At 47.4% G+C, this 1092556-nt stretch overlaps 1 protein-coding gene and 1 long non-coding RNA gene across 24 annotated transcripts; one reads left to right on the forward strand and one right to left on the reverse strand.

Annotated features, from left to right (window-relative positions):
- The first annotated feature begins 1689 nt into the window (after positions 1 to 1689).
- LOC138842422 (uncharacterized) lies at positions 1690 to 571285 on the forward strand. Of its 23 annotated transcripts, none has more exons than XR_011376933.1 (15): positions 1690 to 1863; positions 5327 to 5473; positions 15474 to 15614; positions 45146 to 45265; positions 48461 to 48597; positions 55292 to 55432; positions 58896 to 59032; positions 65727 to 65867; positions 69331 to 69467; positions 436561 to 436701; positions 440147 to 440292; positions 483906 to 483971; positions 495297 to 495389; positions 503651 to 503781; positions 571025 to 571285. It is a non-coding gene; the product is annotated as an uncharacterized lncRNA (long non-coding RNA). The 23 variants fall into 23 exon arrangements; XR_011376942.1 differs by having other exon boundaries at positions 440147 to 440283; XR_011376935.1 differs by lacking the exon at positions 495297 to 495389 and having other exon boundaries at positions 503651 to 503827.
- A 472418-nt stretch (positions 571286 to 1043703) lies between these two features.
- On the reverse strand, positions 1043704 to 1077827 carry SHCBP1 (SHC binding and spindle associated 1). The gene is made up of 12 exons (XM_030833073.2): positions 1077595 to 1077827; positions 1077304 to 1077419; positions 1075686 to 1075894; positions 1071048 to 1071140; positions 1067220 to 1067453; positions 1066960 to 1067128; positions 1066497 to 1066617; positions 1061680 to 1061811; positions 1060886 to 1061004; positions 1046837 to 1046923; positions 1046328 to 1046469; positions 1043704 to 1044768 (listed from the first exon to the last, which is right to left on the reverse strand). Exons 1-12 carry the CDS (start codon positions 1077656 to 1077658, stop codon positions 1044443 to 1044445), a joined length of 1812 nt encoding a protein of 603 aa, XP_030688933.2. The 5' UTR covers positions 1077659 to 1077827; the 3' UTR covers positions 1043704 to 1044442.
- Between the last annotated feature and the right edge of the window lie 14729 nt (positions 1077828 to 1092556).

Here is a 1092556-nt window from a genome sequence, read left to right on the forward strand (position 1 = left end):
TGAAACAGGGAGTGTGATATTTCCAAGTTTGTTCTTCTTTCTTAAGATCGTATTGACTATTCAGGTACTTTTCTGTTTCCTTACACATATCAGAATACTTTGGTCTAGTTCTCATAAAATTCCATTGGTATTTTGATAAGAATGGCATCATATCTCTAGATTGCTCTGGGGTGTGGAATCATTTTAACAATATGAATTCTTCCAATCCATGAACACATTATATCTGTCCATTTGTCTGTGTCGTCTCCAGTTTCCTTCATCAGTGTCTTCCAGTTTTCTGAGTACAGGTCTTTTACCTCCTGGGTTAGATGTGTTCCTAGGTATTTCATTTTTGTTAATACCATTGTCAATGGGTTTGTTTTCTTAATTTCTCATTCTGAAAGTTTGTTGCCAGTGGATAGAGATGCAACTGATTTCTATAGGTTAATTTTGTATCCTGCAACTTACCTGAATTTTCCAATGAATTCTATTTGTTTTGGGGGGGTCATCCTAAGGATTTTCTAAATAAAACATCATGTCAAAACTTCCCCAGTGGTCCAGAGGTTAATACTCCGCACTCCCAGTACAGGGGGCTTGGGTTCGATCCCTGGTCAGAGAACTAGATCCCACATGCATGCCACAACTAAGAGTTCGCATGCCACAACAAAGGTACCTGCCTGCCGCAAATAAGGAGCTCACCTGCCACAACTAAGACCCAGCAAAACCACAATAAATAAATGAATAAATAAATAAATGAAACATAAAACATCATCTCATCTACAAACAGTGACAGTTTTAGATTTTCCTCTGCCATTGGATTCCTTTTATTTCTTTTTCTCATGTAATTATATGTCTAGGACTTCCTAGACCATGCTGAATGAAAGTGGTGAGAGTGATCGGGGTTAGAGTTAGGTTTAAGCAGAATCCGCCCTCTTCCCCTTCCTCCCTCCCCATCACTCTGAGGCCTCCAGGAAGGACAGGACTAGTCCTGGGTCACACATGACTCAGGGAGTTGAACTGGACCACTGTTTCTCTGCCCCCCTGTCCTGGGCATAGTTTTGTATACTATCTCTGTACCTTCTTTGACCAGGTGTCTATTTAGAGCTTTCCCTATTTTTAATGGGGTTGTGTTGTAGTTCTTTGTATATTTTGAGACAAATTCTTTATTAGATATGTTTGCAGTTTTTTTCCCCCAGTGTGTGTTGTCTTTCGATTTTCTGAATGAGGTTTATCACACAGTAGAAACCTTTAATTTTATAAAGTCCACAGAATCTCTTGTTTTTCTTTCTGGACTCCTTTTTTGTGTTGTGTGTTAAAACCACAAAGCTTGTGATGGCCATGACCAAGCCCAAGCTCATATCAATTTTCTTTTATGTTTTCTCCTATGATTTTGAATAGTTTTGCATTTCAAACTTGTCTCTGAATCATTTTGAGTGAATTTGGTGTAAGTTGTAAAGCTCGTGTCTACATTCATTTTATTCCATCTGGTTTCCAATTCATTGTTCCCTAACTACTTTGGAGAAGCTATGGGATATTGTCTTCATTTGTTTGATTTCCACTATTTAATGGGTTCAGCAGTTCTGCCAGCAGGGTCTGTCTCCAGTGACGCGTGAGGGAGGGGCGGCCTGCAGTTCCCGCACCGACCACAGGGTGGCGCTGATCCCGCCTCTGTGACCCACAGCGCATGCGCGTTCCCCGCGGCCCCCGCTCTGAGCGCAGCTGAGGGGAGTTGTGTCTCCTCAGGCACCGCCGGGTTGTGGCTGCTGACGGGCGCTCGGTCTCCTCAAGGACTCGCTGTGGTTTTGGCTTCAGGACAACGTGGGGCTGCGTCCACGCTGGCAGGAGCTGGGTTTGCTGAGGACGCAGGCGACGCCGGAGGAACAGGTGAGGAGACAGTGAGGAACAGTGGGGAGAAGCTTCCTGGGGGCGACTGACGGCTGCGGGGGTCCGTCTTCATGCGACCCAGGAAGGCCTTGGTGTGCAAAGCTGGATGTTTGGTCAGGCTGGTGTTCGGTGGAGCCGCGTGGGTTATGGGGTGTGCAGTCTTCCCCGCGCCGTTTACCGTGGGGCTGCCCTTCCACTTGGTGTGTCCTTGGCCCCCTTGTCGTAACTTAATGCCCCCCCCCCCCACCGTGCAGGATGTGTTCTGGGCTCTCCCTCCCGTCGCTCTGGTCTGTGCGCCTGTTTTGAGCCAGTTCCGCACTGTTTTGGGGACTGTAGCTTCGGGATGAAGCGTGAAGTCAGGGAGGGAGATGCCTGCGGCCCGTTCTCCTTTCTCAGGGTCGTCTTGGCTCTTCGGGGTCCTTTGTGGCTCCACACACATCTTAGGAGAATTTGCTCCATTTCTGTGAAAAACACCATTGGAATTTCAGGACGGCCTGCCTTCCCTGTGTGCACCGCTTTGGGTAGAATGGACATTTTAGCAACAGTACTTCTTGCATTCCGTGAGCACGGGGAGTCTTTCCACCGACTTGTGTCTTCTTCAATGTCTTCATGAGTGTCTTAAAGTTTTCAGGTCTTTCACATCCTCGGTTAAATTTATTCCTTGGTATTTTGTTCTTTTTGATGCGGTTGTAAATAGGGTTTTTTTTCTCTTTCTGATGGTTCATTATTAGTGTTTAGAGATGCAGTTGAGTTGTGTGTACTGATTTTGCGTCTTTACTGAATTCATTTATTATTTCTAACAGGTTTTTTTGGTGGAATGGTGTGGAAAATTGAACTTCCAAAATCCCACTGTTTCGACCACATCCAGGTCATCCACAACAGGGAAGAAAGGGAAGTCCTTTATATTGGGAAGTCCTAGGACCCTTCCGGGGCTCCCCACCTGCTCACCCTTGGTCGGTGTCCTCAGTCCATCTGTGCAGACAGGTGAGGATCCCCTCCAGAGGCTCCCAAACGCTTCACCCCTACATCCTCCCTGGGGTCGGCCCGTGTCCTGTCGGGATGTTCCACCCTCAGGAAGCCCCCAAGTACATGGCAAGGGCAGGCATCAGGCCTGCTGCGTGCACTACTGTGCGTCCTGCTGTATACACGGGCATGACACTGCCCAGGGTGCAGGAAAGGCAGCCTTACCTCGGGACGTGGGGAGAGGGGTTGCCCACAGGGTGGACGTCAGCTCTCGTCTCATCATGAAAAGGCAGCTGGGTTCTCGCTCCTTGGACCCTTTCTCACCCGGTCAGATCATGACCCGGCATTGTTCCCACCCCTGTTGTCCCTCCATTGGCCTCGCTCTTGTGAGCAGAGCAGGACAGTGTGGTCTGTGGTTACAGGCTGAGACACACAGACACTGGCTGACTTGCATGCACCCACCGGACCCCACGGAAGGGGCACTGCACCAGGGCCTGTGTGGTGTGGGTTCTTCTGCCCACAGAGAGGCCGGGCCTCTGTCCTGGCTCCAGAGGTCACCTTGAGTCTGACCGGAGTGTCCGTGCTCCTACAATGTTGTGTTAATTTCTACTGTGCAGCAAAGTGATTCATATATACAAACATACATATATACATATTTTTCATATTCTTTTCCATTATGGTTAATTACAGGGTATTGAGTACAGTTCCCTGTGCTGTACAGTAAGACCTTGTTTATCCATCCTATATATAATAATTTGCATCTACTAATCCCAGACTCCCAATCCATCCCTCTCCCCTGTCTTCCCCTTGACAACCACAAGCCTGTTTTCTATATTTGTGAGTGTGTTTTTGTTCTGTAGATAGGTTCATTTGTGTCTCATATTATAATCCACATATAAGTGATATCACATGGTATGTGTTGTTCTCTGTCTGACTTACTAAACTTTGTATGATAATCTCTAGGTCCATCCATGTAGCCGCAGATGGCATTATTTCATTCTGTTTTATGGCTGAGTAATATTCCACTGTATATATGTACCACATCTTCTATATCCACTCATCTGTTGAGGGACATTCAGGTTGCTTCCGTGTCTTGGCTATTGTGAAGAGTGCTGCTGTGAATGCTGGGGTGCACGTACCTTTTCGAATTATAGTTTTGTCTGGATGTGTGCCCAGGAGTGAGATTGCTGGTTCATATGGTAATTCTATTTTTAGTTTTTGAGGAACCTCCATACTGTTTTCCATAGCGGCTGCATCAATTTACATTCCCACCAGTAGTGTAGGAGGGTTCCCTTTTCTCCACACCCCTTCCAGCATTTATTTCTAGACATTTTAATGATGGCCATTCTGACCACTACGGGGTGATAACTCACTGTAGTTTTGATTTGCATTCTCTCATAATTAGCGATGTGGAGCATCTTTTCACGTGCCTCTTGGCCATCTGTATGTCCTTGGAGAAATGTCTATTTAGACCTTCTAAAATTCTGCCTATTTTTTGATTTTTTTTTCTCTTTTGAGTTGTATGAGCTGTTTGTATATTTTAGAATTAAGCCCTTGTTGATCACGTCATTTGCATGTATTTTCTCCCAAAGAATGAGCACAGGTTCCGGAACAAATGGATACCCACATGCAGAAGAGTAAAGTTGGACCCTTACCTCCCCCCACCTCATATACAAAATCAACCGAAGGCCTAGATGCAAAATGGACCAAAGGCCTAGATGCAAGAACCAAAATTAGGAAACTCCTAGAAGAAAACATGAGAGTAAATCTTCATGACCTTGGATTTGGTCATGATTTCTTAGATCTACCAAAAGCACAAGCAACAAAAGACAAAACAGATGAATTGGACTTCCTCAAGATGAAAAACAGTTGTGTATAAAAGGAGCAAGGAATAAGATAATCCACCATCCAAAATGGCCCAAGATGTTTGCAAACCATGTATCTGATAAAGGACTGTAACCCAGCAGCCAAGCCCCCGGTGGTGCAGTGGAGTGTCTGTGCGGCCCCTCCCGTCCTCGGTGATCAGGGGGTTTCAGGCCCCACAGCACCCGAGGGGTGGACACGGGTCATCCTCAGCACCCTCAGGGAGTGAGTGCTGGATGGTTTTGAGCCCAGATGCACTCCCATTACTGCCCTCAAAGGCTGAAGGCTTCAGCATGCCTCCAGAAGGACACAGAGTATTTGCAAGTCTTTGAGAACCAAGAGAACAGTCTTCACTTTTCTGAAAGGGCATCTTATTATTTCACAGCATGACCATTTTCAATCTGGCTCTTGGGGGTGCCCTCCCACCTCCCTGATTCCTCTGAGAGTGGCCATGGGGGGTTGGCTGTCCCCAGTCCCCACACCAGGTGACAAGGCCAGTGGGGCCAGACCCTGGTGGTCCTTAGCTTCGCTGGAGACTAACCCAGACTCTCAGCCTGCGACTGAACGTGGACGCCCCTGCTTCTCCCTGTCACCGATTCTCATCTCCTCCTCTGTCTGTCTTTCTCTTGCTTTTCAGTCTCAGGTTTACCTGACGGCCACCACTCACAGCTCCCGAAGAGCCCAGAGATTTCTCCTGGAAGGAAAGGTTCTGGAAAATCAGAGGGATAAATAAAGGATGCGGCTGATTCCCGCCTTTGTGCTGATGCCCAAGAGGGTGAGGAGAGTGAGTGTTTTCTCATTAGAATTTTAAATCCTCCAAGTAATAGATCATTGGGGGGGGGCATCCAGTGTTCTCCTGCTCGTTCTAAGAATGTCATTCCTAGATTTTAATGTGGTAAATAATTTATATTATAAAAATGCAGAGGGGGCGATATCCATTCAAAAATGTTAGAGGTAACTCCAAGGGATTTACAACGAACAAGGACACAGAACCCTGTGTCCAGACACTGGCTGTGAGGCTCCTACCCTGAGCCGCAGTCCCCTGGAAGGTGGAGTGGCCATGACTCTCCTCCCGCAGGTGAGCCTACACAGGCACATCCCACGTGGAACCACTGTATCGCAGAATCTTAGAGTGGCCGATGGCAGGCAGCTGGCTAGAGATGCGGACAAGAGAAAACCGCCCAGCAGCCTGGGACAACCCTGGGGTGAGGCCTTAGGAAGGGCCAGTGTCAGAGCCTCAGAGATAACTTGAAGAGAGTTCAGGCTGTTAAGGACATCGTCAGAGATGCACTTAGGGACATATTCAGGACCTTACTTAGGACAGGATCAGGGCATTATTTAGTGACAGCTTAGACTATAAGGGCGTAAGTTAGGGACAGTGCCAGTGCTTCACTTAGAGATAACGTGAGAGCCTTAGTTAGACACAGTTCAGGCTGTTACTTAGGGAGAACTTCAGGGCCTTAGAAACAGCATTATGGCCATTATTAGAACCAGTGTCAGGGCGTTAGTTAGGGCCCAAACTAGGGTGTTAGTTAGGGAGTCAGGTCATTAGTTACAGACAGTGTTAGGGTTTTAGGTAGGGACAGCGGCAAGTCCTTAGTTAAGAAGAGTGTCGGGGCCTCACTTAGAGGCAGCGTCAGGATGTTAGTTAGGGAGAGTCAGGACATTAGAATTTCAGATTCTGAGGTAGAGACAGCCTCAGGGCCTCACCTAGGGACAGCGTCAGGGCTTACTATGGGACAGTTTCAGGACCTTGATAAGACATGGGTCATGATATTAGCTCAGGATAATGTCAGGACATTAGATATTGATGGCAGCAGGGCCTTATTTAGACACAGAGTCAGGGCCTGCGTTAGGATCAGCATCTGGACCTCTGTTAGGTACCGTGTCGGGGCCTGAGTTAGGAATAGTGTTAGGGCTTTAGTGAGGGACAGTTCTGGGCCAGATTTAGGACGAGCATCTAGGCCTCAATTAGGGACAGTGTTATGGCCTTGGGCCTAAATTCAATGTCTGTGTTAGACAGATGAAGGGCTTCAGTTAGCATAAGAGGCAAGACATTTGCTGGGGCTAGTTTTAGGCTAAAGTTTATGGATCGTGTCAGGAAATGACCTAGGGATAGTGTCAGAACCTTAGTCACTGACAGTATCAGGGTCTTATTTAGAACCACTATCATGGCTGCCAGTAGGGACAGCTCCAGTGCCTGACTTAGGGAGAGCCACAGGGCCTGATTTAGGCCTAGCGTCAGGCCCTTAGCTGGGGACACTGTCAGGGCATGATGTAGGAGGTGCATCAGGGCCTTTGTTGGGTCTGCAATAGAGTCTTAGTTAACGACATGATCAGGGTCTGAGGTAGTCACAGCTTCAAGGCCTCAGGTAGGCACAGCTTCAGGGCCTGAGTTAGGTACAGCCTCAGTCCTTCACTTAGGGACAGAGACAGGGCTTTCTTAGGGAGAGTGTCAGGCCCTTGGTTAGAAATGGGTCAGGATATTGGCTCAGGATATTTTTCGGATTTTGGTTATGGCCGGCAGCAGGGCCTATATTAGGGACATATTCCAGGCCTTAGAGACAGTGTAAGGGCCCGAGTTAGGACTAGTCTGGGCCTTAGTTAAGGAGAGCATTAGGGCTTCTGTGAGGACAAGAGGCAGGAAATTAGCTCGGGACACAGTCAGCTTCCAGGTCAGGGATAGGGTCAGGAAATGAGCTAGGGATAGCGTGAAGACCTTAGTGATTGAGAGCATCAGTGCCTTTGTAAGGACCAGTGTCAGGGCCTTAATCAGGACCAGTGTCAGGGCTTGATGTAGGGATAACGTCAGAGCCTAACTAAGGTACGGCAACAGGGCCTAAGTGAGGCCTATCTTTAGGGCCTGAGTGAGGGACGGTGTCAGGGCGTAACGTAGGAGTAGTATAACGTCCTCTGTAGGATCAGCATTAGGGTCTTAGTAAAAGACATTTTTAGGGCCTCTGTTAGGGACATTCTCAGGGCCTCCCTTCGGGACAGCGTCAGGGCTTACTTTGGGACAGTTTTAGGATCTTGGTAAAACATGGGTCAGGATTTTAGGAGGAGCGTCAGAGCCTTCGTTAAGTACAGTGTCAGGGCCTGAGTTAGGTGTTGTGTCAGTGCCTGAGTTAGAACGAGCCTCCACGCCTCTGTTAGAGAGAGGTTCATAGCCTCGGGACTAATTTCAGTGCCTTAGTTTGGGACAGCATCTGGGATTTAGTTAGCGCAAGAGGCTCGACATTAGTGAAAGGCAAGTTTAGGTTAAGGTCTAGGGATAGTGTCAGGACATGACCTAGGATTAGTGCCAAGACTTCAGTTACTTAGTGCATCAGGGTCTAATTTAGGACCATTGTCAGGCCTTCAGGTAGGGAGAGCGTCAGAGCCGGACTTGGGAAGGGTGACAGGGCTTGAGTGAGGCTTAGGGTCAGGGCCTTAGCTAGGTACAGTATCAGGGCATGACTTAGGAGCAGCATAAGGGCCTAGGTAGGATCGGCCTCAGGTGCTTTGCTAAAGCCATTATCAGGACCTCTGTTAGGGACAGCCTCAGGGTCTCTCTTAAGGACAGCATCAGGCTTATTTAGGGACAGTTTGAGGTCCTTGTTAAGAGATGGGTCATGAAATGAGCTCAGGATAGTGTCAGGACATTAGATATTGACGGCAGCAGGACCTTAGTTAGAGACAGTGTCAGGGCCTGCATTAGGACTAGTATCTGGGCCTTTGTTAGGTACCGTGTCAGGGCCTGAGTTAGGAATAGTGTTAGGGTTTTATTGAGTGTCCGTTCTGGGCCCGATTTAGGACAAGCATCTAGGCCTTAGTGACAGTGTCACGGCATTGGGCCTATATTCAGGGTCTGTGTTAGGCACAGAGTAAGGGCTTCAATTAGCATAAGAGGCAGGACATTTGCTAGGGCTAGGTTTAGGGTAAAGTTCATGGATCGTGTCAGGAAATGACCTAGGGATAGTGTCTAGACCTTAGTCACTGAGTTTATCAGGACCCTATTTAGAACCAGTGTCATTGATGCAGGCAGGGACAGCGTCACTGCTTGACTTAGGGAAAGCAACGGGGATTTCTTAGGGAGAGTGTCAGGACCTTGTTTAGAAATGGGTCAGGATATTAGCTCAGGATTGTGTCGTATTTTAGTTATTGCCGGTAACAGGACCTGTATTAGTGAAGATTCCGGGCCTTAGTTAGCGACAGTGTCAGGACCTTAGTTAGGACTAGTCTGGGTCTTAATTAGGGAGAGCATTAGGTCATCAGTGAGGATAAGAGGCAGGAAATTAGCTCGGGACAGAGTCAGTTTCCAGGCCAGGGGTAGTGTCAGGAAATGAGCTAGGGATAGCGTGAAGTCGTTAGTTTATTGAGAGCATCAGGGTCCTAGTTAGGACCAGTGTCAGGGCTTTAATCAGGACCAGTGTCAGGCCGTGATGTAGGGACAACGTCAGAGCCTAACTGAAGTACAGCAACAGGGCCTATGTGAAGCCTATCTTTAGGGCCTGAGTCAGGGACAGTGTCAGGGCATGACTTAGGAGCAGCATAAGGGCCTCTGTAGGAGCAGCATTAGGGTCTTTGTTAAAAACACGCTCAGGGCCTCTTTTAGGGACAGTGTAAGGGCTTCCTTTGGGACAGTTTCAGGACCTTAGTAAGACATGGGTGAGGATATTAGCTCAGGATAGTGTCAGGACTTTAGTTATTGATGGCAGCAGGGCCTTCGTTAGACACAGTGTCAGGGCCTGATTTAGGATTAGCATCAGAGCCTTTTGTTAGGTACAGTGTCAGGGAATGAGTTAGGAGTAGTCTCAGGGCTTTGCTTAGGGAGAGTGTCAGGGTCTGAGTTAGGTGTAGTGTCAGCGCCTTATTTAGACTAGAGACTCCAGGACCCTCCCTGATTTCCAAAGGGCAGATTCGAACAGTTGCTAATCAGGGAAGGGAGGGGATGCAGAGAAAAGTGAGGAAGCGTCAAGAAACAATAGTGCTGCCTTGGGGCTGGATCCTGATTTTGCCTCAAGGGATACAGGTAAGCGTATCTTTGGGCTCTTTAGCAAGCTAAAACCCCCACAAAATAGAAGATTTTAGTCTTCTTTATTTCAGAGAAGCTCGTCAATAGACCATCTGAGGCCAGATTAAAGGGAGTTAAGTCCCTGTACACACACTAAACCTTAGGAGGAGCTGCATCCTTAAACCATTGGTGTAAAACTCCTCACCAGATCCTCCTGCATTGGGACTCACGGTTTTTGAGGGCACGAGTTTTCTGTGTCCCCCTTTGGCTGCCAAAGCAGTAAAGCTATTCTTTTCTACTTCCTCCAAACCACTCTCTCTCAGATTCGATTTGGCACTGGTGCACAGTGGTCGAGTTTTCGACATCAAATTTAGTACCCAATGTGGGGCTGACTTGGGGTTGGCCCCTGTGGGTTCCCTGACTCAATTGGGTACTGAGATTTTCTCCACGCCAGCCTCTTTCGAGAGAGTGTAGGGTTGGAGAATTCCTTTAGAGGGCAGACCACCTGGGACCCTTGCCTGGGAAGGCTGTGCCCCAGTCATCCCAGTAGTTAGAACTCTGGGGCAGGAATAGATGGTGGAAGAGGGAACACCCTACCAGCTGCCGAGGCCATCTTTGCCTTGAGGACGTTCCTCTCTTCCTCCTGCCTGGGCTGCCCCGAATGTCTTACTCCAAGGGATTATTTTGGGGAACCAGAAAAATAGCATTTGGGAGGTTGCAGCACCTCAGCCAGTGTGTGGTAACTCCCCTGGCATGCAGTCTGAGGTCCTTTTAACCCTGTACATTTGGGGTAACCTTGGTTCCCATTTGGGTGACTTTTCATTCCAGGAAATCTCATTTGGAAGGTGCACCACTTGGACAGAGGTCACAGGCTAAGTTGAGAGTTGGAAGATGATTTGAGTCTTGTGCTGTTTGGTTTTTGGTTTCTGTTTGGTTTCTGGTTCCTTTGGTTTGAGGCTTCCGTTGGTGTTTAGGATTTTGTTTTGTTTTTAGTCCGTGTGTGAGTGTTCTATGGTTCAAGCATAAGAAGTGCTTCTTCTTCAGTTCCATGTGATAGCCAATGGGCAAAATCCTGGCAGACTGGTCAACCTATAGTTGTAAACCTAAGACTAAGAAAAGAATGCAATTCTATTGTAATTTTGTCTGGCCAATGTATGGATACATTCTTGAAAAATGAGGAATGGTGGTCTTTGAGTGGGAGCCTAAATGACTATACCATCCTTCAGCTAGAGTTATTTTGTCACAGGAAGAGAAAGACAAAAGGAGTTCCATATGTTCAAGCATTTATTAAGCTACATAATAAAGAAAGTGAGCAGCTAGGTAACAGCCTGATGGTACAAAGAGAAAAGAAAGTCACTTTGTAGTAGAGCTGGTTGTGTCTGAATGCAGAAAAAAATAAGGGGCAACATAAGATGGATACAGAAGGTAATTTGTGAAAAGGGAACACTGAGGAAAGAGTTGTGCATGACCAGGATTTTCTAAGATGGATTTTGTTGGAAGTGGGTTAGGGCAAGCCTGGATTTGGATTCTCCCTCCAAAGTGTCCTTGGAATGCTGCTTTTGATTGTGAACAGCTTGTGAGTTCCTTTGCCTGTCTGTGATCTGTATTTTTGTTTGAAATCTCTTTACTTTGGTTCAGTGAATAAGTGTTGTTTGGCCAAGTCTAACAGTACTTTTGATCTCCAGCTAACTTTGAGCTGCTTTCGAAGGTCCTTGAGCCATCTCAGAGAGAAATGTTTGATTAGTATGTTAAATTACATGGAATTCCTAAAAAGCTAGTATGTCCTGGTAAAATTTTATCGGTCATAATTCTAGTTATTTTTAAATGTTGTATGTAACAGCATTAATGGTTTCTTTTGTCATTTACATTGTGGTCAAATGTTTAACCATGACCTTTTAAGTCTTTATGTGATTTATAGATAGTTACTGTTGTGCTCTAACACTTTGCAAAAGTGCTCCATCTTCAAGAAGATCTATGTGAAGGACCTTTTGGCAAGCACAGGTCTCTGATAAATTTCATATCATAATGCCAAACTGGGTAAGAAATGAAAAATCTTAATGGAGAATCGTATGGCTTCATAAAAAGTTAACAGAAGGATTGGTTATTGAGTGAACTGGTGAATATGGTTATAATGTTTTTGGGTTTTTTTGTTACTGGCTTTGATCTGTGTTTTCCAGACACAGGGAAGTCCTTCCCCTCAAGCTACTTAGGACTTGGAGCAATTGGATAAATGACACCTCTGTATGGAAGTGTGTATTTATGAAAGTTACTGTGTTGGCTTCATTTTGCCCTGATATTTAAGAGGAAAGGAAAATTACCTAGTGAATTTATGAGAATGTAACTACTCCTGATGTATCACTGTTTGCTTTAGGTCTACTGCTAGAAGCACATGTGCAATGCTTGTGTGACAATTGGGTATGAATAATAAAATGTATGACCTATATAAAGCGTTTTCTCATTAACATTCCTCTGAGCATGTTCACGATACCTGATCAGTATTCCCCCAATGTGGATTAACTAGGCAAATATAAAGGAGGCCTATCACTGAGGGACATGATCTACACCTGGGCCAAACAGCTGACTCATTCTGGCACTGAGGGATTGACATTTTGATCATCAGTGCTTTCTATTGAAAGACTTGTAATCAAAAGGGAAAAAAACTCTTCACATATTGAGGTGTGAGGAAGTCACTCTGGCTTATACATGGTTTAACTTAAATTTTACTGACCAAATTGGCCTGTTTTGTGGTCTTTTGGATACGAATTGTACATCTGCTTTGGCATTGAGGAGGGGAATGCATTTTACTGTCAAAAAGGAGTAACTGTGGTTCAGACATACAAGATAAACCTAAGTGTCCACTGTAGATGTGATTTAGATGCATTCATGTATTTTTTGTTTTCTTTTTTCTTTTTTTTCCTAAATCTTTATTGGAGTATAATTGCTTTACAGTGGTGTGTTAGTTTCTGCTTTATAACAAAGTGAATCAGTTATACATATACATATGTTCCCATATCTCTTCCCTCTTCTGTCTCCCTCCCTCCCACCCTCCCTATCCCACCCCTCTATGTGGTCACAAAGCACTGAGCTGATCTCCTTGTGTATATCTTTTTGAATTCGTGGTTTTGTTTCCTTCAGAAAGATACCCCCAAGTGTAATTCCTGCATCATATGGTAGTTCTATTTTTAATTTTTTGAGGAACCTCTGTACTGCTTTCCATAGTGGCTGCACCAATGAACATTCCCAAGAGAATGCGTGAGGGTTCTCCTCATCCTCGCCAAGCCTTGTTATTTGTTGTCTTTTGGACGAAAGCCAAGTTTTTAGGTGTGAGGTGATAATCTCATTGTTCTTTTGATGTGCATTTCCCTGATGATAAGTGATATTGGTCATAGTTTCATATGTCTCTCGGCCATCTGTACGTACTCTTTGGAAAAATGTTCGGTCCCAAGTTTTAATTGGGTTTTTGGTTTTTGGAGGTTCAGTTGTGTGAGTTCTTCATCTATTTTGGATATGAACCCCTTTTCAGACAGATTGTTTGCAACTATTTTCTCACATTCGGTAGGCTGCCTCTTCATTTGTGGATGGTTTCCTTTGACATTGAAAAACCTTTAAAGTTAGATGGAGTCCCATTGGTTTATTCTGCTTTTGTTCCTCTTGCTTCGGGAGACAGATCCAGAAAATATTGCTAAGATGGATGTCAAAGACCAGACTGCTTATGTTTTCTTCGAGGAGCTTTATGGCTTCAGGTTTTACATTGAAGTATTTGATTCATTTTGAGGTTGCTTGTGTAGGTGGTATAAGAAAGGATTCCAGTTTGATTCTTGTGCATGTAGTTGTCCAGTTTCCCCACCACCGTTCATTGAAGAGGCTATCTTTTCCCCATTGTATAGTCTCACCTCCGTTGTCATAGATGAATTGACCATATATGCCTATGTTTATTTTGGGGCTCTCAGTTCTGTTCCTTGGATGTTTATTTTGGGGCTCTCAGTTCTGTTCCATGGATCTATGTGTATTTCTTTTGTTCCTATACCATACTGTCTTGATTATTCTAGATATGTAGTATAGTTTGAAACAGGGAGTGTGATATGTCCAAGTTTGTGCTTCTTTCTTAAGATCGTATTGACTATTCAGGTTCTTTTCTGTTTCCTTACACATATTATAATTCTTTGTTCTAGTTTTCATAAAATTCCATTGGTATTTTGATAAGAATGGCATCAAATCTCTAGATTGCTCTGGGGTGTGGAATCATTTTAACAATATGAATTCTTCCAATCCATGAACACATTATATCTGTCCATTTGTCTGTGTCGTCTCCAGTTTCTTTCATCAGTGTCTTCCAGTTTTCTGAGTACAGGTCTTTTACCTCCTGGGTTAGATGTGTTCCTAGGTATTTCATTTTTGTTAATACCATTGTCAATGGGTTTGTTTTCTTAATTTCTCATTCTGAAAGTTTGTTGCCAGTGGATAGAGATGCAACTGATTTCTATAGGTGAATTTTGTGTCCTGCAACTTAACTGAATTCTCCAATGAATTCTATTTGTTTTTGGGGGCCATCTTAAGGATTTTCTAAATAAAACATCATGTCGGAACTTCCCCAGTGGTCCAGTGGTTAAGGGTCCCCGCTCCCAATGCAGGGGGCCTGGGTTCGATCTCTGGTCAGGGAACTAGATCCCACATGCATGCCACAACTAAGAGTTCGCATGCCACAACTAAGGAGCCTGCCTGCCGCAATTAAGGAGCTCACCTGCCACAACTAAGACCCAGCGCAACCAGAATAAATAAATGAATAAATAAATAAATAAATGAAATATAAAACATCATCTCATCTACAAACAGTGACAGTTTTACTTTTTCCTCTGCCATTGGATTCCTTTTATTTCTTTTTCTCATGTGATTACTATGTCTAGGACTTCCTAGACCATGTTGAATGAAAGTGGTGAGAGTGGTCGGGGTTAGAGTTAGGTTTAAGCAGAATCCGCCCTCTTCCCCTTCCTCCCTCCCCATCACTCTGAGGCCTCCAGGAAGGACAGGACTAGTCCTGGGTCACACATGACTCAGGGAGTTGAACTGGACCACTGTTTCTCTGTTCCCCTGTCCTGGGCATAGTTTTGTATACTATCTCTGTACCTTCTTTGACCAGGTGTCTATTTAGAGCTTTCCCTATTTTTAATGGGGTTGTGTTGTAGTTCTTTGTATATTTTGAGACAAATTCTTTATTAGATATGTTTGCAGTTTTTTTCCCCCAGTGTGTGTTGTCTTTCGATTTTCTGAATGAGGTTTATCACACAGTAGAAACCTTTAATTTTATAAAGTCCACAGAAGCCCTTGTTTTTCTTTCTGGACTGTTTTTTTGTGTTGTGCGTTAAAACCACAAATCTTGTGATGGGCATGACCAAGCCCAAGCTCATATCAATTTTCTTTTATGTTTTCTCCTATAATTTTGAATAGGTTTGCATTTCAAACTTATCTGATTCATTTTGAGTGAATTTGGTGTAAGTTGTAAAGCTTGTGTCTACATTCATTTTATTCCATCTGGTTTCCAATTCATTGTTCATTAACTACTTTAGAGAAGCTATGGGATATTGTCTTCATTTGTTTGAATTTCCACCATTTAATGGGTTCAGCAGTTCTGCCAGCAGGGTCTCTGTCTCCAGTGACCCGTGAGGGAGGGGCGGCCTGCACTTTCCGCACCGACCACAGGGTGGCGCTGATCCCGCCTCTCTGACCCACAGCGCATGCGCGTTCCCCGCGGACTCCGCTCTGAGCGCAGCTGAGGGGGGTTGTGTCTCCTCAGGCACCGCCGGGTTGTGGCTGCTGACGGGCGCTCGGTCTCCTCAAGGACTCGCTGTGGTTTTGGCTTCAGGACAACGTGGGGCTGCGTCCACGCTGGCGGGAGCTGGGTTTGCTGAGGACGCAGGCGACGCCGGAGGAACAGGTGAGGAGACAGTGAGGAACAGTGGGGAGAAGCTTCCTGGCGGCGACTGACGGTTGCGGGGGTCCGTCTTCATGCGACCCAGGAAGGCCTTGGTGTGCAAAGCTGGGTGTTTGGTCAGGCTGGTGTGCGGTGGAGCCGCGTGGGTTATGGGGTGTGCAGTCTTCCCTGCGCCGTTTACCGTGGGGCTGCCCTTCCGCTTGGTGTGTCCTTGGCCCCCTTGTCGTAACTTAATGCCCCCCCCCCCCCACCGTGCAGGATGTGTTCTGGGCTCTCCGTTCCGTCGCTCTGGTCTGTGCACCTGTTTTGAGCCAGTTCCGCACTGTTTTGGGGACTGTAGCTTCGGGATGAAGTGTGAAGTCAGGGAGGGAGATGCCTGCGGCCCGTTCTCCTTTCTCAGGGTCGCCTTGGCTCTTCGGGGTCCTTTGTGGCTCCACACACATCTTAGGAGGATTTGCTCCATTTCTGTGAAAAACACCATTGGAATTTCAGGACGGCCTGCCTTCCCTGTGTGCACCGCTTTGGGTAGAATGGACATTTTAGCATCAGTACTTCTTGCATTCCATGAGCACGGGGAGTCTTTCCACCGACTTGTGTCTTCTTCAATGTCTTCATGAGTGTCTTAAAGTTTTCAGGTCGTTCACATCCTCGGTTAAATTTATTCCTTGGTATTTTGTTCTTTTTGATGCGGTTGTAAATAGGGTTTTTTTTCTCTTTCTGATGGTTCATTATTAGTGTTTAGAGATGCAGTTGAGTTGTGTGTACTGATTTTGCGTCTTTACTGAATTCATTTATTATTTCTAACAGGTTTTTTTGGTGGAATGGTGTGGAAAATTGAACTTCCAAAATCCCACTGTTTCGACCACATCCAGGTCATCCACAACAGGGAAGAAAGGGAAGTCCTTTATATTGGGAAGTCCTAATAATTCTTTCCACAGTGCCTCTAAACGACATGTGGACTTGGGGTGGACTGGATCTGGGTAAGGCTTGGCCTCTGTATGGAAGTTTGATGTTTCCTCTGCCTTTCTGGAATGGTTTTGACATGGTGTTTTGAAAAGTACTTGACTTTCCATTATTTTCAAATGTACAGACAGCTTTACATACAGAAAAGCAAGTCTTGTATCTTGATTAAATATATTCCTAAATATTAATGTTGACATTATTTAAAATGGAGTTGTTTTCGTAAGTTCTTTTTTAGATTGTTTATTGCTAGTATATATGTATAAGATAGATTTTTGTGAATTGATTTTTTTTCTATAACTTTGCTGAATTACTGATTAGTCAAATAATTTTTGTTGTTATAGGAAGTTTTATATTTAAGATGGTGTGATCTGTATTCTGTGAATAGACACAGTTTTAATTTTTCCATTCACATATGGATGCCTTTGGTTTCTTTCCTCAAAACTCTGGGTAGAACTTCCAGTACACTATTATCAGCGGTAGAGGCCAGCTTCCTGGCCTTGTTCCTGATTTCAGGAGTGAATCTTTCAGTTTTTAACATTGAGCATGGTGTTTGCTGTGGCTTTGTATACTACTCTTTTTCATATTGAACAAACTTCCTTTTATTCCTACTTTCTTGAGTGCTTGTTATGAAATAGCACTGGATTTTGATTATAGCTTTTCCTGCAGTAATTGATAGGATCATGTGCTTTGACTTCACTTCTTTATAGTTCTTCAGTACATTGCTTAGGTTTAATATGTTGAACAACCTGATTTCCAGTGTAGAGATACTTGCTTATGGCATCATCCATTTAATGTTCTGTTGGCTCCATGTTCTTCTAATTTTGTGGAGGATTCTTGCGTTCATATTTCTAAGGTATACTGGTGTACTTTTCTTTCTCATGATGTATTTGTGTGACTTGATTAGATGTGGCTTGGTGTTGGTGCTTTGAAGGGTCAGCATTAGGGCTGGGACTGGGTTATGGTTGCCCTAAGTGACCCTGACGTTGCAGCCCAGGCCGCCCGCCTCTGACCACCGCGTCCCCTCGCCAGCTCCAGCCCGGCCCTCTAGAGACTCTCCCCGTCCTTGGAGGGCAGGGCTGACCGCCCCTCAGCCTCCCTCCCCCCTCTGCCCGTCTGTCCGTCCTCCCTGATTCAGGACACCCCGTCCTCCATGAGGCTCCTGGATTCCTGCCTGGGGGACCCACACACCCCCACGAGCTGTGTCGACCACGAGGATTGTCACCTCAAGAGGCCCCGGAAGACGGACTCCCCGGGACCTCAGTATGGGACTTTGTGTGCAGATGGGCCACCACAGAGCTGCCCGGGGTGAGCTGAGGTCACTGGCCAGTGTGCGGGCGTCCTCATGGGGGGCATTTGCACCCAGACACACGGGAGAGAAGGCGATGTCATGGCAGAGACGGAGACGGGGCTGGGAGTGGCCTGGGACTGACTGACCCCAGAAGCCGTGGAGGAGTGGGCCCCCAGCACCTTGACCTTGGGCTCCAGGCCTGAGAGGAAGCATCCCCTGTCCCAACCCCACCCCCAATCTGGTGTTCTGTGCCGGGGCCACAGGAATCCCACACCCGGCCTGCGGGGCGTGGCGCTGTGCTTGCTGACACCCAGGACCGTCACTGGCCTCCCCCCCTCTGGGCATGACCCCCTCTCCTTCTCGGTGAGAGACCCAGGGCCCAGGACCCCCGTCCCACACTTCCCCATCACAGCAACCTCCCCCACTCCCCCAGCCACCCCTGGGGCATCTCAGGCCCCAGAAAGGAGCCGCAGCAGCGTGGTGACTTGGCGAGTGGTCACAGGCCACCGCACCCACCCCGAGACCTGAGTGTGGCCATCTGAGGAGGGACCCACAAGCCCCCCGACCCAGGCGCCCCGTTTCACAGGGCAGGTCCTCTTGCCGAGTCTCTGGAGGGGAGTGTCGAGCAGGGGTGACTGAGGTCTGTGAACATGTGGGCCAGAGAGGTCCTCCCCAGGAGCCCAGGCACAGTGAGCCCGGGGTGTGTGCATCCCTCCCCTCCTGTACCCCACGGAGTGAGGATAAAGCCCCAGTGACCCCCAAGAAGAGACAAGACACCCAGAGGACTAGACCATCCACAGACCGGGGACTGAGTGTCCAACTCATTTCCCTGGAGAGAACAGTGTGTTCACCGGGACTGCAGCCAGGCCCATGTGCCCACAGACACCCAGCTTTAGTGAACCAGCCACACAGCAAACCCCCTTCCAGGGTCCCCTGTGTTACTAGACGCAGCCTTCAGGGCAGGGGGCCGGCCCAAGCGAGGGTGCACGTGCTCCAGCGCCGGACACGCACAGCCCATCCCCCTGCCCATCTCCCGGCCCCCTCCTGCACCCTGTGACCTCAACCCCTCAGGAACCCTCCTCTCCAGGCTCCGAGCACCTGCATTTCCCACCTCCGCCCCATCACTCTCCACTTCAGTGTGCCTGTTTCCCCGCCAGGTGAAGTGGACGGCAAACGTCCCACACTGGTGTTTTCAGCAGCGGAGACGGGGTTTCCTTTTTCTTGCCAGCTGGGGTCTGGCCGGACATCAGGGTCTGGCCCTGTAGGAAGCAGCCCTGATCCCGCCCTGAGTATAACAGCTTCAGGGAATTCTGGGAGCAAGAAAAAAGAAGGCGCGGAGGGGGTCCCCTACCCTGCAGTTGGGGTCAGAAGTCGGTGGGGAGGATCTTGGGGCCCTGGAATCTGAAGGGCCCCCCCTACCAGGGGAGGGTTAGGAGACCCTGGGTGGCAGTTAAGCTGAGTCCAAGGCCCTCCTGCGTAAGAGGCTTCCTAGCCCCGGGGATCCTGAAGAGGCCGGCTTCCTCCTCCCCTCCACCTGCAGGCCTGGTCCCTGCTCTTGAGAGATTCTCTAGGGTGGGGTCCTGGTGCTGGAGGTGCCCCGATGCTGTGGCCTCCTGAGTCTCCAGTGAGGATAATGGGAGTGGGGGAAGACCTGTTCACAGAAAGGGAACTTCTGCCGGAACAGAGCCTGGGTCTGCTGCCCCCGACCCCAGGTGCACTGGGGCAGGAATGTGAGAGCTAGAATTTGGCTAGAATGCAACTGTGAGACCCTGAGGGGTGAGGATTGGCTGACCTGGGCAGCCTGACCCTGCCGGCCAGCCCTCCCCAGGTGTGCCTGCGTTGAGGTCAATATAAACACCGCTCCAGGCAGCAAGAGCCCCTGCAGCTGGGCCTGACGCCATATTCTCTGCCCCGTCAGCAGTCTCGGAGCTGGGCTGCTGGGAGGGAGTGAGGGGCCACGGCTCTGTTGGTGGCCCAGTGTGAGTGGGGCTCTGCTGGACTTTCTGCAGGAGTTGCCGGGCTGCCACCTCCTAAAGGAGAGGATGTGTCACCCATACCTTCTGCTGGAATTTCTCCCCGGGCAGAGGTGAGGAAGGAAAAACCCAGTGGGGGCCGGGACAGGAGGGGTACCTCAGGCAGGGAAATGGAAAGCTTCCAGAAGAGCGCCCGGGGCCAGGACCATCCTGGCTGGCCTGCAGGCACCAACTCGGCCTGCGTGCTGTGGCTGGTGTGACTCCAAGCCCTTTCCTCTAGGCTTTCAAGTCCTTGCACACATTCAGGTGATTTGCCTGGGAAGGGTGGGAACAGTTCAGCAGCAGCTGGCCTGGGGCTCAGCTCACGTTTACTCACAGACGCCTTGGCACCGTCCCCCAGCCTTGCAATGAGGACACTTCTTGCGGGGGAGCTGCTGGCTGCACGGGAGACGATTCCCCACCTCTGACCAACTTCAGAATTGTTTACCACTGGAGCAAGTGCCCTGATAGGGTTTTCATCTGTATAACTAGTGGGTTCTTGATTAGCAACGTGAAGGGTGACATCAGAAGTCATGAATCAGGATGGAAATACTTATCCCCAACAGGTACAGGCGTAAAAACCAGGGGAGGTTGTGTGCAGCCGGCACCCTTAGGGATGGGCTTCTGACTGACCCCTCAACATTCTGGTGTCCAGCCACTGTTTTAGTATTTCTGAGGCCCAATGCTGACCCTAAGGGTTCTGTAACCCAGCCTCTGTGGGCCTTTAATGAGGCCTGCACTCCAGGATCCTACAGAGCAGGGTCTGTGTGACCATTCTGTGGCTTCTGTAACAAATGACCACAAGCTGGGTGGTTCAAAACAACAGGAATTCATCCTCTCCCAGTCCTGGAGACCAGACATCTGAGATCAAGGTGTTGCAGGACAGAAGTCTCTCCAAAGGCTCCAGGATAGGGTTCTTCCTGCCTTTTCCAGCTTTTGGGGGCTCCAGGCATTCCCAGGCTTGCAGCTGCATCCCTCCCGTCTCTGCCTCTGTCTTCACGTGGCTTCTCCTCTGTGTCTCTCCTCTTTTGTCTCTCATAAGGACTTTCTCAATTGGATTGAGGGCCACTCTAACACAAGATGACCTCACTTCGAGATCCTTAACTACATATAGAAAGACCCTTTTCCCAGATATGGTCCTGTTCACGTGTTCGGGGGGGGGGCACATCTTTCGGGGCCAGCATTCAACCCATTGCCTGTGTATAAAATAACCCTCATTTTTGGAGATTGCCAAGGTCCTGTATAGACTGGCACAGACAGCAGCCATGTGGGTGGGGTCTGGGCAGAGTGAGGACCCTGGAATCACCTGGAAAGGATGAAGTCCTGGCTGCATTAGGTGAGCTCTTCTACCACGGGGCACGTGGAAACAGCCACTCCACTCTGTCCGTGGAAAGGGACCCAGTGCCGAGTCCAGAATTGGTTATATTGGAAAGCAGGCTCTCCTGGACTTCATCATCAATAGCATCATGTAACCAATAACTACGGGCTTGGAATCGGTTTCTGGCATGTGATGACAGCACTGTCTCTTTAGGCTCATCCAGCCTAGAATAGGAATGTTTGAAGAAGAAGAGTTTGGGAGATTGTGAAGCTTGGTTGTCAAGGAAACTGAGAAGGTTTGTCAAGGAAACTTCTCCCTTAAACTGAAGGCAGGGCTGGGAGAGCTGAACTCCAGGGATCTTTTAAAGGGGCTTCTCTGAAGCACCATCACCTGAGAGGTGGTCTCAGCATGAGCTGGGATTTGAGAAAAGTGTGATGAGATGAAGCCTGACTTTCTGTGACAGCTGGAGAGGGGTTTGTAAAGCACCTTGGGTTTTAAGGTAAAGTTTGTTGCTGGAACAAAGTGTCTCCCAAAACTGGGCTGGAGCTCAAGATGTGTCTGTCCCCTTCTTGTGAGAGTCAGTCCAGGGCAGGTGAGTGTCAGGTCCCAAGCTCTGGCCCCCTTGTTTCTCCTCCCTGCTTCCAGGTGAGGTCTCCAACCAGCAGGGTGCAGTGAACAGCTGGGCTTCATGCCCTCTGTTGTAGGATGCAGGCTGGCCAAGGCCCTCACCAACTTCACCTGTTTCCCTTGGTAACAGGAGAGAGTACGCCCCAGCTGGAAGGGGTGGGAAGGCTGGGAGGTGCAGGGTAGCTGTGAACAGGAAAAAGGGAAATGGGTTCTTATGGCCAGCTGCGCAGCCCTGTTGTGACGGTCACCTGGACGGTAGCACACAGACATTGGGTCCTGTGAAGCTTCAGTGCTTTGTGGTTCTGGAAATCCTGTAGGAGACGGTCCACAGCAGGTGAAGCTAATGCTCTCAGTGGAGCTGGTGAAGCCAAAGATCTGCAGTTCAGACTGAAGGTGCCGATGTACATACAGGACAAAACCATCTCGTGTGATTGGACTTCAGGCACGTTTAACATGAATGCAGCCATGTTAATGCCTAGCATCTTCTATCTTGTGCCTCCCCTCAGGGACCCCCTCCTCAGTTCCTGGGGTTCCTGTAACCCACGTACAGGGGGATGGAGAGTGGGCTCTGTCCAGTCTGAGCTCTGAGTTAACCCTGCGTGTGAGTCTGCTCAGGACCGCCATAACAAATAGCACAGATAGGGCAGCTTGGGTAACAGACCTATCTCCCAGTCCTGGATGCTGTCGAAGATCAAGGTGTGTGCACGCTGGCTTCTCCTGAGGCCTCTCTCCTTGGTGCTTAGACAGCCATCTTCTCCCCAGGTCCTCACCTGGTCTCCCCCTGTGCCTATCTGTGTCCTAATCTCTTCTTGTAGGACATCAATACTATTGGATTAGGATCCACCCTGGTGACCTCATTTTTACCTTGATCACCTCTTTAAAAATCCCATCTCCAAATACAGCCACATCCTGGGGTCCTGGGGGTTAGGGATTCAGCATGTGAATTTGGAGGGACGTGACGGAGCCTATACCATCCTGCTTAGGAACTAACATGTGCCTCGGTCCTTCCTTCCCTCCAGTCACATGAGGCGATGTAATGGCTGAAGGAGAGGCCACTCGTGCAGAGTTTGTGTCCCAGCTGGGGAGCCCTTCTCTGCTCTCTCTGATCAGGCCATGGTAGTGCCTGCCCTGTCCTGAGATGAGCAGTTCTGGGGTTTCCTGCCGTGTCTCCCGGCCTGCTGAGGTGCTCATTGTCAGGGAACTCAGGAGCCAGCAGCCTAGTGGGGATGCTGGGGACTCTCAGGGCCTTGGCAGATGTCTCTCCCGGCAGATACCCTAGCGAAAGTGGGGAAACATTTGGGGGATTACAGGCGGGGGAGAGTCAGTCTCGTTTATGCTTCAGAAACACCAGGTTGGGGTGGGATGTGAGACGCACTGTGCGGGCAGGGAGCTTTGTCAGGCCTGATGGAGGAACCAGGCACAAGTTCGGGCTTGGGCCAGGGTTGTGGGCGTAGAGGGGAATTAGTGTGGGAACTAGCCACAGACTGTTGTCGAAATCTCGGCTTCCCCGTGCACCGAGGCCAGACAGAAATACGGAGACAGGAATTTTGGAGGAAGAGAGCGATGGCTTTATTTTTCTGCCAGGCAGAAGGGAAGACACAGCTGGCTAGCGCCACAAGAACTGGGCACCCCACGCTCCTTGAGAATCAGGGAAAATTTTATGCGTGGGGCTCTCGCAGTCCGGGGTATAGGGTGAGTATAAAAGTAGTGAATGTCTTGCATTCTTCCTTTCCTTTGCATTATTTCAAAACAGTCATAGCTGGCATCAGGCCGCGTGGTAATTGGGGTCCAGCAGTCTGGTAATTGCATACGTTTGCCTCTGGTTTATCGGCGGTGACCTCGTTTCTGAAATGCAAAAGCTATAGGGGGTGATTTGTTATGAGGGGCGTATAGAATGTAAGTGCTGGACATAATAAGGTTAGGGAGTGAGAGGCAGGGGATGTAACTCACAGAGTCAGGGGTGATGGGTGCCGAATGTAAATTACATAGTGTCAGGGAGTGAGGTTAGCTTTGTAAAGTACAAATGTAGTTATTACAGATTAGTGACAAAGTATAACAAGGAGTGATGAACTCTTTCAGGCCAGGTTATGTTTCTTCTCTAGCCTGTTTGCAGTTCCCTTTGTTTTCCTTGTTCTCAGGGGAAGGAAAACTTCATTTCTACTTTTGCTGCAGCAAGACTGGAGGAGCAGATGACACCCACTGGGGAGGGTGGGAGCCTGGGAGGCCCCAGTGTTACCGAACAAAACTTGGGTCCCCTTGCCCGAGTGCAGTAAAGCCAATCTACTGACACCGGGTGTGGTGAAGGAAAGTGCAGCTTTAGTTGTAAAAGTGCCAATACAAGGAGGCCAGGTGGCTTGTGCTCTAAAACCCCAAGCTCCCTGAAGGATTTCAGTAAAGCAATATTAAAGGCCAGGTGAAGGAGGGGCGTCGCAGGGTATGTGATCAGCTGGTGCACAATTCTCTGGTTGATGGTGAGGTAACAGGCGGTTAACATTATAAATTCTTAGGCGCTAGAAGTTCCGGGGCTACATGTTCATGATCATCAAGTAGTTAAGTTCTTCCACTTGGTGGTGGTTTTAGCATCTGTAAAACAACTCAGGAAGCGTGTATCAGATACTGTTATCCAGGTACTTCAGAGAGGAGCTACAGCAGAGCATGTGGGGGAGGGACCTGTCCTGGGAAGGCCCAATAGGGTCCTGCTTGGTTACACCCGGTGCCTGGGCTCGGCAACCTGGGGAGGTGGGGCTGCTCCTGGGTGTGGGGAGCTGTGGGCCCAGTCCTCTGAGGGGCCTGTTAGCCCCCAAGGTGAGATGGGGGTGCAGTGGCTGGACAGAGACGTCTGGCCTGGGAGAGGGGTCCAGGCTGGAAATGTCACGGGAATCATCACAGGGAGGGAGAGGAAAGGCCAATGGGGGCAGGTAGGTCACAGCGGACTATGTGCAGGTGACTGCGGTCCTGGTGGAAGCAACTCAGAGCCACAAAGGAGTGGCCGTCAGGGGCTCAGTTCCATTCTCCTGTTCCTTTGTAAAACTGCTGTGTAAGAGTTTGAGACACCGCCAGGAGATGTCAGGGCCCAGTGCTGCCATGGCTTCATCAAAGGGCCCAGGCGGAAGAGAACCACTGCAGGTCCCTCCCATGTCCGCACTGGGAATGAGCCCCATCGGGGCTCCTGGGCTCACAGACTTGAGGGAACCTCTGTCCTCAGGACCGGTCTTCCTCCCTCCTCTCACCTGCTGGTCAGAGGCCCAGGAACCCCCAACCTGGCTCCACACCCAGGGCCTGGATTCTGGGACAGCTTAGGGGTAAGCAAGACCCTCACGCTCCTTTATCTGCCTGGGGGTGAGAATGTCTTAAACGCTGCAATTGACTGATTATGGAGGGCTGAGTGTTTCCAGCAGGTATGGGTGGAAAGATGGGGCGTGAACTTCCTGTGCCTGCAGGGTCTTCCCAGCGTGAAGATCTCTGTGTTTCCCCCGGCCAGTCAGCATCCTCCCAGGAAGCCCAGATCCAGTATTACGAGGGCAAAGGCTCTCCCCTTGCTTATCTGTAACTTCCCACTCCCACAGCAAGGCTGTGGCTGGCTCCCTGGCTCCCACCATCTGCCATTTATCTGTGCATTGCTCCTTTCCAGGATACATGTGCAGAGGTTTCAGAATTGTTAGCTACTACACCCTGGAAAGAACTTCATAGAATAAAGCCCACTGTTTATATACGGTCCATTTTGCCTTTAGTCTACAGATTCCATTCATTTCCAAAGGTGACTTAAGTCAGCACCTTTTATCCCATCCCCTACAGTGAGTTGCTTCCATATATTTCTAATACAGTTAGATTCTGTGACATTATGTATTCCATCCTGCAACATTCCTACATCCTAAATAACTAAATTTGAATAGATTATGATTGGCCCCTTGGGCTACGCACATCTGTGGGCTTAGACAAATGCATAGTGACAGGTATCCACCCTAGAGTATCACGTGGACTACTTCAGACACCCCACCCCATGATCTGCTTATCGTCTACGTAGCTTTGCCTTTCCCGGAATGTCATCAATGGGGTCATACTGTGTGCAGCCTCCGCAGACTGAAGTCTTTCACTTAGCAGTATATACTGAAGATTTATCAATGTCTTTCCATAGGTTGGTTGTGCATTCTTTTCTGCTGAGTAGTATTCCACTGCACGTGTATGGGAGGAAAAACAATTTTCCCTCTACTTTTCTAGGTTCTTGGTTGAGGCCCCCCCCGCCCCTGTAATAAAAGACAGAGTACCAGGAGAAAAGCCGAAGTTTAATAACATGTATACCTTCTGAATACAGGGGGGATACCACGGAAAACTGAGTCACGCCCTGAAATGACCAAAACTATCCCCTTAAATACTGTCTTCAGCTAAAAACAGAAGAAAGATGCTGGGGAAGGGGGAAAGGCCAGTTATGGCAGGTTATCATGCAAAGCACAGTAAACAAGGGTATGACTGTTTGCACATTTAAGTCAGGACTTCCCCATTGAAAAGAGTTACCTAATATTTAATTATCCTTCTATTTTGGGTGCAAAGAGGGACATACCCTTATAAATGGAGATTTCTCTGTTGTAAATGTCCTTCATAAAACGGCAATCTCAGTTTTCTAAGATTTTTAAAAAAATTTATTATATTTGGCTGCATTGGGTCTCCATTGCCACGTGCAGGCTTTTCTCTGGTTGTGGCGAGCAGGGGCTACTCTTCATTGCGGTGTACGGACTTCTCATTGTGGTGGCTTTTCTTGTCACGGAGCACAGGCTCTAGGCGTGTGGGCTTCAGTAGTTGTGGCACACAGGCTCAGTAGTTGTGGCTCGCGGGCTCTTGAGCGCAGGCTCAGTAGTTGTGGCTCACAGGCTTAGTTGATCTGCGGCATGTGGGATCTTCCCGGACCAGGGCTCGAACCTGTGTCCCCTGAATCGGCAGGTGGACTCTTAACCACTTAGCCATCAGGGAAGCCCTTTTTTTTAAAGCAGACCAATAATCCTCATGCCAGAGAGACATAGTTTGGGGTGGCATATTTTACTCGCGTTGACATGGATGTACCCCAATTTGCTTATGCATTCATCTTTTGAAGGATATCCTGATTTCTTCAAGTTTTTAGCCATTATGGAAGTGCTGCTCTTCATAATTGCATCCTTCTTTGCATTTGGACGTAGATTTTCAAAGCAGTTGCCTAAATACTGGAAGTGTGATTGTTGGATCCCAACATGAGACTTGTTTAGCTTTGGAAAAAACTGCCAAATTGTCTTACAAAGTGGCTGCACATGCATCCCCCCAGGTATGAGGGAGAGTTCCTTTTGTTCCTCACCCTCTAGCAATTGGTATTGTCATATTTTTGGAGCTTAGCAGTCCTAATAGGTGTGCTGTGATAGCTCATGATTTTAATTTGTAATTCCCTAATGGTATATGATGTTGAGCTTGTTTCTTTTTTTTTTTTCTTGCGGTGTGTGGTCCTCTCACTGTTGTGGCATCTCCCGTTGCAGAACACAGGCTCTGGACACGCAGGCTCAGCGGCCATGGCTCACGGAACCAGCTGCTCCGTGGCACGTGGAATCTTCCCGGACCAGGGCAAGAACCCGTGCCCCCCGCATCGGCAGGTGGACTCTCAACCACTGCGCCACCAGAGAAGCCCTTGAGCTTGTTTCTGTATGACTTTTACTATCTGTATATCTTTTTTGGCGGAATGTCTGTTCAGATCATGCTGTTCATGTTCATGGTGAGAGAAGCCCTGTCTCCTCAGGACCTGCTGGGGCTTTGGCTTCTGGAACATGTGGGGCTGAGTCCATGCTGATGGCCGGGCTTCGGAACAAGCCGGGGTCGGATCCACACTAACAGAAGCCGGGTCTCCTCAGGACCCGCTGGGCCTTCAGCTTTGGGACACTGTGGGGTCCAGTTCATGCTGACAGGAGCCTGGTCTCCTCAGGACCTGCTGGGAGGTGATGCTGCTGAGGGAGAAGGTGAGGAAAAGTGGGCAGAAGGTTCCTGTGCGTGGCTGACCACTGAGGGTGTCTGTCTTCAGAGGACCCAGGAGAGGAAGGGCTTGATGTGGAAAACTGGGTTTTTGGCCCCTTTTGTGTGTGGTGTAGACAGAGTGCAGTGTTGTTCTTTGGCGTGTGGCGTCTGGTTTTCCCAGCACCATTTATTGAGGGGACTGTCCTTTCCCTGGTGTATGTTCTTGGCTCCTTTCTTGTGAATTAACTGACCCATACCTGTAGGTTGATTCCTGGGTTCTCTGCTCTGTTCCTCTGGTCTGTGTGCCTGTTTTTGTGCCCATTCCACACTTTTTGGGGACTGTAGCTTCGTAATGTAGTGTGAAATCAGGGAGGGAGACACCTCCAGCCCGTTCTCCTTCCTCAAGGTCGTTTTGGCTCTTCTGGGTCCTTTGTGGTTCCACACACAACTTAAGATTATTTGTTCTGTTTCTATGGAAAATGTCATTGGACTTTTGGTAAGGATTGCATTGAATGCGTACATTAATTTGGCTAGACTGCATATTTGTTTTAAATTAAACAAAAATTTGGGTCACACCATGTAGCATGCAGGGTGCGTGATCTTAGTTCCCCAACCCGGGATCGAACCCGCGCCCCCTGCAGTGGGAGCACAGAGTCCCAACCCATGGACAGCCAGGGAATTCCCACCATAGAATGCATATTTTCACAGTATTCTTTTTTTTTTTTTTTTTTTGCGGTATGCGGGACTCTCATCGTTGTGGCCTCTCCGGTTGCGGAGCACAGGCTCCGGAAGCGCAGGCTCAGTGGCCATGGCTCACAGGCCCAGCCACTCCGCGGCATGTGGGATCCTCCCAGACCGGGGCATGAACCCGTGTCCCCTGCATCGGCAGGCGGACTCTCAACCACTGCGCCACCAGGGAAGCCCTTGTTTTGTTTTGGTTTTTTGCGGTATGCGGGCCTCTCACTGTTGTGGCCTCTGCCGTTGCAGAGCGCAGGCTCAGCGGCCAAGGCTCACGGACCCAGCTGCCCCACGGCATGTGGGTTCTTCCTGGACCGGGGCACGAACCCACGTCCCCTGCATCGGCAGGCAGACTCTCAACCACTGCGCCACCAGGGAAGCCCCTCCATTTATTTTCGTCTGTTCAGTGTCCTCTATCAGTGTCTCCCAGTTTTCAGTGTGCCGGTCCTTCATGTCCTTGGTTAAATTTACTCCTAGCTATCTTTTTGGATGCAACTGTAAGTGGGATTTTTTTAAAATTCTTTTTCTGATGGTTCATTATCAGTGTATAGAATCACAAATGATTTTTGTGCATTGATTTTTCTCTTTTTTTTTTTTTTTTTGTATCCTTCAGCCTTACTGAATTCATTTTTTAGTTGTAACAGTTTTTTGGTGGTTGAATGTGGAGAACTAGAATTCAGAAATCCCACTGTTTCATCTACATCCAGGTCATCCACAGCACCCAAGACATAGTGGCTCCGAATATAATCTTCCCATGGTGCCTCTTGTAGTATGTGGACTCCTACAAGGGTGATTAGCCTCCCCACTGTGGGTGAACTGGATCTGGGTAGGGCTTGGCCTCTATAACAGAGTTTGATGTCTGTATTTCTGGCATGGTATGACGTGGTTGTTTTGATAAGTACTTTATTTTCTAGTAAATTTCAAGTGTATAAAAGACTTTAAATAGCAGTATAAAGTTTTCCATCTTCACAAAATACTCCAGTTTGTTTTACCCTGTGAGAGTGGGAGGGCCACTCTCCCAGGGAACCAGCACATAACCCCAAAGTGAGGAATAATTAAGGTTTCCACATTATAATCCTATCCACGGACCCGCTTCAACTTTCACCAGCTGCCCCAGCTTTGTGGAAATGTATTTTTCTATTCGAATCCAGTTTTCTCTTCTTGGAACCATCACTAGGGCTTTTCCTCACTTTAAAAACCTTGCTGGATTGAAAGTGTACAAGATGAGCATGATCTGGGTGGTTTTTCTGTATGGCTTCTTTCACTTAGGATGTTTTCACTGTTTATCCGCATTGTAACATTGATCATTATTTCATTCATTTTTCCATTGTGATTAAAAACACATAACATTTGCCATTTAAACCATTTTTTAAAAGCTTTTTTAAAAAATTATTTTCTATTCTTTGGCTGTGTCGGGTCTTTGCTGCTGCACGCAGGCTTTCTCTAGTTGCGGCCAGCGGGGGCTACTCTTCATTGCCGTGTGCAGGCTCCTCATTGCGGTGGCTTCTCTCATTACGGAGCACGGGCTCTAGGCGCACGGGTTTCAGTAGTTGTGGCACGAGGGCTCAATAGCTGTGGCTCACGAGCTTAGTTGCTCTGCGGCATGCAGGATCTTCCAGGACCAGCGCTTGAACCCGTGTGTCCTGCAATTGGCAGGCGGATTCTTAACCACTGTGCCACGAGGAAAGCCCCATTTAAACCATTTGTAAGTATATAGTTCTATGGCCTTAAGTACATTCACATTGTTGTAAAAATATCCTCACCATCCATCTCCAGAACTTTATTTTCCCCATGTGAAACTGTAGCCATTAAACACTAACTCACCTCAACCCCTGGCAACCTTATTCTACTTTGTCTTTGGATTTGACTTATCTGGATACCTCATACTAGTGGATTCATAGAACGTTTGTCCTTTTTGTGTCTGGCTGGTTTCACTTAGCATAATGACTTCAAGGTTCATCCACATTGTAGCATGTGTGAGAATTACCTTAGTTTTAAAGGTTGAATCATATTCCATTGCGTATATACTACACTGTACTTATCCATTCATCTGTTGAAGGATGTGTTGTGTTGCTTCCACCTTTTGGCTATTGTGAATAATGTTGCTATGAATATGGGGTACAGATATCTGTTCCAGTCCTTGCTTTCTAATATTCTGGGTGTACACCCTGGAGTGGAATCAAGCAATCATACATTTTCCATGTTTTTGAGGAGCCACCATACAGTTTTCCACAGCAGCTGTATAATTTTACTTTATTCCTTTATATGACAGAATAATGCAGCTTATGGATCTACCTTATTTTGCTTATCCGTTTACCTGCTGATGGACATTTATATCTTTCCTACCCTAGACTATTGTGAACAGTGCTGCTGTGAATAACTGGTGTACAAGTTTTTGTTTGAATGCCTGTTTTCCATTTTTTTGGTATATATCTAGGAGTGGAGTTGTTGAACCACATGGTAATTATATTTTATATTTTTGAGTAAATGCTAAAGGTTTGTACACATAGACTGCACCATTGTACATCTCCATAAGTAACTTTTAAGGGTTCCAATTCCTCTGCATTGTTGCCAACGTTTGTTATTTTTATTTACATATTTTAAAATTTATTTAAAATTTTATTTTTATTCTAGTGTGTGTGAAGGGGCATCACACTGTGGCCTTAATTTGCATTTTCATCATGACTCCTGACATTTGACATCCTTTCATGTCCTTGTTGACCATTTGTATGTCTTGCCTGGAGAGCAGTCTATGCAAGTTATTTGTCTGTTTCAAAAATTGTATTGTTTGTCTTTTTGTTGATGAGTTGGAAAAGTCCTGGGTACATTCTAGGTAAAGAGTCTTATGAGATATATAATGTGCCAATATTGTCTTCCATTCTGTGGGCTGTCTTTTTACTTTCTGGATAGCCTCTTTTGATGCACAAAGGTTTGTAATTTTGAGGAAATCCAATTTATCTATTTTTTTCTTTCATTTCTTATGCTTTACTGTCAAATCTAAGAAACCATTGCTAAATTCATGGTTGGGAAGATTTAATTCCTCGGTTTATTTGAGAGTTCATTCAGTCATCCCTCGGCGCCCACTAGGCCAGGTTTTAGGCCTGGGGCTGAGTCAGTGTGAGGGTTCAGCTGTCACGGTTTAGGGTTATGGGTCATCGTTGGAGAGTCATGGTAGAGGGTTGTGTTTAAAGGGTCAGGGATTAGAGTTTAGGGGTCAGTGGTGAGGGTCTAGGGGTCTGTGGCTAGGGTTGTTAGGGGGTTACGGTTAGAGGTTAGGGTTCTTAGGGTAAAGGTTAGAGTTAGGTTTAAGCACAATTGGCCCTCATTGTCCTCCCCCCTCCTTCTCTGTGAAGCCTCCAGAATGGGTAGGACTTCCCCAGGGTCAAACAGGAGTCAGGGAGCTGAGGTCAATAACTGTTTTTCTGGCCTCCCTTCCCCCAGTCCTGGGCTCTGAGAGAAGAATGAACTGTCTGTTCTTGTCTAGGACTGTTTCTTATCCACCTCAACCTCTGTCAAGCATTGGGGAGGGTGTCAGAAGTCATGCATGGTTTCCTTCTGCTCTCCTACCTGGGAAGGGTGATGCTGGCCCTACTCTGCCTGGGCAGCCCCAGGTTCCAGCACAGCCCAGACAGGAGGGCACTCAGTGGACATGTGTGGATTTATACAGGACTGGGTGCAGTGACCTGCCAGCCCCCAGATGCTGCCTTCTTGAGGGCTGCTGGGGCCCTCCTGGCACTGGAGGCATCCTTTGTCCCATCTGAGTGGGCATGAATAGATGATCAAGTCTCAGGCAGGACATCCCTCGACCTCTGACTATCCAGGCAGGCATCTGTGGTCTTCTAGCTCAGTCCAGCCTGGGCATTGTCATGCCCTCATGTACAGCTATGGAGCTGACCATGATGCTGGGCAATTCAAGAGCTATCTGGGCAGTGTAGACATTCCTTTGAGAAGTTTCAACCACCAACATGCATGTGGCTGAGAAAAAGGCCTCCCGCTCACGGCCTCATAGGCTGCCAAGCGAGGGAGTAATCCTCTAGACATTGGAGTGTGGCCCTGATGCAACACCCATGCAGCAGACCATGGCCCTGCAATCCTCTGTTCTTTCAGTCGTTAGAAACTTTTGACATGCATATTCATTAAGAATCAAAGATATGGGAGCAACTGGACCTCCCAGTGTGAGGTTTACACTGCCACTGCCATTGTCTTGGAGAGCCATATGCATCCATGTGGCCTCTGGAAAGCCTGCCAATTATGGGTTCCATGGCATGGAATAATTCTCGAGCCTCCCGTTACTTCATTGCTCAAGTGTCCTTACCACCTTAGCATTTGGTTTCTTCCTCTTAGTAAAGGAGAAAGAAGAAACTGGAAAAGGAGCAGTATTGTTTTTCAGGGATGGGCAATTAATATGGCCAGGGAGATGGCATAACTCAGGGCTCCCACCTCTCAGGGGCAGGAATGAGGTCTGTGTGTCTTCTCAGGACACATGGGCTGTTCTGGGCCAGCCTCTGAAATGTGAGGACCTGATGCCCAAGGAAAGAGACTTGAGTTTACCACCACCAATGATCCTGACTTTTCAGCAAGTGAAAGAACTTTTTGCAGTCTTGGGAGGGACAGTAAGAGCACTGGATGAGTCGCTGCAGCCCCTGACCCTAAGTGAACCCCTTTCCTCCTTTTGTGTCAGATTCTGTGCTGTGCAGTGAGCTGTCATTGACATAGAATCTGTTGCTTTCTCCCAGCCAGCATCTGTTCTCAGGCCCAAGTGCCTCAGTTTTCCTTTGGGAATTACATGTCACCTGCTTCCAGTCCAAACAGTTGCAGAAGGATGACCCCATATTCCACCCAGCTCGAAGATGGGTTTACAACCCACATCTAGCCAGTCCCATTTTCCATCTTCTGGTGATCGGTCAAGGATGAGAGTGCAACCCAAGCCAGATCAAAGGCATTTAAAACCATGACTTTCTTGGAATCCAAGAAAAGGAGAAACTCTTTGTCGGAAAATGGATGGTGAGTGGTTGTCAGCCTAGAACTGCTGTTGGTCCAAGTGCAGTGAGAGAGCCTGTGCCTATGAATGGGCTCCCCCAAAGGCACTGAGCGGGACAAAGGTTTGGAGAGAAGCAAGGTCACACTGAGACAGTGTGAGCCCCTGGACCTGCCAGGTCCAAACCCATTCTTCAACTTGCCACTTGTAAATATTAACGTATTTCTACCCTTACAATAAATACTAATTTATTTTATTTCCGTAAGTGTGTCCAGTCACTGGGAAAAGAAAAAGTCCTGGTTGATACATCTGAGTCAATAATCCCTGACCCTTCCTCAGGTGTCCTCACTGGGTAGGCGTGGCTGGGGTAGGTGAAAACACTGGGTGGGGTCATAAACTAGGGGAGCTGGCAAACAGCTCTGTCTTTCCTCAGTGGTTAATTGGCCTTTTTGTGTTTTCCTTCATTTAGGGTCCATTTTGGTAATGTGTTTTTACAAAGAAATCCCCCTTTTCCTCTAGATTTCCAGTTTGTTACAGTAGGTCTCTCTTATTTTGACGTTTAATTGTTCCTGTCTAATTTTCTACAGAATCATGACAAATAATGAACAATATACTGATACTTTACTATTAACTGAAGTCTCTATTCACGTTCCCTTTGTTATACCTTTCCTTGTTCCAGGGTCTCAGAGGACATGGGGTCATCATGTCTGTTTAGTCTCTTCTGGGCTCTGACAGTTGCTCAGATTCTCCTTGTTTCCATGACCTTGACAGTGTGGAGGAGGGCTGCTCAGGTATTGTATAGACTGCCGGGCGCTGGGATTTCCTTGGTGGTTTTGTCGTGGTTAGACTTGGCTTTGCAAAAGCAGACCACAGATGTGAAGTGCTTCCTCTTCACTATATATCAAGAGGGCAGGCTCTTAAGGGAACTTCTCCCTTATATTCTTAATTTTGGTCACCTAGCTGAGGTAATGTTTGTCACGTTTTCCCACAGTGAGGTTAATTTTTTCCCATGTCCATCCTGTGTGTCTTATGTAGGAGGCAGTCATAATGCAGAAGCCACACTTGAGGAGAGGGGTTAGCTTCACATCCTTGATGGACAGCTGACTTGCTATATACATTGTTTAGAAGCTTTCTGCATAGGAGATTTCTATTTAACACCATTCATCAAAAACTATGTAATTTATTTATACCAGTTTGGACACGTGAATAATTATTGTAAACTTTTGGTTATAATCCAGCACTACATTATTAGACTGCTTAATTCATTGTTGCTTTGGCTGTTGAGAGCTTCTTCCATTTGCTCTTGTTTTCATTTTACATATTTTTTCTTTTGTGGGTTTAAAAAATTTTTGGTACTTCTTTCTGATATTTTAAGATTATCCTGCTTCATATATTTACTGTCTCAGTCCTACCATCAGCCCTTTCTTCAAAGAGTCCTAGTTCCTTTTATTAGAGAATGGTATTAAAAACTTACATGTGGGAGCTAAATATGCTCAGCTGACAGTACATAGAAATATATGCATGTATCCCAACCTATGCATATACACATAATTACAAAGATTTCCCTGTGGAACTATGTGTAGGCTAAAGATAGTTTATATGATATCTCCAAGTGGATCTGTTATGACATGGATATTGTAACCTTCTCCCTTCGTTTGACTGTAACATCCAACTCCAGTGGTAAGAAACCTGGCTTCCACCATTTGTCATTTATTAAATTCAGTGCTTGTTCCATTTCATGACTGATATAGTAGTTTCAGTACTGTTAGCTGCTACCCCTCATGGGAAAGAACATAGAGTCCACTGTGTACGTATGGCACATTTTGTCTTTGGCCTAAGATTCTGTACATTTCCAAAGTTAACTTAGGTCAGCCCATTTGTCCCACTACCAACTGTGAGTTTTTTCATACATTTCTGAATCAGTTAGATTCTTTGTTACATTCTGTATCCCAGTTTTTGACACTCCCATATCCTAAGTAGTTAAGTTTGAATAGATTGTAAATTACTTGTTGGGTTGTAAAAATCTGTGGGTATAGCCAAATGCAGTGACAGGTATTCACCACTGAAGTATCATATGGACTATTTTCAAGCACATATTCTGTAAACTGTTTACCATGTCAGTTTTGCCTTTTCTAGAATGTCATATAAATGAGGTCATACACTGTGTAGCACTTCAGACTGGATTCTTTCACTTAGCAATGTAAGTGTTAGATGCATGTATTATTTTTTTTGGGGGGGGGCACGGGTTGATGATCCATTCCTTTATATCTCTGAATACTATTGCACTGCATGTATATGAGAGGAAAAATAATTTTCCCTCTACACTTCTATGTTCTTTATTGAGATCCCCCTTGTAATGAAAAAGAGACGAACTGGAGAAAACAATCAGAAGTTTAATATATACCATGCATACCTCCTGTATACTTGGAAGATACCCAGGAAAACTGAGTCACTCCCTGAAATGGCCCAAGCCGTTACCTTAGACACTTCTGCTGAGAACAAAAAAAAAGATGTCAGGGAATGGAGGCAGCCATTTAAGGGATGTTATTAGGCAAAGCCCAGTAAACAAGGGTAAGGTTGTTACACAGATTTACATCCAGGCCTATTTCATTGACAAGCTTTTTTTTAAAAAAAAAAACATTTATTTATTTGGCTGCACCGTGTCTTAGTTGCGGCCTGTGGAATCTTCAGTTGCGGCATGCGGGCTCTTAATTGCAGCATGCGGGATCTAGTTCCCTGACCAGGGATTGAACCCTGGTCCCCTGCATTGGGAACATGGGGTGTTAACCACTGGACCAGCAGGGAGGTCCCAACAAGCTTTCCTTGATATTTAGTCATCATTCAATTCCTGGTCCAGAGAGGGACATATCCTTACAAATGGAGATATCCTTAATAAATGTAAATTTACCTCCTAAAAGGGCATTTTCTACTTGGTTTTGAAAGATTCTCCTGGGTCTGCTGTTTCTTAAATTAATCAGTCCAAAATAATCCTTTTGTCAGATGGGCATATTTTGGGGTGGTGTATTCTGCTCCCCTTGACATGTATGTGCCCTAATTTGCTTATGAATTCATCTACAGAAGGACATCCTGATATCTTTAAGTTTTTAACAATTATGAATAGAGCTGCTGTGCATTACTTGATGCTAGTTTTGGTTTGAATACAGTTTTTCAAAGCCGTTGTCTAAATACAAGAGGTACACTTCTTGGATCCTAAGGTGAGACTTTTGATTTGGAAAAATCTGCCAAACTGTCTTTCAAAGTTGGTTGTACATGCATTCCACCAGCATCTTGAGTTTATTCTTGTATGCTTATTTACTGCCTGTTTATCTTCTTGGGCCAGGTGTGTGTTTCAATCTTTACCAGTTTTTAATGGCGTTGTTGGCATAATTTGAGTACAAATCCTTTATCAGATATGTGTTTTGGAAATAGTTTCTTGCAGTTTGTGGTTTGTCTTCTGGTTTTCTGAATAAGGTCACCAGACCCAAAGTCATGTAGATTATCTTTTTTTTTCCCTAGGATTTTTATAGTTTGGTAATTTAAATTTGGCTACGGGCATTTTGAGTGAATTTTGGTTTAAGTTGTAAAGTTTGTGTCTACATTCATTTCATTACATATGGTTTGTAATTAATTGCTCCTTAACCATCTTTTGAGAAGATACAATGAGATACTTGGCTCCATTTCAGTTTGGATTTCCAAACTTAGTATATATAGCAGAACTGCCTCCCAGATGAGGCCTCTGGGTTTGTGAGTGCGGCACTCCCGGCACTTTTCTCACATCCCACAGGGGGCGTCGAACCCACCTGTGTGACCCTGGGGGCACAGGTGCACCCTGCCCACAGACTTTGCTCTGTGACAAGCAGACAGGAGCTTTGTCTCCTGTCAGGGCCTAGGTTTCCGGACCATGAGGCATTGTCCACACTGACAGGAGCTGGGTTTTCTCAGGAACCACTGGTAAGGAGACTCCACAAGAGGAAAAAATGAGCAAGTGTGGAGAATCTTCCTGTGCAGCTGACTGCTGGCTGGGTGGGGTGCATCTTCAGGGGACTCAGGAGAGAAAGGTTTTAATGTGGAATACTGTGCACTTTTAGTTAGTTTTATGTGCAGTGTAGATGGTGACCAGTGTCGTTCTTTGGAGACTGGTGTCTACTTTTCCTGGCACTGTCTGTTGATTGCTTTAGGTAGAATAAACTTTTTTTTTTTACATCTTTTTTGGAGTATAATTGCTTTACAATGGTGTTTTAGATTCTGCTTTATAACAAGGTGAATCAGTTATACATATGTTCCCATATCTCTTCCCTCTTGCGTCTCCCTCCCTCCCACCCTCCCTATCCCACCCCTCTAGGTGGTCACAAAGCACCGAGCTGATCTCCCTGTGCTATGCGGCTGCTTCCCACTAGCTATCTATTTTATGCTTGGTAGTGTATATATGTCCATGCCACTCTCTCACTTTGTCACAGCTAACCCTTCCCCCTCCCCATATCCTCAAGTCCATTCTCTAGTAGGTCTATTTCTTTATTCCTGTCTTACCCCTAGGTTCTTCATGATATTTTTTTTTCTTAAGTTCCATATATATGTGTCAGCATACGGTATTTGTCTTTCTCCTTCTGACTTACTTCCCTCTGTATGACAGACTCTAGGTCCATCCACCTCATTACAAATCGCTCAGTTTCATTTCTTTTTATGGCTGAGTAATTTTCCACTGTATATATGTGCCACATCTTTTTTATCCATACATCTGATGATGGACACTTAGGTTGTTTCCATCTCCTGGCTATTGTAAATAGAGCTGCAATGAGCATTTTGGTACATGACTCTTTTTGAATTATGGTTTTCTCAGGGTATATGCCCAGTAGTGGGATTGCTGGGTCATATGGTAGTTCTATTTGTAGTTTTTTAAGGAACCTTCATACTGTTCTCCATAGTGGCTGTACCAATTCACATTCCCACCGGCAGTGCAAGAGTGTTCCCTTTTCTCCACACCCTCTCCAGCATTTATTGTTTCTAGATTTTTTGGTGAGGGCCATTCTGACTGGTATGAGATGGTACCTCATTGTAGTTTTGATTTGCATGTCTCTAATGATTAATGACGTTGTGCATTCTTTCATGTGTTTGTTGGCAGTCTGTATATCTTCTTTGGAGTAATGTCTATTTAGGTCTTCTGCCCAATTTTGGATTGGGTTGTTTGTTTTTTTTTGTTATTGAGCTGCATGAGCTGCTGGTAAATTTTGGAGATGAATCCTTTGTCAGTTGCTTCATTTGCAAATATTTTCTCCCATTCTGAGGGTTGTCTTTTGGTCTTGTTTATGGTTTTCTTTGCTGTGCAAAAGCTTTGCAGTTTCATTAGGTCCCATTTGTTTATTTTTGTTTTTATTTCCATTTCTCTAGGAGGTGGGTCAAAAAGGATCTTGCTGTGATTTATGTCATAGAGTGTTCTGCCTATGTTTTCCTCTAAGAGTTTGATAGTTTCTGGCCTTACATTTAGGTTTTTCATCCATTTTGAGCTTATTTTTGCATATGGTGATAGGGAGTGATGTTATCTCATACTTTTATATGTACCTGTCCAGTTTTCCTAGCACCACTTATTGAAGAGGCTGTCCTTTCTCCACAGTACATTCCTGCCTCCTTTATCAAAGATAAGGTGACCATATGTGCGTGGGTTTATCTCTGGGCTTTCTATCCTGTTCCATTGATCTATCTTTCTGTTTTTGTGCCAGTACCATACTGTCTTGATTACTGTAGCTTTGTAGTATAGTCTGAAGTCAGGTAGCCTGATTCCTCCAGCTCCATTTTTCGTTCTCAAGATTGCTTTGGCTATTCGGGGTCTTTTGTGTTTCCATACAAATTGTGAATTTTTTTGTTCTAGTTCTGTGAAAAATGCCAGTGGTTGTTTGATAGGGATTGCATTGAATCTGTAGATTGCTTTGGGTAGTAGAGTCATTTTCACAATGTTGATTCTTCCAATCCAGGAACATGGTATATCTCTCCATCTCTTTGTATCATCTTTAATTTCTTTCATCAGTGTCTTATAATTTTCTGCATACAGATCTTTTGTCTCCTTAGGTAGGTTTATTCCTAGATATTTTATTCTCTTTGTTGCAATGGTAAATGGGAGTGTTTTCTTGATTTTACTTTCAGATGTTTTCATCATTAGTGTGTAGGAATGCCAGAGACTTCTGTGAATTAATTTTGTATCCTGCTGCTTTACCAAATTCATTGATTAGCTCTAGTGGTTTTCTGGTAGCATCTTTAGGATTCTCTATGTATAGTGTCATGTCATTTGCAAACAGTGACAGCTTTACTTCTTTTCCGATTTGGATTCCTTTTATTTATTTTTCTTCTCTGATTGCTGTGGCTAAAACTTCCAGAACTATGTTGAGTAAGAGTGGTGAGAGTGGGCAACCTTGTCTTTTTCCTGATCTTAGTGGAAGTGCTTTCAGTTTTTCACCATTGAGGAAGACGTTGGCTGTGGGTTTCTCATATATGGCCTTTATTATGTTGAGGAAAGTTCCCTCTATGCCTACTTTCTGGAGGGTTTTAATCATAAATGGGTGTTGAATTTTGTCAAAAGCTTTCTCTGCATCTATTGAGATGACCATATGGTTTTTCTCCTTCAATTTGTTAATATGGTGTATCACATTGATTGATTTGCGTATATTGAAGAATCCTTGCATTCCTGGAATAAACCCCACTTGATCATGGTGTAGGATCCTTTTAATGTGCTGTTGGATTCTGTTTGCTAGTATTTTGTTGAAGATTTTTACATCTATGTTCATCAGTGATATTGGCCTGTAGTTTTCTTTCTTTGTGACATCCTTGTCTGGTTTTGGTATCAGGGTTATGGTGGCCTCGTAGAATGAGTTTGGGAGTGTTCCTCCCTCTGCTATATTTTGGAAGAGTTTGAGAAGGATAGGTGTTAGCTCTTTTCTAAATGTTTGATAATATTTGCCTGTGAAGCCATCTGGTCCCTGGCTTTTGTTTGTTAGAAGATTTTAAATCACAGTTTCACTTTCAGTGCTTGTGATTGGTCTGTTCGTATTTTCTATTTCTTCCTGATTCAGTCTTGGCAGGTTGTGCATTTCTAAGAATTTGTCTGTTTCTTCCAGGTTGTCCATTTTATTGGCATAGAGTTGCTTGTAGTAATCTCTCATGATCTTTTGTATTTCTGCAGTGTCAGTTGTTACTTCTCCTTTTTCATTTCTAATTCTATTGATTTGAGTCTTCTCCCTCATTTTCTTGATGAGTCTGGCTAATGGTTTATCAATTTTGTTTATCTTCTCAAAGAACCAGCTTTTAGTTTTATTGATCTTTGCTATCGTTTCCTTCATTTCTTTTTCGTTTATTTCTGATCTGATCTTTATGATTTCTTTCCTTCTGCTAACTTTGGGGTTATTTTTTGTTCTTCTTTCTCTAATTGCTTTAGGTGCAAGGTTAGGTTGTTTATTCGAGATGTTTCCTGTTTCTTAAGGTAGGATTGTATTGCTATAAACTTCCCTCTTAGAACTGCTTTTGCTGCATCCCATAGATTTTGGGTCATCGTGTCACCACTGTCATTTGTTTCTAGGTATTTTTTGATTTCCTCTTTGATTTCTTCAGTGATCACTTCGTTATTAAGTAGTGTATTGTTTAGCCTCCATGTGTTTGTATTTTTTTGCAGATCTTTTCCTGTAACTGATATCTAGTCTCATAGCGTTGTGGTCAGAAAAGATACTTGATACAATTTCAATTTTCTTAAATTTACCGAGGCTTGATTTGTGACCCAAGATATGATCTATCCTGGAGAATGTTCCATGAGCACTTGAGAAAAATCTGTATTCTGTTGTTTTAGGATGGAATGTCCTATAAATATCAGTTAAGTCCATCTTGTTTAATGTATCATTTAAAGCTTGTGTTTCCTTATTTATTTTCATTTTGGATGATCTGTTCATTGGTGAAAGTGGGGTGTTAAAGTCCCCTACTATGAATGTGTTACTGTCAATTTCCCCTTTTATGGCTGTTAGTATTTGCCTTATGTATTGAGGTGCTCCTATGTTGGGTGCATAAATATTTACAATTGTTATATCTTCTTCTTGGATCGATCCCTTGATCATTATGTAGTGTCCTTCTTTGTCTCTTGTACTAGTCTTTATTTTAAAGTCTATTTTGTCTGATATGAGAATTGCTACTCCAGCTTTCTTTTGGTTTCCATTTGCATGGAATATCTTTTTCTATCCCCTCACTTTCTGTCTCTATGTGTCTCTAGGTCTGAAGTGGGTGTCTTGTAGACAACATATATATGGGTCTTGTTTTTGTATCCATTCAGCCAGTCTGTGGCTTTTGGTGGGAGCATTTAATCCATTTACATTTAAGGTAATTATCGAGATGTATGTTCCTATTCCCATTTTCTTAATTGTTTTGGGTTTGTTACTATAGGTCTTTTCCTTCTCTTGTGTTTCAGGCCTAGAGAGGATCCTTTAGCATATGCTGTAAAGCTGGTTTGGTGGTGCTGAACTCTCTCAGCTTTTGCTTGTCTGTAAAGGTTTTAACTTCTCCATCAAATCTGAATGAGATCCTTGCTGGGTAGAGTAATCTTGGTTGTAGGTTTTTCTCCTTCAACACTTTCAATATGTCCTGCCAGTCCCTTCTGGCTTGCAGAGTTTCTGCTGAAAGATCACCTGGTAACCTTATGGCGATTCCCTTGTGTGTTATTTGTTGTTTTTCCCTTGCTGCTTTTAATATGCTTTCTTTGTATTTAATTTTTGACAGTTTGATTAATATGTGCCTTGGCGTGTTTCTCCTTGGATTTATCCTGTATGGGACTCTCTGTGCTTCCTGGACTTGATTAACTATTTCCTTTCCCATATTAGGGAAGTTTTCAACTATAATCTCTTCAAATATTTTCTCAGTCCCTTTCTTTTTTCTCTTCTTCTTCTGGAACCCCTATAATTCAAATGTTGGTGCGTTTAATGTTGTCCCAGAGGTCTCTGAGACTGTCCTCAGTTCTTTTCATTCTTTTTTTCTTTATTCTGCTCTGCAGTAGTTATTTCCACTATTTTATCTTCCAGGTCACTTATCCGTTCTTCTGCCTCAGTTATTCTGCTACTGATCCCATCTAGAGTATTTTTAATTTCATTTATTGTGTTGTTCATCATAGCTTGTTTCCTCTTTAGTTCTTCTAGGTCCTTGTTAAGTGTTTCTTGCATTTTCTCTATTCTGTTTCCAAGATTTTGGATCATCTTTACTATCATTATTCTGAATTCTTTTTCAGGTAGACTGCCTATTTCCTCTTCATTTGTTAGGTCTGGTGGGTTTTTATCTTGCTCCTTCATCTGCTGTGTGTTTTTCTGTCTTCTCATTTTGCTTATCTTACTGTGTTTGGGGTCTCCATTTTGCAGCCTGCAGGTTCGTAGTTCCCATTGTTTTTGGTGTCTGTCCCCAGTGGCTAAAGTTGGTTCAGTGGGTTGTGTAGGCTTCCTGGTGGAGGGGACTAGTGCCTGTGTTGTGGTGGATGAGGCTGGATCTTGTCTTTCTGGTGGGCAGGTCCACGTCTGGTGGCGTGTTTTGGAGTGTCTGTGGACTTACTATGATTTTAGGCAGCCTCTCTGCTAATGGGCGGGGTTGTGTTCCTGTCTTGCAAGTTGTTTAGCACAGGGTGTCCAGCACTGTAGCTTGCTGGTCGTTGAGTGAAGCTGGGTGTTGGTGTTGAGATGGAGGTCTCTGGGAGATTTTCGCTGTTTGATATTACATGGAGCTGGGAGGTCTCTTGTGGACCAGTGTCCTGAAGTTGGCTCTCTCACCTCAGAGGCACAGCACTGACTCCTGCTACAGCACCAAGAGCCTTTCATCCACACGGCTCAGAATAAAAGGGAGAAAATGTGGAAAGAAAGAAAGAAAGAAAGAGGACAATAGAAAATAAATTAAGGTAAAATAAAATAAAGTTATTAAAATAAAAAATAATTATTAAGAAAAAATTTTTGAGAAAGTAGAAAAAACAAACAAACAAAAAGGACAGATAGAACCCTGGGACAAATGGTGAAAGCAAAGCTATACAGACAAAATCTCACACAGAAGCATACACATACACACAAAAAGAGGAAAAGGGGAAAAAATCATAAATCTTGCTCTCAAAGTCCACCTCCTCAATTTGGGATGATTCGTTGTCTATTCAGGTATTTCACAGATGCAGGGTACATCAAGTTGATCGTGGAGCTTTAATCCGCTGCTTCTGAGGCTGCTGGGAGAGATCTCCCTTTCTCTTTTGTTCGCACAGCTCCCGGGGCTCTGCTTTGGATTTGGCCTGCCTGTGCATGTAGGTCGTCGGAGGGCGTCTGTTCTTCGCTCACGACGGGGTTAAAGGAGCCACTGATTGGGGGGCTAGGTTCACTCAGGCCGTTGGGGAGAGAGGGGCATGGAGTGCGGGGCGGGCCTGCGGCTACAGAGGCTGCCATGACGCTGCACCAGCCTGAGGAGCGCCGTGCGTTCTCCCGGGGAAGTTGTCCCTGGATCCCAGGACCCTGGCAGTGGCGGGCTGCACAGGCTCCCCGGAAGGGGGGTGTGGATAGTGACCTGTGCTCGCACACAAGCTTCTTGGTGGTGGCAGCAGCAGCCTTAGCGTCTCATGCCCGTCTCTGGGGTCCACGCTCTTAGCCGTGGCTCGCACCCGCCTCTGGAGCTCCTTTAAGCAGCGCTCTGAATCCCCTCTCCTCGCGCACCAGGAAACAAAGAGCGAAGAAAACGTCTCTTGCCTCTTCGGCAGGTCCAGAGTTTCCCCCGGACTCCTGAGTAGCCGTGGTGCACTAGTCCTCTGCAGGCTGTGTTCATGCTGCCAACCCCAGTCCTCGCCCTGCGCTCCGATCGAAGCCCGAGCCTCTGCTCCGAGCCCCGCCCGCCCAGGCCGGGGAGCAGACAAGCCTATCGGGTGGTGAGTGCCGGTCGGCACCGATCCTCTGTGTGGGAATCTCTCTGCTTTGCCTTCCGCACCCCTGTGGCTGCACTCTCCTCCGCAGCCCTGAAGCTTTCCCCCTCTGCCACCCACAGTCTCCACCCGCGAAGGGGCTTCCTAATGTGTGGAAACCTTTCCTCCTTCACAGCTCCCTCCTACTGGTGCAGGGCCCGTCCCTATTCTTTTGTCTCTGTTTATTTATTTATTTTTGTCTTACCCAGGTACGTGGGGAGTTTCTTGCCTTTTGGGAGGTCTGAGGTCTTCTGTCAGCGTTCAGTAGGTGTTCTGTATCAGTTGTTCCACGTGTAGATGTATTTCTGGTGTATCTGTGGGGAGGAAGGTGATCTCTGTGTCTTCCTTTTCCACCATCTTCCCCCATCCCAAACATTTTAATAATAGTAATTTTTTCTGATGCATGAGCATGGAGTATTGCTTTCTATTGTGTCTTCAGTTTCTTTATCAATGCTTTATAGTTTTCTGAGTATAGGTCTTTCATGTCCTTGGTTAAATTTATTGCTAAATAGTTCGTTCTTTTCGATGAAATTGTAAATGGGATTGTTTTCTTAATTTTTCTTGCTGGTGGTTCATTATTAGTGTATAGAAACAAAACTGATTTGTGTATACTGATCCATATTTTGCAACTTTACTGAATTTATTTTTTAGCATATTTTTTGAAGTAATGTGAAAAATTGCAATACTAAAATCTCACAGTTTCTACTGCACCCCAGGTAATCCACAGGACCCAAGAGATGGTAGCTACTAATATACTCTTCCCACGGTGCCTCTTCATACCATGCGGACTCCAACAAGGGAAATAAGTATCACAACTTTGGTTGAACGTGGTCTGGGTAAGTCTTAGCCTCTATAACAAAATTTGATGTCCGTCTTATCTGATTTTCTGGCATGGTACTGACATGGTTGTCTAGAAAAGTAATTTACTTTCCAGTAATTTAAAATGTACCGAAAAGTTGCAATAATGGCAAAAAGTACTCACGTTTGCCACTTCACACAAAATGCACAGTGTATTTTGCCCAAGGAACCAGCACATAACCCCTAAATGAAGAAATCCTGATGTCCACATTATAATTTAATACTCAGCCCCACTTCAACTTTCACCTACTCTCCCAACTGTATGAAAATGTCTTTATCCATCCTGATCCAGTTTTCTTTTTCTGGAACCATTACTGAGTTTCTCCCTCCTTTGGACAACCTTGATGGATTTGAAGCAGACAAGATGAGTATGGGATCTAGGTGGCCTTTTCTGTATGACTTTTTTCACTAAGAATTTTTTTTTTTTTTTTTTTTTTTGGTACACGGGCCTCTCACTGTTGTGGCCTCTCCTGTTGTGGAGCCCAGGCAGCTCCGGACGCGCAGGCTCAGCGGCCATGGCTCACAGGCCCAGCCGCTCCGCGGCATGTGGGATCTTCCCGGACCGGGGCACGAACCCGTGTCCCCTGCATCGGCAGGCGGACTCTCAACCACTGCGCCACCAGGGAAGCCCAAGAATGTTTTTAATGTTCATTTTTGTAACAAATATCAGCACTGCACTTTTTTTCATTGTCATTAAAAATACAAAACACAACTTTAGCATTTAATTCACTTTATGTATACAGTTTTGTGGTATTAACTACCTTCATGTAGTTGCACAAACAAGTTAACTAACATGTGTACCCCCTGTGTGCATGGCAGATACCCAGGAAATTGAGTAACACCCTGAAACGGCCCAAGACATCACCTTAAATACCGTCTTCATTTAAAAGGCAAAAAAAGGAAGGCTATAGTTGTTTGTCTACATTCATTTGATTGTATATGGTTTCCAATTGATGTTGTATAACTAGTTGTGGAGAAGTCATGGGATAGGTGGCTTCATTTCAGTTTGAATTTCCAAATTTAGTAGATTCTGCCGGCTTGATACAAGGTTTACAAACTTCATATTGGGTCAGGACATCCCATGGTGTAACTCGTATTCATGGTTTGTTCAACAATTAAAGTTCTCTGTGATACGAGTTCATCCCAGAGTAATCCAGGTTAGTTTCTGTTATACATTTGTCCCAGGATGAAAGGACAAGAGAAATAAGACCTAATTTATAAAAGTGCTTTCAAACCAATTGATATTAAAGTGTAGTTGACCTACAATGTTGTGTTAATTTCTACTGTACAGCAAAGTGATTCATATATACAAACATACATATATACATATTTTTCATATTCCTTTCCATTATGGTTAATTACAGGGTATTGAATACAGTTCCCTGTGTTGTGCAGGAAGACCTTGTCTATCCATTCAATATATAATAATTTGCATCTACTAATCCCAAACTCCCAATCCATCCCTCTCTGCTGTCTTCACCTTGACAACCACAAGCCTGTTTTCTATATTTGTGAGTGTGTTTTTGTTCTGTAGATAGGTTCATTTGTGTCTCATTTTATAATCCACATATAAGTGATATCACATGGTATGTGTTGTTCTCTGTCTGACTTACTAAACTTTGTATGATAATCTCTAGGTCCATCCATGTAGCCGCAGATGGCATTATTTCATTCTGTTTTATGGCTGAGTAATATTCCACTGTATATATGTACCACATCTTCTATATCCACTCATCTGTTGAGGGACATTCAAGTTGCTTCCGTGTCTTGGCTATTGTGAAGAGTGCTGCTGTGAATGCTGGGGTGCACGTACCTTTTCGAATTATAGTTTTGTCTGGATGTGTGCCCAGGAGTGAGATTGCTGGTTCATATGGTAATTCTATTTTTAGTTTTTGAGGAACCTCCATACTGTTTTCCATAGCGGCTGCATCAATTTACATTCCCACCAGTAGTGTAGGAGGGTTCCCTTTTCTCCACACCCCTTCCAGCATTTATTTCTAGACATTTTAATGATGGCCATTCTGACCACTACGGGGTGATAACTCACTGCAGTTTTGATTTGCATTCTCTCATAATTAGCGATGTGGAGCATCTTTTCACGTGCCTCTTGGCCATCTGTATGTCCTTGGAGAAATGTCTATTTAGACCTTCTAAAATTCTGCCTATTTTTTGATTTTTTTTCTCTTTTAAGTTGTATGAGCTGTTTGTATACTTTAGAATTAAGCCCTTGTTGGTCACGTCATTTGCAGGTATTTTCTCCCAAACAGGGAGCACAGGTTCTGGAACAACTGGATACCCACATGCAGAAGAGTAAAGTTGGACCCTTACCTCCCCCCACCTCATATACAAAATCAACCGAAGGCCTAGATGCAAAATGGACCAAAGGCCTAGATGCAAGAACCAAAATTAGGAAACTCCTAGAAGAAAACATGAGAGTAAATCTTCATGACCTTGGATTTGGTCATGATTTCTTAGATCTACCAAAAGCACAAGCAACAAAAGACAAAACAGATGAATTGGACTTCCTCAAGATGAAAAACAGTTGTGTATAAAAGGAGCAAGGAATAAGATAATCCACCATCCAAAATGGCCCAAGATGTTTGCAAACCATGTATCTGATAAAGGACTGTAGCCCAGCAGCCAAGCCCCCGGTGGTGCAGTGGAGTGTCTGTGCGGCCCCTCCCGTCCTCGGTGATCAGGGGGTTTCAGGCCCCACAGCACCCGAGGGGTGGACACGGGTCATCCTCAGCACCCTCAGGGAGTGAGTGCTGGATGGTTTTGAGCCCAGATGCACTCCCATTACTGCCCTCAAAGGCTGAAGGCTTCAGCATGCCTCCAGAAGGACACAGAGTATTTGCAAGTCTTTGAGAACCAAGAGAACAGTCTTCACTTTTCTGAAAGGGCATCTTATTATTTCACAGCATGACCATTTTCAATCTGGCTCTCGGGGGTGCCCTCCCACCTCCCTGATTCCTCTGAGAGTGGCCATGGGGGGTTGGCTGTCCCCAGTCCCCACACCAGGTGACAAGGCCAGTGGGGCCAGACCCTGGTGGTCCTTAGCTTCGCTGGAGACTAACCCAGACTCTCAGCCTGCGACTGAACGTGGACGCGCCTGCTTCTCCCCGTCACCAATTCTCATCTCCTCCTCTGTCTGTCTTTCTCTTGCTTTTCAGTCTCAGATTTACCTGACGGCCACCACTCACAGCTCCCGAAGAGCCCAGAGATTTCTCCTGGAAGGAAAGGTTCTGGAAAATCAGAGGGATAAATAAAGGATACGTCTGATTCCCGCCTTGTGCTGACGCCCAAGAGGGTGAGGAGAGCATTAGAATTTTAAATCCTCCAAGTAATAGATCATTGGGGGAGGGGGCATCCAGCGTTCTCCTGCTCGTTCTAAGAATGTCATTCCTGGATTTTAATGTGGTAAATGATTTATATTATAAATATGCAGAGGGGGCGATATCCATTCAAAAATGTTAGAGGTAACTCCGAGGGATTTACAACGAACAAGGACACAGAACCCTGTGTCCAGACACTGGCTGTGAGGCTCCTACCCTGAGCCGCAGTCCCCTGGAAGGTGGAGCGGCCATGACTCTCCTCCCGCAGGTGAGCCTACACAGGCACATCCCACGTGGGACCACTGTATCGCAGAATCTTAGAGTGGCCGATGGCAGGCAGCTGGCTAGAGATGCGGACAAGAGAAAACCGCCCAGCAGCCTGGGACAACCCTGGGGTGAGGCCTTAAGAAGGGCCAGTGTCAGAGCCTCAGAGATAACTTGAAGAGAGTTCAGGCTGTTAAGGACATCGTCAGAGATGCACTTAGGGACATATTGAGGACCTCACTTAGGGACAGGATCAGGGCATTATTTAGTGACAGCTTCGACTATAAGGGCCTAAGTTAGGGACAGTGCCAGTGCTTCACTTAGAGATAACGTGAGAGCCTTAGTTAGACACAGTTGAGGCTGTTACTCAGGGATATCTTCAGGGCCTTAGAACCAGCATTATGGCCATAATTAGAACCAGTGTCAGGGCGTTAGTTAGGGCCCAAACTAGGGTGTTAGTTAGGGAGTCAGGTCATTAGTTACAGACAGCATCAGGGTTTTAGGTAGGGACAGCGGCAAGTCCTTAGTTAAGAAGAGTGTCGGGGCCTCACTTAGGAGCAGCGTCAGGATGTTAGTTAGGGAGAGTCAGGACATTAGAATTTCAGATTCTGAGGTAGAGACAGCCTCAGGGCCTTAGTTAGGGACAGCGTCAGAGACTTACCTAGGGACATATTCAGGGCCTTAGTTATGGACAGGATCAGGGCATTATTGAGAGATACATGAGGCTATTAGGGACAGCATCAGTGTGTTAGGGAAAGAGTCGGCTGTTATTATAGACAGTGACAGTGCCTCAGGTAGAGACATCATCACAGCCTTAGTTAGGAAGAGGGTCAGGGCCTTGGTGAGGGACAGGGTCAGGCCAACAGTGAGGGACATCTAAGTCTATTAGGGACATCGTCGGGGCCTTAGATAGGGTCAGCATCAGGGCCGTAGTTAGGACCAGTGTTAGGGCATTATCTAGGGACAAAATTAGGATGTTAGTTAAGGAAAAAGTCAGGACATTAGTTACAGACAGTGTCAGCTTCTCAGGTAGAGACTTCAGGGTCTAAGTGAGAGTATCAGCATCTCAGGTAGGAGCTGCATCAGGCCATTACTTACAGACAGTGTCAAGGCCTTAATTAGAGAGAGTGTCAGGGCCTCAGAGAAAAACATGGGGGGCTTAGTGAGAGATACTTCAGGCTGTTCGTTAGGGACATCATCAGGGCGTTAGTTATGGATAGGGTCAGGGTATTAGTGAAAGACAGCTCAGGCCATTAGGCACCCCGTCAGGGCCTTGGGTAGGGGCAGCGTCAGGGAGTAGTTGGGGAAAGAGTGAGGCCGTTAGGTAAAGACCGACTCAGGGCCTTAGTTAGGACTAGAATCTGGGCCTCAGTTAGGTACTGTGTCAGGGCCTGAGTTAGGAGAGGTGTTAGGGCTTTAGCGAGGGACAGTTCTGGGCCAGATTTAGAAAGAGCGTCTAGGCCTCAGTTAGGGACAGTGTCACGGCCTTGGGACTAAATTCAGGGCCTGAGTTAGGCACAGCATAAGGGCTTCCGTTAGCATAAGAGGCAGGACCTTTGCAAGGGCCAGGCTTAGGGTGAAGTCCAGGGATCGTGTCAGGAAATGACCTAGGGGTAGTGTCAAGGCCTTAGTCCCTGAGAGTATCTGGGCCTTAATTAGAACCGGTGTCAGGGCTTCAGGTAGGGACAGCGTCAGAGCCTGACTTAGGGAGAGCCACAGGGCCTGAGTGAGGCCTAGCGTCAGGCCCTTAGCTGGGGACACTGTCAGGGCATGATGTAGGAGGTGCATCAGGGCCTTTGTTGGGTCAGCAACAGGGTCTTAGTTAAAGGCATGATCAGGGCCTGAGGTAGTCACAGCGTCAAGACCTCAGGTAGGCATAGCTTCAGGGCCTGAGTTAGGCACAGCCTCAGACCTTCACTTAGGGACAGAGACAGGGCTTTCTTAGGGGCAGCGTCAGGCCCTTGGTTAGAAATGTGTCAGGATGTTAGCTCAGGATAGTGTCTGGATTTTAGTTATTGCCGGCAGCAGGGCCTATATTAGGGACAGATTCCGGGCCTTAGTTAGAGACAGTGTGAGGGCCTGAGTTAGGACTAGTCTGGGCCTTAGTTAGGGAGAGCATTAGGGTTTCTGTGAGGATAAGAGGCAGGAAATTACCTCTGGACACAGTCAGTTTCCAGGACAGGGATACTGTCAGGAAATGAGCTAGGGATGGAGTGAAGACCTTAGTTATTGAGAGCGTCCGGGCCTTAGTTAGGACCAGTGTCAGGGCCTTAATCAGGACGAGTGTCAGGGCTTGAGGTAGGGCCAGCGTCAGAGCCTAACTAAGGTACGGCAACAGGGCCTAAGTGAGGCCTATCTTTAGGGCCTGAGTGAGGGACAGTGTCAGGGCGTGACTTAGGAGTAGTATAAGGGCCTCTGTAGGATCAGCATTAGGGTCTTCGTTAAAGATATTCTCAGGGCCTCTGATAGGGAGAGCCTCAGGGCTTCACTTAGGGACAGCGTCAGGGCTTACTTTGGGACAGTTTCAGGACCTTGGTAAGACATGGGTCAGGATATTAGCTCAGGATAATGTCAGGACTTTAGATATTGACGGCGGCAGGGCCTTAGTTAGACACAGTGTCAGGGCCTGCATTAGGACTAGCATCTGGGCCTCTGTTAGGTACCGTGTCAGGGCCTGAGTTAGGAGAGGTGTCAGGGCTTTAGCGAGGGACAGTTCTGGGCCAGATTTAGAAAGAGCGTCTAGGCCTCAGTTAGGGACAGTGTCACGGCCTTGGGACTAAATTCAGGGCCTGAGTTAGGCACAGCATAAGGGCTTCCGTTAGCATAAGAGGCAGGACCTTTGCAAGGGCCAGGCTTAGGGTGAAGTCCAGGGATCGTGTCAGGAAATGACCTAGGGGTAGTGTCAAGGCCTTAGTCCCTGAGAGTATCTGGGCCTTAATTAGAACCGGTGTCAGGGCTTCAGGTAGGGACAGCGTCAGAGCCTGACTTAGGGAGAGCCACAGGGCCTGAGTGAGGCCTAGCGTCAGGCCCTTAGCTGGGGACACTGTCAGGGCATGATGTAGGAGGTGCATCAGGGCCTTTGTTGGGTCAGCAACAGGGTCTTAGTTAAAGGCATGATCAGGGCCTGAGGTAGTCACAGCGTCAAGACCTCAGGTAGGCATAGCTTCAGGGCCTGAGTTAGGCACAGCCTCAGACCTTCACTTAGGAACAGAGACAGGGCTTTCTCAGGGACAGCGTCAGGACCTTGGTTAGAAATGTGTCAGATTCTTAACTCAGAATAGTGTCCGGATTTTAGTTATTGCCGGCAGCAGGTCCTATATTAGGGATAGATTCCGGGCCTTAGTTAGAAGCAGTGTGGGGCCTGAGTTAGGACTAATCTGGGCTTTAGTTAGGGAGAGCATTAGGGCTTCTGTGAGGATAAGAGGCAGGAAATTAGCTCACGACAGAGTCACCTTCCAGGCCAGGGACAGTGTCAGGAAATGAGCTAGGGATAGCGTGAAGACCTTAGTGATCGAGAGCAACAGGGCCTTAGTTAGGACCAGTGTCAGGGGCTTAATCCGGACCAGTGTCAGGGCTTGATGTAGGGTCAGCGTCAGAGCCTAAGTAAGGTATGGCAACAGGGCCTAAGTGAGGCCTATCTTTAGGGCCTGAGTGAGGGACAGTGTCAGGGCGTGACGTAGGAGTAGTATAAGGGCCTCTGTAAGATCAGCCTTAGGGTCTTCATAAAAGACATTCTCTGGGCCTCTGTTAGGGACAGCCTCAGGGCCTGTCTTAGGGACAGCATCAGGGCTTACTTTGGGACAGTTTCAGGACCTTGGTAAGACATGGGTCAGGATATTAGCTCAGGATAATGTCAGGACTTTAGATATTGATGGCCGCAGGGTCTTAGAGACAGTGTCAGGGCCTGACTTAGGATGAGCATCAGAGCCTTTGTTAGGTACAGTGTCGTCTTTTGGACGATAGCCGAAGTTTTAGGTGTGAGGTGATAATCTCATTGTTCTTTTGATGTGCGTTTCCCTGATGATAAGTGATATTGGTCATCTTTTCGCATGTCTCTTGGCCATCTGTACGTACTCTTTGGAAAAATGTTCGGTCCCATGGTTTAATTGGGTTTTTGGGTTCTGGAGGTTCAGTTGTGTGAGTTCTTAGTCTATTTTCGATATGAACCCCTTTTCAGACATATTGTTTGCAACTATTTTCTCACGTTCGGTAGGCTGCCTCTTCATTTTGTGGATGGTTTCCTTTGCCATTGAAAAGCTTTAAAGTTGGATGGAGTCCCATTGGTTTATTCTGCTTTTGTTCCTCTTGTTGAGGAGACAGATCCAGAAAATATTGCTAAGACGGATGTCAAAGAGCAGACTGCTTATGTTTTCTTCGAGGAGCTTTATGGCTTCAGGTCTTACATTGAAGTATTTGATTCATTTTGAGGTTGCTTGTGTAGGTGGCATAAGAAAGGATTCCAGTTTGATTCTTGTGCATGCAGTTGTCCAGTTTTCCCACCACCATTCTTTGAAGAGGATGTCTTTTCCCCATTGTATAGTCTCACCTCCTTTGTCTTAGATGAATTGACCATAAATGCCTATGTTTATTTTGGGGCTCTCAGTTCTGTTCCGTGGATCTATGTGTATTTCTTTTGTTCCTGTACCATACTGTCTTGATTACTCTACATATGTCGTCTAGTTTGAAACAGGGAGTGTGATATGTCCAAGTTTGTTCTTCTTTCTTAAGATCGTATTGACTATTCAGGTTCTTTTCTGTTTCCTTACACATATCAGAATTCTTTGTTCTAGTTCTCATACAATTCCATTGGTATTTTGATAAGAATGGCATGAAATCTCTAGATTGCTCTGGGGTGTGGAATCATTTTAACAATATGAATTCTTCCAATCCATGAACACATTATATCTGTCCATTTGTCTGTGTCGTCTCCAGTTTCTTTCATCAGTGTCTTCCAGTTTTCTGAGTACAGGTCTTTTACCTCCTGGGTTAGATGTATTCCTAGGTATTTCATTTTTGTTAATACCATTGTCAATGGGTTTGTTTTCTTAATTTCTCATTCTGAAAGTCTGTTGCCAGTGGATAGAGATGCAACTGATTTCTATAGGTTAATTTTGTATCCTGCAACTTACCTGAATTTTCCAATGAATTCTATTTGTTTTGGGGGGTCATCTGAAGGATTTTCTAAATAAAACATCATGTCGGGACTTCCCCAGTGGTCCAGCGGTTAATACTCCGTGCTCCCAATGGAGGGGGCCTGGGTTCGATCCCTGGTCAGGGAACTAGATCCCACATGCATGCCACAACTAAGAGTTCGCATGCCACAACTAAGGAGGCTGCCTGCCGCAACTAAGGAGCTCACCTGCCACAACTGAGACCCAGCGCAACCAGAATAAATAAATGAATGAATAAATAAATGAAATTTAAAGCATCATCTCATCTACAAACAGTGACAGTTTTACTTTTTCCTCTGCCATTGGATTCCTTTTATTTCTTTTTCTCATGTAATTATATGTCTAGGACTTCCTAGACCATGCTGAATGAAAGTGGTGAGAGTGGTCGGGGTTAGAGTTAGGTTTAAGCAGAATCCGCCCTCTTCCCCTTCCTCCCTCCCCATCACTCTGAGGCCTCCAGGAAGGACAGGACTAGTCCTGGGTCACACAGGACTCAGGGAGTTGAACTGTACCACTGTTTCTCTGTTCCCCTGTCCTGGGCATAGTTTTGTATACTATCTCTGTACCTTCTTTGACCAGGTGTCTATTTAGAGCTTTCCCTATTTTTAATGGGGTTGTGTTGTAGTTCTTTGTATATTTTGAGACAAATTCTTTATTAGATATGTTTGCAGTTTTTTTCCCCCAGTGTGTGTTGTCTTTCGATTTTCTGAATGAGGTTTTTCACACAGTAGAAACCTTTAATTTTATAAAGTCCACAGAATCCCTTGTTTTTCTTTCTGGACTCCTTTTTTGTGTTGTGTGTTAAAACCACAAAGCTTGTGATGGCCATGACCAAGCCCAAGCTCATATCAATTTTCTTTTATGTTTTCTCCTATAATTTTGAATAGTTTTGCATTTCAAACTTGTCTCTGAATCATTTTGAGTGAATTTGGTGTAAGTTGTAAAGCTTGTGTCTACATTCATTTTATTGCATATGGTTTCCAATTCATTGTTCCCTAACTACTTTGGAGAAGCTATGGGATATTGTCTTCATTTGTTTGATTTCCACCATTTAATGGGTTCAGCAGTTCTGCCAGCAGGGTCTCTGTCTCCAGTGACCCGTGAGGGAGGGCGGCCTGCACTTCCCGCACCGACCACAGGGTGGCGCTGATCCCGCCTCTGTGACCCACAGCGCATGCGCGTTCCTCGCGGACCCCCGCTCTGAGCGCAGCTGAGGGGAGTTGTGTCTCCTCAGGCACCGCCGGGTTGTGGCTGCTGACGGGCGCTCGGTCTCCTCAAGGACTCGCTGTGGTTTCGGCTTCAGGACAACGTGGGGCTGCGTCCACGCTGGCGGGAGCTGGGTTTCTTGAGGACGCAGGCGACGCTGGAGGAACAGGTGAGGAGACAGTGAGGAACAGTGGGGAGAAGCTTCCTGGGGGCGACTGACGGCTGCGGGGGTCCGTCTTCATGCGACCCAGGAAGGCCTTGGTGTGCAAAGCTGGGTTTTTGGTCAGGCTGGTGTGCGGTGGAGCCGCGTGGGTTATGGGGTGTGCAGTCTTCCCCGCGCCGTTTACCGTGGGGCTGCCCTTCCGCTTGGTGTGTCCTTGGCCCCCTTGTCGTAACTTAATGCCCCCCCCCCCCCCACCGTGCAGGATGTGTTCTGCGCTCTCCGTCCCGTCGCTCTGGTCTGTGCGCCTGTTTTGAGCCAGTTCCGCACTGTTTTGGGGACTGTAGCTTCGGGACGAAGTGTGAAGTCAGGGAGGGAGATGCCTGCGGCCCGTTCTCCTTTCTCAGGGTCGTCTTGGCTCTTCGGGGTCCTTTGTGGCTCCACACACATCTTAGGAGGATTTGCTCCATTTCTGTGAAAAACACCATTGGAATTTCAGGACGGCCTGCCTTCCCTGTGTGCACCGCTTTGGGTAGAATGGACATTTTAGCAACAGTACTTCTTGCATTCCATGAGCACGGGGAGTTTTTCCACCGACTTGTGTCTTCTTCAATGTCTTCATGAGTGTCTTAAAGTTTTCAGGTCTTTCACATCCTCGGTTAAATTTATTCCTTGGTATTTTGTTCTTTTTGATGCGGTTGTAAATAGGGTTCTTTTCTCTTTCTGATGGTTCATTATTAGTGTTTAGAAATGCCGTTGAGCTGTGTGTACTGATTTTGTGTCTTTACTGAATTCATTTATTATTTCTAACAGTTTTTTTTGGTGGAATGATGTGGGAAATTGAACTTCCAAAATCCCGCTGTTTCGACCACATCCAAGTCATCCACAACAGGGAGGAAAGGGAAGTCCTTTATATTGGGAAGTCCTAGGACCCTTGCGGGGCTCCCCAGCTGCTCACCCTTGGTCGGTGTCCTCAGTCCACCTGTGCAGACAGGTGAGGATCCCCTCCAGAGGCTCCCAAACGCTTCACCCCTACATCCTCCCCGGGGTCGGCCCGTGTCCTGTCGGGATGTTCCACCCTCAGGAAGCCCCCAAGTGCATGGCAAGGGCAGGCATCAGGCCTGCTGCGTGTGCTGCTGTGCGTCCTGCTGTATACACGGGCATGACACTGCCCAGGGTACAGGAAAGGCAGCCTTACCTCGGAACGTGGGGAGAGGGGCTGCCCACGGGTTGGACGTCAGCTCTCGGCTCACCAGGCAAGGGCAGCCGGGTTCTCGCTCCTTGGACCCTTTCTCACCCGGTCAGACCATGACCCGGCTTTGTTCCCACCCCTGTTGTCCCTCCATTGGCCTCGCTCTTGTGAGCAGAGCAGGACAGTGTGGTCTGTGGTTACAGGCTGAGACACACAGACACTGGCTGACCTGCGTGCACCCACCTGACCCCACGGAACGGGCACTGCACCAGGGCCTGTGCGGTGTGGGTTTGCCTGCCCACAGAGAGGCCGGGCCTCTGTCCTGGCTCCAGAGGTCACCTTGAGTCTGACCGGAGTGTCCGTGCTCCTACAATGTTGTGTTAATTTCTACTGTGCAGCAAAGTGATTCATATATACAAACATACATATATACATATTTTTCATATTCGTTTCCATTATGGTTAATTACAGGGTATTGAGTACAGTTCCCTGTGCTGTACAGTAAGACCTTGTTTATCCATCCTATATATAATAATTTGCATCTACTAATCCCAGACTCCCAATCCATCCCTCTCCCCTGTCTTCCCCTTGACAACCACAAGCCTGTTTTCTATATTTGTGAGTGTGTTTTTGTTCTGTAGATAGGTTCATTTGTGTCTCATTTTATAATCCACATATAAGTGATATCACATGGTATGTGTTGTTCTCTGTCTGACTTACTAAACTTTGTATGATAATCTCTAGGTCCATCCATGTAGCCGCAGATGGCATTATTTCATTCTGTTTTATGGCTGAGTAATATTCCACTGTATATATGTACCACATCTTCTATATCCACTCATCTGTTGAGGGACATTCAGGTTACTTCCGTGTCTTGGCTATTGTGAAGAGTGCTGCTGTGAATGCTGGGGTGCACGTACCTTTTCGAATTATAGTTTTGTCTGGATGTGTGCCCAGGAGTGAGATTGCTGGTTCATATGGTAATTCTATTTTTAGTTTTTGAGGAACCTCCATACTGTTTTCCATAGCGGCTGCATCAATTTACATTCCCACCAGTAGTGTAGGAGGGTTCCCTTTTCTCCACACCCCTTCCAGCATTTATTTCTAGACATTTTAATGATGGCCATTCTGACCACTACGGGGTGATAACTCACTGTAGTTTTGATTTGCATTCTCTCATAATTAGCGATGTGGAGCATCTTTTCACGTGCCTCTTGACCATCTGTATGTCCTTGGAGAAATGTCTATTTAGACCTTCTAAAATTCTGCCTATTTTTTGATTTTTTTTCTCTTTTGAGTTGTATGAGCTGTTTGTATACTTTAGAATTAAGCCCTTGTTGGTCACGTCATTTGCAGGTATTTTCTCCCAAACAGGGAGCACAGGTTCTGGAACAACTGGATACCCACATGCAGAAGAGTAAAGTTGGACCCTTACCTCCCCCCACCTCATATACAAAATCAACCGAAGGCCTAGATGCAAAATGGACCAAAGGCCTAGATGCAAGAACCAAAATTAGGAAACTCCTAGAAGAAAACATGAGAGTAAATCTTCATGACCTTGGATTTGGTCATGATTTCTTAGATCTACCAAAAGCACAAGCAACAAAAGACAAAACAGATGAATTGGACTTCCTCAAGATGAAAAACAGTTGTGTATAAAAGGAGCAAGGAATAAGATAATCCACCATCCAAAATGGCCCAAGATGTTTGCAAACCATGTATCTGATAAAGGACTGTAGCCCAGCAGCCAAGCCCCCGGTGGTGCAGTGGAGTGTCTGTGCGGCCCCTCCCGTCCTCGGTGATCAGGGGGTTTCAGGCCCCACAGCACCCGAGGGGTGGACACGGGTCATCCTCAGCACCCTCAGGGAGTGAGTGCTGGATGGTTTTGAGCCCAGATGCACTCCCATTACTGCCCTCAAAGGCTGAAGGCTTCAGCATGCCTCCAGAAGGACACAGAGTATTTGCAAGTCTTTGAGAACCAAGAGAACAGTCTTCACTTTTCTGAAAGGGCATCTTATTATTTCACAGCATGACCATTTTCAATCTGGCTCTCGGGGGTGCCCTCCCACCTCCCTGATTCCTCTGAGAGTGGCCATGGGGGGTTGGCTGTCCCCAGTCCCCACACCAGGTGACAAGGCCAGTGGGGCCAGACCCTGGTGGTCCTTAGCTTCGCTGGAGACTAACCCAGACTCTCAGCCTGCGACTGAACGTGGACGCGCCTGCTTCTCCCCGTCACCAATTCTCATCTCCTCCTCTGTCTGTCTTTCTCTTGCTTTTCAGTCTCAGATTTACCTGACGGCCACCACTCACAGCTCCCGAAGAGCCCAGAGATTTCTCCTGGAAGGAAAGGTTCTGGAAAATCAGAGGGATAAATAAAGGATACGTCTGATTCCCGCCTTGTGCTGACGCCCAAGAGGGTGAGGAGAGCATTAGAATTTTAAATCCTCCAAGTAATAGATCATTGGGGGGGGGGGCATCCAGCGTTCTCCTGCTCGTTCTAAGAATGTCATTCCTGGATTTTAATGTGGTAAATGATTTATATTATAAATATGCAGAGGGGGCGATATCCATTCAAAAATGTTAGAGGTAACTCCGAGGGATTTACAACGAACAAGGACACAGAACCCTGTGTCCAGACACTGGCTGTGAGGCTCCTACCCTGAGCCGCAGTCCCCTGGAAGGTGGAGCGGCCATGACTCTCCTCCCGCAGGTGAGCCTACACAGGCACATCCCACGTGGGACCACTGTATCGCAGAATCTTAGAGTGGCCGATGGCAGGCAGCTGGCTAGAGATGCGGACAAGAGAAAACCGCCCAGCAGCCTGGGACAACCCTGGGGTGAGGCCTTAAGAAGGGCCAGTGTCAGAGCCTCAGAGATAACTTGAAGAGAGTTCAGGCTGTTAAGGACATCGTCAGAGATGCACTTAGGGACATATTGAGGACCTCACTTAGGGACAGGATCAGGGCATTATTTAGTGACAGCTTCGACTATAAGGGCCTAAGTTAGGGACAGTGCCAGTGCTTCACTTAGAGATAACGTGAGAGCCTTAGTTAGACACAGTTGAGGCTGTTACTCAGGGATATCTTCAGGGCCTTAGAACCAGCATTATGGCCATAATTAGAACCAGTGTCAGGGCGTTAGTTAGGGCCCAAACTAGGGTGTTAGTTAGGGAGTCAGGTCATTAGTTACAGACAGCATCAGGGTTTTAGGTAGGGACAGCGGCAAGTCCTTAGTTAAGAAGAGTGTCGGGGCCTCACTTAGGAGCAGCGTCAGGATGTTAGTTAGGGAGAGTCAGGACATTAGAATTTCAGATTCTGAGGTAGAGACAGCCTCAGGGCCTTAGTTAGGGACAGCGTCAGAGACTTACCTAGGGACATATTCAGGGCCTTAGTTATGGACAGGATCAGGGCATTATTGAGAGATACATGAGGCTATTAGGGACAGCATCAGTGTGTTAGGGAAAGAGTCGGCTGTTATTATAGACAGTGACAGTGCCTCAGGTAGAGACATCATCACAGCCTTAGTTAGGAAGAGGGTCAGGGCCTTGGTGAGGGACAGGGTCAGGCCAACAGTGAGGGACATCTAAGTCTATTAGGGACATCGTCGGGGCCTTAGATAGGGTCAGCATCAGGGCCGTAGTTAGGACCAGTGTTAGGGCATTATCTAGGGACAAAATTAGGATGTTAGTTAAGGAAAAAGTCAGGACATTAGTTACAGACAGTGTCAGCTTCTCAGGTAGAGACTTCAGGGTCTAAGTGAGAGTATCAGCATCTCAGGTAGGAGCTGCATCAGGCCATTACTTACAGACAGTGTCAAGGCCTTAATTAGAGAGAGTGTCAGGGCCTCAGAGAAAAACATGGGGGGCTTAGTGAGAGATACTTCAGGCTGTTCGTTAGGGACATCATCAGGGCGTTAGTTATGGATAGGGTCAGGGTATTAGTGAAAGACAGCTCAGGCCATTAGGCACCCCGTCAGGGCCTTGGGTAGGGGCAGCGTCAGGGAGTAGTTGGGGAAAGAGTGAGGCCGTTAGGTAAAGACCGACTCAGGGCCTTAGTTAGGACTAGAATCTGGGCCTCAGTTAGGTACTGTGTCAGGGCCTGAGTTAGGAGAGGTGTTAGGGCTTTAGCGAGGGACAGTTCTGGGCCAGATTTAGAAAGAGCGTCTAGGCCTCAGTTAGGGACAGTGTCACGGCCTTGGGACTAAATTCAGGGCCTGAGTTAGGCACAGCATAAGGGCTTCCGTTAGCATAAGAGGCAGGACCTTTGCAAGGGCCAGGCTTAGGGTGAAGTCCAGGGATCGTGTCAGGAAATGACCTAGGGGTAGTGTCAAGGCCTTAGTCCCTGAGAGTATCTGGGCCTTAATTAGAACCGGTGTCAGGGCTTCAGGTAGGGACAGCGTCAGAGCCTGACTTAGGGAGAGCCACAGGGCCTGAGTGAGGCCTAGCGTCAGGCCCTTAGCTGGGGACACTGTCAGGGCATGATGTAGGAGGTGCATCAGGGCCTTTGTTGGGTCAGCAACAGGGTCTTAGTTAAAGGCATGATCAGGGCCTGAGGTAGTCACAGCGTCAAGACCTCAGGTAGGCATAGCTTCAGGGCCTGAGTTAGGCACAGCCTCAGACCTTCACTTAGGGACAGAGACAGGGCTTTCTTAGGGGCAGCGTCAGGCCCTTGGTTAGAAATGTGTCAGGATGTTAGCTCAGGATAGTGTCTGGATTTTAGTTATTGCCGGCAGCAGGGCCTATATTAGGGACAGATTCCGGGCCTTAGTTAGAGACAGTGTGAGGGCCTGAGTTAGGACTAGTCTGGGCCTTAGTTAGGGAGAGCATTAGGGTTTCTGTGAGGATAAGAGGCAGGAAATTACCTCTGGACACAGTCAGTTTCCAGGACAGGGATACTGTCAGGAAATGAGCTAGGGATGGAGTGAAGACCTTAGTTATTGAGAGCGTCCGGGCCTTAGTTAGGACCAGTGTCAGGGCCTTAATCAGGACGAGTGTCAGGGCTTGAGGTAGGGCCAGCGTCAGAGCCTAACTAAGGTACGGCAACAGGGCCTAAGTGAGGCCTATCTTTAGGGCCTGAGTGAGGGACAGTGTCAGGGCGTGACTTAGGAGTAGTATAAGGGCCTCTGTAGGATCAGCATTAGGGTCTTCGTTAAAGATATTCTCAGGGCCTCTGATAGGGAGAGCCTCAGGGCTTCACTTAGGGACAGCGTCAGGGCTTACTTTGGGACAGTTTCAGGACCTTGGTAAGACATGGGTCAGGATATTAGCTCAGGATAATGTCAGGACTTTAGATATTGACGGCGGCAGGGCCTTAGTTAGACACAGTGTCAGGGCCTGCATTAGGACTAGCATCTGGGCCTCTGTTAGGTACCGTGTCAGGGCCTGAGTTAGGAGAGGTGTCAGGGCTTTAGCGAGGGACAGTTCTGGGCCAGATTTAGAAAGAGCGTCTAGGCCTCAGTTAGGGACAGTGTCACGGCCTTGGGACTAAATTCAGGGCCTGAGTTAGGCACAGCATAAGGGCTTCCGTTAGCATAAGAGGCAGGACCTTTGCAAGGGCCAGGCTTAGGGTGAAGTCCAGGGATCGTGTCAGGAAATGACCTAGGGGTAGTGTCAAGGCCTTAGTCCCTGAGAGTATCTGGGCCTTAATTAGAACCGGTGTCAGGGCTTCAGGTAGGGACAGCGTCAGAGCCTGACTTAGGGAGAGCCACAGGGCCTGAGTGAGGCCTAGCGTCAGGCCCTTAGCTGGGGACACTGTCAGGGCATGATGTAGGAGGTGCATCAGGGCCTTTGTTGGGTCAGCAACAGGGTCTTAGTTAAAGGCATGATCAGGGCCTGAGGTAGTCACAGCGTCAAGACCTCAGGTAGGCATAGCTTCAGGGCCTGAGTTAGGCACAGCCTCAGACCTTCACTTAGGAACAGAGACAGGGCTTTCTCAGGGACAGCGTCAGGACCTTGGTTAGAAATGTGTCAGATTCTTAACTCAGAATAGTGTCCGGATTTTAGTTATTGCCGGCAGCAGGTCCTATATTAGGGATAGATTCCGGGCCTTAGTTAGAAGCAGTGTGGGGCCTGAGTTAGGACTAATCTGGGCTTTAGTTAGGGAGAGCATTAGGGCTTCTGTGAGGATAAGAGGCAGGAAATTAGCTCACGACAGAGTCACCTTCCAGGCCAGGGACAGTGTCAGGAAATGAGCTAGGGATAGCGTGAAGACCTTAGTGATCGAGAGCAACAGGGCCTTAGTTAGGACCAGTGTCAGGGGCTTAATCCGGACCAGTGTCAGGGCTTGATGTAGGGTCAGCGTCAGAGCCTAAGTAAGGTATGGCAACAGGGCCTAAGTGAGGCCTATCTTTAGGGCCTGAGTGAGGGACAGTGTCAGGGCGTGACGTAGGAGTAGTATAAGGGCCTCTGTAAGATCAGCCTTAGGGTCTTCATAAAAGACATTCTCTGGGCCTCTGTTAGGGACAGCCTCAGGGCCTGTCTTAGGGACAGCATCAGGGCTTACTTTGGGACAGTTTCAGGACCTTGGTAAGACATGGGTCAGGATATTAGCTCAGGATAATGTCAGGACTTTAGATATTGATGGCCGCAGGGTCTTAGAGACAGTGTCAGGGCCTGACTTAGGATGAGCATCAGAGCCTTTGTTAGGTACAGTGTCGTCTTTTGGACGATAGCCGAAGTTTTAGGTGTGAGGTGATAATCTCATTGTTCTTTTGATGTGCGTTTCCCTGATGATAAGTGATATTGGTCATCTTTTCGCATGTCTCTTGGCCATCTGTACGTACTCTTTGGAAAAATGTTCGGTCCCATGGTTTAATTGGGTTTTTGGGTTCTGGAGGTTCAGTTGTGTGAGTTCTTAGTCTATTTTCGATATGAACCCCTTTTCAGACATATTGTTTGCAACTATTTTCTCACGTTCGGTAGGCTGCCTCTTCATTTTGTGGATGGTTTCCTTTGCCATTGAAAAGCTTTAAAGTTGGATGGAGTCCCATTGGTTTATTCTGCTTTTGTTCCTCTTGTTGAGGAGACAGATCCAGAAAATATTGCTAAGACGGATGTCAAAGAGCAGACTGCTTATGTTTTCTTCGAGGAGCTTTATGGCTTCAGGTCTTACATTGAAGTATTTGATTCATTTTGAGGTTGCTTGTGTAGGTGGCATAAGAAAGGATTCCAGTTTGATTCTTGTGCATGCAGTTGTCCAGTTTTCCCACCACCATTCTTTGAAGAGGATGTCTTTTCCCCATTGTATAGTCTCACCTCCTTTGTCTTAGATGAATTGACCATAAATGCCTATGTTTATTTTGGGGCTCTCAGTTCTGTTCCGTGGATCTATGTGTATTTCTTTTGTTCCTGTACCATACTGTCTTGATTACTCTACATATGTCGTCTAGTTTGAAACAGGGAGTGTGATATGTCCAAGTTTGTTCTTCTTTCTTAAGATCGTATTGACTATTCAGGTTCTTTTCTGTTTCCTTACACATATCAGAATTCTTTGTTCTAGTTCTCATACAATTCCATTGGTATTTTGATAAGAATGGCATGAAATCTCTAGATTGCTCTGGGGTGTGGAATCATTTTAACAATATGAATTCTTCCAATCCATGAACACATTATATCTGTCCATTTGTCTGTGTCGTCTCCAGTTTCTTTCATCAGTGTCTTCCAGTTTTCTGAGTACAGGTCTTTTACCTCCTGGGTTAGATGTATTCCTAGGTATTTCATTTTTGTTAATACCATTGTCAATGGGTTTGTTTTCTTAATTTCTCATTCTGAAAGTCTGTTGCCAGTGGATAGAGATGCAACTGATTTCTATAGGTTAATTTTGTATCCTGCAACTTACCTGAATTTTCCAATGAATTCTATTTGTTTTGGGGGGTCATCTGAAGGATTTTCTAAATAAAACATCATGTCGGGACTTCCCCAGTGGTCCAGCGGTTAATACTCCGTGCTCCCAATGGAGGGGGCCTGGGTTCGATCCCTGGTCAGGGAACTAGATCCCACATGCATGCCACAACTAAGAGTTCGCATGCCACAACTAAGGAGGCTGCCTGCCGCAACTAAGGAGCTCACCTGCCACAACTGAGACCCAGCGCAACCAGAATAAATAAATGAATGAATAAATAAATGAAATTTAAAGCATCATCTCATCTACAAACAGTGACAGTTTTACTTTTTCCTCTGCCATTGGATTCCTTTTATTTCTTTTTCTCATGTAATTATATGTCTAGGACTTCCTAGACCATGCTGAATGAAAGTGGTGAGAGTGGTCGGGGTTAGAGTTAGGTTTAAGCAGAATCCGCCCTCTTCCCCTTCCTCCCTCCCCATCACTCTGAGGCCTCCAGGAAGGACAGGACTAGTCCTGGGTCACACAGGACTCAGGGAGTTGAACTGTACCACTGTTTCTCTGTTCCCCTGTCCTGGGCATAGTTTTGTATACTATCTCTGTACCTTCTTTGACCAGGTGTCTATTTAGAGCTTTCCCTATTTTTAATGGGGTTGTGTTGTAGTTCTTTGTATATTTTGAGACAAATTCTTTATTAGATATGTTTGCAGTTTTTTTCCCCCAGTGTGTGTTGTCTTTCGATTTTCTGAATGAGGTTTTTCACACAGTAGAAACCTTTAATTTTATAAAGTCCACAGAATCCCTTGTTTTTCTTTCTGGACTCCTTTTTTGTGTTGTGTGTTAAAACCACAAAGCTTGTGATGGCCATGACCAAGCCCAAGCTCATATCAATTTTCTTTTATGTTTTCTCCTATAATTTTGAATAGTTTTGCATTTCAAACTTGTCTCTGAATCATTTTGAGTGAATTTGGTGTAAGTTGTAAAGCTTGTGTCTACATTCATTTTATTGCATATGGTTTCCAATTCATTGTTCCCTAACTACTTTGGAGAAGCTATGGGATATTGTCTTCATTTGTTTGATTTCCACCATTTAATGGGTTCAGCAGTTCTGCCAGCAGGGTCTCTGTCTCCAGTGACCCGTGAGGGAGGGCGGCCTGCACTTCCCGCACCGACCACAGGGTGGCGCTGATCCCGCCTCTGTGACCCACAGCGCATGCGCGTTCCTCGCGGACCCCCGCTCTGAGCGCAGCTGAGGGGAGTTGTGTCTCCTCAGGCACCGCCGGGTTGTGGCTGCTGACGGGCGCTCGGTCTCCTCAAGGACTCGCTGTGGTTTCGGCTTCAGGACAACGTGGGGCTGCGTCCACGCTGGCGGGAGCTGGGTTTCTTGAGGACGCAGGCGACGCTGGAGGAACAGGTGAGGAGACAGTGAGGAACAGTGGGGAGAAGCTTCCTGGGGGCGACTGACGGCTGCGGGGGTCCGTCTTCATGCGACCCAGGAAGGCCTTGGTGTGCAAAGCTGGGTTTTTGGTCAGGCTGGTGTGCGGTGGAGCCGCGTGGGTTATGGGGTGTGCAGTCTTCCCCGCGCCGTTTACCGTGGGGCTGCCCTTCCGCTTGGTGTGTCCTTGGCCCCCTTGTCGTAACTTAATGCCCCCCCCCCCCCCACCGTGCAGGATGTGTTCTGCGCTCTCCGTCCCGTCGCTCTGGTCTGTGCGCCTGTTTTGAGCCAGTTCCGCACTGTTTTGGGGACTGTAGCTTCGGGACGAAGTGTGAAGTCAGGGAGGGAGATGCCTGCGGCCCGTTCTCCTTTCTCAGGGTCGTCTTGGCTCTTCGGGGTCCTTTGTGGCTCCACACACATCTTAGGAGGATTTGCTCCATTTCTGTGAAAAACACCATTGGAATTTCAGGACGGCCTGCCTTCCCTGTGTGCACCGCTTTGGGTAGAATGGACATTTTAGCAACAGTACTTCTTGCATTCCATGAGCACGGGGAGTTTTTCCACCGACTTGTGTCTTCTTCAATGTCTTCATGAGTGTCTTAAAGTTTTCAGGTCTTTCACATCCTCGGTTAAATTTATTCCTTGGTATTTTGTTCTTTTTGATGCGGTTGTAAATAGGGTTCTTTTCTCTTTCTGATGGTTCATTATTAGTGTTTAGAAATGCCGTTGAGCTGTGTGTACTGATTTTGTGTCTTTACTGAATTCATTTATTATTTCTAACAGTTTTTTTTGGTGGAATGATGTGGGAAATTGAACTTCCAAAATCCCGCTGTTTCGACCACATCCAAGTCATCCACAACAGGGAGGAAAGGGAAGTCCTTTATATTGGGAAGTCCTAGGACCCTTGCGGGGCTCCCCAGCTGCTCACCCTTGGTCGGTGTCCTCAGTCCACCTGTGCAGACAGGTGAGGATCCCCTCCAGAGGCTCCCAAACGCTTCACCCCTACATCCTCCCCGGGGTCGGCCCGTGTCCTGTCGGGATGTTCCACCCTCAGGAAGCCCCCAAGTGCATGGCAAGGGCAGGCATCAGGCCTGCTGCGTGTGCTGCTGTGCGTCCTGCTGTATACACGGGCATGACACTGCCCAGGGTACAGGAAAGGCAGCCTTACCTCGGAACGTGGGGAGAGGGGCTGCCCACGGGTTGGACGTCAGCTCTCGGCTCACCAGGCAAGGGCAGCCGGGTTCTCGCTCCTTGGACCCTTTCTCACCCGGTCAGACCATGACCCGGCTTTGTTCCCACCCCTGTTGTCCCTCCATTGGCCTCGCTCTTGTGAGCAGAGCAGGACAGTGTGGTCTGTGGTTACAGGCTGAGACACACAGACACTGGCTGACCTGCGTGCACCCACCTGACCCCACGGAACGGGCACTGCACCAGGGCCTGTGCGGTGTGGGTTTGCCTGCCCACAGAGAGGCCGGGCCTCTGTCCTGGCTCCAGAGGTCACCTTGAGTCTGACCGGAGTGTCCGTGCTCCTACAATGTTGTGTTAATTTCTACTGTGCAGCAAAGTGATTCATATATACAAACATACATATATACATATTTTTCATATTCGTTTCCATTATGGTTAATTACAGGGTATTGAGTACAGTTCCCTGTGCTGTACAGTAAGACCTTGTTTATCCATCCTATATATAATAATTTGCATCTACTAATCCCAGACTCCCAATCCATCCCTCTCCCCTGTCTTCCCCTTGACAACCACAAGCCTGTTTTCTATATTTGTGAGTGTGTTTTTGTTCTGTAGATAGGTTCATTTGTGTCTCATTTTATAATCCACATATAAGTGATATCACATGGTATGTGTTGTTCTCTGTCTGACTTACTAAACTTTGTATGATAATCTCTAGGTCCATCCATGTAGCCGCAGATGGCATTATTTCATTCTGTTTTATGGCTGAGTAATATTCCACTGTATATATGTACCACATCTTCTATATCCACTCATCTGTTGAGGGACATTCAGGTTACTTCCGTGTCTTGGCTATTGTGAAGAGTGCTGCTGTGAATGCTGGGGTGCACGTACCTTTTCGAATTATAGTTTTGTCTGGATGTGTGCCCAGGAGTGAGATTGCTGGTTCATATGGTAATTCTATTTTTAGTTTTTGAGGAACCTCCATACTGTTTTCCATAGCGGCTGCATCAATTTACATTCCCACCAGTAGTGTAGGAGGGTTCCCTTTTCTCCACACCCCTTCCAGCATTTATTTCTAGACATTTTAATGATGGCCATTCTGACCACTACGGGGTGATAACTCACTGTAGTTTTGATTTGCATTCTCTCATAATTAGCGATGTGGAGCATCTTTTCACGTGCCTCTTGACCATCTGTATGTCCTTGGAGAAATGTCTATTTAGACCTTCTAAAATTCTGCCTATTTTTTGATTTTTTTTCTCTTTTGAGTTGTATGAGCTGTTTGTATACTTTAGAATTAAGCCCTTGTTGGTCACGTCATTTGCAGGTATTTTCTCCCAAACAGGGAGCACAGGTTCTGGAACAACTGGATACCCACATGCAGAAGAGTAAAGTTGGACCCTTACCTCCCCCCACCTCATATACAAAATCAACCGAAGGCCTAGATGCAAAATGGACCAAAGGCCTAGATGCAAGAACCAAAATTAGGAAACTCCTAGAAGAAAACATGAGAGTAAATCTTCATGACCTTGGATTTGGTCATGATTTCTTAGATCTACCAAAAGCACAAGCAACAAAAGACAAAACAGATGAATTGGACTTCCTCAAGATGAAAAACAGTTGTGTATAAAAGGAGCAAGGAATAAGATAATCCACCATCCAAAATGGCCCAAGATGTTTGCAAACCATGTATCTGATAAAGGACTGTAGCCCAGCAGCCAAGCCCCTGGTGGTGCAGTGGAGTGTCTGTGCGGCCCCTCCCGTCCTCGGTGATCAGGGGGTTTCAGGCCCCACAGCACCCGAGGGGTGGACACGGGTCATCCTCAGCACCCTCAGGGAGTGAGTGCTGGATGGTTTTGAGCCCAGATGCACTCCCATTACTGCCCTCAAAGGCTGAAGGCTTCAGCATGCCTCCAGAAGGACACAGAGTATTTGCAAGTCTTTGAGAACCAAGAGAACAGTCTTCACTTTTCTGAAAGGGCATCTTATTATTTCACAGCATGACCATTTTCAATCTGGCTCTCGGGGGTGCCCTCCCACCTCCCTGATTCCTCTGAGAGTGGCCATGGGGGGTTGGCTGTCCCCAGTCCCCACACCAGGTGACAAGGCCAGTGGGGCCAGACCCTGGTGGTCCTTAGCTTCGCTGGAGACTAACCCAGACTCTCAGCCTGCGACTGAACGTGGACGCGCCTGCTTCTCCCCGTCACCAATTCTCATCTCCTCCTCTGTCTGTCTTTCTCTTGCTTTTCAGTCTCAGATTTACCTGACGGCCACCACTCACAGCTCCCGAAGAGCCCAGAGATTTCTCCTGGAAGGAAAGGTTCTGGAAAATCAGAGGGATAAATAAAGGATACGTCTGATTCCCGCCTTGTGCTGACGCCCAAGAGGGTGAGGAGAGCATTAGAATTTTAAATCCTCCAAGTAATAGATCATTGGGGGGGGGGGGCATCCAGCGTTCTCCTGCTCGTTCTAAGAATGTCATTCCTGGATTTTAATGTGGTAAATGATTTATATTATAAATATGCAGAGGGGGCGATATCCATTCAAAAATGTTAGAGGTAACTCCGAGGGATTTACAACGAACAAGGACACAGAACCCTGTGTCCAGACACTGGCTGTGAGGCTCCTACCCTGAGCCGCAGTCCCCTGGAAGGTGGAGCGGCCATGACTCTCCTCCCGCAGGTGAGCCTACACAGGCACATCCCACGTGGGACCACTGTATCGCAGAATCTTAGAGTGGCCGATGGCAGGCAGCTGGCTAGAGATGCGGACAAGAGAAAACCGCCCAGCAGCCTGGGACAACCCTGGGGTGAGGCCTTAAGAAGGGCCAGTGTCAGAGCCTCAGAGATAACTTGAAGAGAGTTCAGGCTGTTAAGGACATCGTCAGAGATGCACTTAGGGACATATTGAGGACCTCACTTAGGGACAGGATCAGGGCATTATTTAGTGACAGCTTCGACTATAAGGGCCTAAGTTAGGGACAGTGCCAGTGCTTCACTTAGAGATAACGTGAGAGCCTTAGTTAGACACAGTTGAGGCTGTTACTCAGGGATATCTTCAGGGCCTTAGAACCAGCATTATGGCCATAATTAGAACCAGTGTCAGGGCGTTAGTTAGGGCCCAAACTAGGGTGTTAGTTAGGGAGTCAGGTCATTAGTTACAGACAGCATCAGGGTTTTAGGTAGGGACAGCGGCAAGTCCTTAGTTAAGAAGAGTGTCGGGGCCTCACTTAGGAGCAGCGTCAGGATGTTAGTTAGGGAGAGTCAGGACATTAGAATTTCAGATTCTGAGGTAGAGACAGCCTCAGGGCCTTAGTTAGGGACAGCGTCAGAGACTTACCTAGGGACATATTCAGGGCCTTAGTTATGGACAGGATCAGGGCATTATTGAGAGATACATGAGGCTATTAGGGACAGCATCAGTGTGTTAGGGAAAGAGTCGGCTGTTATTATAGACAGTGACAGTGCCTCAGGTAGAGACATCATCACAGCCTTAGTTAGGAAGAGGGTCAGGGCCTTGGTGAGGGACAGGGTCAGGCCAACAGTGAGGGACATCTAAGTCTATTAGGGACATCGTCGGGGCCTTAGATAGGGTCAGCATCAGGGCCGTAGTTAGGACCAGTGTTAGGGCATTATCTAGGGACAAAATTAGGATGTTAGTTAAGGAAAAAGTCAGGACATTAGTTACAGACAGTGTCAGCTTCTCAGGTAGAGACTTCAGGGTCTAAGTGAGAGTATCAGCATCTCAGGTAGGAGCTGCATCAGGCCATTACTTACAGACAGTGTCAAGGCCTTAATTAGAGAGAGTGTCAGGGCCTCAGAGAAAAACATGGGGGGCTTAGTGAGAGATACTTCAGGCTGTTCGTTAGGGACATCATCAGGGCGTTAGTTATGGATAGGGTCAGGGTATTAGTGAAAGACAGCTCAGGCCATTAGGCACCCCGTCAGGGCCTTGGGTAGGGGCAGCGTCAGGGAGTAGTTGGGGAAAGAGTGAGGCCGTTAGGTAAAGACCGACTCAGGGCCTTAGTTAGAGACAGTGTCAGGTTCTTTGTTAGGGACACTGTCATGGCCTCAGTTAAAGATAACTTGAGGGTCTTAGTTCGAGATAGCGTCAGGGCCTTAGTTATGGACATCTTTAGGGCCTCAGTTAGAGGTAATTTGAAGGCCTTAGTAAGAGACATGTTGGGTCATTAGGAACATCGTCTGGACCTTCGTGCCATCTTCAGTACATCATTTATGGGCCGCATCAGGGCATTAATGAGGGACAGCTCAAGTTATTAGGGACTGTGTCAGGGTCTTAGTTAGGGAATGTTTCAGGACCTTTGTTAGGGAAAGAGTGAGGCCAGTAGTTAAAGAGAGACTCAGGGCCTTAGTCAGAGACAGCCTCAGTCCTTAGTTAGGGAGAGTGTCAGGGCCTCAGTTAAAGATAAGTTGAGGGCCTTTGTTAAGGACAGCCTCCAGGCCTCAGTTAGAGACAGGCTCACGGGCTCGGGACTAAATTCAGGGTCTTAGTTAGGGACAGCATCAGGGATTTAGTTAGCATAAGAGACTCGACATTAGCTAAAGACAAGGTTAGGTTAAGGTCTAGGAATAGCGTCAGGAAATGACGTAGGGATAGTGTCAAAACCATAGCTACTTAGAGCATCAGTGCCTAATTTAGAACCAGTGTCAGGGCTTCAGGTAGGGACAGCGTCAGAGCCTGACTTAGGGAGAGAGCGACAGGGACTGAGTGAGACGTAGAGTCAGTGCCTTAGCTGGGGACAGTGTCAGGGCATGACTTAGGAGCAGCATAAGGGCCTTGGTAGGAACAGCCTAAGGGGTTTGTTAAAGACATTCTCAGGGCCTCTGTGAGAGACAGCCTCACAGCCTCACGTAGGGACAGCGTCAAGGCTTACTTTGGGACAGTTTCAGGACCTTAATAAAACATGGGCCAGGATATAATAAGCTCAGGATACTGTCAGGACTTTAATATTGATGGCAGCAGGGCCTTAGTTAGGGACAGTGTCAAGGCCTTAGATAGGACTGCCATCTGGGTCTCTGTTAGGTACCGTGTCAGGGCCTGTGTTAGCAGAGTGTTAGGGCCATAGTTACGGACAGTATCAGGGCCGGATTTAGGATGAGCATCTAGGCCTTAGTTAGGGACAGTGTCACGGCCTTGGGACTAAATTCACGGCCTGAGGTATTCACAGCATCAGGGCTTCAGTTAGCGTAAGAGGCAGAAGAGTTGCTAGGGACAGGCTTAGGGTAAAGTTTAGGGATCGTGTCAGGAAATGACCTTGGGATACTGTCAAAACCTTAGTCACTGAGAGTATCAGGGCTTTAATTAGAACCAGTGTCAGGGCTTCAGGTAAGGAGAGCGTGAGAGCCTGACTTACAGCCACAGGGACTGAATGAGGCCTAGCGTCACACCCTTAGCTGGGGACACTGTCAGGGCACGATGTAGGAGCTGCGTCAGGGCCTTTGTTGGGTCAGCAACAGGGTCTTAGTTAAAGACATGATCACTGCCTGAGATGGTCACAGCTTCAAGGCCTGAGTTAGGGATAGCTTCAGGGCCTGAGTTAGGGATAGCTTCAGGGCCTAAGTTAGGCACAGCCTCAGTCCTTCTCTTAGGGACAGAGACAGGGCTTTCTTAGGGATAGTGACAGGACCTTGGTTAGAAATGGGTCCGATTCTGAACTCAGGATAGTGTCCGAATTTTAGTTATTGCCGGCAGCAGGACGTATATTAGGGACAGTTTCCGGGCCATAGTTAGAAACAGTGGCAGGGTCCTAGTTAGGACAAGTCTGGGCCCTAGTTACGGAGAACATTAGGGCTGCTGTGAGGATAAGAGGCAGGAAATAAGCTCGGGAGAGAGTCAGGTTCCAGGCCAGGGATAGTGTCAGGAAATGAGCTAGGGATAGCGTGAAGACTTTAGTTGTTGAGAGCATCAGGGCCTTAGTTAGGACCAGTGTCAGGGCCTTAATCAGGACCAGTGTCAGGGCTTGATGTAGGGATAGCATAAGAGCCTAACTAAGGTATGGCAACAGGGCCTAAGTGAGGCCTATCTGTAGGGCCTGAGTGAGGGGCAGTGTCAGGGCGTGACTTAGGAGTAGTATAATGGCCTCTGTAGTACCAGCATTAGGGTCTTCATTAAAAACTTCTCAGGGCCTCTGATAGGTACAGCCTCAGGGCCTCACTTAGGGACAGCGTCAGGGCTACTTTAGAACAATTTCAAGACCTTGGTAAGACATGGTTCAGGATATTAGCTCGGGATAATGTCAGGACTTTAGACATTCATGGCAGCAGGGCCTTAGTCACAGACAGTGTCAGAGCCTGCGTTAGGACTAGCATCTGGGCCTCTGTTAGGTACCGTATCAGGACCTGAGTTAGGAATAGTGTTAGGGCTTTAGTGAGGGACAGTTCTGGACCGCATTTAGGAAGAGCATCTAGGACTCAGTTAGCGACAGTTCCACGGCCTTGGGACAAAATTCAGGGCCTGAGTTAGGCACATCATAACGGCATCAGTTAGCATAAGACGAAAGAATGTTGCCCTAACTGCTGGGCTCCCCAACATTTCCTGATGTCTGCCGAATGGTGCGATGACACCCCTGCCAGGTTCCCATCCCCATGGGGATGTGGGCCTTCTGCTCTGAGGTCTCAACGGCTGGCTTGCTCACACTTTCATGGTGTGGGGCCCTCTGGTGTGATTTCACTCCTGCCTGGATCCCATAGCCTCGGTGCTCCGGGCCGCCTGCTGGAGGTTCCAACTGCTGGATTCCTCACTTCTTTATTCCGTGGGCCCTCTGTTTTTAGGCTCCACCTGCCTGCCTCACTCCCAGCCCCTTGGTGATGTGGGTCCTCTGGTTTGAGGCCACATGTGCTGGGTTCCTCATCTTTCGATGATGTGGATGTGGCCCCATTGGTACAAGTACACCACTGCCAGGTTCCCATTCCCATGGGGATGTGGGCCTTCTGCTCTGAGGTCCAAACTTGTGGATTCCTCACAGTTTCATTGTGTGGGGCCCTCTGGTTTGAGTCCACTGCGGCCTGGATCCCATAGCTTCGGTGCTCCGGGCCGCCTGCTGTGGGATTCCAACTGCTGGATTCCTCACCTTTTTTATTCCATGGGCCCTCTGTTTTGAGGCTTCTCCTGCCTACCTCGCTCCCAGCCCCTTGGTGATGTCGGTCCTCTGGTTTGAGCCACATGTGCTGAGTTGCTCACCTTTAGATAATGTGGATGTGGTCACACTGGTGTCAGGACACTGCTGCCTGGTTCGCATCCCCATGGTGCTGTGCGCCCTCCGGTGAGCGTCTGATCCTGCCTGGGTTCCTCGCTGTTCTGTGAGGTGGGCCCTCTGCTGTGAGGTCACTCCTACAAGGCTGGCACTCGTCGCCTTGGTGACGTGGGCCCTCTGGTCGCAGCGGGAGCCTGCTGGGAGCCTCCTTCCCTCTGTGAGAGGGCCCTTCTGACGTCAGGCCCTAACTGCTGGGCTCCCCCACATTTCCTGATGTGCGCCCAGTGGTTCGAGGACACCCCTGCCAGGTTCCCATCCCCATGGGGATCTGGGCCGTCTGCTCTGAGGTCCCAACGGCTGGCTTGTTCACACTTTCATGGTGTGGGGCCCTCTGATGTGAGTTCACTGTGGCCTGGATCCCATAGCCTCGGTGCTCCGGGCCGCCTGCTGTGGGGCTCCAACTACTGGATTCCTCAGTTTTTTATTCCATGGGGCCTCGGTTCTGAGGCTCCTCCTGCCTGCCTCAGTCCCAGTCCCTTTGTGGTGTGGGTCTTCTGGTTTGAGGACACATGTGCTGGGTTCCTCAACTTTCGATGATGTGGTTGTAGCCTCACTGGTGTGAGGACACTCCTGCCAGGTTCCCATCCCCATGGGGATGTGGGCCTTCTGCACTGAGGTCTCAACGGCTGGCTTGCTCACACTTTCATGGTGTGGGACCCTCTGGTGTGAGTTCACTCCTGCCTTGATCCCATAGTCTCGGTGCTCCGGGCCGCCTGCTGGAGGTTACAACTGCTGGATTCCTCACCTTTTTATTCCGTGGGCCCTCTGTTGTTAGGCTTCACCTGCCTGCCTCACTCCAGCGCCTTGGTGATGTGGGTCCTCTGGATTGTGGCCACATGTTCTAGGTTCCTCATCTTTCGATGATGTGTATGTGGCCCCATTGGTGTGAGGAAACTCCTGCCTCGGTGATGAGGGCCCTCTGGTGTCAGGCCCTAAGTGCTGGGCTCCCCCAACGTTTCCTGATGTGCGCCCAGTTGTTCGAGGACACCCCTGCCAGGTTCCCATCCCCATGGGGATGTGGGTCTTCTGCTCTGAGGTCACAACGGCTGGCTTGCTCACAGTTCCATGGTGTGGGCCCTCTTGTGTGAGTTCACTCCGGCATTGATCCCATAGCCTCGTGGCCCTGGGCCGCCCGTTGGGAGGGCCCGGCTCCTGGATTCCTCACATTTTTTACTCTGTGGGCCCTCTGTTGTGAGGCTACTCCTGCCTGCCTCAGTCCCAGCCCGTCGGTGATGTGGGTTCTCTGGTTTGAGGCCACGTGTGCTGGGTGCCTCACCTTTCGATGATGTGGCCCCACTGGTGTGAGGACACTCCTGCCTGGTCCCCATCCCCTTCCTGATGTGGGCCCTCTGGTGAGAGTCTGATCCTGGCTGGGTTCCTCAGACTTCTGTGAGGTGGGCCCTCTGATGTGAGGTCACTCCTGCCTGGCTCGCACACGTCGCCTTGGCGACGTGGGCCCTCGGGTGGCAGCTGGAGCCCGCCGGGCGCCTCCTCCCCTGGTTGATGAGGTCCCTATGGCGTAAGACCCTAACTGCTGGGCTCCCCCCGTTTTCTGATGTGCAGCCAGTGATGCCAGGACACTCCTGCCAGGTTCCCATCTTGCTGGCGATGTGGGCCTTCTGCTCTGAGGTCCCAACGGTTGGGTTGCTCACAGTTCCATGGTGTGGGCTCTCTGATGTAAGTTCACTCCGACCAGGATCCCATGGCCTCTGTGTTCCTGGCAGCCTGATGGGAGGTTCCAACTGCTGGATTCCACACCTTTTTTATTCTATGGGCCCTCTGTGGTGAGGCTACTCCTGCCTGCCTCACTCCCAGCCCCTTGGTGATGTGGGTCCTCTGGGTTGAGGCCACATGTGCTGGGTTTCTTCCATTTCGATGATGTGGCCCAACTAGTGTGAGGACACGCCTGCCAGGTTCCCATCCCCTTGGTGATGTGGGCCCTCTAGTGCGAGTCTGATCCTGGCTGGGTCCCTCACCCTTCTGTAAGTTGGGCCCTCTGCTGGGAGGTCATTCCTGCCTGCTTGGCACACGTCACCTTGGCGACGTGGGCCATCTGTTGGCAGTTGGAGCCTGCTGGGAGCCTCTTACCCTCGGAGATGAGGGCCCACTGTCGTCAAGTCCTAACTGATGGGTCCCCACAGTTTCTGATGTGCGCCCAGTGGTGCGAGGAAACTCCTGCCAGCTTCTCATCCCCTTGGGGACGTGGGCCTTCTGCTCTGAGGTCCCGAGGTCTGGGTTGCTCAGTTCCATGATGTGGGCCCTCTGGTGTGAGTTCACTGCGGCCTGAATGCCGTAGCCTCGGCGCTCTGGGCCACCTGCTGGGAGGTGCCAACTGCTAGATTCCTCCCCTTTTTTATTGTGTGTGCCCTGAGTTGTGAGTTTTCTCCAGCATGCCTCACTCAGAGCCCCTTGGTGATGTGGGTCCTCAGGCTTGAGTCCCCATGTGCTGGGTTCCTTACCTTTCGATGATGTGGCCCCACTGGTGTGAGGACACTCCTATCTGGTTCCCATCCCCTTGTTGACGTGGGCACTCTGGTGAGAGTCTGACCGTGGCTGGAATCCTCACCCTTTTGTGAGGTGGGCCCTCTGCTGTGAGGTCACTCCTGCCTGGCTGGCACGCTTCGCCTTGGCGACGTGGGACCTCTGGTGGCAGTTGGAGCCTGCTGGGGGCCTCCTCCCCTCAGTGATGAGGGCCCTCTCGCGTCAGGCCCTAACTGCTGGTCTCTCCACATTTCTTGAATGTGCCCCAGTGGTTCGAGGACAGTCCTGCCAGGTTCCCGTTCCCATGGTGATGTGAGCCGTCTGGTCTGGGGTCCCAACGGCTGAGTTACTCACAGTTTCATGATGTGGACCCTCTGGTGTGAGTTCGCTCCCGTCTGTATCCCATAGACTCGGTTCCCTGGGCCGCCTGCTAGGAGGTTCGATCTGCTGGATTCCTCACCTTTTTAAATCTGTGGTCCCTCTGTTGTGAGTCTACTCCTGCCTGCCACACTCCCAGCCCCTTGGTGATGCGGGTCCTCTGGTTTGACGCCACGTGTGCTGGGTTCCTCACCTTTCGATGATGTGGCCCCACTGGTGTGAGTACACTCCTGCCTGGTTCCCATACCCTTGTTGATGTGGGTCCTCTGGTGAGAACGTAATCCTGGCTGGGTTCCTTAACCTTCTGCGTGGTTGGCCCTGTGCTGTGAGGTCACTCCTGCCTGGCTGGCACACTTCGTCTTGGCGACGAGGGCCCTCTGGTGACAGTGAGGGCCTGCTGGGCGCCTCCTCCCCTGGGTGATGCGGGCCCTCTGGCGTCATGCCCTAACTGCTGTCCTCCCCACATTTTCTGTTGTGTGCCTAGTGGTGCGAGGACACTCCTGCCAGGTTCCCATCCCCATTGGGATGTGGGCCTTCGGCTCTGACGTCCCATCTGCTGGGTTGCTCAGAGTTTCACGATGTGGGCCCTCTGGTGTGAGTTCATTCCGGCCTGGACCCCATAGCCTCCGGGCTCTGGGCCGCGTGCTGGGAGGTGCCAACTGATGGATTCCTCAACTGTTTTATTCTGTGGGCCCTCTGTTGTGAGGCTCCTCCTGCCTTCCTCACTCCAAGCCCCTTCGTGATGTGGGTTCTCTGATTAGAGTCCACGTTACTGGGTTTCGCATCTTTCGTTGATGTGGCCACACTGGTGTGAGGACACTCCTGCCGGGTTCCCATCCCCTTGGTGATGAGGGCCCTCTGGCGAGAGTCTTATCCTGGCTGGGTTCCTCACCCCTCTGTGAGGTAGGCCCTCTTCTGTGAGGTCACTCCTGCCTGGCTGGAACACGTCCCCTTGGCGACGTGGGCCCTCTGTTGGCAGTTGGAGCCTGCTGGGTGCCTCCTCCCCTCGGTGATGAGGGGCCTCTTGCTTCAGGACCTAACTGCTGTGCTCCCCACGTTTTCTGATGTGCGCCCAGTGGTGCGAGTACACTCCTGCCAGGTTTCCGTACCCATGGGGACGTGGGCCTTCTGCTCTGAGGTCTGAGCTGCAGGGTTGCTCACAGTTTCATGATGTGAGCTCTCTTGTGTGAGTTCACTCCGGCCTGGGCCCAATAGCCTCGGTGCTCTGGGTCACTTGCTGGGAGCTTCCAACTGCTGGATTCCTCACCTTACTTATTCTGTGGGCCCTCTCTTGTGAGGCTACTCCTGGCTGCTTCACTGCCAGCCCCATCGTGATTTGGGTCCTCAGGTTTGTCGCCACATGTGCTGGGTTCCTCACCTTTCGATGATGTGGCCCCACTGGTGTGAGGACACTCCTGTCTGGTTCCATCCCCTTGTTGACGTGGGCCCTCTGGTGAGAGTCTGATCCTGTCTGGGTTCCTCATCCTTCTGTGACGTGGGCCCTCTGCTGTGAGGTCACTCCTGCTAGGCACATGTCGCCTTTGCGACGTGAGTCCTCTGGTGTCAGTTGGAGCCTGCTGGGAGCCTCGTCCCCTCGATGATGAGGACCCATCTGGCGTCAGGCCCTAAGTGCTGGGCTCCTCACGTTTTCTGATGCACGCCCAGTGGTGCGAGGACACTTCTGCTCGGTTCCCATCCCCGTGGGGATGTGGGCCTTCTGCTCTGAGGTCCCAACGTCTGGGTTGCTTACAGTTTCATGATGTGGGCCCTCTGGTGTGAGTTCACTCTGGCCTGGATCCCATAGCCTCAGTACTCTGGGCTGCCTGCTTGGAAGTTCCAACTGCTGGATTCGTCACCTTTTTTTTTTTCTGTGGTCCCTCTCTTGTGAGGTTCCTCCTTCCTGCCTCAGTCTCAGCCACTTGGTGATGTGGGTCCTCTGGTTTGAGGCCACATGTGCTGGGTTCCTCACCTTACGCTGGTGTGGCCCCAGTGGAGTGAGTACACTCCTGCCTGGTTCCGAACCTCGTGGTAATGTGGGCCCTCTGGTGAGAGTCTGATCCTGGTTGGGTTCCTCACCCTTCTGTGAGGTGGGCCCTCTTCTGTGAGGTCCCTCCTGCCTAGCTGGCACACGTCTCCTTGGCGAAGTGGGCCCGCTCCTGGCATTTGGTGCCTGCTGGGACCTCCTCCCCTTGGTGATTAGCGCCCTCTGGCGGCAGGCAATAATTTCTGGGCTCCCCACATTATCGGATGTGCGCCCAGTGGTGCGAGGACACTCCTGCCATGTTCCGATCCCCATGGGGATGTGGGCCTTCTGCTCTGAGGTCCCTTGTGCTGGGTTGCTCACAGTTTCATGATGTGGGCCCTCTGTTGTGAGTTCACTCCAGCCTGCATCCCATATCCTCGGTGCTCTGGGCGGCCTGCTGGGAGTTTCCAACTGCTGGATTCCTCACCATTTTTATTGTATGGGCCCTCTGTTTTGAGGCTACTCTTGCCTGTCTCACTCCCAGCCGCTTGGTGATGTGGTTCCTCTGGTTTGAGTCCACATGTGCTGGTGATGTGGTTCCTCTGGTTTGAGTCCACATGTGCTAGTTTCCTCACCTTGAGATGGTGTGGCCCCACTGGTGTGAAGAAACTCCTGCCTGGTTCCCGTCCCCTTGGTGTTTTGGGCCCTCTGGTGAGAGTCTGTGGCTGGATGGGTTCCTCACCCTTCTGTGAGGTGGGCCCTCTGATGTGAGGTCACTCCTGCCTGGCTCGCGTACATCGCCTGAGCGACGTGGGTCCTCTGGTGGCAGTTGGAGTCGGCTGGTAGCCTTCTCCCAGCGGTGATGAGGGCCCTCTGGCGTCAGGCCCTAAATTCTGGGCTCCCCACATTATCTGATTTGCGCCAAGTGGAGAGAGGACACTCCTGCCAGGTTCCCATCCCTTTGGGGCTGTGGGCCTTATGCTCTGAGGTTCCAACGGCTGGGTTGCTCACAGTTCCATGATGTGGGCCCTCTGGTGTGAGTTCACTCAGGCCTGGATCCCATAGCCTCCGTGCTGTGTGTCGCCTGCATCGGGGTTCCAACTGATGGATTCCTCACATTTTTTATTCTATGGGCCCTCTGTTGTGATGCTACTTCTGCCTGCATCACTCCCATCCCCTTGGTGATGTGGGCCCTCTGGTGAGAGTCTGACCGTGGCTGGGATCCTCACCCTTCTGTGAGGTGGGCCCTCTTCTGTGACGTCACTCCTGCCTAGCTGGCACACGTCTCCTTGGCGACGTGGGCCCTCTGGGGGCAGTTGGAGCCTGCTGGGCGCCTCCTACCCTGGGTGATGAGGGCCCTCTGGAGTCAGGCCCTAACTGCTGGGTTACCCAATTTTCTGATGGGCACCCAGTGTTGCGAGGATACTCCTGCCAGGGTCCCACCCCCATTGGGATGTGGGTGTTCTGCTGTGAGGTCCCAACGGCTAGGTTGCTCACAGTTTCATGATGTGAGCCCACTGGTGTGAGTTCACTCCGGCCTGGATCCCATAGCCTTGCTGCTCTGGGCCATGTGCTGGGAGGTTCCAACTGCTTGATTCCTTATCTTTTTTATTCTATGGGCCTCTCTTGTGAGGAAACTCCTGACTGCCTCACTCTCAGCCACTTGGTGATGTGGGTTCTCTGGTTTGAGGCCACATGTGCTGGGTTCCTCACCTTACGCTGGTGTGGCCCCACTGGAGTGAGGACACTCCTGCCTGGTTCCGAACCTCGTGGTAATGGGGGCCCTCTGGTGAGAGTCTGATCCTGGCTGGGTTCCTCACCCTTCTGTGAGGTGGGCCCTCTTCTGTGACGTCACTCCTGCCTAGCGGGCACACATCTCCTTGGCGACGTGGGCCCTCTCGTGGCAGTTGGTGCCTGCTGGGAGCCTCCTCCCCTTGGTGATTAGTGCCCTCTGGCATCAGGCAATAATTTCTGAGCTCCCCACACTTTCTGATATGCGCCCAGTGGTGTGGGGACACTCCTCCCTGGTTCCGATCCCCATGGGGATGTGGGCCTTCTGCTCTGAGGTCCCATGTGCTGGGTTGCTCACAGTTTCATGATGTGGGCCCTCTGGTGTGAGTTCATTCCGGCCTGCATCCCATAGCCTCTGTGCTCTGGGCCGCCTGCTGGGAGTTTCCAACTGCTGGATTCCTCACCATTTTATTGTGTGGGCCCTCTGTTGTGAGGCTAATCCTGACTGCCTCACTCCCAGCCCCTTGTTGGTGTGGTCCTCTGGTTTGAGGCCACATGTGCTGGGTTCCTCACCTTTCGATGATGTGCCCCGCTGGTGTGAGGCCACACCTATCTGGTTCCCATCCCCTTGGTGAGGTGGGCCCTCTGTTGAGAGTCTGATCCTTGCTGGGTTCCTCACCCTTCTGTGAGGTGAGCCCTGTGATTTGAGGTCACTCCTGCCGAGTGGCTCATGTCGCCTTGGCGACATGGGCCCTCTGGGGTCAGTTGGAGCCTGCTGGGAGCCTCCTCCCCTCGGTGATGAGGGCCCTGTGTCGTCAAGCCCTAACTGCTGGGCTCCCCACATTTTCGGATGTGCGCCCAGTGGTTCGAGGACACTCCTGGCAGGTTCCCATCCCCAAGGGGATGTGGGCCTTCTGCTCTGAGATCCCAGTTGTTGCGTAGCTCACAGTTTCATGAAATGAAACCTGTGGTGTGACATCACTCAGACCAGGATCCCATAGATTTGGTGCTGTGGGCCACATGCTGGGAGATTCCAAATGCTGGAGTCCTCACCTTTTTTATTCTATGGGCCCTCTGTGGTGAGGCTACTCCTGCCTGCCTCACTCCCAGCCCCTTGGTGATGTGGGTCCTCTGGTTTGAGGCCATATGTGCTGGGTTCCTCACCTTTCGACGATGTGGCCCCGCTGGTTTGAGAACACTCCTGCCTGCTTCCCATCCCCTTGGTAATGTGGGCCTTTTCGGTGAGCGTCTGATCCTGCCTGGGTGTCTCAACGTTCTGTGAGGTGGGCCCTCGGCTGTGAGGTCACTCCTGCCTGGCTGGCACTCGTTGCCTTGGCGACGTGGGCCCTCTGGTCACAGTTGGAGCCTGCTGGGAGCCTCCTCCCCTGGGTGATCAGGGCCCTCTGGCGTCAGGCCCTAAGTCCTGGGCTCCCCATATTTTCTGCTGTGCGCCCAGTGGTGCGAGGACACTCCTGCCAGGTTCCCATCCTCATGGGGATGTGGGCCTTCTGCTCTGAGGTCCCAAGGGCTGGCTTGCTCACAGTTCTATGGTGTGGGCCCTCTTGTGTGAGTTCACTCCGGCATTGATCCCATAGTCTCGTGGCCCTGGGCCGCCCGTTGAGAGGGCCCGGCTCCTGGATTCCTCACATTTTTTACTCTGTGGGCCCTCTGTTGTGAGGCGACTCCTGCCTGCCTCAGTCCCAGCCCGTTGGTGATGTGGGTTCTCTGGTTTGAGGCCACGTGTGCTGGGTGCCTCACCTTTCGATGATGTGGCCCCACTGGTGTGAGGACACTCCTGCCTGGTCCCCATCCCCTTCGTCATGTGGGCCCTCTGGTGAGAGTCTGATCCTGGCTGGGTTCCTCAGACTTCTGTGAGGTGGGCCCTCTGATGTGAGGTCACTCCTGCCTGGCTCGCACACGTCGCCTTGGCGACGTGGGCCCTCGGGTGGCAGCTGGATCCCGCCGGGCAACTCCTCCCCTGGTTGATGAGGTCCCTATGGCGTAAGACCCTAACTGCTGGGCTCCCCCCATTTTCTGATGTGCAGCCAGTGATGCCAGGACACTCCTGCCAGGTTCCCATCCTGCTGGGGATGTGGGCCTTCTGCTCTGAGGTCCCAACGGCTAGGTTGCTCACAGTTCCATGGTGTGGGCTCTCTGATGTAAGTTCACTCCGACCAGGATCCCATGGCCTCTGTGTTCCTGGCCGCCTGATGGGAGGTTCCAACTGCTGGATTCCTCACCTTTTTTATTCTATGGGCCCTCTGTGGTGAGGCTACTCCTGCCTGCCTCACTCCCAGCCCCTTGGTGATGTGGGTCCTCTGGGTTGAGGCCACATGTGCTGGGTTTCTTCCATTTCGATGATGTGGCCCAACTAGTGTGAGGACACGCCTGCCAGGTTCCCATCCCCTTGGTCATGTGGGCCCTCTGTTGAGAGTCTGATCCTGGCTGGGTCCCTCACCCTTTTGTAAGTTGGGCCCTCTGCTGGGAGGTCATTCCTGCCTGCTTGGCACACGTCACCTTGGCGACGTGGGACCTCTGATGGCAGTTGGAACCTGCTGGGGGCCTCCTCCCCTCGGTGATGAGGGCCCTCTCGCGTCAGGCCCTAACTGCTGGTCTCTCCACATTTCTTGAATGTGCCCCAGTGGTTCGAGGACAGTCCTGCCAGGTTCCCATTCCCATGGGGATGTGGGCCGTCTGGTTTGAGGTCCCAACGGCTGAGTTACTCACAGTTTCATGATGTGGGCATTCTGGTGTGAGTTTACTCCGGTCTGGATCCCATAGACTCGGTTCCCTGGGCCGCCTGCTAGGAGGTTCGATCTGCTGGTTTCCTCACCTTTTTAAATCTGTGTTCCCTCTGCTGTGAGTCTAGTCTTGCCTGCCACACTCCCAGCCCCTCGGTGATGTGGGTCCTCTGGTTTGAGGCCATATGTGCTGGGTTCCTCACCTTTCGACGATGTGGCCCCGCTGGTTTGAGAACACTCCTGCCTGCTTCCCATCCCCTTGGTAATGTGGGCCTTTTCGGTGAGCGTCTGATCCTGCCTGGGTCCCTCAACGTTCTGTGAGGTGGGCCCTCTGCTGTGAGGTCACTCCTGCCGGGCTGGCACTCGTCACCTTGGCGACGTGGGCCCTCTGGTCGCAGCGGGAGCCTGCTGGGAGGCTCCTCCCCTGGGTGATCAGGGCCCTCTGGCGTCAGGCCCTAAGTCCTGGGGTCCCCATATTTTCTGCTGTGCACCCAGTGGTGCGAGGACACTCCTGCCAGGTTCCCATCCTCATGGGGATGTGGGCCTTCTGCTCTGAGGTCCCAAGGGCTGGCTTGCTCACAGTTGCATGGTGTGGGCCCTCTTGTGTGAGTTCACTCCGGCATTGATCCCATAGCCTCGTGGCCCTGGGCTGCCTGTTGGGAGGGCCCGGCTCCTGGATTCCTCACATTTTTTACTCTGTGGGCCCTCTGTTGTGAGGCTACTCCTGCCTGCCTGAGTCCCAGCCCGTTGGTGATGTGGGTTCTCTGGTTTGAGGCCACGTGTGCTGGGTGCCTCACCTTTCGATTATGTGGCCACAGTGGTGTGAGGCCACTGCTGCCGGTTTTCCATCCCCTTGGTGATGTGGGCCCTCTGGTGAGAGTCTGATCCTGTCTGGGTTCCTCATCCTTCTGGGACGTGGGCCCTCTGCTGTGAGGTCACTCCTGCTAGGCACATGTCGCCTTTGCGACGTGAGTCCTCTGGTGTCAGTTGGAGCCTGCTGGGAGCCTCCTCCCCTCGGTGATGAGAGCCCTGTGTCATCAGGCCCTAACTGCTGAGCTCCCCACGTTTTCCGATGTGCACCCAGTGGTTCCAGGACACTCCTGGCAGGTTCCCATCCCCAAGGGGACGTGGGCCTTCTGCTCTGAGGTCCCAGTTGCTGTGGGACCCACTTCATGAAGTGGAACCGGTGGTGTTGCATCACTCAGACCAGGATCCCATAGATTTGGTGCTGTGGGCCACAGGCTGGGAGATTCCAAATGCTGGAGTCCTCACCTTTTTTATTCTATGGGCCCTCTGTGGTGAGGCTACTCCTGCCTGCCTCACTCCCAGCCTCTTGGTGATGTGGGTCCTCTGGTTTGAGGCCACATGTGCTGGGTTCCTCACCTTTCGATGATGTGGCCCCGCTGGTGTGAGGCCACTCCTATCTGGTTCCCATCCCCTTGGTGAGGTGGGCCCTCTGTTGAGAGTCTGATCCTTGTTGGGTTCCTCACCCTTCTGTGAGGTGAGCCCTGTGCTTTGAGGTCACTCCTGCCGAGTGGCTCATGTCGCCTTGGCGACATGGGCCCTCTGGGGTCAGTTGGAGCCTGCTGGGAGCCTCCTCCCCTCGGTGATGAGGGCCCTGTGTCGTCAGGCCCTAACTGCTGGGCTCCCCACATTTTCGGATGTGCGCCCAGTGGTTCGAGGACACTCCTGGCAGGTTCCCATCCCCAAGGGGATGTGGGCCTTCCGCTCTGAGATCCCAGTTGTTGCGTAGCTCACAGTTTCATGAAATGAAACCTGTGGTGTGACATCACTCAGACCAGGATCCCATAGATTTGGTGCTGTGGGCCACATGCTGGGAGATTCCAAATGCTGGAGTCCTCACCTTTTTTATTCTATGGGCCCTCTGTGGTGAGGCTACTCCTGCCTGCCTCACTCCCAGCCCCTTGGTGATGTGGGTCCTCTGGTTTGAGGCCATATGTGCTGTGTTCCTCACCTTTCGATGATGTGGCCCCGCTGGTTTGAGAACACTCCTGCCTTCTTCCAATCCGCTGGGTAATGTGGGCCTTTCGGTGAGCGTCTGATCCTGCCTGGGTCCCTCAGCGTTCTGTGAGGTGGGCCCTCGGCTGTGAGGTCACTCCTGCCTGGCTGGCACTCGTTGCCTTGGTGACGTTGGCCCTCTGGTCGCCGTTGGAGCCTGCTGGGAGCCTCCTCCCCTGGGTGATCAGGGCCCTGTGGCGTCAGGCCCTATGTCCTGGGCTCCCCATATTTTCTGCTGTGCGCCCAGTGGTGCAAGGACACTCCTGCCAGGTTCCCATCCTCATGGAGATGTGGGCCTTCTGCTCTGAGGTCCCAACGTCTGGGTTGGTCACAGTTCCATGGTGTGGGCCCTCTTGTGTGAGTTCACTCCGGCACTGATCCCATAGCCTCGTGGCCCTGGGCCGCCTGTTGGGAGGGTCCAGCTCCTGGATTCCTCACATTTTTTTTATTCTGTGGGCCCTCTGTTGTGAGGCTACTCTTGCCTGCCTCAGTCTCAGCCCGTCGGTGATGTGGGTTCTCTGGTTTGAGGCCACGTGTGCTGGGTGCCTCACCCTTCGATGATGTGGCCACACTGGTGTGAAGACACTCCTGCCTGGTTCCCATCCCCTTCGTGATGTGGGCCCTCTGGTGAGAGTTTGATCCTGGCTGGGTTCCTCAGACTTCTGTGAGGTGGGCCCTCTGATGTGAGGTCACTCCTGCCTGGCTCGCACACATCGCCTTGGCGACGTGGGCCCTCGGGTGGCAGCTGGAGCCCGCCGGGCACCTCCTCCCCTGGTTGATGAGGTCCCTACGGCGTAAGACCCTAACTGCTGGGCTCCCCCCGTTTTCTGATGTGCAGCCAGTGATGCCAGGACACTCCTGCCAGGTTCCCATCCTGCTGGGGATGTGGGCCTTCTGCTCTGAGGTCCCAACGGCTAGGTTGCTCACAATTACATGGTGTGGGCTCTCTGATGTAAGTTCACTCCGACCAGGATCCCATGGCCTCTGTGTTCCTGGCCGCCTGATGGGAGGTTCCAACTGCTGGATTCCTCACCTTTTTTATTCTATGGGCCCTCTGTGGTGAGGCTACTCCTGCCTGCCTCACTCCCAGCCCCTTGGTGATGTGGGTCCTCTGGGTTGAGGCCACATGTGCTGGGTTTCTTCCATTTCGATGATGTGGCCCAACTAGTGTGAGGACACGCCTGCCAGGTTCCCATCCCCTTGGTTATGTGGGCCCTCTGTTGAGAGTCTGATCCTGGCTGGGTCCCTCACCCTTCTGTAAGTTGGGCCCTCTGCTGGGAGGTCATTCCTGCCTGCTTGGCACACGTCACCTTGGCGACGTGGGCCATCTGTTGGCAGTTGGAGCCTGCTGGGAGCCTCTTACCCTCGGAGATGAGGGCCCTCTACCGTCAGGTCCTAACTGATGGGTCCCCACAGTTACTGATGTGCGCCCAGTGGTGCGAGGAAACTCCTGCTAGCTTCCAATCCCCTTGGGGACGTGGGCCTTCTTCTCTGAGGTCCCGAGGTCTGGGTTGCTCAGTTCCATGATGTGGGCCCTCTGGTGTGAGTTCACTGCGGCCTGAATGCCGTAGCCTCGGCGTTCTGGGCCACCTGCTGGGAGGTGCCAACTGCTAGATTCCTCCCCTTTTTTATTGTGTGCGCCCTGAGTTGTGAGCTTTCTCCAGCATGCCTCACTCAGAGCGCCTTGGTGATGTGGGTCCTCAGGTTTGAGTCCCCATGTGCTGGGTTCCTCACCTTTCGATAGTGTGGCCCCACTGATGTGAGGACACTCCCGTCTGATTCCCATCCCCTTGGTGATGTGGGCCCTCTGGTGGGAGTCTGATCCTGGCTGGGTTCCTCAGCCTTTTGTGAGGTGGGCCCTCTGCTCTGAGGTCACTCCTGCCTGGCTGGCTCGCTTCGCCTTGGCGACGTGGGACCTCTGATGGCAGTTGGAACCTGCTGGGGGCCTCCTCCCCTCGGTGATGAGGGCCCTCTCGCGTCAGGCCCTAACTGCTGGTCTCTCCACATTTCTTGAATGTGCCCCAGTGGTTCGAGGACAGTCCTGCCAGGTTCCCATTCCCATGGGGATGTGGGCCGTCTGGTTTGAGGTCCCAACGGCTGAGTTACTCACAGTTTCATGATGTGGGCATTCTGGTGTGAGTTTACTCCGGTCTGGATCCCATAGACTCGGTTCCCTGGGCCGCCTGCTAGGAGGTTCGATCTGCTGGTTTCCTCACCTTTTTAAATCTGTGTTCCCTCTGCTGTGAGTCTAGTCTTGCCTGCCACACTCCCAGCCCCTCGGTGATGTGGGTCCTCTGGTTTGAGGCCATATGTGCTGGGTTCCTCACCTTTCGACGATGTGGCCCCGCTGGTTTGAGAACACTCCTGCCTGCTTCCCATCCCCTTGGTAATGTGGGCCTTTTCGGTGAGCGTCTGATCCTGCCTGGGTCCCTCAACGTTCTGTGAGGTGGGCCCTCTGCTGTGAGGTCACTCCTGCCGGGCTGGCACTCGTCACCTTGGCGACGTGGGCCCTCTGGTCGCAGCGGGAGCCTGCTGGGAGCCTCCTCCCCTGGGTGATCAGGGCCCTCTAGCGTCAGGCCCTAAGTCCTGGGGTCCCCATATTTTGTGCTGTGCGCCCAGTGGTGCGAGGACACTCCTGCCAGGTTCCCATCCTCATGGGGATGTGGGCCTTCTGCTCTGAGGTCCCAAGGGCTGGCTTGCTCACAGTTGCATGGTGTGGGCCCTCTTGTGTGAGTTCACTCCGGCATTGATCCCATAGCCTCGTGGCCCTGGGCCGCCCGTTGGGAGGGCCCAGCTCCTGGATTCCTCACATTTTTTACTCTGTGGGCCCTCTGTTGTGAGGCTACTCCTGCCTGCCTCAGTCCCAGCCCGTTGGTGATGTGGGTTCTCTGGTTTGAGGCCACGTGTGCTGGGTGCCTCACCTTTCGATGATGTGGCCCCACTGGTGTGAGGACACTCCTGCCTGGTCCCCATCCCCTTCGTGATGTGGGCCCTCTGGTGAGAGTCTGATCCTGGCTGGGTTCCTCAGACTTCTGTGAGGTGGGCCCTCTGATGTGAGGTCACTCCTGCCTGGCTCGCACACGTCGCCTTGGCGACGTGGGCCCTCGGGTGGCAGCTGGAGCCCGCCGGGCACCTCCTCCCCTGGTTGATGAGGTCCCTATGGCGTAAGACCCTAACTGCTGGGCTCCCCCCGTTTTCTGATGTGCAGCCAGTGATGCCAGGACACTCCTGCCAGGTTCCCATCCTGCTGGGGATGTGGGCCTTCTGCTCTGAGGTCCCAACGGCTAGGTTGCTCACAGTTCCATGGTGTGGGCTCTCTGATGTAAGTTCACTCCGACCAGGATACCATGGCCTCTGTGTTCCTGGCCGCCTGATGGGAGGTTCCAACTGCTGGATTCTTCACCTTTTTATTCTATGGGCCCTCTGTGGTGAGGCTACTCCTGCCTGCCTCACTCCCAGCCCCTTGGTGATGTGGGTCCTCTGGGTTGAGGCCACATGTGCTGGGTTTCTTCCATTTCGATGATGTGGCCCAACTAGTGTGAGGACACGCCTGCCAGGTTCCCATCCCCTTGGTGATGTGGGCCCTCTGGTGGGAGTCTGATCCTGGCTGGGTTCCTCACCCTTTTGTGAGGTGGGCCCTCTGCTGTGAGGTCACTCCTGCCTGGCTGGCACGCTTCGCCTTGGCGACGTGGGACCTCTGATGGCAGTTGGAGCCTGCTGGGGGCCTCCTCCCCTCGGTGATGAGGGCCCTCTCGCGTCAGGCCCTAACTGCTGGTCTCTCCACATTTCTTGAATGTGCCCCAGTGGTTCGAGGACAGTCCTGCCAGGTTCCCATTCCCATGGGGATGTGGGCCGTCTGGTTTGAGGTCCCAACGGCTGAGTTACTCACAGTTTCATGATGTGGGCATTCTGGTGTGAGTTTACTCCGGTCTGGATCCCATAGACTCGGTTCCCTGGGCCGCCTGCTAGGAGGTTCGATCTGCTGGTTTCCTCACATTTTTAAATCTGTGTTCCCTCTGCTGTGAGTCTAGTCTTGCCTGCCACACTCCCAGCCCCTCGGTGATGTGGGTCCTCTGGTTTGAGGCCATATGTGCTGGGTTCCTCACCTTTCGACGATGTGGCCCCGCTGGTTTGAGAACACTCCTGCCTGCTTCCCATCCCCTTGGTAATGTGGGCCTTTTCGGTGAGCGTCTGATCCTGCCTGGGTCCCTCAACGTTCTGTGAGGTGGGCCCTCTGCTGTGAGGTCACCCCTGCCGGGCTGGCACTCGTCACCTTGGCGACGTGGGCCCTCTGGTCGCAGCGGGAGCCTGCTGGGAGCCTCCTCCCCTGGGTGATCAGGGCCCTCTGGCGTCAGGCCCTAAGTCCTGGGGTCCCCATATTTTCTGCTGTGGGCCCAGTGGTGCGAGGACACTCCTGCCAGGTTCCCATCCTCATGGGGATGTGGGCCTTCTGCTCTGAGGTCCCAAGGGCTGGCTTGCTCACAGTTCCATGGTGTGGGCCCTCTTGTGTGAGTTCACTCCGGCATTGATCCCATAGCCTCGTGGCCCTGGGCTGCCTGTTGGGAGGGCCCGGCTCCTGGATTCCTCACATTTTTTACTCTGTGGGCCCTCTGTTGTGAGGCTACTCCTGCCTGCCTCAGTCCCAGCCCGTTGGTGATGTGGGTTCTCTGGTTTGAGGCCACGTGTGCTGGGTGCCTCACCTTTCGATTATGTGGCCACAGTGGTGTGAGGCCACTGCTGCCGGTTTTCCATCCCCTTGGTGATGTGGGCCCTCTGGTGAGAGTCTGATCCTGTCTGGGTTCCTCATCCTTCTGGGACGTGGGCCCTCTGCTGTGAGGTCACTCCTGCTAGGCACATGTACCCTTGGCGACATGAGTCCTCTGGTGTCAGTTGGAGCCTGCTGGGAGCCTCCTCCCCTCGGTGATGAGAGCCCTGTGTCATCAGGCCCTAACTGCTGGGCTCCCCACGTTTTCCGATGTGCACCCAGTGGTTCCAGGACACTCCTGGCAGGTTCCCATCCCCAAGGGGACGTGGGCCTTCTGCTCTGAGGTCCCAGTTGCTGTGGGACCCACTTCATGAAGTGGAACCGGTGGTGTTGCATCACTCAGACCAGGATCCCATAGATTTGGTGCTGTGGGCCACAGGCTGGGAGATTCCAAATGCTGGAGTCCTCACCTTTTTTATTCTATGGGCCCTCTGTGGTGAGGCTACTCCTGCCTGCCTCACTCCCAGCCTCTTGGTGATGTGGGTCCTCTGGTTTGAGGCCACATGTGCTGGGTTCCTCACCTTTCGATGATGTGGCCCCGCTGGTTTGAGAACACTCCTGCCTTCTTCCAATCCGCTGGGTAATGTGGGCCTTTCGGTGAGCGTCTGATCCTGCCTGGGTCCCTCAACGTTCTGTGAGGTGGGCCCTCGGCTGTGAGGTCACTCCTGCCTGGCTGGCACTCGTTGCCTTGGTGACGTTGGCCCTCTGGTCGCCGTTGGAGCCTGCTGGGAGCCTCCTCCCCTGGGTGATCAGGGCCCTCTGGCATCAGGCCCTATGTCCTGGGCTCCCCATATTTTCTGCTGTGCGCCCAGTGGTGCAAGGACACTCCTGCCAGGTTCCCATCCTCATGGAGATGTGGGCCTTCTGCTCTGAGGTCCCAACGTCTGGGTTGGTCACAGTTCCATGGTGTGGGCCCTCTTGGGTGAGTTCACTCCGGCACTGATTCCATAGCCTCGTGGCCCTGGGCCGCCTGTTGGGAGGGTCCAGCTCCTGGATTCCTCACATTTTTTTTATTCTGTGGGCCCTCTGTTGTGAGGCTACTCTTGCCTGCCTCAGTCTCAGCCCGTCGGTGATGTGGGTTCTCTGGTTTGAGGCCACGTGTGCTGGGTGCCTCACCCTTCGATGATGTGGCCACACTGGTGTGAAGACACTCCTGCCTGGTTCCCATCCCCTTCGTGATGTGGGCCCTCTGGTGAGAGTCTGATCCTGGCTGGGTTCCTCAGACTTCTGTGAGGTGGGCCCTCTGATGTGAGGTCACTCCTGCCTGGCTCGCACACATCGCCTTGGCGACGTGGGCCCTCGGGTGGCAGTTGGAGCCTGCTGGGCGCCTCCTCCCCTGGTTGATGAGGTCCCTATGGCTTAAGATCCTAACTGCTGGGCTCCCCACGTTTTCTGATGTGCAGCCAGTGATGCCAGGACACTCCTGCCAGGTTCCCGTCCTGCTGGGGATGTGGGCCATCTGCTCTGAGGTCCCAATGGCTGGGTTGCTCACACTTCCATGGTGTGGGCTCTCTGACGTAAGTAAGTTCACTCCTACCAGGATCCCATGGCCTCTGTGTTCCTGGCCGCCTGACGGGAGGTTCCAACTGCTGGATTCCTCACCTTTTTTATTCTATGGGCCCTCTGTGGTGAGGCTACTCCTGCCTGCCTCACTCCCATCCCCTTGGTGATGCGGGTTCTCTGGATTGAGGCCACATGTGCTGGGTTTCTTAGATTTCGATGATGTGGCCCAACTAGTGTGCGGTCACGCCTGCCAGGTTCCCATCCCCTTTGTCTTGTGGGCCCTCTGGTGAGAGTCTGATCCTGGCTGGGTCCCTCACCCTTTTGTAAGTTGGGCCGTCTGCTGGGAGGTCATTCCCGCCTGCTTGGCACACTTCACCTTGGCGACGTGGGCCATCTGTTGGCAGTTGGAGCCTGCTAGGAGCCTCTTACCCTCGGAGATGAGGGCCCTCTGTCGTCAGGTCCTAACTGATGGGCTCCCCTCATTTTCTTGTGTGCGCCCAGTTTTGCGAGGAAACTCCTACCAGCTTCCCATCCCCTTGGGGATGTGGGCCTTCTGCTCTGAGTTCCCAAAGGCTGGGTTGCTCAGCTCCATGATGTGGGCCCTCTGGTGTGAGTTCACTGCGGCCTGAATCCCGTAGCCTCGGTGCTCTGGACCACCTGCTGGGAGGTGCCAACTGCTAGATTCCTCACCTTTTTTATTCTGTGGGCCCTGAGTTTTGAGACTTCTCCAGCCAGCATGCCTCACTCAGAGCCCATTGGTGATGTGGGTCTTCAGGTTTGAGTCTACATGTGCTGGGTTCCTCACCTTTCGATGGTGTGGCCCCACTGGTGTGAGGACACTCCCCTCTGGTTCCCATCCCCTTGGTGATGTGGTACCTGTGGTGGGAGTCTGATCCTGGCTGGGTTCCTCACCCTTTTGTGAGGTGGGCCCTCTGCTGTGAGGTCACTCCTGCCTGGCTGGCACGCTTCGCCTTGGCGACGTGGGACCTCTGGTGGCAGTTGGAGCCTGCTGGGGGCCTCCTCCCCTCAGTGATGAGGGCCCTCTCGCGTCAGGCGAGAGGACTGCTGGTCTCTCCACATTTCCTGAATGTTCCCCCAGTGGTTCGAGGACAGTCCTGCCAGGTTCCCGTTCCCATGGTGATGTGGGCCGTCTGGTCTGAGGTCCCAACGGCTGAGTTACTCACAGTTTCATGATGTGGACCCTCTGGTGTGAGTTCGCTCCGGTCTGTATCCCATAGACTCGGTTCCCTGGGCCGCCTGCTAGGAGGTTCGATCTGCTGGATTCCTCACCTTTTTAAATCTGTGGTCCCTCTGTTGTGAGTCTACTCCTGCCTGCCACACTCCCAGCCCCTTGGTGATGCGGGTCCTCTGGTTTGACGCCACGTGTGCTGGGTTCCTCACCTTTCGATGATGTGGCCCCACTGGTGTGAGTACACTCCTGCCTGGTTCCCATACCCTTGTTGATGTGGGTCCTCTGGTGAGAACGTAATCCTGGCTGGGTTCCTTAACCTTCTGCGTGGTTGGCCCTGTGCTGTGAGGTCACTCCTGCCTGGCTGGCACACTTCGTCTTGGCGACGAGGGCCCTCTGGTGACAGTGAGGGCCTGCTGGGCGCCTCCTCCCCTGGGTGATGCGGGCCCTCTGGCGTCATGCCCTAACTGCTGTCCTCCCCACATTTTCTGTTGTGTGCCTAGTGGTGCGAGGACACTCCTGCCAGGTTCCCATCCCCATTGGGATGTGGGCCTTCGGCTCTGACGTCCCATCTGCTGGGTTGCTCAGAGTTTCACGATGTGGGCTCTCTGGTGTGAGTTCATTCCGGCCTGGACCCCATAGCCTCCGTGCTCTGGGCCGCGTGCTGGGAGGTGCCAACTGATGGATTCCTCAACTGTTTTATTCTGTGGGCCCTCTGTTGTGAGGCTCCTCCTGCCTTCCTCACTCCAAGCCCCTTCGTGATGTGGGTTCTCTGATTAGAGTCCACGTTACTGGGTTTCGCATCTTTCGTTGATGTGGCCACACTGGTGTGAGGACACTCCTGCCGGGTTCCCATCCCCTTGGTGATGAGGGCCCTCTGGCGAGAGTCTTATCCTGGCTGGGTTCCTCACCCCTCTGTGAGGTAGGCCCTCTTCTGTGAGGTCACTCCTGCCTGGCTGGAACACGTCCCCTTGGCGACGTGGGCCCTCTGTTGGCAGTTGGAGCCTGCTGGGTGCCTCCTCCCCTCGGTGATGAGGGGCCTCTTGCTTCAGGACCTAACTGCTGTGCTCCCCACGTTTTCTGATGTGCGCCCAGTGGTGCGAGTACACTCCTGCCAGGTTTCCGTACCCATGGGGACGTGGGCCTTCTGCTCTGAGGTCTGAGCTGCTGGGTTGCTCACAGTTTCATGATGTGAGCTCTCTTGTGTGAGTTCACTCCGGCCTGGGCCCAATAGCCTCGGTGCTCTGGGTCACTTGCTGGGAGCTTCCAACTGCTGGATTCCTCACCTTACTTATTCTGTGGGCCCTCTCTTGTGAGGCTACTCCTGGCTGCTTCACTGCCAGCCCCATCGTGATTTGGGTCCTCAGGTTTGTCGCCACATGTGCTGGGTTCCTCACCTTTCGATGATGTGGCCCCACTGGTGTGAGGACACTCCTGTCTGGTTCCCATCCCCTTGTTGACGTGGGCACTCTGGTGAGAGTCTGACCGTGGCTGGAATCCTCACCCTTTTGTGAGGTGGGCCCTCTTCTGTGAGGTCACTCCTGCCTAGCTGGCACACGTCTCCTTGGCGACGTGGGCCCTCTGGTGGCAGTTGGATCCTGCTTGGCGCCTCCTCCCCTGGGTGATGAGGGCCTTCTGTCGTCAGGCCCTAACTGCTGGGTTCCCCAAGTTTTCTGATGGGCACCCAGTGTTGCGAGGATACTCCTGCCAGGGTCTCACCCCCATTGGGATGTGGGTCTTCTGCTCTGAGGTCCCAACGGCTGGGTTGATCACAGTTTCATGATGTGAGCCCACTGGTTTGAGTTCACTCTGGCCGGGATCCCATAGTCTTGCTGCTCTGTGCCATGTGCTGGGAGGTTCCAACTGCTGGATTCCTTATCTTTTTTATTCTATGGGCCTCTCTTGTGAGGTTCCTCCTGCCTGCCTCAGTCTCAGCCACTTGGTGATGTGGGTCCTCTGGTTTGAGGCCACATGTGCTGGGTTCCTCACCTTACGCTGGTGTGGCCCCAGTGGAGTGAGTACACTCCTACCTGGTTCCGAACCTCGTGGTAATGTGGGCCCTCTGGTGAGAGTCTGATCCTGGTTGGGTTCCTCACCCTTCTGTGAGGTGAGCCCTGTGCTTTGAGGTCACTCCTGCCGAGTGGCTCATGTCGCCTTGGCGACATGGGCCCTCTGGGGTCAGTTGGAGCCTGCTGGGAGCCTCCTCCCCTCGGTGATGAGGGCCCTGTGTCGTCAGGCCCTAACTGCTGGGCTCCCCACATTTTCGGATGTGCGCCCAGTGGTTCGAGGACACTCCTGGCAGGTTCCCATCCCCAAGGGGATGTGGGCCTTCTGCTCTGAGATCCCAGTTGTTGCGTAGCTCACAGTTTCATGAAATGAAACCTGTGGTGTGACATCACTCAGACCAGGATCCCATAGATTTGGTGCTGTGGGCCACATGCTGGGAGATTCCAAATCCTGGAGTCCTCACCTTTTTTATTCTATGGGCCCTCTGGTGTGAGGCTACTCCTGCGTGCCTCACTCCCAGCCCCTTGGTGATGTGGGTCCTCTGGTTTGAGGCCATATGTGCTGGGTTCCTCACCTTTCGACGATGTGGCCCCGCTGGTTTGAGAACACTCCTGCCTGCTTCCCATCCCCTTGGTAATGTAGGCCTTTTCGGTGAGCGTCTGATCCTGCCTGGGTGTCTCAACGTTCTGTGAGGTGGGCCCTCTGCTGTGAGGTCACTCCTGCCTGGCTGGCACTCGTTGCCTTGGCGACGTGGGCCCACGGGTGGCAGTTGGAGCGCGCCGGGCACCTCCTCCCCTGGTTGATGAGGTCCCTACGGCGTAAGACCCTAACTGCTGGGCTCCCCCCTTTTTCTGATGTGCAGCCAGTGATGCCAGGACACTCCTGCCAGGTTCCCATCCTGCTGGGGATGTGGGCCTTCTGCTCTGAGGTCCCAACGGCTAGGTTGCTCACAGTTCCATGGTGTGGGCTCTCTGATGTAAGTTCACTCCGACCAGGATACCATGGTCTCTGTGTTCCTGGCCGCCTGATGGGAGGTTCCAACTGCTGGATTCTTCACCTTTTTATTCTATGGGCCCTCTGTGGTGAGGCTACTCCTGCCTGCCTCACTCCCAGCCCCTTGGTGATGTGGGTCCTCTGGGTTGAGGCCATATGTGCTGGGTTCCTCACCTTTCGACGATGTGGCCCCGCTGGTTTGAGAACACTCCTGCCTGCTTCCCATCCCCTTGGTAATGTGGGCCTTTTCGGTGAGCGTCTGATCCTGCCTGGGTGTCTCAACGTTCTGTGAGGTGGGCCCTCTGCTGTGAGGTCACTCCTGCCTGGCTGGCACTCGTTGCCTTGGCGACGTGGGCCCTCTGGTCACAGTTGGAGCCTCCTGGGAGCCTCCTCCCCTGGGTGATCAGGGCCCTCTGGCGTCAGGCCCTAAGTCCTGGGCTCCCCATATTTTCTGCTGTGCGCCCAGTGGTGCGAGGACACTCCTGCCATGTTCCGATCCCCATGGGGATGTGGGCCTTCTTCTCAGAGGTCCCTTGTGCTGGGTTGCTCACAGTTGCATGGTGTGGGCCCTCTGTTATGAGTTCACTCCAGCCTGCATCCCATATCCTCGGTGCTCTGGGCCGCCTGCTGGGAGTTTCCAACTGCTGGATTCCTCACCATTTTTATTGTATGGGCCCTCTGTTTTGAGGCTACTCTTGCCTGTCTCACTCCCAGCCGCTTGGTGATGTGGTTCCTCTGGTTTGAGTCCACATGTCCTGGTGATGTGGTTCTTCTGGTTTGAGTCCACATGTGCTAGTTTCCTCACCTTGAGATGGTGTGGCCCCACTGGTGTGAAGAAACTCCTGCCTGGTTCCCGTCCCCTTGGTGTTTTGGGCCCTCTGGTGAGAGTCTGTGGCTGGATGGGTTCCTCACCCTTCTGTGAGGTGGGCCCTCTGATGTGAGGTCACTCCTGCCTGGCTCGCGTACATCGCCTGAGCGACGTGGGCCCTCTGGTGGCAGTTGGAGTCGGCTGGTAGCCTTCTCCCAGCGGTGATGAGGGCCCTCTGGCGTCAGGCCCTAAATTCTGGGCTCCCCACATTATCTGATTTGCGCCAAGTGGAGAGAGGACACTCCTGCCAGGTTCCCATCCCTTTGGGGCTGTGGGCCTTATGCTCTGAGGTTCCAACGGCTGGGTTGCTCACAGTTCCATGATGTGGGCCCTCTGGTGTGAGTTCACTCAGGCCTGGATCCCATAGCCTCCGTGCTGTGTGTCGCCTGCATCGGGGTTCCAACTGATGGATTCCTCACATTTTTTATTCTATGGGCCCTCTGTTGTGATGCTACTTCTGCCTGCATCACTCCCATCCCCTTGGTGATGTGGGTCCTCTGGTGAGAGTCTGACCGTGGCTGGGATCCTCACCCTTCTGTGAGGTGGGCCCTCTTCTGTGACGTCACTCCTGCCTAGCTGGCACACGTCTCCTTGGCGACGTGGGCCCTCTGGGGGCAGTTGGAGCCTGCTGGGCGCCTCCTACCCTGGGTGATGAGGGCCCTCTGGAGTCAGGCCCTAACTGCTGGGTTACCCAATTTTCTGATGGGCACCCAGTGTTGTGAGGATACTCCTGCCAGGGTCCCACCCCCATTGGGATGTGGGTGTTCTGCTCTGAGGTCCCAACGGCTAGGTTGCTCACAGTTTCATGATGTGAGCCCACTGGTGTGAGTTCACTCCGGCCTGGATCCCATAGCCTTGCTGCTCTGGGCCATGTGCTGGGAGGTTCCAACTGCTTGATTCCTTATCTTTTTTATTCTATGGGCCTCTCTTGTGAGGAAACTCCTGACTGCCTCACTCTCAGCCACTTGGTGATGTGGGTTCTCTGGTTTGAGGCCACATGTGCAGGGTTCCTCACCTTACGCTGGTGTGGCCCCACTGGAGTGAGGACACTCCTGCCTGGTTCCGAACCTCGTGGTAATGGGGGCCCTCTGGTGAGAGTCTGATCCTGGCTGGGTTCCTCAGACTTTTGTGAGGTGGGCCCTCTGATGGGAGGTCACTCCTGCCTGGCTCGCACACGTTGCCTTGGCGACGTGGGCCCTCGGGTGGCAGCTGGAGCCCGCCGGGCACCTCCTCCCCTGGTTGATGAGGTCCCTACGGCGTAAGACCCTAACTGCTGGGCTCCCCCCATTTTCTGATGTGCAGCCAGTGATGCCAGGACACTCCTGCCAGGTTCCCATCCTGCTGGGGATGTGGGCCTTCTGCTCTGAGGTCCCAACGGCTAGGTTGCTCACAGTTCCATGGTGTGGGCTCTCTGATGTAAGTTCACTCCGACAAGGATACCATGGCCTCTGTGTTCCTGGCCGCCTGATGGGAGGTTCCAACTGCTGGATTCTTCACCTTTTTATTCTATGGGCCCTCTGTGGTGAGGCTACTCCTGCCTGCCTCACTCCCAGCCCCTTGGTGATGTGGGTCCTCTGGGTTGAGGCCATATGTGCTGGGTTCCTCACCTTTCGACGATGTGGCCCCGCTGGTTTGAGAACACTCCTGCCTGCTTCCCATCCCCTTGGTAATGTGGGCCTTTTCGGTGAGCGTCTGATCCTGCCTGGGTGTCTCAACGTTCTGTGAGGTTGGCCCTCTGCTGTGAGGTCACTCCTGCCTGGCTGGCACTCGTTGCCTTGGCGACGTGGGCCCTCTGGTCACAGTTGGAGCCTGCTGGGAGCCTCCTCCCCTGGGTGATCAGGGCCCTCTGGCGTCAGGCCCTAAGTCCTGGGCTCCTCATATTTTCTGCTGTGCGCCCAGTGGTGCGAGGACACTCCTGCCAGGTTCCCATCCTCATGGGGATGTGGGCCTTCTGCTCTGAGGTCCCAAAGGCTGGCTTGCTCACAGTTCCATGGTGTGGGCCCTCTTGTGTGAGTTCACTCCGGCATTGATCCCATAGCCTCGTGGCCCTGGGCCGCCCGTTGGGAGGGCCCGGCTCCTGGATTCCTCACATTTTTTACTCTGTGGGCCCTAAGTTGTGAGGCTACTCCTGCCTGCCTCAGTCCCAGCCCGTTGGTGATGTGGGTTCTCTGGTTTGAGGCCACGTGTGCTGGGTGCCTCACCTTTCGATGATGTGGCCCCACTGGTGTGAGGACACTCCTGCCTGGTCCCCATCCCCTTCGTGATGTGGGCCCTCTGGTGAGAGTTTGATCCTGGCTGGGTTCCTCAGACTTCTGTGAGGTGGGCCCTCTGATGGGAGGTCACTCCTGCCTGGCTCGCACACGTCGCCTTGGCGACGTGGGCCCTCGGGTGGCAGCTGGAGCCTGCCGGGCACCTCCTCCCCTGGTTGATGAGGTCCCTACGGCGTAAGACCCTAACTGCTGGGCTCCCCCCGTTTTCTGATGTGCAGCCAGTGATGCCAGGACACTCCTGCCAGGTTCCCATCCTGCTGGGGATGTGGGCCTTCTGCTCTGAGGTCCCAACGGCTAGGTTGCTCACAGTTCCATGGTGTGGGCTCTCTGATGTAAGTTCACTCCGACCAGGATACCATGGCCTCTGTGTTCCTGGCCGCCTGATGGGAGGTTCCCACTGCTGGATTCCTCACCTTTTTTATTCTATGGGCCCTCTGTGGTGAGGCTACTCCTGCCTGCCTCACTCCCAGCCCCTTGGTGATGTGGGTCCTCTGGGTTGAGGCCACATGGGCTGGGTTTCTTCCGTTTCGATGATGTGGCCCAACTAGTGTGAGGACACGCCTGCCAGGTTCCCATCCCCTTGGTGATGTGGGCCCTCTGGTGGGAGTCTGATCCTGGCTGGGTTCCTCACCCTTTTGTGAGGTGGGCCCTCTGCTGTGTGAGGTCACTCCTGCCTGGCTGGCACGCTTCGCCTTGGCGACGTGGGACCTCTGATGGCAGTTGGAACCTGCTGGGGGCCTCCTCCCCTCGGTGATGAGGGCCCTCTCGCGTCAGGCCCTAACTGCTGGTCTCTCCACATTTCTTGAATGTGCCCCAGTGGTTCGAGGACAGTCCTGCCAGGTTTCCATTCCCATGGGGATGTGGGCCGTCTGGTTTGAGGTCCCAACGGCTGAGTTACTCACAGTTTCATGATGTGGGCATTCTGGTGTGAGTTTACTCCGGTCTGGATCCCATAGACTCGGTTCCCTGGGCTGCCTGCTAGGAGGTTCGATCTGCTGGTTTCCTCACCTTTTTAAATCTGTGTTCCCTCTGCTGTGAGTCTAGTCTTGCCTGCCACACTCCCAGCCCCTCGGTGATGTGGGTCCTCTGGTTTGAGGCCATATGTGCTGGGTTCCTCACCTTTCGACGATGTGGCCCCGCTGGTTTGAGAACACTCCTGCCTGCTTCCCATCCCCTTGGTAATGTGGGCCTTTTCGGTGAGCGTCTGATCCTGCCTGGGTCCCTCAACGTTCTGTGAGGTGGGCCCTCTGCTGTGAGGTCACTCCTGCCGGGCTGGCACTCGTCACCTTGGCGACGTGGGCCCTCTGGTCGCAGCGGGAGCCTGCTGGGAGCCTCCTCCCCTGGGTGATCAGGTCCCTCTGGCGTCAGGCCCTAAGTCCTGGGGTCCCCATATTTTCTGCTGTGCACCCAGTGGTGCGAGGACACTCCTGCCAGGTTCCCATCCTCATGGAGATGTGGGCCTTCTGCTCTGAGGTCCCAAGGGCTGGCTTGCTCACAGTTGCATGGTGTGGGCCCTCTTGTGTGAGTTCACTCCGGCATTGATCCCATAGCCTCGTGGCCCTGGGCTGCCTGTTGGGAGGGCCCGGCTCCTGGATTCCTCACATTTTTTACTCTGTGGGCCCTCTGTTGTGAGGCTACTCCTGCCTGCCTCAGTCGCAGCCCGTTGGTGATGTGGGTTCTCTGGTTTGAGGCCACGTGTGCTGGGTGCCTCACCTTTCGATTATGTGGCCACAGTGGTGTGAGGCCACTGCTGCCGGTTTTCCATCCCCTTGGTGATGTGGGCCCTCTGGTGAGAGTCTGATCCTGTCTGGGTTCCTCATCCTTCTGGGACGTGGGCCCTCTGCTGTGAGGTCACTCCTGCTAGGCACATGTCGCCTTTGCGACGTGAGTCCTCTGGTGTCAGTTGGAGCCTGCTGGGAGCCTCCTCCCCTCGGTGATGAGAGCCCTGTGTCATCAGGCCCTAACTGCTGGGCTCCCCACGTTTTCCGATGTGCACCCAGTGGTTCCAGGACACTCCTGGCAGGTTCCCATCCCCAAGGGGACGTGGGCCTTCTGCTCTGAGGTCCCAGTTGCTGTGGGACCCACTTCATGAAGTGGAACCGGTGGTGTTGCATCACTCAGACCAGGATCCCATAGATTTGGTGCTGTGGGCCACAGGCTGGGAGATTCCAAATGCTGGAGTCCTCACCTTTTTTATTCTATGGGCCCTCTGTGGTGAGGCTACTCCTGCCTGCCTCACTCCCAGCCCCTTGGTGATGTGGGTCCTCTGGTTTGAGGCCATATGTGCTGTGTTCCTCACCTTTCGATGATGTGGCCCCGCTGGTTTGAGAACACTCCTGCCTTCTTCCAATCCGCTGGGTAATGTGGGCCTTTCGGTGAGCGTCTGATCCTGCCTGGGTCCCTCAATGTTCTGTGAGGTGGGCCCTCGGCTGTGAGGTCACTCCTGCCTGGCTGGCACTCGTTGCCTTGGTGACGTTGGCCCTCTGGTCGCCGTTGGAGCCTGCTGGGAGCCTCCTCCCCTGGGTGATCAGGGCCCTCTGGCGTCAGGCCCTATGTCCTGGGCTCCCCATATTTTCTGCTGTGCGCCCAGTGGTGCAAGGACACTCCTGCCAGGTTCCCATCCTCATGGAGATGTGGGCCTTCTGCTCTGAGGTCCCAGCGTCTGGGTTGGTCACAGTTCCATGGTGTGGGCCCTCTTGGGTGAGTTCACTCCGGCACTGATCCCATAGCCTCGTGGCCCTGGGCCGCCTGTTGGGAGGGTCCAGCTCCTGGATTCCTCACATTTCTTTTATTCTGTGGGCCCTCTGTTGTGAGGCTACTCTTGCCTGCCTCAGTCTCAGCCCGTCGGTGATGTGGGTTCTCTGGTTTGAGGCCACGTGTGCTGGGTGCCTCACCCTTCGATGATGTGGCCACACTGGTGTGAAGACACTCCTGCCTGGTTCCCATCCCCTTCGTGATGTGGGCCCTCTGGTGAGAGTCTGATCCTGGCTGGGTTCCTCAGACTTCTGTGAGGTGGGCCCTCTGATGTGAGGTCACTCCTGCCTGGCTCGCACACATCGCCTTGGCGACGTGGGCCCTCGGGTGGCAGTTGGAGCCTGCTGGGCGCCTCCTCCCCTGGTTGATGAGGTCCCTATGGCTTAAGATCCTAACTGCTGGGCTCCCCACGTTTTCTGATGTGCAGCCAGTGATGCCAGGGCACTCCTGCCAGGTTCCCGTCCTGCTGGGGATGTGGGCCATCTGCTCTGAGGTCCCAATGGCTGGGTTGCTCACAGTTCCATGGTGTGGGCTCTCTGACGTAAGTAAGTTCACTCCTACCAGGATCCCATGGCCTCTGTGTTCCTGGCCGCCTGACGGGAGGTTCCAACTGCTGGATTCCTCACCTTTTTTATTCTATGGGCCCTCTGTGGTGAGGCTACTCCTGCCTGCCTCACTCCGAGCCCCTTGGTGATGCGGGTCCTCTGGATTGAGGCCACATGTGCTGGGTTTCTTAGATTTCGATGATGTGGCCCAACTAGTGTGCGGTCACGCCTGCCAGGTTCCCATCCCCTTTGTCTTGTGGGCCCTCTGGTGAGAGTCTGATCCTGGCTGGGTCCCTCACCCTTCTGTAAGTTGGGCCGTCTGCTGGGAGGTCATTCCCGCCTGCTTGGCACACTTCACCTTGGCGACGTGGGCCATCTGTTGGCAGTTGGAGCCTGCTAGGAGCCTCTTACCCTCGGAGATGAGGGCCCTCTGTCGTCAGGTCCTAACTGATGGGCTCCCCTCATTTTCTTGTGTGCGCCCAGTTTTGCGAGGAAACTCCTACCAGCTTCCCATCCCCTTGGGGATGTGGGCCTTCTGCTCTGAGTTCCCAAAGGCTGGGTTGCTCAGCTCCATGATGTGGGCCCTCTGGTGTGAGTTCACTGCGGCCTGAATCCCGTAGCCTCGGTGCTCTGGACCACCTGCTGGGAGGTGCCAACTGCTAGATTCCTCACCTTTTTTATTCTGTGGGCCCTGAGTTTTGAGACTTCTCCAGCCAGCATGCCTCACTCAGAGCCCATTGGTGATGTCGGTCCTCAGGTTTGAGTCTACATGTGCTGGGTTCCTCACCTTTCGATGGTGTGGCCCCACTGGTGTGAGGACACTCCCCTCTGGTTCCCATCCCCTTGGTGATGTGGTACCTGTGGTGGGAGTCTGATCCTGGCTGGGTTCCTCACCCTTTTGTGAGGTGGGCCCTCTGCTGTGAGGTCACTCCTGCCTGGCTGGCACGCTTCGCCTTGGCGACGTGGGACCTCTGGTGGCAGTTGGAGCCTGCTGGGGGCCTCCTCCCCTCAGTGATGAGGGCCCTCTCGCGTCAGGCGAGAGGACTGCTGGTCTCTCCACATTTCCTGAATGTTCCCCCAGTGGTTCGAGGACAGTCCTGCCAGGTTCCCGTTCCCATGGTGATGTGGGCCGTCTGGTCTGAGGTCCCAACGGCTGAGTTACTCACAGTTTCATGATGTGGACCCTCTGGTGTGAGTTCGCTCCGGTCTGTATCCCATAGACTCGGTTCCCTGGGCCGCCTGCTAGGAGGTTCGATCTGCGGATTCCTCACCTTTTTAAATCTGTGGTCCCTCTGTTGTGAGTCTACTCCTGCCTGCCACACTCCCAGCCCCTTGGTGATGCGGGTCCTCTGGTTTGACGCCAGTGTGCTGGGTTCCTCACCTTTCGATGATGTGGCCCCACTGGTGTGAGTACACTCCTGCCTGGTTCCCATACCCTTGTTGATGTGGGTCCTCTGGTGAGAACGTAATCCTGGCTGGGTTCCTTAACCTTCTGCGTGGTTGGCCCTGTGCTGTGAGGTCACTCCTGCCTGGCTGGCACACTTCGTCTTGGCGACGAGGGCCCTCTGGTGACAGTGAGGGCCTGCTGGGCGCCTCCTCCCCTGGGTGATGCGGGCCCTCTGGCGTCATGCCCTAACTGCTGTCCTCCCCACATTTTCTGTTGTGTGCCTAGTGGTGCGAGGACACTCCTGCCAGGTTCCCATCCCCATTGGGATGTGGGCCTTCGGCTCTGACGTCCCATCTGCTGGGTTGCTCAGAGTTTCACGATGTGGGCCCTCTGGTGTGAGTTCATTCCGGCCTGGACCCCATAGCCTCCGTGCTCTGGGCCGCGTGCTGGGAGGTGCCAACTGATGGATTCCTCAACTGTTTTATTCTGTGGGCCCTCTGTTGTGAGGCTCCTCCTGCCTTCCTCACTCCAAGCCCCTTCGTGATGTGGGTTCTCTGATTAGAGTCCACGTTACTGGGTTTCGCATCTTTCGTTGATGTGGCCACACTGGTGTGAGGACACTCCTACCGGGTTCCCATCCCCTTGGTGATGAGGGCCCTCTGGCGAGAGTCTTATCCTGGCTGGGTTCCTCACCCCTCTGTGAGGTAGGCCCTCTTCTGTGAGGTCACTCCTGCCTGGCTGGAACACGTCCCCTTGGCGACGTGGGCCCTCTGTTGGCAGTTGGAGCCTGCTGGGTGCCTCCTCCCCTCGGTGATGAGGGGCCTCTTGCTTCAGGACCTAACTGCTGTGCTCCCCACGTTTTCTGATGTGCGCCCAGTGGTGCGAGTACACTCCTGCCAGGTTTCCGTACCCATGGGGACGTGGGCCTTCTGCTCTGAGGTCTGAGCTGCTGGGTTGCTCACAGTTTCATGATGTGAGCTCTCTTGTGTGAGTTCACTCCGGCCTGGTCCCAACAGCCTCGGTGCTCTGGGTCACTTGCTGGGAGCTTCCAACTGCTGGATTCCTCACCTTACTTATTCTGTGGGCCCTCTCTTGTGAGGCTACTCCTGGCTGCTTCACTGCCAGCCCCATCGTGATTTGGGTCCTCAGGTTTGTCGCCACATGTGCTGGGTTCCTCACCTTTCGATGATGTGGCCCCACTGGTGTGAGGACACTCCTGTCTGGTTCCCATCCCCTTGTTGACGTGGGCACTCTGGTGAGAGTCTGACCGTGGCTGGAATCCTCACCCTTTTGTGAGGTGGGCCCTCTTCTGTGAGGTCACTCCTGCCTAGCTGGCACACGTCTCCTTGGCGACTTGGGCCCTCTGGTGGCAGTTGGATCCTGCTTGGCGCCTCCTCCCCTGGGTGATGAGGGCCTTCTGTCGTCAGGCCCTAACTGCTGGGTTCCCCAAGTTTTCTGATGGGCACCCAGTGTTGCGAGGATACTCCTGCCAGGGTCTCACCCCCATTGGGATGTGGGTCTTCTGCTCTGAGGTCCCAACGGCTGGGTTGATCACAGTTTCATGATGTGAGCCCACTGGTTTGAGTTCACTCTGGCCGGGATCCCATAGTCTTGCTGCTCTGTGCCATGTGCTGGGAGGTTCCAACTGCTGGATTCCTTATCTTTTCTATTCTATGGGCCTCTCTTGTGAGGTTCCTCCTGCCTGCCTCAGTCTCAGCCACTTGGTGATGTGGGTCCTCTGGTTTGAGGCCACATGTGCTGGGTTCCTCACCTTACGCTGGTGTGGCCCCAGTGGAGTGAGTACACTCCTGCCTGGTTCCGAACCTCGTGGTAATGTGGGCCCTCTGGTGAGAGTCTGATCCTGGTTGGGTTCCTCACCCTTCTGTGAGGTGGGCCCTCTTCTGTGAGGTCCCTCCTGCCTAGCTGGCGCACGTCTCCTTGGCGAAGTGGGCCCGCTCCTGGCATTTGGTGCCTGCTGGGACCTCCTCCCCTTGGTGATTAGCGCCCTCTGGCGGCAGGCAATAATTTCTGGGCTCCGCACATTATTGGATGTGCGCCCAGTGGTGCGAGGACACTCCTGCCATGTTCCGATCCCCATGGGGATGTGGGCCTTCTGCTCTGAGGTCCCTTGTGCTGGGTTGCTCACAGTTTCATGATGTGGGCCCTCTGTTGTGAGTTCACTCCGGCCTGCATCCCATATCCTCGGTGCTCTGGGCCGCCTGCTGGGAGTTTCCAACTGCTGGATTCCTCACCATTTTTATTGTATGGGCCCTCTGTTTTGAGGCTACTCTTGCCTGCCTCACTCCCAGCCGCTTGGTGATGTGGTTCCTCTGGTTTGAGTCCACATGTGCTAGTTTCCTCACCTTGAGATGGTGTGGCCCCACTGGTGTGAAGAAACTTCTGCCTGGTTCCCGTCCCCTTGGTGTTTTGGGCCCTCTGGTGAGAGTCTGTGGCTGGATGGGTTCCTCACCCTTCTGTGAGGTGGGCCCTCTGATGTGAGGTCACTCCTGCCTGGCTCGCGTACATCGCCTGAGCGACATGGGCCCTCTGGTGGCAGTTGGAGTCGGCTGGTAGCCTTCTCCCAGCGGTGATGAGGGCCCTCTGGCGTCAGGCCCTAAATTCTGGGCTCCCCACATTATCTGATTTGCGCCAAGTGGAGAGAGGACACTCCTGCCAGGTTCCCATCCCTTTGGGGCTGTGGGCCTTATGCTCTGAGGTTCCAACGGCTGGGTTGCTCACAGTTCCATGATGTGGGCCCTCTGGTGTGAGTTCACTCAGGCCTGGATCCCATAGCCTCCGTGCTCTGTGTCGCCTGCATCGGGGTTCCAACTGATGGATTCCTCACATTTTTTATTCTATGGGCCCTCTGTTGTGATGCTACTTCTGCCTGCATCACTCCCATCCCCTTGGTGATGTGGGCCCTCTGGTGAGAGTCTGACCGTGGCTGGGATCCTCACCCTTCTGTGAGGTGGGCCCTCTTCTGTGACGTCACTCCTGCCTAGCTGGCACACGTCTCCTTGGCGACGTGGGCCCTCTGGGGGCAGTTGGAGCCTGCTGGGCGCCTCCTACCCTGGGTGATGAGGGCCCTCTGGAGTCAGGCCCTAATTGCTGGGTTACCCAATTTTCTGATGGGCACCCAGTGTTGCGAGGATACTCCTGCCAGGGTCTCACCCCCATTGGGATGTGGGTGTTCTGCTCTGAGGTCCCAACGGCTAGGTTGCTCACAGTTTCATGATGTGAGCCCACTGGTGTGAGTTCACTCCGGCCTGGATCCCATAGCCTTGCTGCTCTGGGCCATGTGCTGGGAGGTTCCAACTGCTTGATTCCTTATCTTTTTTATTCTATGGGCCTCTCTTGTGAGGAAACTCCTGACTGCCTCACTCTCAGCCACTTGGTGATGTGGGTTCTCTGGTTTGAGGCCACATGTGCTGGGTTCCTCACCTTACGCTGGTGTGGCCCCACTGGAGTGAGGACACTCCTGCCTGGTTCCGAACCTCGTGGTAATGGGGGCCCTCTGGTGAGAGTCTGATCCTGGCTGGGTTCCTCACCCTTCTGTGAGGTGGGCCCTCTTCTGTGACGTCACTCCTGCCTAGCGGGCACACATCTCCTTGGCGACGTGGGCCCTCTCGTGGCAGTTGGTGGCTGCTGGGAGCCTCCTCCCCTTGGTGATTAGTGCCCTCTGGCATCAGGCAATAATTTCTGAGCTCCCCACACTTTCTGATGTGCGCCCAGTGGTGTGGGGACACTCCTCCCTGGTTCCGATCCCCATGGGGATGTGGGCCTTCTGCTCTGAGGTGCCATGTGCTGGGTTGCTCACAGTTTCATGATGTGGGCCCTCTGGTGTGAGTTCATTCCGGCCTGCATCCCATAGCCTCTGTGCTCTGGGCCGCCTGCTGGGAGTTTCCAACTGCTGGATTCCTCACCATTTTATTGTGTGGGCCTTCTGTTGTGAGGCTACTACTGACTGCCTCACTCCCAGCCCCTTGGTGGTGTGGTCCTCTGGTTTGAGGCCACATGTGCTGGGTTCCTCACCTTTCGATGATGTGGCCCCGCTGGTGTGAGGCCACTCCTATCTGGTGCCCATCCCCTTGGTGAGGTGGGCCCTCTGTTGAGAGTCTGATCCTTGCTGGGTTCCTCACCCTTCTGTGAGGTGAGCCCTGTGCTTTGAGGTCACTCCTGCCGAGTGGCTCATGTCGCCTTGGCGACATGGGCCCTCTGGGGTCAGTTGGAGCCTGCTGGGAGCCTCCTCCCCTCGGTGATGAGGGCCCTGTGTCGTCAGGCCCTAACTGCTGGGCTCCCCACATTTTCGGATGTGCGCCCAGTGGTTCGAGGACACTCCTGGCAGGTTCCCATCCCCAAGGGGATGTGGGCCTTCCGCTCTGAGATCCCAGTTGTTGCGTAGCTCACAGTTTCATGAAATGAAACCTGTGGTGTGACATCACTCAGACCAGGATCCCATAGATTTGGTGCTGTGGGCCACATGCTGGGAGATTCCAAATGCTGGAGTCCTCACCTTTTTTATTCTATGGGCCCTCTGTGGTGAGGCTACTCCTGCCTGCCTCACTCCCAGCCCCTTGGTGATGTGGGTCCTCTGGTTTGAGGCCATATGTGCTGTGTTCCTCACCTTTCGATGATGTGGCCCCGCTGGTTTGAGAACACTCCTGCCTTCTTCCAATCCGCTGGGTAATGTGGGCCTTTCGGTGAGCGTCTGATCCTGCCTGGGTCCCTCAACGTTCTGTGAGGTGGGCCCTCGGCTGTGAGGTCACTCCTGCCTGGCTGGCACTCGTTGCCTTGGTGACGTTGGCCCTCTGGTCGCCGTTGGAGCCTGCTGGGAGCCTCCTCCCCTGGGTGATCAGGGCCCTCTGGCGTCAGGCCCTAAGTCCTGTGGTCCCCATATTTTCTGCTGTGCGCCCAGTGGTGCAAGGACACTCCTGCCAGGTTCCCATCCTCATGGAGATGTGGCCCTTCTGCTCTGAGGTCCCAACGTCTGGGTTGGTCACAGTTCCATGGTGTGGGCCCTCTTGTGTGAGTTCACTCTGGCACTGATCCCATAGCCTCGTGGCCCTGGGCTGCCTGTTGGGAGGGCCCGGCTCCTGGATTCCTCACATTTTTTACTCTGTGGGCCCTCTGTTGTGAGGCTACTCCTGCCTGCCTCAGTCCCAGCCCGTTGGTGATGTGGGTTCTCTGGTTTGAGGCCACGTGTGCTGGGTGCCTCACCTTTCGATTATGTGGCCACAGTGGTGTGAGGCCACTGCTGCCGGTTTTCCATCCCCTTGGTGATGTGGGCCCTCTGGTGAGAGTCTGATCCTGTCTGGGTTCCTCATCCTTCTGGGACGTGGGCCCTCTGCTGTGAGGTCACTCCTGCTAGGCACATGTCGCCTTTGCGACGTGAGTCCTCTGGTGTCAGTTGGAGCCTGCTGGGAGCCTCCTCCCCTCGGTGATGAGAGCCCTGTGTCATCAGGCCCTAACTGCTGGGCTCCCCACGTTTTCCGATGTGCACCCAGTGGTTCCAGGACACTCCTGGCAGGTTCCCATCCCCAAGGGGACGTGGGCCTTCTGCTCTGAGGTCCCAGTTGCTGTGGGACCCACTTCATGAAGTGGAACCGGTGGTGTTGCATCACTCAGACCAGGATCCCATAGATTTGGTGCTGTGGGCCACAGGCTGGGAGATTCCAAATGCTGGAGTCCTCACATTTTTTACTCTGTGGGCCCTCTGTTGTGAGGCGACTCCTGCCTGCCTCAGTCCCAGCCCGTTGGTGATGTGGGTTCTCTGGTTTGAGGCCACGTGTGCTGGGTGCCTCACCTTTCGATGATGTGGCCCCACTGGTGTGAGGACACTCCTGCCTGGTCCCCATCCCCTTCGTGATGTGGGCCCTCTGGTGAGAGTCTGATCCTGGCTGGGTTCCTCAGACTTCTGTGAGGTGGGCCCTCTGATGTGAGGTCACTCCTGCCTGGCTCGCACACGTCGCCTTGGCGACGTGGGCCCTCGGGTGGCAGCTGGAGCCCGCCGGGCACCTCCTCCCCTGGTTGATGAGGTCCCTACGGCGTAAGACCCTAACTGCTGGGCTCCCCCCGTTTTCTGATGTGCAGCCAGTGATGCCAGGACACTCCTGCCAGGTTCCCATCCTGCTGGGTATGTGGGCCTTCTGCTCTGAGGTCCCAACGGCTAGGTTGCTCACAGTTCCATGGTGTGGGCTCTCTGATGTAAGTTCACTCCGACCAGGATACCATGGCCTCTGTGTTCCTGGCCGCCTGACGGGAGGTTCCAACTGCTGGATTCTTCACCTTTTTATTCTATGGGCCCTCTGTGGTGAGGCTACTCCTGCCTGCCTCACTCCCAGCCCCTTGGTGATGTGGGTCCTCTGGGTTGAGGCCACATGTGCTGGGTTTCTTCCATTTCGATGATGTGGCCCAACTAGTGTGAGGACACGCCTGCCAGGTTCCCATCCCCTTGGTGATGTGGGCCCTCTGGTGGGAGTCTGATCCTGGCTGGGTTCCTCACCCTTTTGTGAGGTGGGCCCTCTGCTGTGAGGTCACTCCTGCCTGGCTGGCACGCTTCGCCTTGGCGACGTGGGACCTCTGATGGCAGTTGGAGCCTGCTGGGGGCCTCCTCCCCTCGGTGATGAGGGCCCTCTCGCGTCAGGCCCTAACTGCTGGTCTCTCCACATTTCTTGAATGTGCCCCAGTGGTTCGAGGACAGTCCTGCCAGGTTCCCATTCCCATGGGGATGTGGGCCGTCTGGTTTGAGGTCCCAACGGCTGAGTTACTCACAGTTTCATGATGTGGGCATTCTGGTGTGAGTTTACTCCGGTCTGGATCCCATAGACTCGGTTCCCTGGGCCGCCTGCTAGGAGGTTCGATCTGCTGGTTTCCTCACCTTTTTAAATCTGTGTTCCCTCTGCTGTGAGTCTAGTCTTGCCTGCCACACTCCCAGCCCCTCGGTGATGTGGGTCCTCTGGTTTGAGGCCATATGTGCTGTGTTCCTCACCTTTCGATGATGTGGCCCCGCTGGTTTGAGAACACTCCTGCCTTCTTCCAATCCGCTGGGTAATGTGGGCCTTTCGGTGAGCGTCTGATCCTGCCTGGGTCCCTCAACGTTCTGTGAGGTGGGCCCTCGGCTGTGAGGTCACTCCTGCCTGGCTGGCACTCGTTGCCTTGGTGACGTTGGCCCTCTGGTCGCCGTTGGAGCCTGCTGGGAGCCTCCTCCCCTGGGTGATCAGGGCCCTCTGGCGTCAGGCCCTATGTCCTGGGCTCCCCATATTTTCTGCTGTGCGCCCAGTGGTGCAAGGACACTCCTGCCAGGTTCCCATCCTCATGGAGATGTGGGCCTTCTGCTCTGAGGTCCCAACGTCTGGGTTGGTCACAGTTCCATGGTGTGGGCCCTCTTGGGTGAGTTCACTCCGGCACTGATCCCATAGCCTCGTGGCCCTGGGCCGCCTGTTGGGAGGGTCCAGCTCCTGGATTCCTCACATTTTTTTTATCCTGTGGGCCCTCTGTTGTGAGGCTACTCTTGCCTGCCTCAGTCTCAGCCCGTCGGTGATGTGGGTTCTCTGGTTTGAGGCCACGTGTGCTGGGTGCCTCACCCTTCGATGATGTGGCCACACTGGTGTGAAGACACTCCTGCCTGGTTCCCATCCCCTTCGTGATGTGGGCCCTCTGGTGAGAGTCTGATCCTGGCTGGGTTCCTCAGACTTCTGTGAGGTGGGCCCTCTGATGTGAGGTCACTCCTGCCTGGCTTGCACACATCGCCTTGGCGACGTGGGCCCTCGGGTGGCAGTTGGAGCCTGCTGGGCGCCTCCTACCCTGGTTGATGAGGTCCCTATGGCTTAAGATCCTAACTACTGGGCTCCCCACGTTTTCTGATGTGCAGCCAGTGATGCCAGGACACTCCTGCCAGGTTCCCGTCCTGCTGGGGATGTGGGCCATCTGCTCTGAGGTCCCAATGGCTGGGTTGCTCACAGTTCCATGGTGTGGGCTCTCTGACGTAAGTAAGTTCACTCCTACCAGGATCCCATGGCCTCTGTGTTCCTGGCCGCCTGACGGGAGGTTCCAACTGCTGGATTCCTCACCTTTTTTATTCTATGGGCCCTCTGTGGTGAGGCTACTCCTGCCTGCCTCACTCCCAGCCCCTTGGTGATGCGGGTCCTCTGGATTGAGGCCACATGTGCTGGGTTTCTTAGATTTCGATGATGTGGCCCAACTAGTGTGCGGTCATGCCTGCCAGGTTCCCATCCCCTTTGTCTTGTGGGCCCTCTGGTGAGAGTCTGATCCTGGCTGGGTCCCTCACCCTTCTGTAAGTTGGGCCGTCTGCTGCGAGGTCATTCCCGCCTGCCTGGCACACTTCACCTTGGCGACGTGGGCCATCTGTTGGCAGTTGGAGCCTGCTAGGAGCCTCTTACCCTCGGAGATGAGGGCCCTCTGTCGTCAGGTCCTAACTGATGGGCTCCCCTCATTTTCTTGTGTGCGCCCAGTTTTGCGAGGAAACTCCTACCAGCTTCCCATCCCCTTGGGGATGTGGGCCTTCTGCTCTGAGTTCCCAAAGGCTGGGTTGCTCAGCTCCATGATGTGGGCCCTCTGGTGTGAGTTCACTGCGGCCTGAATCCCGTAGCCTCGGTGCTCTGGACCACCTGCTGGGAGGTGCCAACTGCTAGATTCCTCACCTTTTTTATTCTGTGGGCCCTGAGCTTTGAGACTTCTCCAGCCAGCATGCCTCACTCAGAGCCCATTGGTGATGTGGGTCCTCAGGTTTGAGTCTACATGTGCTGGGTTCCTCACCTTTCGATGGTGTGGCCCCACTGGTGTGAGGACACTCCCCTCTGGTTCCCATCCCCTTGGTGATGTGGTACCTGTGGTGGGAGTCTGATCCTGGCTGGGTTCCTCACCCTTTTGTGAGGTGGGCCCTCTGCTGTGAGGTCACTCCTGCCTGGCTGGCACGCTTCGCCTTGGCGACGTGGGACCTCTGGTGGCAGTTGGAGCCTGCTGGGGGCCTCCTCCCCTCAGTGATGAGGGCCCTCTCGCGTCAGGCCCTAACTGCTGGTCTCTCCACATTTCCTGAATGTTCCCCCAGTGGTTCGAGGACAGTCCTGCCAGGTTCCCGTTCCCATGGTGATGTGGGTCGTCTGGTCTGAGGTCCCAACGGCTGAGTTACTCACAGTTTCATGATGTGGACCCTCTGGTGTGAGTTCGCTCCGGTCTGTATCCCATAGACTCGGTTCCCTGGGCCGCCTGCTAGGAGGTTCGATCTGCTGGATTCCTCACCTTTTTAAATCTGTGGTCCCTCTGTTGTGAGTCTACTCCTGCCTGCCACACTCCCAGCCCCTTGGTGATGCGGGTCCTCTGGTTTGACGCCACGTGTGCTGGGTTCCTCACCTTTCGATGATGTGGCCCCACTGGTGTGAGTACACTCCTGCCTGGTTCCCATACCCTTGTTGATGTGGGTCCTCTGGTGAGAACGTAATCCTGGCTGGGTTCCTTAACCTTCTGCGTGGTTGGCCCTGTGCTGTGAGGTCACTCCTGCCTGGCTGGCACACTTCGTCTTGGCGACGAGGGCCCTCTGGTGACAGTGAGGGCCTGCTGGGCGCCTCCTCCCCTGGGTGATGCGGACCCTCTGGCGTCATGCCCTAACTGCTGTCCTCCCCACATTTTCTGTTGTGTGCGTAGTGGTGCGAGGACACTCCTGCCAGGTTCCCATCCCCATTGGGATGTGGGCCTTCGGCTCTGACGTCCCATCTGCTGGGTTGCTCAGAGTTTCACGATGTGGGGCCCTCTGGTGTGAGTTCATTCCGGCCTGGACCCCATAGCCTCCGTGCTCTGGGCCGCGTGCTGGGAGGTGCCAACTGATGGATTCCTCAACTTTTTTATTCTGTGGGCCCTCTGTTGTGAGGCTCCTCCTGCCTTCCTCACTCCAAGCCCCTTCGTGATGTGGGTTCTCTGATTAGAGTCCACGTTACTGGGTTTCGCATCTTTCGTTGATGTGGCCACACTGGTGTGAGGACACTCCTGCCGGGTTCCCATCCCCTTGGTGATGAGGGCCCTCTGGCGAGAGTCTTATCCTGGCTGGGTTCCTCACCCCTCTGTGAGGTAGGCCCTCTTCTGTGAGGTCACTCCTGCCTGGCTGGAACACGTCCCCTTGGCGACGTGGGCCCTCTGTTGGCAGTTGGAGCCTGCTGGGTGCCTCCTCCCCTCGGTGATGAGGGGCCTCTTGCTTCAGGACCTAACTGCTGTGCTCCCCACGTTTTCTGATGTGCGCCCAGTGGTGCGAGTACACTCCTGCCAGGTTTCCGTACCCATGGGGACGTGGGCCTTCTGCTCTGAGGTCTGAGCTGCTGGGTTACTCACAGTTTCATGATGTGAGCTCTCTTGTGTGAGTTCACTCCGGCCTGGGCCCAACAGCCTCGGTGCTCTGGGTCACTTGCTGGGAGCTTCCAACTGCTGGATTCCTCACCTTACTTATTCTGTGGGCCCTCTCTTGTGAGGCTACTCCTGGCTGCTTCACTGCCAGCCCCATCGTGATTTGGGTCCTCAGGTTTGTCGCCACATGTGCTGGGTTCCTCACCTTTCGATGATGTGGCCCCACTGGTGTGAGGACACTCCTGTCTGGTTCCCATCCCCTTGTTGACGTGGGCACTCTGGTGAGAGTCTGACCGTGGCTGGAATCCTCACCCTTTTGTGAGGTGGGCCCTCTTCTGTGAGGTCACTCCTGCCTAGCTGGCACACGTCTCCTTGGCGACGTGGGCCCTCTGGTGGCAGTTGGATCCTGCTTGGCGCCTCCTCCCCTGGGTGATGAGGGCCTTCTGTCGTCAGGCCCTAACTGCTGGGTTCCCCAAGTTTTCTGATGGGCACCCAGTGTTGCGAGGATACTCCTGCCAGTGTCTCACCCCCATTGGGATGTGGGTCTTCTGCTCTGACGTCCCAACGGCTGGGTTGATCACAGTTTCATGATGTGAGCCCACTGGTTTGAGTTCACTCTGGCCGGGATCCCATAGTCTTGCTGCTCTGTGCCATGTGCTGGGAGGTTCCAACTGCTGGATTCCTTATCTTTTATATTCTATGGGCCTCTCTTGTGAGGTTCCTCCTGCCTGTCTAAGTCTCAGCCACTTGGTGATGTGGGTCCTCTGGTTTGAGGCCACATGTGCTGGGTTCCTCACCTTACGCTGGTGTGGCCCCAGTGGAGTGAGTACACTCCTACCTGGTTCCGAACCTCGTGGTAATGTGGGCCCTCTGGTGAGAGTCTGATCCTGGTTGGGTTCCTCACCCTTCTGTGAGGTGGGCCCTCTTCTGTGAGGTCCCTCCTGCCTAGCTGGCACACGTCTCCTTGGCGAAGTGGGCCCGCTCCTGGCATTTGGTGCCTGCTGGGACCTCCTCCCCTTGGTGATTAGCGCCCTCTGGCGGCAGGCAATAATTTCTGGGCTCCCCACATTATCGGATGTGCGCCCAGTGGTGCGAGGACACTCCTGCCATGTTCCGATCCCCATGGGGATGTGGGCCTTCTGCTCTGAGGTCCCTTGTGCTGGGTTGCTCACAGTTTCATGATGTGGGCCCTCTGTTGTGAGTTCACTCCGGCCTGCATCCCATATCCTCGGTGCTCTGGGCGGCCTGCTGGGAGTTTCCAACTGCTGGATTCCTCACCATTTTTATTGTATGGGCCCTCTGTTTTGAGGCTACTCTTGCCTGCCTCACTCCCAGCCGCTTGGTGATGTGGTTCCTCTGGTTTGAGTCCACATGTGCTGGTGATGTGGTTCCTCTGGTTTGAGTCCACATGTGCTAGTTTCCTCACCTTGAGATGGTGTGGCCCCACTGGTGTGAAGAAACTCCTGCCTGGTTCCCGTCCCCTTGGTGTTTTGGGCCCTCTGGTGAGAGTCTGTGGCTGGATGGGTTCCTCACCCTTCTGTGAGGTGGGCCCTCTGATGTGAGGTCACTCCTGCCTGGCTCGCGTACATCGCCTGAGCGACGTGGGCCCTCTGGTGGCAGTTGGAGTCGGCTGGTAGCCTTCTCCCAGCGGTGATGAGGGCCCTCTGGCGTCAGGCCCTAAATTCTGGGCTCCCCACATTATCTGATTTGCGCCAAGTGGAGAGAGGACACTCCTGCCAGGTTCCCATCCCTTTGGGGCTGTGGGCCTTATGCTCTGAGGTTCCAACGGCTGGGTTGCTCACAGTTCCATGATGTGGGCCCTCTGGTGTGAGTTCACTCAGGCCTGGATCCCATAGCCTCCGTGCTCTGTGTCGCCTGCATCGGGGTTCCAACTGATGGATTCCTCACATTTTTTATTCTATGGGCCCTCTGTTGTGATGCTACTTCTGCCTGCATCACTCCCATCCCCTTGGTGATGTGGGCCCTCTGGTGAGAGTCTGACCGTGGCTGGGATCCTCACCCTTCTGTGAGGTGGGCCCTCTTCTGTGACGTCACTCCTGCCTAGCTGGCACACGTCTCCTTGGCGACGTGGGCCCTCTGGGGGCAGTTGGAGCCTGCTGGGCGACTCCTACCCTGGGTGATGAGGGCCCTCTGGAGTCAGGCCCTAACTGCTGGGTTACCCAATTTTCTGATGGGCACCCAGTGTTGCGAGGATACTCCTGCCAGGGTCCCACCCCCATTGGGATGTGGGTGTTCTGCTCTGAGGTCCCAACGGCTAGGTTGCTCACAGTTTCATGATGTGAGCCCACTGGTGTGAGTTCACTCCGGCCTGGATCCCATAGCCTTGCTGCTCTGGGCCATGTGCTGGGAGGTTCCAACTGCTTGATTCCTTATCTTTTTTATTCTATGGGCCTCTCTTGTGAGGAAACTCCTGACTGCCTCACTCTCAGCCACTTGGTGATGTGGGTTCTCTGGTTTGAGGCCACATGTGCTGGGTTCCTCACCTTACGCTGGTGTGGCCCCACTGGAGTGAGGACACTCCTGCCTGGTTCCGAACCTCGTGGTAATGGGGGCCCTCTGGTGAGAGTCTGATCCTGGCTGGGTTCCTCACCCTTCTGTGAGGTGGGCCCTCTTCTGTGACGTCACTCCTGCCTAGCTGGCACACATCTCCTTGGCGACGTGGGCCCTCTCGTGGCAGTTGGTGCCTGCTGGGAGCCTCCTCCCCTTGGTGATTAGTGCCCTCTGGCATCAGGCAATAATTTCTGAGCTCCCCACACTTTCTGATGTGCGCCCAGTGGTGTGGGGACACTCCTCCCTGGTTCCGATCCCCATGGGGATGTGGGCCTTCTGCTCTGAGGTCCCATGTGCTGGGTTGCTCACAGTTTCATGATGTGGGCCCTCTGGTGTGAGTTCATTCCGGCCTGCATCCCATAGCCTCTGTGCTCTGGGCCGCCTGCTGGGAGTTTCCAACTGCTGGATTCCTCACCATTTTATTGTGTGGGCCCTCTGTTGTGAGGCTACTCCTGAGTGCCTCACTCCTAGCCCCTTGGTGGTGTGGTCCTCTGGTTTGAGGCCACATGTGCTGGGTTCCTCACCTTTCGATGATGTGGCCCCGCTGGTGTGAGGCCACTCCTATCTGGTTCCCATCCCCTTGGTGAGGTGGGCCCTCTGTTGAGAGTCTGATCCTTGCTGGGTTCCTCACCCTTCTGTGAGGTGAGCCCTGTGCTTTGAGGTCACTCCTGCCGAGTGGCTCATGTCGCCTTGGCGACATGGGCCCTCTGGGGTCAGTTGGAGCCTGCTGGGAGCCTCCTCCCCTCGGTGATGAGGGCCCTGTGTCGTCAGGCCCTAACTGCTGGGCTCCCCACATTTTTGGATGTGCGCCCACTGGTTCGAGGACACTCCTGGCAGGTTCCCATCCCCAAGGGGATGTGGGCCTTCCGCTCTGAGATCCCAGTTGTTGCGTAGCTCACAGTTTCATGAAATGAAACCTGTGGTGTGACATCACTCAGACCAGGATCCCATAGATTTGGTGCTGTGGGCCACATGCTGGGAGATTCCAAATGCTGGAGTCCTCACCTTTTTTATTCTATGGGCCCTCTGGTGTGAGGCTGCTCCTGCGTGCCTCACTCCCAGCCCCTTGGTGATGTGGGTCCTCTGGTTTGAGGCCATATGTGCTGGGTTCCTCACCTTTCGACGATGTGGCCCCGCTGGTTTGAGAACACTCCTGCCTGCTTCCCATCCCCTTGGTAATGTGGGCCTTTTCGGTGAGCGTCTGATCCTGCCTGGGTGTCTCAACGTTCTGTGAGGTGGGCCCTCGGCTGTGAGGTCACTCCTGCCTGGCTAGCACTCGTTGCCTTGGCGACGTGGGCCCTCGGGTGGCAGCTGGAGACCGCCGGGCACCTCCTCCCCTGGTTGATGAGGTCCCTACGGCGTAAGACCCTAACTGCTGGGCTCCCCCCTTTTTCTGATGTGCAGCCAGTGATGCCAGGACACTCCTGCCAGGTTCCCATCCTCATGGGGATGTGGGCCTTCTGCTCTGAGGTCCCAAGGGCTGGCTTGCTCACAGTTGCATGGTGTGGGCCCTCTTGTGTGAGTTCACTCCGGCATTGATCCCATAGCCTCGTGGCCCTGGGCCGCCCGTTGGGAGGGCCCGGCTCCTGGATTCCTCACATTTTTTACTCTGTGGGCCCTCTGTTGTGAGGCTACTCCTGCCTGCCTCAGTCCCAGCCCGTTGGTGATGTGGGTTCTCTGGTTTGAGGCCACGTGTGCTGGGTGCCTCACCTTTCGATGATGTGGCCCCACTGGTGTGAGGACACTCCTGCCTGGTCCCCATCCCCTTCGTGATGTGGGCCCTCTGGTGAGAGTCTGATCCTGGCTGGGTTCCTCAGACTTCTGTGAGGTGGGCCCTCTGATGTGAGGTCACTCCTGCCTGGCTCGCACACGTCGCCTTGACGACGTCGGCCCTCGGGTGGCAGCTGGAGCCCGCCGGACACCTCCTCCCCTGGTTGATGAGGTCCCTACGGCGTAAGACCCTAACTGCTGGGCTCCCCCCGTTTTCTGATGTGCAGCCAGTGATGCCAGGACACTCCTGCCAGGTTCCCATCCTGCTGGGGATGTGGGCCTTCTGCTCTGAGGTCCCAACGGCTAGGTTGCTCACAGTTCCATGGTGTGGGCTCTCTGATGTAAGTTCACTCCGACCAGGATCCCATGGCCTCTGTGTTCCTGGCCGCCTGATGGGAGGTTCCAACTGCTGGATTCTTCACCTTTTTATTCTATGGGCCCTCTGTGGTGAGGCTACTCCTGCCTGCCTCACTCCCAGCCCCTTGGTGATGTGGGTCCTCTGGGTTGAGGCCACATGTGCTGGGTTTCTTCCATTTCGATGATGTGGCCCAACTAGTGTGAGGACACGCCTGCCAGGTTCCCATCCCCTTGGTGATGTGGGCCCTCTGGTGGGAGTCTGATCCTGGCTGGGTTCCTCACCCTTTTGTGAGGTGGGCCCTCTGCTGTGAGGTCACTCCTGCCTGGCTGGCACGCTTCGCCTTGGCGACATGGGACCTCTGATGGCAGTTGGAGCCTGCTGGGGGCCTCCTCCCCTCGGTGATGAGGGCCCTCTCGCGTCAGGCCCTAACTGCTGGTCTCTCCACATTTCTTGAATGTGCCCCCAGTGGTTCGAGGACAGTCCTGCCAGGTTCCCGTTCCCATGGTGATGTGGGCCGTCTGGTCTGAGGTCCCAACGGCTGAGTTACTCACAGTTTCATGATGTGGACCCTCTGGTGTGAGTTCGCTCCGGTCTGTATCCCATAGACTCGGTTCCCTGGGCCGCCTGCTAGGAGGTTCGATCTGCTGGATTCCTCACCTTTTTAAATCTGTGGTCCCTCTGTTGTGAGTCTACTCCTGCCTGCCACACTCCCAGCCCCTTGGTGATGCGGGTCCTCTGGTTTGACGCCAGTGTGCTGGGTTCCTCACCTTTCGATGATGTGGCCCCACTGGTGTGAGTACACTCCTGCCTGGTTCCCATACCCTTGTTGATGTGGGTCCTCTGGTGAGAACGTAATCCTGGCTGGGTTCCTTAACCTTCTGCGTGGTTGGCCCTGTGCTGTGAGGTCACTCCTGCCTGGCTGGCACACTTCGTCTTGGCGACGAGGGCCCTCTGGTGACAGTGAGGGCCTGCTGGGCGCCTCCTCCCCTGGGTGATGCGGGCCCTCTGGCGTCATGCCCTAACTGCTGTCCTCCCCACATTTTCTGTTGTGTGCCTAGTGGTGCGAGGACACTCCTGCCAGGTTCCCATCCCCATTGGGATGTGGGCCTTCGGCTCTGACGTCCCATCTGCTGGGTTGCTCAGAGTTTCACGATGTGGGCCCTCTGGTGTGAGTTCATTCCGGCCTGGACCCCATAGCCTCCGTGCTCTGGGCCACGTGCTGGGAGGTGCCAACTGATGGATTCCTCAACTTTTTTATTCTGTGGGCCCTCTGTTGTGAGGCTCCTCCTGCCTTCCTCACTCCAAGCCCCTTCGTGATGTGGGTTCTCTGATTAGAGTCCACGTTACTGGGTTTCGCATCTTTCGTTGATGTGGCCACACTGGTGTGAGGACACTCCTGCCGGGTTCCCATCCCCTTGGTGATGAGGGCCCTCTGGCGAGAGTCTTATCCTGGCTGGGTTCCTCACCCCTCTGTGAGGTAGGCCCTCTTCTGTGAGGTCACTCCTGCTAGGCACATGTCGCCTTTCTGACGTGAGTCCTCTGGTGTCAGTTGGAGCCTGCTGGGAGCCTCGTCCCCTCGATGATGAGGACCCATCTGGCGTCAGGCCCTAAGTGCTGGGCTCCTCACGTTTTCTGATGCACGCCCAGTGGTGCGAGGACACTTCTGCTCGGTTCCCATCCCCGTGGGAATGTGGGCCTTCTGCTCTGAGGTCCCAACGTCTGGGTTGCTTACAGTTTCATGATGTGGGCCCTCTGGTGTGAGTTCACTCTGGCCTGGATCCCATAGCCTCGGTACTCTGGGCTGCCTGCTTGGAAGTTCCAACTGCTGGATTCGTCACCTTTTTTTTCCCTGTGGTCCCTCTCTTGTGAGGTTACTCCTGCGTGCCACACTCCCAGCCCCTTGGTGATGTGGGCCCTCTGGTTTGTGGCAAGATGTGCTGGGTTCCTCACCTTTCGATGATGTGGCCCCACTGGTGTGAGGACACTCCTGTCTGGTTCCCATCCCCTTGTTGACGTGGGCACTCTGGTGAGAGTCTGACCGTGGCTGGAATCCTCACCCTTTTGTGAGGTGGGCCCTCTTCTGTGAGGTCACTCCTGCCTAGCTGGCACACGTCTCCTTGGCGACGTGGGCCCTCTGGTGGCAGTTGGATCCTGCTTGGCGCCTCCTCCCCTGGGTGATGAGGGCCTTCTGTCGTCAGGCCCTAACTGCTGGGTTCCCCAAGTTTTCTGATGGGCACCCAGTGTTGCGAGGATACTCCTGCCAGGGTCTCACCCCCATTGGGATGTGGGTCTTCTGCTCTGAGGTCCCAACGGCTGGGTTGATCACAGTTTCATGATGTGAGCCCACTGGTGTGAGTTCACTCCGGCCTGGATCCCATAGCCTTGCTGCTCTGGGCCATGTGCTGGGAGGTTCCAACTGCTTGATTCCTTATCTTTTTTATTCTATGGGCCTCTCTTGTGAGGAAACTCCTGACTGCCTCAGTCTCAGCCACTTGGTGATGTGGGTTCTCTGGTTTGAGGCCACATGTGCTGGGTTCCTCACCTTACGCTGGTGTGGCCCCACTGGAGTGAGGACACTCCTGCCTGGTTCCGAACCTCGTGGTAATGGGGGCCCTCTGGTGAGAGTCTGATCCTGGCTGGGTTCCTCACCCTTCTGTGAGGTGGGCCCTCTTCTGTGACGTCACTCCTGTCTAGCTGGCACACATCTCCTTGGCGACGTGGGCCCTCTCGTGGCAGTTGGTGCCTGCTGGGAGCCTCCTCCCCTTGGTGATTAGTGCCCTCTGGCATCAGGCAATAATTTCTGAGCTCCCCACACTTTCTGATGTGCGCCCAGTGGTGTGGGGACACTCCTCCCTGGTTCCGATCCCCATGGGGATGTGGGCCTTCTGCTCTGAGGTGCCATGTGCTGGGTTGCTCAAAGTTTCATGATGTGGGCCCTCTGGTGTGAGTTCATTCCGGCCTGCATCCCATAGCCTCTGTGCTCTGGGCCGCCTGCTGGGAGTTTCCAACTGCTGGATTCCTCACCATTTTATTGTGTGGGCCCTCTGTTGTGAGGCTACTCCTGACTGCCTCACTCCCAGCCCCTTGGTGGTGTGGTCCTCTGGTTTGAGGCCACATGTGCTGGGTTCCTCACCTTTCGATGATGTGGCCCCGCTGGTGTGAGGCCACTCCTATCTGGTTCCCATCCCCTTGGTGAGGTGGGCCCTCTGTTGAGAGTCTGATCCTTGCTGGGTTCCTCACCCTTCTGTGAGGTGAGCCCTGTGCTTTGAGGTCACTCCTGCCGAGTGGCTCATGTCGCCTTGGCGACATGGGCCCTCTGGGGTCAGTTGGAGCCTGCTGGGAGCCTCCTCCCCTCGGTGATGAGGGCCCTGTGTCGTCAGGCCCTAACTGCTGGGCTCCCCACATTTTCGGATGTGCGCCCAGTGGTTCGAGGACACTCCTGGCAGGTTCCCATCCCCAAGGGGATGTGGGCCTTCTGCTCTGAGGTCCCAGTTGCTGTGGGACCCACTTCATGAAGTGGAACCGGTGGTGTTGCATCACTCAGACCAGGATCCCATAGATTTGGTGCTGTGGGCCACAGGCTGGGAGATTCCAAATGCTGGAGTCCTCACCTTTTTTATTCTATGGGCCCTCTGTGGTGAGGCTACTCCTGCCTGCCTCACTCCCAGCCCCTTGGTGATGTGGGTCCTCTGGTTTGAGGCCATATGTGCTGTGTTCCTCACCTTTCGATGATGTGGCCCCGCTGGTTTGAGAACACTACTGCCTTCTTCCAATCCGCTGGGTAATGTGGGCCTTTCGGTGAGCGCCTGATCCTGCCTGGGTCCCTCAACGTTCTGTGAGGTGGGCCCTCGGCTGTGAGGTCACTCCTGCCTGGCTGGCACTCGTTGCCTTGGTGACGTTGGCCCTCTGGTCGCTGTTGGAGCCTGCTGGGAGCCTCCTCCCCTGGGTGATCAGGGCCCTCTGGCGTCAGGCCCTATGTCCTGGGCTCCCCATATTTTCTGCTGTGCGCCCAGTGGTGCGAGGACACTCCTGCCAGGTTCCCATCCTCATGGAGATGTGGGCCTTCTGCTCTGAGGTCCCAACGTCTGGGTTGGTCACAGTTGCATGGTGTGGGCCCTCTTGTGTGAGTTCACTCCGGCACTGATCCCATAGCCTCGTGGCCCTGGGCCGCCCGTTGGGAGGGCCCGGCTCCTGTATTCCTCACATTTTTTACTCTGTGGGCCCTCTGTTGTGAGGCTACTCCTGCCTGCCTCAGTCCCAGCCCGTTGGTGATGTGGGTTCTCTGGTTTGAGGCCACGTGTGCTGGGTGCCTCACCTTTCGATGATGTGGCCCCACTGGTGTGAGGACACTCCTGCCTGGTCCCCATCCCCTTCGTGATGTGGGCCCTCTGGTGAGAGTCTGATCCTGGCTGGGTTCCTCAGACTTCTGTGAGGTGGGCCCTCTGATGTGAGGTCACTCCTGCCTGGCTCGCACACGTCGCCTTGGCGACGTGGGCCCTCGGGTGGCAGCTGGAGCCCGCCGGGCACCTCCTCCCCTGGTTGATGAGGTCCCTACGGCGTAAGACCCTAACTGCTGGGCTCCCCCCGTTTTTTGATGTGCAGCCAGTGATGCCAGGACACTCCTGCCAGGTTCCCATCCTGCTGGGCATGTGGGCCTTCTGCTCTGTGGTCCCAACGGCTAGGTTGCTCACAGTTCCATGGTGTGGGCTCTCTGACGTAAGTTCACTCCGACCAGGATACCATGGCCTCTGTGTTCCTGGCCGCCTGATGAGAGGTTCCAACTGCTGGATTCCTCACCCTTTTTATTCTATGGGCCCTCTGTGGTGAGGCTACTCCTGCCTGCCTCACTCCCAGCCCCTTGGTGATGTGGGTCCTCTGGGTTGAGGCCACATGTGCTGGGTTTCTTCCATTTCGATGATGTGGCCCAACTAGTGTGAGGACACGCCTGCCAGGTTCCCATCCCCTTGGTGATGTGGGCCCTCTGGTGGGAGTCTGATCCTGGCTGGGTTCCTCACCCTTTTGTGAGGTGGGCCCTCTGCTGTGAGGTCACTCCTGCCTGGCTGGCACGCTTCGCCTTGGCGACGTGGGACCTCTGATGGCAGTTGGAACCTGCTGGGGGCCTCCTCCCCTCGGTGATGAGGGCCCTCTCGCGTCAGGCCCTAACTGCTGGTCTCTCAACATTTCTTGAATGTGCCCCAGTGGTTCGAGGACAGTCCTGCCAGGTTCCCATTCCCATGGGGATGTGGGCCGTCTGGTTTGAGGTCCCAACGGCTGAGTTACTCACAGTTTCATGATGTGGGCATTCTGGTGTGAGTTTACTCCGGTCTGGATCCCATAGACTCGTTTCCCTGGGCCGCCTGCTAGGAGGTTCGATCTGCTGGTTTCCTCACCTTTTTAAATCTGTGTTCCCTCTGCTGTGAGTCTAGTCTTGCCTGCCACACTCCCAGCCCCTCGGTGATGTGGGTCCTCTGGTTTGAGGCCATATGTGCTGGGTTCCTCACCTTTCGACGATGTGGCCCCGCTGGTTTGAGAACACTCCTGCCTGCTTCCCATCCCCTTGGTAATGTGGGCCTTTTCGGTGTGCGTCTGATCCTGCCTGGGTCCCTCAACGTTCTGTGAGGTGGGCCCTCTGCTGTGAGGTCACTCCTGCCGGGCTGGCACTCGTCACCTTGGCGACGTGGGCCCTCTGGTCGCAGCGGGTTCCTGCTGGGAGCCCCCTCCCCTGGGTGATCAGGGCCCTCTGGCGTCAGACCCTAAGTCCTGGGGTCCCCATATTTTCTGCTGTGCACCCAGTGGTGCGAGGACACTCCTGCCAGGTTCCCATCCTCATGGGGATGTGGGCCTTCTGCTCTGAGGTCCCAACGGCTGGCTTGCTCACAGTTGCATGGTGTGGGCCCTCTTGTGTGAGTTCACTCCGGCATTGATCCCATAGCCTCGTGGCCCTGGGCTGCCCGTTGGGAGGGCCCGGCTCCTGGATTCCTCACATTTTTTACTCTGTGGGTCCTCTGTTGTGAGGCTACTCCTGCCTGCCTCAGTCCCAGCCCGTTGGTGATGTGGGTTCTCTGGTTTGAGGCCACGTGTGCTGGGTGCCTCACCTTTCGATTATGTGGCCACAGTGGTGTGAGGCCACTGCTGCCGGTTTTCCATCCCCTTGGTGATGTGGGCCCTCTGGTGAGAGTCTGATCCTGTCTGGGTTCCTCATCCTTCTGGGACGTGGGCCCTCTGCTGTGAGGTCACTCCTGCTAGGCACATGTCGCCTTTGCGACGTGAGTCCTCTGGTGTCAGTTGGAGCCTGCTGGGAGCCTCCTCCCCTCGGTGATGAGAGCCCTGTGTCATCAGGCCCTAACTGCTGGGCTCCCCACGTTTTCCGATGTGCACCCAGTGGTTCCAGGACACTCCTGGCAGGTTCCCATCCCCAAGGGGACGTGGACCTTCTGCTCTGAGGTCCCAGTTGCTGTGGGACCCACTTCATGAAGTGGAACCGGTGGTGTTGCATCACTCAGACCAGGATCCCATAGATTTGGTGCTGTGGGCCACAGGCTGGGAGATTCCAAATGCTGGAGTCCTCACCTTTTTTATTCTATGGGCCCTCTGTGGTGAGGCTACTCCTGCCTGCCTCACTCCCAGCCCCTTGGTGATGTGGGTCCTCTGGTTTGAGGCCATATGTGCTGTGTTCCTCACCTTTCGATGATGTGGCCCCGCTGGTTTGAGAACACTCCTGCCTTCTTCCAATCCGCTGGGTAATGTGGGCCTTTCGGTGAGCGTCTGATCCTGCCTGGGTCCCTCAACGTTCTGTGAGGTGGGCCCTCGGCTGTGAGGTCACTCCTGCCTGGCTGGCACTCGTTGCCTTGGTGACGTTGGCCCTCTGGTCGCCGTTGGAGCCTGCTGGGAGCCTCCTCCCCTGGGTGATCAGGGCCCTCTGGCGTCAGGCCCTATGTCCTGGGCTCCCCATATTTTCTGCTGTGCGCCCAGTGGTGCAAGGACACTCCTGCCAGGTTCCCATCCTCATGGAGATGTGGGCCTTCTGCTCTGAGGTCCCAACGTCTGGGTTGGTCACAGTTCCATGGTGTGGGCCCTCTTGGGTGAGTTCACTCCGGCACTGATCCCATAGCCTCGTGGCCCTGGGCCGCCTGTTGGGAGGGTCCAGCTCCTGGATTCCTCACATTTTTTTTATCCTGTGGGCCCTCTGTTGTGAGGCTACTCTTGCCTGCCTCAGTCTCAGCCCGTCGGTGATGTGGGTTCTCTGGTTTGAGGCCACGTGTGCTGGGTGCCTCACCCTTCGATGATGTGGCCACACTGGTGTGAAGACACTCCTGCCTGGTTCCCATCCCCTTCGTGATGTGGGCCCTCTGGTGAGAGTCTGATCCTGGCTGGGTTCCTCAGACTTCTGTGAGGTGGGCCCTCTGATGTGAGGTCACTCCTGCCTGGCTCGCACACATCGCCTTGGCGACGTGGGCCCTCGGGTGGCAGTTGGAGCCTGCTGGGCGCCTCCTACCCTGGTTGATGAGGTCCCTATGGCTTAAGATCCTAACTACTGGGCTCCCCACGTTTTCTGATGTGCAGCCAGTGATGCCAGGACACTCCTGCCAGGTTCCCGTCCTGCTGGGGATGTGGGCCATCTGCTCTGAGGTCCCAATGGCTGGGTTGCTCACAGTTCCATGGTGTGGGCTCTCTGACGTAAGTAAGTTCACTCCTACCAGGATCCCATGGCCTCTGTGTTCCTGGCCGCCTGACGGGAGGTTCCAACTGCTGGATTCCTCACCTTTTTTATTCTATGGGCCCTCTGTGGTGAGGCTACTCCTGCCTGCCTCACTCCCAGCCCCTTGGTGATGCGGGTCCTCTGGATTGAGGCCACATGTGCTGGGTTTCTTAGATTTCGATGATGTGGCCCAACTAGTGTGCGGTCACGCCTGCCAGGTTCCCATCCCCTTTGTCTTGTGGGCCCTCTGGTGAGAGTCTGATCCTGGCTGGGTCCCTCACCCTTCTGTAAGTTGGGCCGTCTGCTGGGAGGTCATTCCCGCCTGCTTGGCACACTTCACCTTGGCGACGTGGGCCATCTGTTGGCAGTTGGAGCCTGCTAGGAGCCTCTTACCCTCGGAGATGAGGGCCCTCTGTCGTCAGGTCCTAACTGATGGGCTCCCCTCATTTTCTTGTGTGCGCCCAGTTTTGCGAGGAAACTCCTACCAGCTTCCCATCCCCTTGGGGATGTGGGCCTTCTGCTCTGAGTTCCCAAAGGCTGGGTTGCTCAGCTCCATGATGTGGGCCCTCTGGTGTGAGTTCACTGCGGCCTGAATCCCGTAGCCTCGGTGCTCTGGACCACCTGCTGGGAGGTGCCAACTGCTAGATTCCTCACCTTTTTTATTCTGTGGGCCCTGAGTTTTGAGACTTCTCCAGCCAGCATGCCTCACTCAGAGCCCATTGGTGATGTGGGTCCTCAGGTTTGAGTCTACATGTGCTGGGTTCCTCACCTTTCGATGGTGTGGCCCCACTGGTGTGAGGACACTCCCCTCTGGTTCCCATCCCCTTGGTGATGTGGTACCTGTGGTGGGAGTCTGATCCTGGCTGGGTTCCTCACCCTTTTGTGAGGTGGGCCCTCTGCTGTGAGGTCACTCCTGCCTGGCTGGCACGCTTCGCCTTGGCGACGTGGGACCTCTGGTGGCAGTTGGAGCCTGCTGGGGGCCTCCTCCCCTCAGTGATGAGGGCCCTCTCGCGTCAGGCCCTAACTGCTGGTCTCTCCACATTTCCTGAATGTTCCCCCAGTGGTTCGAGGACAGTCCTGCCAGGTTCCCGTTCCCATGGTGATGTGGGCCGTCTGGTCTGAGGTCCCAACGGCTGAGTTACTCACAGTTTCATGATGTGGACCCTCTGGTGTGAGTTCGCTCCGGTCTGTATCCCATAGACTCGGTTCCCTGGGCCGCCTGCTAGGAGGTTCGATCTGCTGGATTCCTCACCTTTTTAAATCTGTGGTCCCTCTGTTGTGAGTCTACTCCTGCCTGCCACACTCCCAGCCCCTTGGTGATGCGGGTCCTCTGGTTTGACGCCAGTGTGCTGGGTTCCTCACCTTTCGATGATGTGGCCCCACTGGTGTGAGTACACTCCTGCCTGGTTCCCATACCCTTGTTGATGTGGGTCCTCTGGTGAGAACGTAATCCTGGCTGGGTTCCTTAACCTTCTGCGTGGTTGGCCCTGTGCTGTGAGGTCACTCCTGCCTGGCTGGCACACTTCGTCTTGGCGACGAGGGCCCTCTGGTGACAGTGAGGGCCTGCTGGGCGCCTCCTCCCCTGGGTGATGCGGGCCCTCTGGCGTCATGCCCTAACTGCTGTCCTCCCCACATTTTCTGTTGTGTGCCTAGTGGTGCGAGGACACTCCTGCCAGGTTCCCATCCTCATGGGGATGTGGGCCTTCTGCTCTGAGGTCCCAAGGGCTGGCTTGCTCACAGTTGCATGGTGTGGGCCCTCTTGTGTGAGTTCACTCCGGCATTGATCCCATAGCCTCGTGGCCCTGGGCCGCCCGTTGGGAGGGCCCAGCTCCTGGATTCCTCACATTTTTTACTCTGTGGGCCCTCTGTTGTGAGGCTACTCCTGCCTGCCTCAGTCCCAGCCCGTTGATGATGTGGGTTCTCTGGTTTGAGGCCACGTGTGCTGGGTGCCTCACCTTTCGATGATGTGGCCCCACTGGTGTGAGGACACTCCTGCCTGGTCCCCATCCCCTTCGTGATGTGGGCCCTCTGGTGAGAGTCTGATCCTGGCTGGGTTCCTCAGACTTCTGTGAGGTGGGCCCTCTGATGTGAGGTCACTCCTGCCTGGCTCGCACACGTCGCCTTGGCGACGTGGGCCCTCGGGTGGCAGCTGGAGCCCGCCGGGCACCTCCTCCCCTGGTTGATGAGGTCCCTACGGCGTAAGACCCTAACTGCTGGGCTCCCCCCGTTTTTTGATGTGCAGCCAGTGATGCCAGGACATTCCTGCCAGGTTCCCATCCTGCTGGGCATGTGGGCCTTCTGCTCTGTGGTCCCAACGGCTAGGTTGCTCACAGTTCCATGGTGTGGGCTCTCTGACGTAAGTTCACTCCGACCAGGATACCATGGCCTCTGTGTTCCTGGCCGCCTGATGAGAGGTTCCAACTGCTGGATTCCTCACCTTTTTTATTCTATGGGCCCTCTGTGGTGAGGCTACTCCTGCCTGCCTCACTCCCAGCCCCTTGGTGATGTGGGTCCTCTGGGTTGAGGCCACATGTGCTGGGTTTCTTCCATTTCGATGATGTGGCCCAACTAGTGTGAGGACACGCCTGCCAGGTTCCCATCCCCTTGGTGATGTGGGCCCTCTGGTGGGAGTCTGATCCTGGCTGGGTTCCTCACCCTTTTGTGAGGTGGGCCCTCTGCTGTGAGGTCACTCCTGCCTGGCTGGCACGCTTCGCCTTGGCGACGTGGGACCTCTGATGGCAGTTGGAACCTGCTGGGGGCCTCCTCCCCTCGGTGATGAGGGCCCTCTCGCGTCAGGCCCTAACTGCTGGTCTCTCCACATTTCTTGAATGTGCCCCAGTGGTTCGAGGACAGTCCTGCCAGGTTCCCATTCCCATGGGGATGTGGGCCGTCTGGTTTGAGGTCCCAACGGCTGAGTTACTCTCAGTTTCATGATGTGGGCATTCTGGTGTGAGTTTACTCCGGTCTGGATCCCATAGACTCGGTTCCCTGGGCCGCCTGCTAGGAGGTTCGATCTGCTGGTTTCCTCACCTTTTTAAATCTGTGTTCCCTCTGCTGTGAGTCTAGTCTTGCCTGCCACACTCCCAGCCCCTCGGTGATGTGGGTCCTCTGGTTTGAGGCCATATGTGCTGGGTTCCTCACCTTTCGACGATGTGGCCCCGCTGGTTTGAGAACACTCCTGCCTGCTTCCCATCCCCTTGGTAATGTGGGCCTTTTCGGTGTGCGTCTGATCCTGCCTGGGTCCCTCAACGTTCTGTGAGGTGGGCCCTCTGCTGTGAGGTCACTCCTGCCGGGCTGGCACTCGTCACCTTGGCGACGTGGGCCCTCTGGTCGCAGCGGGTTCCTGCTGGGAGCCTCCTCCCCTGGGTGATCAGGGCCCTCTGGCGTCAGGCCCTAAGTCCTGGGGTCCCCATATTTTCTGCTGTGCACCCAGTGGTGCGAGGACACTCCTGCCAGGTTCCCATCCTCATGGGGATGTGGGCCTTCTGCTCTGAGGTCTCAAGGGCTGGCTTGCTCACAGTTGCATGGTGTGGGCCCTCTTGTGTGAGTTCACTCCGGCATTGATCCCATAGCCTCGTGGCCCTGGGCTGCCCGTTGGGAGGGCCCGGCTCCTGGATTCCTCACATTTTTTACTCTGTGGGCCCTCTGTTGTGAGGCTACTCCTGCCTGCCTCAGTCCCAGCCCGTTGGTGATGTGGGTTCTCTGGTTTGAGGCCACGTGTGCTGGGTGCCTCACCTTTCGATTATGTGGCCACAGTGGTGTGAGGCCACTGCTGCCGGTTTTCCATCCCCTTGGTGATGTGGGCCCTCTGGTGAGAGTCTGATCCTGTCTGGGTTCCTCATCCTTCTGGGACGTGGGCCCTCTGCTGTGAGGTCACTCCTGCTAGGCACATGTCGCCTTTGCGACGTGAGTCCTCTGGTGTCAGTTGGAGCCTGCTGGGAGCCTCCTCCCCTCGGTGATGAGAGCCCTGTGTCATCAGGCCCTAACTGCTGGGCTCCCCACGTTTTCCGATGTGCACCCAGTGGTTCCAGGACACTCCTGGCAGGTTCCCATCCCCAAGGGGACGTGGGCCTTCTGCTCTGAGGTCCCAGTTGCTGTGGGACCCACTTCATGAAGTGGAACCGGTGGTGTTGCATCACTCAGACCAGGATCCCATAGATTTGGTGCTGTGGGCCACAGGCTGGGAGATTCCAAATGCTGGAGTCCTCACCTTTTTTATTCTATGGGCCCTCTGTGGTGAGGCTACTCCTGCCTGCCTCACTCCCAGCCCCTTGGTGATGTGGGTCCTCTGGTTTGAGGCCATATGTGCTGTGTTCCTCACCTTTCGATGATGTGGCCCCGCTGGTTTGAGAACACTCCTGCCTTCTTCCAATCCGCTGGGTAATGTGGGCCTTTCGGTGAGCGTCTGATCCTGCCTGGGTCCCTCAACGTTCTGTGAGGTGGGCCCTCGGCTGTGAGGTCACTCCTGCCTGGCTGGCACTCGTTGCCTTGGTGACGTTGGCCCTCTGGTCGCCGTTGGAGCCTGCTGGGAGCCTCCTCCCCTGGGTGATCAGGTCCCTCTGGCGTCAGGCCCTATGTCCTGGGCTCCCCATATTTTCTGCTGTGCGCCCAGTGGTGCAAGGACACTCCTGCCAGGTTCCCATCCTCATGGAGATGTGGGCCTTCTGCTCTGAGGTCCCAACGTCTGGGTTGGTCACAGTTCCATGGTGTGGGCCCTCTTGGGTGAGTTCACTCCGGCACTGATCCCATAGCCTCGTGGCCCTGGGCCGCCTGTTGGGAGGGTCCAGCTCCTGGATTCCTCACATTTTTTTTATCCTGTGGGCCCTCTGTTGTGAGGCTACTCTTGCCTGCCTCAGTCTCAGCCCGTCGGTGATGTGGGTTCTCTGGTTTGAGGCCACGTGTGCTGGGTGCCTCACCCTTCGATGATGTGGCCACACTGGTGTGAAGACACTCCTGCCTGGTTCCCATCCCCTTCGTGATGTGGGCCCTCTGGTGAGAGTCTGATCCTGGCTGGGTTCCTCAGACTTCTGTGAGGTGGGCCCTCTGATGTGAGGTCACTCCTGCCTGGCTCGCACACATCGCCTTGGCGACGTGGGCCCTCGGGTGGCAGTTGGAGCCTGCTGGGCGCCTCCTACCCTGGTTGATGAGGTCCCTATGGCTTAAGATCCTAACTACTGGGCTCCCCACGTTTTCTGATGTGCAGCCAGTGATGCCAGGACACTCCTGCCAGGTTCCCGTCCTGCTGGGGATGTGGGCCATCTGCTCTGAGGTCCCAATGGCTGGGTTGCTCACAGTTCCATGGTGTGGGCTCTCTGACGTAAGTAAGTTCACTCCTACCAGGATCCCATGGCCTCTGTGTTCCTGGCCGCCTGACGGGAGGTTCCAACTGCTGGATTCCTCACCTTTTTTATTCTATGGGCCCTCTGTGGTGAGGCTACTCCTGCCTGCCTCACTCCCAGCCCCTTGGTGATGCGGGTCCTCTGGATTGAGGCCACATGTGCTGGGTTTCTTAGATTTCGATGATGTGGCCCAACTAGTGTGCGGTCATGCCTGCCAGGTTCCCATCCCCTTTGTCTTGTGGGCCCTCTGGTGAGAGTCTGATCCTGGCTGGGTCCCTCACCCTTCTGTAAGTTGGGCCGTCTGCTGGGAGGTCATTCCCGCCTGCTTGGCACACTTCACCTTGGCGACGTGGGCCATCTGTTGGCAGTTGGAGCCTGCTAGGAGCCTCTTACCCTCGGAGATGAGGGCCCTCTGTCGTCAGGTCCTAACTGATGGGCTCCCCTCATTTTCTTGTGTGCGCCCAGTTTTGCGAGGAAACTCCTACCAGCTTCCCATCCCCTTGGGGATGTGGGCCTTCTGCTCTGAGTTCCCAAAGGCTGGGTTGCTCAGCTCCATGATGTGGGCCCTCTGGTGTGAGTTCACTGCGGCCTGAATCCCGTAGCCTCGGTGCTCTGGACCACCTGCTGGGAGGTGCCAACTGCTAGATTCCTCACCTTTTTTATTCTGTGGGCCCTGAGTTTTGAGACTTCTCCAGCCAGCATGCCTCACTCAGAGCCCATTGGTGATGTGGGTCCTCAGGTTTGAGTCTACATGTGCTGGGTTCCTCACCTTTCGATGGTGTGGCCCCACTGGTGTGAGGACACTCTCCTCTGGTTCCCATCCCCTTGGTGATGTGGTACCTGTGGTGGGAGTCTGATCCTGGCTGGGTTCCTCACCCTTTTGTGAGGTGGGCCCTCTGCTGTGAGGTCACTCCTGCCTGGCTGGCACGCTTCGCCTTGGCGACGTGGGACCTCTGGTGGCAGTTGGAGCCTGCTGGGGGCCTCCTCCCCTCAGTGATGAGGGCCCTCTCGCGTCAGGCCCTAACTGCTGGTCTCTCCACATTTCCTGAATGTTCCCCCAGTGGTTCGAGGACAGTCCTGCCAGGTTCCCGTTCCCATGGTGATGTGGGCCGTCTGGTCTGAGGTCCCAACGGCTGAGTTACTCACAGTTTCATGATGTGGACCCTCTGGTGTGAGTTCGCTCCGGTCTGTATCCCATAGACTCGGTTCCCTGGGCCGCCTGCTAGGAGGTTCGATCTGCTGGATTCCTCACCTTTTTAAATCTGTGGTCCCTCTGTTGTGAGTCTACTCCTGCCTGCCACACTCCCAGCCCCTTGGTGATGCGGGTCCTCTGGTTTGACGCCAGTGTGCTGGGTTTCTCACCTTTCGATGATGTGGCCCCACTGGTGTGAGTACACTCCTGCCTGGTTCCCATACCCTTGTTGATGTGGGTCCTCTGGTGAGAACGTAATCCTGGCTGGGTTCCTTAACCTTCTGCGTGGTTGGCCCTGTGCTGTGAGGTCACTCCTGCCTGGCTGGCACACTTCGTCTTGGCGACGAGGGCCCTCTGGTGACAGTGAGGGCCTGCTGGGCGCCTCCTCCCCCGGGTGATGCGGGCCCTCTGGCGTCATGCCCTAACTGCTGTCCTCCCCACATTTTCTGTTGTGTGCCTAGTGGTGCGAGGACACTCCTGCCAGGTTCCCATCCCCATTGGGATGTGGGCCTTCGGCTCTGACGTCCCATCTGCTGGGTTGCTCAGAGTTTCACGATGTGGGCCCTCTGGTGTGAGTTCATTCCGGCCTGGACCCCATAGCCTCCGTGCTCTGGGCCGCGTGCTGGGAGGTGCCAACTGATGGATTCCTCAACTTTTTTATTCTGTGGGCCCTCTGTTGTGAGGCTCCTCCTGCCTTCCTCACTCCAAGCCCCTTCGTGATGTGGGTTCTCTGATTAGAGTCCACGTTACTGGGTTTCGCATCTTTCGTTGATGTGGCCACACTGGTGTGAGGACACTCCTGCCGGGTTCCCATCCCCTTGGTGATGAGGGCCCTCTGGCGAGAGTCTTATCCTGGCTGGGTTCCTCACCCCTCTGTGAGGTAGGCCCTCTTCTGTGAGGTCACTCCTGCTAGGCACATGTCGCCTTTGCGACGTGAGTCCTCTGGTGTCAGTTGGAGCCTGCTGGGAGCCTCGTCCCCTCGATGATGAGGACCCATCTGGCGTCAGGCCCTAAGTGCTGGGCTCCTCACGTTTTCTGATGCACGCCCAGTGGTGCGAGGACACTTCTGCTCGGTTCCCATCCCCGTGGGGATGTGGGCCTTCTGCTCTGAGGTCCCAACGTCTGGGTTGCTTACAGTTTCATGATGTGGGCCCTCTGGTGTGAGTTCACTCTGGCCTGGATCCCATAGCCTCGGTACTCTGGGCTGCCTGCTTGGAAGTTCCAACTGCTGGATTCGTCACCTTTTTTTTTCCTGTGGTCCCTCTCTTGTGAGGTTACTCCTGCGTGCCACACTCCCAGCCCCTTGGTGATGTGGGCCCTCTGGTTTGTGGCAAGATGTGCTGGGTTCCTCACCTTTCGATGATGTGGCCCCACTGGTGTGAGGACACTCCTGTCTGGTTCCCATCCCCTTGTTGACGTGGGCACTCTGGTGAGAGTCTGACCGTGGCTGGAATCCTCACCCTTTTGTGAGGTGGGCCCTCTTCTGTGAGGTCACTCCTGCCTAGCTGGCACACGTCTCCTTGGCGACGTGGGCCCTCTGGTGGCAGTTGGATCCTGCTTGGCGCCTCCTCCCCTGGGTGATGAGGGCCTTCTGTCGTCAGGCCCTAACTGCTGGGTTCCCCAAGTTTTCTGATGGGCACCCAGTGTTGCGAGGTTACTCCTGCCAGGGTCTCACCCCCATTGGGATGTGGGTCTTCTGCTCTGAGGTCCCAACGGCTGGGTTGATCACAGTTTCATGATGTGAGCCCACTGGTTTGAGTTCACTCTGGCCGGGATCCCATAGTCTTGCTGCTCTGTGCCATGTGCTGGGAGGTTCCAACTGCTGGATTCCTTATCTTTTATATTCTATGGGCCTCTCTTGTGAGGTTCCTCCTGCCTGCCTCAGTCTCAGCCACTTGGTGATGTGGGTCCTCTGGTTTGAGGCCACATGTGCTGGGTTCCTCACCTTACGCTGGTGTGGCCCCAGTGGAGTGAGTACACTCCTGCCTGGTTCCGAACCTCGTGGTAATGTGGGCCCTCTGGTGAGAGTCTGATCCTGGTTGGGTTCCTCACCCTTCTGTGAGGTGGGCCCTCTTCTGTGAGGTCCCTCCTGCCTAGCTGGCACACGTCTCCTTGGCGAAGTGGGCCCGCTCCTGGCATTTGGTGCCTGCTGGGACCTCCTCCCCTTGGTGATTAGCGCCCTCTGGCGGCAGGCAATAATTTCTGGGCTCCCCACATTATCGGATGTGCGCCCAGTGGTGCGAGGACACTCCTGCCATGTTCCGATCCCCATGGGGATGTGGGCCTTCTGCTCTGAGGTCCCTTGTGCTGGGTTGCTCACAGTTTCATGATGTGGGCCCTCTGTTGTGAGTTCACTCCGGCCTGCATCCCATATCCTCGGTGCTCTGGACCGCCTGCTGGGAGTTTCCAACTGCTGGATTCCTCACCATTTTTATTGTATGGGCCCTCTGTTTTGAGGCTACTCTTGCCTGCCTCACTCCCAGCCGCTTGGTGATGTGGTTCCTCTGGTTTGAGTCCACATGTGCTAGTTTCCTCACCTTGAGATGGTGTGGCCCCACTGGTGTGAAGAAACTCCTGCCTGGTTCCCGTCCCCTTGGTGTTTTGGGCCCTCTGGTGAGAGTCTGTGGCTGGATGGGTTCCTCACCCTTCTGTGAGGTGGGCCCTCTGATGTGAGGTCACTCCTGCCTGGCTCGCGTACATCGCCTGAGCGACGTGGGCCCTCTGGTGGCAGTTGGAGTCGGCTGGTAGCCTTCTCCCAGCGGTGATGAGGGCCCTCTGGCGTCAGGCCCTAAATTCTGGGCTCCCCACATTATCTGATTTGCGCCAAGTGGAGAGAGGACACTCCTGCCAGGTTCCCATCCCTTTGGGGCTGTGGGCCTTATGCTCTGAGGTTCCAACGGCTGGGTTGCTCACAGTTCCATGATGTGGGCCCTCTGGTGTGAGTTCACTCAGGCCTGGATCCCATAGCCTCCGTGCTGTGTGTCGCCTGCATCGGGGTTCCAACTGATGGATTCCTCACATTTTTTATTCTATGGGCCCTCTGTTGTGATGCTACTTCTGCCTGCATCACTCCCATCCCCTTGGTGATGTGGGCCCTCTGGTGAGAGTCTGACCGTGGCTGGGATCCTCACCCTTCTGTGAGGTGGGCCCTCTTCTGTGACGTCACTCCTGCCTAGCTGGCACACGTCTCCTTGGCGACGTGGGCCCTCTGGGGGCAGTTGGAGCCTGCTGGGCGCCTCCTACCCTGGGTGATGAGGGCCCTCTGGAGTCAGGCCCTAACTGCTGGGTTACCCAATTTTCTGATGGGCACCCAGTGTTGCGAGGATACTCCTGCCAGGGTCCCACCCCCTTTGGGATGTGGGTGTTCTGCTCTGAGGTCCCAACGGCTAGGTTGCTCACAGTTTCATGATGTGAGCCCACTGGTGTGAGTTCACTCCGGCCTGGATCCCATAGCCTTGCTGCTCTGGGCCATGTGCTGGGAGGTTCCAACTGCTTGATTCCTTATCTTTTTTATTCTATGGGCCTCTCTTGTGAGGAAACTCCTGACTGCCTCACTCTCAGCCACTTGGTGATGTGGGTTCTCTGGTTTGAGGCCACATGTGCTGGGTTCCTCACCTTACGCTGGTGTGGCCCCACTGGAGTGAGGACACTCCTGCCTGGTTCCGAACCTCGTGGTAATGGGGGCCCTCTGGTGAGAGTCTGATCCTGGCTGGGTTCCTCACCCTTCTGTGAGGTGGGCCCTCTTCTGTGACGTCACTCCTGTCTAGCTGGCACACATCTCCTTGGCGACGTGGGCCCTCTCGTGGCAGTTGGTGCCTGCTGGGAGCCTCCTCCCCTTGGTGATTAGTGCCCTCTGGCATCAGGCAATAATTTCTGAGCTCCCCACACTTTCTGATGTGCACCCAGTGGTGTGGGGACACTCCTCCCTGGTTCCGATCCCCATGGGGATGTGGGCCTTCTGCTCTGAGGTGCCATGTGCTGGGTTGCTCACAGTTTCATGATGTAGGCCCTCTGGTGTGAGTTCATTCTGGCCTGCATCCCATAGCCTCTGTGCTCTGGGCCGCCTGCTGGGAGTTTCCAACTGCTGGATTCCTCACCATTTTATTGTGTGGGCCCTCTGTTGTGAGGCTACTCCTGACTGCCTCACTCCCAGCCCCTTGGTGGTGTGGTCCTATGGTTTGAGGCCACATGTGCTGGGTTCCTCACCTTTCGATGATGTGGCCCCGCTGGTGTGAGGCCACTCCTATCTGGTTCCCATCCCCTTGGTGAGGTGGGCCCTCTGTTGAGAGTCTGATCCTTGCTGGGTTCCTCACCCTTCTGTGAGGTGAGCCCTGTGCTTTGAGGTCACTCCTGCCGAGTGGCTCATGTCGCCTTGGCGACATGGGCCCTCTGGGGTCAGTTGGAGCCTGCTGGGAGCCTCCTCCCCTCGGTGATGAGGGCCCTGTGTCGTCAGGCCCTAACTGCTGGGCTCCCCACATTTTCGGATGTGCGCCCAGTGGTTCGAGGACACTCCTGGCAGGTTCCCATCCCCAAGGGGATGTGGGCCTTCTGCTCTGAGATCCCAGTTGTTGCGTAGCTCACAGTTTCATGAAATGAAACCTGTGGTGTGACATCACTCAGACCAGGATCCCATAGATTTGGTGCTGTGGGCCACATGCTGGGAGATTCCAAATGCTGGAGTCCTCACCTTTTTTATTCTATGGGCCCTCTGGTGTGAGGCTACTCCTGCGTGCCTCACTCCCAGCCCCTTGGTGATGTGGGTCCTCTGGTTTGAGGCCATATGTGCTGGGTTCCTCACCTTTCGACGATGTGGCCCCGCTGGTTTGAGAACACTCCTGCCTGCTTCCCATCCCCTTGGTAATGTGGGCCTTTTCGGTGAGCGTCTGATCCTGCCTGGGTGTCTCAACGTTCTGTGAGGTGGGCCCTCGGCTGTGAGGTCACTCCTGCCTGGCTGGCACTCGTTGCCTTGGCGACGTGGGCCCTCTGGTCACAGTTGGAGCCTGCTGGGAGCCTCCTCCCCTGGGTGATCAGGGCCCTCTGGCGTCAGGCCCTAAGTCCTGGGCTCCCCATATTTTCTGCTGTGCGCCCAGTGGTGCGAGGACACTCCTGCCAGGTTCCCATCCTCATGGGGATGTGGGCCTTCTGCTCTGAGGTCCCAAGGGCTGGCTTGCTCACAGTTGCATGGTGTGGGCCCTCTTGTGTGAGTTCACTCCGGCATTCATCCCATAGCCTTGTGGCCCTGGGCCGCCCGTCGGGAGGGCCCGGCTCCTGGATTCCTCACATTTTTTACTCTGTGGGCCCTCTGTTGTGAGGCTACTCCTGCCTGCCTCAGTCCCAGCCCGTTGGTGATGTGGGTTCTCTGGTTTGAGGCCACGTGTGCTGGGTGCCTCACCTTTCGATGATGTGGCCCCACTGGTGTGAGGACACTCCTGCCTGGTCCCCATCCCCTTCGTGATGTGGGCCCTCTGGTGAGAGTCTGATCCTGGCTGGGTTCCTCAGACTTCTGTGAGGTGGGCCCTCTGATGTGAGGTCACTCCTGCCTGGCTCGCACACGTCGCCTTGGCGACGTGGGCCCTCGGGTGGCAGCTGGAGCCCGCCGGGCACCTCCTCCCCTGGTTGATGAGGTCCCTACGGCGTAAGACCCTAACTGCTGGGCTCCCCCCGTTTTCTGATGTGCAGCCAGTGATGCCAGGACACTCCTGCCAGGTTCCCATCCTGCTGGGGATGTGGGCCTTCTGCTCTGAGGTCCCAACGGCTAGGTTGCTCACAGTTCCATGGTGTGGGCTCTCTGACGTAAGTTCACTCCGACCAGGATACCATGGCCTCTGTGTTCCTGGCCGCCTGATGAGAGGTTCCAACTGCTGGATTCCTCACTTTTTTTATTCTATGGGCCCTCTGTGGTGAGGCTACTCCTGCCTGCCTCACTCCCAGCCCCTTGGTGATGTGGGTCCTCTGGGTTGAGGCCACATGTGCTGGGTTTCTTCCATTTCGATGATGTGGCCCAACTAGTGTGAGGACACGCCTGCCAGGTTCCCATCCCCTTGGTGATGTGGGCCCTCTGGTGGGAGTCTGATCCTGGCTGGGTTCCTCACCCTTTTGTGAGGTGGGCCCTCTGCTGTGAGGTCACTCCTGCCTGGCTGGCACGCTTCGCCTTGGCGACGTGGGATCTCTGATGGCAGTTGGAGCCTGTTGGGGGCCTCCTCCCCTCGGTGATGAGGGCCCTCTCGCGTCAGGCCCTAACTGCTGGTCTCTCCACATTTCTTGAATGTGCCCCAGTGGTTCGAGGACAGTCCTGCCAGGTTCCCATTCCCATGGGGATGTGGGCCGTCTGGTTTGAGGTCCCAACGGCTGAGTTACTCACAGTTTCATGATGTGGGCATTCTGGTGTGAGTTTACTCCGGTCTGGATCCCATAGACTCGGTTCCCTGGGCCGCCTGCTAGGAGGTTCGATCTGCTGGTTTCCTCACCTTTTTAAATCTGTGTTCCCTCTGCTGTGAGTCTAGTCTTGCCTGCCACACTCCCAGCCCCTCGGTGATGTGGGTCCTCTGGTTTGAGGCCATATGTGCTGGGTTCCTCACCTTTCGACGATGTGGCCCCGCTGGTTTGAGAACACTCCTGCCTGCTTCCCATCCCCTTGGTAATGTGGGCCTTTTCGGTGTGCGTCTGATCCTGCCTGGGTCCCTCAACGTTCTGTGAGGTGGGCCCTCTGCTGTGAGGTCACTCCTGCCGGGCTGGCACTCGTCACCTTGGCGACGTGGGCCCTCTGGTCGCAGCGGGAGCCTGCTGGGAGCCTCCTCCCCTGGGTGATCAGGGCCCTCTGGCGTCAGGCCCTAAGTCCTGGGGTCCCCATATTTTCTGCTGTGCACCCAGTGGTGCGAGGACACTCCTGCCAGGTTCCCATCCTCATGGGGATGTGGGCCTTCTGCTCTGAGGTCCCAACGGCTGGCTTGCTCACAGTTGCATGGTGTGGGCCCTCTTGTGTGAGTTCACTCCGGCATTGATCCCATAGCCTCGTGGCCCTGGGCTGCCTGTTGGGAGGGCCCGGCTCCTGGATTCCTCACATTTTTTACTCTGTGGGCCCTCTGTTGTGAGGCTACTCCTGCCTGCCTCAGTCCCAGCCCGTTGGTGATGTGGGTTCTCTGGTTTGAGGCCACGTGTGCTGGGTGCCTCACCTTTCGATTATGTGGCCACAGTGGTGTGAGGCCACTGCTGCCGGTTTTCCATCCCCTTGGTGATGTGGGCCCTCTGGTGAGAGTCTGATCCTGTCTGGGTTCCTCATCCTTCTGGGACGTGGGCCCTCTGCTGTGAGGTCACTCCTGCTAGGCACATGTCGCCTTTGCGACGTGAGTCCTCTGGTGTCAGTTGGAGCCTGCTGGGAGCCTCCTCCCCTCGGTGATGAGAGCCCTGTGTCATCAGGCCCTAACTGCTGGGCTCCCCACGTTTTCCGATGTGCACCCAGTGGTTCCAGGACACTCCTGGCAGGTTCCCATCCCCAAGGGGACGTGGGCCTTCTGCTCTGAGGTCCCAGTTGCTGTGGGACCCACTTCATGAAGTGGAACTGGTGGTGTTGCATCACTCAGACCAGGATCCCTTAGATTTGGTGCTGTGGGCCACAGGCTGGGAGATTCCAAATGCTGGAGTCCTCACCTTTTTTATTCTATGGGCCCTCTGTGGTGAGGCTACTCCTGCCTGCCTCACTCCCAGCCCCTTGGTGATGTGGGTCCTCTGGTTTGAGGCCATATGTGCTGTGTTCCTCACCTTTCGATGATGTGGCCCCGCTGGTTTGAGAACATTCCTGCCTTCTTCCAATCCGCTGGGTAATGTGGGCCTTTCGGTGAGCGTCTGATCCTGCCTGGGTCCCTCAACGTTCTGTGAGGTGGGCCCTCGGCTGTGAGGTCACTCCTGCCTGGCTGGCACTCGTTGCCTTGGTGACGTTGGCCCTCTGGTCGCCGTTGGAGCCTGCTGGGAGCCTCCTCCCCTGGGTGATCAGGGCCCTCTGGCGTCAGGCCCTATGTCCTGGGCTCCCCATATTTTCTGCTGTGCGCCCAGTGGTGCGAGGACACTCCTGCCAGGTTCCCATCCTCATGGGGATGTGGGCCTTCTGCTCTGAGGTCCCAACGTCTGGGTTGGTCACAGTTCCATGGTGTGGGCCCTCTTGGGTGAGTTCACTCCGGCACTGATCCCATAGCCTCGTGGCCCTGGGCCGCCTGTTGGGAGGGTCCAGCTCCTGGATTCCTCACATTTTTTTTATTCTGTGGGCCCTCTGTTGTGAGGCTACACTTGCCTGCCTCAGTCTCAGCCCGTCGGTGATGTGGGTTCTCTGGTTTGAGGCCACGTGTGCTGGGTGCCTCACCCTTCGATGATGTGGGCCCTCTGGTGAGAGTCTGATCCTGGCTGGGTTCCTCAGACTTCTGTGAGGTGGGCCCTCTGATGTGAGGTCACTCCTGCCTGGCTCGCACACATCGCCTTGGCGACGTGGGCCCTCGGTTGGCAGTTGGAGCCTGCTGGGCGCCTCCTCCCCTGGTTGATGAGGTCCCTATGGCTTAAGATCCTAACTGCTGGGCTCCCCACGTTTTCTGATGTGCAGCCAGTGATGCCAGGACACTCCTGCCAGGTTCCCGTCCTGCTGGGGATGTGGGCCATCTGCTCTGAGGTCCCAATGGCTGGGTTGCTCACAGTTCCATGGTGTGGGCTCTCTGACGTAAGTAAGTTCACTCCTACCAGGATCCCATGGCCTCTGTGTTCCTGGCCGCCTGACGGGAGGTTCCAACTGCTGGATTCCTCACCTTTTTTATTCTATGGGCCCTCTGTGGTGAGGCTACTCCTGCCTGCCTCACTCCCAGCCCCTTGGTGATGTGGGTCCTCTGGATTGAGGCCACATGTGCTGGGTTTCTTAGATTTCGATGATGTGGCCCAACTAGTGTGCGGTCACGCCTGCCAGGTTCCCATCCCCTTTGTCTTGTGGGCCCTCTGGTGAGAGTCTGATCCTGGCTGGGTCCCTCACCCTTCTGTAAGTTGGGCCGTCTGCTGGGAGGTCATTCCCGCCTGCTTGGCACACTTCACCTTGGCGACGTGGGCCATCTGTTGGCAGTTGGAGCCTGCTAGGAGCCTCTTACCCTCGGAGATGAGGGCCCTCTGTCGTCAGGTCCTAACTGATGGACTACCCACATTTTCTTGTGTGCGCCCAGTTTTGCGAGGAAACTCCTACCAGCTTCCCATCCCCTTGGGGATGTGGGCCTTCTGCTCTGAGTTCCCAAAGGCTGGGTTGCTCAGCTCCATGATGTGGGCCCTCTGGTGTGAGTTCACTGCGGCCTGAATCCCGTAGCCTCGGTGCTCTGGACCACCTGCTGGGAGGTGCCAACTGCTAGATTCCTCACCTTTTTTATTCTGTGGGCCCTGAGTTTTGAGACTTCTCCAGCCAGCATGCCTCACTCAGAGCCCATTGGTGATGTGGGTCTTCAGGTTTGAGTCTACATGTGCTGGGTTCCTCACCTTTCGATGGTGTGGCCCCACTGGTGTGAGGACACTCCCCTCTGGTTCCCATCCCCTTGGTGATGTGGTACCTGTGGTGGGAGTCTGATCCTGGCTGGGTTCCTCACCCTTTTGTGAGGTGGGCCCTCTGCTGTGAGGTCACTCCTGCCTGGCTGGCACGCTTCGCCTTGGCGACGTGGGACCTCTGGTGGCAGTTGGAGCCTGCTGGGGGCCTCCTCCCCTCAGTGATGAGGGCCCTCTCGCGTCAGGCGAGAGGACTGCTGGTCTCTCCACATTTCCTGAATGTTCCCCCAGTGGTTCGAGGACAGTCCTGCCAGGTTCCCGTTCCCATGGTGATGTGGGCCGTCTGGTCTGAGGTCCCAACGGCTGAGTTACTCACAGTTTCATGATGTGGACCCTCTGGTGTGAGTTCGCTCCGGTCTGTATCCCATAGACTCGGTTCCCTGGGCCGCCTGCTAGGAGGTTCGATCTGCTGGATTCCTCACCTTTTTAAATCTGTGGTCCCTCTGTTGTGAGTCTACTCCTGCCTGCCACACTCCCAGCCCCTTGGTGATGCGGGTCCTCTGGTTTGACGCCAGTGTGCTGGGTTTCTCACCTTTCGATGATGTGGCCCCACTGGTGTGAGTACACTCCTGCCTGGTTCCCATACCCTTGTTGATGTGGGTCCTCTGGTGAGAACGTAATCCTGGCTGGGTTCCTTAACCTTCTGCGTGGTTGGCCCTGTGCTGTGAGGTCACTCCTGCCTGGCTGGCACACTTCGTCTTGGCGACGAGGGCCCTCTGGTGACAGTGAGGGCCTGCTGGGCGCCTCCTCCCCTGGGTGATGCGGGCCCTCTGGCGTCATGCCCTAACTGCTGTCCTCCCCACATTTTCTGTTGTGTGCCTAGTGGTGCGAGGACGCTCCTGCCAGGTTCCCATCCCCATTGGGATGTGGGCCTTCGGCTCTGATGTCCCATCTGCTGGGTTGCTCAGAGTTTCACGATGTGGGGCCCTCTGGTGTGAGTTCACTCAGGCCTGGATCCCATAGCCTCCGTGCTCTGTGTCGCCTGCATCGGGGTTCCAACTGATGGATTCCTCACATTTTTTATTCTATGGGCCCTCTGTTGTGATGCTACTTCTGCCTGCATCACTCCCATCCCCTTGGTGATGTGGGCCCTCTGGTGAGAGTCTGACCGTGGCTGGGATCCTCACCCTTCTGTGAGGTGGGCCCTCTTCTGTGACGTCACTCCTGCCTAGCTGGCACACGTCTCCTTGGCGACGTGGGCCCTCTGGGGGCAGTTGGAGCCTGCTGGGCGCCTCCTACCCTGGGTGATGAGGGCCCTCTGGAGTCAGGCCCTAACTGCTGGGTTACCCAATTTTCTGATGGGCACCCAGTGTTGCGAGGATACTCCTGCCAGGGTCCCACCCCCTTTGGGATGTGGGTGTTCTGCTCTGAGGTCCCAACGGCTAGGTTGCTCACAGTTTCATGATGTGAGCCCACTGGTGTGAGTTCACTCCGGCCTGGATCCCATAGCCTTGCTGCTCTGGGCCATGTGCTGGGAGGTTCCAACTGCTTGATTCCTTATCTTTTTTATTCTATGGGCCTCTCTTGTGAGGAAACTCCTGACTGCCTCACTCTCAGCCACTTGGTGATGTGGGTTCTCTGGTTTGAGGCCACATGTGCTGGGTTCCTCACCTTACGCTGGTGTGGCCCCACTGGAGTGAGGACACTCCTGCCTGGTTCCGAACCTCGTGGTAATGGGGGCCCTCTGGTGAGAGTCTGATCCTGGCTGGGTTCCTCACCCTTCTGTGAGGTGGGCCCTCTTCTGTGACGTCACTCCTGTCTAGCTGGCACACATCTCCTTGGCGACGTGCGCCCTCTCGTGGCAGTTGGTGCCTGCTGGGAGCCTCCTCCCCTTGGTGATTAGTGCCCTCTGGCATCAGGCAATAATTTCTGAGCTCCCCACACTTTCTGATGTGCGCCCAGTGGTGTGGGGACACTCCTCCCTGGTTCCGATCCCCATGGGGATGTGGGCCTTCTGCTCTGAGGTGCCATGTGCTGGGTTGCTCACAGTTTCATGATGTGGGCCCTCTGGTGTGAGTTCATTCCGGCCTGCATCCCATAGCCTCTGTGCTCTGGGCCGCCTGCTGGGAGTTTCCAACTGCTGGATTCCTCACCATTTTATTGTGTGGGCCCTCTGTTGTGAGGCTACTCCTGACTGCCTCACTCCCAGCCCCTTGGTGGTGTGGTCCTCTGGTTTGAGGCCACATGTGCTGGGTTCCTCACCTTTCGATGATGTGGCCCCGCTGGTGTGAGGCCACTCCTATCTGGTGCCCATCCCCTTGGTGAGGTGGGCCCTCTGTTGAGAGTCTGATCCTTGCTGGGTTCCTCACCCTTCTGTGAGGTGAGCCCTGTGCTTTGAGGTCACTCCTGCCGAGTGGCTCATGTCGCCTTGGCGACATGGGCCCTCTGGGGTCAGTTGGAGCCTGCTGGGAGCCTCCTCCCCTCGGTGATGAGGGCCCTGTGTCGTCAGGCCCTAACTGCTGGGCTCCCCACATTTTCGGATGTGCGCCCAGTGGTTCGAGGACACTCCTGGCAGGTTCCCATCCCCAAGGGGATGTGGGCCTTCTGCTCTGAGATCCCAGTTGTTGCGTAGCTCACAGTTTCATGAAATGAAACCTGTGGTGTGACATCACTCAGACCAGGATCCCATAGATTTGGTGCTGTGGGCCACATGCTGGGAGATTCCAAATGCTGGAGTCCTCACCTTTTTTATTCTATGGGCCCTCTGGTGTGAGGCTGCTCCTGCGTGCCTCACTCCCAGCCCCTTGGTGATGTGGGTCCTCTGGTTTGAGGCCACGCGTGCTGGGTGCCTCACCTTTCGATGATGTGGCCCCACTGGTGTGAGGACACTCCTGCCTGGTCCCCATCCCCTTCGTGATGTGGGCCCTCTGGTGAGAGTCTGATCCTGGCTGGGTTCCTCAGACTTCTGTGAGGTGGGCCCTCGGCTGTGAGGTCACTCCTGCCTGGCTCGCACACGTCGCCTTGGCGACGTGGGCCCTCGGGTGGCAGCTGGAGCCCGCCGGGCACCTCCTCCCCTGGTTGATGAGGTCCCTACGGCGTAAGACCCTAACTGCTGGGCTCCCCCCTTTTTCTGATGTGCAGCCAGTGATGCCAGGACACTCCTGCCAGGTTCCCATCCTGCTGGGGATGTGGGCCTTCTGCTCTGAGGTCCCAACGGCTAGGTTGCTCACAGTTCCATGGTGTGGGCTCTCTGATGTAAGTTCACTCCGACCAGGATACCATGGCCTCTGTGTTCCTGGCCGCCTGATGGGAGGTTCCAACTGCTGGATTCTTCACCTTTTTATTCTATGGGCCCGCTGTGGTGAGGCTACTCCTGCCTGCCTCACTCCCAGCCCCTTGGTGATGTGGGTCCTCTGGGTTGAGGCCATATGTGCTGGGTTCCTCACCTTTCGACGATGTGGCCCCGCTGGTTTGAGAACACTCCTGCCTGCTTTCCATCCCCTTGGTAATGTGGGCCTTTTCGGTGAGCGTCTGATCCTGCCTGGGTGTCTCAACGTTCTGTGAGGTGGGCCCTCGGCTGTGAGGTCACTCCTGCCTGGCTGGCACTCGTTGCCTTGGCGACGTGGGCCCTCTGGTCACAGTTGGAGCCTGCTGGGAGCCTCCTCCCCTGGGTGATCAGGGCCCTCTGGCGTCAGGCCCTAAGTCCTGGGCTCCCCATATTTTCTGCTGTGCGCCCAGTGGTGCGAGGACACTCCTGCCAGGTTCCCATCCTCATGGGGATGTGGGCCTTCTGCTCTGAGGTCCCAAGGGCTGGCTTGCTCACAGTTTTATGGTGTGGGCCCTCTTGTGTGAGTTCACTCCGGCATTCATCCCATAGCCTTGTGGCCCTGGGCCGCCCGTTGGGAGGGCCCGGCTCCTGGATTCCTCACATTTTTTACTCTGTGGGCCCTCTGTTGTGAGGCTACTCCTGCCTGCCTCAGTCCCAGCCCGTTGGTGATGTGGGTTCTCTGGTTTGAGGCCACGTGTGCTGGGTGCCTCACCTTTCGATGATGTGGCCCCACTGGTGTGAGGACACTCCTGCCTGGTCCCCATCCCCTTCGTGATGTGGGCCCTCTGGTGAGAGTCTGATCCTGGCTGGGTTCCTCAGACTTCTGTGAGGTGGGCCCTCTGATGTGAGGTCACTCCTGCCTGGCTCGCACATGTCGCCTTGGCGACGTGGGCCCTCGGGTGGCAGCTGGAGCCCGCCGGGCACCTCCTCCCCTGGTTGATGAGGTCCCTACGGCATAAGACCCTAACTGCTGGGCTCCCCCCGTTTTCTGATGTGCAGCCAGTGATGCCAGGACACTCCTGCCAGGTTCCCATCCTGCTGGGGATGTGGGCCTTCTGCTCTGAGGTCCCAACGTCTGGGTTGGTCACAGTTCCATGGTGTGGGCCCTCTTGGGTGAGTTCACTCCGGCACTGATCCCATAGCCTCGTGGCCCTGGGCCGCCTGTTGGGAGGGTCCAGCTCCTGGATTCCTCACATTTTTTTTTATTCTGTGGGCCCTCTGTTGTGAGGCTACTCTTGCCTGCCTCAGTCTCAGCCCGTCGGTGATGTGGGTTCTCTGGTTTGAGGCCACGTGTGCTGGGTGCCTCATCCTTCGATGATGTGGCCACACTGGTGTGAAGACACTCCTGCCTGGTTTCCCATCCTCTTCGTGATGTGGGCCCTCTGGTGAGAGTCTGATCGATGATGTGGCCCAACTAGTGTGCGGTCACGCCTGCCAGGTTCCCATCCCCTTTGTCTTGTGGGCCCTCTGGTGAGAGTCTGATCCTGGCTGGGTTCCTCACCCTTCTGTAAGTTGGGCCGTCTGCTGGGAGGTCATTCCCGCCTGCTTGGCACACTCCACCTTGGCGACGTGGGCCATCTGTTGGCAGTTGGAGCCTGCTAGGAGCCTCTTACCCTCGGAGATGAGGGCCCTCTGTCGTCAGGTCCTAACTGATGGGCTCCCCACATTTTCTTGTGTGCGCCCAGTTTTGCGAGGAAACTCCTACCAGCTTCCCATCCCCTTGGGGATGTGGGCCTTCTGCTCTGAGTTCCCAAAGGCTGGGTTGCTCAGCTCCATGATGTGGGCCCTCTGGTGTGAGTTCACTGCGGCCTGAATCCCGTAGCCTCGGTGCTCTGGACCACCTGCTGGGAGGTGCCAACTGCTAGATTCCTCACCTTTTTTATTCTGTGGGCCCTGAGTTTTGAGACTTCTCCAGCCAGCATGCCTCACTCAGAGCCCATTGGTGATGTGGGTCTTCAGGTTTGAGTCTACATGTGCTGGGTTCCTCACCTTTCGATGGTGTGGCCCCACTGGTGTGAGGACACTCCCCTCTGGTTCCCATCCCCTTGGTGATGTGGTACCTGTGGTGGGAGTCTGATCCTGGCTGGGTTCCTCACCCTTTTGTGAGGTGGGCCCTCTGCTGTGAGGTCACTCCTGCCTGGCTGGCACGCTTCGCCTTGGCGACGTGGGACCTCTGGTGGCAGTTGGAGCCTGCTGGGGGCCTCCTCCCCTCAGTGATGAGGGCCCTCTCGCGTCAGGCGAGAGGACTGCTGGTCTCTCCACATTTCCTGAATGTTCCCCCAGTGGTTCGAGGACAGTCCTGCCAGGTTCCCGTTCCCATGGTGATGTGGGCCGTCTGGTCTGAGGTCCCAACGGCTGAGTTACTCACAGTTTCATGATGTGGACCCTCTGGTGTGAGTTCGCTCCGGTCTGTATCCCATAGACTCGGTTCCCTGGGCCGCCTGCTAGGAGGTTCGATCTGCTGGATTCCTCACCTTTTTAAATCTGTGGTCCCTCTGTTGTGAGTCTACTCCTGCCTGTCACACTCCCAGCCCCTTGGTGATGCGGGTCCTCTGGTTTGACGCCACGTGTGCTGGGTTCCTCACCTTTCGATGATGTGGCCCCACTGGTGTGAGTACACTCCTGCCTGGTTCCCATACCCTTGTTGATGTGGGTCCTCTGGTGAGAACGTAATCCTGGCTGGGTTCCTTAACCTTCTGCGTGGTTGGCCCTGTGCTGTGAGGTCACTCCTGCCTGGCTGGCACACTTCGTCTTGGCGACGAGGGCCCTCTGGTGACAGTGAGGGCCTGCTGGGCGCCTCCTCCCCTGGGTGATGCGGGCCCTCTGGCGTCATGCCCTAACTGCTGTCCTCCCCACATTTTCTGTTGTGTGCCTAGTGGTGCGAGGACACTCCTGCCAGGTTCCCATCCCCATTGGGATGTGGGCCTTCGGCTCTGACGTCCCATCTGCTGGGTTGCTCAGAGTTTCACGATGTGGGCTCTCTGGTGTGAGTTCATTCCGGCCTGGACCCCATAGCCTCCGTGCTCTGGGCCGCGTGCTGGGAGGTGCCAACTGATGGATTCCTCAACTGTTTTATTCTGTGGGCCCTCTGTTGTGAGGCTCCTCCTGCCTTCCTCACTCCAAGCCCCTTCGTGATGTGGGTTCTCTGATTAGAGTCCACGTTACTGGGTTTCGCATCTTTCGTTGATGTGGCCACACTGGTGTGAGGACACTCCTGCCGGGTTCCCATCCCCTTGGTGATGAGGGCCCTCTGGCGAGAGTCTTATCCTGGCTGGGTTCCTCACCCCTCTGTGAGGTAGGCCCTCTTCTGTGAGGTCACTCCTGCCTGGCTGGAACACGTCCCCTTGGCGACGTGGGCCCTCTGTTGGCAGTTGGAGCCTGCTGGGTGCCTCCTCCCCTCGGTGATGAGGGGCCTCTTGCTTCAGGACCTAACTGCTGTGCTCCCCACGTTTTCTGATGTGCGCCCAGTGGTGCGAGTACACTCCTGCCAGGTTTCCGTACCCATGGGGACGTGGGCCTTCTGCTCTGAGGTCTGAGCTGCTGGGTTACTCACAGTTTCATGATGTGAGCTCTCTTGTGTGAGTTCACTCCGGCCTGGGCCCAACAGCCTCGGTGCTCTGGGTCACTTGCTGGGAGCTTCCAACTGCTGGATTCCTCACCTTACTTATTCTGTGGGCCCTCTCTTGTGAGGCTACTCCTGGCTGCTTCACTGCCAGCCCCATCGTGATTTGGGTCCTCAGGTTTGTCGCCACATGTGCTGGGTTCCTCACCTTTCGATGATGTGGCCCCACTGGTGTGAGGACACTCCTGTCTGGTTCCCATCCCCTTGTTGACGTGGGCACTCTGGTGAGAGTCTGACCGTGGCTGGAATCCTCACCCTTTTGTGAGGTGGGCCCTCTTCTGTGAGGTCACTCCTGCCTAGCTGGCACACGTCTCCTTGACGACGTGGGCCCTCTGGTGGCAGTTGGATCCTGCTTGGCGCCTCCTCCCCTGGGTGATGAGGGCCTTCTGTCGTCAGGCCCTAACTGCTGGGTTCCCCCAGTTTTCTGATGGGCACCCAGTGTTGCGAGGATACTTCTGCCAGTGTCTCACCCCCATTGGGATGTGGGTCTTCTGCTCTGACGTCCCAACGGCTGGGTTGATCACAGTTTCATGATGTGAGCCCACTGGTTTGAGTTCACTCTGGCCGGGATCCCATAGTCTTGCTGCTCTGTGCCATGTGCTGGGAGGTTCCAACTGCTGGATTCCTTATCTTTTATATTCTATGGGCCTCTCTTGTGAGGTTCCTCCTGCCTGTGTAAGTCTCAGCCACTTGGTGATGTGGGTCCTCTTATTTGAGGCCACATGTGCTGGGTTCCTCACCTTACGCTGGTGTGGCCCCAGTGGAGTGAGTACACTCCTACCTGGTTCCGAACCTCGTGGTAATGTGGGCCCTCTGGTGAGAGTCTGATCCTGGTTGGGTTCCTCACCCTTCTGTGAGGTGGGCCCTCTTCTGTGAGGTCCCTCCTGCCTAGCTGGCACACGTCTCCTTGGCGAAGTGGGCCCGCTCCTGGCATTTGGTGCCTGCTGGGACCTCCTCCCCTTGGTGATTAGCGCCCTCTGGCGGCAGGCAATAATTTCTGGGCTCCCCACATTATCGGATGTGCGCCCAGTGGTGCGAGGACACTCCTGCCATGTTCCGATCCCCATGGGGATGTGGGCCTTCTGCTCTGAGGTCCCTTGTGCTGGGTTGCTCACAGTTTCATGATGTGGGCCCTCTGTTGTGAGTTCACTCCGGCCTGCATCCCATATCCTCGGTGCTCTGGGCGGCCTGCTGGGAGTTTCCAACTGCTGGATTCCTCACCATTTTTATTGTATGGGCCCTCTGTTTTGAGGCTACTCTTGCCTGCCTCACTCCCAGCCGCTTGGTGATGTGGTTCCTCTGGTTTGAGTCCACATGTGCTGGTGATGTGGTTCCTCTGGTTTGAGTCCACATGTGCTAGTTTCCTCACCTTGAGATGGTGTGGCCCCACTGGTGTGAAGAAACTCCTGCCTGGTTCCCGTCCCCTTGGTGTTTAGGGCCCTCTGGTGAGAGTCTGTGGCTGGATGGGTTCCTCACCCTTCTGTGAGGTGGGCCCTCTGATGTGAGGTCACTCCTGCCTGGCTCGCGTACATCGCCTGAGCGACGTGGGCCCTCTGGTGGCAGTTGGAGTCGGCTGGTAGCCTTCTCCCAGCGGTGATGAGGGCCCTCTGGCGTCAGGCCCTAAATTCTGGGCTCCCCACATTATCTGATTTGCGCCAAGTGGAGAGAGGACACTCCTGCCAGGTTCCCATCCCTTTGGGACTGTGGGCCTTATGCTCTGAGGTTCCAACGGCTGGGTTGCTCACAGTTCCATGATGTGGGCCCTCTGGTGTGAGTTCACTCAGGCCTGGATCCCATAGCCTCCGTGCTCTGTGTCGCCTGCATCGGGGTTCCAACTGATGGATTCCTCACATTTTTTATTCTATGGGCCCTCTGTTGTGATGCTACTTCTGCCTGCATCACTCCCATCCCCTTGGTGATGTGGGCCCTCTGGTGAGAGTCTGATCCTGGCTGGGTTCCTCACCCTTCTGTGAGGTGGGCCCTCTTCTGTGACGTCACTCCTGCCTAGCTGGCACACATCTCCTTGGCGACGTGGGCCCTCTCGTGGCAGTTGGTGCCTGCTGGGAGCCTCCTCCCCTTGGTGATTAGTGCCCTCTGGCATCAGGCAATAATTTCTGAGCTCCCCACACTTTCTGATGTGCGCCCAGTGGTGTGGGGACACTCCTCCCTGGTTCCGATCCCCATGGGGATGTGGGCCTTCTGCTCTGAGGTCCCATGTGCTGGGTTGCTCACAGTTTCATGATGTGGGCCCTCTGGTGTGAGTTCATTCCGGCCTGCATCCCATAGCCTCTGTGCTCTGGGCCGCCTGCTGGGAGTTTCCAACTGCTGGATTCCTCACCATTTTATTGTGTGGGCCCTCTGTTGTGAGGCTACTCCTGACTGCCTCACTCCCAGCCCCTTGGTGGTGTGGTCCTCTGGTTTGAGGCCACATGTGCTGGGTTCCTCACCTTTCGATGATGTGGCCCCGCTGGTGTGAGGCCACTCCTATCTGGTGCCCATCCCCTTGGTGAGGTGGGCCCTCTGTTGAGAGTCTGATCCTTGCTGGGTTCCTCACCCTTCTGTGAGGTGAGCCCTGTGCTTTGAGGTCACTCCTGCCGAGTGGCTCATGTCGCCTTGGCGACATGGGCCCTCTGGGGTCAGTTGGAGCCTGCTGGGAGCCTCCTCCCCTCGGTGATGAGGGCCCTGTGTCGTCAGGCCCTAACTGCTGGGCTCCCCACATTTTCGGATGTGCGCCCAGTGGTTCGAGGACACTCCTGGCAGGTTCCCATCCCCAAGGGGATGTGGGCCTTCTGCTCTGAGATCCCAGTTGTTGCGTAGCTCACAGTTTCATGAAATGAAACCTGTGGTGTGACATCACTCAGACCAGGATCCCATAGATTTGGTGCTGTGGGCCACATGCTGGGAGATTCCAAATGCTGAAGTCCTCACCTTTTTTATTCTATGGGCCCTCTGGTGTGAGGCTGCTCCTGCGTGCCTCACTCCCAGCCCCTTGGTGATGTGGGTCCTCTGGTTTGAGGCCACGTGTGCTGGGTGCCTCACCTTTCGATGATGTGGCCCCACTGGTGTGAGGACACTCCTGCCTGGTCCCCATCCCCTTCGTGATGTGGGCCCTCTGGTGAGAGTCTGATCCTGGCTGGGTTCCTCAGACTTCTGTGAGGTGGGCCCTCTGATGTGAGGTCACTCCTGCCTGGCTCGCACACGTCGCCTTGGCGACGTGGGCCCTCGGGTGGCAGCTGGAGCCCGCCGGGCACCTCCTCCCCTGGTTGATGAGGTCCCTACGGCGTAAGACCCTAACTGCTGGGCTCCCCCCTTTTTCTGATGTGCAGCCAGTGATGCCAGGACACTCCTGCCAGGTTCCCATCCTGCTGGGGATGTGGGCCTTCTGCTCTGAGGTCCCAACGGCTAGGTTGCTCACAGTTCCATGGTGTGGGCTCTCTGATGTAAGTTCACTCCGACCAGGATACCATGGCCTCTGTGTTCCTGGCCGCCTGATGGGAGGTTCCAACTGCTGGATTCTTCACCTTTTTATTCTATGGGCCCGCTGTGGTGAGGCTACTCCTGCCTGCCTCACTCCCAGCCCCTTGGTGATATGGGTCCTCTGGGTTGAGGCCATATGTGCTGGGTTCCTCACCTTTCGACGATGTGGCCCCGCTGGTTTCAGAACACTCCTGCCTGCTTTCCATCCCCTTGGTAATGTGGGCCTTTTCGGTGAGCGTCTGATCCTGCCTGGGTGTCTCAACGTTCTGTGAGGTGGGCCCTCGGCTGTGAGGTCACTCCTGCCTGGCTGGCACTCGTCACCTTGGCGACGTGGGCCCTCTGGTCACAGTTGGAGCCTGCTGGGAGCCTCCTCCCCTGGGTGATCAGGGCCCTCTGGCGTCAGGCCCTAAGTCCTGGGCTCCCCATATTTTCTGCTGTGCGCCCAGTGGTGCGAGGACACTCCTGCCAGGTTCCCATCCTCATGGGGATGTGGGCCTTCTGCTCTGAGGTCCCAAGGGCTGGCTTGCTCACAGTTTTATGGTGTGGGCCCTCTTGTGTGAGTTCACTCCGGCATTGATCCCATAGCCTCGTGGCCCTGGGCCGCCCGTTGGGAGGGCCCAGCTCCTGGATTCCTCACATTTTTTACTCTGTGGGCCCTCTGTTGTGAGGCTACTCCTGCCTGCCTCAGTCCCAGCCCGTTGGTGATGTGGGTTCTCTGGTTTGAGGCCACGTGTGCTGGGTGCCTCACCTTTCGATGATGTGGCCCCACTGGTGTGAGGACACTCCTGCCTGGTCCCCATCCCCTTCGTGATGTGGGCCCTCTGGTGAGAGTCTGATCCTGGCTGGGTTCCTCAGACTTCTGTGAGGTGGGCCCTCTGATGTGAGGTCACTCCTGCCTGGCTCGCACACGTCGCCTTGGCGACGTGGGCCCTCGGGTGGCAGCTGGAGCCCGCCGGGCACCTCCTCCCCTGGTTGATGAGGTCCCTACGGCATAAGACCCTAACTGCTGGGCTCCCCCCGTTTTCTGATGTGCAGCCAGTGATGCCAGGACACTCCTGCCAGGTTCCCATCCTGCTGGGGATGTGGGCCTTCTGCTCTGAGGTCCCAACGTCTGGGTTGGTCACAGTTCCATGGTGTGGGCCCTCTTGGGTGAGTTCACTCCGGCACTGATCCCATAGCCTCGTGGCCCTGGGCCGCCTGTTGGGAGGGTCCAGCTCCTGGATTCCTCACATTTTTTTTATTCTGTGGGCCCTCTGTTGTGAGGCTACTCTTGCCTGCCTCAGTCTCAGCCCGTCGGTGATGTGGGTTCTCTGGTTTGAGGCCACGTGTGCTGGGTGCCTCATCCTTCGATGATGTGGCCACACTGGTGTGAAGACACTCCTGCCTGGTTTCCCATCCTCTTCGTGATGTGGGCCCTCTGGTGAGAGTCTGATCGATGATGTGGCCCAACTAGTGTGCGGTCACGCCTGCCAGGTTCCCATCCCCTTTGTCTTGTGGGCCCTCTGGTGAGAGTCTGATCCTGGCTGGGTTCCTCACCCTTCTGTAAGTTGGGCCGTCTGCTGGGAGGTCATTCCCGCCTGCTTGGCACACTCCACCTTGGCGACGTGGGCCATCTGTTGGCAGTTGGAGCCTGCTAGGAGCCTCTTACCCTCGGAGATGAGGGCCCTCTGTCGTCAGGTCCTAACTGATGGGCTCCCCACATTTTCTTGTGTGCGCCCAGTTTTGCGAGGAAACTCCTACCAGCTTCCCATCCCCTTGGGGATGTGGGCCTTCTGCTCTGAGTTTCCAAAGGCTGGGTTGCTCAGCTCCATGATGTGGGCCCTCTGGTGTGAGTTCACTGCGGCCTGAATCCCGTAGCCTCGGTGCTCTGGACCACCTGCTGGGAGGTGCCAACTGCTAGATTCCTCCCCTTTTTTATTCTGTGGGCCCTGAGTTTTGAGACTTCTCCAGCCAGCATGCCTCACTCAGAGCCCATTGGTGATGTGGGTCTTCAGGTTTGAGTCTACATGTGCTGGGTTCCTCACCTTTCGATGGTGTGGCCCCACTGGTGTGAGGACACTCCCCTCTGGTTCCCATCCCCTTGGTGATGTGGTACCTGTGGTGGGAGTCTGATCCTGGCTGGGTTCCTCACCCTTTTGTGAGGTGGGCCCTCTGCTGTGAGGTCACTCCTGCCTGGCTGGCACGCTTCGCCTTGGCGACGTGGGACCTCTGGTGGCAGTTGGAGCCTGCTGGGGGCCTCCTCCCCTCAGTGATGAGGGCCCTCTCGCGTCAGGCGAGAGGACTGCTGGTCTCTCCACATTTCCTGAATGTTCCCCCAGTGGTTCGAGGACAGTCCTGCCAGGTTCCCGTTCCCATGGTGATGTGGGCCGTCTGGTCTGAGGTCCCAACGGCTGAGTTACTCACAGTTTCATGATGTGGACCCTCTGGTGCGAGTTTGCTCCGGTCTGTATCCCATAGACTCGGTTCCCTGGGCCGCCTGCTAGGAGGTTCGATCTGCTGGATTCCTCACCTTTTTAAATCTGTGGTCCCTCTGTTGTGAGTCTACTCCTGCCTGCCACACTCCCAGCCCCTTGGTGATGCGGGTCCTCTGGTTTGACGCCACGTGTGCTGGGTTCCTCACCTTTCGATGATGTGGCCCCACTGGTGTGAGTACACTCCTGCCTGGTTCCCATACCCTTGTTGATGTGGGTCCTCTGGTGAGAACGTAATCCTGGCTGGGTTCCTTAACCTTCTGCGTGGTTGGCCCTGTGCTGTGAGGTCACTCCTGCCTGGCTGGCACACTTCGTCTTGGCGACGAGGGCCCTCTGGTGACAGTGAGGGCCTGCTGGGCACCTCCTCCCCTGGGTGATGCGGGCCCTCTGGCGTCATGCCCTAACTGCTGTCCTCCCCACATTTTCTGTTGTGTGCCTAGTGGTGCGAGGACACTCCTGCCAGGTTCCCATCCCCATTGGGATGTGGGCCTTCGGCTCTGACGTCCCATCTGCTGGGTTGCTCAGAGTTTCACGATGTGGGGCCCTCTGGTGTGAGTTCATTCCGGCCTGGACCCCATAGCCTCCATGCTCTGGGCCGCGTGCTGGGAGGTGCCAACTGATGGATTCCTCAACTTTTTTATTCTGTGGGCCCTCTGTTGTGAGGCTCCTCCTGCCTTCCTCACTCCAAGCCCCTTCGTGATGTGGGTTCTCTGATTAGAGTCCACGTTACTGGGTTTCGCATCTTTCGTTGATGTGGCCACACTGGTGTGAGGACACTCCTGCCGGGTTCCCATCCCCTTGGTGATGAGGGCCCTCTGGCGAGAGTCTTATCCTGGCTGGGTTCCTCACCCCTCTGTGAGGTAGGCCCTCTTCTGTGAGGTCACTCCTGCCTGGCTGGAACACGTCCCCTTGGCGACGTGGGCCCTCTGTTGGCAGTTGGAGCCTGCTGGGTGCCTCCTCCCCTCGGTGATGAGGGGCCTCTTGCTTCAGGACCTAACTGCTGTGCTCCCCACGTTTTCTGATGTGCGCCCAGTGGTGCGAGTACACTCCTGCCAGGTTTCCGTACCCATGGGGACGTGGGCCTTCTGCTCTGAGGTCTGAGCTGCTGGGTTGCTCACAGTTTCATGATGTGAGCTCTCTTGTGTGAGTTCACTCCGGCCTGGGCCCAATAGCCTCGGTGCTCTGGGTCACTTGCTGGGAGCTTCCAACTGCTGGATTCCTCACCTTACTTATTCTGTGGGCCCTCTCTTGTGAGGCTACTCCTGGCTGCTTCACTGCCAGCCCCATCGTGATTTGGGTCCTCAGGTTTGTCGCCACATGTGCTGGGTTCCTCACCTTTCGATGATGTGGCCCCACTGGTGTGAGGACACTCCTGTCTGGTTCCCATCCCCTTGTTGATGTGGGCACTCTGGTGAGAGTCTGACCGTGGCTGGAATCCTCACCCTTTTGTGAGGTGGGCCCTCTTCTGTGAGGTCACTCCTGCCTAGCTGGCACACGTCTCCTTGGCGACGTGGGCCCTCTGGTGGCAGTTGGATCCTGCTTGGCGCCTCCTCCCCTGGGTGATGAGGGCCTTCTGTCGTCAGGCCCTAACTGCTGGGTTCCCCCAGTTTTCTGATGGGCACCCAGTGTTGCGAGGATACTCCTGCCAGGGTCTCACCCCCATTGGGATGTGGGTCTTCTGCTCTGAGGTCCCAACGGCTGGGTTGATCACAGTTTCATGATGTGAGCCCACTGGTTTGAGTTCACTCTGGCCGGGATCCCATAGTCTTGCTGCTCTGTGCCATGTGCTGGGAGGTTCCAACTGCTGGATTCCTTATCTTTTATATTCTATGGGCCTCTCTTGTGAGGTTCCTCCTGCCTGCCTCAGTCTCAGCCACTTGGTGATGTGGGTCCTCTGGTTTGAGGCCACATGTGCTGGGTTCCTCACCTTACGCTGGTGTGGCCCCAGTGGAGTGAGTACACTCCTGCCTGGTTCCGAACCTCGTGGTAATGTGGGCCCTCTGGTGAGAGTCTGATCCTGGTTGGGTTCCTCACCCTTCTGTGAGGTGGGCCCTCTTCTGTGAGGTCCCTCCTGCCTAGCTGGCACACGTCTCCTTGGCGAAGTGGGCCCGCTCCTGGCATTTGGTGCCTGCTGGGACCTCCTCCCCTTGGTGATTAGCGCCCTCTGGCGGCAGGCAATAATTTCTGGGCTCCCCACATTATCGGATGTGCGCCCAGTGGTGCGAGGACACTCCTGCCATGTTCCGATCCCCATGGGGATGTGGGCCTTCTGCTCTGAGGTCCCTTGTGCTGGGTTGCTCACAGTTTCATGATGTGGGCCCTCTGTTGTGAGTTCACTCCGGCCTGCATCCCATATCCTCGGTGCTCTGGGCGGCCTGCTGGGAGTTTCCAACTGCTGGATTCCTCACCATTTTTATTGTATGGGCCCTCTGTTTTGAGGCTACTCTTGCCTGCCTCACTCCCAGCCGCTTGGTGATGTGGTTCCTCTGGTTTGAGTCCACATGTGCTGGTGATGTGGTTCCTCTGGTTTGAGTCCACATGTGCTAGTTTCCTCACCTTGAGATGGTGTGGCCCCACTGGTGTGAAGAAACTCCTGCCTGGTTCCCGTCCCCTTGGTGTTTTGGGCCCTCTGGTGAGAGTCTGTGGCTGGATGGGTTCCTCACCCTTCTGTGAGGTGGGCCCTCTGATGTGAGGTCACTCCTGCCTGGCTCGCGTACATCGCCTGAGCGACGTGGGCCCTCTGGTGGCAGTTGGAGTCGGCTGGTAGCCTTCTCCCAGCGGTGATGAGGGCCCTCTGGCGTCAGGCCCTAAATTCTGGGCTCCCCACATTATCTGATTTGCGCCAAGTGGAGAGAGGACACTCCTGCCAGGTTCCCATCCCTTTGGGGCTGTGGGCCTTATGCTCTGAGGTTCCAACGGCTGGGTTGCTCACAGTTCCATGATGTGGGCCCTCTGGTGTGAGTTCACTCAGGCCTGGATCCCATAGCCTCCGTGCTCTGTGTCGCCTGCATCGGGGTTCCAACTGATGGATTCCTCACATTTTTTATTCTATGGGCCCTCTGTTGTGATGCTACTTCTGCCTGCATCACTCCCATCCCCTTGGTGATGTGGGCCCTCTGGTGAGAGTCTGACCGTGGCTGGGATCCTCACCCTTCTGTGAGGTGGGCCCTCTTCTGTGACGTCACTCCTGCCTAGCTGGCACACGTCTCCTTGGCGACGTGGGCCCTCTGGGGGCAGTTGGAGCCTGCTGGGCGCCTCCTACCCTGGGTGATGAGGGCCCTCTGGAGTCAGGCCCTAACTGCTGGGTTACCCAATTTTCTGATGGGCACCCAGTGTTGCGAGGATACTCCTGCCAGGGTCCCACCCCCATTGGGATGTGGGTGTTCTGCTCTGAGGTCCCAACGGCTAGGTTGCTCACAGTTTCATGATGTGAGCCCACTGGTGTGAGTTCACTCCGGCCTGGATCCCATAGCCTTGCTGCTCTGGGCCATGTGCTGGGAGGTTCCAACTGCTTGATTCCTTATCTTTTTTATTCTATGGGCCTCTCTTGTGAGGAAACTCCTGACTGCCTCACTCTCAGCCACTTGGTGATGTGGGTTCTCTGGTTTGAGGCCACATGTGCTGGGTTCCTCACCTTACGCTGGTGTGGCCCCACTGGAGTGAGGACACTCCTGCCTGGTTCCGAACCTCGTGGTAATGGGGGCCCTCTGGTGAGAGTCTGATCCTGGCTGGGTTCCTCACCCTTCTGTGAGGTGGGCCCTCTTCTGTGACGTCACTCCTGCCTAGCGGGCACACATCTCCTTGGCGACGTGGGCCCTCTCGTGGCAGTTGGTGCCTGCTGGGAGCCTCCTCCCCTTGGTGATTAGTGCCCTCTGGCATCAGGCAATAATTTCTGAGCTCCCCACACTTTCTGATGTGCGCCCAGTGGTGTGGGGACACTCCTCCCTGGTTCCGATCCCCATGGGGATGTGGGCCTTCTGCTCTGAGGTGCCATGTGCTGGGTTGCTCACAGTTTCATGATGTGGGCCCTCTGGTGTGAGTTCATTCCGGCCTGCATCCCATAGCCTCTGTGCTCTGGGCCGCCTGCTGGGAGTTTCCAACTGCTGGATTCCTCACCATTTTATTGTGTGGGCCCTCTGTTGTGAGGCTACTCCTGACTGCCTCACTCCCAGCCCCTTGGTGGTGTGGTCCTCTGGTTTGAGGCCACATGTGCTGGGTTCCTCACCTTTCGATGATGTGGCCCCGCTGGTGTGAGGCCACTCCTATCTGGTGCCCATCCCCTTGGTGAGGTGGGCCCTCTGTTGAGAGTCTGATCCTTGCTGGGTTCCTCACCCTTCTGTGAGGTGAGCCCTGTGCTTTGAGGTCACTCCTGCCGAGTGGCTCATGTCGCCTTGGCGACATGGGCCCTCTGGGGTCAGTTGGAGCCTGCTGGGAGCCTCCTCCCCTCGGTGATGAGGGCCCTGTGTCGTCAGGCCCTAACTGCTGGGCTCCCCACATTTTCGGATGTGCGCCCAGTTGTTCGAGGACACTCCTGGCAGGTTCGCATCCCCAAGGGGATGTGGGCCTTCTGCTCTGAGATCCCAGTTGTTGCGTAGCTCACAGTTTCATGAAATGAAACCTGTGGTGTGACATCACTCAGACCAGGATCCCATAGATTTGGTGCTGTGGGCCACATGCTGGGAGATTCCAAATGCTGGAGTCCTCACCTTTTTTATTCTATGGGCCCTCTGGTGTGAGGCTGCTCCTGCGTGCCTCACTCCCAGCCCCTTGGTGATGTGGGTCCTCTGGTTTGAGGCCATATGTGCTGGGTTCCTCACCTTTCGACGATGTGGCCCCGCTGGTTTGAGAACACTCCTGCCTGCTTCCCATCCCCTTGGTAATGTGGGCATTTTCGGTGAGCGTCTGATCCTGCCTGGGTGTCTCAACGTTCTGTGAGGTGGGCCCTCTGATGTGAGGTCACTCCTGCCTGGCTGGCACTCGTTGCCTTGGCGACGTGGGCCCTCGGGTGGCAGCTGGAGCCCTCCGGGCACCTCCTCCCCTGGTTGATGAGGTCCCTACGGCGTAAGACCCTAACTGCTGGGCTCCCCCCTTTTTCTGATGTGCAGCCAGTGATGCCAGGACACTCCTGCCAGGTTCCCATCCTGCTGGGGATGTGGGCCTTCTGCTCTGAGGTCCCAACGGCTAGGTTGCTCACAGTTCCATGGTGTGGGCTCTCTGATGTAAGTTCACTCCGACCAGGATACTATGGCCTCTGTGTTCCTGGCCGCCTGATGGGAGGTTCCAACTGCTGGATTCTTCACCTTTTTATTCTATAGGCCCTCTGTTGTGAGGCTACTCCTGCCTACCTCACTCCCAGCCCCTTGGTGATGTGGGTCCTCTGGGTTGAGGCCATATGTGCTGGGTTCCTCACCTTTCGACGATGTGGCCCCGCTGGTTTGAGAACACTCCTGCCTGCTTCCCATCCCCTTGGTAATGTGGGCCTTTTCGGTGAGCGTCTGATCCTGCCTGGGTGTCTCAACGTTCTGTGAGGTGGGCCCTCGGCTGTGAGGTCACTCCTGCCTTGCTGGCACTCGTTGCCTTGGCGACTTGGGCCCTCGGGTGGCAGCTGGAGCCCGCCGGGCACCTCCTCCCCTGGTTGATGAGGTCCCTACGGCGTAAGACCCTAACTGCTGGGCTCCCCCCTTTTTCTGATGTGCAGCCAGTGATGCCAGGACACTCCTGCCGGGTTCCCATCCTGCTGGGGATGTGGGCCTTCTGCTCTGAGGTCCCAACGGCTAGGTTGCTCACAGTTCCATGGTGTGGGCTCTCTGATGTAAGTTCACTCCGACCAGGATACCATGGCCTCTGTGTTCCTGGCCGCCTGATGGGAGGTTCCAACTGCTGGATTCTTCACCTTTTTATTCTATGGGCCCTCTGTGGTGAGGCTACTCCTGCCTGCCTCACTCCCAGCCCCTTGGTGATGTGGGTCCTCTGGGTTGAGGCCATATGTGCTGGGTTCCTCACCTTTCGACGATGTGGCCCCGCTGGTTTGAGAACACTCCTGCCTGCTTTCCATCCCCTTGGTAATGTGGGCCTTATCGGTGAGCGTCTGATCCTGCCTGGGTGTCTCAACGTTCTGTGAGGTGGGCCCTCTGCTGTGAGGTCACTCCTGCCTGGCTGGCACTCGTTGCCTTGGTGACGTTGGCCCTCTGGTCGCCGTTGGAACCTGCCGGGAGCCTCCTCCCCTGGGTGATCAGGGCCCTCTGGCGTCAGGCCCTATGTCCTGGGCTCCCCATATTTTCTGCTGTGCGCGCAGTGGTGCAAGGACACTCCTGCCAGGTTCCCATCCTCATGGAGATGTGGGCCTTCTGCTCTGAGGTCCCAACGTCTGGGTTGGTCACAGTTCCATGGTGTGGGCCCTCTTGTGTGAGTTCACTCCGGCACTGATCCCATAGCCTCGTGGCCCTGGGCCGCCTGTTGGGAGGGTCCAGCTCCTGGATTCCTCACATTTTTTTTATCCTGTGGGCCCTCTGTTGTGAGGCTACTCTTGCCTGCCTCAGTCTCAGTTCGTCGGTGATGTGGGTTCTCTGGTTTGAGGCCACGTGTGCTGGGTGCCTCACCCTTCGATGATGTGGCCACACTGGTGTGAAGACACTCCTGCCTGGTTCCCATCCCCTTCGTGATGTGGGCCCTCTGGTGAGAGTCTGATCCTGGCTGGGTTCCTCAGACTTCTGTGAGGTGGGCCCTCTGATGTGAGGTCACTCCTGCCTGGCTCGCACACATCGCCTTGGCGACGTGGGCCCTCGGGTGGCAGTTGGAGCCTGCTGGGCGCCTCCTCCCGTGGTTGATGAGGTCCCTATGGCTTAAGATCCTAACTGCTGGGCTCCCCACGTTTTCTGATGTGCAGCCAGTGATGCCAGGACACTCCTGCCAGGTTCCCGTCCTGCTGGGGATGTGGGCCATCTGCTCTGAGGTCCCAATGGCTGGGTTGCTCACAGTTCCATGGTGTGGGCTCTCTGACGTAAGTAAGTTCACTCCTACCAGGATCCCATGGCCTCTGTGTTCCTGGCCGCCTGACGGGAGGTTCCAACTGCTGGATTCCTCACCTTTTTTATTCTATGGGCCCTCTGTGGTGAGGCTACTCCTGCCTGCCTCACTCCCAGCCCCTTGGTGATGTGGGTCCTCTGGATTGAGGCCACATGTGCTGGGTTTCTTAGATTTCGATGATGTGGCCCAACTAGTGTGCGGTCACGCCTGCCAGGTTCCCATCCCCTTTGTCTTGTGGGCCCTCTGGTGAGAGTCTGATCCTGGCTGGGTCCCTCACCCTTCTGTAAGTTGGGCCGTCTGCTGGGAGGTCATTCCCGCCTGCTTGGCACACTTCACCTTGGCGACGTGGGCCATCTGTTGGCAGTTGGAGCCTGCTAGGAGCCTCTTACCCTCGGAGATGAGGGCCCTCTGTCGTCAGGTCCTAACTGATGGGCTCCCCAATTTTCTTGTGTGCGCCCAGTTTTGCGAGGAAACTCCTACCAGCTTCCCATCCCCTTGGGGATGTGGGCCTTCTGCTCTGAGTTCCCAAAGGCTGGGTTGCTCAGCTCCATGATGTGGGCCCTCTGGTGTGAGTTCACTGCAGCCTGAATCCCGTAGCCTCGGTGCTCTGGACCACCTGCTGGGAGGTGCCAACTGCTAGATTCCTCACCTTTTTTATTCTGTGGGCCCTGAGTTTTGAGACTTCTCCAGCCAGCATGCCTCACTCAGAGCCCATTGGTGATGTGGGTCCTCAGGTTTGAGTCTACATGTGCTGGGTTCCTCACCTTTCGATGGTGTGGCCCCACTGGTGTGAGGACACTCCCCTCTGGTTCCCATCCCCTTGGTGATGTGGTACCTGTGGTGGGAGTCTGATCCTGGCTGGGTTCCTCACCCTTTTGTGAGGTGGGCCCTCTGCTGTGAGGTCACTCCTGCCTGGCTGGCACGCTTCGCCTTGGCGACGTGGGACCTCTGGTGGCAGTTGGAGCCTGCTGGGAGCCTCCTCCCCTCAGTGATGAGGGCCCCTTTGCGTCAGGCCCTAACTGCTGGTCTCTCCACATTTCCTGAATGTTCCCCCAGTGGTTCGAGGACAGTCCTGCCAGGTTCCCGTTCCCATGGTGATGTGGGCCGTCTGGTCTGAGGTCCCAACGGCTGAGTTACTCACAGTTTCATGATGTGGACCCTCTGGTGTGAGTTCGCTCCGGTCTGTATCCCATAGACTCGGTTCCCTGGGCCGCCTGCTAGGAGGTTCGATCTGCTGGATTCCTCACCTTTTTAAATCTGTGGTCCCTCTGTTGTGAGTCTACTCCTGCCTGCCACACTCCCAGCCCCTTGGTGATGCGGGTCCTCTGGTTTGACGCCACGTGTGCTGGGTTCCTCACCTTTCGATGATGTGGCCCCGCTGGTGTGAGTACACTCCTGCCTGGTTCCCATACCCTTGTTGATGTGGGTCCTCTGGTGAGAACGTAATCCTGGCTGGGTTCCTTAACCTTCTGCGTGGTTGGCCCTGTGCTGTGAGGTCACTCCTGCCTGGCTGGCACACTTCGTCTTGGCGACGAGGGCCCTCTGGTGACAGTGAGGGCCTGCTGGGCGCCTCCTCCCCTGGGTGATGCGGGCCCTCTGGCATCATGCCCTAACTGCTGTCCTCCCCACATTTTCTGTTGTGTGCCTAGTGGTGCGAGGACACTCCTGCCAGGTTCCCATCCCCATTGGGATGTGGGCCTTCGGCTCTGACGTCCCATCTGCTGGGTTGCTCAGAGTTTCACGATGTGGGCTCTCTGGTGTGAGTTCATTCCGGCCTGGACCCCATAGCCTCCGTGCTCTGGGCCGCGTGCTGGGAGGTGCCAACTGATGGATTCCTCAACTTTTTTATTCTGTGGGCCCTCTGTTGTGAGGCTCCTCCTGCCTTCCTCACTCCAAGCCCCTTCGTGATGTGGGTTCTCTGATTAGAGTCCACGTTACTGGGTTTCGCATCTTTCGTTGATGTGGCCACACTGGTGTGAGGACACTCCTGCCGGGTTCCCATCCCCTTGGTGATGAGGGCCCTCTGGCGAGAGTCTTATCCTGGCTGGGTTCCTCACCCCTCTGTGAGGTAGGCCCTCTTCTGTGAGGTCACTCCTGCCTGGCTGGAACACGTCCCCTTGGCGACGTGGGCCCTCTGTTGGCAGTTGGAGCCTGCTGGGTGCCTCCTCCCCTCGGTGATGAGGGGCCTCTTGCTTCGGGACCTAACTGCTGTGCTCCCCACGTTTTCTGATGTGCGCCCAGTGGTGCGAGTACACTCCTGCCAGGTTTCCGTACCCATGGGGACGTGGGCCTTCTGCTCTGAGGTCTGAGCTGCTGGGTTACTCACAGTTTCATGATGTGAGCTCTCTTGTGTGAGTTCACTCCGGCCTGGGCCCAACAGCCTCGGTGCTCTGGGTCACTTGCTGGGAGCTTCCAACTGCTGGATTCCTCACCTTACTTATTCTGTGGGCCCTCTCTTGTGAGGCTACTCCTGGCTGCTTCACTGCCAGCCCCATCGTGATTTGGGTCCTCAGGTTTGTCGCCACATGTGCTGGGTTCCTCACCTTTCGATGATGTGGCCCCACTGGTGTGAGGACACTCCTGTCTGGTTCCCATCCCCTTGTTGACGTGGGCACTCTGGTGAGAGTCTGACCGTGGCTGGAATCCTCACCCTTTTGTGAGGTGGGCCCTCTTCTGTGAGGTCACTCCTGCCTAGCTGGCACACGTCTCCTTGGCGACGTGGGCCCTCTGGTGGCAGTTGGATCCTGCTTGGCGCCTCCTCCCCTGGGTGATGAGGGCCTTCTGTCGTCAGGCCCTAACTGCTGGGTTCCCCCAGTTTTCTGATGGGCACCCAGTGTTGCGAGGATACTTCTGCCAGTGTCTCACCCCCATTGGGATGTGGGTCTTCTGCTCTGAGGTCCCAACGGCTGGGTTGATCACAGTTTCATGATGTGAGCCCACTGGTGTGAGTTCACTCCGGCCTGGATCCCATAGCCTTGCTGCTCTGGGCCATGTGCTGGGAGGTTCCAACTGCTTGATTCCTTATCTTTTTTATTCTATGGGCCTCTCTTGTGAGGAAACTCCTGACTGCCTCACTCTCAGCCACTTGGTGATGTGGGTTCTCTGGTTTGAGGCCACATGTGCTGGGTTCCTCACCTTACGCTGGTGTGGCCCCACTGGAGTGAGGACACTCCTGCCTGGTTCCGAACCTCGTGGTAATGGGGGCCCTCTGGTGAGAGTCTGATCCTGGCTGGGTTCCTCACCCTTCTGTGAGGTGGGCCCTCTTCTGTGACGTCACTCCTGCCTAGCGGGCACACATCTCCTTGGCGACGTGGGCCCTCTCGTGGCAGTTGGTGCCTGCTGGGAGCCTCCTCCCCTTGGTGATTAGTGCCCTCTGGCATCAGGCAATAATTTCTGAGCTCCCCACACTTTCTGATGTGCGCCCAGTGGTGTGGGGACACTCCTCCCTGGTTCCGATCCCCATGGGGATGTGGGCCTTCTGCTCTGAGGTGCCATGTGCTGGGTTGCTCACAGTTTCATGATGTGGGCCCTCTGGTGTGAGTTCATTCCGGCCTGCATCCCATAGCCTCTGTGCTCTGGGCCGCCTGCTGGGAGTTTCCAACTGCTGGATTCCTCACCATTTTATTGTGTGGGCCCTCTGTTGTGAGGCTACTCCTGACTGCCTCACTCCCAGCCCCTTGGTGGTGTGGTCCTATGGTTTGAGGCCACATGTGCTGGGTTCCTCACCTTTCGATGATGTGGCCCCGCTGGTGTGAGGCCACTCCTATCTGGTGCCCATCCCCTTGGTGAGGTGGGCCCTCTGTTGAGAGTCTGATCCTTGCTGGGTTCCTCACCCTTCTGTGAGGTGAGCCCTGTGCTTTGAGGTCACTCCTGCCGAGTGGCTCATGTCGCCTTGGCGACATGGGCCCTCTGGGGTCAGTTGGAGCCTGCTGGGAGCCTCCTCCCCTCGGTGATGAGGGCCCTGTGTCGTCAGGCCCTAACTGCTGGGCTCCCCACATTTTCGGATGTGCGCCCAGTGGTTCGAGGACACTCCTGGCAGGTTCCCATCCCCAAGGGGATGTGGGCCTTCTGCTCTGAGATCCCAGTTGTTGCGTAGCTCACAGTTTCATGAAATGAAACCTGTGGTGTGACATCACTCAGACCAGGATCCCATAGATTTGGTGCTGTGGGCCACATGCTGGGAGATTCCAAATGCTGGAGTCCTCACCTTTTTTATTCTATGGGCCCTCTGGTGTGAGGCTGCTCCTGCGTGCCTCACTCCCAGCCCCTTGGTGATGTGGGTCCTCTGGTTTGAGGCCATATGTGCTGGGTTCCTCACCTTTCGACGATGTGGCCCCGCTGGTTTGAGAACACTCCTGCCTGCTTCCCATCCCCTTGGTAATGTGGGCCTTTTCGGTGAGCGTCTGATCCTGCCTGGGTGTCTCAACGTTCTGTGAGGTGGGCCCTCGGCTGTGAGGTCACTCCTGCCTGGCTGGCACTCGTTGCCTTGGCGACGTGGGCCCTCTGGTCACAGTTGGAGCCTGCTGGGAGCCTCCTCCCCTGGGTGATCAGGGCCCTCTGGCGTCAGGCCCTAAGTCCTGGGCTCCCCATATTTTCTGCTGTGCGCCCAGTGGTGCGAGGACACTCCTGCCAGGTTCCCATCCTCATGGGGATGTGGGCCTTCTGCTCTGAGGTCCCAAGGGCTGGCTTGCTCACAGTTGCATGGTGTGGGCCCTCTTGTGTGAGTTCACTCCGGCATTGATCCCATAGCCTCGTGGCCCTGGGCCGCCCGTTGGGAGGGCCCAGCTCCTGGATTCCTCACATTTTTTACTCTGTGGGCCCTCTGTTGTGAGGCTACTCCTGCCTGCCTCAGTCCCAGCCCGTTGGTGATGTGGGTTCTCTGGTTTGAGGCCACGTGTGCTGGGTGCCTCACCTTTCGATGATGTGGCCCCACTGGTGTGAGGACACTCCTGCCTGGTCCCCATCCCCTTCGTGATGTGGGCCCTCTGGTGAGAGTCTGATCCTGGCTGGGTTCCTCAGACTTCTGTGAGGTGGGCCCTCTGATGTGAGGTCACTCCTGCCTGGCTCGCACACGTCGCCTTGGCGACGTGGGCCCTCGGGTGGCAGCTGGAGCCCGCCGGGCACCTCCTCCCCTGGTTGATGAGGTCCCTACGGCATAAGACCCTAACTGCTGGGCTCCCCCCGTTTTCTGATGTGCAGCCAGTGATGCCAGGACACTCCTGCCAGGTTCCCATCCTGCTGGGGATGTTGGCCTTCTGCTCTGAGGTCCCAACGGCTAGGTTGCTCACAGTTCCATGGTGTGGGCTCTCTGACGTAAGTTCACTCCGACCAGGATACCATGGCCTCTGTGTTCCTGGCCGCCTGATGGGAGGTTCCAACTGCTGGATTCCTCACCTTTTTTATTCTATGGGCCCTCTGTGGTGAGGCTACTCCTGCCTGCCTCACTCCCAGCCCCTTGGTGATGTGGGTCCTCTGGGTTGAGGCCACATGTGCTGGGTTTCTTCCATTTCGATGATGTGGCCCAACTAGTGTGAGGACACGCCTGTCAGGTTCCCATCCCCTTGGTGATGTGGGCCCTCTGGTGGGAGTCTGATCCTGGCTGGGTTCCTCAGCCTTTTGTGAGGTGGGCCCTCTGCTGTGAGGTCACTCCTGCCTGGCTGGCACGCTTCGCCTTGGCGACGTGGGACCTCTGATGGCAGTTGGAACCTGCTGGGGGCCTCCTCCCCTCGGTGATGAGGGCCCTCTCGCGTCAGGCCCTAACTGCTGGTCTCTCCACATTTCTTGAATGTGCCCCAGTGGTTCGAGGACAGTCCTGCCAGGTTCCCATTCCCATGGGGATGTGGGCCATCTGGTTTGAGGTCCCAACGGCTGAGTTACTCACAGTTTCATGATGTGGGCATTCTGGTGTGAGTTTACTCCGGTCTGGATCCCATAGACTCGGTTCCCTGGGCCGCCTGCTAGGAGGTTCGATCTGCTGGTTTCCTCACCTTTTTAAATCTGTGTTCCCTCTGCTGTGAGTCTAGTCTTGCCTGCCACACTCCCAGCCCCTCGGTGATGTGGGTCCTCTGGTTTGAGGCCATATGTGCTGGGTTCCTCACCTTTCGACGATGTGGCCCCGCTGGTTTGAGAACACTCCTGCCTGCTTCCCATCCCCTTGGTAATGTGGGCCTTTTCGGTGAGCGTCTGATCCTGCCTGGGTCCCTCAACGTTCTGTGAGGTGGGCCCTCTGCTGTGAGGTCACTCCTGCCTGGCTGGCACTCGTTGCCTTGGTGACGTTGGCCCTCTGGTCGCCGTTGGAACCTGCTGGGAGCCTCCTCCCCTGGGTGATCAGGGCCCTCTGGCGTCAGGCCCTATGTCCTGGGCTCCCCATATTTTCTGCTGTGCGCGCAGTGGTGCAAGGACACTCGTGCCAGGTTCCCATCCTCATGGAGATGTGGGCCTTCTGCTCTGAGGTCCCAACGTCTGGGTTGGTCACAGTTCCATGGTGTGGGCGCTCTTGTGTGAGTTCACTCCGGCACTGATCCCATAGCCTCGTGGCCCTGGGCCGCCTGTTGGGAGGGTCCAGCTCCTGGATTCCTCACATTTTTTTTATCCTGTGGGCCCTCTGTTGTGAGGCTACTCTTGCCTGCCTCAGTCTCAGCTCGTCGGTGATGTGGGTTCTCTGGTTTGAGGCCACGTGTGCTGGGTGCCTCACCCTTCGATGATGTGGCCACACTGGTGTGAAGACACTCCTGCCTGGTTCCCATCCCCTTCGTGATGTGGGCCCTCTGGTGAGAGTCTGATCCTGGCTGGGTTCCTCAGACTTCTGTGAGGTGGGCCCTCTGATGTGAGGTCACTCCTGCCTGGCTCGCACACATCGCCTTGGCGACGTGGGCCCTCGGGTGGCAGTTGGAGCCTGCTGGGCGCCTCCTCCCCTGGTTGATGAGGTCCCTATGGCTTAAGATCCTAACTGCTGGGCTCCCCACGTTTTCTGATGTGCAGCCAGTGATGCCAGGACACTCCTGCCAGGTTCCCGTCCTGCTGGGGATGTGGGCCATCTGCTCTGAGGTCCCAATGGCTGGGTTGCTCACAGTTCCATGGTGTGGGCTCTCTGACGTAAGTAAGTTCACTCCTACCAGGATCCCATGGCCTCTGTGTTCCTGGCCGCCTGACGGGAGGTTCCAACTGCTGGATTCCTCACCTTTTTTATTCTATGGGCCCTCTGTGGTGAGGCTACTCCTGCCTGCCTCACTCCCAGCCCCTTGGTGATGTGGGTCCTCTGGATTGAGGCCACATGTGCTGGGTTTCTTAGATTTCGATGATGTGGCCCAACTAGTGTGCGGTCACGCCTGCCAGGTTCCCATCCCCTTTGTCTTGTGGGCCCTCTGGTGAGAGTCTGATCCTGGCTGGGTCCCTCACCCTTCTGTAAGTTGGGCCGTCTGCTGGGAGGTCATTCCCGCCTGCTTGGCACACTTCACCTTGGCGCCGTGGGCCATCTGTTGGCAGTTGGAGCCTGCTAGGAGCCTCTTACCCTCAGAGATGAGGGCCCTCTGTCGTCAGGTCCTAACTGATGGGCTCCCCACATTTTCTTGTGTGCGCCCAGTTTTGCGAGGAAACTCCTACCAGCTTCCCATCCCCTTGGGGATGTGGGCCTTCTGCTCTGAGTTCCCAAAGGCTGGGTTGCTCAGCTCCATGATGTGGGCCCTCTGGTGTGAGTTCACTGCGGCCTGAATCCCGTAGCCTCGGTGCTCTGGACCACCTGCTGGGAGGTGCCAACTGCTAGATTCCTCACCTTTTTTATTCTGTGGGCCCTGAGTTTTGAGACTTCTCCAGCCAGCATGCCTCACTCAGAGCCCATTGGTGATGTGGGTCCTCAGGTTTGAGTCTACATGTGCTGGGTTCCTCACCTTTCGATGGTGTGGCCCCACTGGTGTGAGGACACTCCCCTCTGGTTCCCATCCCCTTGGTGATGTGGTACCTGTGGTGGGAGTCTGATCCTGGCTGGGTTCCTCACCCTTTTGTGAGATGGGCCCTCTGCTGTGAGGTCACTCCTGCCTGGCTGGCACGCTTCGCCTTGGCGACGTGGGACCTCTGGTGGCAGTTGGAGCCTGCTGGGAGCCTCCTCCCCTCAGTGATGAGGGCCCTCTCGCGTCAGGCCCTAACTGCTGGTCTCTCCACATTTCCTGAATGTTCCCCCAGTGGTTCGAGGACAGTCCTGCCAGGTTCCCGTTCCCATGGTGATGTGGGCCGTCTGGTCTGAGGTCCCAACGGCTGAGTTACTCACAGTTTCATGATGTGGACCCTCTGGTGTGAGTTCGCTCCGGTCTGTATCCCATAGACTCGGTTCCCTGGGCCGCCTGCTAGGAGGTTCGATCTGCTGGATTCCTCACCTTTTTAAATCTGTGGTCCCTCTGTTGTGAGTCTACTCCTGCCTGCCACACTCCCAGCCCCTTGGTGATGCGGGTCCTCTGGTTTGACGCCACGTGTGCTGGGTTCCTCACCTTTCGATGATGTGGCCCCACTGGTGTGAGTACACTCCTGCCTGGTTCCCATACCCTTGTTGATGTGGGTCCTCTGGTGAGAACCTAATCCTGGCTGGGTTCCTTAACCTTCTGCGTGGTTGGCCCTGTGCTGTGAGGTCACTCCTGCCTGGCTGGCACACTTCGTCTTGGCGACGAGGGCCCTCTGGTGACAGTGAGGGCCTGCTGGGCGCCTCCTCCCCTGGGTGATGCGGGCCCTCTGGCGTCATGCCCTAACTGCTGTCCTCCCCACATTTTCTGTTGTGTGCCTAGTGGTGCGAGGACACTCCTGCCAGGTTCCCATCCCCATTGGGATGTGGGCCTTCGGCTCTGACGTCCCATCTGCTGGGTTGCTCAGAGTTTCACGATGTGGGGCCCTCTGGTGTGAGTTCATTCCGGCCTGGACCCCATAGCCTCCGTGCTCTGGGCCGCGTGCTGGGAGGTGCCAACTGATGGATTCCTCAACTTTTTTATTCTGTGGGCCCTCTGTTGTGAGGCTCCTCCTGCCTTCCTCACTCCAAGCCCCTTCGTGATGTGGGTTCTCTGATTAGAGTCCACGTTACTGGGTTTCGCATCTTTCGTTGATGTGGCCACACTGGTGTGAGGACACTCCTGCCGGGTTCCCATCCCCTTGGTGATGAGGGCCCTCTGGCGGGAGTCTTATCCTGGCTGGGTTCCTCACCCCTCTGTGAGGTAGGCCCTCTTCTGTGAGGTCACTCCTGCCTGGCTGGAACACGTCCCCTTGGCGACGTGGGCCCTCTGTTGGCAGTTGGAGCCTGCTGGGTGCCTCCTCCCCTCGGTGATGAGGGGCCTCTTGCTTCAGGACCTAACTGCTGTGCTCCCCACGTTTTCTGATGTGCGCCCAGTGGTGCGAGTACACTCCTGCCAGGTTTCCGTACCCATGGGGACGTGGGCCTTCTGCTCTGAGGTCTGAGCTGCTGGGTTGCTCACAGTTTCATGATGTGAGCTCTCTTGTGTGAGTTCATTCCGGCCTGGGCCCAATAGCCTCGGTGCTCTGGGTCACTTGCTGGAAGCTTCCAACTGCTGGATTACTCACCTTACTTATTCTGTGGGCCCTCTCTTGTGAGGCTACTCCTGGCTGCTTCACTGCCAGCCCCATCGTGATTTGGGTCCTAAGGTTTGTCGCCACATGTGCTGGGTTCCTCACCTTTCGATGATGTGGCCCCACTGGTGTGAGGACACTCCTGTCTGGTTCCCATCCCCTTGTTGACGTGGGCACTCTGGTGAGAGTCTGACCGTGGCTGGAATCCTCACCCTTTTGTGAGGTGGGCCCTCTTCTGTGAGGTCACTCCTGCCTAGCTGGCACACGTCTCCTTGGCGACGTGGGCCCTCTGGTGGCAGTTGGATCCTGCTTGGCGCCTCCTCCCCTGGGTGATGAGGGCCTTCTGTCGTCAGGCCCTAACTGCTGGGTTCCCCCAGTTTTCTGATGGGCACCCAGTGTTGCGAGGATACTCCTGCCAGGGTCTCACCCCCATTGGGATGTGGGTCTTCTGCTCTGAGGTCCCAACGGCTGGGTTGATCACAGTTTCATGATGTGAGCCCACTGGTTTGAGTTCACTCTGGCCGGGATCCCATAGTCTTGCTGCTCTGTGCCATGTGCTGGGAGGTTCCAACTGCTGGATTCCTTATCTTTTATATTCTATGGGCCTCTCTTGTGAGGTTCCTCCTGCCTGCCTCAGTCTCAGCCACTTGGTGATGTGGGTCCTCTGGTTTGAGGCCACATGTGCTGGGTTCCTCACCTTACGCTGGTGTGGCCCCAGTGGAGTGAGTACACTCCTGCCTGGTTCCGAACCTCGTGGTAATGTGGGCCCTCTGGTGAGAGTCTGATCCTGGTTGGGTTCCTCACCCTTCTGTGAGGTGGGCCCTCTTCTGTGAGGTCCCTCCTGCCTAGCTGGCACACGTCTCCTTGGCGAAGTGGGCCCGCTCCTGGCATTTGGTGCCTGCTGGGACCTCCTCCCCTTGGTGATTAGCGCCCTCTGGCGGCAGGCAATAATTTCTGGGCTCCCCACATTATCGGATGTGCGCCCAGTGGTGCGAGGACACTCCTGCCATGTTCCGATCCCCATGGGGATGTGGGCCTTCTGCTCTGAGGTCCCTTGTGCTGGGTTGCTCACAGTTTCATGATGTGGGCCCTCTGTTGTGAGTTCACTCCGGCCTGCATCCCATATCCTCGGTGCTCTGGGCGGCCTGCTGGGAGTTTCCAACTGCTGGATTCCTCACCATTTTTATTGTATGGGCCCTCTGTTTTGAGGCTACTCTTGCCTGCCTCACTCCCAGCCGCTTGGTGATGTGGTTCCTCTGGTTTGAGTCCACATGTGCTGGTGATGTGGTTCCTCTGGTTTGAGTCCACATGTGCTAGTTTCCTCACCTTGAGATGGTGTGGCCCCACTGGTGTGAAGAAACTCCTGCCTGGTTCCCGTCCCCTTGGTGTTTTGGGCCCTCTGGTGAGAGTCTGTGGCTGGATGGGTTCCTCACCCTTCTGTGAGGTGGGCCCTCTGATGTGAGGTCACTCCTGCCTGGCTCGCGTACATCGCCTGAGCGACGTGGGCCCTCTGGTGGCAGTTGGAGTCGGCTGGTAGCCTTCTCCCAGCGGTGATGAGGGCCCTCTGGCGTCAGGCCCTAAATTCTGGGCTCCCCACATTATCTGATTTGCGCCAAGTGGAGAGAGGACACTCCTGCCAGGTTCCCATCCCTTTGGGGCTGTGGGCCTTATGCTCTGAGGTTCCAACGGCTGGGTTGCTCACAGTTCCATGATGTGGGCCCTCTGGTGTGAGTTCACTCAGGCCTGGATCCCATAGCCTCCGTGCTCTGTGTCGCCTGCATCGGGGTTCCAACTGATGGATTCCTCACATTTTTTATTCTATGGGCCCTCTGTTGTGATGCTACTTCTGCCTGCATCACTCCCATCCCCTTGGTGATGTGGGCCCTCTGGTGAGAGTCTGACCGTGGCTGGGATCCTCACCCTTCTGTGAGGTGGGCCCTCTTCTGTGACGTCACTCCTGCCTAGCTGGCACACGTCTCCTTGGCGACGTGGGCCCTCTGGGGGCAGTTGGAGCCTGCTGGGCGCCTCCTACCCTGGGTGATGAGGGCCCTCTGGAGTCAGGCCCTAACTGCTGGGTTACCCAATTTTCTGATGGGCACCCAGTGTTGCGAGGATACTCCTGCCAGGGTCCCACCCCCATTGGGATGTGGGTGTTCTGCTCTGAGGTCCCAACGGCTAGGTTGCTCACAGTTTCATGATGTGAGCCCACTGGTGTGAGTTCACTCCGGCCGGGATCCCATAGCCTTGCTGCTCTGGGCCATGTGCTGGGAGGTTCCAACTGCTGGATTCCTTATCTTTTTTATTCTATGGGCCTCTCTTGTGAGGAAACTCCTGACTGCCTCACTCTCAGCCACTTGGTGATGTGGGTTCTCTGGTTTGAGGCCACATGTGCTGGGTTCCTCACCTTACGCTGGTGTGGCCCCACTGGAGTGAGGACACTCCTGCCTGGTTCCGAACCTCGTGGTAATGGGGGCCCTCTGGTGAGAGTCTGATCCTGGCTGGGTTCCTCACCCTTCTGTGAGGTGGGCCCTCTTCTGTGACGTCACTCCTGCCTAGCTGGCACACATCTCCTTGGCGACGTGGGCCCGCTCGTGGCAGTTGGTGCCTGCTGGGAGCCTCCTCCCCTTGGTGATTAGTGCCCTCTGGCATCAGGCAATAATTTCTGAGCTCCCCACACTTTCTGATGTGCCCCCAGTGGTGTGGGGACACTCCTGCCATGTTCCGATCCCCATGGGGATGTGGGCCTTCTGCTCTGAGGTCCCTTGTGCTGGGTTGCTCACAGTTTCATGATGTGGGCCCTCTGTTGTGAGTTCACTCCGGCCTGCATCCCATATCCTCGGTGCTCTGGGCGGCCTGCTGGGAGTTTCCAACTGCTGGATTCCTCACCATTTTTATTGTATGGGCCCTCTGTTTTGAGGCTACTCTTGCCTGCCTCACTCCCAGCCGCTTGGTGATGTGGTTCCTCTGGTTTGAGTCCACATGTGCTGGTGATGTGGTTCCTCTGGTTTGAGTCCACATGTGCTAGTTTCCTCACCTTGAGATGGTGTGGCCCCACTGGTGTGAAGAAACTCCTGCCTGGTTCCCGTCCCCTTGGTGTTTTGGGCCCTCTGGTGAGAGTCTGTGGCTGGATGGGTTCCTCACCCTTCTGTGAGGTGGGCCCTCTGATGTGAGGTCACTCCTGCCTGGCTCGCGTACATCGCCTGAGCGACGTGGGCCCTCTGGTGGCAGTTGGAGTCGGCTGGTAGCCTTCTCCCAGCGGTGATGAGGGCCCTCTGGCGTCAGGCCCTAAATTCTGGGCTCCCCACATTATCTGATTTGCGCCAAGTGGAGAGAGGACACTCCTGCCAGGTTCCCATCCCTTTGGGGCTGTGGGCCTTATGCTCTGAGGTTCCAACGGCTGGGTTGCTCACAGTTCCATGATGTGGGCCCTCTGGTGTGAGTTCACTCAGGCCTGGATCCCATAGCCTCCGTGCTCTGTGTCGCCTGCATCGGGGTTCCAACTGATGGATTCCTCACATTTTTTATTCTATGGGCCCTCTGTTGTGATGCTACTTCTGCCTGCATCACTCCCATCCCCTTGGTGATGTGGGCCCTCTGGTGAGAGTCTGACCGTGGCTGGGATCCTCACCCTTCTGTGAGGTGGGCCCTCTTCTGTGAGGTCCCTCCTGCCTAGCTGGCACACGTCTCCTTGGCGAAGTGGGCCCGCTCCTGGCATTTGGTGCCTGCTGGGACCTCCTCCCCTTGGTGATTAGCGCCCTCTGGCGGAAGGCAATAATTTCTGGGCTCCCCACATTATCGGATGTGCGCCCAGTGGTGCGAGGACACTCCTGCCATGTTCCGATCCCCATGGGGATGTGGGCCTTCTGCTCTGAGGTCCCTTGTGCTGGGTTGCTCACAGTTTCATGATGTGGGCCCTCTGTTGTGAGTTCACTCCGGCCTGCATCCCATATCCTCGGTGCTCTGGGCGGCCTGCTGGGAGTTTCCAACTGCTGGATTCCTCACCATTTTTATTGTATGGGCCCTCTGTTTTGAGGCTACTCTTGCCTGCCTCACTCCCAGCCGCTTGGTGATGTGGTTCCTCTGGTTTGAGTCCACATGTGCTGGTGATGTGGTTCCTCTGGTTTGAGTCCACATGTGCTAGTTTCCTCACCTTGAGATGGTGTGGCCCCACTGGTGTGAAGAAACTCCTGCCTGGTTCCCGTCCCCTTGGTGTTTTGGGCCCTCTGGTGAGAGTCTGTGGCTGGATGGGTTCCTCACCCTTCTGTGAGGTGGGCCCTCTGATGTGAGGTCACTCCTGCCTGGCTCGCGTACATCGCCTGAGCGACGTGGGCCCTCTGGTGGCAGTTGGAGTCGGCTGGTAGCCTTCTCCCAGCGGTGATGAGGGCCCTCTGGCGTCAGGCCCTAAATTCTGGGCTCCCCACATTATCTGATTTGCGCCAAGTGGAGAGAGGACACTCCTGCCAGGTTCCCATCCCTTTGGGGCTGTGGGCCTTATGCTCTGAGGTTCCAACGGCTGGGTTGCTCACAGTTCCATGATGTGGGCCCTCTGGTGTGAGTTCACTCAGGCCTGGATCCCATAGCCTCCGTGCTCTGTGTCGCCTGCATCGGGGTTCCAACTGATGGATTCCTCACATTTTTTATTCTATGGGCCCTCTGTTGTGATGCTACTTCTGCCTGCATCACTCCCATCCCCTTGGTGATGTGGGCCCTCTGGTGAGAGTCTGACCGTGGCTGGGATCCTCACCCTTCTGTGAGGTGGGCCCTCTTCTGTGACGTCACTCCTGCCTAGCTGGCACACGTCTCCTTGGCGACGTGGGCCCTCTGGGGGCAGTTGGAGCCTGCTGGGCACCTCCTACCCTGGGTGATGAGGGCCCTCTGGAGTCAGGCCCTAACTGCTGGGTTACCCAATTTTCTGATGGGCACCCAGTGTTGCGAGGATACTCCTGCCAGGGTCCCACCCCCATTGGGATGTGGGTGTTCTGCTCTGAGGTCCCAACGGCTAGGTTGCTCACAGTTTCATGATGTGAGCCCACTGGTGTGAGTTCACTCCGGCCTGGATCCCATAGCCTTGCTGCTCTGGGCCCTGTGCTGGGAGGTTCCAACTGCTTGATTCCTTATCTTTTTTATTCTATGGGCCTCTCTTGTGAGGAAACTCCTGACTGCCTCACTCTCAGCCACTTGGTGATGTGGGTTCTCTGGTTTGAGGCCACATGTGCTGGGTTCCTCACCTTACGCTGGTGTGGCCCCACTGGAGTGAGGACACTCCTGCCTGGTTCCGAACCTCGTGGTAATGGGGGCCCTCTGGTGAGAGTCTGATCCTGGCTGGGTTCCTCACCCTTCTGTGAGGTGGGCCCTCTTCTGTGACGTCACTCCTGCCTAGCTGGCACACATCTCCTTGGCGACGTGGGCCCTCTCGTGGCAGTTGGTGCCTGCTGGGAGCCTCCTCCCCTTGGTGATTAGTGCCCTCTGGCATCAGGCAATAATTTCTGAGCTCCCCACACTTTCTGATGTGCGCCCAGTGGTGTGGGGACACTCCTCCCTGGTTCCGATCCCCATGGGGATGTGGGCCTTCTGCTCTGAGGTCCCATGTGCTGGGTTGCTCACAGTTTCATGATGTGGGCCCTCTGGTGTGAGTTCATTCTGGCCTGCATCCCATAGCCTCTGTGCTCTGGGCCGCCTGCTGGGAGTTTCCAACTGCTGGATTCCTCACCATTTTATTGTGTGGGCCCTCTGTTGTGAGGCTACTCCTGACTGCCTCACTCCCAGCCCCTTGGTGGTGTGGTCCTCTGGTTTGAGGCCACATGTGCTGGGTTCCTCACCTTTCGATGATGTGGCCCCGCTGGTGTGAGGCCACTCCTATCTGGTGCCCATCCCCTTGGTGAGGTGGGCCCTCTGTTGAGAGTCTGATCCTTGCTGGGTTCCTCACCCTTCTGTGAGGTGAGCCCTGTGCTTTGAGGTCACTCCTGCCGAGTGGCTCATGTCGCCTTGGCGACATGGGCCCTCTGGGGTCAGTTGGAGCCTGCTGGGAGCCTCCTCCCCTCGGTGATGAGGGCCCTGTGTCGTCAGGCCCTAACTGCTGGGCTCCCCACATTTTCGGATGTGCGCCCAGTGGTTCGAGGACACTCCTGGCAGGTTCCCATCCCCAAGGGGATGTGGGCCTTCTGCTCTGAGATCCCAGTTGTTGCGTAGCTCACAGTTTCATGAAATGAAACCTGTGGTGTGACATCACTCAGACCAGGATCCCATAGATTTGGTGCTGTGGGCCACATGCTGGGAGATTCCAAATGCTGGAGTCCTCACCTTTTTTATTCTATGGGCCCTCTGGTGTGAGGCTGCTCCTGCGTGCCTCACTCCCAGCCCCTTGGTGATGTGGGTCCTCTGGTTTGAGGCCATATGTGCTGGGTTCCTCACCTTTCGACGATGTGGCCCCGCTGGTTTGAGAACACTCCTGCCTGCTTCCCATCCCCTTGGTAATGTGGGCCTTTTCGGTGAGCGTCTGATCCTGCCTGGGTGTCTCAACGTTCTGTGAGGTGGGCCCTCGGCTGTGAGGTCACTCCTGCCTGGCTGGCACTCGTTGCCTTGGCGACGTGGGCCCTCGGGTGGCAGCTGGAGCCCGCCGGGCACCTCCTCCCCTGGTTGATGAGGTCCCTACGGCGTAAGACCCTAACTGCTGGGCTCCCCCCTTTTTCTGATGTGCAGCCAGTGATGCCAGGACACTCCTGCCAGGTTCCCATCCTCATGGGGATGTGGGCCTTCTGCTCTGAGGTCCCAAGGGCTGGCTTGCTCACAGTTGCATGGTGTGGGCCCTCTTGTGTGAGTTCACTCCGGCATTGATCCCATAGCCTTGTGGCCCTGGGCCGCCCGTTGGGAGGGCCCGGCTCCTGGATTCCTCACATTTTTTACTCTGTGGGCCCTCTGTTGTGAGGCTACTCCTGCCTGCCTCAGTCCCAGCCCGTTGGTGATGTGGGTTCTCTGGTTTGAGGCCACGTGTGCTGGGTGCCTCACCTTTCGATGATGTGGCCCCACTGGTGTGAGGACACTCCTGCCTGGTCCCCATCCCCTTCGTGATGTGGGCCCTCTGGTGAGAGTCTGATCCTGGCTGGGTTCCTCAGACTTCTGTGAGGTGGGCCCTCTGATGTGAGGTCACTCCTGCCTGGCTCGCACACGTCGCCTTGGCGACGTGGGCCCTCGGGTGGCAGCTGGAGCCCGCCGGGCACCTCCTCCCCTGGTTGATGAGGTCCCTATGGCGTAAGACCCTAACTGCTGGGCTCCCTCCGTTTTCTGATGTGCAGCCAGTGATGCCAGGACACTCCTGCCAGGTTCCCATCCTGCTGGGGATGTGGGCCTTCTGCTCTGAGCTCCCAACGGCTAGGTTGCTCACAGTTCCATGGTGTGGGCTCTCTGACGTAAGTTCACTCCGACCAGGATACCATGGCCTCTGTGTTCCTGGCCGCCTGATGAGAGGTTCCAACTGCTGGATTCCTCACCTTTTTTATTCTATGGGCCCTCTGTGGTGAGGCTACTCCTGCCTGCCTCACTCCCAGCCCCTTGGTGATGTGGGTCCTCTGGGTTGAGGCCACATGTGCTGGGTTTCTTCCATTTCGATGATGTGGCCCAACTAGTGTGAGGACACGCCTGCCAGGTTCCCATCCCCTTGTTGATGTGGGCCCTCTGGTGGGAGTCTGATCCTGGCTGGGTTCCTCACCCTTTTGTGAGGTGGGCCCTCTGCTGTGAGGTCACTCCTGCCTGGCTGGCACGCTTCGCCTTGGCGACGTGGGACCTCTGATGTCAGTTGGAACCTGCTGGGGGCCTCCTCCCCTCGGTGATGAGGGCCCTCTCGCGTCAGGCCCTAACTGCTGGTCTCTCCACATTTCTTGAATGTGCCCCAGTGGTTCGAGGACAGTCCTGCCAGGTTCCCATTCCCATGTGGATGTGGGCCGTCTGGTTTGAGGTCCCAACGGCTGAGTTACTCACAGTTTCATGATGTGGGCATTCTGGTGTGAGTTTACTCCGGTCTGGATCCCATAGACTCGGTTCCCTGGGCCGCCTGCTAGGAGGTTCGATCTGCTGGTTTCCTCACCTTTTTAAATCTGTGTTCCCTCTGCTGTGAGTCTAGTCTTGCCTGCCACACTCCCAACCCCTCGGTGATGTGGGTCCTCTGGTTTGAGGCCATATGTGCTGGGTTCCTCACCTTTCGACGATGTGGCCCCGCTGGTTTGAGAACACTCCTGCCTGCTTCCCATCCCCTTGGTAATGTGGGCCTTTTCGGTGTGCGTCTGATTCTGCCTGGGTCCCTCAACGTTCTGTGAGGTGGGCCCTCTGCTGTGAGGTCACTCCTGCCGGGCGGGCACTCGTCACCTTGGCGACGTGGGCCCTCTGGTCGCAGCGGGAGCCTGCTGGGAGCCTCCTCCCCTGGGTGATCAGGGCCCTCTGGCGTCAGGCCCTAAGTCCTGGGCTCCCCATATTTTCTGCTGTGCGCCCAGTGGTGCGAGGACACTCCTGCCAGGTTCCCATCCTCATGGGGATGTGGGCCTTCTGCTCTGAGGTCCCAAGGGCTGGCTTGCTCACAGTTGCATGGTGTGGGCCCTCTTGTGTGAGTTCACTCCGGCATTGATCCCATAGCCTCGTGGCCCTGGGCTGCCTGTTGGGAGGGCCCGGCTCCTGGATTCCTCACATTTTTTACTCTGTGGGCCCTCTGTTGTGAGGCTACTCCTGCCTGCCTCAGTCCCAGCCCGTTGGTGATGTGGGTTCTCTGGTTTGAGGCCACGTGTGCTGGGTGCCTCACCTTTCGATTATGTGGCCACAGTGGTGTGAGGCCACTGCTGCCGGTTTTCCATCCCCTTGGTGATGTGGGCCCTCTGGTGAGAGTCTGATCCTGTCTGGGTTCCTCATCCTTCTGGGACGTGGGCCCTCTGCTGTGAGGTCACTCCTGCTAGGCACATGTCGCCTTTGTGACGTGAGTCCTCTGGTGTCAGTTGGAGCCTGCTGGGAGCCTCCTCCCCTCGGTGATGAGAGCCCTGTGTCATCAGGCCCTAACTGCTGGGCTCCCCACGTTTTCCGATGTGCACCCAGTGGTTCCAGGACACTCCTGGCAGGTTCCCATCCCCAAGGGGACGTGGGCCTTCTGCTCTGAGGTCCCAGTTGCTGTGGGACCCACTTCATGAAGTGGAACTGGTGGTGTTGCATCACTCAGACCAGGATCCCATAGATTTGGTGCTGTGGGCCACAGGCTGGGAGATTCCAAATGCTGGAGTCCTCACCTTTTTTATTCTATGGGCCCTCTGTGGTGAGGCTACTCCTGCCTGCCTCACTCCCAGCCCCTTGGTGATGTGGGTCCTCTGGTTTGAGGCCATATGTGCTGTGTTCCTCACCTTTCGATGATGTGGCCCCGCTGGTTTGAGAACACTCCTGCCTTCTTCCAATCCGCTGGGTAATGTGGGCCTTTCGGTGAGCGTCTGATCCTGCCTGGGTCCCTCAACGTTCTGTGAGGTGGGCCCTCGGCTGTGAGGTCACTCCTGCCTGGCTGGCACTCGTTGCCTTGGTGACGTTGGCCCTCTGGTCGCCGTTGGAGCCTGCTGGGAGCCTCCTCCCCTGGGTGATCAGGGCCCTCTGGCGTCAGGCCCTATGTCCTGGGCTCCCCATATTTTCTGCTGTGCGCCCAGTGGTGCAAGGACACTCCTGCCAGGTTCCCATCCTCATGGAGATGTGGGCCTTCTGCTCTGAGGTCCCAACGTCTGGGTTGGTCACAGTTCCATGGTGTGGGCCCTCTTGGGTGAGTTCACTCCGGCACTGATCCCATAGCCTCGTGGCCCTGGGCCGCCTGTTGGGAGGGTCCAGCTCCTGGATTCCTCACATTTTTTTTATTCTGTGGGCCCTCTGTTGTGAGGCTACTCTTGCCTGCCTCAGTCTCAGCCCGTCGGTGATGTGGGTTCTCTGGTTTGAGGCCACGTGTGCTGGGTGCCTCACCCTTCGATGATGTGGCCACACTGGTGTGAAGACACTCCTGCCTGGTTTCCCATCCTCTTCGTGATGTGGGCCCTCTGGTGAGAGTCTGATCGATGATGTGGCCCAACTAGTGTGCGGTCACGCCTGCCAGGTTCCCATCCCCTTTGTCTTGTGGGCCCTCTGGTGAGAGTCTGATCCTGGCTGGGTCCCTCACCCTTCTTTAAGTTGGGCCGTCTGCTGGGAGGTCATTCCCGCCTGCTTGGCACACTTCACCTTGGCGACGTGGGCCATCTGTTGGCAGTTGGAGCCTGCTAGGAGCCTCTTACCCTCGGAGATGAGGGCCCTCTGTCGTCAGGTCCTAACTGATGGGCTCCCCACATTTTCTTGTGTGCGCCCAGTTTTGCGAGGAAACTCCTACCAGCTTCCCATCCCCTTGGGGATGTGGGCCTTCTGCTCTGAGTTCCCAAAGGCTGGGTTGCTCAGCTCCATGATGTGGGCCCTCTGGTGTGAGTTCACTGCAGCCTGAATCCCGTAGCCTCGATGCTCTGGACCACCTGCTGGGAGGTGCCAACTGCTAGATTCCTCACCTTTTTTATTCTGTGGGCCCTGAGTTTTGAGACTTCTCCAGCCAGCATGCCTCACTCAGAGCCCATTGGTGATGTGGGTCTTCAGGTTTGAGTCTACATGTGCTGGGTTCCTCACCTTTCGATGGTGTGGCCCCACTGGTGTGAGGACACTCCCCTCTGGTTCCCATCCCCTTGGTGATGTGGTACCTGTGGTGAGAGTCTGACCGTGGCTGGAATCCTCACCCTTTTGTGAGGTGGGCCCTCTTCTGTGAGGTCACTCCTGCCTAGCTGGCACACGTCTCCTTGGCGACGTGGGCCCTCTGGTGGCAGTTGGATCCTGCTTGGCGCCTCCTCCCCTAGGTGATGAGGGCCTTCTGTCGTCAGGCCCTAACTGCTGGGTTCCCCCAGTTTTCTGATGGGCACCCAGTGTTGCGAGGATACTTCTGCCAGTGTCTCACCCCCATTGGGATGTGCGTCTTCTGCTCTGAGGTCCCAACGGCTGGGTTGATCACAGTTTCATGATGTGAGCCCACTGGTTTGAGTTCACTCTGGCCGGGATCCCATAGTCTTGCTGCTCTGTGCCATGTGCTGGGAGGTTCCAACTGCTGGATTCCTTATCTTTTTTATTCTATGGGCCTCTCTTGTGAGGTTCCTCCTGCCTGCCTCAGTCTCAGCCACTTGGTGATGTGGGTCCTCTGGTTTGAGGCCACATGTGCTGGGTTCCTCACCTTACGCTGGTGTGGCCCCAGTGGAGTGAGTACACTCCTACCTGGTTCCGAACCTCGTGTTAATGTGGGCCCTCTGGTGAGAGTCTGATCCTGGTTGGGTTCCTCACCCTTCTGTGAGGTGGGCCCTCTTCTGTGAGGTCCCTCCTGCCTAGCTGGCACACGTCTCCTTGGCGAAGTGGGCCCGCTCCTGGCATTTGGTGCCTGCTGGGACCTCCTCCTCTTGGTGATTAGCGCCCTCTGGCGGCAGGCAATAATTTCTGGGCTCCCCACATTATCGAATGTGCGCCCAGTGGTGCGAGGACACTCCTGCCATGTTCCGATCCCCATGGGGATGTGGGCCTTCTGCTCTGAGGTCCCTTGTGCTGGGTTGCTCACAGTTTCATGATGTGGGCCCTCTGTTGTGAGTTCACTCCGGCCTGCATCCCATATCCTCGGTGCTCTGGGCCGCCTGCTGGGAGTTTCCAACTGCTGGATTCCTCACCATTTTTATTGTATGGGCCCTCTGTTTTGAGGCTACTCTTGCCTGCCTCACTCCCAGCCGCTTGGTGATGTGGTTCCTCTGGTTTGAGTCCACATGTGCTAGTTTCCTCACCTTGAGATGGTGTGGCCCCACTGGTGTGAAGAAACTCCTGCCTGGTTCCCGTCCCCTTGGTGTTTTGGGCCCTCTGGTGAGAGTCTGTGGCTGGATGGGTTCCTCACCCTTCTGTGAGGTGGGCCCTCTGATGTGAGGTCACTCCTGCCTGGCTCGCGTACATCGCCTGAGCGACGTGGGCCCTCTGGTTTCAGTTGGAGTCGGCTGGTAGCCTTCTCCCAGCGGTGATGAGGGCCCTCTGGCGTCAGGCCCTAAATTCTGGGCTCCCCACATTATCTGATTTGCGCCAAGTGGAGAGAGGACACTCCTGCCAGGTTCCCATCCCTTTGGGGCTGTGGGCCTTATGCTCTGAGGTTCCAACGGCTGGGTTGCTCACAGTTCCATGATGTGGGCCCTCTGGTGTGAGTTCACTCAGGCCTGGATCCCATAGCCTCCGTGCTCTGTGTCGCCTGCATCGGGGTTCCAACTGATGGATTCCTCACATTTTTTATTCTATGGGCCCTCTGTTGTGATGCTACTTCTGCCTGCATCACTCCCATCCCCTTGGTGATGTGGGCCCTCTGGTGAGAGTCTGACCGTGGCTGGGATCCTCACCCTTCTGTGAGGTGGGCCCTCTTCTGTGACGTCACTCCTGCCTAGCTGGCACACGTCTCCTTGGCGACGTGGGCCCTCTGGGGGCAGTTGGAGCCTGCTGGGCGCCTCCTACCCTGGGTGATGAGGGCCCTCTGGAGTCAGGCCCTAACTGCTGGGTTACCCAATTTTCTGATGGGTACCCAGTGTTGCGAGGATACTCCTGCCAGGGTCCCACCCCCATTGGGATGTGGGCCTTCTGCTCTGAGCTCCCAACGGCTAGGTTGCTCACAGTTCCATGGTGTGGGCTCTCTGACGTAAGTTCACTCCGACCAGGATACCATGGCCTCTGTGTTCCTGGCCGCCTGATGAGAGGTTCCAACTGCTGGATTCCTCACCTTTTTTATTCTATGGGCCCTCTGTGGTGAGGCTACTCCTGCCTGCCTCACTCCCAGCCCCTTGGTGATGTGGGTCCTCTGGTTTGAGGCCACATGTGCTGGGTTTCTTCCATTTCGATGATGTGGCCCAACTAGTGTGAGGACACGCCTGCCAGGTTCCCATCCCCTTGGTGATGTGGGCCCTCTGGTGGGAGTCTGATCCTGGCTGGGTTCCTCACCCTTTTGTGAGGTGGGCCCTCTGCTGTGAGGTCACTCCTGCCTGGCTGGCACGCTTCGCCTTGGCGACGTGGGACCTCTGATGGCAGTTGGAACCTGCTGGGGGCCTCCTCCCCTCGGTGATGAGGGCCCTCTCGCGTCAGGCCCTAACTGCTGGTCTCTCCACATTTCTTGAATGTGCCCCAGTGGTTCGAGGACAGTCCTGCCAGGTTCCCATTCCCATGGGGATGTGGGCCGTCTGGTTTGAGGTCCCAACGGCTGAGTTACTCACAGTTTCATGATGTGGGCATTCTGGTGTGAGTTTACTCCGGTCTGGATCCCATAGACTCGGTTCCCTGGGCCGCCTGCTAGGAGGTTCGATCTGCTGGTTTCCTCACCTTTTTAAATCTGTGTTCCCTCTGCTGTGAGTCTAGTCTTGCCTGCCACACTCCCAGCCCCTCGGTGATGTGGGTCCTCTGGTTTGAGGCCATATGTGCTGGGTTCCTCACCTTTCGACGATGTGGCCCCGCTGGTTTGAGAACACTCCTGCCTGCTTCCCATCCCCTTGGTAATGTGGGCCTTTTCGGTGTGCGTCTGATCCTGCCTGGGTCCCTCAACGTTCTCTGAGGTGGGCCCTCTGCTGTGAGGTCACTCCTGCCGGGCTGGCACTCGTCACCTTGGCGACGTGGGCCCTCTGGTCGCAGCGGGAGCCTGCTGGGAGCCTCCTCCCCTGGGTGATCAGGGCCCTCTGGCGTCAGGCCCTAAGTCCTGGGGTCCCCATATTTTCTACTGTGCACCCAGTGGTGCGAGGACACTCCTGCCAGGTTCCCATCCTCATGGGGATGTGGGCCTTCTGCTCTGAGGTCCCAAGGGCTGGCTTGCTCACAGTTGCATGGTGTGGGCCCTCTTGTGTGAGTTCACTCCGGCATTGATCCCATAGCCTCGTGGCCCTGGGCTGCCTGTTGGGAGGGCCCGGCTCCTGGATTCCTCACATTTTTTACTCTGTGGGCCCTCTGTTGTGAGGCTACTCCTGCCTGCCTCAGTCCCAGCCCGTTGGTGATGTGGGTTCTCTGGTTTGAGGCCACGTGTGCTGGGTGCCTCACCTTTCGATTATGTGGCCACAGTGGTGTGAGGCAACTGCTGCCGGTTTTCCATCCCCTTGGTGATGTGGGCCCTCTGGTGAGAGTCTGATCCTGTCTGGGTTCCTCATCCTTCTGGGACGTGGGCCCTCTGCTGTGAGGTCACTCCTGCTAGGCACATGTCGCCTTTGCGACGTGAGTCCTCTGGTGTCAGTTGGAGCCTGCTGGGAGCCTCCTCCCCTCGGTGATGAGGGCCCTGTGTCGTCAGGCCCTAACTGCTGGGCTCCCCACATTTTCGGATGTGCGTCCAGTGGTTCGAGGACACTCCTGGCAGGTTCCCATCCCCAAGGGGATGTGGGCCTTCTGCTCTGAGATCCCAGTTGTTGCGTAGCTCACAGTTTCATGAAATGAAACCTGTGGTGTGACATCACTCAGACCAGGATCCCATAGATTTGGTGCTGTGGGCCACATGCTGGGAGATTCCAAATGCTGGAGTCCTCACCTTTTTTATTCTATGGGCCCTCTGGTGTGAGGCTGCTCCTGCGTGCCTCACTCCCAGCCCCTTGGTGATGTGGGTCCTCTGGTTTGAGGCCATATGTGCTGGGTTCCTCACCTTTCGACGATGTGGCCCCGCTGGTTTGAGAACACTCCTGCCTGCTTCCCATCCCCTTGGTAATGTGGGCCTTTTCGGTGAGCGTCTGATCCTGCCTGGGTGTCTCAACGTTCTGTGAGGTGGGCCCTCGGCTGTGAGGTCACTCCTGCCTGGCTCGCACACGTTGCCTTGGCGACGTGGGCCCTCGGGTGGCAGCTGGAACCCGCCGGGCACCTCCTCCCCTGGTTGATGAGGTCCCTATGGCGTAAGACCCTAACTGCTGGGCTCGCCCCTTTTTCTGATGTGCAGCCAGTGATGCCAGGACACTCCTGCCAGGTTCCCATCCTCATGGGGATGTGGGCCTTCTGCTCTGAGGTCCCAAGGGCTGGCTTGCTCACAGTTGCATGGTGTGGGCCCTCTTGTGTGAGTTCACTCCGGCATTGATCCCATAGCCTTGTGGCCCTGGGCCGCCCGTTGGGAGGGCCCGGCTCCTGGATTCCTCACATTTTTTACTCTGTGGGCCCTCTGTTGTGAGGCTACTCCTGCCTGCCTCAGTCCCAGCCCGTTGGTGATGTGGGTTCTCTGGTTTGAGGCCACGTGAGCTGGGTGCCTCACCTTTCGATGATGTGGCCCCACTGGTGTGAGGACACTCCTGCCTGGTCCCCATCCCCTTCGTGATGTGGGCCCTCTGGTGAGAGTCTGATCCTGGCTGGGTTCCTCAGACTTCTGTGAGGTGGGCCCTCTGATGTGAGGTCACTCCTGCCTGGCTCGCACACGTCGCCTTGGCGACGTGGGCCCTCGGGTGGCAGCTGGAGCCCGCCGGGCACCTCCTCCCCTGGTTGATGAGGTCCCTATGGCGTAAGACCCTAACTGCTGGGCTCCCCCCGTTTTCTGATGTGCAGCCAGTGATGCCAGGACACTCCTGCCAGGTTCCCATCCTGCTGGGGATGTGGGCCTTCTGCTCTGAGCTCCCAACGGCTAGGTTGCTCACAGTTCCATGGTGTGGGCTCTCTGACGTAAGTTCACTCCGACCAGGATACCATGGCCTCTGTGTTCCTGGCCGCCTGATGAGAGGTTCCAACTGCTGGATTCCTCACCTTTTTTATTCTATGGGCCCTCTGTGGTGAGGCTACTCCTGCCTGCCTCACTCCCAGCCCCTTGGTGATGTGGGTCCTCTGGGTTGAGGCCACATGTGCTGGGTTTCTTCCATTTCGATGATGTGGCCCAACTAGTGTGAGGACACGCCTGCCAGGTTCCCATCCCCTTGGTGATGTGGGCCCTCTGGTGGGAGTCTGATCCTGGCTGGGTTCCTCACCCTTTTGTGAGGTGGGCCCTCTGCTGTGAGGTCACTCCTGCCTGGCTGGCACGCTTCGCCTTGGCGACGTGGGACCTCTGATGGCAGTTGGAACCTGCTGGGGGCCTCCTCCCCTCGGTGATGAGGGCCCTCTCGCGTCAGGCCCTAAATGCTGGTCTCTCCACATTTCTTGAATGTGCCCCAGTGGTTCGAGGACAGTCCTGCCAGGTTCCCATTCCCATGGGGATGTGGGCCGTCTGGTTTGAGGTCCCAACGGCTGAGTTACTCACAGTTTCATGATGTGGGCATTCTGGTGTGAGTTTACTCCGGTCTGGATCCCATAGACTCGGTTCCCTGGGCCGCCTGCTAGGAGGTTCGATCTGCTGGTTTCCTCACCTTTTTAAATCTGTGTTCCCTCTGCTGTGAGTCTAGTCTTGCCTGCCACACTCCCAGCCCCTCGGTGATGTGGGTCCTCTGGTTTGAGGGCATATGTGCTGGGTTCCTCACCTTTCGACGATGTGGCCCCGCTGGTTTGAGAACACTCCTGCCTGCTTCCCATCCCCTTGGTAATGTGGGCCTTTTCGGTGTGCGTCTGATCCTGCCTGGGTCCCTCAACGTTCTGTGAGGTGGGCCCTCTGCTGTGAGGTCACTCCTGCCTGGCTGGCACTCGTTGCCTTGGTGACGTTGGCCCTCTGGTCGCCGTTGGAGCCTGCTGGGAGCCTCCTCCCCTGGGTGATCAGGGCCCTCTGGCGTCAGGCCCTATGTCCTGGGCTCCCCATATTTTCTGCTGTGCGCCCAGTGGTGCAAGGACACTCCTGCCAGGTTCCCATCCTCATGGAGATGTGGGCCTTCTGCTCTGAGGTCCCAACGTCTGGGTTGGTCACAGTTCCATGGTGTGGGCCCTCTTGGGTGAGTTCACTCCGGCACTGATCCCATAGCCTCATGGCCCTGGGCCGCCTGTTGGGAGGGTCCAGCTCCTGGATTCCTCACATTTTTTTTATTCTGTGGGCCCTCTGTTGTGAGGCTACTCTTGCCTGCCTCAGTCTCAGCCCGTCGGTGATGTGGGTTCTCTGGTTTGAGGCCACGTGTGCTGGGTGCCTCACCCTTCGATGATGTGGCCACACTGGTGTGAAGACACTCCTGCCTGGTTTCCCATCCTCTTCGTGATGTGGGCCCTCTGGTGAGAGTCTGATCGATGATGTGGCCCAACTAGTGTGCGGTCACGCCTGCCAGGTTCCCATCCCCTTTGTCTTGTGGGCCCTCTGGTGAGAGTCTGATCCTGGCTGGGTCCCTCACCCTTCTTTAAGTTGGGCCGTCTGCTGGGAGGTCATTCCCGCCTGCTTGGCACACTTCACCTTGGCGACGTGGGCCATCTGTTGGCAGTTGGAGCCTGCTAGGAGCCTCTTACCCTCGGAGATGAGGGCCCTCTGTCGTCAGGTCCTAACTGATGGGCTCCCCACATTTTCTTGTGTGCGCCCAGTTTTGCGAGGAAACTCCTACCAGCTTCCCATCCCCTTGGGGATGTGGGCCTTCTGCTCTGAGTTCCCAAAGGCTGGGTTGCTCAGCTCCATGATGTGGGCCCTCTGGTGTGAGTTCACTGCAGCCTGAATCCCGTAGCCTCGGTGCTCTGGACCACCTGCTGGGAGGTGCCAACTGCTAGATTCCTCACCTTTTTTATTCTGTGGGCCCTGAGTTTTGAGACTTCTCCAGCCAGCATGCCTCACTCAGAGCCCATTGGTGATGTGGGTCTTCAGGTTTGAGTCTACATGTGCTGGGTTCCTCACCTTTCGATGGTGTGGCCCCACTGGTGTGAGGACACTCCCCTCTGGTTCCCATCCCCTTGGTGATGTGGTACCTGTGGTGGGAGTCTGATCCTGGCTGGGTTCCTCACCCTTTTGTGAGATGGGCCCTCTGCTGTGAGGTCACTCCTGCCTGGCTGGCACGCTTCGCCTTGGCGACGTGGGACCTCTGGTGGCAGTTGGAGCCTGCTGGGGGCCTCCTCCCCTCAGTGATGAGGGCCCTCTCGCGTCAGGCCCTAACTGCTGGTCTCTCCACATTTCCTGAATGTTCCCCCAGTGGTTCGAGGACAGTCCTGCCAGGTTCCCGTTCCCATGGTGATGTGGGCCGTCTGGTCTGAGGTCCCAACGGCTGAGTTACTCACAGTTTCATGATGTGGACCCTCTGGTGTGAGTTCGCTCCGGTCTGTATCCCATAGACTCGGTTCCCTGGGCCGCCTGCTAGGAGGTTCGATCTGCTGGATTCCTCACCTTTTTAAATCTGTGGTCCCTCTGTTGTGAGTCTACTCCTGCCTGCCACACTCCCAGCCCCTTGGTGATGCGGGTCCTCTGGTTTGACGCCACGTGTGCTGGGTTCCTCACCTTTCGATGATGTGGCCCCACTGGTGTGAGTACACTCCTGCCTGGTTCCCATACCCTTGTTGATGTGGGTCCTCTGGTGAGAACGTAATCCTGGCTGGGTTCCTTAACCTTCTGCGTGGTTGGCCCTGTGCTGTGAGGTCACTCCTGCCTGGCTGGCACACTTCGTCTTGGCGACGAGGGCCCTCTGGTGACAGTGAGGGCCTGCTGGGCACCTCCTTCCCTGGGTGATGCGGGCCCTCTGGCGTCATGCCCTAACTGCTGTCCTCCCCACATTTTCTGTTGTGTGCCTAGTGGTGCGAGGACACTCCTGCCAGGTTCCCATCCCCATTGGGATGTGGGCCTTCGGCTCTGACGTCCCATCTGCTGGGTTGCTCAGAGTTTCACGATGTGGGCCCTCTGGTGTGAGTTCATTCCGGCCTGGACCCCATAGCCTCCGTGCTCTGGGCCGCGTGCTGGGAGGTGCCAACTGATGGATTCCTCAACTTTTTTATTCTGTGGGCCCTCTGTTGTGAGGCTCCTCCTGCCTTCCTCACTCCAAGCCCCTTCGTGATGTAGGTTCTCTGATTAGAGTCCACGTTACTGGGTTTCGCATGTTTCGTTGATGTGGCCACACTGGTGTGAGGACACTCCTGCCGGGTTCCCATCCCCTTGGTGATGAGGGCCCTCTGGCGAGAGTCTTATCCTGGCTGGGTTCCTCACCCCTCTGTGAGGTAGGCCCTCTTCTGTGAGGTCACTGCTGCCTGGCTGGAACACGTCCCCTTGGCGACGTGGGCCCTCTGTTGGCAGTTGGAGCCTGCTGGGTGCCTCCTCCCCTCGGTGATGAGGGGCCTCTTGCTTCAGGACCTAACTGCTGTGCTCCCCACGTTTTCTGATGTGCGCCCAGTGGTGCGAGTACACTCCTGCCAGGTTTCCGTACCCATGGGGACGTGGGCCTTCTGCTCTGAGGTCTGAGCTGCTGGGTTGCTCACAGTTTCATGATGTGAGCTCTCTTGTGTGAGTTCACTCCGGCCTGGGCCCAATAGCCTCGGTGCTCTGGGTCACTTGCTGGAAGCTTCCAACTGCTGGATTCCTCACCTTACTTATTCTGTGGGCCCTCTCTTGTGAGGCTACTCCTGGCTGCTTCACTGCCAGCCCCATCGTGATTTGGGTCCTCAGGTTTGTCGCCACATGTGCTGGGTTCCTCACCTTTCGATGATGTGGCCCCACTGGTGTGAGGACACTACTGTCTGGTTCCCATCCCCTTGTTGACGTGGGCACTCTGGTGAGAGTCTGACCGTGGCTGGAATCCTCACCCTTTTGTGAGGTGGGCCCTCTTCTGTGAGGTCACTCCTGCCTAGCTGGCACACGTCTCCTTGGCGACGTGGGCCCTCTGGTGGCAGTTGGATCCTGCTTGGCGCCTCCTCCCCTAGGTGATGAGGGCCTTCTGTCGTCAGGCCCTAACTGCTGGGTTCCCCCAGTTTTCTGATGGGCACCCAGTGTTGCGAGGTTACTTCTGCCAGTGTCTCACCCCCATTGGGATGTGGGTCTTCTGCTCTGAGGTCCCAACGGCTGGGTTGATCACAGTTTCATGATGTGAGCCCACTGGTTTGAGTTCACTCTGGCCGGGATCCCATAGTCTTGCTGCTCTGTGCCATGTGCTGGGAGGTTCCAACTGCTGGATTCCTTATCTTTTTTATTCTATGGGCCTCTCTTGTGAGGTTCCTCCTGCCTGCCTCAGTCTCAGCCACTTGGTGATGTGGGTCCTCTGGTTTGAGGCCACATGTGCTGGGTTCCTCACCTTACGCTGGTGTGGCCCCAGTGGAGTGAGTACACTCCTACCTGGTTCCGAACCTCGTGGTAATGTGGGCCCTCTGGTGAGAGTCTGATCCTGGTTGGGTTCCTCACCCTTCTGTGAGGTGGGCCCTCTTCTGTGAGGTCCCTCCTGCCTAGCTGGCACACGTCTCCTTGGCAAAGTGGGCCCGCTCCTGGCATTTGGTGCCTACTGGGACCTCCTCCCCTTGGTGATTTGCGCCCTCTGGCGGCAGGCAATAATTTCTGGGCTCCCCACATTATCGGATGTGCGCCCAGTGGTGCGAGGACACTCCTGCCATGTTCCGATCCCCATGGGGATGTGGGCCTTCTGCTCTGAGGTCCCTTGTGCTGGGTTGCTCACAGTTTCATGATGTGGGCCCTCTGTTGTGAGTTCACTCCGGCCTGCATCCCATATCCTCGGTGCTCTGGGCCGCCTGCTGGGAGTTTCCAACTGCTGGATTCCTCACCATTTTTATTGTATGGGCCCTCTGTTTTGAGGCTACTCTTGCCTGCCTCACTCCCAGCCGCTTGGTGATGTGGTTCCTCTGGTTTGAGTCCACATGTGCTGGTGATGTGGTTCCTCTGGTTTGAGTCCACATGTGCTAGTTTCCTCACCTTGAGATGGTGTGGCCCCACTGGTGTGAAGAAACTCCTGCCTGGTTCCCGTCCCCTTGGTGTTTTGGGCCCTCTGGTGAGAGTCTGTGGCTGGATGGGTTCCTCACCCTTCTGTGAGGTGGGCCCTCTGATGTGAGGTCACTCCTGCCTGGCTCGCGTATATCGCCTGAGCGACGTGGGCCCTCTGGTGGCAGTTGGAGTCGGCTGGTAGCCTTCTCCCAGCGGTGATGAGGGCCCTCTGGCGTCAGGCCCTAAATTCTGGGCTCCCCACATTATCTGATTTGCGCCAAGTGGAGAGAAGACACTCCTGCCAGGTTCCCATCCCTTTGGGGCTGTGGGCCTTATGCTCTGAGGTTCCAACGGCTGGGTTGCTCACAGTTCCATGATGTGGGCCCTCTGGTGTGAGTTCACTCAGGCCTGGATCCCATAGCCTCCGTGCTCTGTGTCGCCTGCATCGGGGTTCCAACTGATGGATTCCTCACATTTTTTATTCTATGGGCCCTCTGTTGTGATGCTACTTCTGCCTGCATCACTCCCATCCCCTTGGTGATGTGGGCCCTCTGGTGAGAGTCTGACCGTGGCTGGGATCCTCACCCTTCTGTGAGGTGGGCCCTCTTCTGTGACGTCACTCCTGCCTAGCTGGCACACGTCTCCTTGGCGACGTGGGCCCTCTGGGGGCATTTGGTGCCTGCTGGGCGCCTCCTACCCTGGGTGATGAGGACCCTCTGGAGTCAGGCCCTAACTGCTGGGTTACCCAATTTTCTGATGGGCACCCAGTGTTGCGAGGATACTCCTGCCAGGGTCCCACCCCCATTGGGATGTGGGTGTTCTGCTCTGAGGTCCCAACGGCTAGGTTGCTCACAGTTTCATGATGTGAGCCCACTGGTGTGAGTTCACTCCGGCCTGGATCCCATAGCCTTGCTGCTCTGGGCCATGTGCTGGGAGGTTCCAACTGCTTGATTCCTTATCTTTTTTATTCTATGGGCCTCTCTTGTGAGGAAACTCCTGACTGCCTCACTCTCAGCCACTTGGTGATGTGGGTTCTCTGGTTTGAGGCCACATGTGCTGGGTTCCTCACCTTACGCTGGTGTGGCCCCACTGGAGTGAGGACACTCCTGCCTGGTTCCGAACCTCGTGGTAATGGGGGCCCTCTGGTGAGAGTCTGATCCTGGCTGGGTTCCTCACCCTTCTGTGAGGTGGGCCCTCTTCTGTGACGTCACTCCTGCCTAGCTGGCACACATCTCCTTGGCGACGTGGGCCCTCTCGTGGCAGTTGGTGCCTGCTGGGAGCCTCCTCCCCTTGGTGATTAGTGCCCTCTGGCATCAGGCAATAATTTCTGAGCTCCCCACACTTTCTGATGTGCGCCCAGTGGTGTGGGGACACTCCTCCCTGGTTCCGATCCCCATGGGGATGTGGGCCTTCTGCTCTGAGGTCCCATGTGCTGGGTTGCTCACAGTTTCATGATGTGGGCCCTCTGGTGTGAGTTCATTCCGGCCTGCATCCCATAGCCTCTGTGCTCTGGGCCGCCTGCTGGGAGTTTCCAACTGCTGGATTCCTCACCATTTTATTGTGTGGGCCCTCTGTTGTGAGGCTACTCCTGACTGCCTCACTCCCAGCCCCTTGGTGGTGTGGTCCTCTGGTTTGAGGCCACATGTGCTGGGTTCCTCACCTTTCGATGATGTGGCCCCGCTGGTGTGAGGCCACTCCTATCTGGTTCCCATCCCCTTGGTGAGGTGGGCCCTCTGTTGAGAGTCTGATCCTTGCTGGGTTCCTCACCCTTCTGTGAGGTGAGCCCTGTGCTTTGAGGTCACTCCTGCCGAGTGGCTCATGTCGCCTTGGCGACATGGGCCCTCTGGGGTCAGTTGGAGCCTGCCGGGAGCCTCCTCCCCTCGGTGATGAGGGCCCTGTGTCGTCAGGCCCTAACTGCTGGGCTCCCCACATTTTCGGATGTGCGTCCAGTGGTTCGAGGACACTCCTGGCAGGTTCCCATCCCCAAGGGGATGTGGGCCTTCTGCTCTGAGGTCCCAAGGGCTGGCTTGCTCACAGTTGCATGGTGTGGGCCCTCTTGTGTGAGTTCACTCCGGCATTGATCCCATAGCCTTGTGGCCCTGGGCCGCCCGTTGGGAGGGCCCGGCTCCTGGATTCCTCACATTTTTTACTCTGTGGGCCCTCTGTTGTGAGGCTACTCCTGCCTGCCTCAGTCCCAGCCCGTTGGTGATGTGGGTTCTCTGGTTTGAGGCCACGTGTGCTGGGTGCCTCACCTTTCGATGATGTTTCCCCACTGGTGTGAGGACACTCCTGCCTGGTCCCCATCCCCTTCGTGATGTGGGCCCTCTGGTGAGAGTCTGATCCTGGCTGGGTTCCTCAGACTTCTGTGAGGTGGGCCCTCTGATGTGAGGTCACTCCTGCCTGGCTCGCACACGTCGCCTTGGCGACGTGGGCCCTCGGGTGGCAGCTGGAGCCCGCCGGGCACCTCCTCCCCTGGTTGATGAGGTCCCTATGGCGTAAGACCCTAACTGCTGGGCTCCCTCCGTTTTCTGATGTGCAGCCAGTGATGCCAGGACACTCCTGCCAGGTTCCCATCCTGCTGGGGATGTGGGCCTTCTGCTCTGAGGTCCCAACGGCTAGGTTGCTCACAGTTCCATGGTGTGGGCTCTCTGACGTAAGTTCACTCCGACCAGGATACCATGGCCTCTGTGTTCCTGGCCGCCTGATGAGAGGTTCCAACTGCTGGATTCCTCACCTTTTTTATTCTATGGGCCCTCTGTGGTGAGGCTACTCCTGCCTGCCTCACTCCCAGCCCCTTGGTGATGTGGGTCCTCTGGGTTGAGGCCACATGTGCTGGGTTTCTTCCATTTCGATGATGTGGCCCAACTAGTGTGAGGACACGCCTGCCAGGTTCCCATCCCCTTGGTGATGTGGGCCCTCTGGTGGGAGTCTGATCCTGGCTGGGTTCCTCAGCCTTTTGTGAGGTGGGCCCTCTGCTGTGAGGTCACTCCTGCCTGGCTGGCACGCTTCGCCTTGGCGACGTGGGACCTCTGATGGCAGTTGGAACCTGCTGGGGGCCTCCTCCCCTCGGTGATGAGGGCCCTCTCGCGTCAGGCCCTAACTGCTGGTCTCTCCACATTTCTTGAATGTGCCCCAGTGGTTCGAGGACAGTCCTGCCAGGTTCCCATTCCCATGGGGATGTGGGCCGTCTGGTTTGAGGTCCCAACGGCTGAGTTACTCACAGTTTCATGATGTGGGCATTCTGGTGTGAGTTTACTCCGGTCTGGATCCCATAGACTCGGTTCCCTGGGCCGCCTGCTAGGAGGTTCGATCTGCTGGTTTCCTCACCTTTTTAAATCTGTGTTCCCTCTGCTGTGAGTCTAGTCTTGCCTGCCACACTCCCAGCCCCTCGGTGATGTGGGTCCTCTGGTTTGAGGCCATATGTGCTGGGTTCCTCACCTTTCGACGATGTGGCCCCGCTGGTTTGAGAACACTCCTGCCTGCTTCCCATCCCCTTGGTAATGTGGGCCTTTTCGGTGTGCGTCTGATCCTGCCTGGGTCCCTCAACGTTCTGTGAGGTGGGCCCTCTGCTGTGAGGTCACTCCTGCCGGGCTGGCACTCGTCACCTTGGCGACGTGGGCCCTCTGGTCGCAGCGGGAGCCTGCTGGGAGCCTCCTCCCCTGGGTGATCAGGGCCCTCTGGCGTCAGGCCCTAAGTCCTGGGCTCCCCATATTTTCTGCTGTGCGCCCAGTGGTGCGAGGACACTCCTGCCAGGTTCCCATCCTCATGGGGATGTGGGCCTTCTGCTCTGAGGTTCCAAGGGCTGGCTTGCTCACAGTTGCATGGTGTGGGCCCTCTTGTGTGAGTTCACTCCGGCATTGATCCCATAGCCTCGTGGCCCTGGGCTGCCTGTTGGGAGGGCCCGGCTCCTGGATTCCTCACATTTTTTACTCTGTGGGCCCTCTGTTGTGAGGCTACTCCTGACTGCCTCAGTCCCAGCCCGTTGGTGATGTGGGTTCTCTGGTTTGAGGCCACGTGTGCTGGGTGCCTCACCTTTCGATTATGTGGCCACAGTGGTGTGAGGCCACTGCTGCCGGTTTTCCATCCCCTTGGTGATGTGGGCCCTCTGGTGAGAGTCTGATCCTGTCTGGGTTCCTCATCCTTCTGGGACGTGGGCCCTCTGCTGTGAGGTCACTCCTGCTAGGCACATGTCACCTTTGCGACGTGAGTCCTCTGGTGTCAGTTGGAGCCTGCTGGGAGCCTCCTCCCCTCGGTGATGAGAGCCCTGTGTCATCAGGTCCTAACTGCTGGGCTCCCCACGTTTTCCGATGTGCAGCCAGTGATGCCAGGACACTCCTGGCAGGTTCCCATCCCCAAGGGGACGTGGGCCTTCTGCTCTGAGGTCCCAGTTGCTGTGGGACCCACTTCATGAAGTGGAACTGGTGGTGTTGCATCACTCAGACCAGGATCCCATAGATTTGGTGCTGTAGGCCACAGGCTGGGAGATTCCAAATGCTGGAGTCCTCACCTTTTTTATTCTATGGGCCCTCTGTGGTGAGGCTACTCCTGCCTGCCTCACTCCCAGCCCCTTGGTGATGTGGGTCCTCTGGTTTGAGGCCATATGTGCTGTGTTCCTCACCTTTCGATGATGTGGCCCCGCTGGTTTGAGAACACTCCTGCCTTCTTCCAATCCGCTGGGTAATGTGGGCCTTTCGGTGAGCGTCTGATCCTGCCTGGGTCCCTCAACGTTCTGTGAGGTGGGCCCTCGGCTGTGAGGTCACTCCTGCCTGGCTGGCACTCGTTGCCTTTGTGACGTTGGCCCTCTGGTCGCCGTTGGAGCCTGCTGGGCGCTTCCTCCCCTGGGTGATCAGGGCCCTCTGGCGTCAGGCCCTATGTCCTGGGCTCCCCATATTTTCTGCTGTGCGCCCAGTGGTGCAAGGACACTCCTGCCAGGTTCCCATCCTCATGGAGATGTGGGCCTTCTGCTCTGAGGTCCCAACATCTGGGTTGGTCACAGTTCCATGGTGTGGGCCCTCTTGTGTGAGTTCACTCCGGCACTGATCCCATAGCCTCGTGGCCCTGGGCCGCCTGTTGGGAGGGTCCAGCTCCTGGATTCCTCACATTTTTTTTATTCTGTGGGCCCTCTGTTGTGAGGCTACTCTTGCCTGCCTCAGTCTCAGCCCGTCGGTGATGTGGGTTCTCTGGTTTGAGGCCACGTGTGCTGGGTGCCTCACCCTTCGATGATGTGGCCACACTGGTGTGAAGACACTCCTGCCTGGTTTCCCATCCTCTTCGTGATGTGGGCCCTCTGGTGAGAGTCTGATCGATGATGTGGCCCAACTAGTGTGCGGTCACGCCTGCCAGGTTCCCATCCCCTTTGTCTTGTGGGCCCTCTGGTGAGAGTCTGATCCTGGCTGGGTTCCTCACCCTTCTGTAAGTTGGGCCGTCTGCTGGGAGGTCATTCCCGCCTGCTTGGCACACTTCACCTTGGCGACGTGGGCCATCTGTTGGCAGTTGGAGCCTGCTAGGGGCCTCTTACCCTCGGAGATGAGGGCCCTCTGTCGTCAGGTCCTAACTGATGGGCTCCCCACATTTTCTTGTGTGCGCCCAGTTTTGCGAGGAAACTCCTACCAGCTTCCCATCCCCTTGGGGATGTGGGCCTTCTGCTCTGAGTTCCCAAAGACTGGGTTGCTCAGCTCCATGATGTGGGCCCTCTGGTGTGAGTTCACTGCGGCCTGAATCCCGTAGCCTCGGTGCTCTGGACCACCTGCTGGGAGGTGCCAACTGCTAGATTCCTCACCTTTTTTATTCTGTGGGCCCTGAGTTTTGAGACTTCTCCAGCCAGCATGCCTCACTCAGAGCCCATTGGTGATGTGGGTCTTCAGGTTTGAGTCTACATGTGCTGGGTTCCTCACCTTTCGATGGTGTGGCCCCACTGGTGTGAGGACACTCCCCTCTGGTTCCCATCCCCTTGGTGATGTGGTACCTGTGGTGGGAGTCTGATCCTGGCTGGGTTCCTCACCCTTTTGTGAGGTGGGCCCTCTGCTGTGAGGTCACTCCTGCCTGGCTGGCACGCTTCGCCTTGGCGACGTGGGACCTCTGGTGGCAGTTGGAGCCTGCTGGGGGCCTCCTCCCCTCAGTGATGAGGGCCCTCTCGCGTCAGGCCCTAACTGCTGGTCTCTCCACATTTCCTGAATGTTCCCCCAGTGGTTCGAGGACAGTCCTGCCAGGTTCCCGTTCCCATGGTGATGTGGGCCGTCTGGTCTGAGGTCCCAACGGCTGAGTTACTCACAGTTTCATGATGTGGACCCTCTGGTGTGAGTTCGCTCCGGTCTGTATCCCATAGACTCGTTTCCCTGGGCCGCCTGCTAGGAGGTTCGATCTGCTGGATTCCTCACCTTTTTAAATCTGTGGTCCCTCTGTTGTGAGTCTACTCCTGCCTGCCACACTCCCAGCCCCTTGGTGATGCGGGTCCTCTGGTTTGACGCCACGTGTGCTGGGTTCCTCACCTTTCGATGATGTGGCCCCACTGGTGTGAGTACACTCCTGCCTGGTTCCCATACCCTTGTTGATGTGGGTCCTCTGGTGAGAACGTAATCCTGGCTGGGTTCCTTAACCTTCTGCGTGGTTGGCCCTGTGCTGTGAGGTCACTCCTGCCTGGCTGGCACACTTCGTCTTGGCGACGAGGGCCCTCTGGTGACAGTGAGGGCCTGCTGGGCACCTCCTCCCCTGGGTGATGCGGGCCCTCTGGCGTCATGCCCTAACTGCTGTCCTCCCCACATTTTCTGTTGTGTGCCTAGTGGTGCGAGGACACTCCTGCCAGGTTCCCATCCCCATTGGGATGTGGGCCTTCGGCTCTGACGTCCCATCTGCTGGGTTGCTCAGAGTTTCACGATGTCGGGCCCTCTGGTGTGAGTTCATTCCGGCCTGGACCCCATAGCCTCCGTGCTCTGGGCCGCGTGCTGGGAGGTACCAACTGATGGATTCCTCAACTTTTTTATTCTGTGGGCCCTCTGTTGTGAGGCTCCTCCTGCCTTCCTCACTCCAAGCCCCTTCGTGATGTAGGTTCTCTGATTAGAGTCCACGTTACTGGGTTTCGCATCTTTCGTTGATGTGGCCACACTGGTGTGAGGACACTCCTGCCGGGTTCCCATCCCCTTGGTGATGAGGGCCCTCTGGCGGGAGTCTTATCCTGGCTGGGTTCCTCACCCCTCTGTGAGGTAGGCCCTCTTCTGTGAGGTCACTCCTGCCTGGCTGGAACACGTCCCCTTGGCGACGTGGGCCCTCTGTTGGCAGTTGGAGCCTGCTGGGTGCCTCCTCCCCTCGGTGATGAGGGGCCTCTTGCTTCAGGACCTAACTGCTGTGCTCCCCACGTTTTCTGATGTGCGCCCAGTGGTGCGAGTACACTCCTGCCAGGTTTCCGTACCCATGGGGACGTGGGCCTTCTGCTCTGAGGTCTGAGCTGCTGGGTTGCTCACAGTTTCATGATGTGAGCTCTCTTGTGTGAGTTCACTCCGGCCTGGGCCCAATAGCCTCGGTGCTCTGGGTCACTTGCTGGAAGCTTCCAACTGCTGGATTCCTCACCTTACTTATTCTGTGGGCCCTCTCTTGTGAGGCTACTCCTGGCTGCTTCACTGCCAGCCCCATCGTGATTTGGGTCCTCAGGTTTGTCGCCACATGTGCTGGGTTCCTCACCTTTCGATGATGTGGCCCCACTGGTGTGAGGACACTCCTGTCTGGTTCCCATCCCCTTGTTGACGTGGGCACTCTGGTGAGAGTCTGACCGTGGCTGGAATCCTCACCCTTTTGTGAGGTGGGCCCTCTTCTGTGAGGTCACTCCTGCCTAGCTGGCACACGTCTCCTTGGCGACGTGGGCCCTCTGGTGGCAGTTGGATCCTGCTTGGCGCCTCCTCCCCTGGGTGATGAGGGCCTTCTGTCATCAGGCCCTAACTGCTGGGTTCCCCAAGTTTTCTGATGGGCACCCAGTGTTGCGAGGATACTCCTGCCAGGGTCTCACCTCCATTGGGATGTGGGTCTTCTGCTCTGAGGTCCCAACGGCTGGGTTGATCACAGTTTCATGATGTGAGCCCACTGGTTTGAGTTCACTCTGGCCGGGATCCCATAGTCTTGCTGCTCTGTGCCATGTGCTGGGAGGTTCCAACTGCTGGATTCCTTATCTTTTTTATTCTATGGGCCTCTCTTGTGAGGTTCCTCCTGCCTGCCTCAGTCTCAGCCACTTGGTGATGTGGGTCCTCTGGTTTGAGGCCACATGTGCTGGGTTCCTCACCTTACGCTGGTGTGGCCCCAGTGGAGTGAGTACACTCCTACCTGGTTCCGAACCTCGTGGTAATGTGGGCCCTCTGGTGAGAGTCTGATCCTGGTTGGGTTCCTCACCCTTCTGTGAGGTGGGCCCTCTTCTGTGAGGTCCCTCCTGCCTAGCTGGCACACGTCTCCTTGGCGACGTGGGCCCTCTGGTGGCAGTTGGATCCTGCTGGGAGCCTCCTCCCCTGGGTGATCAGGGCCCTCTGGCGTCAGGCCCTATGTCCTGGGCTCCCCATATTTTCTGCTGTGCGCCCAGTGGTGCAAGGACACTCCTGCCAGGTTCCCATCCTCATGGAGATGTGGGCCTTCTGCTCTGAGGTCCCAACGTCTGGGTTGGTCACAGTTGCATGGTGTGGGCCCTCTTGTGTGAGTTCACTCCGGCACTGATCCCATAGCCTCGTGGCCCTGGGCCGCCTGTTGGGAGGGTCCAGCTCCTGGATTCCTCACATTTTTTTTATCCTGTGGGCCCTCTGTTGTGAGGCTACTCTTGCCTGCCTCAGTCTCAGCCCGTCGGTGATGTGGGTTCTCTGGTTTGAGGCCACGTGTGCTGGGTGCCTCACCCTTCGATGATGTGGCCACACTGGTGTGAAGACACTCCTGCCTGGTTCCCATCCCCTTCGTGATGTGGGCCCTCTGGTGAGAGTCTGATCCTGGCTGGGTTCCTCAGACTTCTGTGAGGTGGGCCCTCTGATGTGAGGTCACTCCTGCCTGGCTCGCACACATCGCCTTGGCGACGTGGGCCCTCGGGTGGCAGTTGGAGCCTGCTGGGCGCCTCCTCCCCTGGTTGATGAGGTCCCTATGGCTTAAGATCCTAACTGCTGGGCTCCCCACGTTTTCTGATGTGCAGCCAGTGATGCCAGGACACTCCTGACAGGTTCCCGTCCTGCTGGGGATGTGGGCCATCTGCTCTGAGGTCCCAATGGCTGGGTTGCTCACAGTTCCATGGTGTGGGCTCTCTGATGTAAGTAAGTTCACTCCTACCAGGATCCCATGGCCTCTGTGTTCCTGGCCGCCTGACGGGAGGTTCCAACTGCTGGATTCCTCACCTTTTTTATTCTATGGGCCCTCTGTGGTGAGGCTACTCCTGCCTGCCTCACTCCCAGCCCCTTGGTGATGTGGGTCCTCTGGATTGAGGCCACATGTGCTGGGTTTCTTAGATTTCGATGATGTGGCCCAACTAGTGTGCGGTCACGCCTGCCAGGTTCCCATCCCCTTTGTCTTGTGGGCCCTCTGGTGAGAGTCTGATCCTGGCTGGGTCCCTCACCCTTCTGTAAGTTGGGCCGTCTGCTGGGAGGTCATTCCCGCCTGCTTGGCACACTTCACCTTGGCGCCGTGGGCCATCTGTTGGCAGTTGGAGCCTGCTAGGAGCCTCTTACCCTCGGAGATGAGGGCCCTCTGTCGTCAGGTCCTAACTGATGGGCTCCCCACATTTTCTTGTGTGCGCCCAGTTTTGCGAGGAAACTCCTACCAGCTTCCCATCCCCTTGGGGATGTGGGCCTTCTGCTCTGAGTTCCCAAAGGCTGGGTTGCTCAGCTCCATGATGTGGGCCCTCTGGTGTGAGTTCACTGCGGCCTGAATCCCGTAGCCTCGGTGCTCTGGACCACCTGCTGGGAGGTGCCAACTGCTAGATTCCTCACCTTTTTTATTCTGTGGGCCCTGAGTTTTGAGACTTCTCCAGCCAGCATGCCTCACTCAGAGCCCATTGGTGATGTGGGTCCTCAGGTTTGAGTCTACATGTGCTGGGTTCCTCACCTTTCGATGGTGTGGCCCCACTGGTGTGAGGACACTCCCCTCTGGTTCCCATCCCCTTGGTGATGTGGTACCTGTGGTGGGAGTCTGATCCTGGCTGGGTTCCTCACCCTTTTGTGAGGTGGGCCCTCTGCTGTGAGGTCACTCCTGCCTGGCTGGCACGCTTCGCCTTGGCGACGTGGGACCTCTGGTGGCAGTTGGAGCCTGCTGGGGGCCTCCTCCCCTCAGTGATGAGGGCCCTCTCGCGTCAGGCCCTAACTGCTGGTCTCTCCACATTTCCTGAATGTTCCCCCAGTGGTTCGAGGACAGTCCTGCCAGGTTCCCGTTCCCATGGTGATGTGGGCCGTCTGGTCTGAGGTCCCAACGGCTGAGTTACTCACAGTTTCATGATGTGGACCCTCTGGTGTGAGTTTGCTCCGGTCTGTATCCCATAGACTCGGTTCCCTGGGCCGCCTGCTAGGAGGTTCGATCTGCTGGATTCCTCACCTTTTTAAATCTGTGGTCCCTCTGTTGTGAGTCTACTCCTGCCTGCCACACTCCCAGCCCCTTGGTGATGCGGGTCCTCTGGTTTGACGCCACGTGTGCTGGGTTCCTCACCTTTCGATGATGTGGCCCCACTGGTGTGAGTACACTCCTGCCTGGTTCCCATACCCTTGTTGATGTGGGTCCTCTGGTGAGAACGTAATCCTGGCTGGGTTCCTTAACCTTCTGCGTGGTTGGCCCTGTGCTGTGAGGTCACTCCTGCCTGGCTGGCACACTTCGTCTTGGCGACGAGGGCCCTCTGGTGACAGTGAGGGCCTGCTGGGCGCCTCCTCCCCTGGGTGATGCGGGCCCTCTGGCGTCATGCCCTAACTGCTGTCCTCCCCACATTTTCTGTTGTGTGCCTAGTGGTGCGAGGACACTCCTGCCAGGTTCCCATCCCCATTGGGATGTGGGCCTTCGGCTCTGACGTCCCATCTGCTGGGTTGCTCAGAGTTTCACGATGTGGGCTCTCTGGTGTGAGTTCATTCCGGCCTGGACCCCATAGCCTCCGTGCTCTGGGCCGCGTGCTGGGAGGTGCCAACTGATGGATTCCTCAACTTTTTTATTCTGTGGGCCCTCTGTTGTGAGGCTCCTCCTGCCTTCCTCACTCCAAGCCCCTTCGTGATGTGGGTTCTCTGATTAGAGTCCACGTTACTGGGTTTCGCATCTTTCGTTGATGTGGCCACACTGGTGTGAGGACACTCCTGCCGGGTTCCCATCCCCTTGGTGATGAGGGCCCTCTGGCGAGAGTCTTATCCTGGCTGGGTTCCTCACCCCTCTGTGAGGTAGGCCCTCTTCTGTGAGGTCACTCCTGCCTGGCTGGAACACGTCCCCTTGGCGACGTGGGCCCTCTGTTGGCAGTTGGAGCCTGCTGGGTGCCTCCTCCCCTCGGTGATGAGGGGCCTCTTGCTTCAGGACCTAACTGCTGTGCTCCCCACGTTTTCTGATGTGTGCCCAGTGGTGCGAGTACACTCCTGCCAGGTTTCCGTACCCATGGGGACGTGGGCCTTCTGCTCTGAGGTCTGAGCTGCTGGGTTGCTCACAGTTTCATGATGTGAGCTCTCTTGTGTGAGTTCACTCCGGCCTGGGCCCAATAGCCTCGGTGCTCTGGGTCACTTGCTGGGAGCTTCCAACTGCTGGATTCCTCACCTTACTTATTCTATGGGCCCTCTCTTGTGAGGCTACTCCTGGCTGCTTCACTGCCAGCCCCATCGTGATTTGGGTCCTCAGGTTTGTCGCCACATGTGCTGGGTTCCTCACCTTTCGATGATGTGGCCCCACTGGTGTGAGGACACTCCTGTCTGGTTCCCATCCCCTTGTTGACGTGGGCACTCTGGTGAGAGTCTGACCGTGGCTGGAATCCTCACCCTTTTGTGAGGTGGGCCCTCTTCTGTGAGGTCACTCCTGCCTAGCTGGCACACGTCTCCTTGGCGACGTGGGCCCTCTGGTGGCAGTTGGATCCTGCTTGGCGCCTCCTCCCCTGGGTGATGAGGGCCTTCTGTCATCAGGCCCTAACTGCTGGGTTCCCCAAGTTTTCTGATGGGCACCCAGTGTTGCGAGGATACTCCTGCCAGGGTCTCACCTCCATTGGGATGTGGGTCTTCTGCTCTGAGGTCCCAACGGCTGGGTTGATCACAGTTTCATGATGTGAGCCCACTGGTTTGAGTTCACTCTGGCCGGGATCCCATAGTCTTGCTGCTCTGTGCCATGTGCTGGGAGGTTCCAACTGCTGGATTCCTTATCTTTTTTATTCTATGGGCCTCTCTTGTGAGGTTCCTCCTGCCTGCCTCAGTCTCAGCCACTTGGTGATGTGGGTCCTCTGGTTTGAGGCCACATGTGCTGGGTTCCTCACCTTACGCTGGCGTGGCCCCAGTGGAGTGAGTACACTCCTACCTGGTTCCGAACCTCGTGGTAATGTGGGCCCTCTGGTGAGAGTCTGATCCTGGTTGGGTTCCTCACCCTTCTGTGAGGTGGGCCCTCTTCTGTGAGGTCCCTCCTGCCTAGCTGGCACACGTCTCCTTGGCGACGTGGGCCCTCTGGTGGCAGTTGGATCCTGCTGGGAGCCTCCTCCCCTGGGTGATCAGGGCCCTCTGGCGTCAGGCCCTATGTCCTGGGCTCCCCATATTTTCTGCTGTGCGCCCAGTGGTGCAAGGACACTCCTGCCAGGTTCCCATCCTCATGGAGATGTGGGCCTTCTGCTCTGAGGTCCCAACGTCTGGGTTGGTCACAGTTGCATGGTGTGGGCCCTCTTGTGTGAGTTCACTCCGGCACTGATCCCATAGCCTCGTGGCCCTGGGCCGCCTGTTGGGAGGGTCCAGCTCCTGGATTCCTCACATTTTTTTTATCCTGTGGGCCCTCTGTTGTGAGGCTACTCTTGCCTGCCTCAGTCTCAGCCCGTCGGTGATGTGGGTTCTCTGGTTTGAGGCCACGTGTGCTGGGTGCCTCACCCTTCGATGATGTGGCCACACTGGTGTGAAGACACTCCTGCCTGGTTCCCATCCCCTTCGTGATGTGGGCCCTCTGGTGAGAGTCTGATCCTGGCTGGGTTCCTCAGACTTCTGTGAGGTGGGCCCTCTGATGTGAGGTCACTCCTGCCTGGCTCGCACACATCGCCTTGGCGACGTGGGCCCTCGGGTGGCAGTTGGAGCCTGCTGGGCGCCTCCTCCCCTGGTTGATGAGGTCCCTATGGCTTAAGATCCTAACTGCTGGGCTCCCCACGTTTTCTGATGTGCAGCCAGTGATGCCAGGACACTCCTGACAGGTTCCCGTCCTGCTGGGGATGTGGGCCATCTGCTCTGAGGTCCCAATGGCTGGGTTGCTCACAGTTCCATGGTGTGGGCTCTCTGATGTAAGTAAGTTCACTCCTACCAGGATCCCATGGCCTCTGTGTTCCTGGCCGCCTGACGGGAGGTTCCAACTGCTGGATTCCTCACCTTTTTTATTCTGTGGGCCCTCTGTGGTGAGGCTACTCCTGCCTGCCTCACTCCCAGCCCCTTGGTGATGTGGGTCCTCTGGATTGAGGCCACATGTGCTGGGTTTCTTAGATTTCGATGATGTGGCCCAACTAGTGTGCGGTCACGCCTGCCAGGTTCCCATCCCCTTTGTCTTGTGGGCCCTCTGGTGAGAGTCTGATCCTGGCTGGGTCCCTCACCCTTCTGTAAGTTGGGCCGTCTGCTGGGAGGTCATTCCCGCCTGCTTGGCACACTTCACCTTGGCGCCGTGGGCCATCTGTTGGCAGTTGGAGCCTGCTAGGAGCCTCTTACCCTCGGAGATGAGGGCCCTCTGTCGTCAGGTCCTAACTGATGGGCTCCCCACATTTTCTTGTGTGCGCCCAGTTTTGCGAGGAAACTCCTACCAGCTTCCCATCCCCTTGGGGATGTGGGCCTTCTGCTCTGAGTTCCCAAAGGCTGGGTTGCTCAGCTCCATGATGTGGGCCCTCTGGTGTGAGTTCACTGCGGCCTGAATCCCGTAGCCTCGGTGCTCTGGACCACCTGCTGGGAGGTGCCAACTGCTAGATTCCTCACCTTTTTTATTCTGTGGGCCCTGAGTTTTGAGACTTCTCCAGCCAGCATGCCTCACTCAGAGCCCATTGGTGATGTGGGTCCTCAGGTTTGAGTCTACATGTGCTGGGTTCCTCACCTTTCGATGGTGTGGCCCCACTGGTGTGAGGACACTCCCCTCTGGTTCCCATCCCCTTGGTGATGTGGTACCTGTGGTGGGAGTCTGATCCTGGCTGGGTTCCTCACCCTTTTGTGAGGTGGGCCCTCTGCTGTGAGGTCACTCCTGCCTGGCTGGCACGCTTCGCCTTGGCGACGTGGGACCTCTGGTGGCAGTTGGAGCCTGCTGGGAGCCTCCTCCCCTCAGTGATGAGGGCCCTCTCGCGTCAGGCCCTAACTGCTGGTCTCTCCACATTTCCTGAATGTTCCCCCAGTGGTTCGAGGACAGTCCTGCCAGGTTCCCGTTCCCATGGTGATGTGGGCCGTCTGGTCTGAGGTCCCAACGGCTGAGTTACTCACAGTTTCATGATGTGGACCCTCTGGTGTGAGTTTGCTCCGGTCTGTATCCCATAGACTCGGTTCCCTGGGCCGCCTGCTAGGAGGTTCGATCTGCTGGATTCCTCACCTTTTTAAATCTGTGGTCCCTCTGTTGTGAGTCTACTCCTGCCTGCCACACTCCCAGCCCCTTGGTGATGCGGGTCCTCTGGTTTGACGCCACGTGTGCTGGGTTCCTCACCTTTCGATGATGTGGCCCCACTGGTGTGAGTACACTCCTGCCTGGTTCCCATACCCTTGTTGATGTGGGTCCTCTGGTGAGAACGTAATCCTGGCTGGGTTCCTTAACCTTCTGCGTGGTTGGCCCTGTGCTGTGAGGTCACTCCTGCCTGGCTGGCACACTTCGTCTTGGCGACGAGGGCCCTCTGGTGACAGTGAGGGCCTGCTGGGCGCCTCCTCCCCTGGGTGATGCGGGCCCTCTGGCGTCATGCCCTAACTGCTGTCCTCCCCACATTTTCTGTTGTGTGCCTAGTGGTGCGAGGACACTCCTGCCAGGTTCCCATCCCCATTGGGATGTGGGCCTTCGGCTCTGACGTCCCATCTGCTGGGTTGCTCAGAGTTTCACGATGTGGGCTCTCTGGTGTGAGTTCATTCCGGCCTGGACCCCATAGCCTCCGTGCTCTGGGCCGCGTGCTGGGAGGTGCCAACTGATGGATTCCTCAACTTTTTTATTCTGTGGGCCCTCTGTTGTGAGGCTCCTCCTGCCTTCCTCACTCCAAGCCCCTTCGTGATGTGGGTTCTCTGATTAGAGTCCACGTTACTGGGTTTCGCATCTTTCGTTGATGTGGCCACACTGGTGTGAGGACACTCCTGCCGGGTTCCCATCCCCTTGGTGATGAGGGCCCTCTGGCGAGAGTCTTATCCTGGCTGGGTTCCTCACCCCTCTGTGAGGTAGGCCCTCTTCTGTGAGGTCACTCCTGCCTGGCTGGAACACGTCCCCTTGGCGACGTGGGCCCTCTGTTGGCAGTTGGAGCCTGCTGGGTGCCTCCTCCCCTCGGTGATGAGGGGCCTCTTGCTTCAGGACCTAACTGCTGTGCTCCCCACGTTTTCTGATGTGTTCCCAGTGGTGCGAGTACACTCCTGCCAGGTTTCCGTACCCATGGGGACGTGGGCCTTCTGCTCTGAGGTCTGAGCTGCTGGGTTGCTCACAGTTTCATGATGTGAGCTCTCTTGTGTGAGTTCACTCCGGCCTGGGCCCAATAGCCTCGGTGCTCTGGGTCACTTGCTGGGAGCTTCCAACTGCTGGATTCCTCACCTTACTTATTCTATGGGCCCTCTCTTGTGAGGCTACTCCTGGCTGCTTCACTGCCAGCCCCATCGTGATTTGGGTCCTCAGGTTTGTCGCCACATGTGCTGGGTTCCTCACCTTTCGATGATGTGGCCCCACTGGTGTGAGGACACTCCTGTCTGGTTCCCATCCCCTTGTTGACGTGGGCACTCTGGTGAGAGTCTGATCCTGTCTGGGTTCCTCATCCTTCTGTGACGTGGGCCCTCTGCTGTGAGGTCACTCCTGCCTAGCTGGCACACGTCTCCTTGGCGACGTGGGCCCTCTGGTGGCAGTTGGATCCTGCTTGGCGCCTCCTCCCCTGGGTGATGAGGGCCTTCTGTCGTCAGGCCCTAACTGCTGGGTTCCCCAAGTTTTCTGATGGGCACCCAGTGTTGCGAGGATACTCCTGCCAGGGTCTCACCCCCATTGGGATGTGGGTCTTCTGCTCTGAGGTCCCAACGGCTGGGTTGATCACAGTTTCATGATGTGAGCCCACTGGTTTGAGTTCACTCTGGCCGGGATCCCATAGTCTTGCTGCTCTGTGCCATGTGCTGGGAGGTTCCAACTGCTGGATGCCTTATCTTTTATATTCTATGGGCCTCTCTTGTGAGGTTCCTCCTGCCTGCCTCAGTCTCAGCCACTTGGTGATGTGGGTCCTCTGGTTTGAGGCCACATGTGCTGGGTTCCTCACCTTACGCTGGTGTGGCCCCAGTGGAGTGAGTACACTCCTGCCTGGTTCCGAACCTCGTGGTAATGTGGGCCCTCTGGTGAGAGTCTGATCCTGGTTGGGTTCCTCACCCTTCTGTGAGGTGGGCCCTCGTCTGTGAGGTCCCTCCTGCCTAGCTGGCACACGTCTGCTTGGCGAAGTGGGCCCGCTCCTGGCATTTGGTGCCTGCTGGGACCTCCTCCCCTTGGTGATTAGCGCCCTCTGGCGGCAGGCAATAATTTCTGGGCTCCCCACATTATCGAATGTGCGCCCAGTGGTGCGAGGACACTCCTGCCATGTTCCGATCCCCATGGGGATGTGGGCCTTCTGCTCTGAGGTCCCTTGTGCTGGGTTGCTCACAGTTTCATGATGTGGGCCCTCTGTTGTGAGTTCACTCCGGCCTGCATCCCATATCCTCGGTGCTCTGGGCCGCCTGCTGGGAGTTTCCAACTGCTGGATTCCTCACCATTTTTATTGTATGGGCCCTCTGTTTTGAGGCTACTCTTGCCTGCCTCACTCCCAGCCGCTTGGTGATGTGGTTCCTCTGGTTTGAGTCCACATGTGCTAGTTTCCTCACCTTGAGATGGTGTGGCCCCACTGGTGTGAAGAAACTCCTGCCTGGTTCCCGTCCCCTTGGTGTTTTGGGCCCTCTGGTGAGAGTCTGTGGCTGGATGGGTTCCTCACCCTTCTGTGAGGTGGGCCCTCTGATGTGAGGTCACTCCTGCCTGGCTCGCGTACATCGCCTGAGCGACGTGGGCCCTCTGGTGGCAGTTGGAGTCGGCTGGTAGCCTTCTCCCAGCGGTGATGAGGGCCCTCTGGCGTCAGGCCCTAAATTCTGGGCTCCCCACATTATCTGATTTGCGCCAAGTGGAGAGAGGACACTCCTGCCAGGTTCCCATCCCTTTGGGGCTGTGGGCCTTATGCTCTGAGGTTCCAACGGCTGGGTTGCTCACAGTTCCATGATGTGGGCCCTCTGGTGTGAGTTCACTCAGGCCTGGATCCCATAGCCTCCGTGCTCTGTGTCGCCTGCATCGGGGTTCCAACTGATGGATTCCTCACATTTTTTATTCTATGGGCCCTCTGTTGTGATGCTACTTCTGCCTGCATCACTCCCATCCCCTTGGTGATGTGGGCCCTCTGGTGAGAGTCTGACCGTGGCTGGGATCCTCACCCTTCTGTGAGGTGGGCCCTCTTCTGTGACGTCACTCCTGCCTAGCTGGCACACGTCTCCTTGGCGACGTGGGCCCTCTGGGGGCAGTTGGAGCCTGCTGGGCGCCTCCTACCCTGGGTGATGAGGGCCCTCTGGAGTCAGGCCCTAACTGCTGGTTTACCCAATTTTCTGATGGGCACCCAGTGTTGCGAGGATACTCCTGCCAGGGTCCCACCCCCATTGGGATGTGGGTGTTCTGCTCTGAGGTCCCAACGGCTAGGTTGCTCACAGTTTCATGATGTGAGCCCACTGGTGTGAGTTCACTCCGGCCTGGATCCCATAGCCTTGCTGCTCTGGGCCCTGTGCTGGGAGGTTCCAACTGCTTGATTCCTTATCTTTTTTATTCTATGGGCCTCTCTTGTGAGGAAACTCCTGACTGCCTCACTCTCAGCCACTTGGTGATGTGGGTTCTCTGGTTTGAGGCCACATGTGCTGGGTTCCTCACCTTACGCTGGTGTGGCCCCACTGGAGTGAGGACACTCCTGCCTGGTTCCGAACCTCGTGGTAATGGGGGCCCTCTGGTGAGAGTCTGATCCTGGCTGGGTTCCTCACCCTTCTGTGAGGTGGGCCCTCTTCTGTGACGTCACTCCTGCCTAGCTGGCACACATCTCCTTGGCGACGTGGGCCCTCTCGTGGCAGTTGGTGCCTGCTGGGAGCCTCCTCCCCTTGGTGATTAGTGCCCTCTGGCATCAGGCAATAATTTCTGAGCTCCCCACACTTTCTGATGTGCGCCCAGTGGTGTGGGGACACTCCTCCCTGGTTCCGATCCCCATGGGGATGTGGGCCTTCTGCTCTGAGGTCCCATGTGCTGGGTTGCTCACAGTTTCATGATGTGGGCCCTCTGGTGTGAGTTCATTCCGGCCTGCATCCCATAGCCTCTGTGCTCTGGGCCGCCTGCTGGGAGTTTCCAACTGCTGGATTCCTCACCATTTTATTGTGTGGGCCCTCTGTTGTGAGGCTACTCCTGACTGCCTCACTCCCAGCCCCTTGGTGGTGTGGTCCTCTGGTTTGAGGCCACATGTGCTGGGTTCCTCACCTTTCGATGATGTGGCCCCGCTGGTGTGAGGCCACTCCTATCTGGTGCCCATCCCCTTGGTGAGGTGGGCCCTCTGTTGAGAGTCTGATCCTTGCTGGGTTCCTCACCCTTCTGTGAGGTGAGCCCTGTGCTTTGAGGTCACTCCTGCCGAGTGGCTCATGTCGCCTTGGCGACATGGGCCCTCTGGGGTCAGTTGGAGCCTGCTGGGAGCCTCCTCCCCTCGGTGATGAGGGCCCTGTGTCGTCAGGCCCTAACTGCTGGGCTCCCCACATTTTCGGATGTGCGCCCAGTGGTTCGAGGACACTCCTGGCAGGTTCCCATCCCCAAGGGGATGTGGGCCTTCTGCTCTGAGATCCCAGTTGTTGCGTAGCTCACAGTTTCATGAAATGAAACCTGTGGTGTGACATCACTCAGACCAGGATCCCATAGATTTGGTGCTGTGGGCCACATGCTGGGAGATTCCAAATGCTGGAGTCCTCACCTTTTTTATTCTATGGGCCCTCTGGTGTGAGGCTGCTCCTGCGTGCCTCACTCCCAGCCCCTTGGTGATGTGGGTCCTCTGGTTTGAGGCCATATGTGCTGGGTTCCTCACCTTTCGACGATGTGGCCCCGCTGGTTTGAGAACACTCCTGCCTGCTTCCCATCCCCTTGGTAATGTGGGCCTTTTCGGTGAGCGTCTGATCCTGCCTGGGTGTCTCAACGTTCTGTGAGGTGGGCCCTCGGCTGTGAGGTCACTCCTGCCTGGCTGGCACTCGTTGCCTTGGCGACGTGGGCCCTCGGGTGGCAGCTGGAGCCCGCCGGGCACCTCCTCCCCTGGTTGATGAGGTCCCTACGGCGTAAGACCCTAACTGCTGGGCTCCCCCCTTTTTCTGATGTGCAGCCAGTGATGCCAGGACACTCCTGCCAGGTTCCCATCCTCATGGGGATGTGGGCCTTCTGCTCTGAGGTCCCAAGGGCTGGCTTGCTCACAGTTGCATGGTGTGGGCCCTCTTGTGTGAGTTCACTCCGGCATTGATCCCATAGCCTTGTGGCCCTGGGCCGCCCGTTGGGAGGGCCCGGCTCCTGGATTCCTCACATTTTTTACTCTGTGGGCCCTCTGTTGTGAGGCTACTCCTGCCTGCCTCAGTCCCAGCCCGTTGGTGATGTGGGTTCTCTGGTTTGAGGCCACGTGTGCTGGGTGCCTCACCTTTCGATGATGTGGCCCCACTGGTGTGAGGACACTCCTGCCTGGTCCCCATCCCCTTCGTGATGTGGGCCCTCTGGTGAGAGTCTGATCCTGGCTGGGTTCCTCAGACTTCTGTGAGGTGGGCCCTCTGATGTGAGGTCACTCCTGCCTGGCTCGCACACTTCGCCTTGGCGACGTGGGCCCTCGGGTGGCAGCTGGAGCCCGCCGGGCACCTCCTCCCCTGGTTGATGAGGTCCCTATGGCGTAAGACCCTAACTGCTGGGCTCCCTCCGTTTTCTGATGTGCAGCCAGTGATGCCAGGACACTCCTGCCAGGTTCCCATCCTGCTGGGGATGTGGGCCTTCTGCTCTGAGCTCCCAACGGCTAGGTTGCTCACAGTTCCATGGTGTGGGCTCTCTGACGTAAGTTCACTCCGACCAGGATACCATGGCCTCTGTGTTCCTGGCCGCCTGATGAGAGGTTCCAACTGCTGGATTCCTCACCTTTTTTATTCTATGGGCCCTCTGTGGTGAGGCTACTCCTGCCTGCCTCACTCCCAGCCCCTTGGTGATGTGGGTCCTCTGGGTTGAGGCCACATGTGCTGGGTTTCTTCCATTTCGATGATGTGGCCCAACTAGTGTGAGGACACGCCTGCCAGGTTCCCATCCCCTTGTTGATGTGGGCCCTCTGGTGGGAGTCTGATCCTGGCTGGGTTCCTCACCCTTTTGTGAGGTGGGCCCTCTGCTGTGAGGTCACTCCTGCCTGGCTGGCACGCTTCGCCTTGGCGACGTGGGACCTCTGATGTCAGTTGGAACCTGCTGGGGGCCTCCTCCCCTCGGTGATGAGGGCCCTCTCGCGTCAGGCCCTAACTGCTGGTCTCTCCACATTTCTTGAATGTGCCCCAGTGGTTCGAGGACAGTCCTGCCAGGTTCCCATTCCCATGTGGATGTGGGCCGTCTGGTTTGAGGTCCCAACGGCTGAGTTACTCACAGTTTCATGATGTGGGCATTCTGGTGTGAGTTTACTCCGGTCTGGATCCCATAGACTCGGTTCCCTGGGCCGCCTGCTAGGAGGTTCGATCTGCTGGTTTCCTCACCTTTTTAAATCTGTGTTCCCTCTGCTGTGAGTCTAGTCTTGCCTGCCACACTCCCAACCCCTCGGTGATGTGGGTCCTCTGGTTTGAGGCCATATGTGCTGGGTTCCTCACCTTTCGACGATGTGGCCCCGCTGGTTTGAGAACACTCCTGCCTGCTTCCCATCCCCTTGGTAATGTGGGCCTTTTCGGTGTGCGTCTGATTCTGCCTGGGTCCCTCAACGTTCTGTGAGGTGGGCCCTCTGCTGTGAGGTCACTCCTGCCGGGCGGGCACTCGTCACCTTGGCGACGTGGGCCCTCTGGTCGCAGCGGGAGCCTGCTGGGAGCCTCCTCCCCTGGGTGATCAGGGCCCTCTGGCGTCAGGCCCTAAGTCCTGGGCTCCCCATATTTTCTGCTGTGCGCCCAGTGGTGCGAGGACACTCCTGCCAGGTTCCCATCCTCATGGGGATGTGGGCCTTCTGCTCTGAGGTCCCAAGGGCTGGCTTGCTCACAGTTGCATGGTGTGGGCCCTCTTGTGTGAGTTCACTCCGGCATTGATCCCATAGCCTCGTGGCCCTGGGCTGCCTGTTGGGAGGGCCCGGCTCCTGGATTCCTCACATTTTTTACTCTGTGGGCCCTCTGTTGTGAGGCTACTCCTGCCTGCCTCAGTCCCAGCCCGTTGGTGATGTGGGTTCTCTGGTTTGAGGCCACGTGTGCTGGGTGCCTCACCTTTCGATTATGTGGCCACAGTGGTGTGAGGCCACTGCTGCCGGTTTTCCATCCCCTTGGTGATGTGGGCCCTCTGGTGAGAGTCTGATCCTGTCTGGGTTCCTCATCCTTCTGGGACGTGGGCCCTCTGCTGTGAGGTCACTCCTGCTAGGCACATGTCGCCTTTGCGACGTGAGTCCTCTGGTGTCAGTTGGAGCCTGCTGGGAGCCTCCTCCCCTCGGTGATGAGAGCCCTGTGTCATCAGGCCCTAACTGCTGGGCTCCCCACGTTTTCCGATGTGCACCCAGTGGTTCCAGGACACTCCTGGCAGGTTCCCATCCCCAAGGGGACGTGGGCCTTCTGCTCTGAGGTCCCAGTTGCTGTGGGACCCACTTCATGAAGTGGAACTGGTGGTGTTGCATCACTCAGACCAGGATCCCATAGATTTGGTGCTGTGGGCCACAGGCTGGGAGATTCCAAATGCTGGAGTCCTCACCTTTTTTATTCTATGGGCCCTCTGTGGTGACGCTACTCCTGCCTGCCTCACTCCCAGCCCCTTGGTGATGTGGGTCCTCTGGTTTGAGGCCATATGTGCTGTGTTCCTCACCTTTCGATGATGTGGCCCCGCTGGTTTGAGAACACTCCTGCCTTCTTCCAATCCGCTGGGTAATGTGGGCCTTTCGGTGAGCGTCTGATCCTGCCTGGGTCCCTCAACGTTCTGTGAGGTGGGCCCTCGGCTGTGAGGTCACTCCTGCCTGGCTGGCACTCGTTGCCTTGGTGACGTTGGCCCTCTGGTCGCCGTTGGAGCCTGCTGGGAGCCTCCTCCCCTGGGTGATCAGGGCCCTCTGGCGTCAGGCCCTATGTCCTGGGCTCCCCATATTTTCTGCTGTGCGCCCAGTGGTGCAAGGACACTCCTGCCAGGTTCCCATCCTCATGGAGATGTGGGCCTTCTGCTCTGAGGTCCCAACGTCTGGGTTGGTCACAGTTCCATGGTGTGGGCCCTCTTGGGTGAGTTCACTCCGGCACTGATCCCATAGCCTCGTGGCCCTGGGCCGCCTGTTGGGAGGGTCCAGCTCCTGGATTCCTCACATTTTTTTTATTCTGTGGGCCCTCTGTTGTGAGGCTACTCTTGCCTGCCTCAGTCTCAGCCCGTCGGTGATGTGGGTTCTCTGGTTTGAGGCCACGTGTGCTGGGTGCCTCACCCTTCGATGATGTGGCCACACTGGTGTGAAGACACTCCTGCCTGGTTTCCCATCCTCTTCGTGATGTGGGCCCTCTGGTGAGAGTCTGATCGATGATGTGGCCCAACGAGTGTGCGGTCACGCCTGCCAGGTTCCCATCCCCTTTGTCTTGTGGGCCCTCTGGTGAGAGTCTGATCCTGGCTGGGTCCCTCACCCTTCTTTAAGTTGGGCCGTCTGCTGGGAGGTCATTCCCGCCTGCTTGGCACACTTCACCTTGGCGACGTGGGCCATCTGTTGGCAGTTGGAGCCTGCTAGGAGCCTCTTACCCTCGGAGATGAGGGCCCTCTGTCGTCAGGTCCTAACTGATGGGCTCCCCACATTTTCTTGTGTGCGCCCAGTTTTGCGAGGAAACTCCTACCAGCTTCCCATCCCCTTGGGGATGTGGGCCTTCTGCTCTGAGTTCCCAAAGGCTGGGTTGCTCAGCTCCATGATGTGGGCCCTCTGGTGTGAGTTCACTGCAGTCTGAATCCCGTAGCCTCGGTGCTCTGGACCACCTGCTGGGAGGTGCCAACTGCTAGATTCCTCACCTTTTTTATTCTGTGGGCCCTGAGTTTTGAGACTTCTCCAGCCAGCATGCCTCACTCAGAGCCCATTGGTGATGTGGGTCTTCAGGTTTGAGTCTACATGTGCTGGGTTCCTCACCTTTCGATGGTGTGGCCCCACTGGTGTGAGGACACTCCCCTCTGGTTCCCATCCCCTTGGTGATGTGGTACCTGTGGTGAGAGTCTGACCGTGGCTGGAATCCTCACCCTTTTGTGAGGTGGGCCCTCTTCTGTGAGGTCACTCCTGCCTAGCTGGCACACGTCTCCTTGGCGACGTGGGCCCTCTGGTGGCAGTTGGATCCTGCTTGGCGCCTCCTCCCCTAGGTGATGAGGGCCTTCTGTCGTCAGGCCCTAACTGCTGGGTTCCCCCAGTTTTCTGATGGGCACCCAGTGTTGCGAGGATACTTCTGCCAGTGTCTCACCCCCATTGGGATGTGCGTCTTCTGCTCTGAGGTCCCAACGGCTGGGTTGATCACAGTTTCATGATGTGAGCCCACTGGTTTGAGTTCACTCTGGCCGGGATCCCATAGTCTTGCTGCTCTGTGCCATGTGCTGGGAGGTTCCAACTGCTGGATTCCTTATCTTTTTTATTCTATGGGCCTCTCTTGTGAGGTTCCTCCTGCCTGCCTCAGTCTCAGCCACTTGGTGATGTGGGTCCTCTGGTTTGAGGCCACATGTGCTGGGTTCCTCACCTTACGCTGGTGTGGCCCCAGTGGAGTGAGTACACTCCTACCTGGTTCCGAACCTCGTGTTAATGTGGGCCCTCTGGTGAGAGTCTGATCCTGGTTGGGTTCCTCACCCTTCTGTGAGGTGGGCCCTCTTCTGTGAGGTCCCTCCTGCCTAGCTGGCACACGTCTCCTTGGCGAAGTGGGCCCGCTCCTGGCATTTGGTGCCTGCTGGGACCTCCTCCCCTTGGTGATTAGCGCCCTCTGGCGGCAGGCAATAATTTCTGGGCTCCCCACATTATCGGATGTGCGCCCAGTGGTGCGAGGACACTCCTGCCATGTTCCGATCCCCATGGGGATGTGGGCCTTCTGCTCTGAGGTCCCTTGTGCTGGGTTGCTCACAGTTTCATGATGTGGGCCCTCTGTTGTGAGTTCACTCCGGCCTGCATCCCATATCCTCGGTGCTCTGGGCGGCCTGCTGGGAGTTTCCAACTGCTGGATTCCTCACCATTTTTATTGTATGGGCCCTCTGTTTTGAGGCTACTCTTGCCTGCCTCACTCCCAGCCGCTTGGTGATGTGGTTCCTCTGGTTTGAGTCCACATGTGCTGGTGATGTGGTTCCTCTGGTTTGAGTCCACATGTGCTAGTTTCCTCACCTTGAGATGGTGTGGCCCCACTGGTGTGAAGAAACTCCTGCCTGGTTCCCGTCCCCTTGGTGTTTTGGGCCCTCTGGTGAGAGTCTGTGGCTGGATGGGTTCCTCACCCTTCTGTGAGGTGGGCCCTCTGATGTGAGGTCACTCCTGCCTGGCTCGCGTACATCGCCTGAGCGACGTGGGCCCTCTGGTGGCAGTTGGAGTCGGCTGGTAGCCTTCTCCCAGCGGTGATGAGGGCCCTCTGGCGTCAGGCCCTAAATTCTGGGCTCCCCACATTATCTGATTTGCGCCAAGTGGAGAGAGGACACTCCTGCCAGGTTCCCATCCCTTTGGGGCTGTGGGCCTTATGCTCTGAGGTTCCAACGGCTGGGTTGCTCACAGTTCCATGATGTGGGCCCTCTGGTGTGAGTTCACTCAGGCCTGGATCCCATAGCCTCCGTGCTCTGTGTCGCCTGCATCGGGGTTCCAACTGATGGATTCCTCACATTTTTTATTCTATGGGCCCTCTGTTGTGATGCTACTTCTGCCTGCATCACTCCCATCCCCTTGGTGATGTGGGCCCTCTGGTGAGAGTCTGACCGTGGCTGGGATCCTCACCCTTCTGTGAGGTGGGCCCTCTTCTGTGACGTCACTCCTGCCTAGCTGGCACACGTCTCCTTGGCGACGTGGGCCCTCTGGGGGCAGTTGGAGCCTGCTGGGCGCCTCCTACCCTGGGTGATGAGGGCCCTCTGGAGTCAGGCCCTAACTGCTGGGTTACCCAATTTTCTGATGGGTACCCAGTGTTGCGAGGATACTCCTGCCAGGGTCCCACCCCCATTGGGATGTGGGCCTTCTGCTCTGAGCTCCCAACGGCTAGGTTGCTCACAGTTCCATGGTGTGGGCTCTCTGACGTAAGTTCACTCCGACCAGGATACCATGGCCTCTGTGTTCCTGGCCGCCTGATGAGAGGTTCCAACTGCTGGATTCCTCACCTTTTTTATTCTATGGGCCCTCTGTGGTGAGGCTACTCCTGCCTGCCTCACTCCCAGCCCCTTGGTGATGTGGGTCCTCTGGTTTGAGGCCACATGTGCTGGGTTTCTTCCATTTCGATGATGTGGCCCAACTAGTGTGAGGACACGCCTGCCAGGTTCCCATCCCCTTGGTGATGTGGGCCCTCTGGTGGGAGTCTGATCCTGGCTGGGTTCCTCACCCTTTTGTGAGGTGGGCCCTCTGCTGTGAGGTCACTCCTGCCTGGCTGGCACGCTTCGCCTTGGCGACGTGGGACCTCTGATGGCAGTTGGAACCTGCTGGGGGCCTCCTCCCCTCGGTGATGAGGGCCCTCTCGCGTCAGGCCCTAACTGCTGGTCTCTCCACATTTCTTGAATGTGCCCCAGTGGTTCGAGGACAGTCCTGCCAGGTTCCCATTCCCATGGGGATGTGGGCCGTCTGGTTTGAGGTCCCAACGGCTGAGTTACTCACAGTTTCATGATGTGGGCATTCTGGTGTGAGTTTACTCCGGTCTGGATCCCATAGACTCGGTTCCCTGGGCCGCCTGCTAGGAGGTTCGATCTGCTGGTTTCCTCACCTTTTTAAATCTGTGTTCCCTCTGCTGTGAGTCTAGTCTTGCCTGCCACACTCCCAGCCCCTCGGTGATGTGGGTCCTCTGGTTTGAGGCCATATGTGCTGGGTTCCTCACCTTTCGACGATGTGGCCCCGCTGGTTTGAGAACACTCCTGCCTGCTTCCCATCCCCTTGGTAATGTGGGCCTTTTCGGTGTGCGTCTGATCCTGCCTGGGTCCCTCAACGTTCTCTGAGGTGGGCCCTCTGCTGTGAGGTCACTCCTGCCGGGCTGGCACTCGTCACCTTGGCGACGTGGGCCCTCTGGTCGCAGCGGGAGCCTGCTGGGAGCCTCCTCCCCTGGGTGATCAGGGCCCTCTGGCGTCAGGCCCTAAGTCCTGGGGTCCCCATATTTTCTACTGTGCACCCAGTGGTGCGAGGACACTCCTGCCAGGTTCCCATCCTCATGGGGATGTGGGCCTTCTGCTCTGAGGTCCCAAGGGCTGGCTTGCTCACAGTTGCATGGTGTGGGCCCTCTTGTGTGAGTTCACTCCGGCATTGATCCCATAGCCTCGTGGCCCTGGGCTGCCTGTTGGGAGGGCCCGGCTCCTGGATTCCTCACATTTTTTACTCTGTGGGCCCTCTGTTGTGAGGCTACTCCTGCCTGCCTCAGTCCCAGCCCGTTGGTGATGTGGGTTCTCTGGTTTGAGGCCACGTGTGCTGGGTGCCTCACCTTTCGATTATGTGGCCACAGTGGTGTGAGGCAACTGCTGCCGGTTTTCCATCCCCTTGGTGATGTGGGCCCTCTGGTGAGAGTCTGATCCTGTCTGGGTTCCTCATCCTTCTGGGACGTGGGCCCTCTGCTGTGAGGTCACTCCTGCTAGGCACATGTCGCCTTTGCGACGTGAGTCCTCTGGTGTCAGTTGGAGCCTGCTGGGAGCCTCCTCCCCTCGGTGATGAGGGCCCTGTGTCGTCAGGCCCTAACTGCTGGGCTCCCCACATTTTCGGATGTGCGTCCAGTGGTTCGAGGACACTCCTGGCAGGTTCCCATCCCCAAGGGGATGTGGGCCTTCTGCTCTGAGATCCCAGTTGTTGCGTAGCTCACAGTTTCATGAAATGAAACCTGTGGTGTGACATCACTCAGACCAGGATCCCATAGATTTGGTGCTGTGGGCCACATGCTGGGAGATTCCAAATGCTGGAGTCCTCACCTTTTTTATTCTATGGGCCCTCTGGTGTGAGGCTGCTCCTGCGTGCCTCACTCCCAGCCCCTTGGTGATGTGGGTCCTCTGGTTTGAGGCCATATGTGCTGGGTTCCTCACCTTTCGACGATGTGGCCCCGCTGGTTTGAGAACACTCCTGCCTGCTTCCCATCCCCTTGGTAATGTGGGCCTTTTCGGTGAGCGTCTGATCCTGCCTGGGTGTCTCAACGTTCTGTGAGGTGGGCCCTCGGCTGTGAGGTCACTCCTGCCTGGCTCGCACACGTTGCCTTGGCGACGTGGGCCCTCGGGTGGCAGCTGGAACCCGCCGGGCACCTCCTCCCCTGGTTGATGAGGTCCCTATGGCGTAAGACCCTAACTGCTGGGCTCGCCCCTTTTTCTGATGTGCAGCCAGTGATGCCAGGACACTCCTGCCAGGTTCCCATCCTCATGGGGATGTGGGCCTTCTGCTCTGAGGTCCCAAGGGCTGGCTTGCTCACAGTTGCATGGTGTGGGCCCTCTTGTGTGAGTTCACTCCGGCATTGATCCCATAGCCTTGTGGCCCTGGGCCGCCCGTTGGGAGGGCCCGGCTCCTGGATTCCTCACATTTTTTACTCTGTGGGCCCTCTGTTGTGAGGCTACTCCTGCCTGCCTCAGTCCCAGCCCGTTGGTGATGTGGGTTCTCTGGTTTGAGGCCACGTGAGCTGGGTGCCTCACCTTTCGATGATGTGGCCCCACTGGTGTGAGGACACTCCTGCCTGGTCCCCATCCCCTTCGTGATGTGGGCCCTCTGGTGAGAGTCTGATCCTGGCTGGGTTCCTCAGACTTCTGTGAGGTGGGCCCTCTGATGTGAGGTCACTCCTGCCTGGCTCGCACACGTCGCCTTGGCGACGTGGGCCCTCGGGTGGCAGCTGGAGCCCGCCGGGCACCTCCTCCCCTGGTTGATGAGGTCCCTATGGCGTAAGACCCTAACTGCTGGGCTCCCCCCGTTTTCTGATGTGCAGCCAGTGATGCCAGGACACTCCTGCCAGGTTCCCATCCTGCTGGGGATGTGGGCCTTCTGCTCTGAGCTCCCAACGGCTAGGTTGCTCACAGTTCCATGGTGTGGGCTCTCTGACGTAAGTTCACTCCGACCAGGATACCATGGCCTCTGTGTTCCTGGCCGCCTGATGAGAGGTTCCAACTGCTGGATTCCTCACCTTTTTTATTCTATGGGCCCTCTGTGGTGAGGCTACTCCTGCCTGCCTCACTCCCAGCCCCTTGGTGATGTGGGTCCTCTGGGTTGAGGCCACATGTGCTGGGTTTCTTCCATTTCGATGATGTGGCCCAACTAGTGTGAGGACACGCCTGCCAGGTTCCCATCCCCTTGGTGATGTGGGCCCTCTGGTGGGAGTCTGATCCTGGCTGGGTTCCTCACCCTTTTGTGAGGTGGGCCCTCTGCTGTGAGGTCACTCCTGCCTGGCTGGCACGCTTCGCCTTGGCGACGTGGGACCTCTGATGGCAGTTGGAACCTGCTGGGGGCCTCCTCCCCTCGGTGATGAGGGCCCTCTCGCGTCAGGCCCTAAATGCTGGTCTCTCCACATTTCTTGAATGTGCCCCAGTGGTTCGAGGACAGTCCTGCCAGGTTCCCATTCCCATGGGGATGTGGGCCGTCTGGTTTGAGGTCCCAACGGCTGAGTTACTCACAGTTTCATGATGTGGGCATTCTGGTGTGAGTTTACTCCGGTCTGGATCCCATAGACTCGGTTCCCTGGGCCGCCTGCTAGGAGGTTCGATCTGCTGGTTTCCTCACCTTTTTAAATCTGTGTTCCCTCTGCTGTGAGTCTAGTCTTGCCTGCCACACTCCCAGCCCCTCGGTGATGTGGGTCCTCTGGTTTGAGGGCATATGTGCTGGGTTCCTCACCTTTCGACGATGTGGCCCCGCTGGTTTGAGAACACTCCTGCCTGCTTCCCATCCCCTTGGTAATGTGGGCCTTTTCGGTGTGCGTCTGATCCTGCCTGGGTCCCTCAACGTTCTGTGAGGTGGGCCCTCTGCTGTGAGGTCACTCCTGCCTGGCTGGCACTCGTTGCCTTGGTGACGTTGGCCCTCTGGTCGCCGTTGGAGCCTGCTGGGAGCCTCCTCCCCTGGGTGATCAGGGCCCTCTGGCGTCAGGCCCTATGTCCTGGGCTCCCCATATTTTCTGCTGTGCGCCCAGTGGTGCAAGGACACTCCTGCCAGGTTCCCATCCTCATGGAGATGTGGGCCTTCTGCTCTGAGGTCCCAACGTCTGGGTTGGTCACAGTTCCATGGTGTGGGCCCTCTTGGGTGAGTTCACTCCGGCACTGATCCCATAGCCTCGTGGCCCTGGGCCGCCTGTTGGGAGGGTCCAGCTCCTGGATTCCTCACATTTTTTTTATTCTGTGGGCCCTCTGTTGTGAGGCTACTCTTGCCTGCCTCAGTCTCAGCCCGTCGGTGATGTGGGTTCTCTGGTTTGAGGCCACGTGTGCTGGGTGCCTCACCCTTCGATGATGTGGCCACACTGGTGTGAAGACACTCCTGCCTGGTTTCCCATCCTCTTCGTGATGTGGGCCCTCTGGTGAGAGTCTGATCGATGATGTGGCCCAACTAGTGTGCGGTCACGCCTGCCAGGTTCCCATCCCCTTTGTCTTGTGGGCCCTCTGGTGAGAGTCTGATCCTGGCTGGGTCCCTCACCCTTCTTTAAGTTGGGCCGTCTGCTGGGAGGTCATTCCCGCCTGCTTGGCACACTTCACCTTGGCGACGTGGGCCATCTGTTGGCAGTTGGAGCCTGCTAGGAGCCTCTTACCCTCGGAGATGAGGGCCCTCTGTCGTCAGGTCCTAACTGATGGGCTCCCCACATTTTCTTGTGTGCGCCCAGTTTTGCGAGGAAACTCCTACCAGCTTCCCATCCCCTTGGGGATGTGGGCCTTCTGCTCTGAGTTCCCAAAGGCTGGGTTGCTCAGCTCCATGATGTGGGCCCTCTGGTGTGAGTTCACTGCAGCCTGAATCCCGTAGCCTCGGTGCTCTGGACCACCTGCTGGGAGGTGCCAACTGCTAGATTCCTCACCTTTTTTATTCTGTGGGCCCTGAGTTTTGAGACTTCTCCAGCCAGCATGCCTCACTCAGAGCCCATTGGTGATATGGGTCTTCAGGTTTGAGTCTACATGTGCTGGGTTCCTCACCTTTCGATGGTGTGGCCCCACTGGTGTGAGGACACTCCCCTCTGGTTCCCATCCCCTTGGTGATGTGGTACCTGTGGTGGGAGTCTGATCCTGGCTGGGTTCCTCACCCTTTTGTGAGATGGGCCCTCTGCTGTGAGGTCACTCCTGCCTGGCTGGCACGCTTCGCCTTGGCGACGTGGGACCTCTGGTGGCAGTTGGAGCCTGCTGGGGGCCTCCTCCCCTCAGTGATGAGGGCCCTCTCGCGTCAGGCCCTAACTGCTGGTCTCTCCACATTTCCTGAATGTTCCCCCAGTGGTTCGAGGACAGTCCTGCCAGGTTCCCGTTCCCATGGTGATGTGGGCCGTCTGGTCTGAGGTCCCAACGGCTGAGTTACTCACAGTTTCATGATGTGGACCCTCTGGTGTGAGTTCGCTCCGGTCTGTATCCCATAGACTCGGTTCCCTGGGCCGCCTGCTAGGAGGTTCGATCTGCTGGATTCCTCACCTTTTTAAATCTGTGGTCCCTCTGTTGTGAGTCTACTCCTGCCTGCCACACTCCCAGCCCCTTGGTGATGCGGGTCCTCTGGTTTGACGCCACGTGTGCTGGGTTCCTCACCTTTCGATGATGTGGCCCCACTGGTGTGAGTACACTCCTGCCTGGTTCCCATACCCTTGTTGATGTGGGTCCTCTGGTGAGAACGTAATCCTGGCTGGGTTCCTTAACCTTCTGCGTGGTTGGCCCTGTGCTGTGAGGTCACTCCTGCCTGGCTGGCACACTTCGTCTTGGCGACGAGGGCCCTCTGGTGACAGTGAGGGCCTGCTGGGCACCTCCTCCCCTGGGTGATGCGGGCCCTCTGGCGTCATGCCCTAACTGCTGTCCTCCCCACATTTTCTGTTGTGTGCCTAGTGGTGCGAGGACACTCCTGCCAGGTTCCCATCCCCATTGGGATGTGGGCCTTCGGCTCTGACGTCCCATCTGCTGGGTTGCTCAGAGTTTCACGATGTGGGCCCTCTGGTGTGAGTTCATTCCGGCCTGGACCCCATAGCCTCCGTGCTCTGGGCCGCGTGCTGGGAGGTGCCAACTGATGGATTCCTCAACTTTTTTATTCTGTGGGCCCTCTGTTGTGAGGCTCCTCCTGCCTTCCTCACTCCAAGCCCCTTCGTGATGTAGGTTCTCTGATTAGAGTCCACGTTACTGGGTTTCGCATGTTTCGTTGATGTGGCCACACTGGTGTGAGGACACTCCTGCCGGGTTCCCATCCCCTTGGTGATGAGGGCCCTCTGGCGAGAGTCTTATCCTGGCTGGGTTCCTCACCCCTCTGTGAGGTAGGCCCTCTTCTGTGAGGTCACTCCTGCCTGGCTGGAACACGTCCCCTTGGCGACGTGGGCCCTCTGTTGGCAGTTGGAGCCTGCTGGGTGCCTCCTCCCCTCGGTGATGAGGGGCCTCTTGCTTCAGGACCTAACTGCTGTGCTCCCCACGTTTTCTGATGTGCGCCCAGTGGTGCGAGTACACTCCTGCCAGGTTTCCGTACCCATGGGGACGTGGGCCTTCTGCTCTGAGGTCTGAGCTGCTGGGTTGCTCACAGTTTCATGATGTGAGCTCTCTTGTGTGAGTTCACTCCGGCCTGGGCCCAATAGCCTCGGTGCTCTGGGTCACTTGCTGGAAGCTTCCAACTGCTGGATTCCTCACCTTACTTATTCTGTGGGCCCTCTCTTGTGAGGCTACTCCTGGCTGCTTCACTGCCAGCCCCATCGTGATTTGGGTCCTCAGGTTTGTCGCCACATGTGCTGGGTTCCTCACCTTTCGATGATGTGGCCCCACTGGTGTGAGGACACTACTGTCTGGTTCCCATCCCCTTGTTGACGTGGGCACTCTGGTGAGAGTCTGACCGTGGCTGGAATCCTCACCCTTTTGTGAGGTGGGCCCTCTTCTGTGAGGTCACTCCTGCCTAGCTGGCACACGTCTCCTTGGCGACGTGGGCCCTCTGGTGGCAGTTGGATCCTGCTTGGCGCCTCCTCCCCTAGGTGATGAGGGCCTTCTGTCGTCAGGCCCTAACTGCTGGGTTCCCCCAGTTTTCTGATGGGCACCCAGTGTTGCGAGGTTACTTCTGCCAGTGTCTCACCCCCATTGGGATGTGGGTCTTCTGCTCTGAGGTCCCAACGGCTGGGTTGATCACAGTTTCATGATGTGAGCCCACTGGTTTGAGTTCACTCTGGCCGGGATCCCATAGTCTTGCTGCTCTGTGCCATGTGCTGGGAGGTTCCAACTGCTGGATTCCTTATCTTTTTTATTCTATGGGCCTCTCTTGTGAGGTTCCTCCTGCCTGCCTCAGTCTCAGCCACTTGGTGATGTGGGTCCTCTGGTTTGAGGCCACATGTGCTGGGTTCCTCACCTTACGCTGGTGTGGCCCCAGTGGAGTGAGTACACTCCTACCTGGTTCCGAACCTCGTGGTAATGTGGGCCCTCTGGTGAGAGTCTGATCCTGGTTGGGTTCCTCACCCTTCTGTGAGGTGGGCCCTCTTCTGTGAGGTCCCTCCTGCCTAGCTGGCACACGTCTCCTTGGCAAAGTGGGCCCGCTCCTGGCATTTGGTGCCTACTGGGACCTCCTCCCCTTGGTGATTAGCGCCCTCTGGCGGCAGGCAATAATTTCTGGGCTCCCCACATTATCGGATGTGCGCCCAGTGGTGCGAGGACACTCCTGCCATGTTCCGATCCCCATGGGGATGTGGGCCTTCTGCTCTGAGGTCCCTTGTGCTGGGTTGCTCACAGTTTCATGATGTGGGCCCTCTGTTGTGAGTTCACTCCGGCCTGCATCCCATATCCTCGGTGCTCTGGGCGGCCTGCTGGGAGTTTCCAACTGCTGGATTCCTCACCATTTTTATTGTATGGGCCCTCTGTTTTGAGGCTACTCTTGCCTGCCTCACTCCCAGCCGCTTGGTGATGTGGTTCCTCTGGTTTGAGTCCACATGTGCTGGTGATGTGGTTCCTCTGGTTTGAGTCCACATGTGCTAGTTTCCTCACCTTGAGATGGTGTGGCCCCACTGGTGTGAAGAAACTCCTGCCTGGTTCCCGTCCCCTTGGTGTTTTGGGCCCTCTGGTGAGAGTCTGTGGCTGGATGGGTTCCTCACCCTTCTGTGAGGTGGGCCCTCTGATGTGAGGTCACTCCTGCCTGGCTCGCGTATATCGCCTGAGCGACGTGGGCCCTCTGGTGGCAGTTGGAGTCGGCTGGTAGCCTTCTCCCAGCGGTGATGAGGGCCCTCTGGCGTCAGGCCCTAAATTCTGGGCTCCCCACATTATCTGATTTGCGCCAAGTGGAGAGAGGACACTCCTGCCAGGTTCCCATCCCTTTGGGGCTGTGGGCCTTATGCTCTGAGGTTCCAACGGCTGGGTTGCTCACAGTTCCATGATGTGGGCCCTCTGGTGTGAGTTCACTCAGGCCTGGATCCCATAGCCTCCGTGCTCTGTGTCGCCTGCATCGGGGTTCCAACTGATGGATTCCTCACATTTTTTATTCTATGGGCCCTCTGTTGTGATGCTACTTCTGCCTGCATCACTCCCATCCCCTTGGTGATGTGGGCCCTCTGGTGAGAGTCTGACCGTGGCTGGGATCCTCACCCTTCTGTGAGGTGGGCCCTCTTCTGTGACGTCACTCCTGCCTAGCTGGCACACGTCTCCTTGGCGACGTGGGCCCTCTGGGGGCAGTTGGAGCCTGCTGGGCGCCTCCTACCCTGGGTGATGAGGACCCTCTGGAGTCAGGCCCTAACTGCTGGGTTACCCAATTTTCTGATGGGCACCCAGTGTTGCGAGGATACTCCTGCCAGGGTCCCACCCCCATTGGGATGTGGGTGTTCTGCTCTGAGGTCCCAACGGCTAGGTTGCTCACAGTTTCATGATGTGAGCCCACTGGTGTGAGTTCACTCCGGCCTGGATCCCATAGCCTTGCTGCTCTGGGCCATGTGCTGGGAGGTTCCAACTGCTTGATTCCTTATCTTTTTTATTCTATGGGCCTCTCTTGTGAGGAAACTCCTGACTGCCTCACTCTCAGCCACTTGGTGATGTGGGTTCTCTGGTTTGAGGCCACATGTGCTGGGTTCCTCACCTTACGCTGGTGTGGCCCCACTGGAGTGAGGACACTCCTGCCTGGTTCCGAACCTCGTGGTAATGGGGGCCCTCTGGTGAGAGTCTGATCCTGGCTGGGTTCCTCACCCTTCTGTGAGGTGGGCCCTCTTCTGTGACGTCACTCCTGCCTAGCTGGCACACATCTCCTTGGCGACGTGGGCCCTCTCGTGGCAGTTGGTGCCTGCTGGGAGCCTCCTCCCCTTGGTGATTAGTGCCCTCTGGCATCAGGCAATAATTTCTGAGCTCCCCACACTTTCTGATGTGCGCCCAGTGGTGTGGGGACACTCCTCCCTGGTTCCGATCCCCATGGGGATGTGGGCCTTCTGCTCTGAGGTCCCATGTGCTGGGTTGCTCACAGTTTCATGATGTGGGCCCTCTGGTGTGAGTTCATTCCGGCCTGCATCCCATAGCCTCTGTGCTCTGGGCCGCCTGCTGGGAGTTTCCAACTGCTGGATTCCTCACCATTTTATTGTGTGGGCCCTCTGTTGTGAGGCTACTCCTGACTGCCTCACTCCCAGCCCCTTGGTGGTGTGGTCCTCTGGTTTGAGGCCACATGTGCTGGGTTCCTCACCTTTCGATGATGTGGCCCCGCTGGTGTGAGGCCACTCCTATCTGGTTCCCATCCCCTTGGTGAGGTGGGCCCTCTGTTGAGAGTCTGATCCTTGCTGGGTTCCTCACCCTTCTGTGAGGTGAGCCCTGTGCTTTGAGGTCACTCCTGCCGAGTGGCTCATGTCGCCTTGGCGACATGGGCCCTCTGGGGTCAGTTGGAGCCTGCCGGGAGCCTCCTCCCCTCGGTGATGAGGGCCCTGTGTCGTCAGGCCCTAACTGCTGGGCTCCCCACATTTTCGGATGTGCGTCCAGTGGTTCGAGGACACTCCTGGCAGGTTCCCATCCCCAAGGGGATGTGGGCCTTCTGCTCTGAGGTCCCAAGGGCTGGCTTGCTCACAGTTGCATGGTGTGGGCCCTCTTGTGTGAGTTCACTCCGGCATTGATCCCATAGCCTTGTGGCCCTGGGCCGCCCGTTGGGAGGGCCCGGCTCCTGGATTCCTCACATTTTTTACTCTGTGGGCCCTCTGTTGTGAGGCTACTCCTGCCTGCCTCAGTCCCAGCCCGTTGGTGATGTGGGTTCTCTGGTTTGAGGCCACGTGTGCTGGGTGCCTCACCTTTCGATGATGTTTCCCCACTGGTGTGAGGACACTCCTGCCTGGTCCCCATCCCCTTCGTGATGTGGGCCCTCTGGTGAGAGTCTGATCCTGGCTGGGTTCCTCAGACTTCTGTGAGGTGGGCCCTCTGATGTGAGGTCACTCCTGCCTGGCTCGCACACGTCGCCTTGGCGACGTGGGCCCTCGGGTGGCAGCTGGAGCCCGCCGGGCACCTCCTCCCCTGGTTGATGAGGTCCCTATGGCGTAAGACCCTAACTGCTGGGCTCCCTCCGTTTTCTGATGTGCAGCCAGTGATGCCAGGACACTCCTGCCAGGTTCCCATCCTGCTGGGGATGTGGGCCTTCTGCTCTGAGGTCCCAACGGCTAGGTTGCTCACAGTTCCATGGTGTGGGCTCTCTGACGTAAGTTCACTCCGACCAGGATACCATGGCCTCTGTGTTCCTGGCCGCCTGATGAGAGGTTCCAACTGCTGGATTCCTCACCTTTTTTATTCTATGGGCCCTCTGTGGTGAGGCTACTCCTGCCTGCCTCACTCCCAGCCCCTTGGTGATGTGGGTCCTCTGGGTTGAGGCCACATGTGCTGGGTTTCTTCCATTTCGATGATGTGGCCCAACTAGTGTGAGGACACGCCTGCCAGGTTCCCATCCCCTTGGTGATGTGGGCCCTCTGGTGGGAGTCTGATCCTGGCTGGGTTCCTCAGCCTTTTGTGAGGTGGGCCCTCTGCTGTGAGGTCACTCCTGCCTGGCTGGCACGCTTCGCCTTGGCGACGTGGGACCTCTGATGGCAGTTGGAACCTGCTGGGGGCCTCCTCCCCTCGGTGATGAGGGCCCTCTCGCGTCAGGCCCTAACTGCTGGTCTCTCCACATTTCTTGAATGTGCCCCAGTGGTTCGAGGACAGTCCTGCCAGGTTCCCATTCCCATGGGGATGTGGGCCGTCTGGTTTGAGGTCCCAACGGCTGAGTTACTCACAGTTTCATGATGTGGGCATTCTGGTGTGAGTTTACTCCGGTCTGGATCCCATAGACTCGGTTCCCTGGGCCGCCTGCTAGGAGGTTCGATCTGCTGGTTTCCTCACCTTTTTAAATCTGTGTTCCCTCTGCTGTGAGTCTAGTCTTGCCTGCCACACTCCCAGCCCCTCGGTGATGTGGGTCCTCTGGTTTGAGGCCATATGTGCTGGGTTCCTCACCTTTCGACGATGTGGCCCCGCTGGTTTGAGAACACTCCTGCCTGCTTCCCATCCCCTTGGTAATGTGGGCCTTTTCGGTGTGCGTCTGATCCTGCCTGGGTCCCTCAACGTTCTCTGAGGTGGGCCCTCTGCTGTGAGGTCACTCCTGCCGGGCTGGCACTCGTCACCTTGGCGACGTGGGCCCTCTGGTCGCAGCGGGAGCCTGCTGGGAGCCTCCTCCCCTGGGTGATCAGGGCCCTCTGGCGTCAGGCCCTAAGTCCTGGGCTCCCCATATTTTCTGCTGTGCGCCCAGTGGTGCGAGGACACTCCTGCCAGGTTCCCATCCTCATGGGGATGTGGGCCTTCTGCTCTGAGGTCCCAAGGGCTGGCTTGCTCACAGTTGCATGGTGTGGGCCCTCTTGTGTGAGTTCACTCCGGCATTGATCCCATAGCCTCGTGGCCCTGGGCTGCCTGTTGGGAGGGCCCGGCTCCTGGATTCCTCACATTTTTTACTCTGTGGGCCCTCTGTTGTGAGGCTACTCCTGCCTGCCTCAGTCCCAGTCCGTTGGTGATGTGGGTTCTCTGGTTTGAGGCCACGTGTGCTGGGTGCCTCACCTTTCGATTATGTGGCCACAGTGGTGTGAGGCCACTGCTGCCGGTTTTCCATCCCCTTGGTGATGTGGGCCCTCTGGTGAGAGTCTGATCCTGTCTGGGTTCCTCATCCTTCTGGGACGTGGGCCCTCTGCTGTGAGGTCACTCCTGCTAGGCACATGTCGCCTTTGCGACGTGAGTCCTCTGGTGTCAGTTGGAGCCTGCTGGGAGCCTCCTCCCCTCGGTGATGAGAGTCCTGTGTCATCAGGCCCTAACTGCTGGGCTCCCCACGTTTTCCGATGTGCACCCAGTGGTTCCAGGACACTCCTGGCAGGTTCCCATCCCCAAGGGGACGTGGGCCTTCTGCTCTGAGGTCCCAGTTGCTGTGGGACCCACTTCATGAAGTGGAACTGGTGGTGTTGCATCACTCAGACCAGGGTCCCATAGATTTGGTGCTGTGGGCCACATGCTGGGAGATTCCAAATGCTGGAGTCCTCACCTTTTTTATTCTATGGGCCCTCTGTGGTGAGGCTACTCCTGCCTGCCTCACTCCCAGCCCCTTGGTGATGTGGGTCCTCTGGTTTGAGGCCATATGTGCTGTGTTCCTCACCTTTCGATGATGTGGCCCCGCTGGTTTGAGAACACTCCTGCCTTCTTCCAATCCGCTGGGTAATGTGGGCCTTTCGGTGAGCGTCTGATCCTGCCTGGGTCCCTCAACGTTCTGTGAGGTGGGCCCTCGGCTGTGAGGTCACTCCTGCCTGGCTGGCACTCGTTGCCTTGGTGACGTTGGCCCTCTGGTCGCCGTTGGAGCCTGCTGGGAGCCTCCTCCCCTGGGTGATCAGGGCCCTCTGGCGTCAGGCCCTATGTCCTGGGCTCCCCATATTTTCTGCTGTGCGCCCAGTGGTGCAAGGACACTCCTGCCAGGTTCCCATCCTCATGGAGATGTGGGCCTTCTGCTCTGAGGTCCCAACGTCTGGGTTGGTCACAGTTCCATGGTGTGGGCCCTCTTGGGTGAGTTCACTCCGGCACTGATCCCATAGCCTCGTGGCCCTGGGCCGCCTGTTGGGAGGGTCCAGCTCCTGGATTCCTCACATTTTTTTTATTCTGTGGGCCCTCTGTTGTGAGGCTACTCTTGCCTGCCTCAGTCTCAGCCCGTCGGTGATGTGGGTTCTCTGGTTTGAGGCCACGTGTGCTGGGTGCCTCACCCTTCGATGATGTGGCCACACTGGTGTGAAGACACTCCTGCCTGGTTTCCCATCCTCTTCGTGATGTGGGCCCTCTGGTGAGAGTCTGATCGATGATGTGGCCCAACGAGTGTGCGGTCACGCCTGCCAGGTTCCCATCCCCTTTGTCTTGTGGGCCCTCTGGTGAGAGTCTGATCCTGGCTGGGTCCCTCACCCTTCTTTAAGTTGGGCCGTCTGCTGGGAGGTCATTCCCGCCTGCTTGGCACACTTCACCTTGGCGACGTGGGCCATCTGTTGGCAGTTGGAGCCTGCTAGGAGCCTCTTACCCTCGGAGATGAGGGCCCTCTGTCGTCAGGTCCTAACTGATGGGCTCCCCACATTTTCTTGTGTGCGCCCAGTTTTGCGAGGAAACTCCTACCAGCTTCCCATCCCCTTGGGGATGTGGGCCTTCTGCTCTGAGTTCCCAAAGGCTGGGTTGCTCAGCTCCATGATGTGGGCCCTCTGGTGTGAGTTCACTGCAGCCTGAATCCCGTAGCCTCGGTGCTCTGGACTACCTGCTGGGAGGTGCCAACTGCTAGATTCCTCACCTTTTTTATTCTGTGGGCCCTGAGTTTTGAGACTTCTCCAGCCAGCATGCCTCACTCAGAGCCCATTGGTGATGTGGGTCTTCAGGTTTGAGTCTACATGTGCTGGGTTCCTCACCTTTCGATGGTGTGGCCCCACTGGTGTGAGGACACTCCCCTCTGGTTCCCATCCCCTTGGTGATGTGGTACCTGTGGTGGGAGTCTGATCCTGGCTGGGTTCCTCACCCTTTTGTGAGGTGGGCCCTCTGCTGTGAGGTCACTCCTGCCTGGCTGGCACGCTTCGCCTTGGCGACGTGGGACCTCTGGTGGCAGTTGGAGCCTGCTGGGGGCCTCCTCCCCTCAGTGATGAGGGCCCTCTCGCGTCAGGCCCTAACTGCTGGTCTCTCCACATTTCCTGAATGTTCCCCCAGTGGTTCGAGGACAGTCCTGCCAGGTTCCCGTTCCCATGGTGATGTGGGCCGTCTGGTCTGAGGTCCCAACGGCTGAGTTACTCACAGTTTCATGATGTGGACCCTCTGGTGTGAGTTCGCTCTGGTCTGTATCCCATAGACTCGGTTCCCTGGGCCGCCTGCTAGGAGGTTCGATCTGCTGGATTCCTCACCTTTTTAAATCTGTGGTCCCTCTGTTGTGAGTCTACTCCTGCCTGCCACACTCCCAGCCCCTTGGTGATGCGGGTCCTCTGGTTTGACGCCACGTGTGCTGGGTTCCTCACCTTTCGATGATGTGGCCCCACTGGTGTGAGTACACTCCTGCCTGGTTCCCATACCCTTGTTGATGTGGGTCCTCTGGTGAGAACGTAATCCTGGCTGGGTTCCTTAACCTTCTGCGTGGTTGGCCCTGTGCTGTGAGGTCACTCCTGCCTGGCTGGCACACTTCGTCTTGGCGACGAGGGCCCTCTGGTGACAGTGAGGGCCTGCTGGGCGCCTCCTCCCCTGGGTGATGCGGGCCCTCTGGCGTCATGCCCTAACTGCTGTCATCCCCACATTTTCTGTTGTGTGCCTAGTGGTGCGAGGACACTCCTGCCAGGTTCCCATCCCCATTGGGATGTGGGCCTTCGGCTCTGACGTCCCATCTGCTGGGTTGCTCAGAGTTTCACGATGTGGGGCCCTCTGGTGTGAGTTCATTCTGGCCTGGACCCCATAGCCTCCGTGCTCTGGGCCGCGTGCTGGGAGGTGCCAACTGATGGATTCCTCAACTTTTTTATTCTGTGGGCCCTCTGTTGTGAGGCTCCTCCTGCCTTCCTCACTCCAAGCCCCTTCGTGATGTAGGTTCTCTGATTAGAGTCCATGTTACTGGGTTTCGCATCTTTCGTTGATGTGGCCACACTGGTGTGAGGACACTCCTGCCGGGTTCCCATCCCCTTGGTGATGAGGGCCCTCTGGCGAGAGTCTTATCCTGGCTGGGTTCCTCACCCCTCTGTGAGGTAGGCCCTCTTCTGTGAGGTCACTCCTGCCTGGCTGGAACACGTCCCCTTGGCGACGTGGGCCCTCTGTTGGCAGTTGGAGCCTGCTGGGTGCCTCCTCCCCTCGGTGATGAGGGGCCTCTTGCTTCAGGACCTAACTGCTGTGCTCCCCACGTTTTCTGATGTGCGCCCAGTGGTGCGAGTACACTCCTGCCAGGTTTCCGTACCCATGGGGACGTGGGCCTTCTGCTCTGAGGTCTGAGCTGCTGGGTTGCTCACAGTTTCATGATGTGAGCTCTCTTGTGTGAGTTCACTCCGGCCTGGGCCCAATAGCCTCGGTGCTCTGGGTCACTTGCTGGAAGCTTCCAACTGCTGGATTCCTCACCTTACTTATTCTGTGGGCCCTCTCTTGTGAGGCTACTCCTGGCTGCTTCACTGCCAGCCCCATCGTGATTTGGGTCCTCAGGTTTGTCGCCACATGTGCTGGGTTCCTCACCTTTCGATGATGTGGCCCCACTGGTGTGAGGACACTCCTGTCTGGTTCCCATCCCCTTGTTGACGTGGGCACTCTGGTGAGAGTCTGACCGTGGCTGGAATCCTCACCCTTTTGTGAGGTGGGCCCTCTTCTGTGAGGTCACTCCTGCCTAGCTGGCACACGTCTCCTTGGCGACGTGGGCCCTCTGGTGGCAGTTGGATCCTGCTTGGCGCCTCCTCCCCTAGGTGATGAGGGCCTTCTGTCGTCAGGCCCTAACTGCTGGGTTCCCCCAGTTTTCTGATGGGCACCCAGTGTTGCGAGGATACTTCTGCCAGTGTCTCACCCCCATTGGGATGTGGGTCTTCTGCTCTGAGGTCCCAACGGCTGGGTTGATCACAGTTTCATGATGTGAGCCCACTGGTTTGAGTTCACTCTGGCCGGGATCCCATAGTCTTGCTGCTCTGTGCCATGTGCTGGGAGGTTCCAACTGCTGGATTCCTTATCTTTTTTATTCTATGGGCCTCTCTTGTGAGGTTCCTCCTGCCTGCCTCAGTCTCAGCCACTTGGTGATGTGGGTCCTCTGGTTTGAGGCCACATGTGCTGGGTTCCTCACCTTACGCTGGTGTGGCCCCAGTGGAGTGAGTACACTCCTGCCTGGTTCCGAACCTCGTGGTAATGTGGGCCCTCTGGTGAGAGTCTGATCCTGGTTGGGTTCCTCACCCTTCTGTGAGGTGGGCCCTCTTCTGTGAGGTCCCTCCTGCCTAGCTGGCACACGTCTCCTTGGCGAAGTGGGCCCGCTCCTGGCATTTGGTGCCTGCTGGGACCTCCTCCCCTTGGTGATTAGCGCCCTCTGGCGGCAGGCAATAATTTCTGGGCTCCCCACATTATCGGATGTGCGCCCAGTGGTGCGAGGACACTCCTGCCATGTTCCGATCCCCATGGGGATGTGGGCCTTCTGCTCTGAGGTCCCTTGTGCTGGGTTGCTCACAGTTTCATGATGTGGGCCCTCTGTTGTGAGTTCACTCCGGCCTGCATCCCATATCCTCGGTGCTCTGGGCAGCCTGCTGGGAGTTTCCAACTGCTGGATTCCTCACCATTTTTATTGTATGGGCCCTCTGTTTTGAGGCTACTCTTGCCTGCCTCACTCCCAGCCGCTTGGTGATGTGGTTCCTCTGGTTTGAGTCCACATGTGCTGGTGATGTGGTTCCTCTGGTTTGAGTCCACATGTGCTAGTTTCCTCACCTTGAGATGGTGTGGCCCCACTGGTGTGAAGAAACTCCTGCCTGGTTCCCATCCCCTTGGTGTTTTGGGCCCTCTGGTGAGAGTCTGTGGCTGGATGGGTTCCTCACCCTTCTGTGAGGTGGGCCCTCTGATGTGAGGTCACTCCTGCCTGGCTCGCGTACATCGCCTGAGCGACGTGGGCCCTCTGGTGGCAGTTGGAGTCGGCTGGTAGCCTTCTCCCAGCGGTGATGAGGGCCCTCTGGCGTCAGGCCCTAAATTCTGGGCTCCCCACATTATCTGATTTGCGCCAAGTGGAGAGAGGACACTCCTGCCAGGTTCCCATCCCTTTGGGGCTGTGGGCCTTATGCTCTGAGGTTCCAACGGCTGGGTTGCTCACAGTTCCATGATGTGGGCCCTCTGGTGTGAGTTCACTCAGGCCTGGATCCCATAGCCTCCGTGCTGTGTGTCGCCTGCATCGGGGTTCCAACTGATGGATTCCTCACATTTTTTATTCTATGGGCCCTCTGTTGTGATGCTACTTCTGCCTGCATCACTCCCATCCCCTTGGTGATGTGGGCCCTCTGGTGAGAGTCTGACCGTGGCTGGGATCCTCACCCTTCTGTGAGGTGGGCCCTCTTCTGTGACGTCACTCCTGCCTAGCTGGCACACGTCTCCTTGGCGACATGGGCCCTCTGGGGGCAGTTGGAGCCTGCTGGGCGCCTCCTACCCTGGGTGATGAGGGCCCTCTGGAGTCAGGCCCTAACTGCTGGGTTACCCAATTTTCTGATGGGCACCCAGTGTTGCGAGGATACTCCTGCCAGGGTCCCACCCCCATTGGGATGTGGGTGTTCTGCTCTGAGGTCCCAACGGCTAGGTTGCTCACAGTTTCATGATGTGAGCCCACTGGTGTGAGTTCACTCCGGCCTGGATCCCATAGCCTTGCTGCTCTGGGCCATGTGCTGGGAGGTTCCAACTGCTTGATTCCTTATCTTTTTTATTCTATGGGCCTCTCTTGTGAGGAAACTCCTGACTGCCTCACTCTCAGCCACTTGGTGATGTGGGTCCTCTGGTTTGAGGCCACATGTGCTGGGTTCCTCACCTTACGCTGGTGTGGCCCCACTGGAGTGAGGACACTCCTGCCTGGTACCGAACCTCGTGGTAATGGGGGCCCTCTGGTGAGAGTCTGATCCTGGCTGGGTTCCTCACCCTTCTGTGAGGTGGGCCCTCTTCTGTGACGTCACTCCTGTCTAGCTGGCACACATCTCCTTGGCGACGTGGGCCCTCTCGTGGCAGTTGGTGCCTGCTGGGAGCCTCCTCCCCTTGGTGATTAGTGCCCTCTGGCATCAGGCAATAATTTCTGAGCTCCCCACACTTTCTGATGTGCGCCCAGTGGTGTGGGGACACTCCTCCCTGGTTCCGATCCCCATGGGGATGTGGGCCTTCTGCTCTGAGGTGCCATGTGCTGGGTTGCTCACAGTTTCATGATGTGGGCCCTCTGGTGTGAGTTCATTCCGGCCTGCATCCCATAGCCTCTGTGCTCTGGGCCGCCTGCTGGGAGTTTCCAACTGCTGGATTCCTCACCATTTTATTGTGTGGGCCCTCTGTTGTGAGGCTACTCCTGACTGCCTCACTCCCAGCCCCTTGGTGGTGTGGTCCTCTGGTTTGAGGCCACATGTGCTGGGTTCCTCACCTTTCGATGATGTGGCCCCGCTGGTGTGAGGCCACTCCTATCTGGTTCCCATCCCCTTGGTGAGGTGGGCCCTCTGTTGAGAGTCTGATCCTTGCTGGGTTCCTCACCCTTCTGTGAGGTGAGCCCTGTGCTTTGAGGTCACTCCTGCCGAGTGGCTCATGTCGCCTTGGCGACATGGGCCCTCTGGGGTCAGTTGGAGCCTGCTGGGAGCCTCCTCCCCTCGGTGATGAGGGCCCTGTGTCGTCAGGCCCTAACTGCTGGGCTCCCCACATTTTCGGATGTGCGCCCAGTGGTTCGAGGACACTCCTGGCAGGTTCCCATCCCCAAGGGGATGTGGGCCTTCTGCTCTGAGATCCCAGTTGTTGCGTAGCTCACAGTTTCATGAAATGAAACCTGTGGTGTGACATCACTCAGACCAGGATCCCATAGATTTGGTGCTGTGGGCCACATGCTGGGAGATTCCAAATGCTGGAGTCCTCACCTTTTTTATTCTATGGGCCCTCTGGTGTGAGGCTGCTCCTGCGTGCCTCACTCCCAGCCCCTTGGTGATGTGGGTCCTCTGGTTTGAGGCCATATGTGCTGGGTTCCTCACCTTTCGACGATGTGGCCCCGCTGGTTTGAGAACACTCCTGCCTGCTTCCCATCCCCTTGGTAATGTGGGCCTTTTCGGTGAGCGTCTGATCCTGCCTGGGTGTCTCAACGTTCTGTGAGGTGGGCCCTCGGCTGTGAGGTCACTCCTGCCTGGCTGGCACTCGTTGCCTTGGCGACGTGGGCCCTCGGGTGGCAGCTGGAGCCCGCCGGGCACCTCCTCCCCTGGTTGATGAGGTCCCTACGGCGTAAGACCCTAACTGCTGGGCTCCCCCCTTTTTCTGATGTGCAGCCAGTGATGCCAGGACACTCCTGCCAGGTTCCCATCCTCATGGGGATGTGGGCCTTCTGCTCTGAGGTCCCAAGGGCTGGCTTGCTCACAGTTGCATGGTGTGGGCCCTCTTGTGTGAGTTCACTCCGGCAATGATCCCATAGCCTTGTGGCCCTGGGCCGCCCGTTGGGAGGGCCCGGCTCCTGGATTCCTCACATTTTTTACTCTGTGGGCCCTCTGTTGTGAGGCTACTCCTGCCTGCCTCAGTCCCAGCCCGTTGGTGATGTGGGTTCTCTGGTTTGAGGCCACGTGTGCTGGGTGCCTCACCTTTCGATGATGTGGCCCCACTGGTGTGAGGACACTCCTGCCTGGCCCCCATCCCCTTCGTGATGTGGGCCCTCTGGTGAGAGTCTGATCCTGGCTGGGTTCCTCAGACTTCTGTGAGGTGGGCCCTCTGATGTGAGGTCACTCCTGCCTGGCTCGCACACGTCGCCTTGGCGACGTGGGCCCTCGGGTGGCAGCTGGAGCCCGCCGGGCACCTCCTCCCCTGGTTGATGAGGTCCCTACGGCGTAAGACCCTAACTGCTGGGCTCCCCCCTTTTTCTGATGTGCAGCCAGTGATGCCAGGACACTCCTGCCAGGTTCCCATCCTGCTGGGGATGTGGGCCTTCTGCTCTGAGGTCCCAACGGCTAGGTTGCTCACAGTTCCATGGTGTGGGCTCTCTGACGTAAGTTCACTCCGACCAGGATACCATGGCCTCTGTGTTCCTGGCCACCTGATGAGAGGTTCCAATTGCTGGATTCCTCACCTTTTTTGTTCTATGGGCCCTCTGTGGTGAGGCTACTCCTGCCTGCCTCACTCCCAGCCCCTTGGTGATGTGGGTCCTCTGGGTTGAGGCCACATGTGCTGGGTTTCTTCCATTTCGATGATGTGGCCCAACTAGTGTGAGGACACGCCTGCCAGGTTCTCATCCCCTTGGTGATGTGGGCCCTCTGGTGGGAGTCTGATCCTGGCTGGGTTCCTCAGCCTTTTGTGTGGTGGGCCCTCTGCTGTGAGGTCACTCCTGCCTGGCTGGCACGCTTCGCCTTGGCGACGTGGGACCTCTGATGACAGTTGGAACCTGCTGGGGGCCTCCTCCCCTCGGTGATGAGGGCCCTCTCGCGTCAGGCCCTAACTGCTGGTCTCTCCACATTTCTTGAATGTGCCCCAGTGGTTCGAGGACAGTCCTGCCAGGTTCCCATTCCCATGGGGATGTGGGCCGTCTGGTTTGAGGTCCCAACGGCTGAGTTACTCACAGTTTCATGATGTGGGCATTCTGGTGTGAGTTTACTCCGGTCTGGATCCCATAGACTCGGTTCCCTGGGCCGCCTGCTAGGAGGTTCGATCTGCTGGTTTCCTCACCTTTTTAAATCTGTGTTCCCTCTGCTGTGAGTCTAGTCTTGCCTGCCACACTCCCAGCCCCTCGGTGATGTGGGTCCTCTGGTTTGAGGCCATATGTGCTGGGTTCCTCACCTTTCGACGATGTGGCCCCGCTGGTTTGAGAACACTCCTGCCTGCTTCCCATCCCCTTGGTAATGTGGGCCTTTTCGGTGTGCGTCTGATCCTGCCTGGGTCCCTCAACGTTCTGTGAGGTGGGCCCTCGGCTGTGAGGTCACTCCTGCCGGGCTGGCACTCGTTGCCTTGGCGACGTGGGCCCTCTGGTCACAGTTGGAGCCTGCTGGGAGCCTCCTCCCCTGGGTGATCAGGGCCCTCTGGCGTCAGGCCCTAAGTCCTGGGCTCCCCATATTTTCTGCTGTGCGCCCAGTGGTGCGAGGACACTCCTGCCAGGTTCCCATCCTCATAGGGATGTGGGCCTTCTGCTCTGAGGTCCCAAGGGCTGGCTTGCTCACAGTTGCATGGTGTGGGCCCTCTTGTGTGAGTTTACTCCGGCATTGATCCCATAGCCTCGTGGCCCTGGGCTGCCTGTTGGGAGGGCCCGGCTCCTGGATTCCTCACATTTTTTACTCTGTGGGCCCTCTGTTGTGAGGCTACTCCTGACTGCCTCAGTCCCAGCCCGTTGGTGATGTGGGTTCTCTGGTTTGAGGCCACGTGTGCTGGGTGCCTCACCTTTCGATTATGTGGCCACAGTGGTGTGAGGCCACTGCTGCCGGTTTTCCATCCCCTTGGTGATGTGGGCCCTCTGGTGAGAGTCTGATCCTGTCTGGGTTCCTCATCCTTCTGGGACGTGGGCCCTCTGCTGTGAGGTCACTCCTGCTAGGCACATGTCACCTTTGCGACGTGAGTCCTCTGGTGTCAGTTGGAGCCTGCTGGGAGCCTCCTCCCCTCGGTGATGAGAGCCCTGTGTCATCAGGTCCTAACTGCTGGGCTCCCCACGTTTTCCGATGTGCAGCCAGTGATGCCAGGACACTCCTGGCAGGTTCCCATCCCCAAGGGGACGTGGGCCTTCTGCTCTGAGGTCCCAGTTGCTGTGGGACCCACTTCATGAAGTGGAACTGGTGGTGTTGCATCACTCAGACCAGGATCCCATAGATTTGGTGCTGTAGGCCACAGGCTGGGAGATTCCAAATGCTGGAGTCCTCACCTTTTTTATTCTATGGGCCCTCTGTGGTGAGGCTACTCCTGCCTGCCTCACTCCCAGCCCCTTGGTGATGTGGGTCCTCTGGTTTGAGGCCATATGTGCTGTGTTCCTCACCTTTCGATGATGTGGCCCCGCTGGTTTGAGAACACTCCTGCCTTCTTCCAATCCGCTGGGTAATGTGGGCCTTTCGGTGAGCGTCTGATCCTGCCTGGGTCCCTCAACGTTCTGTGAGGTGGGCCCTCGGCTGTGAGGTCACTCCTGCCTGGCTGGCACTCGTTGCCTTTGTGACGTTGGCCCTCTGGTCGCCGTTGGAGCCTGCTGGGAGCCTCCTCCCCTGGGTGATCAGGGCCCTCTGGCGTCAGGCCCTATGTCCTGGGCTCCCCATATTTTCTGCTGTGCGCCCAGTGGTGCAAGGACACTCCTGCCAGGTTCCCATCCTCATGGAGATGTGGGCCTTCTGCTCTGAGGTCCCAACATCTGGGTTGGTCACAGTTCCATGGTGTGGGCCCTCTTGTGTGAGTTCACTCCGGCACTGATCCCATAGCCTCGTGGCCCTGGGCCGCCTGTTGGGAGGGTCCAGCTCCTGGATTCCTCACATTTTTTTTATTCTGTGGGCCCTCTGTTGTGAGGCTACTCTTGCCTGCCTCAGTCTCAGCCCGTCGGTGATGTGGGTTCTCTGGTTTGAGGCCACGTGTGCTGGGTGCCTCACCCTTCGATGATGTGGCCACACTGGTGTGAAGACACTCCTGCCTGGTTTCCCATCCTCTTCGTGATGTGGGCCCTCTGGTGAGAGTCTGATCGATGATGTGGCCCAACTAGTGTGCGGTCACGCCTGCCAGGTTCCCATCCCCTTTGTCTTGTGGGCCCTCTGGTGAGAGTCTGATCCTGGCTGGGTTCCTCACCCTTCTGTAAGTTGGGCCGTCTGCTGGGAGGTCATTCCCGCCTGCTTGGCACACTTCACCTTGGCGACGTGGGCCATCTGTTGGCAGTTGGAGCCTGCTAGGGGCCTCTTACCCTCGGAGATGAGGGCCCTCTGTCGTCAGGTCCTAACTGATGGGCTCCCCACATTTTCTTGTGTGCGCCCAGTTTTGCGAGGAAACTCCTACCAGCTTCCCATCCCCTTGGGGATGTGGGCCTTCTGCTCTGAGTTCCCAAAGACTGGGTTGCTCAGCTCCATGATGTGGGCCCTCTGGTGTGAGTTCACTGCGGCCTGAATCCCGTAGCCTCGGTGCTCTGGACCACCTGCTGGGAGGTGCCAACTGCTAGATTCCTCACCTTTTTTATTCTGTGGGCCCTGAGTTTTGAGACTTCTCCAGCCAGCATGCCTCACTCAGAGCCCATTGGTGATGTGGGTCCTCAGGTTTGAGTCTACATGTGCTGGGTTCCTCACCTTTCGATGGTGTGGCCCCACTGGTGTGAGGACACTCCCCTCTGGTTCCCATCCCCTTGGTGATGTGGTACCTGTGGTGGGAGTCTGATCCTGGCTGGGTTCCTCACCCTTTTGTGAGGTGGGCCCTCTGCTGTGAGGTCACTCCTGCCTGGCTGGCACGCTTCGCCTTGGCGACGTGGGACCTCTGGTGGCAGTTGGAGCCTGCTGGGGGCCTCCTCCCCTCAGTGATGAGGGCCCTCTCGCGTCAGGCCCTAACTGCTGGTCTCTCCACATTTCCTGAATGTTCCCCCAGTGGTTCGAGGACAGTCCTGCCAGGTTCCCGTTCCCATGGTGATGTGGGCCGTCTGGTCTGAGGTCCCAACGGCTGAGTTACTCACAGTTTCATGATGTGGACCCTCTGGTGTGAGTTCGCTCCGGTCTGTATCCCATAGACTCGTTTCCCTGGGCCGCCTGCTAGGAGGTTCGATCTGCTGGATTCCTCACCTTTTTAAATCTGTGGTCCCTCTGTTGTGAGTCTACTCCTGCCTGCCACACTCCCAGCCCCTTGGTGATGCGGGTCCTCTGGTTTGACGCCACGTGTGCTGGGTTCCTCACCTTTCGATGATGTGGCCCCACTGGTGTGAGTACACTCCTGCCTGGTTCCCATACCCTTGTTGATGTGGGTCCTCTGGTGAGAACGTAATCCTGGCTGGGTTCCTTAACCTTCTGCGTGGTTGGCCCTGTGCTGTGAGGTCACTCCTGCCTGGCTGGCACACTTCGTCTTGGCGACGAGGGCCCTCTGGTGACAGTGAGGGCCTGCTGGGCACCTCCTCCCCTGGGTGATGCGGGCCCTCTGGCGTCATGCCCTAACTGCTGTCCTCCCCACATTTTCTGTTGTGTGCCTAGTGGTGCGAGGACACTCCTGCCAGGTTCCCATCCCCATTGGGATGTGGGCCTTCGGCTCTGACGTCCCATCTGCTGGGTTGCTCAGAGTTTCACGATGTCGGGCCCTCTGGTGTGAGTTCATTCCGGCCTGGACCCCATAGCCTCCGTGCTCTGGGCCGCGTGCTGGGAGGTACCAACTGATGGATTCCTCAACTTTTTTATTCTGTGGGCCCTCTGTTGTGAGGCTCCTCCTGCCTTCCTCACTCCAAGCCCCTTCGTGATGTAGGTTCTCTGATTAGAGTCCACGTTACTGGGTTTCGCATCTTTCGTTGATGTGGCCACACTGGTGTGAGGACACTCCTGCCGGGTTCCCATCCCCTTGGTGATGAGGGCCCTCTGGCGAGAGTCTTATCCTGGCTGGGTTCCTCACCCCTCTGTGAGGTAGGCCCTCTTCTGTGAGGTCACTCCTGCCTGGCTGGAACACGTCCCCTTGGCGACGTGGGCCCTCTGTTGGCAGTTGGAGCCTGCTGGGTGCCTCCTCCCCTCGGTGATGAGGGGCCTCTTGCTTCAGGACCTAACTGCTGTGCTCCCCACGTTTTCTGATGTGCGCCCAGTGGTGCGAGTACACTCCTGCCAGGTTTCCGTACCCATGGGGACGTGGGCCTTCTGCTCTGAGGTCTGAGCTGCTGGGTTGCTCACAGTTTCATGATGTGAGCTCTCTTGTGTGAGTTCACTCCGGCCTGGGCCCAATAGCCTCGGTGCTCTGGGTCACTTGCTGGAAGCTTCCAACTGCTGGATTCCTCACCTTACTTATTCTGTGGGCCCTCTCTTGTGAGGCTACTCCTGGCTGCTTCACTGCCAGCCCCATCGTGATTTGGGTCCTCAGGTTTGTCGCCACATGTGCTGGGTTCCTCACCTTTCGATGATGTGGCCCCACTGGTGTGAGGACACTCCTGTCTGGTTCCCATCCCCTTGTTGACGTGGGCACTCTGGTGAGAGTCTGACCGTGGCTGGAATCCTCACCCTTTTGTGAGGTGGGCCCTCTTCTGTGAGGTCACTCCTGCCTAGCTGGCACACGTCTCCTTGGCGACGTGGGCCCTCTGGTGGCAGTTGGATCCTGCTTGGCGCCTCCTCCCCTGGGTGATGAGGGCCTTCTGTCATCAGGCCCTAACTGCTGGGTTCCCCAAGTTTTCTGATGGGCACCCAGTGTTGCGAGGATACTCCTGCCAGGGTCTCACCTCCATTGGGATGTGGGTCTTCTGCTCTGAGGTCCCAACGGCTGGGTTGATCACAGTTTCATGATGTGAGCCCACTGGTTTGAGTTCACTCTGGCCGGGATCCCATAGTCTTGCTGCTCTGTGCCATGTGCTGGGAGGTTCCAACTGCTGGATTCCTTATCTTTTTTATTCTATGGGCCTCTCTTGTGAGGTTCCTCCTGCCTGCCTCAGTCTCAGCCACTTGGTGATGTGGGTCCTCTGGTTTGAGGCCACATGTGCTGGGTTCCTCACCTTACGCTGGTGTGGCCCCAGTGGAGTGAGTACACTCCTACCTGGTTCCGAACCTCGTGGTAATGTGGGCCCTCTGGTGAGAGTCTGATCCTGGTTGGGTTCCTCACCCTTCTGTGAGGTGGGCCCTCTTCTGTGAGGTCCCTCCTGCCTAGCTGGCACACGTCTCCTTGGCGACGTGGGCCCTCTGGTGGCAGTTGGATCCTGCTGGGAGCCTCCTCCCCTGGGTGATCAGGGCCCTCTGGCGTCAGGCCCTATGTCCTGGGCTCCCCATATTTTCTGCTGTGCGCCCAGTGGTGCAAGGACACTCCTGCCAGGTTCCCATCCTCATGGAGATGTGGGCCTTCTGCTCTGAGGTCCCAACGTCTGGGTTGGTCACAGTTGCATGGTGTGGGCCCTCTTGTGTGAGTTCACTCCGGCACTGATCCCATAGCCTCGTGGCCCTGGGCCGCCTGTTGGGAGGGTCCAGCTCCTGGATTCCTCACATTTTTTTTATCCTGTGGGCCCTCTGTTGTGAGGCTACTCTTGCCTGCCTCAGTCTCAGCCCGTCGGTGATGTGGGTTCTCTGGTTTGAGGCCACGTGTGCTGGGTGCCTCACCCTTCGATGATGTGGCCACACTGGTGTGAAGACACTCCTGCCTGGTTCCCATCCCCTTCGTGATGTGGGCCCTCTGGTGAGAGTCTGATCCTGGCTGGGTTCCTCAGACTTCTGTGAGGTGGGCCCTCTGATGTGAGGTCACTCCTGCCTGGCTCGCACACATCGCCTTGGCGACGTGGGCCCTCGGGTGGCAGTTGGAGCCTGCTGGGCGCCTCCTCCCCTGGTTGATGAGGTCCCTATGGCTTAAGATCCTAACTGCTGGGCTCCCCACGTTTTCTGATGTGCAGCCAGTGATGCCAGGACACTCCTGACAGGTTCCCGTCCTGCTGGGGATGTGGGCCATCTGCTCTGAGGTCCCAATGGCTGGGTTGCTCACAGTTCCATGGTGTGGGCTCTCTGATGTAAGTAAGTTCACTCCTACCAGGATCCCATGGCCTCTGTGTTCCTGGCCGCCTGACGGGAGGTTCCAACTGCTGGATTCCTCACCTTTTTTATTCTATGGGCCCTCTGTGGTGAGGCTACTCCTGCCTGCCTCACTCCCAGCCCCTTGGTGATGTGGGTCCTCTGGATTGAGGCCACATGTGCTGGGTTTCTTAGATTTCGATGATGTGGCCCAACTAGTGTGCGGTCACGCCTGCCAGGTTCCCATCCCCTTTGTCTTGTGGGCCCTCTGGTGAGAGTCTGATCCTGGCTGGGTCCCTCACCCTTCTGTAAGTTGGGCCGTCTGCTGGGAGGTCATTCCCGCCTGCTTGGCCCACTTCACCTTGGCGCCGTGGGCCATCTGTTGGCAGTTGGAGCCTGCTAGGAGCCTCTTACCCTCGGAGATGAGGGCCCTCTGTCGTCAGGTCCTAACTGATGGGCTCCCCACATTTTCTTGTGTGCGCCCAGTTTTGCGAGGAAACTCCTACCAGCTTCCCATCCCCTTGGGGATGTGGGCCTTCTGCTCTGAGTTCCCAAAGGCTGGGTTGCTCAGCTCCATGATGTGGGCCCTCTGGTGTGAGTTCACTGCGGCCTGAATCCCGTAGCCTCGGTGCTCTGGACCACCTGCTGGGAGGTGCCAACTGCTAGATTCCTCACCTTTTTTATTCTGTGGGCCCTGAGTTTTGAGACTTCTCCAGCCAGCATGCCTCACTCAGAGCCCATTGGTGATGTGGGTCCTCAGGTTTGAGTCTACATGTGCTGGGTTCCTCACCTTTCGATGGTGTGGCCCCACTGGTGTGAGGACACTCCCCTCTGGTTCCCATCCCCTTGGTGATGTGGTACCTGTGGTGGGAGTCTGATCCTGGCTGGGTTCCTCACCCTTTTGTGAGGTGGGCCCTCTGCTGTGAGGTCACTCCTGCCTGGCTGGCACGCTTCGCCTTGGCGACGTGGGACCTCTGGTGGCAGTTGGAGCCTGCTGGGGGCCTCCTCCCCTCAGTGATGAGGGCCCTCTCGCGTCAGGCCCTAACTGCTGGTCTCTCCACATTTCCTGAATGTTCCCCCAGTGGTTCGAGGACAGTCCTGCCAGGTTCCCGTTCCCATGGTGATGTGGGCCGTCTGGTCTGAGGTCCCAACGGCTGAGTTACTCACAGTTTCATGATGTGGACCCTCTGGTGTGAGTTTGCTCCGGTCTGTATCCCATAGACTCGGTTCCCTGGGCCGCCTGCTAGGAGGTTCGATCTGCTGGATTCCTCACCTTTTTAAATCTGTGGTCCCTCTGTTGTGAGTCTACTCCTGCCTGCCACACTCCCAGCCCCTTGGTGATGCGGGTCCTCTGGTTTGACGCCACGTGTGCTGGGTTCCTCACCTTTCGATGATGTGGCCCCACTGGTGTGAGTACACTCCTGCCTGGTTCCCATACCCTTGTTGATGTGGGTCCTCTGGTGAGAACGTAATCCTGGCTGGGTTCCTTAACCTTCTGCGTGGTTGGCCCTGTGCTGTGAGGTCACTCCTGCCTGGCTGGCACACTTCGTCTTGGCGACGAGGGCCCTCTGGTGACAGTGAGGGCCTGCTGGGCGCCTCCTCCCCTGGGTGATGCGGGCCCTCTGGCGTCATGCCCTAACTGCTGTCCTCCCCACATTTTCTGTTGTGTGCCTAGTGGTGCGAGGACACTCCTGCCAGGTTCCCATCCCCATTGGGATGTGGGCCTTCGGCTCTGACGTCCCATCTGCTGGGTTGCTCAGAGTTTCACGATGTGGGCTCTCTGGTGTGAGTTCATTCCGGCCTGGACCCCATAGCCTCCGTGCTCTGGGCCGCGTGCTGGGAGGTGCCAACTGATGGATTCCTCAACTTTTTTATTCTGTGGGCCCTCTGTTGTGAGGCTCCTCCTGCCTTCCTCACTCCAAGCCCCTTCGTGATGTGGGTTCTCTGATTAGAGTCCACGTTACTGGGTTTCGCATCTTTCGTTGATGTGGCCACACTGGTGTGAGGACACTCCTGCCGGGTTCCCATCCCCTTGGTGATGAGGGCCCTCTGGCGAGAGTCTTATCCTGGCTGGGTTCCTCACCCCTCTGTGAGGTAGGCCCTCTTCTGTGAGGTCACTCCTGCCTGGCTGGAACACGTCCCCTTGGCGACGTGGGCCCTCTGTTGGCAGTTGGAGCCTGCTGGGTGCCTCCTCCCCTCGGTGATGAGGGGCCTCTTGCTTCAGGACCTAACTGCTGTGCTCCCCACGTTTTCTGATGTGTGCCCAGTGGTGCGAGTACACTCCTGCCAGGTTTCCGTACCCATGGGGACGTGGGCCTTCTGCTCTGAGGTCTGAGCTGCTGGGTTGCTCACAGTTTCATGATGTGAGCTCTCTTGTGTGAGTTCACTCCGGCCTGGGCCCAATAGCCTCGGTGCTCTGGGTCACTTGCTGGGAGCTTCCAACTGCTGGATTCCTCACCTTACTTATTCTATGGGCCCTCTCTTGTGAGGCTACTCCTGGCTGCTTCACTGCCAGCCCCATCGTGATTTGGGTCCTCAGGTTTGTCGCCACATGTGCTGGGTTCCTCACCTTTCGATGATGTGGCCCCACTGGTGTGAGGACACTCCTGTCTGGTTCCCATCCCCTTGTTGACGTGGGCACTCTGGTGAGAGTCTGACCGTGGCTGGAATCCTCACCCTTTTGTGAGGTGGGCCCTCTTCTGTGAGGTCACTCCTGCCTAGCTGGCACACGTCTCCTTGGCGACGTGGGCCCTCTGGTGGCAGTTGGATCCTGCTTGGCGCCTCCTCCCCTGGGTGATGAGGGCCTTCTGTCATCAGGCCCTAACTGCTGGGTTCCCCAAGTTTTCTGATGGGCACCCAGTGTTGCGAGGATACTCCTGCCAGGGTCTCACCTCCATTGGGATGTGGGTCTTCTGCTCTGAGGTCCCAACGGCTGGGTTGATCACAGTTTCATGATGTGAGCCCACTGGTTTGAGTTCACTCTGGCCGGGATCCCATAGTCTTGCTGCTCTGTGCCATGTGCTGGGAGGTTCCAACTGCTGGATTCCTTATCTTTTTTATTCTATGGGCCTCTCTTGTGAGGTTCCTCCTGCCTGCCTCAGTCTCAGCCACTTGGTGATGTGGGTCCTCTGGTTTGAGGCCACATGTGCTGGGTTCCTCACCTTACGCTGGCGTGGCCCCAGTGGAGTGAGTACACTCCTACCTGGTTCCGAACCTCGTGGTAATGTGGGCCCTCTGGTGAGAGTCTGATCCTGGTTGGGTTCCTCACCCTTCTGTGAGGTGGGCCCTCTTCTGTGAGGTCCCTCCTGCCTAGCTGGCACACGTCTCCTTGGCGACGTGGGCCCTCTGGTGGCAGTTGGATCCTGCTGGGAGCCTCCTCCCCTGGGTGATCAGGGCCCTCTGGCGTCAGGCCCTATGTCCTGGGCTCCCCATATTTTCTGCTGTGCGCCCAGTGGTGCAAGGACACTCCTGCCAGGTTCCCATCCTCATGGAGATGTGGGCCTTCTGCTCTGAGGTCCCAACGTCTGGGTTGGTCACAGTTGCATGGTGTGGGCCCTCTTGTGTGAGTTCACTCCGGCACTGATCCCATAGCCTCGTGGCCCTGGGCCGCCTGTTGGGAGGGTCCAGCTCCTGGATTCCTCACATTTTTTTTATCCTGTGGGCCCTCTGTTGTGAGGCTACTCTTGCCTGCCTCAGTCTCAGCCCGTCGGTGATGTGGGTTCTCTGGTTTGAGGCCACGTGTGCTGGGTGCCTCACCCTTCGATGATGTGGCCACACTGGTGTGAAGACACTCCTGCCTGGTTCCCATCCCCTTCGTGATGTGGGCCCTCTGGTGAGAGTCTGATCCTGGCTGGGTTCCTCAGACTTCTGTGAGGTGGGCCCTCTGATGTGAGGTCACTCCTGCCTGGCTCGCACACATCGCCTTGGCGACGTGGGCCCTCGGGTGGCAGTTGGAGCCTGCTGGGCGCCTCCTCCCCTGGTTGATGAGGTCCCTATGGCTTAAGATCCTAACTGCTGGGCTCCCCACGTTTTCTGATGTGCAGCCAGTGATGCCAGGACACTCCTGACAGGTTCCCGTCCTGCTGGGGATGTGGGCCATCTGCTCTGAGGTCCCAATGGCTGGGTTGCTCACAGTTCCATGGTGTGGGCTCTCTGATGTAAGTAAGTTCACTCCTACCAGGATCCCATGGCCTCTGTGTTCCTGGCCGCCTGACGGGAGGTTCCAACTGCTGGATTCCTCACCTTTTTTATTCTATGGGCCCTCTGTGGTGAGGCTACTCCTGCCTGCCTCACTCCCAGCCCCTTGGTGATGTGGGTCCTCTGGATTGAGGCCACATGTGCTGGGTTTCTTAGATTTCGATGATGTGGCCCAACTAGTGTGCGGTCACGCCTGCCAGGTTCCCATCCCCTTTGTCTTGTGGGCCCTCTGGTGAGAGTCTGATCCTGGCTGGGTCCCTCACCCTTCTGTAAGTTGGGCCGTCTGCTGGGAGGTCATTCCCGCCTGCTTGGCACACTTCACCTTGGCGCCGTGGGCCATCTGTTGGCAGTTGGAGCCTGCTAGGAGCCTCTTACCCTCGGAGATGAGGGCCCTCTGTCGTCAGGTCCTAACTGATGGGCTCCCCACATTTTCTTGTGTGCGCCCAGTTTTGCGAGGAAACTCCTACCAGCTTCCCATCCCCTTGGGGATGTGGGCCTTCTGCTCTGAGTTCCCAAAGGCTGGGTTGCTCAGCTCCATGATGTGGGCCCTCTGGTGTGAGTTCACTGCGGCCTGAATCCCGTAGCCTCGGTGCTCTGGACCACCTGCTGGGAGGTGCCAACTGCTAGATTCCTCACCTTTTTTATTCTGTGGGCCCTGAGTTTTGAGACTTCTCCAGCCAGCATGCCTCACTCAGAGCCCATTGGTGATGTGGGTCCTCAGGTTTGAGTCTACATGTGCTGGGTTCCTCACCTTTCGATGGTGTGGCCCCACTGGTGTGAGGACACTCCCCTCTGGTTCCCATCCCCTTGGTGATGTGGTACCTGTGGTGGGAGTCTGATCCTGGCTGGGTTCCTCACCCTTTTGTGAGGTGGGCCCTCTGCTGTGAGGTCACTCCTGCCTGGCTGGCACGCTTCGCCTTGGCGACGTGGGACCTCTGGTGGCAGTTGGAGCCTGCTGGGAGCCTCCTCCCCTCAGTGATGAGGGCCCTCTCGCGTCAGGCCCTAACTGCTGGTCTCTCCACATTTCCTGAATGTTCCCCCAGTGGTTCGAGGACAGTCCTGCCAGGTTCCCGTTCCCATGGTGATGTGGGCCGTCTGGTCTGAGGTCCCAACGGCTGAGTTACTCACAGTTTCATGATGTGGACCCTCTGGTGTGAGTTTGCTCCGGTCTGTATCCCATAGACTCGGTTCCCTGGGCCGCCTGCTAGGAGGTTCGATCTGCTGGATTCCTCACCTTTTTAAATCTGTGGTCCCTCTGTTGTGAGTCTACTCCTGCCTGCCACACTCCCAGCCCCTTGGTGATGCGGGTCCTCTGGTTTGACGCCACGTGTGCTGGGTTCCTCACCTTTCGATGATGTGGCCCCACTGGTGTGAGTACACTCCTGCCTGGTTCCCATACCCTTGTTGATGTGGGTCCTCTGGTGAGAACGTAATCCTGGCTGGGTTCCTTAACCTTCTGCGTGGTTGGCCCTGTGCTGTGAGGTCACTCCTGCCTGGCTGGCACACTTCGTCTTGGCGACGAGGGCCCTCTGGTGACAGTGAGGGCCTGCTGGGCGCCTCCTCCCCTGGGTGATGCGGGCCCTCTGGCGTCATGCCCTAACTGCTGTCCTCCCCACATTTTCTGTTGTGTGCCTAGTGGTGCGAGGACACTCCTGCCAGGTTCCCATCCCCATTGGGATGTGGGCCTTCGGCTCTGACGTCCCATCTGCTGGGTTGCTCAGAGTTTCACGATGTGGGCTCTCTGGTGTGAGTTCATTCCGGCCTGGACCCCATAGCCTCCGTGCTCTGGGCCGCGTGCTGGGAGGTGCCAACTGATGGATTCCTCAACTTTTTTATTCTGTGGGCCCTCTGTTGTGAGGCTCCTCCTGCCTTCCTCACTCCAAGCCCCTTCGTGATGTGGGTTCTCTGATTAGAGTCCACGTTACTGGGTTTCGCATCTTTCGTTGATGTGGCCACACTGGTGTGAGGACACTCCTGCCGGGTTCCCATCCCCTTGGTGATGAGGGCCCTCTGGCGAGAGTCTTATCCTGGCTGGGTTCCTCACCCCTCTGTGAGGTAGGCCCTCTTCTGTGAGGTCACTCCTGCCTGGCTGGAACACGTCCCCTTGGCGACGTGGGCCCTCTGTTGGCAGTTGGAGCCTGCTGGGTGCCTCCTCCCCTCGGTGATGAGGGGCCTCTTGCTTCAGGACCTAACTGCTGTGCTCCCCACGTTTTCTGATGTGTGCCCAGTGGTGCGAGTACACTCCTGCCAGGTTTCCGTACCCATGGGGACGTGGGCCTTCTGCTCTGAGGTCTGAGCTGCTGGGTTGCTCACAGTTTCATGATGTGAGCTCTCTTGTGTGAGTTCACTCCGGCCTGGGCCCAATAGCCTCGGTGCTCTGGGTCACTTGCTGGGAGCTTCCAACTGCTGGATTCCTCACCTTACTTATTCTATGGGCCCTCTCTTGTGAGGCTACTCCTGGCTGCTTCACTGCCAGCCCCATCGTGATTTGGGTCCTCAGGTTTGTCGCCACATGTGCTGGGTTCCTCACCTTTCGATGATGTGGCCCCACTGGTGTGAGGACACTCCTGTCTGGTTCCCATCCCCTTGTTGACGTGGGCACTCTGGTGAGAGTCTGACCGTGGCTGGAATCCTCACCCTTTTGTGAGGTGGGCCCTCTTCTGTGAGGTCACTCCTGCCTAGCTGGCACACGTCTCCTTGGCGACGTGGGCCCTCTGGTGGCAGTTGGATCCTGCTTGGCGCCTCCTCCCCTGGGTGATGAGGGCCTTCTGTCATCAGGCCCTAACTGCTGGGTTCCCCAAGTTTTCTGATGGGCACCCAGTGTTGCGAGGATACTCCTGCCAGGGTCTCACCTCCATTGGGATGTGGGTCTTCTGCTCTGAGGTCCCAACGGCTGGGTTGATCACAGTTTCATGATGTGAGCCCACTGGTTTGAGTTCACTCTGGCCGGGATCCCATAGTCTTGCTGCTCTGTGCCATGTGCTGGGAGGTTCCAACTGCTGGATTCCTTATCTTTTTTATTCTATGGGCCTCTCTTGTGAGGTTCCTCCTGCCTGCCTCAGTCTCAGCCACTTGGTGATGTGGGTCCTCTGGTTTGAGGCCACATGTGCTGGGTTCCTCACCTTACGCTGGCGTGGCCCCAGTGGAGTGAGTACACTCCTACCTGGTTCCGAACCTCGTGGTAATGTGGGCCCTCTGGTGAGAGTCTGATCCTGGTTGGGTTCCTCACCCTTCTGTGAGGTGGGCCCTCTTCTGTGAGGTCCCTCCTGCCTAGCTGGCACACGTCTCCTTGGCGACGTGGGCCCTCTGGTGGCAGTTGGATCCTGCTGGGAGCCTCCTCCCCTGGGTGATCAGGGCCCTCTGGCGTCAGGCCCTATGTCCTGGGCTCCCCATATTTTCTGCTGTGCGCCCAGTGGTGCAAGGACACTCCTGCCAGGTTCCCATCCTCATGGAGATGTGGGCCTTCTGCTCTGAGGTCCCAACGTCTGGGTTGGTCACAGTTGCATGGTGTGGGCCCTCTTGTGTGAGTTCACTCCGGCACTGATCCCATAGCCTCGTGGCCCTGGGCCGCCTGTTGGGAGGGTCCAGCTCCTGGATTCCTCACATTTTTTTTATCCTGTGGGCCCTCTGTTGTGAGGCTACTCTTGCCTGCCTCAGTCTCAGCCCGTCGGTGATGTGGGTTCTCTGGTTTGAGGCCACGTGTGCTGGGTGCCTCACCCTTCGATGATGTGGCCACACTGGTGTGAAGACACTCCTGCCTGGTTCCCATCCCCTTCGTGATGTGGGCCCTCTGGTGAGAGTCTGATCCTGGCTGGGTTCCTCAGACTTCTGTGAGGTGGGCCCTCTGATGTGAGGTCACTCCTGCCTGGCTCGCACACATCGCCTTGGCGACGTGGGCCCTCGGGTGGCAGTTGGAGCCTGCTGGGCGCCTCCTCCCCTGGTTGATGAGGTCCCTATGGCTTAAGATCCTAACTGCTGGGCTCCCCACGTTTTCTGATGTGCAGCCAGTGATGCCAGGACACTCCTGACAGGTTCCCGTCCTGCTGGGGATGTGGGCCATCTGCTCTGAGGTCCCAATGGCTGGGTTGCTCACAGTTCCATGGTGTGGGCTCTCTGATGTAAGTAAGTTCACTCCTACCAGGATCCCATGGCCTCTGTGTTCCTGGCCGCCTGACGGGAGGTTCCAACTGCTGGATTCCTCACCTTTTTTATTCTATGGGCCCTCTGTGGTGAGGCTACTCCTGCCTGCCTCACTCCCAGCCCCTTGGTGATGTGGGTCCTCTGGATTGAGGCCACATGTGCTGGGTTTCTTAGATTTCGATGATGTGGCCCAACTAGTGTGCGGTCACGCCTGCCAGGTTCCCATCCCCTTTGTCTTGTGGGCCCTCTGGTGAGAGTCTGATCCTGGCTGGGTCCCTCACCCTTCTGTAAGTTGGGCCGTCTGCTGGGAGGTCATTCCCGCCTGCTTGGCACACTTCACCTTGGCGCCGTGGGCCATCTGTTGGCAGTTGGAGCCTGCTAGGAGCCTCTTACCCTCGGAGATGAGGGCCCTCTGTCGTCAGGTCCTAACTGATGGGCTCCCCACATTTTCTTGTGTGCGCCCAGTTTTGCGAGGAAACTCCTACCAGCTTCCCATCCCCTTGGGGATGTGGGCCTTCTGCTCTGAGTTCCCAAAGGCTGGGTTGCTCAGCTCCATGATGTGGGCCCTCTGGTGTGAGTTCACTGCGGCCTGAATCCCGTAGCCTCGGTGCTCTGGACCACCTGCTGGGAGGTGCCAACTGCTAGATTCCTCACCTTTTTTATTCTGTGGGCCCTGAGTTTTGAGACTTCTCCAGCCAGCATGCCTCACTCAGAGCCCATTGGTGATGTGGGTCCTCAGGTTTGAGTCTACATGTGCTGGGTTCCTCACCTTTCGATGGTGTGGCCCCACTGGTGTGAGGACACTCCTGTCTGGTTCCCATCCCCTTGTTGACGTGGGCACTCTGGTGAGAGTCTGATCCTGTCTGGGTTCCTCATCCTTCTGTGACGTGGGCCCTCTGCTGTGAGGTCACTCCTGCCTAGCTGGCACACGTCTCCTTGGCGACGTGGGCCCTCTGGTGGCAGTTGGATCCTGCTTGGCGCCTCCTCCCCTGGGTGATGAGGGCCTTCTGTCGTCAGGCCCTAACTGCTGGGTTCCCCAAGTTTTCTGATGGGCACCCAGTGTTGCGAGGATACTCCTGCCAGGGTCTCACCCCCATTGGGATGTGGGTCTTCTGCTCTGAGGTCCCAACGGCTGGGTTGATCACAGTTTCATGATGTGAGCCCACTGGTTTGAGTTCACTCTGGCCGGGATCCCATAGTCTTGCTGCTCTGTGCCATGTGCTGGGAGGTTCCAACTGCTGGATGCCTTATCTTTTATATTCTATGGGCCTCTCTTGTGAGGTTCCTCCTGCCTGCCTCAGTCTCAGCCACTTGGTGATGTGGGTCCTCTGGTTTGAGGCCACATGTGCTGGGTTCCTCACCTTACGCTGGTGTGGCCCCAGTGGAGTGAGTACACTCCTGCCTGGTTCCGAACCTCGTGGTAATGTGGGCCCTCTGGTGAGAGTCTGATCCTGGTTGGGTTCCTCACCCTTCTGTGAGGTGGGCCCTCGTCTGTGAGGTCCCTCCTGCCTAGCTGGCACACGTCTGCTTGGCGAAGTGGGCCCGCTCCTGGCATTTGGTGCCTGCTGGGACCTCCTCCCCTTGGTGATTAGCGCCCTCTGGCGGCAGGCAATAATTTCTGGGCTCCCCACATTATCGAATGTGCGCCCAGTGGTGCGAGGACACTCCTGCCATGTTCCGATCCCCATGGGGATGTGGGCCTTCTGCTCTGAGGTCCCTTGTTCTGGGTTGCTCACAGTTTCATGATGTGGGCCCTCTGTTGTGAGTTCACTCCGGCCTGCATCCCATATCCTCGGTGCTCTGGGCCGCCTGCTGGGAGTTTCCAACTGCTGGATTCCTCACCATTTTTATTGTATGGGCCCTCTGTTTTGAGGCTACTCTTGCCTGCCTCACTCCCAGCCGCTTGGTGATGTGGTTCCTCTGGTTTGAGTCCACATGTGCTAGTTTCCTCACCTTGAGATGGTGTGGCCCCACTGGTGTGAAGAAACTCCTGCCTGGTTCCCGTCCCCTTGGTGTTTTGGGCCCTCTGGTGAGAGTCTGTGGCTGGATGGGTTCCTCACCCTTCTGTGAGGTGGGCCCTCTGATGTGAGGTCACTCCTGCCTGGCTCGCGTACATCGCCTGAGCGACGTGGGCCCTCTGGTGGCAGTTGGAGTCGGCTGGTAGCCTTCTCCCAGCGGTGATGAGGGCCCTCTGGCGTCAGGCCCTAAATTCTGGGCTCCCCACATTATCTGATTTGCGCCAAGTGGAGAGAGGACACTCCTGCCAGGTTCCCATCCCTTTGGGGCTGTGGGCCTTATGCTCTGAGGTTCCAACGGCTGGGTTGCTCACAGTTCCATGATGTGGGCCCTCTGGTGTGAGTTCACTCAGGCCTGGATCCCATAGCCTCCGTGCTCTGTGTCGCCTGCATCGGGGTTCCAACTGATGGATTCCTCACATTTTTTATTCTATGGGCCCTCTGTTGTGATGCTACTTCTGCCTGCATCACTCCCATCCCCTTGGTGATGTGGGCCCTCTGGTGAGAGTCTGACCGTGGCTGGGATCCTCACCCTTCTGTGAGGTGGGCCCTCTTCTGTGACGTCACTCCTGCCTAGCTGGCACACGTCTCCTTGGCGACGTGGGCCCTCTGGGGGCAGTTGGAGCCTGCTGGGCGCCTCCTACCCTGGGTGATGAGGGCCCTCTGGAGTCAGGCCCTAACTGCTGGTTTACCCAATTTTCTGATGGGCACCCAGTGTTGCGAGGATACTCCTGCCAGGGTCCCACCCCCATTGGGATGTGGGTGTTCTGCTCTGAGGTCCCAACGGCTAGGTTGCTCACAGTTTCATGATGTGAGCCCACTGGTGTGAGTTCACTCCGGCCTGGATCCCATAGCCTTGCTGCTCTGGGCCATGTGCTGGGAGGTTCCAACTGCTTGATTCCTTATCTTTTTTATTCTATGGGCCTCTCTTGTGAGGAAACTCCTGACTGCCTCACTCTCAGCCACTTGGTGATGTGGGTTCTCTGGTTTGAGGCCACATGTGCTGGGTTCCTCACCTTACGCTGGTGTGGCCCCACTGGAGTGAGGACACTCCTGCCTGGTTCCGAACCTCGTGGTAATGGGGGCCCTCTGGTGAGAGTCTGATCCTGGCTGGGTTCCTCACCCTTCTGTGAGGTGGGCCCTCTTCTGTGACGTCACTCCTGTCTAGCTGGCACACATCTCCTTGGCGACGTGGGCCCTCTCGTGGCAGTTGGTGCCTGCTGGGAGCCTCCTCCCTTTGGTGATTAATGCCCTCTGGCATCAGGCAATAATTTCTGAGCTCCCCACACTTTCTGATGTGCGCCCAGTGGTGTGGGGACACTCCTCCCTGGTTCCGATCCCCATGGGGATGTGGGCCTTCTGCTCTGAGGTGCCATGTGCTGGGTTGCTCACAGTTTCATGATGTGGGCCCTCTGGTGTGAGTTCATTCCGGCCTGCATCCCATAGCCTCTGTGCTCTGGGCCGCCTGCTGGGAGTTTCCAACTGCTGGATTCCTCACCATTTTATTGTGTGGGCCCTCTGTTGTGAGGCTACTCCTGACTGCCTCACTCCCAGCCCCTTGGTGGTGTGGTCCTCTGGTTTGAGGCCACATGTGCTGGGTTCCTCACCTTTCGATGATGTGGCTCCGCTGGTGTGAGGCCACTCCTATCTGGTGCCCATCCCCTTGGTGAGGTGGGCCCTCTGTTGAGAGTCTGATCCTTGCTGGGTTCCTCACCCTTCTGTGAGGTGAGCCCTGTGCTTTGAGGTCACTCCTGCCGAGTGGCTCATGTCGCCTTGGCGACATGGGCCCTCTGGGGTCAGTTGGAGCCTGCTGGGAGCCTCCTCCCCTCGGTGATGAGGGCCCTGTGTCGTCAGGCCCTAACTGCTGGGCTCCCCACATTTTCGGATGTGCGCCCAGTGGTTCGAGGACACTCCTGGCAGGTTCCCATCCCCAAGGGGATGTGGGCCTTCTGCTCTGAGATCCCAGTTGTTGCGTAGCTCACAGTTTCATGAAATGAAACCTGTGGTGTGACATCACTCAGACCAGGATCCCATAGATTTGGTGCTGTGGGCCACATGCTGGGAGATTCCAAATGCTGGAGTCCTCACCTTTTTTATTCTATGGGCCCTCTGGTGTGAGGCTGCTCCTGCGTGCCTCACTCCCAGCCCCTTGGTGATGTGGGTCCTCTGGTTTGAGGCCATATGTGCTGGGTTCCTCACCTTTCGACGATGTGGCCCCGCTGGTTTGAGAACACTCCTGCCTGCTTCCCATCCCCTTGGTAATGTGGGCCTTTTCGGTGAGCGTCTGATCCTGCCTGGGTGTCTCAACGTTCTGTGAGGTGGGCCCTCGGCTGTGAGGTCACTCCTGCCTGGCTGGCACTCGTTGCCTTGGCGACGTGGGCCCTCGGGTAGCAGCTGGAGCCCGCCGGGCACCTCCTCCCCTGGTTGATGAGGTCCCTACGGCGTAAGACCCTAACTGCTGGGCTCCCCCCTTTTTCTGATGTGCAGTCAGTGATGCCAGGACACTCCTGCCAGGTTCCCATCCTCATGGGGATGTGGGCCTTCTGCTCTGAGGTCCCAAGGGCTGGCTTGCTCACAGTTGCATGGTGTGGGCCCTCTTGTGTGAGTTCACTCCGGCATTGATCCCATAGCCTTGTGGCCCTGGGCCGCCCGTTGGGAGGGCCCGGCTCCTGGATTCCTCACATTTTTTACTCTGTGGGCCCTCTGTTGTGAGGCTACTCCTGCCTGCCTCAGTCCCAGCCCGTTGGTGATGTGGGTTTTCTGGTTTGAGGCCACGTGTGCTGGGTGCCTCACCTTTCGATGATGTGGCCCCACTGGTGTGAGGATACTCCTGCCTGGTCCCCATCCCCTTCGTGATGTGGGCCCTCTGGTGAGAGTCTGATCCTGGCTGGGTTCCTCAGACTTCTGTGAGGTGGGCCCTCTGATGTGAGGTCACTCCTGCCTGGCTCGCACACGTCGCCTTGGCGACGTGGGCCCTCGGGTGGCAGCTGGAGCCCGCCGGGCACCTCCTCCCCTGGTTGATGAGGTCCCTACGTCGTAAGACACTAACTGCTGGGCTCCCCCCGTTTTCTGATGTGCAGCCAGTGATGCCAGGACACTCCTGCCAGGTTCCCATCCTGCTGGGGATGTGGGCCTTCTGCTCTGAGGTCCCAACGGCTAGGTTGCTCACAGTTCCATGGTGTGGGCTCTCTGACGTAAGTTCACTCCGACCAGGATACCATGGCCTCTGTGTTCCTGGCCGCCTGATGAGAGGTTCCAACTGCTGGATTCCTCACCTTTTTTATTCTATGGGCCCTCTGTGGTGAGGCTACTCCTGCCTGCCTCACTCCCAGCCCCTTGGTGATGTGGGTCCTCTGGGTTGAGGCCACATGTGCTGGGTTTCTTCCATTTCGATGATGTGGCCCAACTAGTGTGAGGACACGCCTGCCAGGTTCCCATCCCCTTGGTGATGTGGGCCCTCTGGTGGGAGTCTGATCCTGGCTGGGTTCCTCACCCTTTTGTGAGGTGGGCCCTCTGCTGTGAGGTCACTCCTGCCTGGCTGGCACGCTTCGCCTTGGCGACGTGGGACCTCTGATGGCAGTTGGAACCTGCTGGGGGCCTCCTCCCCTCGGTGATGAGGGCCCTCTCGCGTCAGGCCCTAACTGCTGGTCTCTCCACATTTCTTGAATGTGCCCCAGTGGTTCGAGGACAGTCCTGCCAGGTTCCCATTCCCATGGGGATGTGGGCCGTCTGGTTTGAGGTCCCAACGGCTGAGTTACTCACAGTTTCATGATGTGGGCATTCTGGTGTGAGTTTACTCCGGTCTGGATCCCATAGACTCGGTTCCCTGGGCCGCCTGCTAGGAGGTTCGATCTGCTGGTTTCCTCACCTTTTTAAATCTGTGTTCCCTCTGCTGTGAGTCTAGTCTTGCCTGCCACACTCCCAGCCCCTCGGTGATGTGGGTCCTCTGGTTTGAGGCCATATGTGCTGGGTTCCTCACCTTTCGACGATGTGGCCCCGCTGGTTTGAGAACACTCCTGCCTGCTTCCCATCCCCTTGGTAATGTGGGCCTTTTCGGTGAGCGTCTGATCCTGCCTGGGTCCCTCAACGTTCTGTGAGGTGGGTCCTCTGCTGTGAGGTCACTCCTGCCGGGCTGGCACTCTTCACCTTGGCGACGTGGGCCCTCTGGTCGCAGCGGGAGCCTGCTGGGAGCCTCCTCCCCTGGGTGATCAGGGCCCTCTGGCGTCAGGCCCTAAGTCCTGGGGTCCCCATATTTTCTGCTGTGCGCCCAGTGGTGCGAGGACACTCCTGCCAGGTTCCCATCCTCATGGGGATGTGGGCCTTCTGCTCTGAGGTCCCAACGGCTGGCTTGCTCACAGTTGCATGGTGTGGGCCCTCTTGTGTGAGTTCACTCCGGCATTGATCCCATAGCCTCGTGGCCCTGGGCTGCCTGTTGGGAGGGCCTGGCTCCTGGATTCCTCACATTTTTTACTCTGTGGGCCCTCTGTTGTGAGGCTACTCCTGCCTGCCTCAGTCCCAGCCCGTTGGTGATGTGGGTTCTCTGGTTTGAGGCCACGTGTGCTGGGTGCCTCACCTTTCGATTATGTGGCCACAGTGGTGTGAGGCCACTGCTGCCGGTTTTCCATCCCCTTGGTGATGTGGGCCCTCTGGTGAGAGTCTGATCCTGTCTGGGTTCCTCATCCTTTTGGGACGTGGGCCCTCTGCTGTGAGGTCACTCCTGCTAGGCACATGTCGCCTTTGCGACGTGAGTCCTCTGGTGTCAGTTGGAGCCTGCTGGGAGCCTCCTCCCCTCGGTGATGAGAGCCCTGTGTCATCAGGCCCTAACTGCTGGGCTCCCCACGTTTTCCGATGTGCACCCAGTGGTTCCAGGACACTCCTGGCAGGTTCCCATCCCCAAGGGGACGTGGGCCTTCTGCTCTGAGGTCCCAGTTGCTGTGGGACCCACTTCATGAAGTGGAACTGGTGGTGTTGCATCACTCAGACCAGGATCCCATAGATTTGGTGCTGTGGGCCACAGGCTGGGAGATTCCAAATGCTGGAGTCCTCACCTTTTTTATTCTATGGGCCCTCTGTGGTGAGGCTACTCCTGCCTGCCTCACTCCCAGCCCCTTGGTGATGTGGGTCCTCTGGTTTGAGGCCATATGTGCTGTGTTCCTCACCTTTCGATGATGTGGCCCCGCTGGTTTGAGAACACTCCTGCCTTCTTCCAATCCGCTGGGTAATGTGGGCCTTTCGGTGAGCGTCTGATCCTGCCTGGGTCCCTCAACGTTCTGTGAGGTGGGCCCTCGGCTGTGAGGTCACTCCTGCCTGGCTGGCACTCGTTGCCTTGGTGACGTTGGCCCTCTGGTCGCCGTTGGAGCCTGCTGGGAGCCTCCTCCCCTGGGTGATCAGGGCCCTCTGGCGTCAGGCCCTATGTCCTGGGCTCCCCATATTTTCTGCTGTGCGCCCAGTGGTGCAAGGACACTCCTGCCAGGTTCCCATCCTCATGGAGATGTGGGCCTTCTGCTCTGAGGTCCCAACGTCTGGGTTGGTCACAGTTCCATGGTGTGGGCCCTCTTGGGTGAGTTCACTCCGGCACTGATCCCATAGCCTCGTGGCCCTGGGCCGCCTGTTGGGAGGGTCCAGCTCCTGGATTCCTCACATTTTTTTTATTCTGTGGGCCCTCTGTTGTGAGGCTACTCTTGCCTGCCTCAGTCTCAGCCCGTCGGTGATGTGGGTTCTCTGGTTTGAGGCCACGTGTGCTGGGTGCCTCACCCTTCGATGATGTGGCCACACTGGTGTGAAGACACTCCTGCCTGGTTTCCCATCCTCTTCGTGATGTGGGCCCTCTGGTGAGAGTCTGATCGATGATGTGGCCCAACTAGTGTGCGGTCACGCCTGCCAGGTTCCCATCCCCTTTGTCTTGTGGGCCCTCTGGTGAGAGTCTGATCCTGGCTGGGTCCCTCACCCTTCTTTAAGTTGGGCCGTCTGCTGGGAGGTCATTCCCGCCTGCTTGGCACACTTCACCTTGGCGACGTGGGCCATCTGTTGGCAGTTGGAGCCTGCTAGGAGCCTCTTACCCTCGGAGATGAGGGCCCTCTGTCGTCAGGTCCTAACTGATGGGCTCCCCACATTTTCTTGTGTGCGCCCAGTTTTGCGAGGAAACTCCTACCAGCTTCCCATCCCCTTGGGGATGTGGGCCTTCTGCTCTGAGTTCCCAAAGGCTGGGTTGCTCAGCTCCATGATGTGGGCCCTCTGGTGTGAGTTCACTGCAGCCTGAATCCCGTAGCCTCGGTGCTCTGGACCACCTGCTGGGAGGTGCCAACTGCTAGATTCCTCACCTTTTTTATTCTGTGGGCCCTGAGTTTTGAGACTTCTCCAGCCAGCATGCCTCACTCAGAGGCCATTGGTGATGTGGGTCTTCAGGTTTGAGTCTACATGTGCTGGGTTCCTCACCTTTCGATGGTGTGGCCCCACTGGTGTGAGGACACTCCCCTCTGGTTCCCATCCCCTTGGTGATGTGGTACCTGTGGTGGGAGTCTGATCCTGGCTGGGTTCCTCACCCTTTTGTGAGGTGGGCCCTCTGCTGTGAGGTCACTCCTGCCTGGCTGGCACGCTTCGCCTTGGCGACGTGGGACCTCTGGTGGCAGTTGGAGCCTGCTGGGGGCCTCCTCCCCTCAGTGATGAGGGCCCTCTCGCGTCAGGCCCTAACTGCTGGTCTCTCCACATTTCCTGAATGTTCCCCCAGTGGTTCGAGGACAGTCCTGCCAGGTTCCCGTTCCCATGGTGATGTGGGCCGTCTGGTCTGAGGTCCCAACGGCTGAGTTACTCACAGTTTCATGATGTGGACCCTCTGGTGTGAGTTCGCTCCGGTCTGTATCCCATAGACTCGGTTCCCTGGGCCGCCTGCTAGGAGGTTCGATCTGCTGGATTCCTCACCTTTTTAAATCTGTGGTCCCTCTGTTGTGAGTCTACTCCTGCCTGCCACACTCCCAGCCCCTTGGTGATGCGGGTCCTCTGGTTTGACGCCACGTGTGCTGGGTTCCTCACCTTTCGATGATGTGGCCCCACTGGTGTGAGTACACTCCTGCCTGGTTCCCATACCCTTGTTGATGTGGGTCCTCTGGTGAGAACGTAATCCTGGCTGGGTTCCTTAACCTTCTGCGTGGTTGGCCCTGTGCTGTGAGGTCACTCCTGCCTGGCTGGCACACTTCGTCTTGGCGACGAGGGCCCTCTGGTGACAGTGAGGGCCTGCTGGGCGCCTCCTCCCCTGGGTGATGCGGGCCCTCTGGCGTCATGCCCTAACTGCTGTCCTCCCCACATTTTCTGTTGTGTGCCTAGTGGTGCGAGGACACTCCTGCCAGGTTCCCATCCCCATTGGGATGTGGGCCTTCGGCTCTGACGTCCCATCTGCTGGGTTGCTCAGAGTTTCACGATGTGGGGCCTTCTGGTGTGAGTTCATTCCGGCCTGGACCCCATAGCCTCCGTGCTCTGGGCCGCGTGCTGGGAGGTGCCAACTGATGGATTCCTCAACTTTTTTATTCTGTGGGCCCTCTGTTGTGAGGCTCCTCCTGCCTTCCTCACTCCAAGCCCCTTCGTGATGTGGGTTCTCTGATTAGAGTCCACGTTACTGGGTTTCGCATCTTTCGTTGATGTGGCCACACTGGTGTGAGGACACTCCTGCCGGGTTCCCATCCCCTTGGTGATGAGGGCCCTCTGGCGAGAGTCTTATCCTGGCTGGGTTCCTCACCCCTCTGTGAGGTAGGCCCTCTTCTGTGAGGTCACTCCTGCCTGGCTGGAACACGTCCCCTTGGCGACGTGGGCCCTCTGTTGGCAGTTGGAGCCTGCTGGGTGCCTCCTCCCCTCGGTGATGAGGGGCCTCTTGCTTCAGGACCTAACTGCTGTGCTCCCCACGTTTTCTGATGTGCGCCCAGTGGTGCGAGTACACTCCTGCCAGGTTTCCGTACCCATGGGGACGTGGGCCTTCTGCTCTGAGGTCTGAGCTGCTGGGTTGCTCGCAGTTTCATGATGTGAGCTCTCTTGTGTGAGTTCACTCCGGCCTGGGCCCAATAGCCTCGGTGCTCTGGGTCACTTGCTGGAAGCTTCCAACTGCTGGATTCCTCACCTTACTTATTCTGTGGGCCCTCTCTTGTGAGGCTACTCCTGGCTGCTTCACTGCCAGCCCCATCGTGATTTGGGTCCTCAGGTTTGTCGCCACATGTGCTGGGTTCCTCACCTTTCGATGATGTGGCCCCACTGGTGTGAGGACACTCCTGTCTGGTTCCCATCCCCTTGTTGACGTGGGCACTCTGGTGAGAGTCTGACCGTGGCTGGAATCCTCACCCTTTTGTGAGGTGGGCCCTCTTCTGTGAGGTCACTCCTGCCTAGCTGGCACACGTCTCCTTGGCGACGTGGGCCCTCTGGTGGCAGTTGGATCCTGCTTGGCGCCTCCTCCCCTGGGTGATGAGGGCCTTCTGTCATCAGGCCCTAACTGCTGGGTTCCCCAAGTTTTCTGATGGGCACCCAGTGTTGCGAGGATACTCCTGCCAGGGTCTCACCTCCATTGGGATGTGGGTCTTCTGCTCTGAGGTCCCAACGGCTGGGTTGATCACAGTTTCATGATGTGAGCCCACTGGTTTGAGTTCACTCTGGCCGGGATCCCATAGTCTTGCTGCTCTGTGCCATGTGCTGGGAGGTTCCAACTGCTGGATTCCTTATCTTTTTTATTCTATGGGCCTCTCTTGTGAGGTTCCTCCTGCCTGCCTCAGTCTCAGCCACTTGGTGATGTGGGTCCTCTGGTTTGAGGCCACATGTGCTGGGTTCCTCACCTTACGCTGGTGTGGCCCCAGTGGAGTGAGTACACTCCTACCTGGTTCCGAACCTCGTGGTAATGTGGGCCCTCTGGTGAGAGTCTGATCCTGGTTGGGTTCCTCACCCTTCTGTGAGGTGGGCCCTCTTCTGTGAGGTCCCTCCTGCCTAGCTGGCACACGTCTCCTTGGCGACGTGGGCCCTCTGGTGGCAGTTGGATCCTGCTGGGAGCCTCCTCCCCTGGGTGATCAGGGCCCTCTGGCGTCAGGCCCTATGTCCTGGGCTCCCCATATTTTCTGCTGTGCGCCCAGTGGTGCAAGGACACTCCTGCCAGGTTCCCATCCTCATGGAGATGTGGGCCTTCTGCTCTGAGGTCCCAACGTCTGGGTTGGTCACAGTTGCATGGTGTGGGCCCTCTTGTGTGAGTTCACTCCGGCACTGATCCCATAGCCTCGTGGCCCTGGGCCGCCTGTTGGGAGGGTCCAGCTCCTGGATTCCTCACATTTTTTTTATCCTGTGGGCCCTCTGTTGTGAGGCTACTCTTGCCTGCCTCAGTCTCAGCCCGTCGGTGATGTGGGTTCTCTGGTTTGAGGCCACGTGTGCTGGGTGCCTCACCCTTCGATGATGTGGCCACACTGGTGTGAAGACACTCCTGCCTGGTTCCCATCCCCTTCGTGATGTGGGCCCTCTGGTGAGAGTCTGATCCTGGCTGGGTTCCTCAGACTTCTGTGAGGTGGGCCCTCTGATGTGAGGTCACTCCTGCCTGGCTCGCACACATCGCCTTGGCGACGTGGGCCCTCGGGTGGCAGTTGGAGCCTGCTGGGCGCCTCCTCCCCTGGTTGATGAGGTCCCTATGGCTTAAGATCCTAACTGCTGGGCTCCCCACGTTTTCTGATGTGCAGCCAGTGATGCCAGGACACTCCTGACAGGTTCCCGTCCTGCTGGGGATGTGGGCCATCTGCTCTGAGGTCCCAATGGCTGGGTTGCTCACAGTTCCATGGTGTGGGCTCTCTGATGTAAGTAAGTTCACTCCTACCAGGATCCCATGGCCTCTGTGTTCCTGGCCGCCTGACGGGAGGTTCCAACTGCTGGATTCCTCACCTTTTTTATTCTATGGGCCCTCTGTGGTGAGGCTACTCCTGCCTGCCTCACTCCCAGCCCCTTGGTGATGTGGGTCCTCTGGATTGAGGCCACATGTGCTGGGTTTCTTAGATTTCGATGATGTGGCCCAACTAGTGTGCGGTCACGCCTGCCAGGTTCCCATCCCCTTTGTCTTGTGGGCCCTCTGGTGAGAGTCTGATCCTGGCTGGGTCCCTCACCCTTCTGTAAGTTGGGCCGTCTGCTGGGAGGTCATTCCCGCCTGCTTGGCACACTTCACCTTGGCGCCGTGGGCCATCTGTTGGCAGTTGGAGCCTGCTAGGAGCCTCTTACCCTCGGAGATGAGGGCCCTCTGTCGTCAGGTCCTAACTGATGGGCTCCCCACATTTTCTTGTGTGCGCCCAGTTTTGCGAGGAAACTCCTACCAGCTTCCCATCCCCTTGGGGATGTGGGCCTTCTGCTCTGAGTTCCCAAAGGCTGGGTTGCTCAGCTCCATGATGTGGGCCCTCTGGTGTGAGTTCACTGCGGCCTGAATCCCGTAGCCTCGGTGCTCTGGACCACCTGCTGGGAGGTGCCAACTGCTAGATTCCTCACCTTTTTTATTCTGTGGGCCCTGAGTTTTGAGACTTCTCCAGCCAGCATGCCTCACTCAGAGCCCATTGGTGATGTGGGTCCTCAGGTTTGAGTCTACATGTGCTGGGTTCCTCACCTTTCGATGGTGTGGCCCCACTGGTGTGAGGACACTCCCCTCTGGTTCCCATCCCCTTGGTGATGTGGTACCTGTGGTGGGAGTCTGATCCTGGCTGGGTTCCTCACCCTTTTGTGAGGTGGGCCCTCTGCTGTGAGGTCACTCCTGCCTGGCTGGCACGCTTCGCCTTGGCGACGTGGGACCTCTGGTGGCAGTTGGAGCCTGCTGGGAGCCTCCTCCCCTCAGTGATGAGGGCCCTCTCGCGTCAGGCCCTAACTGCTGGTCTCTCCACATTTCCTGAATGTTCCCCCAGTGGTTCGAGGACAGTCCTGCCAGGTTCCCGTTCCCATGGTGATGTGGGCCGTCTGGTCTGAGGTCCCAACGGCTGAGTTACTCACAGTTTCATGATGTGGACCCTCTGGTGTGAGTTCGCTCCGGTCTGTATCCCATAGACTCGGTTCCCTGGGCCGCCTGCTAGGAGGTTCGATCTGCTGGATTCCTCACCTTTTTAAATCTGTGGTCCCTCTGTTGTGAGTCTACTCCTGCCTGCCACACTCCCAGCCCCTTGGTGATGCGGGTCCTCTGGTTTGACGCCACGTGTGCTGGGTTCCTCACCTTTCGATGATGTGGCCCCACTGGTGTGAGTACACTCCTGCCTGGTTCCCATACCCTTGTTGATGTGGGTCCTCTGGTGAGAACGTAATCCTGGCTGGGTTCCTTAACCTTCTGCGTGGTTGGCCCTGTGCTGTGAGGTCACTCCTGCCTGGCTGGCACACTTCGTCTTGGCGACGAGGGCCCTCTGGTGACAGTGAGGGCCTGCTGGGCGCCTCCTCCCCTGGGTGATGCGGGCCCTCTGGCGTCATGCCCTAACTGCTGTCCTCCCCACATTTTCTGTTGTGTGCCTAGTGGTGCGAGGACACTCCTGCCAGGTTCCCATCCCCATTGGGATGTGGGCCTTCGGCTCTGACGTCCCATCTGCTGGGTTGCTCAGAGTTTCACGATGTGGGCTCTCTCGTGTGAGTTCATTCCGGCCTGGACCCCATAGCCTCCGTGCTCTGGGCCGCGTGCTGGGAGGTGCCAACTGATGGATTCCTCAACTTTTTTATTCTGTGGGCCCTCTGTTGTGAGGCTCCTCCTGCCTTCCTCACTCCAAGCCCCTTCGTGATGTGGGTTCTCTGATTAGAGTCCACGTTACTGGGTTTCGCATCTTTCGTTGATGTGGCCACACTGGTGTGAGGACACTCCTGCCGGGTTCCCATCCCCTTGGTGATGAGGGCCCTCTGGCGAGAGTCTTATCCTGGCTGGGTTCCTCACCCCTCTGTGAGGTAGGCCCTCTTCTGTGAGGTCACTCCTGCCTGGCTGGAACACGTCCCCTTGGCGACGTGGGCCCTCTGTTGGCAGTTGGAGCCTGCTGGGTGCCTCCTCCCCTCGGTGATGAGGGACCTCTTGCTTCAGGACCTAACTGCTGTGCTCCCCACGTTTTCTGATGTGTGCCCAGTGGTGCGAGTACACTCCTGCCAGGTTTCCGTACCCATGGGGACGTGGGCCTTCTGCTCTGAGGTCTGAGCTGCTGGGTTGCTCGCAGTTTCATGATGTGAGCTCTCTTGTGTGAGTTCACTCCGGCCTGGGCCCAATAGCCTCGGTGCTCTGGGTCACTTGCTGGAAGCTTCCAACTGCTGGATTCCTCACCTTACTTATTCTGTGGGCCCTCTCTTGTGAGGCTACTCCTGGCTGCTTCACTGCCAGCCCCATCGTGATTTGGGTCCTCAGGTTTGTCGCCACATGTGCTGGGTTCCTCACCTTTCGATGATGTGGCCCCACTGGTGTGAGGACACTCCTGTCTGGTTCCCATCCCCTTGTTGACGTGGGCACTCTGGTGAGAGTCTGACCGTGGCTGGAATCCTCACCCTTTTGTGAGGTGGGCCCTCTTCTGTGAGGTCACTCCTGCCTAGCTGGCACACGTCTCCTTGGCGACGTGGGCCCTCTGGTGGCAGTTGGATCCTGCTTGGCGCCTCCTCCCCTGGGTGATGAGGGCCTTCTGTCATCAGGCCCTAACTGCTGGGTTCCCCAAGTTTTCTGATGGGCACCCAGTGTTGCGAGGATACTCCTGCCAGGGTCTCACCTCCATTGGGATGTGGGTCTTCTGCTCTGAGGTCCCAACGGCTGGGTTGATCACAGTTTCATGATGTGAGCCCACTGGTTTGAGTTCACTCTGGCCGGGATCCCATAGTCTTGCTGCTCTGTGCCATGTGCTGGGAGGTTCCAACTGCTGGATTCCTTATCTTTTTTATTCTATGGGCCTCTCTTGTGAGGTTCCTCCTGCCTGCCTCAGTCTCAGCCACTTGGTGATGTGGGTCCTCTGGTTTGAGGCCACATGTGCTGGGTTCCTCACCTTACGCTGGTGTGGCCCCAGTGGAGTGAGTACACTCCTACCTGGTTCCGAACCTCGTGGTAATGTGGGCCCTCTGGTGAGAGTCTGATCCTGGTTGGGTTCCTCACCCTTCTGTGAGGTGGGCCCTCTTCTGTGAGGTCCCTCCTGCCTAGCTGGCACACGTCTCCTTGGCGACGTGGGCCCTCTGGTGGCAGTTGGATCCTGCTGGGAGCCTCCTCCCCTGGGTGATCAGGGCCCTCTGGCGTCAGGCCCTATGTCCTGGGCTCCCCATATTTTCTGCTGTGCGCCCAGTGGTGCAAGGACACTCCTGCCAGGTTCCCATCCTCATGGAGATGTGGGCCTTCTGCTCTGAGGTCCCAACGTCTGGGTTGGTCACAGTTGCATGGTGTGGGCCCTCTTGTGTGAGTTCACTCCGGCACTGATCCCATAGCCTCGTGGCCCTGGGCCGCCTGTTGGGAGGGTCCAGCTCCTGGATTCCTCACATTTTTTTTATCCTGTGGGCCCTCTGTTGTGAGGCTACTCTTGCCTGCCTCAGTCTCAGCCCGTCGGTGATGTGGGTTCTCTGGTTTGAGGCCACGTGTGCTGGGTGCCTCACCCTTCGATGATGTGGCCACACTGGTGTGAAGACACTCCTGCCTGGTTCCCATCCCCTTCGTGATGTGGGCCCTCTGGTGAGAGTCTGATCCTGGCTGGGTTCCTCAGACTTCTGTGAGGTGGGCCCTCTGATGTGAGGTCACTCCTGCCTGGCTCGCACACATCGCCTTGGCGACGTGGGCCCTCGGGTGGCAGTTGGAGCCTGCTGGGCGCCTCCTCCCCTGGTTGATGAGGTCCCTATGGCTTAAGATCCTAACTGCTGGGCTCCCCACGTTTTCTGATGTGCAGCCAGTGATGCCAGGACACTCCTGACAGGTTCCCGTCCTGCTGGGGATGTGGGCCATCTGCTCTGAGGTCCCAATGGCTGGGTTGCTCACAGTTCCATGGTGTGGGCTCTCTGATGTAAGTAAGTTCACTCCTACCAGGATCCCATGGCCTCTGTGTTCCTGGCCGCCTGACGGGAGGTTCCAACTGCTGGATTCCTCACCTTTTTTATTCTATGGGCCCTCTGTGGTGAGGCTACTCCTGCCTGCCTCACTCCCAGCCCCTTGGTGATGTGGGTCCTCTGGATTGAGGCCACATGTGCTGGGTTTCTTAGATTTCGATGATGTGGCCCAACTAGTGTGCGGTCACGCCTGCCAGGTTCCCATCCCCTTTGTCTTGTGGGCCCTCTGGTGAGAGTCTGATCCTGGCTGGGTCCCTCACCCTTCTGTAAGTTGGGCCGTCTGCTGGGAGGTCATTCCCGCCTGCTTGGCACACTTCACCTTGGCGCCGTGGGCCATCTGTTGGCAGTTGGAGCCTGCTAGGAGCCTCTTACCCTCGGAGATGAGGGCCCTCTGTCGTCAGGTCCTAACTGATGGGCTCCCCACATTTTCTTGTGTGCGCCCAGTTTTGCGAGGAAACTCCTACCAGCTTCCCATCCCCTTGGGGATGTGGGCCTTCTGCTCTGAGTTCCCAAAGGCTGGGTTGCTCAGCTCCATGATGTGGGCCCTCTGGTGTGAGTTCACTGCGGCCTGAATCCCGTAGCCTCGGTGCTCTGGACCACCTGCTGGGAGGTGCCAACTGCTAGATTCCTCACCTTTTTTATTCTGTGGGCCCTGAGTTTTGAGACTTCTCCAGCCAGCATGCCTCACTCAGAGCCCATTGGTGATGTGGGTCCTCAGGTTTGAGTCTACATGTGCTGGGTTCCTCACCTTTCGATGGTGTGGCCCCACTGGTGTGAGGACACTCCCCTCTGGTTCCCATCCCCTTGGTGATGTGGTACCTGTGGTGGGAGTCTGATCCTGGCTGGGTTCCTCACCCTTTTGTGAGGTGGGCCCTCTGCTGTGAGGTCACTCCTGCCTGGCTGGCACGCTTCGCCTTGGCGACGTGGGACCTCTGGTGGCAGTTGGAGCCTGCTGGGAGCCTCCTCCCCTCAGTGATGAGGGCCCTCTCGCGTCAGGCCCTAACTGCTGGTCTCTCCACATTTCCTGAATGTTCCCCCAGTGGTTCGAGGACAGTCCTGCCAGGTTCCCGTTCCCATGGTGATGTGGGCCGTCTGGTCTGAGGTCCCAACGGCTGAGTTACTCACAGTTTCATGATGTGGACCCTCTGGTGTGAGTTTGCTCCGGTCTGTATCCCATAGACTCGGTTCCCTGGGCCGCCTGCTAGGAGGTTCGATCTGCTGGATTCCTCACCTTTTTAAATCTGTGGTCCCTCTGTTGTGAGTCTACTCCTGCCTGCCACACTCCCAGCCCCTTGGTGATGCGGGTCCTCTGGTTTGACGCCACGTGTGCTGGGTTCCTCACCTTTCGATGATGTGGCCCCACTGGTGTGAGTACACTCCTGCCTGGTTCCCATACCCTTGTTGATGTGGGTCCTCTGGTGAGAACGTAATCCTGGCTGGGTTCCTTAACCTTCTGCGTGGTTGGCCCTGTGCTGTGAGGTCACTCCTGCCTGGCTGGCACACTTCGTCTTGGCGACGAGGGCCCTCTGGTGACAGTGAGGGCCTGCTGGGCGCCTCCTCCCCTGGGTGATGCGGGCCCTCTGGCGTCATGCCCTAACTGCTGTCCTCCCCACATTTTCTGTTGTGTGCCTAGTGGTGCGAGGACACTCCTGCCAGGTTCCCATCCCCATTGGGATGTGGGCCTTCGGCTCTGACGTCCCATCTGCTGGGTTGCTCAGAGTTTCACGATGTGGGCTCTCTGGTGTGAGTTCATTCCGGCCTGGACCCCATAGCCTCCGTGCTCTGGGCCGCGTGCTGGGAGGTGCCAACTGATGGATTCCTCAACTTTTTTATTCTGTGGGCCCTCTGTTGTGAGGCTCCTCCTGCCTTCCTCACTCCAAGCCCCTTCGTGATGTGGGTTCTCTGATTAGAGTCCACGTTACTGGGTTTCGCATCTTTCGTTGATGTGGCCACACTGGTGTGAGGACACTCCTGCCGGGTTCCCATCCCCTTGGTGATGAGGGCCCTCTGGCGAGAGTCTTATCCTGGCTGGGTTCCTCACCCCTCTGTGAGGTAGGCCCTCTTCTGTGAGGTCACTCCTGCCTGGCTGGAACACGTCCCCTTGGCGACGTGGGCCCTCTGTTGGCAGTTGGAGCCTGCTGGGTGCCTCCTCCCCTCGGTGATGAGGGGCCTCTTGCTTCAGGACCTAACTGCTGTGCTCCCCACGTTTTCTGATGTGTTCCCAGTGGTGCGAGTACACTCCTGCCAGGTTTCCGTACCCATGGGGACGTGGGCCTTCTGCTCTGAGGTCTGAGCTGCTGGGTTGCTCACAGTTTCATGATGTGAGCTCTCTTGTGTGAGTTCACTCCGGCCTGGGCCCAATAGCCTCGGTGCTCTGGGTCACTTGCTGGGAGCTTCCAACTGCTGGATTCCTCACCTTACTTATTCTATGGGCCCTCTCTTGTGAGGCTACTCCTGGCTGCTTCACTGCCAGCCCCATCGTGATTTGGGTCCTCAGGTTTGTCGCCACATGTGCTGGGTTCCTCACCTTTCGATGATGTGGCCCCACTGGTGTGAGGACACTCCTGTCTGGTTCCCATCCCCTTGTTGACGTGGGCACTCTGGTGAGAGTCTGATCCTGTCTGGGTTCCTCATCCTTCTGTGACGTGGGCCCTCTGCTGTGAGGTCACTCCTGCCTAGCTGGCACACGTCTCCTTGGCGACGTGGGCCCTCTGGTGGCAGTTGGATCCTGCTTGGCGCCTCCTCCCCTGGGTGATGAGGGCCTTCTGTCGTCAGGCCCTAACTGCTGGGTTCCCCAAGTTTTCTGATGGGCACCCAGTGTTGCGAGGATACTCCTGCCAGGGTCTCACCCCCATTGGGATGTGGGTCTTCTGCTCTGAGGTCCCAACGGCTGGGTTGATCACAGTTTCATGATGTGAGCCCACTGGTTTGAGTTCACTCTGGCCGGGATCCCATAGTCTTGCTGCTCTGTGCCATGTGCTGGGAGGTTCCAACTGCTGGATTCCTTATCTTTTATATTCTATGGGCCTCTCTTGTGAGGTTCCTCCTGCCTGCCTCAGTCTCAGCCACTTGGTGATGTGGGTCCTCTGGTTTGAGGCCACATGTGCTGGGTTCCTCACCTTACGCTGGTGTGGCCCCAGTGGAGTGAGTACACTCCTGCCTGGTTCCGAACCTCGTGGTAATGTGGGCCCTCTGGTGAGAGTCTGATCCTGGTTGGGTTCCTCACCCTTCTGTGAGGTGGGCCCTCGTCTGTGAGGTCCCTCCTGCCTAGCTGGCACACGTCTGCTTGGCGAAGTGGGCCCGCTCCTGGCATTTGGTGCCTGCTGGGACCTCCTCCCCTTGGTGATTAGCGCCCTCTGGCGGCAGGCAATAATTTCTGGGCTCCCCACATTATCGAATGTGCGCCCAGTGGTGCGAGGACACTCCTGCCATGTTCCGATCCCCATGGGGATGTGGGCCTTCTGCTCTGAGGTCCCTTGTGCTGGGTTGCTCACAGTTTCATGATGTGGGCCCTCTGTTGTGAGTTCACTCCGGCCTGCATCCCATATCCTCGGTGCTCTGGGCCGCCTGCTGGGAGTTTCCAACTGCTGGATTCCTCACCATTTTTATTGTATGGGCCCTCTGTTTTGAGGCTACTCTTGCCTGCCTCACTCCCAGCCGCTTGGTGATGTGGTTCCTCTGGTTTGAGTCCACATGTGCTAGTTTCCTCACCTTGAGATGGTGTGGCCCCACTGGTGTGAAGAAACTCCTGCCTGGTTCCCGTCCCCTTGGTGTTTTGGGCCCTCTGGTGAGAGTCTGTGGCTGGATGGGTTCCTCACCCTTCTGTGAGGTGGGCCCTCTGATGTGAGGTCACTCCTGCCTGGCTCGCGTACATCGCCTGAGCGACGTGGGCCCTCTGGTGGCAGTTGGAGTCGGCTGGTAGCCTTCTCCCAGCGGTGATGAGGGCCCTCTGGCGTCAGGCCCTAAATTCTGGGCTCCCCACATTATCTGATTTGCGCCAAGTGGAGAGAGGACACTCCTGCCAGGTTCCCATCCCTTTGGGGCTGTGGGCCTTATGCTCTGAGGTTCCAACGGCTGGGTTGCTCACAGTTCCATGATGTGGGCCCTCTGGTGTGAGTTCACTCAGGCCTGGATCCCATAGCCTCCGTGCTCTGTGTCGCCTGCATCGGGGTTCCAACTGATGGATTCCTCACATTTTTTATTCTATGGGCCCTCTGTTGTGATGCTACTTCTGCCTGCATCACTCCCATCCCCTTGGTGATGTGGGCCCTCTGGTGAGAGTCTGACCGTGGCTGGGATCCTCACCCTTCTGTGAGGTGGGCCCTCTTCTGTGACGTCACTCCTGCCTAGCTGGCACACGTCTCCTTGGCGACGTGGGCCCTCTGGGGGCAGTTGGAGCCTGCTGGGCGCCTCCTACCCTGGGTGATGAGGGCCCTCTGGAGTCAGGCCCTAACTGCTGGTTTACCCAATTTTCTGATGGGCACCCAGTGTTGCGAGGATACTCCTGCCAGGGTCCCACCCCCATTGGGATGTGGGTGTTCTGCTCTGAGGTCCCAACGGCTAGGTTGCTCACAGTTTCATGATGTGAGCCCACTGGTGTGAGTTCACTCCGGCCTGGATCCCATAGCCTTGCTGCTCTGGGCCATGTGCTGGGAGGTTCCAACTGCTTGATTCCTTATCTTTTTTATTCTATGGGCCTCTCTTGTGAGGAAACTCCTGACTGCCTCACTCTCAGCCACTTGGTGATGTGGGTTCTCTGGTTTGAGGCCACATGTGCTGGGTTCCTCACCTTACGCTGGTGTGGCCCCACTGGAGTGAGGACACTCCTGCCTGGTTCCGAACCTCGTGGTAATGGGGGCCCTCTGGTGAGAGTCTGATCCTGGCTGGGTTCCTCACCCTTCTGTGAGGTGGGCCCTCTTCTGTGACGTCACTCCTGTCTAGCTGGCACACATCTCCTTGGCGACGTGGGCCCTCTCGTGGCAGTTGGTGCCTGCTGGGAGCCTCCTCCCTTTGGTGATTAATGCCCTCTGGCATCAGGCAATAATTTCTGAGCTCCCCACACTTTCTGATGTGCGCCCAGTGGTGTGGGGACACTCCTCCCTGGTTCCGATCCCCATGGGGATGTGGGCCTTCTGCTCTGAGGTGCCATGTGCTGGGTTGCTCACAGTTTCATGATGTGGGCCCTCTGGTGTGAGTTCATTCCGGCCTGCATCCCATAGCCTCTGTGCTCTGGGCCGCCTGCTGGGAGTTTCCAACTGCTGGATTCCTCACCATTTTATTGTGTGGGCCCTCTGTTGTGAGGCTACTCCTGACTGCCTCACTCCCAGCCCCTTGGTGGTGTGGTCCTCTGGTTTGAGGCCACATGTGCTGGGTTCCTCACCTTTCGATGATGTGGCCCCGCTGGTGTGAGGCCACTCCTATCTGGTGCCCATCCCCTTGGTGAGGTGGGCCCTCTGTTGAGAGTCTGATCCTTGCTGGGTTCCTCACCCTTCTGTGAGGTGAGCCCTGTGCTTTGAGGTCACTCCTGCCGAGTGGCTCATGTCGCCTTGGCGACATGGGCCCTCTGGGGTCAGTTGGAGCCTGCTGGGAGCCTCCTCCCCTCGGTGATGAGGGCCCTGTGTCGTCAGGCCCTAACTGCTGGGCTCCCCACATTTTCGGATGTGCGCCCAGTGGTTCGAGGACACTCCTGGCAGGTTCCCATCCCCAAGGGGATGTGGGCCTTCTGCTCTGAGATCCCAGTTGTTGCGTAGCTCACAGTTTCATGAAATGAAACCTGTGGTGTGACATCACTCAGACCAGGATCCCATAGATTTGGTGCTGTGGGCCACATGCTGGGAGATTCCAAATGCTGGAGTCCTCACCTTTTTTATTCTATGGGCCCTCTGGTGTGAGGCTGCTCCTGCGTGCCTCACTCCCAGCCCCTTGGTGATGTGGGTCCTCTGGTTTGAGGCCATATGTGCTGGGTTCCTCACCTTTCGACGATGTGGCCCCGCTGGTTTGAGAACACTCCTGCCTGCTTCCCATCCCCTTGGTAATGTGGGCCTTTTCGGTGAGCGTCTGATCCTGCCTGGGTGTCTCAACGTTCTGTGAGGTGGGCCCTCGGCTGTGAGGTCACTCCTGCCTGGCTGGCACTCGTTGCCTTGGCGACGTGGGCCCTCGGGTGGCAGCTGGAGCCCGCCGGGCACCTCCTCCCCTGGTTGATGAGGTCCCTACGGCGTAAGACCCTAACTGCTGGGCTCCCCCCTTTTTCTGATGTGCAGTCAGTGATGCCAGGACACTCCTGCCAGGTTCCCATCCTCATGGGGATGTGGGCCTTCTGCTCTGAGGTCCCAAGGGCTGGCTTGCTCACAGTTGCATGGTGTGGGCCCTCTTGTGTGAGTTCACTCCGGCATTGATCCCATAGCCTTGTGGCCCTGGGCCGCCCGTTGGGAGGGCCCGGCTCCTGGATTCCTCACATTTTTTACTCTGTGGGCCCTCTGTTGTGAGGCTACTCCTGCCTGCCTCAGTCCCAGCCCGTTGGTGATGTGGGTTTTCTGGTTTGAGGCCACGTGTGCTGGGTGCCTCACCTTTCGATGATGTGGCCCCACTGGTGTGAGGATACTCCTGCCTGGTCCCCATCCCCTTCGTGATGTGGGCCCTCTGGTGAGAGTCTGATCCTGGCTGGGTTCCTCAGACTTCTGTGAGGTGGGCCCTCTGATGTGAGGTCACTCCTGCCTGGCTCGCACACGTCGCCTTGGCGACGTGGGCCCTCGGGTGGCAGCTGGAGCCCGCCGGGCACCTCCTCCCCTGGTTGATGAGGTCCCTACGTCGTAAGACACTAACTGCTGGGCTCCCCCCGTTTTCTGATGTGCAGCCAGTGATGCCAGGACACTCCTGCCAGGTTCCCATCCTGCTGGGGATGTGGGCCTTCTGCTCTGAGGTCCCAACGGCTAGGTTGCTCACAGTTCCATGGTGTGGGCTCTCTGACGTAAGTTCACTCCGACCAGGATACCATGGCCTCTGTGTTCCTGGCCGCCTGATGAGAGGTTCCAACTGCTGGATTCCTCACCTTTTTTATTCTATGGGCCCTCTGTGGTGAGGCTACTCCTGCCTGCCTCACTCCCAGCCCCTTGGTGATGTGGGTCCTCTGGGTTGAGGCCACATGTGCTGGGTTTCTTCCATTTCGATGATGTGGCCCAACTAGTGTGAGGACACGCCTGCCAGGTTCCCATCCCCTTGGTGATGTGGGCCCTCTGGTGGGAGTCTGATCCTGGCTGGGTTCCTCACCCTTTTGTGAGGTGGGCCCTCTGCTGTGAGGTCACTCCTGCCTGGCTGGCACGCTTCGCCTTGGCGACGTGGGACCTCTGATGGCAGTTGGAACCTGCTGGGGGCCTCCTCCCCTCGGTGATGAGGGCCCTCTCGCGTCAGGCCCTAACTGCTGGTCTCTCCACATTTCTTGAATGTGCCCCAGTGGTTCGAGGACAGTCCTGCCAGGTTCCCATTCCCATGGGGATGTGGGCCGTCTGGTTTGAGGTCCCAACGGCTGAGTTACTCACAGTTTCATGATGTGGGCATTCTGGTGTGAGTTTACTCCGGTCTGGATCCCATAGACTCGGTTCCCTGGGCCGCCTGCTAGGAGGTTCGATCTGCTGGTTTCCTCACCTTTTTAAATCTGTGTTCCCTCTGCTGTGAGTCTAGTCTTGCCTGCCACACTCCCAGCCCCTCGGTGATGTGGGTCCTCTGGTTTGAGGCCATATGTGCTGGGTTCCTCACCTTTCGACGATGTGGCCCCGCTGGTTTGAGAACACTCCTGCCTGCTTCCCATCCCCTTGGTAATGTGGGCCTTTTCGGTGAGCGTCTGATCCTGCCTGGGTCCCTCAACGTTCTGTGAGGTGGGTCCTCTGCTGTGAGGTCACTCCTGCCGGGCTGGCACTCTTCACCTTGGCGACGTGGGCCCTCTGGTCGCAGCGGGAGCCTGCTGGGAGCCTCCTCCCCTGGGTGATCAGGGCCCTCTGGCGTCAGGCCCTAAGTCCTGGGGTCCCCATATTTTCTGCTGTGCGCCCAGTGGTGCGAGGACACTCCTGCCAGGTTCCCATCCTCATGGGGATGTGGGCCTTCTGCTCTGAGGTCCCAACGGCTGGCTTGCTCACAGTTGCATGGTGTGGGCCCTCTTGTGTGAGTTCACTCCGGCATTGATCCCATAGCCTCGTGGCCCTGGGCTGCCTGTTGGGAGGGCCTGGCTCCTGGATTCCTCACATTTTTTACTCTGTGGGCCCTCTGTTGTGAGGCTACTCCTGCCTGCCTCAGTCCCAGCCCGTTGGTGATGTGGGTTCTCTGGTTTGAGGCCACGTGTGCTGGGTGCCTCACCTTTCGATTATGTGGCCACAGTGGTGTGAGGCCACTGCTGCCGGTTTTCCATCCCCTTGGTGATGTGGGCCCTCTGGTGAGAGTCTGATCCTGTCTGGGTTCCTCATCCTTTTGGGACGTGGGCCCTCTGCTGTGAGGTCACTCCTGCTAGGCACATGTCGCCTTTGCGACGTGAGTCCTCTGGTGTCAGTTGGAGCCTGCTGGGAGCCTCCTCCCCTCGGTGATGAGAGCCCTGTGTCATCAGGCCCTAACTGCTGGGCTCCCCACGTTTTCCGATGTGCACCCAGTGGTTCCAGGACACTCCTGGCAGGTTCCCATCCCCAAGGGGACGTGGGCCTTCTGCTCTGAGGTCCCAGTTGCTGTGGGACCCACTTCATGAAGTGGAACTGGTGGTGTTGCATCACTCAGACCAGGATCCCATAGATTTGGTGCTGTGGGCCACAGGCTGGGAGATTCCAAATGCTGGAGTCCTCACCTTTTTTATTCTATGGGCCCTCTGTGGTGAGGCTACTCCTGCCTGCCTCACTCCCAGCCCCTTGGTGATGTGGGTCCTCTGGTTTGAGGCCATATGTGCTGTGTTCCTCACCTTTCGATGATGTGGCCCCGCTGGTTTGAGAACACTCCTGCCTTCTTCCAATCCGCTGGGTAATGTGGGCCTTTCGGTGAGCGTCTGATCCTGCCTGGGTCCCTCAACGTTCTGTGAGGTGGGCCCTCGGCTGTGAGGTCACTCCTGCCTGGCTGGCACTCGTTGCCTTGGTGACGTTGGCCCTCTGGTCGCCGTTGGAGCCTGCTGGGAGCCTCCTCCCCTGGGTGATCAGGGCCCTCTGGCGTCAGGCCCTATGTCCTGGGCTCCCCATATTTTCTGCTGTGCGCCCAGTGGTGCAAGGACACTCCTGCCAGGTTCCCATCCTCATGGAGATGTGGGCCTTCTGCTCTGAGGTCCCAACGTCTGGGTTGGTCACAGTTCCATGGTGTGGGCCCTCTTGGGTGAGTTCACTCCGGCACTGATCCCATAGCCTCGTGGCCCTGGGCCGCCTGTTGGGAGGGTCCAGCTCCTGGATTCCTCACATTTTTTTTATTCTGTGGGCCCTCTGTTGTGAGGCTACTCTTGCCTGCCTCAGTCTCAGCCCGTCGGTGATGTGGGTTCTCTGGTTTGAGGCCACGTGTGCTGGGTGCCTCACCCTTCGATGATGTGGCCACACTGGTGTGAAGACACTCCTGCCTGGTTCCCATCCTCTTCGTGATGTGGGCCCTCTGGTGAGAGTCTGATCCTGGCTGGGTTCCTCAGACTTCTGTGAGGTGGGCCCTCTGATGTGAGGTCACTCCTGCCTGGCTCGCACACATCGCCTTGGCGACGTGGGCCCTCGGTTGGCAGTTGGAGCCTGCTGGGCGCCTCCTCCCCTGGTTGATGAGGTCCCTATGGCTTAAGATCCTAACTGCTGGGCTCCCCACGTTTTCTGATGTGCAGCCAGTGATGCCAGGACACTCCTGCCAGGTTCCCGTCCTGCTGGGGATGTGGGCCATCTGCTCTGAGGTCCCAATGGCTGGGTTGCTCACACTTCCATGGTGTGGGCTCTCTGACGTAAGTAAGTTCACTCCTACCAGGATCCCATGGCCTCTGTGTTCCTGGCCGCCTGACGGGAGGTTCCAACTGCTGGATTCCTCACCTTTTTTATTCTATGGGCCCTCTGTGGTGAGGCTACTCCTGCCTGCCTCACTCCCAGCCCCTTGGTGATGTGGGTCCTCTGGATTGAGGCCACATGTGCTGGGTTTCTTAGATTTCGATGATGTGGCCCAACTAGTGTGCGGTCACGCCTGCCAGGTTCCCATCCCCTTTGTCTTGTGGGCCCTCTGGTGAGAGTCTGATCCTGGCTGGGTCCCTCACCCTTCTGTAAGTTGGGCCGTCTGCTGGGAGGTCATTCCCGCCTGCTTGGCACACTTCACCTTGGCGACGTGGGCCATCTGTTGGCAGTTGGAGCCTGCTAGGAGCCTCTTACCCTCGGAGATGAGGGCCCTCTGTCGTCAGGTCCTAACTGATGGGCTCCCCACATTTTCTTGTGTGCGCCCAGTTTTGCGAGGAAACTCCTACCAGCTTCCCATCCCCTTGGGGATGTGGGCCTTCTGCTCTGAGTTCCCAAAGGCTGGGTTGCTCAGCTCCATGATGTGGGCCCTCTGGTGTGAGTTCACTGCGGCCTGAATCCCGTAGCCTCGGTGCTCTGGACCACCTGCTGGGAGGTGCCAACTGCTAGATTCCTCACCTTTTTTATTCTGTGGGCCCTGAGTTTTGAGACTTCTCCAGCCAGCATGCCTCACTCAGAGCCCATTGGTGATGTGGGTCTTCAGGTTTGAGTCTACATGTGCTGGGTTCCTCACCTTTCGATGGTGTGGCCCCACTGGTGTGAGGACACTCCCCTCTGGTTCCCATCCCCTTGGTGATGTGGTACCTGTGGTGGGAGTCTGATCCTGGCTGGGTTCCTCACCCTTTTGTGAGGTGGGCCCTCTGCTGTGAGGTCACTCCTGCCTGGCTGGCACGCTTCGCCTTGGCGACGTGGGACCTCTGGTGGCAGTTGGAGCCTGCTGGGGGCCTCCTCCCCTCAGTGATGAGGGCCCTCTCGCGTCAGGCGAGAGGACTGCTGGTCTCTCCACATTTCCTGAATGTTCCCCCAGTGGTTCGAGGACAGTCCTGCCAGGTTCCCGTTCCCATGGTGATGTGGGCCGTCTGGTCTGAGGTCCCAACGGCTGAGTTACTCACAGTTTCATGATGTGGACCCTCTGGTGCGAGTTTGCTCCGGTCTGTATCCCATAGACTCGGTTCCCTGGGCCGCCTGCTAGGAGGTTCGATCTGCTGGATTCCTCACCTTTTTAAATCTGTGGTCCCTCTGTTGTGAGTCTACTCCTGCCTGCCACACTCCCAGCCCCTTGGTGATGCGGGTCCTCTGGTTTGACGCCACGTGTGCTGGGTTCCTCACCTTTCGATGATGTGGCCCCACTGGTGTGAGTACACTCCTGCCTGGTTCCCATACCCTTGTTGATGTGGGTCCTCTGGTGAGAACGTAATCCTGGCTGGGTTCCTTAACCTTCTGCGTGGTTGGCCCTGTGCTGTGAGGTCACTCCTGCCTGGCTGGCACACTTCGTCTTGGCGACGAGGGCCCTCTGGTGACAGGGCCTGCTGGGCGCCTCCTCCCCTGGGTGATGCGGGCCCTCTGGCGTCATGCCCTAACTGCTGTCCTCCCCACATTTTCTGTTGTGTGCCTAGTGGTGCGAGGACACTCCTGCCAGGTTCCCATCCCCATTGGGATGTGGGCCTTCGGCTCTGACGTCCCATCTGCTGGGTTGCTCAGAGTTTCACGATGTGGGGCCCTCTGGTGTGAGTTCATTCCGGCCTGGACCCCATAGCCTCCATGCTCTGGGCCGCGTGCTGGGAGGTGCCAACTGATGGATTCCTCAACTTTTTTATTCTGTGGGCCCTCTGTTGTGAGGCTCCTCCTGCCTTCCTCACTCCAAGCCCCTTCGTGATGTGGGTTCTCTGATTAGAGTCCACGTTACTGGGTTTCGCATCTTTCGTTGATGTGGCCACACTGGTGTGAGGACACTCCTGCCGGGTTCCCATCCCCTTGGTGATGAGGGCCCTCTGGCGAGAGTCTTATCCTGGCTGGGTTCCTCACCCCTCTGTGAGGTAGGCCCTCTTCTGTGAGGTCACTCCTGCCTGGCTGGAACACGTCCCCTTGGCGACGTGGGCCCTCTGTTGGCAGTTGGAGCCTGCTGGGTGCCTCCTCCCCTCGGTGATGAGGGGCCTCTTGCTTCAGGACCTAACTGCTGTGCTCCCCACGTTTTCTGATGTGCGCCCAGTGGTGCGAGTACACTCCTGCCAGGTTTCCGTACCCATGGGGACGTGGGCCTTCTGCTCTGAGGTCTGAGCTGCTGGGTTGCTCACAGTTTCATGATGTGAGCTCTCTTGTGTGAGTTCACTCCGGCCTGGGCCCAATAGCCTCGGTGCTCTGGGTCACTTGCTGGGAGCTTCCAACTGCTGGATTCCTCACCTTACTTATTCTGTGGGCCCTCTCTTGTGAGGCTACTCCTGGCTGCTTCACTGCCAGCCCCATCGTGATTTGGGTCCTCAGGTTTGTCGCCACATGTGCTGGGTTCCTCACCTTTCGATGATGTGGCCCCACTGGTGTGAGGACACTCCTGTCTGGTTCCCATCCCCTTGTTGATGTGGGCACTCTGGTGAGAGTCTGACCGTGGCTGGAATCCTCACCCTTTTGTGAGGTGGGCCCTCTTCTGTGAGGTCACTCCTGCCTAGCTGGCACACGTCTCCTTGGCGACGTGGGCCCTCTGGTGGCAGTTGGATCCTGCTTGGCGCCTCCTCCCCTGGGTGATGAGGGCCTTCTGTCGTCAGGCCCTAACTGCTGGGTTCCCCCAGTTTTCTGATGGGCACCCAGTGTTGCGAGGATACTCCTGCCAGGGTCTCACCCCCATTGGGATGTGGGTCTTCTGCTCTGAGGTCCCAACGGCTGGGTTGATCACAGTTTCATGATGTGAGCCCACTGGTTTGAGTTCACTCTGGCCGGGATCCCATAGTCTTGCTGCTCTGTGCCATGTGCTGGGAGGTTCCAACTGCTGGATTCCTTATCTTTTTTATTCTATGGGCCTCTCTTGTGAGGTTCCTCCTGCCTGCCTCAGTCTCAGCCACTTGGTGATGTGGGTCCTCTGGTTTGAGGCCACATGTGCTGGGTTCCTCACCTTACGCTGGTGTGGCCCCAGTGGAGTGAGTACACTCCTGCCTGGTTCCGAACCTCGTGGTAATGTGGGCCCTCTGGTGAGAGTCTGATCCTGGTTGGGTTCCTCACCCTTCTGTGAGGTGGGCCCTCTTCTGTGAGGTCCCTCCTGCCTAGCTGGCACACGTCTCCTTGGCGAAGTGGGCCCGCTCCTGGCATTTGGTGCCTGCTGGGACCTCCTCCCCTTGGTGATTAGCGCCCTCTGGCGGCAGGCAATAATTTCTGGGCTCCCCACATTATCGGATGTGCGCCCAGTGGTGCGAGGACACTCCTGCCATGTTCCGATCCCCATGGGGATGTGGGCCTTCTGCTCTGAGGTCCCTTGTGCTGGGTTGCTCACAGTTTCATGATGTGGGCCCTCTGTTGTGAGTTCACTCCGGCCTGCATCCCATATCCTCGGTGCTCTGGGCCGCCTGCTGGGAGTTTCCAACTGCTGGATTCCTCACCATTTTTATTGTATGGGCCCTCTGTTTTGAGGCTACTCTTGCCTGCCTCACTCCCAGCCGCTTGGTGATGTGGTTCCTCTGGTTTGAGTCCACATGTGCTGGTGATGTGGTTCCTCTGGTTTGAGTCCACATGTGCTAGTTTCCTCACCTTGAGATGGTGTGGCCCCACTGGTGTGAAGAAACTCCTGCCTGGTTCCCGTCCCCTTGGTGTTTTGGGCCCTCTGGTGAGAGTCTGTGGCTGGATGGGTTCCTCACCCTTCTGTGAGGTGGGCCCTCTGATGTGAGGTCACTCCTGCCTGGCTCGCGTACATCGCCTGAGCGACGTGGGCCCTCTGGTGGCAGTTGGAGTCGGCTGGTAGCCTTCTCCCAGCGGTGATGAGGGCCCTCTGGCGTCAGGCCCTAAATTCTGGGCTCCCCACATTATCTGATTTGCGCCAAGTGGAGAGAGGACACTCCTGCCAGGTTCCCATCCCTTTGGGGCTGTGGGCCTTATGCTCTGAGGTTCCAACGGCTGGGTTGCTCACAGTTCCATGATGTGGGCCCTCTGGTGTGAGTTCACTCAGGCCTGGATCCCATAGCCTCCGTGCTCTGTGTCGCCTGCATCGGGGTTCCAACTGATGGATTCCTCACATTTTTTATTCTATGGGCCCTCTGTTGTGATGCTACTTCTGCCTGCATCACTCCCATCCCCTTGGTGATGTGGGCCCTCTGGTGAGAGTCTGACCGTGGCTGGGATCCTCACCCTTCTGTGAGGTGGGCCCTCTTCTGTGACGTCACTCCTGCCTAGCTGGCACACGTCTCCTTGGCGACGTGGGCCCTCTGGGGGCAGTTGGAGCCTGCTGGGCGCCTCCTACCCTGGGTGATGAGGGCCCTCTGGAGTCAGGCCCTAACTGCTGGGTTACCCAATTTTCTGATGGGCACCCAGTGTTGCGAGGATACTCCTGCCAGGGTCCCACCCCCATTGGGATGTGGGTGTTCTGCTCTGAGGTCCCAACGGCTAGGTTGCTCACAGTTTCATGATGTGAGCCCACTGGTGTGAGTTCACTCCGGCCTGGATCCCATAGCCTTGCTGCTCTGGGCCATGTGCTGGGAGGTTCCAACTGCTTGATTCCTTATCTTTTTTATTCTATGGGCCTCTCTTGTGAGGAAACTCCTGACTGCCTCACTCTCAGCCACTTGGTGATGTGGGTTCTCTGGTTTGAGGCCACATGTGCTGGGTTCCTCACCTTACGCTGGTGTGGCCCCACTGGAGTGAGGACACTCCTGCCTGGTTCCGAACCTCGTGGTAATGGGGGCCCTCTGGTGAGAGTCTGATCCTGGCTGGGTTCCTCACCCTTCTGTGAGGTGGGCCCTCTTCTGTGACGTCACTCCTGCCTAGCGGGCACACATCTCCTTGGCGACGTGGGCCCTCTCGTGGCAGTTGGTGCCTGCTGGGAGCCTCCTCCCCTTGGTGATTAGTGCCCTCTGGCATCAGGCAATAATTTCTGAGCTCCCCACACTTTCTGATGTGCGCCCAGTGGTGTGGGGACACTCCTCCCTGGTTCCGATCCCCATGGGGATGTGGGCCTTCTGCTCTGAGGTGCCATGTGCTGGGTTGCTCACAGTTTCATGATGTGGTCCCTCAGGTGTGAGTTCATTCCGGCCTGCATCCCATAGCCTCTGTGCTCTGGGCCGCCTGCTGGGAGTTTCCAACTGCTGGATTCCTCACCATTTTATTGTGTGGGCCCTCTGTTGTGAGGCTACTCCTGACTGCCTCACTCCCAGCCCCTTGGTGGTGTGGTCCTCTGGTTTGAGGCCACATGTGCTGGGTTCCTCACCTTTCGATGATGTGGCCCCGCTGGTGTGAGGCCACTCCTATCTGGTTCCCATCCCCTTGGTGAGGTGGGCCCTCTGTTGAGAGTCTGATCCTTGCTGGGTTCCTCACCCTTCTGTGAGGTGAGCCCTGTGCTTTGAGGTCACTCCTGCCGAGTGGCTCATGTCGCCTTGGCGACATGGGCCCTCTGGGGTCAGTTGGAGCCTGCTGGGAGCCTCCTCCCCTCGGTGATGAGAGCCCTGTGTCGTCAGGCCCTAACTGCTGGGCTCCCCACATTTTCGGATGTGCGCCCAGTGGTTCGAGGACACTCCTGGCAGGTTCCCATCCCCAAGGGGACGTGGGCCTTCTGCTCTGAGATCCCAGTTGTTGCGTAGCTCACAGTTTCATGAAATGAAACCTGTGGTGTGACATCACTCAGACCAGGATCCCATAGATTTGGTGCTGTGGGCCACATGCTGGGAGATTCCAAATGCTGGAGTCCTCACCTTGTTTATTCTATGGGCCCTCTGATGTGAGGCTGCTCCTGCGTGCCTCACTCCCAGCCCCTTGGTGATGTGGGTCCTCTGGTTTGAGGCCATATGTGCTGGGTTCCTCACCTTTCGACGATGTGGCCCCGCTGGTTTGAGAACACTCCTGCCTGCTTCCCATCCCCTTGGTAATGTGGGCCTTTTCGGTGAGCGTCTGATCCTGCCTGGGTCCCTCAACGTTCTGTGAGGTGGGCCCTCTGCTGTGAGGTCACTCCTGCCTGGCTGGCACTCGTTGCCTTGGCGACGTGGGCCCTCTGGTCACAGTTGGAGCCTGCTGGGAGCCTCCTCCCCTGGGTGATCAGGGCCCTCTGGCGTCAGGCCCTAAGTCCTGGGCTCCCCATATTTTCTGCTGTGCGCCCAGTGGTGCGAGGACACTCCTGCCAGGTTCCCATCCTCATGGGGATGTGGGCCTTCTGCTCTGAGGTCCCAAGGGCTGGCTTGCTCACAGTTGCATGGTGTGGGCCCTCTTGTGTGAGTTCACTCCGGCATTGATCCCATAGCCTCGTGGCCCTGGGCCGCCCGTTGGGAGGGCCCGGCTCCTGGATTCCTCACATTTTTTACTCTGTGGGCCCTCTGTTGTGAGGCTACTCCTGCCTGCCTCAGTCCCAGCCCGTTGGTGATGTGGGTTCTCTGGTGTGAGGCCACGTGTGCTGGGTGCCTCACCTTTCGATGATGTGGCCCCACTGGTGTGAGGACACTCCTGCCTGGTCCCCATCCCCTTCGTGATGTGGGCCCTCTGGTGAGAGTCTGATCCTGGCTGGGTTCCTCAGACTTCTGTGAGGTGGGCCCTCTGATGTGAGGTCACTCCTGCCTGGCTCGCACACGTCGCCTTGGCGACGTGGGCCCTCGGGTGGCAGCTGGAGCCCGCCGGGCACCTCCTCCCCTGGTTGATGAGGTCCCTACGGCGTAAGACCCTAACTGCTGCGCTCCCCCCGTTTTCTGATGTGCAGCCAGTGATGCCAGGACACTCCTGCCAGGTTCCCATCCTGCTGGGGATGTGGGCCTTCTGCTCTGAGGTCCCAACGGCTAGGTTGCTCACAGTTCCATAGTGTGGGCTCTCTGATGTAAGTTCACTCCGACCAGGATACCATGGCCTCTGTGTTCCTGGCCGCCTGATGGGAGGTTCCAACTGCTGGATTCTTCACCTTTTTATTCTATGGGCCCTCTGTGGTGAGGCTACTCCTGCCTGCCTCACTCCCAGCCCCTTGGTGATGTGGGTCCTCTGGGTTGAGGCCACATGTGCTGGGTTTCTTCCATGTCGATGATGTGGCCCAACTAGTGTGAGGACACGCCTGCCAGGTTCCCATCCCCTTGGTGATGTGGGCCCTCTGGTGGGAGTCTGATCCTGGCTGGGTTCCTCACCCTTTTGTGAGGTGGGCCCTCTGCTGTGAGGTCACTCCTGCCTGGCTGGCACGCTTCGCCTTGGCGACGTGGGACCTCTGATGGCAGTTGGAACCTGCTGGGGGCCTCCTCCCCTCGGTGATGAGGGCCCTCTCGCGTCAGGCCCTAAATGCTGGTCTCTCCACATTTCTTGAATGTGCCCCAGTGGTTCGAGGACAGTCCTGCCAGGTTCCCATTCCCATGGGGATGTGGGCCGTCTTGTTTGAGGTCCCAACGGCTGAGTTACTCACAGTTTCATGATGTGGGCATTCTGGTGTGAGTTTACTCCGGTCTGGATCCCATAGACTCGGTTCCCTGGGCCGCCTGCTAGGAGGTTCGATCTGCTGGTTTCCTCACCTTTTTAAATCTGTGTTCCCTCTGCTGTGAGTCTAGTCTTGCCTGCCACACTCCCAGCCCCTCGGTGATGTGGGTCCTCTGGTTTGAGGCCATATGTGCTGGGTTCCTCACCTTTCGACGATGTGGCCCCGCTGGTTTGAGAACACTCCTACCTGCTTCCCATCCCCTTGGTAATGTGGGCCTTTTCGGTGAGCGTCTGATCCTGCCTGGGTCCCTCAACGTTCTGTGAGGTGGGCCCTCTGCTGTGAGGTCACTCCTGCCTGGCTGGCACTCGTCACCTTGGCGACGTGGGCCCTCTGGTCGCAGCGGGAGCCTGCTGGGAGCCTCCTCCCCTGGGTGATCAGGGCCCTCTGGCGTCAGGCCCTAAGTCCTGGGGTCCCCATATTTTCTGCTGTGCACCCAGTGGTGCGAGGACACTCCTGCCAGGTTCCCATCCTCATGAGGATGTGGGCCTTCTGCTCTGAGGTCCCAACGGCTGGCTTGCTCACAGTTGCATGGTGTGGGCCCTCTTGTGTGAGTTCACTCTGGCATTGATCCCATAGCCTCGTGGCCCTGGGCTGCCTGTTGGGAGGGCCCGGCTCCTGGATTCCTCACATTTTTTACTCTGTGGGCCCTCTGTTGTGAGGCTACTCCTGCCTGCCTCAGTCCCAGCCCGTTGGTGATGTGGGTTCTCTGGTTTGAGGCCACGTGTGCTGGGTGCCTCACCTTTCGATTATGTGGCCACAGTGGTGTGAGGCCACTGCTGCCGGTTTTCCATCCCCTTGGTGATGTGGGCCCTCTGGTGAGAGTCTGATCCTGTCTGGGTTCCTCATCCTTCTGGGACGTGGGCCCTCTGCTGTGAGGTCACTCCTGCTAGGCACATGTCGCCTTTGCGACGTGAGTCCTCTGGTGTCAGTTGGAGCCTGCTGGGAGCCTCCTCCCCTCGGTGATGAGAGCCCTGTGTCATCAGGCCCTAACTGCTGGGCTCCCCACGTTTTCCGATGTGCACCCAGTGGTTCCAGGACACTCCTGGCAGGTTCCCATCCCCAAGGGGACGTGGGCCTTCTGCTCTGAGGTCCCAGTTGCTGTGGGACCCACTTCATGAAGTGGAACCGGTGGTGTTGCATCACTCAGACCAGGATCCCATAGATTTGGTGCTGTGGGCCACAGGCTGGGAGATTCCAAATGCTGGAGTCCTCACCTTTTTTATTCTATGGGCCCTCTGTGGTGAGGCTACTCCTGCCTGCCTCACTCCCAGCCCCTTGGTGATGTGGGTCCTCTGGTTTGAGGCCATATGTGCTGTGTTCCTCACCTTTCGATGATGTGGCCCCGCTGGTTTGAGAACACTCCTGCCTTCTTCCAATCCGCTGGGTAATGTGGGCCTTTCGGTGAGCGTCTGATCCTGCCTGGGTCCCTCAACGTTCTGTGAGGTGGGCCCTCGGCTGTGAGGTCACTCCTGCCTGGCTGGCACTCGTTGCCTTGGTGACGTTGGCCCTCTGGTCGCCGTTGGAGCCTGCTGGGAGCCTCCTCCCCTGGGTGATCAGGGCCCTCTGGCGTCAGGCCCTATGTCCTGGGCTCCCCATATTTTCTGCTGTGCGCCCAGTGGTGCAAGGACACTCCTGCCAGGTTCCCATCCTCATGGAGATGTGGGCCTTCTGCTCTGAGGTCCCAACGTCTGGGTTGGTCACAGTTGCATGGTGTGGGCCCTTTTGTGTGAGTTCACTCCGGCACTGATCCCATAGCCTCGTGGCCCTGGGCCGCCTGTTGGGAGGGTCCAGCTCCTGGATTCCTCACATTTTTTTTATCCTGTGGGCCCTCTGTTGTGAGGCTACTCTTGCCTGCCTCAGTCTCAGCCCGTCGGTGATGTGGGTTCTCTGGTTTGAGGCCACGTGTGCTGGGTGCCTCACCCTTCGATGATGTGGCCACACTGGTGTGAAGACACTCCTGCCTGGTTCCCATCCCCTTCGTGATGTGGGCCCTCTGGTGAGAGTCTGATCCTGGCTGGGTTCCTCAGACTTCTGTGAGGTGGGCCCTCTGATGTGAGGTCACTCCTGCCTGGCTCGCACACATCGCCTTGGCGACGTGGGCCCTCGGGTGGCAGTTGGAGCCTGCTGGGCGCCTCCTCCCCTGGTTGATGAGGTCCCTATGGCTTAAGATCCTAACTACTGGGCTCCCCACGTTTTCTGATGTGCAGCCAGTGATGCCAGGACACTCCTGCCAGGATCCCGTCCTGCTGGGGATGTGGGCCATCTGCTCTGAGGTCCCAATGGCTGGGTTGCTCACAGTTCCATGGTGTGGGCTCTCTGACGTAAGTAAGTTCACTCCTACCAGGATCCCATGGCCTCTGTGTTCCTGGCCGCCTGACGGGAGGTTCCAACTGCTGGATTCCTCACCTTTTTTATTCTATGGGCCCTCTGTGGTGAGGCTACTCCTGCCTGCCTCACTCCCAGCCCCTTGGTGATGTGGGTCCTCTGGATTGAGGCCACATGTGCTGGGTTTCTTAGATTTCGATGATGTGGCCCAACTAGTGTGCGGTCACGCCTGCCAGGTTCCCATCCCCTTTGTCTTGTGGGCCCTCTGGTGAGAGTCTGATCCTGGCTGGGTCCCTCACCCTTCTGTAAGTTGGGCCGTCTGCTGGGAGGTCATTCCCGCCTGCTTGGCACACTTCACCTTGGCGACGTGGGCCATCTGTTGGCAGTTGGAGCCTGCTAGGAGCCTCTTACCCTCGGAGATGAGGGCCCTCTGTCGTCAGGTCCTAACTGATGGGCTCCCCACATTTTCTTGTGTGCGCCCAGTTTTGCGAGGAAACTCCTACCAGCTTCCTATCCCCTTGGGGATGTGGGCCTTCTGCTCTGAGTTCCCAAAGGCTGGGTTGCTCAGCTCCATGATGTGGGCCCTCTGGTGTGAGTTCACTGCGGCCTGAATCCCGTAGCCTCGGTGCTCTGGACCACCTGCTGGGAGGTGCCAACTGCTAGATTCCTCACCTTTTTTATTCTGTGGGCCCTGAGTTTTGAGACTTCTCCAGCCAGCATGCCTCACTCAGAGCCCATTGGTGATGTGGGTCTTCAGGTTTGAGTCTACATGTGCTGGGTTCCTCACCTTTCGATGGTGTGGCCCCACTGGTGTGAGGACACTCCCCTCTGGTTCCCATCCCCTTGGTGATGTGGTACCTGTGGTGGGAGTCTGATCCTGGCTGGGTTCCTCACCCTTTTGTGAGGTGGGCCCTCTGCTGTGAGGTCACTCCTGCCTGGCTGGCACGCTTCGCCTTGGCGACGTGGGACCTCTGGTGGCAGTTGGAGCCTGCTGGGGGCCTCCTCCCCTCAGTGATGAGGGCCCTCTCGCGTCAGGCCCTAACTGCTGGTCTCTCCACATTTCCTGAATGTTCCCCCAGTGGTTCGAGGACAGTCCTGCCAGGTTCCCGTTCCCATGGTGATGTGGGCCGTCTGGTCTGAGGTCCCAACGGCTGAGTTACTCACAGTTTCATGATGTGGACCCTCTGGTGTGAGTTCGCTCCGGTCTGTATCCCATAGACTCGGTTCCCTGGGCCGCCTGCTAGGAGGTTCGATCTGCTGGATTCCTCACCTTTTTAAATCTGTGGTCCCTCTGTTGTGAGTCTACTCCTGCCTGCCACACTCCCAGCCCCTTGGTGATGCGGGTCCTCTGGTTTGACGCCACGTGTGCTGGGTTCCTCACCTTTCGATGATGTGGCCCCACTGGTGTGAGTACACTCCTGCCTGGTTCCCATACCCTTGTTGATGTGGGTCCTCTGGTGAGAACGTAATCCTGGCTGGGTTCCTTAACCTTCTGCGTGGTTGGCCCTGTGCTGTGAGGTCACTCCTGCCTGGCTGGCACACTTCGTCTTGGCGACGAGGGCCCTCTGGTGACAGTGAGGGCCTGCTGGGCGCCTCCTCCCCTGGGTGATGCGGGCCCTCTGGCGTCATGCCCTAACTGCTGTCCTCCCCACATTTTCTGTTGTGTGCCTAGTGGTGCGAGGACACTCCTGCCAGGTTCCCATCCCCATTGGGATGTGGGCCTTCGGCTCTGACGTCCCATCTGCTGGGTTGCTCAGAGTTTCACGATGTGGGGCCCTCTGGTGTGAGTTCATTCCGGCCTGGACCCCATAGCCTCCGTGCTCTGGGCCGCGTGCTGGGAGGTGCCAACTGATGGATTCCTCAACTTTTTTATTCTGTGGGCCCTCTGTTGTGAGGCTCCTCCTGCCTTCCTCACTCCAAGCCCCTTCGTGATGTGGGTTCTCTGATTAGAGTCCACGTTACTGGGTTTCGCATGTTTCGTTGATGTGGCCACACTGGTGTGAGGACACTCCTGCCGGGTTCCCATCCCCTTGGTGATGAGGGCCCTCTGGCGAGAGTCTTATCCTGGCTGGGTTCCTCACCCCTCTGTGAGGTAGGCCCTCTTCTGTGAGGTCACTCCTGCCTGGCTGGAACACGTCCCCTTGGCGACGTGGGCCCTCTGTTGGCAGTTGGAGCCTGCTGGGTGCCTCCTCCCCTCGGTGATGAGGGGCCTCTTGCTTCAGGACCTAACTGCTGTGCTCCCCACGTTTTCTGATGTGCGCCCAGTGGTGCGAGTACACTCCTGCCAGGTTTCCGTACCCATGGGGACGTGGGCCTTCTGCTCTGAGGTCTGAGCTGCTGGGTTGCTCACAGTTTCATGATGTGAGCTCTCTTGTGTGAGTTCACTCCGGCCTGGGCCCAATAGCCTCGGTGCTCTGGGTCACTTGCTGGGAGCTTCCAGCTGCTGGATTCCTCACCTTACTTATTCTGTGGGCCCTCTCTTGTGAGGCTACTCCTGGCTGCTTCACTGCCAGCCCCATCGTGATTTGGGTCCTCAGGTTTGTCGCCACATGTGCTGGGTTCCTCACCTTTCGATGATGTGGCCCCACTGGTGTGAGGACACTCCTGTCTGGTTCCCATCCCCTTGTTGACGTGGGCACTCTGGTGAGAGTCTGACCGTGGCTGGAATCCTCACCCTTTTGTGAGGTGGGCCCTCTTCTGTGAGGTCACTCCTGCCTAGCTGGCACACGTCTCCTTGGCGACGTGGGCCCTCTGGTGGCAGTTGGATCCTGCTTGGCGCCTCCTCCCCTGGGTGATGAGGGCCTTCTGTCGTCAGGCCCTAACTGCTGGGTTCCCCAAGTTTTCTGATGGGCACCCAGTGTTGCGAGGATACTCCTGCCAGGGTCTCACCCCCATTGGGATGTGGGTCTTCTGCTCTGAGGTCCCAACGGCTGGGTTGATCACAGTTTCATGATGTGAGCCCACTGGTTTGAGTTCACTCTGGCCGGGATCCCATAGTCTTGCTGCTCTGTGCCATGTGCTGGGAGGTTCCAACTGCTGGATTCCTTATCTTTTTTATTCTATGGGCCTCTCTTGTGAGGTTCCTCCTGCCTGCCTCAGTCTCAGCCACTTGGTGATGTGGGTCCTCTGGTTTGAGGCCACATGTGCTGGGTTCCTCACCTTACGCTGGTGTGGCCCCAGTGGAGTGAGTACACTCCTGCCTGGTTCCGAACCTCGTGGTAATGTGGGCCCTCTGGTGAGAGTCTGATCCTGGTTGGGTTCCTCACCCTTCTGTGAGGTGGGCCCTCTTCTGTGAGGTCCCTCCTGCCTAGCTGGCACACGTCTCCTTGGCGAAGTGGGCCCGCTCCTGGCATTTGGTGCCTGCTGGGACCTCCTCCCCTTGGTGATTAGCGCCCTCTGGCGGCAGGCAATAATTTCTGGGCTCCCCACATTATCGGATGTGCGCCTAGTGGTGCGAGGACACTCCTGCCATGTTCCGATCCCCATGGGGATGTGGGCCTTCTGCTCTGAGGTCCCTTGTGCTGGGTTGCTCACAGTTTCATGATGTGGGCCCTCTGTTGTGAGTTCACTCCGGCCTGCATCCCATATCCTCGGTGCTCTGGGCCGCCTGCTGGGAGTTTCCAACTGCTGGATTCCTCACCATTTTTATTGTATGGGCCCTCTGTTTTGAGGCTACTCTTGCCTGCCTCACTCCCAGCCGCTTGGTGATGTGGTTCCTCTGGTTTGAGTCCACATGTGCTGGTGATGTGGTTCCTCTGGTTTGAGTCCACATGTGCTAGTTTCCTCACCTTGAGATGGTGTGGCCCCACTGGTGTGAAGAAACTCCTGCCTGGTTCCCGTCCCCTTGGTGTTTTGGGCCCTCTGGTGAGAGTCTGTGGCTGGATGGGTTCCTCACCCTTCTGTGAGGTGGGCCCTCTGATGTGAGGTCACTCCTGCCTGGCTCGCGTACATCGCCTGAGCGACGTGGGCCCTCTGGTGGCAGTTGGAGTCGGCTGGTAGCCTTCTCCCAGCGGTGATGAGGGCCCTCTGGCGTCAGGCCCTAAATTCTGGGCTCCCCACATTATCTGATTTGCGCCAAGTGGAGAGAGGACACTCCTGCCAGGTTCCCATCCCTTTGGGGCTGTGGGCCTTATGCTCTGAGGTTCCAACGGCTGGGTTGCTCACAGTTCCATGATGTGGGCCCTCTGGTGTGAGTTCACTCAGGCCTGGATCCCATAGCCTCCGTGCTCTGTGTCGCCTGCATCGGGGTTCCAACTGATGGATTCCTCACATTTTTTATTCTATGGGCCCTCTGTTGTGATGCTACTTCTGCCTGCATCACTCCCATCCCCTTGGTGATGTGGGCCCTCTGGTGAGAGTCTGACCGTGGCTGGGATCCTCACCCTTCTGTGAGGTGGGCCCTCTTCTGTGACGTCACTCCTGCCTAGCTGGCACACGTCTCCTTGGCGACGTGGGCCCTCTGGGGGCAGTTGGAGCCTGCTGGGCACCTCCTACCCTGGGTGATGAGGGCCCTCTGGAGTCAGGCCCTAACTGCTGGGTTACCCAATTTTCTGATGGGCACCCAGTGTTGCGAGGATACTCCTGCCAGGGTCCCACCCCCATTGGGATGTGGGTGTTCTGCTCTGAGGTCCCAACGGCTAGGTTGCTCACAGTTTCATGATGTGAGCCCACTGGTGTGAGTTCACTCCGGCCTGGATCCCATAGCCTTGCTGCTCTGGGCCATGTGCTGGGAGGTTCCAACTGCTTGATTCCTTATCTTTTTTATTCTATGGGCCTCTCTTGTGAGGAAACTCCTGACTGCCTCACTCTCAGCCACTTGGTGATGTGGGTCCTCTGGTTTGAGGCCACATGTGCTGGGTTCCTCACCTTACGCTGGTGTGGCCCCACTGGAGTGAGGACACTCCTGCCTGGTTCCGAACCTCGTGGTAATGGGGGCCCTCTGGTGAGAGTCTGATCCTGGCTGGGTTCCTCACCCTTCTGTGAGGTGGGCCCTCTTCTGTGACGTCACTCCTGCCTAGCGGGCACACATCTCCTTGGCGACGTGGGCCCTCTCGTGGCAGTTGGTGCCTGCTGGGAGCCTCCTCCCCTTGGTGATTAGTGCCCTCTGGCATCAGGCAATAATTTCTGAGCTCCCCACACTTTCTGATGTGCGCCCAGTGGTGTGGGGACACTCCTCCCTGGTTCCGATCCCCATGGGGATGTGGGCCTTCTGCTCTGAGGTGCCATGTGCTGGGTTGCTCACAGTTTCATGATGTGGGCCCTCTGGTGTGAGTTCATTCCGGCCTGCATCCCATAGCCTCTGTGCTCTGGGCCGCCTGCTGGGAGTTTCCAACTGCTGGATTCCTCACCATTTTATTGTGTGGGCCCTCTGTTGTGAGGCTACTCCTGACTGCCTCACTCCCAGCCCCTTGGTGGTGTGGTCCTCTGGTTTGAGGCCACATGTGCTGGGTTCCTCACCTTTCGATGATGTGGCCCCGCTGGTGTGAGGCCACTCCTATCTGGTGCCCATCCCCTTGGTGAGGTGGGCCCTCTGTTGAGAGTCTGATCCTTGCTGGGTTCCTCACCCTTCTGTGAGGTGAGCCCTGTGCTTTGAGGTCACTCCTGCCGAGTGGCTCATGTCGCCTTGGCGACATGGGCCCTCTGGGGTCAGTTGGAGCCTGCTGGGAGCCTCCTCCCCTCGGTGATGAGGGCCCTGTGTCGTCAGGCCCTAACTGCTGGGCTCCCCACATTTTCGGATGTGCGCCCAGTGGTTCGAGGACACTCCTGGCAGGTTCCCATCCCCAAGGGGATGTGGGCCTTCTGCTCTGAGATCCCAGTTGTTGCGTAGCTCACAGTTTCATGAAATGAAACCTGTGGTGTGACATCACTCAGACCAGGATCCCATAGATTTGGTGCTGTGGGCCACATGCTGGGAGATTCCAAATGCTGGAGTCCTCACCTTTTTTATTCTATGGGCCCTCTGGTGTGAGGCTACTCCTGCGTGCCTCACTCCCAGCCCCTTGGTGATGTGGGTCCTCTGGTTTGAGGCCATATGTGCTGGGTTCCTCACCTTTCGACGATGTGGCCCCGCTGGTTTGAGAACACTCCTGCCTGCTTCCCATCCCCTTGGTAATGTGGGCCTTTTCGGTGAGCGTCTGATCCTGCCTGGGTGTCTCAACGTTCTGTGAGGTGGGCCCTCGGCTGTGAGGTCACTCCTGCCTGGCTGGCACTCGTTGCCTTGGCGACGTGGGCCCTCTGGTCACAGTTGGAGCCTGCTGGGAGCCTCCTCCCCTGGGTGATCAGGGCCCTCTGGCGTCAGGCCCTAAGTCCTGGGCTCCCCATATTTTCTGCTGTGCGCCCAGTGGTGTGAGGACACTCCTGCCAGGTTCCCATCCTCATGGGGATGTGGGCCTTCTGCTCTGAGGTCCCAAGGGCTGGCTTGCTCACAGTTGCATGGTGTGGGCCCTCTTGTGTGAGTTTACTCCGGCATTGATCCCATAGCCTCGTGGCCCTGGGCCGCCCGTTGGGAGGGCCCGGCTCCTGGATTCCTCACATTTTTTACTCTGTGGGCCCTCTGTTGTGAGGCTACTCCTGCCTGCCTCAGTCCCAGCCCGTTGGTGATGTGGGTTCTCTGGTTTGAGGCCACGTGTGCTGGGTGCCTCACCTTTCGATGATGTGGCCCCACTGGTGTGAGGACACTCCTGCCTGGTCCCCATCCCCTTCGTGATGTGGGCCCTCTGGTGAGAGTCTGATCCTGGCTGGGTTCCTCAGACTTCTGTGAGGTGGGCCCTCTGATGTGAGGTCACTCCTGCCTGGCTCGCACACGTCGCCTTGGCGACGTGGGCCCTCGGGTGGCAGCTGGAGCCCGCCGGGCACCTCCTCCCCTGGTTGATGAGGTCCCTACGGCGTAAGACCCTAACTGCTGGGCTCCCCCCGTTTTCTGATGTGCAGCCAGTGATGCCAGGACACTCCTGCCAGGTTCCCATCCTGCTGGGGATGTGGGCCTTCTGCTCTGAGGTCCCAACGGCTAGGTTGCTCACAGTTCCATGGTGTGGGCTCTCTGATGTAAGTTCACTCCGACCAGGATACCATGGCCTCTGTGTTCCTGGCCGCCTGATGGGAGGTTCCAACTGCTGGGTTCCTCACCTTTTTTATTCTATGGGCCCTCTGTGGTGAGGCTACTCCTGCCTGCCTCACTCCTAGCCCCTTGGTGATGTGGGTCCTCTGGGTTGAGGCCACATGTGCTGGGTTTCTTCCATTTCGATGATGTGGCCCAACTAGTGTGAGGACACGCCTGCCAGGTTCCCATCCCCTTGGTCATGTGGGCCCTCTGTTGAGAGTCTGATCCTGGCTGGGTTCCTCACCCTTCTGTAAGTTGGGCCCTCTGCTGGGAGGTCATTCTTGCCTGCTTGGCACACGTCACCTTGGCGACATGGGCCATCTGTTGGCAGTTGGAGCCTGCTGGGAGCCTCTCACCCTCGGAGATGAGGGCCCTCTACCGTCAGGGCCTAACTGATGTGCGCCCAGTGGTGCGAGGAAACCCCTGCCAGCATCCCATCCCCTTGGAGAAGTGGGCCTTCTGCTCTGAGGTTCCAAAGTCTGGGTTGCTCAATTCCATGATGTGGGCCCTCTGGTGTGAGTTCACTGCGGCCTGAATGCCGTAGCCTCGGCGTTCTGGGCCACCTGCTGGGAGGTGCCAACTGCTAGTTTCCTCACCTTTTTTATTCTATGGGCCCTGAGTTGTGAGCTTTCTCCAGCATGCCTCGCTCAGAACCCCTTGGTGATGTGGGTCCTCAGGTTTGAGTCCACATGCGCTGTATTCCTCACCTTTCGATGGTGTGGCCGCAGTGGTGTGAGGACACTCCTGTCTGGTTCCCATCCCCTTGGTGATGTGGGCCCTCTGGTGGGAGTCTGATCCTTGCTGGGTATCTGAGCCTTTTATGAGGTAGGCCCTCTGCTGTGAGGTCACTCCTGCTTGGCTGGCACACTCCGCCTTTGCGACGTGGCTCCTCTCGTGTCAGTTGTAGCCTGCTGGGAGCCTCCTCCCCTCGGTAATGAGGGCCCTCTGGCGTCAGGCCCTAACTGCTTGGCTCCCCACATTGTCGGATGTGCACCCAGTGGTTCGAGGACACTCCTGGCAGGTTCCCATCCCCAAGGGGATGTGGGCCTTCTGCTCTGAGATCCCAGTTGTTGCGTAGCTCACAGTTTCATGAAATGAAACCTGTGGTGTGACATCACTCAGACCAGGATCCCATAGATTTGGTGCTGTGGGCCACATGCTGGGAGATTCCAAATGCTGGAGTCCTCACCTTTTTTATTCTATGGGCCCTCTGGTGTGAGGCTGCTCCTGCGTGCCTCACTCCCAGCCCCTTGGTGATGTGGGTCCTCTGGTTTGAGGCCATATGTGCTGGGTTCCTCACCTTTCGACGATGTGGCCCCGCTGGTTTGAGAACACTCCTGCCTGCTTCCCATCCCCTTGGTAATGTGGGCCTTTTCGGTGAGCGTCTGATCCTGCCTGGGTGTCTCAACGTTCTGTGAGGTGGGCCCTCGGCTGTGAGGTCACTCCTGCCTGGCTGGCACTCGTTGCCTTGGCGACGTGGGCCCTCGGGTGGCAGCTGGAGCCCGCCGGGCACCTCCTCCCCTGGTTGATGAGGTCCCTACGGCGTAAGACCCTAACTGCTGGGCTCCCCCCTTTTTCTGATGTGCAGCCAGTGATGCCAGGACACTCCTGCCAGGTTCCCATCCTGCTGGGGATGTGGGCCTTCTGCTCTGAGGTCCCAACGGCTAGGTTGCTCACAGTTCCATGGTGTGGGCTCTCTGATGTAAGTTCACTCCGACCAGGATACCATGGCCTCTGTGTTCCTGGCCGCCTGATGGGAGGTTCCAACTGCTGGATTCTTCACCTTTTTATTCTATGGGCCCGCTGTGGTGAGGCTACTCCTGCCTGCCTCACTCCCAGCCCCTTGGTGATGTGGGTCCTCTGGGTTGAGGCCATATGTGCTGGGTTCCTCACCTTTCGACGATGTGGCCCCGCTGGTTTGAGAACACTCCTGCCTGCTTTCCATCCCCTTGGTAATGTGGGCCTTTTCGGTGAGCGTCTGATCCTGCCTGGGTGTCTCAACGTTCTGTGAGGTGGGCCCTCGGCTGTGAGGTCACTCCTGCCTGGCTGGCACTCGTTGCCTTGGCGACGTGGGCCCTCTGGTCACAGTTGGAGCCTGCTGGGAGCCTCCTCCCCTGGGTGATCAGGGCCCTCTGGCGTCAGGCCCTAAGTCCTGGGCTCCCCATATTTTCTGCTGTGCGCCCAGTGGTGCGAGGACACTCCTGCCAGGTTCCCATCCTCATGGGGATGTGGGCCTTCTGCTCTGAGGTCCCAAGGGCTGGCTTGCTCACAGTTTTATGGTGTGGGCCCTCTTGTGTGAGTTCACTCCGGCATTCATCCCATAGCCTTGTGGCCCTGGGCCGCCCGTTGGGAGGGCCCGGCTCCTGGATTCCTCACATTTTTTACTCTGTGGGCCCTCTGTTGTGAGGCTACTCCTGCCTGCCTCAGTCCCAGCCCGTTGGTGATGTGGGTTCTCTGGTTTGAGGCCACGTGTGCTGGGTGCCTCACCTTTCGATGATGTGGCCCCACTGGTGTGAGGACACTCCTGCCTGGTCCCCATCCCCTTCGTGATGTGGGCCCTCTGGTGAGAGTCTGATCCTGGCTGGGTTCCTCAGACTTCTGTGAGGTGGGCCCTCTGATGTGAGGTCACTCCTGCCTGGCTCGCACACGTCGCCTTGGCGACGTGGGCCCTCGGGTGGCAGCTGGAGCCCGCCGGGCACCTCCTCCCCTGGTTGATGAGGTCCCTACGGCATAAGACCCTAACTGCTGGGCTCCCCCCGTTTTCTGATGTGCAGCCAGTGATGCCAGGACACTCCTGCCAGGTTCCCATCCTGCTGGGGATGTGGGCCTTCTGCTCTGAGGTCCCAACGTCTGGGTTGGTCACAGTTCCATGGTGTGGGCCCTCTTGGGTGAGTTCACTCCGGCACTGATCCCATAGCCTCGTGGCCCTGGGCCGCCTGTTGGGAGGGTCCAGCTCCTGGATTCCTCACATTTTTTTTATTCTGTGGGCCCTCTGTTGTGAGGCTACTCTTGCCTGCCTCAGTCTCAGCCCGTCGGTGATGTGGGTTCTCTGGTTTGAGGCCACGTGTGCTGGGTGCCTCATCCTTCGATGATGTGGCCACACTGGTGTGAAGACACTCCTGCCTGGTTTCCCATCCTCTTCGTGATGTGGGCCCTCTGGTGAGAGTCTGATCGATGATGTGGCCCAACTAGTGTGCGGTCACGCCTGCCAGGTTCCCATCCCCTTTGTCTTGTGGGCCCTCTGGTGAGAGTCTGATCCTGGCTGGGTTCCTCACCCTTCTGTAAGTTGGGCCGTCTGCTGGGAGGTCATTCCCGCCTGCTTGGCACACTCCACCTTGGCGACGTGGGCCATCTGTTGGCAGTTGGAGCCTGCTAGGAGCCTCTTACCCTCGGAGATGAGGGCCCTCTGTCGTCAGGTCCTAACTGATGGGCTCCCCACATTTTCTTGTGTGCGCCCAGTTTTGCGAGGAAACTCCTACCAGCTTCCCATCCCCTTGGGGATGTGGGCCTTCTGCTCTGAGTTCCCAAAGGCTGGGTTGCTCAGCTCCATGATGTGGGCCCTCTGGTGTGAGTTCACTGCGGCCTGAATCCCGTAGCCTCGGTGCTCTGGACCACCTGCTGGGAGGTGCCAACTGCTAGATTCCTCACCTTTTTTATTCTGTGGGCCCTGAGTTTTGAGACTTCTCCAGCCAGCATGCCTCACTCAGAGCCCATTGGTGATGTGGGTCTTCAGGTTTGAGTCTACATGTGCTGGGTTCCTCACCTTTCGATGGTGTGGCCCCACTGGTGTGAGGACACTCCCCTCTGGTTCCCATCCCCTTGGTGATGTGGTACCTGTGGTGGGAGTCTGATCCTGGCTGGGTTCCTCACCCTTTTGTGAGGTGGGCCCTCTGCTGTGAGGTCACTCCTGCCTGGCTGGCACGCTTCGCCTTGGCGACGTGGGACCTCTGGTGGCAGTTGGAGCCTGCTGGGGGCCTCCTCCCCTCAGTGATGAGGGCCCTCTCGCGTCAGGCGAGAGGACTGCTGGTCTCTCCACATTTCCTGAATGTTCCCCCAGTGGTTCGAGGACAGTCCTGCCAGGTTCCCGTTCCCATGGTGATGTGGGCCGTCTGGTCTGAGGTCCCAACGGCTGAGTTACTCACAGTTTCATGATGTGGACCCTCTGGTGTGAGTTCGCTCCGGTCTGTATCCCATAGACTCGGTTCCCTGGGCCGCCTGCTAGGAGGTTCGATCTGCTGGATTCCTCACCTTTTTAAATCTGTGGTCCCTCTGTTGTGAGTCTACTCCTGCCTGTCACACTCCCAGCCCCTTGGTGATGCGGGTCCTCTGGTTTGACGCCACGTGTGCTGGGTTCCTCACCTTTCGATGATGTGGCCCCACTGGTGTGAGTACACTCCTGCCTGGTTCCCATACCCTTGTTGATGTGGGTCCTCTGGTGAGAACGTAATCCTGGCTGGGTTCCTTAACCTTCTGCGTGGTTGGCCCTGTGCTGTGAGGTCACTCCTGCCTGGCTGGCACACTTCGTCTTGGCGACGAGGGCCCTCTGGTGACAGTGAGGGCCTGCTGGGCGCCTCCTCCCCTGGGTGATGCGGGCCCTCTGGCGTCATGCCCTAACTGCTGTCCTCCCCACATTTTCTGTTGTGTGCCTAGTGGTGCGAGGACACTCCTGCCAGGTTCCCATCCCCATTGGGATGTGGGTCTTCGGCTCTGACGTCCCATCTGCTGGGTTGCTCAGAGTTTCACGATGTGGGGCCCTCTGGTGTGAGTTCATTCCGGCCTGGACCCCATAGCCTCCGTGCTCTGGGCCGCGTGCTGGGAGGTGCCAACTGATGGATTCCTCAACTTTTTTATTCTGTGGGCCCTCTGTTGTGAGGCTCCTCCTGCCTTCCTCACTCCAAGCCCCTTCGTGATGTGGGTTCTCTGATTAGAGTCCACGTTACTGGGTTTCGCATCTTTCGTTGATGTGGCCACACTGGTGTGAGGACACTCCTGCCGGGTTCCCATCCCCTTGGTGATGAGGGCCCTCTGGCGAGAGTCTTATCCTGGCTGGGTTCCTCACCCCTCTGTGAGGTAGGCCCTCTTCTGTGAGGTCACTCCTGCCTGGCTGGAACACGTCCCCTTGGCGACGTGGGCCCTCTGTTGGCAGTTGGAGCCTGCTGGGTGCCTCCTCCCCTCGGTGATGAGGGGCCTCTTGCTTCAGGACCTAACTGCTGTGCTCCCCACGTTTTCTGATGTGCGCCCAGTGGTGCGAGTACACTCCTGCCAGGTTTCCGTACCCATGGGGACGTGGGCCTTCTGCTCTGAGGTCTGAGCTGCTGGGTTACTCACAGTTTCATGATGTGAGCTCTCTTGTGTGAGTTCACTCCGGCCTGGGCCCAACAGCCTCGGTGCTCTGGGTCACTTGCTGGGAGCTTCCAACTGCTGGATTCCTCACCTTACTTATTCTGTGGGCCCTCTCTTGTGAGGCTACTCCTGGCTGCTTCACTGCCAGCCCCATCGTGATTTGGGTCCTCAGGTTTGTCGCCACATGTGCTGGGTTCCTCACCTTTCGATGATGTGGCCCCACTGGTGTGAGGACACTCCTGTCTGGTTCCCATCCCCTTGTTGACGTGGGCACTCTGGTGAGAGTCTGACCGTGGCTGGAATCCTCACCCTTTTGTGAGGTGGGCCCTCTTCTGTGAGGTCACTCCTGCCTAGCTGGCACACGTCTCCTTGGCGACGTGGGCCCTCTGGTGGCAGTTGGATCCTGCTTGGCGCCTCCTCCCCTGGGTGATGAGGGCCTTCTGTCGTCAGGCCCTAACTGCTGGGTTCCCCCAGTTTTCTGATGGGCACCCAGTGTTGCGAGGATACTTCTGCCAGTGTCTCACCCCCATTGGGATGTGGGTCTTCTGCTCTGACGTCCCAACGGCTGGGTTGATCACAGTTTCATGATGTGAGCCCACTGGTTTGAGTTCACTCTGGCCGGGATCCCATAGTCTTGCTGCTCTGTGCCATGTGCTGGGAGGTTCCAACTGCTGGATTCCTTATCTTTTATATTCTATGGGCCTCTCTTGTGAGGTTCCTCCTGCCTGTGTAAGTCTCAGCCACTTGGTGATGTGGGTCCTCTTATTTGAGGCCACATGTGCTGGGTTCCTCACCTTACGCTGGTGTGGCCCCAGTGGAGTGAGTACACTCCTACCTGGTTCCGAACCTCGTGGTAATGTGGGCCCTCTGGTGAGAGTCTGATCCTGGTTGGGTTCCTCACCCTTCTGTGAGGTGGGCCCTCTTCTGTGAGGTCCCTCCTGCCTAGCTGGCACACGTCTCCTTGGCGAAGTGGGCCCGCTCCTGGCATTTGGTGCCTGCTGGGACCTCCTCCCCTTGGTGATTAGCGCCCTCTGGCGGCAGGCAATAATTTCTGGGCTCCCCACATTATCGGATGTGCGCCCAGTGGTGCGAGGACACTCCTGCCATGTTCCGATCCCCATGGGGATGTGGGCCTTCTGCTCTGAGGTCCCTTGTGCTGGGTTGCTCACAGTTTCATGATGTGGGCCCTCTGTTGTGAGTTCACTCCGGCCTGCATCCCATATCCTCGGTGCTCTGGGCGGCCTGCTGGGAGTTTCCAACTGCTGGATTCCTCACCATTTTTATTGTATGGGCCCTCTGTTTTGAGGCTACTCTTGCCTGCCTCACTCCCAGCCGCTTGGTGATGTGGTTCCTCTGGTTTGAGTCCACATGTGCTGGTGATGTGGTTCCTCTGGTTTGAGTCCACATGTGCTAGTTTCCTCACCTTGAGATGGTGTGGCCCCACTGGTGTGAAGAAACTCCTGCCTGGTTCCCGTCCCCTTGGTGTTTAGGGCCCTCTGGTGAGAGTCTGTGGCTGGATGGGTTCCTCACCCTTCTGTGAGGTGGGCCCTCTGATGTGAGGTCACTCCTGCCTGGCTCGCGTACATCGCCTGAGCGACGTGGGCCCTCTGGTGGCAGTTGGAGTCGGCTGGTAGCCTTCTCCCAGCGGTGATGAGGGCCCTCTGGCGTCAGGCCCTAAATTCTGGGCTCCCCACATTATCTGATTTGCGCCAAGTGGAGAGAGGACACTCCTGCCAGGTTCCCATCCCTTTGGGACTGTGGGCCTTATGCTCTGAGGTTCCAACGGCTGGGTTGCTCACAGTTCCATGATGTGGGCCCTCTGGTGTGAGTTCACTCAGGCCTGGATCCCATAGCCTCCGTGCTCTGTGTCGCCTGCATCGGGGTTCCAACTGATGGATTCCTCACATTTTTTATTCTATGGGCCCTCTGTTGTGATGCTACTTCTGCCTGCATCACTCCCATCCCCTTGGTGATGTGGGCCCTCTGGTGAGAGTCTGATCCTGGCTGGGTTCCTCACCCTTCTGTGAGGTGGGCCCTCTTCTGTGACGTCACTCCTGCCTAGCTGGCACACATCTCCTTGGCGACGTGGGCCCTCTCGTGGCAGTTGGTGCCTGCTGGGAGCCTCCTCCCCTTGGTGATTAGTGCCCTCTGGCATCAGGCAATAATTTCTGAGCTCCCCACACTTTCTGATGTGTGCCCAGTGGTGTGGGGACACTCCTCCCTGGTTCCGATCCCCATGGGGATGTGGGCCTTCTGCTCTGAGGTCCCATGTGCTGGGTTGCTCACAGTTTCATGATGTGGGCCCTCTGGTGTGAGTTCATTCCGGCCTGCATCCCATAGCCTCTGTGCTCTGGGCCGCCTGCTGGGAGTTTCCAACTGCTGGATTCCTCACCATTTTATTGTGTGGGCCCTCTGTTGTGAGGCTACTCCTGACTGCCTCACTCCCAGCCCCTTGGTGGTGTGGTCCTCTGGTTTGAGGCCACATGTGCTGGGTTCCTCACCTTTCGATGATGTGGCCCCGCTGGTGTGAGGCCACTCCTATCTGGTGCCCATCCCCTTGGTGAGGTGGGCCCTCTGTTGAGAGTCTGATCCTTGCTGGGTTCCTCACCCTTCTGTGAGGTGAGCCCTGTGCTTTGAGGTCACTCCTGCCGAGTGGCTCATGTCGCCTTGGCGACATGGGCCCTCTGGGGTCAGTTGGAGCCTGCTGGGAGCCTCCTCCCCTCGGTGATGAGGGCCCTGTGTCGTCAGGCCCTAACTGCTGGGCTCCCCACATTTTCGGATGTGCGCCCAGTGGTTCGAGGACACTCCTGGCAGGTTCCCATCCCCAAGGGGATGTGGGCCTTCTGCTCTGAGATCCCAGTTGTTGCGTAGCTCACAGTTTCATGAAATGAAACCTGTGGTGTGACATCACTCAGACCAGGATCCCATAGATTTGGTGCTGTGGGCCACATGCTGGGAGATTCCAAATGCTGGAGTCCTCACCTTTTTTATTCTATGGGCCCTCTGGTGTGAGGCTGCTCCTGCGTGCCTCACTCCCAGCCCCTTGGTGATGTGGGTCCTCTGGTTTGAGGCCACGTGTGCTGGGTGCCTCACCTTTCGATGATGTGGCCCCACTGGTGTGAGGACACTCCTGCCTGGTCCCCATCCCCTTCGTGATGTGGGCCCTCTGGTGAGAGTCTGATCCTGGCTGGGTTCCTCAGACTTCTGTGAGGTGGGCCCTCTGATGTGAGGTCACTCCTGCCTGGTTCGCACACGTCGCCTTGGCGACGTGGGCCCTCGGGTGGCAGCTGGAGCCCGCCGGGCACCTCCTCCCCTGGTTGATGAGGTCCCTACGGCGTAAGACCCTAACTGCTGGGTTCCCCCCTTTTTCTGATGTGCAGCCAGTGATGCCAGGACACTCCTGCCAGGTTCCCATCCTGCTGGGGATGTGGGCCTTCTGCTCTGAGGTCCCTTGTGCTGGGTTGCTCACAGTTTCATGATGTGGGCCCTCTGTTGTGAGTTCACTCCGGCCTGCATCCCATATCCTCGGTGCTCTGGGCGGCCTGCTGGGAGTTTCCAACTGCTGGATTCCTCACCATTTTTATTGTATGGGCCCTCTGTTTTGAGGCTACTCTTGCCTGCCTCACTCCCAGCCGCTTGGTGATGTGGTTCCTCTGGTTTGAGTCCACATGTGCTGGTGATGTGGTTCCTCTGGTTTGAGTCCACATGTGCTAGTTTCCTCACCTTGAGATGGTGTGGCCCCACTGGTATGAAGAAACTCCTGCCTGGTTCCCGTCCCCTTGGTGTTTAGGGCCCTCTGGTGAGAGTCTGTGGCTGGATGGGTTCCTCACCCTTCTGTGAGGTGGGCCCTCTGATGTGAGGTCACTCCTGCCTGGCTCGCGTACATCGCCTGAGCGACGTGGGCCCTCTGGTGGCAGTTGGAGTCGGCTGGTAGCCTTCTCCCAGCGGTGATGAGGGCCCTCTGGCGTCAGGCCCTAAATTCTGGGCTCCCCACATTATCTGATTTGCGCCAAGTGGAGAGAGGACACTCCTGCCAGGTTCCCATCCCTTTGGGACTGTGGGCCTTATGCTCTGAGGTTCCAACGGCTGGGTTGCTCACAGTTCCATGATGTGGGCCCTCTGGTGTGAGTTCACTCAGGCCTGGATCCCATAGCCTCCGTGCTCTGTGTCGCCTGCATCGGGGTTCCAACTGATGGATTCCTCACATTTTTTATTCTATGGGCCCTCTGTTGTGATGCTACTTCTGCCTGCATCACTCCCATCCCCTTGGTGATGTGGGCCCTCTGGTGAGAGTCTGATCCTGGCTGGGTTCCTCACCCTTCTGTGAGGTGGGCCCTCTTCTGTGACGTCACTCCTGCCTAGCTGGCACACATCTCCTTGGCGACGTGGGCCCTCTCGTGGCAGTTGGTGCCTGCTGGGAGCCTCCTCCCCTTGGTGATTAGTGCCCTCTGGCATCAGGCAATAATTTCTGAGCTCCCCACACTTTCTGATGTGCGCCCAGTGGTGTGGGGACACTCCTCCCTGGTTCCGATCCCCATGGGGATGTGGGCCTTCTGCTCTGAGGTCCCATGTGCTGGGTTGCTCACAGTTTCATGATGTGGGCCCTCTGGTGTGAGTTCATTCCGGCCTGCATCCCATAGCCTCTGTGCTCTGGGCCGCCTGCTGGGAGTTTCCAACTGCTGGATTCCTCACCATTTTATTGTGTGGGCCCTCTGTTGTGAGGCTACTCCTGACTGCCTCACTCCCAGCCCCTTGGTGGTGTGGTCCTCTGGTTTGAGGCCACATGTGCTGGGTTCCTCACCTTTCGATGATGTGGCCCCGCTGGTGTGAGGCCACTCCTATCTGGTGCCCATCCCCTTGGTGAGGTGGGCCCTCTGTTGAGAGTCTGATCCTTGCTGGGTTCCTCACCCTTCTGTGAGGTGAGCCCTGTGCTTTGAGGTCACTCCTGCCGAGTGGCTCATGTCGCCTTGGCGACATGGGCCCTCTGGGGTCAGTTGGAGCCTGCTGGGAGCCTCCTCCCCTCGGTGATGAGGGCCCTGTGTCGTCAGGCCCTAACTGCTGGGCTCCCCACATTTTCGGATGTGCGCCCAGTGGTTCGAGGACACTCCTGGCAGGTTCCCATCCCCAAGGGGATGTGGGCCTTCTGCTCTGAGATCCCAGTTGTTGCGTAGCTCACAGTTTCATGAAATGAAACCTGTGGTGTGACATCACTCAGACCAGGATCCCATAGATTTGGTGCTGTGGGCCACATGCTGGGAGATTCCAAATGCTGGAGTCCTCACCTTTTTTATTCTATGGGCCCTCTGGTGTGAGGCTGCTCCTGCGTGCCTCACTCCCAGCCCCTTGGTGATGTGGGTCCTCTGGTTTGAGGCCACGTGTGCTGGGTGCCTCACCTTTCGATGATGTGGCCCCACTGGTGTGAGGACACTCCTGCCTGGTCCCCATCCCCTTCGTGATGTGGGCCCTCTGGTGAGAGTCTGATCCTGGCTGGGTTCCTCAGACTTCTGTGAGGTGGGCCCTCTGATGTGAGGTCACTCCTGCCTGGCTCGCACACGTCGCCTTGGCGACGTGGGCCCTCGGGTGGCAGCTGGAGCCCGCCGGGCACCTCCTCCCCTGGTTGATGAGGTCCCTACGGCGTAAGACCCTAACTGCTGGGCTCCCCCCTTTTTCTGATGTGCAGCCAGTGATGCCAGGACACTCCTGCCAGGTTCCCATCCTGCTGGGGATGTGGGCCTTCTGCTCTGAGGTCCCAACGGCTAGGTTGCTCACAGTTCCATGGTGTGGGCTCTCTGATGTAAGTTCACTCCGACCAGGATACCATGGCCTCTGTGTTCCTGGCCGCCTGATGGGAGGTTCCAACTGCTGGATTCTTCACCTTTTTATTCTATGGGCCCGCTGTGGTGAGGCTACTCCTGCCTGCCTCACTCCCAGCCCCTTGGTGATATGGGTCCTCTGGGTTGAGGCCATATGTGCTGGGTTCCTCACCTTTCGACGATGTGGCCCCGCTGGTTTCAGAACACTCCTGCCTGCTTTCCATCCCCTTGGTAATGTGGGCCTTTTCGGTGAGCGTCTGATCCTGCCTGGGTGTCTCAACGTTCTGTGAGGTGGGCCCTCGGCTGTGAGGTCACTCCTGCCTGGCTGGCACTCGTCACCTTGGCGACGTGGGCCCTCTGGTCACAGTTGGAGCCTGCTGGGAGCCTCCTCCCCTGGGTGATCAGGGCCCTCTGGCGTCAGGCCCTAAGTCCTGGGCTCCCCATATTTTCTGCTGTGCGCCCAGTGGTGCGAGGACACTCCTGCCAGGTTCCCATCCTCATGGGGATGTGGGCCTTCTGCTCTGAGGTCCCAAGGGCTGGCTTGCTCACAGTTTTATGGTGTGGGCCCTCTTGTGTGAGTTCACTCCGGCATTGATCCCATAGCCTCGTGGCCCTGGGCCGCCCGTTGGGAGGGCCCAGCTCCTGGATTCCTCACATTTTTTACTCTGTGGGCCCTCTGTTGTGAGGCTACTCCTGCCTGCCTCAGTCCCAGCCCGTTGGTGATGTGGGTTCTCTGGTTTGAGGCCACGTGTGCTGGGTGCCTCACCTTTCGATGATGTGGCCCCACTGGTGTGAGGACACTCCTGCCTGGTCCCCATCCCCTTCGTGATGTGGGCCCTCTGGTGAGAGTCTGATCCTGGCTGGGTTCCTCAGACTTCTGTGAGGTGGGCCCTCTGATGTGAGGTCACTCCTGCCTGGCTCGCACACGTCGCCTTGGCGACGTGGGCCCTCGGGTGGCAGCTGGAGCCCGCCGGGCACCTCCTCCCCTGGTTGATGAGGTCCCTACGGCATAAGACCCTAACTGCTGGGCTCCCCCCGTTTTCTGATGTGCAGCCAGTGATGCCAGGACACTCCTGCCAGGTTCCCATCCTGCTGGGGATGTTGGCCTTCTGCTCTGAGGTCCCAACGTCTGGGTTGGTCACAGTTCCATGGTGTGGGCCCTCTTGGGTGAGTTCACTCCGGCACTGATCCCATAGCCTCGTGGCCCTGGGCCGCCTGTTGGGAGGGTCCAGCTCCTGGATTCCTCACATTTTTTTTATTCTGTGGGCCCTCTGTTGTGAGGCTACTCTTGCCTGCCTCAGTCTCAGCCCGTCGGTGATGTGGGTTCTCTGGTTTGAGGCCACGTGTGCTGGGTGCCTCATCCTTCGATGATGTGGCCACACTGGTGTGAAGACACTCCTGCCTGGTTTCCCATCCTCTTCGTGATGTGGGCCCTCTGGTGAGAGTCTGATCGATGATGTGGCCCAACTAGTGTGCGGTCACGCCTGCCAGGTTCCCATCCCCTTTGTCTTGTGGGCCCTCTGGTGAGAGTCTGATCCTGGCTGGGTTCCTCACCCTTCTGTAAGTTGGGCCGTCTGCTGGGAGGTCATTCCCGCCTGCTTGGCACACTCCACCTTGGCGACGTGGGCCATCTGTTGGCAGTTGGAGCCTGCTAGGAGCCTCTTACCCTCGGAGATGAGGGCCCTCTGTCGTCAGGTCCTAACTGATGGGCTCCCCACATTTTCTTGTGTGCGCCCAGTTTTGCGAGGAAACTCCTACCAGCTTCCCATCCCCTTGGGGATGTGGGCCTTCTGCTCTGAGTTCCCAAAGGCTGGGTTGCTCAGCTCCATGATGTGGGCCCTCTGGTGTGAGTTCACTGCGGCCTGAATCCCGTAGCCTCGGTGCTCTGGACCACCTGCTGGGAGGTGCCAACTGCTAGATTCCTCACCTTTTTTATTCTGTGGGCCCTGAGTTTTGAGACTTCTCCAGCCAGCATGCCTCACTCAGAGCCCATTGGTGATGTGGGTCTTCAGGTTTGAGTCTACATGTGCTGGGTTCCTCACCTTTCGATGGTGTGGCCCCACTGGTGTGAGGACACTCCCCTCTGGTTCCCATCCCCTTGGTGATGTGGTACCTGTGGTGGGAGTCTGATCCTGGCTGGGTTCCTCACCCTTTTGTGAGGTGGGCCCTCTGCTGTGAGGTCACTCCTGCCTGGCTGGCACGCTTCGCCTTGGCGACGTGGGACCTCTGGTGGCAGTTGGAGCCTGCTGGGGGCCTCCTCCCCTCAGTGATGAGGGCCCTCTCGCGTCAGGCGAGAGGACTGCTGGTCTCTCCACATTTCCTGAATGTTCCCCCAGTGGTTCGAGGACAGTCCTGCCAGGTTCCCGTTCCCATGGTGATGTGGGCCGTCTGGTCTGAGGTCCCAACGGCTGAGTTACTCACAGTTTCATGATGTGGACCCTCTGGTGCGAGTTTTCTCCGGTCTGTATCCCATAGACTCGGTTCCCTGGGCCGCCTGCTAGGAGGTTCGATCTGCTGGATTCCTCACCTTTTTAAATCTGTGGTCCCTCTGTTGTGAGTCTACTCCTGCCTGCCACACTCCCAGCCCCTTGGTGATGCGGGTCCTCTGGTTTGACGCCACGTGTGCTGGGTTCCTCACCTTTCGATGATGTGGCCCCACTGGTGTGAGTACACTCCTGCCTGGTTCCCATACCCTTGTTGATGTGGGTCCTCTGGTGAGAACGTAATCCTGGCTGGGTTCCTTAACCTTCTGCGTGGTTGGCCCTGTGCTGTGAGGTCACTCCTGCCTGGCTGGCACACTTCGTCTTGGCGACGAGGGCCCTCTGGTGACAGGGCCTGCTGGGCGCCTCCTCCCCTGGGTGATGCGGGCCCTCTGGCGTCATGCCCTAACTGCTGTCCTCCCCACATTTTCTGTTGTGTGCCTAGTGGTGCGAGGACACTCCTGCCAGGTTCCCATCCCCATTGGGATGTGGGCCTTCGGCTCTGACGTCCCATCTGCTGGGTTGCTCAGAGTTTCACGATGTGGGGCCCTCTGGTGTGAGTTCATTCCGGCCTGGACCCCATAGCCTCCATGCTCTGGGCCGCGTGCTGGGAGGTGCCAACTGATGGATTCCTCAACTTTTTTATTCTGTGGGCCCTCTGTTGTGAGGCTCCTCCTGCCTTCCTCACTCCAAGCCCCTTCGTGATGTGGGTTCTCTGATTAGAGTCCACGTTACTGGGTTTCGCATCTTTCGTTGATGTGGCCACACTGGTGTGAGGACACTCCTGCCGGGTTCCCATCCCCTTGGTGATGAGGGCCCTCTGGCGAGAGTCTTATCCTGGCTGGGTTCCTCACCCCTCTGTGAGGTAGGCCCTCTTCTGTGAGGTCACTCCTGCCTGGCTGGAACACGTCCCCTTGGCGACGTGGGCCCTCTGTTGGCAGTTGGAGCCTGCTGGGTGCCTCCTCCCCTCGGTGATGAGGGGCCTCTTGCTTCAGGACCTAACTGCTGTGCTCCCCACGTTTTCTGATGTGCGCCCAGTGGTGCGAGTACACTCCTGCCAGGTTTCCGTACCCATGGGGACGTGGGCCTTCTGCTCTGAGGTCTGAGCTGCTGGGTTGCTCACAGTTTCATGATGTGAGCTCTCTTGTGTGAGTTCACTCCGGCCTGGGCCCAATAGCCTCGGTGCTCTGGGTCACTTGCTGGGAGCTTCCAACTGCTGGATTCCTCACCTTACTTATTCTGTGGGCCCTCTCTTGTGAGGCTACTCCTGGCTGCTTCACTGCCAGCCCCATCGTGATTTGGGTCCTCAGGTTTGTCGCCACATGTGCTGGGTTCCTCACCTTTCGATGATGTGGCCCCACTGGTGTGAGGACACTCCTGTCTGGTTCCCATCCCCTTGTTGATGTGGGCACTCTGGTGAGAGTCTGACCGTGGCTGGAATCCTCACCCTTTTGTGAGGTGGGCCCTCTTCTGTGAGGTCACTCCTGCCTAGCTGGCACACGTCTCCTTGGCGACGTGGGCCCTCTGGTGGCAGTTGGATCCTGCTTGGCGCCTCCTCCCCTGGGTGATGAGGGCCTTCTGTCGTCAGGCCCTAACTGCTGGGTTCCCCCAGTTTTCTGATGGGCACCCAGTGTTGCGAGGATACTCCTGCCAGGGTCTCACCCCCATTGGGATGTGGGTCTTCTGCTCTGAGGTCCCAACGGCTGGGTTGATCACAGTTTCATGATGTGAGCCCACTGGTTTGAGTTCACTCTGGCCGGGATCCCATAGTCTTGCTGCTCTGTGCCATGTGCTGGGAGGTTCCAACTGCTGGATTCCTTATCTTTTTTATTCTATGGGCCTCTCTTGTGAGGTTCCTCCTGCCTGCCTCAGTCTCAGCCACTTGGTGATGTGGGTCCTCTGGTTTGAGGCCACATGTGCTGGGTTCCTCACCTTACGCTGGTGTGGCCCCAGTGGAGTGAGTACACTCCTGCCTGGTTCCGAACCTCGTGGTAATGTGGGCCCTCTGGTGAGAGTCTGATCCTGGTTGGGTTCCTCACCCTTCTGTGAGGTGGGCCCTCTTCTGTGAGGTCCCTCCTGCCTAGCTGGCACACGTCTCCTTGGCGAAGTGGGCCCGCTCCTGGCATTTGGTGCCTGCTGGGACCTCCTCCCCTTGGTGATTAGCGCCCTCTGGCGGCAGGCAATAATTTCTGGGCTCCCCACATTATCGGATGTGCGCCCAGTGGTGCGAGGACACTCCTGCCATGTTCCGATCCCCATGGGGATGTGGGCCTTCTGCTCTGAGGTCCCTTGTGCTGGGTTGCTCACAGTTTCATGATGTGGGCCCTCTGTTGTGAGTTCACTCCGGCCTGCATCCCATATCCTCGGTGCTCTGGGCGGCCTGCTGGGAGTTTCCAACTGCTGGATTCCTCACCATTTTTATTGTATGGGCCCTCTGTTTTGAGGCTACTCTTGCCTGCCTCACTCCCAGCCGCTTGGTGATGTGGTTCCTCTGGTTTGAGTCCACATGTGCTGGTGATGTGGTTCCTCTGGTTTGAGTCCACATGTGCTAGTTTCCTCACCTTGAGATGGTGTGGCCCCACTGGTGTGAAGAAACTCCTGCCTGGTTCCCGTCCCCTTGGTGTTTTGGGCCCTCTGGTGAGAGTCTGTGGCTGGATGGGTTCCTCACCCTTCTGTGAGGTGGGCCCTCTGATGTGAGGTCACTCCTGCCTGGCTCGCGTACATCGCCTGAGCGACGTGGGCCCTCTGGTGGCAGTTGGAGTCGGCTGGTAGCCTTCTCCCAGCGGTGATGAGGGCCCTCTGGCGTCAGGCCCTAAATTCTGGGCTCCCCACATTATCTGATTTGCGCCAAGTGGAGAGAGGACACTCCTGCCAGGTTCCCATCCCTTTGGGGCTGTGGGCCTTATGCTCTGAGGTTCCAACGGCTGGGTTGCTCACAGTTCCATGATGTGGGCCCTCTGGTGTGAGTTCACTCAGGCCTGGATCCCATAGCCTCCGTGCTCTGTGTCGCCTGCATCGGGGTTCCAACTGATGGATTCCTCACATTTTTTATTCTATGGGCCCTCTGTTGTGATGCTACTTCTGCCTGCATCACTCCCATCCCCTTGGTGATGTGGGCCCTCTGGTGAGAGTCTGACCGTGGCTGGGATCCTCACCCTTCTGTGAGGTGGGCCCTCTTCTGTGACGTCACTCCTGCCTAGCTGGCACACGTCTCCTTGGCGACGTGGGCCCTCTGGGGGCAGTTGGAGCCTGCTGGGCGCCTCCTACCCTGGGTGATGAGGGCCCTCTGGAGTCAGGCCCTAACTGCTGGGTTACCCAATTTTCTGATGGGCACCCAGTGTTGCGAGGATACTCCTGCCAGGGTCCCACCCCCATTGGGATGTGGGTGTTCTGCTCTGAGGTCCCAACGGCTAGGTTGCTCACAGTTTCATGATGTGAGCCCACTGGTGTGAGTTCACTCCGGCCTGGATCCCATAGCCTTGCTGCTCTGGGCCATGTGCTGGGAGGTTCCAACTGCTTGATTCCTTATCTTTTTTATTCTATGGGCCTCTCTTGTGAGGAAACTCCTGACTGCCTCACTCTCAGCCACTTGGTGATGTGGGTTCTCTGGTTTGAGGCCACATGTGCTGGGTTCCTCACCTTACGCTGGTGTGGCCCCACTGGAGTGAGGACACTCCTGCCTGGTTCCGAACCTCGTGGTAATGGGGGCCCTCTGGTGAGAGTCTGATCCTGGCTGGGTTCCTCACCCTTCTGTGAGGTGGGCCCTCTTCTGTGACGTCACTCCTGCCTAGCTGGCACACATCTCCTTGGCGACGTGGGCCCTCTCGTGGCAGTTGGTGCCTGCTGGGAGCCTCCTCCCCTTGGTGATTAGTGCCCTCTGGCATCAGGCAATAATTTCTGAGCTCCCCACACTTTCTGATGTGCGCCCAGTGGTGTGGGGACACTCCTCCCTGGTTCCGATCCCCATGGGGATGTGGGCCTTCTGCTCTGAGGTGCCATGTGCTGGGTTGCTCACAGTTTCATGATGTGGGCCCTCTGGTGTGAGTTCATTCCGGCCTGCATCCCATAGCCTCTGTGCTCTGGGCCGCCTGCTGGGAGTTTCCAACTGCTGGATTCCTCACCATTTTATTGTGTGGGCCCTCTGTTGTGAGGCTACTCCTGACTGCCTCACTCCCAGCCCCTTGGTGGTGTGGTCCTCTGGTTTGAGGCCACATGTGCTGCGTTCCTCACCTTTCGATGATGTGGCCCCGCTGGTGTGAGGCCACTCCTATCTGGTGCCCATCCCCTTGGTGAGGTGGGCCCTCTGTTGAGAGTCTGATCCTTGCTGGGTTCCTCACCCTTCTGTGAGGTGAGCCCTGTGCTTTGAGGTCACTCCTGCCGAGTGGCTCATGTCGCCTTGGCGACATGGGCCCTCTGGGGTCAGTTGGAGCCTGCTGGGAGCCTCCTCCCCTCGGTGATGAGGGCCCTGTGTCGTCAGGCCCTAACTGCTGGGCTCCCCACATTTTCGGATGTGCGCCCAGTTGTTCGAGGACACTCCTGGCAGGTTCCCATCCCCAAGGGGATGTGGGCCTTCTGCTCTGAGATCCCAGTTGTTGCGTAGCTCACAGTTTCATGAAATGAAACCTGTGGTGTGACATCACTCAGACCAGGATCCCATAGATTTGGTGCTGTGGGCCACATGCTGGGAGATTCCAAATGCTGGAGTCCTCACCTTTTTTATTCTATGGGCCCTCTGGTGTGAGGCTGCTCCTGCGTGCCTCACTCCCAGCCCCTTGGTGATGTGGGTCCTCTGGTTTGAGGCCATATGTGCTGGGTTCCTCACCTTTCGACGATGTGGCCCCGCTGGTTTGAGAACACTCCTGCCTGCTTCCCATCCCCTTGGTAATGTGGGCATTTTCGGTGAGCGTCTGATCCTGCCTGGGTGTCTCAACGTTCTGTGAGGTGGGCCCTCTGATGTGAGGTCACTCCTGCCTGGCTGGCACTCGTTGCCTTGGCGACGTGGGCCCTCGGGTGGCAGCTGGAGCCCTCCGGGCACCTCCTCCCCTGGTTGATGAGGTCCCTACGGCGTAAGACCCTAACTGCTGGGCTCCCCCCTTTTTCTGATGTGCAGCCAGTGATGCCAGGACACTCCTGCCAGGTTCCCATCCTGCTGGGGATGTGGGCCTTCTGCTCTGAGGTCCCAACGGCTAGGTTGCTCACAGTTCCATGGTGTGGGCTCTCTGATGTAAGTTCACTCCGACCAGGATACTATGGCCTCTGTGTTCCTGGCCGCCTGATGGGAGGTTCCAACTGCTGGATTCTTCACCTTTTTATTCTATAGGCCCTCTGTTGTGAGGCTACTCCTGCCTACCTCACTCCCAGCCCCTTGGTGATGTGGGTCCTCTGGGTTGAGGCCATATGTGCTGGGTTCCTCACCTTTCGACGATGTGGCCCCGCTGGTTTGAGAACACTCCTGCCTGCTTCCCATCCCCTTGGTAATGTGGGCCTTTTCGGTGAGCGTCTGATCCTGCCTGGGTGTCTCAACGTTCTGTGAGGTGGGCCCTCGGCTGTGAGGTCACTCCTGCCTTGCTGGCACTCGTTGCCTTGGCGACTTGGGCCCTCGGGTGGCAGCTGGAGCCCGCCGGGCACCTCCTCCCCTGGTTGATGAGGTCCCTACGGCGTAAGACCCTAACTGCTGGGCTCCCCCCTTTTTCTGATGTGCAGCCAGTGATGCCAGGACACTCCTGCCGGGTTCCCATCCTGCTGGGGATGTGGGCCTTCTGCTCTGAGGTCCCAACGGCTAGGTTGCTCACAGTTCCATGGTGTGGGCTCTCTGATGTAAGTTCACTCCGACCAGGATACCATGGCCTCTGTGTTCCTGGCCGCCTGATGGGAGGTTCCAACTGCTGGATTCTTCACCTTTTTATTCTATGGGCCCTCTGTGGTGAGGCTACTCCTGCCTGCCTCACTCCCAGCCCCTTGGTGATGTGGGTCCTCTGGGTTGAGGCCATATGTGCTGGGTTCCTCACCTTTCGACGATGTGGCCCCGCTGGTTTGAGAACACTCCTGCCTGCTTTCCATCCCCTTGGTAATGTGGGCCTTTTCGGTGAGCGTCTGATCCTGCCTGGGTGTCTCAACGTTCTGTGAGGTGGGCCCTCTGCTGTGAGGTCACTCCTGCCTGGCTGGCACTCGTTGCCTTGGTGACGTTGGCCCTCTGGTCGCCGTTGGAACCTGCTGGGAGCCTCCTCCCCTGGGTGATCAGGGCCCTCTGGCGTCAGGCCCTATGTCCTGGGCTCCCCATATTTTCTGCTGTGCGCGCAGTGGTGCAAGGACACTCCTGCCAGGTTCCCATCCTCATGGAGATGTGGGCCTTCTGCTCTGAGGTCCCAACGTCTGGGTTGGTCACAGTTCCATGGTGTGGGCCCTCTTGTGTGAGTTCACTCCGGCACTGATCCCATAGCCTCGTGGCCCTGGGCCGCCTGTTGGGAGGGTCCAGCTCCTGGATTCCTCACATTTTTTTTATCCTGTGGGCCCTCTGTTGTGAGGCTACTCTTGCCTGCCTCAGTCTCAGTTCGTCGGTGATGTGGGTTCTCTGGTTTGAGGCCACGTGTGCTGGGTGCCTCACCCTTCGATGATGTGGCCACACTGGTGTGAAGACACTCCTGCCTGGTTCCCATCCCCTTCGTGATGTGGGCCCTCTGGTGAGAGTCTGATCCTGGCTGGGTCCTCAGACTTCTGTGAGGTGGGCCCTCTGATGTGAGGTCACTCCTGCCTGGCTCGCACACATCGCCTTGGCGACGTGGGCCCTCGGGTGGCAGTTGGAGCCTGCTGGGCGCCTCCTCCCCTGGTTGATGAGGTCCCTATGGCTTAAGATCCTAACTGCTGGGCTCCCCACGTTTTCTGATGTGCAGCCAGTAATGCCAGGACACTCCTGCCAGGTTCCCGTCCTGCTGGGGATGTGGGCCATCTGCTCTGAGGTCCCAATGGCTGGGTTGCTCACACTTCCATGGTGTGGGCTCTCTGACGTAAGTAAGTTCACTCCTACCAGGATCCCATGGCCTCTGTGTTCCTGGCCGCCTGACGGGAGGTTCCAACTGCTGGATTCCTCACCTTTTTTATTCTATGGGCCCTCTGTGGTGAGGCTACTCCTGCCTGCCTCACTCCCAGCCCCTTGGTGATGTGGGTCCTCTGGATTGAGGCCACATGTGCTGGGTTTCTTAGATTTCGATGATGTGGCCCAACTAGTGTGCGGTCACGCCTGCCAGGTTCCCATCCCCTTTGTCTTGTGGGCCCTCTGGTGAGAGTCTGATCCTGGCTGGGTCCCTCACCCTTCTGTAAGTTGGGCCGTCTGCTGGGAGGTCATTCCCGCCTGCTTGGCACACTTCACCTTGGCGCCGTGGGCCATCTGTTGGCAGTTGGAGCCTGCTAGGAGCCTCTTACCCTCGGAGATGAGGGCCCTCTGTCGTCAGGTCCTAACTGATGGGCTCCCCAATTTTCTTGTGTGCGCCCAGTTTTGCGAGGAAACTCCTACCAGCTTCCCATCCCCTTGGGGATGTGGGCCTTCTGCTCTGAGTTCCCAAAGGCTGGGTTGCTCAGCTCCATGATGTGGGCCCTCTGGTGTGAGTTCACTGCAGCCTGAATCCCGTAGCCTCGGTGCTCTGGACCACCTGCTGGGAGGTGCCAACTGCTAGATTCCTCACCTTTTTTATTCTGTGGGCCCTGAGTTTTTAGACTTCTCCAGCCAGCATGCCTCACTCAGAGCCCATTGGTGATGTGGGTCCTCAGGTTTGAGTCTACATGTGCTGGGTTCCTCACCTTTCGATGGTGTGGCCCCACTGGTGTGAGGACACTCCCCTCTGGTTCCCATCCCCTTGGTGATGTGGTACCTGTGGTGGGAGTCTGATCCTGGCTGGGTTCCTCACCCTTTTGTGAGGTGGGCCCTCTGCTGTGAGGTCACTCCTGCCTGGCTGGCACGCTTCGCCTTGGCGACGTGGGACCTCTGGTGGCAGTTGGAGCCTGCTGGGAGCCTCCTCCCCTCAGTGATGAGGGCCCTCTCGCGTCAGGCCCTAACTGCTGGTCTCTCCACATTTCCTGAATGTTCCCCCAGTGGTTCGAGGACAGTCCTGCCAGGTTCCCGTTCCCATGGTGATGTGGGCCGTCTGGTCTGAGGTCCCAACGGCTGAGTTACTCACAGTTTCATGATGTGGACCCTCTGGTGTGAGTTCGCTCCGGTCTGTATCCCATAGACTCGGTTCCCTGGGCCGCCTGCTAGGAGGTTCGATCTGCTGGATTCCTCACCTTTTTAAATCTGTGGTCCCTCTGTTGTGAGTCTACTCCTGCCTGCCACACTCCCAGCCCCTTGGTGATGCGGGTCCTCTGGTTTGACGCCACGTGTGCTGGGTTCCTCACCTTTCGATGATGTGGCCCCACTGGTGTGAGTACACTCCTGCCTGGTTCCCATACCCTTGTTGATGTGGGTCCTCTGGTGAGAACGTAATCCTGGCTGGGTTCCTTAACCTTCTGCGTGGTTGGCCCTGTGCTGTGAGGTCACTCCTGCCTGGCTGGCACACTTCGTCTTGGCGACGAGGGCCCTCTGGTGACAGTGAGGGCCTGCTGGGCGCCTCCTCCCCTGGGTGATGCGGGCCCTCTGGCATCATGCCCTAACTGCTGTCCTCCCCACATTTTCTGTTGTGTGCCTAGTGGTGCGAGGACACTCCTGCCAGGTTCCCATCCCCATTGGGATGTGGGCCTTCGGCTCTGACGTCCCATCTGCTGGGTTGCTCAGAGTTTCACGATGTGGGCTCTCTGGTGTGAGTTCATTCCGGCCTGGACCCCATAGCCTCCGTGCTCTGGGCCGCGTGCTGGGAGGTGCCAACTGATGGATTCCTCAACTTTTTTATTCTGTGGGCCCTCTGTTGTGAGGCTCCTCCTGCCTTCCTCACTCCAAGCCCCTTCGTGATGTGGGTTCTCTGATTAGAGTCCACGTTACTGGGTTTCGCATGTTTCGTTGATGTGGCCACACTGGTGTGAGGACACTCCTGCCGGGTTCCCATCCCCTTGGTGATGAGGGCCCTCTGGCGAGAGTCTTATCCTGGCTGGGTTCCTCACCCCTCTGTGAGGTAGGCCCTCTTCTGTGAGGTCACTCCTGCCTGGCTGGAACACGTCCCCTTGGCGACGTGGGCCCTCTGTTGGCAGTTGGAGCCTGCTGGGTGCCTCCTCCCCTCGGTGATGAGGGGCCTCTTGCTTCGGGACCTAACTGCTGTGCTCCCCACGTTTTCTGATGTGCGCCCAGTGGTGCGAGTACACTCCTGCCAGGTTTCCTTACCCATGGGGACGTGGGCCTTCTGCTCTGAGGTCTGAGCTGCTGGGTTACTCACAGTTTCATGATGTGAGCTCTCTTGTGTGAGTTCACTCCGGCCTGGGCCCAACAGCCTCGGTGCTCTGGGTCACTTGCTGGGAGCTTCCAACTGCTGGATTCCTCACCTTACTTATTCTGTGGGCCCTCTCTTGTGAGGCTACTCCTGGCTGCTTCACTGCCAGCCCCATCGTGATTTGGGTCCTCAGGTTTGTCGCCACATGTGCTGGGTTCCTCACCTTTCGATGATGTGGCCCCACTGGTGTGAGGACACTCCTGTCTGGTTCCCATCCCCTTGTTGACGTGGGCACTCTGGTGAGAGTCTGACCGTGGCTGGAATCCTCACCCTTTTGTGAGGTGGGCCCTCTTCTGTGAGGTCACTCCTGCCTAGCTGGCACACGTCTCCTTGGCGACGTGGGCCCTCTGGTGGCAGTTGGATCCTGCTTGGCGCCTCCTCCCCTGGGTGATGAGGGCCTTCTGTCGTCAGGCCCTAACTGCTGGGTTCCCCCAGTTTTCTGATGGGCACCCAGTGTTGCGAGGATACTTCTGCCAGTGTCTCACCCCCATTGGGATGTGGGTCTTCTGCTCTGAGGTCCCAACGGCTGGGTTGATCACAGTTTCATGATGTGAGCCCACTGGTGTGAGTTCACTCCGGCCTGGATCCCATAGCCTTGCTGCTCTGGGCCATGTGCTGGGAGGTTCCAACTGCTTGATTCCTTATCTTTTTTATTCTATGGGCCTCTCTTGTGAGGAAACTCCTGACTGCCTCACTCTCAGCCACTTGGTGATGTGGGTTCTCTGGTTTGAGGCCACATGTGCTGGGTTCCTCACCTTACGCTGGTGTGGCCCCACTGGAGTGAGGACACTCCTGCCTGGTTCCGAACCTCGTGGTAATGGGGGCCCTCTGGTGAGAGTCTGATCCTGGCTGGGTTCCTCACCCTTCTGTGAGGTGGGCCCTCTTCTGTGACGTCACTCCTGCCTAGCGGGCACACATCTCCTTGGCGACGTGGGCCCTCTCGTGGCAGTTGGTGCCTGCTGGGAGCCTCCTCCCCTTGGTGATTAGTGCCCTCTGGCATCAGGCAATAATTTCTGAGCTCCCCACACTTTCTGATGTGCGCCCAGTGGTGTGGGGACACTCCTCCCTGGTTCCGATCCCCATGGGGATGTGGGCCTTCTGCTCTGAGGTCCCATGTGCTGGGTTGCTCACAGTTTCATGATGTGGGCCCTCTGGTGTGAGTTCATTCCGGCCTGCATCCCATAGCCTCTGTGCTCTGGGCCGCCTGCTGGGAGTTTCCAACTGCTGGATTCCTCACCATTTTATTGTGTGGGCCCTCTGTTGTGAGGCTACTCCTGACTGCCTCACTCCCAGCCCCTTGGTGGTGTGGTCCTCTGGTTTGAGGCCACATGTGCTGGGTTCCTCACCTTTCGATGATGTGGCCCCGCTGGTGTGAGGCCACTCCTATCTGGTGCCCATCCCCTTGGTGAGGTGGGCCCTCTGTTGAGAGTCTGATCCTTGCTGGGTTCCTCACCCTTCTGTGAGGTGAGCCCTGTGCTTTGAGGTCACTCCTGCCGAGTGGCTCATGTCGCCTTGGCGACATGGGCCCTCTGGGGTCAGTTGGAGCCTGCTGGGAGCCTCCTCCCCTCGGTGATGAGGGCCCTGTGTCGTCAGGCCCTAACTGCTGGGCTCCCCACATTTTCGGATGTGCGCCCAGTTGTTCGAGGACACTCCTGGCAGGTTCCCATCCCCAAGGGGATGTGGGCCTTCTGCTCTGAGATCCCAGTTGTTGCGTAGCTCACAGTTTCATGAAATGAAACCTGTGGTGTGACATCACTCAGACCAGGATCCCATAGATTTGGTGCTGTGGGCCACATGCTGGGAGATTCCAAATGCTGGAGTCCTCACCTTTTTTATTCTATGGGCCCTCTGGTGTGAGGCTGCTCCTGCGTGCCTCACTCCCAGCCCCTTGGTGATGTGGGTCCTCTGGTTTGAGGCCATATGTGCTGGGTTCCTCACCTTTCGACGATGTGGCCCCGCTGGTTTGAGAACACTCCTGCCTGCTTCCCATCCCCTTGGTAATGTGGGCCTTTTCGGTGAGCGTCTGATCCTGCCTGGGTGTCTCAACGTTCTGTGAGGTGGGCCCTCGGCTGTGAGGTCACTCCTGCCTGGCTGGCACTCGTTGCCTTGGCGACGTGGGCCCTCTGGTCACAGTTGGAGCCTGCTGGGAGCCTCCTCCCCTGGGTGATCAGGGCCCTCTGGCGTCAGGCCCTAAGTCCTGGGCTCCCCATATTTTCTGCTGTGCGCCCAGTGGTGCGAGGACACTCCTGCCAGGTTCCCATCCTCATGGGGATGTGGGCCTTCTGCTCTGAGGTCCCAAGGGCTGGCTTGCTCACAGTTGCATGGTGTGGGCCCTCTTGTGTGAGTTCACTCCGGCATTGATCCCATAGCCTCGTGGCCCTGGGCCGCCCGTTGGGAGGGCCCAGCTCCTGGATTCCTCACATTTTTTACTCTGTGGGCCCTCTGTTGTGAGGCTACTCCTGCCTGCCTCATTCCCAGCCCGTTGGTGATGTGGGTTCTCTGGTTTGAGGCCACGTGTGCTGGGTGCCTCACCTTTCGATGATGTGGCCCCACTGGTGTGAGGACACTCCTGCCTGGTCCCCATCCCCTTCGTGATGTGGGCCCTCTGGTGAGAGTCTGATCCTGGCTGGGTTCCTCAGACTTCTGTGAGGTGGGCCCTCTGATGTGAGGTCACTCCTGCCTGGCTCGCACACGTCGCCTTGGCGACGTGGGCCCTCGGGTGGCAGCTGGAGCCCGCCGGACACCTCCTCCCTTGGTAGATGAGGTCCCTACGGCATAAGACCCTAACTGCTGGGCTCCCCCCGTTTTCTGATGTGCAGCCAGTGATGCCAGGACACTCCTGCCAGGTTCCCATCCTGCTGGGGATGTGGGCCTTCTGCTCTGAGGTTCCAACGGCTAGGTTGCTCACAGTTCCATGGTGTGGGCTCTCTGACGTAAGTTCACTCCGACCAGGATACCATGGCCTCTGTGTTCCTGGCCGCCTGATGGGAGGTTCCAACTGCTGGATTCCTCACCTTTTTTATTCTATGGGCCCTCTGTGGTGAGGCTACTCCTGCCTGCCTCACTCCCAGCCCCTTGGTGATGTGGGTCCTCTGGGTTGAGGCCACATGTGCTGGGTTTCTTCCATTTCGATGATATGGCCCAACTAGTGTGAGGACACGCCTGCCAGGTTCCCATCCCCTTGGTGATGTGGGCCCTCTGGTGGGAGTCTGATCCTGGCTGGGTTCCTCAGCCTTTTGTGAGGTGGGCCCTCTGCTGTGAGGTCACTCCTGCCTGGCTGGCACGCTTCGCCTTGGCGACGTGGGACCTCTGATGGCAGTTGGAACCTGCTGGGGGCCTCCTCCCCTCGGTGATGAGGGCCCTCTCGCGTCAGGCCCTAACTGCTGGTCTCTCCACATTTCTTGAATGTGCCCCAGTGGTTCGAGGACAGTCCTGCCAGGTTCCCATTCCCATGGGGATGTGGGCCGTCTGGTTTGAGGTCCCAACGGCTGAGTTACTCACAGTTTCATGATGTGGGCATTCTGGTGTGAGTTTACTCCGTTCTGGATCCCATAGACTCGGTTCCCTGGGCCGCCTGCTAGGAGGTTCGATCTGCTGGTTTCCTCACCTTTTTAAATCTGTGTTCCCTCTGCTGTGAGTCTAGTCTTGCCTGCCACACTCCCAGCCCCTCGGTGATGTGGGTCCTCTGGTTTGAGGCCATATGTGCTGGGTTCCTCACCTTTCGACGATGTGGCCCCGCTGGTTTGAGAACACTCCTGCCTGCTTCCCATCCCCTTGGTAATGTGGGCCTTTTCGGTGAGCGTCTGATCCTGCCTGGGTCCCTCAACGTTCTGTGAGGTGGGCCCTCTGCTGTGAGGTCACTCCTGCCTGGCTGGCACTCGTTGCCTTGGTGACGTTGGCCCTCTGGTCGCCGTTGGAACCTGCTGGGAGCCTCCTCCCCTGGGTGATCAGGGCCCTCTGGCGTCAGGCCCTATGTCCTGGGCTCCCCATATTTTCTGCTGTGCGCGCAGTGGTGCAAGGACACTCCTGCCAGGTTCCCATCCTCATGGAGATGTGGGCCTTCTGCTCTGAGGTCCCAACGTCTGGGTTGGTCACAGTTCCATGGTGTGGGCCCTCTTGTGTGAGTTCACTCCGGCACTGATCCCATAGCCTCGTGGCCCTGGGCCGCCTGTTGGGAGGGTCCAGCTCCTGGATTCCTCACATTTTTTTTATCCTGTGGGCCCTCTGTTGTGAGGCTACTCTTGCCTGCCTCAGTCTCAGCTCGTCGGTGATGTGGGTTCTCTGGTTTGAGGCCACGTGTGCTGGGTGCCTCACCCTTCGATGATGTGGCCACACTGGTGTGAAGACACTCCTGCCTGGTTCCCATCCCCTTCGTGATGTGGGCCCTCTGGTGAGAGTCTGATCCTGGCTGGGTTCCTCAGACTTCTGTGAGGTGGGCCCTCTGATGTGAGGTCACTCCTGCCTGGCTCGCACACATCGCCTTGGCGACGTGGGCCCTCGGGTGGCAGTTGGAGCCTGCTGGGCGCCTCCTCCCGTGGTTGATGAGGTCCCTATGGCTTAAGATCCTAACTGCTGGGCTCCCCACGTTTTCTGATGTGCAGCCAGTGATGCCAGGACACTCCTGCCAGGTTCCCGTCCTGCTGGGGATGTGGGCCATCTGCTCTGAGGTCCCAATGGCTGGGTTGCTCACAGTTCCATGGTGTGGGCTCTCTGACGTAAGTAAGTTCACTCCTACCAGGATCCCATGGCCTCTGTGTTCCTGGCCGCCTGACGGGAGGTTCCAACTGCTGGATTCCTCACCTTTTTTATTCTATGGGCCCTCTGTGGTGAGGCTACTCCTGCCTGCCTCACTCCCAGCCCCTTGGTGATGTGGGTCCTCTGGATTGAGGCCACATGTGCTGGGTTTCTTAGATTTCGATGATGTGGCCCAACTAGTGTGCGGTCACGCCTGCCAGGTTCCCATCCCCTTTGTCTTGTGGGCCCTCTGGTGAGAGTCTGATCCTGGCTGGGTCCCTCACCCTTCTGTAAGTTGGGCCGTCTGCTGGGAGGTCATTCCCGCCTGCTTGGCACACTTCACCTTGGCGACGTGGGCCATCTGTTGGCAGTTGGAGCCTGCTAGGAGCCTCTTACCCTCGGAGATGAGGGCCCTCTGTCGTCAGGTCCTAACTGATGGGCTCCCCAATTTTCTTGTGTGCGCCCAGTTTTGCGAGGAAACTCCTACCAGCTTCCCATCCCCTTGGGGATGTGGGCCTTCTGCTCTGAGTTCCCAAAGGCTGGGTTGCTCAGCTCCATGATGTGGGCCCTCTGGTGTGAGTTCACTGCAGCCTGAATCCCGTAGCCTCGGTGCTCTGGACCACCTGCTGGGAGGTGCCAACTGCTAGATTCCTCACCTTTTTTATTCTGTGGGCCCTGAGTTTTGAGACTTCTCCAGCCAGCATGCCTCACTCAGAGCCCATTGGTGATGTGGGTCCTCAGGTTTGAGTCTACATGTGCTGGGTTCCTCACCTTTCGATGGTGTGGCCCCACTGGTGTGAGGACACTCCCCTCTGGTTCCCATCCCCTTGGTGATGTGGTACCTGTGGTGGGAGTCTGATCCTGGCTGGGTTCCTCACCCTTTTGTGAGGTGGGCCCTCTGCTGTGAGGTCACTCCTGCCTGGCTGGCACGCTTCGCCTTGGCGACGTGGGACCTCTGGTGGCAGTTGGAGCCTGCTGGGAGCCTCCTCCCCTCAGTGATGAGGGCCCTCTCGCGTCAGGCCCTAACTGCTGGTCTCTCCACATTTCCTGAATGTTCCCCCAGTGGTTCGAGGACAGTCCTGCCAGGTTCCCGTTCCCATGGTGATGTGGGCCGTCTGGTCTGAGGTCCCAACGGCTGAGTTACTCACAGTTTCATGATGTGGACCCTCTGGTGTGAGTTCGCTCCGGTCTGTATCCCATAGACTCGGTTCCCTGGGCCGCCTGCTAGGAGGTTCGATCTGCTGGATTCCTCACCTTTTTAAATCTGTGGTCCCTCTGTTGTGAGTCTACTCCTGCCTGCCACACTCCCAGCCCCTTGGTGATGCGGGTCCTCTGGTTTGACGCCACGTGTGCTGGGTTCCTCACCTTTCGATGATGTGGCCCCGCTGGTGTGAGTACACTCCTGCCTGGTTCCCATACCCTTGTTGATGTGGGTCCTCTGGTGAGAACGTAATCCTGGCTGGGTTCCTTAACCTTCTGCGTGGTTGGCCCTGTGCTGTGAGGTCACTCCTGCCTGGCTGGCACACTTCGTCTTGGCGACGAGGGCCCTCTGGTGACAGTGAGGGCCTGCTGGGCGCCTCCTCCCCTGGGTGATGCGGGCCCTCTGGCATCATGCCCTAACTGCTGTCCTCCCCACATTTTCTGTTGTGTGCCTAGTGGTGCGAGGACACTCCTGCCAGGTTCCCATCCCCATTGGGATGTGGGCCTTCGGCTCTGACGTCCCATCTGCTGGGTTGCTCAGAGTTTCACGATGTGGGCTCTCTGGTGTGAGTTCATTCCGGCCTGGACCCCATAGCCTCCGTGCTCTGGGCCGCGTGCTGGGAGGTGCCAACTGATGGATTCCTCAACTTTTTTATTCTGTGGGCCCTCTGTTGTGAGGCTCCTCCTGCCTTCCTCACTCCAAGCCCCTTCGTGATGTGGGTTCTCTGATTAGAGTCCACGTTACTGGGTTTCGCATCTTTCGTTGATGTGGCCACACTGGTGTGAGGACACTCCTGCCGGGTTCCCATCCCCTTGGTGATGAGGGCCCTCTGGCGAGAGTCTTATCCTGGCTGGGTTCCTCACCCCTCTGTGAGGTAGGCCCTCTTCTGTGAGGTCACTCCTGCCTGGCTGGAACACGTCCCCTTGGCGACGTGGGCCCTCTGTTGGCAGTTGGAGCCTGCTGGGTGCCTCCTCCCCTCGGTGATGAGGGGCCTCTTGCTTCGGGACCTAACTGCTGTGCTCCCCACGTTTTCTGATGTGCGCCCAGTGGTGCGAGTACACTCCTGCCAGGTTTCCGTACCCATGGGGACGTGGGCCTTCTGCTCTGAGGTCTGAGCTGCTGGGTTACTCACAGTTTCATGATGTGAGCTCTCTTGTGTGAGTTCACTCCGGCCTGGGCCCAACAGCCTCGGTGCTCTGGGTCACTTGCTGGGAGCTTCCAACTGCTGGATTCCTCACCTTACTTATTCTGTGGGCCCTCTCTTGTGAGGCTACTCCTGGCTGCTTCACTGCCAGCCCCATCGTGATTTGGGTCCTCAGGTTTGTCGCCACATGTGCTGGGTTCCTCACCTTTCGATGATGTGGCCCCACTGGTGTGAGGACACTCCTGTCTGGTTCCCATCCCCTTGTTGACGTGGGCACTCTGGTGAGAGTCTGACCGTGGCTGGAATCCTCACCCTTTTGTGAGGTGGGCCCTCTTCTGTGAGGTCACTCCTGCCTAGCTGGCACACGTCTCCTTGGCGACGTGGGCCCTCTGGTGGCAGTTGGATCCTGCTTGGCGCCTCCTCCCCTGGGTGATGAGGGCCTTCTGTCGTCAGGCCCTAACTGCTGGGTTCCCCCAGTTTTCTGATGGGCACCCAGTGTTGCGAGGATACTTCTGCCAGTGTCTCACCCCCATTGGGATGTGGGTCTTCTGCTCTGAGGTCCCAACGGCTGGGTTGATCACAGTTTCATGATGTGAGCCCACTGGTGTGAGTTCACTCCGGCCTGGATCCCATAGCCTTGCTGCTCTGGGCCATGTGCTGGGAGGTTCCAACTGCTTGATTCCTTATCTTTTTTATTCTATGGGCCTCTCTTGTGAGGAAACTCCTGACTGCCTCACTCTCAGCCACTTGGTGATGTGGGTTCTCTGGTTTGAGGCCACATGTGCTGGGTTCCTCACCTTACGCTGGTGTGGCCCCACTGGAGTGAGGACACTCCTGCCTGGTTCCGAACCTCGTGGTAATGGGGGCCCTCTGGTGAGAGTCTGATCCTGGCTGGGTTCCTCACCCTTCTGTGAGGTGGGCCCTCTTCTGTGACGTCACTCCTGCCTAGCGGGCACACATCTCCTTGGCGACGTGGGCCCTCTCGTGGCAGTTGGTGCCTGCTGGGAGCCTCCTCCCCTTGGTGATTAGTGCCCTCTGGCATCAGGCAATAATTTCTGAGCTCCCCACACTTTCTGATGTGCGCCCAGTGGTGTGGGGACACTCCTCCCTGGTTCCGATCCCCATGGGGATGTGGGCCTTCTGCTCTGAGGTGCCATGTGCTGGGTTGCTCACAGTTTCATGATGTGGGCCCTCTGGTGTGAGTTCATTCCGGCCTGCATCCCATAGCCTCTGTGCTCTGGGCCGCCTGCTGGGAGTTTCCAACTGCTGGATTCCTCACCATTTTATTGTGTGGGCCCTCTGTTGTGAGGCTACTCCTGACTGCCTCACTCCCAGCCCCTTGGTGGTGTGGTCCTCTGGTTTGAGGCCACATGTGCTGGGTTCCTCACCTTTCGATGATGTGGCCCCGCTGGTGTGAGGCCACTCCTATCTGGTTCCCATCCCCTTGGTGAGGTGGGCCCTCTGTTGAGAGTCTGATCCTTGCTGGGTTCCTCACCCTTCTGTGAGGTGAGCCCTGTGCTTTGAGGTCACTCCTGCCGAGTGGCTCATGTCGCCTTGGCGACATGGGCCCTCTGGGGTCAGTTGGAGCCTGCTGGGAGCCTCCTCCCCTCGGTGATGAGGGCCCTGTGTCGTCAGGCCCTAACTGCTGGGCTCCCCACATTTTCGGATGTGCGCCCAGTGGTTCGAGGACACTCCTGGCAGGTTCCCATCCCCAAGGGGATGTGGGCCTTCTGCTCTGAGATCCCAGTTGTTGCGTAGCTCACAGTTTCATGAAATGAAACCTGTGGTGTGACATCACTCAGACCAGGATCCCATAGATTTGGTGCTGTGGGCCACATGCTGGGAGATTCCAAATGCTGGAGTCCTCACCTTTTTTATTCTATGGGCCCTCTGGTGTGAGGCTGCTCCTGCGTGCCTCACTCCCAGCCCCTTGGTGATGTGGGTCCTCTGGTTTGAGGCCATATGTGCTGGGTTCCTCACCTTTCGACGATGTGGCCCCGCTGGTTTGAGAACACTCCTGCCTGCTTCCCATCCCCTTGGTAATGTGGGCCTTTTCGGTGAGCGTCTGATCCTGCCTGGGTGTCTCAACGTTCTGTGAGGTGGGCCCTCGGCTGTGAGGTCACTCCTGCCTGGCTGGCACTCGTTGCCTTGGCGACGTGGGCCCTCTGGTCACAGTTGGAGCCTGCTGGGAGCCTCCTCCCCTGGGTGATCAGGGCCCTCTGGCGTCAGGCCCTAAGTCCTGGGCTCCCCATATTTTCTGCTGTGCGCCCAGTGGTGCGAGGACACTCCTGCCAGGTTCCCATCCTCATGGGGATGTGGGCCTTCTGCTCTGAGGTCCCAAGGGCTGGCTTGCTCACAGTTGCATGGTGTGGGCCCTCTTGTGTGAGTTCACTCCGGCATTGATCCCATAGCCTCGTGGCCCTGGGCCGCCCGTTGGGAGGGCCCAGCTCCTGGATTCCTCACATTTTTTACTCTGTGGGCCCTCTGTTGTGAGGCTACTCCTGCCTGCCTCAGTCCCAGCCCGTTGGTGATGTGGGTTCTCTGGTTTGAGGCCACGTGTGCTGGGTGCCTCACCTTTCGATGATGTGGCCCCACTGGTGTGAGGACACTCCTGCCTGGTCCCCATCCCCTTCGTGATGTGGGCCCTCTGGTGAGAGTCTGATCCTGGCTGGGTTCCTCAGACTTCTGTGAGGTGGGCCCTCTGATGTGAGGTCACTCCTGCCTGGCTCGCACACGTCGCCTTGGCGACGTGGGCCCTCGGGTGGCAGCTGGAGCCCGCCGGGCACCTCCTCCCCTGGTTGATGAGGTCCCTACGGCATAAGACCCTAACTGCTGGGCTCCCCCCGTTTTCTGATGTGCAGCCAGTGATGCCAGGACACTCCTGCCATGTTCCCATCCTGCTGGGGATGTTGGCCTTCTGCTCTGAGGTCCCAACGGCTAGGTTGCTCACAGTTCCATGGTGTGGGCTCTCTGACGTAAGTTCACTCCGACCAGGATACCATGGCCTCTGTGTTCCTGGCCGCCTGATGGGAGGTTCCAACTGCTGGATTCCTCACCTTTTTTATTCTATGGGCCCTCTGTGGTGAGGCTACTCCTGCCTGCCTCACTCCCAGCCCCTTGGTGATGTGGGTCCTCTGGGTTGAGGCCACATGTGCTGGGTTTCTTCCATTTCGATGATATGGCCCAACTAGTGTGAGGACACGCCTGTCAGGTTCCCATCCCCTTGGTGATGTGGGCCCTCTGGTGGGAGTCTGATCCTGGCTGGGTTCCTCAGCCTTTTGTGAGGTGGGCCCTCTGCTGTGAGGTCACTCCTGCCTGGCTGGCACGCTTCGCCTTGGCGACGTGGGACCTCTGATGGCAGTTGGAACCTGCTGGGGGCCTCCTCCCCTCGGTGATGAGGGCCCTCTCGCGTCAGGCCCTAACTGCTGGTCTCTCCACATTACTTGAATGTGCCCCAGTGGTTCGAGGACAGTCCTGCCAGGTTCCCATTCCCATGGGGATGTGGGCCATCTGGTTTGAGGTCCCAACGGCTGAGTTACTCACAGTTTCATGATGTGGGCATTCTGGTGTGAGTTTACTCCGGTCTGGATCCCATAGACTCGGTTCCCTGGGCCGCCTGCTAGGAGGTTCGATCTGCTGGTTTCCTCACCTTTTTAAATCTGTGTTCCCTCTGCTGTGAGTCTAGTCTTGCCTGCCACACTCCCAGCCCCTCGGTGATGTGGGTCCTCTGGTTTGAGGCCATATGTGCTGGGTTCCTCACCTTTCGACGATGTGGCCCCGCTGGTTTGAGAACACTCCTGCCTGCTTCCCATCCCCTTGGTAATGTGGGCCTTTTCGGTGAGCGTCTGATCCTGCCTGGGTCCCTCAACGTTCTGTGAGGTGGGCCCTCTGCTGTGAGGTCACTCCTGCCTGGCTGGCACTCGTTGCCTTGGTGACGTTGGCCCTCTGGTCGCCGTTGGAACCTGCTGGGAGCCTCCTCCCCTGGGTGATCAGGGCCCTCTGGCGTCAGGCCCTATGTCCTGGGCTCCCCATATTTTCTGCTGTGCGCGCAGTGGTGCAAGGACACTCCTGCCAGGTTCCCATCCTCATGGAGATGTGGGCCTTCTGCTCTGAGGTCCCAACGTCTGGGTTGGTCACAGTTCCATGGTGTGGGCCCTCTTGTGTGAGTTCACTCCGGCACTGATCCCATAGCCTCGTGGCCCTGGGCCGCCTGTTGGGAGGGTCCAGCTCCTGGATTCCTCACATTTTTTTTATCCTGTGGGCCCTCTGTTGTGAGGCTACTCTTGCCTGCCTCAGTCTCAGCTCGTCGGTGATGTGGGTTCTCTGGTTTGAGGCCACGTGTGCTGGGTGCCTCACCCTTCGATGATGTGGCCACACTGGTGTGAAGACACTCCTGCCTGGTTCCCATCCCCTTCGTGATGTGGGCCCTCTGGTGAGAGTCTGATCCTGGCTGGGTTCCTCAGACTTCTGTGAGGTGGGCCCTCTGATGTGAGGTCACTCCTGCCTGGCTCGCACACATCGCCTTGGCGACGTGGGCCCTCGGGTGGCAGTTGGAGCCTGCTGGGCGCCTCCTCCCCTGGTTGATGAGGTCCCTATGGCTTAAGATCCTAACTGCTGGGCTCCCCACGTTTTCTGATGTGCAGCCAGTGATGCCAGGACACTCCTGCCAGGTTCCCGTCCTGCTGGGGATGTGGGCCATCTGCTCTGAGGTCCCAATGGCTGGGTTGCTCACAGTTCCATGGTGTGGGCTCTCTGACGTAAGTAAGTTCACTCCTACCAGGATCCCATGGCCTCTGTGTTCCTGGCCGCCTGACGGGAGGTTCCAACTGCTGGATTCCTCACCTTTTTTATTCTATGGGCCCTCTGTGGTGAGGCTACTCCTGCCTGCCTCACTCCCAGCCCCTTGGTGATGTGGGTCCTCTGGATTGAGGCCACATGTGCTGGGTTTCTTAGATTTCGATGATGTGGCCCAACTAGTGTGCGGTCACGCCTGCCAGGTTCCCATCCCCTTTGTCTTGTGGGCCCTCTGGTGAGAGTCTGATCCTGGCTGGGTCCCTCACCCTTCTGTAAGTTGGGCCGTCTGCTGGGAGGTCATTCCCGCCTGCTTGGCACACTTCACCTTGGCGCCGTGGGCCATCTGTTGGCAGTTGGAGCCTGCTAGGAGCCTCTTACCCTCGGAGATGAGGGCCCTCTGTCGTCAGGTCCTAACTGATGGGCTCCCCACATTTTCTTGTGTGCGCCCAGTTTTGCGAGGAAACTCCTACCAGCTTCCCATCCCCTTGGGGATGTGGGCCTTCTGCTCTGAGTTCCCAAAGGCTGGGTTGCTCAGCTCCATGATGTGGGCCCTCTGGTGTGAGTTCATTGCGGCCTGAATCCCGTAGCCTCGGTGCTCTGGACCACCTGCTGGGAGGTGCCAACTGCTAGATTCCTCACCTTTTTTATTCTGTGGGCCCTGAGTTTTGAGACTTCTCCAGCCAGCATGCCTCACTCAGAGCCCATTGGTGATGTGGGTCCTCAGGTTTGAGTCTACATGTGCTGGGTTCCTCACCTTTCGATGGTGTGGCCCCACTGGTGTGAGGACACTCCCCTCTGGTTCCCATCCCCTTGGTGATGTGGTACCTGTGGTGGGAGTCTGATCCTGGCTGGGTTCCTCACCCTTTTGTGAGATGGGCCCTCTGCTGTGAGGTCACTCCTGCCTGGCTGGCACGCTTCGCCTTGGCGACGTGGGACCTCTGGTGGCAGTTGGAGCCTGCTGGGAGCCTCCTCCCCTCAGTGATGAGGGCCCTCTCGCGTCAGGCCCTAACTGCTGGTCTCTCCACATTTCCTGAATGTTCCCCCAGTGGTTCGAGGACAGTCCTGCCAGGTTCCCGTTCCCATGGTGATGTGGGCCGTCTGGTCTGAGGTCCCAACGGCTGAGTTACTCACAGTTTCATGATGTGGACCCTCTGGTGTGAGTTCGCTCCGGTCTGTATCCCATAGACTCGGTTCCCTGGGCCGCCTGCTAGGAGGTTCGATCTGCTGGATTCCTCACCTTTTTAAATCTGTGGTCCCTCTGTTGTGAGTCTACTCCTGCCTGCCACACTCCCAGCCCCTTGGTGATGCGGGTCCTCTGGTTTGACGCCACGTGTGCTGGGTTCCTCACCTTTCGATGATGTGGCCCCACTGGTGTGAGTACACTCCTGCCTGGTTCCCATACCCTTGTTGATGTGGGTCCTCTGGTGAGAACCTAATCCTGGCTGGGTTCCTTAACCTTCTGCGTGGTTGGCCCTGTGCTGTGAGGTCACTCCTGCCTGGCTGGCACACTTCGTCTTGGCGACGAGGGCCCTCTGGTGACAGTGAGGGCCTGCTGGGCGCCTCCTCCCCTGGGTGATGCGGGCCCTCTGGCGTCATGCCCTAACTGCTGTCCTCCCCACATTTTCTGTTGTGTGCCTAGTGGTGCGAGGACACTCCTGCCAGGTTCCCATCCCCATTGGGATGTGGGCCTTCGGCTCTGACGTCCCATCTGCTGGGTTGCTCAGAGTTTCACGATGTGGGGCCCTCTGGTGTGAGTTCATTCCGGCCTGGACCCCATAGCCTCCGTGCTCTGGGCCGCGTGCTGGGAGGTGCCAACTGATGGATTCCTCAACTTTTTTATTCTGTGGGCCCTCTGTTGTGAGGCTCCTCCTGCCTTCCTCACTCCAAGCCCCTTCGTGATGTGGGTTCTCTGATTAGAGTCCACGTTACTGGGTTTCGCATCTTTCGTTGATGTGGCCACACTGGTGTGAGGACACTCCTGCCGGGTTCCCATCCCCTTGGTGATGAGGGCCCTCTGGCGGGAGTCTTATCCTGGCTGGGTTCCTCACCCCTCTGTGAGGTAGGCCCTCTTCTGTGAGGTCACTCCTGCCTGGCTGGAACACGTCCCCTTGGCGACGTGGGCCCTCTGTTGGCAGTTGGAGCCTGCTGGGTGCCTCCTCCCCTCGGTGATGAGGGGCCTCTTGCTTCAGGACCTAACTGCTGTGCTCCCCACGTTTTCTGATGTGCGCCCAGTGGTGCGAGTACACTCCTGCCAGGTTTCCGTACCCATGGGGACGTGGGCCTTCTGCTCTGAGGTCTGAGCTGCTGGGTTGCTCACAGTTTCATGATGTGAGCTCTCTTGTGTGAGTTCATTCCGGCCTGGGCCCAATAGCCTCGGTGCTCTGGGTCACTTGCTGGAAGCTTCCAACTGCTGGATTACTCACCTTACTTATTCTGTGGGCCCTCTCTTGTGAGGCTACTCCTGGCTGCTTCACTGCCAGCCCCATCGTGATTTGGGTCCTCAGGTTTGTCGCCACATGTGCTGGGTTCCTCACCTTTCGATGATGTGGCCCCACTGGTGTGAGGACACTCCTGTCTGGTTCCCATCCCCTTGTTGACGTGGGCACTCTGGTGAGAGTCTGAGCGTGGCTGGAATCCTCACCCTTTTGTGAGGTGGGCCCTCTTCTGTGACGTCACTCCTGCCTAGCTGGCACACGTCTCCTTGGCGACGTGGGCCCTCTGGTGGCAGTTGGATCCTGCTTGGCGCCTCCTCCCCTAGGTGATGAGGGCCTTCTGTTGTCAGGCCCTAACTGCTGGGTTCCCCCAGTTTTCTGATGGGCACCCAGTGTTGCGAGGATACTTCTGCCAGTGTCTCACCCCCATTGGGATGTGGGTCTTCTGCTCTGAGGTCCCAACGGCTGGGTTGATCACAGTTTCATGATGTGAGCCCACTGGTTTGAGTTCACTCTGGCCGGGATCCCATAGTCTTGCTGCTCTGTGCCATGTGCTGGGAGGTTCCAACTGCTGGATTCCTTATCTTTTTTATTCTATGGGCCTCTCTTGTGAGGTTCCTCCTGCCTGCCTCAGTCTCAGCCACTTGGTGATGTGGGTCCTCTGGTTTGAGGCCACATGTGCTGGGTTCCTCACCTTACGCTGCTGTGGCCCCAGTGGAGTGAGTACACTCCTACCTGGTTCCGAACCTCGTGGTAATGTGGGCCCTCTGGTGAGAGTCTGATCCTGGTTGGGTTCCTCACCCTTCTGTGAGGTGGGCCCTCTTCTGTGAGGTCCCTCCTGCCTAGCTGGCACACGTCTCCTTGGCGAAGTGGGCCCGCTCCTGGCATTTGGTGCCTGCTGGGACCTCCTCCCCTTGGTGATTAGCGCCCTCTGGCGGCAGGCAATAATTTCTGGGCTCCCCACATTATCGGATGTGCGCCCAGTGGTGAGAGGACACTCCTGCCATGTTCCGATCCCCATGGGGATGTGGGCCTTCTGCTCTGAGGTCCCTTGTGCTGGGTTGCTCACAGTTTCATGATGTGGGCCCTCTGTTGTGAGTTCACTCCGGCCTGCATCCCATATCCTCGGTGCTCTGGGCAGCCTGCTGGGAGTTTCCAACTGCTGGATTCCTCACCATTTTTATTGTATGGGCCCTCTGTTTTGAGGCTACTCTTGCCTGCCTCACTCCCAGCCGCTTGGTGATGTGGTTCCTCTGGTTTGAGTCCACATGTGCTGGTGATGTGGTTCCTCTGGTTTGAGTCCACATGTGCTAGTTTCCTCACCTTGAGATGGTGTGGCCCCACTGGTGTGAAGAAACTCCTGCCTGGTTCCCGTCCCCTTGGTGTTTTGGGCCCTCTGGTGAGAGTCTGTGGCTGGATGGGTTCCTCACCCTTCTGTGAGGTGGGCCCTCTGATGTGAGGTCACTCCTGCCTGGCTCGCGTACATCGCCTGAGCGACGTGGGCCCTCTGGTGGCAGTTGGAGTCGGCTGGTAGCCTTCTCCCAGTGGTGATGAGGGCCCTCTGGCGTCAGGCCCTAAATTCTGGGCTCCCCACATTATCTGATTTGCGCCAAGTGGAGAGAGGACACTCCTGCCAGGTTCCCATCCCTTTGGGGCTGTGGGCCTTATGCTCTGAGGTTCCAACGGCTGGGTTGCTCACAGTTCCATGATGTGGGCCCTCTGGTGTGAGTTCACTCAGGCCTGGATCCCATAGCCTCCGTGCTCTGTGTCGCCTGCATCGGGGTTCCAACTGATGGATTCCTCACATTTTTTATTCTATGGGCCCTCTGTTGTGATGCTACTTCTGCCTGCATCACTCCCATCCCCTTGGTGATGTGGGCCCTCTGGTGAGAGTCTGACCGTGGCTGGGATCCTCACCCTTCTGTGAGGTGGGCCCTCTTCTGTGACGTCACTCCTGCCTAGCTGGCACACGTCTCCTTGGCGACGTGGGCCCTCTGGGGGCAGTTGGAGCCTGCTGGGCGCCTCCTACCCTGGGTGATGAGGGCCCTCTGGAGTCAGGCCCTAACTGCTGGGTTACCCAATTTTCTGATGGGCACCCAGTGTTGCGAGGATACTCCTGCCAGGATCCCACCCCCATTGGGATGTGGGTGTTCTGCTCTGAGGTCCCAACGGCTAGGTTGCTCACAGTTTCATGATGTGAGCCCACTGGTGTGAGTTCACTCCGGCCGGGATCCCATATCCTTGCTGCTCTGGGCCATGTGCTGGGAGGTTCCAACTGCTGGATTCCTTATCTTTTTTATTCTATGGGCCTCTCTTGTGAGGAAACTCCTGACTGCCTCACTCTCAGCCACTTGGTGATGTGGGTTCTCTGGTTTGAGGCCACATGTGCTGGGTTCCTCACCTTACGCTGGTGTGGCCCCACTGGAGTGAGGACACTCCTGCCTGGTTCCGAACCTCGTGGTAATGGGGGCCCTCTGGTGAGAGTCTGATCCTGGCTGGGTTCCTCACCCTTCTGTGAGGTGGGCCCTCTTCTGTGACGTCACTCCTGCCTAGCTGGCACACATCTCCTTGGCGACGTGGGCCCGCTCGTGGCAGTTGGTGCCTGCTGGGAGCCTCCTCCCCTTGGTGATTAGTGCCCTCTGGCATCAGGCAATAATTTCTGAGCTCCCCACACTTTCTGATGTGCCCCCAGTGGTGTGGGGACACTCCTGCCATGTTCCGATCCCCATGGGGATGTGGGCCTTCTGCTCTGAGGTCCCTTGTGCTGGGTTGCTCACAGTTTCATGATGTGGGCCCTCTGTTGTGAGTTCACTCCGGCCTGCATCCCATATCCTCGGTGCTCTGGGCGGCCTGCTGGGAGTTTCCAACTGCTGGATTCCTCACCATTTTTATTGTATGGGCCCTCTGTTTTGAGGCTACTCTTGCCTGCCTCACTCCCAGCCGCTTGGTGATGTGGTTCCTCTGGTTTGAGTCCACATGTGCTGGTGATGTGGTTCCTCTGGTTTGAGTCCACATGTGCTAGTTTCCTCACCTTGAGATGGTGTGGCCCCACTGGTGTGAAGAAACTCCTGCCTGGTTCCCGTCCCCTTGGTGTTTTGGGCCCTCTGGTGAGAGTCTGTGGCTGGATGGGTTCCTCACCCTTCTGTGAGGTGGGCCCTCTGATGTGAGGTCACTCCTGCCTGGCTCGCGTACATCGCCTGAGCGACGTGGGCCCTCTGGTGGCAGTTGGAGTCGGCTGGTAGCCTTCTCCCAGCGGTGATGAGGGCCCTCTGGCGTCAGGCCCTAAATTCTGGGCTCCCCACATTATCTGATTTGCGCCAAGTGGAGAGAGGACACTCCTGCCAGGTTCCCATCCCTTTGGGGCTGTGGGCCTTATGCTCTGAGGTTCCAACGGCTGGGTTGCTCACAGTTCCATGATGTGGGCCCTCTGGTGTGAGTTCACTCAGGCCTGGATCCCATAGCCTCCGTGCTGTGTGTCGCCTGCATCGGGGTTCCAACTGATGGATTCCTCACATTTTTTATTCTATGGGCCCTCTGTTGTGATGCTACTTCTGCCTGCATCACTCCCATCCCCTTGGTGATGTGGGCCCTCTGGTGAGAGTCTGACCGTGGCTGGGATCCTCACCCTTCTGTGAGGTGGGCCCTCTTCTGTGAGGTCCCTCCTGCCTAGCTGGCACACGTCTCCTTGGCGAAGTGGGCCCGCTCCTGGCATTTGGTGCCTGCTGGGACCTCCTCCCCTTGGTGATTAGCGCCCTCTGGCGGAAGGCAATAATTTCTGGGCTCCCCACATTATCGGATGTGCGCCCAGTGGTGCGAGGACACTCCTGCCATGTTCCGATCCCCATGGGGATGTGGGCCTTCTGCTCTGAGGTCCCTTGTGCTGGGTTGCTCACAGTTTCATGATGTGGGCCCTCTGTTGTGAGTTCACTCCGGCCTGCATCCCATATCCTCGGTGCTCTGGGCGGCCTGCTGGGAGTTTCCAACTGCTGGATTCCTCACCATTTTTATTGTATGGGCCCTCTGTTTTGAGGCTACTCTTGCCTGCCTCACTCCCAGCCGCTTGGTGATGTGGTTCCTCTGGTTTGAGTCCACATGTGCTGGTGATGTGGTTCCTCTGGTTTGAGTCCACATGTGCTAGTTTCCTCACCTTGAGATGGTGTGGCCCCACTGGTGTGAAGAAACTCCTGCCTGGTTCCCGTCCCCTTGGTGTTTTGGGCCCTCTGGTGAGAGTCTGTGGCTGGATGGGTTCCTCACCCTTCTGTGAGGTGGGCCCTCTGATGTGAGGTCACTCCTGCCTGGCTCGCGTACATCGCCTGAGCGACGTGGGCCCTCTGGTGGCAGTTGGAGTCGGCTGGTAGCCTTCTCCCAGCGGTGATGAGGGCCCTCTGGCGTCAGGCCCTAAATTCTGGGCTCCCCACATTATCTGATTTGCGCCAAGTGGAGAGAGGACACTCCTGCCAGGTTCCCATCCCTTTGGGGCTGTGGGCCTTATGCTCTGAGGTTCCAACGGCTGGGTTGCTCACAGTTCCATGATGTGGGCCCTCTGGTGTGAGTTCACTCAGGCCTGGATCCCATAGCCTCCGTGCTCTGTGTCGCCTGCATCGGGGTTCCAACTGATGGATTCCTCACATTTTTTATTCTATGGGCCCTCTGTTGTGATGCTACTTCTGCCTGCATCACTCCCATCCCCTTGGTGATGTGGGCCCTCTGGTGAGAGTCTGACCGTGGCTGGGATCCTCACCCTTCTGTGAGGTGGGCCCTCTTCTGTGACGTCACTCCTGCCTAGCTGGCACACGTCTCCTTGGCGACGTGGGCCCTCTGGGGGCAGTTGGAGCCTGCTGGGCACCTCCTACCCTGGGTGATGAGGGCCCTCTGGAGTCAGGCCCTAACTGCTGGGTTACCCAATTTTCTGATGGGCACCCAGTGTTGCGAGGATACTCCTGCCAGGGTCCCACCCCCATTGGGATGTGGGTGTTCTGCTCTGAGGTCCCAACGGCTAGGTTGCTCACAGTTTCATGATGTGAGCCCACTGGTGTGAGTTCACTCCGGCCTGGATCCCATAGCCTTGCTGCTCTGGGCCCTGTGCTGGGAGGTTCCAACTGCTTGATTCCTTATCTTTTTTATTCTATGGGCCTCTCTTGTGAGGAAACTCCTGACTGCCTCACTCTCAGCCACTTGGTGATGTGGGTTCTCTGGTTTGAGGCCACATGTGCTGGGTTCCTCACCTTACGCTGGTGTGGCCCCACTGGAGTGAGGACACTCCTGCCTGGTTCCGAACCTCGTGGTAATGGGGGCCCTCTGGTGAGAGTCTGATCCTGGCTGGGTTCCTCACCCTTCTGTGAGGTGGGCCCTCTTCTGTGACGTCACTCCTGCCTAGCTGGCACACATCTCCTTGGCGACGTGGGCCCTCTCGTGGCAGTTGGTGCCTGCTGGGAGCCTCCTCCCCTTGGTGATTAGTGCCCTCTGGCATCAGGCAATAATTTCTGAGCTCCCCACACTTTCTGATGTGCGCCCAGTGGTGTGGGGACACTCCTCCCTGGTTCCGATCCCCATGGGGATGTGGGCCTTCTGCTCTGAGGTCCCATGTGCTGGGTTGCTCACAGTTTCATGATGTGGGCCCTCTGGTGTGAGTTCATTCCGGCCTGCATCCCATAGCCTCTGTGCTCTGGGCCGCCTGCTGGGAGTTTCCAACTGCTGGATTCCTCACCATTTTATTGTGTGGGCCCTCTGTTGTGAGGCTACTCCTGACTGCCTCACTCCCAGCCCCTTGGTGGTGTGGTCCTCTGGTTTGAGGCCACATGTGCTGGGTTCCTCACCTTTCGATGATGTGGCCCCGCTGGTGTGAGGCCACTCCTATCTGGTGCCCATCCCCTTGGTGAGGTGGGCCCTCTGTTGAGAGTCTGATCCTTGCTGGGTTCCTCACCCTTCTGTGAGGTGAGCCCTGTGCTTTGAGGTCACTCCTGCCGAGTGGCTCATGTCGCCTTGGCGACATGGGCCCTCTGGGGTCAGTTGGAGCCTGCTGGGAGCCTCCTCCCCTCGGTGATGAGGGCCCTGTGTCGTCAGGCCCTAACTGCTGGGCTCCCCACATTTTCGGATGTGCGCCCAGTGGTTCGAGGACACTCCTGGCAGGTTCCCATCCCCAAGGGGATGTGGGCCTTCTGCTCTGAGATCCCAGTTGTTGCGTAGCTCACAGTTTCATGAAATGAAACCTGTGGTGTGACATCACTCAGACCAGGATCCCATAGATTTGGTGCTGTGGGCCACATGCTGGGAGATTCCAAATGCTGGAGTCCTCACCTTTTTTATTCTATGGGCCCTCTGGTGTGAGGCTGCTCCTGCGTGCCTCACTCCTAGCCCCTTGGTGATGTGGGTCCTCTGGTTTGAGGCCATATGTGCTGGGTTCCTCACCTTTCGACGATGTGGCCCCGCTGGTTTGAGAACACTCCTGCCTGCTTCCCATCCCCTTGGTAATGTGGGCCTTTTCGGTGAGCGTCTGATCCTGCCTGGGTGTCTCAACGTTCTGTGAGGTGGGCCCTCGGCTGTGAGGTCACTCCTGCCTGGCTGGCACTCGTTGCCTTGGCGACGTGGGCCCTCGGGTGGCAGCTGGAGCCCGCCGGGCACCTCCTCCCCTGGTTGATGAGGTCCCTACGGCGTAAGACCCTAACTGCTGGGCTCCCCCCTTTTTCTGATGTGCAGCCAGTGATGCCAGGACACTCCTGCCAGGTTCCCATCCTCATGGGGATGTGGGCCTTCTGCTCTGAGGTCCCAAGGGCTGGCTTGCTCACAGTTGCATGGTGTGGGCCCTCTTGTGTGAGTTCACTCCGGCATTGATCCCATAGCCTTGTGGCCCTGGGCCGCCCGTTGGGAGGGCCCGGCTCCTGGATTCCTCACATTTTTTACTCTGTGGGCCCTCTGTTGTGAGGCTACTCCTGCCTGCCTCAGTCCCAGCCCGTTGGTGATGTGGGTTCTCTGGTTTGAGGCCACGTGTGCTGGGTGCCTCACCTTTCGATGATGTGGCCCCACTGGTGTGAGGACACTCCTGCCTGGTCCCCATCCCCTTCGTGATGTGGGCCCTCTGGTGAGAGTCTGATCCTGGCTGGGTTCCTCAGACTTCTGTGAGGTGGGCCCTCTGATGTGAGGTCACTCCTGCCTGGCTCGCACACGTCGCCTTGGCGACGTGGGCCCTCGGGTGGCAGCTGGAGCCCGCCGGGCACCTCCTCCCCTGGTTGATGAGGTCCCTATGGCGTAAGACCCTAACTGCTGGGCTCCCTCCGTTTTCTGATGTGCAGCCAGTGATGCCAGGACACTCCTGCCAGGTTCCCATCCTGCTGGGGATGTGGGCCTTCTGCTCTGAGCTCCCAACGGCTAGGTTGCTCACAGTTCCATGGTGTGGGCTCTCTGACGTAAGTTCACTCCGACCAGGATACCATGGCCTCTGTGTTCCTGGCCGCCTGATGAGAGGTTCCAACTGCTGGATTCCTCACCTTTTTTATTCTATGGGCCCTCTGTGGTGAGGCTACTCCTGCCTGCCTCACTCCCAGCCCCTTGGTGATGTGGGTCCTCTGGGTTGAGGCCACATGTGCTGGGTTTCTTCCATTTCGATGATGTGGCCCAACTAGTGTGAGGACACGCCTGCCAGGTTCCCATCCCCTTGTTGATGTGGGCCCTCTGGTGGGAGTCTGATCCTGGCTGGGTTCCTCACCCTTTTGTGAGGTGGGCCCTCTGCTGTGAGGTCACTCCTGCCTGGCTGGCACGCTTCGCCTTGGCGACGTGGGACCTCTGATGTCAGTTGGAACCTGCTGGGGGCCTCCTCCCCTCGGTGATGAGGGCCCTCTCGCGTCAGGCCCTAACTGCTGGTCTCTCCACATTTCTTGAATGTGCCCCAGTGGTTCGAGGACAGTCCTGCCAGGTTCCCATTCCCATGTGGATGTGGGCCGTCTGGTTTGAGGTCCCAACGGCTGAGTTACTCACAGTTTCATGATGTGGGCATTCTGGTGTGAGTTTACTCCGGTCTGGATCCCATAGACTCGGTTCCCTGGGCCGCCTGCTAGGAGGTTCGATCTGCTGGTTTCCTCACCTTTTTAAATCTGTGTTCCCTCTGCTGTGAGTCTAGTCTTGCCTGCCACACTCCCAACCCCTCGGTGATGTGGGTCCTCTGGTTTGAGGCCATATGTGCTGGGTTCCTCACCTTTCGACGATGTGGCCCCGCTGGTTTGAGAACACTCCTGCCTGCTTCCCATCCCCTTGGTAATGTGGGCCTTTTCGGTGTGCGTCTGATTCTGCCTGGGTCCCTCAACGTTCTGTGAGGTGGGCCCTCTGCTGTGAGGTCACTCCTGCCGGGCGGGCACTCGTCACCTTGGCGACGTGGGCCCTCTGGTCGCAGCGGGAGCCTGCTGGGAGCCTCCTCCCCTGGGTGATCAGGGCCCTCTGGCGTCAGGCCCTAAGTCCTGGGCTCCCCATATTTTCTGCTGTGCGCCCAGTGGTGCGAGGACACTCCTGCCAGGTTCCCATCCTCATGGGGATGTGGGCCTTCTCCTCTGAGGTCCCAAGGGCTGGCTTGCTCACAGTTGCATGGTGTGGGCCCTCTTGTGTGAGTTCACTCCGGCATTGATCCCATAGCCTCGTGGCCCTGGGCTGCCTGTTGGGAGGGCCCGGCTCCTGGATTCCTCACATTTTTTACTCTGTGGGCCCTCTGTTGTGAGGCTACTCCTGCCTGCCTCAGTCCCAGCCCGTTGGTGATGTGGGTTCTCTGGTTTGAGGCCACGTGTGCTGGGTGCCTCACCTTTCGATTATGTGGCCACAGTGGTGTGAGGCCACTGCTGCCGGTTTTCCATCCCCTTGGTGATGTGGGCCCTCTGGTGAGAGTCTGATCCTGTCTGGGTTCCTCATCCTTCTGGGACGTGGGCCCTCTGCTGTGAGGTCACTCCTGCTAGGCACATGTCGCCTTTGTGACGTGAGTCCTCTGGTGTCAGTTGGAGCCTGCTGGGAGCCTCCTCCCCTCGGTGATGAGAGCCCTGTGTCATCAGGCCCTAACTGCTGGGCTCCCCACGTTTTCCGATGTGCACCCAGTGGTTCCAGGACACTCCTGGCAGGTTCCCATCCCCAAGGGGACGTGGGCCTTCTGCTCTGAGGTCCCAGTTGCTGTGGGACCCACTTCATGAAGTGGAACTGGTGGTGTTGCATCACTCAGACCAGGATCCCATAGATTTGGTGCTGTGGGCCACAGGCTGGGAGATTCCAAATGCTGGAGTCCTCACCTTTTTTATTCTATGGGCCCTCTGTGGTGAGGCTACTCCTGCCTGCCTCACTCCCAGCCCCTTGGTGATGTGGGTCCTCTGGTTTGAGGCCATATGTGCTGTGTTCCTCACCTTTCGATGATGTGGCCCCGCTGGTTTGAGAACACTCCTGCCTTCTTCCAATCCGCTGGGTAATGTGGGCCTTTCGGTGAGCGTCTGATCCTGCCTGGGTCCCTCAACGTTCTGTGAGGTGGGCCCTCGGCTGTGAGGTCACTCCTGCCTGGCTGGCACTCGTTGCCTTGGTGACGTTGGCCCTCTGGTCGCCGTTGGAGCCTGCTGGGAGCCTCCTCCCCTGGGTGATCAGGGCCCTCTGGCGTCAGGCCCTATGTCCTGGGCTCCCCATATTTTCTGCTGTGCGCCCAGTGGTGCAAGGACACTCCTGCCAGGTTCCCATCCTCATGGAGATGTGGGCCTTCTGCTCTGAGGTCCCAACGTCTGGGTTGGTCACAGTTCCATGGTGTGGGCCCTCTTGGGTGAGTTCACTCCGGCACTGATCCCATAGCCTCGTGGCCCTGGGCCGCCTGTTGGGAGGGTCCAGCTCCTGGATTCCTCACATTTTTTTTATTCTGTGGGCCCTCTGTTGTGAGGCTACTCTTGCCTGCCTCAGTCTCAGCCCGTCGGTGATGTGGGTTCTCTGGTTTGAGGCCACGTGTGCTGGGTGCCTCACCCTTCGATGATGTGGCCACACTGGTGTGAAGACACTCCTGCCTGGTTTCCCATCCTCTTCGTGATGTGGGCCCTCTGGTGAGAGTCTGATCGATGATGTGGCCCAACTAGTGTGCGGTCACGCCTGCCAGGTTCCCATCCCCTTTGTCTTGTGGGCCCTCTGGTGAGAGTCTGATCCTGGCTGGGTCCCTCACCCTTCTTTAAGTTGGGCCGTCTGCTGGGAGGTCATTCCCGCCTGCTTGGCACACTTCACCTTGGCGACGTGGGCCATCTGTTGGCAGTTGGAGCCTGCTAGGAGCCTCTTACCCTCGGAGATGAGGGCCCTCTGTCGTCAGGTCCTAACTGATGGGCTCCCCACATTTTCTTGTGTGCGCCCAGTTTTGCGAGGAAACTCCTACCAGCTTCCCATCCCCTTGGGGATGTGGGCCTTCTGCTCTGAGTTCCCAAAGGCTGGGTTGCTCAGCTCCATGATGTGGGCCCTCTGGTGTGAGTTCACTGCAGCCTGAATCCCGTAGCCTCGGTGCTCTGGACCACCTGCTGGGAGGTGCCAACTGCTAGATTCCTCACCTTTTTTATTCTGTGGGCCCTGAGTTTTGAGACTTCTCCAGCCAGCATGCCTCACTCAGAGCCCATTGGTGATGTGGGTCTTCAGGTTTGAGTCTACATGTGCTGGGTTCCTCACCTTTCGATGGTGTGGCCCCACTGGTGTGAGGACACTCCTCTCTGGTTCCCATCCCCTTGGTGATGTGGTACCTGTGGTGAGAGTCTGACCGTGGCTGGAATCCTCACCCTTTTGTGAGGTGGGCCCTCTTCTGTGAGGTCACTCCTGCCTAGCTGGCACACGTCTCCTTGGCGACGTGGGCCCTCTGGTGGCAGTTGGATCCTGCTTGGCGCCTCCTCCCCTAGGTGATGAGGGCCTTCTGTCGTCAGGCCCTAACTGCTGGGTTCCCCCAGTTTTCTGATGGGCACCCAGTGTTGCGAGGATACTTCTGCCAGTGTCTCACCCCCATTGGGATGTGCGTCTTCTGCTCTGAGGTCCCAACGGCTGGGTTGATCACAGTTTCATGATGTGAGCCCACTGGTTTGAGTTCACTCTGGCCGGGATCCCATAGTCTTGCTGCTCTGTGCCATGTGCTGGGAGGTTCCAACTGCTGGATTCCTTATCTTTTTTATTCTATGGGCCTCTCTTGTGAGGTTCCTCCTGCCTGCCTCAGTCTCAGCCACTTGGTGATGTGGGTCCTCTGGTTTGAGGCCACATGTGCTGGGTTCCTCACCTTACGCTGGTGTGGCCCCAGTGGAGTGAGTACACTCCTACCTGGTTCCGAACCTCGTGTTAATGTGGGCCCTCTGGTGAGAGTCTGATCCTGGTTGGGTTCCTCACCCTTCTGTGAGGTGGGCCCTCTTCTGTGAGGTCCCTCCTGCCTAGCTGGCACACGTCTCCTTGGCGAAGTGGGCCCGCTCCTGGCATTTGGTGCCTGCTGGGACCTCCTCCCCTTGGTGATTAGCGCCCTCTGGCGGCAGGCAATAATTTCTGGGCTCCCCACATTATCGGATGTGCGCCCAGTGGTGCGAGGACACTCCTGCCATGTTCCGATCCCCATGGGGATGTGGGCCTTCTGCTCTGAGGTCCCTTGTGCTGGGTTGCTCACAGTTTCATGATGTGGGCCCTCTGTTGTGAGTTCACTCCGGCCTGCATCCCATATCCTCGGTGCTCTGGGCGGCCTGCTGGGAGTTTCCAACTGCTGGATTCCTCACCATTTTTATTGTATGGGCCCTCTGTTTTGAGGCTACTCTTGCCTGCCTCACTCCCAGCCGCTTGGTGATGTGGTTCCTCTGGTTTGAGTCCACATGTGCTGGTGATGTGGTTCCTCTGGTTTGAGTCCACATGTGCTAGTTTCCTCACCTTGAGATGGTGTGGCCCCACTGGTGTGAAGAAACTCCTGCCTGGTTCCCGTCCCCTTGGTGTTTTGGGCCCTCTGGTGAGAGTCTGTGGCTGGATGGGTTCCTCACCCTTCTGTGAGGTGGGCCCTCTGATGTGAGGTCACTCCTGCCTGGCTCGCGTACATCGCCTGAGCGACGTGGGCCCTCTGGTGGCAGTTGGAGTCGGCTGGTAGCCTTCTCCCAGCGGTGATGAGGGCCCTCTGGCGTCAGGCCCTAAATTCTGGGCTCCCCACATTATCTGATTTGCGCCAAGTGGAGAGAGGACACTCCTGCCAGGTTCCCATCCCTTTGGGGCTGTGGGCCTTATGCTCTGAGGTTCCAACGGCTGGGTTGCTCACAGTTCCATGATGTGGGCCCTCTGGTGTGAGTTCACTCAGGCCTGGATCCCATAGCCTCCGTGCTCTGTGTCGCCTGCATCGGGGTTCCAACTGATGGATTCCTCACATTTTTTATTCTATGGGCCCTCTGTTGTGATGCTACTTCTGCCTGCATCACTCCCATCCCCTTGGTGATGTGGGCCCTCTGGTGAGAGTCTGACCGTGGCTGGGATCCTCACCCTTCTGTGAGGTGGGCCCTCTTCTGTGACGTCACTCCTGCCTAGCTGGCACACGTCTCCTTGGCGACGTGGGCCCTCTGGGGGCAGTTGGAGCCTGCTGGGCGCCTCCTACCCTGGGTGATGAGGGCCCTCTGGAGTCAGGCCCTAACTGCTGGGTTACCCAATTTTCTGATGGGTACCCAGTGTTGCGAGGATACTCCTGCCAGGGTCCCACCCCCATTGGGATGTGGGCCTTCTGCTCTGAGCTCCCAACGGCTAGGTTGCTCACAGTTCCATGGTGTGGGCTCTCTGACGTAAGTTCACTCCGACCAGGATACCATGGCCTCTGTGTTCCTGGCCGCCTGATGAGAGGTTCCAACTGCTGGATTCCTCACCTTTTTTATTCTATGGGCCCTCTGTGGTGAGGCTACTCCTGCCTGCCTCACTCCCAGCCCCTTGGTGATGTGGGTCCTCTGGTTTGAGGCCACATGTGCTGGGTTTCTTCCATTTCGATGATGTGGCCCAACTAGTGTGAGGACACGCCTGCCAGGTTCCCATCCCCTTGGTGATGTGGGCCCTCTGGTGGGAGTCTGATCCTGGCTGGGTTCCTCACCCTTTTGTGAGGTGGGCCCTCTGCTGTGAGGTCACTCCTGCCTGGCTGGCACGCTTCGCCTTGGCGACGTGGGACCTCTGATGGCAGTTGGAACCTGCTGGGGGCCTCCTCCCCTCGGTGATGAGGGCCCTCTCGCGTCAGGCCCTAACTGCTGGTCTCTCCACATTTCTTGAATGTGCCCCAGTGGTTCGAGGACAGTCCTGCCAGGTTCCCATTCCCATGGGGATGTGGGCCGTCTGGTTTGAGGTCCCAACGGCTGAGTTACTCACAGTTTCATGATGTGGGCATTCTGGTGTGAGTTTACTCCGGTCTGGATCCCATAGACTCGGTTCCCTGGGCCGCCTGCTAGGAGGTTCGATCTGCTGGTTTCCTCACCTTTTTAAATCTGTGTTCCCTCTGCTGTGAGTCTAGTCTTGCCTGCCACACTCCCAGCCCCTCGGTGATGTGGGTCCTCTGGTTTGAGGCCATATGTGCTGGGTTCCTCACCTTTCGACGATGTGGCCCCGCTGGTTTGAGAACACTCCTGCCTGCTTCCCATCCCCTTGGTAATGTGGGCCTTTTCGGTGTGCGTCTGATCCTGCCTGGGTCCCTCAACGTTCTCTGAGGTGGGCCCTCTGCTGTGAGGTCACTCCTGCCGGGCTGGCACTCGTCACCTTGGCGACGTGGGCCCTCTGGTCGCAGCGGGAGCCTGCTGGGAGCCTCCTCCCCTGGGTGATCAGGGCCCTCTGGCGTCAGGCCCTAAGTCCTGGGGTCCCCATATTTTCTACTGTGCACCCAGTGGTGCGAGGACACTCCTGCCAGGTTCCCATCCTCATGGGGATGTGGGCCTTCTGCTCTGAGGTCCCAAGGGCTGGCTTGCTCACAGTTGCATGGTGTGGGCCCTCTTGTGTGAGTTCACTCCGGCATTGATCCCATAGCCTCGTGGCCCTGGGCTGCCTGTTGGGAGGGCCCGGCTCCTGGATTCCTCACATTTTTTACTCTGTGGGCCCTCTGTTGTGAGGCTACTCCTGCCTGCCTCAGTCCCAGCCCGTTGGTGATGTGGGTTCTCTGGTTTGAGGCCACGTGTGCTGGGTGCCTCACCTTTCGATTATGTGGCCACAGTGGTGTGAGGCAACTGCTGCCGGTTTTCCATCCCCTTGGTGATGTGGGCCCTCTGGTGAGAGTCTGATCCTGTCTGGGTTCCTCATCCTTCTGGGACGTGGGCCCTCTGCTGTGAGGTCACTCCTGCTAGGCACATGTCGCCTTTTCGACGTGAGTCCTCTGGTGTCAGTTGGAGCCTGCTGGGAGCCTCCTCCCCTCGGTGATGAGGGCCCTGTGTCGTCAGGCCCTAACTGCTGGGCTCCCCACATTTTCGGATGTGCGTCCAGTGGTTCGAGGACACTCCTGGCAGGTTCCCATCCCCAAGGGGATGTGGGCCTTCTGCTCTGAGATCCCAGTTGTTGCGTAGCTCACAGTTTCATGAAATGAAACCTGTGGTGTGACATCACTCAGACCAGGATCCCATAGATTTGGTGCTGTGGGCCACATGCTGGGAGATTCCAAATGCTGGAGTCCTCACCTTTTTTATTCTATGGGCCCTCTGGTGTGAGGCTGCTCCTGCGTGCCTCACTCCCAGCCCCTTGGTGATGTGGGTCCTCTGGTTTGAGGCCATATGTGCTGGGTTCCTCACCTTTCGACGATGTGGCCCCGCTGGTTTGAGAACACTCCTGCCTGCTTCCCATCCCCTTGGTAATGTGGGCCTTTTCGGTGAGCGTCTGATCCTGCCTGGGTGTCTCAACGTTCTGTGAGGTGGGCCCTCGGCTGTGAGGTCACTCCTGCCTGGCTCGCACACGTTGCCTTGGCGACGTGGGCCCTCGGGTGGCAGCTGGAACCCGCCGGGCACCTCCTCCCCTGGTTGATGAGGTCCCTATGGCGTAAGACCCTAACTGCTGGGCTCGCCCCTTTTTCTGATGTGCAGCCAGTGATGCCAGGACACTCCTGCCAGGTTCCCATCCTCATGGGGATGTGGGCCTTCTGCTCTGAGGTCCCAAGGGCTGGCTTGCTCACAGTTGCATGGTGTGGGCCCTCTTGTGTGAGTTCACTCCGGCATTGATCCCATAGCCTTGTGGCCCTGGGCCGCCCGTTGGGAGGGCCCGGCTCCTGGATTCCTCACATTTTTTACTCTGTGGGCCCTCTGTTGTGAGGCTACTCCTGCCTGCCTCAGTCCCAGCCCGTTGGTGATGTGGGTTCTCTGGTTTGAGGCCACGTGAGCTGGGTGCCTCACCTTTCGATGATGTGGCCCCACTGGTGTGAGGACACTCCTGCCTGGTCCCCATCCCCTTCGTGATGTGGGCCCTCTGGTGAGAGTCTGATCCTGGCTGGGTTCCTCAGACTTCTGTGAGGTGGGCCCTCTGATGTGAGGTCACTCCTGCCTGGCTCGCACACGTCGCCTTGGCGACGTGGGCCCTCGGGTGGCAGCTGGAGCCCGCCGGGCACCTCCTCCCCTGGTTGATGAGGTCCCTATGGCGTAAGACCCTAACTGCTGGGCTCCCCCCGTTTTCTGATGTGCAGCCAGTGATGCCAGGACACTCCTGCCAGGTTCCCATCCTGCTGGGGATGTGGGCCTTCTGCTCTGAGCTCCCAACGGCTAGGTTGCTCACAGTTCCATGGTGTGGGCTCTCTGACGTAAGTTCACTCCGACCAGGATACCATGGCCTCTGTGTTCCTGGCCGCCTGATGAGAGGTTCCAACTGCTGGATTCCTCACCTTTTTTATTCTATGGGCCCTCTGTGGTGAGGCTACTCCTGCCTGCCTCACTCCCAGCCCCTTGGTGATGTGGGTCCTCTGGGTTGAGGCCACATGTGCTGGGTTTCTTCCATTTCGATGATGTGGCCCAACTAGTGTGAGGACACGCCTGCCAGGTTCCCATCCCCTTGGTGATGTGGGCCCTCTGGTGGGAGTCTGATCCTGGCTGGGTTCCTCACCCTTTTGTGAGGTGGGCCCTCTGCTGTGAGGTCACTCCTGCCTGGCTGGCACGCTTCGCCTTGGCGACGTGGGACCTCTGATGGCAGTTGGAACCTGCTGGGGGCCTCCTCCCCTCGGTGATGAGGGCCCTCTCGCGTCAGGCCCTAAATGCTGGTCTCTCCACATTTCTTGAATGTGCCCCAGTGGTTCGAGGACAGTCCTGCCAGGTTCCCATTCCCATGGGGATGTGGGCCGTCTGGTTTGAGGTCCCAACGGCTGAGTTACTCACAGTTTCATGATGTGGGCATTCTGGTGTGAGTTTACTCCGGTCTGGATCCCATAGACTCGGTTCCCTGGGCCGCCTGCTAGGAGGTTCGATCTGCTGGTTTCCTCACCTTTTTAAATCTGTGTTCCCTCTGCTGTGAGTCTAGTCTTGCCTGCCACACTCCCAGCCCCTCGGTGATGTGGGTCCTCTGGTTTGAGGGCATATGTGCTGGGTTCCTCACCTTTCGACGATGTGGCCCCGCTGGTTTGAGAACACTCCTGCCTGCTTCCCATCCCCTTGGTAATGTGGGCCTTTTCGGTGTGCGTCTGATCCTGCCTGGGTCCCTCAACGTTCTGTGAGGTGGGCCCTCTGCTGTGAGGTCACTCCTGCCTGGCTGGCACTCGTTGCCTTGGTGACGTTGGCCCTCTGGTCGCCGTTGGAGCCTGCTGGGAGCCTCCTCCCCTGGGTGATCAGGGCCCTCTGGCGTCAGGCCCTATGTCCTGGGCTCCCCATATTTTCTGCTGTGCGCCCAGTGGTGCAAGGACACTCCTGCCAGGTTCCCATCCTCATGGAGATGTGGGCCTTCTGCTCTGAGGTCCCAACGTCTGGGTTGGTCACAGTTCCATGGTGTGGGCCCTCTTGGGTGAGTTCACTCCGGCACTGATCCCATAGCCTCGTGGCCCTGGGCCGCCTGTTGGGAGGGTCCAGCTCCTGGATTCCTCACATTTTTTTTATTCTGTGGGCCCTCTGTTGTGAGGCTACTCTTGCCTGCCTCAGTCTCAGCCCGTCGGTGATGTGGGTTCTCTGGTTTGAGGCCACGTGTGCTGGGTGCCTCACCCTTCGATGATGTGGCCACACTGGTGTGAAGACACTCCTGCCTGGTTTCCCATCCTCTTCGTGATGTGGGCCCTCTGGTGAGAGTCTGATCGATGATGTGGCCCAACTAGTGTGCGGTCACGCCTGCCAGGTTCCCATCCCCTTTGTCTTGTGGGCCCTCTGGTGAGAGTCTGATCCTGGCTGGGTCCCTCACCCTTCTTTAAGTTGGGCCGTCTGCTGGGAGGTCATTCCCGCCTGCTTGGCACACTTCACCTTGGCGACGTGGGCCATCTGTTGGCAGTTGGAGCCTGCTAGGAGCCTCTTACCCTCGGAGATGAGGGCCCTCTGTCGTCAGGTCCTAACTGATGGGCTCCCCACATTTTCTTGTGTGCGCCCAGTTTTGCGAGGAAACTCCTACCAGCTTCCCATCCCCTTGGGGATGTGGGCCTTCTGCTCTGAGTTCCCAAAGGCTGGGTTGCTCAGCTCCATGATGTGGGCCCTCTGGTGTGAGTTCACTGCAGCCTGAATCCCGTAGCCTCGGTGCTCTGGACCACCTGCTGGGAGGTGCCAACTGCTAGATTCCTCACCTTTTTTATTCTGTGGGCCCTGAGTTTTGAGACTTCTCCAGCCAGCATGCCTCACTCAGAGCCCATTGGTGATGTGGGTCTTCAGGTTTGAGTCTACATGTGCTGGGTTCCTCACCTTTCGATGGTGTGGCCCCACTGGTGTGAGGACACTCCCCTCTGGTTCCCATCCCCTTGGTGATGTGGTACCTGTGGTGGGAGTCTGATCCTGGCTGGGTTCCTCACCCTTTTGTGAGATGGGCCCTCTGCTGTGAGGTCACTCCTGCCTGGCTGGCACGCTTCGCCTTGGCGACGTGGGACCTCTGGTGGCAGTTGGAGCCTGCTGGGGGCCTCCTCCCCTCAGTGATGAGGGCCCTCTCGCGTCAGGCCCTAACTGCTGGTCTCTCCACATTTCCTGAATGTTCCCCCAGTGGTTCGAGGACAGTCCTGCCAGGTTCCCGTTCCCATGGTGATGTGGGCCGTCTGGTCTGAGGTCCCAACGGCTGAGTTACTCACAGTTTCATGATGTGGACCCTCTGGTGTGAGTTCGCTCCGGTCTGTATCCCATAGACTCGGTTCCCTGGGCCGCCTGCTAGGAGGTTCGATCTGCTGGATTCCTCACCTTTTTAAATCTGTGGTCCCTCTGTTGTGAGTCTACTCCTGCCTGCCACACTCCCAGCCCCTTGGTGATGCGGGTCCTCTGGTTTGACGCCACGTGTGCTGGGTTCCTCACCTTTCGATGATGTGGCCCCACTGGTGTGAGTACACTCCTGCCTGGTTCCCATACCCTTGTTGATGTGGGTCCTCTGGTGAGAACGTAATCCTGGCTGGGTTCCTTAACCTTCTGCGTGGTTGGCCCTGTGCTGTGAGGTCACTCCTGCCTGGCTGGCACACTTCGTCTTGGCGACGAGGGCCCTCTGGTGACAGTGAGGGCCTGCTGGGCACCTCCTCCCCTGGGTGATGCGGGCCCTCTGGCGTCATGCCCTAACTGCTGTCCTCCCCACATTTTCTGTTGTGTGCCTAGTGGTGCGAGGACACTCCTGCCAGGTTCCCATCCCCATTGGGATGTGGGCCTTCGGCTCTGACGTCCCATCTGCTGGGTTGCTCAGAGTTTCACGATGTGGGCCCTCTGGTGTGAGTTCATTCCGGCCTGGACCCCATAGCCTCCGTGCTCTGGGCCGCGTGCTGGGAGGTGCCAACTGATGGATTCCTCAACTTTTTTATTCTGTGGGCCCTCTGTTGTGAGGCTCCTCCTGCCTTCCTCACTCCAAGCCCCTTCGTGATGTAGGTTCTCTGATTAGAGTCCACGTTACTGGGTTTCGCATGTTTCGTTGATGTGGCCACACTGGTGTGAGGACACTCCTGCCGGGTTCCCATCCCCTTGGTGATGAGGGCCCTCTGGCGAGAGTCTTATCCTGGCTGGGTTCCTCACCCCTCTGTGAGGTAGGCCCTCTTCTGTGAGGTCACTGCTGCCTGGCTGGAACACGTCCCCTTGGCGACGTGGGCCCTCTGTTGGCAGTTGGAGCCTGCTGGGTGCCTCCTCCCCTCGGTGATGAGGGGCCTCTTGCTTCAGGACCTAACTGCTGTGCTCCCCACGTTTTCTGATGTGCGCCCAGTGGTGCGAGTACACTCCTGCCAGGTTTCCGTACCCATGGGGACGTGGGCCTTCTGCTCTGAGGTCTGAGCTGCTGGGTTGCTCACAGTTTCATGATGTGAGCTCTCTTGTGTGAGTTCACTCCGGCCTGGGCCCAATAGCCTCGGTGCTCTGGGTCACTTGCTGGAAGCTTCCAACTGCTGGATTCCTCACCTTACTTATTCTGTGGGCCCTCTCTTGTGAGGCTACTCCTGGCTGCTTCACTGCCAGCCCCATCGTGATTTGGGTCCTCAGGTTTGTCGCCACATGTGCTGGGTTCCTCACCTTTCGATGATGTGGCCCCACTGGTGTGAGGACACTACTGTCTGGTTCCCATCCCCTTGTTGACGTGGGCACTCTGGTGAGAGTCTGACCGTGGCTGGAATCCTCACCCTTTTGTGAGGTGGGCCCTCTTCTGTGAGGTCACTCCTGCCTAGCTGGCACACGTCTCCTTGGCGACGTGGGCCCTCTGGTGGCAGTTGGATCCTGCTTGGCGCCTCCTCCCCTAGGTGATGAGGGCCTTCTGTCGTCAGGCCCTAACTGCTGGGTTCCCCCAGTTTTCTGATGGGCACCCAGTGTTGCGAGGTTACTTCTGCCAGTGTCTCACCCCCATTGGGATGTGGGTCTTCTGCTCTGAGGTCCCAACGGCTGGGTTGATCACAGTTTCATGATGTGAGCCCACTGGTTTGAGTTCACTCTGGCCGGGATCCCATAGTCTTGCTGCTCTGTGCCATGTGCTGGGAGGTTCCAACTGCTGGATTCCTTATCTTTTTTATTCTATGGGCCTCTCTTGTGAGGTTCCTCCTGCCTGCCTCAGTCTCAGCCACTTGGTGATGTGGGTCCTCTGGTTTGAGGCCACATGTGCTGGGTTCCTCACCTTACGCTGGTGTGGCCCCAGTGGAGTGAGTACACTCCTACCTGGTTCCGAACCTCGTGGTAATGTGGGCCCTCTGGTGAGAGTCTGATCCTGGTTGGGTTCCTCACCCTTCTGTGAGGTGGGCCCTCTTCTGTGAGGTCCCTCCTGCCTAGCTGGCACACGTCTCCTTGGCAAAGTGGGCCCGCTCCTGGCATTTGGTGCCTACTGGGACCTCCTCCCCTTGGTGATTAGCGCCCTCTGGCGGCAGGCAATAATTTCTGGGCTCCCCACATTATCGGATGTGCGCCCAGTGGTGCGAGGACACTCCTGCCATGTTCCGATCCCCATGGGGATGTGGGCCTTCTGCTCTGAGGTCCCTTGTGCTGGGTTGCTCACAGTTTCATGATGTGGGCCCTCTGTTGTGAGTTCACTCCGGCCTGCATCCCATATCCTCGGTGCTCTGGGCGGCCTGCTGGGAGTTTCCAACTGCTGGATTCCTCACCATTTTTATTGTATGGGCCCTCTGTTTTGAGGCTACTCTTGCCTGCCTCACTCCCAGCCGCTTGGTGATGTGGTTCCTCTGGTTTGAGTCCACATGTGCTGGTGATGTGGTTCCTCTGGTTTGAGTCCACATGTGCTAGTTTCCTCACCTTGAGATGGTGTGGCCCCACTGGTGTGAAGAAACTCCTGCCTGGTTCCCGTCCCCTTGGTGTTTTGGGCCCTCTGGTGAGAGTCTGTGGCTGGATGGGTTCCTCACCCTTCTGTGAGGTGGGCCCTCTGATGTGAGGTCACTCCTGCCTGGCTCGCGTATATCGCCTGAGCGACGTGGGCCCTCTGGTGGCAGTTGGAGTCGGCTGGTAGCCTTCTCCCAGCGGTGATGAGGGCCCTCTGGCGTCAGGCCCTAAATTCTGGGCTCCCCACATTATCTGATTTGCGCCAAGTGGAGAGAGGACACTCCTGCCAGGTTCCCATCCCTTTGGGGCTGTGGGCCTTATGCTCTGAGGTTCCAACGGCTGGGTTGCTCACAGTTCCATGATGTGGGCCCTCTGGTGTGAGTTCACTCAGGCCTGGATCCCATAGCCTCCGTGCTCTGTGTCGCCTGCATCGGGGTTCCAACTGATGGATTCCTCACATTTTTTATTCTATGGGCCCTCTGTTGTGATGCTACTTCTGCCTGCATCACTCCCATCCCCTTGGTGATGTGGGCCCTCTGGTGAGAGTCTGACCGTGGCTGGGATCCTCACCCTTCTGTGAGGTGGGCCCTCTTCTGTGACGTCACTCCTGCCTAGCTGGCACACGTCTCCTTGGCGACGTGGGCCCTCTGGGGGCAGTTGGAGCCTGCTGGGCGCCTCCTACCCTGGGTGATGAGGACCCTCTGGAGTCAGGCCCTAACTGCTGGGTTACCCAATTTTCTGATGGGCACCCAGTGTTGCGAGGATACTCCTGCCAGGGTCCCACCCCCATTGGGATGTGGGTGTTCTGCTCTGAGGTCCCAACGGCTAGGTTGCTCACAGTTTCATGATGTGAGCCCACTGGTGTGAGTTCACTCCGGCCTGGATCCCATAGCCTTGCTGCTCTGGGCCATGTGCTGGGAGGTTCCAACTGCTTGATTCCTTATCTTTTTTATTCTATGGGCCTCTCTTGTGAGGAAACTCCTGACTGCCTCACTCTCAGCCACTTGGTGATGTGGGTTCTCTGGTTTGAGGCCACATGTGCTGGGTTCCTCACCTTACGCTGGTGTGGCCCCACTGGAGTGAGGACACTCCTGCCTGGTTCCGAACCTCGTGGTAATGGGGGCCCTCTGGTGACAGTCTGATCCTGGCTGGGTTCCTCACCCTTCTGTGAGGTGGGCCCTCTTCTGTGACGTCACTCCTGCCTAGCTGGCACACATCTCCTTGGCGACGTGGGCCCTCTCGTGGCAGTTGGTGCCTGCTGGGAGCCTCCTCCCCTTGGTGATTAGTGCCCTCTGGCATCAGGCAATAATTTCTGAGCTCCCCACACTTTCTGATGTGCGCCCAGTGGTGTGGGGACACTCCTCCCTGGTTCCGATCCCCATGGGGATGTGGGCCTTCTGCTCTGAGGTCCCATGTGCTGGGTTGCTCACAGTTTCATGATGTGGGCCCTCTGGTGTGAGTTCATTCCGGCCTGCATCCCATAGCCTCTGTGCTCTGGGCCGCCTGCTGGGAGTTTCCAACTGCTGGATTCCTCACCATTTTATTGTGTGGGCCCTCTGTTGTGAGGCTACTCCTGACTGCCTCACTCCCAGCCCCTTGGTGGTGTGGTCCTCTGGTTTGAGGCCACATGTGCTGGGTTCCTCACCTTTCGATGATGTGGCCCCGCTGGTGTGAGGCCACTCCTATCTGGTTCCCATCCCCTTGGTGAGGTGGGCCCTCTGTTGAGAGTCTGATCCTTGCTGGGTTCCTCACCCTTCTGTGAGGTGAGCCCTGTGCTTTGAGGTCACTCCTGCCGAGTGGCTCATGTCGCCTTGGCGACATGGGCCCTCTGGGGTCAGTTGGAGCCTGCCGGGAGCCTCCTCCCCTCGGTGATGAGGGCCCTGTGTCGTCAGGCCCTAACTGCTGGGCTCCCCACATTTTCGGATGTGCGTCCAGTGGTTCGAGGACACTCCTGGCAGGTTCCCATCCCCAAGGGGATGTGGGCCTTCTGCTCTGAGGTCCCAAGGGCTGGCTTGCTCACAGTTGCATGGTGTGGGCCCTCTTGTGTGAGTTCACTCCGGCATTGATCCCATAGCCTTGTGGCCCTGGGCCGCCCGTTGGGAGGGCCCGGCTCCTGGATTCCTCACATTTTTTACTCTGTGGGCCCTCTGTTGTGAGGCTACTCCTGCCTGCCTCAGTCCCAGCCCGTTGGTGATGTGGGTTCTCTGGTTTGAGGCCACGTGTGCTGGGTGCCTCACCTTTCGATGATGTTTCCCCACTGGTGTGAGGACACTCCTGCCTGGTCCCCATCCCCTTCGTGATGTGGGCCCTCTGGTGAGAGTCTGATCCTGGCTGGGTTCCTCAGACTTCTGTGAGGTGGGCCCTCTGATGTGAGGTCACTCCTGCCTGGCTCGCACACGTCGCCTTGGCGACGTGGGCCCTCGGGTGGCAGCTGGAGCCCGCCGGGCACCTCCTCCCCTGGTTGATGAGGTCCCTATGGCGTAAGACCCTAACTGCTGGGCTCCCTCCGTTTTCTGATGTGCAGCCAGTGATGCCAGGACACTCCTGCCAGGTTCCCATCCTGCTGGGGATGTGGGCCTTCTGCTCTGAGGTCCCAACGGCTAGGTTGCTCACAGTTCCATGGTGTGGGCTCTCTGACGTAAGTTCACTCCGACCAGGATACCATGGCCTCTGTGTTCCTGGCCGCCTGATGAGAGGTTCCAACTGCTGGATTCCTCACCTTTTTTATTCTATGGGCCCTCTGTGGTGAGGCTACTCCTGCCTGCCTCACTCCCAGCCCCTTGGTGATGTGGGTCCTCTGGGTTGAGGCCACATGTGCTGGGTTTCTTCCATTTCGATGATGTGGCCCAACTAGTGTGAGGACACGCCTGCCAGGTTCCCATCCCCTTGGTGATGTGGGCCCTCTGGTGGGAGTCTGATCCTGGCTGGGTTCCTCAGCCTTTTGTGAGGTGGGCCCTCTGCTGTGAGGTCACTCCTGCCTGGCTGGCACGCTTCGCCTTGGCGACGTGGGACCTCTGATGGCAGTTGGAACCTGCTGGGGGCCTCCTCCCCTCGGTGATGAGGGCCCTCTCGCGTCAGGCCCTAACTGCTGGTCTCTCCACATTTCTTGAATGTGCCCCAGTGGTTCGAGGACAGTCCTGCCAGGTTCCCATTCCCATGGGGATGTGGGCCGTCTGGTTTGAGGTCCCAACGGCTGAGTTACTCACAGTTTCATGATGTGGGCATTCTGGTGTGAGTTTACTCCGGTCTGGATCCCATAGACTCGGTTCCCTGGGCCGCCTGCTAGGAGGTTCGATCTGCTGGTTTCCTCACCTTTTTAAATCTGTGTTCCCTCTGCTGTGAGTCTAGTCTTGCCTGCCACACTCCCAGCCCCTCGGTGATGTGGGTCCTCTGGTTTGAGGCCATATGTGCTGGGTTCCTCACCTTTCGACGATGTGGCCCCGCTGGTTTGAGAACACTCCTGCCTGCTTCCCATCCCCTTGGTAATGTGGGCCTTTTCGGTGTGCGTCTGATCCTGCCTGGGTCCCTCAACGTTCTGTGAGGTGGGCCCTCTGCTGTGAGGTCACTCCTGCCGGGCTGGCACTCGTCACCTTGGCGACGTGGGCCCTCTGGTCGCAGCGGGAGCCTGCTGGGAGCCTCCTCCCCTGGGTGATCAGGGCCCTCTGGCGTCAGGCCCTAAGTCCTGGGCTCCCCATATTTTCTGCTGTGCGCCCAGTGGTGCGAGGACACTCCTGCCAGGTTCCCATCCTCATGGGGATGTGGGCCTTCTGCTCTGAGGTCCCAAGGGCTGGCTTGCTCACAGTTGCATGGTGTGGGCCCTCTTGTGTGAGTTCACTCCGGCATTGATCCCATAGCCTCGTGGCCCTGGGCTGCCTGTTGGGAGGGCCCGGCTCCTGGATTCCTCACATTTTTTACTCTGTGGGCCCTCTGTTGTGAGGCTACTCCTGCCTGCCTCAGTCCCAGTCCGTTGGTGATGTGGGTTCTCTGGTTTGAGGCCACGTGTGCTGGGTGCCTCACCTTTCGATTATGTGGCCACAGTGGTGTGAGGCCACTGCTGCCGGTTTTCCATCCCCTTGGTGATGTGGGCCCTCTGGTGAGAGTCTGATCCTGTCTGGGTTCCTCATCCTTCTGGGACGTGGGCCCTCTGCTGTGAGGTCACTCCTGCTAGGCACATGTCGCCTTTGCGACGTGAGTCCTCTGGTGTCAGTTGGAGCCTGCTGGGAGCCTCCTCCCCTCGGTGATGAGAGTCCTGTGTCATCAGGCCCTAACTGCTGGGCTCCCCACGTTTTCCGATGTGCACCCAGTGGTTCCAGGACACTCCTGGCAGGTTCCCATCCCCAAGGGGACGTGGGCCTTCTGCTCTGAGGTCCCAGTTGCTGTGGGACCCACTTCATGAAGTGGAACTGGTGGTGTTGCATCACTCAGACCAGGATCCCATAGATTTGGTGCTGTGGGCCACATGCTGGGAGATTCCAAATGCTGGAGTCCTCACCTTTTTTATTCTATGGGCCCTCTGTGGTGAGGCTACTCCTGCCTGCCTCACTCCCAGCCCCTTGGTGATGTGGGTCCTCTGGTTTGAGGCCATATGTGCTGTGTTCCTCACCTTTCGATGATGTGGCCCCGCTGGTTTGAGAACACTCCTGCCTTCTTCCAATCCGCTGGGTAATGTGGGCCTTTCGGTGAGCGTCTGATCCTGCCTGGGTCCCTCAACGTTCTGTGAGGTGGGCCCTCGGCTGTGAGGTCACTCCTGCCTGGCTGGCACTCGTTGCCTTGGTGACGTTGGCCCTCTGGTCGCCGTTGGAGCCTGCTGGGAGCCTCCTCCCCTGGGTGATCAGGGCCCTCTGGCGTCAGGCCCTATGTCCTGGGCTCCCCATATTTTCTGCTGTGCGCCCAGTGGTGCAAGGACACTCCTGCCAGGTTCCCATCCTCATGGAGATGTGGGCCTTCTGCTCTGAGGTCCCAACGTCTGGGTTGGTCACAGTTCCATGGTGTGGGCCCTCTTGGGTGAGTTCACTCCGGCACTGATCCCATAGCCTCGTGGCCCTGGGCCGCCTGTTGGGAGGGTCCAGCTCCTGGATTCCTCACATTTTTTTTATTCTGTGGGCCCTCTGTTGTGAGGCTACTCTTGCCTGCCTCAGTCTCAGCCCGTCGGTGATGTGGGTTCTCTGGTTTGAGGCCACGTGTGCTGGGTGCCTCACCCTTCGATGATGTGGCCACACTGGTGTGAAGACACTCCTGCCTGGTTTCCCATCCTCTTCGTGATGTGGGCCCTCTGGTGAGAGTCTGATCGATGATGTGGCCCAACTAGTGTGCGGTCACGCCTGCCAGGTTCCCATCCCCTTTGTCTTGTGGGCCCTCTGGTGAGAGTCTGATCCTGGCTGGGTCCCTCACCCTTCTTTAAGTTGGGCCGTCTGCTGGGAGGTCATTCCCGCCTGCTTGGCACACTTCACCTTGGCGACGTGGGCCATCTGTTGGCAGTTGGAGCCTGCTAGGAGCCTCTTACCCTCGGAGATGAGGGCCCTCTGTCGTCAGGTCCTAACTGATGGGCTCCCCACATTTTCTTGTGTGCGCCCAGTTTTGCGAGGAAACTCCTACCAGCTTCCCATCCCCTTGGGGATGTGGGCCTTCTGCTCTGAGTTCCCAAAGGCTGGGTTGCTCAGCTCCATGATGTGGGCCCTCTGGTGTGAGTTCACTGCAGCCTGAATCCCGTAGCCTCGGTGCTCTGGACTACCTGCTGGGAGGTGCCAACTGCTAGATTCCTCACCTTTTTTATTCTGTGGGCCCTGAGTTTTGAGACTTCTCCAGCCAGCATGCCTCACTCAGAGCCCATTGGTGATGTGGGTCTTCAGGTTTGAGTCTACATGTGCTGGGTTCCTCACCTTTCGATGGTGTGGCCCCACTGGTGTGAGGACACTCCCCTCTGGTTCCCATCCCCTTGGTGATGTGGTACCTGTGGTGGGAGTCTGATCCTGGCTGGGTTCCTCACCCTTTTGTGAGATGGGCCCTCTGCTGTGAGGTCACTCCTGCCTGGCTGGCACGCTTCGCCTTGGCGACGTGGGACCTCTGGTGGCAGTTGGAGCCTGCTGGGGGCCTCCTCCCCTCAGTGATGAGGGCCCTCTCGCGTCAGGCCCTAACTGCTGGTCTCTCCACATTTCCTGAATGTTCCCCCAGTGGTTCGAGGACAGTCCTGCCAGGTTCCCGTTCCCATGGTGATGTGGGCCGTCTGGTCTGAGGTCCCAACGGCTGAGTTACTCACAGTTTCATGATGTGGACCCTCTGGTGTGAGTTCGCTCTGGTCTGTATCCCATAGACTCGGTTCCCTGGGCCGCCTGCTAGGAGGTTCGATCTGCTGGATTCCTCACCTTTTTAAATCTGTGGTCCCTCTGTTGTGAGTCTACTCCTGCCTGCCACACTCCCAGCCCCTTGGTGATGCGGGTCCTCTGGTTTGACGCCACGTGTGCTGGGTTCCTCACCTTTCGATGATGTGGCCCCACTGGTGTGAGTACACTCCTGCCTGGTTCCCATACCCTTGTTGATGTGGGTCCTCTGGTGAGAACGTAATCCTGGCTGGGTTCCTTAACCTTCTGCGTGGTTGGCCCTGTGCTGTGAGGTCACTCCTGCCTGGCTGGCACACTTCGTCTTGGCGACGAGGGCCCTCTGGTGACAGTGAGGGCCTGCTGGGCGCCTCCTCCCCTGGGTGATGCGGGCCCTCTGGCGTCATGCCCTAACTGCTGTCCTCCCCACATTTTCTGTTGTGTGCCTAGTGGTGCGAGGACACTCCTGCCAGGTTCCCATCCCCATTGGGATGTGGGCCTTCGGCTCTGACGTCCCATCTGCTGGGTTGCTCAGAGTTTCACGATGTGGGGCCCTCTGGTGTGAGTTCATTCTGGCCTGGACCCCATAGCCTCCGTGCTCTGGGCCGCGTGCTGGGAGGTGCCAACTGATGGATTCCTCAACTTTTTTATTCTGTGGGCCCTCTGTTGTGAGGCTCCTCCTGCCTTCCTCACTCCAAGCCCCTTCGTGATGTAGGTTCTCTGATTAGAGTCCATGTTACTGGGTTTCGCATCTTTCGTTGATGTGGCCACACTGGTGTGAGGACACTCCTGCCGGGTTCCCATCCCCTTGGTGATGAGGGCCCTCTGGCGAGAGTCTTATCCTGGCTGGGTTCCTCACCCCTCTGTGAGGTAGGCCCTCTTCTGTGAGGTCACTCCTGCCTGGCTGGAACACGTCCCCTTGGCGACGTGGGCCCTCTGTTGGCAGTTGGAGCCTGCTGGGTGCCTCCTCCCCTCGGTGATGAGGGGCCTCTTGCTTCAGGACCTAACTGCTGTGCTCCCCACGTTTTCTGATGTGCGCCCAGTGGTGCGAGTACACTCCTGCCAGGTTTCCGTACCCATGGGGACGTGGGCCTTCTGCTCTGAGGTCTGAGCTGCTGGGTTGCTCACAGTTTCATGATGTGAGCTCTCTTGTGTGAGTTCACTCCGGCCTGGGCCCAATAGCCTCGGTGCTCTGGGTCACTTGCTGGAAGCTTCCAACTGCTGGATTCCTCACCTTACTTATTCTGTGGGCCCTCTCTTGTGAGGCTACTCCTGGCTGCTTCACTGCCAGCCCCATCGTGATTTGGGTCCTCAGGTTTGTCGCCACATGTGCTGGGTTCCTCACCTTTCGATGATGTGGCCCCACTGGTGTGAGGACACTCCTGTCTGGTTCCCATCCCCTTGTTGACGTGGGCACTCTGGTGAGAGTCTGACCGTGGCTGGAATCCTCACCCTTTTGTGAGGTGGGCCCTCTTCTGTGAGGTCACTCCTGCCTAGCTGGCACACGTCTCCTTGGCGACGTGGGCCCTCTGGTGGCAGTTGGATCCTGCTTGGCGCCTCCTCCCCTAGGTGATGAGGGCCTTCTGTCGTCAGGCCCTAACTGCTGGGTTCCCCCAGTTTTCTGATGGGCACCCAGTGTTGCGAGGATACTTCTGCCAGTGTCTCACCCCCATTGGGATGTGGGTCTTCTGCTCTGAGGTCCCAACGGCTGGGTTGATCACAGTTTCATGATGTGAGCCCACTGGTTTGAGTTCACTCTGGCCGGGATCCCATAGTCTTGCTGCTCTGTGCCATGTGCTGGGAGGTTCCAACTGCTGGATTCCTTATCTTTTTTATTCTATGGGCCTCTCTTGTGAGGTTCCTCCTGCCTGCCTCAGTCTCAGCCACTTGGTGATGTGGGTCCTCTGGTTTGAGGCCACATGTGCTGGGTTCCTCACCTTACGCTGGTGTGGCCCCAGTGGAGTGAGTACACTCCTGCCTGGTTCCGAACCTCGTGGTAATGTGGGCCCTCTGGTGAGAGTCTGATCCTGGTTGGGTTCCTCACCCTTCTGTGAGGTGGGCCCTCTTCTGTGAGGTCCCTCCTGCCTAGCTGGCACACGTCTCCTTGGCGAAGTGGGCCCGCTCCTGGCATTTGGTGCCTGCTGGGACCTCCTCCCCTTGGTGATTAGCGCCCTCTGGCGGCAGGCAATAATTTCTGGGCTCCCCACATTATCGGATGTGCGCCCAGTGGTGCGAGGACACTCCTGCCATGTTCCGATCCCCATGGGGATGTGGGCCTTCTGCTCTGAGGTCCCTTGTGCTGGGTTGCTCACAGTTTCATGATGTGGGCCCTCTGTTGTGAGTTCACTCCGGCCTGCATCCCATATCCTCGGTGCTCTGGGCAGCCTGCTGGGAGTTTCCAACTGCTGGATTCCTCACCATTTTTATTGTATGGGCCCTCTGTTTTGAGGCTACTCTTGCCTGCCTCACTCCCAGCCGCTTGGTGATGTGGTTCCTCTGGTTTGAGTCCACATGTGCTGGTGATGTGGTTCCTCTGGTTTGAGTCCACATGTGCTAGTTTCCTCACCTTGAGATGGTGTGGCCCCACTGGTGTGAAGAAACTCCTGCCTGGTTCCCATCCCCTTGGTGTTTTGGGCCCTCTGGTGAGAGTCTGTGGCTGGATGGGTTCCTCACCCTTCTGTGAGGTGGGCCCTCTGATGTGAGGTCACTCCTGCCTGGCTCGCGTACATCGCCTGAGCGACGTGGGCCCTCTGGTGGCAGTTGGAGTCGGCTGGTAGCCTTCTCCCAGCGGTGATGAGGGCCCTCTGGCGTCAGGCCCTAAATTCTGGGCTCCCCACATTATCTGATTTGCGCCAAGTGGAGAGAGGACACTCCTGCCAGGTTCCCATCCCTTTGGGGCTGTGGGCCTTATGCTCTGAGGTTCCAACGGCTGGGTTGCTCACAGTTCCATGATGTGGGCCCTCTGGTGTGAGTTCACTCAGGCCTGGATCCCATAGCCTCCGTGCTGTGTGTCGCCTGCACCGGGGTTCCAACTGATGGATTCCTCACATTTTTTATTCTATGGGCCCTCTGTTGTGATGCTACTTCTGCCTGCATCACTCCCATCCCCTTGGTGATGTGGGCCCTCTGGTGAGAGTCTGACCGTGGCTGGGATCCTCACCCTTCTGTGAGGTGGGCCCTCTTCTGTGACGTCACTCCTGCCTAGCTGGCACACGTCTCCTTGGCGACGTGGGCCCTCTGGGGGCAGTTGGAGCCTGCTGGGCGCCTCCTACCCTGGGTGATGAGGGCCCTCTGGAGTCAGGCCCTAACTGCTGGGTTACCCAATTTTCTGATGGGCACCCAGTGTTGCGAGGATACTCCTGCCAGGGTCCCACCCCCATTGGGATGTGGGTGTTCTGCTCTGAGGTCCCAACGGCTAGGTTGCTCACAGTTTCATGATGTGAGCCCACTGGTGTGAGTTCACTCCGGCCTGGATCCCATAGCCTTGCTGCTCTGGGCCATGTGCTGGGAGGTTCCAACTGCTTGATTCCTTATCTTTTTTATTCTATGGGCCTCTCTTGTGAGGAAACTCCTGACTGCCTCACTCTCAGCCACTTGGTGATGTGGGTCCTCTGGTTTGAGGCCACATGTGCTGGGTTCCTCACCTTACGCTGGTGTGGCCCCACTGGAGTGAGGACACTCCTGCCTGGTACCGAACCTCGTGGTAATGGGGGCCCTCTGGTGAGAGTCTGATCCTGGCTGGGTTCCTCACCCTTCTGTGAGGTGGGCCCTCTTCTGTGACGTCACTCCTGTCTAGCTGGCACACATCTCCTTGGCGACGTGGGCCCTCTCGTGGCAGTTGGTGCCTGCTGGGAGCCTCCTCCCCTTGGTGATTAGTGCCCTCTGGCATCAGGCAATAATTTCTGAGCTCCCCACACTTTCTGATGTGCGCCCAGTGGTGTGGGGACACTCCTCCCTGGTTCCGATCCCCATGGGGATGTGGGCCTTCTGCTCTGAGGTGCCATGTGCTGGGTTGCTCACAGTTTCATGATGTGGGCCCTCTGGTGTGAGTTCATTCCGGCCTGCATCCCATAGCCTCTGTGCTCTGGGCCGCCTGCTGGGAGTTTCCAACTGCTGGATTCCTCACCATTTTATTGTGTGGGCCCTCTGTTGTGAGGCTACTCCTGACTGCCTCACTCCCAGCCCCTTGGTGGTGTGGTCCTCTGGTTTGAGGCCACATGTGCTGGGTTCCTCACCTTTCGATGATGTGGCCCCGCTGGTGTGAGGCCACTCCTATCTGGTTCCCATCCCCTTGGTGAGGTGGGCCCTCTGTTGAGAGTCTGATCCTTGCTGGGTTCCTCACCCTTCTGTGAGGTGAGCCCTGTGCTTTGAGGTCACTCCTGCCGAGTGGCTCATGTCGCCTTGGCGACATGGGCCCTCTGGGGTCAGTTGGAGCCTGCTGGGAGCCTCCTCCCCTCGGTGATGAGGGCCCTGTGTCGTCAGGCCCTAACTGCTGGGCTCCCCACATTTTCGGATGTGCGCCCAGTGGTTCGAGGACACTCCTGGCAGGTTCCCATCCCCAAGGGGATGTGGGCCTTCTGCTCTGAGATCCCAGTTGTTGCGTAGCTCACAGTTTCATGAAATGAAACCTGTGGTGTGACATCACTCAGACCAGGATCCCATAGATTTGGTGCTGTGGGCCACATGCTGGGAGATTCCAAATGCTGGAGTCCTCACCTTTTTTATTCTATGGGCCCTCTGGTGTGAGGCTGCTCCTGCGTGCCTCACTCCCAGCCCCTTGGTGATGTGGGTCCTCTGGTTTGAGGCCATATGTGCTGGGTTCCTCACCTTTCGACGATGTGGCCCCGCTGGTTTGAGAACACTCCTGCCTGCTTCCCATCCCCTTGGTAATGTGGGCCTTTTCGGTGAGCGTCTGATCCTGCCTGGGTGTCTCAACGTTCTGTGAGGTGGGCCCTCGGCTGTGAGGTCACTCCTGCCTGGCTGGCACTCGTTGCCTTGGCGACGTGGGCCCTCGGGTGGCAGCTGGAGCCCGCCGGGCACCTCCTCCCCTGGTTGATGAGGTCCCTACGGCGTAAGACCCTAACTGCTGGGCTCCCCCCTTTTTCTGATGTGCAGCCAGTGATGCCAGGACACTCCTGCCAGGTTCCCATCCTCATGGGGATGTGGGCCTTCTGCTCTGAGGTCCCAAGGGCTGGCTTGCTCACAGTTGCATGGTGTGGGCCCTCTTGTGTGAGTTCACTCCGGCAATGATCCCATAGCCTTGTGGCCCTGGGCCGCCCGTTGGGAGGGCCCGGCTCCTGGATTCCTCACATTTTTTACTCTGTGGGCCCTCTGTTGTGAGGCTACTCCTGCCTGCCTCAGTCCCAGCCCGTTGGTGATGTGGGTTCTCTGGTTTGAGGCCACGTGTGCTGGGTGCCTCACCTTTCGATGATGTGGCCCCACTGGTGTGAGGACACTCCTGCCTGGTCCCCATCCCCTTCGTGATGTGGGCCCTCTGGTGAGAGTCTGATCCTGGCTGGGTTCCTCAGACTTCTGTGAGGTGGGCCCTCTGATGTGAGGTCACTCCTGCCTGGCTCGCACACGTCGCCTTGGCGACGTGGGCCCTCGGGTGGCAGCTGGAGCCCGCCGGGCACCTCCTCCCCTGGTTGATGAGGTCCCTACGGCGTAAGACCCTAACTGCTGGGCTCCCCCCGTTTTCTGATGTGCAGCCAGTGATGCCAGGACACTCCTGCCAGGTTCCCATCCTGCTGGGGATGTGGGCCTTCTGCTCTGAGCTCCCAACGGCTAGGTTGCTCACAGTTCCATGGTGTGGGATCTCTGACGTAAGTTCACTCCGACCAGGATACCATGGCCTCTGTGTTCCTGGCCGCCTGATGAGAGGTTCCAACTGCTGGATTCCTCACCTTTTTTATTCTATGGGCCCTCTGTGGTGAGGCTACTCCTGCCTGCCTCACTCCCAGCCCCTTGGTGATGTGGGTCCTCTGGGTTGAGGCCACATGTGCTGGGTTTCTTCCATTTCGATGATGTGGCCCAACTAGTGTGAGGACACGCCTGCCAGGTTCCCATCCCCTTGGTGATGTGGGCCCTCTGGTGGGAGTCTGATCCTGGCTGGGTTCCTCACCCTTTTGTGAGGTGGGCCCTCTGCTGTGAGGTCACTCCTGCCTGGCTGGCACGCTTCGCCTTGGCGACGTGGGACCTCTGATGGCAGTTGGAACCTGCTGGGGGCCTCCTCCCCTCGGTGATGAGGGCCCTCTCGCGTCAGGCCCTAAATGCTGGTCTCTCCACATTTCTTGAATGTGCCCCAGTGGTTCGAGGACAGTCCTGCCAGGTTCCCATTCCCATGGGGATGTGGGCCGTCTGGTTTGAGGTCCCAACGGCTGAGTTACTCACAGTTTCATGATGTGGGCATTCTGGTGTGAGTTTACTCCGGTCTGGATCCCATAGACTCGGTTCCCTGGGCCGCCTGCTAGGAGGTTCGATCTGCTGGTTTCCTCACCTTTTTAAATCTGTGTTCCCTCTGCTGTGAGTCTAGTCTTGCCTGCCACACTCCCAGCCCCTCGGTGATATGGGTCCTCTGGTTTGAGGGCATATGTGCTGGGTTCCTCACCTTTCGACGATGTGGCCCCGCAGGTTTGAGAACACTCCTGCCTGCTTCCCATCCCCTTGGTAATGTGGGCCTTTTCGGTGTGCGTCTGATCCTGCCTGGGTCCCTCAACGTTCTGTGAGGTGGGCCCTATGCTGTGAGGTCACTCCTGCCTGGCTGGCACTCGTTGCCTTGGTGACGTTGGCCCTCTGGTCGCCGTTGGAGCCTGCTGGGAGCCTCCTCCCCTGGGTGATCAGGGCCCTCTGGCGTCAGGCCCTATGTCCTGGGCTCCCCATATTTTCTGCTGTGCGCCCAGTGGTGCAAGGACACTCCTGCCAGGTTCCCATCCTCATGGAGATGTGGGCCTTCTGCTCTGAGGTCCCAACGTCTGGGTTGGTCACAGTTCCATGGTGTGGGCCCTCTTGGGTGAGTTCACTCCGGCACTGATCCCATAGCCTCGTGGCCCTGGGCCGCCTGTTGGGAGGGTCCAGCTCCTGGATTCCTCACATTTTTTTTATTCTGTGGGCCCTCTGTTGTGAGGCTACTCTTGCCTGCCTCAGTCTCAGCCCGTCGGTGATGTGGGTTCTCTGGTTTGAGGCCACGTGTGCTGGGTGCCTCACCCTTCGATGATGTGGCCACACTGGTGTGAAGACACTCCTGCCTGGTTTCCCATCCTCTTCGTGATGTGGGCCCTCTGGTGAGAGTCTGATCGATGATGTGGCCCAACTAGTGTGCGGTCACGCCTGCCAGGTTCCCATCCCCTTTGTCTTGTGGGCCCTCTGGTGAGAGTCTGATCCTGGCTGGGTCCCTCACCCTTCTTTAAGTTGGGCCGTCTGCTGGGAGGTCATTCCCGCCTGCTTGGCACACTTCACCTTGGCGACGTGGGCCATCTGTTGGCAGTTGGAGCCTGCTAGGAGCCTCTTACCCTCGGAGATGAGGGCCCTCTGTCGTCAGGTCCTAACTGATGGGCTCCCCACATTTTCTTGTGTGCGCCCAGTTTTGCGAGGAAACTCCTACCAGCTTCCCATCCCCTTGGGGATGTGGGCCTTCTGCTCTGAGTTCCCAAAGGCTGGGTTGCTCAGCTCCATGATGTGGGCCCTCTGGTGTGAGTTCACTGCAGCCTGAATCCCGTAGCCTCGGTGCTCTGGACCACCTGCTGGGAGGTGCCAACTGCTAGATTCCTCACCTTTTTTATTCTGTGGGCCCTGAGTTTTGAGACTTCTCCAGCCAGCATGCCTCACTCAGAGCCCATTGGTGATGTGGGTCTTCAGGTTTGAGTCTACATGTGCTGGGTTCCTCACCTTTCGATGGTGTGGCCCCACTGGTGTGAGGACACTCCCCTCTGGTTCCCATCCCCTTGGTGATGTGGTACCTGTGGTGGGAGTCTGATCCTGGCTGGGTTCCTCACCCTTTTGTGAGATGGGCCCTCTGCTGTGAGGTCACTCCTGCCTGGCTGGCACGCTTCGCCTTGGCGACGTGGGACCTCTGGTGGCAGTTGGAGCCTGCTGGGGGCCTCCTCCCCTCAGTGATGAGGGCCCTCTCGCGTCAGGCCCTAACTGCTGGTCTCTCCACATTTCCTGAATGTTCCCCCAGTGGTTCGAGGACAGTCCTGCCAGGTTCCCGTTCCCATGGTGATGTGGGCCGTCTGGTCTGAGGTCCCAACGGCTGAGTTACTCACAGTTTCATGATGTGGACCCTCTGGTGTGAGTTCGCTCCGGTCTGTATCCCATAGACTCGGTTCCCTGGGCCGCCTGCTAGGAGGTTCGATCTGCTGGATTCCTCACCTTTTTAAATCTGTGGTCCCTCTGTTGTGAGTCTACTCCTGCCTGCCACACTCCCAGCCCCTTGGTGATGCGGGTCCTCTGGTTTGACGCCACGTGTGCTGGGTTCCTCACCTTTCGATGATGTGGCCCCACTGGTGTGAGTACACTCCTGCCTGGTTCCCATACCCTTGTTGATGTGGGTCCTCTGGTGAGAACGTAATCCTGGCTGGGTTCCTTAACCTTCTGCGTGGTTGGCCCTGTGCTGTGAGGTCACTCCTGCCTGGCTGGCACACTTCGTCTTGGCGACGAGGGCCCTCTGGTGACAGTGAGGGCCTGCTGGGCACCTCCTCCCCTGGGTGATGCGGGCCCTCTGGCGTCATGCCCTAACTGCTGTCCTCCCCACATTTTCTGTTGTGTGCCTAGTGGTGCGAGGACACTCCTGCCAGGTTCCCATCCCCATTGGGATGTGGGCCTTCGGCTCTGACGTCCCATCTGCTGGGTTGCTCAGAGTTTCACGATGTGGGCCCTCTGGTGTGAGTTCATTCCGGCCTGGACCCCATAGCCTCCGTGCTCTGGGCCGCGTGCTGGGAGGTGCCAACTGATGGATTCCTCAACTTTTTTATTCTGTGGGCCCTCTGTTGTGAGGCTCCTCCTGCCTTCCTCACTCCAAGCCCCTTCGTGATGTAGGTTCTCTGATTAGAGTCCACGTTACTGGGTTTCGCATGTTTCGTTGATGTGGCCACACTGGTGTGAGGACACTCCTGCCGGGTTCCCATCCCCTTGGTGATGAGGGCCCTCTGGCGAGAGTCTTATCCTGGCTGGGTTCCTCACCCCTCTGTGAGGTAGGCCCTCTTCTGTGAGGTCACTGCTGCCTGGCTGGAACACGTCCCCTTGGCGACGTGGGCCCTCTGTTGGCAGTTGGAGCCTGCTGGGTGCCTCCTCCCCTCGGTGATGAGGGGCCTCTTGCTTCAGGACCTAACTGCTGTGCTCCCCACGTTTTCTGATGTGCGCCCAGTGGTGCGAGTACACTCCTGCCAGGTTTCCGTACCCATGGGGACGTGGGCCTTCTGCTCTGAGGTCTGAGCTGCTGGGTTGCTCACAGTTTCATGATGTGAGCTCTCTTGTGTGAGTTCACTCCGGCCTGGGCCCAATAGCCTCGGTGCTCTGGGTCACTTGCTGGAAGCTTCCAACTGCTGGATTCCTCACCTTACTTATTCTGTGGGCCCTCTCTTGTGAGGCTACTCCTGGCTGCTTCACTGCCAGCCCCATCGTGATTTGGGTCCTCAGGTTTGTCGCCACATGTGCTGGGTTCCTCACCTTTCGATGATGTGGCCCCACTGGTGTGAGGACACTACTGTCTGGTTCCCATCCCCTTGTTGACGTGGGCACTCTGGTGAGAGTCTGACCGTGGCTGGAATCCTCACCCTTTTGTGAGGTGGGCCCTCTTCTGTGAGGTCACTCCTGCCTAGCTGGCACACGTCTCCTTGGCGACGTGGGCCCTCTGGTGGCAGTTGGATCCTGCTTGGCGCCTCCTCCCCTAGGTGATGAGGGCCTTCTGTCGTCAGGCCCTAACTGCTGGGTTCCCCCAGTTTTCTGATGGGCACCCAGTGTTGCGAGGTTACTTCTGCCAGTGTCTCACCCCCATTGGGATGTGGGTCTTCTGCTCTGAGGTCCCAACGGCTGGGTTGATCACAGTTTCATGATGTGAGCCCACTGGTTTGAGTTCACTCTGGCCGGGATCCCATAGTCTTGCTGCTCTGTGCCATGTGCTGGGAGGTTCCAACTGCTGGATTCCTTATCTTTTTTATTCTATGGGCCTCTCTTGTGAGGTTCCTCCTGCCTGCCTCAGTCTCAGCCACTTGGTGATGTGGGTCCTCTGGTTTGAGGCCACATGTGCTGGGTTCCTCACCTTACGCTGGTGTGGCCCCAGTGGTGTGAGTACACTCCTACCTGGTTCCGAACCTCGTGGTAATGTGGGCCCTCTGGTGAGAGTCTGATCCTGGTTGGGTTCCTCACCCTTCTGTGAGGTGGGCCCTCTTCTGTGAGGTCCCTCCTGCCTAGCTGGCACACGTCTCCTTGGCAAAGTGGGCCCGCTCCTGGCATTTGGTGCCTACTGGGACCTCCTCCCCTTGGTGATTAGCGCCCTCTGGCGGCAGGCAATAATTTCTGGGCTCCCCACATTATCGGATGTGCGCCCAGTGGTGCGAGGACACTCCTGCCATGTTCCGATCCCCATGGGGATGTGGGCCTTCTGCTCTGAGGTCCCTTGTGCTGGGTTGCTCACAGTTTCATGATGTGGGCCCTCTGTTGTGAGTTCACTCCGGCCTGCATCCCATATCCTCGGTGCTCTGGGCGGCCTGCTGGGAGTTTCCAACTGCTGGATTCCTCACCATTTTTATTGTATGGGCCCTCTGTTTTGAGGCTACTCTTGCCTGCCTCACTCCCAGCCGCTTGGTGATGTGGTTCCTCTGGTTTGAGTCCACATGTGCTGGTGATGTGGTTCCTCTGGTTTGAGTCCACATGTGCTAGTTTCCTCACCTTGAGATGGTGTGGCCCCACTGGTGTGAAGAAACTCCTGCCTGGTTCCCGTCCCCTTGGTGTTTTGGGCCCTCTGGTGAGAGTCTGTGGCTGGATGGGTTCCTCACCCTTCTGTGAGGTGGGCCCTCTGATGTGAGGTCACTCCTGCCTGGCTCGCGTATATCGCCTGAGCGACGTGGGCCCTCTGGTGGCAGTTGGAGTCGGCTGGTAGCCTTCTCCCAGCGGTGATGAGGGCCCTCTGGCGTCAGGCCCTAAATTCTGGGCTCCCCACATTATCTGATTTGCGCCAAGTGGAGAGAGGACACTCCTGCCAGGTTCCCATCCCTTTGGGGCTGTGGGCCTTATGCTCTGAGGTTCCAACGGCTGGGTTGCTCACAGTTCCATGATGTGGGCCCTCTGGTGTGAGTTCACTCAGGCCTGGATCCCATAGCCTCCGTGCTCTGTGTCGCCTGCATCGGGGTTCCAACTGATGGATTCCTCACATTTTTTATTCTATGGGCCCTCTGTTGTGATGCTACTTCTGCCTGCATCACTCCCATCCCCTTGGTGATGTGGGCCCTCTGGTGAGAGTCTGACCGTGGCTGGGATCCTCACCCTTCTGTGAGGTGGGCCCTCTTCTGTGACGTCACTCCTGCCTAGCTGGCACACGTCTCCTTGGCGACGTGGGCCCTCTGGGGGCAGTTGGAGCCTGCTGGGCGCCTCCTACCCTGGGTGATGAGGACCCTCTGGAGTCAGGCCCTAACTGCTGGGTTACCCAATTTTCTGATGGGCACCCAGTGTTGCGAGGATACTCCTGCCAGGGTCCCACCCCCATTGGGATGTGGGTGTTCTGCTCTGAGGTCCCAACGGCTAGGTTGCTCACAGTTTCATGATGTGAGCCCACTGGTGTGAGTTCACTCCGGCCTGGATCCCATAGCCTTGCTGCTCTGGGCCATGTGCTGGGAGGTTCCAACTGCTTGATTCCTTATCTTTTTTATTCTATGGGCCTCTCTTGTGAGGAAACTCCTGACTGCCTCACTCTCAGCCACTTGGTGATGTGGGTTCTCTGGTTTGAGGCCACATGTGCTGGGTTCCTCACCTTACGCTGGTGTGGCCCCACTGGAGTGAGGACACTCCTGCCTGGTTCCGAACCTCGTGGTAATGGGGGCCCTCTGGTGAGAGTCTGATCCTGGCTGGGTTCCTCACCCTTCTGTGAGGTGGGCCCTCTTCTGTGACGTCACTCCTGCCTAGCTGGCACACATCTCCTTGGCGACGTGGGCCCTCTCGTGGCAGTTGGTGCCTGCTGGGAGCCTCCTCCCCTTGGTGATTAGTGCCCTCTGGCATCAGGCAATAATTTCTGAGCTCCCCACACTTTCTGATGTGCGCCCAGTGGTGTGGGGACACTCCTCCCTGGTTCCGATCCCCATGGGGATGTGGGCCTTCTGCTCTGAGGTCCCATGTGCTGGGTTGCTCACAGTTTCATGATGTGGGCCCTCTGGTGTGAGTTCATTCCGGCCTGCATCCCATAGCCTCTGTGCTCTGGGCCGCCTGCTGGGAGTTTCCAACTGCTGGATTCCTCACCATTTTATTGTGTGGGCCCTCTGTTGTGAGGCTACTCCTGACTGCCTCACTCCCAGCCCCTTGGTGGTGTGGTCCTCTGGTTTGAGGCCACATGTGCTGGGTTCCTCACCTTTCGATGATGTGGCCCCGCTGGTGTGAGGCCACTCCTATCTGGTTCCCATCCCCTTGGTGAGGTGGGCCCTCTGTTGAGAGTCTGATCCTTGCTGGGTTCCTCACCCTTCTGTGAGGTGAGCCCTGTGCTTTGAGGTCACTCCTGCCGAGTGGCTCATGTCGCCTTGGCGACATGGGCCCTCTGGGGTCAGTTGGAGCCTGCCGGGAGCCTCCTCCCCTCGGTGATGAGGGCCCTGTGTCGTCAGGCCCTAACTGCTGGGCTCCCCACATTTTCGGATGTGCGTCCAGTGGTTCGAGGACACTCCTGGCAGGTTCCCATCCCCAAGGGGATGTGGGCCTTCTGCTCTGAGGTCCCAAGGGCTGGCTTGCTCACAGTTGCATGGTGTGGGCCCTCTTGTGTGAGTTCACTCCGGCATTGATCCCATAGCCTTGTGGCCCTGGGCCGCCCGTTGGGAGGGCCCGGCTCCTGGATTCCTCACATTTTTTACTCTGTGGGCCCTCTGTTGTGAGGCTACTCCTGCCTGCCTCAGTCCCAGCCCGTTGGTGATGTGGGTTCTCTGGTTTGAGGCCACGTGTGCTGGGTGCCTCACCTTTCGATGATGTTTCCCCACTGGTGTGAGGACACTCCTGCCTGGTCCCCATCCCCTTCGTGATGTGGGCCCTCTGGTGAGAGTCTGATCCTGGCTGGGTTCCTCAGACTTCTGTGAGGTGGGCCCTCTGATGTGAGGTCACTCCTGCCTGGCTCGCACACGTCGCCTTGGCGACGTGGGCCCTCGGGTGGCAGCTGGAGCCCGCCGGGCACCTCCTCCCCTGGTTGATGAGGTCCCTATGGCGTAAGACCCTAACTGCTGGGCTCCCTCCGTTTTCTGATGTGCAGCCAGTGATGCCAGGACACTCCTGCCAGGTTCCCATCCTGCTGGGGATGTGGGCCTTCTGCTCTGAGGTCCCAACGGCTAGGTTGCTCACAGTTCCATGGTGTGGGCTCTCTGACGTAAGTTCACTCCGACCAGGATACCATGGCCTCTGTGTTCCTGGCCGCCTGATGAGAGGTTCCAACTGCTGGATTCCTCACCTTTTTTATTCTATGGGCCCTCTGTGGTGAGGCTACTCCTGCCTGCCTCACTCCCAGCCCCTTGGTGATGTGGGTCCTCTGGGTTGAGGCCACATGTGCTGGGTTTCTTCCATTTCGATGATGTGGCCCAACTAGTGTGAGGACACGCCTGCCAGGTTCCCATCCCCTTGGTGATGTGGGCCCTCTGGTGGGAGTCTGATCCTGGCTGGGTTCCTCAGCCTTTTGTGAGGTGGGCCCTCTGCTGTGAGGTCACTCCTGCCTGGCTGGCACGCTTCGCCTTGGCGACGTGGGACCTCTGATGGCAGTTGGAACCTGCTGGGGGCCTCCTCCCCTCGGTGATGAGGGCCCTCTCGCGTCAGGCCCTAACTGCTGGTCTCTCCACATTTCTTGAATGTGCCCCAGTGGTTCGAGGACAGTCCTGCCAGGTTCCCATTCCCATGGGGATGTGGGCCGTCTGGTTTGAGGTCCCAACGGCTGAGTTACTCACAGTTTCATGATGTGGGCATTCTGGTGTGAGTTTACTCCGGTCTGGATCCCATAGACTCGGTTCCCTGGGCCGCCTGCTAGGAGGTTCGATCTGCTGGTTTCCTCACCTTTTTAAATCTGTGTTCCCTCTGCTGTGAGTCTAGTCTTGCCTGCCACACTCCCAGCCCCTCGGTGATGTGGGTCCTCTGGTTTGAGGCCATATGTGCTGGGTTCCTCACCTTTCGACGATGTGGCCCCGCTGGTTTGAGAACACTCCTGCCTGCTTCCCATCCCCTTGGTAATGTGGGCCTTTTCGGTGTGCGTCTGATCCTGCCTGGGTCCCTCAACGTTCTGTGAGGTGGGCCCTCTGCTGTGAGGTCACTCCTGCCGGGCTGGCACTCGTCACCTTGGCGACGTGGGCCCTCTGGTCGCAGCGGGAGCCTGCTGGGAGCCTCCTCCCCTGGGTGATCAGGGCCCTCTGGCGTCAGGCCCTAAGTCCTGGGCTCCCCATATTTTCTGCTGTGCGCCCAGTGGTGCGAGGACACTCCTGCCAGGTTCCCATCCTCATGGGGATGTGGGCCTTCTGCTCTGAGGTCCCAAGGGCTGGCTTGCTCACAGTTGCATGGTGTGGGCCCTCTTGTGTGAGTTCACTCCGGCATTGATCCCATAGCCTCGTGGCCCTGGGCTGCCTGTTGGGAGGGCCCGGCTCCTGGATTCCTCACATTTTTTACTCTGTGGGCCCTCTGTTGTGAGGCTACTCCTGCCTGCCTCAGTCCCAGTCCGTTGGTGATGTGGGTTCTCTGGTTTGAGGCCACGTGTGCTGGGTGCCTCACCTTTCGATTATGTGGCCACAGTGGTGTGAGGCCACTGCTGCCGGTTTTCCATCCCCTTGGTGATGTGGGCCCTCTGGTGAGAGTCTGATCCTGTCTGGGTTCCTCATCCTTCTGGGACGTGGGCCCTCTGCTGTGAGGTCACTCCTGCTAGGCACATGTCGCCTTTGCGACGTGAGTCCTCTGGTGTCAGTTGGAGCCTGCTGGGAGCCTCCTCCCCTCGGTGATGAGAGTCCTGTGTCATCAGGCCCTAACTGCTGGGCTCCCCACGTTTTCCGATGTGCACCCAGTGGTTCCAGGACACTCCTGGCAGGTTCCCATCCCCAAGGGGACGTGGGCCTTCTGCTCTGAGGTCCCAGTTGCTGTGGGACCCACTTCATGAAGTGGAACTGGTGGTGTTGCATCACTCAGACCAGGATCCCATAGATTTGGTGCTGTGGGCCACATGCTGGGAGATTCCAAATGCTGGAGTCCTCACCTTTTTTATTCTATGGGCCCTCTGTGGTGAGGCTACTCCTGCCTGCCTCACTCCCAGCCCCTTGGTGATGTGGGTCCTCTGGTTTGAGGCCATATGTGCTGTGTTCCTCACCTTTCGATGATGTGGCCCCGCTGGTTTGAGAACACTCCTGCCTTCTTCCAATCCGCTGGGTAATGTGGGCCTTTCGGTGAGCGTCTGATCCTGCCTGGGTCCCTCAACGTTCTGTGAGGTGGGCCCTCGGCTGTGAGGTCACTCCTGCCTGGCTGGCACTCGTTGCCTTGGTGACGTTGGCCCTCTGGTCGCCGTTGGAGCCTGCTGGGAGCCTCCTCCCCTGGGTGATCAGGGCCCTCTGGCGTCAGGCCCTATGTCCTGGGCTCCCCATATTTTCTGCTGTGCGCCCAGTGGTGCAAGGACACTCCTGCCAGGTTCCCATCCTCATGGAGATGTGGGCCTTCTGCTCTGAGGTCCCAACGTCTGGGTTGGTCACAGTTCCATGGTGTGGGCCCTCTTGGGTGAGTTCACTCCGGCACTGATCCCATAGCCTCGTGGCCCTGGGCCGCCTGTTGGGAGGGTCCAGCTCCTGGATTCCTCACATTTTTTTTATTCTGTGGGCCCTCTGTTGTGAGGCTACTCTTGCCTGCCTCAGTCTCAGCCCGTCGGTGATGTGGGTTCTCTGGTTTGAGGCCACGTGTGCTGGGTGCCTCACCCTTCGATGATGTGGCCACACTGGTGTGAAGACACTCCTGCCTGGTTTCCCATCCTCTTCGTGATGTGGGCCCTCTGGTGAGAGTCTGATCGATGATGTGGCCCAACTAGTGTGCGGTCACGCCTGCCAGGTTCCCATCCCCTTTGTCTTGTGGGCCCTCTGGTGAGAGTCTGATCCTGGCTGGGTCCCTCACCCTTCTTTAAGTTGGGCCGTCTGCTGGGAGGTCATTCCCGCCTGCTTGGCACACTTCACCTTGGCGACGTGGGCCATCTGTTGGCAGTTGGAGCCTGCTAGGAGCCTCTTACCCTCGGAGATGAGGGCCCTCTGTCGTCAGGTCCTAACTGATGGGCTCCCCACATTTTCTTGTGTGCGCCCAGTTTTGCGAGGAAACTCCTACCAGCTTCCCATCCCCTTGGGGATGTGGGCCTTCTGCTCTGAGTTCCCAAAGGCTGGGTTGCTCAGCTCCATGATGTGGGCCCTCTGGTGTGAGTTCACTGCAGCCTGAATCCCGTAGCCTCGGTGCTCTGGACCACCTGCTGGGAGGTGCCAACTGCTAGATTCCTCACCTTTTTTATTCTGTGGGCCCTGAGTTTTGAGACTTCTCCAGCCAGCATGCCTCACTCAGAGCCCATTGGTGATGTGGGTCTTCAGGTTTGAGTCTACATGTGCTGGGTTCCTCACCTTTCGATGGTGTGGCCCCACTGGTGTGAGGACACTCCCCTCTGGTTCCCATCCCCTTGGTGATGTGGTACCTGTGGTGGGAGTCTGATCCTGGCTGGGTTCCTCACCCTTTTGTGAGGTGGGCCCTCTGCTGTGAGGTCACTCCTGCCTGGCTGGCACGCTTCGCCTTGGCGACGTGGGACCTCTGGTGGCAGTTGGAGCCTGTTGGGGGCCTCCTCCCCTCAGTGATGAGGGCCCTCTCGCGTCAGGCCCTAACTGCTGGTCTCTCCACATTTCCTGAATGTTCCCCCAGTGGTTCGAGGACAGTCCTACCAGGTTCCCGTTCCCATGGTGATGTGGGCCGTCTGGTCTGAGGTCCCAACGGCTGAGTTACTCACAGTTTCATGATGTGGACCCTCTGGTGTGAGTTCGCTCCGGTCTGTATCCCATAGACTCGTTTCCCTGGGCCGCCTGCTAGGAGGTTCGATCTGCTGGATTCCTTACCTTTTTAAATCTGTGGTCCCTCTGTTGTGAGTCTACTCCTGCCTGCCACACTCCCAGCCCCTTGGTGATGCGGGTCCTCTGGTTTGACACCACGTGTGCTGGGTTCCTCACCTTTCGATGATGTGGCCCCACTGGTGTGAGTACACTCCTGCCTGGTTCCCATACCCTTGTTGATGTGGGTCCTCTGGTGAGAACGTAATCCTGGCTGGGTTCCTTAACCTTCTGCGTGGTTGGCCCTGTGCTGTGAGGTCACTCCTGCCTGGCTGGCACACTTCGTCTTGGCGACGAGGGCCCTCTGGTGACAGTGAGGGCCTGCTGGGCACCTCCTCCCCTGGGTGATGCGGGCCCTCTGGCGTCATGCCCTAACTGCTGTCCTCCCCACATTTTCTGTTGTGTGCCTAGTGGTGCGAGGACACTCCTGCCAGGTTCCCATCCCCATTGGGATGTGGGCCTTCGGCTCTGACGTCCCATCTGCTGGGTTGCTCAGAGTTTCACGATGTCGGGCCCTCTGGTGTGAGTTCATTCCGGCCTGGACCCCATAGCCTCCGTGCTCTGGGCCGCGTGCTGGGAGGTACCAACTGATGGATTCCTCAACTTTTTTATTCTGTGGGCCCTCTGTTGTGAGGCTCCTCCTGCCTTCCTCACTCCAAGCCCCTTCGTGATGTAGGTTCTCTGATTAGAGTCCACGTTACTGGGTTTCGCATCTTTCGTTGATGTGGCCACACTGGTGTGAGGACACTCCTGCCGGGTTCCCATCCCCTTGGTGATGAGGGCCCTCTGGCGAGAGTCTTATCCTGGCTGGGTTCCTCACCCCTCTGTGAGGTAGGCCCTCTTCTGTGAGGTCACTCCTGCCTGGCTGGAACACGTCCCCTTGGCGACGTGGGCCCTCTGTTGGCAGTTGGAGCCTGCTGGGTGCCTCCTCCCCTCGGTGATGAGGGGCCTCTTGCTTCAGGACCTAACTGCTGTGCTCCCCACGTTTTCTGATGTGCGCCCAGTGGTGCGAGTACACTCCTGCCAGGTTTCCGTACCCATGGGGACGTGGGCCTTCTGCTCTGAGGTCTGAGCTGCTGGGTTGCTCACAGTTTCATGATGTGAGCTCTCTTGTGTGAGTTCACTCCGGCCTGGGCCCAATAGCCTCGGTGCTCTGGGTCACTTGCTGGAAGCTTCCAACTGCTGGATTCCTCACCTTACTTATTCTGTGGGCCCTCTCTTGTGAGGCTACTCCTGGCTGCTTCACTGCCAGCCCCATCGTGATTTGGGTCCTCAGGTTTGTCGCCACATGTGCTGGGTTCCTCACCTTTCGATGATGTGGCCCCACTGGTGTGAGGACACTCCTGTCTGGTTCCCATCCCCTTGTTGACGTGGGCACTCTGGTGAGAGTCTGACCGTGGCTGGAATCCTCACCCTTTTGTGAGGTGGGCCCTCTTCTGTGAGGTCACTCCTGCCTAGCTGGCACACGTCTCCTTGGCGACGTGGGCCCTCTGGTGGCAGTTGGATCCTGCTTGGCGCCTCCTCCCCTGGGTGATGAGGGCCTTCTGTCATCAGGCCCTAACTGCTGGGTTCCCCAAGTTTTCTGATGGGCACCCAGTGTTGCGAGGATACTCCTGCCAGGGTCTCACCTCCATTGGGATGTGGGTCTTCTGCTCTGAGGTCCCAACGGCTGGGTTGATCACAGTTTCATGATGTGAGCCCACTGGTTTGAGTTCACTCTGGCCGGGATCCCATAGTCTTGCTGCTCTGTGCCATGTGCTGGGAGGTTCCAACTGCTGGATTCCTTATCTTTTTTATTCTATGGGCCTCTCTTGTGAGGTTCCTCCTGCCTGCCTCAGTCTCAGCCACTTGGTGATGTGGGTCCTCTGGTTTGAGGCCACATGTGCTGGGTTCCTCACCTTACGCTGGTGTGGCCCCAGTGGAGTGAGTACACTCCTACCTGGTTCCGAACCTCGTGGTAATGTGGGCCCTCTGGTGAGAGTCTGATCCTGGTTGGGTTCCTCACCCTTCTGTGAGGTGGGCCCTCTTCTGTGAGGTCCCTCCTGCCTAGCTGGCACACGTCTCCTTGGCGACGTGGGCCCTCTGGTGGCAGTTGGATCCTGCTGGGAGCCTCCTCCCCTGGGTGATCAGGGCCCTCTGGCGTCAGGCCCTATGTCCTGGGCTCCCCATATTTTCTGCTGTGCGCCCAGTGGTGCAAGGACACTCCTGCCAGGTTCCCATCCTCATGGAGATGTGGGCCTTCTGCTCTGAGGTCCCAACGTCTGGGTTGGTCACAGTTGCATGGTGTGGGCCCTCTTGTGTGAGTTCACTCCGGCACTGATCCCATAGCCTCGTGGCCCTGGGCCGCCTGTTGGGAGGGTCCAGCTCCTGGATTCCTCACATTTTTTTTATCCTGTGGGCCCTCTGTTGTGAGGCTACTCTTGCCTGCCTCAGTCTCAGCCCGTCGGTGATGTGGGTTCTCTGGTTTGAGGCCACGTGTGCTGGGTGCCTCACCCTTCGATGATGTGGCCACACTGGTGTGAAGACACTCCTGCCTGGTTCCCATCCCCTTCGTGATGTGGGCCCTCTGGTGAGAGTCTGATCCTGGCTGGGTTCCTCAGACTTCTGTGAGGTGGGCCCTCTGATGTGAGGTCACTCCTGCCTGGCTCGCACACATCGCCTTGGCGACGTGGGCCCTCGGGTGGCAGTTGGAGCCTGCTGGGCGCCTCCTCCCCTGGTTGATGAGGTCCCTATGGCTTAAGATCCTAACTGCTGGGCTCCCCACGTTTTCTGATGTGCAGCCAGTGATGCCAGGACACTCCTGACAGGTTCCCGTCCTGCTGGGGATGTGGGCCATCTGCTCTGAGGTCCCAATGGCTGGGTTGCTCACAGTTCCATGGTGTGGGCTCTCTGATGTAAGTAAGTTCACTCCTACCAGGATCCCATGGCCTCTGTGTTCCTGGCCGCCTGACGGGAGGTTCCAACTGCTGGATTCCTCACCTTTTTTATTCTATGGGCCCTCTGTGGTGAGGCTACTCCTGCCTGCCTCACTCCCAGCCCCTTGGTGATGTGGGTCCTCTGGATTGAGGCCACATGTGCTGGGTTTCTTAGATTTCGATGATGTGGCCCAACTAGTGTGCGGTCACGCCTGCCAGGTTCCCATCCCCTTTGTCTTGTGGGCCCTCTGGTGAGAGTCTGATCCTGGCTGGGTCCCTCACCCTTCTGTAAGTTGGGCCGTCTGCTGGGAGGTCATTCCCGCCTGCTTGGCACACTTCACCTTGGCGCCGTGGGCCATCTGTTGGCAGTTGGAGCCTGCTAGGAGCCTCTTACCCTCGGAGATGAGGGCCCTCTGTCGTCAGGTCCTAACTGATGGGCTCCCCACATTTTCTTGTGTGCGACCAGTTTTGCGAGGAAACTCCTACCAGCTTCCCATCCCCTTGGGGATGTGGGCCTTCTGCTCTGAGTTCCCAAAGGCTGGGTTGCTCAGCTCCATGATGTGGGCCCTCTGGTGTGAGTTCACTGCGGCCTGAATCCCGTAGCCTCGGTGCTCTGGACCACCTGCTGGGAGGTGCCAACTGCTAGATTCCTCACCTTTTTTATTCTGTGGGCCCTGAGTTTTGAGACTTCTCCAGCCAGCATGCCTCACTCAGAGCCCATTGGTGATGTGGGTCCTCAGGTTTGAGTCTACATGTGCTGGGTTCCTCACCTTTCGATGGTGTGGCCCCACTGGTGTGAGGACACTCCCCTCTGGTTCCCATCCCCTTGGTGATGTGGTACCTGTGGTGGGAGTCTGATCCTGGCTGGGTTCCTCACCCTTTTGTGAGGTGGGCCCTCTGCTGTGAGGTCACTCCTGCCTGGCTGGCACGCTTCGCCTTGGCGACGTGGGACCTCTGGTGGCAGTTGGAGCCTGCTGGGGGCCTCCTCCCCTCAGTGATGAGGGCCCTCTCGCGTCAGGCCCTAACTGCTGGTCTCTCCACATTTCCTGAATGTTCCCCCAGTGGTTCGAGGACAGTCCTGCCAGGTTCCCGTTCCCATGGTGATGTGGGCCGTCTGGTCTGAGGTCCCAACGGCTGAGTTACTCACAGTTTCATGATGTGGACCCTCTGGTGTGAGTTTGCTCCGGTCTGTATCCCATAGACTCGGTTCCCTGGGCCGCCTGCTAGGAGGTTCGATCTGCTGGATTCCTCACCTTTTTAAATCTGTGGTCCCTCTGTTGTGAGTCTACTCCTGCCTGCCACACTCCCAGCCCCTTGGTGATGCGGGTCCTCTGGTTTGACGCCACGTGTGCTGGGTTCCTCACCTTTCGATGATGTGGCCCCACTGGTGTGAGTACACTCCTGCCTGGTTCCCATACCCTTGTTGATGTGGGTCCTCTGGTGAGAACGTAATCCTGGCTGGGTTCCTTAACCTTCTGCGTGGTTGGCCCTGTGCTGTGAGGTCACTCCTGCCTGGCTGGCACACTTCGTCTTGGCGACGAGGGCCCTCTGGTGACAGTGAGGGCCTGCTGGGCGCCTCCTCCCCTGGGTGATGCGGGCCCTCTGGCGTCATGCCCTAACTGCTGTCCTCCCCACATTTTCTGTTGTGTGCCTAGTGGTGCGAGGACACTCCTGCCAGGTTCCCATCCCCATTGGGATGTGGGCCTTCGGCTCTGACGTCCCATCTGCTGGGTTGCTCAGAGTTTCACGATGTGGGCTCTCTGGTGTGAGTTCATTCCGGCCTGGACCCCATAGCCTCCGTGCTCTGGGCCGCGTGCTGGGAGGTGCCAACTGATGGATTCCTCAACTTTTTTATTCTGTGGGCCCTCTGTTGTGAGGCTCCTCCTGCCTTCCTCACTCCAAGCCCCTTCGTGATGTGGGTTCTCTGATTAGAGTCCACGTTACTGGGTTTCGCATCTTTCGTTGATGTGGCCACACTGGTGTGAGGACACTCCTGCCGGGTTCCCATCCCCTTGGTGATGAGGGCCCTCTGGCGAGAGTCTTATCCTGGCTGGGTTCCTCACCCCTCTGTGAGGTAGGCCCTCTTCTGTGAGGTCACTCCTGCCTGGCTGGAACACGTCCCCTTGGCGACGTGGGCCCTCTGTTGGCAGTTGGAGCCTGCTGGGTGCCTCCTCCCCTCGGTGATGAGGGGCCTCTTGCTTCAGGACCTAACTGCTGTGCTCCCCACGTTTTCTGATGTGTGCCCAGTGGTGCGAGTACACTCCTGCCAGGTTTCCGTACCCATGGGGACGTGGGCCTTCTGCTCTGAGGTCTGAGCTGCTGGGTTGCTCACAGTTTCATGATGTGAGCTCTCTTGTGTGAGTTCACTCCGGCCTGGGCCCAATAGCCTCGGTGCTCTGGGTCACTTGCTGGGAGCTTCCAACTGCTGGATTCCTCACCTTACTTATTCTATGGGCCCTCTCTTGTGAGGCTACTCCTGGCTGCTTCACTGCCAGCCCCATCGTGATTTGGGTCCTCAGGTTTGTCGCCACATGTGCTGGGTTCCTCACCTTTCGATGATGTGGCCCCACTGGTGTGAGGACACTCCTGTCTGGTTCCCATCCCCTTGTTGACGTGGGCACTCTGGTGAGAGTCTGACCGTGGCTGGAATCCTCACCCTTTTGTGAGGTGGGCCCTCTTCTGTGAGGTCACTCCTGCCTAGCTGGCACACGTCTCCTTGGCGACGTGGGCCCTCTGGTGGCAGTTGGATCCTGCTTGGCGCCTCCTCCCCTGGGTGATGAGGGCCTTCTGTCATCAGGCCCTAACTGCTGGGTTCCCCAAGTTTTCTGATGGGCACCCAGTGTTGCGAGGATACTCCTGCCAGGGTCTCACCTCCATTGGGATGTGGGTCTTCTGCTCTGAGGTCCCAACGGCTGGGTTGATCACAGTTTCATGATGTGAGCCCACTGGTTTGAGTTCACTCTGGCCGGGATCCCATAGTCTTGCTGCTCTGTGCCATGTGCTGGGAGGTTCCAACTGCTGGATTCCTTATCTTTTTTATTCTATGGGCCTCTCTTGTGAGGTTCCTCCTGCCTGCCTCAGTCTCAGCCACTTGGTGATGTGGGTCCTCTGGTTTGAGGCCACATGTGCTGGGTTCCTCACCTTACGCTGGCGTGGCCCCAGTGGAGTGAGTACACTCCTACCTGGTTCCGAACCTCGTGGTAATGTGGGCCCTCTGGTGAGAGTCTGATCCTGGTTGGGTTCCTCACCCTTCTGTGAGGTGGGCCCTCTTCTGTGAGGTCCCTCCTGCCTAGCTGGCACACGTCTCCTTGGCGACGTGGGCCCTCTGGTGGCAGTTGGATCCTGCTGGGAGCCTCCTCCCCTGGGTGATCAGGGCCCTCTGGCGTCAGGCCCTATGTCCTGGGCTCCCCATATTTTCTGCTGTGCGCCCAGTGGTGCAAGGACACTCCTGCCAGGTTCCCATCCTCATGGAGATGTGGGCCTTCTGCTCTGAGGTCCCAACGTCTGGGTTGGTCACAGTTGCATGGTGTGGGCCCTCTTGTGTGAGTTCACTCCGGCACTGATCCCATAGCCTCGTGGCCCTGGGCCGCCTGTTGGGAGGGTCCAGCTCCTGGATTCCTCACATTTTTTTTATCCTGTGGGCCCTCTGTTGTGAGGCTACTCTTGCCTGCCTCAGTCTCAGCCCGTCGGTGATGTGGGTTCTCTGGTTTGAGGCCACGTGTGCTGGGTGCCTCACCCTTCGATGATGTGGCCACACTGGTGTGAAGACACTCCTGCCTGGTTCCCATCCCCTTCGTGATGTGGGCCCTCTGGTGAGAGTCTGATCCTGGCTGGGTTCCTCAGACTTCTGTGAGGTGGGCCCTCTGATGTGAGGTCACTCCTGCCTGGCTCGCACACATCGCCTTGGCGACGTGGGCCCTCGGGTGGCAGTTGGAGCCTGCTGGGCGCCTCCTCCCCTGGTTGATGAGGTCCCTATGGCTTAAGATCCTAACTGCTGGGCTCCCCACGTTTTCTGATGTGCAGCCAGTGATGCCAGGACACTCCTGACAGGTTCCCGTCCTGCTGGGGATGTGGGCCATCTGCTCTGAGGTCCCAATGGCTGGGTTGCTCACAGTTCCATGGTGTGGGCTCTCTGATGTAAGTAAGTTCACTCCTACCAGGATCCCATGGCCTCTGTGTTCCTGGCCGCCTGACGGGAGGTTCCAACTGCTGGATTCCTCACCTTTTTTATTCTATGGGCCCTCTGTGGTGAGGCTACTCCTGCCTGCCTCACTCCCAGCCCCTTGGTGATGTGGGTCCTCTGGATTGAGGCCACATGTGCTGGGTTTCTTAGATTTCGATGATGTGGCCCAACTAGTGTGCGGTCACGCCTGCCAGGTTCCCATCCCCTTTGTCTTGTGGGCCCTCTGGTGAGAGTCTGATCCTGGCTGGGTCCCTCACCCTTCTGTAAGTTGGGCCGTCTGCTGGGAGGTCATTCCCGCCTGCTTGGCACACTTCACCTTGGCGCCGTGGGCCATCTGTTGGCAGTTGGAGCCTGCTAGGAGCCTCTTACCCTCGGAGATGAGGGCCCTCTGTCGTCAGGTCCTAACTGATGGGCTCCCCACATTTTCTTGTGTGCGCCCAGTTTTGCGAGGAAACTCCTACCAGCTTCCCATCCCCTTGGGGATGTGGGCCTTCTGCTCTGAGTTCCCAAAGGCTGGGTTGCTCAGCTCCATGATGTGGGCCCTCTGGTGTGAGTTCACTGCGGCCTGAATCCCGTAGCCTCGGTGCTCTGGACCACCTGCTGGGAGGTGCCAACTGCTAGATTCCTCACCTTTTTTATTCTGTGGGCCCTGAGTTTTGAGACTTCTCCAGCCAGCATGCCTCACTCAGAGCCCATTGGTGATGTGGGTCCTCAGGTTTGAGTCTACATGTGCTGGGTTCCTCACCTTTCGATGGTGTGGCCCCACTGGTGTGAGGACACTCCCCTCTGGTTCCCATCCCCTTGGTGATGTGGTACCTGTGGTGGGAGTCTGATCCTGGCTGGGTTCCTCACCCTTTTGTGAGGTGGGCCCTCTGCTGTGAGGTCACTCCTGCCTGGCTGGCACGCTTCGCCTTGGCGACGTGGGACCTCTGGTGGCAGTTGGAGCCTGCTGGGAGCCTCCTCCCCTCAGTGATGAGGGCCCTCTCGCGTCAGGCCCTAACTGCTGGTCTCTCCACATTTCCTGAATGTTCCCCCAGTGGTTCGAGGACAGTCCTGCCAGGTTCCCGTTCCCATGGTGATGTGGGCCGTCTGGTCTGAGGTCCCAACGGCTGAGTTACTCACAGTTTCATGATGTGGACCCTCTGGTGTGAGTTCGCTCCGGTCTGTATCCCATAGACTCGGTTCCCTGGGCCGCCTGCTAGGAGGTTCGATCTGCTGGATTCCTCACCTTTTTAAATCTGTGGTCCCTCTGTTGTGAGTCTACTCCTGCCTGCCACACTCCCAGCCCCTTGGTGATGCGGGTCCTCTGGTTTGACGCCACGTGTGCTGGGTTCCTCACCTTTCGATGATGTGGCCCCACTGGTGTGAGTACACTCCTGCCTGGTTCCCATACCCTTGTTGATGTGGGTCCTCTGGTGAGAACGTAATCCTGGCTGGGTTCCTTAACCTTCTGCATGGTTGGCCCTGTGCTGTGAGGTCACTCCTGCCTGGCTGGCACACTTCGTCTTGGCGACGAGGGCCCTCTGGTGACAGTGAGGGCCTGCTGGGCGCCTCCTCCCCTGGGTGATGCGGGCCCTCTGGCGTCATGCCCTAACTGCTGTCCTCCCCACATTTTCTGTTGTGTGCCTAGTGGTGCGAGGACACTCCTGCCAGGTTCCCATCCCCATTGGGATGTGGGCCTTCGGCTCTGACGTCCCATCTGCTGGGTTGCTCAGAGTTTCACGATGTGGGCTCTCTGGTGTGAGTTCATTCCGGCCTGGACCCCATAGCCTCCGTGCTCTGGGCCGCGTGCTGGGAGGTGCCAACTGATGGATTCCTCAACTTTTTTATTCTGTGGGCCCTCTGTTGTGAGGCTCCTCCTGCCTTCCTCACTCCAAGCCCCTTCGTGATGTGGGTTCTCTGATTAGAGTCCACGTTACTGGGTTTCGCATCTTTCGTTGATGTGGCCACACTGGTGTGAGGACACTCCTGCCGGGTTCCCATCCCCTTGGTGATGAGGGCCCTCTGGCGAGAGTCTTATCCTGGCTGGGTTCCTCACCCCTCTGTGAGGTAGGCCCTCTTCTGTGAGGTCACTCCTGCCTGGCTGGAACACGTCCCCTTGGCGACGTGGGCCCTCTGTTGGCAGTTGGAGCCTGCTGGGTGCCTCCTCCCCTCGGTGATGAGGGGCCTCTTGCTTCAGGACCTAACTGCTGTGCTCCCCACGTTTTCTGATGTGTTCCCAGTGGTGCGAGTACACTCCTGCCAGGTTTCCGTACCCATGGGGACGTGGGCCTTCTGCTCTGAGGTCTGAGCTGCTGGGTTGCTCACAGTTTCATGATGTGAGCTCTCTTGTGTGAGTTCACTCCGGCCTGGGCCCAATAGCCTCGGTGCTCTGGGTCACTTGCTGGGAGCTTCCAACTGCTGGATTCCTCACCTTACTTATTCTATGGGCCCTCTCTTGTGAGGCTACTCCTGGCTGCTTCACTGCCAGCCCCATCGTGATTTGGGTCCTCAGGTTTGTCGCCACATGTGCTGGGTTCCTCACCTTTCGATGATGTGGCCCCACTGGTGTGAGGACACTCCTGTCTGGTTCCCATCCCCTTGTTGACGTGGGCACTCTGGTGAGAGTCTGATCCTGTCTGGGTTCCTCATCCTTCTGTGACGTGGGCCCTCTGCTGTGAGGTCACTCCTGCCTAGCTGGCACACGTCTCCTTGGCGACGTGGGCCCTCTGGTGGCAGTTGGATCCTGCTTGGCGCCTCCTCCCCTGGGTGATGAGGGCCTTCTGTCGTCAGGCCCTAACTGCTGGGTTCCCCAAGTTTTCTGATGGGCACCCAGTGTTGCGAGGATACTCCTGCCAGGGTCTCACCCCCATTGGGATGTGGGTCTTCTGCTCTGAGGTCCCAACGGCTGGGTTGATCACAGTTTCATGATGTGAGCCCACTGGTTTGAGTTCACTCTGGCCGGGATCCCATAGTCTTGCTGCTCTGTGCCATGTGCTGGGAGGTTCCAACTGCTGGATTCCTTATCTTTTATATTCTATGGGCCTCTCTTGTGAGGTTCCTCCTGCCTGCCTCAGTCTCAGCCACTTGGTGATGTGGGTCCTCTGGTTTGAGGCCACATGTGCTGGGTTCCTCACCTTACGCTGGTGTGGCCCCAGTGGAGTGAGTACACTCCTGCCTGGTTCCGAACCTCGTGGTAATGTGGGCCCTCTGGTGAGAGTCTGATCCTGGTTGGGTTCCTCACCCTTCTGTGAGGTGGGCCCTCTTCTGTGAGGTCCCTCCTGCCTAGCTGGCACACGTCTGCTTGGCGAAGTGGGCCCGCTCCTGGCATTTGGTGCCTGCTGGGACCTCCTCCCCTTGGTGATTAGCGCCCTCTGGCGGCAGGCAATAATTTCTGGGCTCCCCACATTATCGAATGTGCGCCCAGTGGTGCGAGGACACTCCTGCCATGTTCCGATCCCCATGGGGATGTGGGCCTTCTGCTCTGAGGTCCCTTGTGCTGGGTTGCTCACAGTTTCATGATGTGGGCCCTCTGTTGTGAGTTCACTCCGGCCTGCATCCCATATCCTCGGTGCTCTGGGCCGCCTGCTGGGAGTTTCCAACTGCTGGATTCCTCACCATTTTTATTGTATGGGCCCTCTGTTTTGAGGCTACTCTTGCCTGCCTCACTCCCAGCCGCTTGGTGATGTGGTTCCTCTGGTTTGAGTCCACATGTGCTAGTTTCCTCACCTTGAGATGGTGTGGCCCCACTGGTGTGAAGAAACTCCTGCCTGGTTCCCGTCCCCTTGGTGTTTTGGGCCCTCTGGTGAGAGTCTGTGGCTGGATGGGTTCCTCACCCTTCTGTGAGGTGGGCCCTCTGATGTGAGGTCACTCCTGCCTGGCTCGCGTACATCGCCTGAGCGACGTGGGCCCTCTGGTGGCAGTTGGAGTCGGCTGGTAGCCTTCTCCCAGCGGTGATGAGGGCCCTCTGGCGTCAGGCCCTAAATTCTGGGCTCCCCACATTATCTGATTTGCGCCAAGTGGAGAGAGGACACTCCTGCCAGGTTCCCATCCCTTTGGGGCTGTGGGCCTTATGCTCTGAGGTTCCAACGGCTGGGTTGCTCACAGTTCCATGATGTGGGCCCTCTGGTGTGAGTTCACTCAGGCCTGGATCCCATAGCCTCCGTGCTCTGTGTCGCCTGCATCGGGGTTCCAACTGATGGATTCCTCACATTTTTTATTCTATGGGCCCTCTGTTGTGATGCTACTTCTGCCTGCATCACTCCCATCCCCTTGGTGATGTGGGCCCTCTGGTGAGAGTCTGACCGTGGCTGGGATCCTCACCCTTCTGTGAGGTGGGCCCTCTTCTGTGACGTCACTCCTGCCTAGCTGGCACACGTCTCCTTGGCGACGTGGGCCCTCTGGGGGCAGTTGGAGCCTGCTGGGCGCCTCCTACCCTGGGTGATGAGGGCCCTCTGGAGTCAGGCCCTAACTGCTGGTTTACCCAATTTTCTGATGGGCACCCAGTGTTGCGAGGATACTCCTGCCAGGGTCCCACCCCCATTGGGATGTGGGTGTTCTGCTCTGAGGTCCCAACGGCTAGGTTGCTCACAGTTTCATGATGTGAGCCCACTGGTGTGAGTTCACTCCGGCCTGGATCCCATAGCCTTGCTGCTCTGGGCCATGTGCTGGGAGGTTCCAACTGCTTGATTCCTTATCTTTTTTATTCTATGGGCCTCTCTTGTGAGGAAACTCCTGACTGCCTCACTCTCAGCCACTTGGTGATGTGGGTTCTCTGGTTTGAGGCCACATGTGCTGGGTTCCTCACCTTACGCTGGTGTGGCCCCACTGGAGTGAGGACACTCCTGCCTGGTTCCGAACCTCGTGGTAATGGGGGCCCTCTGGTGAGAGTCTGATCCTGGCTGGGTTCCTCACCCTTCTGTGAGGTGGGCCCTCTTCTGTGACGTCACTCCTGTCTAGCTGGCACACATCTCCTTGGCGACGTGGGCCCTCTCGTGGCAGTTGGTGCCTGCTGGGAGCCTCCTCCCTTTGGTGATTAATGCCCTCTGGCATCAGGCAATAATTTCTGAGCTCCCCACACTTTCTGATGTGCGCCCAGTGGTGTGGGGACACTCCTCCCTGGTTCCGATCCCCATGGGGATGTGGGCCTTCTGCTCTGAGGTGCCATGTGCTGGGTTGCTCACAGTTTCATGATGTGGGCCCTCTGGTGTGAGTTCATTCCGGCCTGCATCCCATAGCCTCTGTGCTCTGGGCCGCCTGCTGGGAGTTTCCAACTGCTGGATTCCTCACCATTTTATTGTGTGGGCCCTCTGTTGTGAGGCTACTCCTGACTGCCTCACTCCCAGCCCCTTGGTGGTGTGGTCCTCTGGTTTGAGGCCACATGTGCTGGGTTCCTCACCTTTCGATGATGTGGCCCCTCTGGTGTGAGGCCACTCCTATCTGGTGCCCATCCCCTTGGTGAGGTGGGCCCTCTGTTGAGAGTCTGATCCTTGCTGGGTTCCTCACCCTTCTGTGAGGTGAGCCCTGTGCTTTGAGGTCACTCCTGCCGAGTGGCTCATGTCGCCTTGGCGACATGGGCCCTCTGGGGTCAGTTGGAGCCTGCTGGGAGCCTCCTCCCCTCGGTGATGAGGGCCCTGTGTCGTCAGGCCCTAACTGCTGGGCTCCCCACATTTTCGGATGTGCGCCCAGTGGTTCCAGGACACTCCTGGCAGGTTCCCATCCCCAAGGGGATGTGGGCCTTCTGCTCTGAGATCCCAGTTGTTGCGTAGCTCACAGTTTCATGAAATGAAACCTGTGGTGTGACATCACTCAGACCAGGATCCCATAGATTTGGTGCTGTGGGCCACATGCTGGGAGATTCCAAATGCTGGAGTCCTCACCTTTTTTATTCTATGGGCCCTCTGGTGTGAGGCTGCTCCTGCGTGCCTCACTCCCAGCCCCTTGGTGATGTGGGTCCTCTGGTTTGAGGCCATATGTGCTGGGTTCCTCACCTTTCGACGATGTGGCCCCGCTGGTTTGAGAACACTCCTGCCTGCTTCCCATCCCCTTGGTAATGTGGGCCTTTTCGGTGAGCGTCTGATCCTGCCTGGGTGTCTCAACGTTCTGTGAGGTGGGCCCTCGGCTGTGAGGTCACTCCTGCCTGGCTGGCACTCGTTGCCTTGGCGACGTGGGCCCTCGGGTGGCAGCTGGAGCCTGCCGGGCACCTCCTCCCCTGGTTGATGAGGTCCCTACGGCGTAAGACCCTAACTGCTGGGCTCCCCCCTTTTTCTGATGTGCAGTCAGTGATGCCAGGACACTCCTGCCAGGTTCCCATCCTCATGGGGATGTGGGCCTTCTGCTCTGAGGTCCCAAGGGCTGGCTTGCTCACAGTTGCATGGTGTGGGCCCTCTTGTGTGAGTTCACTCCGGCATTGATCCCATAGCCTTGTGGCCCTGGGCCGCCCGTTGGGAGGGCCCGGCTCCTGGATTCCTCACATTTTTTACTCTGTGGGCCCTCTGTTGTGAGGCTACTCCTGCCTGCCTCAGTCCCAGCCCGTTGGTGATGTGGGTTTTCTGGTTTGAGGCCACGTGTGCTGGGTGCCTCACCTTTCGATGATGTGGCCCCACTGGTGTGAGGATACTCCTGCCTGGTCCCCATCCCCTTCGTGATGTGGGCCCTCTGGTGAGAGTCTGATCCTGGCTGGGTTCCTCAGACTTCTGTGAGGTGGGCCCTCTGATGTGAGGTCACTCCTGCCTGGCTCGCACACGTCGCCTTGGCGACGTGGGCCCTCGGGTGGCAGCTGGAGCCCGCCGGGCACCTCCTCCCCTGGTTGATGAGGTCCCTACGTCGTAAGACACTAACTGCTGGGCTCCCCCCGTTTTCTGATGTGCAGCCAGTGATGCCAGGACACTCCTGCCAGGTTCCCATCCTGCTGGGGATGTGGGCCTTCTGCTCTGAGGTCCCAACGGCTAGGTTGCTCACAGTTCCATGGTGTGGGCTCTCTGACGTAAGTTCACTCCGACCAGGATACCATGGCCTCTGTGTTCCTGGCCGCCTGATGAGAGGTTCCAACTGCTGGATTCCTCACCTTTTTTATTCTATGGGCCCTCTGTGGTGAGGCTACTCCTGCCTGCCTCACTCCCAGCCCCTTGGTGATGTGGGTCCTCTGGGTTGAGGCCACATGTGCTGGGTTTCTTCCATTTCGATGATGTGGCCCAACTAGTGTGAGGACACGCCTGCCAGGTTCCCATCCCCTTGGTGATGTGGGCCCTCTGGTGGGAGTCTGATCCTGGCTGGGTTCCTCACCCTTTTGTGAGGTGGGCCCTCTGCTGTGAGGTCACTCCTGCCTGGCTGGCACGCTTCGCCTTGGCGACGTGGGACCTCTGATGGCAGTTGGAACCTGCTGGGGGCCTCCTCCCCTCGGTGATGAGGGCCCTCTCGCGTCAGGCCCTAACTGCTGGTCTCTCCACATTTCTTGAATGTGCCCCAGTGGTTCGAGGACAGTCCTGCCAGGTTCCCATTCCCATGGGGATGTGGGCCGTCTGGTTTGAGGTCCCAACGGCTGAGTTACTCACAGTTTCATGATGTGGGCATTCTGGTGTGAGTTTACTCCGGTCTGGATCCCATAGACTCGGTTCCCTGGGCCGCCTGCTAGGAGGTTCGATCTGCTGGTTTCCTCACCTTTTTAAATCTGTGTTCCCTCTGCTGTGAGTCTAGTCTTGCCTGCCACACTCCCAGCCCCTCGGTGATGTGGGTCCTCTGGTTTGAGGCCATATGTGCTGGGTTCCTCACCTTTCGACGATGTGGCCCCGCTGGTTTGAGAACACTCCTGCCTGCTTCCCATCCCCTTGGTAATGTGGGCCTTTTCGGTGAGCGTCTGATCCTGCCTGGGTCCCTCAACGTTCTGTGAGGTGGGTCCTCTGCTGTGAGGTCACTCCTGCCGGGCTGGCACTCTTCACCTTGGCGACGTGGGCCCTCTGGTCGCAGCGGGAGCCTGCTGGGAGCCTCCTCCCCTGGGTGATCAGGGCCCTCTGGCGTCAGGCCCTAAGTCCTGGGGTCCCCATATTTTCTGCTGTGCGCCCAGTGGTGCGAGGACACTCCTGCCAGGTTCCCATCCTCATGGGGATGTGGGCCTTCTGCTCTGAGGTCCCAACGGCTGGCTTGCTCACAGTTGCATGGTGTGGGCCCTCTTGTGTGAGTTCACTCCGGCATTGATCCCATAGCCTCGTGGCCCTGGGCTGCCTGTTGGGAGGGCCTGGCTCCTGGATTCCTCACATTTTTTACTCTGTGGGCCCTCTGTTGTGAGGCTACTCCTGCCTGCCTCAGTCCCAGCCCGTTGGTGATGTGGGTTCTCTGGTTTGAGGCCACGTGTGCTGGGTGCCTCACCTTTCGATTATGTGGCCACAGTGGTGTGAGGCCACTGCTGCCGGTTTTCCATCCCCTTGGTGATGTGGGCCCTCTGGTGAGAGTCTGATCCTGTCTGGGTTCCTCATCCTTTTGGGACGTGGGCCCTCTGCTGTGAGGTCACTCCTGCTAGGCACATGTCGCCTTTGCGACGTGAGTCCTCTGGTGTCAGTTGGAGCCTGCTGGGAGCCTCCTCCCCTCGGTGATGAGAGCCCTGTGTCATCAGGCCCTAACTGCTGGGCTCCCCACGTTTTCCGATGTGCACCCAGTGGTTCCAGGACACTCCTGGCAGGTTCCCATCCCCAAGGGGACGTGGGCCTTCTGCTCTGAGGTCCCAGTTGCTGTGGGACCCACTTCATGAAGTGGAACTGGTGGTGTTGCATCACTCAGACCAGGATCCCATAGATTTGGTGCTGTGGGCCACAGGCTGGGAGATTCCAAATGCTGGAGTCCTCACCTTTTTTATTCTATGGGCCCTCTGTGGTGAGGCTACTCCTGCCTGCCTCACTCCCAGCCCCTTGGTGATGTGGGTCCTCTGGTTTGAGGCCATATGTGCTGTGTTCCTCACCTTTCGATGATGTGGCCCCGCTGGTTTGAGAACACTCCTGCCTTCTTCCAATCCGCTGGGTAATGTGGGCCTTTCGGTGAGCGTCTGATCCTGCCTGGGTCCCTCAACGTTCTGTGAGGTGGGCCCTCGGCTGTGAGGTCACTCCTGCCTGGCTGGCACTCGTTGCCTTGGTGACGTTGGCCCTCTGGTCGCCGTTGGAGCCTGCTGGGAGCCTCCTCCCCTGGGTGATCAGGGCCCTCTGGCGTCAGGCCCTATGTCCTGGGCTCCCCATATTTTCTGCTGTGCGCCCAGTGGTGCAAGGACACTCCTGCCAGGTTCCCATCCTCATGGAGATGTGGGCCTTCTGCTCTGAGGTCCCAACGTCTGGGTTGGTCACAGTTCCATGGTGTGGGCCCTCTTGGGTGAGTTCACTCCGGCACTGATCCCATAGCCTCGTGGCCCTGGGCCGCCTGTTGGGAGGGTCCAGCTCCTGGATTCCTCACATTTTTTTTATTCTGTGGGCCCTCTGTTGTGAGGCTACTCTTGCCTGCCTCAGTCTCAGCCCGTCGGTGATGTGGGTTCTCTGGTTTGAGGCCACGTGTGCTGGGTGCCTCACCCTTCGATAATGTGGCCACACTGGTGTGAAGACACTCCTGCCTGGTTTCCCATCCTCTTCGTGATGTGGGCCCTCTGGTGAGAGTCTGATCGATGATGTGGCCCAACTAGTGTGCGGTCACGCCTGCCAGGTTCCCATCCCCTTTGTCTTGTGGGCCCTCTGGTGAGAGTCTGATCCTGGCTGGGTCCCTCACCCTTCTTTAAGTTGGGCCGTCTGCTGGGAGGTCATTCCCGCCTGCTTGGCACACTTCACCTTGGCGACGTGGGCCATCTGTTGGCAGTTGGAGCCTGCTAGGAGCCTCTTACCCTCGGAGATGAGGGCCCTCTGTCGTCAGGTCCTAACTGATGGGCTCCCCACATTTTCTTGTGTGCGCCCAGTTTTGCGAGGAAACTCCTACCAGCTTCCCATCCCCTTGGGGATGTGGGCCTTCTGCTCTGAGTTCCCAAAGGCTGGGTTGCTCAGCTCCATGATGTGGGCCCTCTGGTGTGAGTTCACTGCAGCCTGAATCCCGTAGCCTCGGTGCTCTGGACCACCTGCTGGGAGGTGCCAACTGCTAGATTCCTCACCTTTTTTATTCTGTGGGCCCTGAGTTTTGAGACTTCTCCAGCCAGCATGCCTCACTCAGAGGCCATTGGTGATGTGGGTCTTCAGGTTTGAGTCTACATGTGCTGGGTTCCTCACCTTTCGATGGTGTGGCCCCACTGGTGTGAGGACACTCCCCTCTGGTTCCCATCCCCTTGGTGATGTGGTACCTGTGGTGGGAGTCTGATCCTGGCTGGGTTCCTCACCCTTTTGTGAGGTGGGCCCTCTGCTGTGAGGTCACTCCTGCCTGGCTGGCACGCTTCGCCTTGGCGACGTGGGACCTCTGGTGGCAGTTGGAGCCTGCTGGGGGCCTCCTCCCCTCAGTGATGAGGGCCCTCTCGCGTCAGGCCCTAACTGCTGGTCTCTCCACATTTCCTGAATGTTCCCCCAGTGGTTCGAGGACAGTCCTGCCAGGTTCCCGTTCCCATGGTGATGTGGGCCGTCTGGTCTGAGGTCCCAACGGCTGAGTTACTCACAGTTTCATGATGTGGACCCTCTGGTGTGAGTTCGCTCCGGTCTGTATCCCATAGACTCGGTTCCCTGGGCCGCCTGCTAGGAGGTTCGATCTGCTGGATTCCTCACCTTTTTAAATCTGTGGTCCCTCTGTTGTGAGTCTACTCCTGCCTGCCACACTCCCAGCCCCTTGGTGATGCGGGTCCTCTGGTTTGACGCCACGTGTGCTGGGTTCCTCACCTTTCGATGATGTGGCCCCACTGGTGTGAGTACACTCCTGCCTGGTTCCCATACCCTTGTTGATGTGGGTCCTCTGGTGAGAACGTAATCCTGGCTGGGTTCCTTAACCTTCTGCGTGGTTGGCCCTGTGCTGTGAGGTCACTCCTGCCTGGCTGGCACACTTCGTCTTGGCGACGAGGGCCCTCTGGTGACAGTGAGGGCCTTCTGGGCGCCTCCTCCCCTGGGTGATGCGGGCCCTCTGGCGTCATGCCCTAACTGCTGTCCTCCCCACATTTTCTGTTGTGTGCCTAGTGGTGCGAGGACACTCCTGCCAGGTTCCCATCCCCATTGGGATGTGGGCCTTCGGCTCTGACGTCCCATCTGCTGGGTTGCTCAGAGTTTCACGATGTGGGGCCCTCTGGTGTGAGTTCATTCCGGCCTGGACCCCATAGCCTCCGTGCTCTGGGCCGCGTGCTGGGAGGTGCCAACTGATGGATTCCTCAACTTTTTTATTCTGTGGGCCCTCTGTTGTGAGGCTCCTCCTGCCTTCCTCACTCCAAGCCCCTTCGTGATGTGGGTTCTCTGATTAGAGTCCACGTTACTGGGTTTCGCATCTTTCGTTGATGTGGCCACACTGGTGTGAGGACACTCCTGCCGTGTTCCCATCCCCTTGGTGATGAGGGCCCTCTGGCGAGAGTCTTATCCTGGCTGGGTTCCTCACCCCTCTGTGAGGTAGGCCCTCTTCTGTGAGGTCACTCCTGCCTGGCTGGAACACGTCCCCTTGGCGACGTGGGCCCTCTGTTGGCAGTTGGAGCCTGCTGGGTGCCTCCTCCCCTCGGTGATGAGGGGCCTCTTGCTTCAGGACCTAACTGCTGTGCTCCCCACGTTTTCTGATGTGCGCCCAGTGGTGCGAGTACACTCCTGCCAGGTTTCCGTACCCATGGGGACGTGGGCCTTCTGCTCTGAGGTCTGAGCTGCTGGGTTGCTCGCAGTTTCATGATGTGAGCTCTCTTGTGTGAGTTCACTCCGGCCTGGGCCCAATAGCCTCGGTGCTCTGGGTCACTTGCTGGAAGCTTCCAACTGCTGGATTCCTCACCTTACTTATTCTGTGGGCCCTCTCTTGTGAGGCTACTCCTGGCTGCTTCACTGCCAGCCCCATCGTGATTTGGGTCCTCAGGTTTGTCGCCACATGTGCTGGGTTCCTCACCTTTCGATGATGTGGCCCCACTGGTGTGAGGACACTCCTGTCTGGTTCCCATCCCCTTGTTGACGTGGGCACTCTGGTGAGAGTCTGACCGTGGCTGGAATCCTCACCCTTTTGTGAGGTGGGCCCTCTTCTGTGAGGTCACTCCTGCCTAGCTGGCACACGTCTCCTTGGCGACGTGGGCCCTCTGGTGGCAGTTGGATCCTGCTTGGCGCCTCCTCCCCTGGGTGATGAGGGCCTTCTGTCGTCAGGCCCTAACTGCTGGGTTCCCCAAGTTTTCTGATGGGCACCCAGTGTTGCGAGGATACTCCTGCCAGGGTCTCACCTCCATTGGGATGTGGGTCTTCTGCTCTGAGGTCCCAACGGCTGGGTTGATCACAGTTTCATGATGTGAGCCCACTGGTTTGAGTTCACTCTGGCCGGGATCCCATAGTCTTGCTGCTCTGTGCCATGTGCTGGGAGGTTCCAACTGCTGGATTCCTTATCTTTTTTATTCTATGGGCCTCTCTTGTGAGGTTCCTCCTGCCTGCCTCAGTCTCAGCCACTTGGTGATGTGGGTCCTCTGGTTTGAGGCCACATGTGCTGGGTTCCTCACCTTACGCTGGTGTGGCCCCAGTGGAGTGAGTACACTCCTACCTGGTTCCGAACCTCGTGGTAATGTGGGCCCTCTGGTGAGAGTCTGATCCTGGTTGGGTTCCTCACCCTTCTGTGAGGTGGGCCCTCTTCTGTGAGGTCCCTCCTGCCTAGCTGGCACACGTCTCCTTGGCGACGTGGGCCCTCTGGTGGCAGTTGGATCCTGCTGGGAGCCTCCTCCCCTGGGTGATCAGGGCCCTCTGGCGTCAGGCCCTATGTCCTGGGCTCCCCATATTTTCTGCTGTGCGCCCAGTGGTGCAAGGACACTCCTGCCAGGTTCCCATCCTCATGGAGATGTGGGCCTTCTGCTCTGAGGTCCCAACGTCTGGGTTGGTCACAGTTGCATGGTGTGGGCCCTCTTGTGTGAGTTCACTCCGGCACTGATCCCATAGCCTCGTGGCCCTGGGCCGCCTGTTGGGAGGGTCCAGCTCCTGGATTCCTCACATTTTTTTTATCCTGTGGGCCCTCTGTTGTGAGGCTACTCTTGCCTGCCTCAGTCTCAGCCCGTCGGTGATGTGGGTTCTCTGGTTTGAGGCCACGTGTGCTGGGTGCCTCACCCTTCGATGATGTGGCCACACTGGTGTGAAGACACTCCTGCCTGGTTCCCATCCCCTTCGTGATGTGGGCCCTCTGGTGAGAGTCTGATCCTGGCTGGGTTCCTCAGACTTCTGTGAGGTGGGCCCTCTGATGTGAGGTCACTCCTGCCTGGCTCGCACACATCGCCTTGGCGACGTGGGCCCTCGGGTGGCAGTTGGAGCCTGCTGGGCGCCTCCTCCCCTGGTTGATGAGGTCCCTATGGCTTAAGATCCTAACTGCTGGGCTCCCCACGTTTTCTGATGTGCAGCCAGTGATGCCAGGACACTCCTGACAGGTTCCCGTCCTGCTGGGGATGTGGGCCATCTGCTCTGAGGTCCCAATGGCTGGGTTGCTCACAGTTCCATGGTGTGGGCTCTCTGATGTAAGTAAGTTCACTCCTACCAGGATCCCATGGCCTCTGTGTTCCTGGCCGCCTGACGGGAGGTTCCAACTGCTGGATTCCTCACCTTTTTTATTCTATGGGCCCTCTGTGGTGAGGCTACTCCTGCCTGCCTCACTCCCAGCCCCTTGGTGATGTGGGTCCTCTGGATTGAGGCCACATGTGCTGGGTTTCTTAGATTTCGATGATGTGGCCCAACTAGTGTGCGGTCACGCCTGCCAGGTTCCCATCCCCTTTGTCTTGTGGGCCCTCTGGTGAGAGTCTGATCCTGGCTGGGTCCCTCACCCTTCTGTAAGTTGGGCCGTCTGCTGGGAGGTCATTCCCGCCTGCTTGGCACACTTCACCTTGGCGCCGTGGGCCATCTGTTGGCAGTTGGAGCCTGCTAGGAGCCTCTTACCCTCGGAGATGAGGGCCCTCTGTCGTCAGGTCCTAACTGATGGGCTCCCCACATTTTCTTGTGTGCGCCCAGTTTTGCGAGGAAACTCCTACCAGCTTCCCATCCCCTTGGGGATGTGGGCCTTCTGCTCTGAGTTCCCAAAGGCTGGGTTGCTCAGCTCCATGATGTGGGCCCTCTGGTGTGAGTTCACTGCGGCCTGAATCCCGTAGCCTCGGTGCTCTGGACCACCTGCTGGGAGGTGCCAACTGCTAGATTCCTCACCTTTTTTATTCTGTGGGCCCTGAGTTTTGAGACTTCTCCAGCCAGCATGCCTCACTCAGAGCCCATTGGTGATGTGGGTCCTCAGGTTTGAGTCTACATGTGCTGGGTTCCTCACCTTTCGATGGTGTGGCCCCACTGGTGTGAGGACACTCCCCTCTGGTTCCCATCCCCTTGGTGATGTGGTACCTGTGGTGGGAGTCTGATCCTGGCTGGGTTCCTCACCCTTTTGTGAGGTGGGCCCTCTGCTGTGAGGTCACTCCTGCCTGGCTGGCACGCTTCGCCTTGGCGACGTGGGACCTCTGGTGGCAGTTGGAGCCTGCTGGGAGCCTCCTCCCCTCAGTGATGAGGGCCCTCTCGCGTCAGGCCCTAACTGCTGGTCTCTCCACATTTCCTGAATGTTCCCCCAGTGGTTCGAGGACAGTCCTGCCAGGTTCCCGTTCCCATGGTGATGTGGGCCGTCTGGTCTGAGGTCCCAACGGCTGAGTTACTCACAGTTTCATGATGTGGACCCTCTGGTGTGAGTTCGCTCCGGTCTGTATCCCATAGACTCGGTTCCCTGGGCCGCCTGCTAGGAGGTTCGATCTGCTGGATTCCTCACCTTTTTAAATCTGTGGTCCCTCTGTTGTGAGTCTACTCCTGCCTGCCACACTCCCAGCCCCTTGGTGATGCGGGTCCTCTGGTTTGACGCCACGTGTGCTGGGTTCCTCACCTTTCGATGATGTGGCCCCACTGGTGTGAGTACACTCCTGCCTGGTTCCCATACCCTTGTTGATGTGGGTCCTCTGGTGAGAACGTAATCCTGGCTGGGTTCCTTAACCTTCTGCGTGGTTGGCCCTGTGCTGTGAGGTCACTCCTGCCTGGCTGGCACACTTCGTCTTGGCGACGAGGGCCCTCTGGTGACAGTGAGGGCCTGCTGGGCGCCTCCTCCCCTGGGTGATGCGGGCCCTCTGGCGTCATGCCCTAACTGCTGTCCTCCCCACATTTTCTGTTGTGTGCCTAGTGGTGCGAGGACACTCCTGCCAGGTTCCCATCCCCATTGGGATGTGGGCCTTCGGCTCTGACGTCCCATCTGCTGGGTTGCTCAGAGTTTCACGATGTGGGCTCTCTCGTGTGAGTTCATTCCGGCCTGGACCCCATAGCCTCCGTGCTCTGGGCCGCGTGCTGGGAGGTGCCAACTGATGGATTCCTCAACTTTTTTATTCTGTGGGCCCTCTGTTGTGAGGCTCCTCCTGCCTTCCTCACTCCAAGCCCCTTCGTGATGTGGGTTCTCTGATTAGAGTCCACGTTACTGGGTTTCGCATCTTTCGTTGATGTGGCCACACTGGTGTGAGGACACTCCTGCCGGGTTCCCATCCCCTTGGTGATGAGGGCCCTCTGGCGAGAGTCTTATCCTGGCTGGGTTCCTCACCCCTCTGTGAGGTAGGCCCTCTTCTGTGAGGTCACTCCTGCCTGGCTGGAACACGTCCCCTTGGCGACGTGGGCCCTCTGTTGGCAGTTGGAGCCTGCTGGGTGCCTCCTCCCCTCGGTGATGAGGGGCCTCTTGCTTCAGGACCTAACTGCTGTGCTCCCCACGTTTTCTGATGTGTGCCCAGTGGTGCGAGTACACTCCTGCCAGGTTTCCGTACCCATGGGGACGTGGGCCTTCTGCTCTGAGGTCTGAGCTGCTGGGTTGCTCGCAGTTTCATGATGTGAGCTCTCTTGTGTGAGTTCACTCCGGCCTGGGCCCAATAGCCTCGGTGCTCTGGGTCACTTGCTGGAAGCTTCCAACTGCTGGATTCCTCACCTTACTTATTCTGTGGGCCCTCTCTTGTGAGGCTACTCCTGGCTGCTTCACTGCCAGCCCCATCGTGATTTGGGTCCTCAGGTTTGTCGCCACATGTGCTGGGTTCCTCACCTTTCGATGATGTGGCCCCACTGGTGTGAGGACACTCCTGTCTGGTTCCCATCCCCTTGTTGACGTGGGCACTCTGGTGAGAGTCTGACCGTGGCTGGAATCCTCACCCTTTTGTGAGGTGGGCCCTCTTCTGTGAGGTCACTCCTGCCTAGCTGGCACACGTCTCCTTGGCGACGTGGGCCCTCTGGTGGCAGTTGGATCCTGCTTGGCGCCTCCTCCCCTGGGTGATGAGGGCCTTCTGTCATCAGGCCCTAACTGCTGGGTTCCCCAAGTTTTCTGATGGGCACCCAGTGTTGCGAGGATACTCCTGCCAGGGTCTCACCTCCATTGGGATGTGGGTCTTCTGCTCTGAGGTCCCAACGGCTGGGTTGATCACAGTTTCATGATGTGAGCCCACTGGTTTGAGTTCACTCTGGCCGGGATCCCATAGTCTTGCTGCTCTGTGCCATGTGCTGGGAGGTTCCAACTGCTGGATTCCTTATCTTTTTTATTCTATGGGCCTCTCTTGTGAGGTTCCTCCTGCCTGCCTCAGTCTCAGCCACTTGGTGATGTGGGTCCTCTGGTTTGAGGCCACATGTGCTGGGTTCCTCACCTTACGCTGGTGTGGCCCCAGTGGAGTGAGTACACTCCTACCTGGTTCCGAACCTCGTGGTAATGTGGGCCCTCTGGTGAGAGTCTGATCCTGGTTGGGTTCCTCACCCTTCTGTGAGGTGGGCCCTCTTCTGTGAGGTCCCTCCTGCCTAGCTGGCACACGTCTCCTTGGCGACGTGGGCCCTCTGGTGGCAGTTGGATCCTGCTGGGAGCCTCCTCCCCTGGGTGATCAGGGCCCTCTGGCGTCAGGCCCTATGTCCTGGGCTCCCCATATTTTCTGCTGTGCGCCCAGTGGTGCAAGGACACTCCTGCCAGGTTCCCATCCTCATGGAGATGTGGGCCTTCTGCTCTGAGGTCCCAACGTCTGGGTTGGTCACAGTTGCATGGTGTGGGCCCTCTTGTGTGAGTTCACTCCGGCACTGATCCCATAGCCTCGTGGCCCTGGGCCGCCTGTTGGGAGGGTCCAGCTCCTGGATTCCTCACATTTTTTTTATCCTGTGGGCCCTCTGTTGTGAGGCTACTCTTGCCTGCCTCAGTCTCAGCCCGTCGGTGATGTGGGTTCTCTGGTTTGAGGCCACGTGTGCTGGGTGCCTCACCCTTCGATGATGTGGCCACACTGGTGTGAAGACACTCCTGCCTGGTTCCCATCCCCTTCGTGATGTGGGCCCTCTGGTGAGAGTCTGATCCTGGCTGGGTTCCTCAGACTTCTGTGAGGTGGGCCCTCTGATGTGAGGTCACTCCTGCCTGGCTCGCACACATCGCCTTGGCGACGTGGGCCCTCGGGTGGCAGTTGGAGCCTGCTGGGCGCCTCCTCCCCTGGTTGATGAGGTCCCTATGGCTTAAGATCCTAACTGCTGGGCTCCCCACGTTTTCTGATGTGCAGCCAGTGATGCCAGGACACTCCTGACAGGTTCCCGTCCTGCTGGGGATGTGGGCCATCTGCTCTGAGGTCCCAATGGCTGGGTTGCTCACAGTTCCATGGTGTGGGCTCTCTGATGTAAGTAAGTTCACTCCTACCAGGATCCCATGGCCTCTGTGTTCCTGGCCGCCTGACGGGAGGTTCCAACTGCTGGATTCCTCACCTTTTTTATTCTATGGGCCCTCTGTGGTGAGGCTACTCCTGCCTGCCTCACTCCCAGCCCCTTGGTGATGTGGGTCCTCTGGATTGAGGCCACATGTGCTGGGTTTCTTAGATTTCGATGATGTGGCCCAACTAGTGTGCGGTCACGCCTGCCAGGTTCCCATCCCCTTTGTCTTGTGGGCCCTCTGGTGAGAGTCTGATCCTGGCTGGGTCCCTCACCCTTCTGTAAGTTGGGCCGTCTGCTGGGAGGTCATTCCCGCCTGCTTGGCACACTTCACCTTGGCGACGTGGGCCATCTGTTGGCAGTTGGAGCCTGCTAGGAGCCTCTTACCCTCGGAGATGAGGGCCCTCTGTCGTCAGGTCCTAACTGATGGGCTCCCCACATTTTCTTGTGTGCGCCCAGTTTTGCGAGGAAACTCCTACCAGCTTCCCATCCCCTTGGGGATGTGGGCCTTCTGCTCTGAGTTCCCAAAGGCTGGGTTGCTCAGCTCCATGATGTGGGCCCTCTGGTGTGAGTTCACTGCGGCCTGAATCCCGTAGCCTCGGTGCTCTGGACCACCTGCTGGGAGGTGCCAACTGCTAGATTCCTCACCTTTTTTATTCTGTGGGCCCTGAGTTTTGAGACTTCTCCAGCCAGCATGCCTCACTCAGAGCCCATTGGTGATGTGGGTCCTCAGGTTTGAGTCTACATGTGCTGGGTTCCTCACCTTTCGATGGTGTGGCCCCACTGGTGTGAGGACACTCCCCTCTGGTTCCCATCCCCTTGGTGATGTGGTACCTGTGGTGGGAGTCTGATCCTGGCTGGGTTCCTCACCCTTTTGTGAGGTGGGCCCTCTGCTGTGAGGTCACTCCTGCCTGGCTGGCACGCTTCGCCTTGGCGACGTGGGACCTCTGGTGGCAGTTGGAGCCTGCTGGGAGCCTCCTCCCCTCAGTGATGAGGGCCCTCTCGCGTCAGGCCCTAACTGCTGGTCTCTCCACATTTCCTGAATGTTCCCCCAGTGGTTCGAGGACAGTCCTGCCAGGTTCCCGTTCCCATGGTGATGTGGGCCGTCTGGTCTGAGGTCCCAACGGCTGAGTTACTCACAGTTTCATGATGTGGACCCTCTGGTGTGAGTTTGCTCCGGTCTGTATCCCATAGACTCGGTTCCCTGGGCCGCCTGCTAGGAGGTTCGATCTGCTGGATTCCTCACCTTTTTAAATCTGTGGTCCCTCTGTTGTGAGTCTACTCCTGCCTGCCACACTCCCAGCCCCTTGGTGATGCGGGTCCTCTGGTTTGACGCCACGTGTGCTGGGTTCCTCACCTTTCGATGATGTGGCCCCACTGGTGTGAGTACACTCCTGCCTGGTTCCCATACCCTTGTTGATGTGGGTCCTCTGGTGAGAACGTAATCCTGGCTGGGTTCCTTAACCTTCTGCGTGGTTGGCCCTGTGCTGTGAGGTCACTCCTGCCTGGCTGGCACACTTCGTCTTGGCGACGAGGGCCCTCTGGTGACAGTGAGGGCCTGCTGGGCGCCTCCTCCCCTGGGTGATGCGGGCCCTCTGGCGTCATGCCCTAACTGCTGTCCTCCCCACATTTTCTGTTGTGTGCCTAGTGGTGCGAGGACACTCCTGCCAGGTTCCCATCCCCATTGGGATGTGGGCCTTCGGCTCTGACGTCCCATCTGCTGGGTTGCTCAGAGTTTCACGATGTGGGCTCTCTGGTGTGAGTTCATTCCGGCCTGGACCCCATAGCCTCCGTGCTCTGGGCCGCGTGCTGGGAGGTGCCAACTGATGGATTCCTCAACTTTTTTATTCTGTGGGCCCTCTGTTGTGAGGCTCCTCCTGCCTTCCTCACTCCAAGCCCCTTCGTGATGTGGGTTCTCTGATTAGAGTCCACGTTACTGGGTTTCGCATCTTTCGTTGATGTGGCCACACTGGTGTGAGGACACTCCTGCCGGGTTCCCATCCCCTTGGTGATGAGGGCCCTCTGGCGAGAGTCTTATCCTGGCTGGGTTCCTCACCCCTCTGTGAGGTAGGCCCTCTTCTGTGAGGTCACTCCTGCCTGGCTGGAACACGTCCCCTTGGCGACGTGGGCCCTCTGTTGGCAGTTGGAGCCTGCTGGGTGCCTCCTCCCCTCGGTGATGAGGGGCCTCTTGCTTCAGGACCTAACTGCTGTGCTCCCCACGTTTTCTGATGTGTGCCCAGTGGTGCGAGTACACTCCTGCCAGGTTTCCGTACCCATGGGGACGTGGGCCTTCTGCTCTGAGGTCTGAGCTGCTGGGTTGCTCACAGTTTCATGATGTGAGCTCTCTTGTGTGAGTTCACTCCGGCCTGGGCCCAATAGCCTCGGTGCTCTGGGTCACTTGCTGGGAGCTTCCAACTGCTGGATTCCTCACCTTACTTATTCTATGGGCCCTCTCTTGTGAGGCTACTCCTGGCTGCTTCACTGCCAGCCCCATCGTGATTTGGGTCCTCAGGTTTGTCGCCACATGTGCTGGGTTCCTCACCTTTCGATGATGTGGCCCCACTGGTGTGAGGACACTCCTGTCTGGTTCCCATCCCCTTGTTGACGTGGGCACTCTGGTGAGAGTCTGATCCTGTCCGGGTTCCTCATCCTTCTGTGACGTGGGCCCTCTGCTGTGAGGTCACTCCTGCCTAGCTGGCACACGTCTCCTTGGCGACGTGGGCCCTCTGGTGGCAGTTGGATCCTGCTTGGCGCCTCCTCCCCTGGGTGATGAGGGCCTTCTGTCGTCAGGCCCTAACTGCTGGGTTCCCCCAGTTTTCTGATGGGCACCCAGTGTTGCGAGGATACTCCTGCCAGGGTCTCACCCCCATTGGGATGTGGGTCTTCTGCTCTGAGGTCCCAACGGCTGGGTTGATCACAGTTTCATGATGTGAGCCCACTGGTTTGAGTTCACTCTGGCCGGGATCCCATAGTCTTGCTGCTCTGTGCCATGTGCTGGGAGGTTCCAACTGCTGGATTCCTTATCTTTTATATTCTATGGGCCTCTCTTGTGAGGTTCCTCCTGCCTGCCTCAGTCTCAGCCACTTGGTGATGTGGGTCCTCTGGTTTGAGGCCACATGTGCTGGGTTCCTCACCTTACGCTGGTGTGGCCCCAGTGGAGTGAGTACACTCCTGCCTGGTTCCGAACCTCGTGGTAATGTGGGCCCTCTGGTGAGAGTCTGATCCTGGTTGGGTTCCTCACCCTTCTGTGAGGTGGGCCCTCGTCTGTGAGGTCCCTCCTGCCTAGCTGGCACACGTCTGCTTGGCGAAGTGGGCCCGCTCCTGGCATTTGGTGCCTGCTGGGACCTCCTCCCCTTGGTGATTAGCGCCCTCTGGCGGCAGGCAATAATTTCTGGGCTCCCCACATTATCGAATGTGCGCCCAGTGGTGCGAGGACACTCCTGCCATGTTCCGATCCCCATGGGGATGTGGGCCTTCTGCTCTGAGGTCCCTTGTGCTGGGTTGCTCACAGTTTCATGATGTGGGCCCTCTGTTGTGAGTTCACTCCGGCCTGCATCCCATATCCTCGGTGCTCTGGGCCGCCTGCTGGGAGTTTCCAACTGCTGGATTCCTCACCATTTTTATTGTATGGGCCCTCTGTTTTGAGGCTACTCTTGCCTGCCTCACTCCCAGCCGCTTGGTGATGTGGTTCCTCTGGTTTGAGTCCACATGTGCTGGTGATGTGGTTCCTCTGGTTTGAGTCCACATGTGCTAGTTTCCTCACCTTGAGATGGTGTGGCCCCACTGGTGTGAAGAAACTCCTGCCTGGTTCCCGTCCCCTTGGTGTTTTGGGCCCTCTGGTGAGAGTCTGTGGCTGGATGGGTTCCTCACCCTTCTGTGAGGTGGGCCCTCTGATGTGAGGTCACTCCTGCCTGGCTCGCGTACATCGCCTGAGCGACGTGGGCCCTCTGGTGGCAGTTGGAGTCGGCTGGTAGCCTTCTCCCAGCGGTGATGAGGGCCCTCTGGCGTCAGGCCCTAAATTCTGGGCTCCCCACATTATCTGATTTGCGCCAAGTGGAGAGAGGACACTCCTGCCAGGTTCCCATCCCTTTGGGGCTGTGGGCCTTATGCTCTGAGGTTCCAACGGCTGGGTTGCTCACAGTTCCATGATGTGGGCCCTCTGGTGTGAGTTCACTCAGGCCTGGATCCCATAGCCTCCGTGCTCTGTGTCGCCTGCATCGGGGTTCCAACTGATGGATTCCTCACATTTTTTATTCTATGGGCCCTCTGTTGTGATGCTACTTCTGCCTGCATCACTCCCATCCCCTTGGTGATGTGGGCCCTCTGGTGAGAGTCTGACCGTGGCTGGGATCCTCACCCTTCTGTGAGGTGGGCCCTCTTCTGTGACGTCACTCCTGCCTAGCTGGCACACGTCTCCTTGGCGACGTGGGCCCTCTGGGGGCAGTTGGAGCCTGCTGGGCGCCTCCTACCCTGGGTGATGAGGGCCCTCTGGAGTCAGGCCCTAACTGCTGGGTTACCCAATTTTCTGATGGGCACCCAGTGTTGCGAGGATACTCCTGCCAGGGTCCCACCCCCATTGGGATGTGGGTGTTCTGCTCTGAGGTCCCAACGGCTAGGTTGCTCACAGTTTCATGATGTGAGCCCACTGGTGTGAGTTCACTCCGGCCTGGATCCCATAGCCTTGCTGCTCTGGGCCATGTGCTGGGAGGTTCCAACTGCTTGATTCCTTATCTTTTTTATTCTATGGGCCTCTCTTGTGAGGAAACTCCTGACTGCCTCACTCTCAGCCACTTGGTGATGTGGGTTCTCTGGTTTGAGGCCACATGTGCTGGGTTCCTCACCTTACGCTGGTGTGGCCCCACTGGAGTGAGGACACTCCTGCCTGGTTCCGAACCTCGTGGTAATGGGGGCCCTCTGGTGAGAGTCTGATCCTGGCTGGGTTCCTCACCCTTCTGTGAGGTGGGCCCTCTTCTGTGACGTCACTCCTGCCTAGCGGGCACACATCTCCTTGGCGACGTGGGCCCTCTCGTGGCAGTTGGTGCCTGCTGGGAGCCTCCTCCCCTTGGTGATTAGTGCCCTCTGGCATCAGGCAATAATTTCTGAGCTCCCCACACTTTCTGATGTGCGCCCAGTGGTGTGGGGACACTCCTCCCTGGTTCCGATCCCCATGGGGATGTGGGCCTTCTGCTCTGAGGTGCCATGTGCTGGGTTGCTCACAGTTTCATGATGTGGTCCCTCAGGTGTGAGTTCATTCCGGCCTGCATCCCATAGCCTCTGTGCTCTGGGCCGCCTGCTGGGAGTTTCCAACTGCTGGATTCCTCACCATTTTATTGTGTGGGCCCTCTGTTGTGAGGCTACTCCTGACTGCCTCACTCCCAGCCCCTTGGTGGTGTGGTCCTCTGGTTTGAGGCCACATGTGCTGGGTTCCTCACCTTTCGATGATGTGGCCCCGCTGGTGTGAGGCCACTCCTATCTGGTTCCCATCCCCTTGGTGAGGTGGGCCCTCTGTTGAGAGTCTGATCCTTGCTGGGTTCCTCACCCTTCTGTGAGGTGAGCCCTGTGCTTTGAGGTCACTCCTGCCGAGTGGCTCATGTCGCCTTGGTGACATGGGCCCTCTGGGGTCAGTTGGAGCCTGCTGGGAGCCTCCTCCCCTCGGTGATGAGGGCCCTGTGTCGTCAGGCCCTAACTGCTGGGCTCCCCACATTTTCGGATGTGCGCCCAGTGGTTCGAGGACACTCCTGGCAGGTTCCCATCCCCAAGGGGACGTGGGCCTTCTGCTCTGAGATCCCAGTTGTTGCGTAGCTCACAGTTTCATGAAATGAAACCTGTGGTGTGACATCACTCAGACCAGGATCCCATAGATTTGGTGCTGTGGGCCACATGCTGGGAGATTCCAAATGCTGGAGTCCTCACCTTGTTTATTCTATGGGCCCTCTGGTGTGAGGCTGCTCCTGCGTGCCTCACTCCCAGCCCCTTGGTGATGTGGGTCCTCTGGTTTGAGGCCATATGTGCTGGGTTCCTCACCTTTCGACGATGTGGCCCCGCTGGTTTGAGAACACTCCTGCCTGCTTCCCATCCCCTTGGTAATGTGGGCCTTTTCGGTGAGCGTCTGATCCTGCCTGGGTCCCTCAACGTTCTGTGAGGTGGGCCCTCTGCTGTGAGGTCACTCCTGCCTGGCTGGCACTCGTTGCCTTGGCGACGTGGGCCCTCTGGTCACAGTTGGAGCCTGCTGGGAGCCTCCTCCCCTGGGTGATCAGGGCCCTCTGGCGTCAGGCCCTAAGTCCTGGGCTCCCCATATTTTCTGCTGTGCGCCCAGTGGTGCGAGGACACTCCTGCCAGGTTCCCATCCTCATGGGGATGTGGGCCTTCTGCTCTGAGGTCCCAAGGGCTGGCTTGCTCACAGTTGCATGGTGTGGGCCCTCTTGTGTGAGTTCACTCCGGCATTGATCCCATAGCCTCGTGGCCCTGGGCCGCCCGTTGGGAGGGCCCGGCTCCTGGATTCCTCACATTTTTTACTCTGTGGGCCCTCTGTTGTGAGGCTACTCCTGCCTGCCTCAGTCCCAGCCCGTTGGTGATGTGGGTTCTCTGGTGTGAGGCCACGTGTGCTGGGTGCCTCACCTTTCGATGATGTGGCCCCACTGGTGTGAGGACACTCCTGCCTGGTCCCCATCCCCTTCGTGATGTGGGCCCTCTGGTGAGAGTCTGATCCTGGCTGGGTTCCTCAGACTTCTGTGAGGTGGGCCCTCTGATGTGAGGTCACTCCTGCCTGGCTCGCACACGTCGCCTTGGCGACGTGGGCCCTCGGGTGGCAGCTGGAGCCCGCCGGGCACCTCCTCCCCTGGTTGATGAGGTCCCTACGGCGTAAGACCCTAACTGCTGCGCTCCCCCCGTTTTCTGATGTGCAGCCAGTGATGCCAGGACACTCCTGCCAGGTTCCCATCCTGCTGGGGATGTGGGCCTTCTGCTCTGAGGTCCCAACGGCTAGGTTGCTCACAGTTCCATAGTGTGGGCTCTCTGATGTAAGTTCACTCCGACCAGGATACCATGGCCTCTGTGTTCCTGGCCGCCTGATGGGAGGTTCCAACTGCTGGATTCTTCACCTTTTTATTCTATGGGCCCTCTGTGGTGAGGCTACTCCTGCCTGCCTCACTCCCAGCCCCTTGGTGATGTGGGTCCTCTGGGTTGAGGCCACATGTGCTGGGTTTCTTCCATGTCGATGATGTGGCCCAACTAGTGTGAGGACACGCCTGCCAGGTTCCCATCCCCTTGGTGATGTGGGCCCTCTGGTGGGAGTCTGATCCTGGCTGGGTTCCTCACCCTTTTGTGAGGTGGGCCCTCTGCTGTGAGGTCACTCCTGCCTGGCTGGCACGCTTCGCCTTGGCGACGTGGGACCTCTGATGGCAGTTGGAACCTGCTGGGGGCCTCCTCCCCTCGGTGATGAGGGCCCTCTCGCGTCAGGCCCTAAATGCTGGTCTCTCCACATTTCTTGAATGTGCCCCAGTGGTTCGAGGACAGTCCTGCCAGGTTCCCATTCCCATGGGGATGTGGGCCGTCTTGTTTGAGGTCCCAACGGCTGAGTTACTCACAGTTTCATGATGTGGGCATTCTGGTGTGAGTTTACTCCGGTCTGGATCCCATAGACTCGGTTCCCTGGGCCGCCTGCTAGGAGGTTCGATCTGCTGGTTTCCTCACCTTTTTAAATCTGTGTTCCCTCTGCTGTGAGTCTAGTCTTGCCTGCCACACTCCCAGCCCCTCGGTGATGTGGGTCCTCTGGTTTGAGGCCATATGTGCTGGGTTCCTCACCTTTCGACGATGTGGCCCCGCTGGTTTGAGAACACTCCTACCTGCTTCCCATCCCCTTGGTAATGTGGGCCTTTTCGGTGAGCGTCTGATCCTGCCTGGGTCCCTCAACGTTCTGTGAGGTGGGCCCTCTGCTGTGAGGTCACTCCTGCCTGGCTGGCACTCGTCACCTTGGCGACGTGGGCCCTCTGGTCGCAGCGGGAGCCTGCTGGGAGCCTCCTCCCCTGGGTGATCAGGGCCCTCTGGCGTCAGGCCCTAAGTCCTGGGGTCCCCATATTTTCTGCTGTGCGCGCAGTGGTGCGAGGACACTCCTGCCAGGTTCCCATCCTCATGAGGATGTGGGCCTTCTGCTCTGAGGTCCCAACGGCTGGCTTGCTCACAGTTGCATGGTGTGGGCCCTCTTGTGTGAGTTCACTCTGGCATTGATCCCATAGCCTCGTGGCCCTGGGCTGCCTGTTGGGAGGGCCCGGCTCCTGGATTCCTCACATTTTTTACTCTGTGGGCCCTCTGTTGTGAGGCTACTCCTGCCTGCCTCAGTCCCAGCCCGTTGGTGATGTGGGTTCTCTGGTTTGAGGCCACGTGTGCTGGGTGCCTCACCTTTCGATTATGTGGCCACAGTGGTGTGAGGCCACTGCTGCCGGTTTTCCATCCCCTTGGTGATGTGGGCCCTCTGGTGAGAGTCTGATCCTGTCTGGGTTCCTCATCCTTCTGGGACGTGGGCCCTCTGCTGTGAGGTCACTCCTGCTAGGCACATGTCGCCTTTGCGACGTGAGTCCTCTGGTGTCAGTTGGAGCCTGCTGGGAGCCTCCTCCCCTCGGTGATGAGAGCCCTGTGTCATCAGGCCCTAACTGCTGGGCTCCCCACGTTTTCCGATGTGCACCCAGTGGTTCCAGGACACTCCTGGCAGGTTCCCATCCCCAAGGGGACGTGGGCCTTCTGCTCTGAGGTCCCAGTTGCTGTGGGACCCACTTCATGAAGTGGAACCGGTGGTGTTGCATCACTCAGACCAGGATCCCATAGATTTGGTGCTGTGGGCCACAGGCTGGGAGATTCCAAATGCTGGAGTCCTCACCTTTTTTATTCTATGGGCCCTCTGTGGTGAGGCTACTCCTGCCTGCCTCACTCCCAGCCCCTTGGTGATGTGGGTCCTCTGGTTTGAGGCCATATGTGCTGTGTTCCTCACCTTTCGATGATGTGGCCCCGCTGGTTTGAGAACACTCCTGCCTTCTTCCAATCCGCTGGGTAATGTGGGCCTTTCGGTGAGCGTCTGATCCTGCCTGGGTCCCTCAACGTTCTGTGAGGTGGGCCCTCGGCTGTGAGGTCACTCCTGCCTGGCTGGCACTCGTTGCCTTGGTGACGTGGGCCCTCTGGTCGCCGTTGGAGCCTGCTGGGAGCCTCCTCCCCTGGGTGATCAGGGCCCTCTGGCGTCAGGCCCTATGTCCTGGGCTCCCCATATTTTCTGCTGTGCGCCCAGTGGTGCAAGGACACTCCTGCCAGGTTCCCATCCTCATGGAGATGTGGGCCTTCTGCTCTGAGGTCCCAACGTCTGGGTTGGTCACAGTTGCATGGTGTGGGCCCTTTTGTGTGAGTTCACTCCGGCACTGATCCCATAGCCTCGTGGCCCTGGGCCGCCTGTTGGGAGGGTCCAGCTCCTGGATTCCTCACATTTTTTTTATCCTGTGGGCCCTCTGTTGTGAGGCTACTCTTGCCTGCCTCAGTCTCAGCCCGTCGGTGATGTGGGTTCTCTGGTTTGAGGCCACGTGTGCTGGGTGCCTCACCCTTCGATGATGTGGCCACACTGGTGTGAAGACACTCCTGCCTGGTTCCCATCCCCTTCGTGATGTGGGCCCTCTGGTGAGAGTCTGATCCTGGCTGGGTTCCTCAGACTTCTGTGAGGTGGGCCCTCTGATGTGAGGTCACTCCTGCCTGGCTCGCACACATCGCCTTGGCGACGTGGGCCCTCGGGTGGCAGTTGGAGCCTGCTGGGCGCCTCCTCCCCTGGTTGATGAGGTCCCTATGGCTTAAGATCCTAACTACTGGGCTCCCCACGTTTTCTGATGTGCAGCCAGTGATGCCAGGACACTCCTGCCAGGATCCCGTCCTGCTGGGGATGTGGGCCATCTGCTCTGAGGTCCCAATGGCTGGGTTGCTCACAGTTCCATGGTGTGGGCTCTCTGACGTAAGTAAGTTCACTCCTACCAGGATCCCATGGCCTCTGTGTTCCTGGCCGCCTGACGGGAGGTTCCAACTGCTGGATTCCTCACCTTTTTTATTCTATGGGCCCTCTGTGGTGAGGCTACTCCTGCCTGCCTCACTCCCAGCCCCTTGGTGATGTGGGTCCTCTGGATTGAGGCCACATGTGCTGGGTTTCTTAGATTTCGATGATGTGGCCCAACTAGTGTGCGGTCACGCCTGCCAGGTTCCCATCCCCTTTGTCTTGTGGGCCCTCTGGTGAGAGTCTGATCCTGGCTGGGTCCCTCACCCTTCTGTAAGTTGGGCCGTCTGCTGGGAGGTCATTCCCGCCTGCTTGGCACACTTCACCTTGGCGACGTGGGCCATCTGTTGGCAGTTGGAGCCTGCTAGGAGCCTCTTACCCTCGGAGATGAGGGCCCTCTGTCGTCAGGTCCTAACTGATGGGCTCCCCACATTTTCTTGTGTGCGCCCAGTTTTGCGAGGAAACTCCTACCAGCTTCCTATCCCCTTGGGGATGTGGGCCTTCTGCTCTGAGTTCCCAAAGGCTGGGTTGCTCAGCTCCATGATGTGGGCCCTCTGGTGTGAGTTCACTGCGGCCTGAATCCCGTAGCCTCGGTGCTCTGGACCACCTGCTGGGAGGTGCCAACTGCTAGATTCCTCACCTTTTTTATTCTGTGGGCCCTGAGTTTTGAGACTTCTCCAGCCAGCATGCCTCACTCAGAGCCCATTGGTGATGTGGGTCTTCAGGTTTGAGTCTACATGTGCTGGGTTCCTCACCTTTCGATGGTGTGGCCCCACTGGTGTGAGGACACTCCCCTCTGGTTCCCATCCCCTTGGTGATGTGGTACCTGTGGTGGGAGTCTGATCCTGGCTGGGTTCCTCACCCTTTTGTGAGGTGGGCCCTCTGCTGTGAGGTCACTCCTGCCTGGCTGGCACGCTTCGCCTTGGCGACGTGGGACCTCTGGTGGCAGTTGGAGCCTGCTGGGGGCCTCCTCCCCTCAGTGATGAGGGCCCTCTCGCGTCAGGCCCTAACTGCTGGTCTCTCCACATTTCCTGAATGTTCCCCCAGTGGTTCGAGGACAGTCCTGCCAGGTTCCCGTTCCCATGGTGATGTGGGCCGTCTGGTCTGAGGTCCCAACGGCTGAGTTACTCACAGTTTCATGATGTGGACCCTCTGGTGTGAGTTCGCTCCGGTCTGTATCCCATAGACTCGGTTCCCTGGGCCGCCTGCTAGGAGGTTCGATCTGCTGGATTCCTCACCTTTTTAAATCTGTGGTCCCTCTGTTGTGAGTCTACTCCTGCCTGCCACACTCCCAGCCCCTTGGTGATGCGGGTCCTCTGGTTTGACGCCACGTGTGCTGGGTTCCTCACCTTTCGATGATGTGGCCCCACTGGTGTGAGTACACTCCTGCCTGGTTCCCATACCCTTGTTGATGTGGGTCCTCTGGTGAGAACGTAATCCTGGCTGGGTTCCTTAACCTTCTGCGTGGTTGGCCCTGTGCTGTGAGGTCACTCCTGCCTGGCTGGCACACTTCGTCTTGGCGACGAGGGCCCTCTGGTGACAGTGAGGGCCTGCTGGGCGCCTCCTCCCCTGGGTGATGCGGGCCCTCTGGCGTCATGCCCTAACTGCTGTCCTCCCCACATTTTCTGTTGTGTGCCTAGTGGTGCGAGGACACTCCTGCCAGGTTCCCATCCCCATTGGGATGTGGGCCTTCGGCTCTGACGTCCCATCTGCTGGGTTGCTCAGAGTTTCACGATGTGGGGCCCTCTGGTGTGAGTTCATTCCGGCCTGGACCCCATAGCCTCCGTGCTCTGGGCCGCGTGCTGGGAGGTGCCAACTGATGGATTCCTCAACTTTTTTATTCTGTGGGCCCTCTGTTGTGAGGCTCCTCCTGCCTTCCTCACTCCAAGCCCCTTCGTGATGTGGGTTCTCTGATTAGAGTCCACGTTACTGGGTTTCGCATCTTTCGTTGATGTGGCCACACTGGTGTGAGGACACTCCTGCCGGGTTCCCATCCCCTTGGTGATGAGGGCCCTCTGGCGAGAGTCTTATCCTGGCTGGGTTCCTCACCCCTCTGTGAGGTAGGCCCTCTTCTGTGAGGTCACTCCTGCCTGGCTGGAACACGTCCCCTTGGCGACGTGGGCCCTCTGTTGGCAGTTGGAGCCTGCTGGGTGCCTCCTCCCCTCGGTGATGAGGGGCCTCTTGCTTCAGGACCTAACTGCTGTGCTCCCCACGTTTTCTGATGTGCGCCCAGTGGTGCGAGTACACTCCTGCCAGGTTTCCGTACCCATGGGGACGTGGGCCTTCTGCTCTGAGGTCTGAGCTGCTGGGTTGCTCACAGTTTCATGATGTGAGCTCTCTTGTGTGAGTTCACTCCGGCCTGGGCCCAATAGCCTCGGTGCTCTGGGTCACTTGCTGGGAGCTTCCAGCTGCTGGATTCCTCACCTTACTTATTCTGTGGGCCCTCTCTTGTGAGGCTACTCCTGGCTGCTTCACTGCCAGCCCCATCGTGATTTGGGTCCTCAGGTTTGTCGCCACATGTGCTGGGTTCCTCACCTTTCGATGATGTGGCCCCACTGGTGTGAGGACACTCCTGTCTGGTTCCCATCCCCTTGTTGACGTGGGCACTCTGGTGAGAGTCTGACCGTGGCTGGAATCCTCACCCTTTTGTGAGGTGGGCCCTCTTCTGTGAGGTCACTCCTGCCTAGCTGGCACACGTCTCCTTGGCGACGTGGGCCCTCTGGTGGCAGTTGGATCCTGCTTGGCGCCTCCTCCCCTGGGTGATGAGGGCCTTCTGTCGTCAGGCCCTAACTGCTGGGTTCCCCAAGTTTTCTGATGGGCACCCAGTGTTGCGAGGATACTCCTGCCAGGGTCTCACCCCCATTGGGATGTGGGTCTTCTGCTCTGAGGTCCCAACGGCTGGGTTGATCACAGTTTCATGATGTGAGCCCACTGGTTTGAGTTCACTCTGGCCGGGATCCCATAGTCTTGCTGCTCTGTGCCATGTGCTGGGAGGTTCCAACTGCTGGATTCCTTATCTTTTTTATTCTATGGGCCTCTCTTGTGAGGTTCCTCCTGCCTGCCTCAGTCTCAGCCACTTGGTGATGTGGGTCCTCTGGTTTGAGGCCACATGTGCTGGGTTCCTCACCTTACGCTGGTGTGGCCCCAGTGGAGTGAGTACACTCCTGCCTGGTTCCGAACCTCGTGGTAATGTGGGCCCTCTGGTGAGAGTCTGATCCTGGTTGGGTTCCTCACCCTTCTGTGAGGTGGGCCCTCTTCTGTGAGGTCCCTCCTGCCTAGCTGGCACACGTCTCCTTGGCGAAGTGGGCCCGCTCCTGGCATTTGGTGCCTGCTGGGACCTCCTCCCCTTGGTGATTAGCGCCCTCTGGCGGCAGGCAATAATTTCTGGGCTCCCCACATTATCGGATGTGCGCCCAGTGGTGCGAGGACACTCCTGCCATGTTCCGATCCCCATGGGGATGTGGGCCTTCTGCTCTGAGGTCCCTTGTGCTGGGTTGCTCACAGTTTCATGATGTGGGCCCTCTGTTGTGAGTTCACTCCGGCCTGCATCCCATATCCTCGGTGCTCTGGGCCGCCTGCTGGGAGTTTCCAACTGCTGGATTCCTCACCATTTTTATTGTATGGGCCCTCTGTTTTGAGGCTACTCTTGCCTGCCTCACTCCCAGCCGCTTGGTGATGTGGTTCCTCTGGTTTGAGTCCACATGTGCTGGTGATGTGGTTCCTCTGGTTTGAGTCCACATGTGCTAGTTTCCTCACCTTGAGATGGTGTGGCCCCACTGGTGTGAAGAAACTCCTGCCTGGTTCCCGTCCCCTTGGTGTTTTGGGCCCTCTGGTGAGAGTCTGTGGCTGGATGGGTTCCTCACCCTTCTGTGAGGTGGGCCCTCTGATGTGAGGTCACTCCTGCCTGGCTCGCGTACATCGCCTGAGCGACGTGGGCCCTCTGGTGGCAGTTGGAGTCGGCTGGTAGCCTTCTCCCAGCGGTGATGAGGGCCCTCTGGCGTCAGGCCCTAAATTCTGGGCTCCCCACATTATCTGATTTGCGCCAAGTGGAGAGAGGACACTCCTGCCAGGTTCCCATCCCTTTGGGGCTGTGGGCCTTATGCTCTGAGGTTCCAACGGCTGGGTTGCTCACAGTTCCATGATGTGGGCCCTCTGGTGTGAGTTCACTCAGGCCTGGATCCCATAGCCTCCGTGCTCTGTGTCGCCTGCATCGGGGTTCCAACTGATGGATTCCTCACATTTTTTATTCTATGGGCCCTCTGTTGTGATGCTACTTCTGCCTGCATCACTCCCATCCCCTTGGTGATGTGGGCCCTCTGGTGAGAGTCTGACCGTGGCTGGGATCCTCACCCTTCTGTGAGGTGGGCCCTCTTCTGTGACGTCACTCCTGCCTAGCTGGCACACGTCTCCTTGGCGACGTGGGCCCTCTGGGGGCAGTTGGAGCCTGCTGGGCACCTCCTACCCTGGGTCATGAGGGCCCTCTGGAGTCAGGCCCTAACTGCTGGGTTACCCAATTTTCTGATGGGCACCCAGTGTTGCGAGGATACTCCTGCCAGGGTCCCACCCCCATTGGGATGTGGGTGTTCTGCTCTGAGGTCCCAACGGCTAGGTTGCTCACAGTTTCATGATGTGAGCCCACTGGTGTGAGTTCACTCCGGCCTGGATCCCATAGCCTTGCTGCTCTGGGCCATGTGCTGGGAGGTTCCAACTGCTTGATTCCTTATCTTTTTTATTCTATGGGCCTCTCTTGTGAGGAAACTCCTGACTGCCTCACTCTCAGCCACTTGGTGATGTGGGTCCTCTGGTTTGAGGCCACATGTGCTGGGTTCCTCACCTTACGCTGGTGTGGCCCCACTGGAGTGAGGACACTCCTGCCTGGTTCCGAACCTCGTGGTAATGGGGGCCCTCTGGTGAGAGTCTGATCCTGGCTGGGTTCCTCACCCTTCTGTGAGGTGGGCCCTCTTCTGTGACGTCACTCCTGCCTAGCGGGCACACATCTCCTTGGCGACGTGGGCCCTCTCGTGGCAGTTGGTGCCTGCTGGGAGCCTCCTCCCCTTGGTGATTAGTGCCCTCTGGCATCAGGCAATAATTTCTGAGCTCCCCACACTTTCTGATGTGCGCCCAGTGGTGTGGGGACACTCCTCCCTGGTTCCGATCCCCATGGGGATGTGGGCCTTCTGCTCTGAGGTGCCATGTGCTGGGTTGCTCACAGTTTCATGATGTGGGCCCTCTGGTGTGAGTTCATTCCGGCCTGCATCCCATAGCCTCTGTGCTCTGGGCCGCCTGCTGGGAGTTTCCAACTGCTGGATTCCTCACCATTTTATTGTGTGGGCCCTCTGTTGTGAGGCTACTCCTGACTGCCTCACTCCCAGCCCCTTGGTGGTGTGGTCCTCTGGTTTGAGGCCACATGTGCTGGGTTCCTCACCTTTCGATGATGTGGCCCCGCTGGTGTGAGGCCACTCCTATCTGGTGCCCATCCCCTTGGTGAGGTGGGCCCTCTGTTGAGAGTCTGATCCTTGCTGGGTTCCTCACCCTTCTGTGAGGTGAGCCCTGTGCTTTGAGGTCACTCCTGCCGAGTGGCTCATGTCGCCTTGGCGACATGGGCCCTCTGGGGTCAGTTGGAGCCTGCTGGGAGCCTCCTCCCCTCGGTGATGAGGGCCCTGTGTCGTCAGGCCCTAACTGCTGGGCTCCCCACATTTTCGGATGTGCGCCCAGTGGTTCGAGGACACTCCTGGCAGGTTCCCATCCCCAAGGGGATGTGGGCCTTCTGCTCTGAGATCCCAGTTGTTGCGTAGCTCACAGTTTCATGAAATGAAACCTGTGGTGTGACATCACTCAGACCAGGATCCCATAGATTTGGTGCTGTGGGCCACATGCTGGGAGATTCCAAATGCTGGAGTCCTCACCTTTTTTATTCTATGGGCCCTCTGGTGTGAGGCTACTCCTGCGTGCCTCACTCCCAGCCCCTTGGTGATGTGGGTCCTCTGGTTTGAGGCCATATGTGCTGGGTTCCTCACCTTTCGACGATGTGGCCCCGCTGGTTTGAGAACACTCCTGCCTGCTTCCCATCCCCTTGGTAATGTGGGCCTTTTCGGTGAGCGTCTGATCCTGCCTGGGTGTCTCAACGTTCTGTGAGGTGGGCCCTCGGCTGTGAGGTCACTCCTGCCTGGCTGGCACTCGTTGCCTTGGCGACGTGGGCCCTCTGGTCACAGTTGGAGCCTGCTGGGAGCCTCCTCCCCTGGGTGATCAGGGCCCTCTGGCGTCAGGCCCTAAGTCCTGGGCTCCCCATATTTTCTGCTGTGCGCCCAGTGGTGCAAGGACACTCCTGCCAGGTTCCCATCCTCATGGAGATGTGGGCCTTCTGCTCTGAGGTCCCAACGTCTGGGTTGGTCACAGTTGCATGGTGTGGGCCCTTTTGTGTGAGTTCACTCCGGCACTGATCCCATAGCCTCGTGGCCCTGGGCCGCCTGTTGGGAGGGTCCAGCTCCTGGATTCCTCACATTTTTTTTATCCTGTGGGCCCTCTGTTGTGAGGCTACTCTTGCCTGCCTCAGTCTCAGCCCGTCGGTGATGTGGGTTCTCTGGTTTGAGGCCACGTGTGCTGGGTGCCTCACCCTTCGATGATGTGGCCACACTGGTGTGAAGACACTCCTGCCTGGTTCCCATCCCCTTCGTGATGTGGGCCCTCTGGTGAGAGTCTGATCCTGGCTGGGTTCCTCAGACTTCTGTGAGGTGGGCCCTCTGATGTGAGGTCACTCCTGCCTGGCTCGCACACATCGCCTTGGCGACGTGGGCCCTCGGGTGGCAGTTGGAGCCTGCTGGGCGCCTCCTCCCCTGGTTGATGAGGTCCCTATGGCTTAAGATCCTAACTACTGGGCTCCCCACGTTTTCTGATGTGCAGCCAGTGATGCCAGGACACTCCTGCCAGGATCCCGTCCTGCTGGGGATGTGGGCCATCTGCTCTGAGGTCCCAATGGCTGGGTTGCTCACAGTTCCATGGTGTGGGCTCTCTGACGTAAGTAAGTTCACTCCTACCAGGATCCCATGGCCTCTGTGTTCCTGGCCGCCTGACGGGAGGTTCCAACTGCTGGATTCCTCACCTTTTTTATTCTATGGGCCCTCTGTGGTGAGGCTACTCCTGCCTGCCTCACTCCCAGCCCCTTGGTGATGTGGGTCCTCTGGATTGAGGCCACATGTGCTGGGTTTCTTAGATTTCGATGATGTGGCCCAACTAGTGTGCGGTCACGCCTGCCAGGTTCCCATCCCCTTTGTCTTGTGGGCCCTCTGGTGAGAGTCTGATCCTGGCTGGGTCCCTCACCCTTCTGTAAGTTGGGCCGTCTGCTGGGAGGTCATTCCCGCCTGCTTGGCACACTTCACCTTGGCGACGTGGGCCATCTGTTGGCAGTTGGAGCCTGCTAGGAGCCTCTTACCCTCGGAGATGAGGGCCCTCTGTCGTCAGGTCCTAACTGATGGGCTCCCCACATTTTCTTGTGTGCGCCCAGTTTTGCGAGGAAACTCCTACCAGCTTCCTATCCCCTTGGGGATGTGGGCCTTCTGCTCTGAGTTCCCAAAGGCTGGGTTGCTCAGCTCCATGATGTGGGCCCTCTGGTGTGAGTTCACTGCGGCCTGAATCCCGTAGCCTCGGTGCTCTGGACCACCTGCTGGGAGGTGCCAACTGCTAGATTCCTCACCTTTTTTATTCTGTGGGCCCTGAGTTTTGAGACTTCTCCAGCCAGCATGCCTCACTCAGAGCCCATTGGTGATGTGGGTCTTCAGGTTTGAGTCTACATGTGCTGGGTTCCTCACCTTTCGATGGTGTGGCCCCACTGGTGTGAGGACACTCCCCTCTGGTTCCCATCCCCTTGGTGATGTGGTACCTGTGGTGGGAGTCTGATCCTGGCTGGGTTCCTCACCCTTTTGTGAGGTGGGCCCTCTGCTGTGAGGTCACTCCTGCCTGGCTGGCACGCTTCGCCTTGGCGACGTGGGACCTCTGGTGGCAGTTGGAGCCTGCTGGGGGCCTCCTCCCCTCAGTGATGAGGGCCCTCTCGCGTCAGGCCCTAACTGCTGGTCTCTCCACATTTCCTGAATGTTCCCCCAGTGGTTCGAGGACAGTCCTGCCAGGTTCCCGTTCCCATGGTGATGTGGGCCGTCTGGTCTGAGGTCCCAACGGCTGAGTTACTCACAGTTTCATGATGTGGACCCTCTGGTGTGAGTTCGCTCCGGTCTGTATCCCATAGACTCGGTTCCCTGGGCCGCCTGCTAGGAGGTTCGATCTGCTGGATTCCTCACCTTTTTAAATCTGTGGTCCCTCTGTTGTGAGTCTACTCCTGCCTGCCACACTCCCAGCCCCTTGGTGATGCGGGTCCTCTGGTTTGACGCCACGTGTGCTGGGTTCCTCACCTTTCGATGATGTGGCCCCACTGGTGTGAGTACACTCCTGCCTGGTTCCCATACCCTTGTTGATGTGGGTCCTCTGGTGAGAACGTAATCCTGGCTGGGTTCCTTAACCTTCTGCGTGGTTGGCCCTGTGCTGTGAGGTCACTCCTGCCTGGCTGGCACACTTCGTCTTGGCGACGAGGGCCCTCTGGTGACAGTGAGGGCCTGCTGGGCGCCTCCTCCCCTGGGTGATGCGGGCCCTCTGGCGTCATGCCCTAACTGCTGTCCTCCCCACATTTTCTGTTGTGTGCCTAGTGGTGCGAGGACACTCCTGCCAGGTTCCCATCCCCATTGGGATGTGGGCCTTCGGCTCTGACGTCCCATCTGCTGGGTTGCTCAGAGTTTCACGATGTGGGGCCCTCTGGTGTGAGTTCATTCCGGCCTGGACCCCATAGCCTCCGTGCTCTGGGCCGCGTGCTGGGAGGTGCCAACTGATGGATTCCTCAACTTTTTTATTCTGTGGGCCCTCTGTTGTGAGGCTCCTCCTGCCTTCCTCACTCCAAGCCCCTTCGTGATGTGGGTTCTCTGATTAGAGTCCACGTTACTGGGTTTCGCATCTTTCGTTGATGTGGCCACACTGGTGTGAGGACACTCCTGCCGGGTTCCCATCCCCTTGGTGATGAGGGCCCTCTGGCGAGAGTCTTATCCTGGCTGGGTTCCTCACCCCTCTGTGAGGTAGGCCCTCTTCTGTGAGGTCACTCCTGCCTGGCTGGAACACGTCCCCTTGGCGACGTGGGCCCTCTGTTGGCAGTTGGAGCCTGCTGGGTGCCTCCTCCCCTCGGTGATGAGGGGCCTCTTGCTTCAGGACCTAACTGCTGTGCTCCCCACGTTTTCTGATGTGCGCCCAGTGGTGCGAGTACACTCCTGCCAGGTTTCCGTACCCATGGGGACGTGGGCCTTCTGCTCTGAGGTCTGAGCTGCTGGGTTGCTCACAGTTTCATGATGTGAGCTCTCTTGTGTGAGTTCACTCCGGCCTGGGCCCAATAGCCTCGGTGCTCTGGGTCACTTGCTGGGAGCTTCCAGCTGCTGGATTCCTCACCTTACTTATTCTGTGGGCCCTCTCTTGTGAGGCTACTCCTGGCTGCTTCACTGCCAGCCCCATCGTGATTTGGGTCCTCAGGTTTGTCGCCACATGTGCTGGGTTCCTCACCTTTCGATGATGTGGCCCCACTGGTGTGAGGACACTCCTGTCTGGTTCCCATCCCCTTGTTGACGTGGGCACTCTGGTGAGAGTCTGACCGTGGCTGGAATCCTCACCCTTTTGTGAGGTGGGCCCTCTTCTGTGAGGTCACTCCTGCCTAGCTGGCACACGTCTCCTTGGCGACGTGGGCCCTCTGGTGGCAGTTGGATCCTGCTTGGCGCCTCCTCCCCTGGGTGATGAGGGCCTTCTGTCGTCAGGCCCTAACTGCTGGGTTCCCCAAGTTTTCTGATGGGCACCCAGTGTTGCGAGGATACTCCTGCCAGGGTCTCACCCCCATTGGGATGTGGGTCTTCTGCTCTGAGGTCCCAACGGCTGGGTTGATCACAGTTTCATGATGTGAGCCCACTGGTTTGAGTTCACTCTGGCCGGGATCCCATAGTCTTGCTGCTCTGTGCCATGTGCTGGGAGGTTCCAACTGCTGGATTCCTTATCTTTTTTATTCTATGGGCCTCTCTTGTGAGGTTCCTCCTGCCTGCCTCAGTCTCAGCCACTTGGTGATGTGGGTCCTCTGGTTTGAGGCCACATGTGCTGGGTTCCTCACCTTACGCTGGTGTGGCCCCAGTGGAGTGAGTACACTCCTGCCTGGTTCCGAACCTCGTGGTAATGTGGGCCCTCTGGTGAGAGTCTGATCCTGGTTGGGTTCCTCACCCTTCTGTGAGGTGGGCCCTCTTCTGTGAGGTCCCTCCTGCCTAGCTGGCACACGTCTCCTTGGCGAAGTGGGCCCGCTCCTGGCATTTGGTGCCTGCTGGGACCTCCTCCCCTTGGTGATTAGCGCCCTCTGGCGGCAGGCAATAATTTCTGGGCTCCCCACATTATCGGATGTGCGCCCAGTGGTGCGAGGACACTCCTGCCATGTTCCGATCCCCATGGGGATGTGGGCCTTCTGCTCTGAGGTCCCTTGTGCTGGGTTGCTCACAGTTTCATGATGTGGGCCCTCTGTTGTGAGTTCACTCCGGCCTGCATCCCATATCCTCGGTGCTCTGGGCCGCCTGCTGGGAGTTTCCAACTGCTGGATTCCTCACCATTTTTATTGTATGGGCCCTCTGTTTTGAGGCTACTCTTGCCTGCCTCACTCCCAGCCGCTTGGTGATGTGGTTCCTCTGGTTTGAGTCCACATGTGCTGGTGATGTGGTTCCTCTGGTTTGAGTCCACATGTGCTAGTTTCCTCACCTTGAGATGGTGTGGCCCCACTGGTGTGAAGAAACTCCTGCCTGGTTCCCGTCCCCTTGGTGTTTTGGGCCCTCTGGTGAGAGTCTGTGGCTGGATGGGTTCCTCACCCTTCTGTGAGGTGGGCCCTCTGATGTGAGGTCACTCCTGCCTGGCTCGCGTACATCGCCTGAGCGACGTGGGCCCTCTGGTGGCAGTTGGAGTCGGCTGGTAGCCTTCTCCCAGCGGTGATGAGGGCCCTCTGGCGTCAGGCCCTAAATTCTGGGCTCCCCACATTATCTGATTTGCGCCAAGTGGAGAGAGGACACTCCTGCCAGGTTCCCATCCCTTTGGGGCTGTGGGCCTTATGCTCTGAGGTTCCAACGGCTGGGTTGCTCACAGTTCCATGATGTGGGCCCTCTGGTGTGAGTTCACTCAGGCCTGGATCCCATAGCCTCCGTGCTCTGTGTCGCCTGCATCGGGGTTCCAACTGATGGATTCCTCACATTTTTTATTCTATGGGCCCTCTGTTGTGATGCTACTTCTGCCTGCATCACTCCCATCCCCTTGGTGATGTGGGCCCTCTGGTGAGAGTCTGACCGTGGCTGGGATCCTCACCCTTCTGTGAGGTGGGCCCTCTTCTGTGACGTCACTCCTGCCTAGCTGGCACACGTCTCCTTGGCGACGTGGGCCCTCTGGGGGCAGTTGGAGCCTGCTGGGCACCTCCTACCCTGGGTCATGAGGGCCCTCTGGAGTCAGGCCCTAACTGCTGGGTTACCCAATTTTCTGATGGGCACCCAGTGTTGCGAGGATACTCCTGCCAGGGTCCCACCCCCATTGGGATGTGGGTGTTCTGCTCTGAGGTCCCAACGGCTAGGTTGCTCACAGTTTCATGATGTGAGCCCACTGGTGTGAGTTCACTCCGGCCTGGATCCCATAGCCTTGCTGCTCTGGGCCATGTGCTGGGAGGTTCCAACTGCTTGATTCCTTATCTTTTTTATTCTATGGGCCTCTCTTGTGAGGAAACTCCTGACTGCCTCACTCTCAGCCACTTGGTGATGTGGGTCCTCTGGTTTGAGGCCACATGTGCTGGGTTCCTCACCTTACGCTGGTGTGGCCCCACTGGAGTGAGGACACTCCTGCCTGGTTCCGAACCTCGTGGTAATGGGGGCCCTCTGGTGAGAGTCTGATCCTGGCTGGGTTCCTCACCCTTCTGTGAGGTGGGCCCTCTTCTGTGACGTCACTCCTGCCTAGCGGGCACACATCTCCTTGGCGACGTGGGCCCTCTCGTGGCAGTTGGTGCCTGCTGGGAGCCTCCTCCCCTTGGTGATTAGTGCCCTCTGGCATCAGGCAATAATTTCTGAGCTCCCCACACTTTCTGATGTGCGCCCAGTGGTGTGGGGACACTCCTCCCTGGTTCCGATCCCCATGGGGATGTGGGCCTTCTGCTCTGAGGTGCCATGTGCTGGGTTGCTCACAGTTTCATGATGTGGGCCCTCTGGTGTGAGTTCATTCCGGCCTGCATCCCATAGCCTCTGTGCTCTGGGCCGCCTGCTGGGAGTTTCCAACTGCTGGATTCCTCACCATTTTATTGTGTGGGCCCTCTGTTGTGAGGCTACTCCTGACTGCCTCACTCCCAGCCCCTTGGTGGTGTGGTCCTCTGGTTTGAGGCCACATGTGCTGGGTTCCTCACCTTTCGATGATGTGGCCCCGCTGGTGTGAGGCCACTCCTATCTGGTGCCCATCCCCTTGGTGAGGTGGGCCCTCTGTTGAGAGTCTGATCCTTGCTGGGTTCCTCACCCTTCTGTGAGGTGAGCCCTGTGCTTTGAGGTCACTCCTGCCGAGTGGCTCATGTCGCCTTGGCGACATGGGCCCTCTGGGGTCAGTTGGAGCCTGCTGGGAGCCTCCTCCCCTCGGTGATGAGGGCCCTGTGTCGTCAGGCCCTAACTGCTGGGCTCCCCACATTTTCGGATGTGCGCCCAGTGGTTCGAGGACACTCCTGGCAGGTTCCCATCCCCAAGGGGATGTGGGCCTTCTGCTCTGAGATCCCAGTTGTTGCGTAGCTCACAGTTTCATGAAATGAAACCTGTGGTGTGACATCACTCAGACCAGGATCCCATAGATTTGGTGCTGTGGGCCACATGCTGGGAGATTCCAAATGCTGGAGTCCTCACCTTTTTTATTCTATGGGCCCTCTGGTGTGAGGCTACTCCTGCGTGCCTCACTCCCAGCCCCTTGGTGATGTGGGTCCTCTGGTTTGAGGCCATATGTGCTGGGTTCCTCACCTTTCGACGATGTGGCCCCGCTGGTTTGAGAACACTCCTGCCTGCTTCCCATCCCCTTGGTAATGTGGGCCTTTTCGGTGAGCGTCTGATCCTGCCTGGGTGTCTCAACGTTCTGTGAGGTGGGCCCTCGGCTGTGAGGTCACTCCTGCCTGGCTGGCACTCGTTGCCTTGGCGACGTGGGCCCTCTGGTCACAGTTGGAGCCTGCTGGGAGCCTCCTCCCCTGGGTGATCAGGGCCCTCTGGCGTCAGGCCCTAAGTCCTGGGCTCCCCATATTTTCTGCTGTGCGCCCAGTGGTGTGAGGACACTCCTGCCAGGTTCCCATCCTCATGGGGATGTGGGCCTTCTGCTCTGAGGTCCCAAGGGCTGGCTTGCTCACAGTTGCATGGTGTGGGCCCTCTTGTGTGAGTTCACTCCGGCATTGATCCCATAGCCTCGTGGCCCTGGGCCGCCCGTTGGGAGGGCCCGGCTCCTGGATTCCTCACATTTTTTACTCTGTGGGCCCTCTGTTGTGAGGCTACTCCTGCCTGCCTCAGTCCCAGCCCGTTGGTGATGTGGGTTCTCTGGTTTGAGGCCACGTGTGCTGGGTGCCTCACCTTTCGATGATGTGGCCCCACTGGTGTGAGGACACTCCTGCCTGGTCCCCATCCCCTTCGTGATGTGGGCCCTCTGGTGAGAGTCTGATCCTGGCTGGGTTCCTCAGACTTCTGTGAGGTGGGCCCTCTGATGTGAGGTCACTCCTGCCTGGCTCGCACACGTCGCCTTGGCGACGTGGGCCCTCGGGTGGCAGCTGGAGCCCGCCGGGCACCTCCTCCCCTGGTTGATGAGGTCCCTACGGCGTAAGACCCTAACTGCTGGGCTCCCCCCGTTTTCTGATGTGCAGCCAGTGATGCCAGGACACTCCTGCCAGGTTCCCATCCTGCTGGGGATGTGGGCCTTCTGCTCTGAGGTCCCAACGGCTAGGTTGCTCACAGTTCCATGGTGTGGGCTCTCTGATGTAAGTTCACTCCGACCAGGATACCATGGCCTCTGTGTTCCTGGCCGCCTGATGGGAGGTTCCAACTGCTGGGTTCCTCACCTTTTTTATTCTATGGGCCCTCTGTGGTGAGGCTACTCCTGCCTGCCTCACTCCTAGCCCCTTGGTGATGTGGGTCCTCTGGGTTGAGGCCACATGTGCTGGGTTTCTTCCATTTCGATGATGTGGCCCAACTAGTGTGAGGACACGCCTGCCAGGTTCCCATCCCCTTGGTCATGTGGGCCCTCTGTTGAGAGTCTGATCCTGGCTGGGTTCCTCACCCTTCTGTAAGTTGGGCCCTCTGCTGGGAGGTCATTCTTGCCTGCTTGGCACACGTCACCTTGGCGACATGGGCCATCTGTTGGCAGTTGGAGCCTGCTGGGAGCCTCTCACCCTCGGAGATGAGGGCCCTCTACCGTCAGGGCCTAACTGATGTGCGCCCAGTGGTGCGAGGAAACCCCTGCCAGCATCCCATCCCCTTGGAGACGTGGGCCTTCTGCTCTGAGGTTCCAAAGTCTGGGTTGCTCAATTCCATGATGTGGGCCCTCTGGTGTGAGTTCACTGCGGCCTGAATGCCGTAGCCTCGGCGCTCTGGGCCACCTGCTGGGAGGTGCCAACTGCTAGTTTCCTCACCTTTTTTATTCTATGGGCCCTGAGTTGTGAGCTTTCTCCAGCATGCCTCGCTCAGAACCCCTTGGTGATGTGGGTCCTCAGGTTTGAGTCCACATGCGCTGGATTCCTCACCTTTCGATGGTGTGGCCGCAGTGGTGTGAGGACACTCCTGTCTGGTTCCCATCCCCTTGGTGATGTGGGCCCTCTGGTGGGAGTCTGATCCTTGCTGGGTATCTCAGCCTTTTATGAGGTAGGCCCTCTGCTGTGAGGTCACTCCTGCTTGGCTGGCACACTCCGCCTTTGCGACGTGGCTCCTCTCGTGTCAGTTGTAGCCTGCTGGGAGCCTCCTCCCCTCGGTAATGAGGGCCCTCTGACGTCAGGCCCTAACTGCTTGGCTCCCCACATTGTCGGATGTGCACCCAGTGGTTCGAGGACACTCCTGACAGGTTCCCATCAACATGGGGATGTGGGCCTTCTGCTGTGAGCTCCCAACGGCTGGGTTTCGCACAGTTTCATGATGTGGGCCTTCTGGTGTGAGTTCACTCCGGCCTGGATCCCATAGCCTCGGTTTGCTGGGCCACCAGCACGGAGGTTCCAACTGCTGGATTCCTCACCTTTTTTATTCTATCGGCCCTCTTTTTTGAGGCTCCTCCTGCCTGCTTCACTCCAAGCACATTGCTGTTGTGGGTCCTCTGCTTTGAGGTCACATGTGCTGGGTTCTTCAACTTTTGATGATGTGGCCCCACTGGTGTGAGGACACTCCTGCCTCGTTCTCATCCCCTTGGTGATGTGGGCCCTCTGGTGAGAATCTGATCCAGGCTGCGTTTCTCACCGTTCTGTGAGGTGGGCCCTCTGCTCTGAGGTCATTCCTCCCTGGCACATGTCGCCTTGGTGACGTGAGCCCTCAGGTGTCAGTTGGAACCTGCTGGGAGCCTCTTCTCCTCGGTGATGAGGATCCTCTGGCGTCAGGCCCTAACTGATGGCCTCCCCATATTTTCTCATGTGGGCCCAGTGGTGCGAGGACAGTCCTGCCAGGTTCCCATCCCCATGGGAATGCCGGCCTTGTGCTCTGAGGTCCAACCTTCTGGGTTGCTCACAGTTTCATGATGTGGGCCCTCTGGTGTTAGTTCACTGTGGCCTAGATCCCATAGCTACAGTGCTCCGGGCCACCCACTCTAGGGTTTCTAGTGTTGCATACGGACAGCCTCAGGGCCTCACTTAGGGACAGCATCAGGGCTTATTTTGGGACAGTTTCAGGACCTTGGTTAGACTTGGGTCATAATATTATCTCCGGATAATATCATGACATTAAATATCGACGGCAGCCGGGGCATAGTTACACACAGTGTCAGGGCCTGCGTTAGGACTAGCATCTGGACCTCTCTTAGGTACCGTGTCAGGGCGTGAGTTAGGAATAATGTTAGGGCTTTCGTAAGGGACAGTTCTGGGCCAGAATTAGGACGAGCATCTAGGCCTCAGTTAGGGACTGTTTCATGGCCTTGGCCCTAAATTCAGTGTCTGTGGTAGGCACAGAGTAAGGGCTTCAATTAGCATAAGAGGCAGGACAGTTGCTAGGGCTAAGTTTAGGATAAAGTTTATGAATCGTGTCAAGAAATGACCTAGGGTTGGTGAAAAGACCTTAGTCAGTGAGAGTATCGGGGCCTTATGTAGAAACAGTATCATTTCTTCAGGTAGGGACAGCTCCATTGCTTGACTTAGGGAGAGCAACAGGGCCTGAGTGAGGCCTAGCGTCAGGTCCTTAGCTGGGCACCCTGTCAGGGCATGATGTAGGAGCTGCATCAGGGCCTTTGTTGGGTCAGCAATAGGGTCTTAGTTAAAGACATGATCAGAGCCTGATGTGGTCACAGCTTCAAGGCCTCAAGTAGGCCTTGCTTCAGGGCCTGAGTTAGGTACAGCCTCAGACCTTCACTTAGGGACAGTGACAGGGCTTTCTTAGGGAGAGTGTCAGGCCCTTGGTTAGAGACGGGTCAGGATATTAGCTGAGGATAGTGTCCGGATTTCAGTTATTGCCGGGAACAGGACCTATATTAGGAACAGATTCCCGGCCTTATTTAGAGACAGTGTCAGGGCCCTAGTTAGGACTAGTCTGGGCCTTATTTAGGGAGAGCAGTAGGGCTTCTGTGAGGATAAGGGGCAGGAAATTAGCTCGGATCAGAGTCGGCTTCCAGGACAGGGATAGTGTCAGGAAATGAGCTAGGGATAGCGTGAAGACCTTAGTTATTGAGAGCATCAGGGCATTAGTGAAGACCAGTGTCAGGGCCTTAATCAGGACCAGTATCAGGGCTTGATGTAGTGACAGCGTCAGAGCCTAACTAAGGGTACGGCAAGAGGGCCTAAGTGAGGCTTATCTTTAGGGCCTGAGTGAGGGACAGTGTTAGGGCATGACGTAGGAGTAGTATAAGTGCCTCTGTAGGATCAGCCTTAGGGTCTTCGTAAAAGACATTCTCTGGGCCTCTGATCGGGACATCCTCAGGGCCTCACTTAGGGACAGCGTCAGGGGTTACTTTGGGACAGTTTCAGGAACTTCTTAATATATGGGTCAGGATATCAGCTCAGGATAATGTCAGGACTTTAGAGATTGATGGCTGCAGGGCCTTAGAGACAGTGTCAGGGCCTGACTTAGGACGAGCATCAGAGCCTTTGTTAGGTACAGTGTCAGGGACTGAGTTAGGGGTTGTGTCAGGGCCTGAGTTACGAGAAGCCTCAAGGCCTCAGTTAGGGGCAGCGTCACGGCATCGGGACTAATTTCTGGGCCTTAGTTAGGGACAGCATCAGGGATTTAGTTAGCATAAGAGGCTCGACATTAGTTAAAGGCAAGGTTAGGTTAAGGTCTAGGGATTGTGTCAGGACATGACCTAGGAATAGTGCCAAGACTTCAGTTACTTAGAGCATCAGGGCCTAATTTAGGACCAGTATCAGGACTTCAGGTAGGGACAGGGTCAGAGCCGGACTTAGGAAGAGTGACAGGGCTTGAGTGAGGCCTAGTGTCAGGGCCTTAGCTAGGGATAATATCAGGGCATGACTTCGGAGCAGCATAAGGGCCTCAGTAGGATCAGCCTCAGGGGCTTTGTTAAAGCCATTATCAGGGCCTCTGTTAGGGACAGCCTCAGGGTTGCACTTAGGAACAGCGTCAGGGCTTACTTTCAGAGAGTTTCAGGATCTTGGTAAGAGATGGGTGAGGAAATGAGCTCAGCATAGTGTCAGGACATTTGATATTAATGGTATGAGGGCCTTAGTTAGAGACAGTGTCAGGGCCTGTGTTAGGACTAGCATCTGGGCCTCTGTTAGGTACCGTGTCAGGGCCTGAGTTAGGAATAGTGTTAGGGTTTCGTGAGGGACAGTTCTGGGCCGGATTTAGGACGAGCATCTAGGCCTTAGTTAGTGACAGTGTCATGGCCCTGGGCCTAAATTCAGTGTCTGTGTTAGGCACAGAGTAAGGGCTTCAATTAGCATAAGGGGCAGGACATTTTTTAAGCCAAGTTTTAGGTTAAAGTTTACGGATCGTGTCAGGAAATGAGCTAGGGATAGTGTCAAGACCTTAGTCACTGAGAGTATCAGGGCCTTATTTAGAAGCAGTATCGTGGCTGCAGGTAGAGACAGCGCCAGTGCCTGACGTAGGGAGAGTGACAGGGCCTGAGTGAGGCCTAGCGTCAGGCCCTTAGCTGGGCACCCTGTCAGGGCATGATGTAGGAGCTGCATCAGGGCCTTTGTTGGGTCAGCAATAGGGTCTTAGTTGAAGACATGATCAGGGCCTGAGGTTGTCACACCCTCAAGGCCTCAGGTAGGCATAGCTTCAGGGCCTGAGTTAGGCATAGCCTCAGGCCTTCACTTAGGGAAAGCGACAGGGCTTTCTTAGGGACAGTTTCAGGCCCTTGGTTAGAAATGGGCCAGGATATTAGCTCAGGATAGTGTCCGGATTTTACTTATTGCCGGAAGCAGGGCCTATATTAGGGACAGATTCCGGGCATTAGTTAGAGACAGTGGGAGGGCCCGAGTTAGGACTAGTCTTGGCATTAGTTAGGGAGAGCATTAGGGCTTCTGTGAGGATAAGAGGCAGGAAATTACCTCGGGACACAGTCAGGTTCCAGGCCAGGGATAATGTGTGGAAATGAGCTAGGGATAGCGTGAAGACCTTAGTGATTGAGAGCATCAGTCCCTTAGATAGGACCAGTGTCAGGAACTTAACCAGTACCAGTGTCAGGGCTTGACGTAGGGATAGCGTCAGAGCCTAACTAAGATACGGCAACAGGGCCTAAGTGAGGCCTATGTTTAGGGCCTGAGTGAGGGACAGTGTCAGGGCATGAGTTAGGAGTAGTATAAGGGCCTCTGTAGGATCAGCATTAGGGTCTTCGTTAAAGACCTTCTCAGGGCCTCTGATAGGGACAGCCTCAGGGCTTACTTTGGGATAGTTTCAGGACCTCGGTAAGACATGGCTCAGGATATTAGGTCAGGATAATGTCAGGACTTCAGATATTGTCGGCAGCAGGGCCTTAGATAGACACATGTCAGGGCCTGTATTAGGACTAGCATCTGGGCCTCTATTAGGTACCGTGTCAGGGCCTGAGTTAGGAGTAGTGTTAGGGTTTAGTGAGGGACAGTTATGGGCCAGATTTAGGAAGAGCATCTAGGCCTCAGTTAGGGACAGAGTCACGGCCTTGGGACTAAATTCAGGGCCTGAGTTAGTCACAGCATAATGGCTTCAGTTAGCATAAGAGTCAGGACAGTTACAAGAGCCAGGCTTAGCGTGAAGTCTAGGGATCGTGTCAGGAAATGACCTAGGGGTAGTGTCAAGGCCTTAGTCCCTGAGAGTATCTGGGGCTTAATTAGAACAAGTGTCAGGGCTTCAGGTGGGGACAGCATCAGAGCCTGACTTAGGGAGAGCCATAGGGCCTGAGTGAGGCCTAGCGTCAGACCCTTAGCTGGGGACACTGTCAGGGCATGATCTAGGAGCTGCATCAGGGCCTTTGTTGGGTCAGCAACAGGGCCTTAGTTAAAGGCATGATAAGGGCCAAATGTAGTCACAGCCTCAAGGCCTCAGGTAGGCATAGCTTCAGGGTCTGAGTTAGGCAGAGCCTCAGACCTTCACTTAGGGACAGAGACAGGGCTTTCTTAGGGACAGCGTCAGGACCTTGGTTAGAAATGGGTCAGATTCTTAACTCAGGATAGTGTCCGGATTTTAGTTATTGCCGGCAGCAGGTCCTATATTAGGGATATATTCCGGGCCTTAGTTAGAGACAGTGTGGGGGCCTGAGTTAGGACTAATCTCGGCCTTAGTTAGGGAGAGCATTAGGACTTCTGTGAGGATAAGAGGCAGGAAATTAGCTCACGACAGAGTCACCTTCCAGGCCAGGGACAGTGTCAGGAAATGAGCTAGGGATAGCGTGAAGACCTTAGTGATTGAGAGCAACAGGGCCTTAATTAGGTCCAGTGTCAGGGGCTTAATCAGGACCAGTGTCAGGCCTTGATGTAGGGTCAGCGTCAGACCCTAACTAAGGTACGGAAACAGGGCCTAAGTGAGGCCTATCTTTAGAGCCTGAGTGAAGGACAGTGTCAGGGCATGACGTAGGAGTAGTATAAGGGCCTCTGTAAGATCAGCCTTAGGGTCTTTGTAAAAGACATTCTCAGGGCCTCTGTTAGGGACATCCTCAGGGCCTCACTTAGGGACAGCGTCAGGGCTTACTTTGGGACAGTTTCACGACCTTGGTAAGACATGGGTCAGGATTTAGCTCAAGGTAATGTCAGGACTTTAGATATTGATGGCCGCAGGGTCTTAGAGACAGTGTCAGGGTCTGACTTAGGAGGAGCATCAGAGCCTTTGTTAGGTACAGTTGTTGTCTTTTGGACGATAGCCAAATTTTTAGGTGTGAGGTGATAATCTCATTGTTCTTTTGATGTGCGTTTCCCTGATGATAAGTGATATTGGTCATCTTTTCGTATGTCTCTTGGCCATCTGTAAGTACTCTTTGGAAAAATGTTCGGTCCCATGTTTTAATTGGGTTTTGGGTTTTTGGAGGTTCAGTTGTGTGAGTTCTTCATCTATTTTGGATATGGACCCCTTTTCAGACATATTGTTTGCAACTATTTTCTCACGTTCGGTAGGCTGCCTCTTCATTTTGTGGATGGTTTCCTTTGCCATTGAAAAGCTTTAAAGTTGGATGGAGTCCCATTGGTTTATTCTGCTTTTGTTCCTCTTGTTGAGGAGACAGATCCAGAAAATATTGCTAAGACGGATGTCAAAGAGCAGACTACTTATGTTTTCTTCAAGGAGCTTTATGGCTTCAGGTCTTACATTGAAGTATTTGATTCATTTTGAGGTTGCTTGTGTAGGTGGTATAAGAAAGGATTCCAGTTTGATTCTTGTGCATGTAGTTGTCCAGTTTTCCCACCACCATTCATTGAAGAGGCTATCTTTTCCCCATTGTATAGTCTCACCTCCTTTGTCATAGATGAATTGACCATATATGCCTATGTTTATTTTGGGGCTCTCAGTTCTGTTCCATGGATGTTTATTTTGGGGCTCTCAGTTCTGTTCCATGGTTCTATGGATCTGTTTCTTTTGTTCCTATACCATACTGTCTTGATTACTCTACATATGTCGTCTAGTTTGAAACAGGGAGTGTGATATGTCCAAGTTTGTTCTTCTTTCTTAAGATCGTATTGACTATTCAGGTTCTTTTCTGTTTCCTTACACATATCAGAATTCTTTGTTCTGGTTCTCATACAATTCCATTGGTATTTTGATAAGAATGGCATCAAATCTCTAGATTGCTCTGGGGTGTGGAATCATTTTAACAATATGAATTCTCCCAGTCCATGAACACATTATATCTGTCCATTTGTGTCGTCTCCAGTTTCTTTCATCAGTGTCTTCCAGTTTTCTGAGTACAGGTCTTTTACCTCCTGGGTTAGATGTATTCCTAGGTATTTCATTTTTGTTAATACCACTGTCAATGGGTTTGTTTTCTTAATTTCTCATTCTGAAAGTTTGTTGCCAGTGGATAGAGATGCAACTGATTTCTATAGGTTAATTTTGTATCCTGCAACTTAACTGAATTTTCCAATGAATTCTATTTGTTTTGGGGGGTCATCTGAAGGATTTTCTAAATAAAATATCATGTCGGGACTTCCCCAGTGGTCCAGAGGTTAATACTCCGCACTCCCAATGGAGGGGGCGTGGGTTCAATCCCTGGTCAGGGAACTAGATCCCACATGCATGCCACAACTAAGAGTTCGCATGCCACAACTAAGGAGCCTGCCTGCCACAACTAAGGAGCTCACCTGTCACAACTAAGACCCAGCGAAACCAGAATAAATAAATGAATGAATAAATAAATGAAATATAAAGCATCATCTCATCTACAAACAGTGACAGTTTTACTTTTTCCTCTGCCATTGGATTCCTTTTATTTCTTTTTCGCATGTAATTATATGTCTAGGACTTCCTAGACCATGTTGAATGAAAGTGGTGAGAGTGGTCGGGGTTAGAGTTAGGTTTAAGCAGAATCCGCCCTCTTCCCCTTCCTCCCTCCCCATCACTCTGAGGCCTCCAGGAAGGACAGGACTAGTCCTGGGTCACACATGACTCAGGGAGTTGAACTGGACCACTGTTTCTCTGTTCCCCTGTCCTGGGCATAGTTTTGTATACTATCTCTGTACCTTCTTTGACCAGGTGTCTATTTAGAGCTTTCCCTATTTTTAATGGGGTTGTGTTGTAGTTCTTTGTATATTTTGAGACAAATTCTTTATTAGATATGTTTGCAGTTTTTTTCCCCCAGTGTGTGTTGTCTTTTGATTTTCTGAATGAGGTTTTTCACACAGTAGAAATCTTTAATTTTATAAAGTCCACAGAATCCCTTGTTTTTCTTTCTGGACTCCTTTTTTGTGTTGTGTGTTAAAACCACAAAGCTTGTGATGGCCATGACCAAGCCCAAGCTCATATCAATTTTCTTTTATGTTTTCTCCTATAATTTTGAATAGTTTTGCATTTCAAACTTCTCTCTGAATCATTTTGAGTGAATTTGGTGTAAGTTGTAAAGCTCGTGTCTACATTCATCTTATTCCATATGGTTTCCAATTCATTGTTCCCTAACTACTTTGGAGAAGCTATGGGATATTGTCTTCATTTGTTTCATTTCCACCATTTAATGGGTTCAGCAGTTCTGCCAGCAGGGTCTCTGTCTCCAGTGACCCGTGAGGGAGGGGCGGCCTGCACTTCCCGCACCGACCACAGGGTGGCGCTGATCCCGCCTCTGTGACCCACAGCGCATGCGCGTTCCCCGCGGACTCCGCTCTGAGTGCAGCTGAGGGGAGTTGTGTCTCCTCAGGCACCGCCGTGTTGTGGCTGCTGACGGGCGCTCGGTCTCCTTAAGGAGTCGCTGTGGTTTCGGCTTCAGGACAACGTGGGGCTGCGTCCACGCTGGCGGGAGCTGGATTTCCTGAGGACGCAGGCAACACCGGAGGAACAGGTGAGGAGACAGTGAGGAACAGTGGGGAGAAGCTTCCTGGGGGCGACTGATGGCTGCGGGGGTCAGTCTTCATGCGACCCAGGAAGGCCTTGGTGTGCAAAGCTGGGTTTTTGGTCAGGCTGGCGTGCGGTGGAGCTGCGTGGGTTATGGGGTGTGCAATCTTCCCCGCGCCGTTTACCGTGGGGCTGCCCTTCCGCTTGGTGTGTCCTTGGCCCCCTTGTCGTAACTTAATGGACCCCTCCCCCCCCCCACACCGTGCAGGATGTGTTCTGGGCTCTCCGTCCCGTCGCTCTGGTCTGTGCGCCTGTTTTGCGCCACTTCCGCACTGTTTTGGGGACTGTAGCTTCGTGATGAAGTGTGAAGTCAGGGAGGGAGATGCCTGCGGCCTGTTCTCCTTTCTCAGGGTCGCCTTGGCTCTTCGGGGTCCTTTGTGGCTCCACACACATCTTAGGAGGATTTGCTCCATTTCTGTGAAAAACACCATTGGAATTTCAGGACGGCCTGCCTTCCCTGTGTGCACCGCTTTGGGTAGAATGGACATTTTAGCAACAGTACTTCTTGCATTCCGTGAGCACGGGGAGTCTTTCCACCGACTTGTGTCTTCTTCAATGTCTTCATGAGTGTCTTAAAGTTTTCAGGTCTTTCACATCCTCGGTTAAATTTATTCCTTGGTATTTTGTTCTTTTTGATGCGGTTGTAAATAGGGTTTTTTTCTCTTTCTGATGGTTCATTATTAGTGTTTAGAGATGCAGTTGAGTTGTGTGTACTGATTTTGTGTCTTTACTGAATTCATTTATTATTTCTAACAGTATTTTTTGGTGGAATGATGTGGAAAATTGAACTTCCAAAATCCCGCCGTTTCGACCACATCCAAGTCATCCACAACAGGGAGGAAAGGGAAGTCCTTTATATTGGGAAGTCCTAGGACCCTTGCGGGGCTCCCCACCTGCTCACCCTTGGTTGGTGTACTCAGTCCACCTGTGCAGACAGGTGAGGATCCCCTCCAGAGGCTCCCAAACGCTTCACCCCTACATCCCCCCCAGGGTCGGCCCGTGTCCTGTCGGGATGTTCCACCCTCAGGAAGCCCCCAAGTACATGGCAAGGGCAGGCATCAGGCCTGCTGCGTGCACTGCTGTGTGTCCTGCTGTATACACGGGAATGACACTGCCCAGGGTGCAGGAAAGGTAGCTTTACCTCGGGACGTGGGGAGAGGAGCTGCCCATAGGGTGGACGTCAGCTCTCGGCTCACCAGGCAAGGGCAGCCGGGTTCTCGCTCCTTGGACCCTTTCTCACCCGGCCAGACCATGACCCGGCTTTGTTCCCACCCCTGTTGTCCCTCCATTGGCCTCGCTCTTGTGAGCAGAGCAGGACAGTGTGGTCTGTGGTTACAGGCTGAGACACACAGACACTGGCTGACCTGCGTGCGCCCACCAGACCCCACGGAACGGGTACTGCACCAGAGCCTGTGCGGTGTGGGTTTGCCTGCCCACAGAGAGGCCGGGCCTCTGTCCTGGCTCCAGAGGTCACCTTGAGTCTGACCGGAGTGTCCGTGCTCCTACAATGTTGTGTTAATTTCTACTGTACAGCAAAGTGATTCATATATACAAACATACATATATACATATTTTTCATATTCTTTTCCATTATGGTTAATTACAGGGTATTGAATACAGTTCCCTGTGCTGTACAGTAAGACCTTGTTTATCCATCCTATATATAATAATTTGCATCTACTAATCCCAAACTCCCAATCCATCCCTCTCCCCTGTCTTCCCCTTGACAACCACAAGCCTGTTTTCTATATTTGTGAGTGTGTTTTTGTTCTGTAGATAGGTTCATTTGTGTCTCATTTTATAATCCGCATATAAGTGATATCACATGGTATGTGTTGTTCTCTGTCTGACTTACTAAACTTTGTATGATAATCTCTAGGTCCATCCATGTAGCCCCAGATGGCATTATTTCATTCTGTTTTATGGCTGAGTAATATTCCACTGTATATATGTACCACATCTTCTATATCCATTCATCTGTTGAGGGACATTCAGGTTGCTTCCGTGTCTTGGCTATTGTGAAGAGTGCTGCTGTGAATGCTGGGGTACACGTACCTTTTCGAATTATAGTTTTGTCTGGATGTGTGCCCAGGAGTGAGATTGCTGGTTCATATGGTAATTCTATTTTTAGTTTTTGAGGAACCTCCATACTGTTTTCCATAGCGGCTGCATCAATTTACATTCCCACCAGTAGTGTAGGAGGGTTCCCTTTTCTCCACACCCCTTCCAGCATTTATTTCTAGACATTTTAATGATGGCCATTCTGACCACTACGGGGTGATAACTCACTGTAGTTTTGATTTGCATTCTCTCATAATTAGCGATGTGGAGCATCTTTTCACGTGCCTCTTGGCCATCTGTATGTCCTTGGAGAAATGTCTATTTAGACCTTCTAAAATTCTGCCTATTTTTTGATTTTTTTTCTCTTTTGAGTTGTATGAGCTGTTTGTATACTTTAGAATTAAGCCCTTGTTGGTCACGTCATTTGCAGGTATTTTCTCCCAAACAGGGAGCACAGGTTCTGGAACAACTGGATACCCACATGCAGAAGAGTAAAGTTGGACCCTTACCTCCCCCCACCTCATATACAAAATCAACCGAAGGCCTAGATGTAAGAACCAAAATTAGAAAACTCCTAGAAGAAAACATGAGAGTAAATCTTCATGACCTTGGATTTGGTCATGATTTCTTAGATCTACCAAAAGCACAAGCAACAAAAGACAAAATAGATGAACTGGACTTCCTCAAGATGAAAAACAGTTGTGTATAAAAGGAGCAAGGAATAAGATAATCCACCATCCAAAATGGCCCAAGATGTTTGCAAACCATGTATCTGATAAAGGACTGTAGCCCAGCAGCCAAGCCCCCGGTGGTGCAGTGGAGTGTCTGTGCGACCCCTCCCGTCCTCAGTGATCAGGGGGTTTCAGGCCCCACAGCACCCGAGGGGTGGACACGGGTCATCCTCAGCACCCTCAGGGAGTGAGTGCTGGATGGTTTTGAGCCCAGATGCACTCCCATTACTGCCCTCAAAGGCTGAAGGCTTCAGCATGCCTCCAGAAGGACACAGAGTATTTGCAAGTCTTTGAGAACCAAGAGAACAGTCTTCACTTTTCTGAAAGGGCACCTTATTATTTCACAGCATGACCATTTTCAATCTGGCTCTCAGGGGTGCCCTCCCACCTCCCTGATTTCTCTGAGAGTGGCCATGGGGGGTTGGCTGTCCCCAGTCCCCACACCAGGTGACAAGGCCAGTGGAGCCAGACCCTGGTGGTCCTTAGCTTCGCTGGAGACTAACCCAGAGTCTCAGCCTGCGATTGAACGTAGGACGCCCCTGCTTCTCCCCGTCACCAATTCTCATCTCCTCCTCTGTCTGTCTTTCTCTTGCTTTTCAGTCTCAGATTTACCTGACGGCCACCACTCACAGCTCCTGAAGAGCCCAGAGATTTCTCCTGGAAGGAAAGGTTCTGGAAAATCAGAGGGATAAATAAAGGATGCGGCTGATTCCCGCCTTGTGCTGACGCCCAAGAGGGTGAGGAGAGTGAGTGTTTTCTCATTAGAATTTTAAATCCTCCAAGTAATAGATCATTGGGGGGGCATCCAGTGTTCTCCTGCTCGTTCTAAGAATGTCATTCCTGGATTTTAATGTGGTAAATAATTTATATTATAAATATGCAGAGGGGGCGATATCCATTCAAAAATGTTAGAGGTAACTCCAAGGGAATTACAACAAACAAGGACACAGAACCCTGTGTCCAGACACTGGCTGTGAGGCTCCTACCCTGAGCCGCAGTCCCCTGGAAGGTGGAGCGGCCATGACTCTCCTCCCGCAGGTGAGCCTACACAGGCACATCCCACGTGGGACCACTGTATCGCAGAATCTTAGAGTGGCCGATGGCAGGCAGCTGGCTAGAGATGCGGACAAGAGAAAACCGCCCAGCAGCCTGGGACAACCCTGGGGTGAGGCCTTAGGAAGGGCCAGTGTCAGAGCCTCAGAGATAACTTGAAGAGAGTTCAGGCTGTTAAGGACATCGTCAGAGATGCACTTAGGGACATATTGAGGACCTTACTTAGGGACAGGATCAGGGTATTATTTAGTGACAGCTTAGACTATAAGGGACAGAATCATGGACTAAGTTAGGGACAGTGTCAGTGCTTTACTTAGAAATAACGTGAGAGCCTTAGTTAGACACAGTTCAGGCTGTTACTTAGGGATATCTTCAGGGCCTTAGAGCCAGCATCATGGCCATAATTAGAACCAGTGTCAGGGTTTTAGGTAGGGACAGCGGCAAGTCCTTAGTTAAGAAGAGTGTCAGAGCCTCACTTAGGAGCAGCGTCAGGATGTTAGTTAGGGAGAGTCAGGACATTAGAATTTCAGATTCTGAGGTAGAGACAGCATCAGGGCCTTAGTTAGGGACAGGGTCAGAGACTTACCTAGGGACATATTCAGGGCCTTAGCTATGGACAGGATCAGGGTCATAGAGAGGAACACCTAAGCGTATTAGCGACATCTTCAGGGCCTCAATTAGCGATAACATCAGGGTATTAGTTAGGGAAAGAGTCAGGCCATTATTATAGATAGTGTCAGTGCCTTACATAGAGAGAGCATCAGGGCCTTAGTTAAGGACAGCGTCAGAGACATACTTAGGGACATATTCAGGGCCTTAGTTATGGACAGGATCAGGGCATTATTGAGAGATACATGAGGCTATTAGGGACAGCATCAGGCTGTTAGGGAAAGAGTCGGCCGTTATTATAGACAGTGACAGTGCCTCAGGTAGAGACATCATCACAGCCTTAGTTAGGAAGAGGGTCAGGGCCTTGGTGAGGGACAGGTTCAGGCCAACAGTAAGGGACATCTAAGTCTATTAGGGACATCGTCAGGGCCTTAGATAGGGTCAGCATCAGGGCCGTAGTTAGGACCAGTGTCAGGGCCTTATTTAGGGACAAAATTAGGATGTTAATTAAGGAAAAAGCCAGAAAATTAGTTACAGACAGTGTCAGCTTCTCAGGTAGAGACTTCAGGGTCTAAGTGAGAGCATCAGCATCTCAGGTAGGAGCTGCATCAGGCCATTACTTACAGACAGTGTCAAGGCCTTAATTAGGGAGAGTTTCCTGGCCTCAGAGAAAACCTTGAGGGCCTTAGTAAGAGAGGCTTCAGGCTGTTCGTTAGGGACATCATCAGGGCATTAGTTATGGACAGGGTCAGGGTATTAGTGAAAGACAGCTCAGGCAGTTAGGCACACCGTCAGGGCCTTGAGTAGGGGCAGCATCAGGGAGTAGTTGGGGAAAGAGTGAGGCCGTTAGGTAAAGACAGACTCAGGGCCTTAGTTAGAGACAGTGTCAGGTTCTTTGTTAGGGACACTGTCATGGCCTCAGTTAAAGATAACTTGAGGGTCTTAGTTCGAGATAGTGTCAGGGCCTTAGTTATGGACATCTTTAGGGCCTCAGTTAGAGGTAATTTGAGGGCCTTAGTAAGAGACATGTTGGGTCATTAGTGACATCATCTGGACATTCGTGCCGTCTTCAGTACATCATTTATGGGCCACATCAGGGCAGTAATAAGGGACAGCTCAAGTTATTAGGGATCGTGTCAGGGTCTTAGTTAGGGAAAGTTTCAGGACCTTTGTTAGGGAAAGAGTGAGGCCAGTAGTTAAAGAGAGACTCAGGGCCTTAGTCAGAGACAGCCTCAGTCCTTAATTAGGGAGAGTGTCAGGGCCTCAGTTAAAGATAAGTTGAGGGCCTTTGTTAAGGACAGCCTCCAGGCCTCAGTTAGAGACAGGCTTACGGGCTTGGGACTAAATTCAGGGTCTTAGTTAGGGACAGCATCAGGGATTTAGTTAGCATAAGAGACTCGACATTAGCTAAAGACAAGGTTAGGTTAAGGTCTAGGAATAGCGTCAGGAAATGACGTAGGGATAGTGTCAAGACCATAGCTACTTAGAGCATCAGTGCCTAATTTAGAACCAGTGTCAGGGCTTCAGGTAGGGACAGCATCAGAGCCTGACTTAGGGAGAGCGACAGGGACTGAGTGAGGCGTAGAGTCAGTGCCTTAGCTGGGGACAGTGTCAGGGCATGACTTAGGAGCAGCATAAGGGCCTTGGTAGGAACAGCCTAAGGGGTTTGTTAAAGACATTCTCAGGGCCTCTGTGAGAGACAGCCTCACAGCCTCACGTAGGGACAGCGTCAAGGCTTACTTTGGGACAGTTTGAGGACCTTAATAAAACATGGGCCAGGATATAATAAGCTCAGGATACTGTCAGGACTTTAAATATTGACGGCAGTAGGGCCTTAGTTAGGGACAGTGTCAAGGCCTTAGATAGGATCTGGGTCTCTGTTAGGTACCGTGTCAGGGCCTGTGTTAGCAAGAGTGTTAGGGCCATAGTTAGGGACAGTATCAGGGCCGGATTTAGGATGAGCATCTAGGCCTTAATTAGGGACAGTGTCACGGCCTTGGGACTAAATTCAGGGCCTGAGGTATTCACAGCATCAGGGCTTCAGTTAGCATAAGAGGCAGAAGAGTTGCTAGGGACAGGCTTAGGGTAAAGTTTAGGGATCGTGTCAGGAAATGACCTAGGGATACTGTCAAAACCTTAGTCACTGAGAGTATCAGGGCCTAAATTAGAACCAGTGTCAGGGCTTCAGGTAAGGACAGCGTCAGAGCCTGACTTAGAGCCACAGGGACTGAGTGAGGCCTAGAGTCACGCCCTTAGCTGGGGACACTGTCAGGGCACGATGTAGGAGCTGCATCAGGGCCTTTGTTGGGTCAGCATTAGGGTCTTCCTTAAAGACATTCTCAGGGCCTCTGATAGGGACAGCCTCAGGGCCTCACTTAGGGACAGCGTCAGGGCTTACTTTGGGACAGTTTCAGGACCTTGGTAAGACATGGCTCAGGATATTAGGTCAGGATAATGTCAGGACTTTAGATATTGATGGCAGCAGTGGCTTAGTTAGACACAGTGTCAGGGCCTGAATTAGGACTAGCATCTCGGCCTCTGTTAGGTACCGTGTCAGGGCCTGAGTTAGGAATAGTGTTAGGGCTTGAGTGAGGGACAGTTCTGGGCCAGATTTAGGAAGAACATCTAGGCCTCAGTTAGGGACAGTGTCACAGCCTTGGGACTGAATTCAGGGCCTGAGTTAGGCACAGCAAAAGTGCTTCAGTTAGCATAAGATGCAGGACAGTTGCAAGGAACAGGCTTAGGGTAAATTATAGGGATCATGTCAGGAAATGACCTAGGGGTAGTGTCAAGACCTTAGTCACTGAGAGTATCAGGGCCTTAATTAGGACCAGTGTCAGGGCTTCAGGTAGGGACAGCGTCAGAGCCTGACTTAAGGAGAGCCACAGGGCCTGAGTGAGGCCTAGCGTCAGGCCCTTAGCTGGGGACACTGTCAGGGCATGATGTAGGAGGTGCATCAGGGCCTTCGTTGGGTCAGCAATAGGATCTTAGTTAAAGACATGATCAGGTTCTGAGTTAGGTACAGCCTCAGGACTTCACATAGGGACAGCGAGAGAGCTTTATTAGGGACAGTGATAGGACCTTGGTTAGAAATGTGTCAGTTTATTAACTCAGGATAGTGTCCGGATTTTGTTGTTGCCAGCAGGAAGTCCTATATTAGGGACAGATTCCGGGCTTAGTTAGAGACAGTGTCAGGGCCTTAGTTAGGACTACTCTGGGCCTTTGTTAGGGAGAGCATAAGGGTTTCAGTGAGGATAAGATGCAGGAAATTATCTCGGGACAAAGTCAGGTTCCAGGCCAGGGATAGTGTCAGTAAATGAGCCAGGGATAGCGTGAAGACCTTAGTTATTGAAAGCATCAGGGCCTTAGTTAGGACCAGTGTGAGGGGCTTAATCAAGAACAGTGTCAGGGCTTGATGTAGGGACAGCGTCAGAGCCTAACTAAGGTGCAGCAACAGGGCCTAAGTGAGGCCTATCTTTAGAGCCTGAGTGAGGGGCAGTGTCAGGGCATGACTTAGTAGTATAATGGCCTCTGTAGTATCAGTATTAGGGTCTTCATTAAAGACCTTCTCAGGGCCTCTGATAGGCACAGCTTCAGGGCCTCACTTAGGGACAGCGTCAGGGCATACTTTAGGACAATTTCAAGACCTTGGTAAGACTTGGTTCAGGATATTACCTCAGGATAATGTCAGGACTTTAGACATTGATGGCAGCAGGGCCTTAGTTAGAGACAGTGTCAGAGCCTGCATTAGGACTAGCATCTGGGCCTCTGTTAGGTACCGTATCAGGACCTGAGTTAGGAATAGTGTTAGGGCTTTAGTGAGGGACAGTTCTGGGCCAGATTTAGGAAGAGCATCTAGGCCTCAGTTAGGAACAGTGCCACGGCCTTGGGACTAAATTCAGGGCCTGAGTTAGACACATCATAATGGCATCAGCATAAGAGGCAAGACTGTTGCCCTAACTGCTGGGCTCCCCCCACGTTTCCTGATGTGTGCCCAGTGTTGCCAGGACACCCCTGCCAGGTTCCCATCCCCATGGGGTTGTGAGCCTTATGCTCTGAGGTCTCAACGGCTGGCTTTCTCACACTTTCATGGTGTGGGGCCCTCTGGTGTGAGTTCACTGCAGCCTGGATCCCATAGCCTCGGTGCTCTGTGCCGCCTGCTGGGGGATTCCAACTGCTGGATTCCTCACCTTTTTATTCCGTGAGCCCTCTGTTGTGAGGCTCCTCCTGCCTGCCTCACTCCCAGCCCCTTGGTGATGTGGGTCCTCTGGTTTGAGGCCACATGTGCTGGGTTCCACAACTTTCGATGATGTGGATGTGGCCCCACTGGTGTGAGGACACTCCTGCCTGGTTCCCATCCCCTTGGTAATGTGGGCCCTGTGGTGAGAGTCTGATCCTGCCTGGGTTCCTCACCTTTCTGCGCATTCACCTTGATTCCAGCCCCGTGTCCCAAGCAACGATCCTTCCCTGGAGGGTACTTAACCCACCCAGGGATTCAAGCAGGGAGTTTGCCTTGTCCAACTTGCACAGGAAACTGGCATGAGAGGTAGGGCTCATCAACTTGCATTCACACTACGTGGCCCAGAGGAGTTCTCACGGAGCCGAATCCAGCACCCTTCCACCACCACGTGTGTACACCAAAGGAGCGCTGGGCAGTGGGTGTTCTCAGGCCAAGAGAGAAGTCCTTGTTCTGTGCTGCACCTGCTGGGTGGTTCAAAGGTTCTCTGACCTTCCTCCTCTGGAAGCTTTTCAGAGCTGAGGCTACCCCTGGGCTGCAAAAGCAGAGAGACGTAGAGGCCTTTCACACTGAAGGCGTGGGCTTGTTTCCCAGGGAGAAAGTGTACGTCACCCACCCCCCACCCCACCCCCAGCTGGAGGCGTGCAGGTGGACACCATTTTGTTCTGCCCATGGAAAATACAATGAGGCGGACACGATTTGGGCTGCCTGGTGAAAGAATTTTGAATCGGCGGCACCCTGAGTACGTTTCCTGAAGTTTGCTTCCTAGCTGCTTAAACTCGGGGTTCAGAGGCGAGATGAGAACAAACTTGCTCAGCGTGCGGCCAAGAGCCTTGATGCCCTGCCCTAAATGTTTGTGCTTCTGGCCAGCGTCACACAAGTACTTTGACACGCAGGATTCTTACCTTTACTCTAAGCTGTCCCTGTTGGCTGAAGCAGTCGGCGTGTCTGTTTCACAGCCTGGGAGGCAGGGCGTTGGGGGAGTCTGCCAAGTGACTGGCCTCCATTATATAGCTAACTGAGAAAAATGCGTCGAGGCTTTCGGGAGCCACTTACAGGGAAAGGTTCCAATTCGGAATTGGAGACTGTGCTGGCAAACGTCAGCAGCTCCTCTCCCTCGGAGTGGTCTTGGTGTGCCGACGCCTAACAGCCACCACGGTCCCCAGCTTGTGAACCGTCCCATTGCCAGCCGGTTTCGTCGGTGAAAGATCCACGTGAGGCTGATCTCCAACAATCGGGCTCCACACCTTGAGCCTTTGGGACAGGGCAGTCCTGAGCCGATGTGCCCACCAAGGGATGCAACCAAAGTTTACTTACCACAGGAAAGAGCATCAAGGCCTTGTGTTCTCTCCATGAAATGAACGTGAGCTTGAAGGGAGATGCGTCATAGCACACTGTGAACAGCTCGCTGGTACGCCTGTCTTGCCCCCTCTCACGGTCTCACGCACCCGGGCTCAGTTCCGTGTAGGAATGTTGCGTGGGAGCGCCAGCCTCCCTTCTGGACTCTGAAACCTTCCACCCCTAATGGCAAGTCTGTGTGTCTCTTACGTGGGGGGAGGGATGAGGTCGCCCACAGAGGTTCTGACATGAAAGAACTAAAGACGCATGGTGCTGAGGGCCTTGTTCCTCATGGAGGGAGCCAAAGGGCCAGAATGCCAAAGGTCTCTTTCAAAGCTGCCGGACGCTCTGCTGTTCTAGGCCTGAGATATGGACCTTGTGACGGCTGGAAACCCTGCGAGATTTAGGAGACACTGCCAGTGCAAGTGGCAATCCGGAAGGAAGAACCTTCAAGGCGGAGTGTCCCTTCCTGTACAAAACTGCGCCCAAGTGGCTGAGGCAGGTAGCATTTTACTTCACAGAACCGGTATCCTCGTATGCCTGTGGGTTACTCTAAGGAAACGACACTGTGAGCAACCTCTTCCAAAAAGCCTTTGCAAACGGCTTGGAGACAACAACAGCGCAGTGGAGGCACAGACCGTTATCCTAGATACCAGCACAGTGTCTCTAGCAGCGACCGCTTCCCGGAGGATACTTACGCCACACCGAGATTCCGGCAGGGAGTTTTGCCTTGTAGCAGTACAACTCACTCAAGAAACAGGGATGAGGTGTAGGGCTAATCTACGTGCGCTCATTCTATGTGTCCGCTAGAAGGTTTCATGTAGCAGAATGCATCACCGACCGCCACCACGTGTGTGCACCCAAGAAGCCCTGTGCCGTGGGTGTTCTCAGGCCGACAGAGAAGACCTAGGTGTGTGCTGCACCCGCTCGGTGGTTCACACGTTGTGTGACCCTGTGCCTTTGGAAGATTTTCAGAGCTGGTGGCACCTCTGTGCTGTGAGCCTGAAGAGGAGTAGAGGCCTTTCACACTGAAGGAAGGGCTTGCATCTTATGGAGAAAATTTGTACGTCACCCGGCAGATGGAGGCGTGCTGTTGACACCATTTCTTCTGCCCGTTTAATACACAAGTATTTGTACTCGATCTGGGCTGCCTGGTGAAGTACTTGGCAGTCCGAACCACCCTGAGTACGTTTTCTGAAATTTGATTCGTTGCTGGGTAAACTCGGGCTTCAGAGGCTCGATGAGACCAAACGTGTTCAGCTTGTGGCGAAAGCCTTTGACCAGAGGCCTATACGCTTGTGCTTGTGGCGAAGGCTAGGCAAGAACGTTTACACACTGGGTTTTTACCTTTACTCTAAGCTGTCCCTTTTGGCTGCAGCAGGCAGCGTTTCCGTATCCCAGCCAGGGAAGCAGGCCACTGGGGGAGTCTGCCAGGCGACAGGCCTCCACGCTAGATAACCGCGAAAATGCATCAAGGCCTTTGGAAGCCCCTTTAAAGGAAAGGCTCCTCTTCGGATTAGAAGACTTTGGTAGCTGACTTCAGCAGCTCCTCTCCTTCAGGGTGCTCGGGCTGTGAAGACTAGTGAAAGCCACCATGGTCCCCAGCTTTTGAACGGCTCTTTCCCGAGTTGGTTTCATCCTTGGAAGCGCCGAGGGGGCTGATCTCAACCAATCGGGCTGTGCACTGTGAGTCTCTGGGGTAGGGCAGTCCTGAGCCAGTGTGCCACCCAAGGAATGAAAGGCAAAGTTCCCTTACCCACAAGAAGGCACACCGAGGGCCGGTGTGTTCTCTATGACATTTACGTGGGCTTGAAGGGTGATGCCTATACTATATTGTGGAAAAGTTCGGGTTAGTGTAGAGTTGCTTTTATCAGGTTTCTGGCCTTGTGAAAAAGCCAATCTGAAAGAATGGAGCCAATATGCAGAGAGAAGCAAGAGTGAAAGCTGGAGAGGCTTGGTGGCCTGAGTTCTCGGTTCCAGCTATCCAAAGATATCTACATCTCTCGCCCTCTTTGTGATTTGCTGAATCAGTCCTTCCTGTGATTTTAAGAGCTATTACATTCCCGATTTAACTCTCCTAATTTCTGTTAGGTTTCAGCTAAGAGAGTCCTATGCTGTTCACTCACTAGTAGTGACTCCCCAGTCAACCAGACCAGTATTCCTTTCTTAGTCCTCAGCCTCTTTGAAAGCCTGAAAATATAACACTGTTAATCATACACTAGGGGGAGGAGTCAAGATGACAGAATAGGAAGTCGTGGAGTTCACCTCTCCTCACAAGCGCATGAAGAATATATCTACAAAAGGAACAGTTCTCACAGAGCACCTGTTGAACACTAGCGGAGGACCTTGGACACCTAAAAGGACAAGAAAAATCCCCACACAACTGGGTAGGATGAAAGAAAGAAAGAAAAATCGGAAATGGCATGGGAGCAGCACCCCTGGGGGTTGCTGAAAGAGAGGAGAGATTCCTGGATGCAGGGAAGCATCCTCACAGCAGGGAGATCAACTGGAAGCAAGAGGGAGCTTCAAGAGATTGGAGTGGAATGCAACAACTGGTCTGTGGAAGGCAGGACAGAGTAAGACCTAGGTGCATGGCCCATGCCGCATCCCTGAGCATCCCAGCTTGAATTGTGTGTCTCCTGGTGTGTGTGGGGGTGCTGGAATGTGGGATTTCGAGAGTGGGCCCAGGAAGGGGACAGTGTTGGCTGTGAAGAGACAGCCTGAAGGGATGGGAGTAAGGAGCTCCACAACTGGGTAATTTGCAGAAGAAGCCAGGGACACCATAGAAGCAAGATGCCATTTTTGAGTAGTGCGCAAGAGGCAGGGTTGCCATTGCAACCCCCTTCCCCATGCACCAGCCCCTGCCTCTGCAGGTACTAGTAAGCGTGCCTGCCTGAGCAGTCTCACCCACCCCTCAAGCCAAAGCCTCCTCCAACTGTGCAGGCCCTGGCGGCCCAAGTGCCAACCCCACGAAACTCCTTGGGCCATGCCTGTCCCAGCGGTCATGGCTAATGACGCCTCCACCCCTGCCTGCCTGTGTGGGCATGTGTGCTCTGGGGCATCCTTGGGAAGAGATGCTGGTAGGAGGAACAAACACAGAGGAGGTGCTGAAACCACAGCTGAGCCCCAGAGGTCGTGCAACTAAGGAAGAAGCTGAAATCTCTCCTAGCAGCTACATGAACCACAGAGTTACACCTCTGCTGACAGCTTCCTATACTCAGAACCTGTAGAACATCTGAATGGACAAAACAAGCACTCCTGTAGCTGAGACAAGTCTGGCTTTAACAGCTGTAGGCTTTGTGGGCATGTACACATGGAGGTTGAGACAGTCCAAAGTCTGAGCTACCTCCATTGCTCCCACAGCAGGTCCACGTGCATGACAAATGCAATCCTGGGACCTGACCTCAGTGGATCTGCACTGGTGGCCTGGTGAAAACAACACCTGAGAACAATTTGCCTGCCTTCTCACAGTTAAGGTGGGACTGAGCAGTGTCAGCAACAGTGTACTTTGTGAGACTGCACAATGGGAAAAAGGGGTCACAACAGAGCACACTCGGAGGTGAACAATCCCAGAGAAGGAATACTTGGAGCCTTCTCTCCCAGTGGGAGTGCTCCAATCCCACCTAATTCACATGGAAGATCAGAAACACAGCTAAGAAACAAATCTTGAGGCCTCTACTTCAACAACTAGGGACAACACCACGCCTCTGACAGGGCAGTGACAACCACAGAGCAAAGGGGAGACCTCGCTCAATATCTACCTCAACCACAAGGGGGCAGACAGCAGAAGGAAGAGGAGCTACAATCCAGCAGCCTGCAGAAAGACCACAAACACAATAAGTTAGACAAAATTAGATGACAGAGAAATCTCTTGTGGACAAAGGAACAAGATTAAAACTTACAAGAACAAATAAATGAAGAGGAGATAGGAAATCTATCTGAAATGGAATTCAGCATAATGATAGTAAAGATGATCCAAGATCTCAGAAAAAGAATGGAGGCATAGATTGAGAAGATGTAAGGCAAGTTTAACAAATACCTAGAAGAACTAAAGAACAAACAGAGATGAACAACACAATAACTGAAATGAAAAAAATACTCTAGAAGGAATCAATAGCAGAATAACTGAGGCAAAAAAAAAACAGATAAGTGAGCTGGAAGACAGAATGGTGGGAATCACTGCCATGGAACAGAATAAAGAAAAATAAGAAGAAATGAGGACAGTCTCAGAGACCTTTGGGACGTTAAATGCACTAACATTTGAATTATAGGTGTCCAAGAACAAGAGAAAGAGAAAGGGTCTGAGAAAATATTTGAGGAGATTATAGTCAAAAACTTCCTGAACTTGGGAAAGGAAATAGTCACCCAAGTCCAAGAAGTGCAGAAAGTCCCATGCAGGATAAACCCAAGGAGGAAAATGCCGAGACACATATTAATCAAACTAACAAAAATTAAATGCAAAGAAAATATATTAAAAGCAACAAGGGAAAATCAACAAATAACATATAAGGGAGTCACCATAAGATTATCAACTGATTTTTCAGCAGAAACTCTGCAGGCCAGAAGGAAGTGGTATGATATAATTCAAGTAGTAAAAGGGAAAACCTACAACCAAGAATACTCTAACAAGAAAGCTCTCATTCAGATTTGACAGAGAAATCAAAACATTTACAAACAATCAAAAACTAAGAGAATTCAGCACCACTAAACCAGTCCTACAACAAATGCCAAAGGAACTCCTTTAGGCAGGGGGGAAAAAAAGACCACAACTAGAAACAAGAAAATCACAAATGGGAACGCTAACTGGTAAAGGCAAACATACAGTAAAAACAGGAAATCAACCAAACACAAATATGATATAAAAACCAGCAACAGTGAGAAGAGTACAAATGCAGGAAAAGGGAATTGCATTTGAAACGAAGAGACCAGCAAATTAAAACAAGCTTGTATACATATAGACTGCTTTATCAAAACCTCATGAGATTTGTTTTTCTCTTTCTGACATACTTCACTCTGTATGACAGACTCTAGAAAACAAATACCATATGTTAACACATATATATGGAATTTTAAAAAATGGTTCTGATGAACCTACGGGTAGGACAGGAATAAAGACACAGACATAGAGATTGGACTTGAGGACACGGAGAGGGGAAGTGTAAGCTGGGACAAAATGAGAGAGTAGCATTGACATATATACACTACCAAATGTAAAATAGATAGCTAGTGGGAAACAGCTGCATAGCACAGAGAGATCAGCTCAGTGCTTTGTGACCACCTAAAGAGGTGGGATAGGGAGGGTGGGAGGGAGGCACAAGGGGGAGGAGATATGGGGCTATATGTATACATATAGCTGATTCACTTTTTTATACAATAGAAACTAACACAACATTGTAAACAAATTATACTCCAATAAAGATGTTAAAAGAAGGAAAAAAAAACCTCATGGGGAATGCAAACCAAACAACTACAATAGATATGCACACACAAAAGAAAAAAAGAACCCAAACACAGCACTAAAAATAATCATCACACCACAAGAGAAGAGAACAAAAGAGGAGGGAAGAAAGAAGACCTACAAAAACGAACCCAAAACAATTAAGAAAATGACAATAGGAACATACATGTTGATAATTACCTTAAATGTAAATTGATTAAATGCTCCAACTGAAAGACTGGCTGAATGGATACCAAAACAAGACCCCTATATATGCTGTCTACAAGAGACCTACTTCAGAACTAGGGACACATAACAGACTGAGGGGATGGAAAAAGATATGCCATGCAAATGGAAATCAAAAGAAAGCTGGAGTAGCAGTACTCATATCAGACAAAAACACTTTAAAATTAAGACTGTTACAAGAGACAAGGAAGGTCACTACATAATGATCAATGGATCAATACAAGAAGAAAATATAACAATTGTAAATATATAGGCACCCAACATAGGAGCACCTTAATACATAAGGCAAATGCTAACAGCCATAAAAGGGGAAATCAACAATAACACAATAATAGTGGGAGACTTTAACACCCCGCTAACACCAATGGACAGATCATCCAGACAGAAAAATTAATAAGGAAACACAACCCTTAAATGACACATTAGACCAAATAGAATTAATTGATATTAATAGGGCTTTCCATCCAAAGCAGCAGAATACACTTTCTTCTCAAGTACACCAGAATGTTCTGGAAGGTAGATCACATCTTGGGACACAAATCAAGCCTTGATAAATTTAAGAAAATTGAAATTATATCAAGCATCTTTTCTGACCACAGCACTATGAGATATGAAATCAATTAAAGGAAAAAAAGAACTGTAAAAACACAAACACATTGACGCTAAACAATGTTATTAAATACCCAATGGGTCACTGAGGAAATCAAAAAATGCCTAGAGACAAATGACAATGAAAGCACGTCAATCCAAAACCTATGGGACTCAGCAAAAGCAGTTCTAAGAGGGAAGTTTATAGCAATACCAGCTTACTTCAAGAAACAAGAAAAATCTCAAAAAAACCCACAAAAAACAATAAGACCCCATAGCACAGGGAGATCAGCTCGGTGCTTTGTGACCACCTGGAGGGGTGGGATAGGGAGGTGGGAGGGAGGGAGACACAAGAGGGAAGAGATATGGGAACATATGTATATGTATAACTGATTCACTTTGTAATAAAGCAGAAACTAACACACCATTGCAAAGCAATTATACTCCAATAACGATGTAAAAAATTTAAAAACCCAAAACAATCAAACTTTACATCTAATGTAACTAGAGAAAGAAGAACAAGCAAGACCCAAACAGTACAATAGAAGGAAAGAAATCATAAAGATCAGAGCAGAAATAAATGAAATAGAGATGAAGAAAACAATAGAAAAGATCAATGAAACTAACTGCTGGTTCTTTGAGAAGAAAAACAAAATTGATAAACCTTTAGCCAGACTCATCAAGAAAAAAAGGGAGAGGACTCATATCAATAAAATTTGAAATGAAAAAGGAGAAGTTACAACAGACACCACAGACATAGAAAGGATCATAAGAGACTACTACAAGCGACTATACACCAATAAAATGGACAACCTAGAAGAAATGGAAAAATTCCTAGAAAGGTAAAACCTTCCAAGACTGAAGGAGGAAGAAATAGAAAATATAAACAGACCAATCACAAGCAACGAAATGGAAACTGTGGTTAAAACACTCCCAAAAAAGAAAAGTCCAGGACCACGTGCTTCACAGGTGAATTCTATCAAACATTTAGAGAAGCGTTAACGCCTACCCTTCTGAAACTCTTCCAAAAAATTGCATTGGGAGGAATACCCCCAAGTTCATTCTGTGAGGCAACCATCGCCCTGATACCAAACCAGAATAAGATATCACAAAAAAGGAATTTACAGGCCAATATCACTGATGAACATAGACGCAAATATCCTCAACATAATACTAACGAACTGAATCCAATAACACATTAAAATGTTCATACACCGTGATTAAGCAGTATTTATCCCAGGGAAGCAAGGATTCTTCAATATATACAAATCAATCAATGTGATACACATCATTAACAAATTGGAGAATAAAAAACATATAATCTGGTCCCATTTGTTTGTTTTTATTATCATTACTCTAGGAGGTGGGTCAAAAACGATCTTGCTGTGATTTATATGAAAGTGTTTTTCCTATGTTTTCCTATTAGAGTTTTATAGTGTCTGCCTTATATTTAGGTCTTTAATCCGTTTTGAGTTTTTGTGTGGTGTTAGGTAGTGTTCCAATTTCATTCTTTTACAAGAGCTGTCTAGTTTTCCCAGCACCAATTATTGAAGAGACTGTCTTTTTTTCCATTGTATATTCTTGCCTCCCTTTTCATATTTTAGGTGACCATAGGTGTGTGGGTTTATCTCTGGGCTTTCTATCCTGTACCATTGATATATAATTAAAATGTTTTGCACAGCAAAGGAAATGATAAACAAGACGAAAAGACAACCCTCAGTTGGGAGAGAGTATTTGCAAATGAAGGAATGGACAAAAGATTAATCTCTAAAATATACAAACAGCTCATGCAGCTCAATATTAAAAAATAAAAACACAAAATAACCCAGTCAAAAAATGGGCAGAAGACCTAAATAGACAATTCTCCAAAGAAGACATACAGATGGCCAAGAGGCACATGAAAAGATGCTCAACGTCACTAATTGTTAGAGAAATGCAAATCAAAACTACAATGATGCATCACCTCACACTGGTCAAATGGCCATCATCAAAAAATCTACAAACAATAAATACTGGAGAGGGTGTGGAGAAAAGGGAACACTCTTGCACTGTTGGTGGGAATGTAAATTGATACAGCCACTATGGAGAACAGTATGGAAGTTCCTTTAAAAAATAAAAATAGAACTAACATATGACCCAGAAAGCGCTCTACTGGGCGTATACCCTGAGAAAACCATAATTCAAAAAAACACATGTACCCCAGTGTTCACTGCAGCACTATTTACAATAGCCAGGTCATGGAAGCAACCTATATGTCCATTGACAGATAAATGGATAAAGATGTGGTACATATATACAATGGAATATTACTCAGCCATAAAAAGGAATGAAACAGGGTCATTTGTAGAGATGTGAATGGACCTAGAGTCTGTCATACAGGGTGAAGTAAGAAAGAGAAAAAATTTTTCATATATTAAGGTATATATGTAGAATCTAGAAAAATGGTACAGATGAGTTTATTTGCAGGGCAGGAACAGAGGTCAGTTGTAGAGGATGGACATGTGGACATGGGGGTTTGGGGGAAGGGAAGTGTGAGATGAATTGGGAAATTAGGATTGACATATATACACTTACCATGTGTAAAATAGATAGCTAGTGGGAACATGCAGTATAGTACAGGGAGCTCAGCCTGGTGCTCTGTGATGACCTAGATGGGTGGGGAGTGGGAAGGAGGTCCAAGAGGGAGGATATATATTTATACATATAGCTATTTCACTTCACTGTACAACAGAAACTAACACAACATTGTAAATCAACTATACTCCAATAAATATATATATATTATTGTAAAAAAATACAGTCATCTCAATAGATGCAGAAAAAGCTTTTGACAAAATTCAACACCGATTTTTGATAATAACTCTCTGGAAAGTGGGCTTAGAGGGAACCTACCTCAATGTAATAAACGCCGTATATGACAAACCTACAGCTAACATCATACTCAATGGTGAAAAGTTGAAAGCATTTCCTCTAGGGTCAGGATCAAGACAAGGATGTCCACTCTCACCACTTTTATTCAACGTAGCTTTGGAAGTCCTAGCCATGGCAATCAGAAAAGAAAAAGAAACAAAAGGAATCCAAATTGAAAAAGAAGAAGTAAAACTGTCACTGCTTGCAGATGACATGATACTATACATAGAAAATCCTAAAGATGCCACCAGAAAATTACTAGAGCTAATCAATGCATTTGGTAAAGTTGCAGGATACAAAATTAATACACAGAAATCTCTTGCATTCCTATACACTAACAACAAAAAGATCAGAAAGAGAAATTAGGGAAACAATCTCATTTACCATTGAAACAAAAAGAATAAAATACCTAAGAATAAACCTACCTAAGGAAGCAAAAGACCTGTACTCGGAAAACTGTAAGAAACTGACGAAAGAAATCAAAGATGACATAAACAGATAGATACCATGTTCTTGGATGGGAAAAATCAACATTGTAAAAATGACTATACTACCCAAAGCAATCTACAGATTCAATGCAATCCCTATCAAATTACCAATGGCATTTTTCACAGAATTAGAACAAAAAATTTTACAATTTGCGTGGAAACACAAAAGACCCTGAATAGCCAAAGCAATCTTTAGAAAGAAGAACAGAGCTAGAAGAGTCATTCTCCCTGACTTCAGACTCTACCAGAAGTTACAGTAATTGAGACAGTATGGTATTGGCACACACATAAAAAAAAGAAACATAGATCAGTGGAGCAAGATAGAAAGTCCAGAAATAAAACCACGCACCTATGGCCACCTAATCTATGACAAAGTAGGCAAGAATATACAATGGAAAAAAGACAGTCTCTTCAATAAGTGTTGCTGGGAAAACTGGACAGCTACATGTTAAAGAATGAAATTAGAACACTCCCTAACACCATACACAAAAATAAACTCAAAATGGACTAAAGACCTAAATGTAAGGCTGGATACTATAAAACTCTTAGAGGAAAACATAGGCAGAACACTCTTTGAAGAAAATTGCAGCAAGATCTTTTTCTGATCCACCTCTTAGAGTAATGAAAATAAAAACAAAAATAAACAAATGGGCCTAATTAAACTTAAAAGCTTTTGCACAGCAAAGGAAATCATAAACAAAATGAAAAGACAATCCACAGAATGGGAGAAAATATTTGCAAATGAAGAAACTGACAAGGTTTTAATCTCCAATATATACAAACAGCTCATGCAGTTCAATATGAAAAAAAACAAATAACCCAATCGACATATGGGCAGAAGATCTAAATAGACATTTCTCCGAAGAAGACATACAGAGGGGCAAAAAGCACATGAAAAGATACTTATCACCACTATTTTCTAGAGAGATGCAAATCAAAACTACAAGGAGGTATCATCTTACACCGGTTAGAATGGCCATCATCAAAAAGTCTACAAACAATAGGACCTCCGTGGTGGCGCAGTGCTTAAGAATCCACCTGCCAATGAAAGGGACATGAGTTGAAGCCGTGGTCCAGGAAGATCCCACATGCCGTGGAGCAACTAAGCTCGTGTGCCACAACTACTGAGCCTGCATGCCATAGCTACTGAAGCCCATATGCCATAACCACTGAAGCCCATGCACCTAGAGCCCATGCTTGGCAACAAAAGAAGCCACCACAATGAGAAGCCTGCACTCCAAAACAAAGAGTAGCCCTCAATTGCACAACTAGAGAAAGCCTGCACACAGCAATGAAGACCCAATATAGCAAAAAATAAATAATTAAATTTATATTAAAAAAATCTTCAAACAATAAATGCTGGAGAGAGTGTGGAGAAAAGAGAACTCCTACACTGTTGGTGGGAATGTAAATTGGTACAGCCACTATGGAGAACAGTATGGAGGTTCCTTTAAAACTAAAGATAGAGCTACCATATGATACAGCAATCCCACTCCTGGGCATATGTCCGGAGAAAACCATAATTCGAAAGGATGCATGCACCCCAGTGTTCATTGCAGCACTATTTACAATAACCAGGACATGGAAGCAGCCTAAATGTCCATCAACAGAGGAATGGATAAAGAAGTGGTACATATATACAATGGAATATTACTCAGCCATAAAAAGGAATGAAATAATGCCATTTGAAGTGACATGGATGGACCTAGACATTGTCATACAGAGTGAAGTAAGTCAGAAAGAGAAAGACAATTATTGTATAATATCATATATGGAATCTAGAAAAATTGTACAGATGAACTTATTTGCAAAGCAGAAATGGAGTGACAGATGTAGAAAACAAACTTATGGTTACCAAGTGGAGAAGGGGGTGGTGGTGGAATGAATTGGGAGACTGGGTTGACATTTATGCACTACCTTGTATAAAATGGATAACTAATGAGAACCTACTGTATAGCACAATGGTCTGTGGTGTCCTAAATGGGAAGGAAGTCTAAAAAAGAGTGGATATATGCATATGCATGACTGATTCACTTTGCTGTACAGCAGTAACTACCACAACATTATAAAGCAACTATACTCCAATAAAAATTAATAAAAAAAATCATACACTCAGTCCATGAATCCACACCTTGGTGGCTTTCCTTCTTCCCCTCTTTGACCCCTCTGGCTCTAAATCACTCTCTTGAATTCCTTTGATAACCCTATAAATCCTTCCATTACCTGGCTTCCCCTCCTTATCCAAGTTCTGTCTCAAGCATCTGCTCTTTCTCTGCATACTTTTCTTCTCAGGTATCATCCATTCTATGGCCCCAGTAAATACTTAGTGGCTCCCACATTCATAGCCCCAGCCCTGATTTTCCTCTTAATTGTGCTTCGGGGTTACTTACCCAACTCTCCATCTCTCCAGCAGTCTCAGCACGTCTCAAGAGGAGCTCAGCAATTTACACAGAAAATGTGGCATTTCTATCAGTAACTGGGCTTCAGTTTTGCTACTGCCAAGCCTGGAAATTTGAAGTCATCTCTGGGTATCTTCCCATATCCTCTTTTATCTCATCAGTAGACATGGCAGAAATTTTCATTGTCACAGGAAACAGAGAGCTTAGAGAACTTTCTCAATGTCAGAAAGATAATGAGCAGAAGAGCCAGCACCCCCAGGTTTGGCACTGATGGTGTTTCCCAACGTGTGCTGAGGAAGCCTTATTTAACCACAGTGAATCATCCCTAAAATAGAACGGCTGCCTGATAGGGTTAGGATACATATCCAACTGCCCCAGCAGTGACAACCTCACTTCCCAAGCTAGAGGACTAGAGCCTAAAAATCTTACAAATGCAATGTATTGTCTTTTCTTTGGTTTATCTCAACTGTTATCCCCAAGAGTAGCCCAAAAAAAGTTGTGTAAATTGCCAGATCATATCTAACAGGTATGTTTCTCTGTTTAAACCTAATTCATAGAATTTGAGGCTTTCATGTTTAAAGGGAACCCAGAGGCCGCCTAATATAGACCTCTGCACAACACACACTGTCTTGTTATACAGTGGGGTAAATGGTCCTCAGACATCAGCTCCAACGGCTCAGTGATGGGAATTCAAGTACTTCAATGATTTTGTTTGTTAGAAACACTTCCTTATGTTAGGACAGCATGATTTCTGCATAGCTTCCACTCACTCTTAATTATTCCTCTGCAACTACATGGCAGCCTTTCCAAAACATGAAGACTGACCTAGGTATGTCCCAGTGATGTCTCTTTTTTAAAAAGAGGCACAGCATCCTTAGTTCTTCAGGTGGCATGATTTTCAGGCCCTTTTCCTCCTGGTCCTTCTCCATCCAGATTGTCAACCACCAACTTAATTGATGCTTTCCTAACTGACTATAACACTTCATCTGGTATCTGAACAGCAACAGGAAAAGTGGGGTTACTCCTCCCTTATTCTGGACACTCTATTTATTAGTACAAAGATCCCATTAACTACTTTAAGATCTTGATGAATTTGGATAGAATCCAAGGCTGCTAATGCAACCTTGTCAGCAAGAACAAAAGCTGGTGGCAGCAGCAATCTTTCTTCCACAGGAAGTTTATAAAGGCTCTTTTGAGTGGTGCTTTCAGATAATTAAGCTTCTCTGATGTGACAGACACAAGTCCTAGCCTGTAGCAAGGACATATTTTGAGATTATCAGGACTATCATCAGATCTAACTCACCATCTTAGATCAAGATACCCACAACCTCAATGTATGGTGGTATTATAGGAACTCTGTTCAGTCTCTGAATTTTAAATCTCTTTACTGACTGATTAAAAACAGAGAGATGGGTTTGCATATTTCAAGTTTATTTTGCTTACTGGCAACAAAATCCACCCCAGTTGGCCTCAGCAAAATGTCTAGAAATATGCTAGAGTATTTCATGAATATGAGAGAAAGGTAGTAGGGAATACACAGATATCTTCCTTTCACATTTTAAATTCTAGGGTATCCTAGTTCATGTTTCCTAAAAGCAAAGACTAAGATGATAATTCTTGTATAAGTGACTTACTGAGGGATATTCTCAGGAAAGATTGTTAGGAAGTGAAAGAAGGAGAAGAAGCATAGCAATGATGTGTTTTTAGGAGAAGTCTATCTTTAACCTGGTTCTATGGGGTGCTCTAGAGTGTGAATGCACTAGAGATGTTTGCTAGGTCCATTCCTGTGAGGCGTGTTAGGAGGTGGCAGCACATAAACCCCCCTAGACATCACCAGACAAGACAGCGCTTGTCAGCTGAGAATAATCCTCCTGAAAAAGGTGCAAGTGTGAGCCATTTCCATCCAACACCCACAGAAGATGGGGAAGACACTGGCCAGATAAAAAGGTTCTGGGAAGGACACCAACAGTGTGGGTTGCAGGAAGAGATCTGTCCCTGAGCTAAGGCAAAAGGGCAGGATCTTCCAGCATAGCCATGGCCACTGGGATCCTTCCATTTTGCAACAGGGGGTCTGCATTCCTCCAACATCCCGTCAATAGGCATTAATGAATGTGTACAATGTCCCAGGCACTGCACCAAATTCTGGGGACACGACAGTAACATGACCCATGTAGCTTGCATTGCAGAGAAGTAGAAATTATTGTACAGAGGCCACCCCAATAGGAACTTCAAGACATTGCAGTAGAGCATCATGGTTATGAACATGCATGGTCCCTGGAATCCTGGTTCCTTCTGGTTTCTTATGTATATGACCTCAGGTGGTGACTCAAATTTTTTAATGTCTGTTTCATCGTAGAGGGAAAAAATGGCTTCATGGACTTCATAGACTGTGTATATAAGTATTAAGCCTGATAATGCATGTAAAGTACTTAGCCTAGGACCTGGCCCAGAGTAGTTTCTCAGTAATGTCAAATAATAATAATAATGTTATTATTGTCACAACACTGGTTAAGATTTACAAGAAAATAGCTAATCAATGACTCTCTTATTCATATTTTATTGTATATGCATTAAATCATTCCTTGTGGCTGGCATTGTGTGGGCCTAGGTTAAGGTGGGGTGGGGGTAGACAGCAGTGATGCTTTGAATCAGGACCAAAGTGTCTGACTCCTCTCCTTTCTCTAAAATCCTCTTTGAATCTGCCACCATCTAGCTCTCCTTTCCCTGACTTGGCCACCAGCAACTCTGAGACTCTCTAGCAGTTTCCCTTAAACATTAATTTCAGTTTCTAGGAAATGAAGCTGGAATAACAACTCTGATCCAGCACTTCTGGTATATATGTGGAGACAGAGAGGGGTGCTAGGTGTTCCCAAGTAGGTCTTAAACTACTCACAGACTGGGGTAGGCAGTTCCCTTCACATCTTCAAAAAGTAATGTGGCTCCTCACTCCACCAAGGAAGTCTCAAGCACAGTGTTCCCAAGGCACTGCCCCCAGGCTAAGACCACTCCAGCACCAGTCACTCCACTAAGTTGTCCTTGGGTGTAGCACTGTGTGTTTCCAAGTAGGGGCCATAAGCCAAAAGTCAAACAAAATAAGGAGACAGATGAATATATTCCAAATGAAAGAAAAAAAGTCCAGGGGAAAAAACCCCTAATAAACAGAGATAAGTAATTTACTTGATAAAGAGTTCAAAGAAACGGTCATAAGGATGCTCACCAAACTCACGAAAAGAATGGAGGAACTTGGTGAGAATTTCAACAAAGACTTTAAAATATAATAAAAAATCAGTCAGAACCAAAGAATAAAGTATCTTAAGTAAAAATTATTCTAGAGGAAATAAACAGCAGATTAGATAATACAGAAGAGAAAACTGACCTGGAATAAGAACAGTGGAAATCGTTCCATCAGAACTGCAAAAAGAAGAAAGAATTTTTTTTTAATGAGGAAAGTTTAAGAGACCTCTGGGATAACATTAAGTGTACTAATATTTGCATCCATTAACTGCAATGACATTTTAATGAATGTCAGCATCAAGCAGTAATCCCCAGATTTTCTAGCAAAATGCAACAGAAAGGTTAATTTACCAAACATCACATTTGTTTCAAAAACTCATAAGAAGTGGAATCTAGATGATCTGTGCATCTAGAATATTTAAAATAATTGTCCATATTACTGGTTGCTTTTCTCATAATATTTCATTGTAGCAGGATGCTTGGAGTCCATTTCCCCCCATCCAAAGGTGGAAAATAGTCTATGATTTCTGAATTACAGTGCCTCCAGGAAAAGCTTCCACAGAGAACACAACCCTTTGTTAAATGCCTCAAGGAGCCTGAGCCTGTAAAATTGACGCTGACAAACTGCTACAGAAAAACATGAAACACAAATAGGAAATGAGTATTCCATCAAGCAGCAATACCATGGTCTGGGGATGAATGGCCTCACCCCACCTCGTAAATCCAACAGAAAGTTCATTACTTTGCATGAAAGATCTGTTTGTACAGGCTGATCATTCACATGACCACTTAAGTCCAATTCCAATTCACCACTAGTTTCAAACTGCTATTAAATGTGACAGACAGGTTTGTTTCCAGCTCCTGGTATATGGAATGGTCTGTTTTACAACTGAACAGACAACAAAAGAGATCAGGATTGAGGGACGTCAGAGAAATGAAAATACTTTCTACAAGATGGCAGAGTAGGGGGACACAGAGTTTGCATCTCCTCACAACTAGGGCACCTACCAGGAACTGCTGGGGGACCTCAGACACCTAAGGGTATGGAAAGAACCCCCATGTGACTGGGTAGAAGGGGGGCTGAGAGAGGGAGGATAAGTGGAGGCAGGATGGGACCAGCACCCCTGAGGGGCAGCTGGGGGAGGGGAGGGGTTCCCATGCTTGGAGAGGCCCACTCACGGCAAGGGGATCAACAGGGACAAGGAGAGACCTTCAGGGGAATCAGAGGATTGGAAGGGAATGTGGACAGTGTTTCCCCACCTGCTCAGGCCCTGAGGAGAGTGTTGGGGTCCCAGAACTGAGCCTCCAACTTCCGAGGCCCCATCTGTCTGTGCAGTCCTAGGGGCATGGAAGGAGGGAAGAGGGGAGGAAAAGAAGAGGTAAGATGGACCAGTGCCCCTAAGGGGTAGCAGGGGGAGGTGAGGGGTTCCCATGCTCTGGAGGAGCCCACTTACGGTGAGAGGATCAGCATGGAAGGTGAGAGACATTTGGGCAATTAGGGGATCAGAGGGAAATGCAGCCAGCATTTCTCTTGCCCACACGGTCACCAGCAAGCCTTGTGGTGTCCTGGGCCTAAACCTTCACACTCCGAGGGCCCCTATGGTCACACTGAGACTAAGCCCCATGCCTACCACACACCCAGGACCTTTACCTGATGTGCTGGTCCTGAACTAGGCCCCATCCCCCACAGCCAGACCTTTTCTGGCCCCTTGTGGTTTTTTTGCTGTTGTGGTTCTGTTTTGCCTTCTTCTTGTTTTTCATTAATAGTTTTATTTTTTCTAATATATAATATTTTTTATTTTTCTAATTTTATTTTATTTTTTATTCTTTGTTACTGTTCTGCTTTTTTTCAGTGCCACTTGGTTTGCAGAATTTTGGTTCCCAAGCTGGGAGTCAGGTCTGAGCTCCTATAGTGAGAGTGCTGAGCCCAAACTACTGGACTAACAGAGAATCTCAGACCCCAGGGAATATTAATCAGAGTGAGGTCTTACAGAGGTTCTCATTTCAGCACCAAGACCTCGCTCTACATACTTACCTGCAAACTCCACTGCTGGACACCTCAGGTCAAATAACCAGTAAGATGGGAAAACAGCCCCACACAATAAAAAAATGAGATGACAAAAAATATGTTACAGATGAAGGAGTAAGATAAAAAACCTACAAGACCAAATAAATCAAGAGGAAATAGGCAACCTACCTGAAAAAGAATTCAGAGTAATGATAGTAAAGATGATCCAGAATCTCGGAAATGGAATGTAGGTATGGATTGAGAAAATACAAGAGATATTTAACAAGAACCTAAAAGAACTACAGAACAAAGAGTGATGAACAAAAACATAAATGAAATGAAAAAATACACAAGAAGGAATCAATAGCAGAATAACTGAAGCAGAAGAATGAATAAGTGAACTGGAAGATAGAATGGTGAAAATAACTGCTGAGAAGCAGAATAAAAAAAAAAAAAACAATGAAAAGTATTGAGGACAGTCTCAGAGACTTGTGGAACAATATTAAACACACCAACATTCGAATTGAAGGGGTCCCAGAAGAAGAAGAGAAAGAGAAATGGCCTGAGAAAAGATTTGAAGAGATTATAGTAGGAAAGTTCCCTAACATGGGAAAGGAAATAGTCACTGAAGTACAGAAAGTGAAGAGAGTCACACAGAGGATAAACTCAAGGAGAAACACAATAAGACATGTATTAATCAAACTAACAAAAATTAAATACAAAGAAAAATATTAAAAGCAACAAGGAAACAAATAACATATAAGGGAATCCCCATAACATTATTAGCTGATTTTTCAGCAGAAAAATTTCAGACTAGAAGGGAATACAGGATATATTTAAAGTGATGAAAGGGAAAAATCTACAGCCAAGATTACTCTACCCAGCAAGAATCTCATTCAGATTCAATGGAGAAAAAAAAGCTTTACAGACAGACAAGCAAAAGCTAAGAGGATTCAGCACCATCAAACCAGATCTACAACAAATGCTGAAAGAACTTCTCTAAGTGGGAAATGCAAGAGAAGAAAAGGACCTACAAAAAGAAACCCAAAACAATTAAGAAAATGGTCATAGGAACATACATATCGATAATTACCTTAAACGTGAATGGATTAAATGCTCCAACCAAAAGACACAGGCTTGCTGAATGGATACAAAAACAAGACCCATATATGTTGTCTACAAGAGACCCACTTCAGACCTAGGGACACATACAGACTGAAAGTGAGGGGATGGAAAAAGATATTCCATGCAAATGGAAATCAAATGAAAGCTGGAGTAGCAATACTAATATCAGATAAAATAGACTTTAAAATAAAGACTGTTACAAGAGACAAGGAACGACACTACATAATGATCAAGGGATCAATCCAAGAAGAAGACATAACAATTATAAATATATATGCGCCCAACATAGGAGCACCTCAATACGTAAGGCAACTGCTAACAGCTAAAAAAGGGGAAATCGATAGTAACACAATAGTAGTGGGAGACTTTAACTCCTCACTTAAACCAATGGACAGATCATCCAAACAGAAAATTAATAAGGAAACACAAGCTTTAAATGACATAATAGACCAGATAGATTTAATTGATATTTATAGGACGTTCCATCCAAAACCAGCAGATTACACTTTCTTCTGAAGTGTGCACAGAACATTCTCCAGGATAGATCACATCTTGGGTTACAAATCAAGCCTTGGTAAATTTAAGAAAATTGAAATCATATCAAACATCTTTTCCAACCACAATGTTATGAGATTAGAAATCAATTACAGGGAAAAAAAAGTATAAAACACAAACACATGGAGGCTAAACAATACGTTACTAAATAACCAAAAGATCACTGAAGAAACCAAAGGTGAAATAAAAAAATACCTAGAGAAAAATTACAAAGAAAACACGATGATACAAAACCTATGGGATGTAGCAAAAGCAGTTCTAAGAGGGAAGTTTATAGCAATACAAGCCTGCTTCAAGAAACAAGAAGAATCTAAAATAAACAATCTAACATTATACCTGAAGGAACTAGAGAAAGAAGAACAAACAAAACCCAAAGTTGGTAGAAGGAAAGAAATCATAAAGATTAGAACTGAAATAAATGAAATAGAAATGAAGAAAATAATAGCAAAGATCAAAAAAATGAAAGCTGATTCTTTGAGAAGATAGATAAAATTGATAAACCTTTAACCAGAATCATCAAGGAAAAAGGTGAAGACTCAAATCAATAAAATTAGAAATGAAAAAAGAGAAATTACAACTGACACCACAGAAATATAAAAGATCATAAGAGACTACTACAAGCAACTATATGACAATAAAATGGGCAACCTGGAAGAAATGGACAAACTCTTGGCAAGATAAAACTTTCCAAGACTGAACCAGGAAGAATTAGAAAATAGAAACAGACAAATAACAAGTAATGAAATTGAAACTGTAATTTAAAATCTTCCAACAAAAAAATGTCTAGGACCAGATACCTTCACAAGTGCATTCTATCAAACATTTAGAGGAGAACTAACACCCATCCTTCTCAAATTCTTCCAAAACATTGCAGAAGGAGGAAAACTCCCATACTCATTCTACAAAGCCACCATCACCGTTATACCCAACCAGACAAAGAGATCACAAAAAAGAAGTTACAGACCAATATCACTGAGGAAGATAGATGCAAAAATCCTCAACAAAATACTAGCAAACAGAATCCAACAACACATTAAAAGGATCATACATCATTATAAAGTGGGATTTATCCCAGGGAAGCAAGGATTCTTCAATATATGCAAATCAATCAATGTGATACACTATATTAAAAAATTAAAGAATAAAAACCATATGATCATCTCAGTAGATGCAGAAAAACTTTTGACAAAATTCAACACCCATTTATGATAAAAACTTTCCAGAGTGGGCTCAGAGGGAACTTAGCTCAGCATAATAAAGGTCAAATAAGATAAACCCACAGCAAACTCATTCTCAATGGTGAAAACCTAAAAGTGTATCCTCTAAGATCAGGAACAAGACAAGGGTGTCCAGTCTTGCCACTGTTATTCAGCATAGTTTTGGAATTCCTAGGCATGGAAATCAGAGAAGAAAAAGGAATAAAAAATCCAAATTGGAAAAGAAGAAGTAAAACTGTCATGGTTTGCAGATGACATGACACTATACATAGAAAATCTTAAAGATGTCACCAGATAACTACTAGAGTTCATCAATGAATTTGGTAAAGTGGCACAATACACAGTTAATGCACAGAAATCTCTTGCATTCCTATACACTAACAACTAAAGATCAGAAAGAGAGATTAAGGAAACAATCCCCTTTACCATCACAACAAAAAGAATAAAATACTTAAGAATAAACCTACCTAAGAAGGCAAAATATCTGTTCTCAGAAAACGGTAAAACACTGATGAAAGAAATCAAAGGTGACACAAACAGAGATATACCATGTTCTTGGATTGGAAGAATCAATATTGTCAAAATGACTATATTACCCAAAGCAATCTATAGATTCAATGCAATCCCTATCAAATTACCAATGATATTTTTTTCACAGAATTTGAAAAAAAGATTTTACAATTTGTATGGAAACACAAAAGACCCTGAAAAACTAAAGCATTCTTGAGAAAGAAAAACTGAGCTGGAGGAATCAGTCTTCCTGACTTCATACTATACTACAAAGCTACAGTAATCAAGACAGTATGGCATTTGCACAAAAACAAAAATATAGATCAATGGTACAGGATAGAAAGCACAGAGATAAACCCACACACCTATGGTCACCTAATCTATGACAAAGGAGGCAAGAACATACAATGTAGAAAAGACAGTCTCTTCAATAGCTGGTGCTGAGAAAACTGGACAGGTACATGTAGAAGAATGAAATTAGAACACTACTTAACACCATTCAGAAAAATAAACACAAAATGGATTAAAGACCTAAAAGTAAGACCGGACACTATAAAACTGTTAGAGGAAAACATAGGAAAAACACTCTTTGACATAAATCACAGCAAGGTCTTTTTTGACCCACTTCCTAGAATAATGAAAATAAAAACAAAAATAAACACATGGGACCTAATTAAACTTAAAAGGTTTTGCACAACAAAGGAAACCATAAACAAGATGAAAAGACAACCCTCAGAATGGGAGGAAGTATTTGCAAATGAAGCAATGGACAAAGGATTAATCTCCAAAATATATAAACAGCTCATGCAGCTCAATAACAAAAAAAGAAAAAAAAAAACAATCAAAACATGGGCAGAAGACATAAATAGACATTTCCCCAAAGAGGACATACAGATGGCCAAGAGGCACATGAAAAGGTGCTCAACATCACTAATTATTAGAGAAACGCAAATCAAAACTCCAGTGAGGTATCACCTCACACCAGTCAGAATGGCCATCATCAAAAAATCTACAAACAATAAATGCTGGAGAGGGTGTGGTGAAAAGGGAACACTCTTGCACTGTTGGTGGGGTTTTAAATTGATACAGCAACTATGGAGAACAGTATGGAGATTCCTTAAAGAACAAAAAATAGAACTACCATGTGACCCAGCAATCCCAGTACTGGGCATATACCCTGAGAAAACCATAATTCAAAAACAGTCATGTACCACAATGTTCATTGCAGCACTATTTACAATAGCCAGGACATGCAAGCAACCTAAGTGTCCATTGACAAATGAATGGATAAAGAAGATTTGGTACATATGTACAATGGAATATTATTCAGCCATAAAAGAAAACGAAAATGAGTTATTTGTAGTGAGGTGGATGGACCTAGAGTCTGTCATACAGAGTGAAGTAAGTCAGAAAGAGAAAGACAAATACTGTATGCTAACACATAATATGAAATCTACAAAAATGGTTCTAATGAACCTAGGGGCAGGACAGGAATAAAGATGCAGACGTAGAGAATGGACTTGAGGACACAGGGAAGGGGAAGCGTAAGCTAGGACGAAGTGAGAGAGTAACATTGACATAAGAAAAATAAACCGAGGGAAGTAAGTCAGAAATAGAAAAAAAATCAAATATTAACACATGTATGTGGAATGTAGAAAAGTGTTACAGATGAACCTAGTTCCAGGGCAGGAATAGAGACATAGATGTAGATAATTGATGTGTGGACACAGTAGGGGGAAGGAGAGTGTGGGATCAATTGGGAAATTAGGATTAACATATATACACTACCGTATGTAAAATAAATAGCTAGTGGGAACCTGCGGTATAGCACAAGGAGCTCAGCACGGTGCTCTCTGATGACCTAGATGGGTGGGAAGGGTTGGGTAGGAGGGAGGTTCAAGAGGGAGGGTATATATATATACACATAGCACATTCATTTTGTTGTACAGCAGAATATAACACAACATTATAAAGCAATTATACTCCAAGAAAAAATAATAAAGAACATACTTTCTAACTTCCAAATGACCAAGCTAAACTTTTGCCCCTCTGTCAGTTTACTCCTCAATTAAACATGTGAAAGCAGAAACACTGGCTCACAGCCACACCTCACCATGCTGGATTTGCGCATTTCACACCAGTTTCATAGCCAGCCCTAGAGGTTCCAGAAATCCCTATTCAACATCCTCCCATGCAGGTCTGGGCAGGGATTTCATTTCAGAAATTCTTAATTACTAGAAATATACTTTCCTTTCTAGAAATAGCAGGGGAATCCTTCATCAGGTCCTTTACACCATCATTCTTTCTTTCCACCTGGAAATTTTAATCTTTTAAAGAAAAAGTCAATCTGCCTAGAATTCCAACCACAAATTTATTCTGACTGACACTAAGCACATTTTCAAGGATACCTAGCTTTGTCTGAAATCCCCATCTGTTTTCAAGCAGTGACAATCTCTACATCTTTAAGAGACTTGAAGTTAAAATATGAATTATAGCGTCCCCCTTAGGTGCACAAAAGAACTAAAATATAACATATTCAAAACTGATGCTCTTCAAACTCTCTTCTCTTGACACAGTATAAGTGATCCTAGGCATCCCTCCAGGGTTAGGGCAGGTGTAATGGGGTAGAGATAGCTGGCATTGTACAATGTCAATATCAATTTAAACCACCTGCTATTTCTTATTTACTATTATCATTGATTCTACAAAGTTTTGCTCATACCGTGAAGTTAAATTCTTTCTAATATGACAAGTCCCTAAGGATTTATATACATTTCTTTCATGATATAACAAATTACTGTTCTTGTTAGAGTTCTGGCAACAACCCCCAGTGGAAAATGGTACCAAAAAAAAATGAAGATACTATCAGAGTGATCCTGGCTGCTGAGATGGAAATGCACATGAGTTATTTTTATTTAAGTCAGAATGAAAAAGTTAAGTTGTACCCACATCTCAGACTATAAGATAAAAATAAATCTAAGTTCCTTTCTATGCTGTCAGTGCTGAAAGATTAAATCTTGGGGGGGGGGAAGGGGAGCAAATAGAAATGTGAATGTGTTTGTACTATGTGCTCTGTACACATTTCTCTGACCAATGCAGGGACTGAGTTATTTCTCAATAAATCTGCACCCCTTTCCTGGTCACTATATTGGACCTTAATTTTTACTTTAATATTAATATTCATATGTTGACTAACATACAGATGCTCTTCTACAGACTTAGGATCTGGGAGAGTTGGTTGAAACCATCTTTCTTTTCTTCCAGATGTTCCCAGACTCTGTGGGCTTAGATATTGCCGTGCCAGTTGCTAGAAATAAGTGTTTTTATGAGCTAATAACAGGATTTAAAGGAGAAACTCATGTTTTCCATCACCACCATCACCCAGCCCTACTCCACACTCTTGCTCTTCTTTCAAGAACCAGTTCACAGTTCACTCTCTCCAGCAGGCTCTCCCAGATTGCCCCAGACAAGATTAGCTTCTCTGTCACTGTAATTGCTGAGCTCGGCCATGGGCCTTCTCCTGGTTGGCCATAAACAGGGCTGTTTCTGGAGGGAAGAGTCCAGATCTGATTCAGCCTTGTTTCTTCACATGTCACCCTAGTCCAATAGGGCAAAGTCAGCTCTTAGTTATTTTAGTTATTTTTTTAATAGTAAATTAATTAATTAAATCTTTATTGAAGTATAGTTGATGTACAATATTATATAAGTTGCAGGTGCACAATATAGTGATTCACAATTTTTAAGTTTATACTCCATTTATAGTTATTATAAAATATTGTCTATATTCCCTGTGTGGTACAATATGTCTTTGTACTTTATTTTATATATAATACTTTGTACCTCCTAATCTCCTACCCTTATATTGTCCCTCCCCGCTTCTTTCTCCCCACTGCTAACCGCTAGTTTGTGCTCTATATCTGTGAGTTGGCTTCTTTTTTATATATTCACTAGTTTGTTTTATTTTTTGGATTCCACATATAAATGATGTCATACAGTATTTGTCTTCCTCTGTCTGACTTATTTCATTTGGCATAATACTCTCCAAATCCACCCATGTTGTTACAAATGGCAAAATTCCATTGTTTATGGCTGAGTAGTATTCCAATGTGCATCTCACATCTTCTTCATCCATTCATCTGTTGATGGACACTTAGGTTGCTTCCATATCTTGGCAACTGTAAATAATGCTGCTATGAACATTGAGATACATGTATCTTTTCAAATTATTATTTTTGGTTTTTTTGAACATATACCCAGGAGTGGAATTGCACAACTATATGTCAATAAAATGGACAACCTAGAAGAAATGGACAAATTCTTAGAAATCTCCCAAGACTGAACCAGGAAAAAATAGAAATTAACAGACTAATTACCATAATGAAATTGAATAAGTAATTTAAAAACTAACAAACAGGGCTTCCCTGGTGGCGCAGTGGTTGAGAGTCCGCCTGCCGATGCAGGGGACACGGGTTCGTGCCCTGGTCCGGGAAGATCCCACATGCCGCAGAGCGGCTGGGCCCGTGAGCCATGGCCGCTGAGCCTGCGCGTCCGGAGCCTGTGCTCTGCAACAGGAGAGGCCACAGCGGTGAGGGGTCTGCGTACCGCAAAAAAAAAAAAAAAAAAAAAACAAATGTCCAGGACCAGATAGTTTCACAGGTGAATTCTACCAAACATTTAGAGAAGAGTTAACACCTACCCTTCTCAAACTATTCCAAAAGATTTCAGAGGAAGGAACACTCGCAAACCCGTTCTATGAAGACACCACTACCCTGATACCAAAACTAGACAAAGATACCAAAAAACAAAAGGAAAGAATGAGAGAAAATCACAGGCCAATATTACTAATGAACATAGATACAAAAATTATCAACAAAGTACTAGCAAACTGACTCCAAAAATACATTAAAAGAATCATACACCATGATCAAGTGAGATTTATCCCAGGGATGCAAAGATTTTTCAATATCTGCAAATCAATCAGTGTGATACACCACATTAACAAATTGAAGAATAAAAACGATAGGATCATCTCAATAGATGCAAAAAAAAGCTTTTGACAAAATTCAATATCCATTTATGGTATTTAAAAAAAACTCTCCAGAAAATGAACATATTGGGAACATATCTCAACATAATAAAGGCCATATATGACAAACCCACATAATACTCAATGGTGAAAAGCTGAAAACATTTCCTCTAAGATCAGGAACAAGACAAGGATGCCCACTCTCATCACTTTTATTCAACATAGTATTGGAAGTCCTAGCCGCAGCATCAGACAAGGAAAATAAATAACAGGAATCCAAGTTGGAAAGGAAGAAGTAAAACTGTCACTGTTTGTAAGTGGCATGACACTATACATAGAAAATCTTAAAGATGCCACCAGAAAACTACCAGAGTTCATCAATAAATTCAGTAAAGTTGCAGGATACAAAATTAATAGTTTTTGTTTTAATATTCATTGTGCTATAGACTAAATGTTTGTGTTCCCCCAAATTCATAAGTTGGAATCCTAACTCCCAGTGTGATGGTATTAGGAAGTGGTAACCTTTGGGAAATGATTAGGCCATGAAGGTGGACTCCTCATAAATGGGATTAGTGCCCTTGTGAAAAAGGCCCCAGAGGGATCCCTTACCCCTTCCACCATGTGAGGGAATAGCAAGAAGATGACCAGTACGAAACAGGAAGTGGGTTCTCACTAGCCAATAAATTGGCCAGGCTCTAGAACTGTAAAAGATAAATAGATATTGTTTAAAAGACACACAGTTTGTCGTATTCTATTATAGCAACGTAAACAGACTAAAACAAGTTGGAATCATATGCTATTGCCAATATTCTGTCATCTTTTACTTACAGAAATGATAATTTTATATCATTTGTTCTAATAGATGAAACAAAACCAGCAACACTGTCATCCATTTCTTTGAATGCTGACATTCTCCCTCACCCAGAGTCGAATTTCTTTTAGGATCCATGGAATTTTATACATATTCTGAGATTACACACACTCTCATTTATTTGCTTGAATAATAAGTTGCCAGTAACCGAAGATTGTCAGGTTGACAGGTTGACAACCAGAATGCTGTAAACACACTGCAGTGGCAAAAGTCTATATCAGGCTCCCATGTCAGTTGTCCCTGCTCAATAACTTGTTTTGCTTGTTAATAGGAAAGGGTCAAACCCCCCACTCTGTTGCTGTTGCAAAAAACAAAAACAAAAATCACAATTTCCTTAATAAACTTTTTACTTTCTTCTCACTTCCTATCTTCCTTCCATTCTTGGGGCCAAAATGAATTTCTTTAAAAAATGTCCTCTGATTGAAGGCAATTTTCTTCATTATGAAAACAATTTAAATTTTCTTCAATATTTTTATTGTGTAAAAATAATAGGTTGTTGTGGCTTTTAATGTTACCATTGTTAATCTGTGATCTTAAACATAACACTTACAACTTTCAAATACACCATCTCATTTGATTGCCAAATAACTATCTAATAGTTGACTCTCTTCATTTTATAATTAAGGCAACTGAGGAATTGAGAGTTTAAGTGACTTTCTGAAAGCCACACCAGCCCTTAAATGTGAAAACAAACCTTCTGTTTCCAAGGTCAGTGCCATCTTAGCTGGGTTGCATTGCTGTTTTGGGGAAGAGAGAGAACACACTAGAAATAGCCTTTTCATGAGCATGGACCTGTATTCACAAACTCAAATGCTCACAGGGGATCAGCAGGTACAGATTTGAGAAAGTGATATGGAGCAGAGAGCACTGAGGTGAATTGGGAAGCACATGAGCACAGGTGCTCCTTAACTTCTGCAACTTCTCTCACCAGGCCATATAGGCTCAATCACACCAGATCTTCTAAATTTCAATAGAAATTTAGCAAGAAGCCAGGAATCTAGGTTTTTAAAATGTAAACCTATGAGGTTTAAGTGCTGACAATACCTTTTTTATTTTATTTTATTTATTATCATTATTTTTTGCGGTACGCGGGCCTCTCACGTTGCGGAGCACAGGCTCCGGACGCACAAGCCCAGCGGCCATGGCTCACGGGCCTAGCCACTCCGCGGCATGTGGGATCTTCCCGGAGTGGGGCATGAACCGGTGTCCCCTGCATTGGCAGGCGGACTCCCAACCACTGCGCCACCAGGGAAGCCCGACAATACCTTTTTTAAACACATGCACATTGTGGGCTAATAGTATCCTAGCTAAACATACCACTATTGTGTATCAGATGCTGCCCACAGTGTGCCACCTCTGTCTGTAGCACAAATGACAAGTGTGCAGTGAGTGACCACACCTCCACCCATAGAAGACATGAGCAATCAATCTCTGCATTTGCTTACTGAGCTCAGATGCAACTTAATATGTTTCACACTTCTGACCTATTGGAGGTGGCCTACCTGGCCTGTGAAACAAATGATATGTGAATCACCAAAAAAAAGATATTGGCCATTCTTAAGGGTCATGAGTTATACACCTGGTCACTTACATGCCTAAGCACAGAGAAGACACTTGAAAAGTATGATGAAAAAGAAAAAAGAGTCAAGATGGCAGAGGAGTAGGAGGACATGGAGTTCATCTCTCCCCACAAATGCACCAAGAATACATTCACAAATGGAACAATTCTCACAGAGTACCAGCTGAACACTAACAGAGGACCTTGGACACCTAAAAGGACAAGGAAGATCCCTGTGTAACCAGGTAGGATGAAAGAAAGAAGAAGGGAAAAGGAAGAAGAGAAGAAGCGGGATGGGACCTGTGCCCCTGGTGGGCAGCTGAAGGAGAAGAGAGGTTCCTACATCTGGGAAGACCCCTCACCAGCAGATAGATCAGTTGGGACAGAAGGGGACCTTTGGGAGCTATCAGAGGAGAACACAGCAACTGGTCTGTGGCAGACAAGGCAGATTGAGACCTACAAAGACGGTCTGTGTTACAGCCCTGCAGGCCCCAGCCTGAGACATGTGTCTACCAGTGTGAACAAGAGCTGGGTGCTTGAACATGGTGTTTGGAGAGCAAACGAGTGGAGAGGACTGCTGTTGGATGTGAGGAGAAAGCCTGAGGGGATGGGAGTGAGAAAATTCGCAAGCAGGAATGCTCCTAGAGGAAGCCCAGACTGCCATAGAAGTAAAGCACAACTGTTGAATCATGCAGAATGGGTGGAGCCACTATGGCAGCCTCTCTCCCCACATGATGACCCCTGCCTCCCCAGGCACTAGGAAGGGCTCTCACTGGGACTGGCTCTCTCACGCCCATGGCTGCCAGCTTCCCTGCATGACACATCCCCACTGGGGTTCACACAACCCCAGCTGATGCTGCTTCCACACTGGGGTGGACTCGTGTGCTCCTGGGCAGCCTCAGGATCATACTTCTGTGGATGGCACACATGTAGAGGTGGGACTGAAACCACAGTTGAGACCCAGGGGCCATGCAACTAAGGAAGAAAAGCTAAAATCTTTCCTCATTGCTGTGCAAACTGAGAACTGATATCCCTGTGACCAGCTTTGTAAACTCAGTGCCTACAGAACATCTGAACAGACAACGAGTGCTCCAGCAGCCAAGACAGGTCTAGTTTTAGCAGTTGTAGACTTTGTGGGCACATACATGTGGGGCTTGGGCCAAGCCAGAGTCTCAGCTGCCCCAGTAGTGACCACAGCAGGTCCAGATCCATGATTACTGCAATCCTAAGACCTGACTTCAGTGCATCTATGCTGATGGCCTGGTGAAAACAATGTCTGAGACACACCAGGGCCAATTGCCAGCATACCCACAGTTAAGGTGGGACTTAGAACAGTGCCAAGAACAGTGTAACCTGAGAGCTCACACAATGGGTGAAAGGTGACACAACAGGACACACCTGTGTCCTGAACAGATCCAGAGGAGGAATAGTCAGTGGCTTCCCTCCAACTGGGAGTGCTTCAATCCCATCTACCTTGCACTGCAGATCAGATACACAGCTAAGAAACATATCTGGGGCCCTCTACTCCAACAACTAGGGAGCAGACCCCAAATATGACAGGGCAGTGACAACCACAGAGTAAAGGGGAGGCCCTGCTCAATATCCAGTGCAGGCTCTGATCACCACACCATCAGTCACACCTTCTATCATGGGGGTAATGACCAGCATACGCTGAGGAAAGAGGTGGTGAGATTTATACTAAAAACAGCCCTTGTACCAAAAAATATTAAACTACTCAGGCTACACAGGGACTTTCCCACATAAAAATAGCACTCCAAGACAGTCTGAGGGTCTGGCATCAGGAGGAAGAACCCCAAGAGCATTTAGCCTTGAAGGCCAGCAGGGCTTGAGTGCAGGAGCTCCACAGGGGTGGGGGAAATAAAGACTCCATTCTTGGAGGGCACACACAAGGTCTCACATGAACTGGGACCCAACACAAAGCAGTATCTCCATAGGAACCAGGATTACACATACCTAGCGGTCATGGAGGATCTCCTAGGGAGGCAAAAGTCGACTATAGCTCACTGTGGGGACAAAGACACTGGTAGCAGAAGCCCCAGGGAATATTGATCTGTGTGAGCTCTCCTACAGGTCCACATTTCAGCACCAAGACCCATTCCCACCCAACAACCTGCAGGCTCCAGTGCTGGAAAGCCTCAGGCCACACAACCAAGATAGGAACACAGCTCCATCCATCAGCAGACAGGCTGCCTAAAGTCATAATGAGTTCACAGCCACCTCAAAACAAACCCCTTGACAAGGCTTTGTCCACTAGAGGGACAAGACCCAGCTCCACCCACCAGAGGGCAGGAACCAGCCCCTCCCATAGGAAGCCTGTACAAGCCCCTGGACCAACCTCATTAATCAGGGACAGACACCAGAAACAAAAAGAACTATGATCCTACAGCTTGAGGAAAGGAGACCACAAACACAGAAAGTTAGACAAAGTGAGATGACAGAGAAATATGCTGCAAATGAAGAAACAAGATAAAAACCCACAAGAACAACTAAATGAAGAGGAGATAGGCAAACTACCTGAAAAAGAATTCATAGTAATCATAGTAAAGTTCATCCAAAATCTTGCAAAAGATTGGAGGCATAGATTGAGAAGATACAAGAAATGTTTAACAAGGAGCTAGAAGATTGAAAGAACGGAGATGAACAGTACAATAATTGGAATGAAAAATACACTAGAAGGAGTCAATAGCAGAATAACTGAGGCAGAAAAACGAATAAGTGATTGGGAAATCAGAGTGGTGGAAATCACTGCCACAGAAGAGAATAAAGAAAAAATAATGAAAACAAATGAGGACAGCCTCAGAGACTTCTGGGGCAATGTTAAATGCACTAACATTTGAATTATAAGGGTCCCAGAAGAAGAGAAAGAGAAACGGTCTGAGAAAATATTTGAAGAGCTTATAGTCAAAAACTTCCCTAACATGGGAGAGAAAATGGTCTCCCAGGTCCAAAAAGTGCAGAAATTCCCATGCAAGATTAAACCCAAGGAGGAACACTCTGAGACAAATATTAATCAAACTGACAAAAATTAAAGACAAAGAAAAAACATTAAAAGCAACAAGGGAAAAGCAACAAATAACATACAAGGGAATCCCCATAAGGTTATCAGCTGATTTTTCAGCAGAAACTCTGCAAGCCAGAAGGGAATGGCACAACATATTTCAAGTAATAAAAGGGAAAAACCTATAACCAAAAATACTCTATCCAGTAAGGCTCTCAGTCAGATTTGACAGAGAAATCAAAAACTTTACAGACAAGCAAAAGCTAAGAGAATTCAACACCACCAAATCAGCTTTACAACAAATGCTAAAGGAACTTCTCTAGGTGGAAAAGGGACCAGCAACTTAAAACAACCTGGTACATATATAGACTGCTATATCAAAACCTCATGGGAAGAGCAAACCCCAAAACTACAGTAGATACACACACAAAAAAGAAAAAGCAACCCAAACACAACATTAAAGATTGTTATCAAACCACAAGGTAAGAGAACAAAAGAGGAAGGGAAGAAAAAATATCTTCAAAAACAAACTTAAAATAATTAAGAAAATGGTAATAGAGACATACATATCGATAATTACATTAAATGTGAATGGATTAAATGCTCCAACCAAGGACATAAACTGGCTGAGTGGATACAAAAACAAGGCCTCTGGATAAGCTGTCTACAAGAGACCCACTTCAGACCTAGGGACACATACAGACTAAAAGTGAGGGGATGGAGAAAAATATTCCATGCAAATGGAAATCAAAAGAAAGCTGGAGTAGCAACACTCACATCAAACAAAATAAACTTTAAAAAAAAGGCAAAGAAGGACACTAAATAGTGATCAAGGAATCAACCCAAGAAGAAGATACAACAATTGTAAATATATACACACGCAATATAGGAGCACGTCAATATATAAGGCAAATACTAACAGTTATAAAAGGGGAAATCAACAGTAACACAGTAATAGTGGAGAACTTTAACACCCCAGTTACACCAGTGGACAGATCATCCAGACAGAAAATTAAGAAGGAAACAAAAGCCTTAAATGACACATTAGACCAAATAGACTAAATTGATATTTATAGGGCATTCCATCTGAAAGCAGCAGAATACACATTCTTCTCAGGTACACATGGAACATCCTCCAGGATAGACCATATGTTGGGACAAAAATTCAAGCCTCAGTAAATTTAAGAAAATTGAAAACGTATCAAGCATCTTTTCCAACCACAATGCTATGAGATTTGAAATCAATTACAGGGGAAAAAACGTATAAAACACAAACACATGGAGGCTAAACAATGTGTTACTAAACAACCAATAGATCACTGAAGAAATCAGAGTGGAAATCAAAAAATACCTGAGACAAATGACAATGAAAACACGATGGTCCAAAACGTATGCAATGCAACAAAAGCAGTTCTAAGAGGGAAGTTTATAGCAACACAATCTTACCTCAGGAAACAAGGAAAATCTCAAATAAACAACCTAACTGTACACCTAAAGCAACTAGAGAAAGAAGAAACAAAAACTAGTAGAAGGAAAGAAAGCATAAATATCAGAGCAGAAATAAATGAAATAGAGATGAAGAAAACAATAGGAAAGATCAATGAAACTAAAAGCTGGTTCTTTGAGAAGATAAACAAAATTGATAATCCTATAGCCAGACTCATCAAGAAAAAAAGGGAGAGGACTCAAATCAATAAAATTTGAAATGAAAAAGAAGAAATTACAATGGATATCACAGAAATACAAAGCATCATAAGAGACTACTACAAGCAACTATATGCCAATAAAATGGACAATCTAGAAGAAATGGACAAATTCCTAGAAAGCTAAAACCTTCCAAGACTGAACGAGGAAGAAATAGAAAATATAAACAGACCAATCACAAGTACTGAAATTGAAACTGTGTTAAAAAAAAAAAAAAAAACTGCCAACAAACAAAAGTCCGGGACCAAATGGCTTCACAAGTGAATTCTATCAAATTGTTAGAGAAGAGCTAACACCTACACTTCTCAAACTCTTCCAAAAAAAATTTCAGAGGAAGGAAAACTGTCAAACACATTGTATGAGGTCACCATCACCCTGATACCAAAACCAGAAAAAGACACCACAAAAAAAGGAAATTAGATGCCAATATCACTGATGAACATAGACGCAAAAATCCTCAACCAAATACTAGCAATCTGAATCCAACAATACCTTAAAAGGATCATACACCATTACCAAGTGGGATTTATCCCAGGGATGCAAGGATTTTTCAGTACCTGCCAATCACATTAACAAATTGAAGAATAAAAACTATATGATCATCTCAATAAATGCATAAAAATCTTCTGACAATAGTCACATCCATTTATGATAAAAACTCCCCATAAAATGGGCTTGGAGGGAACCTACCTCAACATAATAAAGGTCATATACAACAAATCCCACAGCAAACATCCTTCTCAATGGTGAAAAGCTGAAAGCATTTCCTCTAAGATCAGGAACAAGATAAGGATTCCAATTCCCCCACTTTTATTCAACATAGTTTTGGAAGTCCTAGCCATGGCTATCAAAGATAAAGAAATAAAAGAATCCAAATTGGAAAAAACAGAAGTAAAATTGTCACTGTTTGCAGATGACATGATACTATATATAGAAAATCCTAAAGATGCTACCAGAAAACTACTAGAGCTCATCAATGAATTTGGTAAAGTGGCACAATACACGATTAATGCACAGAAATCTCCTGCATTCCTATACACTAACAACAAGAAATCAGAAAGAGAAATGAAGGAAACAATCCCATTTACTGTCACATCAAAAAGAATAAAATGCCTAGGAATAAACCTACCTAAGAAGGCAAAAGACCTGTACTCAGAAATCTATTAGATATTGATTGAAGAAATCAAAGATGACACAAATGGGTGGAGACATATACCATGTTCGTGGATTGGAAGAATCAATATTGTCAAAATGACTATACTACCCAAAGTAATCTACAGATTCAGTACAACCCCTATCAAATTACCAACAGACTTTTTCAAAGAGCTAGAACCAAAAATTTTACAATTTTTGTGGATACACAAAAGATTCCAAATAGCCAAAGCAATCTTGAGAAAGAAAAACGGAGCTGGAGGAGTCAGGCTACATGACTTCAGACTATATTACAAAACTGCAGTAATCAACACAGTATGGTACTGACACAGAAACAGAAATATACATCAATGGAACAGGATAGAAGTTCCAGAGATAACCCATGCACCTATGGTCACCTAATCTATGAAAATGGAGGCAAGAATTTACATTAGAGAAAAGACAGTCTCTTCAATAAGTGGTGCTGAGAAAAACTGGACAGGTACATGTAAAAGAATAAAACTAGAACATTCTCTAACACAGGGGTCCCCACCCACTGGGCCACGGAACAGTACCAGTCTGTGGCCTGTTAGGAACCAGGCCACACAGCAAGAGGTGAGTTGTGGGCAAGCGAGCAAAGCTTCATCTGTATTTACATCCACTCCCTATCACTTGCATTACTGTCTGAGCTCCACCTCCTGTTAGATCAACAGTGGCATTAGATTCTCATAGGATCACAAACCCTACTGTGAACTCCAGGTGCGAGGGATCTAGGTTGCACGTTCCTTATGAGAATCTAATGCCTGATGATCTGAGGTGGAGCTGAGGCAGTGATGCTATCACTGGGGAGCAGCTGCAAATACAGATTATCATTAGCAGAGAGGTTTGACTGCACAGAGATAATAATAAATCAATTGCCTGCAGACTCATCAAAACCCTATCAGTGAGTGGCAAGTGAAAAAAAGCTCAGGGCTCCCACTGATTCTGCATAATTATTTCATTATATATTACAATGTAATAGTAATAGAAATAAAGTGCACAATAAATGTAATGCACTTGTTCTTCCCAAAACCATCCCCCGACCCTGGTCCATGGAAAAATTGTCTTCCAAGAAACCTGTCCCTGGTGCCAAAATGGTTGGGGACAACTACTCTAATACCATACACAAAGGTAAGCTCAAAATGGATTAAAGACCTAAATGTAAGACTGGATACTATAAAACTCTTAGAGGAAAACATAGGCAGAACACTCTCTGACATAAATCACAGCAAGATCTTTTTTGATCTTCCACCTAGAGTAATGGAAATAAAAACAAAAATAAACAAATGGGACCTAATTAAACATAAAAGATTTTGCACAGCAAAGGAAACCACAAAGAAAATGAAAAGGCAACCCTCAGAAAGGCAGAAAATATATGCAAATGAAGCAACCAACAATGGATTAATCTCCAAAATATACAAAGAGCTCATGTATCTCAATATCAAAAAAACAAACAACCCAATCAAAAAATAGGCAGAAGATCTAAATAGACATTTCTCCAAAGAAGACACACAGATGGCCAAGAGGCACAAGAAAAGCTGCTCAACATCACTAATTATTAGAAAAATACAAATCAAAAATACAATGAGGTATCACCTCACACTGGTCAGAATGGCTATAAATCAAAAAATCTACAAACAGTAAATGCTGGAGAGGGTGTGGAGAAAAGGGAACCTTCCTACACTGTTGGCGGGAATGTAAATTGGTACAGCCACTATGGGGAACAGTATGGAGATTCCTTAAAAAAACTGAAAATAGAACTGCCATATGACTCAGCAATCCCACTCCTGGGCATATATCTGGATAAAACCATAATTCGAAAAGTTACGTGGATCCCAATGTTCACTGCAGCACTATTTACAATAGCCAGGACATGGGAGCAACCTAAATGTCCAACAACAGCAGAACGGGTAACGTGGTACATATATACAATGGAATATTACTCAGCCATAAAAAAGAACAAAATAATGCCATTTGCAGCAACATGGTTGGAACTATAGACTGTCATACTGAGTGAAGTAAGTCAGACAGAGGATGACAAATATCATATGATATCGTTTATATGTGGAATCTAAAAAATGGTAAAAATGAACTTATTTACAAAACAAAAATAGAGTCACAGATGTAGAAAACAAACTATGGTTACCAAAGTGGGGGGGAGGGATAAACTGGGAGATTGGGATTAACTTATATACACTACTATATATAAAATAGATACCTAATAAGAACCTACTGTATAGCATAGGAAAAGAGTTCAATAGTCTGTAATGAGCTATGTGGGAAAAGAATCTAAAAAAGAGTGGATATATGTGTAGGTATAACTGATTCACTTTGCTGTACAGCAGAAGCTAATGCAACATTGTAAATCAACTATACTCTAATAAAAATTAACTTTAGAAAAAAGAAAAAGAAAAAAGAGCAAGGCAGGTAGCAGTAGAAAAAGAAAAAAGGGAAATCTTTGAGTCAAAACAGAGCAGCTGCAGGGGTTTTTAAAACATTATTTATTTTATTTACATTTATGTTTGGTTGTTTTGGGTCTGCGCGTGGGCTTTCTCTAGTTGCAGCGAGCGGGGCTACTCTTCATTGTGGTGTGCGGGCTTCTCATTGTGGTGGCTTCTCTTGTTGCCAAACATGGGCTCTAGGTGCACAGGCTTCAGTAGTTGTGGCACATGGGCTTAGTAGTTGTGGCACGCAGGCTCTAGAGCACAGGCTCCGTAGTCGTGGTGCACGGGCTTAGTCACTCCGCAGTATGTGGGATCCTCCCAGACCAAGGCTAGAACCCATGTCCCCTGCATTGGCAGGTGAATTCTTAACCACTGCACCACCAGAGAAGCCCATGGTTGCAGTTCTGATTTAATCCTTTTGATCATTAATATACATCTGAGGCCAGGCTCCCCACTTTCAGGATGCACCTTTAAATCTCAGATACTTATCTTTAACTAATTGCAACTCACTTAATTGCCTTTAGGAGAACGTAGTGAAAAGTGGGACATGTTGCCGTTCGGAATTACAGCTACATTTTCTTTTTATTATTTGTTTTCTCTCTACAAAACCTAGAGTCCCAGAACCTATGAAATGATCTCTCCTGGATCCAGCAGCCAAATCGGTGCTTCAGAAAATAAGGTAATGCTGTGATTCTAAAGGCTCACACATCTACCGTGACATAATTAGTCACAGCAGATATGCCTTGGAACTCTAGTGACCACTTAGGTCACACTCTCATTAAGCATTTGTTTAGAGGCTATAGGAAACTGGCCTTGGTGTGAGTTTTACAAAAGAGGAGGTTCCAATGAATTCTAAATTATAGTCTTATTTCAATCCCAGCAGCTTTCTTAAGGCTCAGAAACCGTCAAGAAAGCTTAAGAACAGTAACACTTAATTTAGATATTTTTACTTTTTATTCATTCATTTATTATTCTATTAAAGCAGAGCTTGAAATCTCAGATGCCTACAGAAATATAATGTAAACGGGCAAAGTGTGCTGAGTTATTATTTCAACAGTGACACAATTTGTTCAAGTAAAGACTATTCCTATATGTTTAATATGCTAATAAAGAAATAGTCTCACTCCCATTTTCTTGAAACATATGATTCATAAATTCTTTCCTTTACTTATGATAGAAACAAGGGTGCTCAGTTTGAGTTTCCGGAAAGGCAAAACCTGAGACAAATGTTTGAGAACAAGTGGTTTCTTTGGGAGGTGATCCTAGGACTCTCTGGTCGGGGGGGGGGTGAATGTGTAGGACAAGAAGGGAAGGAAGCCAATAAAGGGTGTGCTATTAAGAACTGTGGGCAACTGTGGGCTCAACCTGCTGGGGACTCTGGGAAATGAAATGGAACATGCCTCAGAGAATTCCACCTGAGAGTCAAGGAGGCTGGGCTTCTTACCCCCCAGCTTCTTGTTATTGGTTGTGGGCCACTTCTAGGAGTGTTAACTTTCTAGCACTCTGGCCTGCCCTGCTGCAGCCATGACTGTTACTAAGCAGCCTTGGGCATAAGAGGTGAATGCAGCGGGGAAATATTTAAGGCACAAAGAGCAACTGCTATAGGTTCAATAAATAAAACCAAAAGGACATGTATGATGATAAATGACCACCTGATACTCAGTCTTATATCAGGGATCCCAAAGGAAGTGGTGAGGACTGGGACAGAGTGCCCAGTCAAGAATGGCAGCCAGGAGTCACCTCCAGCTGATAGTTGCTATGCAGGAATGCAGGCTAGGTCTAGGTTTTCCATATCTTCTCTTTTTTAAGAACGTTGGGAATCTGGCTCCTGATGCAGCATCTCCTGACTTTTAAATGTTGGAAACTGATGAAGAAAAAGTAGACTTCGGGCATATAGAAATGTTATACAGATGTATAGCACTACAAGCTTATATATCTCAGGGCTGAATTTTCCCATACATGGCCAGTTTTCACCCTCCAATTTAAAGTTTTGTTTTAGTACTCATTCTGTGCTCAGAATTTTTCTGGGTGATATAGGGAGTTCAGAGGTGCCCTAGATCCAGCCCTGCTTTCAGGGAGCTTATGGATGGACTAGTGGGTGATGAAGACAATTGCAGAATGATCTGGAATATAGCAAATACATTCATGCAACAGATATAAAACAAAAGCTGTCGAGTTGGAAAATGCATAAGATTTAAAGAGAGAGAAACAACATTAAGCTCTTCATTACTAAATTTAAAGGCAGCAAAACAATATAAATTGACATTAAATGCTACTGTTCAACAAATATGGGTTACTATGTCTAGTACACAGTACCATTTAATTCAAAAACCATGTTAAAGGTCAGAACATCAGGCAGAAGAAAAAATGTTTAGCTCACATCAAAATTATGATGCAGGTGAAGCTTACCTATTTTTTGTATTTTTTATTTTATTTTATTTTGTTAACATCTTTATTGGAGTATAATTGCTTTACAATGGTGTGTTAGTTTCTGCTTTATAACAAAGTGAATCAGTTATACATATACATATGTCCCCATATCTCTTCCCTCTTGCATCTCCCTCCCTCCCACACTCCCTATCCCACCCCTCTAGGTGGTCACAAAGCACTGAGCTGATCTCCCTGTGCTATGTGGCTGCTTCCCACTACCTATCTATTTTAGGTTTGGTAGTGTATATACGTCCATGCCACTCTCTCACCTTGTCCCAGCTTACCCATTCCCTTCCCGGTATCCTCAAGTACATTCTCTAGTAGGTCTGCATCTTTATTCCCGTCTTGGCCCTAGCTTCTTCTGACCATTTTTTTTCTTTTTCTTTTTCTTCTTCTTTTTTTTTTTTTAGATTACATATATATGTGTTAGCATATGGTATTTGTTTTTCTCTTCCTGACGCACTTCACTCTGTATGACAGTCTCTAGGTCCATCCACCTCACTACAAATAACTCACTTTCATTCCTTTTTATGGCTGAGTAATATTCCATTGTGTATATGTGCCACATCTTCTTTATCCATTCATCTGTCGATGGACAGTTTGGTTGCTTCCATGCACTGGTTATTGTAAATAGAGCTGTAATGAACATTTTGGTACATGACTCTTTTTGAATTATGGTTTTCTCATGGTATATGCCCAGTACTGGGATTGCTGGGTCATATGGTAGTTCTATTTTTAGTTTTTTAAGGAACCTCCATACTGTTCTCCATAGTGGCTGTATTAATTTACATTCCCACCAACAGTGCAAGAGGGTTCCCTTTTTTCCACACCCTCTCCAGAATTTATTGTTTGTAGATTTTTTGATGATGGCCATTCTGCCCAGTGTGACATGGTATCTCATTGTACTTTTGATTTGCAGTTCTCTAATGATTAATGATGTTAGCATTCTTTCATATGTTTGTTGGAAATCTGTATATCTTCTTTGCAGAAATGTCTATTTAGTTCTTCTGCCCATTTTTGGATTGTGTTTTTTGTTTATTTGATATTGAACTGCATGAGTTGCTTGTATTTTTGGAGATTAATCCTTTGTCAGTTGCTTCATTTGCAAATATTTTCTCCCATTCTGAGGGTTGTCTTTTCATCTTGTTTATGGTTGCCTTAGCAGGATACAAAATCAATGCACAGAAATCTCTTGTATTCCTATACACTAATGATGAAAAATCTGAAACTGAAATTAAGAAAGCACTCCCATTTACCACTGCAACAACAACAAAAAATATCTAGGAATAAACCTACCTAAGGGGAAAAAAGACCTGTATGCAGAAAATTATAAGACACTGATGAAAGAAATTAAAAATGATATAAATAGGTGGAGAGATATACCATGTTCTTGGATTGGAAGAATCAACATTGTGAAAATGATTCTACTACCCAAAGCATTCTACAGATTCAATGCAATCCCTATGAAACTACCACTGGTATTGTTCATAGAACTAGAAGAAATAATTTCACAATTTGTATGGAAACAGAAAAGATCCCAAATAGCCAAAGCAATCTTGAGAAAGAAAAATGGAGCTGGAGGAATCAGGCTCCCTGACTTCAGACTATACTACAAAGCTACAGTAATCAAGATAGTATGGTACTGGCACAAGAACAGAAATATAGATCAACGGAACAGGATAGAAAGCCCAGAGATAAACCCACGCACATATGGTCACATTATCTTTGATAAAGGAGGCAAGAATATACAGTGGAGAAAAGACAGCCTCTTCAATTAATGGTGCTGGGAAAACTGGACAGCTACATGTAAAAGAATGAAATTCGAACACTCTCTAACACCATACACAAAAATAAACTCAAAATGGATTAAAGATCTAAATGTAAGGCCAGACACCATCAAACTCTTAGAGGAAAACATAGGCAGAACACCCTATGACATAAATCACAGCAAGATCCTTTTTGACCCACCTCCTAGAGAAATGGAAATAAAAACAAAAATAAACAAATGGGGCCTAATGAAACTTAAAAGCTTTTGCTCAGCAAAGGAAACCATAAACAAGACGAAAAGACAACCCTCAGAATGGGAGAAAATATTTGCAAAAGAAGCAACTGACAAAGGATTAATCTCCAAAACATTCAAGCAACTCATGCAGCTCAATATCAAAAAAACAAACAACCCAATCCAAAAATGGGCAGATCTAAATAGACGTTTATCGAAAGAAGATATACAGATTGCCAACAAACACATGAAAGCATGCTCAACATCATTAATCATTAGAGAACTGCAAATCAAAAGTACAACGAGATATCATCTCACACTGGTGAGAATGGCCATCATCAAAAAATCTACAAACAGTATGTGCTGGAGAGGGTGTGGAGAGAACGGAACCATCTTGCACTGTTGGTGGGAATGTAAATTGATACAGCCACTATGGAGAACAGTATGGAGGTTCTTTAAAAAACTAAAAATAGAACTACCATATGACCCAGCAATCCCAGTACTGGGCATATACCATGAGAAAACCATAATTCAAAAAGAGTCATGTACCAAAATATTCATTGCAGCTCTATTTACAATAGCCAGAACATGGAGGCAACCTAAGTGTCCATCAACAGATGAATGGATAAAGAAGATGTGGCACATATATACAATGGAATATTACTCAGCCATAAAAAGGAACGAAAGTGAGTTACTTGTAGTGAAGTGGATGGACCTAGAAACTGTCATACAGAGTGAAGTATGTCAGAAAGAGAAAAACAAATACCATATGCTAACACATATGTATGGAATCTAAAAAAAAAAAAAAGAAGAAAAAGAAAAAAAATGGTCAGAAGAAGCTAGGGCCAAGACAGGAATAAACGCAGACCTATAGAGAATGGACTTGAGGATACGGGGAGGGAGAAGGATATGCTGGGAGAAAGTGAGAGAGTGGCATGGACGTATATACACTACCAAATGTAAAATAGATAGGTAGTGGGAAGCAGCCACATAGCACAGGGAGATCAGCTCTGTGCTTTGTGACCACTTAGAGGGGTGGGATAGGGAGTGTGGGAGGGAGGGAGATGCAAGAGGGAAGAGATATGGGAACATATGTGTATGTATAACTGATTCACTTTGTTATAAAGCAGAAACTGACACAACATTGTAAAGCAATTATACTCTAATAAAGATGTTAAAAATTAAATAAGTAAATAAAATAAACAAATGGGACCTAATGAAGGTTACCTTTGACACTTTGACATACCACATGCTCCTTTCTGAAGCCACTTTCACATCAGGAATTTTGTCACCTCATGGCTCAACCCCTGCTAGTCCTATATCTCCCCCTGCCTCAGACAAGGTCCCCAAACTGGGTCCTCAGATCCAGCAAAGTTCTGCAGGTTTCAGACACTGTCTTGAAAACCATTATATGCCCTCCCAGGATGCATGCACAGGACAATCCACTGGGGTACAGGAGAGAAACATTAGAAATAATAAGAAAAAAATAAGTTTACTAATAGTTAATGCATGATTGTCCCTGAATCCCTCTCCTAGGTTGTCAGATGGCACATGTCCTATGAATTCCATGAGGTACCTTGAGAGGAATGAAGAGTTTCACAGATCGGAACTGAGTGTTCCTTCTGCAATTTACTTGTGCTTGGTTAGTGGATTTGAGGATGGCAATGTCTTGTTTTAATCAAACCAATACTGACCAATGAACAGAAGGCTTCAGAAGTTTCCTACAGAGGAACTGCAAAATGGAGATAATACTGATGAAGTGAGAAGAAGGGATCAATAAGATAATGGGGTGACAGAACTCCATCTCATAGTTTGAGCTCTTTGTCTGCCACATTACAAGGCTAAAATCATCATTATCTAACTAGAGTGGTCAAAATATCAACAAAAACAAACAAAACAATCAGTAATTTTTTTATATATACTGTCATTAATGATAAACCTCACCCTAAGGGTCAATGGTGCCTTCAGCTATTAGCTAAAGATAGAACATATTTATAATTTATAAATAAATACTGATATATTGCGGGGGGGGCAGGCTTCAAAGGCTTTACTAATGGACTGTATGATGAAACTCAGATATCACTGAGGTAAATAACTAAATTTAATTTGAACAAATTAATGAGAACAATATAAAAGAAATAATTCAATAGCAGGTTTATTTCATCATGAGGCCCAAAAGACAGAATTTATTACACATATTTAACCTATAAAGCAAAATAGGAAAGAGAGGAAAACTATTGATTGTTTCATTATAGAAAACAGACAAGCACATAAAAGCAGGAATTTGTCAGAGTTCTAGCCAGTCCCTGAAAAATGTCATAATGAAATCCACCTGCACCCAATTAGTGAGCTTGGCCCTGACTTGGGGAGGTTGGTGAGTTGATACAAGCAGAGAGGCCCTACACGCTGGGCCCTATTTTTCACAGTACTTTCCCCCAGGTAAGTGCCTGATTCTAGGCAAAGAAGCACATTTGCTGTAGAGCCCCAGGACACACTGCATTGGGAGGAAGCGCCCTCTGCACCAGGCTTTAGCTGTCTCGCCCATCCTGCTGACTGGCTCTGTAAGGCTGGTTAACTTTTCAGTTTGAATCATGCACACAAGTTCATCTGAGTGTTTGACAGCCAAATGCCTATGCCTAGCTGTCACAGTAGCTCGGAGCCAGATTGTGCAGCTGAATGGAACTTGAAATGACTTTTCAAAGACAGGACTCCAAGTTTCTTTAACCTATTTGTTCTCTTCTCAGCTTAACAGAAAAATGGTTTCCCATTCTCCTTCTGTATTTGTACATTTTTCTCTCATCTGCTGAAATCTTACCTGTAAAACAGCAAAGGCCAAGAATAATACCCAAGAAAAAGTATCTAATTTCAAAAAATTACAAGTATTGTCTGTGCGCATTAGTACATTAAAGGTCTGTGTCTCTTTATTATCAAACAAACAAAAAAAGTTTAAAGATCTCATGACTCCCTAGGGGAATTATCCCCAGCAGAACCCAAATACAAAGAGAGGAGGAGCTGGCTCAGGAGGTCTGATTAGGTCCCAGTGGTCATCTCTCCTATCTTTTAATGCATCCACTCAACCAGAGTCCAGAAAAGAGGCACTGACAACTACAGGCCCACAAGGCTCATGCCCTTATGGTTCTCCGATTCTCTAAAATCCGGTTTTTAGCAATTTCCAGAGATTTTGAATTTTGACATAATTGTTTGCTAAAATACTGCAGAATTCCATTGTTTAAAATCATCTGAAAAGAAATTAGCAAGTTGTGACCACGTTTTACAGGATGATTTCTTGACAAGTACTTTTCTTCCTTCTGTTTAGTTTTGAAAACTTACCTTCCTTAAAAGAAGCAAGGTCTAACAAATATTCTGTACTAAACTTATTGAGCGCCCCCTCCCTCTTCCTGCTACCTTTGAACTTCTCAAATATCAGATTTATGTCTTGATCATCTTTGTATCTATCATCTCTTGAGAGTGACAATTGCCTAAGAAATGTGCAAAGATGAAGACAGAATGAATGGGTAAAAAGTTGATTTCTATCTCAAAATATCTCGTTAGGTACATCACGGTAGGAGAGAGAACACAAACTTGAAGTTCATCCCAACCTGGGCTCTAACTATACACCTTGGGCAGGTTACTTAACCTCCCTGAATTTCTGTTTCCTCATCTTTAAAATAGAGATGATAACAGTGCTTACCTCACAGGGTTGTTGTGATAATTAAATAAGACAATGCATGTAATAGCTTTCCCTGATTCAGCCCAACTTCCTATCCACCTCTGCCCTCCTACCAGAACTCACTCTTTGGGGAGGTGACTGTAGGTGTGATAACCTCAGCTTATGAAAAGGGCAACAGGGCCAATCCTAGGGAGCCTGGCCATGGGGCACTAAGGGTTGGGAGAAAAGACATTTACTGCTTCAATCTGTTCACCCTTGTATATTTTATTTTTTAGATGGCAAATATTTGTTTTGAAGGATATGGACAATTTAAATCAGACTACATTTTGTATTATATAAATACAGTCATCCCCCAGTACCTGGGTAGGGGAGATTAGTTCCAGAACCTCATGTGAATACCAAAATCTGCAGATGTTCAAGTCCCCTATATGTGATGGCTTAGTATTTACATGTAACCTATGCACATTCTCCCTTACGCTTTAAATCATCTCTACATTACATACAATACCTAATACAATGTATTGTAAATGCTATGTAAATAGTTGCTGGAATGCAGCAAATTCAAGTTTTGCATTTTAGAACGTTCTGAGATTTTTTTTTTTTTTTTTTTTTTGGTGGTACGCAGGCCTCTCACTGTTGTGGCCTCTCCCGCTGCGGAGCAACAGGCTCCGGACGCGCAGGCTCAGCGGCCATGGCTCACGGGCACAGCCGCTCCGCGGCATGCGGGATCCTCCCGGACCGGGGCACGAACCCGTGTCCCCTGCATCGGCAGGCGGACTCTCAACCACTGCACCACTAGGGAAGCCCGGAGTTTTTTTTTTTCAAACATTTTTGATCCACAGTTGGTTGAATCTGCAGATGTAGAACGCTTTGGTATGAAGGAGTGACTGCAGATCAAATTATAAACTTTTACTATTATTAATTTTTTTCTTTTTCAATATCATCCAAAATTATAGTACAACTGAGGTCTAAAGTGGACACTTACTTTCTCTCTCTGTATAAGAGGTTAGTTAACTATGTCACAAAGAGATTAAATAACTTCCCTGAGATTACATGAATCTCAAATCCTTATCTAACACAGAACTTTTAAATGGGGATAATATTAACATAATGGGACAAGCTTGAGAATGAAACTGGATAATTTATGTCAGGTATGTGTACAGTATATCACATACCTCAATAAATGTCACTTCCCTCACTCACCAACAAATAAGCCCTCCAGCCATGGTCCCTCCAATATTTCCTCACATGAAGTATTGTGCTCACCATTTTAAAGCTCTTACCCAATGGGCCTGTTTGCAGGCTGATACAATATCTGCCCCAGCCTCTGTCCCAGTCCTGTGCCATTCCTGGCACAGAGGGTGGACAAGGCAGAGCAAGGCCTCAGCTCTGGGGTGGCCCAGGTCTCACCCAGCACAGCAAGCTGACCATCATCCAGCTACCACTTGGAAGTGGACCCACTGGTCATGTCTTCATGCTGAAACTAGTCACAGTGGTCAGAGAGACATGGCCTACTGAGCTGAGAGAACAGAAAGAGTGGTTCTCTCCCACAAATTGGGTGCTTTTGCTAAGAGACAAGGTAATGGCTGCTATCTGCCCCACCCAGCTCCAGGGACCAGGCCAGAGTTGCACAAAGGGATACCTCAGGCAGAAGCCAAAGAAGTCATCTTCAGAGAGGTCCCCTGGACCCTGAGGCAGCCCTGCCTCTGATGTTGGGTTGGACAAACTGTGAGCCATAATGGACAAGAGGGGATCAATTATCTGTGGAGGAAAATGAGACTGGGCTTTGAAAGCCCATGGTGGCAATCTCTTGAGCAATGTGCCAGCATTCTTCCCACAGGTCTTGAGAGCACTGCAGGCAGTGGGCCCTGGCTTCCAAGGAGGAGGAGAAGACAATAATGAGGGGGCTGTGTATGCAGTCAGAAACTCCAGCTGAGATTCAACATAAATCAGGAGGGGACAAATACATTTGAATTTTTTATTCCACCATCATCAATTAATTCCTCTTCCTAAGGGAAGTTAGGGCTATACACTGTATATTTTTTTCTTGCTGTCCCACCTCCTGATCCCAGGGCCTTTCTGAGTGGTAGTGACTCCAGTGACAATAATAGCTGTCATTTACTGTGTACTGTATGAGTACTTTCATTATCTCATTTAATTGCCTCTGCAATCTAAAGTAAATACTACTTTATTCCTATTCTATAAGATGCAAAAATGGAGGCTCAGTATGGTAAAGTGGCTTGCTCAAGATATTGCCAGCCAAGAAGCAGCAGAGCCAACTTCCACTCCAGATCTGTCTACCTAGCAGTCTCTGCTCTCACCGGTTGACTGTGCCGCCTCTCCACAGAACTGCCCAGCATCTCTGACATGACCCTCTCCTCTGTACAGTCTTAAAAGATGCTTCATTTCCATTGAGACTGGCCTCCAGAAAAGGAAACCTGAAAGAATATGAGCCTCTCAACAGGAACAGAAATGAAGCTGCCTTGCTTAAGGAGGGAAGGACAGTAAGCAGACATCACTGTGCAGGCAGTGACCACGCCAGGGAGGCATGTTGGGGAACTGCTTCCCACCTCTCTTGGTAGGACAAGGGTGGGCCCTTCACCCTTGTGTCTTGTTATGGAGAGAACAAACGGCTCTTCTTTCTAACAAGGCTAACTCTTTGGGGAAGGAGCCGTCTCCAAGCAACTAAGACTGAAAAAGTAATTGAAGTTCCAACTGGACAGCAATTTGGGGCGGGGGGAGGGTGTGGTATTGCATCTTGCTAAAAAGGAATTATGACAAGTAGCCCAAATAGAAACATTTTTTCCCTCCATTACAACCTTCAAATTAAAAACCACTCTACTGAATGGATTTAAGGACACAGGGAGGGGAAGGGTAAGCTGGGATGAAGTGAGAGAGTGGCATTGACATATATACACTACCAAATGTAAAATAGATAGCTAGTGGGGTGCAGCTACATAGCACAGGGAGATCAGCTCGGTGCTTTGTGACCACCTAGAGGGGTGGGATAGGGAGGGTGGGAGGGAGACACAAGAGGGTGGGGATATGGGTATATATGTATACGTATAGCTGATTCACTTTGTTATACAACAGCAACAAACACAACAATGTAAAGCAATTATACTCCAATAAAGATGTTAAAAAATACAACACTCTACTGTAATGATTTATTCCATTTTCACAGGTGCAGTAATAATTGCACCGAAGATAATGGGGTCCATGTAAGATAGAAGGAAGAACTGCCCTGGTTCTAAGTGCTTATTAATGAACAGTACTGCATAGTCCATTAAGGCCCAGGAAAGAACCATGGCAGCCAGTGATTGGTGGGCTGGTCACAGGATCTAATTTTTGTTACTGGTCAGTAAAAGCAGGAAGAAAAGCCTCCTCAAATGGGAGGGAAGGAAATTACAAGTTTGATAAAAATAAATCACCTTTGAGCTTTCAAGCCTTTTCAGTTGAGGCTTTGGTTAGTGTGGGTGACAGCGCTTTCTGTCTGCTACTTGGCATGCGGTTATCGGGAGCCATTTGTAACACTCCCATTTTGTCTGTGAAAAGTCATTTTAATTGAAAAATCATTTACCCATAAAATTATTATCATCAATACACATTCCACCAAAGGCCTACATTATGACCATAAAACAATTTGTAAGTAGATTCATTTTACCCACTAAATCACTTTACTTTATGTTATGAACAGAATGATTAAAGCAAGTTAGCATTTTGTTGGCAAAGTAATTACATTATTATGCATTTCATCCACACAGATACTTATACTACTGAGTCCATTTGTCTTGTTGACAGAACATCTATATGTATTGGACAGAATGCATTTTATTTAGTTGATGAGATTAATTTTATTCACCAAATGCTTTTAAACTTAAGCTTAATTTTTTTTTTTGTCACAGGAATAGATTTGATTATGGGACAAAATTAATCTTGGCTACATGATCTGTACTCATAAAATTTCTCCAAACAACCTACACAAGTATGCAAACAAAGTAAGTAAACAAGTAAATAAACAAAAACAGGCAGAAAATAATGGACAAGATCAAAGCAAAAGCCTTAAAAAATGTTCCGGGGCTTCCCTGGTGGCGCAGTGGATGGGGGTCAGCCTGCTGATGCAGGGGACACGGGTTCGTGCCCCGGTCTGGGAAGATTCCACATGCCGCGGAGCGGCTGGGCCCGTGAGTCATGGCCGCTGGGCCTGCACGTCCGGAGCCTGTGCTCCGCAACGGGAGAGGCCGCAGCGGTGAGAGGCCTGCGTACCGCAAAAAAATAAAAATAAAAAAATAAAGTTCCTCTTGAGGGCTTCCCTGGTGGCACAGTGGTTGAGAATCCACCTACCGATGCAGGGGATATGGGTTCGTGCCCCGGTCCAGGAACATCCCACATGCTGCGGAGCAGCTGGTCCTGTGAGCCATGGCCGCTGGGTCTGCGTGTCCGGAGCCTGTGCTCCGCAACGGGAGAGGCCACAACAGTAAGAGGCCCGCGTACCGCAAAAAAAAATAAAATAAAATAATATTCCTATTGAGTCAGTTTCTTAACTCTTTTATGTATCCGGGTGGTAGAGGGAGGATAAAATCCAAACATATCTTGAAAATATGGGGGTTGGAAATGATGGTGGAAGAAGATGGGCTCTTCCACTCTGAATAATTGTTCTGGGAAAAGGGTGAGCACAGAGTTCTTAAAAAGATCCACCCCAGCTGCTTGAACAGCTTGTTAGCTAGTGTCTACATCACTGACTTCCTTCAGTGCCAAAACACTGCCATAAGAGGTGACCAAATGGGTTTCCTAAAACCAACATGAAGACCAGAAAATGACTTGTGGGCATCTGGGGCTTCAAGCCCACATGTTTGCCCCTGGAAGTTCTAAGCTTTTTTTTTTTTACATCTTTATTGGAGTATAATTGCTTTACAATGGTGTGTTAGTTTCTGCTTTATAACAAAGTGAATCAGTTATACATATACATATGTTCCCATCTCTCTTCCCTCTTGCGTCTCCCTCCCTCCCACCCCTCTATGTGGTCACAAAGCACTGAGCTGATCTCCCTGTGCCATGCCGCTGCTTCCCACTAGCTATCTACCTTACGTTTGTTAGTGTATATATGTCCATGCCACTCTCTCGCTTTGTCACAGCTTCCCCTTCCCCCTCCCCATATCCTCAAGTCCATTCTCTAGTAGGTCTGTGTCTTTATTCCTGTCTTACCCTTAGGTTCTTCATGACATTTTTTTTTCTTAAATTCCATATGCATGTGTTAGCATATGGTATTTGTCTTTCTCTTTCTGACTTACTTCACTCTGTATGACAGACTCTAGGTCCATCCACCTCATTACAAATAGCTCAATTTCGTTTCTTTTTATGGCTGAATAATATTCCATTGTATATATGTGCCACATCATCTTTATCCATTCATCCGATGATGGACACTTAGGTTGTTTCTATCTCCGGGCTTTGAAGTGCAGAATCTTTCCTACCCAAGGCCAGCCTCTTTCCCCAGGTCCTCAGCAGCCACTAGAGGGCAGGAAATCACGTTCTGGTGCCTCTGACACCCCCGCAGCACAGTGCTGAGCATGCAGCAGTCATTCCAGAATGACTCTGGAGTCAGTCACCCATTATTCAACTTATATTTTCTGAGCACCTTACTCTGTTTCATATGAGATTCAGGGGTGAACAAAACTCTACCCTGAGGGGTCTGACCATCTGCTGGAGGCATCAGACAAGTATGAGGAGAAGATACTGTGTGGAGAGAGAATCCCTGGAAGTGAGGGAAAGTTCTGTATCTGATTGTGGTGATGCTTATAGTAATCTTTATTTTTAAAGAAAAAGCATTTATTCTTTACACTTATTTAAATGATAAGACAGACTTTATTCAGGCAGACTATCATGATAGAAATTGGGACTACTAAAATGACTTTGCTGTAGGGGAAAGAGATTGAGCTCAACTCTGAATATAACAAGGAAAAGTAGGAATTTATAGCCAAGGAGCAGGGTTGGGGAGAGGCAGAGCATTGATGGATGGAAAATTACTAAAAGGACACATCAAGTGTAAAGGGAGGGAGATTCTGCTGAAGGCTGGTCAGTGTGATCAGACATCCCCCAGGGGTTGTTGAGAGGTGAGGAGTTTGGTCAGCTATCAAGAGTTATCAGGTAGGGAGGGTTGGGGATTCTGTTCAGCAGGATTCTTGCTAACATTGGGCTCTTGAGAACATGTCCAAGGATACGGCGTAGTTGAAAAGACCTCAGAGGAGCATGACTAGAATTTGGTCAAGGAGAGAGTCTTTATCACTATACATGTGATAAAATGTCATATAACTATACACAGAAACATACACACAAATGAGTGCATGTAAGAACTGGTGAAACCAAGTAAGATCTGTAGTCCAGTAGTTAACTACATCATGCTAATGTCAATGTCCTGTTTTTGAGAATGTTCTATAGTTATATAAAATATTACCATTGGGGGAAGCTGGATGATAGATATATCTCTCTGTACCATTTTTGCAACTTTTATGAATCTATAACTATTTCCAGGTAAAACTACAGAAAAAATATTGTGTCAGAAGCACTGTGATGAAGAAATAGATAGTGCTGTAGAAATACAGAGAAGTGCTTGATTCTTGGAGGCTACAGTGAAGACTCCCTGAAGGAAATCATACCTTCCCAAAGGCAATAGATTTAAGTGCCAAGAGGGTCAGGCAGGAGGGGAAAATAGTGAAGCCTGGGGTTGCCAGAGCTAGGAATGGAGGCAACTGAATATATACCCAGTCTCAAGGCATTCAGAATGAAATTATTTTAAAAGGCTGGCAAAGCTCTGGATAAGCTGAGACTTAAAGGACACTTAGGACAAAGGGGTGTCAGGAGATAGGAAAAAGAGTCCTTAAGGCCTGAGGAATCTGGAAGGACAAGGGGAAGAACCTACATTGCAGTCATATGACCACAGGGCACCTTCTGTGAATGGAGTGTGGGGGGAGCTGGGCTACAGTGGTGATGGCATCACAGCAGGGTCTTTGTTGCCCTTCTTGGTTCACTGGCTCCACTGGACTCACAGCACTCATGTCTCCATGCTTCTCCCCCACAAAACACATACATCTTATTCTCCCAGGACTCTGCCAGGTGGTGCCAGTTTTCATTCAGGAGAACTGCCCCCCCATGCCCTCACCTAACCTGCATGTCTTAAGGGTGGAATACTGGACACTCCAGCGAGCTGGTAGGGTGTGTAGTTGAGAGGCTTTTGTCCATCAGCTCCCCACTCTAATCCATCTATCCAAATCACATATATCATCTCAGGCAATTGACACTCCCTGAAATGCCTACCTAACCTCACCATGCCAGGAGTTTTTCTCCCTTCCTTCCTTCCTTCCTTCCTTCCTTCCTCCCTTCCTTCCTTTCTTTCTTTCTTTCTCTCTCTCTTTCTTTCTTTCTTTCTCTCTCTTTCTTTCTTTCTTTCTTTCTTTCTTTCTTTCTTTCTTTCTTTCTTTCTTTCTTTCTTTCTTTCTTTCTTTCTTTCTTTCTTTCTTTCTTTCTTTCTTTCTTTCTTTCTTTCTTTCTTCTTTCTTTCTTTTTCTTTTCCCACAGAGTAATCTAGCTTTTCTGCCTTATAAAAACCATCCATATGTAGACAAAAGCTGAATAAGACAGCAAGTTATACATTGTAAAAGCTTCATAGTCAAATGCTCATGGGGTCCACTGGGAAAGGTCTGGGGCGTCTACAGCACCAGATAATTTAAAAATTGACAGTTGATTGTACTGGGTGTGCAGCTTGATGTACCTTGGCATGGAACACATACAGCAGCCCCATGGAGGCTGATACTATACTCATGCTCATTTTACAGACGAGAAAGTGGATGCACAGCAGGCTAGATAGCTTGCCCAAGGGCACATGCCCAGGATCCAAACCAGGAACTGTTTGACTCCATTCCACCAAAGAATCAGCTCCTCAGTTGTCATCCACAAGCAAGTATTGGCCATTTCCCCACTCTCCATCCTGGAACTAAGGGAGCCTGAAGTAGACAGAGTTTAGGTCCCTGCAATTCATCCGGACACATCTTCCTGACCTTTATGATACACCTGGAAGGCAAATGCACTCACTTGGTCAAGGAAATCCCTTGTACCAAGGGCAAAATCCCTCAGTACCCCTTGGTCTTTCTGGAGACATATGGAAGCTTTTCAACAGTAACATTAATGCAATCTTGGATGACATTTCTCTCACTTAAGAAAACAAATGGGGAAAAGGGCTTTTGCTTACAGTATATTAAGTTACTTCAAATTACTAGAAGCCATTTTGCCAGTGGGTTTTCTGGCAAATTTGAATATGGATAAGGACATTTTACTCATCTGCCTGACACTTTGATAAAATACTCTCCAAATGGAATGCCAGCAAGCAGAGCAGCATGTATTTTCATCTCCAGTGTGGGTTTTTTATGAAATGTAAGCACCACATTATTACTGATCCCTGGAAAAATAGGTCATAATGAGTCTTGAAGAATTTATAAAGTTGAAAATTAGGTTTTAAAAGAAACTATGCTCCCTCTGTCCCATCTCCATCATTGAAAAATTAAATGAGAAATTCCAAAATCCAAACTCATGAACAAGAGGAATTCTGTGAGTCTAATTAGATGTATTGTAGTCTTGATTTTCATGGAAATAAAAACAGTCATCATAGAAAGAATTGCACAGTTATATGTGAAAATAGTTTTGTATAAGTATTGGCTAAGTCTTCATGACACCAAACCATCTGGTCAATGCATTCAGAGGTCTAGTTCATCACTCACATATTGGACAGATAAGACAATGAAGGTGAAAGTTTTCTACAAACCACTGCTGCCAGGGGTTTTAGAGACATCAACCCTGGTTACTCATCAGCATCATCAGAAGTGTATGTTAAAAACAAAAGGCCTTGGCACCATCCCCCAAAATTCTGGTTTAGTAACCTTAGTGTAGGATTGAGGAATCTGCATTTTTATGAAGCACTTAATCCATTCACATTGCAGATGGCCCTGATCGGGGTACCACTGATCTATACACTGTGCTTTTTGCTCAAATACTTAACTTATCTGGGGACACAAGACCACAGATGCCCTGTCTCTGTCTTAACCCAACCTGCCAATTTCCACCCATTTTGAATTTCTACACTTGAGTCTATGATCATTGAAGAATATGATCTTACATTACTTTTGTGCTTAGTATTTAAAATATCTTTCCTATGTCTACTCATCTTTAAAAAAAAAAGAGATACCAATAGTGCCTATCTTATAAGATGTTAATAAGAATTAATAAGATAATGCAATAAAGAGCTTGCACAGGACTTGGGACACAATATATGTTTAATAAATGTTGCCTATTATATTGTTCTTGTTTCTGAGCCATCATATAAGAGGAGGTATTCACTGTCTCCACTGCAAAGGAGCATTCATCCAGCATAGATAAATTGCTTAACTTTGTGTAAGACCCAGGAATTTTCATAATTTCTGCCATATGGAGTTCTGCTGAAAACCAGAGTGCACCTTTGCTTATCTTTCAGACTTGACATGCGGCTTTAGTCCACAAATTCCAAATCCCTACCTTCCTGGCCACTCACAAAGGGCCCACCAAATATTCAAGCATATTTCCAATATCCACTTTATTCATAATAGCCAAAAATTGGAAAAAATGCCTATCAGCAGGAAAATGGATAAATTTAGTATATTCATCTAATGGCATATGACATAGAAAATAAGAAAGGGTAAACTACTGACATATAGTAACATGGATAATTCTCACAGACTTTAAGTTATGCAAAATAACCCAGACACAAAAGAGTACACACTGTATGATTCCTTTTATGTAAATTTCAAAAACTGGCAAAGCTAATCCATGGAGATACAATTCAGGACATGATTATCTCTAGGGCTTATTAGTTGGGAAGAGACAAAAAGGGAAGCCTCTGTGGTGCTAGAAAGGTTTTATGTCTTTTTCTGGTGATGCCTACAAAGATAAAAATTAATTCAGTTGTATATTTAAGATCAGTGCAGTTTGTAAATTTTACCACATGTATTATACTTTAACTTAAAAATTTAAAGCATAAGATGCATTTTAATGCTGGTTTTAAGTGAAATTTTACACCCCTCTAAACTTATCTGTGTGTGAGCCTCAGCTTCCCTTTGAAGCAGAAGTGGTCCAAAGTTGATGATAGGAACAAGCAGAATGAGAAGGTTTTCTTGTCTCATCTTCTCCCTCAATTTCTCATTCACTCTCCCCTCAGTATTTCTAGCCTTGTTTTCAAAGCAGCAAACAATTATTTCATGTTCATTAATAGGATCATTCCACTGCCTGATTTATCTGACAAAGCAGTCTTTTTCCTGAATGCCTAAATCAAATTTATTCCTTTTCGATGCTGGCCAATTACTCCTTCTCCTAGCGCCCTGTCCAGCACACACAATGAATCGTACTTGGCTCAAAGTTGGATGCAGTTTCCTTCCAGAAGCTAATTAGAGAATTGCATTTGTTTAGTCTTCTGACAACCAAAATCGACCATAGACCCTCTGATGACTTATTAAATAGCCAAAATTGAAAATTTTGCCTCAGGAAAGATTTCCAGCTGAAGTTAAGGAAAGTAGTAAAAGTCTCCTTTTATCCACCACAGAGTTGTATCCCTGTTTACTTCATTCAAACCTTGACTCATCTCAGAGGCTTTCCAGAAGAAGTAGTCTGAGCTGGAGTCTCAAAATCTGTCTGCTTCCTGGGCAAAGTAGACCCACCTGACCAGCTGCCTCTATCATGGCAGGTATGGCCCCTGCAGTTCATTCATTTACTCACTCATTCATTCACTTAAGAAACATTTATTGAGAACCTACTGCACTCTGTGTAAACAGCAAACAAAACAGAGTCTCTGGCCTTGCAGAGCATATATTTTAACTGGAGAGATATAAAATAAATGAGATAATTTCATAAACTGATAAATTATGTGAATAAATAAAATTGGGAAGTAGAATTAAGAATGCCCAGGAGAATAGAGCCACTTTCTACAGCATGGTCAGGGAAAGCCTCTTTGAGAAAACAACATTTGAGCAGAGACTTGAATGAGGAGAAGCAGTCATCTATGCGTGTGCTGAGGAAATCATTGCCAGCAAAGAAAAAATCAGTTTCAAGGACCCGAAGGTAAAAACACTTTTTTGTGAGTTCTAAGAACAGAGAGAAAGGGAACCCAAAAAGGAATCCCTGATCTTATCCCACTGCCAGGACTTCCTGGCAGGACCTTCTTTTTTGATATTCAGCAGTGGCCCTGGACAAGACCATGGCATCATCTCCTCCAGAAAAAAATGACAACTAAAATATCAGCATCCACTTATGATTCCTTTTCCAAAGTCCTGTTGGTAAAACTCCTGCCCTCCCTGTCCCAATTCAGGCTCATCTGAGACCTCTACCCTCTGAAGACCAACAGCAAGGCTTCGATTAGGCTGGATTGTTTCTGCAGACACCCCACAAAGAGAGCTGTCCTCTGGAAGGAAGTGCTGAAAAAATCTCTAAGGCTGAGTCAACACAGCAGGGAAAATCAATAAGCCAAGATCAATGGTATCCTAAGCCATGAATTAGGATACTATTTACAATTCTTTTTGCAAGATTAATTGTAGGCTCGCTTTTAAGTAACATGCCCTTTCTAATCAGAAGCATCACTGCCCAGAAGAAGATAATATGCTGGGGTTTCACATCTGGCATTCCACATAATTAAGATTTCACAGTTCAAACAACTGTTTGATATTTTATTCCTTAAACTGAAGCTGTTGATCAACTTAAACAGGACTGTGGACATGAATAGATACTCAGCAGGGATTTGGTGACATCACACATTCAGTTTCTAATGTTTCTCCCCAGTTTTCATGTCTCATACAAACTGGCTAAATCCATTTTGAGTGTTCACAGCCGTTAGATTCCCTAAGCATACCAGAAAATATCAAAGCTTCACAGATGCTCAACAAGCATCTTATGTTTCTCGAGCAATGAATGATGCAATAATAGGACTGCAAAAGAAGTAGAAAGGCCAGTCCTAGTGCTTAAAGAAGCATTAAGTCCTATAAGGGAAAGAAGCTCTGGAAATCAAGAGAGGCAGTATAGAGCAGTGGTTAAGAGCACAGATCTTGAGGTCCAAATCTTAGTTCTGTCCCTGAAAAGCTGCTTGACCTTACTCAGGTGATATCACATCTCTAAATCTGCTTCCTCATCTGTAAACAAGGAGCAATTTCAGAAACTATCTATGATGATTCTTTTGCATTTTCCCCTCCAGATTGATTCTTCACCCTTCTCTGCCCAGCTCTCTGGCCCAGAAAGGTGATCTTCCACTCATGCTGCAGTTTCTACTTGTGTTTCGCTGATGCAAGGCAGCTGCAGGAGGATGGAGAGTGAGAGAAAAGAGAGGTCAGTGCATTTGTGCCTCTCCCCATCCCCTGAAGGAGTAATGTGGGTGAGTTTCTTCATCTCTGACAATAACTTCTGTTATGCAGCTCCCCTCCAATAGCTACAGATTCACTGACTCTGGTATTATCCCTCCTTCTACTTGCATCTTCAGGCCAAGAGGATGCTTTAAGTTAGGTTCTCCAGGAAGCAGACTCTGAAATGAGATTCATGTGCAAGTAGTTTATTAGTAAGACTCAGGATCAACCCCTGTGGGGAAAGGAAGGAATCAGGATTGGGCAGAGAGAGTTTACAGTCTTAAAGATTTCTGCTGACTCTATGGACACCTCTGAAGCTGGGACAGACCTTCAGAGTTGTCCCAAGGGGACCAGGCTCCTGTCCCTCTCATATAGATCAGACATTGGATGCAGGTGGTTTTCTTCAGCCAAGGCAGTTCCCAGAGTGGTGGCTGCTAATGGCTGGCAGCTGGCAGCACTACCACCAGCTGCCTAGAATTTCTCCTGGCCTGATGAGGGACTTGGACAGAGCACTCTGCATCCACTACAGAGTGATGACAGCTTTCCTCCACTGTCAATGCCTTGGACATCCCCACTTAACTTTTTATTCCCACTCACATCTCTGTACATAGCCACTTACTTAAATTCCCTTTGAATTTCTATTGGTTTTGTTGGAACTCTGATGAATACAACCCCTCATCGGTTCATTGTGAGAGTTACACACAGTGCCTAGTGCACAGTCAGGATTCCATAAGCACTAATTATTATCCAGAAGTGAGTCCTAAACATTTTCTGGCAGTGAGCATTTCTCTACCCCAGGACTTCCATGAGTTAGTGGCCAGGTTGACAAGAAGTCCCTCAAGGGAGCCCAGTGGTGGGGTAACTTGAAGTTGAGGATGTTTTCCTAAAGGAGCTGATTTTGAGCAGGCTTTTAAGTGTCCAAAACAACGTGTTAGTTTAAGCTTATTCTATCAAAACAATGGATGCACTTCATTCATTCAAAGATGAAATTTGAAAGACATGACCCCTGCTCTCACAGAGTTTAAAGTCCAGGGGCAGAGAAAAAATATATAAGGAATCAAGCAAAACTGTAATTGCAAATTGTGGTACAGGCAATGAAGGAAATGTACTGTTTACAGAGAGAGAGAATAACAGGGACAAGGGAACTAAATAGACAGGTGGACAGGGAAGTCTGTAAGGAATCAACATTTAAGCTGAGATAACTAATGAATATGTTAGTCTCAGGGTCATGCTAGTTGGGGCAATCTACTCATAGTGCTCAGAAGGTGCAGAGAACCTGAGGTGACAGAGGAGCAGAGAGGACATGGGGGAGGGAATGGTCATGGAGGGCATGTGACATGAGGTAAGATCACAGAAGGAGGCAGGGACCAGGTTGCAGGGCCTTGTAAGCCATGACAGAGATGTGAGTTTTTCCTCCAAGTGCAATGGGAAGTCACTGGAAGGTATTAAGCAGGGAAGAGATATCACCTAATTTATGTTTATAAGAAATTGTGGTGACTATTATGTAGAAAAGGGACTAGGAATGGGCAGAGCAGATGATTTTGTATCAAAAGATCAGCGGCGATGGTTTGGACAAGCATGGTGGCATTGGATTTGGAGGGAAGAGGACAGGTTCAAGTTATATTTGGAATTGATAATTATCGGGGAACAAGGGGAGATAGAGAGGGAGAAAACAAGGACCATTCCCTGGCTTAAAAAATGAAGTGGCTGGTAGTGACATGTACTGGTTGGGAAACATGGCAGAAACGGGTCTGGGAGAGAAGTCAAAGGTTTCATTTTGCACATGAGTTTCAGATGTCTTCAGGCAGAGATGGCAAGCAGGTGGATCATAAGAGGCATCCAGCTTGGGAACGTGGGCATCAGTGGTGACCAGAAGGTATTGAAAACAGAAATGAATTAGATAAACTGGTAAAAGAGTGGAAAAGAAGATAGTAATTCCCCTAACCCAGGGAAATTCAACATTTAGAGGTTTAATTCAATATTTATTGAATATTATTTGTGTGCAAATCTTAAATGTTGCTGCATGAATTATTTTATCATGCCTATTTCATGAATATTTCTATTTAAATTGTTCAACATTTTTCCTGGCTACAAATATAACTGTTTGCCTCTATATCTGAAATGTCTGGACCACTTCTGGCCTGCATGCCATATCCATACCTTTCATAGGTGACTATGAGTTGTTTAATGCCCTTGCAGGAAGTAGCAAACAACCATCTTCAGTGTGATGTTGAATGCCATAAGGATCAAGACCAAGGGGATTTCCAGACCAAGAGACACTATTTCTAGAGATACCCCACCGGCCAGAAGCCTCAGTGGTCATCTCTGGCTAAATTCCACCCCCCGGCCCCATATGGGTGTATGGCTCAGCTTGATAAGCTTTGGAGCTCTGTGCAAGTCAAAGCCTGTGGCCCTTTCCTCCATTAGTGTTCCCCTTGCCAACAGACCCCAGTTTGTCTCAGATGTTCACACCATCTGGTTTCCGGAGAGATCCTGTAAGCAGAGCCACCTGTTTCTTGTTACAGTGTCATTAGAACAATTATGGCAAAGGTAAAACATGAACATGCATAAATCAAGTCTCTTTCACACGGCTTTCCCACGGAGGGTATATACTGTCTTCTTGATAATTTTTCACTGACACCCTCTATCTCCAAGCTCCTAACTCCAGACCAGTCTGGAAATCAACCAAGTAACTCCCAAAATTCAATCAAAGACAATGTAAAAGCAGGTCCTAGAAGTGAGGGAAAAATACTTGGGGTGTAAGAAAAAAATACTTGGGGTGCATTACCCCTCCCAGGAGCATTTGTAGCCTATAAGAGATCTTGCTAGGAAGCAATAAATGCGAAGACGTTAATTGCAGATGGAAGACTCTCAACCATCAACATGTAAGAAATTTGAGATCTAGAACACCATCTAATGCCAATTAATCAAAACATTCAGGGACCACCGACTTTCCAATAAAAAATAGCCTCACATGCAAAGAACTCCTCTCCAAGAGCTGGGCCTGAGACATACAGACAAGTCAACATCCCGTCCATCTTAGAGAAATCAGCCTTTCAGAATACAGAAGGGGAAAAGGTAGGAAAAAGAGCTTATCTTTCTTTATCAGATACTTGAGATTTACAAGACATTTCTGACCACCCAGGAGGCCTCAGTGTATTAATTCTAGATTGGAATGGAATGATATGCAGAGCTTTCCACAAACATTTTGCTAGTGCGGTAGCCCTCCCTCCCGCCTCAATCTAGGCTGAGACCAAACACTAAAATATCCCAGGACCTAAGAGCAACCTGCTTGCCAATGGATAAATATTTGATACAAGTGTTTCCTTTTTTAAGAGATGAGTAATCAAATCAGACCTGAATTATCCAGATTTCACACATTTTAGCATAAAATTAATTAGTTTGAAGAATTATGCAGTAGATAAACACACCAAACAGCTAGGCCTCCCCAGTTGCATGTTTACATTTTACACCCTGCTCCTTTCATTATCCCAAGGAGTTGCCTGTAGCATGACTTTCCCATTAAGGGAGAGGAACCTACCAAATAATTTCATTTTTATGTCTGCAGAGCTCCTGATAAACTGACAGAGGCATCGAAGCTCTCTAAACACATTTTATTTTCATTAAAAAGCTAATCTAAAACCAATCAACCAAGACATATATAGAATGGCTGCACAGAATAAAAATGTGTGGTTCCTCTAGAATACATGTTAAAACAAATCCACAGTAATTATTGAAGTAGACAATACCTGCTAAAGAGGATCTGACTTTAATGCAGTTGACACTGTAGTGTGTTTGCAGTAATGATGGACAGACTGTAAGCTTGCATCTGTCTCACTTATATTGCAACATTAGCAACATAGGTGTTTGTGTATAAATTGAATTACTCTTTGCAAATAACCCAAATATGAAAAGGATTCAAAACCCTGGAAGAATGAATCAAATCTCTCATTGCCCAACATAAATTGGTCACTTTTGTGGTCACTGCTGTGCCTGAATGAACCCAGAAGCATGTCAGAACCAGGCTAAATCTATGAAGGAAATTATTGATGAGAAATAGCAATGAGAAATGAGATATCAAACTGGGTGTTGGTGGTATTAATTGATAACTGGTAATAAAGAAAGAAAATATTAGTTCCCTTCATATCAGCAGAAGGGCTATGTGTGAACCCCCACAGTTAGTGACAAGCTTTCAATGATAGCTTTATTGTTGGTCATAATTTGCAAATGGAAGTGGTGAGTAGATCTCGAGCTCTGTCATGGTAGAAGCAAGCACAGTTGTTGTGGCATGACCCCATATCCCACCAGCACTTGGCTACCGTGTCCCGCTCTTCCCAACTGTGCTCAGAATGGAACCCAGAATTCCTGGAAATGTTCCCGCATCAGCGCCTGGTATGAGGGCATTTACTCTATTTCCAGAATGGCTTAGCTAGGAGTGGAAAAGCCTCTACCTAGTCAACGCAATCCATCCCCTTCATGACTGTGTTAACCACACAGGCATGTTTATGGAGCACTTATCCTCTCTGGGAGCAAGTCCTCCCAGCAGCAAATCACCGCAAGAGAAAGGACAAAGGGAAGCCATTTCTCCCTCTGAATATAGAGCCATTGTCACTCTGACAGACCCACACATCATTTCATTTGAGACCCAGCCGACTCTTTTGCTCTCCCTGGTTGCCATCATATAAAATAAAATAAAGGAAACCTCAGTGGAACAATTAACTGTCTGAATATATGAAATGCTTCAGAGGAAAGTAAGACCTTATAAACAAGTCTTCCCTTCACAGCACACTCTCCTCCTCGATTTCAGTGAATAAACGGAAATGTATTTTCCACCTCATAATTGGAACGAATATTTTATGTTCTGAAATGAAGCTAATGCATGCTATAAATAAAATCTGACTGTGCTTATCTCCCTATTTTTGGTAGCCTGTGTATCTCCCAGGAGCCTAGGAAAATTCCTGGCTGAACCAAGAACATCTGGCTCTGAGGATGGTATGGATGGCACACCTGCTCTGTGGGCATAATGTGCCTCCTGAATCATTTTAGATGCCTTGGTCTGGAACATGTGGGCTCTCAAACCCAAGATCTATCTTGTAAAAAATAATAAAGGTAGGGACTTCCCTGGTGGCACAGTGGTTGGGAGTCCACCTGCCATTGCAGGGGACATGGGTTCGAGCCCTGGTCCTGGAAGATCCCACATGCCATGGAGCAACTAAGCCCGTGCACCACAACTACTAAGCCTGCACTCCAGAGCCTCTGTGCCACAACTGCTGAAGCCCGCGCACCTAGAGCCTGTGCTTTACAAAGAAGAGAAGCCCCTGCTCTCCACAACTAGAGAAAGCCAGCACACAGCAATGAAGACCTAAAGCAGTCAAAAATCAAATTAATTAATTAATTTTTAAAAATTAAAGATATTTTTCATATCAAAAATCCAGATTTTTATCTTCTTTTAAAAAAAAGCATTTGTCAACACTGGGCCCACATTCCTTCTCAACTACAAAAAATGCTGGCTCCAGCTGACCTTGAGCCCTCCAGATGAAGAGTCCTGGGAACTCCCAACTGTCTTCCAGTGTCAGTTGTCCAATGCCAATTGCCATTTGTCATTACACTTATGCTATTGTAAGGATAAAAGGAAAACTGACATGTTTTTTGGTCCCCACCTCTCTGTCAAAACTGGTGAATAGGAAGGTAGTCTGAGGAAGTTGCCTGAGTCAATAAGATTGGAAAAGAGTTTATTCCTAAAATGTGGAATTCACCTACTAGTATCCTGCTTCATCACTTATGTCGCCTTTCTGGGGAAGTGCACATTTCTATTGGAGGAGACCTCACAAAGTGTGCTCTGACTCAGAACAGAAGGCACAGTCACCAACACACAACCTCTTGTCCATTGTCAGAGGCAGAAAGTACCAGGCAAGGCTGGGAGAGAAAGAAATGATTTCTAGTTCAGTCTTTCACCAAATTTAATACCCTTACCCTAAGCCAAGCTTCCTCTTTCACTCAGCTTAGATGTCTTATAGTTTATATAAAAGTACACTATGTGGTTCATGACTACTACAATTACACTGGTTAGTTGTTAGCTTCAACCAATCTTCCAAAGTTTGAATGGGTTGTTCTAGGTGTGAGGTGAAGAGAATGCAGCAGAGGGACAGAGAAATGCACTGGAAAATGGAGATACCAAAAATCCTTCTCTTCTGTACACTATGGTCTCAGGGGATCTAAAACAAAACAAATACAAGTGTGACTCCAGAGGGAGAATTCCTGGACTTGTTTTCCTAATTGGATAAAGCCTTCCAAATGAAGAGGCCTCCTGATACTGCTCCCTGCTCTTCTCTGTCTCCTAGTCACTTTTCATTGCTTCTTCCCTTCAAATCCAACTGATTGGATTGTCAACACTTTTGTCAAAAGCTAGAAGGCTGACATGTTGCCAGAGGAACTTAGATCATGAATCTCAAAGTAATTTAAATTACTTTTGCTGCTGGTAAAAATTAAACCCACATTTCTGGCACTGTCAGAAACAAAGCCTTCCTCTCAAAGCATGTGTTCTAAGCTTTATTGGAACTTATGTATGTAAGATTCATTGAATTTTTCCAGATGATGTGGAAATGGAGACTGGAGAGACTGGTGACCCATGGATGCTCCAAGGGGATGAGACTTGTAACTAATTGTTATAAGTTACCCAACTTTCCACTTCTCATATCAATTTCAGGACCACAAAACCATTATCTAGAGATGATTGGCCAGGCATGAAAATCAACAAGCCCACCCTGAAAATGAAAGTTAAAAAAAATGTATTAGAAGTAATTAATAAGGTATAACATACACCCATGCTGGTGTGTTATCTCTCAAAGAAATATGCTTAAAGGACATTTGCCTTTCCTCCAAGGCTTCCCAGACAGATCATGGAGCTTGGCAGGTCATAACACTAGGACAACAGACAGGACCAGCTGGCTCAACACTTACTAATAGCATCAGGAAATGTATCAACTAGCTTTTGCTACATAGTAAATTAGCCCAAAGCTTACTGGCTTAGATCAACAAATGTTTATCATTTCTCATGATTCTGTGGCTGGCTGGGTGGTTCTTCTGGTCCAGATTAGGTTCGCTGATCTCTGCTGTACTCTATCATCTGTGGATGGTCTAGGATGGCTTCACTCAGGATGGAGACAAGTTCCACCCCATGTGGCCTCTCATCCTCCAGCAAGCTAGCTCAGGTTCATTCACATGGTGGCCTCAGGGGTCTAACAACAGCAAGAGATGGAGCTGCAATGCACAACTGTTTCTCAAATCTCTGCTTGTGTCACTTTTTGCTAATGTGCCATTGGCCAAAACAAGTTACATGGTGAATAAGGTCCATAATTTGTGGCCAGTTTTGCAATTTACCCTACGGAATTATTAGATTACCTGCTTAGGACTCGAAGGGAGTCAGACAATTGAAACATGAAATATCAAAAAATATTCAAAACAGAGGTAGGAAGAATTGTCAGAGTCTAAGGCTAGGTTTCCCCCAAAACAGACTGAGACAAAGATTCGGGTGCCAGTAGTATATTTGGGAGGAAATCTCAGATAACAGGGAAGCAGGGAAATGAAGAAGGTAAAGGGAAAAAGTGTGTTAGTGAGCAGGTTATCACTGTGAGCAACTGGGTGTCCCATCCCATTGGATACCTCTGGGAGATGATGTAGACAGCATGCCTTAGAATTCTCCAGCCCAATGGGCAAGAGTGCTGGAATATTGATACTGCTTTCTGCCCATTGTTAATTTAGGGATGCTCCAGGGGGCAAAAATTCCTAGAGCTTCTGGCCAGTCTGCATGTAACCCGAGCAGGTTAGTGGCCAAGAAAGCCCTCAGGCAAAGAGTAGGAAGTCCTGGGTAGAGTCAGCATGCAAGGATACAGGTAAGACATCGACAGCCTCTGCTATGGTGAAATGACCTGGATGAGGCAGTTGGGTTCACATCCCAGCTTCAGTACTTATGGTGTGGCCTTGGATAAGTTACTTCATCTCTCCATGCCTCAGTTTCCTCATAATAGTACCTACCTAGACTTAGGTAGTACCTAGACTTGTTAAGAGAGTTAAAGAGATTCTTCTATATAAAGTGTTTAGAACAATTCTTGGCCATGCTAAGTGTTAATGCTATTGTCACATAAATTTGTGTGTGTGTGTGTGTGTGTGTGTGTGTGTGTCAGGATCCACCAGAGCTTTCCTGCCTAGAGCAGACTGTGGTTCCAAGAAAGCATTTCAGTAACACAGAGGGAAAGAAATCCAAGAACACTCTTGCTCTCTGAGCTGAAATAATTAAACTCTTAAATACAGAAGCTAAGACCATTTTTATTAATAAGTTTTTAGCAGTAATGAAAAACAAGTTGCAGAGCATACGTAAATAAGTAGGAGAGAAAGCCTGATGCCAGGGGAGAAACTTAAATTAAATTTCAGTAGGAATCATCATCTCAGCATTTATATCCTGGAGCCAGGCAAGCTCACGAGATACAGTACAGGGGAGAGGGCTGCCAGGGCAGGGCGGCCACCTGTGCCCCATCTCCATCCCAGGGTAGTTAGCCTAGCTTTTCCCTCCTTTCCTTGATCCCTACAGGAATGTATCCACTGAGAGCTGGATACATTATCATCCACACATTTCAGCGTTTGCCCCATCGAACAGCTAAAGACTTAGAGGCTCTCCTAACACTGTTTGCATTAACTTGGGTTTATGAGAATTTGTTTGGGGTGAGAAGTCTGCAAAGAAGCCTAAGCCAGCCTCAGAACTGAAAACACTAAATAGACTATGAGAGGAGCCCGTCCTTCACAGCACATTTCCAGAGGTCTGCTGCCTGAAGCCTTTCCTGCTTTCACCCCACTTTCTCTGCACCCAGCCAGACTCCATGCAGTCAGAATCCCTGAGCAAATAGGACAACACATATGAAAATTTCAAAACATAATTAAAACTCATGTAATATATTAATTCAATGTGTTCACTGTTAGAGCTAGAAGGACTGAACTTGTCCAACAATTTGTAGGGGAAAATGTAGGCCCATCCTCTAATAACAAATTCTATGTTTCAAGCAAGCCCTAAAAACCTTATCAGCGCTTTATGGGACCAGCAGTGAGCTCATCTTTTCATGCCTGTAGTTGACACCAGTTGTTCTGGCTGCCCATCATTCTTTCACCCTTCTTTTAATGAAGTGAACCTCTGGGTAATCATACCTCCCTCATTCTCACTCCATGTCAGTTAGGAAATATTGACCCAACCCCCCAGCCCCAGAGGATGACAATAATGGGCTTTAACCAAACAGCATATCCTTTCTTTTTGCCACAGTGATTGATTCTTGGATGGGCATTAGACCTAAATCAGGTCAGTGAAGGTCAAGCCTAAAATTTCTCTTCAGCTACCTCTTTTCTGCTGTAAATGCAAAGAAAGCTGTAGCTCTTGAATTAGTGACAGTCATCTTGAAGCCATGAGGAAAGAACCATCAAGAGAATGGAGCCAACATCAATGAAGTTGAGCCAAGAAATAAACAAAGAAAGTAAATCCTGGGCATACTGTCTGAGGCTGGATCAAACTATCCCTGAAGGGAGACTAACTCTGTATTTTTCAATTACACAAGCCAATGAATTCTCAGTATTGCTTAAACCAGCCTGGTTTTTAATATGTACCAAAATATATACCTGAAATAGAAGACCCTTCTGGATTAAGTCCTCTATGTCACTGCCCATCTTTTCTCCCTCTCCTTGTATAACTGCTGAGATAGAACTGCAGGGAACAACAGTTCAGCCATTCCCAAACAGTGTGTAAGACTCCATGAGCATGGTGCTAACCGTAAAGTCCCCTTCCTTATAAAATGGAGAGAGTAGAATCTACCTTACTGAGTTGTTTTGAAGATTAAAGAAGGTATTGTGCATAAATTGCTCTGCACATTGCATAACACATATTACGTATGCAGCACATTTTTCTTTCATTATCCAAAGGCACTGTTCTACTGCATCCCCATCATGTGACAACGGCTCTGACTTCAATCACAGTAAGTTACAAGTGAAAAATAAGAATTAAGATTGAGCCACAAATAAGCAATCTACAGGGACGGGCAAATGAGGAAATGCCCTTGAGCACAATATTACCTTTTCCATGAGTGTCAATCCTGGCTCCTTGAAGCTGAGAAGTTAAAGGCTGGCATTGCCATGGAACAGCTGGGGTTTTTTTGTTTTTTTGCGGGGTAGGGGAGAGAGGACTTTGAAACTTGGCAAATTTCCAGAACTTTGGTTTTACTGACTTCTATTCCTCTCTCCCAATGTCCCTGAAAATTCCTTCTCCTACCCTTCCCTAGCTGAAGAAGTACCTAAGCAGTTATCACCACCCTTCAGATGGCCTTAGCCAGACAGGAAGAGTGATGCCTTTCTTGAGTGTCAGGGGCTAAAGGAGTTTGTGCACTCCAGGGTTCTGATGCTAACCTCTCTCTGCCTGTCCTTTTCAAGTTGCTCCCCCTTCTCTTCAGGAGATACCAGAGTCCACAGATGTTGCCTCACACCTCCTGCCCATCCCAATGTTCTTCTTTCCTCCAGAGGCCCCTTCTGGCCCCAGGACATACAATAACTGCCCCTGCATTGATCACTAAACACTTCACTATATACGACTCGACACAGTGAGTTTATAGTAGTGTCTAACTTACCTCCTGGGGAAAGAGACCATGTCCTCTACGTGTTTGTATTTTAGGAGCTTAAAGAGTAAAATTTCCATGTGTCTTAACATCATAAAGTCACCATTTTCTGAGTCTCAGCAAATCCTCTATCATCATCATCACTATCATTTACCATCATCAAAACCACATCCACTTGGGTTTCCCAGAAAAACCACTTTCCTACCAGCTCTAAGTGAAAACATCTCTTTCAAATTCTATTTGCTTTGACCCGCTATGCAAAGATCATAGATTAACCCAACTACTTTACTTAACTACTTGACCAAATAAAACTTTTACACTTTCACAAGGGATGTTCAGATGTGTCCATTCATTTAAATATAATCTGAGTCCTTAGAAAATAGAATTCCTTTCAGTAGGAAGATCTGTTTTGTACTAACTGTGGGCATGTGCTCCCGAAGTATGCAGAGAAAGGAGTAGGAGAGAAGTATGCAGAGAAAGGAGTGGAGAGATATAGTCAGGGAAGAAATGGAGGAGGGAGAGGAAGAGGAAAAGGAGAAAGATATGAAGGAAGTTTTTTCATGAACACTACTATTTAGTGGAAAGTTAATGAAAGTGCAACATTTTTGAGACTATATTTCATCAAACACACTTTCAAATAGCCAATTATAATGATAAAATGGTGTTTGCTGTCATAGAGGAAAATACTAGATTTAATTTTTTTTAAAGAAATTGTATTTCTCCATCTGCCTTATTTCAAATGAAAAGCAAAAAAAAAAAAAAAATTTTTAAACTTCATCTCGGTTTCTCTCAACTTGAAAAAAAATAATGCACATACATTGTCTATCTCTAAAAATAATATAAAAACATTTATTCAGTATTAAAAAATTGTCAAGCAAAAGGGCAGTAATGCAGATAAAAGATAATATTCTGGGATGTCATAATCCAATCACTCCAATCTTAGAAATTGCAGGACCATAAGCATTTCAGGGCATATTTTTTATTGAGGTATAACTGACAAATAAAATTGTATATGTTTATTTATTTATTATCATCAAAATTGTATATGTTTAAAGTGTACAATGTGATGATTTTATATATATTGTGAAATGAGTACCAAAATCAAGTTAATCAACAAACATCTATCACCACAAATAATTATCTTTTTTTTGGTGAAAAAATTTTAAGATCTACTCTCTTAGCAATTTCAATATACAATACAGTATTATTAACTATAGTCACCATGCTGTACATTGGATCATCAAAATTTATTCATCTTGTAACTAAAACTTTGTATCCTTTGACAAACATCTCCCCATTTTCCCCACCCCCTTGTCCCTGGCAACCACCATTCTAATCTGTTTCCATGAGCTCAGTTGTTTTTTTTTTCATTCCACATAGAACAGATACAATATTTGTCTTTCTCTTTCTAGCTTATTTTGCTTAGTATAATGCCTCCCAGGTTTATCCATCTTGTTGTAAATGGCAGGATTGCCTTCTTCTTATGCATTAATAATATATATATCCACTCCTCTTTATCCATTCATCCATCAATGGACATCTGGATTGTTTCCATATCTTGGCTATTGTGAATAATGCTGCAATGAACATGAGAGTGCAGATAGCTCTTCAAGACATTGATTTCACTTCCTTCAGATATATTACCAGAAGTGGGATTGCTGGATCATATGATAGTTTTATTTTTAAACTTTTGAGGAACTTCAATATCATTTTCCATGATGGCTATAACAATTCACATTTCCACTGAGAGTGCACAGGGTTCGTTTTTCTCTACATCCTCACCTACACTTGTTGTCTCTTGTCTTTTTGATAATAATGATCCTAACACGTGTGTGGTTTTGATTTACATTTCCACAACGATTAGTGATGCTGAACACCTTTTCATGTAACTGTTGAACATTTGTATATCTTCTTTGGAAAAATGTCTATTCAGTTCCTTTGATTATTTTTAAATTGGATTATTTATTTTTGGCTCCTGAATTGTATGAGTTCCTTATATATATTGGACATTACCCTTTCTTTGACATATGATTTGTACATATATTCTCCCATTCTGTAGGCTGCCTTTTCATTTATTATTTTCTTTACTGTACAGAGGCATTTTAGTTTGATGTAATTCCACTTATTTACTTTTGCTTTTGGTGTCATATATAAAAAATCATTGCCAAGACCAATATCAAATAGCTTTTTGCCTAATTTACTCTGGAGTTTTATGATTTCAGGTCTTAAAATTATTCTATTTTGAGTTAATTTTTGTGAGTAGTGTAAGATGGGGTTCAGTTTGATTTTTTGCATGTGGATATCCATTTTTAAAATACCTTTTATTGTAGAGACTATCTTTCACCATATATTCTTGGCATCATTGTCAAATATTAGTTAACTAAGATGTGTGTTTATTTCTGGGATATCTATTCTGTTTCACTGGTCTATGTGTCTGTTTGTTTTTTTTTTTTACCAATACATAATGTTATGATTACTATAGCTTTATAATATAATTTGAAATTAGGATGTCTATGCAGCATTATTTACAATAGCCAAGACATAGAAACAACCTAAGTACCTAAGTGTTCATCAAAAGATAAATTAATTTTTAAAATATGATATATAGCTACCCACCAGCAGTCCCTCCCATCAGGAAACTTACACAAGCCTCTTAGATAGCCTCATCCACCAGAGGGCAGACAGAAGCAGCAAGAAGAACTACAATCCTGCAGTCTGTGGGAAAAAACCACATTCACAGAAAGATGAAAAGGCAGAGAGCTATGTACCAGATGAAGGAACAAGATAAAACCCCAGAAAAACAATTAAATGAAGTGGAGATAGGCAACCTTCCAGAAAAAGTATTCAGAATAATGAGAGTGAAGATGATCCAGGACCTTGGAAAAAGAATGGAGGCAAAGATCGAGAAGATGCAAAAATGTTTAACAAAGACCTAGAAGAATTAAAGAACAAACAAACAGGGCTTCCCTGGTGGCACAGTGGTTGAGAGTCCGCCTGCTGATGCAGGGGACATGGGTTTGTGCCCCGGTCTGGGAAGATCCCACATGCCGCGGAGCGGCTAGGCCCATGAGCCATGGCCACTGAGCCTGTGCGTCCAGAGCCTGTGCTCCACAATGGGAGAGGCCACAACAGTGAGAGGCCCGCGTATCGCAAAAAAAAAAAAAAAAAAAAAGAAAAAGAAAAAAGAACAAGCAAACAGAGATGAAAATACAAGAACTGAAATGAAAACTACACTAGAAGGAATAAATAGCAGAATAACTGAGGTAGAAGAATGGATAAGTGACCTGGAAGACAGAATGGTGGAATTCACTGCTGCAGAACAGAATAAAGAAAAAAGAATGAAAAGAAATGAAGACAGCCTAAGAGACCTCTGGGACAACATTAAACACAACAATATTCTCAGTATAGGGGGCCCAGAAGGAGAAGAGAGAGAGAAAGGACCTGAGAAAATATTTGAAGAGATTATAGTTGAAAACTTCCATAACACAGGAAACGAAATAGCCACCAAAGTCCAGGAAGTGCAGCAAGTCCCATACAGGATAAACCCAAGGAGAAACACACTGAGACACATAATAATCAAATTGGCAAGAATTGAAGACAGAAAAAAATTATTGAAAGCAGCAAGGGAAAAAGAACAAATAACATACGAGGGAATTCCCATAAGGTTAACAGCTGAGATTAGAAATCAGTTACAGGGAAGAAACGTAAAAAACACAAACACATAGAGGCTAAACAATACGTTACTAAATAACCAAGAAATCACTGAAGAAATCAAAGAGGAAATTGAAAAATACCTAAGACAAATGACAATGAAAACATAATGATTCAAAACCAATGGGATACAGCAAAAGCAGTTCCAAGAGGGAAGTTTATAGCTATACAAGCCTACCTCAAGCAACAAGAAAAGTCTCAAATAAACAATGTAACATTACACCTAAAGGAACTAGAGAAAGAAGAACAAACAAAACCCAAAGTTAGTAGACGGAAAGAAATCATAAAGATCAGAGCAGAAATAAATGAAATAGAAACAAAGAAAACAATAGCAAAGATCAATAAAACTAAAATCTGGTTCTTTGAGAAGATAAACAAAATTGATAAACCATTAACCAGACTCATCAAGAAAAAGAGGGAGAGGACTCAAATCAATAAAATTAGAAATGAAAAAGGAAAAGTTACAACAGACACCACAGAATATAAAGCATCCTAATACTACAAGCAACTTTATGTCAATAAAATGGACAAACTGGAAGAAATGGACAAATTTTTAGAAAGGTATAAACTTACAAGACTGAATCAGGAAGAAATAGAAAATATGAACAGACCAATCACAATTAATGAAATCAAAACTGTGATCTAAAATCTTCCAACAAACAAAACTCCAGGACCAGATGGCTTCACAGGTGAATTCTATCAAACATTTAGAGAACTCTTCCAAAAAATTGTGGAGGAAGGAACACTCCCAAACTCATTCTATCTGGCCACCATCACCCTGATACTAAAACCAGACAAAGATACTAAAAAAAAAGAAAATTAAGACCAATATCATTGAAGAATATAGATTCAAAAATCCTCAACAAAATACTAGCAAACAGAATCCAACAACACAGTAAAAGGATCATACACCATGATCAAGTAGGATTTATACCAGGGATGCAAGGATTCTTCAATATACGCAAACCAATCAATATTAAAAAAATTGAAGAATAAATACCATATAAGCATCTCAATAGATGCAGAAAAAGCTTTTGACAAAATTCAACACCCATTTATGATTAAAAAAACTCTCCAGAAAGTGGGCATAGAGGGAACCTACCTCAACATAATAAAGGCCATATATGACAAACCCACAGCAAACATCATTCTCAAGGGTGAAAAACTGAAAACCTTTCCTGTAAGATCAGGAACAAGACAAGGATGTCCACTGTCACCACTATTATTCAACATAGTTTTGTAAGTCCTAGACTCAGCAATCAGAGGGAAAAAAAAGGAATACAAATTGGAAAAGAAGAAGTAAAACTGTCAGTGTTTGCAGATGACATGATACTATACATACAGAATCCTAAAGATGCTACCAGAAAACTACTAGAGCTAATCAATGAATTTGGTAACGCAGCAGGATACAAAATTCATGCCCAGAAATCTCTTGCATTCCTATACATTAATGATGAAATATCTGAAAGAGAAATTAAGGCAACACTCCCATTTACCATTGCAACAAAAAGAATAGAATACCTAGGAATAAACCCACCTAGGGATACAAAAGACCTGTATGCAGAAAACTATAAGACACTGATGAAAGAAATTAAAGATGATACCAACAGGTGGAGAGATATACCATGTTCTTGGATTGGAAGAATCAATATTGTGAAATGACTATACTACCCGAAGCAATCTACAGATTCAATGCAATCCCTATCAAATTACCAATGGCCTTTTTTACAGAGCTAGAAGAAAAAATCTTAAAATTTGTATAGAGACAGAAAAAGACCCCAAATAACCACAACAGTCTTGAGGGAAAAAAAACAGAGCTGGAGGAATCAGGCTCCCTGACTTCAGACTACACTACAAAGCTACAGTAATCAAGACAATATGGTACTGGCACAAAAACAGAAACATAGATCAATGGAACAAGATAGAAAGCCCAGAGATAAACCCACGCACCTCTGGTCAACTAATCTATGAAAAAGGAGGCAAGGATATACAATGGAGAGAAGACAGTCTCTTCAATAAGTGGTGCTGGGAAAATTGGACAGCTACATGTAAAAGAATGAAATTAGAACATTCCCTAACACCATACACAAAAATAAACTCAAAATGGATTAGAGACCTAAATGTAAGACCAGACACTATAAAACTCTTAGAGGAAAACTTAGGAAGAACACTCTATGACATAAATCACAGCAAGATCCTCTTTGATCCACCTGCTAGAGTAATGGAAATAGAAACAAAAATAAACAAATGGGACCTAATGAAACTTAAAAGCTTTTGCACAGCAAAGGAGACCATAAACAAGACAAAAAGACAACCCTCAGAATGGGAGAAAATATTTGCAAACAAATCAACAGACAACGGATTAATCTCCAAAATATATAAACAGCTCATGCAGCTCAGTATTAAAAAAACAAACAACCCAATCCAAAAATGGGCAGAAGACCTAAATTGACATTTCTCCAAAGAAGACATACAGATGTCCAAGAAGCACATGAAAAGCTGCTCAACATCACTAATTATTAGAGAAATGCAAATCAAAACTACAATGAGGTATCACCTCACACCAGGTAGAATGAGCATCATCAGAAAATCTACAAACAAATGCTGGAGAGGGTGTGGAGAAAAGGGAACCCTCTTATACTGTTGGTGGGAATATAAATTGATACAGCCACTATGGAGAACAGTATGGAGGTTCCTTAAAAAACTAAAAATAGAATTACCATATGATCCAGCAATCCCACTACTGGGCATATACCTAGAGAAAACCATAATTCAAAAAGACACATGCACCCCAATGTTCATTGAAGCAATATTTACAATAGCCAGGTCATGGAAGCAACCCAAATGCCCAACACCAGATGAATGGATAAAGAAGATTTGGTACTTGCATACAAGGGAATGTTACTGAGGCATAAAAAGGAATGCAATTGGGTCATTTGTAGAGACGTGGAAGGATCTAGAGACTGTCATACAGAGTGAAGTAAGTCAGAAAGAGAAAAACAAATATCGTATATTAACACATATATGTGGAACCTAGAAAAATGGCACAGATGATCCGGTTTGCAGGGCAGAAATTGAGACACAGATGTAGAGGACATATGTATGGACACCAAGAGGAGAAAGGCAGGGGTGGTGGTGGTGGTGGCATGACGAATTGGGGAATTGGGATTGACATGTATACACTGATGTGTATAAAATTGATGACTAAAAAGAAGCTGCTGCTCAAATAAATAAATAAAATTAAATTAAAAAAGTTTTTAAATTATATATATAGAGAGAGAGAGACAGAGACAGAGAGACACAGAGAGAGAGAGAGACAGAGAGAGATACACAGTGGAATACTTTCAGTCATAAAAATGAAGAAATCCTGCCAATTATGACAACATTGCTGGATCTTGAAGGCATTATGCTAAGTGAAATATGTCAGAGAAAGCCAAATACTGTATGATCTCACTTACATGTGAAATCTAAAAAAAAAAAAAAAGAAAAAAATCAAGACATGTAATACCTCTAGCTTTGTTCTTTTTTTCTCAGGATTGCTTTGGCTATCCAGGATCTGTTGTAGTTTCATACACACAATTTTAGGATTTTTTTTCTATTTCTGTGAAAAATGCCATTGGAATTTTGATAGGAATTATACTGAATCTATAGACACTTTTGGGTAGTATGGACATTTTAACAATGTTAATTCTTCCAATCAATGAACACAGGAGATATTTCCACTTATTTGTGACTTCGCCAATTTCTTTCACCAATGTCTTTAATTTTCAGTTGTACAGGTCTTTCACCTTCTCGGTTAAGTAAGTATTCCTAAGCATTATGTTGTTCTTGATGCTGTTGTAAATAGGAATGTTTTATTAATTTCTCTTTCTGATAGTTCGTTTTTAGTTATAGACATGCCACTGACTTGTGTGTTGATTTGGTCCTGCGATTTTACTGAATTTGTTTATTAGTTCTAACAGGATTTTTGGGTTTTTTGTGGTTTTTTTTGGTGCAGTCTTTAGAGTTTCTATATGTAAGATCATGTTATATGCTAACAGAAATGATTTTACTTTTTCCTTCCCAATTTGGATGAATTTTTTTCTTTTTCTTGCCTAACTGCTCTGGCTAGAACTTTCACTGCTGTGTTGAATAGAAGTGGTGCAAGTGGACATCTTTCTTCCTAATCTTAGAAGAAAAGTTTCAGCTTTTAACCATTGAGAATGATACTAGCTGTGGACTTTTCATAAATGGTCTTTAGTATGTTGAGGTACATTCCCATTTGATGGAGGTCTATGATCATTTTAATATGCTACTGAATTCAGCTTCATAATATTTAATTTAGGATTTTTGCCTATATTCATCAAGGATATTGACCTGTAACTTTCTTTGTCTGGCTATGGTAGCAGGGTAATGTTGGTCTTGCAAAATTAGTTTGGAAGTATACCCTCCTTTTCAATTTTTTGGAAGAGTTTGAAAAAGTTTGTCATTAATTCGTCTCCAAATGTTTGGTAGAATTCATCCATGAAACCATGTGGTCCTGGACTTTTCTTTGTTGGGAGAGTTTTGATTACTGATTCAATCTATTTTCTATAACTTCATGATTCAGTTTAAGCAGGTTTTATTTTTCTAGGAATTTATGCATTTTTCTAGGTTATCCAGCTTGTTAGTCTCTTATGATCCTTGTATTTCTGCTATATTAGTTGTAATGCTTCCTCTTTCATTTCTGATTTTAAGTCTTCTCTCTTTCTTTCATAGTTCATACAATTCTACATACAATTCCAACATGTGGGTTTTATCCTCACACCACCAAGCAACTCTCCAACATCAGCTGTGTGTCCTACAATTTAACTCAATTCTGATACCTTCTACCGAGAGATACTGTCAGATTCCACAGGATAAGGGCTCAGTCCTACAGGACTGCCCCCTTCCCACTTCAGATTTCAATTACAAATTCAGGTTTTTATCTGTGCTTCTGACTCACTGGCTATAGATTGGAGGTTCCAATGACTCCCTCCTTGTGTTCAATTAATTTGCTAGAGCAGATCACAGAACACAGTAAAACGCTTTACTTACTAGGTTACTGGTCTATTACAAAGGATATTAAAGGATATGAATCCACAGCCAGATGATAGAGATACAAAGGGCAGGATTCTGAAAAAGGAGGTTCTGTCACTGTGAAATTTGGGGTCAAGTATGGCAAAACGTGTGTACATGTATTACAATTGTATCTTCTTGATTACTTGATTCTTTTATCATATATAATGACTATGTTTCTTATTACAGTTTTTGACTTAACATCTATTTTAGCTGATACAAATATAAATACTTCTGTTCTCCTTTGGTTTCCATTTACATGGGATTAGCTTATCCATTTTTTCCCTTTCAGGCTATGTGTGTTATTAAAGCTAAAGTGAGACTTTCTTAGGCATTATGTAGGTGGGTCTTGTTTTTATCTGTTCAGCCACTGTATATCTTTTAATTGGATAATTTAGTCCATTTATATTTAAATTAATTATTGATAGGTAAGAACTTATTGTTGCCATCTTGTTAATTGTTTTCTGGCTGTTTTGTAGTTTCTTTGTTCCTTTCTTCCAGTGGGCCCTTTCCACTGGAGTGACAGTCAGGCAGGGTGTCATGAGATGGCATCATATATATAATGGGCCATGATCTTGACATAATTATGCTTTATGGATTTTAAAGGGATCTCCTCTCCTGGAGCCCACCATTAGCAGCTTTCTCAAGGTGCTTGGCTCTGAGCAGAATGGTTCACAACAAGTTTGGGTAAAACACAAAGGATGAGACAGCCAAAGCTCTCTGGCCAGAGAGCTAGAAGGAATGACAGAGAGGCCACAACCTCAGGCTCCATGTCATACACCTCCACCACTAATGTCTGTCAAGTTTTATCACTCCACTGAGATTATTCAACTTGCAAAATAGGGAAAAATAAAAGCACCTACGCTTTGATGTTTTGTGACAATTGTATAAGAAAGTGGGTGCATAAGAAGCCTTCAGATAATGTTAAGCATTACCATTATCATTATTTATTCTCCATATATTAGACCACAAATCTCAGCATATTTGCCTGGTTAAGAAAAAGGCAGTAAATTCACATATGTACTTTTTTTTTTTTTAACATCTTTATTGGGGTATAATTGCTTTACAATGGTGTGTTAGTTTCTGCTTTATAACAAAGCGAATCAGTCATACATAAACATATGTTCCCATATGTCTTCCCTGTTGCGTCTCCCTCCCTCCCACCCTCCCCATCCCACCCCTCCAGGCTGTCACAAAGCACCGAGCCAATATCCCTGTGCCATGCGGCTGCTTCCCACTAGCTATCTACCTTACTGCGTTTGTTACTGTGTATATGCCCATGACTCTCTCTCGCCCTGTCACAGCTCACCCTTCCCCCTCCCCATAACCTCAAGTCCGTTCTCTAAGAGGTCTGCGTCTTTATTCCTGCTTTACCCCTAGGTTCTTCCTGACATTTTTTTCTTAAATTCCATATATATGTGTTAGCATACGGTATTTGTCTTTTTCTTTCTGACTTACTTCACTCTGTATGACAGACTCTAGGTCTATCCACCTCATTACAAATAGCTCAATTTCGTTTCTTTTTATGGCTGAGTAATATTCCATTGTATATATGTGCCACATCTTCTTTATCCATTCATCCGATGACGGGCACTTAGGTTGTTTCCATCTCCGGGCTATTGTAAATAGAGCTGCAATGAACATTTTGGTACATGACTCTTTTTGAATTTTGGTTTTCTCAGGGTATATGCCCAGTAGTGGGATTGCTGGGTCATATGGTAGTTCTATTTGTAGTTTTTTAAGGAACCTCCATACTGTTCTCCATAGTGGCTGAACCAATTCACATTCCCACCAGCAGTGCAAGAGTGTTCCCTTTTCTCCACACCCTCTCCAGCATTTATTGTTTCTAGATTTTTTGATGATGGCCATTCTGACTGGTGTGAGATGATATCTCATTGTAGTTTTGATTTGCATTTCTCTAATGATTAATGATGTTGAGCATTCTTTCATGTGTTTGTTGGCAGTCTGTATATCTTCTTTGGAGAAATGTCTATTTAGGTCTTCTGCCCATTTTTGGATTGGCTTGTTTGTTTTCTTGTTATTGAGCTGCATGAGCTGCTTGTAAATTTTGGAGATTAATCCTTTGTCGGTTGCTTCATTTGCAAATATTTTCTCCCATTCTGAGGGTTGTCTTTTGGTCTTGTTTATGGTTTCCTTTGCTGTGCAAAAGCTTTGAAGTTTCATTAGGTCCCATTTGTTTATTTTTGTTTTTATTTCCATTACTCTAGGAGGTGGGTCAGAAAGGATCTTGCTTTGATTTATGTCATAGAGTGTTCTGCCTATGTTTTCCTCTAAGAGTTTGATAGTTTCTGGCCTTACATTTAGGTCTTTAATCCATTTTGAGCTTATTTTTGTGTATGGTGTTAGGGAGTGATCTAATCTCATACTTTTACATGTACCTGTCCAGTTTTCCCAGCACCACTTATTGAAGAGGCTGTCCTTTCTCCATTGTACATTACTGCCACCTTTATCAAAGATAAGTTGTCCATATGTGCATGGGTTTATCTCTGGGCTTTCTATCCTGTTCCATTGATCTATCTTTCTGTTTTTGTGCCAGTACCATACCGTCTTGATGACTGTAGCTTTGTAGTATAGTCTGAAGTCAGGGAGCCTGATTCCTCCAGTTCCTTCTTTCGTTCTCAAGATTGCTTTGGCTATTCGGGGTCTTTTGTGTTTCCATACAAATTGTGAAATTTTTTCTTCTAGTTCTGTGAAAAATGCCAGTGGTAGTTTGATAGAGATTGCATTGAATCTGTAGATTGCTTTGGGTAGTAGAGTCATTTTCACAATGTTGATTCTTCCAATCCAAGAACATGGTATATCTCTCCATCTATTTATATCATCTTTAATTTCTTTCATCAGTGTCTTATAATTTTCTGCATACAGGTCTTTTGTCTCCTTAGGTAGGTTTATTCCTAGATATTTTATTCTTTTTGTTGCAATGGTAAATGGGAGTGTTTTCTTGATTTCACTTTCAGATTTTTCATCATTAGTATATAGGAATGCCAGAGATTTCTGTGCATTAATTTTGTATCCTGCCACTTTACCAAATTCATTGATTAGCTCTAGTAGTTTTCTGGTAGCATCTTTAGGGTTCTCTATGTATAGGATCATGTCATCTGCAAACAGTGACAGCTTTACTTCTTCTTTTCCAATTTGGATTCCTTTTATTTCCTTTCCTTCTCTGATTGCTGTGGCTAAAACTTCCAAAACAATGTTGAATAATAGTGGTGAGAGTGGGCAACCTTGTCTTGTTCCTGATCTTAGTGGAAATGCTTTCAGTTTTTCACCATTGAGGATGATGTTTGCTGTGGGCTTGTCATATATGGCCTTTATTATGTTGAGGAAAGTTCCCTCTATGCCTACTTTCTGCAGGGTTTTTATCATAAATGGGTGTTGAATTTTGTCAGAAACTTTCTCTGCATCTATTGAGATGATCATATGGTTTTTCTCCTTCAATTTGTTAATATGGTTTATCACATTGATAGATTTGCGTATATTGAAGAATCCTTGCATTCCTGGAATAAACCCCACTTGATCATGGTGTATGATCCTTTTAATGTGCTGTTGGATTCTGTTTGCTAGTATTTTGTTGAGGATTTTTGCATCTATGTTCATCAGTGATATTGGCCTGTAGTTTTCTTTCTTTGTGACATCCTTGTCTGGTTTTGGTATCAAGGTGATGGTGGCCTCATAGAAGGAGTTAGGGAGTGGTCCTCCCTCTGCTATATTTTGGAAGAGTTTGAGAAGGATAGGTGTTAGCTCTTCTCTAAATGTTTGATAGAATTCGCCTGTGAAGCCATCTGGTCCTGGGCTTTTCTTTGTTGGAAGATTTTTAATCACAGTTTCACTTTCAGTGCTTGTGATTGGTCTGTTCATATTTTCTATTTCTTCCTGATTCAGTCTTGGCAGGTTGTGCATTTCTAAGAATTTGTCCATTTCTTCCAGATTGTCCATTTTATTGGCATAGAGTTGCTTGTAGTAATCTCTCATGATCTCTTTTATCTCTGCAGTGTCAGTTGTTACCTCTCCTTTTTCATTTCTAATTCTATTGATTTGAGTCTTCTCCCTTTCTTTCTTGTTGAGTCTGGCTAGTGGTTTATCTATTTTGTTTATCTTCTCAAAGAACCAGCTTTTAATTTTATTGATCTTTGCTATTGTTTCCTTCATTTCTTTTTCATTTATTTCTGATCTGATTTTTATGATTTCTTTCCTTCTGCTAGCTTTGGGTTTTTTTTGTTCTTCTTTCTCTAATTGCTTGAGGTGCAAGGTTAGGTTGTTTATTCGAGATGTTTCCTGCTTCTTAAGGTGGGCTTGTATTGCTATAAACTTCCCCCTTAGAACTGCTTTTGCTGCATCCCACAGGTTTTGGGTTGTTGTGTCTCCATTGTCATTTGTCTCTAGGTATTTTTTGATTTCCTCTTTGATTTCTTCAGTGATCTCTTCATTATTAAGTAGTGTATTGTTTAGCCTCCATGTGTTTGTATTTTTTACAGATCTTTTCCTGTAATTGATATCTAGTCTCATGGCGTTGTGGTCAGAAAAGATACTTGATACAATTTCAATTTTCTTAAATTTACCAAGGCTTCATTTGTGACCTAAGATATGATCTATCCTGGAGAATGTTCCATGAGCACTTGAGAAAAATGTGTATTCTGTTGTTTTTGGATGGAGTGTCCTATAAATATCAATTAAGTCCATCTTGTTTAATGTATCATTTAAAGCTTGTGTTTCCTTATTTATTTTCATTTTGGATGATCTGTCCATGGGTGAAAGTGGGGTGTTAAAGTCCCCTACTATGAATGTGTTACTGTCGATTTCCCCTTTTATGGCTGTTAGTATTTGCCTTATGTATTGAGGTGCTCCTATGTTGGGTGCATAAATATTTACAATTGTTATATCTTCTTCTTGGATCGATCCCTTGATCATTATGTAGTGTCCTTCTTTGTCTCTTTTAATAGTCCTTATTTTAAAGTCTATTTTGTCTGATATGAGAATTGCTACTCCAGCTTTCTTTTGGCTTCCATTTGCATGGAATATCTTTTTCCATCCCCTTACTTTCAGTCTGTATGTGTCTCTAGGTCTGAAGTGGGTCTCTTGTAGACAGCATATATAAGGGTCTTGTTTTTGTATCCATTTAGCTAATCTGTGTCTTTTGGTGGGAGCATTTAGTCCATTTACATTTAAGGTAATTATCGATATGTATGTTCCTATTCCCATTTTCTAAATTGTTTTGGGTTCGTTATTATAGGTCTTTTCCTTCTCTTGTGTTTCTTGCCTAGAGAAGATCCTTTAGCATTTGTTGTAAAGCTGGTTTGGTGGTGCTGAACTCTCTCAGCTTTTGCTTGTCTGTAAAGGTTTTAATTTCTCCATCAAATCTAAATGAGATCCTTGCTGGGTAGAGTAGTCTTGGCTGCATGTTTTTCTCCTTCATCACTTTCAGTATGTCCTGCCACTCCCTTCTGGCTTGTAGGGTTTCTGCTGAGAGATCAGCTGTTAACCTTATGGGGATTCCCTTATGTGTTATTTGTTGTTTTTCCCTTGCTGCTTTTAATATGCTTTCTTTGTATTTAATTTTTGACAGTTTGATTAATATGTGTCTTGGCGTATTTCTCCTTGTATTTATCTTGTATGGGACTCTCTGTGCTTCCTGGACTTGATTAACTATTTCCTTTCCCATATTAGGGAAGTTTTCAACTATAATCTCTTCAAATATTTTCTCAGTCCCTTTCTTTTTCTCTTCTTCTTCTGGAACCCCTATAATTCGAATGTTGGTGCGTTTAATGTTGTCCCAGAGGTCTCTGAGACTGTCCTCAGTTCTTTTCATTCTTTTTTCTTTATTCTGCTCTGCAGTAGTTATTTCCATTATTTTATCTTCCAGGTCACTTATCCGTTCTTCTGCCTCAGTTATTCTGCTATTGATCCCATCTAGAGTACTTTTAATTTCATTTATTGTGTTGTTCATCGTTGCTTGTTTCATCTTTAGTTCTTCTAGGTCCTTGTTAACTGATTCTTGCATTTTGTCCAATCTATTGTCCATTCTATCTCCAAGATTTCGGATCAACCTTACTATCATTATTCTGAATTCTCTTTCAGGTAGACTGCCTATTTCCTCTTCATTTGTTAGGTCTGGTGCATTTTTATCTTGCTCCTTTATCTGCTGTGTGTTTTTCTGTCTTCTCATTTTGCTTATCTTACTGTGTTTGGGGTCTCCTTTTTGCAGGCTGCAGGTTTGTAGTTCCTCCTGTTTTTGATGTCTGTCTCCAGTGGCTAAGGTTGGTTCAGTGGGTTGTGTAGGCTTCCTGGTGGAGGGGGCTAGTGCCTGTGTTGTGGTGGATGAGGCTGGATCTTGTCTCTCTAGTGGGCAGGTTCACGTCTGGTGGTGTGTTTGGGGGTGTCTGTGGCCTTATTATGATTTTAGGCAGCCTCTCTGCTAATGGGTGGGGTTGTGTTCCTGTTTTGCTAGTTGTTTGGCATAGGTTTTCCAGCACTGTGGCTTGCTGGTCGTTGAGTGAAGCTGGGTGCTGGTGTTAAGATGGAGGTCTCTGGGAGATTTTCGCCGTTTGATATTATGTGGAGCTGGGAGGTCTCTTGTTGATCAGTGTCCTGAAGTTGGCTGTCCTACCTCAGAGGCAGAGCCCTGCCTCCTGGCTGGAGCACCAAAAGCTTTTCATCCACAGGCTCAGGATAAAAGGGAGAAAAAGTAGAGGGAATTAGTAGAAGTATGAGGAAAGAAAGAAGGAAAGGAGGGTAGGAAGGAAGGAAGAAAGAAAGAAAGAAGCAAAGAAGGAAAGAAGGCAAGAAGGAAAGAAAGGAGGGAGGGAGGGAGGAAGGAAGGAAGGAGGGAAAGAAGGAAAAAAGACAGAAAGAAAGAAGATACAGTAAAAATAAAATAAAGTATAATAAAGTTATTGAATTAAAAACTTCTTATTTAGAAAAAAAAAAAAAGGGACGGAAAGAACCTTAGGACAAATGTTGGAAGCAAAGCTATACAGACAAAATCTTACACAGAAGCATACACATACACCCTCACTAAAAGAGGTAAATGGGGAAAAATCCTAAATCTTGCTGTCAGAGACCACCTCCTCAATTTGGGATGATTCGTTGTCTAAAGGAGGGAAGGAAAGAAGGAAAGAAAGAAAGAAAGAACGAAGGTAAAGTATAATAAGGTTATTAAAATTAATTATTAAGAAAAAAAATTTAAAAAAAACCATGGACGGATAGAACCCTAGGACAAATGGTGGAAGCAAGACTATACAGACAAGATCTCACACAGAAGCATACACATACACATTCACAAAAAGAGGAAAGGGGAAAAAATCATAGATCTTGCTCCTAAAGTCCACTTCCTTAATTTGGGATGATTGGTTGTCTATTCAGGTATTCCACAGATGCAGGGTACATCAAGTTGATTGTGGAGCTTTAATCCGCTGCTTCTGAGGCTGCTGGGAGAGATTTCCCTTTCTCTTCTTTGTTCTCACAGCTCCCAGGGCTAAGCTTTGGATTTGGCCCTGCCACTGCGTGTAGATCGCTGGAGGGCGTCTGTTTTTTGCTCAGACAGGATGGGGTTAAAAGAGCCGCTGATTGGGGGCTCTGGCGCACTCAGGCCGGCGGGGACGGAGGGGCACAGAGTGCGGGGCGGGCCTGCGGTGGCAAAGGCCGGCGTGACTTTGCACCAGCCTGAGGCGCGCTGTGCGCTCTCCCGGGGAAGTTGTCCCTGGATCCCGGGAACCCGGCAGTGGCGGGTTGCACAGGCTCCGCGGAGGAGGGGTGTGGAGAGTGACCTGTGCTCGCACACAGGCCCCTCGGTGGCGGCAGCAGCAGCCTTAACGTCTCCCGCCCGCCTCTGGGGTCCGCGCTTTTAGCCGCGGCTTGCGCCCGTCTCTGGATTCCGTGCTTTCAGCCGCGGCTCGCGCCCGTCTCTGGATTCCGCGCTTTCAGCCGCGGCTCGCGCCCGTCTCTGGATTCCGCGCTTTCAGCCGCGGCTCGCGCCCGTCTCTGGGGTCCGCGCTTTCAGCCGCGGCTCGCGCCCGTCTCTGGGGTTCGCGCTTTTAGCCGCGGCTCGCGCCCGTCTCTGGAGTTCCTTTAAGCAGCGTTCTTAAACCCCTCTCCTCACGCCCCAGGAAACAAAGAGGGAAGGAAAAGTCTCCTGCCTCTTCTGCAGGTGCAGGCTTTTCCCCGGACTCCCTCCCGGCTAGCTGTGGTGCACTAACCCCTTCAGGCTATGTTCAAGCCGCCAACCCCAGTCCTCTCCCTGCGCTCCGGCCTCAGCTCGCAGCCCCGCCCGCCCCGGCGGGTGAGCAGACAAGCCTCTCGGGCTGGTGAGTGCCGGTCGGCACCGATCCTCTGTGCGGGAATCTCCCCGCTTTGCCCTCCGCACCCGTTGCTGTGCACTCCTCCGCAGCTTCGAAGCTCCCCCCTCCGCCTCCCGCAGTCTCCGCCCGCGAAGGGGCTTCCTAGAGTGTGGAAACTTTTCCTCCTTCACAGCTCCCTCCCACTGGTGCAGGTGCCGTCCCTATTCTTTTGTCTCTGTTTTTTCTTTTGCCCTACCCAGGTACGTGGGGAGTTTCTTGCCTTTTGGGAGGTCTGAGGTCTTCTGCCAGCCTTCAGTAGGTGTTCTGTAGGAGTTGTTCCACGTGTAGATGTATTTCTGGTGTATCTGTGGGGAGGAAGGTGATCTCCGCGTCTTACTCTTCCGCCATCTTCCGCCTTCTCCACATATGTACTTTATTTTTCATCAATGGTAAAAAAAAAAAAACCTAACCTGCTTCACCTTGTAAGATTTTACAAAAAGGGTATATACTTCCAAACATATGTACAATAAATTTTTTTTTACACAATCAGAGGAACCAACAAAATATCCACAAATGTTACATGCTAATTGCTCATCAGCTAGCTCTACACACTTTTTCATGGATTTGCTTCACTGTCTCCACCTTCTCTTTGTGTAAAAGCACCACACTCAGAGCCAGTTGTTCCCCTGGCTCTTCTGCAGGTTTACATGTGGGCTGGATATCTTCCATTGGCTCCTCCAGATCTGCTCACCATACTTTCTGCCCAGCTCTCTGGTGAAAGACTGCAGGTTCCCATACCCTCTGCTTCCCAGCCAAGAAGCACAGCAAAGGAGGAAAGCAAGGTCAGGTTATGCATCTTGTGGCCTCCTCATTCAGGCTCCATAGAGGCACCACTCATCTCAAGGAGAGCTTCCCTACAGGCCCTCTCCTTCCAGGGTTCTGTCAATTGCTCCCTCCCTTTCTCCCTTAGGATCTGGGGGTGATAAGAGCTCCCTATGCAGCTGGTTTCCAGATTTCCCTACACCTCATCCACACTTTTGTAAATAGTCTCTTCTTGAATTAGCTTAATTATCTGTTTACTCACTGACATATTTTGCTTTGTCATGTGTCCTTTTGATATAAGACTTCCATTATATTAGTCAGCATTCTTGCAGTTGAAAATGATAAAAATCCAATTCAAACTAGTCTAAGTAAAAATATAATAACAAAAAGCAATGCAATCTTTGGGTATGAATCCAGGGGCTCAGACAAAGTCATAGGGACTCTGTTTCTCCATTTCTTATTTCTACTCTCCTCAGTAATGGATTCTCCCTAAGCAGCTTCATCCACATGGTAGCAAAGACAACTACCAATAATTGTGGACTTACACCATCCTCACAAAACAAATTTGAGAAAAAAGATAGTTCTTCTTTACCAGAAGTTCCAGCAGAAGCCCTGGGAGGGCTCTAATTGGTTTGTCTTGGGTCACCTGACCAGGGATGGTACCCTGATTGGCCAGGTGTGAGTCAAATGCCTTGTAACCGGGAGATGGAGTGAGCCCCACCTGGACCACAAGGACTGAGAATAATGGGGAAAGAGGTAGTTCTCTAAAGAGATGCTAGTCCGAGAAAATACGCATATAACCATAAAGTTATAAACTCTTTTTTGATAACTCTGACTTTACAAAGTGACCCCAAAAGTCCTCAGAAATGTTGCATATACTCTCACTTCATCCCAACTTACCTTTCCCCCTTCCTGTGTCAGAGTAGCATTGACATATATACACTACCAAATGTAAAATATATAGCTAGTGGGAAGCAGCTGCATAGCACAGGGAGATAAGCTCGGTGCTTTGTGACCACCTAGAGGGGTGGGATAGGGAGTGTGGGAGAGAGACGCAAGACGGAGGGGATATGGGGATATATGTATACGTACAGCTGATTCACTTTTTTATACAGCAGAAACTAACACAACATTGTAAAGCAATTATACTCCAATAAAGATGTTTAAAAAAATGTAAAAAAAAAGAATGTTACATACAAACCCCACATGGAGCTAGTCTCCTTTCTATACTCTTCTCTTAGGTGAGAGCTACCTTTTTCTCTTGTACAGAAAAGAACATCACCAAAGAACTATCAGGCAGGCACAGAGAGACCAAGGGATTTACATTCTTCATATCCCACAGCAAGACACCTGGTGAATTTAGATACACAGATGGATTCAGCCTACCTGCTCCGGGATGGTACTCTTTCAGGACCAAAGCTAATTCCTATGGCTCATACTGTACCCAGGAGATTTCCTGGGGCCAATGCTCATGAGTAAAGTATGAAGGAAGGAGAAACAATTGCTACAGTAGGCCTTCTGAGGAAAAGGAGCACTTTAGGAGACAAGAGTTGAGTTCAGTGTCTCAAGTATGAAAGTCAAAGGATGTAGGGCATAAAATTTAATGAGCACCAAAAGACAATATTACCTACCAGGGACCTTGTGCACAATGGTCTAGATTCATGGGATCATACTGTGTGCCAGCCATTGTGCAGGTTCTGAGGTACAACAAAGTGGAAGGCAGCTAGCATTCCTGCACTCACTGAGCTCATGGGCAGAGAATCAAACAGGCCAGGACAATGAATTGTGATAAGCACCTTGATAGAGGGCATACAGCTGGGGTGGGAACACACACAAGGGCATCTAACTGAAGCTGAAGGAATCAGTGAAGACTTCTCAAGGGAATGATGTCAAGGCCTAAAGGGGGAGGAAGAGTACAGCAGCAGGCCCAGGAGCCTGGAAGAAGAAAGAACAGGGAGCAAAGGGAAAATTAATAGTCCAGCGTTCCATCATTCTTCAATAAATGTTTATCAAGGGCCACTCTGAGCTAAGCATCAAGAGTGCAGTAGTGAACAGGCCAGATGCCTTCAGAGAGTTCATGGAAAATAATGAGGAATCCAAAAATAGAGCAGTTAAGTACAGACTGTGGTGAATCCCGTGATGAGAGAGAGAGAGTATGGAGATGAGGGATGGAAGGATTGCACAGTAAGACAGTGGTCAGGAAACATTTTTGGCAAAGCCTAGAGGATAAAGGTCAGCAGTCCTCTCAGAGCTGGGGAAGAGCGCATCAAAAAGAGGAAATGGTATGAGGGCAGAGAGGACTTGGTCCATTTGAAGAAGAGAGAATAGACCAATTTGAAGAAGAGAAAGGAGGCCAACATGTGTGGAGTGTAGAGAGCAAAGGAGTGTTTGGAGGTGAGGTGGGTAGGCTAATCTCATGAGGGGCCAGGAGGCCAAGGTTTCATTCCATGTGCATGGGGAACCTTTGGGAAGCTTTAAATTGGGAGTTCTATGTTAGACAGATTGCTCTAGCTGCTTGGTGGAGAAAGGATTGTAGGAAGATCCATTAGGATGTTACCTTAGTAGTCCAGGAGAGAAATGACAGTGGCATGAACACAGTTGGTGGTTGTAGAGAAAAAGAGAAGTGGTGTGATTGGAAATATATCCATAGGTAGAACAAGCAATACCAGCAGTACTGGGTGAGGGAAAAGTAAAAGGAAAAATAACTTGTAGGTTGAGCACAAGTGGATTGAGCTGGAGTCCAACATACGTGACAAGTGTTGAGGGATGAGGCAGGCAGGTGTACAGAGTCAGATCAGAAAGCTCCTTAGACATCCTATTAAGCAGTACACTTTATCATGAGGGTGGTGGGGAGCTCCCTGAAAAGTTTGGAGAGATTATTTTGTTGTTTTAGACATATCACTCTGGAGATCCTATTAGAAAGGGGAAGGAAGATGATGAGGGGAAAATTGGGATGAGGGGGTGCTGATGGGCTAATGCAGGCAGGGGTAGTGATGCCCTTTGAAATTTAAGTGGCTGTGTTGTTGTTGCCTCTTTTAGTGATATAGAGAGTATGAAGTGCACTTAGCACCTGGGAACCTGCCTGGTGGTTCATGCGGGTCCCCATTAGGGGACTGAGGATAGAGATAGATCCTTGCGATGTCTCCACTCCCATCCCCACAATCTGGGGACTGCAGAATTCCATCCTCCTAGCAAGCCACACAGGACTCCACTTTCCTACCTAGTCTGACTGTAGGAAACTCCCCCAGGAAATACCAAGAAAAAGATCTTGCAAGGCAAGCTACTCCGGAAAGGGGGTAATACTAATTCATGGTAATTTCAAGTTTCAATTTCTTTTGTATTTTCTTTAACAATTGAATTTTTCTTTAAAAAAGTCAACATTAATTAAGCACTGTACTCCTACTCCCAGCAGTCTAATTATCACAACCATGCAATCTATTAAAAGTGCTGGATTCAAATGTTTGATTTTAACACCTGACTTTCTAGGACACAGTTTTCTAAGTGCCCTACATTTGCTAATTGAAGGGGGGAAATGACCATTTTCTGGCTTAAATATTGCTAGAAAATAATCAGCCAGGTCCACCCCTCTCACCACACCCCTCTAACATCCCCCCAGAATCCAACCTCCATCCACATTGAGAGGTTTTCAGAGTTTATTCTGAAGCTCCACATCCTGACAGCACCACAAAAATCCCAGTTCCAGCTACCATGTGCTTTTATGTCCTGCCTAATGCATGAGATAAGGGCACTTGCAAATTTGAGTCTTGGCCTTGCTACTTATCTCACTGGGATTTAATTACCTCAGAGAGTTTGTATATTCCCCTTACACTGTTGGTGGAATGTAAATTGGTGCAGCACTATGGAAAACAGTATGGAGGTTCCTCAAACTAAAAATAGAGCTACCATATGATCCAGCAATCCAACTTCTGGGCATATATTCAGAAAAGACAAAATGCAAAAAGATACACACATCCCAATGTTCATGGCAGCACTATTTACAACAGCCAAGACATGGAAACAAGCCAAGTGCCCAAAAACAGACGATTGGTTTAAGAAGATGTGGTGTGTGTGTATATATATACACATACATTATATATATATATATACACACATATATATATATATATGGAATATCATACTAAGTGAAATAAGTCAGACAAAGACAGACAGATATTATACAATATCACATGTGGAATCTAAAAACTAATACAAATGAATCTGTATACAAAACAGAAACAGAGGGACTTCCCTGGTGGTGCAGTGGTTAAGAATCCGCCTGCCAATGCAGGGACACAGGTTCGAGCCCTGGTCCAGGAGGATCCCACAGGCTGTGGAGCAACTGAGCCTGTGTGCCACAACTACTGAGCCTTTGCTCTAGAGCCCGGGAGCAACAACTACTGAACCTGCATGCTGCAATTACTGAAGCCCACATGCCTAGAGCCCGTGCTCTGCAACAAGAGAAACCACCGCAGTGAGAAGCCCGCACACTGCAACAAAGAGTAGCCCCCACTCACCACAACTAGAGAAAAGCCTGCATGCAGCAACAAAAACCCAACACAGCCAAAAATAAATAAATAAATATTTTTTTAAATAAATAAAATTTAAAACAAACAAACAAACAGAAACAGACTCACAGACATAGAAAACAAACTAACGGTTACCAAAGGGAAAGAAAGACAGGTAGGGACAAATTAGGAGTATGGGATTAATAGATATTCACCACTATATATAAAATAGATAAACAACAAGAATTTACTGTACAGCACAGGGAACTATACTCAATGTCTTATAATAGTCTGTAATGGAAAAGAGTCTGAATATATATATATATATATATATATATATATATGAAACTCAATCACTTTGCTGTACACCTAAAACTAACACACTCTTGTAAATCAACTATACTTCAAATAAATAAATAAATAAAGAGTTGATAGATTATGCGAGTTAACCTATTTACACATTTAGAACAGTCTTAGAAATTGGTAAGAGCTATAGAAGAGTTTGCTATTATTATTAGTAGTAGTAGTCCTATTTTTACAACTCTGCTAAGGCTTCCTCATGGGAGGTATGATTGGTCACTTGCTCCGTGTTGTGAATTTAAGACACCGGTTTGCTCTCTCATGGGAATCTGCAATAAAGCCCTAGTCTTAATGGTGAAACAAAAAGACATCTCAGGCTGAAGGGAGGTGGAGAGAAGGCCCCACAGGAGTGAGTTTTTCTGCCTGAGGGAAGCTTCCTGGGTGAGCTCTGTGTGCCTGGCCCCCACACAGAGGGAGCCTGGCCTGCATTCGCTTGCCCATCTCCAGTCAGAGGAGCCGCCCCTGATGAGGCACCTGAGGAGCCTACTGTGCTGGAGCTGAGGTTCTCAGGGGAGGAGTGAGTGTGAGAAATGCTCCATTCCCACTGATTTTTCAATCAGAAGATCCAGAGAGGAGTTACTTAATTTCAGCATTTTGTGAATTTTGTGTCATTTGGAAGGAAAAATATCTACACATACACACACACACACACACACACACACACACACACACACACAAACATTCGGCTCAACTCTGAGCAAATGTACCCAGAGCAGGAGGAATATTCGTGGGCTATGAACATGTGAACAGGTAGTAGAAACCTCTTATTAATCCAGCCGCCCAGAGTGAAGCAGGAATGTCACCAGCCAGAACACCAACAGAGGTTACTGGCCCTTCTGGAGTCTGCAGAGCCTTGGGCAGGAGCAGGGCAGGAGGCTCCATCTCTCAGCTGGAGGCCAGGCCAGCCAGGCACAAAGGCAGCTACAAAGCCCTAGATCAGAGCAGAAAAACGTAGAGCGACAGAGTCGGGGGCTCTTATGTTAATGAACCTAAGCCATGATGAACCACTGTTTAGAAAAATAATTTGGGTTTTCTTTCTTTTTCTTTTTTATTCAATCAGTGATTTAATTATGAGAAAAGTGAATAGTGTTAAAGCTGTGTGAGGTACCAATTGTCCCAGAGGCCTGAAAGAGTGAATACAACTACACATTGTAATGAAACCTAGTGGAGCGCCTTCTAGCCGCTGGTTTAAAGCACTCAGCTATGCTTTTGGAGAGGCATAAACAATGCAAAAACCTATAATTGCTGTGTCAGTCACGAAGTCCATGCAGAATACCAAGTACCGAGCTTCCTGGCATTGGAAGGGGGCACACAGCTACACTGTGATCTGCTGGGAGGACCCCAGGGACTGGATGGCTGTTTGTCCCCAGCACCCGCAGGACACCTGTCCAGTCCCTGGCCTCCATCACCCCCCAGACATGCTGGCAATCACAGCCCACCTGCCCCATTTCTCACTACTCACAGAGCTGGCAGAGATGGGGCTTAGGTCGCACCTTGCTTTCTCAGCTGCACCTAGAGGCCTCTAACCAGTGGCTTCATGGACATCATCCTCCCTAGAGCAGGATTGAATAAAAATAAAATGAGTACCACGTGTGTCATTTTAAATGTTCTAGTAACCAGTAACCACATTAAAAAAACAGTAAAAAGAAACAGGTGAAATTAATTGTAATGGTATATTTTATTTGACCTAATATATCCAAAATATTGTAATTTCAACATGTAATTAATATAAAAAAGTATTAATGAAATATTTGACATTTTGTACTAAGTATTTGAAATCAGGCATGTGTACTTGAGTACATCTCGATCAGACTAGCCACATTTCTAGTGCTCAATAACCACATGTAGCTAATGGAACAGCCCAGCTCAGGGAACAAAATAGACCACTGCTTCCCTGAGTCACCTTGCATCCCAGGCCCCATGGGCCCTGTGAGCCTGGAGCCCACATGCACCCCAACGTAGAGGAGAACCCATCCTGGCTTGGGAGGTCCCAATCATCTGTCTGCCTGGCATCACCCCTGGGCCTCTCCCATCTGCCCAGCAGTACTGAAACCTCTCCAAGCTGGAGAAAATGGCCCAGAGGGCCCAAGCCAGCTCTTGCAACTTGCTGAGGTTGGAGAAAAGACTTCTCTGTGTACAATGGCAGCAACTAAGAACCCAAGGAGACCAGAGGTTCAACAAACATGTGGGATTCTGGAGGCTGGGAGAAAGGAATGTCAGGGACTTTTTTCCAGGGCCTCTGGAGATAGAGGCAGGGAGGCATGGGACTCGCAGATAGCTTGTGAGTCCAGCTGTCCACAGGAGGGTCTGCCCAAAACACCTCGGGGCCTGGCATGTTATTCACATTAGAAGTGGAGCCTTGATAGCCCCTCCCACGAGGTACAGGAGGAGGTAGAGTTGCTCTCTGCCCTCACCCCTCCTGCCAGGCAGCAGAGGAGCTTTTCTTGAAATGCTATTCAGCCTGCCCTCTACTCCCCTGCAGACCCCCACCCAACAAAGAGGCCTCACTGGGCAGTTTCATTTCCAGTGGTGTAAATCACTGTGGTTGGTGTTCCAGGTGAGAGGAGAGAGGGGCCCAGCCTCTCCACTCTCAGGGAAGAGCTGAAAACCCCACACATTCATGTCTTTCCCTGGTGGATCAGCTTAAAGAAGAGTCCCCTTCTGCCCTCAGGACCACCCCCCACCAACTCTGCCCCCTTTAACTCTAAGGACCCTGAGATCACCTTCCCTCCTCTCTCTACCACACAAACGTCCTTTTTCTCTACCCAACTTTTCCTCCTTTCTTCCCATCTCCTAGGGAAAAATGTCCCTTTTCTGGTCCAGAGTAAACCCTACCCTTTGAGGCCCTGGTCCCACCCTCTCACTTCACCAGGCCTCCCTCACCTCAGTCTCCACTCTCTTGCACCTTCAGTCTCTGCTTCTCCCCATCTTACCATTTCTGCAGCCCACAAAGAAGCCTCCTCCCTCAGGCACCTCCACCAACTCCTCCTATATTGCGTATTCCTCCCCTGGTCACACCTGCTTCCTCCACTCTCCTTCCTCCCTGTTCCTTTGCAACATGACTTCCCTGCCATTGCTCCTGGCACCACTCTCTGAGGTCACCAGGGCCCTGAGCACACCATTTCTAATGCTCACCCACCTCTCAGAACCAGCTGCACGTGGGTCCACACTCTTTCCCTCACCTCCATCTTTGGACAGCTTGCAGGCCCCTAGGTCTTCTCCAGGTGGCCTCTGTAATGGGATCTAGACTCTGTCCTGGTAAGCCTACCACTTGCTGAGGTTGTGGGTTTCTTTATTTCAGGGAACCTGACACCCATCCATTCAGTTACTCATCCAGCATATATTTTTTGAACACCCACCATGTGACAAGCTTGGGTCAGGCTCCAGAAACCCAGCAGTGAAAAAAACAGCAAGGTCTCTGCCCTCCTGGAGCTTACATTCTAGATGAGGTTATGTTAAATAGGCAAAAATTAAATTTTAAAAATAAAAATAATTGTAGATAGTGGCAAGCATTATGGAGATTAAAACGGGGTGATATGATGAAAGAGAGAGGTTTATGGGGGGAAGGCACTTTAGAGTGGTTGGTCAGGGAATGCTCTCTGAGCGGGGAGACATTTAATCTGAGGCTCGAATGAGATAAGGCTGCAGCTGGGGGCATAGACGTCAGTGTTGTCCACACCACTGTCCTTCCTGACTGGTCAGCCCAGCTGTACTGGTTGTTAAGTATTTTTAGTATCTATCTCTCTGGCTCAGGCAAGAGAAGACAAAAGGTCAGAGCATGAGTTATAAAGACCCTGTGAGGAGAGGGAACAGAGAGAGAGCTGGCATCACGGAAGCATGGGGAGCATGGAGGCCCAGGACGTGGTCAGGATGTCACTCTGTATGTCTAGTCCACCTCAGTAAGGTATCTGGATTTTATTCTCAGCGTGTGGGGCAGTTTTAAGCAGAACGGTGACATGCTCTAATTTGTACTTTAGAAGAGTACTCCAGCTGCTTCGTGAAGCATGGATTTTAGATGAGAGTGAAATCAGAGAGCTGGGATAGGAGGCTGTCTTCATTTACATTTCCTAGCAGTAGACTTTGATGAAGTGAAAGTAGTTTATTTGGGAGGTGATATCAGAAAACTGGTAGGAAAGGGGAGAAGTGAGATAGGCAAGGAGAGGCAGCCAATCCAGGGCGTGTTCTCAAGCAGGTCACCACTGTGGACAACTGGATCCTGATGCCACTGGGAACTTTGGAAGGCAGTGTAGACATGCATCTCAGATTATCCCACCAAGGTTTGAGAGAGCTAGAGTATTGTGATAACAGTGGTTAATTCCCAGCACTTCTGGCCTGATGTATCTGTAAGCCGAGTGGGCTCTGCAAAGAGAAGCCAGGGCATATGGGTGGGACACTGAGTGCATCTGCCACAAAGGCTTTCTGTCATGCAGAGGAGCAGGCACGCTGGCTGGGCAGCGAGCAGTAGAAGTAGTGACTAATAGAGAAGTGAGGCATGAAGTTCTGACACAGACTACAGCATGGATGAGCCTTGAAAACATTCCGCTAAGTGAAATGAGCTAGACACAAAAGAAGAAATATTGTATAATTCCATTTATATGAAGTAAACACTTAGAACAGGCAAGTTAGTAGAGACAGAAAGTAGATTAGAGATTACCAGGGAGAATGGGGAGTTATTGATTACAGAGCTTCTGTTTGGGGTGATGAAAAAGTTTGGGGAAAAAAATACATGGTGGCACAACATTGTGAATGTAATTAATGCCACTGAATTGTACACTTAAAATGGCAAATTTTTTTTTCTTTCCTCATTTTATATTTATTTTAAGGCTGAAGTTCAGAGTTAGAAACAGGACACTTTGGACATTTTCTGAATTCCAAAGAGAAGGTGCCATATAAATTTGTGACCTTGATTATTTTAAAAGCAATTTAAGTATTTTGCAGGACTACGAAAATTTTCAAGAGATACTGGATAAAATTGACATGGATAAAATTTACAGGATTTATTCAGTAAAGTATTTCAACTTAGTTATATCAAATCAAAATATTTTTTCCACTTGTAGGTTTCATCGTATATAATATTTAATATTTTTATTAACAAAATTATACCCACTTATATATAAAAACATATTAAATGTCAACTTAAAATGTGCTAAGCATTGAACAAAATCAGAGCCATTCTCCATAATTTCAAAGGTGTTTAATCACACTGATTCTGGCACTAAGGACAGCAGCTGGAATTGTAGTTTTCTTATCCCTTTGAAGCTATCCATTTTTGTCTGCAAGCCTTACAAAATCTCTTGTAGTTTTTGCATTATAATCTTGCTGTTACTAGTGGCTTTACCCAACAATTGTATTAAAATAAATGATTTTATGGTATATATTTTACCACAATTTTAAAAAATTAATAATAACAAAAACCATTTAATTGTATACTCTGAGTGAATTGTGTAGTATATAAATTATATCTCAGTAAAGCTTTTTATAAAGGAGAGAAAAGTGAAGAAAATCTGAATATGAGTTAAGCCTGTGGTCCTGGCTGATGGCGGGGATGCTGTGGGTGAGGGAGAGACATCAAGGATGACTGCTGGGCACTGAAAAAATGCTTTATCAGCTGCTGGGGCATAACCAATTGCTTAAACCAAACTGATTGGAAGCTTCCCAGTAACAAAGGTTGAATGGCTTCTTCAGGCTTGGAGGATCACAGGAAACGCACCACAGGAAGGGCTGGAGAGTTTGGCAGTTGCATGCATAGCCAGCTCTAAAATTTAATGTCTTCAGTTTCTCTTCCCCAGGTACACCCTTAACACAAAGTTTAATAGTAGCTCTTAGGTCAACTGTGATGTGCTACATTCCAGGGAACTGGGTACCCTCAGATGTCAGCCCTTCTTTCTCAATCAACTTTTCACCAGTTCACAAAGGACTGGCATTCATAAACAACCAGGTGCTGCAGCTAGAAGCTAGTGAGGAGGATACAGACAGTCTGCTGAACAACACGCATGTCACCATTTCCCTTCCACGTCTGTGGATTGGGGGACAGGCCAGGGTTTCATTCTTAACTGACTTTCAGAAAGTCTGCTTTAGCTTATTGTAGTTGGTTAAATCAGTAAGTCTACATTTTATTTGATCTTCTTTTAACGAGCTGAGCTTGTAAAGCTGTATGTGAGCCAAGCTAAAAATGTCACCATTTGCATGTTCTTGAATCACATCTCATTGAACCAATACAATTTTCTCTGTTGACTTAATTCCCAGGCAAAGATTTCTAATCTGTTTTAAAGAATGATGCCTTGATTCAATCATAGGTTGAGGCCATGGCAATATGGCAGAGTGACAAATGGTGAAACTGTAATGGGCCAGATGGTTGAGGAGATAACTCAGCCAGCCAGAAACTGGCCCTTAGTATGCGAGCAGAAATCCCACGGGGTACCACACCTCTTCACGTACAGAGACAGTCTGATTTTTATAGTCACTCTTATAGAGCCATTAAATGTCACCCCTGAAGAAGACCTTGAAAACATTTAGTTCATTTCTCTAATGGAGCATTTCTATAATGTGGAATTTTCAACCTAGAGAGACTTGGTGTCTTGCTCAAGGTCACACAGCCAGTAGGTGTGATTAGGTGAGACTCCAGGTCTCCTGATTCTCCATCCACTGTCCTTTCCTTTGCATCACACTGCTTTTCACTGCCAACAAAGATTTACCAGTTAAGCCTAGGGTTATAAAATAATAACGAACTTTGGCAGGATGCGTAAAATGTGACAACCAGAAATAATGGCCCAAGTGTATGGAGTAGGTACCCTGTGCCAGATGTGTATTGTCTCACTCTGCCACTCTGCTTGCTAAGCCCACATGTGTAGGGTGTGGGGGGGTGTACATTTTGACCCTCCATGTCTGCATGTCTCCCTGATCCAGAAGGGCAGATGAGAAGGAAACACACAGCAAGGAGTGAAGGGAGGAAGTCTGATCAGGATGCGAAGCCAAGAAATAGTAAAGGAGAAATTGGCTGGCAAATGTGGGTAGGAAGATGGCCTGAGCCTGTGGTCCATGGGCTGCTTCCACCCCAGCTACACCTCACTATTAATTAAGGACTATTAATCATCTCCACAGAGTTGGGCTTAAATATGTCCATGAACAAATACCAGCTGAACAACTCCATGCAGAAACCTGACAATACACAAATGTCCAACTTCTCCAAGTAGGCTTTTCATGTCAGTCATTTAAAAGCCCATCCAATCCTGGCACCTCCTTCATTATGAAACTGTTGCATGTGCATACACCACAATACTCACCTCCCACCATCTCACCCTCCATCCACCCTGGCAGATAGGTGGGTATGAGAGAAGCCTGCATATTTCTTTATCACCCAGAGTGAGAATTTCTCATTCATCCACAAAACGAAGCTGCTTAGTGCCAGCATTGAGGTAAGGGCTGATAGAAGATTTGACTTGAGTGTCAGGAGAGAGTTTAGGGATGTCCTGGCACCCATGTTGAGGGACCCAGTGGGCAGCAATCTTAGACTTGTTGAGTCTCCAGGCACAGAGCAGAGAACATAGGGAAGGGCAGGAGCCCAACATTCTCCCTGATCTTCCCCACCAACCTCAGCCCTATCCACTCTTCAAGGCTCAGCTCATGCCTTGAAGATGATAATATTTATCATTTTATGAACCCTCATGTTGTGGTGTTTCTCTTCAGGGTAGTTCATTCCAGCCTGGGAGTGGGGACTGTTGGAGACAAAGGCTGCAAAGTGCATCAAACTGCTATGACTGTTGCTGATGTCCACGGAGGAGAGGTGGGCTGGGAAGGCTTCACAAAGGATGGCTTCCAGATGCCATGACACTGAATGGAGATGCCTCTTTGGCTTCTCCATATTGTTGGGTTTTAAAGTTGATGCAAAAAGAAAAACCATGGATGGTCAAAATTAATCTTGAAACTCTCTTAGAAAGATGTTGTGCAGGAGATCACCACACACTCCCAGTCAGCCTTCTGTCCAGCACCAGGACAGATCTGCTCCCTCAGTTGTCTTGTGTTCTATTAACCATGTCTCATGGAAAATTGTGTCATTAATTACCAGAGTCACAATCAGTGATGTGAGATGCTCATATCTATAGGCACCTGAGACCAACCTGAGCAGGGAAATAGTTAGTAGGTCCATAGCTCTTTCCCTTGCTTCATTTGGGCAAATACTCCCTGGGAGTCACTGGCACAAGTGTCAATATTATTTGAACTGCTCTCTCTGACTCTCACTGTGGCTTTTGCTCTCTCTCAGTTAAACTTTTAACGTTTAAACTTTTAAAACCTAAACATTTGGGGCTGGACTTCTCTGCCTAGCCCCATACATGAACCTCTGGTCATATTTATGGGAAACCTGCTTTGTCTCTGGAATGTTTGTTAACTGACTGAAAAACTTTTGGGATTGAGGGGACAGAGTCTTCTCCCATCCCATATCCCAAACAGTGGACACACAGGTCAAGGCACAGAGCAGGAGCCCAACTCCTGGCCCAGGAGCTCTCTGAGGTCCTTCTGCAGGCCCCTCTGGAGATCCGTGCTTCACTCACAGCCCAGCTCTGCAGCCGCCTCCCAGGAACACTGCCCAGAAGGTAGGCACATGTGTGGGAGGCTGACTGCTGGACGCTGCTTCCTGCAACGTGAGCTACAGCTGGTGAAGTGACTACACACACTCAAGACTCATCTGGCCAGGCCACTCCCTGTCTCAGTCAGATTTCCCAAAGAAAGGCTCTAAGGAATGAGGCAGGGCTTGGATCATCATCATGCCGCCAGGCTCTGCTGTTAGGGGAGTTCCAGGGGAAAGTGGGATGAAGAAGCTGGGAGGATTTAAGGGCACATTCTCTGAACAGATTTTCCTAACTTGTTTTTAAACAGGTTGGAATAGCTCACTTTTAGTCGCAGTTTAGCTTCCTTCATCCCTCACATTAGAGCTGAACTAAAATGAAAAGAGCAAAATCATTGAACTGGTCAGGGCCTCAGTTTTTCTCTTCTGTAAACTGGGAACAATAACAATATCTCATACTATGTTTCTGAGAACGAAAAAGGATAAGTTAAATGTGTGGCAAGCTGTAAAGTTCACAAATGCTGGTGGGCAAAATCTTACCCTCCAGGAAAGACACAAAAGAGCTGGCAGGAGCCATGCCTCAGAAGGCAGTTGGTGCAGAGCCTAAGAAAACAGACCTGGGCATCAGACAGAGCCGACTCCACCTGCCAAGCAGGAGCCTGGAACATCTGCTCCTGCTTGTGCAGCACCCACCCCCGGCTCCTGGTAACTTTTCTTAGAGACACCCCCTCTTCTGCTCTCAGTCCATGTACTGGGGGATGGCAGGATGTTATAAGATGCCCTGCACCCCAGTCCTAGGATTTTTCAGTTATGTAAGCCAATAAATGGCTTTTCTGGTTAGGCCAGTTGGCGATGGGTTCAAGTTACTGGTAATCAGCAGTCCTCTCTAACACAGCACATTTTCAAAAGTCGTGGCACACGGGGGGGTGCCAAATCAGCCAAGGCCTTGGGCGTCCAGGACTAATTAGCTGTGCTGTGCTAAGCGTAGAGAGTTCCATGAACTTGTCCCACCAGATGTTTTTGAATCCTTCTCAGGCTGACTGGTGGGCTCAGACACAGGGCCACCCATGCTGACATAAGCACTCACCTCCCCTGCTTCTGTCTTTCTCTCAGACAGCCCAAGGGAAGCAATAAAAGTCCAAGGAAAATGTGAACGCAGCATATTCTTAGGTGATTCACACTGGGTCTCCAGAGCTGAGATGTCTCTGACCAAGGAAACCAATGTTCTGAGACTCTTGTCTTATAAGAAAAAAGGTAGCAATTTCAGCAGCTGCAAATATTCCACTAACATGCCAAAGAGTTGCATATGAAAATTTTGAGAACCGTAAACATTTCTGATTGTGAAATGTTCTGCCATTGCTGCAAGATGGAGAGATAGTTTCAGAGCCTAGAATGACCCATAATAGATTGTCTCATTACCTCCTGGGAACCTGGTCCTTTTCAGGTAGAAAACTATTCCATTTTCAACTCTAGCAGTCAGATCTCCTGGGCCACTGGTGCCAATCACAGTAGTTCTGGGTTTTAACATAACAGGCACCACCCTTGGGTTTTTCTCCCTTACCTCTGCTACATTTCATTTCCAGCCTGCTACAAACCAAAGAGAGACCTTTATTAAGTCATGTTTTATAACCATTAAGGTGATTGGAGGGGAAAAATCAGCATTGTCATCTCACTGTGCTTTCATAAACTGTTTCCATTTCTTTCTACCCAGAAGAACTGAATCCTTCAAGCTGAGGAGTTTTAAAGGCCACATAATCACGTTTCAGTGATTTATGTATTTGCCAAAATCACTCCCCGTCAGTCCAGTCTAAACATATGGCAGGGAGAGAACCTGAGCATTTGCACCAAACTGTTCAGACTCTGAAGTTTTCTTCCCAATCATATTTCTCATGCATTACTCCTCTTATCAGGAAGGCAGGTTTGAGAGCTGCAGATAATCCAGGATCCCACACAAAACCACAGAGGCTCACTCTAGGCTTGCTTGATGGCTCAGTCACCAAAACCAGACACTCGAAGATTTCCTTCCATGCCAGGGAAAGTGGACCCACAGTGCCAAGGAGTACAGACTTCAACAAAACTGACATCAACTAGAGTGTCTTGAGTGCACCCTCTTTCTGTGACCCTTTCCTAGATTTCTAGTCTCCCTTTCCTTCCTAGGAGACTAGAATCTTCTCTCCATTCTGTCAGCACAATCACAAGTGGTGAGATCCTACTTCAACTCCTTCTTTCTCACACAGACCCCTGACCAGCAGAGAAGAACATCTACTCCCCCAGGTGCTTCCTCTACCCAGCCCACAAAATAACACACTCAAAACACAGGCAGAACACTCTATGACGTAAATCACAGCAAGATCCTTTCTGACCCACCTCCTAGAGAAATGGAAACAAAAACAAAAATAAACAAATGAGACCTAATGAAACTTAAAATTTTTGCACAGCAAAGGAAAACATAAACAAGAGGAAAAGACAGCCCTCAGGATGGGAGAAAATATTTGCAAATGAAGCAACTGACAAAGGATTAATCTCCAAAATTTATAAGCAGCTCATGCAGCTCAATGTCAAAAGAACAAACAACACAATCCAAAACTGGGCAGAAGATCTAAACGGACATTTCTCCAAAGAAGATACACAGATTGACAACAAACACATGAAAAGATGCTCAACATCACTAATCATTAGAGAAAGACAAATCAAAACTCCAGTGAGGTATCACCTCACACCAGTCAGAATGGCCATCATCAAAAAATCTACAAACAGTACATGCTGGAGAAGGTGTGAAGAAAAGGGAACCCTCTTGCACTGCTGATGGGAATGTGAATTGGCACAGCCACTATGGAGAACAGTATGGAGGTTCCATAAAATACTAAACATAGAACTACCATACAACCCAGCAATCCCACTACTGGGCATATACCCTGAGACAACCATAATTCAAAAACAGTCATGTACCACAATGTTCATTGCAGCTCTATTTACAATAGCCAGGACATGGAAGCAACCTAAGTGTCTATTGATAGATGAATGGATAAAGAAGATGTGGCACATATATACAATGGAATATTTCTCAGCCATAAAAAGAAACAAAATTGAGTCATTTCTAGTGAGGTGGATGGACCTAGAGTCTGTCATACAGAGTGAAGTAAGTCAGAAAGAGAAAGACAAATACCGTATGCTAACACATATATATGGAAACTAAAAATATATATATGGTTCTGAAAAACCTAGGGGCAGGACAGGAATAAAGACACAGACATAGAGAATGAACTTGAGGATATGGGGAGGGGAAAGGGTAAGCTGGGACGAAGTGAGAAAGTGGCATGGACTTATATACACTACCAAATGTAAACTAGATAGCTAGTGGGAAGCAGCCACATAGCACAGGGAGATCAGCTCGGTGCTTTGTGACCACCTAGAGGGGTGGGAAAGGGAGGGTGGGAGTGAGGTGCAAGAGGGAAGAGATATGGGGACATATATATACATATAGCTGATTCACTTTGTTATACAGCAGAAACTAACACACCATTGTAAAGCAATTATACTCCAATAGAGATGTTAAAAATAAACAAAATTTCAAAAAATAAAATAATAAAAGGTTGCCAGAGAAGGAAGCACAGAAGTAAGCCTGCTCGAGTTGCTATCAACTCAAGAGCTTAAGTCAACCTCTAAAGAAGCCAGACTCAGGGGAATGCAAGCCCTCCATTCTTCTTCTTATTTCACGTTAGTAGAGGATCAACCAACATATACCTGCCTGGACCTCACTGCTTAGTCTCCGTGGAAATGATAATGCTTCCTTTGAATGACTCTATTGTTTTCCACCTCAAATTCTGGCTATATTTTGGAGACTGTATGTTTCACGGTTGCAGCAGAGGCTTTGCTCCAACTTCAGCTCTGAGTTCCAGCCTCAGCTCCACTTCTTACTACCTGTGAGACCTTAGGCACATCTCTGAACTTGCCTGAGCTGTGGTATCTGCATCTGTAAAAACTCTCTATCCTAAAAGTGATGGCATATATCCATCTAACAGATGAGTGGATATCCATAGCTTTTGCCTGCCTAGTCTCAATTTTCCCTCTCCTGGTAGCAGTACCTCAGTTTTCTTTTAGAAAAACCATGCCTCCCTACTCTCAGTTTTGGGGAAATGGTGAGGACAAGGTGTGACTCCACTAATTTCTAATTTAGGCATAAGACCCAGGCCTAGCCAATCAGGTTTTCCACCCATCTGGTCACGTGGTTGGTGCAGATGTGGATGCATGACCCAAATGGGTCTAAAGAGAATCAGCCCCAAGATTTTTGTTCTCTGATGTGTCCTGACCTAGGCTCGGTCAGAGTAGGTGCTCTTTCAATGAGATGTAGTCCAAGTCATTCCTGCTGCTGAGCTCACCATTCTGAAATGGCCTTTGAATGTTTCTACTTCATCCTGATACTATTGAAATGGGGATGCAAATACAGCCCCGGGTCATGGGGAGCAACCTAGACCACAGAAGATGTTGAGCCCTCTAGAGACTTTGTAGGTGCCCCGTCCAGTTCCCCACGGTAACCGGGCTTCCTACTGTGCTGAGAGCTTCCTACTGTGAGCACTTGAGAATGTTCACCCAAGAGCTGACTAAGTCATCTCTGGGCCCTAAGCAAGGAAGACAGGAAGTGTTGAGGATCTGCTGCCCTCAGCAAAACCATCAGCCAAGGATAGACAAGACTGAAGGATAAATACCCCAGATTTCTCATAGAGGAATGGAATAAAGAGCTGCGTATCCCTCAGGAGGCATCACTCTGAGGCATGTATTCTATACTTTTTCCAAAGCCCTCAACAGCCTTGAGCCCCAGCTATCCACAGCAGTCCCCTGCTCTTCAGCACACGCTGTACTGTTTCTTCCCTCCTCTATCTCTTTTCTCCCTTCTCAACTGCGCTTTCTGGAATCACCTCCCATATAAGTTACTTGCACTAAAATCCTTGTTTCAGGGTCCATGACTGGGAGAACCCAGCCTAAAATAAGTGCCTTCAGATTCACCCTGCATTGAAACACACAGTGGAATACTAGGTTGGCCCTGATGCGTCATCTTGGTAAACTTCTTGTTTCACAAACTCACTCCAGGACCCAAACATGAAATTCTGTCAAGCTCTTTTACCAACATGTCTTGTACTTTAAAGTCATAGCATCTTACATCTGGAAACTTATCTAACCCATTGAAACTCTTTTTCTCTTGCAGTGATTTTTTTTCAAATGAAATATTATTAACAGGAGGAAATGTTTATTGAGCTCTTTTCTCTTCACTATCTTTGTGCAGAGAACTTTCCACATACTTTGTCAGCTTTCTCAATAATATGATGATGTTGTTCCCATTATTTTACACCAAAAGGAGTTGAAACCTTACATAGACAGCCCCTACTACCACCATATGAAGTGAATAGAATTTGTGACCGAAGACAGAATCCACATGATGGGTGACTTTTGTGGACAGGAACATGCTACTGGAAGACTGTAAGAATATGGAACCCATCTCCCCCAGGAATGGAGACACAGCAGGACAGAACCTTTCTTTGAAACTTTAGAAAATACCCCTTCGTGGGTCATCTGCCAGCCCTCCCTCTCCTTCCTTCAGCCTCACTCTCTCACCAGCATTCCCCAAAGCCCATTTCCAAAGCTCAGTACATGTGTCCACATAGACCCACATCCAAAGGCTTGGCTGTGCCAGTCAACAGGCCCAGGATGTCATACTTACTCTGCATGTGTAATTAGGGGCATATCCTTGGCTCCCAAGGAAAAAGGATACAGCAATATTTTGCTAACAGTTAAAGGAATGTCTTTTGCCTTAATATCCCTCGATTTCTCGGTAATCTTAAATCCCGCCTCCCATGCCTGCTCCTACCAACAGTGTGGTAATGGATATAGCCAATCTCAGGTCTCCCTACTGCTTAAATTCCACCCAATAGCTGACTTTCTCTGCCCGTTATCACTTACGGGCATGGTCATTGTCCAGTGCTTATACTGGCCAATATGTGACAAGAAGCTATTTTAAATGACAGATCTCCAGTTCTGCGATTATAAATTGTGCCTAAGTAAGTTGAGAGAGTCTTCAGGTCAGGGACTAGACATCAGCGTGATGTGTTGCCATCAGCACCCTCAGCTGCACTTGGGATCTGCATACAGGACCAATGAGGACTGTGCAGCAATTGTGAGAAAACGCAGCTTGACATAAGATGTTGGTCATCTGCTGCAGCCACCACAATGTGGGCCCCTTTTTGCTGATGTGAATAATGGACCAGTGGTTAAAAGGGCTTTTTGCTGAGAAATAATGTTTCTCCTCCTGGACAGTGGCTGGGATTTTTACTTTTGCTTTTGGAAATCTCATAAAGGAAACATAAACCTGTCTTCAGTCATTCAGCTAATATTTATTGAACTCTGTCAAGCACAGTTATATGTGCTGTGAAGTCATGGATTCATGGATGGTGATCCTGCTCTCATGCAGTTTGAATGCTAACTAGGGAAGATGGACAATAAGCAAATAAAAAGATTATTTCACATTGCCTTAAGTGCTCTAAAGAAAATTAAACAGGATAATGAAAAACAGGGTGCAATGGGATGGGGGGAGTGGTGTGAATTATGAACTGGCCAGGAAGGTTCTCTCTGAAGAGGCAACTCTGTAGGTGAGACCAAAATGATTGGAACTAGTTATGAAGGCCATTGTCTGCCCTCCAACATCACGTTCAACTCTGTATGTTCATTAGTCACACACACTGATTCCCCTCACAGGAGCACATCTCCTTGAGGGCAAAGATTCTTCCAGACTGTCTCTCTCTATCACAACCCAAACAAGAGAGAGCAGAGGGTTGGGTGATGTTATGCACTGAAAGAACAAATAATGGTGAGTTGAATGTGTGTCCACATGAATGAAAGAATGAATACATGAATAAAAAAGTCCTGATACTTAGCAGCTCTACAGATAGGAAACAGAATAATTCAAAACCTTTTCTATAGCTATAAATAAGCTTTAAGTCCCTATGGATATTTGTACTTTAAGTAATCAGAAAAGGGATGTAAGAAACAAGTAAAAGACCCAGTCACGTTAAAACAATTAACAGAGCAATCCCAAGACAAAATCCAAAAGAGGCCAGCTCTCCCCTTCGACTCAGTCAGACGGGTTTATAGAATGCACTCAGAAACTGCAATATGCCTCCTACAGGAAACCTGATAGGAGCCCTCATCCTGAGCCCCACCATCCTTAGCACTCACTGAACACCAAAGGTACATATTTGAGCACATACATCTGTATCTCATCACCCTATCGAAGACTGCAGTGATTTTTAAACACAAGAACAAAGCCCCCTCCCCCAGGGAGGCCCAGCACACCCTCTGTGGGCAGTCGATGATGCCTGCCCTCCATACTGCATCTGGAGTTTGTCGAATGCTACATGGAGTCAGGTGTGCAGAGAACTTAAAGCCATTTTCTGATATTCACCACTTTTCTGAGACTTTCCAATCCTTCCCCCCCCAGTTGTGAGGTTCTGCTTCTGATGTCACTGTCCCTCCTCTTATATGTCTTATAACGACATGGCTTGCAGCCAGCTCCACGGAAAAAGGACACCTTCACTCCTGACCTGACCTCTGTGTGCTGTCTGCTTAGGACATGGAAGCGGGTATGTGTTCCAGGCCCTGGTGGTAGAGAGAGCCCATGGATGTGCAAATAGCACAGCGCCAACCAGGGTCAAGGCAGGAGTCACCCTGTTCTTGGGAAAAAGCCAGTCATGTTTCCAAATCACACTCTCCATCCATAGCTGGAATTATTGAGGCTTGGTGAGTTTGCAGAATTTGTTTTATTCATTTGACACACTCCCATACTCTGTGGCAAACACTGCTCTTAGCAATTTATAAATATTAGCTAATTTAATTCTCATAACAATCCTACAAGGTAGGTACTATTGTTATCTTCATTTTGCAAATGGAGAACTGAGGCCCAGCTAAGTTAAGTCACCCACCCATGGTCATTCAGCTAGTAAGTGGCAGACCCTGGATTTGAACCCAGTCTGTCTGTGTTCTTAACTCCATATGATTCTGACTATATAAATAAAGGGCAAAACTCCTGGGTGTAGGACCTAAGACCCAGAAGTTGACTGTCCCTCCTTCTCTCCATTCCCCTCCAAAAGCTCTGTTAGTCTAGGACATTTTGATGCCCAAGAGAACAACAAAGAGCTCTATGACACTAATTAGCCCAGAGGTCACTGTAGCACTGTCTGGCTTTGGAGGCAGGTTGCTTTCCCTTGGGCCTCTCTGAATCTGTCTCCTTGTTTGTACAGGTAACTTACAAATCCTGTGTGGGATAACTAGGATATATTCCACAGAGGTGTTAATGGGATTTCACCAAGATAACACGTGTAAAGTGCTTAAGGCAAGGCCTGGGATCTAGTTAAGTGCTCCATTAGCTGCTGTTGCTGTTTGTCTGTATCCTTCTAAACAAGGGTTCTTAATCTGGTAGTCTATGTAATTTACCATGCATAAAAATAACCAGGAGAGTTTGGTAAATGCACATTCCTGAGTCCCACTCCTGAAATAGTGATTTGGTAGGTTTCAGAGGGGCCCAGGAATCCAAACAGGATCCTGATACAGTAGTTCTCAGATTCTGAGGCATCCATGACCTCAAAGAATGTTATAACAATTTGCATTTAAGTTCTCTGACACTATCAGAAGTATCCATTGCAGAAGTAGTCAATGGGCTTTGGCCTCCTTAAAAGAAGTACAAATGGCAAGGGAAATCAGTGGCAGTGGGAGTTAGTGGAATGGTCTCTAACAGCTGTTCACTTTGCTCTTTCTATAAGCACAGACACTTCCCAGGCAGTCCCTGGGTTGACTGCAATAGTGATTAATGCTGAATGCCTCCTAGGAGAAAGCCACGTTCCTAAATGCTTTTTATATATTTCCATTGAGTTCTCCCAACTACTGTCTATTATTATCTCATTTTATAGATGAGAGAAATGAGGCTTTAGGGGTTCTCCAAGGTCATCCAATCAGATTAAGTTTTAATTCTTGCTCCATCACCTACTGTTCAATTCTGAAGCCTAATGCTCTCAATTGGTATGCCACCAGGTGTTAAAATTGGTGCATGAGGAGGGACCCAACATTTCCAGCCATGCCATATATCTGCACCATATGATCCTCCCAGAAATAACTTGAATATGGGCTCTTGACTCAGTTATTGTCCCCAAAACAAACCCCAGTATAACTCAGTTTTTAAAGAATTGAAGGAAGATGACATATAATAGAAGGTGTGTATACAGAGTCTATTAATGTGTTTGGTTCTTAACAAATATAAAAAAGTAGATAGTCAATGAGTGCTGTCCTTCAGAGATGTCACCGTGAGAACTTGTTCCAAAGGTGTGGCCTTTTTACGTGATATGTTAGGACCTCTTCTCTTGACAGATTCCAGGCCAGCTTTTAGCCTCATAAAGAAACCAATATATTATTCCATAGTTAATTCTTCTGTTAAATCAAACACAATATTATTCAGTTTAGATAACCTCATTTTTGATTGTTTCTCAATATTAAATCCTCTCTCAAAAGGTGCACATTTATCTTCAAGGATCAAAGGCCCAAAAATGACCAATAGGCAGTGATGTACTTAAGTTTGATGCTAAATCTGTTAGAATGTTTTGGGCTACAAATAAGAGAGAACCCAAATCATGTAGCTTAAACAGTAAGGGAACTGCTGTCTTATGCCACGAGCAGAATGGGGCAGGGCACTTTCTAAGTTGTATAATTCAAATGAATTATAGTATTATCAAGGACCTGTGTTCTCTCCACCTTAATATTCTGCCATTCTCATTTTATTGGAGTTGACTTCAGCTGGCTCCCTTTTTCATGCCAAGATGGCTGTATCTGCTTCAGGCATCACAATGCTCACACTCCAATGCTCAAGGATGTCACACTCCATTGCTCAAGGACCTATTTCTTTAATATGTCTGTTCTTAAGAGCCAAGAAGCCCTTTTCTAGATGCCTGCCAGCCACCATCATTCTTTCACACCCCACTGTCCATATGTATAACCCCTGCCCTTCTTAAGCCTGACACTAGCAAAGGGAATGGAATTAGCATGATTGCCCTAGACTAGTGAAGTTCATTCAGTGGAAACAGCAAAAGGATTCCTTCCCCAAGTAAATGACGTTATGGAGAAAAATAAGCACCTAAACAAACCTGAAAATGAAGATGCGGAAATTATAAGGGTATTGATAGACCACCTGTAGTGTCTGCTATAAGAGCCAATGATAGATTATGCAACACTTCAGAACTTATAAACCTTTAAAGAAGACATGCTTGGGTATTTAAGTTCTGGGGAGTTTCTTTTAAAATCAAAATTACTTTATGGCTACACACAGAAAAGTTCCAGTAGTCATCAAAATGAAAGACCATGATTCAGTAAGGATTATAAGGTTGTAAAAATAGAAACTGTGGCCAATTTAAACAGAAACAAAAAAAGATCTATTGAGACTACATGATGAAGCTCACAAAACTGAGGCTGAAAATCCATGATGTACGCAGAGCCCACTCACCGGCCTGGGAAGGGCAGTGCTTCTTGACTGAGAGCCCCACCAAGACTGCCCTTAAGGAAAAAAAAAAAAGACTGCCCTTAAGGACTGAGATGTGATTCCTCAAAACGAAAGCATGATATTGTTGCACAAGAAGGGAACTTGGAGGCCAGGAGTCCCCATGTAACAAATATGGATAGTACAAACACCAAGGATCCTTGTCTGAGAGGGCAGATCCTGCAGATGCTAACAGCAGATCTATCCTTGGAGCTAGAGATGTTAAGACTGACCAGACCTCTTTTTAGCCCCAGAGACTCACCATCAGTCCTCTGGAAATCCTGCTTAGTAGATGCCGTTGCCCCCCCAGGGTACCCCTTTATCAGGCCTGTGAGCTCTCCTTTGGAGAACTATCTTATCCAACAGGATTCACCTCATTTAAAAATGCTGGAGCAGTCACACCCTGTCCCTGGGTGCATTAATCTGCATTCTGTGAAAAGCCAGAAGTGAAAGATCTCTCTAAACATTTGCTCCCAAAGAAGAGGAAAATAGAGTCTATCGTTTTCTCTAAGAATCAATGAGGTAAATAAAATATTTACAATCCTGTGGAGATGTTTCCACATTCCAAATAACATGAAAGAGGCTAAAAGCTAACATTTTGGCCCATTTGCCCAGCACTGAATGGAGTAATCAAGTAACCATCACTTCGGGAGGTAACCCAGAAGACTGTCACACAAAACTCATCTGGTAACCATAGCAACCTGTATACATTTCACCACAACTTTGACTAAATGGTTATTTGAATAAGATTTTTTTAAATTATGGGATTCACCTTAACTTTAAGAAGCAAACAAGACATCTTACCTTAGAAAATAGGCCTTCAAGGGCTTCCCTGCTGGCGCAGTGGCTGAGAGTCTGCCTGCCGATGCAGGGGACACGGGTTCGCGCCCCGGTCCAGGAAGATCCCACATGCCGCGGAGCGGTTGGGCCCGTGAGCCATGGCCACTGGGCCTGTGCGTCCGGAGCCTGTGCTCCGCAACGGGAGAGGCCACAACAGTGAGAGGCCCGCGTTCTGCAAAAAAAAAAAAAAAAAGCTTACGAAGGAACCCAAGAAGTTAGTTTTTATGAACTGGACCTCCAAGGACAGACATTTTTTGGAAGTAAAAGTAGGACAAGGGAATTACCTGTTACCTGACCCATAACATCTCAAAAGTACAAAGCATTTTAGCACATGCTGAGAGAGCCTCGCTTGTTAAGCACCCCAGGAAACCAATAGAGTCCTCTAACTTCAGTTTCCCTCTCCTCAGGGTAAAAATTCAACTATTTTGGCATCTAAAATGAACATCCTGAATTATCCACCTGGAGCATTCAAGTTATTAATTTTCCAGAGGAAAAATAATTCCCAGTGCTCTTGCTGCAATGATAAAGAAGTCTGTTTTTTCAGCTGGAATGGATTCCATAAAAGTTTGATGTTTCTGCCTTGGCTAATGGAATGAGAGGGCAGTGGTTCTGTCTGCCAGTTAAGTAAGGCACCACTGCTACCATCACTTACTTTGAATCAGAGCCAGGCCTTGGAGATCCCCTAAGGCTGCTTGCCGAGGCCCGGAATAAATGATTTCCCCTCTTTATTTTCTATGCCAAGGAGGGAGAATGCAGCACATTCTTTTAACATTTGTCACTGAAGCACAGTCCCCTCCAGGAATAATATGTGGTAGTAGCAAGGACCTAGTGTTTCCAATTAATCAGGGCCAGGATTACTCACACAAGAAATGAAAGGGGAATTTTAATATTTGGAAATCAAGTAAAAGCAGTAGCCAAGTCTAATTAAAATACACTTTCTGCTTTTAATTTACATAGCAAGCTCCATTTTATCAGTCACCTTAATTCTTACTGCATTTCTTTTGGTCCCAGGAACTACCCTAGGCAAAAGTGCCCAGGAGTTTATACTTGCACTAGGTGATTTCTTCCCAATGCCCTCATGTGAAGCCTGAAGGCAAGACTCGTCAAAAGCAATGAGAGTCTGTGGTGAGTCTGCCTGGCTGGTGGCCATGTTCTCTTTCTTCTTGGGTTTAAGCAAGGCCTTGAATTCTTTATCCATGCCCTAGATTACACCCTGGTGTCTTATGTGTCAAGCACTGTTCTTTATTCCCAGATGTAGCACCCAGAACTCTGCTATTGGCTTCAAGATGCAAACCTGATAGCTTCAGCCAGGGCACAGCTCTGTGAATAGTCAGTGGGTTGAAGCAGACTTTTACCTTGAATGCAGTATTTGTCTCACCTTCGTTCTGGTCAGGGCTGGAGCAGTCCAGCTTGGGCCCTCGGGATTGCAGCCAAGAGGATCCAACTGAGAGATAAACTAATACACAAGATGTCATCCTGAGCAAACTAAGCATAGACAGGATTTGTTGTGGTTAATTAGTTTTATTACTTCATAAAATAAAAGCCTAGGCCCCTGGTTTTCAGGGAAATAATTACAATTGCAAATGAAGTGACATCACTGAAAGAGAAGGTCTTCAATGCAAAAGTAACTATAGATCCCACAGCATCACCACTGCAGTTCAAGCCCTGCCCAGGCCCAGCTCTTGGCACTTGGAAGCCCTGTTATCTCCCCAGGATGCCAACACACACATGGTGGATGACACATTACACACCTCCATTAGCCTTTGTCTCTCTGTGAGCTCACAAAAGATGTCTCAGAAGGTCAAATCTTTTATATGGCCCTGGACCGGATAACCTGGTATATCCTGGTTGACCCACCAGGCCTCAAAACACAACAAGTATCCATAAATGTGTGCAGATGGGAGCATTGGGAAGATATAGAAATTTCAGTCACATATAGACAAGGCCACAGGCAGGGTCATTTCCCGTGTGACCTACTGAAGATTCCTGAACTTTCAGGATGGTAACGGGTAAAAGAAGACAGACAAGAAGGAAAGAATAAGCTCCCCTTCTGTTGCTGAGTAAATTAGACATTTAAAAAATACTCTAACTATAAATACTTGGAGTACATGAAGTTAAATAACTAGCTTAAGATGAGTTTTTATTTTTCAAATGATGCTTTTTTTTTTAACAACCTTTTTGGAGTATAATTGTTTTACAATGGTGTGTTAGTTTCTGCTTTATAACAAAGTGAATCAGTTATACATATACACATGTTCCCATATCTCTTCTCTCCTGCATCTCCCTCCCTCCCACCCTCCCTATCCCACCCCTCTAGTCGGTCACAAACCACCTAGCTGATCTCCCTGTGCTACGCAGCTTCTTCCCACTAGCTATCCACTTTATGCTTGGTAGTGTATATATGTCCATGCCACTCTCTCACCTCGTCACAGCCTACCCCACCCCCTCCCCATATCCTCAAGTCCATGCTCTAGTAGGTCTGTGTCTTTATTCCCGTCTTACCCCTAGGTTCTTCATGACCTTTTTTTTTTTCTTAGATTCCATATATATGTGTTAACATACGGTATTTGTTTTTCTCTTTCTGACTTACTTCGCTCTGTCTGACAGACTCTAGGTCCATCCACCTCACCACAAATAACTCAATTTCGTTTCTTTTTATGGCTGAGTACTATTCCATTGTATATATGTGCCACATCTTCTTTATCTATTAATCTGTCAAAGGACACTTAGGTTACTTCCATGTCCTGGTTATTGTAAATAGTGCAGCAGTGAACATCGTGGTACCTGTCTCTTTTTGAATTATGTTTTTCTCAGGGTATATGCCCAGTAGCGGGATTGCTGGGTGGTATGGTAGTTCTATTTTCAGTTTTTTAAGGAACCTCCATACTGTTCTCCATAGTGGCTGTATCAATTTACATTCCCACCAACAGTGCAAGAGTGTTCCCTTTTCTCCACACCCTCTCCAGCATTTATTGTTTCTAGATTTTTTGATGATGGCCATTCTGACCAGTGTGATCTTTTAGACTAACCATGAGTACAAAGAAAGCAACAGCTATGGACATCTATTTATGTCTATATACCCATGAGTAACTATGTCTGTATGACTATAGATGGATATATACCCATTTCCATCTCTATATATCTGTGTGAACCCTCTTCTCAATTAAAATTAGTATTACTGCCACCAGGCACATCTCCTTTAACAATGCCTGTGTTTGCGAGTATACAGGCATGGTCATGTGCTCTGTAGGGAGCACATCCCCACGATGGGTTATCATTTAAAATGTGTCTTTGTCATCTGTTTCTCTGAGTCTTAAGAGTAGCTCCTTTGCTCTGTATCTAGGTTCAGCCCCAACCTAGTTTCACTTCTTGTTTTAAGCAGTAACATCAAACCCTTGGACAATTCCTTTGCTGTCACAAAGACCCACAAGTTGTAGACTGTAGTTTTAACAGCCCAGCAAACATCTTAACCCATCTTGACCAGATCAGAGCAGAACTGGTTTGGTAGAAAAAGTCAGTCAGGGAGAAAAAGCTGTATTGACCACAGCCCCTGGTTAGAGAAAACCCCGTATCATTCATTTGAATGTAAAACAGGAGGAAATAGGGACACTGACATTCAGTATCCCCATGTATGGGAAAAGGCCCTTGACTTTGACCTCTGTCTTCCCCAGACAGGGAGCAACTCCCTTGCCACCCCCACTTTTGTAATTAGAAGTGCCTCTCCCAGCACAAGATTGCTTAGGCTGCCTGAGCCCATTATCTAAGGCCTTAGATCTGACGTTCTCCCAAAGCAAAGATTCATGAACCTTCCCTGTGCCCCAAACCCACTGGCCTCCTAGCACCATGTCCCCAGTGGCTGCTATTTTATAGCATTGTAGAAACCTTTGTCTCCTTGGCCTGTCTGCTCCATCCAAATAGACAGCAACCAAGGCCGGGGGAAAGGGGTTGTGACCTTCTCAGGATGTGCCTTCATGGTACACAGCCTTTGGGGTTGAGCTCTGGGAATCATAGCACCTCAAATCCTGCCTGCACCAAGGAGCAATAGAGAGACAGGACAGATGAGATTTACTCTTGACAAGTAGTGTCTCAGAGACTTCCCATTAGAGAATATGTCTTCGAGGGGAAAATGAAAAAGCCTAGACTTGGAGATTCAAGTTTAAAATTTGACTATGTTGAAGAATGTTGGGAAAGCTCACTATCTCTGTTTCCTCGTACCACTCATTGTGATTACACTCATTACCCTGGAGCAGCCAATTTTATCCTCTTAACCTTTCAGTGTCTGGACCCAGTTCTCCTCAGGGATTTCAGAGTGCTGTGGTCAAACTAACGAGGTGATGTTTGTTGCAGCGGCCAAAGATCTCAGTCTTTGTCTCTGTCTGTGTTTTCATAGATCTCAGTCCTTTTCTGCCCTGTCCCTGCTGTGCAGCTCAGCTGCAGTCTCTCCCTAGCCTGGGAATGTCTTGCTCAGCAAGCTCCCATCCATCCCTGTCAAGTGGAGGTGGCAGACTGGTCCTCTGGTATTGAGCTTTATACCAAAACCATTTCTTTCTTCACACTCTCTGGATACAACAATTTGAATTAATTTCAATAGCTTGTACTTCCTGGGCTCTGCTGACTGCCTGTAAATCAGAATGCTGTGAGGAGAGGAGAGACAGCTTTCCTGAAATCAAGATAAATTTCATCTATGGTTTCACCTTTGTTTACACGTTTAATAATGCACTCCCTATACCTGATTGCACAGGCCACACTGCAGCATCCATCACCTATAACTCTGCCATCGCCCATTCGATTTACAAACAAATTCCACATCTTGACTTTGCAAAGTGGCCTGTGTACTGCTCCATGTGCTGGACCTTAGAGAAGCCTCCTCCCAAAGGCTGGCTTTTCCCAGGTGACACCCATCCTTCCTGCTTTGCCATTTCCCTCTTCCTCAAATCATGTTTCATGTCTCAGACATGAGAGGTGTTCATGACATGAAATCCCTTTCCAGGGTACCTCTGAACCCCATCTAGAAAGCTCTTTGGTGCCTCTGTCAACTCAACACATTCACCTCTATGGGTTTGGGCCCTATTCCAGAACATGTAGAGAAGTATCGAGTAATGACACTGGAGAGGTGGAACCGTACTTATGAGGTCTGGGAAGTACTGCAGGCAATTACCTACACAAAAACATACACAAGCACACACACAAGCAACCACATAAAGTCACACACACACACACACAGAGGAACAAACACATACAACCTCCACTGACTCCTTGAGAAATTTTGCTTTTGTGATAGGATGACATTCTTCTTCTGGGTCTCTTTATAAGAGATATTTGTCTACTCTCAGGAATCAGTCTGGTTCTTTTTTTCTGACAAGTTGGTAAGAAGGTATAATTCCTCCCCATGCATGTTTGTATTGTTTTACTCACAGGCCTTCTAAGCCACCTCTTTTCCAGTCATTGCTAATTTGGCAGCTCTTCTATTATTTCATTAATTTAAATTTAAAAAAATAATAAGACAATGTTTTCTTATCCTTTCTAAAAATAAATTTATTATTTATTTTTGGTTGCGTTGGTCTTTGTTGCTGAACATGGGCTTTCTCTAGTTGTGGCAAGCAGGGAGCTACTCTTCGTTGCAGTGCGCAGGCTTCTTATTGCAGTGGCTTCTCTTGTTGCAGAGCATGGGCTCTAGGTGTGCAGGCTTCAGTAGTTGTGGCTCATGGACTCTAGAGCACAGGCTCAGTAGTTGTGGCACACAGGCTTAGATGCTCCGTGGCATGTGGGATCTTCCCAGACCAGGGCTTGAACCTGTGTCCCCGGTATTGGCAGGCGGATTCTTTACCACTGCGTCACCAGGGAAGTCCCTAAGACAATGTTTAATACTTGAAAATAGAAAAATGAGTAGGTGATTTTTCTCTCTGGGCTGTTTGCTTCAAAGTGCTAGCCCACATCATCCAGGAAAGAAGAGCTGAGAACCTTTCGGTTCAAAGTTCTCTGGACCCTGTCCTCACTGATGACAACGAAGGGCAGCTCCAACCACAGAGAGGAGAACAGGCCCAGAGTCCTCTCAATCCCTCTATACATATGCAGGGCCTTGCTCTGTAACGCAGCTCATGAGCCTGAAAAATTGCCCTGTTCCCTCGGTCAACCAAGCCTGGCCCAGAGTCGGGGTGGGTGTATGCAGGGCATGGGGCAGGGGTACAAATGAGGCAAAGAAACCTGGGCAATGAGGGAGCACTTCCTAACATGTGTCTTCTACCGGTTTATTCATTCACTCAACAAATACTGATTGAGTACCAACCATGTGCAGGACTGGTCTGAGCACTGGGAACAAAAGAATAAATAAGGCAGTGAGGTGCCTTGTCCTCGGGGTTTGTATTCAAGTGGATGTGGGGACAGAAAGCAAGGAGCAGACAATAAATAAGCAAGTAAATAAGGCATTTTTCGATGACCACAAAGTCTAGGAAGATAATTAGAAGGCAGTGGGGGTAGTCATGGGGAAAGAGACTGCTTTTATTGGATACTCAAGGAGGGCCTCTCTGTATTGAGATCTGAATGAAGAGAAGGGATCCAGGTATGTGAAGCAAGAAAGTTCCAGGAGGAAAGAAGAGCAAGGATAAAAACCCTGAGTCAGGAATATATGTCAAATGGTTTTGCCCAAACCCATTCAGCCCAAATGCCACCTCATTCAGGGGGTCTGTGAGGGATATGGCAGGCCCCTTCCTTTGAGGTCTGTGAGGCACTGGGCCTCCCTGTCGCCTCCCTCACCTCTTCTAGATGGCAGCCACTATAATTGACACCAGCTATTCAATAGAGATTTACTGAGTGAATGGATCAATGACAGCATTGGCCCGGAGTGACATGTTTGATACTTAATTGGAGATTATGACAATTTTAACTTTGGAGCACCCTCCCACTTACAGTTTAATTTAAGGTTATAGTTCACCCTTATTAATAGATTGTGAGGTAAAAATCAATTTTGTTTTGGAAATTCCTCTGCACCTTTAGGGGATAATGAGATACTGGTGGTTGTGTCTTGTAGCCAAAGTCAGTGTTACATTAGTCTCACTGATCTAAACTGACAGGATGTCTGGTATGTGTAGACATGACTCCAACACTGCTAAATAGGTTTCACAGCAACTTCAAAAAGAAAAGAGTAGGTGATCACCAGTGGAAATGGCACAGTATAGATCTCTGAAAGTTCACTCCTCCATAAAAGCAATTAAAAAACTGACAAAAATTGTCAGAATTAACTTTTTCAGAACTTTGAAAATTAACCAAAGGCTTAGAGCAAGCACCCCAGGGAGTGTTTATGCAATAGAAACAGCTGAATCTCAGTAAGAACAAGGAGCAGGGTAGCATTTTAATTTACCTTAGTCCCATCCTCCTCTCCAGCTCAGTGGTAGCCTTGAAATAGCAGTCTGCATTCCTGGTACTGAAGGGAGCAGAACAGACCTCATTCCCAAAGAATTGCCATTCTTTGACCTGTCTGCTGGTTCCCTGGAAGATCCAATTGGAAAGGCCTGTCTTTATCAGTGGCCCAATGTGAAAGCCTTGTGAGAGGGAAAACATTTGGCTAAAACATTTACGGGCAAGTGTTTTAAGAGTTCCGCTGCCTGTGGTGATGGGAAACAGCTGAGGCAAACAATAGGCTAACCAAAAATCTTAAAAGGAAAAGCTGAGGGTTTTGAAAAGCTCAACCATACTCTTGGGAATCTAGAAGACCCTGCGAATCTGCCTCAGAAGGCTGTGCTCAAGCCCAGGAAACCCAAGAAGGCCCATGCCCTCTTCTCTGGCTGAGCTTGACACTCTGCACAAGTGGGAAGAAAAGGTCAAGGCAGACTTGTGAGCTGTCTGGATGAGCACTGAAGGTGTGCCCAAAACACAGCACCTGCAAAAGACTAGGAGACTTTTTGCTTCCAGGCATTTAAGGAAATCTCTGTCCATAATTAGCTGACCACTAAACTGAGTAGAGACTTAAGTGGCCACACACAACAGAAAATACACACTGTATAGAATTAGTTCAGGAAAAAACACTAAACAAACAACAGCTACAGCAAGCCACGGCAATAATAAATCCTAAAGTGAGGGGAGAATCTGATTTCTAGTATTGCCACATTACATTCTATTATTTAAAGTGTCCACATTTTACCAAAAAAAATTGTTAGATATGCAAAGAGACAAGGAAGTATGGCCCATGCACAAGAAAAAAAATCAATCAATAAAGACTGTTCCTTGGAAACTCAATATTGGACTTATTAAACAAAGACTTTAAATCAGTGTGAACTCAGGTTTGGCTACTCACCACTCAAAAGCCAATAATCAAGGGGTGAGTGTCAGCAGAAAGGAAAGATGTTTTATTCAGAAAAGCCAGCAATCTGGGGAGAAGGAGGATTCACATCTGGAGACCAATTCCAAAGATTCTGCTCAGCCATGACAATTTTTAAAGGGAAAAAGGGGAAACAATCTCAGTTAATCATTAAGGTAGGAGGTCATATTCTTCATCATTTTTCTATTGTGTGCAGACCTGCTGAATTCTCCTGATCTTCCTTTGGAGGTTATCTTGCCCACATGGTCCACCTGCAAATTTGCTAAGAGGGGAAGATGGGAATAGAGAGTCAGTCATTCTTTAACTACTTAATTCTTCATTCTTACTCCTTTTAATCCAGGAAAGGAATCAACTGGTTAGGCAAGGCATTCTGTACATTCAGTAGAGTAGAAGTCATGAGTTAGGTCAAATGTTACCTACTGATCTCATTTTTATAATTAAGGTTTAAGGGGAGCAGAAATAGGCAAACAGGAAAGGGGCAAATGAGCTGCTTACAAATCTCCACTTGTCAGACATCATTCCATTCCCATGGGATTAGGGGTGAAGGTCTGTCTTCTGTAAATTCTTCATGCTGACCTAAGATGCTATATTTTCAGAGTGGAAGATGTCGACATGGGCCTATAGCATCTCTTTGCTGACAATTTTAGTTGCCTGCTTACATATATGGGCAGACCAAGCTACAATTATTCTAATGTCCACAAAGATATAGATTATTATGAGCTATAGTGTAATCCCATTCTTTCATCAGACACTGAGTCTGTGACTCTATTATCCTAATCATTAGCTGCTTGGGCCTGCTCTTTTGTGACTCAGGGAGGCCTGGGAGACTTCACCTTTTCTACAAACAAGAGGCAGGGGATGTGGAGGGGACTTTCTACTTGGTGGGTATTTGGGGGGGATGCTGCAGGATCCTGGTCAGTTCCATCAGGAATTTCAAATATAATTTAAAAACCTAAAGGAAATCATGTCAAAGAATTAAAGTATAAGAATGATATCTCATCAAATAGAGAATATCAATAAAGACAAATAATGAAAAGGAACAAGTAGAAATTATGGAGTTGAAAAGTAAAATAATTGAAAGGGAAAATTCACTAGGGGGGCTCAACAGCAGATTTGGACAGGCAGAGAAAGAATCAGCACACTTGAACATAAATCAACTGAGATAACCCAGTCTGAGAAACAGAAAAGAAAAATGAAGAAAAAGGAACAGAACCTCAGAGATCTGTGGGACACTATCGGGTATAGGTTTGTTTTGGACTGATGCAAGTGTTCTGCATTTAGACAATAGTGATGGTTGCACACCTGTGTGAAAATGCTTAATTGTACACTTCAAAATGATGAATGTTATGGTATCTAAATTATATCTCAATAAAAAGTAAATTAATTTTTAGAAAGAAAGGAGCAAATAGTTTGACTTTACAACACCTGCAAATGCTGAAACATATCACAGCAGATGTGTCCTTTCCTCCTCTAACCAGAGGGTTTCTGGTTTGTAAACTTGTACAACTGATTCCTAGCTCCTTATGGTTTTTGGTGTTTTTTCTTTCTTTTCTGCCTTCTTGAGAAATATGTGGGAAAATACAAAAGGAAATATATCAGGAATAATGGCAATTATACTTTGTATTAACTTAGCATTTTGCAGTTGTATGGTTCCTTCACCTTTATTGATTAACTTAATTCTTCTTGTGAGAAAGGTGCATTGTCCTTTGTTCAAGGCAAGGAGCAGAAGCTCAGAGAGGTGGCTTGACTGGCCCAGGATCACACAGCTGGTAAATTGTTTAGCAGGGACCTCTCCAGGCACACTGACTTCACAGGTTAATGGGGTCTTGTCACATCCCATTTTGATAAGGCAGAGTAAGGAGATTAAGTTACTTTTCAAAGCACAGCAGATTGTGCCAGGAATGCTGGTTCTAGATCTGTATGGACCCAAGAGCCATGCCCAAACTGGAGGAAAGATTGATGGTACCTGTGGGATGCAGTCTGTACCACAAAAGACAGACTGGGCTCCAGAAAAAGTGGAGTCAAACTTGAAAGTGAGACTCACCTTGGCCTACAGGTTTGCACTAGCAGTCATGTGTATCTCCTTCAATCACCAGTGCTCTCTGCAGAATCCAATTCTTTCCATGACAACAGGGGCATAATGTTAAACAGGATATTAAAATGACTTGATAATTATCTAACCCAGGAAGTAGAAGGAATCCCCCGTGTCTCATAACAGCCAGCTCCCAAGGTTTATTGAGAGAAAGGTGGGTGTCTCATTAATTATGTGGCTATCATGCCTGCATTTCCAAAAGAGAGATTTCCAGCCCCTCCTCTCCTCAAAACCAACGTGAGCACCGGACAGTGCCTTAGAGTTGAGTTGTGTCACTTGGCAACTTCATTTAGACAGAAAGTTTGAGAGTTCTTGGGGTTCCAGAATCACAAAGCATCTGGGGTCCCCTACACAAATGGCAACTCTCTTCTAGGTTTGGAGTGAAAGTAATCTTTCCCATTGGAAAAGAATTTTCACAGTAGCAAAGTGCTGCTTAACATGGCAAGAAACGGTATCCTCTCAGTCTTAGAAAGGCACAATTTCATTCCTGCTCTCTCTAACACAAATCCAAACAGGGGCCTGGCAAAATTACATGGTGCAACAGTGCCACCAAGTGGCCAAGAGATTAAAATAGCCAAAGCTTGAAGAAATCACTTCCAAGAGTGAACTTGTGGTGAAAGAGTTTAGATGAGAATCATTCATACCACTCCAATTGTCTTCTGTCCAAGTAGACATATCTAAATTCCACATTTTTTAACTCTTCCTTTCTCAGATCACTCTTTCCGTAAGTTTTCCTCAAGAAGCTATGTGCAGTATCACTTCAAGGCCTTTCCACTTGCTTATCCTTTACTTGGAATGCTCTTCCCTCAGAATTTTGAATAATGAATCATTCTTGTCATTCAGATACTGGCTGAAAATCCACCTCCTCTGCAACCTTTCTTCCATTCACTCCATCTAAAGTAGCCATCCCACCCCACAAGTCACTCTCTTATAAGACACAAATTTAATTTTTATTCATAGCCCTTCTCACGCTCTGAAATTGCTTTACTTATTCATTTATTTACTGGTTGCTTATTTGCCTTCTTCACACACACACCCCAGAATGAAATTTCATGAAAGCAGGGTCTTGTCTATCTTCTACACCATCCCCCCATCCAGAACAATGCCTGGACCAGAGGGGCCGCCAATGCAACACATGCTGCTTGGAAGGACAGATGGATGGATGGATGGATGGGTGGATGGATGGATGGATGGATGGAACGATGGACAGATGAATGAATGGATGGGTGGATGAATGGATGGGAGGATGAAAGGAAATACAGACAAGGGAAGAAAAAGGCCAGTGTTTTACACTGAAGGACCAAGTAGTACTGTCTCCATTAGCAATTCCATGATTCTGTTTTTCAAGATTCAGTGACTTTGAATGAAAGGACAGTTTGTATTTTCCATTCTTATTTAAAGAACACCTGCAATCAGTTAATTTGGCTTTAAAAAACACTCATGTCTTCTACCAAGATGCAGAGTTACCCCAGGTATTGTACACAGGCTGTGTTTTCCTTTAAATTCCTTCTATGCTCATAAAGCTGCTATTGACACAAGAAGTCTTTAAATGATTCTTTCCTGTGTAAATTGAGAGCACTTGTGCTAAAATATAGAGGATCTCTGGCAACAGAAAAAAAATGCACATTTGCCTACTGAATATGGCAATTTCGTAGAATAGAAGGCCTCCCTCACAACCTTTTGCTGATATGTCTGTGGGTTGAACTTGCAGATGTGGGCTCATCAAAGTACCCTGTCAACAATGGGCATCCATTTAAATAAAATCATAAACTACAGGCAAAGCTAGTGTTTTGTGGGGACGTTTTCTCTCCAGGAGAAGTAAAATTAAGCTACTGTTGTTGTGGAATTATGTCCTCATTCACATATAAATAGTTTTGGTAGGTCACGATGGAGGTGACATTGCTAAGGAACTCTGCAGTGACTCCTCAAATTGTCACACCACTATCTTAAAAGGCAGGCAGGTAGTCTACAGCAACTGCGTGGAAACCTTCAAGATACTACTTAGATCTTCAGCTGATTCAGATAATTAAATGGGAAAATTTGCCCTCTGATGCAGGTAAAGATGATGGAATTTTTTGGCAGTGAATTGTGTGGCAAATTTGGGTGAAACCTCCCTCCCAAAGTGGCTAGTAACTAAGAGGAAACTCATTTAGACTTGGTACCATGCAGAGTTTTCGGAAAGGTTTGGGAAAAGTGATGCAAACTTGAAAAGATGGTATTTATAGCCCTAGGGCTGGAGAAGTATGCCCTCTTACCCAACTACAGCCAATCTGGCTTCACTGCCCACACTCATAAATTTCTCTTTAGCTTACATCCAAAACCATAGCATCTGCCTATTCTCCACTGCTCCCCATGTAAATATGAACTCTGAAAATACTTTCCCTTCATGTCATAGTTCAGCTGCTCTTAGTATTCATGTGTTCATTCTTTCACTCAACAAATATTTGCTAAGTGCCCGCCTATTACTGTGCCAGAGGAGGGAGGCGATACTGAAATGATACCCTGCCCTCAGGGTCTGGAGAAGTTACAATTTGTAAAGAAGTTACAAGTTACAAGGAGGAGCGTGACTGAAAAAGAAAATTTAAAGCATAGCAGTTAAGAGCTCTAGCAATTTATTACTACATGTGTTTGGCAAGTTACTTAACCTCTCTAAGCCTCAGTTTCCTCATCTATAAAATGAGGGTGATAGCAGAACCTACCACTTAGGGATGCTATATTCCACATAAATGCTTAAGGACATGTCCCCACTAGAGTAAGCACCTAATAAACTGGGAACTTCAAGGTTCAGTGTGGAGAGGAGTGTTTCCAGGCACCCATGGTCACACGGCTGAAGAGTAAGGTCAGAAATGCTACGTGGATGCCTGGCATTTTGAGTGAGACATTTCCTGGCTCCAGAAATGTTTCCTCAATTTTTAGATGAGGAAGGTAGGTTAGAGTTGATCCCAACCAGCTCTTACTTTCTATTGTTTCATCAGGCTCATGAAGACATGAGTGAGATTTGGACTTGCAAACATAGAGGGAAGGAATATTCCCAGGGGAGACTAGAAGAGAGTATTCTTTAATTAGAAAAATCACCCTTGTTGACCACTATCCCCAGAACATTTAGTTCAGCAATAGCTTCCTGTGTGCCCATGGTTTGTCCAGGAGAGATGTTCAAAATACTTAACAACCAGGTATTGAAACTGAGCAGGACCATGTGGGGCTCCTGGGCACAAAAGTCTTTCTGTGTCCCCCATTTCTTAATTACAGGAAACAGGCTTCATTCAGCCCCCATGATCTTCCCTGGGCTCCAAGGGGCAGGTTCAAATATTTGCTAATCAGGGAATGGAGGGGATGCAGAGACAAGGGAGAAACAGTCAAGAAACAATACTGCAACCTTGGGGCAGGGTCCTGGTTCCTCCTCAAGGGATACACATAACAATATCTTTGAGTTGTTTTGCAGATACTGAAACACCCACCAGGTGGGAGAAGTTAATGGTGTGCTGCCCACAAGCATGAAGACCCCAGACCAGTTGGAACCAGAAGGCTGATATTGCTGACTCCCACTTACCTCACCATGAATCCATCAGAAGAATGATTGAACAAGCTGATCACACCCTCTTTGAACTGTTACTATAAAACTCCTCACTACTGCCTCCAGGTTGAGACACACAGTTTTGAGAGCATTAGTCCACTGTGGCTCCCTTTGCCTGGCAAAGCAATAAAGCTGTTCTTTTCTGCTTCATCCAAAACTCCATCTCCGAGATTTAATTCAGTGTTGGGGTACAAAGGCTGGATTCAGTATGAGCTGCCACCATCTACAGGAATGGATTCTGGTCAAGGGCTGGAGCATTAGCTAATAGTGGATTTGGGAGAGGTTCTTAGGGAGGAGCAGGTGTAGCCTAGACAAGAAGGGGAGGAGGCACTTTGGTAGCTCAAGGAAACAGCCTATTATGAATCAGCATGGAGAAATTTCAATACCCACCCTCCTATGTGTCAGAGTTGAATAAGACCCATCCTCTGTCCTCAAGGGTCTCTCAAGCAAGTAATGCTCTCATGACTGGTAAGTTCAGCAGTGCGAATTATGACAAGGTCCAGTGGAGCCAGCCAGCCCACAAGAGGCAGGGATCAGCTCTCTCCAAGATGTCAAGGAAGTGGGATCAGGCACACCAGCTGAGGTGAAGTGGTTCCTCTCCAGGCCCACCAGCTATGGTCTGAGGACAAGGGATGAAAATTTTCCTCTGTGTGGCACCAAGTGGCAGACTGAGCATCAGAGGTCTAGCTATCACAAACACAAGTGCAGGATGGCAAATAGAAGGAAGGCTGAGAATGTGTCGGGAGGTCTAGGACATGGAAGGTCCTCCCATGTCAGAACTACCCTGTCTTAGTCTTTTCAGGCTGTTACTACAAAATATCATAAACTGGGTGACTGATAAACAGCAGAAATTTATTTTTCACAGTTGTGGAAGCTGAAAGTCCAAGATGAGGGTTCCAACACATTCAGCTTCTGACGAGGTCCTGCTTCCTGGCTGCAGACTGCAGACCAGACTGCAGACATCTCATCACATCCTCACATAGATGCAGAGAACAAGTAAACTCTCTCTTGTCTCTTCTTATGAGGACACTAATCCCATTCATGAGGACTCCACCCTCACTTCTAATACCATCATATTGGGGTTAGGATTTCAACATAGGAATTTTTTCAATAACATATCCTTACCCCCTCTAATAACAATAATCAGAAGAGACACTAACCATAAACAACCAATACATACCAGCTGAAAATGGGCCCTCATATCTAACATTGATGAAATATCTACTATGGGCCTGATGCTGTGGCAATGCGTTATCCAAATCAAATCTCATCTGATTTCAGAACAACACTATGAAGATGGTACTTTATTATTCTCATGTTAAAGAAGAAAAAAACGAGTCTCTGGGGTATTATGTATCTTGCCCAGGTTCAAAAAGCAAGTGAATAGTTGAGCCAGGGTTTGCAATAAGGCCCTGATGAATTGAACCTAGTTCTTAACCACAATGCTGAGCTGCCTTCATAAACTCGAAGGGTAAACAAGTAACACTGCCATTAACTGATAACACGCCTACCCATATGCTGGCTGACCAATCCTTGGTCCTTCAGGCACCATGGTCACTTGATCACTTTGAAATTTTTCTAGACCCTAAAGTCAGGCAAATGAAAACACTGCTTCTGCCCATGGAAGAAGCCATTAGTCTTCCCAGTAAGTAATATTACTAGGATAATGTTTTGACATATTAAGTAAGGATTTCCCCACAGAACTTCATTATGTCTGTTTCCTTTCCCCATTTCCAACCAGCAGGTCATTTCCTGTTGACTTCCTGAGGGAAGGATGGACAGATGAATGAGAAAGAGCAAGACTGTCGAAGCAGGTGCTGTTGGTGTTGCATCCATGTCCCTTCAGGACTTTATCATTCCCATGTTCCTTACCCCATGTCCACCTGCCATATATGTATTTTGTTACCTGAGAGCTTTCCACCGGAGAAACTCCAAAAAGCTGGGGGAATAGCTTCTTATCCAGTAACTAACAGAGCTGGTAGATAAATGCCCTAGCTGCCTCCCCCTCAAGTGGGATAACTCTGAGACTGGTGTTCTACTGGCTCCAGCATTCCCTAGCAGTAGTAAACCCCAGTTGCCCACAGTGGTTCCTGTTTGATAACACATTTTGTTGGCTTCCCCAACACACTTCTACACTTCTCTATGGTGCTTCCTCAAATGACCTCTCAAATAAATTACTTGCACTTAAATCCTTGTCTCAGAGTCTGCTCTAGGAGCAAGCCAGCACAAGGCAAGAGTCAATTCTTCTTTTATGAATGTTAAAGTTTAGGTCCCAAGGAAGTCACAGCATAGAATAATAGCAATCAGAAAGGCAATGTTTTACCCCAAGAACTTAGAAAGGATCCCTTGATTTTGTTTCTTTGTTTTTTTGTTTTTAATTGGAGTAAAATTGCTTTATGATGCTGTGTTAGTTTCTGCTGTACAATGAAGTGAATCAGCTATTGAATCAGGCTATATTGCCTCCCTCTTGGAGCTCCCTCCCAACCCCCCATCCCACCCATCTAGGTCGTCACAGAGAACTGAGCTGAGCTCCCTGTGCTATACAGCAGTTTCCCACTATCTATTGTACACATGGTAATTTATTTATGTGAAAATTTCACAGTTTGTCCCACCCTCCCCTTCCATCCCCATGCCCATATGTCCATTCTCTATGTCTACGCCTCTATTCCTGCCCTACAGATAGGTTCACCTGTACCATTTTTCTAGATTCCACAGATATGCGTTAATATACAATATTTGTTTTTCTAATTTTGGCTTCCTTCAGTCTGTATGACAGTCTGTAAGTCCATCCACATCTCTACAAATGACCCAATTTCGTTCCTTATTATGGCTGAGTAATATTCCATTGTACATACGTACCAAATCTTCTTTATCCATTCACCTATCATTGGACATTTAGGCTGTTTCCATGTCCTGGCTATTGTAAATAGTGCTGCAGTGAATACGTGTCCTTTGAATTATGGTTTTCTCAGGGTATACGCCCAGTAGTGGGATTGCTGGGTCATAAGGTAGTTCTATTTTTAGTTTTTTAAGGAACCTCCATACTGTTCTCCATAGTGGCTGTATCAATTAACATTCCCACCAACAGTGTAAGAGGGTTCCCTTTTCTCCACACCCTCTCCAGCACTTATTGTTTGTAGATTTTTTGATGATGGCCATTCTAAATTGTGTGAAGTGATACCTCACTGGAGTTTTGATTTGCATTTCTCTAATAATTAGAGATGCTGAGCATCTTTTCATGTGCCTCTTGGCCATCTGAATGTCTTCTTTGGTGAAATGTCTATTTAGGTCTTCCTCCCATTGTTAACTTGGGTTCTTTGTTTTTTTGAATTGATTTATATTTCTGTTTTTGTGCCTGTACCATACTGTCTTGATTACTGTAGCTTTGTAGTATAGTCTGAAGTCAGGGAGCCTGATTCCTCCAGCTCCGTTTTTCTTTCTCAAGATTGCTTTTGCTATTTGGGGTCTTTTGTGTTTCCATATAAATTGTAAACATTTTTGTTCTAATTCTCTGAAGAATGTCATTGGTAGTTTGATAGGGATTTCATTGAATCTGTAGATTGCTTTGGGTAGTATATTCATTTTCACAATATTGATTCTTCCAATCCAAGAACATAGTATATTTCTCCATCTGTTTATGTCATCTTTGATTTCTTTCATTGGTGTTTTATAGTTTTCCGAGTACAAGTTTTTGCCTCCTTAGGTAGGTTTATTCCTAGGTATTTTATGCTTTTTATTGCAATAGTAAATGGGATTGTTTCCTTAATTCTCTTTCTGATTTTTCATTCTTAGTGTATAGGAATGCCAGAGATTTCTGTGCATTAATTTTGTGTCTTGCAACCTTACCAAATTCATTGATTAGTTCTAGTAGTTTTCTGGTGGCATCGTTAGGATTTTCTATGTATAGTATGTCATCTGCAAACAGTGCAGTTTTACTTCTTCTTTTCCAATTTGTATTCCTTTTGTTTCTTTTTCTTCTCTGATTGCTGTGGCTAGAACTTCCAAAACTATGTTGAATAAGAGTGATGAGAGTGTATCCTTGTCTTGTTCCTGATCTTACTGGAAATGCTTTCAGTTTTTTACCATTGAGAATGATGTTTGCTGTGGGTTTGTCGTATATGGCCTTTATTATGTTGAGGTAAGTTCCCTCTATGCCCATCTTCTGGAGAGTTTTAATCGTAAATTGGTGATAAATCGCTGTTGTCAAAAGCTTTTTCTGCATGTATTGAGATGATCATATGGTTTTTATTCCTTAATTTATTAATATAGTATATCACATTGATTGATTTGCGTATATTGAAGAATCCTTGCATTCCTGGGATAAATCTCACTTGATCATGATGTATGATCCTTTAATGTGTTGTTGGATTCTGTTTGCTAGTATTTTTTTTGAAGATTTTTACATCTATGTTCATCAGTGATATTGGTCTGTAATTTTCTTTTCTTGTGATATCTTTGTCTGGTTTTGGTATCAGGGTGATCGTGGCCTTGGAGAATGAATTTGGGAGTGTTCCTCCCTCTGCAATTTTTTGGAAGATTTTGAGAAGGATAGGTGTTAGCTCTTTTCTAAATGTTTCATAGAATTCACCTGTGAAATCATCTGTTCCTGTCCTTTTGTTTGTTGGAAGATTTTAAGTTAGAGTTTCAGTTTCATTACTTGTGATAGGTGTGCTTATATTTTCTATTTCTTCCTGGTTCAGCCTTGGAAAATTGTACCTTTACAAGAATTTGTCCATTTCTTCGTGGTTGTCCATTTTATTGGCACTTAGTTGTTTGTAGTAGTCTCTTATGATCCTTTGTATTTCTGCAGTGTCAGTTGTGATTTTTGCTTTTTCATTTCTAATTTTACTGATCTGTGTCCTCTCCCTTTTTTTCTCAGTGAGTCTGGCTAGAGGTTTATCAATTTTGTTTATCTTCTCAGAGAACCAACTTTTATTTTATTGATCTTTGCTATTGTTTTCTTCATTTCAATTTCATTCATTTCTGCTCTGATCTTTATGATTTCTTTCTTTCTACTGACTTTGGGTTTTCTTTGTTCTTTTTTCTCTAGTTCCTTTAGGTGTAGGTTAGATTATTTGAGATTTTTCTTGTTTCTTGAGGTGAGATTGAATTGCTATAAACTTCACACTTAGAACTGCTTTTTCTGCATCCCATAGGTTTTTGGTCATCGTGTTTTTGTTGTCATTTGTTTCTATGCTTTTTTTTAAAATTTCTTCTTTAATTTCTTCAGTGATCTCTTGGTTATTTAATAGCTCACTGTTTAGCCTCCTTGTATTTGTGGTTTTTACAGTTTTTTTTTCCTGTAATTGATTTCCAATCTCATAGTGTTGTGGTCAGAAAAGATGCTTGACACAATTTCAATTTTCTTAAATTTTCAGAGACTTGATTTGTGATCCAAGATGTGAGCTATCCTGGAGAATGTTCTGTGTACACTTGAGAGGAAAGTGTATTCTGCCACTTTCAGGAGGAATGTCCTATAGATATCAATGAAATCTATCTGGTTTATTTTGTCATTTAAAGTTTGTGTTTCCTTATTTATTTTCTGTTTGGATGATCTGTCCATTGGTGTAAGTGTGGAGTTAAAGTCCCCTACTATTTTTTTTTTATAAATTTATTTATTTATTTATTTAGTTTTGCTGTGTTGGGTCTTCGTTTCTGTGCGAGGGCTTTCTCTAGTTCCGGAGAGCGGGGGCCACTCTTCATCGCGGTGCGCGGGCCTCTCACTATCGCGGCCTCTCTTGTTGCGGAGCACAGGCTCCAGACGCGCAGGCTCAGTAGTTGTGGCACACGGGCCTAGTTGCTCCGTGGCATGTGGGATCTTCCCGGACCAGGGCTCGAACCCGTGTCCCCTGCTTTGGCAGGCAGATTCTCAACCACTGCGCCACCAGGGAAGTCCCTAAAGTCCCCTACTATTATTGTGTTACTGTTGATTTCCCTTTTTATGGCTGTAAGCATTTGCCTTATACATTGAGGTGCTCCTATGTTGGGTGCAAAAATATTTACAATTGTTATATCTTCTTGGATTGATCATTATGTAGTGCCCTTCCTTATCTCTTGTAACAGTCTCTGTTTTAAAGTCTATTTTTATCTGATACAAGTATTGCTACTCCAGCTTTCTTTTGATTTCCATTTCTATGGAATATCTTTTTCCATCCCTTCACTTTTAGTCTGTATGTGTCCCTAGGTCTGAAGTGGGTCTCGTTTTTGTATCAGCCAGTCTGTGTATTTTGGTTGGAGTATTTAATCAATTTACATTCAAGGTTATTATTGATATGTATGTTCCTATTACCATTTTCTTAATTGTTTTGGGTTTGTATTTCTTCTCTTGTGTTTCCCACCTAGAGCATTTGTTGCAAAGCTGGTTTGGTGGTCCTGAATTCTCTTGGCTTTTGTTTGTCTGTAAAGCTTTTGATTTATTCATTGAATCTGAATGAGGTCCTTGCTGGGTAATCTTGGTTGTAGGTTCTTCTCTTTCATCACGTTAAGTATATCCTGCCCCTCCCTTCTGGCCTGCAGAGTTTCTGCTGAAAAATCAGCTCTTAACAGTATGGAGATTCCTTTGTATGTTATTTTTTGCTTTTCCCTTGCTGCTTTTAATATTTTATTTTTGAATTTAATTTTTGTTAGTTTGATTAATATGTGTCTGGGTGTTTCTCCTATGGTTTATCCTGTATAGGACTGTCTGTGCTTCCTGGTCTTGGGTGGCTATTTCCTTCCCCATGTTAGGGAAGTTTGCCACTATAATCTCTTCAAATATTTTCTCAGACCCTTTCTTTTTCTCTTCTCCTTCTGGGACCCCTATAATTTGAATATTTTTGTGTTTAGTGTTGTCCCAGAGGTCTCTGAGATTGTCTTCAATTCTTTTCATTCTTTTTTTTCTTTATTCTGCTCCTCAGCAGTTATTTCCACCATTCTGTCTTCCAGTTCAGTTATTAGTTCTTCTGCCTCAGTTATTCTGTTATTGCTTCCTTCTAGTGTATTTTTCATTTCACTTATTGTGTTGTTCATCTCTGTTTGTCTGTTCTTTAGTTCTTCTAGATCTTTTTAAACATTTCTTGTATTTTCTCAATCCATGCTCTGTTCTATTTCCGAGATTCTGGATTATCTTTATTATCATTACTCTAAATTCTTTTTCAGGTAGGTTGCCTATTTCCTCTTCATTTATTTGGTCTTGTAGGTTTTTACCTTGCTCCTTCATCTGTGACATATTTTTTTACCTCTTTTTTTTTTTTTTTTTTGATGGGTGGGATTGTGTTCCTATCTTATTGGTTGATTGACCTGAGGCTTTCAACACCGGAGTTTGTAGGCTGTTGGGTAGAGCTGGGTCTTTATGCAGAGATGAGGACCTCTGGGAGACCTCACTCCAATGAATATTCCTTGGGGTCTGAGGTTCTCTGTTAGTCCAGTAGTTTGACCTCAGAGCTCCCACTGCAGGAGCTCTGGCCTGACCCCCAGCTCAAGAACCAAGATCCCACAAGCCATGTAGGATAGCAAAAAAAAAAAAAAAACCAAACAAGAAGAAAGAGAAAAGGAGCAGAACAAAAAAAAACAGTAAAAAAATAAAATAAGATTAGAAAACTAACAGATATGTTAGAAAGAATAAAAAAGTAAAAATATAGAAGGAACAACAACCAGAAGGTAAAACAGAACCAAAATAGTAAAAAAGAGGCGTTAAAAAAAAAAAACCAGAAAATGCCTTGGCTGTGGGGGGTGGGGTTAGGTAGATGCAGGGTTTAGGTGGTGGGCAGGGCCTATGCTTAGGACCCACAGGGACAGAAAAGGCCCTGGGGTGGTGGTGGGTGGGGATTATGTTCAACACAGCAGGAGGGACCCCAGAGTGTCTCTGGCCTGGAGGGCAGAGGACCAGGTCCAGGACCCCAGCAGGCTTACTGGCCTGAGTGAGCAGTGGAAATGCTAGGCACATTCCCCCAATCCTCCAATCCCAGAGGGGCCCTCCCCGTTGGCCTCTCTTCTTTCCCCCTCCTATGCCTCCAGGACCCACGCAGCCAGAGGGAGACCCTGAAGGGGACCAGAACCAGAAGCCCAACAGGCTTCCCAGAGCCAAGTGGGTGGGGAAAATGCCCACAACACTTCCCCTGTCCCTCCAATTCTGGAGGGCCCCTCCCCGTCTGCCTCTCCTCTTTTCTCCACCTCCCTCCTACACCCCCAGGACCAACGTGGCAGGGGACACAGCTTGGGAGCTCAGTAGGCTTCCCAGGGCCGAGTGGGTGGGGGAAATACCTTCTGCACCTCCTCTGATCCTCCAGTCCTGGAAGGCCCATCCTGCCCACATCTTCTCTTCTCCCCCTGCCTCCCTCCTATGCTCCTAGGATCATCATGGCCCAGAGCAGGCCTCAGAGGGCAGAGGACCTGGACCGGGAGCCCTGCAAGCTTCCTGGGGTCTGGTTGGGCAGGGGAAACTCCTGATCCTCCAAGCCCCCAAGGGTCCTTCCAGGCATGGGAAACCCTCCCCACTCCCAGACACTCCTCAGGGGTACCAGTCCTGTCTGGCCTCCACTTCTCTTCCCCCTTCACTTTCCCTCCACATCCTACCCGGTCATTTGGGGGTTCCTCCCATCTCCTTGGGCATCAAGAGCCCCCACCAGCGTCCGGCAGGCACCCTAGTTGTGAGGAGATGCAAACTCTGTGTCTTCAAATATCCCTTGATTTTGAAGAAAGAAAATGCCAGGAGCACCTGGACCTTGGTATAGCTGAGAAAGTGATGTTCAGAATCTATCACTGTGGGGTGTAGGGTAAGAAGCACTTTGAATTTGTGGGGTGGAGGTCCCTTAAGACAGGTCAGTACTAGTGGCTGTCACTTGGGAACTGGTGAGAAAGTTACTCTTCTCCCTCTTTCCTTCTTACTCTCCACTGCAGAATTGAAGGAAGGAGGGTGCCTTTCTCACACCCTCTTGGCCGCACTCCTGATTTCACTGTGGCTGCAAGTGTGGCTTTGACTAACTTCAGGTTGATAGCATCTTGGCCCAAGTGCACACTGTATTTCTTTAATTTTCTGTGCTAGGGTTTCTCCAACACTGTCAGCAGGGTGGGGAGTGGGCAGGTGGGGGCCAGCCCAGCTGCATGAACATGAAGCATCCTAGAAGTGCAAGAACGTTACCCCTACACACAAGACAGCCTCAATCAATGTAGAGAACAATAGAAAAATGGTCAGGCCTCAGATGCAAATCTCTGAGAGGAGTTCCTCATATTCCTCAAAGTGTCCTGGTGGGACTGGGCTCCATTGTTCACAGTGTGACCAACTCAGTAACACAACATGTTATGATCCTCCCCCATCTTACTAATTCTCTGGGGTCAACTCCCAAATAAACCACCTGCACACAAGTCCTTATCTCAGGTCTTCTTCCTGGGAACCCAGGTGAAGACATATGCACAGAAGAGGCCAAGAGAACAAGGGCCTCGCAGGCCAAGTGGACAATGAACATAGCAAGGACCTGATCCCTCAACACTATAGAAGCCCCCTCAGAACTAGACTCAACCCCTTGAAAGTGCAAAAACACTGATTGACTGGAATTTTCATCACCCACAAGAATGGGGACTCATAAATGAAATTAAGTTTAGTTGTAAAAAAAACCCACAAAGTTGCATTTATTGCACTCATGAAAAAAATGACTATCAACCCAAAGATGAAACAAGAGAAAAGGCTGGAAGAGACTTTGGTGAAGCAGGCAAGTCAAAGGACATTGCTGCTTTCACAATGTGAAAAGTTGACCAGGTTTTCCATTTCTCTTTACCTTCTCATGTCCAGAGCCCACATGAACTAGATTCCAGAATTCTCCATTTCCACATGTAGGGCTTCTGGTGCCTGGGTTTTCCACCTGGCTCTATCACTAACTGAAACAGGATCTGTAAAGGACTGGGGGGTTCTGGTGGCCCCCAGGGGCTCTGTCAGTACTGGAGTGGCATGGCTTTCCTGCGTTTCCATTTGAAAAATGCTGTAGAGATACAGGAGGAAATGATGACTGACAAATGGCTCCTAGTATTCACAGCCAAATCTCTAGGTAATTAAGCCAAACATGGAGGGGGAGCGTTGTTCTCTATTAACAGAGGGGACATTTTGGGTTTCCTAACGTGTTGCGTTCGTCCTTAATCTTGGAGACAAGGGACAGGTTGTGGCAGATGCTGAGGGCTGCCTCCCAACTGTAATTTCACCTTTATTTCTTTTTCATAGAATCCTAAACTTGTTTAGGTGTTGAGCAACAACTCAATTTAAGAAAGGAGTAAAGCAACTCTATAGCTCCAGAGGGTGAACTTTGATTAGTACCAGCCAGTCATAACTATTTCATTCACCTTTCCAGGGATTGACCTGGAAGATGAACTAGGTCACATGTGTACCCCTAAACAAATAAATGATGGAGAAGCATGGGACCCAGATCTTTTCAATAAGATGTGAGAGGGCTATGTTGCTTCTAAGGAAAATTTTCTTTTCTGATACAAAGAAATATGTTTTAATATCCCTCTTTTGTAGCTGAAAATTATTTTGCCTAGTGTCCACGATGGGGGAAACCTATGGAATAAGTTAATGTGCTCTGGATGGCATAACAAAAAGATGAAATAAGTCTGTATCCTTGAAGTCATTGTTGAGTCACTGAATTAACTCTGTAACTGCCCTATTTTTTTTACTTACTTAAGATAAAAAGTCCTGTATTGTTTAGAGTAGTTTTAATTGAGGTTTAATTTTCACCTGTGATCAAATAAATTTGGATGGAAAATGTGGTTTAAGTAAAATGGAATAATTTATGACTACTTGTGTTTCAGGACCTAAGTATTAAACATAAATGTGTACCATAAGTTTTCAAGAAGGGAATGTACCATAAAAATCCAGTAATCTTGCATGTCTAGCCTGGGATAGTACTGGATTACTGGGTTTTCCAGGTCAGTGGAAGTTACTGTACTGATTCTCTAAGACTTCTTAATTTCACAGTTATAATTTTCTTAAGAAAAAACCTACAGTATAACTTAAACAGAAATTCTCATTTTTCAAAAGCTTTCTATATTGCATTAATTACAACAAATTATAGTATTTATTCTAAAACTTTAAAAGTTTAATCTACTTTTTTAATATAAAAAATATCCATTAATATAGAGAATATTTAATCACTAAAAAATGTTAATTTAAGATAACTGTCAAGGCTGTGGCTGAACCACTTATTTGAGGTGTTTTCCTGGCACATCCTTGACAAAGAGCCAGGATCATTATGGTTGTTGTCGCAAAACCTTGACTCAAAGTTGTCACAGGTGAGCTGAGCAGGAAGCAGTAGGTGATGTCCAGGCCACTGGTTTGACTCTCCCATTCCTACTGCATGACTTTAATATCTCTGAGCCCAGACCCCCATTTATAAAGTGAGGGTCTCATTAGTAACCCCCTGCAGAGGATAGGAAGTGAGAGAACTCTTGGAAGGTGTACAGTGCTGAGCAGTACTGGGCACATGATGAGCTGCAACCTTGGAATTTTTAAACCATATCTCCACTCCTCCTCCACGGGGCCTCTCTTTGCTCCACTAGTAAACTTGCTTCTTCCCCTCCCTAAACCCACAGCACTCTTTGCAAACCGCAAACCCAATTATATCTAATGTGTTTCTGATGGTCTATAGCTTTTTTCTGTGTTGAAGTTTCATCTCTAATAACATTAGAAGCCCCCTAGGGCAAGGTCTACAACTATCTAACCTGTACCATGCTCCCAGCCCCTTGCTCGGTGCCAGGTATACAAAGCCTATTTGAATCAGCTTGCCCTGATGGATGGGGCAGGTGGGGGAGGTGTAATGCAAAGGCATCCATTTCTCCTGAATTCCAGCCACTGGGTCCATACATACTCTTCTTTGAGATCATTTCCAGTGTAAACTCCAGCAGGTTACAGAATGAATAGTAGCTTTAAAAAATTCTTTCTTGCAATTCAACATCGAAGATGACATCCTTTCCTATTCCCCTCATCACATCTCATAAATTTAGTTATGTGGCTGCAGCAGCTTAGAGAATGTCCCCAACAGCTTTTTCTAAAGACTCTTGAGCCCTGGCTACAAACAGAAGATTAAGAGCTAAACAGACCCCAATGCCAAGGCTGCTGAGGTGGCAGTCATCTTTTCAGAGTCCTGAACCTCAGAAGGCAGGTAGAAGAATACTCTCACCTCTTGTGTGGACCCCCGCTGGTTTTGGTCACCCAGTGCTTCATTTTTCTTTTTGGAAACCACCTCTCTCCACATGAATGGACTCTCCTCCCCTCACATGTCCAGGGATGAACACGTTATCCAAACCAAGCCAAGTCACACAGAGTGTGACCCAATGCAGGGGCTTCAGTACTGAGAAGCACTCCATTTCCCATAACTGGAGATTGCAGAGGTCACTACGCAGAGGGAAGCTGCCCATTAGAGAAGCACAGGAGATGGAGAGAAGCATGAGCAGCGTTGGAGCCCCTGGAGTTTGCAATCAAATCCCCTTTCATGCTTTCTCTTAAATGTTTTACGGTGTTTTCAAGACAGTTTGAATGGGTTTCCTGTCACTTGTGACTTAAGGAGTCTGAGTAAAAAAGCTTCCAAACAAATTGAATAGAAATTTCAGATAGTAACAACTCAGTACAAAATTGCCCTTTTTAAAAATAATCTTATATGTATTCATTTCATCCTGAAGCAGTAGGTCGGGAATTAGAACCTTCATTTTACAGATGAGGGACCTGAGGCCCAGAAAGTGCTGTGAGGTGTACAAGACACTTTGGTGTTGGTTAAAGAGCCAGCCCCACTGCACCACCAGGCCATGCTTACCTCTGTAACTTCTACAAAGCATCACTTTCAAGTTTTATAAGGTCAGGATGAATTTATTCCTTATCAGTAACACTTCTCAAAGCACCGTTTTTGTACTATGGTAACTGTGTTGAGATAAAGCACAGGTGAAATCTTTTTGCAAAATATCTCTTTCCCAACACATTTCTCTCATAACCGTGCATGCTCTGCAATGCTCAACTCACTGATTTCCTGAACTCACTGGGAGAATAAGAAGATTAGTAAGAGATTAGTTTAGACATCTTGAATCTCTGTTTACAGTCATTCTGTAAACACCTGAAGATTCTGTATCTGGGGAGGGAGAGATGAATCAGATATCTGGCCAACGTGTTGTTTCACTATCCTTCTTGGCTTTAAACTTGCAAGAGAAAAGATTTTACAAATCTTACGGTGATTGCTAAATGTGTTTCAGATTGTGCAGTTCAAAACTAGTCTTTAGGCATACAGATGGCCAATAGGCACATGAAAAGATTCTCATCATTGTTAATTATCAGAGAAATGCAAATCAAATCTACAATGAGGTACCATCTCACACCAGTCAGAACTGTCATCATTAAAAAGTCTACAAATAACAAATGCTGGAGAGGGTGTGGAGAAAAGGGAAGCCTCCTACACTGTTGGTGGGAATGTAAATTGGTGCGGCCACTATGGAAAACAATATGGAGATTCCTCAAAAAACTAAATATAGAGTTGCCATATGATCCAGGAGTCCCACTCTTGGGCATATATCTGGAAAAAACTATAATTTGAAAAGATACATGCACCCCTATGTTCATAACAGCACTGCTTGCAATAGCCAAGATATGGAAGCAACCTAAGTGTCCATCAACTAATGAATGGATAAAGAGATGTGGTATATATAGACAGTGGAATACTACTCAGCCATAAAAAGGAAGGAAATAATGCCATTTGCAGCAACATGGATGGATCTACAGATTATATTACTAAGTGAAGTAAGTCAGAAAGAGAAAGACAAATACCATATCATATCACTTACATGTGGAATCTAAAATATTACATAAATGAACTTATCAGCAAAACAGAAACAGGCTCACAGACACAGGGAACAGACTTATGGTTGTCAAGGGGAAAGGAGAGAGGGAGAGTGATGGATTGAGAGTTTGGGATTAGCAGATGTAAACTATTATATATAGAATGTATAAACAACAAGGTCCTACTGTATAGCACAAGGAACTATATTCAATATCCTGTAATAAACCATAATGGAGAAGATTTAATAAAAACAAAACATGTTTAGGGAATTGTGTTTTCTACGTTTCCAGGGCTTCAGCAACTTTAAAAATGAGGAAGACGTTTCATTGATAATGTTAATTGTCATCACACACACTTTACTAGTTAGGATGGACTAGGTTTTGTTGTAATAACAAAAAGCCTTAATATCTCAAAGCTTATCACAACAAACCTTTATTTCTTGATTATGTTCCAGGACAGTTCAGATATCCCAGGCTCTTGGCTCATAATAATCACTCAAACCCAAGCTGACCAGGACCTAATTTTGACATGCACTTTCATAATCACTACAGCACAGAAGAATGAACATGGTGAATTGTGCACTGGCTCTTAAAACTTCCACCCAGAAATGACACACGTCACTTCACAAGCATATTATTGGCTAGCAAATCACATGGCTGTGTCCACCTGCAAAAGAAGCAGGGAAGTTAACCTACCATATGGCTAGAAAGAGAGAAGGAGAACACACACACAACTTAACATTTTGTGATCCTCACAACAACTCTACGTGGTTGGAGAATCAGAGATGACTCTTTCCTTTTTAGATGGAGAAACTAACAGAAAGCCCATATGTAATAGGAAGAAGGATCTAGGTGTCCTGGATCTAAACTCAGTTTTCTCTTCATGATATCATGAGCCTTCTATCATCAGAAATAGAAATTCTCAGATATCAGTCACTTGTGGGTAAGCTAACAAAGGAACAAGAAAATAAGTTTAAAATATATCCTGGAAAGTCTGAGTCATTCTAGTTGAGAGAGTATCAAAACTGAATGGGATGATAGGAGCACTGCTTGAAAACCACCAGATCATTTCACAATATATGTAAGTCATTATGCTTTACACCTTAAACTTACACAGTGCTAAATGTCATTTACATCTAAAAAGAACAACAACAACAACAAAAAAAAAAAACTGGGGAAAAAAATAAGAAGAAAAGAACTGGACTAAATGATACCCAAATGTCTCAGGGAAGCACATTAGAATGTGCTATGGAAATTCTGAGGGAGACAGGAGGTAGTAACCTTGACCTCCGGTCCTCTTGTCAGTCAACTCAGAGTAGCTTTGCTTTAGCAGTTTCATATATTGAGTTTTACCACAAGATTCATTTGAAGAAAATCTTCTTCAACTTAATTATGTTTTAAAATGAAAACCACTGATTCCAGTCTAAGTATTTCATGTTGCAGATAGTGAGAGTGAGGGTTGAGGAAATGAGAAGACATCCCCAAGGAAGATGGTGACAGAGCTGGGACTAATGCTCAAATAAGACAAAGCCTAGATGGAGAATTAGGAGCCTGGCATCTACATTTCAGCATGCCACTCACTAGCTGTGTCATCATAGGCAAGACACTTAACTTCTCTGAAGTGGTTTCTTCATTTGTAAAATGAGCATAAAAGTGTCTGTCCTTCAAATGTAACTAGAAAACAAACATGGAGAAATGATCAATTTCACAGTAATAAAACTTCAAATAAGAATACCAATGAAAAACCATTTTTCGTGTATTACATTGGTAATTTAAAAGTTCACTTCCCTATTTCTGATGAGCCTGTAGAGAACTGGCACACACAAACCAGTATGTACACTTACTTGCCCAACCCTCTGAAAACAATCTGATAGTAAGAATCAGAACACACTAAAGATGTTCAGACCCTTTGCTCCAGTAATTCCACTTCCAGGAATTCAGTATTAGTGGGGGAAGTCTTAAATACCAAAAATTATGTGAACTAAAATGTTCCTTTCAATACTATTTAGAATAACAGAAAAATTGAAAATAAATGAAATATAGAGTAAAATATGATAAATCCATTAAAAGTTATTACTATGAGGAGCATAGAAAAACACAGGCAAATGCTTACATTACAATATTAGGTGAAGAAATCTGGATTCCAACTAATTACAACAATATAATAAGAAAAGGATACATCTTTAAAAACTAAATGGAAATAATGAAATAATGCTGTATTTCCCCCTTTTTTCTCTATTCTATAAATATTCTGGTATGCAAAAATATGCTTTTATAGTGAAAAATAAATATAATAAAATATTCTCAATATCTGCTCTGCTTGTAAAGGTTACTGGCAGGAATAAATTATATAATTGGTGTGAAAGTACTTTGTCCTCTTTAAAATATAGTCTGTGGGTAAAAGATCACTATTGTTGATGTTAAATTGTGTTTGGTTCCAACCCACTCACTCTCAGTCGAACATTGCTGTCTCATTTTTTCTTTTCTGGAATTAAACTAAAAGCATAAGAGGGTAGATTCTCACCCAATTCCATATTTAATTAAGCTTTTAGGATACATTCCTCTTCTGTAGGTTTGATTAACTGCACTTCACTAGAGCCTTATCCTTCTATAGAACAAAATACAGGATGTTACTATTTATGGTTACAACACATGTGATTAAAAGGATGTGAACAAATAACCTATGCAGTCAGAGCACCATGAGGAAACTCCTCCAAGCATCTCCCCAGTCAGGGTCAGCACATAAATCAATGCTGGGAAGTCACTTCATAACAAGTCAAAATGTTCAGAATTGGCCTCCATATCATGGGAGCAAACAGAAGATTGGCAGAGGGAGCCCATTAAAACCCACAAGGTGCCAGCATGGGACTGTTCCTCTATCACCTGGAGACTCTTAATCCAGACATGTGCTTTGCTTTTTCCCCATTACTTGCCAGTTACTCTTCCTTTTGCCTCAAGCATCCGAACAGCTTTACTTATGATTCTCATAATGGTTACATTTTCACATAATTCTGTCAAAAAATCATCCAAAAATTTAGTTTTACCTAGGAATGAGAAAGTGCATAATTTATTGCCCCCTTGACATTTCTACCCAGGTACAGTTCACACTGTTTGAAATATTTTATACCAAACACAGTCTAGGAAATTAAAGTACTACTTTTTAAACATCTACTTAGAGCTTTTAGAAAAATGGAGCAGATAGCATACTAATAAATAAGTTAGCTATTGAGTTAACAAACATGCACCAGGCTACATGCCTGGTGCTGTGCTGGGTGTTGAGTAGGTTACAACAGAAGGAAGACACATGAGCTTTACCTGCCAAGAGTTTGTAGTTTAGCAAAGAACTGAAGCACTCACATATACATGAAAGGAAGTACAACAGGGTTTTACCTACACAATTTGGTACCTGAGGAAATATCAAAATATTAGAAAATATCAGACTGAGGAAAGAATATCTGAGGCTGGAGAGATCATGGAAGGTTTTCTGGAAGAGATAGAGGTGGACTTTGTTATGAATGGATAGAGTGGGTTTGGCTGAAGAGAGAGCATGGGGAAATTCTGGAACGTAAGGAAGGACCAGTGCACAGGAACAGAGGGTGAGTGTAAGCACAGGGTCTGAGGGAAGTTTTTAAGAGATTGGGCTGAATATGAAACAGAGACCAAAATACTCACGGGAATTTTTTTCTTAAATGAAATCTCTCATCTCAGTTTGTATTTGATGCTAGAAGCAGATTGGTCATACCAAGAAAGTAGTGGAAGGATAGATATAGTCCACCTTTCAAGTGAAAGCCAAGGGACACTCAAGGCAAAGAGAAATGCCATGACTACCAAAAGGCTGGCAGGTCCAGTAACAAGCCCCTGTCCTTTACCAGAGCTATCTCTAAATTTTTGAAACTACATATTTAACCTGACTGTACTCCTGCACACAAAGGGAATGTTAAATTTCTCTAGCCCTCACCATCACCACCCTCCCAGACTCCTGTCTTCCCAAGAGGAGAGCAAGCTCACCAGACTCAGAAGCACTAGGGAAATGTTAGGAAAGTAAGGTCTCTAAACAGAGGAGACTGTGCAGGAGACTCCTTTCAGTTGAAGAGTAAGTAGCATCAAACATAAGCTGAGATCAGGGATTTCACCTTTGAAAGAAATTCCCAGGAGTATATTAGCTTGCATTTCCATTAAGCCCAATCCCCTTAAGTTTTTCATTTAAATCAACATAGCCAGACAAGTCCATTGATTTCCCTAGTGATAATCAGGACACCCTGGAAGAAGAAAAATGTCTGCTTTATATATTTTAGAGAGAATTCCTATAACATAGTTTAAACATCAGGGATTAAAGCTAAGTTATCTAGAACTCCAGGAATTTGAAAAGCCCATTCTTTCACCTGACCTTGAGTATAAAAGTGTGATCCCTTCATGACAAGTACAGTGTTTGCTACAAAGAGTAAATCACATGAGCTGCAGAAGTTCAGGGATGACAGGAATGTAATAGTAATAGCCAAGAAATAGCTTGACCCCTGTTTTTCTTTGTAGCCATAAGTCAGTGTCCTAGCAGGAAATAATTTATCCTAAATGTTCCCAATGGAGAAACAACTACTTTTATGGCTAAGAAACAAGGAATGTTCAGGCACCTGGACAATAGAAAGAGCTTGCACCCATTACCAGCCTTCCTTGAGAGCAGAAGTCATGGTGGAGGGCTGCTTAGAAGGAGCTGTAGACATGGAGGGACACATCTGCTGTCAGAGTCATGGCACAGAGCAGAGGAAGTGGCAGTGTTATATTTCTCCTCTCTCTCTCTCTTCCACCCTCTGATTCTTTGCTGATACCTCTTATTGGCCAAATCTAAACAGAAGCCAGAGGTAAGGGGAATCCCAGGTGATGACACTGGCAGGGCATGGAGCAGAGCAGAGAATGAGCGAGAATAGATTCAGGGGTGCTAATGGAGAATAAACAGATCTTTATTAGGAGAGCCATTTTCAGCTCAGACCTTACTAAGGATATTATTCTTATCACCAAGGAAGGAGCAAGACAAATGCCCTCCCTTTCGCTCCAGAAACAGAAAGCAGAAGAAAAGACACAGGCTACAGTGTTCTTGACACAGAACATGAACATATGTATGTGTGTGCATGCACACACACACACACACACAGAGTTTCAAGTTGGCTCTCCATAATGAAAACAGGAGATATAAAAAAGTTAACATTTTAAATATTAAGGACCTCAGCATTCTTTCTTCACATCAAGAAAACTGGCAACAGGATTATTCTCTTAGTCAGAAAATTAGAAAAGCCTTCTCTGGGGCATCTGATCACCACAAGAGAAGGAGCCTAAAAGATACAGACACAGAGATTACCAAATGAAATGGCCCAGCCTTTAATTATAGTTCTTCATTAAAGTCCAAATGCAGAGAGCACATACATACACATCCACTTAGGGCTTCTAATCACCATTTTAGTCTCCCCACTATTAAACATGGGCAGACAGCCAGATTTTGGGGGAAATACTTCTAATGTTAATGACAGAGGCCAGAAAGAAAAAGACAACTGTTGTGAAATAAAGAGTGTGCAAAGGGAAGAAACTTGCAAAAAACAATTATTAGCAGATAAAAGAAGAAAAACTCTTAGCAAAGAAGTGTAGAAAAATACTAGGAAATAGAAAATATAAGAGCAGAGAAAAAGCCCTCAAAAGACAAGATGAAGGGTAAACTTGAGAAAATATTCCAAAACATAGAACATAAAGAGATGGAAAGAAATGAGGAGATTAGTCTAAGAGGTTCAGATAATGAGAATCCTAGAAAGAGGAAAAGGATAACATGGCAGTGTGGGTGGAGGGGAGGAATCCTAAAGAAAATTCAAGAAAATCCCATATATCTAAAAGATATTACTCTAATTTGAGAGTGTTATTGCCAAGCACAACAGATTAAAAATAGACTCCCATTCACATCATTATAAAATTTCAGAAAAATGGAGTAAAACAGAAAATCTAGAAATTCTCCAGAGGAACTGGTAACATCAGCAAGATGGTGGAACAAGAAGTCCCTTGTCCCCTAGTTCCCCTCACAATATATATATCAGCAACTATCCACAGATAAGAACACCTCTGTGAAAATCTCAGAACCCAAGGGTGAGGCTGAAACAGTGTCTTGGAGCACAAAGCTGAGAAAGGCTGCATTAGAAGAGTAAAAGGAGTGATTTTGACCATGTTGACCTTCCCTCAGGCTGGCACATGACCACACTGAGAGGGCCCACCTGAGCCTGTGTTTCCTCCAGTGTGAAAAAGAGAGACCAAAGCAGGCATTCAGCTGTCCCAGTATTCCAGGGCACTACTGGGAGGCCCACTTCAGTCTCACCTCACAAGGAACACTAGAGGAATTGGCAAGGCTAGATGACCAGGGGTCAGCCAGGTGAAACAGCCACATGCAACGAAGAAGGGTGGCAGTACTCATAGTGACCAGAGCATAGATTTTGGCAGTAGTTGGTACTACACCCCTGCCTATGATCTCATCTGACCAGAAAGCCTAACAACAGCTATGTACACCCACACAGCCAAACCAACAGCCACATCTGGTCAGGGAGCACAGTCAGCACTAGGGTTCCCAGCCAGCAGTACAGACTAGCAGTAAATTCTATCCAGCAACCCCACCCAACCATGGAGCATAGCCAGTGCCCCAACCAGAAGGTGAAGCCAACAGCCCCATCGAACTGTAATCACCCAAAAGACAAGCCAGTGACATGCCCAAAAAGGGAGCCTGGCCAGTGACCCCTGGGAAATTGCAGAGCCCAGTTTGAAGCCCTGATCAACAGGGAGGTACAGTCTGTGACCTCACCTATTCCCAGATCCCAGCTCACGATTCCACCCAACTGCAGAGCGCAGTTTGCAGCCCTAACTGTGGCCCTGCCTTAACACCAACCTGTAGCACCACCAAGTGGAGTACAGCCTATGACTCCAGCTGACTAAAGAGCACAATCAGTGGTTCCACCTGATCATGGAGCCCAGCCTGCAGCCTCATCCAATTCCAGAGTCCAGTTAGCAGCACAGTCCAATAAGGGAGCCCAACCAGTGATCCCACCTAACTGTAGAATCCTGCCAACAACCCCACCTGACAGCTAAGCCCCGCCAGTAGCAACACCTGAATGCAGAACACAGACAGTGTACCCATCCAACCAGGGAGCCTAGCCAATGGAACCAGCAGACCTCAGAACACAGGCAGTGGCCCACCTAACAAGAGACCCCAGCAGCAAACCCCATCAACTCCTGGATGCTACCAGCTGACCCATCCAGTTCCCTAGGATGACAAGTTAAGGATTTCCCTGTTGAAGTAAACCTGTAAAGACTGGAAAAAGTAACCACTCCCTCAACCATGTAGATATCAATGCAAGAATACAAGGAACACGAAGAACCAGGGAAACATGAAACCACCAAAGGAAGCTACTCACGCTGCAATAACTGGCACTAAGGAAATGGATACCAATGAATTAACTGACATTGAGTACAGAATAATCATCTTAAAGTTCAGTGAATTACAAGAACACAAAATAGAAAACTAAAGAAAACTAACCAAAAAATTCATGAGTAAAATGATGTTCAACAAAGAAATAAAAAACATTAAAAAAAAAAAAACACCAGAAATCCTAGAACTGAAGAATACAATGACTAAACTGAAAAATTCAACACAGAGATGCAACAGATTTGACAAAGCAGCAAAAAGAGTAAGTAAAATTGAAGACAAGTCATTTGAAAGAATCCAGTCAGGGGAGAAAAAATAATGAAAAGGAGTAAAGAAATCCTACAGGACTTAGGGATATGATCAAAAGAAATAATATATGTATTATAGGAGTCCCAGAAGGAGAAGAGAGAGAAAGGAGGACAAAAACTATTTAAAGAAATAATACAGGTTCCCATTCAAGATGGTGACATAACAGGATCCTGAACTCACGTCTTCCCACAAACACACCAAATCTACAGCAACATATGGAACAACTTTCTCTGAAAAACAAAAACAAACCCTAAAAACTGGCTGAGAAACACCTATACATTGGGTGAATGAGAGAAGGTCCATATCAAAGTGGGTAGGAGAGGCATACCTATGCAGGAGATGCAATATCAGCATAACCCCTCCCATTTTGTGGCAACCCACATTCAGCAAGGAAATCAAAACCTGGAGTTTCTCTCTGAGGAGGTTTGAATTCCACATCAGTCACCCCCAACCTTTAAGAACTGAACCTGAGAGATGAGCCCTCAAAACAACTAGTTTTGAAAACCAGTGGGGCTCATATCCTTCGGATTCCCAAGGCTATAGCAAATGGAGAAAAAGCTCTTAAAAGGCTTAGGTGCTTAAGTTCACTCATCCCAGGGTCTAGCATGGAAGCAGCCTATTGAGGGGCACCCATGCTTTGTGAAAGAGTGCTATTAGACAACAAAGACTGGAGAGTGCCATCTTTATACTCTCCTGCCGCTGTGCTCTAGCCAGTGGGCACTATCTTCATGCTCTCCCTCTACTTTGCTCCAGCTGAGAGATGTCAATTTTTTCTTTTCTTTTTTCTTTTCCTTTCACCATGGGTGCCATCTCTCTTTTCTCCCTCTTAATCTCTCCAATGGCTGGGTGTCATCTTCACACTCTCCTCTACCATGTTGCACAGTGTCAGTGTCTCCAGAAAAGGAGCTCTTTTGCCCTGGTTTTATGTTTTGTGCCCAAATTTTTGTGGCAGCAACCAAGGAACACCTCTATATCTTCTGATTCTGGTGTCCATTGGGTCTTACATCTGTGGGTCCAACAGGACTGTAACAAATGGAGAAAAACTTCCTAAATGACTACCACCTAGAGGGCATAGGAAGAGACAACAGACTCAGGAGCTAAAACTTCATGTGAAGCGTACTTGCAGCTTGAGGAGTAGGCTTCTAATTAAAGACACATCAAAGGGCTGACTGCAGTCCTTTCCAGAGATATCAGAGGAAAGTGCCAACTTCCTGCTTTCCTTCTGTTGTGCTTCAGAGAACCAGATATCCTGGAGGGGAGCTTAACATATGTCTGCCCCAGTTTTTACTTCTGGTACCTCAGTCACAGTTTTGCCAAGGGAATCCCCTTGATCACCTGGCTAGGTGGACAAGGCGCTTGCAACCTTGGGTACAATGAGACTGGAACAATCAGAGAGACAGTTCCAGTAAGGCTAAAACCCCCAGAGCACTGCACAGACAAGAGACTGAAACACATTCACAGTCTTTCTATAAAAGAGTCCTAATTGCTTCTCCCGGAGCTCTGGCCTAAAAAGCAGGCTTTCGGTTTGGCACACATCTAGGGGCCTACAGATATGTCCCCAGGGAACATAGGCAAGGACACAGCAGCTTTGTGCTCTCCCTCTACCTCACTACAGCTTAGTAGTGTCTCCAAGATAGAAGCTTGTATGCATCTGGAGGCTGATTTTTGTGACTGCCACTCAGGGGACACCTCTCGATGTCCTGAAGCTGGTGGCCAGTGGGGTATACATTTGCAGTCCCATAGTACCGTATATACTTGCATACTTTAAACTTCACTGCCTGACATTCAGACTTCCAAGCAACCTGAATCTAGGTGCAGACTGAGCTCTTCCCCTCTGAGACACTGAGAGGTTTGGCACACCTTCAACAACTAGAAGCCATTAACAATAATATAGGTTGCTTGGACCATCACAGATATTTGAGAGACAACCAAGAAATGAAACAAGATTGAACAATAAGGTTCCTCTCCTACATAAGGCCACTCCTTCAAGACTAGGACAGGTGGCTGTTTTATCTACTGCACAGACAAGTAAAGAGAGTCAAGCAAAATGAAGAAACAGAGGAATATGTTCCAAATGAAAGAACGAGATAAAACCTCAGGAAAAAAAAAAAACCTTAATGAAACAGTAAATAATTTACCTGATAAAGAGTTCAAACTAATCATCATAATGATCCTCACCAAACTCGGGAGTAGAATGGCTGAAAACAGTGAGAACTTCAACAAAGAGAGAAAATAAAAGAAAATTCCAAACAGTAGTCACATAGCTGAAGAATACAATACCTAAACTGAAAAATACACTAGAGAGGTGTAACAGCAGGCAAATGAATCAGTAAGACAGAAAACAGGAAAAAAACCCCACAACAACAACAACCTCACCCAATCAGAACAGCAGAAAGAAAAATGAATTTTAAAAAGTGAAGACAGCTTGAGAACTTATGTGACAATATCAAGCAGACTAACATCACATTCTAGGGATCCCAGAAGGAGAAGAGAGAGAAAAAGGAGCAGAAAACTTATTTGAAGAAATAAATGGATGAAAACTTCCCTAATGTAAGGAAGGAAACCGATATCCAGATCTAGGAAGACAAGAGAGTTCTAAAAAAGATGAATCCAAAAATTTGTTACATTTCTATACAATAATAATGAACTGAGAGAGAAATTAAGAAAATAATCCCATTTATAATTACATCAGAAAGAATAACATACATAAAAATAAACTGAGCCAAGAAGGTGAAAGGCCTGTACACTGAACACTCTAAAACATTAGCAAAACAAAGTGAAGAAGACAAAAATATTGATAAATGGAAAAATATTCTGTGCCAGTAAACTGAAAGAATTAATATTATTAAAATGTCCATTCTCTCCAAAGCAATCTATAGATTAAAAGAAATCCCTATCAAAATTCCAAATGGCATTTTCCCAGAAATAGAACAAAAAACTCTAAAATTTGTATGGTACTACAAAAGACCCCAAATAGCCAAATCAGTCTTAAGAAAGAATAACAAAGCTGGAGGCATCATGCGCCATGGTATCAAACTACATTACAAAGTTATAGTTATCAAAGCATTATGATATTGGCATAAAAACAGACACATATTAATGGAACAGAATAGAGAGCCCAGAAATAAACTGACTCATATATGGTCAATTAATTTACAACAAAGGAAGCAAGAAATACAATTGGGAAAGGTCAGTGTCTTCAATAAATGGTGTTGAGAAAACAGGATGGCCACATGCCGAAGAGTGAAACTGGACCACTATCCTACATCATACACCAATGTTAACTCAAAATGGTTTAAAGACTTGAATGTAATACCTGAAACCATAAAACTCCTAGAAGAAAACATGGATGGTAATCGCTTGATATGGGTTTTGTTGAAGATTTTTTGCATTTGATACCAAAAGCAAAGGAAACAAAAGTGAAAATAAACAAGCGGGACTACATCAAAATAAAAGGAAACCATAAACAAAATGAAAAGGCAACCAACTGAATGGGAGAAAATATTTGGGCTGATATCCAAAGATATAATTGACCCATACAACTCAATGGCAAAAAGAAAAAGAGAGAGAGAGAGAGAGAGAGAACACTCCAATTTAAAAAATGGGCAGTGGGGACCTTCAAGATGGCAGTGGAGTAAGACGTGGAGATCACCTTCCTCATCTACATGTGGAAAAACTCCTACTGAACGCTTATTGAATGCTGGCAGAAGATCTCAGACTTCCCAAAAGGCAAGAAAATCTCCACGTACATGGGTAGGGCAAAAGAGAAAAGAAAAAACAGAAACAAAAGAATAGGGATGGGACCTGCACCTCTGGGAAGGAGCTGTGAATGAGGAAAAGTTTCCACACACTAGAAAGCCCCCTCACTGGTGGGGATGGGGGGTGGGCCGGGGGGAGAACTTCGGAGCCATGGAGGACAGCACAGCAACAAGGGTTCAGTGGGCAAAGTGGAGAGATTTCCATACAGAGGATTGGTGCCAACCAGCACTCACCAGCCTGAGAGGTTTGTCTGCTCACCTGCCAGGGCAGGTGGGAGCTGGGAGTTGAGGCTTGGGCTTCAGAGGTCAGATCCCAGGGAGAGGACTGGAGTTGGCTGCATGAACACAGCCTGAAGGGGGCTAGTGTACCACAGCTAACCAGAAGGGAGTATGGGAAAAAGTCTGAACCTGCCTTAGAGGCAAGAGACCATTGTTTCAGGGTGAATGAAGAGAGGGGATTCCTTTCCTGTCTGCCCACAGAAGACAGAGCACCCCCTAAATGAACTCCAGAGATGGAGCTTTCTCATGATCAAGTGGCATGAAATCCACTTGATCATGGTGTATGATCCTTTTAATGTGCTGTTGGATTCTGTTTGCTCGTATTTTGCCGAGGACTTTTATATATGTTCATCAGTGATATTGGCGTGTAGTTTTCTTTTCCTGTGACATCTTTGTCTAGTTTTGGTATCAGGGTGATGGTGGCCTCATAGAATGAGTTTGAGAGTGTTCCTCCCTCTGCTATATTTTAGAAGAGTTTGAGAAAGATGGGTGTTAGCTCTCTCTAAATGTTTGATAGAATTCACCTGTGAAGCCATGTAGTCCTAGGCTTTTGTTTGTTGGAAGATTTTTAATCACAGTTTCTATTCCATTGCTTCTGATTGGTCTGTACAGATGTTCTATTTCTTCTTGGTTCAGTCTTGGAACATTGTGCATTTCTAAGAATTTGTCTATTTTGTCCAGGTTGTCCATTTTATTGGCATATAGTTGCTTGTAATAATCTCTCATGATCCTTTGTATTTCTACAGTGTCAGTTGTTACTTCTCCCTTTTCATTTCTAATTCTGTTGATTTGAGTCTTCTCCCTTTTTTTTCTTGATAAGTCTGGCTAATGTTTATCAATTTTGTTTATCTTCTCAAATATCTATCTTTTAGTTTTACTGATCTTTGCTGTTGTTTCCTTCATTTATTTTCATTTATTTCTGATCTGATCTTCATGATTTCTTTCCTTCTGCTAACTTTGTTTTTGTTTTTGTTCTTCATTCTCTAATTGCTTTAGGTGTAAGGTTAGGTTGTTTATTTGAGATATTTCTTGTTTATTGAGGTAGGATTTTATTGCCATAAACTTCCCTCTTAGAACTGCTTTGGCTGCATCCCATATGTTTTGGGTAGTTTTGTCTTCAATGTCATTAGTTTCTAGGTATTTTTTGATCTCGCATTTGATTTCTTCAATGATCTCTTGGTTATTTGGTAGCATATTGTTTAGTCTCCATTTGTTTGTATTTTTTACATTTTTTTCCTGTAATTGATATCTAGTCATAGCATTGTGGTCGGAAAAGATGCTTGATATGATGAAAATTTTCTTATATTTACTGAGGCTTGATTTGTGACCCAAGATATGATCTATCTTGGAGAATGTTCCGTGAACACTTGAGAAGAAAATGTATTCTGTTATTTTTGGATGGAATGTCCTGTAAGTATCAGTTAAGTCTATCTTCTTTAATGTGTCATTTAATGTATGTGTTTCCTTATTTATTTTCATTTTGGATGATCTGTCGATTGGTGAAAGTGGGGCGTTAAAGTCTCCTACTATGATTGTGTTACTGTCAATTTTCCCTCTTATGGCTGTTAGCATTTGCCTTATGTATTGAGGTGCTCCTATGTTGGATGCATAAATATTTACAATTGCTATGTCTTCTTCTTGGATTAATCCCTTGATTGTTATGTAGTGTCCTTCTTTGTCTCTTATAATAGTCTTTATTTTAAAGTCTATTTTGTCTGATATGAGAACTGCTACTCCAGCTTTCTTTTGATTTCTACTTCCATGGAATATCTTTTTCCATCCCATGATTTTCAGTCTGTATGTGTCCCTAGCTCTGAATATGGTCTCTTGTAGACACCATATATACAAGTCTTGTGTTTGTATCCATTCAGCCAGTCTGTGACTTTTGGTTGGAGCATTTAATCCATTTACATTTAAGGTAGTTATTGATATCTATGTTCCTATTACCATTTTCTTAACTGTTTTGGGTTTGTTATTGCAGGTCTTTTCTTTCTCCTGTGTTTCCTGCCTAGAGAAGTTCCTTTAACTTATGTTGTAAAGCTGGTTTGGTGGTGCTGAATTTTCTTAACTTTTGCTTCTCTGTAAAGGTTTTAATTTCTCCCTCGAATTTGAATGAGATCCTTGCTGGGTGGAGTAATCTTGATTGTATGTTTTTCCCTTTCATCACTTTAAATATGTCCTGCCACTCCCTTCTGGCTTGCAGAGTTTCTTCTGAAACATTAGCTGTTAACCTTATGGGGATTCCCTTGTATTATTTGTTGCTTTTCCCTTGCTGCTTTTAATATTTTTGCTTTGTATTTAATTTTTGATAGTTTGATTACTATGTGTCTTGGTGTGTTTCTCCCTGGATTTATCCTGTACGGGACTCTCTGCGCTTCCTGGACTTGACAATTTCCTTTCTCATATTAGGGAAGTTTTCAACTCTAATCTCTTCAAATATTATCTTGGAACCTTTCTTTTTCTCTTCTTCTTCTGGGACACGTTTAATTCGAATATTGGTGCATTTAACATTGCCCCAGAGGTCTTGAGACTGTCCTCTATTCTTTTCATTATTTTTTCTTTATTGTTCTCTGTCGCAATTATTTCCACTATTTTATCTCCCAGGTCACTTGTCCGTTCTTCTGCCTCAGTTATTCTGCTATAGATTCCTTCTAGAGAATTTTAAATTTCATTTACTGTGTTGTTCATCATTGTTTGTTTACTGTTTAGTTCTTCTAGGTCCTTGTTAAATGTTTCTTGTATTTCCTCCATTCTGTTTCCAAGATTTTGGATCATCTTTACTGTCATTATTCTGAATTCTTTTTCAGGTAGACTGCCTATTTCCTCTTCATTTGTTTGGTCTGGTGGGTTTTGACCTTGCTCCTTCATCTGCTGCATATTTCTCTGTCTTCTCATCTTGTTGACCATACTGTGTTTCGAGTCTCCTTTTTGCAGGCTTCAGGTTCATAGTTCCCGTTGTTTTTGGTGTCTGCCCCAGTGGGTGAGGTTGGTTCAGCAGTCTGTGTTGGCTTCCTGGTAAAGGGAATTGGTGTCTGTGTTCTGGTGGGTGGGGCTGGTGCCTGTGTTCCAGTGGTGTGTTTTGGTGTGTGTGAACTTAGTATGATTTTAGACAGCTTCTCTGCTAATGGATGGGGTTGTGGTCCTGTCTTGCGTGTTGTTTGGCATGGGGCATCCAACACTGGACCTTGATGGCCATTGGGTGAAGCTGGGTCTTAGTGTTGAGATGGAGATCTCTGGTAGACCTCTTTCCAATTGATATTATATGGGGCCAGGAGGTCTCTGGTGGTCCGTTATCCTGGACTAGGCTCACCCACCTTGGAGGCTCAGGGCTGACACCTGGCCAGAGCACCAAGACCCTGCCAGCTGCACAGCCAAGTACCTGGGGATTTTCTTGTCTTTTGGGCAGTCTGAGGTCTTCTGCCAGCATTCAAGATGTTCTGTAGGAGTTGTTCCACAGGTAGATGTATTTTTTATGTATTTGTGGGAAGAAGGTGATCTCCACATCTTACTCCTCCATCATCTTGAAGGTCTCCCCCTTCTATGCCTTTATAAAGAGTCATATTGAAACTCTATAAAAAGTTTCCAGCTTTTTATTATTACAAATTCTAGTGTTAGGAACATCTTGCTGTACAATATATTTTTTTCTTTTTTCACATCATTATTGGAGTATAAATGCTTTACAATGCTGTTAGTTTCTGCTGTACATCAAAGTGAATCAGCTATATGTATACATATATCACCATATCCCCTCCCTCTTGAGCCTCTCTCCTACCCTCCCTATCCCATACCTTTAGGTCATCACAAAGCATCAAGTTGATCTCCTTGTGCTATGCAGCAGCTTCCCACTAGTCATCCATTTTACATTTGGTAGTGTATATATGTCAATGCTTCTCTTTCACTTCATCCCAGCTTCCCGTTTCCCCTGTGCTCTCAATTCCATTCTCTACACGTGTATCTTTATCATACTCTGTCTGTAGGTTCATCAGTACTGCTATTTTAGATTCCATATATCTGCATTAGCATATGGTATTTGTTTTTCCCTTTCTGACTTACTTCATTCTGTATGACAGACTCTAGGTCCATCCACCTCATTACAAATAAATCCTTTATTTTTATGGCTAATATTCCATTGTATATATGTGCCACATCTTCTTTATCCATTCATCTGTTGATGGATATTTAAGTTGCTTTCATGTCCTGGCTATTGCAAATAGTGCTGCAATGAACATTGTGGTACATGTCTCTTTAAGAATTATGGTTTTCTCAGGGTATATGTCAAGTAGTGGGATTGCTGAGTCATATGCTAGTTCTATTTTTAGTTTTTTAAGGAAACTCCATACTGTTCTCCATAGTGGCTTTCTCAATTTACATTCCCACCAACAGTACAAGAGGGTTCCCATTTCTCCACACCCTCTCCAGCATTGATTGCTTGTAGATTTTTTGACGATGGCCATTCTGACCAGGGTGAGTTGATACTTCATTGTGGTTTTGATTTGCATTTCTCTAATGATTAGTGATGTTGAGCATCCTTTCATGTATTTGTTGGCCATCTGTATGTCTTCTTTGGAGAAATGTCTATTTATCTCTCGGCCCATTTTTGGATTTGGTTGTTTGCTTTTGTGATATTGGGCTGCCTGACCTGCTTGTATATTTTGAAGACTAGTCCTTGGTCTATTGCTTCATTTTCAAATATTTTCTCCATTTTCAGTGTTTTCTTTTTGTTGTGTTTATGTTTTCCTTTGCTGTGCAAAAGGTTTTAAGTTTCATTAGGTCCCATTTTTTAATTTTTGTTTTTATTCCCCTTACTCTGGGAGGTGGGTTAAAAGGATTTTGCTGTGATGTATGTCATGAAGTGTTCTGGCTATTTTTTCCTTTAAGAGTTTTATAGTGTCTGGCCTTACATTTAGGACTTTCATCCATTTTGAGTTTATTTTTGTGTATGGTGTTAGGGAGTGATCTAATTTCATTCTTTTACTTGTTCTGTCCATTTTTCCCTGCACCATTTATTGAAGAGGCTGTCTTTTCTCCATTGTATATTCTTGTTTCCTTTGTCAAAGGTAAGGTGACCATATGTACGTGGGTTTATCTCTGGGCTTTCTGTCCTCTTCGTTTGATATATATTTCTATTTAAGTGCCAGTACCGTTCTCTCTTGATTACTGTAGGTTTTTAGTATAGTCTGAAGTCAGAGAGCCTGATTCCTTCAGCTCCATTTTTCTTTCTTAAGATTGCTTTGGCTCTTCAGTGTCTTCTGTGTTTCCATACAAATTTTAAAATTTCTTGTTCTAGTTCCATGAAAAATGCCATTAGTATTTGATAGGGATTGCATTGAACCTGTATATTGCTTTGGATAGTAAAATCTTTTTCAATCCAGGAGTATGGCATATTTATTCCAATCCAGGAGTATGGCATATTTCTCCAACTCTTTATGTCATCTTTGATTACTTTCATCAGTCTTTTATAGTTTTCGGAGTACTGGTCTTTTGCCTGCTTATGCAGGTTTATTCCTAAGTGTTTTATTCTTTTTATTGTGGTGGTAAATGGTATTGTTTCCTTAATTTCAATTTTTGATCTTTCATTGTTAGAGTATAGGAATGTAAGTGATTTCTGTGTATTATTTTTGCATCCTGCAACCTTACCAAATTCATTGATGAGTTCTAGTAGCTTTCTTGTGGCAACTTTAGGATTTTCTATGTATATTATCATGTCATCTTCAAACAGTGAAAGTTTTACTTCTTTTCTAATTTGTGTTCATTTCTTTTTCTTCTCTGATTTCTGTGGCGAGGACTTCCACTGCTATGTTGAAAAATAATGGTGAGAGTGGGCAACCTTGTCTTGTTTCTGATCTTAGAAGAAATGCTTTCAGTTTTCACCATTGAGAATGATGTTGGCTGTGGTTTTGTCATATATGGCTTTTATTATGTTGAGGTAGGTTCCCTCTATGTCCACTTTCTGGAGAGTTTTTACCATAAATGGTGTTGAATTTTGTCAAAAGATTTTTCTGCATCTATTGAGATGATCATATGGTTTTATTCCTAATTTGTTAGCATGGTGTATCACATTGATTGATTTGCATATATTGAAGAATCCTTGCATCCCTGGGATAAATCCCACTTGATCATGGTGTATGACATTTTTAATGTGTTGTTGGATTCTTTTTGCTAGTATTTTGTTGAGGATTTCTGCATCTATGTTCATCAGTGGTATTTGCATTTAATTTTCCTTTTTGTGATATCTTTGTCTGGTTTTTGTGTCAATGTGATGTTGGCCTTGTAGAAAGAGATTGGGAGTGTTCTTCTCTCTGCAATTTTTGGAAGAGTTTGGGAAGGATAGGTGCTAACTCTTCTTTAAATAATTGGTAGAATTCTTCTGTGAAGTCAGCTGGTCCTGGGCTTTTGTTTGTTTGAAGGTTTTTTTTTTTAACATCTTTATTGGAGTATAATTGCTTTACAATGGTGTGTTAGTTTCTGCTTTACAACAAAATGAATCAGTTATATATATATATATATATATATATATATATATATATATATATATATACATATGTTCCCATATCTCTTCCCTCTTGCATCTCTCTCCCTCCCACCCAGCCTATCCCACCCCTCCAGGCAATCACAAAGCACCGAGCTGATCTCCCTGTGCTATGCGGCTGCTTCCCACTAGCTATCTACCTTACGTTTGGTAGTGTATATATGTCCATGCCTCTCTCTTGCTTTGTCACAGCTTACCCTTCCCCCTCCCCATCTCCTCAAGTCCATTCTCTAGTAGGTCTGTGTCTTTATTCCTCTCTTACCCCTAGGCTCTTCATGACATTTTTTTCCTTAAATTCCTTATATGTGTTAGCAAACAGTATTTGTCTCTCTCTTTCTGACTTACTTCCCTCTGTATGACAGATTCTAGGTCTATCCACCTCATTACAAATAGTTCAATTTCGTTTCTTTTTATGGCTGAGTAATATTCCATTGTGTATATGTGCCACATCTTCTTTATCCATTCATCCGTTGATGGACACTTAGGTTGTTTCCATCTCCGGGCTATTGTAAATAGAGCTGCAATGAACATTTTGGTACATGGCTCTTTTTGAATTATGGTTTTCTCAGGGTATATGCCCAGTAGTGGGATTGCTGGGTCATATGGTAGTTCTATTTGTAGTTTTTTAAGGAACCTCCTTACTGTTCTCCACAGTGGCTGTATCAATTTACATTCCCACCAACAGTGCAAGAGGGTTAACTTTTCTCCACACCCTCTCCAGCATTTATTGTTTCTAGATTTTTTGATGATGGCCATTCTGACTGGTGTGAGATGATATCTCATTGTAGTTTTGATTTGCATTTCTCTAATGATTAGTGATGTTGAGCATTCTTTCATGTGTTTGTTGGCAGTCCGTATATCTTCTTTAGAGAAATGTCTATTTAGGTCTTCTGCCCATTTTAGTACTGGGTTGTTTGTTTATTTGTCATTAAGCTGCATGAGCTGCTTATAAATTTTGGAGATTAATCCTTTGTCAGTTGCTTCTTTTGCAAATATTTTCTCCCATTCTGAGGGCTGTCTTTTGGTCTTGTTTATGATTTCCTTTGCTGTGCAAAAGCTTTGAAGTTCCATTAGGTCCCATTTGTTTATTTTTGTTTTTATTTCCATTTCTCTAGGAAGTGGGTCAAAAAGGATCTTGCTGTGATTTATGTCATAGAGTATCCTGCCTATGTTTTCCTCTAAGAGTTTGATGGTTTCTGGCCTTACATTTAGGTCTTTAATCCATTTTGAGCTTATTTTTGTGTATGGTGTTAGGGAGGGATCTAATTTCATTCTTTTACATGTAGCTGTCCAGTTTTCCCAGCACCATTAATTGAAGAGGCTGTCTTTTCTCCACTGTATATTCTTGCCTCCTTTATCAAAGATAATGTGACCATATGTGCGTGGGTTTATCTCTGGGCTTTCTATCCTGTTCCATTGATCTATCTTTCTGTTTTTGTGCCAGTACCATACTGTCTTGATTACTGTAGCTTTGTAGTATAGTCTGAAGTCAGGGAGCCTAATTCCTCCAGCTCTGTTTTTTGTTCTCAAGATTGCTTTGGCTATTCAGGGTCTTTTGTGCTTCCATACAAATTTTGAAATTTTTTGTTGTAGTTCTGTGAAAAATGCCAGTGATAGTTTGATAGGGATTGCATTGAATCTGTAGATTGCTTTGGGTAATAGAGACATTTTCACAATGTTGATTCTTCCAATCCAAGAACATGGTATCTCTCTCCATCTATTTGTATCGTCTTTAAATTCTTTCATCAGTGTCTTATAATTTTCTGCATACAGGTCTTTTTTCTCCTTAGGTAGGTTTATTCCTAGATATTTTATTCTTTTTGTTGCAATGGTAAATGGGAGTGTTTTCTTGATTTCACTTTCAGATTTTTCATCATTAGTATATAGAAATGCCAGAGATTTCTGTGCATTAATTTTGTGTCCTGCTACTTTGCCAAATTCATTGTTTAGCTCTAGCAGTTTTCTGGTAGCATCTTTAGGATTCTCTATGTATAGTATCATGTCATCTGTTTGAAGGTTTTTAGTTACAGTTTTAATTTCAGTGCTTGTGATTGGTCTGTTTGTATATTCTAATGCGTCCTGGTTCAGTCTTTGAAAGTTGTACCTTTTGAAGAATTTGTACATTTCTTCAGAATGTCCATTTTAGTGGCATATAGTTGCTTGTAGTAGTCTCTTATGATATTTTGTATCTCTGCAGTGTCAGTTATAATCTCTCCATTTTCAGTTCAAATTTTATTGATTTGAGTGCTCTCCCTTTTTTCTTGTTGAGTCTTGTTTTAGGTTTATCGATTTTGTTTATGTTCTCCAAGAGCCAACTTTTAGTTTTATTGATCTTTGCTATTTTTTCTTCATTTCTATTTCATTTATTTCTGCTCTGACCTTTATGATTTCTTTCCTTCTACTAACTTTGGGTTTTCTTTGTGCTTCTTTTACTAGTTCTTTTGTTGTAAAGTGAGATTGCTTTTTTGAGATATTTCTCTTTTTTTGAGGTGAGCTTGAATTGCTATGAACTTCCTTCTTACAACTGCTTTTGCTGTGTCCCATAGGTTTCGGATCACCCTTTTTTCATTGTCATTTGTTTCTATGTATTTTTTATTTCTACTTTCATTTTTCCAGTGATCTCTTGGTTATTTAGCGCCATAGTGTTTAACCGTCTTGTAATTGTGGTTTTAAAGTTTTTTTCTCCTGTAAGTGATTTCTAATCTCATAGTGTTGTGGTCAGAAAAGATGCTTGATATGACTTCAATTTTCTTAAATTTTCCAAGGCTTGATTTGTGAACAAGATATGATCTGTTCTGGAGAACATTCCATGTGCACTTGAGAAGAAAATATATTTTTCTGCTTTCAGGTGGAATGTCTAAAAATATCAATTAAGTCTATCTTGTCATTTAAAGCTTGTGTTTCCTTATTTATTTTCTCTCTGAATAATCTATTTTTGTAAGTGGGGTGTTAAAGTCACCCATTTTTTTGGGTTACTGTTGATTTCCCCTTTTATGGTTGATAGCATTTGCCTTATGTATTGTAGTGCTCCTACGTTGGGTGCATAAATATTTATAATTCTTTTCTCTTCTTCTAGGATTGATCCCTTGAAGTTATGTAGTGTCTTTGCTTATCTCTTGTAACAATCTTTATTTTAGTCTATTTTATCGGATATGAGTATGGCTACTCTAGCTTTCTTATAACTTGCATTTTCATGGAATATCATTTTCCATACCCTCTCTTTTAGTCTGTATGTATCCTTAGGTCTGAAGTGGGTGTCTTGTAAACAGCATATATGAGGGTCTTGTTTTTGTATCTATTCAGCCAGTCTATGTCTTTTGGTTTGAGCATTTAATACATTTACATTCAAGGTGATTATCAATATGCTGTTTCCCATTAGCATTTTATTAATTGATCTTGGTTTGCTTCTGTGGGTCTTTTTCTTCTCTTGTGTTTGCCACTTGTAGAAGTTCCTTTAGCCTTGTTGTAAAGCTGATTTTGTGGTGCTGAATTCTGTAGCTTTTGCTTGTCTGCAAAGCTTTTTATTTCTCCAAGTATGAATGAGATCTTTGCTGGGTAGAGTAAACATTTTTGTAGATTTTTCCCTTTCATAACTTTAAATATGTCCTGCCACTCCCTTCTGGCTTGCAGAGTTTCTGCTGAAAAATCAGCTGTTAACCTTATGGGGACTCCCCTGTATGTTATTTGTTGCTTTTTCCTTGCTGTTTTTAATATTTTTTCTTTGTATTTCATTATTGATAGTTTGATTAATATGTGTCTTGGTGTGTTTCTCTTTGGGTTTATCCTCTGTGGGACTCCCTGCAAGACCTGGACAGGATTATTTCCTTTCCCATGTTAGGGAAGTTTTCAACTATAATCTCTTCAAATATTTTCTCAGACACTTTCTTTTCCTCTTCTTACTCTGGAACCCCTATCATTCAAATGTTGGTGCATTTAATATTGTCCCAGAAGTCTCTGAGACTGTCCTCAATTCTTTTCATTCTTTTTTCCTTATTCTGCTCCCTGGCAGTTATTTCAACCATTTTATCTTCCAGGTCACTTACCCATTCTTCTGTCTCAGTTATTCTGCTATTGATTCTTTCTAGAGTATTTTTAATTTGCTATTCTGTTGTTCATCACTGTGTGCTTGCTTCTTAGTTCTTCTAGATCCTTGTTAAACGTTTCTTGTATTTTATCCATTCTGCTTCCAAGATTGTGGACCATCTTTACTATCATTACTCTGAACTATTTTACTGGTAGCTTCCCTATTTTGTCTTCATTTATCTGGTCTTGTAGGTTTTTACATTGCTCCTTCATCTGTAATATTTTTTTTTGTTTCCTTCTTTTTTTCTTTTTTTGATGGGTGGGGCTGTATTCTGCTCTTACTGGTTGTTTGGCCTTAGGTGTCCAGTACTGGAGTTTTCAGGCAGTTGTGTAGAGCTGGTCTTTGTGCCAAGATGAGGATCTCTGGGAGGCCTCACTCCAATTATTCTTCTCCTGCCTCTGAGGTTCTCTGTTAGTCCAGTAGTTTGGACACAGTGCTCCAATCACAGGAGCTCAGGCCCAATGTCCAGCCTGGGAACCAAGATCTGACAAGGTACGTGGCACAGTTAAGAAAGAAAAAAGAAAAGAAAAAAAGGAGCAGTACAATAACAAATAATAAAAAATAAAATAAAATTAGAAAAATAAAAAATATATTAGGAAAAATAAAAATATATTGAAAAACCTGCAACAAGGTAAAACAAAAACACAACAGGAAGAAGAAGAAAAAAAATAACAGGGAACAATCCAAAAGGAGAAGAACAATAACAGAGGATAAGTAATAAAATAAAATTAGAAAATTAAAATATTTATTAGAAAAAATAAAAATGTAAATGAATCAAAAACAACAACATAGACATCCCTATAAGGGCAACAATCTAGAAATCTGGATTAGTTCAAGATGGCAGAGTAGAAGGACGTGCTCTCACTATCTCTTACAAGAACACCAGAATCACAACTAACTGCCGAACAATCATTGACAGGAAGACACTGGAACTCACCAAAAAAGATACCCCACATATAAAGACAAAGGAGAAGCCACAATGAGACAGTAGGAGGGGTGCAATCACAATAAAATCAAATCTCATAACTGCTGTGTGGGTGACTCACAAACTGCAGAACACTTACACCACAGAAGTCCACCTACTGGAGTGATGGTTCTGAGGCACACATCAGGCTTCTGAACCTGGGGGTCTGTCAACAGGAGGAGGAATTCCTAGAGAATCAGACTTTGAAGGCCAGCGGGATTTGATTGAAGGACTTTGACACAACTGGGGGAAACAGAGACTCCACTCTTGGAGGGCACACACAAAGTAGTGTGCTCATCCGGACCCAGGGGAAGGAGCAGTGACCCCATAGAGACTGAACCAGACCTACATGCTAGTGTTGGAGGGTCTCCTGCAGAGTTGAGGGGTGACTCAGTCTCACCGTGAGGACAAGGACACTGTCAGCATAAGTTCTGGGAAGTACTCCTTGGCGTGAGCCCTCCCAGAGTCTGCCATTAGCCCCAACAAAGAGCCCAGGTAGGCTCCAGTGTTGGGTCCCCTCAGGCCACACAACCAACAGGGAGGGGGCCCAGCCCAACCCATCAGCAGACAAGTGGATTAAAGTTTTACTGAGCTCTTCCCATGAGAGCAACAGCCAGCTCTACCCACCACCAGTCCCTCCCAGCAGGAAACTTTCACAAGCCTCTTAGATATCCTCATCCACCAGAGGGCAGACAGCAGAAGCAAGAAAACTACAATCCTGCAGCCTGTGGAACAAAAACCACATTCACAGAAAGATAGACAAGATGAAAAGGCAGAGGGCTATGTACCAGATGAAGGAAAAAGATAAATCCCGAGAAAAACAACTAAATGAAGTGGAGATAGGCAACCTTCCAGAACAAGAATTCAAAACAATGTTAGTGAAGATGATCCAAGCCCTTGGAAAAAGAATGGAGGCAAAGATTGAGAAGATGCAAGAAATGTTTAACAAAGATCTAGAATTAAAGAACAAATGAACAGAGATGAATGATACAATAACTGAAATGAAAAATACACTAGAAGGAACCAATAACAGAATAACTGAGGCAGAAGAACGGATAAGTGACCTGGAAGACAGAATGGTGGAATTCACTGCTGTGGAACAGAATAAAGAAAAAAGAATAAAAAGAAAAGAAGACAGCCTAAGAGATCTATGGAACAACCATTAAAGGCAACAACATTCGCATTATAGGGGTCCCAGAAGGAGAAGAGAGAGAGAGAAAGTACCAAAGAAAATATTTGAAGAGATTATAGTCGAAAACTTCCCTAATATGGGAAAGGAAATAGCCACCCAAGTCCAGGAAGTGCAGTGAGTTCCATACAGGATAAATCGAAGGAAAAACACACCAAGACACATAGTAATCAAATTGGCAAGAATTAAAGACAAAGAAAAATTATTGAAAGCAGCAAGGGAAAAAGGACAAATAACATACAAGGGAATTCCCGTACGGTTAACAGCTGATTTCTAAGCAGACACTCTACAAGCCAGAAGGGAGTGGCATGATATACTTAAAGTGATGAAAGGGAAAAACCTACAACCAAGATTACTCTACCCAGCAAGGATCTCATTCAGATTTGATGGAGAAATAAAAAGTTTTACAGAAAAACAAAAGCTAAGAGAATTCAGCACCACCAAACCAGCTCTAAAACAAATGCTATAGGAACTTCTCTAACTGGGAAACATAAGAGGAGAAAATGACCTACAAAAACAAACACAAAACAATTAAGAAACTTGTAATAGGAACATACATATCAATAAGAACGTTAAATGTGAGTGGATTAAATGCTCCAACCAAAAACAAAGGCTTGCTGAATGGATACAAAAACAAGACCCATATATGTTGTCTACAAGAGACCCACTTCAGACATAGGGACAAGCACAGACTGAGAGAGAGGAGATGGAAAAAGATATTCCATGTAAATGGAAATCAAAAGAAAGCTGGAGTAGCAATACTCATATGAGATAAAATAGACTTTAAAATAAAGAATGCTACAAGAGACAAAGAAGGACACTACATAATAATCAAGGGATCAATCCAAGAAGAAGATATAATAATTGTAAATATTTATGCATGCAACATAGGAGCACCTCAATACATAAGGCAAATGCTAACACCCATAAGAGAGGAAAATGGCAGTAACACATTCATATTAGGGGACTTTAACACCCCACTTTCACCAATGGACAGATCATTCAAAATAAAAGTAAATAAGGAAACACAAACTTTAAATGACACAATAGACCAGAATAAGTTAATTGATATTTATAGGACATTTCATCAAAAAAAAAACAGGTTACACTTTCTTCTCAAGTGTGCAATGGAACATTCTCCAGGATAGATCACATCTTGGGTCACAATTCAGGCCTCAGTAAATTTAAGAAAATTGAAATCATATCAAGCATCTTTTCTGACTACAACGCTATGAGATTAGAAATCAATTACAGGGGGAAAAACGTAAAAAACACAAACACATTGGAGGCTAAACAATATGTTACTAAATAACCAAGAGATCACTGAAGAAATCAAAGAGGAAATAAAAAAATACCTAGAGACAAATGAAAATGAAAACGTGACAATCCAAAACCTATGGGATGCAGCAAAAGCAATTCTAAGAGGGAAATTTATAGCTATACAAGCCTATCTGAAGAAACAAGAAAAATCTCAAATAAACAATCTAACATTACACTTAAAGGAACTAAAGAAAGAAGAACAAACAAAGCCCAAAGTTAGCAGAAGGAAAGAAATCATAAAGATCAGAGCAGAAGTAAATGAAATAGAAACAAAGAAAACAACAGCAAAGATCAATAAAACTAAAAGCTGTTTCTCTGAGAAGATAAACAAAATTGATAACCCATTAGCCAGACTCATCAAGAAAAAGAGGGAGAGGACTCAAATCAATAAAATTAGAATTGAAAAAGGAGAAGTTACAACAGACACCACAGAAATACAAAGCATCCTAAGAGACCACTACAAGCAACTCTATGCCAATAAAATGGACAACCTGGAAGAAATGGACAAATCCATAGAAAGGTATAACCTTCCAAGATTGAATCCAGGAAGAAATAGAAAATATGATCAGAAAAATCACAAGTAATGAAATTGAAACTGTGATTAAAAATCTCCCAACAAACAAAACTCCAGGACCAGATGACTTCACAGGTGAATTGTATCAAACATTTAGAGAAGAGCTAATACCCATCCTTCTCAAACTCTTCCAAAAATTTGCAGAGGAAGGAACACTCCCAAACTCATTCTATGAGGCCACCATCACCCTGATACCAAAACCAGACAAAGATACTACAAAAAAAGAAAATTAAAGATCAATATCACTGATGAATATAGATGCAAAAATCCTCACCAAAATACTAGCAAACAGAATCCAACAACACATTAAAAGGATCATACACCATGATCAAGTGGGATTTATCCCAGGGATGCAAGGATTCTTCAATAAACACAAATCAATCAATGTGATACACCATATTAACAAATTGAAGAATAAATACGGTATGATCACCTCAATAGATGGAGAAAAACCTTTGACAAAATTCAACACCCAGAAATGATAAAAACTCTCCAGAAATTGGGCTTAGAGGGAACCTACCTCAACATAATGAAGGACATATATGACAAACCAACAGCAAACATCATTCTCGTTGGTGAAAAACCAAAAGTTTTTCCTCTAAGATCAGGAAGAAGACAAGGATGTCCACTGTCACCACTATTATTCAACATAATTTTGGAAGTCCTAGACATGGCAATCAGAGAAGAAAAGGAAATAAAAGGAATACAAATTGGAAAAGAAGAAGTAAAACTGTCACTGTTTGCAGATGCAATGATAGTATACATACAGAATCCTAACGATGTCACCAGAAAACTACTAGAGCTAATCAATGAATTTGATAAAGTTGCAGGATACAAAATTAATGCACAGAAATTTCTTGCATTCCTATACACTAATGATGAAAAGTCTGAAAGAGAAATTAAGAAAACACTTCCATTTACCATTGCAACAAAAAGAATAGAATACCTCGGAATAAACCTACTGAAGGAGACAAAAGACCTGTATGCAGAAAACTATAAGACACCGATGAAAGAAATTAAAGATGATACCAACAAATGGTGAGATATCCCATGTTCCTGGATAGGAAGAATCAATGTTATGAAAATGACTATACTACCCAAAGCAATCTACAGATTCAATGCAATTCCATCAAATTACCAATTGCATTTTTTATGGAACTAAAACAAAAAATCTTAAAAATTGTATGGAGATATAGAAGGCCCCGAATAGCCAAAGCAGTCTTGTGGGGAAAAAATGGAGCTGAAGTAATCAGACTCCCAGACTTCAGACTATACTACAAAGCTACAGTAATCAAGACGATATGGTACTGGCACAAAAACAGAAATATAGATCAATGGAACAAGATAGAAAGCCCAGAGGTAAACCCACGCACCTATGGTCAACTAATCTATGACAAAGAAGGCAAGAATATACAGTGGAGAAAAGAGAGTCTCTTCAATAAGTGGTGCTGGGAAAACTGGACAGCTACCTGTAGAAAATGAAATTAGAACACTCCCTAATACTATACACAAAAATAAACTCAAAATGGATTAGAGACCTAAATGTAAGACCAGACACTATAAAACTCTTAGAGGAATACATAAGAAGAACACTCTTTGACATAAATCACAGGAAGATCTTTTTTGATCCACCTCCTACAGTAATGGAAATAAAACCAAAAATAAACTAATGGGACCTAATGAAGCTTTAAAGCTTTTGCACAGCAAAGGATACCATAAACAAGACAAAAAGACAACCCTCAGAATGGGAGAAAATATTTGCAAACGAATCAAGGGACAAAGGATTAATCTCCAAAATATATAAACAGCTCATGCAGCTCAATATTAAACAAGCAAACAACCCAATTCAAAAATAGGCAATAGACCTCAATAGACATTTCTCCAAAGAAGACATACAGATGACCAAGAGACACATGAAAAGCTTCTCAACATCACTAATTATTAGAGAAATGCAAATCAAAATTATAATGAGGTATCACCTCACACCAGTTCGAATGGACATCATCAGATAATCTACAAACAACAGATGCTGGAGAGGGTGTGGAAAAAAGAGAACCCTCTTGCACTATTGGTGGGAATGTAAATTGATACAGCCACTATGGAGAGCAGTATGGAGTTTCCTTAAAAAACTAAAAATAAAGGTAATATATGACTCAGCAATCCCACTACTCAGCATATACCCAGAGAAAACTGTAATTCAAAAAGACACATGCACCCCAATGTTCATTGCAGCACTATTTACAATAGCCAGGTCATGGAAGCAATCTAAATGCCCATTGACAGATGAATGGATAGAGAAGATGTGGTACATATATACAATGGAATGTTACTGAGGCATAAAAAGGAATGCAATTGGGTCATTTGTAGAGACGTGGAAGGATCTAGAGACTGTCATACAGAGTGAAGTAAGTCAGAAAGAGAAAAACCAATATTGTATATTAACGCATATATGTGGAACGTAGAATAATAGTACAGATGAACCAGTTTGCAGGGCAGAAATTGATACACAGATATAGAGAACAAATGTATGGACACCAAGGTGGGAAAACGGAGGTGGTGGTGTGGGTGGTGGTGTGATGAATTGGGAGATTGGGATTGACATGTATACACTGATGTGTATAAAATGGATGACTAATAAGAACCTGCTGTATAAAAAAATAAATAACATAAAATTCAAAAATTTAAAAAAACCCAACACCACCAACATAAAATTGAACCCCAAAGTAAAAGAAGAAAAAAAGAGAAAAAAAATAAAAGGCCTTGGCTGTGGGGGTGGAGCTTAGGCAGGGGCGGGTTTTATGGTGGTGTGGGGCCTAGGCTGTGGGTTGACGTTTAGCCTGGGGTTCAGCTTAGGCTCTGGAACCATACAGCCAGAAAATGACTTGGGGTGGGGGCTTAGGCAGGGTTTTCAAGCGTGGCAATGTTCAAACATGGTGCAGGGTCTCTGCTTAGGACCTGTGCAGAAGAGGATGACAGCACATACAGAGGGGGACCTCAGAATGTGGAGTTCCGAATTTGGATGTAAGGCTCTGGGTGAGTGTGTGTGTATGGAGTTTTGGCCCACCGCTGTTGGAGGGGGTCTAAGAGGGGGGTCTCTGTGTGTAAAGGTAGGGCCCTGGATGGGGTTGTATGGGTGGGGCTTGGGCTCTGTGTGGCTGGACGGAGGCTCTGAGGGCAGAGGTTTAGGTCCAGGAGCCCAACACACTCCCCGGTGCCTAAGTGGACAGGGAAAGCACTGGCCGCCTTCCCTTCCATTTCTCTAACCCCCACCCAAGGGTCTCCCCCATCACTGCTAGATCCCTAATTTTGGGTGGGTCCCATTGTGTGTAGGAACTCCTCCCCTCCCCCAGCTGCCCCTCAGGGGTGCCAGTCCCATATTTCTGGCCTTTACTTTTGCTCCCCCTTTCATCCTTCCCACTCCCTCAGGAACCGCATGGCTGGAGGGGGCCTTGGTGGGCAGAGGATCAGGCCTCGGATCTCAGCAGTCTCCCAGGGACCCATGTGGGCAGGAGATATGCTGGCCATGCTCCCTTTTGATCCTCTTCCCTCCCAATGGTACCCTCTTTCCCCCTCCAGGCATGGAATCCCTTCTCCTCTCCCAGCTTCCCCTCAGGGGTCCCAGTCCCAACCCACCTCCACTTCACCTCCCCTTCATGCCGCCCCATGCCACATCCTACCCAGTCGCTGGGGGTTCCTCCTGGACCCTTGGGTGTCTGTGGTCCCCCACCAGTGCCTGGTAGGTGCCCTAGCTGTGCAGAGATGCGAACTCCACGTCCTCCTAGTCTGCCATCTTGACTCCACTCCCCCAATCTTTTTTTCTTATTGAAGTATAGTTGATTAACAATGTCGTGTTAATTTCAGGTGTATAGCACAGTGATTCAGTTATACATATGCATATATTCTTTTTGAGATTCTTTTCCCACTGGTGTGCAGTCTTTGATTCTATCTTGGAGGTTATTTCTTGAAGATTGATTTCTAGATCTTATATTTTTGAACTAAGATTATAAATATTTTTAAGACTCTGGATACATAATTTCAAATTGTTTTCCAAAAAAGACTTTCCAATTTATGCTACCACCAGCTGTGTGGGAAAGTGTCTGTCTCACCACATTGTCATTATCTTAGCTCATTTTTTGTTTAAAAATTTGGCTACTTTTACCAGTGTATTTTTTTTTTACCATTTCATTGTTTCTTTTCTTTAATGCCAACATTTAAAAATATCCACTATGAATATTTGTGTGGTTCTAAATTTTACAAAAATTGTATCATATTCCACATTCTTTTTCTCTATTTTCTTTTTTAAAATTTTTATTTTATATTGGAGTATAGTTGATTAACAATGTTGTGTTAGCTTCAGGTGTTCAGCAAAGTGATTCAGTTATACACACATATGTATCTATTCTTTTTCAAATTCTTTTCCCATTTAGGTTATTACAGAATATTAAGTAGAGTTCCCTGTGCTATACAGTAGGTCCTTGTTGGTTATTTATTTTAAATAGAGCAGAAAACACACATTGTTTTATTAAAAGGAACTAAAATATTCAAAAGACCCAAAATAGATGATTTAATATTTGAGATAAAAAACACTCTAGGGAGATGCAAGAGGGAAGAGATATGGGGACATATGTATATGTATAACTGATGCACTTTGTTATAAAGCAGAAACTAACACACCATTGCAAAGCAATTATACTCCAATAAAGATGTAAAATAAATAAATAAATAACACTCTAGAAGCAATGAATAGCAGACTACATGACACAGAAGAATGTATAGGTGATCTGGAATATAGAATAATGGAAATCACCCAATCAAAACAGCAGACAGAAAGACAAATAGAAAAAAATGAGTGCAACATATGATATCTCTGAGATAACATCAAATGTGCCAATATTCACATTATAGGGGTTCCAGAAGGAGAAGAAAGAGAGAAGTGTATCAAAACTTTATTTGAAGAAATTATGGCTGAAAACTTCCCCAACCTAAAGAAGAAAACAGTTTTCCAGGTACAGAAAGCACAGAGCGTCCCAAAGAAGATGAACCCAAATAGACCCACACCAAGACATATCATAATTAAAATGGCAAATGTTAAAAATAAAGAGCGAGGGGCTTCCCTGGTGGCACAGTGGTTGAGAGTCCTCCTGCCAATGCAGGGTACACAGGTTTGTGCCCTGGTCTGGGAAGATCCCACATGCCACGGAGCGGCTGGGCCCGTGAGCCACGGCCGCTAAGCCTGCACATCCAGAGCCTGTGCTCCACAACGGGAGAGGCCACAAGAGTGAGAGGCTCAGGTACCGCAAAAATAAATAAATAAATAAATAAAAATAAAGAGCGAATTCTAAAAGCAACAAGAGAACAACAAAGAGTCATATACAAGGGAATCCTCATAAGGCTATCATCTGATTTCTCTGCAGAAATTTTGCAGGCCAGAAGGGAGTGGCATGAGTTATCCAAAGTGTGAAAGGGAAAAACCTGGGACCTAGGATATTCTACCCAGCAAGTATATCATTTAGAGTAGAAAGAGAGAATAAATAATTCTCAGACAAGCAAAAAATAAAAGAATCCATCAATACTAAACCTATCCTAAAAGAAATGTTTAAGACTTTTCTCTAAATGGAAAAGAAGTAAGAACCTATAAGAAAGGGAAAATCTCACTAAGAAAGGGAAGTATAAAGTAAGGATGGAAGAGCACTTAAATAAGCTGTTCATAGATGAAAAGAAAGAAATGTGTAAAAGCAAATATAATTACAGTAAACAGTGAAGAGACATGCATGAAGATGTAAAATATGACATCAAAATACAAAATGTGGGGTAGAGGAGTAAAAAAATGTAGATCATTAAATTGTATTTGAACATAAATGACTATCAGTTTAAATCAAGGAGATATAACTGTGAGTCAACATATGTGACCCCCATGGTAAACAAAAATCAAAAACCTATGAGAGATACACAAACACCAAAAAGAAAGGAACTCAAGCATACTACTAAAGAAAATTATCAAACCACTATGGGAAAAACAAAAAGTAGTGAGCAGAGAAGAACCACAAATAATTAGAAAACAAGTAATAAAATGGCAATAAGTACATATATATCAATAATTACTTTAAATGTCAATGGACTAAGTGCTCCAATCAACAGACATAGGATGACTGATTAGATAAAAAAACAAGATCCTTCAATATGTGGCCTACAAGAGACTCACTTCAGGGATAAAGACACATACAGACTGAAAGAGAGAAGATGGAAAATATTTCATACAAATGGAAATGACAAGAAAGTGGGGGTAGGTAGTAGTACTCATATCAGACAAAATAGACTTTAAAACAAAGGCTATAACAAAAGACAAAGAAGGGCACTATATAATGATAAAGGGACCAGTACAAAAATATATGTTAATACTCATTAACATATATGAACCTAAGGAAGACCTAAATATTTAAAGGAAATACCAATAGACATAAAGGGAGAAATTGACAAGAATACAAGAATAGTAGGGGACTGTAACATCCCCCTGGCATCAATGGACAGATCATCTCAACAGAAAATTAATAAGGTAACAGTAGTCTTAAATGACAAAATAGACCATTGGACTTAACAGATATCTACAGGACATTACATCCAAACATAGCAGAATACACATTATTTTCAAGGGCACATGGACCTTTCACAAGGATAGATAACAAACTAGGCCATAAAACAAGCTCAACAACTTTAAAAGGATAGAAATTATATCCAGCATTTTTTCTGACCACACCAGTATGAAACTAGAACACCATACACAACAGAAACAACTATAGAAAGAAAAATGGGGAAAGAACAAACATGAAGAGACTAAACAACATGCTATTAAAAAACCAATGAGTCAATGATGAAATCATAGAGGAAATCAGGAAACACCTTGAATAAAATGAAAATGAAAACACGACTTTCCAAAATCTATGGGATGTAGCAAAAACAGCTCTAAGAGGAAAGTTCACAATGATATAGACCTTCTTCAAAAAACAAAACCAAAAAAACTCAAATAAACAATCTAAGCTACTACCTAAAAGAATGAGGAAAAGAACAAAAAACAATGCCAAGGGTCAGCAAAATGAGGAAATCGTAAAGATCAGAGAGGAAATAAATAGAGCTTAACAGCAACAACAAAAGAAAAATTCAATGAAATCAACAGGTGGTTTTTGGAAAAGATGAACAAAATTGACAAACCTTTAGCCAGGCTAAGGAAGAAAAGAGAGCGGACCCAAATAAACAAAATAAGAAATGAAAAGAGAAGAAATAACAATTGATAACACAGACATACAAGAACATTATGACAGAAAAAATACTATGTATGGTTTTATGCCACAAAATTGGACAACCTGGAAGAAATGGACAAATTTCTAGAAACTTAAAGCCTGCTATGACTGAGTCAAGAAGAAACAGACAATTTGAACAAACCAATCACCAGAAGTGAAATAGAACATGTAACAACAATTAAAAAAAAAAAAAAAACTCCCTGCAACAAAAGTCCAGGACTGGGTGGCTTCACTGGGGAGTTCTACCAAGCATTCAAAGAAGAACTAATATCTCTCCTTCTCAAATTATCAAAAAAAATTGAAGAGGATGGAGCACTCTAAAACTCATTCTACAAGGCCACAATTACCCTGATACCAAAACCAGACAAAGGCACTACCTAAAAAAAAAAAAAAAGAAAAGAAAGAAAAGAATAAGAAAATTACCAACCAATACCTTTGATGAATATAGAACAAATTCCTCAACAAACTACAAGCAAAAAAAATCCAACAATATATAAAAAGGATCATACATGTAGATTGGCTGGAAATATTTCCCTTGGTTTCCATTTCAAATCATGAAGTTTGTTTTTATTTGCAACTTTAAAAAATAAATGCAATCATAACCTTAAAAAAATAATTAAAAAATAGAAAGATCATAGACACACTCAAGTTTGTTTATTCCAGGGTCACAAGTATGGCTCAGCATTTACAAATCAATCAATGTGATGCATCACATTAAAAAAAGGAAGAATAAAAATCACATGATCATCTCAATAGACAGAGAAAAAACACTGGACAAAATTCAACATCCATTCATGATAAAAACTCTCACCAAAGTTGGTATAGAGGGAACATATCCAAACATAATAAAAGCTATTTATGACAAACCCACAGTCAACATAATACTCAACAGTGAAAAGCTGAAAGCCTTCCTGCTAAAATCTGGAACAAGACAAAGATGCCCACTCTCACTAGTTCTACTCAACATAGTAATGGAAGGCCTAGCCACAGAAATCAGACAAAAAATAATGGTATCCAAATTGAAAGGGAAGAGGTAAAATTGTCATTATATGCAGATAACATAATATTCTATATAGAAAAACCTAAAGACTCCACACAAAAACTATGAGAACTAATAAATGAATTCAGCAAGGCACGATACAAGATTAACATACAGAAATCTGTTGCATTTCTTTACACTAACAACAAAATATCAGAAAGGAAAAGTTTAAAAAAATCTCTTTTAAAGTTGCATATAAAAAAGATAAAAAGGGGTTTCCCTGGTGGCACAGTGGTTGAGAGTCCACCTGCCGAAGCAGGGGACACGGGTTTGTGCCCCGGTCCGGGAAGATCCCACATGCCGCAGAGCGGCTGGGCCCATGAGCCATGGCTACTGAGCCTGCACATCCGGAGTCTGTGCTCCGCAACGGGAGAGGCCACAACAGTGAGAGGCCCATGTATCGCAAAAAAATAAATAAATAAAATAAAATACTTAAAAATAAACCTGACTAAGAAAGTGAAAGACTTATATGCTGAGAAGTATAAAACATTCATAAAGGAAACTGAAGATGACTCAAAGAAATGGAAACATATCCAATGCCCTTGGATTGAAAGAATTAATATTGCTAAAATGGACATACCACTCAAATCAATCTATAGATTTAATGTGATCCCTATCAAATTACCCATGACATTTTTCACAGAACTAGAACAAATAATCCTAAAATTTATATGGAAGCACAAAAGACCCAGAATTTCCAAAGCAATCCTGAAGAAAACAGACAAAGGTAGAGGCATAACCTTCCCAGACTTCAGATAATACTACAAGATACAGTAATCAAAACAGTGTGGTATTGGCATGAAAACAGACATATGGATCAATGGAACAGAATACAGAGCCCAGAAATAAACCCACACACCTATGGTCAGTCAATTTTCAACAAAGGAGGAAAGAATATACAATGAAGAAAAGACAGTCTTCAGCTACTGGTGGGAAAGCTGGACAGCTGCATGTAAATCAATGAAATTAGAACACTCCCTCATACCATACACAAAAATAAATTCAAAATGGCTTAAAGACTTAAATATAACATGACACCATAAACCTCCTAGAAGACAACATAGGTAAAACATTCTCCGACATAAATCCTACCAATGTTTCTTAGGTCAGTCTCCCAAGACAAAGGAAATAAAAGCAAAAATAAACAAATGTGACCTAATCAAACTTACAAGTTTTGCACAGCAAAGGAAAGCATAAACAAAATGAAAACACTACATAGGGACTGGGAGGAAATATTTGCAAATAATGTGACTGACAAGGGCTTAATTTTCAAAATAGAAAAACATGTCATACAGCTCAATATCAAAATAAATAAATAACCCAATAAAAAAATGGGCAGAAGACCTAAATAGACATTTCTCCAAAGAAGACATACAGATGGCCAAGAGGCACATGAAAAGATGTTCAACGTCTCTAATTATTAGAGAAATGCAAATCAAATCTACCATGAGGTATCACCTCACACGAGTCAGAACAGCCATCATCAAAATGTCTACAAGTAATAAATGCTGAAGAGGGTGTGGAGAAAATGGAACCCTCCTACACTGTGGAGGGAATGTAAATTGATGCAGCCACTATGTAGAACAGTATGGAAGTTCCTTAAAAAACTAAAAATAGAATTACCACATGATCCAGCAATGCCATTCCTGGGCATATTTCTGGAAAAGACAAAAAGTCGTTTTTGAAAATATACACATACCTCAATGTCCATAGCAGCACTATTTACAATAGCCAAGACGTGGAAGCAACCTAAGTATCCATCAACAGATGAAAGAATAAGAAAATGTGGAAAGATATATATACATATACATATATATATATAATGGAATATTACTCAGCTATAAAGAAGAATGAAATAATGCCATTTGCAGCCACATAGATGGACCTAGATATTATCACAGTAAGTGAAGTAAGTCCAACAGAGAAAGGCAAATATCATATGATATCCCTTATATGCGGAATCTAAAAAAAAAAAGATAAAAATGAACTTATTCACAAAACAAACACAGATTCAGAGACATGGAAAACAAATTTATGGTTACCAAAGGGAAAAGGGGGAGGAATAAATTAGGAGTTTGGGATTAACAGATACACACTACTGTATGTAAAATAAACACAGGATTTCCTGTATAACACAGGAAACAATATTCAATATTTTATAATAATCTATAATGGAAAAGAATCTGAAAAAGATATATGTATATAGGTATATATACATATATCTTTTTCAGATTCTTTTCCATTATAGATTATTTTATATATATATATATATGTATATATATATATCTTCGCAGTATACCTGAAGCTAACACAAGTCAACTATACTTCAATTTAAAAATAATAATTGCTATCATCAAAAAGTCTACTAATAAAAAATGTTGGAGAGGATGTGAAGAAAAATGAACACTTGTACACTGTTTGTGGGAATGTAAATTGGGCAACCACTATGGAAAACCAGATGGATGCTCCTCAAAAAAGTGAAAATAAAAGTATCCAGTGATTCCACTTCTGGGTATTTATCTCAAATAAACGAAAACACCAATTTGAAAAGATATATTCGCCCTCATGTTTATTGCAGCATTATTTACAATAGCCATGACATGAAAACATCATAAGAGTCCACCAGTACGTGAATGGACAATGAAAATTATATATACATATATAAGAAAATATTGCCATTCACAACAATGTGAATGAACCTTGAGGGCATTATGCTAAGTGAAATAAGTCAGACAGAAAAAGACAAATACTATATGATCTCACTTATATGTGAAATCTAAAAAATGATGCAAATGAACTAATTTACAAAACAGAAAGAGACATACAGACTTAGAAAACAAACTTATGGTCACCAAATGGAAAGGTGGGAGGAGGGAGGGATAAATTAGGAGGTTGGGATTAACATACACATACTATATATATAAAATAGATAATCAAAAAGTATTTAGTGTAGAGCACACAGAACTGTAATCAATATTCTGTAATAACCCATATGGGAAAGGAATCTGAAAAAAATAGATATATGTTTAACTGAATCACTTTGCTGTACACCTGAAAGTAACACAACATTGTAAATCAACTATACTCCAATATAAAATAAAAATAAATAAATAAAACAAAAAGCTAGATCATACATACAGAGAACAGACTGCTGGTCACAGTGGGGGGGGGAGGGGAGCAGGGAATAAAATGAGTGAAGGAGTTCAAATTTCCAGGTATAAAATAAATAATTTATGGACATATACAGAATGGTAATTTTAGTTAATAATACTGTATTGCATATTTGAACATTGCAAATATCATCAATCGTTTTTTTTCTCCTCCTATTACTTTTTTCTGTTTGTTTTTTTATTGGAGTATAATTGCTTAACAATGTTGTGTTAAAAAAAAAAACAATGTTGTGTTAGTTTCTGCTGTACAATGAAGTGAATCAGCAATATGTATACATATATCCCCTCCCTTTTGGATCTCTCTCCTATTCCACCCCCATCCCACCCATCTAGGTCATCACAGAGCACCAAGCTGAACTTCCTGTGCTTTATGGCTTTTTTCTGCTAGCTAGCTATTTTACACATGGTACGGTATATAAGGTAATCCTCACCTCCCAATTCGTCCCACCCTTCCCTACCCACCGCAGTGCCCACACGTTCATTCTCTACATCTATGTCTCTATTCCTGCCCTGCAAATACGTTCATCTATGCCATTTTTCTAGATTCCACATATAATATTTTAACATACGATATTTGTTTTTCTCTTTCTGGCTTACTTCACTCTGTATGACGGACTCTAAGTCCATCCACGTCTCTACAAATGACCCAATTTCGTTCCTTTTTGTGGCTGAGTAACATTCTATTGTATATATGTATCACATCTTTATCCATTCAACTGTCATTGGACATTTAGGTTGTTGCCATGTCCTAGCTCTTGTACATAATGCTGCAATGAACATTGGGGTATGTGTGTTCATTTGAATTATGGTTTTCACAGGGTATATGCCCAGTAGTGGGATTGCTGGGTCATATGTTAGTCTTATTTTTAGTTTTTTAAGGAACCTCCATACTGTTCTCCATAGTGGCTGCATCAATTTACATTCCCACCAACAGTGCAAGAGGGTTCCCTTTTTTCCACACCCTCTAGAGCATTTATTGTTGCTAGATTTTTTGATGATGGCCATTCTGACCAATGTAAGGTGATATCTCATTGTAGTTTTGATTTGCATTTCTCTAATAATTAGTGACGTTGAGCATCCTTTCATGTGCCTGACGGCCATCAATTTGTCTTCTTTGGTGAAATGTCTATTTAGGTCTTCTTCCCATTTTTAAATTGGATTGTTTGTTTTTTTGATATCGAGCTCCATGAGCTGTTTGTATATTTTGGAGATTACTCCTTTGTCCATTGCTTCATTAGCAAATATTTTCTCCCATTCTGAGGGTTGTTTTCATCTTGTTTATGGTTTCTTTTGCTGTGCAAAAGCTTTTAAGTTTCATTAGGTCCCATTTGTTTATTTTTGTTTTTATTTTCATTACTCTGGGAGGTGGGTCAAAAAAAATCTTTCTGTGGTTTATGTCAAAGAATGTTTTTCCTATGTTTTCCTTTAAGAGTTTTATAATGTCAGGTCTTACATTTAGGTCTTTAATCCATTTTGAGTTTATTTTTGTGCATGGTGTTAGGTAGTGTTGTAACTTCATTCTTTTACATGTATCTGTCCAGTTTTCCCAGCACCACTTATTGAAGAGGCTGTCTTTCCTCTATTGTATGTTTTTGCCTCCTTTGTCAAAGATAAGGTCACCATATGTATGTAGGTGTCTCTCTGGGCTTTCTATCCTGTACCATTCATCTATATTTCTGTTTTTGTGCCAGTAAAATACTGTCTTGATTGCTGTAGCTTTGTAGTATTGTTTGAAGTTGGGGAGCCTGATTCCTCCAGCTCCGTTTTTCTTTCTTAAGATGGCTTTTGTTATTCGGGTTCTTTTGTGTTTCCATACAAATTAAAAAAATTTTTTTTTGTTCTAATGCTGTGAAGAATGCCATTGGCAATTTGATAGGGGTTGCATTGAATCTGTAGGTTGCTTTGGGTAGTACAGTCATTTTCACAATATTGATTCTTGCAATCAAAGAACATGTTATATTTCTCCATCTGTTTATTTCATCTTTGATTTCTTTTGTCAGTGTTTTCTAGTTTTCTGAGTACAGGTCTTTGGCCTCCTTAGGTAGGTTTATTCCTAGGTATTTTATTCTTTTTGTTGCGATGTTAAATGGGATTGTTTCCTTAATTTCTTTTTCTGATTTTTCATTGTTAGTGTATAGGAATGCAAGATATTTCTATGTATTAGTTTTGTATCCTGGAACCCTACCAAATTCTTGATTAGTTCTAGTAGTTTTCTTGTGACATCTTTAGGATTTTCTATGTATAGTATCATGTCATCTGCAAACAGTGACAGTTTTACTTCTTTTCAAATTTGTACTCTTTTGTTTTATTTTTCTTCTTTGAGTTCCATGGCTAGTACTTCCAAAACTATGTTGAATAAGACTGGTGAGAGTGTATCTTTGTCTTGTTCCTGATCTTACTGGAAATGCTTTCAGATTTTTACTACTGAGAATGATGTTTGCTGTGGGTTTTGTCATATATGGCCTTTATTACGTTGAGGTAGCTTCCCTCTATGCCCACTTTCTGGAGAGTTTATATCATAAGTGGGTGCTGAATTTAGCCTAAAGTTTTTTCATCTATTGAGAGGACCACATGGTTTTTATTCCTTAATTTGTTAATATGATGTATCACATTGATTGATTTGTGTATATTGACGAATACTTGCATTCCTGGGTTAAATCCCACTTGACCATGGTATGATCCTTTTCATGTTGTTGGATTCTGTTTTCTAGTATTTTGTTGAGGATTTTTGCATCTATGTTCATCAGTGTTATTCATCTGTAACTTTCTTTTTTGTGATACTTTTATCTGGTTTTGGTATCAGGGTGATGCTGATGGTGGCCTCAGAGAACGAATTTGGGAGTGTTCCTCCTTATGGAATTTTTTGGAAGAGTTTTAGAAGGATAAATGTTAGCTCTTCTCTAAATGCTTGAAAGAATTCACATGTGAAGCCATCTGTTATTCGATTTGTTTGTTGCAAAATTATTTTTTTCCTTTTTTTTTTTTGTGATACACGGGCCTCTCACTGTTGTGGCCTCTCCCGTTGCAGAGCGCAGGCTCCGAGGCCATGTCTCACGGGCCCAGCTGCTCCGTGGCACGTGGGATCTTCCAGGACCGGGGCACAAACCCATGTCCCCTGCATTGGCAGGCAGACTCTCAACCACTGCGCCACCAGGGAAGCCCTTTTTTGCAAGATTTTTAATTACAGTTTCAATTTCATTGCTTGTGATAGGTCTGTTTATATTTTCTAATTATTCCTGGTTCAGTCTTGGAAAATTGTACCTTTCTAAGAATTTGTCCATTTCTTCCAGGTTGTCCATCTTATTGGCATTTAGTTGTTTGTAGCAGTCTCTTATAATCCTTTGTATTGCTGCAGTGTCAGTTGTGATTTCTGCTGTTTCATTTCTAATTTTATTGATTTGCATCCTCTGCCTTTTTTTCTCTATGAGCCTGGCTAAAGTTTTATCAATTTTGTTTATCTTCTCATAGAACCAACTTTTAGTTTTACTCATCTTTGCTATTGTTTTCTTCATTTCTACATTATTTATTACTGCTCTGATCTTTATGATTTCTTTCCTTCTACTGACTTTGGGTTTTCTTTGTTCTTCTTTCTCTAGTTGCTTTAGGTGTAAGGTTAGACTGTTTCTTTGAGATTTTTCTTGTTTCCTGAGGTGAGATTGAATTGCTATAATCTTCCATCTTAGAACTGCTTTTGCTGTGTCCCATAGGTTTTGAGCCGTAGTGTTTTTGTGGCCATTTGTTTCTATGTATTTTTTTTCTCTTTGATTTCTTCAGTGATTTTTGGTTATTTAATAGCACACTGTTTAGCCTCCATTTACTTGTGTTTTTTACATTTCTATTTTTTCCTGTAATTGATTTCTAACCTCATAGTGTTTTGGTCAGAAAAGATGCTTGATATGATTTCAATTTTCTTAAATCCAAGGATTGATTTGTGACCCAAGGCATGACCTATCCTAGAGAATGTTCCATGTGCATTTGAGAAGAAAGTGTATTCTGCCACTTTCGAGTGGCATGTCCTATAAGTAGTGATTAAATCTATCTGGTCTATTGCGTCATTTAAACTTGTGTTTCCTTATTAATTTTCTGTTTGGATGATCTGTCCATTAGTGTAAGTGTGGTGTTAAAGTCCCCTACTATTATTGTGTTACTGTTAATTTCCCTTTTTATGGCTGTAAGCATTTGCCTTATACATTGAGGTGCTCCTATGTTGGGTGCAAAAATATTTACAATTGTTATATCTTCTTGGATTGATCATTATGTAGTGCCCTCCCTTATCTCTTGTAACAGTCTTTATTTTAAAGTCTATTTTTATCTGATACAAGTATTGCTACTCCAGCTTTCTTTTGATTTCCATCTGTATGGAATATCTTTTTCCATCCCTTTACTTTCAGTCTGTATGTGTCTCTAGGTCTGAAGTTGTCTCTTGTAGATAGCGTATATATGGGTCTTGCTTTTGTATCCATTCAGCCAGTCTATATCTTTTGGTTGGAGCATTTAATCCATTTAAATCCAAGGTTATTATTGATATGTATGTTCACATTACCATTTTCTTAATTGTTTTAGATTTGTTTTTGTGGGTCGATTTCTTCTGTTTTGTTTCCCACCTAGAGAAGTTCCTTTAGCATTTGTTGTAAAACTGGTTTGGTGGTGTTGAATTCTCTTAGCTTTTACTTGTCTGAAAAGCTTTTAATTTCTCCATCAAATCTGAATGAGATCCTTGCTGGGTAGAGTAATCTTGGTTGTAGTTTTTTCTCTTTCATCACATTAAGTATATCCTGCCACTGCCTTCTGGCCTACAGAGTTTCTGCTGAAAAATCAGCTGTTAACCTTAAGGGGATTCCTTTGTATGCTATTTTTTGCTTTTCCCTTGCTGCTTTTGATTTTTTTCTTTGAATTTAACTTTGGTTAGTTTGATTAATATGTGTCTTGGTGTGTTTCTCCTAGGATTTATCCTGTAAGAGACTCTCTGCACTTCCTGGACTTGGGTGGCTATTTCCTTTCCCGTGTTAGGGATTTTTTCCACTATAATCTCTTTGAATATTTTCTCAGACCCTTTCTTCTTCTCTTCTTCTTCTGGGATCCCTATAATTTGAATGTTGGTGCATTTAGTGTTGTCCCAGAGGTCTCTGAGATTGTCAATTGTTTTTAGTCTTTTTCCTTTATTCTGTTCCTCAGCAGTTATTTCCACCAACCTGTCTTCCAGCTCACTTATTTGTCTTCTGCCTCAGTTTTCTGTTGATCCCTTCTAGTGTATTTTTCACTTCACTTATTATATTGTTGATCTCTGTTTGTTCTTTAGCTCTTCTAGATCTTTGTTAAACATTTCTTGTATTTTCTGAATCTGTGCCTCTGTTTTACTTCTGAGATTCTGGATCATCTTTACTCTCTTTACTCTGAATAGTTTTTTTAGGAAGCTTGTCTATTTCCTCTTCTTTTATTTGGTATTGTAGGTTTTTACCTTGCTCCTTCATCTGTGACATATTTTTTTGTCTTCTCTCTTCTTTTTAAAATTTTTTAAAATGGGTGGGTTTGTGTTCCTGTCTTACTGGCTGTTTGGCCTGAGGCTTCCAGCACTGGAATTTGTAGGCTGTTGGGTAGAGCCAGGTCTTGGTGCTGAGATGAGGACTTCTGGGAGACGTCACTCTGATGAATATTCCTTGGTGTCTGAGGTTCTCTGTTAGTCCAGTGGTTCGGACTCAGAGCTCCCACCACAGGCATTCAGACCCGACACCCTGCTCATGAACTGAGATCCTGCAAGTCTTGCATGGTGGTAAAAAATAGAAAAAAGAAAAAAGGAGCAGAACAGTAACAAACAGTAAAACAGTTAACAAACAGTAAACAACTAAAACAGTAAAAACAGTAATAACAAACAGTAAAAACTAAAATAAGATTAGAAAACTAACAGATATGTCAGAAAAAAAATTAAAAATATAGATGAAACAACAATCAGAAAGTAAAACAGAACCAAAATAGCAAAAACAAAAAAAGGAGAAAAGAAAATATAAGTCCAAAAGGCCTTGGCTGTGGGGGGGTGGGCTTAGGAAGGGGTGGGGTCTAGGCAGTTGTGGGGCCTATGCTGAGGACCCACAGGACTGGAAAAGTCCCTGGGGGATGTGTGGGGTGGGGCTAAGTCTCAACGCAGCAGGAGCGGCCCATGAATGCCTCTGGCCTTGGAGGGTGGAGGACCAGGTCCGGGACCCCAGCAGGCTCTCTGGGCCTGAGTGGGTAAGGGAAATGCTAGGCGTTTTCCCCCGAATCCTCTGATCCTGGGAGGGTCCCTCCCCATTTTCCCCTCCTCCTCTTCCCCCCTCCTCCCTGCTCCTATGCCCCTAGGACCTTCAAAGCCAGAGGGGGCGTTGGAGGGCAGAGGACAAGGCCCAGGAGCCCAGCAGCCTCCCTGGGGCCCAAGTGGGTAGGGGAAATGCTAGGTGCACTCCCCCAGATCCTCCAATACTGGTGGGCCCCTCTCTGTCCTCCTCTCCTCTTCTTCCCCCCACCCCCAGCACCAATGTAGCCAGAAGTGTCCCCAGATGGTGGAGGACTCAGCCCAGGATGTCAGCAGGCTTCCCCAGGCCCAAGTGGGTGGGAGAAATGTCTGCTGAAACTCTCCTGGTCCTCCGGTCACAGAGGGTCCCCCCCATCTGTCTCTCCTGTTCCCTCCTCCTTCCTCCCTGCTATGCCCCTAGGACCCATGCAGCCAGAGGGGACCTTCCAGGGTGGAGGACCAGGCCAGGGAGCCCAGTAGTGGGGCCAAATGGCATGGGAAACATTAGGCATCATTTCCCCTGATCCTCTGAGACCTCAAGCATCCCTCCAGGGGTGGGAACCCCTCTCTTCTCCCAGCCACCCCTCAGGGTGCCAGTCCTGTCTGGCCTCCACTTCTCCTCCCCCCTCAAGTCCCCCATGTCCTACCCATTCACTCCAGGCTTCCTCCCATCTCTCTGGGCATTGAGGTCTCCCACCAGCATCTGGAAGGTACCCTAGTCATGGGGAGATGAGAACTCCATATCCTTCCATGCTGCCATCTTGACTCCACCTCAAGGTCATCAATCTAAAAAGTTCTTGTCACAAGGAAAAAATCTTGTAATTATGTGTGGTTATGGATATTAACTAGACTTATTGTGATGATCATTTTGCAATATATACAAAAATTGAATCATGTTGTACAGCTGAAACTAATATAATGTATGTCTATTATACCTCAATTTTAAAAACAACAGCTGAAAACTTTCAAAATTTGGGGAGAGGTATGGACATCTAGGTACAAGAAACTCAAAAGTCCCAAAACAGATTCAATCCAAAGAGGACTTCACCAGCACACATTACAGTGAAACTTTTAAAAATAAAGACAAAGAAATTTTAAAATGGTAAGATGGAAAAAAACCCATCTGATACAAGGGAAACCCCATGAGGCTATCAGCAGATTTCTCAGCAGAGCCCTTGCAAGCCAGGAGGGAGTGGAATAACATATTCAAAATACTGAAAGAAGATGGACAACCAAGAATACTATACCAAGAAAAGATGTCCTTCAGAAATGATGGAGAGGGATTTCCCTGGTGGAGCAGTGGTTAAGGATCTCCCTGCCAATGCAGGGGACATAGTTTTGATCCCTGGTCCAGGAAGATCTCACATGCTGTGGAGCAACTAAGCCTGTGTGCCACAACTACTGAGCCTGTGCTCTAGAGCCCCGTGAGCCACAACTACTGAAGCCCATGTACCTAGAGCCTATGCTCCACAACAAGAGAAGCCACTTCAATGAGAAGCCTGAACACTGCAACAAAGAGTAGCCTCCGCTCACTACAACTAGAGAAAGCCCACGTGCAGCAATGAAGACCCAATGCAGCCAAAAATAAATAAATACATAAATAAGTTTATTTTAAAAAAAATTTTTAAAAAGAAATGAAGGAGAGATAAAGATTAATGTACTAAATTTAAGAAAGTTCATCAAAGTACTTGACCTGCATTACAAGGAATGTTAAAGGAAATTCTTCAAGCTGTAATTTAAAAAAAATGATAATTAACAATTTAAAATAAATGAATGCATAAACTCACTGGTAAAGTTAATTTATAGTAAAATTAATAATTATTTAATATTGTAACAGTGATGAATAAATCAAATTTAACTCTAGTATAAAATTTATTTTTTTACATTTTATTGGAGTATAATTGCTTTACAATGTTGTGTTAGTTTCTGTTGTGCAACAAAGTGAATCAGCTATATGTATACATATATCCCCATATCCCTTCCCTCTTGAGCCTCCCTCCTACCCTCCCTATTCCACCTCTCTAAGTGGTTGCAAAACATCGAGATGATCTCCCTGTGCTATGCTGCTGCTTCCCACTAGCTATCTATTTTATATTTGGTAGTGTATATATGTCAATACTACTCTCCCTTCATCCCAGCTTTCCCTCCCCTCTCCCTATGCCCTCAAGTCCATTCTCTATGTCTGCATCTTTATTCCTGCCCTGCTACTAGGTTCATCAAATTTAAAAGACAAACATAATATTAAAAATAACTATAATTACATATTTGTTCATGGAAACACAATGAAAAAGATGTAAAATGTAACATCTATAACTAAAATGTGAGATGCGGGAAGTTAGAGAAGTGAGGCAGCTGCGTAGCACAGGGAGATCAGCTCAGTGCTTTGTGACCACCTAGAGGGGCGGGATAGGGAGTGTGGGGGGGAGACGCAAAGAGGGAGGGGAAATGGGGATATATGTATACGTACAGCTGATTCACTTTTTTATACAGCAGAAAGTAACACAACATTGTAAGCAATTATACTCCAATAAAGATGTTAAAAAAGTTAAATTGTAATCAGCATAAAATAGGATATTACAGCTATAAGATGTTTCATGTAAGCCTCAGAATAATTACAAACAAAAAGCTGCAGAACATACATAAAAGATAAAGAAAACAAATCATACAATCACAAAAAGCCATCAAATCACAAAACAGGGAATTCCCTAGCAGTCCAGTGGTTAGGACTCCATGCTTACACTGCTGTGGGCATGGGTTCAATCCCTGGTCAGGGAACTAAAATCTCACAAGCCACAGGGTGAGGTAAATAAATAAATATTTAAAACCCACAAAACAGGACAACAAAAGAGGGAAAAAGGAACACAGAAAACACAAAATATTCAGAAAATGATTAACAAAATGGCAATAGCAATCCTAACCTATCAATAGTTACTTTAAATATAAATTGAGTAAATTCTCCAATCAAAGGACATAGAGCAACTGAATTGATTTAAAAAACAAAAACAAGATCCAACTATATACTGCCTATAAGAGGTTCATTTTAGTTTTAAGGGCACATTTAGGCTGAAAGTGAAGGAATGGAAAAAATATTCCAAGCAAATGGTAACCAAAGGAGAGCAGAGGTGGCTATACTTACATGAGACAATGAGACTTTAAGTTAAAAGCTCTCACAAGGGACAAAGTGTTCACACCTCTTTGATAACCTCATTCTCAATGGTGAAAAGCTATATAATGAAAAGAAAGTCAATTCATCAAGAAGATACAACTGTAAATATTTGTGGACCTAACATCAGAGCACCTAAATAGGCAAAACAATATTAACACAACTGAAAGGAGAAATAAATAACAGTATAATAATAGTAAGGAACTTTTATATCCCATTGTCACAATGAAAATATCAACCATACAGAAAGTCAAAAAAGAAATATTGGACTTGAATTACACTTTAAACCAACTGGATCTAACAGACATACATAGAACACTCCATCCAACAGCAGAAGAATACACATTCTGCTCAAGTGCACAAGGAATATTCCCCAGGATTGATCACATGTTACATCACAAAACAAGTCTTAATAAATACAGGAAGACTGAAATCATATCAAGTATTTTTCTCACTGCAATGTTATGCAACTAGAAATCCATAACAGGAGAAAACTGGGAAATTCACAGATATGTCAAAATTAAACACAATGCTGAACAACGAATGTATCAAAGATGAAATCAAAAAGAAATAAAAAAGTATCTAGAGACAAATGAAAATAGAAACACAATGTACCAAGAGTAATGAGATGCAGCAAAGCAGTCCTAACAGGAAAGTTTATAGTGATAAATGCCTACGTTAATAAAAAAGAAAGACCTCAAATAAAAAATCTAACTTTATGTTCAAGGAACTAGAAGAATAAACTAAGCCCAAAGTTAGGAGAAAGAAAGGAAAAATAAAGATAAATAAAATAGAGAATAGGAAAACAATAGAAAAGATTAATGAAAGTAAGTTTGATTATTTGAAAGATTAAAATTGAAAAAATCTTTACCTAGACTTACCAAGGAAAAATAGAGGACTCAAATAAATAAATTATAAATGAAAGAGGAGATATATCAACTAGATATATATAGAAATACAAAGGATCATATGAGACTACTATGAACAACTGTATGCTAACAAATTGTAGAACCTAGAAGAAATAAATAAATTCCTAGAAACCTACAATCTATCAGGACGGAATCATGAAGAAACAGAAAATCTAGATTGACTCATAACAAGTAAGGATATTAAATTAATAATTAAAAATCTCCCAACAAAGAATAGCCCAGAACTAAATGGCTTCTTATGTGAATTCTACGAAATATTTAAAGATTTAATTCCAAACCTTCTCAAACTCTTCCCAAATATTGAAAAGGAGGGAACACTTCCAACCTCACTTTACAAGACCAACATTACCCAGATACTAAAGCCAAATAGGACACTACTAAAAGAGAAAATTATGTCAATATTCTTGATGGGCAGAGATGAAAAAAATCCTCATCAAGATACTAGCAAACTCAAAGCACAATGAAAAGCTTATATGCCATGATCGAGGAAGATTTATTCCCGGGATGCAAAGTTGCACATATACTTGAGACATGGGAAAAAGAGGAGTTTCTTGTCTAAGAGTACAAACTTTCAGTTATAAGATAAATAGGTTATGAGGATCTGTATACAGCATGATATCTATAGTTTAATAATGTTGTATTGTATACTGGAAATTTGCTAGCAGAGTAATTCTTAAATGTTCTCAGCAAACAAAAAAAGAAAAAAATGTTAACTTTGTGAGATGATAGATGTGTTAATTAACTTGATTATGATAATCATTTCACAATGTGTATGTATATCAAATCATCATACTGTACACCTTAAGTATATACAATTTTATTTGTCAATCATACCTCAATAAATCTAGAGATAACATAAAATAAAAAATTTCCCAGAAAATAGTAAAATATAGGGGTCATACAAAGATCAAGATTCAGAATAGTAAAGAACTTTTCAAAAGCCACACTGAAAGAGGGAGATAATGGGGAAATACCTTCAAAATACTGAGCATAAATTACTTTCAACCTTGAACCCTGCACTCAGCTAAATCATTATTCAAGAATAGAATAAAGTTATTTTAATACATGCAAGATTTCAAAACACTTACCTTTCATGAACCAATTCTCAGGACATGCTCTGATAAAATAAAGACATAAAAATTTAAAAACCCATTATGTAAACAGAAAATACAACACAAAAAGGAAGAGGAGAAATCCTCAAGATGTCAGATCTATTATGAGAGAGCATTAGCAATAGAGGGCAACCAATGCAGATTAGAGCAGGTCAAAGGCACAGGAAGCTATTTCTTAAAAAAAAAAAAAAAAAGGAATGGGTAGAACATTGTGTTTAAGCATATAAAGTAGAAAATACACAAGTAGGGACAACATTGGGGATATTTGATGATAACTACATAGAAAGCTAAGAAAATGGGGATGGGGTGGGGAGAGGAAAATAATAAATCCAGAAATTACAAAAAGTTAGTTGTACAAAAAGAAAAAATAAGATGCCATATAGATTAGCTGTGAATAGTACTTAATAGTCATAGCAATGTAAACACTTAATATTGATGTAACAAAATTATATCACCATATTGAAAGATGTAAGTATATGATGATAGCAAAGGGATAGTTAAAAGAGAGCTAAGTCCTCAACTTTGATAGTGAAAATTAAATAGATAATACTAAAGCTGAGAAATCAACATAAGCATGTTATTTAGAGATACAGGGTTAAATGCTCAAAGATTTCATGAAAAGGGTAAATATGGGGTTGTCTCCAGGGAACGGGAATAAAAATAGTCTGGGGCTGCTTTTTTTTTAATGGTTTCCTACAAAACTATTTGACTCAATGTTATGTAGGTGTATCATAACACATGGAATCAACCTAAATGTCCATTGACAGATGAATGGATAAAGAAGATGTGGTACATATTACAATGGAATACTACTCAGCCATAAGAAAGGAAGAAAGAAAGAATGCCATTTGCAGCAACATGGATGGACATAGAGATTATCATACTAAGTGAAGTAAGTCAGAAAGAGAAATACAAATACCATATGATACCACTTATATGTGTAATCTAAAATATGACACAAATGAACTTATCTACGAAACAGAAACAGACTCAGAGACACAGAGAACCAACTTGTGGTTGCCAAGGGGGCTGGGGGTGGAGGAGAGATGGATTGGGAGTTTGGGATCAGCAGATGCAAACAGAATGGATAAACAACAAGGTCCTACCGTATAGCACAGGAAACTATATTTAATATCCTGTGACATAATGGAAAAGAATATGAAAAATAATATATATATCTCAAATATATATATTCTGTTATATATATATATATATAACTGAATCACTTTGCTGTACAGCAGAAATTAACACAATATTGTAAATCAACTATAATTCAAAAATAAATATATAATATATTTGGATATGGATATATACATATATGTATAATGAAGGCATCTTTTGTATAAAAATTTAATCTAATTTTTTTTTTAAGTTTAAGAAATTAATTAGACAAACCCACATTAAGGGACATTTTACAAAACAACTGGTTTCAACTCTTCAAAAGCATAAATTAATAAAAATCAAAGAAAGGCTGAGGAACTGCTCCACATTAAAGTAAACTAAAGAAACATGATAACTAAATATAATAAATGACCCTGGACTAGATTCTGGAATAGAAAAAAGTTATTTAAAAGACATAATTGATACAATTCAATGCTAAATTTTCTGAATTTGATAACTGTATAGGAATTAGGTAAGAGAAAGTTCTTACTCAAAAAATATACACTTAAGTGTTTAGGGTAAAAAGTGATGTTATTTGAATTTGCTCCCCAATGGTGCAGCAAAAATACATGGCATATGCTAGGCACTATATTGTTTATATTTCATGCATTGTCTCATTAAAGACTTATAATAACAGATTCTATAGCTACTTCTATTTCACAGATTAATAAAATGAATCCCATAGAAACTCAAATATCCAATAAGTGGCAGAGTCAAGACTTGAATGCAAATCTGTTTCCCCCCCCCAATTTTTCAACTTTTTCTTTTTTTTAATAGACTTTAATTTTTTTTTTTTTTTTTGCAGTACATGGACCTCTCACTGTTGTGGCCTCTCCCGTTGCAGAGCACAGGCTCCGGATGCGCGGGCTCAGTGACCATGGCCCACAGGCCCAGCCGCTCCACGGCATGTGGGATCCTCCCAGACCGGGGCACGAACTCGTGTCCCCTGCATCGGCAGGCAGACTCTCAACCACTGTGTCACCAGGGAAGCCCTAATAGACTTTAATTTTGAGAACGATTTTAGATTTACAGAAAAAAATTAAATGTAGTGCAGAGAGTTTCCAAACACTCTAAGCCCCGCTTCCTCTATTATTAACAGCTTTCAGTATTATGGTACATATCTTACAATTAATGAACTAATATATTAAGTAAAGTCCATACTTTATTTAGATTTCCCCGATTTTTACCTAATGTCCCTTTTCTGTTGCAAGACTGAATCCAGGATACCATATTACATTTAACCATGACGTCTCTTAGGCATCTCTTGAATGTACAGCTTCAGAGAATTTCCTTTTTTATGATCTTGACAGTTTTGAAGGGTACTGATAGGATATTTTGTAGGATGCTCCTCTATTTTCTGATGTTTTTCTCATGAATAAAGTGGAGTTACAGATTTGGGGGAGGAAGACCACAGGCACAGAGTACCTCTTTATTACATTATATCAAAGGTATATACTATCAAAATGATCTATCACTGTTGATGTTGACCTTGATCACCTGGTTGCAGTATTGTTTGCCATGATCAAACACTGTATAGTTATTGTTTTCACCACTTTTTGTACTATACTCTTTAGAAGGAATTTACTATATAAATTATTTGGAATTAGTCTGTCTCTTCTTCCTCGTTTATTTATTCAATCATTTTGTTATGTCAGTATGGACTCATGGATATTTATTTTATGCTTTGGGTTATAATCCAGTATTACTTTCTTTATTCTGTTGCTCATATTGTCCAGCTTTGGCCATTGGGAGTTTCACCTAGCTCAACCTTTTTTTCTCCTTCCAAATCCCTGGAAACATTTTTTATTGTTTCTATATCCTTTTTTTTTTTCTGGGATGTCATATAATTGGAACCATACAGTATGTACTCTTAACAAACTAGCTCCTTTCACCTAGAAATATGCATTTGAGGTTCATTTATGTCTTTTTGTGGCTTGCTAGTTCATTTATTTGTATCACTGAAAAACATTCGTATCATAGTTTGTTTATCCATTTTCCTATTTAAAAATATCTTGGTGGTTTCCAGTTTGGAGAAATTATGAATAAAGCCACTGTAAACAATCGTGTGTGAGTTTTTGCATGGACATAACTTTTTAACTCATTTGGGTAAATATCTATTAGCATTTCTGCTGGATTTCATGGTAAAGCTATGTTTATTTTTGTAAGAAACTGCCAAACTGTCTTCCAGAATGTCCGTACAATTTTACTTTCTCACAGAAATGAATGAAGTTCCTGTTGCTATGACAGCTTTTGATATTGTCAGCTTTTTGGATACTAGCCATTCTAAAGGGTGTAGTATCTCATTATTCTTTTAATTTGCAATACCCTAACAACAAGTTGTGTTCAATATTTTTACAGGTTATTATTTGCATGTATGCTTATGTGTATACAAATTTTAAAAATCATTTAGGAGGTTTGTGAGATGAAATTTTTCCCATTTTTAATTGAGTTGTTTTAGGGTTGTTTATTTTCCTGTAACTGAGTTTTAAGCATTCTTTGTATACTTGAGGTAAAAGTCCTTTATCAGATATGTTCCCTTTTTATAGCCACACTACCTCTCCTCCACAAATTGAAAGAAGACAAGTAGCAGGTTATAGTCCACACAGCCATGGAATTAGATTCAACATAAGGTTTAAGAAATTAATAATCAAGTATCAAGATGACATCAGAAAAACACGATGGAGTAGGGGACTCCAAAAAGCCTGCCTCTCCAGAAAATCAGTGAATAAGCTGGCAAAATCTGTCAAAATGAACTTTATTATAACACTGAAAAAAAAATCAAAAGTTTATAATAACTAGGAAAACACTTAAGAAAAAAAACACCTGAATAACTGTAAGGGAATTTTGTGTCATTGTAACTTAATCTATCCCCATTCACTGTTCCCCAGGTTGGTGGCAGTCTTAAAATCAATAGCTTGTGTTCTCAGTATAGATTCTTAGCACCAGAGGGAGCAGGATGTGGTTGTTTCTTAAGACCTGTCTGGTGGTTTCCTGAAGGACCAGCTCAAAGAGTCTGTCTTTATTTCGTCTAATTCAGACTTCCAGGGATGAGACAGTTACCCAAGGGAATTTATTAAAAATCTTTGAAGACAGATGCATTTGCTTCTGCTGCCAGGGACAAGGGATAAGAGTTGGGGAAAACAATAGACAAATCAAAAAGCATAGAAAGAAATGTTGGAGAAAGAGACACTTTGGGGAATAAGGAAAAGTATGTGGGAAAAGCACACACACACTCCTGGGAATTTAGAAGCCCATGCATATTCCAAGGGCTGAGCATATGCTTAGAAAATATTTGAGAAGGACCTATGGTCTCACCTCTGGTTGACTTTCAGGTTCTGGAAGTAAGGCTAAGGCAGAGGCATAAACTCCCTGGCTTAATGTTGAAGGCATTACCCAACAAAAACAGAACCCATATTAAATGAGTGGGAACTTATTTTTTAATTTTTCCATACATCTAAGGAAATCTCTCGAATCACAAGCTGGTTTCAGTTCCTACACATGACAAAGAATACAGACGTTACAAAATTAGTTCAGAAAAGTAATTAAACAACAACCACTACCAGCAGCAACAACAAACCCTGGGGAAGGGAAAGAATGTTATTTTCAGACTTGCCACTTTATAATATTCAAAACTCCAATTTTCAATAAAAAAATTATGAGGAATGAAAAGAAACAAGAAACTATTTCTCATATAATGGAAAAAAATTAAATTGATAGAAACTATCCCTGAGAAAGCTGATGTTCCATTTACTAGACTAAGAATTTAAATCAACAATTTTATATATGCTCAGATAGTTTAAAGAAAGCCAGGTACAAAACAATAACAACAACTAAATGAAACAGTTAGAATTATGTCTCATGAAACAGAGAATATCAAAAAAGAGAGAAATTATACAAATGAACCAAATAGACATTCTGGAGTTGAACATTACAATAATGGAAATTCAAAGTTCACTATAATGGTTCAAAAGAAGGTTGAGCAGGCAGAAGAAAGAATCAGAAAGTATAAAATTACTCAATTACCTAATTACCCAATCTGAGGTGCAGAAAGAAAAACAGAATAAAAAGAATTGAACAGAGCCTGAGATCTGTGAGCCAACATCAAGCATACCAACTTATGTATAATGGAAATTACAAAATAGTGGAGAGAGAAACAGGAGCAGAAAGAATATTTAAAGAAATAATGGCAAAATCTTTCCAAATTTAATGAAAAGTATGGACCTACATTTCCAAGAAACACAATAAACTCCAAGTAAGATAAACTAAAAGAGATCCACAGCAAGAAACTTTATAATCAAAATGTAAAAAGCTAAAGACAAAAGGAGAATATTGAAGGCAGCAGAAGAGAGGTGATTTGTCACATACAAGTGATCTTCAATAAGATTAACAGTTGCTTTCTCATCAGAAACCATAGAGGCCAAAAGACAGTAGGATGACATGCTCAAAGTGCTGAAAGAAAAAGCTATCAAACAAGAAGAATTCTATATCTGATATAACTATCATTCAAAAACAAAGAGGAAATTAAGATTTTCCAAGTAGGAGACTTCCCTGGTGGTCCAGTGGTTAAGACTCTGCACTTCCACTTCAGGGGGCAGAGGGTTCGATCCCTGGTTGGGGAACTAAGATCCCGCATGCCATGTGGTGTGGCCAAAAAATAGAAAACAACAAAAATAAATAAATAAAGACTTTCCAAGTGAACAGAAAAATAATTTGTTCTAGTAGATCTGCCTACAAGAAATGCTAAAGAGAGTCCCTCGAGCTGAAATAGACAGACACTAGACAGTAACCTAAGTACACATGAAGAAAATCAGTAAAGGTAACTATATAGGTAAATATATGTTTTATGGAAACAACATAAATGTCCATCAACAGATGAATGAATAAAGAAGATGTGGTATATATATATACAATGGAATATTATTCAGCCATTAAAAAGAATGAAATAATACCATTTGCAGTAACATGGATGGACACAGAGATTATCATACTGTGGCATAAGTCAGAAAGAGAAAGAAAAATACCATATGATATCACTTATATGTAGAATCTAAAATACAACACAAATAAATATATTTACAAAAAACCCCACAAACTTACAGACATAGAGAACAGACTTGTGGTTGCCAAGGGGAAAGGGGGTTGGGGAGGGAAAAAAGAAATCAATAAATATTTTTTAAAAAGTCATTTTGGGCTTCCCTGGTGGCACAGTGGTTGAGAGTCTGTCTGCCGATGCAGGGGACACAGTTTCGTGCCCCAGTCTGGGAAGATCCCACATGACGTGGAGCAGCTGGACCCATGAACCATGGCCACTGAGCCTGCGTGTCCAGAGCCTGTGCTCCACAACGGGAGAGGCCACAACAGTGCGAGGCCCGCATACCACCAAAAAAAAGTCATTTTAATATTTATAACAACTTCTTTTCTATATGATTTAAAAGACAATTGCAGCTGGAGGAATCAAGATGGCAGAATAGAAGAACATGGAGTTCACCTCCTCACACAAATACATCAAAAATACATCTGCAGGTAGAACAATTCTCACAGAATACCTACTGAATGCTGGCAGAATATCTCAAACACCCAAAATCTCAAAAAAGATCTTCACATAACTGGGTAGATTGAAAGAGAGAGAGAAAAAAAGAAAAAGAATCAAGATGGGACCTGCACCCCTGAAAAGGAACTGTGCAAGAGGAAATGTTCCCTAACCCTGGGAAACCCCTTCACCTATGGGGAGATCAGCTGGGACAGAAAGGGAGCGTCAGAGGCTTGGAGGAGAGTGCAGCAGCTGGTTTGTAGCAGGCAGAACAGAGAGATAACTACAGATGGTCAGTATCACTGACTTGTGCTCCCCAGCCTGAGACACATGCCCACTGGTACAAGCAGAGAATGGGTGCTGAAACTCAGGCTTCAGAGGACAGACCCAGGGAGAGGACTGGGGTTGGCTGTGCAGAGGCAACCTGAAGTGGCTGGAGCATGGTACGGGCCACAGCTTGGGGTGTACTGGAAGAAACTTGGGCCCGCCATAGAAGTGAAGCACCATTGTGCATGAAGGGAAGGGCGGGACCTGCCATAGTGGCCTCTTTCTCAGTGCTTTCTCAGCTGGCACAGTGCTGTCTCTACAAGCTCTGGGAGTGCACAAATGTCAGCATGTTGCCCACACATGTAGGCAGTGCCGAAATCAGAGCTGATCCCAGGGTCCATGTGATATAGGAAAAAGGGCTGAAATTTGAGCCCTCTTCCCGCAACAGTGCAATCTGTGGATTTATGCCACCACCACCAGCTTTGTAAATTCAGCACCTCTGGGACATCAGAGTGGACAAAGGGTGCTCCTGTGACTGGGACAGTTCCAGCCTTAACATTTGTGGGCTTAGAGGGCACATACATGTGGAGGCAGGGCCAGGGTCTGTGCTGTTTTCATAGCTCCCACAGCTGGTCCAGGTCCACAACTTCTGTGGCCCTGGTACCTGACTTCAGTGGATCTATGCCTATGGATCTCTGCTGGTGGCTTTGTGATCACAGTATCTGGGGGACACCAGGGCCAATTACCTGTATTCCCATGGTTGAGGTGGGGCCAAGGTTAGTGTGAACAACAGTGTACTGTGTAAGCCCACACAACAGGTGACACCACAGAGTGCACTCCCAGGTGGAAAGCTCCAACAGAAGAAACTCAGTGGCTCCTCTCCCAGCAGGATTCCTCAATCCCACCTACCTCACACCACAGCTCAGAAATGGATATAGGGGCATCTAGTCCCAGAACTAGGGAGCATACCCTCCCCCCCACAAACAGGGCAGTGATAACCACAGAGCAAAGAGGAGACCCCACTCAATAGCCAGTGCAGGCTCTGGTCATCACAACAGCAGTCACACCTCCTATCAAGGGGATAATGGCCAGCACACACTGAGAAAAGAAGCAGTAGTCATCCATACTAAAAACAGCCCTCATACCAAAAATATTAAACCCACGCAGGCTACACAGGGACACTCCCACATAAAAACAGCCTTTCAAGGCCACAGTAGATAACAGTTTCTCCTAAACTCATAGAGTCAGAGAAATATAAGTAAAATGAAGAAGCAGAGGAACCACTCTTAATTAAAAGATCAAAGGAATCTCCCTGAAAGAACAGTGAAACAGACCTCTTCAGTCCAACAGATGCCAAGTTCAAAAAGGAGATAATGAAAATACTGAAGGAATTAAGAAAGGCTATTTATAGAAATGCAGATTACTGTAAAAAGAACTATAAGCTCTAAAGAGGAACCAAGAAAAATTAGAAAATTCATTTGCTGAGATGAAAGGCAATGAATGGCATACTGAGTAATGCAGAAGAATGAATAAGTGATCCGGAAGACAGAATAATGGAAATCGACCAACGAGAACAGCAGAAAGAAAGACAAATGAGGAAAAAAATGAAATCAATGTAAGAGAACTATAGGATAATATAAAGCATGCTAATCTATGCATAATAGGGATCCAGAAGGTGAAGAAAGAGAAAAAGGGATCAAAAAAGTATTTGAAGAAATTATGGCTGAAAACTCCCCAAACCTAAAGAAGGAAACAGATATCCAGGTACAGGAAGCACAGAGAGTCTCAAACAAGATGAATGCAAACAGACCCACACTAAGACATATTATAATTAAAATGGCAAAACTTAAAAAATAAAGGAGGATTCTAAAGGCAACAAGAAGAAAACAAAGAGTTAATTACAAATGACCCCCCATAAGCCTATCAGCTGATTTCTCTACAGAAATGTTGCAGGCCAGAAGGGAGTGGCAAGATATATTCAAAGTCCTGAAAGGGAAAAATATGCAACCTAGGATACTCCACCCAGCAAGATTACCATGTAGAATAGAAGGATAGGTAAAGAGTTTCTCTGACAAATAAAAACTAAAAGAATATAGAGATAAAGAGTTTCTCTGACAAACAAAAACTTAAAGAATACAGCTCTACTAAACCTATCCTAAAAGAAATATTAAAAGATCTTCTCCAAATAGAAAAGAATCAAGAATCTATAGGAAAGAGAAAAGTACAATTGGTAACTAAATCACTTAAATAAACAAGCACATTGATTAAAAATAATAAATTAATACATTTTTGTGAAAGTGATGATAACCACAATGAACACCATAGGGATAAACATGAAGATGTAAAAGAAGACATCAAAATCATACTATGGTGCGGGGGAGGTGTGGGGATTAAGAAAATGTAGATTTTTTTAGAATGTGTTTGAGCCTAAACAACATGCTGCTAAAACACCAGGGGGTCAAAAATGAAATCAAAGAAGAAATTTTAAAATACCTTGAGACAAATGACAATGAAAGCACAACCATACAAAAATCTATGAGATACAGCAAAAGCAGTTCAGGGATGAAAGTTCATAGTAATACAGGTCTTCCTCAAGAAACAAGAAAAATCTGAAATAAACAACCTAATCTACCACTTAAAAGAATTAGATCACTTTGTTATAAAGCAGAAACTAACACACCATTGTAAAGCAATTATTCCCCAATAAAGATGTTAAAAAAAAAAAAGAATTAGAAAAAGAAGAACAAACAAAACCTAAAGCCAGCAGAAGGAAGGAAGTAAGATCAGAGAAGAAATAAATAAAATAGAGATTTTTTAAACAATAGAAAAAATCAATAAAAACAAGAGCTGTTTTTTTAAAGGGTAAATAAAATTGACAAACCTCTGGCCAGGCTCACCAAGAAGAAAAGAGAGAGAACCCAAATAAGCAAAATACGACATGAAACAGAAGAAATTACAAACAATGCCAAAGAAATACAAAAAAAAACATGAGAATACTGTGAACAATAATATGTCAACAAATTGGACAACCAAGAAAAATGGAAAAGTTTCTAGAAATATACAGTCCAGAAAAGCTGAATTAAGAAGAAGCAGTCAACTTGAACAGACTTATCACTTGAAGTGAAAGAGAATCTGTAATATAGAAAAAGCTCCCTGCAAACAAAAGTACAGGACCAGATGGCTTGTAGGGAATTCTACCAAACACACAAAGAAGAATTTTACCAATCCTTCTCAAACTCTTCCAAAAGATTGAAGGGGAGGAAACACTCCCAAAGTTATTCTATGGGGACACCATCACCCTCACTACAAAAACAGAAAATTACAGGTCAATATCTTTGATGAATATTGATAAAAAAGTCTCAATGTATTAGCAAACTTAATCCAATAACACATTAAAAAGATCATATACCACAACAAAGTTAGATTCATCCGAGGCTTACAAGGATGGTTCAACATGTGCACATCAGTGTGATACACCACACCAAAAAAAGAAAAGACAAAAATCACATTATCATCTCAGTAGATACAGAAAAAGCTTTTGATAAAATTCAACATCCATTCATGATAAACTCTTACCAAGGTGGGACTAGAGGGAACATATCTCAACATAATAAAAGCTAATTATGACAAACCCACAGCCAACATAATACTTAATGGTGAAAAGCTGAATGCCTTCCCACTAATATCTAGAACAAGACAAGGATGTCCACTATCACCACTTCTATTCAACATAGTATTGGAAATACTAGCCACAGCAATCACACAAGAAAAAGAAATAAAATGTATCCAAATGGGAAGGGAAGTTGCAAAAGTGTCATTATATGCAGATGACATGATACTTTTTATAGAAAACCCTGGGGGATAACTTCAAGATGGCAGAGGAGTAAAACGTGGAGATCACATTGCTCCCCACAAGTACATCAAAAATACATCTACATGTGGAACAATTCCTACAGAACACCTACTTAATGCTAGCAGAAGACCTCAGACTTCCCAAAAGGCAAGAAACTCCCCATGTACCTGGGTAGGGGAAAAGAAAAAAGAAAAGAAAGAGACAGAAGAATAGGGAAAGGACTTGCACCTGTGGGAGGAAGCTGTGAAGGAGGAAAACTTCCACACACTAGGAAGCCCCTTTGCTGGCATAGACGGCGGGTGGGCGGGGTAGAGGGGAAGCTTAGGAGCCATGGAGGAGAGCACAGCAACAGAGGTGCAGAGGGCAAAGTGGAGAGATTCCTGCACAGAGGATCAATGTCGACCAGCTCTCACCAGTCTGAGAGGCTTGTCTGCTCATCCACTGGGGCAGGTGGGGGCTGGGAGCAGAAGCTCTGGCTTTCGAGGTCAGATCACAGCGGGAGGACTGGGTTGGCTGTGTGAACATAGCCTGAAGGAGGCTAGTGCGCCACAGCTAGCTGGGAGGGAATCTGGTAAAATGTCTGGAACTGCCTAAGAGGCAAGAGACCATTGTTTAGGGGTGCATGAGGAGAGGGGATTTACAGCACCTCCTAAATGAGCTCCAGAGATAGGCACGAGTCATGGCTATCAGTGTGGACACCAGAGATGGGCACGAGACACTAAGGCTGCTGCAGCAGCCACCAAGAAGCCTGTGTGTAAACACAGGTCACTATCCACACCTCCCCTCCCAGGAATATGTGTAGCCTACCACTACCAGGATCCTGTGATCCAGGGACAACTTCCCCAGGAGAATACACGTCATGCCTCAGGCTGTGGCAATGTCATGCCAGCCTCTGCCACTGCAGGCTTGCCCTGCATCCGATACCCCTTACCTACCCTGGCCTGAGTGAACCAGAACCCCCTAATCAGCTTCTACTTAAACCCTGTCTTGTCTAGGCAGGGAACAGACGGCCTCAGGTGACCTAAAAGCAGAGATGGGGACAAATCCAAAGCTGAACCCCAGGAGCTGTGCGAACAAAGAAAAGAAAGGGTAATCTCTCCATGCATCCTCAGGAGAAGTGGATTAAATCTTCACAATCAAATTGATGTACCCTGCATCTGTGGAATACCTGAATAGACAAAGAATCATCCCAAAATTGAGGCTGTGGACTTTGGGATCAACTGTAGACTTGGGGTTTACTTTCTGCATCTAAATTGTTTCTGGTTTTATGTTTATCTTAGTTTAGTATTTAGAGCTTATTATCATTGGTAGATTTGCTTATTGATTTGGTTGCTCTCTTCCTTTTATTTTTTAATATATATATTTTTTCCTTTTTCTCCTTTTGTGAGTGTGTATGTGTATGCTTCTTTGTGTGATTTTGTCTGTATAGCTTTATTTTTACCATTTGTCCTAGGGTTCTGTCTGTCTGCTTTTGTTTTGTTTTGTTTTATTTTTTTCACTATAGTTTTTAGGCTTGTTATCATTGGTGGATTTGTTTTTTGGTTTGGTTGCTCTCTTTTTCTTTCTTTTTTAAATTACTTTTTAATTTTTTCATTTAATAATTTTTTAATATTTTATTTTAATAACTTTTATTTTTCTTTCTCTCTTTCTATTTTTTTCCTCAACTTTCTTCTGAGCTGGGTGGTTGACAGAGTCTTGGTGCTCCAGCCAGGTGTCATGCCTGAGCCTCTGAGGTGGGAGAGCTGAGTTCAGGACATTGGTACACCAGAGACCTCCGGGCCCCATGTAATATCAGATGGTGAAAGGTCTCTCAGAGATCTCCATCTCAATGCTAAGATCCAGCTCCACTGAACGACCAGCAAGCTACAGTGCTGGACACTCTATGCCAACAACTAGAAAGACAGGAACACATTAGCAGAGAGGCTGCCTAAAATCATAATAAGTTCACAAACACCCCAAAACGCAGCACTGGACACAGTCCTAACCACCAGAAAGAAAAGATTCAGCCTCATTAACCAGAACACAGACACCAGTCCCCTCCATCAGGAAGCCTACACAACCCACTGAATCACCCTTACCCAACGGGGACAGGCATCAAAAACAATGGGACCTACAAACCTGCAGCCTCCAGAAAGGAAACCCCCAAAACAGTAAGTTAAGCAAAATAAGATGACAGAGAAATACACAGCAGATGAAGGAGCAAGGTAAAAGCCCAACAGACCAAACAAATGAAGAGGAAATAGGCAGTCTACCTTCACAATAATGATAGTAAATATGATCCAAAATCTTGGAAATAGAAAGGAGAAAATACAAGAAATGTTTAACAAAGAAGAAGTAAAGAGCAAAAAAAAAAAAAAAAAAAAAAAAAAAAAAAAAAAGATGAACAACAAAATAAATGAAATTTAAAATTCTCTAGAAAGAATCAGAATAACTTAGGCAGAAGAACAGGTAAGTGACCTTGAGGATAAAGTAGTGGAAATAAGTATTTCAGAGCAGAATAAAGAAAAAGAATGAAAAGAATTGAGGACAGTCTCAGAGGCCTCTGGTACAATGTTAAACACACCAACATTTGAATTATTGGGGTTGCAGAAGAGGAAGAGAAAAAGAAAGGGACTGAGAAAATATTTGAAGAGATTATAGTTGAAACTTCCCTAATATGGCAAAGGAAACAGTCAACCAAGTCCAGGAAGAACAGAGTCCCATACAGGATAAATCCAAGGAGAAACACAAAAAGACACATCAAAACTATCAAAAATTAAACACAAAGAAAAAATATTAAAGGCAGCAAGGGAAAAGCAAGAAATAACATATAAGGGAATCCCCATAACATTAACAACTGAACTATCAGCTAACTCTGCAAGCAAGAAGGAAGTGGCAGGACATATTTAAAGTGATGAAAGGGAAAAACCTACAACCAAGACTACACTACCCAGAAAGGATCTCATTCAGATTCGATGGAGAAATTAAAATCTTTACAGACAAGCAAAAGCTAAGAGAATTCAGCACCACCAAACCACCTTTACAACAAATGCTAAAGGAACTTCTCTAGGCAGGAAACACAAGAGAAGGAAAAGACCTACAATAAAAAACCCAAAACAATTAAGAAAATGGTAATAGGAACACACATACTGATAACACCCTAAAAGGTAAATGGATTAGTTGCTCCCACCAAAAGACATAGACTGGCTGAATGGATAGAAAAAGAAAGACCCATATATATGCTGTCTACAAGAGACCTACTTCAGACCTAGGGACACATACAGACTGAAAATGAGGGAATGGAAAAAGATATTCCATGCAATCGGAAATCAAAAGAAAGCTGGAGTAGCAATTCTCATATCAGACAAAATAAACTTTAAAATAAAGACTGTATAAGAGATAAAGAAAGACACTACATAATGATCAAGGGAACAATCCAAGAAGAAGATATAAAAATTGTAAATATTTATGCACTGAACATAGGAGCACCTCAATATGTAAGGTAAATGCTAAAGCCATAAAAGGGGAAATTGACAGTAACACAATTATAGTAGGGGACTTTAACATCCCACTTTCACCAATGGACAGATCATCCAAAATGAAAATAAATAAGGAAACACAAGCTTTAAATGATACATTAAACAAGACGGACTTAATTGATATTTATAGGACTTTCCATCCCAAAACAACAGAATACTCTTTCTTCTCAAGTGCTCATGGAACATTCTCCAGGATAGATCAGATGTTGGGTCACAAATCAAGCCTTGGTAAATTTAAGAAAATTGAAATCACTACAAGTATCTGTACCGACCACAACACTATGAGACTAGATATCAAATACAGGAAAAAATTTGTAAAATATCACAAACACATGTAGGCTAAACAATACACTACTAAATAACCAAGAGATCACTGAAGGAATAAAAGACGAAATCAAAAAATACCTAGAAACAAATGACAATGAAAACACGACAACCCAAAACCTATGGGATGCAGGAAAACAGTTCTAAGAGGGAGGTTTATAACAATACGATTCTACCTCAAGAACCAAGAAACAACTCAACTAAACAACCTAACCTTAAACCTAAAGCAATTAGAGAAAGAAGAACAATAAAACCCCAATGTTAGAAGAAGGAAAGAAACCATAAATGTCAGATCAAAAATAAATGTAAAAGAAATGAAGGAAACAAAAGCCAAGATCAATAAAACTAAAACCTGGTTCTTTGAGAAGTTAAACAAAATTGATAAAGCATTAGCTAGAATCATCAATAAAAAAAGGGAGAAGACTCAAATCACTAGAATTAGAAATGAAGGAGAAGTAACAACTGACACTGCAGAAATACAAAGGATCATGAGAGATTACTACAAGCAACTATATGCCAATACATTGGACAACCAGGAAGAAATGGACAAATTCTTAGAAAAGCACAACCTCCTAAGACTGATCCAGGAGGAAATAGAAAATATAAACAGAGCAATCACAAGCACTGAAAATGAAACTGATTAAAATCTTCCAACAAACAAAAGCCCAGAACCAGATGGCTTCACAGGTGAATTCTATCAAACATTTATGGAAGACCTAACACGTATCCATCTCAAAATCTTCCAAAATATAGCAAAGAGAGGAACACTTCCAAACTCATTCTATGAGGCCACCATCACCCTGATACTAAAGCCAGACAAAGATGTCACACAAAAAACAAAACTACAGACCCATATCACTGATGAACATAGATGCAAAATCCTCAACAAAATGCTAGCAAACAGAATCCAACAGCACATTAAAAGGATCATATAACATGATCAACTGGGGTTTATGACAGGAATGCAAGTATTCTTCAATATACCCAATCACTGTGATACATCATATTAACAAATTGAAGGATAAAAACCAAATAATCATCTCAATAGATGCAGAAAAAGCTTTCTAAAAAATTCAACACCCATTTATGATAAAAACTCTCCAGAAGGTAGGCATAGAGGGAACTTACCGCCACATAATAAATGTCATATATGACAAACACACAGCCAACATCATTCTCAATGATGAAAAACTGAAACCATTTCAATGATTTGAAATGATCAGGAACAAGACAAGCTTGTTCAGGATCAGGAACAAGACAAGCTTGCCCATTCTCACCACTTTCATTCAACATAGTTTTGGAAACTGTAGCCACAGCAATCAGAGAAGAAAAAGAAATAAAAGAATCCAAACCGGAATAGAAGTAAAACTGTTACTCTTTGCAGATGTCATGATACTATAACTAGAGAATCCCAAAGATGCTACCAGAAAACTACTAGAGTTAATAAATGAACTTGGTAAAGTAGCAGGATACAAAACTAAGGCAGAGAAATCTCTTGCATTCCTATACACTAATGATGAAATATCTGAAAGTGAAATTAAGGAAACACTCCCATTTACCATTGCAACAAAAAGAATAAAATACCTAGAAATAAACCTACCTAAGGAGACAAAAGACCTGTAGGCAGTAAACTATAAGACACTGATGCAAGAAATTAAGGATTATACAAAGAGATCCATGTTCTTGGACTGAAAGAATCAACATTGTGAAAATGACTATACTACCCAAAGCAATCTACAGATGTAATGCAATCTGTTTAAAACTACCAATAGCCTTTTTCGCAGAACTACAACAAACAATTTCACAATTTGTATGGAAATGCAAAAGACTCTGAATAGCCAAAGCAATCTTGAGAAAGAAAAATGGAGCTGAGGGAATCAAGTTACAGTAATCAAGACAGTATGGTACTGGCACAATAACAGAAATACAGATCAATGGAACAGGATAGATAGCCCAGAGATAAATCCACACACATATGGTCACCTTACCTTTGATAAAGGAGGCAAGAATATACAATGGATAAAAGACAGTCTCTTCAATAACTGGTGCTGGGAAAACTGGACAGCTACATGTAAAATAATGAAATTAGAACACTGCCTAACACCATACACAAAAAGAAACTCAAAATGCATTCAAGTCCTAAATGTAAGGCCAGACACTTTAAAACTCTTAGAGGAAAACATAGGCAGAACATTCTATGACATACATCACAGCAAGACCCTTTTAGATACACCTCCTAGAGAAATGGAAATCAAAACAAAAATAAACAAATGGGACCTAATGAAACTTAAAACCTTTTGCATAGCAAAGGAAACCGTAAACAAGATGAAAAGACAACTATCAGAATGGGAGAAAATATTTGCAAATGAAGCAATTGAGAAAGGAATAAGCTCCAAAATATACGGGAAGCTCATGCAGCTCAGTATCAAAAAAACAAACAACCAAATCCAAAAATGGGCAGAAGATCTAAATAGACATTTCTCCAAAGAAGATATACAGATTGTCACCAAACACACGAAATGTTGCTCAACATCACTAATCATTAGAGAAATGCAAATCAAAACCTCAATGAGGTATCACCTCTCACCAGTCAGAATGACCATCATCAAAACATCTACAAACAATAAATGCTGGAGAGGGTTTGGAGAAAAGGGAACCCTCTTGCAGTGTTGGTGGGAATGTAAATTGATACAGACACTATGGATAACAGTATGGAGGTTCCTTAAAAACTACAAATAGAACTACCATATGACCCAGCAATCCCACTACTGGGCATATACCCTGAGAAAACCATAACTCAATAAGAGTCATGTACCACAATGTTCATTGCAGCTCTATTTACAATAGCCAGGACATGGAAGCAACTTAAGTATCTATCGACTGATGAACGGATAAAGAAGATGTGACACATATATACAATGGAATATTACTCAGCCATAAAAAGAAATGAAATTGAGTTATTTGTAGTGAGGTGGATGGACTTCGAGACTGCCATACAGAGTGAAGTAAGTCAGGGAGAGAAAAACAAATACCGTATGCTAACACATATATTTGGAATTTTAAAAAAAAGGTTCTGATGAACCTAGGGGCAGGACAGGAATAAAGATGCAGATATAGACAATGGACTTGAGGACACAGGGAGCGGGAAGGGTAAGCTGGGATGAAGTGAGAGTGGCATGACATATATACACTACCAAATGTAAAATAGATAGCTAGTGGGAAGCAGCCACATAGCACAGGGAGATCAGCTTGGTGCTTTGTGACCACCTAGAGGGGTGGGATAGGGAGGGTGGGAGGAAGACACAAGTGGGAGGAGATATGGGGATATATGTTTATGTATACCTGATTCACTTTGTTATAGAGCAGAAACAAACACATCGTTGTAAAGCAATTATACTCCAATAAAGACGTTAAAAAAAGGAAAGAAAATCCTAATGACTCCACATAAAACCTATTAGAACTAATAAATGAATTCAAGAAGGTAGCAGGATACAAGGTTAACATATAGAAATCTGTTGCATTTCTTTACACTAACAATGAAATATCAGAAAGGAAAAGTAAAAACAATCCCTTTTAAAATCACATCCAAAAAATAATATAATACTAAAAATAAACCTGATCAAGAAGGTGAAAGACTTATATGCTGAAAACTATAAAACACTGATAAAGCCTTCAAAAAAGGTGATTCAAAGAAGTGGAACTATATCCAACGTTCTTGGATTGAAAGAATTAATATTGTTTAAATGGACATATTACCCAAAGCAGTCTACAAATTTAATGTGATCCCCATCAAATGACCACTGATATTTTTCACAGAACTAGAACGAATAATCCTGAAATTTATATGGAAGCCTAAAAGGCACATAATTGCCAAAACAACCTTGAGGAAAAAGAACAAAGCAGGAAGCATTACCCTCCCAGACTTCACACAATACTACAAAGTTTCAGTAATGAAAACTGTGGTATTGGCTGGCACAGAAACAGACATATGGATCAATGGAAAGGAATAGGGAGCCCAGAAATAAATCCATACTCCTATGGATAAATCCATATGTCAATTCATCTTCAGCAAAGGAAGCAAAAATATACCATGGGGAAAAGACAGTTTCTTCAGCAAGTGGTTCTGGGAAAGCTGGACAGCCACATGTAATTCAATGCAGTTAGAACACTCCCTCAAACCAAACACAATAATAAACTTAAAATGGCTTAAAGACTTAAATAAGACATTACACCATAAAACTCCTAGAAGAGAACATAGGCAAAACATTCTCTGACATAAATCATACCAATGTTTTCTTAGGTCAGTCAACCAAGGCAATAGAAATAAAAGCAGAAATAGACAAATGGGACCTAATCAAACTTATAAGCTTTTGTAGAGCAAGGAAACCATAACATAAGGAAAAGACAACCTACAGACTTGAAGAAAATATTTCCAAATGATGTGGCCGACAAGGGCTTAATTTACAAAATACACAAACAGCATATACAACTCAATGACAAAAAAACAAAAAACGCAATCAAGAAATGGACAGGAAACCTAAACAGACATTTCTCCAAAGAAGACATACAGATGGCCAGTAGACACAAGAAAAGATGCTCAACATCACTAATTATTAGAGACATGTAAATCAAAATTACAATGAGTTACCACCTCACACCAGTCAAAATGGCCATCATTAAAAACTCTACAGGGCTTCCCTGGTGGTGCAGTGGTTGGGAGTCTGCCTGCCGATGCAGGGGACGCGGGTTCGTGCCCCCGTCTGGGAGGATCCCACATGCCACGGAGCGGCTGGGCCAGTGAGCCATGGCCACTGGGCCTGCCCATCTGGAGCCTGTGCTCCGAGGCGGGAGAGGCCACAATGGTGAGAGGCCCGGGTATCCCTCCCCCCCCAAAAAAATAAATAAAAACTCTACAAATAACAAATGCTGGAGAGAGTGTGGAGAAAAGTGAACCTTCCTACACTGTTGGCGGAAATGTAAATTGGTGCAGCCACTATGGAACAGTATGGAGGTTCCTCAAAAAACTAAAAATAGAGTTACCATATGATCCAGCAACCCTACTCCTGGGCATATATCCAGACAAAACTATGAACATAAGGGTGTATGTATCTTTATGAATTATAGTTTTGTCTGGCTCTCTATTCTGTTCCATTGATCCATAAATGTCCATTGACAAATGAATGGATAAAGAAGATGTGGTATGTGTATACACACACACACAATGGAATATTACTCAGCCATAAAAAAGAATGAAGTAATGCCATTTGCAGCAACATGGATGGACCTAGAGTTTAGCATACTAAGTGAAGTAAGTCAGAAAGAGAAAGACAAATACCATATGATATTATTTACATGTGGAATCTAAAATATGACACAAATGAACTTATCTAAGAAAAAAAACCAGACATAGAGAACAGACTTGTGGTTGCCAAGGGAGAGGGGGGTGGGGGAGGGTTGAATTGGGAATTTGGAACGAGCAGATGCAAACTACAATATATGGAATGGATAAACAATAAAGTCCTATTGTATAGTATTAGATAGCACAGGGAACAATATTCAAAATCCTGTAATAAACCATAATGGAAAAGAATACATGTGTGTGTGTGTGTGTGTGTGTGTGTGTATATATATATATATATATATATATATCAGAATCACTTTGCTGTACACCAGAAACTAACACAATATTGTAAATCAACTGTAATTCAATTAAAAATTACATAAAACAATAATTATAAATCTATGTAGATAGTCACAGAATGTATAAAGATGTAATGTGTAACAAAATAAAGAGGAGAATGAATTATATAGAAGCAAAATTTTATATATTATTGAAACTAAGTTGGTATTAACTAGAACTAGAGTGTTTTAAATTAAGACATTAATTGTAATCTCTAGGTTAATACCTAAGAAAATAACCTTAAATTAAATTGTACTTTAGTATAGTAAAAGAAATGAGAAGGGAGTCAAAATGGTACACTAAAAAATATCTAACAGAAGAGGAAGCAGTAAGGGAGGATATGAGGAACAGAAGAAAAGATATAAGACATATAGAAAACAAATAGCAAAATGGAAAAAGTAAGTTTTTCTTATACATAATTACATTAAATGTAAATATATTAAACTCTCCAGTTAATAGGCAAAAATTGGCAACAAAAATGTTCCAATTAGTGCAGGTTTGATCCTGGTCAGGGAGCTAAGATCCCACATGCCTCTAAAAAACAAAACATAAAACAGAAGCAATACTGTAACAAATTCAATAAAGACGTTAAAAAAAGTTCCAATTATATGTTGTCTACAAAAGACTCACTTTAGATCCAAAGACACAAGTAAGTTAAAAGTGAAAGGGTGGAAAATATATTCCATGAAAACAGTAAGCAATAGAAAGCTAGAGTGGATATATTAATATCAGACAAAATTTAAGACAAAAATTGTTACAGGAGACAAAAAAAGACATTATATATTGATGAAAAAGTTGGCCATCAGGAATAAACAATTATAAACACATATGCACCTAACAGAGACCCATATACATGAAGCAAATATTGATGGAGTTGAAAGGGAAAACAGTTCAACAATAATAATTATAGATATCAATACTCACTCTTTCAATAACTGACAGAACTAGTAGACAGAAGAGCAAAAAGTATATAGAGAACTTGAACAACATATAAAGCTAACTAGACCCAACAGACATATATAGATCCCTCCACCCCAAAACAGAACAATACATATTTTTCTCAAGTCTGCATGGAATATTCTCCAGAATGGAACATATGTTAGGCTTAAAAAGTCTCAATAACTTTAAAAAGACTGAAATCAAACAAAGTATCTTCTCTAAACACAATGGAATGAAATTAGAAAATTGTCTGGAAAATTGAAAAATATGCAGAAATTAAACAACACTGTCTCAAACAACAAGTGTGTCAAATAAAAATCACAAGGGAAATTGGAAAATGATTTCAGACAAATTAAAAATGAAATTACAATATATCAAAATTTAAGGGATGCAGCAAAAGTGGTGTTCAGAGGAACATTTATATCTACAAAGCCCTACATTTAAAAAAATATCTCAAATCAATAGCCAAATTCTACCATAAGGAACTATGAAAAGAATATAAAACTAAACCCAAAGCAAGCAGAAAAAGGAAATAATACATATTATAATGGAGATAAATAAAATAGAGAATAGAAAACCAATAAAGTCAATGAAACCAAAAGCTGATTCTTCAAAATGATCAATAAAATTAATATACCTTTAGCTAGACTGACAAAGAACAAAAGAGAAAAATGCAAATTATTAAAATCAGGAATGAAAATAGAAATATTACTATTGACTTTACTGAATAAAAAGGATTATAATAGAATACAATGAACAATTCTATGCAATGGAAAAAATGGGCAAACTTCTAGAAATATACAAACTATCAAAATGAACTAAAATAGAAATGTAAAATATGAATATACCTATAAAAAGTAAAAAGATTATATCAGTAATCAAAAAACCTTACCACGAAGTCTTGTACCAGATGGCTTCACTGCTGAATTGTACCAAACATTTAAAGAAATATTAATACAAATTCTTCATAAACCCTCCCCAAAACAAAAGATGGGGTAATACCTCTCAGCTCATTCTATGAAGACAGTAAAACCTAAGTCAGACAAAGACATCACAAGAAAACTATAGACAAATATCCCTTATGAATACAGATGCAGAACTTCTCTTAAAGTATTAGCAAACCAAATCCAGCAGAATATTAAAAGATTATACACAATGACCAAGTGATATTTATCCCAGGAGCGCAAGGGAAGTTCAAAATATAAAAATCAATCAATATAATCTACTATATAAATAGAATAAAGGAACAAAGCCACATGATCATCATGACTGATGCCGTGTATTAGTCTTCTCAGGCTGCCATAATAGAATACCACAAAGTGGGCTGCTTAAACAACAGAAATTTATTTTCTCACAGCTCTGGAGGCGGGAATTCCAAGATCAAGCTGCCAGCAGGATTGGTTTGTTGTGAGGACTTTTTCTTCCTGACTTGCAGATGGTTGCCTATTCACTGAATTCTTACATGGCCTGTTCTCGATGTATGCACACTTCTAGTGTTTCTTCCTCTTCTTATAAGGACAGCAGCACTATAGGATTACAGCTCCATTCTTTTTTTTTTTTAATTGGGGTATAGTTGCTTTACAATGTTGTGTTAGTTTCTGTTGTACAGCAAAGTGAATCAGCTATATGTATACATATATCCCCTCTTTTTTGGATTTCCTTCCCATTTAGGTCACCACAGAGCACCGAGTAGAGTTCCCTGTGCTATACAGTTATCTAGTTATCTATTTTATACATATTAGTGTATATATGTAAATCTCAATCTCCCAGTTCATCCAACCCCCCTTTATACCCTTGGTGTCCATACATTTGTTCTCTATCTCTCTATGTCTATTTCTGCCTTGCAAACAAGTTCATTTGTACCATTGTTCTAGATTCCAAATATATGCCTTACATATGATATTTGTTTTTCTCTTTTGAATTACATCACTCTGTATGACAGTCTCTAGATCCACCCACATTTCAACAAATGACCATTTCATTCCTTTTTATGGCTGAGTAATATTCCATTTTATATATGTACCACATCTTCTTTATCCATTCATCTGTTGATGGACACTTAGGTTGCTTCCATAACCTGGCTATTGTAAATAGTGCTGCAATGAATATTGGGGTGAGTGTGTCTTTTTGATTATGGTTTTCTCAGGGTATATGCCCAGTAGTGGGATTGCTGGGTCATATGGTAGTTCTATTTTTCATTTTTTAAGGAACCTCCATACTGTTCTCCATAGTAGCTGTATCAATTTACATTCCCACCAACAGTGCAAGAGGGTTCCCTTTTCTCCACACCCTCTCCAGGGTTTATTGTTTCTAGATATTTGATGATGGCCATTCTGACCGGTGTGAGGTGATACCTCATTGTGGTTTTGACTTGCATTTCTCTAATGATAAGTGATATTGAGCATCCTTTCATATTTGTTGGGAATCTGTGTGTGTTTGTTTGGAATCTGTGTCTTCTTTGGAGAAATGTCTGTTTAGGTCTTCTGCCCATTTTTGGATTGGGTTGTTTGGTTTTTTGATATTGAGCTGCATGAGCTGCTTGTATATTTTGGAGATTAGTCCTTTGTCAGTTGCTTTGTTTGCAAGTATTTTCTCCCATTCTAAGGGCTGTCTTTTCTTCTTCTCTATGGTTTCCTTTGCTGTGCAAAAGCTTTTAAGTTTCATTAGGTCCCATTTGTTTATTTTCCTTTTCATTGCCATCTCTCTAGGAGGTGGGTCAAGAAGGATCTTGCTGTGATTTATGTCATAGAATGTTCTGCCACTGCTTTCCTCTAAGTGTTTTATAGTGTCCAGTCTTACATTTAGGTCTTTAACCAATTTTGAGTTTATTTTTGTGTATGGTGTTAGGAAGTGTTCTAATTTCATTCTTTTACATGTAGCTGTCAAGTTTCCCAAGCACTACTTATTGAAGAGGCTGCTTTTTCTCCATTGCATATTCTTACATCCTTTGTCAAAATAAGGTGACTATATGTGCGTGGGTTTATCTCCAGGCTTTCTATCCTGTTCCATTGATCCATATTTTTGTTTTTGTGCCAGTACCATACTATCTTGATCACTGTAACTTTGTAGTATAGTCTGAAGTCAGGGAGGCTGATTCCTCCAGCTCCATCTTTTTTTTCTCAAGATTGCTTTGGCTATTTGGGGTCTTTTGTGTTTCCATACAAATTGTAAAATTTTTGTTCTAGTTCTGTGAAGATGCCAGTGGTAATTTTATAGGGATTGCATTGAATCTGTAGATTGCTTTAAGTAATATAGTCATTTTGACAATACTGATTCTTCCAATCCAAGAACATGGTATATTTCTCCATCTGTTTGTGTCATCTTTGATTTCTTTCATCAGTGTCTTATACTTTTGTGAGTACAGGCCTTTTATCTCCTTAGGTAGGTTTATTCCTGAGTATTTTATTTTTTTTGTTGCATTGGTGAATGGGATTGCTTCCCTAATTTCCCTTTCTGATCTTTTGTTGTTAGTGTAGAGGAATGCAGGAGATTTCAAAACTTTACCAAATGCACTGATTAGCTCTTGTAGTTTTCTTGTGGCATCTTTAAGATTTTCAATGTATAGTGTCATGTCATCTGCAAACAGTGATTTCCAATTTGTATTCCTTTTATTTCTTTTTCTTCTCTGATTGCTGTGGCTAGGACTTCCAAAACTATGTTGAATACTAATTGTGAGAGTGGACATCCTTGTCTTGATCCTGATCTTAGAGGAAATGCTTTCAGTTTTTCACCATTAAGAATGATATTTGCTGTGGGTTTGTTGTATATAGCCTTTATTATGTTGGGGTATTTTCCCTCTATGCCCACTTTCTGGAGAGTTTTTATCATAAATTGGTGTTGAATTTTGTCAAAAGCTTTTTCTGCATCTATTGAGATGATCATATGGTTTTGATTCTTCAATTTGTTAACAGGGTGTATCACATTGATTGATTTGTGTATATTGAAGAATCCTTGCATCCCTGGGAGAAATCTCACTTGATCATGGTATATGATCCTTTTAATGTGTTTATGGATTCTGTTTACTAATATTTTGCTAGTATTGCTGAGGATTTTTGTGTCTATATTCATCAGTGATATTGGTCTGTAATTTTCTTTTTTTGTGCTATTTTGTCTAGTTTTGGTGTCAGGGTGATGGTGGTCTCATAGAATTAGCCTGGGAGTGTTCCTTCCTCTGCAGTTTTCTGGAAGAGTTTGAGAAGGATAGGTGTTAATTCTTCTCTAGAAGTTTGATAGAATTTGCCCGTGGAGCCATCTTGTCCTAGAGTTTTGTTTTTAGGAAGTTTTAAAATCACAGTTTTAACTTGTTACATATGATTGGTCTGTTTATATTTTCTATTTCTTCCTGGTTCAGTCTTGGAAGATTATACATTTCTACGAATTTGTCCACTTCTTCCAAGTTTTTCATTTTAGAGGCATATAGTTACTTGTAGTAATCTCTTATGATCCTTCGTATTTCTTCAGTGTCTGTTGTAACTTCTTTTTCATTTCTAATTTTATTGATTTGAGTTCTATCCCTCTCTTGATGAGTCTGGTTAAAGATTTATCAATTTTGTTTATCTTCTCAAAGAACCAGCTTTTAGTTGTATTGATCTTTGCTACTGTTTTCTTCATTTCTATTTCATTTATTTCTGCTCTGATATTTATGGTTTCCTTCCTTCTACCAAATTTGGGGGGGGGTGTTTTTGTTTTTTAATTTTTTACTTCTTTATTGGAGTATAATTGCTTTACAATCTTGTGTTAGTTTCTGCTGTATAAAAAAGTGAATCAGCTATATGTGTACATATATTCCCTCCCTCTTAAGCCTCCCTCCCACCCTCACTATCCCATCCCTCTAGGTGATCTGACATCCCTGTGCTATGCAGCTGCTTCCCTCTAGTTATCTATTTTACATTTGGTAGACGAGGTGTGAGAGTTGCACTGACATATATACAACCAAATGTAAAATAGATAGCTAGTTTATTATTGTTTTTGTTTGTTCTTCTTTCTCTAGTTGCTTTAGGTGTAATGTTAGATTATTTATTTGAGATTTTTCTTGTTCCTTGAGGTAGAATTGCATTGCTATAAAGTTCCCTCTTAGAACTGCTTTTGCTGCATCCCATAGGTTTGGGGTCCTCGTGTTTTCATTGTCATTTGTTTCTAGGTATTTTTTGATTTCCTCTTTGATTTCTTCAGTGATCTCTTGGTTACTTAGTAGTGCATTGTTTAGTCTCCATGTGTTCGTACTTTTACAGTTTTTTTTTTTCTGTAAATGATTTCTAATCTCATAGTGTTTTGGTCAGAAAAGATGTCTGATACAACTTCAAATTTCTTAAATTTACCAAGTATTGATTTCTGGTCCAACATGTGATCTATCCTGGAGAATGTTCCATGTGTACTTGAGAAGACCTTGTATTCTGCTGCTTTTGCATGGAATGCCCTATAAATATCAATTTAGTCTATTTGGTCTAATGTGTCATTTAAGGCTTGTGTTTCCTTATTAATTTTCTGTCCGGGTGATCTGTCCATTGGTGTTAGTGGGGTGTTAAAGTCCCCCACTATTGTGTCACTGTCCATTTCCCCATTTATGGCTATTAGCATTTGCCTTATGTATTGAGGTGCTCTTATGTTGGGTGCATATATATTTATAATTGTTATATCTTCTCCTTGGATTGATCCCTTGATCATTATGTAGTGTCCTTCCTTGACTGTTGTAACAGCCTTTTTTTTTTTTTAACATCCTTGTTGGGTATAATTGCTTTACATTTTTGTGTTAGTTTCTGCTGTATAACAAAATGAATCAGCTATACGTATACATACATCCCCAAATCTCTTCCCTCTTGCATCTCCCTCCCACCCTCCCTATCCCACCCCTCTAGGTGGTCACAAAGCACTGAGCTGGTCTCCCTGTGCTACATGGCTGCTTTCCACTAGCTATCTATTTTACATTTGGTAGTGTATATATGTCAATGCCACTCTCTCACTTCTTCCCAGCTTATCCTTCACCCTCACGTCCATTCTCTACATCTGCATCTTTATTCCTGTCCTGCCCCTAGGTTCGTCAGAACCATTTTTTTTTTTAGATTCCATATATATGTGTTAGCATATGGTATTTGTTTTTCTCGTTCTGACTTACTTCACTCTGTATGACAGACTGTAGGTCCTTCCACCTCACTACAAATAACTCAATTTCATTTCTTTTTATAACAGCCTTTATTTTAAAGTCTATTTTCAGATACAAGTATTGCTACTCCAGCTTTCTTTTGATTTCCATTTGCATGGAATATCTCTTTTCCATCCACTCACTTGCAGTCTGTAGTCCCTAGGTCTGAAGTGGGTCTCTTGTAGACAGCATATATATGGGTCTTGTTTTTGTATCCATCCAGCCAGTCAGCGTCTTTTTGTTGGAGCATTTAATCCACTTACATTCAAGGTAATTATCGATATGCATGTTCCTATTACCATTTTCTTAATTATTTTGGGTTTGTTTTTGTAGGTCTTTTTCTTCTCTTGTGTTTCCCATTTAGAGAAGTTCCTTTAGCATTTGTTGTAAAGCTGGTTTTGTGGTGCTGAATTCTCTCAGCTTTTGCTTGTCTGTAAAGCTTTTGATTTCTCCATTAAATCTGAATGAGATCCTTGCTGGTAGAGTAGTTTTTGTTGTAGGCTTTTCCCTTTCATCACTTTAAATATATCCTGCCACTCCCTTCTTGCCTGTAGAGTTTCTGCTGAACAATCAGCTGATAACCTTATAGGGATCCCTTTGTATGTTATTTGTTGCTTTTCCCTGCTGCTTTTAATATTTTTCTTTGTATTTCATTTTTTGTTAGTGTGATTAATATGTGCCTTAGCATGTTTCTCCTTTGGTTTATCCTGTATGGGACTCTCTGCTAGTCTTGGCCTTGATTGACTGTTTCCTTTCCCATGTTTGGGAAGTTTTCGACTATAATCTCTTCAAAAATTTTCTCAGACCTTTCTCTTTCTGTTGTTCTTCTGGGACCCCTATAACTCGAATATTGGTGCATTTAATGTTGTCCCAGAGGTCTCTGAGACTGTCCTCAAATCTTTTAATTTTTTTTTCTCATTCTTCTTGCTCTCTGGTAGCTATTTCCAGCATTCTATCTTTCAGCTCACTTATCCGTTCTTCTGCCTCAGTTATTCTGCTATTGATTCAGTCTAGAGTATTTTTAATTTCAGTTATTTTATTGTTCATCACTGTTTGTTCTTTCATTCTTCTAGGTCCTTGCCAAACGTTTCTTATATTTTGTATATTGTATTTTGAGATTTTGGATCACCTTTACTATCATTACTCTGAATTCTTTTTCAGGTAGATTGCCTATTTCCTCTTCATTTATTTGGTCTGGTGGGGTTTTACCTTGCTACTTCGTCTACAACATGTTTCTCTGTTTTCTCATTTTGTTTAACTTACTGTGTTTGGGATCTCCTTTCTGCCAGCTGCTGGGTTGTAGTTCCTCTTGCTTCTGGTGTCTGCCCCCAGTGGGTGTCACTGGTCCAGTGGCTTGTGTAGGTTTCCTTGTTGAAGGGGGGAACTTGTGCCTGTGTTCTGTTGGGTGTATCTGGACCTTCTCCCTCTGATGGGCAGGCCCACATCAAATGGTGTGTTTTAAGGGGTTTGTGAGCTTAGTGTGACTATAGGTAGCCTGTCTGCTAGTGGGTGGGGTTGTGTTCCTGTCTTGGTAGTTGTTTGGAGTGATGCATCCAGCACTTGAGCTTGCTGGCCATTTGGTGGAACTGGGTCTTGGTGTTGAGATGGAGACCTCTGGGAGAGCTCTCACCAATTAATATTCCCTGGAGCTGGGAGTTCTGGCAATCCAGCATCCTGGACTCCATTATCCCACCTCAGAGGCTCAGGCCTGACCCCTAGTTGGAGGACAAAGACCCTGCAAGCCACATGGTGTGGAAGCAAAAAAGAAAAAAGAAGAAGAAGAAAATGAATAGACAAACAAAACCCCAAGACAAATGGTAACCGTGAAACCAAACAGACAAAAACACAGAAAAACATAAACAAAAAATGAGGGGAAAAATGATAAAACAAAAAAGAAAAGAGCAACCAAACAAACACAAAAATGAAAGCTAACAATAAAAACTAAACTAACAAAAACAAAAAAACAAATCTAAAGCAGAAAGCAAACTAAAAAAAGGCTAAGAAAGCATAACAAACACAAAAACAATAAAAGATAAAAACAAAACAAAGAAGAAAATGAAAGGGAAAAACAGAAAACAATAATAAAGTAAAGTAAAAATAGAAAAATATTGTTAAAAATGATAAAAACAAAGCAAAACAGAGAAAAAACAAAGAAAAACAATATAATGAAAATGTAAAGTAAAAATAGAAAAAATAAAAAATGGATTAAAAATAAAAGCATAAAAAAGAACAGAAAATAAAAATTAAAAGAATAATAAAAAAGAACAACAACAAAACAGAATGAAACAAAAAAATAGTAATATTTTCCTGGGGCCTCAGCTGTCAGTGTCCTTGCTCCCACAGTGAGCCACAGCCAATCCCTGCCTCCCCAGTAAGTCCTTCAATACTTTTAGGTAGGTCTCTGGACCTGCTGTGGGCACTGTGGGGCCAGCTCAGACTCAGACCTGACCCAACTCCCACGTGTACTTGCCCCCCCAAAGTCCACAGTTGTTAAAGCTAAACCAGCCTCAATTGTGGGAACACTCTTTGTCTATTCAGTTATTCCACAGAAGCAGGGTTTACCAAGCAGATTGCAGAGATTGAATCTGCTGCTCCTGCAGCAGCACGGAGAGATTTCTGTTCCTCTTCTTTGGCCACACCACCCCTGGGGCTCAGCTTTTGTTTTTGGGCCCACCTCTGCCTGTGGGCCACCCTCATGTGTCTGTTCCTCACCCAGGCAAGAGAGGGAGAAAGCAGCAGCTGTTTAGTGCACACTTACTCACTCAGGCCGGGGAGATAGATGGAAATGGAAGCAATAATTTGGATGTGCAGTGAGTGCCTGCAATGGCAGATGCTGGCAGGAAGTTGCAACAGCCTAGGGTGCACCATGCACTCTCCCAGGGTAGTTGGTCCAGTTCCTAGGACCTTCAGCAGTGGCTGGCTGTGCAGGCTTCTTGGAAGGCAGTTGCTCATAGGACCCTTGGTGGCAGCAGTGGCAGTGGTAGCAGTCTGTGCCTACCTCTGGGGTCCAAGAGAGCAGCCATGGCTCATGCCCAACCTTGGAGCTCATGTAGGTGCTGCCCTGTTGCCTGTGAGTGCATGGAGAAAGAAGCTCCTATGGTGTGACCACCCCTCTCCTCACACACCCCCCAACAATGGTCCATTTCCTCTCTGGCAGGGCCAGGCTTCTTCCTGGACTCCCTCACCTGTGGCATACTAGTCCCCTCAGGCTTGTTTTCATCCAGCCAACCCCAGTCCTCTCCCTGGGGTCTGACCTTCAAAGCCTGAGCCTCAGTACCCAACACCCACCCACCCCAATGTGTGAGTAGGCAAGCATCTCAGGCTAGGGAGTGCCAGTCAGCACCGACCCTCTCCATGGGACTCTCTCTGTTTTGCCCTCTGCACACCTGCTGCTGCGCTCTCCTCTGAGGCTCTGAAGCCAGCCCCCCATCCCCACCCATGAGGGGGTTTCCTAGTGTGTGGAAACATTTCCTCCTTCACAGCTGCCTCCCAGAGACACAGGTCCTGTCCCAATTCATTTGTCTCTTGTTTTTTTCTTTTTCTTTTGCCATACCCAGTTACATGGAAATTGTCTTGCCTTTTTGGAAGTCTGAGGTCTTCTACCAGTGTTCAGTAGATGTTTTCTGGGAGTTGTTCCACATGTAGGTGTATTTTTGATGTATCTATGGGGAGAAGGTGAGCTCCACATCTTACTCCTCTGCCATCTTGAAGGTTCTCTAGTGCTCCATTCTTATGACTTTGTTTAACTTTAATTACCTTCTTAAAATCCCTATCTTCAAATATGGTCACCTTCAGGGTTAGGGCTTCAACATATTAATTTTGGGGAGTGGGAGACACAGTTCAGTCCATAACAATGTGGAAAAATATTTGACAAAATCCATTACCCTTCATGATAAAAACACTCAAAAACTAGAAATAAAAATGGGCTTACTCAACCCTATAAAGAACATCTATGAAAAATCCACAGCTAACATCATACTTAATGATGAAAGACTGAAATATCTCCCCCTTAAGGTCAGAAATAAGAAAATGATATCTGCTCTTGCCACTTCTATTCAACATTTTACTGAAGCTTCTATCCAAGGAAAGTGGGAAATAAATAGAAATGAAAGGTATCCAAATTGGAAAACAAGAAGTATAATAAACTCTCTATTTACAGATGACACCATCTTATGTACAGAAAATCCTAAAAAATATACACCAAAAAAACCAAAAAAAAAAAAAAAAAAACTATTAGAGCTAATAAATTCATCAAAGTGGAAGAACATAAGATCAACATACAGGACTCAATTGTATTTCTTTCCACTAGCAATGAATAACCCCAAACTGAAATTAAGAAAACAACTCCATTTATAAAAAATAATTCTCAAAGAATTGCAAAGAATAAAATACTAGGAATAAATTTGGCCAAGGAGGTGCAAGGCTTGTACAATGAAAAATACAAAATGTTATTGAAAGAATTAGAAGAACTTTACCAAAAAAGGAAAGACATTCTTTGTCTATGAATTGGAAGACTTAATAATAAATTGACACTGTTACCCATGGCTACCCACAGATTCAAAGCAATTCTTATCAAAATTCAATAAAAATTTGACTTTTAAATATTAAAATATAAAATTTTAAAATATAACATTTCAACTGCCTTTTTGAAGAAATGGACAAGCTGATCTTAAATTTCATATGGAATTGCCAGTGACCCTGAACTGCAAAAACAGTCCTGGAAAAAGAAGAACAAAATTGGAGAACTCACATTCCCAGTTTTAGAACTTACTACAAAACTACTCTAATCAAAACAGTGTGATACTGACATAAGGATATATATATAGATAAATGAGATAGTATTGATAGTCCAGAAACAAACCCATACATCCATGACCAACTGATTTTCAAAAAAGTACCAAAACCATTCAATGGGAAAAGAATAGTCTTTTCAACAAATGGTGCTGGGACAACAGAATATTCACATGCAAAAGAATAAAGTTGTATCATTACCTCATACCATAGACAAAATTAACTCAAAATGGATCAAATACCTAAATGCAAGAGCTAAATTATAAAACTCTTAGAATAAAACATAGGCATAAATCTTCATGACCTTGGATTTGTTCATCAATTCCTAGATATGAAAAGTACAAGCAACAGAAGAAAAATCGATAAAAATTTTAAAGTAGATAAATTGAACTTTGTCAAAGTTTAAACCTTTTGTGCCTCAAAGGACAATATCAAGAAAGGAAAAAGACAACCTACAGAACTGAAGAAATATTTAAAAATCCTTTATCTGATAAGGAATTAATGTTCAGATTAGATAAAGAATTCTTACAACTCAACAACAACAACAAGAAAGACAACCTCATGTTTAAATGGGCAATGACCCTGAATAGCCATTTCTACAAAGAAGATATACAAAGGGCCAAAAAATACTTGAAAAAGACACATAATTCACATCATCTGTCATTAGGGAAATGCAAATCAAACCACAATGAGAAACTTCTTCACACCAACTAGGATGGCTCTAACAACAACAAACATACACACTCAAATATACACAGAATGCAACAATTGTTGGCAAAATGTGGAGAAACTAGAATCATCATACACGTGTAACAGGAATGTAAAATTGTCCAACTACTGTAGAAAACAGTTTAGCAGTCCTCATAAATTACCATTTATGGTAAATGGTAATTCCTCATAGAATTACCATTTGTTTCAACAATTCCACTCTTATATATATGCCAAAGAGAACTGAAAACATGTTTACATGATAACTTGTACACAAATGTTCATAGTAACATTATTTATATTATAAAAAAGTAGAAATAACCTAAATGTCCATTAATTGATAAATGGATAAACAAAATGCAGTATATCCATACAATGGAATGTTATCCAGCCATAACAAGGAATCAAATTCTGATGCATATTACAACATGGATAAACCTTGAAACCATTATGCTAAGCGAAAGAAGCCAGATATAAAGAGCTACATGAGTCCATATATATGAAATGTCTAGAATAGGCAAATCCATAGAGACAGAAAGCAGATTAGTGGTTTCCAGTGTTTAAGGAAGAGATAAAGGGGGAGTGACTAATAACAGTGTGAAAATTTAAAAAGAGAAGCCTCATTAAAATTGAGTGAGGGTGCCAGAAGTGGGAGCTCTCACACACAGACCACTCAACATCAATATAGATCCCAGCAGGAAGAGACATCTCTGGTAGGAAGTGATACTACTACTGCCAGTAGGAGGAAGAAAGATTTTCTCCTTGCCTGACAACAACTCAGCCAATTAGAGACGATCACAACTCAGCCAATGACAAGTCACTATACTTCAAACTCACAGTTTCCTGCAATGGATTTTTTGTTTATAATAGCACCTCCCAACCTTCCCTTCTCCTCTATAAAAGAGTTTTCTCCCCCCTGCTTTACCAGGTGTGCATGTGGTTTGCAGTAGCTGCATGTCCTGAGTTGCAATTCTTTGCTGCTCCCAAATTAACCCATTTTGCTGGGAGAATAACCGTTTTATTGTTTTAGATTAACAATGTGAATATGGTCTCTTCCTGGAGTGATGAAACTATTCTGGAATTAAATAGTGGTGATGGTATCACAACATTGTGAATGTTGTAGAAGCCACTAACTTTTACACTTAAAAATCATTAAAATGATGAATGGTTAAAATGGTTACTTGAATTTTAACTCAATTTTTTAAACAAGTAATTATTATACAAGGCTTTGTCACTCCTCACACACTTTCACCTCTCTTTTAGCTCATGGACCTGACACTTGTTTGAGAGATGACAATGGGAGATTAACTCTTACACATTGTGCCTCATCTCCTTTCCCAATAAGGATGAATTTTTTAAAATTATTTTCTGGTAAGAAATCCAGAAGAAAGCTATAAACTTGGCAGCAAATTGTTTCCTAGCCTCCTGTCAATATTTTAAATAATATCTTTACTAATGAAGCTAGAGGTCAAATGCCCTCATGGTCAATAGCAGCCCAGATGAGTGCCTGTAACTCACTACCCCTCCCATCTCACATAAATATTTTTGACTTTTTAATTGTTTGAATAAATGACTACAAGGTAAGTGCTCCTGAAAGGTATGTAAAAGTGTCTTTTATTGTTAAAAACGTAATTAAATAATGCTTGGATTTATCCCTTCTTTGGGGAGCTGGAGCACAAAAGATATTAGAATCTCAAATAACACAGTCAGAAAGTCATTGAGTTAATAATACTTTTTAATTATCACAGCTAGCTGCAGTACAATCACGTCTGTAAAGTGTTAGTAAATACAACAGAAATTAAACTGCAAATCAAGTTGTGAAGCTCTCCCCCTCTTATGAGTTGTCCAAAGACTATTAAATAAAATAGAATTTTAAAACAGCACAGAGTTATAAATAGCCTGCTGTTTGGTGTAGCTTGTCAATCTGTTATCACATATATTTTCTCTAACAGCTCTCTAATTAGCACTCACTTTAGATACTACTGTTCCTAAAATGTTTATGTTAGAGGTTACAAATTACTATCTAATTATACTGGCTACTTAGTTTTACATAAAGTATAAATAAAATCCCATTCATGTTATTAAAGAAACATGTGCTGTCATCACTTTTTCTATAGGATGACTAAAAAAGTTTGCCAGTTTTACACTGGATATGAGCAATGAGCAACTTTAATTAAATTTGGTAGTGTAAGAATTCATGACTTTATTTCCTTTAGTAGTGAATCACTTGCAAGTATGAAAAGTTTGCATAAATGAAGTTAAAAGATACAGTCCCAGTAGAGTAGCAAACTCAACATCTGACCTGCAAGTTCCAGGAAAAGCTTTTTTTTTTTTTTTTCAAATGTTTTCAGCTCCCCATCTATTGCTATGTACTGAGGAACTTGGAATATTTGTGCTTCTACAAACCCAGTCTGGGTGAACCTTGGAAATTAGTGCTGGGAGGGGTCAGAACAGGGGACAAACCACTATTTTAACCCCCCAAATATCAGGGCAATGTTATTGATCAATCTCACTTCTTGACATATTCATTTAAATTCTTCATATCCATGAAGCCTCCCTGTGAAATAAGCCAAACCATTCAACAAAACCAATCATTCTGTCACTGGGAACTCTTCATCTAAACTCTACTGCTGTTTACACTGATGTAAATTGTATTACTTCTTCAAAATATTCATGCTTCTACTACTGAATTTAGGAGGATTATACAGCTCACTCCACTGATACCAGGAGGCATTGTGATTTATCTTGACCAATGATATGAGAGTAGCCACTTCTGAAGAGAGCTTTGAGAGCTGTCATTGTCATGGCTCATGAAGCCATTATGTATCAGATAAAGGCTGCTCCTTCTACCTTGGTCCTGGAATGAAGATGATGTGGAAGAGCCACAGTCAACCCATGGATGAACATGAACTTAAAATAAATAGAAATGTTAGTGTCCATTTGTTACTGTAGCATAACTTAGCCTATGCTGACTGATGCATACACTTAACTGCCATGTGCTATTTTAGTATTTAGAAAATATCTGATAAATATTGAATGAATGAACTAATTAATGGATGGAATAAAAACTGTAGAAAATATTTTTATTAATATTATATCTGCATGTTCAAATCAGTTTGTCCATTTTAACAGGAAATTATTTTACATTATATTGAGACCAGCTGTATTTTCTGGGCGCAAGGCCAACAAATCTACATTTTACCCAAAGTATCAAAGTTGATCAACACCCCACATATTTTCTGATTACCAGAAATTATAGACCCTGTCAGAGGCCAGCTTTCCCTCATAACCTGAGCAGTAGTAGCGGTCCTTTCCCATCACTCTCCCCATGACAATGCAATGTATCTCCAACACAGCAACACTGTACTATCTCTTCAGTGCATTTCACAAACTGCTCCATGATGGAGGCAGAACCAAGTGGCAGATCCAATACATCTGCACAATAAGGGTCATTTGAATCTGGAAAATAATCAAGGCACAACACAGGGCAACCTTCCTCCCACATAAGCAATCTCCTGGTTCAGCCTCAACACATACAATTTTGGATCCAACAGTATGTTAATTATTAGTTGTTCTTGTTAAAATATTAACTCTCCATATAAGATCCCATGTTGAGCTGTCCCTAGCAATCTTAATTGTCATATATTGAGGAAATTATTCATTCTGATCTGTACATGCTGGTCATCATAACTTGCTGGTAGGGTTTTGTTGGAGGATTAACTTCAGATTGATTTCAGAACTATTACTATTTTACATACTCCAAGTCCTCCACACAAGCCATAACTAAGACCAATTTCTTATGAAACCAAAAACCCTGAACAAAGCAAAGCATTTACTGAAACTGAATTTCTAGTCAGAATAGTCTCATTCGGCATTCTCTGCCACAATAGGCCTGGAATTTTGTAAAAATGAAGAGTTCCTTCCTGCTTATTGCAGAATGGGCTGACAGAGATTGCTGTTCTCTGTCATTCCCCGGCAAACAACTTTCAATATTTCACGGGAAAGGGGCATCATTTTGTTCTATGCAAAATGTTCAGGCTTACTTCCAACACGACTTTATAAACTACAACTGCCTGTTGAGGAGAGAAATTCACAAAAGGCCTGGCCAACAGAAACTTGAAGGCATAGATCTCCATAAGTATAGGCCAAGTTGAGTTTGTAGTGCCCAGAAAATATATGAAGAGCCAAATTACCCCTTGGGAGAAACTAAACTTCCCTTCTTCCCTTCAACAGTTGTATAATGAGCTCCTGACACATTCCAGGCCTGTGCTAGATGCTGCAGGTAGAGCAAGGAGCAAAAAAGACACAGCCCCTGACATCAGAGACCTCTAAGTTGGGCAAGACTGCGAGGCAAGTAAAGAAATCTCCATACTAAAGAGGAATCAGTGTTGTGATAGAGAAATCACAAAGTGCTGTGGAAGTTCAAAGAGTAGGTCTTAACCTAGTCCTGGGTCAGGAAAGAAAGACTGTCCCTTGTAGGCACAGGGATTTATTTTGGCTTAATTGTCCCTTGAGGAGACAACTGTCCCCCCTCCCCCCACCTTGAGGGACAATTAAGCCAAAACATAAAATGTGCCTACAAGAGAGCCAGGTAAAGAACAAGGAGAAAGAAAGTTTCTAGCAGGAACACAGAAAGTGCAAAGGCCTAGAGGTGAGAATGAACAAGGGGCCAGGAGAAACTGAAAAAGATTGACTGGTGGAGCATAAAGTCCAGAGAAATGGCAGGACATGAGACTGGAGAGAAAGGGTCAGTCAAAAAGGATCTTTGGCCAAATGTTGGGAAATTTGGGCTTTATCATGAGGTAATAGGAAATCACTGAAAGAGTTTAAGCAGTAAGTAGATTTAGTAGTAAATCAGCAAACTTTGGCTGCAGTGTGAAGGACAGCAAGAGTGGGTGGGGGAAGTCCAGTTAAGATGCTGTATTTAGTTATCTATTGCTATGTATCAAATTACTCCAAAACTTTCAAGAGTTTAAAACAACATTTATTAACTCACAGTTGCTGTGAATAAGAAATCTGGATGTAATTTGCTGGAACTTCATGCTCACCATCACTCCCAAAGCTACAACCAAATTGTCATCCAGGACTTCAGTCATCCAGAAAAGAATTTACATCTAAGTTCCATCATGGTTGTCTGTAGCTGTTGGACTGAGGGCCTCAATATCTCACTAACTGCTGATCAGAGGTCCTATGGGGAACTCAGAACACAGTGGCATGTTTCAACAGAGCAAGCAAGTGAGAACAGTCAGAGAAAGAGTTAGCAAGCAAATCGAAGTCACAGTCTAGTCTCAAAAGTGGTATCCAGTTACTTTTGCCATATTCTACTCATTAGAAACAAGTCACTACACCCAAACCCTCACTGAAGGACATGAATACCAGGAGGCAGGGATCAAAGTGAGCCATCATAGATTAAAGTACAGGGAGTAGAAACAGAGAGAAGTGAACAGATGTGACAAATATTTAGACAGTAGAATCAACAGGATTTAGACATTGGAGTTCGGAAGAGGTAGAAGTCAAGAATGATTTTCAGGTTCTGGTTTGAGCAAATAGGATGATGATGCTTCTCACCGACATGTGAACACTAAGGAGAAATAAGACTTCTAGGCAGGAATTTTTTGAGTTTTGTTTTGTACATGTTGAAGTGCCTAAGAAACATCAAAGCAGAGTTGTCAAATGAGTTGTCTTTCCAGGTTGAACCTGGAACAAGGGCTTTGGGCCCTACCCTAGATGTATGTTTAATTTCTGGTGGGTTTTTTTTAATTCATATATTGAATTGGATTCTAGACACCTGTTAATTTGGCTATACAAAGCCATGGGTGGATGGACGGATGGCCCTTCTTGTTCAAATATGGAAAGAAGACCCTAGCAGTAGAGTAGTCACTATTCCACCTGAATAATTATCCATTCAGGAAAAGTACAGACAAGTCCAGCAAAATTCTTCTCTGGTTGCAATGTATTGAGATTGTACAAATCCCTCTATCTTCATACTGGATGTAACAACGATTGGTGCTCAGGTGCTCAAGCCAAATTTTAAGCTGTCAAGAATCAGCAGGCACCTGAAATGCAAAGGATTTGGAAGACAGAGCTTCCATATTCTGATGTCTCTAGCCAGTGGGAGGAAACAGAGTATGCTTAGTAGGTGAGAGATGTAAAGCAGAGGCTATCTCCCTGAAGAAATCCAATAATTAATCTAATTAGTTGACTAATTATTAACAAATATTAAATATTTATTGAGTCTTACTATGTGCTAGGAATGGTTCTAAGCAGTTTATATTTAACCTCACAACAACCTCATGAGATAGGTATTTTTTTCATGAGAAAGCAGATGCACCAAGTGATGACATAGCTTTCCCAAGGTCATTCAACAGGGAAATGGTGAATTTACTATAAGATGTGGAGTCTCTGAATTCAGAGCATTGTATTATGAACTTTATGTTCATTACAAACCTCAGGAAAACAGCCCTAGGAAGGCAGACACTGTAACACAGCAGGACCTTATAGGGCCTTCCTGGGGCAGGCCCTTCCCCCATATCCTCTGCTGTAGCTCCTCTCTGAGGTAGCTAGGTAATAGTATCTGATGCACATTTCCTGAGTTGTTTTACAGATGTCAACCCCACCATGACCACCAAATTGAAAATATTAACTACTTGACAACTATAAACACCTAGCCCCCAGACCTCCTAGAGCCTAAGGATTGATAATGTTAACCCCTGTGACACCACCCTGTTACCTCACCATCAACCAATCAGAGAATTGAGCATGAGCTGATTACCTACCCTGTGACCCCCCCATCCCTCACCTCACCTTTAAAAATGTTTTGCTGAAATCCTTGAGGGAGTTTGGGGTTTTGGGGGGACATGAGCCCACTGTTCTCCTTGCATGGTCCTGCAAAAAACCTTTCTCTGCTCCAAACTCCAAGATTTTGGTTTGTTGGGCCTCACTGTGCATTGGGCACATGAACTTGCCTTTGGTAATACCACTACGATAGTGTCATTTTATAAATGTGAAACTGATACTCTGAGAGAAGAAATAACTTGCTTAAAGTCACATCACCAGTAAATGTTGGCAGGCAACTCAAACTCAGGTTTGAATGATTCACAGCCCCATGCTCCTAACTGCTCTGCTGTACTGCATGAAGGCCAAGATATCTATAAAGGAGAATCAACTTGTTCCACATAACTCAGCAGCACAGTATTAGTGAGTTACAGGAAAACTGAAGTCACTCACATGAAAAAGAACTCCATGACCACCAAAACCTTTCAAGAATAGAAAGATCACTGGGACACTGTGAGTGTCCCATCACTTGGCCCTGATATAGTCAGGCCAAGGCTGACAGGTCTTATGTTGAGGCTGCTGAGGCTGATAAAGAGGGGATTTTGCATCAAGAAAAGATTCAATCAAGGACCTCTGCGGTCCTCTCCAACTTCAAGATCCTCTCCAACATCTGAGGTCCTCTCCAACCACAATGATTCACATGGCTAAAGCCCTTGTTCTGTTAATTCCTGGGAGCCTTGCTCTTTATACCCTGCAATTCTTTTTCTTTTTTTTTAAAACATCTTTATTCGAGTATAATTGCTTTACAATGTTGTGTTAGTTTCTGTTGTACAACAAAGTGAATCAGCTGTAAGTATACATATATGCCCATATCCCCTCGCTCTGGAACCTCCCTCCCACCAACCCTACTCCACCCCTCTGGTCATCACAAAGCATCAACCTGATCTCCCTGTGCTATGCAGAAGCTTCCCACTAGCCACCCATTTTACATTTGGTAGTGCAGATAAATCAGTGTTACTCTCTCACTTCATCCTGGTTTCCCCTCCCACCCCGGTGTCCTCAAGTCTGTTCTCTATGTCTGCATCTTTATTCCTTCTCTGTCACTAGGTTCATCAGTACCGCTTTTTTAGGTTCCATATATATGCGTTAGCATATGATATTTGTTTTTCTCTTTCTGACTTATTTGACTCTGTATGACACACTTTAAGTCCATCCACCTCACTACAAATAACTCAATTTCATTCCTTTTATTGGCAAAGTAATACTCCAATGTATACATGTGCCACATCTTCTTTATCCATTCATCTATCAATGGACATTTAGGTTGCTTCCATACCTAGCTACTGTAAATAGTGCTGCAATGAATATTGGGCTACATGTCTCCTTTTGAATTATGGATTTATCAGGGTATATGCCCAATAGTGGGATTGCTGGGTCGTATGGTAGTTCTATTTTTAGCTTTTAAGGAACCTCCATACTGTTCTCCATAGTAGCTGAATCAATTTACATTCCCACCAACAGTGCAAGAGGGTTCCCATTTCTCTACACCCTCTCCAACGTTGATTGTTTCTAGATTTTTTTAATGATGGCCATTCTGACTGGTGTGAGGTGATATCTCATTGTAGTTTTGATTTGTATTTCTCTAATGATTAGTGATGTTGAGCATCCTTTCATGTGTTTGTTGGCAATCTGTATATCTTCTTTGGAGAAATGTCTGTTTAAGTCTTCTAACCATTTTTGGATTGGGTTGTTTGTTTTTTTTGATATTGAGCTGCATGACCTACTTGTATATTTTGGAGATTAATCCTTTGTCAGTTGCTTCATTTGCAAATATTTTCTCCCATTCTGAGGGATGTCTTTTCGTCTTGTTTATGGTTTCCTTTGCTGTGCAAAAGCTTTTAAGTTTCATTAGATCCCATTTGTTTATTTATGTTTTTATTTCCATTTCTCTAGGAGGTGGGTCAAAAAGGATCTAGCTGTGATTTATGTCAAAGAGTGTTCTGCCTATGTATTCCTCCAAGGGTTTTATAGTGTCTGGCCTTATATTTAGGTCTTTCATCCATTTTGAGTTTATTTTTGTATATGTTGTTAGGAAGTGTTCTAATATCATTCTTTTACATGTAGCTGTCCAGTTTTCCGAGCACAACTTATTGAAGAGGCTGTCTTTTCTCCACTGTATATTCTTGCCTCCATTGTCAAAGATAAGGTGACCACATTTGCATGGGCTTATATCTGAGCTTTCTATCCTGTTCCATTGATCTATATTTCTATTTTTGTGTCAATACCATACTGTCTTGATTACTGTAGCTTTGTAGTATAGTCTGAAGTCAGGGAGCCTGATTCTTCCAGCTCCGTTTTTCTTTCTGATGATTGCTTTGGCTATTCGGGGTCTTTTGTGTTTCCATACAAATTGTAAAATTTCTTGTTATAGTTCTGTGGAAAATGCCATTGGTAATTTCATAGGGATTGCATTGAATCTGTAGATTGCTTTGGGTATTATAGTCATTTTCACAACATTGATTCTTCCAATCTGATAACATGATATATCTCTCCATCTGTTTGAATCATCTATGATTTCATTCATCAGTGCCTTATAGTTTTCTGCATACAGGTCATTTGCCCCCTTGGGTAGGTGTATTCTTAAGTATATTATTCTTTTTTGCAGTGGTAAATGGGAGTGTTTCCTTAATTTCTCTTTCTGATCTTTCATGTTAGTGTATAGAAATGCAAGAGATTTCTCTGCCTTACTTTTGTATCCTGCTACTTACCAAATTCATTGATTAGCACTAGTAGTTTTCTGCAGGCATCATTAGGATTTTCTATGTATAATTTCACGTCATCTGCAAACAGTTACAGTTTTACTTTTCCAATTTGTATTACTTTTACTTTTTTAAAAAACATCTTTATTGGAGTATAATTGCTCTACAGTGGTGTGTTAGTTTCTGCTTTATAACAAAGTGAATCAGTTATACATATGTCCCCATATATCTTCCCTCTTGCATCTCTCTCCCTTCCACCCTCCCTATACCACCCCTCTGGTGGTCACAAAGCACCGAGCTGATCTCCCTGTGCTATGCGGTTGCTTCCCACTAGCTATCTAATTTATGTTCAGTAGTGTATATATGTCCATGCCACTCTCTCACTTTGTCCCAGCTTACCCTTCCCCCTCCCCATATCCTCAAGCCCATTCTCTAGTAGGTCGGCATCTGTATTCCAGTCTTGCCACTAGGTTCTTAATGACCATTTTTCTTTTTTTCTGGATTCCATATATATATGTTAGCATACGGTATTAGTTTTTCTCTTTCTGTCTTACTTCACTCTGAATGACAGTCTCTAGTTCCATCCACCTCACTACAAACAACTCAGTTTCGTTCCTTTGTAGGGCTGAGTAATGTTCCATTGTATATATGTGCCACCTCCTCTTTATCCATTCATATGTTGATGGACACTTAGGCTGCTTCCATGTCCTGGCTATTGTAAATAGAGCTGCTAAGAACATATTGGTACATAACTTTTTGAATTATGGTTTTCTCAGGGTATATGCCCAGTAGTGGGATTGCTGGGTCGTATGGTATCTCTATTTTTAGTTTTCTAAGGAACCTCCATACTGTTCTCCATAGTGGCTGTATTAATTTACATTCCCACCAATAGCGCAAGAGGGTTCCCTTTTCTCCTCACACTCTCCAGTATTTATTGTTTGTAGATTTTTTGATTATGGCCCTTCTGACCAGTGTGAGATGATACCTCATTGTAGTTTTGATTTGCATTCTCTAATGATTAATGATGTTGAGCATTCTTTCATGTGTCTTTTGGAAATACGTATATCTTCTTTGGAGAAGTGTCTATTTAGGTCTTCAACCCATTTTTGGACTGGGTTGTTTGTTTTTTTGATACTGAGCTGCTTGTAAATTTTGGAGATTAATCCATTGTCCGTTGCTTCATTTGCAAATATTTCTTCCCATTCTGAGGGTTGTCTTTTTGTCTTGTTTTTAGTGTCCTTGGCTGTGCAAAAGCTTTTAAGTTTCATTATATCCCATTTGTTTATTTTTGTTTTTATTTCCATTTCTCTAGGAGGTGGGTCAAAAAGGATCTTGCTGTGATTTATGTCATAGAGTGTTCTGCCTATGTTTTCCTCTAAGAGTTTGATGGTGTCTGGCCTTACAGTTTGGTCTTTAATCCGTTTTGACTTTATTTTTGTGTATGGTGTTAGGAAGTGTTCTAATTTCATTCTTTTACAGGTAGCTGCCCACTTTTCCCACCACCACTTATTGAAGAGGCTGTCTTTTCTCCACTGTATATTCTTGCCTCCTTTATCAAAGATAAGGTGAGCATATGTGTGTGGGTTTATCTCTGGGCTTTCTATCCTGTTTCGTTGATCTATATTGCTGTTTCTGTGCCAGTAACATACTGTCTTGTTTACTGTAGCTTTGTAGTACAGTCTGAAGTCAGGGAGCCTGATTCCTCCAGCTCCATTTTTCTTTCTGAAGATTGCTTTGGCTATTTGGTTTCTTTTGTGTTTCCATACAAATTGTGAAATTTTTTGTTCTAGTTCTGTGAAAAACGCCAGTGGTTTGATTGAGATTGCATTGAATGTGTAGATTGTTTTGGGTAGTAGAATAATTTTCACAATGTTCATTCTTCCAATCCAAGAACATGGTATATGTCTCCATCTATTTATATCATTTTTAATTTCTTTCATCAGTGTCTTATAATTTTCTGCATACAGGTCTTTTGTCTCCTTAAGTAGGTTTATTCTTAAGTATTTTATTCTTTTTGTTGCAATGGTAAATGGGAGTGTTTTCTTAATTTCACTTTCATATTTTTCATCATTAATGTATAGGAATGCAAGAGATTTCTCTGCCTTACTTTTGTATCCTGCTACTTTACCAAATTCATTGATTAGCTCTAGTAGTTTCTTGGTAGCATCTTTAGGATTCTCTATGTATAGTATCATGTCATCTGCAAACAGTGACAGCTTTACTTTCTCTTCCAATTTGGATTCCTTTTATATCTTTTTCTTCTCTGATTGCTGTGGCTAAAACTTCCAAAACTATGTTGAATAATAGTGGTGAGAGTGGTCAACCTTTTCTTGTTACTGATCTTAGTGGAAATGGTTTCAGTTTTTCACCATTGAGTATGATGTTGGCTGTGAGTTTTTCATATATGGCCTTTATTATGTTGAGGAAATTTCCCTCTATGCCCACTTCTGGAGTGTATTATCATAAATGGGTGTTGAATATTGCTGAAAGCTTTCTCTGCCTCTTTTGCGATGATCATATGGTTTTTCTCCTTCAACTTTTTAATATGGTGTATCACATTGATTGATTTGTGTATATTGAAGAATCCTTGCATTCCTGGGATAAAACTGACTTCATCATAGTGTATGGTCCTTTTAATGTGCTGTTGGATACTGTTTGGTAGTATTTTGTTGAGGATTTTTGCATCTATGTTCATCAGTGATATTGGCCTGTAGTTTTCTTTCTGTGTAACATCTTTGTCTGGTTTTGGTATCAGGGTGATGGTGGCTTTGTAGAATGAGTTTGGGAGTGTTCCTCTCTCTGCTATATTTTGGAAGAGTTTGAGAAGGATAGGTGCTTATCTCTTCTCCAAATGTTTGATAATATTCGCCTGATGAAGCCATCTGGTCCTGGGCTTTTGTTTGTCTGAAGATTTTAAATCACAGTTTCAATTTCAGTGCTTGTGGTTCGTCTGTTCATATTTTCTATTTCTTCCTGGCTCAGTCTTGGAAGGTTGTGCATCTCTAAGAATTTGTCCATTTCTTCCAGGTTGTCCATTTTATTGGCATATAATTGCTTGTAGTAATCTCTCATGATCCTTTTTTTTATTGCAGTGTCAGTTGTTACTTCTTTTTCATTTCTAATTCTATTGATTTGAGTCTTCTCCCTTTTTTCTTGGTCACTCGGGCTAATGGTTTATCAATTTTGTTTATCTTCTCAAAGAACCAGCTTTTACTTTTATTGATCTTTGCTATTGTTACCTTCATTTCTTTTTCCTTTATTTCTGATCTGATCTTTATGATTTCTTTCCATTTGCTAACTTTGTGGATTTTGCTATTCCCTTTCTAATTTTTTCAGGTGTAAGGTTAGCTTGTTTATTTGAGATGTTTGTTGTTTCTTAAGGTAGTATTGTATTGCTATAAATTTCCCTCTTAGGACTGCTTTTTCTGTATCCCATATGTTTGGGGTCATCATGTCTTTATTGTCATTTGTTTCTAGGTATTTTTTGATTTCCTCTTTGATTTCTTCAGTGATCTCTTGGTTATAAAGTACTGTGTTGTTTAGCCTCCATGTGTTTGTATGTCTTACAGATTTTTCCCTGTAATTGGTATCTAGTCTCAGAGTGTTGTGGTCGTAAAAGATACTTGACACAATTTCAATTTTCTTAAATTTACCGAGGCTTGATTTGTGACCCAACATATGATCTATCCTGGAGAATGTTCCATGAGCACTTGAGAAAAATGTGTATTCTGTTGTTTTTGGATGGAATGTCTTATAAATATCATTTAAGTCCATCTTGTTTAATGTATCATTTAAAGCTTGTGTTTCCTTATTTATTTTCATTTTGGGTGATCTGTCCATTGGTGAAAGTTGGGTGTTCAAGTCCCCTATTGTGATTGTGTTACTGTTGATTTCCCATTCTATGACTGTTAGTATTTGCCTTATGTATTGAGGTGCTCCTATGTTGGGTGCATAAATATTTACAATTGTTATATCTTCTTCTTGGATTGATCCCTTGATCATTATGTAGTGTCCTTCTTTGTCTCTTTCTTTTAAAGTCTACTTTGTCTGATATGAGAATTGCTGCTCCAGCTTTCTTTTGATTTCCATTTGCATGGAATATCTTATTCCATTCCCTCACTTTCAGTCTGTATGTGCCCCTAGGTCTGTATTGGGTCTCTTGTAGACAGCATATATACAGGTCTTGTTTTTGTATCCATTCAGCCAATCTATGTCTTTTGGTTGGAGCATTTAATCCATTTACATTTAAGGTAATTATCAATATGTATGTTCCTATTACCATTTTCATAATTGTTCTGAGTTTATTATTGTAGGTCTTTTCCTTCTCTTGTGTTTCCTGCCTAGAGACGTTCGTTTAGCATTTGTGGTAAAGCTGGTTTTGTGGTGCTGAATTCTCTTAGCTTTTGCTTGTCTGTAAAGGTTTTAATTTCTCCATCAAATCCGAATGAGATCCTTGCTGGGTAGAGTAATCTTGGCTGTAGGTTTTCTCCTTCATCACGTTAAATATGCCCAGCCACTCCCTTCTGGTTTACAGAGTTTCTGCTGAAAGATCAGCTGGTACTCTTATATGGATTCCCTTATGTGTTATTTGTTGTTTTTCCCTTGCTGCTTTTAATATTTGTTCTTTGTATTTAATTTTTGATTGTTTGATAAATATGTGTCTTGTCGTGTTTCTCCTTGGATTTATCTTGTATGGGACTCTCTGTGTTTCCTGGACTTGATTGACTATTTGCTTTCCCATATTAGGGAAGTTTTCAACTATAATCTCTTCAAATATTTTCTCAGTCCCTTTCTTTTTCTCTTCTTCTTCTGGGACCCCTATAATTCCAATGCTGGTGCATTTAATGTTGTCCCAGAGGTCTCTGAGACTGTCCTCAATTCTTTTCATTCATTTTTCTTTATTCTGCTCTGCAGTAGTTATTTCCACTATTTTATCTTCCAGGTCACTTATCCGTTTTTCTGCCTCAGTTTTTCTGCTATTGATCCCTTGTAGAGAATTTTTAATTTCATTAATTGTGTTGTTTATCACTGTTTGTTTTCTCTTTAGTTCTGGGTCCTTGTTAAACGTTTCTTGTATTTTCTCCATTCTTTTCCCAAAATTTTTTATCATCTTTACTATCATTATTCTGAATTCTTTTTCAGGTAGACTGGCTATTTCCTCTTCATTTTTTAGGGCTTTTGGTTTTTTGCCTTGTTCCTTCATCTGCTGTGTGTTTCTCTGTCTTCTCATTTTGCTTAACTTATTGTGTTTGGGGTCTCCTTTTCCCAGGCCGCAGGTTCGTAGTTTTCATTGTTTTTGTTGTCTGTCCCCAGTGGCTAATTTTGGTTCAGTGGGTGTGTATGATTCATGATGGAGGGGACTAGTGCCCATGTTCTGGTGGATGAGGCTGGATCTTGTCTTTCTGTTGGGCAGATCCATGTCTGGTGGTGTGTTTTGGGGTGTCTGTGGCCTTATTATGATTTTACACAGCCTCTGCACTAATGGATGGTTTAGTGCTCCTGTCTTGCTAGTTGTTTGGCATGGGGTGTCCAGCAGTGTGGCTTTCTAGTCGTTGAGTGGAGCTGGGTCTTGGCATTGAGATGGAGATCTCTTTGAGATTTTTTACCATTTGATATTACGTGGAGCTGGGGGGTCACTTGTGAACCAGTGTCCTGAACTTGGTTCTCCCACCTCAATGGCACAGCCCTGATGCCTGGCTGGAGCACAAAGAGCTTGTCCTCAACACAGCTCAGAAGAAAAGGAAGAAAAGAAAGAAAGAAAGAAAGAAAGAAAGAAAGAAAGAAAGAAAGAAAGAAAGAAAGAAAGAAAGGAAGGAAGGAAGGAAGGAAGGAAGAAAGAAGAAAGAAAGAAAGAAAGAAAGAAAAGGAAAGAAAGAAGAAAGAAAGAAAGAAGATAAAATAAAATAAAGTAAAATAAAATAAAGTTATTAAAAATAATTATTAAGAAAAAAATTTTTTTTAAAAAAGGACAGAGAGAACCCTAGGACAAATGGCAAAAGCAAAGCCATACAGACAAAATGACACACAGAAGCATATACATACACACTCACAAAAAGAGAAAAAGGGGAAAAAATATATATAACATTGCTCCCAAAGTCCACCTCCTCAATTAGGGATGATTTGTTTTGTATTCAGGTATTCCACAGATGCAGGGTACATCAAGTTGGTTGGGGAGATTTAATCTGCTGCTTCTGAGGCTGCTGGGAGTAATTTCCTTTTCTCTTCTTTGTTCGTTCAGTTCCTGGGGTTCAGCTTTGAATCTGGACCCGCCTCTCTTTGTAGGTCACCTGAGGGCATCTTTTCTTCGCTCAGACAGGATGGGGTTAAAGGAGCAGTTGATTCAGGGGCTCTGGTTCACTCAGGCCAGGGGGAGTGAGGGGTACATATGCAGGGTGAGCCTGCAGCAGCAGATGACAGCATGGCATCACACCAGTCTGAGGCATGTCATGGGTTCTCCTGGGGAAGTTGTCTCTGGATCACAGGACCCTGGCAGTGGTAGGCTGTACAGGTTCCCGGGAAGGACAGTGTTGATTGTGACCTGTGCTTGCACACAGGCTTCTTGGTGGCTGCAGCAGCAGCCTTAGCATCTCATGCCTGTCTCTGGGGTCTGCACTGATAGCTGCGGCTCACACCTGTCTCTGGAGATCTTTAAGCGGTGCTCTTAAGACCCTCTCCTCATGCACCAGGAAACAAAGAGGCAAGAAAAAGTCTCTTGTCTCTTCAGCAGCTCCAGACTTTTTCTCTGACTCCCTCCCAGCTAGCTGTGGTGCACTAGCCCCCTTCAGGGGACTAGTTGGCACACAGCCAACCCCATTCCTCTCCCTGGGATCCGACCAAAGGCGGAGCCTCAGCTCCCAGTCCCCACCTGTCCTGGCGGGTGAACAGACAAGCCTCTCGGGCTGGTGAGTGTTGGTCGGCAGTGAACCTCTGTGTAGGAATCTATCCGCTTTGCCCTCTGCACCCTTGCTGCTGCGTTCCCCTCTGTGTTTCCAAAGCTTCCCCCTCCACCACCAGCAGTCTCCGCCCATGAAGGGGCTTCCTAGTGTGTGGAAACCTTTCCTCCTTCAAAGCTCCCTCCCACTGGTGCAGGTCCCATCCCCATTCTTTTGCCTCCCTTTTTTTTTTTCTTTTGCTCTACCCAGGTATGTGGGGATTTTATTGCCTTTTGGAAGGTCTGAGGTCTTCTGCCAGCGTTCAGTAGTTGTTCTGTAGGAGTTGTTCCACATGCTGATGTATTTCTGATGTATTTGTGGGGAGGAAGGTGATCTCCGCATCTTACACTTCTGCCATCTTGAAGGTGTGCCACCAATTTGTATTCCTTTTACTTCTTTTTCTTCTCTAATTGTCGTGGCTAAACCTTCCAAAATTATGTTGAATAATAGTGGTGAGAGTGGCACCCTTGTCTTGTTCCTGATCTTAGAAGAAATGCTTTCAGTTTTTCACCTTTGAGAATGATGTTGGCTGTGGGTTTGTCATATATGGCTTTTATTATGTTGAAATAGGTTTCCTCAATGCCAACTTTCTGGAGTTTTTTTTAAAATCATAAATGGTGTTGAATTTTGTCAAAAGCTTTTTCTGCATCTACTTAGATTGTCATATGGTTTTTATCCTACAGTTTGTTAATATGGTGTATCACATTGATTTGCATATATTGAAGAATCCTTGCATTCCTGGGATAAACCCCATTTGATCATGGTGTATGATCCTTTTAATGTGCTTCTGGATTTTGTTTGCTACTATTTTGTTGAGGATTTTTGCATTTATGTTCATCTGTGATATTGGCCTGTAGTTTTCTTTTTTTGTGACATCTTTGTTTGGTTTTGGTATCAGCATGATGGTGACCTCATAGAATGAGTTTGGGAGTGTTCATTCCTCTGTTATATCTTGGAAGAGTTTGAGAAGGATAGGCATTAGCTTTTCTCTAAATGTTTGATAGAATTCCCCTGTGAAGCCATCTGGTCCTGGGCTTTCATTTGTTGGAAGAATTTTAATCACAGTTTCAATTTCAGTGCTAGTGATTCATCTGTTTATATTTTCTATTCCTTCCTGGTTTGGTCTTGGAAGGTTGTACTTTTCTAAGAATTTGTCCATTTCTTCCAGGTTGTCCATTTTATTGGCATACAGTTGCTTGTAGTAATTTCTCATGATCCTTTGTATTTTTGCGATGTCAGTTGTTACTTCTCCTTTTTCATTTCTGATTCTGTTGATTTGGGTCTTCTCCCTTTTTTTCTTGATGAGTCTGGCTAATGGTTTATCCATTTTGTTTATCTTCTCAAAGAACTATCTTTTAGTTTTATTGATCTTTGCTATTGTTTCCTTCTTTTCTTTTTCATTTATTTCTGATCTGATATTTATGATTTCTTTCCTTCTGCTAACTAGGGTTTGTTGTTGTTGTTGTTGTTCTTTCTCTAATCGCTTTAGGTGTAAGGTTAGGTTGTTTATTTTATATTTTTCTTGTTTCTTGACGTGGATTGTATTGCCATAAACCTCCCTCTTAGAACTGCTTTTGCTGCATTCCATAGGTTTTGGGTCATCATGTTTCCATTGTCATTTGTTTCTAGGTATTTTTTGATTTTCTTTTTGATTTCTTCAGTGATCTCTTGGTTATTTGGTAGTGTATTGTTTAGTCTCCATGTGTTTGTAATTTTTACAGTATTTTTCCTGTTATTGATATCTAGTCTCATAGTATTGTGCTCAGGAAACATGTTTGATACGATTTCAAATTTCTTAAATTTTCCAAGGATTGATTTGTGACCCAAGATATGATCTGTCCTGAAGAATGTTCCATGTGCACTTGAGAAGATAGTGTATTCTGTTGTTTTTTGATGGAATATTCTATAAATATCATTTAAGTCCATCTTGTTTAATGTGTCATTTAAAGCTTGTGTTTCCTTTTTTATTTTGTGTTTTGATGATTTTCCACTGGTGTAAGTGTGGTGTTAAAATCCCCTACTATGATTGTGTTACTGTTGTTTTCCTCTTTTATGGCTGTCAGTATTTGCCTTATGTATTGAGGTGCTCTCATGTTGGGTGCATAAATATTTACAGTTGTTATATCTTCTTGGATTGATCCCTTAATCATTATGTAGTGTCCTTCCTTATCTTTTGTAAGAGTCTTTATTTTAAAGTCTATTTTATCTGATACAAGTATTGTTACTCCAGCTTTCTTTTGATTGCCATTTGCATGAAATATATTTTTCCATCCCTTCACTTTCAGTCCGTATGTATCCCTAGGTCTGAAATGGGTCTCTTGTAGATAGCGTATATATGGGTCTTGTATTTGCATCCATTCATCCAGTCTGTGTCTTTTGGTTGGAGCCTTTAATTCATTTACATTTAATGTAATTATTGATACGTATGCTCCTATTACCATTTTCTAGATTGTTCTGAGGTTTTTTTTGTAGATCTTTTTCTTCTCTTGTGTTTCTTGCCTAGAGAAGTTCCTATAGCATTTGTTGTAAAGCTGGTTTTGTGGTGCTGAATTCCCTTAATTTTGCTTGTCTTTAAAGCTTTTGATTTCTCTGTCAAATCTGAATGAGATCCTTCCTGGTTAGAGTAATGTTGGTTGAAGATTTACATCACTTTAAATATATCTTGACACTTCTTTCTGGTCTGTAGAGTTTCTGCTGAAAGATCATCTGTTAACCTTATGGCCATTCCCTTTTATGTTATTTGTTGCTTTTCTCTTGCTGCTTTTAATATTTTTCTTCGTGTTTAATTTTTGTTAGTTTGATTAGAATGCATCTCAGCATGTTTCTTTTTGGGTTTATCCTCTATGGGACTCTCGGCACTTCATGGACTTGATCAACTATTTCCTTTCCCATGTTGGGGAAGTTTTCAACTGTAATCTCTTCATATATTTTCTCAGACCCTTTCTTTTTTTCTTCTTCTTCTGGGATGGCTATGTTCAAATGTTGGTGCAGTTAATGTTGTCCCTGAGGTCTCTAAAACTGTCCTCCATTCTCTTCATTATTTTTTCTTTATTCTCCTCTGTGGCAGTTAATTCCACCATTCTATCTTCCAGCTCACTTATCTGTTCTTTTGCCTCAGCTATTCTGCTATTGATTCCTTCTAGAGTATTTTTAATTTCAGTTGTGTTGTTCATTTCTCTTTGTTTGTTCTTTAGTTCTTGTAGGTCCTTGTTAAATGTTTCTTGCATTTTTTCTATTCTATTTCCGAGATTTTGGATCATCTTTACTATCATTACTCTGAGTTCTTTTTCAGATAGTTTCCTTTTCATATTTGGTCTTGCAGGGTTTTATATTTCTCTGGCCTGCAAGATATTTCTCTCTCTTCTCATTTTTGTCTCATTTACAGTATTTGAGGTCTCATTTCCCTAGGCTGCAGGGTCATAGTTCCTCTTGCTGCTGTTCTCTGCCCCCAGTGCTGAGGTTAGTCCAGTGGCTTGTGTAGGCTTCCTGATGGGAAGGACAGGGGCCTGAGTTTTGGGGGGTGGAGCTGAGTCTTTTCTCTCTGTTGAGCAGGGCCATGTCAGGTGGTGTGCTGTGGTTTGTCTGAACTTAGAATGAGTTTAGGTAGTCTGTGTGTTGATGGGTTGGTTTATGTTCCTGTCTTGTTTGTTGTTTGGTGTGATGGACCCAGCTCTGGGGACCACTTTCAGTTGGGTGGAAACAGGTCTTCGATTCAGATAGAGACCTCCGTGAGAGCCCTTGGTGATTAATCTTTCCCAGGACGGGGAATTCTCTAGTGGTCCAGCATCCTGGAATCAGTGCTCCCATCCCAAAGATTCAGGCCTGACTTCCAGTCGAGGAACCAAGACCCTGCAAGTCACTCATCCTGGCAATAAAGGGGATTAAAATGAAAAAGACTAACAAAATGCCAAATGGTAAAAAGTAAAATCAAACAAAAACAGACACAAGGAAACATGCACACAAACAAAAGAAACAAAAACTGAACCAAATAAAACAAAAAGCAAGAGAACAAGCAAACAAAAGAACCCAAGAACAAAATTAAAAAGAAAACTGACAAAAACACCAAACCAAAAACAAACCAAAACAGCATGCCAACTGAAGAATGAAACAAAGAAACAAAACCAACTGACAAAAATGATTTAAAAAAGAAAAAGAGAAAGGGGAAAGAAGACTGAATAACAGAAAATCGATGTAGAAATAGAAATATAAAAAAAAAATAGAAAATATATTAAAGAAGAAAAAGACAAACAAAACCCCAGAGAAATGGTAAAAACAAAATCAAAGAAACAAAAACAGAAACAAGGAAACACACACACATGCAAAAGAAACAAAAACACAACCAAATAAAACAGAAAGCAAGAGAACAACCAGACAAATAGAAGAACTCAAAAACAAAATCAGACAATTAGGATCAAAACTAACAAAAATACAAAACCTAAAAACAAAACCAAAGCACTGTGTCAACCGAAGAATAAAGCATGGAAACAAAACAAAGAGATAAAAATGATTTTAAAAAATAATAAAATAAAAATGGAGAAATCATAAGACAACAGAAAAGCAAAGTAGAAATATAAATATATGTACATATATAAAAGAAGAAAAAAATAAGGGAAAAGAACACAGAACAACAGAAAAGCAAAGTAAAAATAGAAATACAGGGCTTCCCTGGTGGTGCAGTGGTTGAGAGTCCGCCTGCCGATGCAGGGGTCATGGGTTCATGCCCCGGTCCAGGAAGATCCCACATGCTGCAAAGTGGTTAGGCCCGTAAGCCATGGTTACTGAGCCTGCGCGTCCAAAGCCTGTGCTTCACAATGGGAGAGGCCACAACAGTGAGAGATCCACGTACCGCAAAAAAAAAAAAAAAAAAGTAAAAATAGAAATACACAAAAAAATAAAAATAAAAAATGTTATAAAACACAAAGGTCCTGAAAGAATAAATAAAAAAAAATAGTAAGACAACAACAAAAACAAGCAAGCAAATAAAAAAGAAAAAAAAAAGGCAGAACCAACAACAGAATGAATCAAAACATAATAAAATTAATAGTAATAATTATGTTTCCCTGGGGTCTCAGCTTTAAGTGTCCTTGCACATGCCATGAGCCACAGCCTACTTCTGCCTCCACAGGAAGCCCTCCTCTGTCTCTGGGCTGGTCTCTGGACCTGTTGTGGGCCCTGTGGGGACCACTCAAACTCTCCTCTGGCCCAATTTCTGCGTATGCTTGCCCCCAGAGTCTACAACTGCCAGATGTAGACCATTTTCACTTGTGGGCACACTCATTGTCTACTCAGATATTCCATAGACACAGGGTCTACCTAGCTGATTGTGGGGATTTAATCTGCAGCTTGTACAGCTGATGGAAAGATTTTTGATCTTCTCCCTTAGTTGCCCCATCCCTGGGGTTCAGCTTTGGTTTTACTCCCACCTCTGTTTGTGGTCCACTCAGAGGGGTCTGGTCCTGAGACTACCTTGGAACTCTTGGGTCTGCCTCAGTGAGGACAGGGCACAGAGGTGGTCTGACTGCTTGGATTGTGGAAGCCCTGGTGGTGTCAAATGCTCAGGGAAGCTGGCAGCCACGGGTGCTAGAAATATGGCCCTAGTGAGGGCCTTTTCTGGTGCCTGGCATAAGGCATGTGAGGGCCAGCCCTGGCTGAGCTTTTTCTGGCACCCAGCAGCGGGCACGCAATGGCCAGCCCTGAGAGGGCTTCTTTTATTGTCTGTCAACAGGCGGCAGCATGTGGCGAGAGAGAGGCTACAATAATGGCTCCTCCCCTTGTGTGTGACTCAGCAGTAGCACCCTGCTTTCATGGTAGTCCTGTCTTCCTTTGTAGGTATTCCCTGCTGCGGATTTTCTCCCTCCCATCCCCTCAGTTCATCTTCCCACATCCAAGAGCAGTTCTTGCTCTGGGCCTGTTCTCCAATCCCCACTCTCCAGCTCCCAGCTCCCTTGCACACCTGTGAATACACATCCCAGTCCAGGCCACATAGGGCTGAAGTACGGATCATCTGTGTATTTCTCACTCTGTCCTGTCTGCCACAGATCGGCCTCTTCACCCTCTTCCAACAGGCTTAAATGCTTCCCTTCCATCCCAATTGATTTCCCTGTCAGAGACGGAGTTTCCCCATTGGAGGGGGGTTTCCTAGAATTCGGGAATCTCTCCTCTGCTTCAGCTCCCCTGACCCAGGGTGCAGGTCCCATCCCACGCCTTCTCCTCCTCCTTCTCCCTTCTTTTTTTCTCCCACTCAGTTATGCAGGGATCTTTATAGTCCTTTCTGGTGTCCAAGGTCTTCTGCTAGTGTTCATCCAGTATTCTGTGAGAATTTTTGCATCTATAGATGTATTCCTGATGCATCCGTGGAAAGAGATGAACTCCACGTCCTCCTACTCCTCTGCCATCTTAACTCCCCTCTACCTTGCACTTCTTACATTAAAATTGAGAAAAAATGCAGACCAAGAACATAAAATTAATTTTAATTTGTTTCTATTTTTACATCTAACAGAATTAGAGTTCAGGTTAGGTGATCGGAAAAATATAAGGAACCAACCTTCAGTGTGTGATTCTCCAAGGCGCTAATATTAATAGAAGTCACTTTTGAATTCAGCAGGGATATTTCATTTTTCAACTGTCAATGAGTTGATCTGTATGGCAGACAGATTGAGCTGTGAGCAGCATAGGTGTATGGTCCAAAGCAGACTGCATATGCTTAGCTTGGGTATTAGGTTTTGTACTTGCTACAGATGAATTCTTTTAAAGACTTTTGCAAATTTGACTCAAGGAGATTCATGCAGTAAGAATTCTTTTGCTGAGACCTTGGATGTTAGACACCTGGCTCACTGCTTCTGATAAACTGTAAACATCCCAAGTGCTTATGACACAAGAATACCATGCTTTGAACATCATACTTCTTTCTTTTTCAAGAACAAGATTATTTGGTCTGCCAAACTCATGAGGAGGATTATTTCTAATAAAGGATAAAAGCAGAGAATAAGAGTAGTTGACAATTTGCATGTGTTCAGCTCAGCTCAGTGTCTCCCATTCTTCCCCTATGCAGGCTGAACTCAATCCTTCCAGACATGTGGGCCCAGAAGAAATAACGCTGGACTCTAGAGAAATATGCAATTCTTAGAAAAAAAGTAGAAGTCATTAGATGAAAATGTCCTCATCTTCCATATACCAAACCTATAAACCTTACTGCAGTAGTGCCTCTCCTCTTTCTGTCCTCTTACAACTGAGGAAGAAGTCCTTCTCAATATATATGAAAGGCCCAGTCCTCTGCTTGTGCTATGAACCCCAACCCTTTTATCCTTCTAAGGGACCCACTGACTCTGTTGTTCTCTGCGCCTCCTGTAGCTCCATCATCCCTTTCTTCTTTGTATTGTGGAAGGAATGTTGCCTACCATTCCAGTAAACAAGGATCAAGCTGTTAGCTAGTACAGCTGCTCCCCACCCCTAAGGGTGCACCTTGAGGGGAATTCAGGATAGAGAAAAACAAACAGGAAGCATTATGTGCTTTGGACACTGACCCTAGGTAGCTCAGATGCACATCTAAGGAATAATTTCAATGAGCCCAGATTCTTGCCTTTTCCCACACACAGAAAAGTGCTGAAATCATTAACTTGAGATGTCTGTTTTTGTGATTAGCGGTAATCTTTTGATGTCTGGCTACAAGGTATTTTTTCTAGCAAAAACTCCTATATACCCTTGCTCATTCCTTAACTCTTTGGAACAGTTCTCAGAGCTGAAAGGCTGTCTCCTGAGCATAGTTCTCACTTAGTAAGGTCCCTGAATAAACCTTAACTTGCAACTTTTAGGTTGTGCACTTTTCTTCATTTGAGAGTTTACATTCAAAAATGCTCTAGTCTCTACCCTCTTTAAGCGAAGAAATACACTGCACATTACCACAGCACCTGTCATATTCTTTCTCTCCACTTCACAGTCACTCTTCAAAAGGGTCTGAGTTGTCTACATATGCTCTCGCCATCTCCTCTCACTCCCATTCCCTCTTTAATCCACCCTGAGCTGGCCTCATTATCATGATTCCACCAAAAGAGTTCTTACCAAAGGCACTAGGGGCCTCAATGTTCCTAAATCCAACAGCTACATTTTACTTCCCACTTCACATGACCTTTTGGAAGTATTTGCCATTCTTCTTGAAACGCTCTCTATTCAGGCTTCTGTGACTGCATGTTCTCCTGGCTTTCTTATGATTTCTCAATCTCTGCCTCTTGGGTGCACCATCTCCTCTTTCCAGCTTTACATATCAGAGTTCCTCAGAGTTTAGCCCTTGTTCTTTGTTTCTTCAAATTTTTTCCTTGGGATCTCTCTCCCTCCCAAGATGTCAAACACAACCCAAATACAGAATAAGAGCTATCTCATTCATCATAATTCCCCAGCACCTACTGCCTCACACATGTAGCCTCTCCATCAACTTTGCTTAATTGTCTTGAAGGCAGAAGTTCCAGGTTCATCATGCAGAAAGGAAGAGCAAGCGACAGGGAGTAAAACACAAGGGTTAAAAGTGTAATCTTTGGAGTCAGAGCTTCATTCATAGCCCAGCTCTTGTTACTAGCTCTGTGATTTTGGACAAATTACTTATTCTTTTCCCTTATTTCTAAAATAGGGCTAAATATGATATCTATGATGGGATTTTTCTAAGAATTAAATACACACTAAAATTAAAATTTTATAAATGCATATATTTTATGCTGTCATAAGAGCATATATTTTTACCTGTTTGTTCAATGAATTATATATATATATATATATATACACACACATACATACCTGCACATCAAATCCAGTCCATTGCAGGGTTTTGCATGGCTAAGAATGTTTTTTACATTTTTTAAATAGTTGAGGAAAAGGAATCAGAAAAATATGTGATAGAGACAGTATGTGGCTTGCAAAGCCTAAAACATTTACTATGTACTGAAGTCAAGTCCCCATAAAACTGTTGCCAGAGCTGCTCCAGGTCTTTGCTCAAAAACCATGAACCAACACCCCACCCCCACCTTTAGAAGGAGTGTCGTTGCTCAAAATCTGCCAACCCTCACCACCACCACGCTGCCCTTTAGCAGGAGTTAACATAAATCTTTAAGTTAAAGGGTCCAGAGATAAGAAAGGAAGCTACAAACAACAACAACAACAAACAGATGGAAAGAGCTGGGACCAAGATGGCAATGAATCTGACCTCCAATAGAATCTGAGTCTCATTGTATGCTGATTTTACTACATTAATATATTAAATGAACATTTACTGGTGGCCATGACCAGACATTAAGGACCAAAAATGATAAAAAGAGGGCAGCACCCCACTCCCTTGAAACAGCCCTGTCTCTTCCCCAGTAGACTAATGCATATGCCTCCTCATCATTAGCCTCACTCCTCCTCTCTTTGTCTTTACTCTCTAAAATTACATCCTTTTCACCAAGGTGGGCAAGAAGTTGATCTGTAAACTTAGTTCCCACTTCTCCACACTTTGTCCACTGAATAAAGCTTGTGCTGTGTCGATCTCAGCTTCACTTTCATTATTTGCATACTCAAATCCAAACAGAAAAAGAACCCTTTCCCTCTGAAGCTGAAATCAAATCAACACAACAGGAGAGCCTTGGCCAGGCTACGTCACCAAGCAGAGTCCATACTACTTAATTCAGAACCAAACCGAGTTCCTATGCTGAGTTTATGATTAACCTCTCTCCAAAACTTTATTCCCTTTCTTGTCCAACATCTGTTCCCCTCAAAACTGAGGAGTGATGCTGAAAACGTGGCCTCTGTGCACTGGTGCCAAATCAAATCTCAAAGACCGAGTTTGGTGTGCAGTAGAAATGAATAGCATTATTGCTCTTCCAGGCAAAAGTAAACACAGAGGGCTCATGATCCCAAAACCTGTGTGTCCCAACCTGGGGGGATTTGGTGAGGAGTTTTATAGCAATGGTTCAAGGGTGGGGTTGCTGATAAGGAGCAGGGTGTGTGAAGGGCCTGCACTCCTTTAATCTGCTCTCAGATGGTCTTCTGATGAGCTTCTTTGGTTCTTGAGGTTATCAAACTGACTTTCGCTGGAATGAAGAATGCTTCATCAAGTAGAAAACACCTTCCATTTGTAGGGAGTTTTAGTTCTGTAGAAGAACTCAAAGATATTGTTAAGTGTATCCCTTGAGGTGGAACTAGGACCCTGCCTCAAGGCTGCACTATTGTTTCTTTATGTTTTTCTTAAAATTATTTTATATTGGAGCATAGTTTCTTAACAATATTGTGTTAGTTTCACGTGTACAACAAACTGATTCAGTTATACATATACATGTATCTATTCTTTTTCAAATTCTTTTCCCATCTAGGTTATTAGAGAATATTGAGCAGCATTCCCTGTGCTATACAGTAGGTTCATGTGGGTTTTCTGTTTTAAATATATCAGTGTGTACATGTCAATTCCAAACTCCCAATCTATCCCTCCTAAGTCTGTGAGTCTGTTTAGGTTTTGTAAAAAACTTCATTTATGTAATTTTTTTATTCTGAATATAAGTGATATATGATATTTGTCTTTCTGTGTCTGACTTACTTCACTTAGCATGATAATCTCCATGTCCATCCATATTGCTGCAAATGGCATTATTTCATTCTTTTTAATAACTGAATGATGTGTGTACCACATCTTCTTTATCCATTCATCTGTCAATGGACATTTAGGTTGCTTACATGTCTTGGCTTTTGTAAACAGCACTGCAAAGAACATTGGGGCGCATGTATCCTTTTGAACCATGTTTTCTCCAGAAATATGCCCAGCAGTGTGATTGCTGGATCATATGGTAGCTCTATTTTTAGTTTTTTAAAGGAACCTCCATACTGTTCTCTATATTGGCTGTACCAATTTACATTCCCACCAACAGTGTAGGAGGGATCCCTTTTCTCCACAACCTCTCCAGGATTTATTGTTTAGATTTTTTTGATGATGTCCATCCTGACTGGTGTGAGATGATATCTCACTGTAGTATTGATTTGCATTTCTCTAATAATTAGCAATGTTGATCATCTTTAAATGTGCCTTTGGCCATCTGTATGTCTTCTCTGGAGAAATGTCTACTTAGGTCTTCTGCCCATATTTTGATTGGGTTGTTTGTTTTTTTTTATATTGACTTGCATGAGCTGTACGTAAAATTTGGAGACAATTCTCTTGTCAGTTGCATCGTTTCCAAATACTTTCTCCCATTATGTGTTGTCTTTTCGTTTTGTTTATGGTTTCCTTTGCTCTGCAAAAGTTTTTGAGTTTAATTAGGTCCATTTGTTTAGTTTTTTTTAAATTTCCATTACTCTAGGATTCGGCTTGGAAAAGAATCTTGCTGAGATTTGTCAGAGTGTTCTGCCTATGTTTTCCTCCAAGAGTTGTATAGTATCCAGTCTTACATTTAGGTCTTTAATCCATTTTGAGTTTCTTTTTGTGTGTGGTGTTAAAAATTTTTCTAATTTTATTACTTTCCATGTAGCTGTCCAGTTTTCCCAGCACCATTTATTGAAGAGACTGTCTTTTCTCAATTATATATTCCTGCCTCATTATTCACAGATTAATTGACATTAGGTTTATTTCTGGGTTTTCTATCCTGTTCCATAGATCTATAATTCTGTTTTTATGCCAGTACCACACTGTTTTGATGTCTGTAGCTTTGTACTATAGTCTGGAGTCAGGGAGCCTAATTTCTCCAGCTCCATTTTCCTTTCTGTAGATTGCTTTGGCTATTCGCAATGCTTTGTGTCTCCATACAAATTTTAAGATTTTTTGTTTGAGTTCCGTGAAAAATGCCACTGGTAATTTGATGGGGATTGCATTTAATCTGTAGAGTGCCTTAGATAGTATAGACATTTTGACAATATTAATTATTCCAGTCCAAGAACATGGTATATCTTTCCATCTGTTGTGTCATCTTTGAATTCTTTTGTCAGTGTCTTATAGTTTTCAGAGTACAGGTCTTTTGCCTCCTTAGGTAGGTTAATTCCTAGGTATTATATTCTGTTTGCAGTGATGGTAAAAGGGATTGTTTCCTTAATTTCTCTTTCTGATTTTTGTCATTAATGTATAGAAGTGCAAGAGATTTCTATGCATTAATTTTGTATCCTGCAACTTTACAAAACTCATTGATGAGCTCTAGTAGTTTTCTGGTAGCATGTTTAGGATTTTTTATGTATACTATCATATGATCTGCAAACAGTGACAGTTTTACTTCTTCTTTTCCAATTTGGATTCCTTTTATTTGTTTTTCTTCTCTGATTGCCATGGCTAGGACTTCCAAAACTATGGCGAATGAAAGTGGCGAGAGTAGACATTCTTGTCTTGTTCCTGATCTTAGAGTAAATGATTTCATATTTTCACCACTGAGTATGATATTTGCAGTGGGTTTGTCGCATATGGCTTTTATTATGTTGAGGTAGGTTCCCTCTATGCCCACTTTCTGGAGAGTTTTTCTCATAAATCGGTGTTGAATTTTGTCAAAACATTTTTCTGTATCTATTGAGATGATCATATAGATTTTATTCTTCAATTTGCTAATGTGGTATATGACACCAACTGATTTGCAGATATTGAAAAATTCTTGCATCCCTGGGATAAATCCCACTTGTTCATGGTGTATGATCTGTTTAATGTATTGCTGGTTTCAGAATGCTAGTGTTTTGTTGAGGATTGTTTTGTGTCTATGTTCATCAGTGATATTGACCTATAATTTTATTTTTTGTGTGTGGTATCTTTGTCTAGTTTTGGTATCAGGGTGATGATGGCCTCATAAAATGAGTTTGGGAGTGTTCTTTCTTCCACAATTTTTTGTAATAGTTTCAGAAGGATTAGTGTCAGCTCTTCTCTAAATGTTTGATACAATTCACCTGTGAAGCCATCTGGTCATGGACTTTGCCAGGAGTGGTTTTTTTTTGCGGTACGTGGGTCTCTCACTGTTGTGGCCTCTCCTGTTGTGGAGCACAGGCTCCGGACGCGCAGGCTCAGCGGCCATGGCTCACGGGCCTAGCTGCTCCGCGGCATGTGGGATCTTCCTGGACCAGGGCACGAACCCGCGTCCCCTGCATCGGCAGGCGGACTCTCAACCACTGCGCCACCAGGGAAGCCCTGCCAGGAGTGTTTTAATTACAGTTTCAATTTCATTACATGTGACTGGTCTGTACATATTTTCTATTTCTTCTTGGTTCCATCTTGGGAGATTGTATCTTTCTAAGAATTTGTCCATTTCTTCCAGGTTGTCCATTTTATTGGCACGTAGTTGCTTGATGTAGTCTCTTATGATCATTTGTATTTCTGTGATGTCAGTTTTAACTTCTCCGTCTTCGTTTCTAATCTTATTGATTTGAGCCCTCCTCCTTTTTTTTCATGATGAGTCTGGTTAAAGTTTTATCAATTTTATCTTTTCAAAGAACCACATTCTAGTTTCATTGATCTTAGCTATTGTTTTCTTCATATCTATTTCATTTATTTCTGCTCTAATCTTTATGATTTTTTCTTCTACCAACTTTGGGTTTTGTTTGTTCTTTCTCTAGTTGCTTTAGGTGTAATGTTAGGTTGTTTATTCGAGACTTTTCTTGTTTCTTGAGGTAAGACTGTATTGCTATAAACTTCCCTCTTAGAACTGCTTTTGCTACATTCCAAAGGTTTTGGACCATCATGTTTTCATTGACATTTGTCTCTATGTATCTTTTTAAATTTCCTCTTTGATTTATTCAGTGATCCAGTGGTCATTTGGTAACATATGTTTTAGCTTCCATTTGTTTGTGCTTTTTTTTTTTTTTTTCTTTTGCGGTTCACAGGCCTCTCACTGTTGTGGCCTCTCCTGTTGTGGAGCACAGGCTCTGGACGCGCAGGCTCAGCAGCCATGGATCATGGGCCCAGCCACTCTGCAACATGTGGGATCTTCCTGGACCAGGGCACAAACCCGTGTCCTCTGCGTCGGCAGGCAGACTCTCAACCACTGCGCCACCAGGGAAGCCCCTTGTTTGTGCTTTTAATAGTTTTCTTCCTGTAATTGATTTCTAATCTCATAGTGTTGTGGTTGGAAAAGATGCTTGATACAATTTCAATTTTCTTAAATTTTACTGAGTCTTGGTTTGCTACCCAAGATGTGACCTATCCTTGAAAATGTTCCATGTGCACTTGAGAAGTGTATTCTGCTGCTTTCAGGTGGAATGTCCTACAGATATCAGTTAAGTCTATCTGATCTAATGTGTCATTTAAGGCTTGTGTTTCCTTATTAATTTTCTCTCTGGATGATCTCTCTATTGCTGTAAGTGGGGCATTAAAGTCCCTCAGTACTATTTTGTTACTGTTGATTTCTCCTTTTATGTTTGTTAGTATTTGCCTTATATATTGACGTGCTCCTATGTTGAGTGCATATATATTTACAATAGTTATGTCTTCTTGGATTGATCCCTTGATCTTTATGCAGTGTCCTTCCTTGTCTCTTGCAACAGTCTTTATTTTAATGTTTATTTTGTCTAATATGAGTATTGCTACTCCAGCTTTCTTTTGATCTCTATTTGCATGGAATATCTTTTTCCATCCTCTCATTCTCAGTCTATATGTGTCCCTAGATCTGAAGTGGGTCTTTTGTAGACAGCATATATACAGGCCTTGTTTTTGTATCCATTCCACCAGTCTATGTATTTTGGTTAGAGCATTTAATCCATTTACATTTAAAGTAGTTATCAATATGTATGTTCCTAATACCATTTTCTTAATTGTTTTGCATTTGTTTTTGTAGGTCTTTTTTCTTCCCTTCCTCTTTTGTTCTCTTCTCTTGTGATTTGATGACTAACTTTAGTTTTGTGTTTGGATTCCTTTTAATTTTGTATCTATTGTAGATATTCAGTTTGTGGTTACCATGAAGTTTTGATATAGTAGTCTATATGTAAACAAGATTGTTTTAAGTGTATGGTCTTTTAATTTCAAATGCATTTCCAATATCTGGCATTTGTGTGCTCTTCTCACATTTGCTGGTTTTGATATCATATTTGTGTGTGGATATTTTCCTACCTTTACCTTATGTTTGCCTTTACTGGTGAGCTTTTCCATTCGTAATTTTCTTGTTTCTAGTAGTGGCCTTTTCTTTTCCACTTAGAGAAGTTCCTTTAACATATGTTGCAAAGCTTGTCTGGTGATGCTGAATTCTCTTAGTTTTTGCTTTTCTGTAAAGCTTTTGGTTTCTCTGTCAAATCTGAATGAGAGCCTTGCTGGGTAGAGTATTCTTGGTTGTAGTTTCTTCCCTTTCATCACTTGAAATATAATGTGACACCCCCTTCAGGTTTGCAGAGTTTCTGCTAAAAAATCAGCTGATAACTTTATGGGAGTTCCCTTGTATGTTATTTGTTGCTTTCCCCTTGTTGCTTTTAATATTTTTTGTTAGTCTTTATTTTTTGTCACTTTGATTACTATGTGTCTTCGTGTGTTCCTCCTTGTGTTTATCCTGTCTGGGACTTTCTGTGCTTCCTGGACTTGGGTGACTGTTTCCTTTCCCATGTTAGGGAACTTTTCAGCTACTATCTCCTCAAATACTTTCTCAGGTCCTTTCTCTCTCTTCTTCTTCTTCTGGGACCCCTATAATGTGAATGTTAGTGCACTTAATGTTGTCCCAGAGGTCTCTGAGACTGTCCTCATTTCTTTCATTCTTTTTCTTTATTCTGTTCCATGGCAGTGATGTCCACCTTTCTGTCTTCCAGCTCACTTATCCATTCTTCTGCCTCAGTTACTCTACTATTGATTCCTTCTCGGGCATTTTTCATTTCAGTTATTGTATTGTTCATCTATATTTGTTCTTTAGTTCTTCTGGGTCATTGTTGAACATTACTTGCATCTTCTCAATCTTTGCCTCCATTCTCTTTCTGAGATCTTGGATCATCTTCACTATCATTACTCTGAGTTCTTTCCTGGTAGATTGCCAATCTCCACTTCACTTACTTGTTCTTCTTTATATTGTTCCTCTTTCTAGGTCATATTCTTCTGCTGCCTCATTTTGTCTAACTTCTGTGATTGCAGTTTCCAATACACTGGCTGCAGGATTGTAGTTCTTCTTGCTTCTGTTGCCTGCCCTCTGGTGGATGAGGCTCTCTGATGGTTGGAGCTGGGCCTTGTCCCTCTGGTGGGCAGAGCCATGCTCGGGGAGACTTTAAGCAGTCTGCCTGCTGATGGGTGGGGCTCTGTTCCCAGCTTGTTTGTTGTTTGGCCTGAAGCCCAACACTGGAGCCTACAGGCTGTTGGGTAGGCTTAGGTTTTGGGGAGAAATGGCAGCCTCTGGGAGGACTCACCCTGATGAGTGAAAAAACACGGCCAGTGTTTTTCTCTTCACAGTAAGCCACAGCCACCTCCCTGCCTCTGCAGGAGACCCTCCAATACTAGCAGGTTGGTCTGGCCCAGTCTCTTATGAGTTCACTGATTTTCCCCTGGGTCCTGGTGTGCATGGGACCTTGTGGGTGCCCTCTAAGTGTGACAGTGGAATTCCTGTGATCAAACCCTGCTGGCCTTCAAAGCCAGATTCTCTCAGGGCTCCTCCTCTCATTGCCAGACCCCCAAGATGGGAAGCCTGACATGGGGCTCAGGACTTTCACTCCTGTGGGAGAACTTCTCTGGTATAATTATTTTGCAGTTTGTGTGTCACCCACCCAGCGGGTATGAGATTTTATTTTATCATGATTGCATTCCTCCTACCAACTCATCGTGGCTTCTTTTTTGTCCTTGGATATAGGGTATCCTTTTTGGTAGGTTCCAGTGGTTTTTTTGTTGTTAATGCTGGTTGTTCAGCAGTTAGTTGTGATTCTGGTGTTTTTGTAAGAAGGGGTGAGCTCACGTCCTTCTACTCAGCCATCTTGCTGGCCAAGGCACTATTTTTTCTTGATTGCTCCCCGCTGTCTCTGCATCCCCTCCTTGCCCTGATCAACAACTGTTTGAACTTGCCCTTTGGAACTCAGGGAAAGTCATGGAGGCTGAAACCTGTTCCCTACAAACAAGAAATGGGCGACACAAAAAGGCTTCTGTGCTCAGGAGCCCCCACAGTGTCCTGCTCGGTTTCAGGAGTATCAAAGAAAATGGAAGATTGAAACCAAAGACCATGTGGTCCCTTCCCAAGTACAAAAGCCTTTCTGTGTCCCCCATTTCTTGTTTGTAGGAAGTTTGCAGCCTCCTAGACCTTCCCTCAGTTCCTGTTTTTGACACACTCATACAATATCAATTCTCCCTTCTTTTGACAAATCTGCCATAATTTTTCTGTAGGAAATCACCATCCCCACTCAGTCCACAAACGTCTGGTGAAACTGACACCACCCTTAGCTGGAGGAGAGGACATGGAACACAGGAATGGCCAGCCAATGAATAACATTCCATGGCCATGGCAACTGGTTAAAGGAGAGGCACATGACCCAGTCAGAGCCAAAGAATGAGAGGCAATGAGACTTTACTGTGCCCTTTGGGAAGAGAGGCATGCTCTCTTTTCCACCAGGCTTGAACCTGAAACAATGAGGAATTTAAGCCACAAGCACTCATCTTGCCATTAGTGGAGTTTGATTGTTGTACCCAAGTTCGTGTACATAATGCACAATGAAGCCAAAACCAAAACATTGAAAAGGAGCAAGGTGAGGGAGAGGATTCACAGGATGTATGATCAGCTTGTGCAAAATTCTCTGACTGATTGATGGTGAGGTAACTGGGTGGTGTTACAGGGGTTAAGATTATCATTCTTCAGGCTCCAGCTGGTCTAGGGGCTATGTGCTCATGGTCGTCAAGTAGTTAACTTCTTTCATTTGGTGGGGGTTTTAGTATCTGTTAAACAACTCAGAAATGTGCATCAGATACTGCTATCTATGTACTTCAGAGGGGAAGTAAAGATTCTGTGACTGCCATATGGCGGATTTACTGTTTAAATTGTTTCCAGTTCAACTGGCCCAACTGATACTTTTGCCACTACATGTTCACATCCTTTCAATGATTAATTTTTGAGCCAGGTTTTGTGAGTTAAGGGAGGCTTGGAGACTACAGCTTTTCCACAAACGAAAGGCAGACAGAGGACATGGGAGGAAGCGTCTGTCCCAGGAAAGCCCCTTAGGGTCCTCCTCAGTTACATGATCATGTAGCCAAACAGAAAAGAATAGTCAAGAAATGGAGATAAACTGAGTCCAGTGCCACTTTTTGAGCCTCCGAATCAAGAGTTAGCCTGACTGTATACTCTTTTTGGTCATTGTGTGACTCAGTATATTCCCTCTTCTGCCCAAACCAGGTTGAGTTAGAGTTGTTTGGTTTAGAAGGAATGGAAAATCTAGCTGATGAACCTGTCTAGTTCATTCCTCTTCATTTTGTGCTTTAAACCAGCTACCTAAATAATTGGAAGAGTTGGCTTTTGATGAAACACCACCAAGAAGCATTCTTTCACTCCAGAGAAAATGGCATAGAAACTGTCATGTCAGAGATTCCAAGTCTGCAAGAGGCCAGCTGTAGGATCTTTAGAGACAGAACTACAGAATTTTAAAGACAGATGTGACTTTAGAGAGGACCATATATTTAAGGGTCACAAATCCAAAAACATGCAGAGCCAGGAAGGAAACATGAATGAGTGAAGAGGTCAGAAGTGAGAAGAGCAGCAGCACAAACACAATGAAAAATGGCTAATGACACTCAACCTCAGGCATCAGGAGCAGGAGGGAGTGGTGGGCACTGAGTTTCACTGGAGACCCTGCCTACACTAGTAGCCTCTACTCAGCATCAACTGACCCTGGCATATGGGAATGGAGGTTCAAGATGCAAGATTTTACGTGAAATCTTTCTGTCTTTAAAAGTTGCCAAATACTTTGCTTTTTAAAAACTGTGTGACACAAGCATAACATATATTATGGACACACTCAGCCTGTAAATTGCCAAATTATACACTGTGCAGATGGGGGCAAAGTATTGGTAAGAGAGTAAACTAAACCCAAAAATGGGCAATGTCTTAACCCCAGTGCTTTCTAACTGCTAGCAAGAGGCAAAGACTGAAACTGAGAAGACATGTGTAGAGGCCTTCCCGGTGACAGGACCCCTAGTGTGTCCCCTGCTTACTGATGATCAGGAAAAACTGTGGGAATATACTAAGGTTTCCTAGGCCTTCTGTGAGTAGAGAGAAAAGAACTAACCCTAACGGTTGATGGGAAAAGCTGAGGAATGCAGAAACAAAGATAGGACAGTCAGGTAGAGAAATAACTATAACTTAAACAATAAATCAGCCTCAAGGACTCCCAGTTCTGTCTCAAAGGTAAAGTCTAATACACATTCTTCAGTTGTTTCCCAGAAATCAGAACCCAACCAGATGAAGAGTTGGTGACTGTGAGCACATAGCCCCCAGACCAGCTGGAGCCTGAAGATTGATAATGCTGACTCCTGTGGCTTCACCTGGTTACCTCACCACCCACCAATCAGAGAATTGTGCATGAGCTGAACACATTCCCCACAACCCTCTCCCTTACCTTGCCTTTAAAACCCCTTCTCTGAAAGCCACTGAGGAGTCTTTTAAGCATTTGCTGCTTATTCTTGCTTGGCACCCAAAAATAAGTGCTGTACTTTCCTTCAACACAACCTGGTGTTAATAGATTGGCTTTTCTGTGTGCCTGGCAAGCAGACCCAAGTTTGGTTCAGTAAAAAGACTAGTCTCAAATTCCAGTCTCCTGATTTGTTCCCCTGTACTGAACAAACTGAAGGTCACAGTTTAATAAAATTAACTCTTCATACCTGGAGAGCAATGCCAGTTTGTATAGCATTTTCAAATAGGTGAAATGTAATCCTTACAGTAACCCCTGGAATGTAGGTACTATTCCTATTTCTACTTTACAGATAAGGAAACTGAAGTTCCTGGAGATTGAGTGACTTTCCTGAAGTTGAGTAGAAAAGTCAGAACTTGTACTCCCAGGACTTAACACATCATCTTTCCTTCCAACTCTAACTAGCTTTTCCTCCTAAGTCCCAGATCTCAGTAAAAGGTAGCACAAGTCTTCCTCCCAACTCTCACGCCACACACACACACACACACACACACACACACACACACATGTGAGCACACACACACACACACACACTCCTCAGCTGCTCTGATTCTGCTTTCTAAACTTCTCTCTGATCTCTCTTTTCTCTCCATCTCCACTGCCAGTTGCCATGATCCCACACCTGGATTACCTACCACATCAGGCTCCCTAGCCTCATCTTTTCCCTCTGCAGTCCACTCTCTAAACCACAGACAAAGGGAGCTCCCTAAAATGCTATTCCAGCCTTAGGCTTGCACTATCTTGCCTTGTCATGAGCTTCCATCTTTCAGAGTACTGAGAAGTCTTACAAATAAGGGATTTGTCACTGCATTCCTAGGGCCCTGTATCCAGCTCACAGTAGCTGCTCAGTGGATGTGGAGGAAAAGGAGGAAAAGAGAAGGGAGGAAAATGGAGAAGAAGAGTAGGAGAAAGAGAAAGAAGAGGGGATAAACTTCCCAGATTTTTAGGGGCAGTGAGTTTAAAGATCACCTAGTCTCACTTCCATATTTCACAGATGAAGAAACAAGGTCTAAAAAGAAAAGAACTCTTTTAAAGTTCATACATGTTATAAGTGGGGGAACCAGTATCAAATTTAGGTCTTTTCAAGCCCCATTCCTGGTACTGTTAAAAAATCATGCATCTAAATGAAGGCTTCAACCTCCTCAAAGATTGGGCATAATTACCTGCTATTTCCAAACAAAGCCATCATGAGAGCATCTGATACTAATTGTAAAGGTCTCAGTACCACCCTGGGTAAAAATTATATGTTAGCCTTAAGACAAGACTGGACATTCAGCAAACACTTGATCATTTGCCTCTGATTTTAAAACAAGCGATACAGCATTATCACATCTCAACTGGTACCTGTTCACAGACAAACAGGCATGGATGACCTTGGTGCTCTTCAAGCTACTCTTCCCAGGGATTAAAACCTCTAACTTTTATCTGATCCTTATTTAACCAGTAAAAAATCCAAAAGTAGTTCCTTTGTGTTCATTAAGCCATCCAGTTTGCAGAACATCCAAAACAGATTTTTGTTTTCTTGAGATGCCCAGGTCCAGAGACGAATTTATTTTCACTATGAAACATGACATTCCATTTGGTCCTAATTCTTTGGCACTATAATCTTTTGGATACATTGTACTGAATATTTTTGCTGCAGATGGTTATATAATAGCAACATTGGAGGCTGGTGTATAATTAGTCATGAAAAATTGTGTCCAGCTCAGGAAATAAAAATCAGCAATCCTTGGAATTGTTGCCAGATACTTTTATTACCTTCCTAGATATTTGGAGGCTGGGAATGTGCTCTAAGAGTTAATGAAAAGGCAGAGAGGCAAAAAAGGATGATTTCCTCTCCCAAGGAGGTACTCTGGCTCTTATCCATCTCTTGGAATATGTAGAGCTACTATTTTTAAAAATATAGTAACTGTAATCCAAAGATGGCAGGCTAGGTTTGCACACAGTTGAAGGAAGGCTTTTCCTGGGGTGCACCTACATTGTTATTTAATTCTCTATGACCACAGCTGCCTGCTGTTTTCACTCTGCATAATGCCAAGAAAAGATGAGTTTATATGTGGGAAAGCATAGTGGGAAACTAAGCACCAGTTTCCAGCTTTGAACCCTGGGTTCAAGTCTTGACTCTGCCTCTGATTGACAAGTTATTTAATCTCATGGAATTTTTAAAGATCCAATAAGTAACATATGTAAAGCTTATTCAAATAAACCTGACCAGCACAAATGCACCTCCCCTTAGAAACCTTATGAAAGATGTCATTTATGGGTTTTTCTGGGTTATTATTTGATTAATATCTGTCTATATAGCAGATATTGTCAATGCCCTACTCATATCCCTCTGATCCTATCATTTTAGGGGACTCAGTCAATTTCTGTATCTCTGGTTCTGACAGCTCTTCTTGGAATCCTGGAAGGCTACTGTCTAGCAGGGTAAAGTGCTAAGGAATTAACAGCTTCTGGCAGCAGTTGGTCCTCTGGAGTTGGGATATAAATACCCCAACTCCTTCGCCCCTTGGGAGGGATACCCCTGAAGTGTGTGTTTTGATATTTTCTCAGTCTCCCATGGGTTTAAGCTTAATAAGAAGCCCTTTGCTGACCACCTTCCCTTGCTTGTATCACTTCTCCACTTCTCTACCTGTCTCCTGCACCTCCCAAATGAACTACTGGCACTAAAATCCTTGTCTCAGGATCTGCTTCTGAGGCATCCCAGGCTAAGACATCCTAAGACTGTAAGCCTATGATAACTCTAGATGATTTTCTCACCACTATGTCTGGTAATAGTTACGCAGTGAATAACTGAGGGGAAAGGGACTGTAAGAGAGCAAATTTATCACTCCAAAATGTCTCTTTAGCATGCGGATTATTTTGAGCTGAAAACAGTCAAAGCCCAAAAGACCTGAGAAGAGACGTGACCTTCCCCCTTAGCTACATAAAGAATTTAGATATAGGGCCTATTACAGGAATAGAGCTATCACCAGAGATAACTGTAGTATAAACCAGGTGTGGTAGACAGGAAGGAGTCTAGAAAGTCTGTTAAAATTCCTCTCCGTGTTGCATCTTCTCTGCATGGCCCAGCTTGTTTACAAACATTTGCTTTTCCATGTGAATTGCCTTCCTCCCCTTTGAAGTCTCAAACCCCTACCCCCAACATCCTCTTTTGTCTTTAGCTGAAGATGGCATTAAGGTGAAGGTTTCAGCCATTTTGGCAAGTTATTCAGTTTTCCTGGCTCTCTCCCATGTACACAATGCTGTTAAACTTTGTTTGGTTTTTCTCTTGTTAATCTGTCTCATATCAATTTTATTCTTAAACCAGCCAGAAGAACCCAGTAGGGTAGAGGAAAATTTTTCCTCCCCGAAGCAGAAAAACATTTATTATTATTGTTGTTGATGTTGTTATTTGATATAAAACATAGGATCCACATTTCACTGAGCAAATTCAGCAACATATCTGATTCCTGGACGAAACCAGGTCTGGGACCCCTGTTTTTCACTTACAGAAAAATGAGAAAAGACTTGGGAATTGGAGTCTTTGAGGAAAGGCTGCTAACATCTGCCCTGTTCTGATGTCTGAGTTAGGACTCCAAAGGTAGAGATGCAAGTCTTTAGTGTGAAATCCTCCAAGGCTGTCAGCTCTGCAACAGACACTTAACAAGACTTCAGAAAGCAGTGACCTTGGCCAACACACAGTCTCAAGGAGGTAATTCAGAATTCGAGCCAAATCAACAAGCTACTATTGAGGCTGAAAGTGGGAGAAGCTGTAGATATAGTTTGTGGCATAAAGGACAGTCATGTCACCTTTGGAAAAAGTGCAAGTCAAGTCAACATGTCACCTCCCACTGCTAGCTATGCAGAGATTCTAATGAAACATTCTTGGGATTAATCCACACCAAACGCCTGCTTCCTCCAGCTCCTGACAAGGGGTAATTTATCACTTAAAAATATGTCATCAACTTTAATAGGCTTCAAATATCACCTTAAAATTACTGACTCCTTATAAGGTCTGGTTTTTCAGTACAGCTCTTACCTGCCTGCACATTTTGCCTTCTTCAGGAGTGCGACTGGAGAGTAAGAGAATCAAAAAGCCCTCAAGCTTCAGGGCGATAAAATACATTATTATACAAAGAATCACAAAATTAAATATCTATAGTAGCCAGCAGGGAGTGTGAATGAATGAAGTGACTGGTAAGGCTCTGTCAGGACCTGGAGAGGATCTGCTGGTTTCAAGGAAGCAACTATTTTTCTTTCTTTCTTTTTTTAAAAATATCTTTATTGGAGTATAATTGCTTTATAATGTTGTGTTAGTTTCTGTTGAACAACAAAGTGAATCAGCTATATGTATGCATATATCCTCACATCTCCTCTCTCTACAGCCTCCCTCCCATCCCCCTTATTACACCCCTCTAGGTCTGCACAAAGCATCAAGCAGATCTCCAGGTGCTATGCAGCAGCTTCCCACTAGCCATCCATTTTACATTTGGTAGTGTATATATGTCAATGCTACAATCTCACTTTGTCCCAGCTTCCCCGTGCCCCCCTGTGTCCTCAGGTCTGTGCTCTACATCTGTGGCTTTATTCCAGCCCTGACACGAGGTTCATCAGTACTCTTTTTTTACATTCCATATATGTGCATTAGCATGTGGTATTTTTTTTCTCTTTCTGACATACTTCACTCTGTATCACAGACTCTAGGTCCATCCACCTCATTACAAATGACTCAATTTCATTCCTTTTTATGGCTGAGTAATATTCCATTGTATATAAGTGTTACATCTTCTTTATCCATTCATCTGTTGATGGACACCTAGGTTGCTTCCATGTCCTGGAAATTGTAAATAGTGCTGCAATTAACATTGTGGTACATGACTCTTTCTGAATTATGGTTTCCTCAGGGTATATGCCCAGTAGTGGGATTGATGGGTCATACGGTACTTCTATTCTTAGTTTTTTAAGGAACCTCCATACTGTTCTCCATAGAGGCTGTATCAATTTATATTCACATCAACAGTGCAGGAGGGTTCCCTTTTCTACACACCCTCTCCAGCTTTGATTGTTTGCAGATTTTTTGATGATGGTCTTTCTGACCAGTGTGAAGTGATACCTCATTGTGGTTTTGATTTGCATTTCTCTAATGATTACTGATGTTGAGCATCTTTTCATGTGTTTGTTGGCAATCTGTATGTCTTCTTTGGAGAAATAAATATTGAGGTCTTTTGCCCATTTTGTATAGGGTTGTTTGTTTTACTAATATTGAGCTGCATGAGCTGTTTGTATATTTTAGAGATTAATCCTTTGTCAGTGGCTTCATTTGCAAACATTTTCTCCCATTCTGAGGGTTGTCTTTTCGTCTTGTTTATGGTTTCGTTTGCTGTGCAAAAGCTTTTAAGTTTCATTAGGTCCCATTTGTTTATGTTTAATTTTATTTCCATTACTCTAGGAGGTGGGTCAAAAAAGATGTTGTTGTGATTTATGTCCTTTGAAACTGTGATTAAAAATCTTCCAACAAATGAAAGCCCAGGACCAGATGGCTTCATAGGCAAATTCTATCAAATATTTAGAGAAGAGCTAACACCTATCTTTCTCAAACTCTTCCAAAATATAGCAGAGTAAGGAACACTCCCAAACTCATTCTACAAGGCCACAATCATACTGATACCAAATCCGGACAAACAGGACATAAAAAAAGAAAACTACAGACCAGTATCACTGATGAACATAGACGCAAAGATCCTCAACAAAATACTAGCAAACAGAATCCAACAGAACATTAAGGGGTCATACACCATGATCAAGTGGGGTTTATCCCAGGAATGCAAGGATTCTTCAATATACAGAAATCAATCAATGTGATACACCATATTAACAAACTGTAGGATAAAAACCATATGATAATCTCATTAGGTGCAGAAATATCTTTTGACAAAATTCAACACCCATTTATGATAAAAACTCTCCAGAAAGTAGGCATAGAGGGAATTAACCTCAACATAATAGAGGCCATATATGACAAACCCACAGCCAACATCATTGTCAATGGTGAAAAACTGAAAGCATTTCCTCTAAAATCAAGAGAAGACAAGGATGTCCACTCTCACCACTATTATTCAACATAGTTCTGGAAGTTTTAGCCACAGCAATCACAGAAGAAAAAGAAATAAAAGGATTCCAAATCAGAAAAGAAGAAGTAAAACTGTCACTGTTTATAGGTGACATGATACTATACATAGAGAATCCTAAAGATGCTACCAGAAAACTACTAGAGCTAATATATGAGTTTGGTAAAGTAGCAGGATACAAAATTAAGGCACAGATATCTCTTGCATTCCTATACACTAATGTTGAAAAATCTGAAAGAGAAATTAAGGAAACACTCCCATTTACCATTGCAACAAAAAGAATAATATACCTAGAATAAGCCTATCTAAGGAGACAAAAACTTGTATGCAGAAAACTATAAGACACTGATGAAAGAAATTAAAGATGATACAAACAGATGGAGAGATACACCATGTTCTTGGATTGGAAGAATCAACATCGTGAAAATGACTATACTACTCAAAGCAATCTACAGATTCAATTCAATCCCTATCAAACTACCAATGGCACTTTTCACAGAACTAGAAGAAAAAATTTCACAGTTTGCATGGAAACACAAAAGACCCTGAATAGTCAAAGCAATATTGAGAAAGAAAAATGGAGCTGGAGGAAGCAGGTGCCCTAACTTCAGACTATACTACAAAGCTACAGTAATCAAGACAGTATGGTACTGGCACAAAAATAGAAATATAGATCAATGGAACAGAATAGAAAGCCAGAGATAAAGCCATGCACATAAGGTCACCCTATCTTTGATAAAGGAAGCAAGAATATACAATGGAGAAAAGACAGCCTCTTCAATAACTGTGCTGGGAAAGCTGGACAGCTACATGTCAAAGAATGAAATTAGGACACTTCCTAACAGCATACACAAAAAATAAACTTAAAATGGATTAAAGGCCTAAATGTAAGACCAGACACTATAAAACTCTTGGAGGGAAACATAGGCAGAACACTCTATGACATATATCACAGCAAGATCCTTTTTGACCCACCTCATAGGGAAATGGAAATGAAAAGAAAAATAAACAAATAGGACCTAATGAAACTTAAAAACTTTTGCACAGCAAAGAAAACCATAAACAAGACAAAAAGACAAACCTCAGAATGAGAGAAAATATTTGCAAATGAAGCAACTGACAAAGGATTAATCTCCAAAATATACAAGCAGCTCATGCAGCTCAGTATCAATAAAACAAAAAACACAATCCAAAAATGGGCAGAAGACCTAAATAGACTTTTCTCCAAAGAAGATATACAGATTGCCAACAAACACATGAAAGTATGCTCAACATCATTAATCGTTAGAGAAATACAAATCAAAACTACAATGAGGTGTCACCTCACACCGGTTGGAATGGCTATCACCAAAAAATCTACAGACGATAAATGCTGGAGAAAGTGTGGAGAAAAGGGAACCCTCTTGCACTGTTGGTGGGAATGCAAATTGATAGAACCACTATGGAGAACAGTATTCAGGTTCCTTTAGAAACTAAAACTAGAACTACCATATGACCCAGCAATCTCACTACTGGGCATATACGCTGAGAAAACCATAATTCAGAAAGAGTCATGTAGCTCAATGTTCATTGCAGCACTATACAATAGACAGGATATGGCAGCAACCTAAGTGTCCATCAACAGATGAATGGATAAAGAAGATGTGGCACATATATACAATGGAATATTACTCTGCCATAAAAAGAAACAAAATTGAATTATTTGTAATGAGGTGGATGGACCTATAGTCTGTCATACAGAGTGAAGTAAGTCAGAAAGAGGAAATCAGATACCGTATGCTAACACATATATATGGAATCTAAAAAAAAAAAAGTTTGTGACGAACCTAGGAAAGAAAGACGCCAACTCAGAGCATGAACTTGAGTCCATGGGGAGGGGAAGGGTAAGCTGAGATGAAGTGCGAGAGTAGCATTGACATATATACACTATCAAATGTAAAATAGATAGCTAGTGGGAAGAAGCTCGGTGCTTTATGACCACCTAGAAAGGTGGGATAGGGAGGGTGGGAGGGAAGTTCAAGAGGGAGGGGATATGGGGGTATATGTATACATATAGGTGATTCACTTTGTTATACAGCAGAAACTAAAAAAATAGTGTAAAGCAATTATACTCCAATAAAGATGTTTTTAAAAAAAAGATTGCTTTGGCTATCAAGGTCTTTTGTGTTTCCATAAATTGTAAAATTTTTTATTCTAGTTTTGTGATAAATGCCATTGGTAATTTGACAGGGATTGCATTGAATCTATAGATTGCTTTGGGTAGTATAGTCATTTTCACAATGTTGTTTCTTCCAATCCCAGAACATGGTATATCTTTCCATCTGTTGGTATCGTGTTTGAATTCTTTCATCACTGTCTTATAGTTTTCTGCATACAAATCACTGTTTGCAGATGACATGATACTATACACAGAAAATCCTAAAGATGCCACCAGAAAACTACTAGAGCTAATCAATGAATTCAGTAAAGTAGCAGGTTACAAAATTAATGCACAGAAATCTCTTGCATTCCTATACACTAACAATGAAAAATCAGAAAGAGAATTCAAGGAAACACTCCCATTTACCATTGCAAAAAGAATAAAAAAAAGAATAAAATACCTAGGAATAAACCTACTTAAGGAGACAAAATACCTGTATGAAGGAAGCAACTACTTTTCAATCACAAGTAATCGTTGCCAGGCAGAAGATCACATCCAGTGTGACCAGATTTTTTTTTTCAAGAGAAGCGGTATGCCCAGTTTATAAGCGAAAATTCCCGTTCTGAAATATTGATAATTGATTGAACATTTTTCAAATAATAAAACCAAATAATAAAAACTAATAATAATGAAATCACTCTACAAGTTATGCTGGTCACCTGGTGCTCAGAAGCACTGCTGTAGGGGTTGTTTAGGTACGGAAAACTTTCTACTTAAATTGGTAAGCAGTCATTATCTCAGGTCCTCCAAATGACCCCCACCACTACCCTGGCACCCCCGGCCTGCCGAGGACCTTTCAAATTGTTGCATCATCCAGTAACTTAACCAACAGATCACCTGAAAGATCCTGGCCAGAATCTTCATGGATTGGTCAGCGCCTGAAGTACACTTGTGAAGTATTTTTAATATCACCTCTGTGTACAGAACAAAACATGTATGCCTGGATCCTACAGGAAACTAATTTGGAATATTTGATTTATTATAATGTCCCTTATTTGATAGTTAGGGAGACAAAGGCCAACACAGAAGAATGTACATGATTGAAGTCATGAAGCAAGTCACTGACAGAGTCCTGATAGGAACCCAGGACTCCAAGGTCATAGGCCAGAGCTCTGTCCTCTTTATCAATGGCTAGCAAACCTCCACAGATTTCTTCCCTCTAATCCACCCCCATCAAAACTCTGGAGTGAGCTCAGGCATGAGTATTTTTTTCAAAACTCCATAGAAAAATTTGATGATCAGTAGATCTGCAAACACTGTTACAAACCATGCCATTGGTACACCAGTAAACTTTAGCCACCCAGCTTCCTCAATGGGAGAAATTTGGAAAGAAGGTCGAAATTTCTATGAAGGTATTGTTTAAATAATTCTTATCAGAGTCTCACATAGAAGATATACGTATATATGTTGGGAGAGCAAAACAGTTTTTCACCAAGTTCCTGAACTCTGTCTTACTGTTGTACTAAAAGGAAGAAAATAAAAGGAGAAAAATTTCAAAGATTGACAATGATTGAGCAGTAGAGGAATGGGGATAACACGATCACCAGCATTGGAACAGGACAGGACAGATCAATTTCAGCTCTATCACTTACTAATTGTATAGTCTCAGACATCTCATGTAAAGTTTCTGGGTCTCAAATTCTCTATCCACCAAATGGAGACAGAAATGCCTATCAGGCAAAATAATTACAGATTTCAGAGATAAGTCAGTCAATTCTGGATGACCCTGGCAGTGAGTTCAGGGAGAGCAGGAACCTCTTCCAGAGAACCAGGTAAATGTGCAGCTTCTGTTCTGCCCACAGGGATGGCAGTATAGACTTATCGGCCCCTGCCCAGCACCCAAACCCAGCCACAAAGGGAAGGACAGCCCAGGCTTATGTGGTACCTTAACCACTTCTGATGTTCATATGGATGAGTTCAGCTCAGGTGTCAATAATTGACTCTGGGGTTTTGTTAATGGTGAGTTGGAGTTATCCATGAATGGCTACTGGCATCCTATTTGTAACTGTAGAGCTGATCTTAGTCATAAGGCACTTTGCACAGGGCCTGACATACAGATGCAGCCATCTTGACCACAATAATGATTATAAGTTATGGCATAGTGGTTCAGAATTCCACTCTAGAGCCAGACAGACCAAGATGCAGCTATGTGACTTTGGACATTATTTCTAAATGTCTCTAAGTCTCAAATTCATCAACAGTGAAATGAAAGTAATAACAGTATCTCCTGCATTACATTATTACAAGAATTAAATGAGCTAATGCAGGAAAAGATTTAGCATAGTGCCTGGTATATAATAGATATTCAGTAAACATTCCTCTTGGTGATAACACCGTTAATGTTAGTACAGTATTAATTTCACAATGCAACCTCAAGTTTGGGGGAGCCTTGACAATAACATGTAAGATTTGATGCTGGGTCTAGTAGTCCCCATGGCTCAATGAAAGGCCAGGCCTAAGCCCACAGCTTGGGCCACACAGAGCAGTGTCCCATCTGGTCCCATGTAGTGCACACAAGTACTGAGGAGTTTAGAAGGCCTTTTCAAGTCCTTGAGTTCAGCAGAGGAATATTTGCACCCCATTCTCAGGCCATAGCCACCAATAGGCTTCCCCAGTTTTAAAACCCTCTGCCAGAAAGGCTGCTGGAAACCCATCCACGCACAGTAAGCCTTGCTCCTGGGGCTCAGCTGAGAGAGGCCAAGGAGGAATGCTTAGAGCTCTCAAGCTTCTGGTGGCCCAGAAGAATCCAGGAGATATCATCTGTGGGTCCCAGATCTCTACTCACTTCTGGACAGAGCCACACAGCAGGTTACTTATGCAGGCAGGCAACCAACTCAGGTCTCCAAGACAGACAGACTTCACGTTATTTGACCTAAATGTCTAATCTTCTCTGAGTGCTCCAGGATGCAGCACAGGGCCCACCATCAAGGAGATGAGCTTCCAGAGAGAACACCTGGATTCAAAGCCCAGCTCCACCACATCCTCAGTGTGTCATTGTAAGGATCAGAAACACGTGATTGTGTAAAATGCTATAGAGTGTAGATCAGAGTAATTACTGTTAACATTCATTATCATTTCACAGGTTTTTCGTCACAACATTCAGTGTGCAAAAATGTAACTTTCTATAACTGAATTCAATTTTTTAGTTAAATTCCCTTTTTTCAAGTATATAAACTTAATAATTTAGCTACCTCCAAGTAAACTCATTCTCTCCCAGCTAAAGGCAGAAATTTCAGGTTAGAAGTCAGTATTTTCTACTCCCTGCCTCTTCTCCTATATGGAGGATCTCAGACAGCACAGGGAGGAGGTGAGGGACATGGTGGTGTTCTCTTGAATCTCAGCATCAGGGAGGTATTGGGGCCACAGTCACTCTGACATCAACAGGGTTCCTTCAAACCAAAAGCCATCTCCTGGCCATTTCCAAAGTTAGATACAAAAAACTTTTGGCTGCTTTCCCTTGCAACTAATGAGGGGCTGTCTCAGGCCCTTTGGTATCCAGACTCATACAACACCATTCATTTGCTGCCACTGCCAAGAATTACTGCACTGGACTGGGGTGGAGATGCTTTGGGGCTCCCTGGGCACATCTGGGAAATGAGCTTAACTCCCCTCGGCAACAGGTCCCTCCAAACCTATTGGGGGACTTGACAGTCACCAGCCATCTTCAAGCCTCACCTGGGACATAGAGGCAAGAACCAACTAGATGCTGTCCCTGCCCTTATGGAGGTAGTGACAGAAAACAAGCAGCACACAACTGAATAAATATGGGATTACAAATTGAGAAACTGTTATAAAGATAACAAATAGAGGTAATGGTAGAAGAAAACAGGGTGGGGAGAGTTGGGTAACCTGTTTATAAAAAGCGATAAGGATGAGGGGATGCTGTCTGAGGAGGTGATAAATAAGCTGAAACTTGAAGGACAGGAAAGAACCCACCATATACAAATTCAGATTAGAGAGAGGGATGGGATGGACACTCCAGGCAGAGAAAACAGCATGTGGGGAAAAGACCCTTAGCAACACCTGATCTGGTTGTTGTCTTGGAACACAGAGTAGGGAGGCTGGAACACAACCAACAGGGAGGAAGTGAGCAAGGTCTGAGGGTCATGGTGAAGAGTTAGAATTTATCTTAAGTAAAATGTGAAGTCATAGAAGCATTCATCTAAATTTTTATTTTGTTTTTATCATTAAATGATTTTAATTAAAGATGAGAAGGATTTTTTTCTCCTGAAATATTATGTTAGCAATAGTTCTCAACAGAGACAGTACAGCTACACCCAGGAGATATTTGGAAACATGTAGGGACATTTTTTGTTGTCACAGTGATTTGAGTACACTACTGGCATTTAGGGAGATCCAAAGATGCTAAACATCCTGCAATATACAGGACAGTCCTGCACAATGAAAAATTGCCCCACCCCAAGACCTGGTGTTCCCAGTGAGATTCACTGGGATCTGGCAGCTGTGTGGAGGCAAAAGTGGAAGGAGGACAAGACCGGTGGTGGAGGGAGTTCCCTGGCAGTCCAGTGGACTCTGCACTTCCACTGAAGGGGGCACAGGTTCAATCCCTGGTCTGGGAACAAAGATCCCACATGCTGCACAGCACAGCCATTAAATAAATAAACAAACAAATAATCCAATGTATAATTGTTTTTGTTTTTTTTTAAAAAAAGAGTGGTGGTGGAGACATTATTAGGATAGCATCAGGGGAAAGATGACGCCAAGAATAGGACTAGGGGCTCAGAGATAGAGGACAGTGAAAAGTGGGCAGATAGAAAGAGACATCATAAATGGACCACACTGTTTCCTGTTAAATGAGATACAGTCCCAGAGTCTTTCTCAACACCATCCCTAGTAGCCATTAGCAATTGTTTCCAGTTAGCAACTGAGGTGAGCTTATTTGGAAAACCTGATTTGGATTCTCATTCAGAGATGGAGTAAAGAGGGTACAAAGGGAAGAAATGTAAAGCAAATCTGGAAAAGGACCCTTCAGGCCTGATTGAATGACATAATGTCCATTCAAGGCTTGAATGCCCTAATGAGCTCCTTGAATAAAATACAATATCTCCTCCCTCTTTTAGAGGATTCCTCCTGGAAGTTCACCTGGTTGCCATCACTTTTACTTAGCTCTACCCCTACCAAATCCTAACAGCTGCAATTTGAGTATTCTCCACAACTGAGAAAAACATCCCCAAAAGTTGTGCCTATCACTCAGAAAATTAGCTGCCATACCTAATTAGGTTAATTTGGCATAATAGTCATCTGAAGTATGAACATGTTATTAATAATGAAAGGAAACATATGGAGCAGATGTCCTTGCTCTGCTGAGAGAGGGCAGCTAAGTCATGAGCTCGGCACACAAATTCTCACCATGCCTCTCCCCGAAGAGGAGGCAACATGATCAGAAACACTTCACAGAGCCCTAGAATCTCAGAAGAGGCACCGCTCAGAAATATATTTATCAGAAATTTATGACTCTGTAGAAACACAGAGTTAGCATTCATCCCAGTAGATGACGGTAATTTGGAAAATTCATAAATACCATTAAGAATCAGTAACACTTACTGTGTCTTCTTTCTGCCTCTTGACCAACCCCAACATGTATCCTCTTATGGGTTGACAAAGATCACAGATGGATGCCTGGAATGAGGACAATTCAAGTTTTCATTTATGAGGTGAAAAGAAATATACTAGGTGGGAAACATGAGTGGGTTACTTGTTAAGAATGCCAGATTCATTGGGATCTCTACCAACGGCAGCTTTGTGATATCACAAAGTTGTCCACATATCACGACACTGCCTGGAGGCTTGCTACCCTCTCCCCCGGTCAGTGTGGCACTGTGATGCACACTCACAAGTACAACTACTCATATGAACACTGATACATCAATGAAAATATTTAAACAAGCCTATCTAAAGATAAGATATTGAAACTAGACTATGAGGCTAGGCTACCATGGAGAAACAAACCATGTTCTCTCTCTAGGTCCCCCGAATAATCCATTATGGCAGTTGGGTCAATCTTTCATACTGAATCACCTGAGAAGCTATGTTCACCACAAACCAAACTTTCTTTTAATTTTTCTTAAGGATGTTCTCATCAAGAAAGCTTCCCTAATTATGCTCAATCATAACAGAAACTGAAATGGGGAATCTATGCGTTAAAATGCAATCTTTCAATGACGCTTGACTAGTAGGGACTAAAGACAAGAAGCAGGACATGTTTCTGAACCAAAGCCAAGAGTCAGGAGCTCCAGCATAGAGATGGGCCCGAGGTCTGCTGGTCACAGAGTGGCATCTAATCAAGCATCCCCTTGACTACTGATGAAAAAGAATTAAATAACTGGACAAACTGCTCAAGTCCCTACATACTTCTAAGTGGTAGCATAGCATACCTGACTAATATCAGATCTGAAATTGACCTTCACCAATCCAGATTATCCATGCCACTGTCAGCCTGGCTTGTGGAAAGTTACATCAAGCATTTTCCCATTCTAAATATAATTGGACACCTGAGTCTTTCAAAAATAATTTATAAGTTTATAGCAGACACTGTTGATGCCTCCAATTCCCTCAGTTTACTTGAGGTCACCTGAAGCTGTGACAGATGTTTCACCAAAAGGGTAACGGTTAGAGTTAGTGTCAGGGTCAGGGTCAAGGTTAGGGCTCCAGCAACACCAGAGTTTACTTCACTAAATGGGAGTTTGAACTGGAAATGCAGGTAGCTGGGCACCTTAGACAATCCTCATCCAGCAGAGATTAATAAATGCCTCCACTTTCCTGTCCTCTGGTGGACACTTCTAATGCATTCCATACAGTTTTTTAGAGGGTCCCTGGATTCTTCAGAGCTAGGTTCTGAAGTGGGTAGTTGTAGGACCGAGCATCCTACATCTAGTGTCTGCCCACTATTGGGCAGGGCCAGGTCCTGACACAGCTAGCTCTGGAGTCTGGAGTATCCCAAAGCTGGTGTCAGCCAGCTGGTGAGTGTGGCTGAGTCCCAGGGTGGCTGGCTGAGGGGTCCATAATCTTGGAGCTGATATTGCCTGCAGGTGGGCAGAAGGGTCCCTGACCACATGGAAACCCAATAGCTCATTCATTACATGCCTTTTATGTGCTTACTCCCTTCCCTGTCTCACTTTTCTCAGTCCCTTACTTTTGCATCCTAGATTCACCTTCCAAATAAAATGTCAACACAAGTCCTTGAATTTGCTTTTGCAGGAACCCAAGCTAAGAGGAAGACAAAGGTAGTTTTAATCTTTTTGCAACTAATAACTTTTATAACATAGTACTTTCTTATATGCTTTTGGAAATGTATGGAACTATATCTTATATTCAGATGTGTACATAAAAGTTTTTCATGAATAAGATCAAATTATGTGATAAACACAAAGATATATCACTCCCTTAAAGAGAAAGGTTTTTGTCCCAGATGCTGGAAGTGCTGTCAGTCATCCTCCACCTTTCAGCCTCCTCATAGAATGCTATCCTGAAAAACGTGCCTAACTCCTCAGTGAGTCCAACTATTTTGCATCCTTGGCTTTTGGAATAAGGAAGATAATAGAGGTGAAGGTCAAGTGAATGCCATTCAGTGTCTCCCCATCACTGGCCTAAAGAATGAATCTAAAACAATATCCCATTCTATGAGTAGATAGGGTTTGTGAGGAAGTATATTTTATTCACCCTAAAAGATCTTAAAAACGCAGGGTGGAAGATGGTGAAGGAAGACCATGAGCTCACCTTCTTCCACAGGCACGCCAAAATTACAACTATTTACAGAGCAACTATTGATGCAACAATTAGAATACTAGCAGAAAAATATCTTTGACAACTAAAGATATAAAAAAGAAACCACAACAAGATGGTTAGGAGGGGCGGAGACCTGCTAGATTCCAGACTCATACTCCCAAGTGGGTGACCCACCAACTGAAGGATAATTACAATTGCAGAGATCTTCCGCAAGGAGTGAGTGACCTGAAGCCCACATCTGGCTCCCCGGCCTGGGAATCCTGCACTAGAAAAACAACCCCCCCACAATGTTTGGCTTTGAAGGTCAGCAGGAGAGCCAGAGGGCTGTGGGAGATAGAGACCCCACTCTTAAAGGGCACACACAAAATCTCACATGCTCTGGGACCCAGGGCAGAAGTGATTTGGCAGGTCCCTGGATCAGTCCCAAATGCTGATTCTGGAGAGCCTTCTGATCAGGCAGGAGGCAACTGGGACTCACCCTGGGGACATAGACAATAGCGGCAGCCATTTGAGGAGGTTGTTTTACCACGTTGACACTGGTGCTGGCAAGCACGATTTTGGAATTCCCCCTTCTAGATTATTAATGCCAGGACCTGGTCCCAACCACAAGCCTTTTGACCCCAGTACTGGAATGCCTCAGGCCAAGCAACTAGCCAGGGGGAGACATAGGTCTACTTACTTAAGGGCCCTTAAGAGCTCCCGAGCCCACAACCACCCCAGGACTCAGCCCTATCAACCCGAAAGACCAGGACACAGACACACCTACCAATGGGCTAGCACTAGCTCCAGGACCAGCCTCACCCACCAGTGGTTAGGCACCAGCCCCAGGACACCCTGCACCCAGCCCCACTCACCAGTCAGCTGACACCAGCTCCAGCACCCACAGGCCTTAAAGCCAGAGATCCCAGGACCTGACCTCACTTGCCAGTGGGAGAGCACCAGCCCCAGTATCCCCTGGGCCCCAGCCCCATTCACCAGAAAGTCCACACCAGCCCTGGGAACATACTAGGCCCTGGCCCTGCCCACCTGCAAGCAATATAAGCTCCAAGACTATGGGTCCCTCAGCCAGCCACCCTGGGATGCAGCTGTACTCGCCAGCTGGCTGACACCAGATTTGGGACACTCCAGACTCCAGAGCTACTGTGTCAGGAACTGGCCATGTCCAATAGTGGGCAAACACTGGTGTCTGCTCGGCCCTACAACCACCCACTTCAGAACCCAGCTCTGCCCACCAGTAGGCCAGCACTAGCCCTGGGGCTCCCTCAGGGCCTCAGAGTCAGCAGCCTTGTGACCTGGTCCTGGCCACTAGTGGCTGGCAGCCTCTGCACAAGGCAAGACCTAGCAACAAAGCAGACCAGAGGCCAGCCACATCTAGCAGGGGCCAGCCCACCACAACAGAAGGATCCATGCAGCCCAAATAGAAGGGAACCCTAGAGCATATAGCTCTGGTGACCAGAGAGGAGTAAGCTGCTGGGACATAGAGGGCATCTCCTACAAAAGGTCACTTCTCCAAGGTCGGGAAACCTAACCAACCTACCAGATACACATAAATAAAAACAGCAAATTAAGCAAAATGAGGCAACAGAGGAATATGTTCCAAATGAAGGAAAAAGATAAAAGCCCAGAAGAAGAACTAAGTGAAGTGGAGATAGGCAATCTACCTAATAAAGAGTTCAAAATAATGGTCATAAAGATGATCAAAGGACTTGGGAGAAGAATGGATTCACAGAGTGAGAAATTAGACGTTTTTAACAAAGAGTTAGAAAATATAAAGAAGAACCAAACAGAGATGAGGAATACAATAACTGAAATGTAAAATACGCTGGAAGGAATCAACAGTAGATTAGATGATACAAAGGAATGGATCTGCAAGCTGGAAGGCAGTGTAGTGAAAACCACTAAAACTGAACAGAAAAAAAAAGAAATGAGGACAGTTTAAGAGATCTCTGGGACAACATTAAGAACACCAACATTCACATTATAGGGGTTCCAGAGGAAAAGAGAGAAAGAGGCAAAAAAATATTTTGACATAATACCTGAAAAATTCCCTAACCTGAGAGAGGAAACAGACAAACAGGTCCAGGAAGCACAGAGTCCTAAGGCACATTGTAATTAAAATGGCAAAAATTAAAGATGAGAGAATAGTAAAAACAGCGAGGGAAAAGCAACATGTTACCTACAAGGGAACTCCCATAGGGCTACCAGCTGATGTTTCAGCAGAAACTCTGCAGGGCAAAAGGGTGTGGCATTATATATTTAAAGTGGTGAAAGGGGAAAACCTACAACAAAATATTCTACCTGAGGAAGTCAAGATGGCAGAGGAGTAGGAGGATGTGGAGTTCATCTCTCCCCACAAATGCATCAACAGTACATCTATGAATGGAACAATTCTCACAGAGCACCAGCTGAACACTAGCAGAGGACCTCAGACACCTAAAGGGACAAGTAAATCTCTGCATAACCAGGTAGGATGAAAGAAAGACGAAGGGGGAAAGAAGAGGAGAAGAAGCAGGACAGGACTGGTGCCCTGGGATGGGAGCAGCTGAAGGAGAGGAGAGGTTCCCGCACCCAGGGAAGCCCCCTCACCGATGGGGAGATCAGTTAAGACAGAAGGGGAGATTCAGGAGCTATCAGAGGAGAGTACAGCAACCAGTCTGTGGCAGGCCGGTCAGGGTGAGACTTAGTCTGTGCCACAGTCCAGTTTGAGATGTGTGTCCACCTGTGCAGACGGGGGCTAGGAGCTGGAATGTGGGGTTTGTATAGCAAGCCGGGGGAGAGAACTGCTGTTGGCTGTGAGGAGATTGCCTGAGGTGTGGGAATGAGGAAGTCCACAACCGGGAATGTTTGTGGAGGAAATCCAGACAGGAATAGAAGCAAAGTGCCATTGTTAAGTGATGTGCAAGGGACAGAGCCACCATTGCAGCCTCTCTCCCCACACGCTGGCCTCTGCTTCCCTGGCTACTAGGAATGGTTTCTTCTGGGACCAGCTCTCTTGCACCTGCAGCCAGGTGCTAGGGAGGGCTCTCTCATGCCTGCGATCTCTGACTCCCTCCCATGACTTCTCACTGCCGGGATTGGCTCTCTTGCATCTGCAGCTGGGCACTAGGAAGGGGCCCCGCTGGAGGTGACTCTCTTGCATGCATGGCCTCTGGCTCCCCCATGTGCCTGTTGTGTCCAGGGCTCCCATGACCCCAGACACTGTGCCACCTCCACACCCTCTCCTCGCCAGGGTAGCCTTGGGAACAAACCGCTGTGGGTGGCCCACTCACAGAGATGGGGCTGAAACCACAGCTGAGCCCCAGGGGTATGTGCAACTAAGGAAGAAAATCTGAAATCTCTTCTTGCAGATGCACAAACTGCGAATTGACACCTCTGTGACCAGCTTTGTAAACTCAGCACCTACAGAACATCTGAACAGACAACAAGTGCTCCTGCAGTCAAGACGGGCCTAGCTTTAGCAGCTGTAGACTTTGTGGGCACATATGCATGGGGGTTGGGGCAGGCTAGAGTCTGAGCTGCCCTGAAAGCACCCACAGTAGGTCCAGATCTATCAGATCCATGACTACTGCAATCCTGGGACCTGACTTCAGTGGATCTACACTGGTGGACTTGTGAAAACATCTGAGAGACCTCAGGGTCAATTGCCAGCATACCCGCAGTTAAGGTGGGGCCAAGAGCAGTGCCAACAACAGTGTAATCTGGAGAGCTTGCACAATAGGTGAAAGGTGACACAACAGAGCACATCCACAGGTGAACATCTCCAGAGCAGGCATACTCAGAGGCTTCCCTCTCAGTGGGACTGCTCCAATCCCACCTACCTCACACTGCAGATCAGGAACACAGCTAAGAAACAGATGTGGGGGCCTCCACTCCAACAACTAGGGAACAGACCCCACCCCTGACAGGGCAGTGACGACCACAGAGCTAAGGGGAGGCCCTGCTTAATATCCAGGATAGGCTCTTGTCACCACAACACCAGTCAAACCCCCTATAAAGGAGATAATGGCAAAAGCCTCAGGACCAATTCCACCCACTAGGGGGCAGACACCAGACGCAAGAGGAACTATGATCCTGCAGCCTGCCGAAAGGAGACCACAAACACAGTAAGTTAGACAAAATGAGAGGACAAAGAGATATGTTGTAGACAAAGGAGCAAAATAAAAACCTATAAGAACAACTAAATGAAGAGGCGAAGGCAATCTACCTGAAGAAGAATTCAGAGTAATGATAATAAAGATGATCCAATATCTTGGAAAAAGATCCAAGATCTTAACAAAGATCTAGAAGAACTAAAGAACAACAGAGATGAATAATACAATAACTGAAATGAAAAATACACTAGAAGGAATCAATAGCAGAATAACTGAGGCAAAAGAACACATAAATGAACTGAAGAAAGATTGGTGGAAATCACTGCCACGGAACAGAATAAAGAAAAAAGAAAGGAAAGAAATAAGGACCATATCAGAGACCTCTGGGACAGCATTAAATGCACCAACATTTGGAATATAGGGGTCCCAAAATAAGTAGAAAAAGAGAAAGGGCCTGAGAAAATATATGAGGACATTATAGTTGAAATTTCCCTAACAAGGGAAAAGAAATAGTCACCCACATCCAGGGAGTACAGAGAGTCCCACACAGGTAAACCCAAGGAGGAACATGCTGAGACACATATTAATTAAAAAAAAAATACAAAGAAAAAATACTAAAAGCAACATGGGAAAAGAAACAAATAACATACAAGGTAATCCCCATAAAGTTATCAGCTTATGGGGAAACTCTGCAGGTCAGAAGGCATGATATATTTAAAGTGAAGAAACGGAAAAACCTACAACAAAGAATACTCTACCCAGCAAGGCTCTCATTCAGATTGGACAGAGAAATCAAAAGCTTTACAGACAAGCAAAAGTAAAGAGAATTTAACACTACCAAACAAGTTTTACAACAAATGCTAAAGGAACTTCTCTAGGAGGGAAAGAGATCCGCAACTTAAAACAACATTGTACATATATAGATTGCTAAATCAAAACTTGATGGGAAGAGCAAACCCCAAAACTGACACACAGAAAAGAAAAAGCAACCCAAACACAACGCTAAAGATGGTCATCAAACCACAAGAGAAGAGAACAAAAGAGGAAGGGACCTGGGGAGGAACATCTATAAAAACAAACCCAAAACAATTAAGAAAATGGCAATAGGAACTTACATATTGATAATGCAAATGGATTAAATGCTCCAACCAAAAGACATAGACTAGCTGAAAGGATACAAAAACAAGACTTGTATATATGCTGTCTACAAGAGACCCACTTTAGACCTAGGGACACATACAGACTGAAAGTGAGGGGATGGAAAATTATATTCCATGCAAATGGAAATCAAAAGAAAGCTGGAGTAGCAGTACTCATATCAGATAAAATAGAATATAAAATAAAGACTTTTATAAGAGGCAAAGAAGGACACTACTTAATGATCAAGGAATCAGTCCAAGAAAATATAACAATTGTAAATATATTTGCACCCAACACAGGAGCACCTCAATATATAAGGCAAATGCTGGCAGCCATAAAAGGGGAAATTGACAGTAATAAAATCATAGTGGGGGATTTTAACACCCCATTTATACCAAGGGACAGATCATACAGAAATAAAATTAATAAGGAAACACAATCCTTAAATGACACATTAGACTACAAATCAAGTCTTGGTAAATTTAAGAAAATTGAAATTATATCAAACATCTTTTCCACCAATGTTATGAGATTAGAAATCAATTACACGTTAAAAAAAATTGTAAAAAACACAAACACATAGAGACTAAACAATATGTTACTAAACAACCAATGGGTCATGGAAGAAATGAAAGAGGAAATCAAAATATACCTAGAAACAAATGACAATGAAGACACAACCACCCAAAACCTGGGATGCAGCAAAAGCAGTTCTAAGAGGGCAGTTTATAACAATGCAGTTTTACGTCAGGAAACAAGAAATATCTCAACAAAACGACCTAACCTTACACCTAAGGCAACTAGAGAAAGAACAAAGCCTAAAGTTAGTAGAAGGAAAGAAATCATAAAGATCAGAGCAGAAATAAATGAGACAGAGACAAAGAAAACAATAGCAAAGATCATGAAACTAAAACCTCATTCTATGAAAGACTAAAAAACTTGCTAAACCTTTAGCCAGACTCATGAAGAAAAAAAGGGAGAGGACTCAAATCAGTAAAATTAGAAATGAAAAAGAGGAGAAGTTACAACTGACACCACAGAAATACAAAGGATCATAAGACACTACTACAAGCAACTGTACACCAATAAAATGGACAAACTAGAAGAAATGGACAAATTCTTAGAAAAGTACAACCTTCCAAGACTAAACCAGGAAGAAATAGAATATATGAACAGACCAATCACAAGTACTGTAACTGAAACTGTGATTTTAAAACTTCCAACAAACAAAAGTCCAGGACCAAATGGCTTCACAGGTGAATTCTATCAAACATTTAGAGAAGAGCTGACACCTAACTTCTCAAACTATTCCAAAAAATTTCTGAGGAAGGAACACTCGCAAGCTCATTCTACAAGGCCACCATCATCCTGATACCAAAACCAGACAAAAATATCACAAAAAAAGAAAATTACAGGCCAATATCACTGATAAACAGAGACACAAAATCCTCACCAAAATACTAGCATACCAAATCCAAGAACACATTAAAAGGATCACACACCATGATCACATGGGATTTACCCCAGGGATGCAAGGATTCTTCAATATACATAAATCAATCAATGTGATACACATTAACAAACGAAACAATAAAAATGATATGATCATCTCAATAGATGCAGAAAAAGCTTTGGACAAAATTCAATACCCATTTATGATAAAAATACTCTCCAGAAAGTGGGCATAAAGGGAACATAACTCAACATAATAAAGATCATATATGACAAACCCACTGCAAATATCATTCTCAATGGTGAAAAACTGATCCTCTAAGATCAGGTACAAGACAAGGATGTCCACACTCACCACTAGTATTCAACATAGTTTTGGAAGTCGTAGCCACAGCAATCAGAGAAGAAAAAGAAATAAAAGGAATACAAATTGGAAAAGAAGAAGTATAACTGTCACTGTTTACAGATGCAATGATACTATACATAGAAAATCTTAAAGATGCTACCAGAAAACTACTAGAGATCATCAATGGATTTGCTAAAGTTGCAGGATACAAAATTAATACACAGAAATCTCCTACATTCCTATATACTAACAATGAAAGATCAGAAAGAGAAACTAAGAAAATAATGCCATTTACCATTGCATCAAAAAGTATAAAATACCTAGGAATAAACCTACAGACAAAAGACCTGTACTCAGAAAACTATAAGATACTGATTAAAGAAATCAAAGATGACACAAATGGAGAGATATTCCATGTTCTTGGATTGGAAGAATCAATATTATGAAAAAGACTATACCACCCAAAGTAATCTACAGATTCAATGCAATCCTTATCAAATTACCAATAGCATTTTTCACAGAATTAGAACAAAAAGTGTTACCATTTTCATGGAAACACAAAAGACCCCGAATAGCTAAATCAATCTTGAGAAAGAAAAACAGAGGTGGAGGAATCAGGTTCCCTGACTTCAATCTACACTACAAAGCTACATTAATCAAAACAGTATGGTACTGGCACAGAAACCGAAATATAGATCAATGGAACAGGATAGAAAGTCTAGAGATAAACCCCCATACCTATAGTCACCTAATCTATGACAAAGGAGGCAAAAATATACAGTGGAGAAAAAAACACTCTCATCAATCAGTGGTGCTGGGAAAACTGGACAGCTACATGTAAAAGAATAAAATTAGAACATTCTCTAACACCATACACAAAAATAAAATCAAAATGGATTAAAGACCTAAATGTAAGACTGAATACTATAAAACCCTTAGAGGAAAATATAGGCAGAACACTCTCTGACATAAATCTCAGCAAGATCTTTTTTGATCCACCACCTGGAGTAATGAAAATAACAAAATAAACAAACATGAAACTTAAAAGGCTTATTCATTTTTCCAAAATACACTCCTAATTGAGTAAAGATTTAAATATAAAAAATGAAACCGTAAAAGTGCTAGGAAGAGATTCCAGTCTAACATGGTGATATAGGAGGCTCCTGAACTTCCCTCCTCCTACAGACACAAAAAATCTATAGCTACATATAGAGCAATTCTCTCTGAAAGAAATCTATAAACTAGCTGAGCAACACCTACAGATCAGGTGAATGAGAAAATATCCACATCAAAACAAACAGGAAATGTTGATACACTCTTGCCATAAATCCCAGCCCCCACATAGAAACATATAATCAGGAAGGAATCCATAACTCCCAGCTTCTCCTTGAGGAGTAAATGTTTGGACCCAACATCTAGCACCCTAACTTTTAAGACTTCCACCTGAGGGACAGGTTCCCAATACACCTAGCTTTGAAAGTCAATAGGATTTGTATCCCTAAGACTCTCAAGACTATAGCAGACAAAGAAACAGTTCTTCAGATGCTCAGGAGGACTAGCTGTGGCTATCTTCCCTGGCTCAGCCCAGAATCAGAAGACAGATATGATTTGCCAATCTCCCAATCTTTCCTTGAAAAAGGCCTATTTGCATACTTTGAAAGCTGCTGCCTCAGGGTCAGGCTTCTAATTTAGCACACACCTAGGGGCTGACTGCAATCCTTCCCACAGACTGGAGAAGTCGGTGAACACAAGCTCCCTGTCCCCCTTACTCCTGGTCTCCTCCAGGTCACCGGTATCTTCCTGGAAGGAGCTTGTACACAAGTCTGCCACCCCAGCTTTTGCAGTAGCCATGCAGGGGATTCACTCCTTGATCACCTGACTCTGATGGCCAGTGAGGCTTGCTTTGTCAGTTCCACAGGACTACAGCAAACAAAGATACAGTTCTTAGCCAGCTATTCCCTCAGGGCTCAGAGCAGAGGGAGCAGACAGAAATACCCATATCCCTTTAAAAAACAAAAAGCTTATGTGCATAATTTAAAAGCTGCTGGATGAGAGTCCAGCTTCCAACCAGCCTGAATCTAGATGTTAATTGAGAATCTCCTCTTTTGGAAACTGACAGGTCTTGGCATACACTCAAATACTGGAAGCCGCTAAGAACAAAGAAGGTAGCTTGGACAATCACTAAGGTTTGACTGAAAACAAAAATTTCAGGCTGTGCTGAATTGTAAGGCTCACAACCTACATGAGAACACTCCATCAGGACTGGGAGAGGTGCCTGTTTTATCTAATACACAAAAAACAACACAGGCAGTCAGGAAAATTGAATAAACATAGGAATATGTTCCAAACAAGAGAACAAGATAAAACTCCAGAAACAGGTCTTAATGAAATGGAGATAAGTGATTTACCTGTGACCAGTCTCACGACTTTTATTCAACACCATACTGAAAGTTCTAGCTAGAGCACTTAGGCAAGAAAAGGAAAAAAAATGAAATCCAAAAGGAAGATGCAAAATTGTCTCAAGTTGCAAATGATATGATATTGTATATAGAAACACTCTAACTACTCCACCAAAAAGATATTAGAATAAATGAATTCAGAAGAGTTGCAGGATACAAAATTAATATATAAAATCAGTTGCATTTCTATACACTAATAACAAAGTTTCAGAAAGAGAAATTAAGAAAACAATCCCAATTACAAATACACCAAAATGAATAAAATACCTATGAATAAATTTGGTGGGAGGGGGAAGATGGCAGAAGAGTAAGATGCGGAGATCATGTTCCTCCCCACAGATACACCAGAAATACATCTACACGTGGAACAACTCCTACAGAACACCTACTGAACACTGGCAGAAGACCTCAGACCTCCCAAAAGGCAAGAAACTCCCCACGTACCTGGGTAGGGCAAAAGAAAAAAGGAAAAACAGAGACAAAAGAATAGGGACGGGACCTGCACCAGTGGGAGGGAGCTGCGAAGGAGGAAAGGTTTCCACACACTAGGAAGGCCCTTCATGGGTGGAGACTGTGGGTGGTGGAGGGGGGAAGCTTCAGAGTCATGGAGGAAAGCACAGCAACAAGGGTGCGGAAGGCAAAGCACAGAGATTCCCGCACAGAGGATCGGTGCCGACCAGCACTCACCACTCACCAGCCCGAGAGGATTGTCTGCTCACCTGCTGGGGTGGGCGGGGCTGGGAGATGAGGCTTGGGTTTCAGTTGGAGCACAGGGAGAGGACTGGGGATGGCGGTGTGAACACAGCCTGAAGAGGCTAGTGCACGACGGCTAGCTGAGAGGGAGTCTGGGGAAAAGTCTGGACCTGCTGAAGAGGCAAGAGACTTTTTCTTCCCTCTTTGTTTCCTGGTGCATGAGGAGAGGGGATTAAGAGCGCAGCTTAAAGGAGCTCCAGAGATGGGTGCGAGCCGAGGCTAACAGTGCAGACCCCAGAGACGGGCATGAGATGCTAAGGCTGCTGCTGCCAACACCACAAAGCCTGTGTGAGAGCACAGGACACTATCCACACCCCCCTTCCGGGAAGTCTGTGCAGCCTGCCACCGCCAGGGTCCCGTGATCCAGGGACAAATTGCCCGGGAGAACGCACGGCATGCCTCAGGCTGGTGCAACGTCACGCTGGCCTCTGCCACCGCAGACTCGCACCGCACTCTGTACTCTTCCCTTCCCCCGGCCTGAGTGAGCCAGAGCCCCCGAGTCAGCTGCTCCATTAACCCCATCCTGTCTGAGCAAAGAAAAGATGCCTTGCGCCAACTTACATGCAGAGGTGGGGACAAATCCAAAGCTGAGTCCTGGGAGCTGTGAGAACAAACAAGAGAAAGAGAAATATCTCCCAGAAGCGTCAGCAGCAGCAGATAAAGACTCCACAATCAACTTGATGTACCCTGCATCTGTGGAATACATGAATAGACAATAAATCATCCCAAATTGAGGAGGTGGACTTTGAGAGCAAGATTTATTATTTTTTCCCCTTTCCCTCTTTTTGTGAGTGTGTATTTGTATGCTTCTGTGTGAGATTTTGTCTGTATAACTTGCTTTCACCATTTGTCCTAGGGTTCTCCGTCCATTTTTTATGTTTTGTTTTTCTTTAAAAATTTTTTTTCTTAATAATTATTTATTTTAATTATTTTATTTTATCTTACTTTTTTATTTTATTTTATCGTCTTTCTTTCTTTCTTCCTTGCTTTCTACTTTTTCTCCCTTTTATTCTGAGCCGTGTGGATGAAAAGCTCTTGGTGCTGCAGCCAGGAGTCAGTGCTGTGCCTCTGAGCTGGGAGACCCAACTTCAGGACACTGGTCCACAAGAGACCTCCCAGCTCCACATAATATCAAATGGCAAAAATCTCCTAGAGATCTGCATCTCAACACCAGCACTCAGCTTCACTCAACGACGAGCAAGATACAGTGCTGGACACCCTATGCCAAACAACTAGCAAGACAGGAACACAACCTCACCCATTAGCAGAGAGGTTGCCTAAAATCATAGTAAGTCCACAGACCCCCCAAAACACACCACCAGACGTGGACCTCCCAACCAGAAAGACAAGATCCAGCCTCAACCACCAGAACACAGGCACTAGTCTCCTCCACCAGGAAGGCTACACAACCCACTGAACCAACTTTAGCCCCTGGGGACAGACACCAAAAAAAACGGGAACTACGATCCTGCAGCCTGCAAAAAGGAGGCCCCAAACACAGTAAGATAAGCAAAATGAGAAGACAGAAAAACACACAGCTGTTGAAGGAGCAAGATAAAAACCCACCAGACTGAACAAAGGAAGAGGAAATAAGCAGTCTACCTGAAAAAGAATTGAGAAAAATGACAGTAAAAATATCCAAAATCTTGGGAATAGAATAGAGAAAATGCAAGAAACATTTAACAAGGACTTAGAAGAAGTAAATATGAAACAAGCAACGAGAACAACACAATAAATGAAATGAAAAATACTCTAGATGGGATCAATAGCAGAATAACTGAGGCAGAAGAACGGATAAGTGACCTGGAAGATAAAATAGTGGAAATAACTACTGCAGAGCAGAATAAAGAAAAAAGAATGAAAAGAACTGAGGACAATCTCAGAGACCTCTGGGACAACATTAAACGCACCAACATTCAAATTATAGGGGTTCCAGAAGAAGAAGAGAAAAAGAAAGGGACTGAGAAAATATTTGAAGAGATTATAGTTGAAAACTTCCCTAATATGGGAAAGGAAACAGTTAATCAAGTCCAGGAAGTACAGAGAGTCCCATACAGGATAAATCGAAGGAGAAACACACCAAGACACATATTAATCAAACCATCAAAAATTAAATACAAAGAAAACATATTAAAAGAAGCAAGGGAAAAACAACAAATAACACACAAGGGAATCCCCATAAGGTTAACAGCTGATCTTTCAGCAGAAACTCTGCAAGCCAGTATGGACTGACATGACATATTTAAAGTGATGAAGGAGAAAAACCTACAGCCAAGATTACTCTATGCAGCAAGGATCTCATTCAGATTTGATGGAGAAATTAAAACCTTTACAGACAAGCAAAAGCTGAGACAGTTCAGCACCACCAAACCAGCTTTACAACAAAGGCTAAAGGAACTTCTCTAGGCAAGAAACACAAGAGAAGGAAAAGACCTACCTTAACAAACACAAAACAATTAAGAAAATGGGAATAGGAACATACATATCGATAATTACCTTAAATGTAAATGGACTAAATGCTCCCACCAAAAGACACAGATTGGCTGAATGGATACAAAAACAAGACCCATATATTTGCTGTCTACAAGAGACCCACTTCAGAACTAGAGACACATACAGACTGAAAATAAGGGGATGGAAAAAGATATTCCATGCAAATGCAAACCAAAAGAAAGCTGGTGTAGCAACTCTCATATCAGACAAAACTGACTTCAAAACAAAGACTTTTAGAAGAGACAAAGAAGGACACTACATAATGATCAAGGGATCGATCCAAGAAGAAGATATAACAACTGTAAATATTTATGCACCCAACATAGGAGCACCTCGATACGTAAGGCAAATACTAACAGCCATAAAAGGGGAAATCAACAGTAACAAATTCATAGTAGGGGACTTTAACACCCCACTTTCACCAAAGGACAGATCATCCAAAATGAAAATAAATAAGGAAACACAAACCTGAAATGACACATTAAACAAGAACAACTTAATTGATATTTATAGGACATTCCATCCAAAAACAGCAGAATATACATTTTTCTCAAGTGCTCATGGAACATTCTCCAGGATAGATCATATCCTGAGTCACAAATCAAGCCTTGGTAAATTTAAGAAAATTGAAATTGTATCAAGTATATTTTCCAACCACAATGTTATGAGACTAGATATCAATTACAGGAAAAGGTATGTAAAAAATCAAACACGTGCAGGCTAAACAATACACTACTTAATAACGAAGTGATAACTGACGAAATCAAAGAGGAAATCAAAAAATACCTAGAAATAAATGACAATGGATACATGATGACACAAAACCTATAGCATGCAGCAAAAGCAGTTCTAAGAGGGAAGTTTATAGCAATACAATCCTACCTTAAGAAACAGGAAACATCTCGAATAAACAACCTAACCTTGCACCTAAAGCAATTAGAGAAAGAAGAACAAAAAACCCCAAAGTTAGCAGAAGGAAAGAAATCATAAAGATCAGATCAGAAATAAATGAAAAAGAAATGAAGGAAATGATAGCAAAGATCAACAAAACTAAAAGCTGGTTCTTTGAGAAGATAAACAGAATTGATAAACCATTAGCCAGACTCATCAAGAGAAAAAGGGAGAAGACTCAAATCAATAGAATTAGAAATGAAAAAGGAAAAATAACAACTGACACTGCAGAAATACAAAACATCATGAGAGATTATTAACAGCAACTCTATTCCAATAAAATAGACAACCTGGAAGAAATGGACAAATTCTTAGAAATGCACAGCCTGCCAAGACTGAATCACAAAGAAACAGAAAATATGAACGAAAAACAGAGTTGGAGGAATCAGGCTCCTTGAGTTCAGACTATACTACAAAGCTACAGCAATCAAAACAGTATGGTACTGGCACAAAAACAGAAAGATAGATCAATGAAACAGGATAGAAAGCCCAGAGATAAACCCACACACATATGGTCACCTTATCTTTGATAAAGGAGGCAGGAATGTACAGTGGAGAAAGGACAACCTCTTCAATAAGTGGTGCTGCGAAAACTGAACAGGTACATGTAACAGTATGAGATTAGAACACTCCCTAACACCATACACAAAAATAAGCTCAAAATGGATTAAAGACCTAAATGTAAGGCCAGAAACTATTAAACTCTTAGAGGAAAACATAGGCAGCACACTCTATGACATAAATCACAGCAAGATTCTTTTTGACTCACCTACTAGAGAAATGGAAATAAAAACAAAAGTAAACAAATGGGACCTAATGAAATTGCAAAGATTTTGCACAGCAAAGGAAACCATAAACAAGACCAAAAGACAAGCCTCAGAATGGGAGAAAATATTTGCAAATGAAGCAACTGACAAAGGAGTAATCTCCAAAATTTATAAGCAGCTCATGCAGGTCAATAACAAAAAAACAAACAAGCCAATCCAAAAATGGGCAGAAGACCTATATAGACATTTCTCCAAAGAAGATATACAGATTGCCAACAAACACATGAAAGAATATTCAACATCATTAATCATTAAAGAAATGCCAATTAAAACTACAATGAGATATCATCTTACACTGGTCAGAATGGCCATCATCAAAAAATCCAGAAACAATAAATGCTGGAGCGTGTGGAGAAAAGGGAACCCTCTTGTACTGCTGGTGGGAATGTGAGTTGGTACAGCCACTATGGAGAACAGTATGGAGTTCCCTTAAAAAACTACAAATAGGGGCTTCCCTGGTGGCGCAGTTGTTGAGAGTCTGCCTGCCGACGCAGGGGAAACAGGTTCATGCCCCAGTCCAGGAAGATCCCACATGCCGCGGAGTGGCTGGGTCCGTGAGCCATGGCCGCTGAGCCTGCGCGTCCGGAGCCTGTGCTCCACAATGGGAGAGGCCACGGCAGTGAGAGGCCTGCATACTGCAAAAAGGAAAAAGAAAAAAATAATAAAAACTACAAATAGAACTACCATATGACCCAGCAATCCCACTACTGGGCATATACCCTGAGAAAACCATAATTCAAAAAGAGTCATGTACCAAAATGTTCATTGCAGCTCTATTTACAATAGCCAGGAGATGGAAACAACCTAAGTGTCCATCATCAGATGAATGGATAAAGAAGATGTGGCACATATATATAATGGAATATTACTCAGCCATAAAAAGAAACGAAATTGAGCTAGAGTCTGTCATACAGAGCGAAGTAAGTCAGAAAGAGAAAGACAAATACCGTATTCTGACACATATATATGGAATCTAAGGAAAAAAATGTCATGAAGAACCTAGGGGTAAGATCGAAATAAACACACAGACCTACTAGAGAATGCACTTGAGGATATGGGGAGGGGGAAGGGTAAGCTGTGACAAAGTGAGAGAGTGGCATGGACAGATATACACTACCAAACGTAAAATAGATAGCTGGTGGGAGGCAGCCACGTGGCACGGGGAGGTCAGCTCAGTGCTTTGTGGCCACCTGGATGGGTGGGATGGCGAGTGGGGGAGTGGGGGAGATGCAGGAGGGAGGAGATGTGGGGACGTATGTGTATGTGTGACTGATTCACCTTGTTGTGGAGCAGGAGCTGGCACACCACTGTGGGGCAATTGTACTCCAATAAAGTTGTGAAAAAAAATTTAACAAAGGAGTTGAAAAACTACAATTTATAAGACATTAATGAAAGAAATTGAAGAAGATATAAATAAATGGAATAATTCTGTGCTCATGAATTGAAAGAATTAATATCATTAAAATGTCCATACTATCCAAAGCAATCTACAGATTCAGTGCAATCCCTATCAAAATTCCAGTGGCATTTTTCACAGAATTAGAAAAAATCAATCTTAAAATTCATATGGAACCACAAAAGACCTCGATTGGCCAAATAATCTTGAGAATGAAAAAAGCTGGAGGCATCACACTTTCTGTTTTCAAACTATATTACAAAGCCATACTAATCAAAATACTGTGACAGCGGCATAAAAATAGACACATAGATCAATGGAACGGAATAGAGATCCCAGAAATAAACCCAAGTATCCATTAATTTACAAAAAATGAGAAAGAATATACAATGGGAAAAATATAGTCTCTTTAGTAAATTGTGCTGGGAAAACTGGACAGCTACATGCAAAAAAATAAAACTGGACCACTATATTATAGCATACACAAAAATCAACTCAAAATGGGTTAAAAAACTTGAACATAATACCTGAAACTTTAAAACACCTAGAAAATTCCTTAAAATTGGTCTTGACAATGATTTTCCTTTTTTTGGATTAGACAACAAAAGCAAAAATAAACAAGTGAACAACATGAATTTAAAAAGCTCTGAGCAACAAAGAAAACTATCAAGAAAATGATAGTGGGAAGCAGCCACATAGCACAGGGAGATCAGCTCGGTGCTTTGTGACTACTTAGAGGGGTGGGATAGGGAGGGTGGGAAGGAGGGAGATGCAAGAGGAAAGAGATACGGGGACATATGTATATGTATAACTGATTCACTTTGTTATAAAGCAGAAACTAACACACCATTGGAAAGCAATTATATTCCAATCAAGATGTTTTAAAAAAATAAATAAAATAAAATAAAATGATATCATGGAGGTAAGTAATAAAAAAATGAAAAGACAATCAATAGAATGAGAAAAATATTTGCAAATCATTTATCTAATAAACAGTTAATACCCAAAATATATAAAGAACTCATACAACTTAATAGCAAAAAAAAAAAAAATCCAATTTAAAAACAGAGAAACTGAATAGACATTTTATCAAAGAAGACAAATAACCAACAGGTGCTCAACATCACTAAAAATCATCCAGGAATTGCAAATCAAAACCACAATGAGATATCACCTCAAGCCTGTTAGAATGGCTATCATCAAAAAGATAAGAAATAACATGTGTTAGCAAGAATGTGGAGAAAATGGAACCCTTGTGCTGTGTTGGCAGACATGTAAATTGGTGCAGCCACTATGGAAAACAGTATGGAGTCTCCTCAAAAAACTCAAAATACAACAACCATATGTCCAGCTATCCCACTTCTGGTTCTATATCCAAAGAAAATGAAAACAGGATAGCCAAAAGGTATCTGCACTCCCATGTTTATTGCACATTATTCACAATAGCCAAGATATGTAAAGAACTTAAACGTCCATCAGTGGATGAATGGATAAAGAAGATTTGACATATATAAATCACTATATATATTGTTTAGCCATGAGAAACAAGAAAACTCTGTGATTTGTGACAAAATCAAGGGACCTTGAGAGGATTATGCTAAGTGAAATAAGTTACACAGGGAAAGACAAATACTGCATGATTATCACTTGTATGTGAAATCTTTTAAAAGCCAAATGCTTTTTTTAAGAAACAGAGAGTAGAAAAGTGGTTGCTGGGGACTGGAGGGTAGAAGAAATAGGGAGAAGTTGGTAAAAGTGTACAAATTTTCAGCTGTAAGATGAATAAGTTCTGAAGATGTAATGTAAAACATGCCGACTATAGTTGATAACATTGTGTTGTATAATTTAAATTTGCTGAGAGAGTAGAACTTAAATGTTCTCACCAAAAAAAAAAAAAAAAGAATAAATATGTGAGGTGATGAATGTATTAATTAACTAGATGGGGGGAATCCTTTCACAAGTATACCTGTAGCAAATCACAACAAGTTACACTTTAAATATCTTACAATTTTATATGACAGTTATACCTCAGTATAGCTGAAATTTTTTAAGCACTAGAAAAAAAAATGTAAGTGAATATATTTATTGGCTTAGGGAAAAGATAATCAGTTTTTATATGAAAATTGAAAGTGATGAAAAAAAGACTGTCAATTTGATTACATTAAAATGTTTAATTTCAGAGTAGGAGAAACCAAAATCAAAATGAAAAAAAAAATTGTAAAATATTTGCAACCCATGAAATGCATAGAAAGCTTAATACACAAATGTGTTTATAAATCAAAAAGGAAAGACATTAACAGAAGAAAGAAGAAATAAAATATCTAACAAATAACAAGTATGGTGAATATCACACATATTTAAATATATAAAATTAAAGCACAATGCAATGTCATTTTCATGTATCACATTACATTTTGTCTTTATGTCAGAGTATACAAGGATGTGGTAAGTAATTATTGTGACAATCATTTTACAATATATGCATGTATCAAATCACATTGTATACTTTAAACTTACACAATGTTATATGTCAGCTATATCTCAATAAAGCTGGAAAATAAAAAAAATTTTTTAAAGATGTGGTAACTAAGAATAGCACAGTATGGCAATCTGGCAATATCTCTTTCCATTTTTACAGCTTATACCCTTTGCCCCAGTATTCCCATAGACAGCCATATATGGGAAACACATACAAGTGTTTACCCTATAGAAACACATACAAGTGAAAAAAAAATATCCATTAGGATGTTTATTACAATGAAGTAATGGTGAAAAAAACAGAAAACCTAAATGCCCATCAACAGGTTTTGATCAAATTATCTGTTATCGATGATGATGTTCAATATTATGTTACCTACATTCAAAACTATTTAACCCTCAGATATGTTAGTCACTGCTGTTGTGTCATAGACTACAAATATGAAATTTTTTTTTTACTACCTTATTAACTTTATGCCAAGACTTCATCTCTAAAAGACAGAACATACAAAATGTTGCTGAGAGATACAGGGATTGGAAAATAAGAATTAGAAAATATCAGATTTGGAAGAACAATTAGACATCATTTAGTACTTTATTTTCATTTTCAGGGAAAATTATGATGCAGAAAGGAGAAGTAACATTCTCAAAGTCACACAGTTGTGAATAAAAAGTATTGCCTGCTATACCAGTAAACAAAGGATGTTGCAGCCATCAAGCCATCACATTACAGCCACCCCAACCGTGAGACCTGAGGGAACTCAGGACAGAAACAGGATGCCTGCCATCTAGCAGTCAGACTCTGCAGCCACCCCCAATGGTACACCCTGAGGACACTCAGGATGAGAAAGCACAGGATACTGGCCTCAGATAGCTGAGGTGCATATCAAAGGAATGATTTCAGTGAGCCCAGACTCTTACATCTTCCCATACATAAAGAAGTGCTAAATTCCTTAACTTGAGATATCTGGTTTTCTTTACTCAACAGTAATCTTTTGATGTTCCGACTACCTGGTCTTTGTTGCAAGAACTCCTATACGTCCTGGCTCCCTCCTTGACTCTTTGGGGCAGTCTCTCAGAGCTATCTGAGATGCTGTGTCCTGGGCTGAAGTCCTCAGTTTTGTCTGCCAAATGAAACATAACTCTCAACTTTTAGGTTATGCATTTTCTTTCAGTTGACACAGTAATAGAGAATGTATAAGACCTCAGGTCTTCTGGCTGCAGTTTAGTCTTTTGCTCCCCAGAAAACCATAAGCCCCTTGGGGACAGGTCCACACAGGCAATGCATATAGTAGAGCCTCAATGTGTAAGTTACAGAAGGAAGAACAAATGGTTAAGTTGACTGATCCTCACCCACTAAATCTGCTTGGGCTGTCAAGTCATAGCATTTCCCATTATGACCCTTTTGCCCTGGTCTAAATATAATCAGATCCAATGAATTGCAAGAAATGCATCCCTTTCAGTGCAGTGACTAGTGTCAATAGTTAAGTGCCTTCAGGCCAAAGCTCTCACCACATTGTAATGTAAATTTCATAAGGGGTCTTAGAAAGAATTTATATATAATTTGGTGAAACTTAAAGCCAACATTTGAATTATTTTCTATTGAGTCCTTTTTGTTACATACCTGGTGTAAATCATTACCGTGGAATTCAGAAATTTTATCCCCAGTCCTGTGCTTTCTTACTGTAGCAAAACCCAAACTGGATATTCTGTTCCACAAACAAATGCTGAGGAAAGGATTCAAGAGCAAAAAATTTATTTGAAAGGTGATCCCAGGAAACATAGGGGAATAGAAAAGTAAGATAGAACAGGAACTAATAAATAAATGGTGAGTTATTGAGCTAATTACCACTGCAGTCAACTAAAGCTTGATCCTTTTGGGGAACTTAAAAGAGGGACTTAAAGACTGTTTCAGGTCAATTGGAAGTAAAATATTTTGCCATAATAAAATCATTGTGGATGGAAACTGGAGCTACTCCATGAAAGAGAATGTGTGCCTGAGCTCAGAGCTGCCATATGCACTTTATTGGCACTGGGAAGAGGTAACTGAAGCAGAGCAACTCCTCACTAATGGTGGGTAAGCAGCTATGACAGAAACCTAATTATCATCGGGGGACTCTCTGGGCATGCTCCATGAAAGAGACCATCTGTGGCCATTTGTGAGGTTGTGCACTCAGCACTGGGCAGGCTCCACAAAGAGGGCTATGGCACCACTTCTAGTTCCCCCATCCCCTCCGAGCCCATGGTGCATTGTGCCAAGAGACTCTCTCCCTCATCACCACTCAGCCACGGGCAGTCATAGAAAACCCCATCTCTCAAGGTGGGTTCTCCACTCCCAGGGCCTCTGAGTCTTGGTCTGGGAGAGCTGTCACAGGAAAATGGAGTCCTGGAGGAAAGGGGAAAGTACCTAAAAGTTCCAAGTTAAGAGTAGGGAGGAAATAAAAAATTCGTGAACCAAATCATTGGTTAATAACTCACGTTATGATGCCAGCTTTGGTCCAAGTGAAGGAGATGAAGAGAGAGGAATGTTAATGTGGTGGCTGTTATTGCTCTGAATGCGAAGATGGGCATTCTGGTTACAGGGCTGCTGGGGATGACAGTCCTTGGCTGATTAATTACCCACTTTCTTCTATTAAGTTGTTCTGCTTTGAGTGGCTCCCTTTTGAACACTGGTCATGCACGTCATTTGAAAGAAAATTTTCGTGGAGAGGAGGAGAAAGGCATGTGATTTATTGACTGTTCAGGTAGCAACAAATCCGTGCTTCAAACTTCCTGCATATTTTTGTCTGCTGTCTCTGCCTGGTGCACCTTATAAAACAGAAGTCAGGAGTCAGGGAACAGGAACAGTCAAGGTGGGCAGATTCTGGCATTTTATGAAACTTCTGAACCCTCCCATTCCCCATCCAGTGATATTTTCACAGCATGCAGAGGTCATTAGGAGATGACTTGAGGGGAAAAAACAAACAAATAAGGAAACTTGAAACTTTGCTTTTTAAGTAGAAAAGCAATCAATCCCATGTGCCAGGGCACATGTAACCACCACTTCCAGGAACAGAAAGAGGCTTTTGCCCAAGTACTTTCTTAAAGTAAATTAACATGTCTCTTCATGGGGCCTCTGTTCTTGTAAAGTCCAGGAGCCCTGTGGGGCATAACTCCTAAAAGCGCACCACCTGCCCCTCCACAAATCTGCCTGTGGAGCCCCTCCTTTTCCTGCCCTTCCAAGGATGGTATTGGAGGTCTTATGTAAGTGCATCTCAGCCTGCTTCTTTCAGAAGGGTCCCTCCTGCTCTCCCTTCCAACCAATGAGGCTTCAATCAAAACAAATTATTTTTGGTCCCTTGAAATTACCCTGCATGTTCTTACTGTCTCCTCTAACAGGGTAGGCTGATCTCCCAGGTCTCCACTTGTGGAAGTGAAGCCTTTAGAGACTCAGCTCAAATGCATCCTCCCCACAAAGCCATTCCAGACCCTCCCCTTGGGCCCTCATCATGCTTGCTTCTCCCTCTGGTGCAACTGTCAGCAACCTCTGATTTGTGTTATATCTACTCATGGACACACACACCTCCTCCGTCAGGATCCACAGACCCCAGATGTGGGGATGATGTCATTCAACAGTGTGTGTGTGTGTGTGCGTGTTATGTAAATTTGTATGCATACACACACATATACAGTAGGCACTAAATAAATTCTTGTTGAATGAACAGATAAATGAATAAAGATTTGCCTGAGTTTTCTAGGGCATACTATTCTTTAACTTCACTAATATTTGAAACATAACTCTCAATGAAGAATGGCACTTGTTGAGAAACTACTGTGTTCCAGACACTGTGGTATGAAATTTACACATATATTTTCTCATGTGAAGGTATAAAACTGTCTCATTCTGATACTTAATCATGAGAGAGACCATCAAGATGGCAGAGGAGTAAGACGTGGAGATCACCTTCCTCCCCACAAATACATCTACATGTGGGACAACTCCTACAGAACACCTACTGAACGCTGGCAGAAGACCTCAGACTTCCCAAAGGGCAAGAAACTCCCCATGTACCTGGGTAGGGCAAAAGAAAAAAGAATAAACAGAGACAAAAGAATAGGGACAGGACCTGCACCTCTGGGAGGGAGCTGTGAAGAAGGCAAAGTTTCCACTCTCTAGGAAGCCCCTTCCCTGGTGGAGACGGGGGGTGGGGTGGGGAGAAGCTTCGGAACCATGGAGGAAAGAGCAGCAAAAAGGGTGCAGAGGGCAAAGTGGAGAGATTCCTGCACAGAGGATCACTGCCAACCACCACTCACCAACCTGAGAGGCTTGTCTGCTCACCCACCGGGGCGGGTGTGGGCTGGGAGCTGAGGCTCGGGCTTTGGAGCTCAGACCCCAGGGAGAGGACTGGGGTTGGCTGCAGGAACACAGCCAAAGGGGGCTAGTGTGCCACAGCTAGCTGGGAGGGAGTCCAGGAAAAAGTCTGGACCTGCCTAGGAGGCAAGAGACCACTGTTTCGGGGTGCGTGAGGAGAGGGGATTCAGAGCACCACCTAAACGAGCTCCAGAGATGGGCGCAAGCTGCGGCTATCAGCGCGGACATCAGAGACGGGCATGAAATGCTAAGGCTGCTGCTGCAGCCACCAAGAAGCCTGTGTGTAAGCACAGGTCACTATCCACACCTCCCCGCCTGGGAGCCGGTGCAGCCCGCCACTGCCAGGGTCCCGGGATCCAGGGACAACTTCCCCGGGAGAACACATGGTGTGCCTCAGGCTGTTGCAATGTCACACCGGCCTCTGTTGCCACTGCAGGCTTGCCCCGCATTTTGTACCCCTCCTTCCCCCGCAGGCTGAGTGAGCCAGAGTCCCTAATCAGCTGCTACTTTAACTCCATCCTTTTTGAGAAAAGAACAGATGACCTCAGGTGACCTACACGCAGAGGCGGGGCCAAATCCAAAGCTGAACCCCAGGAGCTGTGTGAACAAAGAAGAGAAAGGGAAGTTTCTCACAACAGCCTCAGGAGCATCGGATTAAATCTCCACAATTAACTTGATGTACCTTCATCTCTGGAATACCTGAATAGGAAAAGAATCATCCAAAAATTGAGGAAGTGGACTTTGGGAGCAACTAAAGACTTGGGGTTTGCTTTCTGCATCTAATTTGTTTCTGGTGTTATGTTTATCTTAGTTTAGTATTTACAGTTTATTATCATTGGTAAATTTGTTTATTGATTTGGTTGCCCTCTTTATATATATATATTTTTCCTTTTTCTCTTTTTATGAGGGTGTATGTGTATGCTTCTTTGTGTGATTTTGTCTGTATAGCTTTTCTTTTACCATCTGTCCTAGGGTTCTATCTGTCCATTTATTTATTTTTTGTAGTTTTCAGTGCTTGTTATCATTGGTGGATTTGTTTTTTAGTTTGGTTGCTCTCTTATTTCCTTCTTACTTTTTTATTACTTTTTAATTTTTTTCTTATTTTTTAATAACTATTTTTATAACGTTATGTTATTATTATTATTCCTTTATTTATTTCCCTTTCTTTCTTTCTTTCTTTCTATCATCCTTTTCTTCTGAACTGTGTAGCTAAGAGGGTCTTGGTGCTCTGGCCAGGAGTCAGTGCTGTGCCTCTGAGGTGGCAGACCTGAGTTCAGGACATTGGTCCACCAGAGACCTCCTGGATCCATGTAATATCAAACAGCAAAAGCTCTCCCAGAGATTTCCATCTCAAAGCAAAGACCCAGCTCCAATCAAGGACCAGCAGGCTACAGTGCTGTACACTCTAGGTCAAACAACTAGCAAAACAGGAACACAACACCATCCATTAGCAGAGAGGCTGTCTACAATCATAATAAGTTCACAGACACCCCAAAACACACCACCAGACGCAGTCCTGCCCACCAAAAAGACAAGATCCATCCTCATCCACCAGAACACAGTCACTAGTCCCCACCACGAGGAAGCCTTAAAAACCCACTGAACCAACCTTAGCCACTGGGGACAGACACCAAAAACAATGGGAACTATGAACCTGCAGCCTGCGAAAAGGAGACCCCCAAACACAGTAAGATAAGCAAAATGAGAAGACAGAAAAACACACAGCAGATGAAGGAGCAAGATATAAACCTACCAGACCAAACAAATGAAGAGGAAATAGGCAGTCTACCTGAAAAAGGATTCAGAGTAATGATAGTAAAGATGATATATATCTTGGAATTAGAATGGAGAAAATACAAGAAATGTTTAACAAGGATGTAGAAGAACTAAAGAGCAAACAAAAAATGATGAACAACACAGTAAGTAAAGTTAAAAATTCTCTAGAAGGAATCAATAGCAGAATAACTGAGGCAGAGAAATGGATAAGTGACCTGGAAGATAAAATAGTGGTAATAACTACCACAGAGCAGAATAAAGAAAATAGAATGAAAAAAATTAAGGACAGTGTCAGAGACCTCTGGGACAACATTAGATGCACAAACATTAGAATTATAGGGGTCCCAGAAGAAGAATAGAAAAATAAAGGGACTAAGAAAACATTTGAAGAGATTATAGTTGAAAACTTCCCTAACATGGGAAAGGAAAGAGTCAATCAAGTCCAGGAAGCACACAGAGTCCCATACAGGATAAATCCAAGGAGAAACATGCCAAGGCACGTAATAATCAAACTATCAAAAATTAAGTACAAAGAAAAAATTTTAAAAGCAGCAAGGGAAAAACAACAAATAAAATAAAAGGGAATCCCCATAAGGCTAACAGCTGATCTTTCAGCAGAAAATCTGCAAGCCAGAAGGGAGTAGCAGGACATATTTAAAGTGATGAAAGGGAAAAAACTAGAGTACACTACCCAGCAAGGATCTCATTCAGATTCGACAGAGAAATTAAAACCTTTACAGAAAAGCAAAAGCTAAGAGAATCCAGCACCACCAAACCAGCTTTACAACAAATGCTAAAGGAACTTCTCTAGACAGGAAACACAAGAGAAGGAAAAGACCTACAATAACAAACCCAAAACAATTAAGAAAATGGTAATAGGAACATACATAATGATAACTACCTTAAATAAAAATGAATTAAATGCTCCAACAGAAAGACATAGACTGGCTGAATGGATACAAAAAGAACACCCATATACCTGCTGTCTACAAGAGACCCACTTCAGAGCTAGGGACACACAGACTGAAAGTGAAGGGATGGAAAAAGATATTCCATGCAAATGGAAGTCAAAAGAAAGCTGGAGTAGCAATTCTCACATCAGACAAAATAGACTTTAAAATAAAGACTATTAGAAGAGACAAAGAAGGACACTACATAATGATCAAGGGATCAATCCAAGAAGAAGATATAACAATTGTAAATATTTATGCACCCAACAGAGGAGCACCTCAGTATATAAGGGAAATGTTAACAGCCATAAAAGGGGAAATCGAGGGGCTTCCCTGGTGGTGCAGTGGTAGAGAGTCTGCCTGCCAATGCAGGGGACACGGGTTTGTGCCCTGGTCTGGTAGGATCCCCCATGCTGCGGAGTAGCTAGACCTGTGAGCCATGGCCGCTGAGCCTGCATGTCCAGAGCCTGTGCTCTGCAACGGGAGAGGCCACAACAGTGAGAGGCCCGTGTACCACAAAAAAAAAAAAGGGGGAGGAAATCAACAGTAACACAATCTGAGTAGGGGACATTAACAACCCTCTTTCACCAATGGAGAGATCATCCAAAATGAAAATAAATAAGGAAACACAAGCTTTAAATGACACATTAAACAAGATCAACTTAATTGATATTTATAGGACTTTCCATCCAAAAACAGCAGAATACACTTTCTTCTCAAGCACTCATGGAGCATTCTCTAGGATAGATCATATCTTGGGTCACAAAGCAAGCCTTGGTATATTTAAGAAAATTGAAATCCTATCAAGGGTCTTTTCTGACCAAAATGCTATGGGACTAGATATTAATTACAGGAAAAAAACTTTAAAAAGTACAAACACATGGAGGCTAAAAAATACATTACTAAATAACCAGGAGATCACTGAAGAAATCAAAGAGAGGCAATAAAAGAATACTTAGAAACAAATAACAATGAAAACACGATGATCCAAAATATATGGGACGCAGCAAAAGCAGTTCTAAGAAGGAAGGGTATAGCAATACAATCTTACCTCAAGAAACAAGAAACATCTCAAGTAAACAACTTAACCATACACCTAAAGCAATTAGAGAAAGAACAAAAATTTAAAAACCCAAAGTTAGCAGAAGGAAAGAACTCATAAAAATCAGATCAGAAATAAATGAAAAAGCTGGAGGAGGGGAAGATGGCAGAAGAGTAAGACACAGATATCTCCTTCCTCCCCACAGATACACCAGAAATACACCTACACATGAAACAACTCCTACAGAACACCTACTGAACGCTGGCAGAAGACCTCAGACCTCCCAAAAGGCAAGAAACTCCCCACGTACCTGGGTAGGGCAAAAGAAAACAGAATAAACAGAGACAAAAGGATAGGGACAGAATCTGGGCCAGTGGGAGGGAGCTGTAAAGGAGGAAAGGTTTCCACACACTAGGAAGCCCCTTCGCGGGTGGAGACTGCGGGTGGTGGAGGGGGAAAGCTTCAGGGCCGTGGAGGACAGCGCAGCCACAGGGGTGCAGAGTGCAAAGTGGAGAGATTCCCGCACAGAGGAATGGTGTTGACCAGTACTCACCAGCCCAAGAGGCTTGTCTGCTCACCCGCCGGGGCGGGAGGGGCTGGCAGCTGAGGCTTGGGCTTCGGTCAGAGCGCAGAGAGAGGACTGGGGTTGGCGGCATGAACACAGCCTGCAGAGGGTTAGTGCACCACGGCTAGCCGGGAGGGAGTCCAGGGAAAAGTCTGGACCTGCCGAAGAGGCAAGAGACTTTTTCTTACCTCTTTGTTTCCTGGTACGCGAGGAGAGGGAATTATGAGCGCTGCTTAAAGGAGCTCCAGAGATGGGCGTGAGCCGCGACTAACAGCGCGGACCCCAGAGACGTGCATGAGACGCTAAGGCTGCTGCTGCCACCACCAAGAAGCCTGTGTGCGAGCACAGGTCACTATCCACACCCCCCCCGTCTGGGGAGCCTGTGCAGTCCGCCACTGCCAGGGTCCCGGGATACAGGGACAACTTCCCCGGGAGAACACACGGCACACCTCAGGCCAGTGCAACGTCATGCTGGCCTCTGCTGCCGCAGGCCCACCGTGCACTTGGTGCCCCTCCCTCCCCACGGCTTGAGTGAGCCATAGTCCCCAAAGCACCTGCTGCTTTAACCCCGTCCTGTCTGAGCAAAGAACAGACGCCCTCCGGTGACCTACACGCACAGGTGGGGCCAAATCCAAAGCTGAGCCCCGGGAGCTGTGAGAACAAAGAAGAGAAAGGGATATCTCTCCCAGCAACCTCAGAAGCAGGGGATTAAAGCTCCACAATCAACTTGATGTACCCTGCATCTGTGGAATACATGAATAGACAACAAATCATCCCAAATTGAGGAGGTGGACTCTGAGAGCAAGATTTATGATTTTTTCCCCTTTTCCTCTTTTTGTGAGTGTGTATGTGTATGCTTCTGTGTGAGATTTTGTCTGTATAGCTTTGCTTCCACCATTTGTCCTAGGGTTCTATCCGTCGGTTTTTTTTTTTAATTTTTTTTCTTAATAATTATTTTTTATTTTAATAACTTTATTTTATTTTACTTTATCTTCTTTCTTTCTTTCTTTCCTTCCTTCCTTCCTTCCCTCCTTCCTTCCTTCCCTCCTTTAGACAACGAATCATCCCAAATTGAGGAGGTGGACTTAGCAAGATTTATGATTTTATCCCCTTTTCCTCTTTTCTGAGTGTGTATGTGTATGCTTCTGTGTGAGATTTTGTCTGTACAGCCTTGCTTCCACCATTTGTCCTAGGGTTCTATCCATCCATTTTTTGTATGTTTGTTTTTAATTTTTTTCTTCATAATTATTTTAATAACTTTATTTTATTTTACTTCATCTTCTTTCTTTCTTTCTTTCTTTCTTTCTTCTTTCTTTCCTTCTTTCTACTTCTACTAATTCTTTCTTTCTACTTTTTCTTCCTTTTATTCTGAGCCGTGTGGATGAAAAGCTCTTGGTGCTGCAGCCACGAGTCAGGACAGTGCCCCTGGGGTGGGAGAACCAACTTCAGGACACTGGTCCACAAGAGATCTCCCAGCTCCACGTAATATCAAATGGTGAAAATCTCCCAGAGATCTCCATCTCAACATCAGCATCCAGTTTCACTCAACGACCAGCAAGCTACAGTGCTGGACACCCTATGCAAAACGACTAGCAAGACAGGAACACAACCACACCCATTAACACAGAGGCTGCCTAAAATCTTAATAGGCCCACAGACACCCCAAAACACACCACCAAACGTGGACCTACTCACCAGAAATACAAGATCCAGCCTCATAGACCAGAACACAGGCACTAGTCCCCTCTACCAGGAAGCCTACACAACCCACTGAACCAACCTTAGCCACTGGGGACAGACACCAAAAACAACGGGAACTACGAACCTGCAGCCTGAAAAAAGGAGACCCCAAACACAGTAAGATAAGCAAAATGAGAAGAAAGAAAAACACACAGCAGATGAAAGAGCAAGATAAAAACCCACCAGACCTAACAAATGAAGAGTAAATAGGCAGTCTACCTGAAAAAGAATTCAGAATAATGATAGTAAAGATGATCTAAAATCTTGGAAATAGAATTGACAAAATGCAAGAAATATTTAACAAGGACCTAGAAGAACTAAAGATGAAACAAATAATGATGAACAACAAATAAAGGAAATTAAAAGTACTCTAGATGGGATCAATAGCACAATAACTGAGGCAGAAGAATGGATAAGTGACCTGGAAGATAAAATAGTGGTAATAACTACCACAGAGCAGAATAAAGAAAATAGAATGAAAAAAATTAAGGACAGTGTCAGAGACCTCTGGGACAACATTAAATACATGAACATTAGAATTATAGGGGTCCCAGAAGAAGAAGAGAAAAATAAAGGGACTAAGAACACATTTGAAGAGATTATAGTTGAAAACTTCCCTAATATGGGAAAGGAAACAGTTAATCAAGTCCAGGAAGCACACAGAGTCCCATACAGGATAAATCCAAGGAGAAATACGCCAAGACACATATTAATCAAACTGTGAAAAATAAAATACAAAGAAAACATATTAAAAAAAGCAAGGGAAAAACAACAAATAACACACAAGGGAATCCCCATAAGGTTAACAGCTGATCTTTCAGCAGAAACTCTGCAAGCCAGAAGGGACTGGCAGGACTAAATTAAAGTGATGAAGGAGAAAAACCTGCAACCAAGATTACTCTACCCTGCAAGGATCTCATTCAGATTTGATGGAGAAATTAAAACTTTTACAGACAAGCAAAAGCTGAGAGAGTTCAGCACCACCAAACCAGCTTTACAACAAATGCTAAAGGAACTTCTCTAGGCAAGAAACACAAGAGAAAGAAAAGACCTACAATAACGAACCCAAAACAATTAAGAAAATGGGAATAGGAACATACATATCGATAATTACCTTAAATGTAAATGGATTAAATGCTCCCACCAAAAGACACAGACTGGCTGAATGGATACAAAAACAAGACCCATATATTTGCTGTCTACAAGAGACCCACTTCAGAACTAGAGACACATACAGACTGAAAGTAAGGGGATGGAAAAAGATATTCCATGGAAATGGAAACCAAAATAAAGCTGAAGTAGCAATTCTCATATCAGACAAAATAGACTTTAAAATAAAGACTATTAGAAGACACAAGGAAGGACACCACATAATGATCAAGGGATCGATCCAAGAAGAAGATATAACAATTGTAAATATTTATGCACCCAATATAGGAGCACCTCAATACATAAGGCAAATACTAACAGCCATAAAAGGGGAAATTGACAGTAACCCATTCATAGTAGCAGACATTTACACCCCACTTTCACCAATGGACAGATCATCCAATATGAAAACAAATAAGGAAACACAAGCTTTAAATGATACATTAAACAAGATGGACTTAATTGATATTTATAGGACTTTCCATCCAAAAACAACAGAATACATATTTTTCTCAAGTGCTCATGGAACATTCTCCAGAATTGATCATATCTTGGGTCACAAATCAAGCCTTGGGGAATTTAAGAAAATTGAAATTGTATCAAGTATCTTTTCTGACCACAACGCTATGTGACTAGATATCAATTACAGGAAAAGATATGTAAAAAATACAAACACATGGACGCTAAACAATACACTACTTAAATGAAGTGATAACTGAAGAAATCAAAGAGAAAATCAAAAAAATACTTAGAAACAAATGATAATGGAGACACGACGACCCAAAACGTATGCAATGCAGCAAAAGCAGTTCTAAGACGGAGGTTTATAGCAATACAATCCTACCTTAAGAAACAGGAAACATCTCGAATAAACAACCTAACCTTGCATCTAAAGCAATTAGAGAAAGAAGAACAAAAACAACCCAAAGTTAGCAGAAAGAAGGAAACCATAAAAATCAGACCAGAAGTAAATGAAAAAGAAACGAAAGAAACGATAACAAAGATCAATAAAACTAAAAACTGTTTCTTTGAGAAGATAGACAAAATTGATAAACCATTAGCCAGATTCATCAAGAAAAAAATGGAGAAGACTCAAATCAATAGAATTAGAAATGAAAAAGGAGAAGTAACAACTGACACAGCAGAAATACAAAAGATCACGAGAGATTACTACAAGCAACTCTATTCCAATAAAATGGACAACCTGGAAGAAATGGACAAATTCTTACAAATGCACAACCTGCCAAGACTGAATCAGGAAGAAATAGAAAATATGAACAGACCAATCACAAGCACTAAAATGGAAACTGTGATTAAAAATCTTCCAACAAACAGAAGCCCAGGACCAGATAGTTTTACAGGGGAATTCTATCGAACATTTAGAGAAGAACTAACACCTATACTTCTCAAACTCTTCCTAAATATAGCAGAGGGCGGAACACTCGCAAACTCATTCTACGAGGCCACCATCACATTGATACCAAAACCAGACAACGATGTCACAAAGAAAGAAAACTACAGGCCAATATCACTGATGAACATAGATGCAAAAATCCTCAACAAAATAGTAGCAAACAGAATCCAACAGCACATTAAAAGGATCATATACCATGATCAAGTGGGGTTGATTCCAGGAATGCAAGGTTTCTTCAATATACACAAATCAATCAACATGATACACCATTTTAACAAACTGAAGGAGAAAAACCATATGATCATCCTCAATAGATGCAGAGAAAGCTTTTGATAAAATTCAACACCAATTTATGATAAAAAACCCTGCAGAAAGTAGGCATAGAGGGAACTTTCCTCAACATAGCAAAGGCCATATATGACAAACCCACAGCCAACATCGTCCTCAATGGTGAAAAACTGAAAGCATTTCCACTAAGATCAGGAACAAGACAAGGTTGCCCACTCTTTCCACTCTTATTCAACATAGTTGTGGAAGTTTTAGCCACAGCAATCAGAGAAGAAAGGGAAATAAAAGGAATCCAAATTGGAAATGTACAAGTAAAGCCGTCACTGTTTGCAGATGACATGATTCTATACGTAGAGAATCCTAAAGATGCTACCAGAAAACTACGAGAGCTAATCAATGAATTTGGTAAAGTAGCAAGATATAAAATTAATGCACAGAAATCTTTGGCATTCCTATACAGTAATGATGAAAAATCTGAAAGTGAAATCAAGAAAACACTCCCATTTACCATTGCAACAAAAAGAATAAAATATCTAGGAATAAACCTACCTCAGGAGACAAAAGACCTGTATGCAGAAAATTATAAGATACTGATGAAAGAAGTTAGAGATGATACAAATAGATGGAGAGATATACCATGTTCTGGTATTGGAAGAATCAATATTGTGAAAATGACTCTACTACCCAAAGCAATCTACAGATTCAATGCAATCTCTATCAAACTACCACTGGCATTTTTCACAGAACAAGAACAAAAATTTCACAGTTTGTATGGAAACACAAAAGACCCCGAATAGCCAAAGCAATCTTGAGAATGAAAAACGGAGCTGGAGGAATCAGGCTCCCTGACTTCAGACTATTCTACAAAGCTACAGTAATCAAGACAGTACGGTACTGGCACAAAAACAGAAATATAGATCAATGGAACAGGATAGAAAGCCCAGAGATAAACCCACGCACATATGGTCGCCTTATCTTTGATAAAGGAGGCAGGAATGTTCAGTGGAGAAAGGACAGCCTCTTCAATAAGTGGTGCTGGGAAAACTGGACAGCTACATGTAAAAGTATGAGATTAGATCTCTCCCTAACACCATACACAAAAGTAAGCTCAAAATGGATTAAAGACCTAAATGTAAGGCCAGAAACTGTCAAACTCTTAGAGGAAAACATACCCTGAACACTCTATGACATAAATCACAGCAAGATCCTTTTTGACCCACCTCCTAGAGAAATGCAAATAAAAACAAAAATAAACAAATGGGACCTAATGAAACTTCAAAGCTTTTGCACAGCAAAGGAAACCATAAACAAAACCAAAAGACAGCGCTCAGAATGGGAGAAAATATTTGCAAATGAAGCAACTGACAAAGGATTAATCTCCAAAATTTATAAGCAGCTCATGCAGGTCAATAACAAAAAAACAAACAACCCAATACAAAATTGGCAGAAGACTTAAATAGACATTTCTCCAAAGAAGATATACAGACTGCCAACAAAGACATGAAAGAATGCTCAACATCATTAATCATTAGAGACATGCAAATCAAAACTACAATGATTTTTATAAAGCAGAAACCAACGCATGATTGTAAAACAATTATTCTCCAATATAGATGTATAAAATAGAAACTACAATGAGATATCATGTCACACCAGTCAGAATGGCCAGCGTCAAAAAATCTAGAAACAATAAATGCTGGAGAGGGTGTGGAGAAAAGGGAACACTCTTGCACTGCTGCTGGGAATGTAAATTGGTACAGCCACTATGGAGAACAGTATGGAGGCTCCTTAAAAAACTACAAATAGAATTAACATATGACCCAGCAATCCCACTACTGGGCATATACCCTGAGAAAACCATAATTCAAAAAGAGTCATGCACCAAAATGTTCTTGGCAGCTCTATTTACAATAGCCCAGAGATGGAAACAACCTAAGTGTCCATCATTGGATGTATGGATAAAGAAGATGTGGCACATATATACAATGGAATATTACTCAGCCATATAAAGAAACGAAATTGAGCTATTTGTAATCAGGTGGATAGACCTAGAGTCTGTCATACAGAGTGAAGTAAGTCAGAAAGAGAAAGACAAATGCCGTATGGTCACACATATTTATGGAATTTAAGAAAAAAAGTGTCATGAAGAACCTAGGGGTAAGACAAGAAAAAAGACACAGACCTACTAGAGAATGGACTTGAGGATATGGGGAGGGGGAAGGGTAAGCTGTGACAAAGAGAGAGAGAGGCATGGACATATATACACTACCAAGTGTAAGGTAGATAGCTAGTGGGAAGCAGCCACATAGCACAGGGAGATCAGCTCGGTGTTTTGTGACCGCCTGGAGGGGTGGGATAAGGAGGGTGGGATAGGGAGGGTTGGAGGGAGGGAGACGCAAGAGGGAAGAGATATGGGAACATATGTATATGTATAACTGATTCACTTTGTTATAATTCAGAAACTAACACACCATTGTAAAGCAATTATACTCTAATAAAGGTGTAAAAAAAGGAAATAAATGAAAAAAATGAAGGAAACATTAGCTAAGATCAATAAAACTAAAAGCTAATTCTTTGAGAAGATAAACAAAATTGATAGCCATTAGTCAGACTTATCAAGAAAAAAAAGGGAGAACTCAAATCAATAGATTTAGAAATGAAAAAGGAGAAGTAACAAGTGACACTGCAGAAATACAAAGGATCATGAGAGATTGCTACAAGTAACTATATGCCAATACATTGGAAAACCTGGAAGAAGGGGACAAATTCGTTGAAAAGCCCAACGTTCTGAGACTGAACCAGGAATAAATAGAAAATATAAACAGACCAATCACAAGCACTGAAAATGAGACTGTCAAAAAATCTTCCAACAAACAAAAGACAAGGACCAGATGGCTTCACAGGCAAATTCTGTCAAACATTTAGACAAGAGCTAACACCTATACTTCTCAGGCTCTTCCACAATATAGTAGAGGGAGGAACACTCCCAAACTCATTCTACAAGGCTACCACCACCCTGATACCAAAGCCAAAGACGTCAAAAAAAAAAAAAAAAACTACAGGGCAATATCACTGGTGAACATAGATGCAAAAATTTTCAACAATATGCTAGCAAACAGAATCCAAATCACATTAAAAGGATCATGCACGGCTTCCCTGGTGGCACAGTGGTTGAGAGTCCACCTGCTGATGCAGGGGACACAGGTTCATGCCCCAGTCCCAGAAGATCCCACATGCCGCGGAGCAGCTGGGTCCATGAGCCAAGGCCACTGAGCCTGCCTGTCCGGAGCCTGTGCTCCACCACGGGAGAGGCCACAACAGTGAGAGGCCTGCATACCAAAAAAAAAAAAAAAAAAGGATCATACACCGTGATCAACGGGGTTTATCCCAGGAGTGCAAGGATTCTTTAATATACACAAATCAATCAGTGTGATAAACCATATTAACAAATTGAAGGCATAGAGAGAACTTACCTCAAATTAGTAAAGCCCATATATGACAAACCCACAGCCAACATCCTTCTCAATGGTGAAAAACTTAAACCATTTTCTCCAAGATCAGCCACAAAACAAGCTTGCCCACTCTCACCACTATTATTCTACATAGTTTTGGAAGTATTAGCCAGAGCAATCAGAGACGAAAAAGAAATAAAAGCAATCCAAATTGGAAAAGAAGAAGTAAAGCTGTCACTGTTTGCAGATGACATGATACTATACATAGAGAATCCTAAAGCCTCTATCAAAATATTACTAAAGCTAATCAATGAATTTGGTAAAGTATCAGGATACAAAATTAATGTACAGAAATCTCTTGCATTCTTATATACTAATGACAAAAAATCTGAAAGAGAAATTAAGGAAACACTGCCATTTACCACTGCAACAAAAAGAACAAAATACCTAGGAATAAACCTACCTAAGGAGACAAAAGACCTGTATGCAGAAAACTATAAGACATTGATGAAACATTAGAGATGATACAAACAAATGGAGAGATATATCATGTTCTTGGATTGGAAGAAGCAACATTGTGAAAATGAATATACTACCTAAAGCAATCTACAGGTTCAATGCAATCCCTATCAAATTACCAATGTCAGTTTTCACAGAACTAGAACAAAAACATTTCACAATTTGTATGGAAACACAAAAGACCCTGAATAGCCAAAGCATTATTGAAAAAGCAAAATGGAGCTGGAGGAATCAGGCTCCCTGACTTCAGAGTATACTACAAAGCTACAGTAATCAAGACAGTATTGTACTGGCATAAAAACAGAAATATAGATCAATGGAACAGGATAGAAAGCCCAGAGATAAACCCATGCACATATGGTCACCTTATTTTTGATAAAGGAGGCAAGAATATACAATGGAGAAAAGACAGCCACATTAATAAGTGGTGTGGGGAAACTGGACAGCTACATGTAAAAGAATGAAATTAGAACGCTCCTTAACACCATACACAAAAATAAACTCAAAATGGATTAAAGACCTAAATTTAAGGCCAGACACTATAAAATTCTTAGAGGAAAACATAGGCAGAACACTCTTTGACATAAATTACAGCAAAATCCATTTTGACCCACCTCCTAGAGAAATGGAAATAAAATTTGGAAAGAAATGGAAATAAAAACAAAAATAAACAAATGGGACCTAATGAAACTTAAAAGCTTTCTGCACAGCAAAGGAAAACATAAACAAGATGAAAAGACAACCCTCAGAATGGGAGAAAATATTTGCAGACAAAGCCACTGACAAAGGATTAATCTCCAAAATTACACGCAGCTCATGCAGCTCAATATAAAAAAAAAAAAAAACAAGCAAATCCAAAAATGTCCAGAAGATCTAAATAGACATTTCTCCAAAGAAGATATACAGATTGCCAACAAACTCATGAAAGGATGCTCAACACCACTAATCATTAGAGAAATACAAATCAAAACTACAATGAGGTATCACTTCACTCTGGTCAGAATGGCCATCATCAAAAAGTCTACAAACAATAAATGCTGGAGAGAGTGTGGAGAAAAGAGAACCCTCTTGCACTGTTGGTGGGAATGTAAATTGATACAACCACTATGGAGAACAGTATGGAGATTCCTTAAAAAGCTAAATATAGAGGTAACATATGACCCAGCAATCCCACTACTGAGAATATACCCTGAGAAAACCATAATTTAAAAAGAGTCATGTACCACAATGTTCACTGCAGCTCTATTTACAATAGCCAGGACATGGAAGCAACCTAAGTGTCCATACTCAGATGAATGGATAAAGAAGATGTGGCACATATATACAATGGAATATTACTCAGCCATCAAAGGAAACAAAATTGAGTTAGTTGTAGTGAGGTGGATGGACCTAGAGTCTGTCATACAGAATAAAGTAAGTCAGAAAGAGAAAAATAAATATTGTATGCTAACATCCATTTAGATATGGAATCCAAAAAAAATAAAAGGTTCTGAAGAACCTAGGGGCAGAACAGGAATAAAGGCACAGATGTAGACAATGGACTTGAGGACATGGGGAGGAGGAAGGGTAAGCTGGAACGAAGTGAGAGAGTGGCACGGACATATATACACTACCAAATGTAAAATAGATAGCTAGTGGGGAGCAGCCACATAGCACAGGGAGATAAGCTCGGTGCTTTGTTTCACCTCGAGGGGTAAGATAGGGAGGGTGGGAGGGATACGCAAGAGGGAGAAGATATGGGGATATATGTATATGTATAGCTGATTCACTTTTTTATAAAGCAGAAACTAACACACCATTGTAAAGCAATTATACTCCAATAAAGATGTTAAAAAATAATAAGAAGAAGATACTTAATCATATTGTGGTGAATGTGAAGTATAATCCCAGGGTCATCTGGCTTCACTGGATAGAGGTATTAGTTACATTTGAGTTCAAACCACCTGCTGAGTAAGGAACATGTGTTTCCAGGAACATGGGGACCTCCCATTATCACCTGTAGGTATTTCTAAGAGTTCCTCTGGGGATGGTCTTATGATCACCACAAACCTGGCCCAGCTACATCACAAAGCAGCATTGGCCTGACTCCCTGCCTGACCACAGCCAGTTGCCCCTGTCAATGCCTGTGCAAACTGCACTGGCCCGCTAATGTCCCAGAGCCACAACATGTGCTGGAGTCTGTCCAGAGGGGGGATATCTTGTTTCTAGGCCATGCTACTCTCCACGGTCTAAGGATACAAGAATAGCAGCTTTGGGGCCCAGTTCATAAAGATTTTTGTTACATCACTTCTCTGGCTTTTGGTCTCCACCCCTGTAGCCATGGGACTCACACCTGGCCCGGTGGCTGGGCAGGGACATATGAGATGCAGCCCCTCATTTATCCCTGTCAGCCTATTCCAAACATCAACAACAATCTCCTCCCAGCCTTCCAGTTATGAAACAAACCACCCCCCATGCGTTCAACACATGCAGTGGAAACCAGAGGTGGGAAGGAGGGGCATGAGGGCAACCCTAGCAGCTTGAGCCCTGGACCACCTGCCAACATGTTCTGCCAAACAAGCATCTTTAATAGGTTCAATTATACTTGCTAAGCTCTGGGCTATTTGCTTTACATTCATTATCTCATGTTAACTCTTGTCTCAATTCCGTGAAGATACCTACATTGACTTCCATTTCCAGATTAGAAAACCAACCAAGGAGTTAAATAAGTTGCCTAAGGTCTCAAAACTAGTGTCAGGGCTTGAATCTGAATCCAGGCCTACCTTACTCCAAAGCTGTGCTTTCAATAATATGACATACTATTACATTTCACGTTATCCTTTTTCCTCTAATTAATCTGTTTCTCCCAATTTGTTTGGATATTTATAGCTCTCTTGTTCATGAGGCTTGTCTTGCTGAAGTTAAAATTCTGATGTCATCCTAAATTGCTAAGGGAAGTTACCTTCCCAAGAAGCCTATCACTCTCTTGGGAGCTCCCTATCTCCTTCCTTTATGCAGGAAATATACATGAAACAAGACCTTTAATTAGCCTTCACTATTAGCTCCTACATCCTGTAATAATTATCTTTGGTGATGTCATTGTGAATCCCCTGGGTAGCATGGGTATTATGGACTGTTAGAGGGTGTCTGAAAGCTGGCTGTCAGTCTGATTCATATTAGGCCAATTACTTTAACTAAAATTAAAATCTGTCAAGGATAGTTTGATGATGAGTCTTGGCAGCTAAAAGGAGCCCTTAAGGAGCCATGCAGCACTCTTTGGCAGAAGCACAGTGGTTTTATCGCAAGGTGAAGGTCTGGTTGTTATTGAATGTACCAAAGACCAAAGGGACAAACTTCTCTGGATTTGTAGCTCTGGCTCCTAGTAACTACTGGCACTGGAATCCACCCAGCCAACAAGTCTTCAGTTCTCTTCTACAGCATGTGGGGGTCATCAATATAGACCAAAGTAGAAAACGTGGACACAGTGGCCATGCATTTTACAGTTTAGTGGGCACACCAAATCTATCAGTTACCTACCTAACATCTATTTCCCTCATTATAACAAAAGCTTGATTTTGTTGGAGCAACACTATGATCTGCTAGAAATGATCTTTTGTCCAAACTGTCTTTTGACACAGTTATGGCTAATGTGACCAAAAGGAAGTCTGCTTCAAGGTTTCTGAGGAAACTTTCTTTTCTAATAAAACGAAATGGATATGGTTATTGTTTTCTGCCTCTTCTTCCTTCTTCCTGCTTAGAGTAAGCATGCAATTTCTGGAAGTACAGCTGTTACCCTGCAAATATGAGGTGACAAGCTAAAGGATGAAAGCCAACCTGCTAAGAATGGCAGAACAAACAGCATGAAGAGCCTGGATCCTTGAACGCACATGAGTTGTTGTGCAATCTCTGGGCTGGCAATTTCAATTAAGTTGCTGTAGTTAGGTTTTTCTGTAACTTGCTGTTGAAAGCATAACCAGCAGGTACAAGCAGAGACAGATATATAATTATGCCAGTTGAGCTGGGAAAATCTAATAGTGTGGTCAGTAATCCTATCTAAAGATCAGTGAAGTCTGTGGCTGAGTAAGGAAAGCAGATAAGATCAATGTGGCCTATGATAACCCTCTGCATGTACCTTTTATAGCAATATTTGCTCACTTATTCATTTCATGTATGGAGCACCTGCTATGCTTATGTGTTAGACATTGGCTGTGTGATATTATTTTGTGTGTGTGTGTTTGTGTGTGATACTATTAATGCAGTACAACTGTTCTGTAGATGTTTAGAAACAGGAATATTTATTTCAACATTTCCAATGTATACAAGGTCCCATTCTGGCCACCTGAGCCATGTGAGCACTCACAACCGAAGCACCTGAGAAGGTTCTTCTCTGCTGCATGTGTTGAGTAAAAAAGCAGAACATTCCAGAAAATAAGACCATCCTGAGACTGCCTATCCAGATCACTGTACCCAAGCAATGGGGGCCACAGTTCTCACCATGCATTGCATAGCTCATCCTCACTTTCTTTGGCTGACCTGACCTTTATGTAATAAATGTATTTCTGAAAATTTATGCTCATCTGATTCACATTTAACATATGTTATGAGAATTTACTGTTTTTACTATTCAAATCAATCTCAAGTCTAAATTTTTCTGAAAAGTGAATAATTTTTCCCTTAGTCTCTGTTTTCTGAAACCAGATAATTGGGTATCAAATTTTAATGCAAAAAAATATATGGAAAATGTCAAAAAAGCATTATGTAAAATACACTTGTGATAAAGTCACCTCTTATACCTACAACCTTCTCCATCTCAGTTGATGGAAAGTTATTTTTCTAGGTATTCCGGGAAAAAAAGGTGCCATTCTTTCTTGATACCTTTCTTTCCTTTACACCCTGCATCACTCCTCTAGCAAATACTGTTGGTTCTACTTCTAAAATACAATCAAAATCTGACCCCTTCTCACCACCTCCCCTGCCACCATCCTAGTCATCTCTGGCCTAAATTATCGTAACAGCCTCCCCAAGGATCTCTCTGCTCCATTCCTCAATGCCCTACAGTCTATTCATACGGTGACCTGAGTGATCCTTTTAGGATACAAGTCCAACAAGGTAACCGCTATGCTCAGAACCCCCCAGTGGCTCCCATCTCACTCAGAGTAAAAGCCAAAGTTCTCCCAATAGCCAACAAGGCCCTACATGATCCAGCTATGTCACTTCTCTGACTGCTCTCCCACAACTCTCCCTTCTCCTCAATCCACTCCATCAGCACTGGCTCCCTGGCTGCTTCTCAAACACACCCAGCCGCCTTAGGGTCTGTAACTGGCTGTTACTTCTGTCTGGAATGCTCTTCTCCCAGACATCTTCGAGGCTGACCTCTTCTCTTCCTTCACCTCTTTGCTCACATGTCATTTTCTGAGCCACAGATGGATAGGGGCCAGGGTGTGGTGGGGAGGTAGGGTGGGAGGGGCTCAAGTAGCCTCCACTCCCCTTTTTAACTGGAGTAGCTTCACCTTGTGTGCTTTATATATTGGAGTTCTACATAAGATTTCACGTGAACAAAGGATTCCACATGCCTTAGATGAACGTAGTTGCTATAACTTGGAGGAGAAATTATAAGGGAGGGACCAGGATGGTAGTTATGTGGGTGGAAAGAAATGGATAGACTTGAGAAATATTTATGGAGGTGAATTCTCCCAAACTTATTCATTGGTTGGCTGTGGGGCAGGAGAAAGAGCCAAGGACACTCCCAGGTTTCTGAACTGAGTGTTGGATATGTGGTGATAATATATACAGAATGATTGAGGTGTCTTAGATGGGAAATGCAGTTTCATTGAGTTTGAGATGTTAGGGACATTCATAAGGAAACCACCAAGTCAGGGGTAAGGTCAGATAGGGCTGGAGATTAAGGAGTCATCATTATAAATAACCATCTCTGTCATTTGTTGAGGGCTGGTTGTATGCCAGGCATTGTGCTGAACACTCACCTCATACGGTTATTATAACAACTCTATAAACAGATCATGTTGGATCTGTTCCTCCCATTAACTTAAATTAGGGAAAAGTAGAATCTCTATAAGGAAAGGAGGTGCCTCATAGAAACCATGGGACGAACTGGGACCCACACTTGAACACCCTCAGGACTGTTTGCCCACCTCCTGTCTGTCCTCCTCTCTAAAGGTCAGCTTCACTCTACTCCACATCTGCAGAGCAGCTTGCCCAGGGCCTCAGTTCATTTAGGGCAATGTGGTCTAACAACTCCCAAGCTTGATATGTGTCAGCACTCCTTCTCAGCCCCAAGTATGAATTCCCAGGGAAGTGATTCGATGAGCCGTGCTTGGGGTGGTGCCCATCTCTGAGCATTTAGCCAGGGGTCCAGGACACACAGAGAAATCATGTCGTTGGAAGGAAGATAAAGCAACATTTCCCAGAATGAGGGGTGGGGATGGGGTAGTTCCCAGAAAAGACAAAGAACTGGACAGACAAATCAAAAGGTGTCTCCTCCAGGAAGCTGTCATCACCCCATTCTACAGATGAGCAACTGTAGGAGATGTACAAGTAAATGATATGTCCCAGGGAGAATCATATGACAAGAAGAGACAGGGCCCATGTTTATGGGATGACTGGAAGAAGAGAAGCTGGAGAAGGAGCCTGCAACAAACCCTGTAGGTGCCACACTTTTGTCCTCTCAGCTCATCCGGAGGACGTTTACAGATAGTTTCTGTTCACACTGGCGGCTTCTGGCCTCTCTCTGCCCGAGGCCATTCTCTGGCCACTGGAGTGTTTGCTGCCCTCACACAGGGAAGGACAGAAATGCCAGTGAGGGATGATAGATAAATACTTTGTCTTCCTAACCCCTCTGGGGAACAATTCTGGAGTGTGTTCTACACAGTCATCAGAGTTCCCAGTGGAATGAGCCCCAGTTGCCCACAATGGCAACCTGATCACAATACACCTGTTTTTTGGTCTTTCTTTCCTTCTTTGTCTCATTATCCCACTCCCTCATCCCTGGACACTACCTGCACCCAAATCATTGTCTCAGGGTCTCCCTATGAGGGAACTAGAACTTCTTAGTTTGAGAATATGAGAGAATCTCAAGGTCTGTGAATACAGAGATCCCAGAGAATAGCTCACAGGAGAAGCCAGAGAATGGAGACCAGAAGCCAAGACCTTCTGCCCCAGGGGATGCCTGTTCCTCAGACTTGCCCCTGAGGCAGATCAGCATCTTGGCAGCCATTAACCACAGCCATCCATCTCTTGCCTCAGCAATGCTGCAACAGACACCCTGAAGGGAGCCTTTTAATTATTCTCCAGATCTGTGGATAGATCAAATGTACAAATGAGCAGCCCACTCCTTCCTTGTTATTACTGCTACTGTTCCACTCCCGTAATCCCTGGCTCACATCCAGGGCTTTGTTTTGTTTTGAAATCAGCAGAAGAAACAACACAATCTTTCTGTTAAAAAAAAAAAAGGCACTCCACTAAGCTATTTTTATTTCCTGGCTGACAGTTCTTTCATAATCTCCAGTGGGTTGGAAAGTAATTGGAGACTTGAAAATACAGTTTTCCATAGGTGATTATTATAAACCACTGGGTTGCCTTGCAGAGAGGGGGCTGTTTCCAATCTCAGGCTAGGAAAATTCAATGCATTTTTTGCATTGTCTCTAAGACATCATTTGCCAATTATCTTTGAAATGCTTCACTGGCAGCTCTCCAAAACAAGCCCTCTCTTTGCTAACACGGTACATGGGGAGTTGTAGCCACATCATTTAGAGAGCTTTATATGCACAATCTCCCCTAACACAAGCACTCCCTAAAGGATTGGAGAGCAGCTACTTGGACTAATAATAATTCCCTGACAACACAGGTGAATAATTGCCAGTTCTCATTCTCTGAAGAAGGAGGGATAGGAGGAGACAGTGACGGGCAGAAGTGCCTGAAAGAAGAAAGAGAGGAAGCAGGACTATTTCCATTCCATTTAAAGAGGGTTAGGTCAGAAACTCTCTCTCTGTGTCTCATTCTATGTCTATGTCTATCTTTATCTCTCTCAGATAATGTTTCCAGTTTCTCGCCAATGACATTTCAATAAATCTACTGGGTTCACAGAGTTTACAAGGAAAAGCTACCTTGTAAGCCCTGCCAAATATTGTTGGGAGTCAAGATTCACATATATTAAGTATCTAGGGAGCCACAAGCAGAATATTGAGCAGGAAGCATTTCAGGAAAGGGAGAGATGGAGGAGGACAACGATGAGCACCTTGGAGATTCCTCCCACCTCATTGTGGTGGGACAACGACACCTGCTCACCACCCGACCTGTTCAGACCCTTGTTGGCTCATGCTCATTTCTAGAAATCTCCTCCTTATGTTTATTTAGCTGACAACTGGCTGCCAGTAGCTCTGCTTCTCTTTCTGAAGCCTCAGGAATATTAAGTTTATTTCTTCTTCCACAAGAGATATGGAGGCAGTTCCCATGAACCCTCAAGTCTTTTTTTCATGAGCTTGAATTCCTTAACTCGAAAGCAAAACTTTTTTAAACTATCAGATTAATCTCACTCTACCCCTAATTTTTTTTAACATCAATATTGGAGTATAATTGCTTTACAATGATGTGTTAGTTTCTGCTTTATAACAAAGTGAATCAGTTATACATATACATATGTTCCCATATCTCTTCCCTCTTGCATCTCCCTCCCACCCACCCTCCCTATCCCACCCCTCTAGGTGGTCACAAAGCACTGAGCTGATCTCCCTGTGCTATGTGGCTGCTTCCCACTAGCTATCTATTTTACGTTTGGTAGTGTATATATGTCCATGCCTCTCTCTCACTTTGTCCCAGCTTCCCCTTCCCCTTCCCCATACCCTGAAGTCCATTCTCTAGTAGGTCTGTGTCTTTATTCCCATCTTACCCCCAATTTTTTAAAGGTCTTCCAAATGAGAGAAGCCAGATATACTTTAGAACTTAAGCTTGACAAAACCAAGCCCAACTCAAAAGAACTGAAAGCAGAGACTTTAATATATATTTATACACTAATGTTCACAGCAACTTTGTTCACAATAGCCCAAAGGTGGAAGCAAACCAAATGTCCATCAATGGCATGAATGGATAAACAAAATGTGTATATACACACAACGGAATATCATTCAGCTTTAAAAAGGAAGAAAATTTTAACACATGGATGACCCTTGAAAACATTATGCTAAATGAAATATCGTTACACAGAAACAATTCCTGTATGATTTCACTTCTACAGGGCACCTAGAGTAGCCAAGTTCATAGAGACAGAAAGTAGAGAGGTACTTGCCAGAAGCTGGTGAAGGGGGAAATGAGGAATCAGTGTTTAACGAGTACAGACTTTCAGTTTGGGATGATGAAAATGTTCTAGAAATGGATGATGGTGATGATTACACAGCAATATAAGTGTACTTAATGCCACAGAACTGTACACCTAAAATGGGAAAATGCTTAAAATTGTAAATTTTATATTATGAATTTTTTACCACACACAAAAAATAAGCCCACTGTCTGCGCACTAGAATCCTCTTAACCCTCTCAATCTAGCTTTCTGAACTGATTGAACTCAATTCAGATTACACCAAACACAGTATGTTTGAAGATCCCCTCGGCCCTTCGTTGAAACAAATATCCAGAATGCTCATCTCACAGCTTTCCATACTTTCTTCCACATCCCATGCTGCATCTGGAGACATGTGGCCAAATATTGCAATCTCATGAGTCATGTTCACTATGGTGACATTCCTCTTTGTCCCATGTCCCTGACATGGAATCACAGACACTGTGGCCCGGGCCAGAGAAGGTAGCTGGAGAGCTGAGAACAAGTTTTTATACAGAGATGATGGAGTAATGAGATTTCAGAGCAAGACTGAAATTAGACTATTACACATGAAGCCAGAAAGAAGAAAAATACATTATTTTAATTAACACTCAGGAGTATATTGACTCAACATCACCGTTGATGATATGCCTGGCACCGCCCTCTCTACCTGGTGCAACCCAGACTGACTGTAGAAGGTATATTCTTCTGAGTGTTTGTTATCTGAATTTACATGGCTACAAGTTTCCAGACAGAAACAAATGATCTATTCTTTAATAACCTGACCACTTTTAAAACTACCTGACAAGAACCTCCTGATCCACTTGGAAGCTCACACCCCAAACCAGCCACATCAGTCAGGGACTTCCTGCAGAATCTCCCAGATTATCGGATGCAGCAGGTACTGCCAACACATGCAAATGTAATGCAAGTCAATTGCCAAATGAAATTGGGAAATCCTTCATCTTCTGCAAGATTTACAAGTCAATGAAAGTGACAGGGGAGACTGCCTTGAATCCCAATTAAATCATTGACAAATGAGGATAAGGCAGAGTTAGGGCAAATAATGCAGAAGAAAAGAATGCGTGTAAGCTTCAGAGAAAAAAAGATGTCATCAGAAGCCCTAGAGAAAACTGAAAACTATTCAAACTTTTGGGTAGAGCTGATCTTCTTAGGATGTATACTGTAGTTAGCTGGTTAGTTTGTTTGTTCATTAGATTTTCAGAAAAAACTGATTTGTTCTTTTATGCATAATTATATAAATATAAGATAAAGTAACCTTGCTTTGAATTTTGTTTCTCAAGATAAAGTTTCAATCAAATATTGTTTGTTACATTTAGTGTGGAATGTTGGTCCCACTTTAAGTGGATTCTCTTGTAGAGGACTTTTTACAGTGCCCCTAGCTTGATAACGTGAGCCTACTGGGTGTGTGCATATGTCCTGGCATCTTCTTGTGGGCAACCCTGGATGCAGGAGAGCCCCTACTCCCAGAAACACACTATCAAGATTACCAGCCACATGTTGAACAAACTGGTAAATGGAGATATTGTCCACACAATGTCATTTATCAGTCACCATACTCAGAATAGTATTTGCATTACATTTCCAGGAATGGGAAATATGTTTGCACAGAGTACTTTCCCTCCCATCTCGTACTCCTTATAACAGTTATGCTCTATGTTTATACTTTGTGCATTCATGTTTGGAAAAGGGGTTTCATAAAATCATCTGTTTTTAACTTCAGAACAACCATTTGTAAGAGTTTACAGCAGGAGTTATCAGGCCCATCTAACAGGCTCAAGTCAAGAAACACTCTAGAGTATTGGGGGGACCTTCAAGATAGTGGAGGAGTGAGGAGTGGAAATCAACTTCCTTCACACAAATACATCAAAAATACAGCTACATGTGGAAAAACTCCTACAGAAGACCAACTGAACATTGGCAGAAGACCTCAGACTTCCCAAAAGCCATATGGCTGACAGGGTCTTTGTGCTCTGGCCAGGTGTCAGGCCTGAGCCTCTGAGATGGGAGAGCCGAGTTCAGGACATTGGACCACCAGAGACCTCCCAGACCCACATAATATCAATCAGTGTGAGCTATCTCAGAGGTGTCCATTTCAATGCTAAGACCCAGCTCCAGTCAATGACCAGCAGCTCCAGTCCTAGACAACCCATGCCAAACAACTAGCAAGACAGGAAGACACACCCAACCTTTAGCAAAGAGCCTGCCTAATATCATAATAAGTTCACAAACATCCCAAAGCACACTACTGGACCCAGTCCTGCTCACCAGAAAAACAAGATCCACCCTAACCTACCAGAACACAGGCACCAGTACCCTCCACCAGGAAGCCTACACAACCCACTGAACCAACCTTATACACTGGGGGCAGACACCAAAAACAACAGGAACTATGAACCTGCTGCCTGTGAAAAGGACACCCAAAACACAGTTAGTTAAGTAAAATGAGAAGACAGAGAAATAGACAGCAGATGAAGGGGCAATGTAAAAACCCACCAGACCAAACAAATGAAGAGGAAATAGGCAGTCTACCTGAAAAAGAATTCAGAATAATGATAGTAAAGATGATCCAAAATCTTAGAAATAGAAGGGAGAAAATATAAGAAAAGTTTAACAAGAACCTAGAAGAACTAAGTGTAAACAAACAATGATGAATAACACAATAAATGAAATTTAAAATTCTCTAGAGGGAATCAATAGCAGAGAAACTGAAGCAGAAGAACGGATAAGTGACCTGGAAGATAAAATAATGGAAATAACTACTGCAGAGCAGAATAAAGAAAAAAGAATGAAAAGAATTGAGGACAGTCTCAGAGACCTCTGGGACAACATTAAACACACCAACATTTGAATTATAGGGGTCCCAGCAGAAAGAGATATATAGAGGGACTGAGAAAATATTTGAAGAGACTATAGTTGAAAACTTCCCTAATATGGGAAAGGAAATAGTCAATCAAGTCAAGGAAGTGCAGAGAGTCCCACACAGGATAAATCCAAGGAGAAACACACCAAGACACATATTAACCAAACTATCAAAAATTAAATACAAAGAAAAAATATGAAAAGCAGCAAGGGAAAAGCAACAAATAATACAAGGGAATCCACATAAGGTTACCAGCTGATCTTTCAGCAGAAACTCTGCAAGCCAGAAGGGAGTGGCATGACATATTTAAAGTGATGAAAGGGAAAAAACTAAAACCAAGATTACTCTACCCAGCAAGGATCTCACTCAGATTTGATGGAGAAATTAAAACCATTACAGACAAGCAAAAGCTGAGAAAATTCAGCACCACCAAACCAGCTTTACAACAAATGCTAAAGGAACTTCTCTAGGCAGGAAACACAAGAGAAGGAAAAGACCTACAATAGCAAACCCAAAACAATTAAGTAAATGGGAATAGGAACATACATATTGATAACTACTAAATGGATTAAATTCTCTAACCAAAAGACATAGACTGGCTGAATGGATACAAAAATAAGACTTTTATATATGTTGTCTACAAGAGACCCACTTCAGACCTTGGGACACATACAGACTGAAAGTGAGGGGATGGAAAATTATATCCCATGCAAATGGAAATCAAAAGAAACCTGGAGTAGCAATTCTCATATCAGAAAAAATAAACTTTAAAACAGAGACTATTACAAGAGACAATGACCAAGGGATCAATCTAAGAAGAAGATATAACAATTCTAAATATTTATGCACCCAACATAGGAGCACTTCAATACATAAGGCAAATGCTAACAGCCATAAAAGGGGAAATCAACAGTAACAAATAATAGTAGGAGACTTTAACACCCCACTTACACCAATGGACAGATCATCCAAAATGAAAATAAATAAGGAAACACAAACCTGAAATGACACATTAAACAAGAACAACTTAATTGATATTTATAGGACATTCCATCCAAAAACAACAGAATACACTTTCTTCTCAAGTGCTCATGGAACATTCTCCAGGATAGATCATATCTTGGGTCACAAATCAAGCCTTGGTATATTTAAGAAAACTGAAATCATATCAAGGATCTTTTCTGACCATGAAGCTATGAGACAAGATGTCAAGTACAGGAAAAAAAAAAAACTGTAAAAACTATGAACACATGGAGGCTAAACAATACACTACTAAATAACCAAGAGATCAGTGAAGAAATCAAAGAGGAAATTTAAAAATACCTAGAAGCAAATGACAATGAAAACACAATGACCCGAACTAATAGAATGCAGCAAAAGCAGTTCTAACAGGGAAATTTATAGCAATATAATCCTACCTCAAGAAACAAAAGACATCTCAAATAAACAACTTAACCTTACACCTAAAGGAACTAGAGAAAGAAGAACAAAAAAAACCAAAGTTAGCAGAAGAAATCATAAAAATCAGATCAGAAATAAATGAAAAAGAAATGAAGGAAACAATAGCCAATAAAACTAAAAGCTGGTTCTTTGAGAAGATAAAAAACATTGATAAACAATTAGCTAGACTTATCAAGAAAAAAAAGAAGACTCAAATCAACAGAATTATAAATGAAAAAGGAGAAGTAACAACTGACACTGCAGAAATACAAAGGATCATGAGAGATTACCACAAGCAACTACACAACAAGGACTGAAATTGAAACTGTGATTAAAAATCTTCCAACAAACAAAAGCCCAGGACCAGATGGCTTCACAGGCGAATACTATCAAACATTTAGAGAAGAGCTAACACCTATCCTTCCCAAACTCTTCCAAAATATAACAGAGGGAGAAACACTCCCAAACTCATTCTACGAGGCCACCGTCACCCTGACACCAAAACCAGACAAAGCTGTCACTAAGAAAGAAAACTACAGGTCAATATGACTGATGAACATAGATGCAAAAATCCTCTACAAAATACTAGCAAACAGAATCCAACAGCACATTAAAAGGATCATACACCATGATCAATGGGGTTTCTTACAGGAATGCAAGGATTCTTCAGTATATGCAAATCAATCAATGTGACACACCATATTAACAAACTGAAGGATAAAAACCATATGATTATCTCAATAGATGCAGAAAAAGCTTTCAACAAAATTCAACACCCATTTACCATAAAAACTCTCCAGAAAGTAGGCACAGAGGGAACTTACCTCAACAAAATAAAGACCACGTATGACAAACGCACAGCCAACATTGTTGTCAATGGTGAAAAACTGAAACCATTTTCACTAAGATCAGGAAAAAGACATGGTTGCCCACTCTCACCACTATTATTCAACATAGATTTGGAAGTTTTAGTCACAGCACTAAGAGAAGAAACAGAAATAAATAAAAGGAATCCAAATTGGAAAAGAAGAAGTAAAGCTGTCACTGTTTGCAGATGACATGATACTATACATAGAGAATCCTAAAGCCCCTACCAAAATACTACTAGAGCTAATCAATGAATTTGGTAAAGTATCAGGATACAAAATTAATGTACAGAAATCTCTTGCATTTTTTTTTTTTTGGCGGTACACGGGCCTCCCACCACTGTGGTCCCTCCCGTTGGGGAGCACAGGCTCGGCACGCGCAGGCCCAGCAGCCATGGCCCACGAGCCCAGCTGCTCTGCAGCACGTGGATCCTCCCAGACTGGGGCATGAACTGGCGTCCCCCGCATCGGCAGGCTGACTCTCAACCACTGCGCCACCGGGGAAGCCCATCTCTTGCATTCTTATATACTAATGACAAAAAATCTGAAAGAGAAATTAAGGAAACACTCCCATTTACCACTGCAACAAAAAGAACAAAATGCCTGGGAATAAACCTACCTAAGGAGACAAAAGACTTTTATATAGAAAACTATAAGACACTGATGAAAGAAATTAGAGATGATACAAATAGATGGAGACATATACCATGTTCTTGGATTGGAAGAATCAACATTGTGAAAATGACTATATTACCCAAAGCAATCTTCAGGCTCAATGTAATCCTTATCAAATTACCAATGGCATTTTTCACAGAACTAGAACAAAAATATTCACAATTTGTATGGAAACACAAAAGACCCCACATAGCCAAAGCAATCTTGAGAAAGAAAAATGGAGCTGGAGGAATCAGGCCCCCTGACTTCAGAGTATACTACAAAGCTACAATAATCAATACACTACAGTACTGGCACAAAAACAGAAATAGAGGTCAATGGAACAGGATAGAAAGCCCAGAGATAAACCCATGCACATATGGTCACCTTATCTTTGATAAAGGAGACAAGAATATACAATGGAGAAAAGACAGACTCTTTAATAAGTGGTGCTGGGAAAACTGGACAGCTACATGTAAAAGAATGAAATTAGAACACTCCCTAAATGATAAACAAAAATAAACTCAAAATGGATTAAAGACCTAAATGTAAGGCCAGACACTACAAAATTCTAAGAGGGAAACATAGGCAGAACACTCTATGACATAAATCACAGCAAGATCCATTTTGACCCACCTCCTAGCAAAATGGAAATAAAAACAAAAATAAACAAATGGGACCTAATGAAACTTCAAAGCTTTTGCACAGCAAAGGAAAACATAAACAAGACGAAAAGACAACCCTCAGAATAGGAGAAAATATTTGCCAACAAAGCCACTGACAAAGTATTATTCTCCAAAATTTATAAGCAGCTCATGCAGGTCAATAACAAAAAACAAACAACCCAATCCAAAAATGGGCAGAAGACCTAAATAGACATTTCTCCAAAGAAGATATACAGATTGCCAACAAACACATGAAAGGATGCTCAACATCACTAATCATTAGAGAAATACAAATGAAAACGACAATGAGTTGTCACCTCACACCAGTCAGAATGGCCATCATCAAAAAATCTACAAACAATAAATGCTGGAAAAGGTGTGAAGAAGAGGGAACCCTCTTGCACTGTTGGTGGGAATGTCAATTGATACAGCCACTTTGGAGAACAGTATGGAGGTTCCTTAAAAAACTAAAAATAGAACTACCATATGACCCAGCAATCCCACTACTGGGCATATACCCTGAGAAAACATAATTCAAAAAGTTGCATGTTTCACAATGTTCATTGCAGCACTATGTACGGTTGCCAGGACAAGGAAGCAACCTAGGTGTCCATCAACAGATGAATGGATAAAGAAGATGTGGCACATATATACAATGGAATATTACTCAGCCACAAAAAGAAACAAAATTGAGTTATTTGTAGTGAGGTGGATGGACTTAGAGTCTGTCATACAGAGTGAAGTAAGTCAGAAAGAGAAAAGCAAATACCATATGCTAAAACAAATATATGGAATCAAAAACCAAACAAACAAACCAAAACAATGGTTCTGAGGAACATAGGGCGAGGAGAGGAATAAAGACGCAGATGTATAGAATGGAGTTGAGGACAAGGGGAGAGGGAAGGGTAAGCTGGGATGAAGTGAGAGAGTGGCATGGACATATATACACTACCAAACGTAAAATAGATAGCTAGTGCAAAGCAGCCACATAGCACAGGGAGATCAGCTTGGTGCTGTGCGACCACCTAGAGGGGTGGGATAGGGCGTGTGGGAGGGAGATGCAAGAGGGAGGAGATATGGGGATATATGTATACATATAGCTGATTCACTTTGTTATACAGCAGAAACTAACAGAACTTTGTAAAGCAATTATACTCTAATGAAGATGTTTAAAAAAAAGAAAGAAAGTCTCTGCCCAGCAGGCCCTCTCTTCCACTGTGGAGGCTCCTGCTTCCTAGACCAAGCACTTGGTCCCTGACCTGCTGGTCCTGCACTTGAACCTGCTATGATTCTGTCTGAGATCAGCTTGTGTTCGCTGTCTTCTTACCTCCATAGCCCAGTCCCAAAGTGTAATATTCAGCATCCCAACACCCCTGAATTAGGGGCATAGAGAGCCCAAACGCATGAGAATTCTGCCTAGAGTGATCAAGAGGATACTGGAATTCAGCATTTACCTAGAAGTCAGAATCCTGGGGTTCAAATTCCAGGCTTACTCCACAATAGCTGTGTGACTTTAGAGGATGGGTTATGGAAACATTTTTTATGTCTTTTTTTTTTTACGTATAGTTGATTTATAATATTGTGTTAGTTTCAGTTGTACAGCAAAGTGATTCAGTTATATATATACATATATCCACTTTTTTAGATTCTTTTCTATTATAGGTTATTAGAAGATATTGAATATGGAAACATTTTAAACTGTGACCCTACGAAAAAATGGCATCATTGGTGACCCTCGATACCGCATTTATGCCAACATAACCAATTCTTCTTTAAGTAAAAGTATATTTAAGACTCCATCGTTTTAAGAGTAATAATAAAGGGTTCCAGTTTAAGATGGTGATGTAGGAAGATCTTGAGTTCACCTCCTCCCACAGACACAAAGGAGTTTATAGCTATATATGGAACAATTTCCTCTGGAAAAATTCTAAAACTGGCAGAGCAACCCCTTCACATCAGACAAGCAAGAGGGAAATGACATCTAAGCCAGGTAGGAGAGGCTGAGACACAAGCTCACCATAAACCCCAACCCCAGTGCAGTGACGAACAATCAGCAAGAAACTCACAACTTGGAGCTTCTCCTGGATTAATGAAGGGCTCATACCCCACATTGGGCACCCCAACTTTTAAGACTGGCACCTGAGAGACAAGCCCTCCCAACACCTGGCTTTGAAGACAAACACAGTTCATGCCCACAGGACCACGGGGCCATGGTGCTCTCATGAACAACTCTTAAAAGGCCCCTGCATATACCCAGGGAATAGCACAGAAGCAGCCCTTTGAAAAACTCCCAGACTTTATGTGAAATAAACTCATTTCCTAATTTTAAAACATTGGTCTGAGGGACTGGGATGCTCCTGGAGGTGGAGGCTAGTGGGTGTCACTTCCCTGTTCTTCCTAAGCCTTGCCAAAGCTGGGAGCCCCATATTTTCTTTTCTTCCATTTTCTTTTTATTCTTGTTTGTTTTATATTTCCCTTTTGCCTTTCTTTTTTCATTTCTTTTTCTTCTTTTCTTCCTCTTTCTTCAGCAGGTGCCATCTTTGCTCTCTCCCTCTGCCTCCCTCGAGCCAGTGGTCTCTATGTTCCCACCGCTCTCTGCCATGCTCTAGCGCTCCAGTATCTCCAAGAGGGGAGCTCCTACACACATCTGGAGCCTTGGTTTTTATGTCTGATGATCTGGTTTTTGTGGCTGCCACCCAGGGGGATGACCTTGATCACTTGGCTCTGGAGGCTGTGGCCCTTGTATTCCCAGTTCCCATGGGGCTGTAATAATCAGAGATTCAGTTTTTGGCAGACTGCCACCCAGGACACTGCACAGACAGAGACTGAAACATACCCCCTTTTTCTGAGAAAGAGGCCTATTTTTTTTGTCTAGGAGTTTTGGCCTAAGAAGCGGACTTCTGGTTTAGCACATACATATGGGCCTACAAAGCTGCTTTCAGGGAACAGGGGCTGATGGATGTAATCTTTGTACTCTCCCTCTGCCTCATTCCAGCTCACCACTATTCTCCAAAAAGGAGCTTATAGCCTTCTCTGGTGCCCTGATCTTGACAGCTGCTGCCGGGAACACCTCTATATCACCTGGTTCTGGTGGCCAGTGGGGTTTACACTCACAGGTCCCATAGGTCTGGAACAAATGGAGAAAGTGTTCTTAAACAGCTACCACCCCCAAGGCATAGCAAGAAACAACAGACCCAGGAGCTCAGTCTTTCTGTGAAAGAGACATATAGTTTACGTCACAGCTGCAGCCTCAGGGGTTGACTTCAAACTAAACACACATCTAAGGGCTCTCCCTTTCCTGAGACCTCAGAGGTTGGGCATGACCTTCCCGCTCTCCCTCTGCTGCACCCCAGAGCACTAACATCTCTTGCAGGGGAGCTCTTTTACATGTCTGGTGCCCTGGTTTTTATATCTGGTGCCCTGGATTTTATGGTTGCCATCCAGGGGATACCCCTTGGGTGCCCATCTCTGGTGGACAGGGGGATTTGCATTCCTGAATCCCACAGCACTGTAACAATCAGAGAGACAATTCTTGTCAGGCTATCACCTCCCGGGCACTGCTCAGACAGCAGATTGGAACACACCACCAACCTTTCTCTGAAAGAGGCCTACTTGCTGATCCTGGAGCTCGGGCCCTAGGGGCAGGCTTCAGGTTTGCACACATCTGGAGGCTACAGAGGTGCCGTCAGGGAACATAGTCCAGGGATGCCATCTTTGCACTTTTCCTCTGGCTTGCTAGAGCTCACTAGTATCTCCCAGAAGGGAGCTTATACACTTGTCTTGAGCCCAATTTTTGTGACTGCTGTCCAGGGTACACCTCAGTATTGCCTGGCTCTGGTGGCCATCAGGGCTTATGGTTGTGATCCCACAAGACTGTATATATTTGTATTCTTTAAGCACTGCTGACTGAGGGTTCGGCTTCCAATAAGGCTGAATCTAGGTGCTAATCCCTTTGGAATACTGACTGGCGCTGGCACACACTCAACTGCTGGGAGCTATTAAAAATAAAATAGTCTCCTTGGATAGTCACAAAGGCTTGAGAGACAACCAAGAACTAGGGCAGGGTTGAATGATAAGCCTAATCTCCTACACAGGCCAACCCTTCAAGACTGGGAGAGGTGGCTGTTTCATCTAATGCATAAAACCAACACACAGAGTCAAGAAAATGGAAAAAAAAAGGAATATATTCCAAATGAAAGAATAAGATAAAACTTCAGAAAAAAAAAGCTTCATGAAATGCAGTAAGTAATTTACTCTTTAGTAGAGTTTAAAGTAACTGTCATAAAGATGCTAACTGAACTCAGGAGAAGAATGGATGAACATAATGAGAACTTTAGTAAAGAGATAGAAAATATAAGAAAGTTCCAAACAGAAGTTACAGAGCTGAAGAATACAATAACTGAACTGAAAAATACACTAGAGGGGGTCAAGAGCAGACTAGGTAAAACAGAAGAAAAAGGATCAGTGAACTCAAAGACAGAGTAGAGGAATTCACTCAATCAGAGCAGAAAAAAAAAATGAAACAGCTTAAGGGACTAAGAGAACACAAGCAGTAGACTAACATTTGCATCATAGAAGAGAGAAAGAAAGGGGCAGAAAACTTATTTGAAGAGACAATAGCTGAAAACTTTCCTAATCTAGTGAAAGAAACAGACATTCAGATCCAGGAAGCACAGAGAGTTCCAAAAAAAAAAAGATGAACCCAAAGATATTCACACCAACACACTTTATAATTAAAATGTCAAAAGTTAAAGACAAGGAGAAAATCTTAAAAACAGCAAGAGAAAAACAACTTGTTATGTGCAAGTGAACCCCCATAAGACGATCAGCAGATTTTTCAGCAGACACTTTGAAGGCCAGAAGAGAGTGGGACAATATACTCAAAGTGTTGAAAGAAAAAAATTTCCAACAAGAATATTTTATTCAGGGGCTTCCCTGGTGGCGCAGTGGTTGAGAGTCTGCCTACTGATGCAGGGGATGTGGGTTCGTGTCCCGGTCCAGGAAGATCCCACATGCCATGGAGCGGCTAGACCCGTGAGCCATGGCCGCTGAGCCTGCATGTCTGGAGCCTGTGCTCCACAACAGGAGAGGCCACAAGAGTGAGAGGCCCACGTACCACAGAAAAAAAAAAAAAAAGAATATTTTATCCAGCAAAGTTATCATTCAGAATTGAAGGAGAGATAAAGAGTTTTCCAGACAAGCAAAAGCTAAAGGAGTTCATCACCACTAACTGGCCTCACAAGAAAGGTTAAAGGGACTTGTTTAAACTGAAAAGAAAGAGCAAAGAAATATATAAAAACATAAATCTCACTAGTAAATGTAAATATATAGTAAAGGTAATGGATTAATCACTCATAAAGCTAGTATGATAGTTAAAAGACAAAAATAGTAAAAATAACTGTAACTAGTTAGTTAAGATATGCACAAGATAAAAAGATAAAAGATGTAAAATGTGACATTGAACACATAAAGTGTGGTGGGAGGAATTCAATGTACAGTACTAGAATGCATTCAGACTTCTTATTATCAACATAAAATAGACTATTATGACTATAAGTAAGTTGTTATATGTAATCCTTATAGTAACCACAAAGCAAAAACCTATAGTAGATACTCAAAAGACAATAAGAAAGGAATCTATACATACCAATAAAGAAAGTCATTAAAACACAAAGGAAGGGAGCAAGAAAAGAAGAAAGGAACAGAGAAGAACTACAAAACGGCCAGAAAACAATGAACAAAATGGCAATAAGTATATACCTATCAATAATTACTTTAAATGAAAATGGACTAAATTTTACAGTCAAAAGACATAGAGTAACTGAGTGGATGAAAAACAAGACCCAACTATATGCTGCCTCGAAGAGACTCACTTCAGACATAAGGACACACATAGACTATAAGCGAGGGGATGGAAAAAGATACTACATGGTATCTACTGAGGTAGCTACACTTATATCAGACAAAATACACTTTAAAACAAAGACTGTAATCAGGGACAAAGAAGGGTATTACATAATGATAAAGGGATTGATCCAAAAAGAGGATATAACATTTTTAAATACTTATGCACTCAATATAGGAACACCAAAATATATAAAGCAAATATTAACAGAACCAAAGGGAGAAACAGACAGCAATACAACAATAGTAGGGGACTTTAGTACCCCATTTACATCAATAGATAGATCATCCAGACAGAAAATCAATAAGAAAACTCCAGCCTCAGATGCCATGTTAGAAGAGAAGGACCTAACTGACATATACATAACATTCCATCCAAAAGTAACAATACACATTCTTCTCAAGTACACATGGAACATTCTCCAGGATGGATCATATGTTAGGTCACAAAATATTAAGTCTCATCAAATTTAAGAAGACTGAAATCATATCAAGCATCTTTTCTAACAACTATAGTATGAAACCAGACATCAATTGCAAAAAGAAAACTGGAGGGCTTCCCTGGTGGCGCAGTGGTTGAGAGTCTGCCTGCCAATGCAGGGGACACAGGTTCGTGCCCTGGTCTGGGAAGATCCCACATGCCACGGAGCGGCTAGGCCCATGAGCCATGGCTGCTGAGCCTGCGCGTCCAGAGCCTGTGCTCTGCAACAGGAGAAGCCACAACAGTGAGAGGTCCGTGTACCTCAAAAAAAAAGAAAAAAAAGAAAACTGGAAAATTCACAAATATATGGAGATTAAACAACAAGCTAATGAACAACCAATGGGTCAAAAGTGAAATCAAAACTACCTTGAGACAAATGAAGATAGAAATACAACATGCCAAAACTTGTGGGAGGCAGCTAAAGCAGTTCTAAGAGGGAAGTTCATAGTGACAAATGCCCACCTCGAAAAACAAGAAAAGTCTCAAATAAACAATCTAATTTTACATGTTAAGGAACCATAAAAGAAAGAAATGAAGCTCAAAGTTAGTAGAAGAAAAATTAATAAATGAAACAGAGATTAAAAAGACAATAGAAAAGATCAATGAAACCAAGGGCTAGACCTTTGAAAAGATTTTTTAATGGCTAGATTCACACACAAAAAAGGGAGGACTCATAAATGAAATCAGAAATGAAAGAGGAGACATTACAACTGACACCACAGAAATACGAAGGATCATAAGAGACTACTATATACAGACAACAACAAATTGAGCAACCTAGAAGAAATTAATAAATTCCTAGAAACATACAACCTTCCAAGACTGAATCATGAAGAAATAGAAAATCTGAACAGACTGATTACTAGTAAGGAGATTAAAACTGTAATTAAAACCTCTACAGTCCAGGACCAGACAGCTTCACTGGTGAATTGTAACAAACATTCAAAAAAGATTTAACACCAATCCTTCTCAAACTCTTCCAAAAAAGTAAAAGAGAATAGAACACTTCCTAACTCATTTCATGAGGCCAACATTACTCAGATAACAAAAGCAGACAAGGACACCACAAGGTAAAAAATTTACAGGCCAATGTAACTAAGAAACATAGATGCAAAAATCCTCAACAAAATATTAGCAAACCAAATTCAGGAATACATTAAAAGGATCATACTCCATGATCAAGTGGAATTTATTCCAGGGTGCAAGAACGATTCAACATCCACAAATCAATCAGTGTGATACACCACATTAACAAAATGAAGGATAAAAATAATATCATCTCAATTGATTCAGAAAACGCATTTGACAAAATTCAACAACAATTTATGATAAAAACCCTCAACAAACTAGGTATAGAGGGAACATACCTCAACATAACAAAGGTCATATATGACAAATCCGCAGCTAACATCATACTCAATGGTGAAAAGCTGAAAGCTGAACAAGATGAGGATGCCCTCTCTCACCATTTTTATTCATCACAGTATTGTAAGTCCTAACCAGAGCATTTAGGCAAGAAAATAAATAAAAGTCATCCAAATTGGAAAGGAAGAAGTAAAAGGGTCACTATTTTCAGGTGACATGATAATTTATATATACAAAATCCTAAAGACTTCCCCCCAAAAAACTGTTAGAACTAACAAATGAATTTATTAAAGTTGCAAGATACAAATCAATATACAAAAACCTGCTGCGTTTCTATGCACTAACAAACTATCAGAAAGAGGAATATTTTTAATAATCCATCTATAATTGCATCAAAAAGAATAAAATACCTAGGAATAAATGTAACCAAGGAGGTGAAAGACCTATACTCTGAAAATGGTAAAACGCTGATGAAAGAAATTAAAGAAGCCACAAATAAATTGAAGGATATTCCATGCACATGGATTGGAAAAATTAATATTGTTAAAATTTCTAGGGACTTCCCTGGTGGTGCAGTGGTTAAGAATCCACTTGCCAATGCAGGGGACATGGGTTCGAGTCCTGCTTTGGGAAGTTCCCACATGCTGCAGAGCAACTAAGCCCATGTGCCACAACTACTGAGCCTGCACTCTAGAGCCCATGAGCCACAACTACTGAGCTCATGCCACAACTACTGAAACCCATGCGCCTAGAGCCTGTGTTCTGTAACAAAGAGAAGCCAATGCAATGAGAAACCTGTGCACTGCAACAAAAGAGTAGCCCCCACTCGCCACAACTAGAGAAAGCCCGCATGCCGCAATGAAGCCCCAATGTGGCCAAAAATAATAAATAAATAAATTTATTTTAAAAAAATTTCTATACTACCCAAAGCAATCTACAGATTCAGTGCAATCCCTGTCAAAACTCTAAAGGCATTTTTCACAGAAATATAACAAACAGTCTAAAATGTGTATAAAACTATAAAAGATCTCAAATAGTCAAAACAGTCTTGAGAAAGAAGGACAAAGCTAAAGACATCACCTCCCTGATTTCAAACTATACTACAGAACTTTAGAAATCAAACGAATATGATACTGGCATCAGCATTAGTGAGGATTTTTTTGATTTCATACCAAAAGCAAAAACAACAAAAGCAAAAATTCAAGTGGGACGATATTACACTAAAATGCTTCTACACAGCAAAGGAAACCATTAATAAAACAACAAAGATGGGAGCAGTAATCAGAGAAGGGTAAAGGCAAAGCCTCAGGGCAGAGGTGTTCAAAGCAAAGGAGTAGGAGGAGAACAAAAGGAGAGTAGATACTTTTACAGCCGCCATTTTGAAATTTACCTGTTTCTGATTCAGTGCTGCTTTGGTCCAGTGGAAATCCTCAAAGCAGGAGCAGCCATATTTTAAAATAATAAGGGGGAGATCGGGGAAGGTGGTGGAAGAGTAAAACGCGGAGATAACCTTCCTCCCCACAGATACACCAGAAATACATCTACACGTGGAACAACTCCTACAGAACACCTACTGAACGCTGGCAGAAGACCTCAGACCTCCCAAAAGGCAAGAAACTCCCCACATACCTGGGTAGGGCAAAAGAAAACAGAATAAACAGAGACAAAAGGATAGGGACGGGACCTGAACCAGTGGGAGGGAGCTGTAAGGAGGAAAGGTTTCCACACACTAGGAAGCCCCTTCGCGGGCGGAGACTGTGGGTGGCAGAGGGGGAAGCTTCGGAGCTGCGGAGGAGAGTGCAGCCACAGGGGTGTGGAGGGCAAAGTGGAGAGATTCCCGCACAGAGGAATGGTGCCACATGGTACTCACCAGGCCGAGAGGCTTGTCTGCTCACCCACCGGGGTGGGCGGGGCTGGCAGCTGAGGCTAGGGTTTCTGTCAGAGAGCAGAGAGAAGACTGGGGTTGGCGGCTTGAACACAGCCTGCAGGGGTTTAGTGCACCACAGTTAGCCGGGAGGGAGGTTAGCCGGGAGGGAGACCGGGGAAAAGTCTGGACCTGCCAAAGAGGCAAGAGACTTTTTCTTCCCTCTTTGTTTCCTGGTGCGCGAGGAGAGGGGATTAATATTGCTGCTTAAAGGAGCTCCAGAGACGGGCGCAAGCCGCGGCTAAAAGCGTGGACCTCAGAGACGGGCATGAGGCGCTAAGGCTGCTGCTGCCACCACCAAGAAGCCTGTGTGCGAGCACAGGTCACTCTCCACACCTCCCTTCTGGGGAGACTGTGTAGCCCACCACTGCCAGGCTCCCGGGATCCAGGGACAGCTTCCCCGGGAGAACGCACGGCACACCTCAGGCTAGTGCAACATCACGCTGGCCTCTGCCGCCGCAGGCTTGCCCCGCACTCCATACCCCTCACTCACCCCCGCCTGAGTGACCCAGAGCGCCCGAATCAGCAGCTCCTTTAACCCCATCCTGTCTGAGTGAAAAACAGACGCCCTCCAGCAACCTACACGCAGAGGTGGGGCCAAATCCAAAGCTGAGCCCCGGGAGCTGTGCAAACAAAGAAGAGAAAGGGAAATCTCGCCCAGCAGCCTCAGAAGCAGCAAATTAAAAATCCACAATCAACTTGATGTACCCTGCATTTGTGGAATACAGGAATAGAAAATGAATCATCCCATATTGAGGAGGTGGACTTTGAGAGCAACATTTATTATTTTTTCCCCTTTTACTCTTTTTGTGCTTGTGTATGTGTATGCTTCTGTGTGAGATTTTGTCTGTATAGCTTTGCTTACACCATTTGTTCTAGGGTTCTATCCATCCTTTTTTTTTTCCTTTAAAAATATTTTTTTCTTAATAATAATTTTTTATTTTAATAACTTTACTTTATCTTTATTTTATTTTATCCTCTTTCTTACTTTTCTTCCTTCCTTCCTTCCTTCCTTCCTTCCTTTCTCTTCCTCCTTTCTTTCATTCATTCATTCTTTCTTTCTCTCTTTCTCTCTTTCTTCATATTTTTCCTCCCTTTTATTCTGAGTCATGTGGATGAAAGGCTCTTGGTGCTGCAGCCAGGAGTCAGTGCTGTGCCTCTGAGGTGGGAAAGCCAACTTCAGGACACTGGTCCCCAAGAGATCTTCCAGCTCCACGTAATATTAAATGGAAAAAATCTCCCAGAGATCTCCATCTCAAAACCAGCACCCATCTTCACCCAACGACCAGCAAGATACAGTGCTGGACACCCTATGCCAAACAACTAGCAAGACAGGAATACAATGCCACCCATTAGCAGAGAGGCTGCCTAAAATCATAATAAGTCCACAGACACCCCAAAAAACACTACCAGACGTGGACCTGCCCACAAGAAAGACAAGATCTAGCCACATTCACCAGAACACAGGCACTAGTACCCTCCACCAGGAAGCCTACACAACTCACTGAACGAACTTTAGCCACTGGGTACAGACACCAAAAACAACGGGAACTACGAACCTGCAGCCTGCAAAAAGGAGACCCCAAACACAGTAAGATAAGCAAATTGAGAAGACAGAAAAACACAGAGCAGATGAAGGAGCAAGATAAACACCCACCAGACCTAACAAATGAAGAGGAAATAGGCAGTCTACCTGAAAAAGAATTCAGAATAATGATAGTAAAGATGATCCAAAATCTTGGAAATAGAATTGACAAAATGCAAGAAACACTTAACAAGGACTTGGAAGAACTAAAGATGAAACAAGCAATGATGAAAAATACAATAAATGAAATTAAAAATACTCTACATGGGATCAATAGCAGAATAACTGAGGCAGAAGAATGGATAAGTGACCTGGAAGATAAAATAGTGAAAATAACTACTGCAGAGCAGAATAAAGGAAAAAGAATGAAAAGAATTGAGGACAGTCTCAGAGACCTCTGGGACAACATTAAATGCACCAACATTCGAAGTATAGGGATTCCAGAAGAAGAAGAGAAAAAGAAAGGGACTGAGAAAATATTTGAAGAGATTATAGTTGAAAACTTCCCTAATATGGGAAAGGAAAGAGTTAATCAAGTCCAGGAAGCACACAGAGTCCCATACAGGATAAATCCAAGGAGAAACACACCAAGACACATATTAATCAAACCGTCAAAACTTAAATACAAAGAACCCATATTAAAAGCAGCAAGGGAAAAACAACAAATAACACACAAGGGAATCCACATAAGGTTAACAGCTGATCTTCCAGCAGAAACTTTGCAAGCCAGAAGGGAAAGGCATGACATATTTAAAGTGATGAAGGAGAAAAACCTACAGCCAAGATTACTCTACCCAGCAAGGATCTCATTCAGATTTGATGGAGAAATTAAAATCTTTACAGAGAAGCAAAAGCTGAGAGAGTTCAGCACCACCAAACCAGCTTTACAACAAATGCTAAAGGAACTTCTCTAGGCAAGAAACACAAGAGAAGGAAAAGACCTACAATAACAAACCCAAAACAATTAAGAAACTGGGAATAGGAACATACATATCGATAATTACCTTAAATGTAAATGGATTAAGTGCTCCCACCAAAAGACACAGATTGGCTGAATGGATACAAAAACAAGACCCATATATATGCTGTCTACAAGAGACCCACTTCAGACCTAGAGACACATACAGACGGAAAGCAAGGGGATGGAAAAAGGTATTCCATGCAAATGGAAACCAAAAGAAAGCTGGAGTAGCAATTCTCATATCAGACAAAATAGACTTCAAAACAAAGACTTTTTGAAGAGACAAAGAAGGACACTACATAATGATCAAGGGATCAATCCAAGAAGAAGATATAACAACTGTAAATATTTATGCACCCAACATAGGAGCACCTCAATACATAAGGCAAATACTAACAGCCATAAAAGGGGAATTTGACAGTAACACATTCATAGTAGCGGACTTTTACACCCCACTTTCACCAATGGACAGATCATCCAATATGAAAATAAATAAGGAAACACAAGCTTTAAATGATACATTAAACAAGATGGACTTATTGATATTTATAGGACATTCCAGCCAAAAACAACAGAATACACATTTCTCTCAAGTGCTCATGGAACAATGTCAAGATTAGATCATAACTTGGGTCACAAATCAAGCCTTGGTAAATTTAAGAAAATTGAAATTGTATCAAGTATCTTTTCTGACCACAATGCTATGAGACTAGATATCAATTACAGAAATAGATCTGTAAAAAATACAGACACATGGAGGCTAAACAATACACTACTTAATAACGAAGTGATAACTGACGAAATCAAAGAGGAAATCAAAAAATACCTAGAAATAAATGACAATGGAGACACGACGACCAAAATCTATGGGATGCAGCAAAAGCAGTTCTAAGAGGGAAGTTTATAGCAATACAATCCTACCTTAAGAAACAGGAAACATCTCGAATAAACAACCTAACCTTGCACCTAAAGCAATTAGAGAAAGAAGAACAGAAAAAACCCAAAGTTAGCAGAAGGAAAGAAATCATAAAGATCAGATCAGAAATAAATGAAAAAGAAATGAAGGAAACAATAGCAAAGATCAATAAAACTAAAAGCTTGTTCTTTGAGAAGATAAACAAAATTGATAAACCATTAGCCAGACTCAACAAGAAAGAAAGGGAGAAGATTCAAATCAATAGAATTAGAAATGAAAAAGGAGAAGTAACTGACAGTGCAGAAATACAAAAGATCATGACAGATTACTACAAGCAACTCTATTCCAATAAAATGGACAACCTGGAAGAAATGGACAAATTCTTACAAATGCACAACCTGCCAAGACTGAATCAGGAAGAAATAGAAAATATGAACAGACCAATTACAAGCACTGAAATTGAAACTGTGATTAAAAATCTTCCAACAAACAAAAGCCTAGGACCAGATGGATTTACAGGCGAATTCTATCAAACATTTAGAGAAGAGATAACACCTATCCTTCTCAAACTCTTCCAAAATAGAGCAGAGGGAGGAACACTCCCAGACTCATTTGACAAGGCCACCATCACCCTGATACCAAAACCGACAAGGATGTCACAAAGAAAGAAAACTACAGGCCAATATCACTGATGAACATAGATGCAAAAATCCTCAACAAAATACTAGAAAACAGAATCCAACAGCATATTAAAAGGATCATACACTATGATCAAGTGGGGTTTATTCCAGGAATGCAAGGATTCTTCAATATATGCAAATCAATCAACATGATAGACCATATTAAAAAATTGAAGGAGAAATACTATATGGTCATCTCAATAGATGCAGAGAAAGCTTTCAACAAAATTCAACACCCATTTATGATAACAACCCTGCAGAACGTAGGCATAGAGGGAACTTTCCTGAACATAATAAAGGCCATAGATGACAAACCCACAGCAAACATTGTCCTCAATGGTGAAAAACTGAAAGCATTTCCACTAAGATCAGGAACAAGACAAGGTTGCCCACTCTTTCCACTCTTATTCAACATCGTTTTGGAAGTTTTAGCCACAGTGATCAGAGAAGAAAAGGAAATAAAAGGAATCCATATCAGAAAAGAAGAAGTAAAGCTGTCACTGTTTGCAGATGACATGGTACTATACATAGAGAATCCTAAAGATGCTACCAGAAAACTACTAGAGCTAATCAATGAATTTGGTAAAGTAGCAGGATACAAAATTAATGCACAGAAATCTCTGGCACTCCTATATACTAGTGATGAAAAATCTGAAAGTGAAATCAAGAAAACACTCCCATTTACCGTTGCAACATAAAGAATAAAATATCTAGGAATAAACCTACCTAAGGACACAAAAGACCTGTATGCAGAAAATTATAAGACACTGATGAAAGAAATTAAAGATGATACAAATAGATGGACAGATATACCATGTTCTGGGATTGGAAGAATCAACATTGTGAAAATGACTCTACTACTCAAAGCAATCTATAGATTCAATGCAATCCCTATCAAACTACCACTGGCATTTTTCACAGAACTAGAATTAAAAATTTCACAATTTGTATGGAAACACAAAAGACCCCGAATAGCCAAAGCAATCTTGAGAACGAAAAACAGAGCTGGAGGAATCAGGTTCCCTAACTTCAGACTATACTACAAAGCTACAGTAATCAAGACAGTATGGTACTGGCACAAAAACAGAAAGATAGATCAATGGAACAGGATAGGAAGCCCAGAGATAAACCCACGCACATATGGTCACCTTATCTTTAATAAAGGTGGTAGGAATATACAGTGGAGAAAGGACAGCCTCTTCAATAAATGGTGCTGGGAAAACTGGACAGGTACATGAAAAAGTATGAGATTAGATCACTCCCTAACACCATAAACAAATATAAGCTCAAAATGGATTAAAGACCTAAATGTAAGGCCAGAAACTATCAAACTCTTAGAGGAAAACATAGGCAGAACACTCTATGACATAAATCACAGCAAGACTCTTTTTGACCCACCTCCTAGAGAAATGGAAATAAAAACTAAAATAAACAAATGGGACCTAATGAAACTTCAAAGCTTTTGCACAGCAAAGGAAACCATAAACAAAACCAAAAGACAGCCCTCAGAATGGGAGAAAATATTTGCAAATGAATCAACTGACAAAGGATTAATCTCCAAAATTTACAAGCAGCTCATTCAGCTCAATAATAAAAAAAAACCAACCCAATCCAAAAATGGGCAGAAGAACTAAATAGACATTTCTCCAAAGAAGATATACAGACTGCCAACAAACACATGAAAGAATGCTCAACATCATTAATCATTAGAGAAATGCAAATCAAAACTACAATGAGATACCATCTCACACCAGTCAGAATGGCCATCATCACAAAATCTAGAAAAAATAAATGCTGGAGAGGGTGTGGAGAAAAGGGAACACTCCTGCACTGCTGGTGGGAATGTCAATTGGTTCAGCCAATATGGAGAACAGTATGAAGGTTCCTTAAAAAACTACAAATAGAACTACCATATGACCCAGCAATCCCACTACTGGGCATATACCCTGAGAAAACTATAATTCAAAAAGAGTCATGTACCAAAATGTTCATTGCAACTCTATTTACAATAGCCCAGAGATGGAAACAACCTAAGTGCCCATTGTCGGATGAATGGATAAAGAAGTTGTGGCACATATATACAATGGAATATTACTCAGCCATAAAAACAAACGAAATTGAGCTATTTGTAATGAGGTGGATAGACCTAGAGTCTGTCATACAGAGTGAAGTAAGTCAGAAAGAGAAAGACAAATACCTTATGCTAACACATATATATGGAATTAAAGGGGAAAAATGGTCATGAAGAACCTAGGGGTAAGACAGGAATAAAGACACAGATCTACTGGAGAATGGACTTGAGGATATGGGGAGGGGGAAGGGTGAGCTGTGACAGGGCGAGAGAGGCATGGACATATATACACTAACAAACGTAAGGTAGATAGCTAGTGGGAAGCCGCCACATGGCACAGGGATATCGGCTCGGTGCTTTGTGACTGCCTGGAGGGGTGGGATAGGGAGGGTGGGAGGGAGGGAGACGCAAGAGGGAAGAGATATGGGAACATATGTATATGTATAACTGATTCACTTTGTTATAAAGCAGAAACTAACACACCATTTTAAAGAAATTAGACCCCAATAAAGATGTTTAAAAAAAAAAAAAGAAAACACTCTCATTTACCACTGCAACAAAAAGAATAAAATATCTAGGAATAAACCTACCTAAGGACACAAAAGACCTGTATGCAGAAAATTAGAAGACACTGATGAAGGAAATTAAAGATGATACAAATAGATGGACAGATATACCATGTTCTGGGATTGGAAGAATCAACATTGTGAAAATGACTCTACTACCCAAAGCAATCTACAGATTCAATGCAATCCCTATCAAACTACCACTGGCATTTTTCACAGAACAAGAACAAAAATTTCACAGTTTGTATGGAAACACAAAAGACCCCGAATAGCCAAAGCAATCTTGAGAACGAAAAACAGAGCTGGAGGAATCAGGCTCCCTGACTTCAGACTATACTACAAAGCTACAGTAGTCAAGACAGTATGGTACTGGCACAAAAACAGAAAGATAGATCAATGGAACAGGATAGAAAGCCCAGAGATAAACCCATGCACATATGGACACCTTATCTTTGATAAAGGAGGCAGGAATGTACAATGGAGAAAGGACAGCCTTTTCAATAAGTGGTGCTAGGACAACTGGACTTGTACATGTAAAAGTATGAGATTAGATCACTCCCTAACACTATACACAAAAATAAGCTCAAAATGGATTAAAGACCTTAATGTAAGGCCAGAAACTATCAAACTCTTAGAGGAAAACATAGGCAGAACACTCTCGGACCTAAATCACAGCAAGATTCTTTTTGACACACCTCCTAGAGAAATGGAAATAACAACAAAAATAAACAAATGGGACCTAATGAAACTTCAAAGCTTTTGCACAGCAAAGGAAACCATAAACAAGACCAAAATACAACCATCAGAATGGGAGAAAATATTTTCAAATGAAGCAACTGACAAAGGATTAATCTCCAAAATTTACAAGCAGCTCATGCAGCTCAATAACAAAAAAAACCAACAACCCAATCCAAAAATGGGCAGAAGACCTAAATAGACATTTTTCCAAAGAAGATATACAGACTGCCAACAAACACATGAAAGAATGCTCAACATCATTAATCATTAGAGAATGCAAATCAAAACTACAATGAGATATCATCTCACACCAGTCAGAATGGCCATCATCAAAAAATCTAGAAACAATAAATGCTGGAGAGAGTGTGGAGAAAAGGGAACACTCTTGCACTGCTGGTGGGAATGTGAATTGGTACAGCCACTATGGAGAACACTACGGAGGTTCCTTAAAAACTACAAATACAACTACCATATGACCCAGCAATCCCACTACTGGGCATATACCCTGAGAAAACTATAATTCAAAACGAGTCATGTACCAAAATGTTCATTGCAGCTCTATTTACAATAGCCAGGACATGGAAAGAACTTAAGTGTCCATCATCGGATGAATGGGTAAAGAAGTTGTGGTACATATAAACAATGGAATAGTACTCAGCCATAAAAAGAAACGAAATTGAGCTATTTGTAATGAGGTGGATGGACCTCGAGTCTGTCATACAGAGTGAAGTAAGTCAGAAAGAGAAAGAAAAATACCATATGCTAACACATATATATGGAAGTTAAGAAAAAAGAATGTCATGAAGAAGCTAGGGATAAGACAGGAATAAAGACACAGACCTACTAGAGAATGGACTTGAGGATATGGGGAAGGGGAAGGATAAGCTGTGACAAAGTAAGAGAGTGGCATGGACAGATATACACTACCAAATGTAAAATAGATAGCTAGTGGGAGGCAGCGGCATAGCACAGGGAGATCAGCTCAGTGCTTTGTGACCACCTAGAGGGGTGGGATAGGGAGGATGGGAGTGAGGGAGATGCAAGAGGGAAGAGATATGGGAACATATGTATATGTATAACTGATTCACTTTGTTATAAAGCAGAAACTAACACACCATTGTAAAGCAATTATACTCCAATAAAGATGTAAAAAAAAAAATAGATGTAAAAAAGACAACCAAATGAATGGAAGAAAATATATACAAATCATATATCTGGTATGTTAATATACAAAATACATAAAGAACTCACACAACTCAAAAGCAAACAAAAAAATGATTAAAACATGGGCAGAGAATAGACATTTTCTAATACATACAGAAGACCAAAAGTTACATGAAAAAATACTCAGCATCACTAATCATCATGGAAATGCAAATCAAAACCTCACAATTTAGAATGACTATTATCATAAAGACAAGAAATAACAAGTATTGGTGAGGATGTAGAGAAATGGGAAACTTTGTGCACTGTTGGTGGGAATGTGAATTGATGCAGTCAGTATGGAAAGAAGTATGACATTTCCTCAAAAATATAAAATAGAACTACCATATGATTCAGAAATTCCATTTCTGTGTACAGTATTTATCTGAAGAAAATGACAACATTAACTCAAAGAGATATATGCACTCCCATTGTCGCTGCAGCACTATTTACAACAGCCAAGATTTGGAAAAAAACTAAGTGTTCACTGATGGATGAATGAATAAAGAAAATGTCACATACACACACACACACACACACACACACACACACACACACAATGCAATATTACTCAGCCATAAAAAGAAATGAAATTGAGTTATTTGTAGTGAGATGGATGGACGTAGAGACTGTTTGTGTCATCTTTGATTTCTTTCATCAGCATCTTATAGTTTCTGAAGTACAGATCTTTTGCCTCCTTAGGTAGGTTTATACCCAGGTACTTTATTCTTTTTGATGTTATGGTAAAAGAGATTGTTTCCTTAATTTCTCTGTCTGATCTCTCATTGTTTGTGTATAGAAATGCAACAGATCCAAAAATATGAACAGATTAATCACAAGTACTGAAATTGAAACTGTGATTTTAAAACTCCCAACAAACAAAAGTCCAGGACAAGATGGCATCACAGGTGAATTCTATCAAACATTTAGAGAAGAGTTAACACATATGCAAGGATTTTTCAATACCCAGAAATCAATCAGTGTGATATATCATATTAAAAAACTGAAGAATAAAACCATGTGACCATCTAGCAGAAAAAGATTTTGACAAAATTCAACACCCAGTTATGATAAAAACTCCAGAAAGCGGGCAAAGAGGGAACATACCTCAACATAATAAAGGCCATATATGACAAACCCACAGCTAACGTCATTCTCAATGGTGAAAAGCTGAAAGCATTTCCTCTAAGATCAGGAACAAGACAAGGATGTCCACTCCCACCACTTTTATTCAACATAGTTTGGGAAGTCCTAGCTATGGCAATTGGAGAAGAAAAAGAAATAAAAGGAATCCAAATTGGAAAAGAAGAAATAAAACAGTTACTCTTTTCAGATGACATGATACTATATATAGAAAATCCTAAAGATGCTAACAGAAAACTACTAGAGCTCAACAATGAATTCAGTAAAGTTGCAGGATACAAAATTAATTCCCAGAAATCTGTTGCATTTCTATACACTAGTCTGTCTTGATATAATTATAATCACAATACATATGACATTGTGATTTCCTCATTTAGCCATGTTGTTATATCATCCACCACCAAAAAACTAAGAAAAGGCAAAGTATGTAACTCCTCATTTCTCCTCTTTAACATCCTATGCTCAACTTTTCTCCATAGGCAAACAGAGAGTAAAATGGCCTTGGAGTTGATGTCATATAAGATGAAGATATGAAGGAAGGCCTGGGTGACCCACCAAACATCTAATGCTATCTAATAAAACATTCTGAAATTACAGAAATGTTCTATGTCTGTAATGATCAATGTGGTAGCCATTAGCCATGTTGGCTCTAACACTTGAAATGTGGCTAAGGCAAATGAACTTTTAATTTTATTTACTTTTAATTAATTTAAATTTAAATAACTACACATGGCTAAGTGGCTACTGTATTGTACAGCACAGATGCTTAGGCTGAGCAGAGAGCTGGCTGGATTTCAGTAATAAATCCTAACATGGACAGGTTCCCATTCAGCCAAGGCCCTTGAGGCCCAGGATTCATTCCTAACCAATCATACTGGTCCTTTGTCAATTTTTTGGATGCCCAGAATTTATTCTCCTTCCCCACAGCATCCCAATTTCCTTTGGTGAACTACTCCTTCGAACTACTCCTGTCTCTATGAGGCAGTAAACCCAGGATCTTGTCTCCCACTAGAGAGAGTAAAAGGGCACACCTAGGGAATGGGCATGTGGTCTAATCCCACCTAATCAGATGGTTCCTCCTACGACTTGGAATGTTTAAAATCCAGAATAATGTAGGTTGTCCATTGCAGTGGCAGCAGTTCATCAGATGTTGCTGGCCACATGGCAAGGACCATGATTTCCACCTCTTGGACATCTCAAACACTCCCAGTCCTACTCATTACCAAACCTGGTTCTTCAACCCCCATCATACTTCCCATAAATTCCTTTTTGCATAAATTAGTCAGACACTGTTGTTTGCAAAGCAGGAGTCCTACCAGGTCATAAAGACAACCTAGCAGTGGGTCTGAGAGTCTTCCCTGTGTATCCTGAACCCAGGATGTGTTCCAACTACTCCCTCATTTCCATTCTTCCCTTGGTATTGCCCATTCACCCAGAAAATAATATCACGGCTATTTATCTTTGCAGCCTGAGTATATCAAAGGCAAACAGTGCCACAGAATTTGCTCCATTTCTGTGAAGCAGGGCTGTCAACTTCTAAACTTAGCATGCCTAATGTCTGTCTAGGGGCCTGCGGTTCATGGATGAATGTCTTGATACAGAACCACAAGGAAACCCACCTTGACCTCCAAAAGCTTCTCATCTGGACCCCACCCCCAGAACTGGCCCATAAACCTCTTATCTAAGTAAAGAAACTCTATATTGGGGGCTGGGGTGTTTTTATGTACACTCAAACGCTGAAAGAATCAGCCAGGACCAAACTTCTAGCCTCAGAGCATCCCTTCAAAGACTTGAGTGATAACAGAGGCAGAGCATTCCCACTGCTCCACTTAATTCATTTCATTTGTGTGACATACGCAGCAATGCGACCAGCTTTGCTTTTGATATTCTGACACTTTGAAAACAAGTGCTGATTACCAACAGTGCAACCATGAAATGGCACTATGGGGAACACTTTTTAACATATTTACCTAATTAGCCCATTATAAAGTGTAATGTAACTTCTTGCCTTATCCTGTCATTAGTTTTATGAGAATCTTTAAGAAATGACAGAGTCAGAAGGGAAAAGGAAGAGGCATATCGTGCCCAACTCCATATGCTTCCCAAATAGCCCACAGCGTCCTTGAATTTAACAAGGTGCATGAGAGGTGTCCCAGAGCTCAGCACAAGGGCTTGGCTGCTTTAACAGAACTGTGGGGAGAGGCTCCCCAAGCAATTTACATGCTCACAAAGATGATGTATAAACTCTAATCACTGCATATTCCCTTCCAAAATAGCTTTGGAGAAATAAACACTGATGTAACAGTAGGGAAAATTACGTTTCAATCTCAGATGTGTGTTTGAATAGCAAAATGACCCACTTCACTTAACCATATAACCGCTTGAGCTTCAGATGAAGCTTCAGTTGTACAATGGGAATAACAGCACTCATCAAGTCTACTCATGGGCCTACAGCATCCTGACAAGTCCATGAGATAATGGATGTTAAAGTGTTTATTATAGTCATCACTAATATGTATTGAGTGTTTACTACATGCAAGACATGCTGGGGATGATTTCTCAATTGCATAATTAAAATGATCAAAACCTTTCATTCATTCTGTTTCAAATTTTAGAGACAACTTCCTAATCTTCAGAGAGGTCTTCCCTGATTCTCCCAAAATGGACATCTGCTACTTTCTCATAACATCTGTTCTTTCTCTTCCCAGCCCTTAAAACACAAAAAGTCATAACTTTTAAAAAAATTTTGACTTGTTTAATTCCTGTCTCCCCCATAAGACTATAAATCCCTTGAAGGCAGAGATCATGCCTGTTTTGCTTACCCAAGTCCTTAACATAAAGACTGCCACATAGATAGTACTCAGTAAATAATGGAATGCCAACTGCCTGTCTTTTGGGTGAGACTACTTTCAGGGGGCCCGTCCCACAGCAGATGGACCATCTATGTTTCAGAAGAGAACTGCAAAGCTGGAGAATGCCTAAACTACTGCCTTTCATTCCAGATGACAGAGCCATGAAAAGAATTCACTCGATTAACTGAAGACTACACTAGTGGGAGAATAAAATTCTTGCTTTTGGATTATGTTAATTACTACTAACACATCTCATTATTATATATCACAATATATAATGTCAGTCACCCTAGAATTAACATGAGGTATGGACAGCCTAGGATTGTCCTTTGTTCATTCACTCCACATAGATTAATCAGGTTCCTAGTATGTGGCAGGCACTGTGTTGGTCCTTGAATAATATTTATAGGAAGAATGACTAAAACTTATTCTTAGAGTTTTGGACAATAATCAGAGCACCAACATTACATATCTCATACAATTCACTCCCCACCCCATTCTCACTTTCATGTACCTGAGATGAGACGTAATAAGTTTAACATCATTCTGCAGCAGGCTTACAGCCAAGACGAAGGAAAGTCTGCTCTGGCACAGGAGCTAGCAGGCTTGGGTTTGGTCCTGCCCCCAACACCAGCTCAAATTCCGGTTGGCCTCAAATTCCTCAGCCAACAATGTAGAACTGGGACTAGATTTCTCTAAGGCTCTTCCAGCTTTAGCATCTATAGCCCTCCTTCTGTCCCCTACACTCAGCATTGCCAGTTTTCTTCAAGGCACCGGCCATACAGGAAAGCCTGATTTCCCACAAACAGTCAAGATGAGGTACAGCATCAGCACCCCCCACCAGGCTGTTAACAACTGGTTACCCAAGGGGAGAAGGATGATTAGTATAATAATTATTATTATAATAGAAAGATAAAAGATTTTGCCAAGCTGAAAAATTCACATGGTATAATGTTAAATAAGAGTATAGAATATAAAATTATATCAATTCCATTACTACAAAACAGTAAAAATTATGAATAGGTGTATCAGCAAGGTGCGTCATAGTTAAAAGCAGTCAGGCTGATTTAAACAGAAAAACAATTTAATAAGAATATTGGGAAATTCACAGAAATGCTTGGGGGTTTGGAGAACTAAAACTGGAGGCAGCCTAAATGCTGCCCAAATCACACAACAGCATGGCTCTCCCTGCCCACTGACTCTGACTCCAGACACTGGACATCGTCACCATCACTGCTGCTATCACTGCCCCTGAGAACCCATCTTGCTAAAACTGCCAAAGCTTCCACAGAGAGGCTGCCCCCAGATCCACCTGGTGTGTGGGTGGGAGCATCTGACCAACAGAGCCCAAGACCCCCGGCTGTGCCCCTTCTGTAAGGCAGAAGCTGGTGTGTTCAGTTTCCACAGTGGCGTGCAGGCCCTGTTTCATAAGGTGGAGGGAGCCCAGACAGTAGGAGGGAGCTCCGATGGCAGATGAGAATAACCAGTATGAACTGCACAGACATATGGAGAAGGACTAGTGGGCACGGGCTCAAATGGCTGCTTTCCTTGATTAGTTGATGGAAGTAGGGGGAAATTTTGTTTTATATTCCTGTTGTCATTTTAATATTGTTTTTGCAAAACCACTTTAAAATGGCTTTGAATTAGAGAAAAATTCAGAAGAAAATAACTAAAAAAATGAACTATGCCCCTGAAGCTCAGCGCCTGGCCCATGGTGGGTGCCCTCAGAAATGCAGGCTGATTGTCTAGTGCAGGCATCATACTCAGAGGGCCAGAGAAGCTCAGAAACTTCGCCTGTTCAAAATCTTGTTAGAGCCTGGTAACAGAGTTGTGGAAACTGCAACAGAGAGTCAGAAAGGACAGGGGAGTGGGAAAACATGGCAAATACTCGTTCCCATGGTCTCAAATACCAGAAAGCTCACTGAAATGGGTCACTTTCTCTATCTCATCATGAAAGCAGTAGCAAACTAGCCTGAGAGGTATGTGACAGCTCTCTCTGCATGTTCTGAGTGGCCTCTCCTAGAGTGGGCAGCCATCTCCTGGAACACAGACACCAGCTCCATTGCGCTGGGCCAGCATTCTTGGGACTCAGGGCATAAACTCCATTAACTCTCTCTCCCGGCTTCGCATTGCCAGAGTTTCTGGTCAACCTCGCTTGAGTCCCAGCAAGCTAATGATGATTTTACCTTTGGAGTGGCCTCCAAAGACAGCATTGTTACTTCTCCCCATTTAGAACTGGTCATTAAAATCATTTGAAAAAGTGCTGTGTTAAGCATGCACATGGTGGGAAAACCTGAGACTTACCCCTAAATTCAGCTAGAATATATATTGGAGGAAATGTTTACTCTTTGAAACATAGGATTAATATGAGCATCTACCCTGTGTCAGGCACTTTTATAGACATGTAAGAGTCAGCTGTGATCAAGACACACAAGAAACTCCAGGAGGGAGTGGCTTTGTCTAACTGACTCTGAGATCAATGCAGAGAGGATGCCAACAGGCAGAGCTGAAGAAGTAAGCGGAGGTGGGCACTTTTACCCACCCTTTCCCTTGCCAGCAGCATAGAAAGGAGAGGCTGGGTAGAATTGTGAGGACAGGATGAATTTGCCTCAGGTCCCCTGACCACCTGAGCTGATTTTCTAAAGAAACTGAGGGCTCTTTCTGTATTCGAGGCCACTATACCCTCCTATCCCTGTTCTACTGCAACCGGTATCAGCCCAGACTAGGGCAGCACACAGATTCCAGAGAAATAGCTGCCAAAAGTCCCCCACTCAGTTTTGGAGAACAGCTCAGAAGAGCACAGGTGATATTCCACAGGGCCTTGTGGGCTTCCAGGCCAGTCATCCATCTCCCTACCACCTCCAGGGACCTCCAGGGCTGAATAAAACCCATGTTTCATTAACATAAAGATTATTCATAGCTCCCTAATACATTCTATAAGCCAGGAGAGACTCAGACTAAAGCACAGAAAATGTGAGGACAGAGCCTACAGCTCAGCTGGCCAGTCTTGAGTAAGCAGCCCATGTGGGGAGGGATTGAAGGCTCCTGGTGCCAGCCAAGGTTTCACCACTCTTAACCAGGACTACTGAAATTCTACTGTTGCATTTCCTTTGTGTCTGATGTCCTAAGCCTTCCCTACTGAGCTACAGTATCACTGGAGGGGCTGCAACACAGAAACATTGTGAGTATAACCTTACAGCCTGTAGATAAGGGAAGACGATGGGCTTGGAAGCCTGAGATCGGGGTTCCATTCCTGATGCTCTCACCAGCTAACTCTGTGGCCTGGCCCTCTTTGGACCTTCATTTCCTCATCTATAAATGAAGGAAGGGGTCACTGTAATGGGCTGAAAAATTAAAAACCTTCAGGGCCAAGCAAGTGATGTAAATGGCAAAGCTGACCTTTGAAGCTGGCTAAATAGAGAGTGCGACCCCACCTAAAGGCACCTGAATTCTGCTTTCAGTTTGTACAGGCAAATAAAATGCTTCCATGGCTGACATTCAGCTGGCGCCCACCAGTTCATAACCCCTGGACTAGAAATTTTCCACTTGTAACAATGCTTTTGATGGGAACCTTCCTCAAAACCCAGTACTTTCTACACTGATTTGATCTTGGCTGCCATAGACAGGGGTCTCCCACCACATTACAGAGAGCCCCACATGGGAGGAGGGGGCATTTACATGGCCCCTAAGTGTCCTAGAGTTTATGAAACCTGGCTTTTAGGCAACTAAACTCTAAACAAGTCCCAAGATTGCCAAAGCAATGTTCCCATCTTATATCACTCAAAGAGAAGCTGGGGTCCCAGTCAGGGAACTCAAAGAAGGAGCTTGGGGCAAAGAGTAAGAATGAACATAATGGGGATGCATCCCCTCCTCTCCAAGCGCTTATTCTGAAAGGCCTCTCCCCTCAGTAATACTAGAAAATGTCTTAGGTCGAATTATGACTCCAGTTCCTCCAGCCATGAGTTTATTCTAAGATCAGCCTGACCCTTTTTTTTTTTTTCCGGTACGCGGGCCTCTCACTGTTGTGGCCTCTCCCATTGAGGAGCACAGGCTCCGGACGCGCAGGCTCAGTGGGCATGGCTCACGGGCCCAGCCGCTCTGCAGCATGTGGGATCCTCCTGGACTGGGGCACGAACCCATGTTCCCTGCATCGGAAGGTGGACTCTCAACCACTGCGCCACCAGGGAAGCCCGAGCCTGACCCTTTTCATAAGTTCTTCTGTCACCAGAATAAAAGACTCTGTGTTTGGTCTGGGGCAGACTACCTAGGCAGAAGGGCTGAGAAAGACTTAAGAGCTCTCCACTCACCTTGTGGGGGCTCCTGCAGAGACAGGAATGGTGAGCAACTCTCTCCTCCCAACCTCCCACTGTGGATTACTAAGTGGAATCACCCCTGGTTATCAGGAAGGCCTGGTGAAACATAGGTGTGCACTCACCTGCATGCACACACACGCATGCACACCCGCAAACACACAGACACAGGCACAACCAAGGAGAAAGATAAGAGGCAGGGAATTTTCTGGTCACTCCATGGGTTAGCAGGAGACACTCTGAAACAGGAAAGGAGGAGCTGTGTCCTGTAATACAGTAAGAAAGGAGAAAGGTGCTGGGTCTCCTAAAAGAAAGACATCGTGTTGCGCGAGCTACAGAGGGGGAATTAAAGTATCCTTCTAGGAGTGTAGGAGACTGAGACCTCACAAGTGTATCACAAAAGACCTGAGAACTTTTCAGGGCTTTGGCCTGAGTTTGCTGGACACGCTGGTCCAGTCTCTGGCCTCTCCCTTCTTAAGTCTCACTGAGCGAGGAATGGAAGCCTGCTAATAGGATCCCTTCACCTATTTCCCTTGTTCCTGTGCTCTCAGGCCAGGGGTGATCAGCACCTCTGGGGCCAGCCCCACAGGTACATCCAACCTGTGACTTAACACCCAGGCAGGTCTGCAGCTTTCCATGTAGACAATATCACCTCCTCTCCACTCAAAACACAGGGCACCAGGCTGCTAAGCTGGAGGTGCAGGGTGGGGAGCGCACATGCTTGGTCCAAGTGGGCTCAGTCTCTCAGCAACTGCATCAGAGCATAGAGGAACTCCACCATTTCCCCAGGGCACATTTGATGATTTTTCACCACCCAGCATTCATTTGTCTTTCTTCCTGGAGGAATAAATTTCCTAGGACCGGCTCTCTCTCCATCACACTCCACTCATGCAATCCAGAAGGGCTCCACCCCAAGCTCTAACGAGGCACCTGGCCATCTGCATGCTGCATCCTGCACAGCTCGAGGGCCTGGCTCAGGGAGAAGAGTGTGAGTGGACACCATCAGGGAATGTCGGGAATGTTGCGGTAGCAATCGGGGTGAGAGACGTTCTTCCTTTTCTCTTCTGGGGCTCAGAGAAAAATGGCAGTACTGAGACTAGAACCTATGGCTTCTGGCCACCAGGAATCTGTCCATCTCATCCTGGAAACCAGGAGTATGCCTGGAATCCCAGAACCAGACATCCAGGAGACAAAGACCAAGCCTTGGGAAGCCCAGGTTCTAGAGTGACTTTGGTAACTTATCTCTCAGCTTTCAGATCCGAGAGGAGACTGAGAATGCTGAGAGTAATACTCATTCACACCACACACACACACACACACACACACACACACACACCACACATATACACACACGCATATACACACACATATGTACACACACATACATCACACGTATATACATACACACAGGTACAAGAACACATACACACACATATATATGTATACACGTACACACACATACAAATACCCCTACCATGGCTCCAATACTGGGAAACTGAAATTTCATATTTTATTTACAAATATAAGCTTCCTCAAAAAAAAGAAAGGAAGAAACACAAATACTTTATCGGTAAGAATTTAAAGTAGCACATTGCGGCTTCTAGCATCAGAAGCAGGAACAATTAATCTGGTGGGGAGAGACAGGAAATTAATCTGGTGCGGAGAGACAGGAAATGCAATGTAAAAGAACAGATTAATAGCACCTTTAAAAATTAGACACTTCACTTCCTGGAAGGAAAAAAGACATTTGAAATCTGACCTCATCCTGGCGTAAAGGGGCAGGAAAGCATTTTTGTCTCAAGTGACCTTAGTTGCTTGTGGTGATTGTTGTCCCCCTCACCACCATTACGATCGGCTCTCATGGTGCTTCTTGGCGACACAGATCACCAGGGTAGGTGTGGAGTGCTGCCATTAGTATACACAATCTCAGTCCTCTGCTGTTCCATAACACCTCATTTTCTATCATGTGGAGAGATAGCGAACCTGGGGTTGTGTTGCTGGTTCCTGTGATAATAAATATATTGGAGAGAAAGGAGAACTGGGGGAGGGGCCAATCAGGGCTCCACTGCTCTGAAATGTGTTTGTAGATTTATCTGAAAGCCTGGGTTCTGGAAGAATAGTGAGATGATTAGTGTCATGGCTTGAATTTGATCCCCTCAAAAAGGTATGTTGAAATCTCAAATCTCAATACCTCAGAACATGATCTCATGTGGAAATAAGGGCATTGCAGATACAATTAGTGAAGGTGAGGTCATACTGGAATAGGGTGGACCCCCAGTCCAATATGATTGGTGTCCTTACAAGAAGATGGCCATGTGAAAGCACAGACACAGGGAGAATGCCAGGTGAGGATGAAGGCAGAGATCAGAGCTATGCAGCTGTGAACCAAGGAACACCAGTGATGCCAGTAAACCTCCAGAAGCTAGGAAGAGGCCATGAAGGATTCTCCTACAGATCTCAAAGGGAGAATGGCCCTGCTAACACCTCGATTTTGTACTAATAGCCTTCAGATAGTGAGACAATACATTTCTGAAGTTTGAAGCCATTCAGTCTGTGGTACATTGTTATGAAGCCTTTTGTAAAAAAGGCTATCTTTTCACCTCTGACAAACTCCTCAATCCACCACCCAGGCCCTACCTCCATACTCACACCCTGCCCATGATGGCACAGAATGGCCACAGGGACATGAGTAATGGTGCAAGTGAGTGAGATAAGCTCAAGCTGACCCTCCTGCCTCTCAGAGGAAGACACTGTGGTGAACCTGACAAGGGCCCCACCTTCAGTCCAGCTGGGTGGTCTCCGCAGCGGGGTGGGGTGGGGCAGGCTCTAAATCACTCAAAGCTGCTATAGCCAGTGAGCTCTGAAAGGCTGGCAGAGCCTACAGGGAACAGGAACTGGAGGGCTGCATATGGCTTTGAGCCAGAATTGGACACCCCAGTGCTTCACCATGTGCCCAACTTGCAAATGAAGAGATCAAGGATACCACCTAATCACCAGAAGGATTGGGGGTCCTGGGGCAGCAAAGCCCCAGCAGGAGAGTCCCACAATGGTTGTGAGGGGAAGACTGGACCAGAGGCTCTAGGGGCTCATCCTTCTCTAAGACTCCCCAGTTCTCCTGCCAAGTGACAGCATTCTGTGCCTTAAAGTTCCTACAAAAGCACAGAAATACTGGTATCTTCTGAGGTAAAGGCAATTTTAAGTCACATCTTCAAACCCCTGGGAGATCAGAATTCAATTTCATGTGGTTTATCAATCTATCACCTGTTATCATTGTCTGTCCCATAGTCTGGGCTGCTCCAAGAGGTAACCTGGCAGTAGGAGCCTTGATTCCAGCACTGCTTTATACACTCACACTCAGAGAACAAACACAAATCCCAATACTCATGCTCTCTACCATATGTGGACACTTGTCCACATACTCACACCTAGACACAAACAACACCACAAACAGTCATACACAGGCTGACACACTCTTCAACATGCAGAGCCACATACCTTCACACAGACACACACACAGGCACAACCACACACGCCTGGCACAAAGGGAACACATACTCACCCAGAGACATGAACACATGCACATCTACGGCTCTGCTCTCCAAGACACAGAGATAGACGCTCTGTCTCTCTCTCAAACACACACACACACACACACACACACACACACACACACACACACTTACTCAGTAAATCTTTACAACAGAGCTGGGACCTTTTCTTATTCAAGATTCTCAGCCTCCAAACAAAACCAATTAATACCACTTAATAGTTACAAATAAATCTTAGTGTAGACTTTTACTTGGTGTTGATTTTTTGAGAGAAGGAAAAATAGAATTCATTCTCCTCTGCCACGCCATCCTCCCCAGGGCCAGGCAGGAGCCTTCCCGTCCTCTGAATCCTGTGGCACTTAATGCGGAGCTTACAAACTGGAAGCAGAAATCCAGGCCTGATCACAACAAATACCAAAGACAGAGATGGAGAGGGAAGCTGAAAGGTAAAGAGGAGAGGGGAGTGAGACCAAGACAGAGAATAAATGCGGATAAGAAAGCAGAGGAAGGGCGGGAGAGGGTAGGTCAAGGCACCCAATAAATGGCAGGAAGACTGGGAGGCAGGGACAGGAAGCCTGGGAGAGTCCCAAAACACTGTCACCCACAGGGGGAAACTGGCCCATGTGCACACACTCACAGGCCACACATCAAGTCCAAAATGCAGAGAAAGAGAGACCTAGAGAGGCTGCCACAACAGCAGGTGGAGAGAAAGGAAAAGACAAATAACTTCCCTCCCAGACCCCAGATTGTTTTCCTGTGGTCATATTGCTCCCTTGTGGACTTTTCTGATAAAGTCATAAAGCCAGTTGCCTTTTCACTGCCAGAGGCATTAGTGCAAAAATTTACCCTGTGATACACGTGAAAATCACCAATAACTTTTTTATTTAGTAAAAGCATGTTTAAAGGAATTAAAACAGGTTAAAGTTTCAAAACATGGATGGTATAATGAGGTGAGGAATATTGGGATGGACCACTGGTAGAATCAATATCTTATTTTTGGGGGGAGAAGTGGAAAGAGAACATAAAGCAAATACTCCACAAAAGACTCAGAATTGCCAAAGCAATCCTGAGGAAGAAGAATAAAGCTGGAGGCACAACCCTCCCAGACTTCAGAGTATACAGCAAAGCTACAGTAATCAAAACAGTGTGGTCCTGGTACAAAAGCAGACATACAGATCAAGGAACAGAATAGAGAGCCCAGAAATAAACCCACCCACCCAGGTCAATTAATCTTCAACCAAGGGGGCAAGAATACAGTGGAGAACAGTCTCTTTAGCAAGTTGTGTTGGGAAAGCTGGACAACCGTATGTAAATCAATGAAGTTAGAACACTCCCTCACCCCATGCACAAAAATAAATTCAAAATGTCTTAAAGACTTAAATATAAGACAAGACACCATAAAACTCCTAGGAGAGAACATAGGTGAAAGATTCTTTGACATAAATTGTAGCAATATTTTCTCATATCAGTCTCCCAAGGCAAAAGATATAAAAGCAAAAATAAACAAATGGGACTTAACCAAACTTTCAAGCTTTTGCACATCAAGGGAACTCATAAACAAAATAAAAAGACAACCTACAGAATGGGAGAAATAATTTGCAAATGATGAGACTGACAAGGGCTTAATTTCTAAAATACACAAACAGCTCATATAACTCAATATTAAAAAAACAAACAACTCAATCAAAAAATGGGCAGAAGACCTAAATAGACATTTCTCCAAAGAAGACATACAGATGGCCAAGAGGCACGTGAAAGGATGCTCTACATTGCTACTTATTAGAGAAATGCAAATTAAAACTACAATGAGGTATCCCCTCACACTGGTTAAAATGGCCATCATTAAAAAGTAGTAAGTGCCAGAGTGTGGAGAAAAGGGAACCCTCCTACACTGATGGTGGGAATGCAAATTGCTGCAGCCACTATGGAGAACAGTATGGAGGTTCCTTCAAAAACTAAAGATAGAGTTACCATATGATCCAGCAATCCCACTCCTGGGGATATATACAGAAAAAATAAAAACTCTAATTCTAAAATATGTTCCTTAAGATGTTATGGAAAAACCCAAATAAATTTTGGTCAACCCAATACACAAATCCCAATGTTCAGAGCAGCACTTTTTTTTTTTCTTTTTTCATGCTTTTTTTTAAACTTTTTATTTTATATTGAAGTAGATTTGATTAACGATGTTGTGTTAGTTTCAGGTGTACAACAAAGTGATTCAGTTATACATTTACATGTATCTATTCTTTTTCAAATTCGTTTCCCAATTAGGTTATTACAGAATATTGAGTAGAGTTCCCTGTGCTATACAGCAGGTCCTTGTTGGTTATCCATTTTAAATATAGCAGTGTGTACATGTCAATCCCAAACTCCTAACTATCCATCCCTCCCACCCTTCCCCCTGGTAACCATAAGTTCATTCTCTAAGTCTGTGAGTCTGATTCTGTTTTGTAAAAAAGCTCATTTGTATCATTTTTTTAGATTCCACATATAAGCGATATCATATGATATTTGTCTTCCTCTGTCTGATTTACTTCACCCAGTAACAATTTCTAGGTCCATCCTTGTTGCTGAAAATGGCATTATTTCATTCTCTTTATTGGCTGAGCAATATTCCATTGTATATATGTACCACATCTTCTTTATCCATTCTTCTGTTGATGGACATTTAGGTTGATTCCATATACTGACTACTGTAAACAGTGCTGCAATGAACACTGGGGTGCATGTATCCTTTGGAACCATGTTTTTCTCCAGGTATATGCCCAGGAGTGAGATTGCAGGATCATATGGTAGCTCTATTTTTAGTTTCATAAGGAACCTCCATATTGTTCTCCATAGTGGCTGCACCAATTTACATTCCCACCAACAGTTTAGGAGGGTTCCCTTCTTTATACCCTCTCCCGAATTTATTGTTTGTGGATTTTTTGATGATAGCCATTCTGACTGTGTGAGGTGATATTTCATTGTAGTTTTGATTTGCATTTCTCTAATAATTAGTGATGTTGAGCATCTTTTCAGGTGCCTCTTGGCCATCTGTATGTCTTCTTCAGAGAAATGTCTATTTAGGTCTTCTGCCAATTTTTTGATTGGGTTGTTTGTTTTGATGATGTTAAGCTTCATGAGCTGTTTGGACACTAATCCCTTGTCGGTCACATCATTTGCAAATATTTTCTCCCATTCTGAGGGTTGTCTTTCCATTTCTTTATGTGTTCCTTCGCTGTGCAAAAGCTTTTAATTAGGTCCCGTTTATTTTTGTTTTTATTTCCATTACTCTAGGAGATGGATCAAAAAAGATATTACTGCGATTTATGTCAGAGAGGTTTCTGCCTGTGTTTTCCTCTAAGATGTTTATAGTGTCACTTCTCACATTTAGGTCTTTAATCCATTTTGAGTTTATTTTTGTGTATGGTGTTAAAGAATGTTCCGATTTCATTTTTTATATGTGGCTGTCCAGTTTTCCCAGCACCACTTATTTAAGAAACTGTCTTTTCACCAATGTATAGTCTTGCCTCCTTTGTTGTAGATTAATTGACCATAGGTGCGTGGGTTTATTTCTGGGCTTTCTGTCCTGCCCACTGATCTATATTTCTATTTTTGTGCCAGCACCATACTCTTTTGATGACTATAGCTTTGTATTATAGTCTGAAGTCAAGGAGCCTGATTCCTCCAGCCCCATTCTTCTTTCTCAAGATTACCTTGGCTAATTGGGGGTCTTTTGTGTCTCCATACAAATTTTAAGACTTTTTGTTTTAGTTCTGTGAAAAATGCCATTGGTAATTTGATAGGTATTGCATTGACTCAAGATTGCCTTGACTAGTATAGTCATTTTGACAATATTCATTCTTCCAATCCAAGAACATGGTGTATCTTTCCATCTGTTTGTGTCACCTTTGATTTCTTTCATCAACATCTTAGAGTTTTCGGAGTACAGGTCTTTCGTCTTCTTAGGTAGGTTTATTCCCAGGTATTGTGTTCTTTATGATGCAGTGGTAAATGGGATTGTTTCCTTCATTTCTCTTTCTGACCTTTCATTTTTAGTGTATAGAAATGCAACAGATTTCTGTGCTTTAATTTTGTAACCTGCAACTTTACCACACTCATTGGTGAGCTCTAGTAGTTTTCTGATAGCATCTTTAGGATTTTCTTTGCATAGTATCATGTCATCTGCAAGAAGTGACAGTTTAACTTCTCTTCCCATTTGGATTCCTTTTATTTATTTTTCTTCTCTGATTGCTGTAACTAGGACTTCCAAAACTATGTTGAATAAAAGTGGCAAGAGTGGACATCCTTGTCTTGTCCCTGATCTTAGAGGAAATGCTTTTAGCTTCTCACCATTGAGTATACTGTTAGCTGTAGGTTTGTCGTATATGACCTTTATTATGTTGAGGTATGTTCCCTCTATGGCCACTTTCTGGAGAGTTTTTATCATAAATGGGTATTGAATTTTGTGAAAAGCTTTTTCTGCATGTATTGAGATGATCAGGTAATTTTTATTCTTCAGTTTGTTAATGTAGTGTATCACACTGATTGATTTGCAGATATTGAAAAATCCTTGTATCCCTGGGATTAATCTTACTTGCTTATGGTGTATGATCCTTTTAATATATTGTTGGATTCAGATTGCTAGTATTTTGTTGAAGATTTTTGCATCTATGTTCAACAGTGATACTGGCCTGTAAATTTCTTTGTTTTGTGGTGGTGTCTTTGTCTGGTTTTTGTATCAGGGTGATGGTGGCCTCATAGAATGGGTTTGGGAGTGTTCCTTCCTCTGCAATTTTTTGGAACAGTTTCAGAAGAATAGGTGTTAGCTCTTCTCTAAATATTTGATAGAATTCACCTGTGAAGCTATCTGGTCCTGGACTTTTGTTTGTCGGGAGTTTTTAAATTACAGGTTCAATTTCAGTACTTGTGATTGGTCTGTTCATATTTTCTATTTCTTCTTGGTTCTGTCTCAGAAGATTATACCTTTCTAAGAATTTGTCCATTTCTTCCAGGTAGTCCGTTTTATTGGCATACGGTTGCTTGTAGTAATCTCTTATGTTCCTTTGTATTTCTGTGGTGTCCATTGTAACTTCTCCTTTTTCATTTCTAATTTTATTGATTTAAGTCCTCTCCCTTTTTTTTCTTGATGAGTCTAGCTAAAGGTTTATCAGTTTTGTTTATCTTCTCAAAGAACCAGCTTTTAGTTTCATTGATCTTTGCTATTGTTTTCTTTGTCTCTGTTTCATTTATTTCTGCCCTGATCTTCATGATCTCTTTCCTTCTACTAACTTTAGGTTTTGTTTGTTCTTCTTTCTCTAGTTACTTTAGGTGTAAGGTTAGGTTTTTTATTTGAGATTTTTCTTGTTTCCTGAGGTAAAATTGTATTGCTATAAACTTCCCACTTAGAACTGCTTTTGCTGTGTCTCATAGGTTTTGAGTTGTCATGTTTTTGTTGTCATTTTTCTCCAGGTATTTTTTTATTTCCTCTTTGATTTCTTCAATGATCCACTGGTTGCTTAATAGCATATTGTTTAGACTCCACGTGTTTGTGTTTTTTACAGTTTTTTTCTTGTAGTTGATTTCTAATCTCATGATGCTGTGGTTGGAAAAAATGCTTGATATGCTTGATATAGTTTAATTAAAAACTGAAATTATATCAAGCATGTGGTCAGTCTTGGAGAATGTCCTATGTGCACATAAGAAGAATGTGTATTCTGCTGCTTTTTGATGGAATGCTCTATAAATATGAATTAAGTCCATTTGGTCTAACGTGTCATTGATGGCCTGTGTTTCCTTATTGATTTTCTGTCTGAATGATCTGTTCCTTAATGAAAGTGGGTGTTAAAGTCCCCTACTATTAGTGTGTTACTGTCAGTTTCTCCCTTTATGGCTGCCAGTATTTGCCTTATATATTGAGGTGCTCTTATGTTGGGTACATATATATTTACAATTTTTATATCTGCTTGGATTGATCCCTTGATCATTACGTACTGTCCTTCTTTGCCTCTTGTCACAGTCTTTATTTTAAAGTCTATGTTATCTGATGTGAGTATTGCTACTCCAGGTTTCTACTGATCTCCATTTGCATAGAATACCTTCTTCCATCCCCTCACTTTCAGTCTGTATGTGTCCTTAGGTATGAATTGGTTCTCTTGTAGCATATATATTGGTCTTGCTTTTGTATCCATTCAGCCAGTCTATGTCTTTTTGTTGGAGCATTTAATCCATTTACATTTAAGGTAATTATCAACATGTAAGTTCTTACTGCCATTTTCTTAATTGTTTTGGGTTTGTTTTTGTAGGTCTTTTTTCTTCCCTTCCTCACTTGTTCTCTTCTCCTGTGGTTTGATGACCATCTTTAGTTTTGTGTTTGGTTTATTTTTTCTTTTCTTCTTCTTCTTCTTTGTGTGTGTGTGTGTGTGTGTGTGTGTGTGTGTGTGTGTGTATCTATTGTAGTTTTGGGGGTTGCTGCTCCTATGAGGTTTTGATAGAGCAGTCTATATATATACAAGGCTGTTTTAAGTTGCTGGTCTCTTTCTTACCTAGAGAAGTTCCTTCAGCATTTGTTGCAAAGCTGGTCTGGTGGTGCTGAACTCTCTTAGCTTTTGCTTGTCTGTGAAGCTTTTGATTTCTCCATCAAATCTGAATGAGAGAGACTTCCCTGGTGGTCCAGTGGTTAAGACTTTGCCTTCTAGTGCAGGAGGTGTGGGCGTGATCCCTGGTCATGGAGCTAAGATCCCACATGCCTTGCAGCCAAAAAACCAAAACATAAAAACAGGAGCAATACTGTGACAAATTCAATAAAAACTTTAAAAATGGTCCTCAACCAAAAAAAATCTACAATCTGAATGAGAGCCTTCCTGGTAGAGTATTCTTGGCTGTAGGTTCTTCCCTTTCATAACTGGAAATATAGCATGTCACTCTCTTCTGGCCTGCAGAGTTTCTGCTGAAAAATCAGCTGATAACCTTATGGGACTTCCCTTGTATGTTATTTGTCATTTTTCCCTTGTTGCTTTTAATATTCTTTGTCTTTAATTTTTGTCAGTTTGATTATTATGTGTCTCAGCATGTTCCTCCTTGGGTTTATCCTGCCTGGGGCTCTCTGTGCTTCCTGGAATTGGATGACTGTTTCTTTTCCCATGCTAGTGAAGTTTTCAGCAATTATCTCTTCAAATATTTTCTCAGGTCCTTTCTCTCTCTCTTCTCCTTCTGGGACCCCTATAATGCAAATGTTGGTGCTTTAATGTTGTACCAGAGGTCTCTTAGACTGTCTTCATTTCTTTTCATTCTTTTTTCTGTATTCTGTTCCATGGGAGTGATTTTCACCATTCTGTCTTCCAGGTCACTTATCCATTCTTCTGCCTCAGTTACTCTGCTACTGATTCCTTCTAGTGTATTTTTCATTTCAGTTATTGTATTGTTCATTTCTGTTTGTTTGTTCTTTAGTTCTTCTAGGTCTTTGTTAAACATTTCTAGTATCTTCTCAATCCTTGTCTCTATTCTTTTTACAAGATCTTGGATCATCTTTGCTACCATTATTCTGAATTCTTTTTCCAGAAGCTTGCCTATCTCCACCTTACTAAGTTGTTTTTCTGGGGTTTTAACTTGTTCCTTCTTCTGGGACATGTATCTTTGCTATTTCATTTTGTCTAATTTTCTGTGATTGTGTGTTCAATTCCACAGGCTGCAGGACTGTAGTTCTTGCTTCTGCTGTCTGCCATCTGGTGGATGAGGCTATCTAAGAGGCTTATGCAAACTTCCTAATGGGAAAGACTGGTGGTAGGTGGAGGTGGGTCTTGTCCCTGTGGTGGGCAGGGCCACACTCTGTAAAACTTTAATCCATTTGTCTGTTGATGGTTGGTTTTTTGGCCTGAGGTGACCCAGCGTTGGAGCCTACAGGCAGTTTGGGGGGGCTAATGGTGGCCTCCAAGAGGGTTCACTCCAATGGGTACTTCCCAGAACTGCTGTTGTCAGTGTCCTTGTCACTGCAGTGAGCCCCAGCTGCCCCCCACCTCCATAGGAGACCCTTCAATACTAGCAGATAGATCTGGCCCAGTCTCTTATGGGGTCACTTCTTTATTCCTCTGGGTCCTGGTGCACACAAGACTTTGTGTGCGGCCTCCAAGAGTAGAGTCTCTGTTTCCCCCAGGCCTGTGGAAGTCCTGCAATCAAGCTCCACTAGCCTTCAAAGCTAGATTCTCTGGGGACTCCTCCTCCCATTGCTGGACCACCAGGTTGGGAAGCCTGACATGGGGCTCAGAACTTTCACTTCTATGGGATAACTTCTGTGGTATAATTGTTTTCCAGTTTGTGGGTCGCCCACCCAGCAGGTATGGGATTTGAGTTCATTATGACTGAGCCCCTCCTACCATCTCACTGGGGCCTCCTCTTTGTCTTTGGATGTAGGGTATCCTTTTTTGGTAGGTTCCAGCATTTTTTTGTCGATGGTTGTTCAGCAGTTAGTTGTGATTTTCATGATTTTGTAAGAAGGGTGTGAGCTCACATCCTTCTTCTCCACCATCTTGAGCTAATCTAGACCATAGCAGCACTCTTTATAATAGCCAAGACACAGAAACAACCTAAATGTCCATCGACAGATTAATGGATAAAGAAGATGCGATATATACATATATATATATATATATATACATATACACATACACACACACACAATAGAATATTACTCAGCCACAAAAAAGAATGAAATATTGACATTTGCAGCAATATGGATGTACCTAGAGATTATCATATTAAGTAAGTCAGAGAAAGACAAATATATGATATTACTTATATGTGGAATCTAAAAAATAATGCAAATGAACTTATTTACAAAACAGAAACAGACTCATGGGCATAGAAAACTTATGGTTACCAAAGGGGAAAGCAGGGGGAGGGATAAATTAGGAGTATGGGATTAACAGATACACACTATTATATATAAAATAGATAAACAACAAGGACCTACTGTATAGCACAGGGAACTATATTCAATATCTTGTAATAACCTATAATGGAAAAGAATCTGGAAAAGAATATACATACATACACATATAGATATATATATAAATGGATCACTTTGCTGTACACCTGAAACTAACCCAATATTGTAAATCATCTATACTTCAATTAAAAAAAAAAAGAAAGAAAAAAAATTTTAAAGAAATAAATCTAAACTTGGTAGGTAATCAAACATTTTTTTAAATAAACAAAAATAAAATAAAGCAAAATCTAACATCTGTAAAATCGGAATGTTTGGTACACAGTGATCTGCTATATTTAGAGTATATTATATCATACTGTATTATATTATGTATATTTCTTATAATATTTTGTAATTAAAAATAAAATTAAAGATAAAATTACAATGTTAAAAGGAAAGAAGAACTCTGATTAATCCCACTAAAGAGAAAAAAATTTTGAAAAATAAATAGCCCATAATTTTTCACCCCTTTAGTGACAGACTATATTGTTCCCAATTCTTTATCTTTCCCTGTATTCAAGGAATATGGTGACTTTTCAATTCTTCCCACTAGAAGCAGAGTGCCCTTTTTTTCCCCTTGACTTTGGGCTTGGCCATTGACTTGCCAATGGGACATTAGCAGATGTGACACAAGCAAGGGCTTGTGACTTGAAACATGTTGCATGGTTGGGCTCTTATGTTTCTGATATCACCATGAGAACATTCCGCAGCTAGCCTGCTGGTTCAAGAAAGATGAGAACAAGGAACAGGCCTGGACCTAACCTGGCCCCAACTTGATTGGCCAATTCTCAGCCAACCTGCAGATAAGCGAGAATAAATGGTTGCTATTTTAAGTCACTGAGGGTTGGGGTGGTTGTCACACAGCATTACTGTGACAATCGATGTTACTTCTTCCTTTCTTTCTTCCCTATTATCCCCACCTGTTCCACCCCTAGTCTAGAAAGCAGAGCCAAGATGGGAAAAGGCAGATTCTTGATGAGATTTTGGAGCCGCCGTGTCTTCCCTGCCTGAAGCAAATTCTCTCTCTAGACTTTCTAGTTTATGAAACAATGACCTGCCTTTTACCCCTGGATCTCTGTCCCATTCAGCCAGCACAGGCTTGTCCCACATACCCCGGCAGCCCTGCACATAGGCAACTCTCCTCTCTTGGTACTCTCAGCCTTGAGCACCTCTGGATCAAAATTATCATGAGTCTGAACAGCCTCGAGAGGAAAACTGCTTCAGAGAGGACTGTTAACCATCTCCCAGAGATTGTATATGTCGTCACCCTAGCCAGGGAGCTGCAGGGAGTTTGTCTCTTCCTTTATCTCTTTCTACCATCCGTGCCTCACCAGTGCCTAGTAGAGAGTCTCACACATGACATATAATCAAAAAACAATTTGCTGATTGGCTGGGTTTCCTAGGCCTTTTGTTTTGTTTTGTTTTGTTTTTGTAAATGAGGCAGACTCATGCTTGGAGGTGACCCATGATACCATAAAAATCCACTAGCTGATATGCACTGCTAGTTAAGTCTCCTTTGCTGCCCCAGACCATGCCCCCTATACACACACACACACACACACACACACACACACAGAGACTGGCCTTTTTCTGAGGATCTCCTTTTCCTCTGTGTCAACAGTAACTGAGAGGTAGTACAGGAATTGCCACCCAAGAAGAATGAAGCAAACCAGCTAGCTCATAATTATAATTCTCCCTGTCCCTTTCCAAGACATTACTTAAATGTTTTAGTTGTTTTCTTCCAATACAGTTATTGTTGTTGTTGTCACCACAGTTCCACTTTGGAGTAGAGAATTATTTCAGGTGTAGCTCTCTTTAACTGCATCCCAGCAGGGACTACCTCATTGCCCCTTCCCCTGACATGATGGGACAGAGCAGGCCTGCCTTTGCTGGGCTGATGACTAAAATTTGGGCTTGTCTTTGGCCCCTGCGAGATGAATAAGAACCAGACACCTCTGCACCAGTCCTTCCTGTCCACTGCCCCCGACCCCAGGTGGCTCAGGTACTACACCCAGTCTGTCTTCCTCCAGCCCAAGGACCCTGAGAAACTAATGCCCCAGCATGCCTTCCTTCCAGGAACAGTGAAGGAACCCAAAGCTCACTGCCCCTAGGACTACTGGTTCTGCTTTTGAATTGAGCAAGATGCAAATGACTGGTTCTTCTTCCACAATGTCAGGATGTCATGAGCACCTCATCCTTCACTGACTTCTGTTCCAAGGGCTGCAGCAGTTCTGCCCAAGCTCTTCAGCCCAGTGACTGTGCGTTAAAACTGAGCCATGTGAGGACCAGTCCAGGGCTGGCTCTGAGGCAGGGACTGTGCCCTGAACGCCCCCAAGCTACATGGCAGGCCAAGCTCAGGGAAGAATCCTCCCAGGGGAAGCCGTGTGGCCATGGTGACCTGCAAGAATGTTCTTAAAAATAAGAAGGAGGGAGAAAAACAAAAGGGGGAAGGGAAATGCAGAGAAAAAACAGGGGAAAAAAAGAAACTTGAAATGTCAGTAAATAGTTCTTGAATAATTCAAGTTTCCAAACAAGTCATATATTCTTGACACGGTCTCTGAAAAACACTTTTTACATAAAGAGTAAAGGGCCCTTGAGCACGTATTTCAACCATAGGTTTCAGCCACAGTGCAAGATCTATTTAAGAGATAGGCAGCCATGGGAAGAATTTGAGTGCTCTCAATTTTGCAACAGGAATGATGAATGGAATCGGAAGTCATCTATCTAGCTTCTCCTTATTTACAACCCATGTATTCAACCCAAAGGAACAAAAAACAATTTACTTTACAAATCATTTAACTATCTGTAAGCAAAGAGGAGACTTTTCCTGCCCAAATCCTCTGGGCCTCCCTGATGAGAAGTTTGAGTCCCAGAGTTTCCTGCTCCCAAGGTCTCTACTAAACTCAAGCATCAAACATTTACAGGACTGAGGACGAGGGCAAGTGAGTCATTTGACAGAGAACAAAAACCCACAGAGTTCTGAATGGAAATAAACAACACACCCATGGGACTATCAATGGAGGAGGAAGTGGTTTGGGTAAGAGGTGCTGTGGACAAGGGCTTGGCCATCGGGATTGCCTGGCTATATGATCCCTCAGAGCCTCAGCTTCCACACAAAATGAGGGAAATGGGCTGTATTGCCAAGGACCACTATCATTTAAAACTTCATAATTTATAAGGGAAACAACCTACATAGCCAATGACTGAAAAATGGTTAACTAAACACAGACGCTTAGACTCAAAGGTACAGTGGATAGCAACTTAAGTGCAGCCACTGTGGAAAACAGTATGGAGGTTTCTCAAAAACTAAAAACAAAACCATATGGCCCAGCAATTCCACTCCTGGGTATTTATCTGAAGAAAATGAAAACACTAATTCAAAAAGATACATAAACCCCAATGTTCATAGCAGCTCTATTTATAAGATATGGAAGCAACCTAAGGGTCTATCAACAGATGAATGGATAAAGAAGATATGGTATATATACACAATGGAATAGTACTCAGCCATATAAAAGAATGAAGTTTTGCCATTTGCAACAACATGGATGGATTTGTAGGGTATTATGCTTAGTGAAATAAGTCAGACAGAGATAGACAAATACCATATGATATCACTTATATGTGGAATCTAAAAAATAAAACTAATGAATATAACAAAAAAGAAGCAGACTCACAGATATAGAGAACAAACTAGTGGTTACCAGTGGGGAGAGAAAAGGGGAGAGGGGCAAGACTGGGGTAGGGGATTAAGAGGTACAAACTACCATGTATAAAATAAGCTACAAGGATATATTGGGCAACACAGGGAACATAGCAATATTTTATAATAACCATAAGTGGATTATAACGTTTAAAAATTGTGAATCACTATGTTGTACACCTGAAACATATAATACTGTACATCAACTATACCTCAATTTTATAAAAAAGAACAGAAAAGGTGCGATGAAATTATGCTGTGATAAAAATAAAATCCAATGCTCCTGACTCCTCGTCCAGTGTTCTATGTGGATTTCTGCCTTAACAGAAACTGTAGGTCACTGGTTGATGCGGGCAGATGTCCTTGGTATCACAGTCTCCTACAGTTGGGTCCCTTCCACCTGCCCTTTGGTCATCATTATAGAACACATAAGGTTTCCAGGCATCCTGTCTATACAGGACATGTTCCATATCTAATGATTTTCATCCTGCATACTGTATTGACTTTGTCAAGATGCCCTGAATGTCTGCATTCAGCTTTATTATTTCAACAAATTACAAAAATTCATCAGAGAGAGCAATTTTTCAAATTTAACTGGGCATCCTATATTTTTATTTGCTACATCTGGCAGTTATTGCATTCTAAGCACTCTGTTCATCTCCACAACAGGCCTGCAAGAGACTTGCAACTATTCTCATTTACCAGTGAAAACCCTGGGGATAGACAGAGTGAAGAACTTGCCCAAGACTGTGCAACAGAGAGTCCTGAAGTCAGCTTCAGATCCATACAGCCGAAGGGTGGAGCCCTAACCAGGAGGCCACACTGACTCCTACATGGTGGTACTTAATCCAGGGGTAATGAATAAATGAGTGGAAATTTTGATACTGGAGAAAAAGGAAGAACCACTTCTCTTAGCTTTGACTTAGTGCCTGCAGGGCCCTGCAGGCCCTGGAGCACGCAGAGCAGTTCCTAGTGCTGGAAGAGCTGAGCTGGCTGAGGGAAGTGATGGGAATGGGGCCAGGTGTGAAGCCCACTGGAGATAGGGGCAGATGCAGGAAAACAGGTAAGAAGAAGTAAACCCACAAGTCTCTGAGCCATAGGTGGACACTGGGGGTGGGAGGAAAAGAGAAACCTTAGACTGCAGGGCTGGAAGGGACGCTGGTGGTAGAAGCCCTCCCGGGCAGGGCCTACCTCTCCACAGCACGCACAGGGCCTAAGACCAGTGGACTTTTTTGCGCTTATAAGAATATTTTAATTTTCTTTTAAAATCAGAGGGAAAAAGTGAATGCAATAATAATAAATATATAATAATGACCCAGCCTAGATTATATTCATCTTTATCTGAATTCAGTCATAAAGTATAATTTGGAATATTTTTTATGGAGAAAGGGACCCATGAAGGCCAAGTGTCTCAGCCCACAAAAATCATTATGTGGCTCTGCCCCAGGGTGGGGAGCATGTACACTCTCTCACACACAGCTGGTGCCTGGGGGAGACCTCCTCACCTGGCATCTGGAGGGTGGAGTAATCACTGTTCTTCTGCCTGTAGTAAGGAGCACTCTGTGCTCATTTGTGCTTCCCCAGGGCTCCCCAGTTCGGCATCCAGTTCCCCTCCAAGCAGGAAGCAGCTTGCTCACCCTCCTTGGTGTGGTGCTGCCTTGGGAAGTAGCCAAAGGGTCAGGGGTAGGGGGAGAAAGAGGAGCAGAAGGAGGAGGGAAGACAGTGCATAGGCTGGCAGAGGGGCACAGGTCATGCTGGGGTGCAGGAATGTCGCAGGTTGGATGTGTCATCCCAGTCGGCAGGGACCAGCTGAGGGGAGCAACCTACCCCCTGCCATGGCCCCCACCCCTTCCCCAGCTGCCTGGGGTGACTGATGGGCTGGAATGAAAGGAAAGTCAGCTCAGGAAGAATAAACACACACTCACATACACACACACACACACACACCACGCATGCATATGGACTCACACAAACAACATACACATGCATGCATAGACACATGTACACAAAGGCACACATTTACATATACTACACATACACACAGACTGACATATATGCACACGCACACATATAAGTACACGCAGGGGAAAGGATTGAAAACAATTATACATAGAAGTAGGTGAAAACTTGAACTGTCCTCCTTAGGGAGTGGCAATTTTTATAGGATTCTTTAGACTAAAAGTCAAAGAAATTAATACTGAAATATCAGAGTACAAAAACATCACAGAGCTCATCTGGTCTGGCTTCATCATTTTACAGACAAGTAAATGACACTGGGAAACGAAAAGGCCTTAGTCCAAGGTCTCCCACTGTTAGCTGAAGGTACAATTTTTAATGGTGAAACTGCTGGCACTGATAATCAGGTAAGAGAAGTTTTTTCAAAGACAGTGAACACAGTATATATATATATATACCTCACTCAAAGCATGTGAGGGTCCCTTCCCTGCCCCTCACAGACCCCAGTTCACTGTTACTTATAAAGTATACACCCAAACTACAAGGACGGAATCTTCCCAAGAATGCAAGGGAACATCAAAAAGGAGGCAAGTAGCTTTCCCCCAAGGCTCTGAATAAAAGATAACAATTCTATTTCAAATTCATAGACTCCTAGAGGGGAGGCAATTGCAGCATTCAGACAAGACATACAACATGTCTGTGATCTCTCAACCTGCTTACGTGTGGGTGGACAGGATGCCCCCTTCCTGATATAATTTGAGGGACACCAAGAGTATCCCCATGTTCCCAAGGGTGCCTGAGCTCCCACCATCAGAGTTATTTATTTGGATTACTTTTCCTTCCTGGCAACTACCCTTTGCAGAGATCTTCCTTTCAAATGTAAAAATTTCTAAGGACAACCCCCTGCAGTGCTGGGCAACTCCTTTCAGAGGGAGTACAAATACATGCTGCGGACCAGGATGGGGAAAGGGCCAAACCCCTAACCCTGCAACCTAGGAATGACTGAAGAAGTTCAGCAGGTTTACCCTGTAGAAGACAAGCCTCAGAGTAGAAGAGAATCTAAGGCAGCATTTCTTAAACAAAAATATGCCCCACCACCACCACCCAGGCAAGGAGGGGTCATGTACCCAGAGAAGAGGTCCAGGTCTAGAAGAACAGCCTGTGATAAATGGATCAGATTTCTGACTGTTACAAGAGGCAGATTTCAGGTCAGAGTAAGAACTTAACAGTTGATGGGTAGAACTGGCCAGAAAAGAAGCACTGTATTGGAGAAGGCCAAAGGAATTTGCCTACATGCTGGAATTAGAATAAAAAATATTCATTACAGGATCGGTCAAGATTTCATAAGGTGGTGATATGGGCTTGGGAATGGTCCCTATGTAGATACTAGAAATGGAGTCTTCCAAGTTTCCAAGAATGTTTGGGAGTCCATTCAAGGTGAATGTACTCGATTAAGGTGAGGTGTGAGAGAGGTGGAGGCAGGAAGTCTACATTCTTTACACCTCAAGAACACAGCTGAAGTTCAACCCAGGGGAGCAAAGGATCAATAACCAAGTATAACTGGCCTCTCCCATGGCAGCCCCGTGCTAAGCTAATGACATGGTAGTGAAGAATGCCAGACACAGATGAAGTCAGCAGTAATTAGGGTAATACAGTTCTGAGAGCCCCATCTGTTAGCAGGGTTTAGGGTGGGGTCTGGGAGATAAGAAAGAACAAAGATCACCTGGGAAGGGTTTGGGAGTGAGTGAGAGGGATACAGGAGTCCCTTTGTCAAGTGCAAGTGTTCGTGAATCCACATTTCCTCATCTGTCAATGAAACCTGGAATCAGGATAGGGGAATTGACAACATCAAGTTCTGTGCAGAGTAGACTGTCATAGAAAGTTAAGCCAGATCATCATTTGATGAACTTACTGACCAGAGAATACAACCATCATAACTAACAATTACTGAGCACTTATTTTGTGGCAAGCATTATTCTTAAGACTTTTCATCAACGCTATAATGTTGAAACTTTCATGATCTCCATCCTAGACATGAGGTTGTCCTAGGGCTCCCAGTTAGTAAGTGTGGAGTCAGGATGCAAACCCAGAGTGTCTGACCCAGAGCCCAAACCAGAGAGGTCTACCACTTACCAGAGCATCTGTGGGGCCTGCATGGTGCTCAACATTTCACAAGGCTAAGCATTTTTGGGGGGGCTGTGTTGGGTCTTTGTTGCTTTGTGCGGGCTTTCTCTAGTTGCGGCGAGTGGGGGCTACTCTTCGTTGGGGCTACTCTTTGTTGCAGTGTGTGGGCTTCTCTTGTTGTGGAGCACAGGCTCTAGGCACACAGGCTTTAGTAGTTGTGGCTCGCGGGCCCTAGAGCACAGCTCAGTAGTTGTGGTGCATGGGCTTAGTTGCTCTGCGGCATGTGGGATCTTCCCAGGCCAGAGATCGAACCTGTGCTCCCTGCATTGGCAGGTGGATTCTTAACCACTGCGCCACCAGGGAAGTCCCAAGGCTAAGCATTTTGACAGTGTTTGTCTGAGCCAGAGTTGAGATTCTGACAAGCCAGGAAGAATAGACAGGCCCTGTGAAGGCCTGCTATGAACTCTGGGCTAAACAACTGGCCACCTTCCCAGGATGCTCCCAGGCACGTTTTCTGATACACTAGGAACCAGGAGGCCTGTGGGAGTGACCTGAACCAAGTCATCACTGGAGTTCATAAACATGTAGACATAACAGAGAGACCAGGGCTCCCTAAATAGGTTGGCTCAATTGTAGACAGTGGAGCCCTTCAGGGAAGAAAGCAGCTATTCCCAAGGCTTGACAGAGCAGTGGGGTTGGTAATGATAAAGGCTATGCCTGGCCACTCTCTAACTCCATCCTCATTGCCTGCCTCAGATGCTTTGGGATAAAGAGGGCTGTCATACAAAGATCTGTCAATCACTGTCCACTGCAGAATTAAGAGGACCATCTCCCCAAAAGGCAGACATGAGAATCAAGATGGCTGGAGGAGGCCATCAGAGGAGCAGGCAGTAGCCCATAGGTATGGGTCAGGGTGCTTTGGGAGCAGGTTGGCAGTTTCAGACAGCCACTTACCCTGGGCAGCAGAGTCATGGGGACAAGGGTGAGGCTGTGAGAGGGGAATTTCACGACAGCCATGATTAGATGTGTGGACACTGCCCCCTCCCAGGATTCCTGTTGTGTATCCTGTTGGGCTGCCAGCTGGTGAAGAAATGGGTGGTGGAGAGAGTCAGGCTCTTGTAGTAAATTGTTTACATTTGCATTCATCATCAGTGAGGCCTGAGACCACCAGTTCCACTTTCCTGGTCTACTTTAATCTTCCCAAACTCTATGAGCAGGTAGAATTTATAGTTTCAAGTTATAAATGAGGAAACTGAGGCACAAAATGGTAGGTTATGTCTCAAGATCACACAGCCACTAAATGGCAGGACCAGAAATCAAACTCAGGCTGGTTTCACTCTAAACACCATGTTCTTCCTGACAAATTGAGCTAGATGACCACTTAGGAAACTACTGCCTGGAGTGTATACATCCTAGAAAGTCATTAAGACCATAGTATAATGGTAACAAGAACAATAATAGAAAATACATATGTTTCACAAGTACATGAAGTACATATATATATTCCTGTTATACAGATGAAAATGAGTACAGTAAACATTATTAATATTCGCTAATATCTGATTCTCCTCTACTTCCTAGTCCCTGAAGAATTGCAATCCCCAACTCCTTGAATTTAGGCACTGCCACATGGCTGGTTGTGATGAGTGAAAGAAGAGCAGAAGTGATTTATGTCACAACCAGATCAAAGCATTTAACTACACGTGCTTGGCTTGCCAACCCCCCTCTTTCCCTACTACACTGTGGTAAATCCTGGAGCTTTGTGCTGAGATGGCAGTAGTTTCGGTCCCTGGGTCCCTGTTTGACAGCTTTATGGAACATTACCACATCCCCACCCCAGACCTACACTGGACTTACCCACACTTGAAAAATAAACCTATGTCATTTTAAATGGAGATTGGGGCATTATTTATTATCTAGTCTATCCCCAACTGATACACTGAGACCCAGAAGGTTAAGTAACTTGCTGAAACACACCCACCTATTAAGAAGTTGGAATTGGAACTCTCAGAATAAACAGTCTCATCAGGTCTTGCCTCCTGACCCAGCAGTATGAGTTTGATAGGGGCAGCAGATGTGAAAGTAAAGGGAAAGACTTCCCAAGGGAGAGGATCAGGTGAGTACACCAACTCCAGACCAGCTGGGGACAAAGAGTGACACTGAGAAATGAAGCAGTGTGGGCTGTGCACCAGGAGAAAGGGTTGATGCAGTGGCAATGTCCCTACCCAAGCTAGTTCAGTGGGAGAGTGACGCAAACCCCGGCTCACCTAGACCATGAGTTAGGTAATCAGAGGTAGGGAGGCAAACTTTAGCAATGCAGTGGGAACCACTTGCCAAAGCTGGAGCACTGACTCCCAGACATCTTTGTGGCAGCATGGCCCAACAATGAGCCTGGGACACAGTATCCTCCCAAGACAGGGCACACAGGGCTGCTTCTAAAGATAACACATCACATGGTTTGCTTGGAGGGTGGGGCAGAGACTGGAGACAAAGGAAAAGCAGCTTTTCCCAGGAGACTAGGATGGCACATGCCTTGCTTCTTGTTGCCCCTTGTCCTATTAGCCACGTGCTTTCTAAAGGTCCTTGCTCTCAGGCCACACTGTGGGCTAGAGCCAGGCTTCTGGGCAGAGGGAGGCTTTGGGAGGACACGAGGGAGAATGGCAAGGCAGACATTGGAAGGAGAAGAGTCCCACACTGGGTTCCTCATTTTCATAGGAAGCCATTTCTGATGCACCCTTCTAGTGGGAGAACATAAATCCTGACATCACTGTTCCTGTACTCATCATAACCATCTCATGTCTATAAGTCCTTTGCCATTTACGAAGCTGTCTGAAGATTCTGTTGTTGACATGTCCAATAACTCAGTGATATCAGCCAGCTGGACAATGGCAGGGCTCCACTTTATAGATGAGGAAACAAATTCAGATGCAGGGCTGGTCCACAGCTGGTTAATAACAGTCACATCCGCACCCTGTGTTTGGGTCCTGCCCCTGCCCTTCAGCCCAGCAGTCAGTATTTTCTTGATCCTCAGAGCTGTTGGGCAGGGGGGGACATGCAAGGAAAATTTCAGGCTGCGCCTAGGCCTGTAACAACTGCTGCTGGCTCCCATCAGTCAACCCTTTCTTTCCTGAGTCAGACGTGAGGCTTAGAGTGCAAGTTCCATGCGCAAGTGGGCAGGAGCACTTCCAGGTCACTCCATGGAGGAGGCCACCCAGTCACTCAGCAGAGACAGGGAAGGCAGCCCCACAGTGCCGTCCCCACGAGCCTCAGGGGTCATAAGTCCACGTGATGGAGGGGGTCAAAAATACAATGGAGAATTGGCAGGAAGCTTCTGCAAGCACACAACTGGCTAGGCCGGGGGCCTCCGTAAACAAAGCCTGAGACAGGAAACAATCCCGTCCTACGATCCTTTATGAGGCACGGCCAAGGTCTGCAGAGTGCCCTGTGGAAGCAGGAAGGTGGCAGTGTCTGAGCTCCTCACACCCACCTACTGCCCATCACACCACCTTGTGAGTTTCCTGTCATACTCTCCACATCCAGCAAGATCCCAATGCCCAGGGCTTTTAAAAGGTACCTCTGGGACACTGGAATGAGCAGCTCATTTGTAAACATGGGAGCAGTTGGCCCAGAGGTAACACCCACCATCCATATACACAAACTGAGGCAAAGGGCCCTTCAGAGCAGGAAAGACAGCTTCTCATCCTGTCACCTCCAAATAGTCTTCTTGGATTTTCCAGGCAAAGGGAGACCCTCTTGAGCTTTCCCCCAGAAACACTTATTTTCTGGCCCAGACATTTGTCATGCTGGATGCCCCTTACCTCCCTGCTTGGCTTTATAAAGTAATGGCTGTTTCCAGTTTTACATAGTGGGTGGGGTCGGGAACTATGGCCTGCTCACCTACAGACACCAAATAAATACCCAATAAACAAATAAACAGACAACCATTGACAGGAAGACCCTGGAACTCACCAAAAAAGATACCCCACATCCAAAGACAAAGGAGAAGCCACAATGAGACAGTAGGAGGGGGTGCAATCACAATAAAATCAAATCCCATAACTGCTGGCTGGGTGACTCACAAACTGGAGAACACTTATACCACAGAAGTCCACCCACTGGAGTGAAGGTTCTGAGTCCCACATCAGGCTTCCCACACTTGGGGTCCAGCAACGGGAGGAGGAATTCCTACAGAATCAGACTTTGAAGGCTAGCAGGATTTGATTGCAGGATGTCGACAGGACTCGGGGAAACATAGACTCCACACTTGGAGGGCACACACAAAGTAGTGTGCGCATCAGGACCCAGGGGAAGGAGCAGTGACCCAGTAGGAGACTGAATCAGACCTATCTGCTAGTGTTGGAGGATCTCCTGCAGAGATAGGGAGTGGCTGTGTCTCACCATGAGGACGAGGAGACTGGCAGTGGAAGTTCTGGGAAGTACTCCTTGCGTGTGCCCTCCCAGAGTCCACCATTAGCCCCACCAAACAGCCTTGTAAGCTCCAGTGTTGGGTTGCCTCAGGCCAAACAAACAACAGGGAGGGAACCCAGCACCCATCAGCAGACAAGCAGATTAAAGTTTACTGAGCTCTGCCCACCAGAGCAACAGACACCTCTACCCACGACCAGTGCCTCCCATCAGGAAACTTGCACAAGCCTCTTACATAGCCTCATCCACCAGAGGGCAGACAGCAGAAGCAAGAAGAACTACAATCCTGCAGCCTGTGGAAAAAAAACACATTCTCAGAAAGATAGACAAGACGAAAAGGCAGAGGAATATGTACCAGATAAAGGAAGAAGATGAAAACCCAGAAAAACAACTAAATGAAGTGAAGGTAGGCAATATTCCAGAAAAAGAATTCAGAATAATGATAGTGAAGATGATCCAGGACCTCAGAAAAAGAATGGAGGCAAAGATCGAGAAGATGCAAGAAATGTTTAACAAAGACCTAGAAGAATCAAAGAACAAACAGAGTTGAACAATACAATAACTGAAATGAAAAATACACTAGAAGGAACAAATAACAGAATAACTGAGGCAGAAGAATGGGTAAGTGACCTGGAAGACAGAATGGTGGAATTCACTGCTGTGAAACAGAATAAAGAAAAAAGAATGAAAAGAAATGAAGACAGCATAAGAGACCTCTGGGACAACAATAAATGCAACAACATTTGCATTATAGGGGTCCCAGAAGGAGAAGAGACAGAGAAAGGACCCAAGAAAATATTTGAAGAGATTATAGTTGAAAACTTCCCTAACATGGGAAAGGAAATAACAACCCAAGTCCAGGAAGCTCAGAGAGTCCCATACAGGATAAACCCAAGGAGAAACACACCGAGACACATAGCAATCAAATTGGCAAAAATTAAAAACAAAGAAAAATTATTGAAAGCAGCAAGGGAAAAAGGACAAATAACATACAAGGGAACTCCCATAAGGTTAACAGCTGATTTCTCAGCAGAAACTCTACAAGCCAGTAGGGAGTGGCATGATATACTTAAAGTGATGAAAGGGAAGAACCTGCAACCAAGATTACTCTACTCTTATGTGGGAAACATAAGAGAAGAAAAGGACCTACAAAAACAAACCCAAAACAATTAAGAAAATGGTAATAGGAACATACATATCGATAATTACCTTAAACGTGAATGGATTAAATGCTCCAACCAAAAGACACAGGCTTGCTGAATGGATACAAAAACAAGACCCATATATATGCTGTCTACAAGAGACCCACTTCAGACCTAGGGACACATACAGACTGAAAGTAAGGGGATGGAATAAGATATTCCATGCAAATGGAAATCAAAAGAAAGCTGGAGTAGCAATACTCATATCAGATAAAATAGACTTTAAAATAAAGAATGTTACAAGACACAAGGAAGGACACTATGTAATGATCAAGGGATCAATCCAAGAAGAAGATATAACAAATATAAATATATATGCACCCAACATAGGAGCACCTCAATACATAAGGCAACTGCTAACAGCTATAAAAGAGGAAATCAACAGTAACACAATGATAGTGGGGGACTTTAACTCCTCACTTACACCAATGGACAGATCATCCAAACAGAAAATTAATAAGGAAACACAAGCTTTAAATGACACAATAGACCAGATAAATTTAATTGATATTTATAGGACATTCCATCCAAAATCAGCAGATTACACTTTCCTCTCAAGTGTGCACGGAATATTCTCCAGGATAGTTCAAATCTTGGGTCACAAATCAAGCCTCAGGAAATTTAAGAAAATTGAAATTATATCAAGCATCTTTTCTGACCACAACGCTATGAGTTTAGAAATCAATTACAGGGAAAAAAACGTAAAAACACGAACACATGCAGGCTAAACAATATGTTACTAAATAACCAAGAGATCACTGAAGAAATCAAAGAGGAAATTAAAAAATACCTAGAGACAAATGACAATAAAAACATGACGATCCAAAACCTATGGGATGCAGCAAAAGCAGTTCTCAGAGGGTAGTATATAGCAATACAATCCTAACTCAAGAAGCAACAAACATCTCAAATAAACAACCTAACTTTACACCTAAAGGAACTAGAGAAAGAAGAACAAACAAAACCCAAAGTTAGTAGAAGAAAAGAAATCATAAAGATCAGAGCAGAAATAAATGAAATAGAAACAAAAGAAGACAATAGCAAAAATCAATAAAACTAAAAGCTGATTCTTTGAGAAGATAAACAAAATTGATAAACCATTAGCCAGACTCATCAAGAAAAAGAGGGAGAGGACTCAAATCAGTAAAATTAGAAATGAAAAAGGAGAAGTTACAACAGATACCACAGAAATACAGAGCATCCTAAGAGACTACTACAAGTAACTCTATGCCAATAAAATGGACAACCTGGAAGAAATGGAAAAATTCTTAGAAAGGTATAACATTCCAAGACTGAACCAGGAAGAAACAGAAAATATGAATAGAGCAATCACAAGTAATGAAATTGAAACTGTGATAAAAAATCTTTCAACAGATCAGCTAGGTGGTTTGTGACCACCTAGAGGGGTGGGATAGGGAGTGTGGGAGGGAGGGAGACGCAAGAGGAAAAACATATGGGAACATATTTATATGTATAACTGATTCACTTTGTTATAAAGCAGAAACTAACACACCATTGTAAAGCAATTGTAAAGCAATTATACTCCAATAAAGATGTTAAAAAAAAAATCTTCCAACAAACAAAAGTCCAGGACCAGATGGCTTCACAGGTGAATTCTATCAAACATTTAGAGAAGAGCTAACACCCATCCTTCTCAAACTCTTCCAAAAAATTTCAGAGGAAGGAACACTCCCAAACTCATTCTATGAGGCCACCATCACCCTGATACCAAAACCAGACAAAGATACTTAAAAAAAAGAAAATTACAGACCAATATTACTGATGAATATAGATGCAAAAATCCTCAACAAAATACTAGCAAACAGAATCCAACAACACATTAAAAGGATCTTATACCATGATCAAGTGGGATTTTTCCCAGGGATGCAAGGATTCTTCAATACACGCAAATCAATCAATGTGATACACCATATTAACAAATTGAAGGAGAAAAACCATATGATCACCTCAATAGACACAGAAAAGGCTTTCTACAGAATTCCACACTCATTTATGATAAAAACTCTCCAGAAAGTGGGTATAGAGGGAACCTACCTCAACATAATAAAGGCCATATATGACAAACCCACAGCAAACATCATTCTCAAGGGTGAAAAACTGAAACCATTTCCTCTAAAATCAGGAACAAGATAAGGATGTCCTCTCTCACCACTATTATTCAACATAGTTTTGGAAGTCCTAGCCATGGCAATCAGAGAAGAAAAAGAAATAAAAGGAATACAAATTGGAAAAGAAGAAGTAAAATTGTCACTGTTTGCAGATGACATGATACTATATATAGAGAATCCTAAAGATGCCACCAGAAAACTACTAGAGCGAAACAATGAATTTGGTAAAGTTGCAGGATACAAAATTAATGCACAGAAATCTCTTGCATTCATATACACTAATGATGAAAAATCTGAAAGAGAAATTAAGGAAACACCCCCATTTACCATTGCAACATAAAGAATAAAATACCTAGGAATAAACCTACCTAGGGAGACAGAAGACCTGCATGCAGAAAACTATAAGACACTGATGAAAGAAATTAAAGATGATACCAACAGATGGAGAGATATACCATGTTCTTGGATTGGAAGAATCAATATTGTGAAAATGACTATTCTACCCAAAGCAATCTACAGATTCAGTGCAATCTCTATCTAATTACCAATGGCACTTTTTGCAGAACTAGAACAAAAAAAATCTTAAAATCTGTATGGAGACACAAAAGACCCCGAATAGCCAATGCAGTCTTGAGGGAAAAAAACGAATCTGGAGGAATCAGATTCTGTGACTTCAGACTATACTACAAAACAACAGTAATCGAGACAATATGGTACTGGCACAAAAACAGAAATATAGATCAATGGAACAGGACAGAAAGCCTAGAGATAAACCCATGAACCTATGGTCAAATAATCTGTGACAAAGGAGGCAAGGATATACAATCCAGAAAAGACAGTCTCTTCAATAAGTGGTGCTGGGAAAACTGGACAGCTATATTTAAAAGAATGAAATTAGAACACTCCCTAATACCATACACAAAAATAAACTCAAAATAGATTAGAGACCTAAATGTAAGTCCGGACACTATAAAACTCTTACAGGAAAACATAGGAAGAACACTCTTTGACATAAATCACAGCAAGATCTTTTTTGATCCACCTCCTACAGTAATGGAAATAAAAACAAAAATAAACAAATGGGACCTAATGAAACTTAAAATCTTTTGCAAAGCAAAGGAAACTACAAACAAGACGAAAAGACAACCCTCAGAATGGGAGAAAATATTTGCAAACAAATCAACAAACAAAGGATTAATCTCCAAAATATATAAACAGCTCATGCAGCTCAATATTAAAAAAACAAACAACGCAATCCAAAAATGGGCAGAAGACCTAATAGACATTTCTCCAAAGAAGACATACAGATGGCCAAGAAGCTCATGAAAAGCTGCACAACATCACTAATTATTAGAGAAAAGCAAATCAAAACTGCAAAGAGGTATCACCTCACACCAGTTAGAATAGGCATCATCAGAAAATCTACAAAGTACAAATGCTGGAGAGGGTGTGGAGAAAAGGGAACCCTCTTATACTGTTGGTAAGAATGTAAATTGATACAGCCATTATGGAGAGCAGTATGGAGGTTCCTTAAAAAAGTAAAAATAGAACTACCATATGACCCAGCAATCCCACTACTGGGCATATACACAGAGAAAACCATAATTCAAAAAGACACATGTACCCCAATGTTCATTGCATCTCTATTTACAATAGCCAGGACATGGAAGCAACCTAAATGCCTATCAACAGATGAATGGATAAAGATGATGTGGTACATATATACAATGGACTATTACTCAGCCATAAAAAGGAACGAAATTGAGTCATATGTAGAGACGTGGATGGATCTAGAGACTGTCATACAGAGTGAAGTAAGTCAGAAAGAGAAAAACAAATATCGTATATTAATGGATATATGTGGAACCTAGAAAAAATGGTACAGATGAACCAGTTTGCAGGGCAGAAATTGAGACACAGATGTACAGAACCGATGTATGGACACCAAGGTGGGAAAGCAGCAGGGGTGGTGGTGGTGTGATGAATTGTGAGATTGGGATTGACGTGTATACACTAATATGTATAAAATGGATAACTAATAAGAACCTGCTGTTTAAAAAGATAAAATAAAATTCAAAAACAAAACAAATAAACAGCCTTTGATAAATTGACCCAGTGTATTATGTACCATTCCAACCTGTTTTCTGGAATTCTCTTCCTACATTTCCAGACTCCTTTAGGCATAGCCACATGTGACGAGAAAGTAAAGATTCCCTATAACAGGGGTCATCTGTGACTGCTCTTAGCTTTGTACAAACAGCAGACCAGCTTCAGCCTTCAGTTCCTTACAGATACATGCTCTCTCTCAATTCTCTTGAAAAACCCTGATGCAGCATGACCTACATTTCGTTCTTCTGCTTTGTATAGAGATAGACACCAGAAAGCTTTTCATTTGTTCCCTAATACAACCATAAAAACACACAGTATAATGACAAATAGCAATTGACACTCAGTTTCTGTGAGCAAGGGGCAAAAGGGAGTGGTGAGGAGTGTGGTAAACCACTGAGCACATGGCCCTTTAAAGCGGCAGCCCCTCCATGGCCCACACTGCCACCCAGGAATACAGGCCCAAGGATGTCAGACCTTCAGACTTCTTTCAAAAACTAGAAATCCAGATTTTCATGTTATATTTCTCTATCTTTAAATGTTAGCCCATAATTATTTTATTTAAAAAACTAGTGTGGGAGCTGTGTGCCTTCAAACAAAATCCCATCTGAACACCACATCTGGTCTCCTATACATGCCAGTGTGTAGCTGCTTCAACAGAATAGTAGGTCCACCATGCCTTCCATTAGCCTCTGCGATGTGGACTATTAGTACAAGAAATCCTAGCTTGGCCCCTTAGTGCCAGCTGTGAAATTAAAGGGTGAAGGATTGTATCCAACACGCACTGCGTTAACAGCTGCAAACACCAACACTTTGTCAAAAATCCGTTTGATATTTCTCCATCCCTCCATCAGTCTCCCTAATGACAAAAGTAATTAACACATTTATATAAAAGCATGGAACAAAAGACAGCTTTAATTTATCCATCTATTTCAGGATCATCCTTGTTATCAATATATGACAAGTTAATGGGCCTTAATTAAAAAAGCAGCAGTAAAGCAATTTAGGAAACTAAGGGATTATTATCAGTCCTAGCTGTGACAGAATGTTTTGTGCACCATGGAAGATAACAAATTTGCTTTCCATGGTATCTCAGATCCAACATCCTAAAACTTCCTGCTCTTTGTGGTAGAGGGATATGTTACTATCTTTGCAAAAAGTGCTTGGGTTTGGTGGCTGCTCCCAGAATGGCAGCAACAATGAATTAAGGGAACTAGGCCAGGGTATGAGAACTAGGCAGCATAAAAGGGTGTTAGCAGGACTGATTGTGGACCAAGGGTCAAGGCATTGAAAACATTCATAAGTCAAAGGTCAAGACAGAACTGTACATCAGGGCCAATCTCAACCTATCCCTCTTTGCCCTTCCCCAAACCCAATAATTTTCTGATCAGTGTGGATTCTATTTCAGAACTATTTCTCAAGTCCAGGTCCTCTTTGTCATTATTTTCTAGAATGGTTAGAGACCATTTCATAACCAGTCGCCCCCTCTTCATCTCATCCATGGCCATTTGGATTATGTCCCTCCTCCCTCAAACACCCTCCAATTGTTCCAATTTCCAGAGTAGAAATTAAAAACTCACCATCTGACAAACGTGCTTACTTTGGCTCATTGAGTGTTTATCACATTGTTGAATTCATTTTATATGTAATTAGGAGGTTTTGCATAAAAATATGGACTCCTTGCAAGACCAGGCCCATTATTCTCAGGTGGCAACAATGAGATGGAGTTATCCCATTTAGGCAGCACGTGGTGGCCACAGTCCCCACCACTCCCTATTACCACTTACAGCTACCGTACTCATTGATGTTACCTGCCTGGGCCTACTGGCATTGGAGTTTGCAAACCATGGCAAGTAGGAAGGCTGAGGTTGGAAAAAAAAAAAAGCAAATAGGAACCCAGAACACAGAAAGGTTCTAACAAAATATTCATATGTTTCTTGCTACGGAGGAAAATAATCTCAGGACATAAGTAGTTCAGCGCTTACAGGTGAGTGGTGAATCTAGAGGGAAGGGCACAAAAGGTCATGGGAAAAGGATGCAGGTTCATGGACCTCAACATTTTGCGTTTTGTCACCAGATAAGAAATCCAGCCTTCCTACAAAAGAAAGAAGCACAGCAAGTCCCTCAGAACTAGGGACTTGACTTAAATGGCATCAGCTCAGGGGGGCCCCTTGGAAATCCATGAAAGCCAGATAAGAGGGACAAGGAGGAAGACAGCATCTTTAGCTTTCCCTGCTGTGCTTTGAGTTTTGAAATGTGCAAGCATGAAGCCCTTTGAAATGTCTGAAGCAGAGAGTGAATTCACAGACCAAGTTTCTTCCTTGTTCTTAAGTACTTTCAGCCCAACTCTTATTTTGAGATTCAGGGGCACGTGTAACTTAAATTCTGGGCCCAGAAGCCATTTGTTCTCTGGCCAAAGGGAAACCACGGTGGTGGCCCCCAGTCCTGACCCTAACTACTCCACCACTCAGCAGAGCTGCTTCCAAAACACATGTATTTAATCTCCCAGCCAGGAGCCTCTGGACTGCTACCCTCCCCTCCCCTCCTCTCTCCCCTGCCTTGCCTAGCCCTGAGCTCTCTACGTAGGTGCCCGTGGCCCATCTGGCCTTCTGTATAGCTCTTTTTGGCTCCACGTAAAACAGAAGGAGTGTAAACTCAGGCCAAATAACACGAAGCTATGCAGGGCGGCAGCCAAGTGCCCTGAGCTCCTTGACATGTTTCTTACCTTCATTTTCTTTCAGGACTCAGGATTGCCAAGGCTCAGAAGCAAAAGCCCAGTCGTTATTACACAGAACAGCTGTGAACCTGGCCTGCCCCCAGGTGAGAAAAAGCCCTTTACACATGATTTCCTGAGGTCAGCCCAGCTCCCAGTTTCCCCCACCATCCCAGAATCCCTCAGCTCTCTGGCAAAACAGTGGAGCAAGTGGAAGTAGAGATTTGCCCAGAATCAAAAATCATTTTGCACAATAGCAGACCCATCATGGGTGGAAATCACTGCTACAGAAACTGTGTCCTTTCTCCAGCCTCAGTCTTGGCACATTCATGGCCAAATATTGTCTGTCTAAATTCAGATTCTGTTCACTTTTAGATAGATAGTTTTCTCTACTCAAATACTTTCCAGTTATGAGCCATGGTTGGTGGAAGTGGTTTAAACTTTTCCTTTAATGTCAACAATAACCATCTTCTACATTTTCCATTCCAGTCACTAATTTGATATCTTCACTAAAAGAAATGCCAATAATTTGAAAGTTTTCAGAGGAAAGTGCCATGAGTTCTTTCAGATAGCGAGGAAGCGAGGTGTCACTGCTATCATTCTGAGCTGATAGGAAACACACTCAAGTCCGGGAGGCCTGGAATCAGTCACTGGCTGCCCAGAGCACAGATAGAGCAGGTGTCGGTTATAATTGCTTCTAGACTTCCTGCCATGGTCATTTGAATGTCAAACCCGTAAATGTTGCCTGACTACAATAAAATTGGAGTACACAGATATTTTTCCATCACTGCCTGGTGAAAATATACTGAGTAGGGTGGGATGAGATGGATGGGAATGCATAAGGAGGGGATGCCGCCAGAATAGCAACGAACAAACTGTCAGTCTTCACTGCTGTTTCTTATCTTCCTTTTTCCTTCCAGGACCAGAAGAGATGACAGCTTTGTAAGGAAATGGATTTGTTCATTTCCAGAAGCAGTATTTTATTTGATCCTTCTGAGAGCAAGTCAGTAGAAACTTTCTTTTTAACCTGATTCTTCACTATGGTTATTTCCTGAGCTTCTACATGTCAGTCCCATGCTTTCAAGTCCCCTTTGGCATCCAGACACAAATCCATATTATACCATTACCCCTCAGTTCCCCAAAAGGGATTTAAACTCAGAGAGGTTCTCTTTTTTCCGTAGGGGCTCAGGATGTAGCTCAAACAAGCTCAGTCATTACTTCCAGATCCTACAAAAGTCCCAAGGAGACCACGATAGAGTGGTTTCCTGTAGCAGCCACAGTCTTCAGATGGGTAGAGAACTGATAAGGGGGAGAGGTAGTATTACTGAGTATGGACAGTGTGCCAGGATCAGTTCTAAGCTGTTTGTAAATAATAACTCATGTATTACCTCAACAACCTATGGTGGGCTCTACTCTTAGCCTCATTTTTCACATAAGAAACCTACAGCACAGAAAGATAAAGTAACTAGCCCAAGGCCACATGGCAGGGACGTGGAAAGGCAGGGTCTTGAATAGGCAACCTGGCTACCAAGCCCACGCTCTTGGTCCTGATGCTGTACTGCCCACAATCTCCAGACTGGACAGAAAGGGTGACAAAGGTCAGGTGTAAGGTCACAGGGAGTGGTGGGGACTGGAGTAAACTGGCATGGGTGTGCTCTGACTTAGAGGAAGCAACTTCTACTCAGACCCAGAGTGGAGTACAGGCCTAGTATTACCAACTTTTTTTCCAAGACACACTGGGAACCTGGATGCAATGTGAAACCCCCAAATTATAAAAGTTGGCAGCTAATTCAAAATGTTCCAAACAATGTGTGACCCAAACCAAGCCAAGCTCAAGTGGGGTTGCTCCATAAGCCACTATTGTATCACCGTCACCACTGGTTGAAAGCCTGGCTCCACAGCATTTTCCAGAGGCCGCCTATGACTCCCACCTCCCTGTGTATCCAAGACCACATTCACAGGGAAGTCCTGAGCACTTATGTAGCCCCTAGGGGTGTTGCCCTTATGCAACTCTTGTAAGCTTACACATCCATGTAACCCAGGACCTGGCACAGAGTAGATATTTGAAGAGGGAAAGAAAAGAGAAAAATGAGCTTAGCATCCTTGGTGCCATAGCTTAAGGAAGTCTAACGTTAGGAATTTAAGCAAATAAATAAATATAGCTGTAACGATAACAGCCGTGGTTTGAGAGTCAGGAGACCTGGTCTCTCAGTCCCAGCGTGAACTCTGGGGCAGCCTCCACACACCCTCAAGATGCTCCCCCAGCCCAGCTGTGGGTTTGAGTCTAACACAGAGCAGATGCACTGGGGGTAACTGTCAACGTGAGGAAAGGATTTTTATATTTCCAAAGGACTCACCACAGCAAATAGCAAGCTTGCACGGAACTGAAACCCCAAATCTCCACAGCCTCATCACATTACTCACTCCCACTCCTCAGGAGGCACCATGGCAGAAAGGGCTGTGCTGAGGGCGGAGGATGGTACCAGGGTCCCGAGTGGAACCCGAGGGCCCGGCCCCCATGGGCACTCCTTTCTGAGAGAGCACTGTGAGGTGTTACTTCAGGCTCAATTTGTTTTAAGCAAACGCCAGGAGAGGACTAAAATCAGGTGCACACATTTCGGATTTCTACATCACCAGATCACACATCCCCAGAGGCTCCTTAGCTCAACAGGAAGGAGATCATTTCAGTGGCTTCCACCTGGTGCCACCCTCCCCGCCAGCCCCAGCCCCTCTGATCTCCTGTTCTTCTTCCCCGATCAACCTGGTCCAGAATGGCCTCCCTCTAGACGTCCATGCACTCAGGATCCACACTTCACAGTTCGAACTCTCTTGTCTTCAGGTTGGAGCCTGTTTATCAAACATTTGCCTAGAGAGCAGCCATAACAAATAAATGATGTGTGTGAACCAAAAAGAGTTGAGAAGTAGTCCCTCTGCTCATGGGCCACCCTAACCCTGGGGCCTGTCTAAGGGTGGACTCCCCTAAAGCAAGACATCTGTGCCATGAATTTGTGGGAAGTGCTCCCAGGAGAACCAGGAAGAGAGTGGGGGAAGAAGGACAGAGATCAGGGAGAAACCAAGAAAGAGCATGATTTCAGGACAAGACCCACTCAACCTGATCCTGTGGTCTGATTCTGGAGTATGGCTTACATCTTAGCGTTTATCCTGACTTGCATGAAAGCATCTGAACTTTCATATCCCAAGGTAAGTGGCATTGCTCTAGGCCTGGGTGGGGGGATGTGAACTCCCAGCAATGTCACTCCCAGCACTCTGTACCTGTGAGCAAAGCCCAAAAGTGGGTCACTGCAGAAAGGCATGGGTGTGGCCATTAGAAGTAGAAGAAATCAGATGCTAAAGAGTGGTCAAAGGCACAAGGCGGGATCTGGCAGGAGCACCCATCTTCTGCAGGACCATGTTCACAGGGCCCGCCTCCTGCCAGCCACTCTACACGCTCCAAGTAGCCAGAAACCAGGCCTTTTATTTTCTCTGTGACTCTACCAGAGTTCTACTAACAGAACCAGGCATAGAGAGATTCTTCGTTGTATTTTTTTTTAATTTGTGCAGTTTATTTTTTCAACCAATATTGTGTTTTTGTTTTTGTTTTACATCTTTATTGGAGTATAAATGCTTTACAGTGTTGTGTTAGTTTCTGCTGTACAACAAAGTGAATCAGCTATATGTATACATATATCCCCATATCCCCTCCCTCTTGCATCTCCCTCTCACCCTCCCTATCCCACCCCTCTAGGTGGTCACAAAGCACCGAGCTGATCTCTCTGTGCAATGTGGCTACTTCTCACTAGCTATCTATTTTACATTTGGTAGTGTATGTATGTCCATGCCACTCTCTCTCTTCATCCCAGCTTACCCTTCCCCCTTCCCGTGTCCTCAAGTCCATTCTCTACGTCTGCGTCTTTACTCCTGTCCTGCCCCTAGGTTCTTCAGAATCTTTTTTTTTTTTTTTAGATTCCATGTACATGTGTTAGCACAGAGTGTTTGCTTTTCTCCTTCTGACTTACTTCACTCTGTATGACAGACTCTAGGTCCATCCACCTCTTTGTTTTATTTTTGTTTTATTTTTTTTAACATCTTTATTGGAGTATAATTGCTTTACAATGGTGTGTTAGTTTCTGCTTTATAACAAAGTGAATCAGTTATACATATACATATGTTCCCATATCTCTTCCCTCTTACGTCTCCCTCCCTCCCACCCTCCCATTCCCACCCCTCTAGGTGGAAGCAGCTGCATAGCACAGGGAGATCAGCTCAGTGGTTTGTTTTATTTCTTAATAGACACTTATATAGCACTCAGTCACTATAGCACTCACTCTAAGCACTTTACAAACATTAAGTCACTTAATCTCTTGATGCCTCAATTTCCTCATAAGTAAAATCAAGCTAATAGTAATAGTGACTTCACAGTCTTGGCCAGAAACTAAATAGCCCACCTAAGGTTACAGAGCTCATCTGCCAGGATTTGAACCCAGGCAGTTTGGCTCCTACCCCACCCTTAACCACGCCAAAATTAAAGAGTGAGGGTTTATAGAATCAGAAATCCATATTCAAATCCCAGTTTACATCAATAAAACTGCATATCATCTCTGAGCCTCTGCTTCCCTATCTTTAAAATGAAGATTAAGAAAGAAAAAAAAACCTAATACCCACATCTGTATAAGACATGCCAAGCAGGTGCCAAGGACATGATAGGTACTCAACAAATGTCAGCTATCATTATAAAAATGCTCAGTGAAATTGACTGCTTGGTAATCTTTGACAGAGCAAATTGTCTGTCCCCTGTAACTCCCAGTGGCAGATATGTAGAAAAATTAAAATCCAGATCAGCTAGTGAATTAATATGGTATTATCTAGACCAGAGGTTACTCCCCAGGGGGCAGCCCGGCAATGCCTGGAGACATTTTTGGTTGTCACTACTGGGGAAGGGGTTGCTACTAAGCATCTAGTGGGTAGAGGCCAGAGCTGCTGCTAAACATCTTACAGTGCACAGGACGGTACCTCAACAAAGAATTATCCTGCCCTTTACAGACATGGAAACCGAGGCACATAGCAATAAGTGACTCACAGTGGTTGCACAGTTTAATCCAGTACTCCACACAAAACTCTTCACATCCACAGAATTGGGCAGTAATACCTGCTTGGAGGCCTCATAAGTTTGTGTGAGAATCATGTAAGACACTAAAAGTCCTTTCAAAAATGTAGCATCCTTCACAAATGTGAGAGTTTATTATCTAGGCTCTTTTAAAATAGATAAATAAATCTTGTATTGGGTCAGTAGTTTTCTAACAGCTACGTCTGAAGCTTCTGGCAGCAGTACCTCTGCACAACTGAAAAAGTTCTCCCCCACTGTCCGAGCAGCACTGGAAAATGCCATGCCTGGTTTATCCCTCCACTCAGCTAATCCCCATGTGATTAATAACGTGCCTGACAGTGTTTCCCTCCCAGATGACAGATGCTAGGCTGAAGATCCGTCCACACCACACCATTTATGCCTGTGGAGTAACAAAGTTTAGCACACAAGAAAAGGCATGCCTGTCCTGCTCCCGCCGCAATACAGCAAGCAAGATTCCCCAATCTGATTTTCACCATTTCCTGCCACTCCGAGGGTACCCAAGGTTACACTGGACTTTGCCTCCAAGCTCTGCAAATTGCATTCCAACGCTGCAATACAGGGTGAGGCTGCCGGCTCTGGAGAAACACCCCTGCCTTGCCATGCTCCCAGAGCAGGTCCAGGCAGAGCCCCCTAACCCTGACAATGAACACACGATCCTTACAGCCCAAAAGGACTAGAAATAAGATTTGAGAAGCTTCTTTACAAGTGTAGATCTCAGCTTACCTGCCTCCCCAGAGTGACAAGGCTCATGCAGCTGACAAAGAAGGATCCCCATTCTTGTTCCCTGATCCCCACACTGTCTGACACTAGCAGGAGGCCTTTCCGCCTGTTACTGACGTGTCTACTGTTCCACCATCTACCCCAACCACCTTGTCTAAATACGGGGGAGATAACCATATCTTATTTGCCGTCCCCGCTTCAGCCCAGGGGCTACTGAGCAGACAGTCGATCACTGCTCTTTACACCCGCAGCAGCCTTCAGACCTACTGAAGATACGCGCACCTCCCCTGCCGCTGCCAGGCTCTGCAGAGCACCCATTTGTGTGTGTGTGCATTCACACATGGGCACACACATACACAACACAGACACCCACAGAGCAGGGGAACTTCTGCATGTTTTTGCCTTTAATATTGCAATTAGAGTGTGAAGTAGTAATGAAAGTTGAATGGGGGTGGGGACATTCTAACTTCCTTATTTCTCCCATAACAACCAACCATAAACCATTCTATACTTTTTTTTTCTATATTTCCAACATAACAATAACAATAAAAGCAGCTGCCGATGCTTCCATGTTCAAGGCACAGTTCTGAGAACATTAATAAAGATGAAGTCTACACGACATCTCTCTGAGGAAGACTGTCTTATTAGTTCCCTTTTACAGTTTGAGAGTGGAGATGCAGAGAGGTTAAGTAATGTGGCCAAGATCACACAGTAAATGGAGGAGACTTGATTTGAACCCAGGTCATTCAGACTCAGGGTTCATATGCTTCACCATCATACTTTGTTTACTGAATGGCTATAACTTTGGCTATTAACAAGGAAGAAAAAATTTAAACAAATGTAACTTGCAGTTTTAGCTCCAGTTTACTTCCAAAGGGAATCATTGGGTTCTAGAAAGCTCTATATCTGTATTAATAATAGCAGTATATTAAATTATGAGCTAAGTCTGGTATAAAATTTTTAAATAACTTATGAAATCTAAACTTTAATTTTTCTCATAGTTACTAATGGCTGAAGTCAGACTCCCTCAGAAGCCTCTCAATTACAAAGAAGGCTGACAAGGACATATATTCACATAGGACTTGGGTCAAATCTATTTAAATTCAAAGAGAAGGCAGATATATTATCTTCTGCTCTGTGGGAGTGAAATCAACCAGCTTCTCTGTTCCTCACTGGTGAGTGTATTAAACAAAATTGTTTAGACATGAAAAAAAAAGGTTGATTCTGGGGATGAATGTGGTAGAAAAGACCTTTGGTAAGAACATGTGCACAAGTGGCCTCTCCAAGGTGGGCAGTCATCCCAGTGCCCTGGAGTCTCATCATGGTTCTCTAGCCTCTGAAACTGTGATAGTCTTGCAGGCAGTTGGTGGGGGTGAGGGTGGGGGGGTGCAGGAGGGCAGTGACCAAGAGACCAGGGCCTCTTGCTTCAAATCCTAAAAGGTGGTCTCCAGTGCCAAAAGTGATCCTCACCACAGGGCTGCAGAGGAACCCTCAGCAAAAAGAATAGGCTACACGGGCTTCCCTGGTGGCGCAATGGTTGAGAGTCCACCTGCCGATTCAGGGGACACGGGTTCATGCCCCGGTCTGGGAAGATCCTACGTGCCACGGAGTGGCTGGGCCCGTGAGCCATGGCCGCTGAGCCTGCGCATCCAGAGCCTGTGCTCCACAATGGGAGAGGCCACAACAGTGAGAGGCCCGTGTACTGCAAAAAAAAAAAAAAAAAAGAATAGGCTACCTACTTGAGGCAGGTGGCAGCATGAAACTCTGACACTAAAAGAAACACAGGATGGGCTTCTTCTCCTTGAATTAGCCATCTGGACTCTCCACAGGGGTCATTTAGTGGATATTTTGCCTGACAGTGCAGGTTTGGCAATACTTCAGTGAGAGCAATTCTTTCTTTATGGTAGAAAACTACAAAGCACTGTGCAAAGAAGACTTTGGGCTCCATCAGCTCCTCTCAACAACCCTGTGATGACATTATCAGTCAGAGTATTCCACAGTAACAAATTAACCCTGAAATTTCAGTGGCCTAAAAATCCAAAAGTTGATTTCTGACTAATGCTAATTATGATACTCATCAGACCTGCAGCATAGCTGTCCTACATGTGTTACAGAACCAAACTTGGGTCCATTTGCCCACATGCAATAAAGCCAATCTATTGACACTGGGTTCTGGTGAAGGAAAGTATAACCTTTATTGCAGGGCACCAAGCAAGGAGAATGGGCAGCTCATGCTCAAAAGACCAGAACTCCCTGATGAATTTCAGGGAGGGGGTTTTAAAGGCAGTGTGAGGGAGGGGGATGCAGGGTGAATGATCACCTTGTGAAAAATTCTTGGATTGGTTGACATCAAGGTGAAATTTCAAGCATCATCAGCCTTCTGGTTTCAACCAGTCTAGGGTCTGTGTTCTTGCTGTCAGCAGTTTTCATCTGGTGGGGGTTTGCTTCCTATAAAAACAACTTAGGAATGTATGTCAGGCCTTTATCTGTATCTTTCAGAGAGCTGGGAGTACGTGGTGGATTTATAGTCTAAACTGTTACCAGTTTCCCGGCTCAACAGCTATTCTTTGTTTCTACATCTTCACATTCCTAATTGTTAAGTCTTGGGTCAGCCTTTTGAGATTCAAGGGAAGCCTGGGAGACTAAAGCAAAAGCCTTTTATTTCAAAGGACAGGATCACAGGGGTCTGAATGAGGTTTCATGTGCAGTGACTCAGCGAGCCAGCACCTTCACACCTGTGACACCACCATTTCAAAAGTTGGCTTCCAGGTCACCTCTCAGGGAAGTAGAGAACTGGGGGCTGTGGATCAGTTCTTAAATACTTTGGTATTTCTGCTTATAGCCCATTGGTCAGAACTAATCATACAGTGGGACCCCCAAATGCAAGGAATCTGGGAAATATACAGAGAACATAGGAAATAACTCCACCTTGTGTGGCCTACTCCAAATATCCCTTCCCACTGTCCAACACTTAAATTCAGAAACTAGCACTGGTTTTTTTTTTTTTGTTTGTTTGTTTTTTAACATCTTTATTGGGGTATAATTGCTTTACAATGGTGTGTTAGTTTCTGCTTTATAACAAAGTGAATCAGTCATACATATACATATGTTCCCATATCTCTTCCCTCTTGCATCTCCCTCCCTCCCACCCTCCCTATCCCACCCCTCCAGGCTGTCACAAAGCACCGAGCCAATATCCCTGTGTCATGCGGCTGCTTCCCACTAGCTATCTACTTTACTATGTTTGTTAGTGTGTATATGTCCATGACTCTCTCTCGCCCTGTCACAGCTCACCCTTCCCCCTCCCCATAACCTCAAGTCCGTTCTCTAGGAGGTCTGCGTCTTTATTCCTGCCTTACCCTTAGGTTCTTCATGACATTATTTTTTCTTAAATTCCATACATATGTGTTAGCATACGGTATTTGTCTTTTTCTTTCTGACTTACTTCACTCTGTATGACAGACTCTAGGTCTATCCACCTCATTACAAATAGCTCAATTTCGTTTCTTTTTATGGCTGAGTAATATTCAATTGTATATATGTGCCACATCTTCTTTATCCATTCATCCGATGATGGGCACTTAGGTTGTTTCCATCTCTGGGCTATTGTAAATAGAGCTGCAATGAACATTTTGGTACATGACTCTTTTTGAATTTTGGTTTTCTCAGGGTATATGCCCAGTAGTGGGATTGCTGGGTCATATGGTAGTTCTATTTGTAGTTTTTTAAGGAACCTCCATATTGTTCTCCATAGTGGCTGAACCAATTCACATTCCCACCAGCAGTGCAAGAGGGTTCCCTTTTCTCCACACCCTCTCCAGCATTTATTGTTTCTAGATTTTTTGATGATGGCCCTTCTGACTGGTGTGACATGATATCTCATTGTAGTTTTGATTTGCATTTCTCTACTGATTAATGATGTTGAGCATTCTTTCATGTGTTTGTTGGCAGTCTGTATATCTTCTTTGGAGAAATGTCTATTTAGATCTTCTGCCCATTTTTAGATTGGGTTGTTTGTTTTTTTGTTATTCAGCTGCATGAGCTGCTTGCAAATTTTGGAGATTAATCCTTTGTCAGTTGCTTCATTTGCAAATATTCTCTCCCATTCTGAGGGCTGTCTTTTGGTCTTGTTTATGGTTTCCTTTGCTGTGCAAAAGCTTCCCTGTGAAGTCAGGGAGCCTGATTCCTCCAGTTACTTTTTTCGTTCTCAAGATTGCTTTGGCTATTCGGGGTCTTTTATGTTTCCATACAAATTGCAAAATTTTTTCTTCTAGTTCTGTGAAAAATGCCAGTGGTAGTTTGATAGGGATTGCATTGAATCTGTAGATTGCTTTGGGTAGTAGAGTCATTTTCACAATGTTGATTCTTCCAATCCAAGAACATGGTATATCTCTCCATCTATTTGTATCATCTTTAATTTCTTTCATCAGTGTCTTATAATTTTCTGCATACAGATCTTTTGTGTCCTTACGTAGGTTTATTCCTAGATATTTTATTCTTTTTGTTGCAAAGGTAAATGGGAGTGTTTTCTTGATTTCACTTTCAGATTTTTCATCATTAGTATATAGGAATGCCAGAGATTTCAGTGCATTAATTTTGTATCCTGCCACTTTACCAAATTCATTGATTAGCTCTAGTAGTTTTCTGGTAGCATCTTTAGGATTCTCTATGTATAGTACCATGTCATCTGCAAACAGTGACAGCTTTACTTCTTCTTTTCCGATTTGGATTCCTTTTACTTCCTTTTCTTCTCTGATTGCTGTGGCTAAAACTTCCGAAACTATGTTGAATAAGAGTGGTGAGAGTGGGCAACCTTGTCTTGTTCCTGATCTTAGTGGAAATGCTTTCAGTTTTTCAACCATTGAGGATGATGTTTGCTGTGGGCTTGTCATATATGGCCTTTATTATGTTGAGGAAAGTTCCCTCTATGCCTACTTTCTGCAGGGTTTTTATCATAAATGGGTGTTGAATTTTGTCAAAAGCTTTCTCTGCATCTATTGAGATGATCATATGGTTTTTCTCCTTCAATTTGTTAATATGGTTTGTCACATTGATAGATTTGCGTATATTGAAGAATCCTTGCATTCCTGGAATAAACCCCACTTGATCATGGTGTATGATCCTTTTAATGTGCTGTTGGATTCTGTTTGCTACTATTTTGTTGAGGATTTTTGCATCTATGTTCATCGGTGATATTGGCCTGTAGTTTTCTTTCTTTGTGACATCCTTGTCTGGTTTTGGTATCAAGGTGATGGTGGCCTCGTAGAAGGAGTTTGGGAGTGTTCCTCCCTCTGCTATATTTTGGAAGAGTTTGAGAAGGATGGGTGTTAGCTCCTCTCAAAATGTTTGATAGAATTCGCCTGTGAAGCCATCGGGTCCTAGGCTTTTGTTTGTTGGAAGATTTTTAATCACAGTTTCAATTTCATTGCTTGTGATTGGTCTGTTCATATTTTCTATTTCTTCCTGATTCAGTCTTGGCAGTTTGTGCATTTCTAAGAATTTGTCCATTTCTTCCAGATTGTCCATTTTATTGGCATAGAGTTGCTTGTAGTAATCTCTCATGATCTCTTTTATTTCTGCAGTGTCAGTTGTTACTTCTCCTTTTTCATTTCTAATTCTATTGATTTGAGTCTTCTCCCTTTTTTTCTTGATGAGTCTGGCTAGTGGTTTATCTATTTTGTTTATCTTCTCAAAGAACCAGCTTTTAGTTTTATTGATCTTTGCTATTGTTTCCTTCATTTCTTTTTCATTTATTTCTGATCTGATTTTTATGATTTCTTTCCTTCTGCTAGCTTTGGGGTTTTTTGTTCTTCTTTCTCTAATTGCTTGAGGTGCAAGGTTAGTTTGTTTATTTGAGATGTTTCCTGCTTCTTAAGGTGGGCTTGTATTGCCATAAACTTCCCCCTTAGAACTGCTTTTGCTGCATCCCATAGGTTTTGGGTCGTTGTGTCTCCATTGTCATTTGTTTCTAGGTATTTTTTGATTTCGTCTTTGATTTCTTCAGTGATCACTTCATTATTAAGTAGTGTATTGTTTAGCCTCCATGTGTTTGTATTTTTTACAGATCTTTTCCTGTAATTGATATCTAGTCTCATGGCGTTGTGGTCAGAAAAGATACTTGATACGATTTCAATTTTCTTAAATTTACCAAGGCTTGATTTGTGACCCAAGATATGATCTATCCTGGAGAATGTTCCATGAGCACGTGAGAAAAATGTGTATTCTGTTGTTTTTGGATGGAGTGTCCTATAAATATCAATAAGTCCATCTTGTTTAATGTATCATTTAAAGCTTGTGTTTCCTTATTTATTTTCATTTTGGATGCTCTGTCCATGGGTGAAAGTGGGGTGTTTAAGTCCCCTTCCTTGAATGTGTTACTGTCGATTTCCCCTTTTATGGCTGTTAGTATTTGCCTTATGTATTGAGGTGCTCCTATGTTGGGTGCATAAATATTTACAATTGTTATATCTTCTTCTTGGATCGATCCCTTGATCATTATGTAGTGTCCTTCTTTGTCTCTTTTAATAGTCCTTATTTTAAAGTCTATTTTGTCTGATATGAGAATTGCTACTCCAGCTTTCTTTTGGTTTCCATTTGCATGGAATATCTTTTTCCATCCCCTTACTTTCAGTCTGTATGTGTCTCTAGGTCTGAAGTGGGTCTCTTGTAGACAGCATATATAAGGGTCTTGTTTTTGTATCCATTCAGCTAATCTGTGTCTTTTGGTGGGAGCATTTAGTCCATTTACATTTAAGGTAATTATCGATATGTATGTTCCTATTCCCATTTTCTAAATTGTTTTGGGTTCGTTATTATAGGTCTTTTCCTTCTCTTGTGTTTCTTGCCTAGAGAAGATCCTGTAGCATTTGTTGTAAAGCTGGTTTGGTGGTGCTGAACTCTCTCAGCTTTTGCTTGTCTGTAAAGGTTTTAATTTCTCCATCAAATCTGAATGAGATCCTTGCTGGATAGAGTAGTCTTGGCTGCAGGTTTTTCTCCTTCATCACTTTCAGTATATCCTGCCACTCTCTTCTGGCTTGTAGGGTTTCTGCTGAGAGATCAGCTGTTAACCTTATGGGGATTCCCTTATGTGTTATTTGTTGTTTTTCCCTTGCTGCTTTTAATATGCTTTCTTTGTATTTAATTTTTGACAGTTTGATTTATATGTGTCTTGGCGTATTTCTCCTTGGATTTATCCTGTATGGGACTCTCTGTGCTTTCCTTTCCCATATTAGGGAAGTTTTCAACTATAATCTCTTCAAATATTTTCTCAGTCCCTTTCTTTTTCTCTTCTTCTTCTGGAACCCCTATAATTCGAATGTTGGTGTGTTTAATGTTGTCCCAGAGGTCTCTGAGGCTGTCCTCAGTTCTTTTCATTCTTTTTTCTTTATTCTGCTCTGCAGTAGTTATTTCCACTATTTTATCTTCCAGGTCACTTATCCATTCTTCTGCCTCAGTTATTCTGCTATTGATCCCATCTAGAGTACTTTTAATTTCATTTATTGTGTTGTTCATCATTGCTTGTTTCATCTTTATTTCTTCTAGGTCCTAATTAACTGTTTCTTGCATTTTGTCCATTTTATTTCCAAGATTCGGATCATCCTTACTATCATTATTCTGAATTCTTTTTCAGGTAGACTGGCTATTTCCTCTTCATTTGTTAGGTCTGGTGCATTTTTATCTTGCTCCTTTACCTGCTGTGTGTTTTTCTGTCTTCTCATTTTGCTTATCTTACTGTGTTTGGGGCCTCCTTTTTGCAGACTGCAGGTTCGTAGTTCCCGCTGTTTTTGATGTCTGTCTCCAGTGGCTAAGGTTTGTTCAGTGGGTTGTGTAGGCTTCCTGGTGGAGGGGACTAGTGCCTGTGTTGTGGTGGATGAGGCTGGATCTTGTCTCTCTAGTGGGCTGGTTCACGTCTGGTGGTGTGTTTTGGGGTGTCTGTGGCCTTATTATGATTTTAGGCAGCCTCTCTGCTAATGGGTGGGGTTGTGTTCCTGTTTGCTAGTTGTTTGGCATAGGTTGTCCAGCACTGTGGCTTGCTGGTCGTTGAGTGAAGCTGGGTGCTGGTGTTAAGATGGAGGTCTCTGGGAGATTTTCACCATTTGATATTATGTGGAGCTGGGAGGTCTCTTGTTGACCAGTGTCCTGAAGTTGGCTCTCCTACCTCAGAGGCAGAGCCCTGACTCCTGGCTGGAGCACCAAGAGCTTTTCATCCACACGGCTCAGGATAAAAGGGAGAAAAAGTAGAGGGAATTAGTAGAAGTATGAGGAAAGAAAGAAGGAAAGGAGGGAAGGAAGGAAGGAAGGAAGGAAGAAAGAAAGAAAGAAGCAAAGAAGGAAAGAAGGCAAGAAGGAAAGAAAGGAGGGAGGGAGGGAGGGAGGGAGGAAGGAAGGAGGGAAAGAAGGAAAAAAGACAGAAAGAAAGAAGATACAGTAAAAATAAAATAAAGTATAATAAAGTTATTGAATTTAAAAATTCTTATTTAAAAAAAAAAAGGACGGATAGAACCTTAGGACAAATGTCGAAAGCAAAGCTATACAGACAAAATCTTACACAGAAGCATACACATACACCCTCACTAAAAGAGGTAAAGGGGGAAAAAATCATAAATCTTGCTGTCAGAGACCACCTCCTCAATTTGGGATGATTCGTTGTCTAAAGGAGGGAAGGAAGGAAGGAAAGAAAGAAAGAAAGAATGAAGGTAAAGTATAATAACGTTATTAAAATTGATTATTAAGAAAAAAATTAAAAAAAAAAAACCATGGACGGATAGAACAAATGGTGGAAGCAAGACTGTACAGACAAGATCTCACACAGAAGCATACACATACACATTCACAAAAAGAGGAATAGGGAAAAAAATCATAGATCTTGCTCCTAAAGTCTACTTCCTTAATTTGGGATGATTGGTTGTCTATTCAGGTATTCCACAGATGCAGGGTATATCAAGTTGATTTGGAGCTTTAATCCGCTGCTTCTGAGGCTGCTGGGAGAGATTTCCCTTTCTCTTCTTTGTTCTCACAGCTCACAGGGGCTCAGCTTTGGATTTGGCCCTGCCTCTGCGTGTAGGTCGCTGGAGGGCGTCTGTTTTTTGCTCAGACAGGACGGGGTTAAAGGAGCCGCTGATTCGGGGGCTCTGGCGCACTCAGGCCAGCGGGGAGGGAGGGGCACGGAGCGCTGGGCGGGCCTGCGGTGGCAAAGGCCGGCGTGTCTTTGCACCAGCCTGAGGCGCGCTGTGCGTTCTCCCGGGGAAGTTGTCCCTGGATCCCGGGAACCTGGCAGTGGCGGGCTGCACAGGCTTCGCGGAAGAGGGGTGTGGAGAGTGACCTGTGCTCGCACACAGGCTCCTTGGTGGCGGCAGCAGCAGCCTTAGCGACTCCCGCCCGTCTCTGGGGTCCGCGCTTTTAGCCGCGGCTCGCGCCCGTCTCTGGAGTTCCTTTAAGCAGCGTTCTTAAACCCCTCTCCTCACGCACCAGGAAACAAAGAGGGAAGAAAAAGTCTCTTGCCTCTTCGGCAGGTGCAGACTTTTCCCCGGACTCCCTCCCGGCTAGCCGTGGTGCACTAACCCCTTCAGGCTATGTCCAAGCCGCCAACCCCAGTCCTCTCCCTGCGCTCCGTCCGAAACCCGAGCCTCAAAGCCTCAGCTCGCAGCCCCGGCCGCCACGGCGGGTGAGCAGACAAGCCTCTCCGGCTGGTGAGTGCCGGTCGGCACTGATCCTCTGTGCGGGAATCTCCCCGCTTTGCCCTCCGCACCCGTTGCTGTACACTCCTCCGCTGCTTCGAAGCTCCCCCCTCTGCCTCCCGCAGTCTCCACCCGCCAAGGGGCTTCCTAGTGTGTGGAAACTTTTCCTCCTTCACAGCTCCCTCCCACTGGTGCAGGTGCCGTCCCTATTCTTTTGTCTCTGTTTTTTCTTTTTTTTCTTTTTCTTTTGCCCTACCCAGGTATGTGGGGAGTTTCTTGCCTTTTGGGAGGTCTGAGGTCTTCTGCCAGCCTTCAGTAGGTGTTCTGTAGGAGCTGTTCCATGTGTAGATGTATTTCTGGTGTATCTGTGGGGAGGAAGGTGATCTCTGCGTCTTACTCTTCCGCCATCTTCAAGGTCTCCCCCAGCACTGGTTTTTAGAGAATTTTAGATGATACTTAATTTGGTATGTTATATGTTAATGAAACTATATTTCTCCCAATCACATTATATCATTTCCTATGATCTTGTTACTCTAACATCAAATTTAAGATAAGAAATATATTTAAGCCCCATGGGCACTATTACTTAAAAAAAGGAAAAAATATCTGTCCAATTATTTTCAGCAGGGAAAATTTACCAGAGTGTACAGCTTCACATTTAATTGCTTTTTTTCCCCTTTTTGCATTGGTGAATCATTTAGAGCTTATGATAATTTAAAAATAAATATTTTTCAAAGCCTCAGGGCATTCATTGTATAATGATCATTTGAAAGATTTCTTGGTTATAAGGTTCTTAAAAGAACAAAAATGCTGTCCGCAGCACCAGTTATTTCTATATTAAAAAGATGAAATTGCTCATTAAGTGGTACCAGTCCATTTCTTTCATCAGTCTTACTGCCCATTGTAGCAAAGATTCAGTCTCTGAATTAAGCAAATGGCTATACATTTGTAAGTCAATAACTAGACTCTATTTCCTTTAACACAATCATCTCACACATCTAAAAGTGTTGTCAGCCTTACTACAAGGTCTTTTCCAGAGGAGACTGAAGATAGAGTTTTGTTGCTGTTGTATATTTTGCATTTTTGGTTATTTAAAGCAATATTTGTTTTTTTTAGTTAAGGTCCTGCTAGTCATGACATGCACACTTTAAAAAGAACCAGAGGAGAGAGGGGGAAGATGGCGGAAGAGTAAGATGCAGAGATCACCTTCCTCCCCACAGATACATCAGAAATACATCTACACGTGGAACAACTCTACAGAACACCTACTGAACACTGGCAGAAGACCTCAGACCTCCCAAAAGGCAAGAAACTCCCCACGTACCTGGGTAGGGCAAAAGAAAAAACTAAACAGAGACAAAAGGATAGGAACGGGACCTGAACCAGTGGGAGGGAGCTGTGAAGGAGGAAAGGTTTCCACACACTAGGAAGCCCCTTCGCGGGCAGAGACTGCGGGTGGTGGAGGGGAAAAGCTTCGGGGCCGCGGAGGAGAGCATAGCAACAGGGGAGCGGAGGGCAAAGCGGAGAGTTTCCCACACAGAGGATCAGGGCCGACCGACACTCACCAGCCCAAGAGGCTTGTCTGCTCACCAGCCAGGGCAGGCGGGGCTGGTAGCTGAGGCTTGGGCTACGGTCGGAGTGCAGAGAGAGGACTGGCGGCGTGAACACAGCCTGCAGGGGGTTAGTGCACCACGGCTAGCCGGGAGGGAGTCCGGGGAAAAGTCTGGACCTGCCAAAGAGGCAAGAGACTTTTTCTTCCCTCTGTGTTTCCTGGTGCGCGAGGAGAGGGGATTAAGAGCTCTGCTTAAAGGAGCTCCAGAGACGGGCGTGAGCCACGACTAACAGCGCAGACCCCAGAGACGGGCATGAGACGCTAAGGCTGCTGCTGCCACCACCAAGAAGCCTGTGTGCGAGCACAGGTCACTATCCACACCCCCCTTCCGGGGAGCCTGTGCAGCCCGCCACTGCCAGGGTCCCGGGATCCAGGAACAACTTCCCCGGGAGAACGCACTGCGCGCCTCAGGCTGGTGCAATGTCATGCTGGCCTCTGCCGCCGCAGGCCCGCCCCGCATCCATATCCCTCCCTCCCCCCGGCCTGAGTGAGCCAGAGCCCCCGAATCACCTGCTCCTTTAACCCCGTCCTGTCTGAGCGAAGAACAGACACCCTCCGGCAACCTACACGCAGAGGCGGGGCCAAATCCAAAGCTGAGCCCCGGGAGCTGTGCGAACAAAGAAGAGAAAGGGAAATCTCTCCCAGCAGCCTCAGGAGCAGCGGAATAAATCTCCACCATCAACTTGATGTACCTGCATCTGTGGAATACAGGAATAGACAACGAATCATCCCAAATTAAGAGGTGGACTTTGAGAGCAAGATTTATTATTTTTTCCCCTTTTCCTCTTTTGGTGAGTGTGTATGTGTATGCTTCTGTGTGAGAATTGTCTGTATAGCTTTGCTTTCACCATTTGTCCTAGGTTTCTATCTGTCCATTTTTTGATTTTTTTTTTTTGGTGTTTTTTTACTTAAAAAAAATTTTTTTTCTTAATAATTATTTTTTAATATTATTTTACATTACATTATTTTATTTTATTTTATCCTTCCTTTCTTTCTACTTTTTCTCCCTTTTATTCTAAGCCATGTGGATGAAAGCCTCTTGGTGCTGCAGCCAGGAGTCAGTGCTGTGCCTCTGAGGTGGGAGAGCCAACTTCAGGATACTGGTCCACAAGAGACCTCCCAGCTCCACGTAATATCAAACAGCAAAAATCTCCCAGAGATCTCCATCTCAACACCAGCACCCAGCTTCACTCAACACCAGCAAGCTACAGTGCTGGACACCCTATGCCAAGCAACTACGAAGACAGGAACACAACACCACCCATTAGCAGAGAGGCTGCCTAAAATCATAATAAGGCCACAGACACCCCAAAACACACCAGCAGACGTGGACCTGCCCAAAGAAAGACAAGATCCAGCCTCATCCACCACAACACAGAGACTAGTCCCCTCCACCAGGAAGCCTACACAACCCACTGAACCAACTTTAGACACTGGGGACAGACACCAAAAACACCAGGAACAACGAACCTGCAGCCTGCAAAAAGGAGACACCAAACACAGTAAGATAAGCAAAATGAGAAGACAGAAAAACACACAGCAGATGAAGGAGCAAGATAAAATCTCACCAAACCTAAAAAATGAAGAGGAAATAGGCAGCCTACCTGAGAAAGAATTCAGAATAATGATAGTAAAGATGATCCAAAATCTTGGAAATAGAATAGACAAAATGCAAGAAACATTTAACAAGGACCAAGAAGAACTAAAGATGAAACAAGCAATGATGAACAACACAATAAATGAAATTAAAAATACTCTAGGGGGCTTCCCTGGTTGTGCAGTGGTTGACAGTCTGCCTGCCAATGCAGGGGACACAGGTTCGTGTCCCGGTCCAGGAGCATCCCACGTGCCGCAAAACAGCTGGGCCCGTGAGCCACGGCCACTAAGCCTGCACATCCGGAGCCTGTGCTCTGCACTGGGAGAGGCCACAGCAGTGAGAGGCCTGCGTACTGCAAAAAAAACAAAAAAAAAACAAAAAAACAAAACAAAAAAACCTCTAGAAGGGATCAATATCAGAATAACTGAGGCAGAAGAACGAATAAGTGACCCTGAAGATAAAATACTGGAAATAACTACTGCAGAGCAGAATAAAGAAAAAAGAATGAAAAGAACTGAGGACAGTCTCAGGGACCTCTGGGACAACATTAAATGCACCAACATTCGAATTATAGGGGTTCCAGAAGAAAAAGAGAAAAAGAAATGGTCTGAGAAAATATTTGAAGAGATTATAGTTGAAAACTTCCCTAATATGGGAAAGGAAATAGTTAATCAAGTCCAGGAAGCACAAAGAGTCCCATATAGGATAAATCCAAGGAGAAATACGTGAAGACAGAATTAATCAAACTGTCAAAAATTAAATACAAAGAACCCATATTAAAAGCAGCAAGGGAAAAACAACAAATAACACACAAGGGAATCCCCATAAGGTTAACAGCTGATCCTTCAGCCAAAACTCTGCAAGCCAGAAGGGACTGGCAGAACATATTTAAAGTGATGAAGGAGAAAAACTTACAACCAAGATTACTCTACCCTACAAGGATCTCATTCAGATTTGATGGAGAAATTAAAACCCTTACAGACAAGCAAAAGCTGAGAGAGTTCAGCACCACCAAACCAGCTTTACAACAAATGCTACAGGATCTTCTCTACGCAAGAAACACAAAAGAAGGAAAAGACCTATAATAACAAACCCAAAACAATTTAGAAAATGGGAATAGGAACATACATATCGATAATTACCTTAAATGTAAATGGATTAAATGCTCCCACCAAAAGACACAGACTGGCTGAATGGATACAAAAACAAGACCCATATATATGCTGTCTACAAGAGACCCACTTCAGACCTAGAGACACATACAGACTGAAAGTGAGGGGATGGAAAAAGATATTCCATGCAAATGGAAACCAAAAGAAAGCTGGAGTAGCAATTCTCATATCAGACAAAATAGACTTTAAAATAAAGATTGTTAGAAGAGACAAAGATGGACTCTACATAATGATCAAGGGATCAACCCAAGAAGACGATATAACAATTGTAAATATATATGCACCCAACATAGGAGCACCTCAATACATAAGGCAAATACTAACAGCCATAAAAGGAGAAATCAACAGTAACACATTCACAGTAAGGGACTTTAACACCCCATTTTCACCATTGGATAGATCATCCAAAATGAAAATAAATAAGGAAACACAAGCTTTAAATGGTACCTTAAACAAGATGGACTTAATTGATATTTATAGGACATTCCATCCAAAAACAACAGAATACACATTTTTCTCAAGTGCTCATGGAACATTCTCCAGGATAGATCATATCTTGGGTCACAAATCAAGCCTTGGTAAATTTATGAAAATTGAAATTGTATCAAATATCTTTTCCGACCACAAAGCTATGAGGCTAGATATCAATTACAGAAAAAGATCTGTAAAAAATACAAGCACATGGAGGCTAAAGAATACAGTACTTAATAACGAAGTGAGCACTGAAGAAATCAAAGAGGAAGTCAAAAAATATCTAGAAACAAATAACAATGGACACACGACGACCCAAAACCTATGGGATGCAGCAAAAGCAGTTCTAAGAGCAAAGTTTATAGCAATACAATCCTACCTTAAGAAATAGGAAATATCTCGAGTAAACAAGCTAACATTGCACCTAAAGCAATTAGAGAAAGAAGAACAAAAAAACCCAAAGTTAGCAGAAGGAAAGAAATCATAAAGATCAGATCAGAAATAAATGAAAAAGAAATGAAGGAAACAATAGCAAAGATCAATAAAACTAAAAGCTAGTTCTTTGAGAAGATAAACAAAATAGATAAACCATTAGCCAGACTCATCAAGAAAAAGAGGAAGGGGACTCAAATCAATAAAATTAGAAATGAAAAAGGAGAAGTAACAACTGACACTGCAGAAATAAAAGAGATCATGAGAGATTACTACAAGCAACTCTATGCCAATAAAATGGACAATCTGGAAGAAATGGACAAATTCTTAGAAATGCACAAACTGCCAAGACTGAATCAGGAAGAAATAGAAAATATGAACAGACCAATCACAAGCAATGAAATTGAAACTGTGATTAAAAATCTTCCAACAAACAAAAGCCCAGGACCCAATGGCTTCACAGGCGAATTCTATCAAACATTTTGAGAGGAGCTAACACCCATCCTTCTCAAACTCTTCCAAAATATAGCAGAGGGAGGAACACTCCCAAACTCATTCTACGAGACCACCATTAACCTGATACCAAAACCAGACAAGGATGTCACAAAGAAAGAAAACTACAGGCCAATATCACTGATGAACATAGATGCAAAAATCCTCAACAAAATAGTAGCAAACAGAATCCAACAGCACATTAAAAGGATCCTACACCATGATCAAGTGGGGTTTATTCCAGGAATGCAAGGATTCTTCAATACATGCAAATCAATCAATGTGATACACCATATTAACAAACTGAAGGAGAAAAACCATATGGTCATCTCAATAGATGCAGAGAAAGCTTTTGACAAAATTCAACACCCATTTATGATAAAAACCCTGCAGAAAGTAGGCATAGAGGGAACTTTCCTCAACATAATAAAGGCCATATATGACAAACCCACAGCCAACATCATCCTCAATGGTTGAAAAACTGAAAGCATTTCCACTAAGATCAGGAACAAGACAAGGTTGCCCACTCTCACCACTCTTATTCAACATAGTTTCGGAAGTTTTAGCCACAGCAATCAGAGAAGAAAAGGAAATAAAAGGAATCTAAATCAGAAAAGAAGAAGTAAAACTGTCACTGTTTGCAGATGACATGGTACTATACATAGAGAATCCTAAAGATACTACCAGAAAACTACTAGAGCTAATCAATGAATTTGGTAAAGTAGCAGGATACAGAATTAATGCACAGAAATCTCTGGCATTCCTCTACACTAATGATGAAAAATCTGAAAGTGAAATCAAGAAAACACTCCCATTTACCTTTGCAACAAAAAGAATAAAATATCTAGGAATAAACCTACCTAAGAAGACAAAAGACCTGTAAGCAGAAAATTATAAGACACTGATGAAAGAAATTAAGGATGATACAAATAGATGGAGAGATATACCATGTTCTTGGATTGGAAGAATCAATATTGTGAAAATTACTCTACTACCCAAAGCAATCTACAGATTCAATGCAATCCCTATCAACTACCACTGGCATTTTTCACAGAACTAGAACAAAAAATTTCACAATTTGTGGGGCTTCCCTGGCGGCGCAGTGGTTGAGAGTCCGCCTGCCGATGCGGGGGACACGGGTTCGTGCCCCGGTCTGGGAAGATCCCACATGCCGTGGAGCAGCTGGGCCTGTAAGCCATGGCCGCTGAGCCTGCGCATCCGGAGCCTGTGCTCCGCAACGGGAGAGGCCACAGTCGTGAGAAGCCGGTGTACCTCAAAAAAAAAAAAAAAAAAAAAAAATTCACAATTTGTATGGAAACACAAAAGACCCCGAATAGCCAAAGCAATCTTGAGCTGGAGGAATCAGGCTCCCTGACTTCAGACTATACTACAAAGCTACAGTAATCAAGACAGTATGGTACTGGCACAAAAACAGAAAGATAGATCAATGGAACTGGATAGAAAGCCCAGAGATAAACCCACGCACATATGGTCACCTTATCTTTGATAAAGGAGGCAGGAATGTACAGTGGAGAAAGGACAGCCTCTTCAATAAGTGGTGCTGGGAAAACTGGACAGGTACATGTAAAAGTATGAGATTAGAACAATCCCTAACACCATACACAAAAGTAAGCTCAAAATGGATTAAAGACCTAAATGTAAGGTCAGAAACTATCAAACTCTTAAAGGAAAACATAGCCAGAACACTCTATGGCATAAATCACAGCAAGATCCTTTTTGACCCACCTCCTAGAGAAATGCAAATAAAAACAAAAATAAACAAATGGGACCTAATGAAACTGCAAAGCTTTTGCACAGCAAAGGAAACCATAAACAAAACCAAAAGACAGCCCTCAGAATGGGAGAAAATATTTGCAAATGAATCAACTGACAAAGGATTAATCTCCAAAATTTATAAGCAGCTCATGCAGGTCAATAACAAAAAAACAAGAGCTAAGCCTGGAGGATGGGCAGAGGGAGGTACACAGGGCTTGTCAACTGGATTATCACAAACACCAAATCCTTGCGAGCCTTGGGAAACGAAAGGCTGAGCAATGTGGCCAGCTCCTTTTTGCCATTTTGTCTTGCTAAAACAGAAGTTTACTGAACACCTGCATTTAGGTGAGAACATCAGAGGCTCAGGAGAAAAGCTAATGTCACCTAGAAACCAAGAACTTCTGTGACCAAACTCACTGAGTCTCCCTTCAGATAACCGAGGGGTCAGATGCCACTCGTGTCTGTTTGGGAAATAGTCATTCACTTTCATTCAAAGCTACTGCTACAACCATGCCGCATTCAGCTCCGTGTCTGCCTTCCCCACTACAGTGAGACATTCCAGAATGCCATGCTTCACTTAAAAATAAACAAACACCTTCTGTCTCCATCCTGGCACAGTTTCAGTTTATTTAGCATTATAACGTATGTCATCTGTTTCCTTAAACAATCTAACGTGGGCATGGCACAATGGGATTGGTAATTTTGACAAATGAGAAACAGCCTGCCATCAGCACAACCATAATGACATTTGGTTTGCTGTCAGTAGATACTACTGTGTGTTCTTTCTCTTCTTGTTCTTGGAAAATAAACACAGAAAAAGACTTCAAGAATTCCAGCTCTAGCCCTTCTAAAAAGTTAAAACGATCGAAACTGCTCACCTTTAAATGTGCTATTCATCTGGCAAACACTAAGAAGATGCCACCTTCCCTGTGAGGAGCACATTGGCTCTGGCAGGGGATGTAGAAACAGCCCCTGCCAGCAAGGGGCTCACAGCCCATGGGAGAGACCAGATTACAAAGCACAGTTAGAAAGCAGCTCACAGAGGGGCAAGAAGAAAACTCACAAGGTAGGGTGTGGTTGACCACCACTTCACCTCCCCCACCCACACACAAAGGAGGAGTTTCACCAGGGTTGACTGGAAGCAGTTACCACTGCCCTCCATCAAGTCCTCAATTCTTGTTTCATCCCACACACACCAATGATTTTCATAGGGAGCTTTCCAAGTCCTCGGGCCATTTCATGACAGGAGTGACAATCTCTTCGGTTGAAAGGGAGACGTAAAGGGAACTCCCGCGGCCTTCTGTACAACCTGCTGCCCAGGAACTTCAACCACTTTTTCCAAGAGGGGCTGAGCTAAAGCTGTTGGCCCAGCCTTTCAGGGAACAACACGATACAGCATGGCTGCTGCATGGACCACAGAATCCAGAAAGACTCAGACTCCCAGCACCACCTGGAGCTCGGAGACCTGTTTCCTTCCACTCACTCATTTGTTCACAGAGTCAGTCCTTCAGAAAAGATTTACTCAGCCATCGCTGCTCACTGGGAAACAGAAACGATCAATGCATAGAACCAGAATTTGGGCCTTAAGAACAGCCAATCTAACAGCAGAGGTTTGCATGAGGGATACAGGAGAATGGAGGTGCCAAAAGGAGCTGGAACTTTGAAGCTGGACACACCTTTGTCTTTTCTAGAGAGGGCCTGAAGCCCCCTGGCCCCTGAGCCAGGGTCACATCTGCAGACCTTCCCTGGAGTAAGCAAGTAAAGCTGTCCTACCCTGGGCTCCGTGCCTGACTCTGGCCCCATTGTGGCAGGGTCCAAGCTCGGTCTTGACCCCGAGTCCTGAGAATCACTGGGGGAGAGCCCAGAATCACTAGGGCACACTGCCTGCTTGTCCTGCCTAATGACTCTTCCCTACTCTGTGTCCATTCATTCATTCCCATGAACACTATTCACTACAGTGCCTCAAATTCCCCTACAGGCCTGAAGCCCCTTTAATGCTCACTGAACACATGATGATTTTTTCCCACTCTCTCAGGAAAAAAGGTGGGCATAAAGATTGTCACTCTTAACATTGTCCTCAAGTAAATCCCACATTCTCAGAAAGATAAATTTCTCAGGACTACCATAAACAGAACATGTAAGCTTGCAAAGTTCTGATGAGAAGTCTGTTCTAAAATAGTGCCAGCTCTCTGCTGCACGTTACCACTAAGTAATGGAGATGAAGCTGGAAAACATGCAGGAAAAGACCCAGCAAATACCAATAGCCGAGGCTGGTATCTGAGGGGGAGGCAGTGTAGGAAAAAGAAACTCTCTCTGCTCCCCAGGAGAACTCCCTTTCCTAATAGTTAGTCTCCTTAACTAGCAGTAAGAGGCTTGGATAAATAAAACCAGGAACAATGAATGTGGACCACAAGGAGAGAGTTTTATCCCCCAAACTAGAAAGAATTGATAACATAAAGTAGTGATCTTCTTGTCCACGGCAGCATGCAAGCAGATAATAGACAATAAAAAGGTGGTAAAACTATAGAAGAGATTGAAGCAAGAGAAAGACTTTAAGGGAGAGAAAGAAATAATATTACCAAGGCATCAATTATAAGTCAGGCACTCTGCTTGGCCTTTATACAAAGTTCTACAACAGTGCTGAGGAAAATATTATTGCCTGCATTTTGCCTATGAAGCAACTATAGCTCATAGAGGTTAAATAAATATTTCAAAGCAGCAAACTGATAAGTGGATATGACTCTACAGCCCACGCTCTTTCCATCACAACATACCACCTCTGTAGAGGGTCGCAACAATGTTCTAGAGTAATTTGTTCACTCAACAGATATTTATTTATTGAGTGTCAAACCACTGTGCTGGTCCTGGGGACACAGAATAAAGAAAAGCTTAGATCAGTGTGTGGGATTCCAAGATTCTGTAAGGCAGCCCCAGTGCCTCCTGAAGTAACTGCATAAATAGGGGCCCACGGGCCAACACTCCCCCTCCTGCTCCCACCCTCTTCCCCAGCCTCCCTGGGTTGCCTCCATCAACACAGGGTCACCTGAAGGGCAAGCCCTGGCTTTCCCCTCCAATCCACCAGAAGCAATACTTCCCAAAGTGCAGCCCTCAGAACAGCAGGCCCGTGGTATGCATTTTGCACTAAGAGGGTTCTCTGTCCCAGGCATTCCGGGGACCTGCAGGATGCACTAACAATCAGAGGGTCGCAGTGAACGTAGAGTTACAAGAGCGGGTCTGTGCCTGCTGAGGCTGGACCTGCATCACCAATTTAGGTCTTGAGAGGGCTTTGCTCTCTTTAGGACAAGGGTTTTCTAACTCTTGGGCTGTGGCCCACAGTAAGAAATACCTTTTACATTACAACTCTGTACCTATGCCACACACAATCACACATTCATTCACTCACTCACTCACACACAGCTGGAGCCAAAGTTTAATAAAACAATGCTTACCTTTACTATATGGGATGCACTCTAATAGTTTCTATCCCGTTTTCTTTTCATGCCGGGTCATGACCCTCTAAATCAATTTCACAACTCCACAGTCTGAAAAACACCAATCTAGACTACAAGAAGCCACTAGAGTTGATTGCTAGGTAAATTAGCCCCACTCTGAATCAGAGGGTCAAGGAAAGGTTTATGAAACTAGGAGTCAGGAGGCTGAGGCTCTAGTCCCAGCTTCACAGCTTCCTGGCTGTGTTACCTAGGCCTGCGGCTTCTCCTCACTCCCACGCCCCCCACCCCGCTGGAGCTAATACGGAGACCTAATTGTATCCATCTGTACTGATACTGCCAGAAACAGCACTCAAATGGAGTTCCGGAGGAGAATTTAACAAAGCGGTTATTTGCAGGCTGTGTGCGGGGTTAAGACAAGGGCAAGGAGAGGGCTGTTCCCTGGAACGTAGAGAGAGTGTGGGAGCAGCCCCATGGACACAACACTGCCAGCTGTGGCCAGGCTGGGCAGAAACCTCAGCAGTCAATTCCCCAACCCCTTTGTCCTCCCTCCAATCTCCTACTGCTGCTTCCCATTGGCCAAAACCACCAAAAGCCAGAGGGTAGGAGAGCCCTTTGATGAAATCCTTACAGGTCAGCTTCCTGGGACCCCAGCAGATTGAAGGGCAGAAAGGGGATCAGGTGGGATAAACAGAGAATATCTATCCACCCCATTCATGTCAAGATGGAGGGGAGCAATCCTGGTTGACTGTGCCACTCCAACAGCCCTGAAGGTTTCCCACCCATGTTCTGACATGGGTGATGGCCCTCCACTTCTGGAGGGTGACGTTTCCATGCCTGTTTCTACACAGGAAGCAGAAGCTTGGTCAGAGCACCATAAAGAAGAGGATGAGGATCTTGGAACGTAGGACTTTACTCCTGGACGGGACATGAAAAAAGCTGCACTTTAAAAAATATATATATATATATATCCATCTAGTAAGTCTGTGTTGGATGAACTGAGAGGAGAAGAATACTGGAGAGAGAAAGCCCAATAAGGAGGCTATGCGCAGGTAGAAGGCTGGAGTGTCTGTTTAGTGCTTGGAGTCCTCCTCTCCCCCATTCTCTGCAGACTCAGCATGTTCCTTTGCAGCAAAAATGAGAGAATCTCAGCAGCTCCACCTCTCAGATTTGTTTGCTGGTCTCAGAGTGAAAGCTGCGAATCTCTTTGCCCTCCACCAGGAAAGCGCTTGAGAGCAGATGAGATTGCTACTTTACGAGATATTACACACAGATGTCTGAAGAGGAAATTAATGTAGAGTTTGCGGATTAAATTCTCTTTCAGTCATACAAGATGTATGTTTAATTAATGGAAAAGACCTTGGTAGAATGCACTTGGTTTCACAAGGGGAAAATATTTGGAGCAGGGGCTTTGTCCAAATATATTTTCTTGGTGCTTCCTCCCAAGGACCTTGAATATGACAGAAAAACTAAATGCAAGCTAAGTATAAGTGATAATGGATTTCTGGCTCATAATGTTTTATTTAACAATATCTAGTTCATTTGTTGTTTGGGAGAAAAACTTTTAATTCCAGTAGGTACCTAATCAGCCCTCAGCAGGAACCTAGCGTACCCTAATTAGTACCTATGAAAAGTGGCTCAAACTTGAACTACAAAAAGCTAAGTAATAATCTGGGAATTTGCTATGCTTCAAAGTAAAGCCCTTCCCTGTCCCCAGTTGGCAGGATGGGTGCTAGGTTTCATGAATGTTGCATACCCACGTGTAATTATGTTAGATAATCACAACTCACCCAAACCCCATGCCTGATGATGAATGGGCTGTAGCAGGCTCTATTTCACATCTTCATGTAGAGTTATTCAGCAACTAGACTTTATTTCAGTTCTGTTTGGGCCCATAAACATACATATTTATCAAAACCCTTTGCAATTCTGACACCATTATACTTTAAGACACTATCCTATTTCTGGGTAATCAGTACTTCATGAATATTAGATTTCTGCCTTAATTTCACTGGTATGGTTTTTTTCATTGCAGGGAAAGGTCAGGACTCAATCATGTGAATGCTGCTTAAAAGAAGGACAAACTCCCACCCTGGTCAGGAAGACAAAGTGATGGAGGTAGAGGACTGGGCCCCCATACCAACTTCTCTCCTTTGGCTCTCTTCTGGGTTCTCTCTGCCCCCCTGACACCAGCTCCACCCAACCTCCCTGTCTCATTGTCCAGAGACAGCTATATGGCTCACTCACTGAGCAGCAGCAAAGAAGTGTCGAAGGTACAGTTACTTATAAGTCAAAAGAACTCAGAAATAAACTATGAGCAAGTTGCCAAGAGGAGGCTGAGTCTTGCACTGAGATCCCCAGAGTGGAGACAGATCTTGCTTCTCCAGCAGACCCAGACTCTAATCACGGTCTAGCCCTAGTTCCTGAAGACACCAGACCCATGGAAAAGTGGCTCTGATGGTGAGAGAGCCCAGAAGATGGTTTCTACAGTGAGGAGCATAACGCTCAAAACTCTTCCCCCAAATCAGCCACTTTCAAACCAGAAAGAGGGAGACAAAATCAAAAATAAAGGAATGTCAAGTGAATTAAACAGCTGGAGGCTGAGAGGCAGTGTCTTCATGTTTGGGGGCCAGGCTTGGCCCTGACGCATCTGTGAGGCCTCACCCCCAAACCCCCAAACTTCTATTCAGCCAGCCAGCCTCTAATCCATTCAGTTTTCATTAAGTGAGCACCTACCATGTGCTAGGCATGGGGCTAAACCCTGAAGGTACAAAGACAAATTAGACAGCATCCCAACTCTTCATTCACTCACTTAGTCATTCACCCATTCTACAATCATGTACTGGTCTCTTACTACATACCAGATACTGCCAGCTCTGGGTTTATAGCAAAGAGCAAAATTAGACGTAGTCACGGTTCCCATGGAGCTTAGAGTCTGCTCCATACAAATATATTTATTTGAATTTTTTTTTTTTTTTTTTGGCCACAGTAGGCGGGATCTTAGTTCCCCAACCAGGGATCGAACTCATGCCCCCTGCACGGGGAGGGCCAAGTCTTTTTTGTTTTAATTTATTTTCTTTTAATTTTTATTAGAGTATAGTTGCTTTACAATGTTGTGTTAGTTTCTACTGTACAGCAAAGTGAATCAGCTACACATTCGCATAATATCCCCTCTTTTTTGGATTTCCTTCCCATTTAGGTCGTTGAGTAGAGTTCCCTGTGCTATACAGAAGGTTCTCATTAGCTATCGATTTTATACATAGTATCAGTAGTGTATATATGTCAAACCCAATCTCCAAATTAACCACTGGACTGCCAGGGAAGTCCCTTGAATGTTTACTCTTTTGATGATCAATGGCAAATTGTGATAAATAATACAAAAACAAGGCACTAAATTCTACATCAAGAAAAACAGGAAAGATCAAATCTAGGACATTAGGGATGTCTGCTCTGAGGAACTGAGAGATGTGAGGAGTGAGGGACCAGGTGAAGGCCAAAAGGACATTCTAGGCAGCAGAAACAACAGGTGTGAAGTCCCTGACTTGGGAATAATTTAACACATTCAAAGAGGAACTGCCAGAAGGCCAGAGGGCAGGGGCAGAGTAAGCAAGGGAGAGAGTGGCAAGTGATCAGGTGGAAAAGCAGGAAGGTCCAACAGGGGAGCTTAATTTGTGGACCAAAGACCCCCACCAAGGGTTCCATGGATAGAATTCAGTAAGTTTGTGAACATAGATGGAAAAATTACTCTTTTGTGTTCACTAATCTCTAACAAAAATTTAGCATTTCTATAATAGTCATACCTGTGACTTTGTCATCAATATGCACAATTGTTTCCATATCACATCCCAGTTGTTGTAGATATCAAACTGTATCATTTACACTCATCACTGTTTCAAAATTACGATACCTATCACACCCACTACTAGGGTCTGATATATCATATTCTGTAACATATTAATAGAGAAGTATATCTGCTATTATATTTTAATATATGGATAATAGTATTTTAAAATAATTGATTTCCTTTGTAAACACTGTGTATATTACCTCATGCATTTAAAAACATCATTCAGAAAATGGGTCCATTGGCTTCACTCAAAGGGGTCCATGGCACAGCAAAGTTAGGGATACCTCAAGGATTTTGCAATCCAGAGGGGAAGGCAGTTTGGGACCAGAATGAGAGACGCGGCCTCAGGAGCTCTGGGAAGACAAAAGAGGCAACCCTTGACCAACCTAGGAGGGTCATCAGTTATGTCTCCCAGCGTGGCCAGAGGCAGTTTCCTCAAAGCTGGTCCCACTCGTGCAACCAACCAAAGGGGGTCCAGTTGAGAGAAGGCCACCAAGCCAAGCCCTGTCCCAACTGCTGCAGCCTGAGCTGCTTCTCTCCAAGAAGAACAAGGGCAGCCATCCCCCTCCCTCCTCTCACTACATCCCATCACCATGGAGACCAGCATTGAGCACAGGATCCAAATAAATGGAAGACAGTTCTGTCTCCCTGTCATTCATTAATATTCTCCCTCTCTCTATTGTTCATTTCTTCTTTCTCTCTCTCTCTTTCCCTCTCTGCATCTCTCTGATTCCCACTGTCTCTCCCCTTTCATTTTTCTTCTCTACCTTCACTTTTGTCCCTGTCTTCTTCCCCCCTCCATCTGCCTCCCATCTCAGTTCACTTCTGCATTATGTCTCTGCATTTATTCCATCACCTTTTACTTCAAACCTGTCCCAGACCCCAAAATGTTAGGAACTAGATGGGAGCACACAAACTTGCTAGTTAAGCCTTCTCTCTGCTCTGTCTTAAGGAGGCTCAGGGAGTGGAGAAGTCACATCCAGAGTCTCAAGATGCGCTAGCACACCTCTACACCCAGCCTTGTGCTTTTAGCCCAATGGCCACAACGGGCTGAAGGCAGAAGCCAATGAGAGGGTCCCACAGCATGGCCAAGGCCTCAGAGGCAGAGCTCAAAGTGCCTTCCCTGTGCCTCCCACCAGCAGCCTTCCTCATTCAGACCCCCTTCCTTGCCCCCAGTGGAGCTGTTTCCCAAGCAGCAAAACAGCCAAATGGATCCAAAAACAGTTGACCTCCCAGGGATGGGACACATCTCTCCCCAAACAATAAAAATGAGCATTTCTCTGCTCCACTCACCTTCACCACCAGCCCTGGGGAATGGAACCCCAACGTTAGGGGAAAGAGGGAGCAGGAATAATGGAGCCCAACACCAGCCTGCTGAGCATGGCAAAGACCTCACAGCCTCTCTTCTTCCAGAAAAGACAGTGATGGGGGGTGGGGGGTGCAGAGGTGAAGAGATATTAATTCCTGTTGATTCTGCTGGGGATGGGGAGAGCCAAGGCAGGGAAGGAACTTCCCAGGATGAAGCTGTTACCTCCTCAGCCCCACCCCTCCTTCGTCCTCTGAGCTTCCTAAGCACGTGTCACACACCCATGTCGTTAATTTTTGTTTTTGTTTTTTTTGCGGTACGCGGGCCTCTCACTGCTGTGGCCCCTCCCGCTGCGGAGCACAGGCTCTGGGCGCGCAGGCCCAGCGGCCATGGCTCACGGGCCCAGCCGCTCCGCGGCATGTGGGATCTTCCCGGACCGGGGCACGAACCCGTGTCCCCTGCATCAGCAGGTGGACTCTCAACCACTGCGGCACCAGGGAAGCCCCCGTGTCGTTAGTGATACAGCACTCTTTGGTAGTTTCCAGTTTACTTTACTGCGACTTGCTTGAGCATAAAACCTGGTAAGGAGTAGGCACTTGGTGAATTTTAGTTGAACTTAAGTGAAATTGAGTGACTTTTAACACAAATACAACCTGTTGTTTAAAAATATCTAAGGTTTGAGAGTGAGGGGGAAAGTGGCATAATTCATATCACATATAAGAGCAAATCTCTAACAGCTTTCTTCCTCTCCCCAAGTCAGGAGAGGAGGAACAAAATGAAGAAATTGAAATATCAAATTATCTCTTCATTCTTGGCTACAAAAATGTGGGCTGAGAAGGAAAGACCCATCTTCAGGAGATCTTATATGTGATATAAATAGTATAATGATTTATAATGAAATGATCATATAAATGGGTCTTTGGCCAGAAAGAGGAGTGGAGGGCAAAGATCTCTGCTAACTAAAATGAGGTAGAGATTTGGAGGGGAGCCAAAAAGAAGGGGCCCTGAAAACAGGAACTGAGGAGTAGCGGGGGGGTGAGGGGTGCTGAGGGGGAACCACTGGGCAGCTGCAAAACTCTCCCGGCACCCCTTACAATAGAACCCTCATCTCTCAAAGCCTTGAAGAAGAGCATACGTTTGAAGTGAGGTACTGCCCATGTGAAGGAGGTGGACGCCCATAGAATGTCTGCCTGAGCCATGGCTGGAGCAAGGTGAGGCTGAGAGGAGGTGAGGCAGGCACAAGAGGTGACCAAGAACCGTAGAACATGTAAATGATGTCAAATGACTGGAACATTCCCCTGCTCTCTGCACCACCTCCTTCCACTGCCCACGAACTAATGACACAGAGTCCCCCAAGAGAGGCCAGAGCCTGCAGGACCCAGGAAGGCAGAAGGGAAAGGCATCCAGCGGGCTGCTCTGACCAGCTGTCCATCTGGCACAGGGACCTGTGGGCAGGGTTGCCTTCTGCCTTGGTCAAGCCTGGGTGAGGATTTGAGGGTCAGGACTACAGTCGCTTCTTTCCACCAGGGGCTGTCTGACATGTACAAACAACACTCAGAGCCTCCTCCCCCAGGCACATTCCAGAAAAAGGTCCCAAGTATGGTCCTCTAGCTGCAGACTTGAGTCTCACTACCCCTCAGAGGGCTGCACTCAGCCATTACTCACAGTCTCTTAGAGGTGTCAGTGTCAGAGGGCAAGATTTCCTGACCATGTCCCCAGTTCTTTGGGCCCCACACCACAGGGAAGTCCTTTAAGGCTGTCTGAAACTGCCCCTCCTCTCAACCATGAGAGACCAGGGAGAAGGCAGTGTTTCAGGAAGCCGCTGTTCTGTGAGAGGCAGGTATCCTGGCTTGGGCCCTGCAAATTCCCTGGGTCTCAGTTTTCCCAGCTGAAGAAATGGGCATGAACATACCCATAGTCTCACAGGCCTGTTTAGTGGGTATTCTGAGAAAATATATGTCAAAGAGCTTGGGAAAGACCAAAAGGCTAAACACAGGTTAGGAAGTGACAGTAGGATGGGGATAACGAGGACAACAATGATGACGGCTTGTTACTCACAACTCCCTGCTTCTTAGCAGAACAAGCCACGAGGAGGAGTCTTCATTTTGCTGAGCACAGTGATGAGAGGGTGTAATAATTTGCTAGAGCTGCCATAACATAGAACCACAGACTGGGTGGCTTAAAAAACAGAAATTTATTCTCTCCAAGTTCTGGAGACTAGAAGTGTGAGATCATGGAGTCAGCAGTGTTAGTTTCTTCCAAGGCCTCTCTCCTGGGCTTGCAGTGGCTGTCTTCTCCCTCTGTCTTCACATGGTCTTCCCTCTGTGTCCTGGTCTCTTCTTATAAGGACACCAGTCATTTTGGATTAGGGTCCATCCATATGACCTCATTTTACCTTAATTATCTCTTTAAAGGCTTTATCTCCCAATACAGTCACATTCTCAGGTACTAGACATTAGAACTTCAACCTGTGAATTTTGGAGGTGATACAATGCATCCCATAACAGTGGGGATGTAAAGGGTAAAAGCTGATGGGAGATGGAGTAGTAGTCCCAAGTTCAAATGCCTACAGAGGCCAGGAAGATGGAAAAAAATGAGTAGCAGGTGGGACATGGAGCAGGTTCACTGCAGAATTCATCACCATCTAGAAGAGAGACAGTCACCGTCAGCCTCAGCAGGCTCTGTCGTAGAAGAATCAGACCTAGTATGTCCAGTTTTTCTGATTTTTAAAGAGAAACCAGAAGTCTGTTTTCTCATGTGAAATCTCCTGAGTTTTAAATACTGGATTTTTTAAATTCAGTATTTTTTAAAAAGCAGTGTGCAAAGTGTGTATTTGCACTTGAGGACTGGCTCTGGTTCAGGGGCCACCGCTGTGAGCCTCTGAGACAGCAAGAGGGCCCCACCCCAGGCCCAGCGGTCAGCACCCAGGGCTCAGACTCACAGGTGCAGCCCCTTCTAGGCAAAGTGCTGCCCAGGTTCAGACGTGTTTTTAAAAGCTGATTGTTAATGAGCTGGAAAGGAAAGGAATAAAAACCATCATGATCCCTCTAAGAGAGCATTTCTAACTCATGGATCATTTACTATTGATTATCGAAACAGACGCTATTAAGCATGCCCTATGGCTGGTTTTTAAGCCCTATGGCTGGTTTATTAAGCATGCCTCTATATCTTTGGAGTTTTTAATTTATTTGGAGGCACTATAATAAGCAGCACATGACAATTACTTCCTTCAGTACACTCTGTAATCAAGACAAATTATCTTGTTATTGATGTAAATGGGATATGAAAATCTATAGAGTTCTCCTGAGGAGAATAAATTCTACATTATTGCTCACCACACTTGAATTTTGCAGCGAAATCATTTTGGGGTCAATCAAAAATACCTTCCCCAAAACTTTTATTGCCATCCATCCTGAGTCCCTTCCAGAAATAACAAGCAGGCAATACCAATGAGGAACTATTAGCCTAGTTAAGTTGTGTAACTACTATTACTTACACCTTATAGAGCACTTTACGCTCGCAGACCTATGGCATCATTTGACACTCACAGGTGTCTTATTATAAATATATTTACATATTATACATATTTATTTTCAATTCCTTTTCTCCGCTGCCAAACAACCTCTTATGAAAATTCAAAGTACAATTAGTCATATATGAGTTTTTTGGTAAACACAATAAACTCAATTTACATTATTTCCCCTTCTCTAATTTCTCTTTCTATTTTTCCATCAAGTGCTTGTCTTCTTAGCCAGTTTTTCTCTAGCTAGTTTCTCTTCTGCCAGAAAAGTGCTGCCTTGAGCAACTTCATGCCAGGGTCTTTGTCTTCTGTCCCCGTAGCCCACACTTTCTTCCGTCAGTGGAGATTGCACAGGCTTCCTTCCTGGGAGTTCACTCCAGTGCAGAACTCTTCTGGCAATCTTGGAGTTGTTTTATGCCTCTAATCTCTCTGATTTTTCTATTTAACTTATTGTCCTTTTATTCCTTTTATTCATTATAAAATCTCCTTCCTTACAATAAGTACCTTAATATCTTAATCCTCTCTCAGCCATACCTTTTCAAGTCATTTCTTCCCGCCTCAGTTCTCTTTTCTCACCTGCTTAAATGACAGAGACAGTGAGAGAAGAGAGGGGAGGAAAGGAGCAGGGAGGAGGAAAAGAAGCTGCCTCAAAAACATATTCACCATGGTTATCATTGGGCAGAAGAATTAGGGGTGGGTTATTTTAGTATTTATGTTTTTCAGAATTTTACATGTTGCCTAAGATGAGCGTACACTATTCCAGTTTCCCTAGAGAGCAGAAAAGCTTACATCCTAAAGCTTTACTGGAGGTGGAGTCCCAAAAACCAAGAATGCGGAAGTCAGACCGAGGCAGGGAAAAAGGAAAAACACTAGGTGGTGTGATTCCAAGCTGTCACAACCCCACAGCAAAATGCCACTGATTGCTCAGTCACTCAGGGTCTCCAGAGGCCACGTGAAGCTGCATCTCAGCACAGCACCTCGCTGTCTGCTGATTTTCTCTGCCTCTACTGGTCAGTCAGCTCCGACTCCCCACAGTGGCAGGTCTCATTACCCAGCTTCTCCTGCAGCCACCGGGAAGGCGGGCCTCCATGGGCTTGGCACAGCTGGTGCGCAGGTGCAGCCATTTCTCCTACCACATGGCACCATGCACGGAGGCCCCTGGCCCGCAGAGCTGGTGGTGGCAGCAGAGGCAGCAGCCAGGGCTTTGTGACACATGGCAGCTGAGCTATAGCTGGGGCTGCTCTGCCCAGGAAGAAAGACAAGTGGCCAAGGCCTGGTTACTGAATTTTCTTATATCTAAGAAAACAACAAAGTTTCTTTCAAAATATTCAATTAAATTTAAAAGTCTCTATCCTTCCAGCCATTGCTTCCTCAAGGCTCCTTCCAACGCCTTCATATCCTAGACCCAAACTGGAGACAGCACTTTAAAACAGAACTCCTAAACCACGAAGCCCACAGAGCCAGGTCAGTGACATTAATGGCAGAACAAGCCCAGCAGAGGCCGTGAAAAGTGCTCAGGCCATGGCAAGAGGAGAGGACACACCCGGAGGTCACAGGTGCTCAGCTCCAGCCAAGCGTTGTCGGATCTGCTGATTTTTTTCGAAAAGCTTTAAAAGTTTTTTGAAAGTCAGGACTTATCTGCAAAATCTCCTCATTTTTCTTTGTTGACAACAAATGTACTTTTTTTTTTTAATCTTTTGGGCCAAACAAAACACATCAGCTGGCCACGGACATTCATCTAGTCGTCCACCAACTCATGTCATCTGATCTTCAAGAGTATGCCAAACACGGAAAAGCTTCACTTTCCCGACCTTGGCACTGCCTCCTGATGATGATAGCTCACGTTTATTAAGTACATTCCATGCACAAGATGCTGTTAAGTGTTGTACATGGATTTCCTCATTTAATTCCCAGAGCTTCAGAGAGGTCCCAGATGCAAGAGGACCGGCTGGAGATGAACCCCACTGCTCACCTGGAAGAAAGTCCCCTGGACATGACTCAGCCCTCTGTTTCAATTTCTCAGGGCCTTTGCTGAAAACAGGACTGGTCTTCTGACAGAGCCCAAAGGTGGCCCCCTCTGGCCAGACTGACTTCCCCAGTGGCCTTCACTTCCCAGTTCCCAGCCCACCACCCACAGTTTTCTCCTCGGAAAACTGCACTCACTGAAGGAGGGACTGTGTTTTAAGTAGCAGTGTATCCCTAGGGCTAATTTCACGAAAAGGAAGAGATCAGGGCTTCCCTGGTGGCACAGTGGTTGAGAGTTTGCCTGCCAATGCAGGGGACACAGGTTCGTGCCCCGCTTGGGGAAGATGCCACATGCCGCAGAGCAGCTAGGCCCGTGAGCCATGGCCGCTGAGCCTGAGAGTCCGGAGCCTGTGCTCCACAACGGGAGAGGCCACAACACTGAGAGGCCTGCGTACCGCAAAAAAAAAAAAAGAAAGAAAAGGAAGAGATCATCGAACCCACCAATTAGTAACTGTTCTTTGCTCTTGAAACCCTTTGACAGGCTGATGAAAGCTATTGGTCCCCTCCCACAATATATGTCCTAATAAACCAAATGCTCCATCTGATTTCAAAGACTTCCTGTGCCACCTGACGCCCATGAGTGCTAAAATTCCTGATCCAATCATACGTTTCTTAGTTCCACAGATTAGTAATTTCTATCCCACAGAATTGTCTCGGAGCACATTATGAGTTGGTGACAGACCAAGGACTATACCTAGTGTTTTATTTATGGTCTGTGGTTTACATGGAATAAAAACCAACTCAAGCTAACCTCAGAAAAGGGGAAGAGGTACAAAATTTCATTTTGGGATGATGAAAAAGTTCTGGAGATGGTGGTGGTGATGGTTATCCAGCAGAGTGAATGTAATGTCACTGCATTATACACTTAAATTTTTTTTTTTTTTTGGCTGTGTTGGGTCTTCGTTGCTCTGTGCAGGCTTTCTCTAGTTGCGGCGAGCGGGGGCTACTCTTTGTTGCGGTGCATGGGCTTCTCATTGCAGTGGCTTCTCTTTTTTTTTTTTGCGGTACGCAGGCCTCTCACTGTTGTGGCCTCTCCCGTTGTGGAGCACAGGCTCCAGACGCGCAGGCTCAGTGGCCATGGCTCACGGGCCCAGCTGCTCCGCGGCATGTGGGATCCTCCTGGATCGGGGCACGAACCCGTGTCCCCTGCATTGGCAGGCAGACTCTCAACCACTGCGCCACCAGGGAAGCCCTGCAGTGGCTTCTCTTATTGCGGAGCACAGGCTCTAGGTGCATGGGCTTCAGCAGTTGCTGTGCGTGGGCTCAATAGTTGTGGCTCGTGGGCTTAGTTACTCCGCGGCATGTGGGAACTTCCTGGAGCAGGGCTTGAACCTGTGTCCCCTGCATTGGCACGTGGATTCTTTTTTTTTTTTTTTTTTTAATTATTTTTGGCTATGTTGGGTCTTCGTTTCTGTGTGAGGGCTTTCCCTAGTTGCGGCGAGCAGGGGCCACTCTTCATTGCGGTGCGCAGGCCTCTCACTGTCATGGCCTCTCTTGTTGCGGAGCACAAGCTCCAGACACGCAGGCTCAGTAGTTGTGGCTCACGGGCCTAGTTGCTCCACGGCATGTGGGATCCTCCCAGACCAGGGCTCGAACCCGTGTCCCCTGCATTGGCAGGCATATTTTCAACCACTGAGCCACCAGGGGAATCTGCATTATACACTTAAAATGGTTAAAGTTGTAAGTTTTATGCTATGTATATTTATCACAATTTAAAAAGGCAACATTTTCAAATAAACAAAAAGGAAGAGTGCATTTTAAGGGAATGAAAGTACATCAAGGACCCCCCTGGCAGCCAGGGCTCAGGAAGGAACCGGAAACTTCTTTCTCTCACCTCTGCGCCTCTCTTTTCACTCCTCCCTTGCTCTGTCCTTCCAGTTTATGCCCCTTCCACAGCTCCCAACTTTCTATTTCCTCTGGTGAGAGGCAATTCCAGCCTGCAAGGCCCTATCTCTAGGGTCACTTAATATAACCATGGCAACCAAAGAAGATGTCCATCACTGGGGGAATGGAGAAGAAAATAATGTGAATGAATATCACAAAAATGAAGCGATTAGAAGCAACAAACTGGATGGACATAGAGCAACACAGATAGAGCTTATATTATTGAGTAGAAAAAGGAAAAATCAGAATCAGAGCTAGATCAGAGCTTCTCCAACTTGAATGTACAGGCGAATCACTAGTATCTCGTTAAAACACAGAGTCTGATTCAGCAAGTGTGGGGCAGGGCCTGAGATTCTGTGTTCCTATTACTCTCCAGGTGATACTGTTGGGCCGAGGACCACACTTTGAGTAGAGAGGCTCTAGAACACAAGCCCAGTCATGAAATTAAAACACACCCCAGAACTCTACCTATTTCACAAGGAAATATACATTCTCCAGAACATATACCAAGCACAAGATGAGTACCTAGGGCAGTAGGAGAGACAAGGGTATAGAAATGGGATGAGAATCAGGGAAAACAAATGTACAAGATGAGAGAGAGGCCTTGCTCAAACCAACAGTGAGAGTGTGCTAAGGACTGAGGAGTATGATTAACTCAACTCTGTACCTGTCTAAAGAAAGCGCAGGAGGGGATGGGGAAGAAAAGGGGCAGGAAGAGGAGAAGAAGTTGTGAAGTGGCAACAGCAGCAACAAGGCCATTGAGCCCCTCCCCTGTGGTGGGGTCTCCGTGAAGGGAGCTGCCAAGGGCTGAACGGACCCCGCCAACAGGGTTTCCCACCACTCCGTCTGCCCCACCATTCACTGTGCAGTTTGGCAGGTTTGCCTGGGCAGCCGGTGCAGGCTTTCTGCTCTATACCCCTTCAGGGCAACTTGAAATGATGGCCTAGTTTTCACCTATAAGAAGATAGCTTGGTGAGGGTGGTGAGATTTAAAATCCACTGCCCTTTCACTTCCTACATGATGACATTCAATGTCTTTCCAGCATATATGAAAACCATCTGCTTAGATTTATTCTAATAATTTGATTCATGTATACAATGCAACAAACAAACAAAAATCATCAACATCAGTAGCAAGGAGGACCCTCTTCCCCAGGATTTTCTAATAAAGAAAAGGCTGAGGGCCAAAAGCCAGTGACATTGACAGAACTACAACCAGGCCAGAACAAGGGGAGTGAATCCCTCAGCACAGCTCAGGAGGCCACTAGCATGTTCCTGAACCGTAACACTGTGATCAATTCCTCCTCCCCCAAGTCTCATTCTCTCCAATATATTAGAGAGACTGAAACACAAATGTGTCCCCAGGACAGGAAGAATTGAAAATATGAAATACCCTACACATAGCACGATGCCAAATGGGGGTCCCACACTCTGCTCTCCTGAAAAACTTCATTACATCCTTGTGTTTTCTTCACTTTCACCTTATTACCTGGCAAGTAGCAAAAATGGTATTTCAAACAAATCATTCAATCCAATGAGCAGTTTTTCAGTTCATGGAGTTTCTCTGAAGTTAAAACATGAGCCTGCATTTCAAATTGCTCAGACCCACTGATTAATTCAGGAGTGAAATAATCCATCATATTGTTACCAAACTCAGGGACCTGGGCACTGTGTTAATCAGCACTTACTGAGCACCTGCTGTATACTTAGCAGTGTCCTGGGCACTGTGATTAACAAAAAAAGTGTTGGGCTTGGAATTTGCCTAGTAGGTGTCATCTATCTAGAGAGAAAAGACCAACATATACAAAATAAATTAGAGCAAGGAATTGTATTCCTACACATACAGTGGTTCCATTTCATGCTTCAGGCATGACTGGATCCAGAGATGCAAGCGATGTCACCAAGACACCGCTGCCCCACAGACAGAACCTTCCCAAACATAAAGCTCTCACAGAAGGAAGCAGAGAAGAAACAGGAGAAACAAAGAGAAAAACTGGCAGATCCTGGCTGGGATCAGCTCTTCTGTGATATTGTAATGATAGAGAAGAGAAAGACCCTTTCCTCCCTCACAGCTATGTCAATTCCCCATACAAGTTCTGAACTGCTCTCTCTGGGCCACCTGCCCTTTCTCCCAAATACGAACACTGAACTGGACTCTTGGTCGGTCTTGAACGCTGTAACCACCCCCAAAAGGGAAAAGCGAGCTATATGATTGACAGGCCCACCAAAATCACATGGAGTGGTAAGGTGTGAGGATTTCCAAAGAAAAATCTGCTGGGCAGACAAAAAAATAACATGATGTGATTGAGACTACGATGATGCTGAAAACTGGTGATGTCACTGTGGGTGGAAATAAATTAGGTGAGAGTGGAATGTTTCTAAAAGTAGTAAAATTATATGCAAAAAAAATCTCATTTTGGGTCTACTATATGGCAGGCCTGTACTAGGCCTTTTATTATACATTATGGAAACTCAAAATTCAAGACTTCCAAGGGCTGCATGACCCATCCCTGCCCATGTCTCCACCTTCACCTCCTGCTACCTGTCACCCTCCTCCCATCCCTGGGTACTTATATTTCTATGATTTCTTCTACTTTCCTGAAGGCCCTTACTTTTGCTTTTCCTCCTGCTGGCATTCCTTTCCCAGCATGTCTTATGGCAAACTCTACTCATCCTTCAGTTTGCACTATGATTCCTTTCCTCTCTTTGAAGAAGCAGGTTGTGCACCAGCATTGCTCTTACATAATACTGAGCCCCCAGGGCAGGGAGTGATTACCACTGTGTCCCCATTGCACAGCCCAAATGCACAGTGGGAATCTGATAAATATTTCATTCATTCATGAAGTAAATGTTTGCTGACATTTACTATTCAGTGTGCTAGGTACTATGACAAGTGTTTAAAACACTTCAGTTACCCAACAGACAAGATTCTCTGCTCTCAAGAAGCTTAAATACTTTTCAAATCAATGAGTAAATACACTAAGCAGAGACTTGGAAGTTGTGTAGCTAAGCAGAAAGAAGCTGGGAGAGTGTTTTAGGTGGAGGGGAGAACAGAGGTGGTAGCCTGGATGACATGATGAGAATTAAAAAGATGCTCTCCCGGTGGCCCTGTCATAAGCCCAACCTTGGTTTTCACCAGACTGCAAAAAGAACCTCAACTCCTTCATTGCACAACTTGGCCTACAGGTACGTAACGTGTTGTGGCTCCCCACCCATCCTTCTGAGAGCACGGGGAGCAAACCAAGAACCCCTGTGAATAGCACTCTGGAAAAGTCAAGTGCCACCTGCCTCCTGAATCACACTTGACTTTTTGGTAAAATCAAGACAATTACAAGATTGTTCCTGATCCCCTTAAGTATGACTTGATAGCCCTTGAACCAAATTAAACACAGAATGGGTCTGGGAAGGGGAAAGATGAGACAGGCTCCACCAAGTTCACCAAAGGATTTCACTTCTCAAGAGGCAATGTCATAGCCCTTACAGGCTGCACTGAATAAAAGACCAGGCTGGCTTAATGGGTATTCACTTGTTTTTCAAGGAAGCTGTAACTCATGGTCATTTAGATATGTAAAACATTCATTTTTAAGGTCATAGTAAACATTGAGTTAAGTACCCTTTCACTACCCACCCCCAAGATGAGTCCCCTTTCTTTATTTCAGAAACAGCTACTGTTACCTATTTAACATATATCTCCCTTCCAGAAGTTCTCTAATGCATTTACATATATATGTTATTTTATTTCACCTTTGTTTTTTATTGTTTTTTTTTTTTTTTTGCGGTACACGGGCCTCTCACTGCTGTGGCCTCTCCCGTTGCGGAGCACAGGCTCCGGAAGCGCAGGCTCAGCGGCCATGGCTCACGGGCCCAGCCGCTCCGCGGTATGCGGGATCGTCCCGGACTGGGGCACGAACCCATGTCCCCTGCATCGGCAGGCGGACTCTGTGCCACCAGGGAAGCCCTGTTTTGTTTTATGTAAATGATTTTATGTTGTACTTTCATTTCTACAACTTTCATTTTTTTCTCTACACCGTTATCTTAGACGTCTTTCTACATGAGGGCACATAAATCTACTTATTATTGTTAACTTGTGCATAGTATTTCACAGCAATTTTATGCCATTATTTATTTAACATTAAGTTCTTAGTAATTCTACAATAATAAACATTTAACTTGTTTCAAATTTTTCATTACAAACAAGCCTTGCTTATATTTCCTACCCCAGGCACCGGTGAGTGTTTTTCTAGAGTGGATATCTACAAATGAAATTGCTGCGTCATGAAGCTTACACATTTATTTTAACAGATACCATCGAATTCCCTTCCAAAGTGGCTGAATTTACTCTCCCACAGCAGTGCGTGAGCATGCTTCTCCCTCCTGTCAATGTTGATACGGACATCTTCTTTCTCTAAATTTATTTGACATTTTTCCCTAAATCCCACCAGGCCTGGTATGACTAGCAGTAGAGGTATTTCACTGAGATAGCCCTGAGTTAGGAGAACTCATGGCCACATGAATGAAATTCCTGCACTGAGCACTATGATTACCCTGTAATATTCCATGTTCCCTCCCAGAACCCACAGCATGCTCATAACCTGTCCAGAAGAGATACTCCACACGAGGAGGAGAGCACTGGGGTAAGAGGGAAAAACCCTGGGAACTAGCATTGGATTGGGGCCTACTAACAAGGCACATGACCTTGAGCACAGCTCTCTAATGCCATGCATCCTTGTTTCCCATCTATGAAATGATACACACCTCACGCAGTTACTCTAAGACTCAAAGCAAAATGAAGGAATGACCAAAAGTCAGTAGCACCAAGCTGCTGGAGAGGCTGTTGACTGCATTAATCAAAAACGCTCTAGATTTCTCCCTAACATAATCCAAATCTAATTTGGGAGTAACAGTTCCCACCACAAAGGGCTGAACAACCCCTTCTCCCGCCCGTCACGTCAATAGAGGATAGCACCCAGTGACACCTAAGCAGAAGGTACTCGGTCACAGAGCGGAGCTGAGTTAAGCCTTCCACAAGCACAGCCAGACTCTGCCACCCCTCATGATAAGGGCCAGCTGACAGCTCTCACCATTCCCTAATGGAAGACAGCAAGACCTCCCTGGGGGTGCAGCTGATGGAGACCCATCATAAGATGATAGAGTAGCAGCTCTCCACATTGGCTGCACACTGGAATCCCCTGGGGAGATTTATAAACTAAGAATTCCAGGGTCCCACCACCAGAGGTCCAGATTTAGTTGGTCTTTAATGTGGCCTAGGAATAGAGGTTTTTTTTAAAGCTTCCCCAGTGATTCTAATATGCAGCGAAGGTTAACAACTATTGCCTCAGAGGAACTGTAGATGTAAAATCTGACAGTACTCTGTAATTAGGAGTAAGAGCCTTCAACTATTGATAAATGTTGAAGATGGGTGATGAAATTGTGGGAGTAGTTATGCTATGCTCTCTACATTTATATATAAAACATATATATACATTTTATATATATATATATGTTTTCTTTCAGCTTTTTATTATAAAAAATTTTAAAGAAAAGAAGGAAAGAGAAGCCCTAACATAAGGAGACATTCAGAATTAAGAGTATAAGAGATGAGCTTCCCTGGTGGCACAGTGGTTAAGAGTCTGCCTGCCGATGCAGGGGACACGGGTTCGTGCCCCGGTCTGGGAAGATCCCACATGCCGCAGAGCAGCTGGGCCTGTGAGCCATGGACGCTGAGCCTGCGCAACCGGAGCCTGTGCTCCACAACGGGAGAGGCCACAACGGTGAGAGGCCTGTGTACCGCAAAAAAAAAAAAAAAAAGCATATAAGAGATAAGAAGAATGAGAGACACAGAGGAAGAGCTGCAGAACTTAAACAAAACAGCATACTAAGACAAACGTGAACAATACCAGGCCAAGTGCCTTCACTATTCTCTTAGTAAAGAGGAACTTTATGCTGATAGCAGAACTCCACTGAATAATTTCTGTAATTTAATGTACATAATTATATACAACAGTTTTGAAATAGGATATAATAATTCTCAGTTAATTCCTTCTGCTTTCTTCAGACATTAAATTTGAGAAGGCTGAGCCTTCTGGAATTTGCAGGGCAGAGCACTAGAAAGACAAAGCTACACAAAGAATTCCAAAACTCTGCATAGGGGTGCCCTCTAGTCTGTTGCCAAACACTAAATTTCACTTGTGCAGGAAGAAACCTCACAAGGCTGGGCATAGAGTGTCAAGGGAACTCAGCCTGGGCTGGGGGATGTTCTGGCTCCACCAGGAAGAGGAGAGAGTTTTGCTGAACATGCAGGGTGTTCAGTCAGGAGCCAAGAGGGGCATGCACTAGTACTAGAGATAAAGTAGTCCAGGGAAAGGCTATTCTAAGCCCAACCTAACAAAGCTTCACCAGTCTCTAAAGGGTCAAGGTAGTCCTTAAGTAACTTAACTGCCAAGACTACCTCAAACATCCTCTGAAGAAAGACAACAAAATCCAGCAATCAGGAACGTAAAATTCACAATGTCCAGCATTATTTTAAAAATTATTTCACATAGATATGTGATAAAGCAAATATAATATAATGTGAACTGTAGAATCCAGGTGGTGAGTATATGTTAAATTTTTTCATAATAAAAAGTTGGAGGAAAAACTACTAGACAGGCAAAGAAAAAAGAAAATATGACTAGAATAATTAGAATAAAAATCATTTAATAAAAACAGATTCAGAGGGACTTCCTTGGTGATTCAGTGGTTAAGAATCTGCCTGCCAATGCAGGGGACACAGGTTTAATCACTGCTCCAGAAAGATCCCACATGCCGCAGGGCAAGTAAGCCCGTGAGCCACAAGTACTGAACCCGTGTGCCACAACTGCTGAAGCCCGTGCACCTAGAGCCCGTGCTCCCAACAAAGGCAAGCCACCGCAATGAGAAGCCCATGCACTGCAACAAAGAGTAGCCCCTGCTTGCCACAACTAGAGAAAGCCTGTGCACAGCAACAGAGACCCAACGCAGCCAAAAACAAATAAATAAATAAATAAAATTTAAAAAGATCTCTTAAAAAAAAAAACAGATTCAGAAATGACAGAGCCAGTGAACACAAGGACTTTAAAACAGCTTCTCTGGGGCTTCCCTGGTGGCGCAGTGGTTGAGAGTCCGCTTACCGATGCAGGGGACACGGGTTCATGCCCCCATCCGGGAGGATCCCACATGCCGCAGAGCGGCTGGGCCCGTGGGCCACGGCCGCTGAGCCTGCGCTTCCGGAGCCTGTGCTCCACAACGGGAGAGGCCACAACAGTGAGAGGCCCACGTACTGGAAAAAAAAACAAAAAACAAAAAAAAAACAGCTTCTCTGGATCTCTCTCTCTCTCTCTCTCATTCTCTCTCTGTAAATGTTTGTAAGCAATGTTAAGCAGAACTTTTTTAAGTAAAGATTACTTTTTAAAGAGTTGCTACAAAACAAAAAGAAATACACTATTTAAAAAAAAATAAAGAAAAGAAATACACTAGTAATCCTAATGGGGGGAGGGAAGGGCCAAAGGACAAAAATAATTCACAGAAGAGAAGAAAATGAAAGTGACAAACACATGTGGGGAAAAGAAACAACTGCTCTAGTATAAATAAACAAAAAGTAAAATAATATCAAATTGGCAAATTTTTAAAATTCTACATTCAGTGTTGAAGATCACACAGGAACACAAGCACACTCATCCACTGCGAGTGGGAAGGTAAAATTTGGGTTTTTATCTTCTGGAAAGTGAACCTTAGAGGGGTAGGTCACTCGCCCAGGTGACACTGCCGGTCAGTGCCGTTGACTCCGTGGCCCAGAGTCACGGCGGTTGAGACAGGACACAACCACAGTCTCCTAAGGCCACTCTTACCTTGTTATTCATGGAGGTGTCACGGGTCATCTCACAGACAAGAGTAGGAGGCACGGTCACACACCAGGGTGGAGCTCCAAGAAGGGAAGCCACATCCCCAGAATAACGGCCTATAAATGGATGTGCAGCACTGAAGCACTAACTCCTAGATGTGTTCAGAAGCCGCGTCTGAAGGGGCTGGGGTTTGTATGGCTGGGGAAGACCAGTGGCACGGCTACATCAGGGCCTCCTGTTCCTGCCCCCCATCAACCCTGAAAGGGCAACCCCATGGTAGGTGTCTCTGAGACACTCCCTGGGGACCCCAAACAGAACAGGGCCTGTCTCTTGGCAGGAAATCAATATCTGATAGTCTCTAGTGTTTCCCAACGTGGCAGCTGACAGAGGAGCTAAATCATTTGCCCAAGGTCACACAGCTAACGAGAAACACGTCAGGACTCTCAGGCTTTTCCAATCACTCTAGTGTTTCCCAAACTTCAGCCACTTGGAAATCGCCTTCCCAATTTTGTCCAGATCTTTCTATCCCCTCTATTATTATTTACCTAAAACATTTTTAAACTGATTTTAAATCAGACCACTTTTTAAGATTTGGCTAAATTCAAAAGTGATAAGTTTTATAAAAGAAAGAGAAAAAAAGTCATAGGTTTCATGACTTTATTAAAAAGTCATAGGGGGCTTCCCTGGTCGCGCAGTGGTTGAGAGTCCGCCTGCCGATTCAGGGGACACTGGCTCATGCCCCGGTCCGGGAGGATCCCACATGCCCCGGAGCAGCTGGGCCCGTGAGCCATGGCCACTGAGCCTGCGCGTCCGGAGCCTGTGCTCCGCAACGGGAGAGGCCACAACAGTGAGAGGCCCACGTACTGCAAAAAAAAAAAAAAAAAAGTCATAGGCTTTATATATTTTTAATTCACATTAAAATAAATCACAGCTATTAAAATTTGTGCAATTGTCTACCTGTCTTAAAAATCACCTCAAAAATGACCAGCAGTCATTTGCAACACACTTGGTAGGCTCGGGCCCCCTCTATGCCCAAACAGTCCTATGGATAAAATTTCACTCTTTATTTGTTCAAATGTGTGACATATGGTTTGTGCTTGTTGTTCATAAGAAACCGGCGTGAGGGCCAGACGATTAACTCACAGTCAGCTTCGAAAGGAAGAGGGTTTACCAATGGATACTCTTTGTGCGGAAACCCCTCTGACCTGACAGAGGGGCAGGCAGGCAGCAGGGCCAGCCTGACAGACATGCAGCTCACAGGCACTCACAGGCCCTCCTATTAAAGAGTGCTCTGTTTGGACCAGGGTCTCTAATTTCCCTCCCTGCAGTGTGCTGGGTTTTGACAACTATCCTCCAGCCCCTTGACTTCCAAGACTGGCCCAAGGACCCGGGCCCCCACTTCTCTGTTTTCTGCTTTTCAGAGTAAGAATTGTTCTGCCTCTGGCTGTGAAGTCTGAGTACCTATCCTGAGGTGGCTTCTTTCATCCCTGACGGGCTTCCAGATGCCCCTTAGAACAGAAAGTTGTGATCTTTCTCTTCCAAGTTGGAAAATAAAAAGCTCCAGGAAGAATGTCTCTCTCCCCATCCCTCTCCCTCTCCCTCCCCTCCTCCCTCCTCCCCCACTGTGTCTCAGACCCCTTCTCAGATGGAGGCACCTGAGAGATGGCTCCTCTCAGGACTTTCTACGTGATTCGTTATTCCACTCACCCCTGCCTTCTGTTTATGCTGACTGTGGAAAGGTTGGAAGCTATCTTATTAGCAGTTTTTTCTATCTGTCCAGTCTTCTATTTTAAGCATCAAAAAAAACTAGGCCTTTAGAGGAGTGTGGCCCCCTTTCCTTTCTGAATATCTGTATCCCTCAGTCTGCAACCTCTGACAATCAGAACTTAGGAGCCAAGAGTACCAGGTAGATCCTTCCCTGTGTGAACTCCCACTTCTCACTCTAAAAAACTTAGGAATCAACAGACTCAGATAAGGTGCTAGCTTTTCCTATCTGAATGCCCTATCCAAATTCTATCTGAACTTGGGAACTAAAGAGAGTTGGATCTCAAAGGACACTGTCTCAAACTCAACCTCCTGGGGGCAAAATGTCTGTAGACACAGTTTCCCAGTGACTCCCTCACAGCAGTTCACGAGGGTCAAATCCTTACAGAATGTTTCCCAGAGAGAATTCTGGGCAGTGCCAGGGCCCCTGAGGAACTGGTTATGGTCGGGTAACTTTGGAAATGCTACCTTTCTGATGGCTTCACACTGGCCAACCTGGGTTTAACAAACTGGGTCTGTGTCTCTGCTGTAAGACTCCTCAGACATAAGCATATTTGACCCACAGAGCCTTTGTTTATACACCTATTAAAATCCTGTGGAACTTGTGTTCTTCAAGACACACTCCTGGAAATATAGGTTTGGGGCTTTTCACCAGCACTTTGTCCTAAGACACAGGCCTGCAGTAACCACTAGCCCAGAAGGTACCCTTGTGCAAATCAGAAAACAGCCCCCCGCCCTTCCTCAAGGCACATTTTGCCTCTGTCGGTTGGAAAATTGGGGTAATAATGCAGCGTTTGTTAGAACGCCTTTCAAAAAAAAAAAAAAAAAATCCTTTCAGAAGTTAGATGGAACTTTACTACCATCTAGTGGAAAATTGCTCAAACAGATATACCAATCTGCAGCCTTTGTGGATGGAGCCCTTTGGATGCCCCGCCTAGCTCTGCATGGAAACCCTACACAAGGCAGCCTCCCTTTCCCCGCAAGGACCCCAACCTGCCAGGTCTGGGGAGAGGCCCAGGGGTCTGAATTTTCAAGAAGCTCTCTGACTGATTCTGAAGTATAGCTCAGTGACATTTTGCACACAAACCAGGATGTGCAGGAAACAAGGTGATATGTAGGCCATTCTTACGCTTGCAGGCACATAACACATGGCAGCAATAGAATCAGAATCTGTTGCCTTGGAGAGAAAAAAAGTATTTTTAAAAAATAGTTTTTTTCAAGGTTTGGACATGCAGGGTTTTTTAGCGGGAAAAGTGTTAGGGTTTGGGGGTCTTATTGCTAAGCTCTGAGATACATTAAAAGAAAAGTAGTCAGGCTCACATTTTTACTGATTCCACTGCAAGGAATCACAGGAGGAAACCATGATTCTGGACTGAAGTGGCACTTTCCTACTGAGTAATGTGACCCAAGGCACTTGATAGAGTGGTCTGGCGGGGGAAAGGTCTTAGTTCCTCACCTACTGGTTGAGGTAAATGACACAGTCTCTTTTAGTCCCCATCTCCTCTCCTGTGAAACGGAGGCAGAGTTCTGCCCTGACCACCTCAAAGAAGTTCTTGGAGAATAAATATGTTATGAACTAAAATACTGCATAGGTAAGAGTGGATTTTTATTGCTCAAAGATGCAAATAAGTCAGGGCTGATTGAAGATGACAAGGTCACCTTGGTATACAACCCTGTTAAAATCCTTTCCTGTTGGCAAGTTGAATTAGTGAGCTTTGTTTCCTGAGGTTGTAGAGAGAAAAATCCTTTTTTTCCTCCTGCTAGGGTCATCTGTCTAAAGCATAAATCTGACCGCATTACTCCAGCTCCTTCTCACCTGTCAGATCTCAGATTAAATGTCAGCTCCTCAGAGAGCCAGTCCTGACCGGCCTTCCTCCACAGCTGCAGGTCTCCCCCTCCACAGCCCCTCCCCAATCACTCTCTACAGCACAGCCGCTGCATGTCCCTCATGATACTTGCCACTGTGTCAAGCTGCTTTATTCCTTCTTTTCTTGTCTCTCTACTCTCAAGAGAATGTAAGCTCCCTGAAGAAAGGGAAGGATGTGTTTATGTGACTCTCTCTCCAGCAAAGGCTAGATTAACACCAGGTAGCTGGTTGGCCCTCAAAATGCTTTGTTGAATGAATGAAGTGTTTGTTCTCCTGTAGGAGGCCCCTTTAGATGACAGTGCCCCCTTTCTATGAAAATTTGCCCCCATCAACCCAAAGGGATATATCCCTAGAAGCCATGTTTGAATGTGACTGGACCAGGAAGTGGCACCACCCAATGCTGTCTCCTGGGCATTTGGATCCGGAGACAACCTGGTCTGTGGCTTGATCAGAAAAGAGGGATGTAAGGAGTTATGGAGAGACCATGTCTGTCCACGTGCCTGCCTGACAGAGAAAGCCGGTGTGTCGGGGAGAGAGAGAGAAAGGAACTAGGAGACTATGAGGGTTCAAGAGAGAGTGCCTTGATTTTCCAGACCCTGATTCCAGGTTCTCATGAGGCCTGGCTGCCCATGGGCTCCATGAGAGCCACAGGGTCACAGGTTCCTTCCAGTAACTTCCCTTTTTTTGCTTGAGCCAAATTAAAAATCTCTTCCACTAGATGAGAGACCTCAGCACACCAGGACTGTTTCTCATTCGCTCCTGAATCCCAGGGCTTGGCACAGTGATGGGCGTGGAGTAAACAGCTCAGCAAACACTTCTTCACTGCACAGAGGTCAATTTTTCACTTTCCACTTACACTGTTCCACAATGTTCCCACGTATCTGGATAGGTCAGAGGTCACAAACTGGTTACTCAAGTGTTGAGTCAACCAACAGACTTGTTTTGTTTTGTTGTAATTCTGTCTTGGCCTGTACAGTTTAGGAAGAACAGAAGGGAGGGAGGAAGGAGAAAGGAGCTAACATTTTAAAATGAAGGGATTTCACATAAAAATCCAATTTTCCATCTTCTCTTTAAAAATCAGACTATTTGACTGCACTAAACTCTAAAAGCCCTTTCTACTACATCTTCTTTCTGGTGGTCCAGGGAGAAGCAACATAATCCAAGACCCAACAATCCCAAAGGGAAATGAATAAAATCAAAAAGCTTTTTTTCTCTCTCATTATTTGTGTCTCAATAAGAAAAATCTGCTTCCTCCCAGAAAGAGCCAGCAAGGATTATAAAACAGAGGCTCAGCTATGCACGCTGGCAACATCTGCATAGACAGGCACAGCTGCAGTGTCTGCTGGCTGGTGTCACCCTTGAAGCTAAGCTGCATACAGCATTTGGCCCTGCTCACTCAAGAAACCTGCTGAGACAAATGATGGTGTCGAAAGCAAGCTCATTTAATTTTTACATGGCTCGACTTCACGGTCCTTGTCTCCTTGGGCACTCATACAGCTCAGAGACTTTGGGTTTCTGCCTGGGAAGCTCAGTCCTCATGCCCCAGGAGATGGCGAACAAACCCATCAGACACAAGGGAAAAGGGCCAAAGTGCATTTTCCACTATACTGTTGTCTTAGGCGGGAAGCAAATCCTGACACAGGCAACTGAGGGCATGGATTGCCTGGGAAGTAGTCCCAGGAGTATGGAAGTGAGACAGGGAAGAGAAGGCAGCCAATAAAGAGCATATCATCAAACTGTGGGCCACTGGAGTTCACTGTCACTGGAAAATGCTGTGAGACCATGTAGAACGTGCCTCAGCATCATCTCTTCCAGTCCCCAGAGGGAGCCGGGGTATTTATCCTCCAAACCCCATCCATCATGGACTGAGGGCTGCATTCACTCCCAGCACCTCTGGCCTGTCCCAAGGATGGAAGCCATCCGGCACAGAGCCCTGGGTGTCTGCAGAAACACACGCTTATTACCACAGCTGCTCCATCCCATGCCCCTACCTCAGCTTCACAGAGTCATCCAGTCAATCCTACGATCACAGACGTGGTTGTAGAGAGAAAAATGTGACAATTAAATATCACATTGTGGAAATTACGCATACGCAGAATAGTTTGTTTACCTGGTTCAATCGTTTTCTTTATTTTGATCAAAATAAACTCCTTCTCTGTGTTTTAAAAACCACCAGAGAGGGCTTCCCTGGTGGCGCAGTGGTTGAGAGTCCGCCTGCCGATGCAGGGGATACGGGTTCGTGCTCCGGTCTGGGAAGATCCCATATGCCACGGAGCAGCTGGCCCCGTGAGCCATGGCCGCTGAGCCTGCGCGTCCGGAGCCTGTGCTCCGCAACGGGTGAGGCCGCAGCAGTGAGAGGCCCGCGTACCGCAAAAAAATAAAAAAACCACCAGAGAAAAACCTGACTCAGTGAGTTTCCCTCTTGCTGCTTCCTCAGGCCCAAAAGAGGTTCAGGTTGGATTGAGTCTCCTCAAGGCAACACATTAAAAATGGGAGCAACAGGGGCTTCCCTGGTGGCGCAGTGGTTGAGAGTCCGCCTGCCAATGCAGGGGTCACGGGTTCGTGCCCCGGTCCGGAAAGTTCCCACATGCCGCGGAGCGGCTGGGCCCATGAGCCATGGCAGCTGAGCCTGAGAGTCCGGAGCCTCTGCTCCACAACGGGAGAGGCCACAACAGTGACAGGCCCGCGTACCGCAAAAAAAAAAAAAAAAGAAAAGAAAATGGGAGCAGCAGACCTCTGATTCTGAGCCAGCTGTTTTCATCTTTGCCGGGGTCCACTTGGAACCTGACAGGCTGAAATACTGCAGTTTCCAAGGCACATGACTCCCCTCCCCCTACACCCGCCCTCCCCAGCCTTTCCAGTTTACCCGTCCACCCTGTTCTTCCATTGTCGCAGGAAGACTGAGCCTTCTGGTGAGGTTAATCTTGATCATTTATCACTGGAACATTCTTCATTCATGTGCTAATTTTTACATCTTGCTGTCACTTCAAAGAAGTTCACCAGATGTTTTGGAAGAGTATTTGATATTTTCTTTACAGAGATGCACAGTTCTCTCAGTTGCTGGAGGGTTTCCCTCCACATCAAAATTCCAGCCCTAATACAGTTCTCCACCTCTTCATAGTCACTGACATCTCATCAGAGAATCAGTCACTCAACTCTCATCAGAGCAAAAGAACAGTCCTGGGGCTGCAGTTAAAAGGGCTCGTGATTACAGGGTCTAATTCACAGATCCAGAGTCCACATCCCTAGCATGTGATTCAATTCAGCAGCCATGTTAAGATCCTGCTTATGCTCAGTGCTGGGTGAAATGCTCAGGATAGAAAGCCAGGAGCACTCCATCTCTCTCAGCCCGCAAGAAACTCACAGCAAGGTGAGAAGATGGAAAAGTAAAGGAGTGATTGCAATGCAGTGCAATATGTGGAGAATTACAACTCTCTCTGTAAGGAAGCAGTAGGATTTGGTGGAGGGTGAGGAAAACTCCCAGACACTGGTTTAGGTGAAGAAGAGGGTGGTAGAACAACAACAGAAATTGGGAATAAAGGACAAGGAGCCAGCTGGGGTGGGATGGTACTAGAGGATGGCTAGGGGAAGATCAGCTCTTAGGCACATTCATGTTTTTTCTTTCTACTGATGGCCTCCATGTGCTAGATCCTGTGCTGGGAATACAACAGAAAACCACACAAAGTATTTGTTTTTATGGAGCTGACATTCTAATGGAAGAAGACAGAAAATAAACAAGGATACTACTAAACAAACAAGATGTTTTCACAGACAACATTCAGTACCGGGGTTTGATTGTTTTTATGGCAATGTGAGAGAGAGTAATGAGAGTTGGGAAAGCTATAAACAGTCTATGGCAAGACTTCTTAACCCTGGCTTTATATTAGAATCACAGGGGAAAGTTTTGTAAAATATGCCAATGTTTAATGATTTATTAGAAGCAAGACCAAAAACAAAAGCAATAAAAGAAACACTTGATAAATTGTACTTCTTCAAAATGAAAATTATTTTGTCTACAGAAGATTCCATCAAGAAAGTGAAAAGACAGCTCTCAGAATGGAAGAAAATATTTGCAAGTCATATATCTGATAAGGGACTTTGTATCCAGAATATATAAAGAACCCTTACAACTCAATAATAAGAAGACAAATTTTAAAAAGGGAAAATATCTGAATAGGAATTTCTCCAAAGAAGATATACAAGTGGCCAATAAGAGATGCTCAACATTATTAGTCATTAAAGAAACGCATACCACAATAAGATACTGCTTCACATCCACTAGACAGGCTATAATGAAAAAGTCAGACAAAAATGAGTGTTGGAAAGGATGTGCAGAAAATGGAATCCTCATACATTACTGGTAAGAATGTAAAATGGTGCAGATGCTTTGGAAAACAGTTTGGCAATTCCTCAAAATGTTAAACATAGAGTTACCAGATGATCCAGAAATTTCATTCCTGGGTATCTTCCCAAGAGAAATGAAATCATATATCCACACAAAGACTTGTACATGAATGTTCATAGCATCATTGTTCATAGCCACAAAGTGAAAAAAACTCAAATACCCATCAATAGATGAACAGAAAAATAAAATGTGGTATATCTATATGCTGAATATTATTCAGCAATATAAAGGAATAAAGTACTGATAACATGCTACAACATGGATGAACCTAAAAAACATGCAAAGTGAAAGAAGTCAGTCACATAAGACTGCGTATTGTATAATTCTATTTATATGAAATGTCAAGACTAGGCAAATCTATTAAGACAGAAAGTAGATCAATGTTTGTCTAGGGCTAGAATAGGGGCAGAGGAGTATGGGGAGTAATAGTTAAGAGATTTATTATTTAGATAATAAAAATGTTCTAATATTAGATTATGGTGATGCTTATGCAACACTGCAAACATTACTAAAACTCTTGGAATTGAACACTTTAAATCAGTGAATTTTCCGGCATGTAAATTATATCTCAGTGAAGCTGTTAAAGAATTGAAAAGTAAAATGTACCAAATGTAAAACCGATAGTTAGTGGGAAGCAACCACATAGCCCAGGGAGATCAGCTCGGTGCTTTGTGACCACCTAGAGGGGTGGGATAGGGAGGCTGGGATGGAGGGAGATGCAAGAGGGAAGAAATATGGGGATATATGTATATGTGTAGCTGATTCACTTTGTTATAAAGCAGAAACTAACACACCACTGTAAAGCAATTATATTCCAATAAAGACGTTAAGAAATATACATATGCATGTATGTGTGTATCAGTGCCTAGGCCAATGGTTCCCAAACTTGGCTGAATCACCTGGGAATGCCCACATCACATCCCATGCAGATTAAATCACAATGTTTGTTGGGAGTAGGAGTCCCCAGGTACTTCTATGTGCAGCCAAGTTTGGGAACCACTGGCCCAGGCCCTCACTCACAGAGACTCTGACTTAACTGGTTAGAGAGAAGCTGAGGGTGATCATTTAAGGCTCCCAGGTGATTCTGGTGGGCAGTGAGATGAAGCTGACACTGTGGATGCAGAGAAGCTAGAGAAAATCTGGGGCCTTGATGCCATGATCAAACTGCTGGGTCAACCAGCCCTGAAACCCTCACTGCCTCTGGGCTGCCTGGTATGTGAGCCAATAGATTTCCCTTCTTATTTAAGCCAGTTTGAGTTAAGTTTTCTATTACTGCCCTGAACTGACACAGGCAGTCATAGACAGTATCTCTCAGACAGTGAGTATTAGAGCCAACTGAGACCAAAGGATGCAAAGGATTCAGCTTTTGAGAATCTGAGAGAAGGGATCTGAGCCCAGGGAACAGCATGTGCCAATGCCCTGAAACAAGAATAGGCTTGGTGCGTTCAAAGAACAGGTTAAAAAGGCCAGAGGGAGCATTTCCACCAAGAGCTGGTCTGTCAAGTAATAGAAGATAATTCTGAGGAGGGAAATATTTGATACATTGAAGGGTAAAGGTGGCTCAACCAACTTTAATGTAGAACGTTCTACTCGGCAGAAAAGAAAAGAAAACAAGAAAAGTCCCGAGAGTTGACCTTTCCTTGGGATGCAAGTGATCCCACTGGAAGGAAGAACAATGTCTCGCACATCACAAGGCAGCATCTCAGCCAGGATGCCATGTGACCGTCAATATACTCTAGGGAAATTATGCTCTGATTTTAAAATCAAGAACAGGCAGGTAGGGACTTCCCTGGTGGTCCAGTGGTTAAGAGTCTGCACTTCCACTGCAGGGGGCACAGGTTCAATCCCTGATCAGGGAAATAAGATCCCATCTGATGCGCCCTGCCCCTCAAAAAAGAACAGGTAGGTAGAGGGGTGTGTGTGTGTGTGTGTGTGTGTAGAAATAGTTGGTGACTTTGCTAAACCAAAGATGGCAAGGAAGAATTCAGAATTCTCCTAGGCCATAAGGAACATTAAAATTGGAAGTCTTTATTCTCTGAGAGCATTTCTAAACTGCAAAGTTCAAGCTCATGCCTGCATTCCTAAGTGTTTTTCCTTCATCTAAAAAGCAACAAGAAGAGGCTTCCCTGGTGGCGCAGTGGTTGGGAACTCGCCTGCCAATGCAGGGGACACAGGTTTGAACCCTGGTCCAGGAGGATCCAACATGCTGCAGAGCAACTAAGCCTGCAAGCCACAACTACTGAGGCCTGCGTGCCTAGAGCCCGTGCTCCACAACAGGCGAGGCCACCGCAATGAGAAGCCCACGCACTGCAACAAAGACCCAATGCAGCCAAAAATAATAAATAAATAAATAAATAAATTTTTAAAAAGCAACAAGAAGAGAGAGTCTGGTCTTAAAATTTTTTTTTCATTTTAAAAAGGTCATTTCTCAAAATAGCATTGAATATTTCATAGCTTTAAAGTTAGGGAACAGCCTCAGAGGAAAGCTTAGCACCACCTGCTCTCGTCTTAGCTCTCAGCTTCGCCTTCTCAGAAGGCAGACTTTACTAAATAAACAGCAAAGAGGCCAGGTTATTCAGCAGTTTAGAGACTCTTAATCTTTGAGGAGGTTGCTTGTGCTCACGCCACTCCCAAAGAAAAGTTGTAAAGGAGCTTCCTAGACAGTCCCCAGAGTACTGGGGCAAGAAGGGCAGTAACTGCACAGCAAGTCAGGGCTCCTGGGCCCATTATGGCCCCAAGAGACCAGATGGGATCTGAAGTGAGCCACTGAATCTCTCTGAGATCACTTTCCTTGTCAGTAGAGTTGGGGTGAAGCTGTCTCCCTCTCCTCCCAGGGGGCTCTCAGGGCTTCTTGGCACTGCACTGAGGGACAGTGCAGGGAGACTGGAAAGAAGAGGAACCTGTGCCTGGAGGGAGTGATTCCTTCCAAATGCTAATAAGAGACTCAGCAAGCCTCAGTCCATCCATCTCCTTTACAGAAAACCTCCAACAGGAACGAGTGATGTTTAGGAAGGTTACTGAGAGACTCAGTATTAGTCAAAGCTTATCAGCAGTTTCAATAGTTTTAATCCAAGTCAATAGCCATCTTCTCATTTTACAAGATAATGCCTTTGTCCTGGTCACTGGTGTGTCTGGGTCTCACTAAATGCCATAGCAAAGCAAGCTGGGCCCCGTGTCATTACCACCACCAGCATACGCAAGTTCCCTCGAATGCTTCCTTGTAACCCCTGCTGAAAACAAAATAAGATATTAATAACCTCTCTCAATAGCCCACTGTTGTCTCAATAGCCCACTGTTGTCTCCTGTCTTTGGAATGTTCACTGAAGGTCCCAGCAAGAACTGGAAATTGCCTCTAATGCTCCTTGTTTGGTCTGGCAGGGCTGGGGCCACGTGCTCTGCGGTGGAAAAGCAAGGTGTTGATCAGAAAGCCAGCTTCTTGACTGACTTTATCTCCTCCTGGGCAGAAACCAATTTCAGCGAGAACTTTGTAATTTGGAACTCAAGGATATAAGATACATTCAGGGAATCATTTTCCCTCTGCAAATTACAGGTTTGTCATTTAAGAGGTATAATATCACTGACAGGGCCTGCTGCTTCTTCTTTTTTTCATTCTGAAAACTGCCATATTGATGCTCTCAGAACAGAGACTTAGAAATGAGAATAATGGCCTGTACTTCAGACAAACAAATCCATGTTCTCTACAAAGAGGCAGAAGAAATATGCCAGACAACAAATCTTTATTTATTCAGCAAGCTCTTGAGTGTTTAGGCAGAGTGGCAGACCTGAATGCCTAGCTCATAGAGGGTGTTTAATAAGTATGTGAAAGAAGGAAGGAAGGAAGGAAGGAAGGAAGGAAGGGAGGGAGGGAGGGAGGGAGGAAAGAAGGAAGTTTGGAAGATTCATCTTGAAATCAAGCATGGTCTGAGCTGCACTGAGCTGCGTATTTGTTTCAGTCACCTTTAAATGCAAAGGCCAAAAGGAATTGTGTGGTGAGATTTGCAGAGGTTGTCAGAAAGAGCTGTAAGAAAATGATTATTGACAAAATGCAAGATAATGAGAGTGAAGAGAATTTGAGGACCAAGTTTGCAAAGAGGGGAAATAAAACAATTTGTCCAGCACTCCACCACAGCATAACAACGTGTTTGAAAAAAATCTGGTTGGATTTATTTATTAGATTTTTGTTTTTAATTTCAAATTCAGTCACTCTCTCTAGGTCCTATGGGCATGTGCTCATGATTAAAAATACATTACAGTATTCTTAGCTACCATAAAACAGCATAAGAGCAATGGTGTAATTACACATGACTTCCTCTGAAATATAGCTGCTTCCTTGGCTCTGTGCTTAGCGAGCACCCCCAGGATCAATGAAACCATAAGTATGGACCATTTCTCCTCAGCATCCCTACCAGGAAGGAGGTTACTCCCCACACCTGGCTGCTGTCCTCTCTCCAAGCTGGTATTTCTTCACCCAGATCTTCAACCTGACTCGTATCTTGGGCTGAACTGTCAGGTAAGATTTAAAGCCTGAGGAATGAGAGTGAGCACTTCACAGTTTACAAAGTGTTTTTGACTGATATTGTCTCACCTGATTAATAAAGGGCAATGCAAATGTGAAGTTTTTTCTTAAAAAAAGTTAGTGTTGAGTGTTAATTCTGGTCCCCAAAGATTAGCAAATGCTTAAATATTAAGCAAAAGTATAACATTCTCCTGGAGTAACTTTTACAACTGAACATTTGTATAATATTCCCCCAAAACTCATCATTAAGAAGGGATAATATGCAAGGAAAGCACAAAAACTCTTTTGTTAGCATTCCTGATAAATCCTCATTGCTATTCTAATAAATAAAGTCCATGTTTGGGACAAACGCTTTAAACTGAGAGCAGACTGGCCAGCCTTCTGACACCTCTGGTTCCTGCAACACCTTCGCTTTGAAGTTGCATCACTGCACTGCACAATCCAGTTGCATTTCATTGTGGAGCTTTCATAATAACCAATTTATTAAATTATTCTTCAGAAGATTGGAGTGGTAGAGATCAAACCAACTGAGGAGCTCTGAGACATATTTCTTTTTTTTTTTTTTTTTTTTGCCGTACGCGGGCCTCTCACTGTTGTGGCCTCTCCCGTTGCAGAGTACAGGCTCCGGACGCGCAGGCTCAGCGGCCATGGCTCACGGGCCCAGCCGCTCCGCGGCATGTGGGATCTTCCTGGACCGGGGCATGAACCCGCATCTCCTGCATCGGCAGGCGGACTCTCAACCACTGCGCCACCAGGGAAGCCCTCTGAGACATTTTTAAACCCTAATGTCAGTACTGACCAAATACAAGCTAGATTATCAAAAACTTTTCAAGAACATTTTAATGCCTTGCTCTCGTAAATTCTGACAGTCTGCCATTTAAGATTAAAAGGAGCCGTTTGTTTGTAACAATTGCATAAGGGCCTGGAAGTGACCTTGCCAGCAAGCAAACCTGTCAACCCTCCAACTGGGAGCCAGGGTTGGCACAGGACATTGTGCCAGCTAGGCTCCAGGAGCTGTTGCACCCTGCCTGTAGCAAACATCTGAGGCCCCATGGCACAGAGCACTTCCATGCCCACCAGCCCAACCTCCACTGGCCAGACTGAATTCCTTTGCCTGAGGGTTTCCTCTTGACACTGGAGCCCGTTCTGCCCACATATGTGGCAGACCAGAAATGCCGGGGAATTAAGCTCCCCAGGAGCAATCGCCAGCCAATGACCGGACCCCAGCTCCTTCGTCCATCTGACAGGGTCACTCTGAGGTGCAAGTTCCACCCTGTCTCCCGGAGTCTCCAACAAGATTAAACTCCTGCTGCCCACCATGGAAACTCATTAACTCTCCCTTGTTGGCTGTCTTCCCTTCCCTGACTCACTGCCACCTCCTTTATCAGTGCTTCCTGGGTTCACTTCCCAAATAAACTGCTTGCACTCAAATCCTTGCCTTGGGGTCTACTTCTGGGGAAACTCAGACTAAGACTCCCCCATCCTTACCAAGGCTTTGGATGCAGTGCACACCTCCCAGGCTGGAGAGGGAACACCCCAATGCCATCTGCTTCCCAGAGGCTCTGAGCCAGCTGCGGTCATTATGAACCTGAGTAATCTGATCTTAGATGTGAAATCAAAGGTTAGATGATGCCTTCACACCACATAGCAGTAGTCACCCCATCTAGCTTCCAGGTGGAGCGATATGAGGGGGAAGGATAGTGTGTTTTCCAGCTGTCTGTCTCTCTCTACAAGCAGCTCCCCTCCTGTCATCCTCTGTAGGCTTAGAGGGAAATCAGGAGGCGAGAGAGGATCTTGCAATCACAGAGCTGTGAGCCATGACGGAATCGTAAAGCCCCCATGAGCCCATGTGTGAGAATAAAGGAAAGTTGCATCTTTGATGGTGACGGGAACACCAGCGCCTTTAGCAGAGGCTCTGCTAAAGTAAATTCAGTTTCATAATTCTCTTATTGTGAGAAGAAAAATGGCATTCTTACTTTGTGGATTTGAATCATCATTTTGTATTTGAGAATGCTACATCAGTATCAATCTAATGAACATTCACTGACTCTCCATTATATGGCCAGTCCTGTGCAAGATTGGAGACACTGGGATAAATATGACATAGTCCCTGACCTTGCAGTAGCATGAAGGAGACAGGCCATAAATAGATAATATGGCATGAAGTGACATGCCTTAGAGTGATAAAAACAATGCATCCAGGAAGTATGGGAGGACTGATGCTGCCAGAGAGATCAGTAGGGGGCTTCCAGAAGTAAGTGACAACAAAACTGAGTCTCGGAGAGTAGACAGAGTTAGCAGGTAAAGGGGCACGATATGAAGAAAAAGGCACAGAATCAAGAAAAAGAAGTGTAGGGTTAAAGAGCAACGTCTTATACCAAATAGTATAGAAGGAATACTGCTGTTTTAATACAAGTATAAATGATCTGTTTTAATATAAGTACATTAGAATTAAACTACAATGCTTTTTCTAAATTAACAAATGGAGTACAGTACCCAATAGACAACCTTGACCCTATCTTGAGCTTCAGGTGAGCCTCCCCAAGGCTGAGAAATGCAAAATGCAGTGTGGGGGAAGTGAGAGCTGGGATAAAGTGAAGAATGGAGAAAGGCAAGAGGGTGAGGGATTTGAGGAGGGGGGAGGATGGCCACAGAACACACCACTCCCTTTTTCTTAATGCAGTGCTTTAGTTTCAGGACCTTCACAATACAACCCTGAGTGATAAGAACCCTACTGAAAAGAATTGTTAAACTGTCCAGTGCCCCAGTGATCCGTGCTGTGAGGGCTGTAAAAGGTCTCTCTCCCTCTTTCTCCTTCTCTCTGTCTCTCTCTCTCTATATATATATGTGTGTGTGTGTGTGTGTGTGTGTGTGTGTGTGTGTGTGTGTGTGTGTGTGTGTGTGTGTATGTATCGGGCTGTGTCCCTGGATTAGCAACAGATTGGACTCTCTAGGGCTTGTCATTAAATTCCCAATTACCACAGGATTCTAAACCAATGAGGTAACCTCCATGATCTGCTTATCTTGGATTTTGTCATGGGGATGATGATTTAGTGTTGATGGCAAATGAAGTAAAAGAGAGCTTTGAGCTATTTCTGAAGAAAGCAGTAAGAAAATGAAAACTGAATAAAATTAATTAGCTCCAAATCAGTATAATTTCCTACCAAAAATGCTAAGGAGGCTTGCTAAAGAAAACAGTCACTACGTCTTCTCCTTGCACCAAACAGTTCTCAGTTCTCTAGGAACTGCTTGCCGCTCTCCTTCTCACCAAAACTTCAGATCATCCAGGAAGGCCTCTCCCAAGATGGTAACCTTATTCCCATTTTGGAGAGACTCAGCCTCTGGAATCACTGCAAGGTGAGGGTGACTGCCCCGAAGGTCCGAAGCATTCAGAAGCCTATGAAGAACATCTGTTTGCTTCTCATGGATGCTTTTACAGAAGATAGAGAAGTCAGTAAATATCCCTTTTTTTTGAAATTTTGGTGTCCCTTAGCAACACGTGAAAATAAATGGATGATATAAATGTTGAAAACATAAATGTCGATATTTAAATAAGGAGAGTTGGGACTTCCCTGGTGGTCCAGTGGTAAAGAATCCACCTTACAGGGGACGTGGGTTCGATCCCTGGTCAGGGAACTAAGGTCCCACATGCCGCGGGGCAACTAAGCCCGCATGCCACAACTACTGAGGTCCCTCGCCTCAACTAGAGAGCCTGCGTGCTGCAAACTACAGAGCCCATGAACTCTGGACCCCGCGCACCACAACTAGAGAAGAGAAAAACCTGCACACCACAACTAGAGAGAAGCCCGTGCGCGGCAACAAGGAGCCCGCATGCCGCAACAAAAGATCCCACGTGCCTCAACGAAGATACCACGTGCCAAAACTAAAGACCTGATGCAGACAAAAATAAATAAAATAAATAAATAATATAATAAATTGAAAATAAATAAATAAGGAGAGTTAATCAACAAGTTAGGTAGTGAACAAGAAGGGGTTTTGTTTTGTCTTTTTAAGTAAAAGAGATTGTCCCTAGCCTCAAGATTCTTCCAATATTTGTGAAGACAGACTATCACAGGAAAAAACACAAAATCCCACACTGTATTGTGTATAGTGTGGACTGAAAGTCCAATGGGGGTGGGGGGTGGGGAGAAGAATAAGGAGGGCTGCTGTGTCCACCAGGATGAGCTAAGCATTTTTGAATAGAGCACTTTACAGATTACAAACAGCTTCTATTTTCCATGATCACACTTAACCTCCCATGGGGAGCAAGCAAGGAGCATTCTGCTCTTATCCGTACTTTACAGGTAGAACACGAAGCTGAGACAGGCCCAGGGCTGGACAGCATAAGTAACAATTCTGGAACTTGAAACTGCAGTGTAGTCAGTCCAGCATCTGAGCTCTTTCCCCAGAAACTGAACTGATGCCTCAAGAGTAACACAGTGAGCCACCCATGTGTGGTACATGCCTGCTACTCCTTAAGGAGTAGAGAAAGACAGACACAAAGAAAATGAATGGGTGAATCCAACCCCAACCTGTACACCTGGTTGCTCTGGGTCTCTACCCCTGGCCCATTCCCTCAACCCTTCAAACTCTAGTTTCTCACTATCCAATGGCCCAGACGACAGAGCAAGCTTCAGTTAGAACTGCTGAGCACTGCAGAGAAAATCTTTCTTTCCCAGCCGGAAAAAGGGCTTTCAGGGCTTGAGTCTGAAATCCACTTTGTGAAAATTCAGAATTGAAGTGCTTGTTTCATTTGCATCTTTTGAAAAGATCTGTGAACAGGCATTTGGCCCAGGTTTATCTTGAAAATGCCTTTAGACTTGAATATTTACAACATTAAATGACTCAGTTTTTCTTTGATGGAGCTTGAATCATTTTAGCTATCTGAGCCCAATTCAACCCTTCCGTTTTGTTCCCTTCCTCTACACACAAACTTACACTTGCGTACACATGAATGCACGTGCAAACGTGCATAGACATACGCGTGCTTGCTCTTGCACCTTCATGCACACAGACGTACACAGAGTCATTCATATGCATTCACACATACAAACATGCCCACAAATGTACACAAACACATGCACTCACACTTCAGACTTTTCATGCACAGACTGATCCAGTCAATGCAGAGAGAATGGAAGGAATAAGCATTGGGCTGTGCCACCTGCTGTGTTTGAATCTTCACTATTTAATTCTAACTCTTCATCTACCTCCCCCTTACTATTCTTATGACATTTTACTTTTGGAGACTCCACTCTGATGTGTCATTGTACCACAAAATTCTGGGATAGGGGGCAGCTTAAGGTCACCCAGAGCATGAATCCTCTCCCACAGTAGCCAGGCCAAAAAGTTTAGACTCTCTTGAAGGACTCCAGTAACAGGGAACCTTCTCCCTCATGACGTAGTCTGATTCTTTTTCTCACATCTCCTGACTTCAGGCTAGTCAGGTAGCTAAAGTTCTAATCCTGGCCCTGCTCCAACCCCCTGGGTGACATGGGACACATCGGTTCCTGTCCTAGGCTTCATGTTTCTCATGAGACAATTGGGGCAAATGATCTTTTCAATCAAGACATTTTGATAACTTGGAAACTGTTACAATATTCTTCCTTATTTTGAGTCAAAAATCCCCTCCCCTAGAGTACCTACCCCTGGTCCACGGTCTGCCCTGTGGGGTTACACCTTCAACCTCATGCCAGAGAGTGGGTGGGTAGCTTCACCTTCTCCTCCAGGTAGGACTCTCTTCCTCTCTCTGTGGGCTCTGTCCTGGGTACTTCTTTTGCCTACCTCACATCCACATGGCCCACTTTTTACTCCAGCTACTGCTGCTGCAACCAACTTTGGGAAGGTGTAGCCTGATGACTTCTTATCTCCACTGCACTGTGTTCCTCTTGCTTTCTGCCCTGGAAGTAGTTCACTGTCTGACACCCACTGAGTTCTGCAGGAACCCACACAGGCCATTTTGGACCAGGGTGACCTACCATCGAGCTTTTTCTAGGATTGAGGGGGTTCGTAGGATGCAGGATATTCAGTTTGGAAATTGGGACAGCCCCAGGCAAATTGGAACAAGTTGGTCACCTTAGCCTGAATTTAGGAAGGTCTTAACACCCAAGGGCAACCATAAACAATGGGGGACTCAAGTTGCTGGTGGGTGACACTCCCCTCCTATGGCCCTGGATAGATCTTTTGAGGCACATTCTATGTGCATGGTTCCTCAGAAGGTCCCGGAAGGATTAAGTCCCAGTTGCCCACAGTAATAATCAATTTGAGAATCCCTCTATTTGAGAAAGATTTCTCTCTTCCCTGTCTTGCTCTCCTTAGTCCCCACACTCATATCCCTCGGATAACTTCCCACAGAAAACGACTAACACACAAAAGCCCTCCCTCATCTCAGGCTCTGCTTTGGGAGAAAATTCCAGGCTCAGGCAGTACCTGGGAATTTTGGTTAATGAAAATGTTACAGGGTTGCCCTCTTTAGATACTGGACTTTTGGTTCTACTGCCCAAATAGCATTCTGTGAGGATAAACACCACCAAAAAGTTCTCAATTTCTCTACAACTTCTTAGTATTTTTGTTTGCACCCAAACCCAGCCAGGTGACTGAAGCAAATCACTTCTGTAGCTGTTGGTTCATTTCCTCAAAATATGGGATTTGGAGGTTACTCCTGAGAAGCACACAAGGTATCTTGTCTCTGATCAAAATCAAATCAAAACACCTCCTGTGGAGGCATAGCAGGCATTTTATTTCCTGACAATATTTCTCCAGTCCAAATTCAATTTCAGTAAATGAAATTCAAGTAGATATAAGTGCAAGAATGCGGAACTAAGAATAACCTGATTCGTGGTTCCTCAATAAAAAAAAAAATGAAAGGACTTCCCTGGTGGCACAAGTGGTTAAGAATTCGCCTGCCAATGCAGGGGACGTGGGTTCGAGCCCTGGTCCAGGAAGATCCCACATGCCGCGGAGCAACTAAGCCCATGCGCCACAACTACTGAGCCTGCGCTCTAGAGCCCACGAGCTACAACTACTGAGCCCATGTGCCACGACTACTGAAGCCCGTGTGCCTAGGGCCCATGCTCCGCAGCAAGAGAAGCCACTGCAATGAGAAGTCCACGCACTGCAACGAAGAGTAGCCTCCACTCGCCACAACTAGAGAATGTCCATGCACAGCAACGAAGACCCAACGCAGCCAAAAATTAATTAATTAATTTTTAAAAACTAGGAAAAAGACATACTATCAATAGAAAAGTGAGAAGAAACCCATTAAACTCTAACACATATTCTGAGTCAAATCAAGCTTTTCTGCAGGCAGGATAAAACAAGGTAAATGAGTATTTCTCAATGATCAATCACTATCACTTCTGCAGCACTTTGCATGTATCATCTTAATTCCTTAGAACATCCCCAGGGAGTTACATTTACCCTTGTCACCCCCATTTTATGGTTGGAGAAACTGAGGTTCAGAAAGATTAAGTCGCTCGACCAAGGTCACACAACTAGCAATTTGCAGAGCTGAGGTTCAGACAGTCTCACAACTCCCCTTTATGGTGTCCACTTTCAACCTCTGTTTCATTTCTCCGGCTCCCCCTCTACCAGGAATTCCCTTACTCACCACCACCTCCACCTCCACCTTTGGACATTCTTCCCATTCTTCCAGACCTAGATCCTACCTCACCCCCTAGAGCCTTCCCAAGCCACATGCTGGATGGCACTGCTCCCTCCACTGAATTTCCACTGTTACTTCCTATATATACCATATAAATCAAACATGTATATCAAACATGTAATGAGAACTTACTATGTACCAGGCCCTGCACTAAGCATTTTGCATCATTATCTCTACACCAAATCTTACCTCAAGTTACTATCATTTCCCTATTTCATAGCACAGGAAAACAAGGTACAGTGAAGTTAAGTACGTTGGGGTCACTCTCTCACTCCCTCCTGATTCCAGGCTAGAGAAAGGAGTTTCCAAAATGACTGAGGAAGGCTATGTGGCTTGCCAGGGGTGCTGGAGCCCAGTTAGCTTTCAGATCAGGCCTGTTATACAAAGCTCCTCCCTGGCCACTTGGCACTGCAGCCTTTCCCCCCTGGGTCTTCCTCCCGTGGCACCAAGCCTCAGTCGTCACCCAACAGATGTATATTCAGTGCTGCTCTATCCCAGGCACTGTTTCAGATGCCCAGAAGCTTATTTCTTTTTCTGCCTCTTGTTGGGAGGCAGACATGGTAGATAGGTATAAAAGTGCGTCGAGAGAAACAAGACATATTACTAGCTGATATGTTCTTTTTACGTAAGAAAAATTATTCAGAACTTAATACGGGACATCTATTTCAACAACTGATTAGGACCCAGGCATTTTACAATTTCATAAAACTGTTAAGGTACAATAAATCATTTTCCATCCAGTAGAGGCAGTAACCCTAAAGTTTCATATTTTATTCCCCTGTAGTACAAAACCAATTTTAATCTAATTTTGAAATTTTATCTTAGCAATTCTTTTTTCCCTGATGAACTGACTGTAAAATCCCACTTTCTCATATTCCTCTTTTCAACTAGCCTAGTCATGAATGAGTTAAATATAATGATGGCACATGCATAATATTTATATGAGAATTATGTTTTTAACATTTTTAGAGTTACTTTGATAATTATATTCAGAGGATTGAAACAGTATATATGATCATGAGTGAATGAGTGGCTTCTCTAGAATTGGGTAATCAAGGAAGGCCTCTCAGAGGAGGTATGTACATGAGCTGAAGGACTAAAAGGAGTTGGACACAAAAATGAGGGGAGGTCATTCCAGGTGGAGGAAACATCTGAGAAAAGACCAAAGGAGGAAAAGGAGTTGGCTCATTGTGCAAGGGTGGAGCTGCGGGCTCCTGATTTCTAGCATTTGCCAATTTCCCTGGTGTAAATATTCCTACCTCTTTGAGCAGCAGGAGTACACGAGAACACATAGTTGGGAAACAACACACACGAGCCAGTTCCAGCATACCCCTCAGCTGTTCCAGAAAAAGGAATAAGGCCAGAGGAGCAGGGGAGACCAAGGAGGTTTAGGAGATGAGGTCAAAGAGACAGGCAGGGAGCAGATCTAGGAAGGAGATCTTGGAAGGAGTTTAGATCGCATTGCAATTATGATGGAAAGCCACTTGGGGGATTTTTAAATACAGGAGTGACACTGCCTCTTCCTTTTTGATGTTTTTCTTGAGAGGAGGGGGAGGGAAATAAGGAAAAACATAAATTCCTCTCCTAGCTTTATGCACTAGCAGTGAACTTGCCCGAGTGTCTCACCTCCTACCTCCTAGGCTTAGCAACAAATGTCAAGCTGCATCATTTTCTCCATTTTCTCTCAGTAGCAAGCACTCAATTTTTTTTTTTGAAAAAAGAAAGTGTTCATTCTTTTAAGACTATACAGAAAAGGAACTGTTAAGTAAAATTGTTTAAAAATGTGTTGTGCTGTTTCGAATTGTGTTAAAAATGGTCACAAAGGTAGCTTAAGGCCTTTTAAAGAGCAATTGCTATCTGCCACAGCTGGTTGACTGCCCAGCTATTGGAGCTGCTGGACGAGAAGGACAGCTACCCTCGTGCACTAACTGACCTGCTGCCCAGAGATCAGTGTCCAGGGGATCCCAGTCCCAGAGCTGGGGACACATGTTGGGAAAGTGGGACCTGTTGCAAAAGTTATTGGGGACCCCTTTCGCCCCAGTGGTTCATCACATTTGATCTGATGGATATTGGCTCAGAGACTGAAGCTCAGGAGCAGTCATGTCTTCTCTGTTGAGTTTTACTCTAAACTGGGATCTACAGCTGCAGCCATAGAAGATTCCCTTTTCCGGGCTGCCCTGTACTTCCTTCCCTGGACTATGAGCTCCTCACGTATTATTCATTTCTGTATCTTCCACAGTGACCACTGGGTATATGGTAAATAATAGGTGTTCATTAAACACCCATTCACTAGCAAGCAAATTTCACTAGAGAGTCCCTATATGGCCAGTACTAGATTAATTTTCAAGGACTCAGAGAGAAACAAGATACCACACCATTATCAAATGAACAGAAACAGAGCAAAAGAAACAGAGAGAGAGAGATAAAGGCAAGGGTTATACTCTGTGAGTTCTCCAAAAAATTGACATGATTAGCAGTTTCACAAAAAGAAAAACAGAAAAAGGGAGCTGAAGATAGATATATAGAAAGAGAAAGTACTAAAATATGAGTTAATTAAAAGGTTATGGACATGGTAGAGGAATATAATGGCTGTTCTGAAATTTTTCCAGGATAACATCATCTTAGCTGTGCTTAATGGTGTAGAAACTCAACAGCCTAAATCATGGGCAGGAGCAATCCCAGAATAACTTTGTGGTGAGCTTCTTGGCCTTGCTTGCACAGCTTGGGCAGCATCAGAGTGGCCATCAACCTGTACAGAATCTGAGAACCCCAAATGCCATCATGTTCCATGTGATACAGAGTAGAGGTATAGGGGATGAGGCACTAAATGGAGTCCTGGTCCAACTCTATCTCACAGTGGGTCCACATGGTGGTCATTGCCCTCATTCCTGAATTTACCATTAGCCTGACTAGGGAACCACTGGCTGCACACAGCACAAACAGTAGCTTAGACCATGCATTGGCTCTTGACTTATGGAATAAAAGCTATTCTAGTAGGAAAGACCAAGAAGAAGATCCTGAAATTGCCCCTCATCCCCAAACTCTTGACTGAAGAATAAATAAAAAAACAACATATCACATCCTGAAGAGCGGGGTGGAAAGTAGTGTCACTCTCAAAGATTTAAAGGACACGGAAGTCATGGTCTCCATTTAACTCACAAGTCTGGCTCGTACAAAAACAAAATGGGTCACAGCAGATGACAGTAAACAACTACAAATTTAACCAAGTAGCAGCCCTAGTTATAACTATGCTGGATATGGTATCTTTACTAGAACATGTTAACACATAACATATGTAGAACATAGTTATTGATTTGGCAAATGCACTATTTCAACACCCATCATGAAGGAGGCTTAGAAGCAGTTAGCATTCTTGTGGATGGACACCAGTACACTCACAATCTTACCCCAGACAGGGCTATGCTAATCCTGCTTTCTGTTGCAACGTAGTCTGAAGGGACATTCCACAAATTATCACATTGGCCCACTATACTGATGGAGGAGAGGGGAATTTCCCCCTCTACTTCTCTTGAGTTCTTGTGGCTGGAATAATAATAAATTGATGCAGACAGATTAACAGGAGAAAAAGAAACACATTTTAATTCATGCACATGGAAGTCTCTAGAAATGAGACCTAATAAGTGGCCAAAGTAAGCAGCTTTTATATTTTTTAGATAAAGAAACAATATATTTGAGAGGAAATGACAGGACAAAGAAACTTAGGTTTGGGTGCTTAATTAGTAAAGAATTTAGCAAAATTTGGGCTTGGGTAGTAAATCAGTAAAGAAGTAACAAGGTTTATTTATATAGTCTTCTCAGCCCTGAATTCCCTGTCTCTAGTGATAAGGATGTCTTTCTACCTCCCAGTACAGAGAAGCCACCTTTCATATATGAGATTTATTTCCTGCTTCCAGGGAGACAGAAAGGAAGGTCAAAGTGTTCCTTTTTTATTGGCCATTTCTTAAGTAAATTTAATTCAAAATAATCAATATGCCATTGAGGCATATTTTGAGGTTGCCTGCCTTGGGCCCCAACTATGACATAATATTAATTGGACCTTGCTTATTGGAGCAATGAGGGCAAATATTCTAGATACTTCATTAAAATACATGATCTAGAAGGTAGGAGATAAAATCCAAGGGCCTGTTGGTGAGGTTGTCTGTGGTCCAGCAGTCTGGGACATTCTGGAATATCACCTCAAAAGCAAAGGACAAGCTATTGAAAGTTGAACCTTCAACCACTAGGAACAAAGCACAATAACTAGAGAATAAGGTTTTAGAATGACATAAACCATACTTGGGAATACTACTTTGACCCATTTATTGGGTAACATGGAAATCTACTAGTTTTGAGTGACCCAGAGCAAGAAAGATCTGCAGAAGTTTTAGACTGTGCTATAAGCATCCCTGCTTGGGCCACATCACCTGGCAGAATCCAGGGTACTAAATGTATCTGTGGTAGGAAAAGATGTTGTGTGCCCTAGAAGAGCTTCAGTGCAGACCCTTGTAGTTCCAGAGCAAAGAAATGCCATCCACAGAAGAGAACCATGGAGCACTTAAAAAGACCTCCTGGCCTGCTACTGATTCCTCTTAGAGTATCTGACCATGGGACATTAAGTGACCTTACAACCAAAGCTTCCCATCATCTGCTAGACTGTCAGGCTCACCCAGTCACAAGGAGCTGCTTGGTGATAGAGCAATGGAATGGCTTCTTAAAGGTACAGCTGAGGAATCAGCTTAGTGATGACACTCTGCAAAGAGAATGTCATCCTTTAAAGTGTGGTGTACACTTTAAACCCATGGCCATTCTATGATGCTATGTTCCCAGATGTAGGATACATGGGTCAGGAAAATGGAAGTAAGAGTGTCCCTGTTCAACATCACTTGGGTGTTTGTGCTTTCTTCCATGCAGCTTTAGGCTCATGGGTGTAGAAGTACTGTTTCCTATAATAGGGAAAATGCTTCCACCAAGGAGACACAGTCGGAGTCCCACTAAACTTAAAGCTACTGCTACCACCTGGTTACTTTGGGCTCCTCTTGCCAGAAACCATCCACCACAGAAGCAGTTACTATGATGGCAAGGGTGATGGCCCTGCCCACCATGAGACAGGACTCCTGCTACATAACCCTGGCAGGGAGGAATATCTTTGACATCCAGATGATAGACTTGGCTATCTTTTGTTATTCTCGTATCCAGTTTTAACAGTAAATGTGCAAGTACAGCAACCATGGTCTGTTAAAGACACGGAAACCACGTCTCAGACTTCGAAGGGATGAGGTTCTTGGTTACCTCCCTCCCAGTCCTCATCAGGCAAGCCATTTAAACCAGTAGAAATGCTAGTGTCACCAAGAGATAGGGGAATTCCGAAAGTGTGGTGGAAGAGGTAGATGATGAGTGTTACTAATGGTCTCAGCAATCCAACAGGGGACACTATAGTTTGTCTCACTCATCTCCTCTTGTGAATCTCCCCAGAAATGATGGCTAACCAGAATCCTGGAGAAGCTATGCCCCAAAGGAAGAAAACTTTAAAAGATACATATTCTGGTGATTCCAGTATCCAAGGACTGAGACCAAAATCTCAAAAACTTTTATAAAAATAAAAATGCAGATTACCTTAAAAGGAATAAAAATCTGACTACCATCAAACTGCTCATAGCAATATGGGATGCTGGAAATCCTGACACGACTCTCTTAAAAGTTTTTAGCAGAAATTTTTTAAGCCTAGAATTCTATATCTAATATCAAGTTTAATGTTAAAAATTATACATATTAAAATTCATATAATTCATCACCAATGTATCATCTCTGAAAAAAACATTACTTGAGGGTGTGCTATAATAAAGTTAATCAAGAAATATAGACACTGGGGATACAAGAAACAGTGTTATTCTGTCAAGTTACTATTGCTTCATGACAAGGGATGCAAATTTAGAGGTGGAAAGCAACCATTTTACTATACTCAGAGATTCTGTGGGTCAGGAATTTGGATAGGGCACAGTAAACATTGCTAACCTCTGTTCCTCAATGTCTGGGGCCTCAGATGAAGACTCAAAGGCTGAAGGTGATTCAGTGGGTAAGGGCTGGAAGCATCTGGAGCCATCTTCCCTCAGATGTCTGCAGGTTGATACTAACTATGGGCTGGGACATCAGTAGGGCCATCAGCCAAAACTTATGGACTCTCCATGTGGTCTCTCCACATGGGCTAGTTTGGTTCCGAGTGTGAGCCTCTCCAGACAAAATGGCAGAAGGGCAATGCCTTTTTATGCTCTGAGCTGAGAAGTCACATCGTATCACTTCCACTGTGCTCTATTGATGAAGGTATTCACAAAGGGACACCCAGGTTCAAGGAGAGGGTGTGAGTCTAACTGTAAGAAGAGTATGGTGGATGGGAGACTCTGTGGTGGCATCTTTGAAAATACAATCTGCCACAGCAGTGAGCAAGGAAATTAGTAACATTCCTTGTTAAGTCTAAGTAGCTGTCCATGATGAAACTGTGAGGCATAATGCAATTAAGAAGAATGGAAATTTTTAAAGCATGGGCATAATGTAGAAAAAAGTGAATAAAATACAGACTAAAATTCCAGATGATTTCAAAATACTGTGGGTATTAGGGTTGAAGGAGGGAGGGGGAGTATACAGTGTGCTAAAGGTCTTGTTCATTCAAGGTGGCTAAAGGTAGAGATTAATTCTGGACATTAAAATAAATCTATGTTCACATGTATTAGGTAAATGTATAAAACTCTTGTATAATACTATGTCATTTTAAAAATACTTTAATGCCAACCATTAAAAGATTAGGAATAAGATGTAATTTCCAGCTACTAAAATAATTAAAGTAACAAAAAACAGTAAAACAAATAACAGGAGGTATTTTAAGTAAAATAAGATAGTAATCATTAATAACAATAAGTGTGGATTTAATTTCCATTTTAAGGAGAGATTTCTGAATTGGAATATTTTAAATCCATTTCTATGTTACTTACCAAAAAATAAAGCAGGCCTAAATTTTAAAAGTAGAGGGAAAAAGAGAGAGAAAAAAGTTGAAAATTAAAGAATATATAGAGATATACCTGGAAAACTCTAACAAAAAGAAAGCACGAATGGCAATACTAAAAACAGTCAAAATAGAATTCAAGGTGAAAAGTGTCAAATGGGAAGGAGATATTTTATATTAAAAAAATTACAATCCCCACAGAAAATATAATAGTCATAAACCTTATGACCGGAGAAGCATAAACTTTGATATTTATAAAGCTAAAACTCTTGGAAATATGAGACAAATTGACAAGCACTGTCTTGGTGAGAGATTTAAAAACTTCTCTAAGAGATTAGGATACCAAGTGGACCCAAAAAAAAAGATTAGGTCATGGAGGATTTAAATAAGAAAATTACTTAAATATTTCTCTTATGCTTTTCATATGAACTGCCTGTGTCTAATTCAATTAACTGTATGGTTGTATTGCTAACATGAATTGCACCCAGTAAACAGACTGCATATTTTTTTCACATACTTGTGGAACATTTTTTTCAACTGGACTTTTATTAGACCAAAGAAATAAACCACCAGTTTCCAAAAGGCAAAAATGATACAGGCCACATTCACTGAAAGGATTCAATAAAACTAGATATCATAAACAATTCATTTGGAAATAAATCTTGGTTTAAAGTGAGTATGAAAACTGACATTACAAATAATTAGAAATAAATGACAGTGAGAGTACTAAAGGTAAAAGTCTGTAGGATATGGCCAAAGGCATATTCAATGACAGGTTTGGTTATAATTGTATTTATTAGCGTACAAGAAAGACCAAAGATAGAGTACGGATTCAACTCAAGATGGAATAAGCAAAAAAAAAGCTAAAGAAAAACAAAGTATCAGCATGTATGATATTGAAAGCTGTAGAATTACATGAGATGACATAAAGCAATTGTGTAGACAGAGCCCAGGACAAAGCTGCAATAGTTTGAGTTCTGGAAAAAGTAGAAGATCCAGTGAAAGAGACTGAAAGAGATGGTCAGGGGGTATGAGGAGAATCAGATGAGAATGGTGTCAAGGGAACATCACTTTTCACAAATAAATGAGTGGCCTATTGTTGACAGCTGCTGAGAGATCAAATAAGACTACGTCTGAAGTGTGTGCATTGCCAGCAGCAGCATGGAAGTAATTGGGGGCCCTCAACATGCACAGTGTTGCAGAGAGAAGCCAGATTGAAGAGTAGGGGTGGGGATGGGAGAGTGTGCTCATCAAGGAGGGGTATCACATTTTTAAAGAAGGAAAATCTCTCCCATAGAAGAAGATGATGCATTTGGAGTGTCTAACAGTGGCTGGCTCATCACAGGCCTTGCTGACGCTTTCTTGTTGCTCACGCCTCACCTTTCATTCATTGACTAGAAATGCTGTGGCTGTTTCTCTTTTTTAAAGCAGGTCTGGGCTACCAGCACAGCTTCTTTAACATTATTTCTGTTAAAAAAGCAGATATGACTTATTCTCTTTGAATGAAAGTCCTTTTCTAGAAAGGGAGGCAGCCAACATTGTGGTTAAGTCCCAGTTTCCCATGTCAGGTGGTCATAGTTAAATCTAGTTCCACCTCCTCTGAGCTGTGTGGCCAACAGGGATTTTCATAAATTCTCGAGCCTCTGTTTCTTTATCATTAATCATTAATTAGACTAGTACCTGCCTCATCAATGCACGTAATAAGAGCATGGAACCTATATTAACACTACTTAAGTTCAAGAATTTCCCTGTCTTTTTATTTCAGAGGTGGTTCCTTCAACTATAAAATAAGAGCTCGCACCACTTGGTGGAATGTGGATCTCTCAGTGTGGAGGAAGGGGCTGACATAGCCAGGTCAGTCATGGGTCTTGATGATGCCAGGACTGCTTTGCCTGCAAAGTACAGAGACACTTCCATTGGCAGCTCCCAGCTGCCTGTAGCACAAGTAGCTCCCCCTTCCCTGGCTTTTACTCTTCCCCAAGAATCCCAGGAGATCCAAGCTTAGGCTCCCTTAGCCTAATGAGAAGGAGACATTCTGACTTTTTAGGTTATTTTCTCTCCCCAGCACCCAGCACATGGTAAAAAAAACATGATTGTTGCTTAAATGAATGACCTCACCAGAGGAAGAGGGCCCAGCATGTACATCCTTGCACTTCCTGCTAGGCCCGGCGTCATCATGATTAACACAGAAATACCCAGCCGGGAGCCAAGCCTCTAGCCTACCACACACCCTGACTGGGTGACTTATGACTTTGTATTTTTAAATTGGCCTCTCCAGCACTGTCTGATAAATCAACACACAAGTCATTAAATGGTTCATTATCCCAGTAATCTAATTCATTCTTCATGCCAAGAAATTCAAGAGGTGTCAGGAAACTTCGAAATATCCCATTTGAAGCCATGAGTGCCCATCCACATAACTGATTAACTGGATGAGAGAGACCAGTTGGACACAGAGGTCAAAGAGAAGGCTCACCAGGTGGTGGTCTTCCCTCCAGCAGTCCTTGACCTCCTGTTGGAAAATGTAAGTCAGATTCTTACTAGGCAGACTCTGTGTCTCACATACTTTTCTCTCTCATATGCTCAGAAAGCAATCAGGCTGATAGCAGGAGTCTGGTATAGAATTAGCAGCAAAACACACTCAGCTAGATCACTTCTGTAGAAAGAGTATCAAGTCCAGGTGCTATAGTAGAAGGGGTAGTCCCAGTTTTGCCATTGGGTATGAAACTCAGGGTATACCAACTGAAATCACAACACTTTGGTTTCATCATTTGTCATACAAACAAGTGATTCTCCATACATTCCAACTTCTTCTTAGTTCTAAAATTCTATGATCCTAGCATGTTGGGGGAGAAGAGAGGAAGAAAGAGTTCAGAGCTAGGTTAGAGTTAAGGTTTAAATACATCTGGTGTGTAGAATTAGACAAGAGACTCCTCCCCCCAAAATCTACATCCACCATTTTGCATGAAGGCCGGGGTCTCCTCTGCCTAGATTTTGCTGATTGCATCAGTGATTACTCTTTTCATGGAAAGAAACCAAAAATCCAAATAAAACTGGCTTAAGCAACAAGGACATTTATTTGTTCTGGATGTCTGTTTTGGGTCTATTGTAACACAAGGTACTAGAACGAAAACTCTACACTTGTGGAACTTAATTCTATTTAGGGAAATAGATAATAAAAAATTATGTAAACATATAATACAATGTCAGATATTGATAAGTGCCATGAAGACAAACAAAACAGGGTAAGTGGACAGAGAGATGCTCTTTCAGGCAAGATGGTGACAAAGTCTCATTAAGGAAACTAATAGCTCAGATAATTTTGGTAAAAAAATAAAAGCGTAACAGGAAGACTATGAGAGCATCAAAGAAGATCACCTCTCAGGAAGCATCACTACGAACTGGATGGCAGTGTGGTTAAGCAGACTGGGGAGAACTTGAGTAAGGCTTCTGTGAAGGGTAGAAGGAAAGTCCCAGCATGGCCTGCCCCATGGAGGACCAGAAATTTTAGCTGATGGTTGGTTGGGAAACTTCAGAGGACAGCAAAGATAGGACTAAATGTCCCTGTTGCCAAGAGCCCAGCATCTGCCAAGGAGTCACAAATTCCTAAACTTCCATGGCCCCCATCTGCTCAGCTCCCTCTTCTCTTGTACCTTCCCTTATAAATTTCAGGCACTTCAATAGTCCAGAACTCTGATCTCTGTATCCTCAGCTAAGATCACTGCTTTTCCTTGGGCTCCACTTTGCTGTATTGCAGCAAGAAAGGCCCTGAGGAAGAAAGCTGGGTCACTCTTTGTGCACAACTTGTGTGTTTCCCTTCTCTCAAAGATCACAGTTCTGTGTTGCCAAATGCAAGTCTGTGTGCTCAATGCACAGTGAGTCCAAACAAACTGAAACGTCTGAGTTTGAAGCAGAGAAAGGTTTTTTGCTGGGCCAAGAAAGGAGCACAGGCGGCTCGTGCTCAAAAAGGCCCCGTCCATCAAGAAGGGTTTTGGCAAAGCATTTTTAAAGGCAAGATCGGGGAGGGGCATCCCAGGGTAAGTGATCAGCTCGTGCACAATTCTCTGATTTGTTGAAGGTGATCAATCCTTAGGCATCAGAAGGTCTGGGGTCTATGTGCTCAGATTATCAAGTAGCTAATTTCTTCCATTTGGTGCTGGTTTTAGCATCGGAAAAACTCAGGAAATATGCATCAGATACTATTATCTGGGTACTTCGGAGAGGAGCTAAAGCAGAGGATATGAGGGAGAGGTCTGTCCCAGGAATGCCCCATAGGGTCCTGCTTGGTTACATATGTATTCTGTTGTTCAGTGCCTGAAAGCAGTTGCTCTATATGTTTTGTCCAATTTTATAGTAGTTTTTGGTGGGAGGGCAACTTTAGTACTAGATATTCTGTCATAGCCAAAAACAGAGGTCTCTTGGGTGCCTTTTTAAGACCTTGTCCCTTATTGGCAGCTGCCTATCTTGGTTAGATGTCCAGCAACATGAAGAGCAGCCCAGTTTCATGTCTTCTAACCAACCTTAGGGAAAAGATAGGGTTTGATTTGAGTTTCATATTAAAAGCAACATTTTGTACTTAAAGCTCCAGTAAAAACACAACTAATGAAAGCTGTGAAAAATATAATTGTAAAACCCTCTGAACTAAAAAATTTAATACACCAAGACCACCAATGTGATACTGGCTGTATTAGTCAATATCCTCTAGAGAAACAGAACAAATTGTGTGTGTGTGTGTCACCTAGTCGAAGCTCATACTGCTCACCACATGACAGGCTAATAAATCAAGAGACAAGGTGCTGGGACAAGGAATAGAGACTTTATTCAGAAATCCAGCAAACCAAGAAGATGGTGGACTAGTGTCCCAAAGAACCATCTTACAGTTAGAATCCAGGCTTCTTTTGCACTAAGAGGGGAGGAAGTGTGGCTGGTTGTTGCAAACTTCTTGGTTTTTTCACTCCTTTGTTCTTGCACCTGTCCACATAGGTCAGGTCACAATGTTCCTGTAAACCTCCAACATGACAAATGATATTCTCTGTTCCACAACTTTTTAGTCTGTATATGAATGAAGAGTGTTATAACTTTAAGGTTAAGCCTGGGAGGCAGAGCCTTGAGAATAGGCTGTCATGTGTATTTCAGGTTTGTTCTTCTTTGTTACATATATAGAAAGAGAAAGAGAGAGGCATAAGGAATTGGTTCACACAATTATGGAGAGTGAGAAGTCCCACGATTTGCAATCTGCAAGGAGGAGACCCAAACCCAGGAAAGCTAGCAGTGTAATTCAGTCTGAGTACAAAGACATAAGAACCAGGGGAACCAATGATGTAGATTCCAGTTCAGGTCTGAAGTCCTGAGAACTAGGAGTGCTGAGGGCAGGAAGCCATCAATGTCCCAGCTCAGCACTCAGGCAGGAAGAACTGAATTCTTCCTTCCTCTGCCATTTTGTTCTGTTTAGGCTTTCAGTGGTTGGATGATGCCCACCCACAGTGGGAAGGACAAACTACTTTACTAAGTCTGCCAATTCAAATGATAATTTCATTTGGAAACACTCTCACAGACACACTCAGAATATGTAATGTTTAGCCAAATATGTGGGCACTCTGTGATCCAGTCAAGTTGACACTTAAAATTAACCATCATGTTTAGTTCATTCATTTTTATGTAAAATTTGGAATAAATTTTATCATCCCATCTATGTCGAATTTAAGAGTATCTTTATCCCAGGAATACAAAAGGGCTCAACTCAGAAAATCTATTAAAATAACTCACCACATTAACAAATAAGAAAATTATATCATTATCTCAATAGGTTAAAAGAAAAGCATTCAATAGAATTCAGCCTATACACATGATAAAACATCTCTTAACTATGAGCAAACTAGGAATAATGCCTTGATTAAAGTATTTACTTTAAAAGCTACGGTACCATCATACTTAATGATGAAAGTTTTAAAGCATTTTTACTAAAGTCATGTTTAACATAAAGTGTTAAGTGTCTCAGTTTTTATTCAATATTTCATTCATAAATATTTTTCTCTCTGGTATCTCCTGGCCTAAACTCAAGGCAACGTGAAATCTAGAAGTAGAAGTAGGATGGACAGAAAGAGCACAAAGAAAAGTCCCTGGTTCAGGCTCAAAGGAAGGAAACGTGTCTCCTAGTATGAAGGCAGTTGCAGCCAGGACTCTCAGGAGCTTGAAACTCTGAGAAAGAAGAGCCTTCCTACACAAGCAGAAGAGGTGTATTCCCAAGAAGGTGGTGCATATCGCTCTTATTTTTTTTCCCTCTCTCCCCCCAACTGGTTGACCTTAGTCATGGACATAGTTTCAGAAAGTGAGTGTGAAAGCAAGGTAAATAAAAATCTAGATTTCTGGCTGGAGGAGTAAACAGGAGTGTCCCAGAGAACTAAAAGGTACCAGAGAGATTGTGGAGTGGGAGGAGCTTGGGAAACTGTCATTAAGTTGTTTATGAACTCCTGGGATCATAAGCTATGCAGGCATGATTCTGATTCTAAACAGCCCACCAAGACTAACAGAGAACACTCCCCATATCCCAGACTGTCACTGGGTGGCACACATGTGGGACAAATCCTAATAAGACTACAAAAGCTTTGGAACTAATACTGAAACCACATCCCATAGAAGGCTACTCAGAATTTATACCCAAAACCCAATCAGGTTGATTGCCTGCTAAAACAAAAAGATCAATGTCCTCCATAATGTATAAACAAGGCCATTGTTATATAACACGGTATTCAAAATGTCCAGAATACAATATAAAATTATATGACATATGAAGAACCAGGGAAATCTCAAATCACATAGGAAAAGGCAATAAACAGATGCCAACAGTGAGATGTTGGAACTCACTCAACAATGAAATGTTCCAACACAGAAGTTAAATTTATCTGACAAAGACTTTGATAATGATCACACTAGTAAGGGCAAATACTCTTAAAAAGATACAAAAGTCTCAATCAAAAATAAAAGAAAACATATATAGTAATATATAAGAAACACAAAAGAACCAAATAGAAATTTTAGAACTAATATATATATGAAAATTTAACTCATTGGATATGTTCAAAAGCATAATGGAGATGACAGAGAAAAGAATCTGTGAATTTGAAGCTAGATCAATAGAATCTAGTTTGAACAACAGAGAAAAAAATATTGATTTTAAAAACTCACAGAGTCTAAGGAACATGAGGGACAAAAATAAAAGGTCTAGGATTTGTTATCTAAGTCTTAGAAGAAGAGGATGTAGCACTCAGTGCAGAAAAAAATATTTAAAGAAATAATGAATAGAAATTCCCCCAATTGGCAAAAACCAAAACCCATAAACCTGCAGATCCAGGAATCTAAGAGAACCCCAAACAGTGAAAACTCAAACTGATGCACACACACACACACACACACACACACACACACACACATCACAATTAAACTTTGAAAACTAGAGACAAAGAAAAAATACTTAAAGCAGTCAGAGAAAAATGATGCATCACTTAAAAAGGGAAAACAATACAAACAACAGTGCATTTCTCAACTCATCTCATGAAGGCTGAAATAAGAGAACTGTTAACCATCAATTCTATATCCAGGAAAAATATCCTTCAGAAATGAAGATGAATGTGAAAAGATGCTCAGCAGTGTTAGTCATTAAGGAAATGCAAATGAAAACCACAGTGAGATACCAACTCACACCCACTAGGCTGGCTGTAATAAAAAAGACAGACAATAACAAATGTTGGTGAATATGGGGAATTTGATCATTCATACATTGCTTGAAGGAATGTAAAATTTTGCAGCTACTTTGGAAAACAGTTTGTCAGTTCTCAAAATGTTAAACATAGAGTTGCCATATGACCCAGTTATTCCACTCCTACATATATACCCAAGAGAGAATTGAAAACATATGTCCACATAAAACATATGTCCACATAAAACATATGTCCACATAAAACTGAAAGAGAACTGAAAACATATGGCCACATAAAAACCTGTACATGAATATTCACAGCAGCATTATTCATAATAGCCAAAAAGTAGAAACAACCCAACTGTCCATCAGTTGATAAACGGATCAAAACAAAATGTGTTACATCTGTACAATAAAATATTATTCAGCCATAAAAAGTAATTAAATACTGATACATGCTACAATATAGATGAACGTAAAAGACATTTTGTGAAGTGAAAGAAGCCAGGTAGAAAAGATTACATGGTCTATGATTTCATTTATATGAGCTATTCGGAATAGGCAAGTTGATAGAGACAGAAAGTAGATTACTAGCTGCCAAGGGCTGGGGGCAGAGGGGAGTGGGGAGTGACTGCTAATGTGTACAGGGCTTATTTTGGGCAATAAAAATGTTCTAGAATCAGATAGTGGTGGTGGTTGCACAACTTTGTAAGCACACTAAAAACCACCAAATTTTTTAAAAGGTTTTAAAAGGTGAATTTTGTGATATGTGAATTATATCTCAAAAAAGGGTGAAATAAAGACATTCTCAGCTGAAGGAAAACTAAGAGAATTCATTGCCAGCAGATCTACTCTAAGAGAATTGGTAAAGTAAGTTCATCAGACATAAAGAAAATGTTACCAGAAAGAAATTTCAAAGAGCATAAAGAAGAGCAACAGAAATTGAAAATATCTGAAGAAGTAGGGTAACATATTCTCTTGAGTTCTCTAAAATAAGTTCTATGGTTGAAGATAAAACAACATTTTATAATGGAGTTTTCAAAGAGTGTAGAAACACAAGAAACATAAGAAAACTACAACATAAAGGAGATGAAGAGACCTATATAGTAGTGAGATTTATACATTCCAAATGAAGTGCTAAAATATTGAGTCTACATAGATTGTGAAAAATTAAACGTATATTGTAATCCCTAGAGCTACCACATTAAAAAAAATACAAGATATAGTCAAAAATACAATACAAAAAATAGAATAAAAATTGTTTAAATAACCAAAAAGAAGACAGGAAAGGGGAAACACAGGGAAGATAAACAGAGGGAACAAACAAAAAACAAAGAATAAAATGATATACCTAAATTCAAACATATCAATGGTTACATTAAAGGTAAATGATCTAAGCATACCAAATAAAAGACAGAGATTGTCAGAATGCATTTTTTAAAAATATATAATCCAATTATATGTTATCTATAAGGATCTTCCTTCAAACATAATGATATCATCAGTACGTTAAAAGTTAAATAATGGAGGACTTCCCTGGTGGTGCAGTGGTTAAGAATCCACCTGCCAATGCAGGGGACACGGGTGTGAGCCCTGGTCTGGGAAGATCCCACATGCCATGGAGCAACTAATCCCATTCACCACAACTACTGAGCCTGCATGTCACAACTACTGAAGCCCATGCACCTAGAGCCCACATTCCACAACAAAGAGAAGCCCCCACTCGCCACAACTAGAGAAAGCCCACACGCAGCAATGAAGACACAACACAGCCAAAAATAAATAAATTTTAAAAGTTAAATAATGGAAAAAGATATACAGAGCAAACACTAATCAAAAGAAAGTGGGCTTCCCTGGTGGCGCAGTGGTTGGGAGTCTGCCTGCCGATGCAGGGTACACGGGTTCGTGCCCCGGTCTGGGTGGATCCCACATGCCGCGGAACGGCTAGGCCCGTGAGCCATGGCCGCTGAGCCTGCGCGTCCGGAGCCTGTGCTCCGCAACGGGAGAGGCCACAACAGTGAGGCCCGCATACTGCAAAAAAAAAAAAAAAAAAGAAAGAAAGAAAGCTGGAGTGAGTATATTAATATCAAACAAGGTAGAATTCAGATCAAAGTAAATCACCAAGTCTTTATATAACGATAGAGGGACATTATAAAATCATAAAAGGGTCAATTTACCAAGAAGCCATAAATATCCAAATGTGCATGAACCTAACAACAGAGCTACAAAATACCTGCACTGAAAAATCATTTTTTTGACAGATTGAACGTCTTCAAAATTCAAAAAAATATTTTAACTCTGAAAAGGATACTATTAAGAGAATGGGAAAAAAAGGCTAAGTAGTGGGGGAAATATTTGCAAGTTACATGTTCAACCAAGAACATATATCCAGAATATATAAAGAAATCTCAAAGTTCATCAATAAGAAAACAACTCTATTTAAAAATTGGTGAAAACTTGAACAAACACCATACCAAAGAGGATTTAAGGAAGGCAAACAAGTACGTGAAAAGATGTTCAACGTCATTAGCCATTAGGAATTGCAAGTCAAAACCATGATGAGGTACCACTGCAAACCTATTAAAATAGTTAAATAAAAAATAATGACAACACCAAGTAATGCAAAGATACAGAGCAATCAGTATATTTAAATATTGCTTGCGGAAATGCAAAATGGTACAGCTAATCTGGAAAACAGTCTGTCAGTTTCTTGTTGAGCTAAACATACATTTATCATATGACTCTTCAATTCTATGGCTAGGTATTTACTCTAGAAAAATGGAAATTTATGTTCATACAAAAATCTGTATACAAATGTTTATAGAAGCTCTAGTCATAATTACTAACTGGAAATATCCTTCAATGGATGAATTGTTATATAAATGAGCCAAAGATGGCCTCTGCATTTTGTCCCCTAGGTCAGGGGTCCCCAACCCCCGGGCCACGGACCGCTACTAGTCCATGGCTTGTTAGGAACCATGCCACACAACAGGAGGTGAACAGTGGGCGGGTGAGCGAGCAAAGCTTCATCTGTATTTACAGCTGCTCCCCATCACTCGCATTACCGCCTGAGCTCCACCTCCTGTCAGATCAGCGGCACATTAGATTCTCATAGGAGCGCAAACCCCTACTGTGAACTCTGCATGCATGCAAGGGATCTAGGTTGCGCACTGCTTGTGAGAATCTAATGCCTGATGATCTGAGGTGGAGCTGAGGCAGTGATGCTAGCACTGGGGAGTGGCTGCAAATACAGAAAATCATTAGCAGAGAGGTTTGACTGAATAGAGACCATAATAAATCAATTGCTTGCAGACTCATACCAAAACCCTATCAGTGAGTGACAAATGAAAACAAGCTCAGGGCTCCCACTGATTCTGTATTATGGTGAGTTGTACAATTATTTCATTATATATTACAATGTAACAATAATAGAAATAATGTGCACAATAAATGTAATGCACGTGAATCATCCTGAAACCATGCCCCTGCCCCAGTCAGTGGAAAACCTGTCTTCCACGAAACCGGTCCCTGGTGCCAAAAAGGTTGGGGCCCTAGGTTGTTTATTTCCTTATTGAAGGTTGAGACCAGTTAGTTCAAAAGCCTACCTGCACCAAACTCAAATGTATACACATCCAATTATTTTAAAAATACCTCAAACAGGGCTTCCCTGGTTGCGCAGTGGTTGAGAGTCCGCCTGCCGATGCACAGGACACGGGTTCGTGCCCTGGTCCGGGAAGATTCCACATGCCGCAGAGCGGCTGGTCCCGTGAGCCATGGCCGCTGAGCCGGCGCGTCCGCAGCCTGTGCTCCACAAAGGGAGAGGCCACAACAGTGAGAGGCCCGCGTACCGCAAAAAAAAAAAAAAAAAAAAAAAAAAAAACACCTCAAACAAGCAAATTCTTAGCCACTTACAGTCTGCTTTGAATACCCTACAAAACCTCACCCAACGGATGTTAACGATTAATATGACAGTGCCCTTCATGAGGCCCAGGCTGCTCCAGCCCTTCTGGGTTCTCTGACTCAGAGACTCCCTGCCATGCTGCTGAGCAACTTTATCTAGACACGTTAAGTCCTCTCTCTGGCCCCTTCTCCCCTGGGAGTTCTCTTGCCCTCCTCACTTTCTAGATGGTGGCCCCTCACCGTAAGCTTCTGGACAATCTCATGTTGTGAGACTATCTCATGCAACCTTGTTAAAGCACCACCTAATGAAGCTTGTGTATTACTGCCCCTCATGCTCAGATCTTTCTCCTAGCTTGGCCCCCATATACCCAGAACCCTCTATGTGAATATGAATGGATATGAAAACTGTGGCACATTCATATAATTGAATACTACTTAGCAATAAAAGTAACAAACTATTGATGCATGCAACAATTTGAATGCTGAGTGCAAGAAGTCAGTATCAAAAGGTCACATACTACAGAGTTCATGTATAGGATAGCCACCAAAAGGCAAAACTATAGTGATAGAGACAAATCAGTAGTTGCCAAGGGTTAGGGATGGGGAGGGTATGACTGTAAAGGAACAACACAAGGAAAGTTTTTGGAACTATTTTGAATCTTGACCATGGTGATGGATACACAAATCTGCAGCGGTGTTAACACTGGTAGATCTGTACACCAAAAGAATGTGTCAATTCCAAAGGAGGCAAGAATATACAATGGAGAAAATACAGTCTCTTCAATAAGTAGTGCTGGGAAAACTGGACAGTTACATGTAAGAGAATGAAATTACAACATTCTCTAACACCACACACAAAAATAACGCAGAATCGATTGAAGACCTAAACATAAGACTGGAAACCATAAAAATCCTAGAAGAAAACATAGACAGAACACTCTTTGAAATAAATCATAGCAATATTTTTTTGGATTTGCCTCCTAAAGCAAGGAAATAAAAGCAAAAAGAAAGCAAATAAAACCTAAAACTAAACTTAAAATCTTTTGCACAGCAAAGGAAACCATCAACAAAACAAAGAGACAACCTACGGAATGGGAGAACATATTTGCAAATGGTATGACAGATAAGGGGTTAATAATCAAAATACTTTAACAGCTCACACAACTCAACATCAAAAAAATAAACAACCTGGTTAAAAACATGGGGAGAAGACACTTTTCCAAAGACATACAGGTAGCCAACAGGCATATGAAAAGATGCTCAACATCTTTAATCATCAGATAAATGCAAATTAAAACCACAATGACATATCACCTCACACATATCAGAATGGCTATCATCAAAAAGAACACAGATAACAAATGTTAGTAAAGGGAAACCCTCCTACACTGTTGGTGGGAAAGTAAATTGGTGCAGCACTGTGGAAAACATGATGGAGGTTTCTCAAAAAAACAAAAATAGAGCTACCATATGACCCAGCAATTCCACTCCTGGATATATATTTGAAAAAAAACTAAAACACTCATTCAAAAAGATACATGCACCCCAATTTTCATAGCAGGATTATTTACAGTTGCCAAGCTATGGAAGCAACTTAAGTCCATCAACAGATGAATGGATAAAGAAAATGTGGTATACATATGCAATAGAATACTACTCAGCCATAAAAAAGAATGAAATTTTACCATTTGCAACAACATGGATGGACTTGGAGGATATTATGCTAATTGAAATGTCAGACAGAGAAAGACAAATACTATATGATATCACTTATATGTAGAATCTAAAAAAGAAAACAAAATAGTGAATATAACAAAAAAGAAACAGACTCACAGATATAGAAAACAAATCAGTGGTTACCAGTTGGGGGAGGGAAGGGGAGAGGGAAAATATAGGTGCAGGGGATTAAAAGGTACAAACTATTGTGTATAAAATAAGCCACAAGAATATAATGTACAACACAGGGAATATAGCCAATATTTTATAATAACTATAAATGGAGCATAACCTTTAAAAATTATGAATCACCATATTGTACCCCTGTAACTAATATAATATACATCAACTATACCTCAGTACAAAAATTTAAAATTAAAAACATAATAAAATGTATGGAAAAGTATCAATTCTACTGTGTGTTAGTTTTAAAACTAATTTTTTAAATAATTGACTGTTTAAACCAAAAAGAATAACATTGTATTATATCATTTATTATGTGCACAGATGCATAATATATGCCACAATAGCATAAAGGACCATAAAAAAGGAATAGAGTTTTACTGTTGGAAAGTTCTTGTGTTTTATAGGTAGGGGTACAATATTTACTCTAAGTAGACTGCAATAAGTATGTATATACTAACACTTAGAACATACAGTGAGGTTTTAGCTAAAATATCAACAGATAAAATGAAACACTAGAAAATATTTGATTAATCCATATGAAGGAAAGAAGGAAGAACAACAAATATACAAAACCAGTTGCAATAACTAGAAAAGCAAACAGCAAGCTGATACACTTAAACCCAACCATATCAGTAATTACATTTAATGTAAATGTACTGAACCTTCCAAGTAAAATGCAGTAATAGACAAGATATAAAATGCAACTTCCAACCCTATTCTATCTAGAAGTGACATACTTTATACACAAAACCACAGATTATTTGTAAGTGGTAAGATGTAAACAGATATTCAATGCAAATAATAAACCTGAGAAAATTGTTGTGACTATATTCCTATCAAAGTAACCTCAAAACAAAGAAAATTACCAAAGAGAATGAAGGACATTTCACAATGATTAAATGGTCAATTCATCAGGAAGACATAATATCCTAAATATATATGCACTTAATAGACCTTCAAAGTATATGAAAAAAATACTGACAGAACTAAAGGGAAAAATAGACAAATCCATGATCGTGGTTGGAGAATTTAACACTTTTTCTATAATTGATATGACAATTATATAACTTGATAAAACACCAGAAGATTTAAACAAATTAACAATTGACTGATTAACAATAAATATGACAACCATAAACTGCAAAATATATCTTGTTTATGTGCATATGAAACACTCACTTGGATACAATATGCTAGGACATAAAATGTCTCAATGGGTTAAAAGGGTTGAAATCATATCAGTATGTTCTCTAACCACAAAAGAATTAAATTAGAAATCAATAGGATTAAGAGATCAAAAAAATGTACCAAATATTTGGAAATTAAACAAATACTTCTAACTAATGCATGAGTCAAAGAAAGAATCTCAAGGGAAATTGTCAAAACCTGTGAAGGGTCTGAGCTTTTATCCTACTTGCAAGCTAACAAGTTAGCCTGCCACAGTTTCATGCATGCTGGCAGAAGACACAATACTCCTCAGTTAGAGACAAAGGAATAACAAGCAGCATGAACTTCCCATTCACCTATGCACCCCTTGTCCCTCCAGTCCCATGGGGGAAATGTGGAACAGCCCAAATGGATGCTATACACACAGTGATTTTCTGTGATACTTGAGGAACCCTGAGCTTAGAAAACCCTGCAAGCAAACCTGTCCAACTTTTCCTCAGAGGGAGTTATTTTTACTATATTAGACAACAAACATTTCCTCTGCTGCAGAGAGATGCTATCTCTATTTTCTAAGGCTAATTGCTGTTCAGACATCCTGCCAATGCTTCTATATCCAAGATGTACAGATATGCAAGACAACCATAGAGAAGTGTATGAGAAATAGAAATTCTAAAATATTTAAAACTGAATACTTATGAAAATAAGGCATATGAAATTTTGCAAGATGCAGCTGAAGCAGTTCTTTGAGGGGAATGTATAGGTTTCAATGCTTATATTAGCAAAGAAGATGGGCTTTGAAACAGTTATCTAAGCTTCCACTTTAAAAAGCTAGAAAAAGAAAAGCAAATTAAATCCAAAGTAAGTGGAAATTCTTATATTTTACATGTAGTGATGTATTTATAAGAAGTAGTGAATAGGGCTTCCGGGAAGATGGCAGAAGAGTAAGACACGGAGATCACCTTCCTCCCCACTGATACACCAGAAATACATCTACACGTGGAACAGCTCCTACAGAACACCTACTGAATGCTGGCAGAAGACCTCAGACCTCCCAAAAGGCAAGAAAGCCCCCCACATACCTGGGTAGGGCAAAAGAAAAAAGAATAAACAGAGACAAAAGAATAGGGATGGGACCTGCACCAGTGGGAGGGAGCTGTGAAGGAGGAAATGTTTCCACACACTAGGAAGCCCCTTCGCAGGCGGAGACTGCGGATGGCGGAGGGGGAAAGCTTCGGGGCCACGAAGGACAGCGCAGCCACAGGGGTGCGGAGGGCAAAGCGGAGAGATTCCCGCACAGAGGATCAGGGCCGACCGGCACTCACCAGCCCGAGACGTTTGTCGGCTCCCCCGCCGGGGCAGGCGGGGCTGGGAATTGAGGCTCGGGCTTCAGTCGGAGCGCCGGGAGAGGACTAGGGTTGGTGGCGTGAACACAGCCTGCAGGGAGTTAGTGCGCCACAGCTGGCCGGGAGGGAGTCCGGGAAAAAGTCTGGATCTGCCGAAAAGGCAAGAGACTTTTTCTTACCTCTTTGTTTCCTGGTGCTCGAGGAGAGGGGATTAAGAGCGCTGCTTAAAGGAGCTCCAGAGACGGGCGCCAGCCGCGGCTAAAAGCACGGACCCCAAAGACGGGCATGAGACGCTAAGGCTGCTGCTGCCACCACCAAGAAGCCTGTGTGCGAGCACAGGTCACTATCCACACCCCGCTTCTGGGGAGCCTGTGCAGCCCGCCACTGCCAGGGTCCCGGGATCCAGGGTCAACTCCTCCGGGAGAACGCACGGCGCGCCACAGGCTGGTGCAACATCACGCAGGCCTCTGCCGCCGCAGGCTCACCCCGCACTCCGTGCCCCTCCCTCCCCCTGGCCTGAGTGAGCCAGAGCCCCCGAATCAGCGCCTCCTTTAACCCCGTCCTGTCTGAGCGAAGAACAGACGCCCTCCGGCGACCTACACGCAGAGGCGGGGCCAAAAACAAAGCTGAGCCCCTGGGAGCTGTGAGAACACAGAGGAGAAAGGGATATCTCTCCCAGCAGCCTCAGACGCCGCGGATTAAAGCTCCACAATCAACTTGATGTACCCTGCATCTGTGGAATACATGAATAGACAACGAATCATCCCAAATTAAGGAGGTGGACTTTGAGAGCAACATTTATTATTTTTTCCCTTTTTCCTCTTTTGGTGAGTGTGTATGTGTATGCTTCTGTGTGAGATTTTGTCTGTATAGCTTTGCTTCCACCATTTGTCCTAGGGTTCTATCTGTCCGTTTTTTTTTTTCTCTTAATAATTATTTTTTTATTTTAATAACTTTATTATATTTTATCTTACTTTATTTTATTTTATCTCCTTTCTTTTTTTCCTTCCTTCCCTCCTTCCTTCCTTCCTCCCTCCATCCCTCCCTAATTTCTTTCTTTCTTTCTTTCTCTCTTTCTACTTTTACTAATTCTTTCTTTCTACTTTTTCTCCCTTTTATTCTGAGCCGTGTAGATGAAAGGCTCTTCATGCAGCAGCCAGGAGTCAGTGCTGTGCCTCTGAGGAGGGAGAGCCAACTTCAGGACACTGGTCCACAAGAGACCTCCCAGCTCCACATAATATCAAATGGCAAAAATCTCCCAGAGATCTCCATCTCAACACCAGCACCCAGCTTCACTCAACGACCAGCAAACTACAGTGCATAACATCCTATGCCAAACAACTAGCAAGACAGGAACACAACCCCACTCATTAGCAGAGAGGCTGCCTAAAATCATAATAAGTCCACAGACACTCCAAAACACACCACCAGACGTGGACCTGCCCACCAGAAAGACAAGATCCAGCCTCATCCACCAGAACACAGACACTAGTCCCCTCCACCAGGAAGCCTACACAACCCACTTAACCAACCCTATCCACTGAGGACAGACACCAAAAACAACGGGAACTACGAACCTGCAGCCTGCAAAAAGGAGACCCCAAACACAGAAAGATAAGCAAATTGAGAAGACAGAAAAACACAACAGCAGATGAAGGAGCAAGATAAAAACCCACCAGACCTAACAAATGAAGAGGAAATAGGCAGCCTACCTGAAAAAGAATTCACAATAATGATAGTAAAGATGATCCAAAATCTTGGAAATAGAATAGACAAAATGCAAGAAACATTTAACAAGGACCTAGAAGAACTAAAGATGAAACAAACAATAATGAACAACACAATAAATGAAATGAAAAATACTCTAGATGGGATCAATAGCAGAATAACTGAGGCAGAAGAATGGATAAGTGACCTGGAAGATAAAATAGTGGAAATAACTACTGCAGAGCAGAATAAACAAAAAAGAAAGAAAAGAACTGAGGACAGTATCAGAGACCTCTGGGACAACATCAAATGCACCAACATTCAAATTATAGGGTTCCAGAAGAAGAAGAGAAAAAGAAAGGGACTGAGAAAATATTTGAAGAGATTATAGTTGAAAACTTCCCTAATATGGGAAAGGAAATAGTTAATCAAGTCCAGGAAGCACAGAGAGTCCCATACAGTATAACTCCGAGGAGAAATACATGAAGACACATATTAATCAAAGTGTCAAAAATTAAATACAAAGAAAACATATTAAAAGCAGCAAGGGAAAAACAACAAATAACACAGAAGGGAATTCCCATAAGGTTAACAGCTGATCTTTCAGCAGAAACTCTGCAAGCCAGGAGGGACTGGCAGGACATATTTAAAGTGATGAAGGAGAAAAACCTGCAACCAAGATTACCCTACCCTACAAGGATCTCATTCAGATTTGATGGAGAAATTAAAACCTTTACAGACAAGCAAAAGCTGAGAGAGTTCAGCACCACCAAACCAGCTTTACAACAACTGCTAAAGGAACTTCTCTAGGCAAGAAACACAAGAGAAGGAAAAGATGTACAATAACGAACCCAAAACAATTAAGAAAATGGGAATAGGAACACACATATCGATAATTACCTTAAATGTAAATGGACTAAATGCTCCCACCAAAAGACACAGATTGGCTGAATGGATACAAAAACAAGACCCATATATTTGCTGTCTACAAGAGACCCACTTCAGACCTAGAGACACATACAGACTGAAAGTAAGGGGATGGAAAAAGGTATTTCATGCAAATGGAAACCAAAAGAAAGCTGGAGTAGCAATTCTCATATCAGACAAAATAGACTTTAAAATAAGGACTATTAAAAGAGACAAAGAAAGACACTACATAATGATCAAGGGATCGATCCAAGAAGAAGATATAACAATTGTAAATATTTATGCATCCAACGTAGGAGCACCTCAATACATAAGGCAAATACTAACAGCCATAAAAGGGGAAATCAACAGTAACACATTCATAGTAGGGGACTTTAACTCCCCACTTTCACCAATGGACAGATCATCCAAGATGAAAATAAATAAGGAGACATAAGCTTTAAATGATACATTAAACAAGGTGGACTTAATTGATATTTATAGGACATTCCATCCATAAACAACAGAATACACATTTTTCTCAAGTGCTCATGGAACATTCTCCAAGATAGATCATATCTTGGGTCACAAATCAAGCCTTGGTAAATTTAAGAAAATTGAAATTATATCAATTATCTTTTCCGACCACAACACTATGCGACTAGATATCAAGTACAGGAAAAGATCATTAAAAAATACAGACACATGGAGGCTAAACAATACATTACTTAATAACGAAGTGATCACTGAAGAAATCACAGAGGAAATCAAAAAATACCTAGAAACAAATGACAATGGAGACATGACAACCCAAAATCTATGGGATACAGCAAAAGCAGTTCTAAGAGGGAAGTTTATAGCAATACAATCCTACCTTAAGAAACAGGAAACATCTTGAATAAACAACCTAACCTTGCACCTAAAGCAATTAAAGAAAGAAGAACAAAAAAACCCAAAAGTTAGCCAAAGGAAAGAAATCATAAAAATCAGACCAGAAGTAAATGAAAAAGAAATGAAGGAAACGATAACAGAGATCAAGAAAACTAAAAGCTGGTTCTTTGAGAAGATAAACAAAACTGATAAACAATTAGCCAGACTCAACAAAAAAAAACGGGAGAAAACTCAAATCAATAGAATTAGAAATGAAAAAGGAGAAGTAACAACTGACTCTGCAGTAGTACAAAAGATCATGAGAGATTACTACAAGCAACTCTATGCCAATAAAATGGACAACCTGGAAGAAATGGACAAATTCTTAGAAATGCACAACCTGCCAAAACTGAATCAGGAAGAAATAGAAAATATGAACAGACGAATCACAAGCAATGAAATTGAAACTGTGATTAAAAATCTTCCAACAAACAAAAGCCCAGGACCCGATGGCTTCACAGGAGAATTCTATCAAACATTTAGAGAAGAGATAACACCTATCCTTCCCAAAATCTTCCAAAATATAGCAGAGGGAGGAACACTCCCAAACCCATTCTACGAGACCACCATTAACCTGATACCAAAACCAGACAAGGATGTCACAAAGAAAGAAAACTACAGGCCAATATCACTGATGAACATAGATGCAAAAATCCTCAACAAAATAGTAGCAAACAGAATCCAACAGCACATTAAAGGATCATACACCATGATCAAGTGGGGTTTATTCCAGGAATGCAAGCATTCTTCAATATACGCAAATCAATCAACGTGATACACCATATTAACAAATTGAAAGAGAAAAACCATATGATCATCTGAATAGATGCAGAGAAACCTTTTGACAAAATTCAACACCCATTTATGATAAAAACCCTGCAGAAAGTTGGCATAGAGAGACTTTCCTCAACAAAATAAAGGCCATATATGAAAAACCCACAGCCAACATCGTCCTCAATGGTGAAAAACTGAAAGCATTTCCACTAAGATCAGGAACAAGACAAGGTTGCCCACTCTCACCACTCTTATTCAACATAGTTTTGGAAGTTTTAACCACAGCAATCAGAGAAGAAATGGAAATAAAAGGAATCCAAATTGGAAAAGAAGAAGTAAAGCTGTCACTGTTTGCAGATGACATGATACTATACATAGAGAATCCTAAAGATGCTACCAGAAAACTCCTAGAGCTAATCAATGAATTTGGTAAAGTAGCAGGATACAAAATTAATGCACAGAAATCTCTGGCATTCCTATATACTAATGATGAAAATCTGAAAGTGAAATCAAGAAAACACTCCCATTTACCACTGCAACAAAAAGAATAAAATATCTGGGAATAAACCTACCTAAGGACACAAAAGACCTATATGCAGAAAATTATAAGACACTGGTGACAGAAATTAAAGATGATACAAATAGATGGAGAGATGTATCATGTTCTTGGATTGGAAGAATCAACATTGTGAAAATGACTCTGCTACCCAAAGCAATCTACAGATTCAGTGCAATCCCTATCAAACTACCACTGGCATTTTTCACAGAACTAGAACAAAAACTTTCACAATTTGTATGGAAACACAAAAGACCCCGAATAGCCAAAGCAATCTTGAGAACGAAAAACGGAGCTGGAGGAATCAGGCTCCCTGACTTCAGACAATACTACAAAGCTACAGTAATCAGGACAGTATTGTACTGGCACAAAAACAGAAAGATAGATCAATGGAACAGGATAGAAAGCCCAGAGAAAAACCCACGCACATATGGTCACCTTATCTTTGTTAAAGGTGGCAGGAATGTACACTGTAGAAAGGACAGCCTCTTCAATAAGTGGTGCTGGGAAAACTGGACAGGTACATGTAAAAGTATGAGATTAGGTCACTCTCTAACACCATACACAAAAATAACCTCAAAATGGATTAAAGACCTAAATGTAAGGCCAGAAACTATCAAACTCAGAGGAAAACATAGGCAGAACACTCTATGACATAAATCACAGCAAGGTCCTTTTTGACCCACCTCCTAGAGAAATGCAAATAAAAACAAAAATAAACAAATGGGACCTAATGAAACTTCAAAGCTTTTGCACAGCAAAGGAAAACATAAACAAGATCAAAAGACAACCCTCAGAATGGGAGAAAATATTTTCAAATGAAGCAACTGATAAAGTATTAATCTCCAAAATATATAAGCAGCTCATGCAGCTCAATAACAAAAAACCAAACAACCCAATCCAAAAATGGACAGAAGACCTAAATAGACATTTCTCCAAAGAAGATATACAGACTGCCAACAAACATGAAAGAATGCTCAACATCTTTAATCATTAGAGAAATGCAAATCAAAACTACAATGAGATATCATCTCACACCAGTCAGAATGGCCATCATCAAAAAATCTAGAAACAATAAATGCTGTAGAGGGTGTGGAGAAAAGGTAACCCTCTTGCACTGCTGGTGGGAATGTGAATTGATACAGCCAAGTATGGAGGTTTCTTAAAAAACTACAAATACAACTACCATATGACCCAGCAATCCCACTACTGGGCATATAACCTGAAAAAACCATAATTCAAAAAGAGTCATGTACCAAAATGTTCATTGCAGCTCTATTTACAATAGCCCGGAGATGGAAACAACCTAAGTGTCCATCATCAGATGAATGGATAAAGGTGATGTGGCACATATATACAATGGAATATTACTCAGCCATAAAAAGAAATGAAATTGAGCTATTTGTAATGAGGTGGATAGACCTAGTGTCTGTCATACAGAGTGGAGTACGTCAGAAAGAGAAAGACAAATACCATATGCTAACACATATATATGGAATTTTAGGAAAAAAAATGTCATGAAGAACCTAGGAGTAAGACATTAATAACGACACAGAGCTACTAGAGAATGGACTTCAGGATATGGGGAGGGGGAAGGGTAAGCTGTGACAAAGTGAGAGAGAGGCATGGACATATATACACTACCAAACGTAAGGTAGATAGCTAGTGGGAAGCAGCTGCATAGCACAGGGAGATCAGCTCGGTGCTTTGTGACCGCCTGAAGGGGTGGGATAGGGAGTGTGGGAGAGAGGGAGACGTAAGAGGGAAGAGATATGGGAACATATGTTTATGTATAACTGATTCACTTTGTTATGGAGCAGAAACTAACACACCATTGTAAAGCAATTATACTCCAATAAAGATGTAAAAAAAAAAAAAAAAAAAAAAACCCTGTTTAAAAAAAATGAAGTAGTGACTAAAAGGAAGGAAATAATGAAAATAGACAAAAATCAATATAATAGAAACACAATAAAGAAAATATAGTCAAAAGTTTAGTGTTTTTAAAGATTGATAATATTAATAAGGGACTTCCCTGTTGCTCCTGTGGATAAGACTCTGCACTCCCAATGCACGGGGCCTGGGTTCGATCCCTGGTCAGGGAACTAGATCCCACATGCATGCCGCAACTAGAGCTTCCATGCCAAAACTAAGAGTTCGCATGCCGCAACTAAAAAGATTCCGCATGCCACAACTAAAGATCTCATATGCCACAACTAAGACCTGGCGCAGCCAAAATAAATAAATTAATTAATTTTAAAAAAATAAGCTACAAGAATATATTTTGAAAAAATAAAATTAATAAACCCCAAGCAAGAAAAAAATAGAGAAAATATTTACCAATATTGTAAATGAAAGAAGGGATATCATTGCTGATTCCTCAAATACTAAAAGCATATGGTAATGTCACAAGCAACTTTAGGTTAATAAATTTGACAACTTAAATGAAATGCAAAAGTTTCTTGAAAAACACAACTTTTCAAAATGTAAAAGGAAAGTAATAGAAATCTAAATATTCCTATATTTATTAGTTGAATACATTATCAAGAGAAAAAAACTATTGTGAAGAAAGCTCAGAAAACTGGGAATAAAACATAAATTCCTCAATCTGATAAAGAATATCTATGAAATACCTACATTGAAGTCATTTTTTACAGTGAAATATTAAATGCTCCTCCTTTAAGAATGGAGACAAGTCAAGGATATCTATTCTCACCACTCTTATTTAACATTGTCCTGAGAGTTCTATCCAGTTCAATAAGGCAAAGAAAAGAAGTAAAATCATAAAAATTGAAAAGGAATAAGTAAAATTGCCTTTATTCATAAACAATATGATTGTTTCCTTAGAGAAATCTAAGTAATCTGCAAAAAAAAATTAGTAAGATCACAGGATACAAGGTATCCTTATTATACAAAAATAAATAGTATTTCTCAACTGAAAAATAATTTTCTAAAAAATCCATTTGTAATAACATCAAAAAAATAAAGGAGTAAATTTAACAAAAGACATGCAAAAGCACTGAAAACTAAGAACATTGCTGAGAGAAATTAATGAAATTTTAAATAAACGGAGAGATATGAAACAGCCATTGATTGGAGGATTCATATTGTTAATATGTCAATTCTCTATAAATTTCTCTACAGAATTGATGCAATACAAATCAGAATCTCAACAGGAACTTTTATAGAAATTAACAAGTTGATCCTAAAACATATATAAAGGACCTAGAATAACCAAAACAATCTTGAATGAGAACAAATTTGGAGGACTCTCAGTAACTGATTTCAAAACTTATCATAAAACATACAGCAAGGGCTTTCCTGGTGGTGCAGTGGTTGGGAGTCCACCTGCCGATGCAGGGGACACGGGTTCGTGCCCCCGTCCGGGAGGATCCCGCGTGCCACAGAGCGGCTGGGCCCGTGAGCCACAACTACTGGGTCCACGCACCACAACTACAGGAGCCCGTGCACCTGGAGCCCGTGCTCCACAACGGGAGAGGCCACCGCAATGAGAAGCCCGCACACCCGCAACGAGGAGTGGCCCCCATTCGCCGCAACTAGGGAAAGCCCGCGCGCAGCACCGAAGACCCAACTCAGCCAAAAATAAATAAATACATACATTAAAAAAAAATACAGCAAAAAAAACAATGTGATACTTGCATAAGGATAAACAAATAGATCTACAGAAAAGACTAGAGAATCCAGAAGGTATATATTTGATTTGTTTAGTTTTCAATAAAGTACCAAGGCAATTCAATAGGGAAATGAAATCCTTCCATAAAGAGTGCTGGAAAGCTGGATAAACATATAGACAGAAAAAAACAGAATTTTGGTCTCTACCTCAAGACAAACATTTTTCTACACAAAAATTAATACATGTTTTATCATAGCCTAAACATAAAAATTAAAACTATAAACCTTTTAGAAGAAACATAGGATAATATCTTCAAGACAAAGATTTACTAGGGAGAACCCAAAAAGTATGTACCTTAATAAAAAATACTGATTAATTGGACTTCATTAAAATTAAAAATTTCTGTTCTTAAAAAGACTCCACTGTAAAGCAATTATACTCCAATAAAGATGTTAAAAAAATTAAATAAATAAAATAAAAAATATACAAAAGAAAAAAAAAACCACTAAGAAAATGAAAAAGCAAGTCATAGACTGAGAGAAAATATTTACTATATATATTAAATGACTTATATCCAGGTTAAAGAACTCCCAATAATCAATAATAAGAAGAAAAACAATCCAATTTTAAAATGAGCAAAGACCTGAACAGATGCTTCACAAAAGAAGATATGTGAATGGCAAATAGATGCTTGAAAAGGTGCCTAACATCCTTAATCAACAGGGACATTCAAATCAAAACAATGAGATGCCACAACATAGCACAAGAATGACTAAAATTAAGTGGTTGGCTAGAATGTAGAGAAACTGAAACATTTCACTCCCACATTGCCGATGGGAAATGAAAACTTATGTTCATAAAAAGACTTGTACAAGAATTTTATTTATAATAAAAACTGGAAGCAACCTAAATATTCATCCTTAGGAGAATCAATTAACAAACTGTGGAGTACTCATACTATGGAATACTACTTTGGTATTTCACTTCAGTAAATTAAATATCAACGATTGACACATGCAATAATCTGGGTGAATCTCCAAAACAATATGCTGAGTGAAAGAAGCCTGACACAGAAGAATATATACCATATGATTCCAGAATATGAAAGTCAAGAGCAGACAAAAAGAACCTATGGTAATAGAAATCAGGACAGTGGCTTCCAATGAGGGAGCAGATTGATAGAAGGGGACCTGAGGAACTTTGGGGGATGATGTAAATGTTTTATTGTTGAGTGAGTGTTAGTTCCATGGCTCTATACATTTATCAAAACTCAGCAAATTATATACCTAAGATCTATTTCATTATAGTGAAAATTCACTTCAATTTTACAAATAAAGTAAATAAACTAAAGAAATGAGAAAAGGACATCCAAGTCTTACAACCTAACCTGCCAATCTTACTACTGTCACCTAAAAGCCACCATAAAAGATTTTCTTTCAGTACGTTTTCTCCAGGGCAAAAAATGCAAAGTCTCTTGAAAGAGACTATTATACATCATTTGTATCTTAGTATGTACTATTTTATTTAAAGCTCTCTACATAGACCCTATAAATATATCTTCACTCTGCCCCCAGTGAGAAGGAGTGGACTTTAGGAAAGTCAAGTCCAAGAAAATTCACTGGACCATAGTATGAAGAAATGAATTTTTCCACGTGATGATGGAAGGGATTAAAGTTCTAAGTCCTTGTTTTAGTTATCTATGACTGTGTAACAAAGCACTCCAAAACTTCATGGCTTAAAACAGCAACAATTTATTATTTCTCATGATTCTGCAATCTAAGGAGAGCATAACTGGGTGGTTTTCTGTTCCATGAGGTGATGCTGGGGCTGGAATGTCCAACATGAATTCTTCACTCACTCACAGGTCTAGCACCTAAGCTGGGAGGGCTAGAATTGGAGACTGGCCTGTTGTCTCTTTCTTTCCATGTGGTCACTCAATATAATTAATCTGCCTTCCTCCTAGCATGACAGTCTTTTACACGAGGGCTGTCATACATGAGAGGGCTTCTTACACGAGAGCTAGCTTCCAAGAAAGAAGAAGCAAAAGCTACCAGTCCTTTGAAAGTCTAGGCCCAGAACTGGCACAATGTCACTTCTGCCACATTCTATTGGGCAAAGCAAGTCACAAGGCCAGCTCAGATTTAAGGAGGGGAGCCAGACACTACTTGATGTGAGGAGTGTCGTGTTTGTCCAGGGAGGGAAGGAGTTGATAGCAGTCATCCTTGGAGATGATCTGCCCCAGCACTTGCTGTAGGGGAGTGGAAAGGGCACTCTCTGAGGCTGATGCACAAGACCTCTAGAGCTGCTTCCACTTGGACAAAATGGGAGGACCAGACCAGTTCTAAACCTTAGGGAGAAAAGCTCTCCCTGCCTTGCCTGCCTTTCTTACCTGGCTTTTCCCTGGAACCATATGTCTCTACATTGAGTGGTTAGTGGGCCTGGGCCCAGAAAGTGGGAAAAAGACACATAGGGCTGCACGTGGTAAAAGAAGCCACAGGGGATTGGGACCACTTTGGGATTTGGGCCAAAACTCCTCCTAAAAAGCTTACATTTGGCATGTCCTCTGATGTCTCAGGGACCCAAGGAACGGGGACTGTGCCAGAACAGAATTCTGGTGTGTAGAGATCCTGAGTCTCAGCCGTATGCCCCTAAGACCTCCCCACGACTGGACTGCTGTGAATGAAGGTTTCTGTGGATCAGCCTCTGTTTTTCAAGGTGGGTTGAATGGGGTGAGGTGGAACGTGGCAACACCAGGTGCAGCAGAGGGCCATGGGGAGCATTCCTCTTTCTGACCCAGAGCAGAAGCTGAGTGATGGACCACCTCTAACACTGCGTTCAGGGCAGTTTCCCTAGCTCTTAACTGGGGTGATTTTGACACCCCAGGGGACCTTTGCCAATGTCTGCAGTCACAGTTGGGAGGATGCTGCTGCATCTAGTGAGCATAGGCCAGGGACAGTGCTAAATATCCCATAGTGCACAAGACAGCTCCACAACAAAAATGTATCTGGTCCAAACAGCCAGCAGTGTTGAGGTTGAGAAGCTCTACGTGATCTTCACCTTCCCCTTTTGCCCTGACATAGCTGTGAGCGGGCTACTTAGAAAAGGGGGAAAGTACCGCAAATAAAAAGCACATTTATGCGTTTAGTCAAACAGAAAGACCCATAAAGACAGCTGGGCTTCTGCTTCATCCCCTCTCTTCTGTTTCCATTTTACCATCCCTTCCATCTGGGAACATTGTTTCCCCTATGCTCTGACGAGCAGCAAATGATTGTAACAGTGCTTGATCCTTGTTTACCTCCATTTCCCCTACCCCGCCTCCCCCGCCACCCGCACATTTTTTCCTCCCCAGTTAAAAGATCTGGTTCCCTGTGAAAACCGCAAGTGAGGCCAGGGCTGCATTAGTGATTGATTTTCACCCCTCCCAGCAAGCTGTGCTCTTTGACTTTGAGTGGGGGCTTTTCAGACAGATAGGCCGCAGTGTCCTTCCAGCACCATTTTGGGCAGCAAGGATCTTTGGTGGGCGATTTCTTTTTTCTTCTATTGCTCTGCTATTAGCACAGTAATAACGATCATAACATTTCCATCCTTTCAGAACTCTTACAGCAGATGACATCCGTGAAAGGGACTTGAGCTTCTGCCCATGACGTCTTTGTCATTTTGTTGAGCTCTGGGACAGCAGCAGCCCCACTGCTCATTAACACGCCGCTGGTAATGAGGTTTCACTGACACTTCTGGGAGCTTGATTTGTCAGAGGGCAGCAAACCTTGGCCTGGAGGACATGAGCCGAGCCCTGTCCTTTCCCTGATGTGACAATACTGGCATTTTCCTGGCTGAGGGGGCATATTGCTCTCTCCCCAAGACTGCACTGAATTCTCATCACTTGTGTGAATTATTCCAAATCATGCCCAGCCCTGGTGAAATAAGTTAGGCTACATTCATTTTTCAGAGTATTACACAGACATTAAATAAGATAAAGTGTATCTTTACTAGTAAGGTGTAAAATAACCAAGATATATGAAGTTCCACAAAAGATTTCATAACACCCTGCATAAATGATCTTGCTTATAAACATCCCCTATCATTAATATATTAATGTAGGCATATAGAACATCTGGAGGTATATCATAAAAACTGTTGATAGTGATGATCCTAGGACTGGAAAGGAGGTGGGGGAAGTGGTAGGGAAGTGTCCCTTTCTATGTCTGTATTGGACGTGTGTCAACTGCCCGTCCAGCATCCAGTCCACCTTCTGGTAAGCACCTCCAGCTCTCCCCTCTCCTCTTTCCTCTCCCCGCCTCTACCCTCTCCCCCACTGCCCTTATCCTCCTCACCCTCTTTCTGTCTTCTCATTTGAAAGTACCAAAAAGCCTTCTAATAATTTCACTAGTTTCACACACAAATGGTATTATAATCTAAACGTTGTTGCTATTTAGCATACAACAAAATACAACAAAAATACAAATGATGAATACTTGTGAAAGCAGAAACAAGGTGAAAACGATAGAATAGCTGAGCTAGAAGGGACCTTGATTCTAGCACAACCCCCTGGTATGGAAGATGGCACAGCCTTCAATGAAATATTTTCCTTCATGTGGTTCCGGTGGCACAGAGTAAAGTGGCAAATTGGGCAGTCATCAGTCTAACATAGAAAGGGCTCAGTTGTCAGCCTATCCAGAAGAGTCAATTAGGAACCTGGCTTTTACTCTGATGCAGAGAGCTCCAGCATGGACTGCAGCCTGTGCCCCATCAGGTTTTAGCCACAAGACCTTGAACAAGTCTTAGATCACGTCTATATAGTAAATGCGAGGTGACTGCCCATGTAAGTCTGACCTTTACTGCTCAAGGCAGGAGCCAGCAGAACCACATCCTTCTTCTCCCACTCCCAGTGCCTTGCTATGAACCACAAAACTGCATCCTTCCCAGGAGAGGTATAGACATTGGTCATCCAGGAAAAAAAAAAGAGAGAGAGAGAGAGAGAGACAACTATTGGTTTTCCTGGAAATCATCTTTTCCCCTGCATTCAGTAAGCATTTTCTGTTCCAGCAGCATTTGCATCAGTGGCCACAGCCTCCTCTTCAACGTGTGTTCGTCTCTCAGCTTCCAGGGTGCCCATGGAAGGGGCTCTCCCTTCCACCTCTCCGGCCACTCTTTCCTAGTCTTCTCCTTGGTGCCTCTTCCCCCAACCCACCCTTAAACCCTGGTGTGGTCAGAGACTCATCAAGCCCTCCTCTCTAATTGCACACCGCCTCGTCCAATGGCTTCCATTCATGTTCTTCCAAGATGGCTCTTCTGCACGTGACTTATTGTATCCAATAAGTGGTGTCCCTAAAAAGCTTGGTGTGGTGGGGAGAGCACCGGGCTGGGACACAGAAGACCTAGAAGAGAGCCCATTTTCCCTGATATCCGGCTATGTGACACTGGGAACAGCCCACTCCCCTCTCTGTGTATCCAAGTCATCACCTGTAAGATCACATTACTTCACAGGTCTGCCTGAGGACTACAGTGACAACATATGGGTGGATTATATGTAAATCGAAAGGGTTGGGACCTGTGAGGGCTGATTATGCCTGGTGCCAGGTGGTGGGCCAGGGGTCTCTTGATGAGGGAGGTCAGTAAAGAACCTCTCCTGGGCAGTGGGCAGTCTGTGAACCAAATGTTAAAATGACAGTCACCACTGATGGGCTATCCATCCCCCTCCTCAAAATGATTCCAAAAATATTTTGAAACAAATAATTTTGGGAGAGAAAATATTTATGCAGAGAAAATATCTTTTAAAGTCCTACTGAAGCCAATGTTCCAAAAATATTTCTGGTGAAAATAAAATGCCTTCTGGGAGCATTGCAGGTGAGTTGAAACTTGGACTTAGAACATCTGTGCTGGAAGGTACTTAAAGGAACCTTGTGAGCTGCAGAACTCTGATGTGAAAAAGAATCTTACAAAAAAACCCATGATATAAAATGGATAATCATGGGAATTAGAAGGATACCAGGTCCCTCATCCCCTCCTGCTTGCCATTTCCTTTCAGTCCCCGGGGGTTTCTGGGGAATTCGTTGCTTAGGCAAACATGGCTTACAAACCATTACTCTACTCTATCTTCCCCTTTGTTGGATAAGGAAACTGAGACAAAGGAAAAAAATAGTGTCTAGAACAAAATCAAAGAGTGGGTTCATGATAGAACAGCCTGCATCCTGGGGCTGACGAGCCACACAGTCACCCTGGCTGGGGATGACTATAGGACCTCTAGCATGGCAGCCACCTGTTGATTTCGGGCAGCAGTGATGCCCATCTGTGACCCCAAAAGTTGGTCAGTCTTCCTGTGACAGTGTTTGTTTCAATGGTCAAGAACACTCAGGAGGCCCCTGATAAGGATGGTAGAAGCCCAGGTTTTTTACTCACAAGCAACAGAAAGAGACCCTAGAGATTTACATGAAGGATATGGGCTAGTTCAAAAAACAGGAACCAAAGGGCCCACAGCCTGGTCAGGATACCAGAGCTGTAATGAATGACCTCCAACTGCTTCTTCTCTCCTTCAATCATTCTACTCAAATCCAAAGTTCTCAGGTCATGAGTTCATCACTATGTGGCCAGGAAACCTTGACTAACAGAAAATCAAAGAGAAAACCAGATGCTGGTACCAAAAGCCAGGGGAACTGAAGCTGGATGGATGAAAAATCTTGCAACTATCCACTACGCGTATCTTCTTCTTTTTCACGACCCTCACAGCAGATTGTGTGTGATAGAAGCACAGATCCGGTAAGTTGAAACCCAAGTCTAGGGGGAAGTGACTTGCCCAATGACAGGAAGGGCTGACATAACAGCCTGGGTCTAAGGACCCCTGCACCTGCATCACTTAGATCACACTGCAGGACTACTTTATCAATCAAGTCTGTGCTCGGCACCAGCCGCCTAAGGTCACTGAAGCTTCCCGCTCCTCTCCAGGGCTAGTCCTGCAGCCTCTTCTCTTCCTGGTGGCTAAAACCCCTCGATAAACCATTCCTCCATTAACAACAGCAAGTGCAAGGCACTGAGCACTTCCACATATGTGTCTCTGGTGTGATGCAGGCAGGGCAGGGGAAATACTCCTCCTGTTACAGAGGAAGAAACAGGGTGTGTTAGTTTCCTTTTGCTGCTGTAACAAATTGCCACGAATATAATGGTTTAAAACAACACAAATTTATTATCTTACAATTCTAGAGGTCAGAAATCTGTAATTGGGTCTTTAATGGGCTAAAATCAAGGTGTTGTCAGGGACAGTTCTTTCTGGAGGCTCTAGGGAAAAATCCACTTTCTGCCTTTACCACCCTCTAGAGGTCACCTGCACTCCTCAGCTCATGGCCCCTCCTTGCATCATCAAAGGCAGAGGGAAAGTGTCTTCAAATCTCACTCTGCCTCCATGTCACACCACCTTCCCTCTGACTTTGACCCTCTTGTCTCTTCTTACAAAGACTTGTGATTATATCATGCCCACCTGGATAATCCAGGACAATCTCCCCATCTCAAGATCCTTAACTTAATCACAGTTACAAAATCCTTTTTGCCATGTACTGTAACATATTCACAGGTTCACAGGAATTAGGCTGTGGCCATCTTTGGGAGGCTTTTATTCTGCTAACCACAGAGGGAAAAAACTAATATTTATTAAGTAGATACTATATGCAAGGCACTGGGCCAGATGCTTTACACAGACAGCCACAGACCCCACCAGATGAGCCACTATTATTCTCATTTTAGAAAATGAGAAACCTGAGACCTGTGTGGTTTAAATGACAAAGTCAGACCACTAACAAGTGACAGATCTGAATTCATATCTGAGACTGAAGTTGATGTCCTCTGCTTTGCTCCTCCCATGTAAGCAGTTGGCTATGACTAATTCCAAAGGACTCTAATAAACTGTGAAACTTTGAAGACATGACTACACAAAGAGTAACAGTGAATAACATTTGCTGACCCCTTGCCAATGCCTTTCCGGGTGCTTCTCCTGTATTAACCCAGTTGATCCACTCGGTACAGCAGTTTCCTATCCTCATTTGGCAGGTAAGGAAACTGAGGTACAGAGCGTAGTCACTTGTCCAAGGTCCCAGAGCATGTAAGTGACAGAGCCAGAATGCAAACCCACCAGTCTGGGCTCTAGAGCCTGCTAGCTTGGTCACCCACTACCCCCCAAATCCTGCAAACCACGGTAGACAGTGTCAGAGTTTGACAAGCCTCGAGCCACGACTTGGCTGCCCCTTGACCTGGAACTGACCCTAACACGTCAGCAGCCCTGAGGACGCCTGCTGCTCCTGGAGATGGCCGCCACTTCACACTCGCTCGCTTGTGCACCACTGCGAGTAAACCCAAATGAGTCGTGTCAGAAAAATTACAAGTGCATCTTTGAGGACATGGCCCGAGACCCTTTCTCCTAATTGAGGACCTGGAGCCAAATGCCCCTGGGGATTCCCTGGTGGTGCAGTGGTTGAGAGTCCGCCTGCCGATGCAGGGGACACGGGTTCGTGCCCCGGTCCGGGTGGATCCCACGTGCCGCAGAGCGGCTGGGCCCGTGAGCCATGGCCGCTGAGCCTGCGCGTCCGGAGCCTGTGCTCCGCAACGGGAGAGGCCACAGCAGTGAGAGGCCCGTGTACAGCAAAAACAAAAACAAACAAATGCCCCAGAAGTGGGTTCCTGGTGAAATGCACTCACAGCCTCTCTGCTGCCGAGACGATGCCAGTTCTGTTCTTATTGATTTCCACTTCACGCAGAAGCCTCTTAAATTGAATGACTTGCTAGGAAATCGGGCGTGGGGCAGGGGGACTGTCCTTTGTTTGTCTCTAGCACTTCGAAGGTGTGCCCTTCCTTCCAATGGCCCAGAGGCCAAATGTTGTCCTGAAAGCATTACCTCAGCTCGCTACCTTTGCCTCTGTCAACCTTAAGGCAATTCTTCACCTGCATTTGATACCGTTGTTTCCTACCAGATGCATGATCTGTTGATGCAGGGAGCAAATGCCACGGCTGCTGCACTCCTTTCCTCGGCTCTTGGCTCTCTCTACTCCAGGCCAACCTGAGGGACAAAGGGATTTGTGGTTCCAAAGACAGGGATCCAAATGGAGGAGAAGGCAGGGCAAACCGAGGGTCAGCATTGCCTGGAGTGAGGACCTGAGCACCCGGCCTGCTCCACAGCATCGTGAGGGCTCAGCTCAAATGAAACTCACTCAGAAGGTCTTTCCTAGACTTGCTACTCAAAAAAAAGTCACCTCTCTGTGACCTTAGAGTAGGCAAAAACATTTAAACAACTGGGGTGCAAAAAACTCTAACTGTAAAGACAAATTTGATAAGTTGGTCTGAATTAAAAATATGAACTTCTGTTAATCAAAGGAGACCATTAGGAGAGCAAAAAGGCAGGCCTCAGAGTGGAGTCATGTGTTCACAATACATATAGCAAACAGAGGCCCCACGGCCTAAAGTATAAACTGCAGATGGCAAGATCCTCCCCACTCACCTCAAATTCCTCAATGAATATGGATGTATTTGGAAACTACAAAGTCTTCATCAATATAAAGAATGGCATGCGTGGGTCTTACTGGTGGGTTAATGCAACAGCACCAGATAGAGCTGAGGCTGTCTGAACTAAGTCGGGTCTCTCCCCTACACCCCTCACAGCCAGGGATAATCTTTATCACATCAAATCCAATCATGTCGCCCTCCTGCCTAAAGCCCCGAACTTATGAGATGCCATCCAGGTCCTTAGCATGTCCTTCAAGGCCCTTCACCACCAGGCCCTGCTGCCATCTCTCCACCGTCATTCTCACCATGGCCCCATCAACGCTGAGTTCCAGCCACCAGAGAGCTTGTGGTGCCCTCAGCATGCCATACCCCTAACATCCCCAGGCTTTCACCTGCTCTTTGCTCTGCTCAGAATGTTCTCCCTTCCCTTGCTGCCCTAGCGAGCTCCCACACTCAGTCTAACACTACAGGGCTCCACCTGCTGGTTCCCTGCCTCCTCCTGCCTCCCATGGGGTCCTGGGAGCTGCAGTCCCAGTGTCCCATAATCTTCTCACCATGAGGATAGAGTGACTGGTCCCAGAGTGGACTTGAGACACAAGTACTGCCCTGGATTAATACAAAAACATCTGGAAAGAGCAGTCCCTTTCCCTACAGCGTTGCCAAACTGGGAAGGTGTGAGCTGAGTGCTAAAAGCAGCTGTCTTTGATGACACACAGGGAAGCCAGTCTATATATGAAGCCAGCACAGGGGAGAGTGGAGGCAAGAGTCAGACAGGGAGGCAGAGCGAGCCAGAGGGCCCCGGAAGAGTGCTTGGCTCCAGCCCCCAGGAGGTTGCCCAGTTCTGTGTGGCTGGTAATCCCCTTCTTTTCCTTAAACCAGATTGAATTGGGGTTCTGGCTGGCTAACCACAGTATATCATCCTCCCTAGTCCTTTCCCCTGGGAGGAAACTTACTTCATTGGACTTAAATATATGAATCACTTTCTCTTCCTTACCCGCTCTCTGTCCAGAGCTGCCCTAAGATGGTGGGTCTCAATCCTGGCCACACATTAAAATCATCTTCTAAAAACACCTTCTAAAAAATATCAATGTCCAGCCCCCTTCCCAGACCAATTAAGTCATAATTGCTGGGGGTGGGACCTGGACATCAGTATTTTTTAAGTCCCCTGGGAGATTTTAATGGGCAGCCAAGTTGAGAGCTGCACAGCCTGAGGAGCAAACACCAGACAGAAGGACAGCCTCATCCCTTGGTCTCCAGTGATGGATGAAAAGAATGTGAAGTCACCATAAAAAGAAAATAAAGGAAGACTGGTGGGGAAACTCCAGGCAATATTGTCTGTAAGGGGATTCTTAGAATAGTCACAGAAGACAGGCATGAACTAACATGGCAAGGCAATGCAGCATAGCCCCAAACCCTGGCTTTGGCAGCAGACAGACATAGGTCCAAGTTGAAGCTCTCCACTTAATAGAGCAGTGACCTTGAGCAAGTCGCTTCAGTTCCCTCCATTTCCCTATCTATCATCTGGGGGTAACAAAGCCAACCTCTCATATACCAACATCAGACTAGAGCCACTCCTGTGGTTTGGGGCTGGTGATGGGAGTCCGAACTCTAATTGAGCAAGCTGATGAGGAATCCACCGCTTCAAACATTATAATGGCTTTTCCCATTTCTCACATCATTTGTAATGATTCCAGAATGATCATGATTTCCTTCATCTCCTCCATTACAGGTTGTCTCCAGGCATCAGAAAAGCCCTGCCTCTATCTGCTGTCAGTCCCTCCATCCTCCCATCTTTTCTGAGGCTCTGAAGATTGCTCTGCACAGCCCACCCTAGCCAGACACAGGCCCGTTGTTCTCAGCAGCACCCTTTGCCGTTCAGAGGTTCATTTGCAGGCATTACCTGGGAGCTTTCCCTTTAAATACCCATGCACTTCTCTTCTGCGATGCCTAGAGATTTCAGCTTTATGCAGCTTTGTGCTAAAAGCTTCCTTGAAAGTAAATGAAGGAGACAGTTTCAGAGTTGGTTGAAAATAGTTTGTTCTAAAGGAGATTATATAAGCTGATATAATGTTTAGTTCTTGTGGTCTGGTAGAGAGATCTGTCTTGGTAGTTATGGGAAAAAGAGCGGTAGGTACTCAAGGATTACGAACTTGGGAACAGAGTAGAGATAAATGAGCAACTTTGCTTTGGATAGACCCAAAGTTGACACACTCAACACACACTCAACACACACACACACACACACACACACACACACACTTATCCAAGTTATACTGAAGATCATAGATGAAGGCCTGAAACAAGCCTTTTCTAAAGAAGTGTATTAGTTGTATGTAACTGCTGCAACGAATCTCAAGACTTCAATAATTTAACAAAATAAAAATGAGTATTTGTGCTCAGATAAAAGTTGAATGTGCTCCTGGTCAGGCCATTCTCCTGGCCAGCTTCCTCCACATGGTAACAAGCACCCAACCTCCTTCCACCTTGAGGTTCCGCCCTGCTCTACGCCATCCAAGCCTAGACCAAGAGCCAGTGGAAGAAGAAAGTGAGAAAGCGTGCAGGATGGTGGGAGGTTCCACATGCAGGGTCTGAAGAGGCCCACAGGCTGTTGACACCATGTACGTGCAGGAGGCTGGGCAACGAGCCTGTGCACCTGGACTTGTGACCATGTCAGTCTCTCCCGCCAGAGCCATCTGAGGTACCAACAATATTTCCTTTTTCATCTTATATCTGACTTTCACTATCATCTTCACAAACATGTTGCGCATCTGCTCTGGGCCAGGCGCATTAGGCCAAGGTATCCAGAGAAGCAGGTGTGAAGGAAAGATGGCACAGTGGTTGGGGGCTTAGGCTCTAGAGTTGGAATCCACAGGTTCAAATTCTGCTCCAATCCTTTTTAACCGAGTAGCACCTTGGGTGATCAGTTTAATCTCTCTGTGCTTCTGTGGTAAGACTCAAACAAGAGAATACAAATAGAATGTAGCCCCACCCAGAGCTCCACTGTTTCTCCTCCTCCTCCAGGGCTAACAGACCCCCAGAGGTCACTGAGGTCTTTGCATGTTTATTTCACCTTTAAAGAGGAGGAAGGGATGCTTCCTCCAAGATCCATGCCTAGAGGAAGCCAGGCCAGGCCATCCTAAGGCCAGTATGCAAAGGCCACAGTGGGGGATCTTGCGTGGACCACTTACCTGAGACCAAATTCACACGTGTAAGAGACTGATGCATTAGGAGTCTTATCACTGTTACCTCAAAAGCCAGACCCTACCCTCTTCCTTGTCACCTGGGTGCCATCCAAGCTGCACTGCCCCTGCCTTTTCTACATCTTCTCTCCACAAGGCTGGAGTAAGCAGCCCAAGAGTGTTCAGACTCACCTTAGGCTATTTCTGCTCAGACGGTGCAGCCACAGGGCAGGCTTTCTCCTTGAGGACTGAGCCAGCCTGGGAAGAAGGGGTTAGAACACTCTCTAGACTGTCAGGCACAGGAAACCCTATGGCAGGAATCTGTTTAGCAGACACAGCTCTCCCATGTCCTTCCTCTGCTCATCAAGGATCCATGCTATTAACATAAGAAAAGGATACTGTCACCCAAAGTCACAACCACATGGGTGTAGAGTGCTTTATATTTTTCAAAACATGCACACTTGTCTGGCGTCTTCATTCCTTGCAGCGAGGTGCACAAGGCAGGGAGTTTATTCACCATGTGACCGCATTTCAGTTTCCTCAACAGGGGGCAGTGACCTGCCCAAGGGCCCTGAGCAGAATTGCACATCAGGGCTTCTGACTCTTCCAACCAAAGCCAGATTTAGGGCCAGAAAGGACATTTGTATTATATGTACTACATCTTCTTTATCCACTCCTCTGTTGATGGACATTTAGGTTGATTCCATGTCTTGTCTGTTGTAAATAGTGCTACAATGAACACTGGGGTGCATGTACCATTTTGAATTATGGTTTTCTCCGGATATGTGCCCAGGAGTGAGATTGCTGGATCATATGGTAGTTCTATATTTAGTTTTTTAAGGAAACTCTATACTGTTCTCTATAGTGGCTGTACCAATTTACATTCCCACCAACAGTGTAGGAGGGTTCCCTTTCCTCCACACCCTCTCCAGCATTTATTGTTTGTGGATTTCTTTTTTTATTGGAGTATGATTGCTCTTGTTTGTAGATTTTTTGATGATGGCCATTCTGACCAGTGTGAAGTCATACCTCATTGTGGTTTTGATTCGCATTTCTCTAGTAATTAGTGATGATTCCAAAAAAAGAAGAAAGGACATTTGGACTCAACACGGGCTACTTCACTGACCAAATTCCTTCTAGCCCTTATAGCCTGTTCCACTGTCAACATATCTGTCCTCTGGGATCATGTACTTTTTGAAGGATGAGTGATAAAAGGGGTTACCAATGTGCCATTAGATACAAGCGGAGAGGTCAGTGCCAGAAAGCAAAGGATGAGGCACTGGACTCAAAGAAAATCGGGCCAAAGAGGGATAGACATTGAACCTACCATCCTACCCTCCACCCTACGCCAACTGGACAATGAGAAAATTGAATTAAAAAGTCCCTGAGGTCCCAACTCCAGACACACTTTGATCCTTTAACTGCACTTGATGCCAGGGACACAGGACACAGAGGAATGAGGCAGGCCCCATCCCTGCCCTCATGGGACTTGCAGTCTAACAATTATTTTGTGTTCCCTTTAAACCTCTATCATCAAATTTCCCACAAAATCAAAGTATCATAAGCTACAAGGTCTTAAGTGGAAATTTATTCCTAACAGAGCCTGGAAATTCTAATATTATCATCCAATCAGGCAGGAGCAATGAGGCTATGAACAGATAAAGGTAAGGCTTGTGAGAGGTAAGCAAAGAGAGGACTTAGCACTTTTCTAGGAAAAAAAAATAGTCAGGTACCAGGACGCTTTTAGATACAAAAGAGAGAAAAATCTAACCGAAGATGGACACTGTTGCTTTACATAACTGAGAAATTGGCCTCATAGAGCCCTGACTACATTTCAGGACATGGGCCCCTGCCCCACACATCCACTTTCCTCCATGTTTGCTCTGCTCTCAAGCTGGCTCTCCTCGGTGGCAGCAGCAACTCCAGAGCACCCAACAGTTACTGTTCAAGGACAGTTAGTTTTGTTGTTTTGTTTTTCATTTTTAAAAAAAGATGTAAGGTCATAAATAGGTCATTGTCACAACACATTTCAGAAATAAAAAAAAAAACATTTTCCCTTTTTAGGGAAAAGATTCCTGTTTTAAAATCAATTCCCTCATCATTGAAAGGACTAGTTTAAAATTATCCAGTCTCCTAAGGCATGATATTTATTTAAATCAGAATGCCAATATCACCTAATTTCATCACGCTGTAACAGGAATAAGAGGCAAGGTATTAGCACTAGGAAAAACAGCAAATTTTATGGACAAAACCATTAGTCATTGAAGAAAAAGGAAAACGGGTCTTTTTCCCAGAATTCCAGGCAAAAGCCTCTCAGCATCTCATGGTTGTGACTGTCATGTTCCCATTCCTGAACCAATCACAGTGGCCAGAGGAACAGGGTTGACGTTGACTCAGGCCTACATCCCAATCACCAGGTGAGGGCACATGTTCCAAATGTGGGGAAATGCTGGTCCCCCAAGGCCCCCTGGAGGTGTGTGAGCAGAGGGCACATGTCAGATTTGCGGTGTTACACACGAGGGGCAGGATCTGGACCATTCGGATCTGTCATCCTCTGAATCCAGACACTCTCTAAAAGCCTTGACATGTACCCAAAACTTTCCAGAGATTGTTGTAAGGAATAAATTACACTTGCAGAGCACAAATTTCCAAAAGGGCATCCACGGGAGGTTGGCAGCATCTCCTTCTATTCATTGCCAGAGCAAGAACCTCATTTCATCTTCCATCAGAATAGAAGGGCTGCAGGCCACCACCTCCCCTCCTACAACTTTGTTTATCAAACACATAATAGAGCCATCTCTAAAACGGTCACAAAAGGGCTTCCCTGGTAGCGCAGTGGTTGAGAGTCCGCCTGCCGATGCAGGGGACATGGGTTCGTGCTCCGGTCCAGGAGGATCCCACATGCCATGGAGCGGCTGGGCCCGTGAGCCATGGCCGCTGAGCCTGCACGTCCGGAGTCTGTGCTCCACAATGGGAGAGGCCACAACAGTGAGAGGCCCGTGTACAGCAAAAAAATAAAAATAAAAAAGTTCACAAAAAAACCAATAAACATCCAAGAAAATAATAATTAGATATCTGAGCACTGGGCTGAGTCTAAATGACTTATGTGGGTCTCATTCGCATCTCACAAAACGAAGTTAACTGTCTCAAAGAAAAAGAAGAAATGGTCTGAGGCATCTTTGTTCTTCTGACAGCGGCAACATGATGAGCAAGTAATGAAATGATTTAATTCAAATCGCACCTGCTCTCAGAATTCCCTCTCCTTCTGTGCAAAAACAGATTACATTGACTTGTTTTTTTTGTAAATCAATGCACTGGCTGTAATGATGTTATGAAATAATTATTAATGCTGGTGATCGTTGGAAGCCTGACTTCCAGGCTTGGTGGAGTTGGGGAATTTCCTCCTATCAAGAAAGGCAGCTCTTTGCAAGGACCTCAAACCCACTGCAAGGATCCAAATAAATTGTTAAGAAAGCACTGAAAGGGTGGATCTCACTAACTTCCTTTTCATTGGGGGAAGATTCTGGGGAGAGCTGGTAAAATAGGTGAGATGATCCCCATCCAGGAGACCCCCAACTGACACACCTTATTATGCAAGTTTCTTTGAAACTGAGAATAAGCAATCTCTCTCAATAATCCCTTAAGTTACATCTCTGCAAAGCCCTTCAGCAATATATAAAGTGATTTCTCCATTTGTTTTGAAAACTGGGTCCAGGCAAGATAAAACAATATTTTATCCAGACTCAGTGCCTTATAACACAAATTCCAGATTGAATGCCAAGTCAATTTATTCTAAAATGAATGGTTCCTTGATCTATTTCTTTTTTTTTTTTTTTTTTTTTTGCGGTACACAGACCTGTCACCGCTGCGGCCTCTCCCGCTGCGGAGCACAGGCTCCGGACGCGCAGGCCCAGCGGCCGTGGCTCACAGGCCCAGCCGCTCCGCGGCACGCAGGATCCTCCCGGACCGGGGCACGAACACGCACCCCCTGCATCGGCAGGCGGACTCCCAACCACTGCGCCACCAGGGAAGCCTGATATATTTCTTTTTATCACTATTTAAAATAATATTTGGGACCACCCTGATGAGTGAGGAAAAGGAGACGTAATAAGTACTAGGCTACCCCTCACAGGTACACGTTAGGTACATAGATGTTCAACCACTTTGCTGGGAGTACCATCTGGAACAACCTCTTTTGCGGGCTATTTGGCAAACACCAAAAATTTTAATGTATTTCTCCTTTGATCTGGTAGTTACATTTCAATAAAATTATATCCCAAATATTCTTGTACATATTCAAAAAAAAAAAGCCTGTACAAGGACATTTATTGTAACATCAATGCCTACAGTAGCAAAGGACTGGAAGCATCCTAAATACCTATTATTAGGGGAGGTGTTAAATAAATCATGGTGCCTCCAAACAATAACATATCTTGCAGCCATTAAAAACAGTGAGCCTGCTTTACATGCATGGATTTAGAACAAACTGCAAGATGTGCAATTAAATAAAAAGGCAAAGTAAAGAGCTGTATGTAGGATGCTGTCATTTGTCAGGGAAGGGAAGGAAAGGAGGAGGGACTCATCTGTTTGTAAACAGATGAGACAACCGCTGGAAAGATTCACAACGAAACACTTCCACTGGCTCCCTTTGGAGACACTAGAGAAACTGGGGACTTCATGGAGGAAGACTTGCTTTTCACTCTATACTCTAATCAAACAGGTAAAATAAACAGAAGAATTACTATCTATTGGTATTGACAAAATACCAATACAGGTTCTCTACAGAGAATTAACAAAATACAGATAAACAAAAGAAAAGAAAAATTGGTCAAAGATAAACCTTTCATATCCTTCCAGGAATTATTTCAACAATTCCAGCAATTGTTTCATAATCTTCCAGACCTATTTCTATACATATTTTAAGAAAAAGTGGATTGTGTTAGTAATAACATATATCAAACAACTTTAAATATTAATAAATATTCATCTATAGCATCATTTTTAAACTAATAAACTTTACTTTTTAGAGAGGTTTAGGTTCACAGCAAAATTGTGAGGGAAGTACAAAGAATTCCCATATATCCCCTGTCCTCACACGTACACAATCTCCCCCACTATTGACAGCTGCACCAGAGTGGAATATTTGTCCCAATTGATGAACCTGCAATGACACATCATTATCAGTCAAAGACCATAGTGTACCTCAGTGTTCACTCTTGATGTTGTGCATTCTATGGGTTTGGACAAACGTATAGTGACATGTATCCACTATTATAGTACTATACAGAATAGTTTCACTGCCCTAAGATCCTCTGTGTTCTGCCTATTCATCTCTCTTTCCCCGCTAACCCCAGGCAACCACTAATATTTTTACTGACTCTACAGTTTTGCCTTTTCCTGAATGTCATACAGTTGGAACCATAGAGTCTGTAGCCTTTTCAGACTGGCTTCTTTTACTTAGTCATGTGCATGTAAGTTTCCTCCATGTCTTGTCATGGCTTGATAGCTCATTTCTTTTTAGGACTGAATAATATTCTCTTGTCTGGATGTACTGCAGTTTATTTATCTATTCACCAACTGAAGGACATATTGATTGCTTCCAAGTTTTGGCAATTATGAATAAAGCTGCTACAAACATCCACATGCAAGTTTCTGTGTGGACATAAGTTTTCAGTTCCTTTGGGGAAATACCAAGGAGTGCAATCATTGGATCACATGGCAAGAGTAGGCTTAGTTTTGTAAGAAACTGCCGAACTGTCTTCCAAAGTGACTGCAACTATTGCATTCCCACCAGCAGTGAATGAAACTTACTGTTATTTCACATCCTTGCCAGCAACTGGTATTGTGTTGTCAGTGTTTTGGATTTTGGCCATTCTAATATGTCTGTTGTGGTATTTCATTGTTGTTTTAATTTGTAATTCCTTAATAATATATGGTGTTGAACATCTTTTCATATGATTGCTTACCATCTGAATATCTTCACCATCTGAATATCTTCTCAGTGAGAAACCTATTCAGGTCTTTGGCCCATTTTTTAATCAGGTTGTTTATTTTCTTATTTTAAGTTTAAAAGTCCTTTGCATATTTCGGGTAACAGTCCTTTATTAGATGTGCCTTTTGCAAATATTTTCTCCTGGTCTGTGGCTTGCCTTCTCATTCCCTTGACATTGTCTTTCACAGAATTTTTAATTTTAATGTCATCCAGGCTATCAATTATTTCTTTCATGAATCATGACTTTGGTGTTGTATCTAGAAAGTTATTGCCATAAAAAAAAATTAAATAAATAAAAATCATTGCCATACCCAGTCTTCTAGATTTTCTCCTATGTTATCTTCTAGGAGTTTTAAAGTTTTGCATTTTACATTTAGATTCATTTTGAGTTAATTTTTATAAAGGGTGTAAGGTCTGTGTCTAGGTTCATTTTGTGTGTGTGTGACTGTCCAGTTGTTCCAGCAGCATTTGTTAAAAATACTATCTTTACTCCATTGTATTGCCTTTGCTCCTTTGCCAAAGACCACATTATGCTAAGTGAGATAAGTCAGACAGAGAAAGACAAGTACTGTATGATATCATTTACATGTGGAATCTAAAAAGCCTAATTCATAAAAGCAGTAAAATCATTGTTACCAAGGAATGGGGGTTGAGGAGAGGGGACAGATGTTGTTTAAGGGTACAAACTTGCCAGTAGTACACAAACCATAGAGTATATTTTACTGGTCTTTGACTGATTCACTATACATAATGCAATGTATAGTGAATATGATGAATATAATCATCAAATTTGCTAAGAGACTAGAACTTAATTCTTCCAAACACTAAAAAGACAGGATAATTATGTAATGTGATAAAGGTATTAATTATCACTACAGTGACAATCATATTACAATATATAAACATTTCAAATTAACATGTTATACACCATAAATTTGCACAATATATGTCAAATATGTTTCGGTCTTTAATAAATAAATAAATACATAGACAATGCAAGGGGGAAAAAAGAATAAAATACAGGTTTTAATTTTATCTTTACTTATTCTCTGATTCTCTTGTTTTTGCAGATCTAAGTTTCTGACCTATATCATTTTCCTTCTCTCTGAGCAACTTCTTTTAACATTTTTTGAAAGGCAGATTACTGGCAACAAATTCCCTCAATTTTTTTTTTTTTTTTTTGCCCTAGAAAGCCTTTATTTCTTTTTCACTTTTGAAGAATAATTTTGCAGAGTACAGAATTCTAGGTTGGTGAGATTTTTTTTTCTCTTAATACTTTATTATACTCCACTCTTTGAAAAAACTTTATTTATTTATTTATTTATTTGTCTGCACTGAGTCTTAGTTGAGGCATGCAGGAACTTTAGTTGTGGCATGCGGGATCTAGTTCCCTCACCAGGGATCGAACCCAGACCCCCTGCAGTGGGAACATGGAGTCTTAACTGCTGGACCACCAGGGAAGTTCCTCCACTCTCTTCTTGTTTGCATGGTTTCTGAGGAGAAGTCACATATAACTCTTACCTTTGCTCCTCTATAGGAGTGTTTTTTCCTCTGGCTTCTTTCTATATTTTTTCTTTATCTTTGATTTGCTCAAGTTTGGATGTGATAAGCATAGGTGTAGTTGGTTCTGGTTTTTGTTTTTTGGGGGGAAGGGAGAGGTTGGCATTTATCCTGCTTGGTGATCTCTGAGTTCCCTGGATCTGTGGCTTGGGGTCTGACATTAAATTTGGGAAATTCTCAGGCATTATTGCTTCAAATTTGCTTCTGTTTCTTTCTGTCTTTCTTCTCTTTCTGTTATTCCCATTACATGTAGTTTTTGTTGTTGTCCCACAATTCTTGGATAGTCTATTCTGGTTGGGTTTTTTTTTTTCCAGTCTTTTTTCTCTTTGCCTTTCAGTTTTAGAAGTTTCTAGTGTCATGCCTTAAAGATCAAATATGCTTTCCCCAGCCATGTCCAGTCTACTAATGAGCTCATCAGAGGCATTATTCATTTCTATTATGGTATTTTTTTATCTCTAGTATTTCTTTTTACTTCTTAGAATATCCTTCTCTCTGCTTACATTATCCATCCGTTCTTGCATGTTGTCTGCTTTTCCAAGTAAAGCCTTTAGCATATTAATCACATTTGTGGGCGTTTTTTAAAATTCCTGGTCAGTTAATTCTAACATTCCTGCCATATCCAACTCTGGTTCTGAGGCTTGTTTAGTCTCTTCAAACTGTGGGGGTTTTTTTGCCTTTGTAATTTTTTGTTGAAGGGTAGACACAGGGTACTGAATAAAGGGAGTGGTAAATAGGTCTTTAGTAATGCAGTGGTGGGGTTTGGGGGGAGGGGAAGCATTCTATAGTCCTGTGATTAGGTCTCAGTCTTTCAGTGAGACTGTGCCCCTTAACTGCAAACTTCTTTAGTGCTTCTCAATGTTTTCTTCCGCCTTAGGTGGGACAGGATGGTTCAAAGGGCAGAGTTGGGTATTTCCCTTCCCCCATTAGGTTAGGCTCTGATAAAATAGTTTCTCCTGAGGGTAAGCCTTATTAAAAAGGAAAGAATGCTCTGGTATATTTTTTTAATGTTTCCTTTTCCCCTCCTCCTGCCAAAAGAGTGAGGGGATTTTTCTCTGATATTCACTGTAAGGACCTGGTGGAGCTCCCTACAGGTAAAATTGACAAAAGGGTGAGGTCCCCCCATGACTGAGTCCCCCTGGAGTTTTTAACTCTCAGAACTGTCCATAATGAGTCTCCAGCAATTTATCAAATTACAGTTTAGGATTTCCTAACCTGGCCCTATTTCCCATAGAAGCTTCTGTCATGGGTTTCTGCTCCAATAAGTTGTGATTCTCTGTATCTGCCTGTCCATCTCCCCAGTTTTGGGGGCAGCAGTTTGCACTGTGACCTCACTTCTCTGATGGATCTAAGAAGAGTTGTTGATTTTTCAGTTTGGTCAGCTTTTTACTTGTTGTAAACACCTACATGGAAACCAGAAGTCTGAAAACATCATTTTAAATTTATATACTATATTTTATCCACTTCTCTTGTACCAAATGGAATTCTCTTTTCCTTTCAACAAATTCAAAGACCACCTAAAGATTCCAAGCTGACTTAGTTGAATTTGCCTCACTTACTTCTTATTTCCCCTTCCTGTTTCCTCAAGTACAATCTATTTAATTTTGACTCTGAAGATTGACTTTAGAACTGGAGACTCGATTTGGATACTGGGCAAATAGGTTTCACCAAGGAGTTAGAATATTTAGCTAGCAGCCGTGGAAATCCAATAATCTCATTTTTCTTAATTCTCATAAAATACTTTAATGTTCCATTGATTGCCAACTCAACTGTTTTAACCAGTACCTGGGTCCTACTTGGCAGATAGCAAGTTTTGCAAGATATTATGTCATTATTAATTGCATGATAATATTATGTTCATGATGGTAATATAAATGAGGTAGTAAAAAGCAGCTGATTAAATGTCAAGGACTAAGAAAATACATTGGAATGACACCGAAGCATGGTGTAAATTCGGAAAGACACTCTTCCATTTTGGAAATAGTCAGGCAGTGTATTTAATAAGCAACCTATATTCTTAAGTTCCACTGCTGGAACTGAACCTATTTTTTTTCCTAAAGGTTCACCAGTTTTTAGATTTTGCTAAAACGCAGCTGGAGGAAGAATTTATTTTCAAAGCTTCCACTACCTAGGGTTTCACACTAAAAGAAAGTAAAATTTTCTCTTCTCTTAAAGTTTGTAAGTTTTGTATAAAGGAACTTTCTTGCTTTTCTGTTTTTCTACTCTGCTGATCACAGAATCCATCCAGCCACCATGCATCCTTTGGCTCCTAGGCAGAGAAATTCTTCAGGAAAGAAGCCTTCCAATCTCTCTCCTTCAGTCCTTCTTGTCAACAAAAGACAAGCCCCCTTGGAGAAGCATGGCAAAGACACAAGAGAAGCCACAGGAGGAGTGGCCGAGGTCTGTTCCTTTCAATTAGGAATGGAGTCCTCACACTATCTTGGCAGAGACACCAACAAGAAAAATATCTCATCCGTTCATCCAATCAAGTGGATTTTGAGCACCTACTCGGTATAAGTCAAGAGCCAGCACAGGATTAGAAGTGGAAGTGCAAAGGTAGATAAAGCCCCTCTCTCCGTCCAGGTTAGGAGAGGGAGGAAAAGCAAGGACCTAAGGAGAACTCTTATTGCCAGGATTTCTTTTTGTGCAGCCGAGCCCTGTTTTTGTTTGAGGGAATGCTTTGATGAGCTGCTTGGGATGAAGGTAGGGATGAGGGTGGCCTCTGAGGATCATCTCAAGACAGACTTCCAGAGGGATCAGGGAGAGCCGGATGGGGGCCAAAGATCAGGCCAAGGGAATTGATCTCCACTATAGAAGAGAGAGGAGCCAACAAAGTTGGTACCTACTGGGAAAGGGAAGCGGGAAAACCAAACCGACTAACCCCAGGGAACATGGCCAAGCAGGAATTCAGAGCACAGACTCCCCCAGGTCATGGCTACAGTTGAAGGCTCTGGAGTGTGCGGCCCTCCTTTTACTTCCCTACAAAAATGTTTCTGTATAAGTGTTTTCTTTAAAGGAACCATGAAGTAGGGAGAATCAGACATGGACCCAAATAACCAGAATACAGAGAAAATTGTAAGATTCACAAGCAACAGGCAGATAGAGACAGGCTGTGAGAACTTAGGGAGCACAGTGGTTGCTTCCAAATGGAAGTTAAGGGCAGGATTCATGGGGGAGGTGGTGTTGAAGAACAGGACTTCGAGGGTGGGGGGAAGGGGCATGCAAGCCTGCAATGAGCTGTGTTCCGGCGAGGAGAGGGCGAGGACAAGGACAGTGAGGGACGGAGGCGGAGGGGGGGAGCACAGCGCCGGTGCGAGGACCAGCTGTGGCCTCAGGCAGTCCTGCTCCAGCTCACTCATGCCCTTCCCATGAAAAGATGACCTGTTTGCTTCGCACAGCTCCACGAATTCTGGTGTATTCAGAGATAGCAACTGGAAGGGATGTAATTAGAAGACAGAAAGGCACAGGGTAACTCTCTGTGCCTTTCTGAAGAGCTGCCCATCTTCCCCAGAGCCAAGGACTCATTTGTATTCCTTGTCTGCTCAGCTCCCAGCGCTGTGAGTGCTGGCTGTTAGGCAGAAGGCAGTCGTGCATGCCCGCCCAGGGCTGGCCAGCTTGCACCTGCTTATGAAGACTGAAATCACCCCCGTTTACCTCTTCTCGCACTTCACCGAGAAGTTTTCTTCAGTCTCTGCCATGCACACCACTGCTTTCAGGCCTCCATCTTGAGATGAACAAAAGGGGGTTCTCTCTAAGCCTCCACACTGTGACCATCTGCAGAAATTGTTGGAGAGAGGACGTGAGGGCTTCGCTGACGGAGCACCAGCAACGAATACTCAATGTGTATAGACACTGGGCGTGGTGTTAGCTCTTTATCAAATGAGACTAGATGCGGACTCCCTGACCTTTGACCTTACACTTCTCTCACTTCCTGCAGCCCATTTTCCCCTTTCCTATCACGTGTGCTATGTCTGCCTCTGTACTGGCACCCACTCTATTTTATTTCTTCTTTTTTTTTGCAGTCCAGATGATTTTATTTTTTTAATTTATTTTATTGATGCATAGTTGATTTACAATGTTGTGTTAATCTATGGTGTACAGCACAGTGATTCAGTTATATATATATATATGCATTCTTTTTCATATTCTTTTCCATTATAGTTTATCACAAGATATTGAACATAGTTCCCAGTGTCAGTTACTCCATATTATATATGACCAGTAGCTCTTCTCTCAGTGCCACTTACAACATGGCCATTTATTTACAGTTAAAGTTGTATCTGTGCAGTTTCCTTAATTCATGCTTTCCTCAAATTTTCACCTTGTCTTTAATGCCTATCAAATATGAAGTTCATCTCTGCATCTAAGCTCTTTATTATTTTGTGCTCTGTCTATCCAGGCAATAGACACTTTCATTTTGTTTCATCTCAGGTTAACATCTATTCCATGAAATGGCCCTTACCTACTCCAAAGTAATTGCTCTTCATCAGTAACCCAGAGAAGCAACATACTTGAGAATAAGGAACAGACCTAAAGAACTGTGATGGGGTCCCTACTTTGTCTCTTGCTGTGTGACCTTGTGCAGAGCAGCCAACATTTCTGAGCCTCCATTTGTTCATCTATAAAGTGCAAAGAGAGTGTGAAGTTACCTCCTCAAACTTGCCTTACAACAGGATTTCCCAACCATGACACTATTGCTATTTGGAGCCAAGTAATTCTTCTCTGTGTGGGGCTGTCTTGTGCACTGGTTGTTTAGCAGAAATGTCAGCGTCTACCCTCTGGATGCCAGGAGCATCCCTCAAGTTGTAACAACCCAAAATGCCACCAGGTACTGCTAAATGTCCCCTAGGGACAAAATCACCCCTAACTGAGAACAACTATCTTAAAGGCACCTTGTGAGCTGGGTGGCATAGAGGGGGAAACAATGTCTAGGTTTGGTAGGACAGACATTTGAAGATCAGGGAGGAATGATCTGGAAGTGGTGACATCCTGCTCCACAGGGCAAAGCAGAGGGTCCCTTTCTAATAAAAGCAGGTCCAGGAAAAGGAGAATGTGGGAGATAAGTGTTTTGAAAAGTGTTAAGATTCTCCTTAGCAGAGAAGACAAAAGTTAATTTCTGAAATACCTCAGGGAAAACCTTCGCTATCATGAATATTAACCTTCTTCCAAACACTGTAGTCTAGTCTCACCAGAGAAACAGAAATTCCTTCTGTTAACCAGACTTTGGCCCTGCTTATTGCAAAACAACAACTGTAGCACAAAAAAGAAAAAGAGCGTCTTGCCTCAGATCATATGCCTGTTAGGTATAAACTATTGAGGAATCAGTGTTTCTATGTAATACCATATTGTTGTGTTAAAACATAATTTTTAAAAAGATAAAATCTTGACTCTCATACAAACGTAAAATAAACATGTGTCAAAGATTTTATTCAACTCGTTAATCAAGAGAAAGCCAGTAAGGGCTTCCCTTGTGGCACAGTGATTAAGAATCCGCCTGCCAATGCAGGGGACACCGGTTCGAGCCCTGGTCCAGGAAGATCCCACATGCCGCGGAGCAACAAAGCCCTTGTGCCACAACTACCGAGCCTGTGCTCTAGAGCCCGTGAGCCACAACTACTGAGCCCGCGTGCCACAACTACTGAAGCCCGCGCGCCTAGGGCCTGTACTCCACAACAAGAGAAGCCACTGCAATGAGAAGCCTGCGCACCACAATGAAGAGTAGCCCCCGCTCGCCACAACTAGAGAAAGCTGCACAGCAACAAATACCCAATGCAGCCAAAAATAAATAATAAATTAATTTTTAAAAGGAAGAAAAAGCCAGTAAGATCTTAAAGCCATATCAAATGAGAATTTGATGGCAAGGGTATTTTAGGCAACTTTATAAAAGAGCACTAGGATATTAAGGGTTCTGCACCCAATTACAATGTGTGGGGCTTTTCACCCATCTCCAACACCAGCTGGGTGTCCTATAATTCAACTCAATCCTGACACCACCTATCTGGAGACAGCGTTAGAGCCCACAGGTTAAGGGCTTGCTGGGGCTCAGGGTGGACTGCCCCCAAAATATGCCAAAATGGCACATTTGTTAGCTTAAATTAAAGTTACATAAGATATAGCAGGTGCAAGAAGGACGCTGTGACCCTCCTCCGTCCTCCTAAAAGCAGGAAATAAATCTCCCATGTGAAAGGTGCCCTTCCTGTACCAGGAGGTAGAGGCAACATCCTTGTCACCAGAGAGGGGATTCAGGGCTGAGAAGGCTGTGCAAACAAATCTTGTTACTTCTTTACTAATTTACTACCCCTAGCCTAAACTTCTTTGTCTTGGTCAGTTCTTCATAAATTTATTGCTTCTTTGTCTACAAAGTATAAAAGCTGCCTGCTTTGATCATTTCTTTAGGTCCTATATCTTTGAGATCTCCATACATACAATTCAGTTTGATTTTCTCCTGTTAATCTGTCTTGTGCCAATTTAATTAGAGCAGCCAAAAGAACCCAAAAGGGTAGGGGGAGATTTTCCCCTCCCAGACAGACTCAGTGTCACAAGACTATCCCCCATCCCCACACTTCAGATGCCAATCACAAGGCCAGGTTCAGACAAGACCTCTGCTTCTGACAGGTTATAGATTGGAGGTTCCAACGACCGCTCCTTGGGTTCAATTAGTTTGCTAGAGCTGATCACAGAACTCAAAGAAACATTTGACTTACTAGATCACTGGTTTATTATAAAAGGATATAACTCAGGAACAGCCAGGTGAAAGAGGCGTGTGGGGCAAGGTACGGAGAAGGGCAAGGAGCTTCCACACTCTCTGAGCACGCCAATCTCCCCAAATCTGCACGTGTTCACCAACCCAGAAGCTCTCAGTACCCCATCATTTATGTTTTTATGGAGGCTTCATCACACAAGCATGCTTGATTAAATCATTGGCCACTGGTGATTTTTTTAAATTTATTTTTTATTTAAGTATATTTGAATTACAATGTTGTGTTAATTACTGCTGTACAGCAAAGTGACTCAGTTATACATACATATATATTCTTTTTCATATTCTTTTTCATTATGCTATACAGTAGGACCTTCTTGTTTATCCATTCTATATACACCAGTTTGCATCTGCTAATCCCAAACTACCACTCCTACCCTCTCCTACCCCCTTCCCCCTTGGCAACCACCAGTCTGTTCTCTATGTCCCTGATATTGTTTCTGTTTCATAAATAGGTTCATTTGTGTCATATTTTAGATTCCACATATAAGTGATATCATATGCTATTTGTATTTTTCTTTCTGACTTACTTCACTTAGTATGGTAATCTCTAGTTGCATCCATGTTGCTGCAAATGGCATTATTTTGTTCTTTTTATGGCTGAGTAGTATTCCATTGTATATATTACCACATCTTCTTTATCCACTCATCTGTCAATGGACATATAGGTTGTTTCCATGTCTTGGTTATTGTAAATAGTCCTGCTATGAACATAGGAGTGCATGTATCTTATTTTTTTTGAATTTTATTTATTTTTTTATACAGCAAGTTCTTTTTACTTATCTGTTTTATACATATTAGTGTATATATGTCAATCCCAATCTCCCAGTTCATCCCACCACCACCCCTCCACCCCCGCGTTCCCCCCTTGGTGTCCATACATTTGTTCTCTACTTCTGTGTCTCTATTTCTGCCTTGCAAACCAGTTCATCTGTACCATTTTCCTAGATTCCACATACATATGTTAATATACAATATTTGTTTTTCTCTTTCTGACTTACCTCACTCTGTATGACAGTCTCTAGGTTCAGCCAGGTCTCTACAAATGACCCAATTTCGTTCCTTTTCATGGCTGAGTAATATTCCATTGTAAATATGTACCACATCTTCTTTATCCATTCATCTGTCAATGGGTATCTGTCAATCGGTCATCTGCTTCCATGACCTGGCTATTGTAAATAGTGCTGCAATGGACATGGGGGTGCATGTGTCTTTTTGAATTATGGTTTTCTCTGGGTATATGTTCAGTAGTGGGATTGCTGAGTCATATGGTAATTCTATTTTTAGTTTTTTAAGGAACCTCCATACTGTTCTCCATAGTGGTTGTATCAATTGATATTCCCACCAACAGTGCAAGAGGGTTCCCTTTTCTCCACACCCTCTCCAGCATTTGTTATTTGTAGATTTTCTGATGATGCCCATTCTAACTGGTGTGAGGTGATACCTCATTGTAGTTTCGATTTGTTTGTTTGTTTGTTTTTTCGGTACGTGGGCCTCTCACTGTTGTGGCCTCTCCTGTTGCGGAGCACAGGCTCCGGACACGCAGGCTCAGCGGCCACAGCTCACGGGCACAGCCACTCCGCGGCACGTGGGATCCTCCTGGACCAGGGCACGAGCCCATGTCCCCTGCATTGGCAGGCGGACTCTCAACCACTGCACCACCAGGGAAGCCCTGTAGTTTTGATTTGCATTTCTCTAATAATTAGTGATGTTGAGCAGCTTTTCACGTGCCTCTTGGCCATCTATATGTCTTCTTTGGAGAAATGTCTATTTAGGTCTTCTGCCCATTTTTTAATTGGGCTCTTTGTTTTTTAATATTGAGCTGCATGAACTGTTTATATATTTTTTTTCTTTTTTTTTTTATTGCTTTACAATGGTATGTTAGTTTCAGCTTCACAACAAAATGAATCAGTTATATATATACATATGTTCCCATATCTCTTCCCGCTTGCGTCTCCCACCCTCCCACCCTCCCTATCCCACCCCTCCAGGCGGTCACAAAGCACCGAGCTGATCTCCCTGTGCTATGCGGCTGCTTCCCACTAGCTATCTACCTTACGTTTGGTAGTGTATATATGTCCATGCCTCTTTATCGCTTTGTCACCGTTTACCCTTCCCCCTCCCCATAGCCTCAAGTCCATTCTCTAGTAAGTCTGTGTCTTTATTCCTGTTTCACCCCTAGGTTTTTCATGACATTTTTTTTTCTTAGATTCCATATATATGTGTTAGCATACGGTATTTGTCTCTCTCTTTCTGACTTACTTCACTCTGTATGACAGACTCTAGGTCTATCCACCTCATTACAAATAGCTCAATTTCGTCTCTTTTTATGGCTGAGTAATATTCCATTGTATATATGTGCCACATCTTCTTTATCCATTCATCCGATGATGGACACTTAGGTTGTTTCCATCTCTGGGCTATTGTAAATAGAGCTGCAATGAACATTTTGGTACATGACTCTTTTTGAATTATGGTTTTCTCAGGGTATATGCCCAGTAGTGGGATTGCTGGGTCATATGGTAGTTCTATTTGTAGCTTTTTAAGGAACCTCCATACTGTTCTCCATAGTGGCTGTATCAATTTACATTCCCACCAACAGTGTAAGAGGGTTCCCTTTTCTCCACACCCTCTCCAGCATTTATTGTTTCTAGATTTTTTGATGATGGCCATTCTGACTGGTGTGAGATGATATCTCATTGTAGTTTTGATTTGCATCTCTCTCATGATTAGTGATGTTGAGCATTCTTTCATGTGTCTGTTGGCACTCTGTATATCTTCTTTGGAGAAATGTCTATGTAGGTCTTCTGCCCATTTTTGGATTGGGTTGTTTGTTTTTTTGTTATTGAGCTGCATGAGCTGCTTATAAATTTTGGAGATCAATCCTTTCTCAGTTGCTTCATTTGCAAATATTTTCTCCCATTCTGAGGGTTGTCTTTTGGTCTTCTTTATGGTTTCCTTTGCTGTGCAAAAGCTTTTAAGTTTCATTAGGTCCCATTTGTTTACTCTTGTTTTTATTTCCATTTCTCTAGGAGGTGGGTCAAAAAGGACCTTGCTGTGATTTATGTCATAGAGTGTTCTGCCTATGTTTTCCTCTGAGTTTGATAGTTTCTGGCCTTACATTTAGGTCTTTAATCCATTTTGAGCTTATTTTTGTGTATGGTGTTAGGGAGTGATCTAATTTCATACTTTTACATGTAGCTGTCCAGTTTTCCCAGCACCACTTATTGAATAGGCTGTCCTTTCTCCACTGTACATTTCTGCCTCCTTTGTCAAAGATAAGGTGACCATATGTGCGTGGGTTTATCTCTGGGCTTTCTATACTGTTCCATTGATCTATCTTTCTGTTTTTGTGCCAGTACCATACCGTCTTGATAACTGTAGCTTTGTAGTATAGTCTGAAGTCAGGGAGCCTGATTCCTCCAGTTCCTTCTTTCGTTCTCAAGATTGCTTTGGCTATTCGGGGTCTTTTGTGTTTCCATACAAATTGCAAAATTTTTTGTTCTAGTTCTGTGAAAAATGCCAGTGGTAATTTGATAGGGATTGCATTGAATCTATAGATTGCTTTCGGTAGTAGAGTCATTTTCACAATGTTGATTCTTCCAATCCAAGAACATGGTATATCTCTCCATCTATTTGTATCATCTTTAATTTCTTTCATCAGTGTCTTATAATTTTCTGCATACAGATCTTTTGTCTCCTTAGGTAGGTTTATTCCTAGATATTTTATTCTTTTTGTTGCAATGGTAAATGGGAGTGTTTTCTTGATTTCACTTTCAGATTTTTCATCATTAGTATATGGGAATGCCAGAGATTTCTGTGCATTAATTTTGTATCCTGCCACTTTACCAAATTCATTGATTAGCTCTAGTAGTTTTCTGGTAGCATCTTTAGGGTTCTCTATGTATAGGATCATGTCATCTGCAAACAGTGACAGCTTTACTTCTTCTTTTCCGATTTGGATTCCTTTTATTTCCTTTTCTTCTCTGATTGCTGTGGCTAAAACTTCCAAAACTATGTGGAATAAAAGTGGTGAGAGTGGGCAACCTTGTCTTGTTCCTGATCTTAGTGGAAATGCTTTCAGTTTTTCACCATTGAGGATGATGTTTGCTGTGGGCTTGTCATATATGGCCTTTGCTATGTTGAGGAAAGTTCCCTCTATGCCAACTTTCTGCAGGGTTTTTATCATAAATGGGTGTTGAATTTTGTCAAAAGCTTTCTCTGCATCTATTGAGATGATCATATGGTTTTTCTCCTTCAATTTGTTAATATGGTTTGTCACATTGATAGATTTGCGTATATTGAAGAATCCTTGCATTCCTGGAATAAACCCCACTTGATCATGGTGTATGATCCTTTTAATGTGCTGTTGGATTCTGTTTGCTAGTATTTTGTTGAGGATTTTTGCATCTATGTTCATCAGTGATATTGGCCTGTAGTTTTCTCTCTTTGTGACATCCTTGTCTGATTTTGGTATCAAGGTGATGGTGGCCTCGTAGAAGGAGTTTGGGAGTGTTCCTCCCTCTGCTATATTTTGGAAGAGTTTGAGAAGGATAGGTGTTAGCTCTTCTCTAAATGTTTGATAGAATTCGCCTGTGAAGCCATCTGGTCCTGGGCTTTTCTTTGTTGGAAGATTTTTAATCACAGTTTCAATTTCAGTGCTTGTGATTGGTCTGTTCATATTTTCTATTTCTTCCTGATTCAGTCTTGGCAGGTTGTGCATATCTAAGAATTTGTCCATTTCTTCCAGATTGTCCATTTTATTGGCATAGAGTTGCTTGTAGTAATCTCTCATGATCTCTTTTATTTCTGCAGTGTCAGTTGTTACCTCTCCTTTTTCATTTCTAATTCTATTGATTTGAGTCTTCTCCCTTTTTTTCTTGATGAGTCTGGCTAGTGGTTTATCTATTTTGTTTATCTTCTCAAAGAACCAGCTTTTAGTTTTATTGATCTTTGCTATTGTTTCCTTCATTTCTTTTTCATTTATTTCTGATCTGATTTCTATGATTTCTTTCCTTCTGCTAGCTTTGGGGTTTTTTTGTTCTTCTTTCTCTAATTGCTTGAGGTGCAAGGTTAGGTTGTTTATTCGAGATGTTTCCTGCTTCTTAAGGTGGGCTTGTATTGCTATAAACTTCCCCCTTAGAACTGCTTTTGCTGCATCCCACAGGTTTTGGGTCGTTGTGTCTCCATTGTCATTTGTCTCTAGGTATTTTTTGATTTCCTCTTTGATTTCTTCAGTGATCACTTCATTATTAAGTAGTGTATTGTTTAGCCTCCATGTGTTTGTATTTTTTACAGATCTTTTCCTGTAATTGATATCTAGTCTCATGGCGTTGTGGTCAGAAAAGATACTTGATACAATTTCAATTTTCTTAAATTTACCAAGGCTTGATTTGTGACCCAAGACATGATCTATCCTGGAGAATGTTCCATGAGCACTTGAGAAAAATGTGTATTCTGTTGTTTTTGGATGGAATGTCCTATAAATATCAATTAACTCCATCTCGTTTAATGTATCATTTAAAGCTTGTGTTTCCTTATTTATTTTCATTTTGGATGATCTGTCCATTGGTGAAAGTGGGGTGTTAAAGTCCCCTACTATGAATGTGTTACTGTCGATTTCCCCTTTTATGGTTGTCAGTATTTGCCTTATGTATTGAGGTGCACCTATGTTGGGTGCATAAATATTTACAATTGTTATATCTTCCTCTTGGATCGATCCCTTGATCATTATGTAGTGTCCTTCTTTGTCTCTTCTAATAGTCTTTGTTTTAAAGTCTACTTTGTCTGATATGAGAATTGCTACTCCAGCTTTCTTTTGGTTTCCATTTGCATGAAATACCTTTTTCCATCCCCTTACTTTCAGTCTGTATGTGTCTCTAGGTCTGAAGTGGGTCTCTTGTAGACAGCAAATATATGGGTCTTGTTTTTGTATCCATTCAGCCAATCTGTGTCTTTTGGTGGGAGCATTTAGTCCATTTACATTTAAGGTAATTATCGATATGTGTGTTCCTATTCCCATTTTCTTAATTGTTTTGGGTTCGTTATTGTAGGTCCTTTCCTTCTTTTGTGTTTCTTGCCTAGAGAAGTTCCTTTAGCAGTTGTTGTAGAGCTGGTTTGGTGGTGCTGAACTCTCTCAACTTTTGCTTGTCTGTAAAGGTTTTAATTTCTCCATCAAATCTGAATGAGATCCTTGCTGGGTAGAGTAATCTTGGTTGCAGGTTTTTCTCCTTCAACACTTTCAATATGTCCTGCCACTCCCTTCTGGCTTGCAGAGTTTCTGCTGAAAGATCAGCTGTTAACCTTATGGGGATTCCCTTGTGTGTTATTTGTTGTTTTTCCCTTGCTGCTTTTAATATGTTTTCTTTGTATTTAATTTTTGACAGTTTGATTAATATGTGTCTTGGCGTATTTCTCCTTGGATTTATCCTGTATGGGACTCTCTGTGCTTCCTGGACTTGATTAACTATTTCCTTTCCCATATTAGGGAAGTTTTCAACTATAATCTCTTCAAATATTTTCTCAGTCCCTTTCTTTTTCTCTTCTTCTTCTGGAACCCCTATAATTCGAATGTTGGTGCGTTTAATGTTGTCCCAGAGGTCTCTGAGACTGTCCTCAGTTCTCTTCATTCTTTTTTCTTTATTCTGCTCTGCAGTAGTTATTTCCACTATTTTATCTTCCAGGTCACTTATCCGTTCTTCTGCCTCAGTTATTCTGCTATTGATCCCATCTAGAGTACTTTTAATTTCATTTATTGTGTTGTTCATCGTTGCTTGTTTCATCTTTAGTTCTTCTAGGTCCTTGTTAACTGATTCTTGCAATTTGTCCATTCTATTGTCCATTCTATCTCCAAGATTTCGGATCAACCTTACTATCATTATTCTGAATTCTTTTTCAGGTAGACTGCCTATTTCCTCTTCATTTGTTAGGTCTGGTGGGTTTTTATCTTGCTCCTTCATCTGCTGTGTGTTTTTCTGTCTTCTCTTTTTGCTTATCTTACTGTGTTTGGGGTCTCCTTTTTTTTTTTTTTTGCAGGCTGAAGGTTCGTAGTTCCTGTTGTTTTTTGTGTCTGTCCCCAGTGGCTAAGGTTGGTTCAGTGGGTTGTGTAGGCTTCCTGGTGGAGGGTACTAGTGTCTGTGTTCTGGTGTATGAGGCTGGATCTTGTCTTTCTGGTGGGCAGGTCCACGTCTGGTGGTGTGTTTTGGGGTGTCTGTAGACTTATTATGATTTTGGGCAGCCTCTCTGCTAATGGGTGGGGTTGTGTTCCTGTCTTGCTAGTTGTTTGGCATAGGATGTCCAGCACTGTAGCTTGCTGGTCGTTGAGTGAAGCTGGGTGCTGGCGTTGAGATGGAGATCTCTCGGAGATTTTTGCTGTTTGATATTATGTGCAGCTGGGAGGCCTCTTGTGGACCAGTGTCCTGAAGCTGGCTCTCCCACCTCAGAGGCACAGCACTGAGTCCTGGCTGCAGCACCAAGAGCCTTTCATCCACAGGGCTCCTTAATTTGGGATGATTCGTTGTCTATTCAGGTATTCCACAGATGCAGGGTATATCAAGTTGATTGCAGAGCTTTAATCCGCTGCTTCTGAGGCTGCTGGGAGAGATTTCCCTTTCTCTTCTTTGTTCTCACAGTTCCCAGGGGCTCAGCTTTGGATTTGGCCCTGCCTGTGCGTGTAGGTCGCCGGAGGGCGTCTGTTCTTTGCTCAGACAGGACGGGGTTAAAGGAGCCGCTGATTCGGAGGCTCTGGCTCACCCAGGCCGGGGGGTAGGGAGGGTCACGGAGTGCGGGGCGGGCCTGCAGCGGCAGAGGCCGGGCATGACGCTGCAGCCTGAGGCGCGCCGTGCGCTCTCCCGGGGGAGCCGTCCCTGGATCCCGGGACCCTGGCAGTAGCGGGCTGCACAGGCTCCCCGGAAGGGCGTGTGGCTAGTGACCTGTGTTCGCACACAGGCCTCCTGGCGGCGGCAGCAGCGGCCTTAGCGTCCCATGTCCATCTCTGGGCTCCACACTCTTAGCCGCGGCTCGCGCCCGTCCCTGGAGCTCTCTCAAGCAGCGTTCTTAATCCCCTCTCCTCGTGCACCAGGAAACAAAGAGGGACGTAAAAGTCTCTTGCCTCTTCGGCAGGACCAGACCCCTCCCCGGACTCTCTCCCGGCCAGCTGCGGCGCACCAACGCCCTGCAGGCTGTGTTCACGCCGCCAACCCCAGTCCTCTCCAGGCACTCCGACAAAAGCCGGAGCCTCAGCTCCCAGTCCCGCCCGCCCCGGCGGGCGAGCAGACAAGCCTCTCGGCTGGCGAGTTCCGGTCGGCCCGATCCTCTGCGCTGGAATCTGTCCGCTTTGCCCTCCGCACCCCTGTTGCTGTGCTCTCCTCCGCGGCTCCCAAGCTCCCCCACTCCGCCTCCCGAAGTCTCCACCCGCGAAGGGGCTTCCTAGTGTGTGGACACTTTTCCTCCTTCACAGCTCTCTTCCGCTGGTGCAGGACCCGTCCCTATCCTTTTGTCTCTGTTTAGTTTTTTCTTTTGCCCTAACCAGGTACGTGGGGGGTTCCTTGCCTTTTGGGAGGTCTGAGGTCTTCTGCCCGCGTTCAGTAGGTGCTCCGTAGGAGTTGTTCCACGCGTAGATGTATTTCTGGTGTATCTGTGGAGAGGAAGGTGATCTCCGCGTCTTACTCTTCCGCCATCTTCCCGGAAGTCCCCCTGAGTATTCTGTTTATATATTTTTGAGATTAATCCTTTGTCCATTGATTCATTTGCAAATATTCTCTCCCATTCTGAGGGTTGTCTTTTCATCTTGTTTGTAGTTTCCTTTGCTGTGCAAAAGCTTTTAAGTTTCATTAGGTCCTATTTGTTTATTTTTGTTTTTATTTCCATTACTCTAGGAGGTGGATCAAAAAGATCTTGCTGTGATTTATGTCAAAGAGTGTTCTTTCTATGTTTTCCTCTAAGAGTTTTATAGTGTCCAGTCCTACATTTAGGTCTTTAATCCATTTTGAGTTTATTTTTCTGTATGGGGTTAGAGAATGTTCTAATTTCATTCTTATACATGTACCTGTCCAGTTTTCCCAGTGAGGGGTACATGTATCTTTTTGAATTATAGTTTTATCTGGATATATGTCCAGGAGTGTGGGATTACTAGATCATATGGTAATTCTATTTTTAGTTTTCTGAGGAACCTCCATACTGTTTTCCACAGTGGCTGCACCAACTTACATTCCCACCAACAGTATAGGAGGATTCCCTTTTCTCCACACCCTCTCCAGCATTTGTTATCTGTAGACTTTTAAATAATGGCCATTCTGACTGGCATAAGGTGGTACCTCATTGTAATTTTGATTTGCAATTTTCTAATAATAAGCGATGTTGAGCATCTCTTCATGTGCTTTTTGGCCATCTGTATTTCTTCTTTGGAGAAATGTCTCTTTAGGTCTTCTGCCCATTTTTTGGTTGGGTTGTTTGTTTTTTTGCTGCTGAGTTGTATGAGCTGTTTGTATGTTTTGGAAATTGAGCCCTTGTCAGTCTCGTTTGCAAATATTTTCTCCCATTCTGTAGGTTGTCTTTTCATTTTGTTTATGGTTTCCTTTGCTGTGCAGAAGCTTGTAAGTTTGATTAGGTCCCATTTGTTTATTTTCATTTTTATTTCTGTTGCCTTGGGAGACTGACCCAGAAAATATTGGTACTATTTATGTCAGAGAATGTTTTGCCTATGTTCTCTTCTAGGAGTTTTATGGTGTCATGTTTTTTGTTTAAGTAAGTCTTTAAGCCTTTTTGAGTTTTTTTTGTGTATGGTGAGAGGGCATGTTCTAAATTCATTGATTTACATGCAGCTGTCCAACTTTCCCAGAACCACTTGCTGAAGAGACTTTTTCCCATTTTGTATTCTTGCCTCCCTTGTCAAAGATGAATTGACCATAGGACTGTGTGTTTATTTCTGGGCTCTCTATTCTGTTCCATTGATCCATGTGTCTGTTTTTGTGCTAATATCATGCAGTTTGTTTGTTTTTTTAAATAAATAAATAAATAAATTTATTTGTTTGTTTACTTATGGCTGCATTGGATCTTCATTGCTGTGTGCAGGCTTTCTCTAGTTGTGGCGAGTGAGGGTTACTCTTCATTGTGGTGTGCAGGCTTCTCATTTTGATGGCTTCTCTTTGTTGTGGAGCATGGCCTCTAGGCACATGGGCTTCAGTAGTTGTGGCTTGCGGGCTCTAGAGTGCAGACTCAGTAGTTGTGGCACACGGGCTTAGTTGCTCCACAGCATGTGGGATCTTCCCAGACCAGGGCTTGAACCCGTGGCCCCTGCATTGGCAGGCAGATTCTTAACCACTGTGCCACTAGGGAAGTCCCTACCATGCAGTTTTGATTACTGTAGCTTTGCAGTATTGTCTGAAGTCTGAGATGGTTATGCCTCTTGCTTTGTTCTTTCTCTTTAGGATTGCTTTGGCAATTCTGGGTCTTTTATGGTTCCATATAAATTTTAGGATACTTTCTTATAGTTCTCTGAAAAAGGTCATGGGTAATTTGATAGGGATCACACTGAATCTGTAGATTGCTTTGGGTAGTATTTCCATTGGTTATTGAACTCAGCTGCCAGCCCCTCTCCCCTCTCTGGGGCGTGGGGGTGATGGTTTAAAGTTCCAGCCCTCTCATCACAAGATTGGCTCTACTGGCAACCAGCCTCCATCTTTAGGAGCTTTCCAATTCACTGAATTAACATAACAAAAGAGACCTTTATTACTCTGATTGCTTAGGAAATTCCAAGGGTTTGAGGAGCTCTGTGCCAGAAATGGGGACTAAGACCAAAGATACATTTATTATAAATCACAATATCATAGATATTATTGCTAAGTTAGATACAAAACAAGTTGCTGCCCTCAGGAGCAAAAACCATAACCTTTGGAGTTATCCTTTCCACTGATTAGAAATTATTTGCACCTCAGTCAGACCAAAATCTACAAGTTCACCTCAGACCAATGGGAACTGTAAAATAGCCCCTTCAGGAGATAATCAAAGGTGCCAGCCCAGCACTGCACTGAAAGAGCACTCAAAAATTTCTTGGACCTATTTCTAAGGCTTATTTTTCTAAGAGCTGAATGAATGAATGCTGCCCTCCTAGGCCCTGGGCTGCAGCAATGAACCACCTCTGCCACTGCCTTCAAGGATTAAAGTCTAGGAAGGCAGCAGACACACAAAAGTTAATCACAATCAGGTTACAGGAGAAATAAATGTAAACTATCCCATCTGGAATTTTTACACATTGGTGGTGGGGGTCTACACTGGCACAACTCTTTTAGAGAACAAGGTGTGACACTTAATAGAGGGCAGGGCCCTGACCCTCACCTTATAGTGTGGAGTCAAACACAAGTCTGTCAAAATTGGTGCATCAAGAAATATAGAGATTTACTTATATAAAGGTATTCAAATATAAGAGCTAAACATAATAATATAAATATCAAACATTGAAAGGAGGAGAAAAGTATTTAAAATGTCATTTTTTCACATTGGGGTAGCAATAGTTGTCTAAAATGAAATAATCATGAAATCGAGTATACTATCTTATATTTTGGTGATGAACATCAGTAATCAAAATAGAAACGGCTAAACGAGGCTGTTTCCAGGGTGAGCTTTAAGAAAAGGGGAAGGTGACCTGTGACACCGTGACAGTAGGGAGCACAAGAAGAGCACTCACAGCTGCCTGCACGCGTCTGGGAAGGCTCCAGGGAGCAAGCTGCATTTGAGATAAGGCTCAGTGACAAGTGGGGGATTGCTAATTTGTCAACTGGACAGTTGGGGAAAAGCATTCAAGATAGAAGGAACAGGATGGCAGCTGCTCAGAAGTAAGAAAGAGCGGGGTGCATTTATTGGAGCAGGATGTTCAAGGCTGGGATACAAGGCCAGGCAGGCATGGGCTGGACGAGACAGCCCTGTGAGACAGACAACAACGTTTAAATTTAACGTGTAGACACTGAGGACCCAATACAAAGCAGTTATTGCTGTCGTTTGTCTCAATCTGCAGGAATGGACATGACGTCAGAACAATGAGACCCAGTGTCATGGAGGAGACAGAGCATAAACATCTTATGAATGCATTCCTTTTCCTCAGTACTTATCACACCCTATGGTAGACTGGGATCAAAAGCTGAATAAAATATAGTCCTTGCTTTTCAGAGACTCACATTCTAGTAAAAAATAATTTTTAATGATAGATTTAATAGCAGTTCTGGACGATGAGATAAAGACCTCCACAAGGCAACTCACAATGAGGAGCAGAGACACATGGCAGGTGCCCAAGCCATTGGACCTAAGACTCAGGGTAGGAGTGACACAGGGTGCCTGGATGCAGGGAAGGCTTCCTGGAAGAAGGAAGCCTTACAAGATGGTCAAACGTGGCTGAGTGCAGACAGCACCGGGTCTTCCTGGCAAAAGCCATGGCAGAAGCGAGGCACAGGTGCACAGGACAAGAATTCTGTCCTCCCTCCCCACTTCTCCTTCCACCTTTTGGATGTGGCTTTTATAACGAGGCACAATGGGGCCAAGTGCTGAGATTTAACCAAGGCTTCTTCCACCCCAGCCCCCAGCTTCCTTGAACATTCTCTCTGAATCATTTCTACCCTGAGGACTGTACAAAGAATCTGTTCCTAGTTTCTGAGCTTCTAGAACACCTTTTGTGTCTCAATGGCATAGGGAAAATCTTTGAGAGAAAGGTTTCTTGAGACTCCAGAAGTAAGGTATTAGGGAATTCCCTGGCAGTCCAGTGGTTAGGACTCTGTGCTTTCACTGCCAAGGACACGGTTTTGATCTCTGGTCAGGGAACTAAGATCCCGCGAGCTGCATGGCCAAAAAAAAAGAAGTAAGGTATAAGAGCAACAATGGATTTGGAAGAATGTATGCCTTGCCAAATTCTCCTGCCACAGAGAGAGGAGATTAAAAATACATACATACATATGTACATACATACATACATACCTTCCTGAAGGCTGAAGAAGGGATTTTACCCAGAGTTAAAATAGAAGAGCTTTAGGATGAGTTGTCAGCCTGGGTCCCTGAGAATGAGCCAGATCTCTTCTCCTTCCTGAGATCAAAACTCTGGGTAGACTTGATCTTAAAAAGGAGCAAGCATGGAGACCTCAGAGAAGTTTAGGGGACCTGAGAGCATAACAGACCTGAGCCACTTCTAGGGTAACAGGTACCAGTGAGAGCAAGGCCCTCCCACCCTTGTAGAGGCTTGTCTGTGAAGTTGGCTGGGCAGGGGCGGGGGGATGTCTAGGCAGGTGTACCTGAGGGCCCCCCAGCTGAAGCTTGCTCCCTCCAGCAGGCCCCAGGAGGGACACAGAAGAGTGGCAAGCAGGTCAGGGCACCCAGAAAGAGGACACAGGGCCGGTGGACCCAACAAACCGAGGCCATCACCAGAGATGTTGCCCATGAGTACCAGAAGACCAGTCACCCCTCAGAGGTGCACAGTGCCACACAGTCCCTCCCCACCTCACCCCCTCTACATCCCCAACCTGTGCCATGGTGATTCCCTGAAGGGAGGCATAGAGTTCCAAAAGGAGGAAAGTTTAAACTTCAAGATTCCCTGAGTTCACCTTGAATGTGTACAATTAAATCTTAAGTGGAAATGTAAGGAGGGAAAGCTAATTTTAGTTATAGAGAAAAAGTTACATTTTTTGCACACCCAAGTTCTAAGCCCATAGAATCCTCACCAGTTAGGCAAGAAGACATCTTAAATTGTGCCTTCACAGCTCAGCCTTGAGCCCAGGGGCAGCAATCAGCTGCACATTCGGATCTCCTGGGTGCTTTTAAAAGATGGACCGATGCTAGGGCGACTCCAGACCAATTATGTCAGAATTTCTGGGAACATGGCTCAGGGAATCTGTACTTTTTTCTTAAAGCCCCCAAGTTGATTATAATGCACAACCAAAACTGAGAACCAATCTCCCACCCAAATCCAAAACCAAAACTCAGCGAAGTCCATAAACCAAGCAGGTCACTCTGGAGGCCAATGGCCTGGCGCCCTCCATTTGTGGGATTTATGGCTCCATCCTCAAGAAAACTTTGGGGCATAAGGTGGCCCTGGAGTTGCTGCTTTTCCACTTTATTTCCATCATTTCCCAGCTCGCTTCCCAGGTGTGCTGATAATTACAGCAGGGCCCTCCAAGCAGGCATCTTCCTCCACACCAATGGCTCTCTTGTGGAACTTTTCAAATTCGTGTACCTTCCTGACCCCCAATTTTACTGTCTATTGATTGCATAGGATTCATTACTTTCTATTGACTGCTCGTACTGCTGGTATTATATAGAAATGCTAATTCCTCAGTAATTTATACCATATGTGGATCAGCCAAGGCAAAAAAAAAGCTCTTTCTCCCTTTTATAGATTTTGTTCATTTCCTTTTGGGGAACATCATGATCCACGTGAAATCCCGAAAATGAATGTGTCAAATTACTTTGATTTGCAGCCAGGCTTACAGCGTGGCCTTGCCTCCCCTCCTTGAGGCTGCTTTCAGATGGTAACTATGGAGGGGAAATGGGGCCTTAGGGAGGTGAGGCAAGACATGGGGGTGCTGCCCCGGGTAGGGGGGTGTCAGGCAGGTTTTAGATAGCCCTCCACAGCTCCTCAAGGTCTGGCCTGAGTCTCCCACAGAGACCCCGGCCCTCTAGGCAGTCTTGCATTCTAGCCCCGCCAGCCCAGTTTTCTCTCTGCCAGAAATTAAAAGAGGAGTGAATCCAGAGAATGTTCCCCTGCCCTAAGAAAAGATCTCCCTGCCTGTGCTCTCCTGCTTGGAATCCCATTCCATCGACTAAGCCTCAAGAACATATTTCTTTTTAAATACAGAATTGAGGTTAGAGTGCAGGCTCTTAAAAAAGGCCTAGGGTATAGAGCAGAAACTAACACACCATTGTAAAGCAATTATACCCCAATAAAGATGTTTAAAAAAAGAGAAAAAAAGGCCTAGGGCTTCCCTGGTGGTGCAGTGGTTGGGAATCTGCCTGCCAATGCAGGGGACTCAGGTTCGGGCCCTGGTCCAGGAGGATCCCACATGCCACAGAGCAACTAAGCCCATGCTCCACAACTACCAAGCCCGCATGCCACAACTACTGAAGCCTGCACGCTTAGAGCCTGTGCTCTGCAACAAGAGAAGCCACTGCAATGAGAAGCCCACGCACCGCAACGAAGAGTGGCCCACGCTCACCACTACTGGAGAAAGCCTGTGTGCAGTAACGAAGACCCAATGCAGCTAAAAATAAAATTAAATAAATTTATTTTAAAAATTTTTTTAAAATAATTTTTTAAAAAAGCCCTAAAAAAAAGTCAGCCTGGGTTCAAATCCTGGCTCCTACGTGACAAGTTACTTGATCTTTCTGCCTCAGTGCCCCCAACTACCAATCAGGGATGATATACATGCAGAAAATGTTCTGCTGAGCACAGCTTGCCTAGGGGACGGCCAAACTGAACTCTTTTCCTGCCACTTCAGTTGTTTAAGAATGAAGCACCTGAGGACGCATCACCCCAAACTATGCCATGTTGGTATATTGATTATTTTGAGCTGAAGGCACTTGACAAACAGCATTCGCAGGGAGGAGTTTTTCTGAACTCCCTTTATCTGCCTAAAGACAGACCCTCCGAAAAGATCTCAATGGTCTTCAATCTCCTTTCCCCAAGTTTCATCAACCAGGGAGGTTGACTCATCTCTGCAGAGACTAGAAGTTGACACCACACCCAAACAAACTTTGTCACAAACTGTCATTTCTCCCACCCATTCTTCTAAGGACCCATTCATCTTTCCTAAAAATTATTTCCTTTCCTCTTAATAGCCTTTATTTCCCCCTGCCCCTTCTCCGATTAAGATGGTATGTAAGCTCTCTAATCTGGCTGAGTTTTTTAGGTACTCTTTTTTTCCCTGTGGTGCTGCACTGCACATAATACTAAAAATTAATTTTCTCCTGTTAATCTGCTTACTATCATTTTATTTCATAGACCCAGTTACCAAACCTTGGAGGGTAGAGGGAAAATCTTTCCTCCCCTACAAGGACCATGAACTTTGAGTGTTCAATAGAGCCAGACCTTGTACTGGACCTATCTGAAGTTTCCTTCCTGCATAATAAACATGGGTTTTGTTTAAACTAATCATGCTCAGACATATGGACTTATTCCATCCTATCCAGAGCACTGGTTTTCAGTCCTTAATCAACATAACCAGTACAAACCATGTGCCCTCTTCTCCAGGCATTTCAAAACCCCTGGCTTTGGTGAATTTTTTCGTTGGTGTGCATTCCCTTCCTAACCCCCAGAGTTCATAAATCAGCTTTATTTTTAAATTTCTGATGGTTTTTGTTTTCATCTTTGACATTAAGTAGCAGTATTTTTGCACAGAGTGCTGAAAGGATTAAATAAAATAATGTGTATGAAGCTCTTAGCGCAGTGCCTCAAACAAGGTAGGTCTTCATAAATGTTAGCAATGAGCCTGGCACAGAGTAGGATCTCAAAAAATATTTATTGAATAAATGAAAGCACTCTTTTATGAATTTCACATACACTACCTCATTGAGTCTCCCTCCAAAAATTAATAATATAAACAGGTTTAATAAATAATAAAACTGAGGTTCAAAGAGCAAAGTGGCTTGCCCATGATTGCACATCTATTAGGCGCTAATCCAGGATTCAAACATGCATCTCCAGGCTCCAGTTAATTTTAGAGGTGATCCCAAGAATCACAGTGGAGGAATGGGGAAGTGAGATGGGGAAGGGGGAAAACTACTGAGTGTGTGACAGTGAGTGGTTACCACTGTGGTGAAAGGGACTCAGTCCTGCCCAAGGACCCTCTGAAGGGTTCCAAAGAACAAACCTCAGAATTATCCTACTAAGGGTCAAGGAATCTGGGGAATTCATCCTCCCCTTTCCTATCCCTGGATTACTGAAAGTTGCTCTGTTAACGTCTCAGCCCTCTTGGCTTCCCTATCCACGGGCTGAGTCCCATGGCCTGAGAAAGTGCGCAGAGAGAGTTAAGTGTTCCCAAAAGGAAGCTCTCTGTATGTATGGAAATTGCCCACCAACCTTGCAGATGCCTCTTTTGTGGGCCAAGGGTATATGGGTGGGGCACTGGCAGCATCTGGTAAAATGTGAGCTCCTGAGGGCAGGTCCTATATCCACTCCAGCATCAGCACAGGTGTATCACCAAGTACTGTGTGGATGTTTGGATGGATGGATAGAAGGAGTGTAGTAGAAACCTGGATGAGCAGCAGGTGTCTGGAGTGGAGGAAGTTCAAAATGGAGACTCAGCCCCAAACAGACAAATTTCACTTTCTTTATAGTTCTGAGACAATTTTGCTACACACACACACACACACACACACACACACACACACACACACACACACATACATGTATATATACCTCCTTAGGTGAAGGGAAAACTAAGCCTCAAACAGATGCCAAAAGCCCCATTGCCAACTCCCAAGGCCATATTTTGGTCAGAACATTTTGTGGAATTGCTTGAATAAATTGTATTAAATATATTCTTTGCTCAATGGCAGGTGTACGCCAGGGCAGCCAGCTGTGCCAAGACAGCTGCTAAATTAGAATGGTCTTAAATCAGCCTCAGATGTCTATAGGTTTATAGCCCTGCAATCCTCCAGCAACACCTTCCCTTCCTCTTCCACCAGCCTGATCTTTATCCTGCTTTTCAAACCAGCTTTGGGGCATAGGGACTTTTTGGAATTCAGAGCACAGAGACAGAGGGCAGACGTGTGTATATAGGGTGGACGCATGTCCAAAATGAGTCAGGCCCCAGCCTGAGAAGGTGACAGGAAAATGAGCGAAAGGGTTCTTCTCACGGAGTAGACTCATGGAGTGTCACAGCAGCAGGGGCCCCGGGGGTCCATCCAGACCTTCAGTTTTCCAGTTTCTTCTCACCTCAGGGCCTTGAGCTCAAACACAACTTAGGCAGAACAGAAACAAATACACCACCATGATAAAATGAAAAAGGTTGTGTTTGTTCTCAAAAGAAGCTGGCAGCCAGCTCTTCTCAGGCTAGGATGAGAGAACCATCTTTCTGTTTCTGAGAAGAGTCACTTGGGTGGGAAGATGAGGCCCCTGGGGAGAGGGGTGACAGGACATTTGGTGGTACATCGCCTTCAGGTGAAGGGGGCTGGGGAGGGGGAGGGTAAATCTGCAAAGGGACCACAGAGAAGAAAAGCAGGAAGACTGACCCTCCATACAGAGCTGGGACAGGCTGAGGACACCTGGGGTGAGGGGCGTGGTGGTTAAAATGGCCCTAACTGAGCCTGTGGGTGAGAAAAGGCCCTCAGGACCCCAGACAGGAATGTCCCACGAGGTCAGCTGAGTCCAGATTGGTGGCTGGGGAAAGAGGAGAAGGAGGCCAGGGTCAGCTCTGAGGCAGCGGGTAGTGAAGGGCCACCCAGCTCAGGTCTGCTCTGGGGGCAGGAGGCAGTGACCGCTGTCTCCCTAGCCCTTGAACTCCTGAGCCCTGGGCTCTACCTGAGTTAGAATGTAATCAAGCAGAAGGGGGCGAAAGGGCTGCACCTGTACCTCGGGCTGGTGGGTGAGCTGATTAAACTGGTACAAGGCCGGGGGCTCCAGAAGCAGCAGACTTGCCCAGGTTAGAGTTAGTGGTGGACTCCCTGGATCTAAAGCTCAGTCAGTGTCCGCTCACTGGCACTGTTAGATCCCCCAAAAGTACAGACATTTTGTAGGAAAAGGCTCTCCCTCTGGATGCCCTCCCCTACGCCCGTGGGGACTGTTCAATGGCTCATACTTTTCTTCCTTGCCGTTTCTATCTCTGCACTTGGGCAGAAGGTAATTCCCAACCTGGACTCTCGGCCCTGTGACCTGTTTTAGCCAATGAGTTGTTGGCAAACATGAACCACAGGAAAAGCACTTGCCAGACAGGGATTCTCAGTCCTGGGCTTCTACCACCCACTGGGCCAGCCAGGGAGGAAGGAGAGACATGAGGAGGAAACTGTCCAGCCTGAGCACAGACTGACAGCTAGAGCTACAGTAACAAATGGCTGTTGGTTTAAGCTACTGACTTTTGGGGTGCTTCATTATGTAGTATTTTCCTAGCAATAGCTGATACAAAAATTCAAGAAAGAATCAGTCACCACTCCACAGAGAGCCTGCCACCTCTCTCAGGCTGAAATAATGGACCATCTTTCCAGCAGCTGACAACACAGGGACTAGGTTGAAGGTGCAACCGCTTCCTCAGGGACATCAGAGCAGGGAAAAAATGCAAAAGATCCTGCTCAAGAGTGTGATTCCCTTGATTGTGGGTGTGTTAGTAGTTTTCCTGAAGGCAGAGCTGAGGCAAGGACTGGGTACGGTGGGTTTCTTTAGGATTCAATCTCAGGAAGCTGGAGTGAGGGAGCAGAGAGTGAGACAGGGAGAACAGCCACTTGTAGGGGTGTCAGGGTGGTTACCACTTTGGGCAGCTGGGGCTGGATCCTGCTGGGGACTGTCTGGGGAGCTGTAGAGCGTGCACCTCAGAGTCACCCTCCAAAGGTTGGGGGCTGGGATTTATCCACACACCCCATCCCCACAGAGGGCAGGTGTCCCTGGTGCATTAACTCCCTCCCCCCACCCATTTCCACCCTGCAGGGCCCTCAAGGGATGAGTGAGCCACAGTTCAGAGAAAGCCCTGAGGCAGAACAGCTGAGACATTAGATGAGGTAAGAAGCTTGCAACCTGCAGCAGAAGGCAGAGGCAGGGAAGGACACACAGCCTGGGCACCAACTGCATCTGCTATGCCAAGGCCCTATGAACAAGGTGGATCCTCACAGCAAACCTGAGAGGGGGCAGTGGTCATGAACCCTGGCTTACAGCCAAGCCAGGAAGCAAGTGGCAACTTCAGGATTCAAACTCCAGTTGGCCATATTCTGAACCCATTGATCTTACTCTGGTTCCAGACCAACTTTCCCATTAACTAGTTAATTCATTCAACAAGTATTTATTATATTCCAGGCACAGTGGTAGGTGATGGAAAGCATCGTCAAGTATAGTTGCACAGTTTGCGCACTGTGCAAGAACACCATATCTAAGGGGACACCAGTCACATCATAAATAGCATAGACTAGTATATTTACTATGATAGTTTTCCAGCAGATGGTAACAGTGTGCCTTGTCCTAACAAAATCAGTGCACTAAAACAATTTTCCAGTAGATACATCAAGCATCCTGAATAAAGGGTCCACTTTGCACCATCTGGGCTCCTGGCAGCCCTGGGCTCGGGGGAGTACAGTGAGGAGCAAAACAGACATAGTTTCTGCTCTCCTGGAACTTACAGATAACCAGAGAGTTGGTGTTAAACAAATAAAGACACTATAGTTTGTAGCAATATTTATGCGTATATTTGTAAAAGCTGTGAATGAAAAGAGCATACTGGCTGGCCTTGCTCAGAAAGGCTTTCCCAGAAGTCCGTCTCTGGATAGAAGGAGAATGAGAAGGAACAACTGGGGCAAAAAGTGGGGGAAGAGTGTTCCTGGCAGAGGGAACAGCAAGGGCTCAGGCAGGACGGAACTCAGCAGGTCTAAGGAGTTTGGGAAGCAGCCAAGAGGGTAGCAAGTGTGAAAGGGGTTGACAAGAGGGGTGGAGGAGAAGTCAACAGAGGCGGCCGCCAGGAGCAGATCACCAAGGCTGGTGGACCAAGGGAAGTGAATTGGGTTTTATTCTAAGGGCCTGGAAAGCTGCTGGAGGATTACAAGCAGGCACGTGGCACTGGCATCAGTGCTTGCTTATTTTAAGCAGCTTGATGTGCTAATTCGCAGAACTGGGGGAGGCTGGAAAAGGCAAATTAATGAATAGGAAGAGGTCCCCGCCTTCCCTTGGGTGAGATAAGGCCCTGCCTCCGAGTTCCATGCCTTCCACCAGCTCTGCAGACAGTTGGCAGTGCTGGACAAAGTGGCAGTGGTCACAGATAAGCAGTCTGGGAGAAGTTTGGAATGAAGGCATGGGTGGGCTTGGCTAACGTGTACGGGAGAAGAGACAGAGGAAGCTAACTAGGTGGTGGGAGAACTTGCCAACTGCAATTTCAGCAATTCCAGAGCACCCTGAAGGCTGCAAAGTCACTGAATCATGACCACTCAACGAAGGGGACCCCAGGGCAGAACTCACACCCTCAGGTACTAAATCTACTTCCAGCCCTGGATTTTTTAGATTTTGAGAACCACCGTATGCAGAGCTGAGTCTGGAAAGCTCACCTTGCAATGCTGAGATGCGCTGCACACCTACGTAACAATAGCAGCCACTCAACCTTGCTCAATCATTATGGCCAATGCCTCGGCACCTCACCCCATACAAGTTCAGAACCGAGGAGAGAACAGAGGCTTTGGGAGGTTGGGTAGTTTCTGTGCACCTCGTAAGCTCACGCAGGTAAGCTCTCAGGTAAGCACTGAATTGCCTCCTGCCTCCCCCCAAGTTCAGGAACCGTCGTACCCCAGGCTCCCATCTCTGTGTTCTCTCTGTTGTAGCCTAAGTCCTTTCTAATGTCACCTATGATGGCTTTTTCATCTCATCACATGCACATAAAAATAGCCTCCCCCTCTTCTCGAGCAATTTTTTGTGGTTTTTTTTGTTTTGTTTTGTTTTGCAGTACGCGGGCCTCTCACTGTTGTGGCCTCTCCCGTTGCGGAGCACAGGCTCCGGACGCGCAGGCTCAGTGGCCATGGCTCACGGGCCCAGCCGCTCCGTGGCATGTAGGATCTTCCTGGACCAGGGCACGAACCCATGTCCCCTGCATCGGCAGGCGGACTTTCAACCACTGCGCCACCAGGGAAGCCCGCAATTTGTTTGTTTGTTTGTTTTTTTGGCTGCGTCAGGTCTTAGTTGCAGCACGCAGGCTCTTCCTTGTGGCATGCGGGCTTCTCTCTAGTTGTGGCGCGCAGGCTCCAGGGCATGTAGGCTCCGTAGTTGTGGTGCGCGGGGTCCAGAGTGCATGGGCTCTGTAGTTTGCGCTAGGTGGGTTCTCTCGTTGAGGCACGTGAGCTCAGTAGTTGTGGCGCACAGGCTTAGTTGCCTGCGGCCATGTGGGACCTTAGTTCCCTGACCAGGGATCAAACCCTCATCCCCTGCATTGGAAGGCGGAATCTTTACCACCAGACCACCAGGGAAGTCCCGAGGTTTCCCAGGTTAACAAGAGTAAAGACGCTGGAGCTAGATTGCCTGTGTTTGAACCCTGCTCCACCACAGATGAGCTGTGTGACCTTCAGGAATCACTCAACCTCTCTGTGCCTCAGTTTCCTCATCTCTTAAAATGGGAATAATAATTGTGCCTGCCTCATGGTCTTTATGAGAATTAAATAAGGTAATAAAATTACTTAAATAGTCATGAACATAGAAAATGTTCTGTACATGCTTCATGTGCCAATGCATTTCATTTCATTCTTACATCAGCCTATGAGGTTGATATTCTTATTATTAGTCTCTCAGTTTCCTCATCTCCAGAATAGGAATAAGAAGGACTTTACAAGTGGTAGAGCTGGGATTTGAACCTAGGTCACATCACACCTGTCCCTAGAGCCAATGTTTGCTGGGCCTTATTGAATTGATAGATTTTTGGCTTGCTTTCCTAAAGTTGACCCTTCACCATCACAGTGTGTGTGTGTGTGTGTGCGTGCGCGCGCACACGCTATTCACTTCACTTCCTTCAACAAGCATTTGCTGAACACCTACTATTTAACACTGTTCTAGGTGCTTGGGTTATACCAGTGAACAAAATAAACAAAGAATCCTGTCTTCGTGGTGTTTACACTATAGCAGGGGAAACATCAATAAGTATAATAAATTAGTAAGTTAGAAAAGTATAGCGTTGGGGAATTGGCAGTGAGACTCCCCTTCACAAGTTGCCACCTCTCAAGATCAAAATGACCCCCAACAGTGTGTGCTGAACCTGGGGAGTTGTTTTAAGTCTGTCCATGACAGGGTGGGGAATGTCAACTGAGCCGGCCGAGGGTGACAGCAGATGGTGTATGGGGAGGCAGCTTGGTGGTGTGGCAGAAAATCCTCCTTCCCATTCCCTCCCTGCCTTCATTTCTAAAATCAATGCCATTCTGATGCTCCATGAGGCTTTCATCGGGGAAGTACACGTTACTCTTCCAGAAGAATAACGGCTTCTATCTAAGTGCGTTCTGTGCGCAGATGCCTAGCTGAATGCTGTGTGGTGGTGCACAACGCTCTCACCTTAGACCCTAACCCAGTGTAGAAGATGCAATCCCACTGTCTTGTTTGATCTTGACACCAAGAAACAAGTCTATCTTCAGAAATTAACATTCAGGGCCTTATTATTTAAACTGAATGGGGTAAATAAACCCCACAAGGGTAAACACCCATCTCCCGGCCCCCTTCGAGCCACCTGACGCCTCACAAAGGGGAGTGGCCACATCTTGGCTTTCCCAGGTTCCTTCAGCACAGCCAGCACAGGAAGCACCCCACAGTGCTGCGCTCACCAAGCCCCACCTGCTCTACTGGGTGGGGTTTTAAGGGGTTTTGCAAGGCCAGCTTTAACAACAGGCATCATGCCATTGTTTGCACTTCACACCGGATCAGGGTCCGCAAACACCCTCCTGTGCACCCAGGGCGTGGCCCAGTGGTCGATCTGGAGAGCACAGCTCTGACCAGACAGACCGACATGTCGTGCAGGAGGACACCACTCCCCAGGCTGCGCCCTCACATGCACGTAGGCACACGTGCATGCACACAACTTCCTCGAGAGAAACTGTTCTCAGCAGATCCCTACCACCTCCGGCCCTCACAACGAAGCGTTAAGGAAACCCAGCACGATGTGGGGCGGGTGGAGGGAAAGTGTAGGAATTTAATATTATTGTGGCATGTAATTTAGAATGATCTTATGACTCATTAAGCCTTCAAAACTTAGAGTTGTTTATTTTAAACCCCATCTAAAAATCAAGTAGGTAACACACCCGTCAACCACCCTTCCTCATGGGCTGGATGGCACAGCTAATCAGTGCACTTAGCCCTCACCTCTGGGGTGAATTAAATCTGTCATCAGTCATAACAAACCTAAGCTTAATGGCTTCGATCTAGTCATTGCAGGGAGGGACCTCTGGGGCTGGCTTCGAGCCCTCAGGCGGCCTTGATCTGCACTGGACAGCCACTCTTCTCGGCACCCAGGACGAGAAAGTGCAGAAAAGCACGGAAATCAAAGACTCAGTCAAAATGAAACTCAAAAATTTCGGATTCTGAATGTGAAGAATTTTGAGAAATATTTTAATCAACTTATTTTGCTTGTATTTTTCTATTTATGTGTGTGAAAAATAATACAGGATGAAAAATAACTATGTCTAAATAAGTCTCTTTTCAATAATGTAAGAACTCTTCCAAATGCGTGCACAAGAAAACTTCCAAGTGATAGCAAAGCACGTGTCACGGCTTAAATGTCTGCTTTCTTACACAAAATAATGGTGTCCTACAGTCTCTGGAGCCATTTGAGGAGAGCTTTAGGTTCCAACGCTCCTAAGCTGCTCTGAGGGGAACCGCAGTGAGCACTGGCGGTCCTCTTCTTCCCATCCCCCACTGCTTCTGGAGACAAAGGAAGCCCCTGAAGTATTTCCTGGAATAAAGCAATGTCATTTAATTCCTCTGGGGAGAGGAAGAGGGGAGTTTGAAAGTGATACCTTTGCCAGAGTTTTTCCTTGGGTCTTCCTCCAGGGACAGACTGAGACCGTCTCAGTCTCAGAGAAGAAAAAAGTAGAAAATGCACCTGACCCTCTGCTACAGAGAGATCACTGGTGGAGGAGGGCCCGTCTGCCCCCAGTCTGACAGCCCATTGCTGGGGATGAGCTGGACTCGGCCTGCCGTGGAGGCCCGCGCCGCAGACGTGTTCAGATGTGTCTCTGGTAACTAGTGTCACAAGCAGGCAGGGATGTGAGCACCTCTGAGGAGGGGAGACTCTGGCGTGATCACACTTCTGTGCCACATGGAGGAGCAGCTGGACTCCAGCTCCAGCGAAATGAACCCAGTGCTCGCGTGTGGGAGGCACCATGGGCCAGTTAGACTCGAGGCTCTTCCAGCTGGAGAATGTCACCGATTCTGTACCCTAACTTCAGACAAGTAAGGTGCAGGGGGAGGCTTGCTGAGGGTCTTGCAGGGGCAGGGCCAAGAGTAGTACTCAAGTCTCCCCTGCCCTTTAAATAGCACTTCACCCCAGGCCTTCAACCCACAGTGTTAGAAAAGCCCAGTGTTGGAAAAGGGGGCCCAGAGGAGACAGCATCCTGGAGCTGGAGCCCCACGTTCATGGGAGGCCACGGGCACACCTCAGGTAACTGTACCACACCCCCCTCCAGGGAACACAGTTAACTCCAGGGCCAGATAAACAGAAACCAGTGTCATTAGAGAGGTACAAGGGGGAAGAAACACCCACTTTCACTTGGGGTGGTCAGGGAAGGCTTCAAGGAGGAATTTCAACATGCAGAGAACAGGATGAAGAGAGAGGATCTTCCCCGTGGAGTACTGGGCACAGCCAAAGTCCCCCAGTAGACTTGTTCCCAGCAGTTCCCACCACCCCTGTGCCATCTGGGGGATGTCTACAGGTGAACTAGGTCTTTGGGGAAATGGCAAGATGGGTGACCAAATGGAGACCACTTGCTGGGCAGCTAAAGCCCATCCCAAAGCCTCTGCTGGGACACTTCCCATGACACTCATCAGCCTGCCAGGAAGTTCTCCCTCATGTCCATCAGCAAAAGTATTAAGCTTTGCCCTCAGAGCTTGTCAGGGATGTACAGCCAACTTCCTGTAATAAAAATTGAATACAAAACATAGTGGTATATTTGTTTATTTTATTTTAATCCTTTATATGAAGTGTTTTCAAAGACACGTAAATATCAAATGGTAAAATGAACCCGTGTACCTGTGACTTGGCTTCAAGAATTATCAACATTCTGCCAACCTTATTTCACTCAGTCTTCCCACTGCACCACCTTGAGGTATATTTAAAATACTTACAGCCAACAAAGAGATTTTTTAAGACCAAAAACGGTAATATGGCCGGTGCTCACAAGCTAATTACAAAATGTGTTAAAATGTGTACTAATTCACGGTCCGCCAGAGGCAGTACAACCTGAGAATGGGACACAGATTTGAATTGCTGGATAAACATCACACACACACCAGAGTGTGTGGAGCCACAGCTGGAGGGACGTTCCCAGTCTGCACGGGAAGCGCTTCAGGGATGTGGCCCTCCTGGGGCTCGGGACGGCAGCCAGGGCAGCCCCCCAGGCCTGGGAAAGGGCAGCCAGAGCGGGGCCAGGGCCTCAAGCACAGCCAGGACAACGCGGGGCAGGAAGGGCAGTAATGTGCCCCGATGGCAATGGCAGCAGCAGGGGCTGGAGGAGCAGCGCTTGTCACAACAGGGTGGCGCCTCCTGCACCTGCACTGCAGAGCCTCTCCCCGGTGCTCACTGTCCCCAGCCGCACCTCGTCCCTTAGAAGGTACAGCTTGGCTATGAGAATGATTCTTGCAATATATCAGTGGAGCCCTTTCATCCCAGGCCTGCGGACACTGGTGTGGCAACAAAAGGAAGGACTGTAACAACCTCAGTAGATTTGTCTTCCTTCTGTTTTGAAGGGAACTTTTTTCTAGCACTGTTTATTACCACCTTAGTGAAATAGCTTCTTTAATCGTAAGATCTGAAAAGCTCCTGCAGGTGGGTATTTTCAACATTCTCTGTCTTTGGCTGGCTGGTTTCTTACCTTGTAAGTCTTGGCTGTCACCCTGTGATATTGTGATTTATAATAAGAAATATATATATGGTCTTTGTCCCTGTTTCTGGAACAGAGTTCCTAAAACCTTTGGAATTTCCTAAGTGATGAAAGCCACAAAGATCTTTTGTATGTTACTTTTTGTATGAGGTGATTTTTGGAAAGTGCCTAAGGATGGGGGCAGGTTGTCAGGGGACCCAAGATGAGATTAGAGGATTGGAACTTTCAGTCCCAACCCCTGACCTCTGGGTAGGGGAGAGAGGCTGGAGGTTGAATCATTGCCAATGGCCAATGATGTAATCACTCGTGCCTACGTGACGAAGCCTCCATAAAAACCGAAAAGGATGGGTTCAGAGAACTTCTGGGCTGGTGAACACATAGAGACTTGGGGAGTGACATGCTCAGAGAGCCTGGAAGCCCCACACTCTTTTCCCACACCTTGCCCTGTGCATCTCTTTTATCTGGCTGTTCCTGGGTTATATCCTCCTGTAATCAACTGGTAATCTAATAAGTAAAATGTTTCTCTGAGTTCTGTGAGCCATTCTAGCAAATTAATCAAATCCAAAGAGGGGTCCTGGGCACCTCCAAACTGTAGCCAGTCAGTCAGAAGCACAGTGACGTCCTGGACTTGTGACTGGCATCTGAAATGAGGGGAGGGGGCAGTCTTGTGGGACTGAGCCCTTAACATGTGGGGTCTGATGCTGTCCCCAGGCAGGTAGTGTCAGAACTGAGTTAGACTGAAGGACATCCAGCTGGTATCAGAGAACTGCTGGGATGTGAGGACCCTCCCAACACACACGCACACACACGTCAGAACTGGGTCCAGAGCATACAGTCCCTCTAGTAGGCCTCCTGCCACATAACCCAGATCACCTCCCTCTTCCGTCCTGTCTCCCCCATGTTTTCTTCACAGCACTCACCCCCATCTGTGTTTCACCTGTCTGTTCACACCTGTTCTGTGTGTCTCCCCTGCTAGAAATGGAAGCTCCATGAGAGAAGGGACCCTACCAATCTCATGGTCTGAGCTCCAGCACCTAACTGAGTGCCTGTCCAGAGAAGGCACTCGATGAATGTGTGTTGACTGACTGAGTGAACGAGAAGGACTAACAGGCAACCACATCCTGCCCGCTGTTGTGGCCAGCACCTCCCAGGCGCCCCGATTCCTCTTGTTTCTCTCAATACACTGTCCCTTTCGTTGTATCAGCAACCCCTCCAGCTCTAGCTTTAAAAGTCATGCGGTGTGACTACATTTGTCCCTCCAGAGCTGCCACCCTGGGCCAGGCCCCTGGATGAAATTACGTCTCATCGATTACGTTGATGAGAGACGTAATTTCAACAGAGCCCGACTTGTCTCAGTACAGCAATTACAGGGCAGCTTCTGGCACACAGAGGAGGTCAGGTCACTCCCTGCTCTCAACCACAGGCTTCCTTTCTCACTTACAAGGAAATCCAAACTCCTTAGCAAGGCCCAAAGGCCCTTTGTGAGCTGTCCCCTGCCTGCCGCTTGGACTCACTTCCTCCTTGGCTCCCTGGCTCTGCTCTAGCCACGCTAGGGGCCCCCTGCTCCCTAGTGTGCAGCACCTGCCCTTCCTTCTGCCCCTCACAGCCTTTTCCAAGATAGCTACACACCTCGATTCCTTCCTTCCACCTTCTGCTGCCTTATGTAAAAAGCAACGTCCCAAGCACTGATCCTCAGTCAACTCATTCTGCCTCATCTTACACCATCTGACATATTCTACACTTACTTGTTTATTTGTAGCACCACCCCCAATAGAATGTGAGCTCTGTGAGAGCAGAGACTCTGTCTTGGTCACTGCTGAATCCCCAGTGCCTAGACCAGTACACAGTAGGCACTCAATAAACATGTGTTGATGACAAGGCCTATTTGCTTTGTATACCTTAATCGACTACAACCTCCACAAGGCCATCAGCCAACACCATCACAGCACACCTCCAGGCTGCCTAAGGGAAGACCCCACCCAGAGGAGCATATCCTCTCCAGTAACATAGCAATTCTGTCCCCACCTATCCCCATAGGGGTCAGCAGGAGGGAAGACTTCTGGGGTAGTCTTTCTGGAGTCTGATCTATCTTTCTGATCCCCCCACCCCCAATTTATAACACTGTCATTAATTCTGGACATGATCAATTACTCCAGGCTTCCCAGCACTCAACATAATTTATGCCCAACACTGTGCCTTAAAGATCTCAAAGTTCTCCAATTTTACATATCAGGTAGGAAAGACAGAGCTTTGAGGCAGAGACATAAACCGGCCATAAGCTGCTATCAATAAGAAAATGCAAGATGAGTAGAGCAAGGATTTTCAAGCTGCGCTCCGCTCTGTGATAGAGTTCCATGGTCAGGCAAGACTGGGAAGGACTGATACAACAGGCAGATGTCCCTAACACAGGGGTGCTCTGGTACAGGACATGCATACCAGAAACCCACCCAACGTGTGTTCATCTCACATCAGTGTCTCTCATGGGCAGGTGGCAGCGCGGTGGGAATGGTGTTAACGTGCCCTCCTATTAGGCCACGGTCTCTTGTTCTGCCATTATTTCATGATCTGATGAACAGATTTGACCCATAAGGGTTATCAAAAGGCAAGCAGCTCATGGTTGCAAAAGTTGTCAAATACAAGTCTTATAGGCCTTTGGGGGCTTTCAGGAAATGACCAGTTTAACAGGATAACAGTCAGCAAGGACTAGGGACCTGCCAGCCCTTTCATTTCATGGAAGTTCTCAAAATGACACTGCATAGCATGATAGGACGGTCGGGGCAGAGACTATGGCCAGATCATGTCTACCCTTCAGGGAATTTGGAAAGGAATTTTAAAAGGGAACAGAGCATGAGCCAAGCTCATCTCTTGAGGGACTGAACTACAATGACCCTTGTAGTGGTTGATTCTTTAGAGTTCATCTTTCAATGAATCCCTCACCATCTCTATCACCATCACCACCACTAACAGGGGCTCCCCTCACATCCCAACTTGCAGATCCACCAAATCCAACCCTCTATCAGTTTCATAAATACAGTTGTACTGGACACAGCCATACACACTCCTTTATGTACTGTCCATGGCTGGTTTCACACTACAGCAGCAGAGTTGAGTAGCTGCAACAGAGACCATATGCTCTGCAAAGCCTAAAATATTTACTGTATGGCCCTTTATAGAAAAAATGTGCCAACTCCTATTCTAAAGCAATTAGCTGAGTCAGCAGAGGGATTCAGAATACCACTGTAAAAACACACAGGACCAAGCAGGGTTCTCATCCTGTCAGGGCCTCCATAGTTGGCATATTGAGAAGAGGGCGAACAAAGGAGTCCCCTGTGGGTGTTGTCGCGGATGTTGATGACACCTTAAGGCATCCCCTGGGCACCACCTCTAGATTCTAGAGCTGCGTCTTGCAAATACCATGAACTCTCTACCTGAGGGATTTTTCACGCCAAATAAGGCAAGCTGAGCACTGCCTTCCAAGACAGATCTCAATCTTAGATGGGGAGTTGATGGATAAGCACCCCAGTTCCTTGAACTCTCATTTGGGCTAACTTGTAGGTACTTCCCCCAAAATCCTCCCTTTTTGTTTAAACTAACTCAAGTTGGGTTCTATTTCTTGCAATTAAGAATCCCAGCTGGGACTTCCCTGGTGGTGCAGTGGTTAAGAATCCGCCTGCCAATGCAAGGGACACGGATTCAAGCCCTGGACCAGGAAGATCCCACATGCCGCGGAGCAACTAAACCCATGTGCCACAACTACTGAGCCTGCACTCTGGAGCCCGGAGGCCCCAACTACTGAAGCCCACTCTCCTAGAGCCCGTGCTCCGCAACAAGAGAAGCCACCGCAATGAGAAGCCCGTGCACCGCAATGAAGAGCAGCCCCCACTCGCCGCAACCAGAGAAAGCCCACGCGCAGCAACAAAGACCCAAAGCAGCCAAAAATAAATTAATTAATTAAAAATAAAATAAAAAATAAATTTTTTAAAAAGCATCTTAAAAAAAAAAGAATCCCAACTAATCCCAGTGAGCTGCTCCAAGGCATCCTCTCCAGGTAGGGACATAGGGACCACGATGGGCGGGTGCCCAACAGACTCTCATGGGGGGCTCAAGGGCTCTGCTGGGCAGAGACCCCTGGAGGCCCTTTGAGCACTCGGCAGTCAATATGCCATGGCTCAAGAGAAAGCAACACTGGCTTCCCCACTTCCACCACTCAACCAGAAGACTCACACCTGACCACATGTCTCCATGCCCTCTGGGAGCCACCTCATAAATGACTTCTCATGTCCCTCAGGGCCCCACATGAGGCCTCAGCCTCTCTTCAAGCTCGTCTCTTCCCCATCCTCCCACCTTATAACTGTCCGGCCACACTGTCCTTTGTGCATCTCCTTGACCAGCCAAGCTTTCTCTTCTAGGGACCTCTGCAGTTGCTCTTCCCTCCTCCTGCAATGTTTCCCTGAGAGTTTTGCATGAGTGGCAGCTTCTGGTTTTTCAGCACTTAGCAAAAATGTTCCTTCCCCAGGAAGTTCTTCTCTGACTACTCCATCTAAAATGGGTCTCTCACTGCCACCCCTTCACATTTGATCACATCATCCTGTTTTATTTCTCACTTTACTTGCTACTATGCAATTATCTGCTTGTATATTTATTTATGTTATCAGTCTCTCTCTTTAACGGAGCTTATGCTCCAGAAGAGAAGGAACTTATCTATTATTTACTATTGTTTCCCCAACATCAAGAAAGCACACTGTAGTTGCTAAATAAATATTTGTTGGATAGATGAATGAATGGATAAATGAATACAAGGATGGAAGGAAGAAAGGGAAGGAAGGAGGAAGGAAATGAAGGAAGGAAGGAAATGGGGGTTTAATTCCTCTCTAGAATTGCCAAGCTCTTGCAGCTTGAGGATGGGTCACCACTTGAGCCAGATATGTTTTCCCATAGAATAGGTATCTGTTAGAAATATGTTAGGCTACAAAGCCCACTATAATAGCTAAAAGAGAGGAGATTGTTTTTCTTAATAATGGGAAACCTAAAAATAAGCAGTTGCTAGCACTAGTGACGGCATCAGAGACCCCAGCTCCTTTCCACTTCATCACTTTTAGCATGGTGGCTCTTTCTTATGTGTGTCTTGCCTCATGGTCACAGGATGGCTGCTGTAGCACAAACATCACATTCACATCAAGGCAGGAAGGGAGAGAAGGAGTGATGCCACCTTACTGTCTTATTCCTTTCAGGTAAAGCTAAAGCTTTTGTGAAACCTCCCCCCAACCACCCCCAGGATTTTCAATTATATCTCATTAGACAGAACCAGATCACATGACCTAGCTGCTAGGGAGTCTGGGGAAATGACTATATATCCCTCCAGCCTCTGTAGCAGAGAAGCAGATGAGAAGAGATGGGGACAAATTCTAGTTTGGTCACTGAACAGATCCCTAGTAACCATAACAACCGAAGGAGGGGGGCAGGATGCATCCAGTAGACCAAGAGTTGTTAACAAGGCCACCAGAGAGAAAAGTTTCCTTCACCTGTTCCAGCCAAATTAACAATTCCCAATGCAATGAGAGTTTGCTTAATAACAGTAATTTGGGAAAACACATCCCAGGAGTACTGAAAGCAAGCTATTCTTATTTTAATAATTTGTGGGCTTTACACTTGAATTAAATGAGATGGAATGAGAATGGTGTGAAAATGTCACTTTAAAAAAAAAGGTTAACTCAGTACATTTAGTCATGAAGTTGTTACAAGTTGTTAAATTATTTTCAGACTTGGTAAAGGAAACAAGCCTGGGAGATTTGTCTGTTGTGTTAACATGTATTATTTACCCCAACGTGACATTTTAATAGCAGGGGAAACGTGAACAGCCTCCCAGCCCTTGCACGTGTTTTGCCACATGCTGTGCTAAATGCATAAATCCCCGCTTTGTCAGCAGTAATGAGACCCAGAGAGCAGGCAACTGCTGGGATCCTTAAACTTTTCCTGATAAAAATATACATAATTAAGGCATTGTGAGCACTCACCTCTGATTTATTATTAAAACAACACACCTTGGGCCACATTTGCACCCTCACTCACTAGAGTGAAACAGAGAAGTGATTTAATACCAGCTTTGCAGGGAGTTTCCCAACACGCTCTCCCCAGCTTTCCACATTCAGCCCACCTGTTCTCAGAGAAAAAAAGAAGAAATTGAGTAACACGCCAGTGCAGACAGGGAGTGGATGCCCTGTGGCTGGGAGCCCTTTCAGCCTTCCACTGTGCCTGCTTTTATGAGTGAAAAGCTCATGGTTAATAGCTCTGCCCTGTGGTTGGCCAGACCTGGATTCAAATGTCATTTCTAGTGTCTGGTAGCTGTGTGCTCTTCTACTCTCTGAGCCTCAGTTTCCTCACCTATAAAATGGTGGTTTCAGTGAGGATTAGGTATAACCCTGGGCACAGTTTCCAGCACACAGTAATTGCTCATGGTCACAGGATAACTGCCACAACTCAAATATCACATCCACATTCATGGCAGAAAGGGCAGGAAGAGGTGATGCCAGCCACGTCTGTCCTATTGAAACCTTTCCCCAACAGCAATGGAAACTATGATTGGCTTTTCTATATGCCCTGACATGCAGGTGGTTTCTTCTGCATAGTTTCTTCTGTATCCTACCCTTTGAGGATTCTGTTCCTCAGCCTGCCGCTTTTGCAGGAAACCTTTCCCGACCAATGAGAACTCAGTACCACATCAACTTCAATGGGAGCCAGTAGAGAGCCTCTTCACGTTGCCATCTCTGTGGACAGAGAGTAGCTAGAAATGGTGAGCAGCACGTTATCCCCATGTGGCCTCTTCCTTACATTTTTAAAAGGAAACTTGTTGAGATGATGCATTTTAGACTTGAAAAGACACTAGAGGAACAGTGTGAAAGCAAGCATATGAATCAGGTGGAGAAGGTCATCAAGGAGGCTGCTCTCCAACAGGGAAGGAGGAGGCCCTATTCCTCCCCTGGGGTTGCAGCCAGCCTGCTCCTCTGCATGTGGGGCTGGAAACTGGGGGGCTGGAGAGCTTGGCCAACCATCAGGAAGGCTCTAGACTAGAGCACAGCTTCTGATGGGAACAGCTCCCAGGATACATATCGAGGTAAGGATTCTTGGTCAAGGGCTTCTTGGTCACCTACTAGGTGCTCAGGGTTGGTAAAGGACAAAGAAGAGCTCTGAGGGCTGGGGAAGCTAGGGAGTGCTGTTGGGAACAGGAGGGCCTTGAAGGGACAGCAAGATTCCAAAAGGCAAAGGGGAGGGTTCATCACACTCTAATTCCTCAATTCTAAGACAACATTAATTTTTGGATGAGCTTTCTAAACTCATCCATATGTACATTAAGTGTACACAGCTGTAAAGCACATCCTAATCTCAGAAATGCCATGATGTGGGGGAATGTGGGGCATAGAATCATGAGCTGCCACCTTGCTTCAGGTACCTCTTGTCCCCATCACTGTGTGGATGTGCCCTCACTCTGTTTTCACAGCCACCCTATGAAGAGGACACCATTGCCAGTTCTGTTTTACAGATGAGGAGGCTGGAGATCAGAGGCTGGCTGGGGTTCCTGGGGGGTCCAGGTGGGTAAAGAAGGAGGGGAGTCACCTGGCCCAGGCTCCCATCATCGCCCACCTGTCTCTCCATCCTCTGCTCAGCAACCAGAGTAGTCTGCCTTCTGTTTGCCCTGGAATGAAATCTAAACTCCTTGCATGACCAACAAGGCCTTACCCCATGTGATCTGGGCCACCCCTCCTGCCTCTGCGCCCCCTCCTGCCTCTGCTCCTCCCTCCCCCCTCCCTCTCCCCCAGCCACACTAGCCTTGGAACACTCCTTGTTCCTTGGAACACTGAAACATCTAGCTCATCCTTGCCTGGGGCCTCATCCCCTGCTCTTTCTACCTGAAAAGGCTCTTCCTTCCCAGTTAGCCACATGACTCAGCCCCTCCGGAAGGCCTCCCTCTCACCTTCCAGTCATGGTAGCACCAATCTGGTTTATTTCCTTCATGGACTCTGAGATTGTCTCATTTCATTTTTGTCTGCCTGTCGTCTCCCTATTAGAAAATGAGCTCCTCTATAGCAGGACATTAGTCTGTTTTGCTTGCTGTTGCATCACTTGTGTTTTTTTGGGTAAATGAATGAATTCAGAGGCATGCCCTGCCTCTGAGAAAGTTGACCAAAGCAGGGGTCCCAGTGGGACCTAAATGGGAAGCAAACAGAGGGCTGAGTAGTGTCTCGGGGCTCTTCCCAGCCTCGGCGGGTTGCCCACCTCTAAGCTCCTCTTCCATCCAGAAATGAGACGCTGCTTCTAAGTTCTCCTCCCATCCTTAGCTGCACTACCCTGGGCTTTCTCCTGTGATCCTGGGCTTCTCTGCTCTGGTCCTCTCTGTTCTTCAACTTCAGACCTTGTCATAGCTAATGCTTTTCTCATTCTTGTCTTATTAAACGTGAAGTTCAGGTGTGTCTCCATGTCCCTGTTTGTCTCACCTCTGAAGGCAGCTTCTGAACATGCTCAGCCTTCCAGGCACTATTTCTAACAGCAATACTTCCAGAAGCTATTTTTCAGTGGAAAGTCATCGGAAGGACTAGACGCCTTTCAAGTCATCAATTAACATGCACTTGGAGAGGCCTGGCCCTGGCTCACGGTAGGGGATACAAGAGAAGGCATGGTCCTGCCCTCAGAGAACACACAATCTCCTTTAGAAAACCAAGACTCATGCTTATGGAACCACCAGGGATTCATTCAGGGTCATGTCACCTTCAGGGCTAAATTGTGAAATTTAAACAGCAAGTTGCTAAAGAGGGCGGAGGTCACTGTGGACTGGAATGTCAAGGAGGGCTTCCTAGGAGACTCAGCCCTCACAGGCACAGTGGGATGAAAATGTAGGAGGGCAGGCTCTTCACAGAGCATAGCTGCAATCTTACTGATGTTGAGTTTTTCCAGCCTGCCCAAGGATTTTTTTTTTTTTGCAACTTTTACACATGGACAGTATAACGATAAGAACTTACATTTCCCAAATAATGCCGCTAAAACATGTACCTTTGACAGTGCTATCATGCTTCTATAAACATGTCCCAGCTTTAGAGGGTTGGGAGAGATTGGCAGGAAGATACCCCACTTCCACGCCTCACCAGCCCCTAAAGATGGAAGGATTTGTAAACCAACACTCTGGAGTAAGGAGGAGAAAGCAGTCCTTTCCAGGAGAAGGAAGTAAGATCCCATAGATGGAAATGCATTAGGAATTTACAAGAATCCTAGAGAAAATGCATGGAAGCAGCAATTCATATCCATTAAGAAACTGGTCAGAGGTGTCAGACAATGGACCCCCACCAGTACAGCTGTATCATTGTACAGCTCCTTTCCTGCTTCTTCTGCACGCTCAGAAATTCCTCACTAAGACTATTACTCAGCTAGTGTGATTATAGACAAAAACTCTAATATGCATATGATACTTGATCCCCTGTATTTCACCAGATCTTCATAACAGCCCCACTCTAAGCTGAAGAAACTGAGGCTTAGAGAAATTAAATCAAATGGTTTGCCTGAGATCACACAGCCAGTGAAAGAAGCAGACTCCCCTGGCATTCTTATCTCCCACGCATCTCGCTTCTTTCCCTGTGGAGGTCTCATCCATCATTCCGACTTTAGTTGTGATGAGTGTACACACTGAATTCAAGTATCAGACTGATAAAATCAACCTCTTATGTAGTGTTTTCCCATTATGGAATGATATTACCTTGCCTTTTCATATTCTATTTTCCCCCAAAGTTGTATCATTAACTAAAGAATATGTTCTGACTTATCCAATAAAGTGTTTAACCTTTTTAATGTTTTATTGATTCTCAAAGCTTTGGTTCCACCAGAAGATCTTGATTGCTACATTAACAACCTCACTGATATTCTTTTAACAGACCCTCTGCAACGTGAAGTGCAGTGTGGGAAAGATGGGGCTCCCAGCAATCCATTAATCAATGAGCTAATCTTTCGTCCACCTTATGCACGTTGCAGGAAGATGGGTAATGAGAAACAAGGTCCACAGGCAGGACCCACTGGGGGCAGGGACATCCAAGCCCAGACAGCTGGGCTGCAGGGTGTGGAGCAAGGAGAATGTCAGTAGAAGAAGGAAAGATTTTTCTCCAGGCTGCTTCCTCCAACCCGTTGAGGCCAGCATGATCCTTGTCAAGCCAAATTGGACTCTTAAGGGCAACAGTGCACCACTGGACAGCTTCAAGTGGAATTGAGACAGACAGTCCAATTCTTGAGTGAGGCATGGGGGCCTTCCTGGTCTGGCCTCTTTTCTGCATGCCAGGCTTATCCCTCACCACCTGCTCCTCTCAAAAATCAGTGCTCTAGCCTTGCCCAACTACCAGGACTAGGGTAAGTCAAGTGAGGCACTCGCCTCATGGGAAAAATTGAAAGGGGCAGCAAAAATCTCAGTAAATAATATTCTAATGCAGCACGCATAAAAATTAATGCAAAAAATCCACGATAAACAGAGCATCAAAAGTTTAAATAAAGACAGATCTGCCCTATACTTGCATTACCCTGCCTTACTCACCACCCCCTAATCCCAGACTCACCTTCTTCTTCTAGTTTTCCAAACACATTGTGCTCTTTCTGGCTTCCTGGCCTTTGCCTGTGTTATTTTCTCTACCCAGGAGACTCTTCCCTGTAAATCATCCTTCAGGTATCAGCTTTGATGTCACCTTTTCCAGGCAAGTCTTCTGTGACCTTTGCAATGACTGCACTACCCACTCACGCACACAAGCCTGGGACTGATGCCCTTGCTCTGCGCCCCAGGCATACCTCCCGTGGTATTTAGCATACTCTACCATAATTGCCCATCTGTCCCCTGAGAAGTTCATAAGCTCCATGAAGGTAGAGGCAGGCTCACCACTGTCCCCTTGGCTGGTGGCTGTGGTTGGGTCTGTGGCTGTGGTTATTGCTCCTGTTTAGGCTGCCTGGAGCTGTGTACCACGTCAAGCTGAGTCCATGTGAAGACACGTGCTAGGAAATCCTGATGAGGCAGGAACTAACCCAGGCTGCTGGTTCCCTCTCTTGAAACCCCATCTGCAGATGCTGTGAGGTGGAGGTCAGTGATCAGAAACACTGAAGGAGACATTGTGAGAAACACCCAGGAAAAGCAGGAGGAATTTGGGTCCCGATTTGAGAGGAAACAACAGCCCAAAGGGGCAAGCATTATCTTCAGAGGACAGTTTGAAGAAACCTCTATTTCCTCCCCAGCAGTTCCCTGGACAGTCAATGCCTGCCCCTTTGATCTTGCTGGGATGTTTGTCTTGCAGTAGTAGTGACAAGGCAGTGACATCACTGGATCCTGGCTGGGTAGCTGGAGATAAAACCAGATGCACGTAGACCCCCAGACCTGCACATTCCCCACTTCCCCAGCCCCCTCCCACTCCTCAGGTTTCAGTGATTACAAACAAGGAAGACACTTCTAGGCACAGAGCAGGGCTCAGGGGAAAAGTACAGGGACTTTTCTCTGGGAAATGGGGTGAGGTTGGGGTCAGAGAGAGAAAGGGGCAGATGAGCTTGGTCTGTTACACCAGAACCTCATCCCCACAGCACTGCCCCTTCCCCCCACAAATCCCCTTCTCCTGGTCCCTTCCTTCCATCACCACCCCCTTTCCTAAATTTCCCAGAAGGGACATGAGCTAGGGCTTGGGCTTTATATACTTCATGGTATATATTTAGCAGCCAAAGTAGCTGCTCACCCCAAGAGAAGATGAGCTCTGAGTGGAAAAGTGATGAGACATTTGAGGAGGTGCCACTCTGTAAAAGAACGTCACACCCAACAACCTATACTCTACAGAAGGAGAATTTATAGCAAGCAGAATAACTAAACTCAAAGATATATGAGGGCTTCCCTGGTGGTGCAGTGGTTGAGAGTCCGCCTGCCGATGCAGGGGACACGGGTTCGTGCCCCGGTCCAGGAAGATCCCACATGCCAAGGAGCGGCTGGGCCCGTGAACCATGGCCGCTGAGCCTGCACGTCCGGAGCCTGTGCTCCACAATGGGAGAGGCCACAACAGTGAGAGGCCTGCGTATCAAAAAAAAAAAAAAAAAAAAAAAGATATATGAAAGGGTATTGACTAGGCAATTATAAAATCTAATTGAGACAGGAAGGAAGGGGGCAGGACACACTGTTAAAAGAATGACACAGTTGTTGAGAAAAACAGGAATCGACAAAAACTGGTTAGAACCAACTAGGCCCAAGACCGTGGGAGATTCGACTTCCAGTGGACCTTGAGCCTCATTATTTGCTCACTGTAACACGTCAGCACGTGCTAAACACACACACACAGGCGCCACGACAGTTCTGAGGCAGACCATAAAAAGCCAAAAGTGGGTGATGGCCCAACTTCTGGAAATCCCCTCTCCGTCCACAAAATAATTAGAACGTTCCTCCCACTAATTAGCATATGATATTATCCAGCCCATAAAAACTAACCACCCCCACATGCCCGGGCCGCTCTCACTTTCTGAGATGGACCGCATTCTGCCTAGGGAATGTGTGTAAATAAACTCACTTTCCCGTTACTATGGCTTGCTCTTGAATTCTTTCTTGTGAGAAGCCAAGGACCCTCCCTTGGCAGCCCGTCTCAGGGACTCGCCTGAGACCTGGGCTGTGACCATTCTCTCACTTCCCCCTTCTCCTGCAACATAATGAAAAATACTGGGAGTGAAAATTATAATAATGGAAACATGAACTAGAGGTCAGACGTCTCAACAGCAACACGCAAATGCAATTCCAGTGTTTTCACGCATCCCAAGTAGTGAAGGACAACATTTTGAACTCGGGCCTCAAGAGGGTTTACCACACAAAGACCATCTTTGAAACACTCTGTGTCAGTCTCTGGTGGTTGGAAGCATGGCCTGCAGGGAAAGCCTGGGAGAGGCGGGAGGGGCTGGAGGAGCAGCACAGTGGGGCTGCTGTTACTGACTTTATGGCAATGTTTCATATTTTGTTCATCATGGATTTTTTCCCATTAATTTTGATGTTTTTAATCACACATTAAAATATTATTTGTCTTTGCTGAGTTTTTTGACACCTCTCTAAATGTCACCCCAGGCTGGCCTCACTCACCTCACCTCACCTGCCCCACCCTACTTACTGCCAGCCCAGCTGCCCCAAACTCCAGGCCTCTAGAGATGGGGTATTTGCAAAACTGCTCATCCATGCTTCCAGCCCAGAGACGATCCAGGGTCGTGGTGCTTCTCTGTGTGAAAATAAAAAACCAGGCCTCCAACCACTCTGCAGCCCATCCCCAGCCGGCCAGCAGAGCACCAGAATGTGGGCTCACATACTAACCACTCTGAAGACTGACATTCAACTTGAAAACTTTGTGGTTGGAGATGGCTCCTGCTGCGAGAAGGGAATATGACAGATGGCATAAGATATTACAGTAATTTTACTGACAAAGCACTAAGCGTATCACAGAAGTTCAAAATCAATTCATCAGCTTCCCAGCAGAAGTGAGTCTAACAGGCAGTGAAGCATAATCTTGATAATGTAGTTATTCCGATAGAAGAAGGAATTAACCGGGCTCCCGTAAATGTGTCTGTATGACATTCTTTCTTGTTTCTGTTGCCCTGATAAGGACTTAAAATCCCATTTGTATGGAAATAAACCAAGCTCCGAAGTTATCTTCTGTTCTGGCGTTACCTCAGGAGGTCTGCAGCAAACTCCTCTCCAGCTAAATGGGATCTTAGGCTCAGGCCCTGCAGAGTTGCAGCTTTCGTTGTTAAAGAATAAAACACAACTGTTATTCCAACCACCACAACGTGGTTGCTTTTTAGGGGCTGCATCCATTAAGGTTCTTTGATGGCAAACAAAGAAAACTGACTCTGAACAACTCAGTATCCTTCCAATACGTTCTTTTTCTATTTAAATTAACAGAAGAATCAACTGAGCAGGAGAACCAGGTTTAATTAGAATGGGGAGCACGCAGTGCATTGGATGGACAGGGAAGGGCTGGTACAGGTGGCAGGCAATAGCTGACAACTTTGTCGGAACTCATTCATTCCAACAACAGGCCCTTAACTGATGTTTTGCACGCTAGCATTATTTTCCTGAAGATTCACAGTCCCAAGAAAACAAGTCCAATTGCCCATGTTTGGGTCATGTGCCCACACTAGTTTGACAATCCCAAGAATGGCTTCAATGAGCCAGGAAAGGCTCCCCACAGAGATATGAAGGTGCTGTGACCAAGAGAATGGGGAGTGGGTGCGGGGTGGGCAATCAGAGGAGCCAAGACTCAGAAGCCAAGGCCACACTTATAATCACACTGAAGTTCCGTTTTCCCTAGCACATTCCAACAAATATGAAAGGTTTGGAAAATGTACTTCACACAGTGCCTGATACATAATAGGCAAATCATTATCATTGCCTACATCATCATCGATATCATCAACTAATGTTGACTATTGGAATATCTGACCAAGCCTTCGTAAGCAAGGCTTGTGGTTCTGTTTTAAGCCACTGAGTCTGGGCGTATAGCAGGGACTCATAAAGACCATAGACGTTTGAAAGAGACACATACTCAAAGAGGCCAAAATGTGAAGATGTGGCAGTACAAAGAAGAAAGGATTTCTCCTCAAAAGGGGGACCATGGGCTTCCCTGGTGGCGCAGTGGTTGAGAGTCCGCCTGCCGATGCAGGGGACGCGGGTTCGTGCCCCGGTCCGGGAAGATCCCACATGCCGCAGAGTGGCTGGGCCCGTGAGCCATGGCTGCTGAGCCTGCGTGTCCGGAGCCTGTGCTCCGCAACGGGAGAGGCCACAACACTGAAAGGCCCGCGTAGCGCAAAAAAAAAAGGTGGGGGGGCCAGAAGGATTCCTAAAATGGGTGGCATTGAGAATAGTAGAGTCAAGTTCCTGCCAGGGAGGGTGGTGTCTAAAGGGCATCCCACCCCCAGGAGCACAGCAGCGGAAGCCTAAGCCCCAAAAGTCACCCAAGAGTCTCAGACACAGGGACAAGTCAGGCTGCCTCCCAGCCACCTGTACCAAGAAGACTCAGGAAGGCATCAAGCTGGTCAGGACAAGCAGCGCCACACCTCCACATGCGTGGCCTTGGGGACAGATTGCTGGATACCAAGCCACAACCCAAAATGCCCAGCCAGGGGCCAGCTCCCTCCACCTCCCTGCCCCCCTGCACGCCCTACATGACTCTCCTCCCCCTATACTCCGTCAGCATTCCTTACAGCTCCTGTCTAGAGCCATTCAGCTCCAAACTTGGAGAAATGTTCAAAGCCATGTTCAATATCAAAATGAGACAGGAGAAACCATGTTTACTTCAACAAGGAAGCAACTGGCTTTGGAGATGAGGTGCAGTAGGCAAGAAGACAGGGCTGCCTGTCCACAGCAGTGACTGTGATGAGCAGCTCTGAGCACAGGGTGCTGCCCACTTAGGCTGGGGGGAGAAGGCAACAACCCAACATCAGACAGGCAACTGCAGAGGGGCCAGGCATGATCTCCAAGCTGGCTTGGGTCAAAAAAGTACACATGCTCATAGTTTAGGAATCAAGTGATTTTACAAGGCTTGCTACGAAAACAGCAGCCCTCTGCCCCACCCACCCCCAAATCCCAGAGGCAACCACTTTCAACTCATTTTGTTAATACAAATTTCTCCCAAATTTGTTAATACTTTGATATCTTTGAAATATCAAGAAAGGGGAGTTATAAGTGTACTGTTAGGAATTATCTATTTTCTTCCATAGTCAGAACAATCCTCTTTCAGAACATCCCCACCACCACCCTACCACACTTCCCTGCCTGCCATTTTCCAAGTAGCTCTTCTTGAAGAAATCTCTCCCATGGCCTTTTGACTTACTCCAGGCTGGAGCCCTCATATCCAGTACACAGTTGTCACCGCCAAGATTTCCTTTCACCCTCAACCTTAGATATCCCTTCATAGCTCTCTTGAGTCAGAACACTTGTTTCTTATATCCTACGATTTACTCTCTCTCTCTCTCTCTCTCTCTCTCTTTAAAACCTAGCTTTGGTGGAGTACATCTTCCAATTTGTGACAAGGAGCCCATGGGACTTAAATGTCTCAAAATGTTGTTATTCAGCCCTTACACTTACCTGATAGTTTGGCTGGATATAGAAATCTAAACTGGGAATCATGTTCCTCCTAATCTTGAAAGATACTGATCCATCATTGGCTCCTATCTTCCAGTATTGCTATTGAAAAGTTCAAAGCCACTCTGCTTCCTGATATGGTACTTTTTTTTTCTTTCTGGAAGCTTCTAGGATCTTCTTTTTGTCCCCAGTGTAATAAAATTTTGTTTTTAAAAAAAGAAAGCTGCAAAAAAGAATATTCTGAGAACAAGAAAGTGTTCTTGAAAATTAAAAGTTGGAGAACGGGCTTCCCTGGTGGCGCAGTAGTCGAGAATCTGCCTGCTAATGCAGGGGACATGGGTTTGAGCCCTGGTATGGGAAGATCCCACATGCCGTGGAGCAACTAGGCCCGTGAGCCACAACTACTGAGCCTGTGCATCTGAAGCCTGTGCTCCGCAACAAGAGAGGCCGCGATAGTGAGAGGCCCGCACATCGTGATGAACAGTGGCCCCCACTTGCCACAACTAGAGAAAAGCCCTCGCACAGAAATGAAGACCCAACACAGCCATAAATAAATAAATAAATAAATAAATAAGCCAAGCATTTGGGGAAAAAAAAAAGGTTGGAGAACATGAAGAAACATTCCTATAGAAATGTTAGAAGACAAACATGAAAGAAATCTGCTATAAAATAGAACAATGAGAGGATATTTCTGGTTTTATTTACCTCTTTCATACTAGAGGCACTCCTCACATGTCTGTGGGTCCCCAAGCTGTCAGCTCTATTTAAGTTCAGGACACTCACATGCTGATTGGCAGATTAATCACATGGATGGACTTAACCGTGGGCTTTACTGGAAGACACTCATGGAGCCATTCCATTAAAGAATCGCCAATGTCATTATCTGTGGAAAACTGGACAGGCTGACTGCCAGAAGAAAGCTAGTATAGAAACAGTCAAAACAACACATTTTCAGTGCATCACCCCTGCTGGCTGCTGTGCCTATTATCCCCCAGGTCAGAGATCCTGTTGTATCTTCTCTGAGAAGAAACCTTCTCCCTCCTGCCCTGGGTGGGAAAGCCAATGACAACCAGCATGGAGCAGAAGAGAATTGGGGGTTCTAACTGCTTCTAAAACAGATTTTCTGCTTTCTCAAGCCTTGCCTTTACCTCTACCTCCAGAGGTACCTGAAAGTGGCACTTCCTGAGCCTTTCAGTGGCTCTTCAGTGTAAATCAATCTGCTTCTCAGCAGAGCAGAGAGAGGTGACTCCTAAGCCATCAGTGACGAAAACCAAATCAGTTATCACTTGTCCATGAGCTTTTCAACTTCCAAATTTTGAGTGTTTTTGTTTTATTTCCCTTTCTCTTTGTTTTCCTGAATTTATATCTTTTTAAAGTCTTCTTACTTTTCTTTGGGAGGGGGGGAGATAAACTAAGAGTTTGGGATTAACTTATACACACTACTGTATATAAAGCAGATAAGCAACAAGAACCTACTATATACCACAGGGAACTACATTCAAAATGTTGTAATAACCTATAATAACTGAATCACTTTGCTGGACACCTGAAACTAACACAACATTGTAAATTAACTATAGGGACTTCCCTGGTGGCTCAGTGGTTAAGAATCCGCCTGCCAGGTGTGTTTTATCCCAGCATGTTTGTCTCCATTACCAAACAACAACAACAACAACAAAACTGTCGTGTGTCCATTTTGAGACTAATTCAATCTTTCTCAAAAAAAGATATGATCAAGGAATGGCAATTAATTAACTATAATTCACTTAAAAGAATGGTTCAAAAAAATCTTGTTACTTTTTGTTTACTCTCAAAATTCCACTAACATGCCAGTTAGTGTACATGTTCAGCCATCTCTACTGAGAACCTCAGCTGACTTTCAACCACTGAAGAAATCTCAGCCCTAAGTTAACAAGAAGCACAGAATACCCTACTCCCCTTTTAGTCTCCTTACACTGACCTAATATCCTCCCTATGGAACTATGAAAGAGAGGAAAGTTCCCAGCCTCCCAATCCCTGCTGCAGTGAGTCATGTTAGCCATTGTTTGGGCCCATCCTCTTTTGTGGGTGGACATACCACCCAGGCCTAACCCGGCACAGTATCACCCAGGGCAGTGATTGGCCCAGGAGTGCACATGTAATTCAACCAGGACCAATCAGAGTCCTTCTCTGGGGTTAATAAAAAGTGCTGGGAAGAGAAACTGCAGTAGAAAGACAACTTCTAAGATGGAAGGATGTTGACTTGGAGCTGCCAGGGGCTATCTTTTCTACCACATAGAAAACACCTGTCTGTAATAATCATAATAATAATAAAATAAAGCCAAGCAGAGATGTTTGGGAGAGAGGAAGAATGAACACAAGAGAGGTACTGAAAATGCTGATAGCATGCAAAGAGAGCAGAAGGAGAAAGAGAAGAGAATTTCTGGAATAAGATGGAAAGAACTGTGTAACATAGACATGTAGACTCATAACCAATGTTCATAGGTGGGAAGCAGAGACATGCCAAGTGAGCTGAAGACAGTAGAGCCCCAGAGCCCCAAATACTTGTCTCACCAGGGTGCCAGCAGCCACAAGGGAAGGAGAAACAGGAGGTCCAAGAAGGGGTGGAGTTTTCAGAGGAGCCACAGAACCAAAGAAGAAAATTGAAAAGAAAACTCTGAGCCCCACAGTAGGTGTGTTTTATCCAGCATGTTTGTCTCCATTACCAAACAACAACAACAACAAAACTGTCATGTGTCCATTTTGAGACTAATTCAATCTTTCTCAAAAAAAGATATGATCAAGGAATGGCAAATACCTGTACTGGGCTCGACTTTTCTCATGTGTTCCCCTGAATAATGGTGACAGTCTCACCTCTTGACTTCTCTGACATTGTGTGGTCTATAAACTATCCCCTACATGCAGCACCACCCTTCACACACACACGACACACACGCATACATGTGCATGCACACACATACACAGAAATGAAATTTACCACGGAATAATACACTAATATTCAAAATTGCCAGCTTTGCCTGTTGCCATGGTAACCAGCAGCATTAAGTCCTGCTGCTAAAATTTCAAGAGCAGATGACATGAAGTATTTATGTGTAATTGCATTGTATAAGGAGAAAGAGCTTTTCTTTCATACAAAACATAAGTGTGTCTCGGATGAGATGGTTGTTTATATCAGGTGAATGTAGTAAGTCTCTCTATCCCGCTCACTCTCCAGACCAGTGCATGTTACTTCCAGAAGAAACTGGAAAGGTGGCAAACGGGGGCTGGGGTCATTCCAAAGACCTTCAGGGGCTCAACTCTCTTTACTTCCCAAATTGAGCAGCCGGGGGCGTTACTTTTTATTTCTACTCTTTCAAGCTCATGCACATTAGTCATCATAGTGTGTCAGCATGGAGGGGACCACAGATGGGGTCAGAAATCTTCACTTCACAGGTAGAGACTGAGAAGGGTCATAATTGGATGTTTCAGGAGGAGAAGGGGTGTGGTCAGTGGAGGCTAAGCCACCCTTCATTCCCCTCAAAATCCTGAGCTAGGTCAGGATTGGGCCACGCTGATTTTTCCTTCCCTGGGTGGGGGGGAGGCGTGGGGGGCTTTCTGCAGAGAGTCTAACGTCATTTTCACAGACCATCATCATTCCAGAGCCAAGGCTGTGCAGTTCCATACCTGACAGTGACCCCAGCCTTCAAACACCAATTGCTTCTAACCACTATAGCACAGGGCACCAAGAGTCTTCAAAGAGCTTAGTGAACTCTTAAAAAAAAAAAAACCTTCAGTTATTTGGCATTCAAATCTCACATTCAGGACCAGGAGAAAGAACCTTATTCCACAAATAAGAAAAGTTTCAGGATTATTTCTTTAATCACATCTTTAACAAGCTTTCTGAGGAAGGCAAAGGTTTTAAATGAGAGTGTACTCATGTAAATAATTCTGAGCTCCTTGTGGGAAGAAATGAATTCAGAATGTGGGGTAATGTTTTATTCAAGAGGTGGTCCCCATGCTGGGCACAGAGCCGCCTTGAAAGCAGCCCTCCTCCAGTGCTTGTGGGATGTGAGGAAAATTGGCAGTGGATGGATGAAATCTTCCACCAGTAAAAACTACAGTGAATGAATGAATGAACGAAATAATGGTTTTAGAAAGGAAAGGACTGAGGGATAATCAGAGCTGGAAAGATCCTGAAGGAAACGGGCAGGCTTTGGTAGAGAGGTCTCAGGGTGCAGGGAAAAACCCAGATGGAGCCGGCCTGCCATCTGCGCCCCCGCCCCGCCTCAGCACGCCCTGCAGGAAATCCCTCCTGGGCCGCCCCACACCGCACAGTCTCTTCCTCCCTCCGCTGAGGGGCCTTGATTCAGCCGTGTCCGCTGTTAGAATGCCAGAAAGGACAAAGACAAATGGGAAATAACATCACGTTACTTCCGCTGCTTTGCAGTCTGTGAGCCTGAGCAAGGAAGTTACAGTCGCAGGTCGGTGACAACGCCCTTCCCTGTGCACCTGTGGGGCCCACCTGCCAGGCCGCGCCCACTACGGGGCGTGGCCTCCACGCGGAGCCCCCCTGCCTCTCCCGGCTCAGACGCCTTCCAGCCCAGACCCCAGCCGTCCTTGCTGTAACCGCATCCTGTGGTTTGCGTGACATCTGGCCCTCAAACGCTCCCAGGCCCTCTCCCTTCTCCCGCGCACCAGTGTCTTCACGCTGGGTTTCTCTGAAGCTGCTCTCCATCCTGGTGACTAAATCATTTCTTACTTCCGCTGATAAGCAAGGCCACAGGGCTTGCTTTAAAAGGGGGCAGAGCTGCTGCCTTCCCTTGATTAAAATGTTTGCCAGCTGTTTCCCATTCTGGTCTCAAGCTGGCTTGAATCTTCAGCAAAGTCAGACACTTGACTCACTGGGTAATTATTTCTCCTTATTAAAAATCTTTTTTCCCATGTGATCAATATGCAGTTCTCCATCGTGCTGTGGAGCCAATCCCACCTCCTCCGTCCATCTCCACTTCCATTTTGGTTTTAAGATCTGATCCCCCAAGCTGAGATGGAGCAACTAGCCCTCAGCCTTTGGAGCTTGAGCCCGACAGGCCTGCCCTGCAGGGTTCCCCCAGTGGCTGCGTGCTCTGGGGAAGGCAAGGTGGGCCTGTCTCAGGGCTCTCCCTCACCCCTTGTGAAGGTCCCTGTCCATGACAGCGGGCTGTGACAGCACTCACAGTACAAAACCCTAGGTCTCGACGCTTGAAGGGCATCCTCGCAGCCAACAGTTCGCTCTTGGAGTCTCCTCTTCAGAGATGAAGATCTTGCCATGACAATGCCTCGCTCCCCTTGGCTGCTGTGCCCTCAGGTGTCTCCCGGGCGCAGCTGCCCAGATCCATCCAAAGCCGCGCTTGCAGCTTCCCTGACCTCCCCTCCCCACCCTCTGCCTGGCCTACACAGGTTTTCTGAGATGCTGGGCTTGAGAGAAGATGCAGCAAGAAGGTCTCAGAAAGTCACACCCAGAGGGCAGAGCCCAGACATAAAATATTTAGAAGGAGAGGAAAATATCCATGATCTTGGACATTCCTTCCCACTCCTATTTTGGAAAAGGACAAGTCCACTCATCCATGTTAGCTTTCCCCAATATATACTCTGCCTTGCTTCAGCCTAGGACATAGAAAGAAAGTCAACAAAGGCCAAAGATACATTTGAAGGGATGGGGTTTTATTCACTCTTTCAACAATTTATTGGTTGATAACTCTGTATCAGGCAAGGTTCTAGGTGCTGGGACTACAACCTCTATCTAACCTGAATTTATGTTTTCAATGGACAAGAGCAGAACTTCTGCTGACCGGGAAGTTCTGAGAAGACAAGTCAGAAGTGTGGCCCAGAGTGACTGGGCAGAAGAGGTGATGGAGGCTCGTCCAGTTTGGGTACAGGCGAGGCTCTCCAGGAGGCTCCTCTCACCTGCCGGGTCTAGCTGCCTCCACCCCGTCTCCCCTTGAATAACACTTCCAAGATCAGAAAGGCTGGTTGTGAACCTTGACACCACTGCCAAAATCTAAGTAAAACCTCTAGTAAAGAGTTTAACACCCAATAAAGCAGATCCTCATTGCTAGCAAGCAAAAGGAAAACTTGTTTTGGTTAAATATCCAACTTTAAGTTGTTTTTATTGCTATGGTTGTGTTTTGTTGGTTTCTGTTGTGCCAGATAAAGGAGAGGAAGGCTGAAGTCTCTTGAAGGACATATGAGCAGGAGTTTCCTGGACGACAAGCTCCCGGCATCTTCCTCTGAGGTCATCAGCCACACTGACTCACATACATCTGCTGGGGGGTGGGGTGGGGGGTTGTCAAATAGTTGTCCAGGTAATGTGATATGTATCCAAATGCTTCAAAACATAACTTTACTTTGCATATGTCCTTAATTGTTTGCTTAAAATAAATTCCTAAAAATGGAATTTAACCTCAGTGAGGTTCATCATGGCCCCGTTTGCAAAAGTGAGAAGCTGGCAACAACCCAACTGCCCAGTGATGGGAGCCAGGACACACCCACACTAGGGGCTGAGCACTGTCCCACGAGGGGCAGCATGACTTACAAGAAATCCAGGCAGGGGCTTCCATGGTGGCACTGTGGTTAAGAATCCACCTGCCAATGCAGGAGACACAGGTTTGAGCGCTGGTCCAGGAAGATCCCACATGCCACGCCACAACTACTGAGCCTGTGCTCTAGAGCCCGTGAGCCACAACTACTGAGCCCGCATGCCACAACTACTGAAGTTCGCATGCCTAGAGCCCATGCTCTGCAACAAGAGAAGCCACTGCAACAAGAAGCCCGTGCACCACAACAAAGAGTGACCCCTGCTCACAGCAACTAGAGAAAGCCCACGCACAGCAACGAAGACCCGACACAGCCAAAACTAAATTAATTAATTAAATAAATAAATTTTTTTTTAAAAAAAAGAAATCCAGGCAGAACAACATGGACCACTCTGCACCACTGTTACTGATTTCTGACTGTTTCTATAAGCACAAAGAAGTCAGACAAATAGACCCAAAAATGTTCAGGGTGATTATCTTTGCAGGAGTGAGAGTGTGGGTAATTTTTATTTTCTTAGTAGTCTATTGTTATTTTTTAAACAACACATATTTTTAGAAACAAGACAAAATAGTTGCCCAAAATAACCTCTTTTACATGCACCTCCCACTCCAAAGTGGTAGGTGGGTGGATGGTAACTGGCTCACCTGGCACTCAGTAGGCTATTCACACCACGTCTTGTCCTGCTTGTTGTCCTTTATTCAAGGGTCAGAGATCACCTGGGGGTTAACTTGAGTCCTCATATCGCACTAAGGTCCTTGGAAGGAGGAGGAGCCATTTCTGGGTGCAGGCACATGCAACCATACGGTCACCATTGCTGGACTCAGGAAACTGGTCGTTCCATTCTGCTCCCCCTTAGTTAGGGCCCATCTGCACCCAAAGTGTTTGAGACCTCACCCTCTGTCCATTCATCAGGAGCACCCTGACCACCCAGACAGCAGACTGTCCATAGCCTACGAGTGGGGGAGGGGTGCTCTCGAGGTCTGCTGGGCCTGCTCCCATCCACACCCCATCCTTGGTGTGGGGGCTCCTCCCCGCCATCCCACTCCGCCGTCCTCCACTCCCCATAGGAAGGATCCTGGTCCCTCCATCCTTCCTCTGTCGGTGAATCACCCCTTCATGTCTTCCTAAGACTTGCCTAGGGAAGGGGAAGGAAAATTGTTTTTGCTCAAGACTAGCCTAGATGGTCAATAGGCACATGAAAAGCTGCTCAACATCACGAATTATTAGAGAAATGCAAATCAAAACTATAATGAGGTATCACCTCACACCAGTTAGAATGGGCATCATCAGAAAATCTACAAACAACAAATGCTGGAGAGGGTGTGGAGAAAAGGGAACCCTCTTGCACTGTTGGTGGGAATGTAAATTGATACAGCCACTATGGAGAACAGTATGGAGGTTCCTTAAAAAACTAAAAATAGAATTACCGTATGACCCAGCAATCCCACTATTGGGCATATACCCAGAGAAAACCATAATTCAAAAAGACACATGCACCCCAGTGTTCATTGCAGCACTATTTACAATAGCCAGATCACGAAAGCAACCTAAATGCCCATCGGCAGACAAATGGATAAAGAAGATGTGGTACATATATACAATGGAATATTACTCGGCCATAAAAAGGAATGAAATTGGGTCATTTGTAGAGATGTGGATGGACCTAGAGTCTGTCATACAGAGTGAAGTAAGTCAGGAAGAGAAAAACAAATATCGTATATTAACGCATATATGTGGAATCTAGAAAAACGGTACAGATGAACCATTCTGTTCTACAGGCAGAAATAGAGACACAGATGTAGAGAACAATGTATGGACACCAAGGGGGGAAAGTGGGGGCGGGGGTGGTGGTGGGATGAATTGGGAGATTGGGATTGACATATATACACTAATATGTATAAAATAGATAACTAATAAGAACCTGCTGTATTAAAAAAACATAAAATAAAATAAAACAAAAAGAATTTAGTCTCAAAAAAAGAGAAAAGACAAGACTAGCCTTTCCCAATTTTGCCAATAGTGTACTCCTGAACAGAAAAACAAGCTTTACAAAATTCAGTATTTATGGGCTTCCCTGGTGGCGCAGTGGTTGAGAGTCTGCCTGCCGATGCAGGGGACACAGGTTTGTGCCCCGGTCCAGGAAGATCCCACATGCCGCAGAGCGGCTGGGCCCATGAGCCATGGCCGCTGAGCCTGCGCGTCCGGAGCCTGTGCTCCACGATGGTAGAGGCCACAACAATGAGAGGCCCGCATACCGCAAAAAAAAAAAAAAAAATTCAGTATTTACCTACATATTTCCTGTGTGCTTCCCTCTCTCCCTGCCTCATGTCAGTGGTCCCTTGAGTCAACCACATTCACCCCATAGCTTTCATCAGAATCACTATTTCTCCCTCAAAAATGCACACAATTTTATGGGTCAGGTAATATCTTAAAGGGGTCCGTAACACATAAAGGTTTGGAATCACTAGCTTAGGGCATGCCTGTAAGGATGGACAAAAGGACCTGAACTCTTCTGACTTAGAGAAAAAAAAAAAACTGAAAGAAATAAAACTTTCACTAAGTTCAACTTCTGTCCCCATTTTTGGAATCAAGTGCAACCACGATTCAGTTCCCAATGATGAGGTCACCCAAATGGACGTGTTGTGGGGTCCAGGAAGGGTGTTCCTGAGTTTTGTGAGCTTGGCATCAGGACAGACACAACACTGTCCCTGAACACACCGACAGGGGCTGGGCTCTGTCCCAGTGGCTTAATCAAATCTCTATGAAGCCTTTCATCATTGGCAAACGTTATCTGTATTTAAGCTCTGATCTTATATTGTGTGTGTCCCTTCCCCTGGCTCTGGACTCCTTGAGAGCAAGGCCTATGTTTCTTCATCTCTATCCCCAGGGCCTGCTTCCAAAAAGTGGACACTCCACTGTCTGTACTGGGTGTCTTGGCCCTCAGCATCCCTGGCACGCCACCTTGCACCAGCATCAGCAGCCCAGCTCCCCCCTCAACACTTGCATCTGCCATGGCATCCTGTGGCCCCGGGGCCCTGCACCTAGCAAGCCAGCTTGTGTGGCCCCATCCCCACCCATCTCCCACCATGCTATGGCTCTGAAGCCACCCCAGCCCTTCTTCCCAGTGCAGATTTTGGGGATCCAGGTTGCCATATCTTTCCTGGTATCCAGATGCCCTCCATCCTTCCCTGTAGCCATTTGATCATTTTTCCTGCTGCCTTTGCACCTCACAGGCCAGCCCCGTGACTCAGGCCACAATCTTCTCGCTATGCCAATGTGGGCATCAGAACCACAGAGCTCCGTGGCTTTCAGCATTCCATCCACAAATGGTGCTGCTGTACACAGCCACATCCCCTGCCAGAAGTATGTGGGAGGGCCCCTTTCTGTAATTCTTTTTCATCTCTAATTCTTTCAGAAGTTTCATTCTTGCCCATGAGAACTTTCTTCTCATCCATGGACATCAAAAGCTGTTAGAAAGTTCCACTCAGTGCTGCCTGCATGTTAATGTTTCTAAACAGTGTCATCCTCATTCCTGTTGTTGTGAGACAAATGCCGGCTGTCCCCTGCCCACGTTAACTGCTGTAATCTGCCTGGCTGTGCCTCAACCTCCCCAGACGCCAAGCGCCTGTCCTACACAATAATTAAAGTGTACTGCATTCTCAGCTTTGTCATCTGGACCATTCTATATGATAAGGGGCACACAACTCGGAATTGTTTTCCTTCTAAATTGCTGTAAAGTTGTGAATTATGGCAATTGTGGTCAAACTTCAATTATTCTGAGGCACTAGGGGAACATGACAACTTTGAATGAGTGAAAAGACTCTACAAAAAGGCAGCCTGTGTACAAGGAAAGTGGCTAAATTTCAGAGCATCCCATTTCTGTCACAGGACAATCAACCTTACACTGCCACAGACAACAAGTAGCCCACCTTGTAGAAAATCAGAAGCACGTTTATGGAGCAAGGTGGCAACACTCTGCAGGGTGATGGCCTCTCTGTCTCTGTCTCTCACAGTTACTGCCCATGTGATCTACTGAGTAGAAATCCCATCTGTCAGAGCAATGATTGTCCAGTAAGCAAATTTAAATTCATGCTATCATCTCTCATGTGAAAAAAACAAACTAAAAGTTAACTTTCACTTACCAAAAACTTGCCATATCTTGACCAGAGAATCCACCCTCTTTCTTGCTCAAATCTCACCTACATTCTAGTCAAGGGTGATTTTAAAAGCTTGGCTAGAGACAGGAAGTGTTAGCATGCACCACGAGCCAACACAAGCCCAAAAATTATATCCTTTTCAACGTCTGTTTTCAGAATGTTTACAAGCCAGGTCCTCTAATTAGAATAAGTGATTCTGTGGTGCAAGTATGATGGATTGTGGCTACCAAGAGCCACAGAGCAGAGAGGAAACCAAACGCCAGGTGACGTGTGACAGGTTACAAGTGAGCAGAGGCCAAGCCAATCCCATCTCTTTTAGTTCTTTAGGTGTCTATCACCTGCAAAAGCTGCTGCTGGCTGCCTCCACTCTCAGTGGTCTCCCTATTATCCCTAAAATAATCGTGACAAATTGGGAACGGCACAGAGGACAGGCAAATGTGAAGTCAAGTGTTGAAGATGGCAACAGGAGGTGGCAGCCAGCAGCCCGCAGGCACCAAGAGGAGCCGGGGTGTCCTTGGGGGCCTCCTCCCCCAGGAGGCGAAGCCAGCCACCTGCATTCATCCCTACCAGGAAGGGGGTGAGCCAAGGAGGGCTGCAGGAGCTAACCCAAGCTAAACAGCTGGACAGATCAGCCTCGCCTCATTTCTGCTTGAGGAAGAACAAAGGCAAAAGCCTGGGATCACAGTGAAAGGATTTCAGGTTAGACTGTGGCAGGGGCTTCACGGGGACAGTCAAGGAGAGGCGCCTTCCACGGCCGGCACAGCATGCTCACTGGTGGAGGTGCCTCTAGCATAAGCACCCACAGCCCAGCCTTCCAACGCTGGCCACCAGCCCCCTGACATGGGGCTGCAGATTCCTTCTGGCACCCAAATTCCAGAATCCTCTTTCACCTAATGAGTTCATAGGTTAAGGCAGAGTCTGGTTTATAATCCTGCACGAAATTATCCCCCAAAGTAAAGAAGACAGGCACACCAAGCACGTGGAACTCCCTGCAGCTCCAGCTTCGCAGGTCCTGAATACTTCATACATGCTTTCGTGATTTTATTCATTATTCTCTGAGTTTGCAGTGTTACTAATTCCAGTGTTACTAGAATTCCCCTCCCTATAACTCTTCACCCACATAATTCCTTCTCATCCTCCATTTCTTCACAGACCACCCTGCACACCGCCCTCCACCCCCAATACAGCCAATGCCCACCGCCCTCCTCCCCCAATACAGCCAATGCCCCACTGTGCACTCTATTTTACCTTCATGACATTTATTCCTTCTTTCAACAAATATTTATTGAGCATCTACTAGGAACAGGCACAAAGCTAGACACTGAGGCTTCAGCCAGGAACAAGAAAAAAATAGTCCATGCCTTCCTGGAGTTTGTCATCTAGAGGGAGAGATAGCATTAATTTTATATAACAAATATTTTCTTACAGTATTTGATATTTAAATGCTATGAAGGACGAGTACATTGAGCTATGAAGAAACAATATGCAAAGAACCTGAGGTGAAGCAGCTGGAATTACAGCACTACAAATAATTACACAAATGCTTGTTTCCCCAGCCCCACCTCCTCCTGACAGTAGACACGCTCATGAGTCAGGGACCCTGCACACACCCCGCAGTGCAGGGCACAAGGCCGTGGTGGTGGACCAGCAAGTGGAGGGTGCAGCTGCCCACCATCCTTAACCGAGAAGGGGACTCTGAACCCTGCCTTTCTCTTCCCTTCCCCCAACCTGGTCCCACAATTCGTTTCTCATCATTAATCCATTTGACAAGTGAGAAAACTATTTTCAAAGTAAACAAAATCAATCAAAATGGGCCTAACTTCTCTCACTAATGTCCTCCATCAATCACGGATGACTCGAGCTTTTAAACAGAAAGATTCGGGAACAGAGCAAAAAGCTTTAAACTTAATTGCTCTCCCATGTCTGTAACATTAAGGTGTTGGAATTGATTTGTCATTAAAAAGGGAGCTACAAGTACTTTATATGCCTAGAAGGAGGGAAAAAGAATCAGTGTTAAACTACATAATTGGGAGAGAGGTGAGACAGTAGAAGGGGATAAATTCCTTACTGATTCAGACAAAAAAAAAATGTAGTAAAAAAGAGTCAAACCTTTATTTAATGCCTCACTTAATGCAGTAGGGCAGGGTGACGACACAGGAAATGTGTACATGGTGGGAGTATTAATTCATCAGATCCTGGGTAAGTGTGGGCAGGGGCCTGCAAGTGACTTCTCACCAGTCGCTAAGGCAGCAGCTGAATTGTTTGCTGCAAACCCAAAACTCACAAAGAGAAAGCGGGAAATGGAGGAAATAGACAATAGCAAGTGAAGGTTCTCAGGGAAACAAATAAGGCAAAGCAGTCAGAACTTTCCAAATTCGGAGTCAGGTGCTTGCCTCCATATTATCTGTGAATAAAGTTTTACTATTAAGAGCAAATTAAAAGTGGGCTTCCTAGATTGATATAATAATAAAGACAGACAATAACAGGTGTTGGCAAAGATGTGGAGAAATTGGAACCCTCACACATTACAGGCAGGAATGTAAAATGCTGCAACCACTTTGGAAAACAGTTTGACATTTCCTCAAAAAGCTAAAGAAAGGTTATAACCCAGTATATCCACTCCTAGGTATATATCCAAGGGATTGAAAATAATGTTTATTTAAAAACTTGCACGTGAATGTTCACAGGAACATTATTCATAAAAGCCTTAAAGTGAAAACAACTTAAATATCCATCAACTGATGAATAAATAAAATGTAGTATATCCATATAGTGAAATATTATTCAGCCATAAGAATCACTGAAGTACTGACACATGCTGCAACATGGACGACCCTTGAAAACATAAGTGAAAGAAAGCAGATGCAAAAGACCACATATTGTATGATTCCATTTATATGAAAAGTCCAGAACAGGCAAATCCATAGACCCAGAAAGATTAGTCATTGCCAGGGCTTGGGGAGGGGTTATGGAGAGTGACTGCTAGGGGTACAGGTTTCTTTTGGGGATGATGAACATGGTCTGCAATTAAATAGTGCTGATGATTGCACAACTCTGAGAATAATAAAGATCACTGAACTATACACTTTAAAAGAGTGAATTTTATAATACGTGAATTTTATGTCAATAAAGAGAAAAAAAGGCAGAATATATATGGTGGGGGGGTTAACCTACCCCTTGGATTTATTTTCTCATCATCTCAAATATAAACAATGCACTAATCGCAAATAAGATATCTATTTAATAAAGCAAGCCCAATTTAGCAACACTTTGAAGTAGATAGGTTAAAGTTAACAAAATGGACTTGAAAGTGATAAAGATGTATTACTTTGGGAACATTTCGTAGTACCAACCTTTTACAAATTCTATCTGGCTTCCAATAACTGTCCACATTAGGAAGGCTGTGGGATGAATTGTCTTCCCCTGAATTTCTTATATTGAAGTCTTAACCCCCAGTACCTCGGAATGTGACTGTATTGGGAGATAGGGCCTTTAATAAAGAGGTAATTAAGATAAAATGAGGTCATATGTGTGGGCCCTAATCCAATGCAACTGGTATCCTTGCAAGAAGAGGAGATTAGGACACAGATAGGCAGAGAGGAAAGATCATGTGAAAACACAGAGAGAAGACGGCCATCTGCAAGCCAAAGAGAGAGGCCTCAGAAGAAATTAAGCCTGCCAACACTTTGATCTTGGACTTCTAGCCTGCAGAAATGTGAGAAACTAAATTGTCTAAGCCACCCATTCTGTGGTACTTTACTATGGCAGCCCTAGCAAACTAATACAGAAGTTGTTAATGTATTAAATTCAGTATGTGACTCTCTCTAAATTATAATTATCAACAACCTGATTAAAAAGTTAGCAGAAAATCTGAATAGACATTTCCCCAAAGAAGACAGACAGATGGCCAAAAGACACATGAAAATATGTTCAATATCACTAATCATCTGGGAAATGCAAATGGAACCCACCATGACATATCATCTCACACCTGTCAGAATGGCTATCATCATAAAGACAACAAATACCAAGTGTTGGTGAGGATGCAGAGAAAAGGGAGCCCTTGTGTACTGTTAGTGGGAATGTAAATTGGTACAACCACTATGGAGAACAGTATGGCAATTCCTCAAAAAATTAAAAATAGAACCAGCAATTTCACTTCTGAATGTTTTTCTGAAGAAAACAAAAACACTTATCAGAAAAGATGTATGCAACCCTATATTTATTGCAGCATTTTGACAATAACCAAGATATGGACTCTACCTAAATGTCCATCAATAGATGAATGGATAGAGAAGATGTGAGATATATATACATATACATACATATATACACACACATACTCACACACACACAATGGAATATTACTCAGCCATAAAAAATAAAATCAAGCCTTGCCATCTGCAACAACACGGATGGATCTAGAGGGTATTATGCTAAGTGAAATAAGTCAAACAGAGAAAGAAAAATCTGTATGATCTCACTCATATGTGGGATCTAGAAAACAAAACAAACAAAACAAAACAAAAACAGGCTCATAGTTACAGAGAACAAACTGGTGGTTGCCAGAGGAGAAGAGTGTTGGGGGTTGGGCAAAATGAAGGAGATTAAGAGGAACAAACTTCCAGTTATAAAATAAAAAAGCCATGGGGATATAATATACAGCATATGGCATATGGTCAATAATATTTTAATAACTTTGGATGGGGACATATGGTTACTAGATTTATCATGCTAATCATTTCATAATGTGTGTAAATGTCAAATCACTATATAGTATACCTGAAACTAACATAATATTGTACATCAACTATATTTCAATTTTAAAAATTATAATTATCACATGCTGAAGCATATGACAGTGGACTAGCAAAGAAAGAGTGAACTCACCACTACAAGGTGTTTATCCTATTTTCCTAAATCCTTAACACAGCATTTAACTCTAATAGGGATTTTTCCTCTGCAGCGGTAAAACTGAAATTCTTTTTTTAAAAAATAAAATATTTTTTAAAAAGCATCTTGCAAATTCCACGGATGCATAAAGGGTAAATATTGGAAAGATGGCTGCCCAAAATTCTGCAAATGTGATGGCCACAGGCTATTCTGTGTGGCAACTTTGAGGAAATGAACTTTGTGTAACTTCAAACACTGTGATAATTCACGGGAGGATCATCTGCCTCATGAGAGATGTTTAAAAGCCAAGAGGTACATAATCAATAGCTAATAACAAATCAAACTCAGAATACGTGCCCCCATGCAATCCTGGAGAATAAACCCCTTGGGGACAGGGGCCATGCGGGGCGGGGTGGGGGGTGTAAATTAGTAGACAACTCTATGCTTCTTTTGAAAATCCCACCAGCCACCGCACTTAGCACAGGACCAAACAGAAAGTACCCAGCACATATTTCCAGGTTCACTGATTGATGACAAACATCGAGATGGCTGCTATTGTCCACATCAAGGAATCTGATTCTCCTTGAACATATTTGTTGGCGACTGGTACAAATAACATTATAACATCAAAGAAATTTAAAATGTCTCAATGTTGTTTTTAATCTTTGTCAATCTGATAGGTGGAAATTTTAAAAACTTATACTCCTTATAGGAGCATGATTCATAATAGACAAAAGATGAAAGCAAACCAAATGTTCATCAACAGATAAATGGATAAACAAATTGTGATATATAAACACAATGTAATACTATTCAGCCATAAAAAGAAATAAAGTACTGAAACACACTACAACTTGGAAGAACCTCAAAAACATTATGCTAAATGAAGAAACTTGGACACAAAAGGTCACATATTACATGATTTCATTGATATGCTTTATCCAGAATAGGCAAGTCCAGAGACAGAAAGCAGATGGGGATTGGGGGGGGCGGGGAATAGGGAGTGATTACTTAATGGGTATAGAGTGTTTTTCTGGGGCTAATGAAAAAGTCTGAAACTAGAGAAAACTGGGGTTTGCACCCTGTTGTGAATATACTAAACGTCACTGAATTTAAAATGATAATTGTATGTTGTGTGGATTTCACCTCAACTTAAAAAAAATTATACTTCCACCAGTGTAGGAGGATACCTACACCAAGAGGTATAATTTCCCACAGCCCTTAATTTGGGATGCATAAGCAAAACCTTAGAGCTGTTCATCCCCTTTGATCCAGAATTTCTAGTTATCAGAATTTATTCTAAGGCAGTGGTTGGTTCTCAACCAAAGGCAGTTTTCCCCAGGAACATCTGGCAACGTCTGGAGATATTTTGGGTTGTCACACTGGGGAGATGCTACCGGCATCTAGTGGGAAGCTGCTAAGCATTCTACCATGCACAGGACAGCCCCCATAAGAAGGAATTGTCCAGGCCAGAGTGTCAGTAGTACCAATGTTGAGAAACCCTGTCTTAAGGAAATAATCAGGCAAGTACACTGTGATAGTGAAAATTTGTAAACAGCCCAAAATGTCCATCAAAAAGTAGCTAAATAAACTAGGATTCATCCATCTACTGGAATACTAAGCAACCGTAAAAACAATGATGTAGATCCATGCAGTAAGCCCTTTAACACACAGGCTCCTACCTGTTGTTAATAAATATAATTGGTGACCAGTCAAAATAACAGTACTCACCTGTCAGTAGGGGCAAAGTTGACCTGCTTTCTGTCCCAGCTTTGTCCACACATCTGAGTTCCCAGAGTCATGCTCGGCACACAGTAGGTGCTCAATAAGTTTTGGATGGATGAATATCTATGAACATCCATTAAATTTCAAATGTTTTAAAATGTATTTATGTTGGCAGCACCAGGTCTTCGTTGTGGCACATGGGATCTTCGCTGTGGCACGTAGGATCTTTTTTTTTAGTTGCAGCATGCGGACTCATAGTTGCAGCATGTGGACTTCTTAGTTGCAGCATGTGGACTTCTTAGTTGTGGCATGCAGACTTCTTAGTTGTGGCATGCGGGCTTTTTGTTGCAGCATGCGAACTCTTAGTTGAGGCATGTGGGATCTAGTTCCCTGACCAGGGATCGAACCTGGGCCCACTGCATTGGGAGCGTGCAGTCTTACCCACTGGACCACTAGGGAGGTCCCAAATTTCAAGTTTTTATGAGAAAGTTCTGTACGATGAGACTACTTCCATTCTGAAATTTTTTTCATTATGTTCCTTATAATTCAATTCTGAAGAAGGCTAATTGGACATGTTAGATGCTTTCACTGAACAACTTTAGTTGTTCTAAAGGTCTAAATTCACTTAGCTCTTTGACATAAAGGACTTATTCAAAGATATCCAAACCTAGTTAGGAAACTCAAACATTAGGGATGTTCAACCACAACCACAGTATCCCTGAGCCACCACTGACCCAGTGATTGAGGGTCTGTCTGCATCTGGGCACAATAAACAAGGCTTTCCAGTATCTAACCAGTAATTGTCCTGCTACTGACATTAACTGGCTAAAGGCCCCGAGTGTGCATCATTAGGGGAAGAAACAACCCAGTCTGTCACTGATGACACGGTTAATGGAAGAACAATCCGCTAGCTTGCTATTCCCAAACTGCTGCTAAGCTGCTATTCTCTTAAAGGGCTCTTAAAAACAATAATAACAACAAAAATCATTTTCTTTGAGTCTCGCCTTGGGAACAAAAGAGTAAACCCAAACACAATTTTCCATTTCACACGAAAAGAATATCTTGTATGTTGTTTTAATTTCTCTGTGGCACTTCTGTTCTCCATGTCTCCTGCCTTGGGAATAATTAAACGAGGAATTTCCACCAGAGTTTAGTTCTGATGGGCCACACTTAAAATCTTCCCATCGGGACTCAGATGAGCAGGGAAGCTGTGAAGTGCAGTCTCAGCTCCAGTTCCTACAGGTAGCACGTCTCACACCTGACCACCTCCTCATCCTGGAGACAGCGGGGTGAGAGGAACCCGCACCAGACCGAGGGACCCCTGCCTCTCAGCTCCCAACATGCCAGACTGGGGCCCAGATGCCATGTCCTCCAGGTTTTTAGAAGAAAAGGGAAATTCTGATTTTTATGTAAACTCCTATGACCTTTTTTCTCTTGGTCCTCAATTGGATTTTTTTAAAAACACTGCAGATCAAACGAAGCCCGTCTGTGGGCTACCAGTTTGCAGTCTCTGAGCGTCTTACCTTGAGTTTTATGCTGACTTCAATTCTTTCCACTCCAGGGAAGTCACCTGAACAGAAGAACCAATTGCTCTCCTAGGACCCTCTGGGCTAGAATTTGTTTTCATCTTTATCTCATGAGTTTCTTAATACAATTCTGGGGGAGAGACCTTCTTAAGACTAAATAGTTGCCTTCTCTCCAGATCACTTGCTTTTGGAAGTCACATTAATTAAACCCCTGAAATCAATTTTCCCCTCTAGTCAACTGGATAATAGAATTACAGGCCCTATTTCTAGAAAGGGCGCTAAGAAAAATATTAGTAGATTATTATGATCTGGATTCCCTTGCCCCACGTTACCCTAGATTCCAACAGAGGCAGGGCAGCCAGGGCAGATTTGAAACTAGGCTGGCCAGATCGGGAAATGAATGGCTTCCCCTCAGCAGCCCAAGAGCCTAGCAAAGAGGAATGATGTGCTGCTCTAACATCTACCAGCCAGCTGGTGGATGCTGGCTGTTACCCCACAGCAACTCTAGCATCCCTACCCTAAACACCCACCCACCCCTCAGCCCGCAGCCCCTTCCTTTCCCTGCATTCCTCTCTACCCACAAGCTTCCTGTGAAAAACACATAGAGAACATCTCCAGACTCCTTCTCCATCCAGGAGAGGCTTCCAGGGCACTAAGGAGAAAACACAAACCTCCCTTCAAGCAGAATGGATCTGATATGATGGATACACAAAGCACAGAAGACAGTGGAGCAAGGTGAACAAAAGACCCTCAACATCTGTCACAAAGAGACTGTTTCTACTTTCTAACTTGAGACATCCAACAATGAAGCTGAATGCTTTGTGAGATGGTGAGCTCCCCACCATATAAAGTATTCAAGCGTTAACTGTCAGAAGTCCTGACTGAATGCGTGGGTGGGAGGTTGGACCTCATGGCCACCCAACCATTACTTTCAACAACAAAGCCTTACACCTGTACAGTGTTTGATGAGACTAAAGGGTACACATGCCACCCTTCTTGTAATGCTCACAAAAACTCTGAGACAGAAGCTTTACGCCATTTTTTTTTTTTTTTTTCTTTTTTGCGGTACGCGGGCCTCTCACTGTCGTGGCCTCTCCCGTTGCGGAGCACAGGCTCCGGATGCACAGGCTCAGTGGCCATGGCTCACGGGCCCAGCTGCTCTGCGACATGTGGGATCTTCCCAGACCGGGGCACGAACCCGCGTCCCCTGCATCAGCAGGTGGACTCTCAATCACTGCGCCACCAGGGAAGCCCAGCTTTATGCCCTTTTTACAGAGGAGGAGATGGAGGCTTAGAGAGGTTAATTTAATAGGAAAGAGAGAAGCCTTCTTAGAGAAGGTCAAGTTCCAGCCGAATCCAAAGTCCAGCATCAGGGCAGGAATGTGAAGGGCACATTGGGAGAACAGTAAACTGACCCAAACCTACATATTCCAAAGCACTCCCATTATTTGATCCCACCAAGTCCCCAGCACTCCAGCTGCATGGGTATACTGTAAGAGGCTTTGGGAACCTTCATCCTTATATGGCACCTGAAGACTAGAGCAGGACACAAGGCATGATGAGCGGACCTGGACAGCCCTATGGCTAAAGACTGGAGACAGCAGACTGAAAACTGGAAACAGCCCACAAAACCCTGTCTAAAGATAGCCAGTCAGCACTCCCGTTCCCAACAAGCCCTTTTACTTCACACACATACATGACCTGCCTGGCCCCTGAAGGCTTTTGAGCTTGTATGACTTTGCCTAGCAGTGCAGGGACCAGTTAGCGGAGGGAAGCAACAGGCAAGAGATAAAGGAAGTCTGAACCAAGGCAACAGCAGTGGGCCTGGATGGGAGGCCTGCACGAGATAGTTCAGGACAGAATGGATGGGATTAGGACAGAGGGAGCCAGGAGATGGGTGGCTAGGACAGGAAAGTAGGCTCTCAGGGCAGTGGGAATTTGGTTCTTTTGCTAATAGCATCACATCCCTGCAGAGCTATTCTTCCTGCTGTGCTAGGAGAAAGTTCAGAGCTGGAGACACGGCTCCAAGCTTTCTGCATAAAGATTATATTTGAAGTTGTGTGCATAGATGTAACCAGCAAGAAAGGGTATCAAGAGAAAGTGCGCCAGTGACTACATGCAGCAGAAACAGGTTCCGAGTCTTTGGACCTCCTACCACGTAGCCTTCCAGGAAACTCCTTTCTGTTGGCTAAGACAGAGCTGTCTGAGGGACAGAACCAGAGCAGCCCCAGAGATCCAGGAGCAGGGACCAGGAATAAGCACCACCCTTGGAATGAGCAAATTCCCACCATTTTCATTCTTCAGCCACTCTGCTCAGGAACCAAGTTCTTGGGAGTTTGGCTGGGTGTGTGTAGCAATCTCTAGGAAGGGCTTCCCAAACTCACAGGAAGGAGGCCAATGATATTCCCATTTTATAGAAAAAAGTTAAGTGGTTGGGCCCAGACAACTTGGCAGGACCAGGAATAACTCAAGGTCCCCTACCTCAGAAGCAGGTCGAGAAGCAATGCCGCCTTCCTGGCCTGACTCTGGGGACATTTCCACAGACCAACAATGGACTCTGTTTTATAGGGCTGAGCCCTCCACAGAGGAAGCACTATGACTCTTTTCTGCATATGTGCCTTTTCACACAGTAAAACACTCATTACTTTGCATCTTCATTTCTTTTGTTGCAATTTAATTTTTTGTTTCCGATGTCCTTGTATACGTCAATCTCAGACCACATCTGGTCCTAGAAGTCCAGACACTTTGAATTATGCCCACAACCCATGATCTCATCCAAATTAACAAAGTAAAATCCTTCACATGATTTGGAATGTAGCTACACATTTTGGAATATAGCTTATCTTTAACATGATAATAACAATGTTTGAAAAACTGTCAGAAAAAAAGTCCTGAGCTTGCATCACCAGTCTACCTCTTAGCCAGAAAAGAACAGGAAACCAACAATGACCATCCAAGGCAGCATCCAATGTGAGAGGGAGGGATACTTCCCCTTAGCAAAATCAGGGCATTTTACCATGTGATCTTAACACACATGTGGAGACAACCATGCTGATTCTGGGGGAGGGTACTGCACAGGATCTCATGCGTGACCACTCATTCAAGAAAGCAGTCTCAGCAGGTGACGACACAGAGCGCAGACTGTCTTCTCCTTCCCATCTTCTTCTCAAATCCACGCAGAGACAATGGGGAGATCAAATGTAGAGAAAACACTTAGAAGATGGGTTTGGAGCCATGCTCAAGGTTCAGTGCAATGTTCAAGCAACTCATTAGTGATGGCCAAGTAAACAAGCAAACAACCAACCTTGAACTCAAAAACACTCCTGGAGAATTTAAAAATACATCCCTTGGGAATGAGGGATTTAAAAAACTCTCTGGAGTCAGAACCCCGCCAGACCCGTGGCACCATAGCCACGGCCCACAGTAATAAAGAATGACCACCACCTCGAGATGGGCTGCCTAATGGGGCCTGGGAGAGTGGCTTTCCAGTCAAGGAGACCAAGACAGGGAGACTTAGTGAGTTAATGTTTTCAAAAGCTTTCTGAGCACTTTGATGGGAGCAGATGTACCACTACAAAACAGCCTTTCATCTTCCCAAATAGTCTCTCTCTTCCTACCCACTCCACCCTGCTAGTGCTAACCAACCCACCAAGACAAGACCACTGCCTCCAAGAGGAGAGGACCTATGAGCCTCCCAAGGTCTCAGGTCCTTTCTTCCTTTGCCTAATGTACCTTGGCTAATTTTGCCCAAACAGCATCCTCAGCAGCACATGCAGCCCTCCTCTCATGCTCTGTGCCATCTGAGGAAGCAGAGAAGCATTTTCCTTCTGCTGGAAAATGAATGCAAATAGATTCTAATCAACAGGAAGAGCTCAATTAGAGCCAAGTTCAGCACTCTTCAAAGGTGTTGTTATTTTCCCCCTGGCTTACCCCAAACAGCCCTTGTGAAGTGGGTCTCTGACCTTGGGTGGGGCTTGGCAACAAGAACTCTTCTAGGGAACTCCGTAGCTAGACCAGCAAACTTCCCAACCATCTTGGATGTCTTCTGCAAGCCAGAAAAGGGCTCCTTGTTACTAAAGATGGTTGAATTTACAGCCATATTGATACTGACCAGGGTTCTTGGCCTTCCCAATCAATAGAAATTGATTAGAGGCCAGATAACAGATTCAGGCAAGGCTTTATTGAGGCCCCTGCTGCAGCAGCGGGGAGCCAAAACAAATAACAGGTTTCTTTGCTTGCTCCTCGACAGGATGCGAGCTGGTTCCTTATATGGGGTGAGGATAGGAGCGTGTCCAGGGGTCAGGCCCAAGGGGTGGCTTAGGTGTTTTGCCCACCCCTTTGCTTGTGCTGTGTGCAGGGGGCATGAGCAGTACCCTGCTTTTGCTCCTGACACCCAGTTTTTGCTCCCGGCTCTTCAGAAGTGGCAGTTGGATTGGATTTTTTTGTTTTTTTTGGGGGGGTGGGGTTTGGTATTTTTGTATCTTGTCCAAAATTTGCCCCAACTGTGCATGCATGCAGTTATTTTTAGTCCTTTATACTTTCTTTGTATTTTTTTGCTCAAGGAGACATTTGTCCAGGTGCAAGCACTGCAGCTGCAGCAAAGGGTCCCAGATCCCAGCCTGTCTCAACATTTCCCCTCTTGCCAACCCACAGCAACACCATCAGGGCTAGAGTAGAACAGGGCTCAGGCTCAGTGAAGACTTGTGTGTGGCTACTGGTCCCAAGGGCCCTCGGCTATAACATCCCCCCAGGGAATAATGACCACATGCAGAAAGTTAGCTGCTCTGTCAGGCTGTAAGGAAGGGACTCTTGCCCAAGTGACCTCAGGAAATGAGGGTTTAGAGTCTGATAGCTGGGGACGTATGGCACAGCCAAATGCCAGGCACTATTTTCTGAGTTCAGATCTTGGGACATCATCAGCTGTGTAATCTTGGAGAAATTTCTTAACAGTCCTGCAGGTAGGTACCATTGTTACCTCTGGTTTGTAAGGAAACAATCCTCACATTATCTCAAAGGCTTAGTGAGAAAAGAGAGGAAAATGCTTAGCACGGTACCAGGCACATAGTAAGTGTTCAGTAAATGCTGGCCAGTGATTTCATGCTTTCTGCTGCTGTTAGTGACACTGATGTGCTGGAACGTGTTGACAGGAATTCTGAAAAAGAGCTAGTGGAAACGCTGCATACATCCTTCTCTGGGAGTTTTACAAGCACTTTTCTGTGGGACCTCTCAGAGTCATTAACATCTGAAAGGCGTGTTCAAATTTACTTACCTATTTTTTGCTACAAAGAATACCTGTACAGTATGGAGGTTCCTTAAAAAACTACAAATAGAACTACCATATGACCCAGCAATCCCACTACTGGGCATATACCCTGAGAAAACCATAATTCAAAAAGAGTCATGTACCAAAATGTTCATTGCAGCTCTATTTACAATAGCCCTGAGATGGAAACAACCTAAGTGTCCATCATCGGATGAATGGATAAAGAAGATGTGGCACATATATACAATGGAATATTACTCAGCCACAAAAGGAAACGAAATTGAGCTATTTGTAATGAGGAGGATAGACCTAGAGTCTGTCATACAGACTCTTTCTCATACAGACTCTCTCATACAGACTCTCATACAGAGTCTCTCATACAGACTCTTTCTCTTTCTGTAAGCCAGAAAGAGAAAGACAAATACCATATGCTAACACATATATATGGAATTTAAGAAAAAAAAAATGTCATGAAGAACATAGCGGTAAGACAGGAATAAAGACACAGACCTACTAGAGAATGGACTTGAGGATATGGGGAGGGGGAAGGGTGAGCTGTGACAAAGTGAAAGAGTGGCATGGACATATATACACTACCAAATGTAAGGTAGATAGCTAGTGGGAAGCAGCCGCGTAGCACAGGGAGATCAGCTCCGTGCTTTGTGACCGCCTGGAGGGGTGGGATAGGGAGGGTGGGAGGGAGGGAGACGCAAGAAGGAAGAGATATGGGAACATATGTATATGTATAACTGATTCACTTTGTTATAAAGCAGAAACTAACACACCATTGTAAAGCAATTATACTCCAATAAAGATGTAAAAAATAAATAAATAAATAAAAGGATCATAAAGCATGATCAAGTGATATTTATTCCAGGGATGCAAAGATGGTTCAACATCTGAGAAAGAAAAAAAAAAAAAAGAATACCTGTAAACAGCAAGATAGTGGAATATTATGAAGATCAAACTGAGAAATGCTGAACTAGCACATTCTCAGCTCCTCCTCCTCTCCCCCCATATAAAATACTACCTCACACATCCCCCCAGGCACAAGAGACCTCACACAGCAGGTGGCAGGAGGGGTGAGCCCAGCTCACAACTTGGACACTGACCTCTGTGGCTCACTTCTCCCTCCATCTAGGTGGGATCATTCCAGCCTGGAGGTCATTGCTCATTTATCTTCTATTTTGATTTTGGACTTAGTAAATATAGGGCTTCAGTTTTGTTTTGTTTTTTAATATCTAACCACATTTCTCCTCTCTCGCTTTTTAATAAAAAACAAAAACTTGGAAATTGGACTGAGACAATTGGGCTGTTCATTCCATCAATTTCATCTTTGCAACCTTTTTAAGAAATAAATTGGGTCAGTCTGTTCACTCTCCTAATATCTGCAGCCCCAACTGAGAGATTTCCTTATTATTACAAAATCTAAATTAGGACGCAAGAGGGAGGGGATATGGGGATATATATATATACATATAGATGATTCACTTTGTTATACAACAGAAACTAACAAAACAATGTAAAGCAATTATATTCCAATAAAGATGTTTAAAAAAATCTAAATTAGGAAAGTGCTTCTCCCCAAGAAGGAATTTTTTAATATATGGGAGCAAGACAGAGTTACCCCAATACAAGGCCCTAACTGGCAGAGGTAAGCTCCAGGCCCCCTCTGGACTATCTCTTGTACTGTTTCTTGGGCAAAAAGAAGCCTTAGAGCTGCCAGCTGGACTCAGCAACTTCCAATTCATTGTTCCATTTCTGTCCTTCTAAACCTCCATGCCAGGTGCAGAGTCCTGCTCCACCTCCCCAGGGATTGCAGGGTTTTCCAATGGTTTCAAAAACAGACCCCTAGAAACTTTTCCTGAAAGTGAAAAGCAGCAAAGCAGCTTTTTCAGCCCACTATGCCTTGGTCTTCTGAGCTTTCACCCTTAGCAGAAAACTCAGACTTAGGCCCGCCCCCATGTGACTTTCCTAAGAATAAGCTGGTGACATGACTTGGAACAGAGAATGGTGTGATAAACAGGAGTCCCAATTGCATAAATAGTAGCAATATTTTTGGGGGATCTGTCTCCTAAGGCAAAGGACACAAAAGTAAAAATGAACAAATGGGACCTAATTAAACTTAAAAGCTTTTGCACAGCAAAGGAAACCAATAACAAGACAAAAAGACAACCTACTGAGTGGTAGAAAATATTTGCAAATGATGTGACTGATAAGGGATTAATATCTAAAATACATAAACAGCTCAAAAACAAACAACCGGACTAAAAAATTGGCAGAAGACCTGAATAGACATTTTACCAAAGAAGACATACAGATAGCCAACGGGCATGTGAAAAGATGCTCAACATCACTAATCATCTGAGAAATGCAAATCAAAATCACAATGAGATGTCACCTCACACCTATCAGACTGGCCATCATCAAAAAGACCACAAATAACAAATGTTGGCGAGGATGTGGAGAAAAGGGAACCCTCTTACACTGTTGGTGGGAATGTAAGTTGGTGCAGCCACTGTGGAAAATAGTATGGAGCGTCCTCAAAAAACTAAAAATAGAACTACCATATGATCCAGCAATCTCACGCCAGGGTATATATCTGAAGAAAATGAAAACATTAATTCAAAAAGATATATGTAGCCCAATGTCCATAGCAGCACTATTTACAATACCCAAGGTATTGGGACAATGTAAGTGTCCATGAACAAATGAATGGATAAAGAAGATGTAGGATACATATATATATATATATATATATATATATATAATGGAATACTACTCAGCCATAAAAAAGAATGAAACCTTGCCATTTGCAACAACATGGATGGACTTGGAGGATATTATGCTAAGTGAAATAAGTCAGACAGAGAAAGACAAATACTGTATGATATCACTTATATGTGGAATCTAAAAAAGAAAAGAAATTAGTGAGTATAACAAAAAGATACAGACTCACAGATATGGAGAACAAATTAGTGGTTACCACTGGGGAGAGGGAAGGGGGAGGGGCAATTTAGGGGTAAGTAATTAGGAGGTTCAAACTATTATGTTTAAATAAAGCTATAAGAATATATTGTACAACACAGAGAATATAGCCAATACTTTATAATAATTATAAATGGAGCATAACCTTTAAAAATTGTGAATCACTATGTTGTACACCTGAAACTTATATAATGTGGTAAATCAATTATTCCATAATTTTTTTAAAAAGGAAAAAAATAGAAAAAAAAAAAGAGGAGTCCCAATTGGCTTGTCCACTTGGCCCCTAGGTGGGGTATGGGGTCATTGCTTTAGCTCCTTCTCATACCCTAAGTTGCCTGCATACAGTCACATCTGGCACAATAAAGCCAATAACAGGGTCAAAAGTTCAGTCTCTGGGGTCAGCCTGCTCTGGGCTTGACTTTCACTTGTGTGACCCATAACATCCCCGAGATTCACTGGCCCAGACTCACAGACGAAGAAACTAACAATTGTCCCACAAGCCAACATGGTAGTTCTTCCCTCAGCTCCTAGAACATAATTAATGCCAGCCAACATTTATTGAGGACTGGATACCATCATCATTAGTAACTAACTTACAGGCACTTAACTGCCCAAAGGAAAAGAGGGAGAAAGAAAAGGTTTAGAATCAATCAAGAGGTTAACTGTAACATGGAAAAGGAGAGAGCCCTGGCACAGATGTTGCCTCATCTTATTCTAGTGAATGTGTAAAAGAGGCAGGACAGGAACCATTAATCCCATTTCACAGGTGGGAGAAACTGGGAAATGCGAAAAGATTTGCCCAAGGCCACATGGCCAGGAAGCAGAAAATCCAGGTCTGAGGTCTAGAACTTCTGCCCCCAAATCCTCCATTCCTCCCACCAGGCTAAATTTTTTCCCACTACAAACCATGAGTTCTATTCTTCATAACCTTCCCAGGGGGCCAACTTTGTAACCCAGCAGCTCGGAAGGTGAGTTTGCTAATTAAGAGTCACCTCAGGAAAAGCCACAGGAACCCTGCACAGGTGTCCCTCATCCTGGCCCCCAAACGCCCTTGCTCTTCAGTGTGGGCAATAAGGCAAGATTTGCCCCAAATCCTCCTGACACCTTTTCTATCTGCTCTACTACATTTAAAACCACCATCCCTGCCCAGGGGATGGGAGCTCTGCAACAAGCTCATGGGTCCATTTCGTAAGAAAACTGGTGACTTTGAGAATAGGTTAAATGGTAATGAAAACAGTCAAGCCTCAAAATAAAAAATCACCAACGTAGTAACTTAAGATATAACAGGACCTGCGTGACTTTTGAAATTAAAAGTGAAACATTTCTTAGAAAGTGATTATTGACTTGATATCTTAGACTCTCCAGCTCAAATGCTATAAATTATGCCCTCACTATGATATAGTCTTCAGCTTGGGGCCTTTTTGACTCACCCCAAGACCACAGTGAAGTTTCCTAATTAAAGCCCTACCTCTCCCCTCCAAGTCATTGTGTCCATCAGTCTCAGAGTACTTTCAACGTCAGTGTCCTGTGTTCATCATCTTTTGCCTCGTGTTCAAAGCCCTCAATAGCCCAACCCCAAATTAACTGTTGGCTTTCTTACTGCTTCTCTGCACAGCCTAGCACCGCAGCCAGAAAACTGTCCCAGGAAGGGCCCTTGCTTAAATGGCAGAAGGAAGGGTTTCCAAAGCTCCTGTAACATTCTTCTCCTCCCCTCCCCAAAATATCTGTGATCAAGTAAGTTTGAGAAATTTTGCCTACTCTATCCCCTTCCCTTACTTCTACCGTTTGGGAATTCACAGTGCACACTGGCATACTAATCCTGCAGTAGAGGGATACACGGAACCCCTTTAAACACCCTCCAAACTTACTTCACCACAAACTCCTTTTGCAGACAACACCTGCAGAACTGCTATTTCTTGAAACACCCTTTAAGAAATATTTTCTTAGTGGTTAAGAGAAATCCCCTTACCATTTCTGGGCCAAATGCTTAAAGTGGCCAGTACTCACACCAGGCAGGATTCCTGTGAGTATTATAATGCTTAACACACTGCAGGGCACATAGGCAGTGCTCAATAAATTGTACTACTAAAAAAATCTTTTTCGGAGTTGGTTCAAGATGGCGTAGTAGAAGGACGTTCATTCGCTCCCTTTTGCGAGAGCACCAGAATCACAACTAACTGCTGAACAATCATCGACAGGAAGGCACTAGAACTCACCAGAAAAGATACCCCACATCCAGAGACAAAGGAGAAGCTGCACTGAGATGGTAGGAGGGACACAATCACAGTAAAATCAAATCCCATAACCGCTGGGTGGGTGACTCACAAACTGGAGAACAATTATACCACAGAAGTCCACCCATTGGAGTGAAGGTTCTGAGCCCCATGTCAGGCTTCCCAACCTGGGGGTCCAGCAACAGGAGGAGGAATCCCCAGAGAATCAGACTTTGAAGGCTCAAGGGATTTGATTGCAGGACTTCAATAGGACTGGGAGAAACAGAGACTCCACTCTTGGAGGGCACACACAAAGTCGTATGCACATCAGAACTCAGGGGGAAGGAGCAGTGACCCCAGAGGGGATTGAACCAGACCTACCTGCTAGTGTTGGAGGGTCTCCTGCAGAGGCAGGGGGCAGCTGTGGTTCACGGCAGGGACAAGGACACTGGCAGCAGAAGTTCTAGGAAGTACTCCTTGGCGTGAGCCCTCCCGGAGTCTGCCATTAGCCCCACCAAGGAGACTGTGGGCTCTGCGCTGGGTCACCGCAGGACAAACAACCAACAGGGAAGGAACTCAGCCCCACCCATCAGCAGACAAGCAGATTAAAGTTTTACTGAGCTCTGCCCACCACCAGTCCCTCCCATCAGGAAGCTTGCACAAGCATCTTAGATAGCCTCATCCACCAGAGGGCAGACAGCAGAAGCAAGAACTACAGTTCTGCAGCCTGTGGAACAAAAACCACATTCACAGAAAAATAGACAAGAAGAAAAGACAGAGAGCTATGTACCAGATGAAGGAACAAGATAAAACCCCAGAAAAACAACTAAATGAACTGGAGATAGGCAACCTTACAGAGAAAGAATTCAGAATAATGAGAGTAAAGATGACCCAGGACCTCAGAAAAAGAATGGAGGCAAAGGTCGAGAAGATGCAAGAAATGTTTGACAAAGACCTAGAAGAATTAAAGAAAAAACACCCAGAAAAATTAAAGAACAAACAAACAGATGAACAATACAATAATGCAAATGAAAAATACACTGAAAGGAATCAATAGCAGAATAACTGAGGCAGAACAATGGATAAGTGACCTGGAAGACAGAATGGTGGAATTCATGCTGCAAGAGAGAATAAAGAAAAAAGAATGAAAAGAAATGAAGACAGCTTAAGAGACTTCTGGGACAACAGTAAACACACCAACATTCACATTATAGGGGTCGTAGAAGGAGAAGAGAGAGAGAAAGGACCCGAGAAAATATTTGAAGAGATTATAGTTGAAAACTTCCCTAACATGGGAAAGGAAATAGCCACCCAAGTCCAGGAAGCACAGAGAGTCCCAGGCAGGATAAACCCAAGGAGAAACACACCAAGACACATAGTAATCAAATTGTCAAAAAGTAAAGACAAAGAAAAATTATTAAAAGCAACAAGGGAAAAACAACAAATAACATACAAGGGAACTCCCATAAGGTTAACAGCTGATTTCTCAGAAGAAACTCTACAAGCCAGAAGGGAGTGGCATATATATTTAAAGTGATGAAAGGGAAGAACCTACAACCAAGATTACTCCACCCAGCAAAGATCTCATTCAGATTTGATGGAGAAATCAAAAGCTTTAAAGACAAACAAAAGCTAAGAGAATTCAGCACCACCGAACCAGCTCTACAACAAATGCTAAAGGAACTTCTCTAAGTGGGAAACACAAGAGAAGAAAAAGACCTACAAAAACAAACCCGAAACAATTAAGAAAATGGTAATAGGAACATACATATCAATAATTACCTTAAATGTAAATGGATTAAATACTGCAACCAAAAAGACACAGGCTCGCTGAATGGATACAAAAACAAGACCCATATATATGCTGTCTAAAAGAGACCCACTTCAGACCTAGGGACACATACGAGTGAAAGTGAGGGGATGGAAAAAGATATTCCATGCAAATGGAAATCAAAAGAAAACTGGAGAAGCAATACTCATATCAGATAAAATAGACTTTAAAATAATGACTATTACAAAAGACAAAGAAGGACACTATATAATGATCAAGGGACCAATCCAAGAAGAAGATATAACATTTATAAATATACATGTACCCAACATAGGAGCACCACAATACATAAAGCAAATGCTAACACCTAAAAAAGAGGAAATCTGGGGCTTCCCTGGTGGTGCGGTGGTTGAGAGTCTGTCTACCAATGCAGGGGACGCGGGTTCGTGCTCCGGTCCAGGAAGATCCCACATGCCATGGAGCGGCTGGGCACGTAAGCCATGGCCGCTGAGCCTGCGCGTCCGGAGCCTGTGCTCCACAATTGGAGAGGCCACAACAGTGAGAGGTCTGCGTACCGCAAAAAAAAAGAAAAAAAAAAAAGAGGAAATCGACAGTAGCACAACAATAGTGGGGGACTTTAACACCTGACTTACACCAGTGGACAGATCAACTAGGCAGAAAATTAATAAGGAAACACAAGCTTTAAATGACACAATAGACCAGATAGATTTAATTGCTATTTATAGGACATTCCATCCGAAAACAGCAGATTACACTTTCTTCTCAAGTGCACATGGAACATTCTCCAGGAAAGATCACATCCTGGGTCATAAATCAAGCCTCAGTAAATTTAAGAAAATTGAAATCATATCAAGCGTCTTTTCCAACCACAACACTATGAGATTAGAAATCAATTACAGGGAAAAAAATGTAAAAAAAAAAAACATGGAGGCTAAACAATACATTACTAAATAACCTAGAAACCATGGGAGAAATCAAAGAGGAAATCAAAAAATACCTAGAGACAAATGACAAAGAAAACATGACTATCCAAAACCTATGGGACACGGCAAAAGCAGTTCTAGGAGTGAAGGTTATAGCAATACAATCCTACCTCAAGAAACAAGAAAAATCTCAAATATACAATTTAACCTTACACCTAAAGGAGCTAGAGAAAGAAGAACAAACAAAACCCAAAGTTAGTAGAAGGAAAGAAATCATAAAGATCAGAGCAGAAATAAATGAAATAGAAACAAAGAAAACAATAGTAAAGATCAATAAAACTAAAAGCTGGTTCTTTGAGAAGATGAGTCTTCTCATCTTAGCCAGACTCATCAAGAAAAAGAGGGAGAGGACTCAAATCAATAAAATTAGAAATGAAAAAGAAGTTACAACGGACACCCCAGAAATACAAAGCATCATAAGAGACTACTACAAGCAACTCTATGCCAATAAAATGGACAACCTGGAAGAAATGGACAAATTCTTAGAAACTTCTAAGACTGAACCAGGAAGAAATAGAATATATGAACAGACCAATCACAAGTAATGAAATTGAAACTGTGGTTAAAAAACTCCCAACAAACAAAAGTCCAGAACCAGATGGCTTCACAGGTGAATTCTATCAAACATTTAGAGAAGAATTAACATCTATCCTTCTCAAATTCATCCAAAAAATTGCAGAGGAATGAACACTCCCAAACTCATTCTATGAGGCCACCATCACCCTGATACCAAAACCAGACAAAGATACTACAAAAATAGAAAATTACAGACCAATATCACTGATGAATATAGATGCAAAAATACTCAACAAAATGCTAGTAAACAGAATCCAGTAACACATTAAAAGGATCATACACCACAATCAAGTGGGATTTATCCCAGGGATGCAAGGATTCTTCAATATACATAAATCAATCAGCGTGAAACACCATATTAACAAATTGAAGAATAAAAACCATACGATCATCTCAATAGATACAGAAAAAGCTTTCAACAAAATTTAACACCCATTTATGATAAAAACCCTCTGAAAGTGGGCATAGAGGGAACCTACCTCAATGTAATAAAGGCCATATATGACAAACCCACAGCAAACATCATTCTCAATGGTGAAAAAGTGAAAGCATTTCCTCTAAAATCAAGGATGTCCACTCTCACCACTGTTATACAACATAGTTTTGGAAGTCCTAGCCATGGCAATCAGAGAAGAAAAAGAAATAAAAGGAATACAAATTGGAAAAGAAGAAGCAAAACTGTCACTGTTTGCAGATGACATAATACTATACATAGATAATCCTAAAGATGCCACCAGAAAAGTACTATAGCTAATCAATGAATGTGGTAAAGTTTCAGGATACAAAATTAATGAACAGAAATCACTTGCATCCCTATACACTAACAAGGAAAGATCAGAAAGAGAAATTAAGGAAACAATCCCATTCACCATTGCAACAAAAAGAATAAAATACCTAGGAATAAACCTACCTAAGGAGTTAAAAGACCTGTACTCAGAAAACTATAAGACACTGATGAAAGAAAGCAAAGATGACACAAACAGATGGAAAGATATATCATATTCTTGAATTAGAAGAATCAATATTGTGAAAATGACTATACTACCCAAAGCAATCTACAGATTCAATGCAATCCCTATCAAATTACCAATGGCATTTTTTACAGAGCTAGAATAAAAAATCTTAAAATTTTGTATGGAGACACAAAAGACCTTGAATAGCCAAAGCAATCTTGATGGAAAAAAACGGAGCTGCAGGAATCAGACTCCCTGACTTCATATTATACTACAGAGCTATAGTAATCAAGAAAATATGGTACTGGCACAAAAACAGAAATATAGATCAATGGAACAGGATAGAGCGCCCAGAGATAAACCCACACACCTATGGTCAACTAATCTATGACAAAGGAGGCAAGGATATACAATGGAGAAATGACAGTCCCTTCAATAAGTGGTGCTGGGAAAGCTAGACAACTACATGTAGAAGAATGAAATTAGAACACTTCCTAACACCATACACAAAAATAAACTCAAAATGGATTAAAGACCTAAATGTAAGACCGGACACTATGAAACTCTTAGAGGAAAACCTAAGAACACTTTAAAAAAAAAATAAATTTATTTACTTTTAGTTTGGGTTGTGTTGGGTCTTCGTTGCTGTGTGCGGGCTTTCTCTAGTTGCGGCGAGCGGGGTCTACTCTTCGTTGTGGTGTGCGGGCTTCTCATTGTGGTGGCTTCTCTTGTTGCAAAGCATGGGCACTAGGTGCGCAGGCTTCAGTAGTTGTTGCATGTGGGTTCAGTAGTTGTGGCTCACAGGCTCTAGAGCACAGGCTCAGTAGTTGTGGTGCACTGGCTTCATTGCTCTGCGGCATGTGGGATCTTTGCGGACCTGAACCCATGTCCCCTGCATTGGCAGGCAGATTCTTAACCACTGTACCACCAGGGAAGCCCCTAGGAAGAACACTCTTTGACATAAATCACAGCAAGATCTTTTTTGACCCACCTCCTAGAGGAATGGAAATAAAAACAAAACTAAACAAATGGGACCTAATGAAACTTAAAAGCGTTGGCACAGCAAAGAAAACTATAAACAAGACGAAAAGACAACCCTCAGAATGGGAGAAAATATTTGCAAACGAATCAAAGGACAAAGGATTAACTTCCAAAATATATAAACAGCTCATGCAGCTCAATATTAAAAAAAAAAAAAAAAACAATTAAAAAATGGGCAGGAGACCTAAACAGACATTTTTCCAAAGAAGACATACAGATGGCCAAAAGGCAAATGAAAAGCTGCTCAACATCACGAGTTACTAGAGAAATGCAAATCAAAACTACAACGAGGTATCACCTCACACCAGTTAGAATGGGCATCATCAGAAAATCTACAAACAACAAATGCTGGAGAGGATGTGGAGAAAAGGGAACCCTCTTGCACTGTTGGTGGGAATGTAAATTGATACAGCCACTATGGAGAACAGCGTGGAGCTTCCTTAAAAAACTAAATATAGAATTACCATATGACCCAGAAATCCCACTATTGGGCATATACCCAGAGAAAACCATAATTCAAAAAGACGCATACACCCCAATGTTCATTGAATCACTATTTACAATAGCCAGGTCAAGGCAGCAACCTAAATGCCCATCAACAGACGAATGGATAAAGAAGATGTGGTGCATATATACAACGGAATATTACTCAGCCACAAAAAGGAATGAAATTGGGTTATTTGTAGAGATGTGGATGGACATAAAGACTGTCATACAGAGTGAAGTAAGTCAGAAAGAGAAAAACAAATATCATATACTAATGCATATATGTGGAATCTAGAAAAATGGTACAGATGAACCGGTTTGCAAGGCACAATTAGAGACACAGATGTAGAGAACAAACGTATGGACACCAGAGAAGGAAATGGAGGGGCAGTGATGGCGGTGGAATAATTGGGAGTTTGGGATTGACATATATACACTAATATGTATAAAACAGATAACTAATAAGAAACTGCTGTATAAAAAAATGAATAAATTTTTTAAAAAAGAAAAAAATTTTTTGAGAAACCATGTTTAGTAAAGTGCACAAATCCTAGATGAAGTTTGAATGAATACACACACACACACACACACACACACAAACACACACACATATATCCAATGTAACCACTAACCAGATCAAGAGGAATCTCTCCAGCATACCAGTTCTCCCTCAAATTCCCTTCTAAATAGCCCCTACTAAAGGTAATCAGTTGCTCTTTCTTCTATCATATAAAATAGGTTTGCCTTTTTTTAAGCTTCCTATAAATAGAATCATATAAATTCTGCTATTTTATATGTCTGGCTTCTTTCACCCAACATTATATCTGAGAAATTCACCCGTGTTGTATGTACTAGTCTGGGTTGTGAAAATACCACAATTACCTATCCATTCTCCTGTTGGTAGACATTTGGGTTGTCTGCAATTTGGGGCTTAGTATGAGCCATGCTGCTGACACAGGCTGGGACCTGGGACCCTTTGCTGCAGTGCTTGCACGTGGACAAACATCTCCTTGAGCAACAGAATACAAAGAAATTATAAGGGACTAAAAGTAACTGCCTGCATGCCCAGTAGGGGCAAATTATGGGACAATAAGATACAAAAAGACCAAAAATCCCAACCGCCACTTCTGAAAAGCCAGGAACAAAAGCAGGGTGTTGGGAGCAAAAGCAGGGTGTTGGGAGCAAAAGCAGGTTTTAGCATGCCCCTGCACACAACACCACCAAAGGGGTGGGCAAACCACCTAAGCCATCCTTCTGGCCCGACCCTGGACCTGCCCCTACCCTCGACCCCATATAAGAAATGAGCTTGCCCCACCTCAGGAGTGAGCAAGGAAACATGTTACTTGTTTTCACTACCCCCTGCTGCAGCAGGGACCCCAGTAAACCCTTGTCTGGTCCCTTATCAATTTCTGTTGATTAAGGAAGCCCAAGAACCCTGGTTGGTAACACTGCTATGAACCCATTTCTTGTGGTTCTATATAGCTGGGAAAAAATTGCTGGGTTGTAACAGGGGTGTATGTTGAAAATTAGTAGAGAGGCAATTATTATTTTTACCACCACCTAAAATGCCCCTCCAAGACACACTCCAATCACTGCTAAGCCTTAAACACTGTAGGATGACAGCAGGCTTTCCGAGGACATGGAACTTTCAGTTCTAGAACCAGGAAAGTCGCTGTTAAACCGGATGAGTTGGTCACCCTACCACCCAGTCTACAGCGCTCTCTCCTCTATATACCTTGATTGATCATTTGCCACAGTGTGAGATTCTATGGGACTTCTTTCTAGGTGTTTCCCCACCTACCCAAGTTCCTTGAGTGCAGGAGCTGGATCTTACACATCCTTCACTCTCCCACAATGCCCAGCAGGATGCCTTACATACAGCACTCTCCATATAAGTCACTGGATGAATACTCAGACATTATCATATTAATACTTAGCTAAGAGACTTGGACATTAAGGAACGCTTCTGAAATTAACTTAAAGCACGTCGGCAAAGCTGTATTATTCCTATTTCTCAAGTCAGAAAACGTTCAGGTGGGTTATTCAGATGTTCAAGGTCACATGGGTAGTTGGTGGCAGAAGTCAAGTAAAAGGAATTTTCACACGACTCTAGACATTTAGAATTCTGGGCTTTCTTGCATACATGACCACCAGGCAGTAATGTAACAGATGTTTTCTTTTAAATTACCTATGCTGGAACTGATTTAGACCAGTTACTTCAGAATCTTGAGAGGGTGGGGGTGCCTATGCATAAGGTGTTTTTTTTAATTAATTAATTTATTTATTTATATTATTTTTGGCTGTGTTGGGTCTTCATTGCTGTACATGGGCTTTCTCTAGTTGCGGCGAGCAGGGTCTACTCTCTGATGCAGTGAGAGGACTTCTCATTGCAGTGGCTTCTCTTGTTGTGGAGCACGGGCTCTAGGCGCATGGGCTTCAGTGGTTGTGGCAGGCGGGCTCAGTAGTTGTGGCTCACGGGCTTAGATGCACCGTGGCATGTGGGATCTTCCTGGACCAGGGATCGAACCCGTGTCCCCTGCATTGGCAGGCAGATTCTTAACCACTGTGCCACCAGGGAAGTCTCCCATAAGGTTTGTTTTTTTTTTAAGTGCACCAAGTGACTCTAATGTGCAGCTAAGTGCTGAGAATCATCCTCTAGTACTCTAGCCTTGTTATCTTACAGAGCCAGCATGGAAAAAAAAACATAAAGGGGCTGAAATAATGACCCTACATGCTTGGTCTCTAGAAATGGCTGGGCAATACCGGAAGACTCAGACTCACATGCATTCACAACCAACACCATGAGTGCTGAACTTGAAATAATTTCACCTCCATGTCCTGTGGAAATTACCCTTAGACTCTCTAGAAGCAAAAGTGCTGGATAAACGTGAGATATTCATACATTTCCATGATCTCTAAAATAGTATCTTCTGAGAGCCTCCTATACTCCTGCCATTTCCTACATCCTTAACATCTTCAAAAATTGGATGCGGAAAAGACCCAATCTCTCTCCTCAAGTACCTAGATGACCTAACACATGTTACAGAAAAATACCTGTAGACCAACATTTCTGTCTTGGAAAAAATGACTTGGCTTTACTATTGTCAATATTTGCTTTAATATTTTCAGATCTTTCCATGTGACATTATGCAGTTGATTTCATAGTGTAAGCACTTATCTAACATTACTAGTGCATATCAGCCTCCCCTCCAGAAAAGCTTTTAGGTGGCAGCTCTGCAGAGCACATTTGCTCTCTCCCCTCATCCCAGCATAATGCCATCAGCAAATTAGGTATTACATTCCACAGAGCCAGAACCCTCCCTTATCAATTGCTGAATAGTCAATTACAGCCTAGACAAATGCGTTTTTCACTGATTAAAAAGAGAATTACAGCCATTGATTCTGCTTTTCAAATTAAGGGACAACATCTACGTAATACGGAATTACAGAGACTTGGCTTAACAAAATGGTTATTTAAAAGAACAGAAAATTGGGTTTAGAGGAAAACTCTGTGACCAAGACAATGTGACTTTCCAAAACCAAGGAGTATGAAATCTGTTAGCCTTTCTAAACCCATAAAATTGAAAGCCTCCAGGGAACTGTAAACTCTAACCTAATCGATAACTATGTTGAAAAGCCAAAATGTTAATTTCCTCTAGCACTGGAGAGGATTTGTCTCACTAGCAAATTTTAGATATAAACACCAAGTCAAAAATAATTCTCCAATGTCTCTGAGAATTTTACCAATGACAACAGATTTGAAATGCATTTTGGAAGCAATGAAAGGGAATTAAATAGATTTCTAGTGCTATAAAGCTTAATATGACTTTAGAAAGTGTTAAACTGTCTGCGCATCTTCCTTACAGCTCATTTGGTACCTTGTAAGCACTGACGAAAAGCTAAGTGCAGGAGCATTTTATTAATGTACCAAAAGCCACATTAATGTTAATATGACTAACACCTTCAGAAAGTTCTTGAGCAATCTAAAATAAAACAGTATGTGAATTCCTAAAAGTCTTGATAGAAAATATCACCAGCTATCACCTAGGAAAGCTGCCTCTAGCTCAAGGACCAACTATAAATTAGGGATACTTGATTTTGCAAGAACATTCACAAGTAACTGCAATGCATTATGCTTCACATGAAAATAATGCAAAGATTCTAATTAGTTTTTAATTGCTTGCTAAATTGGACCAATTTTATTCAAAATGGCCTTTAAAGAGCTGTACACCAAGATTATTTCAGTGAGAAAGTTGTCAGCCCACCTGGCCTGAAGGCAGTAAAAGCTGAACTCCAAAAGCATGCATGCATGGTAAGCTCACACATGCTTCTTAATAAGACAGGATTTTATTTACCAATCAGCCTTGACCTCACCCACACAAATAAGTCTGAATGCAGAAAACTCCTAATTTTGGATGTGAGCAAACCAAATTAGGGTTGGCTAAGATTCTAGAATGTGAATGTGTTCAACCGAAAAAGTTAATGGCCTGTGACACCACCCCACCCACACTCCCCTTTATTTAAATGTGACAAAAATGTTTTTATGGTCAAATACCAACCAGTCTAGTAAAGATTTCAACAGAAATAAGCTAGAGAAACTCAGAAATTTGACCTGGTTACCAACTGGTTCTAACATAACCTTTGGAAATGGTTCCAACCTGGAGGATTCAAGAAGAATTTCACTTCTAGTCAAGATTGACTAACAAGTTTCAGATTTACCCTCCTGCTTTAAATAACTAGAAAACTGGACAAAACACATGAGACAATGCTTTTCCTGACATCAGACAACAGGTAACACAGTACTGTGATACCTGAGAAGGGAAACAAAATTATAGCAGCTTACTGCCTGGAAGCAGTTTCCAGGCTTCAGTACAGGGAGGGGGAACAGAGCACAGTTGATTCACTAAGGTAAGGAAACAGAAATTTGAGTTTAGAGGCCAAGGCACCCAGAATTTGCAATGCAGAGTACTAGAGAAGGGAGATGCACAGAAAGAGAGCTTCAGAAACCTGCAGTGGGTCTCCTTGAGTACTGGTTGAGTACCAACCTGCATATGTGTGAGAAGAAACTGTGCAAGGCTGTGGAAAGGGTCACCAGAAAAGAACGAGTAGGAAAAACTTCACTCCTACCAGCCAGAGTGAAAAGACCTCAAAATACATGGGGCACCAGATAGATTTCTAGAAAGGGGAAGGGAGGTATAAATTAGCCCTAGACTATAGGCTGCTCAAACAGAGCTTAACAGCAAACATTGAAAGGATTCAACTGATTCCAAGTAACTGCGTTCCAGGAAAAAAAAACCCAACATTTTAAAGGACTGAAACAAATTACAGCAATAACATAAAATTCATGATGACTAGCATCCAATCAGAAATAAGCAGCCAGGGCTTCCCTGGTGGCGCAGTGGTTGAGAGTCTGCCTGCCGATGCAGGGGACACGGGTTCGTTCCCTGGTCTGTGAAGATCCCACATGCTGCGGAGCGGCTAGGCCCGTGAGCCATGGCCGCTGAGCCTGCGCGTCCAGAGCCTGTGCTCCGCAACGGGAGAGACTACAACAGTGAGAGGCCCGCGTACCACAAAAAACAAACAAACAAACAAACAAAAAGAAATAAGCAGCCAGCAAAGAAACAGGAAAATATGATGCATAACCAAGAGAAAAATCAATCAATAGAAACAGACACAGAAGCAACAGAGGTGATAAAGCTATCAAATAAGGATATTACGATAAGTATTATAAATATGTCCTATATGATCAAGGAAGTAGAAGTAAATACAATCATGTTGAAGAGAGAAAGGAAAGATGTTATAAAGAGTCCCCCCAAAAAACCATCTTGGGATTTAAAAAATATAATATCTGAAATGAACAATTCATTGGGTGAGATTAACAGCAGTTTAAACTGTGCGGAAGAAAATTTTAGTAAACTTGAAGACATAGCAATAGAAACTATCCAAACTGAAACACATAAACAAAAAAATGAAAAATGAATAATGCATCAGTGACCTTAGCGACAAAAAAACCCCAGAGTAACATGCATGTAATTAGAGTCAAGGAAAGAGATGAGAGAGAGTAGAACAGAGAAATCATCTGAAAAAATAAACTCACACAATGAAGAAGTACAATGAACTCCATGCAGAATAAACAAAGAAATCCATACAAATATACAGGATAATGAAATTGCTGATAACCAGAGATAAAATCTTAAAAACTGGCTGCTTGCCAGAAACTATGTAAGCAAAATGACAGTGGAACAACATCTTTAAATACTGAGATACACGGTAAATTTAGAATTCTCTAAGCAGCAAAAAGTCATCTTTCAAAATTGAAGACAAAATAAAGGCATTTTCAGACTAACGATATCTAGAAGAATTCATTGTCAGCAGACCTATACCAAAAGAAATGATAAAGAAAGTTATTCAGGTGGAATATGATACCAAATAGAAATTTGGATCTATACAATGAAGAATGAAGAGTACCAGAAATGGTCCATACGTTAATAAATATAAAAGATACATTTAAAATCTTTCTGAAGGCTAATAGTTTAAGGCAAAAATGACGTAAAATATTGAGGGGCTTATAACATATGTTAGAGTAACATGTTTGACAACAATAGTACAAAAGATAGAAGGGAAAATGGACCTTACATATAAGGTGATAAAATATTTGAAGGTAGTTTATGTCTATTGTAAACTCTAGAGCAGGGGTCAGCAAATTCAGGCCATAGGCCAAATCCATCTTGCTACTTATTTTTGTACAGTTCAGAAGCTAAGAATTTTTTTACATTTTGGAACGGGGTGGGTAGAAGGAAATATGAGACCATGTGTGTCATAAAAAGCGTAAAATATTTACTCTCTGATTCTTTACAGAAAAAGTTGCCAAGCCCTGACGTGGAGCAGGAGCCAATCTTGGCACAATTGACATTTTTGGCCAAAATATCATTCCAGATGTGAGGGTAGTCCTGTGCATTGTAAGATGTTTAGTGGCATCCCTGGCCTCTACCTAATACCATTAGCACCTCACTCCCAGTTGTGACAACCAAAAATGTCTCTAGACTTTGGCAAATGTCCTTTTGGGATGGGGATAGGGGACCAAACTTGCTTCTGGTTGAGAACTACTGCCCTGAAGCAAAACTATAAAATATATATAATATATATTCTATATATATATTCTATATATATATATATGTATATATAGTAAGTCAAGGGTAGAGGTAAAATGGATCCATTTAAAATAAATTAAAACCCTCAATCCAAAAGAAGGTAGGAAAAGAGAAAACAAGATTTTCAGATAAGACATAAAAAGCACAAGCCATAAAAAAAAAATTGATAAACTGGACTTGATCAAAATTTAAACTTCTGCTGCTTAAATGGTACTGTTAAGAAATTAAAACCCAAGCCACAGGCAGAAAGGAAATATTTGCAAAACATATATTTGATTAAAAACTCTCATCCAGAATTAAAAAAAAAATACACACAAACCTTACAACTCAATACAACAACCTGATTTGGGGGGACTAAAATAGGCTAAAGATTTGAATAGACACTTCACCAAAGATATAGAAATGGCAAACAAGCACATGAAAAGATGCTAAACATCATTAATCATACGGGAAATGCAAATTAAAAACACAGTGAGCTATCACTGCACATCCATTAGAATACTTAAAATTTAAAAGAATGACAATATCAAGTGTTACCAAGGATGTAGAGCAACTAGAATTCTCATACACTGCTGGTAGGAAAGCAAAATGGGATAGCCACTTTGGAAGACAATTTGGAACTTTCTAATAAAGTAAAATGTGAACTTACTATACAGCTCAGCAATCCCACTCACAGGTATTTACCACCAGAGAAATAAAAACAATATGTTCAGACAAAAACCTTTACCCAAATATTCTTAGCAACTTTATTCATAATAATCAAATACTACAAACAACCCATGTGGCCCATCAATGGGTGAATGAATACACAATACTCAATATCCACACAATGGAAAACTACTCAGCAATAAAAACAAACTACTGACACAGGAAACAGCATTATATAAGAGCATTAGTATAAGAGTATTAGTATAAGAGCATTATACTAAGCTTAAGAAGATGGACACAAAAGACTATATAATGAGTCATTCTTTTTATATGTAATTCTAGAAAAGGCAAAACTATGGTGACTGAAAGCAGATCAGAGGTTGCCAGGGTCCAAGGTTGGGGAGGGGGGGATTGACCACAAAGAAAAATGAGAACTCTTAAAGATGATAGAAATTTTCAATATTGTGTTTGTGGTAGTAGTTACACAACTATATATATTTGTCAAGACTCAGAATCGTAGACTTAAAATTGATGATTTTTTATTATATCAAAAAAGCTGATAAATGGTAATAATAAAAAAAAAGCAGCTCAATAGCCAAGAAGGTTTTGAAAAATAAGAATGGAATGGAAGTGAGGCTACATTTTCCTCAAGTCACTAGGAGGAAAAACAACTTACTACAATGCAGGATGGCTAGAAAACATTTTTTCTAGTCAAATGTGATTGAGTGCTAGTGAGCTGGAGCCTAGTAACAGAATATACATTTAGCTGGAGATTATCAGACAGGAGTTTTTAAGCCAGAGGGTCAACTGTAGGCAAACACGGGAATTCAGCACGATTCCAATTAAGTGGGGAAAAAATGAACTATTCAATAGACAATATCAAGAGAACTTGCTAACCATTTAGAGAAAAAGAGTTCTACACCATATCACACATAAAACCAAATTACAGATGGATTAGAAATGTGAATTTAAACAAGCCTACTTGTACTAGGAGATAATATAAAATATTTTTATAATCTTGTAATAGACAAGCCCTATGTAAACAAGTCACAAGACCCAGAAGAGCAGATTTTACTATACGTTAATACTTAAAACTCAAGTAAATATTTTTTCCATGTCAGTGTTTTCACCTCAACTGTCAAATCCACATCCCTCCAGGGCTCTCTCTATACTCCATGGACTAAGTCATCTGAGATGCTCAACTCTCCCCAATAAGCAAAAGTACTCTATGTGACTTAAATAAGAATACACTAGGCCTATTCACTAATAGTTTATAATTTGAATAAAAATTAATGTAAGATTAGATTTAAACTAAGATAGAAATGAAATCTGAAAAACCATCATCCTATAATAAGGAACAATAAGTAACTTACCTAGTTACTTGTCATTCTCTTGATACTCTAGCAAGTTACAAGAGAATATACAAAGTCTAAAATCTAAGATAAAAAGGAAATTTAATTGGAACACCAATTTGATTTTTTGAAGTTGAATAAATGGTTTTTAAATAAGTATTTGGCTCAAGTTGATGCAGAATTAATTAGCATTACTTTTGCAACAGGATTTCAAGAGTAAAAGAAAAATGCCTTTCAATGGTCAAACAAAAAAATCTAACATAAATCCTTCCACATTTAGTAGCATCTGAAAAATAAAATTATAATTTATTCAAATTTAAGAAATGACTTGACTGGGGAAAAATTTTAATACTCTGAAACACTAAAAAGATATCAAAATATTGTATGTATTTCAAAGGATAACACATGCTACACAGGCACTATGGCCCATAATGCAGTTGGAAAAATATACCAAGATTCAATTTATTATTTCATCATTATAATTTTAATCAGTAGGAATTTTAATGTCACATATACTTTTTAAAAACATAAATACTTTTAAAAGCTGTATTTTACAATATGATATCAAGAACACGGAGCTGATACAGGTTGTATAGGTAATCATTTTGACTATGTAAGAAATTTGATCAGAATACTGCTGGTGAAAGAAAATCACCTTTTTTTTAATCACTCATATTCAGCAGTAGTGAAAATGCTCTATGTATGCATTGGCTCTGAATAACACATTTCATTTCTGTTTCAAACCTGCTATGCTATTACTGTTTTGATGATTACATAGTTCAACATAAAAAGGCATTCCCACTCAGATTCTCAATAATAAGCCTGATAAGGGAGATAACCTCCCAATCATAAAAGCTTTTAAGACAAGTATTATGCAAATAAAGCATGGATATCAGACTCACTATAACTGGGATTAAAAAGACAACTATAAGAATACTGCACATTGATGCCTATTGCGCTTTTGTGCGCTCATCTTGCATTCCCTGCCTTTGTTCCTCCTCTTTGAAGTACTAAAGTGTATTTATACTAGAAAGTTATTAATAGACTTAATATGAGAACTATGTGTTTGAAAAAGCAAGACTTTCTAGATAAGAAATCTCCAAATATTTTCTATTTTATGTTTTTTTGACCTTCTTTATAAAGAGAGTGTTTTATGTGCAACACCTGCAGACAGAAATAAATCTGTTTCACTCAAACCCAATCGAATATATCAGATACAAAATATAGACATGAAGCAAAGTATGATAGCAGCAGTGATTCTTGGGTGCAGCATGTGCAAAATCCAATATTTTGCTATCTATTTACATCACAGTGGTCAGAAGAGAAATGTGCCAAAACTCCCCTTCCCATTCCACTTGAACTGGTTCCCCACAATTGAAACAAACATCTCCTGTGACATTAAGTTGTCATCAGCTTGTGTGATCCCCAGTTCACTCAACCTTTTCTTCTTCAACTGGCCTTTTTGTGTGGAGGCAGCAACTAGTTCATTTACAATTTCACAATTGCCTTCGACTTGCTCAGAAACGTCAGCTCTCGCGTAAAGCTCCATTTTACCAGTTGCACATTCAATCAGCTCTTCTAGATCCACTCTTTCAGCTACATCTGCCTCTCCACTTGTCTGAACTTTAAATGTTTCATTTCCTGAAGAAACAAACAAATTATAACAAATAGAGTTAAATATACAAACTAACCCAACTAAAACATGTATTTCTACAGGCTATCAGAGCTTTCAAGTTTTTTCTGTTAAGGATTCCAGCTGTCATCTGACTGGACTTCACAAACTCTCTGCCATAAGTATCTCAACAAGCAGGTGTCTTAGTCTTCAAGGTCTCCTGACCCTAATACAAGATTACCAATTTTGAATTTTCTCTTTTTATCCTAGATCTCATCTACTCAACAGGCCCCTCCTGGATATTTACTAAGCCCTGTATTAGAAGCTAGATGCAAAGATAAATAAAACTGCTGTTTTCCCTAAAGGAACTCCCAATCTAGCAGCTTTATAAGTGACTGCCTGTGATGGCAGAATTCTAGATGGCCCCGTGATGCAGGGCCATCTGCCACTTGGTGTTACTTTCATAACTGTTAAATGGCAAAAGGACCTTGCAGATGTAATTAAGGTTCCTAATCAGTTGATAACTCAGGTATACGTAATCTAATCATATGAACCCTTTAATAGCAATGTTTTCCCTGGCTGGATGAAGAAGAGAAAAGCATAAAGAGATTCAGAGCATGAAAAAGATTTGAAGCAGGAGAGATCTGCTTTGAGGGAGGTCTTCTATTACTGAAATGGAGGGGGTTATGGGGCAAGGACCCAAGAGTGGTCCCTACGAGCTGAAAGCAATCCTCAGCCAACAGCCAACAAAAAAAGTAGAGACCTCTGTCTTATGACCTCAAGGAAATTGATTCTGCCGACAACATAAAGGAATTTGGAAGCAGATTCTCGCCCCAGAGCTTTCAGATAAGGGCCCCGCCCAGCTGATACCTCTTTCACCCTGTGAGACCCTAAGCAGATAACCCAGCCAAGCTCACCATAACTTCTGACCTACAGAACTGTGAGGAGAAAAAGAACTACCAGATAGCTGGAGTGGATCCTGAAGGATGACAAGGACTACTCATCATCCTTTAAACTTTCCTCACCTATGCCAATGCACAATCCTTCTCCATGACTGAGATTTCATAGTAATCTGGGTCATGGCTTGAAATTCATAAAATTCCCACTGTGTTAGATCAGCTTTGCTGCCAAGAAAGACAGCTGACAGGGAGGTATTTACTTTTACAAATAAAAACTAGAGGTGAACTCCATTATCCCCTCCAGTAAAATGCAGCCTTCAACCTGGCACATTCATCTTTCTGCCTCCATCCTTAACAAATGCCAGCAGGAACCACCATTGCTATCATATGCTCATCCTTATTCTATAAATTTACAGAAAGCCAAGCATGGTAAGAAGGGAACTGCAGGACCACAGAAACCACACATCAAAGGCTTTGACCAGCTGACTAGTTGACCTTGAAAGTTTCTTTCACTCCAAGATTCCATAATGTTATAGCTTTATCGAGTTTCTCTATCTCCATGCCTAAGCATATGCTAGTTATCTTTTTTAAAGAGGAGAAGAAGATTAAGATCTTTAATCAGAGTTTAATGCTGAAATACAATAAATTAGGTCTGGTTTTTATTTTGAAAATTACTAAATATACCATACCTTCAGTTTCATCTTGGGCATTTTCTTGCAGGTCAGAGAAAATTGTAGGTTTCACCAAGACAACACCATAACCTTCATTATTATGTATGACATTATTCACCATGGTTATTTTGGGAATGTCATAATGTTCATCTAAGAAGTCCTGTGACATTGAAAACAAATATTTTAAGGAACTGTCACATTCAACACTGCCTGCTTTAGAAATCTCACTTTTTTCAGGCTATTCTAAAAATAAAATAAAAAGCTATGCTTATTAATACGTGGTAGCACAATCTGAGCTCTGAGTGACACAGCATTCCTTTGTCATTTCTGCAGATCTATAGATAACAAAGTATTCTCACAAGAGACTTTCAACCACCAACTATTGATATTATTAAAATTTACATACTGTTTATGCTTTTCAAAACCAGAAAACAACAGGAACAACATGGGAATTTAATAAAACATAATTATTTCTTAGGTAAAACCATTCTGACCTTTGGAAAGAGGGTGTCTCAGCAGGTGCTCACCTTAATGAGTATCCCTTCCTTGCAGTGATGGATCCCATTGTCACTCAGGGTGCACTTACTCCCGGGATATATTTCTATACCTGCACCCTACAAGTTACATTTTAAGGTAATGACAATCAGTTTAAAATAGGCAAGACTATAAAAGAAGGTTTGTCACTTCTTAGACTTTAATGCAGTGCAAATACAAAGTATTTTATAGAAAGTTTTATTAGGTATTTCTAATCAACATTTCCATTTGCTTCATTTCCAGCAAGTTGTCTATCATTTATTACTTTCAAATACCACACGCACACACACACACACACACAAAAACAATGGCTAAGAGTTTCAACACTTGATTACTATTTCACTCTCTTTCATCTGTGACAAATCAGTTTTCTGATTCTGCCAAAAAAAAGTCAGTTAACGATTATGTTGAAAGATACACTTATTAAAAATGACCATTCTCTCAGAAATACTCAGTTAGTTGGAGAACAGTGTTCAAATCTAGTAAAATATAGTAAAGCTGTAGATAGAAATAAGGCCCTATATTTTTAAAAGCACACCAGTTTAAAAATATCCCAACCTAACTTGAAAATCACTTCCATGAATTAAAATAATTAATGGTCCCCACTACTACATACATGTTAAATTAGTAACCAATTCAAGTGTCCTGTTTATACCTACAGAGTAACCAGAACAATCCATGCATTGCCCAATGCTCTCACATTGTCCCTTGGTACCACATGGTACCAACAAAAAAATTAACAATAATAGGAATGATTTCCTGATGCCATGCTAGGCACTTTAGTAAGTAAAAATGGTTCGGCTCAAACCTCTATGATTATTTAAAAATTCATTTTTGGAATAATTTCATACACAATATCCTAGATGCTATTAACCAGTTATGACACATCTATTGCATGTATGTTAAGCTGTTTTCCTAGGAATAGGAGTGTGCCATGAGAAAACATTTATTATTACTTTCCCCTTTAGGGATTACGTTTTAGTAGTGGGATGGGTTTATGTAGTGGGATGGTCACTACACACAAACCTAACTCTCTGTAGAGTGGTCAAAAGATCTGGGAAATGGGCCTTTGGCTAAGATTTTCAGTTTATAGCTATATACAAAAAAAGATTTAGGGGCAATAACATTAAAAATACATACACAACGAAATAGTTAAAATTAAATATCAAATTATCAGGAATCATGTAAAAAAGAGAAGAATAATTTAAGCCACAGCCACTTAGTAAATGGGACAATCATGTTCGAAGTATGCTATGAAGCTGAACAGATATTCAGTAACTAAAAAGAAACTAAAGAGGCTGCCACTTCTAAGATAATGGTACAAGTAAAAACCATGGACATCATATATACAACAAACATAAGATGATTGATAAAGGCAGACCAGCTAGACACCTCAACACCTGAGGAATGACACCAACACATTGGTGCATTTCCTGGGTATTCTTTTTGCCTTATATTCCCAGACATGAAGCTAAAGAAGCTGGCAATCCATAAGTGCCAAACAGACCAGAAATGCCTCCCTAAAAGCCTGCTCTCTTTAGCCAAAGGACCAGGCAAGCCCAGAAAACTTTGAAACAGTAACAACTCTATTCTATCCAAACACCACAGGAAAAAAACTGGCCAACCCCCACCCATGCTGGCAAGTGCCAAGGGGAGCCTAGACTTCCACCCTCTTGAGGCTATGACTAGGCACCCCCACACCCACACTGGGATTTTCAGTTAAGGCCAAGGATTTTCATCCTCACAAGCTAGTAACAAGGTCCTCCCACTTGTGGAGACTACATATGGGACCTGCACTTGTATCTCCAACTGATAATAACAAGGTGCCACACCCCTTCCCTACTGGAGTGGTGTCAGAGCAGGCCCAGTGGAGGGTGTAACACTTTCACCATTGCCGGTAGTAACAAGACCACTGCCATGTGCCAGAGCATCAGTGGAGTCAGTAAGAAGCTGGAATTCTCACCCCCACCCAGGAGTAAGAAGGAGCTTCCCCACTCAACTTGGATGTCAATGGAGGCCAAATGGGGAACTTGGACTTCTACCTCCACCTGGCAGTAACAAGGGTAAGAGAAACCCAGCTAAAACAGAAGATGCAGATTCTCATAGTATAATATAAAACGTCCAGGTTTCAGTGGAAAATCACTTCTCATGCCAAGTGCCAAGAAGATGTCAAACTCAGTAAGATAATCAGTAAAAACCAAAACCAAGATGTCAGAGATGAAGGAATTAGCTAACAAGGATTTTAAGGCAGCCAATTGCTTTAATGAGCAATTATGAATATACTTAAATGAAAAATATCAATAGCAGGCTGAACAAGAAAATAGAAAGTCTCATCAAAGAAATAGAAGATAAAAGAACCAAATGGAAATTTCAGAACTGAGAAATACCATAACTGAAATAAAAAGCTCAGTGGATGGGCACAACAGCAGAAAGGTAAGAACAGAGGAAAGAATTAGTGAAACAGAAGACAGAACAATAGAAATTATCCAGTCTGAACAACAGAGAGAAAACAGTCTGAAAAAGAAAAGTAAACCGAACCTCAGGGACCTATGGAACAATAACAAAAGATCCAAAATTTGTGTCATCAGAGTCCTAGAAGAAGAGAGGATGTGTGAAGCTAAAAAAAAATTCAAAGAAGAAATAGCTAAAAATTCCCAAATTTGGCAAGAGACAGTAAGCCTACAGACTCAAGAAGCTGAGAAAACCCCAAATGGGATAAGCTCAAAGAAATCCATTTCAAGATACATCATAATTAAACATAACACTGTCTAATGTGGTCTAATGTGTCTAGAAGTTTGAAAAGGAAATGTTGAAGATAATTATATTACAGACAGGGGATGGTAAAGAGACATTAGCAGTTCACTCAAACTGGTGAGATAACATCAGTAAACTGTGGTAAGTTATACATATAATGCAATACCTAGAGCAACCACTTAAAAAACTATACAAAGAGATACACTCAAAAACAAATGGAATTCTAAAAATGTTCAGGTAACCTACAGGATGGCAAAAAAATTAAAATGAAAAACAGAATAGAAAACAAAAAATAAAATGGCAGAATAAAGACTTAACAACAATAATTACACTAAATGTAAGTGGTCTAAATACAACAATTAAATGACAAAGACTGGGAAAGTGGATTAAAAAAACAAGATCCAGCTATGTGCTGTCTACAATTCACTTCAAACAGAACAATAAAGACAGGATGAAAATAAAAGTATGGAAAAAGATATACCATGCAGGGACTTTCCTGCTGGTCCAGTGGGTAAGACTTCACCTTCCAATGCAGGGGGTGTGGGTTCGATCCCTGGTCAGGGAGCTAAGATTCCACATGCCTCGCGGCCAAAAAACCAAAACATAAAATAGAAGCAATATTGTAACAAATTCGATAAGGACTTAAAAAATGATCCACATCAAAAAAATCTTGAAAAAAAATAGATATACCGTGCAAACTTTAATCAAAAGAAAGCAAGTGTGGCTCTATTAATATCAGATAAAGTAGAATTCAAAGCAAAAAAAATTACCAAAGATAGACAGTAACATTATATAATGATAAATAAGTTGGTTCACCAAAAAAAAAAAAGCAATACCAAATGGATATGCACCAAATAACAGAACTACAAAATATGTGTAGCAAAAACTAATAGGACTGAAAGGAGAAAGACAAATCCTAAATTATAGTAAGAGACTTTAACAATCCATCTCTCAAAAATTGAAACAACTAGACAGAAAATCAGAAAGAATATAGAAGAACTCAAAAACATTATCAACCAACCCGATCTAGTTGACATTTATACTCAATAACAGCAAAATACACATTTCCTTTCAAGGGCCTATGGAACATATACCAAGACAGACCATATCCTGTGCCATCAAAACAAACCTCAACAAAATTTTAAAAACTGAAGTCATACAGTGTGTTTTTTGACCACAATGGAATCAAACTAGAAATCAACAACAAAAGATAATAGTAAAACTCCAAATACTTGGAAGCAAAATAGCACACTTCTAAATACTGCATGGGTCAAAAATGAAAATACAACCTATCAAAATTTGCTAAATCAGTGCCAAGAGGGAAATTTATAGCATTTAAAGCATACATTCGAAAAGAGAAAAGTCTCAAATCAACAATCTAAGCTCTCACCCAAAGAACCTAGAGAAAGAGCAAAATAAACCCAGTGTAAACAGAAGGAAGGAAATAATAAAGACAAGAGCAAAAATAAATAAAATTGAAAACAGAATAGTGAAAATCAATGAAACAGAGTTGGCACTTTGAAAACACTTCAATGAAACTGACAAACCTTCAGCAAGATTCGCAAAGAAAAAAGGAAAAAAAGAGAGAGAGAGACTACACAAACTACTAATATCAAGAATGAAACAGGGGATATCACCACAGGCCCTGCAAACATCTAAAGAATCAGGGAACACCACAAACAGCTCTATACATTTGACAACTTAGAAGAAGAAATGGTCCACCTGAATCCCCAGGCTGGTGTGAGGCCTAAGAGGATGGGGGGCGGGGTGTGCAAGCAACATCCCTGCATGCAACATGGTGCATGTAGCAGGTGTGCCAGGAGCCCGCTGCCATCACTGTCAAATAGGAAAGCCCTTCACCACTGACTGGGTCCTGGTCACAAGGGCTCTATACCCTATGAGTGCATCCATTAATTCACCCAACATGAAATAGGTCATTGAATAGCCCTATAATTATTAAGGAAATTTAATCCATAATTTTTAAACTCCCAAAAAAGAAATCTCCAGGCCCAGATGATTTCACTGGAGAAATCTACCAAACGCTTAAAGAAGAATTAACACCAATTCTATACAATCACTTCCAGAAAACAGAAGAGGGAATACTTTCAAATTAATTTCATGAAGCTAGCATTACTCTGATAACAAAACCAGACAAAGACAGTACAAATAAGGAAAACTTCAGACCAATATCTCTCATGAATATAGACATATAAATTCCTAAGAAAATATTAGCAAATACAATTCAGCAATATATAAAGAATTATATACTATGACCAAGTGAGGCTTATTCCAGGGATGCAAGGATGGTTCAAAATTTGAAAATCAATCACTTGTAATCCACCAAAAATTGATGCAGGAAAAAAGCATCTGACAAAAGCCAAAACAAATTTATTATAAAAATTCTCAGAAAACAGAAATAAAGGAGAACTTCCTTAGTTTGATAAAGAATATTTACAAAAAACCTACAGTTAACCTTATACCGGTGGCAAATATGGCAAAGTAGGAAGACCCTGAGAACCTCCCCCAATAGGCACACCAAAATTAAACTATTTACCAGAGTGACTATCAATGAGAACAACCTGATGACTAGCAGAAAATATTTCCCACAATTAAAGTTATAAAGAAGGAACTGCAATGAGACAGATACAGGAGGGGCAGAGACCCAGTACAGTCAAGACCTATATCCCCAGGGTAGGCAACCCACAAACAGGAATTAGGCAAAATGAGGTGACAGAGGATCATGTTCCAAGAGAAGGAACAAGATAAAAATCCCACAAGAACTAAGTGAAGTGGTGATAGACAATCCACCTGATAAAGAGTTCAAGGTAATGCTCAAAAGATGATCAAAGAACTCTGGAGAAACCTGGATGAGCATAAAGAGAAGTTTAACAAAGACTTAGAAAATATAAAGAAGAACCAAACAGAGATGAAATACAATAACTGAAATGAAAAATACACTAGAAGAAATCAATAGTAGATTAAATGATACAGAGTAACAAATCAGCTAGCTGAAAGACAGAGAGGTAGAAATCACTGAAGCTGAACACAGAAAAAGAATAAAAAGAAATGAGGACAGTTTAAGTGGCCTGTGGGACAACATTCACGTTATAAGAATCCCAGAAGGAGAACAAAGAGAGAAAGGCGTAGAGAACATACTTGAAGACATAAAAGCTGAAAATTTCCCTAACCTGGGAAACAGAAATCCAGGTCCAGGAAGCAGAGAGAGTCCCAAATAGGATCAAACCAAAGAGGGACCATATCAAGACACATTATAATTAAAATGGCAAAAATTAAATATAAAGAGAATATTAAAAACAGCAAGGGAAAAGCATCAACTTATGTACAAGGGAACTTCCATAAGGCTATCAGCTGACTTTTCAGCAGAAACTCTGAAAGCCAAAGGGTACAATATATTTAAAGTGATAAAAGGGAAAAACCTAAAATCAAGAATACTCCACCTGTGCAAAATAATCTGAAAAAATATACAGATATAAAAATGAATCATTTTGCTGTATAGCTGAAACTAACAAGATATCATATATCAACTATACTTCAATAATCAAAAAAGAAGAAATCCTGATATCAGACACCAGCTAATGAAAGGCTAGCATACTTCATGGTCCACCCAAAAGAAGAGAAAGGCAACAGGGATGGCCAGGGACAGATCAAGACACTCCTGGACTGGAACGTGGTGGGAAGGAAGACACCCTGTAGGGACAGTGAGGATAGAGAGGGTCAAGGAGAAAGCTGGAGCCCAAAGGATGCTTCCCACCATCCTGGTTACATCATTCCCTTCTTACTGAGATACAACTCACATACCATGCAATTCACCCACTTAAGTTTAATGTACCATTCAATGGTTTTTAGTATATTCAGAGTTGTGTAACCATTACCACAGTCAATGTTAAAACATTTTCATCACCTTACAAAGAGACCCTGTATCCTTCAGTTATTACCCCAATCCCCTCTTCCCCACCTTACTCCCAGCCCTAGGCAATCACTACTCTACTTTCTATCCATATAGATGTGGCTGTCCTGGACATTTCACATAAAATGAATTATACAATATGTTGGAAAAAAAAAAAAGAATACTTTATCTGGCAAGGCTTTCATTCAGATTTGATGGAGAGATCAAAAAGTTTATAGACAGCAAAAGCTAAAAGCATTCAGCACCACCAAGCCAGTTTTGCAAGAAATGTCAAAGGGAATTCTCTAAGCAAAAAAGAAAAGGCCACAACTAGAAACATGAAAATTATGAAAAGAAGAAGCTCATTGATAAAGACAATTATACAGTAAAGGTAGTAAATCAACCATGTACAAAGCTAGTAGGAAGATTAAAAGAAAAAAACAGTAAAATCATCTATATCTGCAATAAGTAGTTAAGGGATATACAAAACAAAAAGATGTAAAATATGATGTCAAAAAAACAGTAACTGTAGGGGGAGGGGAGTAAAACTGCAGGGTTGTTAAAATGTGTTTGAAATTCGGAGACCAGCAACTTAAAATAATCACATATACATAAAGATTGCTATATGTAAATCTCATGATAACCACAAATCAAAAATCTATAATAGATACACACACAAAAAAGAGAAAGGAATCCAAACATAACACTAAAGATAGTCATCAAATCTCAAGGGAAGAGACCAAAAGAAAAGAAAGGAACAATAAAGAACTGCAAAAACAACCCCCAAACAACTAACAAAATCACAATAAGTACATATCTATCAATAACTACTTTAAATGTAAATGGACTAAACATTCCAATTAAAAGACATAGAGTGGTTGAATGGATACAAAAGCAAGACCCGTATATATACTGCCTATAAGAAACTCACTTCAGATCTAAAGACACACAGACTGAAAGTGAGGGAATGAAAAAAGGTACTCCATGCAAATGTAAATGAAAAGAAAGCTGGGATAGCAATACTTATATCAGACAAAATAGACTTTAAAACAAAAACTGTAACAAGAGACAACAAAGGACATTATATAAAGATAAAGGGATAGACTCAACAAGGAGATATTTCAATTGTAAGCACTGACACATTTGGAGAATTTAAAGTAAGAAATTGACAGTAACACAATAATAGTAGGGTACTTAACACCCCATCAATGGATACATCATCCAGACAGAAAATCAATAAGGAAACACTGGTCAGATGAACTTAATAAATACATAGAGAACATTCCATCCAAAAGCAGCAGAAAACACATTCTTTTCAACTGCACATGGACAATTCTACAGGCCACAAAACAAATCTCAAAAATTTAGAAGACTGAAATCCTTTCAAGCATCTTCTCTGATCACAATGGTATGAGACTAGAAATCAACTACAAGAAAAAAAATGCAAAAAACACAAACATGTAGAGGCTAAACAATATGCTACTAAACAATGAGTCACTGAAGAAATCAAAGAAATAAAAAAATACCTGGAGACAGATGAAAATAGAAACACAATGATCCAAAATCTATGGGATGCAGCAAAAATAATTCCAAGAGGGAAGTTTATAGTGATACAAACCTACCTCAGAAAACAAGAAAAAATCTGAAATAAACAATAACCTTAAACCTAAAGGAACTAGAAAAAAAACAAAATTCAAAGTTAGGACAAGGAAATAAATAATAAAGATCAGAGCACAAATAAATGAAATAGAGACTAAAATGCAATAGAAAAGATCAATGTAATTAAGAGCTAGTTCGTTGAAAAGATAAACAAAATTGATGAACCTTTAGCCAGACTCACAAAGAAAAAAGAAAGCCCAAATAAAATCAGAAATGAAAGAGGACAAGTTACAACTGACACCACAGAAATACAAAGGACCACATAAGACTACAAGGAACAATTATATGGCAATAAGATAGACAACCTAGAAAAAATGGATAAATCCCTAGAAATGTACAGTCTCCCAAGACCAAAACAGGAATAAATAGAAAATACGAATAGATCAATTACCAGTAATGAAATTAAATCAGTAATAAAAGAGCTCCCAACAAACGAAAGTCCAGGACCAGACAGCTTCACAGGTGAATTCTACCAAACATTTAAAGAAGAGTTAACACCTATCCTTCCTAAACTATCCCAAAAAATTGAAGAGGCACACTCAGAAACTCATTCTATGAGGCCAGCATCACCTTGATATCAGAATCAGAAAAAGATACCACAAAAAAACAAAAAAAATTACAGGCCAATATTCTTGACAGTCATAGATGCAAAAATCCTCAAAAAAATATTAGCAAACAGAATCCAATGATACATTAAAAGGATCATACACCATGATTAAGTGGGATTAATCTCAGGGATACAAGGATGGCTCAATATCCACAAATTAATCAACATGATACAACACATTAACAAATGAAAGAATAAAAAATCATTTGATCATCTCAGTTGATGCAGAGAAAACTGTGGACAAAATTCAATATCCATTTATGATAAAAACTCTCAACAAAGTGTCCATTGGTGGAATATACCTTAATATAATGAATGACATATATGGCAAGCCCACAGCTAACACCATACTCAGTGGTGAAAAGCTGAAAGCATTTTCTCTAAGATCAGGAAAACATGACTAGGATGCCCACTCTTGCCATTTTTATTCATCGTAGTATTGAAAGTCTTAGCCCAAGCAATCAAACAAGAAATAAAAGAAATCCAAATTGGAAAAGAAGAAGTAAAACCATCACTGTTTTCAGATGACATGATACTATCCATAGAAAACCCTAAAGATGCCACCGAAAAACTACTAGAACTCATCAATGAATTTGGTAAAATTGCAGGATACAAAATTAACATACAGAAATCTGTTACATTTCCATACATTAACAACTATCAGAAAGAGAAATTAAGAAAACTATCCCATTTACAATCACATCAAAAAGAACACCTAGGAATAAATCTAACTAAGGAGGTAAAAGACCTATATTTATGGGACTTCCCTGGTGGTCCAGTGGTCAAGACTCTACGTTTCCACTGCAGGGGGCATGGATTCAATCCCTGGTCAGGGAACTAAGATCCTGCATGATGCATAGTGCAGCCAAAAAAAAAAACAAAACAAAAGACCTATACTTAGAAAACTTAAAAAACTGATAAAAGAAATTGAAGATGACACAAACAGATGGAAAGATATACTGTGCTCATGGATTGGAAGAATACTTTTTAAATGATCATACTACTCAAGGCACTTTACAGATTCAAAGCAATTCCTATCAAAATACCAATGGCGTTTTCCACAGAACTAGAATAATTCTAAAATTTGTATGGAAAAACAAAGGACCCCAAATAGCCAAAACAATCTTGAGAAAGAACAACAAAACAAGCTCCCTGACCTCAAACTATACTACAAAGCTACAGTAATCAAAACAGTATGGTACTGGCACAACAGACACATAGATCAATGGTACAAATAGAGAGACCATAAATGAACCCCACCATCTGAACAATTAATCTACAGTAAAAGAGGCAAGAATATACAATGGAGAAAAGATAGCCTCTTTAACAGATGGTGTTGGGAAAACTGGACAGCTACACACAAAAGAATCAAACTAGACTACTTCTGGAAGAAAACAATGCCAGTGCCCTCTTTTACATTGGTCTGAGCAATATTTTTTAGATATGTCTCCTAAGGCAAGGGAAACAAAAGCAAAAATAAAGAAATGGGACTACATCAAACTAAAAAGCTTTTGCATAGCAAAGGAAATTATCAAGAAAACAAAAAGGCTGCCTACTGAATGGGAGAAGATATTTGCTAACAATATATCAGATAAGGGGTTAATATCCAAAATATACAAAGAACTCATACAGCTCAACATAAAAACAAAACAAAACAACCAGATTAAAAAATGGATCCTAATAAGACATTTTACCAAAGAAGACATAGAGATGGTCAACATGCACATGAAAAGGTGCTCAGCATAACTAATCAACAGGGAAATGCAAATCAAAATCACAATGAGATATCACCTCACACCTGTCAGAATGGCTATTAACAAAAAGACAATAAGCAGTAAGTGTTGCAAGGATGTGGAGAAAAGGAAATTGTAGCACACTGTTGGTAGGAATGTAAGTTGGTGCAGCCACTATGGAAAACAGTAAGGAGAGTCCTCTATAAATTAAAAACAGAACTGCCATACAATCCAGCAATTCCACACCTGGGTATTTATATGAGAATACGAAAACACTAATTCAAAACAATATACGTACCTCAAAAAATGTATGTTCGTTGCAGCATTATTTACAATAGCCAAGATATGGAAGCAACCTAAGTGCCTAACAACAGATGAATGGATTAAAGAAGATGTAGTGTCACACACACACACAAATGGAATATTACTTGGCCATAAAAAAGAATGAAATCTTGCCATTTGCGACGACTAAGATGGACCTAAACAGTATTATACGAAGTGAAATAAGTTAGACAGAGAAAGACAAATAGTGTATGATTTCACTTATATGTGGAATCTAAAAAACAAAACAAACGAACAAACAAAACAGAAACAAAGTCATATATGCAGAGAACAAACAGGTGGTTGCCAGAGGGAAGAGCGGATGGGGAATTAAAAAAAAGGTAATGATGTGAGGTAATGAATGCTTGACTGTGATGATCATTTCATAATGTATATTTATATGAAATCATCACATTGGACACCTTAAATATATAAAAGTTCTGTCAATTACACCTCAATAAAGCTGAAAAAGGATTTTTTTTAATTCTTAAAAAAGCAAAAAACACCTTATACTTAACAATACAATACTGAATACAGTCCCCCAATATCAAGACCAAGGTAAGGATATCTACTCTCACCACTCTTATTCAACACAAACGCTGGAAGTTCTAGTCAGTGCCATAAGGCAAGAAAAGGAAACCAAAGGTAAACAGACTGGAAAGGAAGAAATAAACTGTCTCTATTTGTAGATGACATGACTGTCTACATAGAAAAATTCCATGAAATCTATAAAAACACTCCTAGAACTAATAAGAAGGTTCAGCAAGGTCACAGGATATAAACAAACATACAAAAATCAATTGTATCTCAATATACTAGCAATAAGCACAATAAATTAAAAATATAATATCACTTACAATGAAATGTTTAGGTACAAATCTATAAAAACATATACAAGACTTGTACGTTGAAACTACACAATGCTGATGAAAAAAATCAAAGGTCTAAATAAATGGAGAGACATACCATGTTCACAGATTGGAAGACTCAACGTAAAAAAAGATGTCCATTCTCCCCACATTGATATATAGGTTTATTGAAAGTCCTATTAAAATCTTAGCAAGACTTTTTGTAGATACGAACAAGATATTTCTAGAATTTATATTGAAAGGCAAAGGAACTAGAATAGCTGCAACAATTTAAAAAAAAGACAAGTGAGAGTGGGAGGAATTATTCTACCAGAGAACCCAGAAATTGGCCCACAAAAACATACCCAAATTATTTTTGATAAAAATACAAAACCAGGGCTTCCCTGGTGGCACAGTGGGTGAGAGTCCGCCTGCCGATGCAGGGGACACGGGTTCGTGCCCCGGTCCGGGAGGATCCCACATGCTGCGGAGCGGCTCGTCCCGTCAGTCATGGCCACGGGGCCTGTGCTCCGCAGCAGGAGAGGCCACAGCAGTGAGAGGCCCGCGTACCGCAAAAAAAAAAAAAAAAAAAAAAAAAAAACTATAAAAATACAAAACCAATTTATTTAAGGATAGACTTTTCAATAAATGGTGCAGTTACCACTGGACATCCATAAGCAAATAAATGAACTTTGACCTAAAACTCACCTTATACCTAAATTAACTCACAAATGGTTCATGACCTTAAATGTAAAATGTAAACTATAAAACTGAAAAAAAGAAAAAAAGGAGAAAATCTTTGCACCCTAGGGCTAGACAAAGAGTTCTTACACATAAAAGGAAAAATTGATAAATTGGGCTTCATCAAATTTTAAAACTTTGCTCTGCAAAAGCCCATGTGAAAATGATGAAAAAACAAGCTACAAACTAGCATAAGATATCTGTAAATGACATACCCAATTAGGGATTCATATCTAGAATTTATAAAGAACTCTTAAAACTCTATAGTAAAAAAGAACGAACAATCCAATTAGAAAATGGACAAAAGTCATGAATACACATTTCACTGAAGATAAGGATGGCAAATAAGCATATGAAAAATGTTCAACATCATTAACCACTAGGGAAATGCAAATTAAAACCACACACCTATCAGAATGGCTAAAATTAAAAAGTAGTGAAAATACCAAGTGCTGCTTAGGATATGGAGAAACTGGATCACTCAAACATTGCTAGTGGGAATGTAAACTGGTGCAACTACTCTGGAAAAGTTTGGCAGTTTCTTAAAGAAAGTAAGTATGCAACTAACCACGTGCCCTGCAACTGCATTCCTAGGCATTTACCCCAGAGAAATGAAAACGATGTTTGCACAAAAACCTGTACACCAATGTTTATAGCAGCTTTATTTACAAAAGCCAAAAACTGGAAACAATCCAGATGTCCTTCAACAAGTGAACAGTTAAACTGTGGAACAACCATACAAGGAATACTACTTAGCAATAAAAAAGAACAACCTATTGGTACATGCAACAACCTGGGTGAAGCTCCAGAGAACTGTGCTGAGTGAGAAAAGCCAATTCCAAAAGGTTGTATATTGTATGATTCTATTTATATAACATTCTTGAAATGATGAAATAACAGAAATGGAGAACAGATTAGCGTCTGCCTGTGATTAATGAAGTCAGAAGGAGAGGCACCTAGATATGGCTTTAAAGGGCAACATGGAGGATCCTTGTAGTGATGGAAATATTCAACTTGACTGAATCAATCTTATCCTGGTTGTGATACTGTACTATAGTTTTGGAAGATGTTACAATTAGAGGAAACTGGTAAAGGATACACATACAGACTACCTCTGTATTACTTCTTACAACAGAATGTGAATCTACAATCTCAAAATAAAAATTTAATTTAAAAAAATCAACCCAGCCTCAGTTGCTACAACATCATTTACATAGTTACAACTTAAAGGGTCTAACCTCTTTTAAAGGTATGACAGAGAAACTGTGAGATTTATTATTTTCTTCCTAATCTCTGTTTTGAAAATGCTAAATAAGAAGAACCTTATACAGTTGAGTCTGGCTGACTTAGTACACGGAAGGATCTGAACTTCTTTGAAGAAAGGGAACAGGAGTATGCATTTACATCTTGTCCCAGGACATTTTATTTACTTATTTAGAACTTAAACTACTTCCCATAAGAGATTATCATACCTTGGCACCATATAAATCTGAGCTCTTCATTAAAAATTCTGCTGATGTTCGTACTGTGACTCCTGTAGTTTCACACTGCAAAACACAGTTTTCCAATGTAGTCTTGCCACGGTGAATAACTATGATGAAAACATGCAATCAAATACTTTAAGTAATGTGTCTTTTCCAATATTAGAAATGGCCTAGAGCTGATATTAGATACAGTCTAAATATTTCTCATTTAAACTCTGTTACTGGAATTATGAATTCATAATTTATAAAACAATGACTATTTTGAGTTATTTTCTATTGATAAAATCTAAAAGCAGCATTCTTAAAAAAGAATGACTTGCCCTCAGAAATGCAAAATCAAGTTAAAAAGCACTTCTCATTACAAAAAAAAATATCAGAAAGTAACTTTCATGACTACCTTAGAAGAGAGAAGAAAAGGAGGCCCAATTCAAAATAAGGGATACAAATCCCAGGAAATAAATACTATCACAATGTGAAGATAGCTGGTTTGAGTCCAGGGCTAAGTCAAATACAAAGAACACAGACCACAATACTGGAATGTTTTAAAAGAAAAAAAATGATCACACAGAAACAAATATTAAACTAACAAATTTTCAAGAATACATTGAACTATTTTTCACTTTAGAGTAAGCTTCCTCAGTCGTCAAGCTATGTACATAAATAATTAATCCGCCTTGCATACTACTCAAGAGTGGCATTTTATTAAATTCTATCTTTCAGGGAAAGTACAGTTTTCCTTCAAAGTCTGGAACAAATAATACATGAAATATTCAGATATTTACTTAAGATTCCTTCCACAGCATCATGCTGAACAAATTTTATGCTTGAGATTTTAATATCCACACCCGTACAATCCACAAAAGTGTCTCCTTTGCCTCTCTTTTCTATCACAATATCATCTGGTAGACCATATCCTAAGGAAGAGAGCAAGAACATTTAAGATAGGTGAGGGGAAATGTCTAAACACAAAATTTCTATGACAGATTCCTCTATTTCAAATGACTCCAAATGATATCTGAGACCAGTTAATCCAGTTACATTTAAATAAAATCTAATTATCTCTCCACATATCTTGCTTAATTTTTACCAAGGTATACAATTTTTAATAACAACTCCTCAAATTGCCTGCATATCAGGAAGACTACCCCCTATCAACCATCTCATACTAGTTTCAGCACTAAAGTCACTTACAAAACTGCTATTAAAAAAAATAGTAACAGAATGGCCATCATCAAAAAATCTACAAACAATAAATGCTGGAGAGGGTGTGGAGAAAAGGGAAACCTCTTGCACTGCTGGTGGGAATGTAAATTGATACAGCCACTATGGAGAACAGTATGGAAGTTCCTTAAAAAACTAAAAATAGAACTACCATATGACCTAGCAATCCCATTACTGGGCATATACCCTGAGAAAACCATAATTCAAAAAGAGTCATGTACCACAATGTTCATTGCAGCACTATTTACAATAGCCAGGGCATGGAAGCAAACTAAGTGTCCATTGACAGATGAATGGATAAAGAAGATGTGGCACATATATATAACGGACTATTACTCAGCCATAAAAAGAAACGAAATTGAGTCATTTGTAGTGAAGTGTATGGACCTAGAGTCTGTCATACAGAGTGAAGTAAGTCAGAAAGAGAAAAACAAATACGGATGCTAACACATATATATGGAACCTAAAAAAAAAAAAAAAAAAAAGCTTCTGAAGAACCCAGGGGCAGGACAGAAATAAAGATGCAGACATAGAGGATGGACTTGAGGACATGGGGAGGGGGAAGGGTAAGCTGGGACCAAGTGAGAGAGTGGCGTGGACATATATACACTAACAAATGTAAAATCGATAGTTAGTGGGAAGCAGCTGCATAGCACAGGGAGATCAGCTCGGTGCTTTGTGACCACCTAGAGGGGTGGGACAGGGAGGGTGGGAGGGAGATGCAAGAGGGAGGAGATATGGGGATATATGTATACATATAGCTGATTCACTTTGTTATAAAGCAGAAACTAACACACCATTGGAGAGCAATTATACTCCAATAAAGATGTTAAAAAATAAAAATATATAAATAAGTTAAAAAAAATAGTAATAATCTAAGTACTCACAGCTGGGTCAGAGGGCTCTGAAGCTTTTAGCCCTACAAGTTTTTTATTTCCCAACTCTAAGATTCTATTATTCTATCATAATTAGGTTTGAAAAAGCCTAGGCATTTCTCAAGATTTTCTAAATTTTATATTCTCTTAAACAGATTGACAAAATCTGACAAACTGACTTAGAACAGTTTTAGCTATTGGAAAGATAGGTCTACCTTGTTAACCAATAAAAAACTTTGTTCTCTACAAATCTTTTTTTTTTTTTTAACATCTTTATTGGGGTATAATTGCTTTACAATGGTGTGTTAGTTTCTGCTTTATAACAAAGTGAATCAGTTATACATATACATATGTTCCCATATCTCTTCCCTCTTGCATCTCCCTCCCTCCCACCCTCCCTATCCCACCCCTCCAGGCGGTCACAAAGCACCGAGCCGATATCCCTGTGCTATGCGGCTGCTTCCCACTAGCTACCTACCTTACGTTTGTTAGTGTATATATGTCCATGCTTCTCTCTCACCCTGTCATAGCTCACCCTTCCCCCTCCCCATATCCTCAAGTCCGTTCTCCAGTAGGTCTGTGTCTTTATTCCTGTCTTACCCCTAGGTTCTTCATGACATTTTTTTTTCTTAAATTCCATATATATGTGTTAGCATACGGTATTTGTCTTTTTCTTTCTGACTTACTTCACTCTGTATGACAGACTCTAGGTCTATCCAGCTCATTACAAATAGCTCAATTTCGTTTCTTTTTATGGCTGAGTAATATTCCGTTGTATATATGTGCCGCATCTTCTTTATCCATTCATCCGATGATGGGCACTTAGGTTGTTTCCATGTCCTGGCTATTATAAATAGAGCTGCAATGAACATTTTGGTACATGACTCTTCTTGAATTATGGTTTTCTCAGGGTATATGCCCAGTAGTAGGATCTACAAATCTTAATCAAACTAATAATACAGGTCAGACCTCTGAATGGGTTTATGAAAAACTGGAGTATCAGAAAACTAGAAAACACTGCCTGACTTTTATCATAAAACAGAATCACACAGACAAAGCTTTAAGAAATAACTCTCACTGTCTAAAGCTGAGTCTTTGCTTGAGTAAATGAAAGCAGTGACAACATTAAACAGGCAAAGTCACTAAAGTTTTCTACACTTGAAGAGTACAGACAAGCCTTTGGGGACACTAGAGAATGCAAGAGGACTCCACACACAGGAATGCTACCAGTGGTGAATTCTGGATGATTAGATTGTGAGTAAATTTCTTTCCCGATTCTTTTTTTTTTTTATATTTATTTTTGGCTGCGTTGGGTCTTCATTGCTGCGCATGGGCTTTCTCTAGTTGCGGCAAGCGGGGTCTACTCTTCGTTGTGGTGCACGGGCTTCTCACTGCGGTGGCCTCTCTTGTTGAAGAGCATGGGCTGTAGGTGCATGGATTTCAGTAGTTGCGGCACAGGGGCTCAGTAGCTGTGGCTTGCAGGCCCTAGAGCACAGGCTCAGTAGTTGTTGTGCGTGGTCTTAGTTGCTCCATGGCATGTGGGATCTTCCCGGACTAGGGACTGAACCCATGTCCCCTGCATTGGCAGGCGGATTCTTAACCACTGCACCACCAGGAAAGTCCTTCCCTGATTCTTTTTATGTGTCTACCTGTACTTTGCACATTTTTATAATAGCTATGGCTTTCTATCATGTGAAAAATTAAAAATATAAAAAGAATGGCCATATTACATTATATAAACAAGTTATTACATAAACAAATTACATAATCTTAGCAGTTTAAAACACAAAGCCCTCGCCAAACTGAATGGATTTTCTAAACAAGAAAGAAAAATCCTATTATAAGTACTGTTAATACCCTGCAAATAGCAGGTACTCGATATATATCTCTTGTTTTAAGTGTCAGCTATAGATCAGAAAAGCTATCAGATAAGCTTTAATCTTACTCGTGAACAAGTACTCCATATATTCAGACTAGAGATATCACCTGATTCCCCAAATTCTCAGAAATGCCCTCTGTTCATAAATTTACAGTCATTCTTACACTTAACTATCAGAATTCTATATGTTTATTTATGACATGTTGGCAATCACATTATAATTTCCTCAACAATCTAGGAAGAATGCTTATCCACCATACAATCTGTAATAGCAATGCTGTTTGCACTATGCCAAAAAAATGAAGTGTTTTTATTGTAGTGCTTTATCCTGCAGATGTTTATAAACACACATCTATTATATATCAAATATTGGAGTGGAAAAAGAACAAAAATTACACACATAAAACAAAAAAGGGGATGAGGTGGTGTACTAGTGAACAGCAGGAAATTAAATTCCCAGCCTTGCTTCCATTAAGAACTCTCGAAAAGGTAAAATTAAAGAACATAGCTTAAGCAGTTTGTGAACAGCTGCTCCAGTCCCAAAATGATATATGATTTTTTGCATGACAAGCTTTACTGCTAACTTGAAGCTCTTCTGGTAAATAGTTGAACAGGTGCATCTAAATTTGACACGCTATGCAAATACAAAGGACCAAGGTGAACTACTGTAAAGTAACCTAAATTTAGGAATCACTCTAAATGTACAATAAGATTTCAACTCCTAAAAAGTTATTTTTAGGACTTCCCTGGTGGTGCAGTGGTTAAGAATCCGCCTGCCAATGCAGGGGACATGGGTTTGATCCCTGGTCCGGGAAGATCCCACATGCCACGGAGCAATTAAGCCCGAGTGCCACAACTACTGAGGCTGCGCTTTGGAGTTCGCGAGCCACAACTACTGAGCACACCTACCACAACTGTTGAAGCCCATGCGCCTAGAGTCCGTGCTGCACAAGAGAAGCCACTGCAATGAGAAACCCTTGCACGGCAACGAAGAGTAGCCCCCGCTCACCACAACTAGAGAAAGCCCGCGCACAGCAACGAAGACCCAACGCAGCCAAAAATTAAATAAATAAATAAAGTTATTTTTAAAAGACTCTTTCAACATTAATGTTCTCAAAAGTACACTTTAGAACTTGTGACATTCAACAAGCTTTTAAAGAATTAAGATAAAGATTTTGCATCTAATTTCAAGTTGGACCTATACCTTTCACAAAAGTAAGCTAAATTAAAAAAAAAAAAGCACCAATACGTCCACAACATATATGAAATAAGAGGAAGCAACAAATTAAAAAATATTGCTTGGAATGTTTTTTTTAATTCTAATAATGAATTTCCTTTTCACCAACCACCTATAATCTGGAATTATACTTCTTCCTAATGGTCTTTTTTTCTCTATGTTTTTGTTTTCCCAACATTTATAATGCCACAAAGAGTCACACCTCATGTTGCTCAAACACTGAGTCAATAACCTGTACACTCCAAAAACCCTTAATGTTTCAAGGCAACTCATTTGAAATCAAATGGGTCGAAATCAAATTCTTGGAGCTTCAACAAGATCAGTGATTTACTGTTATCTTAAGCGTATCATGCACGAGAGTTTGGTTGTATGATCTTCCATACTCACCTTCTAACTCAATGGAGTCAGCGATGGAGAACGTACCATGTACCACGTAACGGCCAGGACAAACAATAACAGTGTCGCCCTCATAGCAGGCATTTATAGCAGACAACGGATCACTATGGAACTAGAAAACAACAACAACATATTGCAAATATATACCCCTCAAATGCAACCTGAGTATTACTCCAGGTGCCTTCATGTCTCATTTTCAAAAGGGAGCCAAAACTACGTATGTAGGTATCTCCCTTACTACTGCACTGAGCTCAGTGCCTCCTTTGCTACTGCACTGAGCTCAGTGCATGGTTGATAACTGACTAATACTGCAGAAAGGTGGTGCTCTCACTGCTTTCCATTTCACAGAAAACCAGCTCTGGGAAACTCCTAAAAACTTTTTGTAGAATTCAGGAAAGCCTGGAGTGAATCTGAAGAAAAAAAAGCCACCTGGAGCAAGAAACTCTCCTTTTACCTGAATTTCTATTTCTTCCTTACAAGGCTCTGGACAAAGCTTATCCCTGACCAGGGACTGCAGCAGACCAGTCGTCATGGTGGAGGAGACCACATGGGTGACCTTCTGGCCACTGGGACGGATGCCTTTTGCTTGTATATTAGAATTCTTCTGATAACCAAACACGTATCTTAAAGAAACCAAACAGACCTGTCAGTTCTCAGTAACATAGCTGGTTAGAAAAGATGCCAACTAGTTGGGAAGAACAAAGATACACATACCTCAACAAAGGATTCTCAATGAGTTTTAGCTTTTGTTTCAACTGTTCAATCTCTGAATACAATTTTAACCCTTCCACCATGGAGATGTTTTCCTGCTCAGAATCAGAGTTACAATTTGACAAACTGCTTCTCAGATTTAAAAATTTCCTGTAACTCTCCTCACATTGAGTCAACAGATCTTGATAGTCAACAATAAGTCCTGAAGGAACTCGGTCTTCAAGAATGTCATAATGCCTGAAAGTTTAAAAGCAAATTGAAACCCACTGCCTTTCAGACACATTTTCCCATCATTAAGACACCCATTCAGTCCTCAAAGACCCCGTAAGAAAAGTGTTTCATAGTATGCAACTCAGGAACATGTTAAGTCTTACTGAGTAGGTGAAAGCTATTGAAAGCTTTAAGGACCACTTCATTAAGGTCACTAACTTTTCTCTTTTGAGGAGTTGCTATTTTTTTTTCTTTAGATCCAAGCATTTGTGTTTTTGAAACACTGAGAGTTCATGTTGCACAATTTGTAATCATTACTTAACAAGAAATTATTTTCTCATATATTAGATTCAAAATCTTAATAAGTGGGTGGCAGAGGGCAACCTGGAGGTAGGGGTGGTGAGGATAGTATCCCAAGTAGTTTCATAACAATGTTTAAGATTACCACATTTATAGGATCAAAAATTTTAAATGATTCAAATCATCTAGTCCTTCCCTATACTTACTTATTTTTATAATTTAGTTTAGTTTTTTTTTTTTAATTTATTTGGCTGCATCAGGTCTTAGTTGAGGCACACGGGATCTTCATTGCGGTATGTGGGATCTTTTGTTGCAGTGCATGGGCCTTTCGTTGCAGTGCGCAGGCTTCTCTAGTTGTGGCGCAGGGGCTCTAGAGTGCGCGGGCTCAATAGTTGCAGCACACGGGCTCTCTAGTTGTGGAGCACGGGCTCCAGAGTGCAAGGGCTCAGTAGTTGTGGCACGTGGGCTCTCTAGCTGTGGCACATGGGCATGGTAGTTGTGGCACACTGGCTTAGTTGCCCCACGGTATGTGGGATCTTAGTTCCCTGACTAAGGGGATTGAAATCACGTCCCCTGCATTGAAAGGCAGATTCTTAACCACTGGACTACCAGGGAAGTCCCCCTCCCCTGCATTTAAAGCACTATGGAGGGGACTTCCCTGGTGGTTCAGTGGTTAAGACTCCACACTCCCAATGCAGGGGGCCCGGGTTTGATCCCTGGTCAGGGAACTAGACCCCACATGCCGCAACTAAGAGTTCGCATGCTGCAACTAAAGTTCTAACGTGCCGCAATTAAGACCAGTGCAGCCAAATAAATAAATAAAATATTAAATAAATAAATAAAGCACTATGGAGCAGAATTTGCTGAATATTCCCTCAGGAAGATTATTAGAGTATTTCAAAAACATAAGCCTTTGAGATTCTGAGAAAAAAATAAAGCTGTTATTACTAAACCAGAGAGTGATTAAAACAAAATAACTTTGTATTGGACAACTGTGTTGGCACTTAAAGTTTATTATTAATTTATAAACCTTCTCAAATATATAGACAGAACAAAAAGTACTTTTAGATACAATAATTTATGAGTGTACAATCAAGTTAATGGATATGAAATTAATGGATTTGAAAGTAAACTGCAATATTATTGTCATTACTTGTCGTTTTAAAATAATTGCTTTATTTCTCAGTTAAAAGCATACTGACTTAGGCCAGAGCTTCTTAACCTTGGCTGCTTATTAGAATCACTGGGGAACTTTTAAAAATACAGATGATCAGGTCCCCATCCAGACCAATTAAATTAGTCTCTAAAAGTAGAGGGGTATCTTTTAAAGTTCCCTGGGAATTCTAATGTGCAGCCAAGGTTGAGTACGATTGCCTTAGATAATGTCTTCTTAACTTCGTCACGCTCTAAATAAGACCTAAACAAATTTACATCAAGTTACAGTGAACATTTAAATAGTATTTAAGATGAATAGAAAATATTTTTCCCACTTTTCAAGTAAATGAATTAGGTGAAGCTTGAAAAGCAAGGATTTTGTCTGCTTTGGTTAATCCATACTCATTTAAAGATATTCTAGAAATCCAATTTGCAAACAAGAAATTGGGGGCCCAACCACTGACTGCTTGATCAGATCTACTAAGTTACAAAGATTAAGACTCAAATTTTAAAATTAGTTTCTTAACATTTCCAATATCCATGCCAATCAGCTTATTTCTTCTCATTATAGTGATACTTCATAGTCTGAAAGTAATGAACCAACATCTGTGTCTCAGACCCATAAGCTCTGAAGCAGAGTGTTTTGAATTAGAAAGGAAAAATATTTACTTCACAGTGCAAAATCAAGACAATATGGTTTGATTCCCTTTAACTCTTGCCTGTGAATAGCTCTACTCCTGTCTTAGCCTAGGGACCTTTTAAAGAGTCTGCCTATATTTGATAACATTCCAGTTTCCCCATCAAGTACCATAGTTTCTTCTCCATAACTGAAAACAATTCCTCCCTTATGCTTTCCCATCTGCCAGTGATGTATAAGATATGTATGTAAATCATTTCTTGTTGTTTGAACATGTAAGACTGTCAAATCGGAATACAGTTATTTTCCAAGTAAAGATCAAATTTGCCAGATACATGATATTCATCTACCATTACATTTCCCTTCAATCAAAACCAATCATTGCTCTTTAAAAGCAAGTATATCAAAACTAGAAAATATGCAAGCTTATTGAAATTCTGGCATTTTACTGAATACACCATGAGAAAACAGGAAATGCATAATGGAAAAATTGGAAAGGCTAAATAGAAATCACAGCCAATTTATGAAAAGCTGAAATCAGACATACATAATTCTAAACCAGGTAGAACCAACCTTAATCAGACTTCTCACGTATTTTTTACTTATGATTCACTGTTTAAATGAAGAGAAACTTACTAAATCAAATTGGTTATACAGAAATGTAAAGGGTTACTGCCTTATCTTATGTAACCAAATCATCTTTCACACAGGGAAAAAAATTACCTTCTACAATTTTTTTTTCTTTTTTTGGCCTGCAAGGTCTAATTTTATTCTTATTGCAGCACTGCGTATTAAATTACTATGCACAAGTACCAAAAAGTTACCTGGTCTTATAGCACCATCTAGTGGAAGCCACATTTAACAAAGTCAGTGCAGGACAACTATTTGGGTTGCATGGTTAATTTGGGGTATTTTTATAATGGAAGGGTTTTTCCCTACCAAAATATGATAAGTCAGTAGAATGTATTTAGGTATTTTGGAAATTTTTATTCACCATCAATATTAACTATTTAGTATTTTCATCTATTTATCAAATAAGATTTAAGGAAAAGAACTTGACAAAACATCCTGAGGTAAGTCTGTTTAGCCTACTATGTTTTACTGTAAGAACTTAAGAGTAAAGCCATGTCTTTAAAAGTACTCAAGAAAAAAAAAGTCTTCTATAATTCAATTAATTTCACTGTTCTTCAATTGTTTTTATTGAGTTTAGTAACGGGTTGTTTCTTTTTAACATATTAGCTCAATTAAGTTTTATTCAAATTTACAAGAGTGAGCTGTTAATTTACATGTTCTTGAATTCTCTGCTTTTAGATTCTAAAAACACTACAAGTAGGTTTATAAACACTAAAAGTAGGTTTCTCTGCACCTGTACAATTTTTATTTAATAACTTGTCAGTGGGTTATACTATTTTATATCAGTCTGTTTCTATCTGTAGGAGTATATATACAGTATATACAAAACACAGGTGAAATTAAATCACAAATAGCTATTTTTTCCAACATGTACAAGGCCACTAAAAAATACTTACAATCTCAATCGAGGTTCAACACATCTAACAAAATAATCATACTCATCCTCTTCTTCTTCATCCCAACTCCTCCAAATGTTCTGATAGAAAAACCTGGAAAGGAAATTAGTATCACTCAAATTCAATCACTGGCTTAAAATGTTAGGGTTTGGGAGGAATAAGAGTAAATCAAAACAAGTCTATCAAGTATGGTAGAGAAGATTGAATATTTGCTAGATTTGATAGTCATGAGTCACACATGAACTTCTTTGGATTGGCTAAAGAAGTTTTCTATAACATTGATTCTATTAGGACCTTCTATTTATCAGAAGAACTATTTATTGACCATCTGTAACTTGGTGGAAAGTAGTGCCATTTGTTAAGATAGAAAAGACTGGGAGAGAAACAAGTTTAGGGTTGAAAATAAAGAGTTCTGTTTTCACCATGTTCAGGTTGAGATGCCTATTTGAACTCCAAATGGATGATGTCAAGAGTGCAGATAAATATACAAGACCAGAGCTCAAGGAAAAGGTCAGGGCTAGAGACATAAATCTGGAAGTTGTCAGCATATTGATGGCATTAGAGCAATAGATGAGATCATCCAGGGACATAAAATAAAGCAGTAGTTCTCAACCCTGACTGCCCATTAGAGTCCCCTGAGAAGCTTTTAAAAGTTGATTTTCAACCCTATTCCAGACCAATAAACTAGAATCTCTTGGGTGGGGGATGGGGGAGGGAGGGTGCAGGATCCATATTTTTTTAAAGCTCCCCAAAGTGATTTAACAAATTTTTCATCATGGAAAATTTCAAACATATACAAGAGCAAACATGAATACCATGTATCCATCACCAGCTTCAACAATTATCAACTCACAGGCAATCTTATTTCACCTCTACTCCACCCACTTACTTCTCTGCTCTCCTACTTCCACCATCCTGACACTGGATCATTTTAAAGCAAATTTCTGACATATCATATCACTCATAAATTTTCAGTATGTGCCTCTAAAATAAATCTTTATACAAAAAAAGTTTTAATTCCTTAATAACCAAGTATCCAGTCAGTGTTCAGTTTTCCCTAATTATCTCTTTTGTTGTTGCTGTTGTTTTACAGTTGGCTTGCTCATCAGGGTCCAAACAAGGGTCAGCCATTGAATTTAATTAAATCACTTTTACTCTATAGATTATCCATCCCTCTTTTTCACCTTGCAATTTATTTAATAGTTTCCCACACTCTGAATTTTACTGATTGCTTCCCCATGGGGTCAGTTAACATGTCCTTCTGTTTCCTTTATTTCTAGTAAACTGATAGTAAAGACTAGGGACTTGATCGTCTTTAGGAAAGACTTTTTGGCAAGAATACTTCAAGGGAGGTATAATGTAGCTTCATCACCAAGCACATGATACCTGGTCATCTCTTTTGATGATGAGCTTAAGAATGATCAATGGATTCAGATACTGTCAGCCTGATTTATCTGCCACAAAGTTCCCTATCAGGTTTTCACCAATGGCTGTAGCAGCCATTGATGATCATTGCCTGAAACCTCTACTTTATTATGGGTTGCAAAATACTGATATTCTCATCTTATCATTCTTTCTTCATGTAGTAGTTGGAATACTCCTATAAAGAAAATTTCCAGGAGATTCTAATGTGCTTTCAAAGCTGATTAGAGAGAGAGAAGTGTAGATAGCCTAGGCCTGAGCCCTGGGTAACTTCAACATTCTAAAGTTTGAGCATAAGAGGAAAGAGCTGGCCAAGATTATTAAGAAAGCAAGCCCATGACACACTATCATAAAGTGGTGTCCCAGAAACTGGAAAGAGAGTAGAGTATGTTAAGAAGATGGGAATGATCAAATAATTAGAATGTGACCAAGAGGTCAAGGTAAGATGAGATCAGAGGAGTGACGACTGGATATGAGAATATGAGTGACCTTAAGCACAATTTCAATGGTACTGTAGGAGTAGAAGCATTAGTGGAACGCCAGGAAGTACAGACGATATAACTGTCAAAAAGTTGAAAAGGAAGGAGCAGTGAAAATGAAGCCATCTCTTAATTCTTATAGATTAGACTGTCATTCTCTTCACCCTCTAGAGTCCATCTCTCAAAAACAAACCAAAAAAAAACCAAACCTGAGCATGCCCTTACTCAACCAAAAGACTCTGCTGGCTCCTTGCTGTCCTCAGAACAAAATCCAAATTCCTGAGCTTGGTGATATTACATGGACTCACAGTCCACCTCTAGAGCACCTCTCTTGCCTCAGAGACCCTGTGTGCAAACTACCAATTTCACAAGCTCTTTCAAAGCCGCTGTGACATGCTGGTCAGACTGCCTTCCACCTTTTCCACCTGGTAAGCTTATATTTACACTTCATGACCCAGCTCAAATATCCTCACCAGTTCAGTACCAGGCAATCACATTTCATTCACATCTGCACCTCCTCCAGTGTTTATTCTCTCAAGACAGAAACTTGGGAGTCAGCCTTGACTTCTTCCATATCCACTCTACCACCAAGTCTTAGCCATCCTACTTTCTCAATAAGCCTAATCTGTACTCTCCATATCTCTACCCTAGTCCACTCTGCCTCTTAACTGATCTCTCTACCCCTTCCCCCTCCATTTACTTTCTACACAGCAGCCAGAACAAACCTTTTAAAACACAAAGCTGATCATATCATAAAACACAAAGCTGATTGAAAACCCTTCAGCGGTTTCCCACTGCTCTTAAAGACAAAAATTGTCCACTGGCTGACAAATCCCTGCATCTTCGGACCCCTGACAACCTCTAAGCTGGTTTCCTAAGTCTCTTCCATTACTGCCTATGTTCTAACCACGTTGGCCCTCCGGCTCCTTAAACTCACTGAGTTCCTGAACCTGTTCCCTCCCCTAAACTGCCACAACCACTTTCACCTAGCCAATCCTTCAGACCCAAGTTCAAATACCATTTCCTCAGGAAATAACCGTATTACAGCAACCTGACCTAGTCTTAGAACACTCTGTAATCCCTCACAGCACTCACTGCAGTTTCCAATCATACACATTATCTTTATGTGATTATTTCATCAAGGTTCATCTCCCACCTTTAGACTGACGTCTCCCTGGTGATGGTGATTGTGTCTGTTTTGTGCACCAGTCACATCTCACCCTCAACTCAGGACCTGGCACTGAAATACTTATGAATAAAATGAACAAATGAAAACCCTCATAATTTGACCTTTTCTGGACACTGACCAGAATTTGAGCCCTCACCTCAAAATAAAGAATAATTTAGCCAGGCTCGCCTTCAAATAATACTATTACTAATTCCAGATACTTGTCTTTCTATCAACTTCTATACCCATAAGAGATTAGCTCCCTGATTCCTAATTTCCTAAACTCGTCAATTATCCCTTTACCTTCATATGCCTCAACTGACAGATTTTTTAAGTGAGAGAAACATAAGAGAGTTATTTTGGTTCTAGACATAAGCCAGTTCTTTAGATTTATGTTGTTTGACCTAATATTGAATACCTACAGTCCTTGCATTGTATGCAAGTCCAATGTCCTTGCATACAATTAGAAATTTTCTATGAAATGTCAGAAGCAGGGCCCAAGACACTCTGCTTCTTTGTAGAGTATCAAATTAAGCTCAGCAAAACCAGGTTCACTCACTAACGGCATAGAAACTGGAAAGTACTTTTTGAACTACAAAACATCAAGCAACATTATTAACATGACCTTTATATTATCCAATCTTCCAGTTCATGGAGGAATATAAGTCCTTTTTTTTTTGGCGGTACGCGGGCCTCTCACTGTTGTGGCCTCTCCCGTTGTGGAGCACAGGCTCCGGACGCGCAGGCTCAGCGGCCACGGCTCACGGGCCTAGCCGCTCCGCAGCATGTGGGATCCTCCCGGACCGGGGCACGAACCCGTGTCCCCTGCATCGGCAGGCAGACTCTCAACCACTGCGCCACCAGGGAAGCCCCTAAGTCCATATTTAATTAGCCAAAAATAAGCCTTCCTTAGTAAATATACTTATAAAAAGAATATTCAAAAGAACTATCTGTATTAGGAACTATCTGACAAAAAAGTTATCTGAAAAACTAAAAAAGGCATACCTATTAATGCAAGTGGAAACCGACTAAGCCAAAAAAGGTTGAAAGGCAGGCACATACCCCCTAAGGATCCTGGAAGTGGCCTGACAAAACATTCTTTGGCCAGACATATCCTTGAAAACACTGTATGTCAGGCTTATCAGTGCACAAGTGATGGTATACCACCTTCTTTACCTTCTTTCCTTTCCTCTTATGTTCAAGTACATCAACTATAGCCTTAGCATCCAGAACTTTTAAGACAGTTTCTAAATATATACAAACCAAATTTTAAAATCCCCTATCTTTTGTTAACATTTGGGGACACTGAGAGAAGGCTATACAGGAATCCCTAGTACTACTTTTCTCAAATTTTCTGTAAGTCTGAAATTACCTCAAATTGAAAATTTTAAACATTGAAAACATTTTTTTAATTTTAAAAAGTTTCCACTGTCTTTGAATATTTTTAAATATTGCAGTGACCAAGTTTACAGTTTGAGTTTTAAATCTAGGTATAATACAGACCAGAATTACTGCATTTCATCCAAAGTTTTTGGCCACAAGGTTACTTTTATCAACCTTTTTTCCTACCTGATATGCTCAATTGCAAGTGCTGTCTGGTCAAACACTCCAGAATCATCAAATACCACCCACAGCTCCTGCAGGGGCAACCGGTGTTCCTTCAAATCAAGGAGCTCTTTCATACACTCCAAAGTAAAAGTGCTGACTTGAGATTCACAGAGGTACGGGTCAGCAAGCCTCACCACTGCCTTCAAGGCTGCAAAGTCCACATCTGTGATCTGAAATTTAAAATAATGTGACTTAACATATGCAAATCAAAATTAAGATACATCTAAAACACTACTTACAGCCTGATTTTTTTAAAGCATGAAATGGGAGTGGGGAGCCTTCTTCCATAACATAAAGGATAAACAAGACAGGCTTGGCTTGTACCCACATGGAGCTGACATCGTAATTGAGAGGACAAATAAACAAACAAGATGGCAACAAGTATGTGACAGAGAATAAGTAGCAGGGGTGGTGGTCTGGTTTTACTGGGAGGGTAGGGGAAGTCACTTCTGAACTGCGATAAAAGGGATGAAAAGGAAGCAGCCGTGTGAAGAGCAGGAAAGATGCAAAAGGCCCTGGGGCAGAGACAAGCTTGGCAGCTGGCAGAGAAACAGTGTTTCTTGCTGGAACCACAGGAAGGAAATGAGGTACGGGCAGCAGGAGGTGAGGTGAGAGAGAGGCAAGATCAGGACAGGAAGGGCATTGGAAGGAGCTTGGCTTTTACATGTTATCTAGCACAATGAGAAGCCATAAAGCCAGCACAGGCCTTTGGTAAATGCAATGCATTAGAGGTTTTTAAGCAGAGGAATGGCTGGCGCATTTCTCTTTTAAAACAATGACTTGGACTGCTTTTAGAGAATTGAGATGTGTTGGGGGAAGGGAGCTACTATCATAATCAAATTAATAGGCCTGAACTGCAACCAAAGACATTAGCATAACCCAAAATTTAAAAATCCACAAGGAACAGCTGCTTGCAAACCATTGCCTCATATATAGTCACTGCAGCATGTGATGTCATTTTCTAAAGGGTCTGCAGCCACAACTTGTATTCATTCACACTCCCTGGTTTACCATTTTAGTTTAACGGAGCGGGGGGTCCTGTTAACACACACTGAGAAAAATTCACAGCTGTAATTAGAGTGCAAATTTAATGTAAAAGGCCCAGTCAGTTGAAAAATAAGATTGTTTTTACTTTCTGCAATGGAACATCAAGAGGTTAACCACATACCTACAACTTTGTCAGGCAAAAAATAGGCTAGTTTTAAAATGCCCGCTTGGTTTGAGCTACTTTAATGGGCTACAACTAAGAAGGTAAAAAATCAATTCAAACCCCACTGACTTTATAATTAGGCCTCTTTGTTTTTTAAACGGTCTCAAATACCTCCCTCACTTCATAGGTTTCTAATCCATTTCCCCTTTTTAAAGGACACTGAAGCTTAAACCACCTCAATTCCCTGGTAGCTCCTCCTCAGTTGCCTTTAAAATTTGTGGAACACTTCATACACCGTGGCAGTTAGATGTAAAAAACATGCTATTTTCAATCAGCTCATAAACCTTAATTAAAAATAAGCACTGTGGCTACAACAGTCTGAGGGAAAGTGTTTTTAGCTAAATGTCTTAACAACAGAATTAAATTTACCTCAACCAGCACCTTGAACACATTAGTGTGCCAGACTGCCCGCCATCCAGATGGTTCAAGGACCTTCTCTAAGAACTCAGCTGTGAATTCTTTTACCTCAGAGGCCTTACAGTCAGCTACAAAAAAATTAAACACAATAAGAATTGGGGCTGCATAAAGGAGAGAGAAGTTAATAAATCCACTCAAATCTACTTTCTCAGAACCAACAAACAGCAGTCTGAGGAACTGAGACCATCTACTGAATACATATAAATTAAAAGACAAAAGAAGCAAAAAAGAGGACCTACTCACCTAAAATGTAATCTTGATAAGCTCTGAATCGCTCATAGAACAAAAGATGACTTGTCTGGAACATTTCTGGGAAATGAGTTTTTCCTTCTGGCACAAAACTTTGTAAACTAGTACCTGGTTTATCATGATTGCTACAATCACTGCATGAATCTTCATCTTCAAACAAACCTAAGAGAACAAAAATAGGCAGGCTCAACTATCCCAGACACTTCCAGTGCTTATAAACTGCTTCTATTTTCATGTACTTGCTTAGAAATTCCAAACAAATAAAAACAAGGATTTGGGTATAATGCTTTACTTATCTCTATCATTGTCAGAAAAAAAGTTTTCTAAATTTAAAAATATCTCAAAATCCAAGTTCTACTTCAAAACAATAAGGACTTAAAATCCTTCATGGGTTAGGTTTTTGCTGCTGTTCTGTGAGGAAGAGGGTTGTTTTTAATTAAGTGGGAATCACCCAAGGTCTCCTTCAGAGGACACGGCTATGATTATTACTAGAGCTAGCAAGTTATAATGGTCACATAGCTTACAGTCATTTTTTTCCAAAACAATTCCATAAAGCTGCATTAAATACAGAGCTGATTTCCTATACTCCATCTCAAACAAACTGAAACCTCCCTCTAATTTCTACAATATCAGCTTGTCAATGCCTCTCAATAAACAGGGATGAGAGATTGTTAATAATGCATAAGGTTAACTTCACAAAAGTTTCTAGGTTCCATCTGACTAATTTCAATGCCTGTGTCTAAGGAAAGGATTAGAAAATGCTAATTGCATTAGGTTTGGGCTGTATGTAATTATGTTTCACAAGGCGTGATTGGGCCAGTGACATATCTAATTCTGTGCAATACGATGTTTTTAATAGACAAAACGACTACTAAATAAATACTGAGGGTAGCATTTAGACTGGCAAACTTCTTTCCTGTGGTCTCAGGAAGGGTATCTGAGACAATTACTAGCAGCAGTCTTTCTCTTCCCTTACCTCTTATATTTCTCCTTCTTTTCTCCCTCCTTCCACTTCTCTGCCCCTGTTCAGGCCACCAGAATTATGTGACCCCACAGACTGTAATAGGGAAGAACAAATCTGACTCCATATTGGATCTGTTTCTTGTACTTTACCCTTTGTATCCTATTGCTTTTGATACAAGAATGTTGCCTGTAGCCTGAAATACACAGGATAGCCCCTTCTCAAAGCTCTGACCTTTAAAGGTATAACACTTTTCCACTCATATAGAGATAAAAAGTTGCTAAACAGAGAATAACATTTGTCTTGTTGTAGGTTTACAGGAACATCCTGACCTGACCTACCTGGATAGATGCAAGAACAAAGGATTCTGACACCAAGAAGTTTGCAACAACCAGCCACAACCTCTCCCCTTTTAGTATAAAGGAAGCCTGAATTCTAACTTTGGCAAGATGGTTCTTTGGGACTCTATTCCACCATCTTCTCAGTCAGCTGGCTTTCCAAATAAAGTCTCTATTCCTTGCCCCAACAACTCGTCTCTCAATTCATTGGCCTGTCGTACAGCGAGCAGTACAAGTTTGGACATGGCAACAAGATGACCAAGGTGTAGTGAAGGGCTTCCTGCTTACAGATTATCAATGCACCTGAGCCTCAGAAGGACATCAATACCTCACCTGCTGTGTAACAATCTCTCTGTACCTAAAGGAAGATGAAAACAGTATGCCAACTTCAATAAAATTAAGAGAATAAACTATATGTTAATCACTTACAACAGTACCCACCACATAACATAGATATAAATGTTTGCTAAAGAAATAATACCATCATCTCACACACATTAGGTGACTATTATCCAAAAATCAATAAGAAAAACTATCAAGAAAACAAGTGTTGGGCTTCCCTGGTGGCGCAGTGGGTGAGAGTCCGCCTGCCGATGCAGGGGACACGGCTTCGTGCCCTAGTCCGGGAAGATCCCACATGCCGCGGAGCGGCTGGGCCCGTGAGCCATGGCCACTGAGCCTGCGCGTCCGGAGCCTGTGCTCCGCAACAGGAGAGGCCACAATAGTGAGAGGCCCGCGTACGGCAAAAAAAAAAAAGGAAGGAAATTACAAGTGTTGGATGAACATTATACTGCGTGAAATAAGCCAGTCACAGAAAGACAAATACTGTGCAATTCCACTGATATGAGGTACTTAGTCAAAATCATATCATAAAGACAAAGTATAATGGTGGTTGCCAGGAGCTGGGGGGAGGGGTGATTGGGGGTTTATTATTCAATAGGTATAGAGTTTCAGTTTACAAGATGAAAAGAACCATGGTAACAGAGGGTGGTGATGGCTACACAACAATGTGAATGTGTTTAATACCACTGAACTGTACACTTAAAAATGGTTAAGATGGTAAATTTTGTTATGTGTGTCTTACAATTAAAAAGAACACCTTACTTCAGCACAATTTTTTAGATCCTATTTGAAAGTATTTCTTTCCACACATTATTTCACTTCATCTTCACCACTCCGTAGCACCACTACCTGTTTTCCAGATGGGCAAACTGAAGCCAAGTGACTGTTGCCAGTTCACAAGAGTGGTTGGTAGAGGAGTTAAGTCACTCCTATGTTCTCTCACTTCTCCAGGACTCTTTCCACTACACAATACAACTGAAAATGTTAAAGTAAAACCACCTTAAAATATCAGGGGGAAAAAACGGAGTCTCCATGAAGAGGTAGAAAGGACTGAGAATTAGACCTGGGTTCTACTTTTAGACTCTGTCCCAAATTGGCTCCCCTACCCTTGGGCATGTCACCTGCCCTCAATGCTCAGTGCAGGCTTAGATGCAGCCAACTAGGCCAAGCGTTCAAGTTTCTTCTCTTTCGGTAAAGGGAAGTGTGGTACGTGATCTCCTTTGAGATGCAAATTTAAAAAATGCGCCCACTCTGGACTCACAAACGCGTGCACAAAGCCCGGGGGGCCCACCCAGACAACAAAAGTGGGAATTCCCGGCCCGGCCCAGTTCCCTCCAGGCTCGAGGAAGCTGAGGCCAGATTGGGCGGGGTGAGTTGCCCTAGGTACCTCCTGACTTCGACGTCGGGGCGTAGCCCAGCCACCGCCGCCACCCTGGCCAGCAAGGTCCGGAAGGCCTGCGCCCCAAGCGCCCTCGGAGAGTCCCGACGCCCCCCGCGCTGCCGACACGGTCTGTCGCAGGCGGCGGCTCCGCCGGCCCGTCACGACGGGTGCTCACCTTTCCCGAGGGGCGCCGGCTCCTCTTCCGCAGCCCAGCCGGTGCGCTCATGGTCCCGCGCCATCGCCTCCGACCCCAACCCACCACCAGCCAGCAGCCCGTCAGCCATTTCAAATTTCCGCGGGCGGCCGCCCGGCCCAGTAATGCGAAGAAGCAGCCGCTTCTGATTGGATAGTGGGCCGAGGCTCTTTGACCAATTAAAGGAAAGTTTGCGTGGCCCCCGTTTCCGCACGAGCCCCGCCCCTTCAGCCTCCACCCACCCCGGTTGCAGTGCCTGCGCGCCATCTACTGGCCGGAAGGACTGCTCTTCTCGTCCAAGCTCTTGCTCTTTTTGTTTACTGGGACGAACTTGGACAGAGTTGAATTAGGACATAATTTGGGATGAGTTCCGAAAAACTAACAAGCCATACCTGGAAGTGAGGTAGAGCGGAAAAGACACTGGCTTGAGATCCAAAAAACATAGTATTTAGACTTGTTTCTTCCATTACTACTGGTATTACCTTGGGCAAGTCACTTCACCTCTCAGAAGAGCATCTTCAGTTCTAATAGTATATTGGCCTAGATGGCTCCAAACTTTTCACCACCAAAAATCAGTTGCTCTCTCGCTTTTTCTCTCTCTCCCCCTCTTTAATTCACTACCTACACACAGAGGATATTTTCAAAGAATGTCAAATAATATTTAGAATGTATAAGTATGTTTTACCTACATTTATTAATCAACAACTATAACCTCCAATGGTAATAGCTAACATTTGTTGAGTACTGTGTGCAAGACACCCCTGCATATTTTATCTGCAGTATCTTATTCAATCTTCAAAAACCATCCTATGAGACAGGAAATATTATTGTTATTCCCATTTTACAGGTGACGACATGGAGCCACCAAGAAATTAAGAAATGCCCAATTTAACCCAGCAGTGCCAGTATTAAAAACCAGCCAAATTCCTGAATCCACACTTTAACGGCTCTGCCAGGCCATGACTAGTCAGACCTGAGATGGCCGGCAACAGCAGAGGTTACCAGAACACCAGGAAGATGAGTCCCACAGAAAGACAAGAGCCTGGTCATGACAGTTATCACAGAGAAGACATTTCCACTTACTGCCTTAAAGGAAAACCTTGGGCTAAAGTCTCTCAGATCCCTCACAGCTGAAATGATATTAAGGACAAATCACTTATTAAACTGGGTACATTTCCAAACCTATGCTTGCATGGATTATATGGAAAGTTTTTAGAGTTTTCCCCTAAGTGGAGACCTTTTAGGAGCACACATTTCTTGGGAGTTTGCTTTTCCTGCCCCCTCCCCCTTACCCTAAGGAAAGGGTTTTTTAATTCTTCCTTTCCAATCCCTCCATCTGCAGCCCATCACAGCCTTCCACCTGCCTTAGGTGGGGTGGCACCCATTATTCCCAGTCCTTTTTATATCTTCACTCTTTCTCACCACTAGGTCCTTATACTCTGTCTACACAGGGGCTCGAAAGTTACTGCCCTCCCCTAAAAACTTCCCAAAGCCCAACTGCAATCTTGAGATACTGCCTCCACACTTTCTGGATAGCACCAAATTGCTCTGGGGTAGTGCCTTTCCTCTCCTGCTTTCTCAACAGCCAGTAGCTTCCTCCAGAGGCCTGCCCTCCCTCGCTCCTATCGCCCTCCGCCCGCTGCAGCACTGACAGCCCAGCATCCCCTTCCGTAGTCCTTCCTCCCCTGGCCTCCGGGCCTTCTCTCTTCTGGTCCTTCACTCTTCTGGTTCTCCTTCCTGCCTTCATTCTTCTTCCTCCTTCTCAGATCCCCTAAAACTAGGGGACTCCCAAGGGCATTTTCCTGAGTCCACCTTCATCAGGAGGTAACAGAAGTGAGTGAAGAAGGCCAAGTGTGGACAGTGGCACTCACTGTGAGCACACAGGAAAGCAGATGTGCTAGTTCACTTGACAAATAATAAATATAGAGAGTATAGACTGTGTGCCAGACATTGTTCTAGGCTCAAGGGAAGCAGGGTCAAACAAGCAGACAAGGTCCTGCCCGCATGGAATTCACAGCCTAGTGGAGATGCACAATGAACAAGTAAAAAATCAATTAACAAGCAAGATTCAATTATGAAAAATAATAAAATAAAATTCAGTGATGTAATAGAGAATGATGAGTGGTGAAGACAGATTCAGACTTTTATGTGAAAATGCCTGATTTTAAGCTGTTAGCAACTTTTTTTTTTTTAATGTAAACACTATGCAACCCAGAAAAACCTTATTTCCCAGGCCAAATTTGGCCCACAGCCTACTAGGATCACAACCTCTGTTCTAAGCCCCAGCCGCTCAAAGTACAGTCCAGGGACCAGGAGCTTGTTAGAAATGCAGAGTCCCTCCCCTACCCCCAGATCTGCTGGACTGGAATCTGCATTTCAACAAGATCCCCAGTCCTCAAGTAGCATAATTCATGTTTGATACAGAGATCTTCAGACCTGAGTTCTCTCCTGCAGCTATTTCAGTTTCATCTCCTGCTGGAAAACTTGACCTGGAGCTCTCATTCATGATTCACGTTCCTGAATGCTGCAAAGACAAGTGCAGTCCATCCTCCAGCTTATAAGGCTCTCATCTCATCCCACCCTCCCTGCCACAGCCCCTGTGGCCACCACCATCTCCCATGCAGGCTGTCGAGATGGCACCTGGGAAGTCGCCGCACCTGAGAGGACTCACCCACTCTCTCACCTGCTTCCAGAATTAATTGCTCCCCTCTTGCTATTCCTAGCACAGGAGTCTCAATGCAGTGCCCGGAATGGCCAGGCGGATGACAGAAGGAGAGAAGTGGGCACTGGTGCCAGTCCCGTGAGAAGTGATGGGTATGGACCCCATGTTGCCACGTTGGTTTTCCAATTGAAGCCAGAAGTCTAGATTTTTATAAGAAATTTCCCTTATTAAAAGATTGGCAACCGGGTCTTCTCTGGTGGTGCAGTGGTTAAGAATCTGCCTGCCAATGTAGGGGACACAGGTTCGAGCCCTGGTCCAGGGGGATCCCACATGCCGCAGAGCAACTAAGCCCATGCGCCACAACTAGTGAGTCTGTGCTCTAAAGCCCGAGCCACAACTACTGAAGCCTGCATGCCTAGAGCTCGTGCTCTGTAACAAGAGAAGCCATGTCAGTGAGAAGCCCACATGCAGCAACGAAGACCTAGTGCAGCCGAAAATAAATAATTAATTTTTTTAAAAAAGTTAATTAAGAAAAAAAAGATTGGCAACCAATTTTTAACAACTTAACCACTGTGCCAGCCAAATAAAACATATCTGTAGACCACCAGTTTGCAACTTCTGAGGCCTAGTCTACTTGTGACATTGCGTCAGAGGCTGTGGTCCTTTGAAGACAAGTACCATGTAATATTCATCTTTGTACTGCTGGTAACTACTACTAAACTTCACTTAGTAAAGGGACAAATTAAATTGATACTGCTCCTTTTATATATAGTGTAATTTTATGATGCCATTAGCCAAAGGGTCAGGTTTAGAGTCAAATGGCCAGATCTGGGCCATTTCTGCTGCTGCTGCTGCCCAGAGACCCCCTACCCAGAACCACAGATTCAACATTATTACCATTACCAAAGTCAGGGTCAGGGAATGTGGCCTGTATTGGGGGCCCTCTGCCCCCAAACCAGCCCACCAGTTTCCCCAGGACAGAAGCACTCTCTAAAGTGTGCAGCTCAGGACTTTGACCCGTGGGGGAGAGAAGCCCAGCATGGCCCCCATTGCCCTGCTTTAGAATGTGTTCCCACATCCATATGAATGGGTTTCTGAGCACAGACAAGGACAAAGACAGACAGTGCAAATTCTGAACATCAGAGAAGGGTGGGGAGAGCCCCCAGATCCTGGGAGGGGTCCCACTGGGGGAGGCCTGTCCCTCCGTCAGCAGTTATGGGGAACTCCACGTGGGCCCAGGGTGGGCAGGTAGCCCACGATGTCTACTCCACGGCAGGGAGAGAAGAGATGCTAGGTCTCTGCTTCTCTGGTCTGAGAGTCTGGGGCTCTTATTGACAAAAACAAAGAATAAAAGCTAGGCTCGAATTTTGGCTTGTATTTTCCACTAGAGGGAAGCTTAAACTTTCAAAATAAGTCTTTAGCACTTGGTAAAGCATTGAGAAGTCCTTTCAGCCAGTTTCCTCTAGAGCCTCTGGGCCTTGTGCGAGGCTCCAGGGATTAGAAGAGAGCAAATAAACCTAACTCTTACCTCACGGAGCTCATGGTCCAGCAGGGGAGAGGCATATTAAACAAGAGAATACCCAGTGAGTGTAGTCAGACTTGGGATAAATGCCACCAATTAGAGGGAATCCTAGGCAGGGCCCTCTTTGCAGGGGCACTGGGCTAAAACCTTCAGGATAAGACAGAACTGAAACATTTGCTCTTCCTTGATCTCAAGCCTGCTGGCCTTTGGGCTGAAACTATACCATCAGCTCTCCTGGTTCTCAGGCCTCTGGAATTGGACTGTGGAACTACCATGAGCTCTCCTAGGTCTCCAGCTTGCTGACTCACCCTGCAGATCTTAGGACCTGTGTGTGTGTGTGTGTATATATATATATATATATATATATATATATATATATATATCTATCTTAGGACTGTGTGTATGTGTGTGTATATATATATATATACACACATATATACATACATATATATATATGTATGTATATATGTGTGTATATATGCAGATCTTAGGACCTGTGTGTGTGTGTATATATCAGATCTTAGGACCTGTGTGTGTGTGTGTGTATATATATATATATATATATATATATATATATACACACACATATATACATACATATATATATGTATATATATTTCAGTTAATAGAGAACTCTATTACAAGTGGCTATACCATTTTCCATTACTACCAGCAATAAATGAGGGTTCCAGTTGTTCCACATCCTCACCAACATGTGTTTTTTGTTTCTTGCTTTTTAATTTGGCCACTGTAGTAGGTATATAGTGCTATCTCATTATGCCTTAAATTTGCATTTCCTTGATAAGATCATGTCATCTGCAAATAGAAATTGTTTTATTTCTTCTTTTTCATTCTGAATGTCTTTTATTTCTTTTTCTTGCCTAACTGCTCTGGCTAGAAGAACCTCCAGTACAATGTTGAATAGAAATGGGGCTGCCCAAGAGCTGGGGCTTCCGGGAAGATGGCGGAAGAGTAAGACCCGGAGATCACCTTCCTCCCCACAGATACACCAGAAATACATCTACACGTGGAACAACTCCTACAGAACACCTACTGAACGCTGGCAGAAGACCTCATACCTCCCAAAAGGCAAGAAACCCCCCATGTACCTGGGTAGGGCAAAAGAGAAAAGAATAAACAGAGATAAAAGGATAGGGATGGGACTTGCACCAGTGGGAGGGAGCTGTGAAGGAGGAAAGGTTTCCACACACTAGAAGCCCCTTCGCGGGCGGTGACTGCGGGTGGCGGAGGGGGAAGCTTCAGGGCCGCGGAGGAGAGCACAGTAACAGGGGTGCAGGGGGCAAAGTGGAGAGATTCCCGCGCAGAGGATGGGTGCCGACCGGCACTCACCAGCCCAAGAGGCTTGTCTGCTCCCCCGCCGGGGCGGGCGGGTCTGGGAGCTGTGGCTCAAGCTTCGGTCGGAGCGCCGGCAATGGACTGGGGTTGGCGGCATGAACACAGCCTCCAGCGGGTTAGTGCGCCACGGCTGGCCGGGAGGGAGTCTGGGGAAGAGTCTGGACCTGCCAAAGAGGCAAGAGACTTTTTCTTCCCTCTTTGTTTCCTGGTGCGCGAGGAGAGGGGATTAAGAGCGCCGCTTAAAGGAGCTCCAGAGACGGGCACGAGCCGCGGCAAACAGCGCGGACCCCAGAGACAGGCATGAGACGCTAAGGCTGTTGCTGCCGCCACCAAGAAGCCTGTGTGTGAGCACAGGTCACTATCCATACCCCCCTTCCAGAGAGCCTGTGCAGCCCGCCACTGCCAGGGTCCCGGGATCCAGGGACAACTCCCCCGGGAGAACGCATGGCGTGCCTCAGGCTGGTGCAACGTCAAGCCGGTCTCTGCCGCCGCAGGCTCGCCCCGCACTCCGTACCCCTCCCTCCCCCCAGCCTGAGTGAGCCAGAGCCCCCGAATCAGCTGCTCCTTTAACCACGTCCCGTCTGAGCGAAGAACAGACGCCCTCTGGCGACCTACACGCAGAGGCGGGGCCAAATCCAAAGCTGAGCCTCTGGGAGCCGTGAGAACAAAGAAGAGAAAGGGCAATCTCTCCCACCAGCCTCAGAAGCAGCGGATTAAAGCTCCACAATCCATTTGAGGTACCCTGCATCTGTGGAATACATGAATAGACAACAAATTGTCCCTAATTAAGGAGGTGGACTTCGAGAGCAAGATTTATGATTTTTTCCCCTTTTCCTTTTTTTGTGAGTGTGTGTGTATGCTTCTGTGTGAGATTTTGTCTGTATAGCTTGGCTTCCACCATTTGTCCAAGGGTTCTATCCCTCCATTTTTGCTTTTTACTTTTTTTTCTTAATAATTACTTTTTATTTTAATAACTTTATTTTATTTTACTTTATCTTCATTCTTTCTTTCCTTCCTTCCCTCCTCTAGACAACGAATCATCACAAATTGAGGAGGTGGACTTTGAGAGCAAGATTTATGATTTTTTCCCCTTTTCCTCTTTTTGTGAGTGTGTATGTGTATGCTTCTATGTGAGATTTTGTCTGTATAGCTTTGCTTCCACCATTTGTCCTAGGGTTCTATCCGTCTGTTTTTGTTTTTCTCTTAATAAATATTTTTTAATTTTAATAACTTTATTATATTTTATCTTACTTTATTTTACTTTATTTTCTTTCTTTCTTTTTTTCTTCCTTCCCCCTTCCCTCCTTCTCTCCCTCCTTTCTTTCGTTCTTTCTTTCTTTCTACTTCTACTAATTCTTTCTACTTTTTCTCCCTTTTATTCTGAGCCGTGTGGATGAAAGGCTCTTGGTACTGCAGCCAGGAGTCAGTGCTGTGCCTCTGAGGTGGGCCAACTTCAGGACACTGGTCAACAAGAGACCTCCCAGCTCCACATAATATCAAACAGTGAAAATCTCCCAGAGACCGCCATCTCAATGCCAGCACCCAGCTTCACTCAACGACCAGCAAGCTACAGTGCTGAACATCCTATGCCAAACAACTAGCAAGACAGGAACACAACCCCACCCATTAGCAGAGAGGCTGCCTAAAATCATAATAAGTCCACAGACACCCCAAAACACACCACCAGACGTGGACCTGTCCACCAGAAAGACAAGATCCAGCCTCATCCACTAGAACACAGGCACTAGTCCCCTCCACCAGGAAGCCTACACAACCCACTGAACCAACCTTAGCCACTGGGGACAGACGCCAGAAACAACAGGAACTACGAACCTGCAGCCTGAAAAAAGGAGACCCCAAACACAGTAAGATAAGCAAAAAGAGAAGACAGAAAAACACACAGCAGATGAAGGAGCAAGATAAAAACCCACCAGACCTAACAAATGAAGAGGAAATAGGCAGTCTACCTGAAAAAGAATTCAGAATAATGATAGTAAAGATGATCCAAAATCTTGGAAATAGAATAGACAAAATGCAAGAAACATTTAACAAGGACCTAGAAGAACTAAAGATGAAACAAACAATGATAAACAATACAATAAATGAAATGAAAAATACTCTAGATGGGATCAATAGCAGAATAACTGAGGCAGAAGAATGGATAAGTGACCTGGAAGATAAAATAGTGGAAATAACTACTGCAGACCAGAATAAAGAAAAAAGAATGAAAAGAACTGAGGACAGTCTCAGAGACCTCTGGGACAACATTAAACGCACCAACATTTGAATTATAGGGGTTCCAGAAGAAGAAGAGAAAAAGAAAGGGACTGAGAAAATATTTGAAGAGATTATAGTTGAAAACTTCCCTAATATGGGAAAGGAAATAGTTAATCAAGTCCAGGAAGCACAGAGAGTCCCATACAGGATAAATCCGAGGAGAAATACGCCAAGACACATATTAATCAAACTGTCAAAAATTAAATACAAAGGAAACATATTAAAAGCAGCAAGGGAAAAACAACAAATAACACACAAGGGAATCCCCATAAGGTTAACAGCTGATCTTTCAGCAGAAACTCTGCAAGCCAGAAGGGAGTGGCAGGACATATTGAAAGTGTTGAAGGAGAAAAACCTGCAACCAAGATTACTCTACCCAGCAAGGATCTCATTCAGATTTGATGGAGAAATTAAAACCTTTACAGACAAGCAAACGCTGAGAGAGTTCAGCACCACCAAACCAGCTCTACAACAACTGCTAAAGGAACTTCTCTAGGCAAGAAACACAAGAGAAGGAAAAGACCTACAATAACGAACCCAAAACAATTAAGAAAATGGGAATAGGAACATACATATCGATAATTACCTTAAATGTAAATGGACTAAATGCTCCCACCAAAAGACACAGATTGGCTGAATGGATACAAAAACAAGACCCATATATTTGCTGTCTACAAGAGACCCACTTCAAACCTAGAGACACATACATACTGAAAGTAAGGGGACGGAAAAAGATATTTCATGCAAATGGAAACCAAAAGAAAGCTGGAGTAGCAATTTTCATATCAGACAAAGTAGACTTTAAAATAAAGACTATTAGAAGAGACAAAGAAGGACACTACATAATGATCAAGGGATCGATCCAAGAAGAAGATATAACAATTGTAAATATTTATGCACCCAACATAGGAGCACCTCAATACATAAGGCAAATACTAACAGCCATAAAAGGGGAAATCGACAGTGACACATTCATAGTAGGGGACTTTAACACCCCACTTTCACCAATGGACAGATCATCCAAAATGAAAATAAATAAGGAAACACAAGCTTTAAGTGATACATTAAACAAGATGGACTTAATTGATATTTATAGGACATTCCATCCAAAAACAACAGAATACACATTTTTCTCTAGTGCTCATGGAACATTCTCCAGGATAGATCATATCTTGGGTCACAAATCAAGCCTTGGTAAATTTAAGAAAATTGAAATTGTATCAAGTATCTTTTCCGACCACAACGCCATGAGACTAGATATCAATTACAGGAAAAGATCTGTAAAAAATACAAAAACATGGAGGCTAAACAATACACTACTTAATAACGAAGTGATCACTGAAGAAATCAAAGAGGAAATTTAAAAATACCTAGAAACAAATGACAATGGAGACACGATGACCCAAAATCTATGGGATGCAGCAAAAGCAGTTCTAAGAGGGAAGTTTATAGCAATACAATCCTACCTTAAGAAACAGGAAACATCTCGAATAAACAACCTAACCTTGCACCTAAAGCAATTAGAGGAAGAAGAACAAAAAACCCCCAAAGTTAGCAGAAGGAAAAAACTCATAAAAATCAGATCAGAAATAAATGAAAAAGAAATGAAGGAAACAATAGCAAAGATCAATAAAACTAAAAGCTGGTTCTTTGAGAAGATAAACAAAATTGATAAACCATTAGCCAGACTCATCAAGAAAAAAAGGGAGAAGACTCAAATCAACAGAATTAGAAATGAAAAAGGAGAAGAAATTGCAAGAGCTAACATCTATGTCTTGTTCCTGATCTTAGGGAGAAAGCATCCATTCTTCTACCATTAAGTATAATCTTACTTGTGGATTTTTCCTGACTTTATCAGGCTGAGGAAGTTGCCTTCTATTCCTATTTTACTGAGTGTTTATCAAGAAGGGGTGTTGAACTTTATCAAATGCTTTTCTTATGTCTCTTGAGATAATCATGTGGCTTTTGTCCTTTATTCTATTGAAGTGGTGTATTACATTAATGATTTTTAAATATTAAACCAATCTTGCATCCCTGGGATAAACCTCACTTGGCCATGGTGTTATCCATGTTATGTACTGCTGGATTCAATTTGCTAGTATTTTGTTGAGGATCTTTGCATCCATATTTATAAGACATTTTCTGTAGGTTTCTTTTCTTGTGATGCCTTTGTCTGGTTTTGATATCAAAGTAATACTGAATAGTCTCCTGCATTTTTCCTATATAAGATTTATCAGAATTTACACTTCTCTGTTATTCCTTTCTCCCTTTTAAACAGTAGCTCCATGAGGGCAAGAAACATGTTTGCTTTCTTATCACTAACTCCTAGTGCATTGCTCAGTATCTGGCACATAATCAGTGCACAATAAACGTTTGTAGCATTCATCAATAAGCAAATCAGGACATGAGTATTGTGAAATAAAATTCATATCTTATAGCAAGACAAGAAAAAATTTACATATAATATTTTCCTGCCCTTCTGCCTCCTCACTCTCTCCTACTGCGCATTGTGTATCTGCATTATGCATTGACTAAACCTCCCTCCTTGGCAGAAATACATGCTCAACCATAAAGAGCAACATTCTCCTAGAATCAACAAGACAACTCCTTAAAAGATAACATTCCAGGACTTGCCTGGTGGCACAGTGGTTAAGAATCTGCCTGCCAATGCAGGGGAAACGGGTTTGATCCCTGGTCCAGGAAGATCCCACATGGGCCCCCTACATTTTGCTCATGATCCTCTGAACTGCCTGTCATGGGATTGATGTCCACTACTCTATGAGATGTCCTTCTGGCTCCGGTAGCTGATTTCAGCTAACTATTCTGTACCGACTTGCTCTAACACTTGAGTTTCCGAAAAGCATTCATTAAATTGCTGTGCCCTGGGAAAGCCAAGATCCACTGTCATATAGTACACATGACAGAAATGCCTCCTGTACTGGATTGCCTAAGCCCCTATACTCCACAAAGGATAGACAGTCACAAACACTTCTCTAGGACACTGTCACCCCCTTCTTAGTGTTTGCCACAAGGAAACGTGAGAACCATCTAAGAAACAAATGTAATAAGTTATTCCAAGTACTGTTAAAATGTTGTCTATGGGGACTTCCCTGGTAGCATAGTGGTTGGGAATCCGCCTGCCAATGCAGGGCACATAGGTTCAATCCCTGGTCCGGGAAGATTCCCACATGCTGCGGAGTAACTAAGCCCCTGTGCCACAACTGAGCCCAAGTGCCGCAAACACTAGGCCTGTGCGCCTGGACCCTGTGCTCCGCAACAAAGAGAGGCCACCGCAATAAGCCCGCGCACCGCAGCGAGGAATGGCCCCCGCTCGCAGCAACTAGGGAGGGCCCGTGAGCAGCAGCGAAGATCCAACACAGCCATAAATAAATAAATAAAATTTATTTAAGAAAAAAACGTCTATGGAATTTCCATCTAGGGCATTGTTATTCAAAGTGTGGTCCCTGGACTGGCAATATGTTGTGTGTGTGTGGGGGGGGTACCTGGGGGTTTATTCGAAATATACACTCTTGGTCCCCACCCCGGACCTGGTGAATTCCAGAATCTGCATTTTACCAAGACCCTCATGTGATTTGTATGTTTGATAAAGCTTGAAAATCATTGGTCCAGGGGATGTGTAGGAAGGTAAAAGTAGTTGACAAAAAGCGTTTTGTAACACCCATCTCCTGTGGATGTATCCTATTTAAGGCTTAAAATCATTGTGGCTCAAGCTTATGTAATTTTACCAAATTTGCACACACTATCCTATCAATCCATTTTATTCCCAGCTAAACTCCCAAATTGCTGATCCAGAGAACTGTGAGATAAATGTCTGTTTTAAGACACTGAGTTTTGGGATAATTTGTCACATAATAGATAACTAATATAGGTGGGAGGCTTTTGGGAGTTTATGTGGAGGTATCA

The sequence above is a fragment of the Globicephala melas genome, chromosome 19 (assembly GCF_963455315.2).
Source record: "Globicephala melas chromosome 19, mGloMel1.2, whole genome shotgun sequence".
In the NCBI taxonomy this organism is placed as follows: domain Eukaryota; kingdom Metazoa; phylum Chordata; class Mammalia; order Artiodactyla; family Delphinidae; genus Globicephala; species Globicephala melas.

Coding starts and splice junctions, on each gene's coding strand:
- SHCBP1 (XM_030833073.2), bottom strand. CDS start 1,077,658: ATGTTCCAGACAAGTCATCTTTTGTTCTATGAGCGATTCAGAGCTTAT. Junction 1,046,924..1,060,885: donor CAGATTTATATGGTGCCAAG/GTATGATAATCT, acceptor TGTAACTTGTAG/GGTGCAGGTATAGAAATATA. Junction 1,044,769..1,046,327: donor TGCCCAAGATGAAACTGAAG/GTATGGTATATT, acceptor TTGTTTCTTCAG/GAAATGAAACATTTAAAGTT.